At 43.7% G+C, this 1007201-nt stretch overlaps 14 protein-coding genes and 3 long non-coding RNA genes across 58 annotated transcripts; 8 read left to right on the forward strand and 9 right to left on the reverse strand.

The window, feature by feature from the left end:
• The first annotated feature begins 5082 nt into the window (after window positions 1-5082).
• On the forward strand, window positions 5083-13080 carry LOC135980921 (uncharacterized). Its single transcript, XR_010597865.1, has 3 exons — window positions 5083-5374; window positions 6425-6536; window positions 12660-13080. It is a non-coding gene; the product is annotated as an uncharacterized LOC135980921 (long non-coding RNA).
• Window positions 13081-31059: 17979 nt separating this feature from the next.
• BPIFC (BPI fold containing family C) lies at window positions 31060-57384 on the forward strand. Its single transcript, XM_024100062.3, has 16 exons — window positions 31060-31081; window positions 35137-35265; window positions 35578-35689; window positions 37229-37357; window positions 40699-40854; window positions 42783-42846; window positions 43382-43442; window positions 44419-44510; window positions 46509-46682; window positions 47449-47502; window positions 48667-48837; window positions 49442-49509; window positions 51126-51168; window positions 52996-53059; window positions 54883-54959; window positions 56322-57384. Exons 2-16 carry the CDS (start codon window positions 35160-35162, stop codon window positions 56361-56363), a joined length of 1413 nt encoding a protein of 470 aa, XP_023955830.2. The 5' UTR covers window positions 31060-31081; window positions 35137-35159; the 3' UTR covers window positions 56364-57384.
• Window positions 57385-58766: 1382 nt separating this feature from the next.
• Window positions 58767-76670, forward strand: RTCB (RNA 2',3'-cyclic phosphate and 5'-OH ligase). The gene is made up of 12 exons (XM_005300812.4): window positions 58767-59098; window positions 60639-60717; window positions 61985-62052; window positions 65559-65658; window positions 67436-67592; window positions 68378-68534; window positions 69951-70110; window positions 70862-71037; window positions 72208-72396; window positions 72994-73104; window positions 74886-75005; window positions 75567-76670. The coding sequence occupies exons 1-12, from the start codon at window positions 59006-59008 to the stop codon at window positions 75672-75674; spliced, it is 1518 nt and encodes a 505-aa protein (XP_005300869.1). The 5' UTR covers window positions 58767-59005; the 3' UTR covers window positions 75675-76670.
• A 7113-nt stretch (window positions 76671-83783) lies between these two features.
• Window positions 83784-161654, forward strand: PRDM4 (PR/SET domain 4). Of its 10 annotated transcripts, XM_065564607.1 has the most exons (14): window positions 83784-84055; window positions 84167-84472; window positions 89681-89801; window positions 109212-109380; window positions 139310-139443; window positions 141327-141512; window positions 142953-143747; window positions 147053-147202; window positions 149762-149880; window positions 153707-153792; window positions 155783-155910; window positions 157141-157455; window positions 159044-159212; window positions 160490-161654. In XM_065564607.1, the coding sequence occupies exons 4-14, from the start codon at window positions 109340-109342 to the stop codon at window positions 160791-160793; spliced, it is 2427 nt and encodes an 808-aa protein (XP_065420679.1). In that variant the 5' UTR covers window positions 83784-84055; window positions 84167-84472; window positions 89681-89801; window positions 109212-109339; the 3' UTR covers window positions 160794-161654. The 10 variants fall into 10 exon arrangements, 8 of the variants coding, with proteins under 8 accessions (XP_065420679.1, XP_042699535.2, XP_065420720.1 ...); XM_042843601.2 differs by lacking the exon at window positions 109212-109380 and having other exon boundaries at window positions 83920-84055; window positions 149741-149880; XM_065564648.1 differs by lacking the exons at window positions 83784-84055; window positions 84167-84472; window positions 109212-109380.
• ASCL4 (achaete-scute family bHLH transcription factor 4) lies at window positions 115068-115843 on the reverse strand. The gene has a single exon (XM_005300842.5). It carries the CDS (start codon window positions 115705-115707, stop codon window positions 115144-115146), a length of 564 nt encoding a protein of 187 aa, XP_005300899.3. The 5' UTR covers window positions 115708-115843; the 3' UTR covers window positions 115068-115143.
• Window positions 127760-130100, forward strand: LOC135974973 (myb/SANT-like DNA-binding domain-containing protein 1). Its single transcript, XM_065564684.1, has 2 exons — window positions 127760-128480; window positions 129475-130100. The coding sequence occupies exons 1-2, from the start codon at window positions 127904-127906 to the stop codon at window positions 130017-130019; spliced, it is 1122 nt and encodes a 373-aa protein (XP_065420756.1). The 5' UTR covers window positions 127760-127903; the 3' UTR covers window positions 130020-130100.
• Window positions 161655-163985: 2331 nt separating the features above from the next.
• PWP1 (PWP1 homolog, endonuclein) lies at window positions 163986-198053 on the reverse strand. Of its 3 annotated transcripts, none has more exons than XM_065564670.1 (15): window positions 197874-198053; window positions 197616-197674; window positions 195033-195220; window positions 193349-193434; window positions 188079-188175; window positions 187320-187430; window positions 183778-183911; window positions 182749-182822; window positions 178512-178608; window positions 174976-175037; window positions 170449-170560; window positions 168810-168900; window positions 167845-167966; window positions 167413-167518; window positions 163986-166318 (listed from the first exon to the last, which is right to left on the reverse strand). In XM_065564670.1, the coding sequence occupies exons 1-15, from the start codon at window positions 197937-197939 to the stop codon at window positions 166221-166223; spliced, it is 1503 nt and encodes a 500-aa protein (XP_065420742.1). In that variant the 5' UTR covers window positions 197940-198053; the 3' UTR covers window positions 163986-166220. The 3 variants fall into 3 exon arrangements, 2 of the variants coding, with proteins under 2 accessions (XP_065420742.1, XP_065420749.1); XR_010592040.1 differs by having other exon boundaries at window positions 165817-166318; window positions 170449-170576; window positions 197874-198037; XM_065564677.1 differs by lacking the exon at window positions 197616-197674 and having other exon boundaries at window positions 197874-198039.
• Window positions 198054-210081: 12028 nt separating this feature from the next.
• Window positions 210082-489293, reverse strand: ABTB3 (ankyrin repeat and BTB domain containing 3). 4 transcript variants are annotated; one of them, XM_042843602.2, is made up of 18 exons: window positions 488177-489293; window positions 325022-325171; window positions 303779-303983; window positions 285662-285814; window positions 262438-262603; window positions 258592-258681; window positions 254606-254707; window positions 253422-253515; window positions 253180-253315; window positions 252534-252557; window positions 250523-250743; window positions 247720-247898; window positions 232758-232863; window positions 231852-231954; window positions 228331-228412; window positions 220395-220463; window positions 217047-217160; window positions 210082-213283 (listed from the first exon to the last, which is right to left on the reverse strand). In XM_042843602.2, the coding sequence occupies exons 1-18, from the start codon at window positions 489147-489149 to the stop codon at window positions 213074-213076; spliced, it is 3177 nt and encodes a 1058-aa protein (XP_042699536.2). In that variant the 5' UTR covers window positions 489150-489293; the 3' UTR covers window positions 210082-213073. The 4 variants fall into 4 exon arrangements, 2 of the variants coding, with proteins under 2 accessions (XP_042699536.2, XP_005300863.2); XM_005300806.5 differs by lacking the exon at window positions 252534-252557; XR_010597867.1 differs by lacking the exons at window positions 232758-232863; window positions 252534-252557 and having other exon boundaries at window positions 212373-213283.
• CRY1 (cryptochrome circadian regulator 1) lies at window positions 222796-663045 on the reverse strand. Of its 5 annotated transcripts, none has more exons than XM_065581559.1 (14): window positions 662888-663045; window positions 623200-623308; window positions 621686-621828; window positions 619916-620100; window positions 617206-617294; window positions 616634-616774; window positions 616233-616544; window positions 606317-606468; window positions 606008-606210; window positions 605088-605183; window positions 603922-604017; window positions 602799-602870; window positions 602609-602713; window positions 222796-222984 (listed from the first exon to the last, which is right to left on the reverse strand). In XM_065581559.1, the coding sequence occupies exons 1-13, from the start codon at window positions 663043-663045 to the stop codon at window positions 602613-602615; spliced, it is 1857 nt and encodes a 618-aa protein (XP_065437631.1). In that variant the 3' UTR covers window positions 222796-222984; window positions 602609-602612. The 5 variants fall into 5 exon arrangements, with proteins under 5 accessions (XP_065437631.1, XP_065437639.1, XP_005300861.1 ...); XM_005300804.5 differs by lacking the exon at window positions 222796-222984 and adding an exon at window positions 589027-589715; XM_065581567.1 differs by lacking the exon at window positions 602799-602870.
• On the forward strand, window positions 230434-232906 carry LOC122172501 (uncharacterized). The gene is made up of 2 exons (XR_006172875.2): window positions 230434-230557; window positions 232711-232906. It is a non-coding gene; the product is annotated as an uncharacterized LOC122172501 (long non-coding RNA).
• Window positions 663046-663521: 476 nt separating the features above from the next.
• Window positions 663522-680336, forward strand: MTERF2 (mitochondrial transcription termination factor 2). Of its 10 annotated transcripts, XR_010597888.1 has the most exons (4): window positions 663529-663663; window positions 666334-666432; window positions 666553-666754; window positions 667507-667577. XR_010597888.1 is itself a non-coding variant. In XM_065581600.1 (2 exons), the coding sequence occupies exon 2, from the start codon at window positions 677179-677181 to the stop codon at window positions 678361-678363; it is 1185 nt and encodes a 394-aa protein (XP_065437672.1). In that variant the 5' UTR covers window positions 663526-663663; window positions 677163-677178; the 3' UTR covers window positions 678364-680336. The 10 variants fall into 10 exon arrangements, 6 of the variants coding, with proteins under 6 accessions (XP_065437672.1, XP_005300859.2, XP_065437665.1 ...); XR_010597887.1 differs by lacking the exon at window positions 666334-666432 and having other exon boundaries at window positions 663522-663663; XR_010597889.1 differs by lacking the exons at window positions 666334-666432; window positions 667507-667577 and adding an exon at window positions 664620-664653 and having other exon boundaries at window positions 663545-663663; window positions 666553-666683.
• An 8598-nt stretch (window positions 680337-688934) lies between these two features.
• Window positions 688935-690833, reverse strand: LOC135980930 (uncharacterized). The gene is made up of 2 exons (XM_065581643.1): window positions 690162-690833; window positions 688935-689203 (listed from the first exon to the last, which is right to left on the reverse strand). Exons 1-2 carry the CDS (start codon window positions 690685-690687, stop codon window positions 689088-689090), a joined length of 642 nt encoding a protein of 213 aa, XP_065437715.1. The 5' UTR covers window positions 690688-690833; the 3' UTR covers window positions 688935-689087.
• A 460-nt stretch (window positions 690834-691293) lies between these two features.
• On the reverse strand, window positions 691294-724748 carry TMEM263 (transmembrane protein 263). 4 transcript variants are annotated; one of them, XM_042843608.2, is made up of 5 exons: window positions 724621-724682; window positions 717696-717743; window positions 709437-709560; window positions 708450-708519; window positions 691294-693977 (listed from the first exon to the last, which is right to left on the reverse strand). In XM_042843608.2, the coding sequence occupies exons 4-5, from the start codon at window positions 708511-708513 to the stop codon at window positions 693691-693693; spliced, it is 351 nt and encodes a 116-aa protein (XP_042699542.1). In that variant the 5' UTR covers window positions 708514-708519; window positions 709437-709560; window positions 717696-717743; window positions 724621-724682; the 3' UTR covers window positions 691294-693690. The 4 variants fall into 4 exon arrangements, with proteins under 4 accessions (XP_042699542.1, XP_005300857.1, XP_065437738.1 ...); XM_005300800.5 differs by lacking the exon at window positions 717696-717743 and having other exon boundaries at window positions 724621-724748; XM_065581666.1 differs by lacking the exon at window positions 709437-709560 and having other exon boundaries at window positions 724621-724677.
• A 52219-nt stretch (window positions 724749-776967) lies between these two features.
• Window positions 776968-785243, reverse strand: LOC101944922 (uncharacterized). The gene is made up of 3 exons (XR_010597902.1): window positions 784347-785243; window positions 778837-778989; window positions 776968-778337 (listed from the first exon to the last, which is right to left on the reverse strand). It is a non-coding gene; the product is annotated as an uncharacterized LOC101944922 (long non-coding RNA).
• A 4770-nt stretch (window positions 785244-790013) lies between these two features.
• RIC8B (RIC8 guanine nucleotide exchange factor B) lies at window positions 790014-849212 on the reverse strand. Of its 9 annotated transcripts, none has more exons than XM_065581696.1 (12): window positions 848791-848982; window positions 843767-843814; window positions 843212-843374; window positions 839679-841317; window positions 828328-828936; window positions 822287-822381; window positions 811759-811912; window positions 810302-810397; window positions 807569-807713; window positions 803513-803657; window positions 800208-800327; window positions 790014-790387 (listed from the first exon to the last, which is right to left on the reverse strand). In XM_065581696.1, exons 5-12 carry the CDS (start codon window positions 828802-828804, stop codon window positions 790276-790278), a joined length of 1344 nt encoding a protein of 447 aa, XP_065437768.1. In that variant the 5' UTR covers window positions 828805-828936; window positions 839679-841317; window positions 843212-843374; window positions 843767-843814; window positions 848791-848982; the 3' UTR covers window positions 790014-790275. The 9 variants fall into 9 exon arrangements, with proteins under 9 accessions (XP_065437768.1, XP_065437780.1, XP_042699544.2 ...); XM_065581708.1 differs by lacking the exon at window positions 843212-843374 and adding an exon at window positions 791252-791310 and having other exon boundaries at window positions 848791-848950; XM_042843610.2 differs by lacking the exons at window positions 839679-841317; window positions 843212-843374 and adding an exon at window positions 791252-791310 and having other exon boundaries at window positions 848791-849049.
• On the forward strand, window positions 816408-818769 carry LOC135980940 (myb/SANT-like DNA-binding domain-containing protein 2). The gene is made up of 2 exons (XM_065581721.1): window positions 816408-817022; window positions 818144-818769. Exons 1-2 carry the CDS (start codon window positions 816473-816475, stop codon window positions 818656-818658), a joined length of 1065 nt encoding a protein of 354 aa, XP_065437793.1. The 5' UTR covers window positions 816408-816472; the 3' UTR covers window positions 818659-818769.
• A 6328-nt stretch (window positions 849213-855540) lies between the features above and the next one.
• Window positions 855541-988726, reverse strand: RFX4 (regulatory factor X4). Of its 4 annotated transcripts, none has more exons than XM_024100056.3 (18): window positions 988493-988726; window positions 960682-960768; window positions 946570-946630; window positions 940392-940515; window positions 927157-927218; window positions 920808-921021; window positions 919827-919904; window positions 917804-917967; window positions 914517-914617; window positions 912993-913051; window positions 909831-909975; window positions 905306-905400; window positions 903451-903568; window positions 894668-894787; window positions 893328-893489; window positions 883986-884148; window positions 870386-870524; window positions 855541-857088 (listed from the first exon to the last, which is right to left on the reverse strand). In XM_024100056.3, the coding sequence occupies exons 1-18, from the start codon at window positions 988533-988535 to the stop codon at window positions 856816-856818; spliced, it is 2208 nt and encodes a 735-aa protein (XP_023955824.2). In that variant the 5' UTR covers window positions 988536-988726; the 3' UTR covers window positions 855541-856815. The 4 variants fall into 4 exon arrangements, with proteins under 4 accessions (XP_023955824.2, XP_023955825.2, XP_065437816.1 ...); XM_024100057.3 differs by having other exon boundaries at window positions 893328-893486; window positions 988493-988677; XM_065581744.1 differs by lacking the exon at window positions 988493-988726 and adding an exon at window positions 984212-984358 and having other exon boundaries at window positions 903451-903564; window positions 905302-905400.
• Between the last annotated feature and the right edge of the window lie 18475 nt (window positions 988727-1007201).

Consider the following 1007201-nt stretch of genomic DNA (forward strand, 5'->3'; position numbering starts at 1 on the left):
CTAGACCTATATGTGAGACCGTCTATGTGCCAAGAAGCCTTTGCAGTATTGATCACCATACCGTTGTCAGCACCAACATTGCGTTCCTCACACTGGGCTTCTGACAAATTCCAACGTCCAGTAGCCCCATCGGGTTGGGCACCTCCTTTGAATACTTACTATTCTGAAGGTCCTTCCAGGTCTGGATGGAAATCCTCTAGCAGAGACAGACTGTCATTGCCTGATGCTTATGGGCCACCTATGCTCTATACTCTCCCTCATATTCCCCTGTGGAATCCCTGGGAGGTGCCCAGATTCTCCCCATCACATTTTCCTCCTCACTCGAGGAGAAGGTCTCCAGATCCTGCTTTGAGACAGCCTCCAGAGCCTCGTACATTAGAGGTACAAGCATATGTTACCCCTCCCGACCAACCTCTCCCACAGGACTAGCGTTTACTGGAAGAACCAGTGTTGCCTCAGGAGGCTACTTTGGCTTCCATTAATTTGTCTTCATGTATGTGCAGGTGTTCCATTCTCTTGTCCTCTCCCAAATAAGCCAGTTGTAGCTGATGTCTCTTCCATTGGGAGGGATGCCAATCTAGAGGGCTCGTGAACCCAAGCATTATGGACAGAGTAGGAAGCTGATCTTCATATCAATGTCCTCAGGCTCCAGGCAATTCACAAAGCACATGGTGCTTTCCTCCCTCCACTCAGGGGCTTATCAGTCCAAATCATGACCAGCAATACAACTGCCATGTACTATCTGAACAGACTGGGAGGAGCTTGGTCCACACAGCTCTGCAAGGAGGTGATGAGCCTCTTGGACTTCTGCGTGAACAGAAACTGCTTACTTACCTGGTTCCCAAAACTACTTCGTTACTTTTCTCAGCAGGAAATTCTCCTGTGATCATGAGTTGTCCCTCAGAAACAGTGTACTGAGGACTTACTTTTGAACCTGGGGTACTCCATCAGTCAAGTGCCATCGCTTTTGCTCTCAAGTGGGTCACAGTCCTGGCTCACTAAGTGATGCCTTTCTGTTGACTTGGTGTTCGTGTAACAGGATGGCTCACCTCTTAAGGTCTGGAGGGCTAGGGCTAGTCCATTCTGATTGCAGAATTAGCCACACCTTGGAAAGATCAGGGTGACTGCCCTATAAAGAGCAGGAGGAGACTGAAACAAAGTGGGGGGAGCTCAGGAAATGGTAGAGAGACTGCAAAGGGTGTTAAAGGCTCCTACAGGGGAGACCCTGAGACCAAGGGAGCTGTAACAGAGAGGACCTGCAGTGAGCAGGAGGCTCCTGCTAGAGAGCCCCTGACTGAGAGGAGGGTTTGGGCCTGGAAGCCAGAACCAGAGGACTAGGGAGGCTGAGTTTGAGCCAGATAATGTCTGGAGTACTGGGCCCAGCTCCTGCTAAGAGAACCTGACTGGGGGAAGGGATGGGGGGCCTGGAAACCTGATGGCTGAGCTCCAGCCAGATAAAGCCCGAGACACTTTAAATTGGAACCCAGCTGTGGGAAAAGGGCTGGGGGCTCCCTACCTAAAGGGAGAGGGTGAATGAATTGGTGGTGGGGTCTGGAGGGCAGCACATAAAGACTCAATTGGAACTACAGGAGGAAATGTTTTAATTACCTATGGGCTGTGAGTTATTAAGGGGCCCTGAAGAAGGGAGAAATTGGTAGCAGGGCACTACAGAGTCACCTCTGGCCATAAGACGGCACTAAATAGTTTGGCTGACCCCATTACAGTATGCATTCCCCAACCTCTGTGATCCTGCAGGTCATTCACAAACTGAAATGGGATCGTACCACAGTAGTTCTTATTGCCCCAGCTTGGTTAAGACTAGGCTGGTTTTCCACTTTCTGCAGCCTCCCAGTACAACCTGTACAGCTTCTGCCTCCTCTTCTAGATCTCCCGAACAGCCAGCATGGCTTCTGGATGGTTAAATTATGAAGAGAGGGCCATTCTGTAGCAGTTCAAGAGGTATTGCTTAACAGTAGGAAGCAATTCACTAGGTTGACTTGACTAAGTGGAAACATTTTTCGGTTTGGGCTAGTCAGTGGATTCAATCGGCAGTGGCAAGCATTCAGGACACCTTAGAGTATTTGCATCTAAACTCTTCGGGCCTTTCCCTGAGCGTTCACCAACAGCAATTTGAGCCATTTGCCCTCCTATTCAGGTTCAGTTAGTTGTTCTCCAACCCTGTGGTGGTGAGGATTCTCAAAGGGATTACCCAACTTTTTCCACCTGTTAAAGCATTGGTACCACTTTGGGACCTCAGCACTGTGTTAATGGCTCTTATGGAACCTCTTTCTGAGTCTTTGGCAATTTGTTCTTAGTCTTACTTGTCTCAAAAGATAGTCTTCCTTATCACCATCACATCAGCTAGGAGGGTGGGCAAGCTGCACGCATTGATGTTGGTCCTCTATACACACAGTTTATCAAGGATAAGGTGGCTTTGAGACTGCAGCCTACATTTTTAACTAAAGTAGTGTTGGCTTTCCATCATAATCAGACTACATACCTTCCATTTTTCTTCCCAAAACTACATTCTGTTTGGGAAGAGGAGCATCTGCATGTCTTGGATGTCAAGAGAGCATTGTCCTTCTGTGTGGACAGAACCAAGCAATTCAAACAGTCTCCTCAACTTGTTGTTTCCTATGCAGATAGGATGAAGGGCCAAGTAGTGTCAGCACAGACAACCTCCAGATGGATTACTTCCTGTATTACCAGATATGCGGTGAAAAACACCCCTCCTCCACGGAGACTCTTCACTCATTCAACAAGAGCTCAAGCTACATTGGGAGCTTTCCTGAGTGATGCTCCAATTCTGGACACTAGTAAGGTTGCCACTTGGTCCTCGGTACGTATATTTACTTCTCATTACACCATCACAACTACATCAGAGTTGGATGTGAACTTTGGGAAGGTGACACTCTCTGCAGCCTGACCTCCCTCACACCTGCCAACTCCATCTCACCCTTCTTATTTCTCCCTCTGTCCACCATTTCATCCTCCAGCTCTCTTATGGCCTTTCCCACCACCTTCCTCTCACACTTTCCATATCCGGTGCCCATTCCAGCTCCTTTTCTACCACAACCACCACAACTCCCTTCTCTCCCTCCTTACTATGCATTCCCCTCAATAAACTGATTATCATCAATTATTCTAACTATTAACACAAAAACAACAAGCTTGTATGTGTGATTATACCTCTTTAACCTTCTTACCTTATGTTTATTACCCTTGTTCTCACTGGCCCATTCTTGGCTGCCCTCACTATCTTTTTTAAACTTTAGATCATGTCTTTGGGCCAGAGGAGGAATTATTTTGTGTCTGGGAAGCACCTAGCACAATTTTAGGTGCTTAGTGAATTAATGATGATGATTTTATTATTAATACGGCATAAATTCAGGAAGGGCTGGCTCAAGAGAACTGGGATTATTTAGTCTGCAGATGAGAAGAATGAGGGGGGATTTGATAGCTGCTTTCAACTACCTGAAAGGGGGTTCCAAAGAGGATGGATCTAGACTGTTCTCAGTGTTACCCAATGACAGAACAAGGAGTAATGGTCTCAAATTGCAGTGGGGGAGGTGTAGGTTGGATATTAGGAAAAACTTTTCACTAGGAGGGTGGTGAAGCACTGGAACGGGTTACCTAGGGAGGTGGTGGAATCTCCTTCCTTAGAGGTTTTTAAGGTCAGGCTTGACAAAGCCCTGGCTGGGATAATTTAGTTGGGGATTGGTCCTGCTTTGAGCAGGGGGTTGGACTAGATGACCTCCTGAGGTCCCTTCCAACCCTGATATTCTAAGGTAAGGATTCATCCTTGGTAATATTCTGAAGGCCATGACAGGTAAAAAATGGAGATGGGAGAGGAAAAGTAAAAACTTGGGATTTATTACTCTAACATGTTACTGTAACTGTGAACTTCACTTTGCTAAAAGTGAGGGCCAGGTCCACTCATTTCTCACATCTATCTCGTAGTGAAGCTGGATCGCATGCTAACCTGGCACGTTATGGTATTGCCACTTTACTTCTCTGCTGCTGCTGCTGTTGGTGCTGCCTTCAGAGCTGGGCGCCCAGCCAGCAGCCACTGCTCTCCAGCCATCCAGTTCTGAAGGCAGCGCAGAAGTAAGGGTGGCAATACTGCAACCCCCCTACAATAACCTTGCAACCCACCTACCCCCACGACCCTCTTTTGCGTCGAGATCCCCAGTTTGAGAAATGCTGGTCTAATCTCCTGCTTGCCCCATCAGCCCCTTCTCCCTCCCACTCTTCAGCCCAGTTTCCTAACCACATATCATGTAGGTGGCCATCTTCCCTGAGAGAACCTGGCTTTAATACCACTGGACAGCATAAAGTGTGGCATTCATCTTTATTAGGGGCAACTTCACTGCCACCTGAATGCTGTAGGAAAAGTGTAGCCATCTTGACAAAGGGTAACTTGTGGTTTCAGTCCCATTGGAAGTAATGGGAAATGGCAGCCATGTAGAATAAGGGCAAAAGTTTCTGACAGAAATCAGGAGATAATGAGTAACTGTAAGAAACCCAACAAATAACACAAGGTTCATGGTAACACTTCAAGAGTTTAGCTGAATTCCACATGTTTGCAAGAAGGCAAATCCCTTGAATTCCTTGACATTTATTTGGCAGGAAAGAGTTCAAGTAAGATTCTCTTTAACATTCATAACCTCATAAGAATCCTTTATTGAAGCAGGGGAGGGAGAGATACAGAATGGGGGAGATGACCTGCAATGCTCACCCTTCAACCAATACTGCCACTCAGACATGCTGAATTTAGACCCATGTGTGGCATTCAGTTTCAGCCAAGAGAGGGTTCTTTTCCCCCTTCCCCTGCCCCCAAGTTTCAGCTTTATAGTGGGTCACTTTCCTCCCAAAGGGGGTGATCAGCTTCAAGCAGTTTTTCTCCCCTGAGGGATAGGGCTCTGCCACAACTCTGGGACCCCTTTTCTCAGGGATTGCTTCAGCCTAATGTTGCAGAGGTGTCACTTCTCCATGGGTAGGGTTCAACCTTGCATCTGAGAATTTCTTTTTGCCTAAGAGCGTAGCTCAGCATTGAGTCAAGAGGACCCATTCCGTCAGGGGGGTAGCAGGTATCCTCCTGTTCCTTTCCCTCAGGTGATAGGATTCCACCACAGAATGCTACACCAGTGTTTTACATAATAACTCATGGGTTTTTTTACTTTAATAGGATTCAGAAAGATTCAGTTTGGAATGCAAATTAATATCCCTATTTCTGTTTTCACACACTCAGAATTAACACCATTGAGTTCCCAGGTACTTCTGTATCCTTCATACCTGGGACTGGGATTAAACTATCAGTTGGACATGCTTCGGCAACCATCAGTGCAAACCGGTGAATAGAAACCTGGCTGTTGTAAGTATAGTACTGTGTACCCCAGAAACATTCTTTTGGAAAAAGAATGAAAATGGAAAATATACAGTGTAGTTACTAATTGAACTCTTTTGATGCATAAGGAGGGCATATGTTTTTTTATCAGTTTACACCAATCTGTTCATATAACCCTCCCAAGTTGAGACAGTCCCTTCCTGTGCAACCTTAATTCAACCCTGTTGTGCATATGTTTATACTGTCTTTATCAATGATTGCAAATTGTTTTTTCCATAATATTTTTGCATCCATAACTGTTTTAATGTAGCTTTTTATGTAATTTTCTCACTTTAAAACAAAATGGAATTTCTATTGTTTTCGTTTATCCTATGGAACCATATTGGCCCCAACTTAGGTCATCAGCAGGGTCTGGACCTTTAGATACACAGCACAGACCTCTACCACTAACTGGTGCAGTAGTAGGCTATTATCCTTGCTATCCACAGGCACTAAAGATGGATGAGACCCACACTTTGCCAGTGGATTCCACAGCTATTTCCTGACAGCAGAACAAAACGGGGACTCATTCCTCCTGGGTTCATTTCCAGATTCTGCCCCATACCCCCAGACTTTCTCTGTACCCTCTTCTCCTATCTGCCCCTTGGCTATGAAGAAGAATTTATTGAATTCAGTAGGATAGATAATTACCTTCTCTCAAGTACTTAAAAAGGTTCCTTCAATTGCAATCCCACAGCTCTTGTGGCAGTGTTATCACAGATCTGAGAGTTGTGAAAGACTTGTAATTGGAATTAATTAGAACATGGATCAGAAAGTCATTGTGAAATTGTGGCATTTCGTAACCTTGCTAAATCCAGCATAATTCTAAAACCCATGCCCAGGCAACAAGTGTGTGAAATCAGCTTCTTTACAGAAGCCACCACTATAATCTACTTTAATCATTACATAATGCGGGGAGAGGGAGTTTTCTTCATCTTGATGAAAGAATCAGAGTCTCTTTGAACTTGGCAAATCAGTAGTTTCTTGGGTGTTCTCTAAAAGTAGATCTTTCAACTGACTTTGTTCTTATCTGTGCAGCACAGACTTCGGAGGAGCGACAGTGTCCATTTCAGGAATGTTTATCACAGTAATCTTCAGACTCTCACGGGATAACACAAGCTGCCTGTCAATGTTGCTTCACAGCTGCCAGGTGAGCATTAGTGGTATTAAACTCAGTTTGAATGGAGGAAGTAGGTATGTGCAAGAGATTTTCTACAGTCACTCACTCTGGTGAAAAGTTAGCAGAGTCAACGGTGCAAGGCCCTCTTGTCAATATTAGGCACCCAAATACCTGTTTTAGGAGTCCAAATGCAGGACATAAGTTCTTAACCTAGGCAGCAGAATTGGAATTGGGTTTTTCAGGGAAATGTTTGAAAACACAATCTCCTTTTCAGGGTATGCACATGTGTGGTTTGTTCCTACTATCACTTGTAAACTCTATCTTTTGTGTACATATGCAAAAAACCCTAAATTAGGCATACAAACTATGCGAATATCGATTCTGTGAATGTAACTCCTATGATTTTATGTGTGTGAGTGTGCAGATGATTTGTTGATGCAAAGTTGCATGCACACAACTGGAGTCCAAGTTGAGACTCCTTTGAAAATACAACCCACAACATCTGACAAGATCAATCAGCTTATTTTTTTCATGGAACAAACAAAGTTTGAATGAAGTTCACACCTAGGAATTTAAAAATGGATAATTCCAAAGAAAACATAAATTAGTGGTCACAGCTTCAATGATTTGGTATGTGTTGAAGCTCTTTTTTAGACAGTGAGAGAGAGAATGTGAATGAGTGAGCAATCCCTACAGCTATTTCAACATCAGGATTCGTTACTTTCCAAATAGCCTACTAATTCTCCACCCCTAGGTAAGACTAGTCCTTTAATATGTCTGAGATTCACGAACAGAAGGAATCAACTGCCCAGTCATCCTACTCCTTGATAGTGTATTTCACTTCTGCATCATTTTAGCCTATACAGCATTGAAATGATCTTCATTCAAAAGGTGGCCTTCCAGTTTTCAGATTTCAAACAAGTCCATTATACACTGGGATACCTGTAGGACTGATGAATGAAATTGTTTTTAATTGTTTACTTTATTAATGTAACTTCATAAGTAAAGTTTTATGAATGAAACAATATTCATTCATAAAACTGGTTACCCCAATAACTGGCTAATTAACAATTAAGATGCTTGTTAAGAGCCATAGCTGTTCAGTCAGCTGCCTTTGTAAGTTTCACCATCAATCCAATGCCTGCTTAAATCACTAAGACTTGCACTGTTTCTGTATTGTAATTTCTGTTCACCATTTATTACACTTACCTACAGTGTAACTTCTGTTCACTGTTTGCCATATTGTAATTCAAACCCCATTTTAAAACGCTTACTCCATTTTGTAAGGGCTTGCTGAAACCTTCATTTTTGCAAACCCTGCTGCAATCTTATTAGTTTAGTTTAGATGTGTGAATGAGGTATGTATGGATAATGGAATCAACCTCCAGCCCCAGCCTGTCCTGATTAAATAGAGTTCAAACACCAACGGCTGAAGATGCAGACAAGAGCCCTAACAAAGTAAGAAAAATCCACCCTAAAAAGAAAAGGTACAATAAAAGGAAGATCAAAGCCCGGTCCAAGTCTGAAAGTCATGTCTGCAATTGACGGGTAATCAATCACCAAACCCGGAGGCACCATGACACAGCAAGACCTATAGACTCTGAATTCAAACTAAAGCCTACAAAAAGGATGGGTAAGGTGGAAAACTTTGGAGGAGGGTAACATTCTGCTGCCAACATGGAAGGGCATCGGTGCATGCCCAACAGAAACCCAGCTCGTCCTTGTGCCCGGCTTTCCTGGCCAGTTAGCCGCCACAAGCTACAAACCCAAGCTGCAAACTCAAGCCACAGACTCAAGCAGGACTAGTAACTATGCAGCAGCTGCAGAACATCTGATGGATATGTGTGTGTGTGTGTGTGTGTGTATAGGTATTAGGTATAATGTGGGTGTATAAGGATTAAGATATTAGTTATTGGTCATAAATCAAATTGTTATCATAATAAATGTGGCATCTTTATCTTGTCCCCTTTAATAAGATCCTGCTAGTTTTTATTGGTATAACATACCATCCTACTACAGGTTATTAGGGTAGCCTCAAGCCTAGATATTAGATTTCATGTAGATCTAATTTAGCCAGGAATATGTTGAAATAAAATGTTTTAATCATTAAAACAATGATAAAGTCCTTTCTGTTCTTTTCCTTCTCTCCAGCTGGTTGTATAATCTCTTTACTGCTTACCTGGAGAAGCCCATCAATACCGTCTTAGAAAGAAATGTAACTCTTTAAAGATTGTTTCAGAAGGGGGGCGTAAAGAATACCTGAAATTGCATTATCTCCGAGGTCGCAGCCTTGAACTTGGTTAAGGAGTAACCTGAGAAAATATAACTTTACTCTAGTCTGATTAACCCCGTGTCACTTTTATTGCCTGGCACAAGCTCCCATGGGCTCTTCTTTTATTAATTAATTTACAGTCAAATGTGTGTGTAGTGGTTCTTTCCACAAGTGGACCAGTCTGCAGCCTGGTCCAAGAGAAAGATGATAAAATTATGTTCGCAACATTGGCACTTGCAGCCTGGAAAGTGGACATCCTGTCCTGCAAATCCTTGTTCAGCATGAAGCAGGGACTACAAGATTATTGTGCTCCATCGCAGCTATGAGTGAAGAGTACATATGGGCACCTGTTGGTTAAGAATGGGCCATAGTCCTACATGCAGAGTGGTGGTAGATCTCAAGCCCCCCATTTGCCTGCTTTCTTACTCACAAGAAAGCAGGGTAAAAGAAGCAATGTTTGGATAGAAAGTAGGCATATCTAAGCAGACACAGGCTTAAGTACAGTTCTTAGCATGCAGCCAAGGCATTTAGCTATACACTCCCTTCTTTGGCTACGCTGTGAGTACTAGGCAAGAATAACTTGGTGGTCACACAGTAGTGGTTTCATTACTGCAGGATCGGGTTCTCCTGCACTCCCCATTCTGCTCATCACCTTCCCCTGAGCCTTGCATGCCCTTGCTTCTCCCCCATCCCTCCCATAGCCTCCTGCTCACGTGAAACAGCTGATTGCGGTGGGTGGGGGGAGGGGTAGTAAGCGCTGATTGGCAGGCGCTGCCGGCAGGTGGGAGGTGCTGAGGAGCGGATGGGGAGCTGCTCATGTATTATTGTGGCTCTTTGGCAATGTACATTGGTAAATTCTGGCTCCTTCTCAGGCTCAGGTGGGCCACCCCTGCTATTTGCTTGCTCAGGTTTTTCCTTAGTAGCTTGAGTTTCTCTCTTGGTGTGGGGAAGAGGAGGAAGATATTTTATTGGCAACCATAGTTAACATGTCCAGAGGTTCTGACAGGCACTGATTTTATAAATCAAAATAAATCACAATAGTGTTTTACAGGGAAATCATATTGACACCCCCCCCCACCCCTCGTGCCAACCCCATTCACTCTTCCAAACAAGAGTGACCGCATGCTCTACCTTGGAGTCTCTGAGTATTTCTTTAAGTCCGCCTTATTCACGTACTACACAACAGGGGCTGTCAACATCACCATCTCAAAAGAGATGAGTAGAACTTACTGGTGATATAATTACAAATGTTTCAGGTGTGTAGGCAGTCAGAGAAGGGGTTTTTACAGATCATTTTGCAGAGTAATTTTCAAATTCAGAGATATCCATGACACTTTTCTACCAATTGTAAATGTGGTCCATGGAATGACATTAACTCTGTTTCCCCATTTTACAGAATCTGAATTTCTCAGGCCAGTTTAGGTACTGTGCAAGGTACAAAGGGATAGATGTCACAGATCTGATCCACATGCTTCTCCACCTGAGTGGGTGGCGGATGGGGCAGAAAGAGCCATGGAAAGCTATCTCTGCATGCGTTCTGTTGCTCTGAACAAATAGTGGAGAAATGGCACAAGTCAAGAAGAAAATGTGTGTGTTTAACCTACTGCTGCATTCTGGCATGTTAAGCCCCACAATAGACATACTTTCTATGCTTAGAGCTGGAATAAGTCCTTAGAAAGCAGCAAAGATGGGACAGGAAGCCAGTGTGAAGAGACGGGTCAGTCTCTAAATGGGAGAAGAACACAGAGGTCACTCTGGGAACCCTGCTGCTTTGCTGGCAGTGTTGGAAAGGTTTTCCAAGTGGGTTTTGCTGACTGAAACACTAATAGAAGGGACCTGTGTAACTGGCTGTGCCTGTGGGCTGAGCAGATGGTGTTGCAAAGCACAGCCGCTGAGCACAAGCAGAGTTTTCAGTCCTACCTTTAGTGGGTTCAGTGTATCCCAGCTAATGGAGCCTGTGGGCCAGAAGACTGAACCTGTACTTTTCAAGAGGTACTGCCCTTTGTTTCTCCAGTATGTGTTTTGATGCATATCAATGAGAATTTTATCCCTCACTTCTGCCTTGATGCACTGTAACTTCCCCTGGGAATATCCCCAGAGGCAAAGGACACTAGATCAAGGATGGGAATTAACTAAAATGGCAGTAAACAGAATTATTTCCTGGATGTGAATCTGATAGAGGATGGCTGATTTTTTTATTTGTTTGCAGCTCTCCATTAACTTTAATCTAACTACAGCAACATTTGGCAGTATCATTCCCGAGGATGTTGTCTAAATACTGGCTAATTTCCAAGGCTTTGGAGAAGCCAGTGAGATTGCTCTTGGGGAGGAGGGATGATTTATAACTGCTGGTGGGAAGGTTCGGGTCCAGACTCTTGTCTTAGTGAACATTCCTCTGTCCCACTCCTGCTGCTCATGTTCCCTGCACTCCTTTCTGCTCGCTGTTAAGAGTTACTCAATCAGGAATCCATTTGCAGTATAACAACAACTGTATTGAAGCTACACATTTATGGACACTACTACATGCATACCCTATCTTTACATGGTAGTAGATGCCGCTCTTTATATTAACTATGTACAAACACACACACAGATACTGCTTTTATACACAGTTCTTGTAACGCTCCACACATTGTTCTGCGCTTGCCACCTCCTTCTGCCTTGTCCTCTCATTCTCCTCTGCTGCCCTTTGTGCCATTTCACCTCCCCTCAGCTGTCCTCCAGCATCCCTTACTCCCTTATCCCCTCACTTTCCTGACTGGTTTTCTAACCAGAGAGACTGTTTGGTAGCCATTTTCTCTGAGAGCAGTCTGCCTTCAGTCTTACTAGACATAATGTCATCTTTCTTATGGGCAGCTTCACTTCCATATACAAAGGCAGTAGGGAAATGGTGGCAACCTTGATCTCGGAGTAGCCTGTGGCTTTAGTTCCATTGTATGCAATGGGGAATGGCAGCCTTAAAGGAAAATGTAAGTTAGATGCAGGCAATCAACAGACCATGTGAAACGTTTAATAAACATCATATTGCAGAGCTCATGATGATAAAATTGTGAAGTTCTGGCAATATGTGGTGCAGTTTGGCAGTATGTGACGTGTTCACATACTAAAGCTTGCTCCTCTGGGAATTTCTCAGCTCTTGAAAGGAATGCGTCTTTTGGGACCCAAGGGTTCTTTCCTCCAGATTCCTTATATTGTCAAGATCATTCATTCCTTCTCTCCATTTTCTCAGGGTACTCCACCATCATGTTCACTCCCTCTGGCTAAGGGTATGTCCACACTGGAGCTGGAAGGTGTGATTCCCAGCTCCAGTGTAGGCATACCTGCACTAGGTCTGATTGAGCGAGCACGCTAAAATTAGAAGTGCAGCCACAGCGGCACAAGTGCCAGGACAGGGCTAGCTGCCCAAGTACGTATCTAGGGTCTCAGACAGGCTTGCACTCGGAGCAGCTAGCCCCTCCCGTGGCTCATGCTGCAGTGGCTACACTTCTGTTTTTACTGCTCTGGCTCAATCCGAACTAGTGGAGGTATGTTGCTTTAAGCTGGGAATCACACCTTCCAGCTCCAGTGTTAGACATACCCTGGAACTCAATCTTCAAGAGCAACCCTAGAATTGTAACTTCAGATTTGTTAAATATCAGAGGTTCCCAAACTGAGTTTTTAGCTGTGGTATGCTAGGTCTTAAAGTATTTGACATACCACTTTCCAAATCTCAACCGGTGTAGTTATAATGGATTCTTATTCTGAAACTATACTTGTCTTTTTTTTAAAAACCAACCCACTTTGCACCTTGTTGTGGTTTATGCACCATGTACCATAATTTGAGGGCAGATGTTCTTTATAAATCCAATGTTCAAGCTCTTTTGTGCTCTGAAACCCTACAGGTTGCTCAACATAGTATAGAGACACACCCAGTGATGCTGCAGCTAGATGCTGCACACCCGTGGCCAGTTTACAAACAGGCAATTTTATGGTAGAAATCATGTCTGCATGGAGGTATTTGCTGTCCTGCCAGACTCAACCATTCAATCCATCTGTGCAATGAGCCTAGTAAGTATCATGGACCAGAATATCAAATTCTGTGTAGGAGATAAGCTTGTTTTAACACTGCCAAACCTATGCCACTATCTGCCAAACCTGCTGAATGTCCTAGATGTCAGTACCTAGAACACAGAAGATCATGTTCTGCCTTCAGATACATCCACACTACTTCCACTGAATTTGGGGATTGAACATGCATGTCTGTGGCAGAATTTGCAGGGTATTAGAAGTTTACTATTAAATTCCTGGGGTGTTTTTTGTTTGTTTTTGTAAGGGAATGGGTTCTTCAAGAGCAGGGGTGGCCAACCTGTGCCTGAGAAGGAGCCAGAATTTACCAATGTACATTGCCAAAGAGCCACAGTAATACGTCAGCAGCCCCCCATCAGCCCCCCACTCCCAGTGCCTCCCACCCACCAGCAGCCCCTCCAATCAGCACTTCTCCCTCCGTCCCCACACCTCCCGATCAGCTGTTTTGTGGCGTGCAGGAAGCTCGGGAGTGGGGGAGGAGCGAGGGCATGGCAGGTTGAGGGGAGGGCGTGGGAAGGGGTGGAGTGGGGGTAGGGCCTGTGGCAGAGCCAGCGGTTGAGCAGTGAGCATCCTCCGGCACATTGGAAAGTTGGCGCCTGTAGCTCCATCCCTAGAGTTGGTGCCTATACAAGGAGCCGCATATTAACTTCTGAAGAGCCGCATATGGCTCTGGAGCACAGGTTGGCTACCCCTGTTCAAGAGGATGAAATCAAAATATATTACCACCTCATTTATCTCATGCTCAATTTTCTTAACATGCTGGTTATAAAACAGTGGGTTGTGCCCCGAGACATCTCTCCATTACATTGAAAATAACCTTGATTTCTGGTGACCTCAATGACCCAAGCTTTTAAAGTGTCATCCATAATTTTCAGATAATCAAGGCGTGGTTGTATATTATTTTACACAAACCCCAGATGAAGCAGAAAGCAGCCAGCTCACCAAATGGCTTCAGTACATACCTAATAAAAAGGTCTAGTGCTTACATTTCAGATCATAAAAAGAAGTTGTATAAGTGTTCGTGTCTAACACAGGATCCCATTCTGTGTATATGGTAACAAAAGACTTTTCTCCCCTGCAGATAGCGAATACCAGTGTCAGTCTGACATATTTGAACAGAAGCTGATTAGCTCATTACATCTGAAGAGGTAACACAGAACAGCTTGATATGAGATCACAAAAGAAGGCTCAGGAAGCAACATCAATGATCCCAGCAGTGGGACATAACAGGACTTTATTGCATCTGCCTAGCTGTGCAGTTAGTCCAGCCTATTGGACTTCTTGCTAAGATGCTAGGATCCTGGGCTCTGTAGTGATAATTGGGGTCTGGTCTGCCTTCACCAGTTGTGAGCCTAATGCTGGGAAAATGGGTAACCGTTTATAAAGTCACGATAACTTATAACAACGAATGTTGATGGGGAAAAGGCACAAAGGGGAGACAGACAGGTCTTTTTGTTTACATTATTGATATGATTCAAGAACTGTTAAGATCATGCCTGGTAAACAAGAGAGGTTTGGGACTGGAAATCAATGGACCAAAATGGGTGTGTCAGAAATTAGATCTAATTGGTGAATGTAATAAAGGGATGGGCTATTCCTCTCATCTCTCCCTCTTGAGGTCCTTAAAAAAAGACACGTTGGCGAGGAAATCTTGCTACCATGACAATGGCTGACTGAAAGACAAGAGAACAGGAAGGAGAGAGCTTCATCATCATGGCTACCACTGTCTCCTGGGACCCAGGGATCCACCATAACACCGTTGGACCTTCTTCATCCTAATCTTAATACATGTCGACCAGAGTGGGCTAGAAAGAGGGAACCAGACGCCATCGCCACCTCTACCGTACTTAAGTTCTGAACACCATCTAGGATGTGAGACTTTGTTTCCCCCCCATCTCCCCATATACATTTCCTTCCCCACCTTATTTTCTTCTCTTTCCTGTCTCTCTCCTTTTGCCTTCAGTTTAGTAAGAGTCTGGGTTAGTGAGCCAAGATTGTATATTTTGCAACGCTGCTGTAAGCCTGTGGCTAAAGAGGCAGTTAAAAGCAATGCCCTAAACAGCCTGACACTGGTACGAGTTTGCCAGGTCTCGGAGTAGCTGATGAAACTATGTGTTGTGTCTGGTTTTTTTCCAACAGTGAGGTCACAAGTGAGAGTCAACATCAGACATAAGCATAGGCGCTGACTTCCTCTCTCCCCCGGGGTCCCACCCCTATTCCACCCCTTCCTCCAAGGCCCCACCCCCACTCCACCCCTTTCCCCAAGCTCCCACCCCACCTCTTCCAGCTCTGCCCCCACCCTACCTCTTCCCGCCTCCTCCCCCAAATGTGCCATCCCTGCTGCCAGGGGTTTCTTTGCAGTGTAGACATCCATGAGGAAGAAGCTCATAAGTAGAGTTGTGGGGCACTAAGGGTATGTCTACACTGCAATTAGACACCCGCAGCTGGCCCATGCCAACTGGCTCAGGCTCAGGTTGCAAGGCTGTTTAATTGCAGTGTAGACTTGCAGACCCTGTGTGGTGGGAAGGTACCTAGAGTCCAGGCTTCAGCCTGAGCCCAGAAGTCTACGCTGTAATTCAATAGCCCCACATCCCAAGCCCAAGTCAGCTGGCATGGATCAGCCATGGGTATCTAATTGCAATGTAGACATACCCTAAGTCTTACAATGAGAGTGTCTTGGGCAGTTGTGAGCACTTCAGCATGTTTTTATCAGGCATTGAGGGTACCAGGCTCTAAGAACCTATTGGCTAAACTGGGAGGTAACATGTTTGGGTTTGAATGGGAGCTTATCCAAATTGAACTGAACCCCTGAAGAATTTGCAGATCAGCCATCACGAGCAGCAGCAATACCAGAATGGAATTTTTCTTCCCAGCTCTTGTAGGAATTAAAATACTCAATATAAAACACATTTATTTTAGTAAGATCTCAAGGATTCTAGAATTGGCTTCCTCCTGTATGAATTTGGATACAGAGCTGTTGAGAGTCCAGGTTCTCTGGTGAAGTGTATGAATCAGAGAGACTTACACAATGAAATTTAGAGGAAAAAGTGCACTCACATTTCTGGATGAACTTCTCCTGAGCTCATAGGCACTGGCTTCCTCCGGGCCCAGGGGGTGCTCAACCCCCCACTCTGCCCCAGGTCTCACCCCTGCTCTGCCCCAGGCCTCGCTCCCCCCCCTTCTCCCAAGTCCCCACCCCGCCTCTTCCCATTCCCACCCAGTTCCGCCCCCTCCCTCGAGCGTGCCCCGTCCCCACTCCTCCCCCTCTCTCCCAGCGCCTCCTGCACACTGCAAAACAGCTGATTGTGGCGGGCAGGAGACGCTGGGAGGGAGGGGGAGGAGTTGATCGGCGGGACTGCCAGTGGGCGGGAGGCGCTGGGGGGGAGGAGGGGAGCTAGCTGCCAGTGGGTGCTAAGCACCCGCTAATTTTTTTCCGTGGGTGCGCCAGCCCTGGAGCATCCACAGAGTCGGCACGTATACCTGAGCCACTCTTCTGGGCACGTTCTAGGCAATGCCTAGGAAAACCACTCCTGTGCATGTACTACATAGGACACGTTGCCATAGAAGTTTGTCTTTGCAGGCATATCATGTGGCCTGAAGTACTGAAAGGATGACTGCACATTGTTTTAGTAACGTGCCTTCATCCTTTATAATGACAACTCTGCTCTCATTTCTTTCCCTTCAGATTCCACTTTTCCCTGGCCCACTCCAACGTTGGCTTTTTTGAAGTAAGTTGATGGTTTCAATGTCCAGGAAACAAGAACCAAGAATCTCAGGGACAGGATCAATCCAGAATACAGGAAGCTGAAATTTCCCACATTAATTTTTACCTCATTAGATTTTACCCCTCCTGGATGGCTCTTTTCTCTCTTTCTCTCATTTTGGGGACTCTCTCTGCCGATATCTTTTCTGCTTTAAAACTGTATATTCTTTACTGTTCCTTTGCTTTACAATAATCACTCCAATAAAAAAAGATGTTTTCCAGTCTAATCTTTCCTCACAGATCACAAAATGTTATAAAATCATTACTGTAACATAACACTAGAATTCAAAACAGAGGAGAAAAAGAAGCACCAATTGCAGGTTAGAATATTAACTGTAGGATAAGAGACAGGCAGTGCTGGGACTCAGAACAGATGGCAAATCATTAAGCTGTGGGGAAGGAGTAAAGGATGCTATTCACAAAAGCCTTGAAACAGTGATGCAGTAGCATACAATGGATAAGGCCTGTCACCTTTAAATGACAATTGACTGGTTCTGGGTAGCTGAATAGAGGGGAATTAAAATCTCTCAGGCCTACAGTGAAATAACAGGCAAAATATTCTAAGTAAATCATTTTAAATTCAACTATTGTAAGTGTGTGAAAATAGATCATTATCCTAGGGCTTTGTATCTTGTCTCAAAATCTTCACTTGCCGTTTTCTCTTCCCACATATGGTCTGATCAGCTGAACAAGACTCCTATTCTAAAAACTCCATCCCAGGCCTGAGCATGGAGGAGTTTCATGGATATCAGGAAGCGGTCACTAAATTCATTTTCTCCCCCACAGCAGGTCTCACTTCTGGAGAATTTCCTGTCTCATGTTTTACAGAATGAAGCAATCCCAGCATCCAATGGTAAGAGTAGTGGCCAGTTCCTATAATGGCCTTTATCTCTAACTAAATGCTCCAGGGACTGCATAGTTCCAGGGATTGGTAATGTGATATGGGGCTTTACATTGCTAGATCACCATTTCACATCAGCTCTCTTCTGTGCCCTCACAACTCCCACTGCTGACATCTAGACAGTGTGGAGGAGGAGGAACATCCTGAAGGGAATGCAGAAGTGTGGGGGCACGACTAAGGGAGAGGGGTATGCAGGAGCTGGGGGTTAGGGTTGAAAAGGGAGGGGAAGGAGACCTAACTGATGGGATCAAAGGGGTGGATAGGAAGAGAGATGGCAGATAAGATCAGAGACAGAAGGGTGTAGGAGCCAGGATTGGGTGGATGGATGAGGGAAAGATGGGAAGGGAGGAGGAGGGATATGGATAGATGAGAGGGAGAGTAGGGTAGGAGCAAAAAGGTGCAGGGGCAGAAGAGGAGCAGAGGGGGTCTGGGACAGGAGCTGGGGTAGGGCAGCCAGGAGCGGTGGGGGAGAGAGGGAGGTTTGACAGGTGGACAGAGGCAGAAGGGTGTAACCACTAGACTCACTTCCCTTCAGCACCTGGAATTCTACCCAGAAGTCCTGATCTCTGGCTTTCCTCGATTGTTAGCAGATAGCTGTGCAACCACTGGCAAATTGTAGCTCATCCCTCTCTAGTGCCTGGTCCTGAGAGGATAACAGTCTAAATCCTTCCGTTTACTCTAATACAGGGGTTCTCAAACTAGGGGTTGTGACCCCTCAGGGGGTCACGAGGTTACTAAGTGGGGGGTTGCGAGCTGTCAGCCTCCACCCCAAACCCCGCTTCACCTCCAGCATTTATAATAGTGCGTAATATACAAGAAGTGTTTTTAATTTGTAAGGTGGGGGTCACACTCAGAGGCTTGCTGTGTGAAAGGGGTCACCAGTACAAAAGTTTGAGAACCACTGCTCTTATAACTCAAGTGGTAGAGGACTGTGCTGTGGACCTAAAGCTCTGAACCCTGCTGATGACTCACGTTGGAACCTATCATGGTTTCACATGATAGAATTTCTCTTTTCAAATTGTTTTTTTTAAATAATTAGATAATTACATCCAAAATAATTACTTTAAAAGAACATTAAGGTTACAAAGTCAAGCTCTCAAAAATTAGGAAATGCTAGAATGAAAGTGCCTGTGCAACCTTAATTCAGCCCCCTCCGGCATATGCACCGTGACACAGCCTTTAATTACGTATTCATATACTGGTTTTTCCATGGGCTTTTTCCTACCTTCCAGTTGTGGTGATTGAATGAGTAATGCTTGAGTTCCTCAGATAAGAGATGCAATAGAAGTGCAAATATTTATTATTATGTACATATGTGTTTATATTTGCCTTTTTTAAAGCTAAACTGAAGAAGGGATTCCCTCTACCTAACCTGGCCCAAATTACCCTCCTCAGACCTGTTTTTAAAGTTAGCCAGGTGAGAATCTGTCTCTCTTATTATTAGAATAGGAGTCCTGTTGGCAGGATGCTGGATCTTTAATTTATTCAACAGTAAAGAGCACTTGGGTATAAGATGAGAAATTTCATACCAGAATTTAGCCCCCCCGCAACAACTTTATGATGCTTTAGTGGCAATAAGAGAGAGTAAAAAGAATTCCCCCAATGCAGGAGTAGCACAAGGTTGATATACCAAGCTCTATATCATCCCCCCAGTTCCCCATAATTTACGAGCAGTCTCAGTCAGAGGCAGGACGAAGAGTGGCCTGAACCACTCTGAGCTGTGGAGCAGCCCAAAGGCAGCCTTGGGTGAGGCTGCCCTAAGATACAGAGCCGCCACAGGGCTGTTTTAATTTATGCCAGAACCTATCCAGCCCCTAAAGCAGCCTAGAATCCAGGAGGCACAAAGGTGACATAAAGCCACCCTTGCTCCAAGGCTGTACCCTTTGAGAGGCACAGTACAGAATCTGGCCTCCCGCTCCTTATCCCCCATACAGAGGAAAAGTTGCATTTTACAATCTGTAATTTAAGGTGATATTTGAGACTGATGTTCTCTCCTCAGGGTTATCTGCTGATTTCCACTGAGGTTAGCTACAGACACTAAGTAAAGAGCAATCATTTGGTGGGCCAGGAAGTTTACAGCCAACACTACCAGTCTGAATGCTGAACCAAAATATCTTTTCTTTTCAACCTTAAAATTCAGGACTGGAGAGGAGTGAAGTCTTCCTGCTGCTGCTCTGATCTTGGGAAAGAAGGAAGAACGTATGCCACAAAATTACAAATGCAGCTGTTGAGTCATTGTTACTAATGGTCTAGAACAGCATTTCTCAAACTGGGGTCCGCGAGAATACTCCAGGGGGTCTGTGGGCCCTGCTGAAAAACTCCTCCCCCTCCTGCCCGCAATTTCTCCCCCTCCCTCCCAGCGCCGCAGGAGGCACTGGGAGGGAGGGAGAGGAGCAGGGATGGGGCGCACTCAGGAGAGGGAGCAGAAAGAGGCGGGGCAGTGGTGGGGTGGGGCCTTGGAGAAAGGGGTGGAGTGGGGGTGGGGCATGGGGCTGAATGGAGGGCTTGGGGGGGGTCCACAAAAAATATTAAATCAAAATGGAGGTCCTCAGGTTACTAAAGTTTGAGAACCGCTGCCCAGAAAAGAAGTATTACAGGTGCAGTCACCCCAGAGCCATATCAATTATCCACTTGCTAAATAATGTGAAGTCTTTTGTGTATCTAGCCCAAAATTATGCTGGCCTTTTTTACTACCATATTGCATGTCTTGTCCAGTATTTGATTGAATGTCACCTCTGTCAGCACTATTGTTTTCCAGGTGTTTCACTCTCATGGAAGGTCAGTCAGCTCCTGGAAGGTCAGTGTTTTGAATTTTTATCTCCCAGATACAATCGCATACATTTCTCCAAGTTGAATCTACCTAGGCCTGTAGAAGGTGCACAACTGCCAACAGTGCTACCTAGTGATCAGACAGGGAGGTGGCAGGACGTCTCCCTGTTGAAGCACAGTCTTGTCCTTCAGCGCCCCTGTCCCAAGGATTTCCAGTCCTCCCTTTCAGCACAGGGCTTGAACAGACTGTCTTTTCCTGCTGGCCTCTCACCGGCGGTGAAGGCGTGTGTTGTTGTATTGTCTTCTAGGAGTGGGTAGGGAAGCCCAGGCACACCCTCTCCCCCCCGGCTCCAATCGAGGGCCCAGTGGTGGACAGCTACACCCAGCACCTTGGGGTGCTAAGCTGCTGCCCCCCTAGACCACTTCCTACTCCAGTCTCTTTAGCTTCCCTGAGTAAATCACTCTGATCAAGTTTCTGACCCACACACTCTATCCCCTGCTTCTCCTTTGTGAGTTTGTACAGGTCTGTGTTGTCAGGCCCTAGGCCAGTGGTGGGCAAACTGCGGCCCGCAGGCCACACAAATCCTGCATTCTTGTCCACCGCTGCGCTAGGCAGTGAGCTCCTGGGTAGTACTTCCCTTCAGAGCAGCTGTCTACTCCCTTCCACTGCCTGCCTCTGAGCTACTGCTCTGCTTCACCTTTTAAAGCCCTGCCGAGCTTATGCAGGTGTGCCTGGGTGGGGCTGCCTGGGCCCAGAGTTTGTTCCTTAACCCCTTGCTCTCCAGTGTGAGATTTGTGTACCATCACAGGGCTCCATCACCATAACATGTGAGCACTTCCCAGATTGCAACAGTCATCTGAGTACTGTCATCCCTGTTGTGTAGATGGGAAACTGAGGCACAGAGAGAATAAGGAAAGCTATGGCCAAGCCAGGAATAGAACCATGAGCTCCTGCATTTAACCTCACTACCTGGATCACAAGCCCATCTCTCTCCTACCATCGGGAGGAGTTGTTAGCTCCCCATGTTTCTTATCTTTCACTCTGAATAATTTCTCCGTGTTCACTGCTGTTTACAACTCTTCCCAATTTAGTATCAATTGAGAATTTCATTAATGCTTAACCCCTGTACTTTTATAGGACCTGATCCAAAGATTATAGAAGCCAGTGGCTTTCAATTAAATTCAATGGGCTTTGGATCAGGTCTTTAGCTAGTTAATTAAGAGATTAAATAAAATGTAATCTAAACCCACTTCCTCCATAGACTCCTTCCAGACACTTTTGTCTTCTTCCCAACTGGGGAGGCCATTTGTCATTGGCTAAGGGTATGTGGCCATTTACCACTACCCTTTAGTACAGACATTGAGCTGGTTTTCAGTTTCTGACAGGGCTCCAGCCCAAACTGGTTTGCATTTATCTCGAGAATAAGTTTAAAGCCAGGCAAGTGGAGAGACTGTTTTCCTTTGACCCCAAACTGGGCACAGGAAGAATGAGCAAACAGAGAGTGGTCATAGAAACTGGTGGTTTCATCCCAGTAATCGAATGTTTATTTTACCTGAAGGAGAAGAAAGAGGCCTAAGCCTTTCCAGGGTCATATCTGGGCTCTTACAGGTCTATTACAGCCATGGGTCCACCTTAATTCTTTCATAAATAAGTCAAGCATCCTTGAGAAGAGAAGTTTGCATAGGTGGGAGACATGGGCTCCTTCTCCTCACCACATCACCGGCAGCAAATCAAGGATAGATGTGGGCACCCTGGTGAACAACACTTTGTTTTTAGTTGTATTGGCAATTTCGCCTGAGTGGGCAAGGTAGACTGTAGTGTGCTTGGGAACAAGGGCTCCTCAAGGATGGGAGCAGCCTCTCAGGGTCGAGCCTTGAAAGCTAATTAAAGAGTATGCAGAGTGTCTTTTAACTACTACACTTTCTAAATCAGGGGTCGGCAACGTTCGGCACGCGGCTCGCCAGGGTAAGCACCCTAGCAGGCCGGGCCAGTTTATTTACCTGCTGATGAGGCAGGTTCGCCGTCCCGGGCCAATGGAGGTGGCGGGAAGCGGCGTGGGCCGAGCGATGTGCTGGCTGCGGCTTCCCGCCGCCCCCATTGGCCTGGGACGGTGAACCGTGGTGAGTGGGGGCCGCGATCGGCTGAACCTGCCGCGTCAGCAGGTAAATAAACTGGCCCGGCCCACTAGGGTGCTTACCTTGGCGAGCCGCGTGCCGAACGTTGCCAACCTTAATCACTGTATCGTATGTATCGTACAGGACCTTAATCACTGTATCGTATGTATCGTACAGGACCTTAATCACTGTATCGTATGGATGTCCCAAACAAAACATCAGTTTTTACTCTGAGTAAAATGCCTCCCTTCCTGAATTATTTGAGCTCAAACCCTAACATCATCAGAACTACTTCCCTTCTCAGGATAGGGCAGCAATCAGTGAGCTGGATTAGTAGGGTTCTAATACAGACCCTGAGAGCTGAGAAATTGAGTATTTCCTTTCCAGTCTTTTTTCTAAAGATTTAAAAGTTTTAAAAACAAACCTCCCCCCATGTACTCAACTATAAATTGTTAGTTTATTTGTGTGGGAATAGCACCCAAAGACCCTAATCCGGGCTCCATTGTGCTAGATGCTGTACAAATACAGAGAGACACAGTCCCTGCACCAAAGAACTTCCACTGTAAGCTGCCAATCGTGCAAACAGTAACACACATTTAACTTGACTCACATGAGTATTCCCATTGAAATCCGTGAGACAAATCAAATGCTTAACGTACATGCATAAGTGTTTGCAAAATCAGAGACATCTGTCATGCACCATTAGAATACAAATACAGTTTGGATGGTGGGGCAAAACAAGGGGATTGCTGGTGGGGATTAGGGCCTGTCAGAGTTGGTTTTGCTTGAAGCCAACACTATAAAGTTAGGTTAAATTAAATTAAAGGAGATATCCTATCTCCTAGAATGGGAAGGGACCTTGAAAGGTCATTGAGTCCAGCCCCCTGCCTTCACTAGCAGGACCAAGTACTGTTGACCTAGGTACATTGCTCAGGGGTGTGAAAAATCCACACCCCTGAGCAATGTAGTTAAGCTGACCTAACCCCCAGTGCAGACAGCGCTAGGTCAACAGGAGAGTTTTCCACTGACCTAGCCACCACCTCTTGGGGAGGTGGATTAACTACAGCAACCCCCTCCCATCGCTGTAGTGAGCCTCTACCCAGAAGTGCTATAATGGCCCAGCTGTAGCTATTTAAGTGTAGACATAGCCTCAGTCAGGCTGTAAGGAAGACAAGCAAAGGGGAAGGAATTCACTGCTGAAGAACTTGCTGTTTGTCATAATCCTTTGTGATCTATTTGACAATGTTCTTATTCACCCCAGGCTGAATCACAGCCCAGTTCTGCTCCCACTGAAGTCACTGGGATGGATGTTTGTAAACGTTCAATAGAATAAAATTCTCTTCTAAAAAAATCCCTTGATTTATTTCTCTTTGAACAATTTCACCTGCAGGAAGCTGTCTGCTGCCTGGCGCTAACAGCAGGAATGGGATGTTTTCCCTAGGAGGCTGGTCAAGCTGACTTTCTGTTTATAAAAAGAAAGAACAGCCTTTACAGTGTTGCAGTAAGGGAAAGAGCATGAGTGAGGTGCAGCAAACCTGGGCCACTCACAAAGGTATAAAAAGTATAGCAATGGTGGGTAAATGTCAAAATATTTTAGATCCTGATCCTGTAATGAGCTCCATATGAGTGGAACTCCTGTTGAAGTCAATGGGGTCTTTGTGTGGATGCACCTCAATGCGGGATCAGGGCCTTAGTTTGCATATCTGTCCCAATGTGCTTCAAATTGGGCTGAAAAGCTCATGGGAGCAAGTTTACCTCTGCTACTTCAGCATTTTCAAGTGAGATGCCACCGAGATGAAACTGAAAAATAATCATTACAAATCCAAAACGGATCATTTTCAAACCTCAACAAGTTGTTTGAATTTTGGACAAAAGTTCAGTTTCAATTTTATTTTATCTGAATCGGTTCATCCCTGTGTCTGGTTGTTATACTTCACTTTAGTCCAGAGTGGCAGCTTAAAAGTTCCTGACACTGAGAGGCACCTTTTTGGTGTCTACATTTTATTGTATTTTTTTACAGAAAAAGGGGTGGCTGGAAAAGAAGAGGCAGGAAAAGAGGAGTTCAGAGGAAAGGGAGGCGTTGTTTTAGTTGAATGTCCCTTTCTGGCTAATAGCCCAGATGCTTATTTGGGTCCAGTTTGTGTTTTGCTTGACAGTATCATGACATTGTGGGAAGTGTTTTTAAGCAGCCCGGGTAGTGGCGCTAAGGAATATAGCACTGATTCTGCAGTGCTGGAAGAGTGCTTGGTCAAACTAGAGCCAAACAGAGTGAAACTTGTGCAGCCATGTATATTAATCTCACTAAAAGCCAGGGGAGGGGATCAGCACAATACAAGGTGCAAGCATACACTCAACATTAGGTATAATTTAACAGGTAAACCTCCAAACAAAGAAACAGTCAATCACGATGGAAAAGTTAAATTGCTTTGCACAGCTCCAAAGCCTTGTCCATGCTAAAATAACTCAGAGCCGTCAATCCCTCAGGCACAGCTTTCCCTGCCAACCTCTGCTCCTGATCTCTGAGAGAGGGAGCAGAATTGTGTGTATAGGGCTTTATAGGCCTCCTCCTGAGCCTTTGTAAACAGGAGCAAACTTTAATCTCAGGCCATCCTCCCACATAAATATTAGGCTATAATTCCACTACTATCATTACACTTGCATCAAAACCTTCACTCTCCCCAGCCAGAAGAAATGGATGTAAATAGAGGATTTCAAGTCCTTTAACATGATGCTGAACCCAGATGTCACAAGAGGTCATCCTTTGAAACTGGTTCATTGGTAGGGAATAATTACTGTCTAGTGTATTGGCAAATCCTGTCTATTGGCCTCTCTCCTGAGTAGGTTTGAAGGGACAAAAGAAGGTATTGGTAGCTCAGATGGTCACAAAAGACAACATGACTCATTGACTCTCATTTTTTCTATTGTAAAAATAAAATTCGAATCATCCCTCTTTTGATCAGAGTTAATGCAAAAGTGCAAGTAGTGAAAATCCTGCCCCCATAGAAGTTAATGGCAAACTCCATTGATTTCAATGAGGTCAGGATTTCACTCAGGAAGTTGGAAACTTGGCATGGATATAGTTGTCCTTGCAGAGTTTGTGCTCCTTTTTTTTTAAGTTTAAGTTTGGCATGGCAAGGGAGGAGCTTTACAAATAAAGAATTTTTAAGCAACTGAAATGTCATTTCTGGGCATGGGCATGGGTTCTTCTTCGAGTGCTTGCTCATGTCCATTCCATTTTAGGTGTGTGTGCTTGCCACATGCACCAGTGCTGGAAGTTTTTCCCTCAGCAGTATCCGTAGGGGACAAGCTCTGGTCCCCTCTGGAGTGGCGCCCACATGGCACAATATAAGGGGTGCCGCCAGCTCCCCTCCCCCCCCAGTTCCTTCTTGCCGCCAGTGACAGTGCTGAAACGTCTGCTGCTTCGACTAGCATTATTTTGGTCTCCCTGGCCTCTATCATCCCCTCCCTGGATCTGGGAGACTGGTATGCCGCCCTCAACCTAAAGGACACATACTTCCACATAGCGATCTTCCAAGGACACAGACATTTTCCGATTCATGGTCGGACCCAGCCACTACCAATTTGCGGTCCTCCCGTTTGGCCTGGCGACAGCACCGAGGGTGTTTACCAAGTGTATGTCGGTGGTGGCAGCTTGCAGCCAGGGTTTGCCTGCGTCTGCTGGGCCACATGGCAACTTGCACATACGTTGTCCACCATGCCAGGCTCTGGATGCGGCCCCTGCAGCAATGGCTGATGACGGCCTTTTCCGAGTCCAGGGATCACCTGAAAAAGATCGTTACTATTCCCCCAACAATACTTACCTCACTGCAATGGTGGACCGATCGTGAGAAGGTCCTAGAGGGAGTTCCGTTTGACAACTCCCCTCACTCCATCAAGTTGGTTTCGGATGCTTCAGACCTCAGCTTGGGTGTGCACCTCGGAGATCTCCAGACCCAGGGTATGTGGTCCCCGCAGGAGATGTCGCTACACATAAACTTTAAAGAACTCAGGGCAGTCCGCTTGGCATGCGGGATCTTCCTACCCCACCTGTCGGGCAAGGTGGTGAGAGTCCTGACAGACAACATAGCCTCTATGTTCTACATCAACAGGCAAAGGGGAGCGCACCCGTTGGCTCTCTGCCAAGAGGCACTGGAACTTCTGCACCAACCACGAGATCCATCTGGAGGCTTGTCACCTCCCTGACGTCAAGAACGCCCTAGCGGATCACCTCAGCAGGGCCTTCTTCTCTACCATGAGTGGTCGCTCCAGCTGGAGGTAGCCTACATGATCTTCCAGAGGTGGGGAACTCCCCTTGTGGACCTGTTCACCACAAGGCAAAACAGGAAATATCATCGGTTTTATTCTCAGCAAGGTCTGGGCAAGGGCTCCCTCTCCGATGCCTTTCTCCTGTTGTGGTTGGGGAGAAGGATGTATGCATTCCCTCCAATTCAACTCATCAACAGGGTCCTGACAAAGATCAAGAGAGACAATGCGCAGGTTATCATGATTGCCCTGGCGTAGCCTTGCCAGCATTGGTTCAGCATGCTCATGAACCTGTCAGTGGCCCCTCCCTGATCCCCGCCCAACCGACCGGACCTGCTGTCACAGGACCACAGTTGGCTCTTACACCCTCCACCTCTCGGTGTGGATGCTGCGTGGCTGAACCCAGAGGAACAAACCTGTTCAGAGGAGGTCCAACAGGTCCTCCTGAGAAGTAGGAAGCCCTCAACCAGACTGACTTACTTGGCCAAGCGGACATGGTTTTCCCTCTGGGCATCCAAGTGGGGCATCGCTCCCTCTGTTCTTCCATACAGTCTGTCTTAGACTGCCTGCTGCATTTGAGGAACCAGGGCCTGGCACATTCTTCCGTTAGAGTGCATCTCATGACCATCTCCGCTTTTCACCTGCCGATCCAAGAACAGACGGTGTTTTCCCATGACATGACGGTCAGATTCTTTAGAGGTCTCGAGAGATTCTTCCCACAGATACAGACCCCTGACCCGCAGTGGGATCTTAACTTGGTCCTCTCTAGGCTCACGTGCCCGCCCTTTGAGCCTCTGGGCTCCCGCTCCTTTTCCCACCTGTCATTGAAGATCCCTTTCCTGGTGGCAGTGACATTGGCAAGACGAGTCTCTGAGATTATGGCCTTGACATAAGAATTGCCGTACATGGTCTTCTGCAAAGACAAGGTTCAGCTGTGGCCCCACCCGGCCTTCCTGCCAAAGGTGGTGTCTACCTTCCATATGAACCAGGACATCTTCCTCCCGATGTTCTGTCCCAAACCGCACAAGACCAGCAATGCTGGATATGAGTCAACAGTGTGCCCTTGTTGCCAAGAAGGCCAACGGTATATTGGGCTGTATTAGTAGGAGTACTGCCAGCAGATTGAGGGAAGGGATTATTCCCCTCTATTCGGCACTGGTGAGGCCACGCCTGGAGTATTGTGTCCAGTTTTGGTCTCCCCACTACAGAAGGGATGTGGACAAATTGGAGAGAGTCCAGCAGAGGGCAACGAAAATTATTAGGGGGCTGGGGCACATGACTTACAAGGAGAGGCTGAGGGAACTGGGGTTATTTAGTCTGCAGAAGAGAAGAGTGAGGGGGGATTTGATAGCAGCCTTCAACTACCTGAAGGGGGGTTCCAAAGAGGATGGAGCTAGGCTGTTTTCAGTGGTGGCAGATGACAGAACAAGAAGCAATGGTCTCAAGTTGCAGTGGGGGAGGTCTAGGTTGGATATTAGGAAAAGCTATTTCACTAGGAGGGTGGTGAAGCACTGGAATGGGTTACCTAGGGAGGTAGTGGAATGTCCATCCTTAGAGGTTTTTAAGGCCCAGCTTGACAAAGTCCCGGCTGGGATGATTTAGTTGGCGTTGGTCCTGCTTTGAGTAGGGGATTGGACTAGATGACCTCCTGGGGTCTCTTCCAACCCTAATATTCTATGATTCTTTGGAGAGAGTCGTCCTCACGCACTGAACGTCCAAAGGGCCTTGACTTTTTACTTAGAACAGGTGTTCTCAGACTTTGGTACTGGTGACTCCTTTCACACAGCAAGCCTCTGAGTGCGACCCCCCTTATAAATTAAAAACACTTTTTTATATATTTAACACCATTATAAATGCTGGATGCAAAGCAGGGTTTGGGGTGGAGGCTGAGAGCTCACGACCCCCCATGTAATAACCTCCCAACCCCCTGAGGGGTCCAACCCCCAGTTTGAGAGCCCCTGACTTAGAAGGTACCAAGCCTTTCCGTAAATCAACTCAGCTCTTCATCACTACAGCGGATAGGATGAAGAGTCACCCAGTGTCCTCACAGAGGATTTCCAATTGGATCACCTGTTACGACCTGGCGTGGGTCTCGCTGCTGCCAATTGTCAGAGCCCACTCGACTAGAGCTCAGGCATCCTTGGCAGCCTTCCTGGTGCACATCCCCGTCCAGGACATCTGTAGAGCCACAACGTGGTCCTTTGTTCACATGTTTACCGCTCATTATGCCACTACTCAGCAGGCCAGGGATGATGTTGGGTTTGGCAGAGCTGTGTTGCCATCTACACGTCTGTGAACTCCTACCCACCTCCATGGGTACTGCTTGGGAGTCACCTAATATGGAATGGACGTGAGCAAGCAATCGAAGAAGAAAAGACAGTTACCTTTTCCGTAACTGGTGTTCTTCGAGCTGTGTTGCTCATGTCCATTTCATGACCCTCCCTCCTTCCCCTCTGTTGGAGTTTCTGGCAAGAAGGAACTGAGGGTGGGGGGAGATGAGGGTGACCCTTATACCACGGCCATGCGGGTGCCACTCCAGAAGGCGCCAGAGCCGGTCCCCTACAGATACTGCTGAGGGAAAACCTTCCGGCACCGGTGCATGTGGCGAGCACACACAACTAATATGGAATGGACATGAGCAACACCAGTTACGGAAAAGGTAACTGTCTTTTCAGTGGGCATCTGCTAAGATTTTAGTAGAACACGTTGGCACCCTGTTTCTTTTGGAACATCACAACATGCATTCTCTGTGCCCAGCCTGACAGGCCCAGGGGTTACTGCTGGGCAGGGCTGGCTCCAGGCACCAGCTTACCAAGCAGGTGCTTGGGGCGGCCACTTCGGAGAGGGGCAGCACGTCCAGCTGTTCGGCGGCAATTCAGAGGATGGTCCCTCACTCCTGCTCGGAGCGAAGGACCTCCTGCCGAATTGCCGCTGCAGATCACGATCGAGGCTTTTTTGTTTGTTTGTTTGTTTGTTTTTGTTTGGCTGCTTGGGGTGGCCAAAACCCTGGAGCCGGCCCTGCTGCTGGGACAATTTGCATAAGTGTGATTGTAAAGTTCTCATTAAAAAACACAGACACGCACACACAGCGCAATCCCCCCATATAACTGCTTCCACACTGGGAACAGCAGCAAATCATAGGGCTGAAAAGATACAGTAGCGCTCAGGATTTTAGTGAAACTCCACCATTTGGGCTGCACTTGCCATCATCTGAAATTCTGCACTTTAATTAAAACAATCCCTGAGGTTCTATCTTTTTCCATTGTGAATATAGAGTCATAACACTGTAAACTGATGTGTAAACACTGGAATGATAGTAACCTCCACAGAGCTGCCTCTGGTGGAGAAAGAGGGCTGGGTCCTCTGTAGAATAAGAAAAGGGGGGGGGGCACCTTTCAGTGAGGGGTGTGTTAGGAATGCGGTCTGGCAGATGTATTCTCCCACCCTGGACTCGTGTTGCCCTGGATGGGGACAATGGCCTGACTTCTCTATCGGCATGCAGCTCCATGTCAGAGCAGTCAGCCAGGACTCCACACTTCGGGAATATGGATACTTTAAATTTTAGTCCCCTGACTATTACCCAGAATAGGAAGAAGACACTCCACTTCTCCCAGCACTCAAGAGGATGCTGTATATACACACTTATTCCTCATTATCCTCCTGTGCCCGTGTATACACACTGGCTTTAAGGAAAAGCATCATGCAGCATGAGAGTTAGCAATATTGATTACTGGAAGGATGCCCCAGGGCAGCTGCAATCCACAGGGGAGTCCTGCCAGCATGTGGAGGGCAGTGTGTGTAAAAGTGGGCACAGGAGGAAGATAGATGACCCTTACCTTTAGTGGATCCTCTGGGATTTTGGGACTCCACATGTTTCCTTGGGGAGAACTGCTGCTCATAAAATGGGGTGATCAAACACAGGTCCCAACATGGAATGATTTGGGGGGAACTCTGCCAGAGGCTCATCTCCTCATGGAGTTTTTCTCCCCTCAGGCCCTCTCTGTGGCTATTTCTACTAGAGCTGGGGGTAGGAATAATGAACCGACCTTTTTTATGTCTTGTATTGCAAACTCATCCATTCCGTGGTTGACTATCCTCTATAGATCTCTTGGACTATTCCTGCTAGTGTCTCTCTCATATTGTCAATATAGGTTTGGAGGTATTTTTCCCTAGAAGTATTAATGGACATTTCTTCAGGTTGAATTTCAGTGTACACAAAAGGTTAATTCTTCTAGCTGTTGCCTCTATATTAATCTAGCATTGTCATTTGCCTATTGACTGAGCAGCAAAGAACATACATGCTGACGCTCCCTAATAAAGACCAATTGGAGAAAGAGGAGAACTAGAAAAAATCTAGCCAGGCTGTGTACTACAGGCAGTCATTGTAGTGGTGTAAAGCTAACGTGCTGTGCTGAGCTACGGGCCAGGTAAATGTTTTGTGTCTTGTTTTTATGCGCAGTGATTCCTTGTCTGAATTTGGGGTACAGGCAGGAGCAGCTCTCTTTGGTGGTTCATAATAGAAGAAGACAGTTTTTCAGTCTGGAGTCTTCTGATTACACCCTAGACTGCAAATGAAGACTTTGGCTGATAGACTTCAAGGAGTTTTCTGCAGAGGCAGCTTTAAAGGCTAGTCGCATTGTAATCTATTAACAAGTATTTGGCTACTTCTGAGTCTTTGTGTTGTACTGTAACACTTGTAGAAGACAATGGTAACACTGTGTTGGAGTTCGGTCTGTCTTTGTCAGTGCACAAGCTTGTTTAAATGGAAACCTTTCCTGGAAGGTTTATCTAAACTTTTTAGGGAATTAGTCCACAAAGAAGCCATAAAACATCAAACAGGAGAGCCTAGGCTGAGATATCTGCAGGCTGGTCCATACAAGAACTTGTAAAGCTTGGAAATCTACATGAATGGAAACAAAGAAGCCTTTTCTCTTCCTTTTAAGGAACTGAAGGTGTTTGAAAACTGTACTTCAGAGAAAGAAAAAGAATTACAGGAGTGGTTTATGTAAATGTGGGAGCTGTTTTGTTCATCATACTCAGTTACTGGAGATACAAGTATCAGAGTAATTATGTGTGAGACTCACTGGAGTCAACATGTAACTTGCATATTATATAGCTATAGTTAAAGTATATGTCAGTCAGGAAAAAAACACCCAGCTCTTACAATTCTCTTTTTATCTGCTAACCCAGCTGGTGCAGTGAAGCAAATTGCCCCATATCCGATAGAGATTGGGGGTTAGAGGAGCGCTAGCTGGCTGAGTTTCAGTGCTGATAGGACAGGTAATGTTGGTTAGTTGGGGGAAGCAACTAGAAGCAATTATCCGAGCCCCCTTGATAATGAGAGAAAGACTATATAGCCTGGAGGTCAAGGCACTCCCCTAGGATAAGAGAGACCCAGCTCCAGATCACTGCCAATTGACATTTATACAAAGTGGAACAGCTCCAAGAGGAGAGATTGAGAGAGCTCCCAAGCAGGCAGCATATGAACCTAAGTCTCCTACATCCCAGGTGAGTACCCAAATCACCAAGCTATTGGCTATTTTGGGATGGGTTGCTTTCAGTATCTTTTTTAATATAAAAGGTTAAAAGACCTTGGGTTTTTTCCCCACAATGTGGAACAAAATTTTTTTTGAAATCTTGGGATTTTTACCCAGCTCGATTTTGGAGTAGAGTTTAAGGTGTTAGTTTTGACCTATAAACTCCTAAATGGTTTGGGTCCTGGTTACATGAGAGACATCTGCTGCTGCAATCAGTGGAGGTCTTTGAACTAAGCACCAGACTCCCTGCTTTAAAAGAGACGGGCCTGGCTACAGCGGATTTTCTGTATAGAGTCCTCAACTCTGGAATTCACTATCCCATTTGTTCTGTCACATCCTGATCTTGCTGATCTCCAGAGCACACTGCAAAGGTTCCTCTCTTTGGCTTCTGAGGACGAGGTGAGCCGAGGAATGCTTTGTTCAGTTGAGTGTGATGGGTCTTACTCTGCAGCGTTATTTTGTTGGCAGAGTTTAGCTATGGTAAGGCATGTCTTTAAGTTTTGGATTTTAAATTACTATATAAAAGTCCCTAGGGCTATAGGGGTAGGTACATTTTAAAATGGAAAGAAATGACAAGTGTTTTCTTCTCTGTATTCTTAAGAATCTTGGGAGGTGGAGGGGAGAGGTTGTTTGTTTGTTTGTTTTACTCACCCATGTATGTTCAGCTAAAGAAAATGTGACAAATTTTCCTAAAAGGACAAAATTGTTCTGTGGAGCAGGTTAAAGACTGAACACTCCCTTTCCCACATAATTTGGACTAATTCTACCTAGTAATTTTACATTTTGGACTGTTTAAACCCTGATTATGAGTGAAATGAGTCCAGAAATCAAAGGATCCCCCTAGGAGTTAGCAGGGGTTCTCAAACTGTGGGGGAGTGGGGGGCACAAGGTTATTATGTGGGGGTCACGAGTACATGCCTCCCAGCTAGCTAGTAAGTCTGCTGTGAAAAGTGATATTAACAAAATACAAATACCACCTTAAAATTGTGTTAAATATAAAACGTGTTTTTAATTTATAAGGGGGTTCACACTCGGAGGCTTGCTGTGTGAAAGGGGTCACCAGTACAAAAAGTTTGAGAACCACTGAGTTAGAAATAGGAAAGACCCATTATATCAGGGATTCACAAACTTTTTTTCCAGTGTGGACTGCCATCATCACACAAAGATTGTCCTGCAGCCTGCCTCCCCTCCTATTCACAACTGCCTCTGCATACCATCCCTATGGTCACTACTGGAATTGCTTACATGGAAAAGTAAAACTAGGCAAGCACTTAATGTATATGGTTAGCTCACGGGTGGGCAAACTGTGGCCCACGGGCCGGATGCGGCCCTGGAATTGCTTACATGGAAAAGTAAAACTAGGCAAGCACTTAATGTATATGGTTAGCTCACGGGTGGGCAAACTGTGGCCCACGGGCCGGATGCGGCCCACGAGCCGCACCAGCGACTCTGCCCTGCTGCAGCACTCCACGTGGCTTGGCCCCGCTTCGGCCAGGGCGCAGGGTCAGGGGCCACACCACACGGCTCCTGGAAGCTGCAGCATGGCCCCGCTTCAGCTCCTACATGGTCCAATGGCCCCCTCCAGCACTCCAATGGGAGCTGCAGGGCCGGTACCTGCGGATGGGGCAGCGTGCAGAGCCACCTGGCCGCGCCTCCAGAGAAGGGACATGCCACTGCTTCCGGGAGCCGCTTGAGGTAAGCGCTGCTCGGAGCCCCGAGCCTCTCCCCATGCCCCAACCCCCTGCCTGAGCCCTGATCCCCCTCCCACTCTCCAAACCCCTCAATCCCAGCCTGGAGCACCCTCCTGCACCCCAAATCTCTCATCCCCAACCCCACCTCAGAGCCCGCACACACACCCTGCATCCCAACCCCAATTTTGTGAGCATTCATGGCCTGCCATACAATTTCTATTCCCCTAAGTGGCCCGCAGGCCAAAAAGTTTGCCCACCCTGGGTTAGCTGCTAGTAATGCAGTATAGCCACTGGGAGAAAGGAGAACCAGCATGATGTGACCAGTCAGCCCTCCATGCAGTGGACCACAGACCACAGTTAGAAAACCCCTGCATTAGCTCATACGGTTCACTTCCTTGTGGGATTGTTCCCTTCCATACGCTTTCTAGTGCTTTATCCAATCTAATTTTAAAAGCCCGCAGTGACAGGGCTTCCACCACTCCACTCCACAGTTTACTAGATCTTGCTGTCAGCAAAGCTTTCCTGACATTCAGCCTTGCCCTAAATGTATTCCACTTCCAATATTCCAATCACAGAAGCCCAAAGAACATGGTTGGCTGCACTCACTCACAACAGTGGTGAGCTGTGCAGAGCTGCTACAGACCGCTATGCCCTGATACGGGGGTGCTGAGTCACCCTGCACAGACTCTTCACTGCCTAGACCACCCCATGCACTGAAAACAGACCCAATGGCACTTTCTTTAAGAATAAGCGTTTGCCCAGGTGTGCTCATCCAAAACGTCTTCTCCACTCTACAGTTCAGTGAGCTGTGTGTTGCTGCCACCCGCCACTGCATTTCAGTGATGATCTATGTACAGGCCGTGGCTCCACATCCTCCACTGTAGATGTTACAAGGTGCCCAACGGGAGGACAGATCTGCATCTCATTGGTAGTTCCTGCTCTGCCACATCATCGCTCTTGAGGGTGGGGCTGGTGGCAGAATAGACCAGATCCACCATTTCTCACAGAAGGTTAATATCTGCAGGAATACCGAGCCCATGGATCTTGGCCTGTTTATGCGCCTTTGTAGGCTCAGCAGAACAGCATCAGCGAAGCTCTTCTGCATGCTGAAAAGTCACTGGCTGAGACCCCAGATCCTCACTGCCCACTCATATCCAATCCACAGTAAGGGAGCAATTGCTCCTCAGGCCATTAGTAAGGCAAGAGGCTTTTTCGCATGAATCTGCATTGTTTAATTATAAATATTGTCAACAGGTCGCTGTGAAAAAAAGGAAAAGATGCTGAAGTTTTGGTATTTTTTCCTCCTGTTACATTTGCTCATCCAGCAGCTTGATGCTAACCCTGGGCTCAAAGTGAGGATCACACAGAAAGGGCTGGACTATGGTAATACTTCCAATAGTTACCTTGCAATAGGTTTTATTATTATATTGAGCCCTTAGTGCAAAGTGTAAGAACATCCTGAGAATGAGTTGCTCACCGCTATAGAGAAAAGGAAGGTTTAAAGATTAAATGTAAGGAGGGAATGGCTTGGTGGGAGGGAGAAGAAGGTTCCATAGATATGGCAGGGCCAGTGAAAGAGCAACTCCCAAATATGGAGGGAAGGGGGCAGCATTAGAAATCCCCTAAACTTGGACTACATTGTGTAAACTTTCCAACTATGTTAGAGCAGCTGAAGAGGTCTCTGTACCCTTGCAGGCAAGGAGATCGGGCTGGAGATCCTGAAGCAAAGAATAAAAGAAGAAAGTTTCCCAGATTGGAGTGGCCAGGAGAAATCTGGAGTTGGCGATGTGGACTACACAATTTCAGGGTGAGCGAACTAGGAAAGCGTATTTAAAAACAATTGCACGAAATAGCTCTTTGCAATGTAATGTCAGTACACTGCATGCTTTCTAAGGTACTGTGCTTATGTGTTGTCATGGCGATAACACCATGTCATACATTGATTATAATTTAAAGGGCAATGCACACATTTATGATTTGAGGCCGGAGGCAAATCCTACTGAAGTCAAAGAAAGCTTACCAGTGACCACAATGCACTTTGGATTACTCTGGGGTACTTGCTACTGATTCATAATATAGCTGTGAGAGTAAATTAAAAGTATTGTGCTACCAGCATGACTTGGGTAAATGTCCTAATAGCTGATTGACACCTAAGATATAGATACTGCAAATCAGTCTAACACAGTTATAAGAAAGAAAAAGGTAAACATTGTATACTACTTATTGGTAGGAATCTTTGCAGGAAATGCCCATATTTTCAGATGAATAGGTCATGCTGTACCTGAAGTATGAGTCTAAGGGCCAGCAGGTATGTCACTGACCAGGTTCAAAGATCTCAAATGCAGAAGGCAAACTGAGTCTCAAACACTGAACACAAGTAATACAGAAATTATAGATTATTTGGAGTAATGAAAAACACAAAATTAAAAATGTACAGGACCAAACTTTCAAAGGGGAGGGCAGAGGGTCTCAAGCAAATATATGTATGTAACTGTTAGTCTGCCTTTGATTGCTCAGTTTACTTTGAATGCATGCACAAATCACAGACATGGATGCACAAAGGTTAGACAGACATCCAGCTGGTTGTTCACTTAAACCTTTACCTAATTTGCATGCACACTTGAGCTAACTGTATATGAAAACACACTGGCAAATACAAATGGGACATCACCCTTTGAAAATTTGGCCCATACAATCTCCAGAAAAACAACAAGCAGGGACCGGATGTCTCTAGAAATTAGTAATAGATGGAGCTGGGTGAATATTGCAAATGTTATTAGTGAACATTCATTCAAACATTTTAAATGAATACGCTTCAACGATGATCTTTTGTGTTTGCTTCCCAGGACTAGTCAAGTGAATAAGCTGACTGGCAGGGATGTTCTCCAACACAGCAATTTGCGAATAGATGTTGCAAGAATAGTCACATAAAGTGAATTGGATATTAATAATTTCAAATATTCACATCAGAATCTTGATTCTAAGAGATGAGACACATTCATAGAATCATAGAAACGTAGGGCTGGAAGGAACCTCAAGAGGTCATTCAGTCCAGTCCTCCATGGTGAGCCAGGGCCAAGTAAACCTAGACCATCCCTGACAGATGTTTGTTTGGCCTGTTATTAAAAACCTCTGATGACTAGGACATTCATGGCATTCATCTTATTCAGAATAGAAAGAGGGGTAGAGTTCAGTCCAGTGCTGGAGCGGGACATTTCTGCCATGGGGTAAGGCTCTGTCTTATTCTGAGAATTTCTCTCTCTCAGAAGCAGAGTTTGGCCCTGAATCAAGTTTAAACTTTGATTCAGATTCTCACAAACTAATATCCTTGTTTCCGATTTTATAGGGTAAGAATTAACACCATTGAATTCCCAGATGCTTCCGTATCCCTCATACCTGGGATTGGGCTTAAACTATCAACTCAACGTGCTTACGCAACCCTCAGTGTGAACTGGAGCATCAGGACCTGGTTGTTGTAAGTATAGAACTGTGTATCCCAAGTATTTTCTTGTGGAAGAAAAATTAAAATGGAAAATACAAAGTTTAGTTACCAATCTCACTTTTTCCAAGTTCAGGTACTTTTTATCAGTTAACAACATCCATTTGTTACCATACGCCATTCAGTCTAACAGAGCTCTCCAGTGTGAGACATTCCTTTCCAAGTAACACTGTGATGTTAATTGAGATCCCACCGCTAATGATGTGCCAGTGGCAAGTAAAAGATCAAAGATCTATTAGCGTGCCAGCATTGTCCAGACCGCTAGCTAACTCAGTGTTTAGGAAGTTTATTGTACAGTGGGTTGCACTCTATAATAATAACAAAGAGTCCTGTGGCACCTTTAAGACTAACAGATGTATTACAGCATAAGCTTTTGTGGGTGAATGCCCACTTCGTCAGACGCATGTCTATAATAATAAGGGCACTGTAATTTAAGGACAGTTACAGTGAGTGAGCTTCTGTGCTATGCCTCCCACGGTACAGCTACACACAGGTGTAATTTCCAGTTTGAGTAGACATACCCGCACTAACCCTGATCAAACTAGTGTGCTAAAAATAGCTGCATAGCGGCAGCTGCATGGAAGGTGGGATGGGATAGCAGCCCTGAGTACAATCCCATCTGAGACCCTAGGTATGTACTGAGGATGGCTAGCCTGTCCTGCAGCACATGCAGCTGTGACTATATGGCTATCTTAGCATATGTCTACCCAAATTACACCTCCAGCTGCAGTGTAGACATACCCCAAGAGGCACAGGATGGAATTCACAGCCTAGGGGAAGTGCAGACTATGGTGGCTTTAAGCCATCTTTACATCCTCCCACTCCTGGGCTTCTCTGGAGAGGCCCCCAGGACTGTGTAAGTTATTGTTGACTAACTAACACAGTGGGTGAACACTTTTCACAAAACAGTCACTCTATATCTGACCTATCAGTCCTTGCACAACACTTATCTTATTCAAAAGATAAGCCTGGGAGCTTAAATTCATGACTTTGCTAGACAGTGAAAATCATGGTCTGAACAGAGACACTGGATTTATGGTTTATTACAATCTGTAACCCATTGATCAACCTCCTTCCCCCCAGCTTCGTTTCCTCCCTGTATCTGGAGGGGTATTAATGGGCCACTTCCCCTTGAATGGTCCCTTGAAATATGTTATGTACTTATGCTAAACAATCTGTTCCATGTTGTATTTAGCTGTGACATGCTGAGTGTGTTTCCCAGGCCTGAAGAAGAGCTCTGTGTAAGCTTGAAAGCTTGTCTGTCTCATCAACAGAAGTTGGTCCAATAAAAAAATATTACCTTCCACATTGTCTCTCCAAGTTACACTGTGTAAATTACTAAATTGTGGCAACCCCTGGGTGCGTTGCCATAACTTATATTATATTTTCAGATGAATATATCACAGTGCTGACTGGAATCTCCAAAGTGCTGCATGCAGCAGTCCTGTCCTCAACAAACCCCTCCCAACCAAAGCATGCCCCCTACACCATGGCTTGCAAGGTGGTGTTAAAAGGACAGCTTCATGGCTGTTTTCCACAGTGGCTGCAGCAGCTAGCTATGGGGCTTTTAGGGCCTCTTTACTGCTCTGGCCCTTTTACCCAGCAAAAAGAGCTGGAGCTAAGGTGAGGATCTCACTCACTGTATTTACATTGTAACTGCAAGGTCAGATACCTAATTTACACAGTATTACACCTTTGGTTTTCTTCTTAAAATATACACCCCTACATACACTTATTAGAATCCAGGTATATTAATTACATGGAACCAGATTGTAACTTTACAATCCAGCCCTGCTAAGAAGCACCACATCACTATGTTGCCCCGGGAACAGACTATAAACCAGTTTGTGACACGTGAGAATCACCATTTGGTGCTTCCCCCTTGTTCCATGAGGGAGGGAATCGCATCAGCCTTTTTTGCTGGCTTAGTTTATTTCCCTCTGGGCTCTGTGGATGGCAGGGGGGCAGGTAGCAGCTTGCTGGATGTTGTTCTCATCCTGGCATGGGCTCCAGAGATATGGGTAGCCCATACAGGAAAGTAAAGCTCCCATACTCCCATCCCTTACTATCTTGCACAGGCACACAGGTGTGCTTATGACTGAGCCGATGGTATTTACACTGTTATTATCCTCCCGTCATGTAGTGAACTTTCTAGTGACATGACTTAGTGGCAATTAAAATCATCAAAAAGCCTAGCTACTCTGGAATTGCTCTGTCATTGCAGTCTAGCTGCACTGTAAAACAGTGCCTTGTTAGAAAATGTTACAGGGCATGTTACATACAGAGTATATCCACAGCCTCCAAACAGTTAGTTATGGAATCATCACAATTAAACAGGGAAAACGCGTGTTAGGTCATATCTCGTCCCTTTCTCCAGCCAGTGAAGAACTCTTCCCTGCAATGTATTCATCAATTTGAAATCACTCATGTAACAGGGCATCCACTGATCCTATTGTGAGAATATTCCACGGCCTAGTAGACCTCACAGTTAAGATATTTTTCCTAATATTCAGCCTAAATTTCCTTTGCTAAATTTCATCCCTTTATTCCTATTCATACCACTGTGGGCCACCATGTACAATTCTTCTCCCATGCTATTTACATTCTTGAAATATTTAGATTGTAAGGGCAAGGATTGTCAATTCATTTTTACTTGTCTATAAAGTGCCATGCATACATATTGCGTTGTATAAATAATAACAAATTAGAGAATTTTTCACTTGACCAGAGCTCAAAGAGCCATTTATCATACCCTTCTTGGTCATCATTTTTCTGATCTCTACATTTTCAGATCCTGTACTCGTTCCTCCTAGGCCAGTCCTTCCAGTCCATTTTTGTTGCTCAGCTTTCAGTTCCTTTCAGTTAATGGTTCTAGTGTGTAGAATGACACCAGTTTGGACTCCAGGCTAAGGAAAATTTACTGCATTCTATGGGGAAATCATAATCACATTCACTCTAGAACCTAAGTAGTTCTTTCTATTGTAGTTCCATGGCTCTTGTGTCAGTGTTATTACAGATCACAAAGATCATGGGAGATTCACAATTTGGCATGGATCAGACAGACAGTCTCTGTGAATTTATGACATTAGGCAACCTTGACAAATCCAACATCATTCCAGCATTCACACTTTCGAGATTAGTGTGTGGAACCTGATTCTTTACAGGAACTACCTCTACAATCTACTTTAATCATTAAAGACGGGCAAAACAATCTCATTTCCTCCTCAGTGAAAGAAACAGAGTCACTTTGTTCCATTAGATTCTTGGATGTTCCCTGTAAGTAGATTTTTCAACTGAGTTTGTTTTTGTCTGTGCAGCAAAGACAGCGGAAGTGGTACAGTGTCCATTTCAGGAGTATTTATTACAGCAGTCTTTACCATGTCACAAGATAGCACAGGTCACCCATCAATGTCACTGGATAGCTGCCAGATGAGTATTAGGGGTGTGGAAGTCAAGCTGAATGGAACAATCAGGTATGTTGCAAGAGATTTTATACACTCTAGTGCAGGGGTTCTCAAACTGGGGGTCGGGAGGTTATTACATGGGGGGTTGTGAGCTGTCAGCCTGCACCCCAAGCCCCGCTTTGCCTGCAGCATTTATAATGGTGTTAAATATATTTAAAAGAGTTTTTAATTTATAAGGGGATTGCATTCAGAGGCTTGCTATGTGAAAGGGGTCACCAGTACAAAAGTTTGAGAACCACTGCTCTAGTGGAAAGTAACTGAGTCAGTGGTGCAAGGCCCACTTGTCAAAATTAGTCACCCAGATACATTTTTAGAAGTCTGTGTGGTAATGTGGACACCAAAATCCAGAATGCAGGCCCTAATCCAGGTCCCCAAGTTTGAAAATTAGTCTTCTTGGGCCAGATTTTCAGAACATGATCTCATTTTGTGAGTACAAAATGTGTACACAAAAAAGATAGGATTTAAGTACACAAACTGTAATTTGCACAAACAAATTGAGTGTAAATGAATTTAGTGCTTGTGAAGTTTATCACTAGTGTCTGTTGGTGATAACACAGCAAAAATTGTATGCATGGGTTTCTTGTACAATTGGAGGCCAACTTGAGGCCCCTTTGAAAACGTAGCCCAAATTTTGATTGAAGTTCACCCTGAGAATTAAAATAAATATGTCATTCAGAAGGGAGCATACACTGGTGGTACAGCTTCAGCCATTTGGTTTGTGCTGGAGCCCTTTTTAGACAGTGATGGAGAAAGCATGGATGAATGAGCTGTTCCACCTGCTATTTCAACATTAATATTCATTGCTTTCTAGATAATATTCTAATCCTCAGCCATAGGTGAGAATGAGAAGGCCTGTCCTATAGCTGAGCCCAGAGGTGGTACTGGGGGGAGGGCCTTGTGGGGACTATAGCCACCCCAAAATTTGCCTTAGCCTCCCCCCTCCCGCCATACCCACTCCTCCCAGCTCAAAGGTCATACATTACCCAGATACTCCTCCACTGCTGCTGATGGTCCCACCGCCTTCAGAGCTGGGCTCTCGGCGAGCAGCCGCTGCTTTCCGACTACCCAGCTCTGAAGGCAGCACCTGCTGCCAGCAGCAGTGCAGAAGTAAGCCCAGGCTGGAGACCAAGGTGCCCGAGAGCAGCCCCGGTCCATGACCCTTCTCATAAGGGTGTGCCACCCAGGGCTGGTGGAGGGTCCGGGGCTCCCTGCACTAGCCCGGATTGACCAGCTCCAGCCCAGGCTCCTGGGCTCTGCCACATACAGTTGCTGCTCCCTGATGGCTCTATCAGCCCCAGAGCAGGTCCCCCTGCCCGGGCAGCTCTTACGGGCTGTGAGCAGTCGAAGGGCAGTGGGGAGCTGAGGATCAGCCGGGGCTCCGAGCAGGAAGAGGAGACAGGAGTGCCACGGCTGCACACAGTATGGCACCAGCCAGAGCAGCAGCTGCGCCACACAGCCAACCTTCAGCTTCTGGCCTTTGACCAGGCAAGGGGCGTGGCCTAGGGGAGGAGGCGGGGCCGGCACTTAACTGAAGAGCAGGGGGCGGGGCTGGTGCCCCTAGCTGAGGCTGATGAGCAGGCCTCCATGCAGCTGCCCAGTCTAATTACTCCTAATCTTGATGGTGCTTTTTATTTCCGTAGATCTTAGTGTTCATAGCACTGAAATGATCTCCATTCAAAAGGTGGCCTTTTGGCAGTTTTCAGATTACAGACAGGTCCAATATACACTGGGCTTTTATCCTCGTACAGGTTATGTTGTGATACTGGGGCCTACAAATAAATGAATACAACACTTATTAGATTAGTTGTCTGCTAGGATATTCGATTTCACAGAGGTCCAGTTTACACCTATAAGTATATTAGGATGTATGACACACAGTAACTATAGTGTTCAACTAAATGAAGCAATGGCCTTTCTCTTCTTTTTCTTTTCTCCAGCTGGCTCTATAAATTCTTTACTAAATACCTGGAGAAGCCCATTCAAAGGAGCTTGGATACACATGTAAGTCTTTATAAATTGTTTAAAGGGAGAAACTTAAGGAATACATGGAACTGCATCATCTCAGAGGCAACAGTCTTGAACTTGATTAAGGAATTACCTGACAACTAGAAAAAATACAACCTGATTCTGCACTGACCAGCACCAGCATCCGTTTGCTGGCACCAACTTCTAAATAAGCTCTGCAATTCCTGGTGATGGCAATAAGCATAAACACCATAGGGTCAGATTCTCCCTCTGGCTGACTTGCACAAAGGGGCTGTAGCAGTGCCAACAACTTAGCTCATGGAGTTTCTATGACGCTCAGTTATTTTTTACATTCATGCTCCTCATACTCAACACATCTGTGGCTATGTACATCATGGTTGTCAGTTAAACTGCATACGTACATCATGAGGAATAAAATAGGAATTTGTGGGCCTGCCACTAGAGAGTGAGATAATCACAGTTACTTGAGCAGATCTGACTTTCATCCACTAGAGAGGGAAGGATACAATCTATACTAGCCAGTATGTAATTTCTCTGAATTTTTATACAGTCATGTCCAAACATCAGACAAGGGATCCAGCAGATTGATGCACAGCTCAGAACGCTTCAGGGTGAGTCTCTGACGCTGCCTTTTCTTTACAATTCTCATCTTATGCTGTTCAGATTTTGTTGTTGTCAGCTACTGTCACAGATCTCGGTTGAGCTCCCACTCCTGGGTGCCCATCAGACGGCTGTGATGGGTCCCTGGTTGGTTTAAACTTCCCTGGGTCTCAGCAATCTGCAGCACTGTTTTCTCCCTGGGCTTCTCTGGCACATTTCTTGGGCACTGACTCTCAGCCTGCTACTGGCAATGGAGCCTCTTAGACACCCAGAACCGGCACTGATGCTCCAAGATACCTCAATAGTTTAAACGCATCCTCTCCCAGAACTCCATCAAATGGCGTGAGCCTGCTTGGTTATAGTTTATCCTCTCAGGAGGCACATGGCAGTTGTGAAGCATAAAACCCACACAGAGACACCCTGCACATTGCTCTTTTATGTAACAGATCATTTATAAAACAACATCCTAAATGCTTTCCACTTGCTAGCTCGCCCTTCCCTTGGGAATCCTTGGAGGCCCATCTGTGTTCAGGAAGGCAGGTTTCCAAAAGGCGTAGTACTTGCCCGTTCCTTGCCACAATATTTGAAGGGTCCATTCTTCCCTCTCTGTAAGCACAGAACTTCAATTGAAATCAACTGGAAGTTACAGACTCCTAGGATGTGCTCAGAAGTGGTTGACAGTGTCAAGAAATGCCAATGCCTCCTTCAGTTCTGAAGAGTTTCCCACAAAAGCAGAACTTGGGGAAAGTGGTCAACTAACTGTTGGGTGGGACAAGAGGAGAGTTGGGTCTGAATCATTGTTGGTCAGTGGGATTTCTTAAGGGAACACCTTGGATTCTTAACCACAACCGTTTGTTTTGATTTTTTCCTCCCTCCTTGTTTTGAGCATTTTCTCATCCAAGAAATGCATTCACTCTTAATTAAACATTACTGGCTGTGTTATACTTAATAGCTGTTTTGGTTTTGTTTTGTCTACTGCCTTTACAGTCCCAACCCAGATTGATGCCTTTGCTCAAATAGACTACTCCCTAGTTAACTCTCCAGGAGTCTTCCAATCATACATTGATCTGGACTTAAAGGTAATTGTCTTTAATGCTAGTTGTCTGGAACTGTGCTCTTTTGATAGACTTCTTATCCTTTGTTAGATTGGCATGGTTATTATTTATTATTATTATTATTATTATTATTATTGTTTATATGTATGACCATAGCACTTAGGAGCCCCAGTCATGGCCCAATACCCCGTTGAGCTAGGTGCTGTACAAAAACAGAACAAAAAGACAGTCCCTGCCCCAAGGAGATTACAATCCAAGACAGGAGACAACAGATGGTTGGTTTTGTTTCAACATATGATCTGAATCTGATGAGAGACTCCAAAGCAATGTCTCATTTAGTTTGTTTTTTCCAACAATTCTGTTGTAGAAACATGACATGATTGTTAAATACATTAACGGAACAGGGTCATTTTGATTCTGTTGGTCAGTTTCCCATAGCAAGTAGAGAGCAGTAAAAGAAGACTGAGCAGGTTAAAAGGAAAAAGAGAGAAAGGAAAAGCGGGAAAACACAGCATGTAACCCACCCTAGGAGAAGAGAGGGAAGTAGATTTCTGGGGCCTGATTATCCTGTCCATTGATTTCAATGGGAGTTGTATGAATTAGAAGATCAGGACCCTGGAACGAGAGAGGAAGAGAGAGTGTACATTTTAGGAGCAATGATTAAGCAACAAATCCAGGAAGTAGACAGAGAGAGCTCTTGAACAAGAGCAAGCCAAGTCTGAAGAGTACTGCTGAGGCTATGGCAACACTACAAGGCTACAGCCGTGCCGCTAAAAGGCACACAGTGTAGCTGCTGTTTGTCGGCAGGAGAGAGCTCTCCTGGCGACAAAAAACTTCCACCCCCCACGAGCGGCAGCAGCTTTGTTGGCAGGAGAGCGCTACTGCCAGCAACGCGCTGTTCACACCGGCGCTTTTCATCAGTAAAACTTTTGTTGTTCAGGGGGGTGTTTTATTTAACACCCCTGAACGACAAAGTTTTGCTGACAAAGTGCCAGTGTAGACAAAGCCTAAGACTCCAGACCCTGAGAGATTCCTTCAACTAAGGGAAACATGAGGGATGCTGCATCTTGCTTAGGTGTGATGCTGAGTAGTAAGATTTTCTTGTCATGCTATGTGAAGTGTAAAAACAGTCTAGTTTTACTACGTGGATACATAGTTTGGATTTTTAACATCCTGAGTATTTTCACTATTTAAAAAATCATTTTAAATTTTGTTTTGTTTTGTAAAAACATACATAGGGTTTTTTTTTTTCTTTAAAATATTCTAGTTTCAGAAATATTCAGCACTTCAGAGTTTAAAACCTTTACTGTTTCTCTCCTGGTAATGTTATAGTTCATGCAATAGTTACTCCAAGTATATTTGGCTTTTCCTATATTTCTTTTTCTTTCTACATCACCTGTGCTCCTTGGCCTGCACTGGCTACCAATTTGTTTCTCGGTGCATTTCAAGGTGTTGATTTTGATCTGTAAAGCCCTGTATGGCTTAGGCTCTGGCAGCTTTGGCCTAGTAGGTCACTAGGAGGAGCACTAGAGAATTTTTTAGTGCATGATAGTAGGGCCCACACAGCCAATTAGTGCATGATAGGCTAGTATGCTTGTAGATCTAGACTCCAGCTTGCCTCTCACTAAGTATCCTTGTGGACAAACCCTTAGAGCAGGGCTGGGGAACCTGTGGGCTGGATCTGGGCCGCTGCTTCCTTTCATCCAGCCCGTGGCAAGTCTACACACCGTGAGCCGGAAGCCCCGAGCCTCGGCACTCCCACGCGGGGCTGGAGCCACAAGCACTGGCTCGCCCCACTACAGAGCCTAAAGTCAATCAATATTTAGGCACAGAAATAAGTTGCCTCATTTTCTAGAATGCTGACCCCTGAGTAGCCTCTGGTGTCTTCAGTGGATGCTCGGGCATCTTTGAAAAACGGGCCAAGAGCATTCTCTGTGGAGGGCCCTGTAAGATCCACCATTGTAAATGCATTCAGAGTTGTTGACAGGCTCTGATTTTATAAATGACAATAATATTTTGCAGGGCGCAATCTATCCAGTTGGAAATTGGACTGACCTTGCCTTTGTACCAGCTCCCTTCATTCTCCCAGACAAAAGTGATTCCATGCTTTACTTTGGCATCTCTGAGTATTTCTTTAGGTCTGCCTCGCTGGCTTATTACACAGCAGGGGCCTTCAACATCACCATCGTAGAAGAGGTGAGTGGCACTTGCAGATGAAGGGATTAAAAAAGTTCCAGGTATGGTCCTTCAGAGAAGGGGATTTTACAAACTCATTTGCAGTGCAGTTACAGGCTCAGTGCTAACCAAGCCATGCAGTTATCAGAGTGTGATCATGGTCTCTAATACTAATTCTTTATTTTGCCATTATGTAGTATCTAGATTTGTCAGGCCAAATTCAGAGGTACCACCGAACAAGGTACAAAATAGGCACAATTTACCTTCAAACATGACATGTAACAGATCTAAACCATATGCTCCTGAAAAGGACAAGGAAATTCATTTCTGGGGACTCTGCTGCCTTACTGGCAGCTTTCTGAGGAGCCTGTTCTGACTCAAAGTACGAGGAGGGATGCCTGGAACTGAACTGGCTCTACCTGTGGGCTGAGCAGATGTCACAAAGCATAGCAGTTTTGCCTGTACCTGGGAGGCCGAGCAGAGCTTTGAGACCTGTCTCCAGTGGATTCTATATATCCCAGCAACAGGCGGCTACGGGCCCAAATGTGAGCAGAATATTGCACCTGTATTTCTGCAGAAGGTTTTAATCTTTGTTTCTTCAATATGCGGGTTTTTTTCTTTTGGGCACGTTAGTGAGAATTTGACTCAGGGCTCTAGGACTCCCCCTAGGAATTTTCCAAGGTTCAAAGGCACTGGGTCAATAAAATGGCAATAAATAGCAGATTTAAAGAAAACTTAGACATGAAGCTCACACAGGATGGAATAATTTCTTTCATTTGTTTTGCAGCTTTCCAGTTATTTTAATGTAACGACGGAGACATTTGGCAGTATCATTCCTGAGGTGGGTATCTTTAGTTCTGCGAACCCTTAAGAAACCACCATAGCTAGTCCCAGTGTGGGTGTCATCTGAGTAATGATTAATCTCCAACAGTTTGGTGGAGCCACTATGTGTGACTGTGTTGGAGAAGGGGAAGATGCCCAGTGGCTGGGACGCAGGTCCAGGTCACAACTCTTGCCCCGAGTGAGTCCTAACTGGCCCCACGACATCTCTGCTAAGAACCCCTTTCTTCTGCCCAAATTTGCATGATTTGGGTCACCTGGCTGCTGGCTTCTGATGGACCAGCAGGTGGGAGAGAGTGTGCATCAGCAGCTCAGGATGATGATGGTGGTGAAGAGCTATTAATGAATAGCAAAGTGGTTGCATGTTGGGAAACAAAGCTGGCAGGTAGGCAGGAAGGAAGCATTGGGCTTTCTGCCTGTGCGAGGAAGGTGCCAACTTCTAACATTTGCATGTGGTCTACGGAAGGACAAGGGAGATGGTGGGGTCTCCTTTAGTTTATGTGAGGAAGATGGACAGAGCAGGAGTGCAGAGGGCAGTGAGGAGGCAGCTTGGGCTCCTGCTGGGCTGGAGAGACAAACTGAGGGAATGAAAATGGATATAAGAACTAGTACCAAATGCTGAGCATGTGTCTAAACAATCTCAGCGCTCTAGGGATTAAATGTTCCTGTCTATTTCCAGGGTGACAATAGATTTTTTCCCATCATAAATGCAGTAGCCACGCTCCTAAGCCAAGTTCCTCATAATCATATCTATCTGCAAAGCACCATGCACTCTAATGGTGATACGTTGGTGCCTCAGCCTCTTTGTTGGCTTGTTTGAGTGCCATATTCATGTTTCCTTTTTCTCAGACATGTTCACAAACTAGAATTTATTCCTCTGGAAATTGCTTTCCTTCATCTATTGAAGGGAATGGGGCTTCTGGTAATGGAGGGGACTTTCCTCCACATTCCTGATATGGCCAAGATGATCAGGTCATCATCACAGGAGACATTCCTATTCCTGTTGCCATAAGGAATCTACCATCATGTTAACACCTTGTCTAAAGTTTGATCTTCAGGAACCCTTTCAAAATAACTATTTTAATGAATGATAAGTTCGCTATTCAGATTTGTTCTATATAAAAGCTACTTTCAGACTCTCCTTCTTTGCCTTGAAACCCTACAGATTGCCAAGTATTATGTAGAGGCACGGCCCGCAATGTTGAACCTGAGGGCTGCTGCTGCACCTGTGGTCAGTTTACAGACAGACACCTTTACTCTAGAAATCTGTGCCACCATGGAGGTGCTTGCTGTCCTGCCGGACTCAACCACCCAATCCATCTTTACAGTGAACATAGTAAGTACCATGGACCAGAGGATTACATTCCATCTAGGAGTTAAAATAAGTTTGTTCTTCCACACTGCCAGAAACCAAGGCATTTGAAGGTCCTAGAGGTCAGTACCTGCAACACATAGGAGCAAATTCTGCCCTTAAATAAGCAAATTCCATTAATTTCAGCCAGGGGTTGAACACAAATGTTTGGGGGCACAATCTGGCAGGTATTGCTATTGGGAGGTGAGTTTTCTAAAAGAGGAATAAAAACCCACTTATATTACTACCTCAGTTATCTGAAGCTTAGTTCTCTAGAATTCCCTGTTATACAGCAATGGGTCATGTCCCCTGACATCTCTTCATTACATTGAAAATGTCCTTGATTAATGAAAATCTCACTTGTCCATACTTTAAATATTGCCAGTGACATTGAGATAATCAAGGCTGAACTGTACACAAACCCCAAATCAGGCAGAAAGTAGCACTGTATGAGACAGCTTCAGTATTTATCAAAGAAGGTGGAACTGTTGCATTTTAAATGATATACGGAGACTATATTTGTGTCTGAATCTAAAAGAGGACCCCATTCTATATGGATATAGTAACTCAAGACTCTTCTCTCCTGCAGATAGCGAACACCAGTGCCAGTCTGACTATATTTGAACAGAAGCTGATTGGCTCATTATGTCTGAACAGGTAAACACAGGACAGCTTGACCTGAGGCCATTCAGGAAGCAACATTAGTGATCCCAGTATTAAGACACAACAGGACTTTATTGTGTCAGCCTAGCTATGCAGTTAGTCCAGCATGAGGAAAAGACTGCCAATGCAATTCAACTTCTTTCTCACAAGGGTAGGGACCCTGAGATGCTTTTGGCTACATTGCCCAAATCCTGTGGATGAAAGACAACCATATTTTAGGATCACTGAATCTTCTTCTGTTGCTTCATTCTGTACTTTTCTATAGAGGGCTAAGTAAAGGAAACTCTGTTGGATTTGTTAGTCTAAAATCTTTCACCCAGATTCTCTCCTGTGCTTAGATCAGCTCATCACCAGAGAAAGGCAGGGCCCATCAGGGAAGCTAATTATGATTCCCTGATTTGCTTGGTCATTCTGCACCAGTCCCAGCATAAGTTAGACCAGCCTTGGCATTGCTCTAACTTATGCTAGCTGTGAACAGCCTCCCAGGCACTGTCTGCCAGCTGGGGATAGCTGGTGCACATTGTGCCCCAGTCACACATCTTCCCCACTCCTGGCATGCCCCATCTGTCAGGCTGGATAGGAGGGCGGCACAGGGGCCTATTATGATGATTCTGCATCATTGATAGCTCCCCCACATGGAGGAGGCCTGATCCAGCTGCTTTCCAGCCCTTTTGTGCGACCAGAGCAGGGCAAAGGGGCCAGAACACAGGAAAGAATTTGGGCTGGTCTATGTATATGCTACAGTAGTGATTCCAAGCATTGGCATTGTGACTCCCAACTGGTCAGAAAGCTGTCATCTGAAGTCATGACATTTCCTATAGAATTTAAGTTTTCATTAAAAAAAATAGAACCCAGATTTTCAAATGCGTGTGTCTAAAAGCATGGATGATGGTCTGTCCCTCCCACCTGACAGGATCAGACTCTGAGTGCCAAGCACCCATTCGTTTATGAAGTAGGGTGATGGGAACCCGAGCTCACATGAATCCTGTCTAGAAAGACAGTAACCGGCAAGAAGAATTAGAGATGTCCAAACTCCAGAGACTCTCAGGAGGGAGTTCCTAAGGAGAGTAGTGGGGTGTCAGGAACCTAACGAGGAGGGTGTGGTTAGGAAGTCCTCAGAATGGTTTACAGGGAGGAAGGTTTCAGTGGGCGAACCTCAGAAAGCTTGCAAACTGAACTGAACTTCTGAACGTTTTTCAGCTAAGCCATCACCATCAGTAACATTCTCCAAGTGGAATTTCACCGCCTAGCTCCTGTAGCACATTTCTCTCAGTAGGATCTGAGAGCCAGGGGATCTTTGGTGCTTGACCTGGTGCAGTTAAATGTATGTATCAGTGAGACGTACACAATGAAACATAGAGGAAGAAGTGCACTCACAATCCTGGATAAACTTATCCCAGGCCACATTTCTGTGCACATTCCAGGCAATGCCCTACAGAAACACTCCTGCTCTTTTCTGTGGAAAGCAGCATGTAGGATGTATTGCCATAGAGAAGTGTCTTGTCATGGGAATATCATAGGACCTGAAGTCACTGAGGGTGACTGTCCATGACTAAAACAATGTGCCTTCATCCTTTATAATGACTCCTCTTTTACTACTTTCCTTTCAGATTCCACCTCTTCTTGGCCGACTCCAGTGTTGGGTTCTTTGAGGTAAGTTGATGGTTTCAGTGTCTAGAAAACAAGAGTAAAGAATCTCAGGGAAAATGTCAGTCTGAAGAGTAAGGAGCAGAATTTCCCTACACGCATTTCTAAATCTTTAGACTTCATCCTTGGGTGGTTCTTTTCTCTCTTTCTGGAACTCACTCTGTCAATATCCTTTCTGCTGTATATATATTTATTGCAGTACTACTTCTCAGCAACTCTTCAGTGCTCCTAAAAATGAGATGTTTTCCAATCTCTCTTCTTTATGTATCATGTTTCATCAGAGAGGCACTAAAATTATGACCACAAAGCGTACAACAGTAATCTGAAATGCAGCAGTAGGAGGAGCAGCATGTTGTAGGCAGGGCCAGTGCAAGGATATTTTGCGCCCTAGGCAAAACATTCCACCATGCGCCACCCCCACTCCCCTGCACATCGGTTCATTGAGGGGCAAATCCCAACGAGCCTTTATAGACCCCAGGGGCAGCCTGCCCAGGGGCCAGCCATGCCCAGGGGCTGCTCCCCAGACCAGGTTCCCCACCCCCACCCCCTGAACTCCCCTGGAGGGTGCACAGCCCCCCTGCAAGCCCTTCCCACCTCGCCCTGGCAACCCCCGCCCCGAGTCCACTCACTGGCTTTGCCGGGCTTGGGCCACTGCAGCAGCTCGGCAGGGAGCAGCCGCCTACCAGAGAGCCAGAGCATCCCCTTGCGGCAGCAGCAAGCCCCAGCCATGGAGGAGCCAGCGCAGCGCAGGGGGGCAGCAGCCCTGTAAAGGCGGCGGCGGCGGCGCCACTAGCAGGGAGCAGCCGCGCCCCCTCTGGGGGCTCCTGCATGCTGCAACGGATGCATGCAGGCGCTGGCCCCCATGGACCCCCCGTTCCTCCCTCGCCTAGGGTTACCATATTTCAACAACCAAAAAAGAGGAGGGGGGGAGAACCCCGCCCTAGCCCTGCTGCCTCCTGAAACCCCCCCCACCCTAACTGCCTCCCTAGGACCCTACCCCTTACCTGTCCCCTGACTGCCCCAACCCTTATCCATACCTCCACCCCCAGACAGACCCCCAGGACTCCCACGCCCCATCCAACCACTCCCTGCCCCCTGACAGGACCCCCAGAACTCCCGACCCATCCAACCCCCCCTGCTCCCTGTCCCCTGACTGCTCCGATCCCTCTCCACACTCCCACCCCCTGACAGCCCCCCCCAAAACTCCCGACCCAGCCAACCCTCCCCCTGCTCCCTGACTGCCCCCCAGGACTCCCCTTACCATGCCCATGCCGGTCAGATGCTGGCTCCACATGGAGGCAAAACCAGCCCTGGTTGTAGGTTAGAACGTGCGCCCTAGAATGGCAGGCAGGCAGTGGTGGTGTGCAGGGACTCAGCACAGATTCTCATCATTAAGGTAAGGAGTGGGAGCCAATACCAGTCACACATGCCTGAAATACATAATAGGGAAAAACCCTGCTTCCCATAGAGAGCAGTTTCATCCTGAGGACAACTGGTGAGCTCTAGGAAGCTGAGCAGAGGAGAATTAAAATCTCCCAGATACTGCTGTACAGTTAAAGATAAATTATCTTGCAAGTAAATGAAACTGATTCTTTTAAATGAAACTATTGCAAGCATGGTAATGAGATCCAGAGCCTCATGTTCTGTATCTTTTACATCATCCCCAAGCCTCAAGAACCAAAGGTCATTGTCACTTGTGGGTTTGGCTACCCAAATGAGGTCTGCTCACGTGAGCAGGACTCTTCTTCTTAAAACTCCATCCAAGATTTAGTATGGAGCAGCTTCGTAGATATCAGGAAGTGGTCCCTAAATCCATTTTCTCCCCCATGGCAGGTTTCACTTTTGGACAATTTCCTGTCTTACGTTTTACGGAATGGAGTAATCCCAGCAGCCAATGGTAAGGATAGTGGCCAGTTCCTTTAATAGCCCTGATCTCTGTTAACAAAATAACTGTTACATGGCTCCAGGAATTGGTAATGTGATATGGGGCTTTTCACCATTAGGGACCATTTCCACATCAACTCAGATGAGAAATGACAAGATGTCATTACGATCTGCCGGTAGCCTATGTGAAATGAGTTGCGGGTATCAGCCAATTTCTCAAACTACCACTACAACTGGCACTAACTTGAAGTTTCATCAGAGAAACCAAGGACTCACTGGGCATAGAAATTGAATTATAGGGCACTGGATTGGCACTCAGGAAACCTGGATTCTATTCCTAGCTCTGCCACTGCCCTGCGGGTGACTTTGGGTAAATCACTCCCCCTCTCCATTTCCCCATCTGTAAAATGAGGGTAATGATATTGACTTCATTGGTAAAGTTGCTTTGAGTGTTATGGATGAAAAATGCTATACAAGAGTGTTATTATTGTTATGCTGAGAGATACAAGTGACTGCTTGGATAACAACCTCTTTTAGACTGAGTGTGAATGCACCCTTCAATTAATGTAACTCTCAGAATGAATTAATCACAAACTCCTCACCTAAAATAAAAGGGGGTTGTGAACCTGGCCAGGAGTTTTTGAGTGGGTGAACGAGTTCTGCCCTCCCTCATACACACAAAATACTCAGCAAAACACAGAGGACAGACAGACAGAAGGAGCAGCTGAAAACACAGTGCTTGACCCTGGAAGAAACTTGGGAGAGTGGGAGGTGTCATGATCCTGTCTACAGTTTAGTATCCATTACAAGAGGTTTTGGGGGTCAAAGGTGCAGGCTTAAAAGAATGCCCTTGGTGCTGTGAGAAAAAGAAGCTGTTTTCTGCTATGTCTTTCTGCATTCAGAGACACAGCACTTTGTACATTCTTTGTAAATGAACAAAGAAATACCTACCATGAATTTCTGCTCTCTACTGGAACATCCTCAGAGTCCCAAACTTTGACTAGCTACATGGATTGAAAAGGGGCAGCATTATTATTATCTCTAGAGGTGGTCTCTACAAGTAACAGATGAGGCACACTGGAGGAGTTTTATGGGGAAATTCCTATCATTGCTCCAAGTGCTAACCTAGCCAGTCATTCTGAGTGAAAATAACCCCTATCCAGAGGACCAGCATAAAGTCTATGCATCACTTAAGTCCCATTTAAGTCCTCAAAATAGGGGTGCATGGACCTCTTTAACGGGATGTATTTTTCACCCTTCTTGGACAGTGCAGACAAAGGAGAAGGGGTGTTTGCCAGTGGTTGGAGCACAAGACTAGTGTTCACAATTCCTCTGCTAACTCTAGGTGACTTTGGATAGGACACTTAGGAGAGCTAATGTGCTGAGCACTTCCTGCAAAGTGCTGAGGCAATGGGAGCGCATTCAAAAAAGAACTAGATCAGTTCATGGAGGATAGGATCATCAATGGCTATTAGCCAAGGTGGGCAGGGATGGTGTCCCTAGCGTGTTTGCCAGAAGCTGGGAATGGGCAATGGGGGATGGATCACTTGATGATTACCTGTTCTGTTCATTCCCTCTGAAGCACCTGGCATTGGCCACTGCCAGAAGACAGGCTACTGGGCTAGCTGGACCTTTGGTCTGACCCAATATGGCCTTTCTTATGTTCTTGACCTCTCTTTGCCCCTTTGTAAATGTAGATCATACCTACCACCCAGGGGTGTTGTAAGGATTTATTCATTCATGTTTGTAAACACCTTGAGATCCTTGGAAAGGTGCTATAGAAGTGCAAGTTATAATTATTAAGTATTATATACATTTTGTTTGTCTTTTTTTAAGCTAAACTGAAGAAAGGATTCCCTCTTCCTAACCTGGACCAAATTACCCTCCTCAGACCTGTTGTTAAAGTTAATGAGGTGAGAAACTGGGTTTCTTCTTAAAAAGAGTTACTCCTCTTTTGCTGGATTGTTAGAGTATTAAAACAGTAAAAATCCTTGGTATAAGATGAGAAATTTCATACCATAAAGGTTTTTCTTTAGGAACAAATTTCTCTTTCTTTGAGGGAAAAAATAAAATGGAGCCAAATATGCGGATATTCAGTGGCCAAATGCACTCAATGGGTCAAATTCAAATGTGGTGAAAGTGAGAGTAACCCCTTGGAAGTCAAAGGAGTTACACACCTTTTTTACATCTTGTCTAAATTTGCCCCATCAAGTTAAATTCAAGTCTCCATCTTCTCAGTGCAACCCCATTGAGTTCAATAGGGTTGCTCAAACATAAATGAAACAGAATTTGGCCTTCCTCGTGTATTGTGAATAACTGGAGCTTTATATATATATAATAATAGTAATAATGATAAAGATGCAGGGCATTTCCTGAGGATTAATGAGCTCCTATGGGTATGTGTCCCAGCTGGTCATAAATCTCTCAAATATACCCTTGCCTCAATGGTTCTTGCTGATATAATAATCAAATGGAAAAACAGAGGGCGATATTCTGCTACCATCACTTCCTGCAGTCATATGTTGATGCAGGGCGAGAAGTTAGCCCTTAATTTGGGTGCACAGGGCATTGCTAGAAACAGGAATTAATAATAAATTAATTTGTAGAAAATTAATGAGCCAATCAGATTGTTCCAATCATCTCCCAACTTTGCAGTCATTTTATAGTCCAAACACTGTGCCCAGTTCTTTGGTTGGGGCTGAAGCACAACTCTGGAGAGGGAGTGCGAAGATACTTTTAAGCCACTGTTGCGTTCCGTAAACCTCGGACAGCTTTGTGGCAGGCCAGTCCCCTGGTAGAAGTTGCAACTACCTGAAGGCTGCTCTAACTTGCCCTGGCTGCCAACAGCCCCAAGAGGGCCAATGCAGCAGCTAATGATAAGGTACATGGAAGCCTCATTCACACTCCTTCTTCTCTAGTCACACTACACTGGTATCAGGAGTGGGGAGGTGGCACTGAAGCATCACTACACCATCTGTGTGTCAATGGAGGTTCCCTGTTAGCTGGAGTGATACTCCCATGGCTGGCTACATGAGCTTTAGGTGCAGGTTCTGCTGGCAGTGCGGTGCAAAGCAGCAGAGCCCCAAGGAGTTTATGGGTCTGTGTGTAGAAGTCTCCATCCCTTTGTGAACTTCTTGAAGTTGCTACTAGTAAGTCTCAGTTCTCTTCAGTAAAGATTCTCACCCTTAATCCCCAGGACAGAATTAAAACTGAAAATTCAGATGCTTAACTATCAGTAATTTCAGGCACTTTTGTGAATGTTCTTCTCTCCTCAGGGTTATCTGCTGATTTCCACTGACATTGACTACAAACTCTAAGGAAGGAGAGCTCATTTGGATGATCAGGAAGTTCCCAACCAACAACATGACCCTGAAGGCTGAACACTGTCCCTTTGTTTTTAAATTAAAAAAATCTGGAAATGAATGAAGTCTTCCCACTTCTGCTCTGATTTGGGCAAAAAGCCAAAAAGAAAGAGGGACTTGACTAGCATGTATCCAGCAGAGAACCATGTAAAAAACATATTACAGTGTGTGTTTTTGTGGTTAGGTAGGGGAAGCATTTGTTATTCAGGAGTTTGTAGGTGCTGCAAAAGTTACTGTTTGTAAAGGTTAAAGTCTCTCTGTTTAAGTAAAGCCTTTTCTATATACTTCCTGGGAAGCTCAATATTCTTTAGAAAAAAGGAAGGATGTATGCCACCAAACTGCAAACACAGCTATCGTTGGCAGCTGCTTTATTAATGGTCTGGTTGTAGCATAAACTTCTTATTCTGCTTCCAGCTGAATGCATCTGTTGTGTTTAATATGAAGTGGGAGCTATCAAAAAGTGCTTCAAGCTGAAAACTCTCTTGGTGCCTATGAGGACTAAAATCTTTTGAGTTCTGTGTGAAAGGATTTCCTCAGAGTTTGATCAGGGGGGTGGACCAAGTGCCATTGCTCTTCTGAGTGGTATTTCAGGACAGGGACTACCCTGATGTCTTTTTAGTTATAGTAAGTGGGTACCCAAGAGGCTCCAGAACTATAGAACGTAGAGCTGAAAAAGACTCATTAGTCTAGTTCATGCTCCGACAATACAGAATTATTCTTTACACTTTCATTAGTACTGTATCCCTAAGTTTTAGATATGCCAAGAAATGCAGCTACAACCACTTTTCTTGAGACAACTATTCCACAATCTCACTTTCAAGAAATCTTCAGGCAAAAATTTTTAATGATTCATTCAATTACTCCTAGTGCTATCTACTCCTTGTTCCACCTGGAAGAGTTCCTAGCTCCCCTTGGCTCTTCAGCTTGCAGTGACAAAAAGGGGCTGTTGAAAGGGAAGGGGGGATAAAAACTTGAAATTAAAAAGAAGTTTTTGAAAAATGAAACAAACGTTTTCATTTGATTTTGAAAGTTCTGCTTTCCAAAAAAAATCAAACTTGCCCTGCACATCCTATTTTCCAGCAGAAAAACCCAACAACCACTGACCTGTATTTGACAAACCCCCATTTTTCAGCAGGAAATGTTTTGCGGGTGAAAACTTTGAGCCAGCTGTGATTCATTTGGGTGCCCTAGCCAGTAGCTGATGTATGGTTGCATTATCAGTGTCTGCTGGGTGTAGGGTGACCAGATAGGAAGTGTGAAAAATCAGGACAGGGGATGGGGGTAATAGGTGCCTATATAAGAAAAAGCTCCAAATATTGGGACTGTCCCTATAAAATCGGGACATCTGGTCACCCTAGCTGGGTGGCAAGGCAGACTGCAGGGTGCTGGGGGGGAAAGGGTGGCCCAGGGAGGGCAGCAGCCTCCCGAGCTCTCGCTCTTGATGCCGCTGCAGAGCTCGTGTGAGGGGCTGGGCGAGCTCTAGAGGGCAGTAGGGCTCGGTCCCTACACACCAGCAAGGGGTGGCCCACACAAGCAAACTGTCCCTCTCTGGGCAGGGACATCCTTAGGCATACGCAGCTGCATAGGGCACCCGAAGATTTGGGGCACCACCAGGACCATAGGCCCTCCAGGCCCTGCCCCCGCTTCACCCCTTCCTCCAAGCCCCCGCCCCACCTCTTCCCTCCCCTGCTCCACCCACGCCCCACCTCCTTCCCTGAGCATACCCTATCCCTGCTCCCAGAGCTTGATGCCATGAATCAGCTGTTCATGGTGCTCTGGCAGCACTGGGAAGGAGGGGAAGGAGTTGGTAAACGCAGGGATGCCAGCGCACAAGAAGCACAGGGAGTGAGGCAGAGGGGGGGAACTTGGCACCGGTGGGTGCTCTGCACCCACTAAATTTTCCCTGTGGGTGCTTCAGCCTGGAACACCCACCCACATAGTCCACCCTTATGACCAGGCCAGCAGGTAAGAGCAGGTTGGCTCCCATACACCCAGCACGCGCTGCAGTCACTTACTAGGCAGGAGCTGTATTCACAGGGGCACCAGTTGTGCCAGCATAGGGAGACCAGTTTAATAATACTGCATAGGGCCCCATAAATCCTCAGGATGGCCCTGACTCTGGGGATGAATCCCGGAGATCCCACCCCAGTACTCCCGGCCTCCCCCTTCCCTGCAGGGACCCGGCAGCTGCGGAACCCCCTGCCACTGCGTTCTGCACGGGCCCTGGGAGAGGGCCACGCGCACTGGCTCCCTGCGGTGGGGTTCTGCCAGGACGGCCTCCTACCACGCACCGCCCGCACACTCCCGGGGGCGGGGCGGGGCGACCCTCCCGATGGCTCAGCGCCCTGCTCGACCGCTAGGGGGCGCTGCAGAGAGCCGCAGGGCTGGCGTAATGTAACGCTCCAGACTGAACGGATGAAATGTGAGCCTCGGCGGGTCCCGTCCAACCTCTTCAACTACTGCCCTCCCATTCGCTGGATTTTCGCCTTCTGAGAGAGCCTGAGCCTCGGCGGCCCCCGTTGCCTCCTGGCCGGTGGCGCCGTGTGGGAGGTGGAGCAGCGGTGTGTGTGTGACACGGAGTCTACAGGGCCGCCGCCATGAGCCGCAGCTACAACGATGAGCTGCAGTACCTGGACAAGCTCGACAAGAACAGCTGGAGGATCAAGAAGGGCTTCGTGCCCAACATGAACGTGAGCTCGCGGGGGGGGGGGGGGGTGTCCTGGGCTCACACTCGGCAGTGACCGACCGTTCAGCGCGCGCTGGGGGTTGGGCTGCCCCAGACCCCCCCCGCCCCTTCGCCCTGGGGCCGCTGGCGGCCTCGCGCCGTGAGGAGGGAGGCGGAGCCCGTGGCGGTGCGTGGCCTGTTGCTGTCCGCGAGACCGGTCCCGTGGCCGGGCCCCAGCGTGCCGGGCTCTGCGCACCCCGCGAAGCTCCTGCCCCGGGGAGCTGCGGCCTGAGCCTGGGACCAGACCCAGGGGCGGGGCCCAAGGAGACAAGCGGGTCAGCGCCCCCTGGGCTCAGGTCAAAGGGGCGTCCGGGCGATGCCTTTGCTCAGCAGCTCTCCGGGAAGCCTCTTCCCCGCCTGAGGGGCAGCCGGGGAGAAAGCACCAAGGTGCTTGTTTGGAAATGAAACAAGTGGCTGCTGGGGGCTGGCGCTGGGGGCCTCTTGGAAGCAGGCACAATTCTTCCCCGGGCCCAGAGAGCTCCGGTGCAGCTGGGATTTATTTTTCTTCATCCTTCCTTAATGATTCCCTTAAAGTGTGAAACTGGCAATATTAAAATAAACTTCAGAGAAAGCATCCTGGTGTGCAGGGCATAATGCTCCAAGGTATAACTGTGTCTAATTCCAGAACTACAAGTTAGGAGCCTAAGGTACACCCAGGCACCACCTGAGCCACACATACACCACCTCTGTTCTCCCTAATATCTGATTGACTTTAGGCCCTAATACTACAGGTACTAATGCATATCAGCAATTTTGTGCCTCAGGTTATATCTGTACTACAACCTATGTTGGCATAATTTATGTTGCTCAGGGGTGTGAAAAAACTACCCCCTGAGCAACATAAGTTACACTGACATAAGCACTCATGTGCACAGTGCTATGTCAGCAAGAGAGCTTCTCCTGCTGAGGGTAGCCTCTGTCACTTGCAGAGGTGGTTTTATTATGCAGACGGGAGAGCTCTCTCCCATTGGCATAGAGCACCTTCACCAGACACACTGCAGTGGTGCAGTTTATAGAAACCTATCTCATAGAGCTGGAAGAGACCCTGAAGGGTCGAGTCCAGTCCCCTGCCTTCACTAGCAGGACCAAGTACTGATTTTGCCCCAGATCCCCAAGTGGCCCCCTCAAGGATTGAAATCTCAACCCCTATTCCTCCCCCCTCCCCTTGTATCCGTACAGCTGCGCTACTGCAGCACTGTACATATAAACATGGCCTAAGTGTTTGCAGGCTTGAGTGTTTGGCTTGTAAACTTCTTGGAGCAAGGATTGTGTCTTTAGGAAGTGCCTAGCATGTTTTAAGCACTACCAAAAACCTAATAAAATAGTATACTTCTAAATAAACAATGGCAAGAAAATGACAAAAAAAATACACTCTGTAATCTATTCAATACCATTAATCTTGGCAATTCTCGTTCTATAGTGTAGTCCTGCTTGTGGCCGTGAGTTTTTTAAGACCAGTAACGATTCATTATTTTGTCTCTTCCCGTTCTTGTGTTTGCCTCTAGGTGGAAGGAGTGTTTTATGTAAATGAGCCGCTAGAGAAATTAATGTTTGAGGAGTTACGAAATGCCTGCAGAGGTGGAGGTAAGTACAAGAAGACCCCATTCTCATTTGTTTTCATTAATTTTCAAATACTTGCATCCCTTATTTCACTTCTGTCACCCTCACCTCCTAAAAAAGCCTCCAACCCTGAATTAAGGTGGCTTGCATGCATCAAAGAAAACAATGAAATTGTGTAGTGAAGGCTACTCATATGTCCAGCCATGACATTATGCACTACCTGTGTGCCTGACTACACTGCTATCCTGAAATGGTGCTGCTGAAACATGTTGGTTTGCCAGTCCTGGTGACTGTAAAGTACTTAAGCAAGTTTAAAAACTAATTAATAAATTCTTGTGTTAATAAGAACTTTAGATAATTGAAAATTAAAGGGATTTTAAAATTTACTGCACTTTTCATAATTATATCCTTTTAGTTATTTCCTGTATTTCACTCAGAGTGGACTATGAAAATAGACTTGTAAGTTAATTTCTAGTTCTCATGTGACAGCACAATGCAGGAAGGAAATCTTAAATATATAATACAGAGGAAGCTAAAACAACAAACATGGGGATATTTCTGTTGATCTTAGGTTTTGTAACCTCTTTATATATCAGTATAAACATAGGCCTAAATTGACTTGGCACTGTCCTCTCAAGGCTTCTACCTTCATGATATTGGTACAGCATGGAGATCAAGAGTGCAAACTTCCTGACCGTGCCTCAGCATTGACCTGAAATGCGGCAGGGACCACAAAGTAGGGAGAAAAGGGAGTTCATTCTCCATTCCCCAGTCAGTCCTTGGCTTATCTTTTGATATTTACCAACAAGAGTGCCAATTGTGGAGGTGGTTTGTGTTATGTCGACACCTCTGCACTGATGCCACGAGACTCATTTCACTGAGGCATGATCTATTGAGAATTTTCAGAAATTATCCAGAAATTTTTTAATCTAGCACTCGTGGGAACTCTGTTGTAGACACTGAACCAGAATTTTTACTTCCTTTATACAGGCCTAGATTATATGGCGGTAAAAATATAGACAGGTGGCCTATACCAGCACTTTGATGCTAGCAACAGTCGGAACTGCATTGATACTGGCGCCACAGTGGGAGAATTTCAGAAACTCTTCGGTGTAATGGAGCTTTAGCTCCCCAAAGTGCCAGGCATTTTCCACCAGATTGAAACGACTTTTGGTCACTACTGATCTGCCTAGATTGAAGTCAGCAACTTGACTGATATGGTAGCACTTTTCATGATCAACACTGTTCGTCAGCAAGTCCCTTGCATAAACTTTCAGTTTTCTTCTTTCAGGTGCTGGTGGATTCTTGCCGGCCATGAAACAGATTGGGAATGTGGCTGCACTACCTGGCATTATTCATGTGAGTGACTGCTCTGAAGAATTGTCTCTTCGCCGCCCGCGCCGCCCCCCCCCTCCCCCTTGGTTGATTTTTTCGAAATGGTGGTCATTTTGGGAACTAGAGTGTAGAACTTCATTTCAAGAGAGCTATGCATTTGGAACCCACCCCTGAAATTGTGGCTTTCCTTTTGCATATGTATGGATTAAAGGTCAGCTGCTGTTTTCCTTGGCAGAGTACCAGCAGGATACAGTTACAGTGAAGATAATGGAAAAAGTAAAGGTGGTACTGGGATATTTATCCTACCTCAGTATTGTCTGTACTTAAAATATACACCCCGTCAAGTGATTTATACAAGCCATGGCAAATGCGTACTTTTTGATGGTGGCCTCTGTGTGTGTCCCTTTTCTCATTACTCTAGATAAAAATAACATTTTATGAAATTCACATTCTGTTTTGGCTTCTTGTGCATTCTGCCTTTTCCCTTCGTGCCTATGGGACATGAAGCATCACGTTCTAATGCAATGTTGCAGATAGAACAAAATCACAGAAATATTGGAACACTGAGAGGTCATCTAATCCAGCCGCACCACCACCACCACCACCACCACACACACAGAGTCAGGACTTAGTAAACGTAGACCAGATGTTTGCCTATTTGCTCTTGTAATTGTCCTAGCTGGAGGTTTTTATGTCCTCCTTTGGAAACCTATTACAGTGTTTAACTATCCTTATTGTTAGAAAGTTTTTTTTTCTAAAATCTCCTAAACTGCAAATTAAGCCAGTTATTTCTAGTCTTGCCTTAATGGGATGTGGAGAACAATTTACCACTATTTGCTGTATAACAGCCCTTCACATATTTGAAGGCTTATTAGCAACCCCTCCCCCCAGTTGTCTTTTCTCAAAACTAAACATGCCTAGTTTTTGTTGTTGTTCTTGTTTTTTTTTTAGGGGGGGGGGGAGGGGAGGGAGTATAACCCTTTCCTGAGAAGTTAGGCTTTGGAAATGTTTGATCATTTTGGTTGCTCTCCTCTGGGAGACGCTTGTCTATATCTTTCCTAAAAGGTGGCACCCAAAACTGAACACAGTACTTCAGCTGAGGCCTCTCCAGGACAATTACCTTCCATGTCTTACATTCAGCATTCCAGTTAATACACCCCAGAATGCTATTAGCCTTTTTGCAGCTGCATTATGTTGGCTCATGTCAATTTGGGATCCACGATAACTCCCAAATCCTTTTCTGCAGTACTACTGGTCATTTATTCCCCATTTTATATTTCCACACTTGATTTTTTTTTTCCCGTCCTAAGTATACTACTTTATGGAATTTCATCTTTTTGATTTCAGACCAATTCTTCAATTTGTCAAGGCTATTGTCCTCCAAAGTGCTTGCAACCCCTCCCAGTTTGCTGTAATCTGCAAATTTTATAAGCATTCTCTCCACTCCATTATCCAAATTATTAATGAAAATCTTGAAAAGTACTAGACCCATGACAGACCCTTGCAGTACCCCACTAGATACATCTTCCCAGTTTAACAGTGAAACTTTGATAACACCCATTGAGCACAGTCTTTCAACCAATTGTGCAACCACTTTATAGTAACTTCATCTAGACCATATTTTCCTAATTTGCTTATGAGAATTGGACTGTGTCAATAGCCTTACTAAAATCAAGATATATCAGGTCTACTGTTCCCCCTTATCCGCTATGCCAATAATCCTGTCAAAGAAGGAAATTAGGTTCTTTTGGCATGATTTGTTGTTTGTGTCCATGCTGGCCATGATTTATTACCCTGTTATTCTTTAGGTGCTTATAAATTGATGATTTTAATAATTCGTTCAAATATCTTCCCAGGTATTGAATTAGGTCAACTGATCTATAATTCCCTGGATCCTTATTGTTTCCCTTTGTAAAGATAGATACTATGTTTGCCAATCTCCAGTCCTCTGGGACCTCACCCATTCTCCATGAGTGCTTGAAAATAATCACCAATAGTTCCGAGACTGCTTCTGCTAGTTCCTTTACTACCCTAGGGGGAATTTCGTCAGGCCTGACCAACTTGAATACATCTAAATTATCTAAATATCCTTGGACGTGTTCTTTCCTTGTTCTGGCTTGTGTCCCTCCCCCTTGTTGTTGATATTATGTTAACCATCCTGCCACAATTTTTTTTAGTAAAGACAGAAGCATTAAAACGCCTCAGCCTTGTTGGTGTCATCTGTTATTAGTTCTCCTTCCCCACTAAATAGCGGGCCTACACTTTTCTTTGTCTTTCTTTTGCTTCTAATAAATTTAAGAAACTTCTATACGTGATAGTGTCACTTTTTAGGAAGCTGAGAGTAAAGTGTTTTTGTAAGGGGGTGAATTACTTTTCATTTTTATTAATTGTCAATAAGCAACATGGTTGGTTCATTTGTAATTGTTTTACATGGTAACTCAGCAAAAGCTCTAATTTGTTTTTGCAATAAATTGCTGCCCTTGGGGCTATAAAAGTTCTTAAAGGTGACATGTAAAGGAGAAGAATGGGGATGCAGATTGTTTTGTTTTTGTTTGTTTTTGTGGCCTGTTCAGCTTATGTCTTACCACAGAAATGTCACAAATGTCCATTCCAGACTTTTGTCTGTGTTAGAGGGCTTCCTGGTTGTAAATCGAGCTTTCTTAGGACAGGGGAAGAAGTTGAATTCTTAATAAAACGGCTTTTCTTCCCAATGTTTGTGTTTAAATAAGTGTTCAAACAGTTTTAAATAGTTTGACTAAAAATCACAACCCTTATCAATTGATCAGGGTTCATTTTCTTGAAAGCTGTGAAGTCATTACTACTTCTCCGTAGAGTCTCCCAGGACAGACACAATCTGAATTTCTAGTATTTCTAGGGTTGTTGGGGAGGGGAAAGGGCAGGCCTCTTTTAGACATTATAAAATAAAGTATCTGCAAAAGGGCCTCTTTGTGTTGCAGGTGTCACTAACAAAAACTAGCTTAAACATCTACCTCTTACCTCTTGGGTCATTTTGTTGTTGTTTCACCTGTTGGAATGAAGCACTTTCTTGGTTTGTGTGCAATTATACAATTCAATATTGGAAAATGCTGTCTGTTTTCTGCTTGCCTCTTACTTCATGGCTTTTTTTCTTTCCTTTATGTCTGCAATCTACTGGCATTTTGGGTGACTTTCTGCATGCTTAAACTTCTGTGCCTTTTGAGTGTGGGCTTGTCATTATTAAATCCAGTTTAATTGAATGAGGCAGATGTGCTATACCTGAGGCAGATGAGTCCTAATGATAAATTGCTTATCAGTTTAAATACCACAATTCAATTCAAAAGTTGTTTCCTGTGTCAGTGCGGAATGTGGGAATTCTGAATCCAAGTAAATGACTGGTGTGTGTGGCTCTGTAAACTGCCCCTGATACGGTTACTGGTGACTAGTCTCGTGTAAACTTTACATTGTGCCTGTCCATATGTGGAACAGGGTTGTATATCATTTAAAAGAAGTCTTTCCACTTCCCTTTTGAAAGCTGATGAACTTTCTTTCAGAGATCTATTGGGCTTCCTGATGTACATTCTGGCTATGGGTTTGCCATTGGTAACATGGCAGCATTTGACATGAGTGACCCAGACGCAGTGGTGTCACCAGGTAAGAGTAACTTGAGTCTGATCTAATATACTTCGAGAACTGTCTTTGGTGATCTGAAATTCTTTCTTGAAATAGCTGTTTGAGATCCCCACATTTTTACAGTACAGAAGTAAAGTGAAATGTTTTTAATAGTGATCTGAAAAGTTTTTCTCTGTTAAGATACCAGTTCATGCATCCTAAGTTCTCTGCAGGAGTTGATTACAACCAAAGCACCTTAATAGTGCAGGGAGCCTTGCTCTCTTCACACTGTTTTGGGTGTCTGTTCCCAACTTCTGAAGAGAGAGCCCAGAACCCCTGAACTTGGTTTTGGGCAGGTAAAAGAGGAACTAATTTTTAACTCTAGTTTTAAAAGTTTGTCCGTTTATGTTCAGGATTTAGGATCTAAATAGTTTTGTCTTTCTTTCTTTCTTTTTCTTTTTTTTTTTTTTTTAAGAACTTTTCAGTTCACCTTTATTAACCATTTGGAAATGCCTCTGTGCTGGCATCTGACAGCTATTATTCTAAACTATGTGTATGGGAACACAGGAATTGCCATAATGGACCAGACCCCAGGTCCATCTAGTCCAGTATCTTGCTCTGGCACTGGTCAGCACCAGATGTTTCAGAGGAAGGCTTAAGAACCCTGTAATAGACAGATTTAGGATAATCTGCCCTCTAAATAGGTCTCATCCTGATCTCTAATAGTTAGATACTGGCTCTAAAGCAAGGTTAGTATGCTTTCCAAAAAATTCATCATTAATTCTATCTGGATATTCTTGACACTTATATAAACAACCAATCCATTTTTGAATCTTAAGTTCTCGGCCTCAACTGTTCCTGTGGTAACAAGTTCCAAAGTTATTTTCTCACACAATGTGTGAATTTCCTTTTATCAGTTTTGAATTTCCCAACTTTTAATTCCTTTGAGTGTCCCCTTGCTCTTGTGCTATGAGACAAGGAGAAGAGAAGTTCGCAATCTATCTTTTTTAGGCCAGTCATTATTTCATGTCCTCTTATTTGTCTCCTTTCTAGGTAAATAATCCCATCACTCTTGTGAGTTTCTCCACGTCCTTGAAAATTCTCATCACTCTTCTCTAATCCCCCTGTAATACTGAAATAAAGTATCACTTAACATAAACACTCTTGGGTCACATTTTACTGCCAAAATGTGACAGCAGGGAAAGCTTGCTGTTTGCCTTCCAGAGAACACTTTTTGCACTAAGTTAAAAGCCTGCTACCTTAAATACAAAGATTTTGTTTTCAAATAACTGAAATTAGAAATGGAAAAGGCTGTGTTGGTAGGGTAGAAAATCAGTGTATTTTAATTGTAATGTGCTTGTTGGGTAGTTTGGATAGGTATTTCTATATTAATCACAGGAGCAACTTTGCAAGTTAAGGATTTTGTGGGAGACTGTGTTTTTGTATCCATTATCTAGGACAGTATCCAGAGCAGGGGAGTATCCCTGTAGCACTGAGTGAAGATGATGTAGATATGGAATACTTTTCATTACAGTAGAGCCAGATTTTACCTATTTGCGGGATTGCATTGTCAGCTTGCCAGGGGCCTACAGACTGCATGGAAATTCATTAAAATGGAGCAGATTGCAGCTGTCCTCTCATTTAATATGGTGGTAGGACTGATGAAGACTTCAGACCCTAGTATGCAAAACTTTCTCTGTCAGGAAGCACATCAGTGTTAAAGATGAACGTGGCCAAATGCTGCAGTGTAGCATTCTGTGGCCCACAACTGAGCAGCCCCATCTATTAACTTTGTGTGTTTTGTTTTTTATACCTTCAGGTGGTGTCGGATTTGACATCAACTGTGGTGTCCGACTGCTGCGTACGAATCTGGATGAAAGTGACGTCCAGCCCGTGAAGGAACAGCTCGCCCAAGCCATGTTTGACCATATTCCAGTTGGCGTGGGCTCCAAGGGTGTCATTCCCATGAATGCCAAGTAAGTAAATGACTTTGTGTGCACTTCTGGGGGATGGGCAGTGTCTGGCCTTTGTTTCGAGAAGGGATTTGCAGGTGGGAGGCTGGAAGGAGGTGGAAAGAAACTTCCTGGCCCATTCCTTTCCCCTACACATACAGCTAGAAGTAATGGTACAACTCCATCTAGGAGTCAGAGAATTAATTAAGGGTGGTTTAAAGGTTATCAGTTCTCATAATGGAGGGTTTCTTAAATTGTATAGATCAGGGGTCAGCAACCTATGGCACGTGTGCGGCATGCGAGCTGATTTTCAGTGGCACTCTGCTGCCGGCCTGGGATTCCAGCCCTGCTCAGCCTGGCCTGTCTGCCTGGATGGCCGGCCACTGGCCCAGCTCAGCCCACCACCAGTCTGGGGTTCCATCCGCCGGCCCCTGTAAATGTAAAATGTATTACTGGCACGCGAAACCTTAAATTACAGTGAATAAATGAAGACTTGGCACACCACTTCTGAAAGGTTGCCAACCCCTGGTATAGATAGTGATGCTAAAATGTCAGTCGTTACCCTGATACGGGGGAGGGGAAGCAATGAAGTTGCAAGTGGCTTTATTCACTAATTTTATCTTTGTGGAACTGGCTTTTTGATTGGCAGCAAAGGGTTGAGTGAATTCATGGGCTTTTCACCGCTTCAGACATGGGTGTGAACCCTTGGATGACATGTGAGGTTAACTTTGTGCCGGCTCTTTGAGCTCTGGTCAAGTGAAAAATTCTCTAACTTATTTAAGAGTTTGAGGAAAGTGTCTTGATTGCAGAGACTTGGAGGAGGCCCTGGAGATGGGTGTGGACTGGTCTCTCCGGGAAGGCTATGCCTGGGCAGAGGACAAGGAGCACTGTGAGGAGTATGGAAGGATGCTGCAGGCTGATCCCAATAAGGTCTCCTCAAGAGCTAAGAAAAGAGGTTTGCCTCAGGTAATGTTACCTGTAAGGTGGTTGTAAACACTTTGAGATTTAAAACAACAACAACAAGAAAAAATTAGCTTCATTCATTTCTGTAACTCATGCCCTGTGTTCATATAGGTTTTGACTAGCCTTGATTTGGGAGGGGTTATGATTTTGAATCTGTTTTCTGACAGAGCTAAAATAGTGGGAAACAAATAACAGTAAGAACTGTAATTTAATTCTTACCTATGTATAAAATTACCCTCCCATCTGTCGTTAAACAGCTGGCCCTAACTGTTTGAATTCATCACTATTAGCACTTGTCAACCTTTTAGGAATGGTAGCTTTTCTAGATTTGTTGTTGTTGTTCTGATTACATTGACTTAAATTGTCTGACCAACAATGTATTTAAAAAAAAAAAAAACTTGAAGAAAATGTCCTGTGACTTGGTTGTAAAATTCTGGCCTGCCATACAAGGCGACTGGATTTAACTTCCATTGCCTGGGTTGGTATGCTGGCTAGAGTAGAGATCATACCATTGCTATAATTTAAAGGCTTCTTCCTCCAACTCTCTTGGGCATTATTAATGAGAATATATTGCAATTCCATGGCATTTTAACCTTTAAAGACTTTTGCAAACATTAACTTTCATATCTCTCCTGTGGAGCAGGTAATTATCTGTTTCACACAGTTAAGTGAATTTCCCAAATGTACAGAGTTGGTGTCAAAACCAGGATTAGAATTTGGGAGATTCTGGCTCCCAGTCCTATGCTCAGACCACATCTCCATCATTGATGACCGACTTCTCCAGGAATGTGGCTTTAAAAACTCCACCTGTTTGTTGTATTTATGAACTTTTTGGTCATGTCTACACCACCACTTATGTCAGCAAAACTTATATTGCTCAGGGGTGTGGGGGAGGGGAAAAAAAAAACCACACCCCATACCGGCATAAGTGGTTGTGTGCACAGCACTATGTAGGTGTTAGAGGTTTTGCCGCTGATATAGCTACCGCCAATTGTTGGGGGTGGTTTAATTATGTCAATGGGAGAACTCTCTCTCTCTCCCGTTTGCATAGAGCAGTTACACGAGAGATCTTACCGTGGCACAGCTGCATTGGTACAGCTGTGCCGCTGTAAACTCTCTAGTGTAGACATTGCCGCAGCCCTATTACTAAGGCTCTGTAAAGGCTGCTTCTCTTTACTATCTGTGTTTTAGAATCTGTTCCTTCCTTTTAAGTATGCCTCTGTGTGTTTGCTGAAAGTGGCAGAACTACTGCCACTTTCTAACCACATTCTATTACAATTCACCATATTGCACATAAACCCATGACTCTTCATTCATAATCCCCTCCAAAGGAGACAGCCATTCCTCTGTTCCCAAAGGCTCACTTTTTGTCCAGTGTCTAATCAGTAGATGGCTAAGATATGTTGTTGTAATTGACAGCTGGGGACCCTGGGAGCAGGAAACCATTATGCTGAGATCCAGGTGGTGGATGACATTTATAACGAGTATGCTGCCAGGAAGATGGGCATTGATCACAAGGGACAGGTGTGTGTAATGATCCACAGCGGCAGCAGAGGCCTGGGCCATCAAGTAGCTACAGGTATATTCTGTGATAAGACTACTTTTGTAAGAGCTGAAGTAAGATAAAATTTCTTCAGAATAGTCTGCTGCTCACAATAAACCTTATTAACCAGTCACATTTATTAGAATATATTCAGTACTTATATTGTGCTTTAAAAACAATGAGTTAATCCTTAACCAGCCCTTATGAAGTAGGTAATTATCTCCGTTTGAGATTGTGGGGGAATGGGACAGAGATCTAGACTGTGAGCTCTCTAGGGCAGAAGCTGTCTTTATTTGTATTTGCTTAGTACAATGAGACTCTAATCCTTGGTTGGAATCCCTAGGCACTATTGCAATAGAAATAAGAGGAAAAGGAGAGAGGTGGTAACTTTCCAGAGATCACAGAAAAAGTCAGTGTTAGAGCTGTGGTTAGAACATCAGAGTTCCTGCACTGAGTGCTGTGCTCAGACCTCTAAACCATACTCCTAGGACTTTAACTGTACCTATTAGGTAGTTAAAACTTAAAACACATGCTCTAAGGAGCATGTCTTTTCTTCCAGGCACCTAGTTCCATCACTTTCACTCAGAAGGTGGTACTGTGGGACCCTGTGTAGCAACAACTGAAGTCATCATTCCACACATTCATTTCTAATTTTAAGAGGAAGTTGAAGGTTCAACCACTTTCTGGTACCTCTGAGAGAGGAGCTGGATTTTGTGCCTGTGAATCCAGATCTAAAGCCTTTCAAGGTAGAGGTGACAGGCTGGTTGTATTGTTTGTTTTTCCCCAGATGCTTTAGTGGCTATGGAGAAAGCCATGAAACGGGACAAGATCATAGTTAATGATCGCCAGTTGGCATGCGCCAGAATTGCCTCCCCAGAGGGACAGGACTACCTAAAGGGAATGGCAGCGGCTGGGAACTACGCATGGGTCAACCGCTCTTCCATGACTTTCCTAACCAGACAGGTAGGAGCAGAGCTGCTGTTCTGCTGCAAGTATTCAGGTTCTTTTAAAGGTCCCTGGAACAAGGTAAAACATTTTGAGCCATGATGATGAGCAGCTGGGTGAAGCTTGTACTTTTCTGCTGCCTGTGCTATATTAACTTGTTGGTTTAAGAGAACACTTCAGTCTCAAGAGCAGTCAGTCCAATACCTTTTACCAGCAGAAAAGTCTCGCTGGGTTACATCTAAAAGATGTAGAATAACACATCTTAACATTTCTTCTTCTGCCAGTTTGAGAGGGTAAAATTTTCAGAAGTGCCAACGCTCCATTTTCAAAAGCTAAGTTCTGAGGTCTCTATTGTTACCCTCAAACTGGCAGAAGAGGAAATATTAAGGCATGTTATTTCACAGGTTTTTGATTGATCTCTGGTGTTCTAAGTCTTCCTGATTGATTTCTAATACTTTTAGAAGGATCCAAGCTGCCAGTGAACAGATAATCAGTCCAATTCGGTTGTAGAGTAAATTTTGCACAACTTGATTGACTTCAGTGAAGTTGCATTCACTTATGTCAGGGCGTGACGGAGCAGGGCAGATTTGACCTGGGAATGTTGCAGGGGGGGTTGCAGTGGGGATGTGGGACTTCCCTTGAAGGAAGCTACCTGAGCTGTAACCTGAGCCAGGAACGGGGGTGGGGAGAATTAACACCTTCTGCCCGGGAGACTGAACAAAGGAGAGGAGCAGCGGGAGGAGTTTTGAGTTTAGTTTTCGGTTGGGGCTGGGTGGTGCAACGCAGGGAACCCCAAGCTGGGGTCTAAGCTCCCTGAACCTCCCAGAGGGACCTAATTGAGGGGGTCTGGTCGTACCTACACGCTCTGCTTGAGACTGTGTTCCTGTCCTTAAATAAACCTTCTGCTTTACTGGCTGGTTGAGAGTCGCAGTGAATCTCGGGAAGAGGGGTGCAGGGCCCTAACTCCCCCACAATCCGCAACACAGGGCTACGTTTGGCCCAGTGTTTCTAGAACCAGGGAGGCTGAACTGAAAGTGTTACCTTACCTGTCACTTCATTTAGTTGCAGTGTTCTGTTTTCTGACACACTGTTTCCCGTGACAGGCCATTTTCAAATGAGTCTGCTGCTTTTAACCCCTAAAGCTGTGAGGGATTGCTCCTGTGTTTACTTCCCAACTTTCTCCCTTAGGCCTTCGCTAAAGTCTTCAACACAACCCCTGATGACCTAGATCTTCATGTTATCTATGATGTGTCTCATAACATTGCCAAAGTGGAGCAGCATGTGGTGGATGGAAAAGAGCGGACCCTGCTGGTGCACAGAAAGGGATCGACCAGGGCTTTCCCTCCTCATCATCCTCTCATTGCTGTTGATTACCAAGTACGGTTAACTTTAGAGGGAGGTGGAGGCAGGGGAGGGGGTTTCAGATGAATAGGAAGGGTTTCTGTATTACTAACAGAGGAAGATTTTAAATGTTTCAGTTCAAAAAGGGTAGCAAATGAATTATATTGGAACACTTGTCAGTGTCAGCCATTATCCTCAGGCTTGTACTGAAACCTTTGGACACTTCCTGATTCATCTTTTTTCCCCAACCTACAATTGCCTGCATGATCTTCCCACATCCTAACCCCCAATTTTATGAACATTCATGTCCCGCCATGAAATTTCCATACCCAGATGTGGCCCTCAGGCCAAAAAGTTTACCCACCCCTGCCTTAGGGCAAACTGTGTCTGTTTGCCTGGCCTCCTCATGATAATGAGCAATTTTATACACTGCCTGTGTTTTCCAGTCCATCTAGTGACTCAGGAGTCCTGGAAACACAGCCAGAGGCTTGCCAGCACTCCTTTATTGATATGTGATCCTGAATTCATTTGATGGCACCCTGGGCCCCTTATATCGTTTATTGAACAAAACTATCTTAAATCTTGAGTGATTTTGATCTTAAATTGGGAATATTATTTTGTTTGCGCCCCTAGCTGACTGGACAGCCAGTACTGATTGGTGGGACAATGGGAACCTGTAGCTATGTTCTTACTGGTACTGAACAAGGCATGACCGAGACCTTTGGAACCACGTGCCATGGAGCTGTAAGTACAAAAAACAGTTAAAGAAGGGATTGTGATGGGATATCCAAAAAACAGCTGCTCAAGGAGCAGCCAGTATGCTGTTACTCTTGTGGCTAGGGGAGATAAGATTCCCAGATCTCCAGCCTATGGAGTGCTGCAGATGGTGTACCTTGTGCACTATTGATGCCTCTTTCTCTGGCTAACAGTAAGCTTCCTTGCCTACAAAAAGGGTTGGTGTGGTGGACAGAGCCCCACCACCAAACACTGACAGCCCAGAACTAAGAACTGGAATGGAAGCCTTGAGGATGCCCATGCAAAGCACGGGTGGAAGGAGGTGGTGCAAGGGCTTCTTTAACAGTGGAAAGAAATGGTTGCAGCTTCCTTACCCAGTTAAAGCCCAGATTGTGGATACTGATTACCTAGCAGTTTCGGTGAAAAGAGAGACCCAGTGGTGAGCTGGAGCCGGTTCGCTCTGGTTCACGAGAACTGGTTGTTAAATTTAGAAGCCAGTGTAGAACAGGTTGCTAAAGGGGTGGCCTGGCTTCCCCAGGGGGCAGTTTAAAGGGCCCTTTAAATTGCCACCAGAGCCCCACTACTGGAGCCCTCGGGTAGGGCTGCGGTGCTCTGGGGGCTATTTAAAAATTCCGGGGCTCCTGCTGCTTCTACCGCCTCGGCCCTTTAAATAGCCCCCAGAGCCCCGCTACTGCTCCAGGGCTCTGGTGGCTATTTAAAGGACTGGGGTGGTAGAAGCATGGGAGCCGTGGGCCCTTTAAATAGCCCCCAGAGCCCAGGGGTAGCGGGGGCGGGGGAGCTCCAGGGGCTATTTAAAGGGCCGGGGCTCCAGCTGCCTCTGCCGCCCCAGTCCTTTAAATAGCTGCCAGAGCCCCGCTGCTTCCCCAGGGCTCCAGCAACTATTTAAAGGGCCAGGGCAGTAGAAGCAGGGGAGCCACAGCCCTTTAAATAGCCCCCAGAGCTGCTGCTGCTACCTCGGTGGGGGAGGGGAGGGAGGAGAAACTTTCGGGTTCTGAGGGGGGTAGTCGGGGGCAGGACGTGGGTTGGGGTCGGATTGGGGCCGGGGGGAGAGACAGGCACGTGGGGCTTGTACTGTACTCACCCTTCGGTTCCCTACCGGGTCTTCAGCGGCACTTCGGTGGTGGGTCCTTCACTTGCTCCGGGTGAAGGACCTGCCGCCGAAAACCTGAAGCAAGTGAAGACTCCCCCTGCCGCAGAAGTGCTGCCAAGGACCCGGTAGGGAGCCGGTTCTTAGGATTTGGGGAGCTCATCACTGGAGAGACCTACAGGAATCCTAGATACCTGCATGCTGTGGATTGTTGTACATGTAGTGATCCCTAACAATGCTTTAGAATGTGCTATTAATTATGCAGGAACCCCAGCACACCTATGCATTTTACAGCTGCCTCCTGTTTCTCAGCTCTCCTGAGGCATGTAATCTTTGCATCAAACTGAATATTTTGCTACTTGGGGTTTGTGTACAACACGCACCTCCTTCTAAATATTAATGTATGCTGGCTTGTTAAAAACCGCTTGCGCTGTATAGCACCAGAAATCCCCAAAAGTAAACCCCAAGTAAGACATTCTGAATGTTCTGTCCCATCAAGTCTCCGGTTAGTTTAAATATAAAATTTGTGCATGATTATTTCTGCAAATGCTGTCTTGCCTGGAATGAAACACCTAGGTGTGTGATTTTTTTTATTTCCATTGTCTGTCGGTCTTAGTAATGCAACTCTTACTCCTCGTGGTGACTACAAAACAAAGTGAAATAATCTAAATCTATTGTTTAGGGTCGTGCATTGTCCCGAGCAAAATCTCGACGAAACTTGGACTTCCAGGATGTGTTGGACAAGCTGGCTGACATGGGGATCGCAATCCGTGTTGCTTCTCCCAAGCTGGTCATGGAAGAAGTAAGTTTTAAATTTCTGACTGGATGTGTACTCTGATAGACAGCAAATTATCCACTGGGGCAACTAGAGGAGCCGCACTTGCATTCCTGATGGAAGCTGTCAAATTCTCCAAGTGTCACATGAAGAGCCTGCATTCAAAACCAGTCCAATCTAGTCCTTTGCCCAAATGATGGCATCAGGGAAAATTCCATGGAGGTTTGCCCTGATGATTCCAGACACTAATAGGACTGTGAAAGTTGACCTTTATAGGCTACCTCTTTCTGGAAGGAAGTTGGAGTGGCTTGTTCCATGGCGCAGGCACCTGGTGTCCTCTCTCCTACTGCTGAGTCCAGTATGGTGGCTAGTTCAGTTCCTGAATATCTTCAAAATAGCTTGATTCCCCCTCTTCCCCCCCCCTCCCCCCCATAAGACACAAACTTGCTATGTTCTTCAAGTGGTTCACTAATCTTTTAGCTGTGTAAAAATAACTAGTGCCTCAATGAGTAAGTTCCCCTATTTTAAGAGAGTAGAAAGGTAAAGCAAAGAGGCATGTGTCTAACTTTGTGTCTCTTTTTTTTTTAGGCACCAGAATCCTATAAAAATGTGACAGATGTGGTTAACACCTGCCATGCTGCTGGCATCAGCAAGAAAGCTATTAAATTGAGACCTATCGCTGTTATTAAAGGCTAGGAACTGACTGAGGCCATCAGAAATCACTGGCACAGCAATGCCTTCCACAGAACAGACTAAAATTGTCATCATCATCATCTTTCAGACCTCTTGACTGCAGAGTGCTCAGATAGTACACTCCCTATTCTGGAAATACAACTGGGCGAGAAGTCTCAAAAGTAACTTTTTTTGTGTTACGGTGCTCTTTAGTATGCAGAAGGGGTAAACAAACCGATGCTGTTGCCTTATGTTTAATGATCCCACAAAAATGCATTGAATTCCATTAGTAGAACTGCAGACCTGGTTCAACCAGACTGTCACTAATAAGCCTGCAGATGGCAGTACACCCTTAATCAGCCAATTTAATATATAACCCTTGCCCAACTCACTGTGCACCCAAGTGACTGGAGCTCCTGACGCCAACTGAAGTCCTCTGGCAGGTCACATACAGAACTCCTGGCAGTGGGAAGATGCTCTGTTTGCAAACACTAGTCTATATTGTGTAGACATACGGTAGTGGTAGTTATGTAACAAATGATGAGGTAGGGAGTGGTCTTAACCCTAACAAAAAGCATGAGAGAGACTAGCCAGGGTTCAGACACAGCCCCCATAATTAAAACATGACCCTGGGGTGTACTGACTCCTTTGATATTCACAGTTGTTCCACAAGGTCTGATGGAAATTCTAGTGCCATTGGGTATGTTATTGAAAAGGTCAAAGGTTACCTTGCACATGGTGTGACTTAACAACTGACAGATGTGCTTAGCATAAGACTTGAAAGGTCTGCAACTGTAATTGGATCTGCTGGCGCAGCTCTCTCCAATGGGTTTCTGTGTGGATGACTTAGTGGATTGGGTTGCAGGATCATGACTGAAGATAAGTATGATTTGAGACTGACAGATTAGCCCTTTATTTTTGTTTTACATTTAGTAATTGAGACTTGGGAGGCAAATCACCAGAACTGATGAATTTCTGGGAACTTAGAACTTCTAAATAAAATGGGAAAACACAAAATCACTGCAGTGTGTGTGGTGTCCTCATTGTGTTTCTGAAACTGCTGATTATTAAAAAGAAAAAAGTGCTTATACTGTGGTCTAGAAGTTACCAAGATTTCAGATTCTAACCAAGCTGGTGTGTCTGCATGTGGGCTATGAATTGTGCAAATGTTTGCATTTAGTAGCACTGTTTGTTTGTTCCAAGAAATGCTAATATAGCAAATAAGTGCTTAACTTTAATGGAATTGTTTAACATTACATTTTTCTCAGAACCAGTTCTCTCTCCTTCCCCCCCCCCCCGCTTTTGTCCTGGGTGAAACTTGCTTGTAAATGCAGACACTAGGTGGCACTCGTATTAAAATAAAACCCTGAAGCTAGTGCAGAAGTGCAACCCTGGCAAAAATGCCCATAATAGGGGTTCAGAAACTAACTACTGGTAGAGGCTCCAACTTGGGCTTGTTTTGATTAAGTGCTCATGAAAACGTTAATTCAAAGCAAGTGCCTCGCATGAAGCCTGTTGATGTTGGAATATGGAATGGAATGTGATTTGAATTAATAACCTAACATTAAGTTTTATTAGAATTTTAAGAATTAGAACTTTATTTTTATAGGTACAGAATCAGTTTATGCTAGGAGACACTGGTATGACTCTTGTCAGGCCTTACTCTGATGTCACTTCCTCCATTGTCTCCAGTGGAATCACTCCCAGTTCTCACCTGCCTAAGATCAGAATCAAGTTCACTGAATTTCAGTGCATGTTTTGCAGGCAGAATTAGACCCACAGTGTCAGCATCCACAACTTAAGTTGTGCTGCTCCCCATCCCCTGTTGTGGTATGAGCTCCATGCAGCATACTTTGCACATGGCTGATGTAAATGTAATTCTTTTTCATTGCCATATTTCAAGGGACCTCTGAAAATATTTTTGCATGTTTCATTATTTGTAAAACCATCATGGTTTGAATATTTTTTTCTTTCCTAACTTCCACTTTCCTGTGTTGCAAATGAAATTTAAATTAATGGTAGCTTTTGTTCAACCATCACCATATGTTAAAACAGGCAGAACTTTTATATACAAAATATATGTCCTGGTTTTTGTGTGACTATACTTGACCTTTTCCTTAGTTAATTGTTGTGCATGAGGCTTAATGGAACCTAGATCTGACAATTTTGTTAGCAGCAGGTGCTGCCATACTAGTACCAATGTGTTGGGAATTTTTGGTAAGCCGTACAGAACGGTCTTTGTTAGTTTCTTGGCCAGGGAGGAGTAGAGTGTAAAAGAACTCAAATTTCTCCAGATGCTACTATGGGCTATAACATTTTAAAGTAGGACAAATTTAGGGTTTAAAACTTTTGACTCTGCCCTGGTCTGCACTGTGAACTAATATGGTATAATTGCATCCCTTGCAGTGTGGAAAATCCATACTCCTGAGTGATGCATTTATGCCAACCAAACTCCCAGTGTAGACAGTGCTATGTTGACAGGAGAGATTCTCCCCCTGACGTAACTACCACCTCTTGGGGAAGTGGAGTACCTATGCCGCTGGGAGAAGTTCTTCCTTCACCATAGATATTATCTTCACTAAAGTATAACAGCTTCTGCGGCACTATAGGTGTATACAAGCTTTCTGTTGTCTTCAACTCTGGAAGTAAATGTATTTATTAAATGCTGTAAAAGTCCCCACCCAAAGGAGTAGAACATACATTAGAAAACAAGATAGTTGGGCTAAATCAAATAAAGAGGGTAGGTGACAAAGGCAGGTAGGACACACATTGTGTCCCCATAGGAGCTGCTGGAATAGAGAAGGGTTAGAGAGTTCTGTGATGAGCATGAAAGATATTTCCCACACCCCACCCAGAAAAGACACAGAGCCTTGGTACATTTACAGTCAAAGTGAATAGCTGACAGGATTTTCTTTAGGCTTTATTTTTTTGCAGAAACCACTGGTGGGTGGGGGGTTACACCCTATAAGTGGAGCTATTGGAATCTCAATCTGTCCAGTGGCAGGCACTATTACATTCCTTGCTCAACTGTATTCACTTTATCTTCTACTGCTGTCTTGTGAAGTCCCCTGGCAGAGCTGGCCTCTGGAGAACTTACATAGTACATGTCTGCATTATGTCTAGCTGGAGCCAGTGCACCAAAACTGGTGCTTAGATACAAAGACTTCCACTTTTAGTGTCAGTGAAACCCCCAGGAGTGAAGCTATACAAGAATGATTTAAGGTATGAATATTTAAATTCTCTAAGAGGTAGAATGGAGGGATACTCTTGTTTTTAGTGGCATTTGAAGGATCATCTCTGTTACTCATACCTCATGATCTAAAACTATCTGTACTAACAGGAAAGGAATGAAATAACACTGCTGTTCTTGTCAGGAAGTATCTGATCATAGTGCACTCAATAGGCAGGTGTTGTTTCTAACAACATTAACCACTCTAGAATCAAATCACTGAAAGAAAAAACCTACTGCAGTTTGTTACTCACTTAGCTGACTCCTGAAAAATAACCACCTTCAAAGAGTAGGCACAATAAACACACGGGATGCAGAGCTGGTGCAGAAATCATAGCAATGCAGGACTAAAGGGAACTGAAGAGATCAACTAGTGCAACCCCCCATGCTCATGTAGGACTAAGTAAACCTAGACCAGGGGGTCTCAATTTTTTTTACTGGCGACCCCTTTCACATTGCAAGCCTCTGAGTGCAACCCTTCATATAAATTAAACATACTTTTTAATATATTTAACACCATTATAAATGCTGGAGGCAAGCAGGGTGTGGGGTGGAGGCTGACAGCTCACAACACCCCCCCCCCCCCGTAATGACCTCGTGACCCCCTGAGGGATCCTGACTCCCAGTTTGAGAACCCCTGACCTAGACTATCCCTGACAGGTGTTTATCCAACCTGCTCTTAAAAACCTTGAAGGATGGGGATTCCACAACTGCCCTTGGTAACCTATTCCACTACTTAACTACCCTTATTGTTAGCAAGCTTTTCCTAAAATCTAACCTAAACTTCTCTTGCTGCAGGTTAAGCTGATTACTTCCTGTCCTACTGTCAGTGGACATGGAGAACAATTAATCCCCAGGCTCTTTATAATAATCCTTAACACATTTGAAGACAGTTATCAGGTCATGCCCCCCCCCCCCCCCCATTGTCGTTTCTCAAGACTAAGCATGCCTGGTTTTCTAAACCTTTTATTTTTGTTGCTTCCTCTGTTCAGCTGCGTTCTTACCAGTGCCAACTAGAGCAGGACAGTTATCTCCCAAACCATACATGCAACATTCCTGTTACACTCTTGAATATTAGCATTTTTGCAATTGCGTCACACTCTTGACTCATTCCAGTTGTGATCCACTATATCCCCCAACTCCTTTTCTGCAGTACTACCACCTAATCCATTATTCCCTGTTTTATTTTGTGCATTTGATGTTTTCCTTCCTAAGTGTAGTACTTTGCACTTGTCTTTAATTTCATCTGGCTGATTTCAAACCAGTTAGCCAATTTGTCAAGGTTGTTTTGAACTTCCATTCTGTCTTCCAATGTGTTTACAACTACTACTAGCTTGGTGTCCTCTGCAAATTTTATAAGCATACTCCACTCCATTAATAAAAATATTGAACAGTACTGGACCTAGGCCATTCCCCTGTGGTACCCCATTAGATATGTCCTTCCAGTTTGACAGTGTACTACTCTTTTTGAGTATGGCTTTTCAAGTAGTTGTGCATCCACTTTACAATTTCATTTAGACCACATTTCCCTACTTTGCTAGGGAATGTAATTTGCCTCCAAATGTTATTAAATATGACTGCTGCCTGAACATTTAGATTTCAAAGCATGGGTATCTGGGAGGGAGGGTGTTTGTCCTCAATGTGACAAAATCTGAGGAGAAAGATTATCCACTTTTGGGGGGGAGAGGAAAAAAAAAAAGGGTGAGCGTGTGCTATGGACCTAGGGTGACCAGACGTCCTGATTTTATCGGGACTGTCCCGATATTTGCTTGTTTGTCCCATGTCCCGACTGATGTTCGGTCGGAACACTGGACAAACAAGCAAATGCGCCGGAGCCCGGAAGTGCTCGTGCCCCCCCGACTCCGCCCCCTCCTTCCCCCATTGGCTCCCTCCCCGAATCCCCGCCTCTTCCCCAGGCTCACCATTCCTCCTCCCTCCACAAGTGCTGGAGGGAGGCCCTGGAGTCGCAGGGGGAGCGGGGTGCCATGAGTGAGAGTCCGGCCTGGCCCTGAGCAGGCAGGACTCAGTCGGGCGGTAGGGAGAGTAGGGGGCGGCCCCCCAGGCCCGCGGCTGTTCTCCCCCCCCGGGCAGCGGGACTCGGGAACAGCCGCTGCTGCAGCTCCCACTGCCGTGGGGGGAGGAAGCGGCCATGGCGCTTGGCAGCCGTGGCTCTGGCGCCCCCGAGCCTGGGCCTGTTGCGGAGACCCAGCAGCGCGCACGCTGCGCCCAGCCCCTGGCCAGTTGTGTCTGGGCTGCTGCCCAGCTGCTGCAATCCCGCGGCAGCCTGGGGCGGAGGCATCGGCAGCCCAGCCCTGTTCGTTCCCCTACAGGACCCAAGCAGGACGGGGGGGCTGGGGCCTGCTGCCCCCACTCCGGGGCCACCGCGGGATAGCACCAGCTGGGCAGCAGCCCAGACGCCAATGGCCAGGGGCTGGGCGCAGCGTGCGTGCTGCTGGGTTCCCACAGCAGGCCCAGGCTCGGGCCCAGGCGCCAGAGCTGCAGCCGCTGAGCTTGGCCATTGGCCGCTTCCTCCCCCGCGGCAGTGGGAGCTGCAGCGGGAGCTGCAGCAGCGGCTGCTCCCGAGTCCCACTGCCCAGCGGGGGAGAACAGCCGCCGCCGCCCCCTACTCTCCCTACCACCCGCCTGAGTCCTGCCTGGTCGGGGCCAGGCCGGACTCTCACTCACGGCACCCCGCTCCCCCTGCGTCTCCGGGGCCTTCCTTCAGCACTCGTGGAGGAGGGTTTTTGTTTGTTTGTTTGTTTGTTTTTTCTGCCACCTCCCCCAAACACCCCCCCCCCCCGCGTCCCGATATTTGCCTGGGTGATCTGGTCACCCTATATGGATCTGCCATAAATTGCTGATCATTAACACTGCTGCAGTGTACTAATAGGTGCACTATTCTTTAGCCTTGGTCAACACTACACATTTATGTCGGTTTAACTCACTAATCCACACCTCTGAGCGATGCAGTTATAGCAATCTAACTCTCAGTGTAGACAGCACTCATGTCAATGGGAGGGCCTCTGCCATCAATACAGTACTGCTTCTTGGGGAGGTGGATTACCCATGCTGCTGGGAGAAACACTCTCACTGGCATAGGCTGTGTCTTCACTAAGTACTACAGGGGCACAGCTGGAGCGCTGTAAGTGTAGATGAGCCATTGGTCTCCTGTTCTTTTTTCCCCTTGAGTTTATTTAAGCTGTGTGTTTATACTACAATTATCAGCTGATCGAAGCACCCTTCTGTTCTCTCGTATGTCCCTCTCTCTCTCTTTTCAGCATGCTCCTATCCTAGCATGCGCTGCTTCCTCCTCCGCTGGTGGTCCCACGGCTGTATCTCTGGCCCAGGAGGAATGTGTGATCTCTGGTGCAGGCAGCCAGGCCTCTCCTCCACACTCCTTTGTTCCTCTCAAACATAAACACACTTAACCAGCCTCTCCCCTCACCCCCATCTTCAAAGCAATCCGGCAAAGCAATATCCCTCTTGGAGCATGTGCCAACACGTGCTCTTGCTTTCAGAAGGAAGAGTTCAATTACTCAGAGGGCCCTGCTTGCAATTGGCATTTGCTTTTGCCTCTCCAGCCATGTCTCAGCTTGCTCTTTTCTCACCACTGGTCTAGCTCCCATGCAGCTCTGCCAGGACAGACAACAGTGGGAGTTCTAAGGAAGGTAAGACACAGGTGTCTCACCGCTAAGCAGACTGCAGTGATGCTGCTAAAAATGTCTGTATTAAGTGTAACATTAGCGTTTCCATCACTTTGACGGCACCAGTAGTGGGAACAACAGTATTACTAACCCCATGTATTCGAAAATCATGAATCAAGTGCCAAAAAATCATGAGACTTGTTTTAAATAATACATTTTGAGTGGTTTTTTATTTTTGTTTAGGATGCTCTTTGATCGCATTTTCCCAACTTGTCTCCATAGAAATGTATTTTTTTTAAAAGGGGGGAAAGCTGAACTTTTCTCCTGGTCATATGCCTCCAGGAGCTGGGCCTGTCAGAAAAGCACCGCACATTGCAAAAGCTGTGATAAAAGCATGAGAGTTAGCAACCCTGGAAAAGTGCTGAGGATTCCCCATATGGATACACCTTTGTTTTCCAGCTATATTGTCAAAATAACCCCCAGTCCTCATTTCTCAGTGCTATCATTAGTAACCTGGAAAGTATCTGGGTACCAGAGTAGCAGCCGTGTTAGTCTGTATCCACAAAAAAACAGGAGTACTTGTGGCACCTTAGAGACTAACACATTTATTTGAGCATAAGCTTTCGTGGGCTACAGCCCATCCGAAGAAGTGGGCTGTAGCCCATGAAAGCTTATGCTCAAATAAATGTGTTAGTCTCTAAGGTGCCACAAGTACTCCTGTTCTATCTGGGTACCAACACCTGCCCCTTTCCAAAGAACAGAGGCATCGTTTCAGTTCATATCAAATATAAAATTTAAACAAATTGGTTGGGCTCATTTTCACTTAGTATTTGATAAGCTCTAACTATTTCATCCTCATGACATGCAAGAGAGAGGGGCAAGTATCATTGCCATTTTATAGATAGGGAAACTGAGGCAGCAAGCAGTTATGACATGTGCAGGGGCCACTCTTTATCATTAACAGAGTGAGGCATAGAACTCAGGAGTTCTGGTTCCTGGTCCTCTTCCTCAGTCCACAGAGCAGGTAGCAGGACTTCTACCTGTTCTCCTTTGAAGTGAGCACTGGGAGAACATGTTCTCTTGTGCTGTATGTCTGGGCTCAGCCTGATGGAGGACGTGGTATAGCTCATGCTGGTAAAGATGCTCATCTGACTGAAAGGGAAATGGCTGAGTATTAAATACTTGCAACATTAGATTTTGTACAATAATCTGCTGCCCCCCAAAATGTATTAAATTGGTAGCATACTATCCAAAACAATTGGGGGGGAAACTTCTCGCTCCCTGATACCTTTCCAGCAAATACTGTACTAGGAGACCAAGAGCCAGTACTTGGATCCTCCCTATGCCAGTGCTACCACCAGACTACAGAGCTGGCCCAGAGTTACTCTATTTCTATTATAGAGCCAAGGTGGGTGAGGTAGTATCTTTTTCACCAACAGAAGTTGGTCCAACAAGAGACAAGCTTTTGAGCTTACACAGAACTGCTCTTCAGATCCGGGCACCAATACGGCTACAGCCCTGCAAACAACAATGTAAGATATCTATTTCTATTCTTATTTTAATGTGATCTTTCACTGAATTTGGAAGTAGTGAAAGCTGCCTGTTGGCAACCCTACAAGCTAAAGTCCTCTCTTTATCTGCAGGAAAGGCAGAAGCAGTGCAGACATCCTCTAGACTCACTCACCAACACCAGCCAATGTGCCTCAACTCTGCCCTAGAGAGACAACCTTAAGGACAAAGAGAGTAGGTTTTCTCCAGGCCCATTCAATCCTTGGCCTCTTTCCTGAGGCTGTTAACAAAGTTCCAATTAGTGCTGGTTCTGATGCTGTATTTTGTCATGTGGTCACCTGAAAATCTGTGCACATCTGGATCCAATCAAGAACTGGACTGAGACCACCAAATTCATTTCACACAGGAATCTGGACCTGGATTTGGATTTCAATCCCAAGGTAAAAGACTTCATATCACATTGCTAGTTACCAATACTTTTCATAACTCATTACATTTAAAAGATACAGTTAAGTACCAATTAGAATGAAAGGATTTGTTGATAGGTAGTGTGACGGGTTGGATCACAGAAGCCCCCCTTGGGAGCTGCCACCTGATGTGCCAAGACTACTTCTAGCCCTGTTTTCCCTGCCAGCTCGGGTCCCCAGCACCCTGTCTTGCGAAGCTAGACATGCTCATCTGCTCCAACACACACCCAGGGTCTGAATTACTTGTCCCAAAGCTGCAGGTTTACCTGAAAGCAGCTAACAGAAGTGTTCCTGTCTTTAACACTCAGATGCCCAACTCCCAATGGGGTCTAAACCCAAATAAATCCGTTTTACCCTCTATAAAGCTTATACAGGGTAAACTCATAAATTGTTCGCCCTCTAGAACACTGATAGAGAGAGATGCACAGTTGTTTGTTCCCCCAGGTATTAATACATACCCTGAGTTAATTAATAAGTAAAAAGTGATTTTATTAAATACAGAAAGTAGGATTTAAGTGGTTCCAAGTAGTAACAGAACAAAGTAAGTCACCAAGCAAAATAAAATAAAATGCGCAAATCTATGTCTAATCAAACTGAATACAGATAATCTCACCCTCCGAGATGCTTCAGTAAGTTTTTTCTCAGACTGGACACCTTCCAGGCCTGGGCACAATTCTTTCCCCTGGTACAGCTCTTCTTCCAGCTCAGGTGGTAGCTAGGGGATTCTTCATGATGGCTCCCCTCCCCCCCTTTATTCTGTTCCACCCCTTTATATATCTTTTACATAAGGCGGGAATCCTTTGTCCCTCTCTGGGTTCCAGGGCTGCCCAGAGGGGGGTGGGCAAGTGGGGCAATTTGCCCCGGGCACTGCAGGGGCCCCCATGAGAATATAGTATTCTATAGTATTGCAACTTTTTTTTATGGAAGGGGCCCCCGAAATTGCTTTGCCCCAGGCCCCCTGAATCCTCTGGGTGGCCCTGCTGGGTTCCCACCGCCTCCTTCTCAATGGAAAGACACCAGGTTAAAGATGGATTCCAGTTCAGGTGACATGATCGCATGTCACTGCAAGACTTCATTGCCCACTTGCCAGCACACACATATACAGGAAGACTTACAAGTAAAACAGCCATCTGCAGTCAATTGTCCTGGTTAATGGGAGTCATCGAGATTTCAAACCACCATTAATGGCCCATACTTTGCATAATTACAATAGGCCCTCAGAGTTATATTTCATATTTCTAGTTTCAGATACAAGAGTGGTACATTTATACAAATAGGATGATCACACTCAGTAGATTATAAGCTTTGTAATGATACCTTACAAGAAACCTTTTGCATGAAGCATATTCCAGTTACATTATATTCACTCTTGGCATATTTTTATAAAACCATATAGACTACAACATCACAGGTAGTTACTCAGGACTTGACTTTTAAATAATTTTAACCTGTTTTCCTTGGGGGAGGGGGGAATATATATATATATATTTTTAATTTTGTTTCCTTTTTGCAAGGGCTTGGATTATTTCAACTAATAGTCATTTTTCCTTGTAAAGTAGGTCATGTTATAATTTTGTGGCATTACAGACAACTTTGCTCTTACAATTTTAAAATCTGATACAGAACAGTTTTACCAACTGTTCAACAATGATTGGCTCAACTAGACTTAGCCACTTTCTGAATGGAAAGAAAAAATAATTAAATTTTTGCTAGACGGCAAGTATGTTATTTGTATTACGGGTTTTCTCAATTCATTTATTGTAAAGGGGGTATTATATGCAATCTATAAAAAAAAGTGATGTTACAAGCATTGTCTTGTCACTTTTGGCTGTACAACTGGGTCTAGTACAGGGAGTTTTTACACACACACACACACTTTAGCCCTTTAAGGAGAAAAGCATCCTTTTGAATATTAGCTTTCTAGCAAATATTTAAATATTCATATTTTTATTACACACTGCAGATTATTACAACTTTTTTATGCTTTTACAATTTACTCTCCACTTATCCAGCCAGGAAAACATTTTGTGGTGCTAGTTAAAACTTGGCTTCCAATAGACCAGTCCATCTTTCTGAAATAGGCGTCTTTGTAAATTGCAAATATTTTAAATACTTTCTCTCTCTTCTCTCCCCCACTCCCTGCCCGCCCCAGGGCTGAGCACCCTGAGTGAACTTGTATTTTGCTGCCCTTTCTTTGAGTTTGAGAACAGTGTGAGGCACAGGGTGCGAGGAACAGCTCCTGGCAGTGGAGCCTGGCCGGGCTACACAGGGAGGAGTTTCTGAGCCCAGGGGCTCCCATTGGCCATATGCCCCCTGATCACCTAGCAGGAGGAGAGCGGGTGTGCAGGGGGACCCAGGGGCTGGCCCACTGGCTCCACAGTGGTGAGCCCTGCTGCCTGTGTTTCCCTGCCAGGCTGGCAGCTCCGGGCAGCATCACCCGCCCAGCTGGCCAGGAACTCCAGCCCCAGGCTCATCCACACTTACCCCTGCTTTGGCATCTCAGGCCCACCAGATTGCGGCACTTGGATGGCACCCTCCCCCGACTACGGCACTAATATAAAGGGCTAATTTGCGTTTGAGTAGAGCCAGTTCAGCAAAAGTTGGGCTACCAAAGAGTGACTGCGTTCGGAATCTTTGACAGGCTTATCAGGGGTAATGACATCACTGTAAGGGGTGGGATTTTCCATCTTCTCAATTTATCAATTTCTTCTCTATCCCCCATTCGTGAGTGGTTATTTACCAGGGTCACTTATAGCTGTCCGTCTCTTTCTGCAAGCCGGCCCAGTGAGCTGTAGTGGCAGAGCTTTTGGTGGAGTCCATTTGACTTGACTTTCAAATTGGCTTGTTCTTCCGAGGAGGGATTCGGAGATGTGAGAGAGATTGGGGTTTGTTACCGATGTGGGAGTGAAAGACTGAAGGTCATTCTTCATGCAGTCTGGGTTAGATAAGTGAACACTCGTTCCAGGGCCTAGGGAAATGGAGCAGGGGGAGGGAAGAACGCTTGATCCTAGTGAACCTTTCCTCTCTCACAAGCAGACCTCTGATCCCATTACAACGTTATCATCGTGCTGGTCTAGAATGATTGTCCCTTTGTTTTGTTTCCTAAACTTCAAACAAACTGAGCCAGAGCCCGAAGCATTTTTGTTTTGAAAACATATGCGCTTCTGTGGGCTTTGCATGCCAGATCCCACAGCTTTTCCATTAATGGTCACCAGACAAGAAAAAAGATAAGATCTTGATCAAGAAACATGCAGCCTTGTTTGTTCAGAAAAACATGTGCCTCATTGTTTTCCCAGCAGGAATTCAAACTATCCAATGGCTATCGAGAGCAGCCAAGAACACCATCAGCATCCCTTTCCCCCCAAGTTTTTTCTGGCAGGACTGGTGTCCTCTGTCAAAGGAAGATTCCTTGAGAGGAAAGATGGTCTTGAGGCTAAGGCATTGAACTACAACTCAAAAGATCTGGCTTCTGCTCTAGGCTCTGCCCTAGACTTCTTGTCTGACCAACAGCAAGCCACTTAATCTCTCTGGCTAAATATACACAGCAAAGAAAAACCTCCGGCTGGCCCGTGCCAGCTGACTCAGGCGGGGGGGGGGAGGGGGGCTGCAGGCTACAGGGCTGTTGCATTGCTGTGTAGATGCTTGGGCTCGAGCCTGAGCTCTGGGAACTTCCTGCCTCACAGGGTCCTAGGGTCTGTGGCCCAAGCCCCAAGTTTACACAGCAATGAAACAGCCCTTCAGCCCAAGTTGGTTGGCACGGGTCAAATGCAGGGTTTTTTTTTGTTGGGTGGACATACCCTCTGTGCCTCAGTACCCCAGCTGTGAAATGGGGATAATACTTCCTTTCTCCCCTCCTTTTGTGTCTATCCTTTCTATTCAGATTATAAGATCTGGTTCAGGAGCTGTCTCTTAGTGTGTGTGTATGTACAGCATCTAGAACAATAGGGACTCCATCTTAGTGGGGGCCTTTAGAGGCTACGTAATACAAATAATAATAATTGTACCATCAAAAGCACCACATTTGAGTATAAGGCGATACTGTCTCTAATTTGGACCAGATTGGTTCTTCTCTCCATGCTGTCTTTCCAGGAGCGTAAGATTCCAATGGAACCTGGCTTTCATAAGAATTTTGAAACTGATGCAGGGTATTTTATTCATATGTGTAACCCAGTTTAGATTAAGCACAGAGCATCTGATTAGCTGGCCTGGATTCCTAGCTCTGTACTCTCCATCCACATTAGAACTCACTGTAGCCAAAGGATTACAAAGCAGATCCCTAGTCTAGAATGAACTAGTCACCAGGCTAGCAAAGGCAATCCCCCATGTGATTTTAAGCATAGGCTAAGTAGGAGGCTGCCTAGTGCAGTGTACGTCTAATAGGATGCCACAATAGCGAAGGATCCCTGGTGGCTGCTCAGCTGGTGGTATTTTCTTTTCCCATCATCACGCTGCAGCCTGGGGTGGTGTTAAACATTACAAAGCTAACATGGTCAAACCCACAAATATTATCTAGCAAAACATTCATCTAGAGGCGGACCTCACACCCCTTCCAAGTCCCCTTTGCCATGCTCCAGCAGCACAAAAGGGATTTACAGCTGCCTTTAGGCAGTGCTTGAGCATTGGCATAGCCAACCCTGAAACGGGTGCTCCTGGCCCTGCTCCCAGCACAGGCAATGTTCTAGGCCAGGCTAGGAGCACCGTTGGGGGCGGAGGCAGGGCTCCTGCAAAACAGCTCCTTGGGAGTTCTCCATCAGCACAAGTGAGAGCAGCCCTGACGCTTCTCTAACTTGCGCTATGGGCTGGCTCAGCCCCCAGGAGCCTCCAGGATTAGTGTGTGAGCCATCCATGTCCTCTTCCCTCCCCATGTGTTTTGAGTGTTCCTCTAGCACATCTGGGGACTACTACTGGGCCCCTTGAGTATGTGTCTCCTTTCCACTGGACCCTTCCCCCTCAGGCTATGCACTTACTCTTCTCCTATCAGTAGGGAAATTCCAGGCTCTAGGGAGTTCTGGATGAAAGGCTAAATTCTGTTTGGTTTGTGTTCAGTCCGTGTTTCACACCACTCTCCTTTCAAAACCCACCTCTCCTCTGTGGTGACTCATTCAAAGTAGTTTAATCTCATTGCTCTGTCTGTGGCTGTAAAATGTAATACCAATGAAGTGGGGCTTATTTATCCTGCAGCCATGAAAATGCTGTCAGAAGAAACTGATGCACTCTCCTGAGGAGAAGAATGCTGCTCTGGGGAGAATTTTTCTTGAACTTGGCTTTGAATTCTCTTCAAATGGAAATTTCCCTTTTTGAAGTGAGTCCATTTTCATCTTTGTTTCTTTTTGCTGTTTAAGTAAGTATCTACAATTTGGGGTTTTCATTTGAGAGTAAATTATCTCCTGCCACTCCATGTCTGTGTGGGGCTGGTAGACCTGGCTAGAAACAGAGATTAGTGTGACTGTTCCTCAGGTTCCCCCCACAGGTGCCAGTGCTCCTCTGCTACTCTAATCCTGGAATCCCTGAACCGCTCTGCCAATGCTCTTCAAACCTAATGTCTTCCCCTCTGCTTTTCCAGCTCCGGGCCTCACACACAGCTCCGCCAATGCACCATAATCCAACCTGTAGCACCTTGCTGCTACTCCAGGCCTGAAACCACCACACAGTTAGGCAAAATACAAAATAGGAAATGATTGCCTAGGAAGGAGTGCTGCAGAAAAGGATCTGGGGAGCTATAGTGGATCACAAGCTAAATATGAGCCAGCAATGGAATACTATTGCAAAAAAAGTGAACATCATTCTGGGATGTATTAGCAGGAGTGTTGTAAGCAAGACACAAAAAGTCATTCTTCCACTTTACTCAGCACTGATTAGGCCTCAACCAAAGTATTGTGTCGAGTTCTGGGCACCACATTCTGGAAAAGATGGGGACAAATTGGAGACAATCCAGAGGAGAGCCACAAAATGATTATATGTCTAGAAAACATGACTTATGAGGAAAGATTGACAAAATTGCATTTGTTTAGTCTGGAGAAGAGATGACTAAGGCAGGACATGATAACAATCTTCAAGTAGGTAAAAGGTGTTTATACAGCGGAGGGTGATAAATTGTTCTTCTTAGACTCATAGACTCATAGACTTTAAGGTCAGAAGGGACCATTATGATCATCTGGTCTGACCCCCTGCATGCTGCAGGCCACAAAACCGTCCCTACCCCTTCCCTTGACTCTGCTGTTGAAGTCCCCAAATCCTGTGTTTTAGTGACTTCAATTGGCAGAGAACCCTCCTGCTAGCGATCCCTGCCCCATGCTGCGGAGGAAGGCGAAAAACCTCCAGGGCCTCAGCCAGTCTACCCTGGAGGAAAATTCCTTCCCGACCCCAAATATGGCAATCAGTAAGACCCTGAGCATGTAGGCAAGAGTCTCCAGCCTGACCCCTGTTAGCCATTATACTATTTACCTGCCATTGCTTGGTATTCCTTTGCTAATATGTTTTACTATTAAACCATTCCCTCCATAAACTTATCTAACTTAATCTTAAAACCAGACAGGTCCCTCGCCCCCACCGTTTCCCTCGGAAGGCCGTTCCAATATTTCACCCCTCTGACGGTCAGAAACCTTCGTCTAATTTCAAGCCTGAACTTCCCCACGGCCAGTTTATATCCATTCGTTCTCGTGTCCACATTAGTACTAAGCTGGAATAATTCCTCTCCCTCCCTTGTATTTATCCCTCTGATATATTTAAAGAGAGCAATCATATCCCCCCTCAGCCTTCGTTTTGTCAGACTAAACAACCCGAGCTCCTCTAGTCTCCTTTCATACGACAGGTTTTCCATTCCTCTGATCATCCTAGTGGCCCTTCTCTGCACCCGTTCCAGTTTGAGTTCATCTTTTTTAAGCATGGGAGACCAGAACTGCACACAGTACTCCAAATGAGGTCTCACCAGCGCCTTATACAACGGAAGCAGCACCTCCTTATCCCTACTAGATATACCTCGCCTAATGCATCCCAAGACCGCATTGGCTTTTTTCACCGCCACGTCACATTGTCGACTCATAGTCATCCTGCGGTCTACAAGGACCCCTAGGTCCTTCTCCTCTTCCGTTACTTCTAACCAATGCGTCCCCAGCTTGTAACTAAAATTGTTGTTAGTCATCCCTAAATACATCACCTTACACTTTTCACTATTAAATTTCATCCTATTTCTGATACTCCAATTCACAAGCTCATTCAAGTCTCCCTGCAGAATATCCCTATCCTCCTCCGAATTGGCAACGCCTCCCACCTTCGTATCATCCGCAAACTTTATCAGTCCACTCCTGCAATCCGTTCCGAGGTCAGTTATAAATAGATTAAATAAAATGGGTCCCAAAACCGAACCTTGAGGAACTCCACTGGTAACCTCCCTCCAACCTGACAGTTCACCCTTCAATACGACCCGCTGCATTCTCCCCCTTAAGCAATTCCTTATCCACCTCTGGATTTTCATATCGATCCCCATCTTTTCCAGTTTAACCAATAATTCCTCATGGGGTACAGTATCAAACGCTTTACTGAAATCCAGGTATATTAGGTCCACCACATTTCCCTTATCTAATAAGTCCGTTACTTTCTCGAAGAAGGAGATCAGATTCGTTTGGCATGATCTGCCCTTCGTAAAACCATGTTGTAATTTATCGCAATTGCCATTAATCACTGAGGACAGTACAAGAAGTAATGGCCTTAAATTGGAGCATGGGAGATTCAGGTTAGACATTAGCAAAAACTTCCTGACTGTAAAAGTAGTTAATCACTGGAACAAATTGCCTAGGGAAGTTGTGGAATCTCTGTCGTTGTAGGTTTTAAAGAACAGGTTGGACAAACACCTGTCAGGGATGGTCTAGATAATACTTAGTCCTGCTTCGGTGCAGGGGACTGGACTAGATGACTAGATGACCTATTGACATCCCTTCCAGTCCTACATTTCTACAATTCTGTGGTTGGCAGGCCAAGGCCGGGGTTGAACTAGCACCAGGATGAAGGTGCACCTGTAGAAGAGTTTCAGAGTAGCAGCCGTGTTAGTCTGTATCCGCAAAAAGAAGAACAGGAGTACTTGTGGCACCTTAGAGACTAACAAATTTATTAGAGCATAAGCTTTCGTGGACTACAGCCCACTTCTTCGGATGTGTGGGAGCTTGAGACTGGAACAACATGGAATAATTCAGGGCAGGATTGAGTTTCATTGGCAGAGCGATGGTGGGGAGAAGGGAGGCAGGAATGGAATAGAACCAGGACCAGATTGAAGTGCACTTAAAGCGGCAGTTGGCCTGTCACATTGTGAGAAGCAGTGATGGAAAATGGACCACAGGCAGTGACAGAATGGAGTCCGAAGGAAGGCAGAAATAGCAAGTTCCTCACAATCTTTAGAATGCCCTTCCCTGTGAGTAAATTGTCTATTCTGCTGCCTCTTCCTGGGACCCTGTTGTCTTCTCCCATCATGTGCTGGCGCTGTTCCACCTAGTGACAGGCAAAGTTTGGAGGCTCATAAACTCCCCCACCGACTCCACTCCCACTTCATATTCCCTGCCTGATGAGTCCCCATTTCACCACACAGTGACCAGGCAGGGCTAGGGGGATCTCTGGGGAAGGCCAGGAGAAGGAGAGAAGGAGGGACTTAGAGGAGAGGGAGCTGCATTCCCCTGCCTTTCCCCCCAAGACAGAGATGAAGAACTTCAGACACTTAATACATCAGGTAGAGGAACAGATTTGCCATGATTGAAGGCACCTTGCAGAGGGCATTGCTGAAAGATTGTTCAGAGGGAATGTTTTGAGGAGGGATTTTCCATGGTGTTGAGTGACAGAGATTGGGCACTATTTTGCAGGGGAGCAAGAGAGGCTAAACTACCAGCATGGCCCCTGCCCAGTTCATGAAGCCTCCTCCAACTCTGATTAAAACCAATGTAAAGACCCCACTCCACCCCATTGACCTAAGTGGGAGTTGGATTAATTTCCACCCAGCACTCAGTCTCCATATTGTGGCAGCTCTAAAAAGGTTTTCCTGACCGGCCTAGTTGTGTAGCAGCAGGGGGGTGCACTAGCACCACACAGGCCATGTCACCCACTGAACTTAGGAAGCCTGGATGAGTTGCTCTATGGAGAATGTCCCCCACCACCATCCCCTGCACTCTTCCAGCACCCTGCCCAACTCAGGCTGTCTGCTGAGAGGAGGGTTTGCCTGTAAAAGCACTAGGCATGTCCCACATCCTCCAGATCAAATCACAGGCTTGCCCTTTCCCTTTGAAAACATCTAAAGCCTAATGCCTAAAAGAGACAGATCAAACGTGTACATCTGAGCAAAGTTTAATTATACATTTGCAACTGTGCAGAAGGGAGGATATTAAGGTTCAACTGCACTCACTGTGCCTGTGGGGTGTTCCTTTGTGTTTGGCGGGGATGGCGCTGAAGGAGATACTAGGTCTTCAGGAAACCCCGAGAATGCACTTCAGCAGGAGGCAGACAGAAAGATGGAAAGTGCTGGTAAAGTCTCCACAGAGTACGGAGAAGCCTTTGTTGAATTGCTGGAGGCTAGTTCTTCAGCTTGTGGAATTTCAAATGGATATAATTATCATTTGGATAAGGTTCAGGACTTGGAGGGAACTGCCAGGTCTTTCATGAGTGAATGAATTTCTCCCACCAGGTCTGAGATTTTTTTTTTTTTTTTTTTTAAAGAAGGGTTTGATTTAACCATGCGGGTGTTGTCTCACATATATAGTATGCCAGGCAAAATGCACCACCAGTGTTGTCATACCATGTTTTTCCCTTTTGAAGTGCCGGTGTGCTAATTCTGTTAGTATTTATGACCTGGCTAAAACAAGACAGAATGGAAATTTCTCCAGAAAGCCCATTCTCCAAGGATTTCCATCCCAAGGATGTTCCAAAAAGGATCTGTGCTTTTGGGGATGTCTCTGAATTTCCAAAGCTTTGGAGGTTCACTTATCCCTAGTGACCGTTTCTCTTTAAACTTGCCCCATTGATTTGCAAGTTTAATCAGTTTTTTATTCACATCTGTTTCAAGCCTTATCTGTGCTGCATTTTCAGATCAAGGTAAGCTTCAAGTCACTTTTTACACCAGTGCAGCACATCTACAATAGGGTTTTGAGCTAGTGTAACCACATTGGTCTATCTACACCAATGCAAAAAATTCCTACTGTAGACAAAGCTCAGTAAGGAGATCTAGTATCAATTTTACCATGGACTGAAAAGCCATGTTTGTGAAGAAGGCCAACATATATATATTTTCCATTTCCCTTATATTTATGAGGAAAGATAAATGTTTCAAATCCCTAGAACTCTGTGTAAATTTCACTCACCTCACATCCTTCCCCAGTAGGCAAACTCCAGTCCCCAATCCCCTTCGAAGAGTTCCTCCTGTAGTGTTTAGACCCTTATTCACCAAACACTTATAGTAATACCAGGTCTGCTGTTCCCAAGGGGCCGGGATACACACCAGTTTATTTGGTTCAACTCAGGATTATCACTTAATATGACAGCACTGAGCTATATTTATAGTGAAAACAATCATACGGTTATCAAAGATTAAGATTTAAGCGATAGTGAGTAAGGATAATGGAGACAGAAAGGTTACATAAAACCATAACACACTTTCTAGGAAGTAACCTTAACTTAGCAGGCTAACCTTCCGTCTAAGGAAGTTTCTCTCACCCCAAATGTCTTTCGCTGTGTTTCAATTCAGCCTGGTTGAGATCCTGTTTTCATGAATGTAAACATTCTGTTCATTTACTTCCTCAATGCAGGATAAAGGAGTGTCATTTTGCTTTCTCCTTATATTCCCCAAAGTTATGTCTGCCCCGAGAGACAAGGCAACCCACCATGGTTCAGTCTCCAGTGTCTTGTCTCTTTGCTGACTTCCCATCCCTCTGCTGACTTCGCACGTAAATGAGCTTCTATTGCGTTGGCTTATAATGCTTAGTTTACATGTGACCCCAGATAGATAGGCGAATATGCATCCATTCTTTGGCAGAAACCCTGCCTTAATACAGACTATATGAACAAATTTCCAGTATATAGGCAGGACTCCATACATAGTAGGTAGCAGTATACACATTTGACCAGGATATTCATAATCGGTGCGACATAAGCGTTTATTGGAGACTTCACATGACATCATTTATGGATAAATACTATGAAAGCAATGTGCTAGGGGTAGTGAGTTTTTCAGGCCTGTTAGGGGTTGCTATTACACAATAGTGACCCCTTTGCCAGTTGGCACTGAGGGGTTCTTAGGGCCACAGACAGCACACAGGGATCAGAACTTCCTCTTCAGTAGAGAGAGAGGTGGCTTTTTTGATACTGTAAAATGTAAATCCCATGTTGGGGCATAAATCAAAGGCTATTGAGGTAAATAGGAGTGTGTCAGTTCAGGGCAACTGCGCCTGTATTTTCCCTCAGTGGTCCAGTTGGCACCCACTCACAGGCTTCCAGCTCCCCTGGCCATGACCTCTCCTGGGTGGAGACCAGCATCGCCCTCCTTTCTGAACGGGGTATTTCCGGGCTGCACAAGCTCCCAGCCTTCACTATGTTATTCCTAGCACAGACAAGCTGCTGAAACAGACCTGCTTGCTTACTCTCTTCAGAGACGGATAGTAGTGTGCCTGCACACAGTGATAGATACCACACAGCTCTTTCTAAGCAAGCTTACTAATAAGCTTACCAGAGACCCACTCCAGTCCTAACATGGGCTCTAGCAGGAGCAGGCCTTCAACACTCCAACCCCAGGGAATTCCTTGTGATTACAAGTTTATCACAGCTTCAGGTTAGAACAAGCCCTCAGTCTAGGGTGACCAGATGTCCCGATTTTATAGGGACAGTCCCAATTTTTGGAGTTTTTTCTTACATAGGCACCTATTACCCCCCACCCCATCCCGATTTTTCACACTTGCTATCTGGTCACCCTACCTCAGTCTTATGGAGCCTCAGTATGTCCAGTCCTTCCAATGCTTCCCCCAAGGACACAGGCCCTCCAGGGACCAGGGGTCCTATCTGTTTGCTGGATCAGGACGAAGGTCCTGAGCCAGTTTGAAAGCAGGCTATTTATCCAAAACCCCTTTCTGTGTCTGTTGATCCCTGGAGAATCCAGTATGGACTAGTCCATGTATCTCCCTCCGGGGGAAAGACTTTGGGGGTGGGAATGGCTTCAAAGGGTTGAAAACAGAGGAAGTACATTAGTTTCCCCCTCCCTACTAGAGAAGGTACATACAATGCCACAATAACATACATAATTGAATTTTGAATAAAACGTACCCCAAAGATGCTAAACCTAATTCAGTGCAATTTAACTTAACTCAATAAAGTTCATTCAGGATATTGCCAGTCTGTCACAGGAGGTTTTCCCACTGGCCCCAGTAGGCTTGGAATCAGGGTCCTAGATTTTGGGACTTAATGGCTCAGAAACTGAAATAAGGACAATGAGGCCTATTGAGTCAGAGTCCCAGGGAGCGGTAGCAGAACTCCACTCAAGGGGACCACATCCTAACGGTGTGTAGAACTTAAAGTGGCAGTCGGCCAGTCATGTCGTGTGATGGAAAATGGACCATATCCAATGACAGAATGGAGACCTAAGGCAGGCAGGGACAGCAAGGATGAAATAAAAGGTGAGCTGGCAACTTTCTTCTGGCCAGTCTGCACTACATATTTTTCCATGTTGGCCTCGGGGAAGGGGTGGGGCTAGGGTGTTCGGTTTTGTGTAATTAGAAAGTTGGCAACCCTATCCCAAAGACACATATCCCTAGGCACATATCCTCAGGTCAATATGTATCTCAGTTCTTACCCAAATATCATGCTGTCAGCCAATCCTTAGTAAACTAACTAAAGATCTAATAATAAAAGAAGAAGAGAGTTATAAATGGTAAAGGAATCACATACATACAAGTGATTGCAAAGTCCTTATATCAGGTTTTTAGCAGTGATGGAATAAATAGCTGGTTTGCAAAAGTCTCTCTGATAACTTCCAAACGATTGGAACGTCCTCAGTCCATAGTTTAAAATACTCCTTTGAGTTGTAAATCCACAGTCCAGAGAATTGGGGCAGGAAAGAGGAAAAATGGAGATGGCTCAGGTGTCTTTTTATATCCTCTGCCATGTGCATGGAAAATTATTGTCCCAAACAAAGCCCAGCCTCTGTTTGTGGAAAGTTATTGGCCCAGGATGGAGTTCAGGGTCACATGAGCATATCACATGTCCTTACATCATTTGCTGCATCACAGGGGGTGTCCATTGGCTCCTCTGTGTCTAAGGAATGGGCAGGAAGCCCTACTGGGCAGGATGAGTTTCTTCTATGGCCCATTGTGAGAGCTGAGTGTCCTTGGTGGGCCATCAATTCATAGCTATCTAACCCTGATGTCAATCCATCTGGTGGGTGTCTCCCAGGAATACAACACAGGTTTAAGATATAAGTACATAAGCAATATTCATTCTCTTGCTTATGATTAGAAATACTGCCCTCTCCAAATTCCATGTAGCATAGTGATAATTTCTTCTTGACAGGGATTTTTATTCCCTTCACCCAGAGTTCAAGCTGTGATGGGACAAGCATTTGTGCACATCCCCTCTTCACGGGTATGGGGAAAACAATCAACAAAGTATTTTGTCCACTGATGTTCCACAATGGTTTGTCTGGTGTCTATAGCCCTTCTTTTGTTGGGCAGGAGACGACACCTCTTGTGGTAAAGTAGTATTTCACCCTTGGTAATACTTCTCTCCTTACTGTACGGGTTTCCAGTTTCATAGCAAATACTTTTATAGTTACAAACACTTAAATATTACCTCATTGTGACAGATTCCCCAGGGTGCAACCTGGAACTGGGGTACCGCTGAGCCTTCTGGCTTACCAAGCTGGGCTCCTTCTCACATTGTGATGCTGTGACAAGCTACAGACTTTTGGCAGGTACTGCACTTACATAGACATCCACAGGCAGGAAAATACACCCAACTGAGTTACATGAACGCTTTTGCCAACCACTCATGAACCAACAATAGAGAGGCTTCAGCCAGTTCCCCCCAGCTCCCCAGCCTTGCACCCCAGAGCTGTGCCATCTTGCCCTGGTCAGAAGCCTGACCAGTGTAAGTTTAAGTTTATTACCCAGTCCACCACTTCTACAAAGGAAAGTGGACATGAACCAGCCCTTGTAACCTGAGCAGATTTTCCAAGCACTTCAATCAAAATGCACGGTTTTAGGTAAAATATAGAACAGATTTATTAACTACAGCAAGATAGATTTTAAGTGATTATAAGTAGTAAGCGTACAGATCGAAGTTGGTTACCTAAGAAATAAAAGTAAAATCACAATCTGAGTTCTAGAAACGAGACAGGATTTGAATGAAGCGGTGCCTCACCCTGATAGATAATACTAGCAGGTTACAGATCTTCCATACCCAGGCTGGAACTTTCTTTCAGCGTGGGACCACCTCCCCAGCTCAGTCTCTGTCCTCCAGACGTGTTTCCAGGTATTGAGTTGTGGGGAGAGAGAAGTCAAGTGATGATGTCACTTTCCCTCTTTTATAGATTCCTCCAGCTTGCTGGAAAGATCCTTTGCTATGACATGAGTCAAGCAGACTCCGTTGTCTAAATGCTATCTCTGCCAAGTCTCCCTTGTATATGGTTCCTGGGATAGTCCTGGGGAGTGTGGATTTCTTTAATGGGCCATCAGCGCATCTGGCTCCTCCGTTGTGGCACCTGAAAGGCTGATTGAGGGTGTTCCCAACCTTACAACATATTTCAGTAACACATACCTAGTGAAACTTCATAACTTCCCATATAATGATAGCACATACAATCCAACAGGATATTAATGTTCAACAGATCAAGACTTTTAAAATGATACCTCACAAGGCATACTTTGTACAAAACATATCATAATTATATGACAGTAGTGAATCTGGGGGTTCCAGGGTGCTGCTTTGAAGCACAGCATGCCACACTTATAACATGGGATACAGATGCTATAAGTGAGATTAATGCATGCAGCAACTTTCAAGCATTTCATAAAGTCCGAGCATTAAACACATCGCTATAAATCTAATACCTATTTTAAGAATACTAACACCCAGGTGAGCGAGAGTCGTATCCAGCTATGCATTTGTAGTGTTCAGTGAGGCCTAGGGGCCTTCACATGACCTGGCACCTGGTCTGCCAGCATCACACCCTTCAAATAGTACACCACGGAGAGCACCTCTGTAATAGAAAGCAACGACATTACCCAACAGTTTGGGACACAAAGTGATGGGGAAAAAATTCTGTTCAACTCATATCACAAGTGGGAAATGCAGGTAGGCACGATATATTTACGCAACATGCAACTTGGCCAGCACATTAGGCAACTCAAATTCACCTGACTAAATATTATGGGAACTTTAATGACCACAACCAATTTACTTCTCAGTTGGGAGATTATTATAATTATTTATTAATAATAATGTAATTATTTGGGCCCCACTGCATTAATGATAGATAGCCCCTCCCCCTAAGAGCTTATCAACTAAATAGACAAGACTAACAAAAGGTGGGAGGGGAAATGGAGGCACAGAGTGGGGAAGTGACAGGCCCACGGTCACACAGCAAGTCAGTGGCAGAGCTGGGAATAAAATGCAGGTCTCTTGATTCTCAGTCCAGGGTCCTAGCCACTATAATACACTGCCTCCCCTAAAGCTAGTACTTATAGAAGCACAGTGCTGCTTAACACACTGTGGGTCATTGATTTGCGACTGACACAGGGCAAAATTCAGTTCCGTGCAGAGTGACAGCACAGGCTCCCCAAGGGTGTAAGTAAGACTTATGTGGTGCATAGGTCTTGTGCTGGCCGTCTGCACAGGGCTTTCATCCTCAGAGGGTGTGGTCATTAGTACTCATGCTGTTGCTGCCCTGAGCTTCCCGGGGAGCAGAGCCAACTCATAGTAGCTGTCTTCAGCAGTTACTGAGCGTGCTCAGTACAAGCCAAGGAGCAAACCGGGAGGGGGCACTTGACCCCACATGCCACCTTCCCCGCCACCCGTTGCATCTGCCTGGGCAGTCTGCCGTCCAAGCACTGACCCTTCTTAGGTGGTGATGAAACTTGACACGGTCACAGCCTAAGACACCACCTGCATCAAAGTCCCTCAGCGAGAGAGAGAGAATGCGCTTGTCATCTCCACAGCCAGCTATTGGAGAAAAGGCAGAGCTGTCTTTCAGCACTTCTTTTAGAAAAGAAATACGCAAGAGCTTTGGCTACCCCCAAAGTGATAGTGTTAAAGGCAGTGTCCTGTTCTGATGGAGCAGTTAGACATTTGGACATGACATTCAGGGAAGGGAAGGTGTCCTGCCCAAGGATGATTGGTTTTATCCATTGGAGAAGGCCAATAATTGCCTGGAAAAGCACAGCCTGGGGTGTCTGAGTGCTATTAGGAAACAGCATGTATGTAAAACGTAATGGTAAAGCCAGGGCCAGCTCCAGCTTTTTTGCCGCCCCAAGCGGCAAAGCAAAAAAAACCAACAACCCGCGATCGCGGCACTTCGGCGGCAGCTCTACCGCGCCGCTTCATTCTTCATTCTTCAGCGGCAATTCGGCAGCGGGTCCTTCCCTACGAGAGGGACCAAGGGACCTGCCGCTGAATTGCCACCGAAGACCCAAACGTGCTGCCCCTTTTCATTGGCCGCCCCTTCATTCGCTGGTGCCTGGGTAAAGCTCACACCTGTGCCTGGACTGGGCAATTTTAGGGCATTGCTCATGGCAGGGGTGTGACAACCATGCTGCTCAGAGCGCTTCATTTGAGTACAGCATTTTCAAGGCACTTTGTGAGATCCTGGAAGGCTCTGAGGGCCAGGACTCAATCCTACATACCCTTACTCATGGGGTCTAGTCCCTTTGAAATCAATGGGCCTGGCTCTAATCTCAGTTACACTGGAGTCAATCTGGGGCCAGTCAGTCTTCACAGAGCACAATTATGGCTCTGCCACAAGCCCCACTGAAGGAACAGCAGATAGTTGCATTGCCCCAGGACTCATGCTGCTTCTGAGTGCCAGTCTAGGCCCTCGTTCCCCTCCTGCTACAGTGGGGAATATAATTGCTCCATCCCTATCCCTGGGGAAGATGACTTACTCTTCCACATGGTCTCAGGCAAGGCTTTGCCCTCTACCTGCATAGGAGAGGGCATAGTGGCCTCCTGACAGCGGCTCTCTCCCCCAGCTCTGCTATGGGTGATGTGAGTAACCCACACAGGAGGAACGGGGCACTTTCTGCCCTCTGGCTCCCTCTGATGGGCATGTAGTCAGGGTCACAACTGTACCCTTACTTTGTAAAGCCAGGGGGTTTACAAAAGCAGTGGAGGTGTTGATGGGGCAATAGATAACTGCTGTGAAGTGCTTTTGTGGGGATGGGCTTGTGGTGTTGATGGTGCATTCATTTTTCTCCTGGTTTTAGTCATGGTTTGTATTAGTTAGGGAAGGTGGCCTGTAGTGTTATGGATTTTAAAGAACAGTCTGACTGGTGTGTTAATTACACAGAGACTTCCCTCTACCCCAGAAGATACTTTATTACACATGTAAATATCACACAGGCAGCTCCAATATCAAATCTGGGTATCACAAATACAAAAATAAGGCAATAGGGCTAGTACTTTACATTAGAACATAAGAACGGCCATACTGGGTCAGACCAATGCTCCATCTAGCCCAGTATCCTGTCTTCTGACAGAGGCCAATGCCAGGTGCTTCAGGGGAATGAACAGGACAGGGCAATTTATCAAGTGATCCATCCCCTGTCATCCAGTCTCCACTTCGGGCAGTCAGAGGTTTGACATGGGGCCAGAACCTCAGATGCTGTCAGCACCAGACTCAAGATTAGTGTGCTTATTGAAAACTCTATTAAAATTGTAGGTTGTCACTTTAAATTTCAGGGGGGTTTTCTGGTTCTGCTTGCAGGCTAACAGGGCTCTGTAAGGAAGTGTGCTATCTGGGTTTAGCCGCAGTCATCCGCAGTCAGGGACAGCCTACAGTAAGATGGGGTGAGTTGTGCCTCTCTGTTTTAGGGAGAGCAGCCCGCTTTGTGTCTCTGTTTGGGGATTCTTGTGTGTTGTGAATTCTAAGAAGTAAAGTAGTGTTACATTGTAACTTTCCAGCAAAAGTATTCATGTTTTTATCTAATATTTCTCTCTCTGTGTGTGCATAACAGGAAAGTTGACATAATAGCTGAGGGCTGGGGGCAAATAAGAGCTAAGATTAAGAGGAATCTCCACTTGGCCTCCAAGTATGTATTTAGTGTATTACAGTGGGTGGGATAAGCTCTGTAGTTAACCCCCCAGCTTTCCTAGCCTGTGTTAATTGTACATCACTTTGCTCACAAATATGCCTACAGTAGTTTTGCACGAATTAAACGGAAAGGTGGCCTCAGATATGATTGCAGGGAGATGAGAGCAGCGTGGGAATTCGGAGACATGGGCTGACATATGGGCAGATGGATACACTGCCATGTAAATGCTTGGGTCACAGCGCCCTATACACAGTTGCTGGCAGTAAGAGTCTCTTCTTTTTAGGGTTTTTAAATTGTGTTTTCTGTGATATTTTTAAAAATCAAACCTCTGGCTCCCAGTTTGAGCCCATACCACATGGTCTGGCACTACTGGCTGCTGTGCCCATGAAGTAGGACATTTCCTCCCTAACCAGGAACAGCAGCTCATGCAGTCTACAGCAGAGAGGGGTTGATCAGGAGGGAGACCAAAATCGGGGAATTATTTCAGAACCTCAGAAGGGGGGTGGGGAGGGGCTTGGGAGCTCTTATTGTGGGGTAAATGGGTGGGGGGAGAGGCAGAGGTGAATGGGTGGGAACTGGTAGGGGATGGGGGAAAGTGGAGGTTTCTACCCTATAGCCATCCTTTTAGCAACATTAACAGCAGCGAAAATCTCTTCCCCTGCCTTGAGCCTGCAGAGTCATCCCCATCATATATACTGCAACAAAAAACTGCACGCTCAGTGTAGAAGGCTTCCTGTCCTCTGATTCCTCCTCCTGCTGAACTAGTGTGGCTGCGGCTCCACTGCCATGTCTGGATCCTGAGCCTTCTGAAACATGCCCTGAGATCCTGGCACTGGCTCAGGCACCCAGTGCAGTTCCTCATCCGTCTGACTTTCTCAGTGCACAGAGCCAGTGTTTTCCCCCCACAGCATTGCACGCAGTTCCCATGTTTTCCAGTCGCACACTGGTCTACAGAGAAGGGTGGGGATCAAGGATTCAGTCCAGTTCATCAAATAATAGACACAACGTCTGCCCTGCCCTTGACCTTCTATTATTGTCCCAGGCTTTATTGTAATGAACTGTAAGTCCCTTGGTCTTTTCTCTCCCTGTGATGCTCACTGCTCCCAGTGATGCCCATTTGAGCTAGACCCCCCTCACACACCATCTCAGAGACCCCCTATCTGCTCCTTTCCCCAGAATGCTGCCAATGCCCCACAAGTTGGCCTCAGGCCATCTGGCAGCACACTCATAGGAAGGACTATTTGGAGCCACACAAGCAATCGAAGCAGAATGGAGATGATCTCTGATGGAGAAGCTGACCCCTAGGAAAATAGCCCATGGTGGGTGCAGCCGTGCTTTTTGTACAGGTAAGTTATTTGGGGCAAACTTGCTCCCTGTGCAGTGAAGTGCAGAAAGTGGACCAGAAAGGGTTCCTAAGCAGTGACTGGTGCACTGTGGGATGAACCGTTCAGGGGCTATTGCATCAGCAATGCCCATCTACACTGGCACTGTATTAATGGAGATTGGCAGGTAGGGAATCACATGGTGGTCAGCCTTGCTTGAAGCAAGAGTAACACAAATGATGGTGTGATTGCCTCTGCAGTGTTGGAAGTTTCTTTGTGTGTGGGCATGGGGTGTGACAGAGGTGTTGCTAGAAAAGTGGTTAGCACTCTTAGTGCCTTAGATACATCTCCAGTGGCCCTGTTATTCCAGGCTTCTAAACCATTCTACTTCTCCTCCACCCTGACCTAGTAGCACTCTTTGGTATTTATTTCCAGAGTCCATGCACAATTCCAAATGTGCTTCAATCCTCACCCACACCACCTTTTATTTCAGCCTGGGGTTTCTCCTAGGCGGAGATTACCTATTACCATATTATGACAAATTTTCTGAAGACTGTGAGGTAATCAATGCCTACTACGGGACTAGGTTGAGCCCCCCAAGACTCATTTCACTCATGACCAAAGATTTGAACCCAGTGTGGCAGATATGGCAATTTCCTGAGGTATCCTTGACGTAGCTTTGAAGTCCATTCTTTTAAAAATGCAAAGTTTATGTATTATTGTGGAACTTCATGTAATGTCTCTGGGGGGAAAGATAACCAATGAAAACCCCGGGAAGTGTTATGCACTTCAAAGGACTGTTTCAAACAATATACCAGACAAGAATGAACTTTTGGAACAAAGTGGGTTTCCCAGGAAATCTCTAGCGGGAGGTGTGTGCAAATGTAATCCCTCCGATTATGCAAGAATCAGCCTTTTGAAGCTTTGCCCTGAGGAGGGGACCTTTTTTTGCTGATTAGCTGTTACCTGAGGAGCTGACCATCTTTGTGAACTTGTAACCACAGAAAAACCCAATTGGGGGGTGTTGAAGGACTGCCTCCTTCTAGAGTCCCTCTTGGAGTTGGGGGTTATCTTTGGTAAGCAGGGCTCTTTAATGTTTTTTAATTGTTTATATATTCTTTTATTGTTTTATTATGTTTTCTCTGTAATGCTTTTACCTTAAGAATGAATGTGCTTGCTTAGAAAGGGCTGTGTGATAACTTGTAACTTCTGGCAATTCTGTTGGGTATAGCCTCTGGAGGGAAGGTGAAGCGCAGACACTGGCTGTTTAAGCAGACTGGCTTGCTGGGGAACTCACAGTGTAAGCAGGGACCTGTGCAGCCTGGAAGTACCCAGGTCAGGAGGGAGAGAGAGATGGGTCTCCGCCCAAGATAGGTGACAGCTGAGCCAGGAGCCTTGAGTGGGTGCCAAACTGTGACACCCTGGCCTCCAGAGGTGGGATACTGCATCAGCTCACTACCCCACCTGGCACAAGTGGCATTGCTTTCCCCTCTCTCAGCAGAATTGCCCTCCATAAATCTCACTGCCTGCTTATAACTCCCCACCACTGCCTGTCAGCATGTCATCTTAAGCCCTTGTTTTCAGAAATTAATCCTCTCCCAAAGGTTTTATTTTTTAATTTGTTTCTTGCTTTTCTGAGTTTGACCATATGACAGGTGACTGTTGTGATACTGCACAGTGTGTTACACCTTGAAAACATGTTTCTCACCATCATTTATTTCATTTGTACATTACACCGTTCATTATCAGCTTTGTTTCTCTAAGGGAATAGAGAGATTTAATGTCATCAAGTTTGGTGCTGAGCAGATCACCTCAGGCAACTGAGTATTCCCATAGGAGGAATCCCTTGCTGGAGAGTCTGTGGAGTCTCCAGTGTTTCTTGAGTGGAAAGAGTTGCCAGGCATTTGTTTTTTGACCAGATCACCAGCTCAAAAAAGGACTCTGGCAGCTCCAGTCAGCACTGCAGACCAGGCTGCTAAAAGTCCAGTCAGCGGTGCAGAGGGGCTAAGGCAGGCTCTCTGCCTGCCCTGGCTCCGTGCGGCTCCCGGAAGCAGCTGGCATGTCCGGCTCCTAGGCACAGAGGTGGCCAGGGGGCATGGCGTGCTGCCCCCGCCCCGAGTGCTGTCTCCACAGCTCCCATTGGCTGGGAACCGCGGCCAGTGGGAGCTGCGGGGCCAGTGCCTGCAGGTGAGGGGAGCATGCAGAGCCCCCTGGCCGCCTCTGCACCTAGGAGCCGGACATGCCGGCTGCTTCCAGGAACCACCTGACATAAGCACCACCCAGAACCTGTGCCCCAAACTCCCTCATACACCCCAACTTCCTGCCTCAGCCCTGAGCCCCCTCCTGCACCCAAACTCCCTCCCAGAGCCCGCACCCTGTCCTGCACTCCAAACGCCTCAGGCCCAGCCCAGAGCTCCCTCCTGCACCCCAACCCCCTCATCCCCGACCCCACACCAGAGCCTGACCCCCAGCCAGAGCCCTCACCCCCCCTTCACCCCAAACCCCTGCCCCAGCCCAGAGCCCCCTCCCACACTCCAAACCTCTCATTTCTGGCCCCACTCTGGAGCCCACACCCCAACCAGAGCCCTCACCCCAACCCCCTGCCCCAGCCTGGTGAAAATGAGTGAGTGAGCAAGAGTGGGGGAGAGTGAGTGACCGAGGGAGGGGGAATGGAGTGAGCAGGGGGCGGGGCCTCAGAGATAGGGTGGGGAAGGAGCAGGGTCTCAGGAAGGGGCAAGGCAGGGGCGGGGCAAGGGTGTTCGGTTTTCTGCAATCAGAAAGTTGACAACCCTAAGAAAGAGGCACATCTAGACAACCATCTGATATGTAATTAAGGAAATACGGTCAGTTACATAAGAAGATCTGAAAATTTTATTTATTTTATAACCAGTAGTTCTAGTGAAATCAGTGCAAATGAGAGATGGTGGTTGGTGCTCAGTGCTGATGATTGACAGCCTTGGGGAGGAAAGTCTTTTATTTATCTCCAGAACAGTATGGCTGTAAAAACACCTTGTAGGAAATGAGATCCCTATCAGTGTGATTTTTACTCTCTGCACCTCTCAAAATACAGGGATAAGAACGGCCATACTGGGTCAGAACCAAAGGTCCATCTAGCCCAGTATCCTGTATTCCAGCAGTGGCCAGTGCCAGTTGCCCCAGAGGGAATGAACAGAACAGGCAATCATCCAGTGATACATCCCATCGCCCATTCCCAGCTTCTGGCAAATTTTGTTATTCCCAACCCCCAGGCTGAATCTCAGTAGAATCAAAATCTCAGATCCAGATGCTCCCAAAATGTGAAGGAGCTCAAAGCCCAATGTGATCCAGACTTCATGGCTCAGTTCTATCTCTGTAACAAGCTGAACCAAACCTGGATGCAAACACCTTTTGAATTTTTTGGAAGCTTGGATCCAGAACCAACTCTGCCCATATCCATTATTTCATGCAGCTACTGTGATGCACTACTGACATTTTAACAAGGGGCTGTCTCAAAAACGTAACATTTCATTTGATGAGATGGGTGACATTCCGTGTGTAAAATTCCCCCTCCACTCCTCAGAAAAATCCATCAGTTTCATATTCTGCCTCCTAAAAAAGAATTCCATCAATTCTATACCCTTCTGCGTATTTGTGAGAGGCAGCGCCTGTAGAGGTTCCCTCCATGTATGGATCTGGGAGGGACAATCGTATGGTGTAGGAGAGAAGGGATCTTTAAGTCCCTACAGCTTCCTGCTGCGGGAATTGTAGCTCAGCTGCATTTATTTTTTTTTCTTTTCAATTTTAGGGCTTGACTAAACTTCGTTGATGTAGCGACATCAATGCGCCCCTTCCCCAGTGTAAACACGCTGCACCGGTGGAAAACCCATTTTACACTGATGCAGCACATCTAAACTGAGGCAGCTACATCAGTGTCACTACACCATTGCAACAAACCCCAACACAGGCCGCTCTCTAGCAATCGGCTTGCATTCAATTACACAGGCTTATGTTGACCAGACTGTCTTCACAAGGAAAAGGCCTAGAGACATGTTTTTAAAAATGAAACCCTTTCCAGGGCCCAAAGACTGGCTTTCTTAACATAGGGCTTGTAAGGACCCATCCATCTCAGGGCATACGGCTAGCATTTCTGGCAATGAAATCTGTATCTATCATAAGCAGCAACAAATAAGGAGAAGCCAAACAAGCTGATCTTTCTAGCTTTAAAAGAAACAGCTCGTGTGCTGAGTTGGTCTCTGCTTTTCCTTTGAAGTCAATCCAGTAAACCCTACCCCGTACATGTACTCCCAGAGCATGTGAGATTTGCTTTCCCTTTTAAGCCCCTCCCCCCCTTGTAAAGTTTTGGGTGGAGGTTTCAATTCCTACGGTTTACCTCACTGACAAACTAGAATCCAAAACCTTCAGCCCAACCCTCAGGCCAGGCTTTGGTGCAAGCGACTGCCCTTATAGCACATGTGTTCTGGGGAGCAATTTGACTTTCCAATTCTCAGTGGTGTGTGAGCAGGTGTTGCCTAGTTAGGGCAGGGCAGGACAAGTTCTGGTGATGCAGAGTAAGGCAACCAAGCACCATTATCCTTAGTCACATTAAAAGTGCGACAGGATGGCTTTGGACTAGGGCCCTGTCCTGCAGTCCTCATACAGGCAAAACTCAGTTGATTTCAATGAGAGGTTTGCCTGCATCAGGACTGCTGGATTAAGCTGGTGGAACTGAATCCTACACAGTGATTAGCACCTCCTAATTCCTTTCCCCTGTCCCAGCTCTTGACTTGGCTCTCTAAAAGAAAATGTTCAGGTGCTGTAACTGGGGAAGGCCAGTGAATTGTCAATGATAAAACTATGCGGCCAAAGGAATAGCCTGCCCTAATAGTGTTTTATCTTTAAAAAGTTCAGACACCAATGGCTTGAACCATAGGAGTATGAGTGTGGGTGAGGAGGGGCAATCCTCCCTGGTGCTAAAAACTGTGATCCTGCGATTCCTTAAAAGAGCAAAGAGCCTGAACCAAAGCCCACTAAGTCAATGGAAAGACTCCCATTGACTTTACTGAGCCTTGGATCATAGACTATCAGTATCTGGAAGGGGCGTGTTTTCTGCTGCATGAAGTGCATTTCTGTTTTCCTGCTTGCACCTAGCCTGGAGCCTCTTCGGAGCAGTGCCATCATCCGCAAATTGCTGCAAATTACAAGAATTGTTGGCAAACTGGACTGATTTTACAAGAGCCAAGGGCCCAGTCCTGTGACCTCTCCACACTTGACATCCCATGGACTTCAATGGGAGCCTGGCACATGGAGGAGATTCCGGGTGTGGTGTCAGTTTAATATCCTAGATCCCCCTAGTCTGTCCTTCCAGGGGGATGGGCTTGCTGATCTAACAGCTTTTTTTTCCATCTCTAACTACTCTGATCCAAAGGGCCATCACTGGACACATTTGCTGTGGTCCAAGAGAATGAATGAAATGTATGAGAAATAGATGGCTGATATATTTATAATATATTTTCTCCTATTGGCAAGGCTTCAGTTAGGTACAGAATATTACTTACCTTGCTTTGTAAAGCGCTTTGAGATGTATGGATGTCCCGCACTATATAATTGCTGGGCATTCTAGGAGTCTAATAAATAATGGTTGTGTAGCTTTACATTTTTCTGCAATGTGTTCATGCTTCATTCTCTTGCTTGTCAGTTGCAGATAGGCTGGTGGTTATACTGGGGACCTGTAGAAAGTAAGTGTGCTTACTTTATATTTTTTAGGAACTTCAGAACTTACTGGGCCAGATTCATAGCAAGTATAAATTGGCATCATTCTGTTGACTTCAACTCCAGCTGTGGGTCTTCCCCCTTATAATGTTTCAGGTCTTCTTCTTCCTTTATTTCTCAGTGACAGAGGGAAAGAGGAGTTATTTTTTAAGCATATGCTCCCTGTTCACTTATTCCAATGAGATAACTGGCTTTGACTGCTTTACTGTCTGAATTATACTTTCCTATAGTGCCTTATGTTTTTCTTTGGACATTTATTGACACTGAGTAATTAACATGAAAGCAGTATGGATGGGCTTTGATTGAAGAAATCAGCTAGATAGCTATTAGGGGATTAAAAGCAATTCCATGGCCAGAATTATACATCTTTAAAATTGTGATAATATCAAGGAGCAAATGGATTTATAATTTAATGGGAGGAGGTGGGGTAGGGGGGCTTCAGACGTTCTTTTTCCATGTTTGATAGAAAGATTACAGAGGATGCATTTGGTGTGCAGAAGTTTGATAAAGTTATTGAGCATTTTCCTAAGAATAGCACCACTTGTCTTTCTTGTAAACAGTAATTGTGCCAAATGAAGAGAATTCTTCTGTTCAACATTTTTATTAAAACATTAGTTCCCAGGGTGACAAGTTGGATCATCCTCTGTTTTCAAAGTCTGATAACCATACACTTTAGAAGCTTTGAAGAAAACCTTTGTCTAGACAGATGCAGCTTAGGAAAGCTTTTGAACTGTAGCATTCACGAGAAAATGTTGTTAACATTGTTACATATAGGATTTTTGGATTTTGTATTTGGGAATTCTTCAGCAATCTCGTACTTCCTTGTGCTAAAACAAAGCACAATACTTGTATGAGAACAGGGACTGTGAGAAAACAAAATATAGAGCTTTGTCTCCCAGAAGGATCTTTTTTTCCCTGTACAGTGTTTCCACGGAAGGAGTTTCATTCCCAGCTAGCAGTTCATTTCCAGCCTTCAGAAATAATAATCACCTACTGGTGGCTATTACATTTTAACTCTTTAATCTTTTGTGTCTGGTTGGCATTATTAGGAGCCTTCACAATTGTTAAAAGGAGTAAAATAGCCAACTTGAAAACAATAATAAGAACTATGACAACAAACTTATTGAAAAGTTTCTCTGCAACAAATTCACTTGATTTGAACCCTAGCGGTCTTTTTTCTCAGTATTATTTCACATACCCAGGGTTTATTTCTGAGGGCAGAACATCAAAGATTTACAAGTAACAAAATGGAGCCACCTAACAATACAAAGGGCCAGTCAGTGTCTAGCTCATGTGGGTGTGTGTACGAGGAGGGGATGATTCCAGGAGCTCTCCATGTTCACATGCAATCCCTGTGGTCACCTGAGTGTAACTGCTGCTCTCTGTTAGCATGTCCTGGGTCACTAGCCACCTGAAAGGAAGCTGGGAGGGGGAAGAGCCCCTTTCTGCCCAGCAGAGCTAGCTGGCCACAGAGGGGAAGGCATGCAACACTCTCTTTATATGCCAGGGAAACCCAGCAAGGGGTGAGGGGACTTGGGGTTGGCTCTGCAATGTCCCCAATACAGGCCTTTGAGGTACAATGTGATTTGAAAAACTCTTTAGAAGTCTATCCAATATCCTCTGACCAGGAGGTAACATGGTCATTATGTCCATATTTAGGTTTATTGGCTTGGATTGATTTAACCATTAATGATACTTATACATATATACAATGCTTTTCATCTTCAAAGCACTTTACAACAATTAAGATTCACAGCCTCCACATGAGGTACTATAGGTGAATAGGCATTATTCTTAGATAACAAAGGTTTACGTGAAAAACACAACAGTCTTAACTATAGAGTCACAACCAGCACCTCTATAATCACAAAGCCCATTGTACAGATCAGGAAACTGAGGACGGAGGGTTAAAATCTCTTGTCTGAGGCCACAAAGGGAGTCAGGACTGGTCTACACCTAAAAATTGGATCAACCTAGTTACATCACTCAGGGATGTGAGAAAGATTTTGCACCCTGTGCAATGTAGTTAGAGAGACCTAATCCCCCCATAGATGCAGGTAGATTGATGGAAGAATTCTTCTGCCAACCTAACTACTACCTCTTGGATATGTGGATTACCTGCATCAATGGAAAAAACCCACAATTCAAGAGGAATGTTGATAAATTGAGGGGGGGGGGGGGGGGTTCAGAGAAGATCCACAAGAATGATTAAAAGATTTATAGACTCAAGGAGCTCAATCTTTTGATCTTAACAAAGGGAAGGTTAAGGGGTGACGACTACAGTCTATAAGTACCTACATGGGGAACAAATATTTAACAATGGGTTCTTCAGTCTAGCAGAGAAAGGTGTAATATGATCCAATGGCTGGAAGCTGAAGCTAGACATATTCTGACTGGAAATAAGGCGTAAATGTTTAATGGTGAGAATAATTAACCATGTGTCGTGGTAGATTATCCATCAATGACCATTTTAAAATCAAGATTGGATGTTTTTCTAAAAGATCTGCTCTAGGAATTATTTGGGGGAAATTCTATACCCTGTGTTATAGAGGTCAGACTAGATGATCGTAATTGTTCCTCCTGGCCTTAGAATCTGTGAATCTATTGTGTGGGACACATCTAGACTATGATACTACAGCACCATAGCTGTGCCGCTGTAGTATAGACGTGGCCATAGTATCCAAAGCCAAGAGTAGAAGCCAGGAAAGTCCTGTTCTCAGACTACTACCTTACTCCCCCCCCCACACACCAAAGATAAACATGAAAACATGAAAACATATACACCTGAAAAGATGTATTCCAACTCTGGAAACTCATCCATACCTCTACAGACAACTGCCCACGCAGCAGGAGGTGCACTGTCTGGAAACTGGAAGCAGCCCTGCTTCAAAAAGGGAACATAGCTAATATATAAAGAACAGGGGACTAAGCCGCTGTGCTTCACTGTGATTTTTAACAGTGCTTTTTAGTATTATTAGAGCTGAGTGAATAATTCATAGCAAATAACTCATAAACCAAATTTAGCTCCTTGTTGTTTGTGAATTGTTCATGGGCAGATGATTATCTCTCCAAATGTTTTTCTTCTTTAAAATTATTTGCTGAATAATTTTGATCTTTAAATTGCTAGTGAGCAGGTCAGTACTAGAAATCAATATGGAATATACAAAATTTGAAATGAGAGCTGTACGGGTTCGTTCTGATTGGATACATATGTCACATAATTGTTTTTTCATTTCCTAATTGGATGAAGAGGACATTTAACAGATTTACATTGCAGCTATTCACATTTCTGAGTTTAATATTTGCTTTCTGTCAGTTTGTCATAGAGTTATAGATTTAAGGCCAGAAGGATCATTGTGATCATCTAGTCTGACTTCCTGTATAACACAGGCCATAGGACGTCCCCGAATGAATTCCTGTTTGAACTAGTGCATGTTTTTTAGAAAAACTTCCAATCTTGATTTAAAAGTTTCCAGTGATGGAGAATCTACCACAACCCTTGGTAAATTGTTCTAATGGTTAATTACTTCCACTATGTAAAATGTGACCCTTATTTCTAGTCTCAGTTTGTCTAGCTTCAACTTCCAGCCATTTGATCTTGTTATACCTTTGAGACCTCTATTATCACGTTTCTGTTCCCCTTGTAGGTACTTACAGACTGTGATCAGGTCATCTCTTAACCTTCTCTTTGTTAAGCTAAACAAATTGAGCTCCTTGAGTCTAGTTTCCCCTGTTCCCTGAAAATTCAGTTTCTGGGAACATTTCTCATTCACTAATCTCCATGAAAAGTGAAAATAATTTTTTTAATTAAATTTTTTTATTTAAGCAAATATTCATGGACATGTTTTGAGGTATCTGACCAGCACTAATGTTCATTCATATTTGTACATGAACATTTTCAGGATTTCCGTCAAGGTATTTGGCAAGGGAGATAAGGAGAGAAAACCATCAAATCAAAGTGATCCCATAAGTAGAAGGGGAGGGGAGTTTAAAGGTTTATTTTGGTATTATTTTAAAGTAAGGGGGGGTAGATCATTTGGAACGGGAAGAGAGAGAATACATTCTGGGTCTGGTTCAACACATCCCTTAAGCACATGCGTATCTTTAAGCACATACTTAAGTGCTTTGCTAAATCAGGGCCTTGGAGAGTAGTAAATGAAGAAAAAAAGAACTTTGAGAGATTTGGAGAAAAACTCCGATTGCCTTCTGAGTGACAATGGTTCAAATTAAATATATATTGTAGAGCTTGAGGTACATATTTTAGAAAAGTCTGTTTTTAAAAGTAATACAATACTTTAAATGTAAGGAAAAATGCCCACATTTTCCATATGAATGTAGCTTGATATATTTCAGCCTTTCTGTAGACACTAGTACATGACGACTACAGGAGTATGTTTCCATGCATATTACCTCCAACCATCAAATAGATGTCATGATCAATAGCATTTGTCTGCAAATACAATTTATATAAATGAAGGTGCACAGGGAAAAGGTGGATGTCTTCACCACAATTTCATCACTATGATTTTGTCTGATTGGGATTTTACAGAACTATATTTAGCACATTAATTTAGTATTGGTTAGGATGGAAATTTCAGTCTGCCATTTGCTGAGAGTAATTCTTTAAAATAAGTCCCAAGTTTTCTTCACATCCTCACACCCCCAAAGCATCCTAATTATGGACCATCTGCTTGCATTAAAAAGGACATTGCCAAATAGATTCAACCTGAAATATAGATTTCATTTTTAAAAAATTTGTTTTTCAAAACCTAATATTAATAGAAATATTTGCATGAGTTTTAAAAATGTTGGTGAAACATATGTTATCTAATTTTTACACCCTCTTTCCCTCCCACCCCGCAACCACAATATTTGCAAACCAAACATTGCATCATTGTATCAGTGCATGGAAACTAGAAAATAAACCTGACTAGGAAAAAACTCTAAACCTGGTTAATCTATTTTCATTTTCCCACTGAGTGAAAAGCAAAAAGTAACCCAACAGCATAAAAGGTGAAGAGTAATTTAGATTTTAAAAACTGTTTCAAGTTTAATAATCTAAACCACAATTAGTAAACACAGCTGAGGAAATTTGAAAGGAATGTGTGTATCCTTACGAACCACTTGTAGGCTACATGCATGCAACAACAGTGAAAAGGTCTTCTCAGAGACTGAAGATACCTTTATTTTCCCAGGCTCTTTCCTCTTTCGTAGGATACATTTTTACCTATAGAAAAATCATGTGGATTTAGATACCATAACAGAGTTTTTGATTGGTCTTGAAGGCATATGTTTCTGAAGATGATGTTTCCTAGATGCAAGTCTCCTCAAACTCACTGTATGGAGATGAAGATAAAGAGGTTTTAGACTCTCCATCACTGTTGCATTCCCTTCTTAGATCAGGACTGGAAGCATCTGTAGCCTCCTTAGCAGATATTGTTTCCTTACTGGTAGACCCTAATGGCTGACAGTCCAGCAAACTCTGAAGGTGTTTAATGTAATTTATTGCGGCTCTTAGGGTCTCCACTTTGCTGAGGCGTTTGTCTGCAAGCTCCTTGGGAAGATGTTCTCGGAGGCGTGCATATCCCTCATTCACACAACGCACTCTTTGCCTCTCTCTCTCATTTCTCTTTCGAATGAAGGCAGGCTCAAAAGAATAGTCATAGACTCCTACATATCCAGAGAAAGGGATGTAGGAAAATCTACCTGAATAACCACGGTAGGCTTGGTCCCAATAAGTTGGATCGAAATGAAAGGGAACACCAAAAGGCTCTCTTAGTGGTAACCCATGAGGATTCACATGGTTATTTCCCATGGACATAGCTCCTGAGAATAACATCCCATTCAATAGTCCATCATCTTTATTGCTGTCCATTGTTTACCAGTGCAATTTTAATCTCAAATTTGGCTTCCAAATCTTGCATTAATCCATGCATGGAGGAAACATTTGTATTGGGTCCTCTGCTCCACAGTCTGCTCTGTTCTTGTGGGTGAGATCTATGTCCAGTTTTAAAGGCAAAACTAACAATTCATGAAGTCCACAATATGACTGAAAATCAGCTCTACTCCTCAATCTTTTATAGAGGCAGGATGCCATCTAATTTATAGACCAGCTTTTAGGACTATTACTCCACACTTTAAACCCAGCATTTCCTCTGATCTTCATCTTTCAGAAGATAATAAGAGGGTTCCTGTATTCCTTTTCTTCTAGCTTGAAAGTGTGTCCGTAGAGTTAACACCAAACATAAACAAGCTTCCAGGCTCTAAACACTTCTCTTGTATTGTAACCCACAATATCTTTTGATAAAGTTGTCTCCAAAAGATGGGTAATTTCCAAAGTTTATAGGGATCTTCAAAGTTTTGGCAGCACTCCTCCCACTCAGGAACTGAAGATCTCCTGTCAGCTGAAAAACTAGCCAAAGGCTTTTCACACTGTAATCCAAAATACATCTGCAGCCTTTGTTGTTTCTGCTGTTCCAATCCAACTGAAGCGGGTTCTCCAGCAGTATGCAAAACTTATATGGTATCTCTTTAGCTTTCTAGGAAGGCTGAGAGATCATCAAAGGAAAGAGTGCTCTCTTGTGGTTGCAAGTCGTCTCACATCAAGATTACATACGTGCCTCCAAGAAAGGAAATCAGTGATTTCTTGGTGTTTTCTTCAGCTGAAAAGAAAGCTTTTCCAGCAAGTTCTGAGGAGAGCTGGGTTCAAAAATTCAAAATATATTTTTTGAGAAAACGTTCATGATTTTTTTTGTGCGTTTTTCATTGACATTTTGGTGTGATGGAAAATGGTCTGAACATCTCTGGTGAGGACTAGTTGCCTTAACAAAAAAAAAAACCCTTAAATTGCCCCCCAAATGGCAGTGCTGCTGTTGCAGCATGTTTGGCTAGATTCTGGCCTGTGAAATCAGTGAGAGTTAGGTTCCTAAGCACCTTTGAGGATCTGGGCCTAAATAAGGGAACAAAATTCCCCATGCCAAGAAATATGCACGTGCTGGTGCAGTAGTGACATCGGTATGCACTTTTAAAAAAGTATGCTTGGCTTTTTGTATGGGGTTATTTTGCAATCCTAAAAAACACTGCCACAAAAGTGGCCTGTTTTTTAATTTTCAGAGTATGCTCGACTTACTTGGGGACCATTGCAAACAGTCCTGAGGCTGCCCTGACTTATGCCAGGGGCAGAATCAGCCCCAAGAAGCCTCAAAAATTGGGGAAGCATGAAGGTGGAATGTAGCCACTCCTCCACCTCTGGGTCCTACACTCAGCACAGCTCAACCAGCCCACAGGACTGGGGCCATAGTGTTTTGTACCATTAATGTAGAACATAAGAACGGCCATACCGAGTCAGACCAAAAGTCCCGATCTAGCTCGGTATCCCGATAGTGGCCAGTGCCAGATACTTCAAAGGGAATGAACAGGTGCTCATCAAGTGATCCATTAGAATTAGAATGATACTTTTAATAAGGCGTGAAAACATTTTATATCAAGACTGGCTGTCTTTCTAAAAGATAAGCTAAAGCTCAAACAAAAGTTATGGGCTAGCTGCATGAATTAACTGGGAGAGGGTCTACTGTTGTTTAGGCAGGAGGGCAGACTAGATGATCATAATGGTCCATTCTGGTCTTAACATCTGTGAAAACACTGGGTCATAATGGAACTCTCACCATAACAGCTTTTGCTCTCAGCAAACACTAGCATAGCCATGATTTCATGATTTGTTTTTAATTTAACAAATGAAAATAGTCGGGGTTTTGTTTGTTTTATTTAAACCTTACCCTGCAGCTTTTGCGACTCAAACACTACAGTATTGTCTAGAGTAGGGACTAAGATTCTCTAGAAACAAATGGGATGTTGACTGGTCTGTTGTCGTTGTCCAACTCAAAAAGCAAACAAACAGCTTAAATGGAAATAATTTAGATTTGTATAATTCTTTCATTTAAAATAGTTTAATGTGTCATTAGCAACACAGGACTGGCACTTATTTTTTAAGCTATGTGTTTTTAAACAGACAGTGTACCTTTAAAAGCCCAGAAAAATTCCCTGAAACTGTTTAAAATCCTGGATGGTCTTTGGAGTCTTTAAAACCATTCCTAGTGTCTAGCCATGTTCAAAGGGCAGAATTATATTTCAGTTCAGTAACACAAACATTGTTTATTGCCATCAGACTTTTATTTCAATGTTTACTGTAAATACCGCTCACCTGCAGTTCCCAGAGCACTGAAAACCCCCTGTGTTAAAGGGATACATGATTTTCCTAAAGTAAATCCATTTTCTTAATTATTTTAAAATATAAAATGATCATAGACTAAATATTGATTTGAATGATCAGAAAAGCCAGGTGCATATCAGAGTCCACACTGACAGGGAATGATTTGCTTCAGCAACATGAGAAAAGTGAAAATGTGATGCTAATTTTTGTTGATTGGATTATCATATTGACAGACTAATGGGATTCTCTCAGGCTGAAGTTTGCCTCTTGCAGAGAACCAGAATGAGGCTTTTGCACCAATTAAGTCCCATTTAAATTCTCTGGTGAGGGCTTAAGTAGGACTATGGTGATGCATATTTCATGTACTGGCCCTCTGTACAGGCCAGATCCTGCTCACGTTACCTACACAAACAGTCCCTCACACTGTAAAATTAAAATTCATAAGCATTTTCACCTTAAATCCAGGGCTAGATTAAGACAATATGAGGGATTGGCTCCAAAAACACTGCCCCTTCTAGAAATATATAGTTCTTTGTATACCTTGATCTCCTTTCTCAGATTCCCGCAAACAATCTCCTCTCCTTGATGCCTTGCCACCTATAGACTCTTTGATCTCTTCACACAATCCCCTCCAACCCGGACAGAATTTTAGGATCTAATTCTGTTCATGTTATTATAAATTAGGAGTAGCTCCATTGTAGTCAATAGAGTTACACTTGTGCAAAAATTGCTATGAAAGGAGAATCAGGCTCTTAGTTTCTCACTGATTCACTGCTGAGTCAAGGCCTTTCAGAGCTCTGGAGCAAGAGCTCAAGGATTTATGGATTCCTTCTTAATCTGCCTCTGCTTAAATCCCATCTTTTTATTTTTTTTTTAATACATTGGGACAGTCCATAAATTCTCCATTTTCCCTGTTTTTTCCATTCACTTCTTGTACTTCAATGTTCATTCTTAATTATCTACTTGAAACTATAGAAAATATTTCCCACATAAATGAAAATAAAATTTAAATAATTATTCCCTCCAGATACAGTTTAGTTATAGTTCTGATTGCACATCTCACAATATGATTTGTAAAGCCCAAACAATGTAATCTTGACTGTGCAATAGTGACAAAAAATCCCAATAGCAAATACTATAACTCAGCTTTCCATCCTGCTGTTGGTGCCACTCACACTAACTGGAATCATGTACATCTCTGGTGTGAAGCCTTGAAGCCAGTGGCATATTTACAGCAACAGCTTCCCAATGACAAGTATTCCCTGTGGATCTTGTCTGAAATTAAGCTCAGATTGATTAAAATGCTCTGGTAGAACATAAGAACTAGCTGGATGCATGCAAGTACACCTGTTTCCCACCTGGTAATGTCAAAATGATTTTATCTATAAAACTAACACCCAGGAAGTAGAAAAAAGTGCTGAAGGCAGACCAGGGGAGGCTCCAGGCACCAGCGCACCTAGGGTGGCAAGCCGTGGAGCGCGGCCTGCCAGTCGCTGTGGGGGCGGCAGTCAGGGAGCCTTCGGCGGCATGCCTGCAGGAGGTCCGCTGGTCCTGCAGCTTCGGTGGCAATTCGGCGGTGGGTACGCCAAAGCTGCGGGACTGGCAGACCTCCCGCAGGCATGCCGCCGAATCCACGTTACTAGCGGACCTCCCGTAGGCGTGCCGCCGAAAGTTGCCTGACTGCCGTGCTTGGGGTGGCAAAATACATAGAGCCGCCCCTGAGGAAGACTATCTGTTTTATGCTTGTATGCCTTTGTTATGCTTTTTGGTTTGTCTTCTTCATTGCAGTTTACTTGATACAAACCAAAGTTTATACATTGCCAATTTCTTGTGTTAATTGCATACTGCAATAGAATAATAATAATCTAAAAATATCTTGCATTTATAGAACAACTAAGGAATCCAAAATATGCTAAAAAAGCTCAGAACATTTATGATTTTGTAAGGTTATAAAGTTGTTGTCTCCTCTTCAAAATGTGGCATCTGTCCCAGTTTGACAGCCAAACATAAGAGCTGGATTTAATCTAAATTCTTATACCATATCCATCACCATGGTATTTGTGTGCTGACTAATGAGTGATACACCAAATGGGGAAAAAAACCCATTGTTTGGTGTTAGAAAACTGGGCTCAAATCTGTGGAATGAGTTCAGCGCTCTCACCCTGTTTCTTGGTGTTTCTGAGCAAAGGGTATCAGAGGGTATCACTACCAGAACTGACATTAATTCAGCAAAACTATTGATCTGTCCATATACAGCATAAAATGGATTTATTTGGGGTTTGGATCCCATTGGGAACTGGGTATCTGGGTGATAGAGACAGGAGCACTTTCTAAGCTGTTTTCAATTAAGTCTGCAGCTTTGGGGGTGTGGGTCAGACCCTAGGTCAGTGTTGCAGCAGGTTAGCGTATCTGGCTCAACAAGACAGGGTTCTGAAGTGCCAAGCTGGCAGGGAAAACGGGCTCAGAGGTAGTCTCAGCACATCAGGTGACAGTCCCAAAGGGGTTTCTGTGACCCAACCCGTCACAGTGTGCCTGGACCCTGCAGAAGGTTCCATTAAGAAGTGTTAAAGTGCCATGCTCAATGCATCTCGTTCTCCCTGAGACTGGAAGAGTCATTCTTCGATTTCATGATGTCTCCAGTAGCTACTGGTAACCTGAAGATGGGAGCTCTGCAACTGCTCCTAATCGCATGGTATGGCAGTCCTTTAGGATTCCAGTGGATACAGGACAGTTGCCTTAGTAATACATTGACAGATAATAAATATTCTCAGCATAGAAATAATGTCTTGCCTTTTGGAAGAAATGTTTTTTAAAAGCTGTATCCATTGCTCATGGGTTGTTAGAACATTTTTCTTCCTAATATACATTACAGCACATCAGACATTCAGCACACATCTCTCTGCAGACACAGGTGAATTTCTCAGGCAATTGCATTTAATTTTATCACTGACCTACCTAGACATTGCTATATGGTTTAAACTGGTCTTTAGATAACTTTACCCCTTTAGAAAACTGATATGTGACTACAATACAAGGTGGAGGATTGGATGGCTCAAGGGCTAGGTTGTGAGATAAAGATCTGCTAATTTCTGTTACTGGTTCCAATACAGTGCAGGCTGATAGTGACCATAACTTGTTATCATTCGATTGCTGTTTGATGGCCTGTGTGAAACAAGGTGATGGTTTTAATGATGTAGACACCTCTCCAGTAGGAACTGGACTTATGTCACTACCAGAACTGACATTAATTCAGCACAACTATTGGTCTGTCCATATGACAGGGTCCAGGACTAATATAATAGATGGTGCTGCAGAGTACAGTTGAGACTGTGACACTCTATACCTCGGGAGAGCGCCTTGTAACCCACATATTCATCATTTGTATATAATGGTGATATTTCATACAAAGCATGCCATGTAAGGTATCATCGGAAAGGTTATGATGGGTTGAAAGCCACTGTTCTAAATATGTATATCATTAGTGCATATGAAGTTATGAGATTGTGTTGTATGGTTGTCACTAAAATCAGGGCTGGCTCCAGGCAGCAGCGCAGGAAGCAGGTGCTTGGGGCGGCCAATGGAAAGGGGCGGCATGTCCGGGTCTTCAGCGGCAGTTCGGCGGCGGGTCCTTCAGTCCCTCTCGGAGGGCAGAACTGGCCGCCGAATTGCCACTGAAGAATGAAGCGGCGCGGTAGAGCTGCCGCCGAAGTGCTGCTAATCGCAGCTTTATCTCCCCCCCCCCTTTCGACGCTTGGGGCGGCAAAAAAGCTGGAGTCGGTCCTGACTAAAATATGCTGTGAGTTGGGGAATTGCCCAGATATTAGCTCCCCAGATACAACAAGAAGTGAGGTAAACAACGCCCAGGTGGGTATTGGACAACCATCAACAGCCATTGTCCAGCAAGGGACTTACAATTCAATGACTCCCTCGTAATGCACAAGGCCACAACAGGAGAACTGCTCAACTTTGCCTGGTGACTCAGCAATGCCCACCAGACATGCCTAGACTTGTGTTATCCAAGCACATGGGCTGAGGATATAAAATGGGAGACGGAGGCCACATGGTTTGTCCTGACTCTTTCCCCATCTACACCGAAGGCAGCGAGAATGCTGGAGCTGATGAGACTGGTCCCCAGGCTAACAGGGAGAGAGCCTGGAAATGAAAGACTGTACCCAACCTGCAGTATCCAGTGGGGTGAGAAAAACTGCTTAGTCCAGGTATTGCCTAGTCTAATAAGGTTAAGAATTTAGACTGTGTGCTTATATTTTATTTTCCTTTGGTAACTACTCTTTTTGCCCATCACTTACAATAATTTAAAACCTAGCTTTTGTAATCAATAAACTTGTTCAAATGTTTAGCCTTAGCAGTGAGTTTGACTGATGTGCTTGGTAAATCTGCTTAGGTTACAAAGGCTGGTGTATGCCCACTTTCCATTGATGAAGTGGCAAACCAATTAATAAACTTGCATTGCTCAAGAAAGGGTCTTGAGCAGTGCAAGATGATGTATTCCTGAGGTACAAGGCTGGGTGCTGGAGAGATTTGGCTGGTGCCTTTCTCTGTGTGATTCGTGAGTGGCTCTGGGAGCATTTATGCAATCTAGCTGGGTGTGGGGCTCCACATGGGGTTGTACTGAGTGGTAACAGCACACGGAGGGGTTTGCTGCATGTCATTAATAAGGCATTGTGGGAGAAAGTGAGTTAAGGGAGCACAGCGGTCCCACAGTCCCAGGTTGTACCCTGGGGATCCCGTCACAGAGACATATTCCAAAGCTGGGGGAGGACAAAGAGGACAGAAATCTGGGAAGTCGCCTGCCATTTTCCATGTATTGGGAAGAGCAATGTAGAAAGAGTTTCTTTGGGGCTTGATTTGAAACGGACATTACTTGCTTTACCAGAACACTTGCATGCTTGTAATTGTGCAGCTGAGTTTCTGCTGAGAAAGGTAAAAAGTAGACGAGACAACCAGATGAACCATTACACAGTAAAAAAATAAAATAAAATAATCAAGCACAAAATCCCAAATCACTTGTTACCAGGTTTTTCTGTCCCTGCAAAGTTCTTACACTGACCTGCTGGTCTAAGTCTGTTTAGCACTACAGATATACCCAGCTATAAAAAGAGTTAGCTGTTCAATAAAGAACGTGACAGTCCCTGGAAAATGTACAACAACTGGATGATGTCATTCCCTCAGCCATGAATGATGCTGAGGGATTATATCCTCCATTAAGAAGAACTGATGGGTTTATAATGAATGACTTCCAAATCATGAGGGTATTTTAGATTCACCTAAGTACTGATTTTTTAAGATCAAAAGGTGGGAGTGCAGACAGCAAGACACCATCAAGCCTCTTCCTGCACAGACACCCAAACATTTCTTTTGAACATTTAATGAGGCCTCATTTAAGAGTCAGGCCTGATCGGATTACAGATGCATATAACCATGTTTCAGAGAACTACTAACAGTTAACAAGGGAAGCTTGTGGATTGGTTTGAACAGCATGTGTGATTTATATACATGAGTGATAGGTGATTGTGAGCTACAAGGCTATTCACATACATTAAGAGATTCTAATGCATGTATAGCCTAGTCAGTGTTTCCCTGTGTGGTGTTTCATATGTTAGAAGAATACCATCTCTCAAGAGTATAACTAGGAAACCATGGACCTGTGATAAAAGTGCTGTGAAATATAACCCCCCTGGTGACTATAGTCAAACTACAGGAGGTTATTTTGCCAGTTGGCTGTTGTATTTTTGCTATATTTTTTAATTATATAGGGAACATATGATAGGCAACTGTGAGTGACAGTTCTAACATTTTAAGCAAGAGTTATTACTATTGTGCAGTGCACAAAAGTGTGCAAAGTGACTTACAGTACCGATAAAGACATGGGCACTTCCCTGAAGAACCTCTAGTCAGATGACAGAACCAAATTTTAATATTCCGGACCCCAATGTGAAAGCGTTGCTTTGCAGCTTGAAATCCCACCCTGCCCTTTAAAAAAAAAAAAAAAGTACTATAGGGAATAACTGTGCCTAGCCAAGGGACTAGAGATCTAATAATTCTTTCCCATCTCTAATTTCTGTGATGCTATCACAATGTTACTTCACAAGTGTGATTTCATATTTCTGTATTTCACGTACCACCAAAGAGATGACACCAGTTTTGCCAACTCCTGCAATTTTATCGTCGGGGAGGTCAGGGCGCAGAAGGGAGGGTTGGGCGAGATGGGACACGGCGCGGAGGTTGGTAGCACACGGTGCAGCAGGGAGGTTGGGTGGAGCACAGAGGACACGGGAGAGATCGGGTAGCGTGGGGCACTGCAGGGGGAAGGTTGGGTGGCATGGGGCGTGAGGCGTCACAGGGGGGAGGTCAGGTGATGCGGGGCCTGGTGGAGTGGTTGCATGGCACAGGGTGCAGGAGGGAGGTCAGGTCATGAGTAGTGCAGAAAGGTGGTTGGACAGCAGGGGGCTTGGCAGGGAGATGGGGTTTTGCGGGGTGCAACAGAGAGGCCAAGGGGTGCACCGAAGTAAGGTTCTGCAGAGTGTGGCAGAGAGGTCAGGCAGCACAGGACGTGGCGAGGAGGTTGGGCAGGGAAGTTGGGGGGCATGGAATGTGGGGGGGAGGTTGGGTAGCATGGGGCCCAGGGTGTGGCGGGGAAGACAGGTTGTACAGAGTATGGTGAGGAGGTCAGGTGGCATGGTCACAGCTGGGAGGTCATGCGGGGCATGGTGGGGTGGAGCACGCTGCGGGTGGGCAGTTGGTCAGGATGCAACAGGGTGGTCAGGTGGTACAGGGTGCATCTGGGTGGGGGCACAGTGGGGAGGATGTGCAGGGCACAGTGCGGCTCAGAGGTCAGTGGGTTGCAGGATGTGGCAGGGAGGTGATGCAGGATGCAATGGTCAGGACATAGTGGTGAGGTTGGGCGGGGCAGAGAGGTTGGCTTGTGTGGGGTGGGGCGGTCAATGGCACAAGGCATGACAGGGATTTCAGGATGCAGCAGGGACGTCCGGTTGTGCGGGGTGCGGTGGGTAGGTTGGGCGCAGCAAAGTGGTCGGGTTGCATGGAGAGGGGAGGCTGAGTGGGGCAGGATGGGATATAAGGGGGAGGTTGGGTATGTGGGGTGCAGAGGGGAGGTTGATGACACTATAGGCTGGTCATACAGGATGTGGCGAATTGGTTGGTAGTGCAGGACGTGGCAGGAAGGTCATGTGGGGTGTGTCAGGGCTGTCAGTAGCATAGAGTGCAATGGGAAGATTGGTAGCGTGAGGCAGTGGATGGTGTGGGGCACAGTGAGGAGGTTGGTAGCATGGGGCAGTGGGTGGTGTGGGATGCAGAGGGGAGGTTGGTAGCGCGGGGCGGTGGGTGGTACAGGGTGGTGGGGAGGTCGGCAGCACAGGGTGGTGGGTGGTGCGGGGCACAGTGAGGAGGTCAGTAGCGCGGGGTGGTGGGTGGTGCGGGGCGCGATGGGGAGGTGGGTAGAGCAGGGTGGTGGGTGGTGCAGGGCGGGGTGGGGAGGTCGGCAGCACAGGGCAGTGGGTGGTGCAGCACGCTGAGGAGGTCGGTAGCACTCGGTGGTGGGTGGTGTGGGGCGTGGTGGGGAGATGGATAGTGTGGGGCAGTGAGTGGTGCGGGGTGCGGTGAGGAGGTCAGTAGCGCGGGGTGGTGGGTTGCGCGGGGCGCGGCGGGGAGGTTGGTAGCGCAGGGCATTGGGTGGTGCAGGGTGGTGAGAAGGTTGGTAGCATGGGGTAGTGGGTGGTGCAGGGCGGTGGTGGTGCGGGGCATGTGAGGAGGTCAGTAGCGCAGGGCGGTGGGTGGTGCGGGACGCGGCAGGGAGGTGGGTAGCGCAGGGCGATGGGGAGGTTGGCAGTGAGGCGCGGTGGGTGGTGCAGCGTGCGGTGAGGGGGTTGGGCGGTCAGTGGGTGGCGGTTGGGCCACGTGGGGAGCAGGGGAGTCAGGCCGTGCCTGCAGACGTTGTTTTGGTCCTAGCCGTGGTTCAAGGCCACGCGGAGCGGGAATCCCAGGGCGGGATCTGAGCCCCGGACTGCTCTGCCCCAGCCCCTGCGTGGCTCTCAGGCAGAGACGGACCCACAGTCTTGGACTGGAGCAGTGTTTTCCCCAGGAATTGAAATTAGGGAGGACGTTGGAATATTCGGGGGGGGGGGGGGGTGAGAGCTGAGGGTGGCGACCGTGAGGGTGAAGCTGGGCTGTATGGCAACATAGTAAAAACTGAAAAACGTTTCACGACTGTTTTATTAGATTTAACTCATGTTTTAAAATAAAAAATTAAAGTTGGCTACTGAAGCCTATTATGAAGCACGACATCTACATCCTTCTTGGTTTCTTGTTGTAATTTTGCACTCTTCTTGTGTGTCCATTACTTCCAGTCCTTCATGATATGCTCATGATCAGTCAGAAGGTGACTTCTTTCAGAACACAAAATTCTATTCAATGAGGAAAAAGAATGCTCAACTGTAGCTGTTGTGACTGGGAGTAGCAAGAGATGAATTCCTACTTCTTTCATCCCAGGAAACATAGCATAAAAATTGGGTTGAACTACCAGTGATGATGAAGAAGTTGAAGTTAAATCTTCATTCGTTTGTTGTATGATATTCCACTCTGTGTTCAAAATTCTCTATTCTGTCCTGATCACATAGCAGTCCTATTGCTGGAAGTCCACTCAACTGTAGGTGTTTTATAAGACAGGCATCTGTAAAAACTACGTGGAGGTTGAGTAGAATCCAGAAATCGCTATTGTAGATTTGTAAGAATCAAATCTGTGTACTTTTTCAGCTGGCTTAACAAACACTTCTTGTCCTCTTCACTTAAGGAGTCAATATAAGTACTTTCATTAGTCAACTTCTGGACTGAAGTCTTTGCTTCTTCCAGTACATTTTCAATGGATATCTCTGATTGATCCAAGGGTAGACAAAGATCTACTACTGTTGTAGCAGATGCCTGGATGACATTGTTTAATGATTCAAGTGGTTTCAATAGTAGACTTACAAGAGGGAGAATGGTGATAGTCTTCTCTGAAATTAGTAACAAAAGTAGTCCACCAGCCTCACTACTTAGATCTGTCCTATCTTGGTAGATACTTTCCAAAGCCAGTAATAACAGCTAGAGTAATTTTAAGACAACAGCCAAGAATCGCTCTTGAGAAAGCCAGCAGGTTTTCCCACGTTGGACTAATTTGAACTTCAATCCCAGTGTTTGGGATAAATAAATATTTTATTTGTTTCCAAGGCATTCAATCCTTTTTGACTCTTGCTGAAAAAGAGTATAAAAAGCTGTTTATGAGAGTATAAAAGAGTATAAAAAAGCCTCTGCAGTGTGTATAGGAGAGATTAGGGTTGCACTTTTCTCAGAGCAAAGCTTGTGCTCCACTATGTCTTCCAGAGAAGTTTGTAGCTCCATCAAATGCATAAGCAGCCATCTGTTTATGGTTCAATTTACAAGCATTTAACTCTTCTAAGGCCTGGTCTACACTAGGCGTTTATGTCGAAGTTAGCACCGTTACATCGAATTAACCCTGCACCCGTCCACACTGCGAAGCTATTTAGTTCGACATGGAGGTCTCTTAAATTCGACTTCTGTACTCCTCCCCAACAAGGGGAGTAGCGCTAAATTCGACATGGCCATGTCGAATTAGGCTAGGTGTGGATGGAAATCGACGCTAATAGCTCCGGGAGCTATCCCACAGTGCACCACTCTGTTGACGCTCTGGACAGCAGTCCGAGCTCGGATGCTCTGACCAGCCACACAGGAAAAGCCCCGGGAAAATTTGAATTCCTTTTCCTGTCTGGCCAGTTTGAATCTCATTTCCTGTTTGGACATCGTGGCGAGCTCAGCAGCACTGGCAACGATGCAGAGCTCTCCAGCAGAGATGGCCGTGCAATCTCAGAATAGAAAGAGGGCCCCAGCATGGACTGATCGGGAAGTCTTGGATCTGATCGCTGTGTGGGGCGATGAGTCCGTGCTTTCCGAGCTGCGCTCCAAAAGACGGAATGCAAAGATCTACGAGAAGATCTCTAAAGCCATGGCAGAGAGAGGATACAGCCGGGATGCAACGCAGTGCCGCGTGAAAATCAAGGAGCTGAGACAAGGCTACCAGAAGACCAAAGAGGCAAACGGACGCTCCGGATCCCAGCCCCAGACATCCCGTTTCTACGAGGCACTGCATTCCATCCTAGGTGCGGCCGCCACCACTACCCCACCACTGACCGTGGACTCTAAGGATGGGATATTGTCCACGGCCGGTTCCTCGGACATGTTAGCGGACGGGGAAGATGAGGAAGGAGATGAGGAGGACGAGGCAGTCGACAGCGCTTACAACGCTGATTTCCCCGACAGCCAGGATCTCTTCATCACCCTTACAGAGATCCCCTACCAACCGTCCCCAGCCGTTAACCCGGACACAGAATCTGGGGAAGGATCAGCCAGTAAGTGTTTTAAACATCTAAACATTTATTTTTAACAGAACAGGAATATTAAGAATAACAACAATGGGTTTCTCATGATTAGTTTGCCCTAGGCGCTTAACGTTTCAGTCCTGGGCAGTGCAACTATTGAAAAAAAATCTAACAATGTCCGGTTTAGCATGATTGTTCTGCCCAAGCCGCTCTACTGTTTAGTCCCTGCCAGTGCAGCTACAGTAAAATGCGGTCTATATGTCCGGGGATAGAGCAGAAATCCTCCTGGGACATCTCGATGAAGCTCTCCTGGAGGTAATTGCAAAGCCTTTGCATCAGGTTCCTGGGGAGAGCGGCCTTATTGGGTCCTCCGTGGTATGAAACGTTTCCGCGCCAGGAGACAATCAAGTACTCTGGGATCATTGCCCTGCAGAGCATGGCGGCATACGGCCCTGGTCTTTGGAGGCTTTCCCGAAGCATTCTTTCTTTATCAGTGTCTGAGATCCTCATCAGGGTGATGTCACTCATGGTGACCTGCTTTGAATTAGGTAGGGGAATGTTAGTACTGGGACTGCTTGCCCGTTCCTTTACAGAACTGTAACCGCCAGTTTGCAGCCACGCGGTGGAGGCGGGAGAGGGGCAGCATACAGGGATCTTTCCCTGGGACAGCCGCAAGGGGGTGGGACAGGGGCAGAGTTCCTGCTTGCCGGATTGCTGGCAGCAGGGACTGGCATTGCTTTCAATGTGAAAGGAGGCCAGTGCTACTATTAAAGTTTTAAGCAGCCACAAGTCAACGGCTTACCATGTCTGCCTGCTACACAAATTCCGGTGTCCTGCCCCGCTTCTCAGATCTGCAGTGCAAGACCCCAGGCACTGAATGCGAAGGCCGAGAATTCGACCTTGTCCTGAGTGCGCATGTGATAGGTGCTGTGCATGGTCTTGTTCACAGAGAAAGACTATGTTCTTTGTTCACAACTACATTTATCTTTCTGAGGAATTTACTCCCTTTTTCCCATTCCCACAGCCACATCTGCGACTGTCTCACAACCTAGCCTGGCATCACACTCCCAGAGGCTAGCGCAGATTAGGCGTAGGAAGAAGAGGACACGGGAGGACATGTTCTCGGAACTTATGGGCTGCTCCCGAGCCCAGGCAGCACAGCAGACCCAGTGGAGGGAGAACTTGTCCCAAATGCACCGATCACACATGGAACGGGAGGAGAGGTGGCGGCAGGAAGACCAGCAGGCGACTCAAACGCTGCTTGGACTAATGAGGGAGCAAACGGACACGCTCCGGCGCCTTGTGGATGTTCTGCAGGAACGGAGGCAGGAGGACAGAGCCCCGCTGCAGTCTGTAACCGCCCTCCCCCGCCACCAAGTCCCATACCCCCCTCACCCAAAGTCCAAAGAAGGAGGGGCGGCAGAGTCCGTGCAAACTCTCACTCCACCCCTGCAGACTGCTCTAGTAGTAGAAGGCTCTCATTCCCCAAAATTTGACAAGTCCTTTCCTTCCCGCCTCACACAAGCCCCCGTCCAAGTTTCACCCCCCAGTTTCATGTGTAGTTGCTAATAAAAAATATGTTTCTGTTAATTACTGTTTCCATCATGTTCTTTTGGAGGAGAGTCTGTCTGAAGGGGGGGAAGGGGGTTGGTAATTGGACAGGACAGTCACCTTTAGCAGGGTACATAGGCAGGGGCAGGTCCAGCAGCAGGGCACATACACAGTGCAGTCACTAGTTACCCTGGTCAGTCTGGGAGGTGGTTTTCATGTTCTGTGGTGGGGGGTGGGTTGCTCTGTGACTTTGTGGCGGGGGAGGGCAGTTACAGATCTTATGCAGCGGTCCTTATCCTGGATCACAGAGCCACGCAGCAGGGGATCTGTAACCGTCCTCCCCCTGCCACAAAGTCACATAGCCCCCCCATACACACAGTCCCGATCAGGAGGGGTAACAGGCTCCGTTGAAACAACCAGTCCACCACTGCGGAGCCTGTCATTCCTGGAGTTTAGAAGCGTCATTTGCGTCACTACACTATACCCGCTCCCCACCACAGTCTGCGTCCCAGGTTTAAAACATTCCCGCGAAAACAGTAATAAAGAAAATGGTGTTCATTAACAAAGTAGAAGTGATTTTATTTCTAAACGTGTGTTGGAAGGGGGTGAAGGGGGTATGTAACTGGAGAGGATAGTCAACATTAACTGGGTAAAGAAACGGGGGCAGGTTCAGCTTCTCTGTACACAAACTTTAAAGTCACAGGTTACCCTGCTCACTCAGGAACCTAGCTTTCAAAGCCTCCCGGATGCACAGCGCATCCCGCTGGGCTCTTCTAATCACCCGGCTGTCTGGCTGGGCGTAATCAGAAGCCAGGCTATTTGCCTCAACCTCCCACCCCGCCATAAAGGTCTCCCCCTTGCTCTCACAGAGATTGTGGAGCACACAGCAAGCTGCTATAACAATGGGGATATTGGTTTCGCTGAGATCACAGCGAGTCAGTAAGCTTCTCCATCTCCCCTTGAGATGGCCAAAAGCACACTTCACCACCATTCTGCACTTGCTCAGCCGGTAGTTGAAGAGTTCTTTTTCAGTGTCCAGGGCGCCAGTATAGGGCTTCATGAGCCAGGGCATTAGCGGGTAGGCTGGGTCCCCGAGGATGACTATAGGCATCTCCACATCCCCAAGAGTTATTTTGTGGTCCGGGAAGTAAATACCTTCCTGCAGCCGTCTAAACAGACCAGAGTTCCTGAAAACGCGAGCGTCATGAACCTTGCCCGGCCATCCGACGTTGATGTTTGTAAAACGTCCCCTATGGTCCACCAGTGCTTGCAGCACCATTGAAAAGTAGCCCTTTCGGTTGATGTACTGGCTGGCCTGGTGGTCCGGTCCCAGGATAGGGATGTGAGTTCCATCTATAGCCCCACCGCAGTTTGGGAATCCCATCGCGGCGAAGCCATCTATGATCACCTCCATGTTTCCCAGGGTCACTACCTTTGACAGCAGTACATCAACGATTGCCTTGGCTACTTGCATCACAGCAACCCCCACGGTAGATTTGCCCACGCCAAAGTGGTTCGCGACTGACCGGTAGCTGTCTGGTGTTGCAAGCTTCCAGAGGGCTATGGCCACTCGCTTCTGGACAGTCAGGGCTGCTCGCATCCGGGTGTCATTGCGCTTCAGGGCAGGGGACAGCAACTCACAAAGTTCAAGGAAAGTCCCCTTCCGCATGCGAAAGTTTCGCAGCCACTGGGATTCATCCCAGACCTGCAGCACTATGCAGTCCCACCAGTCCGTGCTTGTTTCCCGGGCCCAGAATCGCCGTTCCACAACATCCACATGACCCATTGCCACCGTGATGTCCTCGGCGCTGGGTCCCGTGCTTTCTGACAGGTCTGTGCTACTCTCAGACTTCAGGCCCTCACCGCGGTGCCGTAGCCTCCTCGCCTGATTTATCTGCATCTGCCTCTGGGAAAGGTGGATGATAAGCTGCGAGGCGTTGACAAAGGCCACAACTGCAGCGATGGTCGCAGCGGGCTCCATGCTCGCAGTGCTGTGGCGTCCGCGCTGTCACTGACTAGAAAAGTGCGCGAACTGATTTCCTGCCGGCGCTTTCAGGGAGGGAGGGCGGGAGTGATGGACAGATGACGACAGTTACCCAAAAGCACCCTCGACACATTTTTTTACCCAGAAGGCATTGGCGGCTCGACCCAGAATTCCAATGGGCAGCGGGGACTGCGGGAACTGTGGGATAGCTGCCCACAGTGCACCGCTTCCAATGTCGACGCTTTCCCCGTTAGTGTGGACTCACAAAGTCGAATTACTGTCCTTAGTGTGGACACACACGTTCGACTTTGCAATATCGATTCCAAAAATTCGATTTAAGTAAAATCGAACTACTCTCGTAGTGTAGACATACCCTAAGATGTCACAGATGCAGCTGACGTGTCTTCTATAACCTGAACATCTAGAATGAATCTATTGACCTACCACGGACATCAAGATAACATACGCAATGACTTAATACTTGATGCCTATTTGCATTGGTGCATTCATCAGCCATGTATGCACATATTTTGAATATGATGAGAGAGTTCTTCACTTTTTCAACTGCTGAGTCTTTCACTGTTGCACCGCATGCTTCTAGAGAGTCAGCTGAGTTTTTTCAGAAAGATAGCGAGTATTTGCCAGTCTTGTTCGAAACCAGTGTCCAACTTCAGGATTAACAAGTGACAATGCACTTAACATTGGCTTCCAATTTGTAGTATGTGGTATCTCTTGCTTAAATAGAAAGTATGATGCAACAGCCATGTTGGTTCACATAAACTGAGTTGTGTTTCCAGCATTCTTAACAGCCTCATTAAGTTCTTCTAAAATTGGCTTTGACAGTAACTGGCTTATAAGGCTTTCTGTATGTTGATGCAGTCCAGAGGCATGGTGTTTTGCAGCCTTTTCATATAGGTTGTCAGTATTGGCTTATCTGATCAGTCTGGCACACCAAACTCCTCCACTTTTACTATATAAATCCATGATACGCCCACATCTTGAATACTGCACACAGTTCTGGTCACCCCATCTCAAAAAAGATATATTGGAATTGGAAAAGGTACAGAGAAGGGCAACAAAAATGATTAGGGATATGGAACAGATTCCATATGAGGAGAGATTAAAAAGACTGGGACTTTTCAACTTGAAAAACAGACTACTAAGAGGGGACATGATAGAGGCTTATAAAATCTTGACTGGTGTGGAGAAAATGAATAAGGAAATGTTATTTACCCCTTCACTTAACACAAGAACCAGGGGTCACCCAATGAAATTAATAGGCAGCAAGTTTAAAACAAACAAAAAGAAGTATTTCTTCACACAACACGCAGTCACCCGTGGAACTTTTTGCCAGGGATGTTGTGAAGGCCAAAATTATAACAGAGTTAAAAAAATAACTGGATACATTCATGGAGGTTAGGTCCATCAATGGCTATTAGATGCAACACCATGCTCTGAGTGTCACTAGCCTCTGTTTGCCAGAAGCTGGGAGTGGATGACATGGGATGGATCACTTGATGATTCCCTGTTCTGTTCATTCCCTCTGAAGCACCTGGAATGGTCACTATCAGAAGAGAGGATACTGGGATAGATGGACCATTGGTCTGACCCAATATTGCCATTCTTACATAAAAAATAATTATAATAAAAATGTTTAGTACAGAAACTCCCCAAGATAATAACCTCTTGAGATAGCGATGATGTGAGATAATGACATTGGCTAATAATACATTTTAAAAATCTTGGCCTACTAGGAAATGTATATTTATATAAGTTTCCCAGCACAAATCTAGCATTCTGGAGCGAAGTCACTAAAACATAGTCCAATGCCCTGGCCACTGTTGTTTGTCATGCCTCCGTTTACTCTACCGCTCCATTCCCAATGGCCCTGCACTGTCACCTTCTGCTGCCACCTGCCACTGTGACCTCTGCAAGTCAGTCTCTCGAGGTTCCACCCAACTCTCAATGATTTCAGCTCTCAGTGGGGGAACCTCGCTGCTAGTGCAGGCTGGGCTGTCTCTTCCATAGCAGGTCTAAGCATTTAGACCTGATTATCAGTGATTTCAGCTCTAGTGGTCACTTAACAAACCAAAAGACTGTCTATGAAGCCTAATAAGCTCTATCTCTAAACAGGAGAGAGGGGCAGGTCAAATAGTATCTGTGACTCTTACGCAGAGCCCACACCACCAAGCAAAACACCTGTGCCCTACTCTCTCTCTCTCTCTCTCTCTCTCTCTCTCTGCACTAGGATATGGCATCCAAACCTCCTGCTTAGGGAGTGCAGTTCAGTTGAGGGTGACCAGTGCTTAATTTGTAATGAAAGAGTTGCCGGGGCTCAAGCAAGTTTGTTATATTCATAACTCATGTGACAAGCCCAGAGGTCCCAAGGCTACGAACTGCAAAGCCTAGAGGTACCGGGGCTCAGCCCTGGCAAGCCCTAGCTCAAATTAAGCACGGAGGGAGATCCCCTCATCAGGCAAAGCACAGTTCTGCTGCCCTTTACTCATACAATAAGGATAACATTTCATGACCCCCACATTTAATACTTAGGTGATTTGTAACCAACACCAGCCAAAACTGATCACTTGGGCAACACAGCTCTGTCTGCCAGATACCTAGGCAGAGTAGGTGAGTTCATGTAAATACAGTCTGGTCCTGAAGCCTTTCCACCAGGGCCGGTGCAAGGAAGTTTCACACCCTAGGCAAAACTTCCACCTTGAGCCCCCCCCTCCCGCCAGCCCTGTGGCAGCTCCCCGCCCCCCCTCTGCCCTGAAGCACCCCCCCGCGGCAGCTCCCCCCCCCTGCCCTGAGGCACCCCCCACCGCGGCAGCTCCCCACCCCAGCTCACCTCTGCTCCGCCTCCTCCCCGAGCACGCCGCCCCTGCTCTAACTCTCCTCCCCTCCCAGGCTTGCGGCGCCAAACAGCTGATTCGCGCTGCAAGCCTGGGAGGCGGGAGAAGTGGAGTGGCTGCTGCGCTGGGAGAGGGAGTCTGAGCCGCACGTGTCAGCGTGCTGCCGGCAGCCCAGCCCAGGAACGCTGTAAAAAAAATTGGGGGCCCCACTTTTTGGCGCCCCCAAATCTTGGCGCCCTAGGCAACCGCCTAGTTTGCCTTAATGGTAGCACCGGCCCTGCTTTCCACCCACCCTGGCTCATCACTAGCTCAGGGCCGCCCAGAGGATTCAGGGGGTCAGGGGCAAAGCAATTTCAGGGCCCCCTTCCATACAAAAAAGTTGCAATACTATAGAATACTATATTCTCATGGGGCCCGGGGCCTGGGGCAAATTGCCCCACTTGTCCCCCCCTCTGGGTGGCCCTGCACTAGCTGTCAGGGGAGAACTCATTCAGACCTTGCTTATAAATAATAATTTGAAATCATTAGGTAGACCAATATAGCCGAAACGAATGCACCAACATTGTCATAAATAACAGCTGTGTGAGGAAGCTAGTCTTTGTTCAGCCTTTTCATATCCATTATGCTTTCTCAGCTACAAGTATTGTCTCATATACTGTGTATGCTTTTAACGGGTGTATTAATGTTTCATTTTCATTTCAAATGTCCAACCAAGGCCTAAATTGGCAGCACCGCATGTAACTGGGGGAGGGGTCTAGGGAAATCCCTGGCCTGGAGCCATTGGGGCGTGGATAGCGGCGGGAGGGGAGCTCTGCGCAGCGTTGGAACGGGGAGGTGGCGGGCTGCGGGAAGAGCGGCGGTTGGCACGCGGCCCAGCGTGGGGAGGTGGCGATGCGGCGGTTGGGACGCCGGGGGAGGTGGCGGCGCTGCGCGAAGAGCGGCGGTTCCGACGCGGCGGGAGGTGGGTACCCGGCGGGAAGAGCCAAGCGCGGCAGCGGATCGCTTCCTGGATGCCGCCGCCGCCGCCGCTGCTGGACAAAGCCGAAGCGGCGCCGCGGGCCGAGGCCGGCGGGTTCTCGGCCTGTGCCGGCGTCAGGCCCCCTCCCCTCGGCGGGGCTCGCGCCGCTCGGCGGCCCGCTGTCTCCCCGCCCGGCCCATGAGGCCGCTGTGGCTCTGGCCGGCGCTGGGCTGCCGCTCGCTGCCGGGGGCGGCGGCTCCCCTAGAGCGCGGCCCGGGAGCCGGGCGGATGCCCCAGCGGGGAGCGGCTCCCGGCGGGAGGGCGGGGGCTGAGGGGCCCGATGCTGCTGCTGTCGCCGCCGCCGCCTGCGGGAGACGAGGCCCGTGCACCCCAGGTGAGCGGCGGGGCCCCGGGGAGCGTGACGGGGCCCGCGGGTGGCGCCGAGCCTCGCCCCCCGCCCGCCGGCCCCTGTCCCCGCCAGGCGCTGCGGGATCGGGGCCGGGCGCCGCCGCTGTCTCCCTGTTTGCGGCCCAGGAGGCCGGCTCGCAGCTGAGGCCCCTGGAGCCTGCAGGTGTCAGTTTCTTGGGCCCCGTCCCGCTGCGGTGCGAAAGCCCCCGGCAGCTCGGGCGCCCGGCGGTGGAAATCCCGGACAGAATCGAGGCATTGAAAGTCTCCCGTAAAACTCGCAGTTGAGCTGCACCCTGGTTTGTAGCTCGCTCGGAGCTAGAGCTCAGCCCTGCCCTGGTGTCTGCGCCTGGTGCTGGCTGCTGGGCGAGCCTCCCCTTCGGGGGCTTTCCGCTTTCCGCAGCCGCTTGAGCTGCGGGGGAGGGGATGGAGGGGCAGGATCTCCCAGGATGGGAGCATCCCTGGGCAGACTTCCTCAAAGCAAGAAAAGAGCCCTGGTCCGTGGAAGTCAGTGGGAAGTATAAGCACATGCATACGTTTGGTCAGGATCAGCACTTGAATCCCCAAACTGAAATTTTGGTCATGGGTGCGTGTAGATTTGAACCTTAAATGAAAAGGAAAATGTGTGTTAACCTACTTGGATTTGAAATTTTGTTGGCTACTTCTGCAAAATATTTTTCCTTCTAATTTTCTATGCGAATTAAATGCTGGTGATAGGTGCTGGAGTGAAAGTCTTGGGCTGGGGTTATCAACATAAATAGGTAAAATAGGCAGACACAATCCGAATTGCTGCCTTCAATCCTGCCAAGTATGTGTCTTCTCTGTTTTGGAAGGGCCCCCTTAATGGTTTAGTTTAGGATCCATGTTTGAACCAGTCCTTGACTTCTGAGACTGTCAACTAGTGTGTAGTGCAGCGGTGGGCAAACTTTTTGGCCCGAGGACCACATCGGGGTTGGGAAACTGCATGGAGGGCTGGGTAAACAGCCAGGCCCCCGCCCCCTATCCGCTCCCACTTCCCGCCCCCGACTGCCCCCCTCAGAACTCCCGATCCAGCCAACCCCCCTGCTCCTTGTCCTCTGATTGCCCCCTGCTGGGACCTCCCACACCTAACCCCCCCCCGTGGGATCCCACCCCCATCCCAGTGGCTCTCAAACTTTTTTACTGGTGACCCCTTTCACACAGCAAGTCTCTGAGTGCAACCCCCCTTATAAATTGTAAACACTTTTAAATATATCTAACACCGTTACAAATGCTGGAGGCAAAGCGGGGTTTGGGGTGGAGGTTGACAGCTCACGACTCCCCATGTAATAACCTCGTGACCCCCTGAGGGGTCCTGATCCCCATTTGAGATCCCCATTTGAGAACCCCACCCCCATCCAATCCCCTCTGTTCCCCGTCCCCTGACCGCCCCCCTGAACCTCCGCCCCATCCAATCCCCCTCCCGTCTCCTGACTGCCCCAACCCCTGTCCACACCCCTGTCCCCTGACAGGCCCTCCGGGACTCCCATGCCTATCCAACCCCCCTGTCCCCTGACTGTCGTTCCCCCCCCCCCCCCCCGAAGCCTCCGCCCCATCCAACCGCTTCCTGTCCCCCGGGACCCTCTGCCCTTTATCCAACCCCTACCATGCCACTCAGAACGGCAGGACTGGCTTATTGGAAAGCCTGGGAGGTGGGTGGGTGCAAGCCGTGCTGCCCAGCAGGAGCGGTAGGCCAGAGCGCTAGCGGCGTGGCTGCGGGAGAGGGGGAATAGCGGGGGAGGGGCCGGGGACTAGCCTCCCCTACTGGGAGCTCAAGAGCCTGGCAGGATGGTCCCGTGGGCCAGATGTAGCCTGTGGGCTGTAGTTTGCCCACCTCTGGTGTAGTGTGATTGTGGCTTTTTCATGTATGATGTGTACACATGTCCATCAAGGGTACTGGCTTGAATACCAATTAATTACCCGCAGAACAGCCATCCTGTGGAAGTGAGTTTGTCACTACTTTCCAGGGCCATAATGGACTAAGGGCTTGTCTACACTGGCACTTTACAGCGCTGCAACTTTCTCACTGAGGGGTGTGAGCTGTAAAGCACCAATGTAGACAGTCCTACAGTGCTGGGAGCTGTGCCCCTCATGGAGGTGGGTTTTTTGTGTAGCTGTGCCGCGACTACACAAGCGGCAGCGCTTTAACGTTGACAGTGTAGACTAGTCCTTAGTGAGTTGAAGGTTCTGTACCTAGTTGAGAGACAAGGTTGGTGAAGTAATATCATTTATTGGACCAGCTTCTGTTGGTGAAAGAGCCAAGCTTTCAAACTACACAGAGCTCTTCTTTAGGACCCAAGGAAGACCTCTGTGTAGCTCCAAAGCTTGTCACTTTCACCAATGATCCAATAAAAGATATTACCTCACCCAGCTTGTCTCTCTAATAACCTGGGACCAATACAGCTATAACAACAGTGCAAACAACTATTACCAGTTGAGTCATCTGTTCCACCCAAGAAAGATTTAGTTTGATTCTGCCTTTAAAAAATGAGTTTAAATCCATAAACCTTAAAAATGCCTATGTGCTGTTGTTCAACTTCTAATATAAATAATCCAGCTACTGACAGTATAGAAGGAACTAGTACAGTTATTTGTAATTATGGTGACAGTCTTGTAAAGATATATTTACAGAATCTAGATCACAGTAAAGTATTTTGATACTTGAGAGCTCTTTTCTAGTTTGTCGTTTATTTAAAAAATAAAATAAAAAATGAAATTAAATAGCTTCCCTCAAAAGATAAATCTGACAAATCCTTAAAATGGAGACTTAAAGCAGATCTCCTTTCTTTTGTACTATAGGGACTGGATATTTCAGCATAAGAGTATGTACAATTACTTTTCATTCAGCAACATAGTTCAATATTTGGGCAGGAAGGAATTAAGATCTGATTTTTGTCTTACTGTTTATTTTTGTTTTATCTAATTTGATTAACATTAGATATGTTATCTACAAAAATTATGTATGCCATTTGATAATGGGCGGGAAACTATATTGTCTGCTTAGATTAGTAAGGTGGACATATGTTGTATACAAATCTTATTTTTCTAGAACTGAACAAACTAATGATCTATTTGTTTGTTTTTTTTGTAGGATGAATGAAATGAACCTGAGTTCGGTAGGGATGGACCAGCTGACCTCATCCTCTGTGAGCAATGCCCTGCCTGTCTCAGGAAGTCACTTGGGACTGACTGCATCACCCACTCACAATGCCATACCAGCATCAGGTAACTTGGAGAGTTGCAGGAAGGGCTGATACTTGTCACTTGCTGTGTATTTGCATTTTGCATGACAGTTGAAAACCAAAGTAATATAAGTGTGAAGTGCTCACAGCTGGATAGAGGCATCTGGGTTTGTCCTCTGAAGGCTGGAGTCCTCAGGGGGTGATATGATCACACACTTGAGCAGACCTGACATTTGATCTAGTGGTCAGAAACCACACTGTGGGTGGAAGAGACACCTGAAAGTTGCTGCTTGTGTAGACAAGGCAAAAGCAATGCTTTCTGTGGTAAGAATGGATGTGTCCCACACAGTTCAGTTTTGTTTTAATAGGGTATTAATGAGCTACCTGTCTCTCTCTCTCCTTTTGTGCTGCATTCATCATTGTGGTGTTTGAGTCCCTTGAAATATGAGCTGTTGCTGAGAAATCTGCCCCAGACTATGTAAAAAAGACGCTCAGATTATATTAAATGATAAAACACACCTCTTTTCTTGACAAGGTTTTCAGGAAGTTGCACATAAGTGTCCATTACAAGTGAAAACGTAATTGAGAATGAGACAGTATATAAAAATGCAGCTATAGGGCAGGAGGCCCAGCTAGATCTTAGCAGAACCCCAGATTCTAGAAGGGGTGATCTTTCTTCTGGGGATACTCTACCTGCCTCAGCCACTTGGGAAATGGAGCATGACCTCTCAGGGTAGAACCAGCCCCTGGGAGCAGCAGCAAGGCAAGGTGGGCCCAGCTAGGACTCCATGACCTCAATATCTGGATAGTCCCTTGACCCCAGCAGTGTCAGTGGACTGCTTTTTACAACTTGAACCCTGGACAGTTTCTGTCTTCTGATCAGTTGTTTGCTCCAGCATCCTCACAGTCCTTCCAGTGTCAGGCTTATCTCCCATGCCTTCCATAGTCTTGTACATCCTTCTTTCTCTCTTCTCCCCTTCTGTCTTTTTTACCTTCTCCTTTTGCTGTTTGTTCCATTCATTAACCCCTTTTGCCCCATCCCAGCCCCATAATAAAATTAATAAACAAAGTTTTGTACTAAAGAAAATGATACACAATTTAAAGAAACTTGAAATGAAAAAGTTAGTATTTTAACATTTTCTTAATTAACCAAAAACTTTCAAAAATGTTAAACAGAAAAGCTCTAACTGCTAACAATAAATACAACTGTAATACTTGCATGTACTTGTATCTTAATAAATCAGTAAAAATACATGTTGGGAGTTCACAAGAATAAAAATCAGCAGTTACAGGGAAAAGGCAGATGTAGAACATGCTTTAGGAAACTGGGTTCTGTTTATCCCTCAGATTGCTCCTGGCAGCATTCTAAATATGCACATGAAAGCTGAGACCTTTCATTATACTAACTAGGGGAAACCCCTATAATAGATAACATGTAAATTCACATAGCTAAGTCCATTGTGTGTGGTTTTGGCTGCATAACTCGGGGATTCCAAGGACAGAAGGGACCATTGTGATAATCTAGTGTGGCCTAACTCAGGTGATAGAACTTCCCAAAATAAATCCTAGAGCATATCTTTTAGAAAAACATCCAGTCTTGATTTTAAAATTGCCAGTGATGTCACCAATATCCTTGGTAAATTGTTCCAATGGTTAATTACCCTCACACTTAAAAATGTATGACTTCTTTCCACTCTGAATGTGTCCTGCTTCAGCTTCTAGCCATTGGCTCAGGTTATACCTTTATCAGCTAGATTGAAGAGCCCATTATGAAATATTTGTTCCCCAATTAACGGTAATGGGAATTTTGACTATATTCCTACACTGTACTAAACCTGTAAGACTTTAGTAAACATTTGTCTTGGTTACATGTTCATTAAACTTACATAGTTCCACTGAATTTTAATGGGCATTTTCTTCTTGCAGGCTTGCCTGTTGCAATTCCAAACTTGGGCCCCTCCTTGAGTTCCTTGCCCTCTGCCCTATCTCTGATGCTCCCAATGGGTATTGGAGATCGAGGAGTGATGTGTGGTATACCAGAGAGAAACTACACCCTACCTCCACCACCTTATCCTCACCTGGAGAGCAGCTACTTCAGACACATTCTACCTGGTAAGTAGTATAGCTTTGAAGATTGAAGTTGAGATAGGTGCTGTTAGAGAACACCTGAAGAGCTACATATCTTTTTTTTTTTTTCCCGTCTGTGCCTACTTAAGACTGTGAAAGAATACTCTGCACGGTATTCCTTATGAAAAATGCCCTGGGTTCTTCCTCAAGTCTAATAAATCTATTCTACATCTATATTAAGTGCAGAGAATTATCATATCATTTAATGCAATTGCCCTTCCATTGGAGAGGTGGTGGGGTTCTGGAGGTTGCCTGGGCCATTTTCTGCCCTATTTTCTGCACAGCCTGTGGGGAGGGCATGGGGCAAAGGGCCGCTGCCCCCTTCCTGAAAGCTGTGCTCCACCTCCTTCCCCTTAACAGAGTGCTGAAGGGCTGTGCTCCCGCTGTTTTGCTGAGGCTTCCCAGCTTTTCACAGGCCTCAGCATGGTGACCATATACTCCACATAAGGCTGGCTTGCCCTGAACAGCCAGCACAGGTGCTGGCCTCCTGTCCCTAAAGTGCACCATTGGCAACTCTCCTGAGACTGTCTGCGAGGGTGCTGGGTGGCTGGTGCTGATGGGCAGGTCTAGGATTCAGGTTCTTATATCGGGCTGTCAGTCCCTAGCACAAAAAGGTTTAGGATTGCTGAAGAAGAGGTGGTGACTTAGCCCTTAGAGAAAAGAGCAAATGCCTTCATGTTACTTTTGAATGATGCTCTCCCAGCTGATCCAGGAGTTGAATTGATGGGTTCTGGAGGAAGAACTGCAGCCAGACATATTGACTGATACAGATGATTGAAACAAGTGTATAAAATACATATTTTAAAATAAATGGGTAAATCCTGAAGGAGTTCCTCCAGTTTCTTTAATCCTAACAGAAAGATATGGGTGTCATCACATGGTATGAAATGTTCAGTTCCACTAGCAGTCTTTTGAAGACTTTGTTGAGATGTTCTTATTTATAAGAAAGCAAAGCATACTTATACCCAAACTGCCATGTAAACTCTTTCTGACTCCTTGTACTATGAAGTCTGGGTCAGGTGTTGCCAGAGGCTTAGCCATCCTGAGTTTATCAGATTAATGGAACATTTGCATTGGTGGATGGAAACTAGCGGAGGTGACTCATCATAATTTTACAAATTTAAACTGCACCTATATTGCAACTGGTAAAGGTGTGTATGGTGGTCACATATTTCTTTGTGATTGGGATGTTTCAGCATTGCCAAGAGTTTGTGTTTGCAAGACTTACCTGAGTCTTGTCTTAACTTAATTGAAAACAAATGGGCATGTTTAAAGGAAACTGCAGACTCATAAGGTATCCAGACCTTAATAAAGTGTGTTGAAATGGATTGCAGTGGTGGATTGTTTATTACTGTTTGAAAATTGATATTGTAAACTCACCCTCTCTTCCTTTTTTCCTTTTCTCCACCTCTTCCCTTTCATCAGGTATTTTATCTTATTTAGCTGACAGACCTCCACCTCAGTACATCCATCCCAACACTATAAATGTCGATAGCAATTCAGCTTTATCTGTCTCCAATAATCCTTCAGCCCTAGATCCCTTCCAGCCCAGTGGAACTGTGGGACTGGAACCAGGGATTGTCTCCATGGACTCTCGTGCAGTGAACACACACGGTACTCAAAGCCTGCACCCTAGTGACAGCCATGATGTAGCACTGGATACCACAATCGCTATGGAGAGTGTTTCAAGGGTAACCAGTCCAATATCTACTGATGGGATGACTGAGGAGCTTACGATGGATGATGTAGCTGGGGATCATTCACAAATCCCAAATGGCTCCCGGAATCATGAACCATTAGCTGTGGACACGGTAGGCAGTAACTTGGCTTCAGATGCAGTGGGTCATAGTGGTGTCATACCCATTCATGGTAGCACTTTGGAGCTTCCTGTTGTGATGGAGCCTGACCACATTGCAGGCCGGGTAAGCGGTATATCGGACAGCACACTAAATGACTCCATACATACCGTGGCCATGAGCACCAACTCTGTGAGCGTGGCGCTCTCTACCTCACACAACTTAACTTCCCTGGAATCTGTCTCCTTGCATGAAGTGGGCCTCAGTCTCGAGCCTGTGGCTGTCTCTTCCATAAACCAGGAAGTAGCCATGGGGCCAGGCCATGTGGATGTGTCTTCAGACAATCTTGCCTTTGTACCATCATCTCTGCAAATGGAAGACTCCAATTCAAACAAGGAGAATATGGCTACCTTGTTTACCATATGTGAGTGTGCAGGTGTGCTTGCTTCTGCCTCTGGGTAGCATTTATCATGTAACTGTTATAAGGGGTGAGAATATCAAGACTATTTCAGCGAACCTAATGGACATCTTTTGGTGGGGGGAACCTGTTAAGACCATTAAGCAAACCCACAAAAGCTGGAAAATGTGCAGTTGAGGATTAAAGCTCCCAACAACTAGGCATAGTGGGTCACGATTTTAACATCATTCTGTTGTGTGTGTCTTTTCACTTTGCCTGGAGGTTGGAACCTTAATCATTACCCTGTGAACTTTTTGGCTTTTGTGGATTTCTTGACCTTTAAGAAATTTATTGCAATTTTTTAATTTGACAAGTTTTAATTACATCACATGTATATATCCATGATTATAACATAGAATGACTTGTAAAGAGCCATGAGAAATGAGGCACTCAACAGAAAATCCAGAAGGGAGGGGAAGAGACATTCTTCTAACTTTTTTCCAATGACCCCTATAAAAGGGTTTTTGTGTTTTGAGGCTAACTGATCTTTCAAGAGGAGGAGTTCGGGACTTGCTGTAGAGCCTGCCATCTCTCCTGGACTGCCTGAAGGGTAGTGCTTGAGATGATCACAAAGTTCATGTCCTGTGGTGGAGATCTGTGTCTGTCTTGTACTTCTACCACCTGTCTGGCTGGCTTTCTGCCACTTAACTGTGAGGCTGGATTTTAATATGAAGGCCTTTAAATTTCAGTATCATGGTCATAATCTGGTATTCATCTTTCTCTGTCCTACTACACCCCATCAGAGTCCCCAATCGACTAGTCATGCATTTGAAGAAGAAACACATTTAGTTTAAAAATCTCCACATTTTGCATGATTTTATGTGCATGTAAAGATTTTTTTTAATTGGATCTCTCTGATATCAAATGATGGTAAGGATTTGACAAAGCATAAATTGATGGCATTGCTGAATGCTACTCTTGTTTGTCTACACTGCCCAAGAAAGGTATGTGCTTATTTCGGGTTAGCTAACCTGGGGTTGAAACAGTGGTGTAGACACAGCAACTGTTTTTAACTGGGGTTAGCAGCTTGGTATGGGCTTTAACTTGAGCTGCTAACCTCAGTTAAAAGCAGAGTTGCTATGTCTAAACCGCTGTTTCAACCCCAATTAGGTAATGCAGGTTAGCTAACCCAGATTAAGAGCACACCTTTTTTTGGCAGTGTAGACATCTTACATTTTATTGTAAAGAATAACTTTCCATCTGAAAGCTTTATTTTAGCTTTTCATTTTACTTCTGAATAAAATGAGTTTGTGGCCAGATACATGAAAGTAAGGAGGGAAGAGATTTTTTTCTACTTACTTTAAGCGTGATTTCTTTTCAGTGGTTACTGTGGGAGATTGGTGCCTCTTTTCAGTACCTCCATTTTACAAATGGGGGAAATACAAAGCACACACCAAGGCTAATAACTACTGACATCTCTTGAGGCTAAAATTATTATTTGTAAAATACTTTGAGATTCTCTAGATAGGAGTACTAATGTTCAGATAAAATATGGGCAATGAATTTTCTCATCCATTCCACTACGAGACGTAGATGTCCAGTTTTTTTTTTAAGTTAATGTTGCCATTCTAAGTGTTCTACTTTGTATTTTCATTCATTTCCATGCTGTCTTTCGGTTGTTGAACAAGGGGCTGTTTCACATTATCAACCTGTTACTGCAGTTGCTCTAAACATGAGTGTCATACTTACGCATTAATCCATTCTAATGTCAGCCCTATGCACTCATCCATCCAGCAATGGATATGGATGTGATTATATAGTCATTCAATATGTATTTCATATAGGGCCACGGTTATGATACCATTATTCATTTTGGGGGCAGACCATCAGCTGGTATAAATTGTCATAGCTCTGTTGACTTTATGGGAGCTGTGACAGTTTATACCAGCTGACCACCTGCCACACTGAATATACCTAATACCACAATTAGTCCTACTGGAGTTGGTGAGACCACTTGGGGAGGTACTACTCACTCTGAGTAAGGCTATTGCAGTTTGACCCATAACACATTCATTCCAGGATGCACACACAAATCTGCCATTGTTTAATTTGTATGTAGCATTTTTCCAGGTGAAGAGATGAGGTATTATGGAGGAGTGAAGATTGTCAGCTCTGTTCATAGTGAAGTAGAGCAGCAAGCTCTTTATGTGACAATCAGTCATAGTGTAAAATACTTCTCCCAATTGTATTTAAAATGGATGGAAATAATTTTCAGTAGTGTTCTATAGAGATTTATGTTTAGTGACAGCTATTGGAAATTACTCCACTGAGAGCTCTTGGGAAAAAATTTCCATTCCTTTCACTGGCATTCCATAAATTCAATTTTAGTGATAGACTTCACACAGTATAAATATATACCAATATGTCCCTCTACAGGAGTTTCAGTTTCTGCTGGAGGGAAGGTGTTCGTGTGACAAAATCATAGACAGGAAGCTTAAAAAACTCCCTCTAAGATGGTGGTGAAATGGAAGAATCCTGAAGTCTTCGCCTCCCTTCACTAAAAAATTCTACACACATGAGCAGTCTACCTGTTACTTGTCAGATGTGCTGGATATGCAAGTCAGAAAGATGGCTAACTGCCGGTATTTTCTAACTGCCAGAAAATCTTACTCCACCTGTGATTTCAAATGAAGCTGCTTTTTCTACCACTTGGATCAGTACCAGTAAAAAGGATGCTGCAATAAGAACTCTGCTCCAGTTTTCTTGCTGATGCATAAGGAAGAATAGACTTCCTTTTCCATTAGTATACTGGATATGCAGGGATAAGATTCGAAAAACTTGTTAAAGTCAGTAAAGTAGGCAGAGGCATCGCGAAGCAATCTATGTGGAGTAAGAAGGGTCCATTTTTACATAGTAGCTCTTCTGACTAAAACTACATATTAATCTTAATGAGGTTAAAATCCAATGAAGCTGATGAGTTACCAGTCAGAATAAACCTATAGTCTGATCCTGGTAGGATTTCTCCATTCCCAGCTCTGTCATAGGTTTATAATATATAACATATAATCACATCTGACTTTGGACAAGGCCCTAATTTCTCTTGCTTCCATTCACCACCTATAAAAGGGGTATAACAGTACTTCCTCCCACCCTATGTCTGTCTTGTCTAATTGGATTGTAAGCTCTTTGGCAGGGACTGTCTCTTAGTGTGTGTTTCTAGAGGGCTGATCACAGTGAGGCCTTGTTTTCATTGGGGCCTTCTTGGTGTTACTGTAATACAAATAATAAATAATACCTCACTGATCTGTGTTGTCCTTTTTCTACACCCACAGGGTGCACGCTGTGTGACAAGGCCTACCCATCAGACTGCCCAGATCATGGGCCTGTAACTTTCATTCCTGACACCCCAATAGAGAGCCGAGCCAGACTTTCTCTCCCAAAACAGCTTGTTCTCCGGCAGTCTATCATGGGACCTGAAGTAGGTAAGGAAGATCTATTTATCATATATCTCTACACATCAGTAAAACACACCCCAGTGGTATTAACATAGTTATGGGACACAATAGGAAAGGGTCTACACATTAAGAAGGTGACTCCAGAGGTGTTCCCCTCAGACAGTCACCATGATTACTTATAGTGTGCAAAAGAGTTTTGGTTTGTGGCCATGTTTTTGGGCTTTGCCTAGACTAGGGTTTTAGGGTGGCTTATTAAATGTGTTAGCTAACACATTGGATAGTCTTGTATAGACAAGGCAATGTGTATTTTACAATGTGCTAAATGGTCGAATGGAAGGCTGGAGCAAAGCCTAAGCTTCAACTCACCCTGCTTAGCACATGTTAAAGTATATATTGCCTTGTCTGCACTAGACTTTTCAGACGTGTTTGCTAGTGTGTTGTAACATACTTTTAATGTCGAGTCTAGCCAAAACATTAGCGCAGGAGATTTGTTTCTCTTTAGTAACCATTCAGCAACAAATAGGTCCTGCAGTATTCCTGTCTAAGCAAAATATATTCTGTTTTCAATGCTGGAAATGTTGCACAGCCACAATAAGTAAAATACAACTTTAGACTTACATATTTCATTCAAGGAGGTATTTAGTCTCTTTTGGAAGAGATTGTTGATGTGTGGAAGAGTAAGGAGCCAGCATTTCTGAAAGAAGGCTCCATTCAGATCAAACAAGATCCAGGTGGTGTAAATCTCCATAGCTCCATTAAAGTCAAAGAAACTAGACCGACTTACACCAGCTGAAGAACTGACATGTTCTCTCTTGTCATGGTCAGTACTGCCAGTCCTTCCCTATCTTGTCTTCTTTTTTTGAGGAAGATTATCAAAGAGATTGTCTGCGACGAGGCAGCTCTAGCAATAATGAGTCCTAACTTTCCTAATACCAGTCAGTTTGGTTTTAGACCTGAATATGGTATAGAGGTTGTACTAATTGTGTTGGAAGATTATCTCCTGGCAATGGATAAAGATCAGGTTTCCAATATGCTGCTATGGTGCTAGACCTACTAGCAACTTTAGTACTGTTGATGTGCCGCAGACCCTAGCTGGGTTGATTGACTTGCTTTTGAGTCTGTGCAATCCATTTTTATTTTTGGGGAAGCCACCTGGGGTATGTGGGGAGATAGTATTGGATGATTGCTCATCTGCTTTACAAATTCTCTTTTACTGGGTTTTATTAAGTCATCCTTCCTGGTTATTAGGTAGTTAAGGGAGTCAGTGAAGCAGACTGGCTCTGTTACCTTCAGTATGTGGATTACACCCAGATTTAGGACTCCATGTCATCAAATGCAGACACTGCAGTTAAGTAACTTTCCCAGTGTCTGGCTGAAATTGGAGCTTGACAAGAGCTAGCTGCTTGAGGTTTAACTTAGACAAGACAGAGATACCAATTGTAGTTTGGGGAAAACAACCAGAAGAAACAGTGGAGTTGATACCTGACCACTATTCATCAGTTAGGGCTGCCCTACACTGGGAATTTATATCGGCATAGCTATGTCTCAGAGGTGTGAAAAATCCATACCCCTGAGAGACATAGCTATGTCGACCTAACTTCTGGTGTAGACAGTACAAGGGCGACAGAATTCTTCCATTGACATAGCTACCGCCTTTTGGGGAGGTGGGTTACCTGTGCTGATGAGAGAACCTCTCCTGTTGTTGTAAGTAGTGTCTACAAAGACGTGCTAGAGGCACAGCTGCAGTTGTTTAGTGTGGACATACCTTCAGGTTTGCAGTCTGGGGGTCTTGCTGAATCCCTAGCTGCTGCTGGGTGTTCTGGTAGTAGAATTGCTCAAGTGCCGCCTTTTCCATCTGCACTTGGCAGGTTGATTGTGACCTTCCCTTTAGATGTGGATCTCGTTATTATAATCCATGTTTTTGTCACTTTAAGATTGGATTATTGCACTGCACTCTCCAAGGGTCTGAAGACTAGTTGGAAACTTCAGCTAGAGAAGCTGGTTTGCTTAGTGATGCTTCTTGTTGGGAACAGATTACCCTTGTGCTCTGTGAGCTTTCCGCTTTGTTCCTGGAAGCCATCAAATGTATTGGTGTGGGGCTATAAATATAAATATTTTATAATAATAATATGGATACAAGAATTTCTCTGCTCATCACAGAAATAAATTTGCCTCTGATGAGAAATGCAGAAGCTACTTAACAGTGCCCAGCAAAAATTCTGGCAATTTGGTAGGCTAAATTCATGGGAATTAGGTAGGTACTGAAATGATAATTTTCTGGTTCTGCAGAAAATGCCATAAATCTTTAATAGGCATAAATGGTCAGGACCTTAGTTTTACAGCTCATCTGAAAGTAATGAGTTGCTTTAGAAAACAAAAATAAATATTGTAATTAGAACAAAATGGCTCCCAGGGGTGTTGTCTGATGGTGGTGGCTCTTGTTTCTATAATAAAAACACAAGGTTTTATGGTCTGATGCCCAGGTATAACCCTCAGAACATTATCTCACAAACATTGCATCTTTTAGTTGTGTTTGACTTGTTGTTTAACTAATTGATTCTGCAGTCAGTGCCTTTCTGCTGATAGGTGTGTGGACTCGGGAGACCATTCCTGTGAGGACTTGCTTTGGACCTCTGATTGGGCAACAGAGTCACTCTTTGGAAGTAGCAGATTGGACAGACAAGGCAACCAATCACATTTGGAAGGTCAGCGTATGTCATGTCTCCCTAAATCTTACGTCAGTGTCAAAATTGCCAGTGTGGTAGTTTTAACTGTGACTTGAATGCTCTCTTCTCTTTACCCCATCCCCAAATCAAGGCTGTTTTTGTGGGGGGGGTATATGTATATGATACCAGCTCTGAAATATGGCCTTTGTCAGGTGACTAGTGACAGCTGATATAATACAATGCACTGACAGTTAAACTTGTAACATAATGGAACATTCTGTAGTCTAGGGCTAGGTCCTGGAGTGGGTTACTTGTGATGACCAATATTCCATAGTATTGCACACTGAGTTCTCATTTGTATTCCTGGAATCAGTACTGTTTTATTTGGTTACATTGCAGACTGTGTGGAGTCCCCACCAAAGCGATAGGTCATTTGCTGTAGGAAAGCACTTAAAACCTTTAGTTTTCCTTTCTGGGCCATCCATAAGTGTCACCAAGGTTTCCTGATCTCTCAAAGTCAACTGATTCTGACACCCTTGATTTTCTAGCACCAGCTCTGTCACTTTTGACTTTCTAATACCATCAGCTCTACACGTGGCAGTCAAGTGTTGAGGATCCAGCAGTGCAGGTCCAGGAGAAACGCATGCAGTGGGATTCAGTGCCTAGTTTAAATGGCTCAGAGGTCTGCAGATCTATCTAGAATGACCAAGTCTGATGCTGAAATCCTAGCACTACTGATTGTGTGTTTATAGGTGATACTGAGTCATCACTCCCAAATCTGGGTCTCTGGTCCCAGAAATGTGTTTTCCCTCCAGTGTCAGATACTTAGTCTTATATAAATAGTACCCAGAGGTGATGTCTGCTGATGGTTTACTTGCAGGAGGGTCTGCAAGATAGTTGAATGAGGATATAGGTATTCCTTTTGTGGGAGTCCCTCTAAACAAAATCAGTAGAACTGTTTCTGTAACCAGGTCAGGGTTCTTAGTAGGAACTGCCATGAGCTTTCTTTGCTCTGAAACCCTAGCTGAGATGACCTTGTGCCAAGATACCCTCAGCACTGAAACCTTGGAAACTATTCCCTGGCCCAGACTGAGGTGGCTCCCGTACCGACTGAGGTGGCTCCAGTACCTACTGAGTCTCATTCAGTGCTGAAACTCTGGGAATGAATACAATTGCTAATCCACTGCTAATGTCCTGACTTTGAAACCATCCAAGGCCATTGGTACCCAGAGACAGTTAGGTTCCAAACACCAGTATCAATGTTTGGTCTGAAGACAGGCCACAAAAAGCTTTCCTGGAGTCCATACCCCTATCATCTGCTGATGCTGGATAACTGGTTCTGCATGCTTCTCCTGTTTATGTTCAGTCAACTGCATATTGACAGCTCAGAGATTCCAAGCAGCAATGCTTTATTATTTAAAGAAAAAAAAGTGGCAGCCTCTCCAGGACCATGCTGCCTTTGCACCAGAAGTCTCAGTTCTGATTAGATTGAGCCATCTGGTGCCATGTCTTTGGAATCTATTCTACTGCATTGCCAGGTGCAGGTCCTTTAAAAGTGTTTTCATATTGTTTTAAACTTCTCTCCAGTCTCAGTGCCCAGTGGGAAAGCACTTAACTTGTAAAATTGGGATTCTCAGCTGACATTAAGAATAATTCCTTGGGATCGTTGATGTGTTTTCTATTCCTTGGCTAGTCAGCACATGGCAATTGCTACCAATAAGGTGACATGTCTATGACCGCCATAAAACTGATTGGTTACAAAGGCACCACTCTTTCTTGACAGTACTCTCACCTGAGACGCTTATGCCTCAGGTTATTTAAGGTGCAAAAGACAAAGGTACCACATGGGTTTTTTTTGTGTTGTTGGAAGGAGTAAATAACTCTTCCTTATTTACTTTCTCCACACCAGTCATGATTTCACAGAGTCCTAATGCCCAGATTCCAGTCTGAGCCCGGAAGTCTACACTGTGACCCAGAGCCCGAGCCAGCTGGTATGGGCCAGCCCTGGGTGTCTAACTGCAGTGTAGACATTCTCATAGTGATCTCACGAGTGTTCTCTCCAGTCCATATATCTTTTTTGCTTTGGGGTTGGAGTCTTGTTTCACAAAGTCCTTGGGACCTTTGGTTTGTTATTGGTCAGAGTATCATTTGTACCGTGCACCGGTGACGACAGCATTACTCATAGCCATAGCTACATCCCACAGATTTAGTGAGGTAGAGGTCAGATGGCCTATAAACTGTAGTCCATATGGGAAAAATTATTTGATTAGTATCCTTAGCTCAATTTCCAGTCTCAAGTCATCTCTATTTTCATCTCATACTGGCGGCTAACTTGTCTGTATTTCCCCAAATATCCCTTATGCCCTAGTGAGGACTTGCACATGTTCGTTCATCTGGTAACATCTAACATATTCAGCTGATCCAAAGGCAGCATCCATTGCATGTCTTATTGTTTTGTTTTGTTTTTTTCATAGAATTTGCAAAGCTGTTACTCAAAACTCTGTAGGTGTCTGCATCAAAAAAAATTCTCTTACTGAGGTCTGATCTGTAAGAGTGAAATGCTGTAACTTCTTTTGACCTGCCACATAGTTTTACCAATTTTGTATTCCTTGTTCACCTAGAACTCCTCAGCCTGTCTTTCTAGAGTATTTGTACTGTTTGCTAATCTCCACAAGCAGTAGTATGCAGAGGCCACTCAAAGAAGAGAGAGGTTACTTACCAGCCATTGTTCTTCAAGAGTCTCAAATCTGCATATTCACTCTCCATCCCTCCACTACTTCAAATTCTCAGATCAAGAATTCCAAACTTAGGGAAGCAGCTGAGGGATAGATGGGGCCACTCCCATTTTTATACCCTTGGAACCCTCCATGATGGGGAGGGAGGGTGAATGGCCCAAATCAACATTACTGTAAAAATTTCCAACAGCTTGATGCCAGGAGGCACCAGTCCGACAAGGGTGACTATGCAGAGGTAACACTCTTGAAGACTATCAGTTAATTCAGGCCAACAAATCATTTTAACCTTCATTCTGGTGTACACACTTATACCCTCGCTTACCTCCCTGCAATCTTTTTTCACATTTTAATGTTATTAGATGTGATGAAAAATGAATCACATTCATTCATTAATGTCTATCACAGGTCGGCAACCTACGCACGTGTGCCAAACACAGCACGCGAGCCGATTTTGAGTGGCACGCAGCTCCCTGGCGCGGTCCCGGCCCCCAGCCCACTCAGCCCCCCTGCCCATCACTCTCCCCTGCGGGGGCAGGAGGCAGAAGTTTGGTTCTGCAGCAGCCAAGCTTCCCCCCTCCCCCTCTTTTTCCCCCAGCGTGGTGCTTTCCTACCCCTCCTCCTCTCCGTCCCTGCGCCAATCAGCTGATGGCCCTAGCGAGGGGGAGGGGGAAGAGCAGCAGCATGCACACAGCTCCGTAAAGCAGGCAGAGAGAGGTAGGGACGGAGCCTGGGGAAAGGGGGTGGAACAGGGCATATCCCTTTGACTCTTTCCTCTCTACACCAAGGATGTGGGATTGTTGCAAGGCCCGTTAGATGGAGGGATCAGGGAACTTCTGTGCAAGGTACAGTGTTGCCCTCTGAGGTTGAAGACCAGCTCGGAGAAGAAATGCCATTAAATGACTTCCTGTAGCTTAGGTGCCCCTATATTGTTATGGCTTGGTTCACCATTGGGGGTAGCATGGGCAAGATACAGTGAAGTCAGATGGCAGTTGTGTGGGAGGTGTCTTGCTGGAACGGGCGTCTTGCTCAGTCTGGGTAAGCAATTCCTCTCCTAAAGAAAGGGATGAGCTCTGACCAAAGTCATTGCCACATATTATCCTGACACTGTTTGTTTTGTTTTTTTCTGTCAGATGTACCACAATGGCGTCCTGGAGTTCTACATCATTACAACTGATGAAAATGAGTGTAACTGGATGATGTTTGTACGCAGAGCCCGGTGAGAGCTGTTTACCCAGCTTGAGCAGATTTGGACCCTATGGTGTCTTTTTTTTTTTTTTTTTAAATAAAGACTATGTATTATTTGTACTACCATAGTGCATAGGAGCCCCATGCACCTATGAACCAGTATTCCATTGTGCTAGTCACAGTACAAACACAGAACAAAAAAACAGTCCCTTGCCCCAAAGAGCTTATGATCTATGATAAGGCAAGAGACAACAGATGGATATAGACAGATGCGGGGTGGGGGAAAGAGGCGGGGTTTGAAAATAGACCAGTCAGACACAGGGTGAGGGTGGGGTAGAACACAAGTAGTGTGAATGTGTTGGTGGCAAATGTCATGTTCATTCCATTATTTGTTTGTTTGGAAGGGATTATTTACAAAGGGGTCAACTAAATGGAAGGAAAAGGGAAGGTGAGGGGTAGGGGTACAGGGCAGGGGAGTAGGGGCAGGTGTGGAGTGAAGCTGGGGTGAAAGAACTGTGAGGGAGGGGAAGGGTTGGCACAAACAGCCAGTCCCCTTGACTCCATGTGACTCTAAAGTCTGCCCATGGCCTAGAGAAATTTTGAAGAATGAATGTGCAGCCCACTGCAGTGGCTGCCCTATGTAATAATTAAAGAGTGGTGCTGAGTGAGCCTTTGAGGGATTTCTAGGAAGCTGGGATTGTTGATAGGAGAAAATCAGTAAAGCGGCAAGCAAGAGGCTGGGCAGGGTATTATGGGGGGTGAACTAATTATATGGTAAAGCATCACTCCGAACCTGTGAATTGAATCTAGCCATTTGTCCTTTCAAGCCTTATGCCAGCTGCTTCTTTTGTGAATATGGTGATCTATTGTTCTCTTCCCTTCCTCACACTTTTTAAAATAGATCTGTTAAGATGGCATTTGCTTGCTTTTTTGCTTTACTGATCAGATGCTCCCAGGTACTGCAATGTGGGCCAAGACCATCCTTTTGTTCTGGGGTTCACTGCCTTTCTCCTAATCCCTACTGATAGCTGTGCCTTTTTCTCTGCCCGGGAGTCTGCAAGGAGAGCTGTGCAAACTGATGTTAATATTGCCCCATGAGTGGGTCAGTAGGAAGGATATAATAATTTCCCTATTACTGCATGAGACAGAGCGGGTCTCCTCTGTAATTCATTTCATCAGGCTAGTGAGCAGGCATCAAGAAGTTGCTCCTGGCCTTGGGTCTTCTAGCAAAGTGGTGCAGTGCTGCTTGCATGTTCTACCGTTGATCTGCAAGGCCAGCAAGACACTATTGCCTCCTGGAAATCTTTGCAAGTGCTTTAAATTCAGCTATTTCTGCTTATTAGGGCAGGTCTTCACTACCTGCCGGATCAGTGGATAGGGATCGATCTATCGGGGATTGATTTATCGTGTCTCGTCTAGACACGAATAAATCGATCCCCGAACGTGCTCCCCGTCGACTCCGGAACTCCAGCTCACAAGAGGCGGAAGCGGAGTCAACGGGGGAGCGGCAGTGGTCGACTCGCCGCCGTCCTCACGGCCAGGTAAGTCAACCTAAGATATGTAGCTGAAGTTGCGTATCTTAGGTCGACACCCCCCCAGTGTAGACCAGGGCTCAGACTCATTTTGTATTTCTCTTTCCTTGCCTTTTTTATTAGGGGTATTAGCATGAGAAAGGATCTTAGTTCTCTTAAGAGGTCATCTGCTCGTTTCCCACAGTTTGCTCTCTGTGATGTCAGTTATTTTCACAGCAACCAATTGTGATGTCACAAATGCTTGATGACTTTATAGGGGACTAAACAATAGGAATAAATGAGCTTCATGTCATCATCCCTAGTAATAAAGAATGAGGGAAGTGATAGAATGGCAGTTGAGAAGAAGTGTTTCTGAAATGAAAATTCCCCGCAGGATACTGAGAGTTCTTTAAGGAGATTCCATTGTCTTTTAGTACTACTGATAGCTTTGCTTTTTGTTCCCAAGCTGACAATTTTGAAAGGTGTTTAAAGGCTCTTTTGTTGGTGTAGGAATCGGGAAGAGCAGAATCTGGTAGCTTATCCCCATGATGGAAAAATGTACTTCTGCACCTCGCGGGACATCCCTCCTGAACAAGAGCTTCTCTTTTATTACAGTCGGGATTATGCTAGACAGATTGGTAAGAAGACTGGCGCATTTATTTGCTTTTACAGACAAAGTCGAACTTGAGCTCCCTTTTATGTGCTGCCTCTGGGCTGTAAATTGGGATTTCCTTAAGTTTTTTTTGTCAGTGCTTGATAGTGAGTGGTATTGTACTCCTATAAATTCCAGTTCACTATGTGTAAATAACAGGTTCTTCACCATTGCTATAGCAGCCCTTTAATTTCTCTTCAATCAGAATGAAAAGATTTCATATTCCAATGGGACAAAGAGTTGTTTCTCTGTCATCCATAACTTGGGAGAGGCAATAATATGATGCGTTAGAGTCTCCAGATTTTGAGTGGTCATAACCGGTATTGGTGTAATGCTCTTCATAGTTTAAATTTCCACATAACAAATTATGGTGAACTTAGCGCTTACAGAAGGATCAGGGCACTGAACTAAACTATTTGTATAGTACCAAATGCAGTGCAAGCTTCCCTTCATCTGCATGGCTTAGCTGAGAGCCATATAGGTGCCAACACTGATTGAAAAGAAGGGAACTCTAGGTCGACCTTTAGTTTTCAAGCAGGAGGAACCAGGCACAAAGGAGGAGAGACTGTTACTTGTTCATTGGACTTCAAGGGTTGGAGGATGCTGCTCCTGTCCATAATTCTGTTAGATCAAAATCTGAAGTCCTTACCCAGGTGTATTTAATCTTTATTGAGGAAAACTCCCATTGAAATTAAGTTAAGAACTGAATAAGATCTACCAGAATTTGGCTCAGTACTATTACTGCTATTAATATATTGCATTTATATAATGCCTTTCACCCAAGGATCCCGAACACATTACAAAGGTGAATAAGAATCAGTATCACCCTTTTACAGATGGGGAAACTGAGGCACGGAAACTTGTTCAAGGTAGCACAGCGAGTGACTGAGTCAGTGAAAGAATTCTGATTTCCCAGACCTTTATCCTTTGAGCTTATTACTTCACTTGAAGTGCAGTTCATCCATCCTGTAGCATATGAATAACTTTAGTTGGTGTTCCCAAGGTTCTTGGGTAGAACAGGTACCATAACCCTCTGTAGTCTGTTGATACCCTTTGAAGCAAGCGTAAGGCTCAATTTAACAAGCTGTAGAAAAACCACGCCACTTGATTTTAAATTGGGGAAGGTATGCAGCCATGTTATGCAGTCGGCCAGCAAATGTTTTGAGTGTGTGAAGGAATGGTGTCTCTAATCAAAAGAAATGCTTTTGGGTTATAGGTGTCCCTGAACACCCAGATGTGCATATCTGTCACTGTGGAAAGGAATGCACTTCCTACACAGAGTTTAAGGCCCATCTGAGCAGCCACATCCATAACCACCTTCCCAGCCAGGGGCACAGCAGCAGCCATGGATCGGGCCACAGTAAGGAAAGGAAGTGGAAGTGCTCCATGTGCCCCCAAGCTTTCATTTCTCCTTCCAAACTTCATGTCCATTTCATGGGACACATGGGCATGAAGCCACACAAGTGCGATTTCTGTAGCAAAGCTTTCAGCGATCCCAGCAATCTCCGGACTCACCTCAAGATACACACAGGTAAGGCAGATGGCCTGAGTCACACTTTAAGATGCCATTTCACAAAGAGTGTTGTTTGAATTGAAGTAAACTTACTGCTGGCAAAAGGTGCCCGATTATCAGCCCCAGAGACTGAAATCCTTTGTTCATTCACAAAATAGGCCCTATACATACAGCAGCAATGCAGACTTACCCCAGCTACTGCCTCTACATGCTTCGGCCTTGACCTGGAAGGACTGTCTCTCTCTCCAGGTACTTAGAAGGCCTCCAGCACCTTAGTATCCAGGAACTGCCTATGGAGTGAGAGAGTAACAGTCCAGGTCCATTCAGTTCTTGACCCAATGAGTTGAGACTGCTAACATGAGTGCCAGTTATGTTGGGGGTTTTGTGATGTGGACACCTATTCACTAGGAACTGGACTAAGACCCACCATCTCATTTCCATGTACACTGCTGAACACTTGTCGGGTGGTAACTGACAGTAATCCACCTGTGCCAGCTGTAACTCCTCAGTCACTGGTTTAATCACATTGAGGCACATAACCAAGCCTTTATCCAGACTCTTCAGTCCTCAGAGGTTAAATCTAAATAAGCTGTCAGCCTGTGGATGGCACCAATTATATTGATTGAGGTTTATGGCTTCAGCCCTAAATCCCAGGATAAATTACTTTGCTGTACATGATAGGACTATAGGAGCCACAAAGTAGGCTTGTTTACTACATACACTTTTTTTTAAGGCAGGAAATTAAAAGGTAAATATCTTTGCAGACTGCCTTAGTTAAATGGGTACCTGGTGGTGGTAATAATTCCCAATTCCTATATAGCACTTTTCATCGATATAGCTCAGAGTTTTTGAAGTAAGCATCATTATCCCCATTTTACAGATGGGGAAACGGGAACAGAGTGGTAAAGGGATGTAAGAACATAAGAATGGCTATATGGCGCAGACCAATGGTCCATGTAGCCCAGTATCCTGTCTCCTGACCGTGGCCAATTCCAGATGCTATGAACAGAACAGGGCAATTATTAACTGATCCATCTGCTGTTGTCTAGTCCCAGCATCTGGCAGTCAGCTATCTTGGCTAATAGCCATTAGTGGACTTGCCAAGGTCACCCAGAAGGCCAGTGTCCAAACCAGGAATAGGACCCAGGCACTGTTTGAGTGTTCAGTGTCCCAATTCTTAACCCTGAAATACCAGTCTTAAGATCCAGTACTGAACTCTTAATGACAGCACTCTTACAGTTAGAGGACTTTCCATTCAGATGTACCCAACGTGCTTAAAATATTTGATTATACAAATTGTTCATTAGATTTACTTTATTTATGTTGCAATTGCAAAGACCTTTTGGCTGAACACAGCATCTGGGTGTCCTGCCTCTTTATAAAGCTCCCAGCTCTGGAGTGATTGAATTGAGCTCAGGTGTCAAATTTTGATTTCTTGCATGGCTAGCCCAGACTGTTGTTTTAATAGGTCATCATGCTGAGATTGGAACAGAGCTGCAGGAATAGACAGGTGAATTCTTAATCTGTTTCAGGGAAAGATTTTTCTGTAGTGAATGATGGGTTTTTTTTTGCAGACGTCATTGTCACTGTGTGTGTGCAATTCTAGGTCAGAAAAATTATCGCTGTGCCCTCTGTGACAAGTCATTCACCCAAAAGGCTCACCTGGAATCGCACATGGTCATCCACACCGGGGAGAAGAACCTGAAGTGCGATTACTGTGACAAGCTGTTCATGCGGAGGCAGGACCTCAAACAGCATGTACTCACCCACACACAGTAAGTGATCTTAAGTATGGCAGCTAACCAACAGGAAGTCTAGACCAGGCCTATGGAGTAAATAACAGATCTGGACAATATAGAATACTCTGTGAACTCACTCAGAAATCTGGATTCAAGAGAAAATAAATATCACTCTAGGTTATGGGGAAGTGCATCTTGATCGACTCTAGGATGGCTGTGGTGTTGGCCATCTGTTGAGGATGGAATATTCTGACAGGAAAGCTACCATTGAACCTTCTAAGGCTTCTGCAAAATTTGCTTTTCTTACTACAGAGAAAACCCAAATCATCCTGCTTGCATAGTGTAATAGCATTCTCAACCCTCAGTTTTGGGAAGGAAGGTAATCCACTGATTTTCGTCCCTAATTCTCAGCTGAAAACTGTCCAAGTTCCAATGTGACCATGCAGAATCAGAAATCATGCCACAGCCTCACTGGCATTCTCACATATCAACTCCTTGTCCCAGTCTTTGTCCAACCAGTCCCAGTCTCCACCCTGGGATTCTCATCCAATCTCTCTTCCCCTGCCCCCTGAGCTCATCTGAATCTAATTCCTCCACCCATCCCCCTCCCAGTTCTTGTCCTTTGTGCATTTGTCAGGCCGATTTATTCTCCAGTGTCTGAGATAGCAGGGGAGTACTGGATAGCACAGGGCAGGCAGTCTCCCTGCTCCCAGTTCTGGTATATCAGCAGCTGGCCATGAGCACCAATGCTCAGCCCCCAGCAGCCCTGGTGTGGAGCAGTGCAGACAGAATCTATAGAGCATTTAGCTGCCAAACTCTTAATGTGTCTACTGAACAGAGATTTTTCAAAGAAATAATGTGGCCAAATTTGGTCAGTTCCTGGGAACAACAGGCCGATCCCTGGTACCAGGGTAACCATACTGCCAAATTTCAAGTTCCTGCTCCAGCATCGAGTTTTGGTTAACAAAACTGTTCTGGTCAATGAATTCTATCCCAGAAGAACTTTATCCTGATTTATAAAGAGGCTGTACCGTTGTTGGCCCTAGTGGATTTATTGCCACTGTGACAAAGCAACCTACACAAAGGCTATGTAGCCTTTATATGCACACAGTTGCTTGTAAACCCTGTGCAGTTGTCTCACCCCATATGTGAACTCATTTTCAAACTGGTTCCTTTAAACTAAGAAGCACATTGTAACAGTGATTAAAGTAACCCCATTTCCCCATACTCCTCTAATCACTTAAACAAGTCTTGTCAATTATAGTTGCTGTGTATCATGAGGAAAATCTGACTTTTTTTTCAATCCCTTGTAGAGAACGGCAGATCAAGTGTCCAAGGTGTGACAAGCTGTTCCTGAGGACAAATCACCTGAAGAAACATCTCAACTCCCATGAAGGAAAGAGGGACTATGTGTGTGAAAAATGCTCCAAGGCTTATCTAACCAAATACCACCTCACTCGCCACCTAAAAATCTGTAAAGGCCCCACATCCAGTCTCTCAGCCCAGGAAGAGGAGGATTCAGAGGAGGAAGAACTAATAGAGTCAGTGAGGACTGAAGACTGTAGGATTAACAGTGGAGTGTATGCAACAGATGACTCACTCTCTGGACATAAGTGACAAAAGATGGAGGAAAACTTTAGATGTAAAATTGGGGAGGAAAAGTCACTCCCCTTTCCCCAAGCATCATGTTTTTATCAATGAAACATTATATCCCTATTTAATAAGCCCTCTTGCTAAAACTCTGAATGAGAATGGATGACGCACTTATCTGTTGACAAGGAACAGTTTCCAGTAAGGAGATCATAAAAATACACTGTGCACAGACTGACTCTTGTCTTTCATATATTTTGCTCATAAACACTGACAAAGTTACCTTGCTCCATTCTTTGGATGGAAGAATCATGAAACAAAAATGTGATTTAGTTACCATAGGAACCTGTGAGCCAACCGTCTTGAATTGCCAAAGCCATGAAAGTATGTTGGGGATTTAAAAGAAAAATGATTGTGTATTTTGACACTTTAATTCAAAGGGTTTTGTGTTCTCTCTCTGAGCCACAGAGCATAGTACAGAGCATTCAAATTCTCAGCTTTCCTTCTAGAAGTACAAATTAAATGCTTTGGTTAAAAAATAGTGAAATCAGTACTCAATGTGGATAAAGCAATTACCTGACCACAAAAATTGTAAAGGAGACCAACATTTGGCTTTCAGCTAAGTGTTGCCTTTTAAGTTCCAGTTCAATAGGAGATGAGGCATGTAGTGATCCTACTTAATTCCATATGTTAAGTTTTGATGGGTTTACTTGCCTTTCAGACCACCAGAGGCTTGAAATTGTCCAGATAGTATATATTACTCATTACTAAGCTGTAAATCTTAGCCACCTGAAGTGCTGGTGATGATTGGAGGGTTTGCTGCTAATGTATTTATGGAATGAAAATTTGTTTTCCTTTTGGAAAAATTAAAATGTGGCTCTTTTCTAATGTGCTTTTCCAGTAGAATGATGGAAAAATGTAGATCCTCAGTGTGTGTGTCAACATTGCCACGTTCCTAACCCAATTCTGCCTTTGTAGGGCTTGCTGGTAGGAGTATTCCCCATCAGATGGGGTACTCTCCCTAATGCAGTTAAAGAGCATACACAAACGTTATTTTGAAAAACTGTCCTTTCATAGCCAGTTTAAAAAAATGGCTGCTGAGAGCCTGTGAAGTAGGTTGAATTTAACATAGAGCATGGCAAAGGAAGCACTTTGCAAGTAATGGAGAAGAATCATAGTAGAACCCCCTGCTCAAAGCAGGACCAATCTCCAACTAACTCATCCCAGCCAGGGCTTTGTCAAGCCTGACCTTAAAAACCTCTAACAACCTCCATAGCTAACCCATTTCAGTGCTTCACCAAATCTAAACCTCCCCCATTGCAACTTGAGACCTTTACTCCTTGTTCTGGCATTTGCTACCACTGAGAACAATCTCGATCCATCCTCTTTGGAACCCCCTTTCAGTTATCAAATCCCCCCTCATTCAGCTCTTTTGCAAACTAAATAATTCCAATTCCCTCAGCCTCTCCTCATAAGTCATGTGCTCCAGCCCCCTAATCATTTTTGTTGCCCTCCACTGGACTCTTTCCAATTTTTCCAAATCCTTCTTGTAGTGTGGGGCCCAAAACTGGACACAGTATTCCAGATGAGGCCTCACCAATGTTGAATAGAGGGGAATGATCACGTCCCTCGATCTGCTGGCCGTGCCCCTACTTATACAGCCCAAAACATGGTTAGCCACCTTGGTGACAAGGGCACACTGTCGACTCATATCCAGCTTCTTGTCCACTATAACCCCTAGGTCCTTTTCTGCAAAACTGCTGCCTAGCCACTCGGTCCCTAGTCTGTAGCAGTGCATAGGAGTCTTCCGTCCTAAGTGCAGGACTCTGCACGTGTCCTTATTGAACCTTAACAGAAGACTTAAGAATAACCAAACCGTAGAGCTTCCTCTGGCAAAGAAGAGTTTGATGGTATAAACGATCAGAGATACCACAGTTGAGGAACAGAGTGACTTGCACTATGAATAGGGACTTTGCTGATATGCCTCCAGCCCAAATTGATTTTGTTAAGTCCCAGCCCTTGCCTGAATCCCTTTTAGGCCCCTTACGTTGTACAGATCCTGGTGAAAATGCAAAGAGTAGCCACTGAACTGATCACAGTTAGGTAGGGGTGTGTGTGTGTGGGGGGGAAACAGACTGACTATATATATTCAGGCTGTGGTACACAGCAGGAGGGGCCAGGGCAGAGGGTACATGTAAGGAGCATGAGAGTGGGAAAAGGATGTACTGTGTGAATGCATGTAGTAGGCATGACCCAGACAAACAGGCACCATGGCAGCAAATCTGTGTAAATTAGTATCTACTGGGTTTTTGTTTACAAAAGTTGGCAAGTAAGGAAGACTGAGGGGTCAGACTGCAATCCCCCATTCACCTTCCATCTAAACTAGTGTGGCACCTAAAGTTTTACTGTCAAGTTTCTGACTCTGGGCAGGCAGCTGGATGTCTTTTATACCTCAGCCCCAGCATGATTATCAAACCAGGGGAAATCAGATCTTCCTGTCTCTCACAGCTGGATGGGTGTACTCTGGGCAGGCTTAGCTCCATCCAGAGGGTTCCAGGAGGGTGAGGAAGGAGACTTTCTTATGACCTGCAGGCCAGGGGGTTAGGATACACATTCAGGATGTGGGAGAGCCCCTGCCCCCCACCACCAACTGAGAGAGGAGGTGAGCAGGAATCTGCCCCCTCACAGCTGAGTGGCCTATGCACTAGGCTATAGAGGCACTTGCTCTCTCTAGCCTAAGTAATATTTATTTAGTGATTTAAAGTAGAAAGTTTTCAACAAGCAAGAGAGCCCTCGGCCAGGAGGTACAGAACCCCCCTTGAAATCCATCTCATCAGACAGGGGTGGGGATAGAACCAGGATCTCCCACATCCATTCTGAGTACCCTAACCCTTGAGTTATAAGGGAGCAGAGCCACTCCAGGACTGGTTTGGGGGGAGGTAGGTAGGCACTTAACATTTTTGCAAGAAAGGGCTTAGGTGCTGAAGCTGCCTGGCTCTAGGAGAGGAAGTCCCATCTGCAGATCACAAGTAGAGCAAGGCATTTCCCTGCAGCCCGGACAGAGCACTGCTCTTCTCACTGAGCTAGTCACCTGTCATGCTGCCAGTAGGGCTTATGTTTACATGGCAAAAGCAACTGGAAAATAAATTAAAACAAAGCTGGACGCGCAGCACACCCTTCGCTTCTGAAAAAAGTCACGGTGTTTTTTTTACAGTAAGCACAGCAGGCGCAACTGCTTTAGAGAAATAACATAATTTGCATCTCCGCCACTAAAGGAGCACACAATTAGCAAGAACTCCATTACGTGAAAGACAGACCATGCATAAGCATAAAGATTTTGAAAACAGCCACTTAGCAATTACTTCTACATGTCATACCTTGAAAAGCAGAATGTAAAGTTTACTTGTACAAAAGGAGATCCCTTGTTAACTGAATCTGGGGGCACAAAAGCAGATTCTACATAGTGATTGATTCCCCCCCATTTCCAAAAGTTTCAAGAAAATTAGCTAAAAACATGATAGTATTAATTGACAATACAGTACTTTCACAGCTCCTGGGGGCTCAAATATACATTATCAATTTAAAAAAAAAGGCACCAGCCCAAGGAATATGGAATTTAATAACAGTTTTCTAGTTTGTTTTTTTAAAATAATTTATCTATACTGATAAAGCTAAAGTAATACAACTGCCCTAGTATGTACAAAATTATTCTCATATGGGAAGGGGAAATAAGCAGCGTGTCACCTTTGTGTAATTACAACCACACTAGGGCGTATACTAGTATAACTCAGTATATTGGTAAAAAACAAACAAAATACCGCACAGTCTAGCCTCATTTTAAAAAGGAACTAGAAACGGAATTTCTCACAGATCATCATTCTAGGAGCTGAAACTTTACTGTGAGATATTGGCAACTAAACCTAACTGACAGAAGGATATTTTAAGAAGGCGGCTGGAGTCAAGATTATAGGTTAGGGATAGATTACTTGGGGGAAAAAACCCAGTGATCTGCACTCCTCTGCAGTGCACAAGAAGAACTACTAAAGCACGTAGGTTGAAGGCAAGAGAGGAAGCTATGGCAAGAACAGACAAACCTGAAATGTTTTCAGAGTTCCTGCTTTAATCAGCAAGCTAGAGTTTGGGACAGGACAGCAAGTCCTCCACCACAGGCAACCAGCACTGGGCTAAGTACAACCCCTCCCCCCCTTTTATCTTTATCCTGGCAGGACTTACTTTGTTGTGTCTTTCTTATTTTAAAATAGGACACACTGAAACAGTGTTGTTTAAAAATTAAGTACACGCCAGGTACAGCTTTCCATTATGCACACTTCATATCCATTAGCTACTGCTATCCTAACCCATTCCATAATTAGGTAAACCTAATTAGACTGTTTAAAAGACCTCTCTGTGTTCCCTCCAGTTTAATAAGAATGGGTGATAGCTGCATGTGTTTAAATCTCTTAGTAGACTAAGATACTGTATTTAAAGAATATCCCAAACTTTGTGTAATGGCCATGGCCTGTGGCTGGTTTAAGATGCATCTCTGGCCTATTTCATATTCTAAGACTATTTCAGGTTGGTGACCTATTATTCACAGCCAAAGATTTCTACAACCCCCTTCCATTTACTAGGAAAGAGGGGGGAAAATGTATCAATATCACAACAATAAACCTGTGTCATTTGTGTGTATTGAGAAGCTTACAGAACAGTTGACGTTGAAGGGTAAAGGTGTACAGGGAGTGAGATTTTCTTTGCTTTAGATTGTATGGTAGTTTTATAATGCTTAACAGCCCCCAATTGCCTTTCACCTCCCTCCCCCTAGTGGTTGCCATCCACCAGTTGAAAAACACTGTTCTAAGAGATTTAAAGTAAGATGTTAATCTTTCAAAAGCGATACTGGACATTTGTTAAACAGTCAATCCTCAGCTTACTCTGGGGGAACTTAAGCATTGTTTGACTACTTACACTAAAAGAGTTTTTGTTCAGCCCTTGACTTAAGTACTATGGCAATTTTCAGTTGAAGTAGTTTTCATTTGCAACTAAAAAGAAATCCATTCATTCCAATCCTTTATATACACTCTACAGCAGCACAGTGCTTTCCTGCCAAAGATACATCACTTTACAAGTGAAGTTTACAAACAAAATGTGATGTGCTATCCCCATTTCAGTGCAAGGTAAAGCAAGGTGCAGGCATGTCACTTAACTTTTCCAAGTCAGTGAGAGGCAGGAACCATAACTTCTGACTCCTGTGCCTTAACCACAAGACCATGTTTTCCTCCCACAAGATGAAAAAAAGCTGCAGATTGCAGTAAACTTGATACACTTCCATAAACATTTCCAAACCAGTGGGTGCAGAGTACACATTAACTGTAGTCCCAAAGTATACTCTGGATTGATGTTTTGCATTTATATACCATCTATGTGAGGTTTGATCCGTCATGATTCCATTTTTGCTTATGGACTTTTGCTGCTACTGCTGGCAAAGGAGCTGCTAGTTGCAGAGTTTGTATTGGCAGGTACCAACCTCTCTCTGCTTCCAAAAACTTCATTCACTGCAACACAAGAGATTACATAAGTGCTAGTATCCTGGAGAGAAGATCACTACAGTAGCTAAAGCATGGTTTACAGTAATGAAATGGGAATCTTAAACTTAGTCGAACAGAGTCTTGAAAGCTTTTTTTCCCAAACCAGGAGGGTTTAAGTTTTATGTTTCAAAACAAAGGAATTATCCTAACTAAATACATTAAGAGGAAGGCATGGTACTTCTCCCCCACAGAGACGCTGGCTGCTGTTCTGTGGTCATGTTGCAAATGGTCTGTGATTGTTCTGTCTGAAGATAAGTGTGAGAAAGGCAGGTTGTTTCCTATGTACTTAAGTGGTATCCATCTATTCACACTTGGAGATAGGCTAAGTTTTGCATAAGGTGTTATGCTTAAAATTTAATTCTGGTTTTAGGGTTTAGATTTACATTTGATTTCTGCATGGCTTTAAAAAGGTAGATCCAACATCACTACCGTTTATTACACTTGATAAAAATACAATTGGGCATGCGGCCAAAGCCAGTTCCCACTGTTGCAAACCACAGCCAAAAGTTTTTTTTGCATATTAGAAGCCGGTGGTTCTAGAGACAAAATATAAAAAGTAACTGTGAAGATCCTCAACCTCAGCCATGCAGCCAGCATTTAAAAAAAAAAAGTACATCAGACTGAAACGAAAAGAATAAGCTATACCAATGTCACCTTTGTATACACATTGAAAGAAAATACGTCATTTTTAACAAACACTGGAGGCTTCACTTCAAAAAAGTTGATTTTTGTTAAGAATTTGAAGATACCCTTTTTTATTTTTTTTAAAAGAAGCAGGATTCCACCACTTTCATTGTGAGAGTGCAATGCCATATTTCAAAGCATGAGATCAAGGCATCTATTCCACTTAGACTGAAACCTCACGAGGGCAGAGACTAATCTACCCAAAGTGCGTGGCACACAGTTAGCAGCAGAACAACGTAACAGGATGCTGGACACACTTCATTACCTGCAGTTCTCTCACAACTGCCTTGTTGCTTCATTTGATGTATTACTGGACATGCAGTATATTAGGGAGAAAAAATAGAATCCTGAAACTCTGAATAATGAGATGATGTTACCTGCAGAAATACTGCTTATATCCCAGACTCGAAGCCCTTCTCTCTCCCCTCCAAAGGCATAGACAAATGGCAAATCAGGGCAACAAGCTGCACAGAAGAGAACACCCTAGAGGAAAAAATATTGTTTTAATGTAAAAAAAAACAGTCACCTTCACACACCTTGACGGAACAAGTTAAACAAATGTAAGGCCCTGCTATGCCTCTTGAAAACTGATTTTGAATGATTTTGTAAAAATTGGATATTTTTAAAGCAGAGGCTTCCAGTCGTGTGTTGAATTGTGTGATGTACTAACAGTACCCAGGACAAGATGCCCAATTCATCTGAAGTGTTAAGGAGAACAAGACAATGAAGCCTGGTTAAAATCAGAAGTGAGCTCTATTAATCATGGTTTATAAGTAAACTTTCTTAGAAGTGACCTATAAGTTACCTACCATTTTCATATCCCTGGAATGGATCAGACTTGGTTTGTCCCCCAGTATATCCCAAATTTTTACATATTTGTCAGCAGATGATGTCACAAGGCACCCTTTGATCTGACTGCTTAATTGGAGTCCTGAAAAGTTAGAATAGATCAGTTTAAAATCACCATTTAATTGTTACATATTTTTCTTCCCTGTGTAACATTTTAAAGGGAAGTCGAAAGAACTTCAGTCTCCATGTGCCTTAAAGGAAGCAGTGTGGAGACTAATAGAAACATTGCGCCCCCGCCCCGCACTTAGTGGGAGAAGCAGGGATCCTTCTGGGTGTGAAAAAACCTTCAGTGTCCCTGTCTCCTCTGGCAGTAACCAGGACCTCTTGGACTTCAAATCATGGCTCAATCCTCTCCTTCCAATTGCTAATTCCTTACTTCATGGCTTCTCTGAAAACTGTTCAACCTCATGGCCTCCTCTTTCAACTATGAGTGCGAGACCTCTTTTTGTTATCCCAGACTATGTGCTCATTTTTGAGGCAGTTGCAGCGTGTGTACGTATTAGTATTAATAATCATTGATCCAGAGTGTGAGAGAGATTATTAATCTAAAAAACTAAAATATAAAAAAGATCAATGGTGTTTTGGGTTTTTTTGTTTTTGCAGAATCCTCTTCATGCAGGAATAATTTTGTGCAAACTACTTCATTCAAGAATGTGAACCAAACCAGTGAGATCTGCTTTGCCATTTTTATTCATGTAATTCTAGGAGAAAAATGCATTATGGTCAAAACATGCATCCCTTAAAATACAACTCGACCAAGAGGCCATTTAAATGGCCAGCTACCATGATTAGTACTAAAGGTTTTTGCTAAACAAAAGGCTGCCTCTCTCAAACAAGTTCATATTCACTTAACTATTTAAAAGACTTATTCCAACTACACATTAATGGGCACATTTTAAATATAAAAGGAAGATATAAAATTTACCAGATACTTCCTCATTATGAGCCTTCAGAGTAAAAAGTGGCTTATCGGAACGAGCATCTAGACAGTACACAAAGCCATCTTCTGTGCTAGCCTGGGGAAAACATTACTTTGTCAAAAGAAATTGCCATATCAATTCACGAGAAACAGCCTAAGAATTAAGCATCCAATCTAAAGTTTGTAAAATCCAATAAAATTCAGATTTTATATTATAGTATCCTGAACAAGATGAACACTAATTTCTTAAACAAGAAATTACGCTTGATTAAGCTTGCACTTAGATAGCTTGCACACCTGACATGCTGTATGACTCAAACACTAGGTAATGGGGTATGTGATGGAAAACACCCCTGAGTTCACACCCTATGCACTATTATAATAACCTTTGTATAAGGTATGCCTTGTGATGTATCATTTGAAAACTCAACTTGCTGATCAGTAATATCAAGGTAAAGTGCACATAGCAACATTATATGTAAAGTTATGAACATAAGCTAAAATCATGACTGAAGTACATTTCCCAGACAAGTCTTTGACAAGGAAGGGAGGCAAGGACCAAGAGATCTGCATCTCAACAAAGAAACAACATTGAGTCTCCTTCTTTCAGCAGACTACCTATCTCCTGGTTCTTAGCTGGAAATGCTTTTCAAAGAGGAACTATAAAAAAGGAGGGGCAAATACCCCAAGACGCCATTCTCTTTTTCCCTGCCCACCTTATTCTCTACACCTGAGAATACACAGGAAACAGCCATGGAACTGTGGGGGAGAGGTTCTGATCTGAAGATTTTGGTCAGTAATGCTACTAGAAGCATGTGGTGAGATATTTTGCTTGAATCTAATATAGTCTGTGAAGTTAGTTACAAGAAAAATAAAACATTTTCTAGCGCCTATTTCTGACTTTTATGCCTCATTACTTGTACTCACAATAAAACAAATTCATTAACTACAAAGAAATAGATTTTCAAATCTATCCCCGGTCAATAGTAACTGAAAAGTTATCTGATGTCCGGTCTATGCAAAATGAGTTGGTGGTCTTAGCAAAAAGGTGATTACTTCACAAATGTAATGAAATGCAAGTCACTTTTGGTGATTGTAAGTGAAGAAGTGAATGAGATGTGGAGACTGAATTCCTGTCTAACCCTGTTTTTTCATTAAAATTTCAGTATTTTTTGCTCAGCTACACTTGTGAGACAGTGCCTTCTAGTGCTTAAGTAAGGAATTAAAGTTGTCTCATCTACACTTAAAATCTTTGAAATAAAAATCCTGAGCAAGTAACATATCAGTACAGGGTAACAGTGAGACGTAACAGGGCTGGCAGCAGAGGAAAATCTGCTTCAACCACCAGAAATTAATGAAACATGGCTAAGAAATAAGTCTCCAGGGTGATAAGGAAACAGCACAAATTGGCTTAGTGATGGTGTAACTGCATTCATGTGAAAAAAGATACCAAATTCATAAGTAATCAGTATTCTTAATTGTTAGTGGGTTATCAATCAAGGTGGAAAATGCTGGTAGCTCAACTCAGTCCATGAAATAGCAGTGACAACAGCTGACTAGCTACACATTTATCTTTGATTAACAGGTAAAGTGCAACAACGATAGCCAAAAGTGTATGGTGAAAGAATATACAATATATACTCACTAAGAAGTTACAAGGTGAAAAATGATTCCAAGTCACTCTCTCAACCTGTCCACTAAACCGCCAGATTCGATGATTATCCTGTGGACTTCTACAGTCATACAGAACAGCAGACCTAGAAGAAATCACATCTGAACATTTCATGAAATTTGTTTGATCATCATCACCTAGCAATGTTTTCACTAATTTATTCATGAATTTTAATGGAAGCAGCTTCAAAACACAGGAAATATTTAGGTTTTCAGATTCACTTTTGAAAAAGCAAATAAAAGATGATGCTAAAGGGGTAGAAAGGATTTATATTATGCACCAAGGTGTTTCTTGTGGGTACAAGTGCCATTCTGTTGAGACTAAATGAGGCAGATGAATTCCAATACAATCACTACACTACATAGGAAATACTATCGCATAGGGGCCAGGATTATACACGAATGTATCACTTCAATATGAACATACATCATTTCATTTTACTAGTTTCAAATAACCAGTTTGTTAGAAAATAAAATATTAGTTAGGAAATCAATTTATGAAAAATGCATCTTGTGTGTATTTTCAAATATGCTTTAAACAGGAAATTAAGCTTTAGAAGTGGCTGGGGAGATCCTATATTTAAAACGAGCGAGAGCAGATGAGAATGAGCGGCTCATGTGGGACTCTGATAATTCTTGTGTTGAGCCCAATGGGGCAGAAACTCTTCAAGTGGCAGCAAGCATGCCGAAGTTGTTTGATGTTAATGAAAGGAGGCAGGGATGAAAGTAAAGCCGAAGACTTACCAGTACGGGGGCTGGCTCCGGCCTCCAAAAGGGGTGGGGCCTTGGGCAGAAGGGGCGGGGCTTGGGGTCAGCATCCCCCAGCCAGCCCTTCCACACTGCCTGGCCCATGCTGCCCAGGGCTCCAGCAGTGATTTAAAGAGCCCGGGACTCCAGCTGCTGCCGCAACACCCGGAGCCCCAGGCCCTTTTAAATTGGCAGCCCCAGGGCAGCTGCTCCTTCCCCCCGCCCCCACGCAATTGGCGGCTGGAGGGGCGCAGCAGCAAAAGGGGCAGCGCTTTAAGCAGGGTCCTTTGCCGCGGCAGTGCTTTAAGGGACTCCGCAGGACCACCGACGGGGGACGCAAAAGGGCCAGCGACGTTAAAGCACTGCTGCGGCAAAGGACCCTGCTTTAAAGCCAGCGGGGTACGGGCCGGTATTGGCGAATACTTTTTACCGTCCCGTACCGGCTTACTTTCACCCCTGGAAGGAGGAAAGAGACACCATAGCTTTAGAAACCTCTTCAACTAAGTTAATACCCACAATGTAACCTGTTCCCACACTATCTTGTAGTTTAAAAACAAAAACATAAAAAAGCCCAAACAAACATTCTTCTGAAAGCCTCACGTCTTCCATCACACAGTAGAAAAGCACAATTTTAGCTATAGCATAGCTTTTAATAGATTTCCTTGACTTTTATGTCAAGAAAGCACATTTCAACAAACACCCTCTAGAAGCCTTCAACTACTTCTAGGTCACAGGATACTTTAAGGAAATCAGTACAATGCTTTACAGGTGTTTATGGCATTGGAGGACTGTCTGCAGATGACTTGGTGAAGTCTGCCCCAGCAAAAAAAGGGAGACTGGACATAGGAGTAGACTCAAAACCATCCCAGAGGCCAGCTAAATATTTTAAGAGAATGTACAAGATTTCTAAGATAAGCTAAATGCAGCAAATGAAAAGGGGTGACTGCCTTGGATACATTTTTAAATGTGGTAATGTAAAGGGAAAGCATTAAAAACTAGAACAGAAATTTGACAGGAAAAAGCAGTTACGGTGAACAAATGAAATTACAGTGGGTACCATAAATCAGATAAAATTACTCCCCTCTCAGACAAATATGAGAACAGGTCCTTCTGAAGTAGTCAAATGCAAGCTTTGGAAACAAAGACCTGCTAAGAGATACCTAAATAAATTAATAACTGAAACAGGATGACTGGTATTTTAGCAGAAAACATACACGCAGGAAGTATAGCTAAGAAACAGCGAAGTGACTATACACCAAAGCGGGAACCTCTGTATTCCCCTATAAACACTTTATGTCCCTTTATATATTACAAACAAAAAACTACATTAAAAGAACATTAGTAAGGTCACAAAGTCAAGCACTCAAAAGTTAGGAAATGGCAGAATGCCTGTGCAACCTTAATTCAGCCCTCTTGTGAGCACACAGCAGGAGAGAGTCTTTAAAGACATGATCACATCTGATTTTTTCCACAGGCCCCCTGCGCCTTATGCAGTGCACTAAATGGACGAGCAGCTACTCAATATTTTATCTTCTCACGGTGCAGCAGGTGGCCTCACGCCTTATTTACTACACAGTGTTCAACCCCTGCTCCAAAGAGAGAATCTGCTCATTGACTTTTCTATAGTGCTCATCACTATAGTATTTGAGTACCTCACAAACATTAATTTATCTTCACAACATCTCTGTGAGGAGGTATTATCCCAATTTTACAGATGGAGATGTGAGGAACAGAGAAATGAATATCAAAAGTATCTACTCATTCTGGGTGCTCTATTTGAGACATATAGAACCAGATTTTTCAGAGTAGTTAACATGATATAGCACTTAATATGTTCAAAGCACAGCTCCGACTGACTATAATTGCAGCTATGAGTGCTCAGCACTTCTGCAAATCAGACCCCAGGGTCTCTAGTTTGGCATCCAGGAAATGAGGAATATACAATTAGTGGCAATCTGTGAAATATTTGGCTTAAGTGACTTGCCCAAGATCACACAGGAACTCACACAGGGATAGAATTCCTATTACCCAGGGATAGAATCCCATTTTCCAGGGCAGCATTCAACCTGAGACCATCTTTGCTCTTCATGCAGTTCCCTGCTTCATTTACTACACAGCTCTCAATTTCTGCAAGAAATGAAACCGGCATCCTACAGACAAAAGTCTCTTTCACTACAAAACCCCAATTCACTCCCAGATCGGGTCCATCCCATGTAACAAGTCAGGCAGGCATCCTGTGGAAAAAAATAGTATGTGATCATATAATTGAAGACTGTACCATAATGCAGACACACAGGGGAGCCAAACTCAGGCTGCACAGGCAACCTTCATTCTAGCATTTCTGAACGCTTTACTTTTCAACTTTAATAAAGGCCTTTTTATGCAGTTCTGTGCAACTTCCTACATTTAAAAAAAAAGCAAACTAAAAACACCCAATTTCCATCATGTGGTATCGCACTGACAGACATGGCTCATCCATCGTCAGGGTTGGAACCCTTAGCTCCACTGTAGAGACATCCGCCACTTGAGCTAACAGTAACTGCTAATAGTAGGTTATCATCCTCTGTGTGGACCAACATTGGAGTGGGATGGGACACTTTGCCAGTGTATTTGCTGACAGATGAGGAATGTTGACACTCAGGAATCTTGGGTTCCATTCCAAGCTCTGGGGAAAAAAGTCTGGTCTGGGGCACAGACTTCTGCCTATTCCCCTCAAACATGATCCCTTGTGCCCCATCCTCTCCAACCTGTCCCTATTCCAATTCTGTCTCTGTCCCAGTCCCTATCTCCATTCCTCAGGCTTCTCATCCTAGTCCCAGTCACCTTGGCCGCAAGTCCTATCCTCACCATTCCATATAGCCCATTCCAGCTACTGTCCACACCCATTCCCAATTCCACTCCTCCTGACTCCTTAGCCAATCTGTCACTCTCATGCCTCCTGTCACCTCCCCCAACCCACATTCCTCATCCCCACGGCCCCCTATATCCCTCTCCTGGCTACTTGTCCCAGGCCCTTTATCCAGCCATTCCCAGTTCTCCTTTTGCACTCCAGCTCCCCATCAGATCTGTTCTCCCCTCGCCACATCTTCTTCCCTCCAATCCACTAGCTCCAAGTTTGCTTGCCCAGACAGTCCCCCGACTCAGTCCTCTCCCCCCAATCTCCCATAGGTCTCATGAACCTAATCTACACCTCCCATAGGTCTGGTTTGTGTCCCTTCTTCATTCAAATCAGCTTACTTCCTCATGTGTGCTATCTAGGCCCAATGGAGAGAGGAACAACAAGAGCACAGAAGTCTCTACTGAGCATAAGTGAACTGCAATTGTTCAAAGGCGTATAAATTGACCAGATTTAGGCTGTTTTTCATGGGAATGAAGAAATGCACCTTCCTGGGACAAAGGCCACCCCCTACTGCCAAACTTCAAGTACCTGATCCAAAGCATGGGATCGCTAGAGCTTTACAAAGAAAATGTAGCCAGGATTTTTACTTATTTATTTATTTGACAAGGGAAAATATTTTCCCCTAACCTCGTTTTTGGAAGCAGCCAAAACATTCTGGCTGAATTAATTAATTAAGAATTAGCATGAGGCAGACACCTGGCATGGAAAACTTCATCCCAAACAGTTAAAAATTGGCAAAGTTATAAGCTACAGAAAATGAGGTTTTAGAATAGGAAGTATCCAGCAACCTGAATAAAATGTGGTGCTACCACACCCACCTACAATAGTGCAAAAAGCAAATATTTCCCCACTTACTTATCGTAAGATCCAGAAACAAGGGTCTGTGTTTCAAATGGATGAAATTGTAGTGTCTGGACCTAATAAGGACATTGAAAGTTTTAGAAACACACATTGGGATTTAAAATACATACAGGACATCTGTTTCAGTCAGTGTCATGCAGGATAAGGTATAGCACTATTCCATATAACTCTGTTATACTTGTTGGTACTCAAGACCTTTTCACAAAGCAGAGTATGCATCTAGCAATACAGAAGATGTATATTTTAGATTTCCAAGAGGACCTCACCATAGGTGAAACTAGAAATACATGATTTGCCAAAAATCTTCAAAAAATAAGCTGGGGCGGGTAAAAAAAATCTGCTTCCAGTTGGACAAAAACAACTGTATAGCTATGCGTGCAGTAGCAAAAAAAAAAAAAAAGACATGAGAAGTTTTCCAAGAGCAGTGACCTACTGATCTACGTTGACTAGATGATTGGGATTATATTAATAATTTTCACATTTTAATTACAAAAAGAGCTAAGTATTTCTAAAGCACCTGTCATCATAATATCTAGGTGCCATATATTAAAACTAGGGTTGTCAAGCGATTAAAAAGATTAATCGCGCTGTTAAACAATAATAGAATACCATTTATTTAAATATTTTGGGATGTTTTCTACATTTTCAACTGTATTGATTTCAATTACAACACAGAATACAAAGTGTACAGTGCTCATTTTATATTTATTTTTATTACAAGTATTTGCACTGTAAAAAACAAAAGAAATAGTATTTTTCATTTCACCTAATACAAGTAGTGTAGTGGTTTTCAAACTTTTTTTCTGGCGACCCAGCTGAAGAAAATTGTTGATGCTCGCGACCAAATGAAGCTGGGGATGAAGGGTTCGGGATGTGGGAGGGGGCTCAGGGCTGGGGCAGGGGGTGAGGGCTGCGGGGTGGGGCCAGGAATGAGGGGTTCAGGATGTGGGAGGGGGCTCAGGGCTGGGGCAGAGGGTAGGGGTGCAGGGAGGAGGTCAGGGCTCTGGGCTGGGGATACAGGCTCTGGGGTGGGGCCGGGAATGAGGGGTTTGGGGTGCAGGAAGGGGCTCTGGATTTGGGAGGGGGCTCAGGTCTGGGGCAGAGGGTAGGGGTGCAGGGAGGAGGTCAGGGCTCTGGGCTGGGGATACAGGCTCTGGGGTGGGGCCGGGAATGAGGGGTTTGGGGTGCAGGAAGGGGCTCTGGATTTGGGAGGGGGCTCAGGTCTGGGGCAGAGGATTGGGGCACGGGGTTGGGGCATGGGCTTACCTCAGGCGACTCCCAGTCAGCAGCGCAGTGAGGGTGCTAAGGCAGGCTTCCTGCCTGTCCTGGCACCACAGACTGCACTGCACCCCGGAAGCGGCCAGCAGCAGGTCTGGCTCCTAGGCGGAGGCATGCAAGTGGCTCCATGCAGCTCTCGCCTGCAGGCACCGCCCCACTCCCAGCTCCCATTGGCCAGGAGCTGGTGCTCTGGGTGCAGGTAGCGTGTGGAGCTCTGTGGCTCCCCCGCCTAGGATCCGGACCTGCTGCTGGCTGCTTCCGGGGTGCAGTGTGGTGTCAGGTAGGGACTAGCCTGCCTTAGCCGGGCAGCACTGCCGATGGGACTTTTAACGGCCCAGTCGGTGGTGCTGACCAGAGCAGCTGCGACCCAGTGCCTGACATTCTGCGACCCAGTACTGGGTTGCGACCCATAGTTTGAAAACCACTGTTGTAGTGCAATCTCTTTATCATGAAAGTTGAACTTACAAACACAAATTTGTACAAAAAAACTGCATTCAAAACAATGTAAATCTTTAGAGCCTAGAAGTCCACTAAGTCCTACTTCAGCCAATCGCTCAGCCAAACAAGTTTGGTTACCATTTGCAGGAGATAACGCTGCCTGCTTCTTGTTTACAATGTCACCTGAAAGTCAGAACAGGCGTTCACATGGCACTGTCGTAGCTGGTGTTGCAAGATATTTACGTGCCAGAGGCGCTAAAGATTCATGTCTCCCTTCAGGCTTCAACCACCATTCCAGAGGATGTGGTTCCATGCTGATGACAGATTCTGCTCAATAACAATCTGAAGCAGAGTGGACCAACACACGTTCATTTTCATCATCTGAGTCAGATGCCACCAGCAGAAGGTCGATTTTCTTTTTTGGTGGTTCGGGTTCTGTAGTTTCTGCATCGGAGTGTTGCTCTTTTAAGACTTCTGAAAGCATGCTCCACACCTCATCCCTCTCAGATTTTGGAAGGCACTTCAGATTCTTAAACCTTGGGTCGAATGCTGTAGCTATCTTTAGAAATCTCACATTGGTACCTTCTTTGCATTTTGTCAAATCTGCTGTGAAAGTGTTCTTAAAATGAACAACATGTGCTGGGTCATCATCCGAGACTGCTATAATATGAAATATATGGCAGAATGCAGGTAAAATAGAACAGGAGACATATAATTCTCCCCCAAGGAGTTCAGTCACAAATTTAATTAAAGCATTATTTTTTTAAACAAGAGTCATCAGCACAGAAGTGTGTCCTCTGGAATGGTGGCCGAAGCATGAAGGGGCATACAAATGTTTAGCATATCTGGTGCGCAAATACCTTGTGACGCCGGCTACCACAGTGCCATGCGAACGTCTGTTCTCACTTTCAGGTGACATTGTAAGTAAGAAGCAGGCAGCATTATCTCCCATAAACGTAAACATTTGTTTGTCCTAGCGATTAGCTGAACAAGAAGTAGGACTGAGTGGACTTGTAAGCTCTAAAGTTTTACACTGTTTTGTTTTTAAGTGCAGTTATCTAACCAAATAAATAAATAAAATCTACATTTGTAAATTACACTTTCACAATAAAGAGCTTGCACTACAGTACTTGTATGAGGTGAACTGAAAAATACTATTTCTTTTATCATTTTTACAGTGCAAATATTTGTAATAAAAATATAAAGTGAGCACTGTATACTTTGTATTGTGTTGCAACAGAAATCAATGTATTAAAAATGTCGAAAAACATGCAAAATATTTAATAAATTTCAATTGATATTCTATTGTTTAACGATGCGATTAATTGCGATTAATTTATTTGAGTTAATCGCGTGAGTTAACAGCGATTAATTGACAGCCCTAATTAAAACGTACCTGTGCTAGAAACATTGTTACCATTACTCATTGTCCTATAAAGGAACTACTGACAATCTAGCCCATTCTTGCGGGTCGATTCTTCTGTCACTTATGACAGCACTTTTAGGCTTCTCATTGTCTTAAAACAGTCATGGGGTTACATTTAGATGAAAAGTATTTTAAGACGCCCTAAAAAGCTGAGTCAAATATTCCCTCAAACTTTCCAAAGGATAAAATAAAACAGATTTTGACAGAGACCAAATAGTGTAATCCACAAAAGTGATTCACTCAGAAAATTATGAACGTTTGACATGGTGGTTATAACCAAAGCAGTTTTGCAACATTAGTGTTTGCCGCTAAGCTTTCAATGTAATAAGTTGCAGTTTGGTTTTTTTCTATATTTTACAACAGAAGAAATATAACAATATCCACATACCTTGTCCATATGTAAAGTAAGGTTCGCTGCCGGTTTACCCACAGACATATCCCACAGAATTACAGTGTTGTCAGCTGAAGCACTTGCTAACACATTTCTAACATACAAAAGCAAAAGCTTTAGACATTTACATATATGTGAACAAATAGTGGCCCTAAGTCATAAATACACAGCCTGATTCTGATTTCAAGTAAGCCCAGGTCTTCAGCCTACAACCTTCAAGCATAAAAGATAATCTGGGAGAAGAATATAACATTCAGTATTTAATAGCAATGCGTTACAATTTTCTGAACAGAAAATCCACTATTGTACTGAAGGGATATACCATTAGTGTACTGTTCATACAGTTGTGTGTTTCTCCCCCCTCTTCTCCCCCAAAAAATATTCTCCCGTCAATTATATGGTACCAGTGATATAACTAAGAAATTTGAGGACTTATTCCTTTCTGTACATTTTAAGATGGGGTTTTTAAATATGAGCTACACAGTATAGATTTGAATATTGTATTGACATAGCTAAGAGACAAACAAACCCATTTTTGGCAAGTACTTTCCTCTTCAGACTCTCCACTAACTAACTTAACAGCCCGAACCTGCAACTCTCCTCATAGAGTATCTTAGGCCTGGTCCACACTAACTCCCCACTTCGGACTAAGGTTAATAACGTAGCTGAATTTGAAGTACCTTAGTCCGAACTTACCGCGGGTCCAGACGCGGCAGGGAGGCTCCCCCGTCGATGCCGCGTACTCCTCTCGCCGAGCTGGAGTACCGGCGTCGACGGCAAGCACTTCCGGGATCGATCCGGGATCGATTTATCGCGTCTAGACCAGACGCGATAAATCGATCCCAGAACATCGATTGCCTGCTGCTGGACCGGGAGGTAAGTGTAGATGTACCCTTACTCTAACAAGTCATCCTACTGAAGTCAAAGGAGCTACTTGCAAGGTTTTTACATTTGGGCCCTCGTTTCATATTTAAAAATTAATGGTGGTAAGGGCTGTAAATACAGAGATAAGAACTTGAATCAGACAAAGCCCAAGCAGCAGTGTCAGAGATTTATTAAATGCACAACAAAAATCACCCTTGTTTGTCTAAAGGTGTTAAATTATAAAATCTAACACACAGTTTGAAGCCTTCCCCCCCACTTTCCATATTAAAATGAAGTTCTTGACTGAAAGACATCTAACATTCCTCCAAAATACTGTTCCCCCAAAGCGACGCCACAGAGGGGAAATTTACAGAAGGCACAGTACAGATTACAAGGACATTTTACAAATAATGCCAGTGAGGCCCTTCAGCCAGAAAGCGATTTGTAGACAGCTGTCATAGCTTGTCTTACTTTTTAAAATGCAATTTAAAATGCTGCACTAAGATTGCTCTTTGCGTTCTTGACTTGCACCCAACCTTTGCATTTCAGGATTCATTTTTCCTACAACTTCCATTGGTGTCAACAAGGTTATATTACTCAGTACATTATAGAACCAGGAATGCCAATCACTTATTCAGCTTCGTACAGGGGCTTAATATTATACAAGGTCACTCAAATTACTCCTACAAAGATCAGCTGCTTTTAGTCATCATGAAAGTGACTTTCTAGTTACACGCTGCTGGTGTTAGCCATGATAAAGGCTGAACGATTGCAGACAAACTGAGTACCATTGACTGAGCCATCACTAAATCATTTCTTACATTCACCATAGTCATTTGACTCATTCTTTTTTTTTCAGTAGACAACACATGGCCAATTAACATCTAATAATTTCTTGTATGTTCAGTGAATATCTACAGGAGAATCTTTTCATCTGTAATATTCGGATAAAACCAGGAGTTTTCAGAGGAGATTGCTGACAGCTGCTGAAAATGAGTATGCAGAACTGACAAGTGTATCCTCAGAGAGAGTTAGCAGCAGGAGGAAAAGATCATACTGTATCTAATTGGAAAAGCCATTTACAAGACCCTGGCTGAGGATCCTGTACTAATTGTGTTACTGAAAGACAACCTAGGTGATAGGAAGAAGGGGTTAATCACCTTGTCCAGTAACTGCGGTTCTTTGAGATGTGGGTGCCTATGGGTGCTCCACTTCAGGTGCGCATGTACTTCTTGAGCCCTTGATCAGAGATTTTCAGTTAGCAGTGCCCGTTCGGCCTGTGCACATACCCTATGTGCTCCTCATGCTGGATACCAAGGCTATATAGAGTGTATGGGCAAAGTGCCCTCAGTTCCTTCTCCACCCAAACGCCCCCTAAGGAACAGTCTAAAGCAGATGGGTAAGAGGGCGGGTAGTGTAGCACCCATAGGGATAGACATCTTGAAGAACCGCTGTTACTGCACAAAGTGAGCACTCATCTTCTCCTTCTCCTTCTTCTAGTACTGTCCTGATGGTTGCTCCACTTCTGGTGGCTTCCAAACAGTTTCCCCTGATGGAGGAGGGAGCTTCAGAATAGAATCCCGTGCTGCCAACAGTACTGCAGAACCAAATGCTGCATTGAATCTGACAGCTTGGACCAGGGCGTAATGTTTTGAAAACATATGCACCTAAGCCCATGTAGCAGCCCTAAATATTTCAGATACTGGTACATACTTCGGTAATGCCACAGATATTGCCTGTGATCTAGTTGAATATGCTATCACCCTTTTTTGGGGGGGGGTGGGGGTGGAAGAGGCGGGGAAGGAGGGGATGAATGCTTGCAGTATCGTAACAAGTAATAATAATACATCCAGATAGCCACCTCAACAGTCTCTGAGTAGAAATCGAGAACCCTGTGAATCTATTCATGAAAGAAATGAAGAGCTTAGGTGACTTCCTATATTGCTGGGTCCTATCTAAGTAGAAGATTAATGCCCTTCTAACATCTAGAATGTGTAAACAGGATTCCTGTAGAGAACCACGTGGCTTCAGCAAAAATACTGGTAGATGAATGGACTGATTAAGGCAGAGCTCCGAAAGAATCTTAGGTAAGAATTTAGGGTATGGATGTACAGAGACCTTGTCCTTAAAGAAGACCGTACGGGGTGGGGATGGGGGGCGATCTGCCATTAGGGCTCCAATATCCACGACGCTACGGGCTGACATGATAGCTACTAAAAAGTCCATCTTTATAGATAAATGTAACAGACAACAGGTTGCCATTGGTTCGAATGGAGGTCTCATAAGGTAACTGAGTATCAGGTTGAGGTCCCAAGTTGGGATAGGGTTTCTAATTTGTCGATAGAGTCTCCCCAAACCCTTACTAAACCTAAACAATACTGGATGAGCAAATATGGAGAATCCTTCTACTGGAGGAAGAAGGTTGATATTGCAGCCAAATGGAACTTAAATCAAACTAATTGATAATCCCAATTTCTTTAGATCCAACATGTAAACCACGATGACAAAGTGGCACCAAATCAGGCTGGAGGCAGCAATGCCAATAGAAGAATCTCTTCCATTTCTGCAGGTAAGTAATGTGGGTTGATCTTTCAGTAAGACCTGCTGTGCTTCTATAGAGCAGGAGGATTCTAACCCCGTAAATCATCTGGAAGCCACACCATCAGGCGGAGAACCACTAGAGTGGGATGAAGCACACAACCCACATCCTGTGACAGGAAATGTAGAACGGTCAGGAGCTTGAATGACGGTTGGACACACATATGAAGCAGGTAAGGGTACAAAGCTTGTCTCAGCCAGGTTGCCACTATCAGGATAAATTGGGCTCTGTCCTGTCTTATCTTGTTCATCACCCTTAGTATCAGTAGTGCTGGAGGAAACACAAGATAGAAGAATGGCGTCTCCCAAGGAGTGGTTGCCCAAACCCACTTGCGCAGAAACGAGGACACTTCCTGTTCCTGGAACTTTGGCAGCCCCCATCTTCGGAATATACTATGCAGAACTTCGGTGTTTAGCTCCCATTCGTAATCCTGTGAGAAGTGTCTGCTGAAAATATCGGGTGTGGTGTTCTGAATACCTGTGAGGTAGACTGCTGAAATTTGCATCTGATGAGCTATGCACAAATCCCATAGTTCCATAGCTTCAGTGCTCAGAGAGGAGGATCTCGCTCCTCCCTGCCTGTTGATAAAAACTGAGGCAGTCTCAATTTTCGCTTGTGTAGAATTCAAGTACTTTTCAGCTGGAATAACTTCTGCACTATGTTAAGTTGATCTTTAAGCAATAAAGTTATAGGTATGTATAAATATTTCATACAAAACCATGTACACTAATTTATAGTTATCTGTATGTAATCATTCAAGTGTTCTTTTACCTGTTTTGCTTATTCCATGAAAGGTCAAGAACTGCATCAGTATGCCCATCCTGATTCCCTTCTGTAGATGAATTCTGTAGACAGATACATTTTAAAGAGGTGTAAAAAAGTTATAGCTTCCAGGAAAAATCATGTATTTATTATTCATTAACGTACTGTTATATGCGCAGATTATGAACAATGTGATAATTCAACGTATTCCCACCTGCTGAAAGGCTCTCTGTACAGAGCTGCCTCTGCAGCACCTCCTCTCAGCTTGCCTCTTCTCCCCTTTCTTCCCTTATCTGGCCAGCATGCAGCAATAGCTACTCCCTTTCACCAGCTGGCACAGATTCAAATATTCACCAGTGGGCATGGAGAATCCCCACATTCTCTCTGCTCACTCCCATTGTTCTGGTTCCCACTCTGCCCCCTTCTCCTCAATCAACATTGATTCACTACCTCCTAATGCTTACCCCCCCCCCTTTTTTTTAAATTAAGAAATGAAAGAGTTAAGCTACATAGAACATTGTTCTGAGTAAACGGGAGTCCTCCAGGATCCTTCCTCCTCCTATTTTTCCCTCCACAACCCAGTAACCTGTAAGTGAGAGAGATCCTCTAGGTTTTTAAATTAATGAAATGCTACTGCAAACATCAGTCGTATATATCCAAACTCTTCAGCAGCAAGTTATATAGAATCATTACTCTTCTCCATTGGGCCTTCTACGATCTAAAGGTCTGAGGGGGTAAAAAAGCAAATCCTTTTCTCAATTACTCAGAAGAGTGGGGTCTTGAGCTGAATGATATATTAATTAGCAGCTATTTGGATAGAGCCATGTTTATAGTTTCTGTGAACTGCCCAAATAGTATCTTTCAGATGCAGTGTCTCTGGCAAAGGTAACTAAACCAGACCTTATACATTAATTAAAAAAAAAAAAAAGATGCAAGTATCTGTGTGCATTACTGGGCTCATAACTTTACAAGACAGAGACATGGTCCCTGCCTGCAGCTTTTACAATCTAAACAGATCAGCAGACACGCATTATTTACCTTCTTTCCCTTTTTCTTCTTCTTCTTCTTTTCTTTTTTACTTCCAAGGGAAAAGACTGGCTCTAGAGAATCCACTATATCAAGGTCCCAGATCTCAATAACAGGGGTCATGTTACCCACTGCAACATAATTTCCTGCAGAAAGAAAACCAAATGCCAGCTATAGTGTTTATTTAGATTAACATACGCAAAGAGTGCTGGGTGATACAACCAAGCTGTCTATTTCATTACTTATTTTAAATTAATACCTATGTGTCCAGTCTTTCAATGGCATATTTTTACCAGTTGTACATGGTTAAGTGTCCATTACTTATAATCAGCAGAAATACATCAGCAGAAATTGCCTGCAAAAAGGTATGTCAGAGTTCTAGAGTTTAAGGCCAGAAGGGACCATTAGATCATTTTGTATGACCTCCCGTATAGCACACGCCGCTGCCACCACCCTACCCAGCACCCACACACCAAACCCAACATCCAAAACGAGACCAAAGTATTACTTTCCAGGGAGATCAGACTATTTTGTGCCACAGGCACAGAATAGGAGGGACCAAGGTGTACCAGTGTGCAATGCCCCTGCAGTGGCAGGGAAACAATTAAGTGAGATGTACCAGATAATCCTGCACTAAGGCACTGCAAAGGAAGGTGAAAATCCCCCAACATTACTGCCAATCTGACTTGAGGGGAAATTCCTTCCCGACCCCATATATGGTGATCTACTAGACCAGGGGTGCGCAAACTTTTTGGGCCAAGGGCCACATCTGGGTGGGGAAATTGTATGCAGGGCAGGGGCAGGGGGTTGGGGTGCGGGAGGGAGTGTGGGGTGTGGGAGGGGGTGCTGTGTGCAGGAAGGGGCTCAGGGCAAGGGATTGGGCAGAGGAGGGGTGTGGGGTGTATGAGGGGGCTCAGGGAAGGGGGCTGGCATGCAGGAGGGGTGCAGGGTGCGGCAGGGGTGCAGCAGGGGGCTCAGGGCAGGGGGTTGGGGTGCAGGATGTACAAAGGGGCTCAGGGCAGGGGACTGGGGTGCAGGAGGGGTGTGAGGTGGAGGCAGGGGGCTTAGGGCAGGGAGCTGGGGGGCAGGGTGCAGGAGGGCTTCGGGCTCCAGGGTGACAGCGGCACGCACCAGGGCCAGGGCAGGATCTCTGCCTGCCTGCCCTGTCCCCGGCCCCGCACAAGGGAGGGTGGAGGGCTCCGCGTGTGCTGCCCTTGCTGCGCCTCCAGGTACCTTCCCCGAAGCTCCCATTGACCGCGGTTCCCTGTTCCCGGCCAATGGAAGCTGAGGGGGGCGGTGCCTGGAGGCAAGAGCAACGCACACAGCCCTCTGCCCCCCCGCTTGGGGGCCTCAGGGAAGTGGTGCCGGCCGCTTCTGGAGAGCATCGCGGGGCCCGCGGGCCGTAGTTTGCCCACCCCTGTACTAGAGCTTGTCGGCAAGAACTGGCCAGCCAAGCACCTCTGAGAGAGAGAGAGAGAGAGAGAATGCTCAGTGCCACCTCAGAGCCCTAGCCCAGACCATGCAGTGTCCCTTCTCTAACCATGGTCATCCGAGGCTTCAGAGGAAAAAGATTAAAAAAAACCCCAACCTTCCAGAACACATTGGGGGCGAAAAATCCCTTCACAACCCTGCCATGAGCAGTGGCTGGCTGAAACCCTGAAGCATGAGCTTTAAGAACATAGAACATAAACCAGAAGTGAGCCCCAGGGCCGTTGAGCCCTGCCCCTTACCATCACAAGTAATCCTGTCATACAATTACACTCAGAGCCAACTTTTTTATGTACGTACCGTCCCTTTAGTAGAATTAATGATAAAAATGCAAACAAAAATATGTACAGCACCCCAAATTATAAAATATAATTTTTAGTGTGTTATTTTAAAATAAATTTGATTGACTCTGTTGGCCATGTCTTCTCTGAACAAAACCAAACACATTTACAAACAAGAAGTCTAAAGAAAAGTTTTCCGTTAGTCTGCCTAGTACAGGGGTCGGCAACGTTCGGCACACGGCTTGCCAAGGTAAGCACCCTGGCGGGCCGGGCCAGTTTTATTTACCTGCTGACGCGGCAGGTTCGGCCGATCGCGGCCCCCACTGGCCGCGGTTCGCCGTCCCGAACCAATGGGGGCGGCGAGAAGCTGCGGCCAGCACATCACTCGCCCGCGCCGCTTCTCGCTGCCCCCATTGGCCCGGGACGGCGAACCGCGGCCAGTGGGGGCCGCGATCGACCGAACCTGCCGCGTCAGCAGGTAAATAAAACTGGCCCAGCCCGCCAGGGTGCTTACCCTGGTGAGCCGCGTGCCGAACGTTGCCGACCCCTGGCCTAGTAGATTTGGTTTGCTATTGGTATTGGTGTTTTAGTTTAGTCATCTGGTACAATGACATTACTAAAAGAACCCTGCAGATATATACGTAAGCATTTACAGTGCTAAAAAAAAATTGATCACTGTGATGGGGTGTACCCGGCCCTTTGTGGCCCCCTGCTGGAGGCACTGAGGTCCTATTACACCCTGCCCCAGGAAGGAGCAATGAAGGTGGGTCCTCCAGGCCGCCCTAGAAAAACCAGAAGGAAGCAGCCAATCAAGAGCCCAGCAGGCTCAGATAAAAGGAGATGCAGGACCTTAGCAGGTCAGTTCCTGGCTGGGACCAGAGAGATGAGGAAGGGTGCTCCTCTTTGGAGAAAAGAGCTTGATGGGCTGCATTTACTGGACCTGGGAGAGAGAAAATATCTGAGAACTTTAACCCTAAGGTAATGGGCAAAAGTAAAGGGACCAGGTAGGAAGAGTCCCAGGGAATGCAGCAACAACTAAGTGAAGGAAGCAGTATGTGACTGCTGTTTATAGGACTCCTGGGCTGGAACCTGGAGTAGAGGGCAGGCCAAGGTTCCCCCACTGGCAAAGGGGCCTAAGCCCAAGAGGGAGACAAGGCTCCTTCAGAAGCCCGAGCAGAGGGCCAGATTTAAAGGGCCCAGAAACAGGGCTGAAGACCCTGGTGAGAGGAGAGTTTGGTGAACTACACCTCTACTCCAATATAACGCTGTCCTCGGGAGCCAAAAAAATCTTACCGCGATATAGGTGAAATCGCGTTATATCGAACTTGCTTTGATTGGCCGGAGCGTGCAGCCCCACCCCCCCGGAGCGCTGCTTTACTGCGTTATATCCGAATTCGTGTTCTATCGGGTCACGTTATATCGGGGTAGAGGTGTATTTGCTACCCCAGAAGGGGTTCATTTTTCAACTGTGTGATTTGGCTGGAAGGCTGAGCCACTGAAGACCTGTCTTACAAGGTCAGCAACCTACAGGGGGTGCCATGAGTGGGACAAAGATTGCAGTATCACACCCTGCCACTAGGAGGCACTCAGGAGATGAGCACCCCATTACATTCACCACCATGTTTAATTTTTCCTCCCATGTCTTGGCTTTGCTTCTGTGTTAATGTTGCTGCAGGAGACCATGATTTAGTCACAGCATTTTAAGTTAATTATGCAGTTCATATTCAAACACTGCTATTGTTAGACAGCTATGATCTCTTTTGGCACCCCAAAGACATTTATTACCTGGAGATTCATCAGGATTAGGATCAAAATTAAGCCACTCCACACTTAGAGGGTATGCAGGTAAGAGGATATCATGGTGTACATAAAATGAGTCCTCTTCATGATTATAAACTGAAAGAGAGAGAATTTGAAAAAAAACTTGTCAGTGGAGAGAAAAATAAGCCACTCTACATAGTACATTCCCACACAGTCAGATGGAGCAAATATTAATATTCCCAGCGTAGAGATAATGTCTGGAAGCTATATTTGTGATATTGTCAGTTTCTAGCATAGAGCTACAGCCTCTCTATAGAACGATAGGCACCACAGAACATTTACTTTAGGTGACAAATTCAACAGACCGAAGAATAACGTACTTATCTACATCAAGTACAGACTGATTCAGTTTATGCCTTGCACACCCTATATCATCTTCATTTGTTTTTGAGAGACTATTTTAAAACATCTGGTATATAAGAGGCACCTGCTGCTTATGTGTATTCATAAAATAAGAATGATAAGAGTATTATTGTCTGGCTGATGTTTCACTGTACAGGTTCTCGGTATATTTATATAGGTCAGGGTTCATTAGCGTTTGTTATACAGTTATTTTACAGAGGTAAGAGCACAAGAAATGTAGTTGTGCCAGATGCCACCATCTATTCAAAAGCCAGGATAAACGGAGAACAGAGGGAGCAGTCCTGCAAAGCCAGAGGGATCAGACTGGATAAGCAGAGTATTTTCTAGGCCTGCTTTTATGACCAAATATTGTTTACTCACGGTGAACCTCTAGACTGCAGTGGTCCTTATCAACTCTTCCACAAATGATCAGATTGTCACTGGGCTTAATCAAAAAATCTTCCTGTTCATATTGCTCCTAAGGGTCAAGGGAGGGAGAAAACTTAAGGAGTTAAAAAAAAAATAGAAGTTTTCTGAAGCACAGAATATTAATTCTTACCACTAACTGAAAAAGGTCAGGTAGCCAAGCCCTTGAGGCCATCCTACAAGGTAAACGGGAGAGGGGAAATGTCACAGCAGTGAGACTAGACAATCAAATGAGTTGAGGGAACATTTGTGGGCTAGATGGATTCAGTAGAGAGTGTCAGTATTGAAAATGAAACCTTCTCCTGAGAAGTACCCCTAACACAATACAACCTGCTGCCCAAAATCTTTCCAGACCCCCAGACCCCAAATCACCAGCTCTTCAGTTCCTATTCCCTCACACATCGGTATCATTCCCACATGGCCTATACACTCTGAACTTCTTTATAATTTAACAAGCCCTCTTTAAATTATTAGCCTACTCGAACTGCTTTTCCAGAATTTTTGAAACTACTTTGACTGGATTAAAGTGTACATTCGCCATTATTTGTAACAATGACGGCGAAGAAATGTTCAGATATTTGATTTCTAAGGGGGCATGCCTACACAGAATACTCAGAAGAAAGTTAAGTTGAATTAATTAAAGGTGTGAAATGAAAGCACTTTAGTTAAATCCCTTTGGGATTCAGCTACAGAAAACTATGGCCACTTTACTTCTGAATGAGAGTATCCGCACAGGGGTTTAATGACCTTTAATGTGTTTTTACTTCACACCTTTAATTAATCCGACTTAACTTTCCTGAGTGTCCCTATGTAGAAAAGCCCTAAATCAGCCATGTTCCTTTCAGTGTTATGTTAAAAAAAATTAAGTAGTGTGCATATTTTCAAACTAAATGACTTCCCAAAATTTTGCTGTTACAACTAGTAAACTATGGAGGAAAATAAATTAACAGGCCAGCAATAAGAGTGATCAAACTGATCACAGACACAACAACCTAAGTTCCCTCTGAGCTCTGCGGCCGCGCAGCTGCCTATTCCACGCAGACACTCAGGGCTGCGGCAGAAAGAGATGCTCCCTGAGCCCAGCCTAGCCCTGCCCAGGTGCTGCTGTGGGGAGAGACAGCTGAGGGAGGCAGGGGAAGTCCTCTTTCCCCACTGCACCCCCAGGGAGCCCCACTGCACCCCAAACATCTCATCCCCAGCCCCACCCTAGAGCCTGCACCTCCAGCGTAGACTTCACCACCCTGCAACCCAACCCTCTGGCCCCCTCCCCACACTCCAAACCCCTCAGCCTGACCCCGCCACATGAATTTTGTTATGTGCACCAATATGGAGGTGATGTGTGACACATCATCTCCATATTGGTGCACATAACAAAATTCATTCCACACATGGGTGGGAAAAATTAGAGGGAACACTGACCACAACTGGTAAAATTTTCAAAAGTGCCTAAGTGACTCAGGAGTTTAAGTCCTATTTTCAAATGTAACTCAAGACCCGGTCTACACTACAAAGTTAGGTCAATGTAAGTCGCCTTGTGTCAACCTATTTGTGTGTACGTCTACACTTAAATTTGTCTCCAGGTGACATAAGCGCCCCGTTAAGGTGATGCAGTAGAACCACTTCCCTGGATGGCGTTGAGCTGCAGAGGTCGACGCAGAGCAAGTGCAGATGCTGTGTGACCGAGCCTAACAGATCTCCAGCAGCTGTCCCACAATGCCAGACAATGACTGCTCTGGTCACAATTGTTAACTCCACTCTACAGAGACCAGAAGCCAACTCCCTTCTTAAAACACCATATTTTTTAAATGCCTTTAAATGCTCTGGCTGGGTGGCGGAGCTGTGAACTCCTGCTGCTCTGAGCGGCATGGTAAGGGAGCGGGGGAGTTGGATAAGGGGCAGGAGGTCCCAAAGGGCAGTCAGGGGATGGGGGACAGAGGGGGTTGGATAGGCATGGGAGTCCCGGGGGGGTGGTTAGGGGTGGGGGGTTCTGGGAGGGGGCGGTCAGGGGACAAGGAGCAGCGGGGATTGGATAGGTCAGAGGTTCGGGGGGGGGCAGTCAGGGGATGGAGGATAGAGGGGGTTGGATAGGCATGGGAGTCCCAGAGGGCCTGTTGGGAGGGTAGAGTGTGGATAGAGGTTGGGGCAGTGAGGGGACAGGAGGGTTGGATAGGGGGTGGGGTCCCGAGGGGTAGTTAGGGGCGGGAGGTCCCTAGAGGAGGCAATCAGGGGACAAGGAGCAGGGGGGATTGGACGGGTTCGGGATTCTGAGGGGGGCAGTCGGGGCGGGAAGTGGGAGGGGGTGGAGGCCAGGCTGTTTGGGGAGGCACAGCCTTCCCTATCCAGCCCTCCATACAGTTTCACCACCCGATGTGACCCTCGGGCCAAAAAGTTCGCCCACCCCTGCTCTAGACACACGCCTGTCTGGAGTAGACAGGAAGTACTGGATCTCCTGGGCCTGTGTGAGATGTTGTTGTGCAAACACAGCTATGGACCAGCAGTAGAAACATGGACATCCACGAAGAGATTGCACAGGGTTTTAGGTGAAGAAGTATGACAGGGATCAGCGGCAGTGCCATGTGAAAGCGAAGGAACTGCAGCAGGCATACCCCACAAGGAGAGGGAGGCCATCAATCAATCTGGTGCTGAGCTACAGACCTGCAGCTTTTACAAGCTGCATGCCATACTTTGCAGAGACACCCCCTCCCCCAGGTACCATACAGACCAAGACCCTGCTGTGAACAGAGAGAAGGAGAAGAACATGGAGGGGCAGGAGGGGAGTCCAGCTAGTCACGTCAACCAAGGATGGATGAGCCCGATGAAGGGGAAGGAACCTTGCTTAAGTGCATTCATGTATTTTCCTTTAGTGTTTAAATGTGAAGATGACACTCATCCCATCCCCAAGTTAACAAGAAATAGGTTTAGACTTTTCATTGTTTTACTCAAGTAGAGGTAGTAGTAAAACTGAGGTAGAGCTGCTATCAGCTTTTCATTGCCTTGTAGGATTTGGTGAGGGGAGGATGTGGAGCAGGTTGTTTGTCTACAGGGATGTCACTTGTATCCTCCTGAGAAATCTCAATGAAACTTTTATGGAGATTCTCTGCAATCCACTTCTGAAGGTTTCTAGAGCAGCAGCCTTATTTCTTCCTCTGCGGGTGGACGCTTTCCCATGCCATTCCGTGATGAGCTCGCCTGGCACCATTGCAGTCAACAAGCTAGTGGCATATAAGCCCAGGCAGCTTCAGAATGCCAGCAGCAGCTGACTTTGTGCCTTTGTTACCCTCAGGAGTGAGATATCAGCTAAAATCACCACTGCCTGGGGAAAATAGTGCCAATCTTCAATGCCACTGCCCTATACTCATGGAAATAAGGACCGAAATATTGTTTCATGCAACCAAAAAATCTTAATGCCCTCCTCCATTCCCATCCTGGCCCCTGGCAGGCAATACACACTATGGCTGGGGCTGAAGAGCAGTGCTGTGTAGAGGCACTCCAAAGCTGAAGTGTCAATAAGCATGTCTTATTAAAAAGATTTATGAAAATAAGGGAAGTAAGTTTTGAAACTTATCCCGCACTTTCCACTGTGGCTGTAAATCCAAAGATACATCTGTCTGTTTTCTTGGTAGCTGCTGCTGTTGCGGCCTTGAAGGGTGCCCCCACTACATCCATGGAATGCCTGACCCTGATGAAGAGGAGATAGAAGAGTACTAGGGAAGATATCCAGGACACAGCAGGCAGCTATAACCATTGAGAGAATTTTCTCACTAAGATCCAGTCTTGTGAGTAAACACTGCCAGCATCTCTTCAATCTACCACAAGCACAGTCAATTGTCATTCTGCACCTGCTGAGGTGGTAGCTGAATCTTTCCTCGATGCTGTTGAGTTAGCCAGTGTACGGCCTCATAAGCCAGGGGTAGGCTGGGTCCCTCAGGATCTCTACAGCATTTCAACATCACCAATGATCATCCATTGTTGGAAAAGAATATTCCTGCTTGCAGCTTTCTGAACAGTCCTGTGTTCTTAAAGATACGAGCCTCATGCACCTTCCCTGACCAGCCCACATTGATACTGGTGAAGCATCCTATTGCCCCACGGCAATTAAAGAACTCCATTACTGCAGAGCTATCCACTATGTATTGCATATTGCCAAGAATCACAGTCCGGAATAGAAGCAGACGATTAATGGTCCTACACTCTTGCATGACAATGGCCCCTACCATGGATTTTCCAATTCCAAAATGATTTCCCACTGACTGGTAGCAATCTGGGATTGCAAGCTTCAAGAGTGTGATCAACACTTGTTTCTCAACTATCGGTGCAGTTCTCATTTTGGTGTCCATGTGCTGGAGGGCTGGGCTGAGCATCGGATGCAGATCGGGAACGTCACCTTTCATGTCCAAAAGTTCTGCAGACATCGCTCATCATCCCAAACCTGCATTATGATGTGTTCCCACCAGTCAGTGCTTGTTTCCCAGGCCCAGAAGCGGGGCTCTGGGGTCTGCAGCTGCTCTGTGAACACCATGAACAATCCTGAGTTGTTTTTTTGCTATGTCCTTAACAATAGGTCCTCAAAGAAATAGACATATCCCTCATTGCTGTGGTTCTGCCTATGGGTCTGTAAATATTGGAGGATCATGCATCCTGTATTTGCAATGTTCATGAGACCAGTGCAGAGCTGTGCAGGCTTATTGCTTCTGCCAGAAATGACAGACAGCAAAAAGTGCTATACAGTTTTGTGGAATTTTTAAAAAGATGCAAAAATTATGACATATGGATGAAGGAAGTTGCATATTGGCATAAGCCCATTCAGGTTATTATATTGCTCGTATGCATGACCCCTAGTTTCCAGAGATCTCTGGGCAAGTCATTTTATCTCACTACACACTGCAAAAACTTCCCAGAAGGCACTGCATCGGACAGCAGTACATTGGGATTGCAAAGCGTGGTGCACCACGCTTCGCATCGACACAAGCACTCCTGTTGAGTATGCACAGCCCTGATGCAAGCAGCCAAGTATACACGCACACAAGCATTATCGTAATTTGGGGGCTTTGTGAAAATGTAATTTGTGTCAACCAAAATCTGTAGTGTAGGCATGGCCTTAGGCATCTAGGAGCCTAAGTCCCATAGGCACTTTTGAAAATTGTATGTAATATTTAGTTTAAGCTATTTAAGATGCCTAAACCTTGAAAGACCGCACAAGATTTAAAAAATATATATATACTTACAGTATTTTTAATAGTGACATAAGGATCACGTTCGTTACTCCCATACACTGTAAGACCGGCTAAGGTGTCTCCAAGGCTCACAGCATCTATGAGAATTTCAGTATATCACAATTAACAACAATTATGGGGCACTAATTATCAACAAAAAAATCAAATAAAAAAAACGGCACAGTAGTGAACTTTTGGCAAGTGACAGAGGAGAAGGAGAATTTATATTACACATGCACATAAATATTTCTTCTTCTGTGTGTATTTTATACATAAAAAAATAAAATGATGGCCCAGTTAGTGGCAGCCACTTTCCTCAAGCCAATAAGGCAACAAAAATATTTGGACCAAACATACCATTTATTAGTTAAAGCACAACAGTGGCTTTTTTCAGGGGAAGGGGAGAAAAGATTTTTTTTTTTTAAAGGAATAAATCAGGAGTGGCCAACCTGTGGCTCTGGAGCCACATGCGGCTCTTCAGAAGTTAATATGTGGCTCCTTGTATAGGCACCAACTCCAGGTGCCAACTTTCCAATGTGCAGGGGGGTGCTCACTGCTCAACCCCTGGCTCTGCTACAAGCCCTGCCCCCACTCCACCCCTTCCCCCCAGAGACCTCCTACATGCCACGAAACAGCTGATTGAGAGGTGCAGGGAGGGAGGGGAAAGTGCTGATCGTCAGGGCTACTAGTGGGTGGGAGGCGCTGGGAGCAGGGGGGTGAGATGAGCTGATGGGGGGGTCTGCTGATATTACTGTGGGTCTTTGGCGATGTACATTGGTAAATTCTGGCTCCTTTTCAGGCTCAGGTTGGCCACCGCTGGATAAATGGAGTTGTGATCACTGAATATATGAGACAACACAACTCTTTTTTCCATGCTTGTGATAGAGGTATCAGACTAGAAACTCCTGTGCCTGTAGCTATAATGAAGCCTTCCTTTCAATATAAGAGCAGCACATTGTTTCAAAAACGTAAGAATGAACTAGATAGAAGTAGAGGTTCCAAACCTAAACAGAAACTCCTAGTAAACCTGCACTGTTGGAAGAAACACACTCAAAGACACTGCAGCTGCTCTGCATCGGAACTGCAGTAAGGGGAGCTGCTGTTTCAAATCATGTATGTTTACATAGCCTGCAGCAGCCAGCTTCTCAGCCTGGGTCAACAGACTTGGGGTAGCAGGGCTCACACTAGCACTCTAAAAATAGTTGTATAGAGAGTGCTTTGAAGTTGTGGCTTGGGCTCTGAAACCCACCCCGCTCCCTAGGCATCAGAGCCTGAGCTCCGGCCAGAGCCACAATTTCAAAGCACTGTCTACACACTATTTTTAAAGCAAAAGCATGAGCCTTGCCAGACTGAGTCTGTTGACCCAGACTGGGAGGCTTGCTGCCATGGGCTGTGTAGACATATCTTAAGAGAGCTACAGTCTTACCAACACAGCTCTCTGCCTTGTTCCCTTCCCTCATGGAAAGGGCCAATAGCTCCAGCTACTCCATTCCTTAGCCCCACTCAGCTTACTCCAAACTTGTACTTGAATCTGGGCTAGTAGGCCTTTCAAACCTTGAATTTAAAAGCACTTGTTGAGGAAACCTGTAAAGTTATATAACAGTTTCACGATAAGTGCATTAACCTAACCTAAAAGAGAAACACATGGTTCTTCATTTACGCTGCACTTTTGACAGGAGAAATAGACTGACATTACCTGTATTCTCCTCTTCATCATATTTATCCAAACCATACTCTGCCAGCTCATCATCATTCAGCTTTTCAGTGTCTTCTTCCTGGTCCCCATCTTCTTGAGGAGGCTCAACTGTCTCACCACTAGCAACATCCATGTCGTCTTCTGCAGCCTGTCCATGTTCTTCTTCATCACTACCATCTGCTTCTTCTCTGTATAAGGAAAAAACACTCACTGAATTATCAGTGTGAGTCAGTTAAGAGTTTGGGACATTTTCACTAAATTGCTTGGGGGACTGGTAATGAGGTATTGGAATATTAACGTACCTGCTCACATGATTTCAACTTTTGTTTCTATGCCAATGACTCTCAAATCTATTTTTCCACTCCTTCGCTGTCTCTTCCTAGCCAGACCTGCATTTCAGCCTACCAATGACATTTTCTCTAGTATGCCTTCTTGGCAGAATACGACAATTTTAAATGGCTAAAACTGAGTGTCCCAACCCCTCTTCATTTACCCTTTCCATTACTGTGACACCACTATCATCCTCCCTCTTACACACAGGTGTGTTTGATCTTTGATTCCTCCTCTTTCTTCTCCACACAACCCTAGACTATATCCAAATCTTGCTCTTTCTTCCACCACATTTGAAGATCTGATCTTCCCTCTATATCCCATAAGCTGAAATTCTCATTTATGCCTTCATTATCGCCCATTTTCTTTACAGTAACCTATCCAGTATCCCCAACACCAAAATCACATCCCCTCATTCATCCACCCAAAATGCAGCTGCTAAAAATGTCTTCCTACCTAATGTGACCACCCCCACCCACTCTTTCAAAGACTCCAATGGTTCCAACAATTCTTTTTGCTTCCTTCCAAAAGAAGCACATGCTTCATTAGTTAAGTATCTGTAGCAGATTTACCAGCATCACACCACATTCGTCACAGGAAAAAAAACCTATCCCAGATACCCTAAACTTTCACAAAGCTTCCTTCCCTAAGGCAATGATTCAGATTCTACCAACATATAAAATGCAAAGGTCTGAACAGCAGCAGGTTGAGCAATGAAACAATTCTTGAATTTTTATTTTTATTACATCACTTTGCAGGAGGACACCCAACTGCTAACACTGGAGAGAACTCCACAAGAGACTGCTCCCAAGTGGGCATATTTACTATGCCTGCATTCAAAACTTCCACTGACATCAATGCACAAAGATCAAGGATAGAACACAATCTTGGGTCTATAAGAGAACTATATCTAATGCAAAGGTCTTTCAGTTTTGAAAGAGCTTGCTGAAGAGCTATTCTTGTCACTTATTTTATAAAACAACACTTGCCCTTCATATGACATTTAACCCATAAGAAGAGTAAAAATTGGTAGCAGGATCATTAAATATTCTAAATTTAAATCTGACTTGTGATCTTTGTACAGAAATAAAATGACTGGAGTACTAATGAATGCTACAAAGTACAAGATGTTATGAAGAGATCGTAACATTTGTAGTTGTTAGATGTGATTCTCTAAGCTTCCACACTGAATTTTAACAAAATGCATAATTACCAACAAAAGGCTCCTCAAACCTTGCATTGCATACTTTTGAAATGGGGATGGGGGAGAGAATCCATAAGAAAAGGTTGCATACAGTTTACAGTTATCTGTGCAAAGCTACTGGTAACAGCAGTAGAATTATAAAGTTAATGACAAAAAAATAGTTAAAGGTTAAGCTTCTAAAAAACCAGAAATTCAGAAATAACATTTGCGATTTTTAGGGACAGCCATTAGAACTTACTTAATATTTTGGTATGGTAATTGCTTAATATTTTGAAAGCTCTCTTAGTAAAGAAAAGGGTAAACTTTTAAAAAATGAAAGCTGAGATCAGATGGAGGGGAGCTGACAATATTCACCAGAATGCACATGGAATTCAGGGTACTCAGGCCCTGACACCGCAATCAGATCTGTCCTGGCCAACCACTGCACCAATGCAGAGCCCCAGTGGAATTGGGGACCAGAAGATCATTTCTAGCAAATAAACACTTACCTTCCACCTAGGTAAAATGAGTCTTGCGCTATTTCTCAGTGAATGTATATAGGTATTCTTTATTTAACATCAACTGTTTTTCAGGTCTGCAGTATTGGCAATTCCATTACAAGATGGGTTTAAAAATCATGTCATTTAAAAAAAAAAATGAGATTCCTTGTATTTGTCTTCTGTTTTTTGAGCCTTTAGGGGGGGGTCACATTTTCAAGCTTTGTTCCACAATCAGCAGGGCTAGAAACTCACTCTTTTTTAACATGAAAGTTGAGAGACTTGTGTAATTGCGAGAGCTGACAACACTCCTTACCAGTGGGCAAGTACAGATGAGTAATCTCCTCATTTCCCAGTCTCATAACTCACACAACACACAGCCTGTTCAAGGCCATGCCTACACTACACAGTTAAACTGGGGGACTGACACCCAGATCTCATCCATGTATGTCTGGCGGGCTGGGCCCGTGCTGCTGCCCGTACCCCGGGCACCCTGATCCGCCACTGCCTGGTAGGGCAGGCCCTGCCCCGGGGCACACGGAGGGATTTGCGTGTTCGGAGGGGGACACTCACCGCAGCGTCTCTGCGGCCTCCCCGATGAGCCGCTTCAGCTCCTCCGCGCTGAGCCGCACCTAGAAGGGGAAACGCGCTGAGATCGAGCGGCCGGCGAGCGCAGGGCCCCGCTGCCCCCCTCAGCCCCGGACGGGCCCGCACAGCCCGACGCATCGCGGCGACGGACCGTGGCCCAGCACCGAGGCGGCCGCCGGCCCGCGCGGGGGGGTGGGGGGGGGCGCTAGGGAAGAGGCGCGTTCCCGGCTCGGGGGTTCTCACCTTGTCGGGCGTTCCCCTGGCGACCCCCCTGCGCACCCAGGCGGCGCAAGTCACGGGGCAGCTCATGGCTCCGGCCGCGGCACGTGCGGACAACTCTGACACGCGCCGCGCTCCTACTACCACCGCCCCACAAACTGTCGCGTTCCTGATGACGTAACCTCATACTGACAACTCCTCGGCAGGGAGAGGGCGAGAAGGCCTGCGTGAGGTCATCACCAAGCGTCGGGGGGGCTGGAAGCCAGTGACGCGTCGGAGGCAGAGACCCCGCCCCAATGGAAGGAGGAGCGAACTCAGCCACTGGCAGGGAGAGATATGGGCGGGGCCAGAGGGAAGGGAAGGGGCTGGGAGTAAGTAGGAGGGGCCAAGGGGTGTGCCAGGGACCAGGGGTGGGGGCGGGACTAAGGGGATGGGAAGTGACAGGGGTGGGCTGGTGGAGGAGCCAGGGAGATGGGCTGGGGGATAGTGCCAGGGGTGGGGGCGGAACCAAGGGGATGGGAAGTGACAGGGGTGGGCTGGTGGAGGAGCCAGGGAGATGGGCTGGGGGACGGGGAGGGGATGGAGCGGGACTGTGGAAGTAGAGGCCGGGAGCTGTATTAGTTCTTACTGCTGGGGGTCGGGGGGTTTCAGTGTGGAGGGCGGCATCACTTAAACTTTTGTTTCAGAGGTTAACTGGGAACTACAAGTATCGGAAAATGGTTAAGGTAAGGAATAGTTCACATAATAAAACAAGTGTTGGACAGCAAAATTTAAACTTGGCAGACAGCATGACTACAGTACTTTAACCATATGTCAAACAAACAGTGCTGTGGGGCATTTTCCATTTTTTATTGTGAGCCTTCTGTGATGCTGGAGTGACAAGGAAGTACAGTAATATCTATCAAAATACAGTATTTGTAATTAGCTTCTGGCATCTCCCATGCCTTGTTTGCTGCATCCATTTGTTGTGTCTTGTTTTGTATTTGTAAAGTGCTAGCACAATGAGGCCCAACCTAACTGGGGCCTCTGGGTAATTGCAGTGTAAGTAATTTCCATCCTGGTGTTCTGTTGTACTTTATATTACTAGTCACTTTACTGAACCTCCTCCCTCCCTACTGCAAAAAGTATTTCTCCCCTATACCACTTGGTCACATGATGCTCCCCTGCTGGGACACAGGAAAGATCTATGTAAACACAGAGCCTCCAGGACATCATTTAAGCCCCACATGATGGGGAGAGGGTAGTGGGACGTGGGACTGAGCCAGGAAGAAGAATGGTGGGTTGGGTGGTTATCTGAGGGCTGCACAACTGCCTGAGGGGCGTCCTCTACTCATCAAAGCAATTGTAGGGCCTCAACTCTGGCTGCTCTTCACCATGGAAACTGATAGGGTCAGGGTTTGCTCAACAGCAGTTATCTCCATCGTTTTCGTGTATTGTTCAATACTAGTTCCTTTAAATGTTCAGTATTTCAGGAATAGACTCCAGTTCTTTGATGCATAGAACATTATCATTTATGCAGTACCCCCGGCACTTTACAGTAGGCCTCGGACACAGCCAATACAGTACATACTCATACACCACACCGGCACTTCTTGGAAGTTACTATCTTGTTCTCCAGAATCTTAGCTTTCATTAAAAAATAAAGTAAGCCTTGTCTACATGGGAAAGTTTTACCAGTACTGTAATACCAGTATAATTATACCAGCATAAGTCCTTAAGTGGACACTGTTAGCCCTGCTCTATACTACAGAGTTAGGTCAATATAAGGCAGCTGACATCAGCCTAAATCTGTAAGTGTCTATGCTAAAATGAAGCTCCTACCGATGTAACTCACCCACTACGCCAACTTCATAACTTCTGCGAGAGGTGTAGCGCTTAAGTCGATGCAGTGCCAGTGTAAACACTGTGTTACTTATATTGACTGTTGCTGCCTTTCAGAAGTCGTCCCACAATGCTCCCCACTGACAATTAAATCGGTAGCGTGGACATGCAAAAGTAGTTTAATTACTGCAATGGCTGTAAGTTGATGCAACTTAGGTCGATTTAATTTTGTAGTGTAGACTTGCCCTTATTCTGGTCTATGTTTTTTTGCAGTTTAGCCTAAACCCTTTCTCCATAAACTAAACTGGAAAAGAGCACTTATAAGAGTGACTACACTAGGGGCAAGTCTACACTTAAAATGCTGCATTGGCGTGCCACTGTACAGCTTTAATGAAGATGCTTTATGTTGACGGAAGTGTCAAAGAGATGAACAATTTGATGTCTCACTGTGGCGCCAGACGGTAGGTGGTGTGTGTGTGGGGGGAAACATGGTGGTATCTCTCAGTCACAAAGGAGCCAATTCCAAGGTGCTTAGCAGAGCCCATAGGCACATTCAAGCACCTCTAAGGGGGAAATTAGCTCAAGGAGCCCCCCGGAGCCTAACAGCACACATGATCATATTTTAAATATCTGCACAGTCTACTGTGAGCAGCATCTCATTGGGATGATTCACACATGCAGATCTTATTTTGCGGGCAGAGCATGAAAAAGTCCTACCACCTTTTTTCCTCCACGCGGCTCTATAATAAACAAAATGCAGATGAAGGGAACAGTCCTGCCATCACATATCCATATGGCTATTGTTGAAATCAAGGGAGTTTTAAGCAAGAATATCAGGGCAGTATTTGGCTCTAAATCTCCCAAATCATACAAGATTTGAAATAGTTAAAAGTAGTATAAAATCAATAATAAAATCAACATGCTGATTGAAAAAACCTGAAATCAAAGGTTTTTTAACCCCTGCTTTGATTTCCATGGTGATGCTCTCATCCTTTTGAATATCTCTTCCCAAAGCATACTTCTTTTGTGATACCTATTAGTATTTAACTGCCACCTAGTTTATACCCTTGCTGCAGCATTATATGATAACTCCAACTACTGATCACCCAGGTCTTTATGTATCCAAATTGTCTAGTTATGCCCAGATCCTACAAAGACTTATTATGCACATGCTGAGTTTTAAGCACGAGTAGTCTCACTGAAGTCAAATTGAATGTGCCGGATCAGGGCTGTAGACTGAATGCTTCTTGGAGCAGGGACCATGTCTTTTCCATGTTCTGTACAATGACAATCATATTATAAGTGCTGAACTAGAAACCGTCAGAATTTCCAGCTGTAATATCCATAGAATCATAAGATTCCTGGGACCCTGTTACTGGAAGAATCTCAACATTATTGGTGTTTGAATTATACAGAGAAATATCTGAACTGGAGAAGGAAAAACAAAAAACACTCACAGCACCATTTCCTAAGCTAGAAAAACTGAAATTTTTATTGAACAGGGATGGTTCATAAACACACTCAAAAGAGCTCCACCTGCTGTTCCGGAGTATTCATTGCAATCTGATAAACCTTTGGAGGGAGCGGTATAAAATAGGATTAGAATATGAATCTGCTATATTTATTAATAACTTTGCCTCTCAAATACAGAACTGTCAGCTATTATTTAAAGTCTGAAAATATACTACAATTGTTATAATTTAAATCAAACCTTTGAAATAACAAATGTACAAAAAAGGCAGTCAATGTATTAACTTTAAACATTTTAAATCAATAGAACACATTTCCCAGAAGTAAACATAGAGCAAACAGCTATTTATGGTGTTTACAAGCCACCCAAAAGTTATAAACGTCAAGTGCCAAATGACTAGATAGTTGCTGTAGCTCTCATAAAGCCATATTAATATTTCACTTTAAACAGGTCCCTAAACTGAAAAATGTGCTGCATGAAAAGCTGAAAATAAAGCATTTACTATCCAAAGGCAAGAGAAAACTACATTTTTTAGCGCCTGATCCAGCAAAGCATTTAAGCAGATGCTTAACTTTAAGCATGTGAGTGGTCTCACTGAGGTTAAGGGGCCTACTCGTGTGTTTTAAGTTAAGCACATGCTTTTCTGGATTGGGGCATTGGTTCCATTTTTTAAAAAGGGGCTAACAGCATGACCTTTTCAAAGATGAAGTCAAGCATTGCTATAGCGAGCCTAAAAAAGTATAGGCCTGTCAATTGGCATGAATAAATAAGTTTGTAAATTGCATAAAAATGAATGTCATTTGCATGCCTGCTTGTTTAGTGAAAGTTGGTGATATTTTCACTGCACTGAAAATGGCCCTTTCGGTAGTTGTGCTCACATCTGAATATGAAAGCCCATGCTACATACACCCAAAAATAATATGACAAATTTACTATCAATAAAAACATATTTTAATGCCAACAACTAATAAAAGTTCATATTCCAATATTGCTCACAACAATAATATACAATTTGCACAAAACATGGCTGTCCAACAAGAATATTTTGCAGGCTATTATATATATATATATAAATTTTTTCCCCCCCTTAAAGAATTATATGCCAGAGTTCATGCAAAGAAATTAAAAGCAGTAACACAACATGAGCAATCAGTTGTTTTTTTTTTACAAATGATCAAACCCATTCAATACAGAGACGTTAGGAAATAGATAGGTATATACACACTGTTTTGTTGTGGTCTTTTCTGTGTTACATTAAATCATGGGTTCCTTCTTACCACACCAGGTCCCTATTAAAGACTGATTCAAATAGGATTTTGAGTTCTCCACCCACGTGGACCACCAGAAACTCAATAACTTCCCTTCTACTTTACATGACTATGAAGGAGGCTCTTATCCACTGGCCAGGAGTGTGGGCAAGCAACCTTCTCCAAAGCCAACCTCTGTCCTGATCCATAGTCATAACCACTTTTGTAGTGGGTGGCTATCACTCCATCCCTCCTATTTTTGACTGGCCCCAAGGATGATGTGCTTGGCCTCCAGCAACCTTTAGAGTTGGAAACCCAAGACTAGAGAACCTGGAGCTCCTAAACAGCAGTGCACAGCACTGCCACCTAAGTAACCAGATACGTACAGTGAACGACATGTATTCTCTGGTTTGAAATTTACATATAATATACACTAATAAAGCTATCCTAGCAAGGTGCAAGTTTATTATTCTCTGGTGTGTTCCCATGAAGTTTGATTTTGTTTTGTTTTGTTTGGCCTTCACACAAAGCTACCAACAGCATTTACACAAGAATGGTCTGTCTGTCTGATAAATATAGTTCATCATGTGGCCCCAATTATGCAGTCCCTACAAAGGAAAACACCTATTGACTTCACTGGGAGTTTTGCTTACATACTGGACTGCTCCCAGCGAGCTAAATTCATCTCTGCTATAACTCCTTTGACTTCAGTTCATTTACAACCAGGGTGAATTGGCAGGATGTGTTTTTATCCAGGAAGTAATCAGTCTTACTGAACTGAATTGGGACCTGTGTTCACACATCAGTAAATTTGTACAGTCCATGGGCCAAATCTTGCTCTCCATAATTTTGATGGGACTACTTCTGTTTGGGCAAGTTAGCAGGGTTTGGCGATATGGGCAAGTATTTAAAGTCTTTTGGCATTATTTCATACTTGCTGGACTCAGGTGCTGCCTCAAAGAGAGAGTTTTTAAAAAAAAAAAAAGATGAAATGTAATTATAGTAAATATTACATATTAACCCTCCCAGCTAAACGGATGTTCATGGAATGTCACTCTCCTGAAATTAAAATTGCCATTGTTTTCTCAGGCTAGTCCAATTCATAATAATGCTTCACACCCACACTTGAGCCTGATTCTGCAGCCTGTAAATGTGTGATGCTTCCAGCGAAATCACTGGAAGTTTGAAGGCCCTGAATCACCAGAACACTTAAGTACATGAATAATCCCATCTCTGTTCAGCAAAACTCTTAAGTATGTGCTTAACTTTAATTTTAAACACATGCTTAAGTACCATTGAAACCAATGGATCTTAAGCACATGCTTAAGTATTTTGCTGGAAAGGGATGCTTAAAGTCACACACGTTAAGCATATGCGTAATTAAGCGCCTTTGCTGAATTAAGGCCAATATGCACAAGGATGATAGGATTGGGCCTTCAGGGCATATTCTCCCTTCAGTCCTTATGGGAGCCTCTCATTGATACCAACCACAGTTCTGCATATGGGGAGAGGGGAGAGTATATCCTTTAGCACACTGTTTCTCAACGACAAGTCCATGGGCCGGCGCCGGTCCCTGGGATCTCCCTGACACAGTTTAGGAAGGCAGCAAGCCGGTCCTTGCTATCAAAAAGGCTAAGACACATTGCTTTAGCACAATTTTAAATATTATAGGCCTGATCCAACTCCCACTGAAGTCAGTGGAAGGATTCCCATTGCTGTGATTGGGAGTTAGCTCAGGCCCTAAAATAAGTGTACCTTTTGCACTACTGCAGTTAAATTTCTCTCTAAACCCAGTTTCCCCCATTTCTTAACTTGGTTATAACAATTCACTCAGAAGCTTTGCATACATAGTCTCAAACTAAAAGCAAGTTATTTTACCCTTGAAAAGAAGATCTGGCTAATCAGATTAAAGAAAAAAAAATCCTTGCTGGTTTCAAACGCTCGTTTGTATTTGTACAATGTTAACACTAGATTTACAAAATGACATTTGGCAAGGCATGAATCCTAATCTCACTGGAGATTTTAAAAGACTTAACATCGGAGATTGGGGGTTAAAATATTCTAAAGTGCACTCAGTGAACATGTTTTCAGAAATTTTCCTAAGACATTTTAGCATTTATAATGTGCTAAGGATCTCATTATATGATTGAACACGTAAAGATCCAACAGACTGAATACATTATGCGGAAAGAAAAACCTTCTTTTTAAACTTAAAAAAAGAAAAGAAAACAAGGAAATGAAATAAAAATATTTTAAAGCAGAATTTAGGTTGTGACACAGTTAGACAAAAGCTGCTACATTTAAAATTAAGGCTGGTATCTCATATTAAATAAGGCGTGAGTTAAAAGTAGATTATTCTCCTTAACTTTGAATTTCCTGGGAGTAGACAGCTTGCTCCATAACATTAAGATCTGAACAGTTTTGATATTGGGGAAGATTTTTCAAAAGTGCCTAAGTCCCAATGTCTTTCAATAAGATGTAGACTCCTAAGTCTCTTTTGAAAAAGGGCCTTCAGCTCCTAAATCACCCTTTCAAAAATTGTACCCATTGAGCTAAACTATTGCTTAATCTTTTAAATCATCCATATTTCCCCTATTTTCTGTGCAGTGGCTTTTACTATTGTGCAGTTTGTACAAGCTTAAATGGACAATGAGAAGGGCAAACAAATGTTCCAGATATATTGTTCATTTTAAAATAACTAGAACACTTATATAAACCCAAAAGCCAGTACTTAAATGATGGTTGCATAAAGTAGGACGTCACCTCCTTGTGCTCTGGATAGTATTATCTGGTTGTGCAATTTTTGTTTCCCAATAAAGTAACCTTTTCCATAGAAACCTCATTGAGAGATGGCATATGAGAGCTTCCTGTGCTAGATACAGAAATAATACTAATACTAATAAAAAAGCTCCAACAAGTAATCAAACCATCATTAGTTTTACAAGATGACAGCGAAAAACTGTCTTTTTTCTGCAGGAAGGGTTTGCTGCAGATTTTGTAATCTGAAGTCTTCATGCTACAGTTCTGTTTTATTCTCGGAAAGAATTTTTTCCATCATGGCTTTCTCTCTGGTTTTCGTTTTTCCCTAATAACTTTATAAATATAACTTTTACTGAAATCTGAAAGAGGTAACTGATAGACTTGGACAAGGATGAAGGCAGCAAGCAAGCGTGTCTCATTTACAGTGTTAGCTCTTCTGTGTCACCCAAGCATTGGCGTTGGGATTCTTTCATCTTTTATTTTCTGAAGTAAACGTAAGAACATGCCAGGTCTTCAGAGATGGAGATGGGGAGGTATCTTTCCCTACTTAAGCACATAGACGCTGGTACCCAATTACATACATGCATTTTGCTTTTCTGCTTAGGTTCAACATGATCTACACTTCAGATTCACATGTAGCAGATTCATGGCAAATTGTTTAATGTCTGAATAAGAACTAAAAAATGGGGCCCAATCTACTGGACTTCAACGGGTGTTGCACCAAGCCTTTTGGTTTGTTTTATGAATGGCCCCCACCCTATAATTTGAATTGATTTTTTTTCTAGAATGCCCATTTCTCCCTCATCTAAATTACAAATTACTTTCAATGATCTTATATCAAACATTAAAAAATGTTAACCTATGTACAAAGGTAAGCCCTTTTGGGCAAGTGGAGCTGGAGGTTTAGCTATTCAATTCAATAATGCATATTGCCAAACCCTTAGCATCAGGGAAGGCTGACTGACATTAGCAAGAGATCTCATTACAGACATGATTTCACATCTCATAAGATATACAGTACATTTATTTACTGTCCATCTCTCTCTCACTCACTCACACAAATAAAAAAACAAAAACATTTCACATGTAAAAAACAGAAGACGCAGAACATGAACTGTTCAGATACAGAATATCTGATTTTATAAAGCATCTTTTGTCCCAGACGGTCTTAAAATGCTTTACAGATTCAAAATCTTGCTCTGAGTAGACTCATTCTGTGCAGGTGGTATTACAAGGGGAAGGCTTGCAGATGAGCTGGACTGAAGTATAGTCCAGTAGCCATCTCATTAGTGCAAAGAGGCTGAGGGAACTCTTTTCAGAGTACCATAATGCTGCTCTAAAACGAGCAAGATCCAGACCTCTCTATTGTGTGATGCAGGACACAGTATAGAGGGGTGCATGGGTCCTGACCACATCACCTTGGGGCCATAAAGTACCAGGAGACACATTAGCCAGGCCCTCCACACAGTGCTGAAAAGAGCACTAGGAAAGTATCATACTTTGCTGTGTAGTTGCACCCATGCAATGTAGGATGGGAGTTTGACTTATTATATGCATAATTCTCTCTCACACACAAATGTCTTCATCTACCACTGATATACAAGCAAATGCTAGAGTGAAAGGCAGGTGCTTACAACAGTACATTGCAACGGTACACAGACATTTAGGACAAGAAGTGAATAACATACCCACTTGAAATACACAAGAGGAATTTTGGTAGGCACCATATAATTTCTAAATTGGAGTTTGGCCAAGACCCTGAGGTTGACAGCTCTAACCTACTCTTGTGTAATGTGCCATCAGTTCTTTAATGACCACAAGGGGTCAGGACCTCAGCTTTATGACTCATCTGAAAGATGTCACCACCCATAGCACAGTGCTCTCAAACACCAGGCTAGGGCATTGGTTCAGGGACTGAAAGGGGAAAAGCCACCTTCTGACCCACCAACACTGCCTTCTGAAGCACATGTTTTATTGGAGGTCTAGCCAGCCTTGACCCTACTTAGTTTGGGCTCTCTGATAAGATGAATTATTTTACTTTTATGTAGCACCGTTCATTCTGAAGACTCTCAGGTGCTTCATGATTTAGAGACCTACAGCACCATTGAAATCCAGCCACCACTGGGGCATAGGGCGCCATCCAACTGGCACACAGCTCACTGCACAACAACAGGAGAAAGGGGAACTTTCAGTTAAGGATAATGGGACAAATCCCTGCACTTGAAGCGCTACGTATGTGCTGTTTAAAGGTCTTGTAGAGCGGAGAGGACCAGACTTGATAACATCTCACCTGAACGATACCCCTCCCCCCAACAGTAAACTAGATGGTATTGAATTTATCGATCACAGAGTGATGAAAGGGTCAGTCAATGCTGCTGGGATTGATTATGTGGCTTGAAGGACTCTAGTTAATTTGAACCTTAGATCACTAAGCCATCCTTGCCAGCATGGCTGAGGTGTTATGATTAAGGCCCATTTAAAGAACGAGCTGTTTTCTAATGTGACTGTTTTATAAAGGTCACATCCTTGTATGGCTGAGTGTCCCTGTTTTCTAACTTGCCCTATTTTTAAACATAATTTGTTTCTGCTTGGATATTTCAGGTTGTTTTCTTTGTTTGCTTCAGAAATGTGATAAGAAAAAATAATCTATAACCGCAGTGAGTGGGAAAGGTAATAGAAGTTTTAATGAAAACATAGCAGCGGAAATGATGGAAAGTTGACTGGCCGACGTCAGCCACCAGCCAAAGGTGTTCAGACAAATTCACTCTCTCAGATGCAATGCAGACATTTATACTGACATAGAAAAGTTAACATTTGTTAGAGCTCAACTATCTAGTCAATGGGAGGAGTGCATGCATATTAGAAATGAGAATACAGCGCACTCCATCCTTCGACCTATTAATTTCAATGGGACTATTTCTGGGATAAGGTATTAAGCAGGAGTAAGAGCAGCAATATCAAGCTGGTAATGTTTGTAAAGCATTTTGAGATTCTCAGATTAAAGACACCATGGGCCAAATCCCAAAGTCCTTATTCAGCTTTTACTCCACCCTTATTCACGCAGAACACCGATTGACTTCAGTGCCAGTTTTAACACATACCGACTTCAGGATCTGGTCCTATGTACGAATTATTATTAATATAGAGCTGACTCCTGAGGAAGTCTTGAGTATCTGCAACTTGCATTGATTTGGCCTGTAGTCAATAATATAGGGAAATGGCTTTTTTGTCTAGTATGGCTTGAGCCCTATCTGGAATCTCAATACTGTATAGAAATTTAGGTGTGTTCAATTTAATGACAGCTGTACATATGTCAATAACACACTGACAAGACAGGTCCCAATTGACTTCACTTGGTTTTGTGTGCAGGACTGGGCCCTTAATTTGGTTTTTGTTTTTGAAGAAAAGGCCAGCTCTCTCTCTCACTACTGCACCATTGAAATGTAGCTCATTTCAGTGGGAGCTGAAATCACTGAAAAAAAAAAAATCTTCAAACATCAAACCACAGTACATTTTGGCACAGAACTGGAGGGTCCAGAAAGACTCCCTATTACACCGCATACTGTAATGCATCCAAAAGGGACTAGTACAGTTTTTGGTATGAAGACAACTATAAGTGGATCTTCAACATGAACAGTGTCAGTTTAAAAAGTGGCAGGTGGAAACTTACCAGAGCAGCTCCTGGTAGTGCCAGTGAGAGGCTTTCCACTAATTCCCCATGCACAACTTGGAATATATACATTTATATACTTTGCACAATCAATTCAGTTCTGAGCCAAGAACGTGCATGCAAAGTTTTAGCCTGGAGAAAGGCTCCCTTAGGAAACTGGCCATTTTCTAGAGTAGAAAATATTTGGAAGCCATCTGTTTCTAAGAGATGGAAGGTCTCCAATCTGTGGAGCAGGGAGGATTTGAGTAACTGGGAGATGGTTCTGGAGTTTTCACAGAAAAGAGTACTAACCTTGCTCCCTGATGCACCCAAACTTTCCTATCATATGTTTCCACCCAGCCCACCTCCTCTGCCAGTTTTCAAGCTGATTATGGGGCAATGAACCAAAGGGGAGAGCTGGGTTAGTTGAGATAACATCTGCCAGGGTCAGGGAGGGAACCAGCATGGTTCTAGAACAGGGAGGGAGCTGGCAACAGATTAGGCAAGTGGGTGCGTTCTGGTGACTGCGGGGCAATTAAGGGAGCTAAGAGGAGATTGGGTCTCTTCTAGAGAAGGAAAGGCAGGACTTGCAACTGAGAAGGGTCAAAGTGCCTGTAGATGCCCAGATACCACAGTGATGGGTGACCTTATAAAAACCTAGATGGAAAAAAAAAGCCCTAGATCGTTGTGCAGAGGGAAGGGGAGTGCGAGTTATGATTGAAAAAATTAATACACTTTTTCTAAGGGTTTTAAAAAGAATTTCCAGTTCACCCAACCATCTGAAATTCCTTGGGGGGAGGATAGAGGGAATTCTTCCCCAGAATGGATGAATTATTGCAATCGGTACAGAGATTAATGAACAAAGGCTTTTGTTTCCTGAAATAACAGCACTTTCTAAAGGACACTGATATGTACCACTACGATAATGATTGCTGTATGGAAAGGCCATGTCTTATAGGGATCATGGTCACATTCTAAGTGTTTTTTTGAATGAAATTCACCACAGAGGCTTCTACTGAAATGGAACGATAGCAGTTCCGGTTCGATTGGGTGTGGATCAGGCACCCAGAGGGACTCCAGAATCTGTGCATTGTGGAGCTCAATGGGACCCCAGGTCTGTACCCCCCTGCTTAGCTGAGTCTGGGAATTCTGCCCCCCATTGAAGAACAGGGAGGAAACTCTGTGAGGGAAACCATGCAGTTTTTGCTGCCCTAATAAGCCCTCCCATGAGCTTTTCCACCAGTGTTTGCAAACCAATAACGGTGCAATGTACTCGAATGTATCCATTAATAATAGCTTTAATAGCAATAGACACTGCCACACCAATCAATAGCCAGAATCCTCTTTCAGGAGCATGTTTGATTCCATAGACTTCTATAATCTTGTTCTCCTGTTCATGTTTAGTTGAGAGCAAAGCAAATCCCATGGTAGCAGTAACTTAAATCTGAAGGCTTATGCACTGGAACCCCGAGCATTAGATCGTGCGCAATGTTCCAGATTAATGAGCCCCTGAAGAAGCAAAGGGAATGCACAAATCTATGGGTTGACACAGTCCTGCTGAAGGAGATTTGTGGTGTTTGTTTAGAGGCAGGTACGCTTTGCTGCTACTAGTTTTGGGTCTAATTTTGCCTTGCATGCTCACACAATTCCCTTTTAGTCCATAGTAACCCCTGTGCACAGAGTGAAGGGAGAATTTGTCCCTTTGTTCCTAACAGAATACTTCTAGTGAATGTAATGCTCATGAAAGATGTACTAGAGATAGAGCAAGTGAAGTCCTCTGTTTAGCAGCAGAACAAATACCACAAAGTCAGTGACACTTCAAGCTTACCACAGCTCATCCTATGCGTCTCAGTCCTAACCTAGAGGAGCCAGTTCTCAGGGTGAGACAGGAGAGAAGTCTCCCTTCCCCATCCAGTCTTTGATTTTTTTTGCTGACACTGCCAAAGAAAGTTACACCTATTGTGGTGGATTTCTGTGCTGGTGACATCAGTCTACATCAACATTCCAATGAGTAACCCAGGGATATAGGCTCTATATCCCATTACCAATGTCCTGGACCGCTATTAATGTATGCCCTGAAGTCATTGCTACATAAGCAGTGGTTATCATCCTGTTAAGATACCAGATTGCCTAGCTGAATTTATACCTGTGGTTTTACTTCCCACCGAGAAAAATTCTGCTTGTGGATACATGTCTGCAATGCCTGATTACTTTAGTGGGAGCTCTGTGTGTACCTGAGGGTAGAATTTGGCCTACTTGATTACTGGGTAAAAATCTGGAGCATTATAATTTTATATTTAGAGAAGTTAACATTAAGCTGCTGGGTGAGATTTGTTTTTATTATGTAGATTGTTACCAATATGGAAGAATGGGTTTCAGTGAGTGAGGAAGCACACCAAACTATAATATAAGCACCCCCAAGAGTTGCAATTGCATTTATCAGGTTCTTGCTTCTCTAGCATTGCAACATTCACAGAAAAGTAAGTCGCCGGTAGCTAAATGATCTAGACAACATCTTATATGGCATATCATATGCAGAAACAAATTGTCTGATAATTCATTGTTAGGCTGACATGCTGTGTCTCTGAGACATTAATGGTAGTTTAGACAATTTTGTAATTTGTTGCAGATACTGTATAGGCTTTAAAATGATCAAGCATACGGGAGGATTTACAGATCAGAACAATAAAACAGTTTCCTATCATGTTGGTAACTAATGCAAAGACTGTGTTTTCTGAGCATTCCAAAAGCTATAAACATGAAATAGCACCGGACATAAATACTCTAACAAAAGACCAAGAAGTTACCATGCACTGTCAAATTAAAGCTTCTAAAAATCTGTGAACCAGGCACAGTTTCAAAAAGCATGCTAGAAAAGAAATACATGTAATTTTGCCACTGAAAAGATAGCGCCTTTCTCCTACTCTTTACTGAGGTCTTCCCTATGTTTTAAATCAACCGATTCGTGAAAGGTATCATCAAGTACAAGATGTCCAGAAAATTGTGGCACTTAACAGATCTCTCTTGCTAACAGTATGCTGCAAAATAAATTGAGCCCTGACATTGAACACCTCCATTGTAGATAACCTATACATTCAGAGGATACAGTAAGAAATTATTCTATAGTACATATTTAATAATAATTTAAAAAAGTCTAACTTAGTCACAATCTCTGGCCAGTAGCGAAATATTGACATGTTACTAGAATAAAGGCTGATCTTAACTCTTCCATGTAACAAACAGAAATCAGCATCTTCCAACAAGTCTCTGTGGGAATCATCTCACTACCATTTGCACCAAGAAAAAAAAGTAAATATGCTAATTTCACAAATGGAGTTTGACAAGCAGTCTTGGCAAAACAAAGCACAAACATAACATTTCACAGGTACAGTTACCATGCAAATGCATGTTGAGTTTGTTATTGTTTTTAACCCCAAATCACAATTAGCATGCAGATTTTTATTCCCCAACTACTGTATTAGATATTGTCTTGGTAATGTACCTCTTTGGTGTAACCATAACCATTTAGGCAAGATTATACCACCTTAGGAAAGAATACAAGCAAAACCTGCTCATATGTATACAGTATTTACACAGTGTGCCTTTAAAAAACAAAACATGTTACATAGATTCGCAAACACAACTCTGTCAAAAATGAATTTTTAAGCTTAAGAAATAGATTTTAAACTACAAGGCCACCCCATTTGTTATGAACAATTTTAAAAAGTTCCCACCCCTAAAAATTTGCCAGTATATTTCCTCATTTATAACAGTCTTACCAACTCTCTAACACAGTTGACCCTTATGAAACAGCAACTAACAAATCTTACGTTTCTTAAATGCACAATAGAATGGACTCTGGGATAGGTACAGTACAGTTCTTAAATGTATAACATGGTGGAGCAGAATAACCTTAAATAACCCATTTGTCATTTTAAGTGGTCCATGGCATCTTTGTTCAGGCAGAGGCTTCTGCTGTTCATTGGTGAGTTCTGGCTTTTGTTGGCATTAGCTCCAAGACCACACTTTTGCATTCAGAACTGAACATAACAGTAATTCACAGAATAGTGCTATATCCTTGTTTCTCAAAAATGGGTAGGAGCCATATGTACAGTATTCCCTCATCTAAGTGAGGCTGCAGCCTAAAAGCAGCACCTTTGGCCAACAAAAAAAAAATATTCCAATGTGAAGCAGAATTTTGTATGTTCATTTAAGCAACTGCAACGGGAGCCTGAACTCGCAGTGTCTTTTCTGAGCGCGATCTCCTTCCTGACCTTTATACAACGGAGCCCTTCGAAGAAGACAAATGAATTGACTGAATCCGTGTCGCCAACGTCCTCTGTAAGTCTTGTAGTACATTCTGACCAGACGTGTCTCCATTCTTGTCATACAACAGCTGTTTGAAAGCTTCATTTTCAATGAGGACCATCATATTTTTTAGAAAGTAGCCTTCACAATAGGAGGATAGTTCTGTGACTCCGAGAAACTACAAAAAGTGGGGATTAAAGAAAGGTAACCACTCTGATAGGTATGGGTCAATAAATACTGTTCATGAGAAGTAAAGATTACAAACTGCACACAAACTATACAAGCTACCTTTTTCAGATGGGAACATTGACACCCACATATATGTGTGTGTCAAGTGATATGTCACGTTGTTTGCTTCGAATGACAAATTCCAGACTTAAGACTATGTCAAAAAATTAAGGTCACCTTGGAGGCAAAATTCCAAGTTCAGGCCCCATACAAATCAATGGGATTTTTGTCATGGATCTCATTGGGGCCAGGATTTGGCCCCATAGTTTCCACCACCAAAACCAGTAGATTTGGGGAGATCTACCAGAGGCCAGGTCTATCAAGACTGTCTTCCAGCATTCCTGCCAAGCATGATACACCTGACTGGCACCACCATCAGAAGTAACTGCATAAAGATATGTACTCTTGGCCTGGGGTGAAATAACTCCAGTTGGAAAATGGCTGCTATGTGTACAGCATGTGAAGTATGTTGTTTTTGGGACCACTAGATTCCTTTACACTCAATGTATCCCATCTTGCTTGCGAGTAAGCAAGCGCTAAATGATCCACTAGAGCACAGGAAGTAGCAGTTGCCTCATAAGAAGTAGTGAGCAAACGGCCTGATCCTGATTTTATGCAAGTAGTAGCCCTGAGCATTCCAGTCAACGACTAGGCCCTAAGCGTGTTCTGCGAAGTATACAGAAAAATGCTCCATGGAGCCACCAGCCTGGGCAAACTCCTGGTGTGTTTGAGCTCTGAGAACAAATGGAAAGCTTTGGACTTGCTAGTGGATGGAGGCCTATGCAACCCATAACTGTAGATGGCTTTTCCTATCTTTAGCCTTGGGATCTTTACTCTGTTTGCAGAGTCTAGAAAGTAGGGTCAATAGTACAGGCCCACCACTAAATTAACATAATCTGTGGATGACACAAATGTTGTCTACAAAAAAATGGGACAGTTCACGGCAGGTTAGGAGCTTTCTAGAGGAGAGCATTATTTTGGATTCGGAAGGTCAGATGCTCAGCTGGTGTAAACTGAAGTAGCTCCATTGAAGTCAGGGAGTTGTGTTAATTTACACCATCTGAGGATCTGGATCAGAGATTGGATTACTTTTCTTTGGTGGATTTATACTGTTCTCTTAAGATTTCACTCCATTCTTCTTTACTCCTCCTTCCATTCTCTTTACTCACTATTTCAATATGCAGTACATTGCAGTGAGGAAATAATATATTTTTCTTTTCTTTCTTATTGTTCATCTGATCCCCAGCCGGCATGTTGGGGAAGTGCTGAGTATTATGTGTACTCTCAAAACTCCTATTGACCTCACTGGAAGTTTGGGATATGCATGGAAAGCATGACTGTTACCTTGTAGAAACTAATCAACCAGTGTCACCAATGCAATTTGCCAAATCACATGGCTTTTCTCTGGAGAGAACACACAGTAAAGAGAACCTTGAGTAAAAATGAAAACTTGAAAGCTATGCTAATCAAATGACCATTTCTTCCTAGGGTCCTTTACAATCACAGGAATGGAAAGTCCTCAGCAACCATCCAAATGAACTGAATATTCAGAATATAACACTATCCCATGCCACAGAGTTAACTAATGCACTGTGATATGGGGACATTGTATGCCAGCAGAAGACAAGAAATGGAGGCTGCTTGTAAAACCTGCATTCTGAGTAGGGTGAGAAGAATTGAATAGAATGAAATGTGAACGATTTAACAATTTACAGATCATCAAGTCTGAAGTGAAGGGTCTTGGTCTCACAAGTCTATCATGTAGACACACCTTCAACTGCCAGAATTCAGCGACAGCTCCATGCATTGAGCACTTGCTGGATCTGGCCCACAGAAGTGAACTAGGGCCCAGATTCAGCATGTGCCTAACCTTGCCTTCAATAGGGTTACTCACATGCTTAAGTGCACTGCTGAATTGGGGCCTAGAGAGACAAAAAATCCAGTGTAGCTTATCTCACTTTAGAAGAAAAGGCCCAAGAGCTGAAATCAAAATTGAAATGATTCTTTTTATCTAGGATTAAAACCCCCTGCTAAATCCAGAAGTTGTCTCTCTCGCAAGCTGGGAAATAAATCAGGTGCCTTTCAAAGTGGAGGATGCTTCTGTTCCTTCATTTGTTTCTATCACAAAAGACAGGCCTCTAGATACACTTCATATATAACTCATTTTCAGGAATGAAATGTTTTCCTATTTCAAAAGCTGATGGCACACCAGTGCATAGCATTATCTATAGGGAATACATGATTGTGAGAAATGAAGATTTGATCAGCAGGAGTTGGGAATGGCCTGTGTTGTGGAGCACCTCAAATGAGTGCTGATCAAATCCCCAGGTCACACCACACCATTACATCTTTTGTATGTGCCACATCTTACAGAAAAATAATTTTAGGTATACTTGTAACATATTTTTATTGGGACTATTTTTGTATCCCTCCACCTTCCAAGCCTTAGTTAATGTGAGTTCCACTATAAAATGCACAAAAGGAGAGGAAAAAATAAAACCGAGAAATGTAAAACACTCCCCCAAATGACTTAAAGTTGTTTTTCTAAGGCTTGGTCTACACTAAACCCCCAAATCGAAGTAAGGTACGCAACTTCAGCTACGTGAATAACGTAGCTGAAGTCGACGTACCTTACTTCGAACTTACCGCGGTCCACACCCGGCAGGCAGGCTCCCCCGTCGACTCCGCGTACTCCTCGCGGCGAGCAGGATTACCGGAGTGGACGGGGAGCACTTCTGAGTTCGATTTATCGCGTCCAGACAAGACGCGATAAATCGAACCCAGAAGTTCGATTGCCTGCCCCCGAACCAGCGCGGTAAGTATAGACAAGCCCTAAGTCTAAAAATGTCATGCTTTAATGTCCTATAATTCAGGACCCCTGGGAGGACTATGGAATACTGGATTCCATTGGGAAGCTGGGCATTTTCCCTCTCCAATGATATAAAAGTCTCACTACTATCCCTGCAGGACATTAGGCTTTGACAATGTGTCATTTTTAGATACAGAAAAGCTGTCAGCTACTAAGGCCGAGAATCACTCATCCTGAACTTCCAGTGAGGGTAATGTTAGTGGGAATATCCCCATTTGCGAGAGGAAGGAAGACAAGTTTACTTTTTTTTAAAGGCAACTGTTTGAAATGGCTTAGGGCAGGGGTGGCCAACCTGTGGCTCTGGACCCACACGTGGCTCTTCAGAAGTTAATATGCGGCTCCTTGTATAGGCACTGACTCCGGGGCTGGAGCTACAGACGCCAGCTTTCCAATGTGCCGGGGGGTGCTCACTGCTCAACCCCTGGCTCTGTCGCAGGCCTGCCCCCACTCCACCCCTTCCCGTGCCCTCCCCTGAGCCTGCCATGCCCTCGCTCCTTTCCCTCCCCCACCCAGAGCCTCCTGCATGCCACGAAACAGCTGATCGGGAGGTGCGGGGAAGGTACTGATCGGCGGGGCTGCCGGTGGGTGGGAGGCACTGGGAGTGGGGGGCTGATGGGGGGCTGCTGACGTATTACTGTGGCTCTTTGGCAATGTACATTGGTAAATTCTGGCTCCTTCTCAGGCTCAGGTTGGCCACTCCTGGCTTAGGGGTATGGAATGTTAAAATAAGTCCCAGTGAGATGGCCTATTGGGACAGATGATGAGGTCATAGCTTTGTGACAAATTGCACAAGCACACTGGGGGTGTAGAGAGACATGCATGTGCACACATACAGGTGTCTTACCTTGGCATGATTATAAATATCCACACAACTTTCTGTGTTTATACTTTTTGCACAGATGATCTCACAGTGTCGTTGCAAAGCTTCAAGCTGGAAGAATTTAGCAGCAGAGAGAAGCTAAACAGCAGAGAAAAAAAAGTGTTAGAAGTGCTGAACAGGGCAGTATTAAACAGTATCATTTCCTTGCTACTTTATTACATTTATACACAGACTTATAATTAATTAAGTTTCATTTAATTTATCAGTCATTTCACTGCCATAATAAGAAAAAGTTCTTTTGCTGATTTTACCCTTTTCAGTGTTACAAAGGGAAATAACATAACAGCTCAGACTATGATGAGCAGCTGTCGGTAAGTGATGAGTGGCAAACAGAGCACTCAGATCCAGATGCTGCCATTTTTGGGGTGCGGGGACAGAAGTGTATAAGTTCCCCTGACCTCAGGGCACTATCGAGGAAGCAGCATAACCATGAAAGCCTACAGCCCTTCCAAAAATGTGACTCTGAATGGAAGAATCTGCACAGCTACACATTAGAAACAAATAGCCAGGGTTCAACCCTGCTTTTTGCAATAGCACAAACAGAAGTTATGGGCTTGATGCAGGAATTACAGGTTGAAAACCTATGGCAGGTGTTATGCAGGTGGTCAGATTAGACCATTGCAATAGTCCCTTCTGGCCTTAAAATCTACAAAACCAAGTGGGTTCAAACCTCTTCTCTCAGCCGGTGGAAGAGGGTAGTGCAGGCAGAGCTCCACTCAATCCCTCTTCTGGCTGGGGGGAGACAACAAGCTCTGCTGGGTGAAATCCTGGTTCCACAGAAATCCACAAGAGTTTTGCCACTGACTTTTATGGGGTCAGGATTTCACCTGCTGCCTCTTTTCCTTGCTGTCTGGCTTGTGAAAGAGCTCCTGCTCTACTTTTTCTCCTTCCAAATGTGGTCCCATTGCCCCTCCTTTCTTGCTTAGAAGGTAAGCAGGGGTTCTTCAGCGCTACGCAGTTTGCTCTGATCAATACACATATATCAGGTTGAGCTGGGAGCTCTATCTTTAGGCATTTACATAGCACTTATCACTGGGAATACCCAACAAAGTGCTGCTCAGTGGAACCCAACAGTGCCCTCACACTGCAAGCCAGGGCTGTTAGGAAAAAACTGTTAGAAAGTTGTTCTGGCCCTGTCCATCCACTCACCTCCAGCTCTAGTCTAATCCCCTAAATAAATCCCAAATCTGGAAAATCTGCAATGCTGATGTGACAGCAGCCAGCTGGCCCCAATTATGAATCGCAGCAAAGATTTCAGTATTTCCTGTGCTTCTTGTTACCACATTTATAATAAAGCAAGTTGCTAAATATAACTTTAGAAAACTAGGGCTGTATCCAGGCTCCAGCTGCCACCGTGGCTCAAGGAGTCAGACCTGTGGTCCACAAGGGCTCTTAAACCACAGGAAACAAAGGGAATCCTGAGGGATTAGGAGCCTTCTCTTAGGCAGCTGCATAGTCTTTACAAGGCTGTTCAACAGCGCCCCCCCCCCCCCTTTTGTCCAACACAGCTGCCATATTTGACAGTCAAGCCCATGGGAATGCCCTCAGAGGAGACCATGTGCCGGACTTGGACACCCATATAAGTCAACTGTTGGGGAAGTCTCTCTCTCTCTCTCTATATATATATATACACACAGAGAGGGCCATATGCCGGACTTGGACACCCATATAAGTCAACTGTTGGGGAGGTATATATATGTGTATATATATATATATATATATATATATACACACACACAGAGAGAGAGAGTCTTGATTCAGAAAGAGGTATGGGGCGTTACCTAGTTGATTATGTGTATAGATCTATATCTGTAAAGCTGTTGTCCTATCTAGTTTGAGAACACTTTTTGCAGGAAGCGTTAGGGTTTATAGGCCTCTTTGCAAAGTTGTGGGAATGAATTTGAAAAATAGCTGGTTTTAGTAAGAGAAAGGAAGTTAATTCAAGTGAGCTTAGTTAAAACTGCACCGAACTGGAGAGGACTAATTCCAGTTTTGTCTACTTATACAAATACTTCCCCCTCCAAAACTTCCTCAGCGGGATTATTATAAGGGTTACGATACCCACCAAAATAGACTCTCATTGGCCAATCATACCCAATTGCTGCTAGTTTCTAGTAGCGCTATCTCTGTCAAAACTCACCTTTGCTTGGGTGTCTCACACTGCACAATAACATAGTGGCAGATTCTATATAATCTGTGCACTATGATTTTTACCAGCTGTATAAATATCAGTGATTTTAATATTTAGTGTCCTATATTAGTTTTACCTGATATAACCTGAATGCTGTGGATATGAACGCTTCCAGCTCCGACTGGCGAGGAATTTGCCCAAACATGCCTTTATTTGTGTTTTATTGGGAGCCACTTGGTTGAACAATGGTTGATAATAACAATGCACAGAATTTTGGAAGGAGGTCACTTAAAATCCATACAGTTATGCACATTTGATTGGTGTGAGGATGAGGGGGAAGATGACAACGTGTAACTGGACTCCTTGGACAGGAGGATAAGCTTTTGAGATAAAAAAAGATTCCTCCTTCCCTCCATCTCAGGAGGCAGTTTAAGGTCCAATTCAGCAACACAGTTAAGCATATGGCTACTTGAAGCTGAACTTTGACTTCAATGGAACTACTCACATGCTTAAAGTTAGGCATATGCTTTCATATCTTCCTGAATGAGGAACTACACATGAGATTATTCTGATTTTCTGGACATCTGACTCCTAGCTAACAACCCCAGAGACACAGCTTGGAAAGGGGAATAGACTGATTTAGCGGCAAGAGACATCCTATTAAGACTAAAGGAATGAGGCTGTTGTACCATGGTGAGGGGAATATTTCCATATTTTGTAACACAAGCTTTTTGCTCTACTAGAAGAGTTTCTCAGAGTGTCTGGCCAGATGTTTTAGTTCAAATTATCTTTTGCTTTGGGATTTTTCTTTCTCTTTTCTGTCCTATGTCCAATAAAACCTACTTTTATTTACGTTAACTGGAATTGGGGGTGGAGGCCACAAGCTGGGTATTCACAGTGGTGGCACCTCAGTGAGGATCGACTATGAACTCAGGGAAGCAGGAAGAAGTGGTGGAGAGAGAGTCTGAGACTGGAGTAAGAAATGAAAGCAGGTTTTCATTCCTTTCCTCAAAAAGTGCAGACACATGCCACTCAAGACATGGGGAAAACTAAACCACCTGGTGAAGAGTTCTTTGCTGTTTGCCAACACTTGATAGAGACCATTTCCATGTGCAGCTATGTGAACACTGGAGAGATCACTTATTGTAACTCCCATCGGAATGAAGTAAAATATTTCTTACCTCCATTATTTCATTATTCTTAATTAGGAGTGATTCTGCACCGCCATAGTAAAGATACTGCATAACCAGCTGAAACAAAACAAAGAGACTGTTTGCTTATGAAAAGCAATCCCAGACAACAAATGTTCACTACATACAGTAACTCCTCACTTAGGGTATGTCTACACTACGGGATTAATCCGAATTTAGATAATTCGGATTTGAGAAACAGGTTGTATAAAGTCGAAATGAATGCGGCCACACTAGCACATTAATTCGGTGGTGTGCGTCCAAGTACTGGGGCTAGCGTCGATTTCTGCACCGTTGCACTGTGGGTAGCAATTCCATAGCTATCCCATAGTTCCCGCAGTCTCCCGCGCCCATTGGGATTGTGGGTTAAGATCCCAGTGCCTGATGGGACAAAAAACATCGTCGCAGGTGGTTCTGGGTACAGCCTCACTTCCTCCCTCCCTCCCTCCCTCCCTGCATGAAAGCAACGGACGGCAGACAACCATTTTCGCGCCTTTTTTCCTGGGTGGGTGAACACTGCAGACTCCATACCACGGCAAGCATGGAGCCCGCTGAGGTCAAGACAGCACTCATGAATATTGTAAACACCTCGCGCGTTCTCGTGGAGTTTATGCTGAGCCAGGACCAGAAAAACGAGGAGAGGAGGCAGCGGCAGCGGCAGCGCAGCGACAAGCATGATGAGGACATGGACACGGACACGGATACAGAATTCAGTGAAACCACAGGCCCCGGTGCTTTGGAGATCATGTTGTTAATGGGGCAGATTCTAAACATGGAACGCCGATTCTGGGCAAGGGAAACAAGCACAGACTGGTGGGACCGCATAGTGTTGCAGGTCTGGGACGATTCCCAGTGGCTGCGGAACTTTCGCATGCGTAAGGGCACTTTCATGGAACTTTGTGACTTGCTGTCCCCTGCCTTGAAACGCCAGAATACCAAGATGAGAGCAGCCCTCACAGTTGAGAAGCGCGTGGCGATAGCCCTGTGGAAGCTTGCAACGCCAGACAGCTACCGGTCAGTCGGGAATCAATTTGGAGTGGGAAAATCTACTGTGGGGGCTGCTGTGATGCAAGTAGCCAAAGCAATCACTCAGGTGCTGCTACGAAAGTTTGTGACTCTGGGAAATGTGCAGGCCATAGTGGATGGCTTTGCTGCAATGGGATTCCCTAACTGTGGTGGGGCGATAGACGGAACCCATATCCCTATCTTGGCACCGGAGCACCAAGCCACCGAGTACATAAACCGCAAGGGGTACTTTTCAATGGTGCTGCAAGCACTTGTGGATCACAAGGGACGTTTCACCAACATCAATGCGGGCTGGGCGGGAAGGGTTCATGACGCTCGCGTCTTCAGGAACACAACTCTGTTTAAAGGGCTGCAGCAAGGGACTTACTTTCCGGACCAGAAAATAACCGTTGGGGATGTTGAAATGCCCATAGTTATTCTTGGGGACCCAGCCTACCCCTTAATGCCATGGCTCATGAAGCCATACACAGGCAGCCTGGACAGGAGTCAGGAGCTGTTTAACTACAGGCTAAGCAAGTGCAGAATGGTGGTAGAATGTGCATTTGGCCGTTTAAAAGGCCGCTGGAGATCATTATTGACTCGCTCTGACCTCAGCCAAAGAAATCTCCCCATTGTTATTTCTGCTTGCTGTGTGCTCCACAATCTCTGTGAAAGTAAGGGGGAGACCTTTATGGCAGGGTGGGAGGCTGAGGCAAATCGCCTGGCTGCTGATTACGCGCAGCCAGACACCAGGGCGATTAGAAGAGCACACCATGAAGCGGTGTGCATCAGAGAAGCTTTAAAAACCAGTTTCATGGCTGGCCAGGCTACAGTGTGAAATATCTGTTTGTTTCTCCTTCATGAAAACCCGCCCCCTTTATTGACTGATTTTCTGTAAGGAACCCACCCTCCCCCTTCCCCCAGCTTTCTTTCAAACCAAATAAAGTCACTATCATTTAAAAATCATTTATTCTTTATTAATAGATTAGAAAAAGAGGGAGGGAACCCGGGTGGTATTTGGGAGGAGGATTACTGGGAAGGAAAAAGCCACAAAGAAAAGGTTAAAAAAATGACAGCCTTTTGCTTGGGCTGTCTACTGGGGTGGAATGGGAAGGTGTACGGAGCCTCCCCCCCCGCGTTCTTACACGTCTGGGTGAGGAGGATACGGAACATGGGGAGGGGGGAGGGTGGAACAGGGGCTGAAGCGGCAGTCTGTTTTCCAGCAGCCGTTCCTGAACCTCCACCAGACGCTGGAGCAGCCCCAGCGTTGCTTCCTTCATCCTCTGGTCTTCCTGACGCCACCTCTCATCTCGAGCGTCTCTCCTCTCCTCACGTTGGTCTCTCCTCTCCTCACGTTGGTCCCTCATGTCCTCACGTTGGTCCCTCCTCTCCTCACGTTCACTGACTTCTTTCCTATACTTTGAAACTGTTTCCTTCCACTCATTCAGATGAGCTCTGTCACTCCTGCTGGATTGCATAATTTCAGAAAACATCTCTTCTCGCGTCTTTTTTTTACGACGCCTTATCTGTGATAACCTTCGGGATGGAGGAGGGAGGCTTGAGGAATTTGCAGCTGCTGTAGGGAGGGGAAAAAAGAGAGAATTGTTTTAAAAGCTACATTTTGCAGAACAATGCTTATACTCTTTCACGGTGACCAACACTGTTCACATTACATAGCACATGTGATTTCTGTGCAAGGTCGCATTTTGCCTCTTAATGCTGAGTGCCTGTGGCTTTGCTGCTAGAGATCACAGGTCTGGGCAACAGAATTCTGCTTGCATGCGGCCATGGTAAGCCATTCTCTTACAGCTTCTGCGCCCTACTTTCCCACATACCAAGCATAGCTTGTAGAGTGCTGCAGAAGCCTGGCCAATCTCAGCCAGTTGGGGGGGGGGGGGGGGAGTGTGGTGGGGCTTGTCTGGGCAAGTAGAGTGCTGCGGTTTTTCTGTTAACATTCAGCAGCACCAGAAAACAAACTAACCACGGTACCCCTCCCCCCCACCGCGTGGCTGGTATCAGGGAAGATCCCTACAGGCACCAAACTAATCCCCCCCCCACCGCCGCCCCCCCCCCCTCGCCATGAATTCTCTGGGATGATCACAGTACCCCTCCCCCCACCGCGTGGCTGGTAACAGGGAAGATCCCTGCTAGCCAAACGCGAAAAACTCAGGGCCAATTTCCCATCTGCGCTTGGCTAACTGCAGGGAAGGATTTATTTTCCGCCACAGGCAAACAGCCCAGTAGGAACGGCCACCTCTGTCCCCTTAATTAAGTTCCCGTATTTCAACCAGGTTACCAGGAGTGATATCACTCTCCTGAGGATTACACAAGAAGATAAAGAACGGATGTTGCTTGAATGCCAGCAAACACCGGGACCATACGCTGCCAGGCTTTGTCAGGCAATGATACCAGATTACTTGCTGCAAGCATGGCGTGGTCAAGTGTCCTACCATGGAGGAGGGAATAAAGATGCACTGCCCAGAAACCTTCTGGCAAGGCTTTCGGAGTACCTCCAGGAGAGCTTCATTGAGATGTCCCTGGAGGATTTCCGCTCCATCCCCAGACACGTTAACAGACTTTTCCAATAGCTACAGACTTTTCCAGTAGCTGAACTGACCGCGAATGCAAAGTCAGGCAAAGTAATCATTAAAAACCGTTTGCTTTTAAAACAAGTTTTATATTTTAAAAGGTAAACTCACCTGAGGTGCCTTCCATGGGGTCAGAGTCTTGGGTACTGGCTTGGGAGGCTTGGGAGGCTTGGGAGGGTACTTCAGTCAGGGTGATAAAAAGATCCTGGCTGTTGGGGAGAATGGAGTGCTGTGTGCTCTCTGCAAGCTCATCCTCCTCCTCCTCCTCCTCCTCTACCCCATCGGCAGAATCCTCAGGCGTCGAGACTATCCCCGACCCAGAATCCACGAACACAGGTGGGTTAGTGGTGGCAGCCCCCCCTAGAATTGCATGCAGCTCGGCGTAGTAGCGGCATGTCCGCGGCTCTGACCCGGAGCGACCGTTTGCCTCCTTTGTTTTCTGATAGGCTTGTCTGAGTTCCTTGACTTTCACGCGGCACTGATCTGAGTCCCTATTGTGGCCTCTCTCCATCATGCCCTTGGAGATTTTTTCAAAAATTTTTGCATTTCGTCTTTTAGAACGAAGTTCTGCAAGCACTGAATCCTCTCCCCATACAGCGATCAGATCCAGTACCTCCCTCACGGTCCATGCTGGTGCTCTTTTTCGATTATCAGCCTGCATGGTTACCTGTGCTGATGAGGTATCTGTGGTCACCTGTGCTCTCCACGCTGTGCAAACAGGAAATGGAATTCAAATGTTCGCGGGGCTTTTCCTGTCTACCTGGCCAGTGCATCCGAGTTTAGATTGCTGTCCAGAGCGGTCACAATGATGCACTGTGGGATAGCTCCCGGAGGCCAATACCATCGAATTGCGGCCACACTAACCCTAATTCGAATTGTTAAAATCGATTTTGGCACTACTCCGCTCGTTGGGGTGGAGTACAGAAATCGATTTAAAGGGCCCTTTACATCGAATTAACTAGCGTCGTTGTGTGGACGGTTACAGGGTTAATTCGAATTAAAGCTGATAAATCCGAATTAAAGTCGTAGTGTAGACCAGGCCTTAAAGTCATCCCAGTTAATGTTGTTTTGTTGTTACATTGCTGATCAATTAGAGAACATGCATGTTTAAAGTTGTGCAATACTCCCTTATAACAGTGTTTGGCAGCCGCCTGCTTTGTCCACTGCTTGCAGAAAGAGCAGCCCATTGCAGCTAGCTGATGGGGGCTTGGAACCAGGGTGGACCAGCAGCCCCCCTATCAGCTCCCCGCTCCCCTAAGTTCCCTGTGCAGCAGCTGCCCAACAGGGTATCAATTGCCGGCAGTTCAGCTGCCCCTCCCCCCATTGCCATGTGCTGCTCCTGCCCTCTGCTGGGGAGCTGCTCCCAGGAGCCTCCGTCTTGCTGTGTGGGGAAGTGGGGGGCTAATGTCAGGGTGTCTCCCTCCCCCCTGCTCCTGCCCCCCCGCTTACCCCACCTCTATAGAGCAGGAGGGGACACGACAGAGCTCAGGACGGAGAGAGCTTGTTGGCAGCAGCTGCTGTCTCAACTTGCTGATCTACTTAAAAAGGCAATGTACTTAGAATGGGGTCAGCTTACTTAAAGGGGCAATGCGCATCTCTCTCTCTCTCACACACGGTGTGTCTCTGTCTGCCATGCTGTCTCCCCTCCCGCCATTTGTGCTGCCTTGTAGAGTGTGAGGTAGGGTTACCATACGTCCGGGTTTCCCCGGACATGTCCGGCTTTTGGGTCTTTAAATAGCCATCCGGGGGGAATTTTTAAAAAGCTAAAAATGTCTGGGATTTCCCCCTGGATGGCTATTTAAAGACCCAAAAGTGGCTGACAGGGCAGCCGAGCTGGCGGAAAGCGGTACCAGGAGCAGCATGGAGCGGCCGCGAGAGGTGGGTGTGCCTGGGGCTCCCCTTGCCCGCCGAGGGGCGCGGGGTCCTCTGCAGCGCTGCCCGCCGTGGTGCTAGGGCTCTCCCGGGGCTCTGCCCTGCATGCGCCCAGCACCCCCGGGGCTGCTCCTGCCTCCCCGGGCTGGCCCCAGATCCCCTCCCCCGGGGGTTTGGGGTCCTGCTGCGGCTTGTGCCCCTCTGCCTTCTCCGTGGGGCAGGCAGCCCCAGGGGGTTGAGGCCATGCCACCCCTTCCCCAGCTTCCCCCTCCAGCAGCCCCCGCACTGCCCTGCCGGGCCAGTTCAGCCCTCGGCGCCACCGGGTCCTGCCCTGCCTCAAGCAACCCGCCCCTACCATGGGGCAGCCCGGCCCTGGGGGCTGGGGGAGCCGCAGCAAAGCCCTGCCCGGAGCTGGTGCAGGAGACAAGCGGGGCTCTCAGCCCAGGCTCCGGCATCAGCCTGCAGCGGGGAGCGGAGGCTCCGGCATCAGCCTGCAGCGGGGAGCGGAGCCACCCCCTGCCAGCTTGGCTCAGCCCAGCCCCACTCTTAAAGGGACCCGGACCCGGGCTCGGCCCGGCCCGGGGCATGTGGAGGTGTCACCTCACCCCCCGCCTGGGGGGCCCGGCGAGGGGGGTGCTCGGCACCCTAGCTCTCCTCCGCAACCTCCATAGTCAGCTTCTCTGCAGGCAAAGCTTGCCGCTCCCGCCGCCCCAGCTTACCTGCTGCCTGCCTGTCTGTTTCAGGCTTCCCGCAAACATTTGATTCGCGGGAAGCAGGGGAGGGGGAGGAGCAGGGGGCGGAGCGTTCAGGGGAGGGGGCGGAGTTGGGGTGGGAACTTTGGGGAAGGGGCGGACTACAATATGGTAACCCTAGTGTGAGGCTACATTAACAACAATGTTTTAACCCTTGAAGGATCAGCTAGTTTATCATTTAGCAGTAAGGCATTCCCTGGGAAATATCCCACCCTCGTCCACCCTCTAACTTCACCACCTCAACCAACCTTCACAATCATCATTGCTGTGTATAGTATTAAATTGTTTGTTTAAAACATATACTGTGTGTGTGTGTGTGTATCCATCTATCTATCTATATATAGTCTTTTGTCTGGTGAAAATTTCCCCCCTGGAACCTAACCCCTCCTATTTACATTAATTCTTATGGGGAAATTGGATTCACTTAACATCATTTTGCTTAAAGTTGCATTTTTCAGGAACATAACTACAATGTTAAGTGAGGAGTTAGTGTATATTACTGCCTTTCACTATCCTGCCTCCCTTTGCTTCAGCGGTCATTGTCATTAGTGTAACATGGTGAGGCTCATAGAACCATGTCATTTCCGCTTGAGTAAAACACATGAAAGGGAAGAGGTTACTATGAAAAATAAGCCACTTTGGAAAAGCTACTCGCGAGCAGCATTTTTAACTTTGCATCATGAGAATGGTGTGGTGGGAGAAGGCGGGTGTGGCTACCAAACAATGTGCAGGGCTATGGATTTGTCAGTCAAACCGGTCAAAAACCTGCAGGTGTCAGGCCGTACATGGACATCTCTGTCTCTGCACAGTTCTTGGCTTCTCTTCACGGGTAGCATGGCTTCTCTCCCAATCCCTATTAGCCACAGTGCTGTAACTCTCCAAAGAGGTTCAGGTAGCTCACAGGACAAGTTGATCCTGGCTCATTCATTTTCTGATACTGTTTTTACACCACTTAGTCAAGAGAACATGCCACATATAGTGGCTGTTCCCTGATTCCTTCCCTTTCTGGGAAACCACACTCCCTCCTTTCCACACTTCTGTAGGCAAGCATGGTTGGTGAGAAGGTTTGTGCTGGGGTTTTGCATTGTAACATGGGCCAAATAATATTTCTTTTCAGGAAACTTAGATTAAGTTTAAATGTTATTGCAGGCAGCTGTAAGTGACACTGAAAAATATCTGCAGCTCTAACAATCAGTAAATGGAACTGTTATTGCTCTGGTTAAAATAAACTTTTCTTAGGCATGCAAGTTTTTGAATAAACTGCATCTAGCCCAATAGGCGAGACAGATAAGTTTGGCTTTACATTTTCACAGAAGGAATTACAAAATTTGAGCAAACAAATATTGCTAGGAAAAGAAAGGCTTCTACATCCTCCAAGCTTGTGTGTGCACATGCAGGAATATCAAACATGAGAAAAAAAAACCCAAAAGTTTATGCAAATGTTCCACTGAAATGCCCTGCTCTGTCTTCAAAGACTACAGAAGTGAAATGTACATAGTTAAATCTAGTCACTCACATGCTATTTGACTACAATCAGCACTATAATGCAGGTTACTATATAAAGGGAATTGAGGCCTTTGCTTATGAAACCACTACTCTAAGGTATGATATGATTAATGTACTAAATGTAATTGCATTAATTTGTGCAGAGTACATACAACTGTTGATGTCACACATGCCATTCGGATGGTTTGTGGGCACAGACTTTACCTGAAATATGGGGTACTTCACATAGCTGATCTCAATACAAGTGTTCTCAGCTGAGGGTTTGCTAGATAGCAGCGCTTTAAACCTAAATAAAAATGAGCAAGATTGAAATACCATACTACAATTCCACTTTGCTATATTTCAGCAGAAAGGTAAGGGAGGTGACCATCAATTACGGTGAAAATAGGACGTTAGAATGCAGAGAAGTTTAGCGGGATTTATAACCTGAAATATATGATGGTTTATATACTGTAGAGGGTATGTCTACACCGTAATTGGAAGCATGATTGCAGCTCAGCATACAGCACTGCAGCACGGATTACCCATGCTAGCTTTAATCTAGTTAGCACAACTCTCAAAATAGCAGTGAAGACACGGCAGCGTGGACCCCCATGCAGGCTAGCAATGCAAGTTCATACCCAGCTTGTGGGCAGGCATGTACAGCCCATGCTGCTCCACCTTCATTGCTGTTTTTAGCCGAGCTAGCTAGATGCAAGTGAGCACGGGTATGCCTGCTTGAACTACAATCATATCTTTGATTGCAGTGCAGACACCCCCTTAAAGGTATGTCATCAAATTCAAAGTGAAATTAGGAAACCTCTTTTATTAGGACATTTCATTCTGAGTTTCTGGAAAATGTATCTAATTTTGTGAAAAAACCTACCTAGAAAATATAGATGCTGTACCCACTTGGAACTTATTACAGGATCAGGACTGACTGTTTCTTCGCTTGAAGATAGGGCCATTTTTGAGTAAAACCTGCAACTTTTAAAAATTCAAAATTTCTTTTTGGATTGATAAAAAGCAACGGAAGGTCCTGTGGCACCTTTAAGACTAACAGAAGTATTGGGAGCATAAGCTTTCGTGGGTAAGAACCTCACTTCTTGCATCTGAAGAAGTGAGGTTCTTACCCACGAAAGCTTATGCTCCCAATACTTCTGTTAGTCTTAAAAGTGCCACAGGACCCTCTGTTGCTTTTTACAGATTCAGACTAACACGGCTACCCTTCTGATTTTTGGATTGATATCAGCTTGCATTTTAAATATTTGCAGCTTTTTTTTCCCTTCTCACATCTCCATTGTGCTGGCTTGCAAGATGGCCAGGGCAAAATGTTGACGATTCTACACAAATAAGTTTAATACTTTAATGCAGGTTTAATACAATTGTTTGGAGATGGGGAGAGAAAGAGCTGGATATATCGCTGTTCTCAGAATGTTAAAATTCTCATTTCAACCATAGATTTGGACATAAAAGCAGAGTAGAAGTCATTTAAGTTAATTGTAATTGTATGTGATATTTATACAGCTATGTAGATATTTACCTATAAATCTAGGATTTTAGCTTTTAAAAATATTTAAATTACTAGATTGGGATTGACATCCTTAGAAACTGAAGACCTCTTTTTGGCCCTGATTCAGGAAAACATTTCTACTCAGGACAACACATAAGCATTGGCCTAGACAAGGGACAGACTTAAGCAAGGGTCTAAATGCTTTCCTGAATCAGGGCCTGAATGCACACCTTCATGCACAGGACAGCTAAGCAAGGACAGCAAATGTGCAATGTTCCCAATGAGTCATACCTTTGTTTTCGAAGGACTGCCTTTTCAACGTACCTCTGCTAAGTCTGGCAGCTTGTGCTGGTGCTTTTTGTTATCAGGGACATATCTCCACTTAAAACTAGTCTGAGACCACCACTCAAATCACAACCAGCCAACAGATAATAAATGCTTTCATTCACAATCAGCACTGGCTATATTCAAGCCCGTACCTTAGAGCTGAAAGGCCCTGCATTACCAGTTCTCTGTGTCACTGAGTCCTCTTGTTTACTACGTTTTTTGCCTTTGTTGCATCTCACAATATTCAGGATATCCTTTTTACTCTTGACATTGTATTTCATGACTCACAGCATTCTCTTATATGCCTATTTTCCTTCTCAACGCTAATCCATGGCAGACAATGTAATTTCGTGATTGATTGCTGTATTAGGGCTGAAACAGTGTGTGTGTGTGTGTGTGTGTGTGTGTGTGTGTGTGTGTGTGTGTGTGTGTGTGTGTGTGTGTGTGTGTGTAGTATTTTAATTAGGCGTTGACAGTCAAATAATTATCTCCTCCACATACAGGAAAAGAAAGCTGAGAATCATGAAATGGCAGTCTACAACATTTTATCTGAGAAGGGTGATATACACAGAAACCCTCTCAATTATATTTTCTTTGTAAATCCAGCTCCAGGTAAGTGTACCAGGTTCCTTATACTTGTTTTTAGGTATCTGCATTTAAAGGTGTGTTTTCTAGATAGCAGGAAATTGTGTCCTAGGTTAATACACCGCTACCTCGATATAACGTGACCCGATATAACATGAATTCTGATATAACGCGGTAAAGCAGTGCTGCGGGGGGGAAGGGGGCGCGGGGCTGTGCACTCCGGTGGATCAAAGCAAGTTCGATATAACACGGTTTCACCTATAACGCGGTAAGATTTTTTGGCTCCCGAGGACAGCGTATACCGAGGTAGAGGTGTAATTCAATTTTGGGGGGAGGGAGGGGTTGAGGAGTACCTTACCCCAGCTCCTCCTTGCTCTCCAAGGGATACTTGCATGTTTGGACTTCAAGTGCCACAATTTTTCTCTCAAGAGTTGGAAAGTATAATAGACAAGCAAAAGATTTTCCCACTCTCCGAAGCTGTAACCCAAACCTTCCACCCAATGCGTGGTTAAGACAATGGGCTGGATTCATCATAGATACTAGCGATGAAATCCTGCCTCACTGAAGCCAATGGGAGTTTTACCATTGTCGTTAACAGGACCAGAATTTCATCCCCAACCTTTTCCAAAAGTTAACCCGTAGAACCTCCTTCCCTTTTCTCAAAAGAGACCTTCTCCCACTTAGCTCTTCCTTGTTCCGTTCCCCCAATTTCCATGCAAGAACCCCAACCCTCTGCAAGTGGGTGCTGAGTCTCCTGATACCCACATGACTTATCTCCCTGCTGGACAGCCTTTCAGCATGGAACTGCTACAGGCTCCATGTCAGTTTTTCTTATGTGTGAAGCAAGGGGAGGGATCTGGCAAGGCAAGCCACCTATGTAGGCTGTGGAAGAAGGGGAGATTTCCAGAAGTGGGGCACATATGATGGGAATGGCTCCACCCAGGAATTCCAACCTGGAACTTCCTCCTCTTCCCAGAGATCCTCCCTCCATCCACAGGTTCCCCCAAACCTTAAAAAAATGGACATTCCTGAAAGTTTAAAACGTGTGTTTGTCGACGCATTTTGAATGTGTCCACCACAATACCGTCTACCGTAGGTGCCTCTGGAATGCCCAGCATCCTAAGGGTTAATGAACAAATGGCATTTCTAGTTGTTACATCCTTAACATAGATCAACAGCACTCAGTTCTGGGGGTAATTACAGAATTTCCACGTTCACAGAAAAGTCTGAGGCCCATTACCTGAATCATTAGTGCCAACAAATCTCAACAGAAAAGATCAAATTATTTGCATTTATTAAAAAAATACACCTGTACATTTACCTTGGGGATGCAGTAAATAGTAACACTCGATGCGCATAAAATGGTCTTCCTTCCACCAGAAATGTAACATCTGACATCTCTTTATTGTTAAGAAAATGGGGATCTGGAATCACAAAAGGAAAAGAAAAACTTTAGTCGGGAACAGGTGAAAGGTATAGAAAGCATTTTCCTGTTTTTGTGAGAAAAGACAATGGCTTAAGGGGATATGTTTTTAAATGAGAAAAGCCTGTGAAGCTGGTTTGAATAGTCTGAGGTGGAAGATATGTACATATTCTAACAGAATCTATACAAAGGCAATTCAAAAACTCTGACAGTCATTTTTATCTCATATAAGATAACAGCCATCCATCACATGCAGGTCATTCTAGACTTTGGATGAACTTTGAACAGCTCCCTAGTCCTGTTCTCCCTCTGCACCTAGTGACATCTGTACCTAAGCAGACACAAGGGCCCCGATTCTCATGTACATTAAGGCCCTTTGACACCACTCTGGCTGTGTGGCCTGAGTGTAAAGGAATCAGACCCCAAAGTAACTTGCAAAACTACAGGCCCAATCCTGGGCATCCAAGACACCTGTCGATTTCAATGGAAATTTGAAGTGAATAAGAAATGCAGGATTGAGCCCCTAGACTAGTTTTTCCAATTCTGCATTTTACAGTTAGGTGTGCTCTGTCTTCTGGCCATAACGACTGCCTAGTACATAGAAGAATGCAGCGGCTCCAAAGCATTCAAACTGAAATCACATTTCTGATGCCAGAGGTCTTGCAGCAATGCTTAGAAACCCAAAGACTGACTTTATTTCAATCATTTTCATTAACGTTTGCCCTCTTTCCTTTCTTTTGCTCTCTCCAAATCCTAGGACAGCTCTCTGTGAACATTGTGATCTGCACCTCACCTCAGACTTACCTAAACGAGAGGTCTGCTTTCGTTTGATTTCAACAAGTTTTGGAATAGGATAAGGTCCATAGCAATGAGTGAAAATGACAGACAGTTGCTGACTTATCACTTCATTCTAAACAAAAGAAATAAATACAAAGTATAAGCTTGTGGATTAACAGGTACAAGCTCCAATAATTCCCGAGAGTTCCCTCAATAGCGCACAATTCTAAGGCAAACAAATTGTGGTCACCAAAAGCTCTATCAAAAGATTTGATTTACAATTATTAATTCTTCTTAGCCAATCCCCCATTATCCACTTTTTTATTGTTGCTCCCTCCCAATATGCATCACTTAAATGAAAAACTCCTCTACCAGAAGCCTTTTTTTATCCAGATAAATTTCATATCAATTGCTCCCTTCAGATATACAGAGTTCTACTGAAATATGGATTTAATTTCATTATTAAAATTCATTCTTACTGTCAAATGAATAAGCTGGCTTTTTAAAATGGTTTCTTTCTTTTTTTTTTTTTTAGGAGAACAAAAGTTACTAAATAAATACATTTGCAATGTGAGAATGCTCCTGAAAACAGACCCTGCTTTGTATGTTGATAGCTGTTTTATAGCTTGTAATATAATCTCTTAATTTAATTCTAGTTATGTCTTTGATGTAATTTTGTATCCTTTTCACTGGTATTTACCCTATTGGTGTTACTCTAGCTTCTGTAAACAAGGAAGGATTGTCTAATGATTCAGCCACTAACCTGAGTCTTGCAGTTGGATTCAGTTCTTGGCTCTGCCACAAGTTTCCTGTGTGATCTCAGGCAAGTAATTTACAGGTAAATTTTCAAAAAGGTCTAAGTGCCTTAGAAGTTTAAGTCCTATTTTCAAAGGTTTTTAGGTGCTTAAAGATGCAAATAGGCACCTAGTGGGATTTTCAAAAGTGCCTAGGTGACTAACAACCACCGGTTTCAATAGGAGTTAAGTGCTTTGGAAAATCCCACTAGGCATCTTTAGGCACTTAAATACCTTCAGCCTTTAGAAGCCTAAATCTCACTGAAAGTCAATGGGACTTTGGCTCCTAAGTGCATAAATTGCTTTTGAAAATGGGACTGTATGCTTCTGAAAATGCCAGTTTCTGCTGGTGAAAACAGGGGCAGCTTCACTGAAGTTAATGGGCTACTAGCCAATTAACATAAACAGAGACTATGGCCCTTAATCCCTCTGGGTCTCAGTTCCTACCTGTAAAATGGGGATAACTGTACTTCCTTGCCTCACAGGGATGCTGCAAGAATAAATGCATTAAAGATTGTGAGGAGCTCAGATACTACAGTGATGGAGGCCACAGAAATAGCCAGGTAGATATAAAATAAACATAACATTAAAAATGTGAGTTGTTCAAATTCTATATTTAAAATATCTGCATGGTGCATAGAACAGAAAGTGAAGCTTTAATTCCTAAGCACATTTTATTGAGCTCTGGAAATAGTCGCTCATTCCTTAACTTACATAAAATATTAGGTGATGTGGCAAAGATATTGGAACAACTGTTCTAAAGTATCGATTAATATAAGAAAAATACATAGGGTCAAACTGTGCCCTCAGATGTGTGCATGCACCTCCCCATGACTTCGAAGGAAATTGCACACAAGCACCCAAGTACAGAACGTGTCTCCTGTTACTTCAGACTTAATGCTAAGAGAAACACGCAGAAGTAGATTGCAGTGGTACCAAGCAGCTCAGATTGTCAAAAAGGGTGAAATGTGTTTTTCACTGAAAACCTGAGCAGGGAGTCTGGCAATACAGCTCAAGAGACAGGAAAAACACTGCTGTTTTGCTTAAAAAAATTGGTGACAAGGACATCATTATACACTAGCATATCTGTATTTAGTATTTTTCATACAGAGTTTAGCAAAGCACTTTACAAAGAGTGTGAATCAGACGCCTAAGAGAAAAGGAAGGTTTAAAGCCAGATTTAAAGAGGAAAGCGACTGGGTGCCCTGCCTATGCTACTGATACAACCATGGTTCTGTAACTGGTTCATGACATTCATCTGACCCAATTACAACACACAAGACTGAGCTGCATCCACAGAGCAGGTTGTTTGTTTGTTTTTTGCAGCACTCCCATGTGTCAACCAAGATTAAGAATCCACATCTACCAGGCTGTTGAAGGTTGTTTGTATCAGTGCTACATGGGGAAATCTGGGCAGCTATCCCCATGTCCCTCAACAGGGGATAGAGTGTTTGGAGGACATGCACAGCAGTGGCACCAGCAGCACGTGGAGCACTGCACTCTGGGATGTGCTACCACACAGAGAACTGAAAAGGAGGCGGGATGGCCAACCTGGTTACACAGGCATTTAGGGGGTCCCATTTATACTGCAGAACATGGTGTGATAAATTGGTTACAGGAAGACTGTAACCAGCTTAGGACACTGACCCGGGCAAAGCACTGTCAGCTACCACAACTTATTAACCATACGGTATACAGACACAAACCACATCATGATGCTGTTGTGTCACTGACTACAAACTCGGTTAAAAGCTGTAGTGTAGACTGGGCCTAAGTTACACTACCTGGCTGTGCAAGTGGAGCAGGGCGGGGGGCAAAAAGAGAGAGGGAACAGAGGTAGGAGCAAACGAGTTCTGACTCGTGGAGTTGTGCAGGCCAGGCTGGTGTGATGAAGAACGGCTCGTAGATGATATAGGTCACACAAGTAAGTCACACAGCTCCTCAAATAAATGACATGGGATGCACATATGAAAACAAATCACACAGGTGCTTATGTGCCTGATTTTGGAGTTTCTGATCTTTCCTGGGAACGCAGATTTATAGGAAAGAGATCTTACAGTTGGAAACTCCATCCCATCCTGACGGACGAAGACCTGGCCTCAGTTATTCCTGCCTTCACCACCTCTCGGCTGGACTGCAGCCATGTGATATACCTAGGCATGAAGCAGTTAGCACTTAGGAAACTCCAACCACTTCAGAATGCTGCAGAGAGCCTCCTCAGCAACACCGGCTACCGTGAGCACCTGGCTTCTGCTCTCTATTCTGGCCTCCCATAGAATACTGAATTAAGTTCAAGGTCTCGGTCCTTAACTTCAAAGCTCTCCATGTCTTCCTGGGCCCAAGGTCTCTAAAAGATCGTCTAAGCTCTGGGATGAAGACCACGGTCGACAGCTTCATTTCTTTGGCACAATGGAGCTTGCAACAATAAGAATAAAGCTTGTCTGTGCAGGAGACACAGATTTCTCCGGGGGTGTTCCGAGACTATGGAATGAACTCCCCAGGGAAATAAGGACCTCCGCAAACCTCACCACTTTCCACGCCAAGTGCCAGGTGCATTTTTTTGACCTTGCCTTCTCTTACATAAACTCAGAGTAACAGGTGTGTATATATATAAACCCATACGCTACCAAAACAAGACACTCCACTGCACCCGTTTCTCCCTCTAGGAGAGGCTGAGAGAACAAACAACACATGACAGATGCATAGTCACATGGCTTAATGCATTGCTGGAAGGCATTCAGATACTACACTGATGAATGCACCATAAAATTCTATATAAAGAGTAGAATATAAGAGAAAGCAAAAACCAAACAAATCATTCTATTTTACACAGTGTGGAACTTCATATTTGTAGTACTGTCAGTCGTTTTCATTTTGGGGGAAGTCCAGACATATGGTTGGTGTTGACAAAGTCAGTAGTTCACAAGATCAACAGACAGTTGAAAGGCCAAAAAATTGCTAAGCTGAAAAGACGACAGGAGGGTAAGTCACTGCTAGTTCAGATTCATGGTTCCCAAACAATAAGTTTTCACCAAGGACGTGGAGGGGAAAGGGGAAAGTCATTATAACAGGGTAGCTCAGACTCCTACACACATGCTGGCCTTTGAGGGATGGGGATACTGGATATGATCTCTGAAGCCTGCAGATTTTAACAATAAACCAGGCAGGAAGAAGCAGCAGAGAGGGTAGATAAAAGGGAGCCTTTGTCAGAGATGGAAGTCTATGATCCTGGGCTGCTGAGTAATAAATAGCTTTCACAGAGGAACTTAAGGCCAAATTCTGCTCTTGGATGTGTGTGGGGGGCTCCCATTGAACTAACTGGGAGCCAAGCACAAGCAACGAAGAACAGCGCTTGGCCCATTAAAATTGCCATACTGGAAGAGAGAAACAATCCATTAAGTCCAGCATTCCTTCAGACAGTCACCTTAACTGGATAGTTCAGTGTCTGCCATGGTTACTAAGCCCACCCCGTGAAACACCTGCACAGTCATGCAACACTATGGGAGGAAATTCTTCTTTACCCCATCGGATCAGCTTATCTCCGTCACCCCACCACTTGATAAGAAAGTAAAGGCTGCAGGAGCTTCTTTTGTCTAGGATGACATTGAAATTGAAGGATCAAACAATTTGTCTTTTTTTTCTGCAGTCTGATGTTGGAAAGATTTTGCTGCCAGCATGTGTGATGCTGAGAACTGGACCGAGGCCAACCTCCTTTCATACATGGGTATTCGGTTGCTGGCGAGGCGAGTTGGGTGTGTTTCTATATGGTATGAGAGGGAATACAGTTTGACATTGGATATAATGAGGATATTACCCAACCGAAAGGCAAGAGGGAACACCAGCTCATCCACTTAATGGAGATGGTATTTCTGGTAGGGAAGCAGTAAGAAACTTTGCTTTGTAGGGACAGAGGCAGTTTTCTGCCTTAACAGCATTCTTCAGAGGAGATCGAAAGCAATTTGCAATATTTTGTGAATATATTGCATTGAATTGGTTGGAGGGAAGAATGAGTCTCTCTGTCTAGGCAAAGCTGAAGCCTTTCAAGCTCCCTGAGCAGAGACCCTTTGCTCACTGTTCTGGAGCAGAAGAGGAAAGATAGAACCAGCCAGTGGGCTGTATGTATCGATGGTCTTTCATAACCCCCTTTGCTGAAGGTCTGTGGCAGTGCTCAGCAAAGGCTACTCCACACAGTTTGCTCCTTAGAGTTCCCTGCCTCAACCCATCCCATTTAATGGCCCGATCGTGCAAGGTGCTGAACTCCCTTCACTCACATTTACTTCTGAGAGCTATTGAGGGCACTCAGCCCTTCTTAGGATCACAAACCCAAGAGAGAATCATAATAGGGGAAAAATTGGTTTATTGTGTCCAGTTAGGTTAAAATTCAACTCTTCTCTTTCTTTCTGACTTCTAAGAAACTTGTCCATGCCCTGAGCTTCTCCTATAGCTTCTTCCATTCCCATGTTGCTTTTCTCCAGTCTGTCCAAAACGCAGCTGCTAAGATGGTAGATTAGACCATATCACTCCTATAACTCCCTCCACTGGCTTTGTAACAAATTATGTTTCTTGTCCTTTCCTTTGAAGCCCTGCACATCTCTGCCCCAGACTATGTTTTGGATCTGGTTTCTAATCACATCCCCTTCCCCCAAGCCCCATCTATGCCAGTCTCCCCATCACATTGGCTCCTTCTCCTGCTATTGGTTCCTGCTAAACCCAATGTGCTAGGCCCTCAAATCCCTCCCAAAGACTCACTTTGCCACCAGGCCCCCAAACACTAATTTACAGTAGTCACATACCTTATAAACAGAAAAGTAATGTTCTAAGGTAACAATTATTCAGGGTCTCTCAGTCTCTTCCTTTTAGCAGAGACATGGCGCAGCTCAGGGGAATATGGATGTATGCAAAGGTGCCTTTAAGCCACTTTTGCTTTCTTGGATTTTGGGGCTGCTGGGAGCCTGACTACACCTGGCAAAACATACAGCAGCCTGAAGGCTGCTCTACACTATGCTGTTTCTCCATAGCCCCAGTGGATAATTCCAGCAGTGGGCGCTCACCAGGGTGTACCAATCCATTGAAAAACCAGTCAATGCCAGGCAGAGGTGCCCCTGAATAATTACGCTACCCAACACCCCTCACCACCATAAAAGGATAATATGGAGTTAAGTGGTGCAGAGGCTGTTGTGTGGGCCTCCAATGTCTGAATGAACATCCCCACTTTAGTAAGAGATTTTCTTTGCCATATCTCTATGAACCTTTTCATCCTTCCCTAGGTATTTCTGGTCAGGTTCTGCAATAGAATTCACTTTTATTAGCTGCATCAAAACTGGTTAAATGTCACTTTAGAGGCCTGCTCCTAGATGATTAAGTAGCATACACATTATTACTATTAGTCAACAACTGTAATGTAGGGAAGCCCTAGAAGTTGGCTGTACAGTTAGAGGCAATGAACTGCATAACAAAATAGGTTTTATTAGCACTGGATGCAAGCCCTTGCATGGCAAAATGGAATTAATCACAGGTGATGCTCGGAAAACTGCCAAGATTCTGTTTCAAAAGGTTCTTTATATCACAGCCATGCATTGTGTACAGACACCTCAGCTCCAGGAGCTGAGTCTAATCCCTGGGTGATAAACCAGAAGAGGGCAGACATATCATAGAAACAGTGCATCCAGACTCTGACAACGCAGGTGTCACATACACAGCATTTTTTTAAAACTGTGAAACTTCTGCTCAAATATCCTGTGGGTGAAGTACAGCTAAGAATGTGAACAGAAGGCAGTAAAATCAAACCCGGGTTAGTATGAATATGAATCTATGCTACAAAAACATGACGACACTGAGTTAATAATCTGTTATTAACATGCCACTCTGTACCTGATGTTCACGTCTCACATGGAGAATGCAAGATGTACATGTGTGGAGGACTTGGGTCCTGGTTATTCTGAACTGTTTAGACACAGAAGTACTGAAAATGATGATAGGCAACACTACAGAACAATTACCAGAGTGTGGTGAAACCTGTTCTAAGAGACCATCCAAGGGCCCAGAAAAAAGATCCATCACCTACTTATCTGAAGTTCAGACAACATTGCACTAGTCATCTTGGGGATTCTTTAAAATGGTCACTGTTGATGACCATGGATCACTTAGAGGTGATCCTTAGAGCAGGTTACACTGTATTTTTCTTCTTGATGAACATTACATAATTTTACAATACAAAAAATAAAATGAAAATTGTGATCTCCTCCAGTCCCTACCTCCTGCCAGAAAGAGCTTGTCATTCTGTATGTGATTGATCCTAGAATACAACAGCATGCATCCGGGCACTGCTAAGAGATGAAGGGCCCTTGGGTGGGTGCACAGGGACACTGGGGATGAAAAGAGTATTCCTGCCCCACCCCATTATTTAGGATCAATCACAAGCTGGAGTCCTTGGACTGTCCCTAGCACAAAGACAGCTTTGGGCTAGTGCCCCCATTGGACCTAACCTCTACAAAGAAGGGAAAGGAGGGGCAGTGAGAAGATGGGGACCATGGCTTAGAGCTGGTTAGAAAATGTTGGCTTTTTTTCCCCCTCCCACAGAAAACTTTCATTTTTCAGAGTAAATTTGAAAACCTAAATATTTTGACTTGGAACTACTGCTGTGGTGCCTCATGTTCCCATTCTCCTCTACAGGGTGGGCTCCCATGGTTGGACTACAACTCCCATGATGCACCATAATCTCCTCTCTTGGACATGGGAGGTAGTGCATCATGGGAGTCTGTGACCATAAGGAACATACTTCCAGCCAGGGAGCCCAACCCATAGAGGAGAATGGGCACATGAAGTAACCAAACTACAATTCCTACAAGGCACAGTGGCAGCATTTCCAAATTAGAATATTATGGTTATCAGTCAAAATACATTCATTTTCAAGAGCTTGATGTTTTGAAAGAATTTCAAAATATTCTGTGGAAAGCAGAAACTTTTTGTGAAAAATTTTGTTTTTGTCAAAAACCCAAGTTTCTGTTGAAACACAGTTTCAATGGGAAAATTTCAACCAGCCCTACATGGACCTTTCCTTCCTTCCTATCCAGCAGAGTACTACAGCCTTGTAAGGCATGGCCCCTAGGACCTCAGGGAGATACACTGCCTCCTGGATCTTCCCCTAGGGCACTGGGGTTAACTCATCTTCACAAGCTGTGTTCTTCGGTTAGTCAATTTCAGCCCCTCACACTGAGGAAATTTTTCTAAAGGAGACCCACTTGATTATACTCTGTTCAGTGCAACATACAGTACATCCGGCTTCCTCATCCTCCAACCCAACATCTTGGATTGTCCATGGCCAACTGGGGAACTTTAAGATTTCCAGAAGCTGTGACTGGCCCTTCACTTTAACTGAAATGGGAAGAGGAGAGGGGAGTGGAAGAAAAGAGATCAATAGCACCTGCTGAATTGGCCAGAATGTTGGAATACTCTGAGCGACCTCCCCCAGAAATTTGTTTTAAAATAGATGAAACTTGGCAGCACAGTAATAGGACACCCATCTCCTCCTCTTCCTCTCTTTGTTAAGTTTCAATTTATAATTATTCTCCTACTTGATGTCAGATATTTCAGGGCTTTCCTATTGTGACTGTTGCTTCCAGACACATGAAAATTGTTTTCCCAATAGTTAATGCTTCTTGCCAGAAGCTCATAAGTGCTGTTATTTCTGAAGGGATTATAGATATTATAGAAATGTAGAGCTGGAAGGGACCTCCAAAATTCAAGTCCAGCTCCCTGTGCTGAGGCAGGACTAAATAAATCTAGACTATCTTTCGACAAAAGTTTTAAAAGCACATAAGTAACTGAAGAGCCTAAGTCCCATTGACTCTCAGTGAGATGTAAGCTCCTGAGTCACTATTGAAAATGGGATGTAGGCACCTAAATCACTTAGACATTTTTGAAAATGTTGTCCTTCATCTCCCATTTCTGTTTGTTGCCTGTTTTCTCTTTTCTCCTCCACTCCTTCATCTTTGATCTCAACTTCTATTCTTTTTTTACATGTTTCCACACCCACACCTCTCTTTGTCTATCTTCTATTTTATCCATTGTCCTTGACATCTCCCTCCTCCCGTTATCTTGTTCCTCCACCTAGCTGTAATTGTTCAGGCTTAAGTGTCCAGATTCTGATCCAGGGATGGATGGAATTAACTGTGATTCCTAAAAATCCATTTATGTGCTTAAAATAAAGCTGATTATTGTTCAAAAATTGATTGTTACCTACTGTGTACAGAATAGAGCTGGTCAAGTGTTTTTTCAAATTTTCATCAAAATTCATTGCAAATTTGTACAAACCTTTTTTTGCTATTTTTTGACCAGCTTAGAAAGTTGTTGAAATTTTTTGGAAATCTGAAATTTTGAGGAAACGGTTTTGTAAAACAAATCTGTATTTTTTAGCCAGCTCTACTACAAAGCCTGGTTAATAACCCACTTAATGGACTATGTCCTGGATAGATCTTGAACATCACCAGTAGGAACAACAGGGAAGTTACAAAATGCTACCAGGTTAGGTGAATGGGTGAAGGCCCTCCCAGAATGTTTCAAATAGTTTTTGTCTGGTCAATGCACCACCAGGAAACTGGACATATGGAGAGTTCTCTAGTGTCAGGCCCTGATTCAGTAAAGTGTCTCTATTCATGACAGTTATTAAGTACAGGCAATGGGGTGTAAACATGTGCTTAGGTGCTGTTCTGAATTTGGGCTTCAGATAGGATCCAATAGAGTGGCATATACCAGCCCCATGCCCACACTATGGAAGAGGTCAGGTGTAGGGGGCAGTGAGAAGGTGGCAGGGGCCAATATTTGGAATTTTTTAAGATTCATATCTGAAAACTATCCCAAGACATCTAAAGACAATATGATATTAACATCCATGAACAAAATATGCACTAGTTGATGTCAGTTCTTTCTTTGGTACTGCTGACAACTTCTCTTGCTGTACTGCATGGAACTCTGGTGATTTTAATTTCAATCTTAGTTCAGAGCAAGCAGCATATTTGAGATCTGAGACCAAACATTCTCAAAAGTTTGGGAATGTTTAGATCTGGGGTTTTAGTTCAGGCTCATCTTTAGTTTAGGCTCTAGGCTGTAGCTTTCTTCTCTGCTCATTACTAATAGCCATTACAGTCAAACTCTGCTGGAACATCTCAGAGAGTTCACTTTTGTAAACAAGAAACAAAGAAAAGTCTCTTCATGGAGACATTTTTAGCACAGACTGGAGGAATGCACATATTCTGTAACAGGGCAGAATAATAATCCAAAGCCAGTTTTGCGTTACATAAACACCCATTTCTATTGGACAATAGAAGTTTCAATGAGAAGTTTTGTGAATTTTCTTTGGGTCTTGAAACACACAGCACAGAAGTCGACATACAATAATTCAATGGCATCTCCTTCTCTCTTCTTCTACTTCTGCAATAACAAGTTCTCCAATACCTTGAGAGGGGTCAAAACTCTGCTTTCTGCTCTATATAGCATCTAAAGCTTATCTCAGGGCTGATAGCTTCTTATTGGAGTTATCTCCTTACCGTCTCCTTCTTCTGTCTGTAAACCACTCCAGTGGCTGGACATGAATTTGCCTAGTTAAGAGCCTCATTTTTCCCAAAAATGGCAACATTTTTCCTCATCCGAAGGACCAAGTCCTCTGGCAGACCACTACTTTACTGATAGGGTTAGTGTCGCAAGCTTTCCTGGTTATAGTGGCTCTCTTACAAATTGTCCTTTAAACCGTGGTTGTTCTCTCCGAGTTCTCCTCGTCCTTTTTAGTGATACTGCCTTCTCTAGTACATCTTGTTCCTGGCCTGGGGAAGGGTTCATGCTGACTGCCAGCATTCCCCCTCAGGGCTGGACACATGAATGATCTGTGCATTCTGATATTTCTGTCTCAGACGCATGGAAATATCACTGGATTATGCATTTGCTAAAAGGGGGAGATACTTAGAACCATAAAGGGAAATTAGGAGGTCAACTCCCATTGAAAGTCAATGGGAGCTGGGTGCCTAACTTCCATTTGTGCCTTGGAAATCTTCCCCCAATTGTCTCAGTACATTTGCTAAAAATGTACTGACTGTTCTTCCCATGATTTCACTTTCTGAGAGGTAATGTTATCTAGGACTTCTGCTCATCCGCACACCCCATCTTGCCTGATTTACTAGTTTTTGTTTGCATACTTTGTTCCAAAGTTGGAGTTTCCAAAAATATGTTTTTCTGTCTGCGTTCAGCAGCAGCATTTCAGCATTGAAAGGGGAGCAGAGAATACCAACTGCAACCAGTCAGCCAGCCAAACCCTGACAGCAGTTCTGCCTTGCTGCAAACTTTCCATAGGAATGTTTGCATCTGGTTCCTAAAATCTGGATCCTGCTAGGGAGTGGGCCAGAGTCCCGAGGGACGCAGGTCCAAGTTCTGACATTCTGCAGTGTGGCTGCAAGTCAAGCCGTAGACCCAGTCTGCCTAGTGCAGTATGGATGTGTTAGCACAGCTGTGAGACCTGGGTCCAGCAATTGCAAACCCAGATTTACAATGCAGTGTGGACACTTAAGGACAGGCTTTAAACACCAAGTTCACAAGCCCAGTTCCCACTGTCCTGGGCTTACTGTGCAGTGTAGACAAACTCTAGGCGGCTTGGGAACTTCTAGGAATGTTTCCTCATGCAGCAGCTCAATTTGTGTGAAGGCAAGGAAGGTCTTGTGGCCAAAGTACAAGAATGGGAGTAACCAAACCCATTTATTTTCATGGCTCTGTCCCCGTGATTCTGGGAAAGTCACTTAGACCTCATTTTTAATAAATGGCCACTGATCTTGGGTGCTTCAACTTCTAGGTGCCCAATTTTAGACAGCCTGGGCCTGACCTTCAGAGGTGTAGAGCACCTTGCAGCTCCCCATGGTGAACATTTGGCTGCATGCCTCTCTGTGCCTCAGTTTCTCCATTTGTAAAACAAGGATAAGATTGTCCTATTTCGCAGGGGGATAATGAGGCTCAATTCATTAATGACTGAAATTACTGGATGGATGGAACTATTAATAGAAGTGCAGAGTGTTGCTACACTTAAATATAAATTGTCACTCAAGTACAATACACCAGGAATCATGATATGCATCATATGGGACGTAATATTTTATATCGACCAAGAAATTTTTAGTGACTTCTGTCTGCTGGTTACTTATTTTACCTTTATTTTTCCCCACCACACTTGTTAAGGAAATGTTTGGGGCCAGCCTGTGGTATTTAGCAAAAGAGGCATAATCCCTCCCTGAGCTCACAGCACACAGGGGAGGGCATGTCCCTTTGGATAAATCATACTCCCCTCTCTGCAGCTGCCTGACTCTACAAATTGGGGGGCAGGATCTGAACCATGGGCCTGCTCCTTCCCCACCCCTCTAGGTATGGATTTCCATCCTTGGGTGTGCATGGAGGGAACAGTCTCAAGCCCTGGCCCTTGTATGGAGTATGCAAGTGGGGTGGGAGGCTCCTTGAACCAATACCTTTCCCCACAGCTCTCCCACGCCATGACCAGGGACAACTTAGCTCTTTTTGTAGGATTTTTCTCCTGGAAAACTTCTAAAGGTTCCTTGTTTCCTTCCAATATTCTTAAGTCCCTTTATTTTCTGTTTTACCAAAACTTTCCTGGGTTTTACAAAAGCCATTATTCAGTTTTTACTGATCTTCACCCACATTCTGGAAATGCCAGAACTCTCCAGACCCAGCTCCCTGCTCCAGAAGGAGAGATGGTGGCTCAGCAGCCTGGACCACCCATCTCTCCTCTGGAGTTGGAAGCCAGGGCAGAACTGCCGGAATGAGTTGCTGGTGTACATTCCGTTGTCCGTCCCATGCCCACCACATACACGTTACTAGCTTTACAGACAGCACAGATAGTTGTCAGCATTCAAAGCAAATAAAAGTTAGAGAACTACTTTTCTTGCTAAAATGGATTGAAAACGAAAAGCTGTATCTGACTACATTTCAGAACAAAAGGGGCTTTCCTGAAAGTTTAAAAAGACACAAAAGCAGAAGAGAGTGATATCTACCCTATCTGATATTTATTCTGGAAAACTCCTAAGATTTTGTTTTTGCACCGATTTTCATTGATTTTTTAACTTTTGTAATAAACACTAATAAATTCCCAAGAAATTGTAAACAAAATGAACACTGAAAACAAAGGTCCTTAGACATACTGTATATGTTCTAGCCTTTTTTCTGCAAAGGAGCTGTTCACAAGAGCCCATTTGGACAAGGCCATGGCGATAATTCTTGCCATTGGCAGACATCTTGTAAGTCTTTACAGTGCAACAGAATGATTCACTGTACAGTTAAGAATATGAAATGATGTGTGTGTATATATCACACAATCATAGAATATCAGGGTCGGAAGGGACCTCAGGAGGTCATCTAGTCCAACCCCCTACTCACAGCAGGACCAATCCCCAACATATAGTGTGGAGGCAAGTTGGATAGCATGGAATTTCTATCTTACTGGCTTTTTCTGCTATTTCAGTTGTCGTCCCCCCCCCCGCGCCCCCGCAGCAGTTTGGCTTTAAAGTGAACCCAAAACAGAACAAGCTGGTTCTGCTTTGCTACAATGCCTCCTACAAGATAGAGACTCCTGAAGACCTATTCTGATATATCAGAGGGGTATAATTCTGTCTAAATAAATTATTTTAAAGCTGCCCACGTGAAAATCACTGGCTTTGGCTGTTGTCACTCAAGAAAACAACAATTTATCGTATCCCTCATCCCAGATTAAAGTTCCTAAATAATCTCTGTAAAGGTTACAGTCAAATTAGTTTTATTTCATCTTTCAAACTGAATAGCAACTTGCTGTCCAGTGTTGGATAAATATGCATTAGGCCCGTTGAGGGGTCCACACGTTCCAGGATTTAAAATTATTTCCTCAAAGTTATTTCCAGAATCCTCCACAGATACCTATCCAGCATAAACTAATTCCAAAGTTGAAATTCATAGGAGCTAGGGGCAGGATGATTTCAATAACAGGCCCTCGCCCCTGGAATTCATTCCTATTGGAGCCCAAGTCCGGGACACTTTTGGAGTGGAATGTAAGAAACATCTGTGTCTAGGTCTCCGACTAACTGCTAGTTCCACAATCTTTTCGTATTCAGTGAGTAAGTCAAAACCTTTGCCTTTTAACAGTAACTAAATTGCTGCTGCAGATTATATGCTGCCTACATTGGTGTTCAGGAGGTAGGTGGGAAATGTTATTCACTCTCATGCTAAACAAGCAACGGGGCCTTATTAATGTGTATCATAATACAGCATTAAAATAATAAGCAAATAGTTTTGATATCAGACTCCTGCTGCTTCTCAATTTGGCCACTAAAATACTTGCTTCTTGTCAGTAATAGATTACGCTTGATTGGGGCTTTCTGGGAGAGGACTTGGTTGTGTTTTGAAGTCAATGGGAGCAGCAGGGAAGCTAATTTTGGCTGAATCAAGTTGGAAAAGAAAATATCCAGCCTTCATTGGGGGAAGATATTTCCACTTTCCCTGGACACCTGCCCCAGCTCTATTTTAGCTGAATACTTGTATGTACCTCACTAAAAGCTCGGCTGTCTGAGTCAGAAAAAGTCAGATTGAAGGAATGATATTGGAGGGAGGCAGCATTAGACATTAGGCCACCAAGATAGTGGAAGGTTTTTTCCACTGGGTTTTCAAAGGGAAAGAAATAGATATTCTCTGACCTAAATAGGTTGTGGGGTTGTGCAAGTCCCCACAAAGCTTCCACATGGGGGGCAAAAAGGCTTGTGAGAGGATAATATTTGGATTTGAAAACTGGCTCAAGAAATCCAAAGGAAATATGAATATTAGCCTTGCTGTATGGCCCTAGAAAGCAAACTAGAGAGAAATACTAACTTTGGTTGACTCAGCTATCAACATCTCTTGCTGTAGTACACTGACCCTTGTGACTTTAATTTTACCACTAGGCTTTAGCTTCTGTTGTCTCTCCAGCTCACTGTTAGTGTCAGTATTAAGCTGTCCTAGCAATAGATGTATATAGCTGTCTTTTTTTTTTTTTAACCCACACATCTGCACTTGCAAACCAGGAAACAAATATAGAAAATCTCACACAGTGTAATGAGTTTCAGGAGAGCTGTGTAATATTGTAGGGATTTTGGTGTGTGTGTGGAGGTTGTGTTAATTTCTTCAAAATCCACAATTTCTCATACCTTACTTGCTTTCAGTATCTCAAACATCAAAGGCAACCCATGTGTGATGAGCTCCTCAGTGTACTCTTCCTCCTGAATGGATTTAAATTCCTTTAACAAGCATTGGATGAGAGGCCTTCTGTGCTGCTGAAAGGAAGTTCGCAAAGACTCCAACCATGTATGTAGCGTCCATGGAACTCCTGTACAAAAAGATGAATTTTAAAGGTGGGTGTATATTCCAGACCATCACAGAATGAGGCGTAGTTAATTTATTCTTTAATTGTGTGACTTTAGGGCTTGTGAACGGTGCCAAATTGAAAGCCCTAGAAATTGACCTCCTATTTACCCTACAAGTGCTGCCCATCAATATGCCTCAATCCTTATCTGCAGGGACACACCTCCAAGTATAAGAAGGTAGTTCAGCCAGGTTCAATTCCCTGCTCTGCCACAAATTTCCTGTGTGACCTCAGGCAAGTCACTTAGTCTCAGTATGCCTCAGTTCCCCATCTATCAAATGGGGATAATAGCACTTCCCCATCTCACAGCGGGTGTTGGAAGGATACATTTATTACAGCGTGTGAAGTACTTTGAGACCTACTAATCATAGGTGCTGACTTTTGGTTTTGCCAGTGGGTGCTTTGTGCCTTCTGGTTTCACTGTACACCATGTAAGTACTCCTGCCACCGACTGGTGGCTCATGGGTGCTGAGCACCCCCTATTTTTTTCAGTGGGTGCTTGAACCCCGGAGCACCCACGGAGTCAGCACCTATGCTACTGATGAAAAGTGCTATATAAGAGCTAAGTAATATTATTTAGCCTCGCTGCTGAGCCAATTAGTGTACACTGCAGTGGTGATTTCTGATGTGGACCTCATCTGGGAACTAGATTTATGCCACTGCACTCATTTGCAGTGGGCTACCAAAGAGCCATCAGATAGTAAAAACATTTAGTCACTGCCAACTTTGGCTGGATTTAAACCAGTGACCTGGAAAGGAAAATGTTTATATCCCCCTCATCACTCCTCCAAGCCATGCATCCTCACCTATGTTGATACAACATCAGGTGGGTAAGAAGGTCCCGTTTTTACACAGTTACTTGTCAGAGCAGAAGTGCACTTTAAGAATGTAAAAGAAATTGCTACCACACACTAAAGAATAAAATATGCAGTAGTAGAAGAAAGATAAATTAGTCCAAGTCATAGTCATCAAGGAATGGATTGTAGACCAGCCTATGTGCCTGCGTGATGGCCATTATCTTGGCTGACACCAGGATTAAACTGATGACTTCCTGAATTAAAAGCATAAACTGCTACAGCTTGAACTAAACAGTCAAGCCTCTTTAACTAAGGAGCTGTAACAACTCATATCCTCTGGGGATCGGCACAGTGCGGGACCTGTAACACACACTCACCAATGGGTTACATTTGCAAAAGAGTGTGAGAGGAAATATACCCCTCCTCTCTCCTGTCCACACCCCGGACCTTGGGTCCTCATAGGTGCTGCATAACCACTACTCCCCTCCACCCCAACAAGAGGACAGGATCTCGAGTCCAACTCTCCCACTGCCATGAGATCCTTTCACATTCACTTAGTAGGAGGTGCTTTGCTAGACCAGTTGCACAACCATTCCATCCCTTTGTGTTTATGCAAACCTGTTATAGGTTGTAACTCAGAGTGGAAATCACGATCCATGTGACAGGATTCCAAGACTCAGTGTTCTTGGATATGGTGCTCAGAAGCATGTTTGGCAGCAGAAGTCTTTTGGCCTCTTACTGAGCACTGATTAACACAGGTGGTAAAACAGTCAACAACCGGAACAAAATGGTTTCCTTGAGCATTGACTGACTGGCCTGGAGAGGGTGTTGGAAAGGGCCGTAGAGCTATGTGATTAGTGTGCTGAGCAAATTCACTGCCTTTCTCCCCCAGGAGGGTCGCAAACAGTAAAAGGGGGAAGGTTCTGTGACAGTTGGGAGGTTGGTGCTGGGAGGAGCGTGGTGTTTGGAAGCAGATGGGTGGTTGTGAGAGCTGGTGCATGAAGAGCTGGAACGGCTGCCCCAGAGCTGATGTTTTAGATGGACACCTAGCTAAGCAGAGGTGAAGAAGCCTGCTGGTGTGAGCCCTCCCTAGCAAATCATCCTTTCTTTTGAGTCAGGCATCAGAGTGCTTATTGGGAACCATCACGTGCCAGAGCCTACAAAGCCGAGCAACGGAAGCATTTTTAACGAATGAGTCATAGTGTGCCTGGCATTCTACCAAGAACTGGGGCTGAAAGGGCCTGGTCTATCAGTTCTCCAGCACCTCCGTGTGAGGGGGTGACTACAGCTGCAAGTAGGTCCTGCTCTGTGACTTACACCCAACTGCCTGATGTGCATCTGAAAAATGTTGTTTGAGTACGTCAAATTGGAGTAGGTGGCTGACACTCCGATTCCATTCATGATGGAACATAACAGAAAGAAACCTGTCTAAATGTATACGAGATTTGCCACATTTTGTGATGTGTGGCATACATGATTGTGAAGAAAAAAGCAACACACATGCCATGCAGGGAAGATTATCTTAGTCAGTCGTGGCTCGTCGGCATTAAAACAAAACTGACTCAATGGACCCTCCAAGAGTCACAGCTTTACACCCAGTTTGCACTGACTTACTCACCTCCCGCATTCTTCATTCCCACACACATGTGAAAGTCCCCCAATTATTGCTTTCATAAAAAACTCAGGAACATTCAAATGTGGTCAGTGGAAATGACAGGCATCGCTCCCACCAAAACATACATGACAGTTGTCTCTCATGGGAGGTAAAGTGCAGATGACATCAAGACTGACCTATGCTCCTTATGTCAATAGTGACATCCACATATCCATGCTCGGCGCTGTGATACATGGCTTCTTTCAGTGCTTTCAGTTTGGCCTTGCTGTTGCGGCTGGCGCACAAAGGAGCTGGTGCAGCATCTGCCAAGTCAGTTCCCTCAGCCAGTATTTCCTCCAGGGACAGAATATCACTCTTCTCTTTCTCTGGCTGAGCAAGCAGCTTACGAAACACATTCCTGTCAGCCACAATGCAAGAGAGAGAGAAAATCAGAGTTAGCTACTGTTTTTGCCTTTTGCCTGGGATATTTTCTGTAACATGGCAGGTTTAAACCTATTCAGAAGGCCAATCAGGAATTATTTTAAGAAATGTTAATTCACATAGTGCTCAGTTCCTGCAGCCCTCATGCAGGCAATACTCCTATCAGTTCAGGAGTTATGCCTGTATCACAGCTGCAGGACTGGTTCCATTGTTCTAACGAATGGCAGGAGCACCGTACAAATGTCATGTGTACAGCAGAAACTTAAAACAGAAACTTATGATCAAGCAGTGACTGTTAAATGATTAAAAGCCTGTGTGGAAAATCTTGGCAGAATCTATCCCACACTACAGGGAAATAGAGTTGTCTTTAGAAACACTTTAGTGCCTTTCACAAAGGATGCATTTAGTAGCAAATAATTGATAGAGATGAAACTTGGAAAGGGAGCTGTCTAAAACCACTGAAAACACCATCACTCTCAAGTAACAGTCAAAGCAGTCTTGGTAAAGCTGGAGCTACTAATCATTCAACTACATCTGGCAGGGCAGGTTCAAGCAAAGCTGGGACCCCAGCTGCAAAGCCATTTATTTGGGCCCTGAGCTGCAAGGCGCCAAACTCAGCAGTAGGCATGATACACCACTCCCACCAGGTTTAGAGCAGTGTAACTCCATTGACTTCAGCGGAGCTACTCCTGGTTTACGGTGTTGTGAGAGGAGATTCAGGCCCAGCGTGCAATTTCTCCCCAACCTCCCACCTGCCTCATGCACTTATGATTGGGTAGTGGCATACATTCAGTTCTAGGGGTAGGGGCAGTGCTTAATTTGTAATGATAGAGGTGCCGGGGCTCAAACCATTTTTTTACTTTCGTAACTGATGCGGCAAGTCCAGAGGTGCCAGGGCGGTGAACCGCAAGTCCTGGCACAAATTAAGCACTGAGTAAGGGTAGGTGGCAATGTGTGCGTGTGGGAGAGAATAAGCAGGGTGTCCTGGATAACAGGGATGTCTAGCATGGGCGGCGGGTATCGAAGGCCAGGAGAGGCTAAGCCTCCCCTAACCCAGGCCATGGCCCTGCCCATGATCCGCCCTGAGGCCCCACCCTTATTCCCCCTCTCCCCTGAAGCCGGCAGGGACTCAGCCCCATCTGGCGGCCTTGAGTTCAGGGCTCAGGCTGGTGGCCAGGGGCAGCTCAGGCTGGTGCTTGGGCCAGCTGGTGGCCTGGGGCAGCTTGGGCCAGCCTGGAGGTCTGGCCAGCCGGCGCAGCTGGGGCAGCTCAGGCTAGCTGGCATGGCTGGGGCGGGCCAGCCAAGGCTCTTCTGGCCACAGAGTGGGAGGGCGCTCGGGGCTCCGTCAGGCGGGGGGCTAGCCTCCCCGAATGGGGGGTTCACCTGCCGCCCATGATGTCTAGAGGTGTGTATGGGTAGAGGAATAGTGGAGGGAGCTTTCCTGTAAAACTAGTTCGGGGAGTGGGGAGAGTGTGAATCTGTGATGTGCCTCAGCTGGTGCTAATAAAGGGGAAAAAGCCTTGATTTCCACAAGGGACGCTGCACTGCGGCGCTCTCTGACAGCACGACATATCTCCCACTCCACACCATTAGGCACTGCATGAGCATTTTAACAAACTCCTCCCTTCTCACCCCACCCCTGCAGGGGGCCGCTCTTTGGCTGCAGATGGGCAGCATTGTCTGAACCAACCCTGACAGCTACATAGCATATCATTAGGCTGTTAGCTCTTTTCTCTAAGCAAACATAATGTAGATACTGTCTCTAACCTGCATCTACGTTCCTCTGGAAGGCTACAAGTAGAAAAGTATGAATGTGAAGGTCCTAATACTAATCCATAATATTGTAATTAGTATCTGGATTTTGTACAAATAACTGTTCATACATATCAGTTGTTCATTTAAGTTATTTTTTAAACTGTAACATGCCCCCAACACGCTGTCTCTGGACACATACATAACATTAACACAAACAAAAATATCAGCACTTACAAAAAAACCACCTTTGTTTAATGACAGTTATGGCTGCTGCAGGAAACACACACCACACCCAAAACCTTTAGAAATATGTAAAGACATTTAGGGACGTCTCCAGCACTCACTGGCACTTCAGCATTGACAACAACTTTGTAAACAACAAACTGCAACACTTTAGAAGGCATTCACTTCCATTTCCACATACTGAAAAATCAATGTGCACCTCAAACTGATCAAACTCACATGCTAACAGAAATCCCTAAATCCAATCTCAAATCTCCTATACCAAAAAAGGAGCACATCTGACTGTCACACAGTCTACACGTGTGCAGCAAGACTCTACTTTAACACTGAGGATCATACATCAGTCCACCCACATCAGCCTCCCAGGCAAACCATAATCACTTGACCCATGCAACTAGACCCATTCCCACTCTACCTGTGTCCATGTGCAGCAGCCTGACTGAAAGAGTTCATGTCACCTTGTGGAGTCATGGAAATTCCATTTCTGTACATTGTTCCTATCATGGGGTCAGCACCTCGCTCCAACAGCAAAGTCACCAGTTCAAAATTTCCTGTACGCCAAGAGAGATTTAAATTTTTTTAAAGTCCTCAATATTTTTGCCACTAAGTCACATTTCCCAATTGAAGAGTTTATTCCAGCAGGAGGAGAGTCCTTACCAGCAGCTGCTGCCAGTTGCAAAGGAGTTTCCGAGTAATTTTCCTCTCCTTGCTCTAAAGAACCTTCTACCTTTGCTCCAGCATCCAGCAATAGCTATAAAGAAAATTGACCATTTAGAGTTGTTGGTGACATCGCAGAATTCAGAGTTTATGAATAGCAAGGAACTGGAGTCTAATATTTCTCATTATCCACACATCAGATGCAGTGAAGACAAGTGACATACACATTTTGCTTCTATTATTCAATTAGTTCTTTTTCACTCATGATACACTGTCAGACTCTTAGAGCATTAGTGAATATTCCAAAGCCAAACAAGTATTATCCAATGTTCCTGACCTGGGCATAAGATCAGTGGTGTGAAGTAATGCACTAGTTGAGACACTCAAACTTGGCCCAACCGACAGCCTCACTGACAACTTGCCTGGAGCCCCACAGAGACACGCACTTTTACTAAAATGGATGAGATTTCAGTTGTCTCCATCTTTAATAGAGAGATGTTTCCAGAAGAGACAAGAGGGTTTCAGGAACAAGTTGTAGCAATGCATGCTGGAACCTGCAGTCTCCTGGGGTACATTTCTATTTCATTATTATTATTAAAGATGACGGTGGACGTCGACAGCACTACAGAATCTGAGGGGACACATTCAACCTGCCTTTGGCCATCCCTACCCTAGATCTCCTTTGTCTGGTGATTCATTAATTGTGCCATGTCGACACAATTACTTTGAAAAATAATCTATCTCAACGCTTGATATGCCATACCACAGAGCCAACATATTCACGTTTTTTCATGGCTGGATAAAGTGACTGAGCACTTCTCTGACTATGGAACAGATCAGAGGTTTTTTTTTCCAGAAATAACAATATTTGCATTTATTAGAGTATTATAATACACGTGATAAGAAAGTGTAATGAATGAATAAACAAACACATACAACGAATGGTCAGAAAGGAGCACAAGGAGTTGACAGACTTTCTTTGATGCAACTGTACTTTAAAATTGTCCTATTTAAACCTCATATTGGTTCAGATTTGGCTGCAGAGATCACTATATCGTATCAGTAAATGATAGAAGAAGTAACCAATATGAATATGAGAGGGGTACCAGTCTTGAGATGGATGCAGATTATAACCCAACTGGATAAATAAAAAGTGAGATGCAGGTAGGGAAATACAGTAATACCTGAACTACAGGAATATGTCCATGCAACACAGCAAATGTCAGAGCTGTCCAATGGCGGGTCTCGGGGTGGACGGATGGATATTTATGAGCAGTACTGACAACCTATAAACAAATTAAAGTTATTTTCTTTTAAAATGGCCTTCAAAGAGCTTTAAATAATAAAACTCAACCTGCCTTAAAACTGGGCACATGGGTATAAGTGATAGAGAAAAAAAAATCAGAAAGAGCACTTTATAAAATGGTTGGTTCTATATATTTTTTCCAGCAGAGTTTTTACTTATGAAGAATTTACTTCCACTAGAATTTTTAATGCTTTTTACTGAGAGCTTGATTAAAGCTCATTGCAAATAAAGTCTCTTTTCCAACTGCTGTTGCTCCCTCTAAATCACTGCCCCCCAGCAACTTTTACAGAGTCAAAAATTGCACTCGTGCTTATACCAACGTTCACTGAGGAGCTGGAGATGGGAGGGGGGGCTCTGTCAGGATGGTTACATTTCGGGACATTTCCTATTGACTTCAGCGGGCTTTGTATTATGCCCATTCATTCTTCCCTGCTCCTGGGATTGCTTCACAGCATTCTGAGTTTCTCAAAAATCCTGTAGTGAAAACCTGACTCCACTGAAATCAATAAGAGTTTTGCCACTGACTTCAATAGGGCCAGGATTTCAACCCTGGTCTCAAGTTTAAAGACATGTAACCCATGTTGCTGCTCCTTGACTGGAAGCAGAAGACTGTTTAAAATGGATGGAGCCTAGCACCATTTAGAAGATATTTTAAAAAATCCGTTTACTACTTTCTCCCCTTCTAGTTAAATCTAAAGGTGTGCTGGGCCCAAAATAACTAAAAACTATTTTCTTTAAACAAAAAACCTTTCATTTTCACACCAGTCCTTCCTCCCACTAACCATCAATATCTAAAGCCTCTAATCTTGATCTCGGGCAACCGATGTAATCGCTCCGTGCCTCAGTTTCCCCATCTTTAATATGATGTAACTCACAGGGATAGTAACATTTAATGAAAGGTTATAAAGCACTTTGAGATCCTTGGATGGAGCATGATACTGAAGTGCAAAGTATTAATTAATTATTATTATTATTCGTCCATGGGAAGATAGCACTGGTAGAAGAACTGAAGCTGGACTGAACGAAGCATTGGCCAGCCACCCGGTGAAAGGCAGGGAGTTTTACATTCACCATCTTATGTCCATAGGATAGCAGGGCCCATTAGCTCAGCGTCAGATGCTTGGCTGCATTAGCAGCCAACATGGTCAAGCTTCTGACATAATGCCCTGCTAGCCATCCCCAGGGTTAACATCAGGGGCGAGGGCAGAGAGGGAGTAGCTGGTGTGTCAATCCTGGAGTGCCAGTTGAGGAGGGCTGCATGAGACAGTTGGCTGTGTATTCCACCCCTGCCAAAGAGAAACCTTCAGTTCCTGAAATCACTTTGCTCTGCTCTGCACACACAGAGCTCTAACACCAGAAGAAATGTGCTGAAGTCTAAACTTAGGCCTGTGACTTCTCAGAACCTGGGAGCACTGTGTAATGAATGGGGTCAAGCAGCTCCAGCCCACCAGTGGAGGGAGTGAATGAATAGGCTTGATTCAGGATAAACTAGTCCCCAAATGTAACTATGTACCCGCTAATTACGTCCCATCTCACGTGGATTGGTACTGGCACAGGAAAGCTCAGGGAACTCCCAGTGGCATACACTGAGGAAATGCAAGTATTAACATTTTATTTTATTTCATTTTTAAAATTTTAATTCTTTTTAGTGAATTTAGTGCTTGTGAATAGAGTGGGATTGACAACCCTGGAGACTAAAGTCCTCTAATTTTCTATAAAACAAGTACAGCACAGGCAAGCACCCCTCTAGGGATTAGAGCAGGGAAGTCAAATTCATTCTGTGGACAGAGCCAAATTAAATCTTCAATTATGATCCGTGAGCCCTGTCTACAAATTTAGACTCATGTGCTACCCTCAATCTACAGCAGAGTTCTCACTGAAAAATAAGACTAAAATATGCCCTTATGTAGACACTAAGGCCAAGATTTACTAGAACATCCTCTACATTTGGGTGCCTTTATTTTTTTTTAAGATACCTAGGTTGGGCTTTTCAAAAGCACTTACCATTGGGTTAACTCTGCTCCCATTGACTTCAGTGAGAGTTTTACCACTGACTTTAACGGGAGTAGAGTTAGGTCAACACTGAGTGGCTGTCTAAGGCCTGACATTGACATTTGGTAAATACAACCATGCCTCTTACTGACTTCAATGTGAGTTTTAGGTATTCAGCATATCAGGAATAAGTCCCTGGAGTCTAAACTTGGGGGGCATTTGAGCGTGGAAACATCCTGAATTAGAGGTCACTTTTGGAAATTTGGGCCAAAACTTTTATTTAGCAAAGTAAAGCGGGGAAACATTTATTTCACCCTTTGTTTATTTGGCCTATCTTCATGTAATCACCCAATTTGCACACACTACTGTGGTAATTGTATATACAAATTAGCTGTATAACTGCACACCTTAATTATTTGAATATCCTGCCATAGAAGTGTCATGATTTGATTTTAGTGAGAACTTTCCTTTGAGATCAACCAGGGAGGTTCACATCCCTCTGAAAGCTATTGGTTCAGGTTGTCTTCAGAATCAGGAACACAATACTGCTTAAATTTACATCTAGTCCAAGTTTAGAAGGTTATTTACACAGCCACAAGAACTGAACTCCCCTTTTATTTGTAATGAAAGCTTGCATTCTGCAGAATCTGAATTTGTTAACAGGGGTCAGAAAATAAGAGATCAACTCAGAAGGCCAGTGTTTGACACCCTTGGTTGCAGGACAGGTCAGTCTCCATGCCTGTCAAATCTTTGGCCTCTTTACTGTGACTGCTATGAAGGGGGATAATTTTTGCCTACTGATGGTTGATTTTTTTGTTCTTTGGTTGTTGTTTTTTTTGTTCCACTAGGAACTAAACTGAGCTGAAATCAACAATTGATTTCACATAAGCCACCGAACAGCAATCAGATAGTAACGACTGTCAGTCACTATTGACCTGAGTGGATTCAAAGTGGTGACTTACAGGTGAAAAATTGTGTCCTGCCCCTAAGTCCCCAAACCATCCATTGTCCTTTTTCCAATTACATTAAAACAAACAAACAAACAAAAAGTAAAATGTCTCATTGAAAGTCGCAATTACACTTTAATGACAGCTTTCCTAAATCCAAACAGAACGGATGGAACACAGATAAGTGAATCAGACAGTTTAATTTATTCATGACCTCAACAAACTGAAATGATAAGTATTTGCAAACATAACAAATAATTCTTCATGTATTTTAAATGGCTCTTTAAAAACTTACATACCCGTGTTGCATGGAGTGGCATAACAATCTGTTTGGTGGACAGATTGTATGTTTGTTACATACATTCACCAAGAGATATTTACATGTTGGAAGCCCCCTTCGTCCACCAGCTTTCATCAAAGCCATTTGATAAAACACAACAATGTACCTTATACCACTCGTGTGCTGTTGGGCAGTAGATGGACATCTCAATGTATAAAAGTTCTCAAACTTGGGCAGGGGCATTTGAACAGTGTGCCGCCTCGACCGATTAACTCATCTGTGATTCAGGAAGTTCAATCCTTTTCATTAAAATTGTGACTCCTGAACCAGCAGCTTACATTTAAAGTTCCGGGGCTACATTCTATGCTAAATTACACTGTGCAATTCCAGTGAAATCAATACTATTACATTGGGTTTAAATCACTGACAAACTGACCCTTTAAGTGCAAATGGATCCCAATACTGAGCTGCCCTGATAAGTGCCGTGATCATTTCAATATTCATTTCAAATGTTAATGCCTTTGGTAACAGAATTTTATTTTTAAATGCCTTGGGGTTTTCCTCCTCTGCTATAATTGTAATGGGCTGTGTGAGATATAAACAAATAAAGAAATCAAAGTTGTAATCATAATAAAATGTCCTCACCTCAACATTCAAATCTGCTCCAGCATCTAGTAGCATCTGCACCATAGCCTCATCACCCCTGACACAAGCATACATCAGTGGAGTCATGCCCTATTCATTGTTTGGAATTTAAAAAAACAAAAACAAAAAAACAAAGGAATTGACAAATTTACAATGGAATCTTTTAAAAAAAGAGTTAGTGCTTTAAATGTATATTGTCAAGATAAACACTAAATATTTAACAAAACCTTACCTCTGTTACAAACAACCCTTTAATATTATTAACAGCTGAACATTTAAAAAATCTATGTCACTGTCATCATGTACGTTTTTCCTTTCTGCATTTTACTCAGCATAATGAAATCAGATTTGTCAGTTTCTTTTCCTAGTTCTCCTATACTAAATAAAGAACAATGTTGTCCTTGGTATCCAAATAGTAGGGGAATGTTTAAATCCAAAGCAATAAGATTTCCAATGCAGTTAAAAAATAACAAATGAAAACATTTCCATTCCTATTAAGGTTTTTGTAACTCTTGTTTTATAAAACCTAAAAGTTGAGTCTATACTTCTTGACAATATCCCTTTAACAACATAATGAACTCCCTTTAGATAAGTTAGACTCGAGCTCTGTCTATTCACTGTCAGCATTGTTAGCGGTTGGAAACCTAGAAGCTTTGTACATAGTCCTAAACAATGACTTAATTTTAAATGAAATGCCAGACAGCATTGTTTAAAGTTGCTAGCTCTAGGGATATGCTGCCCTATGTTGATGAAAACTAGATTAGCTGACCCTTCACTACAGAAACTCCAGACTGCAATTTGTATTAGTCTGGAATACCCACTGCAGCTGATCAACATTTCCCTTAAGGTTAGTGTTATTTTGGCAATGGAAATAAGTCTAGATGAAATCATGATGGTATAATTAAATCTACCAAAATTACAACACAAAAAGCTCTTTATTAAATAAAAGCGGGGGAGGGTCAATCAAGAGTGTGTTTGTTCCATGGGAAGTTTACCACTGGACCATGGTATCTCTACTACATGTCTATTGTCTGTCTTATGATCCCATGTACACTTCCTGTCACATGATCACACACTTTCTGCTTAACCTGTCGCTTGCTGTAGAGCAAAATTATTAACAGAGACAAAGGAGGTGGACAGAATGGGCAGAAACTGAGCCACTGCACTGTTCTCTCTAGCAAGAGCTGAGCACCGGCATTTTTGCTGAATTAAACGTTATTCACATTTTCCTTGAGGGGAAAAAGTCTCTTTTTCCAGGCTAAGGTTTGGTGGGTTTTGGGGGCAGGTGTCTTTTAGTAAAAATAAAAATAAAATGTCGGGCCTGATGCTGTGCGGTGATGAGCATCTTCAGTGCCCACCGTAATCAGTGGGCATTAGGCAGGATCAAGTCCCTGATTTGCTGTTGAGAAAGGTGTGCTTTTTATATATATATATTATATTTTAGATAGATAGATAGATAGATAGATAGATAGATAGATAGATAGATAGATAGATAGATAATTATTAATAAGTGTAGAAATGGGGGTCCTGATCCCATTACTCATATGAATAATCCTGATTCTGTCTGGCAGCTGCACTAAAGCCAACAAGAGTACTTGGTGAATACAGCTCACACTCAAATGGGACTTGATCTTGCTCCTATTGCTGACAACAGTAAAAGTCCCCTTGGACATCAGGGGTCTATACTCAGGCCAATAGTAAGCTGTATGGGATCAGGCCCTATGTCTCACAAAAACTGTATGTAAGCATTGAATGTTGGTAACTGGGGATAATTTTTAGAACATAAGTTAAAAAAACATAATTTAAAAGAATAAATACTTAACACAAGGAGCAAATCAAATGTAAAGTTAAAATTTTACAGAAAAGGATTAACAAATGTGGACCCGATCCTGCAAGACATAGTACATACACAGACTGCTGCACCAGCTGCTGACTTGAATCGGGCTCTGTCTGAGCACAGCAGTCTGCCTGCACACTACAAGTGAAATCTGGACCCATTGAAGACAACTGGAGTTTTGCCACTGATTAAAATGGGACCAACGTTTCACCCTATACATTGCAGGATGGTGCCCTAAAAGTTAATTTGAGATTCTGCTCAGCCCCGTTCTGCAGTTCTTCTCACTGATGTTTTTACATATGCTCAGTCTGGAGGTTTGCTCTGTAGCTCAGGCTTGCTCTGTATCATTGCATGAGACCTCTCACTTCGTATGTGGGAGGAATGGATTTTTAATGAGCACATAATTAGTGCTCAACAAATAATAAATAACATATGCAATTAGCACACAGGGAATTTGGTTTTTGGCAACATGAAAAAGTTGTTCTTTCAATAGTCAAATCATTGGCAGCTCAGTCCTGCAAGATGCAGACTCATTTGGCCTGATCTGGCAAAGCATTGAAGCACATGTTTAAGTCAAATGGGACATAAGCATCGCTTTAAAGTTAAGCACGTGATTAAGTGCTTTGATGGATCAGGCCATACGGAGCAGCACTTTGCAGGACTGGAGCATAGCAATTTTTCTATGAAAAGTTTCAAGGCGTAGAATTATTTAAAAGAATAATCATTTAAAAGTACTATAACATACTAACCATGGAATGAACTCCATGATATAAAAATAACAGTAATACCTAGTACTTACAGAGTACTTCACACTTACAAAGCACTTTATCAACATTAACTAATTAATGTTATAGGTCAGTGTTCTATCAAACTAAAGCTATTAGAACTGTCACCCATCAGGGATCTTCTAGGTGTACCTAATCCTGCATAAGGGTGGGGTGGTGGGCTAGATCATCTCTTGAGGTCCCTTCTAGCTTTATAAGTTTCTGATTCTAACATTTTACATTTCTATAGCGCCTCTCATCCCAAAGCACTTTACAATTATATTCATACAGCACTGGTCAAATGCAGCCATCTGTGGGATGGAAGCTGGCTGCCTCCTGCCAAACAGTGTACTGCAGAACTGGAAACAAAATGGGAACTTTTGGCTAAGGACACCAGAATCTTTAATATTTTTGCAGAGCAGATGGGAACCTCAATTTTTAAGGTCTTATAATAAAGATCCACCCACAATAAACTATATGGAACTCTACTTCAAAAGGATGAAGCATTGTCCATGGCTGCTAAAGTGTCAACATTTCCTGTTTGGGAATTGGGAACAACTTCATGAGCTGCACAATCCAAAGTTTCCACTGGTGGGCAGTCATGGAGGCAAATTTACTTCTGGATAAAGCTGTACACTTTACAGAGACTTCCCTTTTGTTGTAGTAATCCTTAGTATTTCCCATGTTATCTGTAAGTCACCACCCAAAAGATAAGATGACTAAACAGTAATGAAATATGGAAATTTCTGTCTCCAAATCACCAGTTCAAATTCGGGCCTATTTCAATATGCACATGAACATTATTAACACTCACTTGACAGGGGTTTGGTGGTCTATGTGAAATGCATTGCGAACCTCAGACCAGTTTGTATTGGAAAGATGTCCACATCACAAAAAACAGCATCCTAATTGCCACTATTATGCCCAAGCCAGGGTCAACTCTGTATTCAGATCAACTCCAGGCACTCCTATGACCTTTTGATAGTTTCTCCTGAATCAATGTAATTTAAAAAGTTTATGCCAACTCATGTGCTATATCTACCTCAACATTAAAGAAAATAATCCATAATTCCTAAGGGCCCAAGCTTAGCCTGAATGTACACCTGATGGAATCTTAGTTCAATATCAAGTAACAGAGAAAAAAGATTAAGTTAAGAGCCACCTGTTTATGAAGTTAGAGTGTTGGAAGGTTGTTTTCTTTAATAAACAGTCACAACTCCTGGCTTCTAAAGTTAAATTTTGTACCTGTTCACTCATGCTGTTAATTCCATCTGGCCCCAGCAAAGATATGGCCTGTTTAACTAGATCCGTTCGGCCGCAGTTCAGCATTCGGAATCCCAGATCCTGCTTGAATTTAGCTTCTGTGGCTACTGCGTCCAGTTTTCGAGAAGCACAGAAGCAGTCGTCGATTCTGCAAATTGTGAGAAATAGCTACATCAGAGGACAATCAGAGGACAGACATCATCATTTATGGCATCACTGTTTCACTTTACCGTTGAATGATGCAGGTCTCCCCTTCCCCCCACACCACCACTCTCACACTGTCACCCTCTTGCCCTCTTGATATTCCTTTGAACCAGCTGCAGCACTGAAGCGCTGGATGTGAAATGCTAATGCAAGTTAATGCCTTTTATTGTTCATGTTGTTTACTTTAAGTCAACGGTGAAAGGTAGCTTTTAGTCCATCTTTTCTATTTTCTCCTACTTATGTGTGTTAGGAGAAACCAGGTATATTGTTCTCACTGCACATTAGTTCTCCTCATCGGGAGAACAGTCCAAACCTTGTGATCCCTGCAAAATTCCCATCGACTTCAGTGGGCTTTGAGTCTGGCCCGGGGGGAGATGGCCTTTAATCATAGATGCTTAAACAAAAAGAATAAAGTATCATTCCAAAGGCTTGACAAATGATATGAATTCAGCTCTGCTAAAAGATAACCCCTTCCAGGGCAGAAGGTGGCAGCTCGAGGACAACCAGTGCTCAGCACACTGCACACCAGAAGAGGAGGACAGCAATTTTGGCCACGTAACCGGGACAAACTTCCCATCCTTACAAGCAGTGCCATGGAATCTTCAATGTTCACACCGAGTAGTTAAGACATCAGTTTCTACGGTCTTATTCTAAAGATCCTCAAGCAGCAAACTGTGGGGAGCTCAGTGTATCTACTTCAGAAGGATGAAGGCCTGGGTCTATCCAGTCAGGATTTGAAGTTGCAGATCCAGAGAGGACAGCCATTTCAAATCTGATTCTTACACAACTCAGCCTCATCTTGTTAAGGAACAGACACATTTTTCTTTCATGCTGATACGTGTTTGGGAAGGGGTGGGGTGTGGAGTCCAATTTCTCAGCACTCTGGCCTGTATTCTGCTGTATAGTTGTAAGGGACAGCACCACTTGAGTTCTAAAGCCTTCCACTAACAGCAAGTCAGTAAGGAATGGAGTAATTGGGAACGGAGAGTCTAAATAAGGATCAAAAGGGAAAATGCCAAATGTAGGTCTAGGAGTATTTTTATTCTAATAAATTACTTAATAAATATCAAATAAAAGTGAGAATAAATCTTTGGCATCTATATAACAATTTTCATCATATAGATTATAGAATAATGTAATAGAGAATGTATACCTCTACATAATATATGATTAGGGTTTTTGATTTTAGGTTTTAATTGATAAACACCTACACCCATCCCCCTTCCCCCCAAAAAAATTAAATCAGTGTTTTTACAAAAAAAACCCACCAAAAACAACAGAAATGGTTACTTGTATCTAAGGACTCATCTACACAGAGCAGTAATGCTGACTATGGGAATGTGATTTCTAAAGCACACTAACGTGTTGCTCATTAATTGGTCTGTGTAGACCCTGCTGGTGCACACTAAAGGTTCCCTAATGTGTTTTAATGTAGTGCTGTTTGAAACTGTACAACAGTAAAACACCCTAGAAAACATTACAAAGAGATTACTCATTAAGGTATGTACAAAGAGAAAGCCCCATAAAACCCCCGATTTTAGGACATCTACATAGAACTAAAAAATGGATGCAGACAAAATAAGCACTGGACAGTTCCATCATTACTCAATGGCACAAGGATGAAACTTTATCACATTAATTAATTCGTAAGATTACTTAAGATTACTGCACAGCACACAATCACAGAAAATATCAAGTAATGGCAATAACAGATTCTCCCGGAATAATATGCCTACAACACAGGTTAAAAAGCAAATCCATAATAATACTGTCTTTGCACAATAGTTGAAGCCAATTTTAAAAAGCACAAACATGCAGGACTCAGGTCAATGACACTGAGAGACCTGGGAGCAATCACTGCTTTACTAGTTCACACAGTATGCCACATGTTTGGCACCTAAACTGCAGCTGCATTTGTTACTCCTAACAAGAGCCCTACCAAATTCACGGTCCATTTTGGTCAATTTCACGGTCAGGATTTTAAAAATTGTAAATGTCATGATTTCAGCTATTTAAATCTGAAATTTCACAATGTTGTAATTGTAGGGGTCCTGACCCAAAAAGGAGTTGTAGGGTGGTCACAAGGTTACTGTGGGGGGTGGTGGTGGTACTGTTACCCTTACTTCTGCGCTGCTGCTGGCGGTGGCACTGCCTTCAGAGCTGGGCAGCTGGAGAGCGGTGGCTGCTGGCTGGGAGTCCAGTTCTGAAGGCAGAGCCGCCACCAGCAGCAACGCAGAAGTAAGGATGGCGTGATATGGTATTGCCACCCTTACTTCTGTGCTGCTGCCTTCAGAGCTGGGCCCTCAATCAGCAGCCGCCATTCTCCGGCCACCCATCTCCGAAGGCAGATGCGCAGAAGTAAGAGTTGCATGGTATGGTATTGACACCCTTACTTCTGTGTTGCTGATGGTGGAGTGTTGCCTTCAAAGCTAGGCACCTGGCCAACAGCTACCGCTCTCTGACTGTCCAGCTCTGAAGGCAGTACAGAAGTAAAATAACCTTGCGACCCCCCCTGCAACTCCCTTTTGGATCAGGACCCCCAGTTTGAGAAACGCTGGTCTCCCCCGTGAAATCTGTATAGTATAGGGTAATAGCACACAAAAGACCAGATTTCACGGTGGGAGATCACATTTCATGGTCTGTGACGCGTTTTTCATGGCCGTGAATTTGATAGGGCCCTACTCTTAACATCATAGCATAAAATGCTAGAGATTGCATGTGTAATAAATATAAACATAATATAATATTTATTATGAAGATACTATAGGAGTTTGGGTGTTCAACATATTTGTCGGAGATTCTGAACTTCTGAATTTTAGTTGAACTTTTCCAGATTTCTCAGGCCTAACGGAATATGGTCCAAATGGCTGACAAACAGCCACAGAAAGATTTAGAAAATATCTGAAAACTGCAAAAGCATCTGCCACCAGGAATGACTGCTTACATTCAACCATTTCTTCACTATTTACACATATATGCATATAATAAGCAAACTAAATATATAACAGGCCAAATTCAAGGCTGGTATATGCAGGCACAGCACCACTGAAGTCAATTTAGTTTGCTGCATGCAAAGTATTACTAAATGGGCTTCTTCATAAAAGAATTAGGTATGAATTGCACAATACACTCACGCAAGGCAATAAGGAGGAGTACACACTTCTCTTACATCCTTATGTGGGTTACAAGACCTGGAGTCTGGGGGAGTAGGAGTTAGTTATTCCTCCCCAGAATAGAAGATTGGAACCTGGGGTCCATCTCCCTAACAGCTGGCCAGTGCACTGGAGCCAGCACAAAGGTGGAGGTCATAATTTACTCTTGATATAGGCCATCAGCAAATTTTCACTGCTCTATAACAAGGAGGCAGACAGGAAAGAATGCGGTGTCTGTCCATGACTAGGGCTCTTTGGTACTACAGTAATATAAATAAAATAAATAACAACAATAATAATAATAGTGACTCTGAGGTGTGTTTCTGAGTCATACTGACTCCGGGGGCTACTCCTGGGTGGTGCATGTTATACACCATTCTTTGCTTGGGGCTGTCGCCCAAATCTAAAGGTCTATTGTTTCCTGTGACACAGTGACAAAATATTCCTGAAGGAAAACTGAAGAAATGTGAACTGGCAGAACTACCACAAGGTGAGTACAAAACTGATTAGAAAAAAACAAGCTCAGTGTGATTATTGATGGTTCAATGCCTTGTGGTATCCTACAGAGGATCCATCACTGGTGCATTGCTGCATCCATGGCTAGTGGGGATTCTGGTTCCAGCTGTGGTAGCAGAGAGAAATATCTGCTAGAATCCCACAGACAGTATTTAATATTTTGACTCATGGCCTGGATGAAAGAGTAAATAAATGGTCAAATTGGGGAGTGATTTTTTAAAAAGCAGGATGTGGGGAAGGGTAAATGCTTCTGGAGAGAAAATGCAACAAGATCTTGAATAGTGAGAGTGATGAGTAGGTTGGGAAAAAAATGAAATTCAATGAGGATAAATACAAAGTAGTCTTAGAGACAGAGCAAAAATTAGGAAACACAAGTACAGAATAGGAGAACATTGGTTCATTGGTAATACTGCAGAAAAATGACACCTGGGTGGTACAGTAGCTGGAAAATGGAAAGGGAAGTGTAATATTTTACAAAAAAGAAACAAACCCCCAAACCCCACACGAACAAAAGCAAATGGAACAAACCCCAAGCAAACACAGTATTGAGACCAATCTTGCAGTTCTCACTCATACAAGTAGCTGTATAGTCCCATTGAAACCAGTGGGACTATTCACATGAATAAATGCAGAAGGACTGAGGTCAATATTATGTTATATAAACAGAAGTTTAACAGAGAAAGACACTACAGTAATGGACACAGCATAGGAACCAAATAGAAGAGAATGTAAAATTAAGGTGGTAAGTGAGCCTGTACATGGCACATGACACAAGGTTTGCACACTGCTACAGGAAATATAGTGATGATTCAGAGAGGTCAGGAAAGGATGGCTAAAATACTAAAAATCTTGCAAAATACAACTTACAAGGAATGGTTAAGAGAGCTAAACATATAGGGCTATATTTTCAAGAGTGCTTTTAAGGGTAATGACATGTGAAATTGTGTGTTCATAGAAACAGAAGTCTTTCCCTAAGTGTGATTGAAATGCCAATGCAAATAGAACTAAACAGCCCAACTGCATGGCCAATTTATGGCTCTTTCCCCCAAGAAGTATTTATAGTCTTCCAAACGGCACAGGACACAGATGTTAGCTGCATGGCAGGACATCCTACTGAAAGGCAAGGCCAGTCTGTTGCAACGAACTAGCCGCCTCCAAACAAACCTACAGCTGCTTACACATAAAGGAGTTGCAAAACCCTACCCACTTCTCTATCTTTCATCTGCCTCTTGTTCCTGCCCATCTCCTTCTGGGGCTGTGGAGACCATAGGAGCAGGTGCCAGGGACAGAGTAACCTCCCTGTGTTGTTCTAGCCCTGATAAGTGACAAGTTCCTATGATTTTTCTTTTAATTAAAAGAAAATCCTTTTGTTTATTTGAATCATAGAATATCAGGGTTGGAAGGGATCTCAGGAGGTCATCTAGTCCAAGCCCCTGCTCAAAGCAGGACCAGTCCCCAGACAGATTTTTGCCCCAGATCCCTAAATGGCCCCCTTAAGGATTGAACTCACAACCCTGGGTTTAGCAGGCCAATGCTCAAACTACTGAGCTATCCATGAGGGCTGGTGAAGTGCTCATGCCACCACTCATGAATGAAAACGAGGGTGTGGGGGGACTCCTGCCTTAAGTCACCACCCATGATATAAAAGCCCCATTGCTGTTTTACAGTGGCACTGTGGATTTGGGAGGAGGTGGGAACCTTGGGCTGACCAGCAGATTCCAGCTACGTATTCACTACCCACCTGAATCAGCGGGTAGAAATCGATCTCTCGGGGATTGAATTATCGCATCTCGTCGGGACGTGACAATCGATCCCTGAATCGACGCTTGTACTCCACCAGCGCAGGCAGGAGTAAGCGCTGTCGACGGGGGAGCCGCGGAGGTCGATTTGCTGCCATCCTCACAGCGGGGTAAGTCGGCTCGGATACGTCGAATGCAGCTACGCTATTTGCATTGCTGAATTTGCGTATCTTAAATTGACACACACACACCCCCGCCCCGTAGTGAGGATGTAGCCTCCTTCTTGTTTCCCTTGCTGATAGCTCTGTAATGGCTGCAATTCTGCAGCCCACCTGACACCTTTAGAATTTCTTCCTTGGCTGGCTGATTACTTACTAGCCAGGGAAGGACTCGTCACAGGTGTTAGGATGTCACTCTTTGTACAACAACTATGTCAGACAGATTCTAAGAGTCTATTCCTTGGAAGGAAGCAGGCTCAGAAGGCTGCCCAATGACAGTTAGCCCGACACAGAACCTTCCCAGTGGAGCGTACTCCCTCTGCATAAAATGCCACCTCCATATCTATAATGTAAGTGGTGGTGATCACCAATTTCCTATGGGTCAGCAGCCTCAAAGGATGTCTAGGCTGCTTGGAGCCCCCAATCTACCTTCACACCCAGCACCAGGTTTTCTACAAATTTACACATATGTGGGCTCTAAATTGCACTGACTCAACACGTTCCAACAGTTCCTTGCCCTCTCTTGGATCAAACTTACAATGGCCACTGTAAGGAAGGAGAAAATTAGGAGCAGGTGAAACCTTATCTTTTAAAAGCTGCAGAGACCATATTATTCAACTTAAAATGCAGTATGACACATTTCTCTCCAAATCCCTTTTTAATTCCTCACAGATATTTCTTCTGCGGAGGTCACCATCAAAATCATTACAATGGTGTCACTCCAAGTAATTAACATTGTTGTGGCTCTATATTGCAAGTACCATGGTAACATTAATTATTTGCAAGTGGCCATTGTCAAGGTGGTTTTTTTTGGTCATCATGGTAGTTTGTCATCCTCTGGAATATTCAAACTTCTGGAAGGGTTCAAAAGCTAACAGTCTGTCTGCATAATGTGCCCTTATTTGCAGGGTAAACTCTTTCTCTTGTCCTATTTTTCCCCAAATTCAGATATAAGCAGGGTATGAAGAGCTTTTTCCTGACAGCTAGCTGGGAGGGGGAGAGACTTCAGGAGCAAACTGTATTTATATGAAGATACCTACTCTGCCTATGTATCCAGCAGACAGGAGCTGTGTTGCTCAAAAGTGATCAACTTTGGCTGGTGTTGGGTTACAAAACACTAAAATGAGCTGGAGTGCCGATGAGAAGCAAAATCGGAAAATAACTGAAATACTTCTATGATGGATTACATCTACTAAGGAACAACCTATCCCAAATGCTCAGTTACTAAGGGACAATCTACACTCATTCCTATATTTACTTTCTACAACCAACTTTATGTATAATTTTTCATGAGTGATGTACCCGAGTATTCAGATTCTAATATCTAAACTGTATTGTTAAATTTATTCACCTAAATTTGGGTTATTGCAGATTATGTACTATAGGTATTTTATGAGGTTTAAACCAGATTTTGTACTTTTGAATAATCTAAGCACTACACCCAGATGTACAGACACTATTTCATTAACCTGTCTATTATATAATTTTAACATTAGCTTTAATAGGCGTTGTAAATTCGGAGGAGGACAGGGATATCCTGCAGGGAGACTTGAATGAGCTTGTGAATTGGAGTATCAGAAATAAGATGAAATTTAATAGTGAAAAGTGTAAGGTGATGCATTTGGGGATGACTAATAACAATTTTAGTTACAAGATGGGGATGCATTGGTTAGAAGTAACGGAAGAGGAGAAGGACCTAGGGGTTCTTGTAGACCGCAGGATGACTATGAGTCGACAATGTGACGTGGCGGTGAAAAAAGCCAATGCGGTCTTGGGATGCATTAGGCGAGGTATATCTAGTAGGGATAAGGAGGTCCTGCTTCCGTTGTACAAGGCGCTGGTGAGACCTCATTTGGAGTACTGTGTGCAGTTCTGGTCTCCCATGTTTAAAAAAGATGAACTCAAACTGGAACGGGTGCAGAGAAGGGCCACTAGGATGATCAGAGGAATGGAAAAGCTGTCGTACGAAAGGAGACTAGAGGAGCTTGGGTTGTTTAGTCTGACAAAGCGAAGGCTGAGAGGGGATATGATTGCTATCTTTAAATATATTAGAGGGATTAATACAAGGGAGGGAGAAGAATTATTCCAGCTTAGTACTAACGTGGATACCAGAACGAATGGATACAAACTGGCCGTGGGGAAGTTCAGACTTGAAATTAGACGAAGGTTTCTGACCGTCAGAGGGGTGAAATATTGGAACAGCCTACCGAGGGAAACGGTGGGGGCGACGGACCTGTCTGGTTTTAAGATAAAGTTAGATAAGTTTATGGAGGGAATGGTTTAATGGTAAAACATAGTAGTCAAGGAAAGCCAAGCAATGGCGGGTAAATAGTATAATGGCTAACGGGGTCGGGCTGGAGACTCTTGCCTATATGCTCGGGGTCTTACTGATCGCCACATTTGGGGTCGGGAAGGAATTTTCCTCCAGGGCAGATTGGCTGAGCCTCTGGAGGTTTTTCGCCTTCCTCCGCAGCATGGGGCAGGGATCTCTAGCAGGAGGGTCTCTGCCGATTGCAGTCACTAAAAACAGGATTGGGGACTTCAACAGCAGAGTCCAGGGAAGGGGTAGGGACGGTTTTATGGCCTGCAGCATGCAGGGGGTCAGACCAGATGATCATAATGGTCCCTTCTGACCTTAAAGTCTATGAGTCTATGAATAAAATTTGTAAATCTGAATTCAGGGGTAGTGAAATGTTGTTATCTTTATTGCATGAGTAAAGGGGAACAGAACTGTGCTGAGCCCGTCCTACCTAATTGAGGGGTCACCCTCAGTTGAAAGGAACTCGCTAAGGCAGGGGCTCGAATGCCACACCCCTGTGAAAGTAAAAGGGGTGGGGACAGTTAACTCTCCCTAAGGGTCCCCGGTCTGGTTTAACCTGTTCCTCCCTGCTGTTCAAGGATAGAGCTAAATAGGCTTCACTAGGAGCCTTTTGTTATTTTTAAGTACTCAATAAGAGCTGAAATCACTTGTGGTGGGGCAATGTTTCTGCCCTGCCTGCTGACATAAAAAATCACTAAGAGACTGACCTACAGAGGTCACAGTAGAGGCGCAGGTGGCAGCAGAAGATAACTGACAGGCAGCTGGTGGGAGTGGCTGACGAAAGTGGCAAGCAGTTGGCTGGTGGGAGCAGCTAGCAGGGTGGCCAGGAACAGTGGTGGGGGGGGCGGCCAGGCAGCGAGGAACAGCGGCTGGCAGGGCAGCCAGCCAGAGCAAGTGCTCAGATGATGGAGCTAGCCAGATGTCTTCTTCCCCAGGTGGGAGGTGAACTCACACAGATGCACTTCTGAACCCAGGGTCCTGACTGACCAAGGACAACCACTGTGAGTGGGGTATGGTGAGGGAGCAGAGGGGGGCACTGTAAAGGAACTTTTGGTTGTAGAACTCAAGAACATGAGGCAGAAGACTCTGCCCCACGCACTCTGGGTTGCGCGTCCTGCTCACAGTTTTATGGTTATGAATCCTGTTTGTGGCACTTTCCCTAAGTAATGCTGGGTCACTTCCCTCCTTTCATTAAAAGTTTCTTTTCTACACTCAGACTCTGTACTTGCGAGAGGGGAAGTATTGGCTCTCCGAAGCACCCCGGGGTGGTGTGTGGCTGGGGGCTCGAGCCAGTTCTGTGTTGCATTGTTGAAAAGGAACTCCTAGATATTGAACCCGGCCCTGGTTGCCGCTGGCTCCACTTGGCAGAAAGATTATACATATTATGAAAACATAACGGTCAGGTTTTATATTGGCAGCTAAGACTTGGAAATTATTTTCATATTTACTTGGAGTGTGTGATTTAGAGAGAGTTTGGGTGTCTCTCTAAAAATAAAGTTATTTGTTGTCTGAGTAAGTTTGGGTTAATGGATGATGAATGGGCAAGGTGCTTCTATTTAAACAGTAGCATCTGAAGAAGTGAGATTCTTACCCACGAAAGCTTATGCTCCCAATACTTCTGTTAGTCTTAAAGGTGCCACAGGACCCTCTGTTGCTTTTTACAGATTCAGACTAACACGGCTACCCCTCTGATACTATTTTAACAGTGTTAGGCATGGTTTATGTTACTCTTGTGATGAACTGGGACTGTTCTTACTGTGGTCTTTGAATGCTGACAGGGGAGCGTGGCTAGGATAGTCTGCATTGGGGGATGGAAGACTGACCGACGGAGAATACCTGAGCATGTAACATGAGAACCCAGGAATGGGTTAGAGGCCAGGTGACACCATTGCCCGGGAAACTGAACAAAAGGCTGTGGGAGGGGTCGCTGAGGGGAGAGTTTTCAAAAGCTGGCTGGTGAGATGGCTGGGAGGCAGACGGGGCTCTGACTTCCCAAGGGGGCTGGGCGCCCTGGGAGCCCAAGATGGATCTAACCGAGGGGGTTCCTGTTGTCTGTGCCTGCAAGACCTGTCTTGGACTGTGTTCCTGTCGTCTAAATAAACCTTCTGCTTTACTGGCTGGCTGAGAGTCATGGTGAATCGCAGGAAGCCGGGGGTGCAGGGCCTTGTGTCCCCCCGCACTCCGTGACAACTCTATATTGTAGAGGTTTTTTTAATTACTTGGTTTTGGGTTTATCATCACAGTTGGTTGTGGGCTGTCATGGTCAAATTTTTTAAACTTTGTAATGCTTTGGAAATGTAAAAAACCCATTGAAAACATATTCTCAATATGTTCTCATTTTATATATATATATATATATATTATATTATATAATATATTATAGATATATATGTGTGTGTGTATATATATATATATGTAATTTTTTTTCAAGCACAACTGATTTGTAAGAAATGGAGAGCAGAATATTATGTTGCTGTCAATTGAAGTCAATAATGTTGCATTGGTGTAACTAAGGCCAGAGACTTCTATCTAGGCTTTTTCTTTCCCCCCCATGATCTTCATCATGGTATCTGAGCACCTAAAACCTTACTGCTCAAACTGAGATGTAGCCTCAAACCCTTCTCTATCAATTAAGTTATCTGGGTGTTTTGGCTCTTTGAGACTGCTCACCATGACCTTTGTGTAAAATGCAAAATGAGGGTAATGAGTCTGTAGATGTTATTTGCTTGATTATAACTTTGTAAAGTTGTGGTAGATTCCACAATGATTTGCATCTTAATATTTTAATTCATTATAATGATTCATTTGGAATGTTTACGCTCTTTGGGGAAAAAAACATCTTTCTTGTTCTCTGTACAGCACCTAGTGCACTGGGGGTCCTGGTCCATGACTGGGGTTCATAGATGCTATCACAAAACAAATAATACTAATAATTAACTTGATTTAACTTTGTCACCACTCCTTTTCTCAGGTGTTTCCTGAGTGGAAATATTATATTGATAACGGTAAGGAGAGCACAATGTAAATGCTATCCAGAAACTATTGTGTTTTCACTAACAGGGATGGCAAAATTAGTCCAGTCACAACCACTTCACAAAGACTGAGATTAATTATTGCCAAAGGTGGAGGAGGGGTCTCTTTTTAAAATTTGAAAATAAAAATCTTTTAAATTATTTTAATCAGGATCCATATTAAACAAACAGTGAAATAAAAACATTCTGGATATATGTCAATATACATGTCATTCTTGTCAAGGAGACAATGAGGATAATGGGTTACAGATACTGACAAACCTATTAAAGATGCGCTGAAACTACAAAATTTGGATCCAGATTCAAATTACTTTTAATATACTAGCCTCTTTATAAAGGCAACAGTCATTTGTAAAATTTGGATAAGGCTTCTGATTTTGAATAATCCCAAAGTTTATGGGCAGGAGTTTGTTTCTGGCTCAGCTCTAACCAGAATAATTAATTCAAACCCCTCATAACCACTATAATACTGTACTATATGTTGTCTGTATTGTAACAACTATTTCATTACAGAACTCAAGCATATGGAATATTACATCAAGTAAAATCATCGTGTGTTCTGGCCCCCACACTGAAAAGGGCCTGGACTTAAATAATTCCTTATTATTATTGGCCTCAGATATCAAGTAGGCAAAATAGGTTGAGATTCACATCAGGAAACCTGCATGCTGCCTTTTAAGTATTCACATTCCCTTCATCTTCTGGCATAATCTGCACCAAGGGACTGCTGGATTTTGTCAAGGAGTTTGTTTGCAGCCACATACTGGGTTGGCATTTTTGTGCCTAATTATTGCAGCAGCCACCGCTGGTGTTAAAGGATTAGTCAACATTTGTGGGAAGAACAAGGACACTCAAGGAGAGAGACATATAAACCAACTACCCCTATTTAAGGGAGACTTGTCCTAATTAGATAGAAAAATATCTTATTTTTCTACTCTGTCCCTCGCAAAGAGCTCCCCCTGTCCAATGGTATATTAAGAGAGTTAAAACCAGTGGCAATATTTTTCTCCCCCACAGTCTCTATTTATTCTAATCTATTCAGATTCTTATGCTGCGCCATCACCATGGGATCTGAGTGGCTTCCAGAATTAGAAAATTAAATAAGGAGACTAATGTCTATCAAACACAGTTGCTCTTCATTCGTCTCCAGGGGGAAATTGTGTGTGCACGCATGTGCGTATGTGGGGTGTGGAGTAAATTAACATGCTACACTATATTAGAGAGACAAGGCGGGTGAGGTAATATCTTTTACCAGACTAACTTCTGTTGGTGAGAAAGCCAAGCTATGCTATATGTTGTTTTTAAGGAAAGCAAGATCAAAGCAGCACCCCTTGCGTTTGGACTGGCATATAGGTTTATGCTGGTGCTTATTTTCCACAAGAGAGAGTTACACAGTGTGGGACTAGCCCCAAAGAAGGCCCTCATGTCTTCTGTCCAGATGAGCTTGAACCCTGAGGTAGACAATTCTATTACTCCTGAGGAATAGAGCCATCAATGACAACGATGGTCCCAGAGGACAAGAGGTCTCTTAGGTATTCTGAGCCTAGGCCACTTTGAAAATAAAGACTGAGATCTTTAAACTTAACTCATTATTGTGGGTGGGACAGTGTAATCAGCAGAGCACAGAGGTGAGGTGCTCTTGGTCATCTGTGGTGCTGATGAGGTATGCGGCTGCCTTCTGCACTAGTTGCAGTCTTCTCAGGGTTGATGCTTTGACCCGCAAATTGAATTCATTGCTGCAATCCAGATAGGAGGTGATACGCCATTTTCATGGCCAATTCATCATCAGCAAAGTTGGGACCTGATCTCCCAGCTGGTCATAGATTGTAGATGTTTTGTGTGGCTGTTGCTATAAGTGAGCATAGCGTCAGCAAGAAATCCAGACAAACTCCCAACGACTGACTGTCTCGATGATCTGTAGGTATGCATCCTCAATTGGTGGGGGCTGTACCGTGGTGGCCAACTCTCTGAATCATTCCCCTCTGCTCACAGGTATAATAATTTCCGTCTTGCTAGGATTCAGCTTTTGCCAACTCTTCTGCGTGTGTATGCTGATCTCAGCCCTGTGTTGGGATGACTGAATCATCCTGGAGTTATCATCCATGGCAAAAGTAGATTAAAACAGGAGGGAGAACTCTCACCACATCCATCCAGGAAAAGAAGCAGTTATTGGGAAGTTCTGCTCTCTCAAGCCAGGGAGAGGGGAGATAGTTGAGCTATTGAGCACTCCCCACTGCTTTAACTGTTAGAGCATGGCTACACTTGCAGATGTAGAGTGCTGGGAGTTAAACCTGCCTTCGGAGAGTGCAGTAGGGAAAGCGCTGCAGTCTGTCCACACTGACAGCTGTTTGCGCACTGGCGTGGCCACATTTGCGGCACTTGCAGCGGCATTGGGAGTGGTGCATTATGGGCAGCTATCCCAACATGCAAGTGACTGCAACGTGCTTTTCAAATGGGGATGGGGTGGGGTGGAGTGTGACAGGGAGTGTGTTGTGTGTATGTGGGGGGAGAGAGAGTGGGTATTTGGGGGGCTGAGAGTGTGTCAGCATGCTGTTTTGTAAGTTCAGACCCCCTTCCCCTCCCCTCACTCAAAGCAAACAGTAAATGTTTGCTTTTTCTTGGCGCTGATAAGCAGCCGGCTTCACGGAGCTTTGAAAGAGCATTTCTGCATTCCTGCAGCTGATTTCACAACAATGACAAGAGTGGCCACTTGACTTAAGGGGGTTATGGGTCGTTTCTGGAGGCTGATCACAGCACAGTAATGCAACACCTTGTTCACACTGGTGCCGCAGGGCTCCAGCGGGGGCGCAGCAAACGTTATTCCACTCGCCGAGATGGAATACCAGCATCGCTGTAGCTGTGGAGTCAAAGCACTCTACATGCCTTGCTAATGTGGACAGAGAGTGAGCTAGGGCGCCCAGGGCTGCTTTATTGCACTGTAACTCACGAGTGTAGCCAAGGTCTTAGTTATGACAAACTGCAAATAGCAGAGATGTGTGTTATCTGTACATTGTTGACACTTGAGCTCTAGAAGTTTCATCATTTCTCCCAGTGGCTGCACATAAATATTTAATAGGACCAAGGAGAGACCTGAGCTCTGAGAACTCCACATGTGAGGGGTCTGAAGGCAGAAGTGTAATTTCCCATCACTACACTCAAGAAAAGATTTCAACTACTTCAGATTTCAGAGTGGTAGCCGTGTTAGTCTGTATCAGCAAAAATAACGAGGAGTCCTTGTGGCACCTCAGAGACTAATGTAGCGCAAGCAGAGTTGGGGCATAAGGAGACGAGAGCTGAGGAAGCATTGTTCCAAGTCTTAGAACAACACTTCCTCAGCTCTCGTCCCCTTAGGCCCCGACTCTACTTGCGCTACATTGATGACACCTTCATCATCTGGATCCATGGGAAGGAGGCTCTTGAGGAATTCCACCAAGATTTCAACGACTTCCACCCTACCATCAACCTCTGCCTGGACCGGTCCACACAAGAGGTCCACTTCCTAGACACTACAGTGCTAATAAGCGATGGTCACATAAACACCACCCTATACCAGAAACCTACTGACCACTATATTTACCTACATGCCTCCAACTTTCATCCAGACCACATCACACGATCAATTGTCTACAGCCAAGCCCTAAGATACAACCACATTTGCTCCGATCCCTCAGACAGAGACAAACACCTACAGAATCTCTATCAAGCGTTCTTAAAACTGCAATACCCACCTGGTGAAGTGAAGAAACAGATTGACAGAGCCAGAAGGTCCTGAGAAGTCACCTACTACAAGACAGGCCCAACAAAGAAAGTAACAGAATGCCACTAACCTTCACCTACAGCCCCCAATGAAAACCTCTCCAGCTCATCATCAAGGATCTACAACCTATCCTGAAGGACGATCCCTCACTCTCACAGACCTTGGGAGGCAGGCCAATCCTCGCCTACAGACAGCTCCCGAACGTGAAGCAAATACTCACCAGCAGCTACACACCACACAATAAAAACATCAACCCAGGAACCAAACCCTGCTACAAACCCCGGTGCCAACTCTGTCCACATATCTATTCAAGGGACACCATCATAGTACCTAACCACATCAGCCACACCATCTGGGGCTCGTTCACCTGCACAGCTACCAATGTGATATATGCCATCACGTGCCAGCAATGGCCCTCTGCCATGTACATTGGCCAAACCGGACAGTCTCTACGCAAAAAAATAAATGGAAACAAATCTGATATCAGGAATCATAACATTCAAAAACCAGTAGGGGAACACTTCAGTCTCTCTGGTCACTCAGTAACAGAACTAAAAGTGGCAATTCTTCAACAAAAAAACTTCAAAAACAGACTCCAACGTGAAGCTGCAGAACTGCAATTAATTTGCAAACTGGATATCATCAGATTAGGCCTGAATAAAGACTGGGAGTGGTTGGGTCATTACAAAACCTAAACTTAATTTCCTCAACATTAATTTCTCCCTACTGTTACTCATGCCTTCTTGTCAATTGTCTGTAATGGGCCACTCTCTTACCACTTCAAAAATTATTTTTCCTCCCTTGGTATCCTGCGGTTAATTGATTTATCTTGTTAGACTGACCTCACACTTGGTAAAGCAACCCCCATCCTTTCACGTATTTATACCTGCTCCTGTATTTTTCACTTCATGCATCTGAAGAAGTGGGTTCTAGCCCACGAAAGCTTATACCCAAATAAATTTGTTAGTCTCTAAGGTGCCACAAGGACTCCTCGTTGTTTTAATTACTTCAAAGTATTTCTATTGACCTCTGCCCCCTGTCTCAAGTGGGATGGTTGTAGCTGTGTCTTGTGACAGACTATATTGAATGCTAGGATCCAGAAGTATCAGAATAGACACTGGCCTTTTGGCTAGGGCTAATAAGAGCTCAGCCATCAGCACTACTATCACTGTTTCTGTCCCAAATCACTGGAGCTTTATAGCTTTCAAATGTTAGCAGGTATGAATGGGGCATGGGGTACAGTAAAGAACTTAGGAGCAGTCCCATACATCACTGCAGCCACATATAACTGTTCAGACTTATGGGAAATATTGCTGAAGGATTTAGATACTATGGGGCCACATTCTGCATTAATTTACACACGGCTGGTTAGTATGATGCACTGGACACGACACATGTTCAGCAGTCCCACAGTGCATTTCCCCCAGCCCTACCTGGAGGATGTCATACACCCAGCAAAGCTACAATCACAGCAAGCCTGCAGAGAAAAAGCAGGGTTCCCCTGAAATTCACCCTCTCCACCACCTGGCACTGCTATGGTACTATCCTTAAAGGAAGAGAAACAGTTGCTCTACCACCACACTCAACACCAGCCTGCTGGTTTCACGACAGCACTGTGGGCAGCTGGGAGAGGAAGGCATTGGTGGCTGATGGCTAGACCAAGTCCTTGCTGTAGGGTGAGGAGAGGAACAGGCTGAAAAGGCCTGGGGCAGAATAAGGGAGGCTACCCCACATTCCCTCATCCAACCTGTTCCACGTCACCCCGCCACCCAGCAACCTCCCTCCTTCAGGCTGCCCCTGAGTCCTTCCAGTACTCTGGTATCCACCATCTCCCTGGCTCCCTCTACCCCCTCCCCAGCTACCCTTGGCTCCTCTCCCCCTTTTGCCCATATGTAGGCTAGGAGAGATTTGATCTACCTCCACACACAGAACACCTCAAATGCACAGGCAGAGAACTGTCTCACACGGAGCCTTCACAACTTGGGCAGCTATGTTTACATCAGTGCAATCCCATGGACTTCAATGGGGTTCCACCAGAGCACTATGGGATACCTGTCCAGAATGCTGCACGCTTACTCTGCACAAAGTCCCTGCTGCATAGACACACTGGTCGGTACCGAATCTGAAAACAGCTGACAGCCTGTATGCAATTATTGCATACTATTTAGTACATACGAGTAAGTGTGCCAAAAAACTCAGTGCAAATTAACCAACCTCACTCCACCCCAACCTGTGTGTACACAAGGTCAAAGAGTGTAATATGGCCCCATTTCTGTGTCTGGGCTGTCATTTTAGGAGGTGCATCACTTTAGCCACTGCCATATAAATAAAGATGTGATGTGCTTGCAATGTAAGTGCTATCATATTAATTACCCCTAGAGGTCTTCCCCCCCCCACTTAAAACTGGAAATGGCATCATCTGTTATTAAAATAAACGAAACCTCTTAAGAAACATAAAAGTAAAAAGAAAACAAAAAGTCTTGAGCTTTGCCTAGCATGCCAAAGATATGCTCTTGAGAGGAAGAGAGCACTCTAGAGTCAACGTCACCAACCCCACGCATTCAACAATCATGAGTCAGCTCCCCAAAATCATGAGATTGGCTTGAAAATTATGAGATTTTAAAATAAATAAATTGGATTCTCTGTATTTCTTTTCTGGTTTTTGAGCCTTCAGAGGTCACTTTTTCCAGCTTTACTCCAGAACCATGATGGTTAGAAACTAAAAACTTCTCAAAAATGAAAATTGAGATTTTCACATAATCACATGACTCCTGGAACTGGGGTTTACAAAAAAACCCACCCGCTAAATATTGCAAGCCTGGTGATAAAATCACAGGAGTTAGCAAGACTGCAGAGCTATGGGCCCTTGAGGTAGTGGGCCCCCTCTCTCATCTTCTTGAGATTACACCATGAGACAGCCAGTAACGTCCATGATAGGGCTCATTGGCTCTCATCTCGCACAAGAAGCTGCACAATCTTGGCAGCAATGCTTGTTGGATAGGAGGCAGACAGTGAAGGTAGATTCTCATCTACCCTTGGGTGCAAAAACAATCCCTGAGCAGTTACGCTGCAGCATTCTGCCCTAGCTGTAATGTGTGAGTTGTTTCCAAAGGCAGCTATAAATAAAGCACATTACAATAATCCTAACTAAGCATCATCCATTAGGAATGGATCACTGTGGGGAGGTCTGCCTCCAGGAGAAAAAGTCACCAATATTGAATATTTCAGAGGTGAGAGAAGCCACTCCTGACTATCGTCAAACCATGTTCAGCTCCTGCTCAGAAATGACTCCTATTTTCAGAACTTTGTTGACTTGGCTGGAGCCTGTCCCACCACTAAACACTACTTAATTCCAGTTAGTATTTAAGGAACCATCTCTTGAGGCAACTGATTTAGCTAATTACTGCCTCCTGTCTAATCTCCCTTTGCTGAGCAAGCTAACTGGGAAGTTCACAAAGATTTTTCTCCAATTCCATCTAGTGTCCTGGAGCCCTCTCAGTCAGGATTCAGACCAGGACACGGAACAGAGGGAGCGCTGGTGGCAATGATGGACAAGGCCATATATCTGTACTGATATCGCTCGGCCACTGCACAGCTTTTGATATGTCTGAACATGGAATCCTGCATGGGGGCCCCACCTCAGAAACATGGAAGGGACTAGTTGGACTGCACCAAGATACAGAACAAATGAAGCCAAGACCTCACTGTGCTGGTTGAGGCATTAACCTGCAGAAGAAGGCAGGCAGAGATACCACAGCCCATCTTTCCCTTGTAGGGGGAAGCAGCTTTATTTTATAACTGCAGCTCTAGAGCAACCCTGCTAGTAGAGGGTCACCAGACTTCTGAATTAGAGCATCTGCTAGCCAGCCCTGCTCAATGTGGGCTACGGCGGCCTGCTCTGGCTTCCCCATTGGAACTGGGTTGCAGAAGGCTTGTGCTACCATGTTCCAGCTCTATGTGAACATATTACTACCAGGAGCCTGAAACCTGAGATCAGCTAGCACAGTGGTTCTCAACTACTTGGGAATACGCAGAGGTCTTCCAGGGGATACACCAACTCATCTAGATATTTGCCAAGTTTTACAACAGGCTACATAAAAAGCACTAGCGAAGCCAGTACAAATTACATTTCATCCAGACAATGACTTGTTTATACTGCTCTATCTACTATACAGTACACTGAAGTGTAAGGACAATATTTATGTTCCAATCAATTTATTTTATACTTATACAGTAAAAATGAGAAAGTGAGCAATTTTTCAGTAATAGTGGCTGTGACACTTTTGTATTTTTATGTCTGATTTTGTAAACAAGTAGTTTTTAAGTGAGGTGAAACTTGGGGGTACGCAAGACAAATCAGACTCCTGAAAGGGGTACAGTAGTCTGGAAAAGTTGAGAGCCACTGAGCTAGCAGAACCAAAGGAGTGAATCTGGCCCCAAAATAGTGAGAAAATATCAAGATAGAATTGCCTTAGTAGGAAAGGGCAGAGATATAGATCTTGATATCACCAGAATATTGATTCTTCAGACCATGTTATCACATTAATGCTCTGACTGGCTTCACATATCATAGAATATCAGAGTTGGAAGGGACCTCAAGAGGTCATCTAGTCCAACCCCCTGCTCAAAGCAGGACCAATTCCCAGCTAAATCATCCCAGCCAGGGCTTTGTCAAGCCGGGCCTTAAAAACCTCCAAGGAAGGAGATTCCACCACCTCCCTAGGTAACGCATTCCAGTGTTTCACCACCCTCCTAGTGAAATAGTTTTTCCTGATATCCAACCTGGACTTCCCCCACCGCAACTTGAGACCATTGCTCCTTGTTCTGTCATCTGCCACCACTGAGAACAGCCGAGCTCCATCCTCTTTGGAACCCCCCTTCAGGTAGTTGAAGGCTGCTATCAAATCCCCCCTCATTCTTCTCTTCTGGAGACTAAACAATCCCATATGCATTGGAAAATGACAAAACTAACCCCTTCAGGTCTCCATATGGGAAGCTGCAGATGATACTTGATGCAGAGATGACACTTGCGATCACTGTATATGAGATGAATAAACTAGTATATCACATTATCCTTTAACTCTCAGCGGAGTAGGTCCTCAGGCTGCTCACCACTCTCTGACTGAGATCATCTGACCTGAGCTTTTCCCAGATGGGAGAGTAGGTCAGCAGAATAGCTCCCCTCAATATGTCCTGACTGCTTTTCCATCCACTTTTTTCTACTGCTCTTGTTGGGGAAGGAGAAATAATGGTCTTGAACCCCGTATTAAAGATTGGGAGTGTGATTTGTTGAGTGGCAACTGGACAGGTCAGCGGGTGAGGATGGAAAACAGATCTGCAGGTGGGGGACATCTGAAAATGATGAAGAAAGGAATCAGATGTTGCTGGAGATACTGGAATTTGGATGTGTGAAGGAGAGCATTACACTGGGGGACGAGATAATACTTACCAACAATTCTTATTTACTGAAACAGACCCTAACTTTCTCCCTATGTCCCACAGAGCAGCAGGATTTCGCTTGATCATCAAGATTATAGTTTTGGCTGCAGGAGTATCTCCTAGCTACCAGGCAGGCAGTCATCTTACTCACTCCTTGACAGATTTCATTGCCTCCTTGTTGGTTCCCCTGCTCTGTGCAGAAGAGGACAGTAGACAGAGAAGGGGCGCTAGAAGGGAGATAGTGGGAGGAGGAAGGACGGGAAATTTTGGGAGGAAGGAGAGAAATAAGGCTGAGATAATTTACAATCCCACATTCTAGGCACCTGACCATAAGGGTTTGTGTAATTGAGCTGGGAAGCGTCACAAAAATATGGTAGGAGATCTCTTTGCTGGAGGTTCAGATAGGACACTGAACAGTCGATTTTTTATCTGAACTGATCCTGAACTCCAAGTTTTTTGAGATTCTTCCAAACTTCTTTTCTAGAATATGTATTGTAGTGTGGAAGCAGATTCTGTCTTACATTTTTAAACAATAGGCCATGAATCAACATAGAGGAATAATGTAATGTCACAATGGTAGACACAGGACACAGAATGTAGCATATGGTGTATTATTTAGTTTTGGTTCTTTTTGTTTTGTTTGTGGGGAGGGGGTGTCTTTTTGTTTTTTGCCTTCTGGACCAGTAAGAGAAAAGATCCTTAAGAAAAAACTGATAACATTTTCAGGCTTAAGGCTCCCAGTAGTTAGGATATTTTTTATAAAAAATAATCTAAAATGTCTCAGACTACATACAAAATCCTCCAGCTGTCCTCAGTCCCTCCGTTTATTTGAAGAATTGCCTCTTGAAAATATTTCAAAGCCTTGGCAACTATAGAATTGATGCTTGATGAGGACTGGGGAGATGCAAGGCTTTTGCTGCTCATTGGGGAGAAATGAGAGGCTGGTACAACGACTGGGTGGAAATGAGGAGTGCTGAGGGTCTGTACTGAGCACAAATAAAACATTACAAGTAGCGAGATTTCAAATTAATAGCATGATGCTCTCCAACAAGCAGCAGCCTTTCCTTTGATCTCAGTATTACAGACACACAGCGCCTGATTCTCAGTTACAGCAAGCACACTCCACACCACTGTGGCAATGTAAAGGGCCTTTAAATGTCACATTAACACCCACTTGAAGGCCCCTTTACACCGACAGTGACCTTAGTTTTGGGAAATGGGAATGGAAATCAAACCCTCATTAACTCTATCTAGATCATACTTTCCATTCTCATTCCAGACTGTAAGACAGCTGAAAAGTGGCTTTAGTTTTATTTTTCTTTATAAACTGAATTCTGGATGGCTGCTTTAATTGAGCACTGATTTCTTCTCAATAATCAGTCAATTATCTGGGACATAACTACAATTCACTCTAACATAACCTGGTTTTAAAATGTTAACTTCTGTTAAAATGGCAGAATAGGTAAAAAGAGTCAATGTTTTTCTATACGCATGCTAACTGCAGAAAAACTGTATATTCTTATCATATCAAAACATGATTTTTGTTCTTTCAAGGGGCTAGAAGAAAGAATATTGACTTTTCTACAATTGTATCAGCTAGTTTAACTGGAAAGGTTTTTTTAGTTGTGCCTTTTTAAAATTAAGAGCTTCATTATCAAAGAAGCTGAGCACTGGCGGACCTCATAGACTTCAGCTGAAACAGTGAAATGTTAAGTCCTACTGACAATCAGGCCCGGGATATTTAGCTTCATATGAAACAGTTACAGTCAGTATTTGAAATATGAACCTCAAGATTTAGCTTTTAAATTCAACATATTTAATAAAATATTCAAACAAGAAAGCATTATCCCAGTCTCAAATTAAAATATAATATTTAGTGAAAGTGTGTTGGAAAACCAGAGTCCACAAAATACATCTGCTATGATGCAGGTTGTCGGACCTAATCATGTATATGATTTCCATGCTTCTGTGTTGCAGGAAAGCATACATATATCACCTGGGTATGAGTATGAGTGACAGGGTGCTGAATAATATGAGCTTGGGTTTGAATTCACTAGACTCTAAGGTAGTGTCTGACGACTGGCAGCTATATTGTGTGCTGCAGCTATTAAGCAACTTTGATGAATAATTCCGCTTTTGACACATTCATAAGAGCTTTTCATATAAACATCTAAAACAAATATAACCCAGAATCAAGTATGCACTAGGAAGCTGCTTTATACATGCATATATGAGTAAGAAAAGGCAGCGCATTAAAAACATATACTGAAAACATATACTTTAGGGCCTCATTAGAAGGTCACATCTAACATATTTAAAAATAAGTATTGAATTATTCAGACCTGCAACATCTTTCAATTACAGTGATTTCAGGATCAAAAATGTAATTTTATTCCAAGAACTGGTTTTATCTGTAAATGTGCTGTATAAACCACGATTGCAGAAAACAATATAATATATTCAGCCCTTTATATTACATCTCAGTATTTTGTAACAGGAACACAATGAAACAGACATAATTAGCGGAAGACTTCCGTCTCTCATTATAAAGCAGAACGTAATGGCAAAAGACAAACCAAGATTTTATGAACAGATTCAGAGCTTGATCCAGTTGTTAGGCATGCAGGCACATTACCATGCAGCCTGTGAAACTGGCTCGTACAGGCATGTGAACGAATACAGTAGCTGATTTTACAAGATATACAGTGACGAGAATGAGCATTCTGCACATCTGAGGACATAACAAAGCCCTTACTCTGCCTGTTAAATCACTGTCACTATGAAAGAGCTACAGGTTTTTCAAATCATTATTTCTTTGCATGGACTTACTTTAACTGTCGAGGTTCACAGTCAACTCCAGGTAGTAAGAGCCTTGCTGCTTGCCGTACATCATCACTGTCCACAGAGAAACTGCGACGGTGCCCTGCATGAGCCAGAGCAACCCTTATCCATTCCATCAGGGGTGGCAGCACTATGAATGGCCTAGAAAGAGCAAAACAGGATAGCTAGTGCCATTAATCTTTAAACATCAAAATTAGAGAGTGATCAAACTAGCTCAGCAAACTGCAGGCAGGTCTAACCCATGCAGCTGACTTGCACCATTTCCAGGAAAGGGTGGGGTGCGTTTTTTTGCCCATGAAACGCAAATCATAGCTCATGAACTTGTTATCTTTATGGCCCTGTAAGTGGTTGCTTTGAGGTCCACACATTTGCCTGGGAATCCACATGCTTCAAACTGGGTCTCAGGAAAAGCAAGCAGAACCCCACTCACAGGAACACACCCCTTCTGGCTGATACATGCATGTCAGTCAGAGCTTCCTTCCCACCCTGCCACCAGCGGAGGGAGGGAGAGGGAGAACCCTTCCACCCAACCCAGTAGTCAAAGGAAGAGGAGAGAAGGTAGTTGATGTGCAAGGAAGTTTCCAAATGCCGCATTGTCTCAGACTGATGCAATGTCAGAATCTCACCAGATTATTATTTTGTGGCTCTCTGCAGCTCAATGATGACATGGCTTGTACATTGTTGAAGGCTGAGTACCACTGACCCTACTGTATTTTTGAGGTATCTGAGGGTTGCTTCACAGATCATATTTTTAAAAGTCTACTACTGTTCAAATTAAATCTATTATAAATACAGGGCATGAAAACCGGAGGAAATTACCTGCTACTGTGTCATGTGTTTTTTTTAAATCATATGCTCAAAAGTCAGTTGCCATTTGGCCCAAACCCCTTCTGTAACATGTTGTTTTCATTCAGCTTTTCAATTTCTCACCACCTCTACTAAAGCGACGTGGACATTACAGTCTAAACTGGGCCTAGCACCAGTGAGGACATGGATTTTCTTTTTACTGTTATAAAACTATTATATAACAAGGCTGTGTGTATGCTAGGAATAGTTAACAGCTGGTGTCAAACACAGTACTCCTCTGGTCCCCCCACCCCAGCCATGTTTGAACATGGTTTGTGCACTAGTGTAGACAGGGACAAAACATGTGCAACTCCCATTTCCCGAAAGTGTATTCAGTCCGCCGTTCTATCAGGAGTTGACTGTGCTTTTATACCTAAACCTCTTTGAGGAAGACTCAGGAAGTTTAGTAACAGCAAAGGTAAGGTTTATTCCCCTCACTCTTTCACGGAGCGGACATTCTTCCATTCCTTCTCCTCCTTTCCCTCTACCTCCCCTGGTGCCTCCTGGGAATTGTAGTTACTGGACTCAAAGCTACAGAAACTACCTAGCAACAAACTTACAAATTGGGTTGGCTATCTGCACCTAGCTACATACAACACACCCTTCCCCTTTAGAATCACCATCATAAGACTTTAAACCAGGGTCGGCAACCTTTCAGAAGTGGTGTGCCGAGTCTTCATTTATTCACTCTAATTTAAGGTTTTGCGTGTCAGTAATACATTTTAACATTTTTAGAAGGTCTCTTTCTATAAGTCTATAATATATAACTAAACTATTGTTGTATGTAAAGTAAATAAGGTTTTAAAATGTTTAAGAAGCTTCACGTAAAATTAAATTAAAATACAGAGTCCCCCGGACCGGTGGCCAGGACCTAGGCAGTGTGAGTGCCACTGAAAATCAGCTCGCGTGCCATAGGTTGCCTACCCCTGCTTTAAACCATCACTTCCAACTGTCACTTGAGTCTGGTAACAGAGTCTTCTAATCTTTTAAGCAGTCTCCCTTGTCTCACACTTCTCTTAATACCTGGAGAGGCAGGAACAAGATTAGGCGATGGTGCAATTCCTACTGCTATATATTGTCAATCATCACTATCAGAGTGGGCAACAGCTATGAGAGAAGACAAGGTACTTCAGGACCTAAAGAGTTACATAGTCAATGGATGGCCCTACAAGACAATGACACCAGCACATTTGCAACCATATAGATGTACATCATGTGAATTGTCCCTTGTAAAGGAATGGATTTTGAGAACTCACCGTCTTGTGCCTACACTTGTGAATAACACAGCTGAAGTCGACGTACTTAGACCTACTCACCGCGGTATCTTCACTGCGGTGAGTTGACTGCTGCTGCTCCCCCGTCAACTCCGTCTGTGCCTCTCGCGACGGTGGAGTACAGGAGTTGATGGGAGAGCGCTCGGGGGTCGATTTATTGCGTCTAGACTAGACTAGCTGCGATAAATCGACCCCCATTGGATCAATTGCTGCCCGCCGATCTGGCGGGTAGTGTAAACATACCCTGAGAGATTGCTTGATTCACTTGGGATATGAAGGACATTTAGGGATGGATCTAACCAAAAAACAACTGCGACAAGACTTCTGGTGGCCAGGGATGGACAAGTAGGTTGAGGAACTAATCAAGAATTGCATGACTTCCTTTCTTCTTTCACTCTCCCCCTTTCATTTGGTGTTTTTTTTTCCTTGCTCACCCCTCCCTCTGTACTCCCTTTTCACAGCAGGGTTAAAAAAGCCCATTTGACTGAGTTAGGTGCCCACTGGGCAAATACTTTAAATTTTACATACACAACCTTACTCCGTACCCACCTTGGGACACCTGATTTAATAGGACGTTGAGCCTTTGGAACATTTTTTTTCACATTCACAGCTTTTAGTAATATTATACCATTTATTCTTCTTTTGAAGACTTTTCTTTGTACAACTCTGACATTAATATTCTTTAACGGAGAGGTTTTCAAAAGTGCCTAATAGATTTAGGAGCCCAAGTGCCAGTGAATTTCAATGGGGCATGATGCTCCTAAATCCTTCAGACCCTTTTGAAAATCTCCTCCTAAATTATTCATTTGCTGACTTGCCATTTTCTTTTTTTTTTTAAATGAATCTCTGTCACCCTCCAGATGAGGGACTATTTGTTTTTGGGGCATTTGCATCCTCGAGATCTTCCCATTGAATCCTAGAGGAACTAATGAGAAAAGAATGCATTCTCCCAGGCTTCCATGAGAAGATCGTTCCATGAACCACCTAATTTGCAGTGACAGTAGCGGTGGTGGTCAGAGCTGGGAGAGTGCCTGTGTGACTACAACTGCTGGCTGCTTTAAAGAAAAGCTGCTGGGAATATTGTAAAAACATTTGGCTGTATTACAAGTGTGTTGATTAGCATGTGTGCTTGTGGCTGAGCACAGAGAGGGGCTGTGGTTTGGCCTTTAAACCTCCCAATCCAGGAAGTTAACGAATGATAGATAGCTGAGGGAGCAAACGGAGCAAGGAGTTGGCCTAGGGGAGCTCCGCGATAGTTCACCTGATGTAAAGAAAGTTGAAAAGCACCACAGATCTTGACATTTTGTTTAAACCTAGTCAAAACAGACCAGGTAACAAGGTGATAGATAAAGTTACCAAACAATGACTTAGGATCAGGGAGGGTTAGTACAATATGGCCTGTGGAGCCAGCAAGCCAGTAGCAATTTAGTCAGTATAAAGAACTCCCAGTTTATTGCATCATGAATAAGGCACTCCGCGGTTCAAGCATTAGCCCCTCAAGGCTAGGATTGCTGAACTGGATTATCTACATGAGACAAAGATATACCTGGGGCTGAACAGGACATTTAAGGAAAGCAGTAGAGCCTCTCATCAGCAGATCTGGCTCCCCTAGTTATTTCAATTAGGCAACCAGTGTATCTTGGCTAAAGGAGGCAAAGGACCCCTCCAGATATGACCCACAGGGGTGTCATTTGTCCCCCCACCCCACGCAGACTTTTCATCGGTCTATATGCTCCTATAGTGAGGCTGAGTGGCCTCCCTCCGAACTGGAGTGTGAGGCACCACTATGCTCCCCTGGCGGAGCCAAACTCACCCTGCCCCGCCCCCTTCACCGGAAGTATCAGGGCGGGACAGGATGTAGAAAAGGAGACAGAGCCCTGAAACTCAGTTGCTGCTGAGCCACAGGAGAGACCAGACATCTCTTCTGGGGAGCAGATGCTAGGGTTGCCAACTGTATAATCGCACAAACCCAAACACCCTTGCCTGCCCTGCCCCTTCTCTGATGCCCCGCCCCACTCACTTCAGCCCCCCTCCCTCCATCGCTTGCTGTCCCCCACCTTCACTCACTTTCACTGGGTTGGGGCGGGTGTGTGGGAGGGGATGCGGGGTGCAGGCTCTGGGAAGGAGTTTGGGTGTGGGAGAGGGCTCAGGGCTGAGGCAGGTGGTATGGGTATGGTAGGGGGTTTGGACTGCAGGATTTGGGAGGGAGTTTGGGTGCGCGAGGGGGCTCAGGGCTGAGGGAGGGGGTTGGGGTTCAGGAGGGGGTTTGGGGTGCAGGCTTCGGCTGGGCAGCGCTTACCTTCGGTGGCTTCTGGAAGCGGCGGCATGTCTGCCAGTAGCTCCTAGGCTCAGGGGCGGCCAGGCGGCTCTGCGCGCTGCCCCTGCCTGCAGGCACTGCCCCCGCAGCTCCCATTGGCCGTGGATCCCCATTCCCAGCCAATGGGACCTGCGGAGTTGGCGCTTGAAGCGGGGGCCACACGCGGAGACCCCCTGGCCGTGCCTCCACCTAGGACCCACTGCTGAACATGCTGGCAGCTTCTGGGAGTGGCGTGGAGCCAGGGCAAGTAGGGAGCCTGTCTTAGCCTCACTGCGCCACCGGACTTTTAACAACTTAAAATCTCTCTGATTGCTTTCAATAGCCTCTGCGAGATAGAGCCTGTTTCCAGAAGACTCCCGGCCAAACTGGGTGGGTTGGCAACCTAAAAGATGCCTCTGCAAGAGCCCAGACCAGACCCGGAGTGGACCGATGCCTTGCTGTCGAGGAGGAAGATGAGGACCCTGAGGAATTGCTGGAGCTACCCGCAGCTGAGTACCCCAATGAGACAGGGGATCTTTGGACCACGGGACCCTACACCCAGACTGTGGTAGGAAGTAGCCCAGGGGGACCAGACTCTAGTCCGGTCCTGCTGCCGCAGTGTTGGGGCTGGAATCCCTGCTGACCCAGTGGCAGATCATCCTGCCACTGTTAGGGCCGTGGGCTGGGACGCAGTGGAGTTGGGTGGGCCTGCGTGTCCCCTGACACCCCTGGGATGGCAGCCTTCCCACCATAGGCCAGGAGGTGCTCACCCCCCTGCCTGAGCCCCTAGACTGCTCTGGTGCTCACCCCTGCAAGAGCCCTAACTGTTTGCCACCTCGCCATGCTTTAGGGCCTGGGCTTATAGACTGCTACAGCTCTGCCTTGAATACAGGCCAGAGCCCTAACTGTTTGTGACTCTGCCCCACCCAGAGGGAGCCAAAGCCCCTCTACAGACTGTTTGCAGCTGTCTGCCCCAGCTAGGTGGCTGTGGGCTAAAGATTGCTGTGCTTCATCCCACCCAGGGAGCTGGAGCTCTCCCCTATGAGACTGTTACTTGCAATCTGCCTGTAGTGAGGCAGAGTGGCCTCCCTCCCCCACTTGAGAGCGAGGGACCACTACAGCTCTTCCACGTCCCCACAGACTTTGCAGGATATAATATAATCACATATAATATTCTATATATTGACACACCTTTGCCCACAGCCCCCAACCCCCAGTATTTTTTCTAAAGTGAAACCCTTGATGACCAACTTTCCAGAATAGGCAGGGAAGAATGACTACTCCTTGTTCCTCAAACCTTAGGGCCTAAGGAATTGTCTCCAGGAGAGGAGGACCTAGTAATGTTAAATAGTTGAGAACAACAGACAGATGGTAGGGGATTCCATCACTAACCAAACAAACAGCAGAATGTGCAAAGATCAAGAGAATTTAACAGTCTGCGGCCTACTAGTTATAAGGGACTTTATCTACCTGCAATGTAAAATCAGCTTATTGGGGAGGAATTTATAGTTATGGGGCATACTGGAATCAATGGCAGAGAACTGCAAGAAAGATGTCCCAGAGGCTACATATCAAAGTCTACTTAGAAAACTCATGTTGAGTGCCATAAAAGCTGCCTTTTCTGAAATACTACTAGCCTCTCATGCAATAACAGCAAGGCAAGGGGAGATTGGAACTCTCCATGTGTGCTGGAGAAGATGGGACACGAGCAGGACTGAAGCTAATCGAGCACTTGGAAACTACTGAAGGAAATGAGAACCTAGAGTGAAGGGATGGTCATCACCTTCTCAGTGGGAACTAGACTGCTGCCTTTGAAAATGAGTATGTTTTGGGCAGATTGTTTAAACAAAGCTGGAAGTTGCTGAGGTCTTCTCCGATCAGTAGTACCAACCATGCTAATAGTAACAACCAGGTAAATTTGAACACTCAGCTGAAAGTAGAAAACTCACTGTAAGCTACTGGCAGTAATCCTGCGGAAAGCAAGCAGGTTCAGCACCGTTAGGAACAAAAATATTGTGTCATCAAAGAAAAGGAATAAAGGAGGGCCAGTTTATCAGAAAGCAGAGCTACAAAACTCGGTGCACAGTATCGGAAGCTTGTAAATGGCAATGGGTGCGTAATAATGCTCAGCATGAGTTGCAAACGCCAACATAATTACATCCAAAACATTCTGCAAAAATAAAATAATTAATAGGAAACTGTAAATTTTAGGCTACAACCCAGATGGGAAAAAATAGACTGGGTCATAGAAATGGGTATTTGCATTTAGCTAACCTTCCAATACAAATCACAAGACACAAAGAGGGCAGGGCAGTACTCTTTAAAAAGCATCATAAACTTACTCTAAACTGCAGCAGGATTGTTCATGCAATCAGGGAGATGTAACTGGCTTCCTTACTGCCCCACTCTGCTGCAACTAGAAAACATGGCAGCCAGCAGAAAACCTAGCCCATTATATTTATAAACAGACAACACTGTTTACAGGAGTTTTAACCATAATACTATAATATTTTACATTCTTTCTTTCTTGTACTTACATTTTGCAAATTTTAATAAAAAAATAAAATTAAAATGAGCATTGGCTATTTCATATAGTAAAAGCCTACAGAGGGCAGCATCAGTATTTTATAGAAGTTGGCAGAAGATTTTGTTTAAAGGACGGTTCCACTACATACACAGAGGCAAGAAATTTACCCATTATTTTTCATGAAGGGTACACATAACATGGCATACAGAAAGAGTCACCAGGATTTGTTTTTTGAGGAGAAAATCATAAACGGTCCATTGAAATAGGCTAAAAATACCCTACTGGGGTTTATGCAGCATGTGAAGTTTTCTTTTAAAAGTGTTTATGTACTGAGGGACAACGAGGAACACAAAGTTATAGGGAAGCTGTAGTCTACAAGATAACATGACAATACTTCCTAATCACATCATGAGAAAAATACAATTATGCTCAGGTATTGCATTATTAATGTACCTAACTGGTTTATCTTCACTATGCAAGGGAAGACTATAATGAAGAGAGTTTGACTGCTGCATTATTTTGCCTTTGTATTCAAGAGCAGGCCTGTATCACACTAGTCACCTGGTTATTCTTTTTAAGTATATATTTTAATTAAGTTATTATTATAGCAAAAGCATACATATTCTGCGGCCTAAGTGATGAAAAGTAGATTGTGCCTTCAGATCTGCCTCCGCTCCTGTGTGCATGGGGGGGGGGGGAGTGCACAGGAGTCTCTGGTTCACTGCCCCAATCCCTTTACAAAGTGTGCAGTGTGCTCAGCCTTGCATTGGGTGAGGGTGGGGCCAATGGGGACAAACATCATCCCCCTCTAGCTTAGCTAAGATTGCCAAATACAACCTGGGCTGTTCTGCAGATGTCTGGCAACCCATCTCCCCAACAGAACAACTGGGGAAAAACTTTGTGGGAGGTGGAGATCCGCTGCCTTCCCACACTGATTTACACCCTGTGCTATCCCACTGAAATGAAGTAAGTTGCCCAAGTCAGGTCTTACTACAGGACGTCATTTTATATGTTCACTAGGGCTCTGCAAACCTTCCAGAGCCAAGATTCATCCTTGCATTGGGGCCAGCACCAGGCCAATCTTGGATGTTCCTTTCCACACATATAACTCCCCTTGTCCTCCTGAGGAGGCCTGGTGCTAGACCTGGGCAAAAAAAAAAGTTCACCAAAAAAATGTGCAGATTCAGGTTGACAGAAACATTTCATGAATTCATGTCAAATTCGCCGTATTGTTACAGTTAGAAAACCCCCAAAAACTAAACAAGACATTTTGTTTTGGGTTGAACACTACATTTCGTTCAAACCAAAACGGATGTTACTTTCTCTGTTTGCAGAAAATGTTTCAAAAATTTTGTTTTGTATTGCTGCCAAATGGTTTTTTTTTATTCCATTTTTTCAGTTGGGCCACCAAACCAAAAACCTGGTTATTTACACAGCTCTACCCAGTGCTCTCCATTTCATATATGTATCCTCTGGGAGAGCTCAGTGACCTGCTAACTCCCTCCTTTCTGGACACCTGCAGGGACTAGTCAGTTGGCAATTCCCTCCTCCTCATGTAGCAACTGACTGGCCTGCTCTCCTATTCTGTGTCACACCGCTCCCCCAATCTCCCTCAGATCTGGCAACACTGCACCACTCCCACCCCTGTTTCTCTCCCCGACACACTTTCTTCAGAGCAGAGACAGCAAGGACACTACTCCTCTGCAGTGCTCCCACATATCAAGTCTCTTTCTTATTTCTGGGGGCTGAGATGTTCCAGAATGGTAATATGGAATGGATAGAATTATAAAACAGTAAATCCCTAAGACAAATGTTTAAATGGGTCCTGGATATTACACAGGATCTCTTAATTATTCATAATAATGTTACTTTAGCTATATAAGGTGTTGTAGCAAATCCCTTTTCCTTGCAATATGCAATTTGCCTTGAAGATGCTCCTAAATAACTAACAGGCTATCAAGTTGCACAGCGTTCTTGCCTCGTTGTTTCCTGGCATACTCAGAGATTTAAAACTCCCTTCTTACTTATATGTCATCTCAAGCTTTCTTCTTTGTTAACTGTTAGCTGTGGCTGTATAAATGACATAAAAACAGGCGAAAGGGATAGCTAGAGGAGAATGAAAAATGTGCATTCTAAAGTCTAATATGATATTTCATTATTTTTATGTGGGTCTAAAACTCAGTTTTTAAAGAAAAATTGAAGATACTTGTATCTTTCAGTCTTTTTAGTTACAGGATTGTATTTAAAAGCTACTGTCCTTCAAACACCCAGCTACAGCATTACTGCATATATGTACTGATTATTATTAGACAAATTATTAGAGAAAGGGTAGGACTAGAGGTTTGAGGACTAGAGGTTTGAGTACAAGGCTGGGAATGAGAAATTCACAAATTCTAATCTCAGCTCAGATATGACTCCCATTGTGACTTTGGGCTAATTACATACCTGCCTTAGTTTCACAAGCTGTAAAATGGGGATAGTAATATGTATTTACTTACTTTCCAGGGCTATCATGACGTTTAATTAGATGACGGTCTACATTCAGCAGAGATGTGACGGGTTTTTGCAAAGGGGAACACTCGTGGCCTATGCTATTGCTCAATGAATTCTGGATGGCAGAATCTAAGTACTGTTATTTAGTTAAAACAACAAAGCAATCAAAATAGTTACCAAGAGAACTGAAAAGAGAAAGATCATCATTAAGAAAGAAATTTTCTACCTATGCCATTAAAAGAAAAGTTCTTTTTGATTACAGTCTTGAGCCAATAACTCTAAAGTTATGAATGAGAAGCCACTTTCATTTTAAGCCTTGATTCTTAGGGGGATAACGTTTCTTTCTTTCTTTTCAAAAGGTCCTTTTAATTGAAATCTTTCACATTTGTTCTCAACTCAAAAGGTTCATTTTAATTTAGAAAATTTGATAATACGCTAATGGGCCACTGTTAGAGTTACCAGAGCATGGAAAAATGTTCTTCCAATTATTAATACATTTTCAGATGCCTTTTTGTGCTCAAAATGTTTCATATTTATATCTTCAGTTACAATGAGTGAGTCCTCAGTGAGCACAGTACTTTTGACATGTGGGTCCTGATTCCAGACTGGGATCTAATAGTATGGATCCTTGTACCAATGAGGTTAATGGCACATGGCTCCATACTGGCACATAGGTCCATGCTAGTGGTGGATTCCAGTTATCAGAGCTGGAGTTAAGTTTAAATGTTTGAACATTGCATACTGTCTACACACAACCTGGTATTTTTTATTTAAATTAAAGGATAAATCCTCCTCTCACTTATGCAGGCCAGTATAACTGATTTGACTAGAGTTGGAACTGTCTGAGGGGAGAATTTAGCTTACATTTTTAACATACCAAGATTTCAATGCTCCCGTCTACACAGGTGAATGGGGAAAATATCAATATTTGAATGTGCAATCCCTCTTTTACTTTTTGGTTTTAAAAATACTGAGAACATTTTAAAAGCCTACATTAATGCAATTAATGATTGATATTTTAAAAGCAAAGATCCAGAGTAATGGTTCTTATAGGAACGGTAACTCTGATACACTGCACAGATATTTTGGGGTAACAATTGACACTATACAGTGATATAAATACACTGAAAGAAACCAGAGTTACAATTGCTTTGGGGAGTACAACTTGGAATGTTCTGCCTGTTAATGTTGCATTAACAGAGTTTTCTGCATTTTAAAAAATAGAGCAATCACAAGGACAGCTTAAGTCTAGCTTGATAAATTAGAGTTAGTGTACAGCACAAGCTCAGCAAGGATATACTATCTGACAGCTGAGCTACAAATACTGCCTAAGATATTTTCCCTAACATGTGCAATCTAGCATACTGCTGGCAGCTGCCAATACCATTATTTTTGAAGAGATTAAAAACATTGGAAAGCTTGGTGTTTAGGATGGAAGGATAAAAAGAGATACAAAAGCTGAACTTAGGACTTTCTTTTTCCAGTCCCTGGGTGAAATCCTAGCCTCCCTGAAGTCAACTGGGGTTTTACCACTGACTTCAACAGGGCCAGGATTTCACCATCTGACTTTTCCAGCTAAACTATGAGGAAATTTAGTTGTTATTCATCTATGTGCCTGATCATTTGCAATTGCTCCATTATTCTTGGCCTTTTCTCAGGTTTGGTCTGCCAAAAGATTTTGGACTGGTATCACAGCTTCAGTAAGGTGCATGACTTTTTTACCAAAATAGTTATATCTGTACAACCCCTACTGTGGATGCAATTAAACCAGTATAAAGGTGTCTAATACCTGTTCATTTCATTCCTACTCCACACTAGCGAAGGGGTTGTATTGCTTTAACTATACCGGTATAGCTTAAAGCAATACAACTTTTGTGTGTAGACAAGGCTTGGGATATTATTCAGATTGAGAATGATTTGGGGAGCATTCATCAACATTAATGCACCACAGACTACAATTCCAGCATGCATGGAAGGAAGGTGGAAATACAATAAACCAAAGTGACCCATGGGGCTTCGTAAGGGATTTCTCAATGTTTAAGGATTAAAAAAAAAATCTGTATTGAAAAGGGGACAGGAACCAAACAAGGACCTAGCAAGTCAATGAAGGCTTGCAAGGAAAAGACAAAGGCAACCAAGCAGTACAATGGGTTAATGCTTGCCCACGGAAGAAGGAGAGAAGAAATATTAGAGAGGAAGCACTGTAAGTTGGTGAATAAAATTAATGAATGGTTCTAAAATGGCTGAGCTTCTGATCTGCCTTTTTCAATGAGTTGTTAATGAGGAAAGAAATTCTATAGAGAGAGTTAGGGAGTAATGAGGACCTTGTCAATACAGCTGCGGATAAAAAGTGGGTAAGGAACTACTTAGGAAAAAGGAACATCGCACAATCTGCAAACACAGATACTGTGCCTCTCAGGTTCTTAAAGAACTAGCAATAATTTAGGAAGCATTATAGACTTGAATAGGGATAACAGAAGCAAAACACAAATGTTGAACAGATCTTTTTATTAAAAAAAAAAAAAGAAAAAGAATTTCCCCCCCCAATAATTATGGTCTGAGCCATCTTTTGCTCATCTATATTTAATCCCTGGTAAAATAATGGAGCAAATTGACCAAAATAATCAGCAAGCGTCTACAGGAGGAACAATAAAACAGCACAGGTTTAACAGAGGACAATTCATACCAAGACAAATGTGATTACAATTACAAAGGGACTGATTCTACCATCCTTACTCCACCAGTATTGTCCGTGCTTTCAATAGGACTACACCTCTACCCCGATATAACGTGACCCGATATAACACGAATTCGGATATAACATGGTAAAGTAGCGCTCTGGAGGAGGGTGCGCACTCCAGCAGATCAAAGCAAGTTCGATATAATGCGGTTTCACCTATAACGCGGTATGATTTGTTGGCTCCCGAGGACAGCATTATATCGGGGTAGAGGTGTACTTGTAAAGTACTACTCAGTTCACCCTTGTGCAGAGGGTCAGCAAACGAGGTTTCATTCTCCACTCCATCCAAGCTCTGATTGGACAGAGTGGAGTGCAAGCTGCAGGCAGATGGCTGTGGCTCCCTGATTCAGAGACACCTAGTATCAGCACAAGTTGGGGCTGCAGAGAAACAGCCCTAATCTACACCAGTGTAGGATTGGGTTTAGTGGAGTGCCATTCCAGCAGGCCTCTTCCCCTCCCCTTCCCATCCCACCCATGTCGCACCATGGAATACCCCAACACACCTCCTTCTCTCCCTTACATCAAGGGTGCAGAAAGAGCAGTGCCACTTCCAATAGATATCTGCCGGCAGAAAGCTCCCATTCACTGACCTTCTCTGGGCTCTTATGCAGCACAAAGTGGCCTTAGTGGGCCAGAGAATCTGGCCCAAGTCCTTTGCACCACTTAAATCCCACTTAAGACCTGATATAAGCGTGACAGAATCAGAGGTGGCAGGCACAGAGTCATAGTACTGCCCATCCTCTGCCCACTTGCTTGACATGAAACTCCTGCTCTCCCCCACAAGTGCCTGAAGCCACGGCAAGTCCACTCCATCCACACAGAGGGTGCAAAGGGCCTGACTCCCCAGACAGCCATGTAGGACCAGGCATGATCTACTCCTAAATAAACATAACTAGAACATGGCTGATACATAAAGAGAGAAGTAGAATAGCCGTCCATTTGCTTTTTATTATTATATGCAATATATAGGGTGATTAATTTAATTATACATACTTTAAATACATGGCTTGTTGTCATTTGAAGGCCTTGCAAAAGAAACATACTTCTAGGAGGGATTTGAATGTAGAGAGAGCGAGTTAACTGGGAGTGAAATTTACCTATGTGCAGAAGGCCAGTACAAGGCCTTTGCGCTAGTCAAGTCCCACTTAAGCCCATACTCAAAATAGGACATATATGGTGTATCGGCTCTGTGGGGGGCTGTCTGGATGGGGTTAATTTCATTCAAAATTTCATCCCTCTGCCTTCAAATTCGCCATCGGTGCATCAGGAGAGGATGGGTGTTCTATGAAGGGTGCACCATGACAGACATAGGCTTAGCATGAAAGAAGGTATGAAATTGAGAGTGGGAAGGCATATGGGGCACTTAGAGCATAGGCATCAATAGGGAGAGTAGGATGAAATGAGAGCAGAGGTGAAGGGAGGGGGAGAAGAATTATGTAGAATAGAGCCTTCCATGAGAGGATGGATGACGTTTTTGAATTGTATTCACACCTCTAACATATAATAAAGACAATTCCAATAAAATATAAGATGTTTAAGCAAAAATTCCATAATTGGGCACATGCATCACTTTTTATAGCTTATTTAATTGCATAGGCCACTCAAGACCAAGATGACAACTCCTATGGTACTACCAACCAACCAATCAGCCAATTGATTGACCCAGTATTTCCAATTCCTTTCAAACATTCAAAAAATCATGAGGTTGGCTTAAAAATCATAAGACTGAAAAATAACAAATGTGGAGGTCTATTTATTGGTCTTCTGTTTTTCGAGCCCTTAGGATACACTCAGATCACATTTTCCAGCTTTTCTCTTCAAAATGAATGCTAGATACTTGCTTTTTTATTTAAACTAATAAACATTGAGATTCTCATATAATCCCATGACTCCAAAAGCTGGAACTTTATGAAAAAACCCCACCAAACATCAGGAGACTCCTAATAAAACTCTGAGAGTCGGCAACACTCTTCCCCCCTCTAGTTAATATAGTCTATTAAGATAAATATACTGCACTCATCTTCATTTACTTCATTTAAAAACAAAAACCTACTTGAGTACAGAGAAATACTACATAAATACAATGGACCAGATTTATTCAAAGGTAAAATCTGGTCCTACATATCTAGATTGTAAACTCTTTGGGGAAGGCACCATCTTTTGGTATGTGTTTGTGAAGCACTTAGCACAACGGGGCTGGTGTCCTAGATCAGTGGTTCCCAAACTGGGGTTCATGAACCCCTGGGGGTTCACGAAATGTTATGGGGGGTTCTTGGGAAAAAATCCCCTAATGGCGGACAGAGCTGTCCCTAGGAACCCCGGGCAGCATGGGGCCAGCAGCCTGGAGCCCCTGAGCTTCCAAGAGCTAAGCAGATCAAAGCAAGCATATCTATCACACTGAGGAGATTTAAACTTCAAGACTCCTTATAAGAAATGGAAAGGGAGGTGGATATTTTTTGCTGATTTCATAATTAAATAGGCAGCTAGTAGTGTTTTTAAAATTATTATGAAGAACAAGTTTAAGCTTTGTTGTAACGTGCGTTGTTTGCCTGGACTGCGCAAGACCTGAATGCTTGTGGAAGAAGGAACTCTTTGAGTTGGCTTCTTAAATATCTTCAGGCTGTTTCACATCTTATACTCCTCGATGAAACTTAGGAGCCTTTTCTTATAACAGGCTTATTCAAAGTGATACAAGCTACGAAAGGGAGATCTTGGAAGAGTGTTGCCGTTTTCATAATGTAATAAAAATACTGTAATGATAAATAATAATTAATAATAGTGTGGAATAAGCATGTCATAAAAACAAATGTTATATTTCCAAGATCACTGCTTTTATCATTTATACTGAAGTAAAGGAGAAAATCCCTGGAAATATTCATTTTTAGAAGGGGGGTCGCCAAACTTGACATTTTAGTGAAAGGGGTTCACAGGTTGTTAACGTTTGGGAACCACTGTCCTAGATGTTACCGCAATACAAATAACAATCAAGACTACAACCCAGATTCTCTGCTACATGCAGCTTCTGCAGCGGAGGGAGCAGGAAGAGCCAGGAGGGAGCAGAGCTGCAGCTCCCTGAGTCCCTAGATTGTTCAGGAGCTTCTCTAAACTGAGCAGCCAGTAACAGCTTCCAAGAGGCCACCCCACCCATAAGCTGATCATGGCTAGAGCACAATGCACTCTGGCCACATCTTCCTATTCCTCTTTGCACTCATCATGACCCCTATGTTGGGATGGGAAGAGAGTGGCATTGACTTCATGACACCTGAGGACTCCACCATGCCAGGGAAATTTCCCTGTGTCCAGATCCACTCAGTTTCTCGCTCCTTTGCCCCACCAGAGTGGCAACAAAGAGGCCAGAGAAGGGGTAGAAAAATCTAGCCCTAATTTTTTTTCCTTTTTATTGTTTGCCAACATAAAAGCAATTGAACAGCATTAGAAGAAGAGAGAATCTGGGACCTAGATAAATTAAAGCACAAGGATTAGAACTGTTAAATACAAAAATCTCATGTTTTAACAATCCTATTCCCTCAGAAGTCATAAAAACACATAATGAAAACTGAACATGCTAGAGATAAGTCACCAGCCATAAAGAGTGACTGCACAATAAGGAATACCACTGGTATTCTTCAGTGGCAAATTAAAAGGGAAGCTTTTCAAAGCACTAAATAGACGTCAGCTTAACCAATCTCTTCTGTAGGGCAGCACAAGATGGTTATATACAGTTGACACAGTATATTATAGAACACACTTCAGTGCAGAATACTTGGGCATATGTTTTACTTTGTCTCACTTCCACTTCTGTTTTCTGGTACTAACTACTAAAGCATGTTTGATTAGGCAATAGAAGGAATCTCTGCTCTTTCCAAAATTAACCACAAGCTTCTGGCAACAAAACAGAGTACTTACTCTGGCTCTAACCACAGTTGCTAAACAGGCCTTGCAAAGAAAGACAGTTTGCCAGAGTATTAAAAATACAAAATTGCCTTGGGTTTTATGTAATATTTATTTGAACTGCTAAAAAATATAATATATATAACAGACCATTTTAGAAAAGGGAAAGAAACATGAAAACAATTTTTAAAAGATAATTGTTCAAATGTTCTGTCCTTTTGCATTTAACACTGAGAAGTCTTTAGAAATCTTACAAAACTGGGGCCTGATCCTGCAGTTCTTATTCACATGGGTACTCCCACTGAAATCAATGGTATTACTCATCTCAGTAAGGTCTGTAGAATCAGGCCATTTTTAGTGGTAGGGAGATACTTTAACTTTGTTCACTATAATACCTTTCCATGCAGTATTGCTAACCCCAAGCATTCAAAATGCATGTTAGCCCCCCGTCTCCCGACCTCCCAAAAAATCATAAGACTGGCTGAAAAATCCTGAGGTTTTAAAAAAATAAGCGTGAGGTTCTTTTTATTTCACTTCTGATTTTTTTTAACCATGAGTGTTAGAATTTTACTTTCTCTTCATACTGTAAATGAAAGTTGAAATTCTCATGACTTCAGGAGCTGGGGATGTAAGAAAAACACCAAATATCTCAGAGCTTATAATAACAGGTCGAGAGTTGGCAACACTGAAAGTGGTCCCTGTTTAAATTTCTTGCATAGTCAAGAAAAAAAACGACCTAGGATTCCTCACTCTGCCCCACGGTTTAACCAAGGTACAAGGATGAAATGCTGGTTCCGCTAAAGTCAGTGGCATAAGTCCCATTGACTTCAGTAGGGCCAGAATTTCCACCTTATGCTGTTTTCTATAAATGAATACAAAATAGTTTAAGTCAGGACAGCATATCACACATCCTTTGCCTTTTTGGGCCACATTTTCAAATTTGTTCTACAGTATGCAAACTCTGTATTTTAATGTCCAATCAAGTAATTAGATGTGCAATTGTCCATTTGTGTGTGCAAATGAAAGTTTTCCACAAACATACTTTGAAATACAATTGTGGAGGCCAGCCTGAAACTTTGGCTTAGCTGGCATGGTGACAAGCCCTACAGAAGTTAAGAACATGTTAATAATTTACACCTTCAGGCACTTTACAAACATTAATTAATCCTCAAGTGACCCTTATGAGGTAGGCATAGATGAGGAAACTAAAGCATGGGAGTTTCATGATTTGCCTAAGGCCACAAAAGGAGTCAGAGCTGGGACTTACAACTCAGGAGTTCCTGGTTCCTCAACAGTAGATAATATCCCTTTCTTAATTGCACAATTGTTTCATTTCAATTTTGCAGTGGAATGATCTAGAGTTTACAGCAGTGTTTCCTTCTCCCCATCTTCTTAGGACACTGAGTTGACATCTAGCCCGTCATTCTCTTTCTACCTTTGTTTTCTCTAGTTTTCATCAAAAGCTGTATTAAAAGCAATACGGCCAGCATCTCCATCCTCCCAAAAATCATGCGTCACCTACCAGCCTGGAGAATGGAAGCCCCAAGGTTACTCCTGAATGTAAGTATGAGTCATGCCTGTGCAATCAGTATAGCTGTTGCACAATATGTTTAACAGCCTGTCCTTTATATACAACATTCTATTCATTCTCCACTTCCCAAATTACCGTTGTCGAATCCCATTAATTTGTAGAAAAACACATTTAAACCCAAACCTGTTAGGTTAGAAATAGAACCTCTAATTTTCCTTTCCAAAATACAGAACAGCCAAGAGACAAAGAAAGAAAAAGGAAATCTCTACAAAATACACATCTGGAACCAATCTGCTGTATGTTGCCACTGGGTGTCACTTTTGATATATACTGGGTCAGCAGTGGAGCACTTCATTGCGGGAAAAATTTATTTCAAGGTGATCCTAACCAAAACGGACTGCACTGAAACATATTGGGCACAGCCTGTAATTGTCAATTAGCCAGCAATGCTGATTTATTAATACGACATCTTTATAAATATATTAAATATTGCAAATCAGATCTTACCTTTCAATCTGCAGTGTGACTTTTGAAGGCTCAACATTAGGGTTTTCCCATTCCATCTGTGGACAATGCATAAAATAACAGAGTGTGTACAACGCCTCGGGTTCCCAGTATAGTGATCCCTGCTTGTGGTGCATTGGAGTGCCGTTGCCATGCTGCTTTGAGTTGAGTGGCTGGAGGTGATGCATTGCTCGAGACACCAGATCACCTGAGAAGGAAAAATTTGATGACTACTAAAACTGTAATTTTTATTTCTCCCCGGGTAGTTTTCAAACAAAAGGATATGGCAAACTCTTTTTGCTTTCCAGTTAAAAATATCATGCATGAACAGAAAGTGACAGAACAGGCTTGTGTTCATTATTCATTTTCAACATCAAGTTAGTTTGGCTGTTACAGTAGTTCATCTGCTGTGGAAGTTTATATGCTGTGGTGATGTATATGGGTTGCAGACAAGACCACAAAGGCCTAGGGGAGAATTCTTCTGGGGAAGGCACTTCAATTACCATAAGCAACCCTATACCGGCCCCCTCACAAGTCCTGGTGCAGAGGGCATGGTCATAGCAGTCAATGGCAGCCCTGAAAACCTGCCATAATCCCAGGGCTGTATAAATTTATGGTGGAGGCTATTTAGGTCCCCAGAGCAGTGCAAAATCTCAATGGCACAAACCTACCTTTGTCCCATCTCCAAGGGCTGTGCCTTTATTAGCTACCCACACAAAGTAACACTGAAATCCAATTATTGATGGAGCATAAGATGGCAACCAAAAGGCACAGAGAACAACATGAGTGCGTGTTGAGGGAAATTTTGGACACAGACATTGTGGCAAAGCCCTGCTTTTACAAAACAATACATATCATCTTTAAAAGAGGTAAAGGGCTTTACACCACCACTGGAAAAGCAAAACAAAAAACAGAAAAACACCCTTCCAGACCTTTCCACAATTCTAGAATCACACATTTTAAAACCAGCATTTGGCCACATCATTCTGTGTATATCACTCTCCCTGACCATAAGCGTGGACTTCATTGCTGTACGGTATGTAGAGCATCAACAACGTTTTTAAATATTCACTCTTACAGGAAATGTGGAACCCCATTAGTGTATATTAAAAGTTCAGGGACAGGTGTCCTCATCAATTTGAAAGCTGTCATTGCTAGCTTTAAACTGGTACTAAAAATGATAATATTAGACACGGAGCTTATGTCACGCCCTAATAGAAAAACACAGATTCAGAATCAGATGGCTTATTTTGGTATTGTGAAAAGGAACCAGATGCATTCCGACGTGTTGCTTCTGGCAAACAATACATTCCAGTGCACAGTATTTGTTTTTCTTTTTACTGAACACATACAGCCAAATTCCACCCTCAGTTCCAGAGGCGTAACTCCCATTAACTTCAGTGGGAATTGTGTCTGTGTAACAAAGCAGAGTAGGGCCCCAAGGCTCTGACAGACAATGGTTAAAATCCTATCAGAAACGTTTAACAGAAATATAACCTATGCACCTGGACTAGGCCTTAAAGGATGTTAGCCAAAGAGAATACTGTGCAGTAGAATCACTCAAACAATTTAGGTATCTAGAGAACAGAATATGGCCCATTAGAAGGCTTTCATTGTTTCTCTATGACTGTGTGGCTCTCCAAGTTTCTTCTGTCAAGATATGGAAAATAAATTGGGATATGCAGAAAGTGATCTGATCTGCTTGCTTCATTGATTAGCAGACAGACAAGCAGGCTCACAGGCAACCTAGAAATGAAGTATCCCTCCAACCATTGTACTGATATTAATTAATTAAGTCTCACAACTCCTCTGTGAGGTAGGTAAATTTTATAGCATTTTTTTGGGTAGTGACCCCTGAATTGAAGGCAAAAAGTCAGCTTTGGCTGTAACTCTGTTTTCACATGCTCAGATCATTCTGGAAAGTCTTCTTTTGGAATGAAATGTTTTCAAAATTGGTCTCTGTTCAAAAGGGCCTTTTTTTCCTTTTCCTTTTAAAATGAAAGTCTGAGCAAAATCCCTTCAGTTGTTTTTGAGTTCTACAGCAAAGAGAAAAAATGGTTTAAAAATTATTGCCACACTTTGTCCCCCATGCAGGGGACTCAAATAATTGCTGAACATTGAAACTTGGAAAGAAATACTCACTGAGGTGTGAGTATATGACCAAGTTTGGGGTGGGAAGCGGGAAGGGGAAAGGTTGGATAAAAAATTTACAAGCAAATTAAAAAGATCAGTGGGGATCTATTAAGATTTTTTGCCCACTGAAGTTCCACCCCTTTTATGACATTAGAATGCACCACCTCGAACAGCCTAGACTGGTACAGACGGCTGCTGCGGCTGAGATAATTTGCACAAGGGAGGATATAAATGTTTCACTGAAAAATGCACAGCACAATCCTCCAAAAAACACAATCTTAAAACCAGGAACAGAAGAAAACTGCTGGCACGAAAAAATTGCGGAGTCCATGATTTTAGGGTTTTGACAATTTTTGCTGCACTCTGCAATATTCTTCTGATTCAAAGCTTTCATTTAAAAAATAGTTTCTGTCTTTTCCCACTGCTACAACATTGTCATGATAGGGACTAACCCTGGAGCTCTTACATAATTCCCCCTGAAGTTAAGAGATATTGTATGTGAAAGGGCTGCAGGATCAGGTCCACAATGGAAAGAGAGGTGCTTCTGAATAGATTATCCAGCCTTACATAAAATTTATCTACAAGCAAGTAGCAACAGCAGTACATTTTGGAACTCACCCTGTCCTCATTCCCTTCACCTACAGGAGATGTAAGTTTCAAAGTCTGAGGCCAATTTAAATGGCACCAACATTATCGGGTGTCAATTTATTTTTCCTCCTCTTAAAAAATAAAAAAAAGACATTAAATGCATTAAAAAAAAATTCTGTTGAAGGCAACATTCAGGTTTAAGAATTAAAATCAGAACAACATCAGAAAAAGAAAGTGCTTAAGCCAAATTCTGTCCTCATTTAGGTCCCAAACAAGCAAAGCACTTAAATATGTGCTTAATTTAAGGACTTGATTTGTCCTATTAAAGTGGATCAGGGCCTTATATATCATACAACTCCACTGACTTCAATTGGGTTGAATGATAAATAAAGCAGGACAGAATTTATCAGAAGGTTCAGACAGCAACATTAATTCATCCGAGTTGCACATCCTGCACTTTAAAGGCTATATATTTTATGACATATTCAGCACCAGATACTGAATGAGGAAAAAAACCAAATTAGAAGATACAACATTACAACACAGCCAGTTAATGTTGCTGAAGTAATTTAAGGTGAAATCCTGGTTCCATTGAAGTCAATGGCAAAACTCCTATTGATTTCACTCTTTGGCTTCGGCATTTCCTAACTTCCATTTTATAAAATATATAAAATCACAACTTTAATGCTGAATTAATGTAGTTTTGTGTATTTAATTATGATTCAGTTATATTATACCAAGTACATATTGGACTAGAACTTGTTCTTCCCTTTCCTACCTGATAAATATTTGGGCATATTAATAATAATTAAAATATTGGTTCATCTATTGTGAAACTTAATTGATCGTTGCTGGTAAAGAACTGTGACATTACATCATCTATTTTAATTTTTAAATTGTGTGTGTTTGACTCTGGAGCTCATGAAAGGGGCCAGATGGACAGCCCCAGAGACTGAAGCCCTCTGTTTTGCCACAGAGGGTTTGACTACACTGCAGCTGGGAGTGAACCTCCCAACCTGGGTAGACAGACTCAAGCTAGATGGGCTTGAGCTAATACACTAAAAATAGCAGTGTGAACATAGTGACTTGGGTGGCAGCTTGGGCTTTCAAGCCCACCTGACCTCTGGTCTGAGCTTGGGTGGCTAGCCTGAGTCTACACTGGAGCCGGGACATCTACACTGCTACTTTTAGTGCACTAGCTCAAGGCCAACTAGCATGAATCCATCGACCCGGGTTGGGAGGCATGCTGCCAGCTGCAGGGTTAGACATACCCAGAAAGGGCAGAGCACTGATAGCTGCAGTACAGACTCCATCACACTGCAGTATACTTTTCCCTGCCAGTGCCAAATGTTCAAAAATCATGAATCAGGCCCCTACAAATCATGAAATTGACTTAAAAATTGAGATTTCTTGGGTGCACTTGGGTCACGTTTTCCAGCTTTCCTCTGCAATTATGAGGAGTGGAAACTTACTTTTTTGTTAAATGAAATCTGAGATATTCACATAATCATTGTCTGCAAGAGCTGGAGCTCCCCATGAAACACCAGGTATCACGAGAAGGATAAAATTGCAAGAGCTGGTGCCACTGTGATAGAGCTACTCTCCATTCCAAATCGTTACCGCCACTGAACACGGTTGTGAAGAATGGAGATAGCTGACACAATGAAGCACATGATTCATCCTGGTCTACACTTGACTGCAAAGTCAGGGTAGCCATCATGTTAACTAACTCAGTTCTGCACAACCATGTTCACAGTGGCATAGCCAGGTTCTAAGTGCAGGGGAAGCAAACATAAAAAAGGCGCCTCCCCCTTGGCTCCTCCTCTGGCCACGCCCCCCCTTGGCTCCTCCTCCGGCTGCTCCGTGCCCCCCCCCTTGGCTCCTCCGGCCACACTGTGGTCATGCTGCACCCCCCTCGGAGGGGCTCGGTCTGGGGGGAGGGGGCCGGGCGCAGCCCAGCCCGGCCAAGGAAGTTTTTAGGGTGCGATTGGAGGCGGGGAGAAGAGGCGAGAAAGTTTCACGCGCCCCTGGGTGGGACTCACCAGCTGCCGAGCGACCTCGGAGGAAGCCATGACACCACGCCGGGCAGCCGCCACGGGAGAGGGAGGGGAGAGGCGCGCGGGAAGCTCCAGGCAGGCTGGAGTCTCGGACGTGAGCAGGGAGCAGACGGTTGGTCCCCTCCCCCCTCAGACACCCCACTCATTGGCTCATTAGGTCCGCGCATACCTGGCTGCCCAGGGGCCTCTGATGAGGGACCTCCTCCTCCCCCACAGCGCCAGGGTGCCCAGCTCCTGCTGGTTCCCGCTGAGTCCGGCGCGACCTAGGAGCCGGCTCCCCACGGGGAACAGAATCTGTCCCTGTGGCTCGGGGGGGGAGCTTCCAGCTCGTATCTTCCTGGGTGGGAGCAAGTGCCGGGCTCGCCGTCCCTCCTCCCCAGCAGGGGCTCAGGCAGAGCGGGCTGGCGGTGAGGGCTCGCTGGGGCTGCCGGCTCCCCCCAGCGGAGCAGCAGACGCAGCCTTCGGGGGGCCCGGAGGGCTCCTCATGGCGGAGGCGGGGGGGGAGAGGGGGAGAGCCCCACGGCTCCGGCTGCGTTCCGGGAGTGGGACGGTGAGGACGGGGGTGGCTGCACGCCCCGGCTTGTAGCAGGTGTCCCTGCCCCACCCGGGGGGGTGGGCTGGCTGACGGACGGGGCAGATGTCCTGCCTCCAGCCCTCTGCTGCGCGACTCTGCCCACCTCAGCCTGCGCGGGACGCGCTCCCCGCGTGACCGGGCAGCCCCCTTACGGAGACCAAGCAGCCGGTACACCCCCCTGAGGGTGGCACTGCTCAGGGGGCACTTTGCACCCCACCGCCCGGAGAGCTGGAGAGGCAGCGCCTCCTCCCATCCCTCACTTTCTTCTCCCGCGCTCCGAACCGGGCACCCTGCTGCAGCCCCTCCATGCCGCGAAGCCGCCGGCGCTCTGCCGAGCCGCGCCATGCCGCACAGGAATCCAGAGCTCCGGCAGCCGCTTTTGAAAAATGTGCTGAGGGGAAGCGACTGCTTCCCCTGCACCCCACTAGCTACACTACTGCGTGTTCAACCACAATACAATTTGTACTGTAGACCAGCCCCTAAAAGGAGCACTTTGGGGAGTGGAGAATATTTCTCGCTCTGTGGCTCATTGAATCCTGGACAGTCTGCTGAGACTCAGGCCAAGTAAGCCTGTTGTGATAGTGACATGCAAGCTTGTCCATTGGGAACAGGATGACAGGTCCCATCCTGCAACTGGCTTTCTGTGGGCGGATATATGTGCCTGCATGCACTGCCAGGGTCTTCAGGGGAAGGCTAGTGGACTTGTTCATGCAGAGCAAGTGGCCAGGATCAGGGCCTAAAATCACTACACTCTATTTTTATGTATGTATCTATTGCTGGAAGAAAACACAAGAAGAAGAAAACGTAGCACCCAAAGCGGTACTCTAAGGGGTATATACAATACTGACAAATTATTACTTTTTATTTATTGCTTTTATAATGAAGCATTAATTTATTATTAGTAATATTCATTATTTGTATTACAATAGCATACAGGTGCTCCAACTGAGACTGGGGCCCCACTGTGCTAGGCTCTAGCATAGGCGCTGACTCCACGGTGCTCTTGGGCTGGAGAGATAGCTCAGTGGTTTGGGCATTGGCCTCCTAAACCCATGGTTCTGGGTTCAATCCTTGAGTAGAGGTCACTTAGGGATCTGGAGCAAAAAAACTTGGTTCTGCTAATGAAGGCAGGGGGCTGGACTTGATGACCTTTCAGGGTCCCTTCCAGCTCTATGAGATGGGTATATGTTCATACATTATTATAAAGAAGGGGGACAGTCCTGGTTTATGGCAATGCTGAATATTTAAGGGACATCATCACTGACTTTAGTCCAGAGAGCTGATGTGACAGGGAAAGTGAAGCAGCTCCCATGTATATGCTGGTGATGTTGCAGACTAATGAACACAGCTGGAGCATGTGAGTTATCTATAAAGCACACAGGTAAAGCATTTCTTTCTTTTTCCCCCCCTATTAGTGGTTTAGCAAAGGTTATTTTATATCTCAAATAAAAATATTTTAAACCAAACCAAAAAACCAAATAGAGGAAAGAAAAGAAGACACTTGCCTGATCTCCCTAACCCCCTCAAGCTCCATGCAGGACTCTATGATGGTTATGACTCACCCTGATCCTGAAAAGCATCAGTGGGACTAGTCACATGAGTGAAGTTGTTCAACAGTGTAAGTGTTTGCATGCGCAGGCCCTCCCGGTGCATACGATAGGCCTGATCCTGCCAAGGCAGAGTGTAGTGCTCTGTGATAGGGGGCTTAGAGGGCCACATGGCCCAGTGGTTAGCACACCCAACTCTCACCCCCTTACCTCTCTGTCAGTGCAGCTGAAGTGCCTGTTCCTGACCTTAAACCAGGAATCTTCAGCTTTTCACCCACATCTGAGCCTTGGCCCTTAAGGGGGTGTGGTAAAGGGACCCGGGCTTCCCTCCCCACTGAGTCCCAGCCCAGGGCCCCGTGGGAAGCAACACAAGCGGGGTCCTCCCTGTAGGAAGTCCAAGTTTGCTTCCCTGGACTACTTCCTACCAATAGGTCCCTTCAGTTTGGGGTATGGGCTTTATAGTCCAACCAGTCAGTCGCTCAATGAAAAAAAAAAAAGTGCAAAGGAGCTAGGCCCTGCAGAACCTGCAGGTTCTCAAAGGGGGGGAGGAGGTTGGAGAAGGCTCTGCCTGGGGGCCTTATCTGCTCTATGGTCCCCCTCACAGCTCAACCTTCTGTCTGGTTTTCCGGAGAAGGATTCCGCTGTCCTGCAGCCTGTTACCACCCTTTGCCTGGGCTTCTGAGCGCCTTTTAACCCACTCCTCCAGTCAGAGCATGCTTGGCAGGCCCGGAGGGATGGGGCTACCTAGGCCCAGTATTGCCTTTTAACCTCTTTGGGCCCATTGTGGGGTTTGTATACCCCATCATATGCTCACTACTGTGAGCAGTCCTCAATATTGCCAGACCCAGGCATTACAAAATCATGAGCCAGACGCCAAAAATGTCATGAGATTGACTTAAAAACGATAACCTTTTAAACAATTAATTATGAACCACATGGGTTTTTTGTTTGTTTGTTTTGTTTTTTGTCTGCTGTCTTATTTTCAAGCCTTTGGAAGCCACCCAGTCCGGATTTGTGTATGATCATTTCAGGGTCAGAATTTCATCATACATGTACACACAGAAATGCCAGTCTGCCCCTTAACCCTTGGAGAGCGGACTCCATTTATGCCGTCCTAACCCGTGAGGTGTAGGAACTATCCCTCTCCCCTATCATTATCAGGCCTCCCTCCCCATTCTTCCGGCCCCTCCTCTCTCCCTCTCAGGGCCAGCTTTAGGCACTGCGAAGCCTGATTCGAAAGAGCTGTCGCCAAAGACAGCAGCGGGACTTCGGCGGCAGTTCAATTGGCTGCTGGTGCCTTCGGCGGCACAGCGGCGGAGGGTCCTTAGGGATGTTGCGGGGCCTTCTAAGGGGTGCGGGGCCTGATTCGGGGGAATCAGGTGAATCACCCTAAAGCCGGCCCTGCTCCCTCTCCTGACCTCCCCCACCCAGTCTCCTGCCCCACTGTGGCCAGCTTGAATTCAGGCCTGCTGGAAGTATTGGGAGAGACTATCCATTCTGAGGAAGAGCAAAACATGGGGATATGGATAGGGGTGTCATTTCTCATGCACAAAACCCCCACCAGATTGGTAGGGGGAAACGTTTAGACAAAGTGTTTAGCTAATATTTCAAACAATATAAAGTAAAATGGAATTTAAAACTATACAAATGCTTTAAAATGAAACAACAACAATAATAAACCTATGGCAGGCAGAAACCAGGCAAGTACTTTGGAGGAGGAAGTAGATTCCTGTTTATAACTGAGAATGTTCTTACATGTAAATACCCAAAGATGTAAGAGAAGCTGTTAGAGGAAGTACTTAGATTTTGCACATCCTAGTCATATAATAAATTCCACTGCTGCCTTGAATCCCAGGTGTATTTTTCTTGCTCTACCTGCCCCTTGGAACCCTCATCCTATCAACACTAAACTCATTACTTTTGTAAGAACCATCAGTTTCTCAGTGGACCCATTCCAACTTCAGCTGTTAGCTCCTCCTTCCGTCTTGCTCTTTATACCACTGCCATCCCCAGCTACTCTTTCCACTAGACCTATCTTTAGGGTAACCAACTATACAAATTATGGGGACCAAAGACAACATGATCCCTACATTACCAGATAAAAAGGTGGATGCAAATCAGGCCATGAGATACCTCTTACCTCAACTTGGGTTCTTGCTGCCAGGAGGGTGAAGGTATCTCAGTGAGTTATTTCTTGTCTCCTGATCCCACTGATAAGGCTGGCCTGGGAACTGCAGAGCTCCCAGAAAAATAAGGCCCCCAAGTTGCTTTGCTTGTGGCTGGCCCTGCAACCCTACAATGCAGTCCAAATCTCAGTCCCGTATCACTCTATACTCTTGAGGGGTAAGGAAGGCAGGAGAGTTCCTTGTGCTGCTCCATCCATTAGGTACTTTCCCATTCTCAGCACGAGTTAATTCTTTAAATCCTGCTTAAGCTTTTCTTTTTTTAAGTTGATGATGCACACTTTCTGGAAAGCTTTTTCTAATAGTCCACATGGGGGATGAAACATAGAAACACACTGAAATGTATTATATATATTTGCATATAAAATAAACAAGGAGCAAGTATGAATTACAAAGGTACAAATAACCCCAGGGGTCTGGGTGACATCTTAATAAAGCTGTGAAAGAGAAGCTCCAGTGGTTTAATTAAACCACCAGAACTCTAGCAAGGGCGGGAGCCAAAACAAATGCTTCTCTAACTCACTCCCCCACCTGATTATCAGGCATCACTGGCCCTAGGACACACTGGAGACCAGAGCACAAGAACAAATGGGCAGGCAGCAGTCTTACCATGAAGATTTCTAGATCTCATGAGTACATGTGAGCCAGTGAGTGGCCAGATTCCAGCTCTGTACTTCATGACCCCATTATTGCAGAACCCGACTCATCCATTTTCAAGACTGTTTTTGAATGAGAGAAGAGACGCAGTTACAAGATGCTCTTCCATTGTTGTGGGTTCAACTACAGCTGTGCAAATAACAGATTTTTTCGGTTGGTGGTCAAAATGGAACCTAAAAAACCCCCAAACAGTTTTCAAACTGAAAAAGTTATTTTTTTTGTTTTTTGGTTTCATTTTTAAAAAAAATCTTTTAAAAAAAATAAAATTGCAGTCACATCAAAACAAAGAGGATTTTTAATTTAAAAAATGTCAGATGAAATGCTTTGATCTTTTCTTATTTCTTTTTTCTTCAACTGAAACAATTTAGTAAATTCAACCTGAATTCACACAATGTTTCTGTTGCAGTGTGAGATGAGAGAAGTCCTAACTCTACCACCATAACTGAGTGGGGGCCTGGTGCCCGATTCTGTGTTTTGCCTCTTGGGAGGCTCGGCACAAGGAGGGAGGCCTTTGTACCTTTGGGATTCTGCGCTGGTGTGGGCCAGGTGTATAACAGAAGTAACTCCATGGGCCAGGAGTGGTGGAAACTCCCTACAAGTGCGGGGGGCCACTGGCGCCTGAACCATGGCCCCACCCCCTGTGCTGTCCCTTCCCCCTGAGACCGCTCCCCACCCTTACACCGCCCCTTCCCCTGTGCCCCTGTCCCCTGCTCGCTCATCTCCGTCTCCTCCCCCCATCACTCACCCTTATGGCTGGTAAAAAGCGGGAGGGCATAGCCCCCTAGCCCCGCCCTGTTCTGGCACCCCTGCCATGGGTTACTGTAGCTTATGGTGCCTCCATACGGCTCAGAGTAGCTGAAGTGTAAAGTGCCCTGGCCATGCTCTCCCCTCTAGAACTTAAAGCATGAGCCTCTACTGCCTGCGCCTGTTAAAGCTCTAGCTCTGCTAGCCACAGCTCATGTTTTAAGATTCAAAGGTCCCTGGTTCGATCCCTACTGCCAATGAGCCACCCAAACCCCCCTACAATTCCAGAGTAACTGCATGTTTCTAGGAAAATGATGAGCCACGAAGCATGTATGCAGTATTGTTGAAGCCGTGTCGGTCCAAGGAGGCTAGAGAGACAAGGTGGGTGAGGTAATATCTGTTATTGGACCAACTTCTGTGGTGAGAGAGACAACGTTTTGAGCTACACAGAGCTCTTCTTCAGGTCTGGGAAAGGCACTCAGAGAGTCACAGCTAAATACAAGTGGAACAGATTGTTCAGCATAAGGAGTTAACACATTTTGCAAGGGACCATGAAACAGTTAAGAGTTAGTCAGCCCTGCATGGGGTCACTTTAGGAAGGTTTTCTTCACAACCCTGTCTGGACCCTGGTAGCGGAAGACATTTTCCAGGAAGAGCTGAGCCATCTCCCGTGCAGTAGAAACAGTACAGGATAGGATGAAGCGTGTCATCTTTGTAAGGTTGTCTATGGCAACCAGGATTACTGAGCGTCCCTGAGAGTGGGGCAATTCTACAGTGAAATTCATTGATAGACCAAGGCTGTGGAGGCATGGGCAGATGCTGGAGGAGACTTAGGGGTTTTGATCATGGGTTTTTAGTACTTGTGCAGAGGTCACAAGATGTTATATAATCCTTGATGTAAGCTCATAGATCTAGCCACCAGAAACGCCTCGATACCAGATTCCAGGTCTTGAACTGGCCAAAATAGCCTGTAACAGGCAAATTGTGGCATAATTTCAATACCTGAAGCCTAGGTTGTCCCTCTAGAAAATAAATGCAACCCCTGCGATAGAGGAGGCCAATCTGAAATCGGAACATTGAGTTGGGTCACATAAAAAAAAAATTAAAACATATCCCAGTTGTTCAAGGTCTGGTGATTTGGGTTTTGAACAAGTCATCAGGGATCAAGGAGTAGATAGAGGACATCAGACTGTTGTCAATTGTTCTTTTGCCAATGCTGGACACCTTGAGTATGGTGGTAACGGGCTCTTTACCAGGTTTCAGATATTCATCTTTGAGATAGGGCATCCATCTTCCTGTTTCTTGTGCCTGGGCGATAGCTCACAAAATTGAATCAAGCGAAGAACAAGAATCAGTGGAGTGGCATTGGTTAAGGTGTCTAGCAGTCCATAGATACTCCAGGTTCTTGTGGTCCATCAGAGCTTGGACCAGGAATCTGGCTACTTCTAGGAGGTGGTGCCACTCCACAAAATCTGCCTTGATAGATAGATAGCTCCTTGTCCTACATGTTGTAATTTTTTCCACCGGGGTAGCTTCTGAGACTACAAGGCACAGAGGTGGAGTTGGTTATGGGGACCCACATGTTGAGATAATACTGCACCTATGGCAAAATTTGAGGTGCTAATCTCGATCATACATGGTTTAGTGGGATCTGGGTAAATCGTGATGAGTGCTGAGATGAATGCCATCTTCTGTCGTGCAAGGGCTGACTAAGTCTCCGTGGCCCAGGTGAACCGGGCCCTCTTTTGCAGGAGTGCCATTATGGGTGCAATCAAGCTAAAGAATCCTTTAATAAATCACCCGTAGAAACTGGCAAATCCCAAGAATCCCTGCACCCCATGTGTGTCCTTTGGTGCAGCCCAGTTGGATATTACCGCCACCTTGCATGGCTCCATGGTACGTCCCTCAGGTGAGATGACATATCCCAAGAATTCCACTGTGTCTTTAATGGAACCTCGAGCTTTGTGAAGAGTTTGTTTTGGTGGAGTCTCTCCAAGACAATAACGCACATAATGATTGTGGGGGGCCTGACTTTCAGAGACAACAAGGATGTCGTCCAGGTAAATTATGACAAATTGGTCCAGCATGTTCCTAAACATGTCATTTATGAAGTACTGGAAGGTCGCTGGGGTGTTGCACAACCCAAACAGCGTGACCAAGTGGCCATACATGGTCTGAAAGGCAGTCCTTCCTTTTGTCTCCTTCCTGAAACCACACCAGGTTATGAGCTCCATGGAGGTCCAACTCTGTGAAGACCTTGACAGAGTGTGGCCTTTCAAACAGCTCATTAATAATTGGTAAAGGATACCAGTTTCAGATTGTTATCTTGTTCATGGCTCTGTAATCCAGACAAGGCCAGAGGAAGCTGTTTTTCTTTGCCACAAAGATGATTGGGGGCCCCACTGAGGACATGGAGGGGCAAATGAAACCTTTCTGCAGGTTTTCCTTGGGATCACTCCAGAAGGCCTGAAGTTCAAATACAGAGAAGGAGTAAATGCACCAAAAGGGAACCTCTGTTCCTGACTGGAGGTCAATGGGACAGTCATAGCTGTGATGGGGCAGTAGGTTGTCAGGTTGTTTTTTGTCAAACACATTGACATAGTGTTGATATTTAATAGGAATCCCTGGAGCTGTTGGGGAGGTCATGGGGGTTGCGGGGTCACCTTTGGATCATCTCTTCACATCTCTGAAGGGTTGCCGGTCTCAGGTCAGCTCTAAGGAAACAGGACTGTTGATAAAACAGGGAGTCAAAGCGTACCATACCTGACCGCCAGTGGAAGCGTGGGACATGGGTAATGAGTAAGGAGATGCCAGAGAGAATTGATGAATGCAATGCACGAATTAGCCCAAACTGAAGGATTTCTTGGTGGCCTAGAAGGGTAATTACCTCTAAGGGAGCCGTCTGGTGGGTGACTGGTTTCAATTAAAGGCGTGATCTGTCTATGGGCTGCACTAACTCAGGGGATCCCCAGGTGGGGATTTTGTTTGCTCAGGCAAACTTCAGATCCATGAAATTTCCTGAGGCACCTGAGTTTGCCAGCACCTGTAGGTTGATGTTGGGATGGTACTGGAGAGGGAGTTGGAGATAAGTTAGACACGGATTGCCCATCACCAAGATACCGACAGACAAGCATTGGTCTGGGCTGCTGAGGGAAGAGGGGACTGGTGCCAGCGGGGCTGGTGCCAGCAGGACTGGCTGGAGTCAGGAGGACCATCTTTTTGCTTAGCAGCGTTTGGTCAGGAAGTCATTAATCTTGATGCATAGGTCAACAAAAACACTCAGGCCAGATGGGGATTCCACCTGTGCCAGTTCATCTTTAATATCTTTGTTTAGGCCGAGCCAGAAATGGCAACGCTGCACATCCTCATTCCATTCAGTGTCTATTACCAAGCATCTGAACTCCACTGTAGATTTAGCAATGGGCCGGCATCCCTGCCACAACACCTGAAGTGCAGACTTGACCGTATCCTCACAAGCTGAGTCATGGAAGATCACCACCATAGCTTCAACAAAGTCCTCAAATTGTCCCAGAAGTGGGCTTGACATTTTCCAGGAGCAGAGACACCTAAGCCAGGGCCTCCCAGATAAACTGGCTGATAATCAATCCAACTTGGGCTTTGTCAGTGGGGTATGACAGGTAAGGGCATGGGACCTAACACCTTTCTGGTTTTTCTGAGTGTCCCCCTCAGGGCACAGCAGTGCATTTAACTCTGTAATCATGGCTCTACTCTTCTTAATTTTTCCATCAATATCTGGAGAAGAATAGACACCCCATTAATGTATCCAGCTACTTTGATTTCTTTTTAAACAGAGAGGATAAAATGTGAACACCAAGAAAAGAACCCCCACACACTCAAAGACAGTTCTCAGGGGAAAGGAAGTTGGGAAAGAAATGGAAACATGGAAGAAACGCTGTGATATGTGGGCTTTTAAAGTTTGATTAAAATACCTGACAAGTGTTGCCTTCATGCTGACACTAAATAAACAACATTTACAACTACTCACTGTCAAGGAGAACACTGGAGAGTCAGTCACCCCAAGGCAAACACCTTTCCCCTAGCTTTTGTTTCCATGTTTGGGTTTAACCTCTTGTTTACAGACTTGAGTCAGTTTGTTGCACTGCTTCTACACTGCTCACTCCTCTTGACTGCAAAGGATTGAGACTAGATTAAAAGGCATGGGCGAGGATGCTGACTTTCATCATTTGCTTGGCTGTCACTGTGAGAAGAAATGAAACAGCATTGGCATATACAGTAATGTTCTTATTTACATTTGAGTGGTAACCTTTCCTTTCATCCTTAACAGTGTGGCAGCTTCTCCTGGGGATTTGTTATTTCAGAAATATGTAGGTTCAGGATTGAAAAAGTAAAAAAACAAACAAAAGGGGTGGGTGGAGAGGAGACTCTTCATAGGGTAAAAAGAAAAGCTTTCCTCAAGACTGAAGGGGGGGGGGGAAATACTGTCCTGTACATACATATTTAAATATGTCTGACACAGAAAATCAAATATTATTCAAGGCTAAAATAGCTCCATTTTAGCTCTCTTGTTCTCCTATTGATTCTCAACCACATTTTCAGAATATCCCAGACTGAAATAAAAGTTTCAACTACTTATGGTTAACACCCTGAATAATAATAATAAAAAACTCCACGTACACAGCTTGATATGCCAAATGGCCCTGCATGGAACAATTTCCCCTCCTAGAAAATGAATGTAAACTGGCCAACTCTTGACTCAAAATAAGCCAGAAGTAGCTTTCTGCTCTAAATTTGAAGAGATGTAAACATCTAGGGCTAAATCCTGGCCCATACTTAGCCTCTTTGTGCTGCTTTGGTATTATCAAAAGGACAGAAACCTGCCTTAGTATAGCAGTCATGAATTTCCCCAACATGGGATGGATTTTCCTAGCCTGGTTCTAGCCCACCACTTCCCAATTCTCCCATCAAGAATTAGGGAACATGAGGGGGGCATTCCATAGTGCAATGAGACATAGTAGGAGCACCCCCCTGTGCTCCAGTAATCCCAGTGATGTAAAAGCCCCTAGGAGGCAGTTAAAAATCAGTGTTATTTAGATCAGCCCTGAGGCCCAGCTGTCCAAGGGATAGGGGAATCACAAAGGTTGCGTACACGTTTGCCAGCCCCTTTGGGTTCAGCAGCAAGTTCAGTCTGATGGATCTGAGATCACAGGGCCCCACTCAGGGACACACAGATCTTTCCATGTTTCGAGAGAGCCCTTGTGGGGCATTTTCTCTGCTTGGTCTAGCAACCAATGGGACCTAGGGTGCAAGTCCCTAGTAAGCTTTTGTACTTCTAGCCATTAAATACACACCAGAAATTTGGGAGTGGAGTTTTTCAGTTATGTTATTCTATTATGCAGCAAAAATATGTCTGTTCATTTATTGCAATTAAATATATCTATTCCCATCCCTCTGGGACCATATACAAATAATATTAAAAACACAGCCATCCAGGGACCAATGTCCTAAACAGTAATAGACTCTCCCAAGCCCCAGTGTGTCCTTAGAGAAAGCTCATCTTAGTGAGCCACCCACCTACTCATTCCTTCCCACCCAAAAATCCCTGGGAGAACAAACAGGTTTTACAACAGGACCTGAAGGTCAACAGTGAAAGGCTCTGACAATTGAGGGGGAAACAAACTGCACATCTGAAAGAGCCCTTTATCTGTTACCCACATATCACACAGAGTAGAGAGCGCACTTCTGACGACTCCTGCAACCGCCAGAGGAAGAAAAGCAGGAAGGCAAAATGGCAGGTGGAGACAGATTACCAAGCAGGAGGTGGCAGCATTTTGGGGTGGGATTTTCAAAGAAAACTACAGCAGCTACTGTAGTTGCCCAACACCCACAGAAATCCAATGAGAGCTTATAGGCTCCTTACCAAATCCCAGTCTTGGTGGATTTATGCAGCACAAAGGAATTTATGTGGCAAGTAGATGAAAAGGTAAAATATGCTGCCCTCTATGTGGTCGCATAACTATTAAGCATGGGCGCCTGTACATGGCCTTTTACAATTGTAACTCTCATCTTTCTCTTAGCTCCTTACCTTCCCCACCCCCACAAATCTTACTCCGTTACCTCTTGTTGTGCTACAGCTAACTTAAATTGTAGACACCATCAGGCAGGAGCTCATCTTTTTAAGTTTCTCTGCAGATCACTGCACACATATAACACTAAAAAAAAATGATAATAATCATTTGCTGTGGGAGCTATAGTTTTTAGACAGCTCTAAGCATTAGCCAGTGTCTCTTGTTACAGCACTGAGAAGTTAAAGTTAAAGGGCATTACAGGGGAAAACTGAGGCTGAACAATTCCCCTGGCAGTCCCATTCTTTTGATGAACTTGCTTAGAGGGGTTCGTGTTCCCCAAGAACGGAGAGCATGTGGATACACTCCTAATCTTCAGGACTGAAAAGCACCACAGTTAACCTGTACTCAAATCAACATTTCTGAAGACAGCAGATCCTGACAGATTACAATGCCTGATTCGGCTATTTCCAGAAATGTGGAGTTGGCAAAGCATTGAACAGGTGTCTCAATCATGACAAGAAGTCCACAAAAGTATTTCATACAAAATTAGGTGGTGTAGTAGAATGGAGGAGATAGCTGGCCAGATACTCGGTGCAAAGAGTCTTATTTATTTCCATTTAGAATGCAACCGATCAGGCAGTCGTCTGCAACTCTGGGCACTTTTAGCGTTATTTAAAATAAAAAAACAACCAAAGCAAAGCTAGCATCAAGTTGACAGAAAAATGCCAGCAAGCCCTCCCCAGCAGAACCCAATAGGTAGGGCTTTCCCCACTAACCTGACCATTTCCCCATAAACAATACCCCCATGAGTCCCCACTGTCTTCAGATGCCTGGCTGGGCAAAAGAACAAGCCTTACCACATACCCTAAATCCCAGACTGTCTCAAACCAAGGGCAGAAGCTTGGTGAAAAATGCGCTGCAACCAGCATCTATTTAAATCATTGGATTGTGGGTGGAGCCCACCAGAAGACAAATGGCCCTGCCCTCTCAGATGAAGGAGGGGGCTCTGGACTATTGAAATCCTGGAAAGAGGTGGCATGAGCCCACCAGAATGAAAGGTCCATTCCCCCTCAGAGGAGGGGCCTCTGGACTGACAGCACTGGAGACTAAAGTCTTATGTTTATCCACACAACGGATACAGCCTGGGCAATGAGAGAGCAAGCTTCCCCACCTCCTCTTCTACAACCGATGAGAGATCTTGGGAGAGAGACAACTAAACACAAATGAGCAGTGGGGAACAGATAACGGAAGAGCAAGAGTGTGTTAGGCAAAACAACAACGGCAAGAACAGAACAGCATGAGGGAAGAGAGGGAGCGGGGGGGGAAGAGAGCAGAGCAAGAGGAAAGTAAAGGAAGGACAATAGAGAGCAAGGGAGAGTGGACAAGACACAAAAATGTTTCGTAGTTAAGATATGAAACAAGGAGGGAATGTTACCTGGTTCGTTAGAAAGAACAGGAGAAACAGGACAAGAAAGAATAAAAAAATAAATAAGAGAGAGATAGTGAAACGAAAATAACCAGAAAAGAGAGAGAGTATAAAGAGGGAAGTGGAAGAAACACGGAGAGGGAGCAAAGGAATGGGAAAATGGAAGACTAGACAAGAAAACATACTTGATCCGTTTAGGCTGGAAATATTTTATTCTATGTTTTATTTGGGACAGAGGCAAAGATTAAAAAAATACAAAAGTTAGTGACTTGAAGAGGGAAACAGAAAAGGGGCAGTAATTGGGCTCAGTTTGCCAGCTGTCATCCTGCAGGGAGATAGATTGCTCTTCCTAGCCCCAAAGATACTAGCAGCCCAACAGCTGGTCACCCAGCAAGGCATCCTGATTCCAGACAGAAAAGGTGAAAGCAGAGACATCTTTCCTTGGCATCTGCCTATTTTTGCATGCTAGCTATTCTGCATACTTAAATTAATGATCAATGTAAATAAACTCTGGATAATCATCCTCATTTAGAATTTGGTTGCCTTGTTTTAAAAAAAATAATTTTCCTTGCTCTGAGAAACATTGAAGTTGCAGGCTCGCTCTTTCCTCTTGTTTGGTGTGCATTTAGGACATACACAAAATTTAGAGTCTGGATCCTAGAGTATTGTGACCTGATATGGTACTATGTATATCTCCAGCTTGGGTCGGCTTGGGCCCTGGGGTGCCGGCCCCGGGCCCGAGCACCCCCAGCCCGCCCAGCACTGCCGGTCCCCAGCCCGGTCCCCGGCCCAGCCCTCAGCCCCCCGGCCAAGCACCCCCGGCCCGCTCGGCACCCCCCGGCCCAGCACCCCCAGCCTGCTCGGCCCCCCCCGGCCCCCGGGCCCCCGGCCGAGCATTCCCGGCCCGCTCGGCGCCCCCCGACACCGCTGGCGCTCGGCGCGCCCGGCCCCAGGCCCCGCCGGCCCCTGGCGCGCCCGGCCCCAGGCCCCGCCGGCCCCTGGCGCCCAGCGCCCGGCCCCGCCGGCCCCAGGCCCCGCCGGCCCCGCCGGCCCCAGGCCCCGCCGGCCCCACCGGCGCTCGGCAACGCCGGCCCCCAGCCCAGCACCGCCGGCCCCCAGCCCAGCACCGCCGGCCCCCATTTTCCCGGACATGTCCGGCTTTTTGGGATTTCCCCCCGGACGAGGATTTGGAGCCCAAAAAGCCGGACATGTCCGGGAAAATCTGGACGTATGGTAACCCTAACACACACACACACACACTACTAACTCTTCTTCTATGGCATGTGTTCACATGGTGGCAGGAGAGGTTCACTGGCTCCCTGCTTCGAGACTCTCTTTGAATGCTATCTATATGCTTAAGGCACCAAATTATGTGTTCAGATATCTGCACACAGCTCCCATTGACTTGAGGGCAGGGTGGATAAAAATCAATGATTTTTTTATTTAAATCCAATTTTCTTGAGTTTGTTATTTAAAATATAATACATTTTTCTTTTTAAAAATAAACCTGTTTAAAATGAAACCTGAATTTAATATAAAATATATTGAGGCCTTTATTTATTATAATCTCTTAAAACATTTAAATAAAACTAAATCTACGAGTCTCTATCAAAAACTTTGAGTTAGAGGCTGCTTTTTGATATAAAGAAAGAATCGGGAATAACATCTAACTTTTGAGGTCAAGCTTTATAAATATGGCACAGTGGGTCAGCCTAAGTATCTTAGGAGACTGTCTCATTTTCAAGAGACTTAGGAATGTAGGAACTTAAGCTCCAGGCCCTTTTACTAACGAATATTTGAAAATTTTTCCAGGCTGACCTGAAATAATCAGTTTAATTTTCTGACTACAGTTAATCCCTCTGTTTGTGAGCTGAGGGGTGAAAACATTATCTACTATCTGTTCTAATCTTTTAGTTGTAAATGTTAGACGTGTTTTGAGAAGAGAAGTTTATGTATCCAAAACTTTAAGATTGTTTTGTTTAATTTTAATTTTCTAAGTTTGATATGCTGTTTTGTGGGTTTAATTAAATTCCAGTTACTATCCTAATATCGCTTGACACAAATCATGAGCAAAAAGTGAATTATCTAGCAAATAAGCAGTCTATCAGTCACCATTTTCTAACATACTAAAAACGTACAATTAATAAGAATCTGAAAAAGTTAAGCTATATAATTGCTTAAATAAATGTATATAGTTATAGTGTACTCGCCTACATATAAATGTATATAGTTACGTAATAAAAAGAAGTATCAAATCTATATAAAAGCTCTATTTAGTTGTAAATCAGCATATTTAATGGTTATATTAATTAATGACAATGCACCCTTTCTTTAGAAAATAACCGAAGTACAAACAGAAAAGTTGATTGAAATGGATGATTTAAATTGAGGCTTTCCATTTGGTGGTTTAAATAATGATTTAAATCGCTGATTTGAATCTTCTGGATTTTAATCAATCCACCCTGCTTGGGGGGTACCTTTTTCCAGCTACATCTGGAAGAATAATTTGTCTGTGTTTTTTGTCAACTATATATATGTATATATATATTTATTATATATATTTGCCAGACCCACCGCACCATCTTGGAATGTGCTGCTACAGCTCCTCATTCCAAAGCAGCCCTTACTACAACTATGAATAGAGCTACCAAATCAGCTAAATATTTGAATTTGAGGATACAGTATAAACATGTGATATCAGCTTTCTGCCTTCAGGGAAACCCTAAAAAGAAACGCACCTTCAACCCCTGAGTTTTTACATTGCATTAGGATTCACAAAGCATTTGCGTCCTAACAACAAAACATGTCTGTGGTGTTCAGAGAACTGTAAATAATGTATTTGTACTGAAATCAAAGCTTTAGAACTGTGACAGGTATAGCAGCTTATCATATTGCCCCAAAAGTGTTTGATTAATAACAAATAATTTATTTTCCAGGCAGCTGATTTGTGTTCTATAAGTTTTATTTTGTTTTTTCTCCCACTGGAAGTAGGGGGGAGAGAAAGTGGGGATGAAGGATCTTCTGAAATTCTAATGGAGTCATTTGTATGTTTGTGAGTATCATCTACACACTCACTCTCTTCTCTTCCAAGGCCTTGTACCACCCTTCAGCTTCCAAACTGAGCAGTGGGATCGCTGTGGAGCAAACAAGGCCCTCCTTCTTCCCACTATTAAAGAAGTCTCCCTTGACAGCACTCCTAGGCTCCAGCCTGTCTTTTATAGAAACATATAATACATCGGGTTTTTTGTTTTACTTTAAGAGGAAAAAATAACAAATTATGTTGCACTTACTGAGTTCGGCAATGCTTCCCACCCGGGTAGCGAGCAAGGATTGCTCTATGGTCCTTAACTCTGATTGGCTAAACATCTGTACTTCGCCAGGCTTATTTGACCTTTGTTGGTCTTTGTGAAGGTTCAGACTGTCTGGCAGGCAGAGAACACCTAGAGTTAATAAAAGAGAGAGAAAAGAAAAGATCAATGTCATTTTAGACACTATGGACAGTTGCTGTCACAGTCAGACCTTGCTGTGTATGTTTCAAGACCATGTGTTTGGAGCTCAAAAGATATCTATGTTGTTTTTTTATAAAACAAACACATGTAATATAATTATAACACAATATTGCAGCTGAGTCAGATACTCAAAAATGTCCCTCATTAACTTTTCAGAATACCCTTAAGTCTCTCATGCTGTCATTGTCCATTCTGGGGATAACTTTTATAGGAAAGTCCAGTAGAATTGTATAGAGATGAAGTCAAGAACGTTCCAGAGAAATTAAGCAGAGGTCTATAGAAATTACTTTAAAAACAACTAAATTCAATAGAAAATTCTATCTATAGAATTCTGTAGGTTAGTATAAAAACCTCTATATAGAAAGCTTATTTTATATAAAATATTATAGGGCCTTTCTATAAGGAAAATTCCATTTCTAACTGTCAAAACAATGGACAGTATCAAGATGTCTGCAATGACATCTCGAAACGTATTGCATTTGTTCTGCAAATGTAACTCCTGGCTGTTGAACTGTTTTAAGTTTTGAACCTCTGCCTATAATGCAGAAGAAGCACAAGACTAGTTTAACTGTAATGCACTTTTTCAGGGGCAAATAAAGCCACTGTACTGTCCTACCAAATGGACTAACTCAGATATACATTCATTCAAAAACAACAGTAACATTCCGAGAGATTATCTAATCACTCAAACACATATAAGAAACAAATGTTTATCATTTGAAAATAATTTTCATACTACAGAACAGAACTTATTAAAAGCCCTAACACCTAATCTCAAACCATAGATATCAGTGACATCAAAGTGTGGTTAAGGCAGAAACAATTCTCCCTTTTTTGAGGTATGTGAACAGTGCACCATGTGCCATGATGTCAACAGTATCACATTCCATGAGGCAAATTCACCCTTGGCATAAGCAGACGCAGCTCCATTGAAGTCACCTCAACTAAAGTCACTGAAGTCAATGGAGTTGCACTTGCTTATGCCAAGGATAAATGTGGACCTATATTTGCCTGTGCAATTTGCAAAGCTCTGATGCCTCTGTGGTAAAAAGGCAGATGTTGAAAAATATGAACAAAAAATGGTGCTTGTGAAAGGTGAGGGACTGATAACCCTGCAGACCAACCAGACATTACAAAACAAGTACAGCAACAGGCACAGCCTCCCACCAGCCCACTAATGTACCCCAAAGCTTTTCTTGAGGAAGAGGGAATAATTCAGTTTCCCTGTCCCATTAGAACTTGGCCTCTCTCTGATGCGAATGCTACTAATCTAGCCAATGAACATGAACTGAGGAGCTATTTGTAAAGTGGCTACCTCTGGGACTCTTAAACAACAAACTAATTTCACAAAGGCCACCGAACAGCCATCCGAGGGTAGTGATTTTTGGCCATTGCTGACCTGAGTGGAAGTCAAGCCCGTGACCTAGAACTGAAAGACTCCATGAAAAATATCCGTAAAACAAACAAACAAAAAATAAAAATCTTTCTACCTGCTCCAGACTCTTCCTTTTTCCCTGAGCAGAGCTAGGAGGACCCGCTGCAGAGATGCCTCATACGGACCATCATTCTAGCCACACCCCTGCACAATACTGTGATATTCATAAGCACCTAATTAAGCTCATATGCACAAGATAACCAGGCACTTCATGCTCAGTAAAAGTTAACTGAAAATATCACCGTTTCACTTTTTGACGAGTTGGTAATAATAAAAATGTCTAATGTTTATACAGCACCTTTCCTCCCAAGGGGTCTGAAAGTACTTTAGAAACAATATTTAGCTCCACTGAAATGCAGCCACCTGCGTGGTGGAGAGTGGCCACAAATCAACACCCAGCATGCTGCTGAGCTGTTTGGAGAGGGGTCATTTCAGAACAAAGTCCATACTTTTATGAAAAGTGCCCTGGGTTGTTAATGGCCATGCAGACCAGAACCTCTGTTTTTAAGTCTAGTCTGAAAATAAAATGATGCCACAAAATAAAAAAATTAGGAGGGGGGCCATTTCCGTTAAATTGGCGTGCCACAGAATCATGAAATGAAGGGATGAAAAAGACTCTCTGAGTCAAGTATTCAGACATTACACATCAGGCAAAACTTTTCCCTACTTCATTCCCACATGAGTTTTATCTAACCTCCTTTTGAATGCCCGCTCCAGTGATAGTGCCTCAGTTCCCTCCATTGGTCTATTCTAGTATTAATTTAGTGGTGACTTCAGAATGGTGCAGTCTCTGCCAAAATGTGGTTGCATCAATGCTGTGTATAGCAGTTATTACTTTCCTTTGCATGAGAATCCTCTGTACAAGACATATAGCCAGAGAATGTCACTGGTTATTTTTGCAACCACATCTCATAGCACACTTAGGACTTATTTAATATTCACTGTACCCTCTAAGTCTTTCCCCCACCTTCCCATTGAGATCTGTATTCTTTATGACAATGGATTGTGATGATGATGATGATTTAAATAGTGTCAGCAGCGCACTAGATGCTTTACAGAGAAAAATGAGGAAACGACCGGTCCCTGCACCGAAGAGCTTACCATCCAAGGAGAACACAAGAAGGGGATAGGAAGCAAGAAAAGCAGTGCAACTGAACAGTGAAGTTTTGCAAGTGTCTTGTTAGTTCCAAATTGTCTTGGATTTTTCTCACCCCCCTCACCCCCAGCTTGGAATAGGTGAGTGTTTGTTAAAAAAGCCTATTGTAGAGTGGCCCTAAAATCCCGAATCAGGGAGGGGACAGACCTGATTGAAGGGGTTCAGGTTCATATCACATGGGTCTTCTTTTGTGGAAGGAAAGATGAGAGCATAGAATCTCCTTGATCAGCTGGAGAACCAGCGTACTGAATTCTTGGCAAGAGGAACCTCTGCAAGAAGGTTTTAAACGAGCCCAGAGTGGAGCACGGTCAGAGTAAGGAGGTAGGATGAAATTCTGACTCCACTGAAGTCAATGCCAAAACTCCCATTGATTTGAATGGGGACAGAATTTCACCGATAGTGCCCAGAGAGACAAATAAGGCGTATTATGAGGGAAGGACACAGGAAAGAGACACGACATAATACCAAATTGGGATCTAGGAAGTACAGTCAGAACTGATAGAAAAAGTAAAGCAATTGAATGAGAACAGGAGAAACCAAAAGAGGAGGCTTCGCAAAAGATTGGGGATACAATATTGGGATTGAAAGTCCTGTCTACACTGGCTTCAAAACAGAGTTTAAATACATTTCAAACTCAGTTCCAGAGAAACCGTGTTCAAACAACATCAACCCACAACTGACACACACAAAATATATGCTATGGTAGTTTGTTTAAACATGGTGATAGCAAGTATGGCTCTCATCCTAGTATTGTCCATGCCATAATGAGACCATACTCAGGAGCGGTATGTCACTACAGAAGAGTATGACTTGTTTAGAAGAGCAAAGTGAAAGAGTGAGACATCTGGAGCAATAGTGGGGGAAACAGAGAGAATTAAAAAGCAATAAAGAAAGGAGACAAAGAAAAGAAATAACATAAGATAAAATCAGCTTTAAAAATCCTTTTGTGATTGGCTTATTTAAATACCTGATGTACTACTCAATATTTATATTCTGTAGATGCAGAAGGCTTTGAGAAGTACAGCTTTGCTTTTTAAAATGCAGAACTGCCTGCACATTTTAATAAGTATTCTCTCTAGTGAATCCTTTCCATTTATTGAGACTATACTCTGCAGTCTTAATGGAGGTGTGTATAATTATAAAAGCAAATTTTGGAGAAAAATATCCTGCCTAAAAGAGATGTATAATTGGTCTGTTATTACAGGATAATATAGTCTATTAGCTTTTGAAAACACTAACTAGAGTGTAAACAATTCTTGTGGCATCATCAAAAAATCTTGTTACATTAAATAATGTATCATAACACTGTAGCCCTGCAAACAATCTTAAAGTGAAAATAATATACACTGATTATTTTTCCTCAGTGAAAACATACATCAATTAAATTTAGGTGGGGGAAGAAATGTTGGTTTAAATGAGCTATACAAAGAAGACTGAAATGGTTTTTAAAATTATATTATACATACAAGAGAGTGTTGTTGAGCAATTAAAGGCAAGAATCAGGAAGCAGGGATTATATTCTCAACTCCATGTCTGGCTTGCTTTGTAACCTTAGTCAACTCATTTAACCTCTCTCTGTCACAGTTTCCTTGTAAAATCCTTATTCATTAATCGGTCTGATTCATTAATGCCTGGAAAACATTTTGAGATGCTTGGATGGAAGGTGCAATAGAAAAGCAAAATGTACTGTTGTTGAAAGATTTAGCAAACTGTAAGACATATATCAGAGGGGTAGCTGTGTTAGTTTGGATCTGTAAAAAGCAACAGAGAGTCCTGTGGCACCTTTAAGACTTACAGATGTATTGGAGCATAAGCTTTCGTGGGTGAATACCTACTTCGTCAGATGCATGTAAGACATATAGTTTCAGAAGGCTCTACTTTGGTTTGAGATTAGCCAAGATATGCAACAGCGAAATATTTGATATTTACACTGCCAGTTTAGAAACTGAAATTGACCACAGTGGGGAACATATGGAGTGGATGGTAGCTCACTGCACCTGGGGACCCACCAAACAGGCAGTAGTGAGAGAGCAGTGGAGGTAGAAAGGAGCAGGGCAACTTCCATACACTGCTATATGCTCTCCAGGGGTCCAAGCAGAAACAGGCCTTTGATGCTGCACCACAAACACCCTTAGGGGAATTTGTATGCAGCCATTGCTGAGAGTGAAAACAATGTATATCTCCTGAGCTGTGATATCTTGGAGAATGGGGGAGCCATACCCACGTCCTTCAGACAGATGTTTCTGCCTTTTCTGTGGATATCCCAAGATACATGTGAATCTCAGGACACCTGTGGAATATGGGGGCTGAATCCCCTGCCCATTACTTAGGGAAGGGGGCTTCATTCCACACGTACCTTTCTACATTAATATAATAAAAGATCGTATTTCCACAATCCCCTACCTATGAACACTGAAATTTCACTCCATTTTGTTAAGCATGTATCAGGAATTCTGAGACATCTTCAACAAAATTTCCACTCTCATCTCATATACCTATGCAAGCACATCACAAGTGGAGCGTTGGCAGATTGTATGCAGTCTAGTTGTAGCTGTGTCAGTCCCAGGATATTAGAGAGACAAGGTGGGTGAGGTAATATCTTTTATTGGACCAACTTCTGTTGGTTGAGAGGGACCAGCTTTCAAGCTACATAGAGCTCTTCTGGGAGACTGTTAGTTTTATTGTTTAACATAATCCAGTACATATGCACAGAGTGCATTTTGTAAACACTTATAATTTTACCAGATCAAATCTGTTTTTCACCATTTATCTAAAGGCAAATCTATGACCTACACACTATGAATACACCAGCTTTCAAGTTTCCATCATCTTCCCTAGGAGCTGTTTAAAGAAAAGTCACAAAAATGTGACATTATTTGACAGGCGGTGTCTGGTGCAGTGAAGCAAAGATTGGTATAATTTTCACTCTCTGTTAAATGGCACTAGACTAGGGAGACTGTGAATAGAAACTGCATGCAGTTCTTGGTATCACAGTACCAGAAAAACATTGATGAACTGAAGGGAATTTTGAGAAGGGGAACAAAGTGGTTAGTAGGCTGTAGGCATTGGCTTATGCAGAAAGATTACAAGAACTAAGGCCTTCCAATATATAGTCTGGCTATGTGATGACTAAAGACAACCTCGTAACCTATCTACAAGTATTGGAAGAGCATAAACACCAAAGAGGGAAAGGAATATTTAGAATAGTCCTCATCAATATAACTATGAATAATAATATGAAACCACACAAGGACAATTTAAGTTAAACATCAGGAAATATTTCCTAACAATAAGGCCTAAGATACAGTGAGTTAGTGGAATTTTTGTTGCTTGAGTCATTCAAAATTACGAAGAACATGATAACAATTTGTTATTGTAGGGAACAGCCCTGTCAGCTGCTGCTAGGAGGATTAGATGATTTAATAGGTTTTTTTAAAATGTGTAATTTCATTCATTCATTACCATCAATCCCCTAGAATGACCGACCATGACAGATGATTTCCTGTTTAATGACTGTGATGTGTGTGAAGCAGAAAAACAACTATGCTGATAAGGCATATTTCCTAAACAAGTAAATATAAAGTAAAGTCTGGTCTGCTGTTTAACTAGCAACAGACTAAGCATGACTTGGAAGGGACATGCTACACTCCCTTTCTTGTGAACTACTTAACCTCTGCTGCCAACATCATTTTGGACTTTTTCAAACAAGCAGAGACTGAGTATTTTCTTTACAAATGTATGACAGTGAAATAAACTCTGTATGTTGCAACCATCCCCCTACTGCACATGCATACATAATGCATTTTTATGGGATTTTTAAAATATCTGCCAAGTACCTAGTGTCTGAAATGATCCTTTTAACAAGGTATTACACTGGTCTAAAATTTTTGAGAAGTCGTCTGCTTCAGAGTTAAAATGTGCTATTTATTATGTATTTTGATGTGTTGAATTCAAATATGACAATTAAAACAACTGATTGGCTACTGTTTCTAAGATATGTAAGTTTTTACATTTGATGTCTATGTATATTGTGTAGATAGTAAAGTTTTAATCATAAATTGTAAACCTAGGTCTTTTCATGTGTTTATGCTTGCTTTACATGATAATATTTCACCTGTCCTGTTTATGTAACACTTTAAAAATCAGCAAAAGGATTTTATAATCAAAGCATAATAAATCAAATTTATTATGAAACAAAAGGCAAAAAACTATTATGTACATAGTTTAGTCCTATTCAGTGTCTACTCGGCGCTTCTTGGCTTGTCTCTTGTATTCATTAAATGGAGCATCTCTTGTCACTGTCCAGCAATAGTCTGCAAGCATTGATGGGCTCCATTTGCCCTGATAGCGTTTCTCCATTGATGCAATGTCCTGGTGAAATCGCTCGTCGTGCTCGTCACTCACTGCTCCGCAGTTTAGTGGAAAAAAATCTAGATGAGAGTGCAAAAAATGTATCTTTAGTGACATGTTGCAACCAAGGCTTTTGTATGCCTTGAGGAGGTTTTCCAACAACAACCTGTAGTTGTCTGCCTTGTTGTTTCCGAGAAAATTTATTGCCACTAACTGGAAGGCTTTCCATGCCGTCTTTTCCTTGCCACGCAGTGCGTGGTCAAATGCATCATCTCGAAGAAGTTCACGAATCTGAGGACCAAGAAAGACACCTTCCTTTATCTTAGCTTCACTTAACCTTGGAAATTTTCCACGGAGGTACTTGAAAGCTGCTTGTGTTTTGTCAATGGCCTTGACAAAGTTCTTCATCAGACCCAGCTTGATATGTAAGGGTGGTAACAAAATCTTTCTTGAGTCAACAAGTGGTGGATGCTGAACACTTTTCCTCCCAGGCTCCAATGACTGTCGGAGTGGCCAATCTTTCTTGATGTAGTGGGAATCTCTTGCACGACTATCCCATTCGCAGAGAAAACAGTAGTACTTTGTGTATCCAGTCTGCAGACCAAGCAAGAGAGCAACAACCTTCAAATCGCCACAAAGCTGCCACTGATGTTGGTCATAGTTTATGCACCTCAAAAGTTGTTTCATGTTGTCATAGGTTTCCTTCATATGGACTGCATGACCAACTGGAATTGATGGCAGAACATTGCCATTATGCAGTAAAACAGCTTTAAGACTCGTCTTCGATGAATCAATGAACAGTCTCCACTCATCTGGATCGTGAACGATATTGAGGGCTGCCATCACACCATCGATGTTGTTGCAGGCTACAAGATCACCTTCCATGAAGAAGAATGGTAACGGAACAGGGAAACCCTAACATCGCCTGCCAGGAGATTCCACTGCTGTAGTCTGGAGCCCAACAGCTCTGCCTTACTCTTGAGTAGTTCCAAATCCCTGACAAGGTCATTCAGTTCACCTTGTGTTATGAGGTGTGGTTCAGAGGAGGAGGATGGGAGAAAATGTGGGTCCTGTGAGATTGATGGTTCAGGACCAAAAGTTTCATCCTCTTCCTCGTCTGACTCAAGTGAGAATGATTCTGGTGCATCAGGAACCGGCAGTCCTTCTCCGTGGGGTACTGGGCGTATAGGTGATGGAATGTTTGGATAATGCACAGTCCATTTTTTCTTCTTTGACACACCTTTCCCAACTGGAGGCACCATGCAGAAGTAACAATTGCTGGTATGATCTGTTGGCTCTCTCCAAATCATTGGCACTGCAAAAGGCATAGATTTCTTTTTCCTGTTCAACCACTGGGGAAGATTTGTTGCACAAGTGTTGCAGCATATGTGTGGGGCCCACCTCTTGTCCTGATCTCCAATTTTGCAGCCAAAATAAAGGTGATAGGCTTTCTTAACCATAGTGGTTATACTGCGCTTTTGTGATGCAAAAGTCACTTCACCACAAATATAGCAGAAGTTATCTGCACTGTTCACACAAGTAAGAGGCATCTCTGCTCACTTTGGCTAAACAGAAATGTGTCCCTTTGCAAAATCAAACACTGACAAATAAGAGAGCACGACACTGTATGATTTCTAGAGCTGATATAGGGCAATTTGTTCAGCAGAGTGATGTAAGCTTCGTTATGATTGCATCATCCATGACTTCTAGGAATAACATGATGCAATTCATATCATGTATGACGCAATACCAGTTTCAGTTTGCTTCATTTATTGTTTTGCCTAAAAAGCAAGTACTGTCCAAACCCAGTCATAGATTTATTCATAGATCCAGTCAAAGATGTATTTTAGTCATTTCTAGTTTAAATTGAGATCCCTTCCCTTTATAACTCACTTATCCTCCGCCATTCCCAAGTCAAGGGTCGTATATACTCACCCAATAGCATATCTTAAAAACTAGAGCCAATCAACAATTTTAAGCATCATTTTCGTTCTCAGTGACCCAGAATTAGTAAAGTTTGACTACATTTATTTCAGAAGCATTTTGGCTGTAGAGCAGTGTTATAAATATATTTTTATACCTGTGAAATGCTCATCATAAGATTTTTTTCCATTATTTTCTATGTGTTCCTTTATTCATCTAGGTGTATTTGGCTGTTTGGCATAGGCATTGTTCGTGGGATCCCTCGACTCCACATGACCATAGTTTCAGTTCTGCTGGGGTCTACTCAGCCTTTCTTTATTCCAAGGTAGCTACAAGGAAATACCATGCAGTTTGCCGGGTGAAAACGTTTCACCCTTAAAAAAAATTAAGTTTCTTTCTGCTCTGCATTATCATTAGACTATATGGCACTTTTCACAACAGGAGAAGTGGAGTCTTTGACCAAATTTTTTCCTTCCACTTTTGGGCATCTTCAACTGTTGTATGTCTGTGAGAAATACATAACAGAACAAATACATGAGGCTCAGTTGAATTGTTGGCCACTTCCAAACTGCAACCAAATGCAGTCCGTACATTCCAAAGGTGTCCATCATGTGAGCAGATGAAATAGGATCATGAAGAGTGTGATGATAATTCTGTGGTCCACAGAACAGTCATGCCAGAATGCACCTGAGTGTATTATATATATGGACACACTTATAGGTATTCAAACACATAAAACATTTAAACTTACAAAGACAGGTGTAAATGATCGACTGGGAGGTGACAGGACAGTTGTGGGAAGGTAGATTCTTATTGTATGATTTATAAAGCACCTTTTACCTACACCAAGGTGCTGTACAAAGTACTGTAGGCATCACACAATGCAATAAATGTAAAAGAATTAAAGAAAACAAAATGCTTCATTCATACTTTTAAAATATTGAGCCATCGGTACTGAAATTTTGTGGAAGGGACTTCCACACCAGCTTGAAGTCAGATGTGCAAGGGCCTTGTACCTGAACAATGCACAGTGCACTGATGGAAAAGCAATTTATAGTACGTGTTTAGGTAGGCTAGGATCTTTACTAAGAAGGAGTTAAATACTGTTAAAAAATTCTGATTGACTTGAGCAGAAATCACTTGTTAATATCATGGATTTGTTGGTCCAGGCCTCTGATAGGGATAGCTAAAATTAATCAGTTCTGTCCCTACTACTAAGTGTCAGCACATATCTGGTAGAATTCTTACAACTAAGAGTTTAAGGCCAGAAGGGACCACCAGATCACCTAGTCTAACCTTAGTCAGGCCACCAACACCACCCAGCACCTATACACTAAACCCAGCAACCAAAATTAGAACAAAGTATTATAGTCCACAGGAGACTAAACTACTGTGCCACAGGCAGAGAATAGCAGGGACCAAGGCACACCAACGCCAGAGGCCTCTGCAATGGCAGTGAATTGATTAAGTAAGAGATATCCATATTCTCCTGGTGAGTGACACTCCTGCCCCCTCCCGCCCCCCGATCTGACTTGGGGGAAAATTCCTTCCCAGACCCAGTTCCACATAAAGTGATCAGTTACACACCCTCAGCATGTGAGCAAGAACCAGACAGCCAAGCACCTTATGTAACCACTGAATAAAAATGTATAAAAAGAAAAGTTTCATAATATCTCTAGGACTATTTCAGACTCGGTGGTCAAAAAATGGTTAACCAAAACCTCATTTTTACAAAATAATGTAAATGCAATGGAGCTGATTTAAAAAAATCCCAACAAAACGATACTGTACTATATATTTGCTAACCTAATGGCTACCAATGTAATTGATCAAAGATTTTTTTTTAAGAAGACATTTAACTTGTTCTCTTTGATCCTTGCAGAGTTTCTTTGCAAAGTTCTCATTTCTAAGCTCTGGATTTTACAACATACAGAGACGCAATTTTATTCTTCAAAAAAACTAATTTATTTTCTGAAAATTATACCAGCAATTTTTTCCAGCCAGTAAAAGTTGCACTTACATATTTACTTTTGCAATGGTAAAAGGTTAAATCTGGTTATATACAAAGTCAAATATATAACCAGATTTGACCTTCTACATATAGCGATAAAGCTAGATTGACCTTTTTACACTCATCTCTCTCTCTATATATTACACTCGAAAAACTATGTCCAAAGAACATTAAGGTTGCAAAGTCAAAAGTTAGGAAATCCCAGAATTAAGGCTGCCTGTGCACCATTAATTCAACCCCCTCCTACGTATGTATCATGATACAGTCCTTAATTACATGATAACATACTATTTTTTACATAGGACCCCTGTCTCATTCAGCACACAAATGGTGCTCAAATAATGAACAGCTATTCAATATTATGTTTTCTCCTCACTCTTCAACATGTGGCCCTGGGCCTTATTTACTGCACACTGCTCAAACCTTGCTCTGAAGTCAAAATTACTCATTTCCTCATGGGCTTTTCTATGGCGCTCATCACTACAGTATCTGAGTGCTTCACAAACATTAGTTAATTTTTTTTTCACATCACCTCTGTGAGATGAGGGGTGGTATTATCCCCATTTTACAGATGGGGAACTGAGGCACAAAGAAATTAAGGTTAAAAAGTTTCCACTAATTTTGAGTGCACAATTTCAGACCCCTAAGCCTGATTTTTCAGAGTACTAAGCACTGCATAGCTCTGTGTGTTCATAGCACAGCCCCCACTAACTTCAGCTGCAGTTGCGAGTGCTCAGCACTTCTGCACATCAGACCTCAGGGTCTCAAGTTGGATACCCAGGAAATGAGAAAACACACATGTGTCTGACGAAGTGGGTATTCACCCACAAAAGCTTATGCTCCAATACGTCTGTTAGTCTATAAGGTGCCACAGGACTCTTTGTCGCTTTTTACACAATCTGTGATCACCTGTCAAAAGTCTGGTTTAAGTGACTTGACTAGCATCACATAGGAGCTCTGTGGCAGACACAGTGATAGAATCCAATTCCCAGAGCAGCATTCAACTACCTTACTGAATCACCTGCCTCATTCACTACTAGGCAGGCCATTTGTCCGGTTTTAAGATGGACAGTTCTGTTTTGTTTGGTTTGTTCCCTGTCCGGTACTGATACAAAATCAGACATAGTTTTGTCCAGAATCACATGCAGACGATGCCATGGTTCACAGCATGCTGCTTTGCCCCCACTGGCATTAACTCACACACAGTGTGTGCGCAAGAGCACGCTGGCAAGGGCAGGATGGCACGCTCTGCAAAATGGCACATGGTAAACTGACAGGGGCAGGGTCATATAGGCGGGGACAGAGACAACCAATTGGATGTGTCTTGCATTCTGGGGATGCGTCAGTGGCCACCCTGTTCACTATACACCTTCTAACTTCTGCAACAAATGAAGCAGGGATCCCACAGACAACAGTCTCCTTTACTACGCAACCGCGATTCACCCCCAGAGTAGGTCCATCCTGTGCACTGAATGAGGTAAGGGTCCTGTGGGGGAAAAATTAGTATGTGTTAATGCTGTTAAGGACTGCATCAGAATGCACACTCACAAGGGGGCCAAATTAAGACACCTTAATTTTGGCATTTCCTAACTTTTCACTGCTTTACATTAAAAGAACATTAAGTGTGCAAAGTTAGGGTTTTGTGTTTGTGTAATTCCCTAGGTTTTTAAAAAGGCAAACTGAAAAAACAGAAATTCTATCATGTAATATTACACTGACACCCACATGGTTCATTAGCAGGGTTGGAACCTTTAAATCCACGGCACACACCTCTGCCACTTGAGCTAACGGAGTAACTGATAGCCGTTGAAGGTTGTTGTCCTCCCTGTGGAACAGCAATAATGGGGGTTGAGAGACTCACTTTGTCAAATTTTGTCAGGTTTCACAGATATTTGCTGACAGAAGAGGAATGGTGAAGATTCAGGAATCTTGGTTTCCATTCCAGGCTCTGGGGAGGAATGTGCTCTAGTTGACACAGATCCTTCTGCCCCCTCCTTGCCAACCTCTCTTCCCCCAGCGCCTCATCCCAGTCCAATTCTCCTCACCTGCCTGTCCCAGTCTACACTCCTAAGATTTCTCTTCCCAGTCTCCTTGCCCAGTCAATCCTACTCTCCCCCTCTGGGCTCTTAATCTGACCTGTCTCTTCCCTTCCTCCCAGCATCCAGTCATCCCCACTGCTTGTTTCCCTCCCTCATGGGCTCCCAGTCTCAGTCTCCCTCATTAGGATCCTCATCCAACCTCAGTCTCCACTGTCTCCCACACCCTCCCTGGATCCCTGTCCTACTCTCTTTGTTGAGCCATTCCTAGATTCCCCCCCCCCCCCCCCATATCCTGATTCCTCATCAGCTCTATCTTCCCTTCCTCGCAGCTTTTGTTCCCCTCCACTTGTTCCAAATCCCAGTCTCCAGTCTCTCCTGTCTCAAATCTCAGTCACGGTTTCTCACTCTCCTATTTCAGTCCCAATCTACTCTTTTTTTCTCCCTCTGTCTGGCTCTTGTCTCCTCTGCATTCAAATTAGATGGCTTCCTCCTCTAGGCTGCCTGGATCCAGGAGGGAGGATCAGTGAAAGCACAGGAGAGACAAGCTCCCTGTTCTCAGCTCCAGGGCCCGACCACAGCATGGCCTAGAGTAGCCATTGCAGGGAAAGTCCAGCTTTGTCTCTATAGCCCTGGGCTGGAACATGCTCAGTTGCTCTTTAGGGATGCCCTATGCACATTCAAATCATATGCAGGAGTTGTGAGGGGATGGAGCATGTTCTTCAGTATGCACAAAACCTTCAGGTATTTTAGTTACTAAGCTCTAAGAAGTCTCTACTGAGCATGTGCAAACTGAGATTTGCCAAAGACTTATATTGAGGACAAACTTGGGCAGATTTTCACAGGAACAGCAAAAGGCACATCCGTGACACAAAGGCCACCCCCCTGCCCAAGCTCCAAAGCATAGGGGAGGGAGATGTGCTAGAATGTCTCAAAGAAAAGGTTGCCAGAACTTTTTTAATATTGCAAAACAACATATTTGTTCCCTAGCCTTGCTCTTGGAAACGGCTGAATCATTGAGGCAGACACCCAGTAAGGAAAACGTCAGCCAAACTTTAACCATTTGGGATAAGTTACAAGATCTGCAAATAGGGTTTTATAATGGGAAGTGTCAGGCAACCTGAATAATAGATAGTGCTACCAGCTCTGCCTCTAGTACTTATAGAAAAGGTCCCACTGGATTTCACATTGTTTTGTTAAGAATGGGAAAGGGCTGGTGAACCGCACTCTCTGAATCCAATTCAAATGTAAGTTTATACTGTAATTTTAAAAAGCTACTTCTACGAGGTAGTAATTAGAAATGGGCAAGTTGATTATTGAAATGAATACAGATTGATAAAGATTAGTTATGTCATATTGAATAGAGATATTAGAGATGGACTAAAATCAAAACCGCAAATACAAAGATCTCCTAACTTTGGAAAGGTTTAAACAATAAGAGTCATTGCACAAGGTAAATTCACAGGAGATACATATCATCTGCTTCCTCCTTCTTGAGGGTCAGAATAGATCTTCAGGTTAGGGTCACCAGGCTCTTAGAGCCTTGTCTATGGTGGTATTCAATCTGTGATTCCTTTGCTGATTTCAACAGGAAAAGGGACATTGCATTATCACTTTGTTCTCTTCATGAGGGGTACTTGGTCTCAGGAACTTGAGAAGCTCTAACTCATTGTTCAATGGCACTTCTTCTATTGCCATGATGGATATACGTCCAAACTTTTTGGTCTGAACAAAATCTTATGCCTGCAGCTAACCAAGCCTAAGACTTGGCCCGGAACTCTCTCCCTGATGTAGGCTATTAAAACGGTTTCTATAATTAATTAAAGCTGTACTTATTCCAATTATATGCTCTGTGATGGGCATAAGAAATTGGTATCTATCCTACATTTCTTAGTGGCAATCATTCTAAAGTATAGGGAACTATAAAAACTATAAGAGTAAAAAGGTTAGAGTATTTGAAGAGGACAAGGGTTCAAAAAGGATTAATTTTCTGTCAGTGTAAAACATACAGTTGAAACCCTGCAGAAATCTTAATTACAATGCATAACACTACAGGAATGACAGGAATTCTGAGCAAGTTTTAATTGTGTCAGCTGAATGTCATGGGCAAAATGAATCAATTATGGGGTTCATTTTGACTTCTAAAATAAAACTAAAGTCCTAAGTAATTATTATGAATTTCTTTCAGTGAAAATCCAGAGTTCCCCAATCTAAATCAAGCTCACAAATTCATGGGCTCCAGTCCTGGCAGTACACTTCTTTTGACCTTGGAGAAAAGCAGGCTGGCAACTATCTTTGAGCTTAATTAAGAAATTAACCCATTAAAATTTTTCCAACAAATCACTTTATTTTATTTGGAATTTAGTTTGAAACCAAACTAGTTTTTCTTCTGTTCAGCATTCCCCAGAATGTGCCTACGTTGGGGAGCTGTAACTTTCCTTTGATTTTTAAAATTTGCCCAGAAATACTAAATCTGGATTGTGTTACGTAACCGGCAATCCTATTGGGTTCACACGATTTGTGGCTGATGGCGTCACAGACTGATGGCTGCAGCATCACAGTGCACATAACATTGCATCCTGCAGAATACTATGGTATGATGGTGACATACAGTACACAAATAATAAAACATAACAGTGGTTGTCCCTCAGAATCACCAAAAGAACAGACTGTGCCTGAATTATGATGTGACACCCTTTCCCGCCCTTTTTATTTATTTATTTTACACCTGAAGACTCCCCCAGTTACAGATGTAAATTCATCTCTAACAGAGCTCTGTTTATGTGCCTTTTATTCAGCTGTTCATTTACAGTGAACTACACTGTGCCACAGTGCTCTGGGAACATCCTTGATTGACATCCTTGATAGACAGGCCTCTGAAAGCTCCACCATATGACCAATCGTACAGTACCAGATACACTGGTGATTAACAGACTATCAAGTACATCAATACAATCCCCTTGGTTTTGTTCTTTTAAGACTTCGTTTTATCATATTCAGGGACAGAAATATACTGCCACTCTGACTGAGGCATAATTAGCGAGAAGAGATAAACTGTTCATTAGCACGAGAACTGATACAATCTTCTCCTATATCATTATAAAAGTAATATAGAGATAATAAAATTCCATTTTGTATCTGGACCAGCCTCTTTGCCATAAGGTTTGCATAAGGTAGCAAATTATGTTTCTTCTGAGCCAAATTCATAGTTAACTATGTACTTAGCTGAATAGGTATGGATTCAAACATATGCTTAAATGGTTTGCTTAAATGGTGCCGTGGAAAGGTGTTCCTAACTTTTAAAGCACTAGAAATACTTTCCCCTACTTCCCACAGTTCTGTAATGGCACTACATCACACTACGATGGACACTATAATCCAGATTGAAATGCATCTCTCCCACCTCCAATGTGACAACTAGGAATCTGTGCTTAATGGAGTGAACTGATCTTAGCTTGGACCTGGGAACTAATATTTCGGGTATCACTGAAACATAGTTAAGGGCTTCAAACTTCTTATTGTACCTGGCTAGTAGCTTCCCCCGGTTATTTTCATCCTTGTCCAAAAATTACTGGCAAAGGTGGTGGTATTCATTGTTATTTTTAGATGCACCCTGAGCACATCTGGGGACGGACATATTTCAGCAGGCTATTTTTACTTACTTGCTTTATATTTTCTTCACCTACTGCAGCATTTCAGAGAAAGCTAATATAGGTCCTGGACGTAAGCCTCCTTCCTAATAATCTATACTTAGTTTATGGAGACTGTCTCCTACAATTACTGCCCTAGGGCTTCAGTACTGACATAAAAATGTGACCCTATACTGCTCTTTCCAGCTCTGCATAAGGGATAACTACCTCGAACTGAGACTGAGGTTAGCATCAGCTGATGGAGTGAACAAATAATGTATATCACTTTCATCTCAAAATGATTCAAAAGGATATTGTATAAGAATGTTGGGGGCTAGGAGGACTATTTAATCTGGAGTTAGACTTACTTCTGCCAGAAAACCCTTGAGAACATTGTAGTTTTCTCACAAACACAAACATGGAAATTAAGGTTTTAGCTTTATTTATATTCCCCATAGAAAATTAAAAGTTGTACAAGTCCACATTTAAGGTCCCTCCAGATCATCTAAACTCTGCTCCCATGGTGCTACTGTAAGGACAACTAGAACATATGAAAGAACCTTGTCTTATCCTTCCATTTGAGGCTAAGGAGGTGAGTTGAATACTGGGCTTTTCTGCTTTACCTACGGTGGGATAATACTGCATCTCACAAAGTTAAAGGGAGAATGGAGTAAAAAAAAAATGTCGTGGGATGGTCAGTTTTATGGTTTATATGAGAGATGGCAGCTCAAGCAGCACAGTGAGGGATTTAGTCCGCACTGACTCAGAAAAGAGGGCACTATCTACTGAACCTGCAAAACCACCTTCCTGCAGCACCTTGGAGAAAAAACTAATTTTTCAAGGTCCACATCCGTTATAATATAAGCATGTACTTCACATACATTAAAATATTTGATCTTCCAAGTCAGTTGCAGAGGAACAAAATTCTGGACTGTGTAAATCATGGGAAAAAGTAAAGGGAAAATGTGGCTAATAGAGGTAATGCTTGAAGAACGAAGGAGAAATGTGGATAAAACATTTTGGGATGTTTTTAGAACATGGTAAATATACAATATGAACTAGAGGTTTTCATGCATGAGTGCAATTATGACTGAAATGGTATTATAGAAGCAAATAACTGAAGTGCCAGCAGAGCAATAGGATTTAGAAAGGAAAGATAAGGAGATGGTGTACTGCTTTCTATCAAAAGTATGTACACAATTAGCGTAAGCTGACGTGGACAGTGGAAATAGCGAAAACATATGGGGTAAGATGAAGGAGAAATATTCCTCTGACACACCCACCCTCTGCACATTTAGGGAAGAAATGGGATGGTGGGCGAGGATGCAATGGGGCTAATGTGGTCGTCTTGTCATCATTAGTGTTTGGTGGGTTTGTGTAGCAGTGTTGCATATAGGCACTTCTGTAAGATGAATGTTACCATTTGATATGGAAATAATTCTGGTTTTAATTATGTACAGAGCCTTGAATTAAGCTAGGCACTACTCAAGATAAACAAATAAATAAATATGGAACCTGAGAGGGTGGGGGAGTTTTAGAGTACCCAATGCTGGAGCAGTGAAATATGAGGTACTTATGGGACAGCTATTAATAATGTCACAATATAAATAATTTATAAAAGAGGGAACTTTAATTATGAAAATACGGTACAAAAATCCATAAAACAAGAAACGTATGCTCAGAGAAGCATTTAGACTAAGTGGAGTTATGGACACTTTTGTCACCCCTCAGTGGGACTACAGCACTGCAATATTCCTGGGGCGTGAAGCTTTCAGCACCTAGGAAATTCCAGATGGTACAGAACACTGCAGTGCATCTCCTCAGCAACAGAGGCTACTGCAAACTCATTACATTTGTCCTCGACCCTCCACACTGGCTTCCCATAGAATATCGAATCAAGTCCAAATTCTCTGCCTTTATATTTAAAGCACTCCATAGACTGGGCCCAGGAGATCTAAAAGTTTGCCTATGGTTTTGGGATGAAGAGTGTGGTTGACAAATACCCTTCTTTGGTGCAATGGAACTCTCTACAATAAGGGCAAAGCTTGTCTGTGTGAGAGACAGAACTTGCTCGGGGGCCAGTCTGAGACTGTGGAATGAATTTCCCCTGAAACTATGGACCACCACAACCGTCACCACTTTCCACTCCATGTGCCAGGCACATTTCTTTGACCTTTCCTTCTCTAACATAAATATACGGCAACAGGTTTATATTTAAAAAAAAAATCCTTCCCAAAACAAGACATGCCACTACACACTTTTCTCTCCTTGGGAAAGGATGAGAGAAGAAACAGATGTTAGTCATGTTGCTTAATGCGCTGCAGGAAGGTGCCCAGATACCATGGTGATGAGAGCAGTATAAGAACCGATAATTCCTTTTTTTCTATAGGATGGAGGAATTGACAAGAGGTTCTACAAATGCAGATCAGAATACCAGGTGGAAATAAAGGTTACAGAGATGCATAGCCACACCTGAGTCAGATCTTCAGATCTGGGGAACATGTGTGGTTCTTTGGCAGTGTTATGTGCTGGGGTTTGTAGTTTGTGGTAGTCAAAGTCCATTGTAACAACTGAGCCAGTTCACTTAAGTTCGTTTGTACATTGTGCTGGTGAAAGCAGCTGTGTATTTCGGTGATAGTACTTTGGTTTTGTTAGCCTGTTAATTTAAATGGGTGCATTATTTGTGGTGGTTTGTTAAGTGCATTGGTGGTGATGTTTTATTGCAAAGGGACTAAAATGTTATTGCAAATAACTGCCATATAATGAGATGTATTATTATAATAAAGGAAACAACATTGCAACAATACTTAGCACTTACATAGCACTATACATCTTCAAAGCAATTAACAAATATTAAGTAATTAATCTCCACAATACCCCTGTGATGTAGGTAAGTTGTATGAGCCCCACACTTGGAGCCTGGAGATCTAAAACAGAGAGCTAAGCATTTGTGGCCTTGAACAAGAGAGGGAATCAGTGTCAACACTGGGATCAGAACTCAGGATTTCCTTATTCCTGGTTCTGGCTTTTAACCACTAGATCCAACCTCCTCCTCTATAATGTGAGGGAAATAGTCGGTAATACAAACTGGGATCCTGCACTCCTTGGAAAATCAACAGAGAGGCAGCAGAGGAAATTAAAAAACACAAAATGCTGAAAGCCCAAAAGTTAATAGTAAAAAGGTGCAGCTAATACACATTTTAAAACATAGATTAAGTGAGGGCTAGTGAAAAAATTGAGGCTTGATTCTGATCCCACATATAGTGGTTTTACAACAGTATAATTGAATTGACATCAGTGGAGTTATTCATGATTTTCACTGAGTGAAATGAGAATCAGGCCCCAACACAACAACAGGGAATTGAGAGGAATAAGGAATGATTTTTTTTTCTGATCCATTGTAGAAATATGCTCCTTGTCTAAGTGTAGGCATTTTCTTTTCTACGTAATGATAGTCTTTTTTTTCTAAAGTAAGAGGAAATGCAGCCTAGTAGTTAGAGCAGGGGACTGGAGACAGGACTGCCAACTTCTGTTCCCAGTTCTGTCAATAAATTCGTCAAGCGAGTCATTTGACCTCCGAGTACCTCAGTTTATTCATATGCAAGATAGGAATGTCATGTGGCTTACTTCATTAACATTTGGAAAATAGCTTGAGAACCTCTGATGAAAAGCGCTATACAATATGAACAGCACCCAAAGTAGTAGTAGTAGTAGTAATAATAAAGTAACTCTCAGAAAAATTATTGAAGGTGAAAGGTCTCAGCGTGAGGTTAGTCTACTTAAACACAAGAAGGTGACCTGGACCAGGTAACAGAAAAGCACACTCCCCTACTGGGTACTTTTCAAAGGCAGCTCTACTGAACAGAGGTAAAAATGAAGGACTCTTACAAAATATTTCCCCCACAACAATAAAGACCTTAGTAAGTCCGGATATGTAATATTTCAATTCTTCCAACTGTGCCTTGTGTAAAAAAAAGTTTTTAAAAAATAAAATATTCATCAAAGCAAATGTGTAAAATGAAAATACATTTTTAGATCAATGTAAAAGTTATTTATTGAAGAACTCATAGAACAGACTGTGCTACCTGAAAAAAAGCCAATAAAAAGGAAAGAGAAAAAATTTATAAAAGCAGAGTTTAAGCAGTATAGTGCAAATATTCAAACAGAGTGAAAAGTTATCAAGAAGCTTTAGTAGAACTGTTTAATAGAGTTAAGGGTACCTTAAAACAAGAAGCAATTTCTTTAAGTTCTCCTTATTTCTTACTAGTTTATTCTAATTTTTCAATCATTCCACCTGTTTGGGTTTCCTAGTGTTGAAAGAGAAGTACCTGCACCATCTGGTGACTCAAACACACCAAAGTAGCAGCCAGACGGTAGCTAGTTTTAATTGGCATATGTGCACTGAAGTCAATTGAGCTATGCTGATTTCCATCAGCTGAGTATCTGGCCCTATGAGTGCAATACAGAGCATGTGAGGTACTGGCTGGCATAGAGGTGTGCTGCTGCCTGCTCTTGGATAAAATATCAGACAGCCGTATGCGATCATGCTCCTCTCCCACTGCTGTAGAATACATGCATTATGAATACGGCTGTCGATTAATCGCAGTTAACTCGCACTGTTAAACAATAGAAAACCAATTGAAATTTATTATTTTGGATGTTTTTCTACATTTTCAAATATATCTATTTCAATTACACAGAATACAAAGTGTACAGTGCTCACTTTATATTATTTTTATTACAAATATTTGCACTGTAAAAATGATAAATAAAAGAAACAGTATTTTTCAATTCACCTCATACAAGTACTGTAGTGTAATCTCTTTATAGCGAAAGTGTAATTTACAAATGTAGATTTTTTTTGTTATGTAACTGCACTCAAAAACAAAACAATGTAAAACTTTAGAGCTTACAAGTCCACTCAGTCCTACTTCTTGTTCAGCCAATCGTTAAGATAAACAAGTTTGTTTACATTTATGGGAGATAATGCTGCCCGCTTCTTATTTACAACGTCACCTGAAAGTGAGAACAGGCGTTTGCATGGCACTTTTGTAGCTGGTGTAAGCGGGGGAATGGTCCCGCTATTGTGGGGAACTTTCCTGGCTTCTGCACTACCGCGGTGAAATGGGCTAGCAGAAGGATCTGAGTCCTCACTCCCACTTCCTTTACCCAGCGGCCTCCCTGCCCTGGAGGTCTCCCCTTGCACTCTCCTGTCTGGCAAGGTGAGTCCTTGTAACCCCAACAAGACTGGGCCCAGGATTCCTGGGGGACTCGACCCCCAACCCTGCTGTGGTCACCTAGGACAGGGGCTAGGACCTGCACTGGGCCCACTGCCCAGGGTCCCCCTCGCTCTCCCCAGCTGCTCACCGCACCCAGCTCCAGACTGCTCCAGCTCCAGCTCCAGCACTCTGCCTCAGCTCCAGCTCCACTCTGCCTCAGCACGGCTGCTGCTGCTTCTCTGCCCCCTCGGGCTCTGGTTGCTGCAGCTCCCCTCCCAGCACAGGTCGGCTCTGTGGGCTGCTTCTGTGACTCTGCTCCCAGCTCTGACCTGCTTCCTGGGCTGCTTTTCTGGCCCCTCTGACTGGCACAGCTCTGCTCCCAGCTCAGCTTGGGCCCCTGCTTTCTCCTTAACTCAGCCCCACTCTGTCTGACCCAGGCAATTCCAGCTCACACGGACGACGGGACCCCCTGGCCTCCTGACTCCCTGATTAGCCTGACTGCTCTGTCAATCAGGCTGACCTGGAGCATTGGCCTCTCCCCATTGTTCCTGGGGACTGTCAGTCTCAGGGTCCTGCTTTCCCATCAACCCTTCCCCTTTCTTTGGGCACTGGGAGTTAGCCCACCAAAACACCCCCACTGAATGTTAGTAAGGGGACAAAAGTCCCCTTACATTGGCATTGCAAGGTATTTACGTGCCAGATATGCTAAGCATTCGTATGCCACTTCATGCTTTGGCCACCATTCCAGAGGACATGCTTCTGTGCTGATGGTGCTTGTTAAAAAAAAAAATGCGTTAATTAAATTTGTGACTGAACGCCTTCCGGGATAATTGTACGTCTCCTGCTCTGTTTTACCTGTATTCTGCCATATATTTCATGTTATAGCAGTCTCAGATTATGACCCAGCACATGTTCGTTCTAAGAACCTTTCACAGCAGATTTCACAAAACGCAAAGAAGGTACCAATGTGAGATTTCTAAAAATAGCTACAGCACTCAACCCAAGGTTTAAGAATCTGAAGTGCTTCCCAAAATCTGAGAGGGACGAGATGTGGAGCATGCTTTCAGAAGTCTTTCAGCAACGCTCCGATGAGGAAACTACAGAACCCAAACCACCAAAAAAGAAAATCAACCTTCTGCTGGTGGCATCTGACTATGAACATGCATTAGTCCGCTCTGTTTTGGATTGTTATCAAGCAGAACCTGTCATCAACATGGATGCATATCCCCTGGAATGGTGGTTGAAGCATGAAGGGACATATGAATCTTTAGTACATCTGGCACGTAAATATCTTGCGACACTGGCTACAACAGTGCCATGCGAATGCCTGTTCTCACTTTCAGGTAATATTGTAAACAAGGAGCGGCAGCATTATCTCCTGTAAATTGTAACCAAACTTGTTTGAGTGATTGGTTAAAGTAGGGCTGAGTGGACTTGTAGGCTTTAAAGTTTTACACTGTTTTATTTGTGAATTCTGTTATTTTTTGTACATAATTCTACATTTGTAAATTCAACATTCATGACAAAGAGATTGCACTACAGTACTTGTATTAGACATTGAAAAAAATCCTAATCAAAAATAAATATGAAGTGAGCACTGTACACTTTGTATTCTGTGTTGTAATTGAAATCAATATATTTGAAAATGTAGAAAACATCCAAAATATTTAAATAAATGGTATTCTATTATTGTTTAACAGTGCGATTAATCGCGATTAATTTTTTTAATCGCTTGACAGCCCTAATTATGAATCTTAATACTACTACAGCTAATGGAATTTCCTTCAGGTCAAGAGATAGGAGCCTGATTTTATGAAACAGAAGGTCCTGTAGAAAGGTAAAACTCTGACATCCAGTGTGTGCAGAAGAACAAGGGGGATTTGATAGCTGCTTTCAACTACGTGAAAGGGGGTTCCAAAGAGGATGGATCTAGACTGTTCTCAGTGGTACCGGATGACAGAACAAGGAGTAATGGTCTCAAGTTGCAGTGGGGGAGGTTTAGGTTGGATATTAGGAAAAACTTTTTCACTAGGAGGGTGGTGAAGCACGGGAATGGGTTACCTAGGGAGGTGGTAGAATTTCCTTCCTTAGAGGTTTTGAAGGTCAGGCTTGACAAAGCCCTGGCTGGGATGATTTAGTTGGGGATTGGTCCTGCTTTGAGCAGGGGGTTGGACTAGATGACCTCCTGAGGTCCCTTCCAACTCTGATATTCTATGATTCTATGTGCAGAATTATGTGATTGCCAATTAAGTCTATGGGTATGTCTACACTGCAGTTAGAAACTCGTGGCTGGCCCGTACCAGTTGACTCAGGCGCATGGGGCTTGGGCTAAGGGTTAAGGTTTGGGCTAAGGCTGTTTAATTGCAGTGTAGATGTTCAGGCTTGGGCTGCAGCCCCAGCTCTGGGACCCTCCCACCTCGCAAGGTCCTAGAGCCCCGGCTCCACCCCGATCCCGAACGACTACACCACAATTAAACAGCCTCTTAGCCCAAGCCCCACGCGCCCGAGTCAGCTGGCACAGGCCAGTTGTGGGTTTCTAATTGCAGTGTAGACACACTCTAAATAGCTATGGATTAATTATAGTGCCAAATGTATACTTTTCTATCTTACCTTCTGAAAGATGGATTTTTGGATTCTGAAAAAGTTTTTAGAGACCCAAGGGCCAGGGTGTAGAAACTTAAACACTCTTGGTTCACACTGCTATATCTCTTATAAACATGACTGGAGCCGGTTGAAAATCTTCTGATGAAACGTCTTTCCATCCGAAAATGGTGATTCATTGAAACTGAAATATTCCATAAGAATGTGTCTATTCTGACAGAAATTCATTTAGATAAATATTTAAACAAAGCGTATTGAAATGGTTAAAACAAAGCATTTTGGGGCAGTTGTTTTGAAATCACTTTTCATTTTGAAGTTTTCTTTTTTAGTTTCTTTATATTTTTATATTTAAAATATGTTTTATTTATTTTATATGAATTACAATACCAGCTACTAATTACACTACTTACCAATTAGAATACTAGTTACAAGTGACTAGTTAGAATTTCAATTACCAATGAGCAAACTAATTGCCAATTATCAAACCAATTAGAATACCATTTACCAATTTCAACAATTACCAATGAGTTAGAATTAGGATGACCAGACAGCAAGTGTGAAAAATTGGGATGGGGGGGAGGGCAGATAATAGGCCCCTATAGAAGAAAAAGCCCCAAATATTGGGACTGTCCCTATAAAATAGGGACATCTGGTCACCCTAATTAGAATATAAATACCAATGACCAAACAGAATACCAGTTACCAATGACCAGTTAGAACAATTTCAACTATCATGTAGAATACCACGTACCAATTACAATAACTATTACAGTATCAATTACCAAATTACCAATTACAATAAATTTACCAATACTCTTCAAAATTTCAATTTTTTGTTCTTTTGGGGAACTTTTTTTCAAAATGATTGAATTTCCCTTTGACGGGAAACTCCAAGCTTGACCAGCTCTTAACTGGACAGTCTTTGACAGTAAAAAATACAACTCATTAGTATTTTCATTAAACTTCCTCTTCACAATAAAGTATGAGATCCGCCTGAGATAAGCCCCACCCCCTTTTGAGAGCCGCCTGAGATAAGCCCCACTCCCTTTCCCCACCCTAACCTCCTACCCCAGACCAGAGCCCGCACCCAAACTCCCTCCCAGAGCCTGCACCCCCTCCTGCACCCCAATCCCCTCCCCCAGGCTCAGCTCGGAGCCACATCTTACAGTCTGAACCTCTCGGCCCCACCCCCAGCCCAGAGTTCGCACCCCCTCCCGTACCTGAACCTCCCTTCTAGCCCAGTGAAAGTGAGTGAGGGTGGGGGACAACGAGAAACGGAGGGAGGGGAGACTGAAGTGAGCAGGGGCGGGGCCTCAGAGAATGGGCGGGACCTTGGGGAAGGGGCGGGGAAGAGGGCAGGGCAAGGATGTTTGGGTTTGTGTGATTAGACAGTTGGTAACTCTAGCTGAAGCCCAAGGGTGGAGATGAGTTCAGAGACATAAAGGCATAAAACTCACATTGACTTCACTGTGAGGAGAGTTACGCCAAAGCTAATTTTTTTTTTTAATAACACCCTAGAGATATAGGGCCCAGACTCATCTATCAGTCACACTGGTGTAAATCCAGAATCATTCACAGAGACTACAGTCGTGTAAAACTAGTGAGAAAGGAGAATGAGGCCCACAGAATCATTTTTTGGCATATTTACAGTAAAACACAGCTGTTTATTAAGAGATTACCTTGCAAACCAAAGGGAGAGTCCAAGACCCAGATTCAGTTGAAAGGCATAAAACTCAAAGAAAATATAATCTCTTGCTCTCCAAAAAGAACATTCTTATCTCTGCAACACTTTTATCTAACCATCCCAGCTGAAAACACAGGTGCATAACAAACATTGAGCAATAATTAACCCATGGCTAGGTTTTACAGGTCCTTGCATGAAGCAACATTTGGAACCCCCATCAGGTTTTCTCCCAGCCTCACATACCAGAATACATAAGAATTCAAAATGGGTATTGACAACACTTTTCATGACAAATTTTAAAATATTTTTCTGGGAATTTTTAAAATAAAAAACGTCATTGAAATTTTTCATTTACCAAAATCCCAGTTTACTCATTTCAATTAGGGCTGTCAAGTGATTTAATTGCGCTTACTTTTTAAAATTGTGATTACTTTTTTTAAAAAGTTAATCGCGATTATTCATGCTGTTAAACAATAATAGAATACCATTTATTTAAATATTTTTGGATGTGTACTACATTTTCAAATATATTAATTTTAATTACAACACAGAATACAAAGTGTACAGTGCTCACTTTATATTTATTTTTGATCACAAATATTTGCACTGTAAAAACAAAATACATTGTATCTTTCAATTCACCTAATACAAGTACTGTAGTGCAATCTCTATATCATGAAAGTTGAACTTACAAATGTAGTATTATGTACAAAAAACCTGCATTCAAAAATAAAACAATGTAAAATTTTAGAGCCTGCAAGTCCAATCAGTCCTACTTCTTGTTCAGCCAATCGGTCAGACACACCAGTTTGTTTTCATTTGCGGAAGATAACGCTGCCTGCTTCTTGTTTACAATGTCACGTGAAAGTTAGAACTGGCGTTCACATGACATTGTTGTAGCCGGTGTTGCAAGATATTTATATGCCAGATGCACTAAAGATATTTATATGCCAGATGCACTAAAGATTCATATGTCTCTTGTGGCACAGACTAACACGGCTACCCCTCTGATATATGTCTCTTGATATTTCAACCACCATTCCGGAGGACATGCGTCCATGCTGATGACAGGTTCCTCTCGATAACGATCCAAAGCAGTGCGGACCGATGCATGTTCATTTTCATCATCTGAATCAGATGCCACCAGCAGAAGGTTGATTTTCTTTTTTGGTGGTTCGGGTTTTGTAGTTTCCGCATCAGAGTGTTGCTCTTTTAAGACTTCTGAAAGCATACTCCACACCTCATCCCTGTCAGATTTGGAAGGCACTTCAGATATTTAAATCATGGGTCGAGTGCTGCAGCTATCTTTAGAAATCTCACATTGGTACCTTCTTTGCATTTTGTCAAATTTGCAGTGAAAGTGTTCTTAAAACGAATATGTACTGGGTCATCATCCAAGACTGCTGTAACATTAAATATATGGCAGAATGTGGGTAAAACAGAGCAGGAGACTCCCCGAAGGAGTTCAGTCACAAATTTAATTAACGTATTATTTTTTAACGAGTGTCATCAACATGGAAGCATGTCCCCTGGAATGATGGTCGAAGCATGAAGAGACATATGAGTCTTCAGTGCATCTGGCACGTAAATATCTTGCAATGCCAGCTATAACAGTGCCATGTGAACGTCTGTTCTCACTTTCAGATGACATTGTAATTAAGAAGTGGGCAGCATTATCTCCCGTAAACAAACTTGTTTGTCTTGGCGATTGGCTGAACAAGAAGTAGGACTGAGTGGACTTGTAGGAGCTCAAGTTTTACATTGTTTTGTTTTTGAATGCAGTTATGTAACAGAGAAAATACATTTGAAAGTTGCACTTTTATGAAGAAGAGATTGCACTACAGGACTTGTATGAGGTGAATTGAAAAATACTATTTCTTTTGTTTATCATTTTTACAGTGCAAATATTTGTAATAAAAATAATATAAAGTGAGCAATGTACACTTTGTATTCTGTGTAACTGAAATAGATATATTTGAAAATGTAGAAAAACGTCCAAAAATATTTAATAAATATCAATTGGTTTTCTAATGTTGAACAGTGAGATTAATCGCGATTAATTTTTTTAATCGGAATTATTTTTTTTAATTAATCATGTGAGTTAACTGCGATTAATCGACAGCCCTAACTTCAATAATATTTTCATTAATGCTTTTTGGGATTAAAACCCCCCATGAAACTTTTTTAATGGGTGGCTAATTTGAATACATCAGAACTCAAATAACTTCCACATTTCTAATTTTTTTTGCAAAAATAGGTGGTTATTCTTCTTTTTTTTTTTTTTACCAGCTCTGCTTCCTGTTGTGCCATACATAGACACAGTCTAATAGCACACATTTACACTTTTAACAGGTGATGCTTAAGATCATAAAAGTAATAAGTGGGAGGTCCTGTAAGCAGGGCCATCTATTTAAACTGACATATATATTCAATTAAATTAGACATTTCATATCTTAGATAATATGGACTCAGTCCTGCACCACTTGAAATTGATGAGAGTCTTGCTATTGACTTCCACAGACACAAGTCTAGCCTATGTATTTTGCGCATGTAAGTAATTACGATTTACAGTGAAACTTGTCTTAAAGTGAGCACGCAAGGGAACAGCAAAAATCAGTTGCCTTGTACAGTCTGATCTTCATTAAACCAAATGTATAAAACTGTACTGGAAACCTTGGGGATATTTTAAAGTAATTGCCTAAGAAAAGCATTGCCCATTGGAAGTGTCACTTAATAAGGGTTTAATTTATTTAAAACATTCTTTGCTTTGTTCTCTAATTCAAATAAATAAAAATAAAAATGTCAGAGAACTTGAAAGAGATTTTGAAAACACTGGAGGTGGGTGGGGGGGAAGTATTTTATCTTCCTTTGTAACAAGCTTGTATGAAGTTTAAGAAAATAAAATCCTACCACTAAAAAGTAAAAGACAGCTATAAAATATGAAAATTTAAAAGGAACAAAATATATATAAAAATTACAAAACAATAATCAGCATCACCATTATGTAAATCCTATCAAATCTAATAATATACCTTATTATAAGCCTTATCCATGGCTGATTCACTAACATTTTAATTCCTGGTGAGAGTACACCCTGGATTAAGATTAAATAACACAATCCAATATTAAATGTCTGCGAAATTTGCCTATCATATATTTTCATCACACGTACTGAAGAAAAAAACCACATACAAACTCACAAGAAGGTGATTTTACCCATCTATAAGAGGAGATACAGATACATGGCTAGTTTGGATAACTTGGTGTAACAATTCTCTTGAGCTACAACTTATTCACACATGACACAAATAAGACAAGATGCCAAAATTTCTCTTTAACGCCTTACATATTAATTACATCCACAAAGCTACATTAAAAGAACATTAAGGTTGCAAAGCCAAGTAATCAATATAGGAAATACCAGATTAAGTTTACCAATGTAACCTCAATTTTGCACTCCTGGGCAGATTCATTATAATAATCTTTAATTACATGATTACCTACTATTTTCCGTAGGATCCCTGCTACGTTCTAAATAGACAAGTTAGATGAAAGGTGGGAGGGGAAACGGAAACACAGATCCCAAGTAGATGCATCTCAAGTTACACCTTCGTTTTTTATTTTGTAGCTAACCATCTCTTTATCAGATTTATCTGTCTGGACCTCTAGGAAGCAGTGAACTTCCTCTGACAAATATATTCCTCGAACTCCAGGAGTAGTATTGCAGGAGATATGAAATCAGAACACAAACCTGCTTTTTTGTGAAAAGGCAAAAAAGTTTTCCTTCCCTTAAGTAGGGCAGCTGAATAATCTAGTAAAAACGAAACAGGAATATTCTGAAACTGGATTTCACCTTTCACTCTCCTGGCTTTTAAAATTATATTCCTCTAATGAAAAGTTATCTCATTAAGTAACACAGTGCTGGGGCAATTTAGAGGTTCCCTGCTTTAACAGGCAGCACAAAATCTCAGAGAACTCAGGGAATGTTGAGCAGAGATTTGCTTAAGGACCCTGGCAGTTTGAAGGTTATAAGCCTTCAGTTTGTTCTCGATATCATTAATACTCAAATGGGAGGACTTAGTCTTTCATTATCACAATCATTAATGCTTCCTGGTTACTAGAAATTCTAGTCTCCAGATCAATTCCCCATCTCTACTGCTGAAAGTCTCCAGGACATTATTTCAATCTCCTTTCAAGTCAGGTAAAATTTCTTCTATTAGGTTCAGTTATCTATCAGAGGTTTTGTATGTCACACAGAGCATATGTTTCAGGGACCAGATTCTCAGCCGATGTAAACTGATGGCGCTCCATTGACTTTACTGGAGCTACACTGAGTTACACCAGCTGAGAATTTGGCCCCAATTCTCTACATCCTCAGAACTCCTGCCCCTTGAGAAAGACAGAAACAGGTAAGCCACCACAGAACCTAGTCCTTCATTTGATTGGAAAATACTAAATAGCAGTTCTTTGGAACAGTCTTTATGCCCCTCTAGGCCTTTTAATGGAATCAGTACAACAAGTTTCACCTCAAGGGATTAACAAACCAATGAAGTCGAAGTATATGCAAAATGAGAAACAAAAACCACCCATTCATGTCTGCTCTTGACTGTCATGCACGTGAGCCTCCAGTTAGTGTAGATAACATCTGAGCACCCAAGCTCTAACAAAAAAAAGAAGAACAGGAGTACTTGTGGCACCTTAGAGACTAACAAATTTATTAGAGCATAAGCTTTCGTGGACTACAGCCCACTTCTTCGGATGCATAAGTGCATCCATACATACAGAAGTGGGCTGTAGTCCACGAAAGCTTATGCTCTAATAAATTTGTTAGTCTCTAAGGTGCCACAAGTACTCCTGTTCTTCTTTTTGCGGATACAGACTAACACGGCTGCTACTCTGAAACCAAGCTCTAACAGACTCCAACATTGCATTTATGAAAATCTGTTTCTTTGTACATATAATTACAAGCTTAACTACACACCTTAATGAATGCTTAAGATACATTGGTTGAAAATTCAGACAAATAGTTTGAGTAATGTAAGACTGCAAGCTCTTTATGACAAGTACTATATATGTTTGCAACAGAGGGTCCTGTGGCACCTCTAAGACTAACAGAAGTATTGGGAGCACAAGCTTTCGTGGGTAAGAACCTCACCACTTGCATCTGAAGAAGTGAGGTTAGTCTTAAAGGTGCCACAGGATCCTCTGTTGCTTTTTACAGATTCAGACTAACACGGCTACCCCTCTGACACTATATATGCTTGCATAGCTCTTAGCACAACTGACCCATTCTGGGTGCTACTGTAGCACATGGAAAGTGTCAGAAATACTGTTAATTTAAGGCATGGGATGCAAAAAGTGCACACAGTTTTCCAGACTTGTACATAAGCAGGATGCTGCCACATGCAGGTGTACTTAATCAGAATATATACAAAATTAAACATCTAATGCTCTGAAACTAGCAACAAAACAACATGCTGCCTAAATAGAAAAATAAATTTGACTTTCAAAAACTTACGACTTAAGTTTCAAAGGGATCTTAGCAAAGCTAAGCAAAACTAAAGAAGAATTCAAAATAATTTAAACCTTGCCAGTGTCCCATTGAAATATGAGTTATTTCAAGATGTACTTTTATCCTTGTATTTTATCTCTTACCTTACATTCGTTTCCTATTTCAAACTGCAGTGACATGCTGAATGAACAGAAGGAATACAAATAACACAGAACTGGAAAGAGTTACATATTTCACAGGTCTTTTTGCACCATACAAGCAATACTTTCTTTGACAGTGGGCAAAAGACAGTGCTCCAGATGCCTTCCATTCCCTTTCACTGACTATATTATTAGACTTCAAGCTTTTATATAATAAATCATCATGTGAATAATCCCAGTGTCCTGGACAACATGTCTTACCTCAGTCAAACAGGTTCAGATGTCCAAGGCTTTGTGTGAATTTTTGCAGAGTGCACATACTCAATGTGCTAAGATCATCTAACGCATTTATACTGTATAGTACTTTGGAATAATTAAAATAGCTGTTAGATCTCTATTATACCACATATGAAACCAAATCCTAATTGGTTTGGATAAGCAGGCATCACAGGTCAAATTTCACCCTCGTTACACCAATCCTAGCTAGGGCTGTCAAGTGATTAAAATAATTAATCTCAATTAATCGCGCTATTAAAAAAAATAATCATGATTAATCAGGCCGTTAAACAATAATAGAATACCATTTATTTAAATATTTTTGGATGTGTACTACATTTTCAAATATATTGATTTCAATTACAACACAGAATACAAAGTGTACAGTGCTCCCTTTATATTTATTTTTGATTACAAATATTTGCACTGTAAAAACAAAATAAATTGTATTTTTCAACTCATCTAATACAAGTACTGTAGTGCAATCTCTTTATCATGAAAGTTGAACTTACAAATGTAGAATTATGTACAAAAAACCTGCATTCAAAAATAAAACAATGTAAAACTTTAGAGCCTGCAAGTCCAATCAGTCCTACTTCTTGTTCAGACAATTGCTCAGACACACAAGTTTGTTTTCATTTGCGTAAGATTATGCTGCCTGCTTCTTGTTTACAATGTCACCTGAAAGTGAGAACAGACATTCACGTGGCACTGTTGTAGCCGGTGTTGCAAGATATTTACATGCCAGATGCACTAAAGATTCATATGTCTCTTGTGGCACTTTAAAGACTAACAGATGTACTGGAGCATAAGCTTTTGTGGGTGAATACCCACTTCGTCATACATCTATTAGTCTTTAAGGTGCCACAGGACTCTTTGTTGCTTTTTTACAGATCCAGACTAACACGGCTACCCCTCTGATATATGTCTCTTGATGTTTCAACCACCATTCCAGAGGACATGCGTCCATGCTGATGACAGGTTCCTCTCGATAACGATCCAAAGCAGTGCGGACCGATGCATGTTCATTTTCATCATCTGAGTCAGATGCCACCAGCAGAAGATTGGTTTTCTTTTTTGGTGGTTCGGGTTCTGTAGTTTCTGCATCAGAGTGTTGCTCTTTTAAGACTTCTGAAAGCATGCTGCACACCTCATCCCTGTCAGATTTGGAAGGCACTTCAGATTCTTAAATCATGGGTCGAGTGCTGTAGCTATCTTTAGAAATTTCACATTGGTTTCTTCTTTGCATTTTGTCAAATTTGCAGTGAAAGTGTTCTTAAAACGAACATGTACTGGGTCATCATCCAAGACTGCTATAACATGAAATATATGGCAGAATGTGGGTAAAACAGAGCAGGAGACATACAATTCTCCCCCAAGGAGTTCAGTCACAAATTTAATTAACGCATTATTTTTTTAACAAGCGTCATCAGCATGGAAGCATGTCCTCTGGAACGATGGCCGAAGCATGAAGAGGCATATGAGTCTTTAGCACATCTGGCATGTAAATATCTTGCAACGCCAGATGTTTTGTTTTGAATGCAGTTATGTAACAAAAAGAATACAATTGTAAGTTGCACTTTCATGATGAAGATATTGCACTTCAGGACTTGTATGAGGTGAATTGAAAAATACTATTTCTTTTGTTTATCATTTTTACAGTGCAAATATTTGTAATAAAAATAATATAAAGTGAGCACTGTACACTTTGTATTCTGTTTAATTGAAATAGATATATTTGAAATGTAGAAAAACATCCAGAAATTTTTAATAAATTTCAATTGGTATTCTATTGTTGAACAGTGAGATTAATCAGGATTAATTTTTTTAATCAGAATTAATTTTTTTGAGTTAATCGTGTGAGTTTACTGCGATTAATCGACAGTCCTAATCCTAGCCCTTTCACTCCAGTAGGACTGGGCGGGAGGTGACTGGAGAAATAATCTGACCTAACGAGCCCAGCAGAAACCCTCATTGCCACCCAGGTAGGATGCTGATGTTGTTTACTTTTTAAATTTAAAAAAAAAGCACATAAAGTTTAGCCGCCTAGGAAACACTCCTTATCTGCAATGAACAAGTGATCTGATCTCCAATATTGAGGTAAAACAGCATTCTGGTTAATGGCCAAGTAAATAGAAACTAGCTTAAATCTTCACTATCCCCCAAACCCAACCTTTCTGAGTTTCACATCCACTTCAGAGATCTTCCATTTTTTCTTCCATCTGTGCCCTGCTTTTCAAGGTACGCTATGGTCTCTGCAAGATCACTAACCTGGAAGCCCCAGTGTAAGAATACACTTAATCAACAGTGGGCTGTCAGAGAAGAGGCCTGACACCACTGGTGGATCAGCTGCACCCTCCCAAACCCAGGCAAAAACCTAATGGAAGAGGGAGGAGAGGGATAAGCAGAGGGAGAGAAGGGAGGCGCACAGGGAAACAACAACCAGGAGCCAGTCCATGAAGGTCTTTAAAAACAAGGAAGTGCATCCCCTTAATACTTACTCCTTCCAAAGACATTCACAGATGGGAACCAGAATCTGTGACCTATACATTTAAGAGTATATGCTTTTCCCATGTTTCATACCTGCACACTACCAATCAGTTAGCTATAGCCTTAAAACCTGGCCCTTTACACTGTGCCACCAGATAAACACCCCCATACCCTTCCTCTAAAAGAAAGAGTCTAGGGAGAGATTTTCAAAGGCACAAATAGCAATGAAGCACCCAACTCACACTGATTTTCAAAAGGAGTTAGGTGCCTAAGGCCTGGGCCTTTGACAATCTTCCCCTAGTGCCTGGGCAAGGGCATAAAGTATTCCAGCTAGGAAAATATCATCACTAAAAGAAGCGGTGTGATTCATTTGCCCACAAGAAAAAGGAAATAAAAGCCTCCCAAATTCATCGCTGGTGTATACCTGTATTAGCTTCAGTGGCGTTACACCAGGGACCAATTTGGCCTACTGAGTGTATGCATCACTAACATCCACAACAAGAACTATCCAAAAGCATGGAATGTCGCTTGTAGAGACCAAGCCATTAGAAGAGTTAAGTGGTGTTTTTCTCCATTAGCAGAAGATTAAGGATACGTTCATTAGTTCTACTCTTTACTCATTAGCCTTCTAATCTCCGAAGAGGCAAAAATACATCTTAATACTTACATTAGCAGTTTGTCTTAATGAGGGCAAATGTAGAGATTCTGTACCAGTGAAACCAATTTCCTCACTTAATTTGGGCAAGGTGATCCCAACAACACTGGATGCATTGAAGAGATACTTACTTTCTTGTCCAAATTCAGGGACAGATTAAGGCTGGATCCTCTGGAATCTGAGGCTACATCTACACTACAGGGGGGGGGTCGATTTAAGATATGCAAATTCAGCTACGCGAATAGCGTAGCTGAATTCGACGTATCGCAGCTGACTTACCCCGCTGTGAGGACGGTGGCAAAATCGACCTCTGCGGCTCCCCTTCAACGGCACTTACTCCCACCTCCGCTGGTAGAGTAAGAGCGTCGATTCGGGAATCGATTGTCGCGTCCCGTTGAATCGATCCCCGAGAGGTCGATTTCTACCCGCCGATTCAGGCGGGTAGTGTAGACCTAGCCTGAGTCTGGCTTTCTTAAAGAGGCTCAATATAGCAGTGAGTAACCAGAGGTCCAATCCTGGAATCTTTAACTAAGGACTAAGGGTTTCAGGACTGGGCCCTAAAAGTCTATCAAGGAGCTCACAGAAAGGGAAGGAAGGAGGAGGAAGAGCCTGCTAAACTGGGATAATATTTACTCACCTTTGTGAAATGCTTTGAAAATTGCAGTAAGAACCAAGTATTCCCATTATTATTCTGTCCAGGGAAAGAGATGGAGAGGAAAGAAGTGCTACAGACAGATGTATTCCCTTATCAAACTAACTCTTAGAGGCACAGCATTTGATTGTTAGTTCACCCAATAGGTGCTAGGACCCCTATTGGAGGTGATGCAATAGAGCTGTTCACAGCTTCCCCGGCCCAATCCTGGGGCCAGTTCTACACCAGCAGGCTGCCTAGCTTAGCTTAGAGCAGCCCAAGAGCTGCTCTGAAGTATGCCAGCTGGCTACAGCTCCAATAGCATTGCTCAAATGCAGATGCATTCTGGCCACACACCCTCTGGGGACGATAGGAGAGGTAATATACAAACTGGTTATGTGGCATCCTGGGGCTTCCCCACAATGAGGGAATCCCCAAGATAGCTGGATCTGGCACCTTTATTGTTCCTTTTTGTTGGCACACTGGGTTCTCCTATATTTAACTTAAGCACTGTGACCAGGGTCCTAGTGGGGAGCCAGCTGTGGTCACTCAATTAGGGTGAACTGCAAAGAATGGGGCAGCCAAACCCCAAAAAGCTGGTGGATATTTCAATATTTAGATTTACCAAACCAGCATAAAAGAGCTTCTTTATTACCTTACTGGTTACTCAGAAGTCTAAACAACACAGTTCCCTGAAAGTGATCCAGCCTCAGGCCTCCATCCAGGTACCCACGTCAAATAGGATGATTTCTCAAAATCTTATTTCATATTATAAAAGAAAAGGTTCTACCAGGCGTACCAGCATAACTGGGACCTCAGTCTTGTGACTCAAACTTCCCCTGATGAAGCCTAAGCAGATCTGAGATGACAGAATCAGGACCCAAGGATCTTTTATACAATTTCATGTCCTCTTTGACAAGTTGGGATTTCCTCAGGGAACAAAAGGTCATTAGGATGGCTTTGAAGGGGGTCCATCACCGGTACTTAGCTATACAAATTAACATAAGGCCATTTGCTTTTTCCTCCACCATTCACAGCACATTTCAAAGAAAGGTGAATACAGAGATATCCCATATTTACAATTCATTTAAATTATATCAGAAGACAGCATAGACAGGGACTGTTGATTACATTGTTGACCCTACTCATACATATGTAAATACACAGAAACACAAACATTGTCTCCCTACATGTCTTTTGAGGGTTATTTATTTTGCAGGATGTTTAACCCTTTCTAGCCATGCGTCACACCCCCAACGTGAGACTGGTGTGGAAGGGTGAAATTAGAGCTCCTGGAAACATCTTAAGGACCTTCCAGCATTGATATGAGCTATGTTTATATTGAAGTCTTTGTAAGGCCAAATTATTGATGCATGCTTTGGCCCCAGCCAAAAACGTAGTCCATACTTTGTGAAACACTTTAGTGATTCCAGGGTTTGGTCTATGTGTTAACTTAACATAGCCATTAATGTTCTTCAGAGAGCACTTACTCTGGTATTCAGCACAAAAGCTGTGAGGTGTTGTACCTCAGTTTCCCTTTGTGCACAGCAGTTCAAGCTTGTTGTTGTTTTTCTGCTGTGCAAAGTTTTAGAAATATGTCTGTGCATTAGCTGTGAAGACTCAACATTTTTAGGCTTTTTAACACAAAGTGTGTTCTTGTTGAACCATAAGGGTTTCTATTACGTACTACTCTTAAACTGTTAAAGGGCTTTTTCAAAAGACCATGCACATTGTACATTTTTACAGTTTTTGGTATCAGCAACAAGTTAGTTACAATCATTAGCAATAACATTAACATCAGTTCTATCACGTGTACATTTACAATTATTTCTGTCATGCCAAGCTTTTGGTTTAGACAAATCATTCTTTAGGTCAGCTTGTTCAATATCCCTTTTGAATCTTTGTAGCTTTTTCTTGACCTCAGGGTCTTCCTTAATATAGGCTTTCAGTTTAACCACTTCCTTGGGGTTTTGGTATTTTAGGGTTAACCTGCGGCTTGTATTTGCAAGGTTTAACCCTTCCCCTCTTCCCTGTCCAGTAGGGTCAAAATCTGAACTCTTGTGTGTAACAGAATCCACTGGTTGGCTGGGTGCGTCCTCTTTGCTAATGGCTATGGGCAAGTCTTTCTCCCCCAGTCAGGTAATTTGCATCAACAAAGACACTAGCTTGTTTACTAGTTTTCAAATTGAAAACCTTTACCAATTCCAAGGCTGGACTCTGTCTTAAAGAGATACCATCCATTTTCACTAGCATGTTAGACTCAAGGTTTTTTTGTTCTTCCCTTACCAACCTCTGCTTCCACATGGAATCAGATGTCAAGTACGCTAAGGCACTACAAGACATATCCAAAATATCTAGAGATGAGAATTTACCTGCCATCCGCTGTATTCTTGAGAAATTAACTGCACAACTGTCCTCTGCTCTGCCGATTCAGCTGTCCAGTCATCCCTCTGAACCTGAGATACAGACTGTTTACTCAAAGAATCAAAATGGAGACAGTCCTGTCCCAACACCATTGTCTCCCTGACAAGCTGGTTAAGCTTATAGGGCTTAAACTCCCTAACCATTTTTATTCCATCTGAAATCTCCTCAAAGCTCTCCACCATGGATTTTTTCAAAGCAAATTCAGTGGATTCATTTTTATTTGAAAGACTTTGCACACTAGGCACCAGCACACTTTCTGCAGAAGAGAGACTGTTTACTATCAACAAGGGCCCATAAAGGGTCAATGGAAACAATTCCTTGTCACAGACTTTAAAGACTTCACTAAGAAATTACTTTTCTTTTGCAATATCCTGCACTGCAACCAATTCTTTCTGAGCTTTATTTATGTCCAGAACCAACTTTGGCGCAACAGATAAATCACCAAACTTCTTCTGAGTTTCACATACATCTAGAATCACCTCTGGCCCATCAGGAGGATTTTCACACGCACCCCCACTTTCGGGTAAACTGCTAGACTTCATAGTCAAAAGATTAGAAGCATTCTTTTCCTTGTTACAAGTTTCCACGCTGTTAGTGGGTAACATAGTCAAATCACCTTCATGCTTACCTTGTGCCCTGGCTATGATATCACCCTGATCAGACAAGGTTGTCATATCTTTACCAAGCAACACACTAGCAATAGGCAAAATAAAAGCACCAGAATTGCTTGGTCTCTGGGAGCTATTTATGACATCAACTGGATGCAACCTAGCTACAATATCATCATCCCTAGCAGACACAAATTCAGGACCACTTCCTTCCCGGGCTTTAGTTGTATCCAGAATCAGCTCTGGGTTAACTGATAAATCTTCAACCATCATAGGCTGACGGGCTTCTTCTGTCTGCTTTACAAAGAGAAAAGAGCTGGAGAAACATTCCCCTTTAACAGACAAACAGCTTGGGATATCCTTTCCTTTGTCCCAGCACACATGACTGTTCACAGACGATTGCTTGGAGATTGGGGTAACTCCCTTCAGACGCAAGTCATTACCCCTTACAGACACAGGAACATTTCCTTCACTGTCACACTTCTCCACACTGGTACCAGGTAAGGTATAGGGATACTTGTGTTCCAATAACCTTGCCTTCCCAAACTGCTGATTAGACAAAGCCATCAGCTCAGAAGGCTGCCTATGCTCATCTAAACTTTCTTTGCCTTTCCCTCCATTAGCAGATAAACTGCTGTTTCCCACAAATAGTGTCTTATTAAACTGAACTACTTTAAGCACATCACTTTTACCTGGGTCAGGCTTACTTTCCCAAGCTTTACTAGCCAATATTCCATCACCCATAAAAAATTTACCCTTTTCTTCCTCAATTAGGGCTTTAACCTGATCACCAACTTTAATTTGCTCTAGAGAAACATCTTCCTGAGCCTTGTCGAATGCCAGATTCACTTCTGAGATACCAGACAGACAATTAGGATTTTTTTCCACATATGCACTGCTTCTTTGCACAGATAAACAACTATCTTCCTCATACAAACATTTGGAGAAACTCTCCATAGGCAAATCCTTGCCCCTAGTAGACACACGTTCAGGATTATTTCTTTCCTGTGACTGGTTTATGTCATCAACTTGACTGAACAAAGTTTTAATATCATCCCCAATCAAAAGATCCTTAGGCAATAACTTCCCTACACCAGTTATAATTTCATGTTTAATACCATTCCATTCAAGGCGGATTCTGGCTAAAGGCACACTTAGAGTAAACTCATAGAGGATTACAGTATTCACAATCTGATTTGGTAAATAATCTTCCTCTTCGACAAAATCTGTTTTAACAAGAGTGATGTTAGAAGATGTAATTTGCCCTAGATAACTTTTACCATTGACTTTTACATTCTCTGCACAAATTATGGGGCTACCTTCACCTGAGCTCACAGTAAAATCATTTACATAAAAGGTGACAGCGTTGGGGTAAATTTGGTTACACACAGACAACTGCTTAGAGTCAAACAACGTACTAACTTTGTTATCAATTGGATAGATTCTACTCCCATCCTTGCTGTTGAGAGGAACTGGTTTTTCAGGACGATACAGTTCCTGTTGTTCCTTTATTCTCTTGAGTTGGAGCTTAAGTCTGTCCACTTTTGCCTTAGCTTCTAGTTCCTGCAATCAAATATATGCTATTTTTTGTTCATGTTCAAAGCAGGCGTTTCAGCAGCTTCTCCTTCCATATCAGCTGTTTTTTTGCTTTTGTTCAAGTTCTAGCTTCTGGTTTCTCATTGCAAGCATTTTTGCTGGGTCTGCTTCCTTATCACTGGCAATTAACAGATTTTTCAGTTCCTACTCTGGAGCCTTTTGCTTAAAATACAACCCTCTCTGTAAGCACAATTCTTCCAGGCTTTTTCTGTCAGGATCTTGATCATGGGTCACTCACTATAACTGATTGTTAACCCATAAACTATCCAATATCAAAATTAAATATTGACAAGCATGTGGTTCTGATCCAAAAACCCAATTAACCTGTGGTAATGTGTATCCAAGCACGACTATGCCACTGTGACCGGGGTCCTAGTGGGGAGCCAGCTGTGGTCACTCAGTTAGGGTGAACTGCAAAGAATGGGGCAGCTAAACCCCCAAAAGCTGGTGGATATTCCAATACTTAGATTTACCAAGCCAGCATAAAACAGCTTCTTTATTACCTTACTGGTTACTCAGAAGTCTAAACAACACAGTTCCCTGAAAGTGATCCAGCCTCAGGCCTCCATCCAGGTACCCACGTCAAATAGGATGATTTCTGAAAATCTTATTTCATCATATAAAAGAAAAGGTTCTACCAATCCCAAAGGATCGGACACATTACCTCCCAGGTTAATGATTGTTTCAGATCTTACCCAAATACACACTATAGCCAATCCTTATTAACTAAACTAAAATGTATTAAAAAACAAAAGAGAGTATGGTTAAAAGATCAATATACATACAGACATGAGTTCAATCCACTGAGGTTCAGATTCATAGCAGAGATGGTGAGCTTTGTAGTTGCAAAGAGTTCCTTTAGAATTCAGTTCATAGGTCATAGTCCAATGTCCAAATCTCATATTCAGGGTGGACCAGCATAACTGGGACCTCAGTCTTGCGACTCAAACTTCCCCTGATGAAGCCTGAGCAGATCTAAGATGACAGAATCAGGACCCAAGGATCTTTTATACAATTTCATGTCCTCTTTGACAAGTTGGGATTTCCTCAGGGAACAAAAGGTCATTAGGATGGCTTTGAAGGGGGTCCATCACCGGTACTTAGCTATACAAATTAACATAAGGCCATTTGCTTTTTCTTCCACCATTCACAGTACAATTCAAAGAGAGATGAATACAAAGATATCCCATGTTTACAATTCATTTAAATTATATCAGAAGACAGCATAGACAGGGACTGTTGATTACATTGTCGACTACTCCCCCGGGAGTAGTGGGGGTAAAAGACATATCTGGCTTCAAGACTAAGCTTGATAAGTTTATGGAGAGAATGGTATGATGGAATAACCTAATTTTGGCTATTAATTGATCTTTGATTATTAGCAGGTAAATATGCCCAATGGCCTGTGACGGGATGTTAGATGGGATGGGATCTGAGTTACTACAGAGAATTCTTTCCTGGGTGTCTGGCTGGTGAGTCTTGCCCACATGCTCAGGATTTAACTGATCGCCATATTTGGGGTTAGGAAGGAATTTTCCTCCAGGGCAGATTGGCAGAAGCCCTGGAGGTTTTTCGCCTTCCTCTGCAGCGTGGGGCATGGGTCACTTGCTGGAGGATGGGTGGGTGAGATTCTGTGGCCTGCATTGTGCAGGATGTCAGACTAGATGATCATAATGGTCCCTTCTGACCTTAAAGTCTATGAGTCTACTAATACATATGTAAATACACAAAACCACAAACATTGTCTCCCTACATGTCTTTTGAAGGTTATTTATTTTGCAGGCTGTTTAACCCTTTCTAGCCATGCACCACAAGCACTATTAAGATTCTCAAGAGATGGTGCTTCAGAGCATAAAAACTACTGATTGCCTAAAAAACTACATGAGCAAGCCTGGGATCGTAAGCATCTAACGGAACAGGCAAGTATATATATATATATATATATATATATATATATATATATATATATTCAAAATAAGACACCTTGTCTCTTCGGCAACATATCTGTACATAGAAGCAATTCTGATTTACAGTGAAACTTGTTTTTCGGAGCACTCAAGGTAGGGTAGCTAGTCTCAAAGAGTGGCTTTGCCAACAATCTGGTAGTCAGGAGACCTGGATTCTACTCCCAACTTGACTTGGCTCTTGACTTGGGGCTTGTCTAGATGGCGTGGCAAAGCTCATCACGGGGGAAGGGGAGGTAATCTGTGAAGTGCTCTAACATGCTGTGCTCTAGCTGCCCTGTGTAGATACAGCTGGCATGCTCTACATGCATTCACGTTAATGTAGTTCTGTTTCAAACAGGACTATGTTGCAAACTAGGTACCTTTTAGAGCATGCCAACAGGGTCTCCACAGAGCAGTTAGAGCAGAACACGTTACAGCACATCCCAAACCACACCCCTCTAGTGTGCTTTGCTGGCATCATGTAGACCAGTGGTCCCCAACCTTTTTCGTCTGGCGGGCACCGGACAACAAGCCACTGAGGACCGTGGCCGGCGGACGAGCATCCACCGAAATGCCGCCAAGTGGCAACGTCATTAGGCGTCGCCGCCAAGCATCATCATCCAGAGGCGTCGCCGCCAAGCAGTGTCTTCCAGAGGTGTCGCCACCAAAATGCCACCAAAAATCAGCGGCATTTCGGCGGCGACGCCTCTGGAGGACGCTGCTTCTCGGCGGCATTTCAGCGGATGCTTGTCTGCCGGACAGTACGCAGGCGCACATAGATGCCCCGGCGGGCGCCCTGGCACCCGCGGGCACCGCGTTGGGGACCACTGATGTAGACAAACCCTTGTTAAGTGACCAAGAGCAATTCACAAAGGCCCAATCCTGCACACACTTATGTGAGTTACTTCACCATTGTATCAGAGGGGTAGCCGTGTTAGTCTGAATCTGTAAAACGCAACGGAGGGTCCTGTGGCACCTTTGAGACTAACAGAAGTACTGGGAGCATAAACTTTTGTGGGTAAGAACCTCACTTCTTCAGATGCAAGTAATGGAAATTTCCAGAGGCAGGTATAAATCAGTATGGAGATAACGAGGTTAGTTCAATCAGGGAGGGTGAGGTGCTCTGCTAGCAGTTGAGGTGTGAACACCAAGGGAGGAGAAACTGTTTCTGTAGTTGGATAGCCATTCACAGTCTTTGTTTAATCCTGATCTGATGGTGTCAAATTTGCAAATGAACTGGAGCTCAGCAGTTTCTCTTTGGAGTCTGGTCCTGAAGTTTTTTTGCTGTAAGATGGCAACCTTTACATCTGCTATTGTGTGGCCAGGGAGGTTGAAGTGTTCTCCTACAGGTTTTTGTATATTGCCATTCCTGATATCTGACTTGTGTCCATTTATCCTCTTGCGTAGTGACTGTCCAGTTTGGCCAATGTACATAGCAGAGGGGCATTGCTGGCATATGATAGCATATATAACATTGGTGGACGTGCAGGTGAATGAGCCGGTGATGTTGTAGCTGATCTGGTTAGGTCCAGTGATGGTGTTGCTGGTGTAGATATGTGGGCAGAGTTGGCATCGAGGTTTGTTGCATGGGTTGGTTCCTGAGTTAGAGTTGTTATGGTGCGGTGCGTGGTTGCTGGTGAAAATATGCTTAAGGTTGGCAGGTTGTCTGTGGGCGAGGACTGGCCTGCCTCCCCAGGTCTGTGAAAGTGAGGGATCATTGTCCAGGATGGGTTGTAGATCACTGATGATGCGTTGGAGAGGTTTAAGCTGAGGACTGTAGGTGATGGCCAGTGGAGTTCTGTTGGTTTCTCTTCTGGACCTGTCTTGTAGCAGGAGGCTTCTGGGTACACGTCTGGCTCTGTTGATTTGTTTCTTTATTTCCTTGTGTGGGTATCGTAGTTTTGAGAATGCTTGGTGAAGATCTTGTAGGTGTTGGTCTCTGTCTGAGGGGTTGGAGCAGATGCGATTGTACCTCAGTGCTTGGCTGTAGACGATGGATCGTGTGGTGTGACCGGGGTGGAAGCTGGAGGCATGAAGGTAAGCAACGTAAAGTTGTGTGCGTAAATGTTTGCAGGGTCAGGACTTTAGTTTCTCTGTACCTGAGTTGTTCCATTAGTAAAATGCAGATAATGATGCTTATTCACCTCTGTAATATGCTTTGACTTTCTCTGAAGAATGGTGTAAATGCAAAGTATATTTTATTATTAAAGAAATAATTAGCATCGATATTTTAAGAGAAGAAGAATATTCTTGAGGCATTTATATAGGGAAGAGAATGGGAAAATACATAGAGAGAGATGGATATTGAAGAGCATACTGGTTAAATTTTGAGCCTATCTTAAAAATGTGTCTTTAAACAGGTCTTTATTATCCCTTATTGCCCCGTCAAAACAGGGCATCTTGTCTCTTGGTTGCCAACTTCAAAATCAAACATGCTGAGCCAGACCTGAATGAAACAACTAAGACACTATTCTGCCGATCAAGTTTTTGTTTTGTTTTGTTTTAATTAAAAAATTCCCATAGAAGGCTCTGAGAGGGGAGATCTAGACAAGGGGAAGGCAAGGAAATAAAGATTATCATTCTGAAAAGTTCTATTGTGTTCAGCAACATATTTTTCTCATTTGTTTAGTCTGAAATTCCTCCTTCAGTGACTCTGGATTTGTTACCTTTCGGAAGGCACAAGGAACATCTGGACTCCATATGACTCACACCTACTCTGTGCCAAATAAACTATATGCTGTTTTCTAAGCCCTCTTTCTCAAAGCGCTGCCACTGACTTGGTTTTAAATGTCTCTAAAACTTGCTAAAACATAACACTAGAATCATGTAATTTGTTGACACAAATTCTGTGGCAGCATATTAGCCGTGGCTGGGTTAGTTACTGTAATATCTATATGTTAGGTTCATATAACATGGAAGGATGGGAACATACCCATGACCTAGAAAATGACCTAGCAGCAACACACTGTATCTCATGGTGGGAGAGTCAGGTTGAGAATGACCTCTAGAACGTCAACCCTGTGGTACAGTGGAGACCAGGAAGAAGATTTTACCATAACCACCAGCCTATTAGTGGAGCAGCAGTAATGTCAGTCTTAAAAGGACCATGCATTTTCACCTCACTGGACAGGGAACAAACAGAAAATTTTACCTGTGCTTTAGAAGGCTGGGGACCTACCACCAGAGGGGAAAAAAGGCAGGAAATGGGTAGGCCTGATGCTCCACATGCAATGAATTAAACTTCTAGGTGGGGGAATCACAGTTTCAGATCTGAGATCAATATTTCTCTTCCCAGGCTGGCAAGTGGGTGAGTGCTGCAGAAATAGCATGCTCAAGCCCTGGAAAGATGGAAGCAGGTTTTGCTATCTGCTGCTTAGACAAGGCTGTTGGCCTCATGAAGGATCTAAGTCCAGCCCTCCTCAGCCAGAGAGAGAGTGTTTACAAGTCAAGCCCCAAGGGTGGTGGGAAAACACGCGTCACCACACCCCTTCTCCCCATTTACCCCCACCTTCAGTCACTTCTCTGCTACAAACGCCTCTTATCTCCAGCGCTGTTAGCATCACTGATACTGCAAAGACTGACACGCTGCACTGAGATGTGATTCCTGCCAACCAAACCCACTGATGTAAGGGCTTGTGCCATCTTGACAGAATATCATTTCACTATTTCCCTCTCGCCAGGAAGGATGCAGAGATCCAGAAACATATTACTAATTACTGCAGTTATGGTTCCAAACTCAAATGGGATTTGATAAGTTGTCTCCATTCTAGAATGATTTACAAACTACAATCTGTACATTTTTTTGCCTGTTAACAGAGTGATTCTACAATATTAATATTATTAAGGAACATTCTGAGGTTCTTTATGCTAGAGCAAGTATACTTTATAGTGACAGGTACTACATACTGAGAACCACTACATTACATCTGCCGATGTTATGGATATAATATTTTTATTGAGTCATAATTCCTCAGTTTTAATGAGAAGATTATAGTATTCATTATGCATTAAAATCAAGGATTATCAGTCTTGTTGTTAAGGTACTGTATGGGGACTCACGAGATCTGGATTCAATTCCCAGATCTACCACAGACTTCCTGTCTGATCTTGAGCAAATCACCTAGTCTCTTTGAGCCTCAGTTTTCTGGCTATAAAATAGGAATAACACCACTTCCTTCTATTGTCCTATCCTTTGTCTGCTTTTCAGACTGAAAGCTTTCTGGGGAAGGGTCTGTTTCTTACTAGCTGGGTGGAAAGTGCCTAGCACAATGGACCCCCGATCTTGACTGGGGCCTCTAGGTACTATTAAAATACTAATTATAGTAGTAATAGCACACTGATTCTGTAAGATAAGTGAGCCATTTTCAATGTTACTAGATAGATATGAGTGAAAACCAGAAAAGTTTATCCAAATTCCCCCAATCTTTGGGGATTCAGATAAAATGAGGCCTGGATTCAAACCATCTGTGGTTGTCATTCGATTTTGCCAAACCAAAACCACTCCTGGATTAACCCATCTCTGCCATTTAAGAAATATTTTAATTTTGTAATAGTCTAGAAGGAATTAACAAAAATATGATCAAAAATGCCTCTCTTGTTCTTAAGTCCCAACACCTTCCATGCCATTAATCAGCAGTTAAAGGGTAAAATTACTAAAAGAAGCTCAAGGATAGTGTACAGAGATATTTGCATATATTAACTGTTACATTATGCAGCACGGCATGAGTGTTGGCGTGTTACACTGCATCACAGAGACCTCCATTAACCACGTGAAGGAGTGGTAACTAAGAAGCGTTAGCTTAACTTTCACAATGTCACAAAGAATTCATCTCCATTCTCTCTTGAGAGTTTGGAGGTTAATGCATTTCATCACTAAATTACAGCAGAGCTTGCTAGTGCCACCAGAGCTAAGGTTCTCTCCACCTGAACGGTTATGGCACCAGAATCCCAAGGACAAACAGCAGCCCTGTAACATTCACAGTTTGCGTCAATGATATTTGTTAGAATTCCTTACAAACAGACGTCAAGTGCAAATGGCAACATTTATAACCAACAATTAATGTTACTTTTGCTCTCAACATGCAGAAATGGTAATAAGCTTGATACTGCAAATGTTTACTACTGAGCATTTGTGCTTCCTTATCGTGAGCAGCCCCACTGACTCTAATGGATCTCCACATGGTAGCAAATGTTTGCAAGACAGGCCCTTAGTTATGACATCTGAATCAACAATTTTCCCATACATCTTCAACCCTTAATTCTGTTTTCAAATGGCTAGAAGAAAAGACTATGGCTCGTTCTGCTGTCAGTTTTGTTGGTGCAAATCCAGAGTAACTCAGTTAGTTTCAGTGGCCACAAATTCCACCCCCTGTAGTTCCAAGGACTCAATCCTGCACATTAATGAGCACTCTGGCCCTGATCTGGTAAGCGAGGGTTGCCAACTTTGTAATATGTAAAAACCAGACTCCTCAGCAAGAGTGCTGAAACCTCTTCTGCCCCGCCACTTCCCCTGAGATCCCGCCCCTGCCCCACCTCTGTTCGTACTTCTTCCCCCCTCCCACCATAACGCTCTGCTTTTCCCCTCTTCCCCCTAGCAGGGCCATCCTTAGGCATACGCAGAATAAGCAGCTGCGTAGGGGACCACAAAATTCAGAGCACCAAATTGCCCAAAATTTCATGGTGCCCTATCCAGCTGCGTGCTTCATATGTGGCAGTGCCAGCGGCCAGCCCCATTCCCCAGCTGGCCCACCTGTGGAGTGCACCCACTGCAAGGGGCAGGGACGTTCCTAGGCGGATGCGGGGCCCGGGACAACTCCCTCTGCCCCTGCCCCACCTCTTCCCGCCCCCATTTTCTACCCTTTCTCCCAAACCCCCTCCCCCAGTGATGGACACGGCCCAGGGGATTAGCAGGGGGGCCTGGCACTGGCAGCAAGGGTCAGGCCTACCCCCGCACTCACCAGCGGCGGTGGGAAGCAGAGCAACCTAGCCCCAGCCCGCTCCACTCCGCTGGTTCCCGCTGTGTCGCTTGGCTTCCCGCTGCCGGGAGTGTTGGGTGGGGGCGTGGACCCCTTCCCCCAAGCAACATGGCTGGGGTGGGGGGAGCGGAGCAGGCTGGGGCTGGGTCATTCCGCTTCCTGCTGCCGGCACTAGGCCCCCTGCTAATCCCCCAGGCCGCTCTGGACCTGTGGGGCCCCCCAAAGCGGCCCTCCACAGCTCCTGCCTCCGCACGTTTGCAGGCAGTGAGCGCAGCCCAGACCCTCCGTGGGGGGGCGGGGGGGAGAGGGGAGGGGGGGAGGAAAGCAGGTGCTCGGGCTGCGTAGGGCACCATAATTGGTAGGGACGGGGCTGCCCCTAGCCTGGGTCAGGAGGGACTCTCACCTGCGGAGCCGGTGCTTGGAACTGCAGCTGCCCAACACAGGCAGGAGACGACCCTGGCTGAGTAGGGGCTGGTGCGGGTGATGACCCGGCACCTCCCCACCTCCCCACCCACAGTAACCGAACTGAGGGTGTCCGGTCAGTAGACCTGACTGCACCCTCTCAGGTCCCCTTTTCGACAGGACTTTCTGGTAAAAAACCAGACACCTGGCCACTCTAAGCAAAGTGTTTAAACACATGAGTAATCACATAGACTTCAATGGGACTACTAATGTACTTAAGTACTTTGCTAGATCAGGGCCAGAGTGCAGCACCTTGCAGGACTGAAACCCAAGTGCAAAGCACACTTCTTCACTGTGGCCCCATAAATAAAAACACTCTGTCACACACACACAAAAAAAGCATAAAACAAAAGAAACCCCCCCCCCACCCGTGCAAATATTCCCCCCAAGGAGAGGACTGGAGGAGGAACTATATGTGACAGATGCTAGCCACACTGCTTAATGCATCATGTGAAGATATTCAGGTTCCATGGTGATGGGCATGGCATATCAACTTGAACAGAATAGAGTAGAATAAAATATGGCCCAATGACATTGCTCCATAGTTATACCCGTTTAGGGGTTCCTAGCTGGGTCACAGGCCAGGACACTTTGCTACAAGCCCAAGTCACAATGGACATGCATCCTGCTATATAAATGAGAGCAGAATGTGGCTCTGCGTTTCTCAACATTTTGTTTATTTTATTTCTGAACTTCCACCTACATAGCCAGTGAGTGAAAAAGGCAGCAAGTGTGACCAAAATGCAAGGCTCCCAACAGAAAGTAGCTTATGCTGACCAATGTCTGCAAGGCCTACAAGACGCTGACTTGTACAGTTCTGCTGTTGAATCAACTTTTTTATCCATGGACAAATTCAGAGTTAAGTATATTAACAATCATGAGCAAACACTCCACTCAAACAACTTTAACTCTGCCCTCTGGCAATGTAAACATATCGTTTGAAAAAAACATGAGACTTTATCCATCTATAACAACGAGTTTGAAATCACCAGTGACCGCACATACTAGAATACTTTACTCTTGGTTATACTGTTGTGCAAATTCTGGCCACCTCTAAGTCCACAGAAAGGCATACTAGACAAATATATGAATGGGCAAGTAGTATGTGCTGAAAGTCACCATTCACTAGTATTCATTATCAAACCTTGTGCCACCAGTTAACCATTCCATGCAGGGCCGGCTCCAGGCACCAGCAAAGCAAGCAGGTGCTTGGGGCGGCACATTTCTAGGGGTGGCATTCTGGCGCTGGCCATCATAGGCGCCGACTCCGGGGCATGGGGAAAAAGTGCCCCCGCCGCCCCACCTTGCCTCCGCTCCGCCTGCTCCCCTGAGCGCACCGCCGCCGCTCCACTTCTCCCCACTCCCTCCCAGGCTTGCCGCGCGAAACAGCTGTTTCGCGCAGCAAGCCTGGGAGGGAGGAGAAGCCGAGCGGCAGACGCTTGGGGGAGGCGGCGGTGGTGGAGTGGAGGTGAGCTGGAGTGGGGAGCGGTTCCTCTACCCCCCGTTACTTCCTGCGGCCCCCCACCCTAGCTCACCTCCGCTCCGCCTGCTCCCCTGAACGCGCCGCTGCTCTGCTTCTCTGCCCTCCCTTGCCTGAGAGGGAGGGGGGAGAAGCGGAGCGGAGGTGAGCTAGGGTGGGAGGTTGCGGGGGGCCCGCAGGAAGCAAAGGGGGGGGGAATGCGGCATGCCTGGGAGAGGAGGCGGGGCTGGGGATTTGGGGAAGGGGTTTGGAAGGGGTGGAGTTGGGGTGGGGCAGGGGGGCACACAAAAAAAAGGGGGGGCATCCACAATTTTTTTTGCTTGGGGTGGCAAAAATCCTACAGCCGGACCTGATTCCATGCACCACCAATTCACACCGTTAGCACTTACACAAAGCTTATAAAAACAGAATTACATTAAAAGAGAAAAGTCTGATGAAAAAGTGTCATCTTATATTTTAATATTAGCCCTTCCACAGACTACAGAATACATAAAGGGCTTATGAATAAAGATGACAAAGGGAAGATGGGAGTATGCCAGTGGTATGCTGACTATACTAGTATATCGATTTAAAAATATTATGGTGACTTCAGATATGGTCTGAAAGCTTTTTATACCCCCCAGAATAATTACCAGATCCAAATATAATAAATATTTTAAAAACAGAGACATGGTCATGAAGCCCCAGATTTCTACAGATATTCAGGCATGGCTGCATTCAGCATTGCAACACTTAACTGGTTTAGGAGGCTAAATCTCATTTTCAAAATTGATTTAAGCTCTTAAGAGCCTAAATCTCATCAACTATCAAAGGGATTTAGGCTTTTAAGAGTTTAAATCACTTTTGAAAATAAGATTTAGCCTCCTAAATCAGTTAGGCATTGCAATGCTGAGGGAAGCCATGCCTGAATACCATTAAAAATCAGAGCCAAAGTTCTTAATTAGGGATTTTTTTTAAAAAAACAAGGCTTTAGGTAAAAATGGAACAAAAAATTTAAAATTGCAGGCTGGCATCTGTAAAGGGGCAGAGTTAAGGTTGTTTTAGTGGGATGTTTGCTTATCAGCATGCTTTCTACAAGCTGATGCTGACTGCTTGCTGACATTTAATGCAACTGGATTTCCTAATTTTTTAATGTTTGGATTAGTGATTGTTGTACTTGAGCAACTTTAACTATTACCCAATGTAGTGCTTTTGTGTTGGACGGTATGTCTGATATATGCAGACCCATATATACATACTATACATACACAGTAAGGATTATTTGTATTCTAGTTTATATAGGAAGACTAAATATTTCCTGAAATCTTGTTTTAGGTACGCTGTATTAAAAGAGAGGAAACTTGTGTGGTTTTCTTTCTTAATTACCATATCTAAAAACACTTCCTTAAGCTTAAAGAAAAGAACCCCATACTTTCCAGATATTAGATGGGATTATACCATAGACACAAGGTGAATGCAGTTCTTGTTCTAAATGACTGTATAGTTATTGCTGCTAACAGTTTCATGTAAAGCTTTTCAAGAAAATGTAGCCATTCATGTTTTTGGAGAGGTTTGCTCTGGTTCTGAGGAAAAACGGCCTTAACGTGTATTAGCTTGTATGTAGCTGCAGGGGAAAATGGTTAAAGAACGAAGCCAACAGTCATCCTGAAAGACAAGGCGTTTCATTGTAACCTTTTTTCATCCTTGAAATATCATGCCATTTTCTGAAGCACAGAATGTCCCTTGTGGGGCTCAGTGTATCACCTCAGTGATGTGCTTGATCTCCACTGCCTAATGGAGTCTTTTGAAACCACACCTGACCTTCAGTCCCATATCACCTGATAGTGCAACGAGTTGCTATCAGGTGGGGCTCGGTTCTCCTCTCAGTTGCACTGGTGTAAATCAGAAGTAACTCCACTGATGTCAATGCAGTGAGAAGAGAATCCGGCCCAAACATTTTAACAGCACTAAAAGAACCGCAACACAACAACAGTATAAATCTTTCTCTGTGCTATTTACTCTCAAGTCAGATTTAGGGTTGCCAACCTTCCAGGATTGCCCTGGAGTCTCCAGGAATTAAAGATTACTCTTTAATTAAATATTATATCATGTGATGAAAACTTCAGGAATACGTCCAACCAAAATTGGCAACCCTAGAGCTAGTATTCCTTCCTCCTGCTAATCTATGTTTGCTCATTCAGACACTGATTCAGCAAAACACTTAAATACGTATTTAACTTTAAGAAGGTGAATTGTCCTGTTAAAGTCAATGGGATTATTCACCTGCTTAAAGTTAAGAACATGCTTAAGTGCTTTGATGAAGCAGTGTCTTGATCTCTTTACATTTGTCTGACTGGATATCTGAGCCAGCCATAGTTATCAAAAGAGAAAAAAAAACTCTTCAGCCATATGAAGATGCAATATGCATAAAAACAGATGTTAGAGAAAGATAACTATTTATGTAGAGTGGTTACACTCTAGTTTCACTTTTAAAGTGAGGCTCAATTTAACTAAAATGCCAATTTGTCACGTGTTTTTTGACCTTAAGCGTGCTGCTGGGATTCAAAACAAACATTTACCTCAAAAGTCTCTGGGAGCAGCTTTAGAAAGAAAGTGATGGCAATAAGTCCTTGTAAGGTACTTAAGGAAATTTTGGGTCATTGCTGGGGGATTAGTGCATTTGCATGCTGGTTGGCTTTGCAAGATGGTGCAGACAATATTTCAAAGGTCTCGATTGGGGGTTGACCAGGTCAAAGTATTCCAGTGAAGCTTAGACCTGCCACAAAAATCTCCATATCCTGGCACCCTACCCAACACTTCAGAGCCAGCCTGGAAAAGGGCATAGTGACTGCTCACCAGTCACACCACTGCTGGTGAATGAAATCCTATTCATTAGCCTCTGGCCCTTTAACCCTACCTCCCCTCTTCAAGACCTTTATAACGCAATTTGTGCCTTCTTGCATTAGTTTACATTTTAACCATAGTTTATGCGCTACAAATCAAAGACATTGATTTTATACGACAGTATGTCAAAGGGTTTTTTCATTACCTTCAGAATGTTGACTTATGTGCTTTGTATAGACACTAATGCTTGCAAAAGTTCAGTCAACCCATCCTGTGTCACAGCACTGATTGCCAGAGGAGCAGCTACAGAATAAACATCTTTGAAAATCTTACCTTAGAGGGTGGGGGAATTTCGTTGACAGTTTCAACGATTAAACCACATGAGTCCAAAACCACAACATAGAAAGCCACAAACCTCTTGCAATACAAGGAACGTTTCCGTTTAGTTGGCACTGGGCATCACGCTTTGCCTTGCAGATAATGAGTGAATTTTGAGTTAAATACAACAGGCCTGATTCTCCTCTCACTTACACCAGTTTAAATTGGGAATAATTCTTCCACTTCAAGTCAATGGAGTTACCAGTATAAAATGGCTTAAGTCAGGGAAAAACCAGGTTGACTGTCTTATTGTCTTAAAATGCAGTATTCTATATTTACGCATTTATTTCCTAATAATTATGCCTACATCTATAAAATTTTCATCAGTACATTTAATCATCCTAGTGCTCCTGGTTTGCCACGGATCATAAGGTAAGGTGATTTGCTCTCACTAATCAGTTAAGGTCCAATTACAAAGCAACCTTCTGCTCCATTAAAATATACAAGATATATCCTTCTTGCACCAGTTCCAATGTGCTATCAATACTTTTGATTTAGAACATCCTGACCAATATAATTGCTGATTATAACATCCTCAGAACTCTGATAACTATGTTTCAAAATAAATCCTCACCTCCTTCCTCCTCTTCCCTCCCCCCTTTTATTTCTGCTTCTGGTCCAAGGTGAGTGGAAAGGTTTCTCTTACTTGCTTCTAGGAGTAGATACCAGATGACAAGAAGGAGTCTTTTTGCACAAGAGGGTGAACTTCTTTCTGATTAAAGCACAGCCTAATAAATAATAAAGCCTAGCAATAAAGCACTACCTGAAATTTCTAATAGGTACAAGACTGAGTATAAGTCCACTGGACTTCTCGAACTAAGGTGCACTCACACATTTTTGCATATGGAAGATAAATCCATATGCATACGGCCACAGGCTGCATGCCTGGTTGTACACCCTTCCAGACTGGACCTCTGCCTACTCTGCCGGCACACAAACGGGGCATCTCCTGTTGTGCTTAGATGAGCAAGAAGTGCTCCTGTGGATGGAGGTCAGCTTTTGGTGTCTGGGTTTAACGCACAGCGGTGAATGATAACCAAGTGGACCAGACAGTGTGGAAATGAGTCACCTCTGCAGGAACATAAGAGAAGAAGCTGATGAAATATCCTCCTCCTTTCAACCTATGAGGGACAGAGAGCAATTAGGAATATGACTTCCACCCAACCTTCAGCAGGAAGACCAGGGCGAGTGGCAAGAGATCATGTAGCTTCCTCCCACCCATCAACCAGAAGGGGAAGGTTTTGACACAGACTACACTGAGGTCAATTTTTTCAGACATGGGTACCTAAAGTCAGGTTCTGTTTAGGCACCTAAACAAAAGTGGCTTGATTTGCAAAGGTGCTGAGCATCTGGTGACAAAGCACCGACTACAACAATAAAAAGATTGGTCCCTTCAGGTTACATCCTGCCCCTAGTCCGCAGCAGAACTCGGACTGATACTGATGGGAGTTGAGTGTGTACACATTGAGGTCATTATATTGCCCAGTGGTTTTACATTTGCATTCAGATACCTAACGGTTCTGCTCACAGGGAAAAAATCCTACAGGGAACATATGGGAGTAATTTGTATCCATATGTAAAGTACGGTAAAGACATATATAGTTTCTCTCTCCCTTTCCCACCCCTCTTCTGCCTGGGAAAGGTAACCTTCCAACAAAGCAAAAGGCTGCTTCAGTCTACACGTTACTATTATCTTGGGCCTCGGCCTAGAAGCAGGGCCGGCTCTGGCTTTTTGGCTGCCCCAAGCAGCAACAACAACAAAAAAACGGGGCGGACAGACCGGCAAAGCAAAAGCCGGAGAGCAGGTGCAGGGGAACCGGCTAGCGGGGGGGAGGGGGAGGGAGTAGGCTGAGAGAGAGAGAAGGGGCGCAGCCAGGGCTACAGCGGGGCGCTGCCACGTGGCCCCTCCCCCCGCACCGGCTGCCGGGAGGGCTCTGCTCTGGTCGGCGGGGAGGGAAGGACGAGGACTGCCCTGCTGGGCTTGCTGCAGGGCGCTCCCGTCCTCCGTGCCGCCGCCCCCTACAGGGCAGCCGGAGCGGAACAACAACAACAACAACAAAAGCAGCCGTGCCGCCCTAGGATCGGGCCGAATGCCGCCTCGTTCAATCTGCCGCCCCAAGCACCAGCTTGCTCGGCTGGTGCCTGGAGCTAGCCCTGTCTAGAAGACTGCCAGCTACACCACATTAGTTGTGTTTTTTCTGAGGCAACTTGGAACAAAATCAAGAAAAAAATCAAACTCAGCTCATGCTGGGGCTTTGAAACGGATACATCAGATTCTCACTGATAGCATTGAGAATAGTCCCAGACCGGTATTTCCTCTTCTTGATGCACACAAGGGCTGCATTTTCAAAGCAAGGGGCTGTGTGTTTTGTATAAGCAGCTCCCTATTTTGCATAGCTCAGCTGCATCTTTGTGCAAATTTACCCTGTGGTTTTGACATGGAAAGTTATCATTTGACCACAAGGTTGCCGCAGTAAAGAGCCTTGTTCTTCAAAGAGTTCTAAAGCAATCTAGTACTTTTTGTAAGATTATGATAAGATTTTTTTAAAGAAGGCCCATCCACCAATACCAGCTCTGAAGAAGTTTCACACTGCCTGTGATCTATATATATAGGTCAAGTTTGTCTCAATTTTAATACAGTATGTAAAAGCATAACAATGCTATCAGATGCAGATATGCAGCTTAGCAAAACATTAGATTTTCATACCAATTAATGTCGCACAGTAAGCCAACGTCTGTGGGATCGCACTTGGGCCTTTTAATTTAGCATGTCTTCTAATTAAAGAAAGATTAAATGTACTTTAAATAATTGCTCCTCCTTCCTGTGCCAGACTCTGAAGTATTCTGTCTGTACGACTTGGGAGGGCATGCTAAAAGAAAACACATCTACGGACCCCATCCAGCCTAAAGAATCATAGAATCATAGAATATCAGGGTTGGAAGGGACCTCAGGAGGTCATCTAGCCCAACCCCCTGCTCAAAGCAGGACCAATTCCCAACTAAATCATCCCAGCCAGGGCTTTGTCAAGCCTGACCTTAAAAACCTCTAAGGAAGGAGATTCCACCACCTCCCTAGGTAACCCATTCCAGTGCTTCACCACCCTCCTAGTGAACAAGTTTTTCCTAATATCCAACCCAACTGCAACTTGAGACCATTACTCCTTGTTCTGTCATCAGATACCACTGAGAACAGTCTAGATCCATCCTCTTTGGAACCCCCTTTCAGATAGTTGAAAGCAGCTATCAAATCCCCCCTCATTCTTCTCTTCTGCAGACTAAACAATCCCAGTTCCCTCAGCCTCTCCTCATAAGTCATGTGCTCCAGCCCCCTAATCATTTTTGTTGCCCTCAGCTGGACTCTTTCAAATTTTTCCACATCGTTCTTGTAGTGTGGGGTCCAAAACTGGACACAGTACTCCAGATGAGGCCTCACCAATGTCGAATAGAGGGTAACGATCACATCCCTCGATCTGCTGGCAATGACCCTACTTATACAGCCCAGAATGCTGTTAGCCTTCTTGGCAACAAGGGCACACTGTTGACTCATATCCAGCTTCTCGTCCACTGTAACCCCTAGGTCCTTTTCTGCAGAACTGCTTCCTAGCCATTCGGTCTCTAGTCTGTAACAGTGCATGGGATTCTTCCGTCCTAAGTGCAGGACTCTGCACTTGTCCTGGTTGAACCTCATCAGGTTTCTTTTGGCCAAGAGCACATTCCAGGTTACTGAATCGCACACTACACAACAACAGGGCTTCCATACCCTTGTAGAAGTTCTGGTCCAGCTAATTCTACTTGACCGGCTAGGTTTCAGAACAGACCAATGGCTCCGTTGATTTACCATATCCTGGGGCTAGTGCTCGTCCACATGAAAGTAAACGAGGTAAGCAGAAACCAGTAAAGACCAGTTGAAACACACTATTAGAGTCTACTGGAATTTCCACTAGTGGAAATTTTATATTTAACAGAATAAGCCATTTGAAGTACACATAAAAATCCTCCTCAAACTATAAATATTCACGACTTATCTGGTTGCCAGTATGATCTCTTCTGGATAGTGTGTATAATGAAAGAAGGAACTGCTACACTTCATGACTTACAATATATTGTCAATCTGCCTGTAGCATGAAGATGAAAGATAAACACACTGCATAAAAACGATTGTATTATACCTGTCTGCAGCTCTGCCATGGAATGCCTGCTTTTCAGATATTTGCTGTGCTGATACCAACCTTATTTCTTTATCTCATGTTTATGAGGAGTTTTATGTACATCACTCTGGCATCAGCTGGTTCTGGGATTTACTCATTTGGCATGTTTATGGTGTTTTAGATAAACACTACGGTAGGATTACTTAAGGAGCCAGTGCTTTCAATTTAAAAGGGCCTGAAGCACAGCTTTGGATTCCCCCATTCCTACCCCCACATACGTGCTCCTCAGGAAATGCAAGATGATATCTGCTTGGATGTTTAGTGTGGTGGAGGAGCATTTTTCTCTCATGCTGTCAAAAGGCTGAGAGCACATCTGTTGGACTCAGACTGTGCCCTGTGCATCTTGTTGGCAGAACTCAGTGCCATTTGACTTCAGTATGACATTGCTCCCTGTTTATCTGGAGACTGACTTCCTGTTTGGGAAATACAAGAGATGTGGGGAGGATTCACAAGAAAGGTGGAGGGAAAGGGATTCAGGAAACCTCTTAATTAAAAATAAGCGGGAGGAACCCAATTAATGAATGTAAAACAGATGCTTTCATTGGCCAAATGTTCATAATAATGCATTACAGTGTAAACACAGCAGCTGGAAAGGCTGGTGCACTGTAAGTGTGTTCTTTTAATGTGTTTATTTTTATCAAATGCACAAAGCTGTGGATTTTAATCTTCAGGCTAATAGGTTGCTTTCAGATTTAAGGCACTGCTGTCGAGGTGCAATGCCCCAGGGGAGCATCATTAGGGCAAGTGCAATGCACCAGCTTCCAGGAGCACCAACGGGAGCTAAGACATTACTACACCCTGTGGGATCTTTCCATCTACCTAGGTACTTATTCAGCCCTCCCTTACCATACTAAGGTGCCTCACAACCATTAACTTTATCTTCAACACCGTCCATCTGAGGTAGGGATTGGGATGTGTTATCCTAAACTGGGCACAGGGTAGATTAAGTGATTTACCCAAACTCACATAGGAAGTCAGTGACCAAGCCAGGAACTGAACCCAGGGCTCAAGCATCTATGTGCCATGTCCTATCCCGTAGTCTAAACCATTCTTCCTCCCAGGGAGAACATGTGGTATCTCTCTCTTTGCACGCCACCAACTCTGCTGGCTGGCATCAAGGAGGTTTCTAGTGGCAGCAGCAATGCTAGAGACTTCCTGTCCTTTTACTCAATCCGTGTAAGGATTGAGATTGCGCCCAGCCCCTGTATAGGGGTACAAGAGGGAAGGGGCGGGGTAAAGGTTCTTAGTGCCCCTCTCCCTTTGCAGACCCTCTGTGGCAGGGCGGACTTGCTCCTACCTACTTTCTAGTCTCACAAATGGCATGGAGACCTTCAGGTAAAACACTTCATGCAATTTATATAGTGATCTTTTCCACAACCTTAATAGATTATGCCGCCTCATGTACCAACAGTAACACAGAGTCCTCAGCTCCTGAGACAGGGAGGGAGGAGCTCTCTCATGACATTCCCTCACTTCACTCCCCTGCCCCAGCACTTCCTTCCTGTGCCTTTTGTACCCTAATGAGTTAATTAGCTTTTTAATTGGGCACAGCTCCCCAAGTCAGGTGTGCTCAGGGCAATTAATTGGAGTTGCAGTGTTCAGAGTGCTGGCCTGGCTGCTGCAAACCTATCAAAAAATGGAAAAGTTAACGTTCCCACAGAAGTACTAGCTCAGCCATGCTCACATTCTTCACAGCTCATGGTTCAGGCTATGTTTTAGTCACGGATATTCGGGTATTTTTAATAAAAGTCATGGACAGGTCATGAGCAGTAAACAAAAATTCACGGCCTTGACCTGTCCATGACTTTTACTATATACCCCTTAGTAAAACTTGGTGGGGAGGGAGGGAAGCGGCTCGGGAGGGTGGCCCTGGGGGCACTACAGATGCTGGGAGGAATGGCCCGGGGGGGCACCGTGGGTGCTGGGGAGGGGGGCGCAGCCCTGGGTGCCTGGTGGTGCTCGGGGGAAGGGGGAGAGTCGTGGCCTGGGGGATGCCGCGGATGCTCGGGAGAGGAGTTGGCAGGGCTGGGACAGGTTCCCTACCCCGCTCCTGGGAAGCGGCGACCTCCAGCTCCTAGCTCCATGTGCTGCCTCCGTTCTTCCCCAAGCCCCGGTTCTGCAGCTCCCATTGGCTGGGAACTGCGGCCAGTGGGAGCTGCGGGGGAGGTGCATGCAGGCAGAGGAAGCACATGGATCTAGGAGCTGAAGGAGGGAAGTTGCTGTTGCCCTTCCAGGGAGCCCCCCAGGTAAGCATCACCCGCACCCCAGCCCTGAGCTCCCCCCCCAAACTTCTGCTGCTGGGGAGAGGAGAGTCCCGAGACTGCCCCAGCAGCGGCCGGTGTATATCTCAAACCCGTTGCACATACAGTATACATTTTGGTATACATAATAAAGCCAACCAGTCCAAGAGTAAAGTCCTTCTCCAAAAGCCACCATCTTGTTCTTGATATGAGAAAGCCCTTCAAAATGAGCTATATAGAATGATCTACTCTAAGCATTAAAAGAAGTTGATATTGGACAGTAGTTTCCCCACCCCCCCAACAAAACTCTCTATTTCTCTCTTAAAAAAATTAACTAATCAAGCAGATCTCTTCTCTTAAATAGGATGGGTCTTGTGGTTAAGGCACTGGAGAGGGACTCCGGGGAACTGGGTTCGATTCTCATATCTGTGACAGACTTCCTCTGTGACCTTGGGCAAGTCACTTACTGTTTTACAGATGTGGTATACTGAGAGTAATAATAAAACTTCCTGTCTCTCCCTCACCCACTTTTGACTGTCTTGACCAGTTAGACTGTTAGCTCTTTGGGACAGTAATGCCACTTGATATGTGCATGTACAGCACCTAACACAACAGAGTCCTGGTCTCAGCTGGGGCCTCTAGACTCCACTGTAATTCAAATGATAAATAGTAATAAGGAGGCTCTCTGAATTGTTTTGAACACAGTGTGGAACAAGACAAGACTGTCTTTCATCTTTTCTATTTCCCATCTCTACAGAACCATTAACTACCACCACACACAAGACAACATTTAGCACCCGTGCCGTCAAAAGTAACAACCACAACCACAAAATAACAACGACCACAGATGATACTCTGCAATAGTTAAGCAAAGCAGAAGTTTCTCTAAAACAGTTTGAAATCCTTCCTCCTGAGCAGCCTCACTGCAGAGCCGAAGTGCAGGCCCTCCACACCTAGGTGAATTTCACCTTATGTGTTTATGTAGCTCTAATATAAAGGCATCCTCTTTAAGAGCTAACTCACGGCCCAGCTTGCATGGCTTGTGTGGTGTACCCATAAAGTGGATAGCAGCATAGGAGATGTAGCCTCTGCAGAGCTGCCACATTCCTTCTTCCCTCCCCCCACCAATACATTTTGTTGGGATGGGTCAGGTAATGGGACCGGGGCATGTGCAGGCCAGCATAACTGCAGCAGCATTCTCAGGGACATAGCCTCAATTCTGTAACATAAGTGGGAAAAGAAACTATCAATGCCTTAAAGGGTCAGGGTTTTAACAGGTACCTGAATATGAAATGTTAGAATTTATATGTAAATGCTGTTCTGTTTAAAAAACTATAGTTCAGGCAGCCCTTTGGGGCACTGAGAAGCTAGAGTAAGATGCAACTCACATGCAGTCCAGTTCAGCTTTTGGTTTCCTTTATTTTTTTAGTGTTTGCTGCTGCAGCACATTTTTTATTACAGTCATTTTGCTGAATTTTTACATAAGGGGAAGTATTTGACTGTATCATGTCCTACTGGCTGTATGGACTCTCTTTTCCCTTCAGGTCTCAAGAGTTAAGGGCACAATTTCTGTGTTCCTGACCCAGGGCTTATCACCTGAAGATAGCTGTCAAACAACACTGCACCTGACATGACAGCTCAAAGCAATCAGTCGCTTACTCAGAGGCTAGAGGGCAAGTTGCAGAGGAACAGGGAGGGGACAGAAAGTGAGTGGGGGAAGGAGTATGAGAGAACAAAGATGAAAGAAGAAATGCCAGAGAAGAGAAAGTCTAATAGGAGAGAACAACAGTGTCTTATCACATGCAAGAGTTGTTGGGGGACATCGGCTTCTTCCACCTTCTACAAAGAGCTGGCAGTAGCCTTCTCTGCGCTTAAGCTGCCTCAGCCATCTTTGGCCACTTGCTCCCCCGCCCTGCAGCCTCAGTCACTTTCAATGGACCACTCTCCTCTGCTACTGCTACCCCATGCTACAGAAAGGTTGCAGACACCTCAACCTGCTCTTTCACATCTTCCATATCTCCCAGCTCTCAGAGACAGCCCCTCCCCTGCTCCCAGTATGAATGCAGGTGATAAATGGGACATGCTGCCTTTGAGGCTGGTGTACAGAAGTTATCCACCCTCTGAGGGCAGAAGGGATGTTGACTGCCTTGGACTAGGATGCCTCCATATGCAATGTTGGCCTCAGAGATATGGAGCATACACCACGCCTGATAAAGTCAATGGAATTTGTGGATAGAACCAGCACCTATATTTGTAATAATATATCCACCACAGAACCCCAATCTGAGGGGACAAAAAATGCCTCTTTTTTAAATCAATACGACAGACGTTAACAAAAGGTTTGTTCATATATTTATATAAGGGCATTTAATATTTCAGAAACCCAGGGTGGTTTAAACAAGAGGCACTATCTTACCCTACTGGCCAGTTTCAGTCATAGCATATGCTAGGCAGGGTGTCACAGGAAGTGGGAGCCAATTAGTTGGAAGGTCAAGACCTTAAAAAAGAGGCTTGTCTTAACATATTACTGTATGTGGTGAATACCTCACTTAGCAATAGCACATGGGGCATAACAGCACATAAATACTTGAGGTTAGTGCTTCAGTACTTGCAGGCCACCCCTAATGTAATTACTGCAATTGTGTCTGGCATGGAATGATCCCTTTATTCCTTAGTAATAGTTATTTCCTAAGACTCAAGTCAACACTCTAGTTTGATTCTTTTGAAAATGCAGTTTTGGAAGTGTGGAGTAAAAGATGAAAGGAAATAGCTGATGGCAGAACTAATAATGGAAATGAGGATTGTTCATCAGCATACAGAGCTATTAGACATGAGGAAACAATCCTGACAAGGGAACCGTCACAAAACTCATTTGAAGCTTCACACTTTCTATATATGTTCTACTCTGGAATGCATAGTGGGATATGCACATTTCATACTTACATTTCTGCCCTATCCAGCGCATTTGAACTCAAATGTAGCATGTTCTGTCTTGCATCTCAGTCCTGTCCTGCTTCTCCTACTGTTCCAGGGCTTCAGTCTATTCTCTCTCCGACAGAGAGATCATGAGGCACTGTACACATTGGACTCACTAAATAGTGACTTTGTGCAGCTGACCACTAAGAAGTAGCTAGAAGCCAAGTTCATGTATGTCACTCCTGCTTTATCTTGTATATTTGAACTTGGGTTTCCAGAGGTGAAAGCCTAATTTTGTAGCTACCGAATGGAACTCTGCCCTTAAAGTCATAGGAAAAATCTCTCTACCCTGCACTTGTGCACCTTAGCTGTAGCCAGACCAAACCAACCCCAAAATGAAACCCACATGGACATCAAGTACCATCAGGCAGAGGGTAAGTATTCCAAGAAGTTGGTCCAAATGCAACCTTTTATTCTATATTATGTTGCTTTATCACTCATCAACCCAGAATGACTTTGTTGAGTTGGTCCAGAACTTATGCTGTTCTGAGTTAGCAAAATCCTTTCTGCTCTAACAAGATTGAATGCCATAAGTTTTACAGAGAGATTCAATCCATTAGCTGATTAAAAGCTATAGTTCATGCTGCTTTGGACACATTCAGGCCATTATGAATAAGAAGTGTCAAAAAAGCTTCCAGTGTAACCAGTGTCTTTGAAACTGCTATGGCTACAGTTAATAAAACTTCTCGTTCAATCTTTCTTCAAGTCTGCAATGCCAACAGGCAGAGAATTTATAGTAGCCTTTGAAACTGTCTCTTTAGAAATGAGTTATTGGTACAGTATCTTTAATTTCCAAAACAAAAAAAATTACATAGAAGACATTGCCACAAGCCAAGAAAGTGTACAGATGAAAAAGAGCAACAAAAATGTCACTGATATATTTCAGCTTCAACTTACAGAGGAACGTCCTACAGGGAAACCGCCACCTACCCCCCAAAAAATACACTGAAATCTCTCTAAAGGTATCTTTCTGCATGCTCCTCTGCTTATTCCTATTATATTAAACAGTTAATAAATCTGAATAGGCTTATTAAAAGACAATTCCATAACATTCATATAGGCAACTATTTTTAGTTGCCATTAAAAGCCAGCATTTGCCCACAGTTGTACCTGAAGTACCATAGGTTCCGTCCTACACTTAGGAAAAGAAATAGCACTGGTAATTCTGTAAGATCTGTTAACAAATGTTACTACTTAATGACAATCACTCTATTTAAAGGTTTCCATAATGGCCCACAGTCAAGTGACCTATGGGATATATCTATCTATACCAAATATGCTAAGAGTGACAGAACTACATAAAGGTACTGATTCAGAGATGAACTTAACTCTGTGCTTAAGATCCAGGAGTTGAGCATGTGCATAAGTGTCTTGTTGAACTGGAACCCGAGAACTGAGAGAACTATAGGAAGGGCTAAATACTTAGACTGTAACCTCTTTGGGGTAGGGACTGTCTTTTTGTTCTGTGCTTGTACAGCGTCTAGCACAATGAAGTCCTAGTCCATGACTAGGGTTCCAAGGCACTACAGTACTACAATAATTTTTTTAAAACGGTATTTGATATTTGTGGCCTATGCAAGAAAAAACACTGGTCATGCAGAAAACACATTTTATGAACAAGAGAACAGTTCTTAACTCTATTATGTCTAGCAGACTAACTTCCAGTAATATAACTGCAACACTTTGGGGAAGTCATCCAAAGAATCTTTAGTTGTGCGTGACTCTTGAAAGTGAAATTTAACTACTTATTGTTGGACATCCCTAAGTTGTATTGCACAATAAACTTTCATCTCTTTTTCTGTCTTGACAGAGAGGTAAGAAAAAATGGTACCCCTCCTTCTGTCCAAATAGATTTCCCTTTATGAGTTTTTTGCCACCTGTTGTTAGCCAATACAATCAGTCAGTACAAAGGTTCTCCATAAAACTCATAGGATATCCCAGGCTTATTGTATTAGAGTCACAACAGGCCCCTATTATAGGAGATTTACAACACTTCATAGAGATACAGAAAATCGCATCAATATCAGTCTGTTACACTTAAGCTTTAAAAAGTGAGGCCAACTTTTTCAATTGTACACAATAAGGTTTTTAAGCAAAAAAATTGTTAGAACCATAATAATTACAACTGGTTGAATTGTTAGTTGCAAATAATTTATCTGCCAAATTTAGCCATTTTTGTTTCCAAGTTGTCTTCAAAGTTTCTAATGTGTTCAGTGTTCTCAACTGTGTGACAGCTTATGCAAATAAGTGTTAATTTATAGCTTGTTTGCAAACTAAATATTGTGGGCTTGATCCAAAACCCACTGAAGTCAACAGAAATACTGCAAGTTTTTACGAGTATTTGCTATTCGTTACTCCCTAGTCTTGTTGTATGACTTGTCTCCTAAATCACATGGTATTGTTCTGTTACCTGATAGGGTGACCAAAGCTTTATAAGCAGAAGAGATTTCTTCTTCTGTTTTCAAATTACCTGTGAGCATTCACAACTATTTGGTGCCCTGTGAATTGTTTTAATGTGTGGATAAGAAAGAGATTTTCAAAGTGACAGTCATTCATTTATTATGTGGATAGTCTAGCAACTGTTATATGTGTGTATATACAAGCACACACAAATATGTCTGATATTCACAGAGTTTTACTGGCAAAATATTCTATTTGTTAAAAAAGCATTCTTACTATGGCTGGGGAAGTACAGCAAAAGATGTATTACTATCACAACTAAAACATTTGCTCCCAAAGTTTTGTGAATTCTTCGTCTACAGACATCTTTCTTATTGTGATATCTATAAATAAATAAATAAATAAATAATACATTGGAATTTACTAATAGTTTGGGCTTTCTGAATCTCAGAAGACCTAATTACTATTTTTTCTCCCCTTGACGGACTAGGATCAAGGTATTCAAGACTTTATTCTTTACTGTTGCCACTCTGAAGGAGGAAAGGGATGCTTCTGAAGGTAGGGAGATAACGACAGAGTTATAGAATATGGGGAATTGGTTGGATAGAGGTAGTTATATTAGACAAGGATGGTCTCTTTGGATTCTAGATATAAGTACTGTGCCCAGGGCTAGCAAGAAAAAAAAAGGTCCGACTGTCACTGAACAAATTAAAAATGGGGAGTTTAAGATGCAAATCAGAGCTCGTTGAACTATATTATTATTTGAGACATAGATTTTTTTTAACTATGATTTTTGTGTATGTCTGTTCTTGCTGACAGTCTGTTGTCTTTATAATCAGAAAGAAAACAGAGTATTTCTCATAGGAAAATAAAAAACAAACAAACCCCTATCTGTCATCCGTATTCCTAAAGGGTGTGGTCTTTCAGTATAAACATTTTATTTTTGAATGGTCTGTGTTTAGCGGTCACATGAGAAAATAAGGAGTCAATAAGATGACTATTTGGCATGAAACTAATTATACCATGTCTACAAAGGAAAGTTTTCCAAGACACATGAACAAGCTAGGCCATTCAGTTACGCTGCTTGTTTAATAGGGCTCCTGGGTTTCAAGTGAACTAGTGTTATCTAAAAAGAGGTTTCTAAGTGGTTTAGTCTTTTTATGTGTCCCTTACCACCACTGCTGAATATTATTAGTTGAAAAACAAACCTTCTCAGTTGGAATTTCAACTCCCCATCTTTTGGAATAGAGGAAATAAAGCTAAAGGATGGTACAGACTAGTTTTATTTGTACAAAATTAATTACATTAAGTAAATGCGTGTGTGTATTGTGAAATACAAGTCACTTTAATACAGAAAAAGACATAAGGATCTAAATTTTCAGAAGTGACAAATGATTTTGGGTGCCCAACTTGAGGTGCTTTTCAGAGGGTGAGGCATCCAAAACTACTAGTCATCTTTGAAAATGCAGGCCATAGCTGTCAGCAATTTGATGAACTCTGTTCCCCCCCCCCCCCACACACACACATTCTGAATTTCACCAGCACCTGCTGAACGGAGGGAAAAAAGATTCCTCTAATATGGCAGCTTCCCAGCACAGTATAATCTAAACACCATCAATAATTACCCCGAGAGTACAGATTTCCCAATCTTTCTGGGTAAAACCATGTGGAGCAATGGCAATGGGCCTGACTGAACAAACTAGCGAAGAGATGACAGCGTTCATTTTAAATATTCTTCATTTGGTTAATTCTGACCAGCTTCAATATGGCACTTTAGTACTTTATTATTATTATTATTTATTATTTATTAAACACACTAATGGGTATGTCTACACTAGAGCTGGAGATGTAATTTTCACCTTGGGTAGTTATACCCGTGCTCGCTCTGATCAAGAGGAGCACAAGCAGCAGGATGGGATAGGTGCCTGAGTATGTACCTAAGGTTTCAGACAGGATCATACTTCGGTGGGACGGACTGACCTCCCTCTTATGCCACCACAGCTACACTGTTATTTGATATTTGATCAGAGCTAGCACAGGTATATCTACCTCCAGCTAAACCATACCCTTCGCTGTATTAGTTTAGCTATGATGTTCTGTATGATTTGTCTGTTATTTAGTAAACATATGGGCAAAGGTCTAGGCATATATTTTTTAGAACAACATATAACACATAGCATCTTCCAGGTTAGGATCTCAAAGCACTTTAGAAATGTTAATCAAATCTCGCAATATCGCTATGAAGGTTGGTATTAAAATCCCCATTTTCCATAAGGAACAAGTGAGGCACAGAGAGGTTAAATGATTTGTGCACACAGCAAATTTGTGGCAGTCAGGGTTTAGATATCACAGGCAAACCAGACTTGGGTTTCCAGTTGTCCTAATATCCAGTCCTGTGTTTAACCACCGAACCATGCCTGCCCTCTGGTATTTTCACAACTGGCCTGCTTCTCATAGGGTGTAAATCCTTTATTTTTTTATTTATTAAATTAATTTACACCACGTGAGAATCTGGCCAATTGTTAACACACCACTGGATGGGGAACATAAAGTTATGCTATGCCACTGTGATACCCATTTTATTGTATGCTTCTAAAACTTGGCAAATACTAGAAACCCACAACAGAAAGCATACTGCATTCCATCAGAGATGTTTGCAAAGAATACCTGGTGTCTAATGGTGGAATAAAGTAACCAACATGGATATGTTACAAAGGACTAGCCAGCAGACTGTGAAGACAATGATCTGAGAAAGAAGGCTGAAATGATTTGGACATGTTGTACAGGTGTCAAAAAAAACCGTATTCCTAGACAAGCCCTTGACTGGTTACCAGCTGGTGGAAGATGGAAAAGAGGACAACAGATGACATATAAGAAAACCATTCGGCATGCCACTGTCATGGAAACAGACTATAACGGAGCAAGAAACATGGCATTAGATGGACTGGGTTGCCTCATGTGTCACAAGGCATGAGAGCATCTAATTAAGAAAAATAAATCCATTGACTTTGAGGAGCTGCACTGATTGACACCAGCTGAGGAATAACAAAGAACTGATTGGTGTAAAAATAAAAATGAGAGCATTTGAGAAAAAGAACCAAGCCAGCTGCCTGGAGTTCAGCAGAATCTTACACTGGGATAACATCTCAGATCCTTAAGCCTAGATATTTGAAATGCTGCCCAGGATTTAATCACCAGAAAATGAGGGGTTTAGAAACCTAGACGTTCGTGCTAAGGGATATGTAAGGCAAGTGAAGAATATTTAAACTATATTTCTTTGCACTCCATTTTGTATCAGAGACTAACATGCATAAGAAGAAGTCAGGGAGTAGGCATATTAATAAACTGGCCACCCAAGTCAAATACCACCACCACCACTCCCAATCTCTGTAGCTAATCCTAAAATTACGAGTGCACTTTTAGCTGAAAGGAATGACTAAGCAGCTATCTTGACTGTAGAAATCCACTCACAGGCAGTGACCTATATGTTTGCTGATCCCTGAAAGAAGCACAATGCTATTCTGGCTCTGATGGAAGCAACAGTGGGCTTGGAGAAGGAGATAATACCCCAAGACCATAATTTCTCAAGCTCAATGAAGAACTGCTACAGATTTGATAAACAGGCTATTGATATCTGTCAGCTGTTACAAAGGAAATTTATTAATTTAATTTAATTTCTTAGTTTATAAACTATATCCCATTACAAAGACTTGTGGTACATTAACAACATTTAACAAAATACTCTTTCATAGTCAGAGGTGGGGGGAGCCACGCCTTGCATGTAGTAGATGCGATAACAGCAGCCTTTGGCTTCCTGTGCATTGGGGCTTTTCACACCCCTGCAGGCGTTGGCCACTCAGCCACTAACCTGGTCATCATAAACTTTAGATTTCGTCAGGACAGTATAAATAACCAATATGCTAGATTTCTCATATGAACACCGAATCGTCTGCAAACAACACATGACTTCTATAACAATGCTCAGTTCCCAGCTGTCCTGGGAGATACCAGTTACACACACATCTCACTCTAAGCACCTGCACAAGATGTTATTTTGCTATAGCTTTTCAATATGCAGGTGCACAATACCAAATGCCAGACCTTGGATGTGGTATCCAAGTTCCCAGAGACATGTCATGATGCATACACACTCAGGCAAACAATCTGCCACCACCACTTCCTTGAGGCAGGCAAACACCTTGGCAGGTGGTCAGGTGCAAGAACCACATTCCTTGTATCATCTTTCAGTTGCAGATGTAGGATCTCACATGAGGACAGTTAGCAGCCCTGTTTTTATTCTCAGGGCATAGCCTCTGAAGTCTTGCCTTATAAACACGCATTCTGAATCTTTAGACACCTACAAATTTAAAAGACTTGCAGTACTTTAAGATCACTATATCAACCATGGAGCTGATGTTTGTTATTGCTACTCTGAAACCTGTGTGTTGTAGGTATTTATATAGATCTGGCAATACATCGATCTAAAGCCGCCTCAAAGTCCATAAGATTTTTTTGTTGTAAGCTGCATTCTATGTAATAGATTTCTCTTCGATGGACAGGGGGATATTAGCATGTCAGGTCTTCCTATCCTAGGAACCAATCTGCAAATACAGGAAAAGGCATTCAGGTACCTTGGCGCAAAGTGAAAATTCTCATTGACTTCCTAGATATGCAGGCTACCACATTTATCTGCAGGACAAGACACTAATTTCAAAAGAAAGGATAACAATTGCTGACTATTGGTGATTTTTTCCAGGCCATATCTTTGAACATCTGAGAATTAAATTAAATCTATCTTCTCAGGATTTTTGTACGCACCTAAAGTTAGAAGTTTCCTAGACACAATTTTTATCAAAGAAACTTGACAATTGTCAAAGAACTGATGAATCAAAAGGGTCAGCTGTTTGATTCCAGGTTTTCTCTCTCTCTCTCACACACACACACACACACACACACACACACACGCGCGCACCCCCAAAATGCCCAACCTGGATCTCAAACTCATCTAAATCAATACATCTCCATGAAATGTTTTGGATTTGATGAAACAGCATATATATGTTGATGAAAAAAAATTAGTCAGAAATGTTCCAACTCTACTCCTATCTTTACTGTACAACTTTATTGCTGAGAGACCCTTGTAAGAGCCCAAAGCTGTATACCCTGGACTTGAGATCTTAAAATTCCTCTTAAGGATAATTAATAGCAGAAAGTACTTGAATGCGCCTTTAAAACCTCTATTTGCAACACTTACAAGGAAATGCAGTATGTTGTGCTGCCTAAACTTTATTATTTCCTCTTAATTTTGAACACAATTAATCCAGATTTTATTTATGATGCTCCTAAACACCTCACTCATATGTTGTCTATAGAGTTGCCATTACAAAGGCTGATTTTGGACATCAGATTCCCATTTCAAATATGCCAAGTTGACAACTGACCCAGTTTGACCTTTTATTATGCATTAGGGTAATCAACCTATGAGACCAACTCTCTGACACTCACTTAAGAGTGTCATCTATATGAGGGGAAAATAGCTTCTCCTAAATCTACTGACTGTATCTCCACAAAGCCCTCATTACAAATGTTGTAACGTGAAGTCTGAACCTACTTTACTATACTGAAAACAACACACCTGAGAACACTTTTATAAACTATGGGGCGCACACATAAATATCCTGGTATTTTTCTAAATAATATATCAATTGACTGCCACTTTCGAGACACCTACGTTTTCTTCAAGTCAATCAGTCTGTTGCCCAAAATATTATTAGTAATCGCTATTTAGATTTCTAATGAAGACCAATAAATATGAGAATATGTTTTCAGTTAGACTTGAGTTGCACTCATTCCAGACTTCTGTTCTATAGAGCCTGGGCCTGTCAGCCTCCTATCATAAGGAGAAATTTTTCTAGAACCCCTCCCACTGATACAATGACTTTTGGACTGATGGATTCTTTGGCTATGAATTGCACAAGCCTCCAGCCGTCCTTTGGTAGGAGCCCTGTCCTTTAGTACCTCATCCCTTCCCACGTGGCTCTAGGAAAGATGTCTCAAGGGCTCTTTAGAAATAACAAACACTATCTCATTAATTTAATCACCCTCAGTCCTAGTGGCTACAGTTAGCACCGTTTCCACGGAGATCTACTATTGTCCTAGCTCTTACTCAGCCTTGCAGAGGGGTAAAGTGGAATAAAGTCCCAGTTTACTCCCCCACTTGGCTGAGTAAGTGCTACTCAGACTGCAGCTCCTCACCTGATACTCCCCCTGCAAGCAAGTGGACATGGAGGGAGCAAAAAGTAGGGGGCACCCTGGCTCTGCCCCTATCCCAACCACTTGCCAGCCAGAGTATTTGGCCAAGCCCACTGGGGAAGTAAGCTGCACTCCCAAAAGGAATGGGAGTTACTTCCCCCTCCTCAAGAGCAGGGATGGGGAATCAGATGAAGAATTGTGCCTGTCTGAGGCATATGTCCTTCCCACAGCCCCTCTAGGGTCAATGCAGCCATGCACCATCCCACATGATAGGCTGAGCTTAAAGCCCTAAATAATTAGCATGTGGACCCAAACTCAGGAATCAAGAGTGTCACTGAGTGGACAGCAGAGAAATGATGTTGTTTAACTTAGTCACACCACAGATTATCCTTTATCTATTTTCTCATGGGTCTCTTCCGTGCTGCTCAGCTCCTTTCTTCTTCTGGGCAAATCCTACCATCCCTTCATTAACCCATGATCCCTATATGGCTGTTGCCCTCTAAATTTCTTTATCCAATAGTGTGTTTTGCCAAGTAGCCTCCTTTAGAACTATTAACCTTTTTAGCTAACTAAGTGGTTGTGAGAAGCATAGCAATAAGTTGTTCTGAAAGAACAACTTCGGCCCACCAGCAGCTCTGCAATAACTGGCTTGTTGCACATATCCATTTAAGCTGACATTTTCCCTAGCAGTTTCATTATCCCAGCCACCAAGCAAGTCAGTGTCCTCCTGGGAAAACTTTGGCTTCTTGATTGGCTTGTTCCTTTGACCCATAGCAGGTCTGCCCTGTTTGCTTTCAGCCTCCCTGAAGTCATGTAATACTAAAAAACCTACAAGAGGTGGGGACTTTATATGCTAATAAGTCCCACATTAAAGCTTGACAGCTAATGGGCTGAGTGCTGCACACAAAATTGCTGCGGGGAATTTCTGTTGACTCAGGCTGGAGCAGATGTGCAGGAATGGCGAATGCATTTGTTCACCTTGCTATTAGCCTTAAACAGGACATTCCAGCACTTTTAAATGACAATCACTGGATTTAGTTAGTAAACTATGGGGATTTTTTTTCAGGGCCAGACTCTGGTGCACCTTATGCCACCAGAGCTTCAAGCAATATGAAATCAATGGGACTACTCATGGGGTAAGGTACTACTCAGTGTGAGCAAGGGTTTCAGAATTTGCCCCTGAATTTTAACCGTAACTTGCGCTCTGTTACAATAGTGATGAGGGCTATATTAGTACCTAGACAGAATTTTATTCACCCAGTTCAGAATTAAAGTAAAACCGGTAGAACAAAGAAAACATGAAAGAGACATTACAATGCACCAAAATATGACATATTTATGCACAGATATAGCAAAGTCAATAACCTAGGAGATACCAGATACGCATGTAAGGGGAAGATTGTACTCATATCACACTAAGGAAAAGCAGTTAAAATTATATGACGTCTTAATTATTTTTAAAGGATTCTTTTGTTCAAACTCTTTAACAAAAGGAGAGGGAGAGGGAACCAAACTGTGCTAAAATCACCAAAATCCATTTATATAGTGCCTGTAAGCTTTCCCATTAGGAATGTATCCCTGGCAGATTTCAACCAAGTGATTGGTCCTGAAGGGTCTTCTCTCCTGACTCTCAAAATGTATCTAAGGAGCATCTCGCTGCTACCAAGAGATGAGAAATAAGTACAGAGTTGTTCACTGGATAACCTGCTTCACCAGAAAGACCCAGAAGTATCACTCACTAAAGGCTCCAAAAGTTGTTAAATTATTGTTAAAAGTCACCATTAAATATTCTCCTGAGCTTGGTTTGCTTTGTCCCTCTTTAAACAAGTATTTGGAGCAGCAATTCCCAGCATAAGGATCATAGCCCACAATAAAGTGATGATTATTACTGTACTCTGAACTGGTGCTTCTCTGGCTAGTGCCTTCTCTGGATTGTTCTTTAAATTCTTCTCCCTGTGCCTGAGACCTTGTCTACATGAGAAATTCGCATCAGTTTATAAATCATTTTAAGTAACCTGGAACAAACTGTGTGTGGACATACTTATATCAGTTTAAGAATGGTTTACTTTGGCTCAGTTTAAACGAATATTAATCAACCAACTGAACTGAAATAAGCCTGAAATACAAGTGTCCACATTGGGGTTTGTACCTTTTTAGTAAATCCGTTTAAAAAGACACATGTAGTTAAATCGGTGCTGCTGTCCCATGTAGATATGGCTGCAGGTTTACATTTTCTAACCTGTTGCACTAGTGCATGGATCAGAGTTCACTTCACACTCCCCATCAGTACCTGGCCCAGGCCAGGGAAGCTAATGATCCAACCAGTGAACCAAATTCAGTGATGAATCCTGGTCATGTGCTACCTGAGACATGTTACGTATACACAAAGAAGACTAACAATATGGCAACCATCAACAATGTTTGCCTATTTGCCCTTTCCCTATTTTCTTGGTAAGGATATAAAGCAAAGCAAATCCCTGCAGCAATTAACACAAAGAGGGAAAACAAAAGAAGAGTGTCCTACCTTTCACACTTCATTGCTATCCCATTCATTCACACACTCAGACTGCATAAGACAAGAAACCTAAAACAGGAAAAGGAACTGGATCTCTGGGGGTCATAGGACCAAAGCAGAACCAAAATGTCTCTAAAGAGATAGACAACTGTGTCACGGGCACCTACCATATCACTGTGATAACGAAGCATTCTAGTTCTGATGCAAGATGTATGTGCGATACTCACATGCACAGTGTGTACCAGTTGTATTCTGGAATAGTGTTTATAGTCAACAGGGTAAATCTGTTAAGCAAACTACACAGCAAAGAAAAAAAGAGTGTTTGTGCCTTTTATTGGCCCTGTAATGGCACTTCTGTGATGTATGAATGGCATTGATTTATTTTAAGAAATTGTACGTTGTTAATACTAGCTTTTTTTGTATTAATTTATAAGCTTGACAAGGTGACAGTACTTTTATAACTATCAAAACGGTAATGTCAATATTTATGTCTGACTCAAGCAGAGGTCCTTAATCTGGGGGGCATGGAGGACCATTCGGGGGGGGGGAGGCTGGGGCCCTGGCCAACCCCCATGGGGGCCAGGAGGGAGCACCACCTAGCTCACTCCTGGTCCCGGCCCCGACTGCTGGTCCCGGTTGCGGGCTCTGCTTCCGGCCCCAGCCCCCTTACTCCTGTCCATGTCTCCCCTTCCCGGAGTCATGGCCCTGCTCCCGGCCCTGGCTCAGGGGAGGGAGAAGGGTGTGAGGTAAAAAGTTTGGGGACTATGTCTTACACCAGTGTAGAAATCATATTTATTTTCTTTCTTTTCTTTGTTTACCTTAAAAGTCTGAATTTTTTTAAAAGATGTTTTACTTTAAAAAAAAACAAAAAAAAAAAAACGTAGAAATATCAGCCTTCCTCTGTGCAAGAGTGAACATTCCCTTCACCACTCCATTGAAGACTGGGGGTGAACCTCATTTCAACTCTCTGCCTTCTGTCGTGTCCTATCCCACTTTGGTTCTTCAGGCCTCCAAAGACTCCTCCAGCAAAAAAACAGGGAAGCCTGATATTTCTGAGGTAAAAAAATAAGCTGCAACTCAATAAATAAATGAGACTCTCTTTGAATATCACAATAGAGCAGAAAATAGCACAAAACTTCTCTCCCCCAACTTTTCCTTTGAAGTTATCTTTGATCATTTGTGTGATCTGAACAGGCCAGGAGCGGATTCTTTCTATGTGGGGATTAAGAGTGTTATAATTAATACTTTACACATCTATAGCACCTTTCAGATGAGTATCTCACATCTCAAAAGAACTCACAACACCCCTGTATTGTTGAACATTACTATCCCCATTTTACAGAAAATTGAGGCTCAGAAAAGTTAGGTGACTTGCCCAAAGTCACACGGTGTTTCAATGGCAAAATGGTTATAGATCCTAGGCCTCATGACTCTCAGCTCTCTTCTCTAAACTCTGGACAAAGCTCTTGTTAGAGACTCCACATAAACCTAAGTGTTCATTGCTCAGTGAGCGAGTTCTGAAACATATACTTGCTATGAGTTAGCAAGTAGGCCACCATATAAAAGAGCAGACATTGTTCTTTACTGGTCTGTGGTTCCTGTAAGTGTCACTGCTGGAGAAATGTCTGAGGGCTGGTCTACACTAGAAAATTAAGTTGGCTTAACTACAGTGCTCAGGGGTGTGAAAAATCTCATGGGTGTGAATTCTTCCATCGACCTAGCTACTGCCTCTTCGGGAGGTGGATTTCCTACACCACGGGAGAACCCTTCCCATGAGTGTAAATAGTGTCTACACTGATGTGCTACAGGAGTGCTGCTGCAGCATTTCAAGTCAAGCCGATACACGGTGAGTTCAGGTATTCTGTATAGACCTCCATCCATTTCTTTTTTTCACAACTCAGATCTCCGGGATGACACAGTCTCTGCTCAGGATCTTTCCTCAGATTTTATTTCTCTGGAGGGCAGACAGGCTTAGCTTCCTTGCCCCAAACAGGCCTCTCCTTTAACAGGGCCAACTGAAGAAATACCTGAGTCTCCCAGGGGAGGAAATTAAATGTGTGTTCACTGCAGACATCCTTCTGGGTGATTCTGACAGCACTGTCTGCTGTTAATGTGGCTACACCAGCTTATATATCAGATGGAAACCCAGCTAGAAACATGGATTTCAGACTTCCCAACAGCATATCCTAAAAACTGTGTACCCAGATTGCCTGTTTTTCATCAGTGCCCATACTGCCTGCATGGGATAAGAATATTTGCCATGGTTTCCCTGCCATCTACACTTTTCTCCATTAAAGCGGCTCATTTTGGGGCAGCAGGATCTGTGCACCAAATTTTCAGTGTCTATTTCTCACTGTAATGTCTGTAAATTACGTGGAGAAACCAGCTGTAAAATTGTTAAATTGCTGATGACACAAAACTGAAGGGAGTAGTAAATACAAAGCAACCACAAGAGAGATGCAGAGGGATTCAGATCACTTATGTAACTAGGCCAGTACATTGCAAACTAAATTTACTGTGGAAGAAATGTAAACTATTGCTTAGCTGTTGAAAGACTACAGATTCAAAAAACATGCACTGCTGAACTACAGCACCAGAGACAAGGACCATGGAATAGCAGCAGACACCTATCAAAAACCTCTCCTGAATGTAATAAATGATTCAGCAAAACTGAGGCCATATCGGAATCTAGAGCAGGCTGGAACATTACACCTCTAATAGTGGAAGTACAGTATTCACGAGTCAGAATCCACTTACATACTTTTCATCACCACCAGCCCCACCACATAAAACCATATCAAAATAAACCATTTTTCCATGAGTTGAAATCATCTAAGATGCTGCCATAAAGGACCAGGCTATTGGTGCTATGTACCGTACTGTGCAAGCTGTGAAAAAACCCCAAAGACACCTTATTGACAGCACACTGCAGTTTAGTAGAAAACCTATTAAGATAAAAATCTACCCCATGTCCCCACCCTTCCCCTGTTTCTCCCCACCCCCACTTCTGCTATCCACCCTGTTTCTGCCGGTCCCCTCCTCCTGCTCCTATTTTCCTGCCCTCCCTGGCTCCTGCCTCTCTCCTCCCATCTCTCCTCCCCAGCTTCGGCCCCCTCTGCTCCTATCCTATTTGCTCCCTGGGGCTCCTGGTATCTCCCTGTCCCCACTCCCAGCTTCTGATCCTATCTCCTTACCCCAGGTTCCTGATTCTGCCCCCTACCCCACCCTGGCTTCTCACTCCTGTGCGTTTCAATAAGGTGAGGCAGTTTCCTCTATTTCACTGCCTGGATGCCAGCACAGGGAGCATTGAGCATACAGGAAAGACAGTCTCCCAGCTCTCAGTTGTAGTGCCCAAAACCACAGCAGCCCCCAGGAGCGGCAGCCGCAAGGAAAGTCCTATTCAGCGTCTACAACCCAGGGCTGGAAATATTCAGTCGCTCTGTGGGGATGGTGCATGCCAACACATGGGAGCTTTGAGGGGATGGAGCATGCTCAGTGCAGATGGATCCTTGAGAGAATTTAGCTGCCAAATTCTAATAAGCCTCTACTGGGCATGTGTAAATTTGACCAAATGTGGACAGACTGTCAACAGGGATGGCAAAGAGCACACCCCTGACACCAGGGCAACCCCTCTGCAAAATTTCAAGTCCTTGCTCCAAAACATGGAGGCACTCAAAGCATCTCAACAAAATGATTGTAAGAATTTAATATGGGCAAAACATGTTTCTCCCTAATATTTCAGAGAAACGCACACACGCAAACACATCCACACACCAATTTTCTCCCTCCACCCACCAAAAAATAATTATTTGAAGCAGACCCCCAGCCTGAGAAATTTCTGCATCAAGGGTTAAAATTTGGCAAAAATATAAGCAACTGACAACAGGGTCTTATAATAGAAAGCATCAGGCAACTTTAACTATAGGCCTTGCTATCTGCACCACATTAACTGTATAGGCAATGGTAACAGCTTACGATATCCAGCTTAAAACATGCACAGTATCATACATTAAGAACATATTAGTGTATGATTCGCTTTATCAGATCAGACCATTGGTTCATTAAGTCTGATATCCCTACCTCTAGCAATGGGCAATACCTGATACTTCAGTGGAAGGTTTAAAAAAAAAACCAATAACAAAAACAGCACCTCATAGGATCAGTCCTGTGAGGTGCTGAATGTCCTAAGTTCCTACTGACTTCAGTGGGAGTTGAAAGTGTTCAGCACTTGCTCAGCAGCTTGCAGAATCAATGCAATTAATCAACTGTGCAATGCAAGGCATATTCCTTCCTAACCTCTGGAGCAAACAGCTTATATCCAGAAGCATGAGATTTGCTTAGCTTTATTTTCATATGCATACTTGAGTATCTGACAAAATTATATAAAGGTTTTGTTTTCAAAATCCAGTTATGATACTTGACTTGATAGCATCCAGCAGACATGAGAGAAAGAAAACAAAAAGTGCAAATTTAAGGGAAAGATTTTTGAATATTTCTTCTTTTAAGTGGAAGGCACAGAATGGTCCCCACTCCCCCACCCCTCCATTCCTGCACAGTTGGCTCAGCAGAGGAGCTTGGGCTGAAGGCAGAGCAGGGGGCAGAACTGGGTATGTGGGAGGAGCTGTGACTAGAGGTGGAGCTGGCCCGGGGATAGAGACGGAATGAGGGCAGGGCAGGGATGGGAGCAGAGTGGAACTGTGGCTGGGGCAGAGTGGAGATGCAGCTGAGACCAGAGCTGGGTTGGGGGCAGAGCGGGGCTGTGTAGCGCTCCCTCCCCACCTCCATTGAGGCTGGCCCAGGACCCGTTGCATGCGCTAGGGTGACCAGGTGTTCAGTTTGCGACCAGAACACCGGGTCGAAAAGGGACCCTGGCGGCTCCGGTCAGCACCACCAACCAGGCCATTAAAAGTCTGGTCGGCAGTGCTGCGGAGCTAAGGCAGGCTAGTTCCTACCTGTCCTGCCTCTGCGCTGCACCCTGGAAGAGGCCAGCAGGTCCAGCTCCTAGGCAGGGGGGCCATGGAGCTCCGCGCACTGCCCCTGCACCAAGCACCAGTTCCGCACTCTCATTGGTCAGAAACCATGGACTAGTGGGAGCTGCGGGGGCGGTGCCTGCGGGCAAGAGCCGTGGGCAAGAGCCGCGCACAGAGCTGCCTAGGAGCCGGACCTGCTGGCCACTTCCTGGCCACAGCACAGAGTCAGGACAGGCAGGAAGCCTGCCTTATCCCCCATGCTGCACCGCTGACCGGGAGCCACTGGAGGTAAGCCCATGCCCTAACCCCCCACAAACCCAGAGCCCCCTCCTGCACCTCAAACCCCTTATCCCCGGTCCCACCCCAGAGCCTGCACCCACACACAGTGCCCTCACCCCCCTACCCCAGCCCAGAGCCCCCTCCTGTACCCTGAACCCCTCTGCCCCACCCCCCAGTCTGCAGCCCCCTCCTGCACCCCAAAGCCCTCATCCCCGGATGCACCCCAGAGCCTGCACCCCCAGATGGAGCCCTCACCCCCCGCCCCACCCAGAGTCCACTCCCACACCCTTAACCCCTCTGCCCCACCACCCAGCCTGGAACCCCCTCTTGCACCCCAACCCCCTGCCCCAGCCCAGTGAAAGCAAGTGAGGGTGGGGGAGGGCAAACCACTGGGGGAGGGGGAATATAGTGAGCAGAGGGCAGGCCCTTGGGGAAGGGGCGTGGCTTGGGTGTTCGGTTTTGTGCAATTAGAAATTTGGCAACCCTAGCGTGCACTCCTAAATGTTCCTCTGTGCCCCCTAGCAGAGTGTGCCTATAGTTTGGGGACCACTGTTCTATACAGATCAGAACCTCTCCATTTTTTGTTTTGATCTCAAATTTAATAATGTCATTTCATTTTCAATTTTCTTTTTAGAAAGGTAATATAATTATCTGGTTGTTTTAATTTAATCAGCACTTCCAAATCCGAACAGTCCCTTTTTAGATGTCTTCTATACAGTAACTCCTCGCTTAATGTTGTAGTTATGTTCCTGAAAAATGCTACTTTAACCGAAACGATGTTAAGCGAATCCAATTTCCCCATAAGAATTAATGTAAATGGGGGGGGGGGGTTAGGTTCCAGGGAAATTTTTTTTTGCCAGACAAAAGACTATTATACACACACACACACACACACACAGTATAAGTTTTAAACAAACAATTTAACACTGTAAACAGCAATGATGATTGTGAAGCTTGGTCGAGGTGGTGAAGTCAGAGGGTGGAAGAGGGAGGGATATTTCCCAGGGAATGCCTTGCTGCTAAATGATGAACTAGCACTCGGCTGAGCCCTCAAGGGTTAACCCATTGTCGTTAATGTAGCCTCACACTCTACAAGGCAGCAGGAATGGAGTGAGGGGAGACAGCATGGCAGAGAGACAGAAACACGCCGTGTGTGAGAGAGAGAGACGCACATTGCCTCTTTAAGTACACTGATCCCACTCTAAGTACATTGCCTTTTTAAGTAGATCAGAAAGTTGAGACAGCATGTGCTGCCAGCAAGCTCCCTCTGTCCTGAACTCCATCGTGTCCCCCATTGCTCTGTGGAGATGGGGGACAGGAGCTGGGGACAAGAGCGGGGGGGACACAGACACCCTGACATTAGCACCCCTCTTCCCTCTCCCCCGCACAGCAAGCAGGAGGCTCCCAGGAGCAGCTCCAAGGCAGAGGGCAGGAGCAGCACACAGCAGTGGGGGGAAGGACAGCTGAACTGCCCAGCAATTGATAGCCTGCTGGGCGGCTGCCGCACAGGCTGATAGGGGGGCTGCCAGTCCACCCTGGTTCCAAGCCCCTACCAGCTAGCTCCAACGGGCTGCTCTTTCTGCAAGCATTGGACAAAGCAGGCGGCTGCCAAACAATGTTATAAGGGAGCATTGCGCAACTTTAAACGGGATTGTTCCCTAATTGATCAGCAACGTAACAACAAAACAATGTTAACCAGAACAACATTAAGTTAGGAGTTACTGTAACTGCTTTTCTCAGTAGTATATGTTTTTACATTAGTCAACTGTGAAGATACTTTTTGTTTTTGATGTCTGAGCTTCTGCAGCTTTCCTCCTCACTCTTTATTTTAGGCCTCACTTCAGCATAGCAAGTAGTATGTGCTTTAGTATTTTGCTAAATTGGGGTCTTAAATCAAGAAGTCTCCTGAAACATTTTTACCTTCCTGAAAACCATTCTATTTCTGACTGGGGAGCCAGAAGTGCTGAGCTGAAAATCAATCAATAAAAGGATACCTGTTTTCTCCTGATGGGATTTCAAAATTGACATCAGTTCACAAAGAAAGAAAATTAAAAGCATATTTAATAGGCTGCAGTTTTGCATATTTTTGCAGTACAAATTGACTACAATTAGAACAAAAGAATTTCAGAACAGTCTGAATTTTAAAATTTACATTTTCTCAGGATTTAAATTTTTGAGCCAGGGACTATGTCTTCCTATGCATGTGTGTGCACAGACACCAGAGTGGATCAAAATCAATTATTTTTAAAAATTATTTGTAATGGATTTTTTAAATTTAAATCAGATTTTTTTTAATTTAAATTAAATACAGTTTTTTTAAAATAAACCTATTTAAAATTAAATTTGAAATTGACAACTTATGTTAGACCTACACTTACTTTAATCGATTAAAGTCTTTTAAATTAAATATAAAGAATAAAATTAAGTAATATATATTTGCTGCCAAGTTGTGAAGAAAGTCAAACTATAGCACTGGTGGAAGTCACTGGTTAAACCTCTGAAACTAGACAGAGTCTGTTAAAGTGCTAAACCAGCTTTGGACAGCAATAGCCTCTTCTGCTGATGCAAAGAGAATATTTTCTTCATTTCAATTTATTCACCTAGTTCAGTTCAATGATTAGCTCATTCCAACTTAAGAAACCAATTGGGAGTTTAAATTGCAGGAAAGCTTGTTTTCCTTTTCTAATCTATGATAAAAACTAGGTGTTAAGAGGATGAGATCTATTAGTTCTAAAATCTTGACGCACACAGTGAACAGAAGTACTCAGTTCAATTCACTGACTACAGATAATACATGTCCTTTGTTTAATAAATCAGTTTTAAATGCAAAACATGTTTTGATAAGCTTTTTTATTTTTTCTTATGTTTCCAGCACATTTAAGGTAGTTTTATTTAATAATTAAAAAATTAAATGCTGATTTTGTAGATTTTTATTTGAATTTGAATTTCCATCCAAATAGAGCTTGACACAAATCACAAATAAAAAAATTTAATCATCCAGTAAATGAGAGCTACATTTCACTATTTTCTAAAATAATACAAAATGTAAAAATTAAGAAACTGAATAAATGTAAGTTAAGTTATATACTTGCTTAAATAAATGTTTATATAGTATATCCTCCTGGTTAGCAAAAAGAAGCGCCAACTTTAGTGTACAGACTATATTTACTTGCAAATCAACATATTTGAATGGTTATCAACCTTTGTTTAGGAAAATAATTAAAAAGTACAAATCCATAATACGATCAAAATACGATTATTTAAATAAAGGTTTCCTGTTTGCTGATATAAATAATTATTAAAATTGTTTCAACCAGAACTGGATAGTATTCACCCAAGCATTCTAAAGGAACTCAGCTATAAAATTGCAGAACTACTAACTATGCTATGTAACCTTATCACTTAAAACAGCCTCTGTACAATATGACTGGATGATAGCTAATTAAACATCGATTTAAAAAAAAAAAAAAAAAAAAAAAAAAAGGCTCCAGAGGCTATCCTGGCAATTACAGACCAGTTAGTCTAACTTCAGTACCAGGCAAATTGGTTGAAATTATAGTAAAGAACAACCTTATCAGACACATAGATGAACACAATACGTTGGGGAAGAGTCAACCCAGCTTTTGTAAAGGGAAATTGTGCTTCACCAACCTATTAGAATTCTTTGAGGGTGTCAACAATCATGTGGACAAGGATGATCCAGTTGATACAGTGTATTTGGACTTTCAGAAAGCCTTTGACAAGATCCCATACTAAAGGCTCTTAAGCAAAGTAAACAGATCTGGGATAAGACGGAAAAATCCTCTCATGGATCAGTAATTGGCTCAAAGATAGAAAACATAGGGTAGGAATAAATGGTCAGTTTTCAGACTGGAGAGAGGTGAATAGCAGGGTCCCCCAAACATCTGTATTGGGACCAGTGCTGTTCAACATATTCATAAATGATCTGGAAAAGGGGATAAACAGTGAGGTGGCAAAATTTGCAGCTGATAACTATCTTGAGTAATTTTGTAAGTCCAAAGCTCACTGTGAAGAGTTATAAAGGGATCTCACAAAACTGGGTGACTGAGCAACAAAATGGCAGATGAAATTCGGTGTTGATAAGTGCAAAATAATGCGCTTATGAAAACATAATCTCAACTATACATATAAAATGATGGGGTCTAATTTAACTATTACCACCGAAGAAAGAGATCTTGAGTCATCGTGGATAGTTCTCTGAAAACATCTGCTCAATGTGCAGCAGCACTCAAAGAAGTTAACTGAATGTTAGGAACCATCAGGAAAGGGATAGATAAGAGAAAATATCATAATACCACTACAGAACTCCAAGGTATGCCCACACCTTGAATACTGCATGCTGTTCTGGTCGCCCCTTCTCAAAAAAAAGATATTAAAATTGGAAAAGGTACAGAGGAGGACAACAAAAATGATTAGCAGCATAGAACAGCTTCTGTATGAAGAGAGATTTAAAAGACTGGAACTGTTTTTCTTAGGAAAGAGACAACTAAGTGGGCAAACTATAGAGGTGTATAAAATCATGAATGGTGTAGAGAAAGTGAATAGGGAAATGTTATTTGCCCCTCTACAAAATACAAGAACCCAGGGTCACTGAATGACATTAATAGGTAGCAGGTTTAAAACAAAGATAAGGAAATACTTCTTCCCATGACTCACTGTCACCTGTGGAACTCATTGTCAGGGGATGTTGTGAAGGCGAAAGGAATAACTGGGTTCAAAACCAAATTAGTAAGTCATGGAGGATAGGTCCCTCAATGGCTATTAGCCAAGATGGTCAGGGACACAACCCCACGCTCTGATGTCCCTAAAACTTTGACTGCCAGAAGATGGGACTGGACAAGATGGTATGGAGCACTCGCTAATTGCCCTGTTCTATTTGTTCCCTGTGAAGCATCTGGCAGTGGCCACTGTCCGAAGACAGGGCACTGAGCTAAATGGATCACTGGTCTGACCTAGCATGGCAATTCTTATGATAAATCAATCCACTCTAGTGTTTGTTTATCTTTAAGCTGCATTGAAGTAAATGGGACTTAAGTATGTACTTAAGTGCTTTTCTGAATTGGGAGGGGATTATTTACATGTCTGCTGATTCAGAGCCTTATTGCTAACCGCCTCAACTTTTTATGAGGTATCAAATATTCCTGCATGGATTCTGGCATCATTTGATGTGTTTGGCACAGCCATGACCTCATGCATGCCCAAGCTTTAATTCTGCAGAAGCAGCAGCAGACAGTAAAAATCAGAAGTAAAAATCAGTTGTGCAATAAGCAGAAGTGGAGAAGGGCAAATGATTTCTATACAAAGAGTCATAGCACTTAGGTATGACTTAGAGGAAAAACAAAAGAAGCTTGGAAGATCTCATGGGAAAGTGAAGTAACTACATTTGGACAATGTGTGCTGGGGACTATAGAGTCGATCTTCTAAACTAGAATTTATGCTGTGCCTCTGGATTCTTTACAGAGCAAATAAAGTGGAATTAGAAGTTGAGATATGTGGAAATTGCTGTGAGTAAGATTTATAATACTTGTGTGGAAATGTGAATGCCTTCGGTCAATGTTAACCAGGATGAACGTCTGTACAACTTGAACAATTACTTTTTTTTCCAGTTCATGCATGTTAATAATGACAAAATAAAAAGTTAAATAAAAAGCATGGACTGTCCTGTTTACAGATAGCCTGACCTTGAGAATGCTGAGTATTTGCAGCTCCCCAGGAAGTCAATGTCCCCCCCAGAGTCCCAGATCCAGGGAAAGCCCAAGCCTGGCAGCATAAGTGCCTGTGTTTCTCCACTGAGGAGAACAGAGCCCTATGGGGAGGACTGTTTCTGAGGGAGAAATACTAGTTCTATAAGTAGATTACAAGTCTGGTTTTTAAAACTGTCTGTTTCTTGCACTCACCACATTTCCCACATACGCTTCAAAGTCAGGAGGCGCTGAGGACCTTTTGGCTCTCCCAGCTGCTGCAGTGTATATGTGAACTGTGCTCAGATAAGAAAATATGGAGGCTATTAAAAATATTAATACAGAGACTCATCTTTCCAGCGCTGGTATTTTCCTCCCTGCCAGACAAAGGAACGCCTAGGAGGCTGTTCATTTACATCCATACCGCCCAAAGGGTTAAATCTAGAGTCTACAGGTGGACTTAGGAGCTATTTATAAAAACAGCCAGTTTTCCCCAGCTGAGTGTTGGTCCAGATCCCACTAAGCGGCCTTCAAAGGCACACATGCTGGGGCTGAAACTGAAACCTAAAGTTCTGGCTTTTGATGACACTAGAGCCTTAGAGTCCTAGGGGATCCTCCAGTGCTTTGGATTTGCTTTATTATTTTATTTTAAAAATAACAGAATCTTGAAAAACCTGCCCAATTATGTTCTTTAAAAAAATAGTCATGTGGATACTGATTCAGGAAAACACATGCTTAATCCCCATTGAAGTCAATGGGACTGAAGCACAGATTTAAAGCTAAGCATGTGCTTAGAATGTTTTCCTGAATCAGGGCCTTGGGATGGAAATGATTCCAGGTGGGTCATGCAGTCCCTTCCCCAGGATCTCCATAGAATCAAAGCCATTACTGTTCTAAACCATTCTGGAGAGAAAGGTGTCTTGTTTAGTCCTGCATATTATTATTTATTCTTGTATTATGGGAGTGCATGGAGACCCCAGTCAGGATCAGTGCCTTGCTGTGCTAGGCATTGTACAGAGAGGCAAAGACAGCCTTTGCCCCAAAGATCTTACAATCAATTCAATAAAGGTCATGCTAAGACCTCTTTTGGCAGCTTGTTCATTTCCTGAAATGATCTTAGTTTTTTTTTTTTCTTTCCTTAATAGCTCCTAGATTATTCCTGCTGCAGTTTAATACCATCGCTATTAATGTCCTAACTGACTGCAAATAAAGAGAAATGATAGAGGGCAGAGATCAATTATGTCTTTATGTCCCTTTACGTCTCCCCTTTCTCTAAATACGGCTACTTCTTAACCTTTTCCCATAAGTCTTATTTTTCCAAACCTTTTATCACTCGTGTTGAGCATTTCTACTCTGATATGCCCATCTTTATAAACACTGGTACCCAGCAGTGAACACAGTGCTTCAAAGAGTAACACTAGGAATGCATAAGAAGTTACATGTTTTACATGTGATATTCCTATTATTAGAGCCAAGATATTCAAAGTGGACTAGTGATCTCGGGTGACAAACCAAAGACATCTTCCAAGGACTCAGTTTGCAAAAATTTCTAAGCACCAGCCCTCTGAAAATTAGCTCCCTCTCAGGTGAGGCACTCAAAATCAATAGCTGCTTTTTAAAAAATCGTAGCCTGTAACTGCAAATGGACTACTCACAGGAGTTAAGAGTTTGCAGGATCAGATCCCAATATAGTGTTTGCCTTTTTTGAGGATCCCATCATTGAATCATTCATTTTATTCATTCTAAGCCTCAGAGCCTTCCCCGTGCTACTCACTTTCTACCTAATATTCCCTTATTCTATATTTTTGCACTTGATTATTCTTTCCTGCATGAATCACACATTTGTTTTTACTAATTTTCACTGTCTCAGTTTTGAGACATTTCTCCAATTTATCAAGATCACACTCAATTAAAGAAAATCAATTGTTTTTTTTAAATGTATAAACCCATGTTGGAAGTGTAACACCCCCCCGCCCCCAGCATCTGCCTGCACACCTGTAAGGTGGTGATATTTCAGTGTGTGCGCACAGCCTGTCAGGGGATTCCTGACTCACGATAAAGGCACTGTACACAGCACTTTGATCTGTCCCAAAGAAAATCAAGAATGGGATTCTTCTAGTACCGGATCAGACACACATTCCAGGTTACCATAGGCAAATCCACTCGGTTAAAAATAGAAAATAAAATCCAGCATCCTTGAATTAAATGGTATAACATTTCACTGAAGAAAATTACCTCCAGAAAAAAAATTAGGACACCATTCAGTAAAGCATTTAAATATGTGCTTAAGTCCATCCCTATTTCAGTGATGCACTTCCACACATGCTAAGTCCAAGCACGTGCATAAGTCCTCTTGAAGTCAATGGCTGAAAGCAGTGTGCAGACCCATTGGCTGGGGAAGGAAAAACAGAAGTCCCATCTATCGGTCACATCACATCTCTTTCCTCGGAGCTTGCTTTATTTCCAAAACCCAAAGTCAAATCCAGAACAAAATCAACCAAAACTACTGCGTCAAAACAACCAGAGGCCCTTCCAGCATCAGCCAGCTGGGAGGAGATAGGATACATCCTTCCCCTATGGTACCTTCTGTTGCACTTGCTTTCCCTTCCCTTTTATAAACCTACCCAGATCACCCGGTGATAAATATGAGCCTGGTAACTCCTTACATGCTGAAACGCCTTTACACCTTGTCATAATGGGACTTTTGTGCCTAAAGTTTAGCATGTGCTTAAGTGCTCTGCTGAATAGGGATGGTGTTCTGAAGCAGGGCCTTGAAAAGAATTTTCAAACCTAGCCCTCTATTTGTGTGTTCAGACTCTGAATTTAGTCATATAACTTGTATAGCGATGCCAGACTTGTTTAACATATTCTTATTCTAATGGAGTGGGGGAGGTGTTCTTGATTTTCCACTATATTTTCTAATTTCTAGACTGAATTATCTGCATTGAGACAAGCTTTGATACTTATTACTGAAGAATTTTTCCAGCATCCCACGGATTCATCTGAAACACAGGTCAGGTCCAAAGTCATCAGGTAAAATAGATTCAATACTGATACTTTCCAGGTTCCTAATAAAGTCCCCAAATGTAATCCAAAAGCTATTAAAGCCCCATTTACATTCAGGAAATGTATACCAGTGTAATTACATCCATAGGTGCTGGAACTAGTGGTGCTGGGGTTGCTGCCACACCCCCTGGCTTGTAGTAGCTTCCATCATATCCAGGGTTTACAGTTTGGTTCAATGGTTCTCAGCTCCCCCACTATACAAATTGTTCCAGCGCCCCTGACATCAGTGTAATACATCTTATTTTGGTATGTTACTGGATTGAACTGTGCTGGTATGAGACCAACTTTGTGCCAGTTCAGGGCATCTATTTTAAGGGTTTACACCAGGGTAATTACGTTGATAGTAGTTAAAACTGGTGCAAATTTAGTAGTCACACTAGTGCAAATTCCCTTAGTAAAGACAAGACCTAACATAGTAACACTAATAAATAAAATGTCTAATGAGGAGACAAAGTGAAGACCTTAGCTGGTCTTGCAGTTCTTTCAGTCAAATAGCCTCAAAGGAAAAAGATAAGAATCACAAATAGATTTCCAAAATGGCAGATCAACCTCTGGAGAATATTTATTTTACTTTGCCGGGAAAGCAAAAACGCATGTAAGCATGTTGAAGATTATTCTGTCAAATGTGATTTTATAGAAGCTGTGTATTATACAGAACACTACTGGGATCGTAGCAGTTATACGATGGAAATGAACCACCAGTATTAGAGGCCATCCTCATACCAAAGTGAGACACAGACCCCCTTGTTCCCTGATACTACATGCAAGGCTTGTCTACATTTACAGTGCTGCAGCGGCATTGCTGCAGAATTTAGTGAAGACATGATCTACGCTGCAGGACAGCTTCTCCCTTTGGCTTAGGGCTGGTCTACACTGGGGGGGGATCGATCTAAGATACACAACTTCAGCTACGCGAATAGCATAGCTGAAGTCGAAGTATCTAAGATCGAATTACCTGGGGTCCACAAGGCGTGGGATCGACGGCCGCGGCTCCCCCGTCGACTGCGCTACCGCCGCTCGCTCTGGTGGAGTTCCGGAGTCGACGGTGAGCGCATTCGGGGATCGATATATCGCGTCTTAACGAGACGCAATATATTGATCCCGGATAAATCGATTGCTACCCGCCGATACGGTGGGTAGTGAAGACGTACCCTTAGGTACTCCACCTCCCTGAGAGGCAGTAGCCCTCTGGTGAACAGGAGAAGCCCTCCAGTGAACATAGCACTGTTTACATAGGGGGTTAGGTCAATATAACTACATTGCTGCGTGGAGTGGAAAACTTTCCTCTGAGCAACATAGTTATACCGACAGAAGTCCAAGTATTAGTCTTACACAAAAAGTCACATTACAAAAACTAAAAGTGTTTTTCCTTCCCCAAACCAATGTCCTTATTGCTACGTGGGATGATTATGGACCAAGTTCTGAAACATTCAATTAAGTAATAACACCCAACAAGCGGTGCTTTTACTGGACAACCCTATCATGCTTCAGGTGGAGTTCTAAGGCATTGCTGTTTAGTGCCAGTAGCATCATAATGCCATTATGAAATTACATTTAGACATAAAAATAAGGAGAACAGTCTGATCTGGGCATGGCAGACATGGGGGTGACATCACTAACACAATCAGAAAGCTCCAGTTGTGCCTAGAATGTTAAAGCCATTTCATAATGATCCTTAAACTTGCAAAATGAAAATGTCAACATTTGCCCTGAATAAGCAAGATAGTTAAAAGGAACTGCAGTCCAAAAGGTTCCAAGTATTTTTATTGGTGTACATTTTCCAAATTACTACTCTCTGAATCGTCTCCATTTAACGTGCACTGCAGTTAAACTACAATTTTCTGGAAAAGCTTTTATTACATAGATACTTGTCTTCTATAAAGCTGCTCACATATCTTTAGCATTCACTAAAGGTTTTATTGTGGAAAGCACGACATAGGAGACATTTTACCACATTTGGTAAGCCTGTCCCCATCATTTTTACTAATGACAGTTTCATTAGTTCTAAGAAAGGACAGTCCTGACATTAAAATATTCCATTATAGTATTGTACAGTATTTCTAGCTTCATACATGATTCCTATATATACACATTGTCAGGACATTTGTTTATATGGCAGGCCATTGTCTTTATAGAATACAGATATTTCTTAGTCTTTGGCTTCTAGTTATTACTGCTTTCATATTTCTAAGTATTTAGGAATAAAGATCTCCTGTGGTGAAATTCACCCCATGCACAAGTCTAAAGTCCCACTTAAGCCCTATTTTGATGATTTAAGTGGGACTTAAATGGTGCATAAGATTTGTGCTAGCTCTATGAACAAAGGTGAATTCATTTCCACCCCTAATGCATTTAGTGCTTACGGAAAATACAATATCTTCAGGTGCCCTGGAAATAGAAGCCCTCTTGTATGGAACTAATCCTGCACCTATTTAAGTCAACAGAAAAGATCCCATTTACTTCAATAGGATGGGAGCAGGCCTAAAATCTAATGAACAAGTACAGCACAACTAGTGGCACATTGGTATTTCCTTCAATATACCTCAACCCTGAAGCACCGCTTGGATGAATAAGAAAGATTTTCTGTATCCATGCTCATTCAGTCCTTGATCTAGGTTGCCAGTTAATGACAACTGCGGTGATAGTGTGGTGATGTGCAACCTTAAGGCTGACTATGACCAGCTAACATGTTTTAAAAGGTTAAACTGTCTCTACACTAGCTGCAACATTGTGTTTAAAAACATGTTAGCTAATGTTTTCAAACATGGTGTATTTTCCTTGTCTAGACAGGGGCCATTGACTGCAAAGGGACATACTTGTAGAGACAATGCTCAATGTTGCCAACTCCAAATGTTCAAAAATCACGTCAGGCTCCCCAGAAATAAACTTTGAATTCTTTTTATTTGTCTTCTGGTTTCTGAGTCTTTAGGATATACTTGCTTCAGGTCTCTGAGCTTCCCATTGCAACCATGAGGGCTAGAAACTTTCTTTTTAAAAAAGTAAGCTCAAATTCTCTTGAAATCTTATTCCAGAAGCTGGGACTTTAAAAAACACACCAAATATTGCAAAACCTGGTTCGCCTCTCCAGGCCAATGGGGGCTGCGGGAAGTGGCATGGACCGAGGGATGCGCTGGCCACCGCTTCCCGCCACCCCCATTGGCCTGGAGCAGTGAACTGCGGCCAGTGGGAGCCACAATCGGCCGAACCTGCGGACACGGCAGGTAAACAAACTGGCCCAGCTCGCCAGGGTGCTTACCCTGGCGAGGCGTGTGCCAAAGGTTGCCGATCCCTGAACTAGAGATACACCTAAATCAAAACCCCACATCCAACTCCCCTTTAAATTTTGGAAGTTTGGATCTGAACTTTTCAGCTGAGATCTGTCTGCATTAATAATTATTTATACAGTATGCTGTGCTGTACAAGATGCAAACCATGCGAAACATAAAAGGTCCCTTTACCATAGAGCTTATGATCTGAAGGGGTGTGTGTGTGTATGTTATAGTACGTGACCAGCAAAACAGCATGTGGCCTTCATAGCTGGAATGCTTCACAGAGCAGGGGAATTTTCAAAAGTTTTTAGAAAGAAAGGGGCTGACATCAAGCAGAACGGATGACCCAAAATAACATATTCAAACTACATAAATCCAATACACTGTGCTACTCTATATACTGCATACAATGCCTACACAGCATACAATTCCTATACTGGTTAGGAGCACAATGAACCAGCAGTATTCTCTTAGCAACTGGCTGGACCACATTTGGGTAGGGTTACCATTCGTCCGGATTTACCCGGACATGTCCTCCTTTTTTGTTCTAAAAATAGCGTCCGGGGGAAATTTGTAAAGCACTCAAAATGTCCGGGATTTCCCCCCTCCCCCGGCAGAGCAGAGCGAGCAGCTGGGAGGGCTGCAGGAAAGTCCCGGGCTGGACTCCGGAGCAGCTGTAGAGGAGCCGGATCCGCCCTGCATTCTGAGCCGGCAGCTCTCCCCTGCAGCCCGGTCCAGCAGCACTGTGCAGGGCCAGGGACCGGGTTTTGTTGTGCTGGGGAGAGCAGCCACGTGTCCGGCTCGGCTCGCACAGAGCCCAACACCCTGTTCTGAGCAGCAGGGTAAGGGGGCCAGGGGGCAGGGAGGTTCTGGAGGGGGCAGTCAAGAAACGGGGGGGGGGGCTTTTTGGGGGGAGTGGAGAAAGTTTTGGGCAGTCAGGGTACAGGTAGGGGGTAGGGTCCTGGGGGGCAGTTGGGGGGGGTCTTAGGAGGGGGCAGTTAGGGGACAAGGAACAGGGAGTCTTAGGTAGGGGGTGGGGTTTTGGAGGGCAGTTAGGAGCAGGGGTCCCAGGAGGGGGCAGTCAGGGGACAAGGAGCGGGGGGTGGGGGGCTGGGAGTTCTGGGGGGGAGCTGTCAGGGGGCAGGAGTGGGGAGAGGGATCGGAGCAGTCAGGGGACAGGGAGCAGAGGGGTTTAGATGAGTTGCGAGTTCTGGGGGCGGGTCTCTCAGGGGGCAGGAGTGCGGAGAGGGATCGGAGCAGTCAGGGGACAGGGAGCAGAGGGGTTTAGATGGGTTGGGAGTTCTGGGGGGGGCTGTCAGGGGGCAGGAGTGGGGAGAGGGATCGGAGCAGTCAGGGGACAGGGAGCAGAGGGGTTTAGATGGGTTGGGAGTTCTGGAGGGGGGCTGTCAGGGGGTGGGGAGTGGTTGGATGGGGCGTGGGAGTCCCAGGGGTCTGTCTGGGGGTGGGGGTGTGGATAAGGGTTGGGGCAGTCAGGGGACAAGAGGCAGGGAGGCTTAGATAGGGAGTGGAGTCCTGGGGGGCAGTTAGGGGCAGGGGTCCCAGGAGGGGGCAGTCAGGGGACAAGGAACGGGGGGAGGGTTGGGGGTTGTGGGGGGGCGGGAAGTGGGAGGGGCTAGGGCGGGGCTCCTCCCGTCCTCTTTTTTGCTTGCTGAAATATGGTAACCCTACATTTGGGACATAAGAGAAATGGACAGATTTATGTGGTATATAGGGAAATTGGTGCTAACTATAGATGCTCTTAGCCAGAAAGTTTAGATCTGGATCTGAACTATTGCACCGTTTCAGGGTGTTCAAATCATAGGTTGGGTTTGATCCTTCATAGAGAAAGGGGCTAGTCACAAATTTAGACCTGACCCAAACTTCCCCAGATTTCTTGACAATTTGGATCTGGGGCTTTGTTTAAGGTCCATTTCATTTAAAATGTGTTCTTAAGGAACAGCTGGCGAGAACAGCTATAAAACCCTATTCACATCCAGTAAGTCACTTGCTTATCATTCAAATCTATAACCCCCGGCTCGATTTTGATCTCCACCGCTCCCAGGCGCACATCAAAAAGAAGAATATCTGCATGTTAGATGCTAATAATAGCAACCACTCAACATTATATTTTCAATATAATTCAATTCTCCTGTCTGCAGTGTCTTAGCTGGACTTTTAATTTACATTATATGGCAGACAGGTTCTATCCCAAACGTTGCTTTAGTTGACTCAAACCTGAATAGGTTTGTATTCATCCACCCACCTCATCATCTCTTCTTCTCACTTTCTCAATTCTCAAAGTCTCCCTCAAGGGGCAAGGGATAATTAGCTAATCAAAAACACCCTTCGGCTTTGGAGGGAAATGGCACTAAAGCAGTCAAGATTTTGTAAATCTAAAACACTTAGACTCTATCCACAATAATACAGACTTACTGCTTTAGTTAAGTGATAAAATCACCCTGCTCTGGGTGGATGAAGGGCTAATAATATTTGTTTATTTTTATTATGGTACCAAACTGATTTTCTAGCAACAACACCAAAATGGGTGGCTGCATGGGAGTCCCTTCTACTCAATTATTTTAAGATGCCTCTAAATTAGAAGCTACATTACTAACTAAAATAGGTTCTGTGTACCAATCTGATAAATGCTCCCCACTGGAAACTGTACTCCTTTTTAGGCATGCACTTAAACATTTTAGCTACCTGGCTTATCCTGTTTTGCGTAATCAAATTCATAGATCCACAGCCCCTTGGCTTAAAATTAAGTGGGAAATAGATTTGTACACTTGCTTTGCTGAAGAATCCTGGAAGAGATGTGATTCAGAATATGTCATTCCTTTTAGTGCTGCTGTATATGTACAGCTGTATATAAACGGTTTACAAGATTATCTCTCTCTATTCATGTTTATGCAAATTCTAATACTAATGTACCTTTGCCTCAAATATAATACATTCCCCACCACATACATTCATTCTGTTTTGATATACCGCTCTATAAAGAATCTCTAACCTGCAATAATTAATTTCCTTAGTAATGTGCTGGAGAATTCTCAGTCCATTTTTAATCAGAGGTTTGTGTCATTAATAACTAATCTTCAAGCACACACAAATGTTGCGAAGAAAGGTACTATTCAGATCTCTGTGTTACTAGCTAAATGCTGTATAATGTTACTTTGGTTAACTCCTTGCCCTCTTTTGGGCACTTAGTTTCAACAACTTGTCCCATTTCTCACGTACACAAGTTATGAGAATATCTCTAGGAACAAGAAAAAGGAGTTTTATGCAATAATGAACTTACTTTTAGATGCTCTACCCATTCAATGCCCATGAGAAGCTCATTATTTAAAAGAAGACTTCTCCTTTATTAAAGGACCTTTCTGCACACATGGTGGGAATGCCCTAAAATAGTTTTTTGGGGAGAAATAGCTAACAGAATGCTCAGGATAAAGTCAGGCTATTCACAAACCCCACAGCGATTCTATTAGGTTACAGTCAAAAAGAAGTTATCAATGGGTTGTTCCCCAGCTCAGTAACACAGGGTATGTCTACACAGCGTTTAAACACCCACAGCTGGCCCATGTCAGTTGACTTAGGCTGCGGACTCAGGCTTTGGGGCTGTATAACGGAGGAGGGCTGCAGAGCTTGGGCTCCAGCTGGAGCCCAAACACCTACACCGCAATTTTACAGCCCCGCAGCACAAATCGGCTGACATAAGCCAGCCATGGGTGTTTAATTACTATGTAAACATACACATAATTATAACTAGTAGGCAAATGTGTGATAGCTCAGTTTTGGAAAAGGACGAGGAAGGTTTTAAAATGCATGGTTACCCTTTTCTGAATTTGAACTACGTCAATACCCAGATAATGCTAAGAGACTGACCAAACACAAATAGGTCTTTTAAAGATAACAAATACAGGTTATGAATAAGATTTTTTAAAATGTGTATAGAAAGTTCATGTATGTTAATGAGAAAGAAAGTTTTTTAAAAAGCCTCCTTTCTGTAGCATCCTCACTAATCCTCCTCATCTTTCTTCTAGTCAGGCCATGGTTTCACTTCTGCCTACCCACCTCAGATATAATCTCCAGTGACTAAAACCAGTAAGCCTGGAATTTAATGTTCTCCCACTTGAGTTTATATTGAACATTCTTTCCATAAGCTAGCAGTACTGTATTTCTGTCTTGATTCTTAAATTCCACTTGCTTTCCTTCTTCCCTTCCCTATGCCTTCCCTTTCCACTCGGACCATTTTCCCTTTTCTTTTTATCTGCTCTCACTTTATTATAAGCCAGTTTCTGGCAAAGAAGGTTTATTTTTTCCCATAATGCTAATCACAGTTGCTGTGCTAACAGCAATGACAATACTTGGAATTTTTCATCTTCAAAGCACTTCACAACCTGTCAAAGCTGGATCCCCACTTTGAACTTTAGGGTACAAATGTAGGGGCCTGCATGAAAACTTCTAAGCTTAACTACCAGCTTAGCTCTGGTTCCGCTGCCACCATCCCAAGGCTAATTTCCTTCCCTGGGTAGCCTTGAAAAACCTTCACCAATTCCCTGGTGAATACAGATTCAAACCCCTTGGATCTAAAACAAGGAGAAATTAACCTTTCCCCCTCCTTCCTCCCACCAACTCCTGGTGAACACAGATCCAATCCCCTTGGATCTAAAACAAGGAGAAATTAACCTTTCCCCCCTCCTTCCTTTCACCAACTCCTGGTGAATACAGATCCAACCCCCTTGGATCTAAAAACAAGGAAAAATCAATCAGGTTCTTAAAAAGAAGGCTTTTAATTAAAGAAAAAGGTAAAAATCATCTCTGTAAAATCAGTATGGAAATTAACCTTACAGGGTAATCAAACTTAAAGAGCTCAGAGGACTCCCCTCTAGTCTTAGGTTCAAAGTACAGCAAACAAAGATAAACACTCTAGTAAAAGGTACATTTACAAGTTGAGAAAACAAAGGAAAACTAACACGCCTTGCCTGGCTATTTACGTACAAGTTTGAAATAGGAGAGACTTGTTTAGTAAGATGTGGAGAACCTGGATTGATGTCTGGTCCCTCTCAGTCCCGAGAACGAACACACTCCCAAACAAAGAACACAAACAAAAGCCTTCCCCCCCCAAGATTTGAAAGTATCTTCTCCCCTTATTGGTCCTTTAGGTCAGATGCCAGCCAGGTTACCTGAGCTTCTTAACCCTTTACAGGGAAAAGGATTTTGGAGTCTCTGGCCAGGAGGGATTTTATAGTACTGTGGCCAGGAGGGATTTTATAGTACTGTACCCAGGACAGCTGTTACCCTTCCCTTTATAGTTATGACACAACCATTCACTAATTAATCTTCACAACACTTCTGAGAGCTAAGCACCTGTTATCCTTCTTTTACCAATGGGGAAGGTGAGGTTAAGGCTTGGATTCTTAAAGAGGCAGCAGGGAGTTAAATGCTGAGTCCCACTTACCTTTCAATGCAATCTGAGTATTTAACTCCTGTAGACTCCTTTGAAAAAAAAACAGCCTTAGTGCGTTACTTCAGGATACAAAAAGGAATCAATGTCATAGAGCAGGGGTAGGGAACCTATGGCTCGTGTGCTGAAGGCGGCACGCGAGCTGATTTTCAGTGGCACTCACACTGCCCGGGTCCTGGCCACCAGTCAAGGGGGCTCTGCATTTTAATTTAATTTTAAATGAAGCTTCTTAAAAATTTTAAAAACCTTATTTACTTTACATACAATAGTTTAGTTATATATTATAGACTTATAGAACGAGACCTTCTAAAAACGTTAAAATGTATTACTGGCACGCGAAACCTTAAATTAGAGTGAATAAATGAAGACTCGGCACACCACTTCTGAAAGGTTGCTGACCCCGTCATAGAGGCTTATAACGCCAGAATTCCTGGCTCCCAGTCCTGCATTCAGACTGTTCATAGCCTTCAGAAAGAAAGCAAAATGCAGACACTGGCTGGTTGAAGCAGTCTGGCTTGCTGGGGATATCACAGCGTAGGGGAACTGTGCAACCTGGATAAACCCCGGTCAGGAGGGAGAGAGATGCAGGTCTCCGCACAACAGAGGTGATGGCTGAGGAGCCGGGAACCTAAAGTGGGGCCCTTCGTGGACCACGGAGGGGGAGTACAAGCACAGTTGCCTTGAACCATGAGGGTCCAATCTACAGAGCTTGCAGCTCTTTGTGGTATTCATTTAATCACTGTTGGGTCAACACATTTATTAAAAAAAACAAAACAAAACAAAAAAAACCACACTGCTGCCGGTCACTTTTAAAGCAAAGTAAACCAATGTAACCACAAACCGCGAGGGAAGCGCCAGAGTGGGGAGGGGGCGGAGTGCAGCAAGAGGGAAAAAGGAACCAGAAGAGGGAGCAGGGGAAGATAAGGAAGCAAAGGAGAGGCAGGAGAAATCTGACTGGTCAATAAACACTATGGACCAGAGCCTCAGCTGGGGTCAATAGGCATCGCCCCCATTGGCTGAGGATCTGGCCATATCTGAGGTAAAGCATAGATATTTGTGGTTCTATACATGAAAGTAGTTCCACTGACTGGTATTATGCCTGGATATACTCACTGCTTCTGACAACTCAGGCCGCAGAATAGCCAAGTATTTATTTTATTTTATTTCTGTTTACAGTGCTTCTAGAAACACTTACCCTTCTGCCCCCAATGTTCAGAAACCACCATGCTGAGCATTAAATAAATGTCCAGTCCCAGACAGGGAAAAAAGACTAAATTAAACAGATAAATGCTCTTGTCCAGTCTAACCTCTCCATCCTACAACACCCATCAGTGCTGCAATCACATAGGCATTCAACTCATGTGACATTGGGAAATGAAACGCAACAAGTTCTTTCTCATATTATCATAGGTTAATGTTTTCACAGTCTCTTTACCCACTGACATTTTAAATCATTTACAATATCTGCCTGCTCATGCAGCAAATAGTAAAGGAAGCCACCCCTTAAAACAACATAGTTAAATTTAGATGATGTGGAACAATTACTAGCCTGTAAAATGTGAACATGTAGGAATTACTTTTGGCATAATTCTATAAGTGATAGCACTGTTGCTTCCTTCACACACTAATTATCCTGAAATGGCATCCAGTGAGCCTATGCATATTTAATAATGACTGCGGCTTTTGAACACATTGCTATTGTATGTGATGATATCAGCTACAACTGTAAATTATTAACTTTGCCAACTAAACTTCTGTGGAATAATTTCAGGGTAGCGGTGCACAGTTTTATTGAAGTACAGCTCAGTTTGTGTATCTCTCTGTCATTAGTATGCTGCCCGGGTCTCCTACGGCGCTGTAGCACTGGAGAGGATCACTGCTAGGTTTGAGATAAGGCCTCAGGGGAGGATTTGGTTGCTTTGCGTCATTCAGCAAGTGCCTCAGACAAACTGTATTATATGCCATTGCTGACTGGCTCCCCCAACAAAATATTCTCTCTTGGGTCACATCTAATTTCATAGCTAATTATACCTTTTGGTCAAGGACAGAGCAACTATCTGGAAGGTATTGAATATCCTTTTCATTAAGCAATGGTTAATAGATAAAAACAATGAGGAGTCCTTGTGGCATCTTAGAGACTAACAAAATTATTTGGGGATAAGCGTTTGTGGGCTAAAACCCACTTCATCAGAAGCATGGAGTGAAAAATACAGTAAGCAGTATATATCTGAAAAGATGGAAGTTGCCTTACCAAGTGGGGGGTCAGTGCTAACGAGGCCAATTCAATTAAGGTGGAAGTGGCCTATTCTCAACAGTTGATTACTTTTGACTCCTCGTTGTTTTTGCTGATACAGATTAACACGGCTACCACTCTGAAACCGGTTAATAGATAGGTACTGTCCTCTCACATGGTATTTCAATTAATGTCTAAAGCAGTTAGCTGCATCCATTTTGTGAAAAGGAGGGGGGGAAAAAAAAACAGAAAATGTTTTGAATCTCAGCTCTTCTGCCCAGTCAGTGAATCCAACTATTCATTAGTGCTCAGAAATGAAACACTGAGACACCCACTTTGCTCCAGGTGCTCTACCCACAAGTTAACAACTGACAACTTGTCATAGCTACTAGCATAAGTGTAAAGCACCTGACTTTAAACGAATATCACACCGAGTCTACAAAGGAATCCTGGCCTTGTGCTTAAGGCAATGGGCTGGAGATACGGGCTCAATTCCCAGCTCTGTCACAGACTTCCAGAGTGATCTGGAACAAATCACTGAGGGTAGGTCTACACTTACCCGGTAGTTTGGCGGCAAGCAAATCGAACTTCTGGGTTCGACTTATCGCGTCTTGTCTGGACGAGATAAGTCGAACCCGGAAGTGCTCGCCGTCGACTGCGGTACTCCAGCTCAGCGAGAGGAGTACGCGAGGTCGACGGGGGAGCCTGCCACGTCTGGACTGAGGTAAGTTCGAACTAAGGTACTTCGAACTTCAGCTACGTTATTCACGTAGCTGAAGTTGCGTACCTTAGTTCGAATTGGGGGGCTAGTGTAGACCTGCCCTTAGTCTCCCTACCTTGGTCTGTCTTGTCTGTTGAGACCTTAATCCAGCAAACACTTAAGGCATGAGCTTCATTTTACACCAGGAAATACTGCCATTAAACTCAATGGGACTTCTTATGTTCACATAGTTAAGCACGTGTCTAAGTGTTTGTGGGACTAAGGATTTAGATTATAAATAATTAGGGGCTGGGACCATTTTCTACCATGGGTATGTATAGTGCCTAGCATAATGGAACTCTGATCTTGGCTGGCACTTCTAAATGATGAAGTGGGTTCTAGCCCACGAAAGCTTATGCCCAAATAAATTTGTTAGTCTCTAAGGTGCCACAAGGACTCCTCGTTTTTTTTTGCTGATACAGACTAACATGGCTACCACTAAAACCTAAATGCTACTGTGATACAAATAAATAAAACTGAATAAATAATAAGTGTGCATGTGTGCATAGCAGGAGTGGTAGCCATTACCGACAGCAGACGAGTACTGAGTGTCAGAACTTCAAAGTTCTATTTCTAACTTTGCCACTGGCTCACTTCAGGGACCTTGGGCTTGTCACAACCTCACCAAGTCTCATTTTACCCATCTGTGACAAGGCAATAATTATATGCACTTACTTGCTTGTAAAAGCACCTTGAGATCCTCGGATTAAAATATTTCACCCTCACATTAATTATTAACATAATCAATTGTTTATTAAATGTGAAATTCTCCCTGTGGAAGATGCAAAACAAGTATCTCCAACTGTCAACTTGTATAACAGCTGGTGTAGCCAAGAATGGCAGGCTTCTGCTTACCAGTGATTTTCCCTGACCATCAGGCAGTATTATGACAAGGATCTGGCATGCACCCCAGTATGTATCTGGCATATATTTCTGTATAGTTAAATAGCATTCCAAAGTCCAGTGCAATAATCACTTTAGTATGATGCAAGTTATTCATTACTCTTCTAAAGATGCTTTTAAACCACAATGATACCCAAAAGCATAGTAAAAAGTCAACAGACTTGGAAATAATCCAAACTTTGTGTGAAGCATCAAATGGAAGATGCAGAAAGTATGTTGTTAAATGCTTCTAAATGTAGCATGTAGAGCACAAGGCTGTTGGTATCATCCGCAAACAGTTACTGTATACCTAATAACATTGCTGTGACAGGATCGGACAGCCAGGAAATGGTTAAGTGCTGCTGCCTGTCAGATGATTCAGCTGAGCTTTAAAGGAAGGGGTGTGTCCCTTTTCCAGGGACACAGAGAGAGAGATGAATGGGCAAAGGGAAAGACATTTGGGTCCTTGTAGGCTGCTTTACTCTGGGGAATAGTTTTACTTTGTATTTGTGAGTGTGTAGGGTTACCATATTTCAGCAAGCAAAAAAGAGGATGGGAGGAGCACCGCCCCTGTCCTGCCCTAGCCCAGCCCCATCCTGCCTTAGCCCCACCCCTGCCCCTCCCACTTCCCCCCTCAGAACCTCCAACCCTCCCCCCGCTCCTTGTTCCCTGACTGCCCCCTCCTGGGATCCCTGCCCCTAACTGCCCCCCAGGACTCCACTCCTTACCTAAGCCTCCCTGCCTCTTGTCCCCTGACTGCCCCCTCCTGAGACCCTCCCCCCATCCTAACTGGCCCCCTAGGACTCTACCCCCTATCTGTACCCTGACTGCCCCAACCCTTATCCACACCCCCACCCCCAGACAGACCCCTGGGACTCCCACCCCCCATCCAACCACACCCCATCCCCTGACAGCCCCCCCCAGAACTCCCAACCCATCTAAACCCCTCTGCTCCCTGCCCCCTGACAGCCCCCCCAGAACTCCCAAACACCCCTCCCCGCTCCTTGTCCCCTGACTGCCCCCTCCTGGGACCCCTGCTCCTAACTGCCCTCCAGAACCCCACCCCCTACCTAAGCCTCCCTGTTCCTTGTCCCCTAACTGCTCCCTCCTAAGAGCCCCCCCAAATGCTCCCCAGCACCCTACCCCCTACCTGTACCCTGACTGCCCAAAACCTTATCCACCCCCCCACCCCCAGAAAGCCCCCCTCGAACTCCCGACCCCCCCCGTCTCTTGACTGCCCCCTCCAGAACCTCCCTGCCCCTTCTCCGACCTCCTGGCTCCCTTGTTGTTGGCCTTCGCCTAACGTCTCTGTGAACTTGCTCAGGAACGGCCTGAGCCGTTCGTCCCGGCACGCTGGGGAGCTGGGGAGGAGCTCCAGACTGCCGGAGGCGATCTGCGAATGCAGGGAGGGAGGGAGTGCTCTCAGCTGCAGGGGAGAGGAGGGGGAAGCGGAGGAGGGGCTCTCTCTGGCTGTCGGAGCCTCATGTAAGTGGCACCATCCGTCCGGCTGCCCTGTTAGCCGCGCGTGCTCTGCATGGGGGGGAAGTCCGGACATTTACAAATTCCCCCCGGACGCTATTTTTAGCTCAAAAAGCCGGACATGTCCGGGGGAATCCGGACGATTGGTAACCTTATGAGTGTGTGTATTTGAATTAATAAACAGTTCCCTGAGGGAAGGGCCTGAATGAGATGTGGGGATGGCACTGAATTCTTCCTGGCCTGGCAAGCAAGCCCACCAGCGTACAGTTGCCCTGTAGACCAGTCGAGGGATGGGCAACTAGTGCAGTGTTAGGCACTGTAAATACCACACTAAGGGCCTGATCCAATGCTGTCAATGGAAACCTTAGTGGAGTTTTAGAGCCTCAGGCCTCTAACCTGCCTTCCAATCACTTGGCTTGCCTCCACACAGAGTGTGCACCAATTTAACTATAATGATGTCGTTAAATTAGTGGAAGTCCCCAATGTGGTGGTGACTCTTCCATGTGTTTAAGAATGTTCACACACAAAGTTGCACCAATTTAACTAAAGTGCTTTGAAATCACACTTTTAGTTAAACCAGTGCAATTTTGTGCGTAGACCAGGCCACATGCACACACCACCGATTGACCTCAATGGACTTTCCACACACATCATCTATTGCACACAGTGAAAGTCACACGCCCACACACATATATACACAAATACCTATTGACCTCAATGGAAGTTCTACATATGCATGTACCATCTACTGACCTCAATGGAAATTACACATATACACACACTACCTATTGACCTCAATGGAAGACTGTTTGTAGAGCCTTGTTATGTTCACAGCATACACACAGATAAGTCAGATAAAAATCATAAACACTCTTATTAGAAGGTTGCAGCATAACACTACTTTAGCTCTTAGCATTCAGAACAAAACCACACAAGAACCCCAAAACAGAGAAACAGAAAGCAGGCAGCCCCTTAAAACAGAGGCATAACTCACCCCACATTACTCTAGGCTGGCTAGCTATTGACTGACTGCATTTGCTGTTAGGCCCAGATCGCATGCTTCCCTACAAGCCCCCTGAAATTAAAGTGACAGCTTGTAATTTCTACACAGTTTTCAATGAACCACAGACCTCATCCGAGGGATCTCAACCTGCAGAGAGAAATAATTTAATTAGAACCATATGACCATCATGTAACAGGCCCGGACTAATTTCTTTCCACTTGTCAATGGCAGGAGCAAGCCATTCATCAGCTTTATCAAAATTGGTAAACAACTTGTCTTATCCTCTGCTGACAGTCTTGGAGATCCCACTGCAATTGAATAAACACAAACTAGTTATCTGTATACCTGAGACTACTAAAGTACATTCAGAATCTCACAGGTTGTTTGAAAGAAGCTCCTGTGGAATTAGGTATTTATAATTAGAAAGAAATGTTTGAGAATAGAGGATAATCAAAGGCCAAATCAGGCCCACCCACATATAGCCCCACACAAAGGCAAAAGATAGGCAGAAAATTCTTCTTCTAAACTGAGGTTCATGGCTCACAAATTCACAGATATCCTATGATCTGAGGGAAATTATGCAACTGTATATTTACACAGAGGCTGCTTCCACACTACTCCCTAAGGCCTGGTCAACACACAGATTTTGTACCTGTATATTTCAGTTATAAGGTGGAATTTTTTTGGCCAGTATAGTTATACCACTACAAACCCTACTGCAGATGCAGTTATATCAGTATAAAGGTGCCTTAGAAAGGTATAGCTCAGGGGTCGGCAACCTTTCAGAAGTGGTGTGCCGAGTCTTCATTTATTCATTCTAATTTAAGGTTTCGCGTGCCGGTAATACATTTTAATGTTTTTAGAAGGTCTCTTTCTTTAAGTCTATAATATATAACAAGACTACTGTTGTATGTAAAGTAAATAAGGTTTTTAAAAAGTTTAAGAAGCTTCATTTAAAATTAAATTAAAAAGCAGAGGCCCCCGGACCGGTGGCCAGGCAGTGAGAGTGCCACTGAAAATCAGCTTGCGTGCCGCCTTCGGCACGCGTGCCATGGGTTGCCTACCCCTGGTATAGCTCATTCCTCTCTGTATATGGGGCTATGTCTATCCTACAAAACCAATGCCAGCACAGCCCCCTAGTGTGGCTTCAGCATACACTGACAGGAGCTTTTCTGCCAGTGTAAAAATACCCCCTCCAGGAACAATGTTACCTATGCTGACAGAAACACTCTTCTGTCCGGATAGCTGTGTCTACATGGGGGGCTTTGCTGGCATAGCTACGAAAATCAGAGGTATGGGGTTTTTCACACCTCTCATCCACATAGCTACACCAGTATAAATTTTAAGTGTAGATCAAACCTAGGGATAGCTATATGGTTATAAGCACTTTTATACAGGGGTGAAAGTAACTTAAGGGACGCAGGGCGTCCGGGGTCCTGAGCAAGGTGAGGGGGAAGGGGCAGGGCCTCAGGCAGAGGGGCGGGGTTGGGGCCAGGCTCCCCCAGCCAAACCTTCAGCGCGGCCCAGCAGCGACTTAAAGGCTCCTGGCTGCTGCCGCTACCCCAGGGTTCTGGCAGCAATTTAAAGGGCCCGGGGCTCCGGCTGCCGCAGCGGTGGCCAGGAGCCCTGGGTCCTTTAAATCACTGCCGGAGCCCCATGGTAGCAGTGGCCAGGAGCCCCGGAGCTCTGGCGGCGATTTAAAGGGCCAGGGGCTCTGGTCGCTGCCAGAGCTTAATTTGGCGTGAGATTCTGATCTCAGTGTCAACCCAGAGTAAATCCTTTCAAGTCAACCAAATTGATCTGGGATTACACCAGGGTAACTGATATCCAAATCTGGCCTTTAGGTTGTATGGTTCTTGAGACTTTCATTTTAAAAAGTGAGTGTATAGTGCTGTGCACATTGTGGTTAGATGTTAATAGGTGTTTGGCTGCGTGTGTGTGTTCCCTCTGTGTGCCACCCCAGCTCTGTGTCCTGGAGGCACTGGGAGCCTGGGGCTGGGTGAGTTATATCATACAGGAAAGGTTGCTACGGGGATCCTAGACCTGGGAGTGTTAAATTAGGGGAGGGAGTATATCTAATAAAGGGGTGGGGTCAAGCTCTTAGTGCTGTGCAAGGGGACTGTTCCTTCTCCTTGCCCCACCTAAGCAATGAGTTAGGGTGCAGAGGATAGCTGCTGCGTGGGGGGGAAGGGCGCCACGCAGGAGGGGGACTAGTCAGAACCACACAAGGAAGTGAAGTGCTAACAGAGGCCTAGTGCAGATCTGGGGTCTTAAGCAGCCTTCCATCCCAACATTTGGAGAGATGCAGCTCCGAGTTTCTGACTCCAATTTATCTCTAATGTTTTACCCTATTGGGCAGGACGCCGTCCTACTTGAGCAAATTCCTGACAGGAACCCCAAGTAAGCTGCAGTGAAATGTGGGAGCCTTTCTATTTGGGGAATCTAGCAACCACTCATTAGGGAACTGTCCCAACTCCTTCTCTCTCACTGCAGCTCACTCTTTATTCTCTACAGAAGAGTTTCTGAACATTCCCATCAGAGAGCAATCAGCAGTCACAACCCGAACTGCTCCTGCATCATGTCAATGGTATCACAAGCATCAGCAGTAAGCACAGTCTTGCTCCTACCTGAAGGCATGCATTTGGCACCCTTATCTAACAGTGCTTTGCACAGAGACAGATTAAGAGTGTTAAACTCCAATCAAAACAAAGAGCAACATTTCAGGGAGGGGTCGGGGGGGGGAGGAGACTGTTCTAATGAAAACAAGGGAGGAGAGGTTTGAAGAGGTTAGCTTTGAGAAGGGATTTAATAAAGGTGATAGAGGGCACTAGGAGAATTAGGACAGGGACATTGTCCCAGGAGTAGGAGCCAGCAGGATAGAAGATATGTAGCCAAGGGAGTGTAACAATGAGGAGTCCAAGCCCTACAGATTTGGATCCTGATTCTGTATGCATCATATTTTGGAGGTGTTCATAGAGAAGTGGGTGGGGGGAGGGAAGCGTTTGAGACAATCTCTAGTAACAACATGACTTCTTTGAATGTGAAAAGTGAACTGGAAGTGCTGTAATTACAACTGGTTTCGCTTTTAATATACAGTAAAAGCTGTTTTATCCAGCACTTCACCAACAGGAAAGCTCTATAAACCAGCATTTCCGATCTTCATTGAAATTCTGGTTTATAGTCCGGTTGGCGCAGGGCCGGCAGGAGGTGTGGAGCATGGGCTCTGAGAGGGAGTTTGGGTGCAGGAGGGGGTGTGGAGCGCAGGCTCTGGGAGGGAGTTTGGGCGTGGGAGAGGGCTCAGGGCAGGGGGTGGAGTGCAGGAGGAGATGTGGGGTGCCGGATCTGGGGGCTGCTCACTTTGGGCGGCTCCCCACAAGCGGTGACCTGTCCGGGCTGCTTGTAGGCAGAGGTGCGGTTTCTGAGGCAATCAAGTGTGTGGTTTAGCCCAAACTGGCAGAGGCCATTGATGGGACTCACGTGCCCATAGTTTACCCTCCCTCAAGGAGCACAAACCGCAAATACTCCATTGTTATGCAGGCCCTTGTGGACCACAGAGAGTGATTTATGAACATCAGCGTGGGTTTCACTGGAAAAGTTCATGATGCCAGGGTTTTCCACCAATCAGGAGTCTACATTCATGGGCAGGCTGGGACCCTATTCCGACCAAACAACATAGTCATAAATGGAGTTACTGTCCCCGCTGTTATTCTTGGGGACACTACATATCTCTTTTTGCCTGGGCTTATGAAACCATACCCTGATTTATGAGGCCCTGGCAAAAGACAGTTTAATTACCCTCTCAGCAGGTGCAGAATGGTTGCTGAATGTGCTTTTGGCATATTGAAATCCCACTGGAGATGTTTACAGACCCATTTTGATGCCAGTGTCATCAATGCTGTCCACCTTACTGTGGCTTGCTCTGCTTTTATTTCATCAAGAAAGTTTATTTCTATCACTGTTTCACACCATACGATGGATATTCAAAATAATAAAGGTGTGTTTGTGAAGCCAGAGATGAGCCATTTCCCCCTGAATGGACCTATGACAGCAAGGGGCCGCTGAATCGGTACACTCAGCCAGAGAGTGCACCTACCACCGCTGGTGCTGGATGCACCTGGGCCATGGACTTACAAGGACCAATGGAAGAGGGGGAAAAGTACCTATAAGAATGTGTTTGTGGGAGGGGTGGTGGTATGGGGGGGGGATCATTGATTGTGGGGAGGGCCGTGGAATTTTTGTGCCATACAATGTACTTATGAATGACATGACCACTTATGAAATGTGGGGAGGGTGGTTATTCACCGTACGGATTGATGTAAGGAAGTGACTGAAGTATGAATTGCTACAGAGAACCATACCGAGGGATAGTCTTTGCATACTAAATCCTTATTGTCCCTGATCATGTGTTTATCGCTATTATTTTGAATATACATTATATATGGTGTGAAGCAGTGATAGAAATAAACTTTCTTGATGAAATAAAAACCTTTATTTGTAAGCATGTATTAGAAAAGTACAACATTTGCCCACTGCCAGGCAGGCCAGCTGCCATTACCACACCAAAACACCAGTAACAACAGAACCTTACAGAAAAACAAACAAATACCTAGTGCATGAACAAGTGCGACCAGGGAAACCATGTCAAAGATGGAAATCTTCTACCATGGCACCTGATTCCCTTTCCTTTCTTTCCCCATTTGCCATACACATGGCGCTGTAGGAGGGAGGTGAAAGCATTCACGGGGAGACACACAATATCGAGGCCTGCACGGGGCAAGGTTGCCCTGCCCAGCCACTCATGGGGCCCAGTTGCTTGTGCCACCGAGCCATGGAGTCTTCCAAGCTGCTTCTCAACTGCAGCACAGGGTAGCTCACAGGCCATGGGGTAGGTGATGCAGCAGGAGCCACTACTCTTGTGGTCACTAGTAACATGAGCCACTCAAACAGCTCTTTCTGCTGAGCTCTGTCCTCCCTTAGCCAATGTTCCTGTTCCAGGAACTGCAAAGCAAGTGCCTGCTTCCCTACTGAAACCCTGCCCTTAAGCTGTGCAGCCAGCCTGGGCCTTTCCTCTTGCCTCTCTGCATGCCTTCCCTCTAGCCACAAGGCCCCGTGTCTTTGGTACAGAATCATAATCCCAACTATACATATAAAATGATGGGGTCTAAATTAGCTGTTACCACTCAAGAAAGATCTTGGAGTCATTGTGGATAGTTCTCTGAAAACATCCACTCAATGTACAGCGAGTCAAAAAAGTGAACAGAATATTGGGAATCATTAAGAAAGGTATAGATAATAAGACAGAAAATATCATATTGCCTCTACATCCATGATACTCCCACATCTTGAATACGGCGTGCAGATGTGGTCACCCCCCTCTCAAAAAAGATATATTGGAATTGGAAAAGGTTCAGAAAAGGGCAACAAAAATTATTAGGGGTATGGAACGGCTTCCATATGAGGAGAGATTAATAGGACTTGTCAGCTTGGAAAAGAGACAACTAAGGGCGGATATGATAGAGGTCTGTAAAATCACAACTGGTGTGGAGAAAGTAAATAAGGAAGTGTTATTTACTCCTCATAACACAAGAACTAGGAGTCACCAAATGACATTAATAGGCGGCAGATTTAAAACAAACAAAAGGAAGTTTTTTTTCACATAACACAGTCAAACTGTGGAACTCCTTGCCAGAGGATGTTGTGAAGGCCAAGACTATAACAGGGTTCAAAAAGGAACTAGATAAGTTCATGGAGGATAGGTCCATCAATGGCTCTTTGCCAGGATGGGCAGGGATGGTGTCCCTAGCCTCTGTTTGCCAGAAGTTGGGAATGGGTGACGGGATGGACCACTTGATGATTATCTGCTCTGTTCATTTCCTCTGGGGCACCTGGCATTGGCCACTGTTGGAAGAGAGGATATTGGGCTAGATGGACCGTTGGTCTGACCCAGTATGGCCGTTCTTATCTTCTTAAGTGTGTGTTGGACCTGTCCAGAACTTCAGCCATAAGTTCATCACAGAAACACTTCCTCTTGGAATGGTCTGTGCTTGGAATGGTCTGTGCTTCTTCTGTTCAGTTTCCATTGCAAACACAGAAGGCTCTCTGATGGTGTGTTTGCAGCTCAGTGGTCAGAAGACAATGGAAGGATTAACAATGACTTATTGAGCTGCTGCAGTACACCAAGGGCGATTGCTTCCATTTTCAAGAGTAGATTGAAGATTCTTGGGATAGAGACGACAAAGGAAATTGGCCAATGAGATTGTGGGATACTTTTGGAGGACTCCCAGGACCTGAGTCAAGCAGGGCTGCATTTACACTGCAAAGCAATAGGGCTCAAACCCTACTAAGGCTTGACCTGTACTCAGACCTTGCAGCCCTGCAAGGGCTTAGGACCCTGGGTCCGAGCCCTGGGTTAGGGCAATGTGTGTGTGGACGGAAGGGGGGTTAGGCTTGAGCCTGAGTCTGAGCCCAGGCTTACACTGCAGTGTAAACATATCCATAATCAAAGAATTTAGTGACAAACCACTCTGACTCTGCTCATGTGGTTTATGAGGTCACCAGAATCCCCGGCAGAATTACAGCTTTGTATTGCATAGTTGCTTATTATTTTAAACACACCACAAATTTTTGTTGTTGTTTATAAATGCCAACATTTTAAAAGACATAGAACCATGCTGCTGCTGCTTTGGCAGCTATCGCAGAGCTAAATGGGAAGGGAGAATGAATTTCCTAATAGACAGTGCTGTAGAAAATGAATGCTACAAAGAAAACCTAACAGTGTCAAACTCTGCACTCAGTCACATCTGTGCTTTTCCAGACTTCACTAAGATAACCTGAGTGTAACAGAGGGCAGGATTTAGCCCACAGTATTAACCTTTATGTGCAGACTCCCTCAATTTTATTTAGAAAAAGCAAACTCTGCTGCTTTATTTTGCCAAAGGCTATGCCAAATAAATATAATTTAAATTTTAAATTAATTGGACAGACATGACATTACATGCCTTGAGAGGCACCAAGAAAGACATTCATTACCAAGTATGGTGGTGGAGCAGGCTGACATAACTAAAAGCCTTCAAGATGGAAAAATCAGAAGCACTAAGGTCTCAGGGCACATCCAAGTATAGAAAGCTAAGACTGCCACCCAAATGTGAAGGGTTAAAACTAGGTATAGTGGGAGTCAAATCCAGAGATTTTCATTGAGTCTTGATTCAAGCAAATTCCCATTGAAATCAATGGGAGTCTGACTGGGGGGAAAAAAAAACAGAGTGTGAACCCAAGATTTGGCCTAAAGATAGTTTATTAGGAGATCTCGAGATTTAATTAGAGGGCATACCAACAACTATACGAATCAAAGTAGTTTACTTTAAGAAAACAGGGGAAATTCCATCCCCACTAAATCAAAAAATAGTGGAAAGCTTGAAACACAAAAGCTACATAGGACAATTTGCTTTAGAGGTGCCTGGCTGGAGGAGAGTGGGGGAGAACAGAGAATCATTTATGGTTACTTCAGCGAGATGTAACTATTTCCCATAGACACTGAGCGATACTGAACTAACTGAAGGAGAAAGCCAGCTCTATAGGTGGGGATATGAGGTTTTTGGAAGAAAGATCATCTGAAAAAATCTTGCAAGCTTCAGAATGATAATATTGTTTCTAAAAAGACCCCAAACATTTAATCGTGGTACTTAGTTTTTGTTAATGTAATACAGTAGCATTCAGGCACAACAGACAGTGATGTGGGGTGGGAGAGAAGGTTTCCTTACTATGCCTGAGAATGTGGACTAAAGAAAGCTGTGGATTCGTCATGACAACATAAAATGCTGCCCAAATATACATAAATAGCTAAATTTTTTTAAATTGATGTGCTCTGCTCAGGGCCACAAAAAGCACTGCACTCAGCATATTTATGGTCTGTGCATAAGCTTTCCACATTAAGATGATTGCCAGTGCCTTCCAGGGCTCTATAAAACTTTAAATCTCACTGGAACCCAACTTTTGCTGATTTGTGTTTGCATGGTCTAATCTCTGTGGATCTGGACCGATAGCGATGACTACATTGCTTTGAAATAGGATTAGATCGTTTCTAGCATGAGCAATGTGTGTAAATATTGGACTTGGGTTTCAAGAGCACGCAGCATAGTCTGCTAAACTAACCCTGTGTTTTCAAACAATTGGAAGTGGGAAAATGTGCAGTTATTCTTTAAGGAGGCTTTTTGTTTTAAGTCACAATTGTTGCCTCACTTTTACAGGATAGCTTATTTTATATATATATATATATTTTTTAAAGTCACACAGTTCTTCCCTTTCCTGATAGTAACATGAAAACCCATGTTACTATGGGTAAGATGGGGGCAAAGGTGGGGGGAAATCAAATAATTATATACCCACCTTCCAGGACCAAGAATTCCATACAATTATATTTCAAGCATAGTATATGAATATAAATACCTGCAGAAAGGCCGTTTGGAAATAGAGTATTCTAGATGCTCCAATAAGTTCTAATTTACCAGTTGGGATTAGTTATGTAGAAAGGAAGTATTCTCCAGTGGTTAGAGCACCACCTGGGAGACAGAATTCCTGGGTTCTATATGGCTGGCTCACTGTGCAGTTAATCAGCAAGTCACTTACTCTATGTGCCTCAGATTACCCATCTACCACCCTTAGTAACCCATGGGGTGTTGGGAATAGGGTGGTGGTGGAGAAATGTGAACCCATCCAGAATCATGGTGCATTTGGGTTCTAACTGGACTCAACTACCACCAGCTCAGGTCTATAAATGGTTACACAGCTTGGCTGATGCAGCATGCCCAGCTTTAAAATGTTCAGACCTTGATCCTGGCTCCACCTGCCTCCCCACTAACGACCTTCACCTGGTCGCTGGGCTGTCCTCTCTTTCAGAGCTACCACATTTAGCATGGGGGAGGGAGCAAAGGTGTGTGGGCTCTTTGCTCTTGCACCATTCTGAGTCTGGGCTGTCCCCTCTCTGGGATCTCGAGGAGACATCAATTAGTTATCTCATAACTCGGGAGATTTCCATTTAAGGCACTGTCTCCCATTGCAATAAGGTCCTGCACTACACAGGAAGCACTTTGACCCTCACACGAGAGCAGCAGTGGAAAGTAAGTGACCCCACTCCTGCTACAGCAGCTGGTACACTCAGGTAGAGGTAATAGCACACCACAAGCCTTAGTATGGGAGCCAGGAAATGAGACGCGCGTCAGGTGCGCTAGCTGTCCCTTGCTTTCATGTACCAGTTGCTGCAGCAGAAGGAATGTTTCCATGCTCCTAGTCATCTGCTGGAGAGATAGTCCTCCCTGCCACCAAGAGGCCTGAATGGGCAGCATGGCTCTAGATGTCAGGTTGAATTAATTAATGTAGATAAAGTACTTCAGGCACCATTCTTCTCCGTGTGTACATGACATTCCAGCATCTTGCAGTACTGAACTCAATCCAGCCCCACAGATGTCAGTGGAAGCCTTTCCAGTTGACTTCCACAGGAATTGGATTGGCCCTTTAGCAATCATGGTCCAATCCTGAGAGTTGCTTGAAGATCAGAATGGACACTTGTTCAACGGGAGTTGTGGGAACACAGTGCCTCTCAGGGTCAGAACCCCACCTCAACACACACGTAAGCTCTGAATGAGCGCTTCCCTGATATCTAATGATGCACTTAGGGAAAGGACTTGAGGAGCAGACCATGTCTGTATAGACACGCCTACTCTGCCTAGGTGTGCAGCATGATGGAGCTGCTTTGACAAAATCATCAATTTTGACTGGTTTTGGGTTACAAATCATTCTGGTATTCATAGGCAGGTGCAATGAAATGTTGTTATCCTGATTGTACAAGTAAAGGGCAGCAGAACTGTGCTTAGCGTGCCCTGATTGAGAACTCATGGGTGACGGGTGAATGAGCTGTTGGGGGAGGCTAGCCCCTGTCCCCTCCCCCTCTGCCCAAGGCCCCGCCCCTTCCATCCCCCTTCCCCACCAGAGCCCAGAGCACACACAGCCCCATAGCTGTGGAGTGCCCCTAGCCACAGCCCCAGAACACCGACCGGGTGGATGGTGTGGCCGGAGTGCCCCCAACCCCAGCACGGGGCAGGCAGCGTGGCCCAAGCCCCAGGGCCCCCAGCTAGCGGCTCAAATAGGGGCCCCGTGAAACGGGCTAACACCAGGTTCAAGTCTCACTGCGGGAGAGGGGGCCTAACATACGGGAAGAGGTGATCTAACTTCTTAAGGAATTGGCCAGTCATAGCATGGGAGAATACCGTGTAGCCCTGCATCAGCGAATGGAAGGCCGATATGGCTGCCAGCTGCACCTTGACTGATGAGGGCGCCAGGAGGGGCTGCCTGCTTTCTAGAAGTGGGCTCGGCGCGTGGAGGGCTGCCTGCTTTCTAGGAGGACACGCTGAGCCCCTTCCGAGCACGTCCTTTCCTCCTGACCTAGCCATTGAGCAGCCACGCCGTGAGGTGGAGTGCCGCTAGGTTGGGGTGGAGGAAGCAGCCCTGGTTCTGGGAGAGCAGGTTCGTGCGGGACGGCAACGACCACGGCAGGGTGACCACCAGGCCCGTAAGGGTCCCATACCAATACTGCTGGGCCATGCCGGGGCAATCAGAAGGACCTGGGCCTTGTCCGTCTTTATCTTTTCCAGGACCTTGCCAATCAGCAGGAACGGGGGAAAGGCATAGAGAAACTGGCTTGACCAGGACAGGAGGAAAGCATCAGAGATAGTGCCCCATCCCAGGCCTCCCTAGAGCAGAACTGTCGCTGCCCCCCCGACACCACGGTGCCGACTCGGAGCAGCGTGCCAGAGCCGGGGTCGCCGACTTCATCAGGATAGTTCGGAGCCTAATGTCCCTTTCTCTCTTGGTCTGAGGCTTAAACGACTTGCAAATCTTGCAGCAATCGCTGAGATGGGTTTCCCCCAAACAGTGTAGACAGTCTGCATGCGGATCACTCAGTGGCACAGATCGCCTACAAGTGTCACACGACTTAAAACCTGGGGCATGGGGCATGCCCCAGCCCAGGCGCTTTAGCTAAACTAAACAATTAACTAACTACAGGTACCATACACTGAACGAACAAGCAGTTTCTGGGACGAGCTACAGCAAAGCTGGAGCATAGCAGTTCCGAAGCACCTTCACTGGCGGCAAGAAGGAACTGAGGGTGGGAGGAGTGCGCAGTGCCCCTTATACCACACCATGGAGGCACCACTTCAGGGGTTGCTGGGGCGCTCCCCTACGGGTACTGCTAGGGGAAAAACTTCCGGCACCGGTGCACATGGCGAGCATGCACACCTATTATGGAATACACATGAGCAATCACTTGAAGAAGAATAAGCTGCATGCCTGAGACGCATCTGCCACACTGCTGGGACTAAGTACATTATAACCCTGACTCCTCTTAGAGGAATACACTAACTGCAGAGAATATGATTCTTACAGATGAAAATATAAAGCGATGCAGTAGAGCTCTTTAACGTCATTCCTTGAAAAGAGATTTCCTTCTGGTATACAGTCTGATCTGGGCATCATAGCTCCATGCTCCATGATGTGCACGGAGCTATCCTAACTCCGCACATCAAAATATAGCCAACATGTTCTGAGGCACGACACTATGAATAGACTGCCAATGGCATCACGCAATGTATGTCCTTTTAAAAGGGACACAGTCCACTTCCTTGGGTCTGTCCTCATCCTCCCCAAAGGCGGCAAAGGCTATTCTACGTCCCATAAGGACTCCTGTAATTATTTATTCATTCACTATAACATTTTGATGGCTCCTGTCACTGTAGCATCTGAGTACACAGCTTAAATCAAGGGGAGGAAAAACAGCTCCCCATGTACAGGGATAATAATGTCATTTTGTTTCAAGTAAACCCAAACAACGTGGTTGCATTTTTAGGGGCATGTTTACTAGAAAAATTACCTCCCCATGTCCCATGACATGCAGTCAGGATACATGCCACCCATTGTCTCCGAATCACTGACAGTGTCCCCGCAAAGAGAATCCTGTACCAGAGGGAGGTGACCCAGCCTGCTATTTTCCAGAAGGCTGATATGACTATGGGGCAACTGTAACCTCCAACACGGAGTAAGCCTGGGGTGTGTGAGGTAGCACTAGGAACCAATAACAATGAGGACTAGTAGAAATATGCAGGGCATCAGGAGGGAATGACTGAGAGTTTACATACTGTGGGATGGGAGGGTGCAGGAGCAGGGATGGGAAATTTGGCTTTGAGAAGTACAGACACAGGCATCAGGCTAGCTTCCTGGTGTTTTGAGGGCTAGGACTAAAGCATTGCTTGGCAGGAAAGTCTGTGATAGAGTTTGTATAAAAAAAAATCATAGCATAAAAGATAAGACTTTTTTTTTAAAAAGCTACCAAGAAAAACACTGGTATATTCCACATACCTCGCTAGGTAGCAGAAAAGGAGGGAGGAGAGTTAACTTTCAGGACATTTATGCCAGAGCTTCTCAGACTTTTTCCTAATGTGGACATCTTAGAAGAAAGATTGTCCTCCCATTCCATTCACAATCACACAGAGCACTTCCCCTTCCATTCATGATTGCACAGACTCCCTGTGGTGATCAAACATCCCTTTCCCCCGCTTTGTCCAGTACGCAACACAATTCTGTAATAGGAAAGTATTTAGGATAATATATTCAAAGACATCTTGGATGTGAATGCCCCATTCCCATTAATTCTAATGGGGTGTCCAAATCTCTTAGGCAGCTTTAAAAATATCAGGTGAACATATTTTTTACTATTTTTAATGTGGTGTAGCAGCTGGAAACAAGGAAAAACAGCACCATATGCCAGCCAGCATTCCAAAGACAGCCAGCAAGTGTTCCATGGACCACAGCTCAGGAATCACTGATCAAATCATTAACCCACTGTTTGTATCAACACACCCTTAGCAAGTGGAGCTGACTGTCTTTTAAAAGGTTCCTGGAATGCAAGGAGTAGCACAAGGTTAAAAGCTGTTTTTTCTTATCCTTCATTTCTTTTCTTGAAGGAGTATGTAGGGCCAATGGGAAGTGACTGTTTTTTGAACCCATGTGATTATGGCATTTGTTTCTATAATTGGTAACAGGAGTGCTAAATCTTGGGGGGGGGGGTGTCTCTCGCTCTCAGGTAGCCACCTTTTCTTTTTCTTTATTTCTTGTCTCTTCATTCCATGAAAGAAACCTCTTTCTATATGGAGGAGCAAAGGGCTTGGAGCAGAAATTCAGTTCTGCCTTTAAGGAAGCTAGGCATCATGGGATATCTGATTCAGATATATAAAGTCTGCTCTCCCCACAGCACTGGCTCAGTCTGATGAGGGCTGCTGACATGTGCAGACCGAAAGGTAGTCACAGAAGGGGATTTTGAATGGATGTGGTGACATCAAAGAAGAATGCGAGGAGGGGGAAAAAAGGCACTGGTCATTTCTAGCTTGCTACTTTATTTTTGTCTCCAAAGATAAAGTTTTTGCTTTGTGTTAAACAAATGGTTGAATTAAGAATCTTCTCTCTCTTTCTGGGCCCTTTCTCACAAAAGCATAAGGAGAACTGCCAAACAGTTGTAGCAACAACAAAAGACTGGCGCAGAAACTTTACTAATACTGTTATTGGCATTCGCATAAAACATTTAACAACATCACAGGAAAAACAAGAAGTCAGACTGTGTTAACGTTCACTTCTCAGAAGCAGGGCCAGGTTCTGATAAAAACCATTTTCTGTACAAGACAGGGACCAGCACCCTGTATAACTGAGTAACAAGGCTTAATTATTTAACTAGGACTAGAATGACTCACTAGTTAATTACCCTTCACCCACCCTCCATTAAGGACACAAAGGGCAGGATTTGGCCCTTAAGAGATGTGGCCACACAGGGATGAGTGAAGGAGTGATGCGGACTATACATTTGGCACTAGATGCACCATATCAGTACCCATGGGCTAGGGGGGAACTTGCTGCCTGATGCACCTTACTGCTGGTTTGAGAAAGAACAGCAGATATACACATCCCTTAGCTGGCCAGTCTCTTTTTCCTATTTAGGAGGATGGGCTCTTCTAGCACTCTTGATTGGTAGGTATAAATCCTTCCCTGCTGCTTTGCGGGCATACTGAGGAAAGGGGAAGAAAAGCTGCCTTGGCAGTCTTCCTTAGTCAGTGCACTCATGGAACACAGGGTGACATTTAGCCCACAGTCACACTTCTAGTGTATCAAACAAATTTTAAGGCTTGGAAGGAAGAGCAAGTCCTCCGAGTACCTACATGCAATGCATTGGCATGAATACATCTCCACGAATAGGAAGCAGGAGGTCAAAATATGGCTTCCTTTTTTCAGAGTTTCAGTCATAACGGTAAAATTGTATTTTTCCCTCCATTTTATACAATTTCCAGCGTTCAGTGTTAAGCTTCTTAGGTGACAGCGGAATGTACAATAATTTCATGTATGATTTCCAGCCTGAGAGCATATCCTTTGGAACACCATAACAAAATTAAGTGAATCTAGGCATTCTCTTTTGTGCAACTCTGTATAAACTAGCTTATTTTACCCCCAATTCATAGGAATACTCAACATTTTAGAAAACGTTTAGTGACCCTACTGCTCTTAGGCATATTTTCTTACAGGGTCTTGAAAGGAAAATAGCATTTATTTATTTTGCAATACATCAAACTGCATGCTCATGTTTGATTTGTTATGTGCTGACATCCTTGGGCTCCCTCTGCATTCCTGCTTGTTCTCATTGTATATTTCTGATTGATATTATCTTCACCCCGAACACATTAGTATTTACATGCATCTATGTTAATTCCAACCTTGCCATTCTACATTTTTCTAACCTTTTACAGTCCTCTTGCAATTTCAATCCTGCTGCCACTCGGCAGATCTCTCTCCTGGTTACATATCAGCAGACAAGTGACTTAATATACAACTTACTACTACTTCTTCCAAATCATTTATTAATGCATAGACAGCTTCATAGAGGCATCTTCAACATTATTTCATGCTATATGACCATGTCTGAAGATTTATCAGAGCTTGAGCACAGATCTGCTCAATCTATATAACCAGTCCATTTAGTGCTATATGAGAATTTTTTAAAATCTTGGCATGAAAAAAAAAATCATAATTTGTGTTTGTGGGTTTGTTTCCCCAGATTATAATTTAAGGGTCTATCAGTCTGTACCACTCCTTGAAGCATTTTTATACTATACTATATAAAAATAAATTGTATTTACTACCTGATGACTCAGTCTGTGTATCAACAAACGCCACAAATCTGTCACTCTGTAATCTCATAGGGCCAAGTTATGCCCTCAGATGTGACTGCAAGGCAGCCACTGACTTTGATGGTGCCCTAACAGCAAAACGGAGGGCAGATTTTGGTCCATAATATTGCTTTCCTGAACATTTCAGATAATCATTCCATCATCGTTCCTTAAAAGCCAACGCCCAGATTTTTAAAGGTGTTTAGGCAGTGGTGGGCAACCTGCGGCCCATCCGCTGGCGGGCCGTGAGACAGTTTGTTTACATTGACCGTCCGCAGGCATGGCCGCCCGCAGCGCCCAGTGGCCGCGGTTCACCGTTCCTGGCCAATGGGAGCTGCGGGAAGCGGACGGTCAATGCGGATGGTCAGCGGATTACCCTGATGGGTCGCGTGCGGCCCGTGGGCTGTAGGTTGCCCACCACTGTGTTTAGGTGTTGCCTAACTGATTTAGTAGTCATCTAAATCTCATTTTCAAAAGGGATTTAGGCACTTCAGAGCCTAAAACTCATTGACTGTCAATGGGATTTAGGCTCTTAGGTTCCAAAATCCCATTTGAATATTATTTAGGCTCCTAAATCAATTAGGCAATGCCACACTGAGAGCAGCAACATCTAAATACCTTTAAAAATCTGAGCCCAAATGACTAGGCACTTTTACCAACACTTTCTTAGGTAAGTCATACCTTTGAATAACGCCTTTTTTTTCTTCTTATCCTCGAGTTCAGTTCTTAGGATCCTTATTTCATAACTGGCCAGAAACAGAAACCTGAGAAGACATTTCTAATATCATGCAGTTTTTCTGACACGACTAACATTACCGTTTCACAGATTTTTCTCATACATTTCTTCTAATGTGCTGTAAATTACCATCACTGGGGCTTTGGGCTCAAGCAGGGTCAGTCACACTGGAAAGATTTGGAGTGTGCAAGTGCTAAAGTAATAGGGCAAACAGGGATTTAAGGACCCAGCACATGATACTCTGCTCCTAAAACAAGAATTAGAGCATCAGCTGAGGTAAAGAGCAAGACATGCACACATCCAGCAAAGCCAGTTTACCAGATGGAGACTCAGCTAATTGGGTAACACCATTCTAGTATCTGGCCAACACTCATTAGTTTAGTTCCAGTATCTGGATATAGCAGTGCTCTACTGCTTCACAAATCCTCGATTTTATAGAGCTGCAGAAGACAGAGAGAAGTGTGCTAAGCCCTCCTCAACCGAAGTCACTTTCCTTTAACAATCCACTCAAGAGGCTGTGTAGTTGCACTTATAACATAGCTTCTTTAAAAAGGAAATCCGTATTAAATGTTACTTATTGTATTATTGGAGAGTTACTGACTGAATGACCTATTAAACATTTTAAATCTGAGCATCAGTTGGCTGGTTATGGGATATGTAATCTTATCTCTAGATCCCAGATTTAAACCTAGCCCAGTGCAGACACAACCAAAAGTCACTCCCCCAGGATGGCTGTTCAGTGGCTTTTTCAAAGTGGATGTGTGGTTCCAGAGGTCTATGTTACAAAAGCCAACAGTCCCCGCAGAAAGGTCTGTGGTGAGGTGTGCTCCCCACACTGGCCCTGCAAGAGCTGAGTTAGGCCAGGTGGGCCCAATCAGCTAATTAGGCTGCAGACAGGGGAGCTTTAGGCTGGAGGCAGCTAATCAGAGAGAGGTTCACCTGTGCAGGAACAGGTGGGGCCTACATAAAAGACAGGAAAATGGAAATGGGGGAGGGCTGCTGGAAAAGCCTGTAGTCACTTCCTGGGAAGAGGGAGGAGTGTCTGGATGCTGCAGAGATGAGTTGTCTACTCCCTGGGAGGAGGGAGTGAAGACACTGGCAAAGCCAGAGTCGGGAAGGTCAGGAGATAATGGAAGTGGCTCAGGGAAAGGCAGCACGGTACAGAAAATGGACCTTGGCTGCTGTGTAGAGAGTCCCTGAGCGGGAACCCGGAGTAGAGGGTAGGCTTGGGTTCCCCTGCCAGCCACTGTGAGGCAGTGAAGCTGAAGACTGCTGGAAAGGAGGAAACTTGACACACTCCCCCTGGGGGGGAAAGCACAATAGTGACCTGGCCAAAGGGCTGAGTCACCAGGAGACAGCTGTGGTTCCTGAGAGAAAGAGAAGGGCTGCAGAGGAGAAACTGATGGGGTGTAAAACGCTGGAAGGGGGGATCTGCCTGACTGAGCTAATCCCCAGAATCACCAGCAGGCAGCACCATCCAGCAGTGAGGAGAGCAAACCCATCACAAGCCCTCAGATAGATTGTGCATGGAAACTGAACCACCAGAGAGGCCAAGGGCTGGATGGGCCCAGAGACTGAACTATTCTCACCTCCTACATCCCAGAGGTGTTCCCTCCAGATTGAGTTTGAGGCACTCTGATAGGCCAGTCTGGTGAGGGGATGCTTACCTACCTGCTGCTTGTACTGGGCAAAGAGTGGGTTTGAGGCTCCTAATCAGTTGATCTAACACTTTTCAGTTAAGTTCTTACATGCTCAAAATGTGCACAAAACAAAAACCCAGATCATGACAGATGAAAAAAGTACTTGTAACGATCTTGGGGCTCATTAAATAACAAACCACTGAATGAGAAAGGAATGAAACTTTAATGAAACAAACTGGAGAGCTTCCCTAGTGAGTGGCTGCACACAGCCATGTTGTCTCCAGGGCACATCTCCAAATTCCCACATTCACAACACTGTCCCTGATGAGGGAGTGTCTCCAAATCACAATCTTTCATAAACATATCTACAGTACGAACGTAGGTTTTTAATCTCCAGCTCTAACCATCAGCTATGGATTTCCACTGTTGCACAAGGTTATATTACTGTTTTTCATATCCATTTTAACAGAGAGTAGAACAATGAGATTTAATTCAGAGGAAGAATTTAAAAGTTAAAATTAGAGTTCAAACTCTACAGGGTAAATTAGTTCTCCAAGGTTCTCATACCACATGGACATTCCCAGGTGTGCGCCCAGACAGCACACAGAGCCCACTATTCACATTAGATACATACATTTTCCGGGATGCTATACGCGTTCTCTTTTGACACTGTCAGAAACCAGCATACTTGAGCAAGGATTGCGTAAGTGGATGTGGTTCCCCCTGGGGAAAGAGGAAGTTCTGGTAAAACCTGCCCACAGGAGCAGAAGTGTTGTTTAAGACACAACAGAATTTACAGCTGCAAAGGGGAGGGCGGGGCAGGAGTGAGGCATGTTCCGACAGGCAAGTTGGAGGGCATCACAGCATGTTCTGAAATTCAAGCGGAGATGGGGATGCCCAGTTCACTTCAGGAATTGTTGCAGCTCTGAGCTCATATGTCAGGCTCACTGACAACCAGTAGTAATACTGCTCCCCAATTTACCACCCTCCTCTCCCTGCTTACTAGCCAGAGCAAAGGTACCCTGCTTCCTGCAACTCCAGCCCCCAGGAAACTGACTCAACACAGTCACCCAGATGATAACAAAGGTCTGGGACACAGGCAAGAATTAGGTTCAGGATCTAGCAAAACCCCTTAGGGGGCAGAGATGTTCTCCAGTGTCCTTATGTTGTCTTATTTTCCCAAATAGCAGGAAAGGATGGTCATGTAGCAAAGCACTGGACTGAGACTCAACAGATCCAACTTCAGTTCCCAGCTCTCCGACTAAAGTGACCCACAGTCACATAGCAAATCTCTGTGCTTCAATTCCCCCATCAGTAAAATGGGGATAAAAACACTTCCCTGGCTCACAGGGGCATTGTGAGGAGACCTCCATAAAAAAGGAAAGTTCTCAGATCCTGTAGTAGTGACAAGGTCAATGTAAATATCTAAACAGAAGGCACACCCCAGGGCCACCAGTGACACACAGATTCTGCTCCCAGTTGCAGCAGCCTCTACTATCACCTACAGATGTAGACAGAGCCATTCTTTGATTTGGGAGGGCTGTCAGGCTTTTCTTTGGGAAACTACTTCAGCCAGGGAGAAGTTGTATCTGGAGCTAGGGAATGTAGTGAGAACTCTGTACCTGTACTGGGATGAGGAGTAACTAGCCTTAAAGTAGGACTCTCACAGATCTTACCTTGGGTAGTTATGAATGATAGTGGTGTTACAGAATGAGGAAAATGGTTCATTTCTGAAAATCCACATACAATATTCCGTCAAGTATCAGAGGGGTAGCCGTGTTAGTCTGAATCTGTAAAAAGCAACAGAGGGTCCTGTGGCACCTTTGAGACTAACAGAAGTATTGGGAGCATAAGCTTTCGTGGGTAAGAACCTCACTTCTTCAGATGCAAGTGGAAGAATCTTGCATCTGAAGAAGTGAGGTTCTTACCCATGAAAGCTTATGCTCCCAATACTTCTGTTAGTCTCAAAGGTGCCACAGGACCCTCTGTTGCTTTATACAATATTCCATGAGTCACAGTAAATTGCTCTGACCATTGAACCATCTTCAAGTGAAATGCCTTTATTCAACCCCTCAGAACAATTCCCTTTAAGCAGAAGTTTTACTGTAAATTGCTGTTCCTTTTACAGCAAAGGAACTAAACATCATACTGCTTGAGGACATGATGCAACACTTCTGTAAAGTGCTTAGACATTGAAGCGACAAGCACTCTATGAGAACCTTGATAGATTAGATAGATGCAACGGAAACAATTTGGGCTTCTCCATGCTATTTCTATTATTATAAAGACCAAAACAAAAGCATAGATTCAAAACATTCTCATACTTGAGGAACAATCCAAACACTCTACTTCATGGCGGATTCAAAGCATTACACACTCTCATATACCCCCCCCCCACACACACACATCTCCTCAAAAGCCACTGAATACAATAGGACTACCTTAAAAGCTATGACACTCAAAGGGTTATTAGTCTGTAACAAGTAGATAAATATATTGACACAGCTGGTAAATGGTGTGTAGGTGTCAAGTGAGTTGAGCACAATCTAGACCAGTGGTTCTCAATCAGGGTACATGTACCCCTGGGGGTATGCAAATGTCTTCCAGGGGGTACATCAACTCATCTAGATGTTTGCCTAGTTTTACAACAGGCTACATAAAAAGCCCCAGTGAAGTCAGTACAAACTAAAGTTTCATACAATGACTTGTTCATACTGCTCTATATAATATACACTGAAATGTTAAGTACAATATTTATATTCCAATTGATTTATTTCATAATTACATGGTAAAAGTGAGAAAGTGAGCAATTTTTTAGTAATAGTGTGCTGTGACACTTGTCTTTTTGTCTGATTTTGTAAGCAAGTAGTTTTTAAGTGAGTTGAAACTTGGGGGTACGCAAGACAAATCAGACTCCTCAAAGGGGTAGAGTAGTCTGGAAAGGTTAAGAGCCACTGGTCTAGACTTCCAACAGATCTTCATAACATTCCTTTGTTACTAGGCTGAAAACAAGCCCACAGACAGAGTTGATTGTATTGCTACAAGGTAGCCAAGTGCAGCTTCAAGCATAATTTCCATTCATAAACTGTTTTTTAAAAAGGTTACAAAGGAAGAGAGCCATTCAGACTAAAAATCACAACTAATTACACATCTATTCCTCATCACATTGAGGCAAAACATAATGCAATAGCTCCACTAATACCTTTTAAACTTCCATAGTCTTCAGCAATGTAAAGAAAACGGTGGGCAAATCACAGCCATTCATAAATACCACGTGAATTACCTTGGTGTCCCTACAAAGCAGATTTGTTTGCTTTTATTTTTTTGGAGTGAGCTGCATAATTTGCTCTGTATAGCTAGCCATAGCATACATCGCTGCCAAGTCTGAGCACATCCGGTTTAAGGGCAGAGACACAAAAATAAGAGAGCACTAAAACAGTGACCCAGCTCATGCTTATTTAAAAAAAAAAAAAAAAAAAAAACCACCCTACTTCCCTATATAGGTTGTGCAACCTGCATTAAAACATAATTTAGCAAGATTTCAAAAGAGGTCTTGTGTCAGATGGCCGCCTCCTGGAACAAGCGGAGCAGGACACAGTGGATAACACATAGATCCCGAGACCTAATACTTCCCCCCACCCCCCACCAACTTGCTCGGTGGCCCTGAGCTAATTATGTAGTATCTGCCTTAGGTTTTCCAGCTGTAAAATAGGAATAATACTTTCTTCACAAAGGTGTTGTGAGGTTAATTTTACACTGTTCTGAAAAATGTCGGATCTATCTATCTAATCATCACCATCTGGCACCAGTGGGAAATTTTAATTCCCAAGATTGCTGTTGGGAAACACATTCCTCTCAGAAAAATATAGGTAATCAAAGAACTTTTTGATCTGTGCAGATAATTATTTGTTTCAAAGAACTAGGAAGGCAACAAGAGGTGAGGCAATATGGAGTGTTTATTATGGACTCGGAAGGAAAGAGGAATCGTGGAGCCAGTTTCACATGAACTAAACACTAAGGAAGACATTCACCATCAGTAATCAGAAAAACGAACTCTTCACTAAAACAAAATTTGGGGAACTAGTGGGCTGTATTTCAAAAGAAAGAATGGATTGTCCCAAAGGTGCAACATAAAGGTGACACATGCAAAAGCAATGCCATTGCTAAAGAGAAACAGGAGGGTCAAGGAAAGGCTGAGCTGGCTCTTGGCAGGAACCCATTTTAGGGTTGAAGTGAGAAGGAAATGGAGAAGGCATAAAATAACAAAATCTGAGCATAAAGTGGAGGGAAAACGTTATAAGACATAAATTCAAGGTGGCAAAAAGTAGTTAAGTCTTTTTAGCTCCAAAGGGTAAAAGGAAACAAGAAAAAGGTTTTATAAATACTTCCATGAAAAGAAATGCTGTGGAGAGAATGGGTCCATTGTCATACAAGGCAGGGGACCAAATAATAAGACTTCTGGATAGCTGAAGTATTCCATAGCTATTTCTCTATATGTTAACATAAAGGATAAGAAGAAGCTGCAATTCATGATTTGGATGAACCAGGACAAAGGGATCAATAAGGGAAAGAGAAGAAATAGCTGTTTAAAATCAATTAGTCAAATTCTTCCTTGGTGACACTATATTGACGTCAATGGAGTTACACAAAGGATAAATTTAGCCCCAGTTTTATAAATCACAACAAGACCAAATTACATGCATAGAAAGGATCTAAAGAAACCACAGATCCAATGAAGAGTGTTCGTGAAATTCATGGAAAGCTGATTAAGTACCGGGGTTTGGGTAAAAGCAACATGTAGAACAAAGGAATTACATTAGAAAAGGGTCAAAGCAAAGAGCCAGGAAATTGTTAATCAGCTGTTATATTAGAAAAAAACAGAGGATGCAACATGAAAACACTTGAGAACACCACAAAGAGTAGAAGTCCAGAAAGAAGACCTCAGAGCAAAACAAACCTGCAGCCTGAGAAAATTGCATGTTTGGTAGAAAAAAGGGCACTTAATTGATCTAGACTTTAATATTACTGATTTATATAGCATCCACAGAAAAATGTTGCTTTTGATGACATCCAACAAAAGAACAGAGACATTGGAAAGAAGCTGGGACAAATTCTGTATAAATCTGGAATACATTCTCTGGCTGCAGTGGATTTACACCAGCAGAAGTGAAAGCAGAATTCAGGCCACTGTCAGATTCTTCTTCTTCTTTCTTAGTGGATTGCAGTGCTTGGGAAGGGGGCTGGGCTTGACAGCCATGGAAAATGGAATCCTCGACTTGTCCACAGAACAGGAAGCTGCAGTGCAATCTTCTCTACTCTGCCCCAGAGGGACCACAACTAGGAGTGAGAAAGTAGATTACTCTCCAAGCACATTCAGCCCTCAGTTTCTCTGCCTTCTAAGAGCTTATACCATATATTATGGTCTGAATACCACTACCATGTCAGGATATCAGCAAGCTGTTTATCATGGATGATAACAGAAATATGGATTGCACATCCAAAGTATGGCATTTGAATTACTTCTGCAGGGCTCACTCTATAGCGCCTAGAACTTACAGGATATGTTCACATCATGTAAAAGCCAGGCAGGGCTTGTTACAATAGCTGTAAATCAAAAGACCAACCAACGTGGTAATTTGTGTTCCTTGGACTAGTATCTTCATTTCTATTGTGTTAAAAAAAACAACACACCACACAACTTGTCAAGGCAGGGATGAGAACATGGGTCCCCCCCTCCTCTTTAGATTTGCCAATCCTCTTTGGAGTTATTGGCTCTGATCAAAATATGCATTTGCATCTTGCTGGTCAGAGATAGCCATCTCTCAAGGGAATTACCTATGAGGGTTCATTTCAAAAATTTCTATCCTGAACTTGATTCTTTTTTTGTGTGTGTCTTTCCAGTTGTCTTGATCCACAAGCAGCAGGGCAGTCCTTTTGGGTCCTAAAATATTCAGTACAGCCTGGAACAACTTTTTCCAAAGTAACCCTCTCCGTAGCCCATAAAGGATGAGATACAGCTTTCTTCATGTTTTGCTTCTCACAGGCATTCTTGAAAGTGGGGGAGGGGAAAGGGGGAGGGGAGAGGAGGATTAATCTAACCTTTGAGTTGCATGAAAAGCTCTGAATGGCTAGGGTTACCATATTTTGTGCCTCCAACTGGAGGACACTCCACGGCACACAGCCCCGCCCCCAGCCCCGCCCAAACCCCCGCCCAACCCCGCCCCCTCCCCAAAGTCTCCGCCCCCTCCCCTGCTTCCCGCGAATATTTGATTCGCGGGAAGCCTGAAGCAGGTAAGGGGGGTGTGGGGGGAGGAGGCGCGGCCCAGGCTGGCCCCCCGGCGTTTCCAGCCTGGGTCGGCTCGGGCCCTGGGGTGCCGGCCCCGGCCGACCACCCCCGGCCCGCCCAGCACTGCCGGCCCCCGGCGGCCCGGCGCACCCCCCGGCTCCCGGCCCCGCCGGCCCGGCCGGCCCGGCTCCCCGCTGGCCCGGCTCCCCGCGGGCCCGGCTCCCCGCGGGCCCGGCTGACCTCCCGATTTTCCCGGACATGCCCGGCTTTTGGGGATTTCCCCCCGGACGGGGATTTGAGCCCCCAAAAGCCGGACATGTCCGGGAAAATCCGGACGTATGGTAACCCTATGAATGGCCTAAAAGTTGTTCTCCCTACTGCATAGAGCCTCAGAGTACCTGTTTCTGCCATGCAGCAGGTGAGAGGGGTGCTGAAGAGAAGTCTTGATCAGCACCCAGCCCAGGACGACTGGTGAAGCCCCCGGGAGGAAAGAGAACCCTTTATTAAGCCATTGCTACGGTGGTCAGTTGGGCTCCTCAGGGATTGCCCTGCAAACTGGGGGATAACTTGCCTGCACAATATTAACAGAGGGATCCACAGACTTGGAGCCACAGAGAGAAGTATGCTTTTTGGCTGCTCAGGACCGCTGTCCTTAGGAGCGGGATAAGCAGAGCTCCCTGTCATGGGACAGTGAAACGTTCACAGAAAGTCTCGTCCTTCTAACACTGAACAAGGAACTTTATTACAATAAGGGAGAAGAGTCTTATCCTTAAAGCTACTCGGTCTCTGTTTCACTGCAAAGTTTCTGCCTAGAACCTTCCCCAGCTCCCTCTTATCTGACATCTTTGTGCAGATTTAAAGACACAGCAAGGTATCCTAAGCACAGGGTTCTTCAAGGCTGACCTGCAGAGCAGTGTTGCAAGATACTCACCATCTGCTCCTTGATTTTAAGGGGCTTAGGCTTATCTGCCACCACCTTGGCCTCACTGGCAGAGTCTGCTGCAGGGAAAGGGGGCTCTGCTGTAGTGCCTCCCTCAGGAAAGCAAAACTATTTGCCAATTGCTCATTTAAATGCTACATAAAAAGAGTGAGTCTCCAGAAATTCAAATACAGAAATTTAGAGGAGAACCAGTTACTATGAATTGGTATGACCATAGCACTTAGGAGCCCCAGTCATAGGCCGGGACCCCATTATGCTAGGTGTGTACAAATCCAGAACAAAAAGATAGCCCCTGCCCTAACAGGCTTAGAACTTCAAAACGAGTCTGTAATTCTATTACAGGGGAAGAGCTGAACCACCCTTTGCAACTGTGGAGGAAAAAATAATCAGGGAGGCTCGTCACTGGGCAGGGAGTAACTCTGCATCAGAGATGCCCCTGGGAGAATGGAGTGGACTATGAAGAAGTCTGTTGTGTGTTGGTTTTGTCCTTTTTAAATGCCCAGTGACAGTAAAGCAGGGTTTCTGTGAGTTTGATCCCTCAGATTTGCTCGCTCAGGTACAAAATGATCTTCTAAGGGTACATTTCAGATCTGTTCCTCTTCAAGGTCAGAAATGGACTAGCCAATGGGAAAATTTTCCCAATGAGCTACTGCTTCCCAAACCTTGTGAAGAATCAGATCCTCTTCTTTTATAAGCCCTATTGTCTAGAAACATTTCAGCAACTAATCCAATGATCAGCTCACTACTGGATTTTATTAATTCATGGCCAATCTAATATTCCTCAGAAGTTTCACTGGACTCAGTCAGGGTCGGCTCCAGGGTTTTGGCCGCCCCAAGCAGCCAAACAAAACAAACAAACAAACAAAAAGCCGCAATCGCGATCTGCGGTGGCAATTCAGCGGGAGGTCCTTCGCTCCGAGCAGGAGTGATGGACAGTCCACCGAATTGCCGCCGAACAGCTGGGCGTGCCGCCCCTCTCCAAAGTGGCACCCCAAGCACCTGCTTGGTAAGCTGGTGCCTGGAGCCGGCCCTGGTCTCAGTTTATCCAAACTGAACTGTCCTTGTGTTTACAAAGTTTCCTTCAATTGCAACTTGATTTGCACATGAGGTTGATCGATCCAAACCTAAAAGAAGCCAGTCAGCTGGTTCTATCTGCTACAGCACACTCCTCTCCCTTTTCCTTAGATACTCTAATTTTTAACAGAACATTTAATCTGATTATATGTTTTTAAATATATTTGGGTACTTAGACTCTGTGATGATAGGCTCTGTAGGAAAACCCATAGCTAGATCAGATAGATATAGCCCTTCCACCTATAGTGTACTGTAATGTTTTAATTTATTGTCTCATTGTTTCCTTATGCTCCCTGTGTCCATCTGTTGTCTCGTCTTACATGGGTGTTTATACAGCATCTACAACAGTGGGATCCTGGACCATGACTAAGGCTCCTAGGCGCTACTGCTATGCAAATAATAAACAATTATTTATTATTCTAATATACAGATTGGGAAACAATTGTGACATCCTGATGACAAACCAAATTTTAAATCCTTTTCTGCACTTCATTTCCTCTACGTAGTTTTTAAAAAATGAAAAACTCCAGTGTATTTTTGCAAGTACTGGATTCAAACCTACTGCTAGAAACACTGATACAAGTTAATTACTGACCATGATTCTGTATATTATTCCATCCTATCATCCTCAAAATAAGGAAATGATAGAGACATGGCGAGATTTGCATTCCACTAGAGATCAATTTGCTACAACTGATTTTACAAGAATTAGATCTTTAAATTTAATGCTATGAACTATAAATATTTGTAGGACTTTACTTTTTTAAAAATACATTTAAAAAAATAAAACTACTGAGAACAGGTAGCACAAAAATATACCTCATATCTATGTTCACTGAAGAGAGTTAGCAAACCACATTCACATATATTGTTTATTATAGGGAATATTACTGTAATGGAAGTTTGTCACCATGATAAATGCACGCATCTGTAGTACATGTGAGCATGACTGAACAAATCATCTCATTTGTTCCATTCTGGGCAACGGATTCACCCCTGAAAGGAAATAGCAGTTACAGAGACACTACAGCCACAATCCTGCACTGCTCAGATGCAGGGTCCACAGCAACAGCATTGATTTGCCAAGATTGTATTTTGTTGTTGCAATATGTATGTGCCCTAACAGCAATTTCCAATTGACTGGCCAACATTTCCAGAAATGGCCACTCAGTTTTTGGGTATGCCCAATGTCCTTGAAACACCCAGTGCCCAATGTTCCAGGTGACAAGTTTAGAGAGGCCCAGGCTTCACTGAAGTGATTTTATTTAATTAGTATATGAACAACTTAATGGATGAGTCTGGGTTCCAATATGTTTACCCTACATACTTAGCTGAAAGAACCATCAGAAACACCTGCTACTTTAGGCCACGCTGTGGGGTTTGTTTTCCAGGAGTTATCAAACACATCATTCATCTCTCAGCAGCTTCCGCAATGAATGCGAGGGTCTTACTAATGTCTCTTTTGAGACAGGTAAAAGGACAGCAGCAAACTCCAGTCTGGCAGATGCTTGTTCAAATGAAGATGTTCTATACAAGTGGAATCCACAAAGGGAAATAGGCATTGCAATGCTGAGCGTCGTGGCGCCTAACTTTTAGGTGCCTAGGAAAAAAAAGTCACAGGAACAACACTGCGATTCACAAAGCCGAGTCAGGTGCCTGGCTTCCTAGGCAATGAATGGTTAGAGATAGACGCCTTAGAATGGGATCCGCAAAAGCCAGCATGCTAGGTGGTGAGCTGCCTAAGCTAGCCAATGGAAGATGCCAAAAACAGTGGAGGGTGCTAAGCCCCTCCCCTCTTAGAAAGGCACCTAAGTCCAGGCTGCAGGGAGCACCCATGTTAGCTTTGGAATCCACCAAAGAGTCAGGCAACTTAGGCATCTAAGGTATTTTGTGGTAGTGCCATTGTCTACCTTCAAACTTTTAGCCCAGTGGTTAGACCACGCAGCTGGGATGTGGGAGACCCAGGTGCCAGAAGGGGAGAGAGAATTTGAACAGGGGTCTCCTACTCTCAGGAGAGTCTCTAACCACTGAGCTATGGGATATTCTGATGGGAGGGCTCGCTCAATCTCTTCTGTTGAAGCTGTTCCACTGTGGAAAGATAATAGAAAAGTGATTGCAGCAGAGCGACTGGCCCCTGGGTCACCCACTTCCCAGGTGGGCATATTAACTACCAGGCTACAGAGTCACTCTCTCTCTCTGTCTCTCTCTGTCCCATTGACTGTTTATTTCTCCACTGTGAAACAGTGAAGTTTGAAGTTGGGCAACGGTGGTGGTACCGGCACCCCCTCCCACACAGATTTTGAATGGGATCCAATCCAGAAGGCAACTTCTTAGCATTCCTACCAGATTGGGTTCCACACATGACTTAGGCGGCCAAATGTCTGTCTTCCCCAGTTTGTGAATCTCTTCTGGGCATAGGTGGGAGACAGACATTCACACGCTTAGAGTGAAGCACCAGTCCGCATGCCCAGAGGCAGAAACATAGGCACCTAGGGAACTTTTTACTCTGAAAAACTTAAGTGGCAAGTTAGTTTAACACCTATAGGATTTGACTAGAGTTTTGTGGATTGCAGTGGAGCCATAACTGGGACTCAGATGCTAAGAGTACCTCCGTGGATCCCACCCTTCCTGTGCAGCCTTTATTAGCTGGCTGTTCTTTTTTCCTATGATGGTTACTGCTACTTTTCCTTTGTCCATTGTAATAATCTCTAGTAATATGATGGTAGTAATTTTAACCCCATGGTTGTGTGGTTCTGTCTTTAGCAGTACCATTAGGCATCCACATGGATTACTATTTGTTTTGACATTGTGTGGTAATTGTGTTTATACACACTCATACAAACACACGTGTGTATATATAAACACAATTAGCACACAATGTCAAAACAAATACACAGTATTCCATATATATCTCCACATATAAGTAGTATATTATATGGTACACTTCAGGTGCCTGGATATGAAGCACAAAATTCAATTCAAGGCAAGAAAGTCTACTCTAGATAAGTGGTTCTCAAAGCCAGTCCGCCGCTTGTTCTGGTTAAGTCCCTGGTGGGCCGGGCCGGTTTGTTTACCTGACACGTCCGCAGGTTCGGCCAATCGCGGCTCCCACTGGCCATGGTTTGCCGCTCCAGGACAATGGGGGCTGCAGGAAGCGGCGCGGGCCAATGGATGTGCTGGCCACCCTTCCTGCAGCCCCCATTGGCCTGGAGCGGTGAACCGCGGCCAGTGGGAGCCGCGATCGGCCGAACCTGCGGACACGGCAGGTAAACAAACCGGCCCGGCCCGCCAAGGGCTTTCCCTGAAGAAGCGGCGGACCAGCTTTGAGAACTACTGCTCTAGATAGTTTGTAGCTCCACCATTAGTGAAGTTTTATTGTTGTTTGGGGCTTTTAACTATACCTTAAATAGTTAAAGCCAGCCCAGCCTGTAAAAACAATCCTGTTCACCAGATCCACTTATCTTAAGATTCAGGGCACTAGTAAGAATGATTTCAGCTCTTTTCATCATCCCTGCAAAACTCAAGTTTCAACACAATTGAAATTTAAGGAAGGAAAGCAGGGGAAGGAAACTGAGGCAATGAACTGAGTGATCAAAACCTGAATCACAAAAGCTAAAAGTTTCAGTGCACTATAGATAGAGCTAATGACTTCAGAGGCCAGGCCGCAAAGCCAGTGGCATTTAAAAAGCAAACCATTTCCAGCATTGCTGATAGGGACACAGGAATTGCAATGCCAGAACATTGGTGCATCATTCAGGTATCCTACCAACATGGCCAGGACCATTATCCCCACTCACTAAGTTTGTCTATTCATGGAAGGAAGGGAGTGGGATTGCAGGAAGAGAGAAGATGACACTGCATCCAAAAGAATTGTAGTGTTACAGTCTTTCATTAATACATCTATCAAAGGATATAAAATGTGATCAGTCTCTTTTAAACTCTGCCAAATAATATAAAAATCCCCATTCTACTGATACCCTAGGGCAGATCAATAGCCCAGTGGGATTTCCTGGTATCAGAGACATCACACAATGAAGCATTCTAGGGCATCACAGTACAGCAGGAACCTGCTGATGCAATTTTGGGAAACTTCAAAAGGAAAAAAAATAGTATGTTTAAAAAAAAAATGTATGTGCTAAATACCCCTCTATCTGTTCTATCTGGGGTAATCACCCCATTGCCATAGGCTAACTCAATTTTCAAATGACTTTGCAGTCTTTAAATGACTTTAAGAATTTGCCATTTATTTCCACACTTGCTTTCTATTTCAGAGCCATCCTTTAATCTATGATAGGACTGTGCCTTGCACCCTGGGGTTCCCAAGTTTCCTTGGTATCAGGTTATGAAACACAGTGAGAGCAGCTATCAGTATTTTTCCACATCTATGTTTGTGAATTTTTCAAATTGTTCAAAGTGGCAGAAGTCTGAAGCGTTTTTGGTTTTGGTTGGTTTTTGGTTTTGTTTTTTTGAGGTGGGGGAAAGGGGATATATGCTACCTAGATCTAATTCAAAGCAAATGCCTTTTTCTGTCAGGCGCCTGTCCTGTGGATGATATGCAGAGAACGCCAAAGTCTACCAGCAGCATGACTCCTAATTCATAACAAATGGAAAACTAGAATGTATGGAATGGGGTTGCTTGTGTCTATGTGCAATAATTAGTAACATGCTGCAAAATGTGTGGTATGTGACACTAAGTTTGGCAAACTCCAGCTCAGTAAAACTGGGAGTAGGCTTAGATTTTCTGAAGCAATATTGGGTTTTCATTTAAACAGTTTATTAAAAAGATGTATCAGGGAAATGGTCAAAAAACTAAAGACAGGGCGACCTGGATGGTATATTAGGCCAAATAACTAAACCCAGATGCTATATTTTAAGTCAAACCTCATGATCCAAATTTAAGATAAAAATCTCACATGGAAAGACGACTTAGGAAAAATAGCTCACTGGCAGTCTGGGAGAATATACCATGGAGCTTAAAACACTGTTCCACGGTGTAAGGAAATTCAGTTTAAATGCATGTAATAGGCTATATTCTGGAGAAGAATACAAATGGTTTCTCAGAGAAATGATATCAGGGAAAAGGAGGACTTTGACAAAGCCAGGGTTCCTCAGGAGAGACATCACAGGTCTTATTTGATTCAGAAACTTTATGAATTTTACCCATTACGATATATTGAGCCTGAGCATTGTGTGTTAATTTCACCTACCCTCTTTCAGATGTCACTTTCACATGTCAGTTTCACATCCCTTATTTTGATGTCATGAAAAGTGAAGAATATTGGCTTCTTTGAAAACAGTGTTTCAAAAGCAGCTATTTCTAACAATTGTTTATTTTTGTATTGTAGATGCATGGGAAACTGATAGATTTGTTAACCTTTCTGAGCTCCTTATAAAAGTGACCACCCTCCTCCACATATTTATGAAAGGAGTTGGTTGAGCATTGTAAAATGGAGTGGTTTCTATTGCTGTGGGCAAATATACTATTGTTCAGGCAGTTCATTAAATATATATGGTGTGAGTTTTATCTTTTGCAGTCTATATTTTAAACTTGTAAAAGCAACTAGAGGCAGAACAAGCACTCAATAGAAATCAAGACCAAAAAACCTCAATCACACAAGTACATGTTTAATACAGAGCTAAACTATTAACACTCTACTTAGTAGAATACATTTTTTCTTCACAGCATTCAAGGCCATTAGATCATCTAGTTTGATCTATATATCACAGGCCATTAAAATTCACTCAGTTACCCCTGTATCTGAACTCAATATCTTATGTGTGACTAAAGCATAACTTGTGCTTGGTTAAATCAGATCTTCCCGAAAGACACCCAGTCTGGATCTGGAGCAACTACTTCCTCCCTTTGGTAATTTGTTCTAGTGGTTAATCACCCTCACTGTTAAAAATTTGTGTCTATATTTCCATTTGAATTTGTCTAGCCTCAGCTTCTAGCCATTGGTTCTTGTTATGCCAGTCTCTGCTAGACTAAAAAGCTCTTTAGAACCCAGTATTTTCTGCCTGTGAAGGTGCTTATACCCTGTAATCAAACAGATAAACTAAGGTTGAGCTCTTTAAGCCTCTCACTGTGACATTTTCACCAGCTCTCAAAACATTTTTGTGACTCCTCTGTACCCTCTCCAATTTCTTCAACATCCTTATTAAAATGTTGATGCCAGACTTGTACACAGTATTCCAATACAGCAACAGTCTCATCAGTGCCATATGCACAGGTAAAAATCACTACTACTCACTACTCCTGTTTATACATCCAAGAATCACCTTAGCCCTTTTAGCCACAGCATCGCACTGGGAGATCATGTTCAGCTGCTTGTCTTCTATGACTCCTAAACCTTTTCACAGTCACTGCTGTCCAGGATACCATTCCCCATTCTGTAGGGATGGCCTCCATTCCTTATACCAAATGTGTAAATTTGCATTTGATTGTATTAAAACAAATTTTGTCTGAATGAGCCCAGTTTAACCAAATAATCCAAATCACTCTGTATGACTGCCCTATCTTCATCATTATTTACCACTCCAAATTTTGCTGATAAAATTTATAGAGGACAGTCATTTTCTATTTACTTCTAGATCACTGGTGAAAATGCTGAGCCTCTCACCTAATAGCAATCCCTGCAGAACCTCACTAGAAACACCCCCGTTCAATGATAAGTCTCCACTGATGACTATTTTTGAGATGTCAGGTAGCCAGTTCTTAATCCATTTAATACGTACTCTTTATTGTATTAAATTGATATTGTATAGTGCTAGTTTTTTAAATCAGAATATCATGCAGAACGTATTACAGAAGTCTAAGTATACTATATCTATGCCACTCTCTTTATCAACCAAATTTGTAATCTCAAAGGTTTGTTCAAACAGACCTATTTTCTATAAAACCATGTTAACTAGCATTAATTATATTCCTATCCTTTAATTCTTTATCAGCTGAATCCCATATCAGCTTTTCCATTATTTTGCCCTGGACTGATGTCAGGATACCAGCATATATTTATCCAAATCATCCTGCTTGCTTTTTTGAATACTGGCACAATATTAGCACTCAGTCTTCTGGAATTTCTCCAGTATTCCAAGATTTATTACAGATGACTATCAGAGAGCCAGTGAGCTCCTCAGCCAACTCTTTTAGGACTCTTGGGTGCAAGTTATCCAGACCTGCTGATCTGAAAATGTCTATCCCCTAGTAGCTATTTAATACCCTCCTTAGTTATTAATGGACTGGAAAGTACTTCATCATCCTCATGTGATACAAGTACATCACCCTGCTTCTTTCCAAATATGGAACAGAAATTCTTTATGAACACTTGGATTTAATTTTAAATCAGTGTTGTATCACGTACACATTCAGGCTGTGTATTGTCATAGTAATATGCTTTGTTCCCACCCATGCACATTTTTCTGAAAGGATGCGCTTTAAAAATTGATGGGGAACAAGATTCTTATAGACCACACATCTGACAACCATTTCAGATTTATGATTACTAATAGAACAATTAACCATATACCCCATGTGATACTGTAAGTATACAGTTATATTGGATTAATTATGTACACTGCCCATTTACAACTAAGTCAGCTTCAATTATACTCAGCATAGGCCTGATCCTGCACCCAATGAAGTCAAAAGCAAAACTCGACCTGATTTCCACATTGCAAGATTGGGCCTCAAAGGTCATTGACACCTTCCAAATTGCAGAAGCCAACATAAGGCCAGGTCTTCAAATATGGGTGGCTCAATTGCACCTGCCAAACTTGTGCACTTAAACAATGCACAAATTTTAGAGCAGCACTTCAGCTTCACACATTGAAAATTTACTCTACATTTGTTTCCTGTAATACACGTTTTTTTCCTTTTTTTTTTTTTTTGGTTTCACTGAGCAATCAAAAACAAAATTAATTAAAAGATCAACCCGTCCTCCTACTCTCCAAATTACCCCAAGCTTGACACTCATTTTCTGTTTTTCTTTCACACACTCTCTTTTCCAGTTCTTTTGCCTTCATATAAAAAAATCAAGCAATAAGAGACTGAAATATGGGCATTCAAATCTCAGCCACTATGCATGTAAATGCGATGCAGAAAGCTCACACACACACGGACATACTTTCTCCAGCAGCTCCGTAATGGGCTCTTTGTAAGGGAAAAGAATCTCACCCTTTCCTGGAGCAAGAAAAAAAAGAAAAAAAGATTTTAGACCCAGAGGACTCTGACCAGGATAGTAGCTCCCACACACACACCGCCCGCCCCATCTCCAATCCGTGTGTCCATTAAGGAAGCTATGATCTACACCTCTTTGTTGTCAGCCAGGATGCTGTATGCGTTCTGAAAGTCTTTAGAGTTCTTGGGCACTTGCCTGGATGTCATCTTCTTTGCCAGTTTTCTTAACCCTTGCATTGTCTCCGGGAATAATGCAGATGGGTTATGGCTGGCAGAACATGCACAAATGCATCATTCGGATTTCCACCAAGTTTAGATATTTACTTTAGTCAGGTCAGAAAATGTTATGCATTTAATTGCCAGTGGCATCAAGACAAGTGTTCCTTCTCTGGGAGTAGACAGTGTTCTTGGCTAGGATTCCTGGTTTCCTCTGTTGTCAGAAGGTGCAGAACTACTGGATGTGATCAGCTGCCTTACTAAGATTATTATTAAATTATTTGTATTATCATAGCACCTAGGAAGCCTAGGCACAGACCAGGACCCTGTTGTGCTAGGTGCTGAACAAACGCAGAACAAAATGAATCCTGGAGCAGTCACTGAAGGAAGTATGGGTCCACTGACTTTTTGTCTGAGCTGGCTTCTTAGGTCCTTCTGTCTCCGATCAAATCACTGAACAAGGGTGGAAGCCAGCACTACAGGGGAGGACTATCCCTGAGCAGAAGAGCTTCCGGTGATCCTCTGCTCTGGCTTTAGCTCTTAATGCCTGGCCAAATGGAGGATGGTTCACAGATTGGGCATGACTGGAAGGAGCAGGGCTCCTTGCCCAACGATTTTCATTTGAGGTAGGCTTAAGCAGCTGAAACACCCCCAGCTAGATTTCTGTTTGGCTTCCATGATCCACTCTCTAAGGCATTGAAATCTGGCCTCCCTCTGACTAAATCAGAGAAATAAGACATGATTGCTTCATCTTCACCCAGCAAACAATAATTACACTCAAGTGGAATGTCTGGAAGGTGGAACTCTTGTTTGCCTCAGCTTTTTTCCCCCTCTAGGTTCACAACTGGAGGGAGATCAGGGACTTCTCCGCCTAAGACAGATATAAGACTGGATTTATACTTTATTTTTGTATCTGTCTCCACCTCGCAGGGAACCCACGACTGGAGCAGAGCACCTAGCACAATGCCAATCTGGGTGACTTGACTGAAAGACAAAGAATAACTGATTATGCATACCTTACCAGCCTATGGGGAGGTTATGATCACAAAAGCATTTACATATGCAAAGGCAATATAAAGGCAAGAAGTTCTAGCATCTCACTTCTGGAATCTGCATTTGATTCCAGTCTAGGACACCCTTGTGACACCAGTTCCATTGATCTCAGATTAGTAAGTAGACTTCCAACCCCATCCACTTTACACAAAGTCACAAACAGGAAAATCACATTACAACGTCAGATGCTAAGCTAAACTGTAGGGGCAAAATTCACTGTTGGTGTACATGTGTGCTACTCCATTTAAGTCAATGTGCCCTCTTACACTATTGGAGAATTTGGTCCAACAGGTGGCTGGGCTTTGAGATCCCAAAAGTGCGAGATCGTACAAAAGTGTGAGATTCATTCATGTGTGTTCATGGGAAGCTGATTTTTCCCAACACAGCTACGCATGTAAAATATACATTTGACTGGCTGACAGTCTCAGTGCCTTAGGGTACCATGCAAACTATCTACAGTGACTACTTGGAGAGGTATCTTGCCAGCAATCAATTGACAGCAGGCATCAGGCAATCTGATGGCAACAGGCTATTATTTCTCACAATGGGAATGGCATATTTGCTAGGTTTGGATAGCATCCATTTGATTGTCATTACAAATGAGTGACATACCAAAGCTTTGACATAACAAGCACTTTTGTCTGATGTCAGTCATTCACTTTGTGGTAGTTCAAATGCACATGTTCCAAGGATGCTTCCATCCATAGTGGCACTCAAAATATAAAGAATGTCACTAAAGTTAGGTTTGAAAGTGTAGCACAAAATGAGAGTTTAGACACAGGACACGTTTTTCAAAATATCATGTAGCAGTAACAGAATCCAGCAGTAAATCGCTGTGATTAACAGAAGGATGTGTGTAAGATTTTTAGGTCAACCCTTAATAATATGAGAAGATACAGCATCAGACACTCAGCCAGAGCATACTGGCATAGCACCACTGACTTCAAATGGAGTTCTGCCAACCTACACCAGCAGAGGATCTGGCCCATAAGTATATGACCTAAATGTAACTGAATGGGCCTACTACAATGAAGATCATTGAATTCAAGACCTAATACGAGACTAGTAAGCAGAACTGTGTGAAATGTTCATAACAAAACTTGAAGGCATGAAACCAGGTTTGGATTTCTTTATAAACTTTGCATTTAATTTGGAGTTTTTTGCATCCAAGCCCAGAAAAGAAACTGCTAAGGAGAGTTTAGGTAGAGAAGCCAGCAAATATTTTCATGTACCCCTGAAAACTGAGACCACTGAGCATCACCTTGCTCTACAAATAAACTACATTGTGATTATAAATTCCTTAGAAGAAAGTTGGCAGCTAATTCACTTAGCAAATTTAAGAAAGAATAAGTAAGGCTCCATGTTCCCATAAAATGACAAGAGGCTATCCTGGTCCCAGGAGAGGAAAGGCAACTAACAATATTAGTTATGTGTGTACTTCTGGGGCTTCCGGCTAATGGTGATCTATGGTATATAGAATGTGTTAATATAGAGCATCTTCAGGAGATGAGGAAAATATTAGGCTACAAGAAAGTGCAATAGCAAAATTCCAAAGAATACCATTACTAAGTAAGGGACGGATCCTGTTCCCATTAAATCAATGGCAAATCTCCCAATGACTTCCTTGGGAATGGGATCTGGTTGTAAGTTCATACCACACAGGCACCTGTGTGTGCTCCTGTCTACCACGTGGAAAAAAATGCAGATGACCCATTTTTAAATGCATACTGTACATTTTGTAAAATGACATATTCCCGTTATCTGACTCAGCCACTTTTTAAACAATGTAACTATAAGTAGAAAAAAAAGCAATCATCCCTTAGAAAATGTACGTTTTTATAAACTGAATACCCATCATTGCAAAAAACAGATAAATATAATACCGGAAAATATCTGTCTCATTATGAAATGGCTAAATGTGTCACCCAATTCTTTTAAAACAAAGTAAGAGATAAAACCAAGCTGTCCTTTCATTTTTGAAAAGAAAAAAAAGTTACCCCTTTAGCAGATGTCTGCCACTTAAATCCTGTTCAGAAACTGACTGATCAGTTTCAAAGAGGGGACAAAGGTCTATTATAAAGTATCTTTTAAAAATATATGTTCCCTCCTATTCTATCTGTATCCCCACTCTTGATCATAACAAAGGATAAGAGAGACATCTTAGGGCCCATTGATATAAAATCAGAGGAAGCTTTACCTGCCAAATGAGTATAGGATTGGATCCTTGGGGGTAAATTTTAACCACAATGCTTAGGGACTTAGGTGTGAGACTTCTATTGAGTCTATCTACTGCACTCAAAATATGGACAAAGCAAAACAAATATTTCTTGTGAGCTACTTCAGTTAAGTAAATAGCATGTATTCCAAAATCCCAGGGAAAATGGTCATATTTGTTATAAGTTGTGCTAATTCATAAATTCCTTTGCAACTCAAATAGAAGTACCTAACCATTCCTTTCTCCCATCCATGTTGAGTTCTCTCAGATGTAAGGGGACCTATGTTCCCCCCACGGCATGCTGTGGAGGGGCACTGTAGTGGGGCAGCTGCCCCACTCTGGCATGGAAAGAGTTAAAGCAAGCCAGAGAGGCTGCACAGAGCCCCAGCCAATCCTGGAAGGACTTACTGGGAGCCAATCAAGTGGAGGCTTGAAAGCAGCCAATCAGGGCCAAGCTGGGCCCTATAAGAAGGCTGCAGGGCAGAGAACAGTATAGTCTCTCCCTGGAGAGCAAAGGGAGAAGAACTGGCTCTTAGAGATGCACCTAAGACAGAGCAGGGCTGGGCAGGGTCAGCAGAGGCTGGGAGAGCTCTAGGCTGATGACTGCCAGACTGGGGCCCTGACACAACGGGGCAGAAAAGGTGCTGGGGCTATGGGGAAGTGGTCCAGGGAAGCAGGCAGTAGAAGAGAGTTGGAGGAGGGCAGTAAGTGGCTGCTACTAGATGGTTCCTGGGTCGGGGCCCAGAGTAGTGGGCAGGCCTGGGCCCCCCACCTTCCCCACTTGCCAGTGATGAGAGTGGCTAAGCCAGACCACAGTTTGCCCTTGGAGGAAGGGGCTAGACTGAGGACTGCAGTGAGCCATTGAGGCGAGTTTTAGAACCAGAAGCTGCCAGTCCCCCAGAAGTGTGGGGGGGGAGGGAGAGTCAGCAGAGCCGGCACAGCCAGAGGGCAGTGTCCAGAAGCGGACGCCGCGGTCCAGAAGTAACGTGAGTCTGACTGTGAGGATGGTGAAGACCGAGAGAGCAATGGTGGGCGAAACACCACTAGCAAAGGCGCACTGCTGAAAGAGCTAATTCCCAAACCAACCAGCAGGAGGCACTGCTGTGGTGAGTCTGCACCCCGTTACAGGCACAAAACCATATATGGTTACAAGGTGCCTTAAACACATGGTATTGGGGAGCAGACCTTACTCTATGCTGCATGCCCTGCCCGAGCCAGGGGATGCTCCCTTGCACATGGTGGGGCTCTGCAGGTCTCCGGAGAGCAGCAAATCTACCTGGAACGCTCCCCTCCAGACTCAGTGGCTTTCCAAGAAGTCCATAATGAAGTTAATGCTGATACAAGCAGGATTAGCTCTCCCCATAATGCTTCTCGCCCCCTCAGAAAGAGAGGCACAGCCATAGGGGGAAAACAGCCAGTGCAGCTCCTCCCTGAGCCATGTTACGAAGTAGAGGGCCCTAAGCAATAGCAAGGAGGGGTTGCCTGTCCATACAGCAGCTCCAGAATCAGTGGAGATAGATTGTTTCACCACAAATCCTCTGGTTCCATGCTACTTGAAGGTCATGCTGCCTGGCCCCTCTGGTGTGGGCACAATCCCCTTCCCTATCCCAGACAAACATGAGGAAGAACATGTGATGGTGGCAGATCAGATGCCAGCTCGTGCCAAAGCCCCAGGCCTCACTGAACACTTACAGATGCATAGCTGGAAGCCAGGCCAATTCACTTGTGTAGATCAAAGTGCTTGTTAACTGTATAAGAATATCTTTGGTGTTTAAACTTCATGAAAACTAATGGGATGTTACAAGCATTGTTTTCACTTATCTGTTCCCTGGTATAATGTAATAGCAAACATTCACATTGTATATACCCCTGTAACTAAATAACCCAGTGGTTGTCAAACTTTTGTACTGGTGACCCCTTTCACATAGCAAGCCTCTGAGTGCGACACCCCTCCTTATAAATTAAAAACACTTTTTCTATACACCCCTACCCCGATATAACGCGGTCGTGAAGAGCCAAAAATCCCTACCGCGTTATAAGTGAAACACTGTTATATCGGGGTAGGGGCGGTAGGGCTCCAGCGGTGATTTAAAGGGCCCGGGGCTCCCCGCAGCAGCCGGAGCCCCGGGCCCTTTATTCACCGGCGAGCCCCACTGCCGCAGCCCCAGGGTAGGGGCGGCAGGGCTCCAGCAGCGATTTAAAGGGCCTGGGGCTCCCTGCAGCAGGCGGAGCCCCGCTGCTACCGTGCTATATGCGAGCCCGTGTTATATCGGGTCGCGTTACAGCGGGGTAGAGGTGTATTTAACAAATGCTGGATGCAAAGCGGGGTTGGGGTGGAGGCTGACAGCTCGCGACCCCCCATAGAATAACCTTGCGACCCCCTGAGGGGTCCCGACCCCCAGTTTGAGAACCCCTGAAATAACCTATCCAACAAGAAAGAAGCCCTGTGTAATGCAAATGAAGAACATGAACAGGAAAGTACAAATTCTTGTACATTTTAAGGCAATTGGTCATTGTGTGTGACAATTAGAGATCAAAGACTTTAGATGTGCTCCTCTTTCTCTCTGCCAATCAAAGAAAAAGCCCATGTGGGTGGTGACCCTGTCCACTTGTTTTCTGTGAGAAGAAGCTATAAGTATGGACTCAGGGAAAGAACCTTTATCTCTGGACTGTTTGGATTCTAACAGGGCTGAATAACTGAACAAGATGACAGAGATCCCCAGAGTAATTCCAAGTAGCCCTGAGAGACTACTGGGAAACTGGCAGATTACTACATCTCTGCTACCATTTGGAATTCTAGACTGACTCACCTGTACATATATTTTACCTGGTTTAACCTCTCAATTAACTCTCATTTATTTTTCTTAGCTAAGAAACCTTTAATTAGTTTGCTATATAATTGGCTGCCAGCGTTGTCTTTGGCGTGAGATCTAGGATGCAATACGACCTAAGTGAGTGACTGATTTCTTGGGACTGGGAGTAACCTGGAATATTTGTGGCGTGTGACCATTTATCACACAGTCAGGCTTGCCGGGGTGGCAAGATAGACTGTAGTGTCTACGGGAACAGTCTGTAACTTCATTGTAAGGCTATTGTAGTATTTTGGGAGTTCACATTTGGTACTGGGTTGATGAGATCTAATTATAGAACATATCAGCAGTTTGGGGCGTCTGCCCTGCTTTTGACAGTTTGCCCTGAGGTATGCACTCCTGATCAAGAGCCACTCTAGACAGCGTTACAGGTGCCCTTCCCAGTCTACTCTAAAACAAAAGTCCACAGGCTGTATAGACTCCAAACTCACCCTTCCCTGGGATTTAGCCTTTTTGTTTTATTGTCTGCATGTGTTAACAAAGTTCAGCTACTGCCTTCTCCCTAGGCTTGCTGCCCCTAAAGTTCCTGCCTCAGGACTGGTAGGCACACACACACTCCAGCTATTCCGGTCTCCTCTACCTGGGGGTGGAGTGTAACAAGCCACCTGCCTCAGTGAGTCAGCTGCCCCCATTTAGCATTTCCCAGCAAGATCAAAACCTCCTTGCAGGGTGGAGTGTTCCAGGCAATGGGCCAAAGTCTCTGCCGCTGTAAACTGCTGCAGCTTCATAGGCTTTGGTGGCACTTTTCACATTTACACCAGCAGATAATTTGGCCCAATGAATTTTAACTTGTAACATTTCCAGGGCATTTCCAACTCCAATCCCCAACCCCAGCATCATCATGGGAATAGACAACACATTCTAAATGATTACATGACCTAAAGAGCAATCAATTACCCATCATTCTCACTTAACGGGGCACACACTTGATGTCTTTGAGAGATGATCACTAAGGCTACTGAAGTCCTTGCATTAGGGAGGGTAAGTTTAAGTTTTAATAGAAGTTGTCCAATAGCACTTAATTCCAAGAAAGCCACAATTAATTGTAATACAGTACCTGTAAACACACTTGTTACACCATTAGAACTCATTATTCCTCCCATTACATTACTACATTATTGATGTAACGATCCACAGTAATGAAGTGGTATCTCACGTTCTTCTCCCTTGTGAACATCAGGTTTACAATGCTACAGCAAGGATGCCAGATTTAGTGAGGTTTTTATTCTAGTCGGTCAAAAATTCCAGCAATGATACAAAAACCAGCTGTGTGAAAGTTAAACACCTGTCCCTAATCAAATGCAAATGGTTGGAGATTCTTTTTCAAATATCTTGTAATTTTAACATTACTTCTAGATACGTTACTTCTAACATTACTTCTAGATACGTTACTTCTAACATTACTTCTAGATACGTTACTTCTAACATTACTTCTAGATACGTTACTTCTGGCTACAGTCAACATTTTTGTTTAAAGAAAAGTCAGTCCAGATGATGATTTAAAAAACATTTTAGAAAGACTAAGTAAGAATGCAGTAAACTAGAGCAGTGGTTCTCAAACTTTCGTACTGGTGACCCCTTTCACATAGCAAGCCTCTGAGTTCGACCCCCCTTATAAAATTAAAAACACTTTTTTTATATATTTAACACCATTATAAATGCTGGAGGCAAAGCGGGGTTTGGGGTGAAGGCTGACAGCTCGTGACCCCCCATGTAATGACCTCCCGACCCCCTGAGGGGTCCCGGCCCCCATTTTGAGAACCCCTGAACTAGAGACTTCCTTTAGCAAATACTGAACCTCTGATTTATAGCAAAAACACCTACATCTTGATGATTTGCTGAAAACAAAGAGTCCCCAACTAGCATTCGTAACACAGGCAAAGCTTCCATTGGCTTCAGTAGAATCAGGATTGCAGAATCAGCCCTATTGCAGTTCAGATCATTAGACCATTCAATCCTGCAATCTTTACTCATTCACACAAGCAGGTCTATTGAAGTTAATTGGATTAATGCACGTCAGTAAGGGTTCCAGGAATGGATCTCTATTCCCATACTACTCACTGAGCAACGCCTTAGGGGAAGGTCAAAAGCCATGGTGCAGTGCTTAGAGGAGGTCTGGGGAGGATGAAGCTTGCACCCTGAAACAGGAGATGAACAGTTTTGCATAATATTAATACTGTAGTCATACTTATCCTGCCCACTTATAATCCTGCAAAGCTTTTTGCCAGTGACTTCCTGCAACACTGTACTCCACAAGTTGCCAACATGCGACATAAAGAAGAGGTTTCTGTTATTTGTTTTAGAAGTACTGCTTTTCGGTTTAAATTTAATGATCTCACAGTATGGCTCTGGGCAAAAAAAAGGGGTGTGTCCGATCAGTTTCCACTTTGCCCTTCATTACTTTCTATGCCTCAACCAAATCCCTTCTTACACTTCTTTCCAGATCATACAACTCAGTCTTTGTTGTTTGTCATCACATATAAATAATCCCCATCACACCTCTAAACGTTTTCATTGCCCTATTCGGTGTCTGCCAGGGAATATCTTCCTGAAGGTGAGGCAACCAAAACTTAACACATACCTCAAGTTGCAGGGGTCCCTTTTATGTAAGGGCTAAATCATGCTTACCTTTCTCATGCCAGAACAGTATTTCTCTATTTTGATGGCTTATGACAATCTCAAGACTCTGGAACCATAACTAAATTTAAAACCAACAATACTCAAGGAGCTGACTGAGGAGATATCTGAGCCATTAGCGATTATCTTTGAAAAGTCATGGAAGATGGGAGAGATTCCAGAAGACTGGAAAAGGGTAAATATAGTGTCAATCTATAAAAAGAGAAATAAGGACAACCCAGGGAATTACAGACCAGTCAGCTTAACTTCTGTACCCAGAAAGATAACGGAGGAAATAATTAAGCAATCAATTTGCAAACACCTAGAAGATAATAAGGTGATAAGTGATAAGTAACAGCATGGATTTGCCAAGAACAAATCATATCAAACCAATCTGATAGCTTTATTTGACAGGGTAACAAGCCTTGTGGATAGGGGGGGAAAGTGGTAGACGTGGTATATCTTGACTTTAGTAAAGCTTTTGATACTGTCTCGCATGACCTTCTCATAAACAAACTAGGGAAATGCAACCTAGATGGAGCTACAATAAGGTGGGTGCAAAACAGGTTGGAAAACTGATCCCAGAGAGTAGTTGGCAGTGGTTCACAGTGATGCTGAAAGGGCATAACAAGTGGGGTCCCACAGGGATCTGTTCTGGGTCCGGTTCTGTTCAATATAGTCATCAATGATTTACATAATGGCATAGAGAGTAGACTTATAAAATTTGTGGACAATACCAAGCTGGGAGGAGTTGCAAGTGCTTTGGAGAATAAGATTAAATTTCAAAATGATCTGGACAAACTGGAAAAATGGTCTGAAGTAAACAGAATAAAATTCAATAAGGACAAATGCAAAGTACTCCATTTAGGAAGGACCAATCAGTTGCACATATACAAAATGGGAAATGACTGCCTAGGAAGGAGTACAGGTCTGTCTTATTTTACGCGGGGGTTCCGTTCCGCAGTTACCGCGTAAAGCGAAAACCGTGTATAGCCAAAACCCCATTGAGTTCAAAGGCGGGCGAAATCGCCCGCACTACAGGTATAGTATCGAAATTGTTGTTTTTCTCTTTTTTTTGTTTTTTGTTTTTGCCGACCGTGTAAAGTTGAAATTGCGCATGTTAAATGCGCGTAAGATGCGACAGACCTGTACTGCGGAAAAGGATCTGGGGGTCATAGTGTATCACAAGCTAAATATGAGTCAACACTTGCAAAAAAAGTGAACATCATTCTGGGATGTATTAGCAGGAGTGTTCTAAGCAAGACACAAGAAGTAATTCTTCCACTCTACTCCGCGCTGATTAGGCCTCAACTGGAGTATTGTGTCCAGTTCTGGGCACCACATTTCAGGAAAGATGTGGACAAACTGGTGAAAGTCCAGAGAAGAGCAACAAAAACTATTAAAGATCTAGAAAACATGACCTATGAGGGAAAATTGGAAAAACTGGGTTTGTTTGTCTGGAAAAGAGAAGACTGAGGGGGGACATAACAGTTTTCAAGTACATAAAAGGTTGTTACAAGGAGGAGGGAGAAAAATTGTTCTCTTAACTTCTGAGGATAGGACAAGAAACAATGGGCTTAAATTGCAGCAAAGGAGGTTTAGGTTGGACATTAGGAAAAACTTCCTAACTGTCAGGGTGGTTAAGCACCGGAATAAATTGCCTAGGGAGATTGTGGAATCTCCATCATTGGAGATTTTTAAGAGCAAGTTAGACAAACACCTGTCAGGGATGGTCTAGATAATACTTAGTCCTGCCATGAGTGCAGGGGACTGGATTAGATGACCTCTCAAGGTCCCTTACAGTTCTATGATTCTATGAATATTCACATACCTTTCAGGTCAACAACATCAGATCATTCCATGAGATTTCCCTTGTTAGATCACCCACCCAGCAACAGTAACAAACCCATCACATCCTCAATCAATCAAGTCCCCTCTCCCAACATATGGATAACTTTACAGTATTCCCAGAGGCTTCACAAATCCAGACTCTAGTGGACCAAAGGAGGGAGCAAATGGCAAGGTCCACTCTCATTCAAACTGAGGGAGCCCCAGCTCAAACCCCTTCCTTAATCACAGCTATTGCAGTTTTTTTTGGATTGTAAAAGGTTAAAACAAACACCTTGAACTCCACCGGACACTAGTTTGTAGCCAGTGCAGATTGTGGAGCACTGGCATAAACTGCTGCCTGCATGACACACACAGCTAATAAGCAGGCAGCCGCATTCTGATTCAATTCCCAAATGGTCTCGATACATAGCCTGAGGTAGAGTGCATTACAGTAACCTAATCTCGAGATGACAAAAGGCATGGATAGCATGTAGCAAGTTCTGTACCCAAACGAAAAAGCTGCACTCTTTGTGCCTACCATAGATGAAAGAAAAGTGCTCTGGGATTCAGCCACTACCCGTGCATCTAGGAGCAACCCAGCATGTGAAGGAATGATTAATGTAGTAAATGGATATCTCTAATAAAGGTGACAATAAAATCCTGCTAACCCAATTAATCTGGTCTCTTTCTCCAATCCACTAACATCAACTAAATCTCTTCTGGACACAGCTTTGGCCAGCTAGTCCTTTAGTCTCAAATAGGTGTGCATTCCTCTACACCAGCCTAGCTGGAAGTGACTTGGGCATAGAGCTGAAAGTCCTCAGGAAGTTGACTAAATCACAGCCCATGTCTCCTTAGAAACCCCACAAATGGCTTCATATGTGCATTCAACAAGGGTGAGAGCCTATCCTTGCTAGAAATCAATTATGCTATTTGTATGATTAAGGGGGACAGGATTTGGCCCATAATGTTGCTATAGTATTTTCCATTTTATAGTTAATCTCTTTTAATAAAAAAATTCAAGCATCCTGCTTTAAGTGCTAGCATGCATTAGGCAGATGGCTTCACTGAACTATCTACAGTGATTTCCAGCTTTTGGCTGGAAGAATCCTGCTAAGGAAGTTCAGAATTTTTTATGAGAAGTTCGTTATTTCTTCCCAAGCTCAAAGACTAAATATTTTAAAAAGCAACAGAGGGTCCTGTGGCACCTTTGAGACTAACAGAAGTACTGGGAGCATAAGCTTTCGTGGGTAAGAACCTCACTTCTTCAGATGCAAGACTGATTTAAAAAAATATTTTAAGGTTTTCTGGTTACCTTAACTGTAGTTAACTTCCACCATATAGGGTATTTTGTGAACAATCAACATGGATTTGTCAAAACAAGTCAAGTCAAACCAACCTAATATCCTTCTATGAAAGGGTAACAAGTCTTTGAGGCGGGGAGGAGGGGAAAGAGTAGATGTGGTATCTCTCAACTTTAGTAAGGCCTTTGATACCATCTCATATGACCCTCTCATAAGCAAACTAGGGAAATATATTCTAGACAAGCCTACTATAAAGTGGATGCACAACCGGTTGTAAAACCATACTCAGAGAGAAGTGATCAGTGGTTCACAGTCAAGCTGGAAGAGCACATTGAGTGGGATCCTGCAGGGATCTGTCCTGGGTCCAGTTCTGTTCAATATTTTCCATAAATGATTTGAATAATGGTACAGAGAGTACACTTATTAAGTCTGCAGACAATACTAAGCAGAGAGCAGTTTAAAGTGCTTTGGAGGACAGGATTGATCTTGACAGACTGGACAAATGACCTGAAGTAAATAGGATAAAATTCAATAAGGACAAATGCAAAGTACTACACTTTGCACAAACACAAAATGGGAATGACTGCCTAGGAAGTAGTACTGCAGAAAAGGATCTGGGAGTTATAGTGGATCACAAACTAAATATGAGTCAGCAACGTAATACTGTTGCAAAAAGAGCAAATATCATTCTGGGATATATTAGCAGGAGTATTGTAAGCAAGACATAAAAATTCATTCTTCTACTCTGCTCAGCACTGATAAGACCTCAAGTAGAGTACTGTGTCCAGTTCTGGGCATTACACTTTGGGATAGATGCAGACAAACTGGAGAAGGTCCAGAGGAGAGCAATAAAAATGATTAAAGGTCTAGAAAATATTACTGGTGAGGAAAGATTGACAAAATTAGGTTTGTTTAGTTTGGAGAAGACTGAGAGGGAACGTAACAGTCTTCAAGTATAAAAAAGTTTGTTATAAATAGGAGAGTGATAAATTGTTCTGCTTATCCGCTGAGGACAGGACAAGAAGTAATGGCCTTAAACTGCAGCACGAGAGATTTAGGTTAGACATTAGGAAAAACTTCCTAACTGTCCGGGTAGTTAAGCATTCGAGGTTTTAAAGAACAGGATAGACAAACACCTGTCAGGGATGATCTAAATAATACTTAGTCCTGCCTCATTGCAGAGGACTGGACTAGATGACCTACTGAGTCCCTTCCAGTCCTACAGTTCTATGATTCTATGAATATTATCTAGATTAGGTACTGCAAGCAATAAAAATATTTTGCACATTATTGGTCTGTTTCTATATTTATCAGCTTGCAGGATTGTTTTCACTAGCCAAACCTAACCAAATGCAAAGGGCAACATTTTGTGAGTATAGTAATATACAGGAATTCTAGATTATAGGTTGATAGCAACATAAAATTATAGCAGGTCCCTAACTAGGGGTTTTTTTGTTTTTGTTTTTTGTAATTACTTCTAGGTTAAAAGAATCAGATTTTTTTCTTTAAAAAAAAGCCATTGTTCTTACTAAGAACATGCCAGATCACTAAAACTGAATTTTTATTTTTAAAATATAATTTACTCCCCAAAATGTATGCTGCTTGATTATCTTTAATGTTTCTTAAATTGGCCAATGAAAATAGGCGAGGCAGTTTCAGTATGGTTTGCATTCCATTTCTAGTCAGTTTCACGTCTCAGTTTTTAGCAGAATGTTGTGATCACAACAACACTGAAAAGAACCCTTTTTGTTGAAATTAAAAACAATTTTCATGTCAACATTGTTGTTCTTGATCTTGAGTTTTATAAAAGTTTATCTTTACAAAATCTAAATTTGGGGCTAAAATTTGATTCACTGTCCCTTTCATTTATTATCCAATACTGGAGCTAAATCCTGCTGTCCTTGCATAGACAACATTCCCATTGAAGTCAATGGAAATTTTGCCCAAGTGAGGACTACAAGATAGGGTTCATATACAGTACATTTAGAACATATTGTATGTGTAGCTTTAAAGAAAATCTGCTTTAGAGAAGTGAAAAAATGAATAGCCCTAGGAAAATTTTAACAAATATTAACATTTATAACAGTTAATTTATAGACATCAACTGAAATAATAGCTTTTCTGAGAACAAAATCTAGCTCTTACTATTTTCATTCATTCATTCTTTGGAGGCTTGTTGCAAAATAACTCATATGCATGGATGTACAATCTATGCTTCAGTAAAGTTATTCATTTCTGTGATATGTTGGAAACTATTGTATGCAATGTTGTAAAAGCTTCCCAGCTTTCTCTGCACTGCTTATTGCACTCACCCATCTGAGATGAATCTCACTTCTAATGTTCCTCCTTCCTTCTGTTGGTGAACAATTCAGTACCTTCCAGCTGAAGAATTTGTAAGTCTTGCACAGTCTCTCAGATACCTGAAAATTCCCCCTCAGTCCCGGAGAAGCAGGAGCATTTAGTCCCTACTTCCTTCCCTACAGATGACTCCATTATCTCTCCGTTTCATTCTTGTGCTTGGTTCCTATTTGCAAGCCTTTGCGTAGTTAAGATCATGGAGCTTGGTTCTACAGCCTAAATACACCCCAACATAGCCAAATACAATACATTCAAGGCACTATATCCAGAACTCCCTACTATCCAGTAAAGGATCAATTAAATTGATAATTGGAGGATTCTCCAGGACCGTTCAAGTTTATTCACTGTAACTGTTGCTGGGATGCCACCACCCTACCCTACCCTCCTGGTTACATCTGGGTAAGCAAGATTTTACAGTAATGGGATTTAAAAGCATAGTACCTTTAAATACCCAGACACTCTCCCAGTAGGGTGATCAGACAGCAAGTGTGAAAAATCGGGATGGGGGTGAGGGGTAATAGGAGCCTATATAAGAAAAAGACCCAAAAATCAGGACTGTCCGTATAAAATTGGGATATCTGGTCACCCTATTATTATATCTGGTCCCAGGGTTATTTCTCTCTCCCCTCTGTTCATGGACAATTTATTCAGATTCTCTGTTCCCTTGAAAGGGTCCTGTGGTCCCCTTCTTTAATTTCCTCTGGAATTCCCTTTTCTCTGCTCATGTAGAGCCCAGTCCTGCTACTATTATGGAAATAATTCCAGTAAAACCAATGGGAATCCTCACACGAGTACAGTCTATAGGATCAGACCCTGAATTTGCCAGCCTCAGAGTATTCTCCCTCCTTTCTGGCTCAGTTACACTCACTAACTTCTAGCTGACACGCCAACTTCAAACAAAACTTGCAGCTCAGACCCTTCATCAGAACTTTGCTTTCATACACCAACCACTCGAAGAATAAAGTGTTTGTCTCTTCTGCTTCCATATTTTAGGATTTTTTTTTAAAGTTAGAATTACTGAAAATATCCATTATTGACTCAACTGTAAGTACATAAAGGTCCAAATTCTGAATTCAGTTATATCCATGGAAGTCTGGACTAATGCCAACGAAGTCAGGGTCAAATTATATAGTCCTTAATCGAACAATACTCCTACTGAAGTCAATTAAGGACGACAGAATTTGGCCCAATGGATTTAATGCAGATTTACTCAGTGTTACCAAAATGGCCCAGGATGTTTAACAAACAGGTAGTCTTGACTGAATGAGATTAACACAGTATACTTAACTGGCCCTTAATAGCACAGAACCTACTTGTCTGAAAGATTCCCTTTGCCACTCTGCCACAGAGAGAGGAGGCAGCTGCTCTCAATGTGGGTCGCCTCAACCTTGAAATTTGCTCTGATCCTTATTCCCAACTGAAATTGTCCCTGTTTTACAAAAATCAGCCTTTAAATAATATTACAAAGGCTCATTTCTTTTCCCAAGCTGCCAGGTGCTGGGAGAACTCTGGTGGGAGTTTGTAAAGATCTTAAACATGTTTGCAACTGCTACGTTATAATATATGCTTGTTATCAGTTGAACAGGGTGTTACTGGAGTAGTCTATTATTATAACTTTTCAAAATGTGTCCAGGAGCAATTAGAGCAAAGCACAGGTGCAGCTTAGTATGGAGTGAGTGCATGAATCAAAATAAACTCAAAAGAATGGCAACGGCAGCATGATTGACACCACTCTAATGACAGTGACAAGAAGTCCCACCTCTCTGATTTGTTAAAGTTAAATTCTGGCCTTGGAAATGCATATGTAGCTGCCTCAGAAACCAATGGGAGCCACATGTGCATGTCTGAGGGGTATTTGCCCAGATGATCTTTAAATCAATGTTGCTAGAATTAGGAAGCCTTTTTAAACACAGGTCTCAGAATAGCAGCCGTGTTAGTCTGTATCCGCAAAAAGAACAGGAGTACTTGTGGCACCTTAGGGCACGTCTTCACTACCCACCGAATCGGCGGGTAACAATCGATCTATTGGGGATCGACTTATCGCGTCTAGTGAAGACGCGATAAAATCAATCCCTGGTGGCTCTTCTGTCGACTCCGGAAATCCACCGTGGCAAGAGATGGAAGCGGAGTTGACGGCGGCGCAGCAGCGGTCGACTCGCCGCCGTCCTCACAGCCAGGTAAGTCGACCTAAAATATGCCACTTCAGCTACGCTATTCACATAGCTGAAGTTGCGTATCTTAGGTCGACCCCCTCTGTAGTGTAGACCTAGCCTTAGAGACTAACAAATTTATTTGAGCATAAGCTTTCGTGGGCTACAGCCCACTTCATTGGATGCATAGAATGGAACATATAGTGAGGAGATCTACATACACACACATACAGAGAACATTAAAAGGTGGGAGTTGTCCTACCAACTCTAAGAGGCTAATTAATTAAAAGAAAAAACTTTTGTAGTCATAATCAAGATAGCCCATTACAGACAGTTTGACAAGAGGTGTGAGAATACTTAACATGGGGAAATAGATTCAGTGTGTGTAATGGCTCAGCCATTCCCAGTCTCTATTCAAGCCTAAGTTGATAGTGTCTAATTTGCATATTAATTCAAGTTCAGCGGTTTTAAACACTAACAACAAAACCAAATGTGGACCATGTTGCATGCCTTGTTCATAACCCAGAAGCCATTGTGGAAAGGAAATCTAGACCCACCATTTAAGAATTCAAGGATTCCAATCCAAGTATGTACACACTTCAAAACACAATTAAACACCAAGTTAATTCAAAGTGAAATGTTTATTAAAATAAAACTAAAACAAGTCTACAGCACCTCAGCAAGCTACTATAGTAGGTGTTTGTTATACATCCATTCCACTAAACTGACAAACATACATAATGGCTCCTTGTTTCCAGGCTGCTGTAACATATACCTCACCTCATTCTACCCATGTGAAAATAAACCAAACCTCTCACTGATTCATTGCATTTCTTCAATAACCTCCTACCCCTAATTTCACAGAAAACTAGTTTTACTTTATAGAATGTATAATGAGCGATTACACTCCAAATTATGTTTTTCTGAGCCCACAACACAGAGATTTCTCCATTCTGGGGGGGGGGAGGGAGGAGGAAAAGGCGGGGACGGGAGGGAAATCATGGCAAATTTAAAGAAATGTAACTATCAAACAAAAATCAAGCAAGCTTGTCCCACTGCTAAGGAATATTTCTTCTAAGGAATCCATGAAAGACCAACATAGAAGTAGTTTTCAGATTTGATGCTTCAGCTGATATACTTCTGTGGAAAATACACCTTTTCAGATGGTTCAACTGAACACCTCTGTTGAAGTAATAGTACATGTAACCAATTATGCAGACTATATTGAGTTTACTTTTGACTGCATCTATACATTTTAAAAAATATCTTGAAATATTTATTGGCTGCATGGTAATTATATTTATAGATTACACATGATAGGCTAAATTAATCTCTTTTGACCAGAAACAGAAAGCAGAAAAAAACAAGGGAAAAAAATATTCTGCATGTGACTTTTTTCCTAATATGCTTTACTCTATTGAAACCTTTCACATGCAGAGGTGTGCTGTAAAGTGACGTATGGAGAAATGCACTGGTGGTGAAGTTGTCAGTTCAGTGTGGTGCTGGGACTGGATGTGAGACTATGACCTGGTACTGGTGATGGTGTAAGTGGAAGAAATTGGAAAGGTGCAAAAGCTGGGAAAAGATCACGAGTGCAAGTAGGTGCTGATGCAAGGTGTGGAGAGCAAGATTGGAGAGAAACAGCACTGGTACTTTCTTTAAGATCAGCCTGCAATCCAAAGTGGCTGGATGTTTATTAAAAAATCAGCAGTGACCGAGTTAATGTTGACCTTTACATTGCCATCATTAGAATTCAGAGTTACTGCCCTACTGAGATCAATGGGAGCACAGCAGTGGAATTTTTCATACACAGCTGTTGATAAGAGGACATAAGAAAAGTGGGGGTCATACATGATCCCACTACAGATTTCAGCCTCTGAATAGGGAACTCAAGTAGAAGGAAATGTATGGGGGGAAAGGTAACAGAAGACTATCTGAAACAAGGAGTATAAATAAGTCCAAAAGATGGTTAGTTTTTTTCCTAGCAAATGAGGAGGAGACTGCAGCATGGGGAAAAACTATGATGGTGGAATTGGAATTAAAAAGAAAAGAAAAAAGAAAAGGTCTGTTAGTCAAGACTGGTCTTTATCTGTCCCTAAATATTCTGATGTCACATTAGATGGCAGCTCAAATGAAGTTTCGGATTTATTTTTACAATGCACCTACAACATTAATATCTTAATGGCAATACAAGAAGCAATACAACAGAGACAACAACAAAGCGTTTACAATTAATCCAGATAATAGCTTATTTATATAATATTTTTAAACTTTAACACGTTTAGTTAAACTATACAAGTTTACTATGGTCTGTGATCTGCTTTTCAGTCTCCAGAGTTTGCCTAGATTAGGAAAAGAGGTCAACATTAGATCAGGGTTCGTTAACACACAATAGCCAATCCCATCCTAACCCCAGTTTTTCTTCAATTTGCTGTGTCTTTGCTCTGTATGCAACATTAAGAATATAAAGAAGCCACATAAATGACTGCATTTAATAACTATAAGGAAACAAGGCTTAGCTACATACATACATACATATATTATATATACACACTATACCTACACACATACTGCATGTGCACACTGAGGCTCTGGTAGAATCTAGTGACTTCTGCAATAGAAGACAGGGAGACCCACTAGAGGGCTTCTAAACTACTAACCATTCCCTACATACTATACTATAGACTAAAGTAATACCAATTCTCAGTTTAGTTCAGATGGAGCCTAGATAATACTGGGCTATTTTTACCCCTCCCTTGAGTTTTCCTCCGAAAATGGAAAATAAAGGCCTTGGTTCCTAGGTTGCACAGTAAATGCCTGATCCAAGGCCCATCAAAGTCAGTGAGATCCTTTCCACTGACGTCAGAGTCTTTTGGATCTGGCCATAAAAGTAGTTTCTTAGTGAAAAAAAGAAAAAGATTTAACATATGTGTGCATACTATGACATACAAAATGTGTAATGTTTGATGGAGCTTTTAAATTTGTGTATCAACAAAATCCCAGAGCCCAGATGTAAAGTATTTAATTTTCATTCAGCCATTAAATTAAAACCTCTAGTTGTCCAGAAAAAATAGTGAGTACTTCTGAGGTAATTGGGTTGCACTACAGAACCTGAAATGAACTCAGCTGCAGTTGCAATGGGTGATACATATCTTCCCCAATGGTTCTGTTGTGGGGACTGAGGGGTTCCATTTTGTCACCCTTTCTGTAAAATATATGTATTTGAGGCCTATGGGAGGGTTAGTGAGGAGGCTACAATGTAGTCTACCTCTCCATTATTTCTCATCCAGTGCACTGCAATGAATGAGCCAGTGTATAAGATCAGGGCTTGCTTGGGTTAAGGTAGCTGGCTGAACTCAATCCCGACAAGGCTAGTGGGTTGGAGGAAACAACTGGCGGAAGCAAGTAGAAGAACTAGCAAGGACTATATCAGCCACACTGACTCAAGGGCGTGACCACCATTGGTAGAAGGTTATTTTGTAACACAGATCATGTTAGGACATCCAGGAGCTGCTGAGGATCCAACTATGATTAAAAATACTGGGCTGGATCCTCAGATGTGGTGAGTAAACACTGGGCACAACTGATTGGGGAATGCCATGAAAGAATCATTTGTCTCTCTCCAATCCTGAGGCCACTTTTCCACCACTTCCATCCCTCCTTACAGTCTAAAACAGCCTCATAGCTTGCAACCATTTCATATTCAGATGCAAACTTTGATATCCAAGCAAGCCTCTTGCAAGAGGAAACATTGGTGTTCTGTGATCTTCACTGGTTGCCTGTTTTGTTTCCAGGTGGAATTTAAGGTGTGGACTTGAACCTATAAAACCCTAAATGATTTGAGATCTGTGGGCCACAGAGACTTTCTCCCTCCTTGAGTGGTACTGCCACAGTTGCAATCAGCAAAGGCACTAAGTCTGGAGTCCCCCAATTCACATGGCTTGGGTCTACTGGTAAGGTGTTCCCCATACGGAGTCCTTGACTCTGGAATAGCTTCCATCAGGGTCTGGTGGGCCATTCTATGCATTTGTTACTCCCACCCAGATCAATGCATGTGTAACTGTTGTTCACATGCCACTGACAATATAATTAGGGCCCCGATTTATGAACCATCCACACACAATATACCCTACATTATCTCCTGGGCATTTGGAGAGGGTAGATTGGAAGAGTGGGGAAAGCATTGTTAGATACCCAACTGTTGTTATGGTTGTAACTCAATTGCCCAGTACAGAGGAAGGATGATCTTCTGGTTATGCCACTGAACAGGGACCAAAGGATGTGGCTTCAGAAGTTCTTGACTCCTACCATAGGCTTGCTGTACAACTTGCCTCAGTTCCACATCTGTGAAATAAAGATCATATTTCCCTCCCTTATAGAAGTACTGTGTGGATTATTTCCTGAATGATTGTGAAACACTTAGATATTATGGTGATGGGGCCATATCAGTAAATAAACTAAACAAACCTTTCAGAGACGGGGGAGGAGAATGTAATCATTTTAGCATTTATAACTAATGTTATGAAAATGCCCAGAGCTCATAGTGAGCACCTGAAATAAATCAGGAGGAGTATAAAAGAACAGCATAAGCATACAGGGACAAAATCAGAAAGGCTAAGGCACAAAATGAGTTATACCTAGCAAGGGACATACAAGACGATAGGAAGAGTTTTTTAAAATAAATTAGGAGCAAAAGAAAAATGAAGGAAAGTGTAGGTCCTCTAGTTAGCAGGGAATGAGAGCTAATAACTGGTTTAATACCTATGACATGACATTTTTATTTTAGTAAGGCATTTGACACAGTTCCACAGGACAATCTCATAAGCAAACTAGGGAAATGTAGTCTGGATGAAAATACTATAAAGTGGGTGAAAAACTGTACTCAAATATTTATCAATGGTTTACGCTTAAACTGGGAGGGTATATCTAGTGGGGTCCCAAAGGGGTCAGTCCTGAGTCCAGTATTATTCAGTGTTTTAATTAATGATTTGGATAAGGGAGTGGAGAGTATGCTTACAAAATTTGCCCATAATCTCAAACTCAGAGGGTTTGCAAGCACTTGGAGGACAGCATTAGAATTCAAAATTACATTAGAGAATTAGTCTGAAATCAGCAAGATGAAATTTAATAAAGTTAAGTACTTTGCACTTATCTTAGGTAGTAAAAATTAAATGCATAGCTACAAAATGGAGAATAACTGCTTAGGTGGTAGTACAACTGAAAAGGATCTGGGGGTTATAGCAGATCACAAATTGAATACGAGTGAAAAATGTGATGCAGTTGTGGAAAAGGCTAATATTCTGGGTTGTCTTAACAGGAGTGTTGTATGTAATACACAGGAGGTAATTGTCCCACTATTGGGCACTGATGAGGCCTTAGATGCAGTACTGTGTCCAATTCTGGGCACTACACTTTAGGGAAAATGTGGATAAATTGGAGAGAGTCCAGAGCAGAGCAACAAAAATAATAAAAGATTTAGAAAACCTGACCTACGAGGAAAGGTTAAGACTAAACATGCCCAGTTTTTTGAGAAAAGATGACTAAGCATGGACCTAATAACAATCTTCAAATATGTTAAGAGCTGTTATAAAGGACAGTGATCAGTTTTTCTCCATGTCCACTAAAGATAAAACAAGTAATGGGCCTAATCTGCATCAAGGGAGATGTAGGTTAGATATTAGGAAAAACTTGGTAACTATAACTTGCATCTGAAGAAGTGAGGTTCTTACCCACGAAAGCTTATGCTCCCAGTACTTCTGTTAGTCTCAAAGGTGCCACAGGACCCTCTGTTGCTTTTTACAGATTCAGACTAACACGGCTACCCCTTTGGTAACTATAAAGGCAGTTATGTTCTGGAACAGGCGTCCAAGGGAGGTTGTGGAATCCCCATTATTGGAGGTTTTTAAGAATAGGTTGGACAAACACCTGCCAGGGATGGTCTAGGTTTACTTGGTCCTGCCTCAGCACAGGGGGTGGGACTTGGTCTCCCAAGGTCTCTTCTAGCCCTACATTTCTATGATTCTATGAAAATAAAAGATATCCTGTAACACCATGGGGCCTGATTCTGCATTCCTTGCACAAAATCTCCACTAATATAAGATAGTATACCAAACTGTAAATTAAAAAACTATAAAGAACTCAGTCATTTACATGTAGAGGACAGAGATGCAGGGGATGGAGCCTAGAGGAAGAGGCAAAGCAAGATGAACTAGTTATGGTCTGATCCTAGCATCTTTACTCAGGCAAGATTCCAAATGATGGCAGAAAGTTTTGCTTGACTCAGGACTGAGCCACAAATGAGGTATTCCTAGGTAAAGCAACAAACAAAATGGAGAGGAAAAACTCAAAGTCTCTGAAAATGAGATGAATGAGGGTCATGAATTAAGTTAATTTAAATCCACAGAGGTGCTACGATGGGAGTTACAAAATGAAAGACTCAACACAGGTCTGTAGGGACAGCACTGCAACACCAGAAATGAAAAATGGTGCCATCTGAAACGTACAGGCACAATAATGTGACTAACGGAAAAAAAACGGCAGTAACACCATTAAAGAGAACGCATGCATGCACACACAAACTGTGTTAAAATAAAGCATAAGGATCATTAGAGACAACCCATTAACAGCAAAGAAATTCTGATTTAAGGCTAAATAAAGCTCTTGGGGCAGATCAGTTTGTGGAGGTGGTCATAGCTCCATAATGGAAAGCTGACATCGATGCAGCTATGACAATTTACCCCAGCTGGGGATCTACCCCCTTGTTTTGCCTCTGTATTGCATCCCTCTAGATCCTTTCTGGGAGAAAGGATGTCTCAAAACAGGTAATCGTGCGTAAAGCAATGGTTAGGCTATAGTAACTTAGAGTTAAATTGTAGACATGACAGAAGCTGAACTCCGTTTCTTTTCAGCTGTATACAAATTTTCCTTTAGGTTAATAGAGAGAGAGAGAAAAGTGTGTGTGTGTGTGTGTGTGTGTGTGTTTCAGTTTGAGTCCACTAAACCTATCCATAGGTTTGTTGCATTTTCCCTAAACCTATGAATATAGGTTAGCTGACAATAGAAGAAATTTCAATTCCAGGCACCGGGGTTTTATTAAATGAGAGCTAAACCATTAAAACGTTGGACACCTCCTAAAAAAAAAATCCCCAGGAAGTTGATGCACCATCATGTTGCATCTGTGTCAAGCTTTCGGTAAACAAGCAGCAACATGAATGAAATCTGCCCAGAAAGACTGCATCTGAGCTCCAACCACGCAGTCTCTGGCCAAACCACCGCATATGAAATAAAGTTTTATTTCATTTTCGAGTGTTCAGTTACGCTTGTACCATTTCCTGTGGAAAATTGAAGCTTTGAAGTGTGTGTCTATAACTCAAGCGTTGCTGAAACCCAACCATTTTGAGAAGCCCCTAAAAAAAAAAAAACAGAAAAAACAAAACAACCCCTCCTCCCCCAAACACACGAGCCGTTCAATCAACCCATCAGTCGAGATGCCAGAAAGTTCAGTAGGGATGTCACTGTAAATAATGCCCCAAAATGCCACCAAGACCCTCTTCCCACCCCCTCCCCCAACTCCATTGTGCTGGCGACAGGCTGCAGCGGAATCACACACATCCATACGGTACCGTAGCGCTGAACCCCCAAGAGAGCAACACGGGGTGTCTGACAGCTTCCCCCCCACCCCTTAATGAGATCGGCCGCGCATTTTTTGCGATGCAGAAGGACCTGTTCCTCTCCCACCCCCCATCCCACCCCTCTCTCCCCCCCAGCTCTGTAGGACTGAAGCCTTAGCCCGCCGCAGACACTTGCGGCATGGTACTCCATACAGATGGCCGGGAGAGGGGGGGGAGGAATTGATGCACGACGAAGGCTTTCTAGCCCCGATTTACAGTCTCCTCGTGTCCCGCTAAAATTCTGTGTTCAAGGTGAAAACGGCTTGACACCAAATGTACATGGGGTAAAAGCCGATCCGACACAATAGGGTGGAAAACACCCCCAGCTCCACCTGCAGAAGGCGCAGCAAGCGGGAGGGCAGCAGCCGGCGGGTTAATTACCAACAGCCTCACCCCGAGTGCGCAACCCTCCGGCGGGCGCACTTCGCCGGCGCAAGTTGAGCCCCTCAGGGCTGCAGGATGGGGCTTAGCAACAAAGAACGTGGCCCCCTCCGAACATATGTCCGGGCGGGGCCCCTTACAATGCAGAAACTGGAATGCGGTATTTATTTTGCCACTTTTAGGGGCCCCCCTCCTTGCGGGGTCCCCGCCGGTCGGAGGGCGCTCGCTACGCCTCTGGGGCTTAGCTACCCTGCAAAGCGCAGCCATCGGCGCTTCCTAGATGCGCTGGGGGGAGGGGGGCGGCTCTCTACGCTCCCCAAGGGAGATCCTGGGAGATGCTGAGCATCTGCAGCTCCCACTCACTACAGGTGCTCAGCCCTTCCCGAGAGGGAGTCCTGGCTTCCCGGATCAGCCTTCCCGCTCCGGATACGCAAAACTGCGGCTCCCAGGGCCTGCGCGCGAAGTGTGGGGGTCTGAGCGCAGGGAGGGGGCCCCAGCGGCTGCGGGGCGCAGCAGGGATTTTTGGTTGGCTGGCTGGCTACAGCTGATACTTCATCCAAATAAAATAAGAAAAGTGTCAAACTGCGCAACATTCGCGCGCATTTGGGGCTGGGTTTCCCTGCAATACTCGCCACATACTCTGCTCCCAGCGCAAACTTTGAGGGGCACAAGAACGGCCTAGGTGGCCAGGGCCCCCCTCCCCGCTGGCATCCCAAGTGGTCACAGACTAGAACCCTCCTCCCCCGTCCCGCTGCACTGACACCGAGAGGACTGCACACCGTGTCCGCCACCCACCTGCCCCTGGCCCCACAGGTGGGCACACGGGGAAGGCTGTACACCATGACCCCCTCACCCCTGGCCTCTCAGGAGGGATGCAGCCCCTAACACCTCCCCTGGTCCCCCAAGAGGGCACATGGGGAGGGGGCAGCCCCTAACACTCCACTCCCGGCCCCACAGGAGAGCACGTGAGGAGGGAGCAGCCCCTAACACCCCGGCCCCATAGGAGGGCACAGCCCGCGCACTCACCGCTGGCGTTCTTCCCGCAGATGAGGTGCTGGTAGGGCTGCAGCAAGCCCCACAGCTCCGCGTCGTTGTTGACCGTCTGCTCCAGAGCCTCCACCGTAAACTTGGGCGCTTCACCGCCGCCGCTCTCCTTGTCCTTCTCCGCGCCAGCGGCGGCGGCCGAGCCGGAGCCCGAGCCCCGGTTGGGGTGCGGGTGGGCCGAGGCGCTGCCCCCCGCCATCACCCGCCCGTAGATGTCTCGGAAGAGGTTCTCCAGGCAGGCGGTCAGGTAGATGGCGGCGTGCTCGTGGATGCGCACGGCCACCCGGCTGTCCACCATCCAGCGGTAGAACTTGCCCACCGAGAAGGTGAGCCCGCAGCGGGTGGATTTGCCCCGGCTGAAGCGGTCCCCGCCGCTGCTGCTCATGTTGTAGAGGGAGAGGGCGCCCAGGGCGGCCGCCGTGCAGCTGGAGGCCAGCGTCCAGTCCAGGACGATCTCCATGGCGCTCTGGATCTCGTACTTGGTGCATTTGGCAAACCGCAGGCTCAGCCGCTGAGCCTCCTTGGCGATCCGGATCAGCGCCCGGCTGACCAAGGAGGAGAGCTTGGCCAGGGCATCTCTGGTAGGGCTAGCGGGGGTGGCCGCCGGCCCGCGGGGCTCCCTGTGCCGCAGCAGGAGCAGCGCCTCCACCTCCTCCAGAGTCCAAGGGACCTCCTCAAGGTCAGGCAGCAGCCTGGAGCACTGCTGCCCCGAGCAGTCCAGCACCTCGGAGTCTTCCACTAGGACCGTGTTGACAGTGTCAAAGCTGTTGTGCCTACTGTGCATGGAGTCAGCTAGATGCTGCCAGCAGTTTCCTCCATAGGGGTAAGCCGGGTGGGAATCCGAACAGCACAGGGACAAGTTGGAGGACCGGACTGAGTCCGCAGCACCACCATAACCAGAATCCAGGGTCAAATCTTCCAGCGTCCTCACCACTGTCTTACCTCGCCTTGCCATAGCTGCACTTCATGCTGCACCCGCAGGAAACCAGAGGGGGAATGGAAAGACGAGACGGAGCCCACTCGCCACTTTGTTGCGCCTTCCAAAGCCTCTTCCCGGCCCACGAACCGGCTCAGCTCCGCGGAGGGGCTCGGCAGCCCCACTCCCAGCCGGGCGGCGGAAGAACGCCGGAAAAATAAAAGTGTTTAAATGTTCCCTTCTCCCCGCCTCCAGCAGCAGCGCCGCCGCCGCCAGCCTCCCTCGCCGATCACTGCACTGCACTGCACTAGCAGGAAGCCCTATACCGCAAAACCCAGCCAGCCAGCCGGAGGAGGGAGTGGGGAAGAGGCGGGCCTATGTAAAACAGATCGGGAACGAGCCAATAGCGTTGGGATATGCTAATTATATCACCCCTTTCTCCCCCCCCCCCCCCCATTGTTTCCTCCCTATCGGCAGAAATGAGGGAGTCGAGCTTCACCCTTTGGAATTCATGGAGAATCGAGACCCAGAGCCCAGGCAGCCCCCACAGCTCTGGGCCTGTTACCAGGACCTGGGTTTTTTTTGTCTCTCTCTGGTTATTTGTTTTTGTTGAACTTTGCTGTTGAAAAAACTCACAGGAGCCATGTAGATTCTCCAAACCAGAGGAGGGAAAGCTCCCGGCCTGGGTAGTGATTTGTGTGGTTAAGAATAGCCTAAACCTCAGGCTTGTGTCCTTAGCAGGTAGTAGAAATTAGAAACCACCAGCCTAAAACAGATCCAGCAGCTGCGAATTCTTGTAAGAGTATTTTCTGCTCCAGTGGTTCCCCCGCACTGGGGCCAGGCCCCTCCTTAGCCATTTTGGTGCCCTACGCAGCCCCCCCCCCCCCGGGGGGGGGCTGTGTGGGACTCAGGCCTCCGCGGGTTGGGCTGGGTCGCTCCACTTCCTGCCGCCCGGTGCGTGCAGGGCAGCGAGTCCGACCCCGCACTCAGGGGGCGGTGGGAAGTAAAGTGACCCGGCCCCAGGCCGCTCCGCTCTGCTCCCCTGGCTCCCAGCCTTGGGGGGCGGGGGAGAAACCGCCCCCCGCACTCACCCGTCGGCGTGGCTGGGAGCCAGGGGAGCGGAACGGGCTGGGGCCAGGTCGCTCCACTTACCGCCGCCGGTGAGTGCAGCACCACCCCCTGCTGCAGTCCCTAGGGGAATGGGGGCGGGGAAGGGACGGAGCAGGGCGGGGGCTTTGGGGAAGGGGCGGGGCGGAGCAGGGGCTGGAGCAGCAGGCAGCTGCGCAGGGTACGGAGGGCCCTGACTGGGGCACATACCAACACAGATGCTTCAGGTTTTTGTGACTGCACCTATGCCAGTGAACTGCCTTCCTCCCATTTAATTACGTGGCGCAACAAGCACCATTACAGGTTAGAGCATGCACCGCTGATTGTGGGTGGTGTGAGAGACACATACCTGACTACAGTGGAAAATTGTAAAGCCTCATATTTTCCTCTCAGCTCATCACAGAATCCCCGTGTAAGTTCCCCCCCCCCCCATCATTAAAAAAATCATTTTTTCTTTAAGATTAAGGGATAGATCATTTACGTGAATATGGACAACTGCTGAGCTCAGGAACTATTCTGTTTGGCTCCTGCCAAGGCAAGATACACCTCTCTATTCTTCCTTTGTTAGTCAATGTCACTCCCTCTTATGCTTGTGCATTGCCAGCATGGCAGTTGCAGCACCTATGGTGAAAGCAATACCAAGAGACCTAAGATTTTAGAGGCAGTTCTGAGAAGTTCCCCAAAGCCCAAGAGACCTAAGACTGGGCATGAGTAGTTCTGTTAACAGGGTTATGTGCATGCTTTAAGTTAAGCATGAGTTCAAACCCTTTGGATCAGGACTTCAATATGTGTGTCTTTTGAAAACAAAAAAAGTAGCAAGGGGGAAGTATAAAACAGGTTTCTATTGAACCTGTTAGCATTATCTCCCAAACAGATTAAATGGATTCTCTCGCCTTCATTTTTCTCGCATTCTTTTTATTCCAGTGGTTTGCTGAATTTTCCAAAAACAAAATAAAGCCATGGGGCAAAAAAAGTAGAGAAACTTGATTTAGAACTAAACAGACTGCCATGTAGTAGTAGCAGGCATAGTTTCAATCTGGAAAAACAATCTCCAAATAATTAAAAGAAGTACTCTGAACCCCCTAGAAACTCTTAAAATTAACCCCCAAAGAATGAGGCAGAATTTGAAAAGCGAGACTCTTATTAACATTGGTGAGAGTTTTACATGCACAGCTAAAAATTCCTGGACAGTGCATGAACAACTTATGCCTAGCGGAATATATATTAATCTTTATGTGCTGAGTGTTATTGCTAATGGGAGTTGCATGGCAAAGGGCTCATGCAACAAACAGAATATACTCCTCCTAAGTGTATACTTCTGTTCTGCAGAAATGTTATATTGCTTTAATCGTAAACCACCAGTAAACATCTATCCCTTTAAGTATAAAAGGCTAGCAAACATTTCTTCACCCTGACTTCAGTGTAGTCAGTCAAAATTCTTCAATAGACAAGGCCAGTCAAGTAAGAGATTTACCCTCTCAAGGGAGCAAAAACTGGCAGGCATTCAACATAAACTTCCTAAAGGAAAGGCATGAACACAACTACAAGGAGAAGGTAGACTAGTTGGGGTAATTCTGACATCCCTGAAAACACCTAGAGGGATTTACACTATGACTTAAGGGAGGTACAGTAAGAAAACCAAGAGATATCTTGACAGCATTTTCAACTTTGAAACAGGAAATGTCAGTCAGAATAGATCTTCAAAAGACATCCTAAAAGTCACAGAACTCACACAATAGCCATAATGAATAAGCAGAGGATGGGGGAGCTCTGGATTAGAGTGAATACCATGCTGAAGAGAGAAAGGGCTAACGTGGTGCCCATCTTTAAAAAGCCGAAAAAGGAGGAGCCAGAGAACTATAGATCAATCAGCCTGACCTTGATACCTGGGAAGCTACTAGAGTAATAGATAAAACATTCAATTTGCCAATACCTGAAGGATAAAGGGTGGTCACTAGCAACCGACATGGTTTTACTAAGAACAAATCATGCCAAACCAGCTTGATTTTCTTCTTTGACAAGGTAACTGGTTTGGTGGATAGGGGTAATGTGGTGGACATAATATAGCTGCACTTTAGCAAGGCTTTTGACACAGTCTCACATGCCAGTCTCATAAATAAGCTGGAGAAATGCAGGCTCGGTGGAACTACCATTAAGTGGATATATAATTGGTTAAACAACCGCAAACAAAGAGTAACTATAAATGGAATGATGTCAGATTGGAAGGAGGTCTAAAGTGGGGTTCCACAGGGATCTGTGTTGGGTCTGGTGTTATTTAACATCTTTATTAAATAATAATCTAGATGTAGGAATAGAGAGCCTACTGATCAAATTTGCTGATAATGCAAAGCTGGCGGGGGGGGACGTGTTTACAAACACTTTGGAGGATGGTGCTAAAATTCAGAGGAACCGTGATAAATTGGAGAACTAGGATAAAGATAACAAAATGAAATTCAGCAAAGACAAGTGTAAGGGGCTGCACTTAGGGAAGAAAAACCAAATACAGAACAGGGGAAAACTGGCTTGGCAGCAGCACTACTGAGAAGGATCTGGGAGTTGTGGTGGATCACAACCTCAACGCGAGTCAGCAATGCAATGCTGTTGCAAAAAAGCAAATGAAAATTTTGAGTTGCATTAACAGAGGCATAGCATGCAAGTCACGGGAGGTGATAGTACCGCTTTACTCAGCGCTGGTTAGGCCTCAGCTGGAGTACTGTGTACAATTTGGTCACCAATATATATAAAGAATGTAGAGAAACTGGAAAGGATCCAGAGGTGAGCAACAAAGATGATCAAAAGGGTGGAATGCAGCCATATGAGCAAAGGCTGAAGGAACTGGCTATGTTTAGTTTGGAAAAGAGGACATTAAGGGAGGACATGATAGCAGCCTTCAAATACTTGAAAGGCTGCCATAAAAAAGATGGAGAAAAGTTTCTCCCTCTTGCCACAGAGGACAGGACAAGAAGCAATGGGTTCACACTATAGCATAGCAGATTTACATTAAATCTCAGGAAAAACTTCCTAACTGTAAGAACAGTAGGGCAATGGAACAAACTGCCTAGGGAGGTTGTGGAAGCTCCTTCACTGGAGGTTTTCAAAAAGAGGCTGGATACCCATCTGTCTTGGATGGTTTAGACACAAGAAATCCTGTATCTTGGCAGGGGGTTAGACTAGATGACACTTGTGGTCCCTTCTAACCCTACGGTTCTATGATAAGGTTAGAGCCATTCTGTAAGCTGAATTGTAAGTCTTCACTGCACAGTTAACCCAAGTGATTGGCACCCAGGTCTGAGCCCTGGGTTACCCTAGCCTGGGTGTGTGTGTCCCCACAGCAAAGTTCTACCTACATCACTTTCTGCACTTGCCTGTGTGTGTCTAGGGGCATAACTCATGGTTCTTTGTGCTGAGAGGCTCTAGGATTCATTCCCTGTCAACTGTGTTAATTGTGGGAGAACGTCATCTGACTTTTGGGGGGATTGGGGGATGGGTACTGGAGGATGATGGTTTTGCCAGCATCCTCACTGCAAAGTGAGTGGGTTCCAGCACGAGTTAAAGCAGAGCCTGCAATCTAAACTATATCCTCTGTTGGGTCAGCTAGCCTGGTCTTAAAGCATCTCCAAACTTGGGTCAGAGGTTTTTCTGGGTGGATAATAGGGAGTTTGGGCTAAAATCCAGTTAAGAGCCCAGGTAAATTGTACAGTAAACATAGGATTCTATAGTAGGGTCCCCCCCTGGTGTCTACAGTACTCCAGTGCAGCAGATTAGAAATTTTCTATCCAGCTTCACCTTAACTCAGTAAAAATCTCCATGTTAGAATTTAATGAGAATGAACACAAACATACAGAATATCTTGGGAGATTTTTCTAAACAGATTCAATTTGTTTTACTCTGCCCCTAAATTTTCAGAGAGTTGCAACTTTTTGCATTGATAACACATGACTGCACTCAGGCATTATCGGGGGAAACTGTATGTTATGAAAGCTGGGTAGCAAATAGATCTTGGTGACTGGGAAGGCATGGGAGATAGCTTGGGAATGTGGACTAAGCACATCATTTGGACCTTTATGCTGCAGTGATGAGAAGTAAAATAGTTAACGGTGACATTAAAACAATTGTCTTTAGGCTATAAAGTTAACCATGCATGGGGCAGTTCACATCTCAGAGCTATTATTTCAGGCTCTGGGCAGACTAAGACAGATGTCATACTATTGCTTTAGAATCAGTTCATATCTGAAGAGTTTTCTTTTCAAAATTACAATTCTGGCTTTACATTTGCCACGAAAGCCAGATTCTGGGGCCCTATGGAATCTGTGGCCACAGTAAGATTTCCATATCAAATTATGGAGGGCAGAAAATGTCCCAATTTGATTAATTCAAAGCAATGCAACGTGGCCTTCATGGAGCTTTGGTGACCTTTCATTGCCTGTGGGATGCTCTCCAAGGATAGGATGTCTTTGCTGTCTTGGCTGCTCATACTTGAATGAGCTAGCACATGGACTGGAGGGAACAGCATGAACAACTAAAAGGGCTACAAGTTTATCTGAGGAAATGTGACTAGACAAAGGTACAGACAAATTTCCTTGGAACGGGAGGGGAGACTAGATCAGTTTGGAAAAATAAAACCTGTCCCAATACTTAGTGCCTAGATGCCACAACTGGGAGCTTCAGAAACAATCCTCAGTCCCAAGCCAAAAAGCATATTGCAACATTCCTTGGGTGACCACAAAATTTATACCCTACTTTGCAAGCTGCAGTCTTTGATGGTACCATTAACTGACTTAGCAAAAACAAATAAAAGAAAACAGTCCGGTGGATGCCAGACAATGAAAACCCTTCACTGACTTGGAGACGCTTACGTCAGAATCAGTCTTACAGAGCTTAGAATTCAGATAGGAATTTCTTGAGCAGGTATCCTCAGATGATAGTACCTCAAGGAGATGCTGACTTAGTGAAGACTGATGATATCTGAAAGAGGGTCAGTGAAACGGACACACACAAAGGTTTATCAGTGCCAATTTACATCAGTGGGCAAAAGATCATACTTTGATTCAAAACAGGATAGGCAATATGTTCCCTGACTTTCCTCCCGCCACTGAACTGTCTGCAAACAGATCACTTGGCACGTGAACCAGAATCTGTTCTCACTAGGAATTAAATAATCCACAGTAGAAAGTAGCATTTGGCTAGCAAATGGCTTGAGAGTTGCACTAGTACTTTCTGGGGAAAGAATTTAGCCTGGAAACTGACCATTGTGCACTCTTAATGCAAGGGTGCCCATCCTCTAGCCTGAGGGTCAAATGTAGCCCTGAAAAGTCCTAAAATGCCATCTTGTTCTGGTAGTTGCAGAGGAAGACTTAGCTGATTAGTGTCCATTCTTATTGCTGGTGAAGCCGAACAGATAACATATCTAATTCACCACTCATGAAAGAAATATCTACAAGCAAATACTGTCATTTTCCACCTGTAAAGTTATGTGCAAAACAGCCCTAGTATTCCCGGCAGAGCAGTCTTGATTTGTGGCAACATTTGAAATCTATGCTGTAGTGACACAAGCAAGGAAGGAAATCAATGCTCACATCACAGGTAACACTTTACCCTGCAAGGCTATTACCTGTCAATCACTGTTCAGGGTAGCAAAACCAGGTAGCTGACTGACTGCTTCCTAGCACATCTACATCAGGAGTAGGAGACGAATACTGTTATGAAATGGCTTGTTATGCTAGGGAGAAGGACCCCGCAAACCAAGGCAGAATACTGCACTTGGGTCTCAACTCAAAGCTCAGTGCAGTCTATCGACTTTAACGGGTGTTGGGATCGGGATCCTAATTTGTAGCCAGCCATCAGGTTGGACATGGTTTTTATGTTGGCTCATTGATTTTGTAACTTTAAAAAAAAGGGGGGTGGGGTATAGAAGCAAAACAGAAGCACAGCAGGCAGAGTCACACTCCAGGCTCGCTCCTCCATTACCAGACACCTCTTGTTTACCCTTTTTTAAATGGCAACATTAATAAAGGCTTTTGAGCAACTGAGCATCCCCTCCTCTCCCACACTCTGCTAGCAGGAGGTGGACTGGGCTATCCTCAACATTTGGTTTCTTAAGAGTACTTTGGCCAGTGCCAGAATGGGCTAGAGTCAAGGAGGATATACAGCTTGCTCTCCTCTAACCAGCAGCTGGCGATAGCTTATGTGTAGAGTACAGCGCAGGACTTTTTTTTTTTTTAAATCCCGCTCCCGCTATTATGGCAGCAGGTCCTGCAGGACCCGTGGGATCCCAGTATCACACAGGGTTAGGGTGACGAGATGTCCCGATTTTATAGGGACAGTCCTGATAGTTGGGGCTTTTTTTTATATGGGCTTCTATTACACCCCCTCCCCCCCACCCCATGTCCTGATTTTTCACATTTGCTATCTGGTCACCCTACACAGGGTTCTACTTTTTCTGTGAAAAGCATGACATTGCTAATTTGTCTTGAAAGTATACTACGTGTGCTATGTTTTGGTCAGGATGAAGGGAAACAGAACAGCAACCCATGCTGAGGGACACTGGGGAGGCAAGAGAGTTCAGCCAATGGAAACTCACCTTCCCAACCCAAAACACAGCCAAACCTCAACAGGGGCCTGCTCGTGCAAAGACAATTTAAAGGTGAAATACAAAGCAAAATATAAACTTGAGTACAGCACAAACTGATGTGCTGGATGTCTCCCTTCCCTTTGTTAGGAGGGACAGTAAGCATAGAAATTTGAACATGCTCTACCGTTTTCAAAATAATCACTTCTCCCCATCCATCCCTTGTGAAATCTTCTTGGTACTTTGTAATTCAATGAAGGTATCTTGGAATGCATCATGCGGCATCCTCACCCCTACTGTGAATTGTTGTAAGACTTCTGGCTGTTTTTGCATGTGCTGTATGTAGCCTGGTATTTTCTGTATACTGAAACTTTAGAGCTCTAAGTACTCCCCATGCATTGAGTTCAGCAGCTGTTTTGTTCTCAGAGTTCAATGGAGACGGTCAGAGAGACAACCACTGTACGCTGTCTTCATGGGAGAGATTTTACTTTTGTTCCTTATCTAAAATAAATATAATTCTGGGTAAAAGTGTTTTCTGTTTTTTAGAGACTCACTTTTATGGTACAATTATAAGTTTGTACAAGGAGAGTTACATCAGATTTTAGGAACTATAAAGAATGACTGGAAATGTAGCTTGTCTGGCAATGGGTGTCCCCCTCTGTGAAGAATGAAGGAATTATGGGTGTTTTTTTAATAAAACAAACATCATCACCACACATTTCCCATAGGTTACCTTTTTGATAGCGACCTTCCTGAGAGCCGGAAGTTGAATCAAAGGGAGTTGTTACAGGAACCCAACAGGCAAGGTAAAACAATGACCCAGGTAAGAGTCCTGGAGGAAACAATGGAAAATCTGTTAACTGGAGAATAGCTATTAAGGCTCAATTCAGGCTAGAACAGTTTACTCTTCCCAAGGCCGAGCCTACGATCAAGGGGAATTCTCCATGTAACGTTTCAGAGTAGCAGCTGTGTTAGTCTGTACTCCTGTTCTTTCTCCATGTAAAGAATGCTGGCCTCAGGAAGCAGCGGTGGGGGGCGTGGGTTGTCAGCAGCAGACAGAAGCTGATACCTAGGCTGGCAGATACACAGAGGGAGCATGCTGCAAGCAGGACAAGCTGGCTCTCCCAGTTTAGAGATGGGAATGAACTGGACCTCCCTGAGCTACGGACAGAGCATTTTAGAGAAAAAGAATTTCAAAAGGAAGATGCGCTCAAAACCCATTTCTTTCCCACTACAGGTGTCGAATATTTAGCGCTTGCTTGTGTCCCTACTGTTAAGAGAGGCTGTGCACATTAAGCTGATTTCCAAAAGATTTTTGAAAATCTCCCTCATGAATGCTTTTTAAAGATACTGGTGTGTCGGGGGGAAAAGAAGTGAATTGTCATCTAAATAGAAAATTTCTTTTCCACTATCCTTCCCCTTCCTGCCCCCACCTCTGAAACACTCCCAATGTGCCTGTGTCATTTGGTTCTGACCCCCGTTATCTGTAATTCTACTCCCTTTGTCTCCTGTGCAGCTCCTTGCACAAGCACATAGTACTTGGCACTTCACCAAATTGTGTTTGGGTCAGCAATTGAAATAGAGTCTTGGCCTGTAGGGTCACTGACCTCTGGCACAGCTATAAGACCCTGCTATTGGGGTAGCTGTATTCTCACAGGACAATATGAGGGTGGGGTGGGGGAATGTGCTTTGGACAAATGTCCTTAACTTTTTATTTAAACAATAAAGATTTTTTTCCACGCTAATTTTGCTTTTATTACCGGATATAGGGTGCTGCACATTTATAAACAAGAGTTCAGGTAAAGGACTTGACATATGCAAGCTTTTTTTGCAGCAAACATTAGAAAAGCACTCCAGATAATTTGTATCAATATGAAAGGTATTTCCATTGTTTTATTTGCTCTAACAATTCTTCAGATGTTTAAGAAAATACAGCCTACATGTTTCAAAAGGCAAGATTTAAAGAATGAAGCAAGATTATGCATTTTTTTCCTCCTTCTCCCTCTCCCAGCCCCACCAAGGATGATGCTTTTAAACTTAACTACTGATTAAAGTTCAAGTCTGAGCATTATCGCATTTTGTTCATTCTATTCTATTGCCCAAAGTGTCAAGTTGAAACCATTACAAATACAGATAAAACAGACTAAAAAATATTTAAAAGTATCCCCTGGAAACACTCAGTACTTTTCCTCGCAAAGCTAGCTATGTTAGGAAGGTACATAGGGCCCAACCTAGGCCATTTGAAATGCTAACTGCATCTCCCTCCCTACCAGTAATAGACAAACTATTTACAGTCCAGGAAAGGATTATGGTTTATCCACTTTATTCAGCTGGTGACCTGAGGGAATTTCATGTACTTTAAGAAATACGATCTACCAAGCTGCCTCTTTCCATTTTTGTAACTTAAATATTTCTTATGTTGGCTGATGCTAGAAGCTGAACACCGAGTCCCGGGAAAGAAGCAGATATAGGTCTGCAGAAGGACATGTGTGTGGTTTCTGCTGTGCATCACTGTGGTTCTCAAAAGGACCTGTATTTGAAGGGGGAGGGAGGGAGAGCGAGCCCACAAGACACCCTTCCCTGGAAGCATTTTTAGTGTGGCTTTTAAAAACTCTTTGCTGGGGGGCACCTTGAGCTTTCTGTTGCCTAGGCCAGAGATTACCAAACTTTTCTTATTGTGTATCCCCTTCCAGATCTACCAGCTGCCCTACACCCTTCTCATCACTGATACTTTGTGCGTTCTTCTTAACACTATCTGTCTTTAGCCAACTGTCTGTGACTTGCCCAATGTCACACAAAGTCTGTGGCAAAGTAGAGAATTGAACCTGAGTCTTCTGGGTACCAAGCAAGTGCCCTAATCACTGGCCCATCCTTCCATTCAAAATGACCAAACTCTCTTTAAAGCTATTTTAGTAACTTGAGTGGATTAAAAGCTTGTGCCAAATTCATCTTTAATGTAATTCCACTGCAAACACTGATTCCTGATGCAGCTCCCATCTTTGAGCTTGCTTTCCAGCTAACATTCTTCTGCCTCTGGCAATTAACACTAGTTTTAGCGTACAGCTTTAAATAAGTCACTGAGCTTCTGTATTTAAAGAAGAGTTCTGTTCTTTAAAATAAGTGAAATTCCTAAGAAGAGAGTAGTGTCCCACTTACAGTAGACAATGCAAAATTAAAATGGGACACTGACTGAGTTGCAATGGCTAGTCTCAAAGTTCACTGATGAGAGTAACTTTATAAGACTTACTGTGAATGGGAAACTTTAGACACTGAAATCTTGAACCCTTTGTGCAACTACATTAAAATATAAAGTTTAACGAGTAGATTTCATAATATTTTGAAAAAACAATATGCGCAAGTATTACTGATGTAACTATTCCCCGCTACGATAGAAACTCAAAAACCCCCAGCATTATTCTGAGTGAGTGAAAGGCAAGAGGTATAGCTGACAGTCCAGCAATCCTGGGAATTACAGGTTGGTAAGTCTAATTTTAGTACCAGGCACATTGGTTGAATACTACAGTAAAGAAACATAGATGAGCACAATATGTTTGGAAAGAGTCAACACAGCTTTTGTTAAAAGGGAAATCATGCCTCACCAATGTATTCAGATTCTTTGAGGGAGTCAACAAGCATGTGGACAAAGGGGGGTCCAGTTGATATAGTGTACTGGGACTTTCAGAAAGCTTTTGACAAGGTCCCACATCAAAGACTCTTAAGCAAAGTAAGCAGTCATGGGATAAGAGGGAAGGTCCTCTCATGGATCGGTAACTGGTTAAATGATAGAATACAAAGGGTAGGAATAAGTGGTCAGTTTTCAGAAGGGAGAGAGGTAATTAGTGGTGTCTCCCAGGGATCTGTATGGGGTCCAGTGCTGTTCAACATATTCGTAAATGAACTGGAAGAGAGGGTGAACAGTGAGGTGGCAAAATTTTCAGGTGACAAAGTTACTTAAGATAGTTAAGTCCAACACTGACTGAAAGAGTTACAAAGAGATCTCACAAAACTGGGTGATTAAATGGCAGATGAAATTCTATGTTGATAAATGCAAAACAATGCACATTGGAAAATATAATCCCAACTATACATACAAAATGATGAGGTCTAAATTAGCTGTTACCACTCAAGAAAGATCTTGGAGTCCCTGTGGATAGTTCTCTAAAAACATCTGCTCAATGTGCAGCAGCAGTCAAAAAAGCTAACAGACCATTAGGAACCATTAGGAAAGGGATAAATAATAAGATGGAAAATATCATAATGCCTCTATATAAATCCATGGTACACTCTCACCTTGAATATTGTCTGTAGTTCTGGTCACCGCTGTGATGGGTCCCCATTGGGGTGCCCCCTGGGACTGAGGTACAGCTGAGCCCTCTATCTCACCAATCTGGGTTCCCTCTCACATTGTGATGTTGTGACAAGTTGGCAAGCCCTCCAAGCTTGCACTCACACCAACATCCACAGGCAGGGGCCACACCCAACTGTGTTCATGAATGCTCTGCTAGCCACTGCATGAACCAACAATAAAGAGACTCCAGCCAAAATACCCCAGCGCTGTACTGTCCTGCCCTGGTCAAAAGCCACAAAAGCCTGACCAGTATGAATTTATTACCCAGTCTGCCACTTCTATAAAGGAAAGCGGACATGCACCAACTTTTGTTCCTGAGCTGAGATTTTTCGCTTTGCACTTCAAACAACACACACTGTTTTAGATACAATATAAAATAGATTTATTAACTACAGAAAGATAGATTTTAAGTGATTATAAGTGATAGCAAACAGATCAAAGTAGATTACCATAAGAAATAAAACAAAACCACAATCTAAGCCTAATATACTAGTTAGGATTTGAATCAAGCCGTGTGTCACCCAGTTAGATAGTACAAGCAAGCTAGCTTTTACATACACAGACAGGCTTCTTTCTTTCCTGCCTGGGACCAGCACTTCCCACCCAGTTCAGTCTTTTCCCTCTGGTTCTTTCAGGTGTGTTGTAGGGAGAATGAGGTCCAGTCATGATGTCATTTTCTCCTTTTATATCTTCTTCCAACTTGCTGGAGAGCTCTTTTGCTGTGACCTGGGTCAAACAGTTCCCATTGTGTAGTGCTATCTCCGAGAGGTTTCTATTGTACCTAGTTCCTGAGGTAATCCTAGTGCTTGGGTGTATTTCCTCAATAAACCATCCACATTGTTTGGCCTTTTTATTGTTGTACCTGAAAGGCTGCTTGTGGGTGTTCTCAATCTCACAACATATTTCAGTAGCACATACATAGCCAAACTTCATAACTTCACATACAATGATAGCACATACAATCCAACAGGGTATTAATGTTTAACAGAACAAGACTTTTAGAATGATACCTCACAAGGCATACTTTGTACAAAACCAACAAGGAGTCCGGTGGCACCTTAAAAGACTTACAGATTTATTTGGGCATAAGCTTTCGTGGGTAAAAACCTTCAGAAGTGAGGTTTTTTTACTCACGAAAGCTTATGCCCAAATTGTTAATCTTTAAGGTGCCACTGGACTCCTTGTTGTTTTTGTGGATACAGACTAACACAGCTACCCCCTGATACTTTGTACAAAATATATCCTAATTATATGACAGTGGTGAATACGGGGGTGCCAGGGTGTTGCTTTGGGGCACAGAGTGTCACAACCCCATCTCAAAAGATATTCGAATAGGAAGAGATACAGAGAAGGGAAACAAAAATGATTAGGGGGATGGAACAGCTTCCATATGAGGAGTGAGATTAAAGAGACTGACTGTTCAACTTGTAAAAAGATGACTAAGGGGGGATATCATAGAGGTCTATACAGTCATAAATGATGTAGAGAAAGTGAATAGGGAAGTGTTATTTACCCCTTCACAGAACACAAGAACCAGGGGTCACTGAATGACATTAATAGGCAGCAGGTTTAAAAAGAAACATAAGGAAATACTTCATACAACACACAGTCACCCTGTGGAATTCATTGCCAGGGGATGTTGTGAAGGCCAAAACTGTAACAGGGTTCAAAAATAATTAGCTAAGTTCATGGAGGATAGGTCCATAAATAGCTATTAGCCAAGATGGTTAGGGACACAACCCCATGCTCTGGGTGTCCCTAAACCTTTGACTGCCAGAAACTGGGACTGGACGACAGGGGATGGATCATTTGGTAATTCCCTTGTTCTGTTCATTCCCTCCGCTGTCAGGAGACAGATACTGGGCTAGATGGACCATTGGTCTGACCCAGTGTAGCCGTTCTGATTGCTCAAGTGAGTGAAATACAAAAAATTAAAAAACAAACCATTAAATATAGTATTAGATTCTAAATTATTGAAACTATTAGTCGTAACTAAAATATTTTGGCCCTAAAAACAGGCCACGATTCCAAACTTTACTGCCTGAAGCGGGGCACTAATTCCACAGTTAGGCTTTGATCCTGCATGCTGATCCTTGCTGGTGAACCTCTGTGCCCACATGGAACTCCACATGGGTGTCGAGGTCCACCCGCCCCAATCAGATTGTAGACACTGAAGTAAGTGGTTTGATCTTCAAAAGTGTTTAGCATCTGCAACTCCCACTTATGTTAATAGGTGGAGCTGCTCAGCACAGCAGAAAGCCAGGCACCCAAACAAGTAGCCTAACATAAAAACCCCACTTTTGAAATTCTGGCTGTGAAGCTCCTTCCCTGATTGCATTAACAGATTTGTGCATCTCTCCCGCATTGACTTCAATGCAACTTGCAGGATGATCAAACTCCAATTTGTCTTGACAATGTCCCTTTCAACAATCTAATCTCACTAGTTAGCATATGTCCTTCAAAAGGATTCACAACCAATTTTTATGCACAGTTCTATTTATACTTCATGCTTATATAGTGCTCTTCATCTTCAATGTGCTTTCCAGGCTTAAGTCATTTTGAAGGGGAACCAGCTTAACCCTACCTTGCAGTAAGGCCACAGGTAGCTTGCCCAAAGCCACCTTTTTCATTTAGTAATAGCCTCAAGGAGCTCAATCTATTTGTCTGAAAGAGAAGGGTAAGGAGTGACTTGATTCATCTATAAGTACCAACATAGGGAAACAACTGTTTAACAATGGGCTCTTCAGTCAAGCAGAGAAAGGTATAATATGCTCCAATGCCCGGAAGTTGAAGCTAGATAAATTCAGATCGGAAATAAGGTGTACATTTTAACAGAGAGCATAATTAGCTGTTGGAATGACTTACCACAGGTCATGGTGCATTCTCATCACTGACAGATTTTAAGTCAAGATTGGATATTTTTGTAGGGAAAAAAAAAAAAGATATGAAGTAGAAGTTGGAGGAAGTTCTATGGCCTGTGTTATACGGGAGATCAGACTAGATGATCATAATGGTCCTTTCCGGACCTTGGAATCTATTATTCTATTCTGTGCTTCCAAAATTGCCTATTCCTGCTTTTCTCATGCGTGCCTCTTCCCATAATGTACCCTCAATTAATAAAAAAAGCCTCAACCAATACCAAACCCCATAAAACTACAAAATGTTATTCATAAACCCAACACCAACACAAAAATCCACTTTCTAGAGACTAAAGAAAGAGGTTTATATAAGACATCCACAGTTTAGCGACAGTATAAAATTTAATACACTATGAGAAGGGAACAGTTCACACATTATACTAAGAGCACATCATAAATAATTCATAAAAGGTTTACTAAGTGGTTAATAGATGTTTTAATAAATGGTTAATCAGTTATTAGAGATTGCTATAGAGTCCTACAGGTTGCTGGTAACCATCTATAACATACTATTTGTGCTGTAACATGTATTAATCCTTTATAGATGTATCCTTAATATACGATAAAGTGTGGGCCCAAAAGAGTTAAGATCACAATTCTTAGAAAATGTAAAAAGTTGTTACATTGAAAGATGTTTCTGTATTACGTGTAGTCATAGCTTAGATGAATGATGAAGCTTTTAAGCACTTAAAGTTAGGATCTGTTGTTAGAAAAAGTCACAGGCCTTAGAACAGGAATGTTATGCTGGTATACTGAAGTTCTGAGTTAAAGAGGGTCTGTTACAAGCAAAGTAGGAACATGGGGCTCTCTGGAACATTAAAGGGCTAATGTAGGATATTAGGACACTGTGTTTCTCTGCTGAATGTTAGTAGCAGAGTTTAGGATTCCCCATTTTTCTTCATTGTGGAGCATGGCTCTGGGGTTAATCCTGGCCCTGCTGCAGTCATTGGCAACACTCCCATTGGAATCAATGGGAACAAGATTCCACTCCAGTTGTCCAGAGCAGTGTTCTGACAAGCCAGGTGGACTTTTGGGTAAAAGCTTCATTTAAATTTTCAATAAAGACCGCTATAATACCCTATTCAGAAACTGTCTATGTAGTTTTGTAAATGGGCCAAGGAGCAGCAAGGGAACACCCCAAACCCCCCTCATATCATAGGCTCAGCATAGCCAGACCCTGTGCCTACACAGAGAGGCACTGGTAAAGTCAGGTGCACAGTGCAGGAACTCAAGTTCAAAGTTTGTTCTCCGCTCTTAAACCAGCTGCTCTAAAGAAGGGAACAGACAATCTACCACATCCAAATAACTGAACTGGTATGATACCCTCTAAATAGGCTTAGTCACAGCTGCTTCTCTTCACAGCTGTGCAGCCCACTCATCAGGAGTGATTTCAACACAGCTGGTGCAGAGCTATAGGCTATCAGTGTCAGCTCCACACCATCCCATCTGTGTCTGCAGCACACGTGATTGGTTAAGATTCCCTTAACCTGTTACCTTTTAGTTTATTTGATGTACCTTTTGAACAATAGAGTTCAGGGTATTTTTTTTTAAATTGTATTTTTACATTGGAAGTCTCTGCCCTGGTTGGGAACCCCCTTCCTTCTTCCAGCCCAGCTGCTATATTCACATGGTCTGTGCAGCCAGATGAGTTGCTTTAAAGTGCAGTTCTGATCACTGGCACCACTTTCTGTAAGTGGGATGGGTAAGGTGAGTCCATGGGCCACTCTTGATTTTTTTTTTTAAATTAAGAGGAGGGATTAATGCACATTTAGGGACCATAGCTACCCAATCCTCTTTTTCCCTGACAGCCCCTCCCCTAATCATGTAGGGTTGTATGGCATCGTCATTATTATTTATTATGTGATTTACTAAAATGCCTAGAGGCCCTTTCCTTATTGCACTAGGCAACATACAAGCCCACAGAGACAGTCCCTGCCCCAAAGAGTTTATGGTCTAAATAGACAAGACAAATGGTGGGAAGGGGATGCATGGAGAGGTGAAGAGACTTACCCAAGGTTGCAGAGCAGTGCAGTGTCAGAGCTAAGAAGAGCATACAGACCTTTTTGGTGCCATGTAATGCCCTATTCACTATACTACACAACACTACCTCCCCTGCTTTATCAGCAGGCCTCAGTATACACCAGTGAGACTGAATTTTGCTAGATTAGTTGCATCACTGAACCCAAAATATTGAATTTAAGATGTTTTGGGAGGACATAAAGCCCAGTTAAATGTATACTTCAATAAAACAAGTAATAATTTCCATTAAAATGTCATCAGCATTAATTACCCGCACTCCAAATACGTACAACTGAGTTGCTAAATAGCTAGCAACAACATCTACTCTCAGCTCTTCTGGGATGAAGCAGGCTCCTTTGATAAGAAGATAAGAGTAGGAACAGGGTCAATATGCAGAAGGCCCTTGACCCTCCCTAGTTCACAATAGCTGGGGAGGGATGGGCAGGGTTTAACTCACCCAACCCAACATTAAAGTGCAGTTCCACTCCAAAAAGTATTAAAACAGTGCCTTCTTACCCTGGCTGGTACACACAGGGAGAAGAGGTTTTTAAGGTCAGGCTGGACAAACCCCTGGCTGGGATGATTTAGTTGGGGATTGGTCCTGCTTTGAGCAGGGGGTTGGACTAGATGACCTCCTGAGGTCCCTTCCAACCCTGATATTCTATGATTCTAAGATGTGCCAACAATAAAAGTTTGTGACATGCTACTTTTGTTATCACAGCAGAGCCAACGCAGCTAAGAGATAATTAATAGAAGATGTGTGGCTAAGGCTCCTGCCCTGCTCTGCAAATCTCTGCCATAATTTTTTCCATTTTATCCCATCAAATGCATTCCTGGTACAGATCAGAAATCAAAACACAGCTCTGTTTGAAAGGAATGTTTCACTTTAGAAAATGCCATTCTGATCACTTGAATTTAAAAAAGAAGATATTGTTCTAAAAAAGTTTCTGGCTTCAAATACTGTTATTCTATTCATTTCTGTGCCATACACTCTGATTTCCCTGCCATGGCTCAGTATTTTGTGTAGCTGGTGACTTGTGATGACGCATTTAGCATAACCACATGCTCATATGAACCAGAGATCACCATATTTTTGGCTGCATAGCTAGAGTAAACATGGATCTGTGCCCAAACAATGTTGAGAGTATAACAAGAGATTCATCCAGGGAAAAAAATCTGTTCCACTGAGAACATAGTGCTGCAGCAATTTTGTCATCACAAGAGTATAATCTGTGCCCAAGGAGTGAGCTGGTTTAGAATTCAAGGAGCCCATTTCCAACACCAGGAGTATAGTACCCTATCCCTGGCTCCTTCCTAATAGAATTAGACACTTTCCCAGCTTCTTCCCAGAATGTAAGTACCGACTAGCACTATTATGGAGAGGAAGGATGGTCCAGTGGTTAGGGCACTAAGCTGGGTCTTGGGAGATCCCATTTCAATTCCCTACTCCGTCACAGACTTCCTGTGTAGCCTTGGTCATGTCACTTAAGTACCTTTGACAATCTGGGCCTAGGTGCCTAAGTCCACCGTTGAGGCTCCACTGGCATTTGTACAACTGCCACTCAGCGGCTGATTCAGTCCCCATGGTTCCTAAGTTTCTCCCAGTGGGCATTTGCAAAGCCATCTAAGCCCTGATGCTGCCCCACAGCTAGTGAGCGGCTCGAAGCCCTAGTTCAAGCCGAGCCCCCAAAGCAGGATTCTCCAATGAGGCAGAGAAATGCCTGACTCACCAGAGGGGCCTAGGGTGACCAGATAGCAAGTGTGAAAAATCAGGATGTAGGTGGGGGGTAATAGGCACCTATATAAGAAAAAGGCCCAAATATTGGGACTGTCCCTATAAAATCGGGACATCTGGTCATCCTTGTGGGGCTTGATCCTGTGGGTGTCCTCAGAGAATGCCTAAGACCCAATAGATGTTAGACAGGAGGGCCTGCTGCAGACTAAACAGGGGCAGCACAGCACCTGCACAAGAGAGAGCCAGGGGCACAGGGCCCATGTGAGAGAGGCATCGAGCGTGAGGAGAAGACAGAGGATATGTCTACATTGTAACACACACACCAGTAAGTCTCAGAACCTGCATCTACAGACTTGGGCTCATGCTACAATGCTAACAATAGCTGTGTAGAGGTTCCCGTCTCGGCTGGAGCTCAGGGCCTGAGCTCCAGGTGGGAGCCAAGTGAAAGCATCTACTTGGCTATTTTTAGTACCATAGTGTGAGGCCTACAAGCCTGCGTCTGTACATCTGCGGGTGTATACTACGAGTTTAGGTCGAATTTAGCAGCGTTAGATCGATTTAACTCTGCACCCGTCCACATGACAAAGCCATTTTTGTCGACTTAAAGGGCTCTTAAAATCGATTTCTGTACTCCTCCCCAACGAGGGGATTAGTGCTAAAACTGACCCTGCTGGGTTGAATTTGGGGTAGTGTGGACACAATTCGACGGTATTGGCCTCCGGGAGCTATCCCAGAGTGCTCCATTGTGACCGCTATGGACAGCACTCTCAACTCAGATGCACTGGCCAGGTAGACAGGAAAAGCCCCGCAAACTTTTGAATTTCATTTCCTGTTTGGCCTGCGTAGCGAACTGATCAGCTCAGGTGACCATGCAGAGCTCATCGGTACAGGTGACCATGGAGTCCCAGAATCGCAAAAGAGTTCCAGCATGGACCGAACGGGAGGTACTGCATCTGATCGCTGTATGGAGAGACGAATCCGTGTTATCCGAACTCCGTTCCAAAAGACGAAATGTCAGAATATTTGAAAAAAAAATCTCCAAGGGCATGAAGGACAGAGGTTATAACAGGGATCCGCAGCAGTGCCGTGTGAAGCCTACCAAAGAACCAGAGAGGCAAATGGCCGCTCCGGGTCAGAGCCCCACACATGCCGCTTCTATGATGAGCTGTATGCCATTCTAGGGGGTGCCCCTACAACTACCCCACCCCTGTGCTTCCCTCCTCCCGGGCTACCTTGGCAGTTATCCCCCCATTTGTGTGACGAATTAATAAAGAATACATGAATTTGAAACAACAATGACTTTATTCCCTCTGCAAGCGGCGATCAAAGGGGGTAGGGTAGGGTGGATGGCTTACAGGGAAGTAGAGTGAACCAAGCGGGCGGGTTTTCATCAAGGAGAAACAAACAGAACTTTCACACCATAGCCTGGCCAGTCATGAAACTGGTTTTCAAAGCTTCTCTGATGCACAGCGCGCCCTGGTGTGTCTTCTAACTGCCCTGGTGTCTGGCTGTGCGTAATCAGCAGCCAGGCAATTTGTCTCAACCTCCCACCCCGCCATAAATGTCTCCCCCTTACTCTCACAGATATTGTGGAGCACACAGCAAGCAGTAATAACGATGGGAATATTGGTTTCGCTGAGGTCTAACTGAGTCAGTAAACTGCACCAGCGAGCTTTTAAACGTCCAAAGGCACATTCTACCACCATTCTGCACTTGCTCAGCCTATAGTTGAACTGCTCCTTACTACTGTCCAGGCTTCATGAGCCCTGGGAGCAAGGGGTAGGCTGGGGTAGGTACGACCGCACAGTGCTGCCGACTGGGAGAGCAACCTGAGGCAGAAGCCTCCAGCTGGCATGATATTCCGGGCAGGACTGAATCTCCATTACATGAAACTTAAAGAAGAGAACGACCTGGAGTCATTCCCCTTTTTCTCCAGGCGCCCCCGACCGACCTCACCGAGGCCGGCCAGGAGCACCCATGTCTGCCCAGGTGCCCCCGACCAACCTAACTGAGGTTGGCCAGGAGCACCCATGAGACGACAACGACAGCTAGCAGTCGTATTGCACCATCTGCCGTCCGCAAGGCAAGGGGATGCTGCTGTGTAGCACTGCAGTATCGCATCTGCCAGTAGCACCCAGGAGACATACGGTGACAGTGAGCTGAGTGGGCTCCATGCTTGCTGTGGTATGTCGTCTGCACGGGTAACCCAGGAAAAAAGGCAAGAAATGATTTTTTGCCATTGCTTTCACGGAGGGAGGGAGGGAGTCCTTACGACATGTATCCAGAACCACCTGTGACAATGTTTTTGCCCCATCAAGCATTGGGAGCTCAACCCAGAATTCCAATGGGCGGCAGAGACTGCGGGAACTGTGGGATAGCTACCCACAGTGCAACGCTCCGAAAGTCGACTCTAGCCTCGGTACTGTGGACGCACACCGCTGACTTAATGCACTTAGTGGGGACACACACAATCAACTGTATCAAATCGATTTCTAAAAAATCGACTTCTATTAAATCGACCTAATTTCGTAGTGTAGACATACCCTTAGACTCACTGCTGCAGGCAACCATGGAGGCCAGAAGACCTCCTCCAGGAGAGAGTTCCACCAGAGAGGAGCTTTGAGTGAGAGAGCCCTCTGTCCAAGACCAGGCAGTGTGTGGGGCCCAGCCAGCCATAACTGCTAAGCAAAGGGAATAACATTGTGCCTATTACCTTCTTATCTACATCATGTTTGTTTACTTAGAGACAGGCACACTGTGTATGTATGATTTACAGAAAAAAGTCTGTAGCTAGTCATAACAATACGTGTCTTCACAACCAGCTGGCACCCCAGACTGCTCTGCTTTGCCAGCTGAAAAGAAAATAGCACACTTCTGTAGTGCTAAGGAAGGAGCTGTTGAAAACAGGCATCTAGATTTTGGAGATGCTAGCTCTAATGAATAGCAGCTCTGGGGCAGTTGGAGTCTCAGTTCCTTCCTGGCTCATTTGCACAGCTCTGGCGGCACAAAGAAGCTAGTTTAACATATTCCCTAGGATATGGGGGATGCCCAGCTGGTATAAAGCTGGCATCATTGCTCTATGTACCAACCCCTCTCAGCCCTGAGGTAGGAAGTCTGTCTGGGCAAAACTAGACTGTTGCTGTGCTCTGGCTAGTCCTAGCTCCCAGAACTACTCCCTTGGGCTGTTGGCGGCCAAGTGTTAAGTTACGGCAGCCTGAAGGCCCTAGCGAGCCCTAGAATCCATAACTGCCTTTGCCCCGCTCCTGAGCAATGCTGAGGCAGCACAGGATCAGGACCTCTGTCTTCATTGACAAAATTGAACAAGACAGCCACTGTGACAAGAGGCGGAGACTCCAGCCTTCGCAGGTTGGACCTCTACTCAAGCCAGGTGGGCTCATCATTTGTCCCACCCGCCTGTCAGTCATGCAGGAATGAACCATTTTGTTGGGCTAGGTCACCTACTCTGGCTCCTTCCCCAACTCTTCCACCCTAGTTCTACATGGACAAGATATGTTCTGCATATGCCTGGGCTTACGGGGATGAGTGTGTATGACCAATTGCATATAATTATCTTAGATGTATGCTTATGAATGATTCATTAAGGGGTATATCAACTGGTTATTTAATCTGTCCTGCTAATTAGAACCACATGATGAAGGGAGCTAGAGTTTTCTGTAATTATGCCCCTGGACAATGCAATGCGCTTCCAACTACCATTTGCAATTCTGAGTTTACATCGACACTTGAAAGTAGGCTAAAGAAATATAGGTTAGCTGCTACTTTTAATTGCTCTTCATTACCAATATTGTTATGGAGTTTCATTGTACCATGCTCTGGGATTCTTCTGCACAGTCCACTTTATAAGCACAGTTTGATGATGCATGTGTTACTCCTTGTATAAATAAAAGCATAAAAACAAAAATATTTCATCTAGACAAAATGCATCAAGGCTTGGCTTTCGCTACAGCTCATTGGGCAGAACGAGATGGTGGGTCACATACTGCTCTCAGGTGCACCGCCAGAGTAACTGCACTGGGTCAAGTTCTGCGGTTCTGACGCAAGCTCAATTCCCCCTTGATTTCGCTGAGAGTTTTGTGTGAGAGAAAAAGAAAGGCAGAATTCAGCTCGTTGTGGGCTCGATCCAGCTTCCACAGAAGTCAAGGGAAAGAGCCCCACTGACTCCAGCAAGACTGGGATCAGGCCCTATATTCTGTGCGATCAAAGGAAAAATAAATTCACAGTAACGGAGCACTGAATACCGAGTTTGTTTGTCAGTTTGTTCTCAATATTTATTCTCTCCATCTCCCCTTTGAAGTCAAAGGGAGTCTGCCTGTGTATTGAATGAGTAAGGACTACAGGATGCTGTCTGGTGACTGTCACTTCAGTAAGACAGGTACAGATCATAAGCCCCAGGCAATAGGAGCTTTTCCTGAGTAGCCTGTACTAGAGCCAGGTTCTTTTTGCAGTCTCTCAGAAGTTATCTCCATTAGATTAGCAGGGGCGCTCCCAGTCAGTAGATCCCCACATCAAAGCTAAGGTAAACACTTCTTTACCATTCGCCAGCTGCAAATATCTTCTCAGTTAATCACAGTGGGAGTCTGTTCCCCGTTTGTCAATGTTTATATTCTTTCAGCTTGCTCAGCGTTGGCTCTTGACATCATTGGGCGATGGGGCATGTTTCATTGATGGGAATGACTAAGGCACAACTTGCTGGTTCTTGTTAGCCAGGGAGTGTTACCTAAACCCAGAGTCTGAATTCCATGGGAACGCAGGACTAAATGACTTCAAATTTTGATTAGTTTCCACAGATGCTAAACTCTGTGTGTGGGGAAGACAGGGAGACAGAAGCCCGAGGGCAAAATCTACAACGGATACATTTGCATGAGAATGGAGCCCTCCAAGGTGACCCAGACATAACTTCATAATAACATGCTCAGTGCCTGCAAACATACAGGGGTAGAAGGGACATGCAGCACATACTGTAACTGTCTGCCTCCTGCTACATGAGTGAGTCTGGCTGACACCACACCCATCATGCAAACATCCTGCAGAATGGTGCTGAGATGTAGCGTGTAAGGAAAGTTCTGTCTATTTGGTCTTGGGGGTGGGGGGGAAAGAAATGGGATTTTTCTATTTTGACTGATTTTGTACCCCTAATGGGATAACCCCAATTGTAAGATGCACACCATATATGAATCCTTGGCTGGAATCCTCACAAAACTGCTTAACCTTGTAACTGCCAGCTGAGGTCTGGCATGGGGGTTCTATGCTGGGGTGCCACTTTCCCTCTTTGCAAGTTGATTTTCCCAAAGACCAGGGCAAGGGAGAGTATTCAACAAGAAATCCAGACATCATACTACAGTTGCGGGACTTTTAAATGAATTATTCTTGCTTTAACTCAATTAAAATCAATGGAGTTACAACAGGGGTGAATTTGGGCTGTTTTCTGCATGGTCAGCTTTATACACTAGTCATCCCTCTTTGCTCTTCTTAGAGGAACTGCAGACATTGGCATGGAACACACTGATCTCTGGCTCAGTAATGAGTGCACTCACGCATCACACGTTTTCTACATAAAAAGGATGCGTCTATACTTGGGATTAGCCCCAGTTTTGCAACTGGTGACTGGCAATAGGTGTAGTTGTGCCAGGGCAAACCCCAATGGTGAACAAAGAAAAAAAAATCACAATTGGCACCAGTTGGGCTTACTTTGGTTTCAAGCAGGAGTGAGATCAACCAGGGCACAACACAGCTTGCTTTGTCTACACTTGGGGTTTGCACAAGCACCACTTCACTAGTTGTTGGACACTGATTTCTGAATGCCATGTATAGACAAGGCCTTGTCTACAACGTGGATTTCAGCCGTCGGTGTAACTCAGTGGTGGGCAACCTGCGGCCCGTCAGGGCAAGCCCCTGGCGGGCCACCAGACCGTTTGTTTACATTTGCATGGCTGCCCACAGCTCCCAGTAGCCGCGGTTCGCTGTTCCCGGCCAATGGGAGCTGTGGGAAACGGTAGCCACCACTGGTGTAGCTGCCCCAGGTCAAGTATGTAGTATACAGGGAAAGCTGCTATTTGCACTTGTGCAGCTTTCCCCTGCTCAAAATTGGGATAAACAGCACTGATGCAAATCATGGCTTATAGGGTACATCCACACAGCCTGCAGCAACCAGCTTCCCAGCCTGGGTCAGACTTGGGTTTGCTCTAAAACAAAGCTGTGTAGACAGTGCTTTGAAGTTGTCAGCCAGGGTAGAGCTTAGGTTCTGAAGCCTTGGGAGGGGGGACTTCAGAATCCAATCTGCAACGTCTGCACAGCCATTTTTAGCATAGAAGCACAAGCCAGAGTCTGTCAATGTGGGTTGGGAACATACACAGGGACTTTGCGCCTCTCTGTACTAGCACTTTGCACCACTCCAACTACAACAGTGAAGGCCATTGATGGGTATGACTGGGGCAAATCCTCAGGGTAGACAAGACTTAAGACTTGAGGGAAAAGCAATGGAGCCTTCCAGGAACCACCTGTGCGCCCAAAGATCACTGATAATCATCATTTTCGTCTTCAGAGCAAGCGTTTACAGACACTAATTTGGTGAGAAGTAAGTACTAGCTCCATTGGAAAAATGGAAACATACAGAGAAGCTACCTGACTTGGCCAAAGCCACAGTGGGAATCAGTGTCATACCCAGAATTAGCTCTCAGGAGTTACTAAAGGCGTGTACAGTGTCTAGCACAACGGGGCCTTGATTGGTTGAGACCTATAGGCTCTACTGCAATATAGATGCTAAACAATGAGTGTCTGGCTCCCACTCATATGCTCAGCCCGCTAGGCCCACCTCTCACTGAAAGGATTAAGTAGATTACACCCCTGCAGGAGTTATCTACCTCTGAACAACTACTGTCTTATGCGGAGTCCATAGAAATACATAGGTGCACTTTGGAATTTTGCTAGGAGCATAAAAATTGGAGTCGTTGAACATACATAATGGGAATTCTCATTTTTTTAACCCTAGGAATAAGGCATCATCATCTTTGCATGTTATTTCTATCCCAATTCTCATCTGACTTAAATTAATTTAATTCCAGACTAGCCATAGCCAAGATTCAGCATATGTGGCTATGTCTTCACTGGAAAGTTAACACGGCCACACTGCAGCATGATTGTAATACCAGCACAGAATGGCTGCCTCCCTACTGCATTAGTGGTGTGAGCATCATCAGCACTCAAACTTCAGCTCACACCCCCTGAGCAGCCAGCTAGTTGGAGTTTAAAGCACCTAACAAACTAGAGCAGGGGTAGGCAACCTATGGCACGCGTGCCGAAGGCGGCACGCGAGCTGATTTTCAGTGGCACGCACACTGCCTGGGTCCTGGCCAGTGGTCTAGGGGGCTCTGCATTTTAAATGAAGCTTCTTAAACATTTTAAAAACCTTATTTACTTTACATAGAACAATAGTTTAGCTATATATTATAGACTTATAGAAAGAGACCTTCTAAAAATGTTAAAATGTATTACTGGCATGCAAAACCTTAAATTAGAGTGAATAAATGATGACTCGGCACACCACTTCTGAACGGTTGCCGACCCCTGAACTAGAGACTTGTCCATGGACAGGAGTGAGGTTAGGGGGGCAACACTTGAGTTATACTTTGAGCTAACACAAAAGTGAAGATAAACCCTCAGCTAACATAGTTAATACCTAACATTGGTTACACTTGATTCTTTCAGGACCTTTATTCTTAAATTCCTTCCCCTAATAAAAAGTTTAGAAAGCCATAACAGATAAGATTTGGAGACGGTAACAAATTGGACCTGAATTCAGCCAATCAGAACTTGTCAGGATGGAGGAAAAGCTGCCCAGAAATTAAAGAAATGATGTTATTGCTGCATTTATGAAGGAAGTTTTCAAAGACATCTAGGGGATTTAGGAGCAAAGCTCCCTCGGAGAGACGCAGGTTATACTGACTCTTTTGCTAGTATAACTGCATCTATACAGGGATTGGTTTAATTTTTTTTGGCCAGTGTAATGATGTTGGTTAGTGATTTAAACAAACAAAAACAAAGCCATTCCTACCACCCCAGATATGCCCATAAAACTTTGTAGTGTAGACACTGACTAAATGGAACAGAATTAAATTCTGATTTGGTACCTTTCAAAGAATCATTTTAACTTTATACAGGACCCCTAAGAGGAAACAATATAGCTGAATCTCATTAATGAGCATTTCACTAATCTGCATACCTGCAGTCCGATCCTACTGGCAATACTTCTATTAGTCATACCAATGATTTCAGTGCAATCCCTTGTACGAGTGAGGCTAAAAAGAATTGGCCCATGAATTATGAAAAGAGATTAAAAAACAGCCAAGAGCCTTAAGAAAGCATTAGGACAAGGAGAAAAAGTAGTGGTACTCTAGGAGAACTCTGCCCAGTGATCAGCTGTGAAATAGTTAAGTATACACCATCGTTATTATTAGATATCAGAGTTAACATCCCCTTTTAGAGAACAGGGACATTCACAGTTCTCTTAAAGTTATTGTTCCAGCTTGTCAGCAGATTCATAGAAACACCCCTTCTCAGGTTCCAAATCTCCATCTTTATAGCAATATGGCAGGGTTGGCTGCTGCAGTGCCCCTTTGAGGCCCACGACTCACTCTGCCTCAGTTTCCCTCTGGGTCTTCAGTGGTCAGCAGCCACCTCCATCATGGTCCTGTGCTGTGGTGACTTACTCATCCGGAGGGCTAAGTTCCACCCATTCCAGGGTATCAGAAGCTAAAAGAAGTATAACTAACTCCAAACTCTACTCCTGGCAACTCTCCCAGGGATCTTCAATTAGCCTTGTATCAGCAGTTCCTGCACCTGGTGGCTCCTAGCCAGGAGTGGTCAAGTTTGAGATCTTGGTCAATTTCTGGTCCCACTCCTTGGCTGGAGCCAGCTGTTCAGCTTCAACAGGATAGATTGAGGGAGACATCCCCCCATCCCGCCCCAAAACTACCCCCATAGCTCAGTGGTTACAACACTCTTCTGAGAGGTGGGAGACTCCCTGTTCAAATCTTCTCCCCTGCCATCAGGTAGAAAGGGGGGGAAATAAACTTGGTTTCCCACCTCTCAGGCGAGTGCTTTACCCACAGGGATAAAAGTTAGATGAGGGGCAGTGGCTCTTCTCCAATCATTTTGTGTGGAGAGATGTAAACACCTTAGGCACCTATGGTGCCTGACTCCAGGTGGCAGGTTCCCATTCATGGATCACTAGCAGAGATAGGTGCCTCCCTGCAACCTGGACTTAGCACACCCTGTTGTCAGCTTCTCCTCTTGGCTAGCTTGGGTGGCTCCCTGCCTAGCGCTCCGGCTTTTGTGGATCACATTCTGAGGCACCTCTCTCTCTCCCCATTCATTGTATAGGGACCTGGGTGCCTAACAGGCTTTGAGGACAGGGCTGCCCAGAGGATTCAGAGGGCCTGGGGCAAAGCGGGGGAGCTGCGGCGCTTGTACTCACCCAGCAGCGGTCCGGGTCTTCGGCGGCATTTCGGCGCCCTTCAGTCGCTCCGCGTCTTCGGCAGCACTGAAGGGCCCCCTGCCGCCGAAATGCCGCTGAAGATCCGGACCGCTGCCAGGCCAGGGCTCACGGGGCCCATGAGCAATTGCCCCACTTGCCCCCCGGGCGGCCCTGTTTGAGGATCGCAGTGGTGCTCATGATTTTCTAGGCTCCTCGAGGTTAGGCACCGTGATGCTCAGCATTGCAACATCTAGATCCCTTCATCAATCCCACCCTCGGTCAAGAAGGCAAATCAGTGAGGTATTGCTCTACCTTCTGCCCTTTCGCCATGTGCGCTCTGAATATGCTTCTCTTGCTCATTTGAGATCCTTCAAATTCTCCATTGTCTGTTTACTTTCTAGCGAGCACAGAACATTTAGCTTTAATCAGGTCAGCAGCACATTCCTTTCCCCCCGGCCTCTTTCACAACTCCAGGTATTAAGGTTTTGAAGGCACATTGGCTTCTCTTTGCAAGGTAGGGAGTTAACCAGCTCATTCTTTGCGTATGAAAGATTAGAAAGCCTGTAGGCAAAAGAGATGGGAAAGACCAACATCCATGAACAGCCAGTTCCCTGCTAGAGCAGAAAAATTAAATCATGTGGCATAAGCCCGTCTGAGTCAAAAAAAATTATCCCTGCTCAAAGCTCTAGAGCAAGACAAGCTCTCCACGGTTCCTGCCAGTATGCCATGGGAGGCAATGCCTTCCAATCCCAAACTTGGCCATCAGTTCAACTGCATGCATGGCCGTAAGAATCATTATGGTTAGTTTAATCTCACTTATATCTGGAGATACTGTTGGTATCTAAGTAAATGCTCATATTTTCCCTTTGTCATTCTGCCAGGACTTCCCAGGGCAGGGAATTCCAAATCTTGATTACCTTTGGGAGGGGAGGGGGGAAGCCCCCCCTGCATTTTATCTAAATTTCATTATTTTTTAATTTCCAGGAATGGCCCTTTGTTTTTCTGTTGCTGCTCATTCTCCTAGATTTCTACCCAGGCCTTTACGATCCCCTGAAGGTACTTCAAACATTGCACGAAGATCTAAGCTCTGTGAGGGGTTAATACAATTTAGCTGTGAAAACATGTTTTTTTGTAAATGGCAACATAGCCGTGAAAAAGTTGAGGAAGCTGAAGTAATTTCACTGTACAGAATCTTTTGTTGTGGTGGATAGAGACGGGTCAGAGCTCCCTTTTAACGTCCTTCCTCTTGGGGCAATGGCTGGCTGCTGTGAGACAGGGAGCAGAATGGGAAGCTATTTCCAGATGTGCTGAGGCCCCTCCGTTCTGACAGTCTGCAATAAGAGGCGATGTTCAGCACATTTCAGGGCCTGATCCTACATGCTTTTCAAAATACCAGTTTCAGGCAAAAAAATATATTCCAAAACAGGAACTCATTTATTTGAGTTCTGATTTCTTATGTGCCCATAATACAGCATGTATAATGGCCACATAACCAAACTGCTCCCCACCCTCAACTTAATCATCCAACCACCACCACCAAATCCTCTTCTGCTTAAAAATCTGCCCATTGTTCACACGCTTACAATACATCCCCTTGCAGCTAAGCAGTCAGACTAAACAGATGTGTCTTGAGCAAAGATCCTAGTTTTCTATGATTAAAAACCCCAAAATACTCTGCTAAAAAAACACCCATAAAAATCTGTGTTTTTCCATGAGTAAAATGAAACGCTGAATTTTAGTTTCCTTAGCCACACACTATATAGATATCAGTTGAACACAATGTTTTACTGATATATTTACAATTTTTAAGTTCAAAGCCTAGCAGTGCCATCAATTCTTATAATAAAATTTATAGAATTGCAATTTGAATTTCTGACAAGTACTTCGATGTCTGTACTCTATATTTTCAGAAAATTATTTTTTTTGTAAATGCACAAAAAAATAAAGCTCCTGCTGTCAGCTCTGGGCAGCTGGGCTTGGGCTGATGGCTCTGGGCAGCTGGGCTTGGGTTGTCAGCTAAAATCTTATTAAAATATATAGAATTTGTTTGGCCCACGCAAGGCTGTGCTTAGGTTTATGCAGCCCTCATGTGGAATAAGTGACACTGGTACTGTCAGCAAAAATTTAATCTAGGTTTCCATTTTTTCACAAAAATGTAAAAAAGACAAAAGAGATTCTCTATAAAAATGCAAATTCTGTGTTTTCCTGCAGCAAATAGATTTCTAGGATCCCTAGTCTTGAGCCATGTCATACATAGAGGTCACTAAAGTGGGCATTTTGTGGTCTATGACCCCAGAGTCAAGTGTCTTCTGCTGAGAGTGACCAACTGCCTGCTACCAGGAGTTCAACTTTGGGGACAGTCAGGAATAGCATTCCCGCCAACAACAGCTATCACTGTGGGATACAGGGTAGAAAACCGGTCTCGGAGACATCACCGCGTAGCCGTCATGAGGTGAGAGTTTTGTTAAATGACACTGCAGAGATGACCCAAAGAGAAAGCACCTGAAGAGAAATGAAGCATCATTGTTTTAGGGGACATATTAAACTGCAACAAAACCAGAAGATGTTTTATAGTGTGTATATATATTCCCAGAAAAAAACTACACTAAGATGGAGTTACGGTGGAGAATATATATATATATAATTTACAGCAAAATACATTACAGAGATATTGCAATTATCCCAAAACCAAGCATTATAAACCCAGGAAATTCAGAGTGAAGGTTACACTGAAAAGAAATGCAGAACACGTTAAGGTATGGCAATACGTAGTTAGGGCACTCAAACAGCCTTACCTCTGCCCTGTAGTGACCCCATACAATACCCACAGAATTATGATTAAGGTGTTTTATGATAATGGTCCCAGATTAAACTAAACTAGTGTTTAAAGACATTAGATTCCCCCCACCCCATCCAAACTCTATGGGATCCATGAATCCCCTACTCCTTTCCACCAAACCCTCCAAGCTAACTTCCTATATATACTCAAATCACCTACTTTTTCTGGTACAATCCCTCCCAAAGTCCCCAGGGTCTTAAATCCCCTATATTCGCCCTCTGAACCAGGACAAACAGAACACTTGTATGTTTTCTTTACAAGCCTTACTTAGTCTTTTTCTGGCCCCCCATTGCAATTAGAAAAAAATCCCACAACCCACATTCCCAGCATCAAAAATTCCAGGATCCATGGGGCTCCCAGCACCATGTTCTCAGCTCTCACCCATGGGACAAACCTACATAGCATCCCTGATTTAGAGAAATCCCTGAGATGGTTCCCCTGTTCACACCCTGACCTGTATACACATATGCACAGAACTTACCTGTTCCCAGGCATTTCTCTGGGCTCCTCTAATTTTCTTCCCTTGATGCCTGTTAAGTTTCTTTGTATTTTATTTTTCTTTTCCCTCTTTCCTGTGTCTCTCTGACCACAAGACTGTGCACTCAGGATACGTTTACACTGCAAAAATGTTAGCCCAGGTCTGAGGGGAAAAAAAGTCTGCAGGCTCAGTGTTTCTAAGCCCATGCTTGAATGTCAGTGATGAATATTGACCCAGGGTTTAGAATTCCTGGGTCTCACACCCAAGCTCACGTTATCCACACTGCATACATAGACCCAGATCAACTCAGCCTATCCCAGGCTTCCTAGCACCCTCCCTAGCTGCAGCTGCTCTAGCCCTTTGTTCATGATGCACTGTGGGAAAAACTTGACTTTCCATCCCCTGGTACTTTACCAGAAGTTGTCTCAGCCCATCAAGACATCCTGCTGAGCAGTCTTTTGAGTCCACATGATCATGGCAACTAGAGCCAGCAACATGGAGTAACCATTTGAAGAACTTGTCCTGCTTGCGCCTTCACGCCAGTCTCAGGAAACAGGCAGAGCATCCATGAGATTCCAGTGGACATTTCAGCAGCATTTTCTGACTAACAAAGGCACCTGCCAAACGAGGAGGATGCAGACACCAACTGTCTGATGCTGGTCATGACTCTCTGTATAGCCACTGATGCCCTCTCTGTACAGCACCACTTCTGGATCAAGGCCAGAAGCACAGACTGGTGGGATCACATTGTCATGCAAGACCTGGAATGACCAGCAGTGGCTCCAGAATTTTTGCATGAAGAAAGTGACTTTTGTGGAGCTCTGAGCAGTGTGCCCCAACCTTGCAGTGTCAGGCCACAGGCATGAGGGTGGCCATGCTGGTCCAGAAGCAGGTTGCTCTACCAGTCTAGAAGCTGGCCACTCCTGACTGTCACAATAGGGACTCACTACAGTGCCGCGTGAAAGTTAAGGAGCTCAGACAAGCCTACCAGAAAAACCAAAGAAGCAAACGGAAGGTCTGGGGCAGAGCTGCAGACATGCCACTTCTACGCTGAGCTGCATGCAATTCTGGGGGGGGGGGGGGGTCGCCACCACTAACCCCCCCCGACTGTGGATTCTGAGGAGGGGGTAATCTCAGCCATGCCTGAGGATTCTGCGGATGGGGAAGATGAGGCAGAGGAGGACGACGACGAGCTTGCGTAGAGCACACAGCACTCTGTTCTCCCCAACAGCCAGGATCTTTTTCTCAGCCTGACTGAAGTACCCACCCAACCCTCCCAAGGCATTATCCCAGACCAGGAAGCCATGGAAGGGACCTCTGGTGAGAGTACCTTTGTAAATATAAAACATGGCTTAAAAGCAAGCTTTTTTTCAAATGATTAATTTGCCCTGAGGCCTTGGGATGCATTCGCGGCCAGTACAGCTACTGGAAAAGTCTGTTAACGTGTCAGGGGATGGAGCAGAAATCCTCCAGGGACATCTCCATGAAGCTCTTCTGGAGGTACTCCAAAAGCCTTTCCAGAAGGTTTCTGGGCAGTGCAGCCTTATTCCATCCTCCATGGTAGGACACTTGACCACACTAGTAGCAAGTAATCTGGTATCATTGCATGACAAAGCCTGGCAGCATATGGTCCCAGTGTTTGCTGGCATTCAAGCAACATCTATTCTTTATCTCGCTGTGTTATCCTCAGGAGAGTGATATTGTTCATGGTAACTTGGTTGAAATATGGGAATTTAATTAAGGGGACAGAGGTGGCCGTTCCTACTGGGCTGTTTGCCTGTGGCTGAAAAGAAATCCTTCCCTGCAGTTAGCCAAGCGGGGGGGGGGGGGGGGGGCGCGAGGGAAGAGAGATTGGCACTGAGCTTTTCACATTTGGCTAGCAGGAATCTTCCCTGATACCAGCCACACGGTGGGGGGGGGGGGGGCAGGAGGGGTAAAGCGATCATCCCAGAGAATTGGATGGGGGAGGGTTAGTTTGGTTTCTGCTGCTGCACGTTAACAGGAAAACTGCAGCACTCAATGGGCTTTGCTTGGTATGTGGGAAAGGAGGACACTGCTTTTCTGAAGGCTGCAGAAGCCAAAAGACAATGGCTTACCATGGCTGCATGCAAGCCGAATTCTGTTGCCCGGACCTGCATCTGTGATCTCTAACACCAAAGCCACAGGCACTCAATATTAAGATGCAAAATGCGACCTTGTACTGAAATCACATGTGCTATGTAATGTGAATAGTGTTGTTCACCATGAAAGAGTATAAGAATTGTTCTGTAAAATGTATCTTTTTAAATACTTCTCTCCCTTTTTTCCCTCCCTCCCGCAGCTGCAAATTTTTCAAGCCTCCCTCCTCCATCCCAAAGGCTATCTCAGATAAGGCAGAAGAAAAAAAGGACGCGAGACGAAATGTTCTCTGAAATTATGGAATTGACCCGCAATGAAAGAGCTCATCTGAATGAGTGGAAGGACGTGGTATCAAAGTACAGGAAAGATGCCAGTGTACGTGAGGACAGGAGGGACCGACATGAGGGAGCAACATGAGGAGAGGAGAGATGCTCAAGATGAGAGGTGGCGGCAGGAAGATCAGAGGAGGCAGGATGCAATGCTGAGGCTGCTGCGTGAGCAAACGGACATGCTCCGGCATCTGGTGGAGCTTCAGGAACAGCAGCAGGATTACAGAGTGTCGCTGCAGCCCCTGTATAACTGCCCTCCCCCCTCACCATGTTCCATAGCCTCCTCACCCAGACGTGTAAGAATGATAGTGACTTTATTTCCTTTGAAAGCAAGCTGTGATCGAAGGGGGATAGGGGAGTTGCTTACAGAGAACAAGTCAATAAAGGGGGCAGGTTTTCATCAAGGAGAAACAAACAGAACTGCCACACTGTAGCCTGGCCAGTCATGAAACTGGTTTTCAAAGCTTCTCTGATGCGCAACACTTCCTGGTGTGCTCTTCTAATCACCCTGGTGTCTGGTTGCGTGTAATCAGCGGCCAGGTGATTTGCCTTAGCCTCCCGCCCCCCCCCCCCCGCCATAAAAGTCTCTCCCTTACTCTCAGATTATAGAGCACACAGCAAGCAGAAATAACAATGGGAATATTGGTTTGGCTGAGGTCTGAGTGAGTCAGTAACGTGCGCCAGCGACCCTTTAAATGTCCAAATGCACATTCTACCACCATTCTGCACTTGCTCAGCTTGTAGTTGAACAGCTCCTGACTACTGTCCAGGCTGCCTGTGTATGGCTTCATGAGCCATGGCATTAAGGGGTAGGCTGGGTCCCCAAGGATAACTATAGGCATTTCAACATTCCCAACGGTTATTTTCTGGTCTGGGAAGTAAATCCCTTGCTGCAGCCGTTTAAACAGAGTAGTGTTCCTGAAGACATGGAGCGTCATAAACCCTTCCCAGCCATCCCACGTTGATGTTGGCGAAACGTCCCTTGTGATCCACCAGTGCTTGCAGCACCATTGAAAAGTACCCCTTGCGGTTTATGTACTGGCTGCTCTGGTGCCAAGATAGGGATATGGGTTCCATCTATCACCCCACCACAGTTAGGGAATCCCATTGCAGCAAAGCCATCCACTATGACCTGCACATTTCCCAGAGTCACTACCTTTGGTAGCAGCAGCTCAGTGATTGCTTTGGCTACTTGAATGACAGCAGCCCCCACAGTAGATTTGCCCACTCCAAATTGATTCCCGACTGACCGGTAGCTGTCTGGCGTTGCAAGCTTCCACAGGGCTATCGCTACTCGCTTCTCAACTGTGAGGGCTGCTCTCATCTTGGTATTCTGGCGCTTCAGGGCAGGGGAAAGCAAGTCAAAGTTCCATGAAAGTGCCCTTACGAATGTGAAAGTTTCGCAGCCACTGGGAATCGTCCCACACCTGCAACACTATGTGGTCCCACCAGTCTCTGCTTGTTTCCCGGGTCCAAAAATCGGCGTTCCACAGCTAGAACCAGCCACATTAACAGCATGATCCCCAAAGCGCCGGGGCCCGCGGTTTGAGAGAATTCTATGTCCATGTCCTTATCACTCTTGTCGCTGCGGTCGCAGCCTCCTCCTAACCTGGTTTTCCAGGTTCTGGTTCAGCATAAACTGCACGATAATGCACGAGGTGTTTACAATGTTCATTACTGCTGTCTTGAGCTGAGCGGGCTCCATGGTATGGCATCTGCACAGTTCACCCAGGAAAAAAGGTGCAAAACGGTTGTCTGCCGTTGCTTTCATGGAGGGAGAGGTGAGACTGTACCCAGAAACACCAGTGACAATGTTTTTTGCCCCATCAGGAACTGGGATCTCAACCCAGAATTCCAATGGGCGGGTGAGACTGCAGGAACTATGGAATAGCTACCCACAGTGCAACACTCCGGAAGTCGACACTAGCCTCGGTACATGGACGCACACTGCCGCATTAATGTGCTTAATATGGCCACATGCCCTCGACTTTATACAATCGGTTGCCAAAAATCGAATTCTGTAAAAATCAGAGTAATCCCGTAGTGTAGACATACCCTAAGCTGCCAGGGACAAGCCAGCTGTGAATGCCAGCATAGGTGCTGGAACTAGGGGTGCTGCCTTATGTCAACCTAACTGTCGAGTGTAGACCAAGCCTGAGTCCAGGCTTACATTGCAGTGTAGACAGACCCTCAGCCATTTTCCTCCCACTCAACTGGACTGCCGAGTCCCTTCTAGAGAAGCAGGCCAGGCTTCGTGTCCCATTCAGGTGCTGAGCTGACCTCACCTCAATACTGATTTCACAGTGGTGGGCTTTTTTGCAGAGAGGATGACATCCCAATGCAGATGCTGTCTGTGTGCTGTCCTTTGTGCACAATCATTTATCTCTGGGTTTGCTCTGTGTTCTGTGCCTTCCCTTTTCTTCTTCCACTTTGTGATCACGGATTCTATGTTTTGTATGGCTCGGTTTTGTTTTCCATACCTCACAATGGGGAGGGATCTGATAAGGGCTCTGCAGTGATACAGCTTGTTCGGATGGATCATCTTTTCCCCAGAGATTAACGTATGCTCCTTTTAGAACTTTATTTAGCATTTTGAATATTGTTCTGTTCTGAATGGAGGTTGTTTGTTCTCTGATTCTGCAAGTCAGCGGTGTTATGGTCTGGGTGTCTTCAGAATCCATCCTATTCTAGCAGCCACCCTGATGTCCCAGCATCTGTCTCATCATCATGTCCCTGGCACTCAGCAGCTGGACAAGCCTTCACAGCCTTGCTGACCCAGGGATTTCCCCAGTCTAGTTCCCCTGTTGGTGCAAATATACAGACTTATGTCCTTCACTGAGAATCCGATATTAGCTACATGGCACAGGAAAGTATCCTTATTATACCTGTTCTCGGGGACACAGCTGGGTTCCTCTTCTCCCCATGTTGCCTCTTGAAGCTTTATTTTTAGGTCTCTTTTCTCTCTTCCTCACTTTCCCCCAGGTAACCCTGTGGCCAGGAGACTGTATCCCGTTGCTCTGTTCCTAATGTGAACACTCAACAGTTCTTTCTGGAGAGGTGCGAGGCTCCATCTCCCACTCAGGCACAGTGCTGACTTCATAGTTCTGGGGGCTGTACTGATAGCTGTGCACTATGGGGTCATCCTGAGTTGCTTTTGTTGCAGCCCTGGCTGAGTCCTCCCTTTGTGGATGGTCACCAGTCTGCTGTATTGGACCCAACCTCCAGCTCTGATGTGCTTCCAAGCCCAGTGGATCAGAGCCAGGGCCGGCTCTAGATTTTTGGCCACCCCAAGCAAAAAAATTTTTGGCTGCCCCCCACCCCAGCCCTGGGTTCTCTTTTCCCCCCTCCCACCTGCACCCCCTGCCGCCCCAGCCCTGGGCTCCTCCCCACCAGTGATGACTCTGCCCGCTCCCCCCTCACCTCCAGCCGGTCCGGCGCTGGCAGGGTCGGGGTAAGCAGCGGGGCTCCAGGGCTGCGCCTCAGACCAGGGCCGTCCGGGACCCGGGAGGGCGGAGCTGGGGGACCACCTCAGCAGAGGGCTGAGGAGTTGGGGCAGGGTAGCCCCAGAGGCAGTGGAGCCCTGGAGAGCAGGATGCAGGCCCCGCATGACAGCGCCCCGCCCTCTATGGCCCCGCTGCTGCTGCTTCTGGCCACCCTAACAGTCCCTGGGCGGCTTGAGCCGCTTCACCCAGTCCCGGCTGAAGCGCTGGGGGTGGCCTCCCTGCAGCACCTGCAGGCGGCTCCGTGTGCCCCGTGGTGTGTCCCCCAGCCTGGGTGTCTCCCGCTCGAAGCCTGCCCAGCCTAGCCACAAGGTGTGGGAGCCGCTCCCCCACGGCGCAAACCGCAGCGGCTACAGGGTGCCGCCCCACGCATGACGCGCTGCTGCTGCCAGGGCCAGCTCTAGGCGTTTGCTGCCAGAAGCACAAAAAAAAAAAAAAAAAAAAAAAAAAAAAAAAGCCAGAATGCTGCCCTTGAAAATGTGCTGCCCCAAGCACGTGCTTGGTTTGCTGGTGCCTAGAGCTGGCCCTGATCAGAGCAGCGTTCATACACAGTCTAGTTTTGGCTTCTCGGACATAGTCCTGGGAAGCAGACTGCAGTTTCACATCCCAAAGAGGGGTGTCAGACAAACTGAACCCCCAAACTGGCCTAGGAACTGATACTCTCCCAGGGTCCACCTTGTAGGCATTCTGGATTATAGTTTAACTCTTCATAGACCACATGAAAAGTAACAAGGATGCAGAGGCTTTGCAAAGAAACATTGTAAATACACACTTTACTCAGACAACCCAGGAGATTTACAGATTTATGTAAAACACCACCCACCTGAACTCAATTTCTTCCCTCAGAGGCCTTGTCACTCCAGAGAGTCTATTGGGTTCTGGCCAGCATCTCCAGCCCCTACTCCTTTAGCTCAGTCTTCTGGTTCTGGCAATGGTCTGCCCCTCTGGTGTAGAGAGCAGCTCTTTAAAATCCACCTCTGACACCTTTTCCTGCTCCTCTTCTTAGGTGGAGATTTTCAATGCACCAGCCATCAAGTGGGATGCTGACAGAGGGTTGTTAGAAGTCAATGGCTCTACTAGTAGCTCCCATTGCTCCTGCCGGGATAGGGCTATTCAAGGTTGCTGACTGTGTTTCAAGTTCTCAGACACAGTCTGTTTCCTGCCACACTAGAGAAGTTCTAATCCACACTGACTGTCAAAATCATCAACGATATTCCACCAAACAACAAGGAATTCATGGTTTGACAGACATTCCTAAAACTCTTACAGCTCAGAGGCCTCTTCTCCTTTCTCTCAGATGTGGGTAATAGTGAATACAGTATGGGATTGAATTAGGGTCCTTTCCCTGTAGAGTGACCAGATAGCAAGTGTGAAAAATTGGGACAGGAGGTGGAGGCGGGGGAGGGGGGGGTAATAGGCACAAATAAGAAAAATTACCAAATATCAGGACTGTCCCTATAAAATCGGGACATCTGGTCACCCTATTTCCCTGCCAGGTTTGAGTGGGTATTCCCTATACATGAAAAAGGAATACAGCTCGTACTGGTAATACCTTACTGGTATAAAGGTTTAAATACCTCAACTTCTGAGCTGAACCCACTGTGTAATTCCCCAGGTACATTAGTTCACTTCTGTGATCAAAGAGGTAATTCATACTACTGGCTTATCAGGAACTTGCTGTGGGTAGACAGGCTGGAGTTCATTCTCCTTTCATTTACACGGCTGTGTATTATAAGTAACTATGGATGTACACTCAATGCTCAGTTTGTAATGAAAGAGGTGCCGGGGCTCAAGCAATATTGATAATACCATTCCTCATAGGCACTGGCTATTTCCTTTGCCCAGGAGTGCTCAACCCCCACTACACACACACACACACACACACACACACACACCCTTCCCTCAAGTCCCCACCCCGCCTCTTCCCATCCCCACTACGCCTCTTCTCCGCTTCTTTCCACCCACTGCCCATCTCCTCCCCTCCCCACGCCTCCTGCACGCCGTGGAGCAACTGCTTGTGACGGGCGGGAGGCATTGGAAGTGAGTGGGAGGAGTTGAGTGGAGGGGCTGCCGGCAGATGAGAGGCGCTGGGGTCGGGTGGGAGTTGGCTGCGAGTATGTGCTAAGCACCCAGTAATTTATTTCCAGCCCTGGAGCACCCATGGAGTTGGCGCCTGATGCCATTGTGTTCTAGGAATGGCATCCTTTGCCTAGTGTGACCTTGCACACCACAAGGTCATGCCTTGCATGCAAGTGTACCCCAGCATGAAGATGGATGACAGGGCTGTACCCCAACAAGCCCTGGCACAAATTAAGCTCAGATTACACAGGTGTAAAACTCATGTGGAATGAAGAGTCTGGCTCATGATGTTTATATTTAAATCTAGCATTTTGTACAAGCTGCACTGCTATGAAATCAGATGTGTATATTATAAGGACATTTGTCTTGCCTCTTTGTATGTAGTTTAAGAAGCAAGATGACATCTCTGCCAGAGATGTCGATGAGATGAGCTATATGACTGCAGAGCTGAAATATTTGGAAAGGGGATGAAACAGGGTGATAACTATTGCCTTAGTCAAATGGGGAGCTTTAATTTCTAAACCATGCCCATGTGGGCATGAACAATGATAACTCTGCCCTGTAGTGACACTACACAATAACCACACACTTATAAGTAAGGCATTTTAGTGTGTGGGGTCTCAGTTTAGATTAATGGGTTTTTAAAGACATTCCCTGATGATGTCACTACAGGACAGAGTTAAGGCTATTTGTGTGCCTTTATTGCGCATTTCTTATTTTAACATATTTGAATTGCTTTTCAGTGTAACCTTAACTTTTACTATCTGGAATTCATAATGTTTGTTTTTGGGGAACTACAACATCCCAGTAATATTTTTCATCTTTAAAGTATTGATACATACTCTCAACCTTAAAGAAAATCCAATTCAAAGTGGGTTATTTAGGAATTTCCTTGGTTTTTAGAAATTATGTAAAATGTCATACAAGAACACTAAACAAAAGACCCCCAAGAGAATGCAGCATTTCTAATGATTTGAAGGTATGTACTACCAACCTTAAATTCATTTTTACATTTTAAATTCTAATGACAGATTCACCACAGCAGTGCAAACAGCCAGAGCACATCAGCCAGTTGAGCTGGGTTTACAAGCTCATCACATCACCAAATCAGTCAAAGCATACTGGTGAATCTGGTCCTTAAATTTGCAATTAACTTATTGGTCTAGAGGGCTGTGGTTGTGACACTGGTCATATGCGAAGTGGGGTAGGGAGAGTCTAGTCCTGGAGTGCCAATGTCTGTGCGTGTGTTAAGGGCTCCCCCTGCACTCCTGCCTCACTCCCCCTGGCAGTGCTACTTCAGTGTGCACACAAGCAGAGACATAAGTGCCATGGGGAGCCTTTCAAGCACTGAAGCCCAAGCCATCCAGCAGCCACAAAATCTTTAAAGAACAGCTACAGCTGGGCCAAGTAATCTACCAATGAGAACTCCACACACACACACACACACACACACACACACACACACACACACACACACACAGAGTTCCTGTCATACCACTAACTCATTATAACCAGTAGAATTGTTGCATGCAAATTTGTTGTAGAGGCCCACTGGTGATTGTTGACTTACTTCTGTCACAATGGTCCCTAGAGTTACTTGAGCTATTGACCAGACCCTGTTATAGCCTATGATCATCATAATTAAATACAATATTAATAACATTGCATAATTACAACCTCATGTCTTCAAAAATAGCCTGGGCACAAGATTTCAATTAATTTTAACTACATAGAAAGTTTACAGTGTTTGTCTTTAATGTTCCTAATTACAGAATAAGGAAAGATTTGATACAGATGCATACTTTCTTTAAATTATTTAAAAACCAGGTGCTTTAACTCAAACTAATTAACAGAAGTGTTTGTACATTCTCAGAAAAAAAAAAACATTTCTACTCAAAGTACTGTAGGTCTGGGGAGGATGCACGGTATTTTTCATACAAAAATCCCTGTTTACATGCAAAAGTTTTACTTTACTTTTATTTACAATCCTTACTATGGAGCCTTGGCTGGCACCTCCATATATATATATATATATATATATATATATAGATAGATAGATAGATAGATAGATAGATAGATATAGAGGACAAGGAAGGTAATGATGCCTTTCCTAACTGCTTAGATAAAACCACACTGTTGATAGGTTGGAGTATACACACACACACACACACACGCACACCCCTTGAGTGTGAGTGAATCTAGAGAAATGCAATAAAAAGGATTAGGAAAGGGACATATGAGGAGTTGCAAGAACTGAATATTCATGGCCCTGAGAAAGAAAATGGTAACTGTCAACAAATATTTCAGAGATAAGAATAATAAAAAGGGGAGGGATTATCATCTACCGAGGTGACAGCGTAAGAAGGAGCACCTGCTTGAAACTCAAAAGGGGACCATTAGAGTGTACATTAAAACATTTTGACAAAGGATATTTCAGCAGAATGATCAGCAGAGGGTGTTTACTGTAGTGATGGCCCCATCCAAAAGTAGTAAGGAAGCAACTCAATGAGATACATGAAAATCCTACATCATACAGGGGTGATTGGACCATGTGACTTAGGAAGGCTTCTCCAGCCCTGTCACCTATAGTAAGGCACTATAGGCCCCGATTCTTCTCTCACTTACACCAGTTTTATCAATGATGTTACTGTCCTGATTTATACCATCGTGAGAGGAGAATCAGGCCCTACAGATTTTTTCCTTTCCTGGAACCTGAAGGATGTATAGAGAACTGGAATAAAAAGCACCTTTTCTACCATTAAAAAGGGTAAGAGATTATAAAAGTCAGGGCTCAATCTATCTCCTAGTGAAGTGCATGGGAGTTTTATTATTGACTGAAATAAAAGCAAGATCGGGGCGGCCTCACCCGGGGAGGCAGTATGGTCTAGTGGCTACAGCACTGGACTGGGACTCAGGAGACTTGAATTTCTATTCCTGGCTCTGCTACTGCCCTGCTGGGTGACCACAGGTAAAAATCACTTCACCTCTGTTTCCTTTCTCATGCTGTGTCATCTACTACTTATACTGTGAGCTTTTTAGAACCGTGGCTGACTCTCACTAGGTGTATGTACAGCTCTTAGCACAATGGGGTCCCAGTCTCCGTTAGAGCTTCTAGGCACTTCTGTCACACAAATAATGATCATAGTAACAAACAGAGAAAACGATGTGGAGACAGGCCTGTGACCATAGGAGAAAACTATAGCTAAAGCATCTCTTACATTTTTAAAGCCACTATGTATCTTATGCACTAAATTGTGGGGAAAGGGCATGTTTTACATCTGCCTTTTGTTTTTAAGCATAAAAAGTATTTTAGTGACCTTTCCCATTACAAATTTCTGACTGATTTAGAATGTGTGCTTGTGCTGTTTTCAAACAGAAAACACTTGGGAGTGCACATAAGGTGCCAGAGTTGTGTAACTGACACAGAAAAGGTGTCATGTAAGAGATGACAGAACATGTCTCTACTTTTTTTTAAACAGCCTTTGCATAGGGCCTGATAATGTGTGGTGCTGAGAATGTACAGCTCCCACTGAAGGCAAGTAGGAGCTGTAAGGACTACCAACGATGATAGGATTAGTCCCATAGACATGACTCAGAAATCAAGTTATAACCGTTCCTCCTCAGTAAGTCCACTGAAAATTCTAGCTGTGGGGGCACATTTTATATACTGCAGAAAGCAGAGCATTCAGCTTCTTCTGCCTGTGTCTCTGGGTAATTCTCTCATGATGAACTCCTGCCCACATGCAGTCTCCATCACATGGCTAGATCCCCACAGTTTCTCACACTCCCAATTATTTTCCAGCTATCTAACGGGATACCTTGTAGCAAAAAATCTTTCATGGCTTCTTTTCCGTCTCTCTCTCTCTCTGATACACACACCACTTACAACAAAAATCTGCTAGCTCCAGACTTAAGGTCAAACGCTATGGTCCCCACCACTGTGCCCCACTAGCTCCTCCCTGCCCACTCACACGGGCTTGGACTGCACTGGTGTGTTTCTGGGGGAGGGGCACACTGGGTCCAGGATGTGAAGAGACTTCATAGGAGGGCACTGCATACTCTCCACACCACAGAACTAAGATACACACACACCTGCTTCTGAATGAAGGGTCACGGTGTGTGTGTGTGTATGTTTAAGGGGGGCAGGCAGGAAGTACATTTGAAATACAGAGGTCCCGGCCACAAAATCCCACGCGAGAGTCAGTAGCAACAGGAAAAGCAGTGGCCTGCCTCAACTCCCTCTCTCCACAGCCTGCTGTGCCAGATGAGGAGCACTTCTGTGCGGGTTACTCCAGGCCAGGGCTGAGAAGTCTGTTTCTCAACCCCGTGTACATTCCTCTGAACACAAAGCCCATTTAGCTGGGCTGTGCATTCTGTTTAAAGACATGGCTCTAAGTGAATTATATTGAAGCTGAAACTTGACTCCCAGGGATACCTCCTCTTCTTCCCCCCCCCCGATCACTCTCATGTTCTCTTAGAACCTCCACACCTATTTTCCTAATTTAATTAGATGTGCTCCAGATGGTATACACCTGTACCTAGCCTCGCTAATGAGCATGTACAAATAGAAGCCTCCTCCAGAGAAAACAAAAGGAGAGAGATTAACTAGTAATTCTTTCCCCTTTATTAACAAAATGCTTTGATAATATGCAACCAGCTTTGCATGACAAAAGCATATATTTACATCTGCATTTTTCCTTTTCTCTCTGCATCTATCCATCCACACTGTCTTTTGTGACCACCAAACTACCCATGTAAAGATGGTATTTTTGGTCATCACTAGCATTTGAACCTGGGCCCTCCAGTGCAGAGGGCATAATTCTCTGTAACAACTGTCATCATGGGGGATTGGTTCTGAGCTCTGCAAACTTGTGGTTCATACGCCGCTACAGTATGAGCTAAAGGACTAGCTCCATTCATGGGAGCAGAAGTAGGCTCTTATCCTTTGTAGACTAGGCTGAGGGGGACACACAACACTGAACAGTGGGATACACTCAGCCAGTGTCAGAATTATGAGGGGATTCTTTTGTAACAGTCCTCACTCAGGGTCTGGTTGGGAAGCATGGCCTAGTGGTCATGCCACAACCCCAGGCTGCCCAGGGGGTTGTGAGGAGGGGAGCCTAGGCCCTCCCACTCCACTGGGCTCCAACCCAGGGCCCTTCAGGCTACCACTAATCTGGCAACCAAGGCTGATTAAGACGGTCCTCCCTGGGCCTCTTCCTCTTGTCTCCTCCCAGGGTCAGCTCAGTCCAAGGCCTTCACCTGATGGGGAAAACCAAACCAAAAGAAATAAGAGAACATTTCCAAGGTCAGAGGATACTTCCCTCTCTGGTTGTCTCCACAGTGCATCTTCCCTTCCCTCAAGGAGGCCCCTTTGGGCAGTAGTATCAGAGCCTTTAGGCTTCCTTCTGCTCTGCTGAAGTTGAGGGCTGCAGGTCTGCCACCCAAATGAGCTAATTCCCTACCTTTTAATTCCTCCAGCAGATGGAGCATTTGCTGCAGGTGTGGTAGGGCAGGGCTGGTTGAGCCCAAAATGATCCCTTAACTCCTTGTTGCCTAGTGTGAGGTTTGTACACCCCATCACAGGTACCCACAACCCTTTTGTATCCCTCCAAATTAAAAGATTCCTTTTAAATAACACAGGGGAGACTCCTTAGGCTACTCCCAGCCTCCTCTGTGGTAGGAGAAGTGCATTGCATGTGCTGGCACTAGAAGCAGCGCATATAGCTGCCAACATTTGAAAAGGATTTTCAGACACAATTCCCCAATGAGCCAGGGGTCTGAATAGCTGCTAGGTCCCCAGCTCCTAGCATGTTTTGAGTACAATCTGGTGCAATTTAGTTTATTTTCCCTGACTTTTTCTCCAGCTACTTAATTATAGAATCCAGCATAGGCAATATTAATATCACAAGCATTCAGAATCCCGGTTCCCCTCTAAGCTTACCCTGACAGAGACCACCTGAGAATGAAATGCAGTAAAATATAGATACATAAATACATTAAATCAAACTTAGTAATGTTTCCTAGATTTTTTCCAGCTTTCATTTCTTTAACCTGTTTTTTCTCTCCTCCCATCTCTGATTTATTCTATCATCTCCATTTCATGTATTTTTTTCATGTGCACATTCTGTTTTCTCTCTTATTCCCTCTCCCTACAGCTCCTCTTGTTGGGTCTTCTCCTTGAAAGCAGCCTCTCCCTTCCCTTCATCCTTTGGCCCCCTCATCCTTGACCCCAACCCATCGTTGTCATTATTTATTAAGCGCTGACAGTGTGCTTGGCACTGCACAAGGAAGACATGGCCACTACCTCAAGTTGCTCACAATGATCTTTGCTCTCCCTCATATTATGTTGTCCTTGACCTCTCTTCCCCTCACCTCCTTTGACTCTTCTCTAGTTTCCAAGGACTCTCCCTCACCTTCCTCTTATCCTTCACCCTCCTCTCAGCAACCCCACTTCCTACTTTGCTCCCCACTGTGGCCACTCCACTGAGTTTTCTCTCCCAACTGAGATCCACCCTGCTTCCTCCCCATATCTGAGGTGAATTCCCTTATTGTGCCTTCTCACTCCCTCTCCCTTAATCCAAATTCCCCTCTCCTTTCCCTTCCCTCCTCTCCTTAACCCAAGGAGGAGGCTGCTGTTGACGGTGGATACAAGGCCTAGTCCCCCTCCCTCTGCCCATATATTCCCCCCATTTCCCCTGAGTGGCTGCTGCTATTGTGGAGTAGAAGCTCTACTGGCAGATTAGCAGGGGCGCCAGCTCAGCTGCAGAAAGCTGGCACAAAGTGGGCGGGAAAATGAGAAGACACAGACTCCCCCATGCTCCCTTAACAGCAGCTCCCCCAGAGTCACCCATGATTCCCCCCATCCACAGCCACTGCCACAGTTCAGTTCAGGGGCCTCCCTATAACAAGAGGATCCATCAAGTATGAGTTTGACTGAGTAAGGATTTGGTCCATACCAGTTAAAATATTTGTTACTTAAACATTTGTGCACAAGAAATAATAGAGAGGGAAAGGGGGGAGGGGAGAGACAAATAAGGAAATAGATTTAAGAAATTGTTTGCAAAAATGGAGTGCCCAATAAGAGCTACAAGCGATTAGAAAACGTAGAACATCTGTGTTTACCTGCCCACCCCAGCCAAATGTTGGGGAACCTCAAAAGCATTGTGATCAATGAGTTCAGCTGATTGTCGGAACAAACGAGAGAACACAAGCATAGCTTGAATAAGTTCTTTCAGATATTCAGAATACATGGGAGTCACCTGAATATTTGCTGGCTTTTTTTCTATCAAAGCAAAGACAAACTAGGAGTGGCCACATCAGCTAAAGAGAATGATGACTGGAAACAAAATCCAGGGCAGCACCAGCCAATGTAACAGAGTAGTAGATCTGAGATGTTCACCTACTTGGGTAAGGCGTACGCTCTGCACTCCCCTCAGCAGAAACTCTCTCTTGCCAAGGAAACTTGGGAGTAAGGTTGGCCTCAGTTCTGCTGTTTCTCCTTTCCAAGGATATGCGGAGTAGGGATGGAAGCCAGTCAGTAATGTAAAGGAGATAGAACAGGAGCAAAAGTAAGAAACCTTCGCAAGTTTAAAGGTAGAACACAATTATGCATGTGCACGTTTTAATTATTTCATCCTCACAATCTGGGAACAGGCCTCATTCAGAAAGATAACTTTTCCCCCCTTATTTTTTTAAGTGACATTATTTATTTATTTCAAGGACACTCTTTAAGGTCTCTAGTACTGTTAAAGGATCTTGGCCTTCTCTGTCTCTCTTTTCCTCCCACAGCTGCGCGAAAATCTCAGGGCATAAGATGTGATTGACTTTAAATATGAAAGCTAGGAAAAGGCCTTGAAAGCAAGCAATGAAGGCACATTCGAGCCATTGAGAGCACTAAAATCAAGGGTTAATATGAAGTTAACAATGAAATATATCCAATTAATGGATAACTTTTTTTAAAAAATCCAGAGTATTATGGGCTCAGTCTTCTACTGATTTCAAGGGGACTTCTGCTTGTATGAAGATTGCAAACCAGGGCTCCCTTTTACCACACTGCTGTACTTTGTCTGCTAGCTCCAACCTCCAAATTCTATTCTGAGTGAGCTAGGGAACGAGCATTTGAAAGTGATTGACTTACAGGTCAAGCTTGCTTTAACTTACGTAGGGTGGGAGCAAATTGGCTTGTGCCCAACACGTGGGGTGAAATCCTGACAAAACTTCCATTGACTTCAGTAGGCCCGGGATTTCACCCTTAGTGCTTACGGAGACTCTGGGCACATAGAGCTCTGAGTCCATCCACACCGTGTGCACACACCAGCCCCAGTCCACACTCTCCCAGTTATGGTATTGGGGCATGTGAGGAGACAGGTCGATCTCCTTTCTCCCAGACCTGAAGTCAGAACACTAGTGCACAGCGACCATTTTGATTAAAGTTAGTGACTCTGGCACACTTGCAGGACTAGCAGGGCAATCTGGGACGGGGAGCAGGGCTGCAATTTACTCAGACGTTCCATTCCCCCATATAAGTCACGTGTGAATTGTCCATAAGGGACCCTGCTGTCATCACTCCCATGTTCAGGCATTCTTGTGTCAGGTCTGTTTTTCCTTCTATTTGTTCAGTCTTTGTTATTGCTGAAAGTCTTCTCTAATCAGGTGGGGGTTGCATCCTGCTCTGAACATGGTCAGGCTTAGGGACTCAGTGATCTGATTCCCTCCCATCTGGAGTTCCAGAGTCAGGCTTTTCCCTGGGAGCATATTGTCCCATTTCAGTCTGGGTGCCATCGGCTGCAGTGTGCCCACTGAGCGCTGCTGTCCCAGGGTATTGTGACTGGAGAGGCAGGGTCAGAGCCTGTGCTGTGCCTCTCAGGAGCCTGGCAGCGTAGAGGGACTGGGACAAATGTGGCTTTTGTGCCAGCTGTTGGGCTGCTCCAAAGGGTGATGTGACCCTTGAGAAGACCCGTGGGCTGCTCTAACTAACAGCAGCACTACCCAGCTGCCTATGGGTTGGCCACCTACAGCACACCCCAATGCCAAGGGCTCCAGGGGACACTGCGCAGGACTGTGCCTATATCTCTGCTGAGATGGAGAAATTCCCTGAGGGGTTGCTTCACTCCCTTTACAGCCCATTTGGGGCTGGAGTGATATAAAGGGGCAAGATCAGGGGCCAGAATTTGGCCCAAGGTCTCTAAGATAACTAAGCTCTATCCCCTGAAAGGCCTTAAAAATCAAGATCTGGATCTTGAACGTGTTCAGAAGTGAATGGCGAGACAGTTGTGTGATGTGCTCTTGGAAGGTTTTCTTGCTTAACCAGTAGGCTGCTGTATCTATCTTAGGGTAAGCAGGGCTGGCTCTAGCATTTTTGCCGCCCCAAGCATCAAAAAAAAAAAAAAAAGCCACGATCATGGTCGGTGGCAGCTCTATCACCACTTCTTTCTACGGCAGCAATTCTGCGGCAGGTCCTTTGCTCCAAGAGAGAGTGACAGCCCCGCCGCCGAATTGCCGCCGAACGGCCAGATGTGCCACCCCCCCTCTTCATTGGCTGCCCCAGGCACCTGCTTGCTACCTGGTGCCTGGAGCCGGCCCTGAGGGCAAGTCTACACTACAGAATAAAGTCAACCTAAGTTACGTCGACATACAGCCAGTGCAGTAATTGCATCGCTTGTACATGTTTACACTATGCTCATGTTGGCAGTGTGCGTCCTCACCAGGAGCACTTGCACCAATTTAACTTTCAATGTGAGGCATTGTGGGATGGCTTCTGAAAGGCAGCAATAATTAATGTAAGCAATGTAGTGTCTACACTGACAGTGCGTTGACCTAACTACATTGACCTAAGCATTATGACTCCTACAGAGGCAGAGTTATTAAATCGTGTAGTGGGCGAGTTACATCGGTGGGAGCTACATTTTAGTGTGGACACTTACAGAGTTAGGTCGACATACGCTGCCTTACATTGACCTAACTCTGTAGTGTAGACCAGGCCTTAGGGGTTTATTGGGATGCCCATTGCCATGGTATCTGAGCACAGTGTTTATGTTGTACAAACTGCAGTTTCTGTGTACGTTTCACCACCTTCAGCCTTGGATAGTATTGCAGCAGGCCAACTGGGAGGCAACAAAAGATTGGACCACAGTGACTAGGTCATCATCTGAAAAAATTCCAAACCCCTAAGGCCTGGTTTTGGAAAATCAAAGGTGGGAAGAGGCATTTCACATCACTTTTGCTCTGTGAGTATCTAGAAGCAACAATGAGTCAAGCTGGACTCTGAGACTAGACACTATGTGCTACTTTAACAACTGGAGGGTGGGGCACTGATAGAGGCTTCACTCAATATCTAACTGCTTCTTCAAGACAATGTGGTCCAGTAGACAGAGCACTGAACTGAAAATCAGGAGACCTGAGTTGTGTTGCCAGATCTGCTACTGACTCTCTGTAACCATGGGCAAGTCATTTAACCGCCCTATGCCTTGATTTCCCCATCAGGAAATGTGAATAATAATGCTTCCCCTTCTGTGTGAAGCACTTTGAGATCTACAGATGAGGAGCACTGTATGGATGCTAAATGTTGTTATTAAAATGTTTTTCTCTCTTGCTACTAACATCACCCCCATTTTACGTGGGTTAAGCTTGAGAGAGAGCTGCTTTTCATCCACATCTGCACCGCTTGCAGGCACTGAGATCACTGTGTGAAGGGGTTGCTCACTTGTGATGAAAAGGACTTTCGGAGCCAATTAAAGTTCACAGACCCAACATTTATTCTCTGGCACAGTTGGTGCAATTCTTTTAGTAAGGAAGGTTTTTTCATTGTTGTTGAGCAACTGTAGTGGCAGAGAAGCCTTCTACCATCAGAGCTAATAATCGTCCTGGCTCAAAACTAATTCCTGGAGAGGGACAGAGGGAGTTAGCCTTTATATAAACAGCAGATTTAATTTTCTAATGTAAACAACTCTCTGAGATAATCAAAGCAGCAATATTCAATGAAACATTAAACAACACAAGTTTACATATATACACTGGCTGCATTGCTAGTATTACTGACAGTGGATTTTTTTTAAGGATTTATTTTCTTAGTGCTCTTTTCTTGCCGTTAGCATCTTCACCCTAGTGAAATTGTATATAGGTAACGGACACTTCACTTGCTCACACAAGGATGTGCAATTTTTCTTCTTTCTGAAGAACAGTTTGTTCTCTTTTACGAGGTATTAATATAGGTGAGCCTATTCCTGATGGTTTGCTACTGCTACTCAGGTTTCTCTGCATGGGGTGAGATCCTCAGCTAATGTAAATCAGCATATTTATACCAGCTGAGGGTCTGACCCATGATTTGTTGTGATATTGATATGTAGGTCATTTCTTTAATTTTTGTGTTAAAAATTAACATTCTTGAGAAGGATACATTTCTGGCCCAGATCCTGTACCCACTCATGTCAGTGGAAGAATGAGCAGACCCTAAAAACTGGGTGTTTTACCTCTCAGGATTAGGCCCTAATATAAATCATATGCAAAAACTAAATGAACGTTACCATTGTGAACTGAAACACAAAAAGGTCAGGGATGCAAAATGTAAAGGGACACAGTCAGGTCAAATTTGTCCAAAAATGTCCTTTTTGTAAAATAAACTTTTGTAAATCTTAACATTGATGGAAAACTTTCTCTTTTTTAAAAAAAATCTAAAGGTAAAGATTTTTAAAACAAATAAACATTCCCATACTATGCATGCAACTCAGATATTGCAGCATTGCACTATTGCATGATAACATGAAAATGAAATTAACTAGAAGCTGACTGCAAAACAAAGTGAAGATAGTTTAATCTATTCTCATTGTCCTAGCTGAGAGAAAGGTAAATTAAACAAATAGTATAATCAGTGAAAAGCAAATTAGATCTTTAAAATTCTTTCGGTTTTAATAATTAAGGCCCTGATCCTGCACAGGGATTCATGCAGGCATTAAGGTTTGCCCAAGCAGTTCCTATAGCAGGATTAGGGACTAAAGATACTAGTAATTTAGGTCCCATTTTAGCAAAGCCCTTGAGCATATGTTTAATTTTAAGCCTGTGCTTAACTCCCATTGAAACCATGTGCATAAATGCTTTGCTGAATCAGAGCAACAGCACCTGAACCTGCTCCAATATTGCCAACCGAAAGGCTTTCAAAAATCATGAGTCAGATCCACCATAACAAATCAAGAGATTTTGAAAAAATAGCATCGCTTGGGTTCTTTTTATTTGCCTTCAGGGTTTTTTTGAACTTTTAGGTTCCCATTTTCAAGCTTTTCTCTGCTACCATTAAGACTAGAAACTTACTTCTTTCAAAAATGAAAGCTGAAATTTCTCACATAATCCCATGACTCCAAGAGCTGGAGTTGTAGGAAAAACACCAAATGTCATGAGACTCTTGATAAAATTGTGAGAGCTGGGACCACTGCTATTCCCATTTAAGTTAATTGGCATTTTGCCATTGACTGCAATGGAAACAACACTGGGGCCCTGGCTGGGACCTGATACCCAGAACATTTGGCTTCAGAAGGGCCAACTTTTGATTGAATTCAAATAAAACAATTTTCTAGAAACAGATTTTTTTTCTTAATAAAACAGAGGCTAAATTTTCCTAAAAAGAAACACACAAATCACAAAAGGTAGAAACCTAACACAAGGAAACTAAACTACAGCTTTTCCCTTCTGGAACATAATGGGAATCCATTTAATCTTGTGTTTTAAAATGGTTTCAGAGTGGTAGCTGTGTTAGTCTGTATCAGCAAAAAGAATGAGGAGTACTTGTGAGCACCTTAGAGATTAACAAATTTATTTGGGCATAAGCTTTCATGGGCTAAAACCCACTTCATCAGATGTATGCAGTGGAAAATACAGTAGGAAGATATATACACACAGAGAACATGAAAAGATGGGTGTTGCCATACCAACTATAACGAGACTAATCAATTAAGGCAGGCTATTATCAGCAGGAGAAAAAAAATTGTAGTGATAATCAGGATGGCCCATTTCCAGCAGTTTACAAGAAGGTGTGAGTAACAGTAGGGGAATGTACATGGCATCTTCATCATCTGGACCCATGGAAAAGAAGCCCCTGAGGAATTGAACCATGATTTCAACAATTTCCATCCCACCATCAACCTCAGCCTGGACCAGTCCACACAAGAGATCCACTTCCTGGACACTACAGTGATAATAAGCAATGGTCACATAAACACCACCCTATACCGGAAACCTATTGACTGCTATACTTACCTACATGCCTCCAGCTTTCATCCAGACCAAATCACACGATTCATTGTCTACAGCTAAGCTCTAAGATACAACCGCATTTGCTCCAATCCCTCAGACAGAGACAAACAAGATCTCTATCAAGCATTCTTAAAACTACAAAACCCACCTGCTGAAGTGAAGAAACAGATTGACAGAGCCAGAAGAATACCCAGAAATCACCTACTCCAGGACAGACCCAACAAAGAAAGTAACAGAATGCCACTAGCCATCACCTTCAGCGCCCAACTAAAACCTCTCCAGCACACCATCAAGGATCTACAACCTATCCTGAAGGACCATCCCTCACTCTCACAGATTTGGGAGAGAGGCCAGTCCTCGCTTACAGACAGCCCCCCAACCTGAAGCAAATACTCACCAGGAACCACACACCACACAACAAAAACACTAACCCAGGAACCTATCCTTGCAACAAAGCCCATTGCCAACCCTGTCCACATATCTATTCAGGGGATACCATCATAGGACCTAATCACATCAGCCACACTATCAGAGGCTCGTTCACCTGCACATCTATCAATGTGATATATGCCATCATGTGCCAGCAATGCCCCTCTGCCATGTACATTGGCCAAACCAGACAGTCTCTACGCAAAAGAATAAATGGACACAAATCAGACGTCAAGAATTATAACATTCAAAAACCAGTCGGAGAACACTTCAACCTCCCTGGTCACTTGATTACAGACCTAAAAATCGCAGTACTCCAACAAAAAAACTTCAAAAACAGACTCCGAAGAGAAACTCATGAATTGGAATTAATTTGCAAACTGGACACCATTAAATTAGGCTTGAATAAAGCCTAGGAGTGGATGGGTCATTACATAAAGTAAAACTATTTCCCCATGCTATTTTTTCCCCTACTGTTACTCACACCTTCTTGTAAACTGTTGGAAATGGGCCATCCTGATTATCACTACAAAAGTTTTTTTTCTCCTGCTGATTCTAGCCCACCCTAATTGATTAGTCTTGTTATAGTTGGTGTGGCAACGTCCATTTTTCATGTTCTCTGTGTATATATATCTTCCTACTGTATTTTCCACTGCATGGATCCGATGAAGTGGGTTTTAGCCCACGAAAGCTATGCCCAAATAAATTTGTTAGTCTCTAAGGTGCCACAAGTACTCCCCATTCTTTGTGTTTTAAAATGTCACTCTCGTTAGATTATGATACGCTATATTGTTTTGCATGTATCATTCATTGTATGTGGATTTTTATTTCCCCACAAAAGCCTTCCATCCCCTTACGGTGTATAGCAAATGCAAAAAAAGGATCATTTTGACTTGTTTCCCTTATGATGATTTATTTAATGACTTTCCACTGTGTGTTGGGCTACCGATATATAATTTAAATAGGTCATAATTGTCTAGCACTTCGTTTCCTATTCATTCTCTGTACACATTTGGAAAGTAAAGCTGAAGAAAATAATAAAGAGAGTGTGGCATAGTGATCATTTCTGACAGGAATCACACAGTCCCTCTAAATTGATCTTTAAGCCATGTTAGCTGGCTGTATTGCATCAAAATGTATTTGAGGGATAACGTTTATGACAGAACAGTACAGAAGGCAACATACTGTATGTTTTTACATGCATTTAAACTAAGTGAACGGAGCTGTCGGATAACTGTTAAAAGATGTTTATTGTAAATAGAGGGCCTAGCCCTGGTTCAAGCAAAACTCCCCATTGATTCTGTGCCCCTGAGGGATGGGCAGTGGCACCCACCCAGAAACCCTGAAGATCCTCCATGTACATCATGGGGGATCCATAGGAAGCCAGCGCTATCTGCTTGGAAGAAACCTCATGTCTCTTTTATAATGTTAGCCCAACGGGGGTCCCCCACTCCCTAATTGTCTGGTTCCAAATATGGTTTATGTTGGATTTCAGTGGTGCTGGCCTTTTGCACAGTGGTGAATTTCACCCATGCAGAGTTGCTTAAATTCTCTAGAGCAGATAAAGCTAGATTGGATTTGCTGCATCCCACTGAGGTCCCTGCACAACATTTCTGTAGTATATTGTTCTGCACCCTTACTGTGCACGATTATATTTCTGTAAAATACTTGCACCCCCAATTTTTCCAATTAAATTCATTTCAATTTTACAATTCAATTTCAATCTGCTAATAAGAGCTTTTTTTTTTTTTTAACATGCAGCATTTTAAGAAAGGATGCACTTTTAAACTAACATTTAAGGAGATGGTATCTTGCTGCAGGAAGTCATATCTTCAATGAAATCTAGTCTACTTTGATTAATAATTGATGACAATTTTGCATAGGCAAGTCAAAAAGAGAGAAGGCTCTTTCTATTGATCTGAGTGTCTCAAGTAAATGAAACAGATGAACATTTTCGCCTCCAGTTGTTAACTATTGATATGGCTGCAACACGGAGTTCAGCCTGTTTCATGAAAAGTGTGAATTCAAGATCAGAACAAGACAAAGAGTCTAACATTGCATTGTTTCCCATGTCTATTTAACACTAAATGGATGACAAACAGCCAGCGAACCTGTGTAACTGGACAGCTTGAGAGTATGGCATTGTAACCAACATACTAGAAGCAGAGATATCATGTGGACATTTAAATAACAGAGAGTTTTAAGGACCTTGGGACAAGTAAATTGTCATCGTTCCAGTTTACACCAGTGGAGGATCTGCCCCCTTGTTTCATCAGTTTCCTTGCTCAGGCCCGGATCCTGCAATTCACTGAGTGAGAACATGGTGGTGCACCCATGCACAGCCCCATTGACTGAAATGAGCCCCATGCAGACGCAACAGAGGGCCTGCACAAGAGCGAACTGCAGGATTGCAGCCCAATCTTGCATTCCCCAAAGTCAATGAAGTCAGGGGGAGTTTTGCCTGAGTAAGGAGAGCAGGATTAGTAGTTGGTTGTGTTTGCTCTTCAGGAGATATTTGCTACCTAACGGGAAGGCAGGTCTAATTAAGCAGGGCCGTCTCTACCGTTTTTGCTGCCCCAAGGGAAAAAAAAAAAAAAAAGCCGCTGTCACTGCCGAAGCAAAAAAAAAAAAAGGCGCCCGGACTGTGTCGCCCCAAGAATGGACAGAATGCCGCCCCTTAGCATGTGCCGCCCATGCTTTCTCCGCTGGTGCCTGGAGCCGGCCCTGTAATTAAGCAATAAGGACACATTGGTGGTGGTGGGGGCAGGGTTTCAGCCAATTCATATTTGATTACAGGAGACAAGGGACAGGCAGGTCCATAAACTAAGGCCCGATTAATCATTAACTGTGAGGATATGCCCTTCCAACATACCATTGTTTCTGTTATAAACCATGTAAAATTAAAGAGACAGACCGGTCTAATTTGGTCCACAATGCAAGGTTTTTTTTAAAAATAAGCTTTTACTAAGCCTAAGACCAATAGAAATATTAAGTCTTTTTTTAACTTCCCAAATTCCAGTGGAAACAATTTTTAAACAATATTAATTTCCCTTTAATGTTTGTAGCATTGTAGCATTCTACTAGGGTATGGAATTTGTGTACATTTAAAAAAATTACCCAAAACAAATCCCTATCAAAACAAAATGTGACACTGCACACACAATTCTCCTCTTGGGGAGAGGATAAAAGAAAGAGCAAGACTCATGTGTCAAATGTTAGTTACATTGCACAATACGCTACTGGAAGGTGCTCAGATCCTATAGTGATAAGGGCAATATGAGAACCTGAATAGAACAGAATTTAGGAACTAAAAATCTAACTGACTGGTGGCTGACTAGAAACACAAGTAGAACAGACTAGTTAGATCCTCTTTGAAGAGGATCATCTTTTCCTTATATGTTTATACAGGATATATCAAAATATAGGGCTGTAACCTCCAGGTACCTCTGCAATACATATAAATAATAATAAGTCTCTTTTTCCTGTCCAAGCTGAGAGAACAGCAGAAAGAGCACAAATATCACAAACAGTAAAAAGCAAGTTAGATATCTAACGTTTGTAATATTTTGACACTATGCAATGTTTTCCTTTATTTTGGATGTTTTTATCCCATAGCTCTGCACCTATGAGGTTATTCTAGTCAAAGACACTAAGGTGAGAGAATCATGTTTACTGGTGATATGCTTAGCTTCTAGAAAAAACTGCATCACAACTAACAACAAGCATTTCTCCAAGATCTAATGACCTATATATTCAGTTAAACAAAACTGTAAGACTACTTCTAAAGTGCCATCTGGTGACTTCCAATAATATTGGAGCAAGAATTGGCCCAATGAGACCAAGCAAAGTCCATCAATGTTTTGCCACTGATTTTAATGGGAACAGGATCAGACTCAAAGTCATCATATTGTACATAAACAACAAGGAGTCTGGTGACACCTTAAAGACTAACAGATTTATTTGGCCATAAGCATTCGTGGGTAAAAGCCCCCCACTTCTAACCCACTTCTTCAGATGCAGAAGTAGGGTTTTTTTTAACCCATGAAATCTTATGCCCAAATAAATCTGTTAGTCTTTAAGGTGCCACCGGACTCCTCGTTGTTTTTATGGATACAGACTAACACGGCTACCCCCTGATATTGTACATAAACTGGTCCCAAAATAACTTGGGAGATTAAGGGTAAATGGCCCAAGTCTACCACATTGAAGTCAGTAGCAAATCTGCTATTCACTATAATAATGTGAAGGATGGTGAAGAAGGATTGGCCAGTGTGTGAACGGACTGACGGTTATGCTTACTCAATGGAAAAACAGGACGTTAGTGTTATTGTTAGACACTACAACAAACTAATCACTTTGACTGCTGTCTGCTAAGTGGTCATATAATTAAATAAATATGTATATGTATTATATTTTAAGATGTGTAACAAAAAAATTCTCTATCCTGTGACACCCTGTACCCCATGTTCACAACTTCCATATGGTTATGATATGTTTGGTACAAAGCATGCCTTGTGAGGTATCACTTGATAACTCATAAGCTGCTGAACATTATTGTCCTATTAAGATGTGTGTAATATCAATGCATGTAAAATTATGAGATTTTGCTATATGACTGTTACTGAAATATGTTGTTGTTCTGGGTAATGCCCACAAACTAGTTTTTCAGAGACAAAGGCACACTGGCAACCCCAGACAGGTTTCAACAAAGCCAAGTGGGCTATCACTTACTTAAACAGCCACTCTTCAGCAACAGGGCAATATAAACAAGAAATTTACATTTCCTCCCAGATATGGTGTGAATCTCATATAACAGGAGACTGTTTATCTACATCCTGGTGGGGAGGTAATCCTCAAAGAGAGGAGATGGGTATAAAAATAAAACACAGTGACCTCGACAGGACCTTCTCCTCTCCACGTTATATCTCTCTGCTCATAACATCAGTGTATAACTGAAGAGCACTGAACTAAGCAGTGTGGTTCCAGGCTGAATGGAAATCCAGAGTGTGAACTAAGAACTGTGAACTGAGAATTGCTTGCAGCATCTGGTGTGGTGAGAATGATGTTTGCTTCAAATCTTGTTTAGCTTGATAAAGTTTAGGAATTAGCTTGTGGTTTTCTCTTTTTATTTCTATTGTAACCAATTCTGACATTTATGCCTTGTCACTTATAATCACTTAAGCTCCATCTTTCTCTAGTTAATAAACTTGCTTTATTGTTTTATCTAAACTGGTTTGTTTGATTGAAGTGTTTGGGAAGTCTCTACTCAGGCCAACAGGGCTGGTGCGTATTCATTATTCATTGTTGGAATGACAGACTACTTATGAGCTTGTACAGTCCAGTGGGCTACTGAATGATACAAGACACACTTTCTGGGGGTGAAGGCTGGGACTGAGGATATGTGGGTGTCAACCTGTATATAATTCATGGATGGCTGGGCATAGCATTCATGTACTCAGCTGGGAGTGTCTTCGCATGCTGGTGGCTGTGAGTGAGCAGAGCCTGGAGGGGTTTGCTGTTCACCAGCAAAGCAGTGTAAAAGGTATCCCAGGCTGGAGAGCTAAGGGAACACAGCAGTTCAGATTATACCTTGGGGAATGTCACATATCCTCATCCAAAATAAGTAGTGGTTCATGTTTTAGATTAAAACCACCACCATAAAAGGCCATTAAAACAAAATATTGAGAAAAGGCTTATATAAAATGCTATATACATTGCTATAGACAGTTTAATATTTAGTGTAAAATAAGTTGTCATTTGGGTCTGTAAGGGATGTTTATAACAATCTCAATGTGCACGAAACATCCTCTCAAAATGATGTTAATGAGAATTTATTAACACAACCACCTGCTGGTTATACTCCTTTAGATCAAATATCTTTGGCTGAAGTATGTGTGCATGTGGGGAATTGCCGAAAAGCCAAACATGTCCGGGAAAATGCCGGCCGGGCACTTCCCCTCCCGCGGCTGCTCTGCTCCACTCCTCCCCTCTCAGACTTTAAGAGCCGAGCTGCCCGAGCCAGCGCTACCGGCTTCGGGCAGCCCCCCCTGCCTCCGGACCCCAAGCCGCCGGCCAGGCACTTCTCCTCCCCGGCTCCAGCTGCTCTGCTCCGGCGGCTCGGGGTCCGGAGGCAGGGGGGGCTGCCCGAAGCCAGTAGCGCTGGCTCGGGCAGCTCGGCTTTTAAAGTCTGAGAGGGGAGGAGCGGAGCAGCTCAGCTGGAGCCCGGGAAGGGAAGTGCCTGGCCCACGGCTCGGGGTCCGGAGGCAGGGGGGGCTGCCCGAAGCCGGTAGCGCTCGGGCAGCTCGGCTCTATTTAAGAGCCAGGCAGACCGAGCGCTACCGGCTTCAGGCAGCCCCCATACCTCCGGACCCTGCGCCGCCGGAGCCCGGGAGGGGAAGTGCCCGGCTGGGGGCACAGGGTCCGGAGGCATAGGGGCTGCCCAAAGCCCGAGCGCTACTGGCTTCACGGTTTGCCGGACAGCCTCCAGACCCTGCGCCCCCAGCTGGGCACTTGCCCTCCTGGGCTCCAGCTGCACTGGGGAAGCGCCGGCCGGGGGCGCAGGGTCTGGGGGCTGCCCGGCAAACCGTGAAGCCAGTAGCGCTGGGTCAGCCCTTTCCCCGTGGCTGGGAGTGAGAGGGAGGAGGGGGCGGAGTTAGGGCGGGGAAGGGGCGGAGTTAGGGTGGGGAAATGGGCGGGGCCAGGGCCCGTGAAGGGTCCTCTTTTTTTATTTATTAGATATGGTAACCCTAAGGAAGGTTCACAGTTCTGAGGCCTTCTGTCTCCACATGACTCTGCATAAGTCAGGGAACATCTCAAGGAGACTTGAAAGTGTGATCGTGTCTGTCTGTCTAGAAGCAGGTGATTTGTGGAGGGAGGGTGGAGATGGGGGGGAAAGAATGAATTTTCAGGGAGGAGGAAAGCAAGGGAAATCTGTGAGAGAGTTGGAGAAGGAATGGATATAAGAGAAATTAGCATGTCTGCACACACACAGTGGCTAGACTGGGACTGACTTCAATGTAGGTCTCCCCCCATAACTCCCTGGATGGAGGCTGGCGCATTTGCAGTTCATGTGTTCTGCAGCACTATTTTGGCATCCAGGAAGCCTCCAACTAGCTCTTCATATGGGACCAAAAGGGTTAAGTTCACTCACTGGTGCATACAGAGATCAATCACACCTACTGGAGCAAAAATTGCTCTGCTTCTGAACCTCATTGTTAACGCTGCTGAAGTTCAGATAAATGCCACAGCTAGTGTTCCACCACACCAGGAGAGCCTGAAGAAGCCCCACGTTAAAATATCCTATAGCTCAGTAGTTAGAGCACTCTCTTGAGATGTGGGTGACCCCTATTCAAATCCTTTCTTCCCCCTCTGGCTGACCCAGGGGAATTGAATGTACATCTCCCACATCCCAGGTGAGTGCTCTAACCACTAGGCTAAAAGCTATAGGTCACATCTCCTTCTCGGGCACCGAATTCATTCTCTCAAGTGGCTGTGAGGCCTAAGGTGCCTGGATCCAGACAGTTGGTTCCCATTCATGGATCACTAGCTGAACGAGGCACCTCCCTGCAGCCTGGATTTCGGTGCCTATCTCTGCGAGAAGGGAGGGGCTTAGCACACACCCTTGTTGTCAGCATCTCTCATTGGCTACCTGAGGCAGTTCCCCACTTGGTGTGCTGTCTTTTGTGGTTTGCGTTCTTAGGCGCCTATCTCTCCCCATTCATCACATAGGGAGCCTAGGTGCCTGACTTAGCTTTGTGGATTGCAATATTGTTCCTGTGATTTTTCTAGGTACCTAAAAGTAGTTGCTACAATGCTCACCATGCTTTCACACCAGCATGCCAGTGGAGGGAGGAGACATGCTGTGTGTGAAAGGCAGAGAAGATTATAGCACTTGGAATGTATCACAGGTGGGGATGGGATGAAGGGCAAGAGGGGTGGCAGGCTGGCTAGAGAGGGACAGGATGCAGTAATTGAGATGGTGAAGGACCAGACCAGACTTTGAATGTCATGACCAGGAAAAAAGGCTGAACTTTAGAGCTGTTGTGGAGGAAGAAATGGTAAGATCTGGCCACAACTGGATGTGCTGTGGGAAGCACTGGCTTGTCCCTGGCCCATGAAGGACACACTGGGTTTGTGAGATTTTTAAAGAAGATGTGAAAATTATGGGATATGGATGACATTGTGGGTTAGAGACCGGGGCACTCTGGGAAGTTGATCCCTTGTTCCCAGTCACCTTTGTGTGACTTGTTTCTGCCCCACCTTGCATTGCCAAAACTTCCCAAATGACAGTGAGCTGGATGGTGGTGGGTTGTGCACTGGGATACCAACCCACTGTGCACTGCACTGGGCATCGACACAAGCACTCCTGGTGAGTATGTGCAGCGCTGACACAAGGAGCCAAGTGTGCACACGCACAAGTAAGGTACTAACTACAGCTTTATGCTGATCTAACATGCGTTGGCAAAACTTTGTAGTGTAGGCTTGGCCTCAGGGATAAAGACGGTAAGACACAAGATGGTGACTTGCTTTCGTGAATACTGAAATTGAGCTAAAGTCCAAGGTTTAGACATGTGATAGGCTGATTAGGGGATTCTCAAAGAGAGATCAAATTGAGTTTATTGCTGGACCCTGAGCAGCAGATCATTTTAAAGAGTTAGCAACATCATCCATCAGTCCAGTTAGATGCCAAACAACTGCTGCCTCTCTCTGTAGATGCAGGAAGAACGCCTTTGAATGAAGAGTTAATTATAGGGATTGTGTTCATTTCCTACAATTAAGGGAATCCAGCTGTAGAGATTTTAATTAATGGAGACCTTACAGGGAGTTTCATTTTGGCTGGAGGGTTACTCTATTTCTATCAGGGTTACTCTATTTCTTTGGATATTTTCTCTGGTTGTGCAATCATTAGCACTTGCTATTAAAGGTAATGTTGGAATTGGGGGTGACAGTATATGAGGGATGGTCAATTAAATGACATATATACAGCTGACAATGTATTTGCCTCTTTTCTCTGAATTCTGTCCTCCCTTATCCTACAGAAATTAATATAGTGGCTGGCTACATAATTAATCCACCCAAATAAATAAATAAGTTAAAATAATTGGTGGTTCCTGCAATAGATGTGCACAGCTATTTTTAAAATTAAACTAAAACATCTCACCCCTTTTCAGTGTATGAAATATAAAATAACATAGGTGGGTATTAATAATAATGATCTAAATAAACTGTTTTTACCCCTGCTATCAAAAGGAAAGGAGGCTGCATTTTCATTCCTCTCATTATTTTCTACTGGTTTTCATTAAATAGGATAAGCAACTTATATGTCAATGCCCTTGTTTTTTCCAGGTCTCTCTAGATATAGCCTCCCTCCTCTTTTGGTATTGATCACTCCTCTCATTTAGGTCTGGTTCTGCAAGGTACTTAAGTGCCTGTCTAATTAAAAACCCAGTCGTCAACTGAAGTCAATGAGATTACTTACATTAAATGCTTAAAGTTAGGCATGTGCTTAAGAACCTTGCTACACTGGGGTCTTGGTGTCATCTTAATGATTGCATCTCCAGGCCCTGAGCCAAAGCCCATTAAAGTCAATGGGAGTCTTTCCCTGGACTTCAGTGGGCTCTGGATCAGGCCCTGATGGTTTTGCCTTCTCTGTCACTGGTATGTAGAGTGAGCAAGAGTGTGCCCATTGCTAATCCCTGCAGTAGACCACCTGCCTCCTGCTTGTTCTGTAACCATTTAATACCCACAGCCAGCTTCTCTTCCATAGTCAGCTCTTTATCTAAATGAGTGAAGGTATTTGCTAAGATTATGCAATAGCCTTTTATATGGTATTGTATCAAAAGTCAACTGGAAACCCAGATAAACTGCTTCATTCCTGTTCATTCTCATTGACTGAACAGGAATGAAGCTGTTTACTTGGGCCTCAGATTGGCTCAGATAGCTCAAATCAGCTGATTACCTATGACTACCGTCTACTTAAATTAATATGGACTTTTTCCATCTGAGACTGACCAACTGCTGTCCTGCTTTTTCCCTGGCCAACAACTCTTGCCCACAGGATGGGGATCAGAAGTGAAACTGCAGTATGGAAATTAGAGGTATAGATCAATAGTTTCCAAGTTCTTCCTGTTAAATATGAGTGTCACGTGTTTGCTTCCCTCCAGTCTAGTTCTCTCTCACGGGCCAGATCGTCAGCTGGCATAAATCAGTGTCTTCAGTGAAGCTACTCTGATTTACACCAGCTGAGGATCTTGCCCCCATGTTCCTAGGACAGAGTTAAAGTTCTACACTACAGAGTTCTATATTTCATCCACCAGAACTTCCATATTTCCGGCTGAAGGTCATGATTTTAGATGCTCTGAATTTCTCTTTACTTTTTCCAACTTCACCGTTAATTTCAATTACTTTTGCTTTTTCTATTCTCAAGAAACTTATCTTTTCATTCACTCTCCTTAAATTAATCATTTAGTTCTCCAGCAATATCCGCCTCATCAATCTGTCATCAAATCCCCCTCAAGGGCATTACAGTCTTTTACTGACCTTCTGCTCCTTTTATATTTATGTAAAATCCCTTTTTGTTTGTCCTTTGCTATGTTCTCCTTCAGCTTCTTACACTCTTGTAATTATATAACTCCTCTTGATTACCCTATTGATTTATACTGATCTGGTTTGCTCTCTTTTTCTCTTTTGTAGCCCCTTGTATTTTCCTGGTCGCCCACACTAATTCTTTTTCTCTTCTAATACGTTTATCCTAGGAAGAATATTTGCCAGCTTCCCTGTCATTTTCCTTTCTGTGTCCTTCCCATCCATTTCGATTTGCCAGTGTGATTAGTTCAGCTGTGCATAATTTTTGACAAAATTTGCTTTGCAACAATGTAACATTGTCTTGCCTTTTTGGGACTTGGCCTGATTCTAATTTGAAATTCAATTAAACTCAAATCACTGTTCAAGATGTTTCATGACATTCATCCTTCCAACTAGAACTTCCACGTTACTTAGCATAAGGCTGATCTCACGCAGGCTCTTCTCCATCCTCTTTTCTTATTCAAGCTCCATGCAACTCCCCAGGCCTCTATCCGCTGGTAAATTCTCAAAGTCAAAGACTTAGGATACTTCAGATACCTGCTGCTCCCCTTTCTAATACATGGAACAAACCACAGCCTCCTTCATTACTCAGTCAAGTATTGTTAGAAATGTGGCATATACACAATAAAATGATGCAAAACAGCAAAGCCTGTTGGGGTTTGAGGCACTGAATAATGCCTCCCATCCTGTGGGAGCTCTGCAGAAAAACAAACCAGCTGTCTGGACTGAAATCATGAGCAATTAACAGAGTTTCAATTACCAAGAACAGAATTTTATAAATATTTGCAAATTATACACTACCTATTTTCGCACAACAGTTGCAACCCTTGAGACAGCTCCCTCTAGATCGGCACAATGTTTTCTAAGGGTACAAAAAGGTCAAGAATCCAAGAGATATCCCAAAGCTCTCTTCTTAATTAGAAGAAGCAAAGCATACTCTGTCTTATGCATACATTGTTACAAGAATGACAAATAGAATTAAGACAGATGATTGGAGGGAAATGTTGCCAAAATGTTCTCATCACAACACGCATTCCAATATGGAAAGAATTCCTATGGAAAAATAGATACCCACTATTTCCCAACTAATAAAGACACCACAAATTGCCAGACTGCTGGCACAAGCATAGCGAAAAAGGGACCCACTCACATATCCTCTGGTCATATATTAAGAGCGCATTTTGGAAAAGAGTGCTATTGCATATAAATAAGATTTTTATTTACATTTTTTTTAAATCCCTTTGGTTTTATTGTTGGTATGATGTACAATGAAAGAAACCCAAGGATCATATTTGTAAAGATTATCGCAATTGTTAGGATTAAATTAAGGATCATATTGTTACGAATCATACCTTTGCCAGATGGAAAAGCATCACGGCATGATGGCAGCAGCAGCACAAACCTACCATAGATAAAAATATGCTACAATCACTCTTTCTCCACATTGTGATATCCTAAATCTTTATTCACATGCAGGGGGATCACTTAGCTGTCCTATCATCCTTTTCACTTCCAAGTGGTATTGATGTTTATAGTTTGACAGGTTTTCCATAGACTTTTCTGGGTTAGTGCAAAGATGGACAATTGAGCAATACATTATGAGATTGGCTAGCCAGGGAGGACTGAAAACTCCCTCCTGCTTGAATGGGCCATCACAGAGACATGATTCCCTAGTGACTCACTTTTACTCCAAGACCATGAGGGCACGATTTTCAATATAGTTACTTTATTCCTTAAATATTACCCGTAAACACAATCTTGCAGTGATTATGAGTATTGGTACATTACAAGCTTTCAGTAGAGACCTCACATGCTACCCTTTATGGATAAATGGTGTATTAGCTGTAATGAAAGTGACAATGAGTTTGTCAGGTCTGAGACAGGAGTTTGTAAAGAATGAACCCTTAGCCAGTTGACACCAATGGCTGTGTCACAGATGTATCAGAGTATAAATAAAGAATACAACATAGTCACTGACCCAAAGATCTTGCAATCTAATCTAAAGGGTATTAGTATGTCACAAAAGTAAAAAAACAAAATATGTTACGGAAACAGCGACGGAGAAATAGACCAGTACTGTGTGTGATGGCCTTCAGGAGTCAATGACCTGTATGACTGCCAGTGGTGAAAGCCAAAAGGAGGCCACTGGCATGAAGACTGACATGCTTAATACCAAGACAAAAATAAAACTTGGTTTTTGGAACGTACAGACAATGTACGAAACAGGGAAGCTAGCTCAGGTCACGGCAGAGATGAGACGCTACAGCTTACACATCCTGGGTGTCAGCAAGAGCAGATGGATGGGATTGGGAAGATTAACAACAGCCTTGGGAGAAACTTTGCTGTTTTCTGAATGGGATGATGGACAACACCATGAGGGTGTTGCCATCCTTTTGAAGAAGGGAGTGGAGCATTCCCTGCTTGAATGGAAATCCATCAGCAGCAGACTTATGAGAGCCAGATTGAAAGGGAAACATAATAATATCACACTGATTCAATGCTATGCTCCGACAAATGACAGTGATGAAGAAGTAAAGGACAAATTCTACCTTACACTACAGGCAGAGTTAGAGAGAGTACCACGCCACAACCTAACTATCGTCATGGGCGATCTGAATTCCAAGGTCGGTAAGGACAACACAAACGACAGAGCAATGGGAAGACATGGGTGTGGCACCATGAATGAAAACAGAGACGGGCTTGTTGATTTCTCTAATATGAATGACCCAGTCATGGATGGAACCCTATTTGAACATCATGAAATTCACAAGCTGACATGGTGTTCTCCAAATGGCAGAGATAAGAACCAGATTGACCATATCATGAACAATGGCAAATGGCGACGCTCACTGACAGATGTGAAAGTGAGAAGGGGTGCAGATGTTGGCAGCAACCACCACCTTGTGACAGCCTCCATTAAGCTAAAACTGAGAAGTGTCGGTCCACCAAACAAGGGACATAGACATTATGATATTGACAAGCTAAAGTCCCCTGAAATATAGAAAGCCTTCGTTCTGCAGTTAAAGAACAGGTCTCAAGCACTTGCAGACCTTGATGAAGAGGAGGAAATGCAGATGCAGAGATCAACAAGAAGTGGGACAAAGTAACAGCAATTTATAAACAGAGCAGTGAAGCCTGTCTAGGCTATAGGCAGAAAAGGAGGAAGGAGTGGATTACACCCAGCACATGGAACGCCATAGAAACCAGATGAGCCCTGAAGAAAAAAGTTGTAGACAAAAAATCCCAGAAGCTAAAGGACAAATACCAAGAGCAGTATAGCAAGGCATACTGGGAGGTCAAACGTCTTGTGAGAGCAGACAAATGGCATTATATTGATAATGTAGCAACACAAGCAGAGGATGCAGCTGCTCATGGTGAACAAGGAACGGTCTACAAAATGACATGGCTTATTAGTGGTAAACGGCAGACACCAACAAACACTCTCATCGGGAACAAACAAGGACACCTACTAACAACCAAAAAAGGACAAGAAATGCGCTGATCAGAGCATTTCAAAGAATTACTGAACAGGGAGCCACCTAAAGAGGAAGCAAACATCCAGGAGGCAGAAGAAGATCTTTATAGCAACACAGACACCCCAACTAAGGAAGAGATCATTCAAGCCATCAAATCCTTTTAAAATGGGAAAGCTCCTAGCAAGGATAACTTGAATGCAGAATTGTTCAAGGTAAATCCTGAGTTAGCAGCATCTATCCTGGCCCCTCTATTGACATCAGTCTGGGAAAGGGAAAAAGTGCCAGATGAGCGGAGCAATGGGGTTATAGTGAAGATACCAAAGAAAGGTACTATCAGTGATTGTAATAGCTGATGTGGTATCACACTTTTATCTGTGCCAAGCAAAGTATTGTGTAAGATTATGATATCAACATATATCAGAGGCAGTTGATAGTGTTCTTAGAAAAGAGCAAGCTGGTTTTCAGAAAGGGCGTGGATGCACAGACTAGATTTTCACTCTACAAAACATAATAGAACAGTGCTTAGAATGGCAACGGCAACTCTACATAAATTTCATAGACTTTGAGAAGGCTTTTGATAGCATTCACAGGACCAGCCTATGGCGCATTCTGTGAGCATATGGAATTCCTTTCCATATAATCAATGTCATCAAAAGCTTCTATTTCAACTTTACATGCAGTGTTGATCACAGTGAGCTCAATTTTTAAGTCAAAACAGGAGTACATCAGGACTGTGTCATGTCTGCAATTCTCTTCAAACATTGCCATCAACTGGGTAATGCGGCATACAACAGAAGACATTCCAAGAGGCATTAAAAGGATACTATTCTCATCTCTTGAAGACCTGGACTTCGCAGATGATGTCGCTCTCCTATCACACACTCTCCCAACATCATATACAAGAAAAAACCCTCAACACATTCAGCCAGCAAATTGGACTGAAAATCAATTGCAATAAGATAGATATCATAACCTTTAATATTGCCTCACCATCACCAGTACGGATAGAGGATTATGTTCTCACCAATGTAGAAACATTCACATACTTGGGCAGCACCATCAGCCAAGATGATGGAACAAGCCAGGACATCCGGAACAAAATCAATAAAGCCAGGAACACCTTCAGGAGCTTAAATACAGTCTGGAAATAATCAAAATACAACACCAAAACCAAACTCAAGATTTATCAGAGCTGCATACTTTCAATACTACTTTATAGTGCAGAATGCTGGGGAATGAGAAAGTATGACATGTCCAAACTGTCTTCATTTCATACCACCTGCCTCAGAAAAATCCTTTGTATCTTTGGCCCAGAACAATCTCAAACCAAGATCTATTGACACAGTGCAGCCAAGAGGACCTGAGCACCATCATTGCCAGGAGGCGTTGGAGATGGATCGGTCATGTGCTTCAGATGGAAACTGATTCCATCACCAGAGTAGCAATAAGATGGACACCTGAAGGCAAGAGAAAACGAGGCTGCCTGAAAACAATGAAGAGCTGTGGAAGCTGAGCTGAAAAACCTGGGGCAGAGCTGGGGAACCATTGAAAGACTTGCCAGAAACAGACAGGAGCGGAGGAGCTTCATCGCTGCCCTAAACACCAGAGGTGTAATCGGAACATGATGATGATGAGTCACTGACCCAAAGATCTTGCCAGCAAGTTAAAGAAGTATGGGCTGGATGAATGGACTATAAGGTGGATAGAAAGCTGGCTAGATTGTCGGGCTCAACGGGTAGTGATCAACGGCTCCATGTCTAGTTGGCAGCCAGTTTCAAGCGGAGTGCCTCAAGGGTCGGTCCTGGGGCTGATTTTGTTCAATATCTTCATTAATGATCTGGAGGATGGCATGGATTGCACTCTCAGTAAGTTTGCAGATGACACTAAACTGGGAGGAGTGGTAGATACGCTGGAGGGTAGGGATAGGATACAGAGGGACCTAGACAAATTAGAGGATTGGGCCAAAAGAAACCTGATGAGGTTCAACAAGTACGAGTGCAGAGTCCTGCACTTAGGATGGAAGAATCCCATTCACATTTACAGACTAGGGACCGAGTGGCTAGGCAGCAGTTCTGCAGAAAAGGACCTAGGGGTTACAGTGGACGAGAAGCTGGATATGAGTCAACAGTGTGCCCTTGTTGCCAAGAAGGCTAACGGCATTCTGGGCTGTATAAGTAGGGGCATTGCCAGCAGATTGAGGGACATGATCGTTCCCTTCTATTTGACATTGGTGAGGCCTCCCCTGGAGTACTGTGTCCAGTTTTGGGCCCCACACTACAAGAAGGATGTGGAAAAACTGGAAAGAGTCCAGCGGAGGGCAACAAAAATGATTAGGGGGCTGGAGCACTTGACTTATGAGGAGAGGCTGAGGGAACTGGGATTGTTTAATCTGCAGAAGAGAAGAATGAGGGGGGATTTGATAGCTGCTTTCAGCTACTTGAAAGGGGGTTCCAAAGAGGATGGATCTAGACTGTTCTCAGTGGTACCAGATGACAGAACAAGGAGTAATGGTCTCAAGTTGCAGTGGGGGAGGTTTAGGTTGGATATTAGGAAAAACTGTTTCACTAGGAGGGTGGTGAAGCACTGGAATGGGTTACCTAGGGAGGTGGTGGAATCTCCTTCCTTAGAGGTTTTTAAGGTCAGGCTTGACAAAGCCCTGACTGGGATGATTTAGTTGGGATTAGGTCCTGCTTTGAGCAGGGGGTTGGACTAGATGACCTCCTGAGGTCCCTTCCAACCCTGATATTCTATGATTCAATGATCTTTCAATCTAATCTAAAGGGTATTAGTACTTCACAATACTCTGTATGTAAATACTCCATGTAGGAATGTACCCTTCTCCATACAATCCACACTGTCACTTTCTCTCCTTTTGTAATGTACTCTCCTGATCTGGAAATACTACTAAATAAGCAATTTCATAAAAGCAGAAAAATACACTTGCCCCCAATAATCTGACAGTAGGTTCTATTCAACTTTTGGTTCTATCCAAATCTTTCCAAAGAACAAGCTCCCAAACTCAAAATGGGCTAGATTCTTAATTTCAAATAAGGTATCACTCAATGTGTGTAAAGATGGCAAACTCAGGTGAAATGGGAGAAAACCTGAAATCTATAATCAGGGCCGGATTGTACCTCCGCTGAAATCAAAGAGAGTTTTGCCATTGTCTTCAAAAATAGCCCCTCAAGTCCTTACTCAGGCAAAATTCTTGTTGAAGTTAGTTGGAGTTTTAGTTAAGAAATGACTTGGTAAAATCTGAGGCTCAATATCTTGGTTTTTAAGTGGAACTCCCCTTTGTGTTCAAAAGTCTATGGCACAATGTGGCCCTAAGTAATGACTTCATGATTTGACCCAATATGTATTAACTAATTCTGTCTAAATCTCTAGAGTCTCCCCATTTCACACCAAAGTATTTAACAGCAACTTTAAGAAGTTCTCATACAGGCCTTACCTAAAAGCCATTCAAGTAAATGGAAAGACACCTAGTCCTATTGTCTTGGAGATGGAGTTGATTTAGACCATATAAGAATAAATTATTGCCTGGGAGGAGGATGGCTGGGACCCGCATAAGGGAAAGCTGCACAGGGGAGGGAGCCCAGATGATGGTCTGGAAAGAGAGTTTGTGTCTGTGTATAAAGTCTTCACTACTGGTGAGGAGATCTGGTTACTATGGCCTGCAATTGTAGCATACCTCCAGCAGTTCCCACTGATGTCACTGAGAGCTTTTGAATTCTCAGCACTTTTGAAAATCAGTCCACTTGTTTAGATGCCTAAATATGGATTTAGAGCAGTGGTCACCAAACCGGTTGATCGCGATCGACTGGTCGATCCTAGAGACTCTCCCAGTCGATCACAATCTCCAGTGGCACAGCAGGGCTAAGGCAGGCTCCCTGCTTGCCCTGGTCCCACGCTGCTCCCGGAAGCGGCCAGCATGCCCTTGCGGCCCTGGGGGAAGGGGGGCCAGGGGTCTCCGTGCGCTGCTCCTGCCTGCAAGTACTGCCCCCCACAGCTCCCATTGGCCAGAAACGGGGAATTGTGACTGTGGGACCTGCAGGGGCAGTGCCTGCAGAGAGGGGCAGCATGCGGAGCCACATGCCCCTCGCATCCCCCAGGAGCCACAGGGGTGCCTTGGCCCCTTCTGGGAGCGGCTTGGGGCTGGGACAGGCAGGGAGCCTGCCCCAGCTTCACTGCACCGCCGACTAGGAGCCGCCCAAGGTAAGTGCCGCCTGATGGGAGGCTGCACCCCAACCCCCAGCTCTGAGCCCCCTCCGGGAGCCAGCACCCCATACCCCCTCCTGCACTCCAAACCCCTGCCCCAGCCCTGACTCCCCTCTCAGAGCCAGCACCCTGTAGCCCAGGGGTTCTCAAACTGGGGGTCAGGATGCCTCAAGGGGTCGCAAGGTTATTACATGCGGGAGTCGCGAGCTGTCAGCCTCCACCCCAAACCCCGCTTTGCCTCCAGCATTTATAATGGTGTTAAATATATTTAAAAGTGTTTTTAATTTATAAGGGGGGGGTTGCACTCAAAGGCTTGCTATGTGAAAGGGGTCACCAGTACAAAAGTTTGAGAATCACTGCTGTAGCCCATCCTGCACACCACTCCAATGCCCCAGGACAGAGCCCCCTCCTGCACCAAAATTCCCTCCAAGACCCACACCCTGCACCCTCTCCTACACCCCAACACTCTGCCCCAGCCCAGAGTCCCCTCCTGCACCCTAACTCCCTCCCAGAGCTTGCACCCCTCACCCCCTCCTTCATCCCAACTCCCTGCCCCAGGCCAAGCCCGGAGCTCCCTCCCACACTGCAAACCTCTCAGCGCCAGCCCAGAGCCTGCACCCATTCCTGAACTCCAACCACCTACCCCAGCCCAGTGAAAGTGAGTGAGGTTGAGGAAGAGTGAGCAACAGAGAAAGGGGGGGAATGGAGTGAGTGGGATGGGGCGGGGCTTCGGGGAAGGGGTGGGGCAGATCCTGGGTTGTCCTTAAATTCAAAAAGGTTGGAGACCACTGATTTAGAGACTGTGGTTAGGCACCCAGTTTTGAAAATTTTGGCCAGTATGTCCATCCCATATTCTTTAGCACAGTGGCTCTCAACCTTTCCTGACTACTGTACCTCTTTCAGGCGTCTGATTTGTCTTGCATACCCCCAAGTTACACCTCACTTAAACGACTTGCTTACAAAATCAGACATAAAATTACAAGAGTCACAGCACATTATTACTGAAAAATTGTTTGCTTTCTCATTTTTACCATATAATTATAAAATAAATAACTTGGAATAGAAATATTGTACTTACATTTCAGTGTATAGTATATAGAGCAGTATAAACAAGCCATTGTATGAAATTTTAGTTTGTACTGACTTCACTGGGGCTTTTTATGTAGCCTGTTGTAAAACTAGGCAACTATCTAGATGAGTTGATGTACCCCCTGGAAGACCTCTGTGTACCCCCAGGGGTACATGTATGCCCGGTTGAGAACTACTGCTTTAGCATATGTAACATTTTCTGTTACTTCATTCTCATGCTTTTCCATGTACATTAATAAGAGAGGGTTAAAAACAGGGTAGGCTTCTGACCTTAAACACTAGGACCTGATACATGTTCTTAACATCTATTGATATCAAAAGGGATTTACATGTGTGTATCCAGGAGAAAATGAACACAGAGAGATACTGCTGCATTATTTAAGAAACATATATTTTCTTATCTGGATATAAAAATACATATTTGCCTTGGATTGATAGCACACAACAAAGCACCTCACAATGTAAATGCTATACGGCAATAAAGATAACGTTTCAATAAAAAAAATTCTATCTACAGATTTAATTACTTCAGATAGTGCTTTACAGCATGGAAACTGAGCTGTAATAAATCTTTGATATGGCATCTTTCAAAAAATACAAAGGTAATATTTCTTTACAAACTGTGAGAGGTTTTCCTACATATTTAATCAAAACTCCGGCCTGTAAAACAAAGGCCAACACTCATTTTTAAACTTTGGTACATAAAAATTGGTAAATCTTTGGTTAGTATCTAAAATCAAGTGTTATTATTACACATTTAGCACCAAAGTGTTTGGCACCATATGCAACACAAAACAAACGGCATTCCCTGGTCCTGAAGAGCTTTCCGGTCTGCGGCCAGGATTCTGCAGTAGGATCCATGACAGAGGAAGGTCCGCACATGTTGTTGTTATTAATCACTTGTAGTAAAGTAGTACTAGAAGCAACAACCAAAATCAGGGTGCATTGAGCTAGGCACAAACATATACACATGTACAAACATATAGTGAGAGACAGTTCCTGCCTCAAACAGCTTACAGCCTAAAATAGACAAGACAGGCAAAGGGTCAGAAAGCAGTAAAGCCCTGGAAAGTGAAGCACATTTACATGTTCTTTTCTTTTCCCATCTTTTTTCTTAAAAAAAAAAAAAAAGGAAATTTCACACAAAAATATATTGAGAATGACTATATTTAGATAATTTTTAAATAAAATATAATAACTTTACACTTATGTAGCTCCTTCCATCTGAGGAGTTCAAAGCACTTCACAAACATTAACTAATTTATAGAGTGGGTCAACATTTTTCTAACGGACAATGCCTTTTTGACTAAAATGAAAACTTTCTCTAAAAACATTCACTTGGGTACTTTTAAAAAATATATATATTTATTTTGCCAAAACAGTTTAAGTTAAAAATTTAGACATTTCTAAAAAAAATGTATTTAGTTTCAGTGAGAATAAAAATATTGTGTCTCACTTTAAACACTTTTTTTTTTTTTTTTAAACTGGAAAGAGGGTGGAGGGAACTTGGCTGTCCAAACTCCACAAACAAAAAAAAACCACCTTTGAATTTTTTTTCCCGCTGTGCGGGGGAAAAAACCCAATGGAAAATGTTGATCAAAATAAAAACCATTTTCTTTTGGTGGAGTGAGTATTATAACTAATGTAGTTACACAAGACTTCTGTGAGGCATGTGGGAATTGTAGCTCCGACCTGGGCTACACACAATGTTGCACCGGTTTAATGAATGGTGTTTTTAAAACTGAAAGAAGCACTCAATAAGCCAAAATAAGAATGTCTACACAGAAACTTGCACTGGTTTTAAGGAAATCACAGTTTTAAAATACACCATTAGCTTAACCAGTGCAAGTTTGTGTGTAAAAAGGCCTCAAAGAGATGAAGTGACTTGACCAAGGTCACACAAAAAGCCCATGGCAGGATAGAACCCAGATCTCTTACAGCCCAGTTCCATAGTTGAACCACATGAATATATTTGTCCCATTGGGCGATCAAGAAAACGTTTAACAGAAAAGAACCTAGTTAATCTTTGAAAAGTAACAATTTCCATGCAACTTGTATGCGGAATATGATTAAACAGAGAATACATATATAGTTCTGCAGTAATGCAAGCAGGACAGCGTCAGTAGAAACCAGTAGCTGAGAGCAAGAGGATAGCTTTTTGTTTCATGATTTCAAATTCATCATTGTCATGACAAATCTCAAAGGGAAGTGACCTCCTTGCACACAGAGTGCCACCTAGATGGATCTTTGGCAAGATGCTTAAGGTGGTCTGGTTGCATATTCAGTTTATGTCCAACACTGGTAATCTTGTCGCGTCACTGAAGCTTTTGATGTCCACGTGATCGCCAGCTGTGTGTCGGCATTCCTAGATAAACATGCTTTGAAATTTGTTGGTCTTCCATTCTTATAATATGTCCTTACCAAGAAAATTGCAGAAATTGAACCCAGTGCCAAAGGAGGTGATTGTGGAGTTCGGCTTCAACTATCCTCATTTCTGATCCCATCCAGTCACTTGATATGAAGTAGCTGATGAAGATGACAAGAACTGAAAATGACAATCCGGTGTTCTTCAGCTTTCCCCGGCTCCCACATTTCACTTCCATCTGATAGAGTTGGCATAACTGTGGGTCTGTAGAGCCACAGCGTTGTAGCAAGCTTGATGTCATGACATCCCCACAGAGACTGCAGAAGGGCCTGAAACATGGCAGCAGCTATTGGTGTGGCCACATCTTTCAGCACCATCTATGATGCTGCCCAAATATTTGACAGTGGCTACCTGTTCAGTGTTCCATCCAGACAGGTTAGTACTGATCGGGATGTAATCTGGAGCTGGAGGCTGCTTGAAGGTAATGGCCAAGGACTTAGTTTTATCCAGACTAATATCTGGACCAACATGCACTACTTCTTGCCCAACCAGATCAGCCATCAGCTGCAGCTATTCACTGAACTGAGCCAACAAGACAATGCCATTGGCATATTCAAGATCTTGAAGCAGAATGGTGTTCAGCTTAACATCATCGAGAGCTGCTGCCTCAAGCTTATCCATCAACCAATGAATGCTGATATTGAACCATGATGGTGACAGAACACTGCCTTGAGGCACTTCTGAGGAGGTGGGAAACCATGCCATGTATCTGCCATTGACTCAAACACAGCTTTCTGTTCCATGATAGAGCTCTTCTACCCTTGACACTATCTTCCCAGGGCTGCGGAGTCACCTCATCAGCTCCAACAACCTTGCTCAATGCACTGAATCAAAGGCCTGATTGAAGTCTATAAAAAGTGATAAGCAGGTCTTATTAAATTCAGCCATCTTCTTGAAATGCTATCTAAAAGGTGATGATCTGGTCAATAGTGGACAACCAGCTCTGAAACCTCACTGAGTATCCTGGCCTTTCCCGTGAAGTGCTTTGTTTATAAGAGATGTTAACATGGAAGCAAGGACTTTCCCTGGGACTGACAATAGTGTAATACCTCTATAGTTGATACATTCAGCCTTATTGCCCTTTTTGAACAGAAGCTGAATAACATTCTTCCAGTCATTGAGGATGGTATTAATATGCCAGATGGTCTGGAAGATCCTGTGCAACCAGGATACAATACTCTCACTTGTCTGCAGCAACTCAGGAGTGATGATACAAACCTCTGGCGCCTTCCCAGACTTCAACCAGGAAGAATCCAGATTGCAGTCCTTAAGCTGAAGGAAGGTGGCTCTACCAGAACTTCCTGTCCCTTTTCAAATGGAAGAGGAACTGTGGGCAAGTGACAATTGAGAAGTGTCTTGAAATGATCTTCCTGTCAATGCAACCACCTGTCCCTACAAACACGGCAAAGTTGAATAAAAGGTATGCAGACTGTGCCCGGTGGTAGCTAAGTCTGAACTGGCTGCCTGTGTCGGCCACCAGAATTTCTTACGCAATGACTTGATGATGTTCTGAAGTCAAACTCATCCAGCCTTTGCTTTTGCTCTTGACAAACGTGTCTTTGAAGACTCTAGTTGTAGCCTGGCTTTTTTGTTAGCTGTGAGCACCTCTTCACTGAATCATGGATGACATTTGAAGGGCTAAGGCCTCAGCACTGAGCTGGCAGTGGCTAGCACTGATCACTTGAATACCACCATTCCTCAGCAGATAATAGAGGAAGTGACTTCAGTCACTAATGCTTCGATAGTTGTAAGAACAGCAAGCCACCTGATAGCTTGGCTGTAATAAGAGCCTTTGGTTGAATCACTGTAATTTTGGCCCATTAGCTATCTGTCTTCAAAGTCAGAGGTACACTTTTGTCAGCAGAAGCCAGTGGTCAGTGGCAAGTTCAGCATCTCTACAAACTCCTACATCCCTGACCATTGGTCGCCAATGATTGTTAACAAGGGCATGATCAATAACAGTCCTGGTGAAACCATCTGGGGTGTACCAGGTCTGCTTGTGAATCTTTGGATGACGGAAGAGTGAATCAGTGATCACCATGTCATTGTCAGCTGCGAATTCCAGCAACTGCTGCCTATTCCTGTACTTCTGCCCAAGACCAAGCTTCCTGAGAGTACTTGCTCTGTTGTCACTATCCTTTCCTACCTACACATTGAAGTCACCCAGGATCATGATGTCATCTCTTCTCAGAATATCATTAAGGACTTGACTACAGTTACTGGCAAAAATGATCTGCAGCTGCCCAATTAGCTTTGGTGATAGTGGGACCATACATTGCAAAGATGGTAAGATGCTCACTGCTGGTATGGACTCAGACGCTAGGTCACTCATTAATCATCCATCAACCTTGCAATGCCCACTGGGAATTGGGTGAAAGTACAATGGCTACCCCTTGCTGGAGTAACTCACTGGGATGGCCTGAGAACAAAAATGTATGGTCCTTGTAGTGAGGTGAAGACTCACCGGCACAGCGCGTCCTGCTGGTCGTCTGGGAATTAGCTCTTTTCCAGCATACAGAGCGCCCTCTGCAGGCCGGTGACTCGCCTGCCGCTGGCCCCGTGTCCCTCCCGGACCCCATGCCCTTTACCTCAGGGTTCTGCCCCAGCAGTACCCCCATGCTCTGGGTCTCCCCTTCCAGGGGAACCCCCAACCCTCTTAACCCACCTTGCCTCAGTGGCTACTGCCAGTCATCATCTAGCCCTCGCTCACTGGGGCAAACTGCAGTCTGTAATGGCCACTCATCATTGGCAAGGGAGTCAGACCAGCTGCCTTTGCCTAAGCCCGGGCTGCACCTCTGCAACCCCTGTACCAGCTTTGGCCTTTAGCAAGGCCTGCAGCCTGGGGATTTGCCAGGCTGGAGCTCCCCCGCTCCTCCTGCCTTTCCCCAGCCCTGCTCCGGGCCCTGTACCCTGAGCTCCCAGCAGCCAGGTCTTTCCCTCTTCAGAACAAGAGGGAGACTGACTCAGCTCCTGGCTCACAGCCCTTTCATAGGGCCAACTGTGGCCTGATTGGGGTGTGGCCCCAGCTATGGCTGCTTCCCCAATCAGCCTAGCCTGACTGCTTTTCCTATTGGCTCCCCAGGGCAGCCCTTTCCCAGGGCTGTTTTAACCCCTTCAGGGCCAGAGTGGGGTGACCACCCCGCTACAGTCCTCAATTTTCTTTTTACCGCTTCCTGGCCAGCATACTTATCAATGTTCAGGCATTTCGACCGCTTGATGAGGAGGACAGCGTTAGCTGTTTTGCACAATGTTTGAATGTTCTAGGTACCAATTTTACATTTGCCATCAACATGCAGCATACTGGAAGGGCCCTTTTGCGGGGTTTCTTTGGTCATTTTTGCCTCAGTGACAGAGAACCTCTTGCCTGTTTCAGCTACAAGGACAATGGATCAGATTGTCACAGGTGGTTGGCTTCAGTATAAACACCCTCACGATGTGAATGGACCAACAATGGAGCACTGATTTTTTAAAATGCACAGTATCTATTTTTTGCTATTATAGTATACAATAATTTTAATTTTTTTTTATGCCCATTCTTTCTCCCCACTGTGAGCAAGGTATCCTGATGGCCTGTGAGTCATTATTCTCATAAATAAAGGTTTCACTCCGTGGCAATCTTATACTTCATTTCCATTACAGATGGAGGTAGCATTTTGCATGCTCTTTTCAGTGGCTATTTACTGTGAATGCTATCTCTCCCCACAGAGAGGATGGAATTGTATATCAGTCTCTCAGTGAGATGGCACATAAGAACGTAGGGCTACATTCGTAAGATGATGCACTTGGTGAACCTTTTTCCATATTTTGCTTGCGAACGCTTTTAGCCATTACGTGGCAGCTATGCAGTGATACTCAGGAAAATACAATAATTCAACTCTTAGAGCACCATCTATAGGGCAAGAGCATAAAAGCAATGGGAAAAGCATTCATGTTTGAAACAAACAAAATTTAGCCTGAGGCAGAGATCTGGCATGGAACATTTTAGCTCAAATGGTTGAAGTGTGGCAAAATTATAGGCAACAGAAAACAGGGTCTTATAATGGTAAATGTTGGACAACTTTGATAAACAGCACTGCCAGTGCCACCTATAATACACATAAACACATATCTATTGAAAACTGCAGTTACGGGCAAGTAACTTTTTTGCCCTAGATAACTGCCTCTGTATATCCACACAGGAGGTAGCAGTAACATCCCCTGCAAAAGGGTCAAACAGGTACTAATTATAGCCTGTCCTCCCCAACTGGGCATCTGCCCTGGCTCCTAAATACAGTAGTTCTGAGTGACTGGAGTTCCATGTGACAGCAATACAAAGCTCAGCGACAGGTATTCCTCAAGTATGCCATGAATTCTGCCTTAGAATTGGCACATATGTCCTCTGGGTACTTTGACTCCTGTAATATCATAACAACAGTGAATAATTTATCTAATTTACTTTGGGATTGTCTACATGGGAACGGCCAGGAAATTTAATCCAAATTAACTAAAGATATTAATTTAAAGTTGATTAGTTAAACTGCATTAAAACCCTGTGTGGACACTCACATTCAGAATTACAGTGGCCTTAATTTGGTTTAGCTTAATTCACTTTGGAAGTGAAACTATCCACACAAACCTCCACACAACTGTGCTTCCTTTGATAACTAGGGGGGGCTACCATTTGTGCAACCAGCCCTCAACCATGATGGGGCAAAGTCTGAACTGACTGAAGCTCAGTCATCTGAGACAGAGTGAATGCATCCCCCCGCCACTCCGCGCCATCACTGTGCTGTCAAATCTGACAGCTGCCAGAGCTCACAGCCAGCGGACTAAAATTGACTTTCTGCAGAGACCACTCACCTGAATATAATGCTATTGGTTGTCTGTTCATGGCTCTGAGAAAGGATTGTGCTGCAGAGGGATGCCTTCTTCATTCACTGGAGCAGGAGGCACCTGTAAACCTTTCCAGCAATCCCAGTGGTAGAAGATCCTGGGCAAAGTTTAAGAAAGACAAAGGTTTGATGATCCTAATTGTCCTATACTGGCTTATAGAGGTCTGATTCTCAGTTCCATTGTAGATAGCCAAAGCTGAGCCCATCAGCTGGAAATCTGGCCTCAGACTGAGGGCACCTCACTTCATCCCAGCAAGGGGCCTTCTCCCTGACAGGGTCGAGATCTGTGGACACAACACGTCCAAGCAAATGGCTTACGTCTCCCAGCAAGCAGAAAGGGTTCAGGATACATCGCAAACAGGTCCGTGTGGATCTCTTTACTGAGACTGCACAAAAATTGCTTGCTTGAATGCCCTATTCACTTATTTGTGTCTAACAATAACTAACCCCCACTTAGAATTGGCAACTACTTCATCTAATCCTGAATTAGACAAAGGTAGAGCAGTACATCAACTTCATTCTGGATTTGACTCTTAAGCTACCTCCCCCATTAAAACCTCCCTGTGTCATGGGATAGTAACAAGGTCCTGACAAAGCCAATGAAAGCTTGACGTACTTGTATGGAAGTTTGTTTCCAAATGAGTTTAACTTGCCACGTGGGCCTCGTGCCTTTGTGATGGATCCACTTTATTGATACAAGATTTTACAAGGATGGCCACATCTGGGTATGGAAATTGTATGGCGGGCCATGAATGCTCTCAAAATTGGGAGTTGGGGTACAGGAGAGAGTGAGGGCTCCGGCTGGGGGTGTGGGCTCTGGGGTGGAGCCAGAAATGAGGAGTTCAGGATGTGGGAGGGGGCTCCAGGCTGGGGCAGGAGGTTGTGGTGCGGGGGGAGGTGTGTGAGGGCTCCAGCTGGGGGTGCAGGCTTTGGGGTGGGGCTGAGGGTGCAGGAGGTTGCTCCGGGCTGGGACCGAGAGGTTTGGAGTGTGGGAGGGGGATCAGGGGTGGTGCAGGTGATTGGGGCATGGGATGGGGTCAGGAGCACAGGATCAGGGGGGAGGTGCTTACCTCAAGCAGCTCCCAGAAGCAGCGGCATGTCCCCCCTCTGGCTCCTACGTGGAGGCACAGCCAGGCGGCTCTGCGCGCTGCCCCATCCGCAGGCATCGCCCCATTGGCCATGGTTCCCGTGGCATGGTTGGATTAGAATGTGGAGATATGCATCCACCAGATCCACTGAAGTCAGAAAATCCCCCTGGATCAGGGATGTCACCATAGAAGTTAGGGTCTCCATTCAGCACTTTCATTTTCTTCATCCACTTATTGAGCCTTTTGAGATCTAGAATGGCTCAGATTTCCCCTGTACACTTCCGAAGATAAAGAAGATGGAGCAGAATCCTGAGACTCTTTCTTCTGAGTGAATGCTCTCTATTATCCCACCTCCAGATGGTGAAAATCTTATTCTGGATTAGACGGCACTTTATGGAGTCGTTGGAGAGGGGAGAGTGGATAAAAAATGGATGGGGTGGAGCCTGAAACTCGAGGGAGTATCATTGCCTCACTACCTTCCTGACCCCACTGGTCCATGGTTGAAGCAACCCATTCCTCCAGGGAATGGGAAATCCTGCCCCCATGCTTCAGCTCCAGGAAAAGACCTATGCAATCTTTGTCGCAAAGGGTATGTTTACACTGCAACAAAACACCCACAGTTGGCCTGGGTCAGCTGACTTGGACTCACAGGGCTTGGGCTGCAGGACTATCAAATTCCAGTGCAGACATTCAGACTCAGACTGAAGCCTGGTTTCTGGGACCCTCTCCCTTGTTCAATTTTATAGCCCTACAGCCCGAGCCCCACGAGCCCAAGTCAGCTGACCCAGACCAGACATGGGTGTTTTATTGCAGTGTAGACCTACCCAAAGAGGCTTTGGGAGTTCTTTCAATTCTCCCCAGGCACAGTTCCACAGCTTTCCTCTGGAGAACCTGCTGTTTCTTTGCTCATATTTCTGTGAGGATGAAGACAGAAAGGAATGCCTTTGTCTGAAGGCTGGTCTGTACTCTCTCAGTGTCAGGAGGGACTGTTTAGCCCTGGTCTACACTACGAGTTTAGGTCGAATTTAGCAGCGTTACATCTATTTAACCCTGCACCCGTCGACACGACGAAGCCGTTTTTTCCGACTTAAAGGGCTCTTAAAATCAATTTCTGTACTCCTCCCCTAACGAGGGGATTAGCACTGAAATCGACCTTGCCGGGTCGAATTTGGGGTAGTGTGGTCACAATTTGACGGTATTGGCCTCTGGGAGCTATCCCAGAGTGCTCCATTCTGACCGCTCTGGACAGCGCTCTCAACTCAGATGCACTGGCCAGGTAGACAGGAAAAGGCCCGCGAACTTTTCAATCTCATTTCCTATTTGGCCAGCATGGCAATCTGCAGCTGAGTGCAGATCTCATCAGCAAAGGTGACCATGATGGAGTCCCAGAATCACAAAAGAGCCCCAGCATGGACCGAATGGGAGGTACGGGATCTGATCGCAGTATGGGGAGACAAATCCATGCTATTAGAACTCCGTTCCAAAAGACGAAATGCCCAAACATTTGAAAAAATCTCCAAGGGCATGAAGGACAGAGGCTATAACAGGGACCCACAGCAGTGCCACATGAAACTTAAGGAGCTGAGGCAAGCCTACCAAAAAACCAGAGGCAAACGGCCGCTCCGGATCAGAGCCCCAGACATGCCGCTTCTATGATGAGCTGCATGCCATTCTAGGAGGTGCCCCTACAATTATCCCACCCCTGTGCTTTGACTCCGTGAATGGAGTAGCACGCAACAGGGATGTGGGTTTGGGGGGCGAGGAAGATGATGATGAGGAGGTTGAAGATAACTCACAGCAAACAAGCAGAGAAACCATTTTCCCCGACAGCCAGGAACCGTTTCTCACCCTGGACCTGGAGTCAGTACCCCCCGAACCCAAACAAGGCTGCCTCCCGGACCCGCTAGGCAGAGAAAGGACCTCTGGTGAGTGTACCTTTGTAAATACTATACATGGTTTAAAAGCAAGCGTGTTTAATGATTAATTTGCCCTGGCATTCGTGGCCAGTACAGCTACTGGAAAAGTCTGTTAACGTTTCTGGGGATGGAGCGGAAACCCTCCAGGGACATCTCCATAAAGCTCTCCTGGATGTACTCCCAAAGCCTTTGCAAAAGGTTTCTGGGGAGGGCAGCCTTATTCCGTCCTCCATGGTAGGACACTTTACCACACCAGGCCAGTAGCATGTAGTCTGGAATCATTGCATAACACAGCATATGGTCCCGGTGTTTGCTGGCATTCAAACAACATCTGTTCTTTATCTCTCTGTGTTATCCTCAGGAGAGTGATATCATTCATGGTCACCTGGTTGAAATAGGGTGATTTTATTAAGGGGACATTCAGAACTGCCGGTTCCTGCTGGGCTGTTTGCCTGTGGCTGAACAGAAATGTTCCCTGCTGTTAGCCACGTGGTGGGGGGAGGGGTGAAGCGATCATACCAGAGAATTGGCTGTGTGTGTGTGTGGGGGGGGGGGGGGTTAGTTGGGTTTGTGCTGCACGTTAACCCCAAAAACGCAGCCCCTCCTTTTAAATTGCCAAACCATTTTAAATAAAGAGTCTACCCATTGTTCTCTAAAATGTGTCTTTTTAACTACCACTCTCCCTTTTTTTTCCTGCACCAGCTGCAAATGTTTCAACGCTCACACTATCTTCTCCTTCCTAGAGGCTAGCGAAGATTAGAAGGCGAAAAAAACGCCTTCGCGATGAAATGTTCTCTGAGCTCATACTGTCCTCCCACACTGAAAGAGCCCAGCAGAATGCGTGGAGGCAGACAATGTCAGAGTCCAGGAAAGCACAATATGAATGCAAGTACAGATGGCAGGCTGAAGATAATAAGTGGCAGGCTGAAGATGATAGGTGGCATCAGCTTGGTGACAGAAGGCAAGAGGCAATGCTGAGGTTACTGGAGGAACAAACTGATATGCTCCGGCGTATAGTTGAGGTTCAGGAAAGGCAGCATGAGCACAGACCACCGCTACAGCTCCTGTGTAACCAACCGCCCTCCTCCCCAAGTCCCATTGCCTCCTCACCCAGACGCCCAAGAACACGGTGGGGGGGCCTCCGGGCACTCAACCACTCCCCCCCAGAGAGCTGCCCAAGCAACAGAAAGCTGGCCTTCAATAAGTTTTAAAGTGCAGTGTGGCCTTGTCCTTCCCTCCTCCCCCACCGCACCCGGTGCTTCCCTCCTCTGCCATCCCTCCCGGGCTACCTTGGCAGTTATCCCCCTATTTGTGTGATGAATTAATAAAGAATGCATGAATGTGAAGCAACAATGACTTTATTGCCTCTGCAAGCGGTGATCGAAGGGAGGAGGGGAGGGTGGTTAGCTTACAGGGAAGTAGAGTGAACCGGGGCGGGGGGGGAGAAACAAACAGAACTTTCACACTGTAGCCTGGCCAGTCATGAAACTGGTTTTCAAAGCTTCTCTGATGTGCAGCGCACCCTCCTGTACTCTGCTAACCGCCCTAGTGTCTGGCTGCGCGTAATCAGCGGCCAGGCGATTTGCCTCAACCTCCCACTCTGCCATAAACGTCTCCCCCTTACTCTCACAGATATTGTGGAGTGCACAACAAGCAGTAATAATAATGGGAATATTGGTTTTGCTGAGGTCTATCCAAGTCAGTCAACTGCACCAGCGGCTTTTAAACGTCCAAATGCACATTCTACCACCATTCTGCACTTGCTCAGCCTATAGTTGAACAGCTCCTGACTACTGTCCAGGCTGCCTGTGTAAGGCTTCATGAGCCATGGCATTAAGGGGTAGGCTGGGTCCCCAAGGATAACTATAGGCATTTCAACATCCCCAAAGGTTATTTTCTGGTCTTGGAAGAAAGTCCCTTGCTGCAGCTTTTGAAACAGACCAGAGTTCCTGAAGATGCAAGCGTCATGTACCTTTCCCGGTCATCCCACGTTAATGTTCATGAAACGTCCCTTGTGATCCACCAGTGCTTGCAGCACCATTGAAAAGTACCCATTGCAGTACTCGCTGCCTTGGTGCTCCGGTGACAAGATAGGCATATGGGTTCCGTCTATCGCCCCACCACAGTTAGGGAATGCCATTGCAGCAAAGCCATCCACTATGACCTGCACATTTCCCAGAGTCACTACCCTTGATATCAGCAGCTCTTTGATTGCGTTGGCTACTTGGATCACAGCAGCCCCCACAGTAGATTTGCCCACTCCAAATTGATGCCCGACTGACCGGTAGCTGTCTGGCGTTGCAAGCTTCCACAGGGCTATCGCCACTCACTTGTGAACTGTGAGGGCTGCTCTCATCCTGGTATTCTTGAGCTTCAGGGCAAGGGAAAGCAAGTCACAAAGTTCCATGAAAGTGCCCTTATGCATGCGAAAGTTTCGCAGCCACTGGGAATCGTCCCAGACATGCAACACTATGCGGTCCCACCAGTCTGTGCTTGTTTCGCGGGCCCAGAATCGGCATTCCACGGCATGAACCTGCCCCATTAACACCATGATGTCCACATTGCCGGGGCCAGTACTTTGAGAGAAGTCTGTGTCCATGTCCTCATCACTCTCGTCACCAGGCTGCCGTCGCCTCCTCGCCTGATTTTGCTTTTGCAGGTTCTGGTTCTGCATATACTGCAGGACAATGCGTGTGGTGTTTACAGTGCTCATAATTGCGGCGGTGATCTGAGCGGGCTCCATGCTTGCTGTGCTATGGCGTCTGCACTGAAAAAAGGCGCGAAACGAAATGCTGTTGCTCTGACGGAGGGAGGGGTGACTTGGCTTACAGGAAATTAAAATCAACAAAGGGGGTGGGTTTGCATCAAGGAGAAACACACACAACTGTCACACAGAATGGCCCCCTCAAGGATTGAACTCAAAACCCTGGGTTTAGCAGGCCAATGCTCAAACCACTGAGCTATCCCTCCCCCACTATTCAGGAAGGGAGGGAGGGGGGAGCAAATGAATACAAAACAAATCTGGTCCCTTTCTTGTTTTGATCCACTCCATCTCTCTTACACATCTTAGGCTGGCAGCAGACGGTGCAGTACGACTGCTAGCCATCGTCGTCTCCTGGCTGCTCACCAGAAGACGGTGCAGTACGACTGCTAGCCATCGTCGTCTCCTGGCTGCTCACCAGAAGACGGTGCAGTACGACTGCTAGCCATCCTCGTCTCCTGGCTGCTCGCCAGAAGACGGTGCAGTACGACTGCTAGCCATCCTCGTCTCCTGGCTGCTCGCCAGAAGATGGTGCAGTACGACTGCTAGCCATCCTCGTCTCCTGGCTGCTCGCCAGAAGATGGTGCAGTACAACTGTAGGCAGGACTGAATCTCCATGAGACAAAACTTAAAAAGAGAATGACCTGGAGTCACTCCCATTTATGTCCAGGTGCCCCTGACAGACCTCATCGAGGTCAGCTAAAAGTGCACCCAGGAGACGACGATGATGGCTACCAGTTGTAATGCACCGTCTGCTGCCAGAAGGCAATGAGCTGCTGCTGTGTAGCAAAGCAGTGCCACGTCTGCCAGCACCCAGGAGATGTACGCTGACGGTGAGCTGAGTGGGCTCTATGTTTGCCGTGGTATGGCGTCTGCACGGGTAACCCAGGAAATAAGGCTCAAAATGATTGTCTGCCGTTGCTTTCACAGAGGGAGGGAGGGGGGCCTGATGACATGTGCCCAGAACCACCCACGACAATGTTTTTGACCCATCAGGCATTGGGAGCACAACCCAGAATTCCAATGGGCAGCGGAGACTGCGGGAACTGTGGGATAGCTACCACAGTGCAACGCTCCGGAAGTCGACGCTAGCCTCGGTACTGTGGATGCACTCCGCCGAGTTAATGGTCTTAATGGTCTTGAGTGGGGACACACACAATCGACTGTATAAAATCGATTTCTAAAAAGTCGACTTCTATAAATTCAACCTAATTTCGTAGTGTAGACATACCTTTAGATTTTGCAGCATTGTACGCCACTACCTTGTCTAGCTTATCTTCGAAAAGCAGGGCTCTTGTGATTTTTGTGGAGCACTGCACCTGCTTAGAGTGGCTAGCCACCTTCCAGAGATGGAGCCATAGGTGGCTGGAGATCCTGACTTTGGCTGCGAAGAGAAGGTTATTCACTTTGGGCAGTAACTGAGGCTCTTCGAGATGGTTGTCCCTGTGAGTGCTCCACTTTAGGCGTCTTGGTGCACTGCGCTTCTAATTGGACATTTGTAGTAGCAGTGCCCTGGTTGGCTGTGCACATGCGGCAGCCATCTCGCACCACTCCGAGCAGCTACCCTGCAAGCGCAGCCAACCGTCCCCCAGTTCCTTTTCTACCCCAGAGGATTGAGATGAAACTCCAAAGTAGAGGGGAGGAGGGGGGTAGTGGAGCACCCACAGGGACAACCATCTCGAAGAACTCAGTTACTGCACAAGGTGAGTAACCTTCTCTTCTTCTTCGAGGAGTGTCCCTGTGTGTGCTCCACTTTAGGTGACTGTAGAGCAGTGCCCCTCAGTGGAGGGTAGGAGTTGATTTATGTACAGTGGAGAGGACAGATAGTCCAAACTGCGCGTCTGCAGCTGATTGTTGCTGTAATGCATAGTGCTTGGTAAAGGTATGGGCTGATGCCCAGGTAACTGCTTTACAAATGTCCGTAATGGGCATATTATTGAGAAATGCTACAGATGTGGATAGCGCCCTAGGGGAGTGTGTGCCAAATCCAGAGGGAGCTTCCATATTATAATTTTGGTAACATAACTGGATACATGTAGATATCCATTTAGATAGCCTCTGCTTGGAGATCGTTTGACCCTGAGAGCATTCTGTTGTGGATATGAACAGTCTGGAAGATTTTCTAAACATTTTTGTTCTTTCTATATAGAACGCTAGGGCTCTGCAGACATCCAGCGTATGGAGGGAGGCCTCCCTGCTGTCAGTATGGGTTTGGGGGAAAATACAGGTAAGTAAATGGGCTGATTAAGGTGGAAAGAGGAGGCAACCTTGGGTATGAACTTGGGAGGTGGTCGTAGGATTACTTTGTCTTTGAGGAATATGGTATAAGGTGGGTGTGCCATTAGGGCACCCAGCTCTCCCATTCGTCTTGCTGACGTGATGGCCACGAGAAAAGTGACCTTCATGGATACATGTAACAGTGAACACATCGCTAGTGGTTCAAAGGGGGCACGGAGGGCACGGAGAATGAGATTGAGATCCCACATGTGGGTTGGGTCCCATAGTGTAGGGTAAGTGTTCTCTATGCCCTTGAGAAAGCGTTTAGTCAGTGGGTGAGCAAAGATGGTTACTCCATCCACCTTAGAGTGGAAGGTGGTGATGGCTGCTAGATGTACTCTGAGTGAGCTAGTAGATACTGACCCTAAAAAACTGGGCCTATGTAGTTGAGGATTATAGGTAGCAGGGCCGACTGTGGAGTAATCTGCTTGTCTGGCATTAGATACAGAATCGTTTCCACTTGTGGGTGTATGTCTTTCATGTGGTCAGTCGTTGACTGTTCAGTAGTATGTCTTGTGCTTCCTTAGAACAGTGGGCCTCAAGTCCCGTCATCCATGGATCAGCCAGGCCTTGAGATGTAGTACTGAGATGTTGGGGTGACGAAGGCGACCTGCGTCCTGTGTCAACAGATGAGGCACAAGGGGAAGGGTTTGTGGTGGTCTCACAGCCATCTGTTTCAGGTATGGAAACCATGTTTATCTGGCCCGTATTGGTGCAATAAGGAGGTCTCTGGACTTGTCTTGCTTGATCTTTTGTAGGACACAATAGAGGGATTGGGGAAAAGGGATACATTAGTAGTGCCTTCCATTTCATAAGAAAGGCGTCTCCCAGAGAGTTGTGGCCCAATCCAGCTCATGAACAGTATTGCAGGCACTAGGGTGACCAGACAGCAACTGTGAAAATTCAGGACCGGGGGTGGGGGGTAATAGGCACCTATATAAAATAAAGCCCAAATATCAGGACTGTCCCTATAAAATCGGGACATCTGGTCACCCTAGCGGGCACTTGGTGTTGTGTTTCATTGCAAAGAGATCTATTGAGGGGAATCCCCATTGTCTGAATATAAGTTTTATTATTCCAGGATCCATTTCCCACTCGTGGGTCTCTGAAAAGTTCCTGCTTAGGTCGTCTGCTGTTGCATTCTGCCATCCGGGCAGGTAAGATGCTATGAGGTATATGTTGTGGGAGATGCACCAGTGCCAGAGGTGGACTGCTTCTGCACAGAAGGGATAAGATCGGGCCCCCTCCTTGGCGATTTACATGAAACTATGTTTCATAGTCGTCCAGTTGTCCATAAGAATCTGTACAGTCCTGTTGCAGATTAGGGGGAGAAAGCGTTGGCAGGTGTTTCGGATTGTTCTTAGCTCCAGTAGATTTATGTGAAGATTGGATTCCTCTGGAGACCAGCGACCTTGAATGGTATTGTCTCAAGTGTGCTCCCCATTCCACCAGAGGTGAGTGTTACCATTGGGGGTTTTTGTTGGAAGGGGACACCTGGGCAAACATTTGTATGTTTTGTCCACCATAGGAGCAAGTCCTTTACCCTGTTGGGCATTGTAAGACGTCTCTTGATGGAACGTTTGTGTGGAATGCATACAGTGCGGAGCCAGGCCAGTAGGCATCTCATGTGGAGCCTGACGTGTTTCACGACAAGCTTTGTAGCAGCCATGTGCCCAAGTTGTAGGCACGTTCTGGCGTACGTTTGTGGGCTGTCTGACGGTTGTAATTAGGTTTGTTACGGTCAGGAAACATTGCAGTGGTAGGCGTGCTGTTGCTGTGTGGCAGTCGAGGTGTGCCCCTATAAACTCCAACTGTTGGGTCAGTGTGAGTGCATTTTTGAAGGTTGATTTGTAACTCTAGGTCTGTAAACAGGGTTATAGTGGTTCGAGTGGTGTCGACTGCTGCCTGGTGCATTGGTGCTTTTAGAAGGCAGTTGTCTAGGTAGGGAAAAATGATGACACCCTGCCTGTGAAGGTATGCTGCTGCAATGGCGGGAATCTTGGAAAATGCCCTCAGGGCTGTGGAGAGGCCGGAGGGGAGCACTTAGTACTGGTAATGCAGGTTCCCTGGAGTGAATCGTAGGGATCATCTGTGTGCTTGGTGAATCGTAATATGAAAATAAGCATCATGTAGGTTGAGGGCTGAGAACCAAGCTGCTTTCTCCAATGCTGGAATTATAGTTGGAGAGTCACCATCTTGACTTTACAAACTTGTTCAGTTTTCGCAATTCGAGAATGGCCTCCATCCGCCTGATTTCTTCTGGGTGAGGAAATAGTGAGAATAGAACCCTCTGCTCCTGTGCTGAGCTGGCACGGGTTCCACGGCACCTAATTGGAGGAGATGTTGTACTTCATGCTCCAGCAGGTGCTTGTGAGAGGGGTCCCTGAAGAGGGACGGGGAAGAGGGATGGGTAGGTGGAATAGAGATAAAGGGAATGGAATAACTCTTCTGAATAATTTCCAGAACCCATTTGTCCGTGGTGATGGTTTTCCAGACTGGGTAGAATGGTGACAGGCGGTCTCCAAATGGGCTGGAGGTCGGATGTAACTCTGGTATTGGAGAATGTGGGGTTCTCATGTCCTCGACCAACACTTCAAAACGTTTGCCTCGAAGTGGATGGTTGAAACATAGATGATGGATCTTGTGGTTGTCGACACCTCGTCTGCCTTTGTTTGTGGCGCTGGTCGTAGTATCTCTGAGGCTGGGCGTATGGGGCAGTTCGGAATCTTTGGTTGCAAAATCTGCCCTGTTTCTTTTTGTTTTCAGGGACATATATTCCGGGAGTCCTTCAAGGTATGCAAGGACACATCCGCGATGTCTGCAAACAGCTTCTGGCCTTCAAAACATAGATCCTCCACAGTTGCCTGAACTTCTCTGGGAAACCCGGAAAGATGGAGCCAGGAAGCCCTACGCATGACTACGGACGTGGCGATGGAACGAGCCGCCGTGTCAGCTGAATCAAGTGAAGCCTGCAGGGCTGTTCTGGCAATGAAAGAACCTTCTGTAATGTTGGCCTTGTATTGCTCTTTTTTGACTGTTGGGAGATGATCAATAAAGGTTGACATTGGCAAAAACATGTTGGGTGTGTATTTGGTTACTAAGGCCGAGTCGTTGGTATACAGAATTGGAGGGTAGCCGATGAGTAGGCTTTCATCCCAAAGAGGTCTAGCTTTTCCAGTCTTTATCATAAGGGGTGGTTTTAGACTGAAGTTGTTTCCCCCTTTGGTTAACCGCTTCCACCGCTAATGAGTTTGGGGTAGGGTGGGTAAACAAAAACTCAGCCCCCTTAGACGACACATAGTACTTCTTGTCAGATCTTTTGCAAGAAGGAGGGGCTGTGGCAGGTGTCTGCCAGGTAATTTTCGCCAAGTCCATAATGGCTGCATTGATGGGTAATGCAACCTTGGCTGCCGGAGAGGCTTGAAGTATGTCAGTCAGTTTATGCTGTATCTCAGGTAGCTCTGCCAGTGATAGATCAAGGGAGTCAGCTACCCATTTAAATAAGTCCTGGAATGATTTTAGTCCTGGCGGCATTATTGTTTCGTCTGGTGACAAGGACGAAATGTGGGTAGGTGGGAGGGTATCGCCCTCAGGGTCTCCCACTTCCTCCTCCAGTGTTTCTGCAGGTGCTGGGGCTGGTGGCAAAGGTGATCGCGTTGATCTGTACCTGGGTGGATTGGGGGGCCTGATGTTCTGTGCCCTGTATAACACCCATGGGTCCCAGTATGTCCACTTGGGTGGGAGTGCCATGTAGGGGTCACACCCATTGTGGAACTTGCCATCCTCTCATATCGATGGGTGTTTGCTGCCGTGAGGGTCCAGATTTGGGTGAGGAATGGTGTGGGGTGTACATTCCTGTCTCCACTTCTGTCTCCTCATTGCTGGAGAGAGAAGGGGCTGAATCAGTGGGGGTAGCTGTCAGGCTTGGTCCCGGTCTGGCTGGGGTGCCATCGGTGCCAAAAAGCAGAGTCCCTGGAGTGGAAGAAACGAGGAGGGAGGTCCACCTGACTAATTGTTGAGGCACTAGAAGACTCGGCACCGAAGGAATCAGCGGTAGTATGGCTTGCTGAATTGTATTGGTGCAGCAGGTGGCACCATTGTGCTGCTTGGTGCCTAGTGTTTCTTAGGTTCCACCGGTGCCGATCGAGAAGGCTTAATTTTGTTATGTGTGCCTCCATGAGAGCTAGACCAGAGGTTCTCAAACTGTGGTCCGTGGACCACCAGTGGTCCGCGAGCTCCATTCAGGTGGTCCACGAATAGTTTCCCTCTAAGGTGCGCACCTGGGCAGCCACCCACCTAATTAGTGGAGTTGCACAGGCGTGGCTCCACTAATTAGGTGCTTGGACCCTGGAGAAGATGTGGCCTTGGGGGAATAGAGGGTAAGTGGGAGACGGCAGTGGGGTGAGAAGACGGGGTGGGGGAATTTCGGATGTGCAGGGCTGCGGCGGCAAGAGAAAGAGGTGACTTTCCCCAGCTCCAGGGCTGCAGCTGCTGAGGAGAGACGGTCCTCCTTCCCAACCTTGGCTCTGTGGCTGCTGTCGCGGGGGAGAGACCCCCCCCTCCCAGCCCCAGCTCTGGAGTCCCCACTTCTTCCCAGCCCCGGGGCTGCTGCAGTGGGGGAGACCCGCCTCCGACCCAACCCCAGCTCAGGGGCTGCTTTGGCAGGGGAGAGAGGGCACATCCATCGCATTAGAAAGGTAAGACTACTGATATTAAAATATGAGTTGTGCTTTTATTTGTAGAACAAAAAAACATTAATTTTTTTATATATAGTGGTTTTATCCAAAGCGCTTTACAATAGTTAACTAATGGTACAAACAACATTTGGAAAGATCATTGCCGAGACCCTCAGCAATTTTCAAGTGGTCCGCGAAAAAAAAGTTTGAGAACCACTGAGCTAGACCACATGGGGTCTTTAGCTCCTTGGGACGTCTCGGTAACAGCGGTGCCCAGTGCTCTCAGTGCCATCGGTACCTGGGCAGTTTCTGCGGTTGGAGATCGCTTTTTTTGAGGCAAATCTCACTGTGGTGAAGATTGAGACCGCTTTCTCATGGCTTTTTTAGGAACGGGGTCCTTAGTAGCTGTTTTTGAGGAGGATCACCTGTCTGACTCAGGGTCAGAGGCTGGTCTGAGGGATTTCTCCATCACAAGTTTAAATTGGAGATCCCTAGCCTGCCTTGTCCTCGCTGTGAGCTTTTTGCAGTGGAGACACTTTTGAGTTGAGTGTGTCTCCCCCAGGCAACACACGCACTATGCGTGGCCGTCTGAGACAGGCACGGAAAGTCTGCAAATCAGACAGCGTTTAAAAACTGGAAAGCTAGGCATGTCTAAGAGGCTATGCTGGAGAAAGAACGGGGATAGTCCCGTTCTAATGCCTCTTTTAGTAGGCGACTGCCCACCTCAGGCGGTGGGGGGGGGGGGGGGGTAAAAGGGAAAGAAAAGCTCTCTCTTTTTAAAGAGGGGTAAAAACACACATTTTAGGGAGAAATTAATAAGAAAGGGTAATAGTTGGAAAAAGACACTACACTAATAGAAACAGCTAAAACTGTTGGAAGTGCTGCTGTTGTTCCGACCAAAGCCAAGGGTGGTAGAAAAGGAACTGGGGGACGGTTGGCTGTGCACGCAGGGTAGCCGCTTGGAGTGCGCAAGACAGATGCCGTACATGCACGACCAACTGGGGCACTGCTACTATAAATCTCTGATTAGAAGCGCAGGGCACCAAGACACCTAAAGTGGAGCACCCACAGGGACACACCTCGAAGAAGAATCTTATGTCCACTGTGGTGTGAGGAGGGAAACTTCTTTAAAATAGCCCCAAAGTCAGGGTGTTCTTTGGCCTAAAATACTGAGATCTTCTAGCCAAACAAAAGAGACTCTCACAAAGCAAGCAGCTGCTAGGGATGCCCTGAGGGAGGTGGAGGAGACCTCAAAGTCTTTTTTGAGAGTGGCCTCCATTTTGACTTCTGTAGGGCCCTTAGGATAGAACTCCTTTTCTGAGGGGAAAACCATATTGTTAAGCCAGGGATGCTATGGTTGCATCAACTTTTGATATTTCAGTAATTGGGACTTTTGGTTCCTGGATCCTATAGAACCTAAGATCATTTATGTTGATGTACTTAGACTTGTCTGGCTTATCCCGTTCATCCTTAATTACCTCCACGAAAGAGGCGTGTAGGAAACTGTGACCTGAGGGAGGATATTGAGGGGAGAAAGTTGCTCAGAGGCTGACTCTCAGGATTTTTTTAAAGGTTGAATCTGAAAAGTGGATACAATCTTGCTGCCCATGGCCTCAAATTTCTCAGGGAGAGAAAAAACAAAACAAAAACAACAAAAAACCTTTGCTGAATCTTTCCCCAGTCCTCTCCTCTCTATCTCAAGAGACCCCTGGGAACTTACTCCCTGAGTCAGCTGACTGGGATCCTTCTCATCCTTAGAACCTCTCCCTGCTCTGACCGTGAACTCCTAGTCCATTTCCCCCACATTGAAGTCATGGTTGCTTCAGTGGATAGGGGATCTCTCATGCATGGCCAACTCATAGCCCTCAGACCTAACAGAATTAGGGACAGAAGGCTGGCTGCAGGCTGGGCCCAACTCACCATTTACTGCACTTGGGAGATAGTCTCACAGCCAGAGCACCATTTGCATTTCTTTCGGTGCTTTTTAGGGTGCTCTGCCATACGTGGAAGGTGCAGAGGAGTCAGCATGGGGACAGTACAGCTGAGGCTCTGGGTGGTTCCAACACCTGGTTAAAAAAAAACTGACCTGAGGGGGGCAGGGAGAGGGACTGGGAGGAACTCACTGTTCACTCCACCCCAAATTTTTACAAAAAAGCCCACTTTAGGCCAGTATGAAGGTAGGAACTGTAAAAACTGCTGTCCACATGCTGACACAGAGGCAGAGAACCTGGACGCAAACAGGATCTGAGGGGGTGTGGCTAGACAATGCTGCTTTGAAACCTTGATCCACTTCAGTGAGCTGCAGAGAGAGGAGAGCAGTCCAGATGTAAAGAACTGTGGGAGATGCTAGGCCGCAGAATGGCTCCATCTTTCCATCTGTGGGTTCCTTAGGTTAGAACCCCCGCCCTCTGAGGAAGTAAATATATCCCTGACGTACCACACTACTGCAGTGTCAACCTTCGGTATCTGAACAACAGAGCCCTTGGATTTTTAAATGTTACAGGTCTGTCGCATCTTACGTGCATTTAACATGCACGAATTCAGCTTTATGCAATCGGCAGAAAAAAAGAGAAAAATAACAATTTAAATACTGTTCCTGTAGTGCGGGCGATTCCGCCCGCCATTATACTCAATGTAATTTTGACTATACGCGGTTTTCGCTTTACGCACTGACCGCGGAACGTAACCCCAGCGTAAGATGAGACAGACCTGTATTAAGCCTTGCCCTTACCTGGCTCTCTCCATTCATCCCTCATCACGGTGACGTTGTGCAGTCTATATGGTTTTATAAAAATATAAGTGAGTATAATGTAACTGGGATATGCTTCATGCAAAAGGTCTCTGGTAAGGTATCATTACAAAGCTTATAATCTACTAGGTGTGATCATCCTATTTGTATAGATGTACCACTCTTGTAGCTAATACTAGAAATATAAAATATAACTCTGAGGTCCTATTGTAATTATGCAAAGTGTGGGCCATTAATGGTGGTTTGGAATCTTGATGACTCCCATTAATCAGGACCATTGTCTGCAGATGGCCGTGTTTTACCTGTGAGTCTTCCTGTATATGTGTGTGCTGGCAAGTGGGTAATGAAGCCTTGCAGTGACATGTGATCATGTCACCTGAACTGGAATCCATCTTTAACCTTGTGCTTTTCCAGTGAGGAGGGGTGGAAACCCAGAGGGACAAAGGATTCCTGCCTTATGCAAACGAGCTATAAAGAGGTGGAACAGAACAAAGAGGGGGAGAGAGCCATCATGAAGAATTCCCTAGCTACCACCTGAGCTGGAACAAGAGCTGTACCAGGGAAAGAATTGTGCCCAGGCCTGGAAGGTGTCCACTGTGAGGAAAAAAACTTACTGAAGCATCTCTGAGGGTAAGATTATCTGTATTTATTTTAATTAGACACAGATTTGCGCATTTTATTTTATTTTGCTTGGTGACTTACTCTCTTCTGTCTGTTACTACTTGGAATCACTTAAATCCTACTTTCTGTATTTAATAAAATCACTTTTTACTTATTAACTCAGAGTATGTATTAATACCTGGGGGAACAAACAACTGTGCATCTCTCTCTATCAGTGTTTCAGAAGGCAAACAATTTATGAGTTTACCCTGCATAAGCTTTATACAGGGTAAAACAGATTTATTTGGGTTTAGACCCCATTGGGAGTTGGGCATCTGAGTGCTAAAGACAATCGCCCTTCTGTGAACTGTTTTCAGGTTAACCTGCAGCTTTGGGCCAAGTAATTCAGACCCTGGGTCTTCGTTGGAGCAGACAGGAGTGTCTGGCTCAGCAAGACAGGGTGCTGGAGTCCTGAGCTGGCAGGGAAAACAGGAGCAGAAGTAGTCTTGGCACATTAGGTGGCAGCTCCCAAGGGGGTTTCTGTGATCCAACCCATCCCAATCACTGCCTCGAAGAAGGAATGGATGGGGAATTGTAACCTCAAGAGAGGATTCTGAAGGGAAAAATTTACTTTGAGGCTTACTCACGGGAGTCTGCTCAGGTGTCGGTGCCAGACTGCTCACTCACCTTTCTGAGTGGAGGAGTCAGAGAACTCAAATCTCCTGGATTTGTGTTTTTTCTTCCCCTTTTTAGATTTTTAAAAAACTCTTAGCACATCTTGGGTGCGTAGCAGCTCTACTATGGCTTTGGTGAGGCCTTTTGCAGCTTGCCTTACCTTCAAGAGATCAGTCTCAGAACTCTCCCCCACTGGGTCCCATTCCCCTGGGAGAAGGGAGGAACTTATTGGAGTTCTCCGGGTCAGCTTGGGAGGCTGACTAGAACCTCTGCTGCTTTCACTCAGGGTGCTCAGGACAAACTTTAAGACTCAGAGCGGAGGGAGTCTTGTGGCCCCACAGGCCCCTATGTTCTGAAAGGGTCCCCTGGAACTTATCCCACGTCAAGTGACCAGGGTCCTTCTTGCTTTTGGAGCATCTCCTTGCTTTGAGTTCCTGGTCCAATTTCCCCCCGCTGGGAGTCGTGGCTTAGTAGGTAGGCAGGGGGACCCCACCTGTCTGTCTGACTCCTAGTCCCAGGACCTACGGGAGTTAGGGATAGAAGGCTGTGTGCAGGCTGGGCACCTACCAACCCTGGGAAGGCTGACTTACATATAGAGCACAGCCTGGATTTAACCCAGTGCTTTCTTAGCTACTCTGCCATGCCTGTAAGGGTGCAGTGCAGGCTCAGGAAGAGTTAAATGACCTAAGGAGGAGGAAAGCTGAGGAAGGAAAACACTGCTCCCCACTGCCCATGGACAAAAATGTTAAAACTGAAGGAGTAAGGAAGGCCAGGAGCAACAGAAACCATCACTGTCTGCTGGTGCTGTGGAGGCAGAGAAACTGGCAGCAACCAGGAGAAAGTGGGAAGGGCCACACCACGCGGCACCAAAATGCTGATCCGCCTCCATGAGCTGCAGAGATAGAACAGCCCAGATGTCCAGAATTATGGGAGACAGCGGCACTGGGCTGCAGAATGTTTGGATGGTAGCATTTGTTCTCAACTGGGACTGGTACATAACTTCCAATAAGACTTTGTTTCAACATAAGGTATTTTCAAAAACATTTCACACTTTTATTCTTTGCTCTTCAAGTTTTTAGAACCCTAAAATGAGCAAAATGGGCATAAGGTTCCTTTGTGTATTTTGGTGGTTTTGTGCATTACTAGGAAACTGCTATATTCTGCTTGAACTAATTTAGGAAAAATGCCTCACATCTGGTTCTCTGTTTTATTGCTCAGTAATTTGCTTGAAGAACACTCAAACACTCTGCACTTCAAACAGTGGATTCCACAAAGAACATAATGTGAAAAACAAGTGGTATTTATTTAGTAGTACTTTTGATTAAATTTTCTCTCTGCCCAAAACAGGTTGCTTATATTAATGTAATTGTATAGAAGAGGGTCTAAAATGATATCACACTATAGGGGCACTGCACCACCTTGTGAAGTATGGCACTTGGTCCTAGACAAGTTGCCAACATAACATGCTATATGGGTTTGGTTTGAATTTGTAACTTCAAGTCAACACATAATGCTAGAGAGAAAATGCTTATGACTAAATGTCATCTGAAAAGATGTTGCTAAGAACAGATCTTAGCAACTCAAATGAGAATTTATTAGTGTATCCACCAAAACAGCTAACTGGCCTTGCTGTATATAAAATGTAACAATTCAGGTTGTTCCTTCTGGGATCCTTATGTTGTTGGAAGATTTCTAATCTTTGCAATTCCCCCAGAAAAGTTCAGATTGAGGCAAACTATTGAGTGGATTTGCAGAAACCACCACTGCTGCAGATGAGCAAACTAATTGCAGTAAGGAAAAGGTGGCCCACTAATCTGCTGAGTTACTCTTGTAGTTGTAGCACAGAACAAGGCATTTAAGCCTATATAAAGCATCCAGTAAATGAGGTAGGAGTCCTGTGGAAAAAATAGTATGCAATGTGCACAAGGGGTCTGAATTAAGATTGCACAGGCAACTTAATTCTAGCATTTCCTAACTTTTGAGTCCTAGACTTTGCAACCTTGCGTTCTTGTCACATGGGTTTTTCATGATTAGATTTTAAATATCTATTTCAACAGATGGGCAAATTGTATACGGATAATTTTTAGCTCTGCTACTATGAAAAGTTATGGAAATAATTGAAGAGGAAGCCGTGCAGTCAACCATTCTAAATCTGAAGCTCATCTCTTTCCCTCTCCCCCAAAGAAGTTTTTCTGGGTAATCATCACCGGAGCAACAACTAGGGTTACCATATTTCAACAAGCAAAAAAGAGGACAGGAGGAGCCCCGCCCTAGCCCCGCCCCTGCCCCTCCCACTTCCCACCCCCCAGAACCCCCAACCCTCCCCCCGTTCCTTGTCCCCTGACTGCCCCCTCCTGGGACCCCTGCCCCTAACTGCCCCCAGGACTCCACTCCCTATCTAAGCCTCCTTGCCTCTTGTCCCCTGACTGCCCCAACCCTTATCCACACCCCCACCCCCAGACAGACCCCTGGGACTCCCACGCCCCATCCAACCACTCCCCACCCCCTGACAGCCCCCCCCAGAACTCCCAACCCATCTAAACCCCTCTGCTCCCTGTCCCCTGACTGCTCCGATCCCTCTCCCCACTCCTGCCCCCTGACAGCTCCCCCCCAGAACTCCCAGCCCCCTACCCCCCCGCTCCTTGTCCCCTGACTGCTCCGATCCCTCTCCCCACTCCTGCCCCCTGACAGCTCCCCCCCAGAACTCCCAGCCCCCCACCCCTCCACTCCTTGTCCCCTAACTGCCCCCTCCTAAGACCCCCCCCAACTGCCCCCCAGGACCCTACCCCCTACCTGTACCCTGACTGCCCAAAACTTTCTCCACTCCCCCCCCAAAAAGCCCCCCCCCGTTTCTTGACTGCCCCCTCCAGAACCTCCCTGGCCCCCTTACCCTGCTGCTCAGAACAGGGTGTTGGGCTCTGTGCCAGCCAGACACATGGCTGAGCTCCCCAGCACAACAAAACCCGGTCCCTGGCCCAGCACAACAAAACCCGGTCCCTGGCCCTGCACAGGGCTGCGGGACCGGGCTGCAGGAGGAGGAGCTGCTGCCGGCTCAGAATGCAGGGAGGAGGAAGCTGCTCCGGAGTCCAGCCCGGGACTTTCCTGCAGCCCTCCCAGCCACTCGCTCTGCTCTGCCGGGGGAGGGGGGAAATCCCAGACATTTTGAGTGCTTTACAAATTCCCCCCGGACGCTATTTTTAGCACAAAAAGGAGGACATGTCCGGGTAAATCCGGACGAATGGTAACCCTACAACAACGAATAGTGTACATGCACACAAACACACACACACACACACAAAATCAATACATATGTATATACATTTTTATTAAACAAGGTAATTTTAGCTTAACTGAACAAGGCAATGGGAAATACAAGGACTGGACATATACATGACAACTTTACAACTTCTTGACAGAAATAAATGGCTTGTGACTTATATACAGCTGCATTTAATAGAGGTTACAAGTCTACTGTATTTTAATTAAACAAAATCCTACGCTCTTACATTATGAAAATATGCAGAAGTTGGATCATAGAGGTTAAAATCCTGTCCACTCTAAAAATATTAAGTCTAAAAACCTCCATACCTTCCAATTACTGCCCACAAAGTTTCTATTTTACAGAACCACCATTACTTTACTGTCTTTACTGTTACCATACATGAAATATCAAAAATATATTGATGAGTCTATCACTAATCATGAATGTTTGTATTTACATTCAAGTTAACAAATTCCTCACCAAATACTTTATATACAAATCTCAATTTGCCCTTTATGAAAGTCATTAAAAAGTTAAAAACCATAAAAATGCCAATTAGAAATAAAGCATTCCAAAAACTGAACTTGTTTACAACAATTCAGAACATTTGAAACAAATTTATGAAAAATGTGTTACTTTAATACAAGTATTATCACAATACTTTAGCTCCAATACAGCGCAACAAAATTTTGCCTTCAACACATTCTGTGCGGCATCTTCCCTTCCAACAATGCTGTAGGAAAAAAGAAATTAAGTAATCAATTGAGGAATAATATTTTTGCAGATCCCGGTACATCATCATATAAAATGTATGTTTTGATGATATCTTTACAGTAAACTGGCCAATAAACATAGCCCTCTTACTAGATTACTATGATGTGTACATTACATTTAACTACAATTTTACAATGACAGCATTTCAGTAGAGTCCGGGAAGAGCATATAATACATCTTAAACAAAATGAAAACTGACATTTTAGACAAGTGGGGTCTCCCAAAAGTGCAACTGTGCTCACAAGAAAAATTCACCACAAAAGACTGAAAGATGGGGAATTTCTTCAGGAGTTGTGGAAGAAATCCAAATCCAAATCCAAACACACACACATCCTGATGTGTAGTCCATTAATTTTGACAGGGGAAAAAGGTTTTCTTTCTTTCTTTACACACATGTTCATCCAAACTAGACTACAATGTTCACAGAAAAAATAAAACGAAATTTTGAAAATTTCTGGTCACCGAGTGGCTGAGAGTCCAATCGGCAGCTACAGAAAAACATGATGTAGAAAAGAGGCATGCAGATCTCCTTCCATCAGTGTTTCATACCATATATAGTGTCTTGTCCATTGGGCCAACACCTCATTCATTGGGACATATAATGACTAGCTAGTCTACTGCTTTCAATAAGTTCTCATTTAGGTCCATGTGACTTCATGTATCTCCTCCAAATACCTGTACAACCGGAGTCACATTCCTAAAAGAGAATTTCTTTTTCTTTGTAATACACTTGTGATCTACATTATAGACCAAGCAATAATAGGTAGAGTCAAGTGGAGCTCAGCAGCCATTTACTGATTTGAGATTATAAAACAATAGAGATTATACTTTCAAACCAGTAATGCCTAACCTAGGAGTTTAGAGACACTCATCAAGCCCTAGAGTAGGAGGGTCCAAAGTTGTTCTTCAGAGTTTACATAGTTTCATGAAGAGTGAACTTAGATAGAAGAGAGGGTTACTCACCTTGTGCAAAAACAACGAGGATTCCTTGTGGCACCTAAGGCTTGGTCTACACTACCCCCCCTAATTCGAACTAAGGTACGCAACTTCAGCTACGTGAATAACGTAGCTGAAGTTCGAAGTACCTTATTTCGAATTAGTTCAAACTTACCTTGGTCCACACTCGGCAGGCAGGCTCCCCCGTCGACTCCGCGGTACTCCTCTCGGCGAGCTGGAGTACCGCAGTCGACGGCGAGCACTTCCGGGTTCGACTTATCGCGTCCAGACTAGACGCGATAAGTCGAACCCAGAAGTTCGATTTCCAGCCGTCGAACTTGCCGGTAAGTGTAGCCAAGGCCTTAGACACTAACAAATTTATTTGGGCATAAGCTTTGGTGGGCTAAAACCAACTTCATCAGATGCATCAGAAAGCTTATGCCCAAATAAATTTGTTAGTCTCTAAGGCAGAGGTGGGCAAATTATGGCCCGCGGGCCGGCTGTCCTGTCCAGCCCTTGAGCTCCTGGCCGGGGAGGCTAGCCCCCAGCCCCTTCCCCCCCACAGCCTCAGCTCGCCATGCTGCCAGTGCTCTGGGCCGTGGGGCTGTGAGGTCCTGCTGGGCAGCGCAGCTGCGTGAGCTGTCAGGTGTAGTGTATTAAATTGCTCCCCATAGAAATGTGCTATTTACGGCGCACCAAGTAGTACACAGTTAGTAGCACATTCCTATGGGGAGCAATTTAATACACTACACCCGGGTAGGGAAGGCTGTAGCTCCCCAAACAGCCTGGCCTCCACTTCCCATCATCCCCCTCCCACTTCCCACCCCCGACTGCCCCCTTCAGAACTCCTGACCCATCCAATGCCCCCTACTCCTTGTCCCCTGACTGCCCCCTCCTGGGACCTCACCCCCTGCTCCCTGTCCCGACTGCCCTGACCCCTATCCACATCCCTGCCCCCTGACAGGCCCCCAGGACTCCCATGCCTATTCAACTCCCCCTGTTCCCTGTCCCCTGACCCCCCACAGAACCTCGGCCCCATCCAACCGCCCCTGTTCCCTGTCCCCTGATGGCTCCCCGGGACCCCCTGCCCCTTTTCCAACCCCTTCCCCCCATTACCATACTGCTCAGAGCACCAGGACTGGCAGCCATAAGTAGCACATTCCTACAGGGAGCAATTTAATACACTACACCGGCCCTCCATACAGTTTTGAAACCCCAATGTGGCCCTCAGGCCAAAAAGTTTGCCCACCTCTGCTCTAAGGTGCCACAAGGACTCCTCGTTGTTTTCGCTGATACAGACTAACACGGCTACCACTCTGAAACCTGTCACCTTGTGCAGTAACTGAGGTTCTTTGAGATGTGTCCCCCCATGGGTGCTACACTGTAGGTGTGGCAGCACCTTTGCGTCTGGAGTCAGAGATTTTCCAATAGCAGTGCCCGTTGGACCACACATGCGTACCTCTCCTCCCCCGCGCTGTGCGCAGGTAGTATAAATAGTGCGGTGTGGGCCGACCGCCCTCAGTTCCTTCTCTGCTGCAGAGCCCAAACGCTACGCTCCGAAGCAGAGGGGAGGAGGGCTGTAATGGAGCACCTATGGGGACACACATCTCAAAAAACCTCAGCTACTGCACAAGGTGAGTAATCCTCTCTTCTTCTTCGAGTGATGTCCCCATCACTGTAAGTAACTATAAAGCAGTGTCCCTAGCTGGAAGGTTGGAGCTTCGGAGTGGCTGGTATCACGGAGGACAGGACTGTATGTCCAAGAATGGTGTCCATCGAGGAATTCTGCAAGATGGCGTAATGTTGGGCGAATGTATCAGAGGATGCCCATGCGGCAACCTCGCATATATCTATTACGGTAACATTATTGAGGAATGCAATAGAGGTTGAGAGCGCTCGTGTGGCGTGTATCCTGATAGAGCCAGGTGGTTGCTTATTGTCAAGTTCATAAGACAGGCATATGCACTGTGAAATTTATTTACAGAGGCGTTGTTTAGCTATAGCGGAGCCTTTAGCATGTTCGGCAATGGATATGAAAAGGCAGGCGAGTTACTGAACAGTTTGGTTCTATCCAAACAGAATGACAATGTGCATCTAATGTGTGGAGAGCTGCTTCTTGGTAACTGTGTGGTTTGAGAAGGAGTAATATAGGCTTGTTTAGCTAGAAGGACGTTATAACTTCAGCAGGAATTTTGGGAGGGGATGGAGGGTCACTCTGTCCCTATAACACGTTGTATATGATGGATATGCCATAAGAGCTTATATTTCTCCCACACGTGGTGCCAATGAGGAAGGCCATTTTCATTGCTAGATGAAGGAGTGAGCAGGTTGCCATTGGCTCAAATAGAAGTCTAGTCAGAGAGCATAGGACTAGGCTGGGGCCCCAGGGTGGGATGAGGGGGACATATATCAGGGTAAAGGTTTCAAACACCCTTAAGAAAACGTATGACAAGGGTGTGTGCAAACACTGAATATCCCTTGACAGGGCAGTGGAATGTGGTAACTGCAGCCAGGTGCTGTTTGAGTTGAAGGAGGTAGTCCAGTATGAGAGGGAATAGCATGCGACCCCCCCTTAAATATATATAAAAAAAGTGGTTTATAACACCATTATAAATGCTGGAGGCAAAGCGGGGTTTGGGGTGGAGGCTGACAGCTTACAATCCCCCATGTAATAACCTCGCAACCCCCTGAGGGGTCCTGACCCCAAGTTTGAGAAACCCTGCCCTAGTGAATAGCGTCCCAGGCCTGCTCTGGAACAAAACTGAGGTCAACGGGTGTTCTCCAGAGTGGTGAAAAGGTCTATGGTGGGGTGACCCCCATCGGTGGAAGATGGGTCGGAGTGCTCTCCTGTTGAGCTGCCATTCGTGCTTGTGAGAGAAGGTTCTGCTCAGTGTATCCGCTCTCATGTTCTGAAGTCCAGGGAGATACGCAGCAGAGATGGAGATGTTGTCATGGATACACCCATTCCATAGCTTGATCACTTCTGAGCGTAGGGAATGGGACCTGGCACCTCCTTGCCTGTTGATGTAATACATGCAAGCGAGGTTGTCCGTCATTACTTGAACAGCCTGGTTTCTGAGGAGTGGTAGGAAACATTGGCAGGCATTGTGGACTGCCCTCAGTTCCAGGAGGTTGATGTGTAAGGTGGACTCAGTGGGCATCCATCTGCCCTGTATAGTGTGCTTGCATAGATGCGTTCCCCAGCTGAGGAGGGAGGCACTGGTGGTAAGTATCACGGTAGGTGGAGGTTGAAGAAAAGGGACCTAGCACAGACATTGTCGGGACATGTCCACCACAGTAGTGACTCCTTGACCTGGGTTGGCATGGACAGGAGTTTTTGCATGCTGTGTTTGTGAGAAAGATATACTGTATGGAGCCAGCCCTGAAGACACTGCATGTGCAGCCTTGCATGTTTGACCACAAACTTAGCTGCAGCCATATGTTGGAGGCATGTACGTGCTGGGATTTGGGGGCATACTGGGTAATTGAGACTAGTTGTGTTATCGCTGGGAACCTGTGAGGTAGTAAACACACTCTTGGCCTGGTTGGCATCGAGTAGAGCGTCAATGAATTCCAGTGTTTGCACTGGGGTTAGTGTGGACTTTTCAAAATTGATAAGGAGGCCCAGTTTTGTAAAGAGGATCATTGTAGTGTGGACTGCTCGGAGCACTTCAGTCTTGGATGGCGCTTTGAGAAGGTAGTCATCTAGATATGGGGAAATGATGATACCTTGTTTGTGGAAGAAGGCCACAACCACTGCAAGTACTTTGGGAAAAACTGACAGAGTTGTGGATTGTCCAAAGGGTAGTATCCTGTGCCGGTAGTGACTGTGGCCTACAATGAATTGTAGGAAATGTCTGTGAGCAGGATGTACTGCAATATTAAAGTATGCGTCCTATAGGTTGAGGGCCGAGAACCAATCCCCCTGTTCCAGTGCTGGGATGATGGTGGATAGGGTGACCATCTTCAAACCTTGTCGTTTGACAAACTTTGCTGAGACTGCGAAGGACTAGGATGGGGCACCAACGACTACACTTCTTTTGTACCAGGAAGTAGTGAGACTAAAAACCGCGTCCTTTGTGTTGTGGAGGGACTTGTTCTGTGGCTCCCAGTTGAAGTCATCAGCTCACCTTCCCCTCCAGGATGGGCTCCCCTAAGAGGGGTCCCTGAAAAGGGATGTAGAAGGGGGTTAGAGGGATGGTACAACTAGGAAGGGAATGGAGTAGCCTTCCTTTACTATTTCCAGGACCCATCTGTCCAGATAACGAGCATCCAAGATGGTAAAAATGGAGCTAAGCGGTTGCCAAACTGTCGGTATGTAGATGGCATTACAGATGGTAGGGGCAACTGGAGCAGGCAGGAGGTTTTCTGGACCTTGTTCACACCTTCAAATTTGCTGCTTATTAGAGTGTTTGGGCCAGTGTCCCTCGGGCAGGCGACGGTCTGCATCTGTCGGGAAGTCGGTGACGACGGTGTTGGTTGTCAAACTGCTGCTGTGGGTAGTATGGCTAAGGGCGAGATGGTGGAGAGAGCTGATATTTTCCCAATCTTTGTTTTGGCTGCCGTGTATATACCAAGGGATTTTAGAGTGGCTCGGGAGTCTTTCAGTGAATGTAAGGAGTTGTCTGTGCACTCAGAAAAGAGTTTTTGTCCCTCGACTGGGAGATCCTCGACCGTATTTTGCATCTCCTTAGGGAATTCTAAAAGGTTCAACCATGATACACGTCGCATTACTACTGCTGTAGCAATGGACTCGGCAACTGTGTCATTTGAGTCTAGGAAGGGCCTGCAGGGCCATGCAAGCTATTAAGTGACCTTCCGAAATGAAGGGTAGCAGATGAATAGGATTTTATACCCAGGATATCTAAACATTTCCAGTTCAGTCAGGATGATTGGATTGGGATTGGCAGCCCTTCTCTTGCACTGCATTTGATACGAGGGAATTCGGGGCAGGATGCGAAAATAAAAACGCCACATTTTTTGCTGGCACATAATATTTCCTATCTACCCGTTTGCATGTAGGAGGGATAGAGGCTGGAATCTGCCAAAGAAGGTTTGCAGATTCAAGTAGTGAACCATTAATAGGTAGGGCAATTTTTGTTGTTGAGAAGGTATGGAGAATGTCAATCAGTTTATGTTGTTCCTTGACCGCCTCAAGTGGGATCTTTGTTTCATAGAGTGGCTGACTCCCTAACTTCTGAAAGTGACGAAAATCATCAGCCACTGTGGGAGGTGGTGGCATGATGGCTCCATCAGGTGAAGCTGAAGAAAACGGGAGGACCAGAGGTACCTTCCCATCCTGCTCTACTTCCAGTTCCTCCTCCTGGTATTTGTGGGGACTGTGGTTCTGGAGGTCGATAGATTGTTGAGGAGGGGTGGATGGAGGTCGGCATGTTTGCAGTGGTGGGGGATTACTGAATTGTGCCCAGGGGTCCCAATATGGTCAATTAGGAATATATGGTTGCATCCATGGGGGGCCCCTGAAAAGGCTGGGTGCCCGGAACTGCAGCAGGGTAAGGCTGGTAAGTTGATGTCAATTGCCCTGATGTTGATGGGAGCAAGAGAGTCTTTTCATCTTCCTCAACATCACTAAGGAAAGGAGGTCCTGTCCCTGTGGGAGAGTGCGAAGAGTGTGTTGATTGAGAAGTGGTGAGACTTAGGACACTTCCTGTCTGAGAAGTGGAGAATCTGGAATGTCAGATATAGTGAGGTCTGACAGCTGTGTGAATTCCTGTGGGTGATCTCTCCTCAGTGCCTGTGTTGAACATGGTGCTGAGGTGTGATATGGAAAAGAGTCAGTGGATTGTGCCAGAGAGCTTTTCAGAGCTGTAGCTTTAGTAGTAGTTTGCAACCCTTACGGAGTCTCTCAGAGCCAAAAACTTCAGTGCCGTGCGCAGCGTCAGGGCCAAGGGCTTCACTGGAGCCAGCTGTTTTGCCTGTGGCGGTGCCGACAGCATCCTCGGCACCAGAAATGGACCTGGAGCTGCCGAGGAGGTAAAGGGCTTGCTTCGGTCACCCACAACAGGCGGTGACGCCAATAGCAGCTGTTTTGTCCTGGTACGGTCCTTAGACTTCCTCTCAGGGACTGAGGTAGTCAGTCTAAGAGCAGCTTTGTGCCTCTTCTCAGAAGCCATTCGCACCACGGATCTAGCTGGGGATGGCATCCCTGCAGTTTGCGCCTCAGGAACTGAAGGAGGGAGACTGCTATCTTCTTAGTGTCAGCCTGGTTAGAGGATGATCTTCCCTTACTTGGGCAAGGAGAGTGAGGGTTGGCAGACGACCTTGCTGAGCGTGAGGGTCTCTCCAGTGAGGAATAAGAACCGGGGTCCGAAGCTGGTCGCAGGGACTTTTCCATGAGGAATAGTTTGAGTTTAAGGTCCCTGTCTTTCCTTGCTCTTGGGCTTTAAGCCCAGACAGTGGGAACAGTTCTGGGAAACCTGTCCCTCTCCCAGGCAAGGGATACACTGTGCGTGGCTGTCCATTATAGAGAAGGCGATCCCACATGACACACACCACTTAAACCCGGAGGAACCAGGAATAAGGGTCAGGGAATAGCTTCGCTGATGGGAATTAGGGAAATTTTTTTTTTTTTTTTTTTTTAAGGATGAAAGAGCTAGCTAACTACAAGAGGGAAAAACAGGTAAGAGACTATCTAAATAATGAAGTGTGCTCTGCTAACTGTTCCATTCCAGAATGCAGGCGGTAGAGAGGGAACTGAGGGCAGTTGGACCGCACAGCTCTATTTATACTACCCGCACACAGCGCGCGGGGAGGGGAGGTGCACATGTGCTGTTCGACGGGCACTGCTATTGAAGATGTCCGGCTCCAGACGCAAAGGCGCTGTCGCGACTACAGTGGAGCATCCATGGGGACATCACTGGAAGAACCACCACCAGTGCAGCACATCCACATTGCTTGATATATGTAAGATAGCAGGGGGTGGAAGTGTAGTGCAGAGCAAATGGAGCAGGGTCTCTAGATTCCATTCCCAATGCTTCAAAGAAGCTAGTAGGGTGATGGAGATAAAGAATCAGAGGACACTGACTTAATTTGAGACAGAGCCACAGAAATCACAGTACAGCATCAATAACGTACTGCAATGTCTTTATGAAGATGATGTGTCAACATGCAGTAACACTGGGTGCAAGATGCATTAGATCTTACCATGAGAAAACTAATAGTCCTGTCAAAGAATTAAACTTGCAGTTATGGCCCATTATGCTTAGCTAAATCCTCCCTATCACAGGAAGAACCCAAGGAATGGAAAGTGTAAAAAAAACATATGGCTATGACAGCATGAAAAAACACACTACATGCTACTCTTTCACGTTAAGAGAAATTAACAGTGGTATGGATCACACAAAGGTCTTGGCCTTGAAACCATGCAGAGCCTGAGAATCTAAGAGGAGCCAAACCCTAAATGCACATCTTAGGACATCCATACGGGAGTGCTTTTCTTTCTGAAGTCCTGTCCCACCACCGCAAGGCCATTCACTGTCCAATCCCATACAAAGGGAAATTACTTACCTTGTTGTAACTGGAGTTCAAGATGTGTGGTCCCTATCTATTCCACTGTGGGTACGCATGTGTTCCATGCGCCTGAGACCAAAGAAGTTTTGCAAGTAGTGTCTATTGGTCCATACCTGCACCCCTACTCTTCCAGTTTCTTCTCTACTGTGAATCTTGCCAAACTCCGAAGAAGAGGTGAAGGAGGTTGGGAAGTGGAAGACAGATAGGGACCACACATCTTGAGGAACTTCAGTTACAACAAGGTAAAGCAATTTCCCTTTCTTCTTTGAATGCTGGTCCCTATGGATAACTGACAAGCAGTACTCAGAGAGGAGGTGAGTGCAAGAACACAGGTGCCCAAACGATGAGTCAACGGCAGAGTCTTGGACCCAGGAATCATGCCTCATGAATGTATGGATGAAACTCCATATAGGTTGTCCTGCAAATGCTAAGCAGAGATGCTAGAAGTGGGCTGTAGTCCACGAAAGCTTATGCTCTAATAAATTTGTTAGTCTCTAAGGTGCCACAAGTACTCCTGTTCTTCTTTTTGCTTCTTGAAGTGATGCTTCTGAGGCTGCTTGTTCTCTTGCACAGTAAATCTTTACCCCATGTGAGGGAGGAAGCTGTGCCATCTGATAACAGAATAGGATATACCCAGAGATCCACTGAGAAGATATAGCTTGACCTTAAACTCACTCTGGAATGGAAATGAACAGTCTAGATGGCTTTTCTGACTGGTTTTGTTCTCTGCAGATAAAATGACCATGCTCATAATTCGTCGAGAGAATTAAGTCTCCTCTCCTCACTAAAGGCATAAGGCTTTGGAAAGGCACAGGTAAATGAATTGACTGGTTTATATGAAATGTTAGAACAATTTTATGAGTAAATTTTGGATGTAGTTGGATATAGAGACTCTGTCCTTGCAGGATATTGTGTATGGCTATTAGGACCACAAGTTCACCTACCTTTCTGGCCAAGGTGATAGCAATGAGGAAGGCAACATTTATCTACAGGTGAGACGTGAAACACATAGCTATTAGTTCAAAGAGTGGCTTAGTAAGACATGAAAGTACTAAATTAAGGTCCCAGTGAGGGGCTGGTTTCCTTACCGGCAGAAAGGTTCTGATCAGAACCTTCTGGAAACTGGCTGTTGGTGGGTGAGTAAAGATTGAATAAAGCCCCGATGGTGAGTGATGCACTGATTGTGCCAGGTGAACCTGTGGCAAACTATGGGAAAGATCCATCATCTTGAGAGTAAAAGAAGAATCTAAACTAGCAAGAAAAAATGATTACTTATCTGTATGGTAACAGTTGTTCTTCGAGACGTGTTGTGAACACATACATTCCTCTGTAGATGTTTGTATACTCAGTGCAGCAGCACCACTACGCAGTGCATGCTTCCCTGATCTCCTCATGCCTTCAGGTGAGATTATACAAGCGGAGTATCTGCTGCCTTCTGCTCCGTTCCTTCACATTGCTGTATGTAATGTCCGAAGTAGTTTGGAAGGTTGGAGGGTCATGAAATGTATGTGTGCACAACACATCTCGAAGAACAAGAGTTACTATACAGGTGAATAACTTTTTTTCCTTCAAGTGCGCATATACATTCCACTGTAGGTGATTCATCAGCAGTTCCCTTACAGGTGGAGGGACTTTGGATCATCTGAAGAGAGATTGGCAAGTCTGTATTACTAAACTGGTATCATTACAGGAGACTTGAGTGATGGCATAATGAGTGGAAAAGGTATGCAGACAACCATGTTGCTGTCTTGCATACAACAGCTATTGGAACATTGCTGAGAAAAGCTGATGAAGTGGACTGAGCCCTGGTGGAGTGAGCTATTACTCTTGTGGAGGAGTGTAGCAGAGCTTAATGCAGTCAGAAATCCAGTGAGATTCGCCAAGACAACGCGGATTGACCCTTAATGTTCTCAGCAAAGGCTACAAAAAGCCTGAGGGAAGTCCTGAAGGAACCAGTGTGGTCCAAGTAGGATGCCAGGCTCTACAAACATCCCACATATAACTTGTTTCCTTAGTTTTAGACAAATGAGGTTTTGGGAAAACACACTGGAAGATTGATCGTTTGGTTTAAATAAAAAGCGGACATTACCCTAAGCATAAACTTATGGCGTATCCTAAGGGAATATGGACCCTTGTCCACATGGAAGGCCATGAAAAGAGGGTCAGCCAGAATAGCCTGAAGTTCTGAAACTCTCCTGACAGAAGTGATTACCACCAAAAAGGTCGGCTTCATAGACAAAGATAATGAAGTTGTAAGCCATAGGCTCAAAAGGGGGTCCCATGTGTTTGGAGAGGACTAGTTTAAATCCCATACAGGTACAGGAGCAGACAGAGAAGAGAAATGTTAATCAGGCTATTCAAAAAATAAATCAAGAAATGAGAGGATGAACTGAATGCTGATTCAGGTGGGCAGGATAACATTTGTAGGAGGCTTCGAAACCAGAATTGTCTGAGCCATTTGGGGGTGACAAGGGTGACTCCATGCCCTGTGCTGTTGAATCTTCCATAGAACTTGAGGTGGTAGTGGGATGGGACAGAAGACACATCTAAAGTGATCTGTCCAAGGCAATAGGAGAGCACTGCCTCTGGAGTGCTTTTCTTGAGCTTCTCTGAAGCAGTATATGTTGCATTTCCGGTCTGCCTCCCAAGTGGGGGTTTCCCCCACTGAAAGAAAATGCTGTTCACCACCCACCTCATCATGGATGGCAAAATGCCTGCTGAGGCTGTCTGCCAATGAATTCTGGGTTCCTTGAAGGTACACTGCCAAGTAGGGTGGTGTGGTTCTTGATACACTAGTTCCATAAGATGACCACTTCTATATACGGTTCCTCTGGTCTGGTATATGATTCCCCTGACAATGGGAAGGTCCAAATCCAGCTCGATCAGTGGTGCCATCAGTTCCATTGAAGAAAAGTCGTGGCTAGTAGGCAGGATGGGGAACAGATTTCTCCCATAGCCTGCATCTCCTCAGGGGGCGGGGGAGGGAATCAAAATCTATTCAGTGAGGGCTGGTTCAGACAACACAGGAGATTGTGGATATGGGAGAACAAAGTTGTCTTCCAGAGTGGTATACATTTCCAAATGGCATGCGGTTCTATCTGGCTGTACAGATGGAGCTGATGTAGGAAGGCTCTGAGTTGTCAGATGCATATGGCGTTGTGGTGGTATGGACGGTGGATGAGGTTCCTGATGAGTGCTCTTTATCGGTACCAGTGATTCATGGTCTCTTGACCTGGACAGGATCACCAGCAGAGGTAGTGCCAGTGCAGAGTCCCATAGTGGCATAAATTTGCTCCTATGCACCTTTTTATCATAGATCTGGGATTTAGGATGTCCTAAGTCGTTGGGAGCTGGGCACAAAGACCTGCCTGACTTGGACAGGGAGAGATCTGTCCTCTTTGGAGTGGACTTAGAGGGGAGATCTGCTTCTGTGCTTATGAGAGCATGCTGTGCTCCTGCAAGGAACCCCTGATGAAGGGTCCATAGGCATATTCTCGATCACTCCTCCATCAGGCTTCACACCAGGACGCAGACTCCTGGATGACTCTGGCTGATGTACAGGGGGTTTCCTCGACTTAGGTCTGACTGGGGCTTCGTAGCCTTTTCCATGAGGTGCTTTTTAAGCCAGAATTCTTGCACTTGTAGGATCTAGCTAGGAAAGGAGTGACAGATACTGCATCTGGAAGAGACAGGCACTTCCCCAAAGCAGTACACGCAGCGCTGGTGGTTGTCTCTGACCAGAAAGGTGCAAGCACAGGAGATAAAGCTTTTAAAGCCAGATAATCTTGACATAATCTAATTCACATTCTGGGATGCACATGAGTCCCCAGGGAGGGGATTTTAACTATCCATTGAACTATCCATTGCTATACTAATAGAACTATTAAAAACATTAACTATACTAAAGATAAAACTGGTAAACTTTTAAATATTTACAGGTTTTAAGGATCAGGCTGAAGAGAAACAAACAGCACTGCACTGGCGACTCAGATTTAGGCCATGGCGCGGTAAGAAGAACTGAAGAGGCCATCAATTCTCCCCAACCCTTATATACTTGGTGCAGAGCATGAAGGGAGTAGAGGCACAGGCCCTGACCTATGGATACTGCTTTCAAAAATTCTCTAGTCTAAGGCGCATGCACACCCACAATGGAATACACATAGGGACCAGCACTCAAAAAAGAACTTGCTTTTCAGCCTTCTACTCCTAACACAATTGTGTGCATGAGAAAGCGGAGCACAGCTGCTGTTCCTTTTCAGGCACATTCAATCAGTAGTTATGTATATTTGCTCCCCTTTATACCATGCAATGTTGTACATTAATGGGTGCAAACACTATATAGTAATTTAGCTCCCTAACAAGATGTTTTAGAGTTTCCTTTCTTACCAATCTAATTAGTGCTCTGTCGCTGGACTTTCGGCCCAATGCTCTGAGTTTCCTTTTCTGGATTTGGGCGTTTCCCAGTGCTGATACCAGTGCTTACTGTTCTTCCTGAAAAATGAAATCAACATCTAACTTGATAAACTATTTTGCTTTTTATGTATCCAAATGACATCTTTTAAAACATAAAAGTCACCTTGTTGCAGTAAATGTGATTGCTGATGGTCTCCCTGGGCATAATGTACAATACTGTTGCCTTGAGAATAACCTGTTAAAATACAGTACACATTTACTTAAATCATTCCTGTGTTTTCCTTTTATTTATCACAGTTATAGGCCTGTACCCATTAAACTTTTGTATGAACAAGGGGAGCCAAACCTTGAACTCCCAAACACAGAGACATCTGGCCAGAAATCATTCTTGTTCGCAGAAAAATTCTTGTACTAAAAAGTCACACACACACACACACACACACACCTTTTCTAACTGCTACAAACTTTAGTTTTGACACTGCCCAATCATCCTTTTTACTATTCTCAAGATAACAGGAGTCAACAGCACAACTAAACTGGGATGAACCAGAATTTTCTATTTCATGTAAATTGCCCAACAGCCCTCGATACATCAAGAGAACAGGTACTGCAGAAGCAAGAGCAAGTTTTCCTATTCTGCCCAAACATTTGCTTCAGCCATGTTCTGGAGGCCTGTAAGGAGTGAGAGTGAAGTCCTGTCTCCACATCTGTTCTGTCAACCCTCAACCCCTGCTGAGATTGCAATGCGAAGCCAACTCAAGTAATGATTTTGTGATGTGGATACCTATTTGACAACAACTGTATTTCTAACTCTTTAAAAAATATTTCTTCTGCCTGTTCACCCATACAAACAGTGGGCTCTACACAAATTGCTGTCAAATGCACAAAGTAAACAAATGGAAATTTTACTTCCTTCAAGCTCTCAGCTGTAGTGATCTTGGGTGTTATTTGTAACAGGAGACAAAAAGAGATCTCTGATTTCTATGCTGGTATCCTACCAAAGACTACTGTAAAATATCCTTACCCCAACCCTGAAAACAAACAGAGCTACTATTGTTCACAACTTGATTCTGGAGACAGCTCTTTGTATTTGAGGCCACAAATTAATATCATGCTAAATGATATAATCACTACACATTTATGTTTCAACAAAGAAAAGTGAGCCAAGCTCAATTTTAGAATTCTGCTGTCACCACGGAAAAAATATCAGAGATATTTATAGGATTTTAACAATTTCAAGAATCGTGAGAAATGTCTCTGAACACATTTTATTTGCTAAATAATACCATGCTGCTGAATTCCACTTGATCCTGCATGTGAGTCTTCTAGGGAACATGTCTGAACGCCCACTGTATGACCATCATTGCTTCCCATTTGAGCGCCTGAAAAAAGGACATTTAAAAAAAAATATTTTCAGCATAGAATACAGCACAGATCGAACATTTAATAAATAATTAAGTGTAATGTTTGAAAGTCTATAATGTTTGAAATATGTACTTACTGTCTTGTACAAAATGGGAATGACTGAATATTGCATTCTAAAGCAATAAAGGGTTCTGTAAGGTCAAATTTTTGAAGACTTTTTTAATGTAACCTTGAAAGTTATGGGGAAAATTTTATATGTCCAAGGTATTGCTCAAACAAATTCAGAGCCTGTGCATCAACCAGGTAGGTGAGACTCAAATTCCTGATACGAAAAGTACAAATGCAGTTTATGTACACAAGAATTTGATAATGCAAGATCGTCCCCTCGTTTTGTATGCTGGACTGAAGCCCCTTTAAAAGTTTTGCCTTTGATGTTTAAGTTTCAAAGCATGTTTTTTATTATTCCCTATATTCTGTATATAAAATACTAGCATCTGTACATCACCTAAAAAATGTCTGTAGGCTAAAAATATTTTTCATTAAAACCCAATTGAAAGTTATACATTATATATTGTAGGTATGTGGGGATATTTTACCATCATTATTTGTACTGTGGTGGTGCCTAGAGTATCTAGTCCCCAAAGTACTAGGCATGGTACAAATATAGCAAAAATGGGCCTTGCCTCAAAGAATTTACAGTCTGATTTAATCTATTATGTTACCACTGTCACAAGGTATTAATGATTCCTAGGAGGGACATATATGTACAAATGTTTTGGAGAATTGCTTGAAATGTATTAATACTTTTACAAGGGTTAGAACATTCCTCTCTAAAGGTTTACTTACTTATGTTGAATATACCAATTCTTCAGATGAGCGGCTTATCAGCATTTATATAACCATGCAAAAATTAACTATGGTGGAAGAGTGGATCTGAAAACGAACATTCTTAAGAGCAGTTTTCACAAATATACTGTTTTCGTGAGGGTAGCTGTTTCTACATAATAGCATGCTAGGGGGCTCACTTAAGGAATTTGTGCAACTTCTCAGTTCCAATACTTTTGTCAGAACAGGAGATTTTACTTACCACTTGCACTACTACAACCAGAGATGTTTTCTCCTGGTGAATATCCCATTAGGCCACCATTTCCATTTGGGTTAGAAGGCACTGTTGCAAGAAGACCTAATCAAGGAAACAAAATTAATTGATAACAATATTGAGGCAAGCAAATATATTTTGATTTGGTATATATCTTCCCTTATCTCCCAAGAGTATTTTCTTTAATAGTTTAACTTCATCAGTGGAGAGAATTATTTTTTTCTCTCTACTGTAAATTGGAATATCTGTCCAAGAAATTTTAGATAATTATTTTACTTATCAAAAAGTCAGTATTATTTTTGCAAGAAACTTTAATTGCGTATGTTAAATATGGTGTATTTTAGTGCAAGAGACATCACAAGTTACTTCATATCTATGCATACCCTGTATGTCAGCCATTATTTGGACAGGCAGGTGTCAACAAATGCACATGTTGCACAACAGTGGGCGAAGTGGACTTTTTTAAATAGATGGAAGAATGTAAACAAAGGGTTACAATTAATTTCTCAAGATAAACCACCATGTTTATGAATAGCAGATTGTACAGTTAAGGTTACAAGACCTTTTCCACTGTAACTTTTTCATGCAGTAGTTCTATCTGGTAGTAAAATTAATCTATACAAGACTAATTTGATGCCCTGGAGATGACATGACCTTAAAAGAAACTTCAGGACTAACTCCCTAGGCAGGTGCAGATGAGATACATTGCAAAGGGCTGGGAAGAGGTGAGTGAGCAGGAAAAAATAAGTGTTACCAGTACACTGCTCTTATAATCCACTTTAGTCAGTTAATGAGGCTACCCCTGACACTGGGCTCATATCTGGCCACCATGGCTACAGAATGGGTTGTCACAACTAGAAGGGGAGACAAAACCGCAAATAAATACATGAAGGAGACTACTGTCATACCCAATCCTCTGTATCGTGAAAGCTGCTGGTAGATTTGTTTCATCCTCTCAATATTCAGGCGGCTTGCCTCTGCATGATTTACCATTGGTTTAGGATAATGAACTCCTATTACACATTTTGCAGCCTTCTGGATGCTCTCTGGGGCATTCCAAGGATCGTATATGTATTTTGCAGGGAAACCTCTAAGTATAGGCAAATAACGTCTTTAAAGAAAAAAAAAAAGTATAGTTTAAAACACACAGCTGTTTGAAACTGAGGTAACTTTAATGATAGCTTTATATTTCTGGGGAGGATTGTACGTGAGATTACCTGATGTAATCCCCATTAGGATCAGTTCTTCTGCCAAAACTCACAGGACAGTAGCAGTGAAAAAACTGCTGAAAAAACGAACTACAGGAAAGCCACATCCAGCTTCCAGCATTTACACTCCAATCCGCATCAAGTAGCAATTCTTCAAAGACCTTGAGAAATAACAGTATCAAGTTATTCTAAATGTGTTAAATTTTTCCAGAAACACTCCTAAGCATTGCTCAGCTATCAAGATGTCAGTACAGGAAACTATGCTCTTAAACGTTGAAATCCTACCTTTTCTGACATTTGCCCAGACTTGGTAACATCTAAAAAGTGCACAATACTTACACAAGTACCTCTTTATAAGTCCATTCAAGTGGGATAGTGGAAAGAGGTATGTCTGGCTTCTACAGCACAGAAGTTGGACATATTTTGCACAAATCCATTTTACAGATTGAGGCAAAACTGAGGCAAAGAACGGTGAAATAACTCGCTCAAAGTCACCTAAGTAGGCTAGTGGCAGAGTTAGGAATAGAACCTAGGTCTCCTGAATCCCTGTGCTGTGCTCTATCCACTAGGCCACACTGTCTCTGGTCAGGGGTGGAATTTTCTTTCCCAGTTAGCTCTGTACGTACTCTACTAGAAAGCTACATTAATTTCCTAATGCTTTCTAGTGAGAAAGTTAACTTTTATAGCTTTTTGGAAGATGTTTCAATTAACTTAACAGTTAACTTAATAATTAGCGAGACAAGGTAGGTGAGGTAATATCTTTTATTGGATTATTTCTCTTAGTGAAAGAGAGAAGCTTCTGAGCTTACACAGAGCTCTTCAGGTCTGGGAAAGGTACTCAGTGTTACAGCTAAATGGAACAGACTGTTATACATGAGGATACATCTGTTGCAAGAGACCATTCAAGGTGAAGTTAACATTTAATAATTACTTATTCTAAAAAATTCTAGAACTTAATAGCTTTGACATATGAAGGTTACTTACAACTGGAGTTCTTAGAGATCACTGCATAGTCACTCCTTGGGACTCATACCGACAAGTGCAGGATAGTAGAACCTTCTATTAGCAGTGCTCATTAGGCACCCGTGTTCCCCTGCCCACCCTGTCTAGCACTTGAGCACATTCGGATGATGAGAGTTTAAAGGGGGCATGGCAACATTGCCCCCTCGGTTCCTTCCACTGCTAGAGCAGAAAACCCAAGATATTTTAATTTGGACTCTGCAGGAGTGGGGAAGGTGGTCAGGTAGCATGAATATGCAGAGCCCATCTCAAAGAACTCCAGTTACAAGTAAGTAACCTTCATTTCTTCTTTGAGTGTCCTCAGCATATCCCCACTCTTGGGATAGTCTTGCAAGCAGTACAGCAAATTGAATAGAGGGATGCGGAGTTCTAACTAAACAAGGATTGGAGTACCAGTCTACCAAACTGGGTGTGCAACTGGGATGCCATATTCAATGCATAATACTTTGTGAAAATGTGAAACAACTTCCACGTAGCAGCTTTGCATGTCTCAATAAGGGCAATATGTTTATAAAAAGCCACAGATGTAATTACTGCTCTAGTAGAATGAGCTCTGGACAGGCTAGGAATGGTGAAAGAAGCTCTTCTGTAACATTCTTAAGTGCACTAACCTATCTAGACAGGGGGACTGAGAGAAATGGACTTTACCTTTAGAGTTACCAGCATATGAAACAAATAACTTGGAAGACGATTTAAAAAACTCTTTGTTCTATCTAAGTAATATGAGAGTACTCTCTTGGTATCTAAAGAATGTAATCTAAATTCTCCCCTTTAGATGAATGAGGCTTTGGAAAGAATAGATTAATGGGCTGATTTACACGAAACTCAAACAATTTTAGGAAGAAATTTAGGGTCTGGTCTAAGAACCACCACGTCCTTATAAAAAGTGCATGAGGGGGAGGGAGGGTTCCCACCAATGCATGTAGTTCACAAATTCTTCTTGTGGAAGTAATTGCTATCATAAACACTGTCTTCACAGAGAAGTGAAACAAAGAGCAGCTAACTATAAGCTCAAGTTAGACAAGAGATGAGTCAAAACTAAATTCAAATTCCATGGAGTGACAGGGTCTTGCACTGGGGAATACATGTTCAGTAGCCCTTTCAAAAAGTTTTTGACCAATGTATGCAAATAAATATATTATATATTTTTTTCATTAATGCGAGTATGGTATGCAGCTAGATGAACCTTAATGAAGGGCAGAGGCAACCCCACTCTTTTTAAGCATAATAGATATTCTACAGTAAGTTGTATTGGAGCTAACACCAGGTCAAACACTTTTCCCAGTTGCCCTTAAAACACAAAAACAATCTTCTTCACTTGAACCCATAATTTTTTTTTGTAGTTGATAGTTTTCTGGAATTAATTAAAATTCTTTGCATCTTTCTAACTCTGTCAAAGGCCTATCGCCCAAGCTCTCAAATTTAACGACTGAAGATCTGGGGGAACAACCTTCCCCTCCTGGTGGGGTAGTAGACCCATTGATAACGGGAGAATTCTGTCATTACCTTTGGATAAATGAAGTCATTCGGTGTACCACTGTTGTCTTGGCCACTCTGGTGCAATGAGAATCTTGCCTTACCTTTTTTATCACTGGGGAATGAGGGGAAATGCATACACTGAACCCTCCTTCCCAATCTAGGGGGAATATATAGGTCAATGACAGGCTGTCCAAGCCCGATTTTGAGCAGAAATAGGGACAATTCATATTGAATCTGGTTGTAAATAGGTCTCTGTCCGGAAATCCCCAAAGGCTAAAAATATCCTGAATTACCATATTTTTTAAGAGACCATTTGTTTGTCTGCAAAGAATCTCTGCTCAGCTGATCTGCAATCAAATTATGTTTACTTGCTCTTACAAGGCAATTGAGTGTACGTTGTGCTGGATACACTAATCCCAAAGTTTTACTGCCTCTTCGCAAAGTTAAGATAATCCAGTTCCTCGTTTGTTCACATATGTTGCTGACACGTCCGTGGCCACCTGAATTACTGCATTTCGCAGCTGAGAGAGAGATGCTCTGAAAGCTAACTGGATTGCCCTCAGTTCCAATACATTTATGTGTAACAGGGATTCTCTGTTATTCAAAAGGCCTCAAATAAACAGACTGCAAAGGTTCCCTTCCACCCTGTCTTTGGAGCATCTATGGTTACTGTTATTAATAAAGAAGGAGAAGGAGGGCTGAACAAAAACTCCTTAGAGGGCATTTTGAGGTTCCAGCCACCACCTTAGCAAAAGACAAATATTCCTTGGAACAGTGAGTAATTTTTGCATGCTGTCTGTAATGGGTCTGAAATTCCTTTGTAGCCAGTGCTGAAGATGTCTCATTCTGAGCCCAGCATACAGAGTCAAATATGTTGTGGATGCCATCAGACCCAACAGAGTTAACAAATAAACTATCTTCTGAGAGAGATGGAATACTCTTCCTTTTATGGAGTCGAGAATCACATCAATGAATGGAATCTTTTGTGATGGTGTGAGAAAAAGACTTTTCTTTGTTTATAAGAAGACCTAGTGTTCTAAACAAAAAACATGAGCAATCCAAATGGCTTTCTGTAATTCTTCTTTGGATGGAGCCTTCAGAAGCCAACTGTCTAAATACAGGAAGACGGAAAAAAAAATTCTCCTCATATATGCTGCTAACAGACCCATGCATTTGGTGGACTCTGGGTGTGGTAGAAAGGCCAAAAGGTAGAAGCCTATACTAGACATGGTTTTATGAAAAAGTGTCTCTGAGATAAAGAGTACCAAACCAAACAATTGAAACTTCCTGATGAACCTGTTTAAAGCTCTGAGGTTTAGATTTGGTCTGTCATCTCCACTCTTTTTGGGGATTAGAAAGTTCCCAGAGTAGAATCCCTTGTTCCTGGAACCTAATGGAACTTCTTCTATAGCCCCAGATTGCAAAAGACCTTGTGCTTCTATCCTTAAGTTCTCATGGGAAGGGTCCCTGAAGAGGGAGAGGGGTGGGGGAGTTGCATGGTAGAAGAAATTTGAATTGGATGGTATAATCTTATTTTACTGCATCTAAAACTCATCTGTCCAAGGGGATATTTGTCCATGGACTGTAGAAATGAGAGAGACTCTTTCTTAAAAATATGGGTGGTATTTACTGAAATTGGTTTGATGCCTTTGTCCATCACATTAAACCCGCGGTCTGACATTAGGCAAGGAAGATGTAATCAAGAAGTTTTGTCCTCATCCGTGGCTTGCAGGATTTCTCTTTCTCCCCTGGATATGAGAGGTTGTGTGGTGTTGTTGATAATAATGATGTCTCTTAAAGGTATAATAATAATAATAATAATAAAGAAGAAGAAGATAGAAAGTACACCGGACCTTTGCTAGGACGCACGTCTATAGAACGCGAATTCGGATAGAACGTGGTAGCGGCCATGGATCCCAAATTTAAGTACAGTACAATTTTTTTTTGAGTTTTAAGTGACCTTGGTGTTCATTACCTTATGCATACAAGATCGTTGGAGGAAAGACACATATACTATATCACAGTCTGATGAGGAATTTGACTTCAAGGGTTTTACAGAGGAGGAAGTTGGAAGAACAGACATGGAGTGGATGCAGGAGCTGTCCCAGCAACTATACGGGCTCAGGGTAACTGTTCTGCCACAAAATATCACGTCCTGGATAAGAGGCGACGATGAAGCAGAAGAATTTTGTCCCGTTGCTGAAAGTCTAACAGATGATCAAATTCTTCAGGCAGTATGACCAAACAACATTCCAGAAGCTGAAGAATTGGCCTTCGCCGTTGAAGAAGAGGAGGAAGATGAAGTGGACATCGTTCCAACGTCAACTGCGACTGTAGCTGGCTTAGAGACTGCTTTGAGATGGTTTGAGACCCAAGACGTTGAGCCTATAAAAATTATGCGGCTACGTAGTCTTTTGCAGTTTGCTAAGCGGAAGCAGCACAGCAGCAAAAAGTAAAAGCAACTCACCAACTTTTTAAAGAAAAAAAGTAGACTAGTTTATTGTAATGTCTACTTTAAATCTCTAATAAAGCAACACTTTTTTTCTTGTTTACGGTTTCCTTCAAGTAGGAGTTTATTTTCTAAGGTTTTCTATACTTTATGGATGTGAAGGTAATTAGTGCTACAAAAATTTCTATATACATATTTATATATACAGAGTATATAATTTTCTCTATGGCATTCCGTATGCAAAGATGGAAGTTCATGGCGCTTGAAAGCGGACAATCAAAACAAAGCACACAAAGCATTTAACCAAATTCATTAAAATCGCTTCATTTCAAAACGCAATTTCCACTGACGCCCGTGGTGAGTACTGTATCTTGTAGACTCGTTTTTCGCGACAGTTCCAAGTTTTGATGCTATTGTTAGCCCGCTATAACCTGCCAATACAAAACTACATATACCTGTATTGAAATTTCGGTCACAAAAATATAATTTAATTTTAATGCGGTCCCCGCTATAACGCTGTACTTGGCATGGATCTCAAATCCCGCGTTCTAGCAAGGGTCCGGTGTATTGTTTCTGAAATTTGATAAATGCAGATGTCCCTCTACAATAAGGAGGTAATAACCCCGTAGATCTCACAGTGGAGTGTGTGTCCATTTTCTCCAGCACTTCAAGAGTTTTTGAACTGAACAGCCCGTTTCTTTCAAAAGGTAAATCCTTAATTTTTGTCTTTGTTTCCACAGGCAAAGATGAAGATCATGTACATCTGTGGAGAGCTACTGCTGATGCCATAGCTCTTGAAGTGGTGTCAGAAACATCAAACAATGCCCTATGGGCATGTTTTGCCACATTCTGGCTCTTCTTCATGAGAGCGGTTGTTAAGCTTCTCTGATCCTCTGAGAGGTTCTTGGTTAACATTGAGATCTTCTCCCAGAAGTGAAATTAATATTTGGCCATTGCTGCTTGATAATTGGCCACATGCATGTTTAAAGAAGCTGGCAAAAATAATTTTCTCCCTAGGGAGTCCAACTTTTTCCTCTCTCTGTCAGAAGGAGTTGAAGTCATCAAACGTAGACCTGATCTGGATCACCAAACTGTTACTGCTACCACTACAGAATTAGGCTGAAGGTGCACATGAAAATAGGAGAACCCTTCATTGGGACCTGACATAATTTATCTGCCTTTTTTTAAGCTGATTGACATGAAGATGTATTGGACCAGAGAGATTTTTATAGCTGCCAGAGATCTTCCAAAATGGGCAATGGGACCTTACTCTTTACAGTACAGCCCAAAATGTCAAAAAACAGATGCGTGGTTTCTTCCAAAGCTACTGATGGTAATTTTAAACTTGATGCCACCCTATCCATTAGCTCATGAAATTAAAATCACATCCTCAGGACACACTGCTGCAATTACACCCACATTTTCGTCAGGAGATGAGCCACTGTCAACGTATATTGTTGTTGAAATTTCTGTAGAGGAGATGTTCTCTGATACTCTTCATCAAATAGTGTCTCCTGTAGCAAGGATGGGGAAAATTCTCTAGGTGTCAGAGCCAGGCCCCTCAGTTCCGGTGAAAGATGTACCAGGACTGAAGATTCATGCTTCATAAAGTGACAGTGGTAAGCTCAGGTTGACCAATATGGCTAAGGACTCCAAGGTCATACAGGGCAATCCTGCTGGTCACTCCAATCCTTCATTATATTCTTTGTTCAGAATATAAGGTGCCAAGAAGGGAAATTCTGATCTGAAAATGATCAGATCCCAGGCATGCTCGTGGGATCTGGCTCTACATCTGTGGATCCAATATTGAAGCAGCAAGTGAAGTGACCATGATAGGCATCTGGATCATGTAAAGTGGTGACAAGTCCCTTCTTAACGATCCAGTTGAGGGTCTTAGATTGTGGAACTGATACTGGAGATTCTCTGCATTTAGTATCCCATCTCAGGCTCTTATCAGGAGAGCCATGAGAAACAGTCAGAAACCAGTTCCACAGAATAACACATTAATTTGAGTCATATCGGAGGGTTTAGAATTGGTCAAATCCACCAGTCTGGAACTGGAACTTAGTGCCAGGACCAATCCCTTTGGTGTTGCAATTTTCTTGAATTCAGATGTACTCAGAGCTGATTCAGGCCTCCCATCCTTATTTTCCTTTAGATCCTTTAGAGTTCTTGGATCCCAGAAGCTTGACAGACAAAACCACCAGTAATAAAAGGTCTAAAGACTCTTTTGCCTTTCTTTGCCAGCCCAAGATGTGAATGTGCTATAGATGGATAATGGCGCCCTCCAAAACATTTTAAAACACTGAACCTGCAGGTCAGATACCAGGAAGACCTCTGGGCACAACATGCACTGCTTGAACCGGTGTTTCTTCATACTGGGATCAATTGTATTGAAAAATAAGTTTTTCCTTAAATCCACAATCTAATCTAAATCTAACCTAATGTATAGGTTACAGTAAAAACTAACTATAGACTACGAACTATAAAACTATTAACTAACAACATACACTAAGATGCAGGCAATAAGTATTAGTGGATCATGAGATCTGTTGGTTCACATTCTTTTACTGCTGCAGCTGGAAGGAAATGAGGTGCCAACAGTGCCACAACCTCTTTAAATCTCACCCTCAGAACATACTTGAGCACTAGATGTGGTGTGCAGGCGAGTGTGGGCACCTAATGGGCACTTCTACTAGAAGATTCTACTATCCTGCTGCACCAGTCCCAAGAGAGGGACTATGTAGTCGTAGAGGACACTCAAAGAAGAATTTCAAATTTCCAGTGCTTTCTATAGAGAAAGCCCAGCTGATCAATCCTAACTTGCATAAAACAAGCTCCCCTGCTTAGACGCATCATTAAGATTGTTGTCTGAAAGAGAGAGAATCTTATTCCTTGAAGGAAAATACTAAAATAGTGAAAAGGTTTTCTAAAGTTGCTTTGAAAGTTCCTTTTCAATACATATATTCTTATTTAGCACACATTTTAAAAGTATTCAGTGAGTAGTTACTTTTCCTTTAAAACTTATATAGAACATCTTGTGATTAGGTAACAAACAATCTAATTCCCTTCCCAGGACAATAGTAAACCACAAATATTAATGTGATCCATGACTAGAATTAACATGTTCTGCTAGAAATCAGAAATAAAATAGTAAAGTTTAATACACAGCAAAAAAGTGCGTGTGGGAGGGTAGGGGTTATTATTAGGTCTTTTCTTGCTAAACTTGCATTTAATACTTCATTCCAAATTCACTATTAGAACACTTCAGAAAGCTAAAAAGTAGAGTTCAATCAGTATCAGTTAACAAGAGCTATTTAAAGAAGATATTAAAAAAAAACCTATAAACTGTTACATGAATACCTGCAACTATGCCTTTTTATTAAAATAATTAAGTTATGTATTTTCTGAAAAAAATTAGTTGAAATGCTTTTTAAGCATTTTTAAATTGAAGTGGCTACCAATCTAACAAGTTTAGACATACAGGGTGGGTGAGGTAATATCTTTTACTGGACCAGCTTCTGCTGGTGAGAGACAAAATGTAAGTACACAACTGGTCCACTAGATGCTCCCCTTCAAGCACACTTGCTAAGATTGTATAACACACTACCTAGAATTAGCAGGAGAGATTCACTCTCACCGGCACAGAGAAGTATCATTTATTTCTTCTTGTACTACACAAATATGTTCCTCTGTACCTTGGGTTATTTACTCCAAGGGTAGGCCAAATAATAACTGTAATATGTACAATCCAAATGCACAAAGATGTAAGTTATAGGCATACAGACATACAATTTACACATGTATAAATTGCATAAGACAAGCTACCTTAGGATTTTTCATGCAATTACTTTCATAACCAAGAGTGCTGTTTACATGTGAAACAGGAAGAAGGAAGTGAACACAACTCAGTTTCAAACAGTAAAAACTTTGTTTAGAACTGTAATTAGTTAAAAAAAATTGTGACCATATTTAGAGATTTGTTTTATTATCTGAAACACAAACAAAAGCAAGGACTGAACAAAGAATGATGCAAACAACAACAATGAGACTGACACAACTTTGTACTCTGAAAGGCCATGTCTCCAGTTTTAGGAAGATTTGGTACTAGTTAATTGGACTAATTAATTGTGATTACTCACAAATCATGTTGTCCAACATGTATGGGTCTGATACGGCCAGGTGCCGAGTGTCCTCAACACTTAGGGTAGGTCTACTCTACCTGGTAGTTCGGGGGCAAACAAATCGAACTTCTGGGTTCGACTTATCGCGTCTTGACTGGACGAGATAGTCGAACCTGGAAGTGCTCGCCATCGACTGCGGTACTCCAGCTCGGCGAGAGGAGTACCGCGAAGTTGATGGGGGAGCCTGCCTGCCGCGTCTGGACCGAGGTAAGTTCGAACTAAGGTACTTCGAACTTCAGCTACGTTATTCACGTAGCTGAAGTTGTGTACCTTAGTTCGAATTGAGGGGTTAGTGTAGACCTGCCCTTACTTTCCCTCCCCCACCTTAATTCCCATCTTGTTTTCTCTACTAATCTGAAAAGAAAAGGTGGGTGGTTTCTTTTTTGGAAGGGGGGTGGAAAATATGTTTGGGAAATAATTTCTATTAGCTGATGAATAATCTGTATTTATTCTTATCATAGAAATGTAGGGATGAAAGGGACCTCAAGAGGTCATCTACTCAATTCCCCATATTCTATTTAGATTTTAAAAGAACCCATGGATTTAATAATTGCTGGCCTCAATTTTCAAACTGGGTTACCTAAAGTTAAGCACCAAAGGTCATTTCTAGACATCTACAAAAGGGCATGCTCTGCACCTGAAAGTTAGGCCTCAACACACCTACCAGAACTACATGGTTTAAATTTTTTGACCACAGTTTAAGCTTTAAAACCTACTTTGATGCATTTACCAATGGGTATAGTTTGTATTTAATTATTATCTACATCAGAAATTCATTAATGAAAAATTGTACCTTCATTCCTTCTTCCCAACTAATCCACAGGTCACCTCGAGTCAAGAAGCATGCCACAGCATGTCTGGCTAAATGGTGAATCCAACCTTCCTGACGGAGCTGTGTCATAATTGCATCAATCCAAGGAAATCCTGTCCTGCCTTCTGCCCACTTGGCCAAAGCCTCAGGATTCCTATCCCATGGAATCTGAACACAGATGGGATTTCCCTCCATTTTATCAAAGCGTGGATTATTAGTAGCTGCTGTGTAGAAAAACTCACGCCACAGGAGTTGGCCATAAAGGGAGAGGGGAGGGGATCTGTTCTTCTTTACCTGAAAGGCATCACAAAAAGAAAACACATTTTATGAGATTTTTTTTCACTATATATAAACATGAGTATCTGACCAAGTTGAGTTCATACCTTTTTGTATAGGTCTGTTAACTTGAAATAAAAAAGGCGACATGACAGACAGCCAAACCGCAGATAGGGACTAAGCCCTGTGGGACTTGCAAGAAGGGAATTTGCATTCATTCGTGGTCTTTCAAAGTTTGCTACCCAAGCCTTAGAAAAAGAAAAACAAATTGGCAGAATACAGACTAGATGATTCACAGGCAGAGAAGATTATAAAGTTGAATATACAATTGAAACATAACTGATGATTAAGAAGTTATCTTTACAGTCACTTTTTGTGACTTTATTGAAGGTATCTCCACTGGAAAAAGGGTTCATATATTTTTCAAAACTACATGAGATGTTATCAAATTTTCTTCTAGTTGTTCAACTTTTATAAAAGTTGAAAGTCTAAATTTTTATTGACTTTTAAAAATCATTACAAAAAATAAAATAGCTATTTAATCTGTATCAGGATATATGTCTTTGGTTGTAGTTTCCTGGAAATTCTGTTCTTCTTTTCCCCACACTTATTTGTAACAGTAATTAACCATGGTTTTCAAGATGCCAATTTTTGCTTACAGCAATGATCCGCAATGTACCTTTCGTTCCAAGTGCCTTTCCAGTCGTGTGAGAGCTTCTGTTTCTCCACCTGGCCACACTGCTGAAGGCAAACCATCTGTATCAAAACCTGATGAGTGAATTAAAAGAACAAAAAAAAAAAAAAAAAAAAAAAGCAAAAAAAACACACATTTTTTAATACTGTAGCACAAAGAAACAGTAGTTATCCCTATTCTTGGAGAATAACTGTATCATGGTTTGAGAACATCACAGGATAGCAGAATACAGCTTTTAAAACAATGTTTGCCAAAGTGACAAGTCCTAGCAAACTACTTTAGAACACCATTTACCTGCAACCAGCTTAAATATGATTTTTATGCTCTATTATAAAAGGCAAGGGTAGACAGATCTTACTTCAATTCCTTTTTACATTTCCCTCGGCATGGACAGTTTAAAAAAAACAAACTATTTTCATTTTTGTTTACAGTTTCATTTTTGAGTTCTCAGCTCTGTAACATTTGGGATGGAAGAACTACCAAGGTTTTTATTTTTTAAAGAGACAACCTTTTCCATTAGATTTTGAAGAATGCATAACAAAAAACAGCCAAAATGGAAACAGCTTGTTTTGACAAATTTTAAATTTGAAACCAAAATTTACAAAGACAAGTCTTTATATTCTCCATGTCCACTGAAGGTAATCTGCCGCAAGGGATATTTAGCTTAGATGTTCGATATTAGGAAAAACGTTCCAACTGTAAAGATAGTTAAGCACTGGAATAGGCTTCCCAGGGAAGTTGTGGAATCCTTGTCATTGGAGGTTTTTAAGAACAGGTTTACTTGGTCCTGTCTCGGCACAGGGGGCTGGACTAGATGGGCTCTTGAGTTCCCTTCCAACTCTAGAGTTCTATTATTCTATTCTACTGAAAAACTGAGTGTCTGGGAGCAGAGCAGAGAACCAGGGACTAACTCAGTAACCAATGAGAAGGGTATGCTGCATAACAAAGGGATGCAGTAATCAGTGCAGTACTGTCACTGAAGTAAATGCTTAAGAGTTTTGTTAGATTGGGCCTTAAAACTGCAATTTTTGAAATGGATGAGGTCAACTTGAAAATTTGTATGACAATTCTATACCTGCTATAGTGACAAATTACACTCAAGAATACTGTAACAAGAAGCTAGTAATCCCCCGAGATTGAAAAGACATTTGTTACAGGAGCAGAAAAATCCTTATAAAAATGTTTTTAAATGATTTGTAAGGGTCCGGACATATTTAAAAGGTATTCCAGGAGAAACTGATGGTGAATGTCAAAAAGTTCAATTTGTCAGTATCTCTGATTCAGCATGCTATGTTTAGTCTGACATGTTTTCATATGTGCACTTGTGTTTGCCAGATTCAAATAACAATGGTAATGAAACAGATCATTACTGTAAACAATATTATATAAAAAATGATGTGCAAAGTTGTTACTAAGTGTTTAATTATATGCTAAATTGATCAAATACATGTTTTACTTTTTGTTTTATTAGACCCAAGTTGTGTGATTTGAATTGAACTGGACTAGACAGCGCAGTTGAGGTCTGACAAGATTTTTCCAGACACCTATGGTGACAACCTGGAGGCAAAGTCATATTTGCTTGTGTTTAATGGAAGTGACTGAAGATTAAATACACTACAAATAGAGTGAGGATAAAGGAGTCTTATTATTTTACTTCGTTTACTTCATGATAATGTCTTTGTGACTTTGCAGAAACAGGTTTTTAGCAGTTTTGTATGAACACAGGGTACTATCCTGAAGCACAAAGATAGGGAAGGTGTTCAATGCAAAAGAGGAGCTGTAAGTATCCAAACAGAAGTGTTGTAAGAAAGACACGAGAAGTAATTCTTCCGCTCTACTCCGCGCTGATTAGACCTCAACTGGAGTATTGTGTCCAGTTCTGAGGACCACATTTCAGGAAAGGTGTGGACAAATTGGAGAAAGTCCAGAGAAGAGCAACAAAAATGATTAAAGGTCTAGAAAACCATGACCTACGAGAGAAGATTGAAAAAAACTGGGTTTGTTTAGTCTGGAAAAGAGAAGACTGAGAAGGGATACGATAACAGTTTTCAAGTAAATAAAAGGTTGTTACAAGGAGGAGGGAGAAAAATTGTTCTTCTTGACCTCTGAGGATAGGTTAAGAAGCAATGGGCTTAAATTGCAGCAAGGGAGGTTTAGGTTGGACATTAGGAAAAACTTCCTGTCAGGGTAGTTAAGCACTGGAATAAATTGCCTAGGGAGGTTGTGGAATCTCCATCATTGGAGGTTTTGAAGAGCAGGTTAGACAAACCTGTCAGGAATGGTCTAGATAATACTTAGTCCTGCCATGAATGCAGGGGACTGGACTAGATGACCTCTCGAGGTCCCTTCCAGTCCTATGATTCTAAGAATATTAGCCAGTACAGTGTTTTCAAACAAGTGTGCTCTGAAGTGTGGTCTGATATCATGGGAAGATGGTTATGCTGCAGGAAGCCAAAAAATATAGGGTTTTACCTCTCCATCTAGCCTCGTACAAAAATAATAAAAAAAAGTCTTGAAGTCACTTGTTTAGGCTTTCCACCTTTGCTTTAGGTTGATCTGATGTCAGCAGTTTTAGTTTAATTATGAAGTTTAAGCATAAAAGTCACCTGAACAAGACTGAAATAACCATGTAGGACATTTTATAAGTAATATTGAAAATGTGTCTAATACAGTGCAATGAATGAATATAACATACCTAGCTCTTCTAGTGACGGAACACCATATTTCTCATCATGGTCATCAGAAACTGGAGTAGTGCACTTTTCCATTACTTCTGCAGTGATGGTTTCCACTGGCATCTCAAGTGGTTCCATTCTACTGATTAAAGTCTGAAATCTTTTATAGGTAAGAGGTGGCTGTCCCCCATTTAATTCTATAATCCTGTGTTCAAAAAACATAAATGCCTGCATTTCATACAAGTGCATATTACAAATTTACATATTTTTTTTATAAAAATCTGTTCTTACCTGCAGTTTGAATTCTGTTGTTTATACATACATATACACACACACTAAACTAGACAGTTTAAACCTTAATTATACCACTCCAATCCCACTAGGGAGACAGAAGAACTTAATTGCATAAACAGAGTGATTACTATTCTTGCTTTCTGGGTTGAAAAAAAAAAACCCTCTACACCTTAAAATTGTTTATTCATTATTTGTTTACTGCAAACAAATATATACACATCCTCAAACAGATTACAGACGTCAGTAAAAATAAAGTTATTGCAAAGACATACATACAAGCCACCAATTAAAAGCTTTACAACTGCAATTTGGAAGAAAAGATTACTGTGGTATTCCGATGGAATAATATGGTAACTTTACTTAGGCAAAAAATGAAGATCTAATGCTTTGAATGGCAGCCATTGTACATGCATGCACACACCCCACCCCGCTTCTATGCTCCACTTTTTCCTCAAAAGAATAATTTGCTTCAGATATACCCAAAACTCCAGAGAACACTGAAGCAGAATTTCAACAAACCAACCCTAATATTCTGGTATAGAATGGTAAAACCATGTTGTGCAGAGGGAGCAGCAATGTTTTTGTTTTTTTAATTACTTAATTAATTTGTTCCCCCCACCTATTGATGAAAGGTCAACCCCTGGCTTCCAAACAGTGGGAAAAAAAATATAAATGTGAGAGATTTTAAATAAATTACTTTTAAATTAGCTATAATAGTATAAAACTGGAAATTACAACATAGTTAATAAATTTATCAAAATCTCAATGGGACCAATACTTTACATTTTGTGGATTGTGTATGTATAATAGGGATCTAGTACTAATCCATTAAAAACAGTGGTCTGTAGAAAAATATAAACGACATCGTGCAAGGCAAGATGGTGATATCAAGCAATCCCCAATAACTTTCTAGATACATAAATGAAAGAAAGGGAGTGTTGAAAAATGTTTGATTCAGAACTAGCTCACTAGAAACAGTTAAGTACTTTAAACTTCTTGACATATTTGCATAGTGAAGACTCTAATAATTGAAGCAAAGGTACTGATCTTGACCATTAGTATTCTTAGCAGGTTCTTTATCACCCTGATGGTATGGAATGATAGAACTGTTAAAAATTGGTATATATTGAACTATATACAAAAACTAAAATTTAAACAAAATGATAAATCCTATGTAAAGTGAATTATAGGCACTAACGCACCATATCGCCCCAAAAAATATGCAGCCATTTTTATAGACCGATTATGGCATATTTTATTAAAGGACGGATATGTTGGCTTCCTTGACCCATTTTGGAGTTCAAAACTCTACTTAATATTGAAATAAGATGTCATTATTTCACTAGGGGGTGGAAGGAGGAGGAATGAAACCTGACTAAGCATACAGTAAAGAAGACTGCAAACTGTGCATTGCAGTTTCTGTGCAAAACAATCACTGAATGCTGCATAAAAACCACAGATTACTACTCTGTACATTTAAGACAGTGGTAACTTACTTGTCTAAGTCATATAATGTATGTGAAATTCGTACAATGACCTCCACTCCGGCTTCACTAGCCAGCTTCTTAATTGCTGCATCCCTCTCCTTCCCAAATGGCTCAGAATCATATTCAATAGAAAGTTTTGCAATGTTCCATTCCTGAAATTCAGGGAAAAAAAGTGTTAGTTAGAAACATCAGTTGCCGGGGGGTGGAGGAGAAGAGACACTTATTCCCCACACCTAATTAGATAATAATCCAGTCTTGCACATCAGAAAAAGTCAAAAACCTTAAGAGCAGCAGTAGCAAAGATAAACTAAAAGCCAGGCCTCCCTCTAGCCATTATTCAACACCAGATCCTCAGATCTGGAGAAGTTAACCAGAGGGTATGTCTACACTGCAATTTAATATCCACAGCTGGCTAGTGTCAGCTGACAGGGTCTCAGACCCTGGGCTCCAGCCCGTGCCCGAATAGCTACATCACAATTAAACAGCATCATAGCCTAAGCCTAAATCAGCTGATGTGGGCCAGCCAGGGGTGTTTAATTGCAGCGTAGACATACCGAGATGTCCAAGCTACATACAAGGTAGGACAGATTGTTAAGCATAAGGGATTCACACACAATCCCTGGCAGGTTTGAATTGTTTAGTAATAAACTCCCCACACAAACTTTAAACATCCTCAACATAAATCCTTTTAGATGCTAGGTGTCTAACTTTATCAAAATAAGTCAAGCAGTATCTAGCAGAATTAGCTTGACAGCTAGCAATTATAGCTTGATTCTATACAATTAGAAAAGTTATGATCCCTCAATTTCCAAGTTTAAAGTTTATAAATTTAAGAGGAACAGTTTGAAATGTTGGATTCTTTCCCCCTTCCCCCAAAAAGATTCCAGACGAAATAAGATGAGACAGTGAGACAAAATGGATAATACGAGGGGGGGTGGGGGTGGGTAGGAGTTGCCCTCGCAGCCTACCCTGAACCCACCCAAAAACCAACCAAAGGATTTAACCTCCATACAGGAATCTCATTATAGATTAGGGATGAATATAACATTTCTGTCCATGAACCTTGAACAATTTTCCCAGAATAAAAAACTTCCTCTCTACTTCAGGGGGAATTGTCAAACCAGGAGGAAAGTTAGCAACAGCATAAAATTTTTATATACTTTGCAGGCTATTATGAGCTATATTTTATTTTACACAAAAAAGAGCAAAGTCAAAATCATTTCAATCAATTAATGGGAACATCAGTCAACAAAGAAGCTGCTGAGCAAAAAAACCACACATTTCTTTAAATCCTTCTTTCTCAGAATAGGAGCCCAACCAAACTCTCTAACCTTAAAAAGTAGTGAGGGATTCAAAGGTATTTAGGTGAGTAGCCATTTAAGTTAAAGGGCAACAGGAAGCAAGTCTTCCCAGACAAAACTAGTTTGAGGATTGAAAGCTAAAGCTTCTGAGTGGAGTTGAAACAGCGTATGAAAAGAAAAATGAAACATTTGAATTAAAACACACCTCTGCCTAAAGCTTACCTTAAAGAGCCTGGGAAACACATCTGCTGGCTGTCCACGAATCACAAACAAACGAGAATTTAATTTTCGTAGATTGGCATCAAGATCTTCAAGACACTGAAGCAGAAACCTGTAGAGAAGAAAAACCTTATTACAAAGCAACATTTATCCTCCTGAAATAGTTCAAACAAACATTTTCAGTTAGGAAAGGGGGAAGAGGAAGACGACTACAAGTGGATAGTCAAATAGAAATTACCAAGTTTCCAGGATTTTACAGAAAACCTGCGTTCATACATGCATATTCTTGTCAAGGTTCAAATTATACATACTTATTTTGACTGCAGTTATTTATATTCACAACATGTATTGTTCTATACTGAACTGAAAAAAAAAAATCTATCTGCAATGCAATTTCACTTTTCTGCATTATGCATTTTAACTTCGGGAATGTACCAAAATGAATGCTAGTTATAATTTGGAGTGCAGTTATTTGATAATGGAAGGGCAGCAGGGGAGTGAAGAACAGGAGTCAGTCAGTTGTTAGGAGAATAAACACTTTGTGTAGTAAGGCCTCATACAATACAGTAACCTAAAATGTGACTGAGTACTAGTATAGCTAAGGTCACACTAGATCAGGAATCGGGAACCTTTGCCACCCTGGCAGGTCGGGCAGGTTACCTGCCGCGGCCGCAGGTTCAGCTGAATGCGGCTCTCACTGGCCGCAGTTCGCTGTCCCAGGCCAATGGGGGCTGCAGGAAGTGGCGCAGGCCAAGGGATGTGCTGGCCACCGCTTCCCGCCCACTCCCCCCCCCATTGGCCTGGAGCGGCGAACCGCAGCCAGTGGGAGCCGCGATCAGCCGAACCTGCGGCTGCGGCAGGTAAACAAACCAGCCCGGCCTGCCAGGGTGCTTACCCTGGCGGGCCGCATGCCAAAGGTTGCCGATCCCTGCACTAGATGATCATAACAGTCCCTTTTGAACTTAAAAAAAACCACTTATAAAAATAGGACTTCTATGTACTAATTAAGATTTGTGGTTTCCTCTGCAAGCCACAAAAATTTCATTGTCTTAGCTATCCACCCAGTAGGATTATTTAAACAGGACAAATGAAATAGCCAAACTACGAACCCTATAAACCAACCAAAAATGGTCTCTAGTATGGCTAGTCTACAAGTTTTCCAAATGGAGATTATTTTAGCAAGTCTCTCCAAGTCCATAAAACTTAAATGTGAAATTCATTATTAGTACAATTGGTTACTAAGAATTGGCAGTATAATTTTTTGCCATACAGCAGTTAATCTATGCAAATTAGGATACAACTGTTTTTAGATATTTAACAAGGAGTGTAGAGGATTAGTTCATGTTTATAAATTACTTCGTGAAATGTTATGCAATTCTGAAGTATTCAAATGTTGCATGAGTTACATACATCACTACCTCCCGACCCACCCAACACACACAAAAAACTTCCCATGGATAAGATGTAGCAAGAGTAATCCATCATAGGTTGGGAAGAAAATACTTTTGGTGGGTAAGATATACACTAATACAGTAAACTCTGAGGCATTTAGCTGCACTAAAAAGGAACTCATAAATATAGTAATCTCCCCCTTGTACAAAATTGTACAAAAATGAAAATGTTTAAATTAACTGTCAGCTGAACTCAGTCAACAGAAATAGACCCTCATGTCTATGACGACATAAAACAATCACAATTTAGCTAAACATTGCAGAATCATTGATAAATAGCTTTAAACTAACAATACAGTTTTTTTGCCTGCTGCTAGCCTCCATACACACAGAAATTCTACTGCTAATTCTGATACGTGATATGATTCAACAAATGCAGAGTGATGGGAAGGGATACCCAATCAAGCACACTGACAACAGATAATTTCTAATCCCCATGTTTCATCTCTGCCAGGATCTCTCTGCTCCTAGCATGAGGACTTTCAGTGCTGTAATTTGTTTTGGATTAGTACCAACAATAACTACTTTTAAGGGGAGGAGGACCAATTTTTTGACCAAAGGACAAGTGTCAATAGTAATTAAGCCTGTTCACAGAAAAGAACGGATAATCAAGAAATTCTGTTTTCTGGGGTCCTCTTGCCATCAGTGTAAAGTGATGGGTTCCAAGTAGCTGTCCCAAGCAGTATGAATACAAAGAAGGAAAAACAAAGGTTTCAGCTATACTCACCTATCTAGGTATAGCTTCCCAGTTTCTCCATGAAAACGTGGAAGAACTAGACCCCAACTAAACACTAAAATAGCTGCAACAGTGAGCCTGGAAAAGGAGGTACATGTAGGTGAAGATGGGAGGAGGATAATGTGCTACAGTTGGAGGACTAGCTGGCTGGAATGCTACGCTTTTTTCAGTTAGCACTTAAAGTGTTTAATTATTGTAATGGGATGGCCAATTCTCCTACCCACTGGGCCAAAATTACTGCTATTTGAAAAGCTGCTTTCCAGGACCAAGAGACAAAGAGGCTTCCATATGAGGTACACAGGTGGGTAAGTTTAGTTCCAGAAGTCCTTTGACTCCAGGAAAGAATAAGGGGACCATCAAATAAACCTAAACAATTAGCTACTGCAGCCTGACACAGCTTATGTAACAAGAATTAGATCCTATAGGAGACCTTTAAATATTACCCCAAAAGAAAAAGAAGGCAGACACTTGAACTACAAGGAACTAGCGAGCAGAGCCGTCCCTAGGTAACACTGAATCGGGGTGACCGCTCCGGGCCCTGCGCTTTGGGGGGCCCCCACAGGCCAGCACAATTGGCTGGAGGGTGAACCGCTGGCTGGGGGAGGTTACCTCCAGCCCCACCCCTTCCACCTGAGGGAGAGCACACCAGGAGGGAGAGCATGCGGTGGCGCCACTGCAGCCTTCCAAGCCCAAGGAAGGCGGGCGGCATGGGGGGCCGGAGTGTGCACGGGGCCACACCTGGCTATTTGGGGAGGAACTCCCTCCCCCAGCCTCCCCTACCTTCCCCCGGCGCGTTCGGCCCCTGAAGTGACGTCACTTCCAACTCGGGCAATGATAATGACAGAATTGTCATTTTGAGCCTTGAGGACAGGAAATCTACCCTCATTGTCAGAAATCAACCCTTGTGCTCAGAATATTAACATTCAACTTTTTATCCATTAGTATAGTAATGCCCCTTTCTTTAGAATTAAAGCAACTAGAAATCGAGAGGCCTATCCAATCTCTATTCAGTTTTCAAGCTTCATGTTCCACCAGATGTGTCTCCTGGAGCATGGCAATGTCAAAATTCTTTTTAAGTAATGAGTATTTTTTTTCTTTTAACAGGATTACTAAAACCCTTTATATTCCAGAAGACATTTAATTATAAGAAGCTTCATTGTTAAAATATATTGGAAAATATATAGTGTCACATTTTGAATAAATGAGAAATTGCAAGTTTTCCTGAGCAGCACACAGTTCTTGCATATCTAAGCAGTAAAAGTTATATAATCCAGGTGTAGGGTATTGCTTCCCTGTACATATTCTAAAAAAGTGAGAAAGAAATTCACAGAATAGGAGGGCAACAAAAGAGGGTAAGTGAAAATAAAACAGAAGAGACAGCGGAGAGAAAAAAAACACATTGGTACCATACAAATCGAAAAGAAAAATCTGTTTACAGCCCAAATATACAAACTTGTCACACAGAGGGTGCAGACAAGTCAGGTGAAACTTGGAGATCCTCGCACCCCTGGAACCCCAAACATTACAGCTATAGTAATCACCTAATACCAATAGAACCTTGATACACTAGTTATAAGGAAGCAGTATCTAATAAAGCAAAGTTTTATATAAAATTTATTAACCAAATGATATATTTTACACTAATGCTCCTTTCCTGTGAGCTAGGGCAATAGGAATTAAATCAAGAATAACCCTTTAACCATTAGTGATGGGGGAAAAAGAAAAGGAACTAACATATCAATATCAACTAGAGCCCATTAACTTGTTTAGAACAGCCATATCAAATTGCAGAGAGCAATACAAATTTCATATGGTCAGACCATTCCAAAGATGTCTTCTCTTGTTAGGGAGGAGTTTGCAGATTTTTGAGGTACTTTCCTGCTTCCTGAGGGGAAATGAACGATACTATCTTCTCGCCATTCTTAATATGGAGTACTGCAGGTATTTAGTAAAATAATTCAAGTCCATCTTCCTGGCCAATTGCTTTGCTTGGTTAAAAGCTGGCTTCACTGCAACCACATCATGTGCATAATCTTGAAAGAGCAGTATTTTAAATTGCTGGTTCTCCCCATAACAGCTCCTTTCCCCCCTCTTGATTTCTGCAATATAAGCTCTTTAGTGGTAAACTTCAGGAACTTCACAATCAATGCTGTAGGCTGACCTCCTGGAGCTGGCTTGGGGGCAAGGGCTTGGTACGTTCACTCTATATCAAAACAAAACACAAAACAAAACAATCTACCGCTACAACTTAGATAGCAGTTTAGGGACAAATTTGGAGAGTTCACCTTTCTCTATTCCTCAGGGACACCCACAATCTTGATGTTACATCATCATGTGTGGCTTTCTAGATCAATAAGCTTCGTCTTAGTAGTCTTGATATCATTACAGTTCTTCATAACCTGTAATTTGTTCTCTTTGAAATAATTTTCCATTTCAGAAATTCTGTGTTCTGCTTCACCGATCCCATCTGGATCGAGTTTGTGGTGCACTCTGAATCTCAGTCATGGCGGTCTGTAGGGTGGAAACTGTAGATTTAATTTCAACAGTATCTGCAGCCACCTGTTGTACTACAGCCATCAGCTGCGTTCCATCAGGTTCAGCCATCATTTTGTTTGTAGAAGTGGAGACGGAGGCAGATCTCTGTTTTTTCAGTGCTTTCTGACAGAGAGGAAGATGCACAGCTTGAGGGTATCTTGAGAGTTTGTCACATTCCGGGGTGCAATACAGACCAGTGAGGAGTTGTGTCACCGCCTACCTTGCAACCTTGGGTACCTCATGATGCTTTGCTCTCAACCTGGCGAGCTCTAGTTTTATAGTTGCTTCGCTGGCACCCATATTAATGTTTTACTATGGTTTTATTTCTATTTCTTGAAATAAACAGACAGAAAATAATAAAGCTGTAGCCTTTCTTGTGACTGTTCCCAGCCACCACACTTCAGACTCACTTAAAACTGTTTTACCAGTGCTTAACATGTAAATATCAGTTAAAATACCAAGATGTGTATAAATCCTTCTTTGACTATGCCACTATCACATTCTGGGGTGCAATCCAGACCAGTGAGGAACTGTGTCATCACCTGCCCCCCCACCTCACACTGCTTTGCTATTGTAACTTTCAACCTGGGCCGCTCACAAACAGCCTACCAGCATGCATGTCACACCCTGACGTCTTTGTATAGCTGTAGCCCTTGTCCAGCAGCTTTGACCCCAGCAGCCTGTCAGCAAAACTCCAGGCATAATCTGACTTCCACCAGCCCTGGTTACTACTTGCAAAGTGCTCCCAACATACTCCCACTCTGAATTTTCCCCAAAAATGAGTGTTCTGGACAGTTCAGATATTAAAGGTCCGTTGCACCTGTAAAGGGTCAATATTCAACAGATTGGTAACCCCAGTTAAAGTAGCAAACAGTTCAGTTTAAACACAACACTGGATTCATTTAACTACAAAAACAAAGATTTTATGTGAATTCAAGCATTAAAGTCAGAAATGGTGACAAGACAAAAAGATAAACGCTTTCTAGTGGCTTCAACTTAAGCTAGACTTGGTTCAAGGTAAAAATCTTTACCACAAGATCCCAGCAACATGGGTGACCAAATTCTCAGGTCAGGATCTTGCCCCGAAGTCAAAGGGCAGTTTGCTTTGTTTTCTTAGGTGAAAGAAGGAGAGTAACTGGGGTTTTCTGTCCCTTTATTTTATAGTCCAGTTAACCTTTAAAACCGATTCTTTGGAGGGTTACCTCTCAAAGCAAAGTTTATTCAAACAGTAAAGAAGGCAAAATGGACTCTCGTGGTGAAGGAGGCTCCATGTTCTTTCTGCTCACCTGTGTTTGCTGAAATGCAGATTTTCTCTGTCTCCTGTCATCTCCTCTCCCTGCTGTCTTGAGGACCCTGCTTACTACTTGTATGTAAATTAAGGTAAACACACATTTCTTTATTCAGGATACTTCTACCTGGACAGGGCTGTGTGGTTTTGAAAATATGCAAAGATCATCATGCAGGGAGATTTCATAACTTTAGATATTATCTTGCTACATACATTTCACCATGACATTATTGATCGAGTTTAGTTTTCAAATGATATCTCCCAAGGCATAGTTCGTATAAGGATTATCACAATAGTATGTAGAGTGTGAATGCATCAATTTTTACCAAAAAGTTTAGTAGTGATTAGATGTCTAACATAGTGAATGCCAATGAAAATGAGGTAGGATCTAAGGCTAAAATAAGGAAAGAACAAATTAAAAATTACTTAGACAAGTTAGATGGCTTCAAGTTGCCAGGACCTGATTAAATATATCCTAGAATACTCAAGGAGCTGACTGAGGAGATATCTGAGCCATGAGCAATTAGCTTCAAAAACGCCTAGAAAATGGAAGAGATTAAATACAGTGTCAATGTATAAAAAGGGAATAAGGACAACGCAGAGAATTACAGACCAGTCATCTTAACCTCAGTACTCAGAAAGATAATGGAGCAAATAATCAGGCAATCAATTTGCAAACACCTAGAAGATAAGAAGGTGATAAACAACACTCAGCATGGATGTGTCAAGAATAAATTGTGTCAAACCAACCTAATACCTTTCTTTCACAGGCCAACAAGCCTTGTGAACAGAGGGAAGTGGTAGATGTGGTATATCTTAACTTTAGCAAGGCTTTTGATACCATCTCACGTGACCGTCTCATAAACTAGGGAAATAGAGCCTAGATAGAGCTACAATATGATGGGTAAGACTAAGATTTGTCATGGTTATACTTAGTAAAAGTCATGGACAGGTCACGGGCAATAAACAAAAATTCACAGAAGCAGTGACTTGTCTGTGACTGTTGCTGCTGCAGCTCCACCATTTCCCCTGCTACTGTGGTGGCTGGGAGCTGCAGGGTTCTTCCCCCTCCTTCCTCCCTGCAAGCCTGTCCCCGGTCACTGGAAGCCTGAGGGCCCCCTGAGGAGGCTGTGTCACCTGTCACTGGAAACCTGCAGGGGGACCCTGAAGAGGCTGTCGCCGGTCGCTGGAACCCTGCCATGGCCCCACTGGCTGCCAGCTCCCGTCCTACAGACCCAGGTGCTGAAGCAGAAAATTTCACGGCGGTCTCTGGAAGTCACACCTTCCGTGACATAAACATAGCCTTACTGATGGGTGCATAACTGGTTGGAAACCCGTTCCCATGAAGTAGTTATCAGTTATCAGTAGTTATCACAGTCAAGCTGGAATGCCATATCGAGTGGGGTCCTACAGGGATTGGTCCTGGGTCCAGTTCTGTTAAATATCTTCATCAATTATTTAGATAATTGCATAGAGAGTACACTTATAAAGTTTGCAGACAATACCAAGCTAGGAGAGGTTGCAAGTGCTTTGGAGAATAGGATTAAAATTCAAAATCATCTGGACAAACTGGAGAAATGCTCTGCAGTAAATAGGATGAAATTCAATAAGGACAAATGCAAAGTACTCCACGTAGGAAGGAACAATCAGTTGCACACATACAAAATGGGAAATGATTGCCTAGGAAGAAGTACTGCGGAAAGGGATCTGGGGGCCATAGTGGATCACAAGCTAAATATGAGCCAACAATGTAACATTCTTGCAAAAAAAGCAAACATCATTCTGGGATGTATTAGCAGGAGTGTTAGGAAGACATGAGCTACTCAGCGCTAAGGCCTCAATTGGAGTACTGTGTCCAGTTCTGGGTGTCATATTTCAGGAAAGACCTGGACAAGTTGGAGAAAGTCCAGAGGAGAGTAACAAAAATGATTAAAAAAAGTCTAGAAAACATGACCTATGAGGAAAGATTGAAAAAAAAAAATGGGTTTGTTTAGTTTGGAGAAGAGAAGACTGAAGGGGGACATAACAGTTTTCAAGTACATTAAAAGGTTGTTACAAGGAAGAGGGAGAATTTTCTCCAATTAACCTCTCAGGATAGGACAAGGAAGCAATGGGCTTAAATTGCAGCAAGGGCAATTTAGGTTGGACATTAGGAAAGACTTCCTGTCAGGGTAATTAAGCACTGGAACAAACTGCTTAGGGAGGTTTGTGGAATCTCCATCATCGGAGGTTTTTAAGAACAGGTTAGACAAACACCTGTCAGGAATGGTCTAGTTATTACTTAGTCCTGCCTTGAGTGAGGAAAAATTAGGTCACTTTTCAGCAAATGGCTTCCACAAGCAATAGGCTTAGATTTGCTAGTTATATATAGTGAAGGATTCTACTGGTCTCAGGCAAGATTTTTAGTAGGATTTACACATTCCTGCATATTCATCTTACTTGTTCATAAAGTCATATGTGCACACCAGCCTTATTTTGATGTTTTCAGATTTTACATGTGAACTTTTGAAAGTGAGAATGAATTCCATATACAATTTGACCATTATAATCACAAAAAGATGTTATTTCTGACAACCCCAAACATACATACTGCCTGTGATCCGAAATCTAAGTTGTGTTTTCTGGCTTTTACTTCCTAGCTATCACCAGTAACTCTGACATACCCAACATGCACTATAGTTGTAAGGTGAAATTGAGACACACAGATGTCCACTCAAGATTAAGATTCTACCGTTTGAATCTTAGTTTATAATTGTGTTAACAGCAAGAAAGCCAGAATAAAATCCAGTATATCACAGCAGTACTGGCTCTGCAGTATTAACAGGAGTAAAATCTTTGTCCATGGGAAAAAGTGAATATAAACAGGTCTGGAAGGATAAGTTTATTATTGTTCAACGCTGATTTCACCACACACAAAACCAGGACAAAAAACATTTCCATCAACATGAATCGATATTTACAGATAGGACAAGAAAGAAAAATACTGCTTGACAACTTTCATTTCACTTTGTATATTTTGACATGTGATATTGACCATTTGTGTTTTAATGGTTATAAAGCTTTTTAATCTCAACTTTTACTCTCATTAATTATTCTGATGCCCCCATAATTTTCCACAACTGTAAGAATTTAAAATTGATAAAAAAATTAAAAATGCTTAAAAATAAACTGTCAAAATTATAATAAAATCAATACAAAATTCTGCCAAGACTAAAATATAAGACTATCAAATAAGGTGATAACATTTTTATTTAGGCTGTAGTTTTCAAAAACTGCGTGACTACAGCAAGACTCTTAAGGCTCTTACTAAGTAAGTGGCCTGATTTTTAGGAGCAATGATCACCCAGAAAGTCCCACAGAACTTATGTAGATCCAACTGTAGCAATCTCAAGTGCAGACAGATATTCACTAGGAACTGTTAGGTGCTCAGAACTTTTGAAAGTTAGGCTACTTATTTAGGGACCTAAATAGGGAAATAGGAGCTTAACTTTGGTCACTCATTTTTGAGTCACTTTTCTGAACATAATTTACAAATGTTAATTTAAAACGTATTTCAAGTTTTATTCAGGATAAATTCTTTTGAATATCGAATTGCCAGGCAGAGCAAAACATTTTAGATTAATTATCATTTCAACACACATGCAAAACTTGTATTGTACCTTTTTAAATAAGATCCTATACTATAAATTCTCTTTTTTTAAGGAGACCTGAAGAGTTTTGTTTAAGATTATTTTGTTCCTAGCTTTTAACAAGAAACTTAAAATTACAATGTAGTTTTATCCTAGGAATAATCATTAGGATTCTGTGGGAGGTGTCTGTATAATCATAAAAAAATTATTGCAACTGGAAACGCAAACAAGTATACCAATAAGTTTCTGTACAGGCAACGGGTACATAAGGGGAACAGATTAAACATTTTAATTTAATATTTTATTCATGATACCTCATGCATTTTGCCTCCAGGACATATTGCAAAGAACTGACATCACTGTTAAGTACTTTCTACTGCAGTAAAATTTGAATCTATAAACTCATAAATTGAAGTTGCCTATATTAATAAGAAACTAAACAGACATACTGTGATTAAATTAAAACCGATTGCCAATCCATGCAAACTCCTTTATTTAGCTGGACAATTATCTGCATCTCATTTTTGACTATGCAACCTCACTCCCATTTTTATATATGAACCTCCACACAAAAAACCGTAAGGCTGTCAAGTGCAAGACTGTGTTAGGACACTAGCTCTCACACACAGGCTTGCTCTCCCAAAACCCTATTAAGCAGCTTCTCATATTTCCCATGTCTATTTTATCTTCACCTTCCCACATTTTCATTGATACCATTAGTCAGACCCTTCTGCTTCATCCTTTCACAAAATGTAGTACCATGCAAGACGTAACAGGGAGAAAGAAGGTTATGTATTATTAAGCAAAGTCAGCTTTAAATTGTTAGATATGAATGTAGAATTTTAATTTATACTAAAGCTTTAAAACTGTTAAACATATTAATGCCTTTTCCCCCTCCCTTGTTAAAAAACAAACAAACCCCAGACTACTGCACTTGGTAATAAGGTCTGCTATTCTGTCATTTATCCAGTTAGATCATATATGAAAGTTTTTTTTTAATTCAACTACACATGTTCACTGCATTAACATCTATATGAGCCAGATGATTATGATTGTTTTAGTTAGATAAACTGTCACTTAGACTGCTGAGATACAGTACAGCACTATCGGAGATTTCAGCAAATTGAATGTCATGCCAGCATATTTTCTTATTACCTTGGTTTGTAGCATTCAGTCATTACATAGTAGGGCCAGTATGTTCTTGTAAACAGATTAAGCTCAGACAAGATTTAAATATTATGTACACTGACAGCATCATCACTTGGCACCAGGATGGACTGCTACCTTCCTATCACAAAATAAAGGTCCTTCTGTTTAGAAAGATGCCTGTTTTATTGATTCATTTAATTCCATATCAATTTTATATTGTTACAATACAATATGAAAGTTACTGTGACTTTCAAAGGCTGAAAAAGTATTCAATAAAGAAGTTGGTATTTTGTATTGCTCTCCATGCTTTACACTAACAGACAACATGGTTTTCACATGTTAGTACAAGTTAAACCTTAGGCAAAAAAGAAAAGTGAATGAGGCAACAAGAGGATTTTTTGGCTATTTTATCAGTAAACAATTCTTATTCTCTTCACTGCCACCATGTCAAAGTAGTGATGGAAGGAGGAAAAGAATACTACAAGATATAGCTTTGGATAATCCAGTGTAATTGCAGAGTTCCATTATCAAACTCTATGAGTATCACACTGTCTAATAATATATGAAAAGGCCAAGTTAAAGGATTGAGCTATTTTGGAAAACAATGAGAGGAGATGGAAAGAAAGCAGTGAGTTATACTAAGTTGTGAGCTATCTGGCATAGGTCTTCAAACTAGACCCAACTGGGTTACTGGTCATGCAGCAACAGGAGCTCTGTTCATTGAGGCCCTTGAAGACTGCCTGAACTGTGAGGTTCCCCCTAACTAGCACACTACAAGATCAGTTACAGTGGTTGATATTAGCTAGAAGCAAATAAGTGTCTGAATCGGTCCCAACTTGTTTAGTGAACTACAGAAAGTTGCTTCCTTATGCTCTACTCCCTACTATGACCTTTTTCAACCACATTATGTACTTTTAGATTACTGTTCTCTGGGATGGGACGTGTACAATAAAATATTTCTCTGTGTGCTACAAGATCATCAGTGTTTCTCAAATGTAGTACTCTGTCCCTATTTCCCACTTGGTGGGCAATATACACAATAGTAATATCTAAACTAGACCAAATAAAGCTATGCTATTGATATATTAGCACCTATAAAATTCTGTAATCTAAATACTAAACATTAGCATATCTCATGTCCAAAGGATGTATGAAATCTCTACCACCCCATTTCCACCCTTCCTGCAGCAGCTGAATTGCTGTACTGACTGCAGACTGCACTGATTCTGTGGGGTGTGATCTTTATATTTAGTATTCATAGTAGATGTGCGGTGTGTCTGTGCATGGTTTTTTCTTACTAGGAGCAGCTAGTTGGAAAATGAAAGCAAATGGAATTTTCCTTTTTCTTCGAAACTAAGGGGCAAGCCCAACACAATTAAAAAACAAAACAAACAAGCCAAAAAACCCCACACAACCACATCTCTCTCTCCTTTTAGAGATTTCTTTTTCTATGTAAGAGTAATGATATGTCTGATCCAGTTACCGGTAGGTCAGTTGATATTTAGGCCAGCATGAGACCTTCTCATTCTATGCACAGGAATGTCCCAACATCAATATCCTGTCTAACAGGAAGATAACAGATGTATCAGAGTTCACTTTGGCCACATGACAATTTGCTTTTGAAAAAATATTTCTAGACCAGATATGTGGTCTTGTAAACAGTCCCCTGCTATGATAGACTGGAGCTTTCAAGAGAATCATACTGGCATTTTTTGTTTTGGTCATCAACTGTTCTCCAAAGTATATCTGGGCTGCTGCGCCTCTCAATTTGATTACATTTCTTTAAGTTCAGGTGGTCTTTGGCACAGCTGAGGACACACTTCAGCTTCTCTTTGGTGTACCTGAGACACAGATTGTAAGAGACCAGGGCATAGGCAGTCTGACCTAATGGTCACAAGTCAAGGATGGTTATGAGGTGGTAGTCAACGAGTAGGGATTGGAGTAATCACTAGTGCCAGGATCAATAGGCAAGAGTCAGGGACCGGCGATAAGAGATACCATGCTGGAATCAGGAGGCAAGAGTCACTGTCAGAGGCTGAAAATCAGAAAGTGAGAAGTCACAGCAGGCCAGAAGTCTGTGTGGTTGCACAGACAACTTCTTAGGGCACCTTTTTAGTGAGCAATAGCCAATCAGAAGGCCCCAGAGTGCTGTAACTTTGGACGGTAATTCTTGCAGCGCCTAATCTACACAGTGCTCCTTGGATGTGGCTCCACATAGGTTCCTGGTGGCGATATGGGAATGTCAGCTATCCCAGTTTCTGCAGACCTGGGTTCTAGTCCCACAGATCCTTATACAGAAGGAGGACCTTGCAATAACTCTTGGATGTGTATTGGTGTCATACAAATTTGAAAATTTTGGAATATGAATCATACCAGACAGTTTAGGATGTGCATCAGCAGTTTTATGCAACATTTTAGGCCTCTAAAACTGTGGTGTACAACCTCCACCCATGTTTGACTTGTGAGTTTTGGGGGGATTTTTAAAGTTCTTTATGATGATCTGCTGGAGGCCCCCCCATCAGCTTTGACAGAACTTAAGCTTTCATTTAAAAATAATTATTAGTGACTATGGTTGCAAAATAACTATTTTACTGCTGCTCATTTTCACAGAAATATCTAGCTAGTGTACTTATCCCATCTAGCTGGATATCACAGAAATTAAAGATAGAAAGATTTATTACGACTGGAGAGAAATCTCAGGCCACTGGACTGCCCCAGGCTCCAATTCCTCTCTAGAGAAAGAAACCAGTCAGAGCTCCTCTGTGTGTTAGATAGGTCAGATCAAAAATCCAAGGGTTTGATCATCAACTGGTCATTGAAACTTGTGGAAGGCAACTACTACTGCAAAACTCACTCTATGAGCCTAAAATCATTTACTGACTCATCACAGCAAAATATTCTCAGGTACTTAAAACTTCACAGGTGAGTGGGACTTCTGTTTTCTGCTAGTATGGAAGACTGGCCTTTTACATTCAGCACCAAACTTTCACATAGACAACTTCAGCCAAATAACCTTTCTGTCCAGCCATATGTTCAAGAAACATATGGCAATTGTGTGCTTGCTGAAAAGATCAAGAAGCTTCGAGATTCATTTGAGCAATGACAAAGATTTTCAAGAGGAACAAAAAAAATTCACCTAAATTAAAAAATAGTGTAGATTAGTCGAAATTAAATTACTCCAGACTACTTCAATTTAAATTTCATGAAGGAAACAACTGATTTTTTTTTTTTTAATACAGAAAATATCTGTCAAGCAACAGCAATCCAAAGTTATGTCACAGGGCTATTTGTACAAAACCTCTTTGAAAGTACTTATTTCTGAACTGACCTTTCTAATATGAATTTAAACATCAGTTAGAGGAAGAAAGAAACAGTAAAGGCCAAACAGCGAGTAAGGCCTTTGTATGTGGGCAATAAAGTTTTCTTTGTTTACTTGTCGTCTCCTGCTGGAAGGCAGGCTACATTCACACTGCCTGAGCTCTCACAGAAATACTAACAAAGTACTGACATTTCTACAGGAATCTGAAATAAAACAGAAAACACACCCCAAACCTTACTGTGTGTTCCACAATATGCTCTGCCCCTTCGGAGAAAAAAAAAAGCTTGTCATCAAGAAGTTTCCAAGAAGCAGTACCAATCTTCCCAGGGATATTCGTTCCCCTGCAGCCTTGAAATCAGATTTTATATGCATTTTGTAAACTCCTACGTACACTGGCAGTACTCAACATCATGCTGAGTAAACATCTTTTCTCTTTAAGCTTTTTCAGTACAAATACACACTCTATGGATAGGCTTGCTCCCTGAAACAAGGTCCAGAACCTTTTGGAAAATTCTGCTAGTTAGGGACCGTGAGGACTTTCCTTCAAGTAATGGAAATTTCCAGGTGAAGCTACATAAGGAATTATGGCATCCATAAATGCTGTTCCTGACAAATGCCAGAAGAGCAGGCGAAAATCACTCTGGTTCATTCAACTTGCTAGCTGAGCCATTTCTTTGTTTTTTTCCACAGCTATGGACAGTATAGGTTTTTGTTTTTATGTTTTGTCTCAACAACAACAAAAACTTTGGAGACCTTTGGTTCCTGGAATTGCCTTAACATGTGGATGGCAGACTCAACAAAAAAGCCTGGGTTTAAGGAAGGCCTTTCTTGTGTACATGAATTTTCTGGTCATCGACCCTTATACCTGATATCTTGGATAATAAGTATTCACCAATCAGTTCTCCAGCTGCCTTAAGTACACTAGAAAGGCCTATAAGGATGAAAATACTTTTCACTATTCATACTTAGCTTAGCTTTTAGGACAGATTCAAACGTCCAGACCCTTCTCTTTAATTCTGATAAGAGGATGCCTTAAAGTTTAATTCCGAGATCCTCATTGCTAGGGTAGACTTGATAGTCTGCTATGCCAGTGGTTCTCAAAGCCGGTCCGCCGCTTGTTCAGGGAAAGCAGGGCTGGGCCGGTTCGTTTACCGGTCGCGTCCGCAGGTTCGGCCAATCGCGGCTCCCACTGGTCGCGGTTCGCCGCTCCAGGCCAACGGGGGCTGTGGGAAGAGTGGCCAGCACATCCCTCAGCCGTACCACTTCCCACAGCCCCCATTGGCCTAGAGTGGCGAACCGCAGCCAGTAGGAGCCGCGATTGGCCAAACCTGCGGACGCGGCAGGTAAACAAACTGGCCCGGCCCGCCAGGGGCTTTCCCTGAACAAGCGGCGGACCGGCTTTGAGAACCACTGTGCTATGCCATATGAGGCCTCAGACTTTGTTCCATTATCGACAGACTGAAGAAAAGAGAGATGACACCATCATTACATAAAATCCTGTTCTTCCTCTGGGAACTCCATAAGTAATAAATAAGGCCCTGGCAGCAAAATTCCCCTGTGCTGAAGAGTGAAGTTTACATTCCAGGGTGCTGTTTACATTCCTTTGGTTCGGAGACAGATCCTCCAGCACCAACAGAGAATTCCTCTCCCCTGATGCCAAGAGATGCCCTTCTGTCATTATCCCTCAGTTCCTACAATAGATCAGGAGCCTGCTGCCCATCACCCATCCACACTGGGGCAAAGTTCCCTGTATTCAAAGGATTTGAAGCTGGGATCCCTTGGGGTCTGCCTTGCCAACATCCAGGCTTGCCCTAAGGAGGTTCCTTCAGTTACCTTCTCTTCACAGTTGACTTAGTTGTTCTGAGGTACCTAGTACAAAAGACTGAACTATGTCCCTTCTAAGGTTTCAGCAGCTGCCACCGTTTTGCTTTTCTTCTGGATGGGTAGAGGGATACCTCTAGTTTTAGCTGATCTTTCTTGGATCAGCAGCAAGGAATCCATGCTCTTGCAGCATTCAGTATGTATATAACTTAGGTGTGACCCTTGGGCTAATGACAAGTTGCAAATCTTCTAAAGGCCACAGAGACAACACTGCTCCGGCACAACTGTTGTCATTTTAAGCAACAAGACTTTTGGATCTCCTTATATGACAGCACTTTTTGGCATGCATCCATACTTCTTAGAAGCACTTTAACTCTTCCTTAGGCACATCACACAGTTGATTGTAAGATATCTTTGAGGTGCCTTAAATTCTTCTCAAAAAGGCTATCCATTTCAATGCAGTATGTTCTTGATAACAACAGTTCATTATATTCCTTTCAGATCTAGTTAGCTGTCTTCAAAGAAGTGTAAGTAAACCATACTGAAGTATTTCATAAGAGAGTTGTGAACTTTTAAGATGTTAGGGAAAAATTAAATGAACTTGGTGTATTATGTGTAAGTGAGCACTCTTGATCTTGTTTGCTTTCAGTGTAAACAGATCATTTTTGATCCGTACTGTGACCCTATTATTTCTTACTGATATGTTCCCCCACACACACACACATTTTCACAAAACCCATTCAATATACTTGCAAAGTTACATAGTGTATTACATTTTAATTTAAAATTACAAGTCAAATTGACTATTATTTGATTAATTCAACATGTATGCAGTCTACGTGTAATTCAATAGACATCCATCTATATACATTTCTAATATGCTAGATTTATTTAAGTTGACTTCAGACAGATGGCAACAACATTTACAACATTAAACAAAAAGTTCAGAAAACCTGAGCCTTTTAAATTAAAATGCAGAAGGGGTTGGGGTTTACAAAGGATTTTTATTTTAGAGACTAACTAAAATTACTGTACATGGTTAAGGTACATCATAATCAAGACCTTGAACATGCATTTCAGGTAAGAAAACAAGGGATTCTGTCAGTAATGTTGGTTTCTCCTGGTCATTTAAAAATACTCATTTTTAAAGAAGGGAAATGTACTTGTTTTGTCTCAATGAGGTCCAGCGTTGTAAGTAAACAATGCCAGCAACCTTTAAAATGATCAAAAGGCACATTCAATCATCATTCTGTACCTGGTGCTAAAATAGAGATATGCGTACCACCTAGTGCTCCACTGCAGTTCAGGAATCCCACTGCTGCAAAACCATCCACTATTCCCCACATATTGCCCAGAGTAATAGTTCTGCATAGCAGGAGGCAATGAATGGCCCTGCATACTATCATGACAACAGCCCATTCAGTGCTTTTCCTGACTCCAAATTGATTCTCGACTGACCAGCAGCAATCTGCTGTTGCAAGTTTCCTTAGTGCAATCGCCACTGGCTTCTCAACTGGAAGGCTGAGACGAGTTTGGCACACAGATCCAGAAACATAGCCTTGTGCATCCAAAAGTTCTGCAGCCACTGCTCATCATCCCAAACCTACATGACAATGCAATCCCACCAGTTTCTTGGGACCAGAACTAGCACTCCACCATCTGCAGCTGCTCCCTGAACGCCAACAACCACCTTGAACTCCTTCTTTCTATGTTTCGCAACAATCTAGCCTCTGAGGACTTATGTTTTCTGTGGCTCAGCAAATACTGCAGGATCATCTGCCCTGTGCTTGCAACACTCATGACAATAGTGCAGAGCAGTGCAGGCTCTATGATGCTGTCAGAGATGGCGGACAGCAAGGAGAGATGCACGGGTTTGTGCGGATTTTGAAAAGAAGGAGTGAAATATTATGGATGCAGCTGAAATTATGGGCTAGAGAACACTACATCATAGGAAGCTGACCCCATGTTCCCAGTCACCCCTGCGCGACTTGTTTCAGGCATTGCAAAAACACCCTGGGCATTGGATGTTAGTGAGCTGCACAGTGAGATACGTACCCACAGTGCACTGCACTCTGCATTGATACAAGCATTCCTGGTGAGGACGCACACCGCCAACACGAGGAGCCAAGTGTGCACACACACACAAGTGATGCAATAACTATCACAGCTGTATGCAGACATAACTTTGGTAGGCATAATGTTATAGTGTAGATATGACCTAAGTGTTTTTACTCCTACCCTCAGCCTCTCTCATATTCACTCTCATTCACAGAGAGAGCACACTGATTTGCTACACGCTATTGAAAATTCTTCTCACTTTTCAATCTTTCATACATAATCTTTAGTTTAGGGAAAGCTTGCATTTCTTGTTCAGCTAAAATATAGGGAGAGGGCTGCAATCCAAGTGCTTGTACTTGTCTGAATGTTGTTTCTGTTCTTGGGGTACCCAGGACTGAGTGTTACCTTATCACTCCCTGCCTCCAAAATTAGGGAGTCTTGCCTGTGCCTGACTGGATGTCAGCTCCTTAACATCACCAGCCTTTCAGACACTCAGGACTTCTCTACCCTTGCAATATTACAGTGGCACAGCTGTAGCGCTATAGCGCTTCAGTGTAGATACTCATTACAAAGATGGGAGGAGTTCTCCTAGCAACTTAGTTAAACCACCTCTCTGAGGTAGTAACTAGGTCAATGGAAGAATTCTTCTACTGACCTAGTGCTGTCTACACCAGGGGCTAGGTCAGCTTAATTATGTCACATTTTGCACACCCTGAGTGACATAGCTTGGTCAACTTAACTCTTGAGTGTTGACCTGGCCTCAAGCACTCTCCTCTGGGCTATGCCAGCCCTTTCTTTGCCTTGCAGGTTAACAAAATTTGTGCATCCAAGTCGCTGACTCCCTTTGAAATCATTCCTCTGTGATATCTAGCCCCTGGCACTTGTTACTCACAGAAACCCCAGATGCTCTGTCCCCAAGAACCAGTATGCCCCAGCTTACCTTAAACCAGTGCGCCTGTAAACCACACTGCACTTGTGAGCATTTATAATACAACAAAAGTAGGTTTATTTAAAAAGGGGTAAAGATTTAACTAGACACCCTCATTCCACACTGGATTTCTTCAGTGAGCTGATCCAGAGGACTTGTCTCTACTCTATGTTATACTGAAACAGCCTTGTTTCTATTCATAGATAGGAAGAAACCCTATCTTGTTGTAATGTTCCTTTACCACCTTCAGGAAGTTTTGATTGTTTGCAGTTCCTTCTGATGGCTTTCCACTGAATGTCTTACGATAGTAGAAGGCTAAAAAATTAAGCCTTGCATTGCATCACTGGATAAATAGGGTGGGGTGACAACTCCCTCAGGAATGAATGAGCCACCACCACGACACATTATCCTCTGGTGACTAATTTTTACTCCAAGTCCATAAAGCATAATATCAATGTAAATACATTATTCCTCAAATATTACCCATGTGTACATCTCACAATATTATGAACCTTGACAAGTTACGAGTTTTCTGTAGATACAGGATATATATCTATATATAGATCCATAAAGAGTAAAATATAAGGTGTGTTTCGTGTAGTGAGTTTGCCAGGTTTAAGGTGAGAGTTGTCTGCAAAAAAGACAGGAGACCTTTTGCTAAGGAGTCTCTGTCACAAGCGTAAACCCTAAACTTTTCACTTAATCCACTCTGATACAGGACTCCTACTTTGGAAAGCTGCAGAGTTACATTGGGTCTAGGTCAGTACGGCCTGGTCTACACTATGACTTTAATTCGGATTTAGCAGCCTTAAATCAAATTAACCCTGCACCTGTCCACACAACGAAGCCATTTATTTCGAAATAAAGGGCTCTTAAAATCGATTTCTGTACTCCACCCCGACGAGCGGAGTAGTGCCAAAATCGATTTTGTCATTTCGAATTAGGGTTAGCGTGGCCGCAATTCGATGGTATTGGCCTCCGGGAGCTATCCCACAGTGCACCATCGTGACCGCTCTGGACAGCAATCTGAACTCGGATGCACTGGCCAGGTAGACAGGAAAAGCCCCGCGAACATTTGAATTTCATTTCCTGTTTGCCCAGCGTGGAGAGCACAGGTGACCACAGATAGCTCATCAGCAGAGGTAACCATGCAGGCCGATAATCAAAAAAGAGCACCAGCATGGACCGTACGGGAGGTACTGGATCTGATCGCTATATGGGGAGAGGATTCAGTGCTAGCAGAACTTCGTTCAAAAAGACAAAATGCCAAAACTTTTGAAAAAAATCTCCAAGGGCATGATGGAGAGAGGACACAATAGGGACTCAGATCAGTGCCACGTGAAAGTCAAGGAGCTCAGACAAGCCTATCAAAAAACAAAAGGAGGCAAACAGTCGCTCCGGGTCAGAGCCGCGGACATACCACTTCTACGCCGAGCCGCATGCAGTTCTAGGGGGGGCCGCCACCACTACCCCACCTCTGACCGTGGATTCCGAGGCGGGGATAATCTCATCAGCTACACCTGAGGATTCTGCGGACGGGGAAGAGGAGGAGGAGGAGGACGAGCTTGCAGAGAGCACCCAGCACTCCGTTCTCCCCAACAGCCAGGATCTTTTTCTCAGCCTGACTGAAGCACCCTTCCAACCCAGTATCCAAGACCACGACCCCATGGAAGGGACCTCAGGTGAGTTTACCGTTTAAAATATAAAACTTGTTTTAAAAGCAAGGGTTTCTAATGATTACTTTGCCCTGAGGACTTGGGATGCATTCGCAGCCAGTACAGCTACTGGAAAAGTCTGTTAACGTGTCTGGGGATGGAGCGGAAATCCTCCAGGGACATCTCCATGAAGCTCTCCTGGAGGTACTCCAAAAGCCTTGCCACAAGGTTTCTGGGCAGTGCAGCCTTATTCTGTCCTCCATGGTAGGACACTTGACCGCACCATGCTTGCAGCAAGTAAACTGCATGACAAAGCCTGGCAGCGTATGGTCCCGGTGTTTGCTGGCATTCAAGCAACACCCGTTCTTTATCTCACTGTGTAATCCTCAGGAGAGTGATATCGCTCATGGTAACCTGATTGAAATACGGGAATTTAATTAAGGGGACAGAGGTGGCTGTTCCTACTGGGCTGTTTGCCTGTGGCTGAAAAGAAATCCTTCCCTGGAGTTAGCCAAGCGCGGGGGGAGGGGGGGGGGGGAATTGGCCCAGAGCTTTTTGCGTTTGGCTAGCAGGGATCTTCCCTGATACCAGCCACGCAGCGGGGGGAGGGGTCAAGCGATCATCCAGAGAACTGGATGGGGGGGGGGTGCTTAGTTTGTTTTCTGCTGCTGCAGGTTAACAGGAAAACCGCAGCACTCAACGGGCTTTGCTTGGTATGTGGGAAAGGAGGGCGCAGAAGCCGAAAGACAATGGCTTACCATGGCCGCATGCAAGCTGAATTCTGTTGCCCGGACCTGCGTCTGTGATCTCTAGCAGCAAAGCCACAGGCACTCAATATTAAGAGGCAAAATGCGACCTTGCACAGAAATCACATGTGCTATGGAATGTGAATAGTGTTGGTCACCATGAAAGAGTATAAGCATTGTTCTGCAAAACGTATCTTTTAAAAAAATTCTCCTTTTTTCCCCTCCCTCCAGCAGCTGCAAATTCTTCAAGCCTCCCTCCTCCGTCTCGAAGGCTATCACAGATAAGGCGTCGGAAAAAGAAGACGCGAGACGATATGTTCGCAGAAATCATGGAATCCACCCGCAGTGACAGAGCTCATCTGAATGAGTGGAAGGACACGGTTTCAAAGTATAGGAAAGAAGCCAGTGAACGTGAGGACAGGAGGGACGCTTGAGATGAGAGGTGGCGGCAGGAAGATCAGAGGAGGCAGGATGCAACGCTGGGGCTGCTGCGTGAGCAAACAGACATGCTCCTGCGTCTGGTGGAGCTTCAGGAACGGTAGCAGGATAACAGAGTGCCGCTACAGCCCCTGTATAACCTCCTTCCCCCCTCACCATGTTCCATAGCCTCCTCACCCAGACGTGTAAAAAGGCGGGGGGGGAGGCTCCGTACACCTTCCCATTCCACCCCAGTGGACAGCCCAAGCAAAAGCATTTTTTTAACCTTTTTTTAGTGGCCTTTTCCTTCCCGACGATCCTCCTCCCAAACCCCACCCGGGTTCTCTCCCTCTTTTTATAATCTATTAATAAAGAATAAATGATTTTTAAAAGATAGTGACTTTATTTGGTTTGAAAGCAAGCTGGGGAAAGGGGGAGGGTGGGTTCCTTACAGAGAATGAGTCAATAAAGGGGGCGGGTTTTCATGAAGGAGAAACAAACAGATATTTCACACTGTAGCCTGGCCAGTCATGAAACTGGTTTTCAAAGCTTCTCTGATGCACAGCGCTTCCTGGTGTGCTCTTCTAATTGCCCTGGTGTCTGGCTGTGCGTAATCAGCAGCCAGGCGATTTGCCTCAGCCTCCCACCCCGCCATAAAGGTCTCCCCCTTACTTTCACAGAGATTGTGGAGCACACAGCAAGCAGAAATAACAATGGGGAGATTGGTTTGGCTGAGGTCTGAGCGAGTCAATAACGATCGCCAGCGACCTTTTAAACGGCCAAATGCACATTCTACCACCATTCTGCACTTGCTCAGCCTGTAGTTGAACAGCTCCTGACTCCTGTCCAGGCTGCCTGTGTATGGCTTCATGAGCCATGGCATTAAGGGGTAGGCTGGGTCCCCAAGAATAACTACTGGCATTTCAACATCCCCAACGGTTATTTTCTGGTCCGGAAAGTAAGTCCCTTGCTACAGCCCTTTAAACAGAGTAGTGTTCCTGAAGACGCGACCGTCATGAACCCTTCCCGGCCAGCCCACGTTGATGTTGGTGAAACGTCCCTTGTGATACACAAGTGCTTGCAACACCACTGAAAAGTACCCCTTGCGGTTTATGTACTGGGTACCCTGGTGCTCCGGTGCCAAGATAGGGATATGGGTTCCATCTATCGCCCCACCACAGTTAGGGAATCCCATTGCAGCAAAGCCATCCACTATGACCTGCACATTTCCCAGAGTCACTACCTTTCGTAGCAGCACCTGAGTGATTGCTTTGGCTACTTGCATCACAGCAGCCCCCACAGTAGATTTGCCCACTCCAAATTGATTCCCGACTGACCGGTAGCTGTCTGGTGTTGCAAGCTTCCACAGGGCTATCGCCACTCGCTTCTCAACTGTGAGGGCTGCTCTCATCTTGGTATTCTGGCGTTTCAGGGCAGGGGACAGCAAGTCACAAAGTTCCATGAAAGTGCCCTTACGCATGCGAAAGTTCCGCAGCCACTGGGAATCATCCCACACCTGCAACACTATGCGGTCCCACCAGTCTGTGCTTGTTTTCCTTGCCCAGAATCGGCGTTCCATGGATAGAACCTGCCCCATTAACAACATGATCTCCAAAGCGCCGGGGCCTGCGGTTTGAGAGAATTCTGTGTCCGTGTCCATGTCCTCATCACCCTTATCGCTGCGCTGCCACTGCCGCCGCCGCCTCGCCTCGTTTTTCTGGTCCTGGCTCAGCATAAACTCCACGAGAACGCGTGAGGTGTTTACAATGTTCATGACTGCTGTCTTGAGCTGAGCGGGCTCCATGCTTGCCGTGGTATGGAGTCTGAAGTGTTCACCCAGGAAAAAAGGCGCGAAATGATTGTCTGCCGTCCGTTGCTTTCATGCGGGGAGGGAGGGAGGGGTGAGGCTGTACCCAGAACCACCTGTGACGATGTTTTTTTGTCCCATCAGGCACTGGGATCTCAACCCGGAATTCCAATGGGCAGGGGAGACTGCAGCAACTATGGGATAGCTACCCACAGTGCCACGCTCCGGAAATCGACACTAGCCCTGGTACATGGACGCACACCGCCGAATTAATGTGCTTAGTATGGCCGCATACATTCGACTTTATACAATCTGTTTCCCAAATTCGAATTATATAAATTCGGATTAATCCCATAGTGTAGACATATCCTATGTGTGACATGATTCGCTCTGCTTCCCAATTTGGGAGCAACATATCATGTGTTCTTAACCTGCCCAAATACAGAGCCAGCTGCTGCTGCTGACACAAATGACCATTAAACAAAATTAGCCACAGTAAAGAATTACAGCAGCTGTGACCATTATAGTTAGGTTCAAGAGTTTCCATTCCATCTTCAGTCATTTTCATGTACCCCATTTCTCTAATTTAGTGCACAAGTTGGAAGGTGTGCTGTAACTAAGTCAAGGGTCTGCTTCACTAATTTAACAGCAAGGATAAAAATATAGCTCAGTAACCTCATTTATTGTGCACAATCCAATCTGTTCATGGAATGAGCAAGAGTATTGCAGAATAGTATGCGTTCATACACACAAAGAGGGACAAACCTGAGTTGCAGGTGAAACCTTTACTCTGAAATATGCATCAGAAAATGACACTTTATAATGTTAAAATGTAATAAAATGGGGGTGCTGTCTGTACCATTTCTGAATTGTGGATAATTTTATGAAATCATATTATGAAATTTCTGTGTCATGGAAAGCCTACATATATGCAAATGCCCCACGAGTTAGCAGGGTTCTGTCAAGTCTCTGCCAGACCAGAAACAAGGGTGAATGATCAGCACTCAATGATCACATATTCAAAGTAAAACACCTTGGGATGATGGGTTTGCTGTAGCTGGGAGAAGATACCCCTTCAGCCAAGAGGAGAAGGTAAGGGAAGGAATTGGAAGTAATGGAAAATTACTGGGAGGGGAACAAAAGGAGCAGGTAGACCCAAAAGGAGCCTATAAAGGGACTCATAGGGCGAACTGAGGAGCCATTTTGCACCAGATTAAGATGAAGGAGGCTGCTGCAGGGGCAGGGTAGGCAAGAGGATGGAAAACCCTGTTTGCTTGAACACAGATGATACCCAAGGACTCCCAAGGAAAGGGTGAGTTAATGTGAGGGACATTGCGTTTAGGGTACTTTATTGTTTTGCATGATCTGTACTCTCATGCACATGACCCCACTGCCTGTTGGAATGTGCTGCAGGTATCTCACTCTGAGGACCTGTCTACACCTGCAGTTATTCAGGAACAGCAATTTCTAAACAATTCTATGTGGATGCTCCAATTCTAGAAGAATACCTTGTTCTAGTTTATATTAATCCACTTTCAAAGTGGATACAGCTAAACCAGAACAAGGCATTCTTAGTCCAGAATAAGAGCATCCACACAAAGGCCTGGTCTACACTACAGGGTTAGGTCGAATTTAGCAGTGTTACGTCAATTTAAAAAAGAGTGCGTCCACACAACCAACCCCGTTCCGTCGACCTAAAGGGCTCTTAAAATCGACTTCTGTACTCCTCCCCGGCGAGGGGAGTAGCGCTAAAATCGAATAGATTTGCTGGAAATCTTTGCTAGGTCAAATTTGGGGTAGTGCGGATGCAAATCGATGGTATTGGCCTCCGGGAGCTATCCCGGAGTGCTCCATTGTGACCGCTCTGGACAGCACTTTGAACTCTGATGCACTAGCCAGGTACACAGGAAAAGCCCTGGGACCTTTTGAATTTCGTTTCCTGTTTGGTCAGCGTGGCAAACTCAGCAGCACAGGTGACCATGCAGTCCCCCCCCCGAATCGTAGAGCGTAGAATGTTTCTCCACTCCCCCTATCATCTCCGTCCCTGAGGTTATCACAGATTAGAAGGCGGGGAAAAAAAACAACACTCGCGATGCCATGTTTTCTGAGCTCATGCAGTCCTCCTGCACTGCTAGGGCACAGCTTAATGCATGGAGCCATTCAGTGGCAGAGGCCAGGAAAGAATTAAGTGAGCGCAAAGAGCGGAGGCAGGACACGATGCTGAGGTTAATGGGGGAACAAACGGACATGATGAAGCGTCTGTTGGAGCTGCAGGAAAGCCAACAAGAGCACAGACCCCCACTGCACCACTGTATAACCACCTACCCTCCTCCCCATATTCCACAGCCTCCTCACCCAGACGCCCAAGAACGCGGCGGGGGAAGGCTCCGGGCACCCAGCCACTCCACTGCAGAGGATGACACAAGCAACAGAAGGCTGTCATTCAAACAGTTTGATTTTTAGTGTGGCTACAATAAGCAATGTGGCCTTGTCCTTCCCTTCTCCCCCACCCCACCTGGGCTACCTTGTCGTTCTCATTTTTTTTGTTTAAAATTAAGAAAGAATGCATGATCACAGCCACGCGGGCAGCTGGAACGGAGTCATGGACCCTCCACCTATCCTGGGCCAGGTGGGGAGCTGGGATGGGCGGAAACCCAGACCAGGGGCTGCTCTCAGCCCCCCTGCACTGCAGTCAGGTGGAGGGTCCATGTGGCTCCCACAACTGCCCGGGCTCCCCACTGGCCTAACCAGGGCGTGGGGCCTAAGGGGGAAAGAAGAGAGCGGGGTCTGCTCTAGCAAAAAGTGGATGGGCCTGGCCCTTCAAAAAGTGGGAGGGCTATGGCCCCCCGGGCTCCGGCGCCACTGGTAGAACCTCAAGAGTATCAAAACAACAGAGTTAATAACTGACCAGTCAACCACACACCTCATTTGGAACCAGAAGTACGCAATCAGGTGGGGGGGGAGGAGAGCAAATACTGTACATACTGTGTTAAATGTTAACTACTAAAAAAGGAAAGTTTAAAAAAAGATTTGACAAGGTAAGGAAACCATTTCTGTGCTTGTTTCATTTAAATTAAGATGGTTCAAAGCACTGTTTTTCTTCTGCATAGTAAAGTTTCAAAGCTGTATAAAGTTAATGTTCAGTTGTAAACTTCTGAAAGAACCACCATAACATTTCATTCGGTTACAAACATTTTAGAGTTACGAACTATCTCCATTCCTGAGGTGTTTGTAACTCTGAGGTTTTACAGTAACCCTGTAGCCATTTCTATACCCAAAGAAAGGAAGGAAAGGGCATTTATGGTCTCTGGATTGAAATCTAAATCTACACCTCATTGCCCAGGGAGCACAACTGTTATGTGCTGCCTCTAGGGAGGAAGAGAAGTTCTTCACTGATCGAAGAGAGGAAATAAAACCTCTGAAGACTAAAAATGAGGCCTTTATTTAAACCCCATACCCCCAAAGAGTATGGGAAGGGAGGAGGTGAGGAAAGAGAGAAGACACATTTTTAATACAGAGGAAAAGGGTTAGCTACAAACCTGTGCAATTCACATCCATATGCTGGTACAAACCTGCCTATTTCCTTATATGATTTCTAAAAGATCATTTCAACATGAATCAACTGAATTAGCCTCTTAAAGTAGGTCGTTGCTCTAGCAACCAGTAGGCTGTTTGGACAACTCCCCGCAACAATGACCTACTTTTCAGCTCCTCCTAGGACAGCCTCATATAACTAGAATTTCATGTTCACATCTGAAACATTCTAAAGAGAGAAGGCTAATCTGCAACTTGTAAAACCCATCTTTCCTGGAAACAAAAACAGACTTCCAGAATGTTCAGAACCCAGATCAATTAGTTCCTCTACACTGACTAGAAACATATTCAGTATAGAAACAAAGCTATTCAGTACACATTCAGACTTCAAAAAGCATTTAAGAAAGTAAATTATTAAAACTCAAAAATGCTAACAGAAAATAGCACGAGAAGCTGCCAGAATGAACATGTCCAAAAGCAGTGTTGATCTCTGACAGCGATCTTCATTGTAAACCGGCTGCTTCACTACATCACAGAGAGGAGCTGAGAGAGATATTCCTCGATTACAGACTTGAATAATATTAAGGTTGTGACAAAACTCAGCAATGACAAAGTTAAAATTGATACTTTGCATTTAACCCTGTATAAAAATAAGATGGTGGTGGAGGAAACATACAACATAAATCTAGGAAATAGCATTGACAGTAACTTGGTAACTTCTTGTCTATTGTTTGTCACAAGCTTGGTGTTAACATTTCAAAAAAAAAAAGAAAGAAATAAAAGTTTACCAGTACACCTTTACTCAGAAGTTTATGAAAACAAATCTGAATTCTACTAAAATTTTGGAGACAGCTACCTCTTACATAAAACTGAAAAGTCAGCAATGTTTACCTGTAGAATACATGGCTACTCGACTATCCAATTTCCCAACCATTTACATTAAGCCCACATACTTAAAAAGGCATTGTGCAATAAAATTTTATAAGTGAAAAAAAAAATCACATTCCAAGAACAAGAGAGGTGCTACAGATGCAAATCCATTATTACACAGTATGCCTGGGGTTTCTGCTTTTTGGTTTTAACCAATAAACACCAACAGAGCACCCCCAACACAAAAAAGAAATAGGTATTTATCCAATAAACACCAGAAATGGCTACTTGTATCTAAGGGCTTGTCTACACAGAGCAGTAATATGGACTATGGGGATGTGATTTCTAAAGTGCACTACGCTGCACATTAATTGGTTACTCCTGAGGCAATTCTGTGCCAAAAAAGTTAAAAAATTAAAATTCTGCAAAATTTGCTCATTGGGGTTCTGGGTGCAGGGGCAATGGGACTCTTCTGGGGGGGGTGTCAAGGTAAAGGTGATTGTGGCTCAGTGGGAGGGGGGCTCCGGATACTGGGGGTGCACGGGGCTTGTCAGGGTAGTCCAGGTACAGGGGGGGCTCTTTGGGGTGGGGGTCCAGAAGGGGCTGTGCATGGGGGCTCCAGATTCCGGGGTGTGAGACTTGGAAGAGAGGCGGTTCAGGTGCGGGGGGGGGGGGTTCTGGATATGGGGAGTTGGGCAGATGGGGGAGTAGCTCCCTGTACAATGATCCCTTCCTCTGTGGCTGAGGAGTAAGGGGGGCAGGAAGTGGGGATGTGTGTGCACGGAGCTTCCTGCAGTCAAGAGAGCTTTCTGGGGGTGGGTCTGACCCATACCTGGCCGCTCCTTGCAGGGAGGAAGTCCCATTCTCCCCAGCCCAGCCCAGCCCAGCAGCTGAGGCCAGTGCAGGATAAGAGCCACTGGTCAGGGCATCCCCAGTTCCCTCCACCCACGGTCCACCAGCTGCTCTAGATGCCCAAAATGGCATGCCCGCGCTGCTGGGGAGGGTGCATGATCACTTTTGCAGCTTCCCTTTGCTTCACTGTCAAAAGTCATTTTTCTGCAGGGAAGCAAAGAAATCTGCAGGGGACATGAAAGTTGCACTTGTGCAGTGGTGCAGAATTCCCTCAGGAGTAATTGGTGCATGTAGACCCTGCTAGCATATACTAAAGGTTCCCTAGTATGCTTTAACATAGAGCTCTTTGAAGCTATACTACATTAAACTGCACTAGAGAAAATTACAAAAAGATTACAGTAGTATATACTGTAATGTGTAATGTATATTATATACATTCAGGGTGGATAAAAATCAATGATTTTTTTTTAAAAATTAAAAAACGGATTTTTTTTGATAAAATGCTTTTGGAGGAAAAAACCATCTAAAGATAGTTTTAATTAAGATATATCTTTGAGCTATAATGTCTCATCATGGAATAGGGATTATAAATTCTAATTCTATAGTCTGAGACAATATATTCATGTAATGTTTAAGAAAAGTTTTGTAAACGAGTTCAAATACTTCATGGATTAGGGACCCAATCTTATGGGGCTCCTGTATAGATTAACCTAAATAATCTTTCTATCTACCCAATGGGACTAAGTGCTCAGTCTAGAAGAGACCATCAGAGATGCTTAGTTTTGCAGTTCTCAAACTGTGGATTTGTGTCTCCAGAGATAACATGCTTGTTAACAGCAAAAATGTTTTAAAATAAATAGAGGTGAGAAATAACAGACCTCAACCCTATTGTCCCTCCACAAATTTGTGTACACAGAGTCAATCCCTTACCTCTATCTAAAAGTGCAAAGTTTCAAGAAGTACAATGAACAGAAGATTGTTGGGGCGGAATAGATCTGGTCAAGGAGAAGAAGTCTGGAGATAAATGTGAGAAGAGAGGGCCAGGCAGTAGAAACAAAAGTGAAACTGTTTGAGCAGCATATTCTTCCTTTGGACTAATTCATTCCAAATTGAGAAATCGTTTGGGACCTGAAAAAGCAGGAAAGCTTTCCCTCCCCCCCCACCCCCCTCCAGATTACGAACAGGAAAATGAAGGTGAAGATGACTGAATTAGCTGCAGAAGCCAATATTTTAAATTTCTCATGCTGACCTGACCAGTTGATTAAATATTTTTTTAATATTTCATTTAACTATTTTAGTTAAAACAATTTTAACAAAAACAAACCTGATTTTAAAAAACTTGAATGTTTAACTACATTCAAAAATTCATAGTTATTTTGTTAAAATATTATATGTTTGCTGTTGAAGAAAAAAATTCAGAATACATAACGGTGTTGTTTTAGTTAAATAAAACAATTTAAATGTCTGTCTGGTGATGTCCTCCTCCTAATACAGCATGGAAAGAAAATCCTCCAAATATTAATGATTAACCTGTTGAATTAGAGATAGTTCACCTCCCAATGACTTTATAAATATCTGCTTCAATTACCTTTGGTATTTTCTGATATAGCTGTAAAACTAATCTGAAAAGTTTTCAAAATAAATCACTTTAAAAATGTATAGTGTGTAACTTCTAAAAATGAAACCTACATCTATCTCTGAGTTGTGAAGAATATGTATTAAGGTTATAATAACCCATGAACTTATGTAGAAATCCATGATTAAATCGAGTCTTCCTGACTAGTGATTTAAATCATGTTTAAATCAAAGCCACCCTGTATACATTACAGTACAAAGAGAAAGCCCCCCCACAAAAAACCTGATTTTTGGACAGCCTCATAAAGCTCAAAAATTGCTAAAAAAAAAAAAAAAACCCTCTGAAAAATGAAATTAATAAACCCTGACGAACAGAAGCCACACATATGCCCTAATGAAGACAACATTAATAGACAGGTTTGAACCGTTTCTATGGGGAAAGTAGTAACTTATTTGTATCTTAAGTCTTGACAAAATCTGTAAGTTAATAGGAAGACTATTTGAATCCATGACAAATGATAATATGGATGTAAAATTTTGGATGATGTTCTAGCACCCAAGTCTTGGGTAAATCCTGTAAGGATTATGAACCTCTACTACTCCTGCGAACAACACTTCCCTAAACACAGCAAAACAAAAAACTAAGACCATTGTAATTTTAGTTTGCCATGGCTAGACAAGTGCAATATGTGGAATCCTGAAAAGGTGAAACTAGGGAGAGCAGAGAATACTGGAGGGAAATTCAAAAGTAAGAGGAGTGTTGAATCTGTTCAGTGGCAGAGAATCTGAGTTCTAGAAGGGGATAGGCCTATTGTGCAGTCACACTCCTCAAGACAGACTGTGGAAGAAGAAATGATCAGCCTCCTGAAGATGGGAAGGAAGATTTACAAGTGGGACCATAGGATTTTCCAAAGACACGTCAACCTCTCGCCTGTCCCCAATACAAAAAGGGGGGGGGGGAAATCTACACTAACCTCACTACAATTTTCATTCCAACGAATTCCTATATACATGCAGCACTGCTGAAATATAAGTACCTCTGAGCTGGATAGTGGTAGCCAACTGCTTTATTGGAAAGGAAAATTTTGGTCAGAGAAACTGGGAAAAGTCTACTCAGCTGAAGATCATCATGTCTAGAGAAAGCAAGCAAGACCTGGGTCTCTTCAAATGCATCTTAAAACTTTTTGTTTTTGAGGTTTGAGGGAAGATATAGCATACTGATAGGGAGATAAAAAAATTCCCTGAATTTTGCTTTTAAATTACCCCCTTTTTTGCACACAATATCATCTCTTGGGCAACTAACTGGCGACTTGCCAGAAAATTTGAAGGAATAACTAAGCGAAAAAATCAGTTGCCTTAATTTGAAGATTTTTCTCTTCTCTCCAATGATAAAATTGTCTTGAGTCAGGAAATTTTGTTTAACCTGATGATAAAAACTGTTTTTCCTGTAATATCCATATGGTACTACTCTTCAAGTGTCACTGGTCACTTCATGGAATTAAAATACTTCCATGACCTGACTGTCCATATTCCCTATTACATGAAAGGAAAGAGAAGAAGGCAATCAGTAAATCAACTGTGTGTGGAGAACTGGTTAAAAAATAAAGATTCACTGATAATGCCACATATAAACTGTGTACTTGACTAAAGGAAAACATTTTATATAACTGGATTGCATGAAGGAAGCTGCTTTCACGTCCACTGAGTAATAAGTAGTCCCCAACTGGGATTTCTTGGGTGTTATTTTCCAAGGGTCTTGATTTGACCATTCCATTCAGTTTTAGATTTTTCATCTTGGAAAGAGTCTTCCATTTTCTTGGCACCAACACAGACATCAAGATCAGACTAAGTCAGATTGCCATTATTTAATTAAAAAAAAATACTGGGCAAGAGAAGGAAGTTATGTCGGATTCTTGGTGGGGAATACAGGAACAGAGAAGAGCTCAAATGCAGATAATTCTATGGCATAACCATTAATAATTCCTTTCAGAACTCATTTCTCCTCTATGATACTTAGCCCAGTCAGAGGTCCACAGTCAAGTTTTCACTCATGATATGCTGGATATACCTCTGTTAGAGTTGGAGGGAATGAAATGAAGAACAGATCTTGAAATCACTGATGAGCTCTCCCCTAAAACCACAGACCATCTTAATCTGAGGAATGAAAAGGCAGTTTACCCATTACCCACAGGATTGGTCTCTAAACAGTGTAAACCCGGACTAGAATTATTTCTCTGTCCTGTAATAACTGAAACTTATAAAAATCAATTATTCAATTGCTTTTCTGAGAATTTCCTTAATGCATCTCCTTCAAATGGTGTTTGGATGATGATGATGAATGTGGGGATCTGCATTTCAAACCAAGCCTAATTTCAGGAGTATCTATTTATGTTATATAATGAATAAAAAAAGATCAGATTATTATTAAAATGTAGCATAAAAATCAATGACAACTCTCATATTGTGCTTTTAACAGAAGTACATTATTTTCATCCACAGATCTCAGTGCTTTAAAAAGCAAGCATCATTATCCCCATTTTACAACTGGGGAAACAGACACAGAAAAATGACATGACTTGCCGATGGTCACCCAGAAGAGCAGGGGCAGAGCAGGGAACAGGCTGTTAGATGCCTAGACCAGAAGAACACCACTTCTCAAAGTAAAAACCGAACCCAGGACAGCTGCTGCGTTTCAGGTTTTTTTTTTTTTTTTTTTTAAAAAGAGTGTTAACTTCTCACATCCTGAGAGAGCTCTCCCTTTCTATTTACTTGCCTCTCCAACCTTCTCCCTTTTCCCTGTCTAAGGACACTGTGCTGTTTACAATTGCTGTCTGGAGTTCCTCTCCTCCAGCTCCATCCTAGACCCCTTACCATCCAGCTTCCGCCTTTACACTCAACTGAAATCACTCTCAACAACATCTCTCATGACATCTTAATCAAATCTCATAACCAGTACTCCGTCATCATTTTCCTCACCTATTGGTCACCTGTGACACAGCTGACCATGCTCCTCTTCTTGAAACTCTTGTCCTCCCTTGGCTTTCATGACTATCCTATCCTAGTTCTCTTCCTACTTTTCTAATCACTCTGTCAGCTTGTCCTTTGGAGGATCCCTCTCCAGCTTTCTGCAGGGGTTCCACAGCGCTTGGTCCCTATCTCTTCTCCCTTTATCTCTGGGTAATCTCATCTGCAAACACAAATTCAACAAATAGGTCCCAGCACAGTGAAGTCCTTACCAAATAAAATGCACTGAAGTTATTATTTGCCTTCACAGTGAGAGACTTGCAGAATTGCTGGGGTAACCTAAGAGATGCCTAAGATGGAAATTCAAGCACCAGAAATATGAATATTTCACACTTAAGAATAATTCTTACAAACCATGAAGGTGAGAGTTTGTTTAAAAAATTAGAGAGGAATTAGTTTCGAAAAGTTGAGCGCACAAAAGAGTATAGGGTGCTGGAACTGGGGGTGCTGCAGCACCACCTGGCTTAAGGTGGTTCCATCATATACAGGGTTTACAGTTTGGTTCAATGGCTCTTAGCACCTCCACTATACAAATTGTTCCAGCGCCCCTGGAAAACAGAAATAAATGCTTGTAACTCTACTTCTCTGATTGGGTAAAGCAACAGACTATATTAATAAGACTGGCAGTGCCTCAAGCCAGGAAGTTATGAAGCATAGGTTATGGAGAAACTTCACATAATGCCTCCCTCCCCCTCCCAAGTGAAACCTTCTCTGCCATAAAAAACAACACCTAACATTATAAGCTACTGAACACGCCAAAATATTCCCACAGCAAAAGAACAATTCAGTTCAAAATAAAAATACATTAACTCTATGCAGAGTTAATATTTTCTCATTTCAAAAAAACCAAACAATACTAGTATTTTAAAGAAAACAGAGAGAGAAAAAACCAAAATTCTACCACATGAAATTAATAGGATCCCTAAGATTTTCCAAAACTACTCCTTCATGCCAACATCCTTCCCAACCAACAGGAATCAAGGAAAACAGAAGAAATGTAAATGATCAGTCAAACTGAATCCTTACATGGCAAGACAATGAAGAAAAAAAATGTGGAGATATTTCTATTAATCAAATGCCAAAACAAGAGCAAAAGCATTTTCTTTCATACTGAAGACAAACGTGATATAAGCGTGATTTGTACTCTGCTCGTAACAGGCAAACATATTGAAAAACAGTCAATCTGAGACAAAGTCATGCTCAAACCCTTTATAACCTATCCTGAAAAAAAAGTTATACCTTTAACTTGTGTATTTTGCGGAGAAAAGCTCACAAGTCATTCAGTTTCTTCTTAAACTATGGTTCCACTGTGAAATGAGATCTACATCTTTTTTTTGAGGGCAGAATTTAAATCATGTAAAGTAAAAGTAACTGAACAGCCAGTTAGATTTCTTAATATATGTAAGGGGTGGCCAAACATTGGCTCATGAGCTCTTTTACACTTACTGTGCAGCTCGCAGAGCACCCACATCTCCACATTCTCCACCTACCAGACTGGGGGAGAGGGGAAGATCGGGACCTCTGCCTTGCAGCAGGATGGTAGGGTAGGGGCTTCTGCCCAGCGGGGTAGTGGGTCTCAGGGCTTTAGCCCCATGCAGTGCACCTACCAGGGGGCTTGGGTCTTCAGCAGGAGCAGGGCTGAAGCCCAGAGTCCTGGCAGCTGTGCCCCAGCTCTCAAACTTTTGAAGATTGTCATATGTGGCTTGGAGAATCAGTAAGTTTGGCCACCCCTGATATATGTCAATGCCAGAAGTGAGACATCATAACTCTGATATCAAGGAGTTAAGGACAAAAACTTCCATTTTGCATCTTCCTGCCCCATGTCCTATCACTTTTTACATTTATTTAATCAATCTTCTGTTAGGACAGAATCTTACATTTGAAAATGGAAATGAAAAATTCGTTATCTAGAACCAGTACCTCTGGAATGATTAACAGGGAGATATACTTAGGTGCCAATTCAACAACTTGAGAGGCAGAATAATAATCAAAAACATGGCATTAGAGGGCTTAGGAAAGAAGCCAAGAAAAAAAGAGGTCAGTGAGGCCATGTCACTGGTTAGTAATTATACTTGCTCAATATGGCAACTATACAAAAATACTAATTCACACAAGAGTTACCTGCATGGTTAAGAGGAGAATTTCCCATACAACATCAATATATTGAAGTATGCTCTAAATTTGCCAGGTTAAAAAAATCCTGAAAACCAGAAACACTGCAAATGTCTCTTTATTTTGCATAACTTCTAACGTGAATGGAGGAATCATGATTGATGTAAAGACAGTGATCACAATGTAATGTTATTTCCAAAAAGAAACAAAACCTAGTCTCCTCATTTCTTTTCTAGTTTTATTACAGCACCTTTTTCTAATGCCCATTCCGTTAACTATACTTTAATTTCAAAGACAGATGAAAACCTGACAATGGTAGTCACTCCGGGTGCACTGATTTTGAACAAAAGGTGACAGGTCTGGAAGAGAATCTGGGTCACTGGTCCAGCCCTTTGCAAGACAAGGATTTTTGTCTACATAAATTTCCTCAGTTTAAAACCCTCCCTCAACCCAATGCTAAACTCATGTTGATTAAAAAATGGCTAAATTAGCAGCAGAAAAAGGAAACTGACAAAAAAAATGTTTAAGATTTTCAATTGCTGAGTGAGCGTCTGCTCCTAATCACAGAGTTGTTTTGTTGTTGTTTTGCCAGTGCTATGCCCTTTTCTGTAAAAAAAAAAAACACATGAGCAAATAACCAATATCTGAGAAGATAAGCGCTTGACTATCAATTTCAGCTGCTGAATGATAGCTCCAAACTGAACGGGCCATTTTACAGGTCATGTGTGCACACACTACAGCTGCTAAAAAAATGAAAACAAAATTATGAAAAAAATTTAAGTTATTTCCATTTAGTTCAAAACAAACTTATTTGGTTTTTGTTTTTTTTTATAAACTTATTGAAATCATTCTGGTAAATAGTTTTTGAGACTGGTTTTGTTGGTATCTTAAAGGTGGTTGTAAATTTTACTTGAAAAAGCTTTAATAAAACACATAATAAAGAACTATGAAGCAGAAGGCAAAGTCTCTGGTACAAAAACTGTGTTTATAGCAAGAGCCATATAGGCACTGAAAACTGAAGCAATTCAAATGGTCTCTTAGGGGGTACGTCTTCACTTACCGGAGGGTCCGGCGGCAGGCAATCGATGTTCTGGGATCGATTTATCGCGTCTGGTTAAGACGCGATAAATCGATCCCGGAAGTGCTCGCCGTCAATGCCGGTACTCCAGCTCGCCGAGAGGAGTACGCGGCATCGACGGGGGAGCCTTCCTGCCGCGTCTGGACCCGCGGTAAGTTCGGACTAAGGTACTTCGAATTCAGCTACGTTATTAACGTAGCTGAATTTGCGTACTTTAGTCCGAAGTGAGGGCTTAGTGGGGACCAGGCCTTTGGAGAGGGTGCTGCAGTATCTGGAACTAGTTCTGGGAGATCTCTGATCTTGTTGGAGAGGTGAAGGATTAGTACAGAGCAGGCATTCTTCCTTAAAAAAAAAAAAAAAAAAAAAATTCTCCAGTGTTCTATGTTTTTCTTTTAGACTATAAGTTCTTCAGAGCAGGGATTGACTTGGTCTTCTGTACAGCACTAAGAATATTTTTAGATTAAGCTAGCTAACACATGTGCTAAATGTGAGTAATATATATTATACACATATAATTGTATACTGAATGGTCGCCAGAAACCCAAAGGATGTTAGTATTAATATTAATGAGGCTCTTCTTCTTTAGTAGGTCCCATGAAGTTCACACCTGCTCACAGATCACAAGCTTCCATGCTGCATGCTGACCTTTTACAGGCTACAGGAGTAGAAACATGTCTTGATTTGTTTCTCTATAATATTACATATTTCAGGATATTTAACGTTCTTAATTCCTACTCCACTTACAAACAAATGTAGGAACCTGCAATGTATTTTAAAAACATCAGACTTGCCTTATCCCTTTAGGCTGGCTCCAGTCTCCAGCAGATAGAATGATTAGGAAATACAATTTCACAGCTTGTAGTGGCATGTATGTAGTTCTACCATAAAAGCAAAAATCTCTGAATTGTTTATAAAGCTACAAGATGTTTTTCAGTAGAAAGTATCTGCTGAAAACAACTTGTAAAGACAATTGTTTATCATCCCATTCGGAACGAGTGTCCAGCAACAACTATATTATACTGCATAATTCTAAGTTAAGGATTAATGCATGTTTGTCAATAAAAATAAAATATCATAGGAAGAGTAGTCTAGTACTTCTACTTTCTCAAGACTATAAATAGGACTACCATGAGCAGAAGTTGGCAACTTCCAAACATTTAAAGAAGTTAGCCTGTCCATGAAGTACTCTGATGTCCTTGGACAGAGAAGATTATATAAAATAAAAGGAAGGCCTTGTAGAGAAGACTCTAAACTAGTAGACTAGTAAGTTCAAGTTCTCCTCTTAACTCTGCCATACATTCCTTGTATAACTTTGGGTAAGTAACTTCATCTTTCTGTACCTCAGTTTCATCATTTATAAAGTGAAGTTAACACTTCTCAATGCTACAGTGCTGTGGAGGCTAAATTAGCATTCATCCATCCAAAGATTACAGGCACTTTGCTGATGTTACATGAATTCCAAGATATTATCACTTTATTAGAAAAGAAAAACCTTTCAGACAAATAGTGAAGTTTCAAGTAAGCTCATCATTTTGTATGTATAACCTAGCCCCACTACCCTCTCCCTTATTTCTTCTTTTGTTGCTATGTCATCTCTTTATTATACAGGTATCTGTCACAGCTTCATAGTTAAAGTTAAGTGCAAAACTCAAAGCAGGATTCAACCTCTGGCTACAAGTTAGGTGTGATACCCAGCTCAAATACCCATATTCACACTAACTCTCATCTGAATGTGCTACACTACTCTTTTTAGCATGCTAGCTCAGATGAGTGCTACCCCACAAGTGTGAAGATGTAGCCATTGTTTGGTATGAAGTTGGTTAAATTTGCATCTTCCTGAAAATGACATCACTTATACTTTTCAGGATTGAATGGATTTTCTGAGAATTTACATATAAATCTGTTAAGCAGTGTGTCAAAAATATTAAAAAGTCCTTTCATGAATTCAATACCTGGTGTCAATGCATTTTTTTGTCTCAAAATAATCTTAGCTCAGGTATTTATGGGAGATAACTGACCCACTCTACTGAGCACCAGTGAGGCCTTAGCTGAAGCACTGCATCCAGGTCTGGGAGTCAAATTTATGAACAAATTGGAAAAAGTCCAGAACAAAAGTTGATGTTAGTTTTTCTAAACTTTTCTTCTCATAGCTATAAAAAATTGTTCATGTTTAGTCTTCAGGAAAACAAAACAAAAAAAAAGACTAATGGGGACCTGACCGTCCTCAAATAGGTTAAGAGCTGTTATAAAAAGGACGGTGATCAACTGATCTCTATGTCCACTGAACATAGGACAAGCAATAATCAGCTTTATCTTCAGCAAGGGAGATTTAGGTTACATATTACAAAAACCTTTCTAACTATAAGGATAGTTATGCTCTGGAATAGGCTTCCAAGGGAGGTTGTGAAATCCCCATCACTGGAGGTTTTTAAGAAAAGGTTGGACAAACACCTGCTGCCAGGGATGGTCTAGGTTTTCTTGGTCCTGCCACAGCACAGGTGGCTAGATTAGATGACCTCTCAAGGTCCCTTCCAGCCCTACATTTCTAGGATTTAGAAGGTAAGCTCTTTGGACTCGCATACACTAGTTTCTTTCCCTACGGTTTCCAGCCACTGCTACCAGCAATACCCCTCTACTGGAAGTCACAGTGGCTGCAATCACTAGTATTTTGCTTAAATCATCTAGATCTCCTTGAATCATAATTACACAACAGAGTGGATTAAAAGCCAGGGACTAGCATGAGTGCTGCCAGGGTGGCGGGGACTCCCTTATTTGGCCCTTTTCTTTTAACGGGCGAAAGCTCCTGGCACTCTGGGCGCTGAACGTTACCGCTCCGGGACGTTCAGCCCCGTGCCTTGGCTGCGGGCCGCCCAGCAGCCGGATGACAGCACAGCTGGGAGCACTCAGGGGGCGGGGTTGTTGGGGCTGGCACAGCAGGCCCGCCGCGCAGGCTGGGGATGGTTCGCGGCTGCCAGAGCCGCGGGGAGGCAGGGACCGCGGCGCTGAGGCTGCAGCAGGGCCAATTAGAGCGATGGAGGAGAGCAGCGTGACCGCATATGTAACCCGAGGTTTACGCGCGGCCGGCCAGGCCCGGCCCGCTCACTCACCGCCACCTGTTGATGCCCACGTTGGAGGAGCCCGCGAACCAGGGGTCGAGGATGTAGACGCAGCGCACGCTGTCGGCGCCCTGGATGCACTCCCGCAGCGCCGGGTTGTCGTGGAGCCGCAGCCCCTTGCGGAACCAGTGCACGGCGTTCACCCCCATGGCCGGGGGCGCGATCCCTCGCGGAGCGCCGGGCTCAGGAAGAGCCGCCGCGGCTCATGCCGGACTCGGCTTCGTCTCTCCCGTGCAGCCCTAAAGCGGTGCGCACCCCGGCCGCGCCGTGCCGGGGCAGCGGGTGTGACACTGAGCGGTGAAGCTGCCGCCGGGTCGCTCCCTCTGCTTGGCGATCGTCCGTTGGCGCTAGGACCCCGCGGAGGCGTCAGCGGGACCGGCTGCCTGAGGGGGACACATCACCCCGAAACCTTCGCGCCAGGGGTCTCGCGCCTACGCCGAGAGGCCGCGCGCAGCCACAGGTGACGGTTAGCGGCGCGCGGGATGTCTCGCTCCAAGCGGCTGTGGCTTCCTCGCCGCTCGCCCTGTGACTGCACCGGACTCCGGAGCTGACGGAATCGTTAAGCCCCGCCCCGCCCCCCTATTGGCTGCTACCACCCCACCTGACTAGCCGCCCTCACGTTCCTAAAGTGTGTTTACTACCCCGAGAGGAGGGGAAAGGGGGTGCGCGGGCCGAGGGGCTCGATGACGGAACCGACAGGAACTGTCGAGCTAAAGGCAAACAACCGATCCCGTTCCCGTGAACAAATCCACCCGTCTGCCAGCTCGGTAACCGAAGTGAGGGTTACGGGGCGGCACCTCCATAAGTGCGAGCCCCACCCTCTTCGTATCGAGGGCGGAGAAGCCCGGATGAGCACGGGGCTGCGAGGCGGCTCCGGGCGCGCCCGTGCGCGTGCCTTCAGTTGGCAGCAGAAACGTCTGTTTGTGCGCATGCTCCCGTGCTGGAGCGGGGGGCGGCACATTCTCGTGAGGGGAGGAAGGGCGCGCTGCGCGCGTGCACGCTGGGGAGCGCGGGCGGTAAACGGGCTGTTTTGCAGAGACTCCTGTTTACGTCAGAAGGATGCTCGGCAGGAGCGGTCACGGGCGCGCCTGGGCCCGGCTCCTACCGCGCTGCTCACGTCGCTGCGGAGAGAACGGGGCGGGCCCGGCCTGAGTCGTCGCCGCAGCAGCAGCTGGCGCGAGCCCGCGGGGACACGGGCTGGCGCTTACATAACTGAGCTGCACGAGGCGCGCAGTTATAGGGCCAGCGCCCCGCTGTTCCACGCACCTACCCCTGCGTCATCCCCACCGCTTGTGCCCCCCTTACTGCTTGCGCTGGTAGCCCTAGGCAGTACGGGAGCGCGCGGGGCATCGGAGAGATACAGGCACGAGCCCAGCAGCCCTACGGCACGGCATTGAGGCTGGTGCTTATATCTAGCAGTGCTGTGCCCCTGACTGCTTGTTCAGTAGAGAGAGAGCGCGAGCAAACAGCGTCCTCCCTCCACCCCGTTCCCCTAGAGGTGCTGGAACTAGGGGCGTGCCACTCCGCCCTGGCTTGAAGTGGTTTCCATTATAGTCAGGGTTTACAGTGTGCCTAAATGGCTCTCAGCACCCCCCCCCCCATGCACACTGTTCCAGCCCCCCTGCACTAACTTATTTTCTTGAGGGCCGGAGTGTGTGTGAATTATACTAAGTACTATTTCGTATGATATTTAAAAGGATTTTATTTTTCCTTAATCCCAAAGACTCCCCCATCCCTAGGGTGCATATTTCCCAAAGGTAAAATGGGACACCACATGAAGCTAGCCCCAATTGCTTGCCTAAAATGCATTCCCCCCCCCAATTGTCACTGGTCACTCAAATCCTGCTGGCCCCCCACCTGAAGCTGTCACTAGAACCCTGTCTGCCCCCCACCCACAGTGGAACCCTTCCTCCCACACCCTCCAGCCCAGGCTGGCATCTCTGCTTTTCCCCCACCTGTTTCTCTGCACCACACCCCACGTTTTTGAAAAAGTTGGCAAGAATAAAGGGGATAAATGCCCACTTTTGCCAAAGAAGTCAAGATGGCTGGGACTGGGCTTAATAAAGGGACTGTCACAGCCAAAACAGAACATGTAATCACCCTATAAAACACCATCTTTCCTTTGCAGTTTGTAATCCACCCACTGCTATACTGGGCTAGCACATAACCCAGGAAGTGAAAGGATTAGAAATAAAGGTACAATTGTGGGCATGGCTTCACTACAGCTGACTAGCTCCCCTCAACCTAGCCAGATCTAGGTCAGCTTAACTACAGCACTCAGTGTGAATATTTCACACCTCTGAGCAACATAGCTATGTCAATTATAGGCATAGACTAGACCTAACTCAAATTCATGGCTCCTAGTGAATGATCTGCTGAAAGAAAGGAAAAAAAAAACCCACAAACAAAAACAGTAAAGATACCAAGTAGTAAATTTTATAATCAACTTTAATAAAAAACTTGTGTTCCTTTAAATACACCTTTCATTACCAAGGAAAGAGATTTCCCCTACTCCATCTGAGACACTTGTCAGATTTGCCTTTACATATTTTTTTATTTGTACTTTTGTAATTACTTTCCATACTTTAGCTGTTTCTTCCTCAAAAGAGCTTTCATGTTTAAGAGCAGCATAAACCCACACAGTACATTTTCCTGTCAAACCTCAGCCATTATTGTTACGAAGAGAGAGCAGGAACACATAAAGGAAATCTTAAGCAGAATAAAGTTCTAATCAAAGATGAAGATAATTCATGAATTGAAATAGGTCATTTTTTAAAAAGTATCCTCTACAAGCAGAGCTTTGTAAGTTAGCATTTAAGGCAGTTGAATACAGTGTCATTGTATTGACCCACTTGTCTCACAAAAGGAAGTCCTTTTTTATGGAACAGGTTACAATGTTTCTGTTTTGTTTAAACTAGAGATACAAGCATAACTAGTACAGTACAAGCCCATGGTAATCCTGAGTGACAGCTAAGTATGTTTTTGAAAAGAATGATTACTTTTTATTATTATTATTATTATTATTAAAGGTGCAGTTAAGATATGCAGACTGCGCAGCTGTTGGGCACTGTGCATGTGATACAATCTGGCTCAAGATTTTCAAACACAACTAAGAAGGGACAGATAATATACAAAATAATGGTAGAGAAAGGTATACCGGGAATTTTTTGTTCACCATGGCTCATTACAAGAACAAGGGGACATTCAGTGAATCATAAAAATGTAGGGCTGAAAGAGACCTTGGGAGGTCATTCAGTCCAGCTATCCACATGGGGGCAGGACCAAGTATACCTAGACCATCCCCGGCTGTGTTTGTCTACCCTGTTCTTAAAAATCTCCAAGGATGGGGATTCCACAGCTTCCCTTAACCTATTCCAGGGCTTGCTTACCCTTAGAGTTTTCTTACTATCTATTAACCTAAATCTCCCTTTCTGCAGATTAAGCAGATCATTTCTTGTCCTGTCTTCAGTGGACATGGAGAACATTGCTCACAGTCTTTCTTGTAACAGCCCTTAACATATTTGAAGCCTTACCAGGTCCTCTCCTCAATCTTTTCCTCACGACTAAGCATGACTTTTTTTTTTTTTTTTTTTTTTTTTAATTTTTCCTCCTAGGTCAGGTTTTCTAAACTTACCATTTTTGTTGTTCTCCTCTAGATTCCGTACATTTTGTCCACATCTTTCTTGAAGTGTCTCACCAAAACTGGACACAGTACTCCAGCTGAGGCCTCATCAGTGAGGCGTAGAATTGAACAATTAGCTCCCATGTCTTTCATATGATGCTCCTGTTAATGCATCCCAGAAACTAGAAGATGGCAAATTGAAAACTGATAAAAGGAAGTATTTTCATACAATGCAGGTTAGTCTGTGGAACAGTCAGAGACCAGGACTTAGGCATTCATGCCTAGTGGTGGGAACGGGAGTCAGGCAGCCAGGAATAGAAACCCAGGTCAGAGCCAAAAAATGAGAAATCGGAACCAAGGCTCACAGCTGGGTTACCTAGAGAGAAGCAAGGGAAAGGCTGGGTACAAGCAAGAGCTATCACAGTTGTGGGCAAATGCTTTGAGCAGGCACCAAACTGCTGGTGCTGGGATAGAGAGCTATTCTGCTAACTCTTCCTACTCATCAGGTGGAATAGCCAATCAAGCAATCTGTTACAGGCCAGTGGCATTCTTTAAGTTGCCCAGTGACTGATTCTGCTGCATGCCCTGATTCCAGATGGGAACTGAATACTAAATAGTATAATTGAGCCCAGAAGTTTAGCAGACTTAAAACAGCGATTAGACATTTACACAAACATAATATACAGCAGTAAGTACCAAATAAAAAGCCATGAATTTTGGAAGAGATATAAACCCTCATGCTTCAGGACTAAAGGCAACCAATAATTATAGGTTGCCTAAGAGGAAACGTACCCTGCCTCTTACAGGGCTTTTAGCACCTTCCTCTGAAGCATCTGGTGTTGGCCGTTGTCCATAACAAACTATTGGATTAGCTGCACCACTGGTCTGATTTAGTATAGCAATTCATGTGTTCCTCACACTGCTGCTGTTGGTGGAGTACTGAAAACAGTTTCACATGGTAATTTTAACTTTTTCTGTTGCTTTGCAGTTTTGCCTTAAAGGATGGACAACAACAGGAAGTGTGTGCTGATTACAAATAAAAATAATTACGCAAGAGTATCCTGCCTCCATTTACCTGTTTCTCTCCCAATAAGGAATGAACCCAGACCAGAAGCAGAACACTATTTAAAAAAAAAACTAATTATTTGTTCTCTACTGAAGTAGATTTTTGTAAAGAGAGTAATAGTGTACTGTAGAAAGGTGGACTCACCACTGGCATGCCCCTTTGCAGCTGTATGTGGCATAGCAGCTATCCTTTCTAGCAGCCTCTGTCTACAGTCACTTCAGTGGTCTCTTCTCATGACATAGCCCTCCAGTCAGGTCACATCACATTTAAGTCCATCCTTTCCGGAGTAACAGAAAGTCCAACAGAGGTTGGAATACATAATCTCAAGACCTTGTCTCTCCAGCCCTCTATCTTGGGGCCCACTGGTCATCGCACTCTTCTCTCCTTTCTAGTGGGGAACCCATGCCCACCATCTACATTGTGTTCCAATCCAGATACCCTATGTCTGCTGTCAGACACTTCATCACTGCCTCCCTGGACTATTTCCTATCATTAGCCTTTCTTCAGGCATTTTCCCCAGCCCTTTCCTGGGGCCTTTGTAACAAGCAGCATCTCCCAGGGCTTATCCCCAAAGGTCCAGTTCTTAGCCTTATGTCAGGGTCGGCCACAGGAGTTTACTCCAGTTCTGTGGATACCAGCTATCATCCCTCTCTGGACTTCCTCCTTACTCTCCAGACCTTCCTGTTCCCCACAGGTCTTTCCACTCTCTACCTCCCTACTCCCCAGAATGAGACCATTTTTCTCTGTCCCCATGCAGCCCTTCAAACTTCAGACTCAAACACATTTTAAGATTTGCCATCACAGCCTCTTGGGATTTACTGCCTCAAGTTTACTTTTAGCTCAGGAGGTCCTGCCTCTGGCCCTAGACTTCACTACCTCTGGCTGAGGACCTTCTGATTCTAGAACAAGCATCTCACAGCCTTTAACCCAAAAGAGGAAACTACCTTTCTTCTAGTTTTCTTCCCTGGCCTTCCCTCCATTAGCCTGTGATCCTTCCTTTATGAAAACCAAGTGGCATTGGAACCACGGTCATAGCACCACTCAGATTTGGCCCATCTGTGGAGGGGTGGAGAGGCCAAATGTAAAGGGAGCTGTGTCCAGCTTTACCCACTTGAAATGTTGGGAGGTATGGGCTCCTATTAACCGTTTCATTGCCTGTTTGGGGATACAGATACCTTACAAAAAGAACAGGAGTACTTGTGGCACCTTAGAGACTAACAAATTTATTAGAGCATAAGCTTTCGTGGACTACAGCCCACTTCTTCGGATGCATCCGGTATGCATCCGAAAAAGTGGGCTGTAGTCCACGAAAGCTTATGCTCTAATAAATTTGTTAGTCTCTAAGGTGCCACAAGTACTCCTGTTCTTTTTGCGGATACAGACTAACATGGCTGCTACTCAGATACCTTACATTTTTCCATGTCCCCAGGGCTGTCCATCCTAAGGCATAAGCAGAATAGGAGGCTGTGTAGGGCACCTGAAAATTTGGGGCACCACTGGGTCTTAGTGTCCACCCTTCCACCTTCCTATCCCTGTTCTGACCCTTCCTGCAGGCTCCCACAGCTGGCTGCTGCAGCCTGGTGACTCTTACTTCGGAGGGGATCTAGTAACTCAGAAGTGAAAAAGCCTTCCAGCCAGCCAGATCTATTAGCACAACACTGAAACTGTTAAAGAGCCATTCAAGTGGTAATGAAGCCATTTAACAGGCATTTGCCAAATCCCAGGTATATACTGTCAGTTTCTGCATTTACTGACAAAAACAGTTGTGCATTACTGTAATATTTACTCAGAACATATTAGTCTACAGGACCTTAGTTTAAAATTTGCTTTAAAAATATTTTATTAGTGAGTTGGTGAAGATTATAAAATCACACCTCTAAAAAATCCTTGCACAGATTTTTAGATGCACAATCATCTTTAGCCTTAAATGCTTGGATCGTCAGACATATAGTTTTTAAAATAAATCCTTCAAAAGACCATCCTTATCTAAAATATACATTTTAATTTAAATTACTATAGTAAAAAAAAAACTTGCTCCCAGTCTTCCTGTCCATCCTTTTCTCCCTTACCCTCCCCACACCCCTTGAAGAAAGCCCTTAAAGGGACAACACTCCTTTCCTTCCAGATAGGGAAACTTTGTCCAGCTTTCTTTACTTCTATCTGATGAACTAGTTTTAAGAAAACCCTCCCGCAAAATCAGTACCTTAGTAAGATATAAAATCCTTTGTTATGCCTAAAATCTTTGGAAACATATTTTTTAAAGTTGGTGAAATTTCATAAACATGTCTATTGTTATGGAGATCACACAAAGTAAATTAAGTGTTCCCTTTTTCTAAAAGCAATGAACATTGTTATGAACACACTAAACCTCTGAGACTGATTAATTTAAAAGAATGTCTTTGTTTCAGTGAGTTAAATATGTAGTAATCTGGAATGATTACTTTATGAAGGCTTAAGAGTACATTTAAAATATAAAATCAGCTTAAAAATACTGATTAAGAAAATGTAAAACAGAGAAGAGCTGCATCATGTATTCCATAATATTTAATGTTGTATTCAGTAAGACAGCTGACTCACCCTTACTACAAAGTCTTTGCAAATAAATGTCTGACAAACTTCAGGGCATATCAAAAAACCTGTAACTGACATTTTTTATTCCCAAGTTTAGTGCTTTTAATTAGGTACCTTCTGCATGTCCATTCTGCATGAGAGAGAGGGTAGGGGGTCTCTTCGCGGAACTGTCATTCTCCGCCACCGTGAGGCGGGCCAGGTGTTTTCAAACAAACTACCCTTTGCTGCCTCATCCCTACCCCCACTCTGGGCTGCGAGCCTGGGCTGCCATCAGGCATAGGGGCACCAGTTTAATAATACTGTGTAGGGCCCCATAAATTCTAAGGATGTCCCTGATTTTTATTTTATAGAACTTTACTTTTAAATAGCCTAAATTTCAAATGTTTGTTTCTTTAATAACCACATTATAATATTTTGAAATAAAGGCTATTGCTTTATTTAAAACCTTAATTCCATTTTCATGTCTGGGAATTTTATTAAATCTAGACATGCTTCAGTGTCCTAAATTGGAACATTTCTATTTAAAACTGCAACAAAAACAGTTGTATCAAATGGAAGAAATATGAACATAAGTGATTCTCAGTGAGAAAGATGCTGTAGTCGGTTTGCTTATCCTCACTCTAATTAAAGAAGAAGATACATTACATGAGTTATAGCATACCACAAGCTTGGTAAATTAAAGCACTGAGACTTAATTTATTAACAACTGTACTTCACTACCAACTGTGAGCTTGACTGACAAAGTATTCTCCTCCTGCTTGCACTGATGGAAAACAGGACTAACTCCATTAAAATCAATGGATTTACATCAACATAGAAGTGGTGAGAGAAATCAGACCCATCCCTGCACTGCCAGGGTATCCACATAGTACTGCCTAAATTCCCCCAAACCCATCCCAGCATGCATAAGGCCCAGTCAAACCTAGGATGGATTCTCAGGGGATAACCTTTTTGGGTGTTCCACAGTCTTGGTCAACAATCTGGTGCAGCTGTTGCCAGGTTATTATATGGGGATAACCAGCAAAGCTGAAATCGTAGGGGCAGATTCAGCTCTGGTTTATCCTACAGAAGTGAAGTTAGCTACTCCCTTGAATTTGGCCCTTAGCCACCAACTGTTCCTAGGACAGCCCACAGTAAAACATGGGCTATTTTAAAGTGATCCGTGCAATGCACTTCTGTGGAGTCGAAAGAGGCCTCCCTATTGCCCTCCTCACTCAGACACACCCTAATCCCCCTCCCCCAGCTATCCTCAAATTACCCAGTCGCAGGCCACCGTGCTGGGGACTGGGTTCATTGCATTCATTTCATGCAAACATCCCATTGGCGAGTTACAAGTTTAATTCTAAATTTTTAAAGGGCCAGATCCTGGGGCCCCCTGGGCGTCACTGGGAAAGGCCCCACCTTTGCGGCTCAGCAGGGCAGGGGAGTTCCCAGCAGGGGACGCTGTGCTACTCCCGCTGGGCCGGGGCCCGCAGCCTCCTCGCTCTTCCCACCGGGCACCAGGGATGGGGCAGGCCGCTTGAGCTCAGCCAGCGCCGTTCCCACCCGGTACAAAAGGGGAGGAGGGGGTCGCTCCGTTCCCTCTTCCCACGGGTGGTGCCGACGCCTCCCCGCGTCGCCCCTCAGGAGAGCCGGCGTGAGCCAGGAGGCCAGGTCAGGAGCCCGGGGTTGGTGCCGTCCCGGCCGAAGGGGACATCGGGGCTGAGCACTGGCGACTGCTCCCGCGCTGACTGAGGCAACCCGGCCACTGGGGGCTCCGGCAGGGCTGGGTCCCTCCCCCCACGGGTAGCACCACAGCGGGGCCCTGTCGCCTTCCCCGCCAGACTCAGGTTCCCGTGAGATCCGCCCGCAAGCCCCTCGGCCCCCCCTGGCCAACACGGAGCTGGGGCCTGGCCGCCCCGCCCATCCGCAGCTGTGTTGGAGCGTGCACAGGCGCGCGCCACAGCCTGTTCCTCACGCCTTTATCCGCCGCGCGGCGCCCAGCCCGTGGGGTGCGGACCAAGCGAGAGGGGGGCGCGAGCCCGTCATTAGCACGTCCTCAGCTCTTCTGGGTCGCTCGCCCATCGCTGAATCCCTCTCTCGAGCTGCCCCAGAGAATTGAGGCTAGAGAGAGCTCCCAGTTTCCTGTCTACGGGTGGTTAGGGGGCTGGAAATGGCGTTTGGTTTCCTAATTAGGTGAAGACATTTGAGCATATTGAAGGGGAAATGTAAAAAAAGCGAAGTGCAGGTGTCTGAGTTGAGCGTTAGCTGCTTACAGTTGCTCAGACTGTATAAATCCTGACAGGTGTGAAATCCTCCCTTCTCAGACTATAGGTTTTCTATAATCTTGGTTTTATTCTTTACATCATGGAAGTGTAAAGTTAGCATGGCCAGACAAGTGTGAAAAATCGGGATTGGGGGTGGGGGGTGATAGGAGCCTATATAAGAAAAAGACCCAAAAATCGGGACTGTCCCTATAAAATCAGGACATCTGGTCACCCTATGTAAAGTGGAGAGATGTCTTCTCCAGGCTGATGCAGATCTGTGTCTTAAAGGAGTTAATTTATAATCTTTCAGCAGTTTAGCCTTATAATTGTTACATTTTCATAGACCCATGGTGTTACCCCCACATTTTAAAATGTAAGAGGACTTCTATGTATGTAATATTACAGAAATACCATTGATGTAATGCTTATGGAGGAATCTACACCCTCCCCTCAGAACTTTTTATTCTATTTTACAATACAGCATTGTAAACTGCTGCACTATTATATATTATATTTCACCACTGGAATTTCAAACTTAAAAAATATCAAGAGTATCACACCTTGGTACACTGCTTGAAAGTTAGCAAATAGTCATTGGTGCAGGTGAAATGGGTTTAATCCTGGACAAGTTCATAGTGGACAGCTGTATACTTCACAAATATTACTGCCACATCTGGCTGTAATTGGGCACCCTTGTTGACCCTGGGATCAAAGGCCTCATCTAGTCTGGCCTTTTTCTTAACATCTCCCAAAATTGCACTACTGCCACCACAGCATATGAAATATCTAAAAGTCTTAATGAAGTTATACATATTAGTATCTAAATATCTTGGAACTATACATTTTAGGGATAGTAAGAACAGTCTAGCATCTGTTAGAAAAATCTCCTGAGATTTTGTGGAATACTATGGACAGAGACTATTCCATAATATTATTCCAGAACTTGGTTATTTTGAAAACAATGTTTTCCTACAAAGCTTCTTGTAAATAATGATATTCTCATCTACAGACTTTATAATAATATTTCAATATGATATCATAGCTTTTAGACACTTTTAGCAGGACACTATCAACTTAAAAATCTATTCAATTTTTTTTAAAGTTCAGATTAATTTCATGTATTACAAATGCCCTGAGTACCCATACCAAGTATTGGATGTTAACAAATCACATTTTTCTACTTTTTAAAAATGTTTTTATCTTTCCTGTTTCTATGTGACCCTCACTAAACAACAGAGAAACTGACTACACGCAAAGTAGTGTCTACTACAGTATAAAACAAAAAGATTTTTCCCTGTCTAGTTTGTTTCACTTTAGTAATCTGGGGAATTTTTTATAGGTAAAACATTGAAACAGAAGTGCAAATTTTAAGTTGGCTGGGTCCCTTTGACAGAACCTGTGACTTATATGGCTGACCTCACATAAGCATGGATAGCATTTACTAGGCCAAATTTCACTCTTCAAGATTTTGCTTAAGAAATTTATTAGATGTTATTGGAAAAGTGTTCATGAGTAGTGTATTTATTAGTGAATATGGTGCTGAAGTCTATTCTAGTCTTTTAAGTCCTTTCTTTGGCAATTTGTAAGTTGAAAATAAAAGTTGGGCTTGGCTATTTTACCAGTAAGTACTTTTATGGATCCTATTGCCAAAGTCTCCAAGCACTTTTAATAACACTTCATTTCCATGAGAGCCCATGGATTGAAGGTGCTAAAGTGTCTCACACAGTTTAACTGAGGCCCCGATCCTGCAAATACTTACATACATGCTTAAGTTTATCCACCAAATAGCTCCAATGAATTCAGTAGGACTACTCACAGTACAAAAAGTTAAGTACTTGCAAGACTTTGCAAGATCAGGGCTTTAGGCCTTAAACCCCATGAAATATTATTCCAGTTTTTCAAGATTGGGAAACTAAAGCACAGAAAGTTGTGACTTGCCAACAGTTACACAGCAACTCTTTGACAGACCTAGAAGGGGGAGAGATAGCTCAGTGGTTTGCTAAACCCAGGGTTCTGAGTTCAATCCTTGATGGGGCCATTTAGGGACCTGGGGTCTTTTAAAAAAGAAAAAACAAACTGTCTGGGGATTTGTCCTGCTTTGACTCCTGAGGTCCTTTCCTACCCTGATATTCTAAGATTACCCGAGTCACTTCAGCTTGCTAGACAAGATTTCCTTAAATTATAAAACTCTTGAGATCACATTAAAAACCTTAGATTGTGACTTTAGCATGTTCACATAGTAGCTGGATTATGGGCAGAAATCTTACTCAGCTTCAAAAATTTTAATATCAAAGAAAAATACTAGTAAAAATGTTTTACATCAGCGTCCTCTTGTATGTAAGGTAAACGTGCATACAATTATTTAAGAATTAGAACTAAATTTCTAAAGCATTAAAGGCTTTTTAATCTAGCAGAAAAAAGGTATAACAAGCTAATGGTTAGAAGTTTAAGCTAGACAAATTCAGACAAGAACTAAGAGGCAGATTTTTAAGTGAGAATAATTAACCATTGGAATAACTTACCTAGGACTTGATGGATTCTCCATCATTTGCGAGCTTTAAAGAAATTCTGGATATCTTTCTAAAAAGATATCAAACAAAAGTTGGATGCAGAAATTACTGGGTAGGGTTCTTTGTCCTGTGGTATGTGGGAGATGAGTCTACTAGAATATCATAATGGTCCCTTCTGTCCTTAAACCAGTGGTCCCCAAACTTTTCACAGTTGCGCCCCTCCCCTCCCCTGTCCACATCCTCCCCGCCCGGGAGCTGGGGCTGGGAGCAGGGCCGCAGCTCGGGGGTGGGGGTCGGGCATGCACAGGAGTAGTGGGGGTTGGAGCTGGGGGCACCAGGAGTGGCACCAAGGCTGGGTCTGGGAGCCATGGTCAGGGGCCACAGCTGGGGGTGGAGCAGGGCTGGCCTGCGCTCCTTCTCCTCCCCATGAGAGCTGGCCCAGGCCCTGCTGCACCCCCCTCATACATTTCTCTGTGCCCCCCAATGGGGGCATGCCCCACAGTTTGGGGACCACTTCCTTAAAGTCTATGAAAAATGGACATTTTTCCTGCTCTCTTTTTGATCTTTATAAGGGTATTTTTAGCTGAGGAGAAACTGCTACACAGTGAAACTGACAGTACACAAAGTTGTCAAATGCACAAACTGAATTCAATATTTTTTTGCTGACTTTCAATTATAGCAATCAGTGGTGTGTTACTTAAAGCAGTAATTGGTACAAAATTTTCAAACAAATCTGAGTTTTCAGGATTTTATTGTCCCCTTTAGCTTCTAAAAGGTTTTTCTAAAGAGTGGAAATTTAAGAAGTTTAAAAAGTTACCTGATAGTGCCCTTTTGTATTTAAACACTGCTGTTCTTCCTGTCATCTCAGAATATGTGCAGCTGCATTAATGATAACCTAAATTCAGTTAGAGTGTGGGTGGGAACACCAGAGGTGAAAGTAAGCCGGTATGGTACGGTATGGCATACTGGCAAGAGCCAGTACGCCGTGCCGGACCAGACGGGCTTCCCTAGGCTGGCCATTTAAAGGGTCCGGGGCTCCCTGCAGCGGCTGGAGCCCCGGGCCCTTTAAATCACCCCCGGAGCCCTGCTACTGCTACCCCAGGGCTCCGGCAGTGGGGCTCGGGCGGCGATTTAAAGGGCCCTGGTATTTAAAGGCCCCGCCTTGTCCAGTTGAGGCCACGCCTCTTCCCGTTGAGGCCACGCCCCCTGCTCAGGACTCCGGCATACTGATAAATCCTTTAAGTTACTTTCATCCCTGGGGAACACAAATTATCCAAAACCACATTCTGATTGACTGGTTGGGTCTGTCACATCTGTGCACCAAATCCAAAGGATACACAGATGGGAGCTCATTTACACATAAATCCGTTTGCTCGTTTTGTTCAACAGGTGACAGTGGAAGTTAAGTACAGAAAAAGATAAGGCAGCTGTGGGGATGGGAGATGAAGAAAAGTAGTTGTTTGAAGGCCTAAAAGAGAAAGTGATAATAACTCCCTCCCGAAAATGCCAAGGTGCTAGTTCAACCACTTTTAACCTACCTGACTAGTCAGAAGAAAGCTGTCCAATAGTCCAAATTATCATTTATTATAAAAAGTGAGTTCAGTGGCTTTTAGAATCTATACTGCCATTAAAAGAAAGAGGATGTCTGGGAAAAATTGAATATATTTAAAGTATTTGAGGAAGGCATTTAGCTTTTCCCTCTCATTTGATCCTTTTAATTGGAAATTTGGTTTAAAAAAAAAAAAAGGCTAAATTGCATAGAATCCCATACTTTAAATGTGCAACTGGAAAGCTACACTGTAATAGCAATAAGACACTTCTGAGTGTCCACGAGTTGGCTAATGATGCATTTTTGGCAGGATTCTCCCAACCATGCATTGTATCTTGCAGTACATCAGAGGCATCCACCAGTAGCCTATTAATGAACACCCTTGTGGGGACTACTGATATAATAACCATGTGGGAACAGTTAAACTTGTGTGGTATTTGGGGCAGAACACTCACATTCTGCCCCATCTTCCCTACATGGTATTTTGGGGTTTTATTGTTCTAATGAAGCATCCTTTGAGATGTTAGCAGAAAATTCCATGTTAATTCTGAAGTGGAATGAAAGCTAAGTATGTGAAAATGTTCCTTTTAGAAGTAATTGTCTCTTATAGCAGCTCAGGTTTGAACATGAATGTCTTTCGAAAATACCATATAAGACAGAAATTAACATTTTCTAATTTTTGATTTTACATTCATTTTGTAGAGTGCAGCACTCCAGAATGTTGAGAGGAATCAGGAATAGTACAACACACATGTTTACACTTTCGTTGGCTAGATCTCAGCACTGCAAACCACTGTTGACTCTCTCATCCCTGTGGAATAACATAAAGGATGGAAGCTTTTTACAGCATTCCAGTTATACAACTGATATCAAATCAAAAGTGGAGAACAAAAGAACTGTTGAGAATCTCTACAGATTATCCGTTGATATTAAAAAAATTCGGAGACTAAAGGAGTGGGTCCTTTTTCAGGATGCAGCCTACGTTAAAGAAACTGCTAACACTTTACGTGAAATGGGAGCTGATAAGACTGCCATAGCAAATATTTTGGAACGTTGCCCAGAGGCAATCCTCCGTACCCCAGCAGAGATAAACTCTCAAAGAGATCTGTGGCAATCAGTATGCCAAAATGAAAAACAACTGGTCAAATTAATAGAACAATTTCCAGAGTCTTTTTTTACTGTTGAACATCATGAGAACCAGAAATCTAATGTTCAATTCTTTCAAGAGTTGGGACTGAAGAATAATATAATCAGCAGGTTCTTCACAAGTGCACCTGATATTTTTTACAAGCCTGTTGAGAAAAACAAACATGTAGTAGAGACATTACAGAGAATGTATCTAAATTTAGGCGGTTCTAATGCCAATATGAAGATCTGGCTTCTGAAATTATTGAGTCAAAACCCATTTATTTTGTTAAATAGTGCCACAGCAGTGCAAGAGAACTTGGAGTTTCTCCAGAAGAATGATTTCACTGATTCTGAAGTTCTGCAGCTGCTATCCAGGCTTAAAGGTTTTATTTTTAATCTTAGCCCTAACACTATGCAGAAGAGCATGTTTTTTTCCAAAGATGTTTTTAAGTGCAGTGATCAAGAATTAAAAGAGCTAGTGTTGAAATGCCCTGCTCTCCTCTACAATTCCGTTCCAATTCTGGAAGAAAGACTCAAGGGACTGTTGAAGGAAGGAATTTCTGTAGATCAGATTAAAGAGACACCAATGGTGCTGGAGCTGACAACTCAAATTGTGCAGTACAGAATTAAAAAGTTATCTGCTTTAGGATACAATATAAAAAATGGAAATCTAGAAAATTTGAACGGAACAAAGAGAGATTTTGAAGCCACTTATTGTAGGATACAAGCAAAGAGGGAGAGACCAATGTTTAATCCTGTTGCTCCTTTAGATTAATTTGAATGCCTTTAATTTATTCAAAAAGGGAACTTTATCCTTCCTTAAGGACTGAAATAAAAATAACCTTAGCCAATTTGTATTCTGCTGCATGAAGTTGTGCAGTAGCTGGCTTTAATTCATAGCTCACTAGTACTTTTAAAAGTTGTATTACAAAAAGTGATCAGAATAAAAGGTTAGCAGTATCATTGCTATTATTTACATAAGGACTAGGTTTTTAGATTGTATCCCAAGCACACACTTTTTAAAGAAGTTTCCCCATCGAACTGGCCACCAACTTACCTAGGTCTTTAGCGATTGGTGTTGCACTAGCCAGTCTATGATAATGCCGAGAACGATTACACTAACCAACAAGAAAAGTTAGCGGCGTGAATTTTCAATACTATTCATCAGGCAGCAGGTACGTAAAAGACTTTCAAAAAGTCCTTTAGGTAACTGCCACTGCAACAAAGAGGCCACTGGAGGTTGAGCCCAAATTGAAGCTGGCAGTCTGATGGGGTAGAAGGAGATTACATAGTCCTTGCACATCCTCTCAGTGGAGACTGTAGCTACTTACCATATTTATGTACAACATTACTATAAGAGGGCCCTGTCACCATCTTAGTGTGGTCTCTCACGGGCTCTTATCTTCTCCTGACTGACCTTCCTAGTTTTCTCTCAGTCAGTTGCGGGACCTTCACCTCCAATTAAGTCCATCAGCTCTTCACATTTTGGGTTTGCAGTCTCTTGGCTGTTTTTGTGGAGACAGCCTGGTACTATTCCACACCTTTCTGCCTCCCTTTCCTTCTCTGTACTCTCCATTTTTTCTTGTTTTCTCTATTGGTTGCAGCTGTGGATGCCTGCTTCCGTGATTGGCAGTTCTAGCAGCAGCCTGGGGTTGTGATCAAGCTGCTTGCTTATAAACAGGAAAGACTCTCCTCTGTCTATGCTTAGTCTGGGGTTTGTACACCCCCTTACAGGCCCTGATTTGGCTGGGGACTCTGGGTGCTAATATAATGCAAATAAATAACAAAATGGGTTTAGAGGGGCTCTTTCAAGGTTATGAAACCTCAAGCTGGCTCCTCTTGCAAGAACTCTCTCTCTCTTTTTTTTTTTTTTTGGTCTTGGCTTCTGTCTGTAATTCCCCCTTCTCTTCCTTGGGCTAGAAGGAGAACAGGATCAGAAAGGGAATTAGCTGAAGTAAAGACTGCTTCCAGAAGGAAGGAGGCAAAGAAGTCTGAGGGGAGGAGTGTGGTCTTGTGCCTTTTACAATAGCTGTGGCTCAGGCATAAGTCTTGGTTTTAAACTGGTGAATATTAAAAGTGGACAAGATATGTAAACAGCCACTGCAGTTATTTCCTAAGCATATGGAAAAACTGATATCTTAGATACCATGACGTAATAACTGTTGAGAAATGCTGATCTTTTAATAGCAGTTACTGTAGGTAGTCATTAGTCTTTGTGGGTGTGAAAGAAGTGGTATATGACAAAAACAATAATTAGATGTCACCTGACTGAAATTAAAGTTGTCAGGGGTTTCTGCATAAGCTTTCATGAGCAAGTGGTCTGTATATATTCCTCCTTGGCAGGCAGGAGATAAAAATGCATGAAAGAGTGGTGAGGTGAGCAACTGCTAAGGGAGATGTTCCATATTTAAAATGTCTGGAAACTCAAACATTATATTCAAACAAGTGTGATCAAAAATATCAAACTGTAAATTGATTTTGTATCAAATTTCTATAAGAAAAACTTACTAAATTCTTGGAGCTCAACGATGAACCAAAACTGTTGACTACAATGGGAATTTTTGTTGTGCATGAAATATAAGATCAGGTCTGTTCTCTTTGAAGTAACCCTGCTGTATACGTGAACTGTTATTTTGCTTGTCATGAGTATACATTTCAGATACATACATACAGTACAATTGACTGTAACACTTGCTATGTTCGCTGTATAATTAAGGATATGTTGGCAATAAATCTGTTTTTTCTTTATTTCCTCCTATTTTCTTAGAGGTTTACAACTGCTGAAGAAACTTGGTATTGGATTGTTTAGATAAATACTTTTTTCCTTGCAAACAACACCCTCAATACATAGACCCTTCCTTTTCTGATCTGTCAATGAGGTTTGAGAACATTGGGAACTAGTCAGTGTTATGATATAGTCCTCTCTTTCAGTACTCAAGGGACTGGGGGATTCATCCTCTATGCTAAGTAAACTGTAATTTGTGATTCAGTAGTGCATTTTCCCCCAGGTACAAGCAGACACTTCAGATATCCAAAAGGGTGGATATAATTGGCAATATAGTAGGTAACCCTGAACCATTGCAGCACTAAATAGACGGACTGCCTGTTAGTTATGCCTTTTGATGAAAATGGTGGCTCAGAGACAGAAGAAGAAGGGAAGTTGCTGCTGGAGGTTAAATCAAGATGTAGTTGATTCTTATTCATATACTGATTTAAAAGTGTTTGGCAGTTGCCTTGAGCGCATTATGCTCAGCCTGCTATACTGGGTTCATTTAATTCTTCAGAAACAGTGCAGCTAACTTGAGATGACTTTTTGAGGTAACTGAATATGACTGAAGTCTCTTGCTGTGGCAAAAGCATTTGATGGTGCCTCTGAGGATTGTACTTTCAAAAAAAAATTTAACAAATTTGGGTAAGTTAGTAACTTACTTGAGTTTCTGTCTTTCAGATTGAAGAGTGTACACAGCATTAAATTAACCAATCAGCATGAAACTGGTCTGTTCTTACTTCAGCCAGTCAAACTTTTTCATTGTATGTCATCAACCTTTTTACAATAGTTTATTCTTGAAAGTCAGGCTGAAGCCTGCTTTTTAGCAAGGTTAGGACAGCCACCACTGTGTAGACCTTCAGTTTGGTTTTTAAAAATAGATGCTTTCATGGAATCTCAATGATATAAGAAAAATAAGGAGAGTCACAGCTCCTTTCCCATAGCTGGATGGATCAACATAATACATTTCTATTACCTAGATCGACCTAGGCACAACAAACCTCCCACCCCAAAAGCTAAAGTAGTGAACTGTGAGCTCAGGTCTGACAAAAAGAGTATTAATCCAGTTTTACTACTGTATTTCAGTACATGGTAAATCTTACCTAGCTGTATAATTTATATATTTATTTATAATTAAAGATTTTCCCCAAGTGGTAGCAGTAACCTATGGAGTCCATTTTTAATTAAAAAACATGGCACTGAAGACCAATAGAAATGGGGGCGAGTTCCATTTTTTATGCTCCTAGATAGGTGCTTCTATTTGTAGCCTGCTGTGGGAGAATGTTTTTGCATGGCAACAAGTATATTCATAACAGTTGTTCCCCATTGTCTAGCATGTCATAACCCAACCATGGGACTATAGTAATATATTTTATTCAAGACTGTATATATCAAGTAAAGAGTATTAATTTCTTAACTTAAAACTCTTACTATGACAAGATTAGAGAGGCTGTTTTTTTGTTGTTGTTTCTACAGTTGTGTTAAACAAACACCAACTGGAGAACAACTTACCAAACAGGTAGGAATTCTATCACCATTCATGTGACTGAGTATTGTGATGCATACCCAGAACAATGGTGTTGATTCAGCCTTAAATTTGGAATTTCCCTGCTTGAGGGCTTAACTATGCAATTCTGATTTCTTTAAAACATTGTCATATTAAATAGATGTATTCTGTATAGGGGAAAGGAGACAGATTACACTCTTATTCTTTCATATTAAAAAAGGAAAAAAATAGAGGGTAGTTTTATTTACAGACTAAACTATGCCCAGTCCAGTATTAGGAAAATGTATCTGTGCTAACCTGAAAATTTCCTTTCTTTCAGATCCACTACAGTGGGTATTTCAGCTTGCTAGCAGTTTGGGGCTGGCAGAACCAGACCTGTCAGTCACTGGAAGCAAGGGAATGCCCCACCTGAAGTTTCCTTTGGTTGAGAACTTCCACAGTCAAGATAATCTATAATTTAGAAAAGTAGATTTGAATTATGTTCTATATTTTGAGGAAAAAGCACAATGATTTTTCCTACTACAGCACATGATAAATTCAACCTAACAACAACAAATCAAATTGGATGTAAACTCCTATCTCTATTCTGAATGATCCATTTGTCCCCAAAGTGGGCTGGATCTGTGGACCTTATTACTCAAAGAAAGGAAATTTTCAGATAAGCATGGATACTTTTTCTTTATGCTAAGGTCCACAGATCCATTACAGTGCGATTTTCATAGCCTCCAGGATATGAAGTGAGATCTTCCTTTAAATGTGGACATTCAAAATTAGGTAGATTATAATCTGTATGTATATATCCTCCATCTTCCCCTGGGCACTAAGGCAGGGAGAAGACATCTGCCGAAAGAAAGGAAATGTCATTGGCTAAGACTGGATGACTAATATCCAGAATTTTATGAACTTGTATTGATGGCTATGGGGGTGTCTAGCGGATATCAATACAGGAGACATGACTACTCTGCTCTGAGATTGTCATTGCTCCTAAGGACTGGACTTTGATGCTTACCCAAAGGAGAAATATTTCTTGAATTTACTTAGGGAATGAATGCTATGACAGTTATCATAGACTCATAGAATATCAAGGTTGGAAGGGATCTCAGGATATCATCTAGTCCAACCCCCTGCTCAAAGCAGGACCAATTCCCAGACAGATTTTTGCCCCAGATCCCTAAGTGGCCCCCTCAAGGATTGAACTCACAACCCTGGGTTTAGCAGGTTAATGCTCAAACCACTGAGCTATCCCTCCCCTGAGGGCCAGCTGTCTGAATTCAAAGTATAATAGTGGCTCTCGCTAGAGAAAGCTTCCACCTTCCAGGAACTCATCTGATTAGAGATATTAGCCATCTTCTTTTGCATAGGAAGTATAAAGCAGGGGTTCCATCTGCATAGTGCTGTAAGGAGCAGAATGAGGTTCCAAGGTTATGCTCTGTGATCCTGCAGGGTTGGAATAAAGGTTGTTGTCCTAAGGAAATATTTAATGTTGGGATGTGTACAAAACATCCTTTTCTTGAACATGCTCAGAACATCATATTGCTTGACCTTTTTGCTTGGACACTACTATGCACCCATAATGAAGCCTTCCTGTTGGAGCTCAAGGCTATACTGTATTTCACTCGTTTAACATGATAGTTAAACTATGAACTTTGCACCAGCCAATAGAATAAATTCTATTTGATGACTTCTCTTTTGGGGTCCATGAGAGTAATAATCACTTCTTCCAAATGTTCCCTTTAAATCTGTCTGATCCCTGATGGTGGATTGGGTTTGCAGTAGCAGACCTCCTCTGGGAGACAGAAACAGCTGAAGAGCCAGTGCTAAGTTAATCAAATTTGAGATCCGTAGTCACTTCAGCCAGAAAGGCATAAATAGTTTCACTGCTGTTCTCTCATTGCTATCTTTTGTATTGTCAGTGGAAAAGGTGGGAAGACATATAGCAGGGACCACACCAAGTTTTGCTAATGGTCATTCACCACCTCACATACCATACAGCACATAGACATATTTATTGTTTTCAGATGCAAAAGGTTGATCAGCAGCCCACCACAGTGACTTACTATACATGAGATATTTCTGGGTGTAGGAGCCACTCTGCTAATCTTAGTGTTCTACTCCCTGCTGGTGGGGAGTGTATATAGAGATAGGAAACTGCTTTTCCCAGGACAGAAGCATCTCTCTAGGGTAGGACTGATCATATTCTTCCTAGTTGCGAAGACTCCATCAGACACGTTGACTGTCACAACCAGAACAGTATGTAGTGTAGCTGTGTCAGGCCCAGGATATTAGAGAGACAAGGTGAGTGAGGTCATATCTTTTATTGTACCAACTTCTGTTGGCGAGAGAGACAAGCTTTAGAACCAGTTTGTTATCCATGGAAGGATCAGTGCACGGAGACCTCCAGGAATCAGTGTTCCAGTGGGTGGCTGCTGTGCTCTCTCTCTTTTTAGTACCCATTCCCTGAACTGACTCAGGAAGATCCCTTTAAAAAATAAATCTGATTCTCTGCATTCACCAGTTGCGAAAGCAGAGAATATACAGTTGGAAATAGTTCTCTGTAAATGGATGAGATGAGGAGGTGGATACCCAACATTATTGGATATTAGATGTACTTCAGATCACTGAAGCATGCCTGTACGAGGGATCAGAATTCTCAGTAGGCTCCACTAATAATTGAATTTTGCTTATGTGAAATCACTTGTTTTCCATTATGGTCATCTTGTTAACATTCATCTGAGATCATGAGCCTTTGTACAGTATTTGATAGTATTTGTCCTCACTCCAGGCCTCTGATTTCCCTGGCCCCATTGTTTGTCCTGAATCCAGGATACTCCAGTAACTGTATTACCGTGTGTTTGCTTCAGCTTTCTCTCTGTACAAAACCCTGATCAGAAAGATTGTTCAAGAAGAGAGATTAATTTTCTTCTTCCCTAATGCCAGTACTATTGTTACCATGATCCTGGAGATAGACCCTGAGAGCACATGTAAGATCAGATTGGGAAAAGGAAAAAAAAGGCTGCCATTCATCTGCAAAACATACTAGTCTGAGGATGGGAAGATGGACATACTTTGAAGACAATCCTCCTTTAGGAACTTTCGATGTTTCAGACTGGGCCCTGCTCTACTTGTCTCTGATTCTCCAAGGACACCCAGTAGGCTACTAGCAGATCTGAGTTTGGAATTTCTCACAAAAATCTTTGCAGCAAGGAGGGTTGATAAAGCTACCTGCCACTGTGGAGACAGGAAAAATAACTGGAGAGAACTTCAGGGGTGGGGCATTCCCCAGCTGTCAGGTCTCATTTTGCCCCCAAATTGCAAGCAGGTTGAAGTAGCCAGTAAAACAGATCTCTAGACCTTAGCATGAAGAAACTATAGTTTAATACAAATCTGGTTTTTTTTTTTTTTTTAAATCCTTCAGCGAGAGCATGAAATAATCCAGAAATTGGGCTGTTCACTGCTCTGTACATTGGCATCTGCAACAACCAGCCTGTTTCTTTCACCACTAATATGCAAGATTCAAGAGAAAGGATTCCCCCCCCCCCCAACGCTTGTTTTAAAAAAAAGTTTCAAATCTTGATGAACGTTTTATCCATTTTATAAGGATCACCTCTAAAAAAATATTACTTACATAATAATTCTCATTCTTATCCTTCTTGAAACCTCATTTAATAGGCCCACCTATGTTAATCTATCCTGCTATTATGCTTTCACTTTCCCAAATATAAAAAGAATTTAAATTGGTTTCCATTTTTCATGTCTCCGCATTTGTCTTCGTTTTTCAGACTGCAAGATCTGCAGGCAAGGACTGTCTGTGTTTTGAACAAGTGCCAAGCATGCTAATAGTTATGTTTTGCTACACAGGATTAATTTAATAATTTTGCTAAAAGGGCTATACAAATTTACTCTCTGGTCCTCCAGTCCCATTCCAGTTTGTTTCTATTTTCAGATCAAAGGTCTGATTGGTCCTCAAATGAAACATTCTTTCATCCAGACAGAAATTCAGATTATGTAAAAATGATCATGTAAGAAATCACACCGGTTAATAAGCATTCAAATGTTTACTACACAGCTACATACTACTAAATGTGTAGTCCTAGAAACCACCTATGCATGTTGTTTTCTGCTAAAGCTTAGTTTTCAACTTTTCCAAAAGTATCTCACAAGAAATCCAGCTTCTGATAGTGTAAAATTTCTTTCCCCCACCCCCACCCCCCACTGAAGGTTGGTCCAATAAAAGATATTATATGAGCCACCTTGTCTCTAACATCCCTCCCTGCAACATTTTCTTCTTCCTCCTCTGTTACCATTGAAAACACCACCTTATTCCCAGTCACACAGACTCAGCCAGGTAGTCATCTCGAATTCCTCCCAATAGTCTGTGTACAAATCTTGCCTTTACTCTTTATTCTGTTTTGAGGATATGATCCTTCCCTCACAGTGCCAACAGCTAAAACCTCAACCATGATCTAATGAACTCCCATCTTTACTACTGCTCCTGACTTCCCCAACACATAACAAAACTGAGCCCCCACCAGGATGTGCACATCTGAATTGAGGACCACTTAATCATATTGTTGTAACCCTCATTCTTTCTTGTCCCCCTTCCCCTCAAATAACTTAATCAGAGTTTTCCATCTGTAATATCTTTTCAGAAAGAGCTACAGAGTAAGCTGCATAGAACTCTGCCCACAAAGCAGCAAAGAGCTGTCCATACTTTAGCTGCCATGGACATCTCTCTCTTGGAACTGAGAAAGTCAGTCTCACAGCTCAAGAATTTTCCATGCATGGAGAGTCACAGAGACAAGCTTATTTCCTGACTGTAAACTGTTTGGGACAGAGATTTGTGATTAAGACATTGGATTGTGACTCTGGAGATCAGCCTTGAGTTTCCTGTGCAATTAGTATTCATCGGACCTTGGGGAAATTCATTTTCTCTCTCTATGCTTCAGTTCCCCCGTCTGTTAAAATAGGAATATGTTCTTTCTTCCACTATTTTTCTTGTCTAAACAGTAAGGGTATGTCTACACTACAGGATTAATCCAAATTTATATAATTCGAATTTTGGAAACAGATTGTATGAAGTCGAATGTATGCGGCCACACTAAGCACATTAATTCGGCGGTGTGCGTCCATGTACCGGGGCTAGTGTCGATTTCCGGAGCGTTGCACTGTGGGTAGCTATCCCATAGTTCCCACAGTCTCCCCCGCCCATTGGAATTCTGGGTTGAGCTCCCAGTGCCTGATGGGGCAAAAAACATTGTCGCAGGTGGTTCTGGGTACAGCCTCACCCCTCCCTCCATGAAAGCAACGGCAGACAACCATTTCATACCTTTTTTCCTGGGTGAACACTGCAGACTCCATACCATGGCAAGCATGGAGCCCGCTCAGCTCAAGACAGCAATCATGAACATTGTAAACACCTCGCGCATTCTCGTGTAGTTTATGCTGAGCCAGGACCAGAAAAACGAGGCGAGGAGGCGGCGGCGACGGCAGCGCAGCGACAAGCGTGATGAGGACATGGACATGGACACAGAATTCTCTCAAACCGCAGGCCCCGGTGTTTTGGAGATCATGTTGTTAATGGGGCAGGTTTTATCCATGGAACGCCGATTCTGGGCCCGGGAAACAAGCACAGACTGGTGGGACCGCATAGTGTTGCAGGTGTGGGACAATTCCCAGTGGCTGAGAAACTTTTGCATGCGTAAGGGCACTTTCATGGAACTTTGTGACTTGCTGTCCCCTGCCCTGAAACGCCAGAATACCAAGATGAGAGCAGCCCTCATAGTTGAGAAGCGAGTGGCGATAGCCCTGTGGAAGCTTGCAACCCCAGACAGCTACCGGTCAGTCGGGAATCAATTTGGAGTGGGCAAATCTACTGTGGGGGCTGCTGTGATGCAAGTAGCCAAAGCAATCACTCAGGTGCTGCTACAAAAGGTAGTGACTCTGGGAAATGTGCAGGTCATAGTGGATGGCTTTGCTGCAATGGGATTCCCTAACTGTGGTGGGGCGATAGATGGAACCCATATCCCCATCTTGGCACCGGAGCACCAGGGTACCCAGTACATAAACCTCAAGGGGTACTTTTCAATGGTGCTGCAAGCACTTGTGGATCACAAGGGACATTTCACCAACATCAACGTGGGCTGGCTGGGAAGGGTTCATGATGCTCGTGTCTTCAGGAACACTACTCTGTTTAAACGGCTGCAGCAAGGGACTTACTTCCCGGACCAGAAAATAACTGTTGGGGATGTTGAAATGCCAGTAGTTATTCTTGGGGACCCAGCCTACCCCTTAATGCCATGGCTCATGAAACCATACACAGGCAGCCTGGACAGTAGTCAGGAGCTGTTCAACTACAGGCTGAGCAAGTGCAGAATGGTGGTAGAATGTGCATTTGGCCGTTTAAAAGGTCGCTGGCAATTGTTACTGACTCGCTCAGACCTCAGCCAAACCAATCTCCCCATTGTTATTTCTGCTTGCTGTGTGCTCCACAATCTCTGTGAAAGAAAGGGGGAGACCTTGATGGCGGGGTGGGAGGCTGAGGCAAATCGCCTGGCTGCTGATTATGCGCACACCAGGAAGCACTGTGCATCAGAGAAGCTTTGAAAACCAGTTTCATGACTGGCCAGGCTACAGTGTGAAATTTCTGTTTGTTTCTCCTTCATGAAAACCCACCCCCTTTATTGACTCATTCTCTGTAAGGAACCCACCCTCCCCCTTCCCCCAGGTTGCTTTCAAAGGAAATAAAAAGTCACTATCATTTAAAAATAATTTATTCTTTATTAATTGATTATAAAAAGAGGGAGAGAACCCGGGTGGGGTTTGGGAGGAGGATCATCAGGAAGGAAAAGGCCACTAAAAGAAAGGTTAAAAAAAATGACAGCCTTTTGCTTGGGCTGTCCACTGGGGTGGAATGGGAGGGTGTATGGAGCCTCCCTCCCTCCCCCCATGTTCTTACACGTCTGGGTGAGGAGGCTATGGAACATGTGAGGAGCGGGGAGGGGGGGGTTATACAGGGGCTGTAGCGGCACTCTGTTATCCTGCTGCCGTTCCTGAAGCTCCACCAGACGTCGGAGCATATCTGTTTGCTCACGCAGCAGCCCTAGCGTTACATCCTGCCTCTTCTGATCTTCCTGCCGCCACCTCTCATCTCGAGCGTCCCTCCTGTCCTCACGTTCACTGGCTTCTTTCCTATACTGTGTCCTTCCACTCATTCAGATGAGCTCTGTCACTGCGGGTGGATTCCATGATTTCTGTGAACATCTTGTCTTGCGTCTTTTTTCCGACGCCTTATCTGAGATAGCCTTCGGGATGGAGGAGGGAGGCTTGAAGAATTTGCAGCTGCTGGAGGGAGGGAAAAAAGGAGAGAATTTTTTAAAAAGGTACATTTTGCAGAACAATACTTATACTCTTTCACGGTGATCAACACTATTCACATTACATAGCACATGTGATTTCTGTGCAAGGTCGCATTTTGCCTCTTAATATTGAGTGCTTGTGGCTTTGCTGCTAGAGATCACAGACGCAGGTCCAGGCAACAGAATTCGGCTTGCATGCGGCCATGGTAAGCCATTGTCTTTCGGCTTCTTCGCCCTCCTTTCCCACATACCAAGCAAAGCCCGTTGAGTGCTGCGGTTTTCCTGTTAACCTTCAGCAGCAGAAAACAAACTAACCACCCCCCCATTCAATTCTCTGAATGATCGCTTTATCCCTCCCCCCCCACCACGTGGCTGGTATCAGGGAAGATCCCTGCCAGCCAAACACGAAAAGCTCCGGGCCAATTCTCCCCCCCCCCACCCCGCGCTTGGCTAACTGCAGGGAAGGATTTCTTTTCAGCCACAGGCAAACAGCCCAGTAGGAATGGCCACCTCTGTCCCCTTAATTAAATTCCCATATTTCAACCAGGTTACTATGAACAGTATCACTCTCCTGAGGATTACACAGGGAGATAAAGAACGGATGTTGCTTGAATGCCAGCAAACACCGGGACCATACGCTGCCAGGCTTTGTAATGCAATGATACCAGATTACTTGCTGCAAGCATGGCGCGGTCAAGTGTCCTACCATGGAGGACGGAATAAGGCTGCACTGCCCAGAAACCTTGTGGGAAGGCTTTTGGAGTACCTCCAGGAGAGCTTCATGGAGATGTCCCTGGAGGATTTCTGCTCCATCCCCAGACACGTTAACAGACTCTTCCAGTAGCTGTACTGGCCGCGAATGCATCCCAAGTCCTCAGGGCAAAGTAATAATTAAAAAACGCTTGCTTTTAAAACAAGTTTTATATTTTAAACGGTAAACTCACCTGAGGTCCCTTCCATGGGGTCGTGGTCTTGGATACTGGCTTGGGAGGGTACTTCAGTCAGGCTGAGAAAAAGATCCTGGCTGTTGGGGAGTACGGAGTGCTGGGTGCTCTCCGCAAACTCGTCCTCCTCCTCCTCCCCATCCACAGAATCCTCTGGTGTAGCTGATGAGATTATCCCCGCCTCGGAATCCATGGTCAGAGGTGGGGTAGTGGTGGCGGCCCCCCCTAAAACTGCATGCAGCTCGGCGTAGAAGCAGCATGTCCGCGGCTCTGACCCGGAGCGACTGTTTGCCTCCTTTGTTTTTTGATAGGCTTGTCTGAGCTGCTTGACTTTCAAGCGGGACTGATCTGAGTCCCTAATGTGGCCTCTCTCCATCATGCCCTTGGAGATTTTTTCAAAAGTTTTGGCATTTCGTCTTTTCGAACAAAGTTCTGCTAGCACTGAATCCTCTCCCCATATAGCGATCAGATCCAGTACCTCCTGTACGGTCCATGCTGGTGCTCTTCTTCGATTTTCGGCCTGCATGGTTACCTGTGCTGATGAGCTATCTGTGGTCACCTGTGCTCTCCACGCTGGGGAAACAGGAAATAAAATTCAAATGTTCGCGGGGCTTTTCCTGTCTACCTGGCCAGTGCATCCGAGTTCAGATTGCTGTCCAGAGCGGTCACAATGGTGCACTGTGGGCTAGCTCCCGGAGGCCAATATCATCAAATTGCAGCCACACTAACTCTAATTCGAAATGCTAAAATCGATTTTGGTGCTACTCCGCTCGTCAGGGTGGAGTACAGAAATCGATTTTAAGAGCCCTTTATTTTGAAATAAATGGCTTCGTTGTGTGGACGGGTGCAGGGTTAATTCGATTTAATGCTGCTAAATCCAAATTAAAGTCATAGTGTAGACCAGGCCTAAGAAAGTCCTTGGTGCATCTTATCTGTACATACACCTGAAAGCACAATGGAGCTGCAGTCTTGGCTGGGATCTTTAAAGCACTATTTTAATCAATGACACTTTTGGGTCCAATAATGTAATATGGAGACCTCCCACCCCACCAAGTTGATTCTACCTATAAGTTGTATATCTCCCCTGTAGTTTTACCTTCCCCACATCTAGAAAGGAAGCTGTGAGAAGAAGTCAAACTGCAACAATTTAATGTTTCACAAGTTCCAAGCAGGACAGAATTAGAACAGTTTTGAAAAAAGGGTCACAGTCATACATTAAGTGGAAAATAAAAATATGCAGACAGCATAGGACCAAGCTCTAAACTGAAACCCTATACTACTTTAAAGCATTTAGTTACAAGAATTCAGAATCACTGAATAATACATGTTGCTCCTAACACATGCTGCAAGATGGTGGTAGAGTTGTATAGATTATAGCAAGAAACTTCTCAGATTACACTTAGTTTGCTGCAAGTTTCATAATGTCTGTTACTAAAAAAAAAACAAAAAACATTTAAATGGCTTATCAAAAAGGGTAAGGAGTTTGTGTTTTAAATTTAACACTCTAAAATCCCCAGAGTTTCCATAAAGATTATTAGTAAGGGTTTTGTTGAACAGTGAATGTAGTAATATTTGTGAACCTTTGTATAGTTGATTGTCATACCACTCTGTGTTAGGGGCTCTGAACTATCAGATAACTTACATTTACTACATGGTCCTCTTCAATCCCCAAAAATGGTATATGACAGATTAGTGTAGCAATGCAAGATGCTTTACTCAAACAAGATGAGTAAATAATTTCTTAAAGTATGTAATTTTTTTTTTTTTAAGATTCCAACTAAAGATTTCATTTCCATTTCTACAGAGTAGCTAGAAAATATATATTTATCTGACAGCTTAACAGTAATGCTGTCTAATGAAGAAAGTTGCTTCAGATCACAGCTGAAGTACCAATGGTTCAGACATACTAGCTGACTAATTTATATCAACATCAGTTAAACAGGAATAAAAATTTTAGACAAGTGATACCTTTTGACCTTTAATGTCTACAAACACATTTATATCTTCCTTGTACAACTATAGCCACTTAAAAGTAAGCTCACATGTTTAGCAATTCTCTGCAGGGACATACGTTTTTAGGAAATACTGCATACAGAATATTCACATAAAACTTCCGCCATCTTTTACAGGCTGTCAAAAGGTTATTTTTAGCTGCAGAGTCAGCAGATCTTGACTAACTGAGCCTGCGTCATGTCATGCATTTAGATCCTGCCCATGCACATCCTTGAAGATGTATGAGAATGCAGCCATTCAAAGGAGTGTCAAGGTTGGAAATCTGTCCCTATGCAATTAATTGAGATGACATTTCTCCTGCTTTAAACATTCTGTCAGTCTTGTTTATTTGTTTAAATAGTACAGGGCTGTGTTTTAAGTAAAAATGTACTTGAGATATAAATGTAGTGAAAAAAATCTTTATATCTTGGTTATAAGAGATGGTGAATGGTTAAAGCAACAAACTAAATTGGTATGGCATGCAGTTAGACAGCGGCTTTTCTTTAATTAGATCACTCTTCAGTGGTTTCCAACTTCACAGCAAAGGAATTTCTCTCAAGATAACTACAGGTTGCCATCCATTGCCATATGGATCATGAACCTCGGCTTAATTGAAACTAAGCCATTTCCCTTCTATTGTTTTGTAGCTAAAAGGTCACAAGTAGTAAGCTTTCATTTGCAGGTGATAGAGTGATACCTTTAAAATACACCTGAGATTTAGCAGTATTGTCTTTAGTAAAAGATGGCTAAGTTTCAGATATCAACACATATTAAAAAAGTGTCTAAAGCTTGTTTTTTGAACTGTGTTGAAATGATGGACATTGGAAAACATTCTTTACACAGCTTCACTAAATGAAAAATAGTTTTTCAACTATAAGGCATGAATTATTAAAATCAGTATACCGCAAACATAAAACTTTTAAGATGCCTTCTATCACAAACCATTTGACGCATACTTCCCCCCACCCCCATCTCCACTTCTGAACATCTCCAGTTCTGTCTCTTGCCAGCCATCACTAACAGAATGCACTGACAGTTTATAATCTGTATAAAAATACAGTTTCCAAAAGCAAAAATATATGAAATTATCAGGCACATCAGAAGATGCCTTTACATAGTTCAAGGATTCCTTATCAGGAGGATGCAGAAACCACTAAGAATGGTAGCTGGCACATCATACATCTAGTACTACAAAGATTGCCAACTAATTTTTTACTTTCACATCTTAGTCCCATACTGCAAAAGATTTACAGTAAATGAATATTCAAACATTTATTATCCCTTCATATACATGTACTTGGTTCTACATTTATCAAGTGTAACATTTCACCAGATATAAAGCTTGAATCTAGGTTATAATTGAACCGTCACACACTGTGTTGTCAGCTTCTTCTGTCCCTTCAGAGGAAAGCAAAAGTTTTCCCACAGCTCTGTAGAAGATAAGTGTCTAAGACATGTGGCTTTGTTGTAGTCCAAATCTTAGCAGATTCCAATGCCACCGACGTAGTATTATGGAAATCAACTAGGTCTCAGTCCTTTAGTCAGACTTATCCTTTTTCTTCCCTGTTAAAGGCACTTTACTTGTGACAGCAGATCCTACAGCTGTAATGCCCCCAGCCACAGCAGAAACGCTTCCTTTAACCAGACTCACTCCCATGGAAGGCACCGCTGTAACAGCTGTTTTGGTCACTTCCAAACTTTTTCCTCCAATCCAGGCTACACCACCGATCGTGGCACCAACAGCTCCCTTTGTTACACTGAAGATGCCACCAGTCACACGAGAAAGCATGCCAGGCTGCTGCTGTGGATGATCTTTCAATGAACCTGAAGGACAAAGTGTCAACATTCGAGTCAGTAATGTTGCGATTAAGAAGTTGAAAAGAACACACAGTTTATTCGTCAGTATTGCTCCTTTTACATATTGTACGATGTGTATCGTACAGACTCTTGGCTGGCTGCCTGGAAAGCGCCAGTGTTCCCAGGGTTCGTTCTTATTGAAAGGCGAGATAAATGGAGCGAAGCCTAAAAGTGCCATTTTTTCACAACACAGATTAACGGACAGTGAGTCTTCCAAGTTTAGATCAGCTTCGAAGGGTACCCAGACTGAGGCTCCCCACAGAACCCTTCAGCTAATCCCCATCTCTTTCCCTTCCCAATCCCCTGCCCCAGGTGTCAGTTCCACCTCAGCCCCTGAAGACCTCACTACTTCCATGTACCTCTCTGCCGGGCTTTGGCTACTGAAAAATTCAATTTTTTGCTGGGGGACTGTCTCCCCAAGTGATAGAATTTCAATTCAGTACCAGAGCATGATATCTACTGGGCCTAAGGGAAGCTGAACTAAGGTTATGTTGGGAAGGGGTTGCGGGGAGGATATCCCAGCCTGAAAAAAAGGCTGTTTGGTTTCTTTTTCCTCTCTAATTTTGGTTTTGTTTTGTTTGGGTGGTGGAAGGAAGGAAGAAAGAAAGAAGAACAGACATCCAGGTCGGTTCTTTGGTCCACCCACCTCCTCCCTACCACCATGCACACACATCCAGTTGGCCTACACTGGGCCCTTATTCTACATTTGGGGGAATTCAACATACCTTAAAGACATTTTAAGAAAGTGCACAGGTGCCCTGAAGTGCCCCCTATCCCAAAAGTCACTAAGAACTGCAACTAAAGACTTCCAGAAGAAAACCCACCAGTTAATACACACAGGAAAAACTCAAACCAAAAGGTCTTGCTGTATGTCACCCTATGTATCCCTCATTTTTTCTTCCTGGCATTATGTTTAAATTTTAATTATAAGCTCTGGGGAGCATTATTTTTTGTTAGTATTATCGAAGCACCTACAAGTCCCAGTTATGAAACAGGACCCCATTGTACTAGTCAGGGGTGCTGGAACAATTTTTATAGTGGCGGTGCTGAGGATGAAACCATGTATTTGGTGTTTGTTACTACTACTTCAAACCAGGGGGTGTGGCAGCACCCCCAGCACCACTGGTACTGGCACTGTACAAACAAAGAACCATGTGTTTTATAAAAGCTCCTTACATGTTTTAGATGTTCTATAGAAAGCCCATATTCTATACTTATGGTACGACTAAATATTCTCAAACAAAGAGGAAGTTTTAGAGTTATAGGAAAACATCCTAAACTAGATTACTTTTCTACAAGCTTAAAATTGGAAATCCATTCTTATTATCCTCCCACATTTTAGTATTCCAAGTTTCTAAATATAAGCTTCAAGATGAAGAGAGAAAGACACAGAGTAAACTTACAGTAGAAATGCTAACACAACCTTAACCATAGAAGCATTTTATCTTCTATAAACAGAGTACTTTTTAAGCAGTTTGTAATTTTCAACACTATTAGATGCTGGGGTAGAAAAGCTTCCCCACATACACCTGACAAATAGCCTAGTCTCACCATACAGAGAGGCACCTAGAGCATTTGTTTACATGGTATTTTCAGTGTCTAGAATTTACTCCATTAATACCACAGTAAAACAAAGTGTTCCAATGCAGCATTCTACAGTGCCAATGTTTGTTTACCTCCCACAGTGCTCAGTCCTTACCAAGTCTATTGCTCTTCTTTCTCTGAAAGATGTTTCAGAGATAGCAGGGCACGAACAAAGGGCCATAGTAATGAAGTAGTTCAGGAGCTACATAACTCTTATGAGAATAGGTATCTGAAGAAAGAAGTTTAACTGTGTAGGAAATAAGCAACACACAGAGGAGAAGTGAGCAAGTGAATGGTGGTGGGTGGAACCAAAGAAAAGAGATGCAAAGAGGAGATAAACAGTAAGTAGGGCAGAGATGACTGGGAACAATCAAGGAAAGAGAGCACATGCAGGAAAACAAGTGAATGAGGAGTAGGGCAGGAAGAACAGTAAGCATCTAAAATATTATCTCCCCAGGCATGCAGTCACTCTCAGACTGCTCCCCCAACAGGACTCAGCCCTGACTTGGAACAGTTGTTAGAATATAGTTCAGTTTTCAAGGCCTCACTGCCAGTAAAAGTCAGTTTGCAATGATGAGTTTTGTGATGTGGACATCTATGCACTAGGAAATGAACGGAGATCTACAACTCATTTCACGTATGGCACAGAATAGTCAATGATAATGCTTTCAGATCAGTACTGACCTGGGCCAGCGTCAAACCAGTGAATTAGGCCATGTCTATATTACACTTATGTCAGCAAAACTTATGTCGCTCAAGGGTATGAAAAAACACCCTGGCATAAGTGGTAGTGTACACAGCACTATATCAACAGGAGAGCTGCTACCGCTGCTCATTGCGGGAGTTTTATTATGTTGATGGGAGAGCTCAGAGCAGCTACATGAGAGATCTTAAAGCAGCACAGCTGTATCTGTACAGCTGTGTCACTGTACGGTCTCTAGTGTAGACAGCCTTCGAGATGTAATATATCCATTATAAATGTCCCTAGAATACGTCAGACAAGAGGTGCCATCTCTGTATTGGAAACAACGGGGGTAAAAGAAAAGAGCAGAGGGCACGGTAACCCCTATTTGGGCATTAAAATGCTGCCAGCTTGCATTAACCTTTCTAGCAGGGTGGGAGATTCACAGTTGTAAGAAGTTTACAAGAAGTAAAGAGGGACAAATTAAACTTTAAAAACAACAACAAAAAAACCCACCAATGAGTCACAAGGCAAAGGGAGCCCTTATCAGCACATTTTGATTAAGTCTCAATATCTCAGACCTGGTCAATCTGTCCAGGAGATATCCAAGGTTCAGGATTGCTTAATACAAGGATATTATGTGGCATATTTAATACTAAATCTTTTTTCAATATACAAGACGCTTGAAGTTTTATAGATTGAAAGAACAGTTTGTCTAGTTCTGTGAAGTGAAAACAAAAATCTATATTTCGAATGCAGTCTGTTGGTATCCGACAGTAACAAACGATTCTTATGACAGGAGGAGTTCTAGATCTTGTTACAAGGTCAGTCAAAAGGTAGCTTGACTAACTCTCCTTCTCAATAACATTAATGTGTTTAGAGCGAGTAGGAAAAGGGAGTTTGCCACACTGAAGCTAGTTATTGAAATTTGCTATTGACTCATAACTCTAATAGAGATTGACATTAGAAGGAAGGGCCATAACAGTCCCAGTCACAACAACCCAGAAAGATAACTATTAAATATATTTGTCGAAAAAGGAACAGCAAAGAAGTTGGTATCCCACTTTCCTCAAGGTGCTTTAGGTAGCAAATTCTTAGTCAAAAGCCTATGGATAATTTCACTTGAGTATGATTGTTAGTACAACCATGTAGTTTTAACAGTGGAAACAACATTATTTCATTTCTTCCTGTGCTGTATGTTAGATATGCAGCCAGGACTAACAATATTCCTCGCAGCTACTGGCAGGGCCGCCCGGGGGGGGTGGGCAAGTGGGGCAATTTGCCCCAGGCCCTGCAGGGGCCCCGCAAGCCCTGGCCGAGAATCCCTTCCCTGGCTACTCATCCGGCGACGGTCCGGGTCTTTGGCGGCACTTGGGCGGCGGGCCCTTCACTCGCTCCGGGTCTTCGGCAGCGGGTCCTTCAGTGCTGCCGAAGACGCGGAGTGAGTGAAGGACCCGCTGCTGCCACAGACTCGGAGCAACGCCCGGTGAGTACAAGTGCCGCAGCTGGTGGTGCCTTTTTTTTTTATGTCCGCTCCCCCGCTTTGCCCCAGGCCCCCTGAATCCTCTGGGCGGCCCTGGCTACTGGTATTTTCTAAATCTGTTCCATAAAGCTTACTGTTCGCTAACTGTCCTCTTGTTTCTGATCACTACAATGAAGAAAGAATTAATTTAGGAATGTTCTGTTTATTTAAGCAGAAAACGTATAAACACATAGCACCTGTTCAAGATGTTGGCTCTACCAATCATGCAGAACAATCAGCTGCCTACAGAACAACAGCTTACAGTGAGGGCTGGTGTAAAATGACTGCAGTCTGCAAAGGGTATTTATATTTTCCAGTTTGCAGAGAGTACTAGACACATTAGAACCAACACTGTGCTACACAAAAAATACTTTGCAATTCTGTAGTACTTCTCACCCAGAAACCTCATAACCAACCTTTCTTCTTCGAGGGCTTGCTCATGTCAATTCCAATGCATGTGCACAGTAGCCGGAAGATTTTTCCCCTAGCAGCATCTGTTGGTTCGGCCTGGGTGCCCCCGAGTGGTGCCTTCATGGTGCCCAATAAAGGGCCCTGCCGACCCGCCACCCCCTCAGTTCCTTCTTACCGCCAGTGACAGTAGCTAGAACTTCCCCTTGCTCTTGCTTCGGCAAGCAGCATAGCAGTACTTTTGGATTTTGCTGTAGACAGTTAGTTCTAGGCGGTTAGTATAGTGTAGCGAGTTCACTTATAAGTTTCAGTTACCGGGGAATTCCCCCCCTTGTTATTTGTCACTGGGGCATGCCGCAATCCCTGGGCTTCAAGACTTGCCAGGACTGCACAAAGTGCATGCCTAAAAGTGACCCCCTCAAACCTCCTGTTTACGGTGTCTGGACGAGGGTCACCAAAAAGCCGGCTGCAAGATCTGTCGGGAATTCTGACTGAGAACTCTTAAAGAGAGGGAGCAGCAACTTAAAATCCTCCTCATGGAGGCAGCTCTCTGACCTCAGTGGGACCCACGCACCAGGGATCCCACTCCCAGTACGTCTTCTTCAGAGCAGAGCGCTCCAGCGCCGTCTTCAAGAGATCCGGTGTCGAAGAAAGACATTGCCAATGAGGCTCGGCACTGTCATGGAGTCTCTCAGGGGCACTCCAGCCTTCGGCACCGGTCCCAATTGCCGGCGCAGAAGAAGAGGACGGAAAGAGGCCGATCCCCCTCGGCAAGATCAGCCGGAAGGGACCAGCCATCAGTGGCACCTCAGTCAGGCCACGGCTCCGAGGCTCAGAATGGGGCTACGTTGATTCCTGCCCAAGTGAGGCAGTTGAGTCTGGGCACATCACACTCGCCGAACCCCTCACCAGAGGCTTTTGAGGCGGCGCAGCACCTGCTGAGACTCACGGCGCCGTTCTCGTCCCCGAGGCAGGAAGATGCGCCAGCACCGCAGGCTCCATCCCAGCAATCCGTTCAGTCAAAGGGAAAGCCGGTGATGATGTCACACTGATCCCCATCACCTCGGCACCCCCCGACACCAGTGCCTCCATCCAGGGAGCGCAGTCAGTCCCCAGGCTCCCAACGCTCTACAACAAGTGGTGCAGCGCTGCCCTGGGTGTCCTATTCTGAAACAGAGTCAGACTCGCACCGCTCTCATTATAGTAGGAGCAGAAAGTCCAGCTCAAGGCACCATAGAGGATCTCGCCCGATGCAGTGGGCCTCACAATGGCAGAACCCGGCTCAGTGGCCCTTTTGGACTCCGCAGGCTTTCCATCAAGACCAGGGTCAGAGCCAAGGATCCTGCTCAGGAGCTGCATCAGCGGCATCCGCAACGTTCGTTCCGCCACGACCAGCAACCAAGCCATTACCTCCAGCGTCAAGACCGTCGGCCGCGGCACCATCATCGGCACTGACCAGAGCACCGCCCTTGACAACGCCTTTGGCACCGGAGGCGTCAGCGGCTCAGACTGCTGCTACGGTGCTGGCTGCACCTTTGGCACCAACTACAGCACTGGCATAGTCATCGACACTGGCTGCGACGATGTCGATGAAGACCCCGGTGCAAACGCTATACCAGGTGTCTACACCGGCACCAGCGTGGGAACCAACATCGGCACCAATACCCGCGCACTTCGCGGCACCGGGCCAACTGACCCCGGTTTCCCCTCCCCCCTGGGTCACAAGATCCCTCGGGTGGGGATGGTAGACAGCAACCACCTCCTCTGGTGGCCTCCTCCTCCTCTTCACCAGATGAGGCGCTGGCGGGCACTTCCGTAGCCCCAGCTCTGGAGGACTCCAGGGTGCTGCAGCAGTTGCTGCACCAGGTCACCCAGGGTCTGGGCAATAAGGCGGAGGAAGTGGTATATGGTGCAGATCCCATGGCCCTTCCTGTTATCGTCTTACCGTTTAAAAAGATAATTACAGACATGACTAAGACCCTGTGGCAGACCCTGGCCTCGCTGCCACCCACCACCGAGCGTAACGAACACCAGTACTTTGTGTCCTCCAGGGGTTATGAACACCTATATTCCCACCCCCAGCTGGACTCTCTGGTGGTGGACGCTGCTAACCAGTGGGAGAGGCAAGGCTTTCAGGGCCCTTCCCCCAAGAAAGGGATGCTAAAAATTAGATCTATTCGGGCGAAAGGTGTACTCAACCGGGGGGGACAATAACTCCGAATATCTAACAGCAGGCCGTCGTCAGCAGGTACTCCTACAATATCTGCTCGGTGATGGCTAAATTCATGGAGTTGCTCCCCTCGGACTTCCGTGCCGAATTTCCGGCTTTGGTCGAAGAGCAGAGACTGATCTCCAGGGCGTCCCTGCAGGCGGCACTTGATGGGGCAGATGCTGACACCAGGGTTATGGCCACAGAAGTAGCCATGAGAAGGAGCTCATGGCTCCAGGTTTCTGGTCTCCCCTTTGAGGTCCAGCAGACCATACGAGGCCTGCCTTTTGAGGGGTAGACTCTTTTTTCGGAGAAAATGGACAAGAGGCTAAACAACTTAAAAGACTCCAGAGTCACCCTCAGGTCCCTGGGCCTCTATACACCGTCAACATAGCAGAGACATTTCCGTCCACAGCCTCCTCAGTGGTTCGGTCACCAAAATAGCCAGGACGGGTCCAGAAGGAGAAGGCCACGTCAACCCTCTGGCCAAGGCTTGGGACAACCCAAGCTGTCTTCAGGGCCCAAACCAGCCTTTTGAAGGCATGGTCGAGGATGGTGTACCACAAAGACCGGATCCACCCTGCCTTACCGTCTTGTCCCGACTATTCCCTTTCTACCGGGCATGGCTCCTATCACCTCAGACCACTTGGTGCTCTGCATGGTAGAGGGGATACTCTAGCCAATTCTGTGCCCTCCCTCCCTTCCACTCCCCCTTCCCCGTCCCTCTTCAGGGACCCTTCTCAAGAGCAACTCTTTATCCAGTTAGTGCAGTCGCTCCTATCTTTAGGGGCAGTGGAGAAGGTTCCTCAGGACCACAGGGGCGAGGGCTTCTATTCCCAGTATTTCCTAATACCAAAAGCCAAAGGCAGCCTCAGATGCATCCTGGATCTGCGAGAACGCAACATGTTCATGAAGAAACTCAAGTTCCGCATGGTCTCTTTGGCCTCCATCATCCCCTCACTGGATCTAGTAGACTGGTATACCGCCCTCGACTTGAAGGATGCTTACTTTCATATTGCGATCACTCTGCCCCGCAGGAAGTACCTCAGGTTTGTGGTGAACAATACCCACTACCAATTTACCATCCTTCTGTTCAGCAGCACCTTGAGTCTTCACCAAGTGGAAACTCAAGTCAAATTCATCAGCGCCACCTTCGACAATCTGGGTCTCCTTCTAAATGAAACAAAATCAACTCTGTCCCTCCATTCAGAGAATAGAGTTTACAGAGGCAGTACTGGACTTGACCCAAGCCAAGGCATACCTGCTGGAAGCGAGGTTTAAGACCCTGGCCGGTATCATTCGAGGTCTCAGATGGTTTCCCACCACCACAGCAAGAAACTGCCTGAAGCTTCTAGGACACATGGCTGCCTGTACCTACACGGTGCAGCATGCCAGACCTAGGCTCTGACTGCTCCAGTCATGGTTATCATCGGTGTATTGACCAGCCCGGGACAGCTGGGAGAGGATTGTGACTCTGCCTCACCCGGTCCTCAACTCCCTCCTGTGGTGGCTCGACCCTCCGGAGATATGCTCAGGAGTCCCCTTTGCCAGTCCACGGCCATCTCTTTTGCTAGTGACAGACGCATCAGACTTGGGAGCACATCTAGGAGACCGCAGGACTCAGGGTCTCTGGTCTCAGGCGGATCTGGCTCTCTACATCAACATCAGAGAGCTGAGAGTGGTGCGCCTGGCGTTCCAGACCTTCCGGGCATACTCAACGGGACAATGTGTATCGGTTATGACAGACAACACCACGGTAATGTTCTATATCAACAAACAGAGGGGTGCACGCTCCTCTCCCCTGTGCCAGGAAGCCCTCATGCTGTGGGACCCTCTGTGCAGAACATTCAATACACCTACAAGCGTCAGACCTCCCCGGGTATAGAACGAGCTGGCAGACCACCTCAGCAGGTCCTTTAACAGCCACGAGTAGTCCCTTCACCCAGACATCACGAATTCAATCTTCCAAAGGTGGGGATTTCCCCAGATAGACCTATTTGCTACGCAATGCAACAGGAACTGCCAGCAGTTCTGCTCCTTCCAAAATCACAGCCCAGGCTCCAGAGCGGACGTGTTCCTCCTCCCATGGGGAGGTTGTCTCCTATATGCCTTTCTGCCCATACTGCTCGTTCACAAGGTACTCCTCAAGATCCGGAGGGAACAAGCTCAGGTCACATTGATAGCTCCAGCCTGGCCCCACCAGCACTGGTATACATCTCTCCTAGACATGTCCGTGGAAGCTCCAGTCGCCCTGCAGCTCCTCCCGGACCTTCTGACACATGATCATGGTCGTCTCCAACATCCGAGCCTCGGGTCTCTGTACCTCATGGCATGGTTGAACCCAGTGGAGCTTTCCTGTTCAGATCAGGTTAGACAAGTCCTCCTTGGCAGCAGGAAACCCTCTACGAGAGCTACCTACCTTGCCAAGTGGAAGAGATTTTCAATCTGGTTGGCACAGCGCCATTTGTTCCCAACGCTGGCCTCAGTGTCACTTATTCTGGACTACTTCCTCCATCTGAAGCAGCAGGGGCTTTCAATCTCATCAATAAGGGTTCACTTGGCCGCCATCTCCGCCTTCCACCCAGGCGTGGAGGCCTGTTCTGTCTTTGCTAACCTGATGGGCAGCCGGTTTCTAAAAGGTCTCAACAGGCTATACCCTCATGTCCAGCAGCTTGGCCCAGCTTGGGACCTCAACCTGGTCCTCTTTAGACTCATGGGACCACCCTTTGAACCCCTGGCATTGCGCTCCCTGCTCTACCTCTCTTACAAGGTCGCAATCCTGGTAGTGATAACCTCAGCTATGAGGGTGTCTGAATTTAAGGCCCTAATATCAGAGCCTCCCTACACTATGTTCTGTAAGGACAAGGTTCAGCTCAGACCTCATCCTGCTTTCCTACCGAAGACTGTATCACATCAACCAGGACATCTTTCTCCTGGTATTCAACCCTAAGCCACATTCTAGCGGCAGGGAGCAGAGTCTTCACTCACTGGATGTCCGTAGGGCACTAGCCTTCTACATTGAGAGAATGAAGCCATTCAGAAAATCAGTCCAGTTATTCGTGGCAGCGGCGGACGGAATGAAAGGTCTGACTGTGTCGTTGTAAAGCATTTCGTCATGGATCACGTGAGTGCTACAGCCTGGCGGGGGTTCTGCACCTCCAATCACTGCACACTCCCCCAGGGCACAGGCTTTATCAACAGCGTTCCTGGCGCAGGTTCCCACTCAGGAAATCTTCAGAGCAGCGACTTGGTCCTCCATTCATACTTTCACCACAAACTATGCGATTACCCAGCAGGCCAGAGACGATGCGGTCTTTGGAAGAGCAGTGCTCCAATCAGTGGACAACTCCAACCTCGCCTCCTGAATTTGGGCTTGAGAGTCACCTGATTGGAATTGACATCAACAAGCACTCGAAGAAGAAAAACGATTACTCACCTTCTCACAACTGTTGTTCTCCGAGATGTGTTGTTCATGTCCATTCCAATACCCACCCTCCTACCCCTCCATCAGAGTAGCCGGCAAGAAGGAACTGAGGGGGTGGTGGGTCGGCTGGGCTCTTTATTGGGCGTCATGAAGATGCAACCCCACGGATGCTGCTAGGGGAAAATCTCCCAGCTATTGTGCATGTGCGCGCACACACACCTGATTGGAATGGACATGAACAACACATCTCGAAGAACAAGAGTGGTTTTTTTTGGTTGAACCTCCTGGGACTAGCCAGGTGTCACATCTGTAGAATTTGGAAGCTCTTTATGCCATCACTTTACAAAAGACTGGTCAAGTGACCTTAGAACTAAGCCTTTCCTCAAAAGAGAAGCCTGCCAAGAAATTCTTAGAGAATTGATCTTACTGCCAAGACTGAAATTGGCAGGCATCCATGTTTGGCTCTCTCTTTAAAGTGATGAATTTTTAGAATTGTATCAGATATGAAGGCCCCATATGACATGCAAGGCCAGAAAAGTTCTTCAGGACAACTTAAACATTTAATTACAGAAGTTGCATAACTAAGCACATAAAATATGAAGTCTGCACTGGAAACCGAAAAGTCATCCTCAGAACTTTTGCCCTGCTTAGGAGTTCTATTCCATTTCCTCCCCCATGCCACATAACGTCTGCCATGTGAAGACTAGTTTAGGGTCCAATTCTGACACCCATGCACAGGTTAAGAAATTTCTTTCCTCACAGACAGTTCTACTGAAGTCAATAGTAACACTCACAGAATAACACCAGAATGTAGCCCACTGAGATTTAAGATACAAATGAGAATCTAACATCATAAAACAGAAGTCCACTGAATCCAATGGATTTCACTTTCATAATAATAGAGGAGAGAGTAAGTAATATCATGCCTTCATGATTAAGACTGAATTGATTTGATTGGGAAACAATATGTAATAAAGATTTTACTCAACTAATTGGGGTGTTTATAGCTAGTTGAAATTGACATTTTTTCAAGTCAGACATTTAAAAAAAAAAAATTCCCTAAAATATCTGAAAGATTTTTGGCACCTTAGAGACTAACAAATTTATTAGAGCATAAGCTTTTGTGGACTACAGCCCACTTCTTCGGATGCATATTCTTTTATATGCATCCGAAGAAGTGGGCTGTAGTCCACGAAAGCTTATGCTCTAATAAATTTGTTAGTCTCTAAGGTGCCACAAGTACTCCTGTTCTTCTTTTTGCGGATACAGACTAACACGGCTGCTACTCTGAAACCTGAAAGATTTTTATTTACTATTTCATACATTTTCTCCCCTCTGACCAATTCTGTCAACCCAAATACAAGGTTACACAGAAAAAAACAGACTGAATGCAAGTAAGAGAATAAACAGTTGCAGGTTTGAACATCTTTCCCCTCCATACTCTTTTTTTTTGGGGGGGGGGGGGGGGGGGAAGGAGAGAGATCGCATTCCTCTCTGCAATCCTCCTCCTCAGCCATCTTTTTGTTACCAAATGAACAGTAACTCCTCTATAGTATTTTTATCCCCTTCTCTCTCTCTCTGTTCTGTCAGTTCATCTTCTATTCTTTCCCCTTCACTCTTATCCAGTTTTGGCAGTGCCTTAATTCCCTCCTCACTCTCTTCCCCTCCCCTTCCCCACTCCCATCTCTCTACTCAGATGATGTGCTCTAATAGAGTGTTACCAGATTAAGAGACATCAGTTTATGACACAAAGGGATGAAGAGATATGTTTACCTTAAGTAATTCAAGAATTTTTGGAAAAGATCAAAATACTACTGCTAAGTTGGGAATCTGTCTGACTTGTTCAAGATAATGAACGTAGGAAGCTGAGAAAAAACACAGCTGTCTTATTTGTCTTCCACAAAGACTGAAAGTTAACTTGAGCTATCCCATGTACACAATTTGAGCAAGATATTTAAATACAACCCATTCTCTATGGACTTAAAAACAACAGTACAGTAGAACAACAGAGTTACAAACACCAGTTACAAACTGACCGGTCGATCACACATCTCATTTGGAACCAGAAGTATGCAATCAGGCAGCAACAGGGGGGTTGGGGGGGGGGGGCAGATGGGACACCAAAAAAATTCAAATACAGTACAGCACTATATTAAATGTAAACTACTAAAAAAAATACAGGGAGAGTTAAGAAATAGATTGGACAAGGTAAGGAAACTGTTTCTGTGCTTGTTTCATTTAAATTAAGATAGCTAAAAGCAGCATTTTTCGTTTGCATACTAAAGTTTCAAAGCTGTATTAAGTTAATGTTCAGTTGTAAACTTTTGAAAGAACCACCATAACGTTTTTCCCCGAGGTGTTCGTAACTGAGGTTCTATTGTACCTCTTTAAAAAAACTAAAACTTGGGTACAACATGCGAGAGCATAGGCATGACAGCCTGGGGATTGTGAACAGGTCTCAGAATATCCTGGCCACCTTCCTTTTCCTTATAGCTAGGAATGAGGTCTCAAGACTTTGCTGCTGTAACATGGGTTTGCAGTATGGAAGAGGTTGAGAACCACTGTGCTAGGGAATCAATTTGCTTTACTTCCCCCGCCAACCTTGCATTTTGTACTGATTATCCCTCACTACTGTTACCAATAGGACAATATTAACCCACTGGACTCCCCCTTCCTCTACAGTTAGGAGGCACTACTAAATAGTAAACAACTTATTTCATTTTAAATGCGTAACTAATGCTGTAAGAAAATTGTGACTTTTTTGGTCCAAAAGTTGTGGCCAGTTTGTTAAAGTTGCAGTTTGAGGGGTATGCAGGACTTGAACTATTGTTCTGTAACTGCCAAGGTGTTGAGTTGGCAGCAGGGTCCTTTACCCTCTAAAAGGGGCTGGATACCCTGTCCCTCATTCCTCCAATCCCCAGGTTGGGGGGGGGGGGAGAACAAGCCCCTGTACCCCAGAGCCAGCCCCACCTCAGAGAGCCTTGGAGGTCCTGCAGGGTGGGGACTAGCACCACTGGAGCTCCCCTATCCCAGCCCTGTGCAGGCACAAACCCCAGCTCTTACCTGGCCTCACTTATTGGGGCCTCCCCAAGCTCATCCCTTGGCGAGACTGTGCAGCCATGAAAGGCAAAGTCCTGAAGGTCACAGAAGAACCACTGCTGCTTGATGGGCCCAGCTTGCACCACCTAGCAGAGGGAGAACTGCACCTAGGCAAAATGTGAGGATAGTGCCAGCAGGGCCAAGTGCCAGCAGTGGCATTTGGCACAAAACCAAGCCAGCAAGCAGGGCCAACCCCATCCTCCTCCTTGTCTCCCTCTGCCACTGACTCATGATAGAGGGGTGGGTGAGCCAAATGTAAGTGGCACTGAGACCTCCTGCATGAAGCCACAAGGCCACTCCATTTTCTTACAGCCTTAGCAACAACCTACAAAAAGACTGTACACAAATATAGCTTTCAAGTACTATTATATTCTGAAGTGTGACTAAAGAACATGGGATCCTGGGTTTGGTGTTTGTCACTCAGTGATCTCCATGGCAAGTATGTTCAGTTTGTGAGAGGGGAAAGGAAAAAAAAAAAGAAAAAAAACCCACCCCCAGCACAAGAGTGACAACCTGGCTGCTGAAAGAGTGTTTGTTTTAGGAGATTACATGCTAGACAGGATTCTGCAAACAGAACTCTGTTAATAATTCTGATGATGCACAACCTAGAAAAGTATCAGACAGGTAGCCGTGTTTGTTGCTGTTTACAGATCCAGACTAAGAGTCCTGTAGCACCTTATAGACTAATAGACGTATTGGAACATAAGCTTTCGTGGGTGAATACCCCTTCGTCAGAAAGCTTATGCTCCAATACATCTGTCAGTCTATAAGGTGCCACAGGACTCTTTATTGCTTCTAACCTAGAAAAGAATCCAGCTCACTCGCCTATAGCCATGTTTCTCCTCTGCAGCACTAACAGAAGAAAAAGTTCATTAGAAAAAGTGAACAGATTTGATTTTGGTTAAATTCAGTTTCTGATGACTAAGATGCTTTTATATAATCCCGCAAGTTTAAGTAAGTGTGGTTCTATTCTGAAGACGCATCCCAAAACTGGTCATCAGGTTCAATGTTTGTATCAATGATTCCTGAATCAGATGCATTTTAACTAGATCTTTCTGTTTAAACTTCCAGCCCTTCAAATACAGCCTGGGATCTGAAAGTAAAACCGAGCTCTTTCCATCTCACATATTAACACTAGTAATAAAGGTTCAACTGGCAAATTGTGCTTTCAGTTACAATAATGCAAACTCAGTCTTAAAACTATGCCTTTCAACACTTGTGCAATCTCACTGCCTTCAATGGGTTTGCACTGGGCAATAAATTGTTACTTAGTAAACAATTCTGTTGTTGTGCAGGTAGAATAGAATTCAGCTCATTCAATCTTAAATGTGTTAGCTCTTCAGGGCTAGCAGCAGTAAAAGAATGTAATTAAAACAAAAATTAGAGTACTTAGCTTGATCCTTGTGTGTAAGGATAAATTATTCTCACATAGTCATTCTTTTCAGAAATGAACTGCACTTCAGCTCATTTTCTTACTATCAAATAAAAGATTACAGAAACTTAGTATCTACCTTCTGGTGGTTCGTCATTAAGGTATGAAGGAACTTCCTGTTGATTTTTGTCCGTTTGATTCATTATTGCCTAAAAAAGAAATTCACACCCACTTTATATCATCTCTGGCAAAATCTGAAACAATTTTAAAATTTAAACACATGCACATGAAAGTTCCCTCAAAAGGACCTTCTTTTCTGTATGGGATAATAAGCAAACAGCATATTCATGACTATTTTTATCGCTGGCTGTTTGCAGGTTCAGATTCATCTCCCCAATTTCAATACTGGTGAAGAGTCCTAGAAAATGAAGTCTTTAAACATAGATCAGGGTCAGCAGATACAGTGTAAGCCTCCTCGCCTCACTAGCATGTCTCAACCCTGCTTGGAGGGATTGCCTTAGAGTTGTTGGAGAAGGGGGGGGTCGTGAAGACGCCAATAGGATACTGCAATACCTGGGCTATAAATTACAGAAGAACAGATTAAATGGTAGAGGTGCGGGAGAGCATACTATACCCAAGAGATTCTTTAGAACCTAGAGAGACAATTTAAGTGATAGGGAACATACAGCAGAATTTGAATGGGTAAAAATTCCAAATCATAAAAATACACCATTAGGGTTCTATTACTGGTTTCCTGATTAGGGAGAGGCAGCACAGTAATAATGGGCTATTTTAAACATCCACACAGAGACCCATCAAGTTGCTTCTCTACTATGCCTTAAACAACTGCTTCTTGGACCAGCTAGTTCTAGTGCACACAAGAGGAGACACCTCTCATCTCGGTCTTAAGTAAGGATTTTGTTCAAGTTGCAACCACAGTTGAGCCCCCTAATAGCAATCACTATATAATTAAGTTAGATACTCTCAAACGTCATACCAATAATGAGTACTGAATTTCAGAAGTGCAATATCTAGTCAAGAAAAACCCTAAACTGGAAAGTAAAATTAGAGTCCTTAGACTTATCATGGAGGCTACTAAAGCAGAAGTCTCGGAATACATACATACCTTTAAAGAGAAAAGGAACTAGGAAGACAAGAAAAAATAAGCTGCCAGGATGGTTGGCTAAAAGGCAAGGATCAAGAGATTATCTGAGCCAAACAGGTATCCTTCAGAAAGTGGAAATCCAAACCTGGAAGACAATAGAAATAAGCATAAGCGATGGCAGATAAAATGTAAAACTGCAATTAGGGCTAAAAGGAATTTGTAGCGCAATAGTTGAAGTATATATATATATATATATATATATCAGAGGAATGCAGTTTGTGAGATGCTACGCCAGTAGGAAGCAACTGAAGCTCACAAGGACACTGCAGAAAAACGAAGTTATTGCTTTGCATGAATCTTCACTACAGACTATGTTGACGAGATAAGTACCTCAGACTATTCTTGTCAGGTAATAAAGATGAGGTAATAAGAGACTCAAACCGTCACAGAGAAGGTGTTGCAACACACAGAAACTAAGAGAGAAGTCAATAGGCCTAGATGTTATACATCCAAGAGTTCTGAACGAACATAAGAGCAAAGTGACAATTGCTAATGAAAGTGTTGTGACAAATTGCAATCCTTAAGAGCCGTTACCCTGAGAGAACTGAAAAATAGCTTTAAAAAAAGATGCTAAGGCAGATATTGAGAACTACTGACTAGTAAATCAGTACCTGGCAAACTGATTGAAGTGATAATTAAAATCAGAATTAGAGACCAACCAGATGAACGTATGATAGACTAATCAGCTTACCTTCTATAAAAATTATGCCTTTCTAAGTTATCAGAATCCTTTGAATGCGTCAACTAAATAGTGCCTAAAGGAGAACCAGATGAAACAGTTTGTTTGGCCTTTCAAGAACTTCTGTAAAAAATCCTCATAAGAGGCTGGTAAAGAAATTACGGAATCACATAGGATAAAAAGCAACATACTGCCAGGTACTAGAAACTGACTAGGGAGACAAAATTAGTCTAAATAATAAATGGACAGTTCTGAACATGGCAAAAAGATTAGTAGCAAGGTTTAATGCCAGGACTACCTATTTAAATATATGTACTAATGAACAGAAAAAGGAGGTGACCAGTGAGGCAATAAGTTTCACAAATAATTTGTTGTATTATGGTAGCACCTATCAGTCCCCCAAAAGGATCAGGGTCCCATTGTACCAGGCATGGGTACAAACATGGAATAAAGACAATCATGTCTGCCCCAAACAGCTCAAACGATACACGACAGACAAGAAACAACAAAATAGACAGATGGGCGGGGGAGGGGGAGTAGGACAAAGAGGTAACTAAGTGAACAGCTATACAAAGTTTAGGTTAGTCAGCACAAGAAGATAACTAAGAACTTCAAATGGACCTGACAAAGGTAGGAGAACAGGTAGCAAGTTGGGAGATGGAATTTCACATTAGAAATTCCTAAAGATGAAACATAAAAGAAAATAATAGCAGTATATAAAACAAGAGGTATAGAAAAGGTAAAAAGATGCTTTTATTGTCCTTCATATAATAAAAGGAAAGTATGTTCAGTGAAACTGAATAGCAGCAAATCTGAAACCGACAAGGAAAAAGCTTTCTGGGGGGAAAGCATAGTTAACCTGTGGAACACCCCGCCACCAGGAATCTTTGAAGCAAAGAGCCAAATAGGATTTTTTTTAAGTCAGATATTTCTATGGATAATGAGTATCTAGTGCTACATTAGAAAGGGGTAAAACAATATTGTTTTAGTGGGATATATACCATGAAGTATGAGAGTTTAAGACTATCCCTGCCCATTAGTGGATTTGGGGAAGCTTCCCCTGTGAACAGATCATTCCATAATTGTCCACTTCAAGATTTCTTGTCAATTCCCCTGAAGCATCGGATACTGACAAACAGGATACTGGATTAGATGGGCCACTGGTCTGATTTGGTATGGCAATTCTTATTTACTAGTCTACATCTCCCTTTAGGTTATTGGGGTATTTGATCTGAGCCCATTGTAATGGAAAGTACTTTTAAAAAAAGCTATTTTATACATTAATAAAGGACACTCACCATGATGTGTAGGTGACAAACAAAAGAAAAAAAACAGGAGCTTTCATATTCCTGAAGAAAGTGTACTAGAAAGCAAGATTTGCATTTTAAAGTAAATACAATAAAGGTTTAAAACTACTACATTGAAGGTTTTGTGTTTTATTTTGTTGTGATACTTTAGTTAAATAATATTGCTATGTTCTGAAGTAGAACACAGCTGCTGTTTTATAGAAGTGACTATTTTTGAGGTAGGTAAATGGATTATTCTATGCACATATGAGGCAAGATGGAAGGATTATTTTAAGTCATTAAATCACTTAATTTTTAAGAACTGATTTAAATCAGATTGAGACTTTGTAAAACTAATTTGAAGATTTGTGCCATTTCAATTTGAGATTAAAATTCAGGATGAATTACAATATAAAATGCTGGCGGGCTTTTGTTTTTTTAAATACCACTACTAGTAGGATAGCTTGCTTGAAAGTTAAGAAACAATTACAGGCAAAAGCCAAAATGAAAATTAAAGTCCTGATCCTGAAAATACTTAAGTAGGTACATAATTTTATTCATAGGAATAATCCTATTGACTTCAGTGGTATTACTCATGTACTTAATTTTAAACATATGCATAAGCGCCTGCAGCCTCGTGCTAAACATTTATTAAAGAACCTATTGGCATAAGATGTTTATTGCTTCAAAACAAAATTGACCAAGTGGTTCTAACAATGAAAAGTTGTTTAAACTTTCAATATATTATTAACATAGTTAAGTGTTACTGGGTTTTTGTTTTCTTCAATCACAGGCCAAAATCCTCAAAAATAGGACCGTAAAATTACACTCCTAAGGGATGGATTTTTCAAGAGATCCTAATTGACTTTGAAACCAAAGTCCCACTGATTTCAAACTCCAAACCCTGATGGAGTATAGCCTGGTCAAGGTGTTTCAAATTTCTTGATTTGAGGAATTTCAGTGGATCAGAAGATGGTGTTGGTCGCAACTATAGAACAGGCTACATGCTTATCAATTTTGTGTCGCTCTCACAAGAATGTGAATGAGACCTTGGACTTTATATATAATATTACTGGTCTGGACTTTAGTCTGTTTGCACATTATAAATGTGATCAAGTCATGATCACTGGTACCTAAGCTATTACTAATTTTCATAATATAGAATTGCCCCATAGTGGATACAACACTTTTTGAGTTAGGAAATAGTCATCTGTATTTTTAAATTCGGAGGAGGTTTTAATATTGGCTGAATGAGGGCTCCAGCATGTGTCACTCAAATTTAAGTCCCCCATAATCACGCAACATTTTTTCCTACACATTATAGATAGGCACAGAAGGATGTTTTACACTTAGTTCTTTTGTTCCCTAATTGTTGGTAGGATTTCGGATCTACTAAGAAGTTTTCACACTTAAAAGCTTAACTCAGACTCACAGACTTAAAAGCCAGAAGGTATCAACACCATCATCTAGTCTGACCTCCTGCATATTACAGGCCACAGAACCTCCCCACCCACTCCTGTAATAGACCCATAACCTCTGGCTGAGTTACTGAAGTCCTCAAATCGTGATTTAAAGACTTCAACTCTACTGTAAGAAACAAGTCCAGGGTCTCATTCACATCCTTATTGTTAGAACAATGCACACGTACCATGCCTTTAAAACGACCAATTTCATAAAGCTGAAAACAATTATGTCCCAAATCAGCTGAAAGGAAGAAATTAATCAGAAAAATGTAAATGCTACTTGTGAATTATTTACGAACACTTTACTAGATGCCCCAAAACAAAACAAAAAAAACGAGGAAGGCTGTACTGGTTAGAAAACCAACATGGTTTAGAGGGCAATTAAAAAAAAGAAAGGGGAAGTTGATAGTAATGAATATAAATCTGAAGCTAGGAATTGCAGAAAATTGATTCAGGAACCAAAGGGACACAAGGGGAAAATCTATGGCCAAAGTTAAAGAGTTGTTTAAGTATATTAAGAACAAAAAGAATCCTAACAATGGTATTGGTCCATTACTAGAAGGAAATAGTAGAGTTATCAATAATAATGCAGCAAAGGCACATGTGTTCAATAAATATTTCTGTTCTGTATTTTGGGAAAAAACAAGGATGTAGTCATATCATGATAACACTTTCCATTCCACTAGTATCTCAGGAGCATGTTAAACAGCTGCTACTAAAGCTAGACATTTATGTCAGCAGGTCCAGATAATCTGCATTCAAGAGTTTTAAAAGGCCTGGCAAAGAAGCTTGCTGGACCATTAATGCTGATTTTCAATAAATCTAAGAACACTGGGGAAGTTCCAGAAAACTGGAAGAAAGCCAATGTTGTGCCAGTACTCAAAAAGGTTAAACTGGATGACCCAAGTAATTATAGGCTTGTCAGTCTGACATCAATCTTGTGCATGATAATGGAGTGGCTGATGCAGGACTTTAATTAAAGGAGGGTAACATAATTAACGCCAATCGACATGGGTTTATGGAAAGCAGATCCTGTCTAACTTCTTCTTGTTGTTTTTTTTCAATGAGACTACAAGTTTGGTTGATAAATGTAACAGTGTTGAGATAATACACCTAGACTTCTGTAAGACATTTGACTTGGTACCACATGACTTTTGATTAAAAACCTAAAGAGATATAATTAACATGGATTAAGTGGATTAAAAGCTGCTATAGATCTCAAAATGCAACTGTAAACAGGAAATCATCATCGAGTGGGTGGGTTGCTAGTGGGATTCCTCCGGGATCAATTATTGGCCCTATGCTATAACATTTTTATCAATGACCTGGAAGAAAACACGATCACTGATACAAATTTGCAGATGACTGAAAAAATGGGGGAAATGAAAGGACAGGTCACTGATACAGAGTGATCTGGATGGCTCGGTAAGCTGGGCTCAAGCAAGCAATATGCGTTTTGATACATGTAAATGTATACTTCTAGGTATAAAGAATGTAGGCCATATTTACAGGATGGGGAACTCTATCCTGGGAAGATTTGGGGGTCATGGTGGATAATCAGCTGAACGCGAGTTCCCAGTGCAACACATTGGTCAAAAGGGCTAACGTGATCCTTGAATGCACACAAAGAGGAATACTGAGAAGGAATAGAGAGGTTATTGTACCTCTGTATTTACCACTGGTCCAACTGTTGCTGGAATACTATGTCCAGTTCTGGTGTCCAGAGTTCAAGAAGGATGTTGATAAATTGGAGAGGGTTCAAAGAGCCACGAAAATAATTAAAGGATTAGAAAACATGTCTTGTAGTAATAGATTGAGCTCCTTAAAATCTATTTAGTTTAACAAAGAGAAGGTTAAAGGGTGAGTTGATTATAGTCTACACGTATCTACATGGGGAACAACTACTTGATAAATGGAATCTTCATTCTAGCAGAGAAAGGTCTAACACGATCCAATGGCTGGAAGTTGAAGCTAAACAAATTCAGACTGGGAATAAGGTGTACATTTTAATAGTGAGGGTAACCACTGGAAAGGTTGTGGTGGACTCTCCATCACTGGCAATTTAAAAATTAAGACTAGGAATTATTTTGGAGAAGTTCTGACCTCCTGTATTACACAGGCCATAGAATAGATCACAGTGGACCCGTCTAGCTTTGGAATCTACAAATCCAATTGAACAATTAAGACTAAAATTGAAAGTAAAGCATTAGCAACATGTAAATAAAAATCTGGTTTAAATAAAGAAAAATCAATTTTATTACTCAATTTTATCCATCCTGATATGACTTAACATTCATAATTAAAGTAGCAAGTTATGTATTGAAAGCCTCCATTTTCCGATCAATTTTTCCAAAAAGTTGTCTTTGGTGGGCTGAAACATATTTGCTAAACATATTATTAGACTGAAATTTTCCTGACAGACTTATTTTTTGGTAAATGTGTAGAAAATCCATTCAGCTATTTTTGAGTTATTGGGTCAGGAAATTTCTTTCTGAAAAAAATACAAATGTTTGTACATGGCTACTTCAAAAGATGGGTAGATCTCAATAAGAAATACTGTAGGACAGGGATTGGCAACCTTTGGCACGTGGCCCATAAGGGAAAGCAGCTGGCAGGCCGGTTTACCTGCAGCGTCCGCAGGTTCAGCCAATCACAGCTCCCACTGGCCACGATTCACCGTCCCAGGCCAATGGGGGCTGTGGAAAGCAGCGGCCAGCACATCCCTCAGCCCGCACCGCTTCCCGCAGCCCCCATTGGCCTGGGACGGCGAACCGCGGCCAGTGGGAGCTGCAATCGGCCAAACCTGCGGATGCTGAAGGTAAACAAACTGACTCGGCCCACCAGCGGCTTTCCCTGATGGGCCGTGTGCCAAAAATTGCCAATCCCTGCTGTAGGATGAAAACAGTAAATTATGTAGTTAAGCAATCAAAAAGTGAGGTTTTGCTTAAGTACAAAATAAACTGCTGTTTTAAGTTGCAGAACTATGAAGTTATGCAAAAAAGCCATGCAACTATATTATTATGTAGGTATTTTCAGAGCAGATAACTACACAGCTCTAAGATGCCTCAGCTAGAGGTTGTTGGTTCTCTTTTTATGTCTTCAAAGAAAAAAAAAAGTGCAGAAATGTACAATATGGAAACAGAGTTGCATGTTTCACAAAAGACAGGAACTATGTAAATTAGAATTCCTGTATCAATGTTAACTCATCTACGTTGCAGATATTCAGTACTTTTGATTAACCAAGAGTAGGGAATACATATGGGCTATTCTCAAAGGGGGCAGGGGGAAGAGTTACTTACCACAGTAAACAGTAGTTCTTGGAGAGGATAGCCCATATGGAACCCCATGTCTCAAATTAAGGATTCCTATGTTGGTGAAAGAAACTGGAGGGTGGTTGGAGGGATAAGGTGGGCCCATCTGGGTTTTAAAGGACACTGCTTGCTAGAAGTTGTTGATTTTGTATAGGACTCTTGCATCAGACTGTGCAGGTTGGACAAAATACAGTGAGTGAGACAGTTATTGAATATTTATTTTTATCCTCACTGTTCAATGAGGAAATCTGTCTCATTCACTGTATGCTAGCCAACCCGTGCATTTAAAGAGCTCTGAAACCTGGCCTCATTTATTACACAGAGTGTAATATGTCCACAGAAAAATGTTAAAAATGTATCCTCAACTACAATATAAATCCAGATTTATGTGGATAATTGCAGACAGAATGTAGCCCAAAATAAAGATTGCTGTGAATTTTTGCCTCATTCCCCCTGCACCATCCAACCTGTATACTAAGTGAGACAGAAACATAAGACAGTATGAGTTAATGTAACTAAGAGGCACATCATAAAGCGTATGCACAAGCAGCAAAGTTAAAGTTGTATGTGGAACCTGAATTTTGGTACTTCTTGATTTTTCAGTGTAACTCTGCAACCTTACCATACTTGAAATTCACATGATTGAATGTAGTTTTTGGATGGAAAACAAGTTCTTAGAATACACGAGATCCAGGGCTCTTGCCTTATTGAGAGTGTAAGACCCTACCTCATTTAATTCACATTACTAGATCATACAGAATGAGACAAGGTTTCTATGAAGCACTGCCTCATTGCATACATTCTGTGAGTGTGCATATACACTTGCACATGCAAGGTGGTATTTTTCTTTCTATTTTCTCTCACATGTGCACAATGCTAATAAAACATAGGGAGATCATTAGTTTAAAAGCTTACTGCATGTTAAAACCCAGTGCACATGTCAAGTCCAGTTTTTAAACCCTCAACTTAGTGAAAATCCATTTTGGTTTGACCAAGAGGTACAACTCCAACATAGGGTCTCTGTTTCTGCCTAAACCTTTGAGGTACTAGAGCCATTCAAAACAGGAATTGTAGTTTCTCTTCTTTAACATACAGGCAGAAGTATTTATCACTCTCCATATTAAAAATAATAAAAAAAAATGGCTGAAAAGGTTTTGACTTATCTTTCAAAAACCCTCATTCTTGCAGACAAAAGATATGGAAAGTTTCAGCCCAAAAGATGAAAGTTTTACAGAATTACTGAAAAAAATAAAAAGTTCTTTAGAACAGAAAATGAACATCGGTAGGCAACCGTATGCACAGGAGTTACTACAGGTGCCAAATACAAGAGTCTATTCAGGATGTACAAAATGATAAAATTAACACTGCTGTAGGTACCTGAACAAAAACAGAAAGTGTTAGAAAATGCTAAGATTAGTTGTGTAACCTTCATGTGCATTAATACAGTTATTGCACTGAATAAAACAAAGGTTATCACTTACCAAATATATTACTTCATTCGGCAGTTTCCACAATAATATTCTAATAAACTTAAGAGAAAGTAACATTTTTAAATTACATCTTACAGAGCAGTGTTTCCAAAGTGATTTGTTTACTTGTGTCATTCTGCCATGCATTTGTGCGCCTCTCACTATACACCCTCTCCCCCAAAACAATATCATAAGGACACCCAAGTACTAAAGGAAGGAGCCAACATTTCACAAGCTTTATTTCACCTCTAACGTCTGTAGTCTTGGGCAATGGGAATAATGTCCACCTTCTCCACATAGTGTGTCATGTGCAAGGCTTGGAAACTAGGTGTCAAGATGGAAACTTTCCTTAACAGGGGGGGGGGGGAGAAGAGGTCTTAAACCAGCAATTTGTGCAGAATTTTAGCTTTTCATTTAAGAGAGTTTGGTTTCTAGTTGTTACGGTTTAGATTACCTTCCATACATGAACTAATGCAGCACTATCTTTTTGAGTTTGCAGACAAAACACCCCCAGTGTTTCCACAGCTAGGTGTCCCAAGCAGTAGCGTGAAATCTACATAACTGGTTTGTTTCAATGATGCTATTCAGAACTCTGTGGGAAGGAGTGAAACTGACAAGAAGCAGGTCAATTTTACTTTGGTACTGCTGCTTGGAAAGATTATGAGAAGCGGCTGCAGCAGGCACTGGAACTATTTACCTGGGAAAAGTGCTCCAAACCAACCAATTACCATGTCAGGCTTAGGAAGGGGTGGAGAACTACCATCCCCCTATATGCTCCCAAACAATAAGGAGCAATAGTGGGCACCTTGCAGCCCAACAGGGCAAGCCGCTGGCGGTTCATCAGATGGTTTGTTTACATTTTCGTGGCCGTGGTTTGCCATTCCTGGCCAATAGGATCTGCAGGAAGTGGCGCGAGCCTGACCGCCACTTCCCGCAGCTCCCATTGGCCGGGAACAGCAAACCACGGCCACTGGGAGCTGCAGGCCCTCGTGCAAATGTAAACAAACGTCTGGAGGCCCACCAGCAGCTTGCCCTGACGGGCCGTGTGTGGCCCACAGGCTGCAGGTTGCCCACCACTGGTCAGGAGGCTTGGAGACTGAGGTCATGAGGAAAGAGTTCCTCCTCCTTTCCAGCAAACATAGGAGACTTCAAAATGTATCAGACACCTACTAGCCATAGGCGGATACAAAAGGTAAAAACAAGCCCCCAAAACAAGATGCAAGGAACTGCACCTTAGAAAGAATCCTAGCACTTTCTACTACAGCATAAGTGTGGGATAAGAAGGGAGACTGGAAGGAAAGCCCTCCCACTAAGGTTCTCATCAGGGTATTGTTCCCACATTGATTACCCCAACTACTAATTCCCTACTTTAAACCTTAGTGCTAAGTGTTATGGTTAGAAATGCTAAATCTTCCTCGGCACGCCCAGGGGTTTCCATGTCCAGCAGACGCCTGAGGATACCATCGCGGAAATCCTATGAAATGTGGCCAGGATCGACTCCTCCCTACTGGCACCATGGCAGAAGATCAATGCCTTGAACACCTTCCTGTTCGCCCGTATTTCATTCATCCTGAGGGCATCTGCTGTGGCGAAGGTACCTCTTAACAAGGCAGACACCACCACCAGATAGCTGGTGAAGAAATGGATGTTTCTTCCCCAGAGGGCCAGCAATGAACTGGTGTACATCTCACACAGGCAGGGCGGCGCCAAAGTCCCTCGAATAGGTGATCTGTGTGACGTTGCGGTGATCACTCACACCTTTTGCCTTCTGACGTACCCGGACACCATGGTAAGGAAAATCACAGAAAGTGCTATGCAGAATGCCGTCAAGAAATGAATCGCAAGGACCCCCTTCAACCAAGATGTCGCCACGTACCTGAATGGCTCCCTGGAAGAAGAATTTGGAAGAGAGGGAGGAGACATTGCTTCGCTCTGGACTCATGCCCGCAACGCTATGCAATGACAGGGGAAGCGTATAGGCTGCCACTGGACGTGGTACGAGGAACGCCAGGAGCTGGGAGTCCTGGTGCCACAGGTGAAGAATACAGATCATACCATCATCACTCTGAGAGCTAGAACCATGCTGGAGAGGACCTTGAAGGATGCCATCTGCTGCCAATACATGGAAAACCTGAAACGGAAGCCGGAGCAGGGCAAGGCATTCGAGGGGACATGCAAGTGGGACGCCAGCAACCACTTCCTCCCCGGGGGCAGCTTCACCCTATTTGCCGACTGGAGGTTCATCCACAGGGCCTGGCTCAACTGCGTCCCGCTGAACGAAGCTGTCCGCCACGGGAATCGGGACAAGCAATGCAGGAAATGTGGCTACGCTAACGAGCTGCTACCCCACGTCCTGTGCAGCTGCAAGCCCCATTCCAGAGCCTGGCAGCTGCAACACAATGCCATCCAAGATCACCTGGCCAGAGCCATTCCGCCGCCCATGGGGAAGGTTGCCGTAAACTCTGCCATCCCTGGAAACGACAGCCAACTGTGACCAGACCTCATCATCACCAACGAGGACCGGAAGAAGATCATCATGGTGGACGTCACAGTGCCCTTCGAGAACAGGACCACGGCCTTCCACGATGCCCAACCTCGAAAGGCAGAGAAATAAACCCTTCTGGCCGAAACCTTGAGAGCTAAGGGTTACCAGGTTCAGACACACACACTGATCGTCGGAGCCTTGGGCGCATGGAACCCCGGTAACGAGCAAGTGCTGAGAGAATAAGGAATCAGTCAATGCTACACTCGGCTGATGCAGCAACTCATGATGTCGGATGCCCTCAGGTGGTCGAGGGACATCTACATAGAACACATCACCAGACATCGGCAATACCAGGAGAGATGAGCTGGAGTTCCGATGAGAAGCGCAGTCAGGAAAGTAACTGAAATACTTTCCTCATGGATTGTATTGTCTAAAGGGACAACCTTCTAATATCTAAACTGTATTGTTAAATCTATTCACCTAAATTTGGGTTATTGCTGATTATGTACTCTATGTATCATACGAGTTTTAAAAACAAACTTTGTATTTGTGGATAATCTAAGTACTATACCCAGATGCACAGACACTCTATTCTCAACCTATTATATAACTTTTTAACATAGCTTTAATAAAAAAAAAAAATCTGTTCTTATTAGTTCAGCATCCACCCAGACACACTGTAGGTCATGCTACTTTCCAGGAGAGGGGCATGTCTTGTTTTTGCTGCCCCTCTCAAGAAATCTATTTCAGTTAATTTAGGTGACTGGTCTGAAGTTTGTTGGGTTTCTGAAACAAGAGACAATGCATCAACAGCATCATACACTCAGCCAGAAAGGCATTAAGGACACAACAGTGTGCCCAGTGTTAGTATTATGGAGAAACAGGACTCCTATTTATAACCCAATTTTCAAGCCTCTCTAAAATCTACACACACAGTGAGATCAGCCTGAGAACTAACATACCATTTCTGGGGCCAGGGTGCAGTTTACAGGGCAAATTTGAGGTCAGTTGATCAAAGTGTACCTGAGATACAGACCCTTCTCCACCTGAACAGCTTTAAATTGTAAATCTTTTTGTAAACTGTTTTTGGTGCAGAAAGAGAGAGAAGAAAGGAAGGAGTAATCAAACAAAAAATATATTATATCCCTGGACTGTGATCTAGTATCCAGCAACAGGCTTAAGCTCCAGAAGTAGAGCAAAAAAAAACCTGGATGTTCTTTGGTTCTGGAGATGAGCTATTCCTGTATCAATGCTGAAGTGGGGAGGTGCCAGTTGCGAACAAGACCACCACCAAAGAAAGAACAGTACCAACTAAAAGCAGGCTCATTGAGGAAGTTTGGAGGAGCCAGCCCAGTTAGCGAGCAATCTACTACATTAAAAAAAATAAAACATGTTAGAAGTCTGAAAGTGCAGAGTCACGGTAACATTTGTCCCACACAATACCAACCTTAACTCATTCCCTGTAGTAATGCCAAGAAGAACTGGGAACATTGCAATACCTAACCCTAATAGAACTTGAAATTTTCTCTACACCCATAACAATCTGAAATCAGAACTCCTTACTTATGTACTCCAACAGACCCTTAATATGCTATAGACAGCATCACTGCTCTGGAGAGTACTTGCTGCTGGTAGACAGAGATCACAATGCAGAAAAAGGTTTAGGGAGGTGCAAAGTACTGAATTAAATGGGGCAGAGCTAAGGTTATGCAAAGTGACCTTCACTCTACATTTGCTTGTTTTCCAACATGTGTATTTTGGAAATTAAACTCATGGTAAGGAAAGTGGCCTGTCCCCCACTATCTAACATCTCTCATCCACTACCAAGATGTTATCTCCCATCTCCACTTTGCCACTGAAGTCAGCCTTCATTGCCTACTTTAAGTTTTCCAAATGAGCACTTTTGTGCTGTCTCTTATGCCTGGGATGAGTTCCTTGTCTTCTTGCAAATTCCTCATTACATTTTCTTTGCTAGAATACCTAAAAAAAATTAAAACTTGACTATTCTTGTCTTATACTTAGATTGTAGGCTCTTTGGGTCAGGGACCTTCTTTTTGTTAAGAATTTGTACAGCATCTAGTACAACGGAGTCTAGGTTGATGACATAGGTTCCTAGGCTCTACTGCTATACCAATATGAACTCTGAGTGCCTGCAACTTTGACTTAATGGCAACAAAGGGTTTTGGCTTTTTACATATGAATTTGTTCTTGTGACAGACAAGTAAACAAATGTTTACTGGGTAGCCTTAGACGTTGGTATATAAGCTAATGTTAATTTGTGCATTTAAATTACCTTCCCACTTACAAAATTCTACTGTACTTCTATCCTTACTCAAGGGGAGATTTTATGAAAATGCATAGCTTCTTCCAGGCCAGTTTCCATTCAGTGAGCTATGCTTCAATAGTAAGTATTTCAGTTTAAAGCTAAAGGTAAAAAAATAAACTTGTAGTAACTCAACAATGCTATACACATTCTGCAATTGTTTTCTATATGAAATCTACCATATCTTCATTGGTAGGGCTGCAAGTGAGAGCTTTAACAAACAAGTGCAGGGACCTGCCCAACAATATTTGCACAGAGATTGTCTATTAGCTTAGTGCAACCATCACAGCTAGTGGTGTGGTTATAAAATAATGAGTTTATTTTCAGGCTACACCACGTAGGTAGCTGTATTAAGTCAATAATGACCAAGTTTAAGTAATGAACTATTTGCATACAATTTGTGGAACCTTATTCACATCTATTTTGCCATAACAGCCTATTTAGGAGACAATGCAACTTACTATGGGGAACACTGGTAAAAACTCGTTTTCTCTCTCTAAGTGGTCTCACACCACACCCAGAAGGTGTGTTGGTTACATACTTCCCCTAGCAGAGGAAGCACATCCCGAGCTTCAGCACTTCCGCTTCAGACACTTCCCAGTTGGTAAAAACTGTGACAAGTGTTTAATATTTTTACATTCCGACTGTATCCCAAAACAATTCTGAATTGATAAAGGATAGCGCAAACAAAGAAAGAAAGAAACAAAGAGGAATGATCAAGGAAGAAAAGATTTTCAGATGAAATTGTGAGAGAATAGCTGAAGCAGAGAGATAAAGGAAAAGAGTAATAGCTGCAGAGAAGGCTTTCACACCAACTGTTGCAATAAATAAGATTCTATGGAAGAGTGGAGCAAGGGTCAGCACCAGACAAGCTGAAAGGGAAGAGGATCTGGCTTTATTCTTGAGCTAGCCTGAAGTCCATGGAGAAATTAAGAACCCAGGCACTTTTGAGCTGGATCCTGGAGTTAATTGAGAACTAGAGGAATCCAAGGCTGTAATGCAGCCCAATTTCTTTCAACTTGCAAACACAGGTAACACCACTGTGACATTAATTCATACATTAAAATGTTACAGACTCTCCAGTGAACCAAGGAGTATTGTTTTGAAGCAAAATCCTGCTCCATCCCCTGGTGTTTTTCCTCCTCCATTTTATATTTGAAAATCTGATTTAGGAGATTTCGGGACAAAGAACATATAAGCAAATTTCCACATAAGTTGTGAGGAGACAGTTTATCATTTCTTCTCTATTTTGAGTAAGCTCTGGGCACTTCTGGCCCAATGTAGCCAGCTGTCAGATGGGGCCTGAAAACAAACTTGAGTGACATTATAACCACTGCCTTTGTAACTGCAGTTCCTTTCAATGGGGACCCTGAAGCCAGAGAGAGAACTTTTTTGGACATCAGGAATGACGTGGCAGGAGAGGCAGTGATTTAACCTGGAGTCTCTGCCACAGGCTGCCTGGACTCCTTCTTTGCCCCCACCCCCTTCTTCTCTTCCACGTTGTACACAACCTCCGGCTCCAGACACAAAGTGTGAACACCTCCCTCCCCTGCCAGATTGCACAGAAGGCTGAATTCTGCTCTCAGTTACACTTGGCCAACCCCCTACTTTGGGGGGGGTGGGGGTCAGCCGCAACTAACGCCCCCAAAGCAGCTGATGCTAACTTCCCTGGGGGGGGGGGGGTTAAGGAGCGATGTGCGTGTACTACAGCTAGACACATCACACCCACCGCTTCCCTTCTGCAGCACGGAGGGCAGCAGAGTCACCCCCTAAGGCACAACGAGGCCCAAGGAAGAGAGAGACAGAGCAAGAGGAGCCCCGGGGCAGGTTACACATGCAGGGGGCCCCGGGCAGGACTTTCCTTTGTGCCCTCTCCCATCCCCCGCCCGGGCTGGTCGCTCGGGGCGGCTCTGCCTCCGGCAGGCTCCCTCCCACTAAGCAGGGCCCCGGGGGGGGGGGATCCAGCCAGAGACACCCCTCCCCACTGTCGCGACACAGCCCCCCGGGCTAATGGGAATCCAGCTCCTCTCGCGACACGCGAGAACGGGCCCCCGCCAGCGCTGCCCCGGTCCCCGGGCTCCCTGGGGACCCGCCGAGCAGCCAGGCTGCTCCGACCCCGCGCTACTCACCCGCCGGCTGCAGCCCGCTCCCTGCCCGGCGCAGACTTTACTCTCCTGAGCCGCGGCTCTGCGGCTGCTGCTGCCGACGTGGCGCCCTACGCTGCCCGCCCCGTCCGCCCGCAGACCCCGCCCTAGCCCGGCCCCCACCCCCCGGAGGGGCGCGCAGGCGCCGGCTCCCCGCCTGCCTCCGTGTGTCGTCCGGGGCCGGGCAGGGGTACGGCCCTCATCCTTCAGGAGCTGACTGGTTGTGCAGGGCGATGGGCCCCAGCCCCTCCGCACACGGCCCTGCTGGGGGGGAGGTCGGGGGTGGAAGACCAGCCAAACTATGGACTGTTCCCCTCTCCCAAACTCCTGCTCTTAGAGTGCTGTAGTGTGGTTAAGAAGCACAATCCCCCACCCTGTGGCTATCTCTGTAACTTTCTAAGGCCTGGGCTACACCTGATTGCTGGGCTCTGCCCTAGGCTGAATTACAGCATTCAGGGCTGTGAAAAATTTCATGCCCCTGACGGTGGAGTTAAGTCGACCGAAAAGCCCCGGTGTCCAGCAGCGCGTTAGGTCGACAGGAGAATTCTTCCCTCGACCTAGCTACCTCCTGTGGGAGAGGTGATGAAAGAGCCTCTCCCATCACTGTAGTAGGTGTCTATGTTCCAGTGGCACAGTTGCAGCTGTCACATTTCTAGTGTAAACATAACTTAACATGTAGGTGCACCTAGCTACATCACTCAGGGCTGTTAAGAATTTCACTCCCTGCCTGAGGTAATTAGATCAACCTAATTCCCACTCTAGACAGAGCTAGATGAACAGAAGAATTCTTCTATCGACCACTACCTACCACCTCTTGATGGCACAGATTTACTACAGTGACAGAAAACCCCCTTCCATTGCTGTAGTAAGTGTCCCCACTGCAATGGCATAGCTGCAGCACTTCAGCCGTGTCACTGTGTAAACATAAGCCGTGTCTACACTACAAACTTTTGCAGACGCAAGTTACATTGGCACAAAGACACCGCAGTTAGGCTAGGTCTACGCTCCAGATCTATATCGGTATAACTATGTTGCTCAGAGGTGTGAAAAATCCACACCCTTGAGGGCATGTCTACACTTGCCATTTAAAGTGGAAAATGTCCCCTTTTTGCGCAAAAACCATGGGAGCATTTATACTTGCCAATGACTTTTTGCAGTGAAACTCAAAAGTTTCACCGTAAAAAAAAAAACCACCACCACGAGAGGCGTACAGCTCTTACCAGTGATGCTTTTGTGGTGATGTGCAAGTGAAGACAAATTCTTCCTGTTTACACAGCTTTTAGTCTCCAGAGGATATCCCACAGTGCCTAGGTGACCATTCTGGACAGCAGCTCTGCTGCTCTGATGCCAGGTAAACAGACATCCACCCCTCCCCCTGTAAAACCTGGGAACTTTGAAACTCCCTTTCCTGTTTTCTTGGCAAGTGCTCACGTATCTGGCCAGGTGACAATGCCTGCTCCAGGGAGCAAATGATCCCCTGCTTGGAGCAATTCTGAGCTACTGGAGCTTATCAGTGTTTGGGGAGAGGAGGCTATGCACTGTGCAAGGACCCAGGATGCCCTGTGATCACCCCCCCTCCCACAAGACCCATGGTCAAACTGGAGAGAGCTGCACTGTGGGATAGCTGCCCTAGAGCGCTGCTCTCATCCATGATGGAAGTGCTACTAATGTAAACACTCTCTGATGCCTGAGGAATTAAGTGAGTACACAAACCAGCACTTTACGTTCACCGGTTCCCTATCACCGGTGAAACTTACAGTACAAAAACTCTCATACCCTGAGTGACATAGTTATACTGACCTAACCTCCTGTGTATACAGTGCCTCCCATTGACATAGCTGCTGCCTCTCAGGGAGCGATGGGAGAAGTCTTTCATCAGTGTAGCAGCATCTTTACTACTACAGTGGCATAGCTGCGCCGCTATAGCACTCTACGCGAAGACAAGCCCTTAGTATACAAACCCTTGTGCATGTGCACATTTGGCTCCTTGCATCGGTGCTGCACGTACTCACCAGGAATACTTGTGTCAATGCCCGGTGCGGTGCACCAGGGGTAGATATCCCAGGGTGCAACCAGTGACCATCCAGTGCCCTGTTTTTTGGGAACTTTTGGCACTGCATGGTGGGGGAGAAACAATTCACGCAAGGGTGACTGGTAGCAAGGGGTTAACTTCCCAGAGTGCAATTATCTCCATTCCATAATATCATCTATATCCCATAATTTTTGCACCTTTTTAAAAAATCCCATGAACCTGCATGGTCCTTCTCGCTGTGTGCCATCTCTGACAGAAGTATGGCATCTGCACAGCCCTGCACTATTGTCATGAATGTTGGAAGCACAGGACGCACTATCCTTAAGTATTGCAGAGCCGCCAGAAGAACCAAATCAGCATGGAACATGACAATTTCTTGAAGGACAGATTGCTGCAGGACATAGCGAGAACAAATTCAAGGCTGTAGGTGGCATTCACAGAGTAGTTGCAGATGGTGGAGTGCTGGTTCTGGACCCAAGACACGAACAGGGACCACATCATAATGCAGGCTTGGGCTGATGAGCAGTGGCTCCAGAACTTTTCGATGTGCAAGGCCACATTCCTGGATCTGTGTGCTGAGCGTGCCCAGTCCAGCACAGGGACACCAGAAGAAGAGCTGCAGTGAAAATGAAGAAGTGAGTGGCGATCACACTGTGGAAACTTGCAACGCTGGATTGCTACTGGTTAGTGAGAAATCATTTTGGAGTTGGAAAATCCACTGCGGAGGCTGTTGTCATGCAAATGTGCAGGGCCCTTACTGTCTCCTGTTACCCAGGACTGCGACTCTCAGCAATATGCAGGACATAATGGACAGATTTGAAGCAGTGGGGTTCCTGAACTATGGTGGAGCAATAGACAGTACACATATCCCTATTTTGGCACCAGACCACTTTGCCACAAAGTACATCAACAGAAGGAGCAATTTTTCTACGCAAGCATTGGTGGATCACTTAGCTGACACTGGTGTGGACTGGTCAGGGAAAGTACAGGACGCTCACATCTTTAAGAACACAGGGCTGGTCAGAAATCTACAAGCAGGGTCTTTCTTTCTCAACCAGTGGATTAACATTGGTGATGTTGAAATGCCCCTTACTCCTCTGGCTCATGAAGCTGTACACTGGCCACCTTGACAGCACCAAGGAAAGATTCAACTACTGGCTCAGCAGGTGCAGAATGACAGTTGAATGTGCTTTCGGTAGATGCTGGCGTTGTTTACTCACAAGACTGGATCTCAGTGAAAAAAAGGGAAAGTTGCCGATGGGGTGGAGTGCAGTGGTGAAGCAGCTGTATGTTGCGTTTGAACAACGCAACACACGGCGATTAGAAGAGCTCAATGCATAACTATCCGGCTCAGGGAAGGTTTGAAAGAGTACTTTAACAGTGACCCACAGTAATGCGTTGCTGTGTACTGTGCTCTACCTGGCCCTGCTGTTTTGGGGCCTGTTAGGAATTGTGTGGTGCTTGGTGCACACCAGTGAATATAGCACTGTCAATGCACCTATTAATTTTGTGGTGCTTAATGTAGAGTTGTGATTATTACACTGTCACTGATCCTATGAGTTGTGTCACACTGTACAATAACAAATAAGTGGGTGCTCTCAGAGCTGCTAGGCGTTCTGCAGCATATATTGTGAATTATTAAAGATGAATTATTTTCCAAATAATAGAATTTTATTCAGTAACAAAATCAGTGCAAAGAAAAATCTGTGCAATTTAAAAGCAAATACATTAAAAAATTAATAAATTAATGGAACAGAATTTAGCAAGGAGAAAGAACATTCATGTACCTTTTACCTGCACATACAACAACTATGGCTTTCACAGGTCAGTGTATGTGAAGCTGTGGTTGTCCTTATTGTCCCCCAGTGTGGAGGTGGAGGTGGAGGTAGGGGTAGGCATGCGGCCCCTGATGCCACATGGACTGTTGAGGAGGGATATAGGGAACTGCTGTACTGGAGTTCTCCGAGCACTGCATAGGGAGGTGAACCCATGATTGTTGAACCTGTAGGTCCACAAGAGTTTGCACCATCTACATTTGCTGCCAAAGAAGCCCCATTATGTTCTGGTGCAGCTCCCTCTCCTTTTCCTGTGGGGACTTCTGGGTCTTACTCCTGTCTTCTCTTTCCTTTTCCAGTCTGTTTGCAATATTCACCCTCCAGGCCCCTTGCTCACGGTCTGATGCAGCACTCGCTTGCAGGATCTCACTGAACTTGTCATCCCAAGTCCTCTTCTTTCTCCTCCTGACCTGGCTCAGGTGTTCCATGGGTACGGACAGCAGACCCCTCAAAGCGGCATCAGCAACAGCTACAGATAAAACACACAGAGATAGCATTGTCAGTATAGTCACAATGGAAAGCGAACATTAAGATTCAGAACTCCCTTCCCTTGCACCCCCTAAAGTTTTAAACAAGACACTCTCATTGACACTTCTATTTTGGAGTGCTTGTGCACGGCACCACTCACAGCACCAGGCATGGTGAGTATGGCCTTCCGGGGGGAGGGTAATGAGGAAGGAATTCCTCAGTTGCATGAAGCTTTGAGTATAAGGCAATGGCACTGAACACTAGCACCATTTTCCACTGGTAGTGATGATTTTCGCTGTTATCTCACTCATGATGGTAGCAAAAACACAGAACACAGCTGCTGCTGGTGTCTGAAGTCTTCCTGGCCCATATGCTGCTAGCCTGTGTATTGCAATGGTGCCTGCTGAAGTTATTGCTGACTGGCCTGGGAAAGTGTCCTACTGTGGAGAAAGAAACAAGGCTGCCACCCTAGAAACCTTCACAAGAGGGTTGCAGAGTAGCTCCATGAAAGTTTCATTGAGATCTCTCAGGAGGATTCAAGGGACACCACTGCATACACATGCAACCTGCTCTGCATAGCCTAACCTACCTGACTCTGAGGGGAATGAAAAGAAGTTACCAACTCTATCTCTCTCTGTTGTACCATTACATCTTCTAAGTAAATTAATTAAAAGTCAATAGCTTTGTCCTGTTAAGTTGGGGGTGCCAATCAGTGCATTATTGTAGTGGGAAGTACAATTACACACTTACCTGGAGTTCCTTCCTCTGCATCACGCTTTCCTGAGCTTGACTGCTGAGACTGCCGTGGAGTCTCAAACAGGTCCTTCCTTGTGGCATAGCTGGATCCCCTGGCTGCATGCCTCCATCTTCCTTCTCCACGTTCTTGCTGTTCATGCCAAGGGCCTGTGACTCAGGTATCCACAGTGGAGTGCAGGGTGGTGGAGAGGTGCATGCCACTCTTTGCCGCTCTATGGCATGGGGGTCTTTGTAAAAGCTGCTCTGCAGCTCTGCACAGGATCAATTGTTTGCCTCCCTGGCCTTCTGCGTGCCTGATGCAGTTCCTTCACTTTCATGTGGCAGAGCTGGTGATCCCTGTTGTATCCCTTCTCCTGCATCCCCCCTGCAATATGTTTGTAGACATCCACGTTTCTATGGCTGGTCCATAGTGCTGCCTGCACAGCCTCTCCTATCCATAAGCCCAGAAGATCCAATATCTCCCAACTACTCCAAGCTGTAGCATATCTGGAACATGTTGCTGGCATGGTCCACTAGACAGTTGTGCACAACAATGGAGAGCTGCTAGGCGTGCTTGCCAAGGTGGATAATCAGGAAAAAAGTATTTCAAATGTGTGGGGCTTTAAAGGGGTAAGGAGGCTTTCTGATCTCTGTGAACCCTGGGCAGTAGAGTACACAATTGTGACCAGAGCAGTCAGTGTTAGGCAGTGTGGGACAGTTGCTGGAGAACTGTTAGGGTTAACATGAGTAACTCTGTGTCTACACTTGTGCTGCATTGACCTCAATACACCGACTGTAGCTCAATGCCGCTCAGGGAGGTGATGTTACTGCATTGCTGTAATGGGTCGCATACATCGATGGGAGACAAATTTTAGCATAAATACATGCGCAACTAGATAGATGCCATGCAGCTTACAATGACCTAACTTTGTAGTGTAAGCCAAGTCATACCCTAACAAGCAGGAGACTGAGATCAGAGACCTAGGACAGCCCCTTTCCTGTAGGATGGAGAGCAGCAGCCAACATACAGCAGACTGCATACCCTGCATCCAAAACAATTTGTGACTAAATAAAGGATCGTGCGGAGACCTTGTTCCAGGCACAGCTCTCTTTGCTATAATGGGCCAGGTCCTAGGGTCCAGCCAAATTACACAAAGCAAGCCAGGGTGTGTTTGTGTTTACATGATATACAGCTCACCTTTGTACTCCCCTGGTCCCACTGGCCACTGTGTGCAGGCCTGGTCTCAGTGTGTTGAGCCCAAGGACAGTTCACCCTGCATTAGGCTGCTAACAGCCCCGAAAGGCCAAAATCAAAGCGATGGAATGGTGCAGGTTAGTAGGGTCCTAGCCAGGTCACGTTTCCTCCAGCCACACCACCTGTACTGTCAACAAAGGGAAGCACAGGAGCCTCTACACCCCCTGAGTACTGTGCTGATCCTTTTTAGACCAAATAAACCAGCTCTATACCTGCAATGTGGTGCAAACAGACATTTATACTGTGCCTTTTATCCCAGCTATGGTATGTATGTGCAGCACGCCTGAAATGTCATTTGTAAGGAGGACAGTGGCAGCCAACTAACACAGGGCTCAGGAAGAGAGAATTTGTTAGCCAACACCACCAGGCCAAATCCCTGTTCTGAATGCTGGCTAAAAATGAAGAGCTGAGTAGCATGCAGCTTTGAACACATGTTTAGAAATAGGGATTCTGTCTGCCTGCAAGAAAATTAAATAATCCCCACGACTTTTTGTTAGAGTAGGTTTCCACTGTTGTGCAGAGTGCTGGTTGTCACCCTCCACTCCAAAGGGGTTGCATTTCAGTTATGCTTTACCTATGTAGGGCAATATTCTTCCCCATTTCTGAAAATAGAGGCGAGCCAAAACCACTAGCTCCCGGCTAAGTATATGGAAGAGTGTAGAAGTGAGTGCTTGGGGCCTCCTTCCATATGCTTCTCCACTGCAGCTCCATTAGCTTACCCCCGGATTTGCAGGGGGACATAGTACAGCTGGGGGTTAAGCTGGTGAGGATCTGATCTCTTGCAACATGCTCTTCTCCACTACCCCTCAGATTTTTGATGTGAAATCCAGTCAGACTAGACTGCTAGTGCCACAGACTGTTGCTAGAACCAGAGACTTCCCTCCATGGCTGCTGTTGTGAAGCTGCAGTGGGAGTCAGTGGTGGGGTAGCTGTGCATTAGCACAGGCTTGTCAGGGTGTCAAGAAGCCTGGTGACTTAAAGAGCTAAAATCCCTGCCCACTGCATGGGAGGAGACAAACTCTGTCCTTCAAGGTAGCTTGGCTTTGAGAAGGAAAACTCAGCATTTCCGGTCCCCTGCATGGGAAAATCCCAGCGAGGGCAGAATAAGGCCCCTAGTTTGTAAGACAATTTGAGATCCTTCAGGATCTAAAAGGTATCGGAGATGCAAATTATTATTATTCTTTAAAGATGCCAAACACACTGGATTCCCACTCTGAAGTCTCACCTCCCTAAAGCGAGACAGGTCAGGAACTCTCCTGGCTGTTAGCGTGCGGTGGCAGTTGGGAGAAAGCCCCTTCCCTTATCCCATTCCAACTGCTACAGCTCTCTCAGTCTACAGCCTTCTCCATCAGTCCCTCTCTGACCAGAGTCAGTGAAGGAGCTCCCCCCAGGAACTGTGCGCTGGGCTGCATCCATTGCTGCTCCAGCTCTTCAGGAATCCGCCTTTCAACTGCTCCACTGCATCCTTTATTGCATCCTTTATTTTTTCTGTCCATTCTGAGCCTTTAGACTGAGGTGAATATAATGGATTCTTTAGATACATTGCTCAGCCTCTCTGGGATAGGTAAGCCTGAGGCTCTGAGAGAGTTGTGACTTCAAATGATCAGACTGCCGCCAAAAGAGGTGTGTTCTGCTTGAAGCCTTTAATTGTCGATAGGCTTTAGGATAAGGGCAGTCTGCAAATGTTTTGCCTACTATTGCTACACATAACACTTCAAGATTACTATAAATTTAAGTTAGTACAGGGAAAAAAAATCACTTTTTTTAGTTCTTATTGAACATCTGGTTTCACTGTAAAAAAGAAACTTACTGTCATCAGATTCCCACGGTTGTGTTCTTTTTTCGCACAGCAAAAAGGAAAAAAAAAGTGCTTATAAAACCACAAATGTTGGCAGGTAGGCCTCAGGAACAGGTGTAGTAACTGTAACTGCTTTTACAAATTGACTAGATTACAAATTGACAGTGTCCCTTTAATCCTTCTATGCGGCACTTTAAAAGTGTGTGGGTGTGTGGGATTAAAAAGGTAGTCAAATTTTTTTTGCACATCAAAAAGTTTCAGTTTGGGTGAACATGCAAGTTGATTCTTAGTTTCTCTCATTGTAACCAGCTCCCTTTTTTCATGCCCTAATCTGCTTCCTTCCCAGCCTTCAAATGCCTCCTTAAAACATACTTCTTCCATGATGAAAGCTTTCAGTAAAGATTTGTCTAATCTGTGTGCTAATTGCATGACCTTCCATATGAGCACCTTGCCAAGTATTTAAAAATAGAAACACTCTTTCTCTTCCCCTTCTAAGCTTGTAGGAGGTACAGTGTGACTAGTTTAGAGCTCATTTGCGTCTGTGTGTGAAGAAATAACTGAAGGAAAGCCAAGTCAAAGAAAGAAGTTTTGTATTAGTTCTACAAGCAGCAAATTCTGTGATTTTTTAAAATTTATATATTACAGTACCACTCCAGGCTTTTCAGTCAGGATCAGGGCTTCATTGGACTGGTGCGGTACAAACACTGAGTAAGAGACAGTGCCTATGCTAAAGATGGTCATTCTTCTCTCCTTACATAAATGAGTTCAATAACGAAAGTTCCTCTCCTGGACCTCTGAGCCTTCCACTTCTGGCTGACAGTTTAATTTTTCCAATGGAAGGTAGCTGTTGGGGGGGGGGGGGCAGGGGTTCCCTCCAGACCCTACTTCAAATCCTTATACCGTCTTTCTCTCTCCCCCCTCACCCCCCGGCAGACACCCAAGGGGGTTCTTGGAGCAAACAAAACAAAAGTTCTCTCCTCTCTTCCCTTCTGGGAGAGGTGACTGTAACATTTCCCTCTGGTGTTATCTGGACCGGTGATCTGCTAGGCCACCCCAATCCTTGACTCTGGGAGCCAGCCTTACCCTGCTCTGCTGTGAGAACCTCCACTCCTGGGCTGTTCATGCACAGCCTCTAGCATGTAAGCTGCTCCCAACTACTTGCAAGCGAATGACACTAGCCAATATCTCCCATCCCAGACACAACCCTAGGAACCTCCATCTTGCAGTGTCCAATTATGCCCACTGGATGCTGCAAGCTTATATAAGTTCATCAACTGAACAAATAAACTGGTATGTGCTGGGCTTGTTATCCCAAGGGGAACCTCTGACACACTGCAAACCAAATGCACTGCTTCGGGTAGGATAAACAAACAGATTTATTAACTATAAAGATCGATTTTAAGTGATTATAAGTCAAAGCATAACAAGTCAGATTTGGTCAAATGAAATAAAAGCAAACCGCATTCTAAGCTGATCTTAACACTTTCAGTGTCCTTACAAACTTAGATGCTTCTCACCACAGGCTGGTTCTTCAGCCATGCTCTCCCCTTTGATCAGTGGTTCAGTTGCTTGGTGATGGTGGTGTCTGTAGATGTAGGTGGAAGAGAGAGAGCATGGCAAAATGTCTCTCCCTTTTATCATGTCCTTTCTTTCCTCCTGGCTTTGCCCCCCGCCCCCCACTTCAGAGTCAGGTGAGCATTACCTCATCGCAGTCCCAAACTGCCCAAAGGAAGGGGGTGACTCCCTCAAGGGTCTAACAGATTCTTTTGCCAGTGCCCATTGTTCCTGTGAGGTTGGGCTGGGTTTGTCCCATCCATGCCCTGACGAGGTGTGAACTGCCTCTCTGTTCTTGGAGAGTTTTTGCATGGGTTTGCTTTAAGCCATGAGGATACATTTTCAGCCTCATAACTATATACGTGAAATTATAACCTGTAACATTACTATAACAATACTGTAACAATTACTATAACATCACTATAACAACCATGCTCAGTGCATTATGAGCCTTCCGAAGACACCCAACATGACAAACTTTGCATTGGATACCGCACAATCATTTTATAAAGATGAATGTGGGGGTGTAGGGTGTTCCCCCAAGGTACAGAGCATCACAGGGAGTCCATGGGAAAACAGAGAGAGGTAAGGGTGATGTGGAACCCAGGGTCAGCCCTTTGGGTGGACCTAAATGGGGTCCACTTCCAGCCCCTCCTTGTGGGACATACTGGTCTGAGGCTGGGTCTTGCAGCTTCGGGGGCGATGAGGCTTGTTGCTGTCTCCCTCTCCACGAGCCTGTTCCAGCTGTCTGAGGCAGGGCAACCTTCTTCCAGTTCACCACCCCTGTCTGCGGCAGATTTTCCAATTTATGCTCCCCCCACCCCCCAAGGCAGAGCAAGGCTTGCAGGTGTACCTTGTTGGTATTGAACAGGCCCAGAGGAGCTCATTAGTCAGGACAGATAACTTGGATCGGACTCTCTGTTGAACAGGGAATCAGAGCAGTGAGACATGTACTGGGGGGATGTGCTCAATCCTGTATTAAGCGGACTAGCTTCTATGTAACTCTTGGAGCTTTTTCAGAGCATACGACTTCATGTCTAGACATCATTTGCATGATCAACCCTGGAGGTTACAGCTGCATAAATAGCAATAGTCACTTCTGGGTGTGATGGAGTGAAATCTTCAAGTGAATAAAGTACACTAAAATATGAATAAAGTCCCATTGTAGATACACATCTCTGAGGAACTGAGCAAAAACATTAGACTAGACTGTATTTCCATATTACTATTTGCAAGTTAAAAATGTACATCCACTTGGGGTCTAGAGGTTGGTTCCCTGGACAGATATTCCAGTATTTTACTGCAAGAAGATAAGAGCTAAACTTATTTCCAAATTTTACAAGAATTTAGTTAATGACACCACTGGCCAACAATATTTTAATAGGAAGTGAAAAGGCACTGGAGTGGAAAGCCTAGAGAACAGCTGGGCGTGAAAGACTGGGCGAGAGCTGCTCAGATGTCCAGAACATCTTGATTTGCTGCACATGAAAGGAAATGCTTATCCTACTCCTCTCTCCTACCTTCAGATCCAGCTTGTTTCATAGAAATTGAAACCAAATATAGCTATCCGTATGCTGGAAGAAGAATTGGGAGACCATTTCAAATTGCGTTGGGACATTAGGAAGGGAGATAGACTGGTTATGTAGGATTTCCAAAGATGGTGCACAAAGTATCAGGTAGAACAATGAGGTACTGCTGCTGTGTTGGAGGCCAGAAATGAGGTTGGCCTAATTCTCCTGACACAATTAATGACTTTAGAATTACTGTGGTCTAAATCAAAAGGTAGTGAGAGTAGATTTTAACTCTTACTTACATTGTAAGTTCTTTGGGACAGGGACTGACTGTCTTTTCTCTTGCCCATACACGTAGGCCCTGAAGAAGAGCTCTGTGTGGCTCAAAAGCTTGTCTCTTTCACCAACAGAAGTTGGTCCAATAAAAGATATTACCTCAGCCACCTTGTCTCTCTAATACCCTGGGACCAACACGGCTACACCAACACAGCAAACATATCCTCAAACAAGGGTGCTGGGACAATATTTATAGTGGGGATGCTGCTGATGGAAACCATATATTTGGTGTTTGTTATTATTACCTCAAGCTGGTGGGGGGGGGGGGGGGGGAGGGAGGGATGTGCAGCAGCACCCCCAGCATGCCCTCAAAGGTATTTAGCTGCCGAGCTCCCATGGAAATCAATGGCAGTAAGTCTGGAACAAATGGATTTCAACAATACTATTTCATAAGACTATTAATTTCCTAATTAGTCTCATCAGAGAAGATTGGTGGGAAAGATCTTAAAAGACCCATAATATTTAGTTTGTAAAAGTAGTCTTTTGCTATTTTGTGTGTTCCAAAGTATATCTTTGGGATAGGGTGACCTCACTTAGAGCACCCTGTCATGGCAGGCTGCAGCCGAACAGTCACACCTGCCTCAATTTCCCTCTTTCAGAGACTCCAGTAACTCCACATCAGGCTCTCTTGCTTCAATAATTCTCCCTCTTGGGCCAGTTTATTACAAAAAACATAGTGTAAATAGTCCATAACAAAAGTCCCCAAACACCCCTAGTGCACGTAGTCCTTAAAATCCCACAACATCTAGTCCCTCGACACCCCACAGACCACACCGCAGTGTCTTTCACCACACCTGGACTCTTCGTCAGTCCTCTCCTATCCTTCTGCCAGGTCAGCCACCCTAGCCCTTCCAGCTAGTGTGCAACCTCTTCCCAATGGAAACTGCCCCAGCCTCTCTGCTGGAAGTTCATCGTCATCAGGGGAGCATCCATCACTTCCCCTGTTCCATTAACCTCTCTTACCTCAGACAGGCCATCAGATAGGCCCCTCCACTGTTCCCTTGGCCCTCATCCCTCTCCAGCCCTCTGGCTCCAGCTCTCCAGCATGGAGGTGTCACCAGAGTACACCCCTCTGCTACTCCCCCACCTTCAGACCTCTCTGGCCCTCAGCGCTGGTCCTTCAGCTTGGAAGTAAGCATGTGACTCCCTTTGCTGCTCTCCTACCCATAAACCTCAGTCCAGGAAGATAACTCCCAGGGAACTCCATAGAGAGCTTCTGGAAAGGTTCCTGAAGAAAGCAGCTTTGGGGATGCTGCTGGAGGAGCTGCTGAGAGCCCAGAAACACAGTCCCAGGAAGAAGGGCTGTGCAACCGTCTGAACCCAAGGGGAAATACTATCGGCCAGGGAGACTTTATTTTGTGTCTGGGTGCGACATGCTTTATTTCAAGTTTATTTGGACTTAATAAAGTAGAACCCCAGCAGGGGATTTTTGTTTAACCTGTGTGGAAGTGCTAAGAGCCCTGAGAGAAGGGGAAACTGAGACAGAGCCAGACTTGACCAGCAGGAAGTGCCAGAGGACAGGCACGCCCTTTTACAACCTTCAATAGGAAGATGTTCAAAATAAGCAAAGTAAAGTATAAATTCACTTCTTTAAGAGAAAATAGGCTGACATGATAGCAGGAGACATTATTGCTCCACATATTTCAAACTTTGTCAATTATAGCTACCCGATCACTCTGCATCCCAAACCCACAACCATTATTAATGTGAGTGGTCAATGGGACTACTAAAAAGAGCCAGGGCTGCTGACATAAGAAAGAGCTGCAGGATTAGATTCCTGCCTTGTAAATACTGAGGAACGATAATGTTGTTTAATTTTCAAGGTGTGGTGTGCTGCATAAAAATATAGCAGCTGTTGTGGTTTTCTGCTGTCCTATCTGAGCGGTTATTTCTGCCATTCTCTGACTGTCTACTGGAATTAAATTGTTTTATTTTTTGGTCTGTTGCTGGGTTTTTTAAGGCAGAAAATTGACTAAGCTCAAAGCCTGGGTCCAGTTTTGCTCCCTTACATAGCCTCTAGCTTCTGAAAAAACATTACTGGCACAAGGACGGACATACAAAAATGACTGAAAATTAAAAACAGCAACTGACACATTGAAGATCCAGGGTTCAAATCGTGCTGATGACCCAGGCAGGAGAAAAATGAGTATGTGCTCATGTAATTAATCAAAAACCGTATCATAATGCACACATACAAGGAGCATGAGTGTGAGAAAGTGAGGTTGCATAGGTAACATTAATTCTGGCATTTCTTAATGTAGGAGTGCTTGACTTTGCAACCTTAATGTAGTGTTTCTGTATGTAATTATATATATCTGACCTCCTCTAAATTAGCACTTACTGGGGGACTGGCTGCCTCAGGAGGTTGCTAATGGATAACAGAGTTTTTCACCTGTATCTCACCACTTTGAATCAAGCTGGGGACTCTCCCATTGAATGAAAGTTTGGGGGGGGGGGGTGGTCTCAGTTCCAGCTCCCTCATTACAAACGCACTACTATGCTTTGAATTAAGTGGCAGACCCTTCAGGAGCCAAGGAACTGCACAGACCACAGAGCATGAACTACCAGGTCTGTCGCATCTTACGCGCATTTAACATGCGCGATTTCAGCTTTACGCGGTCGGCAAAAACAAAACAAAAAACAACAACAAAAAGAGAAAAATAACAATTTTAATACTATACCTGTAGTGCGGGCGATTCCGCCCGCCATTGAACTCAATGTAATTTTGACTATACGCGGTTTTCGCTTTACGTGCTAACCGCGGAACGGAACCCCCGCGTAAGATGAGACAGATCTGTACTCTATTGCTTCTGCAGGATGAGCCTCAGGTCAGGACTGAAGCTTGCCCAGCTTGTGAACAGAGGACTTAGTTCACCAGGGCTGTCAAGCAGATGCCTTCACACAATCTTTGTAAAAACTGAAGTTTGATTATTAGAACATAAGAATGGACACACTGACAAATGGTCCATCTAGCCCAGTATCCTGTCTTCCATCAGTGACCAATGCCAGGTGCTTCAGAGGGAATGAACAGAACAGGCAATCAATGAGTTACCCATCTCCAGTCATCCTCTCACAGCTTCTGGCAAACAGAGGTTAGGGACACTCAGAGCATGGGGTTGCATCCTTGCCCAGCTTGGCTAATAGCCATTGATGGACCTATCCTCAATTTGTATATGCAAATATACAAATAACCTTAGTGAATAATTTGCATATTTTTCATGCAGTAGTAACCAAAGGCCAGATTTTCAAAGGTATTTAGGCACCTGGTAGGATTTTCAAAAGGGCCTAGGCACTTAACTCCCAGCACCTAAATATTGAAAATTTGTCCCCCAATTTGGGGTCTAATTTCCCTCCTCTAAAAGGTGTGAACCTTTAGTGAAATCTAAGGCTCAAAGACGTATTTGCTCTCCAAAAGAGGTTTGGAGGACCTCAAGGGGCACCCCATAGGCAGCGGGTGAACCCCCGCTATGGGGAGGCAAGCCCGCCGGCTCCACCCCTTCTTCTCAAGGCACTGCCGCGCCACATGCCGGAGCCCCGAAACACCCTTCCTACCTTGTAAAAGGAGAAGCCCTGACTCTGAGGGGCCCCCGTGACCGGAGGAGCCCCAGCCCACCCACCCCAGCCACATCGGGCCGAGCCGCTGCCACCAGCCCCCTGAGCACCAGGTTGAGCTGCTGGCCCCCCCACCCCTGACAGCCCCCCCTCCAAGGCAGAGTCGGGCCGAGCTGCCGGCCTCCCCCAGCACTGGGCCGGGCCGAGCCGCCGGCCTCCCACAGCACCAGGCCAAGCCGCCCATCCCTCCCGGCCCTCGAGTGCCTGCTGGGCCAAGTTGCTGGCCCCCTGACAAAGTCAAGCCAGGCCGATCTGTCCCCTCCTCCCAGGGTGGGTTTTAGGAGGGCCCCTGTCCCTTCTAGTCTTACATCCCCCAGGCTTTGGCTCCCCCTAGTGCCAGCTCCTCCTGCCCCTGAAAGCCCTGTCCCCACACCAAGCTGCCCGCCCTAGTGCCCAGCCGAGCTTGCTCAGACCTCCAGCTGCTGCCTCTCCGCGTCCCTTCTCACTTCCTCGTCCCGAGGAGGAGGGATGTGGCGAGCAGCGGGGGCAGAATGGGGTGTGGAGTGGAGGAGGCGGTGGGGGTCTTGGGGCACAGCCGGGGCCACCGCGGCCCAGGTGTCTGGCAGTGGGTCGACGGCAGCACCAGGGAAGGCAAGATGTTCCCTGGCCTATTATACCCGCTGCCCATAGGCACCACTAATGGTAGCTGAGATTAATAATGAAGTCTTCATCCAGGACTGAGGCTTGCAAGTGCTAAACAATAGAAATAGCAACAATAATGATAGGGCTACTAGCTGAGGCACTCCAAGGGGAAGATTATCATTTCACCCTCACTATTGGACTGAACCCTAGTGATTGAGTTACAGACGCTTTAGCTTTTCTTACAGTGTTTGCCCTTTGAGGGCTCATCTACTGTACAAAATGTTGTTGTGTTCAAACATGATTGTGAAAACTCGGGTTAGCTGAAGTGATGACTCTGACCTATGTAGGCCAGGAAAAGCAGTGTTCAGCATTGTGATAGTGCACCATGACTAAACTAGGGTTGCCATCCGTCTGGGTTTCCCCGGACATGTCTGGCTTTTTCAGCTTTAAATGGCCGTCCGGGGGGGATTTCTAATAAAGCAGAAATGTCCGGGATTTCCCCCTTCCCCTCATGCAGAGTGCGGTGCGGCTGATTGGATGGCTGGGCCTGACTGAAAGCCACTCGCAGCCACTGGGGCCTCTAGCAGCCAGAGTCCCTCCCCCTCCCCTGCTCCCTCTTCCCCCGCAGAGCAGCACGGCAGTGTTTGGCTCCACGTGGAGCCCACAGCTCTCTCTCGGCCTGGTGGGGGGGGGGGGGGGGTTTGCAGGAAAGGGACAGAGAACGGGAGTTAGATTGGTCGGGGGTTCACGGGGGGGCTGTCAGGAGAAGGGGTTGTAGAGAGCGGTTGGGGCAGGCCAGGGACAGGGAACGGGGGGGTTAAATTGGTCGGGGGCTCTGGGCGGGGCTGTTGGGAGAAGGGGGTGTAGAGAGCGGTTGGGGCAATCAGGGGACAGGGAGCAGGGAGACTTAGATAGAGGGTGGGGTTCTGGGGGCAGTTAGGGTTGGGGGGAGGTCTCAGGAGAGGGCAGTCAGGGGACAGGTAGGGGGTAGGGGGATTCTGAGGGGGGCGGGAAATGGGCGGGGCTAGGGCGGCACCCTGTGTCCTCTTTTTTGATTGTTGAAATATGGTAACCCTAATTAAACCTCTACCAGGCCTCCAGCCTATTCTAAAGAGAAATTACTATTAGCACCTACATGTGCAGACACATGAGACGGGAAGTCCCTGAACATTTTGAGATTAGAGTGAAACCAACCAACGGCAAAACTCAGGCCTGTAACAGTGTCACTCTCCTTTCCTCCCTTCTCAAAGGCCTTTCCCCTTTTGACTACCAAACGGCTGTTATAGAGCTTCTTCTACACCCTCAACAGCCTGTTCAGTCCCTAGTCCTGCCTCATCATTACACAACCTTTGAGAGGTTGAAGCTTGGGGAAAACTAGATTGGTGCCTCCATATCCCGTCACAGCTACCTAAAGAGCAATGCTTAGCTACAAAGGCAAAGAGTGCTTTATAGGCACCTTAGATAGATACAATAATTAAACAATAAGACACTCTAGGGCTTGTATTATGATGTAGTAATGATATATTCACTGAGGCAAAAACCAAAGGCTGACTGCCATTAACCACCAAGGCGTGTTGTGATTATGTCACACACACATTGTTACAATATACACCCTGGAGCATCCGACTGTAATAATAAAGTATTGCGTTCAAAAGAAAAAACATTTATATGAAAAATATTTTTTTTAAAACCCAGGACACACTTGAGGACATAGTTGAAGAAAATAGTCCCATTTCTTTAAAGTTTTAATTGTAAAGCACTTACTTCAAAAGTAAATTAAACTGACCTTAATATTGCTAAAAGGAGACTGGCTTTCTAGGAGCTCTTGCCTCTCAGAGTCCCTCCTACTAAGAGCTGACACACACTGAGAGCGAGAAAGGGAAGCATTAAAAAGTAAAGAGAACCTATCAATGTTGCAGACCCTGGGCCTAATCCTGAAATCACTAGTGAGTGTAGTCCCCTGGAAGTTACGAGAATAAGCAGTTGCAGAATCCAGTCCTAAAATATATGCTGTGGTCAATTGTTAGGCTTCCTTCTCACCTACCAGCTTGATCATTTACTCAACGATTCTCTTACATCTCATCTCCCCCCTTCCTTTGGGCTGTGAGCAGGCCCTGCACCTCCATTAAGTTTCCTTTTTTCTTCTTCAGGGAAATGAAAAAGGAGCAGAACTGTTAATTATTTTAAATGTCGCACCTACATTTTGTGGCGCTGATTCTCCTCTATGATGCAGCCACTCTTGCAGCATAAAGGGGTCTTAGAAAGTGCAAAACTAGCCCCAGGTCTAGTCTAGGAGGGATTTCTCTGCTTGCCTAAAGCCTAGTGTAACAGTCATACGTAGGGTGACCAGACGTCCCGTTTTTAACGGGACAGTCCCATATTTAAGCCCTCCTGCAGGTGTCCTGACTTTTTCTTTAAAATGGGCAAGTTGTCCCATATTTTCCGCCTTTTAGTACCGGCGGGTCATGCTGCTGGCTGGATCCCTGCTCACAAGCTGCCCACCCACCAGTGGTGAGTGGGGCGGTCCAATGGCCCACAATGGGGGTGGGTGTGCAAGGCTGGTGGCGGGACAAAGCTGCAGCACACGGGTCCAGGCCTCGCCCCATGCCCGTCAGTGCAGCTCCCGCTGTGTGCTGGCTCTGGAGTGGGGGGACAAGAGGCAGCTGGGTTATGTCGGTGGCCAGCAGCAGCTGGAGGTGTTAGCTGCCTTTCGACACTGTGTGGGCAGGAAGGGACAAGCTGCTTCCAGCCTCGGGGTGGGTGGGGGGAGAAGAGATGAGCTCTGCAAAGACATGGGCCAGGTCATCCCTTCCACCGCTCCTTCTCCCTTGCGGCTGGAAGTAGTTCTTGTCTGTTCCCTCCCGCACAGTGCCGAAAGGCTGCTGCTGGCCACATTCTGGTGTGAACGCTGGCAGAAATCTGGGGTGGGAGGGGAGGGCTGTGACCAGAGGTGAAAGTAAGCCGGTATGGCATGCTGGCAAGAGCCAGTACGCCGTGCCGGACCGCACCGGCTTCCGCAGTGGATATTTAAAGGGCTGAGCCCAGAGCCCTTTTAAATCCCGCCCGCAGCTTCAGTGGCCGGGCTGGGGCCGGGGATTTAAAGGGCTCGGAGCTCCCGCAGCTGTGGGGAGCCCAGAGCCCTTTAAATCCCGCCCACAGCTCCGGCAGCTGGGCTGGGGTCGGGACTTAAAGGGCTCGGAGCTCCACGGCGGCCGGAGCCCGGGCCCTTTAATTTGCCCCTGAGCCCTGGGGGCTCCCAGCCATCTCTGCAGCTGGGAGCCCCAGATTGATTTAAAGACCCTGGGTGCCCCAGGGCCGGTGCCCCAGGGCCTTTAAATTTTGAGAGGCCCCCTCAGGACTCTGGCAGTACCGGTAAATCCTGTAAGTCACTTTCACCCCTGCCTGTGACCCTGCATGCCCCCCCATGTTGCCTTGGGAAGATGCAGTGCCAGGTACCAGGAGAGGCAGGTCCATCCTGGGGGACCAGCCAGGCATGGCGGGTGGAGAGTGCTGGGCAGGGAGGGTCAGTCTGTCAGTCAGCCCCCCCCATGTGAGAGAGGTGTACGGGAGTGTGTCTATGTCACCTCTCCCTGTGTGTGTGTGTGTGGGGGGGGGCTAGGGGTGTGTGTGTCACCCCTCCCTGTGTGAACCCTAAAGCCTTAAAGATAAGAAGGTAAAATAAAAAGAATCCAATGCAGTATTTCTTTTTAATAGGGGCTCAGTCAACTAAACGTTAATTTGAATGTTTGTACTGCATAGTTCTGTTTGATTGCCATTGAACTCGCTTGAATACGAGTAATTTTACCAGGTGTCCTGTATTCAGCATAGGTAAATATGGTCACCCTAGTCATACACAGCTGTCGCTTGTGGCCCCTGGCGTAGCGGCATACTGGGAATGAGAGGTGGTGTGAATGATGCACTCTGCACTGTAGCTAGTCTTTAGTCAGCATCAAAGCCTACTGAGGGTTGTTACTGGGCAGGACCAGAACGCAGGAGGCAGACAGATAGCTTTAAAGGTACCTTTGCCACCCCTTTTCACCCGAAAAAGGAAGAACAGAGAATTTGGCCCAAGTTTAGTACAAACATGATTTAAATCATCATTTACCAACCCTAGTTTTTCCCAAGACACTCTGACAAAGCATCTCAGACATTTGCACAGTTTCCTTAAATTATCCAAGCGCCCTCCACACCTCCACCAACTATCTGGTTATTTTTCATGTGCCCCAATTTTGAAAATCAATATATTTTGCTCTGCTGTCGATAGCTTTATCCAGCTGCACTGGCACTGCAGGATCCCTCACAGGAGTTCAGCTGGTGGAGGATGATGGAAAGGAGGATTCTGAGCTAGGCTCAAGTCATCATCGCAGTTAGGGAGTGGAAAGGAGGCTGTTCTGAGTGTTCTTCAAATCTCCCCCACCCTTCCCTGCTTCTGGCTCCCCTCCTGGGCAGCTCCATTTCCCCCCCAAGTTTCTTCATCTCTCTGTTTCCAGGAGGGGGCCCCATACATTATAAAAGAGAAAATGTTCAAGAGAACTAACAAGGCCTTTTAATGGTCTGAACAGTGTTCAGATGAATTACATTTTGTGAGGTACATTTTAGGGCGAGCACTGCTGGCTGTGAAGATACCAGTAATACTTTGCTTTTTCACCATTCCTCTACAGCAGCAGCACCCAACTGGTGGCCTACTGGGCTCTATATTGTGTCTCTCAAGGTCGCCTGTGTCAAGAAGAAACTGTGTATTTGATTGTGAATTGTAAGCGTGCTTCCTGGACCATGCTTTACAATTTTTAAACTGATGTGTTTGAATCAGTCCCAGCTCTAGAGGGTGAGGTGGCTGTGTCACCAACTCTCACTACTTTATCTCACACTATTTGGGTGTGTGTGTGTGGGGGGGAGGGGGAATGGGTTAAAAGCATCAGCTTCTGGTGTCAGGTCATTATGTGAAATTAACATAGTAAGTTTCTAACCTTCATGGTTGTGGAGAAAAGCTTAAAAATGTGCCCTGCATGCACCCTAAAGGCTCAGAAACTAGAGACACGTTATTTTTTAAAAAGACCTTGTGATTTTTAAGCCAATCTCAGGATGTTGAATATTTGGGATTATCAATACTGAAGTAGGGGACACGTCTCCCCAACTGCCTCCCACCACTTCCCCAGGAGCAGCTCTGATGAGAGATGGGAGCATACCAGGCTGCTGTCTCCCCCCTTCTGCATCACAAGGAAGGAAGGAGTAGCTCTCACTGCTCCATTGCCTGTTTCCCTGATGGACCACAGGAGGCCCAGAGAGAGCAAGATCAGAGCTCAACTGGCTCTGCCTGACCACAGGGAAGCACCGAGAAAAGAATGCCTTCCCTCCCACCGCAGCCATCCAGGGCAGCCCAAAAGACGGAAAAAGGAGAAGATAAAAACCAACAACCAGAATCATAAGGTTCCCTGATTCTCTGGCTCAGCCCTGGAGCAGGTTAGAGCAGCCTAGGGGATGCACCAATTTGCACCAGCTCTGTGCAAAGAGTGTGGAAGAGGGCAGAGAATCTGCCCCAGTGTATTGATTGTAACCCTGGCCCTTTTGAAATAATGCTTTTGGACCTCAGGCTGAAATGTCAGACCCCACTCCTGTCCACAAACATTTTCAGACGTGAAACTGGGGACATCTGGTAACATACTTTCTAAATTAGTAATGTTTTAAAAAATGCTGCACAGAATTAAGGCACTCTTAGCCACTCCTTGTTTAAGGGGGTCACTTTAAAAAATAAAACTTTATACTGGTGGTATTGGTATATTTAACAGTAAGAGCTCTTGTTACATAGCATTGCATGTCTCAATTACAAATAGACTAAGGGGTACAGACCCACATTGGTACCAACACAAATATAGAGACTATTCAGCAAAAGCAGTCTTTCAAACTGCAAGTGCAAATCCTTTTTCTCTCATCTTGTCTTTTCTCAGTTTGAGGGCAAAACAGGAAGCAACCCTCTGGCACAAAACAACAAGTAAACTAAGCTATTTATATATTTCGTACAAGTAAAACACAGGTATCGTTTGCACAAGCTGGCCAAATACTAGTGTATAGCTGGAATAATTTAATTGTCTTATATTGGTGTCTAAAATCAGAATTGGGCCCTCTGACTTCATGCTGAATGACAGCAGGGATATTTGCTAAGAGATCATACTTTTAACAAACCAGCAGATGGCATTCTTACCCTTTATCCTTCACTGGACTAACCCTTAATATGTTTTACAGGGACCTAGTCACATTTTCATTTTATTAGTTGAGACTGACTATCTCTGCAAATGACCATGTTCCAGAAAAGTAGCTAATGATTTTTTAAAGGTAGGAATATTTCCAGTATGATGTACCAAATTGTAAGTGATTTAACTTTGAGGATTAAAACTATTTCCCTGAAGATTAGTTCTCTGAGCTCTCACTTGAATTTTAAAACATTGAATATAGTCTTTTTATAGGTGGCAATGGAACTTTTTCTCATGCCCTTTTAGAAGACATTTTAAGATGCTACAAAATTTCATGCTGAATACAGCATATACATAGCTTCAGGGATAATAAGGCCAGAAGGGACCACTGTGCTCATCTAGTCTGATCTCCTGCATAGCACAGGCCATTGCATAGGAACATAAAATTTAACACATTGAATCAGATCATTAATCCAGTCTGATGGACGGTTTGTTCAGAGGAAAACAATATAAGATGCATCCTAACCAATGGTTCAGGGTAAACATGAGACAGGAGCACTGAGGAATATTTCCAGATTTTTCCAGGCTCTCAGCTGACACTATGAAGCATGAGGTTTGACTATCTATATAATCTAATCTTACATAGTTATAAATCTCAATAATGGCAAAAAATATTGACTGATTTTTAACATGGCAGACAAGTGTTTACATTTAAAATACAAAATGATTTGTGAATCATATGCAGTATTAAAAGTCCACATGTGGATGTTTAGTGCTATCACATGAAATATGAGTTATAACTATTTATATCTGGTTGGTGCACAGCTATAAAAGATGCAGGGATGGGGGGATCTGGGTGACAGATTTATAGTAATGCTGGATCCAAATGTATCCACCCTGATGTTCTGGGCTAAAATCCCACTGATTTCCATGTATTTTAGATCAGGCCATTTGTGTGCAGACCTCTGCTGATGTTGCTGGGATTTCCAAGCATCGAACCCTAGCAGTATGTCCTTTAACAGTCATAGTGCAGCTTGGATAAGAGAATTTCTCTCTTAATCTAGCACAAGAATTGTACTGGTAAACCCAGTGCAATTTGAGATGGTTCAAATGGCAAAACCGAAGTGGAAAATGAAATGGGAATAGTCTAATACCACTGCCTGCCGGTAGATGGCAGTAACGACACACTAAGAGATTCTGTATGCATCCGAAGAAGTGGGCTGTAGTCCACGAAAGCTTATGCTCTAATAAATTTGTTAGTCTCTAAGATGCCACAAGTACTCCTGTTCTTTTTGCGGCTACAGACTAACACGGCTGCTACTCTGAAACCTGACACACTAAGAATGTCTAGATTTGTTAATTTATTGATGGTTCTGCTTTTGATTTATATTTTTCTTACATACATTAAAGCTGGGACTTTTTCTTTTTAGCGTGCCATATTTTCAGTTTTGCCTGTCTGTGTACAGTACTGATACGTATATAGAGATCCATCTGTGTTTGTCATGTAGTTCTTATTGCATGAAAAGTTCCTCAGTTTGAAGCTTGGTGTCCACTAAGTATGAGCAAAGCAAATTCTATTCTCATATTTAATTTTTAAATAAAATATTTAGTGTAGTCTTTACTTCCACAATATATTTCTATTTCCTCTGTGGCAGAAGTGAATCTAGGCATTCAAAAGTGTTTGTGTGAATCTATTCATTCAGAAGTAATTTTTAAAAAAAAAGATTTTTAATTGGCCATTAGTTGTTGATCATCAGTTTATAACCTTACATGAAATGCTTTCTCGGGATCTCAAAAATTACTTTAAGGTTGTTAGAAGGGACGAAACAAAAACAAAAACAAAAACCCAACAGCTCTCCAAAAATACTCAGAGTAACTTTGAGGGGGGAAGAACACAACTTAAAGGTTACAGAAGGAATTTCAAAACTTCTGTTTTTTGAGGTTTTTCCATGAGTATGTTAGTTTAAAAGATTAAAGTTTGCAATCTGCTCTGAAAGTAAAGTTCTCACTAAAGCCTGTATACCAAAGCTGGCTGTGAATTGAAGACCTGGTGTAATTAGATTACTGTAAATACAATAAGAAGCTCACTCGTGGTGATCTGTAGGTGTCACGGGGCACTAAGGATGTATTGGCAGGATTTGGGACAGTTTGACTGAAAGCAGAGAACACAATCTCAAAATCCTTTTAATCTTTTTGCAGTTCTTTGGGGATTTGTTTGTCATTAAATAACAGTCAAAAGCTGAAGGGAATATAACATGACATTAAAGCACTCAAGTATTTCTATAAAATTTATTTATTATAATAGAGTCTTTAGTAAGGATCATAATTTCTGCAAAGGTCTTCTAGAGCCAGTAATTTAAAAAAATCCTACTAATTTGGGTCCAAATAATTTTTTTTCTCTTAGCACTTCCAATATACTGTCTTCCAAAAGTGCTGTGGTCTGTTGCTATGTGTCTGGGCTCAACAAGCTTAAACTTTGCATGGCCCATGCTAAACTAATTTGAGTCAATTTGTCTACATCATTTCAACAATCGTTCTGTGAATTTTGAATCGTACATACAACACTGCATGATAAAGGCCCACCGAGTAGATGCCGACTGCTCATTCTGCCGTGGTCTAGCTGTTGCTAGTTCTTCACCATGGTTTCTCCATATCCTAGTGACAATGTTAGTTTTTCGACGGTGGGGTTAAGGCTCTGCCTGGCTAGTTAAGACTTTCTTTACAGAAGACAGCTCCTATACAACTGCCAACTCTAAGCCTGACCTTTAAAATGAAATGGGGGACTGTTAGCCTGAGTACTTTCTAAAACTTCCCTAGGGATCTCAAAGAAATACATGGCGATTTTGCAAGTCAGTTTTAAGCATGTACAAGAAAGGGGCACCAATACCAGAAGCTCTCATTACAAAGAGCTTGTCTAACTTGCTTAAAATTAAGTAGTATAAGTATAAATAGTTCTAGCTAGTTTTTGAATGTATCCTTTGGGTGGTGGTTTTGTTTTTAGAACTAAAATTGGGCAGTACAGCTCTGTTCCTAGGGAGTATTACTGGCCAGATCCACAGCTGGTGCAAATCAGCTTGGTTTCACTGCAGTCAGAGTTGTGCCAGTTTACACCTGCTGGTTGATCTGGCCTAGGTGCAGAGCCTCATCTTTCGAAAACTCCACTATTGCATGTACAGGAGGGCCCAGGAATGAGCTGACAGTAACAGAAATGAGTACCTCATTCTTGTGAATGATAATGCCTGCAAGAGGGGTTGAAAGGTAGTAATTATCTACTGAGAAAACAACTATAATTGATGCTTATATTGTGCCTGGTTTGGTTTGACCTCTTTCCTGGAGCTCTCCAGTGGAGGATGATCGCTTAGCAAGTCTTGCTTATTTGGAGCCCGATCTAACACCTATTGAAGTCAGATCTGGAAGACCTGGGTTCTAATTCCTAGCTCTGCCATGGATCTGCTGGGTGACCTTGCGCTAATCACTGCCCCACTTTGTGCCTCAGTTTCCCCATCTGTAAAATGGGGATCACGATACTGGCCTCCTTTGTAAAGTGCTTTGAGAGCTGCTGCTGAGAAGTGCTGTAAAAGCGCTAGATATTATTTATTACTAAAGCCAATGGAGAGACTCCCACTGAGTTCAGTAGGAGATGAATGAACTCTTTTAGAGAGAACACCTCATTTTGAATTCATTTGAAGGCAGTTTTGATTGTTAGTTAATATTTATATTACAGAGGACTGGATCAGTCATGGGGCCCCCTCGTGGCAGGCACTGTACAAACAGAGGGAGACAGAGTTCCTACCCTGAAGAGCTTACTGCCCAAGGAGAGGAGTGGCATATGAAGGCTGGAGCTGTGGGAGACAATCAAACAGATCCATTGGCTATATTTTGTAGTCTGGTAATTACATAAATGTTGACTCTTCCCAGCTACTCCTCAGCCTAGCTATTAAATGGTAAGGCTTTGTGGCAGAAGTGGGGCTGAAAGAGGGAGACAATGGAGGGTAGTGGCTTTATGGAGCAGTTCAAAAGAGCAGTCAGGACATAAGGGGCAGTGTGGAAGAAAACATATGGTTGTGTGAGAGGTGAACAGGTAGGACGGTGGTGGCTGGCATCATTGGCTGTGCAGAGAGGGAAGGGAGTGTCCGAGCATGACATGACACAGGACACATGCAGCTATGCAGGGAGGGGCAAAATTGTGAAGATTAAGGCAAGGAGGATTTTTTCCTTTGTTTACTCTTATGGTCAAAGGGATTTGAAATGGTATGGTCAAAAATGCCAATTTTCCCACAGCAAATTATGAAATAAACCTCATTTTTTACAAAATTTCTAGTGAAAATTTTTAAGTTTTTCAATGACAAATATGAAACTCCTAAAAGTTTTCAAAACACCTGCTTTTGGTTAAAAAAAAAGGGTTTTGGTAAATAAAACCACCTAATTTTTAAAAAACAGAAGCTTTAACATTTGCCTCAAACCCAAACATTTTTACCAAAAATAAATTTGGTTGAATAAAAAAAGTGAAAAAACGTTGAGCAAAAAGTCATTTTTCATCAACAAAACCTTTTGACAAAATTATTGCAATCAGCTCTGGTTTGTGCATCATGTTTCACTGAGAATTCATTGTCTAGTGCCTGGTTTCCAGAGATGTGCAAAACTTGGCGGGCTCTGTTTGCAGTGGTTGATGTGAACATTCTCTGTCGTTCGAATTCATCTGCATTTGCCCTCCTTGAACTTTGCTTTTAATTTTAGATTCAAATGGACTTCAGTGGCGAAAGTAAAAACTCCTCTGAAACAACAGTGCACTCGGGCCAGAAAGCTGCCTTAACAGGCGAGCTGGGGATTCCCCTTGCATAGTGGCATTTTCAACTGGGAGAGAGGCTGGCAGGATCAGCTCTATGCCTCTTCCTCTCCCCACCAACGCAAGGGCACTTCTGAGGTAGGTAGTGTGCACTGTGCTCGGGCACCCTCAGCTATGTTACAGCACCTAGCAGTCCCATACAAGCCAGAGCAAGTTACAGAAGGCCTGAGGCTGACAAACGAGCCTCTGGCTGGCTGCCACAAGGATAGGGAGAGTTTAACTTAACTTTGAAGCCCACCTTCCTCTCAGGTGCATCAAATAGACCTTGGGTATTAGTGGGGTATTCCATGCCCCAGAATTCAAAACCATGGTCCAACTGGTGGCTCGTGGGCCAGATCCAGCCTACAGGAAGATTCCACTCAGCCCCCAAACACACATGGAGGATGCTATTTTATAGAACAAAATGGCATCCTCCGCACAGTGTGACCTTGTATGCACCCTGTTGCAGTGATAAATAGACTCATAGAATATCAGGGTTGGAAGGGACCTCAGGAGGTCATCTTTTCCAACCCCCTGCTCAAAGCAGGACCAATCCCCAGACAGATTTTTGCCCCAGATCCCTAAATGGCCCCCTCAAGGATTGAACTCACAACCCTGGGTTTAGCAAGCCAAGGAGGTCACGCTACACGGAGGATGCCATTTTGTGGAACATCACTAAAAAGGTTGGACCACCTGAGCCATTCAAGTTTAGAACTGAACCGTTGCGTGCCTTACTAAAAACATCACGGCATGCCACTGTTGGGCACTCCTGAAGAAAGATCTGAGCCATTCACTCTAGTACAGCTACAGCTAATACATGTTTTCCCTTAGCTCAAGTAGCCGAGGTCTATGTTTCTGGAGAAGTTGGTTCTGATTTTTAGCTCCACTGATGACGGCTTTGAGGCTGTGCTACAGAGTAGGTCTACAGTCTAATTCTGTTCACAGCATAGCACAGACTAGACATATATTGCATCCCCAAATCTGGCCATGCTTTTTCCCCCCTGCAGGGTGTCAAACCTAATGGAGGAGGACTAGTAAATTCAGGTTGACTCAGATCTGTCCTTCTCAGGTGGCAAGTCTGAGAATGCTTAATCCTGAATGGTGTTTCACTTGGTCAGATCATTTATATGCTCAGGGAGAGCAGCAAGAACACTTCCTAAACAAGGGCTTGTCTATACAGTGCATTAGTCCACACCAGAGGGGTATAAATCCCAGTGCACACTAGCATGTTGCACACTAATTGGCCCTTGTGGACCCTGCTGATGCACATTAAAAGTTTCTTACTGCACATTAATGTAGTTCAGTTTTAAATGGTACTAAGTTAACATGGATTAGAGAACTTTTAGTGCTTGCCCGCAGGGTCCATGCTGGCCAATTTGTGCATAACACGTTATAGGTAGTGCGCAATAGAATTTACACCTCTCTGGTACAGACTAGAGCATCGTGTTGTAGGCAAGCCCTAGGGAATATGCACCCAGTGCACCCGAATTGTTTTAAGTTGCTGGGTTTCAAGGTTGAGGTAGAGTTTGGCCTTGCAAGTGGAATTCAGTCAACAATTCTGTTAGTGCGTGAGAAGCAATAGAAGCCAGCATGCTCTCCCATAAGCATGTTGATTGTGTTGTGCTAACAGGAGTAAAAATGAGTGGAAACATTTGTAACACTAAAGTTAGCAGATATGACTGAACACACACAGGAAGCAGATCACTTAAGATGCCATTTCTATACAGTCATTTTCAACTTTGGAACCTCAGTTTAAGAGCTGACGCTATATTGATACACAGGAGCAATGATCAGAGCACATACACACACCATGCAGAAAGGTGTAAATTTTTTACAATTATTTCCCCAATCCTACACATTGAGATGCACCAAAAGACTCCACTGACTTCAGTTGGGCTTCTTATGAGTGCAGGCCTGTCCAAAAACATGAGCTTTTGGGACTGAGCCTAAGAAAGCAGCCAGAAGACAATTCAGCACTGCTTTGATGGTGGTGGCACTGACCGATTGTATGACAATTCGCAAATGATTTAGTTTGCCCGTGCCTCAGTTTCACCATCTGTAAGATGGAAATAATAATGCCTGCATACATTTAAAAGTGCTCTGAGATTTAGATGAAAAGCACTACATAAATGCTATTTTATATTAATACATACATACATCTATATTTAAATATCATTCATTCATTATTATACAATTTAATAAGAGCTTTTTGCCAAGATCTTCCAGCCAGCCAGCAAATACCAGTGTGATGGGCCTGTTATAGGATGCCTGCATGGACAGCTAGATTGAAGAAACAGGGGCTTCCAACTATTCCAATAAGCACCTAGGGCTAGTTTCTTGGTTAATTAAATAGCTTGAAGAGTAGAGCACTAGTATAGTTACTTCCCATAGCTCATTTTCCCTGGCTGTGGCTATCTGGTAAGAGAAGTGATGGAGCAGATGGGTAGCTGCCAGTCAATTATGTGCCATTTTTAAAGACTTCTTAGTGTTGAGTGCCTACTTGTTAACATGTCACTGAGGGTACATCTACACTACAGGGGGGAGTCGATTTAAGATACGCAAATTCAGCTACGTGAATAGCGTAGCTGAATTCGACGTATTGCAGCCGACTTACCCCGCTGTGAGGACGGCGGCAAAATCGACTTCTGCGGCTTTCTGTCGGCGGCGCTTACTCCCACCTCCGCTGGTGGAGTAAGAGCGCCGATTCGGGGATCGATTGTCGCGTCCCATCGATCCCTGAGAGGTCGATTTCTACCCGCCGATTCAGGCGGGTAGTGTAGACCTAGCCTTAGTTAAACATGCACTGGACCCAATGAATTAGATTGCTGCGGTTTTGTGCCATTTTCAGGTTCCTAGTAGTGGAGGCTGCTGACTAACTAGAGAAGTTCCCAGAACCATGAGTCCATGGAAGACAAAACAGATGAGGTGCCTAAGGGAACTGGCATATGGAGGACCTGAGCTAAGTTATTGAACAGTTAGGCTGACTTCATTTCTGTGAACTGACCAGACAGAAAAAGCTGGTAAACAAACACCCTTAAATCAACAAACATGTCAGAGGCTGTTTCACTCTGTTTTTTTCTTTTTAAATAGATAGTTCTTCTTCAGGTATTTGTCTGTGTAGATCCCACTGTTATGCACTGCTTGTGTGCTGAGACCTCAGCCTATCATCATGACCAATATTGTCTCATTGTTGCCCTGTACTCTCCTGTCTGTCTGTATCCATCTGCTGTCTCATCTTATGCTTAGATTGCAAGCTCCCTGAGGCAGGGGCCACTTTTTGATGTTCTGTGTTTGTACAGCACCTAGAACATAAAAACATAAGAATGGCCATACTGGGTCAGACCAAAGGTCCATCTAGCCCAGTATCCTGCCTTTTGACAGTGGCCAATGCCAGGTGCTCCAGAGGGAATGAACAGAACAGGTAATCATCAAGTGATCTATCCCCCGTTGCCCATTCCCAGCTTCTGGCAAACAGAGGCTAGGGACACCATCCCTGCCCATTGTGGCTAATAGCCATCGATGGACCTTCCTCCATGAACTTATCTAGCCCTTTTTTGAACCCTGTTATTGTCTTGGCCTTCACAACATCCTCTGACTAGGAGTTCCACAGGTTGACTGTGTGTTGTGTGAAAAAAAAACACTTCCTTTTGTTTGTTTTAAACCTGGTGCCTATTAATTTTATTTGGTGACCCCTAGTTCGTGTGTTATGAGAAGCAGTAAATAACACATCCTTATTTACTTTCTCCACACCAGTCATGATTTTATAGACCTCTATCATATACCCCCTTAGTCGTCTCTTTTCCAACTGAAAAGTCCCAGTCTTATTAATCTCTCCTCATATGGAAGCCGTTTCATACCCCCAGCACAATGTGGTCCTGGTCCAGGAGAAGGGCTATGTGCTATGATAATACAAATAACAAATACTAATGTTATGTGTACAGGTCTGAATTTCCTGGAAAGCAGTGGCTACTGAGGGCCACACATGGCCCCTGCATACTCCTCAGCTACTTTTTCAGTTTCAAAATAAAAAACATTCAGTTTTGAAAGACTTTCCACCATGGGAAGACACTGTCAACCCCTACTGGCAGCTGCTCAAGTCAACAGACAAAACCCCCAAGTTTGTTGGGAATTTGCCATAAAAGGGAATATGTTGAGAAAAAGCTAAATGTTTTGGCAAAAATTTCCATTTTCAAAAAAAAACTACATTTCTTCAAAAAAAAAAAAAAGTTCAAATGAAAAAGGAAAAGCATGCAGGCGTGCAGGGCGCTGGCCAGGGAGAACAGGTGGGTGCGGAGCTACAGGAAAGTGCTGGACCCTCTGTCATCACTATGTCTCATCTAAACAACCCGCCAAATATTCTAAAACAACAGAAACATGACAGATCTGTTTGTAATAAAGAGGGTAATAAAGGGTGAGGCTGAGACTAGGTAAGACTAAAAGGATGAGTGTCTGCCCCAAATACTGATCCTGCAGATAAAGGCCTTTAAAGACTCTATAAAAGTGCCTACAAGAGCAGGGCCGGCTCCAGGCACCAGCCCAGCAAGCAGGTGCTTGGGGCGGCCAACGGAGAGGGTCGGCACGTCCGGCTCTTCAGTGGCAATTCGGCAGCGGGTCCCTCGCTCCCTCTGGGAGTGAAGGACCTAGGGTGACCAGCTGTCCTGATTTTATAGGGACAGTCCCGATTTTGGGGTCTTTTTCTTATATAGGTTCCTATTACCCCCCCACTCCCTGTCCCGATTTTTCACATTTGCTGTCTGGTCACCCTAGAAGGACCTGCTGCCAAATTGCCGCCAAAGACTGAAGCAGCGGAGGTAAAGCAGATCGCGATCGCGGCTTTTTTTTCTTTTTGCTGCTTGGAGCAGCAAAAGCCCCGGAGCCGGCCCTGTACAAGAGACCTGCCTGTACCCTTCAGTTTTGTGGATATTTTGAGGGAAGCTAGAGTTAATGGGCTAGTAGCCAACCTTAGCAGTGTCAAATGACCCCTATCCATTGTAGGAGCATGTGCAGTAGTTTTCAGGATGGGTAAGATTGTCTAATCAATAGCCTGCAACTGACTAGAAGGGAAAAGGGGAGGTATTAGGTCAGCTGGGAGAGGGCTGGAACAGGATGGTTGTGCCCAAAGGTAGCAGTGAGAGCGCTCCTAAATGAGAAGGTTGGTTAATCACTTTACTCTTGGGGCACCAGATGACAATCTTTTGTCAAGATTGAAATTTCCAAGGCACTGAGGGTGTAAGACATCATGGGGGCGATCGCTGTATGTATTCCCCTTCTAGGCTGGGCTGGACACTCCAGCTGCCTGTTTTGGGATGTGTCAGTGCAAAATGAAATTAGACTGGTGGATGGAAAGCAGAGACCTTTAAGAATTAAATCAGGTTAGAGCTTTACAATCTTACAAAACTGAGCATGACTCTAATGGAAAAGAGTGTTTAGAGGCAGTTAATGGAGCCAGTTGACTCCAACTATGCTGCATTCAAAATGTTTTTTTCTAGTAGCAGATCTCCTGATTAATATATCTGGGGAAAGAGACCTTGGGAGAGTACACAACAGTTGAACTAATCACGAGCAATAAAGAGGACAGTATTTTACAGGAAATCTTTCCAAGGACAGAGATGGTCTGTTCTGACATTATTCTAGCAGATAATCTGAAAATGTCCTATCTATGTCATAGCACTGGGCAGGAAAGAGGTAAACAAAGCAAGCAGTCTGATGGTGAGACATAAAACCGTCAGGATGGAATGTGTTGGGTTTTAGAGAACACTGTCTAGTGGTTATAGCACAGGCCCGGGATCCAGGAGATTTGGGGTGAAATCCTGTTCTCATTGAATTCAAAGAGAGTTTTGCCATTGACTTCAATGGAGCCAGGATTTCACTCCTGGATTCTGGCCCTGATACAACAAAGCTTGCAAACGTATGCTTCACTTGAAGCAAATCAAAGACAATGAGATGTAAGCACGTGCCAAAGTGTTTGCTGAATCGGGATCTCTAGTCCCTGCTCTGCTGCTGACCCACTGTGGGCCAGACTCTGATACTAGATCTGGTTAGAATATGGGGTTTTTCCCCCCTGCAGAAAATGTCAACTTTTTTGAAAAACAAAAAACAAAACCCTAAACCCTGAAAACTGAACTAAGGCTTCTAGAATCCATATGAATAATAATCCATATTATCCCCATTTTACAGACAGAGAAAAGGAGGCACAGAGAAGTTAAGTAACTAGTCCATAGTTTCACAGGGCCAGTGTCACATTTTGTGGTACAATCCAGACCAATGAGGGGCTGTGTCATCACCTGCCCTGTAACCATGGGTGCCTTAAAATGCTCTGCTTCTGTAGCTCCCTTGTCTGGATGCTCCCAGCCTGCACACAAGCCTGCATTGAGTGTCTGTGTGATCAGTAACCCTGGACCAGCAGCTCTGACTCCAGCAGCCTGCTTGTTATACCACAGCCACACTCTGACCTTGGTTACACCTGGTAAGATGACCCCAGCAGCCCTCAGTCCCAAATTCGTGTGCTCCACAATGCCCAGCCCTGTCCTGGACCATTCTGAGGAATAATAAGGTATGTTTGCTCCTCTAAACTGGCATTAACTATCACTTCAGTTCAAACAAAGCACTGGGTTGGTTTAGATTAAAAGTAATATATGTTTATGAACAAAAGGAGATAGGATTTTAAGTGAGTCCAAGTATAAAGGATAGTGTTAGAAATGGTTACAAACAAATAAAAGTGAATCACTTTCTAGAATACTTAACGAAATTACAGTCTTGGTTCAAGGTAAGATTCTTATCCCACTGCCTTCCAGCAACATGGCTGACCACCCTTCTTGTCAGCATCTCCTACAAGGTCCATCATGCTCAAGTTCCTTTGTTTTCTCAAGTGAAAAATGGCTTGGGGTTCTTTGCCCCTCTCTTTTATAGACCAGTGAACCTTTGAAATGGATTCTTCTGAAGGTTCCCCCCCAACACACACCATAGTAAAGTTCATTCAAGCTGTGAGGAAGGAGACATGGAATCTGCTGGTAAAGGAAATTCCATGCTGGTTTATTCCTTCACTAGTATCTGCTAAAATGCAAATGAATGGCCACTTGACATGTGATTGCTAATCGACTCTGAGGACACCTGGCTGGAGGCGTTGGCCTGTCCTTTGCCTGGGAGAAGCTTGTTTACCCACTCCCCAGACTTGTCTAGTAAACACAGTATAGTTCCACATTTCCCTCATATTTGAATGGTCCCTTGGGCATTTACCATACATACACCATGAAAGGATATTAATGATCAGTGTGTTGTTAGTTTTCCAAAGATACCTTACATGACACGCATCAGATACAGTTTATGTTTTAATGAATTAAATAATTAATTGAATTAATTAATGAATTGGGGCATACTGAACTGGCCAGACCAGCTGAAACTTTCAGTGTCAGATACTAGTGAGCTCCTTGCCCTCTTGCATTGGGATGTTGTTAGGGTCACAGCTAGATTCTGACACCCTTTACTCACATTGAATAGGACCTTACTCCACAAATGGCTCCAGGGTCATTTGGAAATGCCATCATGGTGCCCTATAGAAGTTGCAGTTCAGTACCTCATGCTCCCAATCTCTCCTGTTGACTGAGCTCACTGGTTGGATTACTTCTCCCTTGATGCGTCATGATCTCCTGTGTCATGGAGAGGGGAAGCAGTACATCATGGACTGGCTGTGGTATGTCAAAGGACATATAGTACAGCTGCAGAGTCCAGCCCATAGACGAGCAGGGAGACATGAGCCAACCAGACTACAAATCCCATGAGGCCTTATGGCATCATATCCAAATAGAAATATTTTTGCTTTCAGCCAAGAATTAAAAATTTTCTGGTTTTTGGACATTTGGGTTTTTGATTAAAAAAAAAAAAGATTTTTCAAAGCAGATGCTTTTTACAAAACAATTAATTTGGTCATAAACCCAGTTTTCCATTAAAAAAAACCAACAGTTTTGATTGACAATTTTCACCCAGTCCTCGCTGATGCCTTTACTTTTGGTGAGTAGCAACTTACTCCTTGAGTGGTACCACTGACTTCAACGGAACTCCATTTGTGGAGTAAGGTACTAATCAAGTTGAGTAAGCATGTCAGAATTGGCCCTGTGAAACTCTGGGGTAGTCACTTGACTACTTTTCTCCATCTGTAAAACGGGGCTAATAGTACTTGCCTCCTTCATAAGGATACCTAAATGTTTGTAAGACTTTGAGATTGTTGGAGGTAAAGTGCTATAGAAGCGTAACACCAACAGACCAGTGGCGGATTTAGAGTTAGTGGGGCCCTGTGCTCAGTTTCATTTTTGGGGGCCCCTCCTTGGGACCCAGCCAAGAAAAAAAACATTCTCTCTTATCTCCCTGCCCCCCATTTTTCATTCTTTTTTTTTCAGAAGTTTAAGGTTAACTATAAACTGACTGTCCTTATAATCATGCCAGACTCCAAGGGGAAGTTTTTTCAAAATATTTATCCTTTGAGGATCAAAAAGTGCTTTAAACTAAGATTAACTAAATCAATCCTCTGAATATTCTTGTGAGGTGGATAAGGAGTATATAGAAATCACTTTCACCATTGCTGAAGGTAGCTACCTGGGTGGTAGAACGCAGCAGCTATTTAGCAGAGCACAAAAAGACTGCACCACAACTGAAGGGCCAAAACTTAGAAGAAAACATATTAACGGACTCCATGCCATGCTTTGGGAAATTCCAGATCAGAACCTTTTAGCTTAGGATTTTAATGCTCCAATTACCTAAATCTCTAGATGTTTGCTTAAAAGTGGTATACATGCATCATATAGTTCATGTTCATTGGTTATAAAGTGCCATCCAGAACATGGCACTTCACAAAAATATATTAAGCCTACATCCTTGTGCCAAAAGAGCTTACTGTCTGAGGCTAGCTTGTGATTGTGCATTTATCTCTGAGTAACAGGCAGCATGCAGCTGTACCGACCCATGATGAGTCCTGAGTGGCACCGAGTTGGACTCAGATTCTCATTGCTTTCTTGCCCACAAATTTGGAGGGAAGTCATTTACTGCAGCCTTTGAAAGGGTGCAAATTCCCCCCCCACCCCTTCGTGTTTTGTCAGTCCCCATCCCCTAGCCGCCCCGTGGGCTGCGCCCAGCCACCGCTCACCAGGCGACGGTGAACGGCACGAACGCGGGCCAGAAGACTCAGGAGGAGCATGGGGCAGCCACGCAGCCGGAGAGAAGCGGCGTTTTCCCCTTCAAAGCGCTGCTTCTCTCTGGCTGGCTGCGCAGCTGCCCGGTGCTCCTCCTGCTTTGTCTGGCCCGAGTTCGCAGCACTTGCCTGCGGCTGCAGGTGAGCCTCCCTCCCTGTTCTCCTGCCTCCAACAGCTTCTACCCCCGCAGCCTCCCCCCGCAGAGCAGGCTGCCTGAGTGCCCGGCCCAGGGGCCCCTTGTCATTGGGGTGCTCTGTGCCAGGGCACGGTATGTTTCACGGTAAATCTGCCCTTGCAACAGACCCTGGTTGTGATCAAACCTGGGACCTCTGGAGCTAAATGCATGAGCCTCTCCTGCACGAGCTAAAAGCCACACAGCCCTTAGCGAAGGCTGTAACAGACTCATTAATCTCTCTCTAAGTCAGGGGCGGGCAAACTTTTTGGCCTGAGGGCCACATTGGGTTTCCAAAATTGTATGGCGGGCCGGTTAGGGGAGGCTGTGCCTCCCCAAACAGGCAGGCGTGGCCTGACCCCCACCCCCTATCTGGCCTCCCCCGCTTCTCGCCCTCTGATGCCCCCTCCACCCCCCCCGGGACTCCTGCCCCATCCAACCACCCTGTGCTCCCTGTCCCCTGACCGTTCCTGGATCCCCTATCCCTGACTGCTCCCTGCTGCCCCATCCAACCCCTCCTCTCATTCCTGACTGCCCCCCAGAGACCCCTGCCCCATTCAGCCACCCCCTTACTGCGCCGCCCAGAGCACCAGGACAGGCAGTTGCGCCGCCCAGCTGGAGCCAGCCACACCATGACGCAGCACAGAGCACCAGGTCAGGTTGCGGCTCTGAAGCTGCGCTGCCCGGCAAGAGCTCGCAGCCCCGCCGCCCAGGGCATTGCGCTGGCGGCACAATGAGATGAGGCTGCGGAGGGCCGGACAGGAGGATCCCGCAGGCTGGATGTGGCCCGCGGGCCGTAATTTGCCCACCTGTGCTCTAAGTGGTCTCGGTGCCAGTAGATGGGATAGAACACCACACCCAGGAGGTGTGTGGGTTACAGAAGCACCAAGTAACACTATTCCCAGTGGAAGGGGACGGGTGCAGCTGTCCGGCACTGAGATTACCCTGTTCTTGCCTGACATTCAGGGTTAGATTTTCCAGAGAGCGCACGTCAGACATATATAAACATTTGAAGTTCTTTAGAGGACCTCTTGCTTAAGCTTCTAAGTTTTAGCAGGGTGCAATATTGTGTTTCAAAGTTATTGCCAATGGGTGTATACTACATTAGATTGAAAGTGGGTTTTGAGCTTGCAACTCCATGCTGAAACCCAACCCCCGGCTCATTAACATACATGCCCCTTCTTATTTGTGCCCTTATTTGCACTCTGTAAACTGCTTCTAACAATTCCTTTCCCCTCTTTGTTCAAACAAACAATGGCCTTTGAAAATTTATTTTAATGCTGCTGAGACCAAATTGTTATTTAATTTAACAAATGAATAATTCTCTTCTCCAAATCCCCTTTAGCTGCTCACAGATATTACTTAATAGTTTATCTGTATGCCTGTCAAATTCTTGCTCCTCTCAAAGCATACAAAGACTAACGCTTTGCTTGTATATCAGATTAGCGGGGTGGGGAGTGGGGGGGAGTAGGCCTTTTCTCTCATTTTTCCATATATACAATGAAAATATGTAACATAGGTTTTATATAGGTAAACTTGGCTGCTTTATCTGGACAGAGATATTATGATGTTTGGGACCATCTCTAGGAATAGGATTATCTGAACATTTGTGTTGTGGATCAGGCACAAGAAAGATATTTCTATTATAAAATGTTTGACGTATAATTTCAATATTAGTTTATATAATTTGACTTTTTAAATTATTCAGTTTCTTCTTTTGTTTTATGTTTTTAAGCAGTTAGTGTTGGTGAGATTCAGTGGCTAACTTTTTAAGGGCTGCAGGACTGGGGCCTTATGTATATGAGTAGATCATGGAGTTCAAGTGAGCAAGGACCACAGCAGTATCTCCCAAACTTGTGAAAGCTGAGCTATCAACCTCAGGAAAATAAAACCAATTGTGCATCCCCTGCAGCCTGGCCATGTATTGTTAAAGGCCCTGCCCAAAGTGAGCGGTGTGTAGATGTTTGTAATATGATCCTCCCTCTCGTTTCTTACGTTTGTTGAGCAGTGAAATAGTTAACAGTGGCATTTATAGTATATTCATCGTCACCTGAGTTAGCGCCCATTGAAAAGAATGGGGCAGTTCACACTCAGACCTATTGGTTCAAACTCTCTGCAAACTCAGACAGACATCACTGAATACTTCATACAGGGTCATAGTTGCAAGATTTTCTTCACAGCCATAACAGCTAGAGACTTAGGGTACGTCTTCACTGGCAATGTTAAAGCACACAAGCTTTAACGTGGCTTGTGAATTCATGGAATAGCACTGGGAGAGAGCTCTCCCAGCACTCTAAAAAAACCACCCCCACGAGGGGAGTAGCTCCCAGCGCTGGTGCACTGTCTACACTGGCTCTTTACAGCGCTGAAACTTGCAGCGCTGGGGGATGTTTTTTCACATCCCTGGGCAAGAAAGTTGCAGCACTGTAAAGTGCCAGTGTAGACAAGCCCTTAGCTTTCATTTGAAAAAATAAATTACATTACATTTTTAAAAAAATAAAATGAAGTGGTGATCTTCTGGGGTCTGATCTGGTGCCAACTGAAGTCAGTGACTTCAGTGGGTTTTGGATTAGCCCCATACTGCATGGATCAAAGTAGGTAGTAGGGGATGGCAGCCCAAGCTGGCTTCTGTGATGGTTCAGATGGATGACCTCTCTGCCTGCCTGGGGCAAAAAAGTGCTAAGGAAGTGGACTGGATAGCAATACAGCTCAGGTTGGTGGCCCATGTTTTCAGATTTGGTAATATGCTCACACCAGGAGAGGCTTTAGTGAAGGGTTTAATTCTGACTAGGTCAGTAACGCTGCAGCTTGTCCTTGCTTTCCAAAGATCATCTCTGGGACTAAAGACAGAGCAAATAACATCTGGGTCACTGTGTAAGTATTTCAGGCATCATTCAGGCTAATGTGAAAAGGAATATAAGAGGGGGAAGGGTACAGTTAGAGCCATAAAGCTGTCACTTCCTCTGTGTACGCCAAGATGTGGAAAGCGTTGCCCATGTTCAGATCCCTAATTACAGATTTCTTCTGTAGTTTCTTTATGATTTGTCCTTTGTCTCAAGTCTTTCTTTAGGCTCATAATGCCTTCTGAAGGCAACTGCCTCTTCTCCAAAATTCCTGGGCCTACTTAATTCTGCAAGCTAAAAATATTCTTTGTGGTTTCCAGTACTTTACTTGAGCTCAATGGTTTTAAAAAGCTACTTTGAAATAGATTTAGCTGTGCAAAAAACCCATATCTGAGTATGTACTATAGGACCTACCGTTATAAACTCAAAACGAGTAACTTAGAGAACATACACGTCCTTCTGTAAAAGGCAGAATTAAAAACATTCTGGTATTTAGGTAAAAATGTGAAGCCTAAGTAGTTAAAAGGCAATGTGTTCTAAAGGTTTCCTTAATCTATTTTCCCCCAATTCTTTCCACATCTAAGAAGCTTGTGGAGTTAGTTGCCGATTAACATTCAGGAAGATTGTACTCTGTCTCCAGTTCATTGCTCTTTTGTTGGCTTATTGTTATTCAGAGCCCATTTATTGTAGATGAGCCATTCATTTTCCTCTAATTGGATGGGATTGGATTTCACTTTCATTGTTGGCTGTATTGAAAACCCAGGGGGCGGGGATGGGGGGGGGGGAGGACTCAGACAAGGGTCGTGGAGGTTTAACTGAGCACCAAGTTTAGATTTTTACTCAAAGAAGCTGTACCTTTTTTACATAACCCCCTTGCTTGGATTTGCAAGTCCTCTGTGAGGTCTTGAATATTTTATTGTGTTACTTGTATATATTTACTCATAATGCCTGATCCTATCAGGGCTTCTAATAAAATGCCTAGGAATAGCAAAATCTAGCAGTGGCTTTATACTGATGTCCCTCTTTTTAATCTCCAACTGGCTTTCTGTCTCTGTCTTAGGGGTTCGAATGAACTTATTTCACTGCCACCAGATACCACCTTGTACCATTATGCAATGGGGGCCTGGGAAGTTGCTCCAATGTATTTGGGGGTTATGCAGGGCTCTGTGAATGGTGCGAATTTCTGATGCTGACTTCCCCTGTGCTTTGATCAGACAGCTACCTATTCCATCTCTAACAAAGAGCAAAAAGGTTCATAAAGATTCTGCCCTCTGTTCCACCTGTGCAGCTCCTTTGTAGGAACTTCGATAACAGTTTTATTATTGATGCACGAGCCTGAATAAAATTCTTCTCTCTATCTCATAACAGTAGTCTCACTACACACTCTGAATTGCTAACAATAATAGTAAAAGAAATATCAGCAAGTTGAACTGGAAATACAGATCTAGTGGACAAAGACGTGTCATTTGTATATAGTCACATTTCAGAGCAAGACCCACACCATAACACCTAATACTGAACTGCAGAATAGTAAGAAATTTACAAAGTACAAAACAGAGAAAAAATCAGAAGCCACCATTCACGATGACAAGTTTATCCTTAGGTGCATCTGCAGCTGAATCAACAATTTCATCTAAAGCAGGGGTCGGCAACCTTTGGCACGCAGCTCGCCAGGGTAAGCACCGGGCCGGTTTGTTTACCTGCTGCGTCCACAGGTTCGGCCGATCACAGCTCCCACTGGCCACGGTTCGCAGTCCCAGGCCAATGGAGGCGGCGGGAAGCGGTGGCCAGCGCATCCCTCGGCCTGCGCCGCTTCCTGCTGCCCCCATTGGCCTGGAGTGGTGAACTGTGGCCAGTGGGAGCCGCGATCAGCCGAACCTGCAGACGTGACAGGTAAACAAACTGGCCCGGCCCGCCAGGGTGCTTACCCTGGCGGGCCGCGGGCCAAAGGTTGCCAACCCCTGATCTAAAGAGAGCGGTTTGTGGACACCCAGTGATCCCTGGAGAACTGGCTGGTCACATGGGGCCAGCACAAACCCAATGAATCACATAAGTCCCACTTAAGCCCTCAAAAATAGCGTTTAAGTGGGACTTACGCATTGGCCTTATATCCTGACCTTCTTCACTGAATTAAATTTTACCTGTAGATGCATACATTTTAAGTCCAGAAGGGACCATTATGATAATCTACTCTGACCTCCTGCATAACACAGGCCTTAGACCCTCCCCCAGTAATTCTTGCATCAAGCCCATAACTTCATTTCATCTATAGCATGTCTTTTAGATGGTCCGTGATGCCGGGTCTGTTCATTTCCAGCTGAGAGAGAGAGAAGATGGGAGAAGTAGATGAAAACAGCAAAAGTAGACCATGTGATTAACTTTTTCAAAAAAGGACAGAACACTTATCAAATAAGGACAGCTGCAAAACAGATAATTCCTAATATTATTTTTTTCATTTATGCAGTTGCTGTTGCTATAGAGATGTTGTGTGATCATGAAAGAGAGGGGAGATGGTCCATGCACTCGTGAATGGGAGGTAGTCTAAAAATCAGCCTCTACATTAAGATGTGATCCACGCTATGAAAAAAGATTAAGAATCCCCGATAAAAAAAATAGGACAAATTAACAAAAAATATTCAAGTAGGAATAAGCTCCACTGGTGCAAACTGTTTCTTTCCTGGTCTCCTGTTGGAGTTTGCATGAGTCCAGCTACATCTGAGGTTGGCCACCAATGGCCGAAATCCCAATGCAGACAAGGCCAAGTCAGAGAAATTATTTGACAAATAGTTTTGATTACATTTGAGAAATTGTGATTGTTCGTGGGCAATTTGAATAAAAAATGTGTCAAATTATTTGCTATGAATGATTTGCCCAGCTCTAGTTGAGACCCAGTATATTTTGGGCATTAAATGTTAAAATCAGCACAACAGGCACCCAATGAACAGTGCAAAGCTGCAGCAAGTATGACATAACAGAGGCCGTAGAATTTCACGCAGTCAAACCAAAGAGCTTGTGGTTGAAGTACAGCAGATCTTTTAGAAAGACATCCCCTCTTGATTTAAAGACTTCAAGTGACAGAAAATCCACAACATCTCCTGACAAGTTGCTCCAATGGTTAAATAGCCTCACTGTTAAAATGTGTCTTATTTCCAATTTGAACATTGCTGCTTCAAGCCACTCGATCTTGTTATGCCTTTGCTGACTAGATTAAAGAGCCCTCTACTTTCGCATAGATTCTCCTTGTGTAGATAGACCATCACCAAGTCGCCTCTTAACCTTCTCTTTTGTAAGTTAGATTCAGTGAAAGACATAAGGAACTCAATCAAAGACATGTAAGGCTGTCCTCAAATCATTCTTATGGCACTTCGCAGAACCTACTCCAATTTTTCAACCTTGTTTTTGAAGTGTGGACAGGGGAACAGTGGCATCACCAATGCTATATGGAGATAAAACTACCTCCTTACTCCTATAAAATATTTCCTTGTTCATACATCCAACTGATCCAAGGATTACATTATCCCTTTTAGCCACAGCATTTGACTGTGAGTTCATGTTCAGCTGTTTGCCCACCATGACCCCTACATCATTTTCAGTCACAGATTTCAAAGACACAGTTCCCTATCTAGTAAGTTTGGCCTACACCCTTTTCCCCTAGATGTATGATCCTGCATATTGCTTGATTGCACCCAGCTTATTAAGAAATTCTGATTGTTCTGTATAACTGACCTGTCCTTACCTTTATTTACACCTGACCAAATTATATTATCTGGAAACTTTATCAGCAATGACTTTATATTTTCTACCAGACCATTGATAAAGATACTGAATAGCATTGGGCCAAGAACTAATACCTGCAGGACCCCCCTAGAAACATACCCACTGGAGGATAACTCTTCATTAGCAATTACAATTTTGAGATCTATCAGTTAGCCAGTTTTTAGTTGATTTAATACATACTGCATGGATTTTATATTATGTTCATTTTCTTTAGAACATTGTATTTTATAAATCAAATGTCTTACAGAAGTCTACATCTGTTACTTTTATCAACCCAAGCTTGTAGTCCCATCAAAAAAAAATGAGAAAGATTGTTTGACATAACCTTTTTTCCATAAATCCATATTGATTGACATTATATTGCCGTCCTTTATTTTTTATGCTGGGGTTAACAAGGGAAGAGTTGATTTTACATGTATAAAGAATAATGCTTCTAGTATAATTATTCACAAACTAATCCTCTTCTGATGCTCTTGGCTGGGCTGAGGCAAAGGTGCTACTGCTGGAGGATTGGAGTAAGAGACTAGGAGGGAGTGTGTTGAGGCCGGTGCCTAGGAAATGGTGCAGTTTCTGGGGGAGGCAAGAGGAGAAGAGACATGGAGCAGAGTGGGAAGCTCAAGTGGTGGATGGGTGTAGAAGGAGGGAGGAAGGAAGATGGATGAGGCCCCAGGGGGAGGGGGCATGGAATGTGGGCAGGGGAGAAAAGACATTGTGGGTTCAAGGACTGCAGGATACCCAGGGAAATATAATGAGTGGGATGAGGAAGGGGAATGGGGGTTGATCATTGTAATTCTCCTATGCTTCACATTCCCAACCCATATAGTGGACCTCATTTGTTTTTTGAGCCATCAATTACAAAAGATTCATGTGATTTGCACAGGGAGAGACATGTAGACCCAGATCCTGAAAGGTATTTAAAGCCCCTAATTCCCACTGATTTCAATGGAAGTCAGGAGCCTAAATTCTTTTGGCGATCTGGGCCATACTCACAAGCAAAGGAGTTATGTTCCATTAAAATCAAAATATAGCTACAGGATAATGGCTGCTGTCACAGTGACTTACCTTTCTGTCCTTGGGAGTAGCTGTTGTTTTACTTTCTCTCTTGCTGTGAGTACTGTGAGTAGTTCAGTTCACTGGCCAAACTATACTCCGTCACTGCTGGTGTAATAAAAGTTAAAAAAAAAAAAAAAAGGGTAATTTCAACTCAAGTCTGAAACCTTCATGTTGGGGCAAGGCTGAACCAAGGCTCACAAAATGAACAGTTTGCTCGGGTTTGTTGAAATTCTTGTATTTTTATTTTTCGCAACATCAAAAGCATATTTAAATGAAAGATTCCCCACCCCCATTTATTTGAACATTAAGGAATTTCTTTGATTTTGATTTTAAAAACTGCAGTTAAACTTGTTTGATTTCAGATATTTTCATTTTGGTTTTCCCCCATTCCCAGAAAAATTGGGAGGGGGGGAGCAAATAAAAACAAAACAGAAAAAAACCATTAGAGGATGACAAAGTTACATTTTGTTTAACTTTTTTTTATTAACTTTTTCACACATTTCCAGTGAAGGAAGCGGAAAAACAAACAAATGGGAAAAAAATATCTAAATGTAAATCTCCCTCCTAGCTAGAAGCCCTACCATAGGTTTCACTTAGTCACCCTCACTCTGAGGAAAGAGAGATTACTTGTAGTCCTGGCCCATTTCCCAGCATTCCTTGCTGTCAGGCCTACAGTTCCCATGCTCGCTGGGAACTACAGTCCCCAGAATGCCTCCATTCTGGGCTGAAATCAGCACAGAGGTGTGCTGGCCTCATAGCCTGCCTGAGAAGAGCCAGCATGTTGTATTGCCAGCTCTGGTGCATTTTTTTTAATGAGTGATAGGATTGCTGAGGGTTCTGGAGCTCATTTTCTGATGATGCTAGAAGCTTCAGCTCCCTCGTGCAATTCAGCCCTGCCAGAAGCCAAGGGACTCCCTTCCCCTTTGCTCACCATTCTCACAGGAGGGGTGAGGGAGGAGGGAACAGAACAAGCCCAGCTGCTCAGGGTAGCTTTACCCCTCCCCTCCTGTGAGCAAGGGGGACAGGACAGCACCTCTGTTCCTTCCCCCTGCAACATCTGGCCTGGAAAGGAGCAGGAGGGCAAAGAGCCCCTGGAGTAGCAGAGGTGAGGCTGAGGGGCTGAACTCGGGGAGTGGGGACTAATGATTTTTGATCTGCTGAGACTGGCAATACTGAGTGTGCCCTATTACAGACACTAGTAATGATACTATCGGTACTACTAAAGCACGCTTCCAAGAAACCTGAAAAGATGGTTACAAAAGTTTATTGGAACACAGTGGAAATAAATACTTTAGCTTCCATAAGAATACCAGAAATTACAATAAAAATGGGATTAGTATTGACTACTGTCATTAGTAAGTTTTGATACTTAATAAATCTGTTTAAAAATTACGTTTACAATATTATGCTGATTATATTTAAATTATGTCCTTTTAGTAACTGGCATTTCTGAAAAAACAAAACAAAACACAAAAACAAACACCTCCCTCCCCCCGCCCCCAGATAGGTGTGTGTTGCCTGTTGGTGTTTGGTTACTGATAGTGTTATGCGATTGTATATTGTGCATATGGATATATGAAAATTAGCTCACTTTTATTTAAAGTCTAGATATGGATTTAGGAGCCTAACTTTAAGCATCCCAAAATATGGGCCTACATTTCCAAAAACCTGATCAGTTTTCTATACTGGGAAAACAAAACAAAACACAGCATGGACTCCTGATTGGTTGGTGTAATCAGGAGCGGAGAGTAATTTATAATGGTAAGATTTCTGCCTGGGGAACGGTACCAAATGGGACACCACAGGGGTCAGTAGTGGACACAGTTCAACAACTGAATTAATGATATAGAGCAGTGACACTTGTTCCGCCTGTCTCTTAAAGCAGGGCAAGCAAAAGAGCAATTGTAGGAGCACTCCATGGCCTGTCTGACACAAGCAAGCCAGCATGAGGAGTATTGGGGTACCAAACAACTAAATATGAAGGCCCTAAAATTGAGACACCCCTCAAAATGCATTCATAGGAAAATTTTTAATGCAGTTTTTTTTGTAATGATTCCCAAAAAACAAAAACAACCCCCCCCTCAAACTTTGAATTAAAAACCGATGTTTTTCCAAAACTCCCCTACCCTTCCTAATAGATTAAGGGTAGCCCAGAATAACATATGTCACTATATAACACTGAAATATAAACTGAAGAATTGTTAATGGTAAGATTAAGAACTTTGATAGCCTATGTTATTAACAATATGTAATTATGTATAGTGAATAAAACACTAAGGCTATGGGTTTGCTGGCATAAGTGTGGCTTTGCCAATTCTTCTTTTACATAGAATTGCTAATCTGCTTAAAATGTCATTGCTGACAGAGCAAAGGTAACGTGTTGGAAGATGTAAGAGATACACAAACATGGAAGGATAAGTAAAAACTCCCCTTTTTCTGGGCAGGGTGACACAAAACAACATGACCCAGAAGCTGCAAAACCAGTAGGAAAAATACAGAAGTGGGTAACTGAAGCTTGCACATGCATAATGTATGGGTTACCTAAAATCCAAAGGGTTGATGTGCTAAAAGATGATTGGATAAAGATTAAGTAATCTGAAATGCAGAAATGTATAAAAGACCTAAGTGAACGTGGGTCCAAACTTGAGAAACAGTGGACCAGAAACTAAAGAATGGGACCAAAGGACCAGAGAAGGCAATGAGTATCATAGAAGATGAAAGAACTTCTTAGTAGCCCAGAATGTGACAACTTGGGCCCATTTACCAAATCTGTCTTGTCTGTTGTTGTTTGTCTGGCATAAATGTATGTCCTGACACCATAAGTGATAATAATTCTGACTGAAATTGTATAAATAAAGGGGAAAATTGATTGTCTAAATTGGGTGGACTTGTGACTTGTTTCCAACTTTTACCCCCCAACAAGGAGTGATGATGTATGTTTGCTCATTATCACCCGACTCAGGGAAGAAAAGAAACTACAAAGAATTTCTGTCCCCACTCTCAGCAGTCAAGAGGGGAGGAGGGGAGTGAGGAGCTAATGTCGCAACTATAGTCACAGTGTGTGTGGCACAAAGTAAATATCGGGCAAATGTTCAGTGTTAGCACTCTCACCCAGGCAGTCTTGGGTGATGCAGATATGGTCGTACATTGTCAAGATGTTGGACTGTGAATATTTTGTGTCTCTCTAGGATTCCACCCAAAGAACAACTTGATTTTAAGCTCTTGAGAACCGTGTGCTGTGGATCGAGAAGATGATGTAAATTTAAGTATGAACAAATCTGTTGACAGCATCAAAACTGGAAAGTTATCAAATACAGTGGGGGACAGAAGCAAACTGCAGCTGGGCCAGGAGAGATTGTAATGGAGGCTCACATCCAGTGAAGTGAGAATTGATAGAAATACGTGTATATACATATACCTGGGAAGAGGAAATAAAATACCGAATGAGGATAATTTATCTGGAAACGGGGCCAGATTCTCCAGTCTGCTAATGCCACTTTGTGGCACAAAACAGACTTAAAGCAGCCTGATATGCCCTCAGAAAATTCCCCTTTTGAGCCCACTGCCATCTCAACCCACAGAGTAAGGAGATTTAGGGGGCTCAGCAGTTCTAACCTTTGCAGCCAACAGTGGCCAATGGCAGGTGCTTCAGAGGGAAAATGAACAGAATAGGTAATCATCGAGTGCTCTATCCCATTGTCCACTCCCAACTTCTGGCAAACAGAGGTTAGGTATGCTTCAGAGCATGGTTTTGCATCCCTGCCGATCCTGGCTAATAGCCATTGATGGACCTAGCCTCCATGAACTTATCTAGTTCTTTTTTGAACCCTGTTATACAGGGGTGAAAGTAAGGCGGTATGGGCCGGTACAGTGTACCGGTAAAAAGTGGCCGCCAGTACCGGCCCGTACAGCTGACTTTAAAGCACTGCCATGGAAGCGCTTTAACGTCGTTGCCCCTTTTGCCCCCCTCTGGGCTGCTGATGGGGGCGGGGGGGTGGGCAAAAGGGGCAGCTGCCCAAGGGCCCACAATTTAAAAGGGCCAGAGGGCCAGGCAGCACAGATGGGCTGGCTGGGGGACGCTGACCCCTCAGCCCCACCCCTTCCGCCCGAGGTTCCACCCCTTATGCCCCTCCCCCCCACCCCTGTACCGGTAAGAGATACATTTTACTTTCATCCCTGTTGTTATAGCCTTGGCCTTCACAGCATCCTCTGGCATTGAGTTCCTCAGGTTGCCTATGTGTTGTGTGAAGAAATACTTCCTTTTGTTTATTTTAAACCTGCTCTCTATTCATTTCATTTGGTGACCCCCTAGTTCTTGTATTATGAGAAGGAGTAAAAACCACTTCCTTATTTACTTTCTCCACACCAGTCATGATTTTATAATCCTTTATCATATCCCCCCTTAGTTGGCTCCTTTCCAAGCTAAAACGTCCTAGTCTTATTAATCTCTCCTCATATGGGAGCTCATTTGAACATCCTGTATCACGTGGCATGTGTGACTGCAGTGTCACTCATGGCTGCATCGCTGTTTTCCTCTTCCTTTCTGCTCTCTGAGCTCACTTTACTGTTGTGCATTGCAAGCCAGGCACAGGAAGAAGTGGTCCTCAACTTCAGGGAGTGAGCACAAGGTTGTTAGCAGCAAGTCAGGTCAATATGCCATATAGCAAAGCAACATTATGTCCTGACTTTGTTCACATATGGTCACACCACCACTTGCAGTGAAATCACCCACCTGTTTCCCAAGAGAGGTTAGAAGGTTTACTGCATGTGGTTACATCACTTAAGGCCATTGGAGTCAGTGAAAAGATAGCGATTGACTTCAATAGATATTGGAATACACGCAATATCTTCATTTTACAGTCTTAATTCTATAGCTCATCTCCTTGAACCATATATTAAAATGGAGATACACCATTTTTAATTGTTACATTTAGGAAATGCGAGTGATTATATAACAGCTGTTTCTTGCACTAACACACTGTCAAACAAAGCCCCGGAAAGCAACGCACCCTCCCAAGCTCGTTCTTTGTGTCCCATTTAATTACAGGAGGATGTTGGTGGCTGAAAACAGGTGACTTAGAAGATGAAGTTTTCTCCTGCAGCCGGTCATCAGGCTCACCAAAAAAGCCAAGGTAAGGGGAGAAGTGCCTGCTTTCCAATGACAAGACAGCTTCCCATGAAAGAAAGAGGAGCAGACCCAAGCCTGAGGTAAATCAGCCAGCATAGCTCCATTCCAGTCAATGGAGCTGTGCTAATTTACATCAACCAGGGATCTGGCCCAGAATCTGTTTCTTGCCTTTCAGATTGCTCTATGATAATGTTAATAGTATTAATACTAATTTTGACAAATTACAAACAACAACAGGTAAAAACACCACCTTCATTAAGAACACATGCATCCAGGGGTCCTATTTAAAAGGAAGGGGAAAAGTTCTACATCTGGACTCAACATTAAAAATAAAAAACTTTTTTTCTGAAGGTAGGTTTGAGTGAGAGGATGGGAGTGGGGCGGAGGGCGGGGAGGGAGAGAAGAGAGGCAGAATCAGATTGCAAGGAGGAGGATGTCCTACCCCCTGTAACCCACTGCATCAAATACATGATCACCTGCTGACTTCAGACCCAAGGGTGAAAACCATAAGAAGTGGGTCGTGTGAGGGCAAAACACACAGCAAAACAGTGCTCAGAAAGTAAACCTTGAATGCAGCCAGGCCCTGCTCACCATCAGTAGCTTTAATAGGCACCACGTGCATATTTTATTCCAAATGGCTAATTTTCATTTATTTGTTATGAATAATTATAGTGCCTTCTGACACCCCCTATTCCCCATATACAAGCCTATCCCCAAACCGCAACAGTGTGTAAAAGTTTGCCATCGCGTCTCCATTAAACTGTATTCTCTCCGCCTGCCAGTGATAATGCACTTCAGATCATTCATTGATGCAATATATTTTCCAGGATAGGTTTTTTGTTTTCTCTCTTGGCTGCTCACCCTCTTCTGTGGTCAGTTTTGCTCATTTCTCTTGTAGGCTGTCTAGAAGCAGAGAAAGGCTTTTAGTTTTAAGCAGTTCTCTTTTCAGCCTCCCCTTATTGAATTCCAACCTCCATTTTTTTTTTTAAACATAGGAACATCATTTATCTTGGACTTTAAGTTGCAGAGGCCTTCAAGGGGCTCCTTTTTTTCTTTCCCAGCTGCATTTGTTGACACACAGTCAATCTGTTTTTTGCCTTCCTTCCCCTTTTTCCCCCCAGCAGGCCATAAAGTATCGACAGCTGTGCCCTTTATTAGCATAGCCATTCTAAACACAACAAGGGGGAAGAGACTAAATATATTACAGCCATTACCTCTGTCAAAAAGTGACAATTTTAAAACATTTCGGCTTTTCACTGGGAAAGCTAGCAGCACAAAAGAAAGTGCTATAATTTTATTGTAAATGCTTTTTAAATATGGGTCACTTGGCCATAATCAGGAGAAAGGATGGAAAAGTTCAAAGCTTGAGAATAGTTCAGGCTGATATCAGAATTTTTTTTTTAAAGGCTTGTCTTTAAAATATGCAAATTGGACAAAATACAACAGTGAGAAGCATGCAAACTAAGATCTTGTTCCTGGAGGTTTTGTTTTCAGTACAGCTCTGTTCATGTATTTCCATTTACTTATAAGTGTGTTTTACAACTTGGATGGGAATTTTTCCTCCCCAAACAGAGTGTTATGAATGTTTGGACATTAAGAAATAAAGAGGGGAAAATAGCCAGTCTTCTGTTTTCAAAATAATAAAGAATTCTTTTTCCCCAAATACCTTTGGAACTGAGATGTAATATGGCTCTGGGAATTTACCCGACAAGATGAATTTTAAGAAATAAAATCAGTGTGAAGTCTTTCCTAGCATATTAGGTTCAAAGTAGGTCTCTCAAATCTCTGCATATGCTATGGATTTTGTTTATATATTTTTAAGTTACTGCAATACAGTTTTTGTCAAAGAGTGCAGAATGGGGTAGGGGGCGAGAAGAGGGAGAGGGGGCAGCCTTTTCAGTATTTCCAGTGACCTACTGTCTGTGGTTAGCATCTAATCTGCACTTTAAAGGTAAAATGGGATTTATGGATGTGCTGAAGTATGTCTAATCCAATCATTTTCATTTTAAACTGTAATCACTGGGCATCAGGCAGGAGGAAAAAAAGCTTGTAATTAACAATGGATTCTGACATCAACTTGCTCATCATTTAGGAGAACATCAGAAGAAAGTTTGCACTCATTTTTTCCCTTATGTTAGCTGTAGCCTCCTATTCACAATTCTTTCCCCGAGGTTTGCTTTTGCTTTTTAAATTTAAAAGCATGCGTCAACCTTAGCAATGTGATATGACCATTTGGTAGGCTCAGTCGTCCATACAGCCTTCCAAAGGCAGAACTTCTTGAAAAGATCTAATTAAACAATTATAGATAAAATCCTGGAGAAAGTAGTTAAACACAATTATTGTTGGTATTGTGGTAATACCTAGAGGCCACGACCCCATTGTGTTAGGCATTGTACAAACATATCATAGAGAGGGTGTCCTGCCCCAAATACCTTACAATCCTAGTGTAAATCTCATTCAGTTATAAATCCCTATTTGGTAACACCATATAAATTTATATACTACAGGAAGAATGGCTTTTTAACAGCAGCAGCAATTAAACGACTATTAGCACTCCTTTCCCAAGGCTAAGAGGAGTCATAACAGGATCATATTTTCTTGGTGCTTACTAGCGAGGTGCCATTGCATTTATTTCACTCACAGAAAATGTCTTGGAGCTGCTGCCAGTTACTCAGGTTAGAGCAGGGACAGCAAACCTTTCCATGATGAATTAAATCTGCAACTTCATAACAGCTCCTTTATCCTTTTCATCAGACTCGCTGGTGCTAAATATTGGTAGGCAATGCCATATTCTGATATTAGCTTTCCTTTGTTTAAAAAAAAAAAAAGTTCTGTATGTCAAAGGTAGCTCATAGCGAGCTGGTCCACATTATATTAAAACACTACATTCAAGGATGGCAGGGTTGCAAAATGTAGCACTCGACTCAGGAAATGACATAGTGAAGGATGTGATCCCCACATCCCTGCCTCATTCACTGGGTAGTAAAGTCCTCCTGCAATGTGGTCTTCTGAAGTGTGTACACACACACACTCTCCATTCTCCTGTATGGCTTTCTTGGAGCAGGTGCATTAGGAGAAACCCCTCCACAGCGCCCACTACCCCTGTCAAGCAGGTGAACGAGGCCAGTCATACACTGAAACGAGATGGAGGAAGGCCAGCACCACGGGAGGAGGAGGTGGGAGTGTTGCTTTCTTAATCCAGGGAGAGAAGGAGGAGATGCAATCCCTCTGTGCTCCCATACGTTAACCCACGTTCAGGACCTTGGCTTCATCTCCTGAAAACTGGCCATCAGGGTGGAATTAATCATCTGCTATTCCTTAGCACTAGAAGAAGATTTTTAATACCCCGGAGAAAAAAAAGAGAGATGGGAATAAACTGGCCTGCATGAGGCACAGCCCTTGTCCAGAGCAGATTAAAGCCACAATTTGGCTTGGAATAAGATAAATACCATATGGAGCTTTTTATTTACAACATATTCCAATTGAACCAATTGATTTATTTATCTAATTAGTTATTTATTTATTTAACTGTGTCATCTTAATAAGTTTGTGTCTCCTTGAAATGTCACTTCTAGTGAAATTAAGCACCCAGTTTTTCTGCACATCAAGTTGTGAGATCCACTTCTGGCTTGGAATTCAGGCTGCTGCCATATTGTCCACCGAAATCATCACCTGCCAGTATCATGGCAGATATCTTGCTTTGTAAAGCCAATCACACACACTTACAATATATTATATACAGGGGGTGCTACTACAAAATGAACTTAGAGCACCACAGAATTCACCTTTTCTGTATGATTTACAGTATTCTTTGTGCTTAGAATGTGAAATAATACATTTGGAGAATTCTTTCCTGGGTGTCTGGCTGGTGAGTCTTGCCCACATGCTCAGGGTTTAGCTGATCGCCATATTTGGGATCGGGAAGGAATTTTCCTCCAGGGCAGTTTTTCGCCTTCCTCTGCAGCGTAGGGCACAGGTCGCTTGCTGGAGGATTCTCTGCACCTTGAAGTCTTTAAACCATAAATGGAGGATTTCAATAGCTCAGACATAGGTCAGGGGTTTGTTACAGGAGTGGGTGGGTGAGATTCTGTGGCCTGCATTGTGCAGGAGGTCAGACTAGAAGATCATAATGGTCCCTTCTGACCTTAAAGTCTATGAGTTTATGGAGATGGTAAGTGTCCACTGTATATTCTCACTCATTACACACAGGCCAAGTGAGGACAGAACCAGCCAGGAGCTTATGCATGCTGGGTCTGCCTCCAGGAGCAGCATGAAAACCTCTTGCATGTCCTTCACCCCATGTTCCAGTTAGCATGGAAAGCTGAGCTAAGACACCAAAACATCAGCAGATGCAAGAGGCTGGCAGGTAGCAGAAGCCAGCTCTTTTTATTGACTAGGAACATGAAGTGACCAAACTACAGTAGCTGCTCTCACTCTGCATCACTGGGCACCAGTGAACTGTGAATGAATCCTGGAGGAACTGTAAGCTGTGGCTGTTCAGTTGGAGACTCCAGTCCATGCAGTCTTCTTATTGTGCAGTTATGCAGCTAGAGAGGCAGGTGCTCTGACTGCTGCCACAGTCCCGGGCAGCCTATGTGGGCACCTCCTCGGAAGCATAGCCCATAGTAGACTTTTCTTTGACCCTCCAACTGGTCCTGCCACTGAGAGCTCCTCTTCCGGTCCTTCCTCCCAGTGCAGGGGGGTGGAGGGGTCTCAAGAAGGAAGCCAGTTGAGGAGGTGGTGATTTTATGCCAGAATTATGGGCAGACACGCTGTACCCAAAGCAGTATCAATTCTTAGAAACTGTACACAGTGACTACACAGAAAATGAAATAATAAGCATACAAAACACCAGCATCAAAAGAGCCAACTGCTACTGAAAAGCACAGAGTAAGCGAACCTTACCAGAATAAAACAAACCATCTGGTGTTGGAGGAACCTCACAAAAGGTTAAACATTTGGCTGCTGATCAAGCTAGTCCAACCTTTCCCACTACTCAGCCCTCTGTCCTTCCAGCCAACAGGCCTTCTCTTCCCCCATACCTGCTCTGGTCTTGTAAAGGGCAGGGGAAAGGAGATGTGCCTGCATAGCTTCTGGGGGCTGTTGGCAATTGACAGGTACAACTGGCAGCCAGGTACAACTTAAAGCAGCCTTGAGGTTGCATTACATTATGCCAGGGTCCAGACTGGTCTCCAGCTGGCTTCAGGAAGCACAATGGGGTTTAAAAGCATCTTCCTGTACCCCTCTGCCACCCCCATAAGCTTTGCCTAACATGGAATGACCTATGGATACATTACTTTTTAAATGGCACTCACATAGCTCAGGATCAGTGGACATTTAGCAGAAGTCAAAGGACCCAGCACTCAAGACAAATTGACAGGTCAGAGATTGCTGAGCTCAACGTTGCATGGTCCCTGAAGCCAGAAGCTGCATTCCGGGGAGATATCTGACTTCAGGAGTAGTAAAGGCTGCACAAAACAACATAGGAAAGATTGATTAGTTTTGTCTTATTGTATAGATGCTTTCAGTTAAACTAGCATAATGTTTCCTAGCATTTGGTGATACCTTTCTAACAGCGCTGAATACACCAGGTAATTGAGATCTTAACACAACCAATGATTTTCATTTGCCAGATTACACTGTGCTTATACTTCTTCCTCAGAGCTGCTGTGCCTTTGTACTCCTTTTAATTAGCATTTTACATGGATCAGAAAAAAAAAAGAACAAAAAAACCCCCCCTCTTTCCTGGCCAGCTAACTGTTTAACTTGTTGCTCATCAAAGATCTAAAAAGTCTGGTTTTCAATTATTTGAACAGTGGAACAGTCTTTTTACACCCAACCTTATTAAAGTGCCGGATTTTATTAGCTGTTTTGTGTTAATAAGACTAAGGCGAATGTAGTGGAATGCTCCTTTGGAAGCTCTTGAATTCCTGTATACTTGGAGTTTACTTTTCTTTTTCTGAATAGGATGCCTGGCAATGGACTAATATGTTAGCTTGCTGGATTGTAACATTCCCTACCTTGAAGCTCTCTCTGACAACTACTTCACCTAGATAAGCCAAAGCTTCTTTCAAAAGAATGATATCAAGGAAGAAAACCCAGATAATACTGCCCATTCACCACTTTTTTAGACTGTTCCAGGGAAAGGGACTCACATTTTAAGGAGATTTAAAATTAAATGCATTGACAGTCCAGAAGGAAGTCATTTCTTAATGCAAATAAAATCGGATTAAAAAAAAAAAAGTCTATTCTTTAAAAAAGTCAAAATATTCTAAACTAACCCTTTTTCATCTTTTTGAAGGGTTTTGTGAATTTTTTTAGCAAGTCACCCCTCCTCCAAAAGCATCTTTTCAAAACTTTCCCTTGCCAAAAACCTGGTTTTCAGTTAAAATTTGACATTAACAACTGTTTAAAAATATTTGCCAAAATGCTTTCAATTAAAATTTTTAAACCCTCCCAGCAGAATAAAGCATGAGATTTTCATACAAAAAATGAGAATGATTAGATCGTGTCAACAATTTCCCATGAAAATTTGTTTTAGAAATCTAAAGGTTATTTTTGAATGAAAAATAGCTTTTTGTTCATGCAACAGGTTACTGGCCCTTTAGGGTTGTGTCCTGCACAACTGAGTGTGCTGGATGCATTTCCAAAAATGCATAATCAATAGACAGGAGGCAGACTTCAGAGCTCCCGAACAGTAAAGTTAGGTCACAGGAGTCTCCCTAGCTGTCCTGCCCAACTCTGCACAAAGGAGGTGCTTTCTGCAGGTCAGAGCCAGATGTTAGGCAAATTGGGTAGAAAATATAAGGAAGAGGTAGCTATCCATGTTCATTTGTCAAACTGAAAACTATATGGAGCCTCCGAGGGAAGCATGTCTGAAAGAATAGCTGACGAGCTAAGTAGTCAGGGAGCCGAGTGTGTGTGTGTGTGTGTGTGTGTGTGTATATACACACACACATATATATGTATAAATATAAAATATCAGTGGAACCCAAGACAGTGGCAGGGCCTGGGGAATCCATAGGACTTAATCCAAAGAACCGTTCAGGTCTAATCAGCACCTGCTTTTGGGAGCGGTACCAAGAACTGATGCCACAATGCCCAGGTACAGCAACAATTGGAGCAAGAGCTGTGTGTGTGTAAACTAACAGTGATGATTCTCTGGTTTCATCAGCTTATCAGCCAAATAATCAGAAACCACAAGATGTTCTTCATGTTAGCTGACAGAAATCAGTGAAACAACTTCTCTTCTGTCCCAGAGGAATCATGGGGAAAATTAGTAATACAGAGAGCAGGTTTTACAGAGGGAATATGCAAGGTATCCTAGGTCACAGTGGAGAAGATACTTAGATGATGGCAAAGTACCACTAAGAATCCAGCGTCACAGGATTGCCAATAGGGAAATCACCCCTTATTGTCTATGTTCCATTCACTATAAGTTGTGACAAATCTCTGTCCTTGTCTCTGTGGGTCCCGCATTTCCTGGCGGATTTCACTAGCCTCAGAGGCTCACTGTGACCCTCCGCTCATCTCAGTTGCGATTAATCAGGTCAGCTGCCTCGATCTTTTGGATTGGCGTCAAGTCGGGTGATATCCTCACTTGCTCGTGTAAATTATCCTCCTGGGGAAAGGTCTCCTGGGTGACTAAGCATGCCTCTCGATCGTGCCAAGGTTTTAGAAGATTGATGTGGTAAATTTGCTCCAGTTTCCTGCGGCCTGGCTGCCGCACCTTATAGTTCACCTCTCCCATGGCTTTGATCACTTCGTAGAGTCCCTGCCACTAAGCCAACAGTTTACTTTCTGCCGTGGACACCAGGACCATCACTCGATCCCCTGGTTCGAACCGTTGAAGCTTTGCTTGGTGGTTATAATGGGTTCATTGGGTCTCCTGTGCTTTCTCCAAGTGTTCCCGTACAATGGGCGTAACTCGGGCTATCCAATACCTCATCTGCAGTACATGCTTGACTATGTTCCTTCCGGGATTTGGCTCCTCTTCCCAGGCTTCTCTGGCTATATCCAATATGCCCCAGGGGTGGGACCTGTATAGTAGTTCCAACGGAAGTAACCTGTGGAGGCTTGAGGAACCTCCCAGATGGCGAACATGAGGTAAGGCAATAGGGTATCCCAATCTTTCCCATCCTGGCTCACCACTTTCCTGATCATGGCCTTGAGGGTCCTATTGAACCTTTCCACTAGGCCATCTGTTTGCGGGTGGTATACAGAGGTCCGTAGGGCTTGTACGTGGAGCAACAAACAGAGATCTTTCATCAACTTGGACACAAAAGACGTCCCTTGATCAGTCAATATCTCCTTGGGTAGTCCAACCCGGGCAAAGATCTGTACTAGCTCCTTAGCTATTGTCTTGGAAGCCAGGTTGCGTAGGGGGACGGCTTCTGGGTATCGGGTTGCATAGGCTAAATATGGCTTTTTGATGTTTTCATGGCACCAGAAGTTGTTGCAACTCTTGCCCCTGCATTTGCACCACACGGTACAGGAGATCTTTCTTCACTATATAGTAAGGTCCTGGACCTTCCCATCTATAGGTATCCCATCTATCTTGGCCACCTCTTTCCTGGCATTATCATATCTAGGGTCCTCTGCCTGGTCCCGCCCGAAAGTCTCTCTCCTGGGACTAACCTGCCCAAGCTCCCAGGGGCCAGCTTCTGCTTCTTCCAACGGCTCGCCGCCATCACGGCTGGGACCAGCCTCCGGCTCACCTTCCGTGGTGGTAGTTTCTTTAATGGCTGCTTGTGTCCATCTGCCTCTGCCTACTAGGGCAGTCTTCTGACCCTGGGTCAGGATCCGGGTTCCCAAAGCTTTTGCAGCCTTCCTCTCTTTTTTTTGTCTTCCGGGTCTTTTAGGGGGGCTGAGAACAGATCCTGAGAAATCTCAGGGAACATCAGGGGTTGACATTCCCCCGGCGACGAGTCGCTGCCCTCAGGGTCCCCTCCTCCTCCAGCCTCTCCGGGGGGAGTAAATGATCAACCCTGGATAGTCCCTCCCAATGACTACAGGATATGGGAGTTTAAGAATTACGCCCACTGTCACCTCAATGGGGTTTCCCTGAACCTCTATCTCCACCGGAATGGTGGAGTAATGGCTCATGGCCCCATGCACGCACATCACTGCTATGTGTTTGGCTTATAGCAGCTGGCTACTTTTTACCAGCTTACCCAATATAAGGGTGAGAGCACTCCCAGAGTCTACAAGCACTGTGTCTCTGCTCCATTTATCTTCACTGGCCTGGTGTAGTTATGCAGGACTGATGGGACGCCCGCCAGTTGGATAAGGGAGCACGGGACCTCCCAATCCCCCAAGTTACAATGCCTAGGCTCCTCGGTGCTAGGTCACTGTGCTGCTATGTGTCCCCACTCCCCACACGCATAACATCTATAATTGCTTCTAATCATTCCCCTATCACAGAGGTTAGGGGGTATAGTCCCAGGGTTGCCCCCCACTCAGGCCAATCCCTTCCTTCAAGGGTCCCCGCTGGTTTTCAGCCCCCCTTTCTTCCACTTAGGACTTCCCAGGTATTTGGCTGCCCAACCTTTCAGGGTTGGGGTCGAGTGCTTGCTTCAAAAGGGGCCTTCCTTGGGTAGTTAGGTCAATTCCCTGGCTGTTATGCATCTTTCTACCAGCATGATCATCTCGTCATAGGTGAACGGATCATTCTGGCCTATCCATTTGCGAAGATCTGGTGGCAGTCCTCGCATGTAATGGTCCATGACCAGGGTCTCCAAAATCTCCTCTGGGCTGCACACCTCAGGCTGTAACCACTTCCGTGTGAGGTGTAGGAGATCGAATAGCTGGGACCTCAGAGGTTTGTTCCCCTGGTATTTCCATTCATTGAACCTCTGGGCCCATACTGCTGCCATCACCCCTGATCGTGCTAGGATCTCTGCCTTCAGCCAGGTATAGTCAGTGGCATCCATGGCAGGCAAGTCAAAGTAGGCCTTCTGGGCCTCTCCGCACAAAAAAGAGGCGAGAATGCTGGCCCACTGCTCCTGGGGCCACGCCTCATGCTGAGCAGTCCTCTTGAATGAGAGGAGATATGCCTCTACGTCATCTTCTGATGTTATCTTTGGCAAACAACCAGTGGCCTTCAGGGTTCGTGTCCTGTCGGACCCCTGGGCCTGGGTGGTGAGGATCTTCAGCTGGTCCACAAACTCTCACAAGAGGGCATGATCTTGAGTCACCTGGCTCATCAATAATTGATTAGTTTCCTGCTGTAGCCACATAGACTCCTGTTGCGCCATTGCCTGAACCCGGGTGGCCTCCTGCTGGGCTGCCGTGGCTTGTACCAGAGCTCTTACCACCTCCTCCATTGTGGTACAAAGCAAACAAACAAAACAAAATCCAAAACCCAGTGCACTTTTGTTTTTTTTAAACCTCCTTCTTCCGCCATGCTGTGAACGATGATCCCACCCTGACACCAGTTGTGACAAATCTCTGCCCTTGTCTCCGTGAGTCCCGTGTTTCCTGGTGGATTTTGCTAGCCTCAGAGGCTCACTGTGACCCTCCATGTAGACATTCTCTCTCTAGAGGCAAGGGTCACAGCCTACTGAGCCATTTTCATCATAAGCCAGCGAGGGAGGTGAGAAGAAACTATCCTCCCTTGCACAGTCTCTGTTGTCTCACAGTCTCAGTGATTAATCAGGGGGGGCAAAAGGGGGAGCCTGGGCCCACCCTCTACTCCGGGCTCCAGCCCAGGGAACCTAATAGTATCAGCTATGGTAGCTGACCTTTTAGAAACAGGACACGTACAATTCCCTGGGCTACTTCCCCACAGCAGCCCCCACTTCCTCAAGCTCCACTTCACCCTTACCTCAGGGCCTCCTTCCTTGTGTCTGATATGGTGTGTACTGCTCAGTCTCTCCAACAGCGCAACTTCCTCCCACAGCTCCTGACATATGCACCCACCTGACTAACTGGGAGGTTTTTAACCAGTTTCAGCCAGCCCCTGATTGGCTTCAGGTGTCCCAATCAAGCTAGCTGTCTCCACTGCTTTCTGGAAGGAACTTAATTGGCCCCAGGTGTCTTGATTAACCTGGAGCAACTGCCATTTGGTTACCATGGTAACAGGGATTTGTTTAGCCTGAGGCTAACATACCTGTTTCTCACTTCTTTCCTATAGGCATCTGGCCTTGACCCGTCACAAAGGACAATGGGTAACATTTTCAGAAATGACTTGGATTCTTAAGTCCCTTGATTTTCAGTGACATCTGAGCTCCTAAGTCACTTTTTAAAATGGTACTTAGGTGCTTTTGAAAGTTTTGCCCAATATCAAAGTGACAGATCCAGCAACTTCCATTGGATGGGTGGACTGACTGAGCCCATCATTATTATCCAATACAATTACATACAGTAGAACTAAAGCTTATTAAATTCAGAAGCAGGCTGATGGTTTGAATAATGTCCAATGGCTGCCTCAAGACTTTTAGCAGAAGCAAACACTAGGCCATGGGACCATAAAATATGCTAAAATAATCCTGATCTACTAGCACATGCTATAGTTACCTTAACATGTGTTTTACAGCTCTCCTCAGTCATGACTCTGCAGTAAAAGATATTACCTCACCCACCTTCTCTCTCTAGAATGCTGGGACCAACACAACTACAATACTGCTTACATTCCCACATGAGATTACCGATAGCTACTTGTGCATTCCTACACCAAGAGAGAGAACAACCAAGCAGCTGCACCACTCCGCTGAATCAAGTGTATTTTCATCTTGATTCCTTAACATTGTCCTAATATTTTCTCATATATTCAACTGCTGTAGGCTGGGCTCAGCACAGGGGCGTGCAGGGGTTCATGAGAAGATCTGTCCTTAAAAAATGACTGAAGCTACTGCTAAATGTCTGGTTTTCATTGACACCAGATACATTTTTTCTTAAACTTAGGAAAGCCTCACTTGAGTTCACCCTTAGACTATAAGCTCTTCAAGACAGGGATTGTGTTTTTAGTGTGTGTGTGCACACGCGTACATACAGCGCCTAGCACAATGGGGCCCTAATCCCAATTGGGACCTGTAGGAGCTATTGTCATACAAATTAACTCAAAAAGGGAAGCATAGCCTCCAGGCTCATTTAACAATATTCTGTGAGTCACACCAAAATGTAGCATGCAGCAGCTGAGAGAGGTGCAGCACCGGGGAGCAAGGGGAGGAATGTCAAACTCATTAGGGAGACATGGCTGAATTTAATTTTAATTAGAGCCCATGGGGCAGAGCTATGAAGTCATGAAGGGCCCTATACGCATTTGCGGCGCACAGCAGACATATCAATGGGAGTTTAGGATAACTGAAGTTAGACTATGAATGGCCACAATAACCAATATTATGCCCTGAAGTGCTGAGCAACTGTAAATCCATTGGTCAAGGAGAAATGGGGGTGCTAGCCTCACTCAGGCCCTTAATAAAATTAGCTATTGCCTCTTTAGGGCCACTGTAATGCCTATTTTATTCCTCACCTCCCCCGTGTCTTTGCCCATCTCAGTGTTGGGTTCGACGTGGGCTAGTGCCTGTGGGCCTTTTTCCTTCTTTGTGAGCAGTTGGCTTGAGCAGTGCAGTTGCTTGAAATTTAAGGGGGCTTAAACTTAGAGCCCACCAGTTATTCACAACCATCCTTCTCTGACCTAGACTCCGATCTCCTCCTTACCTCAGGTCTTCCTTAGGGAGAGAGAGGAGCAGATCCTCTTCCTGCTGCAGGCTCTGTGGTGCTGTTTCTTACCAGCTTCTGCAGACTGAGGAAGACAGCACTGCATCCCAGCAGGTGCAGGTTTTCTTTCAAATTTAAAAGGCTACATACTACTTTTCCCCAAAAAAGCTTAAATTCCACAGAATCTGAAGCTGTCAGGGGAACCAGATTGATACACAGTGTAGATTGCAGGTAGCCTGCAGGCAGTGTTTTGGATCCATGATGCAGAGGGATGAAATGGTGAGGTAGGACGAAGAGCCATCTCAAAGAAAGGAGAGAGGGCATGTGGGGAGGGAGAAGAGCCTTGGTTTTTTTCGAGGAGGAGGTGCCAGGTCTACAGGAACCTTCACCCCCACTCCCCATAATCTTGCTGTGTAAAGTTAACCGAATAATGGAGTGAGGTTTTGAGACATTGCCCTAGTAGAAAGTTACTCCATACTCTTAACACGACCATATTGCAATCTACTAAGGAGGAGTGAATTCAGATGAATTACTTCAGAGCTGGAACATCAGCCAGATTCAGGTACTGAGTCTTCATTCCTGCCTGTCACTTTAAGCAATGTCCAGTGGGTGTCTGAAGAATATATACTCTTATTTTGCAAAATAAACCTTTAAACAGGAAAACAAATGGTTGTGTTATTCAGACTGGCAGAAGCCCAGTGTTGTGCTTTCTATATTGAGGTCCCTTGAGCCAATATAATTTATGTTCCTCCCTCTGGCCTTCTGGGAAAGATCATTTTAGAGTTGGTAGAATACACTCAGGGAGCAAAGTGTGATCTTTCTCTTTAGTCAAAATTACCTTGTGTTGATCCCTTCCACTTTGCAGGAGGTCTTGCTACAACATTTGATCGGTGTCCAAAATCCTAGTCACTGTATGTTTTATGGGAATCTACTCTTGAGACAACGGCTCCTGCCTCTGTAGGAAAGAGCATGCAGAGCGGATACCAAGAGACCTTCAAATCCTCATTAATGAAGCTCATGAGCTGTTGCTCCTGAGGGAGAGAATTTGTGAATTCTCTAGTTGTCATCTTCTACACCATTAATCTTATTGTCTACGGAGGGCTGATGACAATTTGTGTCGAGCAAGCACTGCCCACAGGTAGACTCTTCCACAGTCAGACTCCCATTATTGGAGAAAAAACACAAATCTGGAAGAAGGCAACTACCAAAACCAAGCTCATTTGGGAAACTTGCACAAGATGGAGGAGTAGGGTCCTGTAGTGGCAGAAATGGGGCCATTCTTACTTTTGTATGTGGCACCTAGATATTATTGGTGCATTAGAAATGTGGTTGCTTTGGCCAGTTGCCTTCTTCCTCCAACTCAGGGCAGGAGCTGTGGCTGGCTTCACTTCTGCAAGGTGGCTTGAACTCCACTTGTTTCAATGCAGTATGAAGTTGTAGCCAGATTGATCAGGCAATCTAGAATCGCATGGATTAGCATAACACATTTGTAGTGGTCTCAGCTTCAAAAATTCTATAATATTAATTTTGATATCCCTGGTGCTCTTTAAAGTAAAAGGGCAGGCTCCTGGCTAACCTCTCCCTGAAGTGAGTGAAACTCACACCTTCTAAGACCGCATCAGTGGGCTTTTCGTTTCAGTCCTTTAGGAAGTATAAGGGATGCTAGGGAAACACCTCTGGGGGTACGTCTACACTTACCGCCGGGTCCGGCGGCAGGCAATCGGTGTTCTGGGATCGATTTATCGCGTCTGGTTTAGACGCGATAAATCGATCCCGGAAGTGCTCTCCGTCGACACCGGTACTCCAGCTCGGTGAGAGGAGTACGCGGCCTCGACAGGGGAGCCTCCCTGCCGCGTCTGGACCCGCGGTAAGTTCGGACTAAGGTACTTCGAATTCAGCTACGTTATTAACGTAGCTGAATTTGCGTACCTTAGTCCAAAGTGGGGGGTTAGTGGGGACCAGGCCTTAGTAACACATCTCTATGAAATCAAGTTCCATTTCCCCTGCTACACAAAATCACTCAGGTTAGGGAGCCATGTGGACAGAAGTGTGCACACTTAGTCTTATGGACGTTACAGTCTGTCCAGAAGCAATGTACACGACCAATGTTAAACTGAGGGAAACAAAAGGCTAGAGGGGTGCTGGCTTCCTTGAGAAAAACCATGCTTGGAGTAGTTGTTGCTGGAGGAGTTCTGCCAGCCTCCCCCTGAAAGAGTGAGAGAGACGAACACTTGAACAAAACACAGAAACAGACTTGACTAGGGCAGGTAGCAGGGATTGTAATTCACATATTGATACCAAAAGACACAGGTAGAAAGACCAGGTAGGCAAAAAGGCAACAGCCGTAATGCAGCTCTCCTAAAACTTTACAATTCTGGACCCTTAAAAAATGAAAATTTAAAGATTAAAGAAGCATTAGTTAAGTATAACAAGCCTTATCCCACAACTCCACCAATTTCAATTAAAAAACCCTCCCCCGCCAAAAAAAACAACCCCTTCTCCTTTCTTGACTTGACTTCCCCTCAATTTACACATCTGTTAATTTTCAACAAGTAGCATCTGATTAAATATGCACTGAAGTCCATCCCTGGCAACAACTTAGAACATGCTTAAGCACTGTTCTGAATAGGGATATTTTCCTGAATCAAGGCCAGGGGCAGCAGCTTTGTGTAATTTTTGATGGTGCCCAGAACAGGTCGAAGTCCTGCCCCCGCCTAAGGCTCTGTGAGAGAGTTTGGGTGAGGGAGGGAGTTTGGCTGTGGGCTCTGGGTTGGGGTAGGGGTGCGGGAAGAGGCTCTGGGAGGGAGTTAGGGTGCAGGCTCCGAGCTGGGAGAGGGAGTGCGGGGTGCAGGCTCTGGGAGTTGGGGAATAGGCTAGGGCAGGGGGCCGGCTCTGAGAGGGCATTTGGGTGTGGGCTCTGGGTTGGGATGCAGGAGGGAGTGCACGGGGCAGGCTCTCAGAGGGTATTTGGCTGCGGGCTCTGGGCGGGTGCAGGGGGTTGGGGTGCAGGAGAGGATGAGGGGTGCAGCGCTTACCTCAGGCGGCTCCCAAAAGTGATCCCCCCCCCCTCTGGCAGCAGCTCCTAGGCTGGGGGCCAGACCAGTCTCCATGCGCAACTGCCCACAGGCTCCGCCCCCACAGCTCCCATTGGCTGCAGTTGGCAGAGTTGGCACTCGGGGCAGGCGGGCAGGAAGTGCCTTAGTCCTGTTGTGCTGCTGGTGGTGGTGGTGGGGGCCCCGGGCCCTTTTAAATTGCCCCGGGGGCGGCAGGCAGGGGACGATCCGGGGGAGGCACGCGGGGGCAGCAGTCGGGGCCAGGGGAGAGACCCGTCCCCGGACTTTGGTGGAACCAGGCTCCTGTGCTCTCATACAACTCGATGCTCCTGATCAAGGCCATTAGCAGTATAGGCTTGCTGGGGTTTACTTCTGTGGCCCTGATTCAGGGAACAACCAAATACAGCTTATTTAAAAAAAGAAAATAAAAATAGATTTAGCAGTAATCAGTAGCTGACTGACACAGAGGTTAAATTTTGAAACAGACTGGTTAACCATGGTAATGAATGGTGAGATAAAATTTGATGGTTAACATGTTTTTTTTCTAAAGCGGTGGTAGAATCATTGAGCAATTGTGTAAGCAAACTTATGGCTTGACTAGGTCAGTCATGTCACATTGAACATCCTTTATTCCTAGGGCAATTAAGTCATTCTGCTTCTTTAGCTGAAATTGTATTTTAGGAAGGGGTTGGGGTAAGACACCATAAACAAAAACAAAAAAGGGAAAAAACCTATTGAAATGGGAGAGAAGAATCTAGCAAGTTTTAATAAATATTTACTTTTTTTGCATTGCAATCTTTTATTTTCATCTCACTGAAATACAATTTGCTTTACAATTAATAAACTGATCATTTGTTCCTATATAAATGGATTAATAAAAATGCAGAGATTACACCACAAGATCCATCATTCAAATATCCCAATAATAAGACTTAAAGTGATGCTGGCTAATGAGAGGGTAGAATGTGTAGATAAAAGATGTCGCGGCTCTGAAGGAAGATGCTGATTAAAGGAGATATTGACAGTGAAGCAGGTGATGCTTTAGTCTGAATCTGAACTGTCTTGCTCATTGGTTTGGTACTGGCAGATTGTCTCTTCCAAAGGAGTCATCGTGCCATCCGGTCGAACTCCCATTGGTTTTATAACCTCATCCCTGTAAGATTTTTTTAAAAGTCTTAGTTAGCATATGCACACATGCATCAATCCACTGTTTTATTATATATAGAAATATACACACAAACTATGTTTTTAATAGTCTTTACAATAATTTTTTAACGAAGTTCTCCATTTTGAACAAGAAAGGGGAACAAAACAAATCCAAAATGGGGGTGGGGAGGACACATAAAGACTTCATTCATGTAGACCAACCTATTAAGCCAATTAAAAGATACAGGAAAAGTCAATGCCCAACAGACTCAGGACAAGGAGCAGGTTCACTGTTTTAAATACATACACTAGCTTTTCTTCTGTGATTTCTTTAAGAAGAAATGGTTGCCAAAGTTTCACCTGCCATTCTGGGCAACACACACAATTAAAATAGATGATTTGATACATATTCATCTCATTCAGTGAAATAAATCATTTAGGAGAACATTCTGCCTACACAACCTCTAGTGGTGCTTAAGTACTTGTTGATTTATTTTGAAACAGTCAGCTTTTTTTTTTTTTTTTTTTTACTATTTTTTTACTATTGCTTTTGTTTGTAGCAGTTTAATTACAGGATTGACAGCCATTTTAATCTCTTCAAAGCTCCAAAGGCCTCTCCACAGCTAATCCAATTATATCTACTCCACAAGCCACAGCCTCATCTAAAGATGATTAATTATTGATTAAAGCCAATCAAAAAGTATTAGCAAAGATTTATTTAATCCTGACATTTTATCACCTCATTTATTATATTTGGATTATGGCAAAGGCTGTAAGGTCAAAGATAACATTTTGATTTTCTATTATAAAGCCCTTATTTTTAATTTTCATGATTTCATTTAAATGGTGTGGATGCCGGACCCTAATTTACCTCAGATTTGAAAGGGAATCCCTTGAAACTTGTTTGTTGTCCCCAAAGACAGCCATAACCTAAAGAGCAGAATTTAGTTACTCTCAGTGGGGAAATGCTTTATTTCCTCCAACATTCTGCCTGTTCCTCACTCTCTCTTTAGGACAAAAGAGAAGGGCTTTGTACAGAGAGTCAACAATCCCAATAAAGGCTGCTACAGAAGCAGCTAGAAAAGCAACATGCTAGTTGCAGGGTATGAACAATAAGCCAGATATTATAAAGATGAGCAAAGTTTAAACAAGATACCAGAAACCCTAGTTTTGAAGAATCTTGTCTCTCTCAATAGAGAAAGGGGAACTATTTGCATAAGTGAGGCACGCAAACCACAGTGATTATTTGCACCAGACACAAACTCAACAGATAGTGCTTTCTCCTCTGGCATTTTAGAAAAATGTATTTGCGGCACTATGTAGCTTGAGACACCTTGAACTCAAGGAAACCAGTGTGGTTTTGCCAAGCTGGGGCTGGGCAGACTTCTAGGTATTTGTGCAAGAGGTTTGCAACCTTTGCATGCAGACAAGTAACAGTATGGCTTCCTTGCACACCTCAGTCTCCAGGGAGACCTGGCAGGGGGAGGGAATGTGCAATTTTGTACATCCACTGGCTATTCTCCTCATGGAAAGTAGATGGAGGGGAGAGAACTAGTCATGGGTTCTAGGACTGATTCTTCCTTCTCTTCTCACTTTGGCAGTATGGATTCTAGTACTCTCCTGACCATCTGAGAATTTCCTGAGAAAATTCTTCCAGCTTCTTAAGCTCTAACATGTATTCTGGGAGAGGGTAAGAGTATCAAAAATATTTTCAAAATCTGATTTTGTAGGCCCAAACAATGGTGAGGAACCACATATCTAGTACTGAAAGCACAGGGCTTGTGTTTTTCCTCCTGCCATTAGGCCCGCCAACAAGACAAGTAAAGTCTGGCTGGTGAAGTGCTTTGGAATCTTTTCAAAAGGCATTCGGCTGACTGGAAAGATGCAGCACAGGAGTCAGAAGCCTCTAGTAGGTAACAAGATCCTTTGAATCCCACAATTCAGCCTTATTACAGTTCAAGCCCCAGGTGAATTTAAGTCTCAGTAACGGACACATTTGCTTTTCTGTCATGCATACTAAAAGCTTCCCTCACCCAATGCTTGAAGTCCACAGTTCTTTGTTGAGTAAGTTTTTAAATTCCAACAAGTATAAAGAATCAGGAAATTCCTAGGCTTTCTTCCAAAACACTTTTACATCACAACATTTGAAACAGATGTCAAAAGCCACAGAATCATGTTGCTTACTAGCCATTTGGTCATAAGTCACCATGTATCTGAGCACATTAAAAATATTAAAGGGCCACACTGCCAAAAGGACCAAATCAATAAAAATGGTGGTAAAAGGTGAAAACAAAGCAGTCATGAGAGACCTGAATACACCAGGCTAATAGTTACAGTAGGACTTCAATGCTCAAGAAGTCCCATAGACAAAGGGTAAAAATCCATGCTACCCTGAAGGGAATGGGAGTTTTGCCATGAACTTCAATGGATCCAGGATTTCACCCCTTGTTGCTGAAATAAGGTCTTGCTACTCCTGGTCTTACCCATATAAAACCACAGGATGAAAAACAAGGGCAACCTGGCCAACCACAGAAGTTTTAAAGGGACCTAGGGGGAGTGATGGCTGCTCAAGTAGCTCATCTCTACTGTGGATTAAGGACTTTACATAGCCAAATAAGAATTTGAACTAGATATGCTTTAGCAATAGCAGCACTCCAGACAATTCATAATGGTGGCAGGAGAGGAAACTGGAGATCTCTCAGAGTTCTTGACAGCTAAGGTTGTATGAGCATGCGTCACCACCAATTTTCTCCTGGTTCAAGATCTCTTGGACAGACAGCATCAGATCCTGACAGGCTTCAAGAACTCTTGGATTACTCTGGAGTTATCAATTTCTAACACAGATTGTAGGAAGGAAGGCTACCCTTCCTATCTACGAAGCCTAGGGAGCTTGTATCTTGGCAAATAGTCTAGCTTTTCCTCAAGAAGTAAGAACAGGGTCTGGAGAGTCCTCCAAATTTTCAGACTCCTTAAGGTAAGGTGGATCTGGGACATCTTTATTTGATCTGACTTGTCAAAATCCATTTGGGTTGGTATAAAATAGAATTAAATTCTAATATTGTAGAATGAATCTAAAGGAAATGGATTCATGCATCAGTTACACATGAGGCTGTAACAGCTTTGATGCAGCTCCTCAGTGCCAGTGCTGAAAGGTAAGGGAAACTTAGAAAACAGGAATCTACCTTGATGCATGCAGTATATTGAAAACCCAGTATTTTTATTACAATTTTCTCATAAGACTGTCAGTACCCATCTTCTACAATGCTTGCAGTGCAGGACATTTGCTTCCCAAGCTAGTTTTCTGACTAGCAATTTGGGGGTAAGTAATCTACAAAACCTTACAGAAATCTACATTTTTTCTAGCCCACTGAGGCAACTGTTTTTTCTTAATGATACTCACAAATATCTGGGTGTAAGTATAGTTTCACAAGAAAGTTTTATGCCATTTCAATTAAAGTATCAAAAATAAGATTTGTATTTTCTGTGTGATTTACCTTGTAGATCTATTTCATTTCTACATACTGCATAGAAATATACATTCATAGTACCTGAGATGAACTTGCTCTCACTAAAAGGAATCATTTTCAAAACTTATACTGTAAAATCTGTCAAGACACCATGCAAACAATATGTGCATCCACATTAGTTTTTTTTTTAACTTTAAATACACAAAATATTTCACTGAGAGCATAACTCAAACTAAGAGACTGATGCACCCCCTTAAACACCCCCCCCATTATATATATGATTAAGATGATCAAACTCATGTATTTTTCATATCACGGTATATTCTTCAAGCCACAATATATATTGGCTGTATACTATACTGCACTTGTGGGTGTCATTCCAAGAATGTTCATCCCATAGGGCTTAATTGTAAACCCTGCTGAGTACCCTTTGTTCTCCTGCACAGGCTTCCTGTATTACCAGACACTATGGAGGAGGGGAAGAAACCACTATCAGGTTGCTACTCCCCTTCTCATGGAGGTGGGTGGAGCTTTGGGTCCATGCTCTCCCCACAACATTACATGGGCCAGTCAGTGCAGCTGAGCTGGCATGGAGGAAGTAAGCTGTGCCAACAAGAGAGCTGGCACAACTTATTACTTCTTGCAAACTGGTCCCATCTTCCCCTTGGAGCAACAGTCTCCAAGTCAATCTGGTTCTGTCCCAGAATCAGGGCCAGCACAACTATGTGCTTCCTCTCAGCTGGGCTGGATTGCAAAGTTCCAAATCACTCCACAGTAACTTATGTACTTCGAACAGGTAAAATGAGAAGGGAAAAGAAAAAAAGGACTAAAAGTAAAGAGAATAATTAGCAAACAAAATATGTGACGTTTGGGATGCCAGAAAGCTAACTTTATGAGTCTGGAATGAGTGCATTACTCAAAACAACAAAACTCGTTGGGTAGGTTTGCAAGAGGAGTAACTCCACCAACTGAAATAAAACCGACTTTGACATTTGCATACAACAGTCCTCATGCAGATCCTCAACTCGTGTAAACTGTCCTAGGTCCATTAACAACGAGTCACCAATTTAGCACTAGTTGCTTAGAGACCTCAATGGAGCTTTGACAATTTATGCCAGTTGAGGACCTGCACCCTTTTGTTTGAAGTAAGGTAAAAGTCATCTTGGGGTTCTCCTGACAAATGCACACACTTCAAAGAAAATAATTTCACATCTATGAAGTTTGATCATTCCACATTACAGGAAAGAGATATTACTTCCCGCACACAATGGGTGGCAGTGTGAATTTTGCTGTATCCATTGAATATATATTATAAATGCAAATATGTGAATGTACTATTAATAAAATTTGTTTAAATGTGTGTAAACATCCTTGTAACATCCCCTAACGAGATCAAAGACTCTTCGCTGCACTACACATGTTCCTAACACAAACAAAGCATTCTATTCAAGTATACAAGTAGAAAACACACCCTAATTAAGCAGTTGGTAAAATACATTCTTTTCTCCCACTTGCAGATCTCCCAAGTGTCCCTTCAAATTTACCTATACAAGTTCCAGCTTCCTGCTTGCCACTTAGCTTGATAACGATTCAAAAAATCATTCCCTTGTTTTCAAGGGTACTTCTTTCTTGTCTGCTCTGTGTATGACAGGGCAGTATTGACACATGGAATTAATGACAGTGTCTGTAATGAAACAACCGTCATGCAAACACCAGTCTGTTCCTTTGATAACATGGCATGTTTGGGACCTATTCACCTCCCTATAATTGAGTACTACATAATAGTTCCGATCCTTTCATGTAACATTATTTTGTTCTATGATTAGAAAAGGAGAGGGGAAAAAAAAAATCTATACACCATTGCCTTCTTCATTCACCCCCTGATTAATGCTATGTTTTTAATGAGTGTGGCTGCTATTTAGGCAGGTTCTGTTACATACTTGTTTTGTTGACTTCTGTTCAATGTACAACAAAACCCAAGCTGTGATAATTGGGGACCATTTCATCACCAAAAGAATTCCTGCTATTAATACAAGGTTGGCTTGGAAAAAGCACCCTGACATTTTAAATTAGTCAATTAATATATAATTCTCCCATCATTTATAATGGAGAAAGTGTTAGTATATTTATCAGACATTTTAATTAACATGGAATATTTCCAATACTGTAGGATATAAACAGATGGAAAATTGCACAACAGTGATTTAATTTGGCTAAATTTAGTCTTTTGCAACACCGAAAGGTTATGTTAAATCTTTTTCACAGATTGTAGGTGGTTTTGGAAGCTCAATCATATGACTTTCTGTGGAGAGTAAACTGATTCGCAACCAACAATTCTCATTGCTATAACAAGATGATCTGTACTACTTATTTACAAATAGGTTTTATTTGAAACAAATTCGGGGCTAACTCCAGCCACCCAACACTCTATCCAACACCTTGCCCAAGTAGTGTTGAAAATTCCCCAGCGCTGTAGAGATTTCAAGGCCTTGCATTGAAAAACATTAGAAATACATATATTACAACAACAACAAAGCATCCTTGTCAGGCCAAATTTGTACCAAAGTTTAGTTTTTGTGAATGGAACAGAGTTTTTATAAAACCGAGACCAACACACTTTTTATTTAAAAACCAAAAGACGATTCATGTTTAGGATAGGTTGTTATGGTTATATTGGATTTTTTTTAATACTTCATTCCTATATAATTTATGGGTGCTATCCTTGTATGTATCCCGACTTCTGACGAATAAGGAGTTCACATTCTGTATGCCACTTTCCCTTTTCATGGATTACAAAATTCCAGATAACACTTCATTTGTAAAAACTGCAATTTAACCATAAAAAACTCAAAAATACTTTTAAACACTCTCAGTCTGTACAAAGCAGTTTTCAGTTAGGTGCAAAAAAAAGTCAAACATCACAAATGTGTATATTCACTCTTCCCCTTCACACTACCTATATTTAGATGAAGTAAAACTGGATTAATTATTTTTTTCCCCAAAATTAGCAATAATAATTCATTCTCTCACAAAATCAACTTCGGCATGAAAAGATTCATTCAAGCACAACTGCCATACTGAAAAATTATAAGTAACTGAAAATAGCAGATATTGCATTGCAACCTTACCTATAGTCTAATATCCATTGCATTTCTCTCCTCTACTAGACAGTTAATAACTTTAAAGATGCCAATAAATCCTTATCACCTCCTTCCAGCTCCATCATGTTTGTCATTGTTTAGTGTTACTAAATGCCACAAAATGGTTTCAAATGTTTCCTTGTTGCATGCAATTATCTCCTACAACAGGCACGATTCAATATTAATATGATACAAAATACTAAAGTAGTCAAAAAATGGCCAGCTTCACAGCTCGCTACATTTGTATCCAAACACATGACTGCTTGTAAAAGTTTATGCCCTTTTAAAAAATGGGGCCATGTTTTTATTTCCTAGGAGTGCAGTCAGTCAGCAGATAACACATTTTAAAAACAATAAATAAATAAAATCAGATCTAGAATGGTCTGTAATCAGATGGGATGATTTTGCCATTTTCAGTCAGTCAGTGACTTATCAATCCTTTATATTTTTCTTTACTATGAGAATGCTAGTTCTTAAAGAGTTATATGCCCCTCCCCACATTTTCCTGTTCAATTTCTTTCCCTTTTAAAAAACCTCTCTCCCTAAATGATTTAAAGCATGCTGGTGCTGGAAGGAGGTAATAATCATTTATTGGCATCTTTAAAGTGATTAACACTAGCAGAGAAGGGAAATGCAATTGACATTAGACTATAGTTAAGATTGCAATGGCATTTCTGCTACTTTTGATTACTTATAACTTTTCAGTATGGCAATATTTCCACTGCCAGCTTCCTGATGTGTTACTTCCTATAGTGACAATAGAATTTGCAAATCTATCTAGGAGGAAGTACACCTGCCATTAGTGATCTGCTTCAAGGCCATGAGCTTCAGAACCAAGAAGCTAAGAGATTGCGGTCCTAGAAGTGCAATTCCAGTATAGAAGAAAATTAGACTTTATAAAACTTCTGGTTAATTTTCAAGAATTGTAGCAAAGCAGCTTTCAGTTTAATTTGCAAGCTACAAACAACCACAAAACGTTACAGTGGGTCCCTGGTATAAGTTGGAGTTATGTTCTTGAAAAGGGCCACGGATACCAAAATGACGTATACCGGGGACCCACTGGTATAGCAGTGGCATAGGCAGGTGGGGACACTGGAGTGGGCAATGACAGAGAACAGAGGGGTAAAAGCGATCTGGCGGCCTTTTCCCCCCTCCAGTTGGCCTTGTGGTGGGGGCGCAATAGACACTCTGGCCTGGGGCTCCCAGAAAAATGTGCGCTCCTGCTCACCACAGGCGCTCGGGGCTTGCCCTGTTCTGCCCATCTGGGGCTCCGCAGCTGGAGCACCAGGCGAGCCCCCGACCCCTGCTCCGTGGCTGGAGTGCTGGGATGGGAGCAAGTGGTGGGGAAAACGCTGGGATTGGAGCAGAGCCGGGACTGGGGTGGGCCTGGATATTAAGTGGGACTACCCATATCTGTTGCATATCCGTCGCTCATCAATAGGGGAATGTGTTCTGATTCACGTCGGTGAGCATATCCGTCATTTGCAAATTACACTACAGTACTGCAAACAATGGATACGCGGATCAGGACCGATGTGAATCGGAACACATTCCTCTATTGATGAGCGACGAATATATGAAACAACGGATAAGGGGAAGACATACCAGGGACCCCCTGTAGTCAACTGGTAGCATTAACTTTTTTCATAAAGTCCCTGTATTGAAAGGCTCAGACTGCAGGCACATGTGTGCAGTTCCAAAAAAAAAAAAAAAAAAAAAAAAAAAAAAAAAAAAAGGAGAAAATCCAACTACTTTTAAAATTAGTTCCTCTCTTCTTGAATGCAAGACTGGCAGCTTCCTGTTTCCATTTAGTATCTCTACAAACTGACCAACTGCAGTAAGTTACATTTGGTTAAAAACAAACAAACAAAAACACTCCAGTCTCCTGTAAACAAGCCTCATTTCCTTTAGTTCTCTCTTACTGGTGGCATCTTTTTACATCAATTTTTTTTTCAATAAATAAAAAAAAAGGGAACAGCCTCAAGTGTTTTTTTTTTTTTAATTTGTATTACAGTAGTGCCTAGGGGGTCAAATCATGACTCAGGGCTTCGTTGCAACGAGCATCGTACAAACATGTAACACCAAGACAGCTCCTGCCCTGAAGAGGTTACAATCTAAGGCCTTGTCTACATTACCGGGGTAAGTCGAGCTAAGTTACACTACTCCAGCTATGTGAATAACGTAGCTGGAGTCAATGTAGCTTAGGGTGACTTACTGCGATGTCTTCACTGTGCTGCATCGACAGCAGACGCTTCACTAGATCGGCTAAATCGACACCTGCTGCATCAATTTTATCCAGCAACTTAGAAATAACAAATGTCATTGCCAGTCTGCCAAGCCATCTAGTGCCTTAGGGTGTCCTCCACTGCTGCGTCTCATCTTGATCCTTAGTCACTGGTGTATTTTACTCCCCAAACACTGTATACGCCCCACCTTTTCTCCCCCCCAGTCATTCCACACTGACAGTCTTTTATGTTCTGTCCATACACTCCCCAACCCTCCCACTACTGCTTTCTCCACACAACCTTTGATTTCTTCTGTTCGTCACACCAGCTTCCTCCTAATCTGTTCTGAACACAATCCCTGCCATTCTGTCCCCGACTCTTGCTCTTCCCCCCAGGGTCAGGAAGTGCAAACAGCACACCCACATTATATCAAGAAAGAGAAACTGTCTACAATCATCACTGCTACTTAAAAGTAACAGCAATGAGACAGTGAGACTGGAAAACAGTAAACCTGTCAAAAAGCAGGTAGGTTTTAGAGACTCTTGGTTTTTCAGGGTGTTTTATTATGTTGGTCAGTGTTTTAAACCAGATTTCTGAAGCAACTTAAAGTGCACCTGTCTCTCCAGCCTGGCTCCTTTGCTTTATTGTAGGGAACCATCAGTTTCCAAAGGTCCTCTCCACATTAGAGTTTAAACAGAGTTAGATGGAACCGTGTTAAATACAAGTTCTTGCTATTTGTCAAAATGTAAGCATCATTTTCCTGTCCAGTGAAAGTGGCCAAAACAGGGGGGGGGGGGGGGGGAAAAACCAAACAAAAATCCAAACACTCAAGCATGTGGATAAACTAAAAAGCAAGCAAATTGTCCCATTGAAATTAATACGCACCTCTGACATAGTGAAGAATTGGGGCCTAAACCTCTCTCTTAAGAAGAGCTATGATTAAAAACATCCACTTTTTTTGTTTGATTGTAGTATTTTGGATAGTGTTACATTACCTGGAAAGTTTATCAAACATGTTGACAAGTTTCATGGCTTCATATTCTTTTTGTTCTTCTGTCATTTCATCCATAGGGTTGGGCATTGGCTCCTCTACATGACCAGTGATAAGATTAATGCTGTGAGGGGGGGAAAAAAGATGCTGTAGCATTTACATCTATAAATACATACAAACAAAAATTCTCTTTTTGGATTTTGACAAATAACGGTTTTAAGTTAATGGTCCCTGGTAGCATTATAAAATTGTTTAACTCCTTCAGACAGAATTGCAAGTAGAATTCTGCAGTTCTTTTCATGGATGGCTTTCCTCCATATTGTTTTATATTCATTTTGTTGGCTTTTTAATTTATTATTATATTAGCTCCATGTTAAGTGCTTCAATACCACTAGTACACCTCTACCTAGATATAACGCTGTCCTCAGGAGCCAAAAAATCTTACCGTGTTATAGGTGAAACCGCGTTATATCGAACTTGCTTTGATCCACTAGAGTGTGCAGCCCCGTCCCCCCGGAGCGCTGCTTTACATCTGAATTAGTGTTATATCGGGTCGCATTATATCGGGGTAGAGGTATACTCATTATGCCTATGTGTCAAGACTCAAAAGAGGAATTCTATTCGAAGTAGGCATTTTGAGTTAATTTTCTGGAACTATTACTTTTGGCACATATGGTCCAGTTCTGATGGTGCACTTTATCCTCAAATTAAATATGTGGTGGGGGTACTTTAAAATGGCATCACGACTTCCTTCTCACACTCATCTTTACTGAACCAAGCTTTACTATGATCAGAGGCTGAATTTACAGTACTGGCTGCTAGGAACCCCTTTCCCCCCACTCATTTTTTATTTAAAAAACTGAGAGTCAATTTAATATGGAAATCAAAGACACCACAAAGTATAAGAGAGAGAGAGAGAGAGAGAGAGAGAGAGAGAGAGTGTGTGTATGATATATATATACATATATATATACACACACACACACACACACACACAATTTTTTTTTTTAAAAAAGAGTATGACTTCTCAGAGCAGAATCACACTTCCAAAAATGAAACAAAAAATAATATTCAATAAAAGTAGTAGAGGAAGTTACACAAGACCTTTTCACAGAAACAAAATGGCAAATCCCAGACTACATGCCCACAAATATATTTTAAATTCAAGATGCCCATAATTTATTATCTGGAGATGACAGGACTTCTTTTCATGTCAGGTTCTTGAAAAAGAGACCAAGAGGAAGTGCCTATAAAGATTGAAGTCTTCCATCAATTTTCTTCTCTTAGTGGAATATGTTGATTTAGGGGGGGAAAAACGTGTTGCTGTAACCTACTGAACTCAAGGAGATTTTACAATAGGAGGTCCGAAGAGGCCAGAATCTGCACATTTTTAAATGTGTGTTTGAGAGAGGCTGAACATAAAATGAAATAACCCTACATATTGTGACAGACCCAGACCGGTGGGGTACAGGAGTCTGGTAGAGGGCAAATATACTGGTCACTGGATGAGTAGTTTTCTGTTCCCTGAGTGACCAGAGCACGGGCTGCACTAGAATAATCAGGAACCTGCTAGAATCAGTTAAGGCAGGCAGGCTAATTAGAACACCTGGAGCCAATTAAGAAGAAGCTGCTAGAATCAATTAAGGCAGGCTAATCAGGGCACCTAGGTTTTAATAGGAGCTCACTTCAGTTTGTGGTGCGAGTGTGAGGAGCTGGGAGCAAGAGGCGCAAGGAGCTGAGAGTGAGAGGGTGTGCTGCTGGAGGACTGAGGAGCACAAGTGTTATTAGACACCAGGAGGAAGGTCCTGTGGTGAGAATAAGGAAGGTGTTTGGACGAGGCCATGGGGAAGTAGCCCAGGGAGTTGTAGCTGTCATGCAGCTGTTACAGGAGGCACTATAGACAGCTGCAGTCCACAGGGCCCTGGGCTGGAACCCGGAGTAGAGGGCAGGTCCGGGTTCCCCCCAAACCTCCCAATTGACCTGGACTGTGGGTTCTTCCAGAGGGGAAGGTCTCTGGGCTGTTCCCCAACCCACATGGTGAATCTCTGAGACAAGAAAATCCGCCAATAAGCGCAGGATCCACCAAGATAGAGGAGGAACTTTGTCACAATATATTTATAGATCTTTCTTCCATCAAGAAGATCTAGTGTCTTCAAGCAAGGCAGAGCAAAGCCATATAACAAGTAAACCCTACTCAAGCATTACAATGGGCATTTGAAATAACTCTAAGCCTACTGAAATGGTATCCCACCATTAGGGCCCTACTAATTTCACGGTTGTGAAAAACATGTCATGGACCATGAAATAAGCCCTGCCCTGTGAAATCTCATCTCCCCCAAATCAGCCAGGCTCGGGAGGAACAGGACGTCTCTCTCCCCATAACAGCCAGGTAGGGGAAGGACCAGACTCACCACCACAGGCAGCGCAGAAGTGAGAGGGGTGCGCTGCAGCAGCCTCAGAGCTGAGTTCTGGACTACCTCCCCCTGCGGCTTTTGCCAGGGCTCGAGGCTGCTGTCCCCCGCAGTTCCTGCCTGGGCTCATGGCACCCTAATTCCAGGGCTTCTACCCTGCCCGCATATGGCTACTGCTGGGGCTCAGGACGCCCAAGCTCCAGGGGTGTCACTCCCTCCCCTCCCCATGGCTCCTGCAGGGCTGGGGAGCACCCCGGCTCCAACCGCGACTCACTACTTCCACCTCCTGTGGCTCCTGCCCAGGTTCAGGGAAGCCACCCCCGTGGGGCTCAGAGCTGTTGTCCCTGATGGCTCTTGCCAGGGCTCTGGGCCACCCATGCTTAGGGCTTCTGCCACCCCACCTCCCATGGCTCCTGCCGGGGCTGGGGAACCCATTTTTCAAATTGTGGGAGGCCTCTGGGCACAGGCCCCATAGGCCCGGGCGTTAATCCACCACTGGCCCTGACTAGCAGCTAGGAACCCCTTGCTGGGCCGCTCCTAGCAGCACTGGGGAGATGGGACCTACCTCCAGCTAAAACTGGTTAATACAGAAACATCCCAGCGTAGAGCTAGTCAGTTCTCTATCACTTTGTTGCAATTGATGAAGTTATGGAGGCAGCATTCAAGGATGAACAACAGACAATAAAGTTACACTTGAACCCCAGAAACACTAGATCAGAACAACACTGAAAACCTTCATAAAGTCTGTGGAAGACAACAGTCCATGTAAACACACACAACTCCAAAGTTGTATGCTATGATGGACCCCTTTGAAAAAGGGCAGAGAGGAGGAAACTAACTCAAAAACCACAGTGGGCTGGGTGATGGTAACAAGAAGAAAAAAAAAATAGTACTGTACTTTGGCTTTGCCGATTTATATTCTTCAGTGTCTGTATCTTCATCATCGGAGTACCAATGATCTCCCCTTCCTCCTGCTAACAGGCCCCTTGCTGCCAGCAGTCCTGCTGCATTACCATAGCCTGTATACTTCAACAAGTTGTCAACTGCAACGAGACAAAGATCAATTTATTAAGCTAACAGTTAATTTAATTACAGTACAAAGTGCAACATTAGTATCATCTTTAAAATGGGTTTTAAAAGATAACTTCTTTATATGGGGACCAGTGTGCTCTATGAAATAGCTGAAAAAGGCAGAAGTGAGGTATTACATTTTAAATCGGTCCCAAGGTCAGTCGCTTTTGATTGTTTAATAAGCCATAAAGATGGCAAATTTAAGTTTCGTCTGACAAAATTATATAAAACAGGCAAATTTCCAGGAGGCTGAAAAGTGGTGATAAGTGAAAGTGTGTATTCTAACTCTTGACAGGAAGGTGGGGTCCAGTGGTATGAATCAGGATTGGGACCCAGGAACTCCCAACATTCTAATCCTGGCTCTAAACTCTGCTCTTTTTGTGGCTCATGCAGTAACTACCATTTCATCTCAGTTTCCTCATCTGCACAACGAAGAAGCTAATAAACTACTTAACAGGAGGTCTGAAGAGTTAAACCAATGATTGTGACGTGCTTTCACACACACACCCAAAAAACAAACAAACCCAACAACAGTGCTTTATTTGGTTTGATAAATAAGGTAGGCTGGGATTTTCAAAGGCGCTTAAGAGAGTTGGGTTCCCAACTCCCACCGAAAATCATTGGGATTGGGTCACCTAACTTCTTTAGACTCCTCTGGAAATGTTGACTATAAGTGCTAAGTATTATTACTCCAGCCACTATTAGAACACCTTGTTTTATTTTCTATGCAAACCTAAAGAATAAAATAGCTTTTTAACACCTACTGACCAAAGATAAAACTTACTGGCAACATTTTCCTAAATGGTCTAGAAAGTTCACTGAATCCTTTCATATTTGGTCAATTTTCTGTGGTTTTCCAACCCCTACCTCCACAGACAAAGTGATCTTCACTTTTTATATTTGTGCTACTGTTATTTAGGGCAGCTAACTAGAAAATTCTTGGTTGGTACTATTGGCAAAATTTCATGTTTTTGAATTTTGTTTTCATTATTATTGCTTGAAACTTACATATTTCCATGTGATGTGGACATAATTTCTTGAAAATGATTATCTTCCTTGAGAAATGTGGTTTCTTTTTAATCCGAGGTTCACAGCTATGGGCAAAATTCTGCTCGATTGACATACGCTAATCCCAGTGACTTCAGTGGGAATAGTCAAGTGACTAATGACAGCAGGATTTGGCTCCAATGCTTCTGTAACTTACCTATACTATCCATAGTGACAGTGAAAGGATAACATTTATTGGAAAAAAATGTTTGAGACACAGCACCATGCATATATTATTTACAGAGCGCATAGTCCAGCAATGGCAGAATGCATCACGCTTAATGTTCTGGAAACAAGGTCATCCTATCAGTTACAGAAGAAGAGTTTAGCCTCTCCTTCTGTAGTATTAAGGCTGGTCATTGTTAGAAAGGGGAAAAACCCACATAATTTATGCAGCCAGTATATGAGAAAAAAATGACAGTCACTTTTCTCAGTACAGCCATCTGAAAGAAAGATCACATGGCACAAAGCATTTTTCACCAAGCATACACAAGGATTTTTTTTTTTTTTTTTAGAAACAAGTGGTTTTTTAAACCTACAGCAGATTGTTACTTTTCCCCACAAATTCTCTGTGTGACACTAGCAGAATGAGAACTTGATGTGGGAGACAGAAAATCAGTTTCTAAGCTTTATCAACACAGAATCATGACTTGAAATGGAGGGCACTTACAAGAAGCCAGTTTCCAAACCCATTCTCTTGCATACCAGGCCAGTAGGGGCTTGGAGAACTGCAAACACAGTCTACTCATCCCTTATGGGGACTATGCTACATTGCTATGCAGTGACCCCTTTGGTTAATATGCAATAGAACAGATCCTGATGTTCTCCTAATAGAGTCCATTCAGCCTTCCTTATTCAAAAGAAGGTCACCAAAAGGTAGGGTCTTAAGGGAGAATGAGCATTAAAAAGAAAGAAAGAGCAAGAGAGATGCCACAGTATATTCCCAGGAGAAAAAGTAGGACACTTCTACAAGGGCAAAGGCCTAGACTTTGCATGGCTGTGCAAAAAAACTCCTTTTTTCAAACAGCAATTCCAAGAATCACCTTCTCTGAATGCAGAATTACAAAAGTGATTGTCCCTATACCTTACAAAGGTAATCCACAAGCATGCTTATGCCCAAATCTGATATTAAACAAGAAATTAAGCTATAAAAGCAATTGCTGTCATGATCTTAGCAACAGAGAATCCAAGATAGTGGCTATATGTTGAAATAAGTATATCTGAATTTATACTCATCAAGGGTAAAATTTACACCAGTATAGGGGCCCTCTCCTCCCCCACTTAAGCCCTTTGCACAAGGTTTAAACTGCATGGAGCGTCTTGCACATTCCCTCTGCACTGGGGTGAAATCCAATCCAACTTGGTAGTGTTCAGAAGTAATTTACATATTAATATTTTGGGGCCTAGTGGTAAGAAAAAAGAATTAGTTTGCTCAGTCCAGTTCCTGGTACCCTGTTTTGCAGCTGCTCTGAACATGGGACTCCCATTGAAATCAAATAAGATACTTTGCTTGAAGTCAGTGAGAGTTTTGGGCACTGAACAGCTACAGCAAAAAGCTTACAGATAGAATACTACAGTTGGTGCCACTGGCGTTCTTAGCCGAGGGGCCGAAGACAGAAAAAGCATGCAACCTAAATAACTCTTACACCCAGGTTGAAGCAGATTACCAGGGCAGTGTAAAGAAGCTTGTTCTGCCACTATCAATTCCATGATAAACAGAACATTCTAGTCACCTGGCTTGTAATTTTGGGTAAATTTATCAAATTAAGAGATTATAGATTTATAAATGATTTTTATATATGATGAGAAAAGCTCTTAAAGTAATTTTTTACTGTAGGCTGCTGTACTATAGACTAGGCTGTGTAAGTACAGTTATACTTGAACATTATTTACTGGATTGGTACTAGATTTTTCGTTAGATATCAAACTTTGAAAACACTTATTTTGCGGTTTGAAGAGTTCATAAAGCGTATTACTGAAAAGGAAAAGAAACCATTAAATATATGTCAGGAAAGAGTTTGGATAATCAAGGTATTTAGTCTGATCTGATCACAATTTATTTCCAGTAAATTATGTTACATCTTTGAGGCATTGACTGCTGTCTTCCTGTTTGTCTCAGAAGCACCCAGCACATTTTTGGTACTAAATAATCTTATTTGTCATCTAGGGCTCCAGTTTTTAACGGAAGCCACATATCTCTGGAAGGCAATTAAAATTTGATTTTCAGTATTTTTTAAAGATATTTGAAGGACACACTTCCACCAACACAGAATTAACTAGGCCATTAAAAGGTGTTAGTTTCATTTAAAGAGGAGAAATAAAATCTATTTAATATTACACAGAAACATGGTAGGTGTATGTGCTGCCTGGAAGCAGACAGAACAATCGGTCTCTTTGTTTGGGAAAAGCAGGGGGGAAAATATGTAAAGTAGTATAAAATAATTTCAGTAATTTACAACTACTGTTTAGTTAGAATGGCCAGACCCCAAAAATGAAGCTCAATTCTGTCAGGATACACTAAATATGATATTAGTACTATGTAATGCCCCATTGCAGAGTAACTATATACATGTTGTAGCTAGAAAATGGAAACCATTATATAATATTTGATTAACGATGAAAAACAGTAGGCATGATTTTAGCAGTATCACAAACAGTACTAAGGTGCCACAAGGAGTCCTCGTTATTTTTGTTGATACAGACTAACGCAGCTACCTCTCTGAAGTACTTTTAAACTAAAGGACATATCTGGAATTGGGAGGGTTACAGAAATAAGAAGATCTTCCTAAAGTCTTGCTGTAATTAGAATAAAAGGAAAAACAAAATTGATTTATACCTCTCTCCTTACAAAGGACAAAAAGGAATTCTGCTGCAATTTGCTTTACTCCAAGGTCGACATGTGTCATAAGGCGCACAAGTTTGTTTCTCACTGTTGTGCCAACTTCAGGACGATTTGATACATCTCTTAATGGGGGCAATACCTAGTGTCATGAAAAGAAAAAAAGTGAAAACACCATACATTCCTGGAAGAATGTAATATAGTACATGGAAAGGAAAAACATTGCAAATGTTGATTTCTTGGAAAATAATATATGGAACAAGCTTAAATCCCACCCAAGCAAAGCAGCAACAAGTTTATAAGTAGGATATCTGCAATATAAAGCCTATCTTCCAAAGGTGCCTAGAGCCCAGCTAGCTGCATGGGTTTGCTGGGACCTCTGCAGACGACTGAACAAGACTCCTGCCTTAGAATACATTTGTTTCCCCTCTTCTGTCACCTTTATCCCAAATAATGTCAGGGCTCTAGCCTGTCTCCCCAATAGTCTTCTTTCCAAAAAAAAAAAAGCCAGGGAAGGGGAACAATGAGATCAGGGAGGGACCGTAGAACTGGGAGCCGGTAGGTAGGTAGGTAGGTGTGTGTGTGTGTGTGTGTGTTGAAGAGAAGAGAGGGAGATTGATTGGATGAGGTGCTGAAAAAGGAGACTGGGACAGGGGTGAGAACCTGAGGAATGGAGACAGGGACAAGGAAGGCAAGGAAAATGGGACTAGGAGAAGATGTCAGGGAATGGGAAGACAGCACAGACAACAAAAGGTTGGAGGGGATAGGGCTGAGGGGGAAATGGGCAGAAGAGCTTGTGCCCATTAGAACAAGCGAACACTCTTCCAGACCTTGGAATGGAATCCAAGATTCCCGAGTCTCACCATCCCTCTGCTATCAGCGACTATCTGTGAAACTCAATGGCAAAGTGTGCGTCTCATCCCCCTCTAGTGCTGATCCACATGAAGGATGACAACTTACTATTCCTATCAGTTACTCTGTTAGATCAAATAGCAGAGATGTGCACAGTGGATTCAAAGGTTCCAACCCTGCTGATGAGCCACGTGAGTGTCAATAGGATTTCACATGATGGAATTTGGGTTTTTTTTAGGAATCATGGGAATTACACACAAAAAACTGTATTAAAAGAGCATGACTAAGGATGCAAAGTCAAGCACTCAAAAGTTGGGAAATGCCATAATAAAGGTTGCCTATGCACTCTTAATTTGGCCCCTTTGTTCTTATGCATTATGATCATGTAATTAGAAATTACATCCTAATGCATACGCATGAGGTGACCATATTAAGGCAATCTTAATTCTGGCATTTCCTAACTTTTGAGTGCTTGACTTCACCACCTCAGTAGTGTACTTATAATGTAATTTGTGTGTAATAATCGGAACATGTTCCTAGGGAAATGACAGTCAAACAAATGAATATGGGTTCAGGTGGGGAATATGCAGCAAGTGCCAATTTCTTGAAAGTAAAAGACCAGACTTTCATTGAAGGGCCCCTAACAAAAAAATAAAAAAGGGGGGGGGAGGGGAGAAGAAAAGATGCAGAGAAGATATGTGGTAGAATATAAAGACCTAGACTATGATTTCAGGCACAGCCCTGAGTAGGGTGTAATTTGGAAGCTGCATCATCCTAGGAGTAGCCACAGGAGACAGTGATGCAGCTGGGACTCAATTTCTATTCTGCTTCCTCCTTGCTTGGCAGGGGGCATTTTGAAAGTTTTTCCATTGCACTTTAGCAGACAGTTAAAATTGCAGAAGTTACCAAAAGTCTTGAATTTTTAAACATGGGATCAAATTCACCCCCATGCAGAGGGCCAGCATGGGGCTCATGCTCCACTTAAGACCTATTTTAAGGGTTTAAATGGTGCCCAAGCCTTGAGCTAGCCCTCTGCATAGGGATGAATTTCACCGTGGGAATACAATTTACGCACAGCAGTTAAGTCATAAAGCTCCAACACCATGGATTCATTTCTGCTGATGTATTGTAATTTATGACTAAAGCTTAGCTGAAGGGCACCAAAACACTGATGGACTGACTAGCTTCCATACAGTTGTAGTGCTATTTTATTAATTATGGGGCAAATTTTCAGAAGTGACTAATGGATTTAGGCGCACAAGTCTCATAGACTTATAGGAAAAAGTCCTCTAATCTCATACACTACAGCCTCAGACTCCGCCATAATGTTGCTGAATTGAAGGCTTTGTGGCATAAGCCATGGAAGGGGGCCCATGCAATCGAATTAAGCCAAGGACCCAGGCATCTTCTTGTAATTGAAACAATTTGTCCAGTCCCCCTCTGTATATTTTATCATTATAGAGGTACCTTGAGGTTACATCCCAGGTCTTACATTTTGTATTTTTAATTTGAAGGAGAATTTAAAGTTCTTCAGTCTGTCAAATATTTTATTGTTGGATTTTTATTTGCTGATACAATGATTTAAGGTCATTATCCTGCATTTATAAGGTGACATTAATGTTCATTCCCTTTATATTATATTGAAATCAAATTATGACATTGCACTGAAAACACTTAATGTAGATCAATGTTTTTGTCATTGAGCTGACAGAAGGCAACAGATCTTGCAGTTGCTTATGGATATAGACAACTTTAAGAGAAATGTTAAAATACAAGTTGTTTTATATTCAGGCATCAATGTTCTCTGTGCTGCAGAAGCCCGAAAGATTTTGCAGCATGTTTTATTTTCAGACTTCTAAATTTATATCTGAATCTTACCTGAGCTTTGATAAACTTCCTGATGTTCCGATGAGCTCGGCAACATTCTGTTAGTAAACTGAGAACTGGAGTCAGACCCTCTCTGTAGCTGCTTCCCTAAAGTGGAATTATAAAAACAACCCAAACACCAGCTGAATTACAAGAGTCAGACAAGATTATATTTTATATATTATATGCATTCAGTATGGGTGTGGTTTGCTTGAAACTTTACTAAATTAGCCACATTAATTATTTATTGTATACAGTCAAGTGGAAAAGAATAATTCTTATGTTCGCAATGACAAAAAGATTTTTCCTTCTCAGTATAATCAAAAATTCTTAAAAATCATCAATATATAAACTGTTGCTAGTTTCACCATTCGCTGCAGGGACAGCATTTTCATTAAAATCTTTTCCTTCAAGGGTTTATAATAATCTTACATAAAGTTTCTCTCTAAATTAAATCTTTGCACAGAAAATCTCATCATGAAAATACACTACTACACACAATTGAAGAAACAATTATGTAAACGCACTACCAAAATTCTCCCCGAAATCCATAATTTCAGATGCTCCATTCAGTAATTCAAAAGGGACTGTTACATAAACTGCAAATGTTCAGACTAAAATTGGCTTTTAAGACAACCTAGTTCCCTTGGAGGTCATAAAAATATTTACAACTGCTTTGTATTTTGAACATTATGTGCAATGCACAATTTAATGGTGAAGTTTCAGCCTTCAATTTTCTTTGTGTTTTGGATTCACTTTACTTCAACACATTTTGTTCAGCAAAGCATTTAGGCTTAATTCAAAAACCAGTGAGCACTGGATCAGAACTTTAAGCATACATTTAAATTATCTGCTGAACTCGGCCCTGGTCAAGTTTTGCTGACCTTGCTTTTCTATACATAGATGGTATTCTCTGCAGTGCTAACAGAAATAAAAAGTTTTGTCAGTAAAATAAGACATCTCAGCCTCAAGAGGCAAAATGTTCCCATCTACTGCCCACACACAGTAGTCACTTTTTATAACCACAACCATGTTTTAAACTCTACTGTGTTCAAAGGATCCAGAATCATCACCACATTAGAAACTGGGTTGGAAATCAGTATGGTTTTCTCATCTGTAAATAAATTCTGTATGATTGAATGGGATATTCTCTTCTTAAGCTTTGCTTTTCCTTGTTATTTTAATATTGGTGTAATGAGAGACATGTTTTACTTTCATATATCACATGCCTCTTGACATTTTTCATAAATTTATGAAGAATTCTACATTAATATAGTTATCACATGAACTTTCAAATTCCAGAATGAAGTCTGACCTGCAAAATTACTGAACTTCACATCCCACCCCTTGACGTTTTAAAGTTCTGGAGTAGGGGAGGAAGGTGTATGGATCTGGAGTTCTGATTCAAGCTCATTTCTACTCTTACTAAGAGGCATTCCTTTTGTGAAGTCCTTCAGTGTCACACGTACCTTGTCTATTCTTTTCTCCATGAAATCCAGCAACACTTGAATGGCATCCATATTCATACCATTATATTTCAAAACTGTTTCTTCTTGGGTTGATGGACTAATGAGAACATCCAAACAAGAAACTGGAATATTGCTTAAAAGGTTGATTGCATTACTGAAAGAAATTTTTATCTAGTTAGTGGGTTAGTAACATATTAAATGCTGTACCCAAATCATAGATAGATAATTTTAACACTGACTGAAAAGTATATGCCATTACCAACACTATTTAAGTGCTTAAAAAAATGGATAGTGTAAGGAACTGAAAATGTAAAGCAGAATACTAACTATGCATAAACAGCTACAGTTTAAGATCCTTCTTAACATTCGTTCTTAATTCTCTATTCTTTGTAATTTCTTACAAGACTACCCATGTTGCATTTCTAAAGGAGGAGAGGCCAATATAGCTGCTTTTCATTACTTCTGGCTGCTTCAGCATCACTGATGTCAGCAGGTACTGTATATGCTTAACTAGAACAACTGTGTTCATTACATTAATTGATGCTGCACCCAGTAGGGGGAACCCACACATTGGTTTTCAGGAGGTCACATAAAATGTCTTTTTCTTGAAATTTACAAGTTTTAGTTTTACAATACTTAAATGTTACAATAATGACTGTATCAGAATATTTTAAAAACAATTATTTCATCTTCCTTGAAGAGGGGGAAAAAAGTCTTAAATGCTGTTCATAGATCAGCACCTTTACTTGACTTCTCACGTACGGGAGATATTTAAGGCTTTTAAAAAAAACAAAAACAAAAACAAAACAAAAACAAAAAAACTGGAGTTCATGTAATGAAGTGCTGGATTTTTTTTAAAAAAGGGACAGTTTTAGAATCCCCAAAACAGTGAAAAGAAGAACAGGAGGACTTGTGGCACCTTAGAGACTAACAAATTTATTAGAGCATAAGCTTTCGTGGACTACAGCCCACTTCTTCGGATGCATATGTGTATATATATCTCCTCAATATATGTTCCATTCTATATGCATCCGAAGAAGTGGGCTGTAGTCCACGAAAGCTTATGCTCTAATAAATTTGTTAGTCTCTAAGGTGCCACAAGTACTCCTGTTCTTCTTTTTGCGGATACAGACTAACACGGCTGCTACTCTGAAACCAAAACAGTGAGGGTCAGACTGCAAAACCCTTACTCATGCTGAGTAGTAACTTACTTCACAAATAGCCCCACTGACTTCAAGCAGACTACTCGTGGTGGAAAGTACTATTCAATACAAGTGAACTGGACCATGTCTTGATTTTTAAAATCATATTTAAGTCAGTTAATGGAGACTAATATTTATTTAATTCAAGATAAACTATACCACAGATTCCTTTTGTTCTGGGAAACCATGTTGGAGTTTTATGTCATGAATTTCTGCTTTATGGTCTGGTTTATTTACCTTTTCAATCAGAGAGCCTTATTCTGCTCTCTCGACAGAACAACAAAAGTTAGATTGCATTTATAAACTTCCCTAATACATTGCTATATAGGTAGGTGCTGAAAGAGAAGCACCCTCTCTATATTTACTGACTGATGACTAACCAGCATTTAGCAAAGATAACAACAGATAAATCTGGAAAACAGTTAAGAAATACTGTAGAACACTTTTAAGGTTGTACATATAGACTCTGAAGTGGCATCTTTGGGTAAGTCTACACTGCAAAAAACAACCATGGCAGTGAGTGTCAGAGTCTGGGTCTACAGACTTGAGCTCAAGGGGTTTGCACTAAGGTGCTAAAGATAGTAGTGCAGATGTTCTCGCCCAGGCTCTGAAGCCTAGGGAAGAGGGGGAGTTTCAGAGCCCAAGCAGGAATGTCTACATGGATATTTTAAGCGCTGTAGCACAAGCCCGAGTCTGTAGGACACTGAGTCTCAGCCCAGGCAAGGATGATTTTTTGCTGTGTAGTTGTGCCCTTATAGTCTTGCTAATCACAAATATCAGTGCTTGAAAAAGTAGTGAATAATCTTAGCCTCAGAGTCCTCAAAACTTTCAGAAGTCTCCCTACTGAAGTTAAACACAAAAAAATCTAGCTAGGCATTATTATTGCCCCCCATCTCTGTAATATCGTGATTCTAGTGAAAAGTCTATTGTCTAAGACTTTCAAACCACCAGATAATATTGTTGTGAATTTGTGTTAGAAATTGTATTTTTGTTTCAAAAACAGTAGATGTAATGACCTATTTTCCCCACAATATTAGCTCCCTCTCTAAAAAAAGATCAACAAATTTCGATAGTCTTTGTATTATTTTACTTTGCTTAAAAGAGAAAGATGCTTTAAAGGAATCTAACAGTATCCAGTTTCTAGCCACTCATACAGCAAGAAACAAAACAGAACTCAATTCAACAAATATTTGGTGGCTTCAGCCTTTTCATAGAAAGTCCCCTTTTTACTGGTTTCTTATTAAACAACTGAGTTCCCAAACACCTACAAAATTAATTTTCTGGATCACTGTGCCTGAGCTATTCTTTTCAATAAATGAAGCCCAGCTTTCTGATCTTTGTCACTTCACTGACAGTTTTATTTGTGGTAGAGGAGTGTATGAAATTCTCCAGCTACCAGGAAGTCAGTGACTATGCACAGATCTGCACAATAGCGTTTGCATTCCTACTCCAGGGGGTAGAAATACTGCGTATATTGCTCTCCCCTTTCTAGCTTCCTAGAGATCATTAATCACTGGGACATGACGTCCACCCACTCAGACTCCCAGCCCCCTCCTGATATGCAAATTCAAAAGCAAAGGACTATTTAGCATGGCTGAATGCCTTGATTAAAACCTTGTTAGTGGGCAAAAATGACACTTGCTCTAATATGTGGTGCTCTAAGCTTCTCATATTCAAGTGTTAAGCAACGATATTACAGAATTGCACTAATAGCAACAATAATATAGGTACTAAGTTAGTTAAGGTATGGTCTATAGAAAAACTTTCACTTATTGGTAAAAAATAAAAAAATCAAATTGTAGTTAGCGCTTATGATGAGGGAGCAAATCAAACCATATTTCAGGGCATGCATCCAACATTTGATGTTAGTATAAAATAAGTTTATTTTGAGCTCAAGGGCTCCTTAACAGACTGTCCAAATCCTGCATTTGGACACTAAAAAACAGCATTTAGAGATGTAAGATTCAAACTTACATGCCGACAGTAGGTACTGATCTAAGCATCCAAATGTGGGATTTACACATCCTTTTAAAAATAACCACTGTTGAAAAGTGGGACTCTCAGTTGAAAGTGTTGTTTATAGTCTGAAAAGTGACTATAAAAATGTTTGTGCCTCAAAGATGCATACAAAATGTGCTCAATTTTCAAGTACAGAGATACTTTTTTGTAACTGCCAGCCCTTCAGCCTCCATCTGAAATCTGGATTCTAAAAGTCAAGCTGTATTCTGTCTGGTTTGTGCCTCATCTCCAGCAATAAAGATTCTACAATTAGAGTCTATAGTAGTTCAGAGTTCTGTTGCTGAAACATAAACCTGAAAATAATCCAGCTCATACTTTTTTTATACCTAAACTGGCTCAGCAGTGCTATCAGAAGTTAAAGAGGAGTAACACACACACAGATCTGGAAAGTAACATTTGTGTTTACTTACAACTACACCCATAGGGGGGGACTAATAGAGTATTCAAGCCCCCAGAGGTTTATAAGGGGAATCCCCCTGGGCTAAAGTCACCCCATTCAAAAATTGCCTTATTACATACGAAGAAGTTATATTAGACAAACATTTGAGTTAGGATATGCCACATTCATGGTTTCTTATGAAGTCTTAATTTTGTCCCCTTGTGTGTCCCAGTCTGTGCACTGAATGAGATGGGGGAAGAAGCATGTAATCATATAAAGACTGTATCATAATGCATATGTACAAGGGGACAGAACTGATGTCCTGCAGGCAGTCTTAAGTGTGGTATTTCCAGACTTTCTAGTGCCTGACTTTGCAACCTAAATAATGTTCTTTTAACAGGTTTTTTGTATGCAATTTCCTAGGTTGTGGAGGTGTTCCCCCCCCCCCCCCAGACAAATGCTTTTATATACACAACTGTTAACAATCACCTCCTCCCCTCATCACACATAATCAGCAAGATTTGGTCAGTACTACAGTACAATTTTCTATCACTTAAGCTACAGGACTAGCTACCTTAACTGGCAACAGAAGAAGGCTGTTATCTCAGAGAGACGGGGATAAGCTACTGCAGCCACATGCTTGGTCTGTCAGATGATATGGGGAACCTAGTCTGGAAGCTGGAGGAGCTCCTGGCATGTTGTGGTGTACCCAGAGGGGAGTATAGGCCACTAAGGCCTGGTCTACACTACGACTTTAATTCGGATTTATCAGCTTTAATTCGAATTAACCCTGTAACCGTCCACACAACGACGCTAGTTAATTCGATGTAAAGGGCCCTTTAAATCGATTTCTGTACTCCACCCCAACGAGCGGAGTAGTGCCAAAATCGATTTTAACAATTCGAATTAGGGTTAGTGTGGCCGCAATTCGATGGTATTGGCCTCCGGGAGCTATCCCACAGTGCATCATTGTGACCGCTCTGGACAGCAATCTGAACTCGGATGCACTGGCCAGGTAGACAGGAAAAGCCCCGCGAACATTTGAATTTCATTTCCTGTTTGCACAGCGTGGAGAGCACAGGTGACCACAGATACCTCATCAGCACAGGTAACCATGCAGGCTGATAATCGAAAAAGAGCACCAGCATGGACCGTGAGGGAGGTACTGGATCTGATCGCTGTATGGGGAGAGGATTCAGTGCTTGCAGAACTTCGTTCTAAAAGACGAAATGCAAAAATTTTTGAAAAAATCTCCAAGGGCATGATGGAGAGAGGCCACAATAGGGACTCAGATCAGTGCCGCGTGAAAGTCAAGGAACTCAGACAAGCCTATCAGAAAACAAAGGAGGCAAACGGTCGCTCCGGGTCAGAGCCGCGGACATGCCGCTACTACGCCGAGCTGCATGCAATTCTAGGGGGGGCTGCCACCACTAACCCACCTGTGTTCGTGGATTCTGGGTCGGGGATAGTCTCGACGCCTGAGGATTCTGCCGATGGGGTAGAGGAGGAGGAGGAGGAGGAGGATGAGCTGGCAGAGAGCACACAGCACTCCATTCTCCCCAACAGCCAGGATCTTTTTATCACCCTGACTGAAGTACCCTCCCAAGCCTCCCAAGCCTCCCAAGCCAGTACCCAAGACTCTGACCCCATGGAAGGCACCTCAGGTGAGTTTACCTTTTAAAATATAAAACTTGTTTTAAAAGCAAACGGTTTTTAATGATTACTTTGCCTGACTTTGCATTCGCGGTCAGTTCAGCTACTGGAAAAGTCTGTAGCTATTGGAAAAGTCTGTTAACGTGTCTGGGGATGGAGCGGAAATCCTCCAGGGACATCTCAATGAAGCTCTCCTGGAGGTACTCCGAAAGCCTTGCCAGAAGGTTTCTGGGCAGTGCATCTTTATTCCCTCCTCCATGGTAGGACACTTGACCACGCCATGCTTGCAGCAAGTAATCTGGTATCATTGCCTGACAAAGCCTGGCAGCGTATGGTCCCGGTGTTTGCTGGCATTCAAGCAACATCCGTTCTTTATCTTCTTGTGTAATCCTCAGGAGAGTGATATCACTCCTGGTAACCTGGTTGAAATACGGGAACTTAATTAAGGGGACAGAGGTGGCCGTTCCAACTGGGCTGTTTGCCTGTGGCGGAAAATAAATCCTTCCCTGCAGTTAGCCAAGCGCAGATGGGAAATTGGCCCTGAGTTTTTCGCGTTTGGCTAGCAGGGATCTTCCCTGTTACCAGCCACGCGGTGGGGGGAGGGGTACTGTGATCATCCCAGAGAATTCATGGCGAGGGGGGGGGGGGCGGCGGTGGGGGGGGGATTAGTTTGGTGCCTGTAGGGATCTTCCCTGATACCAGCCACGCGGTGGGGGGGAGGGGTACCGTGGTTAGTTTGTTTTCTGGTGCTGCTGAATGTTAACAGAAAAACCGCAGCACTCTACTTGCCCAGACAAGCCCCACCACACTCCCCCCCCCCCCCAACTGGCTGAGATTGGCCAGGCTTCTGCAGCACTCTACAAGCTATGCTTGGTATGTGGGAAAGTAGGGCGCAGAAGCTGTAAGAGAATGGCTTACCATGGCCGCATGCAAGCAGAATTCTGTTGCCCAGACCTGTGATCTCTAGCAGCAAAGCCACAGGCACTCAGCATTAAGAGGCAAAATGCGACCTTGCACAGAAATCACATGTGCTATGTAATGTGAACAGTGTTGGTCACCGTGAAAGAGTATAAGCATTGTTCTGCAAAATGTAGCTTTTAAAACAATTCTCTCTTTTTTCCCCTCCCTACAGCAGCTGCAAATTCCTCAAGCCTCCCTCCTCCATCCCGAAGGTTATCACAGATAAGGCGTCGTAAGAAGAAGACGCGAGAAGAGATGTTTTCTGAAATTATGCAATGCAGCAGGAGTGACAGAGCTCATCTGAATGAGTGGAAGGAAACAGTTTCAAAGTATAGGAAAGAAGTCAGTGAACGTGAGGAGAGGAGGGACCAACGTGAGGACATGAGGGACCAACGTGAGGAGAGGAGAGACCAACGTGAGGAGAGGAGAGACGCTCGAGATGAGAGGTGGCGTCAGGAAGACCAGAGGATGAAGGAAGCAACGCTGGGGCTGCTCCAGCGTCTGGTGGAGGTTCAGGAACGGCTGCTGGAAAACAGACTGCCGCTTCAGCCCCTGTTCCACCCTCCCCCCTCCCCATGTTCCGTATCCTCCTCACCCAGACGTGTAAGAACGCGGGGGGGGAGGCTCCGTACACCTTCCCATTCCACCCCAGTAGACAGCCCAAGCAAAAGGCTGTCATTTTTTTAACCTTTTCTTTGTGGCTTTTTCCTTCCCAGTAATCCTCCTCCCAAATACCACCCGGGTTCCCTCCCTCTTTTTCTAATCTATTAATAAAGAATAAATGATTTTTAAATGATAGTGACTTTATTTGGTTTGAAAGAAAGCTGGGGGAAGGGGGAGGGTGGGTTCCTTACAGAAAATCAGTCAATAAAGGGGGCGGGTTTTCATGAAGAGAAACAAACAGATATTTCACACTGTAGCCTGGCCAGCCATGAAACTGGTTTTTAAAGCTTCTCTGATGCACACCGCTTCATGGTGTGCTCTTCTAATCGCCCTGGTGTCTGGCTGCGCGTAATCAGCAGCCAGGCGATTTGCCTCAGCCTCCCACCCTGCCATAAAGGTCTCCCCCTTACTTTCACAGAGATTGTGGAGCACACAGCAAGCAGAAATAACAATGGGGAGATTTCTTTGGCTGAGGTCAGAGCGAGTCAATAATGATCTCCAGCGGCCTTTTAAACGGCCAAATGCACATTCTACCACCATTCTGCACTTGCTTAGCCTGTAGTTAAACAGCTCCTGACTCCTGTCCAGGCTGCCTGTGTATGGCTTCATGAGCCATGGCATTAAGGGGTAGGCTGGGTCCCCAAGAATAACTATGGGCATTTCAACATCCCCAACGGTTATTTTCTGGTCCGGAAAGTAAGTCCCTTGCTGCAGCCCTTTAAACAGAGTTGTGTTCCTGAAGACGCGAGCGTCATGAACCCTTCCCGCCCAGCCCGCATTGATGTTGGTGAAACGTCCCTTGTGATCCACAAGTGCTTGCAGCACCATTGAAAAGTACCCCTTGCGGTTTATGTACTCGGTGGCTTGGTGCTCCGGTGCCAAGATAGGGATATGGGTTCCGTCTATCGCCCCACCACAGTTAGGGAATCCCATTGCAGCAAAGCCATCCACTATGGCCTGCACATTTCCCAGAGTCACAAACTTTCGTAGCAGCACCTGAGTGATTGCTTTGGCTACTTGCATCACAGCAGCCCCCACAGTAGATTTTCCCACTCCAAATTGATTCCCGACTGACCGGTAGCTGTCTGGCGTTGCAAGCTTCCACAGGGCTATCGCCACGCGCTTCTCAACTGTGAGGGCTGCTCTCATCTTGGTATTCTGGCGTTTCAAGGCAGGGGACAGCAAGTCACAAAGTTCCATGAAAGTGCCCTTACGCATGCGAAAGTTCCGCAGCCACTGGGAATCGTCCCAGACCTGCAACACTATGCGGTCCCACCAGTCTGTGCTTGTTTCCCTTGCCCAGAATCGGCGTTCCATGTTTAGAATCTGCCCCATTAACAACATGATCTCCAAAGCACCGGGGCCTGTGGTTTCACTGAATTCTGTATCCGTGTCCGTGTCCATGTCCTCATCATGCTTGTCGCTGCGCTGCCGCTGCCGCTGCCTCCTCTCCTCGTTTTTCTGGTCCTGGCTCAGCATAAACTCCACGAGAACGCGCGAGGTGTTTACAATATTCATGAGTGCTGTCTTGACCTCAGCGGGCTCCATGCTTGCCGTGGTATGGAGTCTGCAGTGTTCACCCACCCAGGAAAAAAGGCGCGAAAATGGTTGTCTGCCGTCCGTTGCTTTCATGCAGGGAGGGAGGGAGGGAGGGAGGGAGGAAGTGAGGCTGTACCCAGAACCACCTGCGACGATGTTTTTTGTCCCATCAGGCACTGGGATCTTAACCCACAATCCCAATGGGCGCGGGAGACTGCGGGAACTATGGGATAGCTATGGAATTGCTACCCACAGTGCAACGGTGCAGAAATCGATGCTAGCCCCAGTACTTGGACGCACACCACCGAATTAATGTGCTAGTGTGGCCGCATTCATTTCGACTTTATACAACCTGTTTCTCAAATCCGAATTATCTAAATTCGGATTAATCCCGTAGTGTAGACATACCCTAAGCCATGTGCCAGGTCCACCAGTAGCGAGCCTGCTAACTGACAAAGGCAGATGTGACTAAATCTCTCTAATACTCTGCTCACTCCATGGCTGCTTGTCTATTTCAGATTCAATTTCACGTCAGTTTGGATCTACAAAGCACTTAGCAGGCTGGGACCAAAGTACGTTATGCGGTAGCTATCCATTTACAACAAAGCAAGACAGCAACAGTCCAAGATAGCTATGCTTTACGGGGGTGCTACGGGTAGATTGGCCAGAGACTCCTGGGTGTAGGAAGCAGAGCATTTTCAAAAATGGGCTTGCCCCTGCTGTGGAATAATTTACCAGAAGAGATCAGACAGAACCTGCCCCTACCAATGCACTGGTCTAAATGCAAAGACCCATCTCTTTAATAATGCCTTCCTCCAGTAGTAGTAGCTCCCAACAATCCACTAATTTCCTCCTCTCCCACCCCCACACACTTCAGGTGAAGACAAGAGCAAAAAATGAAAACAAGGGAGAGGGAGAATACTGCCCTTTAGGGCACGCACACACAGCACTATCTTTAATTACATGGTACTTAGGCCTTATTGCAGATATGCCTTAAATAGTCCCAGACTAATCTGCACCAATTGAGCGCAGCTCTGATGCAAGATGTAGATTCCCAGCAAGTAACTCCACTAACCCTGTAGCTTTTGATAAGTTTCAGTCAAATTTACTGACAGCAGTAAGGGGGTGAAACCTATAGCATTCTTCTGAGAACTGTTGGCTCAAAGCAACATCCTCAGAAGATTTTGTAGCTAAAACTATAGCCTTTCCAAGTTGAAATAGGCAACACTAGTGTCTGTCATTAGACAACTTGGGCGCAGTGTTTGTATCTACTAGGCTCATGTGTGTCTTTTTCTCAATGTAACAGACATCCAGACTAAAATAAAAAATAAATATCCCAAATAAAAAACTATAAATTCTAAGTGCACAAGAGTGGGACCCTTATCAAAATAAATTTGATTTTTGTGTGTGCTTAAGCTGCAAATAGTTCAAGAGAATTTGGTGAAAGAAAAGAAAACCACCACTTTATAGAACAAATTCCTTACAAGATCAGAAGCAACATTCGAGGAAGCTGCAGATTCCCCAAATAGCACAGGAAGATGACCTGATAACTAAGGCAGCTTAATGACATTTATACATAAATAATAAGTAGGACAGTGGGAAGGCAATTTAGAATTTTAACTATTCCAAACCCAGTCATATGCAGGAGCACAGATCCAACAGCATGAATTTATTGCAACTGATTCACCTTTTGGCAAATTAGAAATTATACATGTAAATGACACTTGCACCGCTAGTATGCCAGTATAGAAATGCTGGGCTAATGGTGACTTAAAACACCAACTGAACAGTTCCAGATTAGTGCATTGAAGTTGCAGAAATTATACACAATATTTCTCTACTGATATTTATCTGAGACAATTACAGTTAAAGATAACTTCAAGGAGTGCTGCAGCTAGAATTCCTGTAAATTATTTTATCCCCAATATTTGCACAAGTACAGTTTTACATTTCAGTGTATTCTCTCAACAGCCTTAATAAGGGTTATGCAGTTCAGGGATTACTTTTTATCTATTTTTTGGACAGTGGACATTATTTTGATCTGCTAATATCTAAAGAAAAATATTTAGTGCTCCAACTAAAAAAATATATTGGTTCTGTTAATTCTACCAACCTGTGCAATTCTTCAGTTTTGTCTTCAGTAGGGCCCACGGTTAATAAGCAGTGGCGAAGGATGGCAGCCATATAACGAAATTGATGAGATTCATTCTATATAAATATAAATTATGAAGATATTTTTCATTTTGACGATTGCAAATGAGGGTTTCAGGTCACTAGAATAATAAAAATTAAAGATGGAAAACACCCATTAGATCATATAATCTATTTCCTATCAATAAAGGATTGCTCTTTCAGAGTTCATTTGAATGCTTGGTGCAGTCTAGTTTTAAGTTACTCTTGATCCATTATTGCCTCTGGGAGATTATTTGGGCTAGATTCACAAACTTTATGCACCTTTATGCACTGGGATTCACGAAGCTTGAGTTAGGCACCTAGCCTCCCTATAGAATGAATGGGGACAGACAGATGCCTCAGAATGGGATTCACAAAAGCCACTACACGGGGAGGCTTTCCACTTAAGTTATCCAATGGGAGATACCAAGGCAAGGGATTTGTCCTAAGCCCTTGCCCCATTTAAGGAGGTTGGCTCTAAGTCCAGGTTGCAGGGAGGTTCCTCCCTTTGCAGGGCTGGCAGTTATAAAAAAGTCACTCTACTCTTAGCATAGGAATGTATGCCATTTTTGCAAGAAACTGGGGGGAGGAGGAGAATCTCCCTCAACAGTCAGGGTACTCAGTTGGGATGTGGGAGACTGGTGACTCTAATCCCCCCCTTCTCCTGAGGGGGAGATATTCTGAGGTGGGGCTCTCTCAGGCTAGGTCTACACTACCCGCCTGAATCGGCGGGTAGAAATCGACCTCTCGGGGATCGATTTATCGCGTCCCGTTGGGACGCAACAATCGATCCCCCGAATCGACGCTCTTATTCCACCAGCGGAGGTGGGAGTAAGTGCCGTCGACGGGAAGCCGCAGAGGTTGATTTTGCTGCCGTCCCTACAGCGGGGTAAGTCGGCTGCGATACGTCGAATTCAGCTACGCTATTTGCGTAGCTGAATTTGCGTATTTTAAATCGACCCCCCCGGTAGTGAAGACCTGCCCTCAGTCTCTGGTGTTGAAGCTGTTGTATTGTGGATAAATAATGAAAGCGTCATTGGGCTGGAGAGAGAACAAGCACTAGAATGACTTTGTAGTATAGTGGTTCGAGAACTCATTTGGACAGTGGGAGATCCAGGATCCTATGACTAATTATTTATATACAGTGGAACAGTTTCAGCAGGAGAGAGAGAATAAGGGACCCCACATCAGACTATCCCATTGCCCAGTGGTTAGGGCACTCACCTGAGAAGTGGCAGATCCCTGTTCAAATCCCTTTTCCTCCTCAGGTGGAGGGGGAACTTGAGCCCGGGGACTCCTACATTTAGACCACCGGGCTAAAAGTTAGGATGAAGGTCCTCCTCCTCCAGCTGTTTTGTGTAAACTCATCTAGAGGGGGCAATCTGAGAGGTGAGCTCTGAACACGCATAGTGGATCAGGCCCCACAGGCAAGTTAGACAAAGGAATGCATGCAGGGCCCAAATTGCACTAGGGTTGGGGGGAGTGGGATAGCTCAGTGGTTTGAGCACTGGCCTGCTAAACCCAGGGTTGAGAGTTCAATCCTTGAGGGGGCCACTTAGGGATCTGGGGCAAAATCAGTACTTGGTCCTGCTAGTGAAGGCAGGGGGCTGGACTCAATGACCTTTCAGAGTCCCTTCCAGTTCCATGAGATAAATAAATATATGGAGATATACCTATGTCTGGATGCCCAGCATGGGGCTACACTGAGCATGCTCAAACACAAAAAACATAGGCATAAGGAATATTTATAGTAAAAATGTAGGAACAGAGGAACTTTAGGTGCCTACATGGTTTGGCAGCAGCAGAGTAGGGGTTTTGTAAATCTCACTGGAGCTTGATTCTACAATTTAGGTGCCTAAAGTGTTAGTTAGGCACACAAGTCCTTTTGTGCATCTAGCCCTTCCAGTCCAATAGATTTCATAATTAGGAAATTTATCTTGATATTCAGACTAAGTTATCCTTTGCTCAATTTCAACTCCAATTTATACCTCAACTATCTTCTCCCTTTCCCTGCCATTTACCACCAAATTTTGGTATGTGTTATATTACCCTTAGCCCGCCTCATTCCGTGAAGTGTCACTTCTCTGTAAGCTATCTAGAATGTCACTGCCATTTTTTACACTCCTGTATCTCACTGCAGGTTTGGGGGGGGGGGGAGGGGAAGAGGGAAATCTCATTCTGGGGGCACTAGATCTATTCCCCCTGGAAGCCCACATAGCTGGAAAGGGAGGCAAAGCTAAAACTCCCAGAAGAGGAGCCAGCCCTTGGTGTCAGAGGATTTGTCCCTTGTTGTAATCTGGGACAGTGGCAGCAACATTCCTTCATGACTCCTGGGCAGAAGTGTCACTAACTCGGCTTTTGAAAGTTTGGACTACATACATTCCTCAGTTTAACTGGGACAAAGCAGCCAAACTCCTCCCACCCCTATTCCCCTTCCCTCGGTCTTTTTAAACATCTTAATCTGCTATCCTCCATATTCCTCCTTACTCTCTTCCTTTCTCCTTCAGTCCTTTTCCTCTCCCTTATTTAACTTGTCTACTTTTTCCATTCCAACTCACCTTATCTTTGCCCTATTTTATTTAAAAATGACCTCCTCCACTTGTCCCTCCCCAAAAAGCCCTAAACAGCAGCAAGAAAATACATAATTAAAGTGTGCCAATAACCACCACAATCATTTAGTTGTATGTGTTACCCCTGTACCCTTACCTATGTCTATTTTCTTTTTGACTGTTAGTTCCTGTTGTCAGTGAATGTCTCTTAAGTGTTTGTACAGCACCTAACACAATGGGATCCGATTCTGATTGGGCCCTGGGGTGCTACTGTAATATAAAATGTTGGACCACCACCACCTCCTTCAAGTTGATACTCAATATCAATTCTATTTTGGCATTGCTACTTTGAAATTCTCTCCTGCCACTGAATACTGGTGTTTCAGATAGGGGTTTTTCCAGGTTGAATCTCATTTTGTGCTCATAGGAATAAACTCTTTAGATCCCTTTATATTTTTCCATCCTGCCTGATGTTTGCAACATCTCCTAATTCTGCATCTCCAGCACACTCAGTGTATTGTTTATCTCTTCTTCCAGATCATTAAAAGGGATGTTAAACAACACTTTGCCTAACAAGGATCCTTTTGGGAATGGTTTAGAACTAGAGAGAATAGTTTTTACTGAAGTGCTATTTGACTTTGGAAACCTTTAGCAAGTAAGTTACCATAAAAGCTTTATCTCAAAACACAAAATAAAATTTCTAAGCCTAGAAGAGATCCAACACTCGTGTGATATAAAATAGAGTGACCCTATGCAACAGTACTTCCCTTTCCTCATTAGGCTCCCTCTGCATAAGCTGTTTCTTCAGTTCAGACTGGCTTGTTTGGCTCGTCCAGGGGCAAAGTTCTGAGATGAAACCTCCACTTTTCTAAAGATATTCCCCCAACTGAATCAGTAGGAAATGCCATTGCTGAGACTGCCAATTCCCACTCACACAAAACTCCATCGTTTTTGAGGTTTCAGTGCAAGAAAGCATTGGGAAAGATGCAGTCTCAACCTTCTTGACAAGTCCACAGTATCTGTACTCAGACCCTTCCTTTCAGGTGTTAGAAAATGAAGACAAAATAACCAAGAGTTGGCAAGACAGCTAACTGCTGCTTCTTCCCTATAGTTCAGCCAGACCATGGTTTCACTTGATATTGCAACAGACTTCTCAATGTCCTGTAGACTATCAATTGGGCTCCTGTTGGAAAATTCAAGCAACGAACAGTTTCTAAGAGCTTAGTTCAGTGGACTAGATCAGAGCTAAGACTACTTTTCATGCGATAAGTCCCTAATTACAGACTGCCTAGCTAAAAAGATACAGAAACAGACATTAGTGCACTGTGACTGCTAAGAGATACCATATTAAACTTCAATCTTTATGTTCTAAAGGAAGAAAACAGTGAAGGGCTACTCCCTTTTCAAAAAACATGGGAAGCCCAACTTGCTGCCTATTATTTTTTTTTTATTAATGATTACACTATTATTTTAGGCTATTTTGAAAACCAACAAACATTGGATGGGGAAAAATGCTTAAGGCTACAAATTGATCTTATCGGGGCAAATTATAGCTCCAGTGAATTCTGCTCTATATTTTAAGATGGGCAAGACCCAGGAGTACGTGGTCTATCCCGTCTTGAAAATATATTGAAAGATCTGGTGATCAAAATTAGAATAGACATCCCCATTTTGTGACAGCTGCAGTTCCCTCCAAGTCAACCAGTTCCAGTATGATCAGGTCTTAGATGACACCTCACATTAAGCCTGAATGTTTTAGATATTTTTAAGCAAGGAGCCCAGGGCCATGAGAGGTAGTTGCTTTATGTGCAGTAAGCAAAGCATGTTACATAGCCACACTTCCCTCTGCAGTCCCTTGGTCAGGAGACAGAACCTTCATCTAATGCTACTGGAAACCCTGAGATGGAAAAGTAGAATTTATCAGCATCAAGACTTGGGTTTCAGAAGAAGGAGTTGCTACCCATGAAGTAAAAACATAACATGGCTTGAGTCTACAGTTTAAAACTTTTGATTTTCTGACCAGGTAATTCTGTCTGAGGGAAATAAAGTCATTTCTTTTCACCCAACTTTTTTCAATCCATACATTTATATACACACACACACTTACTTAGGAGGTCATATTTTCCACCACTGAGCACACACATTTAATGCTATTGTTTGTCTAGGCAAAGGTAAGGCATCTTCTCCAGTCAAGATAGAGACCTTCTGTTTAAGTATTGAGGTTAAGTCAAAAGCAAAAGCAAGATAGAAGTCCCTTGCTTTCTTCTGGCTTATCCAGCAGTATGAAGACTACACTATCTACTGTGACATTTAAACCTAAACTTTTCTATTTTGGGATTTAAATTTTTCTTCAGGGCCTCAATTTTGGGAAATTTTTAACTGAATTGTTAATTTCAAAACTCTTCAAGTCCCACATTCCCGGGTGAGTAATTAAATCCAAGCTCTCATGTTCTTAGGATCGTTAACCTTTCTGCAGATTAGTCTAACACACTGATCTTACACAAAAGAATCTCTGCTTATAAATAAGACATTTGTTTAGAGGTTTAACTATACTGGCAAAATTACTATAGTGTAAATACCTTTTCTTTAGACTTAGCAGTTGTAATCATATTTACAGTGCTTGATTCTAAAGAGCTTACAATATAATTTTAGGCTGTGATACGAGTGGGGTCAACAACAAAAAAGAGGGGAGGACAAGGAAGGCTGATGTGTCATATTCCAGGTGCCGTATGCTCTCTCAAGGCAACTGGTTTGATATTCATCAAAAGAAAAGGTAAATCCTATTTAAAAATTACACCAACAAGGTGCATGTATTGCTTCTCATCATCATTTAACATCCTTAGGAAAAAAAGCACACCTCTTTCCCCTCAAACAAACAGAATTACTTGTTCTTAAAAAAAGGTGCTCTGTTTGTAATTGTGCCCAAAGAAAAACAATCAAGTCATTGTTCCACAGCCCTAACAATTGCTGGCTATAATCCAGAGAGATGTTCATCTGAACACACATTTAAAGAAAAAAAAGTTATCCTAACCAACAATATGTATTTTAATGTGCTTAACTAGTGCTTATTTCCCTTTGGAAACCTCAAGCTCTCATCCAGCCTCATTCTCATTAGACATTCAACTGCATATTTGAGTTTATATTTAAAAACTTAAAAAAAATAAAATTGTATTATACCAACCATCCAACCCCGACTGTATAGCTACTTTCCTCTGAGGACCTCAAAGCTTTTTCTTAACATTAAGGATTCATCACCTTTTTGAGGCCCTAGTTCAGACGGGTACTTAAGCATATGAACTTTTAAGTACTGTCCTAAACAAGGGAATGCCCTGCTCTGATGACTGGGCAACTGCTTCGCCAATGTAACTATTCGGTGGCTGTGGTTCTTGCAGACAAAATAAGTCCAATCAAAGAATTTCAACTCAGACCGTACCTCACTGTGGACATTCCAACTGTCGAGTGTCACATTAAAGAGAGCTTTGAGTGCCTCAATGGCACAATCCGTTTCTTGCAGCGATAAAGGAGATCCATCATGCTCTTCAGCAGCTTTGTACTTGTCTGTCCATCTTATGCTAAATGAACTTTCCAAGGCTTGAGTCAAAACCTGCAACCCTTGTAGCTCATGATGCAACTGTGACCTAATATCTGTGTGCAGAAGTGACAGGAGGAAGAGAAGGCGCAAATCAAAACATTTAATGTCATCAACAAACTGTTGGTCCTTGCATTTTTTCAGTAGATTGCAAAGCATAGCTGCAAGGTTCAGTTCCAAACTGAGTTTTTGTGCAATGGCACTATTAAAAACTATGTTACAGAGGCATTTTAAAGCTTCCACTATAACAGGGAAATTGGACACATCCTCCAAAGAATCTTCTGTCATGTCTAGCTTTGCCAGCCTCATCAGGATCTGCATGTTTTCCTTTGTTGTCACAGGCACTAAAACCTTCTTATCTCTGGAGAGAATCCGAAGGGCTTCGAGACAGGCAACTTGATATGATGTTTTTATGTCTTTTTCGAGGATGTTTAAGATTCCTTCACATAGTTTCTGTGGACACATACAAAAAAACCCACAAAATTTTAATCCTTGTAATTTTGAATGCAAAGTCTCGCTATTATCATCAATCAAATCATAAAACTTCAGCCACTTTCTTCAAGGAACTTGTTTTTAGTCTTATTTTATCTAGGTCATTATTAGCTTTTCAAAATATGAATTACTACAAAAACATTCAGAGAATATCATTAAAGGTTTTTCTTATACATAAAACCAAAATAAATGGATACTGCTAGAGATGACAGCACATCTCCTAGTCACAAACAAGCTGCCAGTTTCACCAATACCTTGGTTCTATACGTTAATCCTATTGTGTCACAGCAAGACTTTTATGGAAGCAGAGAGATCCTTATAATAGACCATTATATTTTTAGTTTAAAAAAAGAAATCATACTGTTTTAGTAGTCTTAAATATTTGGAATATAGTACATACCTCTCTTGCTAAGCTTGTAGCTAAATGGTTCTTCATGTGCATACACTTCCCTTATTTGAGATTTAATGACCCAGTCAGAGTCAAAGTTGAGGGAAACTCAAACTGGTATTTAATAGTCTGTATGCTAACAGACAAAAGAGGGCATATTAAAACTAGCAAGACGAGAGAGTGAAATGTAGACTTTTAGTAACTTAAGGTAACGAATACGCAGTCATAGCTAGGAGAGTTTAAATAATACCTGCAAAACATAGTGACAGGCCATCCTGATCAAGAGACTCAAAGATTGTCCCGTGATCAAAAGATAGAATGCTATACTTATGTTACAGGCAGTTAATTTGCATTGCTGTTTAGAAAAATACAAGTGATTTAAGAATTAGAAGATCAGAAAAATAACATTTCAATTACAGAAAGATTTAAACACACTATTCTGATTATTTTCTACAAACTAAAACTCAGACAAATCAACCAAGAGAGAGGAAAGACAGAATAGCAGAGACTGCATGATGGAACAGGGCTCCATAAATTTTTTATTGCCACATATTCAGGATGACAACATTACTCATGGGTGGCAGAGTCACAAGTCTAGTTATGAAAGTCTTCCCATATAAGTGGCAATAAAAACTTTACTGCATCCTATACCACCCAGATCCTTTGGTTTTTGACCTTTAAATCTTCCTCTGCTTCTTGTCCCTTGAAGTACGTTAGTTACTAGTGCAACAGTGTAGTCACTTTTCTGGGTAGTTCTTAGTGACATCCACTGGTGCAGTATGAATCAATTTATGACCAGAACTATATGCCATGTACACACACACTTCTCAGTTTCTTATGAATACTAATATACTGTAACAGTTTCCTACTTAAGGAAATGTTGCAGGAATTGGATTTTTCAGCACTAAAATAAATGCTCGTCACCCAGACCGAGAGCTAGAGATGAAAGTTTCACTGGACACGCTAGAGGGAGTTTTGTTACAGTAATGATTAAGAGAATGAAGAGTCATGTTGAAACAATGTATTATTCAACTAAATTAAGCAGGTCAAACTGTGGTACAATGCTGTGTGATACACCAAGATGTTAAACAGGAAAGCATATGATATTATAATCAAAACATGAGACGAGTTAGTTATTGACTGTCACACCTAGCTACTTAGTACACTTGGAACGTTTTGGTTTAAAGACCTACCAGGTTGCTGCATTCTTTGCCTCTAAAAGTTTATCTGGAAATCATTTTTGATCAGCACAGATGGGGTTATATTTACATCATGTACACTAAAATAGACAGTCACTAAAACACAGAATTTCAGTCTCTCTGAAACACTTAGTATTGTTAAACCATGTCTATGAAATATCCTGTAATCAGCAAGACATACGAAAAAGGAAGCTTAAGAGTGGGATTTTCAAAAGCACTCAACATAGGCCTAACTGCTTTCACTGAGGTTAGTGATAAAACTCTCTGACTTCAGTGGGAAAAGCTGGGCAATGCTGAAGACTTTGAAGATCTCACCCTTCAAGTTTTTAAACAAAAATGATTATAGTTTGGAAGTAATGGTCAAATCAACCTCTACAGCTCAACTGACCTTTCACAAATATTTTAATGTAATTAAAAAGTTTTATGTATAATTATCTTTGCTTATAAATCGGAAGCAGCAGTTACTAAATCTGCTAGATTTTGATAAATAATCCAGACAAGCAAGAGTGGGCAGCACTGGGGACTACAAACAGAAACTTGCTAATAGCAGGAACAGAATAAATTGACCCTTTTTCTGCTAGAGTGATTCAGTCAAGAAACCTCTGTCTCTGCTGACACAGTACTGTAATCCACAGTGGCAGAAAAACTGCTTACTGATCCAAACTGCCACTGTGAAACAGTGTTGTAGGAGAGGTGGTCTCTGAGATAACCAAGTGTGGGCAATTCCCCCCCCCCTTTTGTTCTTTAATAGTGGTAGATGGAATCCCATGGATGAGAATAAATGGGCTGTAAAAAGAGGTGAACAGCAATTTCAACAACTGTGGGGCTGGCAGAGCAAGTGTCTGGGTGTTAACAGGACATATTGGGGCATTGCTGAAAGATGGCAGAGTTAAGGTTGCATGGACAACCTTAACTGTGCATTTCCAGGCTTTCAGAAATTTGAGCTTTGCTCAACTCAATGTTCTGCAAGGAGAGACTACTAGCAACCTTATCTCTGCATTATCAGTTTGCCATTGAATTTCCTAGTTTTTCAAATAGGAAAAATATGTTAGTAGTCATTTAGGCAGTTGTACATATTATGTCGCACAATTTGAATACCAAGCCTGCTAGCCCACTCCCCACACATCAGCTAGGCTCCACTAGCTCTGCTTTAGCACATCTCCCAGCCATGTTGCTGATCCATTCAATGCGTTCCTGCTTAACCCATGGTTGTGAGTTCAATCCTTGAGGGGGCCACTTAGGGATCTGGGGCAAAAATCAGTACTTGGTCCTGCTAATGAAGGCAGGGGGCTGGACTTGATGACCTTTCAGGGTCCCTTCCAGTTCTATGAGATAGGTATAGGTTCCCTCTCCAACTTGCCCCTCACTACTGGCGTTTTCTGATCTATGCAAACTCAGTTTGATTTGTTGTAGCTAGTGTACAATCATGCTGAGAACAAAAAAACGTAATGAGCCACATGGGGATCGGGCTTTTTTGTTGTTCCCCTTAGTGAATCACTCTTTCCATTTGGATAATATCAGGAACTTGAAAAATATACTTTCCATTACTGCAATATACAAACCAGTAGCTGAACACGACTAGCCTATTGCGTAGAACAGTGTGACTATGGATGGTTCGCTGTTATAGGAACTAACTGGAATTTAAGGGTGAACAGCAAGAGTTTTGCTAAAAATAAGTATCTACTTCCAAAGTTTGCTAGGTTCTCTTATATTTGATGTACTTGCATTTTCGAGTTATGTCAAAGGGGCCTAAAGCATATAGAAGCACGCTTTTCAAATACACACATCTATATATTATTCTACTTTAATGTGAGATTAAAGAAAATAATTTGCCTCTACAACTGGCTCACTCTGAACTGCATGCTGATCCTATTTTCCTGTACCAGAGCGCAGAGTGTCAAAAATGCAGGAAAATCCAGCAAAAAGTAGTAATTGAATGTGACCCTTAAGTAGTGTATTTTTAAACCATCTTCACTTATCTTGCCTCTTATAAGCAATGCAGTTGGGACTGATCCTGCATTCTTTTGCACACCCTAAATTCCACCAATTTCAATGGGAGTTCAGAGTGCCCAAGGAATGCAGTTTAGGGTCCTGGTAGGTTGTGTGAAAAACTCCCAAACTCAAACCTACCCATATGCCTTTGTTAAATTTGTAATCTAGATTATCAGTAACCTCAAGGGTCAGGTCTTCTGCTTTAAAGCTAAATTGATATTGGCTCGATCTTAAAGCTTTATGATTTTAATGCAGCATTGTGGAGGGAGAGAATTTGACTTGGGAGGGTGATGGAACATCCACCTGCTTTAAAAAAAATATTCTTAACAATTCTACAGTTATATGGCTTTGTTTTTTTAGAAAATGTCTATTTTAGAAAGGCCTCAAATAGTTAAATCATGGTCCACATTGTTTTTTGGAAAGGGGAGGGGGAGAGCAGTGATGGTGAGGAAATCAGTCACATCACAGGTTTGCTATGAAGTTTCATGTGCTTTATAGTATGAGAGCACTGGCAGCATCCACATCTTTGGCCTCAGAGAATGAGATTATGTGCCAGAGCACATGATGTTCCCAGTCACTTGAATACATGGTAACTGGCAAGTCATTCTGCCTTCTCCTGGGCTGGCTTAAGTCTCTGTAGTTCATTGTGTCTTCTAACCAAGGTTTTTCATAGTTTTAAATTCTCAGTTGATTTTAATTAAGCTCTCAGTAGGGGGTTGATGAGATGGGCAAGTTTTAATTTATTTAATACAATCTACTTTAGCAGCTGCTCAGAGGGCAGAATGTTAATGAGGTCAATAGGAGCTCCACACATAAAACAGATGCAAAACTAGGTCCCATAAAAAAATAAATTTAAAGGGGGTGCGGTGGGGGACAGGCTAGTGAATTAAAAATAAAGATGAACAGTGAAATAAGTACAGTAGCCCTCATTCTATATATGCCCCCACAGTTTTGCATTGACCATGCACAATGGATTATAGAATGTGTCAAAGAAAGAAGTTAGGAGTTTCTGGCAATCAACTAGGAGACAGCTAGGGATTTCAACACCGAGCAAGGTTGTTTGGGATTGCTGGATAAGTGGAATAGCTGGCTATTTCTGCTAAAATGATCAGCATTTTATGGCATTAGATTTTGGAGCGAAGCAACTATTGTGCTGAGTGAGAAAGGGTATGCTCTTTACATGTACTATTTCAAGCTCAGGGTATTCTCAAGATGTCAGTACTGCACTGGTTTCTTTTCAGTGCAAGTTATTTTCATAACACTGTCAAAAACGATACATGAAAGCTTAGATTCTAGAGCACAATTTTGTAACAGTGGCTAGCGTTCACAGCAAATTCTGTGGCTGCAGAGTCGCAGAATACAGAAGCCCCAACTTCTTGTTATTTTTAAAATGTTTAACAATAGTTTCATTTTATTTCTGTAAATCCACTTACAGAGAGCATTATGTCTTAACTGTTGTGACAGCAGCTAATTCGGTCAGCATGAGTTCTTCATGTACACCTATCTTTTTTTGTATTTTCTTGCATGTTTTCTCAATGGTGCCAGCTTCCATATATGTAAGTCAATCATAGTGTATATATAGAGCAGTGGCTCTCAGTCTTTCCAGACTACTGTACCCCTTTGCAGGAGTCTGATTTGTCCCGTGTATCTCAAGTTTCACCTCATTTAAAGACTACTTGCTTACAAAAATCAGACAAAAATACAAAAGTGTGATAGCCACTATTACTGAAAAATTGCTCACTCATTTTTACCATGCAATTATAAAATAAATTGGAATATAAATATTGTACTTACATTTCAGTGTTTAGTATATAGAGCAGTATAAACAAGTCATTGTCTGTATGAAATTATAGTTTGTACTGACTTCGCTAGAGCTTTTTATGTAGTCTGTTGTAAAACTAGGCAAATATATAGATGAGTTGATGTATCCCCTGGAAGACCTCTGCATACCCCTGAGGTACACATACCCCTGGTTGAGAACCACTGATATAGAGATACAGTATTCTAGATTTCTTGAGAGCTTTGAGAATTAACGACATTCTGAGTTAAACTAAAACTCCAATTGGTTCTGAAATAGAAGATGCTGAACAGAATAGAACTGCTGAGCTGTTGGTGAAGTTAGTAGATTCATGCGAGTGTGTGGTTAGAGGGGATTGTGGTAACAGGTAGTTGGCAGGTGCTAGTGGCACATTTACAGCCCCAAACCACACTGACATGATGGTTCTTCCCCACCGCGCTTGCAGCGACCCACCCCTGCCCCCCAGACAGCAGAGAGGGCAAGACTCTTCAGGGACCTGGGGACCTGACAGGGCATGTGGGGCTGGCACACAAAGGAGACAGAGGAAGGGGAGGTACCACTGTCTGGAGGTAGTGCAGGAAATAGTTCTAACAAAGTAGGGGGAGCCTAGAGATGGGGAAGAAAGAAAAAAAAAATCTAGAATTAGAATACAGAGTCATAAAATGGTCATTTTACCATGGAGTGAATGACAGCAAGGGTTAAGGAAGCACAGGGGTTATGGTTTAAAGAGGTGGGGGGGTTGTTTATTTACAAATGTGATAATCATGTGGAAAAAATTAAGTGCTACTAAACCATCGCATACAAGAGTCAACTGATAAGGCGCAAAAAGGTAAAGCAGAGGAAGAGAGAAATCCATGGTTAGAGAAACAATGCTACCAAAGTTTAAACAGCTGATCATAAAGGAGTCAAGAGAAAAATAGAAATTACTCCCCTGATGAAGTTTTGGGACCACAAGAAACTAACTTATTGGAGTGCTTTTTGCATTTGGCTGCTGCTCCTTGATTATTTAAGCTCATTTTTTCCCCCTTTTAATATAAACAGTTTTCCTTACTATCTTGGACGAATTTACTTCCTCTGTTACAGCAAAAGTATTGTTAAGCTTATAAACTACTTCTGGCTGTGAAAAGTCACTGATAGAGAAATATGACAACATATTAGGAGACCACAGCTCTAGCCACAAAAATGCTGCCATTTTCCCAACTTTAAAAAAATGTCACTGTTGACAGAAAACTTAGATTGCTACCTCATGAGGGGGTTCCAGGTCCACTACAAGTTAAGAATAACATTAGGTTATCAGGCTGGTTATTTGTTTTACTGAAATATTCAATAGAATGATTCTACAATTCCAGCCTGATTCAGTTCACTGCCCCACACAAGAAAAACATGGTTCAGTAAGAGACAGCAGGCCTAGGTTCTGCAGCCACTAGGAGACTGTAAAGTCATACTCTGGCTGGAGGGTCCTATAATACTTAGGCACAACAGGTAAGACATGATCCCAGAAAATCAAATTTTCATTTTAAGTTCAGTTATGCTTACATAGCTTTTTTTTTTTTTAAATTGAGAGGTGTGGCATTACCTCAGGGTCTGATCATCCTTTAAGCAGACATTGTAAGAGCCCTATAGATATGCTTTATTTTTTTATTTCCATTCACAACAGGCATGTGTAATTCTGCAATATCAGTATGCACTGAGTACACTGCGTGAGATGAAATCAAGTGCCTCTAGCTCCCAAGAAGTACTATAAGATAGCGATATACACCAGAGTGCAGTAATGATTCCATTTTAAAGAGTTAATAAAACCAAATTCTTGACTGAGATGAGTCCCATGTTTCTATGCCATCCTTGTTTGATAGTCTATATTTTATTTCGTTGTAAAACAAAAAATTGTGTGCGCTTGGGATGATTTCAAGAAAGAAAAAGGTAAGAAAAACAGCTGAAAACTTTAAAAATCAAGTTCTGTATCATGTTTCTATTAATTTTTTTAAACAGATGGACCCCACTGTGGAAAAAATGGTAAGTGTGTACATATAGTATTTCCAAATCTCTCAACTGATTTTTATCCACTTGTCATACAATGCACCTTCAACAGCTTAGCCAATGAAAACGCAGTACCCATCCTGCAGGTCACCTTTTAAACTCTGCATACAAAAGAAAGAAAATATACACAAATAAAGGGTCCAATCCTGCCAAGCCTTCCTCAAGAGTAATCATTTAGCATAAGGACTACTCACAAGACTTTGTAGGACAAGTCCAAAAAGCACAAAACATTAAGGCAAATTAAGATTTTTTTCAGTTTAAGTTAATGGCCACAACTGAAAGGAGTGCATGTTTTCCAAGGAAACTTTGCTCCTAGAAGCCTAGTTCATACTGTCTCCAATCATGTGCACACACACATCTAGACTGGAGAGAGAAAGGATTCATGGAGATAGCAAAAATACTTCCAATACATACTAAGAAATTTGCATATTAATCAATGACCCCCATCATGCCTCCCTATGGCCATGTTTAAAACATTAAGGGTTTGTCTATGCTTCCTGCTAAATTGGCACTGCTGTGATCAATGCAGCGGCGTTGATTTAGTGAGTTTGGTGAAACAAGCTAAGTCGATGGCAAACCATTCGCCCATAGAAGTGTTCTTCACCTTCCCAAGAGGCAGAAGGTAAGTCAGCGTGAGAGCATCTCCTGACGACATAGTGCGGTGTAGACACCCTGTAAGTTGACCTAAGTTATGTCGATTTCAGTTATGTAACTTAGGTCGACTTACAGCATTAGTGTAGACCAGCCCTAAATTTAAAGATTATGCTCCCCTCAAAAGCTTTCAAGACCTTGTCTGTTAAGAGGATTCAAAGATGGTTCTCTGATAGAAAATCTTAAATAATGGTCCTGAGTAAACACCATTTTGCTTAAAGCAGTGTAGTAGTAAGGAGAATAGACTGAAAAAAATTGCTGTAAAGCACTCAGACAACCCTGCAGCATATAGCATGATGCCAACAAAGCACATTAAAAACTTAAAGACATGATCCAGTTACAGACACTTCTAAAGTTATATGAGAGGAACAGTTGGATAATCAATTCAAATAACTGCAGGTATGTTTGTATTTTGGTGACAAGAACATTGATGCTTATATTTGAATATGCAAATACACTTAATCCCTTCCACAGAACTACAGGTTACAGTGTCAAATCCATGCAGTGCTACCACAAGTTATAAAGAATATCTGAATCCTTACAGTTTAGGAGTTTTTAGATGAACAACTGGAAACAAGTTTCACAGTTTATAGGAAGGGTGTTGAATAAGATGTCAAGAATGAAGGAAGATAAGACACCACCAGAAAATTACTGAGAGCGTGGAACAGAAGCCAAGTCAACAGGAAGAGAATTAGAGAATTAATATATACAGGGACTTGTGTATTATTTAAAGTTCTTTATTTTTAGTTGGGTTTATATAGAGGCCCAGAATGTCAGTGTACATAGTAGTCACATAAATATATTTAAAACATTTTCAATAGAACTATGTTATTTATTCATAGATATGTCAAGTCATCTTAGCCATTTTGTTTTTGTTGGATTTTGATTTATATAATTTAGAACTATGATTAAGATTGGAATATATATTAACAACTTTGATAGTTAGAAACTAACATCTTCAGGTACCATATCTAGTTTTAAGTGGAAGTATGTTGGATATTAAACCCACTGTACCCTCAAACATTCCCAAATATGGATACTAAAAATACTTTTTTCTAGCTTTTGTGTGTTGGATAAATTCACATATTGCCTTTGAATCCATTTCTGCGCTTGACTCATGAAGACAGGATTGTTCTTGTATAAGTGGTCTAGCTCAGTGGTTCTCAAACTGTGGATCGGGGCCCCATTTTAATGGGTTCGCCAGGGCTGGCATTAGACTTGCTGGGTCCTAGGGCTGAAGCCCAAGCCCAATCCCACCGCCCAGGGCCGAAGCCAGAGGGCTTCGGCCCTGGGTGGTGGGCCTCAGGTTATAGGCCCCCTGCCTGGGGCTGAAGCCCTTGGGCTTCGACTTTGGCCCCCAGGCTAGGCGGTGGGGCTCAGGCTTCAGTCCCCCGCTCCTGGGTTCATGTAGTAATTTCTCTTGTCAGAAGGGGGTCACAATGCAATGAAGTTTGAGAACCCCTGATCTAGATAATCCTAATTTTCTTGAATGTTCTTGTTCTTCAAATAACTGCACATGGCAACTGGTTCTTTGAATAACTGCACCCACTTATGGTGTCCACATTCCCCAGAATAGCAGTTCAGAATGTTTTCTCTAGCAATGCCCAATAGGGGTCATGCATGTGCTCCCACCATGCCCCCCTCACCCCGTCCCCAGGGAATAAAGGGTACAGCAACCTCAACCTCCATTCAGTTCCTTCGAACTGCTTTAGGTAATGAGTTGGAACAACAGTGTCCATCTGTATTATTCTGGTTACTGAGTATTTAGGCTGGAAGTTAACAGTTTGTTTATAGTTGGTTACTTTTTACTGTTTCAGTTAGCAGCAGATCGGGGGGGGGGGGGGGCGAGTGCAGCTTTCGGTAGAGCCTAAATTCCCAGGTTTTAAGTCATGCCAATCCTGGGGAGTGGGCGCGGGGGAGAAGGAAATATTCCTCTCACTGATACCCAGACAATAAGGCATATGTCATGGCTGAGGAACTCCCAGTTATCCCAGATAACTGTACCATTTGCACACCCATCAAGAAGTGGGCACAAAGGGAGAAGCAATCTAGACTGAAGCTTTTTCCTCATGGGAGGGGGAGGGGGGAAGAGAACGACCCCAGATAAACATGAAAGCTATGTTGGGCTCTGACCATAGACAAAAGCTTCTTCCTTCCTGAGACAGTCTTCCAATTGTCCTATCAGAGTTGTGACACTAAACTCAGGGGCCAGGAAACAGGCAAACTCAGGAAGATCCATCAAAACAGTCCTGCTTTTAAGGACTGAATAGTTCTGACTCAACCTCAGCTCCAGTGCCAACTGCAGAGAGGAGCTTTAATCAGCTGTTCTCAAACTTCATTGCACCACAACCCCTTTCTGACAGCAAAAATTACTACACGACCCTGGGGGGGGGGGGGGGGACTAAAGCCTGAGCCCTGCCACCCTGAGCCCAAAGCCAGAGTCCTGCTGCCCCGGGCAGAAACCAAAGCCTTGGCCCCGCAGCCCAGGGGTGAAGCCCTCAGGCTTTGGCTTCAGCCTCGGACCCCAGCAAGTTTAACGCCAGCCCTGGCAACCTCACTGAAACAAGGCTGCGACCCACTTTGGGGTCCCGACCCACAGTTTGAGACCAGCTGAGCTTTTCAAAGAAGGCATTATTACCTGTGCCGAGTATGAGGTGGAGTTTTCAAAAGGAACTGCTACTACCCACGGGAAAGGAGTGGGACTGGAATCCTCAGTACTACGCCACAGCAGGGAGCCAACGCAGATGTCTACCTCCTCCACAAAAAGAGCTCAAGGGAAGAGGAGTTCTAAATGTCATCTAAACTTACTCCTCTGTCACCAACTGCATCAGCACCATCCCACTTGGCATTGGAGTGCTCAAGACAATTCTCTGCTGTGCCTCCTCTGTTGGCACTGTCAACTTCAGTCAAGTCCCACTCTGCATCAAAGGTTTCAGCTACTGAGGGATATTCAGTGAGGGAAGAGACATCTGCAACATCCTCAGTGAAGAGGTCTTTTACAAATAACTTTGCAGCTCCAAGTAATTCTTTGTGTCTTTTCACCAAACCTCAGGGTCACTTCAGAATCTGAATCACCAATCTTGGAGATTTCCCTGGTGCAAGTACCTTCCACATCTCCTCCACAAAAAGCAACAAGGGTACCAGTTACGGAAACTTCTTTGAAACACTTCAATAAAATTAAGGACACAAGTCCCACTTTTATCTTTCAGCCTCCTGTCATGGTTACTGCATCAGAGTTTTCTTCAGCCAAAGACACCAAATCCTCGCAGCCTCTGATAGGAGTCTTCCATTAAAAAGAAATATCAGCGGAGAGAAAATAATAATGAGAAGAAGCTTCCTATTACATCTAAGGATGATCATTCTCACTATGCTCCTTGGTTTCCTCTGAACTGGCCAGATCTCTTTCCCATATGGCCTCAATACTCGTAATTTCAGGAGCAAGTTCTCCCACAATATACGGGATCTATTTGTGACTCACAGTTTGCAGACTCTCAATTCTAATAATTTTCCTTGTCTAGTTCAAGACGCAAAGGAACAACAAATTTTAAGTGATGAAATACCTGCTCATCAGGACAATCATTCTGATCCTATACATGATTCTTCTTTCTTACCTGATGAAATCATTGCACAGGCTACTCCACTTTCAGGTGATGATTTTAAAACTTTTCAGGAATTACTGAAGCATATAGTTTCAGAGTAGCAGCCGTGTTAGTCTGTATTCACAGAAAGAACAGGAGCTCCGGGTACTTGAACCGCTCCATGTCGATGAGGAAGGTGGAGACTGTGGTGAAGGTGGAGAGGAAGCAGAGCACGGACCACAGGCCGATCCAGAAGGTGGTGAAGGCGCGCTCGTCCGGGAAGTAGGGGTTGTAGAGCGGGTGGCACTTCCTGGACACCATGGGCACCCAGCACTGGCAGCCCGGCTCGCAAATTTGTTAGTCTCTAAGGTACCACAAGCACTCCTGTTCTTGAAGCATATAGTGTACACACACACATAGTTCATTTGGATATAGTTCAGGAAAAAGCATAACTATTTGATATTCTACAATCAGCAGCCCAAGTCAAAAGTTGCAACACCTATAATGAAGGGATATTGGATTCACCAAAAGATATCTGGGCTGCCCATGCCTCCATTCAGCTACTTTCACCACTTCATGGTGGCGATAGATATCAGATGCCATTCAGAAGATTTGAGTATTTTTATACTCATCTGGCACCATCATCGCTGGTTGTTGCTACAGACAATGAGAGAGCAACACACTCTGGAAAATCTACTCCTAAGGAGGAAAAAAAAAAAAAACACACTCAAGAAACTACCTTTTTTCAGAAAGAAAATGTATTCAACATCTTTACAAGTCAGGACAGCAAGTTATCAAGACATGATAGCTGCAATTGGATAGACTCAGATTTTAAGGACAAATTATCCTCAGAATGTAGAGATTAATTTAAAACTATTTCTGGAGAAGGACAGTTTATTGCTAAAACTTCTCTTCAGACTGCATTAGATGCTGCCTATTCTGGTGCTCGTTCAACAGTTACAGGTATTGTAATGCAACACTCGTCATGGTTATCTGCCTTCTTTTGGTAAAACTAAGTTCAACCAGCAATTGAAGACTTGCTATTCAAATGGTCAGAATCTGTTCAGTTCAGTTATAACATTGATGGAGCTGCAGGTTTTTGCCTGGAACTGGAGCACAGCTTCAAAGCCCATTTTATAGAATTTCAAAAACAAGGAATTTTGTCCTCAGTCTTCTATCTCCAGATATAGGAAAGCTCAATATTCTTTTTTCATATTCTTAACACCAGAGGCCTTCTGACCAATTTAAAGAAAGATCTACATATTAAAAAGAAGTCAGCTTAATTACCCTCTCCTGTACTACTCAGTGGATCAGGCACAGAGACATCAGATTTGATGCAATGGTCAAGGATCTTGTACTAATCTACAAAGATCTATGCCCTTTTATGTCACACTCTGATTCCTGTCTATCTTTTTTCCTGCAGGCTTGGATGCCATTCACCACAGATCGATGGGTCCTTCAAGGAGGCAAGGATTGTTATGCCATTCAATTTCAAACCTTTTCTTCCTTCCTGTCCCACTTCCCAGTTCCTTTTCAGGGACTAGTCTCATGAGAATGCCACATGCCAGCAGAAAAATGACCTCATCAAGTTAGGAGCATTAGAATTAGTACATCAGAAGGGCTTCTATTTTCTTTATTTTCTCATACCTTCCCCCCCCCCCCAAAAAAAAAAAAAGGTGGCTGGCATTCAGTTTTAGATCTCAGGAACTTTAAATATATTCAACACACCAAGTTCTGCATGGTAACTCTCGCTTCAATTATCCCAGCACTAGATACCATGGATTAGTTCATTACCTCAACTTACAGGACATTTATTTTGATGTGCAAGTGCACTCACAAATGCCAAGTTTTATGGCTCTGGGGAGTTGTTATTCTGAAAGGAAGTGCCAGAATGGATGTCATTGACACTGCGGGTGTTTATGAAGCGCCTGCCAGGGCTAGCAGCTCATTTATGCATACAAGCATTGCACATTTACTTTTATCTGGACAACTGGCTTGTAAAGGGGAAGTCACAAATGCAAGTCATAGCAACGGCAAGTAAAGTGATTAATTTATTTTCATCCCTGGGTTTGGGGATCAACATGAAGTGAAATCTGGATCTGTCCCGATCTATAGGAGAACTCTGACGAATTCTAGATTGAGTAGCAGTGAGAGCATTCTTTCTACTGAACATATTTCAAATAAAAAAAATTGTATCCTTCACATCTGTACTTACTCTTTGCCTACAATGAGAAAGTTTCAAACTTTTAGGCCATATGGATTCATATACATTTGTAAGCCCATTCGACAGATTGTGTGTGTCAGACCACTTCAAGCATGGAACAAGTCGGCTTAGAAACCAATACTCCATGATTTGTCATTAAAAGTACTGATTCCATATCAAATCCTGGAGCCTTGATGGAATGATAGATGACAAAGGGAAATGTATGTGTGGGAATTCCATTTGCTTCTCCAGTCATGTCTGAAGCTCTGGTAACTGATTTATCCAAAATAGGCTGAGATGCACATATTACTTGTGTCCTCAGGTCATGTCTAGAATCGGTGATTCACATAAACATACTAGAATTGAGAGCAGTGAGATTAGCTTGCAAACCTTTCTGCTTGTCATCAAGGACTCTTCAATCCAAGTTCTCATGGACAATTTTACAGTCACATATTATACAGACAGAGGTTGAGATCAGACCATCTTTTTCAAGAAGCCACAAAACTTTCAGAATGGTGTATTCAGAAGCACATCAGTGACAGCTCTTCACTTCCTGGGAGAGAAAAATGGTATTGTGTACTCACTAAGTAGGCAAATGTCTTGTTTGATGAATGGGAAATGAAAAATTTTCTACTAACCCAAATCTTCCAAGAATGGGGAATTCCATTTGCTTCTACCTGCTCGGTTGAGTTAGTGGTCCCTTCATTTATTTTTCCTAATCAGAACCTCCAACAAGATTACTTGGCTCTTTTGTTATTTTTCTTTATCAGGTCTTCTGAAACTCTTTTTCCCAAAAGCACAGTGAGGCAAAACATGCATGTCATAAGCATGACAAACTACAGCCGGTTGTGTCACCTCAGTGGTAGCGGACTGTAAACAACACAGAGCAAAGGAAAGACTGCCTGAAAGGGGGCATGCACAAGTAGAAAGGTTTGTTTTGCTTACCTTTCTTTTCTCCTCATCTGCAGGATCAAATTTGAAAGTGGCCCTATTCTGGAGAAAGAAATAAGTTAAATGTAAAATTGCCATAATCTCATTAGAACAAATTTCACAGTTTTAACATGAATCTCAATTGATAGGGTGCAAAGGGACTTTCTTGAATCATGTAATCTAACCCACTGCATCCAACTGTGAGACTACAGTAAGCTTGCAATAAGTGCGTCTAAATTGTTCCCCAATTACCCTCTATAGTTGTCGTATGAGCCTGGATCCAGGAGCTATGTAGTTCTAACCTTTACTCCCTCTGCGGTCATGGCCAAGTCACTTAGGGCCAAAGACTGACCCCATTGAAATCAGGGGTATTTTTGTCACAAACTTCAATGAGCAGTGGAATCAGGCCAGCGAGGTAACTGCAGTTTCCCTTGTGTGTAAGTAGGTATTATCTCCATCTTTTCACCTTACTCAGGTGTTGAGGATTAGTTACATGTGTAAAACAGCAAGGCTATCTAGTTACTCAGGCTTTACAAACTAAGTGGTGCATCTGATTTGTAGGTTGGGAAATTTTGCTTTAGGCAGACTTTCCAAGTTTGGGGTATTTTTAAAATAATTCATCCAGAAAATGCTGATTCAAATAAAAGTGAGTACAGTACAAGATCTGTTGACACATTTCTTCAATTTCTAATTTTTACTGGTTGTCTAAATGCATCACCTAGGGTTCTTTCGTTATGGGTACAATTAAGTGTGAGGAAGGTGTGGTCTAAGAACTTGAGCTAGTTATGGATGTTAGTTCTATTTTAGAATATTCTGAACTGTATTAATAATTAATCAGCACTCAAGTGGCAAAAAATATTGTTAGAAAAAAATTCTTAACTTGAGAACACCAATTAGTTATTTTAACAATATTTGGTCTTTAAGAACGCTAAAGAGAGATAGAAAGCAATAGAGTGCAAGACTCTTGCAAAGCTATGTAATTTTATCTAATGAAATGAACATTGAATCTTTACTATCTCTGTCCTTTAACACTGTAAGAGGAAAAAATGACAAGCTGCTACCTTTCATATAAATGATCCAAAGGACAAGCATGACTGCTTTACATGGCTTATCTACAGGCACTCTTCCCTTGCATGGCACCAAGCATGCACCTATGTTGGCAAAAACTAAACGTCTAACTCACTATCAAAAGTTATCAGCATCAGTCTCTTCAAGTAACAACATGCTCTCAAGGTCAAATTATGATTCTTTTAATTCCCCTCACATCAGACCTGCCCAACAACGCAAGAAGTGGTAGCTGTTTTTAACTACACTTAATGGTCACAAAGGTACCGGCAGAAGGTCTCTGGGTAGAAAGAAGCAGAGGACAGGCTTTGGATATGTCTTTAGGAAACAAAATCTGGCTCAGTATTAAGTGGGACTCCCCCAAGCAGAACATCTATTAGAGCTAGATGGGAAGAGTTCACAAACAAATACCACCTCCTCATCACAGATGTCTGAGTGAAAGAAAGGGGCCCAGTCCTTGACAGCATCTTTTTATTAATACGACACCTTGAAAAGACTAGAGAAACCTTCAATGGGGGTAAGGTATCTTTGAGCAAGAGAGAAAACACGCATTTGGTGCGCCCACTGCAGATGAGGCCAGGGAGTGGAAAGAGAAGGAATGAGCATCTAAATAAATGCTCTTTTAAACAGCCATCTGCAACCACCGAGAAACAGCTCTTAAAAGTTAGAGACACACAGAACTGGGTCCTTCTATTAAAGAAATAACTTATCTCCCTACAAAACAAAAGTTTGCTGCTGCTTTTAGAATCTGCTGGGTTTTCTTTTCTTAAAAATTTAAAAAGCGTGCCTAGAGTAATAGGTGGTTTTTTCATGTGCCTTAAGAAATCTAGCTATCAGTTTGTAATGGCACCTGGCAGATTTAGAGTTCAGAATAAACCTTTAACTGCATCCAAAAGCATGCTAGAAGATACTTCAGACTTTGGAGAACAGCTGTAACAGTGGTCTGATGGAATAAGGAATTAAGCACCTACTTTCTATGTCAAATGATCTTCAAAGACTGGCAACCCGAGGTGGTGTAGTCTACCCTCCCAGATTGGCCAGGAGTTTCCCGGAATCGGCCTCGAGCTCCCAGTGGCTATTGAAAGCAATCTGGGAGATTTTAATAGGCCACTAAAAGTCCAGTTGGTGGCACAGCGGGGCTAAGGCAAGCTCCCTATCTGCCCTGCTCCATATGGCTCCTGGAAGCGACCAGCACATCCCTCTGGCTCCTAGGCACAGAGGTAGCCAGGGGGGTTTCTGAGTGCTGCTCCTGCCCCATGCGCTGACTCCAAAACCCCCATTGGCTGAGCTTCCTGGCCAATGGGAGCTGCGGGGGCAGCGCACAGAGCCGCCCCTAAGCCTGACCAAACGCTTCTGGGAGCCACCTGGGTGCTGCCCAGCCGGAGCCTGCACCCCAACCCCTTGCCCCAGCCCTGAGCCACTTCCTGCACCCAAACTCCCTCTCAAAGCCCACATCCCGCACACCCTCCTGCACCCCAACTCCCTGCCCCAGGCTCAGCGCAGAGCCCCCTCCCACACACTAAACCCCTCAGCCCCACCCCTTGCACCCCCTCTTGAACCCCGACCCCCTGCCTCAGCCCAATGAAAAATGGGGCCGGGGGGGAGGGAGAGATGTAGTGAGCAGGGGGCAGGGCCTCAGAGAAAGTGAGGGTCAAGGCTGTCTGGGGTTGTGTGATTAGACAGTTGACAATCTTACACCACAACAACAATCTAGACGTCGTGAACTCCACATCAGACAAAAATGGAACCAATCATCTAGCCCAGTGGTTCTCAAACTGTGGGTCGAGACCCCGAAGCCCCACCACCCCAGGGCCAAATCCCAAGCCCGAGGGCTTCATCCCTGGATGGCAAGTCTCAGGTTACAGCTTCCCCCTGCCTGGGGCTGAAGCCCTTGGGCTTCAACTTTGCTCTCCCCCCCCCCCCCCCCAGGCAGAGGGACTCAGGCTTTGGCTCCCCCTCCCCCTCCCCCCCCCCCCAAGGCAGCAGGGTTCAGGCTTCAGTCCCCACTCCTGGGGTTGTGTAGTATTTTTTGTTGCCAGAAGGGGGTCATGGTGCAATGAAGTTTCAGAACAACTGATCTAGCCCAACAAGTGAAAAACTACACTTCTGGCTCTCATGCTACTAGGGAATCCAAAAATATCCCCAAACCCCTTGACTTCACATAGGCATACCCCTGTGGTAATGGAAGCAGACATGCCCTTTGCCACCACTCACCAAATGCTTCTTGCCAGCATCCTCAGCTCAGCCTTTTCTGAACTGAGCTTCAGCGGGCTTTCTTGCACACTCATGCCCTTACCTTGGGGCCAGGTACACAAGCAAATTAAATAAGCTATGCCTCCTGAATTTTATGAAAGAGACAGAGCTCCTTGTTCACATACTGACAGCAGTCACAGACCACTTGGTCTCCACATCACCTAGTGGGGCCTCACATATACACCAAGCAGGATGAGTAACAAGAGAACCCTATCCAAGAGTGTCCTTCAGGTGGATGAGAAGTTACCCAACATCATATTCCAGGCGAAAGGAATGGAGTGACTCAAGCGCAATCCCATCCACTCCCTCACCAACTCTGCAGTCATATTATCAAAACCTTGCAGTCACTGGTACTATAGGCTGATGGCAAAGCTAAAAAAATCATTATGGTATTCTTATTTCTGAACGTGGCTGTTATTTTGTGAGGCATAAATAATGAGGACATTACAGGGAAGGTTAATAGTCATACAGAATTCATACAGTGCATGGTGATTTATAGCCTAGGCAAGGTGATGAGACATTCAGGTCAGAGTATTTTACATTAGGATAATGCTTAAAGGTCCCAATCATGCTAGACACTGAATAAACATGGCATACCCTAAACCTAAGGAATGACAAATGGGGGGGGGGAGAAGCTATAAATCACCACACACTTGTAAATATTAACCTGCCCTGAAATCGCCTCATTACTGATCCCTCACAAAACAAAATCCCCACTCAGAAATAAGAATACCATGATTTTTTTCAGCTCTGCCATCAGCCTGTGGTACCAGTAACTACACGGTTTTGATTGGAGTGGGGAGAGAGGGTAATAAAGATCTTGTGGTTGATTTGATTTCTTGCATGGGTGTCGTATAGATACACACATACATACACACATACTTGGAAAACAAGAGAGAGTGTATATGAGCGTGTGAAAGTCACATAAGCATTGTGTAATTAAATATCCTCCCATGTGGAACTAAGCTGTATTTGTGGTAGAGAAGGTGAGACTGGGTGAAGAAGCAACGGGGGTTATTTAAGGGAGGTGTATTTGGGGAATCACTTAAGAAAGATAACCCGTGTTTGTTAATTTGTGGAAATTTACGAGGTTAAAAAAAGGGGGGTGGGGATTGGGGGGGTTAGAGACAGTAACTAGGCGCATTCCAGCAAAGAACAATGATTACGGGAGGAAACAGGAAAGAAGGGGACTATACTAAGGGATCTGAGGCAGGAACAGGGGTGCACAAGGGAAGGGGGAATCAGGAAGCGGGGGTAAGGAGGGATTTTATAGAGATAACAGGTGTCCGTGACCAATGCAGGGGCGTCACTTGGAGTCACGAAGCGGGCAGTTCAGGGAGTAACGGGGGCCGCGGGGGGTTATGCGGTGCACGGAGAGCAGTCCCGCGTGGCGGGGTCAGTGGGAGAGTTTTATGAGGGTAAATCTGAGGGGGGGGGAGGGGTGGCTAGCGAGGGTTATGGCGGGGCGGGGCGGGGGGGGGTAAGTGCGGTTATAACACGGGGCGGCGAGGGAAGCGGGCGGGTCAGGGCAGAGGAGGCTACTGGCAGCGCTGTGCCCAAGGAGCTGGAAGCGGGGATGACAGTTACACTGGGGCGGGGATGCTGCGCGAGCGGGTTCGAGGGTGTTACGCGAGGGGGGGTTATACCGAGGGCCGGGGCTGTGGCGACGGTGGGTTATATCGAGGCCTGGGAGGGGGGCTGCCCGGTGGGGGGGGCGTTACCTTCTCGTTGTACCGGCCCAGGACCCGCTCGAGGCCCTCGGCCCCGCCGCGCCCCCTCACGGCCTCCAGCGCCATCTCCAACTCCATGCCTGCGGGGCGCTCCCGAGCCGCGGGCACCACAGCCGCAGCTCCTCCGCCAGCGGCAGCCAACACCCACCCAGCTGCTCCCCGACCTTCCACCCTTCACCGCCAGTGACGCCACGTTTGCCCTGGAAACCAACGGCCTGGCCCCGCCCTGCCCCATCTGGGTAGGCGGGGCGAAGAAGCGAAGGGAGAGTTCGGTCGCTATTGGCTAGAGCGGGCCGGGGCAGGCGGGCTCTTGCCCATTTAGTCGTTCCTATTGGCTGCGCTGTATTTCCCTCCGCAGTTCGGGGCAGAAGCCCCAGATGCCTCCTCAGGCAAGGCTGAGGCTGGCCGAGACTGCATTTCCCACCGTACAGTGCGTCAGCAAAACGGCCATGCCTGGCGGGACCTGCCGCCTATTCGTGATGTGTTGCATGCTGGGAGTCGTAGTCCGTACGGGCTATGCCTGTGGAGGTATTAGCGGGGGCGGGAAGGCGGAGAAACTTTAATTATCACAGTCTCCACTGGAGCATTGATGTGCTGTGCGTGTGAATGTGTGTGCTTTGTCCCCCACTCCTTCGTGCCTCGGTTTCCCCAGCTGCCCGATAGCCATCACAACATGTCCCTACCGTGGTGGCTAATACAACGAATAACAACATGCAGGGCTGGCTCCAGGCACCAGATTGTCAAGCAGGTGCTTGGAGCGGCCACTCTGGAGAGGGGCGGCACATCCAGCTATTCGGCAACAATTCAGCAGACGGTCTCTCACTCCCGCTTGGAGCGAAGGACCTTCCGCCGAATTGCCGCCACAGATCGCGATCACGATCGCGTTTTTTTTTTTTTTATTTTGGCTGTTTGGGGCGGCCAAAACCCTGGAACCGGCCCTGACAACATGCATTCGGCCCCGGCCGCAGGCTCTGTACCATTTATGTCCTTTTGCAGGAGGCTGCAAATACGGGTCCCACTAGGGGGTTACCACTTGGGCAAGTATGCACACCACACAATTGGACAGAGTCTTTGAATTCTGTGGCACACTCTATACCAGTGGCTCTCAACCTTTCCAGACTACTGTACCCCTTTCAGGAGTCTGATGTGTTCTGCATACCCTAAAGTTACACCTCACTTAAAAACTACTTGCTTACAAAATCAGACATAAAAACACAGAAGTGTCACAGCACACTATTACTGAAAAATTGCATACTTTCTCATTTTTTACCATAGAATTATAAAATAAATCAATTGGAATGTAAATATTGTACTTACATTTCAGTGTATAGTACATAGAGCAGTATAAACAAGTCATCGTCTGTATGAAATTTTAGTATGTACTGACTTCACAAGTGCTTTTTATGTAGCCTGTTGTAAAACTAGGCAAATATCTAGATGAGTTCATGTACTCTCTGGAAGGCCTCTGCGTACCCCTAGGGGTACACATACCCCTGGTTGAGAACCACAGCTCTACTGTAAGAAAACAAAGCAGTGTCACTGTCAGTGAATGATAAGCCTGATACCCGTGGTGTTACCATCTCTTGTGACGATCAAGAGTTCAGTATAGTTGGTGTTTTTTCCTCAAGTCCCACCTCCTGGACTGATATTATTACGTGAGAATCTTAGCTTCCATTTAGAAACAAAAATTACACTCTCCTTCTCAAGTGACAACACGGTTGGCTCTCCAAAGTTGCCTATGCACAGTAAATCCTTTTGCAGATAGATTAATGATGTGAGTTTATAATGGCCTGACTAGCATTAGTGTCCATGGAATGGTAGCATGTCACAACCAGCAGCTCCCTCCTCCACTCCCCTGCCCACTATTTCACGTGCTGCATTAAAAGAGCAAGAGGTCAATCTGATATCAACAAGAGTTATGGGTGCACATAAAATGCAGGATGAGCTCTCAAAACATAAGGGTAGAGATCTTGTGTTCCTATATTTTTTGTGAAGCATTATACACATCTATAGGTTTACAGCAATAAAAAACACTTAAAACTTGAACAGTATTTTACCTATTCAGAACATTTTATAAAATGCACTGTCCAGATTTCAGAAAATTGCCTATTTTGAAATCAACAATAAAAAATTGCTTCAGAGGGGTCTGCTACTTATCTCCCTCAGGAGGAATTTACTTATTCAACACAGACCCCTTTCCTGACTCCCAGGAGTGCTCTCTCACTTAGAAAGCTTGAAGAATACTTATCTCTTGCTCTCAAATATTTGATTGCATAGCTGAATATATCCTGAGGCGAGGGCATTAGCAATTACTAATGGACCTCCAAATAGAAACACTCCTGAACATCTTGCGCATGTGTGTATGAGTAATCCAGATCCAAATCTGGATCTAAATTTTCTGATTAGGGCCTCAATCCATAGTGGGCTGAACTGGAACCCAAAATCAGAACATCATCCAACCTTTGGGACATAGAGGAACAAAATCCAAGCCTAAACACTAATCTGATTTTTTTTTTTTTTTTACTCAAACATATCATTATAGTACCTTCTGAAAGAAATGAAGCAAAAATAATCCTATGGTAGTTTTTTTTAACCTACATACCATATAATAAAGTACAAACCTGCCTAGACCTCTCTCTCTCCAAAATAATAAAACATTCAAATTATTGACATACCTTTTTATTAAAACCTAAAAGATAGCCTCTAGAAAACAGTCACTGGCACTTTGAAGGCACATTGTCATTTATCATCTGTGCATTTGAGTTTACACCTTAGGTAGCATATGAAAGATTAGGATTTCAATGAAAGGCGAACAGAATAAATTGCATCTTCCCCCAAAGAGCTGCCAGACCTTTTCAGAGGGCGCATTCCATGAGCTCTTCCCGTGTTTGTCACTTTATCTAAACCTTCCAAAGCAGTGTCTGCCCCTGAATTTCATGGGTTTCAGGGTCAGTCACAACAGAATTGTGAGGCTGGGGAGGTCAGAGGCCATTTTTGTCAAAGGGTAGTGACCCTAGCAGCAAGAGATAGCCTGACAAAAAATTGGATTCATTCTAGTGAAAGTAGTTCTCACTGCTCTTCCCCCGCTGAGTCTTTTTTCTACCTGGTAATGAAAATCCTGCAAAATTGTAGTGGGGTTTCACTCCAGAATGACAAAATCACCATTTTGAAAATGCATTTGTAGTGGTCTCAGGGGGGAAAAAAGACAGTGGACTTCCCCAGAGACATTTGTATAGTTGCACTTTACATAAAATTTGTGGCTACCAAATCGCAACAGTTTTAGTGCCATGGTCAAGGAGCTCAGGTGGGCAGGCAGGGGCGGTCACTGAGTCGTCTAAACATCTGCTCTGTAATAATTCCTAGAATTACAGGTTCAAATCCCTATAGAAACAATTCTGCCTTTCATCCTTCTAAATGAGACAAAATGAGTGTGTGTGTTCTGGGGGAGACCTTTGAAACTAAGGTCCTATCTAATCTGTGTAGTCATTAAAGATCCTGGGGCTCTTTTCATAAGAGCAGATGTTTGCTGTGGTGTCTTTGACCAAAAGTCCCGCTCCCCAACACTGATGTGCTATATGCTGGCTGGCTGCAGTCCTCCATCCCAGAGATGGTTGCATTATTTAAATAATATATTTAAAAAATAAAAAAAGAGGACACTCCACGGGCCCTAGCCCCGCCCCTTTCCCCACCCCGGCCCTGCCCCTTTCCCACCCCCGGCCCCGCCCCAACTCCACCCTTTCCCCGCCCCTTCCCCAAAGTCTCTGCCCTAACTCCCCCTTCTCCCTCCCAGCCACGTGACAAGGGCTGTCTGAGCGCTACCGGCTTTACGGTTTGCCGGGCAGCCTCCAGACCCTGCGCCCCAAGCCGGCGCTTCCCCAGCGCAGCTGGAGCCCGGGAGGGGAAGCGCCCAGCCGGAGCCCGGGAGGGGAAGCGCCCAGCCGGGGGCGCAGGGTCTGGAGGCTGCCCGGGCAAACCATGAAGCCAGTAGCACTCGGGCTTCGGGCAGCCCCCGTGCCTCCGGACCCCAGCCGCCGGCCGGGCACTTCTCCTCCCTGGCTCCAGCTGCTCTGCTCCTCCCCGGACTCAGACTTCGGCTCTTTTTAAGAGCCAAGCTGCCCGAGCCAGCGCTACCGGCTTCGGGCAGCCCCCTTGACTCCGGACCCCAGCCGCCAGCTGGGCACTTCTTCTCCCCGGCTCCAGCTGCTCTGCTCCGGCGGCGCAGGGTCCGGAGGCACGGGGGCTGCCCGAAATCGGTAGCGCTGGCTCGGGCACCTTGGCTCTTAAACAGAGCCGAAGTCTGAGTCCAGGGAGGAGCAGAGCAGCTGGAGCCCGGGAGAGGAAGTGCCCGGCCGGTATTTTTCCCGGACATGTTCGGCTTTTTGGCAATTGCCCCCGGACGGCGGTTTGATTGCCGAAAAGCCGGACATGTCCGGGAAAAACCGGACATAGGGTAACCCTAGTTGCATTTCAGTGGTACTATATATGATTTCTATCTCTCCACCCACATAGGTTTTCATGTGGCTCCCATCATCATGGTATCTGAGCACATCCCCCAAATTCTAAAATGTGTGTGTACACATAAGGACATATTTCTGTTTCACTTCCTTCCAGTCAGCAGGGATTAGGCTTTGTTTATTAATTTTAACCTGCTGTTTTTGTGGAAAGGCAAATAAGTGGATTTTGTACTTTGCTTAGAAGCTGAGGTTCAGGTCAGATCTCTTCCAAGAGTCCACTCCAGATTCTAGCGCTAGCGGCGGAGAAAGCTCCATTCTGCCCACATGAGCCTCACTCTTAAGGCAGACTGTTTTGGTGGTATGCAGTTGTTGTGCCAGGTCAGAATCAGCAGTCCATTGGGTAACTTAGGCACTCCTCTGTAAGGGACATTGAAAAGACCAAAACCTTGAATTTGACAAAGTATTTCATGGAGGGTCAGTGAACAGAATGGATCACAGGTGGGCCCTGCTTGGCTAAGCAGATGGGCTGCTTGCTGTTCAATGATTTGAGAGCTTTTAGGAGAAAAGGCAAATTTTATTTCTCTGGCAGCATTTGCTTTCCCTATGAGTTGCAGTGCATTGATTGCAGTCTGGCTGTAGGTACATATTTGTATGCATTTTATATTTAACAATTTCAATGCCTTGATTAAACAAACACAGAAAGAACACCGAAATCAGGACCTTGATCCAAACCAAATACTTCAAAACTGTAGCTGCTAAAGCTTAGCTACTTATAAACTTCACCATACATTTTAACTATGTGATATTTTGACATTTTTTGTAGATACCTTGAATTACAACAAAGGAGGATTTGATACATTGAGCCCGATTCTCAGTTGCCCTGCACCATTTGTAGTCATTTACACCAGTGCAAAATGACTGTAGATTGAGTGTAAAACAATACCATTTGATCTGGTAGAATTTTGCCTCCGCTTTTCTCTTGGTGTAACCACACAATGGAGAACCAGAGCCAGATTTTTAAAGATATTTAGGCACTTAAAGATGCAGATGGGCACCCAGCGGGATTTTCAAAAGTGCTGGTGTTTTTGAAATTTTCACTAGGTGCCTATCTGCAGCCTTAAGTGCCTAAATACCCTAACAATCTAGCTGACAGGCTCATTATTTATAATTAGCAAAAACTCATTTCATGCAAATTTTCAACTCAATTCTACAGTCAATGTGTACCCCTGTCAAAGGGTTGGCCACCTCCCAAGTGCCCCCCTCATGGCCTGAGATGGCTCTATGGAGGCCTGCCTCACTTTCCTCTTCATTCAGGGCCTTTTATAAAGTCCACACTGTCCAGATATTCAAAACATTCCTCTTCTGGGGTCCCATTTATTAAGTCCTGCACAAAATCTTTCACAGCCGAACTCAAACCTGCAAAGATTTCATCCCAGTTTCAGCTTGGCCCTGCCCTTGGTCACTGAGGGTCTGACTTCTCTTTAAAGTTAATTTCTTTTGCCTTTGTCCAAAGCTGGGCATAGCCCCCCCTGTCTGAGCGTCTATCTCCCTTTCAGAGTTCAAACGCTCCATCGTTCCAGTTTCAAGCTGGGAACAGCCCCTCCTCCCTGAGGGTCTGTCTTCCTGCTTTCCCAGTACCGCTTGCCTGGAGTTTGGCCTTCTCCACAGGCCTTTCCCCTGCACACACAGAGCCCTGCAGGAGCCATTTTATTCCCTGCAGTATTCATAGGCATATGCCAACAACCATCACCCACTGTCTCCCACTTTATAAGGCCCAGGAGCTTTCCCTTGTGCCCAGTTGATCCTGCTCCCTCTGAAAGGGGCCAGTCACCCTGTAATAACCCCATTGACCTAAACAGGACATTGGGTGTGCATGGATTGAACATTTGGCCCCTTTATTCACTGTTCTAAGAAAACAAAGGCTTTGTTTTTCCAGCACTATTTGACATCGGCCTTGTTATAAAAGTAATATTTATATAGAGACAAATCTTGCTTTCCTCCAATGCAATTACTTGCTTCCCTTCCATCAGTACGATTACTTGAGTGAACTATGTCACCAGATTTTGGCTTGTATATGGCTCCAATCCAGCAATGCATTAAGCACATTTGTAACTTTAAGCAACCCAGCAATCTCATTTAAGACAATAAGACTATTTAGGAGCTTAAAGTTTCACACATTCTTAAGTGCTTTGCTGGATAAGGGCATACTCCACCACATTTAAGATTTGTTTAAAGAGTTGTCAGCCTGTGAAGGTCACGGTGTACAAATAAATTAAAATAAAATATATTTAGTTTCAAAAACTTTTTTTTATCTGAGTGTGAAAATCCTTCATATATCTTGCACAACTGTACAAATAATATTTATTTCCATTTTAGCCATAAACATGGTTATCATCACACTGGGTGTTATCAAAGATTTTATTTACATAACAATTACTAAAATGCCCGATGTCGTATTTCCATTTATTTATTTCTTACCCATAGGGTAATAGGTCCACCATAATTGCTTGGCGCATTTTATAATACAGAAGAAAAACCTATGTTAATAAATTCTAACAAAAACTCACAAATACCTACAAATCTCACAGAAAATGTCTACTAAAAATTCTCCCAAAAATACAATACATTTTCCCACACATACACATTACAGAATAAGTTCAAAGGCACAGCTTTGAATTATTATTTTTTTGTAGACGCATATTGAGTTGTCATCTTGTGAAGGAATCAGAAGAACAGTTTTCATACCTGTCGATAGGTAATGAAATGAATAATTTGTTTTGTATTGTCACTTTTACATAATTGCTTAGTATCATCGTATTTAACATATGTGGCTCTGAATCCAACACCTTACCAGTCGCAAAATCCCTTCTTAACCGTGATGTTACTGACCAGAGCTGTTGCATTTAACCAGATTGTGCAAACTTAATACAAATACATATATAATAAGAACCACAGTCAACTTAAGGCAGTGTATCATTCAATGCTACATGTCTTTCTTTTGTAAGGATAACACTTATTTGATCAACGGAAAGGTGCATCAATATACAAAATTATGTGTAAACTGAAGCCTATAACAACACATACCATTTAAGGAGCCTAAAAAAGGAATTTATGACAACAAGTAATGACTTGACAGAATGTCTCTAAAGAACCCAGTAGAGGTGCCAGAGCTTTGTTATGGTCAACTTTTTGTCTTTATCTCAAATTATAAATAGATTTATCTATAACATCTTTCCTTAAAGACTAATTAACATTTGTCAATGGGGGGGGGGAATGGCTCAGTGAAAGTGACATCATAACAGGGCCAGACCACACGACAGAAGAAAAAAAAGGCACAGCTTGGCCAATATAATGCTCTATAGTAACAGTTAAATCTTGTTACAGAAACACTCCGTCACACTGGTCTGCAGTATGTCCAGATTATGAACTAAAATTATCTGTCCAGGCTCGATTCTATCTTCAAGTCCGTTAACGAATGTTCAGATAAAGTCCCATGTAATAGCCAGATATAAAGTTTTTCTGTCTTTATTAAATATAGGGGCTCATGCCATACCAGACATTTTCACTTAGCCCATCCTGTAGTGGCTTCTCCATTGATGTAGGCAAAGCCAGGAAAGTGTTGCATGTGCTCATATTCAGAATTCCTGCGTGTTGTCAAGGGTGTGTACATGTCACTAGAGTTTCCATATCTTGTGGAGTGCATGGATGGACTTGTGTAGCACGTGTTTGCTGATGGGACTTCCGGCCAGCGAGGAGTTACAGGGGCTGGATGTAGTCTTGGTGTACTGCTCATCAAACAGGGCTCCATCCTGGATGTCGGGCTGTTAAAAGGGTACTTAGAAATAAAAACACATTTTAAAAATGTTAAACACACACATTAAAAAAAAGTTAGAACAGGCAATAGCATACATGTTGCCTTTGTAGTAAGAACTATTCTTAAGGAGCTGTAAAGGACATCAGTAAATTCATAATGGTAAATATTCTTAGCAATACATTTTCTTTTTTTTATATATAACATTTATATTGTGTCACATGAGATGTTCTACAGACTGTTAACTGAGAGCTAAAGAAAAACAAATGTTGAAACATCAGATTTTAAAGGGCCTAATTCTTCATTGCCCTACACCTTGTGTGGTCATTTACAGCAAGGCAAAGTGAGTGTTATACTCTACCCTTCTGATTCAACTACACTAGGTGCAGGGCATTGGAGATCAGGCTCAAAGACAGGAAGTGATTAGATGGAGGAGCTTAGATGGAAGAGAAGGGGGAACAGATTGCCCAACAATGCATGTTTTAATTATACCAAGGCTGAGGTTTGAAGAGGTCAGTAACTTTCTTAATGGGAAATTATAAATAAAAGTCTGTCCCCCACTTGGTTCTGGTAGATGTATAACAACATTTGACAGACTGGGCATGAAAGTGGAAGAGGAATACAAAATGGTGGTGAATCATGTGGTGGGGACAGAAAGGAACTCATGAGTGGAGGAGTGGAGCAAGTAGGTGGGCAGCAGGTGGACAAAGACAGAGAGGGACGATAGTACCACTTGTGGGAGGCCATTGTGAATTTTAAAGAGAATGAAGGAAATTGTAATTAATTAGTTTCAGAGATGAAGAGGAAGCCAATGAAGGGGATAGAAAATGAGAGACTATGGTACTATTTCCTGGAGAAAAGGGAGCATAAGTATTATTAATCCAAAATAGCCTATAGATTATGGAGAGTTGTGCGTTGTATGGTGATGGAAGATGGGGAAAACTATTTGGAAGATGAGTAGGTATTGCTGGAAAGAAGGAAAAATTTAAATGCAGGATTACCATTGATAGCCAAACCCCCTCCATATTTAGAGGCAAGGAGTTTTTCTATTGTAAATGGGGGATAGACTCATTGAGTGGAGAGAAACTATAGTTTAATGATCAGGTCTAAGCCACCTGAGGGATCTCAAAGTCATCATCCAGAAGTAGGTAAGGATTGCATAGGAACAGATCTGATGTTCTGGAGAGAGTCAGGTGGTGGTTTAGTGCCACATGCATTGTCTTGACGAGATAGGGATAGTGCAGAGGAGGACTAGTAGAGGGGCAGACTCCTAAGGCAGCAGCATAGGTTGGTGAGGAAGATGAAGACCAAGCAGAAAGTGGATGAACTTGCTTTGTGATGGAGGTCAGCATTTGGGACTGGAGGCCTTGGAAGAAGGGAGATTTAGTTGTTTTAATGGAAAGCAAAACTGGGGAAAAAAAGGGAAAGAACAGAGAGGGTATTATGGATAAGAACTGGTACTAAATACAAAAGAATATGGGAATAGACATACCAGGGTAGGCAGCAGAAGAATGGACAGTGATAAGTGAAGTCTTGAGATAAAGAGAGAGGAAAAATAGTAGGAAGTTACACAGGGAGATGAGAGGTTTCTCAGCCTTAACCAGAGCATCTTCTACTCATGAATGCTATGCCATTACTCAGCAATGACAGCCAAAGCCATAGCAACTCTCAATAAGAGACTCTTAGTGAACATTCAAAGTGTTCAAGTTTTATTCACACATATGTTCAGGTAAAGTGCATTTTAAAGTTGCATGCACTAATATTCTCTGAAACTGAATTTAAAAGGCCCTGATCCTGCAAACTGATCTATATGAGTGGACCCTTATGCCCATATGGAGTCCCACTGAAGTCAGTGGGGCTCTGCATAGGGGCAGGGTCATCCCACAGGGGTCAGATAGCAGGATTGGAGCCTAAATTTGCACATGTGAATATTTGCACCAGAAGTGCTTGTCTGGCCTATTCAATCAGGGAACAAACTAAACCATTTAATCTATCACATCAACAGAGTTTATATTTCAAAGGTTGAGTATTAAATACTAATGTTTGCAATTAATCCACAGAATAAGAAATGGTTTGCGAACAGATCATTACATTCAAACATCAAATACATTCAGCAAAACAATAACTGTTGCAAGATAGTCCACCAGCAAAAAAATAACCCAAATTTGTCACAATTCGAATCAAGAAACTTATTATCCAATAAACAGCAGGTCTTAAAATGTCATGCTTCCTGCTCATTCTACTGCATTCCCAAGAGGAAAGATAAAAGGACCTTTAGAAAAAGGCGGTCTGTCCCCTTTAAATGTTTACAAGCCTGTCTCCCAGCCTCTGCAGAGAGGAGCCAAGGTCTGTCCACCTAGAAGGGAACTAACTGGTAAATCCGGAAATCCCTTTCTGTGAAAAACATCACATTTTTTTTAAAATTATCCCAATCTGAAAACTTTCCACAAACGAGAAATTCCATTTTGGGAGAACTGAAATGGAATTTTTCAGCTTGCCGGCTGCCCACCTGGAAGACTCTTATCCATTTTACTTTCTGCACGCAGGCAGCTGGAGAGTTCAATTTTCCCTGCCAGAAAAATAATTTTCTTTAGCAAAATGCAAGTTTTCCCACAAAACAATTTAATTTTGCAAAAAGGGCTTTTTCTGTGAGCAAATCATTCAGATGGAAAAATCCTGACTAGCTCTGCTAACTGGAGAGCTTCTACAAAGAGGTGGGATGGTGAGTTATGAAAAAGAATCTTTCTACACTCCGGCTGTCTAAAGGGACAGCTGGAAACAGGAGAACAGAGGATGATATCTGCCTCCTGCTAAGGGGAAGACAGGCTGAAGGCAGGACAGAAGGGAAGAGAGCAGTTTGCCCTCTATAGCTGGGAGGCAGCAAACAAGTCATGGTCCCTGTAGTGATATGTGTAATAATATTGAGTAGGGGTACATTAGGAGGGAAAGAGGGACACTTTTCTGTGGTAAGATACTTTTTATGGCAGCAGTTTGAAGCTAAATCCCGGGAAGATGGATTAGTTAGCAGAGGGCAGGTGAAGAGGTCAAAGATGCATGATGCATTCATTTAACACATGGCTTGTCACTTTATCACATGGCTCTCATCTCCACACATGTAGCATATTATATTTTCCTGTACAATGTTTGACAGGAAAACTCAGTGGTGCTTTGCCATTGACTTCAATGGGGCGTTATTTCACCCTAAAGGCCTTGCTTTTCAGAAATGCTGAGTACCTAGAGCTTTCATTGAGGACAATGAGAACTCCAGGTACTCAACGCCAATGAAAATCAAGTCTTGACATTTTACATTAAGGGACTTAAGGCCACAGAGGGAGTCAGTCTCTGAATCAGGCTTAGAATTTAGGACCATGGCAGTCTACTTGAATTGGGTAACTAATCTGGTTGGTGAAGGTTAGAGATTTTTAGAGCAATCTGTCAAAGAAATTATAAATATTTAAGGAAAATCTAAGTAGTTCCAGGTAAAGTTTAATAACTTTTCATATCTTTAAAGTGTCAGGTGAATAACTCTGTGGAAGAGCCTTCTCATTAATATGCTCAAGAACTAAGGCTTCTTGGACCACAAAGGCAATATTTGAAATGGGAAGGTAAAATCCCTCTGAAATTCATTCAGTCAATCATATGGGGATGCTAGGAAATATAGACCACCTCTGCCATATGTCCAGCTGTACAAATGTGCTGCCGTAGAGTACAGTCAAACAATACTTTGTAACTAAGGCCCTTCATTTTCAGTTTCTATTTTGTTTAAAATTTCCCAGGAATGTCAGTGTTTATTACAAAAATTTAAAAATGGGCAAAAATCAGTGCAAAAGATTAACTTCACAGTTTTCTGGGTAAATATTGAGATTATTATTGGGGGATGTGAGGCTAAAAAAAAGCAACAAATAGAGAAAAGTCAGAGTATTGAAAGTAAAGCAGCTTAATGCTGTAGTTTATTTGATGAACTGTACATTAACAATATATACCCATATGCACGTGCATGCATATATGTGTGTGTCTTCCACTGCATTGCCTTACTTTAACAGACAGCCTCTCATTCACCCCAGACTAATCTATTATTAAAATAAACACATCTACCTAATGTAATATAACAATCAGTATTGTCATGTACTTGTGTGGTCCAAAATTTGAATGAAAATAGAACAATAGCTTTTGTAAAGCCTGGGAATTTTTCAGTAAAAATCAGTAAAAAATTAAAACAAAGGGCCTTATCTGTAGCCTAGTGTCCAATTTAACCTGTTGGCTAGACCTGTTCAGAGGAGGTCATTAAATCAACCGCAATGTCCCACTCTACAGTGGCCAAAGCTGTGAGCTGTTCTCCTTCCTAGCCTCAGAAGCCCCTGAGGAGCAATGTTCACAAATTGTCCTGTTACCAGGTGCAAGGAAAAGGATGAACCATTTGCAAAAAGGTAAAAGCTTCAGGGATAATTTAAACGAAAAATGTGTACTCTCCAGAGGCCCACAGAGTGAAGGTTGGTCTGAACTGGAGATAAACTGGGAAGATACTATATTGGCCTAATCAAGATGTTGTCTTATAAACATTGTGATTGATTTATTTCTTAATTCACATTAGAATTTAATGTTAACTTGGAGTTTCATTACATTTGGAGCCAGTGTTCCAGCTTAAAAAAATCTTTTCTTCCTGATGTTCTAAACAACTTTCCCTCTTGCTAATCAGACTAGAACATTCTGTTATCCTGACATGCTACAATTTCCTGCTTGAAGCTGTGAGGCAAAGGCTGGGATTCAAAGCCAGGGCTTGACCTCCTTGCATGAACTGAGAATGAGGACTTTACACACTCCAGGAGAAGCTCTCTCTGTGATGTATAGCAGGCTTCTAAAATTTCAACAAGGGAAACCTAATGGTCTCTAGGGAAACTGACTGGTCTCTAGGGAATCCTCATAGGTTCTCCAGGTTATGCCATGTCATTATTATATGAGGGAGTCACACAATGCAGTTCACTTGGCAGGTAGAGTAGATGAACATATCAAAAAGATGCCCTTTTTGGATTTAAGCTTTGGCCTATGGAGCAAACTCCATAATGCATTGAAAGGGAGAGCTAATCTGCCTTCCCACTTTCAGTTAATATGCCACAGTGAGGCTTACCCAGAGCAAGGGCTAATGACTGAGTATAAGGGGACAGGATACAGTGTGCTGCTTTTCTGTTTAGTCAAATACCTCAGATGCAGCTGTGTTTATGAATGTGTCACGAATATAAAAAGAATAATTGCCTGAAAATAATATGGACTCCAAATATCTACTATTTTACAATAAATTCTGTTATGACTGAATCCAACATGGAAAGTTTTGTAATGGTAGGTCAGCTAATTGCAAATGAGTCAGTGACTTCTTTTTCCCTACAGTGAAGAGACCATTGAAAGACAATATTTTTAAAGTACCCATTGGCCCCTGCCTGACTATTAACTCAACCAATGAAGCATCTATTCAGCCTTGTTGGAGTGTCCAAAGCATAGCCATCTGCGCGGATGCCTGCCCAGGCTGCCTGAATCACCTTTCACACTTTACATCCGGTTTAATGAAGAGTGCTTAAGCATGCTGAACTCAAAACACTGGGGCCTAGTGATCTTTGCCAGATATAAAGGCGACATTTGTTGGAGGGCTCTTGACAGGAAATTACTATTTTCTGGGTCAACTCACACTTGCTGCTACCACTGCTGTTTAAACTAGACAAGAAACACTAACCCCTTTAAGTTTGGATGACTTTAAGCTGATTATTGTTAAGGCCTTTCCCCAAAAATTTTAAATTAACTCAATTTCTTTTAGTATTATTTTAGAAAATACTATGTTAAGTGTCTTCTCCCACCAATGGAGTCTGAGTTCCTTCAGAGCAAGGCTAAAGAATAATCTCTTTATCCTTACCCTTTAGCAAGCCGGTTGATTATGCAAGGAGGTGAAAGGTGTCTCTGTCCAAATAGCAAAATATTTTCCTTATGAATGCAGCTCTAACTTTATACTGCATTAGCTCACACTTTTGAACAGCATTGGAAGTCATTATTATATACATTATCTTTAGGATTCACAAGTACCTGGTCAAAAGTTATATCTGTATTAAATAACTGGTTACAAATGAACTTTGTGCAAAGTTGTACAGTAAAATCTCACAAATTTAATAATAAAAGCTATTTATGTATCGGTTGTTTCTTTCTAACCTTTAATTTGACTCTTTTCTGTACAAAGCTAGGTTTGGTGTGTCTTGGCCCCTCACAGATATAGGGTAAGTGATTTTGGCACTTCTGAAAATGGGACTTAGGGACTTTGAACATTTTTACCGATGCTTATTTTTTAAAATGTCATTTTCTGCTTTCCAATAGAAGTACGTGATTATTTCAGTTGAATACATAACAGTCTGATGGACAGTTATGAAATTATATCTTCTAGAACAATAATTCAAGTTTCTTAAATGGGATTTGGACATATTGGTCCTTATTTATTCTTAATGTCATTACTATCTATAAGGAAAAACTGGCTGATTCTAATGGGTGTTACAGTTTCCAGGATTATAAAGTGGTTATTGGGGGATGAGGACATATGGAAAAGGGAAGGCTATTGTGTAAGGATATAGTACACATGGGGTGAGGTTCTCACCCCTTCTCCAGCCCCATTAAGGCAGGCAAAAAGGGCTAGGGTGGTATAAAGGGGCTCTAAAAACACTAGTTCCAGGTGGAGGAGAACCTCCTTCACCTGGTGCAAGCACCGCAAATAGAGAGGAGTAAGACTGTCTTCCATGGCCTCCCCCACCTCCCCAAACCTGGCCTAGGGACATGTCAGTGGTTGTGAGGGGAATGTCAGAGGCAGGGCTGCTCATGCATTGCTGCGGCCCATAGGGCAGCCCCGCAAAGCTACTGTAACTTAGACAAGACTTCAGGACTAAGTTATGTTGGGGGCCTCTCCAGTCCCTGGAACAGCCCAGTGTCAGCAAAGTGCAAACGAGGCTTAAAGCAACCTTAGCCTCTGTTGTCAACCCCAGCGTGCGAGTTCTGTGCTGTGCTTCTTAGAAGTGCAACCCCAAATTTCACACAGGGAGCATAGTAGTATTAGAGTTACCAGGGCTACCAGTATATCCCACACCACAGTGAGCATTAGCAGGAGCGAAGAGGTTATTTATGAGAAGGTACACAGGTAAACATGCACATGTGCTGTCTAGCAGAAGGTGTCTCCAGTCACATGTACCCACAGATATGTGGGTTATAATCCTATTTCATTAGTAGACCTCCAGGCACTTTGCTGCCCACATTAAACTCACGCAATAAACTAAACTACTGCCATATTGGAGTTCCAAAGGAATTGTGGCCTTAAACAGATAACATCAATAAATACCGCATCTGTAGCGCTCCAGTCATCATTGTGCACTGAACAAAACATGTACTGCCCCAAATTGCTGTCACTGTAAACACAACGTGGAGATCAAAGCCTAGCATTACCACTTGTCCTGAAACTCATGGGACACATTTTTCATGGTCTGTCTCATGTTCTGAGCGCTGGCATGGCAATGTTTGTGTAATCCACTATTCAGTGTGTGGTGTTTTCCCTCTCTGCCTAATCCATGAAGATCTATAGAACATATGACTTTGCTTCAGCTTCTAACTATGAGAAGTAGGCCCCAATTCTAGAACATATTGCTATTCAGTACAACACTTAAACACATGCTTAAGTGCTGTCCTAAATAAGAATGGTCTTAAGCAGTTGCGTAAGTGCTTTTTATGCATCAGGGCCTCAGTCCTTTATCTCTATCTATAGAGGCTTATGCTCTTGGCTCTGGTGGTCCCAGGTTCGAGAGGATTGTCATTATATTTACGTGACATTTTCTTTGGACAGTGAAACTAGAGAGGTGAGTTGTGCATTCTGTCTCCAGTCAGAGTCACTTCCTAGTTCTTGTACATTAATGCCATGCTATTGTGTTTGGGTTTCCACATCACATCGGAAAGTTTAAATCAATCAATAAATGTCTGCCTTGGAGATGAACGTATTGTGTCATATGTTCAGTTACTAGAAATTTTAAAATATTAAAAACAAATATGGTTTCATGTTCATGAAAACACAGCTCTTCATATTAAGATAAGTATAGTGAAAGTACTTGGTGTTTTACAAAACAAAAAAATGTTGGGGCCTAAATTACTCAGTGTCCAGTGAAGTAGCAAACAGTTTCTGGAGTCTGAGAAGGGAGAAGATGGGTGTCTAGAAAGAAAGTGGAAGAATATTTTAACTGAATGATACACTCAGTCATAGTCTGCTCAGGGTAAAGTTCATCTATTTCTCATGCCAAAAGTTTTGATCAAAACTCAGCGGACTTTGGTCAACACAGATTGGCTAGGCAGTGACATTATGAATAAAATATACATCTCATCACTGTGCCATGGATTGTTAGTGGAAATGCTCAGAAGTTCTTTGACAAAATTGTTGCCAATAACCTATTAAATATGAGGTAACACCAGCAGCATCTGGTTCAGCTAAAACTATGTAGGTGGGTAATTTACAAAGTATAACCTGCAATACACAGGTGTTTATGTATAAACATTACACGCTTCACTAGTTGCAGGAGCCACATATGATCATATGGAGGTCTGCATTATTGCCTTGAAAATGAGATAGTAGTTAGAAAATTCACACAGTAGATCATTTCACATTGATGCACCGTGCTCTGGCTGGTGAGCCAGACCTGGTGTGCTAAATCCGAGCAATTATAAATAGGAAGCAGCTGCTCTGAGAACTATCAGCAGATGCCACCAGAAGGCAAATGGATTTAAAAAATATTCAGGCTAAGATTAAGCTACATTTAGAGAGATTCTGCATAAAGGCCCCAATCTAATTCCAATTTAAGTCAATAAAAAGACCCCATTGACTTTAGTGGGAATTGGAGCAAGCTGATAGTGCGGAGAGGAGCCAGCGAGAGACTGAAGCCAGCGCAGCAGCTGCAGAAAGCAGTTCAACCAGGAGCCCATAGCTACTGATGATGGCATTAGTAGAACTGTGTGGGAAGCGGTTTTCCTAGCCCATGAATATTTTCAAGATTTTGGAAATGTTTCCTATTCTGCATCGAGATGAAACTGAGACCTTCTAAAGTTATTTGATAAAAAAGAGAGAGAGAGAGAGAGGTGAGACACAGACACGACTTGCTCCAAATCAAGCAGATCAGGGACTTGAACTCATGTCTCCCAGGTGCAGGCCTGCTGACAGCAATTCCGGGCCGCGGGGCCCAGGGTGGAAGTGATGAAGCCGTCACTTCTGGAACCGACCCGTCACTTCTGGGAACGACCGCACTGGCCAATTGCGCTGGCCCCCCTAAAGCACGGGGCCTGGAGCAGTTGCATACCCCTAGGAGACCTGAGGCCTGCCCAGGCAATTTAAAAGGGCCCATGGCTCCCGGCCGCCACCGCGGTAGTGGTGGCAGCCAAGGGCCCCTGGGCCCTTTTAAATGACCGAGGCCCCTGGGCAATTGCCCCCTTTGCCCCCCCTGGTCGGCGGGCCTGCCCAGGTGAGTACCCAAACCACCCGGCTATTGGCTATCTTGGGTAGCTCTCCCTCCCGTCCAACTCCCCGCCCGCCATCCTGGACCTGAGAAACCTTCCCGACAAAGTTTTGTCAAAACTGTCCCTTTCCTACAAACTATTTTGGTTTTGACAAATTGGCATTTTCCAACAAAAAAACATTTTGTCAAAAAAGTCTCCACCAGCTCTAGTCGTCAGATTGCTTTCTGCAGTTTTCCCTCTGAACATTCACTCCACTGTGTTGATTGGCTGTTTGCTTCAATCCCCACTCTTCCTTTGTCTTTCAATCTAACTAATCCCCTCCTAACATAAGCCCATCAAAACGATTTACATAATAAAACAAAAGCAACAAAAATATCCTGGGACTAATGTGATGTTTGCAGCCATCACACTGTTCACTCTGCTTGCATGTTACCCTTTCCCCTGCTCCTTTGTTTGATTTGTTCACTTGGACTAATGGTTCTCAACCTGCATCCCATGGGCCACTTGCGGCCCAATCAGCACACAGTTGCAGCCCATGTGACATCCTCAGTGCCATACAGGTAGTATATATATTTTTTTGTGGATGCGGCCCACATAACACATAGAGAGCTGCATATGCTGCCCACAACGGTAAATAGGTTGAGAACCACTGACTTAGATGGTAAGCTCTTTGGGGCAGGGACTGTCTCTTATGTTTGTACAGGGCCTAGTGCAATGAGACCCAGTTCTTGATGGGCTCCTAGGCACTACTGTAATAAATATGGTAAGTAGTACACTAAATAATGCTCAACTACGCTTTTCTATTTAAACCAAATGTGGACTGTGGAAAAATATTTCTTTCGAAAAGAAAAACACTGGTAAATATATGCCACTTGACAGAAAAGCCCATGCAGACTGATGGAACCAACTTCACCCCGGCATAAATGGGTGCAGCTCCCCTGACTTCAGTGGAATTGTGTCTGCATAGGGCCCTGCAAATTTGTCCCATTTTGTTTTGATTTTGCAAAGTCATGACTTCTGCTCTATGATTCCTAGCAGCAGGTTCCCCTTACAAATGCTTCCACTAGAAAAAAAATGTGGCTTCATAATATCTCTTTTAGTTTTTCAGTGCAGAACACATAATTAAGTTGTTATGCATTAGGGTGACTAATAAAATGACAACATTTATCAGTGCAGAGATTTTACAGCATTCCATTAAACTTTAAAAAAACACCTTGATTTCAGCCAATGTTAAAACTCTTGGAAGCATTCTTGCATCTTTGGGTGCAGTTTATAGCTCCTTTAAATGTAAAATTAGCACATTAATAGGGTTTTGCTGACTACATTCTGCATTAAAAAAATCTCAGTTTACAAGCAGCGTAAGAAAGAACATACTAAATTCAAGCTGAGGTAACTGCTCTGAAATATGATCAATTAAGACACATCTGCTTGTTCTATTTTGTTCTAGAATGTTCAAGAGCTGAAGGAGGCAGAAAAGCTATTTGAAACCTGGACTTGAAGAGACAGTCTACTACAGAAACAATGCTTGCAAAAGAAATCTCCCTCAAAATGGTTGCATGATTTTAATTTTTTTTATGTGTATATGTTGCCTTAACCATGAAATTAGTGTGCACTCAATGTAGTTATCTCTATTGTTATTTGCATAACGTATACTATCTATTTTTGACATTGCAGACTGTCACAAGAGGATAAGAAATCTGAGTAAGGGACAAAATTTCTAAACAAAAGCAACAGCCAAACACTCTATTATACACACAGACACATGTTCTTAGATAATTTCTAAGCCAGTGCATGTGTCCTTAGATCACATATTTAGATTGTTTTTCATGCAATTGTTATTATATATTTTTCTGCAATTAATAACAGTGAGATAGAAAACTGATTTCCAAAAGGTGAAAAGTCTTCGATTTCAAAGATTTGTTGCAGAATATAAAAATACATACTGTAGTGAAAAACGGATACATACAAACTTGTCTTACACTACTAAACCTAAATATCCCTCATTCGTCTTACTGTAGATATAGCTGTTGCACTAAAGGTTAGAGTTTCTACCCAGCACCTGGCATAATTGTCTGAGCCAGGTGCTTGGAAGATGCATAGGAAATTGTGGGAGGAATCTCTTCACACAGGCCACTGAGTCACGGTCAAGCTGTTAGTAATATCTACCTCTTATGCAGCACTTTTCATTCATATATCTCAGAGTGCTTTACAGAGTATCATTATCCTCATTTTACAGAAGGGGAAACTGGGACACTGAGAGGGGAAGTGATTTGCCCAAGTTGACCCAGCAGGCAAGTGGCAGAGCCAGGAATAGAATCCAGGTTTCCTGTGTCCCAGGCCAATGTTCTATTCATTAGGACATACTGCATCCTCCATGAAAGCTGTTCCAGCCTAATGACTGAGTACACTTCGTGGCCCCTTATGTGTCTCCCTAAATTCGCTATAGATGAAAGATAGGAGGATCCATACAGATGGACACCCCCAATTTTGCCTCCTCCAGAATCCTGCCCCTACCTGTTTCCTGCATGCTCCCAGACACAGAGCCCCCGTGGAGCTGTGCTCCACACTGTGCATCTATGTATCCCCCAGAACCTCACTGCTTTGTGGACCCATCCTAATCCTGTTGCCAACGGCTGTGCCTGCACCTCTAAATCCCATGCTGGTTCTGACAGCCCGTTTTATGAACTGAAATAACTAAATAGTGTAGTTAATGTACAGTAGGAGACTTAGACTAGAAAGTGGACTAAGGTTGTGCTTTTCATGCAGTGGAATTCCAAAGTGCTTCACAATGCATGCAGAAACAAAGTGCAAGCAGTACCCAATCAGTGAAACTAAGCCTGAGTCAGAAGACACAGGGCTTGATTCACCACTGTACTACTTTAGTGTCATGCCAATGTAACTCCATTTAAATTAAATAAAAACTGGAGTAATGCAGTGGTGAGTGAGACCCATCATTTTTATTTACAATTAAATGACTGACTCTGTCAGATACACATCCTAAATATGAAGTGCATAAAAGCCCAATACATATGTTTGAAACAGCCAACACAAAGGCTTTATATCATCTCAAGCCATTACTGGGCTCATACAGACAAACAGTTTTAATAAATGGATCTGATTTTAATACTACATGATTGATTAGATAGATAGAGTCCAAATTGTGCTGCAAGTTACAAAAGTTCTTAAAGCAACTTTATGATAAACATGGGATGAAATCCTGCCTCCATGAAGTCAATGGCAAAACTCCCATTCAGTGGGATCAGGATTTCACCCAGCATATTTAATTAGATGCCAATATAAGTTTCAGAACTGCAGTAAAATACTGAGCCTCTGTTTTAAGAGTTGAATTTCAAGCACTATTTGTCACAAGTTCAGTCCACCCACCCCACCCCCATCCTAGCATCAGATGAATTATGGCCGCTATTTTAAAACACTTATTTCAAATGAGAAGTCTGTTTCACTTCAGAACAGCTAATGCAAATGTTCAGTTATTTAAACTGATTTTTTAGACTGGTGCTTGGCAAAGAAAACGTTTTTTTGTAATCCCATCAATTGCATTCAAGATCCTAGTATTCAAAAACAACTTCACAGATTAAAGTGACTTTTGGCAAAAGAATCTGCAGCCAGGATGAAAATGTTTATGAGGAATTTTAGACCGCTATGGTCTGTAAAAGCTGAGAGTAAAAATCAGGGCATAGCATATAACATCACATATTACAGATTGTTTAAAATAGCTTGAATGCTGATTACAGACAGTTTAAAATCTTTATTTAATACATTAAATCATGCATTGGCAGTAAGACAATAGACTTACCTGTGAAGAGCTTCTGTGATAAGCTGAGTAATGAAGTGGTCCAGAAATAGTAGTGTCATGTGATAGAGATGGATATTGACTCTGCATTGGATAAGGGTGCTGGTTGCTATAGCTACCATAGTTGTAGCTTCCTGTGTACCTAAAATGCATGAAACCCCCCCCACACACACACATTTAGTACTCATAATAACGGCATTCCAGCTACTAGTTCTGTTGTAGTTTTCTAATGCTACATGCCAGATATATTTGCATTTGTTTCCATAAGAGAGAGATGCTCTGAAGAACAATCTGTACGAAGCTTTACCCCAACTCAGCTCGAAGATGCAGATGTCACTTAATGGAATTATGTGCTCTACACAAATAGCAAATAGAGTGACTCCATGTGTTTGTGTGATCTGTAATCAGTCATTTGTAGTGCTTTCTAAGGGTCCAGTTTGGCCACCTTTACTAGTGTTCCATAGTCCCCTATTCCGAGTGGTGGTTCATGGAGCTACTCACACAATGAAATATTATTCAGCATGAGCCAGAACGGTAGAACTGGGCCCTGAGAGCTAAACTGTTAAATGTAGCTACAGCCTTGCACTGGGGCAATGGGTGCTCCCCACTTATGATGGGGTTGGTGGAGTAATTTGCTATTTCCCTTTAAGGGGTGCAGCACACTCTTCCTGTGGAGCTGAGCTGAGGGGCAGAGTCATGGCTCTACCTACTCCCCATCTCTCCCTACCCCTTTTTTGGGGACAGCTGTTCCAGCACAGGTGGGGATGGCGGCGGGAGAAGCCCCTGCACTTTTCTGAATGTTTCTGGTTAATCCTTAGGTGGGTCACACAAGAGGGGAAGGGATGGAGACTCTTTACAGTCTCCCTACCTCTGCATGGCCATGTAAATGCTAGATGCTAATCTAGCTCGAAAGTACTAGGCTTTAAAAATGTACACGAGCTAGAAGTGATACTGATATAGGGATGGGGGGAGGATGAGGCTGATTTACATTTTATTTTTATTGATTTTTAACATCTTTTAAACAGAGTGCTAGAAGGTGCACAGGGTAGATCTAGAGTCTGGGTACATTTAACTGTCTCCCATTAGTCTTCAATATAGCGCTCTAGAGATACTGCACTATATTGTAAACCAGACAAACAAACAGGTATATTTATAAATGACAGCAGGACACCCAGTCTGAAAATGATTGCTTTCAAAACCCGGGGCCAGAGGCCCCTCTTCATTCAGCAGTGTGAGGTGGAGCAAAGCAAGGGGGAAGAGGATGGACCTCAGTGGGACTCAAGCATGAATAGGGAGGTTTTCCATAAGGGAGACCGGTCCAACTGGGAGGCTTGGTGGGTCCTCCACTCTCTCTTAATTGGAATGGAATAAATGGCCCAAAGAGTCAAAGATGTTAACATGACCCTGTCCCTATACAACATTAAACATGATTCATGGTTTTGAGTACAGACACCTTGCCCTGCTTAGCCCCATGGAATCAACCACCATTAAAAAGCGTTTTAAACTTTTATTAAAGCTACAGAAAAAGAAGGAAGAACAGTGAAAGCATTTGAAAGGTAATGTATTAAAGGAAGCTTTTCTTCATTCCCTTTAGCTGTAGCGTTTTTAGCAAACCCCAGCCTGACAGTCTTTGAGATGGTATTAAAGATGTAATAACTGTCTTTTTTGGGGGGGTGGGGGGAGAGAAAAAGATAGTTGAAATGGGTTGAAGTTGCTGTTGTTGTTAAAGTCCAGTTCTGGTCCCTTTCAAAACAAAACAAGAAAAACATATAGGAGGGGAGAGAAAAGCACAATGAAGACATTAAGTGCAGCTTCTGTTTCTGGTGCTAAGTCTTGCTTGTAATCTCACTCCTAAAGAAACCTAGAGCACACAGTCCTATCTACCACTCCCAGACCTGGCAAGCTATCCCAGTGTTGGGCTATTTAAGGCATTGCTTTTATCTGCCTCTCTGGTCGTGGGCTCGCAGCAGTCTTGTGAAAGATACAATCTTAGTCGGCTAAGCCAGATTCATTTGAGGAGGCAAAAAGAGAAGAAAAAAAAGAAATAAGGTAGGGAAAGGAAAATTATATTCAAGGGAGGGCATGACAGCTACAACCCAGGTCTCACATCCCAACCGGTGTTTGGGATTTAGCCTGGTAGAGGTGATGTCAACCGTGTCCCTCTCTTTGGCTCAATGTGGTCTGGGCATGTCAGGGTCAGGTCAATGAAGGCCCAGGGGTGTTAGGGTGGGTTCCAGGAGAAGATTGGGGTGGCAGCCATGATGGTAGAGCTCACTCCTTTCAGTCTACCTGTCTCCAGCCCTCGTGTTTTGATACCCTTCCCCCCTCCAAGTCTCTTTTTAATGACCCAAAAGGGGGTGATAGGAATAATAGCTCATCCCCTCGTTATTGTGTTTGCTATTTAGGCCTGCTTGCTGACACACCAAATTTGGTCCATTAATTTTCAATTCCATTCTCTTGTTTAGTGGTCATGATTTCAACACCGTTCTTGGGTGGTTTCAGTAGACCTTTTGGTCTGGACTCATTTATTCTGTCTCCTTTTTATACCTTTTTCCAAACAATTTTATAGAACAGTCTGAATTGGACTCTTGCTACCCTGGACAACTTAGAGTGTAGGCCTCTGCACAACAACTCCTCCCGATGGCAGCATGACTCCTCTTGCCATGCCTGTGCTCTATCTCTGGGGCAGATAATGTCAGTCAGACCAGCATTGCATTTCCGCTCAGTGGTGCATTAAGCATGTTCCTAGGACAGCATGCTGTATATGGTAGCAGCTCCCTGTCCCTACCCTCACTCCTCCAAACTCACATATTTTCAACCATGTGGTGTCCACATGACAAGTCTTCTTCAGCCTCCTTGTAAGGACAGGCAGGGGCATGCCATGGAATTGTCACCCATATTTATTCTACTGCAACCCATCTTTGGGGGGGGGGGGTCTTTTTGCTCCTTGCTCCTCTTTGCAGGGCAGCATGAGGCTCAAAGCCAACAACAGATTTTCTGGTGGTCAGTGGTAAGCCTTGGCTTTCTTATGTCATTCTAAGGTACAGTCTCTTTTTGTGGAAGGTTTACACTCACCACTGGTCAAGTCTGTCCACGGTTTAGGAATGCTATTGGATTCCTTTCTGAGGCTAAGCTGTCATATATCAGCATCCATGAGTAATGCTTTCTACCATCTCCAGTTGGCTTGGAGATTATCTCTTGCTGGTGGACGACGACCTGGTCTCAGTTATTCCTGCCTTCGTCACTTCTCAGCTGGACTGCAGCATTGTGACGTATCTGGGCATGAAGTCTTCAGCGCTCAGGAAACTTTAACAGCTACAGAATGCTGCAGTACATCTCAGCAACACAGGCTACTGCAAGCACATCACACTGTCCTCCACTCATCATACTCGCTTCCCAAAGAATTTCAATTTGAGTTCAAGGGCTCGGTTCTTATCTTCCAGGCACACAATGGGCTGGGCCCAAGGTATCTAAAAGATTAATTAAAGCTCCAGGACGAAGATTATTCCACTCCTCCTCAATAAGGTTAAACTTGTCTATACAGGAGAAAGAGCTTGGGACCAAGATTGTGGAATGATTTCCCCCAAGAACTAAGGACCATCACACATCTCACAACTTTTCACTCAAAGTGCAAGGTGCATTTTGTTGACCTTGATTTCTCTAACATAAATACATGACAATATGTATAGTAAATGCCCACCAACTAACCATCCCCCTGAGGAGAGGATGAGAGAACAAGCCACATGTGTCAGATGTTAGTCAAGACATTTAATGCACTTCTGGATGGTACCCAGATAATATGGAGATAAGGGCAGCATAAGAACCTATATAGAATAGAATATCTTCCTCCCAATTCTTATTATATCTTTAGGGATACAGCATAGAAAGTAGTCTTACATTTGAGAGCTGTTCACAAACTGGGAAATCTTCAGGGATACAGCATAGAAAGTAGTCTTACATTTGAGAGCTGTTCACAAACTGGGAACCAAATAAAACTGCCTACTGGGTATAGATGCCAGATACTCCTACTACACACACACACACACACACACACACACACACACACACACACACACACACTTAAAAGAACATTATTAAGGTTGCAAAGTCAAGCACTTGAAAGTTAGGAAATGTCAGAATTTAGGTTGCCTATGCAACCTTAATTCAGCTCTCTTGTGCATGTGAATTATGATACAGTCTTTAATTACATGATCACATACTATTTCTTCCTAGGTTTTTAAAGAGAAAACTGAATACACGAAATTCCATCATGCTGCATCCTACTGACACCCATATGGGTCTTTAGCAGAGTTGGAACTTTTAGATCCACCGCAGGGACCTTTGCCACCTGAGCTAACAGAGTAACTGATAGCAGTAGTAGGTTGTCATCCTCTACGTGGAACACCACAAGAGAAGGATGGGACAATTTCCCAGTGGGTTTCACAATTAACTCCTGATAGCAGTGGAATGGAGGGACTCAGGGCTTGCCTACATGGCACCAGCAAAGCACAATCATAAGCATGCGTCAATTCTCCAAAAAGGACCATATGTTTGGAGTTTAATGTTCCTACCCTACACACACCCACATCATATAGCATTTGAAAGCTATTTTATGCATGTTTAGATGAGGTATCATGTGGAGCTGTCAAGTGCTGCTGTAAGCCTGTAGGTGAGATGAAACAATGATGCCCAAAATGAGAAAGTGTCATTTTTTGCACAGTTCCAGAAACACTGAAACATGACTATGACTACAGTTTTCACTGTTTAAGCTAATTTCAACATCTCAATGTAGTGTTCATTGGTCAAAGCTACCAAATGACAATGTATACAAAGATTTGTATTGCTGCACAGCTACACCATGAATTTGGAGCTTGCAGTTTAATTGATCTACTACACCTTCATGATTCTGCATCAGTTATGAGGAGCAGTTCATCACTAGTGCTGCAAAAACTGAAGTAGAAAGACTCCAGGGTGGTGTGTTCATTCCAAATGGAATTATTCCACTTCATGCTGGTGGAAATCTCATCCACGAAGGAGATGATAATATAGACATCAACGCAGAGACCATTGATGGAAAGAATACCTTCCATTCAATGACTAGAGTGGCATTTTAAGAACAGTGTGCAGATAATCCAGCATCACAAGAAATATCACTGTAGCATGGAAAAGAAAAGTCACTCTCCCTGAGCAATCAGAGTCTCTTGTGCAGTGAGCAGCATTTAAAAAACCTAGAACACACCCAGAACTGACTCACTGTGAAAAAGTACTTGAGAAAATAGACTCTTGCCACCTTGTCACAGATGACCACTGTCCAAGATCTCTCCTTTTAAGACTACCGCCTTCTGATGTCTTACCAGTACCAAATGATGTTGATATTGTTCACACTTGGGTGATTCCATTTTGGACTGGTTCCCACCACAAGAGGGCAACAAAGAAGAGCACTTACACGACAGTTGCTTATGCACCTATTGTGGATGCCAGACCAAGTGACATGGCCATAGTCTATATTACAATGCTAAAATGTAAGATTATGTTAGCGGCTCTAGGGCAGCCATTCAGACCAAGGATCAGCAGCTGAATGCTGATGCTCATCAAGTGAAATGGATTCTTCCAAATGATTCTACCAATGTGATTCACCTGGGCAGTATTACACCCTGTGCTGTTTTATTGCATGTACTGGGAAATTTTGGGGAGATGCAGGATTGCTAGACCTTCTTGTTGATTCAGATGTGCATCCAGCTTGTGCTGTAGATCAAATGCTTGCTGATAAGCAATTCAGCTGGGCTGTACGTGGCTTGATTCTCACATTTGAGGCCCCGAGTGCTCTGAAACTTTATTCATTTGTTAAATGGTACGAGCAGGGAGGAGGTACTCATGCAGTTCCAGCATCTGTCTGGCAAATGTTGGCTGACACTCAAAAGGTGTTTGAGTCTGAAGACACTGAGTCCTTACAACATGTCATTAAAGAGCTTGATGATGCTATAGCTCAGCATATGCTACTACTACTGGAGAATTCAGACATGGGGATGGTATCCTGTCGCCTATGTTCAGGCTCTGGGATCATTTTCTCCAGGTTACACAGATACTACTTCTAAACATCCATGCTGGAAGGGCATAATGAGTGGGGTCCTGCAGGGATCAGTTCTGGGTCCGGTTCTGTTCAATATCTCCAGTGATTTAGATAATGGCATTGAGAGTACACTTATAAAGTCTGCGGACGATACCAAGCTGGGAGAGGTTACAAGTGCTTTGGAAGATAAGATTAAAATTCAAAATGATCTGGGCAAACTGGAGAAATGGTCTGAAGTAAATAGGATGAAATTCAATAAGGACAAATGCAAAGTACTCCACTTAGGAAGGAACAATCAGTTGCACACATACAAAATGGGAAATGACTGCCTAGGAAGGAGTACTGCGGAAAGGGATCTGGGGGGGTCAGAGTGGATCACAAGCTAAATATGAGTCAACAGTGTAACACTGTTGCAAAAAAAGTGACCATCATTCTGGGATGTATTAGCAGGAGTATTGTAAGCAAGACACGAGAAGTAATTCTTCCGCTCTACTCCGCGCTGATTAGGCCTCAACTGGAGTATTGTGTCCAGTTCCAGGCGCCACATTTCAGGAAAGATGTGGACAAATTGGAGAAAGTCCAGAGAAGAGCAACAAAAATTATTAAAGGTCTAGAAAACATGACCTATGAGGGAAGATTAAAAAAATTGGGTTTGTTTAGTCTGGAGAAGAGAAGACTGAGAGGGGACATAACATTTTTCAAGTATATAAAAGGTTGTTACAAGGAGGAGGGAGAAAAATTGTTCTTCTTAACCTCTGAGGATAGGACAAGAAGCAATGGGCTTAAATTGCAGCAAGAGCAGCTTAGGTTGGACATTAGGAAAAACTTCCTAACTGTCAGGGTAGTTAAGCACTGGAATAAATCGCCTAGGGAGGTGGTGGAATCTCCATCACTGGGGATTTTTAAGAGCAGGTTGGACAAAACCTGTCAGGGATGGTCTAGATCAGTGGTCCCCAACCTTTTTCGTCTGGCAGGCACCAGACAACGAGCCAACGCGGACTGTGGCCGGCGGACAAGCATTCACCAAAATGCCACCATGAAGCGGCAACGTCAATAGGCGTCACTGCCAAAAGTCGGCGGCATTTTGGTGGCGACGCCTCTGGATGATGATGCTTGTCGGCGGCATTTCAGCGGATGCTCGTCCGCCGGCCAGTACGCGGGCACCGCGTTGGGGACCACTGGTCTAGATAATGCATAGTCCTGCCTTGAGTGCAGTGGGCTGGACTAGATGACTTCTCGAGATCCCTTCCAGTTCTATGATTCTATGATTCTATGAAGGCTGACAGGAGGATTGGAAGCTTCACCTACACACACAGCGTGCCAGGCTTCCATAGTTCTTTACTGCAAACAGGCCCAAACTATGCCAGTTAGATACCAATCTACATTCTTGTTATAGTAATTCTCCCTGAAGTAGTACACAGTGCCTTTGAATCTGGGGAATTTGCTGTGTGTCAGACTTCTGGTTGTTCCAAAGGAATTTGGAGTGACATGGGAACAGAGAAAACTGTCATCAAAGACTCAAAAAGCAGCAGTCGGATTGTAGGACTTAGAAGAAAGAAGCCAGCTCGTCAGATGCCCCTCACAAAACATGTCCTGAGTGAATAAGCAAAAGCTACAAGAGAAAGAAGTGAAGATAAAGTCCACAAAACAAGTCCTTGGCTCTGCACTGAAGAGGGATGAAGACTATGTTACAGCTTTACCAACTATGTCATCAACAATATGACAAACCCATTTGACCCTGAATCACATCCAGAGGTGCTTATTAACATATCTACTAGACTTCATGTAACATTAAATGTACAAGAGTCTCTACTGAAAATAGTAGATGCTGGTGAAAAACAAATGGAGAGATTTAGGAAAGGTACACTTGATTCTGATGGGACATGTAGCTTCTTCAGCCCAGGCAAGAAAACTGGTATCAAAACATTTGCTAATATGGCCAAGAAGACCAAATTTAAGTCTGGCAAAAGAGGGACACTTACAGCAGCTATAAGTGCAGAAACTGTTTTCCACAAAGCCCTATCTTTAGCAAGATGCAGAGATGATGTTTCAATGGCAATTGTTCTTAGTCATCCAGTAGGACCTGTGCCTGTGACTCTCTTCCATGCTGATGAAACAATGAGAACACACAAAGCTGAATTAGTGCATCAGCTGGAAGCTCAAGCTGAAAGAATCCATGAGCTTAGAGCATGCAACAAAGAAACCACCATATACATCAGAGATGCCATGGCTGTCATACAATGATGGCTGGAGACAAATAAATTCCACACATTCAGTGAACTGGCTGCTGAGTTCTTGAGGCAGGTCCTAGGATTTCACAAAGCTAGTTCTGTAACTGAAGTCTCTGAGAGATATGACAACAGTAACACTAATAAAACTGCAGAAAGACAGCACTGGACAGGATCTAAGGTTGAATGCAAGAAATACCAGGTGACTGGTGAATGCCCTGTGCCTCAGTGGAAAAAGTTTCTAAACATGGCATCCAACAAGCAGTCACTTGTAAAATTCCTCTGTGAATACATGGTTCAAAATGCACCTGAGAGTGCAGGAGTACACCCAACACAAGAACATAAGAACTGCCATACTGGGTCAGACCAAAGGTCCATCAAGCCCAGTATCCTGTCCTCTGACAGTGGCCAATGGCAGGTGCCCCAAAGGGAATGAACAGACAGGTTATCATCAAGTGATCCAGGCCCTGTCACCCAATCCCAGCTTCTGGCAAACAGAGGCTAGGGACACCATTTCTGCCCACAAACACTCCTTCTTGCTGGAGGCTTTTCCAATGGTGAGGTAGCAAAGTCCATCACCAATAGAGATGTTGAAGAAACCCAAGCCTTGTACAATACTCAAGAGGAAGTGGACACAAGGATGCTTCTGCATGCTATATGTGCCAATATGGCTTTTGAGTCTTTTAGGTTATGTCTACACTACCTGCCGGATCGGCGGGTAGTGATTGATCCCCGAGCACTCTCCCGTCGACTCCTATACGCCACTGCCATGAGAGGCGCAAGCGGAGTCGACGGGGGAGCGGCAGCAGTCAACTCAGCGCCGTGAACACGCCATGGTAAGTAGACCTAAATACATCGACTTCAGCTACACTATTCTCGTAGCTGAAGTTGCGTATCTTAGGTTGATTCCCCCCCCTCCCCCGAGTGTAGACCAGGGCAAAATGTCAAAGGAACCATAGCAATTAAGTCACCTGAAACAGAGGTTTTGGTCCTGGCTGTTCACTACCTTCCATAAATGGAATACATAGATAGCATGTGGATTGAAACCAGGCACCATTACGAGCATGACTGACTAGTGTCGCTTCGTATCTGTGCATGCAGTTTGTGACACATTCACACACTCCTGAATTCTGCAACATACTTCTTGCTGTACATACATTGCTAGGATGCATCTGTGTCATCACTATTTGGGATTGGGGGGGGGGGAAATCTGTGTTTAGTGTTGTCAAAACAAAGGGAACTTACCTCATTAGAGATCTTGCCAAATTGGGAGAGTGTGACAGACAAGCCACAATTTCTGCAGCAAGGAAGTTGGTAGCAGTGCTGTATGACCAGCGTGAGAAAGGAGACCCACATTGCTTGTGGCTCAATGTAGCCACCAGAAAGGACAAGTCATTGGCCAAACTCCCACCACACGAGGACATTTTTGAAGAGTATGTCAAAAGAGCATCTTGGCATACAAAGATTTGGATGTCTTCACACACACAGGTAAACCAGATATTGGATCATCATTGCAACATGGATGGGCAAATGTGGATGATGAGCTACTTCTTGTATTCTCCAAGGGCCAGTGGCATCTGAGCTTCTACAAAACTGTATCTCTGCCTGCAACAGTAGGGGTCACTGCACAATAAACTGTCTGTAGTCAGAACAAACTTCCCTGCACTGAACTGTGTGTATGCCAGGCAATGAAGACTGGGTAACCAATGGACTCTTGACAGAAATCATAATGAACAAGATAATGATGTTGACTAGAAATGTCACCAGTGCTATTACAGTTCAATGATACCTGTACTAATGTATTATTAGATTTTGCTTTAGCCTTTAGATTGTTGTTGTGATGCTTTGAAATCCATTTTTATGTCTTGAAATAATAACAGAAACAAATGCAAATATTTCGAAGTGGCCATTTTAATGTGTTGATGGTGTCATTGTTTACCCCCGTTTCTATGGTAATGGCACCACTTGACAGCTCCCCATCATATGTTATCTTAAGGTAGACATAATAAGCTTTCAAATTATGTATGATGTGCTTGTGTGTAGAGCGGGTACATTAAGTTGACCAAATTGGTGGTCACTGCTGCTCGCCCATAGAGGGGTATATTTTTAAAGTGTTCAAACATATTGCACTCTAACTGCCCTATGTACACTCTATTGGTGTGTTCTAAAAGGTCTCTAGTTCACGTTAATGCAAACTAGGTACTTTTTGGAATGTGCCAGCAGGATCTACACAGCACAGCTGGGCGCTTTGCAGATCACACCCCTCTGGTGCGCTCTGCCACGCCATGTAAACAAGCCTCAGGAATCTTGGTTTCCATTTCACATTCTGGAGGGGAATGTGCTCTAGTAGCCACAGACTCTTTTGCCTGTTCCCCCAAACTTGATCCCTTCTGTCCCATGCCCTCCAATCCAACCCTGTCCTAGTCCTGTGTCTTCCCCACCCCGGCTCTTCATTTCAATCCCATTCTTCTCAACTAGCCAGTCCCAGTCTCTACTCTTAAGGCATCTCATCTTAGTCCCAATCTTCTTGCCCAGCAAGTCCTAGGCCTGGTCTACTTTAGAAAAGTAGTTTGGCTTAACTATGTCAATCAGGGGTGTGTAAAAAATCCACACCCCTCAGTAGTGTAGCAAAGCCAACCTAAGTCCCCATGAAGACAGTGCTAGGGGAGGTGAATTCACTCATAAATGGGAGAATTCCGTCTCTCTGTTTAGGTAGTGTCTATACTGAAGCCCTGCAGAGGTGCAGCTGTGCCACTGCAACATTTTAAGGGTAGACAAGACCTCAGTCTCACCCCTCTGGATTCCCTGGACCAGTTTCAGTCTTCTTGCTCATCTAATCCCAGTCTCTCCCCATTTCAACTCCCAATTTCCCCTCCCACCCACACCATCAGCCTCCAGTCTCAGATTCACCCAGGTAGGCTCCTTGTCCTAATCTATTCCCTCTACTCCATTTCAGGCCCCCTCTGCATTTGAAACAGGCAGCTTCCTCCTTCATGCTGCCTGAGCCCACAGGGGCACTGAGAGCACAGGAGAGACAGTCTTTGATGTCTGCACTTCTCCGTTACCAGGATTTCTCAGATCACCTAAAGCTATCTGGAGTTACTGGGTAATTGGGAGGTTGTGATTAATTACGTGTGCAGTAACAGGCCAACAGAGGGCAGCGTGAATGAGGGTGAATTTGCTGCTGCTCCTTTCCTCGTGCTCAGAAGGGATACAGGTCACCAGACAGGGAAGGTTCCAGGGCAGTTTGAAGGCATTAGGTCACAGAGGCAAGCTTTCTCATGGCCCCTGGGCGGAACACAGTGATTGGAGGCAGCTAGCAGACTCTAACTGGAACCTGCCAGTGCCTTCGGGCCTGGCACCTAAGGTGCCTCTAGCACTTGTCTGGCAAGTGGCACATAGACCACGCCACTGAGGATGATTTCAGGACAAAGGTTGGTACTGCAGAGTTGCCAAGACCTCCCACAGGGTGGACAATTACAAGGATTTCCATGCTGCTGTTAGCGTGACTCTTGCAACTCGTAGAAGAAAGGTAAGCAGTTTCTGTCTCGTTATCCTCCACACTCTCTCCTAGGAGGTGCCATTGATATACACAATATAATTTCTTCATTTGGTATTTTGCAAGAATATTTTCTGACTGTGTTAAAGGATGTTTGCGCACTGGTGCACATCGGTCTTACGTGCACGAGGTTTCCAACTTTTCCACCTATTCTCCAGAATAAGTCTCACTAACCCCTTCCCATCTTGGACAGTTTAACTGGGCTTTAGGAGTAAATAATTTTACATAGCGTCTCAAAAGAAAAGAAAAGAAAAGAAAAGAAAAGAAAAGAAAAGAAAAGAAAAGAAAAGAAAAGAAAAGAAAAGGCCACTACAAGAAGTTACACTCCTGACACTTTCAATATTTCCATCAGTACAATTGGGCTAATTAAGAAATGTCCAATAAATCCCCTCATTTAAAACACAGCTGAATGTCACTATCTCAGCATCTTCCCAGGAAGGTTTGGAGTCTTGTATTATCTATTATTGTCACCACTGTAAATTCAGAGGAAAGCAGTAATGATCCCTCAATATTTATTTTCAAGAAAGCTGCTTTTATCATGAAGCTTTCATTTTGTTTTGCATGACTGGCCCCAAGTACAAAAAGATACATTTACATTTTCTGAGCATGACTCACAATGACTCTGAGCTTTACTCTTTGTCTTAAGCCCTGTTATGTGGTAAAATAAAAGTCAGTGTAAAAACTTTTGAGCCCTTTAAAGTGCCCTCCTCATCAGTACTCTGCAAAGCTTTTGCATTCCAGAGGGTATCCATCTTCAGTGATGACTGATAGTAGCTCCAGCAGAAATTGTTCTAGAAAAGTCAGAAGAGGTTCTCTCCAGCTGAGGATCTGCATTTTGTGTGAAATTCAGCCCGGGGCGAGGACCAGAGCCCTGTGCATCACTTAAGCCCTCAATGGGGAATAGACATTGTGCTGGCTCTCCACAAAGCAATGAATCTCGAATCTTCCACCATGCGGTAGGCATTTCCACACATGGAAACTGTGGGCAGAGCTTGAGGAATTCAGTAAGAAGTCTTCACCTTCTGTTGCATGCAGGCTATCAACAACATCTCCTACCCTCCTAATCCTGGTACATGCATGGGCCTGCCCAATGGGTGATTTTGTTATGGTGTTTGGCTAGTTGTGGAAGGGACAGAGGAGCTCTCTGAGCTTGATACATTGCCCTGTAAGTTGGGAATATACCGAATGGCTATTGCTTTGGAACAGGAGTGTTGTGAGGATGTGTTAAAGTTTGTAAAGTGCTCCAAGATCTTTACTAAATGTGCTATCTCACTGTTTATTATTTTCATTGGTCAGTATTACTCTGAGGTTTTAACACGTTTGTTATGTTCGATCCTCCTTCTAGTTCAAAAATTGTCTGTCTTTCCAAACCCCTGAAATTGTTGTTCTGTGAGACTAGCAATTAGCTTGGTGAAGGAAGGTTAGCTTTTCTTGATATATCTAGGCCATTGACATAGAATAATAGGAATCAGAGATAGAAGGAAACCTAATTAGATCATCCATCCAGTCCTTCTCCCTTTAGAAATTATTTTCCAGGTTTCCTTGTGTTTATGACTAGCATTATGTTTTAAATGCATAAATGGAAATACGTGAGAGACCATATAACCATACAACACTATCACATTGCAATGAAGATCTATTCCCTCAGGAAACAGACCTTGGATTCCAACTGCTTTTGAAAAAAAAATTATTGCAAATTTAGACTAGTCCTTAAAACTCAAATAAACAAACTGGAAAGTGACCTACCCGTGTTCCTCTCTGTGGGGGTAAACAGGTATCCTGTGTGTGACAGATGAAGAAGGCACATGAGGACTTCTCATGCAGGGCAGCTGTTGCGAGTTTTCAGCAGGTGATCCAGCAGCTGTTGTCACAGTGTATGTGAGTGACCATGTATAGGACTGCATAGCTCCTGCAGAACAAACAAAGTTGACGTTCATAGTTAACATGAGCTGTAGTCCTTTGAAACGATCCATTTTGAAACAGCCAGTAAAGAACAATCTAATAAGGTGATGCCAATGAAGACTATCAACCAAAGGAGGTGAATAAAGATGGGTATAGTGCAGTGGTTCTCAAACTTTCACGTAGCAAGCCTCTGAGTGCGAACCCACTTATAAATTAAAAACATTTTTTTATATATCTAACACCATTATATATGCTGGAGGCAAAGCGGGATTTGGGGTGGAGGCCGACAGTTCATAACCCCCCCATGTAATAACCTCACGACCCCCTGAGGGGTCCCGACCTCCAGTTTGAGAACCCCTGGTATAGTGATAGCAGTAAAACACCCATTTTTGAAGAACACGTCAAAAGGTACAAATAGGTGAGCTAGAATATCAGATACTGGGAGACAATCCAGACACAACTGGCATTTTTGAAACATAGCAGGATGTGAATAATCAATGCAATGCTGTAATTTGTGCCTATAAACTTTTGGGCAGGGACTGTCTTTTTGATCAGTTTGTACAGCACCTAGCACACTGGGGTCCTGGTCCATGACTAGGGCTCTTAGGCACTACAGTAATACAAATAGAAATAAATAAATATAATATATAAAATACAGGACAGAGCTTAGAGCTGTGACAACGGCACTAGCACAAAACATTGCATAGACATTATGGGCCAAATCATGAGCCCCTCTCTGCAACAGAGTGGAGCTCCGTGCCGGCTGACTTGATCCTCAGGATGATCAGAGCTGGTGTGGTAGGAAGAACGGTCAGGGCCCTTGGGACCTGGAAGAGGGTTGGACTCAGGCAAATGAATTCCTTGCAGCCTGACTTGGCTTTCATCTATCCACCAATCTAAGTTCTTATGTGGTCCCCACCACTGTGGTATCAGATTGGCTCCCAAAATAATAACAAGTGCACACTTGGAGACATTCCTCTCTCTCTTCCCGCTAGTCAGCAGGGACTAGGCTTTGTTGACTTCATTAATGTGGTTCTATTCTAGGAAGGTTAAGGCAAAGAAGTGGGTTTTGCATTTTGCTCTGAAAGTGCTGAAGTTTTTAGTCAGCCTGGTCTCTTCCAGGTGGGAACTCCAGATTTATGGACCAGTTCCTGAGAAACCTTGTCCTCTCTATGTGACTCCCATCCTTGAGGTTGGTGGTCCCATAATTCTGGGGTAAAATAGCTGTTGTGGATGAGGGCCAAAAACTTGAATTTGACCCAGTATAGAACAGGGAGCCAATTAAGATAGCAGAATAGAGGTCACCAGGTGCTTTCAGCTCTCTTTCTCCAGATAAAAAAGGGAATGGACTAGAGTTTCAGGAGCTGATTTGGATTTTCCTTCAGCACCTCTAGGACTTCTTTTTTGTGATAGGACCTAATTCAGAGAGGCAAGTTATTGTGTTGTCAGATCTGTGTTCATTGTATTGCTCTTGGTGAATGGAGAAGCAGTCTCAGATGTGGGTGATTTTCTTCAGAAAGTCAGGCAGACAGTTCTTTGTAGTGGGAAATGCTCAATTCTGGGACTGAAGTGGGACATCCTGTGCTAAACAAGGTGATTCATAGACTGAAACACTGCAGCAGGTTGTGACTTTATGGCTGCTAAGGTGGAGAAGAGGTGGGAGTTTTTTGCATGTTTCATGCCTGAGGGTAGGTTCACAAGAATTGCTTGTGGTACAGCCTGTCTGCATTTACTTCTGTTCTCCATCACAAACACTTGTATTTTCTTCCTTTCTACTTCTGTTACAGGTTTGCAGAGAACCACTGAGATCTATGGGAGCAATGATGAGGGTGCAGGCATTCCAGTGCTAGAACATCAATGGTTGTGTTTAATGAGTGGTTACAGTGACTCAACAGAGCTTCTATCCTACAGCATTTGGTGGGGTGGAATTACCTGCAAGTATGTTTTGGACTTGACTGGGTCCAGGCCATTACGGTGGCTTCCTTTTTGTCTGGAAACCAGCCTGAAGGAGGTGATGGTCAGTCCAGCATAGGGGCCATTTCTTGTGTCCCCTATATCAGGTCAGGTTCCCCTTTTTAAGTGAGAAGAAATGATCTAATAGTCACAGCTGGGCTCAAAATCAATGAATCTATAGCCAAGTCCCATTCAAAATTCAGGTCCAAAGCATGACCTGCTCTGTGTGTAGATCTAGATGTTACATATGAGAAACTAAAAATGGAAACTGGGGCGAAGAGGTTTTAGGCCATTGCATTGGAGGGGTTGTCAATAAGGCTGCTGAAATCTCCCAGGACTATCGTCGGAACGGCTTCACCATGCCTGACAGCAGCACCTCAGGCTGCTGCTCTAGGAAAAGCTTGCTTTCTGGAAGGTCTGAAGACTAGCAGTTTGCATACGGTGGACTTGTCTCTGGATTTGCAGAGCAGCTGATTATTGAAAGATTTTGTGTCAAGGAGGCCTCTCTTGCATTTGAGGCTGGACTGGAAAAGGATGACTACTCACCCCTTCTCTCCCTTGTGGAGGGAATGCAGTAGCTTTCACAGGGTGACCTGCACATGAAGAGAGAGGGGGAGGAGTGGCTCAGATTTGGAAGGTCTCAATTTCCTGTTGGAAGAAGAAGAACACTGCCGGGTACATGTGTGTATGTATGTGTTAAAGGAGGGCATCAGTGAGACCCCTACCATAAATTGTGGTAGGGCAAAAGGTAGGAGGAGAGGCAATTGAAGAGATTGTGGTTGTTCCATTTTTTAAAACACCAGCCACCAGAACCCCAATCCCACAACTCTTACACAATCAATCTCATTGACTTCAATGAAATCCAGAAGACAGCCTTTTTTAGCTGCTGTACCCACTGAATTGAACCAAACTGAAAGTAAAACAGTAGTGGTTGAGTGATTTGACAACACTTTGTTCTTCTTTGTGTTTTCAGCCTTCAGGATTTGAATAAACTTAGAAGGTTCTTTTACTTCATTTCACTTTATTTTTTACTTATTTGCTTTTTTAAGACTGACTACATTGTTGAGAACATGACAGCAAGAGGACCTCTGTAGGAAGCACAATGTATAAATAGCTCTGCTAAAAGCCCAACAACAGCCCTGTTGTGCTATCACACAGCAAAGCCAAAAATGCAAAGGAATTTCATGCACGGAAGTGTGATTCGTACTACAAACCCTTACTGTACTTGTTGGTGTGTGTGTACTGCTGTGAATAGAACCATATAGCCAGGCCGATTAGCTATTACCCTGTCTCTTGTGCAGTCATTTATACCAGTGCAAAGTGAATGCAAAATGGCTGTAAAATGGTACCATTTCACAATGGGAGCATTTTACAGCCACTTTGCACTGGATTGCAAAGGTGCATAGCATCACTGAAGCAAGCCCACAGATGTCAGTAGGAATCATAATAGTAAATATTATATTTGGTAGTAAACAATATTGTCAAGACCAAGTGTTCAAATTTCAGGAGTTAGGCTTGGTCTACAATACAGACTTATGTCGGGATATCTACGTCGCTCAGGGGTGTGGAAAATTCACACCCCTGAGCAATGCAATTTTGCCGCCTAATCACCAGTGTAAACGGGGCTATGTTGATGGGAGGGATTCATAGCTACTGTCAACATAGCTACTGCCTCTTGGGGAGGTGGATTAATTACCCCGAGAGGAGAAGCTCTCCCATCAGCGTAGGTAGTGTCTTCACGAAGTGCTATAGTGGTGCAGCTGAATCGGTGCAGCTATGCCACTGCATCGCTGCGCGTGTAGACAAGCCCTCAGTCTCTCCAAAATTGGGAGATTGGCTTACAAATCAGATTTTTAAAAACCATACATTTGGGGTTCTTTTCATTTGCTTTCTGGTGCTGGATCCTTTAGGGTTTGCATCATCAAGCTTTCCTCTGCAACGATGAGGGCTAGAAACTTACCTTAATTTTTAAACAAAAAATAGCATTCTCATGAATCCAGGAGCTGGAGCTTTAAGTAAAAGCACCAAATATCATGAGACTCTTGATAAAAACATGAGAACTGGCCACACTCACTAAGAGTTTACAAGAACAGCCCAAACGGAGAATTAATACCAAGTCAGCACCCTGTGGAATAGTGTACAGTACTATTGAAATGAACCTTTAATTCAAATATACATTCCCTTGTAACTGAGAGGAAGGCAGTGGAGGTGGGGATGACAAGGAGGTGGAGAAATGATTAGTTATCTAGTAGCAAACATTTACAATGCAGAATTTCTGTAAGCTAGTTCAGGTTCTTCTAACAGGAATTGCATTAGCAAATGAGTAATCCCAGGCTTTAAGCGAGGACTGCAGAGTCAACCATATACCCATCACTTTTGTTACAATATTGTTGTAATTTGACCAATCATTAATCTGGCCTTTGTAATTTAGAAAGAATTAGGGCTAATTATCCTTTTAAACTTTCAGTAATTTAACAGAAAAATTTAAATAAAATGTTAACTGGGCATGCCAGATGTTTTACACCAGAGCAATCTATATGGGATTTACCTTACTTTAGTTCGGTGTCATCTAATCGCAGTGATTTAATTTGCTGCTTTTGTGTTTGACCATTGAGTGCATGCAGAAAGTTTAAAAAGCAAGTTTAATAGTTAACTTTTATTGCCAGTGCCACAAGCAGCAAAGACTTAATGACACCTTAAATTGGGGAACTGCAAGCTATTGGTAACCAATCAGATTAGTTTTCTAGTTGTACAATGCATTTCCACACTGCTACATTTACCTAAATTAAAAAAAAAAAATTAAAGAAAGGCAACACAGTAACTTTTAAATACATCTCAAGAGACTTGCTGGTTAGAGCCACATATCTGGAGCAAATACGCAGAATTAAAAAACAAACAAAAGAAAATACATTGAGAATTTTACATCCCTCAAATCCTCGCCTGGTATAAATATACATAACTCCACTGAGCTGGAGTACTTACATTTTCAAATATTTTGATTTTTACCTTACATGCTGTGTAAGCACTAAGGCCTGGTCTATACATAAACGTTTTTATCAATATAACTATTTTGAGTAGGGGTGTCATTTTTTTACTACCATAGTTGTACTAATACAAGCCCTAGTATAGATTCAGCTAGGCTGGTATAAAGGTGAGACTGCACCTAAAACTTAGGTCAACATAGCTATGTTGCTCAGGGCTGTGAAAAATGTTGTGCCCTGTACAATGTAGTTAGGTTGTAATCTAATCCCTACTGTAGATGCAGCCTTTTGAGGGGATGGATTTACTACAGCAGTGGAAAAATCCCTTCTGTTGCTGTAGCAAGCGTCTACACTTCAGTGGTGTAGCTGCTGTGCCACTGTAGTGCTTGTAGTGTAGACATGCCCACCAGTATACCTTATTCTCCTTCCTGAACTGAAATAAACTTTAGGCTTTATAGCTATAAATAAGCATTTTTATACTGGAATAACTGCATCCACACTAGGGCATTTTGCTACTTTATCTATGCTAGTGTAGTTAATGAGGAAAACCTTTCTAGTGTAGACCAGCCCGCAGAATCAAGAAAAACATGGATATGAAGTATCTTTTACATTTTTATTAAAAAACCTCCCCTTTTTATTTTATCATCAACATACATGAACTTTCCACACAAATGCCTTTTACATTTTTCATATGTCTGGAATGTTATCTGCATCGACATCATCACCAGTTTTGGGTAATTTTTTTGATGTCCCCTCTAATGTTTTTAAAAACTTCCTATTATATTTTTCTACAAACTGCAGAATATACCCTATATTAATTGATACCCTAGAACTATGGCACATTGATTAGCCAAGATGGTTTATAATAGGTCCACAGCACACAAAGTAAAATACAACCAATTCCTGCAGCTGCAATGTTTCTGGTTCTGTATTACTTTACTTATATGAACCCCTAGTCATATAAGTTGCGTTCTAGACAAAAATTAAGATAATGGCGATTAAAATAAAGCTGAGCTCAATGGTCAGAGAGAAGCAGCCATTCTGCCAAACAAAAGAATATAGGGAGAAAATGGGGAAGGTGGGGAAATGAAGAGCTGGTGAAAAAGGAGGACTATAATGATTAAAGATGAACTGTCTTGAGCAGAAAGGTCTTCCATGGAGGCTTAGCTAGGACAGGCTGTGGTAGAAATGCTCAGGTGGAGGGTTCCTTAGCCATAGTCTGTGTCTATCCTGAGGCTTCACCCTAGCAGTCCTCAGCCTTGGAGGGCCATAGCAGGAGAGAGAGAATCACTCAAGCACCTTAATAAACATAATTAAAGTACAAATAAATTAACATAATGCCAGTGTGAGTCCCTTCCATGTTTCCCCTCTCTTACCGCCTCAGACCATTCTCATTTTGTATGTCTTTCCTTTGAGGGGCAGCACACAGTTACCTGCTTTTCAATTTCTTGTTACTGGGGGAGGTTTTCTGGCCTGTGTTACGTAGGCGGCCCGACTAGATGATCACAATGGTCCCTTCTGGCCTTGACATCTATGAATCAAATTATTCATAAAATCTATGTCTCAAGTCTCTACTGGGAAGAGCACATAGCATGCGGCTTTATTCAAACAGAGTCTTTTCTTTTGTGCTCACCCTTCATGTCCAAGAACCACATGACTCTGGTCTTGTGGTCTTGCTGTTCAGGACATGGGATTGTCATATTTTCACACCAAATATAGTCTCTAAAGTCTCAAACATCAAGCAAACCTGAGGTTTCCACAATGCTATGTAGGATTAAAATGCTCTTAAATCTATTTCAGCCACAAATACACACTGTGGTTCCCTGGGATGTTTTTGAAGGCATGAAAAAGATTTGGCAGAAACTTTTATTCATCCTTTAACTACTGTCAGTCTCCAGGATGGTAAATTGCCACTTCCTGGAATTTTTCTAGAAGCTTTTGTTGCTACTCTAGAGCCCTCCAAAAGTGAAAGTTATATCATCCATTTCACCACTGAGAGCCAGGACAGTATCGGGTGCCTGGAATGACTTCTGACAATCATTCAAGTTCCTGACTTCTTTCCTGCATCTGTAGACTCAAAATAGGAAAACAAAATATTTTTGACCCCAGACACTTGAAGGTCATGACTGGCCCTGGCCACCACCTCCAGAATGTATAATCTGTCTTTCATATCAGAGAGCTTATGAGAGGAATTTAACATGCAGAATGTAACGGCCCACTTGTGTGCGCCAAATTGCAAGCCAGTTGTGTGCCTAGTGGTTCATTTGCAGTTCTTGGACTCCCTAGCCACAAACTGAGTATCTTCATGCACAAATTACTAATTAGGACTTTTTCATGCCCATTTGATACACAATGTGTTCCTGAAACTGCTATAATTATATGCAGTTGCATACAGGCCACAGGCCTCCATTTCCTAAATTCTGTCCTTGTAAGATGTTGAAAGGTACGAACAAAATGTTAAAACAGAAAAACAAAACAAACCCTAGAGCAACTGAGCCAGATTTTTAAAGGATTTAGGCACCTGAAGATGCAGACAGGCTCCATTACAATTGGGAATTGGGAGTTGAGGTGTTTTTGAAAATCCCGCTAAGAGTCTATATAGCTTTATAAATCTGGCCCATTCAAACGATGTCCATTTTTAGAGAAAGTAGGTGTTAAGTCATCGAGGGTTTTCTAAAGCACCGTTTCTCAAATGCGGCCACCAGGGGGTTTCCCAGCAGCCACGGCAGATTCCTGGGTGGGTGAGGGAAGCATCAGCCCCTCCAAGTTCCCTGTAAGCTGCGCGGCTGCGCAGCAGTCTATTTAGCACTGGGCAGGTGCCCAGCGAACCCGCCTGGGGACCAGCCCCATATCCCCAGCCCCAACCCAGAGTCTGCACCCCCAGCTAGAGCCCTCACAACCCTGCACCCCAACCCTCTGCCCCAGCCCTGAGCCCCTCATCCCCGGCCCCACCCCAGAGCCTGCACCCAGAGGCGGAGCCCTCACACCCCTGCACCTCAACCCTCTGCCACAGCCCTGAGCCCCCTGCCACACTCGGAACCCCTCAGCCCCACCCCCAACACATTAATTTTGTTATGTGCACCAATATGGAGGTGATGTGTGACACATCACCTCCATATTGGTGCACATAACAAAATTCATTCCACACATGGGTGGGAAAAATTAGAGGGAACACTACTCTTCCTCCCTGTTGCTGCATGCACTGCCTCTCTGGAGACACAGGTGGGACACACAACACTTAAGGAGCAAGGTGAGAAGGTGAGGGGGGGGTGAGGAGGTGAGAGGTGAGCCAGCAGCAGAGTGAGGAGGCGGACGGGCGAAGGCCGTCCTCCCCTTCCCTCCCCTCCTCTCCCCACAGCCGTCCTTCCCTTCTCCTCTCCTCTCCCCTCCCCTCCCCAGACCCAAGCCGCTCAGATATGTTTTTCATTATTATTTGGACTTCTATTATGTCAAAGTATTTTTAAATTTACTTCAGAATTGTTGTACAACCATTTTAACCAAAAAAGCAAAAGAAACAATAATAAAAAAAGACAAGAACATGCAAAGCACCTTATTTGTGTTTCTATTCTGTTAAGTCCAGTAAAGAATAGAGAAAACTGTGCATTATTTTTATTATTGAGTCCACAAAAAAAGCCCCAAACCGTACATAAATAAATTACAATGATTTGGATATATATATGTGCATAATACTTTATTAATTTAGGAAAAATAAATAATTTTAGGAAAAAGTGTCCGCGTGGCCACCAGCAAGAGTTGGTGGCCGCACACTGAGGCCACCAAAAAATGTGTTGCGAGAAGCCCTGTAAAGCGCTGTATTTAGAAAAGGCTCTTTAAAAGTATCGCTAGAAATATGCAATTTTAAACTGAGGCTTGAAAATATTTTGGAACAAAATTGTGGCCCTGTTCGTCTAAGGGCCCCAGACATCTGCATAGAGTCCATAATGTATTGAGATAGCCATCTGCTTTTACAAATTTATATCTTGATGCCCAGGAATTCATGCACACAATGGATCCTTTTTCAATTGCACTGCATGTCATGTTTGGCAAGATATAAAGAAAATATCGATTTACAATGATAAATACTGAACATGTGCTGAGTCCGTTTTGAGAGGGCTTCTTCAGAGATAAGGTCAGATCCTCGGTGGCTCTAAATTGACACATTGCTCACAATTTTTATTGCAGGCTTTTGGTTTTTTGACAACAATTTTTTGGAAAAAAGAATGCAAGAACCAGCCATCCTTAGCCTACCTACCTGTTGTAGTTGCTATGCTAGCGTACTCTGGGGATTGACTGCTCACAGGTGAGGGTGCAGACGGCACTTCCACCAAGGTGGCAGATTTAGCTGGAGAGAATGGCACTGGGGAGGGAGTTGGAGGAGCAGGTTCTGTCAATATAATTTCTTCTTGTATTTCTGCTGAAGATTGGGAGACAGGTCATACAAATGTTGTTAAATACGGCTCGTGGAACCCTATGAAATAGATCACTCAGAAAAGTAAATTTTAGATGTAAACTCTGGTGTGTGGAGGAATTACATAAATCTGTCTTTATCTTAGGTATTTTCATGGCCCCATCTCTTGATCATTAACATGCTTATCCTCACAACATCAGTGTGAGATACTCTGTATGCCCATTTTACAGCTGGGGAACTGAGGATAAATGATTTACCCAGGAAGTCTGTGGTAGAGCATAGATTTGAACCTGGATCTCCCAAGTCACAGGCTAGCACCCTAACCACTAGATCACCCTTCCTCTCTTAAACCTTCAGTGTCAAATTTAGTCTATGGTAAAATGGATGGGTGAGCTTTTGAAAAACCAGCTAAGGGACTTAGCCATTCAACTCCCATTTAAATTAATTGTAGCTTCAGGGAGGGATGGAAGCTGGCTCCACTGACTCTATGCCTGCTGAGGACTCCTTCTCATCACATGCATCCTGAACTGGGAGGTTACAGGTGGTCTCCACACTGCTGCGGCTGTACTGAAGTACCTGAGCACACAGCACTGAGTATCTGGCATCTGTATTTCTATTGATAATGTAGATTTTTTTTCCTTTGGAAGTTGAACATTGGTATATCATAAATAATAGCATTGGCTTTAATCTTAACCAATGAAAATCACTCACCCCAAATCTCTTCTCAGATACAGTCCTGTGTAAAATCAGGAGTAACTCGACCAAAGACAGTGGAGATATTATTTTAAGCCAGTGTAAGGGAGAGGGGAATCAAGACAAGTGTCACTTAAATGTGACTGTGGTTTTATAGATTAGTTGATGTGAACATTCAGTACAAAACTCCCTTGCTGAAATCTCCAATACAGGTTTAGGAGTTGAAATTTTCAGACCTTCATAACTAAACTCAATAGTGACAACAATAAGCAGGCAGTCTAATTCAAAATCAATTTCAGGACACTCACTAACCAGAAAGGCTCATAATTGACTTGTCTGACATAATAACAGAACTGAAAAATGACACATTCCTTCTGGAAAGGCCTCATTAGGGTGAATGGGGATAGGGAAATGCCCATGTACAGAAATGGGTGAATAATAGAATAAAATTATAGAAGGCATGTAAGGTACTGCTACGAAAACAAACTTACCTGTGCTTCCTTCTCCTTTCATTGCCCTCATTAACTCATTAGCTCTCTCCTGACAATGCAGTGATTCTAACAGGTATAATACGTAGTCATCAAACATCAAGTGAATAAGGTGAAAAGACCCTGGGAATGAAATAATGTGAACAAACATAAAAGCAATTAATGGTCTCAATATTACTTATCACACAAATGATTACAGCATTATCAAAAAAAAAACAACCCCATCAAACCACTGAATACCACTGGCCCCTGTATAGTCCTGCTACTTAAGCATGTGTCTTACTGAAAAGTGAGTCATCCATCAATGTTAAAGGCAAGTTAAGAGGGGAGGGTGTTTGTGTGTCTGGGTTCTGATTACTACAGTGTATTCATACCTGGATTTATACAGATGATGTGAATTCCGGGATCATTTCTCAGAAGTTAAATTTATGTCTCTGGGATCCAGTTCCTGAGAAAAGTGTCCTGACAAATAACTATCATTTTGTAATAATTATAAATCTTGAGCAAGAATTGCCTTTTGTACCAAGCTCTCTCTACTATGTCCAAGCAAGTACTTACTAAGTCAGATGGGGTAGTCTGGGAAAGAAGGACATGAATCAAAATAATAAAAATCTATTCCCTGTCAAATGCACTAGCACAAAGTATTATTGAGCTAGCTGGACTGTGCATGGGGGCTTTAAACTAGAAAGATAAAGGGAGGGATATGGTGAAGGTCAGAAACTATAGGACCTGGACCCCAGCCTTCCTTCAGCATCTTCCCAGCAAGAGTCTGATTATCTTTTTGTTAGCATTCTTCAGCTGACTGGGCATTGGTACTATTTATATAGGACCTCTAAAGCCAGAACATTTTCTTCCCAACTCTCTGGTAATGTCATTTGTGGTGCCAAGAACCAAAGCCGATTATTCATGTACGATAGGATGCCCAAACACCTTAAAATAAGTTGCTTTAACAGGAAGCACTGTGTCAGTCAGGATAGGTACAGTCTGAAGAATTTATAAATAAGGAACTTTCCCATTTTTCATAATTATATAACTGTAAGTTATGTTTGCGGTTAGACTAACTAGATTAAAAATTAAACGTGTTAAGAATCATCACACTTTAGGATGTAAACTGATTACCTAGTTGAGAGTTGGGAATAAATATTTTGCTCTCACGTCCTAGCATTGTACAGTTGGCCAAGAACAAGATAGCATACTTTTCTGCCTTTCTCTGAAGCATCAGATTACTGACAGATGTAGAATACTGAATGGGATAGACCAATGATATGTTTTGGCATTACAATTCCAAGCTACCTAAGACATCAGAGAAGGTATACGTCAGAATGATATCAATGAGAGACTAAAAGACAACTTAAGTAAAAAAGTCCATCCACCTTTTCACTCCCTATGGCACAGCTTGAGGGTTTTATCCAGTCTATCTTTGAATAACTCGACAGATGAGGTTTCCACTACTTCCCAAACATGCTAGTGGCAATTGTGGGATGTCCCACATGGAAAGGCTGATGCCAGAGGTATCAACACTGCTTCAGCCAATCAAAGTAGCATCAATATCTTTGGCATCAGTCCTTCCACATGAGGCATCTGTCAAGTTATTAAGTACCACATTACTATAGCTGGAATAGGAAGTGTCCTGAATGTTTTGGCTTTGCCTGTGATCTCCCAACATGAGGGACAGGCATCACTATCTTTAACAACTATCAGTCTTGGAAGTTCCAAGCACATTTCTTGGTGGTTCCTGGCAAACTACTTCCTAGGAGGCAATTTGAGACATGCTATACAGACATGAACCTGGACAGGGAAAGAAGAGTTTCCCATGTAGTTTCAGGTCTCAGTTCAGCTAGAGAAATGCCAAGAAGCAGAGAACAGACGTGAGGGAAGCAGTACTGGGAAAAAATTGACTTTTCCTCTAGCCTCCATAGACAGAGATTTAAAAATGTATACAAGGACTCAGTGTGAGAAGTAGACATGTCCATATGCTATCACAGGGCAGATTCAGCAGTGTATAGAAGATAGGAAGCATAGAAGAAAATCAAGACAGATGACTTTGTCTAGAGAGCATACTGGCATCTACTAGAGATGAATGATATATATATATATTTTAAACTAAATGCTTTTTCTTCCAAAACCAATCTTTTTGCAAAAATGAAAAAAATCACAAAGACATGTTGACCCTCTTTTCTGTAATTTAAAAAATTTCCCAATACATTTTTTGTAAAAATTTAAATCACAATTTGTATTGATTTTTTTAATCAAAATATTTTCAAAATTTTTCATTTACCAAAACCTGTTCTTTAATAAACAAAAAATGTGCATAAACATCTAGATAACACTTTAGACAAAAGTTGCAATAAACTGGTTTTCTACAAAACAGAAAAATGGGTCTGTATCAACCACTGCAACACAGAAACTTTGATATTTGGGGTTAATATTTTTCAACCAGCTGTATTATCTATATTATACAACAGAGCTGGGTGAATACTTCACCTTTTTTATTTTTTTTTATTTTTTTTTTTTTACAAAGAGTCACTCAGGTGAGAAATTTAACTTGCTCTTTTTATATTGGCTTTCCACCAATGATTAGTAAATTTTAGATATATTTATTTGGACTTGCGTGGTACATTTAAAATTGCCTATCAAAAGCTTTAGGTACCTTTGGCAGGAGTGAATACAGTCAGACTGGAAAAAAAGTAAACCCACAGCCACCCCAACACCAGAGAAAATAGCCAGCTGCAAAGAAATCAGAAATCAACTCCACCCATAGACGCCAAATTCCCCAACCACAAATACAAGCCCTCAACATACTCATCACTCCTCAAAACCTGGGAAAAGAGATGGCTTTCTCATTGTGCTCTGAATATCAATAGATTTGTCTTTTTCAAACATGGGGATAATGGGATGGTGAATTCCAAAACTGTGGGCCCCTCACAAAAGAATGTCCTGCCAACGGGCCCCTTTCTTAAAAGCCAAGAGGTGTTAGCTCACTGCTTGCAAAGATGGCAGCTGGGGACAGAGAGAGGCTCTGTCTCCCATAGTCAGGTCCTTGGTCACAGCCCAGGATCTGGCCCAAAACTTTCAAATTTCTTTACTGAATTTTTACCAAACTTCCAAGACAAAATCCTTCCCTGGAATAGGATGCTACATACATAATTGAAGGACGATTGGTTTCTTTGGAGGAAGTTAGAGGAGGAGGTTGAAACTGAGCTTATATTGGGAGACTCATTTCTACCTTAAGGAGTGTCTACAGCTGCTCCATAAATATGTAGTTCTTTGCTCGTATATACTGTACAAGTGGAGTGTAGGAGAAGCAGCCTGAAAGGCCCCATGCCATTATGCAATGCAATGCTATCTCGTAATTAGGTTTTCAAAGCAACTGTGCACACACTCTTCTTCAGTTGCGACAGCTCTAGTCTTTGTGTTCCAGTCTCTCAATGCACGCATGCGTAACTTCCATTGTCATTCATGGGAGTTAGGCACACACATTGGGGGGAGAACAGATGCTTTGTGTCCTTGAAGCAAGACCAAAACCAAAAACATCGGACATTTTTATAAACAGAACACATGCAGAGTGATGGGCAAATCGTCTTCCACTAGCGAATATAAAGGGCTTGAGTCTCTACTTTTGTGATCATTTACACCTGTGCAAATCAAAACTGTGCTTCACAGCCATCTTACAGAAATTAAAATGACTAATAAGGTACAATATAGTGGAGAGCCTTAGCCAAGCTATGTAGCTGTTTAGTTTGATAAAGTTTTTGAACTGGAAGTCTTGTAAAAACTGCAAATGGAATAAGATAGCTATTTTCAAAATGCCTAACATCAGTTACAATGTTAGTAGAATCCTACCCTGTTTAGAAGTGTTATGAACACAATGGGCCTGACTGACCATTGTGTTCATCCATTTTAATAGTGATGTAACTCCACTGGGGTTCACCAGCATAAAACTGGAGCATTATGTCCCAGAACAAGCCTGGTTCTCGTCTCACGCAAGTTGTACATTGTACTCTGTTGACTTCAATGGAGTCATTACTGATCTGGACCAGAGGCAAATCAGGCCTAATATTCTGTGTTTTCAAGTCTCACAATTTTAATCACAAGTCTCAAGATATTTGGTGTTCTTCCTTCAAGCCCCTGCTCCTGGAGACAGGTAATTATGTGACAATCTCATCTTTCATTAAAAAAATAAAAGAAAGTTTCAAGCCCTAAGACTGCAGAGAAAACCTTGAAAGTAGGAATGCTAAATGCTCACATGCTAGAAGACAAATACTAAGAACCCAAGATTTATTATTTTTTTAAATCTCATGATATTTTGGGGCCTAACTCTTGATTGTGAACACTTGGGGTTGATAATACTGAGTACACCTTTTAAAAAACTATCTGGTTCCCTTGTCTCTCTCTGAATTTCTCTCTTCTTTTACCATTCGATATTTTTTTAATTCTGTAGAATGTTTGAGACAGAATTTATAAGACACACTACAAAAAAGGGCTGTTGTATCAAATTAATGCAATCATTTTACATTTTAAATTAATTAAGTTAAATGTAAGATATAAAATGAAACCAGTTTCAGGATATGCATGTCAGTTACTTACTGAGCAGCTATTCATGTACAACTGTTTATACTTTATGTTTATATTTTATGTTTTGCAAGCTACTGTATTTAGCAGGAACCTATGATTGGCTCTTTCAAATATAGCTGTAGGTACTGAAGAGGATTCATCTGTGTCTGATAAAATATATATTCATTTAGTTAGAGATAAAAAGTCCCCCTAGATACTGTACCTACAATAATAAATTGCTTTTGACTCTCTTTTCAAAAAGACCAAATTGAATACAATGAGGATATTATTACAGCTATTCTATCTAGCTAATACACAGTAAACATCAGCAGCTATTCACAAAAGCCAGGAATTATGTACAAGTATTGTAAAACAGAGATATATAGATCTGGGGAAGATTGGAAGGCTCCTTTTACTAATTAGTTGTTTTTATACACAGGCTGCATTACCAAAACATTGCCACCAACTGTGCCTTTGATATGCATAGACAGAAGAGGGTAGAGAGAGAGAAAAAGGAGAGAGATGAGCTTTTGTCTGCCAGGAATCGTTTTGACTTGCCCATACCATGCACCATGCTTAAAAGCTTTGCCCAGACTCAGATCTGTATGTCATTTCAGGATATATGCTACCAGCTCAGTGACATGTAGTAAAACATTCTGTAGTCAAATTTCTGGATCATGAAATGATGACAAAGCTAAAATATATTGTACTGTATATAAGAATGACCAGAGCATCGAACACGTAATTTTTATCATGTTTTTGTTTCAAACACACTCTCAAATAATGCTTTTTTGTTTTTTTAAAACAACAGTGTAAAGATCTGGCATTGTTTATTGCTTAGACTGATCAATAAAATCAATGCCTGTTTATATAATCACCAATGTAGCCAAAATACAAGTTTTCATCTAAGATAAGAACAAATTTATATAGAAGACAAGATCTAAAATATAGTCATCTTTGTGTCTCTCTGTTGTATAGTACTCATTAAAAATGCATGATACTGTAAAAAGAGAGGAAGAATGGTGTTAAATTAAACCCACAACAAGTTCCTCAGGTATCCTATCCTATCTCCTAGAACTGGAAGGGACCTTAAAAGGTCATGAAGTCCAGCCCCCTGCCTTCACTAGCAGGACCAAGTACAGATTTTGCCCCAGATCCCTAAATTGCCCCCTTGAGGATTGAATTTACAACCCTGGGCTTAGCAGGCCAATGCTCAAACCACTGAACTATCCCCCTCCTCCCTATGATTCTGATACGTTTACATTCAGAGGATAATCAGACTTTTGGAAATGCTCAGCTATAATTCAATACAAATGTGCCTTACAATGACTTTGTAATTAGAATATTACCGCATTCATTCAATAGATTATAATTTGGTTGATGCTGGTAAATAACATGTCAGTCACTTTTCGAGAAGTGGGAGCACTGATAGTCCAAGTTTTGTTATACTGGGGTCTGGACGTGGTTTCAATACTCATCCTCTTTGAGGATCTGAAGTCCTTGCTCACCCTAACTCCCACTGACTTCAATAAACCTGCACTTTTGAACCCAGAATGGGAGAAATTCAAGGGTTCCGTTAAAAACAAATAAAAGCCCTTATTCACAGAGAGAGTGTGTCGGTAGAAAGAAAGAGCTTACATGGGTTTATTATAAGAAAACCTTAGGAAGTTTACAGCGCCATAATGAAGACGTAAATGATAATCCTGTTCAGTACTGCTGCAAGCATTATCAAACCCAAGTCATTAAAAAATTCTATACTATATTATTTATAGCCTTTAAAAATGCATTATTTTCAGAAAAGCAGTTTATACTGATTTGACATGTGCTATAATAATTTGAAAGCAGACACTTAACAGATGTAGCTGGTGACTACTAACGTAATTAAATTACCAATACTTTTAAGAGACAGCAATTTATTTTAAACATACTTTTAAGATGGTGTATGCAGTTAAGACCTGTCTTACTAGAACTGTATAGAGTAATACTCCAAATGCCATGGAAAGCACATCGCATGTGGCTGCTGATAGCCTCTTTCCTAATACACCATTATATCTAAATAGATATATTTTGTGTAGGGAGGGGTATACGTGTGTGACTACACATCCTGTATATTTTATTTTATACACTTTACAAAAACCAGTATTCTATTAGGCTACATGTTTAGCCTAACTAGGAATTTAAAACTATTTATGTACAGGGGTGACAGATAGCTCAGTGGTTTGAGCATTGGCCTGCTAAACCCAGGGTTGTAAGTTCAATCCTTGAGGGGGCCACTTAGGGATCTAGGGCAAAATCTGTACTTGGTCCTCCTAGTGAAAGCAGGGGGCTAGACTCAGTGACCTATCAAGGTCCAATCTCCATTAATTTAGCTTGATAGAGAGTGCACAATTTTTGGAACTTTAACTTGCATTTCTGACATTTCACGATTTTAATGGTCTGACCTCAACATTCCATTTACACGGTGCATCTAAAGGCTGCTCCTGCAGCTGAGTGCTGCAGAGAGCCAAAATGCTCAGAACTCAGTGTTTGCTCAATACCTGTTCCAGGAGGTTTCTGCATTGTGCAGAGAAGTATGCAATGCTCAGCAGTGCGAGCAATCTCTATTTCCACAGTGAAAAGAGTTTTGGTGAATAAGGGGGAGAGCGAATATGAGAGGGGATAGATATCAAATATGGTCAGGGCACTGGTACTTCAGCACAATCCAGTGAATACAAAAGCTGTGCATAGAGGCCTTTTAAGGATTTTCACTGTCCCACTGCCTGCTAGGAGTGGCGATTCACTCTTGTGCTTGCTTAAAAGCTGTGCTTAGAAGAAACTGACAACGGGGAAGCCAGGAAGACCAACCACAGATCAAAATGCTCCTGAACAGGAGTGGCGCCAGGGTTTTTGGCGCCCTAGGCAGGGGTCCTTCCGCGCTCCCGGTCGTCGTCGGCAATTCTGCGGCAGGGGGGTCCTTCCGCGCTCCCGGTCGTCGTCGGCAATTCTGCGGCAGGGGGGTCCTTCCGCGCTCCCGGTCTTCGGGGCACTTCAGCGGCGGGTCCCGGAGCGAGTGAAGGACCCGCCGCAGAATTGCCACCGAAGACCCAGAGCGCGGAAGGACCCCCGCCGCCGAATTGCCAGCAAGGGCAGCCAAATGCCGCCCCCCCAAATCCTGGTGCCCTAGGCAACCACCTAGGTCGCCTAAATGGAAGCGCCGGCCCTGCTCCTGAAGGTTCTCAGAAGACAGTGAGGTCAGCTCTTCAGATTTTATCAAGAGTCATGTGGTATTTGGTGTTTTTTTTAAAGCCTCAGCTCCTGGCGGCTTGTGAATATGTGAGAATCTCAGCTTGCATTAAAAAAAAGTAAGTTTCTAGCCTTCATGGTCATGGAGTAAAACTTAAAAATGTGACCCACATGCACCCTAGAGATTCAAAAAGCAGAAGATAAATAAAAGCACCCCAAATGCATTTTTTTAAGCCAGTCCCATGATTTTGGGTGGCCTGACACACAATTTTTGATTGCTTGGGATTAGTAATACTGAGTCCTCATGGCCAGCTTCCCAATGCCCCATGTGGGACTTCATAGTGTTCTTGCCAGCCTCCAATATCTGCTCCCCTCAGCTTACTGGTACATCAACACAGCTCGGAAGCTTTCTATCTATAGGTCTACATTCTTCTGGGGGTGCCCAGCACCCCTGTATCTAAGCATCACCTAAGAGAATAAAACACAAGAAAGCACTGCTGGAAGAAAATATGCTAGTGGCTCAGTGCTGCTCTCTCACAATCCTCATTATTATTAGTCTGCTAATAACATACATTGACAAGTGTGCACTTATGAAAACACAAAAGCACAATAGCCCATTTTCAATCATTCCTATTGTTGACTAGTTCAATTTGTACATACACATACTCCTCAGTAGGGACTGTTTACACACCAGGCTTCAAAGCACAGTTGTTTTTGAATTCTGTGTGAAAAGAAACAGGACAATCTTTTTTTTTTTTAAATGGGATAAGTTTATATTCTTCCACTCTTATGGACATCAAAAACAAGTGAAGGGAATTTGTTCAAAAGCATCAGAGAAAACGACCTGGTGGCAGAAAATGTGTTGAAAATTTCAACTCCCAAAAGAGATTTTTTTTAAAGGTTATGAACGTGTGAAAATAAGAGAGGATTGTCACTCAGAAGTGAGTGACAGCTCTTGATCTAGCATTTTTTGCTGTGCTAACCGATCAGTACAATTAAAATCAAAGTACCAAAGCTGGGTGCACTGTGCAAAGTCATGTCCCGAATCACTCGTGTGCCAAAGCAGGACCACATCAAGAGAAACTGTTGAGCCACTTTCTTCAAAGAGCCTTGTCTCTTGGCAGCTACCTACAAGAAAATATATTATATATTTCACACAGCTAATAAACATTCATTTTCATTTCCATTGTCTGGCCCAGCCCAACACTGCCCGTGTCCATCCATTTTCTTCACTAAAACTACATCCTATTGTAAGAAAATTAGGATAAAACTTAAAACAGATACATATGAAGCCATCCAGTAATGATAATTATATACACATGAGTTTGCAGGAAGAAGCCTACAATAAAATTATAACCCCTAAAACATAAAATGCTCATGCTTCTGGAGGGTAACATTTGGATTATAAATAATGAAGGGATTTATCAGACTGTCTAACAACATCCAGGTCTTCATCTTAATTTGATGATCGCCTTTGTTGGCGATTCTCTAGTTTAGGAAGAAAATTTATAATAAATACTGCTGGGAATATATTGCAAAAATAATGTATTAATCTGAATGTTTAAACTAATTGGCTCTTGGTGTGTTCACATCCTCTTTGCATTTTCTTTCTGTGAACACTCAGATGATCATGTTTTACTCACAATTATACTTTTCAAAAAGCATTTGTAAGTTTACACTCTCAAAAGCTCATTTTCTGTAAGTGTTACAGTAGCCGTGTTGGTCCCAGGATATTAGAGAGAAAAGAAGGTGAGGTCATATCTTCTATGGGATCAATTTCTGTTTGTGAGACAGACAAATTTGTGATCTTACACAGAGCTCTTCTTCGGGTCTGGAAAACTTAGAATGTCACAGCTAAATACAAGGTGGAACAGACTGTTTAGCATAAGTAGTTAACAAATATTTCAAGGGACCATTCAAGGTGAAATGGCCTGTTAATTTTCATCTAGTCAGCAAATAGAAAAAATACCAGGTCCAATATGATCCATCATAACCACTCATAGTGATTTCAAATAGCAATCTATAGACTAAAGACATTTTTTTTAAATTAAATAATTTCAAACAATTGATACATTTGGGAAATTTGGGGTGGGTGGGAGTTGTGGACATTCTGCAAACAGAAAAAGAGGTAATATTGTTTAATGAAGTGTTCTTAAGTTATTTACTCAGGTCTAATAGTGAACTCTGGAAGTAGAGTTGCAATTTTCCAACAGAACATGCTAATACAAAATGTATTATCATTCATGGACAGAAACTAAAAGTATATGGCAAACTGTATAGTTACATATACTGCATAAAATTGTATTGATGTCTGATTGGCTGAGAGTGCTCATGTGTTCAGTCAGTAAGTGTCCACTCAAATAATGCTAAAATTTAGGTCAGAGTTCAATTACTGGCGTTTCAGAGCAACTCCTAAAAATCAAACAGCTTAATCCCTAGCTGAACTATAAGCTAGTTGTTAACCTTTATTTACTAAAATGAATCAGCTGGACTAAATATTATCTTCATTAAACTCTTTAAAGGGCATAGTAATTTATGATCTCCACCTGCAATACTACATTATTCATTATACACTAGAGAGGAGTCTGAACCAACACCTCAGATCCATACACCCTTGAACGTTGGGGATGTTGAAAATCTGAACTCTGATCCAGCTCCAAATTTTGCAAATGGCTTCTATTTTTAGAATGGAATGAGTGAAAGTCTTGAATCTGAACACTCTCCGACTTTTGAGTCTGGAATTTGGATCCAGATTTTGCATCTTGAGTCTGTGTCTACTAAATACCCACTGCTTTGTGAAAACGAATATTGCACTTGGTTATACTGCACATAAAGTGACTCGGGTCCTAACTCCTATTTACCAACCTTCACAACGCATCTGTCCACCATGGAATCCAGCCACTCAATGTAGGACTCAATGGGTGACTGCTCCTCCAAAAGATGATCAAATTCCTGATACACTAATGAACAAAGAAAAATACTCCAAATCAGGACTTTAATTCCATTTTAAAACAATAGAGAAAACAACTGTCACAAAACAGTCAACAATACGTCGCCAATTTGCTCAGCTAATTACAACAGATCACTTAACTATAAATGTATATGTGTACACCTTAAGACATCAAAGAGGTTGAAACTATTACTGTGCTTGGTCGCTATCCTGCTGCTATTGAAATCAGTGGGAGTTTTTAAAGGATTTCAGTGGGAGCAGGATCTTGGCCCATCATTTGAAATTCATCTTTTGATTTAAGCTTCAGCTGTCTGTGCCCGGAAGTAAAACACATTTATGGTGTTCACAGTGCAGAGCAGTAAGCTAGGCTTTGACCCGCATGAGGAAGAAAGGCCATGCATGAAATTGATTTAGAAATGCATAGAGAATCTTTTAAACACCCAATGGATGAGTATTGTTGATAGGCCTCTCATCAGCAAATCTCCAGTGCATAATGCTTTAGTTTTGAAAACTGGCTTCAACGGCAACTGTCATTTATTTGTAACATCAAACAAGCAAAAAAAAGTGTTTCCTATAAAACGTGTACTTTTATAAAGTGAATTACTACCAGCACACAAATGCCATGCTGACTATACCTAAAGGAGTTTCTACAGACAGGCGATCCTCTTCCAAATATATTTTTCAAAAATATAGAGAGTAAACTCAGATGGCCCATTCAAATGTGTCAATTAAATAGGAGAATCTCCCATTTATTTAGGAGAAGAAGCTATTGGAAGACAAGGACTCATGTGTTTGAGCATCTCAAGGAATTGCTCTGCAGTTTAGCTACAAAAAATGGTCCCCTAAATCAAAAGAAAAGATGCTTTTATACCTGCTGTGTCACAGGGTGATTTAAATGCGCTGTGCACGTCCATTTATACTTCATTATAAACAGCAGGAGAGAGGAATTTCCCACCACTGGAGTGGATGCTAGGGGCAGGGAAAGGAGGCAAAGCGCAAAGTTGGCAGCTAGGGAAGAGTGCAGGAGACATGGAGAAAAAATGCAAAATACAAGGATGCTCTCCACTTGAGCAGCATGGCCATTCTTTGTAATAGCACCCTGGCTTGGGCTCTGCAGATTGGGAAGTATTGTTGTGAGCTGAAGCAACAGATCCAGTAGGAACGCATCTAAGAGTTTCCTTGTCTTACAAATGACTGTGCATTGATTCCATTTAGACTTAATTACAAAGGGGTAGATTGTCACAGCTGTTATTCAGCCACCTAGGGGAACAATGGGGAGCAAGACTCCCCTTCCTTTCCCACTCAAACCTGCTCGTATTAGGACCCTGGATGCAGACGGGAGAACTCTATTTGTCAAATACTTCCCACTGCACGCAAGCCAGTGGGGAGAGGGTGGAGGGAGCAGGGCATAGGAGGAACCCTCGCTCTGCCTCCTTAATCCAGTACCTGGCTGGGCATAGAGTGGGGAGTAAGCTGCTTCAGCTACATCTTCTGCGGAGAGAGGAGGGGAGCACAAGTGGAACTGTGATCTTCCGAGTCCCAGTTTGTTGTCTGGCTGGGAAAGTGCCGCTACGCACCCTCCCTTACTCAGGGCTGATTACAAAGTTACCATCTGGCCCAAAGCAGCTGTTGCAGACACATCTGCAGGGGCCTGAAGGAATGGAGCACCGGGGAAAAATCATGATAGAAGTAGCCCTATTGTTAAAAACGAGAAAAGCCACTTTCTAGTTAGTAACAAACGACTGTCATGTTCAGTGGAAATCTGCCAATCTGGAAGATATTTTTCCAGTTATTATAGTTGGAAATTGTAACCACTGGAGGCTGAGTGTTGGGATTTCCCAGCACCAGCAGTATGTAAAGGAGCACTGGAAACCTACATTGGACATGCGTATTAAGAAATCCCAATGCCATAATCATAAACTGAGGGCCCAATTTCACTGTGTGAGGAGGCACCCAGCAAAAATGTGACACTTTCATGCGTGTGTGCGTGTGTGTGGGAAATAAGTAAAGTGGACTGGGTGAAATAAGAACCAGCCTGAATCTTCATCCAACGCCTGAAGCCAACTACGCCAGCCCCTTTTAGAGGTACAGAACAGTTTGGCTTTGTCTCTTCCCCTTAACTATGTTTTCAACCTGGATTTGAAATGAGACTGAGCACTGACGGAGAGGCAAGCCTTAAGGGGCCGGGAACACCTTTTCAATCTGTGTGCGCACAGTGCTTAGCACAATGGCCTCTGATTCAGACTATGGCTGCTAGGTACTACTGCAATACTCATATGGAATGGCGGGACATGGGAGAGTTATCCTAGAGTTCTTGGTGATTCAGAGGAAAAATCTATCAACAGCAGTACGAGTGCGCAGAAGGAAGAGAGGAGGCGATACTACTGGAGGATTCAAAGGAATTAAGCTGAATTTCCGGCCTGCTGTAAATCTTCGAGTAGAAGGGGAAATACTGACTTGCAACAGCAGTACCAAATTTGCTGCAAAGGAGCTGAAAATACCACCCCAGAAAGAAGGTTCACCTTTTGGAACTAGCTCCTTGTAGACATATCCTTGGGTACATATCTTTAAATGATCTTCATCTAGGTAGAAACTATATCCAAAGTTGGAAAAAAGCTCTCGAGGTCAGTGTCATATATATACCCTTGTCTCAACGTAATCCTCAACATGTACACTGGGTGGGGTTACTGCTTCTGGTCTTCTCCTTTCACACCTTTCTCCTCTCCCTTTCTGTTGCAAACTGCTACCTGCTAAGACTGGCCCCTTCTGGAAAGCACTTATGTGCTGAATTCCATCCACTCTTCAGGAAAGTTCTTAAGCACTTGTTTAACTTTCAAGGGATTTAAATATGCACTGAAAATTTAGCACTTACTTAAGGGTCCTTCCTAAATGGGGATGCTCTCCTGAATCTGGGCCAGAAACATTACTGATATTAAGTATTAACCCTTTGGGAACTAGATAATTTTTAGAGGTTTTGGGTGTATGCTGAGGATGGTTAAAGAAGAAGAGAGATTTTCTGGCTGCTGGGAGCCAGGATGACTCTGGATTCTAGGCTTGAGCATGTCCTGAACTGCTTATTTTTCATCTCCTTCCTGTCCTGAATTCTCACTACTCTCAACCTCTCATTGCTGCCTGCTCCTGGCTCACTCCCCTCAATCCTCATTGGGCAGGAGGGTCATATCAGGAGGTAAACTCAGGGGCTGGGAGGAACTGGCAAGAATCCCAGAACAGTTCTCTGCTGGAAATGGAGCCAGCAGAAGGTGATCAGGGGATGTGAGGCCTTCTTCCTGCTTGGGGATGGGTCTTTCAGAGGTCAGTGAGGGATGTGAGGTAGATGGGAGCATTTTTGTCATCTTCAGGAAAGAAAGGAGGAGGACTCCAGCTGGAGTTAGAGGTTGAGACTGCTACTAAAGACAAGAATACTCATCTTTAATATCTCAGTGTAGCACACCCAGAGATGCACACACATTTGTTGTCAGAGTTCTAAGAGTTAGAAATGGCATCACATGCACATTCTCTGAGCAACTTGTGTCACTACTTTACACATGGAATAGATGAGCTTTCCCCCTAAAATAGGGTGACCAGACAGAAAGTGTGAAAAATCAGGATGGGGCTGGGGGGTAATAGGAGCCTATATAAGAAAAAGACCCCAAAATTGGGACTCTGCCTATAAAATTGGGACATCTGGTCACCCTACCCTAAAACCAACTTGCCCCTTTAAGAAAGCACAACTTTTTCAGGGTTTCTACAAGTCCTTCTTTGACCTATGCCCTTCAATAAACCAAGCAGTGTCTATGTCAGCCAGTTAGATTTCTGGATGTGGGATACATATTTACTTCCAAAAGTTCATAAAGAAAACTTCAGCCAATCAGAGACTAACTTGCTGATAAAAGTGCTTTGTGAAACCAGCGCTTTAAAAAAACATAAGCCTCTGGAAATGACTCAAATAAAAATGGTCCTGCTGTCAAAGCCATTCAAAAGGCAGTTATCCCATAATAGTATAATTGGGTAAACAACCACCATTCTACTCTATCAAATAAAATGATTAGGGACTTGATCCCTAGCCCGTTAAAGGCAATGGGCAGACTTCCACTGACTTCAATAAGCTTTGGATTGGGCCTTAGATCCGCATCAGTCATTAGGAAGACTAGAAATAATGTCTTTAAACAGAATATTGTCCATATCCACGTCTCAAAGTGGAACATCTTGGTTTTGGCTCACCTTTCTTTTTGATACGTGTTTCAGTATTTATCTGAGCAGCAAGCGAGCAGTAGCCAGTAATGATGTGCTACCACATTGCTACAATATCTCAATTATTAAACTGACTGACTGTAAAGCAATTATTATAAAATTGAACATTATTATTATTGTGGTGTTTTGTATTCAACAGGAAACACGGTTCAGGGTTCCCCGTACCACATTTGAGGGTTTTATTCTTACATTGTATGATGAGCTTTCTGTGCTCCTCATGCGAATCCTCCATGGTATAGAGAGTTTGTTTGGTAATGCTGTTCAGATCCACATTCCTCCAGTCCTCCAGCATTTGAAAGGTAATGTCTGCACTGTGGATCACCGTTCTTGATGCCTATAATCCAATCCGATCTACTCATTAGTTCATGGTTTATTAGGTTAAAAATAGACTTCATCCCCTTTTACGCTCCCTTAGCGAGCCTCACTAAGTTGATTCTCAAACCCCACACACCTCTTGATCCTTTCTGGAAGTTACCGGCCGTGGTAGCTGGACAGAACTCTGAAGCCATTTTTACCAACTCTACTCAGCATGTATTTGGTTTCCACAAAGTACAAATCTCAACAGGTGTTTCTAATCAAACTGCTCTCTCCCTAGACCATTAATTCTACTAGGTTTGGGCTGCAGTTTTGAGTTCATGTCAATCCAAGAACAAAAACACATTGGCCCAGATCCTCCCCATCAATCTATGTAGGGAGGAAACACTCTGAGTATGCATCTTCCCCCCGACACATGAAAAGGAAGCTCACCTGCCTCCACACTACCACCTGCCCATCCTCTGGACCATGAAGAAGCCTCCCTGCACAAAGGGAAGGAGTAAGCTGAGGGAAACCTGAGTGGTGCTGGATCAGGGCCACACATCAGTCCTGTGTAAATTAATCAGTGAAGACAACCCAGACTTGGCCTGTATTATCTTTTCCAGAGAGTCTCCCTTGAGGACCATGGCAGCCTGAAAAGTCCCTGGTTTAGGAAGCTGTTGAGGGGGCAGAGCTGTGTGAATGGCTCTGGTCTTCTATAGATTCCCCTGGATCTATGCAGGTTCTTGGGGATCTACCAGGTTTGTGGGTAGACCCCACAGCTCATGCAGCAGGATGGCAAACCTTCCCCCACAAATGAATTAAAGGAGGAAAAACTCCACAAAGCATCCTCACTGAGATCTCCTTCCCTCAGGGGGTATTTCTGCTGTAGGGCTTACTCTGGGGCATTAGATACAGTTTTCAAGTGTAGTCCCTCGAACTGCAGTGTGGGACAAACCCTCAGCTAGTGTCAATGGATGAAACTTCACTGGAGTCAAGGGAGATGCTCCTATTTATACCATCAGAAAATCTGGCCCTGTGAATTTTGCACAGTTCCCGTGGCCTAACTGAGTCAGTGAAAAATAAATTCACAGACATAGTATATTCCACCTGCATGGTGGATTTTTATCAGTAAAACAATGGTATACTATGAAGCTTATATTCACAGCTATAAGAACTTTAATAAATTATAATGGTAATTTTATTTATTAAATGAACTCTACTGAAGTACTGTCTGGCATGACAAACAAGTCTTGATAAATAAACCATTTCAAAACCCCAGAAGAAAATAATCCATTGTAAAAAAAACAAACAAAAATACAGAAAAATATAATCTATTCATCCTCACAAAATGATAAAAAAAGAAAACTAATAGAGTGGGCCCTATGTTAAAGGAAAAAAAGAAAGACAAAATAAACCTGTTGAAACAGTTCTATTTGTATATGCTGCTACTAGTTTTCAGGTTAATTTTATGGAAGAAAAACAATCCATCATGTATGTCTATGAGAGCATCTTTTGCAAAGTGTCAAGTATAAGAGGGGTAGCCGTGTTAGTCTGGATCTGTAAAAGCAGCAAAGAGTCCTGTGGCACCTTATAGACTAACAGACGTATTGGAGCATGAGCTTTTGTGGGTGAATACCCACTTCTTCGGATGCATGTAGACCACTTTGCAAAGTGGTAAGTCTGCATAACAGGTTTAATCAGTTTTTATCTAGGTAAAACTCCCCAGCTCTGCCAGAATAAAGACTGGATTAAAAAAAAGAGTAAAGTGCTCAGAATTTGAGAGCACTTGGTTTTAAACTGAAGTATGTAACCACAAAAAGTGAATATCTGCCCTGTATTTTGTTTTCACTTGAGGTTTAATGTTACAACTAGGTATGGTGTTTTCTGTCTAGAAAATGGACAAATTGCTTCCCTCATCAAAGGCCTGATCCAAACCCAACTGAAAAAATCTATGGAAAGTTTCCCATTGGTTTCAATGGGTTGAACTGGATCTGAAACCTCTTCTAGGATCAGAACCTGAATTTGTTTCATAGAAGTCACTGGGAGTTTTGGGTGCATGAGGAATGCAGGATTAGCCCCACTATCTAACAAATCATTAAACTGATTTTTGGATGGTTTTGTAGCATATCTATAGAAAATGAAAATAAATAAATATTAGAAACAAAACTACTAAAGCAGGGGTGGGCAAACTTTTTGGCCTGAGGGCCACATCTGGATATGGAAATTGTATGGCGGACCATGAATGCTCACGAAATTGGGGTTGGAGTGTGGGAGGGCTCCAGCTGGGGGTGCGGACTCTGAGGTGGGACCAGATATGAGGAGTTAAGGGTGCGGGAAGGGGCTCCAGGCTGGGGCAAGGGGTTGGGGTGTGTGTATGGGGGCTCCATCTGGGGGTGTGGGCTCTGGGGTGGGACTGGGGATGAGGGCTTTGGGGTGCAGGGGGGGTGCGCTGGGCTGGGATCGAGGAGTTCGGAGGGCTGGAGGGGGATCAGGGCTGGGGCAGTGGGTTGGAGCACAGGAGGAGGCCAGGGGTGCAGGCTCTGCGCGGCGCTTACCTCAAGCAGCAGCATGTCCCCACTCTGGCTCCTACACAGAGGCATGGCCAAGCAGCTCTGTGCGCTGCCCTGTCCACAGGCGCTGCCCCTGCAGCTCCCATTGGCCACGGTTCCCGGCCAATGGGAGCTGCGGGGGTGGTGTGCAGAGCTCCTGGCTGCCCCTACGCATAGGAGCCAGAGGGGAGACATGCCACTGCTTCTGGGAGCCACACAGAGCGGGGCAAGCCCCCAATCCCGCTCCCTGGCAGGAGTGCCGGTGCGAGGCAAGCCCCAGGCCCCGCTCCCCAGTGGGAACTCAAGGGCTGGATTTAAACGTCTGATGGGCTGGATGTGGCCTGCGGGCTGTAGTTTGCCCACGCCGTACTAAAGCCTCATATTCCATTGTTACCTCCAAGAGAGTTTCTCCTTGTGCAATATCCAACCTGCAAACTGTTACAACTGTCAGCAAAAGCAGCATGGAATAAACTTAGCAGGAATGGATAACCACTGAAATACCTACCTGGCAGAGATGATTTAATGAGGTCTGCCGCCGGAGAATTTGTGAAAACCTTCTGGACACTGCAGGAAAGGAGAATTACACATTTAGGTAATATGCCAAATAAAGAAACTTGATTTTAAAAGTACCTTGTTAAAACTAGCATCAATTAAATACACCGAATTTCCTTTCTGTTAAGACACCTATTTGTGACTTATTTATTGTTCATATTAATTGCCCAGTTTTCAAAGATGGACTTCTGAATAGGACATCCAAATCTTACATTTGGATGCTCAAATCAGTAGTTACAAGTATGTATAAGGACTATTCATATCTGTAAATGATGGTTTGAGTGTCCCAAAAAGGGATTTGGGCATCTTATTAAGGTATCCATACTTGTAACCTAATCTGTAAATATTTATTCTGCATACAGCATCTGAAATGTATGATCCCAATCCTGCAAACACTCACAGCCATATAGCTTTCTGTCACCAATTCTTCCATTGGCTTCAATGGGACTGCACAAACAAGAGTAAATATTATGCCCAGTAGTAAGTAATCATTTGCAGGATAGCCAGGCATCAAGTACAAGTAAATGCTAGTGTGTTCTCAAGTTTATTATCATGTTATAATCACTAAAGATCTGCAGATCAAAGCAAATAATCTAGAGAGATATTTAAAGTCAGATTTGTTGGTATTACATATTCCTTCTATATTGTCCATGGAGGTAGTTAAAATATATATTTTCAGAGTTATTAAAATGTTCATTGTCCCAATATTTATATGAGCAGAACAGATTTCACTGGTGTGGATTCTCAATAGTTTTGAATTGACAAAGAACCGACAAAAATATTCTCAGGACACATTTTCCATAATTTTTGAACAACTAAGTAAATGACCAAAAATATCCAGTGGATTATTCTAATTTATGTCCTGAGTACTTTCTGCAAAACATACTCCTAATTTTCCATGCTGATCAGTAGTTAATCCTTCTCCTAAATTAGTTTTTTTTTTTAAACTTCTGATGTGGAATTTACTGCTCATGAAAAGCGAAGAATGGAGAGCTGTGAAATAAAGCAGGCTTTATCAATAGGTGATGCGCACTGCAGGCATCTACAAAGCATGTCTGAAAAGGCATAGTGCCCTTTCCTGTGGTGACAGGGTAATTCGATCCCCTTCATATTTAACTCTGGCACTTCTTTGGAGTGAGGGCCTCAAGCTGTATTCAAATTGTGCAAGTCTATAGGTTTGTTTAATAATTTGCTTTGCCTAATATCATGCCTAATGCTTGCTTACTGTCAACAAATTAATTTCTTATCAGAGTCCACAAAAAAGGAAAGACAACTGGTCTTAGAGCTGTGCCTTATTACATTTAAAGGAAATTGGTTCTCATGAATGAGTGGAGATTATTGGTTAATGAAAGATCTGTAATGTTGATCTTTTTTCATGACTAATGGAACATTTTCCTAGCTTCCAATTAATTTGTAACTGATAAATAACACATTCTTCTCACATAAAAAAAAAAAAGAGAGACTGCTCAATACATACACTCAAACTTGATATTTCGGAGGTTTTCTGGCAGGTCATAGAGAGCTACTTTTAACCACTCATCCAGCTGTTTTGCAAACTTTCGGATCACCTGAGTCAAGCTGAAAAGAGAAATCACTACTTAAGAAAATGTACACTCTGTGGTCTATACGGCAGTGCCTGGAAGCATGTAAAGCCAGGGTTCCACCACCCAGCATATCATTTTTAGTTACAAACAAAGGTACCTAGGACACAATTTTCAGATGTGGGCATCTTAATAGTACATTTAGATCCTCCATTTGGGATATGAAATTGACATTAAGGTTCATAATACAGGAATTCATGCACTTAATTGCCAATTTGAACAGCCACATCTGGGTTCTGGAAGTCTCACTGGTTGTTTACATTTAACAATTGTGCCATAATATAAAAGGGAAATTTTGACTTAGCTTCAGGAGAGTGGAGTGACTATTGGGCCAGATTCGATTCTCTGTTACACCCGTGTAAATATGGAGAAATTCCGTTAAAGTCAGTGGTGTTACTCCACATTCACACTAGTATAATTCTTCTAAGCAGAATTCATCCTACTACAGTCTATGGGGCCCACTGGCAGCCCAGTAACGGCTTTTTAGTGAATAGTTTAAACAGGCCTAAACGTAGGAAGCTGCATAAAAATAACAGACCTTTAGAAGTTTGGAAAGGGGAAGAAATAGCCCCATTTCTTAAGTGACTACATTTTGGGAACTGTATTCTCAAACCAGGTCAGATCTGAATCCTGATCATGCAAGTGACTGCCTGGGCAGCTCCTACACCTGTAGGTAGCCCCACTGTGCACATAGAGTCACCTGCAGGATCAAGGGCTTGGACAGTATAGAAAACATCTGAAAATATCTGAAGCAAAAGGAAAAATACCCAGAATACGTTGAGCTCAGGAATAGTTTCAGATTCATCTTCCTCATTCAAATCAACTTTAAAGATGGCTTCCATACTTCACTAAGCTTACAATTGTGTTTGGTGGTTTCAGTTTGGTGAGGGGGGGGGAGGAAATCAGCCTCAACCTATTCAACTGTCATAAAAAAAAAAGCATGGTCCTACTCTCAGTCATCACTTTAAGGAACGGTAGACCCAAGATTAGAGTTCTGAGCTCTATTGTGCCCAGCCCTGCATGGGTACACAAAGGTGGAAGGGGGAGGACACACAGAAGCTTTTCCACTCCTTATGGAGACCCTGTGCGGGGACTGGGCTTAACTCACTGGATGTAGTGCACAGCCAGTTTCCTGTGGATACTAGCTACTCACACTGGGGCAGGAAGAGGTGTGTTGCAGAGGACATGGCCATGGTCCTGCCTTCCTCCACATGGGCTATCTTAGAGGGCTGGGTGTGGATGGGAGTGCTTGATGCCCCCACTGAAAGGTTGGCTGTGTTGACACTGCAACTTTTGTTCCCAGGGAATTCCGGCTGAGTCAGCAAGATTTCCTCCAAGGGCTTCCATTGCTGTGTCTCCATTGCTGCGAAACCCTTCTGCACTCCCTCCAGTGTGGGCCATGGCTTAACAGCCACAATCTGGCCCTTTATATGCATTACAAAAGTCCATATTCACACTCAAGTCTCTCCTTATTTGCTCTGAAAGAACTAAGCAGCTTGAAAAAAGGGCTGCTATGCAATTTAATCCTTCAGATGAAATAGATTTTGGGGGGGGGGGGGGGGGGGAAGGAGAGGGAGCTGAAGTCTGCAAAAACTTGCAAGATTTACCAAAGAAATCCACGCTTGTACCCTGTTCCTGGTTGCAGACAGATACTTTGCATCTACTTAACAAACCATACAATCTGAACACTGCACTCTAGTTTAAGTAAGTAGAACAAAAGCCAGAAAACATTTGCTGTAATTAGAGCTACAATAAAATGTAGGTGACCAAACGTACGGTGCAAAGAGTGAACACTCAAAGCAATAGTCTCCACAAATTGTTAGCAAATCTTGTGCTGAATTTTGTCAAATAATTTTGAATTTTGAACAAATTCATAAAAATCTAAGTCTGTTTTCAGAAAATTCACAAAGAGAAAAACTGGTTGAAGAAAATACACTGGTTGAATAAAACTTTCTGCAGTTAATTGATGACCCTAACCCTGCTTTCTCTATGTAACAAAACTCCATGGACACAAATGAATTACATGTAGGAAGAGAACAGACAAGCTCTGACATGTAGATCAGAAAGGAGAATTTAGCTCTCAAACTAGTGTGGTAAGACTATGCATCTTTCCTGCAGAGATAGGCCGTGTGGGCCTGGTTCTGGACCATGTGAAGAAAGTCACCCCTAAATGGGCACAATTCTGTCATGCCCACTATAGTATTTAAATGCATCCATGTTCTCTCAGAGGTCAGTCTTACACCCAGCCCCCACACACATTCTATTCCTGGTAAGTGGAAGAACAATTTGGGTCAGAGACTGTGACAGAGACTAATGCTTGGATTTCTGCAGTTGTGTATGCATTTGTGCATATGCAGGTAGACCATACTAACTACTCTTGGAGCCATAACTCGGAATATTGAGCTCTCAGTCCTGGAGAAGTGACTGATACAGCCACTCTGAAAGTTTTCAAAGGAGGCATAATGAAGGCATTCCACTGCCTATAGATTTCTGGTTGGCATTCGTTAGGGTTACCATACGTCCGGATATTCCCGGACATGTCCGGCTTTTTGGGCTCCAAATCCCCGTCCGGTGCCGGGCCAGGGGCCGGCGGTCGGCGGTGCTGGGCCGGGGGCCCGGGGGCCGGCAGTGCTGGGCGGGCCGGGGGTGCTCGGCCGGGGGCCCGGGGGCCGGGCCGGGGACCGGCAGTGCTGGGCAGGCCGACCCAGGCTGGAGATGCCGGGGGGCCAGACTGGGCCGCGCCTCCTCCCCCCACACTCCCCTTACCTGCTTCAGGCTTCCCGCGAATCAAATATTCGCGGGAAGCAGGGGAGGGGGCGGAGTTGGGCGGGGACTTTGGGGGAAGGGGCGGAGTTGGGGCGTGGGGGCGTGGGCGGGGCTGGGGGCAGGGCCGGGGCCCCGTGGAGTGTCCTCCTTTTGGAGGCTCGAAATATGGTAACCCTACATTCGTTCACATGCCAGCTTCAGTCTGACCATTTATATGCTATGAGACATTTCTATCTATCTTTAAACTCATTTAAATTGATTCTGACCTGGATTAAGGAAATAGGAAATATGTAGGGAAATTATGCTTTTTAAGAACTGCACCAATAGTGAAAACAAATCCACACAATTAACAAAAACAATTCAAACAAAAACTGTCAATACTGCAGAACATACTAACCTGTCAGGTAACGCTTGCAGTACTGTTGGCATCAAAACTCCAGAAATAGCTTTGTACAATATTGAATCACAAACCCCAACTATATTTACTACAGTGGAAGAACCCAATACAGGAAGCATGTGAGGCGGCATCCCTTGCCAAAAGTGCAGAAGAAAACTTTGAACCTAGAATTACACACACACACAAATTATACATGGCAAATATGATTTTCTTCTTAAATGATCTAATTCCATATTACTGATATGGCACCATAGTTGTACGTGGTGCTGCACAAAACTCACATGACAGAGTCCCTGCCTGGACAGGCTTATGCTGTAACTTAGATAAGCCTGGTACATCATAATATAAATGCCCAGGAGGATAAAGGGGCATTGCCGTGGGGAGATCAGTTTAAGGAAAGCTTTTGCTTTAGCAGACTGCAAGGGTTCCATGCATGCCACGCCATTTTTATTCTCCACCAGCAGGCACAATGAGTGCAGCCACCTTGACTTCCACATATACAGCCTGATTTTCCACAGCTTGCACCTTACGTAGCCATTTATATATGTGCAAAGTGAACGCCAGGAGGGGGCTAGAGCTGGTCAAAATACTGGAACTATTTTCCATGGACATTTTTGGAAGGAACAAAACATGTTTGTTTTTTTGAAAGACCTTTCCATGGAAAAATACTGGATGAGTTTTAGAGCAATCAAAACACTAGTATTCCAATTTGATAGCATTTTAGACCCACTTTGCACTGATGTAAATGACTACACAAAGTGCAAAGCAGTGGAGAATCTGGCCTGTAAAATGTATAGCCATCAGGTGCTGAAAAGCCATCAGATTTCCCAATGAGATATTTGACTAAGGAACTATTGTGGAGCTGAACCTGCAAATTCTCCTATATATATGCTTATTCAGTGCCACTGAAGTCAATGGGACTAGAACAGGGGGTATTTGCCTTATATAAGCTGTATGTCGGTTTTACTCTCCTTAAGAAACTGCCTTGATCCCTATTTGAAGATGGGTGATTGTTAACAGGGAAGCTACCAATGGAAAATATTAAAATAGGAGAGTGTTCCTATTTCGCTTGAGTAAATTAAAACATCTAGACTGGATGTATTCGTTTAAAGAGCCTCAGCTTGAAACTGGAAAAGTGTGGGGAATAATGCACCATGAGAGACAGGCCTAGGGAATTCTGCCCACACTCTGGCTGGGATGTTCAAAGGGGCCGACCCGAATAGTTGCCCAGTTCCCATTGACTTTCAACAGGAGTTGGGTGTCTTGACTCCCTTAGGTTCCTTTGCAAATCCCAGTCTCTGTGTATTCAGACTTATTTCCCTTAACTAAATACTTTCTCCATATGCAATTGTTAATTACTTTACACATCAAGAACTGCAAACTCCCAGAATTGCTGAACTATAACAAAGGCTATGTAAGTGCATGACCAGAAAGTTCTCAGACTAAGAAAAATAGGTTACAAATTTGTGGGGGTAGTTTATATACTGAAGCCAGTCAAACCTATGTGATGCCTCAAACTGGATGCAATGAATCAGTCTGACTCTCATATCCAGAATACATGCCCATTCCTAACAGATATCCAAGCAATCAATGGTAAGTGTTACTAGCAGCACAGGGCTATAACGGGGTAATGGTAAATTTATACTGACCATCGAGAAAAATTCCCTAAGATTGATATGTTACTGTATAAAGACCTCCCTAGGAAAGTGATGGAAGACTCATTTCTTGAATCACACAAAATTGGACTGGCCCGCCCTTAAAGAGTATACTGTAGGGGCCAATCCTGCACTGGAGGAGGGGTAGACTAAATAATTTAGTAGATTTTTTCTCTAATTTATGTGATGATATAAATAAGAGTTATCACGTATAAAGCACCGTATATACACTAATGTAAATATCCTCCATTATTTATAAAAATGTACCAGATAATCTATAATTTGAAATATCACATTCAAAATATGCTCCAGAAGTCCTGGATACATTAAATGTTATTAAACTACAGCTCTTTTCTTTCACAGCATACCTCATCAAAGTTGGCTCTTATTACCGTGTCTAGTATCCTCTGACAGTGAGTTCTGTACATCATAATAAAGGTAGAAACCTGAGAAAGAAAAGGAAAGACACACGAAAGATCATTTTACTTTAAAAAAAAATCAAATCAAATTTAAAAAACTTCTGCTTTAAAAATGACTATCAAAATACACAGTACAAAAGGAACATGGGGGTTTCCCTCCATATATAATTGCAAAAAATACTAAAATCAGCTGAAGTGATGAGTTCAATTAGATAACTATTAGGAACAATGCAAGTCTTAAAGCTAAATTCTCCTTTTTGAGACCTACAGACCTCCTTGATGGAGAGCCTGCAAGTGTAAAATGAGCAAAAAAACCTTGATGAGATCAACAGGAAGAACATAGCCCTTAATTAGGATATATAGAACCCTATTTATTTTGTTCAGTTTACATATTTACTAAACACATGAGTAGTGTCTGCAAAGTAGATCAATCAAGGGTCAAGACATTTTGCCATATGCACATATAAGATTTCTTTCACTTTCCAGCCAACAGGAAGGAGAAGTGTAGTAAATACGCTCTTTCCTCAGGAAAGTGTTATAATAGATTTCTTTCAGCTTGCAAACAAGGGAGTTCAGACTTTGTAGATGATATAGTCGATTACAGAAACAGAGGCCTAGAATTTTACAATTGGTGACATAAACAGATACCCGTTGCTAGCCCTTTCTTACTGTATAAACTGTGTCTACAGAATGAGTTTACACTGAACTCAGAAATGTTGAAGAAAAAAAAAAAGCTACAGTAGATTTTTTGTCAGACATTTAAGTGAGAGAAAAATACGTGCCCCTAGCACATGGAGCAATTAAGTCCCTCATAAATAAAGCCAAGGCATTATTAAACTCACTGTTTTTTAGGACCCTTGTATTTTAGATCAACCTTTCATCAACAGGAAAAAAGCAAGGCAAGCCAAAGAAATATTTCAAAAGCGTTACCTTCTCCTCTGGCAGACTGGCTGGCAGATTTAGATCTTTGACATTTGGAAACTCTGGCAGTAACGTTCCAAGTTTGGATCGTGGTGAATACGCCACTGTCTGTTTGGTTACTTCTTTTTTTCCTGTTTCATTGACCCAGGCTGCTCCTTTCTTAGAATACATCACGTCATAATACTGAGAGCTCTCTTTCACTGCAATGCCATAGTAATGGTACCTGATACATGAAGATACACATTTTATAATCAACCTATTCATACAGCATACAAAAAAAGGGTGGGAGGAGAGAAAATATGCAATTGCTGGTGGTTTCTCTTGCAAAACAGATGCGTGCCTGTGTACATTTGGTGCACAAGCACCGATTTAATGGCAGAATGACATTGTAATGTATCAAGTTTCGAAATATCAATCCTGCTGGTAAAAATAGCTCTAATCAGAAAGAGTAAAGCTGGTTTTGTGGTACGGCAGGGAACTAACGGATTGCAACTTTTTGTTTGTACTTTCTTAAAATCCTCAGCTGTAGCTTAAAGCTACTTGTTGTCTAAGCACTTGCACTAGAGCTCTGCAGCTGATCACTTTGCTTAGCTATGAGCAGAGACAGAGCGCCAGACCAACAGGACTAGCCCCTCTGCTATATTTCCAGCTCCCTGATTCTCAGGCCACTGAGTGCTGGTTGGATCCTGGGGAGCAAAAGTCTTTATCACACACAGAGCTGATTGGAAAACTTCAGATGAAACAAAATTTCAAAGAGAAACATAAAAAAAGCATGGCACAAATTGGCAAATCCCAGGAATGTAAATTTCAGGATAAAGTTGATTGCAACTTGGATTGCTATCCTCATTAGGCTGAGACCAATGAGGGCTGTTACATGACAGGATAACACCACCTGTGCTACAATCCATAGGGAAAACAGTGTAGGCTTAACACTGTTCTTACATCACTGCCAAACTGAATCAGCCCTATCACTGTAAATTTGTGCTACAGTTTAGTATTATCATAGATGATAATGGGACCACTCATTAACCAGTCCAATCCCCTGCATCAAAGCAGGATGGACAATATGATTCTTTCCATCAACTTGCCTAACCTTGACCACAGCAACTCAGCCATCACTACCGCATTGTGATGATTATGAAAATAGACAATGTCACACAAATACCCTTCTCTTGAAACATTCATTCACTTCTTTGTTTTTCCTAGAGAGAGTTGTCTGGCATCTTCATGTCCTCTCATAGGCCTAGTGTCACAGACACCTTCTGGGGCATGGCTCCTCTGGGAGCCCATCAGTGATGCTCCACTGGTCAACCAAAAGAGACTCACCTGAAAACAACATTAGACTGAGTGGGATTTTCAAAAGCCCCAAAGTGACTTCTGAGCACAAGTCCAATTGGCTTTCAATGGCATTTATGCTTCTACATCACTTCAGCACTTTTGAAAACCCCTCCCCATTCCCTAGTTCCCTTTAAGGGCTTAGGGCAGACCCCAGATTCCAGGCAGGACAGCAGACTACCAGACTAGTCCTAACTACAGCTGGCTGAAATTCAGGATTTCTGGTTCAAGGGAAATTTGACAGTTAGAAATCTGGCTTCATTCTGATTCAGACCGAAACCAAATTGTTCCAAGTTTCCTGTGTGAACTGAAAATTTGGGGGGGGGAGTGGTTTGGGAAACACCATGTGTGGCTTCTATAAGCAGCAGGTAAACTGACAAGAATCATATCAACTTCATTCAGCAGCTCCAAGGGCTTCCAGGGTCTGTGGTTCTGGGGCGGCTCCACCCACAGGAAGTCCTGGGAGTCAGCTGGGATCCCCCAGAGCAATCCACACAGTGGGGCTGCCCCAGAGCCAGACCCTGGAAACCATGTTCGCCAGCAGCCTGCCAGGAAACCAGGCAAGGATCCACCAGAACTCTGCTTGGGACTTAAGCAAAGGTCATCGAACCTGAGACATTTCCAAACAATAGTTTGGGTTTGACAAATCAGCATTTTCTGATTAAACTTGCATCAGAAATTTCCCAACCAGCTCTCGTCCTAACCCTGTTCCCCATTTAAGATGACAATCTTGCATTCCTGCTCAGCTACCACCTGCTGTACACACTGATGTGCTCCATTTGTTATATCATAAGTCAGATCCTCCCAATGGCTCTTACGCTGTGGACTTTTTCCCATAAATATGGACTTTTTCCCATAAAGTTGTATTTTACCACAATTGGTATCAGCAATCAATATCTAACCCCGACTGATGATCAAAAGCTCTGGAACGGGCATTTGGATCAAAGGTGTTTTATAAAGATTATTACAGTAGCACATATTTAGCTTATTCTTCACACATGTCTTGCCAAATCTACAAATGGTTTTCCTTGTGCAACAGATAATCGATTTGTGTTTGTTTCTCAGAACCTTGCACACACTTTGGCTTATGTCAAAAATGCTATGTATGTTCACACTCACTAGGCTGTTCAGCTTTAATTTCTGGAGGTAGGAGGGCGGTAGCAACCTAGAGGGGCTCTAAAAGCCCTGGTTCCAGCTGGGGGAGAATTTCCCCCAGCACAAGCACTGTGGAAGACAACCATAAAGCTGCCTTCTGAGAGCCTCCTGGCAAGCCCTGATGAGGGGGGCATGCCAGAGGTGGGACTGAAGACAGGAGGGGCATGTTGAGGGCAAGGCTGCAGCAGGCAGCACTGCAGGCTGCCATAACCTAGGCAGGGCGCCAGCCCCCAGGATCAAGAGGGCACAAAAATGGATTAAAGCCACCTTTGAGTCCGCACCCCCTGTGTTCTATCACTAAATTGTTCCTTTAGGGCTAGATTCTGATTCTTTTACTCACGCTGGGTAGCGCTTTACTCCAAAGGTAACCTCATTGACTCCGTTAGGACTATTCACGGAGTACATACTATTCACCATGAGTAAGGGGATCACAATCTAGCACAGTCAGTTTAATTGCTGAGTTACTGGGAAAATATAGGTGGCATCATATGAGAGGCCTTTCCCTCTAATAAATTCAGCAACTCACAGAAGCTCAATTTGATCTCAGCTATACCTGTTTCAAAATCAAAACCTGAACAAAAGTATGGAGAATTTGATAGTGTTTTATTCTGTATTATTTCATTCCTGGCATATTTCACTTAGCAGTACACTACAAAAGAGGTTTTTTTTTCCCAATAGCCTCAAAATCAAAGAAATGGCAATATTCAAAATTAGTTTATTAGGATTATTGCTCCAAAGGACAAAAACTCCTAAGTGCGCTCTGCAAACATTCTTTTCTAACTTTTCCTATCAGTTACCGTGGAAAAAAGTTAAGCCAATGGCCAGCATATGACAGGTTGAGCTTTAAGTGAATAAAAGGCTGACCATACACAAACATTTTTACAGCAGAGGGGAATGATTTTTCCTTTCATGGGTGAGTACCTGCAGTACTCCTTCAGTGAAAGAAATAAAATTCCCTGCACACCATGTAGTTTCCATTGGGAAAAGTAACCCCCTGTTCATATAATTGAAGAGTTTCAAGCTACAGTACCATACAGAAAGAAATCAGCTTTTATGTATAGCTGCCTTCTCATGGCTCACCTGTTGTGAAACTGTTTTTAAGCTCAGTGAGATAGAACACAGCTGTGTTCTTACAGGCAATAAACCCTGTTGCAAAGAAGAAAGCTGCTCGGCTGATGACCAGAAGCATAGTGACATTGTAGCTCTGAACTTCCTAATGTTACTTTTTTCTATAAAAAGACTGAAGGCAGAACAGTGTGAAGCTAGATAATCTTAACCATTGGTACATCTGGAGTTCCCTTTGGCAATAGGTGGGTAGTGGAGTGAAATGATATTTGCAGCAATTTGTCTGCCCAATTGTTGAGAGGGAGACAGATGTTATCTTTTAGTTCTTTAGTAATTTCTCTCTATAACATTTCATTTGAATGTGATTGGATATTTTTGAAAATAAAAATAGAACTCAGTCAGAGCAGTACTGCATTTGGCAAAGACTGTGTTTAGTGTGATGGACTGTATTGTGTGCATGTATATCTTTACCTTTAATTGGATAAAATCAGAACTACTCATCTGGGTGCTGTGATCCTTACACTGCTAAGAGCTAAAAGAGATGTAGACCTGAAAGAGTTGAATTCCACCCCTCCTATGCTGTGAAATTTTGAGGGGGCCAAGACATTCAGCACAGTGGCAATCATGAACTCCCTATGTGGCCCTGCATTTGTTTCTATGCTGGCTGCCTAAAACCCTGTAGATTGCTCTGATTATTTTGTTGTTTGTTTTGCCTGCCTTTCCTTATTTAGAAAGATGGTTATGGTCAGATGTTAGCAACAACCCAGGCCAAGTCTGAACAGCATGGGAATCTTACTGGAAAATCCAGTGAGATGACACATGGCCACTGGATATCCTACTGACACTCCCACATCACCAAGAATGGATCCTGTAAATATTAAAATAACCAAGTCTACCTGGAAATGCACCCACATAACTATGTAATGAGTTGGCCTGTTCAACTGGATGCTATTCCTGAAGGTGTTCCCTCTGAAAGGCAGTATTATTGACTGGAGTGGCCAAATTTATTGGTCAAATGCTGCCCACAAAGTTCTACAGCAGGACTGTGGCTACGACCAACTTTAAATGTGAAAATATGCCCACACCTCTGCATTAAACAGGAGTGTAATTGTGTAATTGGTATCTATTTCTGTTTATGCAAATTAAGCATGGAACTGGGGCTCCTGGTAAACTGCCAATATGGCTTCCTCAAATGGGTCAGGTTTGGGTGTCCCCATTATAGCATAAGTGAATTGCTAGTTCCAGCACTCAAATGACGGAAGTACCATCTTCTAAAGGCAACTGATATTATTGACAAATATGGTAGCACTCGCCCTTTCCTTTCAGCTGAAAAGCAATTAACCAAATGACATTGCAGTTAACACCAGTTGCATGGCGTGCTACCCCAAACCAAACTGTCACATTTTCATACATACTGCCCTTGCTGAACCAGTGCAGATATCGTGTCCATTTCTAAACCTGGCTATCTGGAGCCCTCCTGGCCTACAATTTTTCGCTCATGTGCAGCTGGACTAGCCCATCAATTTCATGTCAATATTATTTTGGGTTATTAACCATTATGGTAGCTGGGGAGAAACACACTGGTCTTTGGGATGAGATCTCACTTTTGAAACTGTCTGAGGGTTGTCACTCTGGAAAAAGAGTTTGGTTACAAAACACAGGAAATTCTCACAAAAGTTGCCTCGGGGAGACAGTGGTGGGTTGTTGTACAGTTAGTTTTGATCTCAGTGAAGAGAACTTGCTAGAGACACATCACCATGGAACGATTTATTAGAAGAAGGAAGTGAAATCAGATTTTAAAATGGTATTTTACTGAATCTCTTTCAATATATGAGTTATTGTTGGTTTCTATCCTTAATATATGTTAATATATAGGTTTAATTATTATTTTGTATGTTTTTCTTATTGATTAGTAACATTGTGCTTGTAGGCTTTATGTGGGAATGAGAAGTTTTACCAACAAAATTTTGCAGCCATACTAGTTAGGGCTTTCATTTAATATTTTACAAATTAAGGGTCAGATCTGGCCAATATGTGGACCTCCAAGGAAAACCTAGGTATTGCAGGGAGTGATGTTGCATTCACTCTTCTTTGTGAATCAGTATAGAACCTATTCCTGTGATGTTAGGATGCACTTTACTCTGGAAATTTCATCCTTTGGATGAGACAGAAAACTCAAATCCTGACCACTTATGGTTATTAAAAATCTCATCTTCTCACAAGAGCAGAGGGTATTAACTCCAGGTTCCTGACCAATTTCCAGTTTGGAAAATTGGATTCTTTCTACCTCAATTCCCTCTAGAATCTCTTTTTGATATAGTGTTCTGCCATTTATGTCCTAAACTGTATGCTATTGAATAACTGCCACATTGCACCCCAGAAATGGTTGCATTTCAGTGGTGGGTGTGAAGATCTCAAATAGTGTATGAAGTGCTCTGGAATCTTTTGGCAAGAAAGGTGCTATATAAAATGTATATGAAATGTAAATGATATTATAACTCTACAAAGTTTCAGAAAGTTAGCACAGAATGGTGAAATAAGTAAAAAATGCTCTTTTAGACTATTTATAAATGACCATAGTTATTACACCACTAAGAGAAAATATTACTTGGTAATGGCTTCCAAGGCAACAGAAATAGAAGTCAATAGGAACTCCACAGTAGAATCTTTAGCCAAAATTTGCTTCTAAAATGCTACAGGGAAAAATTCATCCCTGGTGTCATGCCCCTATCTTCACTGACAGGAAACCATGGCAAAATTTGGCCCTGGGTGAGAATGTGAAATAATATTATACGATGCTCACTTTGACTGGCCTCTGGTTCCGAGTCTTCTCGTTGTTAACTGTGGAAATTGTTGTCTTATTATCTGCAAATAAATACAGTGACATGTTAACAAATCCCAAAAAATCACATATGCCAATACTATATTGTTAATATAGCCTGTTTTGGGTAGCATGAGGGAAAGGAAGAGAAATTGTATCGAACGTACACAGGGGAATCACCAGAAATTTGTCACCTAGCGTGCACAATCGCACTCACCCTGCAACAACGTGAAGGCCCAGTTCCTCATTCCAGTTTGTTGCAACTTGGTGTCCAGGATCGCAGCGCCACCCAGGTTTGGCCTGGTGCCAGGTCGCAATGCCACTCACTGAAATGGGGCCCTGCGACCCTCCATCATGATAGGTTGGACCCACAGCCTCTTTGAGTGGCAGTGCAACCCTGCATGCTGGGTCACAGCACCACATTGGGGCGCCGGGCAAGCTGCCTATTTTCCCCTCCCTCTGGGCAGCTGTACCCCCCCACACACACATTGGCAACCCTGCCAATGGTATGCACCATGTGTAGCAAACAGAGCTGTGGGCACCACTGCACGTACATGTAAAGTGTGACAGGAGAAATCTGACCAAATAAGCTTTTTCTAAAAAATGATGTATTAATTTAATCCCTTTATTGAATGAGGCAAAATAACAAATGAAATTCAGAACAACTCCATTCACTTAAATGAAGCTGCTCTGAATTTATACCGGAGTGAAACGTGATTCATAAACTCTAAGACCACAGTTCTTCCCTTAAGCTTAATGAGAGTTTCACCTAAAATTGGGTGTACTATTGAAGTTGCTCATGTATGTGTTTGCAGGATCAGGGGCTTCATGAAATCGATGAAAGCCATGTAAAATTAATTGAAGACAAAGATAAAAGGAGCTGTTCAAACAGAAGAAAATGTCAATTAAAGATTAATTAAATAATATGGACTTTTTCCCATAAAGTTGTATTTTACCACAATTGGTATCAGCAATCAATATCTAACCCCGACTGATGATCAAAAGCTCTGGAACAGGCATTTGGATCAAAGGTGTTTTATAAAGATTATTACAGTAGCACATATTTAGCTTATTCTTCACACGTCTTGCCAAATCTACAAATGGTTTTCCTTGTGCAACAGATAATCGATTTGTGTTTGTTTCTCAGAACCTTGCACACACTTTGGCTTATGTCAAAAATGCTATGTATGTTCACACTCACTAGGCTGTTCAGCTTTAATTTCTGGAGCAAAACTTCAGCAAACAGTAAAACACTTTTGTGGAGCTGTGAAAGTTCAGCCTAGCTGTTTGATAAATGAGCAGACGGGCAAGCAGCCCCTCTTTCTTTTTTTGTATGGATTCAATGAAGCCTGCCTAAAGAACACCACATGCTGTTCCAGCTACTGATCTAACATTCCGCAACATCTCAACCTTCCAAATTCCCTTTAATTACACATTAATCCCACCCCTCTCTCTTTCAGTTTCTGCAGACAAGGTTGGGGGCTCCACAGGGCTGTGGGAAAAAAGGCAGTGTTGAAGAACCACTTTCTGGGGATTTTTTCCCTTTTTTTCTTTTGGTGGTTGCTGTCACTCAGAACGTACCATTCCACTCCCAAAGTTGAATATTACAGCAGTAGATTCAAATGCAAACTTACTCTATTTTACTTTTACCCTAATTTTTCAACCCCCCCCCAACAAAAATGGAATAACTTTCAAAGTCTGTCAAGTGCTGATTAAATGTTATAGTGAACACTGTAAATGTTACCTTATGAACCATATGCTGTGGGAGTTCTTGAAATTTAGAAATCAGACATTTCTACATACTGGGACAGAAATGATCAGGAAAAGAGAAGAATAAATAAAAGCAGAAAATCAGCTGATTTGCCCTTCCCCCTTCTCCCCTCCCCCAATCCAGTACCTTAAGCAGTAAAATATACTTTCTGGAGCACTGCTGAAGTGTGTGTTGCTTATAACAATATTCCGCATAAATTATTTTTTAAAAAGTCCAGCAAAATTTTAAAGGAAAATTCCAGGATTTTTCCAGCAAATGTTATGGGGGTGTGTGTGGGTGGGGTGTAACTTCAAGCACAACAAATGTTATTTAAAAAATAACTTATTTTCAATGTTTATATTTATATGGTTATAGATGATTTTGTTCTAACTCCATGGATGGAGCTAGTTCCCTGCCAAGAGGCAGGAAGTGAGGCTGAGTAGGTTGAGGAGAAGCTCACTGTGCATTGAAATCAATGGGAAAAGCAGACATGTGTGACTGTTGGTTTTAAAGTGTGTTTCCACTCTGAAAAGTGACTAAAAAACAGCAATATGGGGTTTCATGTTTATTGACTTTCAGTGACTGACAGGGAAAATTTGCTCTTTTTATAAGTAAAGAGATGCTTTTTTCTAGCTGTCAGAACTGAAAATTCAACTTAGGATCTGAAAATTAAGTTAGGATCTTTCCGTCCCATCACCAGTAAAGAAGATTCTGTGGGGCGGCTGTACAGATACCAATGAGGGCAAGATCTGACTCTACAATTTGAACTTGCTTAATAATTCTGTTGGTGATGTGTGAACAAGAATAGAATCCAGCTGCCTTCCCCATGGCGATGTTGGCTCTGCAGTAGCAACAGAGGTAAAATATATTATGTGAAATCGTACCTATACTGGAGTGAGTGGGAATTTGCCATTGATTTCAGTGAGGTCAGAATTTCACCCCATATGTCCCTAAAGTGAGCAAATATAAATCTGAAAACATAGAGAGCTCTGCTGAATAAGGAGGTGTCATTTTTACATTGTCACTTATTAAGACTAAAACCACATTTTTACACTAAACTTTGTTTTACATGAAGTTTCATTTGGGATTTTTTAGGAAGATGGGGCCCAGGAATTTCACATGAAGATAATCTGTGCTCTCAATACCACCTCAGGAGCCAGTGCTCCAGTGATTTCATTCCCTGCTTAATAACTTCAGCTCTGTCCCTTTCATATGTGCCTTGGCTGAGTCCTGGTCTTTCTTTCTTATGAGAGGGAATCTTGTGTATTTTCCTGTGAGCTATTTAAAAATCTCCCTCATCATTTTGTAAAACAATCACACAATTAAATAGTCATACCTGATGCTCCTATTAGCGAGTGCCTGGGATTTAGATAAGGCAGGATTCATTACTTCCTAAAATCAGAGCTGTATATTTTTCTTCTCTTTTGAACTATTACCAAACATCTGCGTTTGTTTAACCCTTTTGACGTTAATCCTGAAATGTGGTTTTATGAAAGTGGACAGAACGTCTGTGTTGTGTTTTAATGTTATCAGCGAGAAGTACATGAGGGACCCTTTTTTCTGTGTGTGTGGTGGGGACAGGTGACCTTTCCTCTCTGAGGCTACAGGGGACACCAGAGATAATGGGAGGAGGGCGCCCCTCAAATCATTCTTATACATTTGAGGTTAAACAGTTGCAATGTAACATGCAATATCTATGATATAGCCACAAAAACAACAAGGAGTCCGGTGGCACCTTAAAGACTAACAGATTTATTTGAGCATAAACTTTCAAACGCTTATGCTCAAATAAATCTGTTAGTCTTTAAGGATACAGACTAACACGGCTTCCCCTCTGATATGATATAGCCATTACATTAAGAAGCATTTAATCCAGCGGTACTTTTGAAACCTAGAATAGTTGCCTGAGTAAATCTAATTTAAATATCAAGTTAAATGTACTTTTGCTAACTCTTCAGATGTTGAAATAAACAGTAAACAAGTCAGATCTGTGAAAGTTACCAACTGTTTTATAAACAATTATATAGAAAAATATACAAAAAGTGCAGATCTCTATATTGTACTCTGCATGTGCCATGTAACCATCAGCCAGGGATCGCTGCAAAAGATATAACTATGCTGCCGAGGTGCACTCTGCCCTTCTGATTTATGCCATCTGTAATTTCTATTATTGCATCACACATGCCTCAGCAGTATGAGACTCAAACACAATCAGGGTTCTCTCGATCTTTAAAATGAGACTTGTATTGTCTATTCTACCTTTAACCCCTGCACCAGGGGCCATCATCCCTTATCCCATTCACCAGTGAGCTGTGAACTTTCTACTTCCCAATTATTCCACCTAAATTCTTCCCTGGTATGAGGCTCAAATACAGCTCAGGCCTGTCTTCATACTGCCAGCTAAGGATGGGAGAGACCAGCCATCTTTGCATTCTTGTGAAGACTCTAGAACTTTTTGGTGTATCAGTTAAAATGTTGTATTTTGCAAAACCTTTTCAAAAAAAGATTCCCCTTCATTTCAACTGTTATTTTTTGAAGGTAAATTTAATTTTGACAAGTGTATTTGAGCTAAATGGAAGCCTGTGCTATGCTTTGCGATTTTTTCTACTTCTTATTTGAAAATTATTCTTGCCATGCTCCTAACACTATCAAGGGCAATTAAATAAATTTAGAATATAACAAAAACTAATATATTAACAGCCCAGAACTTGAAATCTGCTGGAACAAAACAGAACTCCCACCACTAAGATTCAGAGTTCCAGTCTAGAACTCATGATTATCAAGTAAGTTCTAAACAAGGCGAGAGAAATTCTCTTACCCCTGCTAATAATTCCTGCCATTCAGGTCTGTCTCCAGTTTCCCCAGCAGGGCCCATCATTCATTGAACATTGACTGATGAGCTGTGCACTCCCTGGGGATTCCAATACTGCACCCAGAGCACATTCTTTGCTTGTGTGAAATGAGATACAAAACGCAGTGTGTGCTATTCCCCAGTTTTAGGGTAATTATTTTTATTGCTCTGGTCTAAGACAACTCTGCCAGGGTGGTCATTCTCCTCTTGTTCACTGCAGGGGTGAGCTCACTCTCTCAGAGCTGGGCTATCTGTATTTCCCATTAGCGTTAAAACACGAATCACAAATACTGCTGGTACCTTCAATCCAGGGGTGAAAGTAAGTCCAGTGACTTACCGATACGCTGGGGTCAGCTCTGGCCCCCGGAAGGGGCGGGGCCTAGGACGTAAGGGGCATGGCTGGGGGAGTCAGAGCCAGCCCCAGCCCACCCTGTAAGGTAAGTGCCCTCCCCCACTGGGGTAGCAGCAGCAGCAGCCCAGGGCTCCGGAAGCTATTTAAAGGGCCCGGGGCTCCCCTGCTTCTACCGCCCGGCCCTGTAAATAGCCGCGGGAGCCCTGGGGAAGCGGTGGGGCTCCAGAGGCTATTTAAACGACTGGGACGGCAGAGACAGCTGGAGCCCCGGGCCCTTTAAATAGCCCCTGGAGCCCCCTGCTACCCCTGGGCTCTGGGGGCTATTTAAAGGGCCTGTGGCTCCCCAGCTTCTACTGCCCCGGCCCTGTAAATAGCCGCGGGAGCCATGGGGAAGCAGCGGGGCTCCCGTGGCTATTTAAAGGACAGGGGCGGCAGAGACAGCTGGAGCCCTGGCCCATTAAATAGCCCCTGGAGCCCCCCCACTATCCCTGGACTCTGGGGGCTATTTAAAGGGCCTACAGCTCCCCTGCTTCTACCGCCCCGGCCCTTTAAATAGCTGCAGGAGCCCTGGGGAAGCGGCAGTGGGGCTTCCGTGGCTATGTAAAGGGCCGGGGCGGTAGAAGCAGCAGGAGCCCCGGACTTTTTAAATAGCTCCCAGAGCCCCGCAGCCCTACCCCAGGGCTCCAGCAGTGGAGCTCTGGTGGCAATTTAAAGGGCCTGGGGCTCCAGCCCCTGCTAAAAACCCCTTTAAATTGCTCCCTGGGGAAGCTGGGCCGCCCCAGTACGGCAAACCAGCTCTTGCCGGTACGCTGTACCACGGCGTACCGGCTTACTTTCACCTCTGCTTCAATCTTATACAGGAAAGGTGAGGTTCTCACAAGTGCGCTGCTTTGACCTAACTCTGCGCCCATTTAAGTTTTACCAACCACTCCAATGCCAAGTGCTTTTGAAAATCCCCCACATACATATTCTAGGATCAGTCCCCTAATTATAGGGCATCATGTAGATGCACTGCCCCAGGAAGAACAGAAGGAACGCATTGGGCTGCAGAGGCACGCCACTGAGATGCAATTCCTCCAGAGCACCCCTTTTCCACTGGTGGGAAGAAGCATGATAAATCAGCCCATTGTAAAATAATACTCCCCTCCCCCTGCATCCATCCAGCTCTGCTGGCCCATGCATAGTGGGGGAGGAGGCATGACCTGTGCCTACTGCTCACCTCCCACCATGCCCACTTATTTGCGAGGGATGGGGGAGGGCGGGAGCATTGGGAGGGTACTTTACCCCTGCTCCCAAAGCCATGTAATTCCAATGGAGGAATGAGGTCATAATCCAACCCTAAATCTAGATTGTGACATTGAGGATTGCTATGTCCCAGTTGATACTATCGAGCAAGATAAGGCAGGCTCTTTGCACCCATTTTAATCACTGGCCCCTGTTCTGACAACTATCTGTTGAGTAGGATCTTACCCTGTAAACAGTCCTACTGGCTTGGGCCCTTTAGGGAAGTTTGTGAAGCCCTTGCTTGAATCCAGCTATGTACAAAATCTTCCACTGCAAGAGTTCATCCAACCCGATGGAATTCAGCCTAATTCACATGTGACACTGCACCCCATATTCTTCACAGTGATATTATGATGATAGGATTATCGCATAATTATGATGCATTTTGTACAAGATAAGTCATGTGAGGTGCCATTGAAAAGGTTATGATTTGCTGAATATGATTATCCTAGTTGTACACAGGCATCATTTTTGTATCTGAAGTTTTGAATATTGACTATGTATCTGTACTTCAAATGTAGTTACACCTGGGTAACACCCACTAGACAAGATGCTTTTAGTCTAGATAACAGGTGGGAAAGGGCCTATTCAGGGCAACGGGCTATTAGAAAGACCAATAGGCCTTAGGAGAGGCTTATCTCCCATCTTTTGAGACTTCCTGAGAATGCTACAGACAGCCTGTGAGTGATGGCTGCTATGACTCTACAAATGTGTGACCAGGCCACAAGATGCTGGACTCCATCTTGGGCTGTCAGTATGTTTCCACAAACTGCTCTGAGAACCAAGTTTTGAAACAAATTGTTCCTTTCCTATGCTAAAGCTATCTAAGGCAGGGAGTGACATCATCAGAGGCTCTTCATTCCACACACAATAAGACTCCTGGAAACACCTGAGGAACAAAGACTGAACTGGGGGAAGTGCTGGAGCCAGGGTAAAGGGATTTCTAGCCTGTGTATGAAACACCTGGGGATTCCAAGCTGTAAAGCAAGTGCAGCTTGTCCCTTAAGACTCTGCAGCCTGCTTGTATCATTTCTCAGGGTGAGAATCAACTAATTCATATATAATCTATGTAGTATATTAAGTTTAGTTTGAATTTTCATTTGCTAGATAATCTGCTTTGATCTATTTGCTATCCCTTATAATCACTTAAAATCTATCTTTTTTTTAGTTGTTGAACTTGTTTTTGCTTTAATCTAAACCAGTGAGCTCTGACTGGAGTGCTTGGGGAAAATCTCTGCTTGGTTACCACAAGCGTGCATTGTTCTCTTTACATTCAGGGATAGGCGGACCGGGAATTAAACCCATATACTGGCAAGATTTGACCAGGCAGGATGGAACTGCACCGAGGTTCCAGGCTGGGAAGCTGGTGGTTAGACAGCCTGCATGTAACTGCAGCTGAATGTGAATGCTTGTGAAAGTGCAGGCTGGAGGGCTTTGCAGCTTGTCAGACAGTACAGTGTGAGAGGGAGCCCAGGCTGGTGGGTTGGGGGCTCAGTGGTACCCCAGTTCCAGATGGCACGCCCAAGGAACCCGTCACAGCACAATCAAACAGGTCGTTGTTTTTTCAAGATTAAAGAACCATTGAACACTTTAGCCCAGTCTTTCAGTTGAGTTGTAGCTGCCTGTAATGGCCAGGGTGTAGGCAACTGGACCAGTAATGTCTGTTGGGCCAGGGTTGAATGCAGGACTCAGAAGTAGTTACCAAGCAGAGTCAGGAGACGGGTATTAAGGTCAAGCCAGCCTAGGGTCAAAGGCAGGAGTCAGGATCAAGGCAGAGCGAAAAACAAGGTTTGTAGCCATAGCAAGCCAGAATCTGCATTGTTGCTCAGACAGCTCCCTGGGCCAACTTCCTGGATTAAACAGTTGGTGTGGACCAATCAGGCGGCTGCAGGGTTCTGTTGCTCTGGCTTCTTCAGGAAGTACTTCCTGGCTGTCTTTGCCTTTGCACTTTAAAACCGCTGAAATGTGAACATCTGAAAACGGTTGCACATGAGAACAAGCTTGTCAGGAGGATATTTACAATGCACACTCCTGATTAGTACACAGGGCTTATCCTGTACAGTCACCATTTAACAAGGGCAAACTCATCTTCAGTTCTCTCCTCTGATTGATTAAACTAATTCATTTGCATTTCCCTCATCTTTGAGTCCTAAGCCAATTGGCTCTCAGGACCCTAAGGAAACGTTACTGGTGAGAAGGCACAGATGTATTTTTATATTTTGCTAAACACGTATGTACTGTGTGTGACTGCCCTCGTTAGTATTGGGCCTGAAGTCTATGGCATGGACAATCGTCACATCACATAAGTAACATTTTTATTAGATATTGTTTCCAGCCAATACTGGGAAGAAGAAGAAGAAAAAAAAGAATTAGGGGGGGGAAAAGTGTTTAAATTTAAGGATCAGTGTGGTCCACTAGACAAGGTGCTAGCATAGGAATTAGGAGACTAGTGCTTAATTTGTGCCAGGACTTGCCAGGACTGAGCACCGGCACCTCTAGGCTTGCTGTGTCACTTATGAAAGTAAACTTAATTGCTTGAGCCCCAGCACCTCTTTCATTACCAAAAGCACTGCAGGAGACCCATGTTCTGTCCCTGGCTCTGCTGCTGAACTGTCGTGTGACCTTAGGTACATTTCTGTACCTTAGTTTCCCCATCTGTAAAACTGAGATAATAGTTACTGGCAGCCTGTATTATAGAGGAGGTCACATTAGATGATCTAGTGGTTCCTTCTGGCTTTGAACTCTGACTATACTGTGGATTGATCATCTAGCAAAGTTTGATTTTGAAACTTTTTCTAGTTATAAGAATGAAAAAAATCTTAAAAATATAGAAGGCCTGTTTCTTGTTTACACTAAAGCTTGTCTACATTAGAAGGGGTTTGCTGGTAAAGCTATATTGGCAAACCCTCCTAGAGTACATGCAGCTTACACCAATAAAAGTGCTTTTGCTAGTATAGTTTATACAGTTCCCCAAATGAAATAAACTATATCAGCACAAGGACTTTTATGCCAGTAGAAACTGCATCTACTCAGAGGCTTGTGCCAGTATAGAATGTCATAAGAATCAGTGACATTACTCTACTCCCCCTTTACATTTAAAAACATGGGGCTTAATTCTCATTTGCATCCAGGCCACGTTATACCACTTTGGCAGTGTACCCTTTACACTGCCAAGGATGGTGTACAGTGGCCTTAGTATGAATGAGAATCAGCCTGTAATTTTTCGCATTCTTCTGGATGCCTAGTTCTTTCTTTTTCCCTTTTAAAATATTTATTTGCTGCAGCTGGCCAAAGACACAGCAGCATCACATCAAAATAACGAAACAATGGAAGGAAGTATAGAACCTCCAGGCTGCACAATGGAGTTGCATGAAGAACACTGGGAGGGAGCATAAACCCATCACGAGACACTGCAGAGTTCCCCTTTGGAGACATTCAGGATCTCTGAGACAAGTATTAAAACAGAGAGTTGGAGGGTGGGGGGAGAGATTACATCTTCAGGAGGAGGGATTAAGAGAGTGAGGAGCATATGGGGTCATGAAAGAAACAGAGGAAGGAAGCGGCTATGTGAGAGGACACTGGGGAAGAAAAGGGGAATGAAAGGGGACAAGGCTTTAGTTATTGGTAACTTTATAGCAGTGGTTCTAAACCTCCAGTATGAATCAATGCTCACCTGAGATTACTGACAGATTTGGGAATGGATGGAACAGTTGGGAAGATTTTTTTAAATTAAATGTTTGATTCACTGAGTCCTTTGACTTTTTTTTTTTTAATGACCCAAATAATGGGGTTTCCTGTATTTCTGCCTGAGGAGTATTTCACAAGCTGAACATTCTCACAGTCAGAAAAAACTTTTCCTCATATGCAGCCCAAATTCCTTTTTCTTACTTGTACCCCATTGGTCCTAGTTAAATGCTTCCCTGTCCCTTCCCACTGGCTGCAAGTACCAATCTAACTAATACTGCTCCCTCCTTAGAGTGAAAGCCTGGTTCCATTGATGTCATTGGGAATTTTGCCATTGACTTCCCTAATTTCAGCCTCAGTCAAGGTCTGGCCTTCTTTAATTATTGCTTAGATAAGTTATATGGGTAAAAATGCCAAGCATGCCCAAGGCCTTGTCTTCGCTAGGAATAAAAAAGGGGTTTACTTGTTACTACTTCTTAGCAAACCCTTTTTCCTAGTATGGATACCCCTTAAGTGCCACTGAGGATTCTGTTAATCATCCCTCTTACACTAATTCTGTTCCTCCATCTCTTTTCACTTCTCTTGCTTTTCTTTGAACTCCCTTTATTTTTGTTTCCATTGTACGTGTATGCCATTTAAAGGAGGTTTTAAAGGCACTCCTGAGCTGAAACCTTGAACCCCAAGTCTTGGTCTAGACCAAACATTCATAGCCAAGTCAGAGATCTCCCAAAATGGTATTTATAAATGAAACCTTACAAGTACTGGTGGTATCAGTGCTGGCATATTAATTGAGAAGAAACAGCTGACTCAGAGGTAGTGTGCTAGGGTTTTACTCATTGCACATGGGTAATTTTTAGCTCAGGACAGAGAGCTCTGTGCTTTAAAACAATCTATTGAAAAATAAAATAAATCAATAAAAATGCAGGGGCCCTTATGTTTAACATTGCCCACAAAGTTCAAAGTTCATAGATGAATCATAAATTCAGTGAGATTCACTCAAAGGCGAACTGTCCATAACTTCACTAACAGATTTCACAGAACAACTAGCCTCTTTCTCTGGAGTAGAGGACAGCTGCAGTGCACTGCTGAGTCGCAATAAGGGCAAATGTGTCTGGGTTTCTGTTCAGCCAGCTAAATATGGAAACCCTCAATTGGCACCTACTCATTTGTGCCTGGAAGGACAGCCCCACTTCCAAAGCACTTATGGCGCACGCACTTTAAAAGTTACTGCGTTTCCATCTGCCACGCCACAGCAGCACAATTCGTTAGAGCTCTAGGGGTGTGTCTACACGAAGGGAGAAATTGACGGCAGAGTCATTGATTGCATGGAGTGACTGTTGGCTTCACTGGTCCTTGTAACGGTTTAGTATCTCCGCACATCAACAGTGGGTTTGACAGAGCCATTTTGCTACATTCAGATTACTACAGATAGCCTACTGCCTCACCACCATAGCTGTACCAGTGCACTCAGATTCCTGATGTACATATCCCTGTTGCTGGGAACATGGTGTTGGGGGTAATTTGCACACATGAAACACTGCATGATAGGATGCAGTGAGAAGGCTCATTTGTGTGGGCTCCTGTCTACAATGGAGAAAAACCACTGGCTCAGCTAGAGCTGAGCTAAATCTCTGACTCTAGGTCAGGTGTTGCAACCAGCTGGTAAAAAATCTACATTTGGGACAGCTGCACCTGCTTTGCAAGTTCAAGATACTCCAACTAATGCTCCGGGGAAGGGAAAGCGTTTAAATGCCTCTTCACCTAATGTAGACATGACAGGAAAGACCAGTGCACTTTGAGAAGTCACGAGTGTGGCCTGATGTTTCAGACAGGCAAACCATGTTTGTTTCCTGGTGAAACAATTTAAAATTTGACAGCTTATGCATCATTTACAGAATGTTTGTAAAGGTAACAAAGGTATAATAAAAATTTTACCTGTGTGCCAAATTTGTCAATCTGTAGAAAATGTGTTACTAATTTCCATTGTTTCTAAATTAGTCATTGGAACAATATTAACCACTTAGTAGCAGTGATATAGCAAATAGGCTGAACAGAAGTTTGAATAAAAATAATTTTTCCATTTACTATATCTAAACAGAACTTTAACACAAAATCAACCTAACTGATTAGGGCTTTATAACTAATTCACCAAAATGTTGCCACACAATGGATTTTACTTGCCTCACTAAACTACTTAAATAAACATGAAATACAAAAGAAAAAACATCCCATTAAATGTTTTCTCCTCTTTTGGCTTCTGTGTTAGGAAATAATATGAGCAACATTTTTGATTCTGTAAATATATAGCACTACTGTACAATTAACGTTGTAAAAAGTAAATGAGACTAGCTTCCATTGAAATTAGCTTCAGAGTGATGCTTGCAAACTTTTCAAAAATGGTTGGCAAATTTCAGCATGTTGTATTGCAAAATACAAGATTTAAAGGTCCAGGGTGTTCTCTTGAATAACTCAGAGGTAGTGTAATATTTACTGGCAGCCTGTATTATAGAGGAGGTCACATTAGATGATCTAGTGGTTCACTTACTTTGAAGTAAAAATTGACATAATCCCATTTTGCACTTAAGACACCCACCTATCTGCAAATTCAAAAAGTAAGAACATCTGGTAATGTTCCAGGTTACTGGAAGCTCCTAAAAATACACTGAAACTCAGTACTGAAATACACAACTAAGATTTATTGATCACATCTGTACTGTGGGTGAAATTCACCACTCACGGAAGGCCAACACAAGACATATAATGGGCCTGGTTCTCCTCTCACTCATGTTAGTTTAAATCAGGAGTATCTTTACTGAAGTCAATGGGCATTCCAATATTTCTGCAGAATTAATGTGCACTTCTGTCCACACTAAGAGTTTTTATGACCTGAATTGTTGCTGTTTAACACTTAAAAATATTGTTATTACTGTTAAAGCAATATTAAGGAATAACAGAATTATTTACACTCTCTTGTATTTGGCTTCCATGTTGCCAATACCATAAATGTCATTTTGAAGCAAAATGGCTTCCATGAACAGGCAGGTCATAAAAACCATCAATTTTTTAAAATGCATTTTCACTTTAACCATGATGAAAAGCGATCCTGACCTTCCGAGTGTTTAAAATATTTCACATTTTTCTTGGAGTTTTAATATGCACCGTATTCCTTTGATGCATCACCACTTCTGACTTGAAGTGACAGTTTTCCTGAGGCTAGAGCCTTTATCATTTTAAATATCAAAATCTCACCAGAGCAAGGTTAGGGAGCAAGGCTTGTCATTGCAGTTTAGACTCACCTTCCCAAAGCTGGCAGCGTTAACAGGCTGCGTGTCGTTTTTCTCACAGAAGTCCAAATAGTGCATGTAGAGAGCACTTCGTGGAATGCAAACGCCTTCTGCAATCTCATAGTTCTCCTCCAGCCTTAAAAAGCAAATACCAAACAAAGAAAACTGCAAATATGTTGGCTGCCCTGAATTATAAATAGTGTGCAAACCTGCACATTTAAGTGACTTTCACTTTTCAGTTAACCTCTGTTTTATTGTTACCTCATCTTTCCAATTCACCTCCACCCCATTTGTCTGTATCATCTACCTGTTGCATTCTATCTGATATGTAGATTGTGAGCTCTCAGGGGCTTCTTTGTTACTTGTCTGTACAGTACCTAGCACACTGGGGCTCTGATCCTTGATTGAAATTCCTAGATGCTATTTTAATAATAAATACTATTATATCATAACTTTAAATCATATGGGTTAAACGAATGAATACACAATGACAGAATAAAGAAATCACTAAGTGGCAACATTCTGATGCACCTTAGATGATGAGTCCAAGCCAGAATCACCATCAACATCCTGAAATATTTTAAATACTTTCACTTCTATCTGATTTACATAAAGTAAACAGGAGTGGCTAAAATAAAATATTTGCATCAATGGAAGGATCTCCACAGATAATGTTTTGTACAATGGTTTCTAACAGATGCTGATGTACAACACAGGATAAGAAGAATCTACCAAGTGCTGAATGCAACATTAAGATATTGTCCTATTCTCCCTCATAGAAAATAATAATTCCCCACAATGTATTTAATTTTACACACACGCACTTTGCCATTAAAAAAGAAGACTCTCCATATAACTCAATAACTATAAATCTGTTGATGTGAGACCATGTTGCTTTGAAAGTTATTTTCTGGAGGCTGATCTTTCCCAAAGAATAGAGGCCCCAGTTCAGGCAGGCACTTAAGCACATGCCCAATTTGAAACCCATGAGTACTCCCACTGACTTCAATGCTCCTACTCACATGTTTATAGTATCTTGCTGAAGGAGGGTCAGAAAGGGTACACTCCTTTTTTTGTTAATTATATTGCTGGAATCAATATTTGCTCAGGAAACCTGGATTTTAAAGCAAACATGGCCCTTTAAGTAGTTACCTGTAAAAGTTCAGATCTCCAAATAACCTGAGTTTCTCTGTTTCGCTGCCTTTGGCAGACCTTCCCTCCATGTCAGTTATTGTGACCATTTGTGACTGCAAACTATTTTAATAAGATATCTGGCTGAATGAATGGAATTGGTTTGTAAGGGCAACATCTATTCTTCCTAGGAATAGGTTTCTACAGGAATATCATCACGGCATCGTTCCCCAAATTCATAGACCTTTAACAAGGCCTCTTTTCAAAACCCAGTGAGTTCATTTCTATACTATAGCTGCTAATTGGCATGTCAGCTTCCCTGACCAAGACAGGACAGAAAGAAAAGCAGTTAATTATTTCTGTTCATATCTGATGAATTTTTCTCTTTTTCTCTTCTCTTTCACAGGGAGTCATTAGTCTGACACTGAAGAATGCTCCATTATACCTGAACTTTTTTTTTAAATGATCAAAAACCCCATTTTGCTCCACTTCTTTTATTTTCCTGCCTTTTATTTAACAACTTTATCATATTTTGAATTCAGCTTCATCCTACAGTATTGTGGAAAGATAATGAACTCAATCTTCTGCCTAACAAATCATTATCAGAAATATATGTGTGTCCTAATAAAGCAATCCAATAGTTCAGTATGAAAGCTTTTGTACCACTCATGGTATTGCAATAAAAACCCTAATGTTTCTATAGGAAAGACAATTTTATCTGCCCTTATTACTGTCCCACTTTGTGCTTATACACTGCTAGATTAAAAGGGATTATTCTGCATCTGAGTAATGTTTGTAAGTGCTGATCATACAGACTTTTATTTTGAAATGAGAAGCAACAGAATATGCCAAGCTGTTGCAATGTAACTACAATTAATTCCTATATGTATTGATGGAATTACTATGCCAAGGAAGGCCTATTTCTCATAATCCTCTCTTTTCCCCCTTTCTTAGTCCTTTTTACATTATTTTGCCACTTATGCCCGATGAGTAATTTATATCACCATTTATGTCACTGCTAAATTTGGCCCAGACTTTCATGGTAGTTGCACATGCTTACACACTAGGCCAGTGTTTCTCAAACTGGGGTCGCCGCTTGTGTAGGGAAAGCCCCTGGCGGGCCGGGCCGGTTTGTTTACCTGCCCTGTCCGCAGGTCCGGCAGATCGCGGCTCCCACTGGCCGCAGTTCGCTGCTCCGGGCCAATGGGAGCTACTGGAAGCGGTGCGGGCCAAGGGACGTACTGGCCACCGCTTCCAACAGCTCCCATTGGCCTGCAGCGGCAAACCGCGGCCAGTGGGAGCCGTGATCGGCCGGACCTGCGGAAGGGGCAGGTAAACAAACTGGCCCGGCCCGCCAGGGGCTTTCCCTACACAAGCGGCGACCCCAGTTTGAGAAACACTGCACTAGGCAGTCTCCAACTGAATTTGGCCTTCTCTCTTTTACAATCATGCAAAGGCAGAGTCCAAGGCAATTGCAGGCAGAGCTGTCAAACAAACACATGAAACTAAACTACTAGGTATGTCTTGTCCTGTGTTTGTACAGCACCTAGTACAATGCGGTCCTAGTTCATGACTAGGGCTCCTAGGTGCTACTGCAATATGATGGTTAATCTGATGCTAACATGTTAGGCTTTTTAGAACAGTGCAAAATGACATCTTCACACCATGAAAGCTTAGCACTTTACAGCACACTGGCCAAGATATTTGAGTGTCTGCTTGTATAATCTGTCCAGTAGCACAGCTTCTCCTGGTGAGACCAACAACATTCAAAGAGATAATACTAATATAAACAAAAGCAAGAAACGCCAAACTACTGTTGTGTGGCACAGCTGCTAAACTGTGAAGCTCTGAGGCATTAATCAATTAGCTAACTGAATTGTTTAATTTGACACCAGAAAAAATTATATTTTAAAAACACAGAAGAAAGTTGCTGTGTCAATTTCAGTCTCCTCACATATTTTTGAGTGGAATATTCAATAGAGGGAATTAAATGCTCTGCAAAAAGTCAAAAGGGAAAATGCCTGCACTAGATAAACATGGGAGAACATAACGTAATGTGTAGGTAGCAGGAAGATGCAACAAGCCTTTTACATTTCTAAATTCTAGGATTCTCTGGCAAATGTTTCTGAATGGGCATTATTGTGCAGACTGCATTCCAGCAGAGTTCAATATCCCAGGGGTTTAGGGATTTACTAATCTTTATGAATGAGGAAGCTTGAAAGTGTTTGGCTGAATATTGTTTATAGTATTTGCATGTTTTCTTTTGAGAGCAGTATCACTGGCATGTGTTGCAATTCAGTCTCACTTCTTGGCTACTGTGTTATTTGCTCCTTTGGGGGGAGGGGGGAAGACTTCTAACTGGCACTACCACAAAATAAACAATGTCCTGAATTTATGGCTGCTAAGTGCTGTTGGCTATTTTATTTTAGATAGAGTGGCCGACATTGTATTGTTTACCTTGTACTGAGGTAAAGTAGACTGGGTGAATAATGCATAATAACAGTACGCCTATGAATATTCACTCTTCACTTTTTAATGAATTCTGTTTGGCCATACTCACTCACCCTTTTCATTCACTGACCACAAACATCTGAAAGACTGAATTTCTTTGGCATAGATACTTGCAGAAAGTGATTTTCAGAGTCAAATTATACATCAATTTAAATTTGCAAGTCTGAGTGAGTATTTGCATCAGAATTGTTTATGGGTTCCTCCAGTCAGAACACTGAATACTCACAGTAAGTTGCTCCAGATCGATCTATAGTCAAATAAAATGAAAAATGGCATTGAATAAACTTCAAACAACAAATGTGAGGAAACAGCAATCTGTTCATGAATATTCCACATGCAGGAAAAGAGGCAAATTCATTGGATAGATTATTCTTTGCAATGTATTCGTTCAGGTCCACAGTGAAGCATGTTGGAGGTAGACCACCAACCCAATTTTCATACTGGGATGGATAAATTAGAAACCTAAAATGGGTATTTGAGTGCTTGAGTGGCAATCTAAGGGTCCAAGTGCAAAATCGGGTACTCATGTTTGAAAACTGGCTCCTTTGCTTGATGTCCCTTTAAAGACATGGGTCTCAAGAGGCTGACACAGCAAGGTAAATATTCCAACATTTTGCTAAGTGAGGTATTGCAGGGCAGTAATCCATTTGTCACCTGACATACTGAAAAGTACTGATAGCTGAAGTAGAGTGGAGATAACAATAGCCCCTCAAGTTATTTGCTTTGGAAAGTATTAAAACAAGTCTAGGAACATTGATCCAATCCTAGAGCCCAATCCTACCAGATGCAGAGCACTTCCTGTAAGATACTTTGTGCCCTCAACTCTCTCTGAAATAAACAAACTAACAAAAATAAAAAGACAACCAAAGTAGAAGACACACACTACGGAAATAGAGCTCAGAAGATTGTGTCATCATAACACAAATGAAAATGCTGCAGTAAATAAGTGTGAAAAGGTGGAACATCCCTCACTTATTCACAGTACGAGATACAATAATGCTCTAATGCATTCTCATCTACTTTCAACCTTGCCCCTCTTTGCCCCATCCCCCACCTAATTTCTCCTCTCACTCCTTCCTGTCTTTCTTCTCCCTGGTGGGATTATGACATGTGAGGTGAATCACACAAACTCCAGCTGTTCTTTTTCCTCCTCTATCTTATAAAGCATTTGGACCGCATCTAACTAGCTTTCTAATTGCATAAAACCCAACACCATTGCCCCACCCGCTGCCCTGAGGCCCCGCCCCTTCTCCAAGGCTCCACCCCCATTCACTCCATCCTCCCATCCCTCTGTCGCTCACTCTCCCTCACCCTCACTCACTTGCTCATTTTCACTGGGCTGGGGCAAGGGGTTGGGGTGTGAGAGGGGGTGAGGGTGTTGGCTGGGGATGCAAGCTCTGGGGTGAGCTGGGGCTGAGGGGTTCAGGGTGCAGGAGGAGGCTCCAGGCTGGGGACGAGGGGTTTGGGGTGTGGCAGGGGGTATGGACTCTGCACTGGGGGTGCAGGCTCCAGGGTGAGGCCAGAAATAAGGGGTTCAGGGTGCAGGAGGGGGATCTGGGCTGGGGCACAGGGTGCAGGCTCTGGGGTGGGGCTGGGGATGAGAGGTTTGGGGTACAGGAGGGGTTTCCAGGCTGGGGCCATGGGATTCGGAATGCGGGAGGGGGTTCCGAGCTGAGGCAGGGGATTCGGGCACATGAGGAAGTTTGAGTGCGGGAGGGGGCTCAGGGCTGGGGCAGGGCATTGGGGTGTGGGAGGGGTTTTGGGGTGTGGGTTCCGAGCAGCGCTCACCTTGGGTGGCTCCCTGCAAGCGGCGACATGTTCTTCGGCTCCTAGGTGGAGCGCGGGCAGGCAGCTTTGCGCACTGCCTCCACCCGCAGTCGCCGGCCCCCCACAGCTCCCATTAGCCATGGTTCCCAGCCAATGGGAGCTGTGGAGCCAGTGCTCAGGGTAGGGCAGGGGCAGTGCATGGAGTCCCCATGGCCATCTCTCCGCCTAGAAGCCGAGGGACATATCGCCGCTTCCAGGGAGCTGCGCAGAGCCAGGTAGGGAACCTGCCAGCCCCGCACCAACCGGACTTTTAATGGCCCGGTTAGTGGTGCTAACCGGAGCCACCAGGGTCTATTTTCAACCGGGCGTTCCCTACCGGACACCTGGCAACCCTACATCTAACAGGGATGGACATAAGCACCTGGTTGAGTGCTTTGCTGAATCAGGGTCTTGAAGACTGAAAACCCCTTGGCATTTATTTTTCTTTATCGTTTTAAAATTAAACAAACCAAACCAAAACCCTCATTGCTTAGGTGGCAAATACATCTGCCCAGAAGACCTATGCAAACTGCATCTGAACTTGCTCCGTGTACAAAAAACATAATTAGGACAACCAGCAAGTCACATTATCATATAGAGTGTAACTGCATAGAATGCCCACATGCAGTGAAAACACTATTGCTTTGTGAGGTTTCTCAGGACTACAATCTTTTTAGTTGAGGACAGAGCATGAAAATGATAAGGAATTATCAAAGGGTTTTTTTTTAAAAAGGAGTCTTACCATTGCAGAGTAGCTGGAGTAGAGTGTGGTTTGGATGCTCTGTTATTTTCTTTTTCCTCATCTATTGAGAAATAAAAAATGGTATGTCATTTCAGTGGGAATTGCTCAGGCATTTGTGAGCTGATAAGGAACCGTCTATTCAAAGAAATCTGTCAGACTTCACAGCCTTCCAAAAATAGAGACTAAACTCTGGAAATATGTAAAATGGTCCCCCTAGACTAGTTCACATACATGCTGCTAAAACTATGTATATTTTGGCTTGCAGCAGGCCCTGACAATGAGAGAGGAGTTGTGTATAGGGGTTATTGTTATGTCATCTGTAACAACCCCCCCACCCCAACATGGTCATTAGAAGAGTCAGAATCTGGGACCTTCAACACCACAGCACACAACCACTCTACCACTTGAGCTAATGGAGCAACTGTTCCTCGGGTCCCATTAATTCTTATAACAGTTAAAAATAAATTTTAAATAATTCCTGGGCAAATGTGACTTGCAAGGGGGTACATACTCAGAGGTGTTAGATGGTATCAGAATCCCTCTCAGAAGGGATGTTTAAGAAATATTCAGTACATCTCTGCTGTCACCAGAACCCCCAAATGTATTGATATCCAGGTTCATCATTTCCTAGTTTGTAATAGCACATGACCAGATGATCAGACAGCACATCTCCTCCATATGCAGGATTAACTACAGAATATTCACAATTTAACCCAGCCCTTGAGTCATGTTTGAAAACCATCACATGCAGTAATGGTCAATTTCTCCACGCTGTTTCTGTAATATATTTTGGTTTTTACAGGACAGGGTTATTAGCCCTGGGCCTAACCCACAACCTGGAGGACCACGGTGTCTGTTTTGTCTGGCCCCTCCTTCACAGACCAATCCAGCATGGTTGAACCTGCCAGGAGCAAAAAGCCCCCTTCCCCTGGCACAGACTCTGAGGATCGTTAAATATAGTCTCTGGAAATCATCAAAATACAACACCAAAACCAAACTCAAGATTTATCAGAACTGCGTACTTTCAATACTACTTTATAGTGCAGAATGAGGGGGAATGACAAAGTATGACATGTCCAAACTGTCTTCATTCCATACAACCTGCCTCAGAAAAATCCTCCACATCTTTTGGCCCAGAACAATCTCAAACCAAGACTATTCACACAGTGCAGCCTCGCAAATCATTACCACGAGGTGTTGGAGATGGATTGGCCGTGTGCTTCGGATGAAAACTGATTCCTTCACCAGAGTAGCAATAAGATGGACGTTCAAGGGCAGGCAAAAACGAGGCAGCCTGAAACGGCAAAGAGCTGTGGAAGCCGAGCTGAAAAACCTGGGGCAGAGCTGAAAAGCTGGGGAACCATTAAAAGACTTGCCAGAAACAGACAGGAGTGGAGGAGCTTCGTCGCTGCCCTAAATGCCAGAGGCATAATGGGTACTAACTAACTATTGAGTCATGCCAGAATGCTCCAGAATGCCCTTCCGGCACTTTCTGGTGGGAGCCAGAATGGCACCTACTGGTACTTCCTGATCTTGTTGGGTACTTCTTGAGGGCTGCGTTCACCCCATGTTAGCCAGCCTATTTGCAAGAACTTTGGCCCCCACCACTCTGCCATGTGTTGCTACACAGCTTAATTTTATACATCTTCCACACTTCTCCTGGCTAGTCCTCCCAGCTCCCCCACACCCATTCTGGGAAATGTTGGTGTAGATCTTCTTAATATAATACTTCCTCAGTACTGCCAACTCCTAATGTTCAAAACCCATGAGTCAGGGGCCAAAACAAAACAAAACCAACAACAAACCAATAAATATTTGTCCCCTGGTTTCTGAATCATGAAGTGCCAGATTTTCCAGGTTCTCTCTGCACCACAAGGGCTAGACATTTGGATTTTTTTAAAAAAGTGAAAGTGGAGAGCTGCCCATAATCACTGGACTCCAGAAGCTGGGAATTAAAGAAAAACACCAGATACCACGATACCCGAGATAAAAATCAGTTGTCACAAAAACTGGCAATATTGCTTCCTCTCCTTTCTTACATGCTTTGATGAGCAGTGAAATAATTAACGATGCCATTTAAAGTATCATCATCCCAGTTAGCACCCACTTAAATGAATGGCTCAGATCACATCTTAGAGCGATTGTTTCTGACTCTCTGCAAACTCCTACATTCCTTCAGTTACACTCACTCCACCTTTTGAAGGTTTTCTTTGCAATCATCATAGTTGGAGACCAACATTTTTTTAAATGAAAGCAGAGACCGTAGAATCTCTCTGTGCCCTTCGTCCTACTCAGCTAAGCCAGGTGGGTTCAGGACACACGTTGAGAAACACTACTCTACTTAATGATGCCCACACTTGAGTGTTGACTTCCTTAAAGGGGACTGATTTAGGTTATATTAAAGGAAGATTCTCACTTGAAAGTTAAGAAATGTCAGATTTATGGTCATCTGTACAACCTTTATTCTGTCCCCTTGTGCATAGGCATATTATACAGTCTTTAACTACATTACCACATACTGCTTTCTTCCACAGGACACCTGCCTCATTCAGTGCACAGGATAGCTGCACAAATTTAAATACAGTTTTTAAAAAGGTAATTTCACAGGACTTATTTAAAAAGGAAAAGGGTGAAAACAAAACCTGTTATGTGCAACTGTAACAACTTTCTCACCAGGGGAGCCTGCCCTGACTGAATCTCTCTCTCTGTCCTGGAAGTTGAGGAGGTCCAGTCCCTTGAGGTGTCCCTGGGGGATGGGGAGGAAACATGCTGCTGGGTTTCAAGGGGCACCCGGCTGGTTTCTGCCACATATGGTGCTCCCAGAGGGGCTACAGGCCATGTCCAGGGAGGGAAGGGGAGCCCAACCTGGTTCCCCCCCCCCAACTACAGCTGCTCTGGAATCTCCCAGACATTCCCAGAACACTGTCTACTGCAGCTTTGATGTGGGCAACATGAGGTCAGCCTCAGGGCTGGCCTACACTGCAAAGTTAGGTTAGCTTAACCTACATCAGAGGTTCTCAAACTGTGATCCATGGACCACCAGTGGTCCGCAAGCTCTATTCAGGTGGTCCGCGGATAGTTCCCTCTAAGGTGCGCGCCTGGACGGCGGCGCATGAAAGAATGAAGTGCCACCCACCTAATTAGTGTAACCGCACAGGCATGACTCCACTAATTAGGTGCCTGGACACTGGAGAAGACGCACATGTAAGGTGAGGTGGGCCTTGGGAGAATAAGGGGTAGGTGAGAGGGGGCAGTGGGATGAGAAGAGGGGGTGGGGGAGAATTTGGGATGTGCAGGGCTGCGGCGGCCATAGAAAAAGGTGACTTTCCCCAGCTCCAGGGCTGCGGCGAGAGAGACACCCCCCCCCTTCCCAGCCCCAGCTCGGGGGCTGCCATGGCGGGGAGAGGGCACATCCATCGCAGTAGAAAAGTAAGACTACAGATATGAAAATATGAGTTGTGTGCTTTTATTTGTAGAACAAAAAAATGTTAATTATTATTAAGGTTTTCTTATATAGTGCTTTTATCCAAAGCGCTTTATGATAGTTAGCTAACAGTACAAACAACATTTGGAATGATCATTAAGTGGTCCACCGAGTCCGCAGCAATTTTCAAGTGGTCCACAAAAAGAAAAGTTTGAGAACCACTGACCTACATTATTCAGGGCTGCAAGAAATTTCAACATCCCATTCAACGTCATTAAATCAACCTAAACCCAGTGTAGACACCACTAGGTCAATGGAAGAATTCTTCTGTCAAGCTAGTTACCGCCCCTCAGGAAGGTGGACTTACTATAGCGACTGAAGAACCCTTCCATTGCTGTAATAAATGTCTACACCACAGTGGCACATAGCAGCACTGCAGCTGTACCATTTCAATGTAGACATACCCTTAGAATTTTGTGTGTGCGTGTGTGTTATTATTCCAGCAGGCTGCCAACATTTTCCTGAGGGAAAATGAACAAAATAAGGGAAATGGCCATTGTTAGCAGTTTATATCTCAGCAAAACCTAAACAGAACTTTGTGAGACAAAGAAGAGGCACTTCTGTAGCCAGAGGAGGGCATCCCTCCTGTTGAACATTAAAAGTGTTCTGCCAAAAATAATGGAGGTGAGAGAGTTTGCAGAGAACAGATCACAAGAATCTTTCATAATGGAAAGTGTTTGGCAACCCAAGTACAGATGTCACTACCAGTCCCCCTACAATATGGCACTATCTAGCTTTTTTGCACACCAATGTCATTTCCAATGTTGCTGATTTTTTAAGACAAAAATCTATAAACAGATGCATAAAGGTGGCCTCAATTATTATTTCAGGAGTCATGCACAAGAGGCCAGAATTTGTCCCTAAGCCTCCTCTTCCTGTTATGTTTAGGGTTATTCTCCCCAGATGCAAGGTCATACATTAACTTAGTACTTTCTATTTTATTGTCTAATTTATTAACAAAGATGGTAAACAAAATGGGAAGTATCAGACCCTGTGAAACCCAGTGGACACTGTTCCCTCCACAGACTAAAACTTCTAAACTTATTCTGTCTGTCTTGTTCAATGAGCTAGCGTTGAGATGTTTATTATCTTTTCATCTATGCCAGCTTGATTTAATTTTCCCTTAGGATATCATGTGACACTATATGAAATATCTTACCAATATTTAAATTATACAGCAGTATAGTCACTACCCCCATCCATTTAGTTGCTGTGTTTTCATATAAAGAACTATGAGCAGGTGCTTTAACCAATCTGATAGCAAGCACAAGCTATATACTATGAATAGTCCAAACTCATTCCTCCATGGCACTTAATGTTATTAACACCAAAATTAATTATAAGATCACAAACCCCAGGTAAAACCATCTCCTAAGGTTTGTCTGCTCCTGGGTCCTCCTTTCAGACTTTGCAGTCCACACACTAAGGCCTGGTCCCCACTAAGCCCCCACTTCGGACTAAGGTACGCAAATTCAGCTACGTTAATAACGTAGCTGAATTCGAAGTACCTTAGTCCGAACTTACCGCGGGTCCAGACACGGCAGGAAGGCTCCCCCGTCGATGCCGCATACTCCTCTCGGCGAGCTGGAGTACCGGCGTCAACGGCGAGCACTTCCGGGATCGATGCGGGATCGATTTATCGCGTCTTAACCAGACGCGATAAATCGATCCCAGAACATCGATTGCCTGCCGCCGGACCCTCCGGTAAGTGAAGACGTACCCTAAGTCCTCCTTTATATCTCAGTGAGGGAATGAGCTTAATGGTGCTCAAAATGTTTCCAACAATATTTTTTTTTAAATTGAAAATTGGATTCTCAATAAATCTAAAATATTCATGAAAGTGCTTCCTCAAAAAAAAAAAAGTCTACATTTTTTGGTCACAAAACTGAAATTTTTCAGTTTGTCTGGTTTTGGGCAAATATTTTTCATTGATTAAAAAACAAAACAAAACAAAACCCACACCACCACATTTTGGTTTGTTTGTTGGGCAAAAAGTCCCAGATTTTCCAAAGGATAATTTTGTTGTCAATCAGCTCTAGAGCTACCTGTTTCACTAAGTTATTTTCATTTAAGTGAAATGATCATGAACGTCGTGTCTAAGATGGTGAAAAATTAGATGATATTTTTGTAAAGCAAAAGGTGATCATTCATAATTGTAACATCACGGCCACAAATAAGTGCTTGTTTAAAACACTGCCAATTAATTACAATGATAATCCACGTGTTCTAGAGATGTAAAATAAACAAGTGGGATTTGCAAGGTTAAAAAGGTATTGTGTGGTTTTGGTTATATCATAGTAAAAATCAAGAAACAGAGACCTGAAGGGGCTGTTGCTGGTTCCAGAACACTAATATATATGAATCCTGCAATTCTTTTTCATTCCTTTCTAACACTTGGAAGCAGTGCTTAATTTAAAATGAAAAAGGTGCTGGGGCTCAAGCAATCGTTTACTTTCATAACTGATGCAACAAGCCCCAGAGGTGCCAGGGCTATGAATTGCCAAGCCTAGAGGTGCTGGGGCTCCGCCCTGACACAAATTAAGCACTGCTTTGAAGTGGAGATGAGGAGAAGACCGTCTCATGGAAGGAGAGGTTGAGGGGTAGGTTGGTTTTTGTTTGTGTTTTCAAGGGGTGGTTTTTTGGTGTGGTGGGGAGGGATAATTGCACCTGAATGAGGAGTCATGGGGAGATGAGTTTTAGGTATGATCTTAAACACATGCCCGTATGCCTTTTTGTGTACAGATTTGCCTACTTCTCCTGTATACAATATACTCTTGTGATCTCATTAGCTAATTGAATAGCAGAGCCATGCATTATATTTAGCCTTCTTTTCATAAAGAAATACAGCCAATATTTTTTTTCCTGTTTTGCAAAATTGACATGAAATTGGAGATGGAACGTTCTGTTTGAATCTTGCCTCAGGTCAGGTTCTGAAACCATTCATACAGCAAGGGGATAATAATGGGTATCATTTTCCTTTACTTTTGTGTTTATTCTTTTATTGCTTCACCACAGAACAGTGCCCTACAATAAAACAAACTACTGTTATTTAAATGAATGCTAAGTATTCTGTAAAAGAAATACAGAAATGGGAACAAGTCCTGGCTCAAGGTACCTCCAAAACCAGAGTTCTTAGTACCTCTATGGCTGCAATTGCAGAAAAGCACTTGAAGACTTGAGGGCTATCCCAATGCCCCATTCGTGTGTATGCACTCACACACTTGCGCGCGCACACGGCAGCTGCATAGCACTTTAAACAGCATCTCATCCCCAGGAGCTGAGCTAGTGGGTCGGCTCTCCCAGTGACATATCCAGCAGTCAGGGTGCTGCCCGTCGACATCAGCTGAATTATACCTTCAGGGCAACTGAGCAGGGAAGATGGCTGTGCTCCCCTGCTGAAACTAAGTGAAGGACTCAATGACTGGGGTTACCAACTTTCTACTCACACAAAACCGAACACCCTTGCCCCACCCCTCCTCCAAGGCCCCACCCCGCTCACTCTATTCCCCCTTTCATCTGTGGCTTGCTCTCCCCACCCTCACTCACTCATTTTCACCGGGCTGCCTTAGGGGTGCAGGCTCTGGGGTGGAGCCAGGGCTAAGGGGTTTGGAGTGCAGGAGGAGGCTCCAGGCTGGGGGGTGTAGCTGAGGGGTTCTGAGTATGGGAAGGGGCTCTGGGCTGAGGCAGGGGGTTGGGGTGTGGGAGAGGGTACAGGCTCTGGGCTGGGGGTGCAGATTCCAGGGTGGGGCCAGAAATGAGGGGTTCAGAATGCAGGAGGGGGCTCCAGGCTGGGGCAGGGGGTTGGGGTGCAGGGGGTGAAGGCTCCAGCTGGGGGTGTGGGCTCTGGTGTGGGGAATGAGGGATTTGGGGTGCAGGAGGGTGCTCTGCGGCGGAGGAGTTTGGAGTACAGGAGGAGGCTCCAGGCTGGGATGGAGGGGTTCAGAGGGTGGGTGGAGAATCAAGGTTGGAGTGCAGGGGGGATGAGGGCTCCAGCTGGGAGTGCAGGCTCTAGGGTTGGTACAGGGATGAGGGGTTTGGGATGCAGGATGGAGCTCCAGGTTTGAGGGGGGCTCAGGGTTGGGGCACAGGCGTGATTCCTGGCCAATGGAAGTGTGGAGCCGGTGCTCAAGTCAGCGCGCGGAGCCCCGTCGCCTATGAGCCAGACCTGCTGGCCCCTTCTAGGGCGCAGCGCGGTGCTAGGACATGTAGGGACTAGTCTGCCTTAGACCCGCAGCACCGCCAACCGGACTTTTAACGGTCCAGTCTGTGGTGCTGACCAGAGCCACCAGGGTCCCTTTTTGATCAGGCATTCCAGTAAAAAAAACAGACACCTGGCAGCCCCACAATAGCCACAGCCAGAAAGGCCCAGTCAGCCAAGAAGAGACTTGGACAATTAGGTCCCCAAAACTCCCTGCATTAGGCCGAGCAGCTCCACAGTTTTCAGATGAACAGCCCCTCACCTGTCAAATTTCCTCACTAGGTCTGACTGTTCTTAGGATTGGTGGACCCAATGCTCAAATGAGCTAGATCAGGGGTTCTCAACCTTTTTCTTTATGAGGCCCCCCCAGCCTCCCAATATGCTATAAAAACTCCACAGCCCAGCTGTGTCAGAACAACTTTTTGTTTTTTTGGCTTATAAAAGCCAGAGCTAGTGTTAGGGGGTAGCAAGGAGGACAATTGCCTGGGGCCCCACACCATAGGGGGCACCGTGAAGCTAAGTTGCTTAAGCTTCAGCCCCACGTGGCAGGACTTTGGCTTTCTGGACCCTAGCAAGTCCAATGCCAGCCATGGTTGTCAGACCCCCTGAAATCTGCTCGCAGTCCCTCAGGGGACCCCAGACTCCTGGTTGAGAGCCACTGATCTAGATGAAGGGAAGTAGTTACCACATCTCTCACTGTTATGTAGCCAGGGGTGAGAATCCAGCCCCGAGGGCAGATCCTGTGTTCCTTGTACAGGCTGGGAGTTTCCAAAGCACCTATGTGACTTAGGAGCACAAGTCTAATTGACTAGAGATGGTTGGAAAATGGACAGTTTTCCTCCCCCAGTAAAAACGTAAGTGAATTTTTCTCAAAATTTTCAGGGGACAATTTAGACTTTTCATTGAAAAATTGAAACCCAAACCCAGAAAAAGTTTGTTGTTGGTAAAAATTTTGATTTTTCTGACAAAAAAATTCAAGGAAAGCAGATACTTTCAGCAAAAAGTTTCATTTAGCCTAAAACCCAATTTTCTGTCAAAAATTTTCCACTGGGAATTCTTTTGATCAGCCCTAGCATTGTCTTACAATGGAAGCTGGACTGGTAAGTCGCTTTTGCTTCTGAAAATCCCACCCTATGGCAAAACACCCAGGGAAGCCAATGGGAACATTTTATGGGTAAGGACAATGAGATCAGGCAACTTTTGTCTGAACTCTAATGTCCAATGGCTTTGAAGACACACACAGCAAAGGAGAATGCTCTGAGAGTTCTCTACAAATGTATACATTCGGTAAAATGGAATTAGTCCTTCAACTATCATTTAATGCCCTAGAGACTGTCTAATTGTAATCTTCCTTACACCACTAGTAAATAGGATAGCATACACTTTATGAAAGATGTGGACAAATAGGAGAGTCCAGAGGAGAGCAACAAACATGATAAAAGATTTAGAAAACCTGATCCATGAGGAAAGGTTAAAAAAACCCAAACACTGGCATGTTTAGTCTTGAGAAAAGAAGACTGGGTGGGGGGGTGGACCTGATAAGTTTCCAAATATGTTAAGGAATGTTATAAAAAGGTCTGTGATCAATTGTTCTCCATGTCCACTAAAATTAGGATAAGTAGTAATGGATCTAATTTGCATCAAGGGGAATTTAGGTTAGAACTTTCTGACTACAAGATTAATGAAGCACTGGAATAGGCGTCTCAGGGAGGTTCTGGAATCCTCATCATTGGAGGGTTTTAAGAACAGGTTGGACAAACACCTGTCAAGGGTGGTCTAGGTTTACTTGTTCCTGCCTCAACACTGGGGGATGAACTTGATGTTTCAAGGTCCCTTCCAGCCCCACATTTCTATGATTCTATAATTCTGTCACAGAACATTAAATCTGAAACCTTCAGAAAACCCTAAATTGTAATATCCCATCCCCAAATCCTGCTGTTCTGCAGAATATGACAAAGCAGAGGGAACAATAAAAGTTATTTCATTTCAGTTACTTGACAGGAGATGATGCCATTCCCTTTTACTAGAATTTTTGAACAATGGGAGTGCAGGGGTTAGAAAACTGGAAGCTGATAAGGCATTAACCTAGAACACTGATGCTAGGCCAAATTCTATGTGCCGGCTATGGGCAGAAAAGGCCCTGAATGCAGGGTAAACAGGGTAATGGGGGGCAGAGAGGCTGGTCAATCTGCAGCTACACAGTTTGACTAGTACTAGTCATCCCTGTCCTCCACAAAGAAGCATGGGAGTACAGCAGCATTGATGGAGGGGAATGGGGTGGGGAGAGAATGGCTGTGGATCTCTCCCTAGGGAAAGGCCCATTTACTCGGGCTGTGGTCTAGGACGGGGTATTGGTTTTATGAGCAGATGGGGTGGGGGGGAAAATGAACTCTATAGCTTTTGCCCAAAGCCTCACTGAAAGCAAAACCTTGGAAACAATGGCTGGGAAAACCATAGTGAAAGGCAAATAGGGGTGCTCACAAGAACAAACATTCTTTCACTTGAGATAGCACAATACATGTACAGATCCAGACAAAAACAAGATACACCAATAGGCCATTCCCTGCCTCATTTTCTTCTCCACTCTGGAGTGTTCTTCAGGATTTGGGTCAGTGTCTTTCTGGAGTTTCAAGTCCCCTTTCCAGGACTCCACTCCTTCAAGATAGGCTTTTCCTCTTTATCATAGAGCCATCTGACCTGGAGAAATGAAATCCCAGAGGGGAAACTGGGAACCCTGCAAAGACACTGACCCTGAGAATACTCCAGGATGGGGCAGAAAGTGAGGGAGGGAATAGCATATAAGTATTTTATTGTTTTGGCTGGATCTGTAGAGTTCTTTTGCTATCCAAAGTAAAGAGCAATTGGTTTTGGAACCTTTGCACCATCTGTGTGTTATGTGCTTTCATCTCTTTTGTGTCCCCGACGGGGTAAACCATAAGCCAGAGTGCCCTCAAAGCTGGTGCTCTGGAAAGGGTGTACTTAAGCTACTGGAGATCCTGGGCAAGCTGGCTCTAGTCACAGGGCCTAGGTTCAGCTCTCAGAAGGGGTGCTGGATGGAGGATCTGCACCCCAGGAGTGTGCCTAGAGACCAAAGCCAGAAGCAGTGCCTGGGCGGCTCTGCTCAGACACAGGAAGCTTAAAAGCACAACTGCTCAGTGTTTGGGTCCAAAACAGCAACCTGGTGTCTCTCTGGCAGGGGCAGCTTTACATGGGGCTGTGACAGTAGAATCAGCTGACAGAACTCACTGCCACAATTATCACTCAAGTCAAGAACTTATCAGAATTCAAAAAAGGCAATAAGACATTTATATGGACAAAAACCCATCACCAGTCACATTAAATGGGGGGGGGGGGGGACTTGGAAGGGATATAAACCCTTCTGCTTCAGGGCATAACCCCACCTCTAATTAACGTGAAGTTAGGAAGAAGTTTCTCTCAAGGAGGGATTATTCCATAATTGCCCACTTCGTGGTTTTTTGCAAACGTATTCTGGGATATCTGATATGAGACACTGTTGAAGACATGTTACTGAATTAGATGGGGACCTCAGCTCGGATTAGTTATGGCAATTCCTTTCCACATATGTTTCAGAAAAATGAGAAAAATATATCTGCTAATTTAGGTGCATTGAGTCAATGTCACTTTTATGGCTGGGGGTTTTGCAGGCATGGCTTCTGGGGGGTCTGCAGGCATGGCAGCACAGAAAGTCCTGAGATTCAGAAATCAGTCCTAAGGGTCTCAATAAGTACCCCTAAAACTGCTGAGGCGAAAAGCCTGCGATTAGGTATGGATGCTGAGCCAATGACTTCACATCAGCCCAACAAGCTACCAGAGTTGAGAGACTGACACATGGTCATATAAACTCCTTTCACTCCTAATATATTTAAAGGTGCATTGGGAAGCGGAATCAGTGCAGAGACACTTGAAATATGGCACTTCTTTCCCTGATATTCAGAAGACCCATTACAATACATTGATAAACCACAGATGGAATTTCCTTGGCCCACAATGAAGTGGCCATTTTAGATGCTCAAGGGACACTTGGGAGTTAGAGGAGGTTTAATATTTGCCATAAAGCAAAAGAACATTACCCAAAGTGACCTCGACATCAGTTAACTCCACCTGCAGTGGAATGACTAGCCAATCAAACAAGCCCAAACCTGCACAGCACCAACATACTCTTTGCAGATCCAGAACAGAAAGCTCTGGAGTAAGAGCTACCCATACTATAAGACATTAATCAGACAGGGTCTGATCCGAAGCTCAAAGTTAAAAGAAAGACTCCCACTGGCTTGGACTATGGGCCTGATCCAAAGCTCAGAGTCAACGGGCGTCTTTCCGTTGACTTTGATGGGCTTTGGATTGGGTCTGCAGACATCATGAGCCTTCTGAAAAGTATGACTGCTCAGCGTTGAACTCTTCGGCTATTAGGAGTTAAGTCATGTCAGGCGTCACTTGAAAGATGGCTTTATTCAGGTTTAGCACACAGTGTGAAATTGATGTTATAAGATATTAATTATCTCTGTCTACACAAAACCTGGACAAACAAATGATTGTAAATAATTCTAGCAGATTCATGACAGAGAAACTCCTTAATTTCCAAAATAAAACCTGGCAAATGAGTGGTTCTCAACTATACTCATCAGTTTGCTTCAGTGAATTATAGCATGTGTTCTCAATTTGAGGGTCACAAACAAGTGTCAGGAGGTTCCAATCGTTCTTCTCTTCCCATATTTCTAAAGTAGAGGGTTGTCCCACCTGGACCCCTGAGCAGAGGCAAGCAGAGTCTCTGTATAGAAAGGACCACTGAATTATTGTACTGTCATATCATCAACACCATAGCAACTGGACAGCCTCAGAGTAATTCTCCCTTAATGCAAAAAACAAAACAAAAAAGGAGGGGGGACAGTCGGGTAGATTGGATGCAAATTATGGGGTGGGAGGATTGTTTGTCTTAGTTTTTAAAAGCATAGTAAAAAAATGGCTTTTAAAAATAATTCAGTTAAGAGTGTTTATGTTTAGACCTAAGCAATCTCCTGCAGAATAAGGAATGCAAACATATATTGTAGCCTGGGCTAACACATAAAATGCAGAGATGGAAAATGACTTACGTTGCTTATTTTTTCTATCCAAGTTGAGTAAAATGAAAAGAAAAAACCCAAATGGGGGAAAGTAAATGTTGAATAAATAAAAAAAAAAAAGGGAAGAATTTTAAAGGGAAACTCATCTTAAAAATAATTTCTGCCTGACTTTTAAACCTGTTACAAGCAACAACTAAAATTGTTATAACTGAAAATAATTAAAATATTTTTTTCCTCTGACTAGATTTAAAATTGACACTGTCCCTTTAATAACCTAAGGTATTAGTAGCATAGGTAAGGGCATATTTAACATGTGATTGTAACCTGAGAGTCTAATTTTTAAACACATGATATACATTAGGATGGATTTATTAAGCCACCGTTTATTGTTTTAGTCTGCATTCCAAGTGTCTAGTGGTCACCTGTTAAAAACAAAACAGATGATTTTACTCTTGATCTAATCCTGACAGTTGCATTTTACAGGTCATAACTTTTTATACAGTGAGCCCTGAATCCTGCAACCTATTCTATTAAGGCAGACCCCTGTGCCCACACAGAGCCCTACTGAAGCCCTGACTCCAAGTATCCTGATCTAACCAGACAACACTACTTCCTCTTCAATACATTTTTAATGGGAGGCTAGCAAACGTTCCAATGAAAACATGTATAAAATTATCAGATATCACAGTAACCTGGCTCTTTGGACTACACAACTGAAACGCTCTTTCATTCCAACAATGACTGGATTTGGAAACCTGAATATACACTATTTTACATTACTTAGATTGTTTGTACAGCGCCTAGCACAGTGGGATCCTGGTCCATGACTGGTGTCCGTAGTTGCTACCACAACACAAATAATAACTAACAGTTTTAAATCCCGTGTATAGTGTAACTGCCTTTTGGTGTTGTACAACATGGTTCACTTCATTTACCAAATCATTGCCTTGAAAAACAGCACAGTGCAACTAAGTATACGCCTATGCTGCGATCCAAGGTGCGCTTACAGATCCCAGGCTTTAGCAAGGGCTGTACAAACATGCCAGAATCCAGGGTATGTACTTGCATTGCTAGCCCTGTTGAAGCCAGTGACCCCATGTCTGCACTGCTATTTTTAACTCTGTTAGCAGAGGCATTCCTACCTGAACTGCAATCACCCCTTGGATTGCAGTGTAGACCGACCCTCATCGTAAGGCATATACTTTTTTCTTTATATATTCAATGTCATGATGAAATAAAGATCGTTTTTGAATATAAGCATCAATGTTACAATGGCATGTTTTAACAAGTTAACTTCTGCACGTGGGCATACCCATAACCTCACTTAAACTGAATGAAAAATTACTTACTTTCATCATTAGAAACATTCCCCAGAGAGGTGTGACTGGAATACCGTTTGTTTTCACTTTCATTGAGACATCTTTCAATCCAGCTCTCTGCAAAATAACAAAATTGCTTTTTTGTCTTTTGTGTAAATACAAATCTTTTAAACGATCTGAAATCTACAATACAATTAGGGTTGCCAACTTTCTGACTGCAGAAAACTGAACACCCTTCCCCCACCTGCTACCCCTGCCCTGCCCCCATTCACTCCATCCCCCCTTCCTCCGTTGCCCGGAGGGGGTGTGGACTCAGGTGGGGGAGGGATGAAGGGTTTGGAGTGCAGGAGGGGGCACCGGGCTAGGGTGTGGAGCCGAGGGGTTCGGAGTGTGGGAGGGGGCTCCGGGCTGGGGCAGGCGGTTGGGGGGGGGGGTGAGGGCTCTGGCTAGGGGTGCAGGCTGTGGTGTAGGGCTGGGGATGTGAGGTTTGGGGTGTGGGAAGGGGCTCATAGCTGGGGCTGAGGGGTTCAAAGTGCAGGAGGGGGCTCAGGGCTCGGGCAGGGGTGCAGGAGGGGGTTTGGGGTGTAAGGCAGGCTCTGGCCAGCGCTTACCTGAGGCGGCTCCCAGAAGCAGCGACATGTCCTCTGGCTCCTTAGGCACAGGGGCGGCCAGGAAGGCTCCATGCGAGGCCCTCACCCACAGGCACCGCCACAGCAACTCCCATTGGCCACAGTTCCCAGCCAATAGGAGCTGCGGAGCCGGCTTTCAGGGTGGGGGGGCAGCACGCATGGCCTCCCTGGCCACCCCTGCACCTAGGGGTGCAGGGACCTGTCACCACTTCCGTAAGCCGTGCGGAGCCTGCCTTAGCCCCTTTGCACCGCCAACCAGACTTTTAGCGGCCCGGTCAGCAATGCTGACAGGAGCCACCAGGGTCCCTTTTCGACCGGGCATTCCGGTCAAAAACCAAACGCCTGGCAACCCTAAATACAATCTTCTCTTCTTCAACACTTAGCCACACAGTTGGTCGTAACGCTAGTTCACCCTTTGGTCCATTCCTGCGCAACCGTGAAGGCTTGATTGCCTGAGAGTCCAACATTGGAACAGACTTGATGAACCCTTGTAATAGGGGGTCTCAGCCGCAAGTCCCACCTGAACCTCATCGTGGTGGAGGAGGTGTAACAACTGGTGGAGGGGATTTCTCGTTGGAGTGATGCCATCAGCGATGAAGGCTTGTCCAAAATATCACCTTGGGCATTATGCCAGGTGGACAGATCCAACGTGAACCCTGAAAATGAGGGCTAACACAGGCGGCAAAGATGCAGGGTAGCAGCTGCACCTAGCTACCCGAGGCGAAGGAAATCACTTTGAAAGACTCAACAGCTTGGGTTGCACAGCGTGACGCCAGTACCGGTAGACCAGGAATAGGGTCGCGTTACTGCGCCTCCATCTCATCCCAGTAGGACGAGGTATTTCCCAGGATAATCGTTCACTCTTCTAAATACAATACAGCACCACAATTTTTGCTAGAGGCCTTTCTGCTGGATTTCAGTCAAAACTTGCCCAGACCCATGTAGAAGAAGAATCCTCTTCCTGCCTTCAACTATCAGATTTCTGTTTTAAAAAACTACACAGGCTGAGTGAGATGTATCCATGCACATCAGGAGTCTTTTTCACGGAGACCAATAATTTATCTGATGCATAATTTAATGTGACAAGACAAATCAAGAGCCCTGTTCTCCTGAAACGTTTTCAAAATTATGCAGGGAATTGAAACAAGTGCACGATGCATACATTCCTAGGCCTCAATCTTGCAAAGCCTTATGCATGATTTCAATAAGACTCTTCACCTGTATAAAGTTAACCAGTGTGCAAGTCTTGGCAGGGTTAGAACCCACACACTGAGGCCCAATCCTGGAATCAGATCCACTCAGGTGGACACTTATCCCCTCATGAATTCTTTCTCCCAACAGATACAAGGGTCTGGCCACGGAGATCTGATTGCAGGAGTGTGATCTTATAATCCTTGTCCTGAAGACCTGGCATCTATCTTCTCATGTGTTTGCTTGAACAGCTCCTAGAACAATGGAGCCTTGAGTCTGGCTGGGACCTTTGGACACTATTGCAATGAATGTAATTCCTCCTCTCACAAAACTAGTATTAATGGTCATGTGCACAGGCAGGAAGAGGTAAAGATTGGTGGAACTGACCATGGCCATATGTAGGGTAGGAAGGGGGGAACCCAAGGCTGCAAAAGTGGCCCCCTACTTGCAGCAGGTAGCAACCCAGCTGAGAAAAGACTAACAGTAAGTGAAGTTAGTCAGACCCTGGTATATAGCAGATAGCCAAGGCCAAGAGTATTGAAAGGGATCTGGATGACCACACACCCGCTTTACACCACACAGCCTACATGAGAGACCTAAAACATTAGTTTCAGGGTGCAGTGATGGGCTGGCTGAGGTCCAGGGGATGGTTGTCTGTGAGATTTATCATCCTGGTGGGTAAACATGAGTGCACTGGCATTGTGCGGGCAGCTCGCTGCATTGCTAAAGTGTATCCGGTGGTTTTAGAGTGTTCATTTGAGGGTATACTTTAAAGTTATAAAAACAGGACAAGTCCAGCTTTGGTTAAGAATTTAATTTGAATAAATAAAGACCTAAGTAACCATGGCCAGACAACACCCATGAGACCAGCCTCATGCATCCAGGTGCACACACACATACGCAACAGGGGTCCATATAGAAGTACTCAAGAAGGGCAACATGAAGCAGCAAATCACACATCTGCCAGAACCCTACCAGAAGTCTCCAGTTATAGTTATGCACATGCTGTTCGAGCTGGTTAGCCCCTGGACCACAGGTTGCAGCAGCTTCATGTTGCACCCTCCGTATATCTCTATGCCATGTGCATTCCTGAAAGGAATAATGTTGTGGTGCAGCCTTCATTCCCTTAATTATGCCCACATTTGCATGCACCACCTCCCCTTTCGCAACTGTTTGCAGGCTCTGTGCACAGAGGCAACACATTCACCGTTGTACTGCAAAGCACCCAAGAAGTATCAGACCAGTAACTCTCTCCTTCCTAGAATTTACTCCCTTTGTAGATGAGGATCAAGGATTTTTCACACTTTTTCAGGAAGGCCACTAAAGCAAACAAACACTGCAGCAACATATAGCTATTGTTTCTGGTATGTTTATACCCTCTCAGGAAAGCTGTTCCTCTTTCTATCACATCCAGCACGGCCATACATAAGACCACCCTGAGCCCAGGGGTTTAAAACCTTACAACAGAACCTTGATAACTAATCTGTACTTTACCCAATCACAAACCACAAGTCTGCGTGGAGATCTGATTTCCTGGCTTTCAGGGAAGAAAAGATCCTGTTGAAGTTTTTCTGCAGGTCGATCCAGTACACTGTCTAGGGGCCATATGCCACATTATCTCTGCCCCGTGTCTGGTGTTCCTGCCACATGCTGAAATTGAGCCAGTGGTGCTGCCAATCCCGCCTGCTCCTTCAGTGCAGTGGGGCAGAGGGATGGGCACTCAGGCTTACAGCAGAGTGAGGTCTGAGAGGCCTATGAGAAAGGCTACCCCACCTCTTTGGTGCGAGCTCTGCAGAAAGCAGCCTTTGCATTGAGCTCAGCTGCTGGGAGTAAAAACAAACATAGCTGCCACCACCTCTGAGCAGAGAGCCTGATCCCCTGCTCTTCATCTTTCTAACAAGAACTGAGTGAGTCATCCTAGCAACAGGGAGCTGGCAGAAGCCATCTGTATTTATATTCAGTGCCTGGGTCTGGGGCTGGACCTGGGGGCAAAGCTTTTTCAAGGTTTTATTTGGTGGTATTTTTCTTGTCAATATCTTTACACATACTGAACCCACTGTCTTCCATTAATACCACAACTTATATAGAACCCTTCATTTAGAAGGCTGACAAAGTATGTTACAAACTATAGTATGCAAAATCCCCCCACCTCTTAATGCAGTCACCTATGGGATGAGACACAGCTGTTGTTTAACAATATACTGTAACACTAAACAATTTAGCGGCGAATCCCACACAACACTGTCTGCAGCACCCTGGGTTTTCCCTGTGGTCTCACATTCAAGTATCTATCAAACCTCTTCCAGTATGAAAAATTATTTGACCTGCCAAGGAGCAAAGAATAGAGGAAACTAACACTGAGTATCAATGTTCAGGGGATTACTGGCAAATTTACCAAATTACAGAGCACACTACAGAACCTGGCTGAACAAGGTCTGCTTCTTGAAATGATGTGACTGGCATGAGGAGCTGAGTGATGGAAATCTGGCTATCACAGCTGGTGCTGATTGGTGCAGTCAGACATTCAGCCAAGCATTTCCTGTGCATCTGGATCAAGATTTCCAAAATTGGGTCCCTAAAGTTAGGCTCCTAAAACCATATTTAGCACCTGTAATAAATGATCTTTGCAAAAGTGCGGCGCACCCACCAGTTCTCACTGTAGTTGCAACAGTGATTTGCTGTATTTTTGCTTGAAATCAGCAGGACTCTGTCCATGTGGATCTAATTATGGCATCAGGCCACAGATTTGCAAATGAGGGCAGAATATGGATTACATTGTTTTGTAGAGCCCACCTGCCAGGTAGTTTTGGACCCAAATTAACTGTGGCGGAAACTATTTTTAACTCTTTTATTTTAAAAAAAAGTTTTTACAAAACCTAACACCCAACACTAATAAGAATATTTTCATGCATTTCTTAAAAGCACAAACATGTCTTTGCATAAATTTAAATATGGCCATCAAGGACTTGCAGATCCCAAATATGGCAGCAGTGCACTAATGAAAATTTAAAAAAAGAAGAGAGAGAGAGAAACTGACTAAAAACAAAAGTGAAGCTGACTGGTCTAGTTTAGTTTCTCACCTGAGCAAAACAACAACAACAACAACAACAAAAAACAATAAAAAACAAATTAAAAAGTAAGTTTGATTCTTAAATTCTTTCAGATCTTAATAATAGAGGCCATGACCCTACAAAAACAACCATATGGGCAGGCCCCTGAACGTGCACAGGCGTCTACAGACTTCAGCAGGGCTCTAGGCAGGCCCTGGGTCTCACTGTATGGTTGTCTTTGCAGGATTGAGGCCCAAGTATTGTTCTGTGACCTTGGGGTCTATTTATTGGTTGGTTAGCATAGCCAGGCACAGTCCCCACAATAACAATGCAAGCATGAGCTCCGTGAAACAACAAAAGTACATCTGTTTATTGCAGGAATAGAGTACAAAGACAGCTCCCCTCCTGGAGCTAGGGCAATTTCACTTTCTCCCTTCCACAGGAAGCACTCACACCCATCCGCCCCTAAACTTCCTCTAAGAATTACTTCCCAATGCAGAAGTCCTTCCCGCATGGGAGGAGTCAGACCTTTTATGGGCTGTCTGTGGGTGTGCTAGTAATATTTAATACAGTCACCCCATGGGGACTCTGTATAGTAACACAATACGATAACTTTGTTACACTATTAGTAAAGAACACAGGTAAAGATTTTTTTTTAAATATAGTTTTTGAGATGACAGTGCCTCTTTAAATAATAAGTAAATATATCAGGCACTAAAAGTGGACTGTCAATCAACCTGTCATTTTACATGCTGCATTTTGCAAGCTTTTCTATATTTTTTGATATGTAAGTGAAGACAAGCACATTATAAATATTATACCATTTCTGTATGACCGAAAGAAGCAGACTCTTGAAACCAAGGTAATTTTTCATTCTTGATTTTCTTGCTAAATAACTTGAGAACAGGACAATTAACTTCAGAGTACTTTCATAAAGACAATTTGAAGGTGTTTCCTCAAAGTAATAAGCATTTCCTGGACTAAATGAAATTTGCCAAAGTATTTATCATAAAGAATGAGGCTGAAAACCAATGTGTTTATTAGCCAAAAATATTTGTATTATTGTGTTTAATGAAATCACACTCAAATTATTTCTAAGTGGACATTTTTAATGTTCTAAGTTAAACTCAAATGGAAGGAAAGAACCTACAAAAAAATAAAATGGGTTCCCACACTGCTGAAAGGTCAGTTTTTAAAACAATTTTTAAAAGGTATTATAAATCTACTTCCCACTTTTCCTCCTTTTTGCCCCAGTCCTGCAAAGACTTGGGAATCTGCTTAACTTGGGCATGCACATAGTCTCGTTGAATTCAGTGGGACTCCTCGTATTTTTAACAATGGGAGTATCCATGTGTTTAAAGTTAAACATGTGCCTAAGTCTTTGCAGGGTCGGGGCCTTTATCTGCCTTCTTATCTTTTACTTATTCCCACCCATTTCCTTACCTAAAAGTCAGTAAGGCTCTTTCTCTCTAGAACAACTAGTATGTTTTCGTTTCCATTGTGTTTCAAAACTGAACTGGGAAAGAGGGGCTGGGATTCCCCAAAGGAAACACAAATATATGTAGGCTTGGAAAGATTAGATTTTTATTGGTAAATGTTGGTAACCGTCCATTTCACCGTACATATACAAACCAATGAAAAAATATTTCCATCATTAATAATCGAAACTTACAAATAGGCAAAGTAAGAAAAATGCTGCTTGAGAATTTATTGAGGTCTCATTTACTTTGTATCTTTTGACGTGCTGCTGACGATCTGTGTTTTCCTGGTTATAAAGATTTAACCTTTTGAATCTCAACATTTACTGTCATTAAATAATAATTGACTGACACCCTCCACCCCCGTTGTCTGACAACCCCCATAATTTAAATTTTCACAATTGCAGGAAATCTATAACAATTTTAAAAATGCTTAAAACTCATAATTTTGTGTAATTGTGAACATTTAAATAGATAAAAATTGGAGGGAAAGGGGCAAGGAAAGCCTAAAAAACATTGATATCTGTTGAAATTCTAAAAATATAAAAATCAAATTCTGCCAACCCTAAATATATGACAGTTGTTCTGAGGACAAGAGCCTTGATGATCTGTAGGGAAAGAGGGAAGTTAGTCAAAAGCTTTTATTTTTTAAATTCTCTCTCACAGAAGATTGACAGCATAATTTTCTTTCCTTGTTTTTTCTCTTCTCTGTCATGTAAATGTTGGCGTTTTTCTGCTTCAGCTGAAGGAATTGAGACGCTGAAGTGACAGGGGATGTTGTGAAGGCCAAAACTGTAATAGGGTTCAAAAAAGAACTAGATAAGTTCATGGAGGATAGGTCCATCAATGGCTATTAGCCAAGATAGTTAGGGATGCAACCCCATGCTCTGGGCATCCCTAAACCTCTGACTGCCAGATGCTGAGAGTGGACACCAGGGAACAGATCACTTGATGATTACCTGTTCTATTTATTCCATCTGAAGCACCTGGCATTTACCACTGTTGGAAGACAGGATACTGGGCTAGCTGGACCATTGGTCTGAACCAGTATGACCATTCTTATGTTCTTATATGTATTGCTGGCAAACAGCTTGAAGAAATTCTCATTACAGGAGCTAATTGGAGCTGAGAGATTATAGTAACCAATAAGACTTTGTAAATTTGCATATTCAAAGACTAGCTATTGAGATTGAGATATACAGTGTTTATGTAAATTCCTACATTTTGACTGGCTAATAATGACTGTTAGCCAGAGTAGATTGTAGTTGATGTTATATATGTGAATAATTGTACTGAAGGGGAATTCATAGAGTCATAGATTTAAGGCCAAGAGAGACCATTATGAGCATCTAATCTGTCCTTTATTTTGTCTCAGCCAATCACAGTGCAGGGATTTTCCACTAGTTATGCAATATTCTGCAATCTGAATGTGGTTGTATGATTGGCATAGTCATTGTATGGTTATTTCTCAGTATCCATAATGCCAATGTGCAAATCTCTCCACTCTGTAAACCTTCTGGTGTGATTGCCTGCTGAACTCAGAATTTTCAAGTGATTTGACAATAAATAGGACCATTTACTTCAGCTTTGCACAGGGATCACTATTCATCCCATATGGACTGCTTCGATTTACCGATTGCTGAGTCACCTCTGAAGTGAGATATGGCTGCTGTTAGAACTAGAAATGGGTCAAAGGAAAAAAAATTGATTCAACCACCCATCATTGAACCTGAATGCGATCCACTCCTAATTTTTGTTTATCGCTTTCATTATAACCTTCCAACAATACCACAAAGCAGATTTAAAACTGGGTGCTAAGCAATTGAAGTAGAGGGGAAGTTATGTCTACAGATTGTGAATATTGAAAGCAAAAACTGGCCTGCACACCATTACACTTGCAAAGAGTACCATGAGATATTTAATATCCAGATGCAGTCAAGGAGACTTCATTTTACATTTTACCTGAGAGATGGCAGTTCCTGCAACACACTGAACCTTACTACCAAGCTGTGGTATTGGTTCAACATTTTCAGAGGGAACAGTTGCATCTACTACATCAGTCACCGCCACCTCGTTCTGCAGCCAATCCCAGTGCTGACCCAGCCAGCCACGATTAGCTATTCTTGTGACATCTCAAGACAAAGGGGAGTGGCTTGGGACAAAAAATATGGTGGGTATAAGGAGGACTCAGGGGGCTTCCCCTAGAATATGGAATCTTCCATCTGTAGTTCTCCAGATCAAATGCAGCCCTCCACTTTACTAACCAAATATCATTACTAGAGAAAGTTCATGTAGGGCATTGGACAATCTAACTTGTGATCTTACACCTGTTCCTAGTGGATAAGTGTTCACATCAGGAAAAACATGGCTCTAATGGGCACGCATGGTGGCAATCACTGGAGAAAGGCTGCTGACTGAGTGGTTTGTGGAGACTGAACTCTTTTCTCGTCTCTAGAGGTGGTCTCTCTAGCCTGAAGCACATTGATATGAAAGACCCTTGCATTCCTGCTGCCCCTGTGAGTGGATAGAGAACTTTAGCCTCCACAACTATTAATCAGCACTAAATCTGTGTTGACCGTCACATATTCTGTGCTTGTACAGTGATTATCACAATGAGGCGACAATCCTGGTATGGGGTCTTTGCATGCTATTGCAATGCAAATAAGTAATAATGATAGTAAAAGGAAAAACAATAGTACATCTTATTCTAATATTTCTTCTATGGAAAAAGAAGTCCACGCATTACAACATTGTCATGACCTAAATCAATCAACCATACTAACATAGAGGACAAGTCAGGACTTTTAAACTCCCAAGCTGTATTCTCCTTAACAGAACAAAACACTGTTGGCCATTGGTCTCTGCAGGACAGCCGCACCAGAGTATACCCAGCAAATCGTGAAGGGCCTAATCCAGCATCCACTGAAGTCAAAGGACAAACTCTCATTTACTTCAGTGGGCGCAGGAGCAGGGCCTAAAAGCTATCAACCGAAACACAAATGTTCACATGATAAGATCTAATCGTTGAACATAACATTACCGCAATAGGGACCTGCATAAAACCCACTGAAGCCAGTAGGGTCTTTCTATTGCTTTCAACAGGCTTTGGATCAGACACTAAATACATAAAGCACTACCTGTATATAAATAAAACTTTCCTGGTGGCTCCATTTTCTGCAGGAGCTGTGCCTTCAGTGTCTTTCTTATTTATTTATTTATTTGTGAATACTACTGGTCATGAAGAAAACCCTCTAGCAGGGACCAGAATGTAACCAGTCTATAGTTATTTCCTGAAACAATGGAACAATGGAGCAAACTCATCCCTGGCGTCTCTCCCCTGACTTTAACAGAGTTACCTCTGGATTGAATTTGACCCAATACCTATAAGAGACTTGTCTAGTTTATCACGAGGGGTGTCAACTTCATAGCCTAATGACAACAGTTTTAAACTGACAACATTTAACTATTTCAGTGCTAGTCATTTAAGCATTAACATCTAACTGTGTTTATCCACTGTGGTTGAGTAGCATGGAGATTAGCCTGGAAAAGTTCTGGCAGGTCACTTTAACCATGTTCTGGGGCCCTGCTAGGGTTGTTCCCTACTGTGTATTCTAGTCTAGGGCTTTGTCTAGTCTAGTTTTAAATGTTCCATCCCTTCCTTGGAGATGTTATTACTCACTCTAATAGACTCTTCCCTACTAGGAAGTGTATCTCCAGCCTAATGTTTCTTTTTCTTAAATTCATCCCGTTACTCCTAGTTATTGTACCAAGGCTTGGAGTGCGCCCTCCAGAAAGCAAGCCGCCCTGGGATGTGGGAAAGAGAAAAGGGAAGAGGGACAGCATCTATGAGAAGAAAGGTGAAGGAAGTAGCAGCCCACAGGAGAAGGTGGTGGTGGGGAATGTTGAGGGGAGAGCAAACTAGGGTGAAAGCTTGACAACGAGGCCATGAGTCAAGCAGCACCAGAATATTCTCCCCCCAGTTCAACCCTTGCTGCCATTAACACAGACAACTAGTCTAGCAGAGTTGGGACCAGCTCCCTAATAGTGTGCACTGCAGGTGATTATAAAGCAGCAAGTCATGAACAGGCTTATAGCCAGAGCTCGCTGTACATCACATGCTCTGACTAGAAACCCGCTCATGTCTTGCTCCTTCCTTATCTCCTGTAACATACGCTGTTTAGTTGCTAGTTGCATACACCAAGTGCCTCCATCGCCTGAGAAGCACACTGTAGTATGCACTATTGGAAGTGTCCCAAGGTTGACTACAGCAGAGCACTGGAAGCTTTTGAAAGAGTCCCTCTCTTTTAAAGGGGGGGGGGAAATCATGATCGCTCTGAAAACTTCCCCAAACACTGAGATTTATTTCCTAGCCCCAGCCACCTGACGTGGGACTGGGTTACAAACAATTATACTCCTGGTACATGGCAGGGGTCAGTCATCATCGATTCTAGTGGCTGATGTTACCTCTTTTTTAAAACAGTCAAACAAACAAATGCAATAATATACTATCAACCCAAACCACCACCAAAAATGAATATGGGCAATTAATAAAACACAGCGAAGTTTAGGCTGTAGGTCAGAGTAGATGACGTCAACCCTCAGGGCAAATGAAAGGATTCTTCTGCCTTCTCTGGACCATTAGTCAATAACAATTACCTCTCAAGCTTAGTGGCTTTCTGATCACATGGCCACCTGTTCTCAGAACAGTCCTTGAGGTGGATCTGCTACCTTGAGCCTGGATTTGCTGTTTTTTGTCATTTCATTGTCGTTGACTGGATGTGTATTATGTCAGCCCGTCCAGGAGCACCGCTGGTAGTATCTTGGTTGGCCTTAAGAAACTAAGTCAAAGTCCTTCTTGGTTTTGTTTAGTTGTCTTCTTTCCTCCTGTAGGATTGATCCTCAGGGATGCTTATGTCACATAACCTTGGTGCAGCTGGTATAGCCAATTACCATGGCAAGTTCCCAGACACGGCCTTTTTGAAATCTAACATACTCTCCCACTCGCAAGGGGTAAGTGTCTAGCATTCTTGTTGTAGTAGTTTCTTTATGTTCTAGTTTCTTGGCCTATCATTCTGTTGGCACTACTTCAGGGTTAATTGTCTTTGGTCCAAGAAACATGTTAAAGGTCTTTGTCCTTCCACCCATAAATCTGAACTGGTGGTCCTAAGGAACCATTGTGAGAGGTGTTGTGATATTCCAACAATGCCAAGTATGGACCCCGTGAATCCAATGGGGCCCTTTTGTTCTGTTTATTGTCTGCTAACCCATTTGATGGTGTGTAGTATGGGCTTGCCCTGGTGTGCTTGAACTGATACAGCTAAGAGAGTTGTGAATTATAGCCCATTATTTGTTATTAACTCATCTGGAATCCCACGGTGAGCAAACTGTGTTTACACTGTGCTATTACCTTGTTACTCCATGTATTGTGCAACAGCTCTGTTTTAAAAATTTGGAGTAGTATTCCACCCAAGAGGGCATATGTCAATTTTAAAAGACTGGCCCAAATCTTGGACCAAGGACATTCAGGAATCTTATGTGGTTGCAATGGTTCATTCGCATTCTGATTCCTGTATTTCACTACAGATCTTATTTTCCATAGTGCCATTCATGCCTGGCAAGCCAGGAACATCTCAAACTCTATCCTTATCCTCCTCAGGAACCACATGGTGATTTATGTGTGGTATTTCTGACCTCATGCTGTGCGTGGAATTATGACAACACAGCCGTTCTCCAGAATCCCATCATGTGCAGCAATTCCATCCCTATATCCTCGGTAAGTTTTTGTGCTCAGGGTGCATTTTCAATTAGGTGTGTGCATTTTAATTAAGTGCATTTTGGTTTTTCCTTTGCTTGCTAGCATGCATTTTGGGCAGTTTTCACCAGCCCTAGAAGCATGCACTGTTCTTTGCAATGTCAAGTCCATTTCTCACAGTAGCCTTGCTTTGACCTAGTGATCAGTTATACCAGAAATAAACTGGTATCTAATTGATCCATCTGTTAACTATTCAAATTCACCTGACTTAGAGTCATTACATAGCTCTGCAACATGATGGTCAATCATCTGCTCCAGCACCTGGTTTCTTTTAAAGAATATATGCCTTTTCCCAGGGGTAATTTCACATGCCTTAAAGTAAAGGGGGGAAGGATAGCTCAGTGGTTTGAGCATTGGCCTACTAAACCCAGCATTGTGAGTTCAATCCTTGAGGGGGCCACTTAGGGATCTGGGGCAAAATCAGTACTTGGTCATGCTAGTGAAGGCAGGTGGCTGGACTCAATGACCTTTCAAGGTCCCTTCCAGTTCTAGGAGATAGCCTATCTCCATTAATTAATTTATTTTATTTTATAATTTGTATTCTTGATTTTTTTGGATGACTTTGTCTGTCAGTTTGCAGCCCCTTCATGCTCTCATTTTAGTGTATTATGTAGATCTCCAGTGATTCTGGGTCTGCCACACATAGCAGTATGGAAGATTTTACCTTCTCTGATTTCTATGCAACAACATTTCCTTGCAGGAAGATTTGAAAGTTCACAATCACCTCTTCCTTTTCTGTGCCAGGTTCATTCCCATCCCCCTCTCTGCACTTTTGCCAAAACTTCCATTTACTTTGAACGCCATGTAATTAATGTGCGACACACATGAGAGTTCACAAGAGACTGGTCTTTGTTTCTCGGTCCCAGTCACATGGCAGGGGTTAGTATTCACTCACTAGTAGCTTTTGGGGGGAAATCATCATGATAACCCTGGAGCCTCAACCCACTAGTGCATGTGAAGAGGCATGAAAGCCCCAAACCATTGATTCAGTCCCACAGGGATACAAAGCTAAAGTGAGTTGGCTGGATAGAATATCTGTGAGAAGCTGGTCTACACCAAATGCCCACGCAATGCTTCCTTCTCTGCAACAGCCGCTGCTGAATCTAACAGCAAGCCAAGTTGGCCCAGCACAGTGGTCAGTGCTTAAAGTGGTCTGAAAAAATGCGTGGGGTCTATAATAATCTGGGAGATGCAACTTTGATAAAACTGTGTTTAAAGTGTGCCCCTCAGCAACCTGCTTTGATTCTTAATTTTTTTTTTTTTGCCAGGTCTGTGACCCCTTGTGACCTGTCCCCCTACACACACTTTAAGCACTGAGGCGGTGCATCAGTAAGACAGGCAGGCAAAGAGGACAAAGCAACAAAACAAGGGGGAAGAGACAAGAAAACAATGACAACAGGGATGAGGGAGACAATTGAGAAGGAAAAGGAAAGGGGGAGGATGAGGAAATATGAGGGGGGAAAAAACTGGTAAAAGGAGGTAGCCACGGAGAAAGGAGGATGGAGAGAGAGAAGATAAAGATGGAGAAGATACCAAACAAACAGAGAAAAGGGAGACCAGGAGAAAAGAGAAAATCTATACAAGAGCCAGAGAAATCTGTCCCATCAAAAAGAGCACTTCTTGCCAGACCCATACAGAAATCTTGACTCTCAAAAAAGTCCAGATGGGCCATCTGGATTGGCAACAGTAATATGGAAGGGCCAAAATCATCTGATCTGAGGATACTAAAAAAAAAACCCAGCAAAACAAAGCAATAGAAATGAAGATATACTAAAGTGTAAAAAGAGAACAGTATTTCTTGTAGCATTTAAAAATGCATCTAGAGAACGTTTGTTTTCCAAAATGAGAAGGGGTAGTAATCAATAATAAATAAAATAATATTAATTAATTAATTAATAATATGCTCTAGGTCATCTTAGAGGTCCCAGCAAAGATCAGTGTCCCACAGTACTGTACATATATACACTAAGAGTTCTTGTCAGAAGCTGGGAATGGGTGACAGGGAATGGATCACTTGATGATACCTGTTCTGTTCATTCCCTCTGAAGTGCCTGGCATTGGCCACTGGCGGAAGCCAGGATACTGGGTTAGATGGACCTTTGGTCTGATCCAGTATGGCCGTATGTTCTTATCCCACAAAGCTTACCAGCTAAATATATTTCGGAGAGGTTTCTCAACAACTCTCCACTCAGCCCCCAATACACACAAATTAGAGATTCAAAAACCTAGAGCAAATTCAATTCCTTCCGGGCCTTCTCCTCTCAGAAAATAGCACAGGTTTCTCAAACTGCGAGGCTGACCTCCCCGAGAAGGCTCCACTCTCCACGCCCCACTATGCACAAGCAAGCCCAGGGAACATGAAAAAAGAAATGGGAGCCCCTTCCTTTTTCACTTATGACACAACAAGACAAGAATCTAGTCCTGAGTATTCAGTGCTGAATGCTAACTGCTCAATAGAAGGGCTGTTCACGGGAGCTCCAAGTGGAAATGATCCAGCAAGCTGGAGAAGGAAACAGGCTGCTCCGTCCATGGGATTAAAATGCTCTCTAACTGCAGCCTCCCAGTCCATGAGCCCTCCTCCCCTCCCCCAGGAATGCCCTTTGCTGCCCGTACCCACACCAATTAAAATGTTTATATTAGGGCTGTCAATTAATTGCAGTTTACTCACGTGATTCACTCTAAAAAATTAATCGCGATTAAAATCATTAATCACAATTAATCACTGTTTTAATCACACTGTTAAACAATAGAATACTAATAGAAATTTAAAAAATATTTTGGATGTTTTTCTACATTTTCATATATTGTATTCTGTGTTGTAATTGAAATCAAAGTGTATATATTAGTTTTGATTCTAAATATTTGCACTGTAAAAATGATTAAGAAAAGAAATAGTATTTTTCAATTCACCTCATACAAGTACTGTAGTGCAATATCTTTATAGTGAAAGTGCAACTTACAAATGTAGATTTTTTTTTGTTACATAACTGCACGCAAAAACAAAACAATGTAAAACTTCAGAGCTAACACGTCCACTCAGTCTTACTTCTTGTTCAGCCAATCGCTAAGACAAACAAGTTTGTTTACATTTACATGAGATAATACTGCCCTCTTCTTATTTACAATGTCATCAGAAAGTAAGAACAGGCATTTGTATGGCATTTTTGTAGTCGGCATTGCAAGGTATTTACATGCCAGATATGCTAAACATTCGTATGCCCCTTCATGCTTTGGCCACCATTCCAGAGGACATGCTTCCATGCTGATGACGCTCATTAAAAAAATAATGCATTAATTAAATTTTTGACTGAACTCCTGGGGGGAGAATTGTATGTCTCCTGCTCTGTTTTACCTGCATTCTGCCATATATTTCATGTTCTAACAGTCTCGGATGATGATCCAGCACATGTTGTTCATTTTAAGAACACTTTCACTTCAGATTTGACAAAGCGCAAAGAAGGTATCAATGTGAGATTTCTAAAGATAGCTACAGCATTCGACCCAAGGTTTAAGAATTTGAAGTGCCTTCCAAAATCTGAGAGGGTCGAGGTGTGGAGCATGCTTTCAGAAGTCTTAAAAGAACTACACTCCGATGCAGAAACTATAGAACCCGAACCACCAAAAAAGAAAATCAACCTTCTGCTGGTGGTATCTGACTCAGATAATGAAAATGAACATGCGTCGGTCCGCTCTGCTTTGGATTGTTATCGAGCAGAACCTGTCATCAGCATGGACGCATGTCCCCTGGAATGGTGGTTGAAGCATGAAGGGAGATATGAATCTTTAGCACATCTGGCATGTAAATATCTTGCGACACTGGCTACAACAGTGCTATGAGAACGTCTGTTCTCATTTTCAGGTGACATCGTAAACAAGAAGCGGGCAATGTTATCTCCTGCAAATGTAAACAAACTTGTTTGTCTTAGCGATTGGCTGAACAAGAAGTAGGACGGAGTGGACTTGCAACCCCTAAAATGTTACATTGTTTTATTTTTGAATGTAGGGGTTTTTGGTACATAATTCTACATTTGTAAGTTCAACTTTCATGATAAAGAGATTGCATTACAGTACCTATATTAGGTGAACTGAAAAATACTATTTCTTTTGTTTTTTTACAGTGCAAATACTTGTAATCAAACAAATATAAAGTGAGCACTGTACACTTTGTATTCTGTGTTGTAATTGAAATCAATATATTTGAAAATGTAGAAAACATCCCAAAATATTTAAATAAATGGTATTCTATTATTGTTTAACAGTGCGATTAATCGCGAATAATTTTTTTAATCACTTGACAGCCCTAGTTTATATTGAGGTGGGCTGGGCAAGTATTGTCTCTGTCACCTTGTGTTTAGGAGAGGAATGTTGGCACCAAGTTTGGGAAACCCGGGGCTACAGAGTCGACCACAAGTTTGGGCTCCGTTATCATTGCCAATGGCGAGAAAGGCAAAACAGAGGACCAGAACTTCAAAAGAGCTCAGCACTCGGCAGCTCCCATTGTTTTCAGAGGGGGCAGCGGGGTGGGTGGAGTAAATCTTAGGTACAAGCATGAGCCTTACTTTACAATATAGTTTGAAGGTCTGTTTTTAAACTCCACTATTCCCATGTGTGATGGAGATCAGGGTCATGAACCTGCAAGGAGTTCTGCTGGGGCAATGAGGCTGTGTGCAGGTGAAGGGGCCCACTCAAGCAGAACCCCTTTCAGGCCCCAGGGTTTCCTTCATGGCACAAAAACATGTCCAGTGGTAGATTTTAGAAGCCCAGGAGAACAGGCTTCTCCAGAAGCTGGACATCAGTTGTGCTGATTTAGGCCTTTCCCCCCACAACATTACCTCTGGCAACTGGTTTTCATCACCAATAGCACATGCACCCTGTCTCCATGTAGCTTTAGCACTCCTCGGATATTATGCAGAAATGAATACAATACAGGAAAAGTATGTTTTAACCCATTGTATCATTCCATTCAGCGTATCGCTAGTCACCCTACATCTCTTTTATCTGCTGTAATCAAGAATAATTTCTTACGGTAATTCTCTTTGCCGTTTTATTGCAGTATAAATGTACCACAGGCTAAGGGTGGAATCCAATGCCTCTTGGCTTCAGTGGAGAGACTCCCAGCGAATGACTCCATTAGACTCTGGTTCAGGCCCTGTAAATCTCTGTAACAACCTAAAGTTCATAGCATCTGTATTTCAGTGTTTTGCTTACTCAGGGCCTGAGTCTATAAACTTCTACTCAGGTGAGTAGCTGTTACTCCTGCAGGTAGCCCCATCCAATGTAATGGGAATGCTCACATGAGTACAGGTTTGTGGTGTCAGGCCCCGGCTAGGTGCATCACCTGAAATAGCTGTGCTGGAGAAAGCTGGCTATAGGAAGCCCGTTAGTATTATTCTGATCAGAGCAGGTTTTACAAAAACTTTAAAAGTGAGTACTGACTGGGGGGGGGGGGTCGGGGAAGCAGTGACTCAAATACTAGGCTAGGTCTACACTACCCGCCTGAATCGGCGGGTAGAAATCGACCTCTCGGGGATCGATTTATCGCGTCCCGTCAGGACGCGACAATCGATCCCCAAATCGACGCTCTTACTCCACCAGCGGAGGTGGGAGTAAGCGCCGTCGACAGGAAGCCGCAGAGGTCGATTTTGCCGCCGTCCTCACAGCGGGGTAAGTCGGCTGCGATACGTCGAATTCAGCTACGCTATTCACGTAGCTGAATTTGCGTATCTTAAATCGACTCCCCCCTGTAGTGTAGATGTAGCCCTAGTGTGTCTGAGGACATTTCTCCTTAATCCACAACAATTTCTAATCATCTGCTCTTGAAGTCCTGACTTCAGGCAAAACTCCTATTTCTTTCAAGACTGGCTATCAACTTTGCAACTGAATTAACCCTCCCACTTGGAGAATAGGTTTTACAATGGATGTGCTGACATAACATAAGAGCCTAACCCTGTAGTACTGATTTGTCCAAAGTTCCTATTGTCTTCAATGGCAGTTTTGTTCACCTAATGACTGCAGGATCAGGCCAGGAATAGCATAGAGAAATCATGAAATCGAAATGCATATCAAGAGCTGAATGCTTTAGAATAAATCTCTCTCTTTCTTAATGCTGTGGGTTTTAGTTGGGACTGTTTCTCTGAAAGACACCTGTCTATCCCGCTATCCTGGTTCTTCTGTTGTTGCTCATCATCATAATATAGGAGCTTTATTTAGAAAACCTGGTGAGAATTTGTTAATTCTCTGGTGTGCTAGCTGCTGAGAACTAGCTATTTCACTCACATAACAAAGACCATTTTAGAGAAATAATTTCACTTTCCAAACCCCTCCCCCCTCCACACACACACTTAACTGCAGTCACAGGGAAAGAAACAAAACATTCCTGAGCCCAGCATTTTGGACAGGTTGGGGGCACTATAAACTGCAAGGGAGCCTTTTCTCAGTTATTGAAGCCAGTGGGCCCCATCCTCCTGCTGACCCCCTCTTTCTTTCTCAATGACAGATTTATCATGAAGGGGAAAACTTGCCAAAAACATTTAACATGATCAATTACTTATGCTCAGAGGATGAAATGTTGGCCCTGTTTGAAGTCAATGCAGCTGATGTCTTATACCTAATGAACAGATCTTCATGCAAATCTCTAAGAAGAGAATAAACAGGAAGGGGGCAAACCTACAACTGCCAGTTACACACGTGACATGGATGCAAAATAAAATTACATATTCACAAGCATTATAAAAACTCATTATAGGTCAAGCCCTCTGTATGAGGAACTCCCATTGACTTCAACAGGAGTTTTCCATGGAAGGGATGGGGGGTGGAAATGGCAGGATTGGGCCCTCTATCAAGTAGAAAATTATACTATACACACACACTTACATATGAATGCAAATGAAACATGCACACACAGACACAAGTGTGCATACACAAATGTTTGAATATGTACATATTAAAAAACATTCCATATGCCCAAACTGGCGTAATGATCACCAATTACCCTTCCTCATTACTACTGTTCTCTATAGTATCCCTCGTGGCAAAACCCATTATACCACCCATCATCCTAACTAGAATGTCAGCAGTCCGTTTACTCAGCTGCTATGAGTTTCAGACTCCAGCAGGATCAAGTCTTAGAGAATATTCGTTTTCAGCTACAATGGCATAACTATAAAATTCAGCACAGATCCATGGAAATAGACATGGGGGGGGGGGGGAAATCAGGAAATTCACCTACTTCAGTATTCATGCAATAGTGAGTTGATTATTTTATTGTCATGTAATGTCAAATACCACTCAAAGTGCGGACTTTATACCTGCATTAGGTACATGACAGCCCACCACTGCTCCAAAGGCAGCGTTACAGTTCTGACTGTACTCGAGCCCACCTCTTTGAGTCTTGACCTGAAGGGGGATGTGTGTTCAGACACCACCCAGAGTGTAGCGATCCCAGCATTGCACCTTCATGTCAGGATTTTGCTGAGGGAGGCTCCAAAGTGTGGAACCCGTTCCCCTTGACGTTCACCCCAATTCCTCTCTTCCTTCTTTATAAACAAACAAGAAAGCCTGGTGTTTTACAGTCAGACACTGCTGCCCCACCCAGCCTTTCCCCCTCTCCTCCATACTGCCCTTATTTTTATTGAACCCCTCCTCCCTACAGACTGATTATTCTTTGGGGGGGAGGGTTAAAATAATAAGGGTGTTTTCAAATTATGCTTCAGTATATTTTAATAATATTGGCATGTAGCACAGAACCCTAGTGTCTCAGCATGAGGGTGTTAAAAATAAAATAGTCCTCATTGTATGAACAGATTAAATAGTCTATGTGAAACTTTAACTCAGTAGACAAGAACAACTGCAGTAAATCAGTCATTGGACTATTCTGTGTTTCAGATGAGAGTAGGGGGGGTCACAAGTGCACTATGTCCACTGGAAGCACCATTGCAGTCTCACACACATGTCCAGAAGACCCAGTTCTGGAGCCCTTTCTTCAACGGGAGTTTTGCCCAAGTAAAATGTTCAGGACTGTAACTTAAAAACAAATATTTTCTCACTCTACTTTTTCAAAATGAGTCACAGTTGTGCCACTCTCCAGGCTATTTGTGTGCATATTTTTGTTTTTGTTTTAAAACAACCATTTATAAACATCAGGCAAATAATGCACCTTCACTCATTTTACACACACAGCTGAGAAAACTACCACGTTTTTCACTCAAATTTTTGGAAATAATTCAATAGCAATTGAAGAAAATGTAGACGATTTTTCCCCCTGACTAGAACTTTGAACGTCAATGTCTAACCTCAGTCCAAAAATCTCTGAAAAGCAGGATTTAATATAAATGCATCGATACAATGTAAGGACTTGATCCTAGCGCCCATCCCGTTCTCACTAAGAGTTCCTCCAGCAGAACACCCAAAATAATGCCAGCAGCACCACGATAGTAAACTGGAAAAACCATTTCTACCTCTTTCGCTGCTGCATTTCTATGAAATCAGATAATGTGGTTAACAGGATTTAGACCATATAGGACTCAACACAGTATTCTTTGTATATCCACACCTCATCAACTTCAAGGTGTAAAAGGAATACAGGCTCAGCCCCATTAACATCATGCACTATGTATATGGGAGTATAGAATCTAACAAGCATATTTCTACCACAGCATAAGCGATCAATAAACAAATATAACATACTCTTCAGCCATAATGAACAGTTGGTCTCCTAGATAACAATGCAAATTGTTTTGGAAACATCTTATGAAAAGATAGGTAGTTTTCCAGCAACAAAATAAACCACTAATTTGAATTTCAAAAATCTTGAGATCTAAGGTTAAATACTATATTATTATTCAAATGTTTTAAAGTTCTATAATCAATCTCTTTGCCAACTAGGACACTAATATTTGTTAAGATTTAAAGTGGTTACATCTTTATATCAATTTTCATTAACAAAATCAGTGTATGAAAGCCTTTATTGCTATTATGAGTGAACGTTTACATTCTCGATTTTTTTGAAAAAATGCAAATGAATATAACAGAATGTTTGTTACTAAAACATATCAGTTTATTTTAAAGATGTGTAGCTATAATGTCAGCTTCATTCACAGGGAATCATAATAATTCTCATGCAGTGATGGGAATATATCCCAAAATTAGACTCATGCTAAAATGCTTTCATCATCACATGATTTAAGCATTTCAGGGTTCAAACCAAACGTGCGTTAAGGGCTCTCTGAAATCAGTGTAAGCCTTTTGATTGGGTTTAATGGGCTGTGGATCAGGCCCGAAGTGTCAGCTTTAGGTCCCACCTCTCCAAAAGAACTTGATCCCTCTCCCACTGAAGTAAGTGGAAGTTTTGCCATTGATCTAATTTGGAGCAACATGGGGCCCAAAAATCTGTAGCAACAAATGTCTCCATACTTTACACATACATCCAGCAGAAACGTTCTACTGCAAAACTATCTCCTTTCCATTATCCCCCAGTCCTGACAGCCTGTGGCACAGAGCATTCTCGGAGGGTTTTAATAATGCTTGGCAAGATGGCAACACTTGCATGGTCTCTAGTTCCCTTCCTAGGAAGGGCATGCTGTTCTTCTGGAACCCAAAAGGATGGGAAGTGATGGAGGTTTCGAATCAGGGTTGGAAGGGACCTCAGGAGGTCATCTAGTCCAACCCCCTGCTCAGAGCAGGACCAATCCCCAGACAGATGACATGGCTGAAGGTATGTGGAGGTAAAGCTACCCACCAACGAAAAAGGAGAGCACACACACAACTGCCCTAAAAATAACTAAATAAACATCACCACCACCAAAACAAAGCTACAGTTTTGATGAAAGGATTACATTCTGATAGGTCATCTAGGGGGAGGGAGGGGAATCATTCATTGCAGAACCCTGTTTCTTGTGGCATCTCTGGATGTGAGGCCTGTTTGGTATCTGTGTGACTCAGTGTATCACGCAATACTAAGATGACATGAGAGAATTCCTTTATTTATGGGGAAACTAGCTCTTTGCCCTGTCCTGAAAATATAAAAGCTATACTGTTAGCATGCTTATTCAACAGGTTGTAGACAGAGGCATTTCAAATCTTAGCGCAACACATCACTTTTCTCCTTTGCCTCTACACCTCTGCTTCTGTCTCTCTCTCTCTCACTGACCATTTGCTAGGTAGCTCTGTGGAGCACCTAAGAAGATTATGTCAACCAAAGGTGCTATGCAAAATCCAGCTGCATTGTGTGAGCTGATGCAAGGAAGTGGGTAGTACTAATCATTAGGCTGCAAGGAAGATTGCTCTCCGAGGTGGCCAGAGAACTGATGGTTCTAGATGCCCCTCCCTCCCAAGTTTGTTTGGACAGGATTGTTAATGAGTGATTAAGAATGATTTGTTGGAGCTGTTCAGCAGGGTTTCGCCTCTTCTCTTCTGCATGGTTTTATTTCACAGCAAGCTGCAGGGGCTCCTGCATTGTATGAGGGGGGCACGCATGCTCCATTGGATCCTTGCTTCTTCCACTCACTCACTCCCCCTTTGTTGTGGGCTCGCTGCTGCTTTCTCGGTGCCCCCTGCTCCCAATCTCCTTTTAAAGCCCCCCCCTCAAAAAAACCAACAAATTTATAATATTTTGCTAGCCCCCCTTCCGGGAGCTGCCCCCCCAGCTCCTTGCAGTCACCATGGTGATGTCATGGGGGGCCCTGTGGCTATGGAAACCTGTTATTAGTACTTACACTGCCTTGCAAACTTTTTCTTTCTCTGTGTGCTGGAAGGCGCAGAGCGGTCCTGTGCGTTCCAGCGGCTGGGCACCACTCAGGGCGCGCAAGGTACCAGCAGCGCGCACAAAGCAGCGCTCTGCGCGCCCAAGGCTCACTGAAGCCAACCCGAATTCTACGTGCGGTAACTCTCAGCCCGCTCCCTGCAGCAGCCCTTACTGGCCAGGACTCCCATTGATTTCAGTGGGATTGGCCCACCTGGGGAGAATTCCGGCATGTGAAAGGCCCTAGAGGTGGCTGTGAAGGAATAGGCTATTCAAAGCAGCAGGGGCAGATGGTGACGATTTAAGGGCCAAATTCTGTTCTCACTCACACCTTGCCTACTTCAGTGGGGTTGCATCGCGGGGGGGGGGGGCAACACTTTGGCCCTTAAATTGTGAGGAGGCACAAGTCTGGCGATAACTTCCCTACCACAGAAGTGACTCTGCCCAGCCCTATGGAGAAGTTTCTATCTGCCTAGGTGCTTACCTGCGGAAGAGTGCTGAGTAGCTGGAAAGCTTGTCTCGCTCACCAATAGAAGTTGGACTAATAAAAGATAGTAACCCCCCCCCCCAACCTTGTCTCTCTGGGTGCTTATACTGCACCTATCCCTGTCCCTGATTGCAGAATTGTGTCCAGAAATGAAGCCCTCCCCTCCAGTCCTTACCCTTGCAATGCACGGTGGGCGATGGGGGTGGGGGAGATTAAAGACGCCAGGATCCGACCCTTCTTGGCTTGGTTCATAATGTGTGTGTGGCAGGTGTAGCCCTCTTCCATGCAATGCGACTGGCCAGGCGGCGGCTACTCTCTCCACAGAGTCACTTCCTCCCTGGCCAGCAGCCCAGGGAACGGCTCCCCCTCCAGCCCCAAGAGAAAGATCCCAGCTGGATGGCAAAGGAGACTGCATGGAGCGCAGGAAGGAAGGGGACCTAGGAGGAGCTGGGGAGGGGAGGGGAGGGGAGAGGGGGAACTAACAGGGATTTGGGGGAAATCCAAGATAGTGCTGTGGGTGTTGGACTCCTCCTTTGACTGGGGAGGTAAAGGGCATGTGGGGGTGGGACCGAGGTAGGATTAGGCAGGGGCTTGGTTGGGGCGTGGGTGGGATGGGCCTGGCCATGAGTCTCTCTCCTTCACCCCAGGGCAAACAGGTACTAGTACTAGGCTGGTTGTTTGGGGTCCGTTTTAATGAGCCTGGAGGAGCCCTTGGGGGAAAAGCTCTCTCTGATTATGGCCATAAAACCCAACCCCTCTGTGAGGATCCCCCACTACTCCTTGCTCTTCCTTTGTACGTCTAAAACAAAGGGCAGGACGAGCTGCCAGCTAGCAGTGCCTCTGCAGGGCCTGGATTTTTACACTTTCCTACAACTTGCAGCGCCTTGCAGGAGAAAACAAAATAAATCACTCAGTCAAACTTCTGGGTCTTTGCCCAACGCTGGACCGTAAGTGCCTTTAAACAGCATCGCCAGCAAGAGTAGGGGTCCCCTTACAAGAATAACAACAGCCTATCTTCATCGTCGATTAAGGGAGGGGAAGGGCAGACACACTAATAACCGTCTATCCCGCGCTAAGAAATCTGGGGGCTTTTCCCTTCCTGAACACGGGTTGGGTTCTCTCCATACAGCAATCCCCTGTACAGCCTTGTTTGAACAATCGGGAAATGCCTCAGCTATCAGGGGCCAGGACCACCAGTTCTGTTGCTGCTTCCTCTTGTCTATTTCAATTAGTTTCCAGACCGGAGCTCCTGGATCCCTGCTGCTAATAAGAAGTGATTCTCTTCTTCTTCATCATCTCTCTTCCCTCCTGTCCCACACCTCAGCTAAAGGGTATTTCTTTAGCCGGACAAAAAAAAATGAGAAGGAAACGGAATCTCTCCCTGGGTGTGTGGATGCATCCTTCACTTTCACTCCAGCAAAATTTTGCCTTTGATTCTGAGCACTTGTTGCATATTAAGGGGGGGACTTCGAACATTGCTGTTTAAAACTAAAATCACAAGACGATGCTGAAGATCTCATTAAAAGGAGAGGGGATTTTGTCATACTTCCAGATTTGTAGCAATCGATTTCTTCTTTGAATTGGTTTTAAAATAACTAATTTCCATGCACGCTGTATCTTAATTGACTATTAGCTAGGCTAGATTTAAGAAGATGACATTTTATTTTACAAGGCAAAGATTATTAAGTGATTTCAGTGCCTTGCAATTAAAAGTTACAGGGTGGTTGGGTTCCCCCGTTACTTTAAAAAAACAACAACAACAAAATAAAACTGATAAAAAGAAATTAAAACATGGCTGGGTTTTTTTCAATGAAGCTATATTTTTCCACAAATGCCATAGGATCTTTACATAACAACTGAAACTCAGAAGAAAAGCTAATTGGATTAAGTCCTCTGAAAGGGAGGCTAAGGTGTCTGAATGAGACAACTGCAAAGCCCCACTTTTCTTGCCATCTGTTTAGCAAGGCTAAAATGTTTTCTGATTAATATTATCTTCATCAATCGTTGCCATTTATCATAACCATACCGCATTTAAAGAACGGCAGCACACAGAGGCGGCCGCAGGGGCACAGTTTTGACTGTTGGGATTGAAAGTATCTGTGATTCCAATCGCCTGTTACACCGATAAGTAACAAGCAGTGCCCATAAATAAGTCTGGTTTGCGTCCCTGCTAAGAGGGGCAACTTTATCCTACTGTTTAACGACTCTTCACTGAAAAGTAGGCGCAGTGTGGGCTGCCTTAGAGCGAGTGTTGCAAATCAGCCAGTACAACGCTTCATTCATTTCAAAACATTTTCATCCTGAGAAAACAAACTCAATTTTTTTTTGTTAAAGGGTCACATCTTTTTGTAAATTCGCCCCAGACTTTTTTTTTTTTACCCCCCTGAAAGGTTTTGAGTTCCAGCTGTTGCGTTTAGTTCTCAGTGCATGCACATAATTAGAGCTTCAGCAGCAAAAAGCCAGTACAATGATCCCACACTCTGCATTTAAAAAAAAATCTATTACAGATTTAAATATCGGGCGTTTGCTTATGTGGGTGCATGCGGGAAAGAAGCTCACATTTAGGTGGGGAAGCGTCTTGCTCTTTAAACTTGCATACGATCCGGTAGTAGACTTTAGGCTCTCTTTATATCTGTGACCCCTTTCAAAAGACAGCATCGACTCCTACCCGAACCGGTGATAATTGGTAGAGAGCAGATAGGCTTTCAGGGGTTCTGAAATGTTACAATATTTTTACACACACATACCCACAACTTACTTCTGGACAGTCCCAATGCTAGCGGTAATGAGTCTCCCCTGGGTTCCTTCCCTCAGAACTGCCTAAAGATACTGAGCTGGAAGAGAGAGATTCTTTGCATCTGAGTGAAAGACACACACATGAGAATTCCCAGTGGAAAATATAGCACGGTCAAGGAGAAGGAGCCAAATAAAAGAGAAGTTTTAGTTCTATTAGGGTAGATCCTGTCGGTCTTCCTCGGATAAAACTCTCATGGAGTCACTGGGAGCGCGTAGGGACTCGAGAATCTGGCCCATAATTACTCTTTGATCAACATTACAGGCACGATCCTGCACCCATTGAAGTCAATGGCAAAACTCCTATTGACTTCGTTGGGAGAATGATCGGGTCCCCAGCATTTGTTCAGCACGGCAATTTATAATTAATTATAAATTACTAAAACTCGATAAAAACCTGCATAAGGGGAATGTAAGCCGCAAATCAGGGCAAACGTCCACTTACGATTTCTTAAGTAAAAAATGGAAATGATTCCAAATTGGCCTATTTTGAAAGAGGACTTTGCCGAGAGAGAGAGAAGAGAGACCGATCTGTTTGGAAAGTTTTTTTCTTCTTAGAAAAGCGCAAAGGTTACTGATGCATTCAGGGATCTGCTTCTGAGTGGGAACTGGTTTCCTATGTCAGGACAGGCTGGAGTGGCCCGAGTGTAAAATTCGTCTGGACATAGAATAAATCTAGAAATGTCATTTCTCTGTGTGCAAGATTTTTAAATCGATTTCATAATGGGAAAAGGGGGACGCCAGGTGAACTGCACAAAAAGAGAGAGGTGGGTTCGTTTCGGAAGGTAGCTAACTGACAGCTGGCATTGGGAAGAAATGGAAGGCCTTAAATGAACGGAGCTAATAAAGCATGTGTTTCGGTGAATACTCAGAACCTATCCACAACATTACAAGCCACCAAAACTGCAACCCACTGCCACCTGATTTCCAAAGCACGAGCCTTGCCAACGCTGCAGTGCCAGGGGCTGGCAGGAAGCTGCAGCCTGAACCGGACAAATACACTTTAGGATACTCCTCTGACTTAGCTCCGCATCCATTCCCTCTAGTCTAAGGAAGCCTGGGGCTTTCTTTGCTTGCCGCGGTTACGAAGAGGTTAGTCACGGTATCCGTTTCATTCCAACCAAGGTCTTTACACCTAACCCTGCCTTGAATTAAAAAAAAAAACAGGAAAAACTTCCTACTCAGCCAGTCCACCCCAGCGATGGACTCCCTTTCCAAACCGGCTTGAATTCTAGCTATTCCCACAAGACGCCATTTGGATGAGGTCATTAAAAAAAAAAACCCTTGCTTATTAATGCCGTAATTTATTGCCCTGGAAAGGCTCCGCTCAAATCTAGTCACTGCCTAAAACTGAAGGCAGAGAGGAAATTAGTTTGCCGATAACCCCGAGGAAAAATCCAGCCTGCACCGCAGCTGCAAGTGTAAACTCAGGGCTCCAGCCAACCCTGTACATTTTAACACAACTTTTTTGCTCCCCCTCTTGGGCTCTTTCTGGTGAACTGAAAACACACACATACACACACACACCTATGCACGTTTGATTGGAAGCCGGGTAACTTATCACCCTATTAGAGTCTAGTATATTTCCTCCGTGATCACTGTCAAGTTGAATAGCCTCCACTTGGCTGCAATGGGAGACGGCTGTCTCGAGTCTTGGACTAACCTGTGGAATCCATGTCAGGTTCCTCCAGTAACCCACAATGCATGCTCTTCCCATGGGCAGTACAGAAGCCCCAAAGTCCCGGGGTCTGGAGATCCCCTAGCTCAGAGATGCACACCAAGAACAGAGAGAGGGGGGGAAGAGAGAAGGGTGGGGGGAGGTTAGAGAGAGAGGGACACTCAGTAATCCAGCAGGGCAAAGCCAGACCCGTCAAAATGTTTGCGGATGTTTCATGGGAAAAAGCATCATTTTATAGGAGCCCTGATGGGAGAAATGTCATTGATAGGCCAGCCAGCCTGATGAATGGCTGCTAGTCAGATGGGGATGTGGCAAGGCTCAATGTGAAGCCCATTGTGATGCTGTTTTGAATAAGAAAAGCTTTCCTCCAAAAAGGGGGGCCTTAGATCTACGCAATCCCAACACTTCGACTTCCCTCCTCGGTTAGAGCATTAGAAACGTTTTTCTGATTTAAAGTTCCAGCGGCCTTTTCACTCCCCCCCCCCCCCCCCCACGTATTTGGTTCATTACAGCCTGAGCTCAAATTTGGCTCAGCTCTTCAAACAAGCAGGAGATTTGGGTGCGCGCTCTGCGGTGTGTGTAAAGACCCTATCGATCGACCCCTCCCCCCCCCCGGGGGGGGGGTTAAGTTAGGCTCATTCACAGGCACACATGGAGTTGGAGCCTTGCGCTGCCTTCCCCCCAGGCCTTGCAAGCTCAGTTTGGCTGGGGAGGGGTAACGGAGAAAGTTGCCCGTGATCAGAGCTGACGGTCCAGTTTGTGTCCCTGGCACCTCCCACCCCCAGGCATTTTTGCTTGGCTCGCCGGGGACTGCACGTAAACTGCATGTGTTGTACAGGGCGGTGGCACGTTGTATAAATTGTATGCACTTGACGTGCAAGTCTGTAAGAGAAGAGAAGCTCCTAACGGGGCTTCCAAGAAAGAAGGGAAGAGTGTGTGTGCTCCCCGGGATACGTGAAAAGAACAAAATGTTACCTGCCATGTTTAGGACAACGTTGTAGGGGTGGAAGGGAGCAGGACTGCAAAGAAAGTTGCCTGTTCTGCAGGCGGTTCTAGGTGCTGGAAGTGGAAGTAAAAGTGCAAAGCTCGGGCTCTGCTAAAGTGGCTGGTTTAGGGAAGGAAAAGCTGTGATTAGAATATGAATAGAGCTCCAGGAGAGGAAGAGAAAGGGGGATTACAGCTGAATTACTTTGACCATGGACAGAGCCAACGTTTTCTACTCTCTCCCCTACACCCAGACTTCCCCCTCCTTCCCTTCCCCTGGAAAAAAAAAAACCCAGCAAAACAAGCAGCGCTTCTGCTAAACAGGAAGCCGAACATTTCATAGTACCTTCAAATCCATATTAAGAGATGAAAGGAGACAAAGGCGTTCCTGCTAGTCGGCTGCCGCTGGCCCCTATTCGGATTCTGAGCACTCCTGCAAAAAGTCTCGGTGCAGAGAAGGGAGATGCTGACACACTTGTCAGATTTGCCGAAAAGACAATAACACAAAGATTGGGAGTGAGGAGCAAAACCTGGAAAACTCGAGGGGGGTTTGTGTGGGAAGCGAAGTATGGCTGAATAAGAGGTTGCAAAAGAAGTGAGACAAAATAGCGTCTGAAGCAACGGGTGATAGATCGAAAAACCCTTCAGGGAAAGGTAAAGAAATTGGCCTGTTAAGTTTCACAAATGCTGCCTGCTGCAAAAACATTCCCCCAATAGACCTAGGAGCAGGGGCAGAACAGGCTTCAGCAGCTGCTCCAGAGCAGCTCTGGAAAGGTTGGCTATTGCAGGCTGGGATCAGGCACACGTTAAACAAACTGACCCATTTGATCCTGGGTGTTTATTGAATCCCAGGGATGAGATGCTAATGAGGTGATGGGACACAGTATCAACAGGAGCATATTGTATCCAGCTGTTTGGGGGGTGGGGGGAATTTGGAGAGTCCTAAAGAGAAATCCCAATGTTGTAGGCTCAGCAATTCCTGGAAGGTTGGTGTAGTCACATGATAGTGTAAAACCATACTGTGGCCCCCATAGTGGTGTAAATAAGAACTCTAAGCTCGGCTGTGTCCAGCTTGTTTATGTCTATTGAAAGGTGGGAACAAGGGTCGAATTGCAATAGCAACATTTAGCACAGAGAAAGCAAACCTTTCCTCTGCTGGGCACTATTTGGGATTGTCGCTTTAGGTTGCTCCAGAGTGGCAAAATCCCCTGTTTCTCCCTGAAAGAAGAAGAGAACTCACACGTGTTTGGGGAAGTCGAATCTGACAATTTAGAGACAGCTGCTTTTTGTTGCCCTCCTTTGAAAGAATGCCGTTTTCCTTCCCTTCTGGTTGAATTATGATTTAGACACTGACCATTTCTTTTGATCAGGGCTAACGGGGGGGCTAGAGAGACCCAAAGGTTTGCAGCAGCTGTATTTGGAAGGATGCCTTTTGTCCTTGCCAGAGTGTGCTAGGAAACACGTGATGGGTTAAAGTGGGATCATGCTGCAATAAGCAGTCGGGGGCATTTGGAGCATTCGCCCTGTCTCCTGTGGGTGTCTGTTTGGGAATGAGGGCACTGAGCTCGAAGGCCATCAGCACAGAAACTGTCCTACAGGCAGGGGAAAGGGGTGGAGAGGTGAGCAAATTGGGGCCAAGATTTCTCCTTTGTAAGATGGTAAAAATTTCACATCCATGGGCCAGCTCTGCTGCAGCCCGTGTGCGATGGTGGAGCATGTGAGAGGCAGCTGCCAGCCAGCATCTGGACAGCAGGGAGCTGCAGCTTGGGCAGGTGATGGGCTTGCTCTCCTCCCCCTTTCCTGCAGGGCTCGCTGCTCCTTAGGCCTCGCAGGTGAATGCAGCAGAGAGTGAGCCCCCGCCACAGTCCCAGCTCCCTCTCATAGGCCCCCAGGAGACTCCTCTCCAGTGCAAAGTGCACTGTGAAATTGGCTCTCCTCCACCGCCAGACCTGCCCTTTGGCCATCCAGAACCTGACTTACCTTAGTGGCAAAGGAATTCTGCCCTGACTTTGGCTTCTAGGGCCAGCACAGCCTGGAGGGAGCTGAGGGTAGGGTCTATTCCTTCTTGTGCAGCCACAGCATCATTAACTCAGGCCTGGTTTACACCACAAGGGTAGGTCAGCGTACTCTGCCTTGTGTCAACCTAGCTGTAGATGCGTTTTCACTTAAATCTGGTTCCCACCATCATAAGCGCATCTCTACACCGATTTAGTAATACCACCTCCCTGAGCAGTGTAGAGTCATGCTTGACATAGTTAGGTCAACGTAGCTTCAGTGTAGCCACTGCGTTACTTACCTCAAATGTTACTGACTTTCAGGAGCCGTCTCACGATGCCTCACGCTGACAGTAAAATCGACACAAGCGCTCCTGGGAGGACGCGCACCACCGACCCATGGAGCCTTGTGTGCACATGCACAAGCAATGTAATAACCGCAGTGGCTTTTGGCCAATGAAAGTTAGGTCGACATAATGTTGTAGTGTAGACATGGCCTTATTTCCAAGCACAGGGCCAATCACTTTTCCACCGCCACAAACATGGATGTACCAGAGCAGAGGTTAGCCCGGGCTTTTACTTGGGGGTTCCCTGCTCAGCTGCAAGGTGGAATCAGGGCTCCATAGTTTGGCTGCTCCCTTTCTCTCAACTTCAGAGTTTATTTTTCCTCACGTTATGACTAGAACACTGTAAAATAGAAATAGTTTTATTAGGGTTAACAAAACAAGGTTCCCCCCACCCTGAATTCCTGGCCCTGCTGAAGCCCTGCACGCCCCAGTATGAGCAATCTTTGGAGCCTGCCCGTGTTTGCTGCTGTGCAAACCTTGTGCATGGTGTGGGGATGTGCACACGGGTGTATGAATAAATATTTGGGGCAGGGGTAACTGGAAGCCTGTGGTGCTTCTAGGGGATGGGGTGGAGGGGGCGTTAATCAGCTTTGACCTAAAAGTAGGAAAAGCTAAATATAATGGAGCTTCCAGAGCTGGGTGTGTACATGGAGGAGTTACCTGGTGTCAGAAACTGCTCCCTCAGAAATTACTCAGAGGCACAGGCAGCAGGAAGGCCACGTGTGCTATCAAAGCATCAGGCAGTGGGGTTGAGTGAGGGCCGGTGAGCCTGTCTGGCCAGAGGCAGGCCTCCTAGTGTTGGGGCCTGGCATCCACAGGGGAGAAACTCCTCCTGCTTATATCAAATTACAGGCAGAGGAGCAATGTACTATGCTGGCCTGATTTTCAGAAGTGCTGAGCATCCAGAATGCCAGCTGAAGTCAGTGGGACCTACCTGTGCATAGCACCTCTGCAAATCAGGCCCAAGTGTTCTAACGCTTCACACAACCATCCCTGATGTCCCAGAGTTAAATAATTTGTTAGAGAGCAATACAGCAATTACTATGAATGCGTTTCTTCTGTGCTGGTGAGATGGATGCAGTTCACAAGTGATTATGTGCAGGATGGGATGGCCAAGACACTGAATGGAGCCCAGAGTGGCCCTCTTCTTTAATTTAAACCAGAAGTTTGCCTCTGCAGAGATGACAAGTCCCAGCAAGTGATGCTCCATGTGAACACTGTATACTTCCTCCTGGGGGCAGAACTTCCAGCTCAAAGATGAAGGTGGTTGCTAAAAGGGAGTTGAACAGGTATTTGTTTTGGTTCAGTTCAGGGTCGCGTTCAGTTGCATTCAATGTCTTTGGGTTCAGTTCCAGATCAAATCACCAATAAACCCCCACAAAAACAGTTCGGTTACCAGTGTGAACTGGTTCAAATCAAATTTCAGTCTTAGTGAAAGTAAATTAGAAAGAGAGTTGAAAAAATGAAACTGTTTTGATTTTTGACCATTTATTTTTTTAATTTTACATGAGTTTTCCTAATGTTTTAGTGTTATCAAACACATTTTTTATGAACAGTTTGTATGAGTGAACAACATCTAATATTTGGTCTGTCATATTGGACCTCTGTGATGAAAGGGTACATTTGAAGCCTGAAAGTGTTCTTTCAAAAATTCACTTGAGTTGCTGCAACTGCCAATACAATTTTTGCCAGTTGATAGAGCTTGGGCATGACATTTTTATGATGGATCCCCGTAGTTTAATATGTTTTCTTTCTTACTGAGACCTGGCTCATCTTCAAATTATTCAAGAATTGGCCTAATCCTTTTTGGGCTTTCCTTCATCCAGAACTCACTTTCTTTTTGGAGATTTCATCGTCTCATCTTTCAGTTTCAGACATTGATTCCATGACATCATTATTTTAGACTTCTGCCTGAAGCATTTCCATTTTCATCCACTTTGGGGGGTGGGGGGTGGGGGGCAAGGGGAAGTCTCGAAGACCTTTCATCAATCTCTGGGGCCGCTGGCTACCTCATATGGTGTACAGAGACAAGGTGGGTGAGGTCATCTCTTTTATGGGATCAACTTCTGTTGGTGAGAGAGACAAGCTTTCAAGCTACACAGAGCTCTTCTTCAGGTCTGGGGAAGGTACTAAGAGTGTCACAGCTGAATAGGGGATGGAACAGATAGTTTAGCGTAAGTAGTTAACACATATTCAAAGGGACCATTCAAGGTGTCCAGTTAGCTGCTTAGCTTCCCCTCTCCCGCTCTTCTGTTCTCTTCTCATTCTACTGGGCTTTCTGGCAGCAATCACATGCCTATTTGTTAGTTTGTTGTCTTGGTTTAACATGAAAATAAGATCCCAGGGTTTTTTGAAAATATTGAGCTTAAAAATGCAGAACCTTTATTTTAACCCTTTCTGTGGTAACGGTGAATGTTCTTGTTATCCATATCTATACTCCTCTTTTGAATCCTGCTGATCTCTTGCCTTCAGTAACAGCTGGTGGCAGTGAGTTCCACAGAATAATTGTGCATTATACAAAAAACGTTTGTTTTTAAACCCTTTTAAAAACATGCTGCCTTTCCATTTCATTGAGCCACACTATGCTTTTACATCTTGAGACAGGGTATATAGAATTGCCTAATCTGCCTTCCCTATGTCATTCGTTATTTTGGACACCTTTATCATATTCCATCTTGTTCATCCCCTCTCTACCCGTCCCAGTCTTTTCCTGTCACCACTCTTCCATCCCTCTACTCATTGATGTTCCTATCAAAGAACCTCCCTCGATTTTGCTATATCCTTTTTGAGATAAGATAAGCAGACTTGAACACGTGGTTTGGTATCATTAGAAAGACTGTCGTCCAGGCCACCCGGTACAACAAGTGTTGAAGATAAATAAAAAGGAACCCAGGCTGTTTTATGTCTGAGCAACTACATTTCAGTAAAAACAATACAATTACCATTAGAATAAAAAGTTTACATTTAAAATAGTACCAAAGCAGCTATTTGTTCCTGCAGCATCCATCACGACAGAGCTGGAGAATGTCAGATGAAGTTATTTATTAAGAGGTTTAGCAAGACCATATGTCAATTAGTGGAATGAATTAAGGGGTTCAGCAATAGGATGGGTAGCCTTCAGTCAGTGAGTTTTCCTCCTCCTCCTAACAAGGGAAATGGAGACAAACCCAAAAGACTTTATAAAAAACAAAACCAGAAAATATGCCTGGTCCCGCGTGTAACTCAGGTGCAGAACAACAACAGCTGGTTGCGAAGATCTTTCTCCCTTTTACCTGCCAACAAGTCATTATTAGTTTCCCTCGCATTCTCCTGAGTGCTTGGAGTCCACAAATTATCTTCATTACTTGCCAGTGGCTGCCTATGTCAGATCTGAGCAGGGAGTTAAATTCCCAGCTTACGGGAAATCAGATAAAGCCTTAACACTGTCACCAAGAGGTATTTGTACTGGAAATATAGAATCTACCTTTACCTGGTAAAACAAGACTAGATTTTGAAATCTTGTTTAAAAAAAAACGTATTTTGTGTTTTACTGGGTTTCCTGGACAATAAATCGTACATTCCCTTTGGAATGCTGAAACACGTGCAGTGTCAACTACTTCCCAAGAACTCACCCCACTGAAAGAGCAGGGGAGCGGCATTGTAAACAGCAGAAAGATAATTCTCAACCACTCAGAACATACAATCCAGTCCTGGATCCTGATTTGGAAAAAAAGTTATAGGCAGAAATGAAACTATTACCGAAAAATACACGGCAAACGTCTTTGCTACCATCACAAGGGAGGAATAAATGTATGCAAATAAAAAAGGGTAGCAGCATTTGGGAAAGAGCAGTAGCATATTCTTTATAGGTAGAATGATAGCAAGAGTAACAGCTTGCCAGAGAGCTGAAAACAACTTTGGGTAGCATTTTTAAAAGCACTTAGAACTGGCCTAACTCTGCTCTCCTTGAAGTCCAAGTTTAACCATGGACTTAAAGGGAAGCAGAGTTAGGTCAGTACTAGCTTGTGTTTCAAAATCCCAACAGTGGTGACTTGTCAGGGGCAGCTTAGAGGGTTGGTTGAGATGTAAATTCAGCATATTAACTAGGGAAAGTTAACCTCAGGGATGCTCTAACCTGTGAGGAAGGCCAAGCCAGCCCTCACCAGCCACAACCTGGGGGAGCATTCTCCTCGGGGGGGAGAGGGGTGGGTGTCTCTGTACCAGTACAACAGTGATTTGGGCCTTACTGATTTAGTTTCCCAGATGTAAAATCGGGATCATACTTACAAAACCGACTTACCAGGTGTGGTAGGAGAGTGACTTGTGAAGCACTTCGAAGGTGCAAAGCACTACTTATTAGTTTCATTTCTTCCCATCACTAACAAATGAAACATATCTTCCACAAGTGTTGTTCTTCATGATGTGTTGCTCACGTCCATTCTATGCCAGGTATGTGCATGCCGCATGCACAGTTGCTGGAGATTTTTCCCTCAGTGGTATCCATTGGCCAGCTCTAGCACCCGCTTTCTGGCCATACGCCCCAGTGTAAAGGGCCCCACTAGCCCCGTGTCCTCTCAGTTCCTTCTTGCCAGTAACTCTGACAGAGGGGTAGGAATATGAATCATGGAATGGACATGAGCATAGGGTGAACAGACGTCCCGATTTTATCGGGACTGTCCCGATATTTCCTTCTTTGTCCCGCGTCCCGACCGATGTTCGGTCAGGACACTGGACAAAAAAGCAATTTTGCCCTCCGCTCCGGCGCTCACCTCCCCCCACCCCGACTCTGCCCCTTCCTTCCCCCATTGGATCCCTCCATGGAGGGAGAAGGTTAGGAGGAGGGATGTGTGGAGGGGGGATGAAGGGAGGAGGGTCAGGCATCTACCAGGAGCGTGGGGGGGGGAAGGGAAAGTTGCTGTGGCTGCCGGTGGCTAGCTGGGCATGGCCCGGGCTGCGTGCAGGCAGCAGCCGGGGCTGGCTCTGGCCTGGGTGGGCAGCGTGGACCGGGGGTGTGGGCTGCCGGAGACACGCAGCGAAGAGGGGCTGCGGGGGCGAGACTTGTCCCAGGCGGGGAGGCCGGCGGACAGGGGCGAGGGGCCAGCTGGGGTCCCCATAACCCATAAACTTCCCCACCTCTGCCAGGGAGCCCCGCGCCTCTCCTGCTCGGCTGCGCTCCAGCGGTTCGCCCCGCCGGGAAGGAGCCGCTGGAGCGCAGCCGAGCAGGAGAGGCGTGGGGCTCCCTGCCGGCGGCGGGACGCGCCGCATGTGCCCACGGCGGGCTGGGGGGTGGGAGGCTCTGCGGGGCTGGAAAAAGCCCTGGCTCCCGCCCGTTGCCCAGCATGGAGCCCCGGGGAGCCCCTCCGGAGACCGGCCGCTGCTGTGGCTCGGCTGTGCCAGCCCCGGCCCCCTACGTGCCCACGCCGCGCTGCCCCCGGGGTCCCCGGCTCACATGCACCGCCGCTGCCCCGCGGCCAGCCCCGGGCTCGGGGGCTCCTGCAGCCACTTCCATGGGAGAGACAGCTTTGTCCCTGCCCGGTCCCGCTACAGGCTCTGCCTCCTTACACCCATCCAGCCTGTGCCCTGCCCGGGTCCCCGCTGGAGCCATATGCCCTCGCCCACCCGGACTTCTTTGCTTCCCAGCGCTTCTTATCGGTTCCCCCCCCATGCCCTCTTTATCCCCAGCCCCCTCTGCATTGGGGCCAGCTTTTGCCCTGGGGTGGGCAGCACGTGCGGCCGGCGCGGCTGGGGCCTGCTAATGCCCCCCGCCCCTGCAAAACTTTTTTTTTTTTTTTTGCTCCGCCGCCATTTTTTTTTGCTCTGCCCCTCCTCCGCCCCCCCGTGTCCCGATATTTCATCCCTGTGATCTGGTTACCCTACATGAGCAACACATCTCGAAGAACTGTTACGGAAGGTTAACCACCATTTTTTGTTCCTTGAGTGCTTGCTTACGTCCATTTCTCGCTAGGTGACTCATAAGCAGTACCTTTGGAGGTGGGCTCAGAGTTCATGGACATGCTGACTTCTAATACTGCTCTTCTGAAACCAGCATTGTCTCAAGCCTGTTGGTTGATGGCATAGTGGGATGTGACAATATGCACCGATGACCAGGTTGTGGCCCTGCAGATGTCCTGGATCTGTACCTGCACAAGGAACACTGCTGATGAACCCTGGGCTCTTGTGGAATGAGCGGTCACGATAGCAGAAGGTGGAATCTTTGCCTGCTTGTAGCAAGTTCGGATACAGACGGTTATTGAGGATGAGATTCTTTGGGATGACAAAGGTAGCCTTCTCATCCTTTCCGCTACTGCTACAAAGAGCTGTGTGGACTTCTGGAAGGACGTAGTTCTCTCAATATAAAAGGGAAGGGCCTGTCTAACATCCAACGTATGAAACAGACGTTCCTTAGCAGTCTTGTGAGGTTTTGGGAAGAAAGCAGGTAGAAAAATGTCCTGGTTGTTGTGGAATTGCGACACAACCTTTGGCAGGAAGGCCGGGTGGGGGTGCAACTGGACCTTATCCTTGAAGAACACCGTGTAAGGGGGTTCCAACATCAGGGCTTTGATCTCAGAGTCTCTTCTGGTCAAGGCGATTGCCACAAGCAAGGTGACCTTCCAAGAGGGAAGCAGCAGGGAGCATGATACTAACGGCTCAAAGGGGGGTCCCATGAGCCTCATCAGGACCAGGTTTAAGTTCCATGGGGGGATTGTATCATGAACCTGAGGGTAGAGTCCTTCCAGCCTCTTCAGAAACTTGACCATCATCTCATGGGAGAACACTGATCTGCCATTCAGTGGAGGGTGGAAGGCGGAGATGGCTGCCAAGTGAACCTTAATAGATGAGAGAGCCAGACCCTGATGCTTTAGGTGGAGCAGATAGTCCAAGATAGACTGAAGAGAAGATCAGGATGGAGAGAGATTTCATTCGGAGGCCAACAAGTCAAATGTTTCCACTTGGCCAGGTAGGTAACTCTGGTGGAAGGCTTTCTACTATCTAGCAAGACCTGTCAAACCTGATCCAAGAAGGCCTGCTCCTCAGGGTTCAGCCATGTAGCAACCATGCAGTCAGGTGCAGGGAGGCGAGGTTTGGGTGAAGCAACCGGCTGTGGTCTTGTGAAATCAAGTCTGGGAGGAGTGGGAGCGCAAGTGGAGCTGCCACTAACAGGTCCAGAAGCATGCCAAACCAGTGCTGGCATGGCCATGCCAGTGCTATCGGGATAAACTTCACCTTCCCCATTTGATTTTTAGAAGGACCTTGTGAACCAAGGGGATTGGCCCAGGGCTGAAGATCGAGCCCCTCCCTGCTTGCTGATGTAAAATATTGATGCAGTGTTGACCGTCAGGACCTGCATCACTTTGCCTGAGATCTGGGGAAGGAACAACTGGCAAGCCAAGCGTACCGCCCTGAGTTCCCTGACATTTATATGAAGGGAGAGTTCTTCCTGGGACCAGAGGCGCTGGATCCTGAGAGTACCAAGGTGGGCTCCCCACCCCTGGTCTGACATGTCTGAGACTAGGGTTATCAATAGTTGAAGGGTAGCAAAAGGTACCCCTTCCATTATGGATCCTGGGTCTCTCCGCCAGGCCAGCAAAGTGAGAACTGGAGGTGGAATCATGAATACTGAGTCCAGGTGGTGTTTGCTTGGAGAGTAGACTGACATCAGCCATATCTGGAGGGGTCTGAGGCATAGCCTTGCATACTGAACCATGTAAGTACATGGTGACATGTGTCCCAGTAATCTGAGGTAGACCCGAGCAGACCTGTATTGGGTGGATCGTGACCTTGGAAATCAGGTCCCACATAGCTTGGAATCAGGCTTCTGGTAGGGAGGCTTTGGCGGGGTCAAGTCAAGCACTGCCTTGATGAACTCTATTCTCTGAACAGGGACCAGGGTTGCCTTCTGCTTGTTTATTAACAGACCCAATGCCTGGAAGGTGGCCTGGACTGTACTGATACTGTGCTGCACCTGAGCCTGCGACTGCCCTTTGATCAGCCAGTTGTAGAGGTACGGGTAGACTTCCATGCCTCAACACCTGAGGAAGGCTGCTACCACGGCCATACACTTTGTGAAGACCTGTGGGGCTGGCAATAGGCCAAAAGAAAGAGCGGTGAATTGTTAGTGGCATTGACCCACTACAAACCTGAGAAATCTTATGTGACCGTGGAAGACAGATGGAGAAATAAGCATTGTTTTAGTTAAGGGTGGCATATCAGTCTCCTGGATCCAGGGAGGGAATGATGGAGTCCAGGGAGACCATACAGAACCTCAATTTCTTGAAATATTTGTTGAGGTGACACAGGTCCAGGATGGGCCATAGACATCCCCCTCCCCCTTGGCCTTCTGGATTAGGAAATATCAGGAGTAAAACCCTTTCCTTCTCAAGTCTTGAGGAATCTCCTCTACAGCCCCCACACGTAGGAAGGCTTGCACCTCCTGGATGAGAAGCTGCTCATGAGAGGAGTCCCTGGAGAGGGATGGGCACAAGGGGTGAGATGGAGGGGGTACATGAAAATTGGAGGGTGTAACTGACTGTTACCATACTCAGTACCCACCAGTCCGATGTTCTATATGATCATGCTGGGCTGAAGGGCAACAGGTGGGCCAAAAACCAAAGGAAAGATGGACATGGAGTCGAGACTGGTATATCGCCCTCAGGCAGACCTTCAAAAGGTCTATGAGAACCCAACTGGAAGGCTGAGGTAGGAGGAAGGGGCTGGTGTCGCTTATAACCCCTCTCTTTTCTTTTGTAGGGCTCCTGCCCGGGAGATGCCACCAACCTGAGAGGCTGCTGGGACCTAAAGTACTTCCTGGAAGCTGGAGGCATGTAAAGGCCCAGGGAACGAAGCATGGCCCTTGAATCCTTGAGGCTGTGAAGCTTCGAGTCTGTCTGTTCCGAGAACAGGGAGGTGCCCTCAAAGGGGAGGTCCTGGGTGGACTGCTGCACTTTGTGAGAGAGGCCAAAGGACTGGAGCCACGAACAGCCCCTCATGGTGACTGCCAATGCCATAGTCCTGGCTGCTGAGTCGGCTACATCCAGAGCCACCTGGAGGGAGGTCCTGGCTACAGTTTTGCCCTCTTCTAGGGTGGCTTTGAACTTCTGCTTTGACTTTTGTCCTACATTTGGACAATGAGTCCCACAGCTTAAAATCGTACCTCCCCAGCAGGGCCTGCTGGTTGGAGATACGTAACTAGAGGCTGCCCGTCAAATAAACCATACGTTCAAAAACAGGTCCGGTCTCTTAGCCTCTTTATATTTGGGGGTCACACTCGACTGCCTCTGTCTGACCTGCTCATTCTCCGCCGACGCTACCAGGGACCCTGAGGTGGGGGTGCAAATAAAGGTACTCAAACCCATTGGCTGGGACATAGTATTTCTTCTCTGCCCTTTTTGAGGTGTGGTGGGGGGGAGAGATGAAGGAGTCTGCCACAGTGTTCTGATGGGGCCCATCACCGCTTCGTTAACGGGCAAGGCACTCTGGAGGGAGCAGCTGCAGCCAGCATGTGGATTAGGCTGTCTGCTGACCCTTAAGCTCCTCAACCTCCAGGCTCAAGTTCACAGCAACCCTTTTCAGGAGCTCCTGGGAGCGGGTTACTAGGGCCTGCAATTGCCTCGTCCGGGGGTGAGGAGGAGGAGGCCTGTGCCAGAGGTGGGGCTCCCTCCACCATATCCATTGGGGCCACTTCCTGAACGTTGGCACCAGGGTCGGTACTGGAGTCAGGTCCGTTGCCAGATAAGAAGAGACAGGAGCTCACCTTCCTGACACCACCGAGTATGAGAGGTGGGGTGGGAAGGAGCGACCAGTACTGGGGGAAAACCCCAAGGATTCCAGTACTGCCACTGCATTGGCCAGTGGCCCGGTGGCCAGGCGCAGGCAAGAGGGCTGATACCGAAGTCTGGTGTGTAGGCTGGGTACTGGTAAGTTTCGGGTGGAGCGAAGAATTCCCCTTCAGACTCTGAAGTGAATTCTTCTCCTGGCGACCATGGTGGTGCAGTACCAGCTTCTGCCTCTGGGCAGTGCCGGGGAACTGCTGCCTCGGGACCATGGAGGGCTTGCCCCTGGACAGTGCTGCAGTGGTTGGTGCCATGGTGACTCTCGCTGCACCTTGCTCCTTTCTGTCCCCAGTACCTTAGCTGTCAAGGGGCCTTGAGGAGTCGGCAGAATCGGGAGGGACAGCAGGTCCTTTGCTCCTTGGACAGCCTCCCAGATCGAAGGGGCCAGCAGACGCCAGACCGCGTGGCTGCTCCCTGGAGACGATGGCAGGGGACTCAGCACCTAGGCAGAGTCAACGGCATCATCAGAGGCTCCAGGGAGGATGAGCAGTCTGATGCAGGTCTCACTATGCTAATCACTCCCCTCTTGTTCCTCCTCTGCATGGGAGAACGTCCTCTCTTGGTGTGTTGTTTCTTATGCCTCTTCTTCAGCACCAGGGATGGGGAGCAGTGCCGGGAAGAGCACAGTGCAGGGAAGAGCATGGTGCCGGGGGAGCGTTCTGCGCGGATGTCAAGGTGCTCCGCACCGATTCAGAGGGGCTCAGCTCCGAGGCCGATCTGAGGGCCGCCGCCATAAGAATGGCCTTCAGCCGAATATCACTATCCTTTCTCGTGCGGGGTTTGAAATCCCTGCAGATCTGGCACTTCTTTAATGTGAGACTCTCCAGACACTTTAGACAGCTAGTGTGCAGGTCACTCACTGACATCGGCTTGCTGCACAAGACACACAGCTTGGAGCCCAGTGACCAGGGCATGCCCAGCTCTTGGGCAAAGAGTCTCTTAATGACAGGGACAACTACTAACAGTACTATACACACTAACTAAGAACTATATACACTGACTGCAATAACTATCAGTGGTTTGAGCATTGGCCTGCTAAACCCAGTGTTGTGAGTTCAATACTTGAGGGGGCCAGTTAGGGATCTAGGGCAAAAAATCTCTCAGGGATGGTACTTGGTCTTGCTGTGAAGGCAGGGGACTGGACTCCATGACCTTTCGAGGTCCCTTCCAGTTCTATGAGATGGGTATATCTCCATATTAAATATGAACAGAGAAAGTCCAAACCACTGGGAAAGAAGCCTTGGTACAGCAAAAAGGGTCGTTCTAGCAACCGTCATGTGCGGTAAGAAGAAATAGAGGGCACGGGGCCAGCGGCACCCTTTCTACTGGTGCATTTGCCAAAGAAGTAAAAAAAAAAAACCTCTAGCCTTTTCATTAGTCCTTAAAATAAGCATTACACTTTTAAACAGCTTTTTTTCTGTGAAAAGTGTCAGATTTTATCATTTCATTTTAAAATCAAGAAATGCAAGTAATTATCGAGGGCAGTTTTCAGTTTCTCATCAGAACAAGAATGTGTGTGTGTGGGGGGAGGGGGGGGGTTCTCCTGGGCTTATAAGCAGCAAAAAGTAACACCTACGCTGTGGACATTGCTGCTATCCACTTATATATCCCAAATATATGTTTAAAGGGGACTCTGCCATTGCCAAGGGTCTGAGGTGAATTCCCCATCATTGGACATTTTAAAGTCAAGATTAGAGGGTTTTTCTAATGTATATTCTCTAGTTCAAAGAGGAATTAATTCAGGAAGTTCTATGGCCTATGTTATGCTAGAGGTCAGACTAGATCGGGGTCGGCAGGGCCGTCTCCAGGCACCAGCTTAACAAGCGGGTGCTTGGGGCGGCCAAGGGAGAGGGGCGGCACGTGCGGCAATTCGGGGTGGCAGGTCCCTCACTCCCTCTAGGAGCGAAGGACCTGCCGCTGCCGATCGCGGCTCCCCCCCCCCCCCCAATTGCCGCCGCCGGTCGCGATTGCGGCTTTTTTTTTTTTTTTTTTTTTTTGGCTTGGGGCGGCAGAAATGCTGGAGCTGGCCCTGGTGGTCGGCAGCGTTGGCACGCGGCTCGCCAGGGTAGGCACCCTGGCGGGCCGGGCCAGTTTTATTTACCTGCTGACGCGGCAGGTTCGGTTGATCGCGGCCCCCACTCGCCACGGCTTTTCGCCGCCCCCATTGGCCCGGGACGGCGAGAAGCCGCGGCCAGCACATCGCTCGCCCACACTGCTTCTCGCCGCCCCCATTGGCCCGGGATGGCGAACCGCGGCCAGTGGGGGGCCCGATCGGCCGAACCTGCCACGTCAGCAGGTAAATAAAACTGGCCCGGCCCGCCAGGGTGCTTACCCTGGCGAGCCGCGTGCCAACGTTGCTGACCCCTGGACTAGATGATCACAGCGGTTCCTTCTGGCCTTATAATCCCTGAAGACAAATACATTAAAAACAAACCAATTTAACCTAATATTATTACATTTAGATTATTTTAAAAAATGTTGAAAAAAATCTTTTCACTATGTGTTTGCACTTTTTGCACAACATCCTGCATGAATAATGAAACAAGACTAGCCAGTTTCACTTTTGTTTATAGTTAATTTCACTTTCTGGTTACAAGGCACAAGCACAATGCTGGAGCATTTGGGAACATTTACATAAAAACTTCACTGATTTTTTTTATAAAGGTGCTTTTAATAATGTGAATGGCCCTATAATGAGGCTGTTTTTTTAAAGTCTGAACAAATGATTAGCTAAACCCAGCTTCAATTACAGCTACAAGTTCTGGATTTTATGAATGAACTGCACCTAAACATCGTTTAGCACCTTTCTTATTTAATTTTATTCCTCATAATTACACAGCATGGCTAGACATTTATGGTATTTTAAGGGATGGTTTTCAATTCATTCATGTGGACCCAGACTTCATTTTGCAGTGCCATAATAGACTTGATTACAGAAGTCTGGGCTGGAAACTAAGTTTAACAATTCTACATTTTTAATACTGTCAAATCCTTGCATCCTCAAAATAAATGGGATGATTTAAAATGATTTATAGGGTAGGTATCCCAGCTAGTAGCAAAATACACGTTTGCTTGTGCTGGAAAGTGGATTGTGTTCAGCATTTCAGCTGGGAGTAATACTAGTGACCTTCATGTTGAATAGGACTTCTGGTAAAAAGCTTCTCCTGGACACCAAGTAGGAAGAAATAAAGAAGCTGGAATAGAATGAAAACTTTATGGCGCAGTTTCCTAACCACAGTACCCTGTACGAAAGCCCTAAGATCAAGTATTTGTTTAGAACATTACATCTCCTTCAGTGATTAGACAAAAAGTCATTACACGGCTGTTTTGAGGAAGCCCAGTCATAGCACGGGAGTCATCAGCTGACATTAGAACTGTGTGTGATGGCATTTCACTTTACAAAGGAAAGATCAACTTGCAGAATGCGGCCAGATCCAGCATTTCAAATTCCTTTTTGAATACTGCGTGCTAGTTCCACAGAGCTGCAAGGATGAGATTCTCAGTTGAAAGTAGGGTAGCAACTTGAGGGGCTTATTTCAAAGCACAGTTTTTCTGAGGGCAGTAGACTGGGATCCTCTACCCCAGCACCTCTACCCTGAGAAGCATATCCTAGGACCTAGTCTATAAACAGTTCTCACACTGTTTCTTATATTTGCTCTGCGGTGCTGATATCATACATAGCACCATGTATGATTTCAAAGTGTTTTACTAGGTCAGTAAATGTAGGTGATCATTCTTAAAACACGCGGTGTAAACATAGGTAGTAAAATATTGAATTCAGCCGAATTTTACAGTCTTATTACTCTCCCACTGTACGAGAGGGAGATCTAGAAGAAAGAAACCTGGATTTGACTTTACCTGGACAAGACAGTGGTAGGTGCTTATAGTTGGGGAACAGTTTTAGTGGAATTGGTGGAGGCAGCATCTATACAATCTATTGAAATACACCTGCCTATTGCCACAACTGTTTATAGTCTCTGCATTCTACTGGATGTATCAATGCTAGAGATTTCTGATCGCTATTGGGGCCTGTACTGCCTTTTCTCCCTCATCATTGGCTACCCATCTTTCCTACCTCTCTAGCACAGGCCTCACAATCGTTTTCCCATGACCTTGCATCTCTAAGCTCAACTGCTGCACCATACTCCTAAGGCTACCCTTTAAGGTAGCAAGAAGCCTGCTTTCTGAAAGGTGTAGGTTGTTATGAACACATTCTTTTGCTCCTTCCGATTTCTACTCTGGCTACCTGTTGATTTGCAGATACAGGTTTAGATGTTGCTTACAACCTTCAGAGCCCTGAATCACAGCAATTAAGACAGGACTAGGCAGCATGAACACCTCAGTCAGACTATATTTTCCAGGACCCAGGCCAGAGCTCTCTCAGGGGAAGGCCCTAGCATTTGAAGCTCACTCCCTCTGGTGGTCCACCAGAGCCTCAATTTGGCAGTCTCTGGGAACAATGTAGTTGCACTTATTTGGCCAGGGCTTTTTGTTAATTTCCCGCCCCCTTCTCATAGCCTGGCAGCAGAAAGATAATTTGGGTAGAGCAATGGCTCATAAGTTACCCTTTGGGGGGGGAAAGGGGGGGCAATGTACAATTTTGTACATGCCTTAACTTTTTGTTAATAGCATCTTGTTGTTCAGGTCACAGTGTAGGTGACTAAAAAAAGAAAAAAAGACACCCAAACCTTTCCAGGTCCAAATGTTCTTCTCTGAATTATCCAGACTGTTATTACTCTGAATGCAAAGAAAAGGAGAGATCCACCCCCTCATTTGTGAGTCTCATTGCTCAGACTTGGTTCATTAACCCAGACACAAAGCTACTGATCTAAATGTTTGGGAAGCAGCTAAAAATAGTGAGCCAGTCTAGTAGCACCTCATCAGAAAATGTATGCAAGAAAATAAGGAAGACAAGTTTATTGAAATTTCTTGGCTGATGTGTCTCTCAAGATCTCCACTATGCAGCTAATATTTTACTTTCTTGCTTGTGATCCAGACTGTTCAGCTATTTCTCTCTGAAACCCTAATCCAACAATGTACATGCTTAATTTTGACTTCAGTGGGACTAGTCATGTGCTTAAAATTAAGATGTACTTATATCCTTTGCTGAATCAGGGCCCAAGTGACTTCAGAGTGTTAATTCCACCCACTGCTTTAGCTCTTAGGTCCTGTATCCCATTAACAGAAGCACAGCTTTTTTTCCTTCTCTAAATCTTCTTTGGTCACTCAAGTCTGTCTCTCTGCCAGCGCATGATTGTCCTTTACAGTATATTTTCTAAAGCTTTGTCAAATTTAATTTTAAAAACCCAATTTTTCTTTTAAACACATCCTGGGAGACTCTCCATTATTAGCTATAACATTTATATCCTGTTTTTTCAGCCCTTCAACCCTTGGAAGGCAAGTTATTATGTACTAAAATATTGTACTCAATAAGAATCAAAATATTAATCTGTCTCTATAAATCAAATTCTGCCCTCTGATGCATGCATGCAATCCACTCTCAAACTTCCCTGGAAGTTGTGTATGCCTAGTTGAAGGCAGCATTTGACTTTATATTTGT

Source organism: Chrysemys picta, chromosome 1 (genome assembly GCF_011386835.1).
Source record: "Chrysemys picta bellii isolate R12L10 chromosome 1, ASM1138683v2, whole genome shotgun sequence".
NCBI lineage: Eukaryota > Metazoa > Chordata > Testudines > Emydidae > Chrysemys > Chrysemys picta.

Excerpts from the sequence above, each read along its gene's own strand:
- BPIFC (XM_024100062.3), top strand. The coding sequence starts at position 35,160 with ATGCTGAAGTTTTGGTATTTTTTCCTCCTGTTACATTTGCTCATCCAG. Across the intron at positions 47,503-48,666 it reads TTGGCAGTATCATTCCTGAG|ATTGCCAAGTATTATGTAGA; the intron begins GTGGGTATCTTT and ends GAAACCCTACAG. Across the intron at positions 54,960-56,321 it reads CTGTTGTTAAAGTTAATGAG|GGTTATCTGCTGATTTCCAC; the intron begins GTGAGAAACTGG and ends TTCTCTCCTCAG.
- RTCB (XM_005300812.4), top strand. The coding sequence starts at position 59,006 with ATGAGCCGCAGCTACAACGATGAGCTGCAGTACCTGGACAAGCTCGAC. Across the intron at positions 59,099-60,638 it reads GCTTCGTGCCCAACATGAAC|GTGGAAGGAGTGTTTTATGT; the intron begins GTGAGCTCGCGG and ends GTTTGCCTCTAG. Across the intron at positions 65,659-67,435 it reads AGACGCAGTGGTGTCACCAG|GTGGTGTCGGATTTGACATC; the intron begins GTAAGAGTAACT and ends TTATACCTTCAG.
- PRDM4 (XM_065564599.1), top strand. The coding sequence starts at position 109,340 with ATGGACTTCAATGGGAGCCTGGCACATGGAGGAGATTCCGG. Across the intron at positions 141,513-142,952 it reads CTTCAGACACATTCTACCTG|GTATTTTATCTTATTTAGCT; the intron begins GTAAGTAGTATA and ends CCCTTTCATCAG. Across the intron at positions 153,793-155,782 it reads ATGTTTGTACGCAGAGCCCG|GAATCGGGAAGAGCAGAATC; the intron begins GTGAGAGCTGTT and ends TTGTTGGTGTAG.
- ASCL4 (XM_005300842.5), bottom strand. The coding sequence starts at position 115,707 with ATGGACAGCAATAAAGATGATGGACTATTGAATGGGATGTTATTCTCA.
- LOC135974973 (XM_065564684.1), top strand. The coding sequence starts at position 127,904 with ATGCAGAGCTCTCCAGCAGAGATGGCCGTGCAATCTCAGAATAGAAAG. Across the intron at positions 128,481-129,474 it reads ATCTGGGGAAGGATCAGCCA|CCACATCTGCGACTGTCTCA; the intron begins GTAAGTGTTTTA and ends CCATTCCCACAG.
- PWP1 (XM_065564670.1), bottom strand. The coding sequence starts at position 197,939 with ATGAGCTGCCCCGTGACTTGCGCCGCCTGGGTGCGCAGGGGGGTCGCC. Across the intron at positions 188,176-193,348 it reads ATGTCACTATTAAAAATACT|GAGCAATATGAACAGGAAGA; the intron begins GTAAGTATATAT and ends CTTGACCCTTAG. Across the intron at positions 182,823-183,777 it reads AGAAGAAAAAGGGAAAGAAG|AATTCATCTACAGAAGGGAA; the intron begins GTAAATAATGCG and ends ATCTGTCTACAG.
- ABTB3 (XM_042843602.2), bottom strand. The coding sequence starts at position 489,149 with ATGGCAAGGCGAGGTAAGACAGTGGTGAGGACGCTGGAAGATTTGACC. Across the intron at positions 254,708-258,591 it reads GAGCAGATTTGAATGTTGAG|GTTGTCAGTACTGCTCATAA; the intron begins GTGAGGACATTT and ends ATTTGTTTATAG. Across the intron at positions 253,516-254,605 it reads GACATATTCCTGTAGTTCAG|CTATTGCTGGATGCTGGAGC; the intron begins GTATTACTGTAT and ends TTTTCTTTATAG.
- CRY1 (XM_065581559.1), bottom strand. The coding sequence starts at position 663,045 with ATGGGGGTGAACGCCGTGCACTGGTTCCGCAAGGGGCTGCGGCTCCAC. Across the intron at positions 620,101-621,685 it reads ACATTATATGACTTAGACAA|GATTATAGAATTAAATGGGG; the intron begins GTAAGTTACCAC and ends TTTTGAACACAG. Across the intron at positions 616,545-616,633 it reads TAACAGACCTATACAAAAAG|GTAAAGAAGAACAGATCCCC; the intron begins GTATGAACTCAA and ends GATGCCTTTCAG.
- MTERF2 (XM_024100071.3), top strand. The coding sequence starts at position 672,308 with ATGGCGTTTGGTTTCCTAATTAG. Across the intron at positions 672,331-677,162 it reads GCGTTTGGTTTCCTAATTAG|AGTGCAGCACTCCAGAATGT; the intron begins GTGAAGACATTT and ends TTCATTTTGTAG.
- LOC135980930 (XM_065581643.1), bottom strand. The coding sequence starts at position 690,687 with ATGCAGGCCGAAAATCGAAGAAGAGCACCAGCATGGACCGTACAGGAG. Across the intron at positions 689,204-690,161 it reads CCCCATGGAAGGGACCTCAG|CAGCTGCAAATTCTTCAAGC; the intron begins GTGAGTTTACCG and ends CCCTCCCTCCAG.
- TMEM263 (XM_005300800.5), bottom strand. The coding sequence starts at position 708,513 with ATGAATCAAACGGACAAAAATCAACAGGAAGTTCCTTCATACCTTAAT. Across the intron at positions 693,978-708,449 it reads TAATGACGAACCACCAGAAG|GTTCATTGAAAGATCATCCA; the intron begins GTAGATACTAAG and ends TTTGTCCTTCAG.
- LOC135980940 (XM_065581721.1), top strand. The coding sequence starts at position 816,473 with ATGCAGGCTGATAATCGAAAAAGAGCACCAGCATGGACCGTGAGGGAG. Across the intron at positions 817,023-818,143 it reads CCCCATGGAAGGCACCTCAG|CAGCTGCAAATTCCTCAAGC; the intron begins GTGAGTTTACCT and ends CCCTCCCTACAG.
- RIC8B (XM_005300796.5), bottom strand. The coding sequence starts at position 848,877 with ATGGAGTTGGAGATGGCGCTGGAGGCCGTGAGGGGGCGCGGCGGGGCC. Across the intron at positions 843,815-848,790 it reads TGGGCCGGTACAACGAGAAG|AATAGGGCCACTTTCAAATT; the intron begins GTAACGCCCCCC and ends TTCTTTCTCCAG. Across the intron at positions 803,658-807,568 it reads TGTCCTTTGTAAGGAGAGAG|TTGACAACTTGTTGAAGTAT; the intron begins GTATAAATCAAT and ends GTCTCGTTGCAG.
- RFX4 (XM_024100056.3), bottom strand. The coding sequence starts at position 988,535 with ATGCATTGTGGGTTACTGGAGGAACCTGACATGGATTCCACAG. Across the intron at positions 884,149-893,327 it reads TAGCATAGCAACTACAACAG|GAGCTATGCAGTCCTATACA; the intron begins GTAGGTAGGCTA and ends TTTGTTCTGCAG. Across the intron at positions 870,525-883,985 it reads CCCCACAGAGAGGAACACGG|GTACACAGGAAGCTACAACT; the intron begins GTAGGTCACTTT and ends CATGCATTTTAG.